At 43.6% G+C, this 1153433-nt stretch overlaps 3 protein-coding genes across 9 annotated transcripts; all 3 read left to right on the forward strand.

Annotated features, from left to right (window-relative positions):
- The first annotated feature begins 29464 nt into the window (after positions 1-29464).
- GRM5 (glutamate metabotropic receptor 5) lies at positions 29465-575605 on the forward strand. 5 transcript variants are annotated; one of them, XM_089656668.1, is made up of 11 exons: positions 57323-57769; positions 88813-89675; positions 252268-252517; positions 462593-462828; positions 476250-476496; positions 483146-483314; positions 484314-484440; positions 525264-526203; positions 556618-556671; positions 565121-565689; positions 566327-575605. In XM_089656668.1, the coding sequence occupies exons 2-11, from the start codon at positions 88994-88996 to the stop codon at positions 566362-566364; spliced, it is 3312 nt and encodes a 1103-aa protein (XP_089512794.1). In that variant the 5' UTR covers positions 57323-57769; positions 88813-88993; the 3' UTR covers positions 566365-575605. The 5 variants fall into 5 exon arrangements, with proteins under 5 accessions (XP_089512777.1, XP_089512773.1, XP_089512794.1 ...); XM_089656651.1 differs by lacking the exon at positions 57323-57769 and adding an exon at positions 29465-30157 and having other exon boundaries at positions 565121-575605; XM_089656647.1 differs by lacking the exon at positions 57323-57769 and adding an exon at positions 29465-30071 and having other exon boundaries at positions 565121-575605.
- A 181009-nt stretch (positions 575606-756614) lies between these two features.
- CTSC (cathepsin C) lies at positions 756615-819505 on the forward strand. 3 transcript variants are annotated; one of them, XM_089656678.1, is made up of 8 exons: positions 756615-756878; positions 765579-765724; positions 768356-768519; positions 769685-769831; positions 772008-772120; positions 776903-777034; positions 789707-789829; positions 818980-819505. In XM_089656678.1, the coding sequence occupies exons 1-8, from the start codon at positions 756704-756706 to the stop codon at positions 819444-819446; spliced, it is 1467 nt and encodes a 488-aa protein (XP_089512804.1). In that variant the 5' UTR covers positions 756615-756703; the 3' UTR covers positions 819447-819505. The 3 variants fall into 3 exon arrangements, with proteins under 3 accessions (XP_089512804.1, XP_089512818.1, XP_089512812.1); XM_089656692.1 differs by lacking the exon at positions 789707-789829 and having other exon boundaries at positions 756617-756878; XM_089656686.1 differs by lacking the exons at positions 789707-789829; positions 818980-819505 and adding an exon at positions 780858-784680 and having other exon boundaries at positions 756617-756878.
- A 39018-nt stretch (positions 819506-858523) lies between these two features.
- On the forward strand, positions 858524-985602 carry RAB38 (RAB38, member RAS oncogene family). Its single transcript, XM_089656702.1, has 3 exons — positions 858524-858908; positions 915072-915352; positions 984964-985602. The coding sequence occupies exons 1-3, from the start codon at positions 858707-858709 to the stop codon at positions 985114-985116; spliced, it is 636 nt and encodes a 211-aa protein (XP_089512828.1). The 5' UTR covers positions 858524-858706; the 3' UTR covers positions 985117-985602.
- Positions 985603-1153433: the final 167831 nt, after the last annotated feature.

Here is a 1153433-nt window from a genome sequence, read left to right on the forward strand (position 1 = left end):
ACAAACTTCAAGTTCGCCCAGATTAATACAAATAGGCTAGAAATAATTGAAATACAATGTTGAAATGAATACATGGTATGATTTTACATTCTGAACATAGATATGCTTTAACTAAATATGTAATTTGCCAGGAATGCCCAAAGTTCATCAAGCTTTTGTACATGTACAATATGCCTATACAATGATGGGCAGCACAGTGGCTATGTAGTTAGCGCTTTTGCCTACCAGCACTAGCGTTGTTGGTTCAAACCCCAACCATGGCACTACCTTCCTGGAGTTTGTATGTCCTTCCTATGCCTTTGCGGGTTTCCTACCAGTGCTCTGGTTTCTTCCCACATTCCAAAGACATACTGGAAGGTTAACCACTTGCCCTCCAATGGATTTACCCCCCTTCCTGACCAGCCCATTTTTTGTGTTACGTTACTTTAACTGACAATTGCGCGGTCATGCAACGCTGCACCCAAATGACATTTATGTCCTTTTTTTCCCCATGTATAGAGCTTTTTCGGTGGTATTTAATCCCCCGTGTGTTGTTTATTTTTTGCACTATAGAAAAAAAAATAGACCAACAATTTTGAGAAAAAAACAATATTTTTGACTTTTTGCTATTAAACATGTCCAGCAAAAACAAATTTAAAAAAATCAAATTTCATCATAAATTTAGGTCAAAATGTATTCTGCTACTTGTCTTTGCTAAAAATAATACCAATACCTGTACATTAATTGGTTTACATGAAAATTAAACCGTTTACAAATATATACTGGGATTTTTTTTGTATACTTGTATGGTGGCGATCAGCGACTTATAGCGGGACTGCAGTGGGCATGCTGACATTTGGTGGAACTGACTTGGTGTCACTGACATCCGCAGTGACACCGATACAGTGATCAGTGCTAATAAAAAGCACTGACACTGTACTAATGTCATTGGGCAGGAAGGGGTTAACATTTGGGGCAATCAAAGGATTAACTGTGTGCTCTTTTACTATGGGGCTGTGTGTGTACTTTCAACTGTAAGTACACTGCTTTGTATGGCTCTGCTATGCAGAGTCATACAAAGCAGTGTGCAGGAGCTGAAAAAGGAGAGGACTGTATTGTTTACATACAGTTCTCTCCTTCATCGCTAATGCTCCACGATCACCGGGTGCTGGCGAGTAATCACTGGCTGGGACACGGTGATTGACAGCCAAGGCCGCGAATAGCGACACGGGTAGGGCGCACATGCAGCTTGCGTGCGCCCCCTACACGGAGATACAAAATCCGGTATATATACATGATTTTGCGCACTCCTGCCGCCCTGTAGCAGTATTTCTGCTATAGGGCGGCAGGAAATAGGTTAAAGTGATACTTTACACACACGGTTTAATTGACAGTATCCCTTTTCTTTCTGTATGTGGATGATGGCACTGTAATTTTTTTAATTTATCTAAGTACCTTTTTTTCCTAATCGATATGCAGCTGTCATGTGACCCAACTCTTTCCTAGCCTGTCTGCAAGAAAACAGTGGCAGGAGGAGCTTCTAGTCCTTTGCTACTGGTCACATGTTCAAAAAAAAAACAGCCTTTGGAATACAGAGTAAAAATAAATAATTACTATTAACCACTTGCCCTCCAGAAGATTTACCCCCCTTAATGACCAGGTCTCTTTTTGCTACTCGGTGCTGCACTAATTCAACTGATAATTGTGCGGTCATGCAATGCAAACAAAATTTACGTCCTTTTTCACACAAATAGAGCTTTCTTTCGGTGATATTTGATCACCTGTGCGATTTTTATTTTTTGCGCTATAAACAAAAAAAGACCAAACATTTTGAAGAAAAACAATATTTTTTACTTTTGGCTATAAAAAATATCTAGTAAACTCAAATGAATTATAAATGTAGGCCAAAATGTATTCTGCTACATGTTTTTGATAAAAAAATACAAAGAAGTGCATATTGATTGCTTTGTGTGGAAGTTATAGCGTCTACAAACTATGGTATACATCAAAAATACTTGTCTAAAAGGAATCCTCCCCCCTCTAGTGATATGAACCCTACTCACTCAGTAATGCAATAAACAATAATTCAAATAATCAGTGAATTATCCCATAAGATAGGATCCCTTAAGATTAAGTCCCGGATGTGACGAAACGCGTCAGTGTGTGACGTTGGACGTACAATAGCAGGAACCGGAAGTAACACGGCGGCCATCTTGGAGTGGGGAATCGTGAGGACATCCACCCAGGAGCTGCGTGGCTATCCCCAGGCAGGGAAGTCTTTCTTGGAAATGCGCGATTGTCATTGTATACATGTAAGCTGATATATTAAAGTATATTTTAAAGATATTTTGCGGATTTACACTATTATTGTCCCTTGCTTCCTGGATGGATCTGAGTGACCAGGGAACTGGCTGATGATACCAGGAGGGGATGAGATTGGAGAGTGGAGACAAGGAGACTAAATTGTATCTTATAACGCTTTAGAGATTCTGTTTTTTGGTAAGGGTATATAATCTATAAGCATGAGAATTTAGACACCATTGTAGCGAATACACTTAGTATATCACATCACTGTTGTGACACAAGTTGCTGTGGCTGTTTTCTCACGTTTTGCACTTATATGAAACACGTGTGGAGTGCTGTAGTGCTGTATATACTTTAATGATAATGCACTATGTGGAGCTTTTTTTTTTTATTTTTTTGAGGATCTGAGTGAGAGCTGACTTGTGAGGATCTTCAAACAATACAAAGAGTGACTTTGAGTGGGACATTGTATTAATTCTTCACTTTTTCTTATAATTCTTGGAATTTAATTGGACACTGTTATATAGAGCACATATGGGATAATTCACTGATTATTTGAATTATTGTTTATTGCATTACTGAGCGAGTAGGGTTCATATCACTAGAGGGGGGAGGATTCCTTTTAGACAAGTATTTTTGATGTGTGCAACTTTCTAGGGTGGAAAGTGGTTTCTATTTGGAATTGGTTAGTTGACAGGGGTTTGAGGATTCTACCATTTTATTTATATATTTAAACTATGGTATATATACTGCAATTTACGCCATTTTTGTTGATATACAGCACTGCGCTAGTTTAACTGACAATTGCGTAGTCATGCAATATGGTACATAAATAAAAATCTATGTCCTTTTTCCCTACAGACTGTGTCTTAGAATAATGGTGATGTGAGGCCTCCATCAATCAAGATGTAATATCTCACCCACATTGTGTTTGGCTGGTTAGTGGGCATAGAAGGTGAGGGAGTGAGCAGTCATTTACCATTGTGTTCACGCCCACATGTGTGACTCTATAATGACATGGGCTGCTCAGCTGTGATAGGGAGATAATGCTCAGGATATAAATATACTGAAAATTGAGCATGTGCGCTAGCTGCCAACATTGCTCTGAAAAAATCCCCAACTGCAGTGGGGACAAGGACAGGAGGGGGAGACAGAGAACAGTAGGATCAACCTGTTTTTTTGCAGAATACAGAAAATGAATCCCATAGTGACTGAGTACACCGCGTTCCAAATTATTATGCAAATTCTATTTAAGTGTCACAAAGATGAAATATTTTGTTTTTCAGTTTAACTCATGGATGGCATTGTGTGTCAGGGCTCTTTTGATCACTGAAAACAATCTCGGACACCTGTGATAATTAGATTGGCCGGTGAGCCCAATTTAAGGAAAAACTACTAAAGGAGGGTGTTCCACATTACTAAGCAGAACACCATTTTCAAGCGATATGGGGAAGAAAAAGGATCTCTCTGCTGCCGAAAAGAGTGAAATAGTTCAATGCCTTGGACGAGGTATGAAAACATTAGATATTTCATGAAAACTTAAGTGTGATCATCGCACTTTTAAGAGATTTGTGGCTGATTCAGAGCACAGACGGGTTCGTGCAGATATAGGCACAGTGAGGAAGATTTCTGCCAGATCCATGCATCGGATCAAGAGAGCAGCTGCTAAATACCATTACATAGCAGCAAACAGATATTTGAAGCTGCTGGTGCCTCTGGAGTCCCACGAACATCAAGGTGTAGAGTCCTCCAGAGTCTTGCAACTGTGCATAAGCCTTCTATTCGGCCACCACTAACCAATGGTCACAAGCAGAAACGGCTGCATTGGGCAGAAAAATACATGAAGACTAATTTTCAAACAGTCCTGTTCACTGATGAGTGCCGTGCAACCCTGGATGGTCCAGATGGATTGAGTAGTGGATGGTTGGTGGACGGCCACCCTGTTCCAACAAGGCTGTGACATCAGCAAGGTGGAGTCATGTTTTGGGCCGGAATCATGGGAACAGAGCTGCTCGGCCCCTTTAGGGTCCCCGAAGGTGTAAAGATGACCTCTGCAAAGTATGTGGAGTTTATGACTGACCACTTTCTTCCCTGGTACAGAAGGAAGAACTATGCTTTCCGTAATAAAATCATCTTCATGCATGACAATGCACCATCTCATGCTGCAAAGAATACCTCTGTATCAATGGCTGCTATGGGGATAAAAGGAGAGAAAGTCATGGTGTGGCCTCCATCCTCCCCTGACCTCAATCCTATTGAGAACCTTTGGAGCATCCTCAAGCAAAAGATCTATGAGGGTGGGAGGCAGTTTACATCCAAACAGCAGCTCTGGAAGGCTATTCTGACATCTTGCAAACAAATTCAAGCAGAAACTGTCCAAAAACTCACAAGTTCAATGGATGCAAGACTTGTGAAGCTGCTATCAAATAAGGGGTCCTATGTTAAAATATAACGTGACCTGTTAAAATGTTTAAAAAGTTAAAATGTTGTTAAAAGTTTGATTGAAATAGCTTTTGATTTCAGTAAATATGCTGCAAACACAACAAATGACAATTTTCAATTCTGTACAACCTATAAAGTGTTTTGAAACTTACTGTGCGGAATAATTTGGATTTTGCATTGTAAGTGTTTTATGTTTAAAAAAAATCCAGTTATCATTAGGAGGTTTGTTCAATAAAATGTGAATTGTACTCTTAATAGTTGATAACATGAGAATTATGCTGACTGTTATTTACATCAATTATTAGCTAAATGGAAAAAATATAATTTGCATAATAATTTGGAACATGGTGTATGAATATCTAATACAACATTTATTGATCGTTTTTAGCCTGGGTTCACATATATGCGGTGCGGTAAATCGCATGTGATTCGCACAGGAACCTCACCACATTCCTGTGCAAATCACATGCGATTTGTGTGCGGCGTGATTGGAGCCATACATTTTGTATGGCTCTAATCGCACGGCACCCGCACCAAAAATTTGCAGGACCCTTTTTTTGGTCCGCACTAGATTCGGATCAAATGGGTATTCATACCTATGCAATCCGATTTTGCACATCGCACCGCGGTTTGCGGACCACTTTTAGGGTGTTGTTAACATACACACCCGCAGCGGTTCATATGAACGGGATGCCATTCTGATGCGGTGCGGAATTCCCACAGAAAACGCTGCAAATTCCGCACCTCATCAGTGTGAACCAGGATTTAGTGATATGGGTGTAATTTTATTTATGTATTTATTTATTTATTTCAGGTACTTATATAGCGCCATCAATTTACGCAGCACTTTACATATATATTGTACATTCACATCAGTCCCTAACCCTCAAGGGGTGTACAATCTAAGGTCCCTAGCTTACATTCATACATACACATACTAGGGCCAATTCAGACAGGAGCCAATTAACCTACCAGCATGTCTTTGGAGTTTAATGATACTTTAACTGACTAGACTAAGGCAGGCCATACATTATACAATTTTCTTGAGATTTTTGGTTTAGATTTACCAAAAACCATATAATAGGAAGTCAAACCTAACAGCACTTTCAATTGTATCCAGTTAGGCAGGCTCTTGCGCTACATAGTTGAAGGTAAATCTAAAGGAAATTTGGCAGACATTGGACAAAAAATTGTATAGTGTATGGCCAGCCTTAGTATGTTTGTAAATTAGGGATCTTTGATTGCAAGCTCCTTGAGGGCAGGGACTGATGCAAAGTGCTGTGCTATATAAGTACCTTTAGCAATATTGGGCTATATGTATACTCCTTTTCCTTCGCTCCCAAGTAGTTCAAGAGGCCAGTAGTCTCCAAAACCCATCTTTCTGAAGTCAGAAGAATACACTTAGCATTGAATTGAATCAGGTTAGTGCAGAGGGGCCTGGCGGGTCTAATTCCAGGCGAAGGCCTGATCCCCTGATTGATAGTCCACTGCAAAATGCTCAGTCATGAGTGAATTGGTGTTTCTTTGCTGCACAATCTAGGCCAGATGGAATCCTAATAAAATAAGAGGCGCCCGGCCATCGCCATAAATCACCGAACAGGTGGGTTCACAGTAAAAGAATCTCAGTCCTATTCTGTCTCCAATATAAAAGGTTATCATTCATCTTCCGCTGCTAAATGCCATCTATCTTTCATGCATTTGTATTGTGCTGTTGCCGAGTTCCATTACAAAAGCACAATCTATTGTCTTCTGTTTTGTGCCAACATTGCTGAGTGTATCATATCATGGGTTTATTTAGGCTGCGTATTAATCTACTGGAGACAATAGGCCTTAGGCAGGGAGAAAAATGCTGTTTTGACTGCCGATAGTAACTAGACAGCTCCCATCATTTATTCAATGTGTGTTTGAAAATGAAAGGGGAAGGGCACTTTCAGCAAATGCTATAGCTCACCCAGGGGCGGACTGACAACACATGGGGCCCCCGGGCAATAGGGGATCATGGGGCCCCTGTGTCCTTGCCCAAACGCAAAAAAGTCTATGAAAAAGGTACCAGGGGCATCTCATGGGGCCCCCTACTGACCCCGGGCCCTCGGGCAGTGCCCAAGTTTCCAAATGGTCAGTCCGCCCCTGAGCTCACCCTACTCTCCACATCCCTTTAACCTCCTCAGCGGTATGATTCTTTCCGATTTTTTGTGCTGAAAGCGGTACCATTTTTTTGCATGGAAATATGTAGTTTTTTATTGTAGGCTGTAATTTTTAGGAATAACTCACTGAAATCTGTACGAGTCTAGTAAACATCGCGGGTAGGATAAAATTTGAAACGCGAAATCATAAATTATAATTTAATAAATAATCATAAAAAATAATAATATAATAATAAATTTAATTCAATAATATAATCAAACCAAAAACACAGAAATTTGAAATACAGAGGCAAATTCGCACATCACTGAGCAAAGTCGCAAAATCGTTTTCAGTGTCTGATGACGAATTTCCCCACGAATCATTATCACTCAATTCTGCAAGTGGTTCTGATTTACTATCGCTGTTCTCTAGCTGATCTAAAACCGCTTTTGACGTAAAGGGACGCTTTTTGGACGCCATGGACTTTTCTAAGTTTCCAGGCAGAAAGAACAGTCAAAATGTAGGCAGGGCACAGGACAAAGCACTAGGGACAAAATGTATGTGAAATGGGTTGAAACAGCAATGTTTTACTATGTAATAATCGTTAAAAAAAAAAAAGACATTTTTTAAAAATTTCAAATTTGCCGCCGGTTCCGGCGCCTGTACGTCCCGACGTCACAGGGACCGGAACACGGAAGTCGCATGCCGGCATCGGCCGGAAGAGATGGCTGGGGACGCTGCAGGGGACACATCGCGGGAGCGAAGGACAAGGTAAGTGCTGCAGGGACTCCCTGAGCAACGCCGCATGGTAAGCCCGAGTGTAGTTTCGGGTTACCGCTTTTGGTACTGACATTTTACCACGAGCTACACTCGGGAATACCACTAAGGAGGTTAAGGGTAGTGGGGAAAAAAAATATAGCAAATTAAAAAAAAGTAATATAACATATACAATTGCTCAACAAGACATATTGTCATTTAATATTAGTTAACCACTTCCAGTCCGGACACTTTTACCCCCTTCCTGTCCAGGCCAATTTTCAGCTTTCAGCCTGTCACACTTTGAATGACAATTGCGCAGTCATGCAACACTGTACCCATAAGAATTTTTTTGAGACAGATAAAACTTTATTTTGGTGGTATTTATTCACCACTGGGATTTTTATTCTTTTTGCTATAGAAATGAAAGTCCAAAAAGTTTGAAGAAAAGTGTTTTTCTTATAAAATTTTGCAAATAAATAATCTTCTTCATAAATCTTGGCCAAAATGTATTCAATTATCTTTTTAGTAAAACAAATAACCCAAATTAGTTTATAACCAAAAATTATAATTTCTTAAAAATGTTTTTTTACATTTTTATTTTATTTTCTTATATTATTATTTATGTTTTTTTTTTTTTAACATACTGTCACCCTAGCAGTACAGTGTCACCATAGTGACACTGTACTACTTGTGGGGGGGGGGGGGTGATGAAGATTTTTTTTTTTACACTGATTGCTTTTACACCCATAAAGGTTGTAAAAACAATCATTTCTATTTCTCTCTGGCTGCATTCTTGCAGCCATTGATAAATACTGTGCGAGCTGTGATTGGTCACAGCTTGTCACATGGTACAAGGCTGTTGTGAATAGCCCTGTACCATGTGACCTCTGTGATCATTCACAGATTTCACTAGCAGTAAGCAATGATGTCAGAAGTGGCATCTTGTTTACTACTGTTCATGTGACCACTGATTGGCCAATCAGTGATCACATGATTGGGACCTCACACAGAAGTCCCGTACAGCAACTGGTCCTGGACACAGCGGGCACCAAATCGTGGTGCCGTGCGCTCCCAGGGAGAGTGCACAGGCCAAAATGGCGGGCGCCATTTATGAACGGCAACCCGGTCCTGCACTGCTCCCATCCGGCCATTTATATACTTGGGCCGGACGGGAAGTGGTTAAAATGACCTGTCCTTTTAAATCTGCAGTGCTGTAACTCTGTACAGTTCAATGCAATATGGCATCCTGGAGGTGTTCTGTACCCAGTTGGTGTACAGAACTTCCCCTGTAAAAGTCATTTCCAGCTTGTGTGATTGGCGTATCGATTTTCCCAGAGTTCTGCACTATGCTACTGTAAAAGTCAGATTTTAGGTACCCTCTGCAAAATATTTAATTTTTCACAAGATACACTCAATGGGTTAATTACTTCTAAAGGGATGCTGACACTGCAACTTTCCTCATTAGAACACTGCAATGGCATCAAATGATCAACCGCTTTAGTGCCACCTATAGGGTGTCAGCGGTGTGCAAAATCACGTGTATATATAAATATATATATATATATATATATATATATATATACATGATTTTGCATGATTTTGTGGGTAGGGGGAGTGCGTGAGCCGCCACTCGCAGCCTCGGCTGTCAATCACTGTGCCCCAGCCAGTGATTACTCACCGACTCCCGGTGATTGCTAAGTATCTCCGATGGGGGGGGGGAGAACTGTTTGTAAACAAAACAGTTCTCTCCTCTGTCAGCTCCTGCACACTGCTTTGCATGGCTCTGCATTGCACAGCCATGCAAAGTAGTGTGCTTACAGTGAAGCACAAACACAGCCCAGAAAGTAAAACAGCACACAGTTAACCCTTTGATCATCCCTCATGTCAACCCGTTCCTGCCCAGTGCCATTAGTACAGTGTAAGTGCTTTTTATCAGCACTAATCACTGTATTGGTGTCACTGGGGATGTCAGTGACACCAAGTCAGTTCCCCCCAGTGTCAGAATGTCCACCGCAGTCCCGCTATAAGTTGCTGATCGCCACCATTACTAGTGAAAAAAAAAAAAAACACGTTTTGGGATTTTTGTTTAGCAAAGACAAGTAACAGAATACATTTTGGCCTAAATTTATGATGAAATTTGATTTTTGAATTTTTTTTTTACTGGACATGTTTAGTACTGCAAAGTCAAAAAATATTGTTTTTTTCTCAAAATTGTTTATAGAGCAAAAAATAAAAACCACACAGGTGATCAAATACTACTGAAAGAAAGCTCTATTCATGGGAAAAAAGGACGACAATTTAATTTGGGTGCAGCGTTGCATGACCGCGCAATTGTCCGTTAAAGTAACACAGCGCTGTAATGCAAAAAATGGCCTGGTCAGGAAGGGGGGTAAATCCTCTGGAATGCAAGTGGTTAATAATGAAAAAGTAATTCCCATTCAGATGCATTCTGCACACAATGTTTCTTTCTTCAAAGCAAAAATGGGTAGAATGTATATCAGTCACCCAGTAGGGATTGTTTTTTTCCTCAACAAAAAGTGGAGTAACCCTTTAACAAATTTTAAAGTGACCCTGTTGCTTTATAAAACACATTCAACTTAGTCATTTCGGTCAAATACAGCAGAGGGAATTCAATAAAGCCCCAACAATACTTTTCTGACTGTGTGCCCCTTTAAAATTAAAAAATCTGCTGCCTCTTTCCGTAGCTTTTCCATTCCATGTGGCAGATTCAGGTAGTTCTTAACAGCACTATTTTTATTAAGTGCCGCTATTAATACACCATATTCATAAATATTACACCCAGTTTGTAGATTGCAAAACTGGAGGTAATTAGGACTAACTCTAGCTTGGTATACAGTGACAGGCAGAGTGCCTGTCTCTGTACGCTTTGTAGGAGGCGACGTGTGTTGCTGCTAACACCTCCCCTCCACACCTGTCACTGGTTGTCAAGGATGCTGTCCTCTTTTCTTGTGATTGACAGCAGGCAGTGGATTGATTCTTTAGTCAATAGAAGGCTATCTATTAGTATGGAATCCATCCACTGCTTGCTGTCAGTTAGAAAAGAGAGCAGTCCTCATGGGGGATTACATTAATATCTCTAAATCACCATCAGGCTCTGCTCACCCAGCTTTCAGAATACCCAATACTGCATCTGATAGCTGCGGCTGTGCAGGGGAAACTCAGCAGCACTAAGGATGGGGTGTCCGTATGGCCACTTTAGTCTCAGTGCTCCTCTGCACATGTGATGTTTTACAACAGGTACATAAATCTGCAGCTCGCACCAACATTTATTGTGCAGAGGCACAGTAGAATCCTAAAAAACACAGGAGGTGCTTGACAGCCTGAGCTGTGCATGTTTCTCTATAAGACTTTGTACAGGAGGTGTGTCCTTTCCCTCCACTCAGCTCTCAGAATACACTCAACTGGTCTAGGCTGTGCAGTGTGATGTCAGATCCTTGCCCCTGCCTGCTAGAGCTCAGAGATGCTGTGTAAAATGTGTGCTTTAGTGGGCTGCCGAGAAGAGATGGCTGCAGATAAACAGGGACAACTTAGTAGGAGGATTTGTTTTATCTCATTAGCATTAGTAAATAGTTTTATCCAATTAGCATTAGTATACAGATGGGAAAGTATATTGTATAAACTTGTTTTAAACTTTTATTTTACACTTTTTCAGTTAGTTCCTGGTCTTAAAAGCCTAAGCAAATTATGTCACACATCCTAGGAGTCTTCAGGAGGGGAGAAGGGGTTTTCTTAGCTTAGTGCACCCTCCTGCCTCTACGCCTGAGCTAAGGGCAGATGGATTCCAGGAAGTAAATGTTACATGAATCATCTGTCCTTACTCAAAATGGCCATGGACAGAAATGCTAGGAGGTTGTTTACAAAGTGTTTTCTCAGCAAAATAAAGCATGGAAATATGGGTGGATGGATGACATTGAATATTAAAAATTAATTAAATAGTGTTTTTGGTTTGTTGTGCTTAGTGTAGTCCTGCTTCAAGGCTCCATGCACACGGGGCATTTTAATAAGGCTGGTAACGTTAGCTGTGTAAAGTCACGTTAAAAACGTGAGTTTTTCAGCGTTTCTTAGCGTTTTTGCATTAGCGTTTTGCCGAGTTTGCGTTTTTAACCATTAGCCGCCCGGCCAATGACCATTTGGCGGCTTCAGATGTGCCTCTTCATTCCGTGTGCACGCCATTTGGCGTGCTCCCGCACATGCGCCATTTGCGGTAATGCAGAGCGGCGCAGCAGCGGGATCTGTCACGGGCCGTGCACCTCGGACACGGCCGATGACAGATCCGAGTACCGGCTCCCGTTGCTGGTACCATGTGACCTGCTGTGACCAATCACAGCAGGTCACATGACAGTTGTATACAATGGATGGCTTCATTCATGATGCCATCCATTGTATACTAGTGCCTAGCTGTGAATGGTCACAGCTAATCACATGCACATGTCATGTGATTAGCTGTGACCAAATCACAGCTAAGCACAAAAAAAAAAGAAAAAAAAAAAGCTGAATGAATCGATTTCATTCAAGGTAAATGCTTGCTTATAGCAAAGTAATTCTTTGCTATAAGCAAATTGTGTAAAAAAAATAAATAAATACTGATCACTTCCCCAAAGTAGTACAGTGTTACTATGGTAACATTGTACTACTTTGGTCATAGTAAAATATGAAAAAAAAATCTTAAAAAAAATAAAAAAAAATGTAATAAAAAATTAAATATAATAAAAAGAAAGAAAAAAAAAATATATATATATATTTTTTTTTTCATACTGTCACCAGTCAGTGTCCCTGTTAACCGCCATGCCAGTTATATGATGATGCTGTACTGCACTGGTGACAGTATGTAAAAAAAAAATAGTGAAAATAAATTTTTTAATTTTTTCATTTTCCGAAAAATTATGACATAAAAATACAACTTCAAAAAACTCGCCATGCCTCTTATGAAGTACGTCGGACTGTCTACTCTGCAAAAAGGGGTCATTTGTGGGATATCTGTACTGTTCTGACATTCTTGGACCTCAAGAAATTAGATTGGCTGTCAGTACTTCAGGATTGATCAATATTCAGATCTATACCATAGTTTGTGAACTCTATAACTTTCCTACAAACTAAAAAATACATCCTAATTTGGGTTATTTTCACCAAAGACATGTAGCAGAATACATCTCGGCCTAAATGTATGAAGAACAATTATTTATTTGTAAACTTTTATAACAGAAACAAAGAAAAATGTGTTTTTGTTTCAAAATTTTTGGTCTTTTTTTGTTAATTTAGCAAAAAATAAAAACCCCAGCGGTGATTAAATACCACCAAAAGAAAGCTCTAGTTGTGTGAAGAAAATAATAAAATTTTAGTTTGGGTACAGTGTTGTATGACCGCGCAATTGTCATTCAAAGTGTTAGAGCGCTGAAACCTGAAAAATGGCCTTGGCAGGAAGGTGTAAAATTGCACGGTATTGAAATGGTTAAGCTTTCTTTTTTACCAAAAAAAAATTTTTTTGCTCAAAAAACATTTTGTTGTGGGGTGTATTTATTTTTGCATCAACTAATTTGAGTAAATCAAAAGATTTTGTAATCTAAATTATATTTATAACCTTACTTTCATGTAATGAGCTAAACAAATGTTCTATAAAACTCAGCTTTGTTAAAATTTTGGAAATAGTTCTTGTGTTGAGTGAGATATTGATTAAAATCCTACTTTTCAAAAAGGGGTGTACTCATTTATGTTGAGCACTGAATTCTATGTGTTCATGCACACTATTGTCAGTTGGAAGCGTTTTCAAACTTCAGCTTCTAGGAGCAGAAAACCCCCTTTTTTTTTTTTTTTGTTTTTTGGAGCGATTATTTGCCAGCAGAAAAAAAGGTGAACGCTCCTAAACAATCCTGCAAGACAGCTGAAAGTAAGTAAAAGAATCGGCAATTAAAATTTGGAAAAAAACAGCATGGGGGTCCCCCACAATGCATACCAGGCCCTTCGGGTCTGGTATGGACTTTAAGAGGAACCCCACACTAAAATGTAAAAAAAACGGCATGGCGTTCCACTGGCGGAGCTGTCAGACATGGGTGCCAGCATTGGATTCAGACCTGTTTTTTTTGGGTGGGGGAGGTCAGCTGGGTCAGGGGGGTCAGCTGCGGCATTTATCATGGTGAATAAGTAGGGGTACAATGTACCACATACACATTCACATTGGGGGGGCCAGATTCCAATAAGCCCCCTGCCCACAGACCCCCTACAACTACCAGGCCAGGGTTGCGGCGAAGAGGCCCTTGTCCCCATCAACATGGGGAGAAGGTGCCAAAGCACCCCCCCGTGTTGAGGCCATGTGGCCTGGTATAGTTCAGGTTAAATTTGGCGTGGGCTTCCCTTCAAAATCCATACCAGACCTAAGGGTCTGGTATGGATCTGGGGGGGATCCCACACCATTTTTAAAAAACAAGGTTAGGTGTGGGGTTCCTCTTGAAATCCATACCAGACCAGAAGGGCCTGGTATGGATTGGGGGCGATCCACACACTTTTTTTTTTTGTTTGTTTACGTTTTCATTGCTGGGGATTGTTTTGTTTACATTCAGCTGTCAGTGGGGAACCCTGCTGACAGCTGATGACTCATCCGTTGTTAAGGACACGGCGGCCAGCTTGCCTGCTGATCCTTAAAAAATGCTAGCTCTCCCAAATACTTTTTTGCTAAACTCTGCAAATACGCCGGTAAAAACACTAATATTAGTGTTTTTTTTTCCAGCATTTTTTCTAGCAGTTTTTGAAGCTGCTAATATGCATGGAGCCTTCACTTTATTGTACATAGTGCACCAAGTGCCACGTTTTAATCTCTCGATACTGGCATGTTTCTTCATTTCCCAAAAATTCTGGCAAAAAAATCAGACAACTATTATATATCTACTTTCCAAAAAAGGGGTCTCATATTGGGGGTTTTTGTACTGTCTTGGCATTTTTATTTGCTGTGTTTTAAAATAAAATTTAAGGAAAAGAGGTTTTTTTTTCAAATATTTTGTTCTTTTTATATAGTAAAAAATAAAAACCCTAGTGATTATTAAATGCCACAAAAAGACAAGCCCTACCTGTCTTAAAAAAGATATACAATTTATGCCTTGGTTGCCTTGTGGTAAATACACCCCTGATGGATCCCACCATGAGCATAATGCAGCACGTTCTACCATTTTTTCCTTCACGTGAAACCTGGAACTGACTGCGCTGATGTACTGGGTCCATTTGAATACATGGAAAACGCTTTGCATGCATTTCTGATGATGAAAAAGGGCTCTGGACAGCATTTGGATATGGAACAGTTAAACGCTTCTAAACGCAAATGCTTATAAACGCGGTTAGCTGCGTTTACACAAGATTACAAGCATTTAGCATTTGAAACGCTGATAAAATCTACTCCTGAATGCAAGCTTGGTGCGTTCAAAAAAACTCAACTGCCTGTAAATGACAGTGTACATGGACACATAGGAAAACATTAGGGAGACTTCAGGGCTGCTGAAAAAAAAAACGCAGAAAAGCTCCTAAACGTGAGTTTATCAGCCGCAGTGTACATGAGCCCAAAAAGCGCACACGCACTTTCTGCAACACAAAGAAGAGTAAATCCCATCTACATTGTATTTTTAGCTAACGCTAGCCCGAACGGTGATTGCAGAGACATATTTTTCCTTTCCGGGAAGCATATGTAACCGCGGCCTACATGAGACATCCTAAGTGGTGTAATGGGCATTTTATTTGTTTTGCTTTGGCAGAACTGGTTAGGTATAATGCAGCTATTACTGTTGTCAGCACCAGCTGTAGCTGAGGTAGAAATCAGCCTGACGTCTGTCATTGCTGAACTGCCCCGAGCTCCAACATCTGATGCTCTGTTGAATACAAACCACACGGTGCATTACATTCAGCCGTATACTATGCAAGGCAGAAGACTCATTTTCATTGTGCAGCTTTTATTTCTTTTCTAGAGAACAAAAGAAAATTTAGTGTGCGTGTATAAAACAAAGGTGGGTGTTAATTGGCATAAAGAAAATTTCTGGACTGCAGCTTGGACCAACCATTTCTCAACTCATACATCTGCCAGAAGGGCTGCTGTGTTTCAGTTTAACTTCCTCAGTTCCGGCACTGTTCAGTTTTTTTATCAGGCCATTTTTCAGTTTTTAGCATTGTGATAATTTATATTAATTTCCACAATGTACAGTATATCAATTATATCTGGTAAACTTACTTTGTGAAGACTCACACACATTTACTTTCTTGAATTCTGTGACGCATAGTCATTATGCCCTGTGAGTAGGCACTGCTGTGTCACACATTTCACAGAGCCGGCTTTCTGAACTACAGAGATGATATGAGGAGGAGTTTTAGGAGGCGATACAGAAATGACTGCTTGCAAGCAGCAAGGTACCATGGGATATGTAATCCTTAGAAATTGAAGATAAACAGGCACAAGCATGCAGTGAGTTCAAGAAGTTGTGAAAAGCAATGGCATGCAGACAGGCAGTACTCACAACATGAAAGGAAATTTTCATGCAAGTTTTTACATAAATAAATAATATCTGATTATTGCAAGCACCCTTGCCAGTGGTAAATGGTTTGCTTCAACCCTCTGCTGGGGGAGGATATAAATGTTTGGGGACTGGTCTGGTGAGCTCTCTTCTACCTGGGCTGTGGGGAGGTGTGTGCAGTGGTTTGTGCTGAGTAGGTATCACGTACCTGGTAAGACTGACACATTGTGGAGGCCTCTCTTGCACCTCCTATCTAACACTCCTAAAGGTGGAGACAGACAGTGTAAGGGCACGAATGCCATAGCAGCTGGCTGTAGGTGTCCACTCTTTAGGTGGGTCGAGCTGGTAGTCCTCAGAACAGGATGCAGGAGCAGCTTGGCACCGGAGCAGGTGATGGAAGCAGAAGGAAATGGGCAGCAGTCAGCAGCAACTGGGCAAAGCAGGTCCAGAAGACAGGCCAAGGTCAATAACAGCCAGGCAAAGCAGTAAAGAATTAGCAGGCCAAAACAAGTCCAATAAATAGGCCTGAGTTCAGACTAATCAGGCAAACAGAGTTGAGGCAGAAGCTGAAATGAAGTCCAAGAGCAAGCCAGGTCATGCACAGGTAAGCAGGTACAGCGGATGAGGCTTCAGGACCACAGGAACAAGCTGAAGACAATTCAGCAACTGCTCATAGTGAAAGACCAATTTAAAAAAGCCACTGAGCGCCAAGTACGCCTGCCAATTGGTATGTGGATGTGTGCAATGCACACGTGCATGAGCAGACGTTCGCACTGGTTTTCTGGTACTGGGAGTCTGGTTTACCTTACAGTAGGCCAGAAGCCTGTTTGGGGCCAAACTCAGAATCCTCAAGCGCCCTGCCTGGTCAAGGAGAGTAAAGCACCCAAAATGGAGAAACAGAGAAAGGAAGTCCTGCTGGTGTGGGAATTGAGTCTGGCCTCAGAGGATCCTGACATTCCCTTTGGATGAAAGAAAAGGGTGGTGGAGTCTGGAACCCATCTACTGGAGGAGACCGAAACCCTAACTCTCTTCCCCATGAGCTGGAGCAAAAAAAACCTGACAAGAACTAGTGTCTGGCATCCATCATTAAATTGTAGATGAAACCTCCTGCGCTGAAATGGATGTCCTATTCCTAAGCAGCTCACACTGGCCTTAACCACAAGGTGTATGTACATAAAAGAAAAAATAGTGAAGCGCTCAAAATAACAACTACCTATAGGACATGCATACTATGGTATAATGCAGTGGGTAACAAATAAAAGATCAATATAACAAATGTATAACCACTCAAGTGAAATGAATATATAATGCAATATTACAGTGCACGTGCTCCTAAAACATTGCAAATACAGTACATGCTATGTGACAGTCCGTAGTAGATATTCCGAACTTGGAGGCCAGTACACACGACACAGCAAACAATGTGAGGTGATCACAATACCACACAATGTGCAAAAATCTGTAAACGGCCAAAGTAGCTCCTCAGCTCCTTAATAATATGACCCACAGGGCCAGCACACTGTGTGGGTAACCACAAATGGATATCGTCAGGGCTGAACCACTTGAAAGAACGACCTCAGTACTTCTGGATCTTCTCCTATTTCAAAGATGCTCAAAAACACGTGCCCATTGCAGGATAATAATAAAAACAGAAAAAATCCTCCATAGTGTAATCCTGCTTTTATTATATATAAAAAACAAAGCCAAATGCCCACTCACATTCTTAATAAAACACAAAAGCCTTATTCCCATATCATGGTTCTGATGCTGAGTGTAAACATGTGGCTCCACTTGCTCCACAATAACTCCAAAGATGGCGTCCACGCCGGAAACGATGTCACCGCGTTCCCGGAAGTGCTGTCAGTGCGTTCCGGAGCGTTGCGTCACGGGAGTATACACCCATGATATGGGAATAAGGCTTTTGTGTTTTATTAAGAATGTGAGTGCGTATAGGTAATCTATAGGTATTTGGTATTTTGAGCCCTTCACCACTATTTTTTCTTTTATGGCATCCATCATTGTCATTACTTTCTTCACTGCGAGCATGGATCCACCCTGGGGTAATGTCAGCCAACCTCTGCGCTGGGGGTTTCCCTCTTCCTAGCCCAAGGGAGAAGGTGGGGGGTCGCTACAATGTAATTACACTACAGCCTCATAATCAAAGTATGTCTGCAACAACAAAATCAAAAATTAATGGAATGTTTAGGTGCTACTTATAAGTGTACACCATATCCCAAATATTTATGTAAACTTCATTTTTTTATTACAAGGCGTACCAGCCATAGATAGATATTGACCCCTATTAAAGAGAATTACACTAGGATCATACATTTTTCTACATACAGAACCCTCTTAAATTCTTAATAGAAAACAGATAATTTTTCTTTATAGTAGTTATTAGTTCCAGCAAAGATAAGTTAGTTTTCAACATGTTTCGCAGGCTTTCCTGCTGCTTCATCAGGAAGCTGTGGAGAAACACACCCCCTATTAAAGGGAATTACAAGAGATTTTGTACTATAGTCATACATTTTTCTACAGACAGAACCCTCATAAATTCTTAATAGATAGACAGATCATTTATCTTTATAGTAATTACTAGTTCCAGCAATGGGGTGAAGGTTTGCTAGTCTTCAACGCATTTCATGGACTCTCCTGCTGTTTCATTAGATTCAAGAGATTTTGCACCATAATCATATATTCTTTCCACAGACAGAACCTTCAAAAATACTTAAAAGAAAGACAGTCGATTGGTTCTTTCAATAGCTACTAGTTCCAGGCCTATGGTGAGGGTGTTAGTCTTCAACACATTTCACAGGCTTTCCTGTTGCTTCATCAGGAAGCTGTGAAGAATTATTGTTCCATATCTATGTAAGTTTGGATGCAGGTATGTGTTCCTGAGAGAGAAAAGAGAAACCCATAAAACCAGCTTGTGCTCAATGGAGTGTAAAAACAGCAAGGGATAAACCCCACTGGAATGAGGAGAGAACCAGGGGAACCATGGCACCATGGCCTATCATCATAGCCTGAAAATCTGACTTGTATGATCCCATATGGGCAGCACAGTGGCTAAATGGTTAGCACTTCCACCTGGCAGTACTAGGGTCGTTGGTTCGAATCCCAGCCATAGGACCTCCTGTCTGGAGTTTGCATGTTCTCCCGATGCCTGCGTGGGTTTCCTCTGGGTACTCTGGTTTCCTCCCACACTCCAAAGACATGCTGGTAGGTTAATTGGTTCCTGTCTAAATTGGCACTAGTATGTGTATGAATGTAATCTAGGGACCTATTAAGCACCCCTTGAGGGTTAGGGACTGATGTGAATGTACAATATATATATATGTAAAGTGCTGCGTAAATTGACGGTGCTATATAAGTACCTGAAATAAAATAATAAATAAAATATCAGGGGTGGACTGACAACTCATGGGGCCCCGTGCAATAGGGGATCATGGGACCCCTATGTCCTTGCCCAAACTCAAAAAAGTCTATGAAAAAGGTACCAGGGGCATCTCATGGGGCCCCCTACTGACCCCGGGCCCTCAGACAGTGCCCAAGTTTCCAAATGGTCAGTCCGCCCCTGTCCCATATAATAACTGTATATTAGAATGCCACTTTTACAGGGTTTGGAGACTGTGAATTTACCCACGCTCTTTCTTTAGGTGAAATTCTATTCCAATCCTTTTATAAATACAACTCTTAATGTTGACTAACCCGCTACCTCTACTGGATTCCTACTCTTAATAAAATAATACTTTTTTCATTTTCAACTTTCCTCCTGCTAGTTTGAGGTCATGTCCTCGTGATCTTGATCTTGGCTTCATATTGAAAATCTTGCCCTCCTGGACCTTATTCAACCACTTAATTTATTTAAAGGCTTCAAACATGTCTCTCCTTTCCCTTTTATCCTTTACACCAAGGGTCTCCAAACTTTCAAAACAAAGGGCCAGTTTACAGTCCTTCAAACTTTAGGAGGGCCAAACTGTGGCAAGGGGGAGTTAAACATGCCTTGCATTAGTGGGAGTAAAGAGTTCCATGGGCTTTGTGGTCAGTGGGCTTAACAAATTACATTACATCATTGGTATCAGTGAGTAGAATAGTGCCCTATCATTGTTGTTAGTGGGATAATAGTGTCCCATCGTTGGTGTTAATGGGAGAAATGGTGCCCCATCATTGGTCTCATTGGGAGAGTTAGTGCCTCATCTCTGGTGTCAGTGGGAGGAATAAAACCCCATTGTTGGTGTCAGTGGGAGGAATAGTGCCCCATCTTTGGTGGCAGCGAATGGCAGGGCTTTTTTTCTCAGAGAATAGGTGCAGGTACTCCCCAGTTCTGAGTCACCCCTTGTCTTCACTCACAACCCACCTCCAAGCAGAATCCCCTGCAGCCAGAAACAATAGATTCCCCCAAGCAAAAATAGACACACCAGCAACAATTGACCTCCTGCAACAAAATATCCCCTAAGAACGAGAGACCCTGCTAGCAACAATACAGTAAGATCTCCCAACAGCCAGCATCAATAGACCCTCCAGCAACCAGCAACATGAGGACTCCTCCAGCAACAACTGGGTCCCTAGCACCCTAGCAACATAAGATCCCCCAACAACAAAAGACCTCCCCAGCAACAATAGATCTTACCAGTCACAATAGATGCCCCAGCAGCCAGCATCAATAGACCTTACAGCAAACCCCAACACCCCATTCAGTGTTGGTGCTGGAACTGAGTTCCCCCATACCCCTGCTGACAAAAAAGCCCTGGTGAAAGGAATAGTGCCCCATCTTTGGTGTCAGTGTAAGGAATAATGCCTCTTATCAATTGAAGGAATAGTGCCCCAAGTGCCAGAATAGGAGCAACCAAAGGGCCACATTTTGGAGTTTGAAGACCCCTGCTCTAGACTGTATTTATTGAGTTCCTGAGGGATATGTTTTATCCCTCAGACCTTTCACCATTTGTGTTGCCCATCTCTGTATTCAATTCTATTCTATTAATATTACCAGCGCTAATTCAAGTATATGGCTATCATTGTTGCCCCTCTGAAAAGTGATCTACGGTGATGTGTGACCTTCTCGCTGCCTGTTTTAAGCCTGAAAATGCCAACCCACTATGCGGCAACTGTGTGCATTGCAGGGTGCTTGCGGCAAGGCTCTATTTCGTGAATGGGGTACGTTCAAAGGTGGTACCATTAAATTCGTCATGCCATTTACTGTTTGCTGTGGCCATGAAGCAAAGCCCTGTAGCACGTGTAAAGTCAGTTCAACTGGGAGACAAATAGAGAACCCATGGACCCCAATAAAATGCAGCCGCCTATCGCCAGCACCCAGACTGCATGTAAAAAGAATGATGTCAATGTTATCATCTAAAAGTATTCAGCAATTGTATCATAGAAAACATTTCACAATTCGTTTTCTAACATTGGTTACTATGGAAACACAACATTATTGAGAAAATATATTTATTTAAAGGCACAGGCAACCTAGATTTGACCTGAAATATAGATGAAATACTTTGCTGTCCATCATTGATATGGGTGTGGCCTTGAAAGCTTCGGTCTGTAGAGTGCGATTTTAGTCGACATTAAAGAGGAAATGGCACATAATCAGTTTATAACGAAGGAGGAGCACATTGGAAATGGCAATTTCTAGCAAGGTCACCATACAGCATTCCCCAGCACTTAGCCCCACTAGCAAAGTGGCTCAAATCTAAAACCTATTTTCAGCATTTTATTAAAAGTGGAGGTCTCAGATGCATATGTGCACAAATATTTTACATAAATATATCACACCTACATGCTTATGTAAAGTATAAAATATAAAAGGGCAGCACAGTGGCTAAATGGTTAGCACTTCCGCCTGGCAGTACTAGGGTCGTTGGTTAAAATCCCAGCCACGGCACCTCCTGCCTGGAGTTTGCATGTTCTCCATGTGCCTGCGTGGGTTTCCTCCGGGTACTCCGGTTTCCTCCAACACTCCAAAGACATGCTGGTAGGTGAATTGGATCCTGTCTAAATTGTCCTAGTATGTGTATGTATGTATGAATGTAAGTTAGGGACCTTAGATTGTACACCCCTTGAGGGTTAGGGACTGATGTGAATGTACAATATATATGTAAAGTGCTGTGTAAATTGACGGTGCTGTATAAGTACCTGAAATAAATAAAGTGCAGCACTTAAAAGTGTAGATTCACAAATATGTATCATAAATATAGAACTTAGAGCATTGGTAGTATCAAATAGATGATAAATTAGTCAAGAGTACATATATTCCTTATAGCAAAACGCATCGTAATTATACCTGCGTTTATGTCATAAAAATAGCTTAAATACGTATATGAATAAATACAGTCCTTCAAATAGGTCTCCTGATGACACTATTATTCCCAATGAACTTGATATTCTCAGGTGGTGCAGCAAATGAATAAAATGCGCACTCACCAGATGCGCTTAGAATGAGCATGTTGTCTCATATACAGGTTGCTTTATCAGGTGTCCCTTCACCGAGCAGGTCTGGATACAGCCTGGGGGCCTGGGGGGTAGTCAGCACTCCATTTAGTCTCAGTGAAGGGCAGTCAGCCGGGGTTCTTTTTGTGGAGATGCGTGGGTCACCCACTTACGGATATCAGCTGCAACATTCAGATGGTAGGGTCAGAATGTGGCATAAACAACAAGAAAGCATGGCTCCAACCTGCCTTGTATCAATGGTTCAGGCTGGTGGTGTAATGGTATAGGGGAGATTTTCTTGGCACACTTTGGACCACTTAGTACCAAATGAGCATTGTTTAACCGTTTCAATACCATGCAATTTTACACCTTCCTGCCCAGGCTATTTTTCAGGTTTCAGCGCTCTCACACTTTGAATGACAATTGCGCGGTCATACAACACTGTACCCAAACTAAAATTTTATCATTTTCTTCACACAACTAGAGCTTTCTTTTGGTGGTATTTAATCACCGCTGGGGTTTTTATTTTTTGCTAAATTAACAAAAAAAGACCAAAAATTTTGAAAAAAAACACATTTTTCTTTGTTTCTGTTATAAAAGTTTACAAATAAATAATTGTTCTTCATAAATTTAGGCCGAGATGTATTCTGCTACATGTCTTTGGTGAAAATAACCCAAATTAGGATGTATTATTTAGTTTGTAGGAAAGTTATAGAGTTCACAAACTATGGTATAGATCTGAATATTGATCAATCCTGAAGTACTGACAGCCAATCTAATTTCTTGAGGTCCAAGAATGTCAGAATAGTACAGATATCCCACAAATGACCCCTTTTTGCAAAGTATACAGTCCGACGTACTTCATAAGAGGCATGGCGAGTTTTTTGAAGTTGTATTTTTATGTCATTATTATTTTTTTATTATATTTAATTTTTTATTACATTTTTTTTAAGATTTTTTTTCATATTTTACTATGATCAAAGTAGTACAATGTTACCATAGTAACACTGTACTACTTTGGGGAAGTGATCAGTATTTTTTTTTTACACAATTTGCTTATAGCAAAGAATTACTTTGCTATAAGCAAGCATTTACCTGAATGAAATCGATTCATTCAGCTTTTTTTTTTTTTTTTTTTTTTGTGCTTAGCTGTGATTTGGTCACAGCTAATCACATGACATGTGCATGTGATTAGCTGTGACCATTCACAGCTAGGCACTAGTATACAATGGATGGCATCATGAATGAAGCCATCCATTGTATACAACTGTCATGTGACCTGCTGTGATTGGTCACAGCAGGTCACATGGTACCAGCAACGGGAGCCGGTACTCGGATCTGTCATCGGCCGTGTCCAAGGTGCACGGCCCGTGACAGATCCCGCTGCTGCGCCGCTCTGCATTACCGCAAACGGCGCATATGCGGGAGCACGCCAAATGGCGTGCACCCGGAATGAAGAGGCACATCTGAAGCCGCCAAACGGCCATTGGCCGGGCGGCATATGGTTAAATACCACGACCTACCTGAGTATTGTTGCTGACCATGACCATCCCTTTATGACTACAGTGTACCGAAAAGTGTCTGAAAAGAAAATTAAAGTCAGAGTTCTTCTTTAAGTTACAACCAGGGTAGGTTTTTCATGGACACACTAATAATGTCCAACTGGTAAAACCACAGCATTCAGCCATAATATGCAGCAGGACTGTAAATCATTTTTTTCCTGAGGGCCAGGAGTCTAACAGACATATTCAAACCTCAGCACACTAACTCCTTGGTGCCTAGTATACGCAAATATGTGGCCTCTGGGCAGCAGGACCTTGGCACCGAGGGGCGGCATATTTGAGTACCCAATGTAAGCAAAAGATGTGCCGAGAGTGCATGCCCTGCGCACTCCCAGCACATTTACTGGCGCCGCACTGCAAGGTCCAAATCGCTACTCGCTTCAGATCATGTGACTGCTGTGACAGCCAATTACGGCAGCCACATGACCTGAAACCCAGCCCCGCCTCCCGGCGTCACAAACCTCTTAGAGGACCAGCTCCAAGGGGCTAATATGATACTCTACCATTACATATGCTATTTCTGCACACAGCCTACCTAGAAGAATTTAATTAACTGTGACCACTTAGCAACCTGTATCTGCAAAAACAGTGCAGGGGTCAGGTGTATGTCATATACAGTCTAGCGTATGCAGAACTCTACTGGCAACCAGGGCCAGTGCTAGATTATTTTGCGCCCTAGGCAAGACCAGCTACTTACATTCCCAACCCCCAAAAAATATAAAACTCCACTTAAAGTTCTACTTCACCCTTTCTAGCATACTTCCCCCCCAATCCCCCTTCTAGCACAAATCCCTATCCCAGCATCACTCATCTTCCTTTAATCCCCCCACCTAGGACAAATTCCCCAAATCCCTCCACTAGCTAAACCCCCTTACCAGCATAAGATCCTCCCATCTTACCCATATCCCCCCAAAGCCCATCCCAGCACCCATGGTGTAAAGAAACACGTGTCCATGGTTGTGCCCCTAGGTGGAAGTGCGCCCCTAGGAGGCTGCCTAGTTTGCCTAGTGGTAGCACCAGCCCTGCTGGCAACAGTAAATCCCTTTGACAGCAAACAAGTATGAAATAAATGTTGCAGATGACCTCCTGATGGTGATCAAGACTCTGTTCTAACCAGGCAAAAAGCAGCCAGCAATGCTGTGGGCCTCCCTCTCAAACCTGGCATCCACATGGTCCTCTGACTCAGCAGTCCATTCCCTGATGGCCAATTTTGTAGCCTGGATGAAGGTGGAAGAGCAGGCCACACTATCCCTATAGCACAGTGGAGGGGTTAGAGCAGGGGCGGACTGACAACTCATGGGGCCCCCGGGCAATAGGGGATCATGAGGCCCCTGTGTCCTTGCCCAAACTCAAAAAAACCTATGAAAAAGGTACCAGGGGCATCTCACAGGGCCCCCTACTGACCCCGGGCCCTCGGGCAGTGCCCGAGTTTCCAAATGGTCAGACCGCCCCTGGGTTAGAGCCTAACTCCGTGTTCATGGTGACTTTATATAGTTTGTTTTGGCCAAGCTGGTCCAAACGTACAATTTCCTTTACTAATAGATGCGCTCACTGTCAGAGCTGTATAAACTGTCTGTAGTATTAACTACAAACAGTATACAGTGCTGCTTTTCAGGTGGGAGGTCGGCAGGAATTTCTTTGCTGCTAGAACAAAATTGAATCGGACTGATCGCTGCTCAGCCATTCACAGGAAGTCTTGTATTATATCGGCCCGGATTGGGATGTTATCCGGATTTCCATTCAAAAAGCCCCATTCAGCTATCAAAAAACAAAGAGGTATTCAGAAGGCAGCAGTGTCACCTCCTGAACGCCTGTCAATCAGGTCTGCAACATTCTGTAACTGGATCCAGTGCAGATTGCTCTTCAAAGAGCAACGCAGGTTTAAGTGAGCCCAAGAGCTATAGAGAAATAAAAATTAAACAAAAACAACAAAACACCATTAGGAAGAGTAAACAAGTAAACACTAAATCCTAATACTTTAACTACAAGCCTACAGGGCACTTATACCCCCTTCCTGCCGAGGCCAATATCCAGCTTTCAGCGCTGTCGCACTTTGAATGACAATTGTGCAGTCATGCAACACTGTACCCATATGAAATTTTTATAATTTTTTTATGACAGATAGAGATTTATTTTGGTGGTATTTAATTAACCAAAAACCACTGAAAAATGTGAAAAAAGTTAGTTTTTGTTGTACAATTTTGTAAATAAGTGATTTTTCTCCTTCACTGATGTGCGCTAATGAGGCTGCAGTGATGGGTACTGATAGGCTGCACTGATGGGCACTGATGAGGAGGCACTGGTAGGTGGCACTGATGGGCACTGAAAGGCAGCACTGATACATGGCACTGATACATGGCACTGATATATGACATTGATAGGTGGCATTGTTAGGCGGCACTGACTGGCACTGACTGCCACTGATAGGCGGCACTGACTGGCACTTATAGGCGGCACTGATGCGCACTGATAGGTGGCACTGATAGGTGGCACTGACTGGCAGCACTGATAGGTGGCACTGACTGGCACTGATATGTGGCATTGATGTGCACTGGTAGGCACTATGTGGCATTGATGTGGCACTGATGGGCACTGGCACGAGGCACTGATGAGCACTGACACAAGGCACTGATGGACACTGACAGGTGGCACTGCTGTGGCTACACTGATCATCAGAGCACACTGATCATCAGTGCCCTGATGATCAGTGTACATGTCCCCTCTGAGTAATGCCGATTACCGGCTCTCCTCTCCTTTCGAGCTGTCAGCGTGACAGCTCGAGAGGAGAGAAATGCTGATAACCGGCTTTTCCCTGTTTACATGTGATCAGCTGTGATTGGACACAGCTGATCACATGACCGAGCTGATATCTTTGGCTCTTTCTGTGATCGGTGATCCGCTGTGTCCAAGGGACACAGCACACCGCCAATCGCCGTGCTGCACACTCCCTGAGCCGCGCATGCACGGTAAGAATGGAAGGATGTCATATGATTTTTTTTTTTTTGTTAAAGTGGATTTTTTTTTCTTGCTGGGCAGAATAAAAATGCAAAATTCGCCAAAAACGCACTACAATGCATTTCAGCAGCTTTTCCATTGAACTCTATTGTAATAAAAATGCTGCTTTTTACTTTTTAAGGTTCCGTTCACACCTATGCAGTTTGCTTTTTGTCCTTTTTGCAGTGCTTCTTGCAGCTCATTTTATGTTTTTCTACATGTATTTTTGACGCATGTTTTACCACGTTTTGCATTTTGTTCAGTGCTTTTTTTGTTAAAGTGGAGGTTTTTTGGTTGCTGGGCAGAATAAAAATGCTAAACACGGCAAAAATGCACTACCATGCATTTCAGCAGCTTCTCCATTGAACATTTTGGACAATTTCATGCTCCCAACTTTGTGGGAAGAGTTTGGGGATGGCCCCTTTCTGTTCCAACACAATTGCGCACCAGTGCACAAAGCAAGGTCCATAAAGACATGGATGAGGAGTTTGGGGTGGAGGAACTTGACTGGCCTGCACAGAGTCCTGACCTCAATCCGATAGAACACCTTTGGGATGAATTAGAGACTGTGACCCAAGCCTTCTCATCCGACATCAGTGCCTGACCTCACAAATGCGCTGCTGTAATAATAGTCAAACCTTCCCATAGACACACTCCTAAACCTTGTGGGCAGCCTTCCCAGAAGAGTTGAGGCTGTTATAGCTGTAAAGGGCTGGCCAACTCATTATTGAACCCTATGGATTAAGACTGAGATGCCACCAAAGTTCACATGCGTGTAAGGGTAGGCGTCCCAATACTTTTGGCAATATAGTGTATATATATATATATATATATATATATATATATATATATATATATATATATATACTTGTCTTGGTATGATGATGCCTTAAGAGTCCCCTTCACTGGAGCTAAGGGGTCAAACCCTGCTCCTGAAGACAACCCCACACCATAATCCCCCTCCACCAAACTTCCCACTTGGCACACTGCAGTCAGGCAAGTACTCTTCTCCTGGCAACCACAGAACCCATACATGTCAATTAGACTGCTAGACAGACAAGCATGATTGGTCATGATTGGTCATTCCAGAGAACATGTCTCCACTGCTCTAGAGTCCAGTGGTGGCGTGCTTTACACCACTGCATCTGACGCTTTGCATTGCGCTTGGTGATGTAAAGCTTGAATGCAGCTGCTTGGCCATGGAAACCCATTCCATGAAGCTCTCTACGCACTGTTGTTGTGTTAATCTGAAGGTTACAAAAAGTTTGGAGGTCTTTAGCTATTGACTCTGCAGACAGTCGGCGACTTCTGCGCACTGTGCGCTTCAGTATGCGCTGACCCCGCTCTGTCACTTTACGTGGCTTACCACTTCATGGCTGAGTTGCTGTTCCCAGTTGCTACCACTTTGTTATAATACCACTTTCATGGATGGACTTATTCACAGGTGACAACCTATCACGGTACCACGCTTGAATTCACTGAGCTCCTGAGAGCGACCCATTCTTTAACAAATGTTTGTAGAAGCAGCCTGCATGTCTAGGTGCTTGATTTTATACACTTGTGGCCATGGAGTTGATTGGAACATCTGAATCCAATGATTTGGAGGGGTGTCCCAATACATTTGGCACTATAGTGTGTATATGTATATATATATATATATATATATATATATATGTATATATATATATATATATATATATATATATGTATATATATATATATATATATATATATATGTATATATATATATATATATATATATATATGTATATATATATATATATATATATATATAAAAAATTTCAATTTTATATATATATATATATATTTTTCAATTATATATATTTTTTTATTTTATTGTTAGAAAGTCTCTCCTTGCTGTAAGCAATTTTAAGATATTCATTTTGTCCTTGGAATGTGTATATATATATATATATATATATATATATATATATATATATATATAATTTTAATTTTTTTTTCAATTATATATATATTTTTTTTCAATTATATATTTTTTTTATTTTATTGTTAGAAAGTCTCTCCTTGCTGTAAGCAATTTGAAGATATTCATTTTGTCCTTGGAATGTGGGATCTCACACATTCCTTAAACCCTAACAATAATAATAATAACAATATTAATTGCCATAGGATTGTGTCCCCCAGTAGCAGTCAGGCTGCACATAGTTAAAGAGAGCCCATTAGTTTGGGAAGCCTGAATAGGGAGGTTAATAGCAGGACTTATTCCTGCGAGTGCCATGGCCATCCTCTGCTTTATTGTTCTAGTCTTTAATCCCAGACTTCCAGCTGGCACAGGCAGCTGGCACACAGAGAGGAGTGAGATGTGAGGGGGGACATACAAATCAATGCCTCTTCATGAGGATGCTCTGTGGTCCAGGCTGGGATCAATGCAGGTTGCAATCTCCTTCTCTCCATCCTCCCCCCCTCCCCATCCTCTCCATGCTCTCCTGTGATGCTGCAGGCACTATCAGCTGCATGGAATAAAATTGGATACCTTTCCCTCTACAAGGCACACAGCAATGTCTGCAAATCTGCAACAGGATTAAGGGGCTGCTGATAACAAATCCCTGCTTTATCTCACAGCGAAATCACAAGCTCTCTATGCACAGTCTAGCAAATCCATTCTCCTTTCTACTTTCAATGAAATTCATGCAGCCGGAGAGCCTTGCATTATTGCACTTCTTATAATGAATAACAGGCAATTAGACTGGAGGAGACTGCAGATAGAGCAATGCTATTAGACAGGCATGGTTAGGGATAGACTGGGCTAAGTGGATGCCCAGTGTGCCCTCCATCACCCTACCAGCTCTGCTCTGTGCTGATCTGCAATGCTGTGTGAATGCCCACTTGGCACTAGCTGGGCTGTGCTGGTACCCAAGCCTTGGATGCTGCTGATCCATGGGATGGAGCTGTCCTGTGTCTGAGCTGACCTGCTCTATTGGCTTCTCAAAAGGTATTGTACTCTTCCTTCTACTCTTCACTCCAATGTCAGCCTTGCTTGTAGATGATCAACTTCCCCAGCCAGTCCAGCCAACGCAGGTCAGTGATCTAATTTGCACTCTCACCTACTTATGACCTTGCAGATATTGATGGATTCAGGAAACTTGGATAGCGCCCTCTCCAGACGATCTGTGTGTGCAGCCAATAAAATGTCAGCCTTCGGTTATTTATATGCATGGCTGGGGGTTCTCAATGGTTGACCATGAGACTCATCATTGTGGGGGGCAGTACATCTCAGGGTCAGCTTACTCATGACGACTTTGTGATACCGTCTATATTCTACAACTACACCACATGTTATATCTATATGTATGATGGTGGCATGCTATATGTTCTGATCAGAAGTCCCACAAAGCAATATTTGAAGCTTTTAAGCTCTTTTACAAAAGCCTTTTTTTTTCTAAGAAGTCCTTTGAGCCAAGCAAATACATGAATACCATGCCACATATAAAGGACTCCCCAATAAATCTTTACAGGAAACCTGTACTGAGAAAAACTAGCTTGGCACTGCCTACCTTCTTCTAAAAATGCTAGTTGCCTGGCTGTTTCTGCACTGACCTGATACAAGCAGGCAGCTATTGAATTGGAAACTCCTGGATTGGGAGAGATTAGTGATAGTTACATAGTCTGGCTGAAAAAAGACAAAAGTCCATCCAGTTCAACCATAAAATAAAAAAAAAAGTTATAATCCTACAGTTGATCCAGAGGAAGGCAAAAAAAAACAGCAAAGCATGATCCAATTTGCTCCTGCAGGGAAAAAAATTCCTTCCTGATCCCCCGAGAGGCAATCGGATATTTCCTGGATCAACTTTACCTATAAATGTTATATCCAGTTACTGTATATTCTGTGTAGATGGCACTGTAGTTTCTCTGGACAGTTTCCTTTACAGAGCCCAGTCACTACCTGCATAGCCATGGCCAGGTGGCAATATATTGTCCTGGATGCAGGGCAAGAGGGTTCTGATCATAAAATATGTAATATCTTATTTATTTCAGGTATTTATAGAGCATTAACAATTTACACAGTGCTTTACCTATTGTATATTCACATCAGTCCCTAACCCTCAAAGGAGCTTCCAATCTAAGGTCCCTAACTCACATTCATACATTCACATTAGGGTCAGTTTAGACAGGAGCCAATTAATCTATCAGTGTGGGAGGAAACTGGAGTACCCAAGGGAAACCCATGCAAGCACAGGGAGAACATACAAACCCCATGCAGGTAGTGCCCTGGCTTGGATTCAAACCAAGGACCCCAGTGCTGCAAGGCAGAAGTGCTAACCACTAAGCCACAATGCAAAGAATAAAACAGTATAAGTCACGGCAAATCGATTTCATTTTACTGTAGTCAGGTTAGATAAGGAGAAGTTATCGGATTGGTTGCTACAGTCTTGGCATTTTACACATCCTAAAATACATTTGGTGGAAGAGCAATGATGGGGAACACAGTTTAGTAGCCCAGAGCAACCAAGGAGCTTACAGTTACTGGTTTAGGGCAGACAAGTTAGTGAAGAAATACTGATGGTTGGTCTGTTCTTGGCACCCTGCAGCCCTTGTCCTAAAGAAAATGAAATATTACAAAATGGGACCACAGTGATTTGAAAGTGAAAGGAGCTACAAAACATTTCACTGCTCAATTTATGACACTTTTTTTTATAACACAGGGGCAGCATAGTGGCTAAATGGTTAGCACTTCCACCTGGCAGTACTAGGGTCCTTGGTTTGAATCCCAACCATGACATCACCTGCCTGGTGTTTGCATGTTCTTCCTTTGCCTATGTGGGTTTCCCTCCAAGTACTCCAGTTTCCTCCTACACTCCAAAGACATGCTGGTAGGTAATTGGATTCCTATCTAAATTGGCCCTAGTATGTGTATGTATGAATGTAAGTTAGGGACCTTAGATTGTACACCCCTTGAGGGTTAGGGACTGATGTGAATGTACAATATATATGTAAACGCACTGCATAAATTGATGGTGCTATATAAGTATCTGTAATAAATAACATGTACAAAATGAATAATAGATACTGTATATATATTCATTTAGTACAGGTACTTACATAGCGCTGTACATTTACACAGCACTTTGCATATATATTCTAAAATTCACAGCAGTCCCTGACCTTGAGGAGCTTACAAACTAAGGTCCCTAATTCACATTCATACATACACTTACTAGGGCTATTCAATCTACCAGCATGTCTTTGGAGCATGGGGGGAAACCAGAGTACCCAGAAGAAAACCCACATAGGCACATAGAGAACATGCAAACTCCAGGCAGGTGGTGCCATGGATTCAAACCAACAACCTTAGCACTGCTAGGCAGAAGCACTAACCACTTAGTCACTGTTCTGCCCATGTTTATTATTTGTCATTTTCATTTTTTTAATCATTATTATGCATTATATTAATATAAATATAATGTATAAACAGTTATCATCAGGGGCGGACTGACAACTCATGGGGCCCCCGGGCAAAAGGGGATCATGGGGCCCCTGTGTCCTTGCCCAAACTCAAAAAAGCCTATGAAAAAGGTACCAGGGGCATCTCATGGGGCCCCTACTGACCCCGGGCCCTCGGGCAGTGCCCGAGTTTCCAAATGGTCAGTCCGCCCCTGGTTATCATAAAGACATTTTGTTATAATAAAAAAAATCCCAATAACTGTCGTAGTGATAGACTTACAGTACAGCACAGGCTGAATTGTGGGTAAAGTGCAATGATGACATGAAAAGTAGAGTAACAAATCAGATTTTCTGTCAAGAAAAATTCATTTTGATGGGGTGTTGTGAGCTACTGCAATTTGCAGTTTGCTTTCATAAATTAGATTATATGTATACTTCAGTTAGTAAATAGAATATTATCTGCTATAGAAGACTTACATTATCTATGGATGATTAATTGTCATATAGATAAAGTCACTCTCAGGGGTGGACTGACCAGTTGGAAACTCGGGCACTGCCCGAGGGCCCGGGGTCAGTAGGGGGCCCCATGAGATGCCCCTGGTACCTTTTTTATAGGCTTTTTTGAGTTTGGGCAAGGACACAGGAGCCCCATGATCCCCTATTGCCCGGGGGCCCCATGAGTTGTCAGTCCGCCCCTGGTCACTCTTCATATAGATAAGGGAACTACAAGTTTGTAGCAGTACCTTGTTGACTTAGGCTTCAAGGGTTGTTGAGCCTGTAGTTCCATATTGGTTGTTGATCATTGTTCTCACAATGGATCTTGTAGTTATATGGCTGGGGTTGCATAATAGAACATTTTCTATTGTCAAATCCTTGACATTACTATAGAAGCAATGACCGACCCTAGCTGACCTCTAGTTTTATGACACCCTATGCACACATGGTTATTTAGTAAAGTGCATAGAGCATCGATGATATGTTATGTACAGTAGTCAACCGTAACCGTAATCTGATGTCGGTTCACAGGGGTGAGATTACTGATTGGCCACTAAGGAGCCCTACACTTTGCTTATGATCATTGCTGTTTTACCCAACTGACTAGAGTGCAACAATAAATCTAATGAGAATAGGCCACTGGAGTCCAATACATGTATAGGAGTACTGTAGAAAAACGGAATGTCTGTGTTGCTCACAACAAGCAATTGGGTTCCCAGTTTAAAAATAAGCACCAGAATCTGATGGCCGACTATGGGCAACAGGACCATACTTAATTTCTGTTACTGTCACAATCACCCTTTCAGTATTCTCACTATAACAGTGTGAATTACCTGTAAACATGCAGAATTACGGAAAGATGTTTAGTTATAGCAGTTTTTATATACAGTAGTTGCAGTATATGGGTTCAGCTTGGACCAATATAAAGCCTCGTACACACAAGGAGAATATTGGGTGAATGGACGTCCATTTTTTTATTGCATGCTAGTCTCATCTCGAAAACGAATAGGTTACTAGAGTTACATAAATTCTCGTAAGTTTGAATACAACTCCCACAATGATGTAATGTATGGCATTGTATTGTAATGTATTCTTTAGTTTCCAAGCATGCGCAGTCTTGGTCACTTGACTTATTTCGGACGAATACTGTACTGATTAAGGACCAGTTCACACTATAGAAACGCAGTCCAGATGCATTCCAGATGTGTTTCTGCATGCGTGTTTTTGATGTGATTTTGTTGCGTTTTTGCCATGTTCCAGTGCATTTTTGATGCATTTTTTATGCATTCCAGTGTGTTTTTTTTATGCATTCCAGTTCATTTCCCCCTCTCTTCTGCAATGTAACGCCTTTGCTCCTAAGGGTAAAACAAATCTTAATGCCTAAGCACAATTTTGCAATGTTGACATGTGTTCGTAAAACCGTACATATCCTCACAACTACTTTGTACATACAGGTGAATTATACCGCGTTTATTTCAGGACAAATTGGGCTTTCGTTTGGTTGTAAATGGTAATAAATATCACATGATTTTTTTTCATTATCAAAGGAAAACTGGCCCAAAATAGTAATTAATAAATTTAGCTGTGTGTTTCTTGTTACTGCCATAACCTACCACTAAAGAACAACTCAAAACACATTTTCCAGCTCTTGGCGATTGCAGCGATACCATATTTGTGTATGTTATTTGTTGCTTGTACCCGTAGTACAGCCCAGAAACAATAGTGCACATTTTGTTTTTGTTTTGTTTTTTTTTGGGGGGGGGGGTTTGTTTACCTAAAACACACTAACTGGCACTGATACCAATTAAAAAAAAAAATCCTGACCTTTGACCTTGACCTCTCACCCTGACCTTGACCAAAACACTTACCCTGGCACTGTACTAGATCAAACCTTGATCTAGGTATTTTTTTCTTTATTTTTTATTTTATTTTTTAATATTTATTTAACTTTTTTTTTTTTACAAACATTTTTTTTTCTATGCCAGGACAATGTATCTCTCTCTGCCATTCATATAAAAAAAAACCAAGGGGGACAGGCTATACAGTGACTAATCAATGTGATAGCCAATCAGAGGTTATCACAGCAATCATGTGACTCTGAATCGGATGTCCCTGGTCCCGATCGTTAGAACGGGACCCGGGGCTCTCAGTGACACCCCAGTCTTTATTCTGGGAGTGCGCTGTGCGGCGCACACCCAACAGAAAGCCAGGTACGCAAATATGTGTCCCCATGGAAAAAAGCCCAGTTCTGTGAGGCCGCATATTTGTGACAAAGGGGTTAAATAAGGACATTCCAGTGCATTTTTGGTGCATTTTACCGCATTGCAGTACAGTTCTTTGCAGGAAAAATGCAGCCCGTTCTGCAACCGGAACGCACTGGAACTGCAAGCACTGATGTGAACTTTGCCATTGACAACCATATAACCTACTTTCTGTGCATTTTGGATGCAGAAAAAAAGCAACTGAAACACAGGTAGTGTGAACTGGCCCTAAACGACCCTGTTTTGCGTTTTGTTACCCTACGAGAAAAATGTTTGTGTTTGTGCCTTGAACTGTCATGATCGGCTCTTGAAAGCTGTGAACCAGCAATCAGATTATCAGATGATCGCTCCAAAAGTGGTATTTTTCATCCTATTTTCTAATCGGAGGAAAGGCTACTAGGCTTAAGTATGTATTTGCCATGCTTGTGGGATCCTCGTGGAAGCTGCAAATCACTGTATTAGGCACAGCTACAGTGATTGCCGCTGGCTTTCGGGTCCCTTGTTGAGTTACTGCCTTGCTGATTACTGAACACAGATGGTCGTTCAGATGGCACAAGCACCATTCGATGTATACGTTGACATTTCTAAATCAATTCAAAGTATTCTCTGATTGGAAAAAGTGGAGATTGGGATGTCATCGCCCCACTTCTCTACCTCACCCAATCAGAGAGCGATTTGCATTCACTGAGAAAATGCAAACTGTTTTTTGATAGACATGTGCACGCTAGGAATTTTGGTTTAGTTGCTTTTTGGATGAATTTGTTCCTTGAAGAATTTTGTTTCATCATATTTGTTATGTTGAACTGATTCTTTTGCAGAATTTATTTAGTAAATTTGTCAATCATTTCAAATATTCCTTGGTCCGGGTGGATCCGAAAAATGTTGCAGTTTTTCTGGAAGATTGGTATATATTCAATATATTATAGAATCGGATGCTTTGAATCAGAAGGATTCAATATTTTCTGGTGCTAGTCCAACCCACCAAAAGAAATGACATGACCTGATGGACAATATCGACTGTTGTCATGCACGTCTAAATTAACAAATGGAACAAAATTCGGATCCATTCGTTATTCAAATCTGAATTATTGAACAGATTTGAAAATGTAATTAATTTCCCCATGGGCCCATACTACTATCATGTGATGTCATCTGAATGAAGCAAATGCATTTGTTAATTTCATTATAGCTTTTTTCGAATTTGCTGACATTTGTTACTATATCCATTCAGAGATTCGGATTATTATTTTTTTTATTATACAGGATTTTTATAGCGCCAACAGTTTGCTCAGCGCTTTACATTGTAATGGGAGACAGTACACGAGACAGCACAGTGACAATACAATTCAATACACAAGGGATTTGAGGGCCCTGCTCCTTGGAGCTTACAATCTAGGAGGGAGGGGATAGGCATACAGGAGGAAATAGCTGTGGGGGATGGAGTGGTAGGAAGAGTGGAGAAGTTCAGTAATTAGCTGAGGGTGGGGTAGGCTTCCCTGAAAAGATTAGTTTTCAGAGTGCGCCTAAAAGGTGAGGAGAGTAGGTGATAGTCTGATGGATTGGGGTAGGGAGTTCCAGAGGGTGGGGGAAGCCCTGGAGAATTCCTGGAGACGGGCATGGGAGGAGGAGACCAGGGAACTAGAGAGTAGGAGGTCTTGTGAGGAGTGGAGAGTATGCTTTGGGTGGTATTTGGATACCAGATCGGTGATGTAGTTTATTATGAATGGCTTTATACGTCAGTGTTAGCATTTTGAATTTTATCCATTGGGCAATGGGAAGCCAGTGGAGGGATTGGCAGAGAGGGGTGGTGGATACAGAGTAAGTAAGGTGAGTGAGTCTGGCCGCAGCATTCAATATAGACTGAAGCGGGGATAGCCTGCGGTGAGGTAAGCTGATGAGGAGGGAGTTATAGTAGTCGAGGCGAGATATAATAAGGGAGTGAATAAGTTGCTTAGTGGTTTCCAAGGTTAGGAACGGACGTATTTTGGAGATGTTGCGGAGGTGAAGTCTACATGAGTTTGTCAGCGAATGGACCTGGGACTGGGGATAGATCTGAATATTCGAAAATGGAATTGTCATCTGAAAAAGGAATCATAAGGAAATGAAATGCACATTACTAGTCTTTGAATGGCAAAAGTGTAGAGCGAGTGATCTCCTGTGTTCTGTATGCAGCAGGACAGCTGCTGGGCACAGGATCTGGAAGTTAGCGGAGATCCCTATTGTAGTGGTGCCTACTGATATCTGGCTTTCAAAGGGATCCCAAGTGTGACACATACATCCCTGCATTGGTCCAAGCTGAACTCATACACCTACAGTATGTAAAAGCTGCCATACCTAAACGTCAACTTTAAGGCTAGGTTCACACCTATGCAGTTTGCGGTTGATCCATATCTGCAGTGCGTTTTGTGTTTTTGCACAGGCGTTTTTGCAGTGTTGATTGATTATGTTGCAGCTCACCAAGCTTTAGATGTGTTGACTGCATTCGTTTTCTCTTTCAAGCTAAGAATATTTTCAACTAGTAAAGAAAGTACCTGTGGATCCTGCCAAAAACGCAATTCATGGAGATGAAGAAATGCAGAGATGTTTGAAGACAAGTCTGGGTGACAACCATGGCTCCAGGGGCGGATTGACTATTTGGAAACCCGGGCACTGCCCAAGGGCCCGGGGTCAGTAGGGGGCCCCATGAGATGCCCCTGGTACCTTTTTCATAGGCTTTTTTGAGTTTGGGCAAGGACACAGGGGCCCCATGATCCCCTAATTTCCAGGGGCCCCATGAGTTGTCAGTCCGCCCCTGCATGGCTCCATCCATAGATACAGTGGAGGAGTGAGTGTTGTCAGCCTAGGAAATGTGTCATTCTCAGGATTACCTGCTGAAAAAGGAAAAAATAAATAAAAAGTGAAAACAAATAAAGCTAACACATCTGGTAGGCTGCAATATAATATTTGTTTTGTTTTTGTGTTTTCAATACGCTTTAAATGTTGTACCATAAACAGTACTCTATGTATTTATAGGCTGCATTCTTTTTGTGCAGTTAAAATCTAAATGTCTGTATGAAGTGACACATCACCTGTACAGGGGAAACATTTGAAGGCAGTTCTCATTAATTACAGCGCCTATGTTTTAATTGGAAGACAGTGTTACTCCCAACTGTGCCATATATCGCCTTCCTCTGCCAAGTGCTTTACTTAGACAAGGACATATGCCACTTAATGGCACTAAAACATTCTCTTATAACATTATTATCTAGGAAAGTGAAAATAAAAAAGTGGAATATACACTAGATACTGAAATCAATGGGAGCCAAATCTGTCAAGTTAAAAATGGCCATTTTCTGGGCTAATAGCCAAAGGTGTGTCAAAAATAGCATTGGGTTGGGGGGGATGGGTTACTACCCTTGGGAACATGTATCAATGCAAAAATAAAATCCATTCAGTCAGGAGCAGGGATTATTTTAAGTGCTTAAAAAGAAACATTAAAAAAGCCTACATCCTTTAAAATAGGTATGCCTGGAGGTGCCCCAATCCTGCGTGTAAATGGGCGCATCTCCGTGATGTACAAAAAGTGCTGTAGCAGCAATGACATTTACAAAGGCAAAAAGTGTTTAAACTTGCCAGCAAATGACATTTCATTCCTTCCCAGATCTTTTAAAAATTAAAAAGATAGGAAACAGTCCCCTCCAAGTGTCTGATGTTTTTGGGGGGTCTTTAGAAGAAACTGTGCAAATGACATTTAATTTCTTCCCAGATCTTTTAAAAATTAAAAAGATAGGAAACAGACCCCTCCAACTGTCTGCTATGTTTTCTGGGGGGTCTTTAGAAGAAAATTTGCTCTTTTTTTTTTTTTTTAAAGTCACTTTTATTGTTGTCCATCCTACAGCAAGAATAAAAAAATGGCTAGATTCCCCACCCTCCAAAAAATATATATCAGATCCTTTGTGTCCCAGCTCCTCCCCATGCCTCTTGCTATGTGGGCACTTGAGCAAGTTTACAGAAACGCACTACTGTCCACTTAACAGAATTTCCTATGGGACTTGTTCACCTCTAGCTCCTCCCCAAGCCTCTTGCTATGGGGGCACTTGAGCAGGCTTGCTTCTGAGCCGCGCTCCTGTGAATGGACACCTACTCTCATTGGCTCACTGGCTGTGATTAACAGCAGCAGGAGCCAATGGCTCCTCCTGCTGTGTGAGCCAGTAAGGAGAGAGAGATCTGGGAGAGACCTGGCTCTCATGCACATCACTGGAGATGGGGCTCCTCCCCAAGCCTCTTGCTATGGGGGCACTTGAGCAGGCTTGCTTCTGAGCCATGCTCCTGTGAATGGACACCTACTCTCATTGGCTCACTGGCTGTGATTAACAGCAGCAGGAGCCAATGGCTCCTCCTGCTGTGTGAGCCAGTGAGGAGAGAGAGATCTGGGAAAGACCTGGTTTCATGCACATCACTGGAGATGGGGCTCCTCCCCAAGCCTCTTGCTATGGGGGCACTTGAGCAGGCTTGCTTCTGAGTTGCGCTCCTGTGAATGGACACATACTCTCATTGGCTCACTGGCTGTGATTAACAGCAGCAGGAGCCAATGGCTCCTTCTGCTGTGTGAGCCAGTGAGGAGAGAGAGATCTGGGAGAGACCTGGCTCTCATGCACATCACTGAAGATGGGGCTCAGATAAGTATAAGGGGGGGGGGGAGCTGCACCCAGAAGGTTGTTTACTTTCATGAATAGAATGCATTAGGGTAAAAAAAAACCCTTTGCCTTTAGAACCGTTTTAATCCCAGCATGCATCCTGGCAAAGTACACTGTCCCCATGTTATTGAAAACAAGGACCTCTTTCCCACAACTCTTGTCAGTGGTTGTAGGGCTCTGTGGTAAGGGGGCTTATTGGAATCTGGAAGCCCCCTTTAATAAGAAGTGGGCTCATAAATATTGCCCCCATGTAAATTAATAAGGGGTAAAATGTAAAAAAAGATCCCCCGAAAAGTCCATGATTGTAAATCTATTATCAATTACAATGTCCCCTACTTGCTGCCCTATGACAAAAAACTCAACCATCTTGGCACATACAACCAATCTCACTGGTGCTGTTAGCTCCCCAAGCTGTCATCAGCTACATAAGGGAAGGGGCGGTGATAGTTCTGACATTTATTTCAGGTACTTATATAGCACTGTCAAATTATGCAGTGCTTTACTTATATATTGTACATTCACATCAGTCCCCAACCCTCAAGAGGAGTACAATCTAAGGTCTCCAACTTACATACACATATTAAGGCCAATTTAGACAGGATCCAATTCACCTACCAGCATGTCTCTGGAGTGTAGGAGGAAACCGGAGTACCCGAAGGAAATCCATGCAGGCACAGGGAGAACATGCAAACTCCAGTCAGGCAGTGCCATAGTTGGGGTTTGAACCAACAACCCTAGTACTGCCAGCCATAAGTGCTAACCATTAGCCACTGTGCTGCCCAACAACATGACCATGTGGCCATATTTAGACAATGATGTAACCCCTCCCATCCCCATCCATTTGCTTTCATGTCCAGGGATTCCTATGTTAGTGATTAGGCCATGTGACATCAATGGTTGCTAATGACTCAGTGGGTGCCAGCACCTGTTGTTTCCTTAGCAACCATTGACAGCTCCAAGCTGTAACATTTGTCCACGTATAACATTTAGGGATGTATTTCTGAACAGCCAGGGTTTGCTCTGAACTAATATTTGGACCGAACACTGAGCTCATCCCTAGTAATCAATCATCTAGTGAATTGCACTACATTTGTTATGGTCAAATTGAGCAAAAACAAATGTTCTCTAAGCTATTTTCTATTCTGACATTCTTTTTTTCTTGGAAGTAGTAAAATACCGCCTTACCCTAGGTGCACATCTCAGCAATTTCCGCAGCGTTTTCCAGATACGCTCTACAGTCCACTTAACAGGATTTCCTATGGGACATGTTCACTTCTAGCTCCTCCCCTAGCCTCTTGCTATGGGGGCACTTGAGCAGTCTTGCTTGTGAGCCGCACTCCTGTGAATGGACACCACTCTCATTGGCTCACTGGCTGTGATTGATAGCAGCAGGAGCCAATGGCTCCTCCTGCTGTGTGAGCCAGTGAGGAGAGAGAGATCTGGGAGAGACCTGGCTCTCATGCAAATCGCTGGATCGAGATGGGGCTCAGGCAAGTATTGGGGGGGGGGGGGCTGAGGGGAGAGCTACACCCAGAAGGTTTTTCACCCGGTGTGTTTTTTGGAAAGGGTCAGGGACTTTTTTGAAAAAGTTGCTTTTTGGTTCTATAGACTTCAATGGAAACGCTGCAGAAAAGCATGTATTGTGTTTTTGGTGCATTTTGCATTTTAAATCTGCCTAGCAACAAGAAAAAAAAAACACAAAATGCAAAACGCATCAAAAACGCAAGTGCAAAAATGCAAAACGCAATGCAGAAATGGCTCAAATGCAACCTGCATAGGTATGAACTTAGCCAAATGGTCACTAAATTGAGCTGAGGAGCAAAGGGAAGGTATACGTCTTTGTAGCTAAAGATGCAATGTATCAATTCTAGAGACTACAAGAGGGAATTAGCAGATACAAGAAAAAGTCGAATACATTTGTTTGCCAATTCTCTGGCATTCTCTAGAACTGTTACACTGTTTCCTCTGTTCCAAACAGGTATTTCCTATGTTCCTCAGCTCCATCTAGTGACCATAATGTGGTACTACTGCCCATAATAAAAGAGCATACAGTATGTTCAGAAGAAAAAAGAGCTTTAAGAACAATTGTCTTTGCCCAATTCTCACAAATGTACATGTAGATTCACTAGATAAATGGCTATGGGAATTTTTTTTATAACTAAACTAAAGATGTCGTGCTGCAACCATTCTTGCTCTGTGCATTGCCAGGTTAAACATTTTTTTGTTTTGCAAATATGCAAACGCCTGTGTAAGTAAATTATTTTTTTCCCCTAAGTCACCGGTCACACCACTGCGATTTAAACTTGTGCGATTTATGTGCAATTTCAGCGAGATTTCAAGTGTGATTTTTGAAGATTTTATTGCGACTTGTGAAGATTTTCAACAATTTCTTGTGATTTGCATTACGAGTTCCATTATATTCTATGTATGTGAAATTGCAATAAACTGCAGAAAAAGTAATGCAAGAACTAATTTAGAAATTGCGCTGCAGCAAATTGCACATGTTAAGACACTGCCATTCACGTTCATTAGATGCAATTTCAGGTGCGATTTCAATGTGGAAATTGCGCCTGAAATTGCACCGGTATGTACTAGAACTGCACTTAAAATAGAACTAAGGGCAAAACTTTTTTCTTTCATTTTGTATAGAGTAATGGAGAGCTATAACCCCTTTAAGTCTTTTAAATGCAATTTTAAAGCATTACATGTTTGGTATCTATTTACTCGGTGTAACATCGTCTTTCATATTTTACAAAAAAATTGGGTGTTTTTTCACTACAATTCAAGAGAGTGTATTTTTTTCCCAAAAAGTTGATTTTGAAAAACCGCTGCGCAAATACTGTTTGACATTAAAAAAAATGCAAAAACCACCAATTTATTCTCTAGGGCCTCTGCTTTAAGAAATATATAATGTTTGGGGAATCTAAGACATTTTCTAGCAAAAAATACAGATATAACAGGTAAATAAAAAGCACCAGAGATGGTGTGCACCTGAATAATTATCAGAGCCCCCTTAATCAGGAGCAGCAACATACAGTATTTGGCCTAAGCATTTTGATTTAGATACTTTAATGCTCCTGAGAATTTAGTTATTACCAGTTATATGGTTTTTCCCTTCCTGGGCAACTGTTACTATTAGTAGTTTTGGTAATACTTGCAAAATGTTTGCACATAGCATTCCCAACACAATATGTAGGCCATTTTTGAGCATATTTCAATAAAATATTTAAATGAGTAAACTGTTAAAGCGGTGGACTGTGATCTGCTCATATACAGGAACAAGGCAGATTTTTGTGCTTTGCATGTCTGTTGCTACAAGCAAGCCTCCCTATACCATAGCGACAACCTCTAATCCATGGGGCCCTTCTTCAGGTATTACTTAGCAACCACAGGAGGTGTGATCATGAAGAGTTGCTGAAGTGATTTTCAGCCTCACAACCAGCGATGAAGGAATATCATAAAAATCCACTCTGCCTACTGGTCCTCTATATCAGTGGTCTCCAAACTGTAGCCCGGGGGCCAGATGCAGCCCTTTGCTTGCCTTTATCTGGCCTTTGAGGCATTATTCCTGCCACTGATACCAATGATGGGGCACTATTCCTCCCACTGATACCAATGATGGGGCACTATTCCTCCCACTGACACCAATGATGGGGCACTATTCCTCCCACTGATACCAATGATGGGGCACTATTCCTCCCACTGACACCAATGATAGGGCACTATTCCTCCCACTGACACCAATGATGGGGCACTATTCCTGCCACTGATACCAATGATGGGGCACTATTCCTCCCACTGATACCAATGATGGGGCACTATTCCTCCCACTGATACCAATGATGGGGCACTATTCCTCCCACTGATACCAATGATGGGGCACTATTCCTCCCACTGACACCAATGATGGGGCACTATTCCTCCCACTGACACCAATGATGGGGCACTATTCCTCCCACTGATACCAATGATGGGGCACTATTCCTCCCACTGATACCAATGATGGGACACTATTCCTGCCACTGATACCAATGATGGGGCACTATTCCTGCCACTGATACCAATGATGGGGCACTATTCCCCCCACTGATACCAATGATGGGGCACTATTCCTCCCACTGACACCAATGATGGGGCACTATTCCCCCCACTGATACCAATGATGGGGCACTATTACTCCCACTGATACCAATGATGGGGCACTATTCCTCCCACTGATACCAATGATGGGGCACTATTCCTCCCACTGACACCAATGATGGGGCACTATTCCTCCCACTGATACCAATGATGGGGCACTATTCCTCCCACTGACACCAATGATGGGGCACTATGAAAAATATATAGAAAATCCTCCTGCGCTTATATGGAGTAAATACCTATACAATGAAGCAGCTGACACTCAAAACTGATACCTTAACAGTAAAATACCATAAAAAATAATACAGTGAAGCGCTAAATCAATAGCATCAATACATCAAAACATGCATATAAATATACCACATAATAATAATAAAGTGATATAACTCACACACTATCCTGTGGCCCCTGGATATGGACAAGGAGGCGGCATGTGGTATTCCTGCTCTGGTATGTGTAGGAAGGACATGTCATCACTCCATGGCTGCCTGCTCACCTAATGGTCAATACCACATGCCACCTCCTTGTCCATATCCAGGGGCCACAGGATCTTTTTCTTTCCCACCATGGTCCATGGTGAAGGGTATATTTAGTTGGTGTATCTACCCTGAAAGGCCTGGAGTACTTATTTCTAACCTGAGAGGGGGACTACAGGTGAAGTACTGAGGATACCAGCCAGCATTGGAGAAGGATCTAGGAGTGATCCTGAAGGCATAGTGGCCCTTTGGGTCGCAGAGTGGAGGTGAGGGGGTATTTTAGCCACAGGAGGATAAGTGCACTGACACTTTCACAGATATTGTCACTAGAGATGAGCGAATTTCTCAAAAATTCGATTCGGCGAATTCCAGTATGAAATTCGATTCGATGCGAATTAATTCGCTACGAAGTTAACTTATTAAAAGGGTTTCTAGGCTTCAGAGAGCCTTTAAATTAGTGCAGAACACTGTACCTTTAATTTAAATGCCCTTAGAGATGAAAACAAATGGAAACAAATAGATACAATGTTTCAACCGCTGTATGGAGTGAGTGTCCCAGAACTGTCATAAATAGTCTATTTCTGACAGTTCTATGACATTCCCTCCATACAGCGGTTTCAACCGCTGTATGGAGTGAATGTCCCAGAACTGTCATAAATAGTCTATTTCTGACAGTTATGGAACATTCACTCCATACAGCGGTTGAAACATTGTATCTATTTTTTTCCATAAATGACATTCTGCAGATACACTTAGAGGAGCGCTGCAGATACACTTTTTGCCGGCTTGGAATTATTCTTATTTTCATCCTACTTCTTCTTCTTCTTCATCCTCATCCTCTTCTTCTTCTTATGAGGATGAGGATGAAGAAGAAGAAGATGAAGAAGAAGTAGGATGAAAATAAGATTAATTCCAAGCTGGCAAAAAGTGTATCTGCAGCGCTCCTCTAAGTGTATTTGCAGAATGTCATTTATGGAAAAAAATAGATACAATGTTTCAACCGCTGTATGGAGTGAATGTCCCAGAACTGTCATAAATAGTCTATTTCTGACAGTTCTGGGACATTCACTCCATACAGCGGTTTCAACCGCTGTATGGAGGGAATGTCATAGAACTGTCTGAAATAGACTATTTCTAACAGTTCTGGGACACTCACTCCATACAGCGGTTGAAACATTGTATCTATTTGTTTCCATAAATGGATCCATTTATGGAAACAAATAGATACAATGTTTCAACCGCTGTATGGAAGGAATGTCCCAGAACTGTCAGAAATAGTCTATTTCTGACAGTTCTGGGACATTCCCTCCATACAGCGGTTTCCGGCAAAAAGTGTATGTGCAGAGTTCCTCTATTCTGCAGATACACTTAGAGGAGCTCTGCAGATACAAATAGAGGAGCGCTGCAGATACACTTTTTGCCGGCTTGGAATTATTCTTATTTTCATCCTACTTCTTCTTCTTCTTCATCCTCATCCTCTTCTTCTTCTTCTGAGGATGAGGATGAGGATGAAGAAGAAGAAGAAGAAGTAGGATGAAAATAATATTAATTCCAAGCCGGCAAAAAGTGTATCTGCAGAGCTCCTCTAAGTGTATCTGCAGAGCTCCTCTAAGTGTATCTGCAGAATAGAGGAACTCTGCACATACACTTTTTGCCGGCTTAGAAATATTCTTATTTTCATCCTACTTCTTCTTCTTCTTCTTCTTCTTCATCCTCATCCTCAGAAGAAGAGGATGAGGATGAAGAAGAAGAAGAAGTAGGATGAAAATAAGAATATTTCTAAGCCGGCAAAAAGTGTATGTGCAGAGTTCCTCTATTTCTGACAGTTCTCTGACAGCTTCTTCACATGTACAGCGGTTGAAACATCTGTATCCTAAATGGAAACTAATAGATACAATGTTTCAACCGCTAAACATGTGTTCCTTCTGTCAGAGAACTGTCAGAAATAGCGGAGCTCACTGCAGGGACACTTTTGCCGGCTGATCGGGAAATATTCGATTCGCGCACCCGAAGTAGGCAAAATTTCGGATTCGACGCAAATCGAATATTTCCTGAAATTCGACTCGAATTCCGGTTCGCCTGGTTCGATTCGCTCATCTCTAATTGTCACTATTATCACTCTGCATGAGACATTGCTGTTTGAAGCACTGTTTTGGATGTTTTATGGACTTTTGGAGTGTTTTTTACATTGATTATTATAGTATACATTGATCACATTAACACTGGTCACAGTGAGAGTTTTTTTATAGGGGATTTGCATTTTATAAATGGGGGTTTGCGTTCAATATTATTATATGATTTAATACACATTTATAGAGTTTATTATTGCACGTTTCTGAGGTTTTGTGGGACCTCAGTGTACACTTCTTGTGAACACTTTTGTTGGAGCAGTTTTTGCACTTTATATATAGTGTGTTGTGAGTTATATCACTTTATTATTATTATTATTATTATGTGGTATATTTATATACATGTTTTGATTTATTGATGCTATTGATTTAGCGCTGCACTATATTATTGTTTATAATGATGGGGCACTATTTCTCCCACTGACATCAATGATGGGACACTATTCCTCCCACTGACACCAATGATGGAGCACTATTCCTCCCACTGACACCAATGATGGGGCTCTATTCCTCCTACTGATACCAACAATGGGACACTATTCCTTCCACTGACACCAATGATGGAGCACTCTTCCTCTTACTGATACCAATGATGGGGCACTATTCATCTTACTGATACTAATAATAGGACACTATTCCTCCCACTAACACCAGTGATGGAGCACTCTTCCTCCTACTGACACCAGTGATGGGGTACTATTCCTCCTACTGACACCAGTGATAGGGCACTATTTCTCTCACTGATACTAGTGATGGGGCACTATTCCTCCTACTGACACCAATGGTGAGGCACTATTCCTCTCACTGATACCAACGATGGGGCACTATTCCTCCCACTGATACCAATGATGGGGCACTATTTCTCCCACTGATATCAATGATGGGGCACTATTCCCCCCACTGATATCAATGCTGGGGCACTATTCCCCCCACTGATAGCAGTGATGGGACACTATTCCTCCTACTGACACCAGTGATAGGGCACTATTCCTCACACTTATACCAATGATGGGGCACTATTCCTCCAACTGACACCAGTGATAGGGCACTATTTCTCACACTTATACCAATGATGGGGCACTATTCCTCCAACTGACACCAATGATGGGGCACTATTACTCCCACTGATACCAATGATGGGGCACTATTCCTCCCACTGATACCAATGATGGGGCACTATTCCTCCCACTGACACCAATGATGGGGCACTATTCCTCCCACTGATACCAATGATGGGGCACTATTCCTCCCACTGACACCAATGATGGGGCACTATGAAAAATATATAGAAAATCCTCCTGCGCTTATATGGAGTAAATACCTATACAATGAAGCAGCTGACACTCAAAACTGATACCTTAACAGTAAAATACCATAAAAAATAATACAGTGAAGCGCTAAATCAATAGCATCAATACATCAAAACATGCATATAAATATACCACATAATAATAATAAAGTGATATAACTCACACACTATCCTGTGGCCCCTGGATATGGACAAGGAGGCGGCATGTGGTATTCCTGCTCTGGTATGTGTAGGAAGGACATGTCATCACTCCATGGCTGCCTGCTCACCTAATGGTCAATACCACATGCCACCTCCTTGTCCATATCCAGGGGCCACAGGATCTTTTTCTTTCCCACCATGGTCCATGGTGAAGGGTATATTTAGTTGGTGTATCTACCCTGAAAGGCCTGGAGTACTTATTTCTAACCTGAGAGGGGGACTACAGGTGAAGTACTGAGGATACCAGCCAGCATTGGAGAAGGATCTAGGAGTGATCCTGAAGGCATAGTGGCCCTTTGGGTCGCAGAGTGGAGGTGAGGGGGTATTTTAGCCACAGGAGGATAAGTGCACTGACACTTTCACAGATATTGTCACTAGAGATGAGCGAATTTCTCAAAAATTCGATTCGGCGAATTCCAGTATGAAATTCGATTCGATGCGAATTAATTCGCTACGAAGTTAACTTATTAAAAGGGTTTCTAGGCTTCAGAGAGCCTTTAAATTAGTGCAGAACACTGTACCTTTAATTTAAATGCCCTTAGAGATGAAAACAAATGGAAACAAATAGATACAATGTTTCAACCGCTGTATGGAGTGAGTGTCCCAGAACTGTCATAAATAGTCTATTTCTGACAGTTCTATGACATTCCCTCCATACAGCGGTTTCAACCGCTGTATGGAGTGAATGTCCCAGAACTGTCATAAATAGTCTATTTCTGACAGTTATGGAACATTCACTCCATACAGCGGTTGAAACATTGTATCTATTTTTTTCCATAAATGACATTCTGCAGATACACTTAGAGGAGCGCTGCAGATACACTTTTTGCCGGCTTGGAATTATTCTTATTTTCATCCTACTTCTTCTTCTTCTTCATCCTCATCCTCTTCTTCTTCTTATGAGGATGAGGATGAAGAAGAAGAAGATGAAGAAGAAGTAGGATGAAAATAAGATTAATTCCAAGCTGGCAAAAAGTGTATCTGCAGCGCTCCTCTAAGTGTATTTGCAGAATGTCATTTATGGAAAAAAATAGATACAATGTTTCAACCGCTGTATGGAGTGAATGTCCCAGAACTGTCATAAATAGTCTATTTCTGACAGTTCTGGGACATTCACTCCATACAGCGGTTTCAACCGCTGTATGGAGGGAATGTCATAGAACTGTCTGAAATAGACTATTTCTAACAGTTCTGGGACACTCACTCCATACAGCGGTTGAAACATTGTATCTATTTGTTTCCATAAATGGATCCATTTATGGAAACAAATAGATACAATGTTTCAACCGCTGTATGGAAGGAATGTCCCAGAACTGTCAGAAATAGTCTATTTCTGACAGTTCTGGGACATTCCCTCCATACAGCGGTTTCCGGCAAAAAGTGTATGTGCAGAGTTCCTCTATTCTGCAGATACACTTAGAGGAGCTCTGCAGATACAAATAGAGGAGCTCTGCACATACACTTTTTGCCGGCTTGGAATTATTCTTATTTTCATCCTACTTCTTCTTCTTCTTCATCCTCATCCTCTTCTTCTTCTTCTGAGGATGAGGATGAGGATGAAGAAGAAGAAGAAGAAGTAGGATGAAAATAATATTAATTCCAAGCCGGCAAAAAGTGTATCTGCAGAGCTCCTCTAAGTGTATCTGCAGAGCTCCTCTAAGTGTATCTGCAGAATAGAGGAACTCTGCACATACACTTTTTGCCGGCTTAGAAATATTCTTATTTTCATCCTACTTCTTCTTCTTCTTCTTCTTCTTCATCCTCATCCTCAGAAGAAGAGGATGAGGATGAGGATGAAGAAGAAGAAGAAGTAGGATGAAAATAAGAATATTTCTAAGCCGGCAAAAAGTGTATGTGCAGAGTTCCTCTATTTCTGACAGTTCTCTGACAGCTTCTTCACATGTACAGCGGTTGAAACATCTGTATCCTAAATGGAAACTAATAGATACAATGTTTCAACCGCTAAACATGTGTTCCTTCTGTCAGAGAACTGTCAGAAATAGCGGAGCTCACTGCAGGGACACTTTTGCCGGCTGATCGGGAAATATTCGATTCGCGCACCCGAAGTAGGCAAAATTTCGGATTCGACGCAAATCGAATATTTCCTGAAATTCGACTCGAATTCCGGTTCGCCTGGTTCGATTCGCTCATCTCTAATTGTCACTATTATCACTCTGCATGAGACATTGCTGTTTGAAGCACTGTTTTGTATGTTTTATGGACTTTTGGAGTGTTTTTTACATTGATTATTATAGTATACATTGATCACATTAACACTGGTCACAGTGAGAGTTTTTTTATAGGGGATTTGCATTTTATAAATGGGGGTTTGCGTTCAATATTATTATATGATTTAATACACATTTATAGAGTTTATTATTGCACGTTTCTGAGGTTTTGTGGGACCTCAGTGTACACTTCTTGTGAACACTTTTGTTGGAGCAGTTTTTGCACTTTATATATAGTGTGTTGTGAGTTATATCACTTTATTATTATTATTATTATTATGTGGTATATTTATATACATGTTTTGATTTATTGATGCTATTGATTTAGCGCTGCACTATATTATTGTTTATAATGATGGGGCACTATTTCTCCCACTGACATCAATGATGGGACACTATTCCTCCCACTGACACCAATGATGGAGCACTATTCCTCCCACTGACACCAATGATGGGGCTCTATTCCTCCTACTGATACCAACAATGGGACACTATTCCTTCCACTGACACCAATGATGGAGCACTCTTCCTCTTACTGATACCAATGATGGGGCACTATTCATCTTACTGATACTAATAATAGGACACTATTCCTCCCACTAACACCAGTGATGGAGCACTCTTCCTCCTACTGACACCAGTGATGGGGTACTATTCCTCCTACTGACACCAGTGATAGGGCACTATTTCTCTCACTGATACTAGTGATGGGGCACTATTCCTCCTACTGACACCAATGGTGAGGCACTATTCCTCTCACTGATACCAACGATGGGGCACTATTCCTCCCACTGATACCAATGATGGGGCACTATTTCTCCCACTGATATCAATGATGGGGCACTATTCCCCCCACTGATATCAATGCTGGGGCACTATTCCCCCCACTGATAGCAGTGATGGGACACTATTCCTCCTACTGACACCAGTGATAGGGCACTATTCCTCACACTTATACCAATGATGGGGCACTATTCCTCCAACTGACACCAGTGATAGGGCACTATTTCTCACACTTATACCAATGATGGGGCACTATTCCTCCAACTGACACCAATGATGGGGCACTATTTCTCCTACTGACATCAATGATGGGACACTATTCCACCCACTGACAACAATGATGGAGCACTATTTCTCCCACTGACACAAATGATGGGGCACTATTCCCCCCACTGATAGCAGTGATGGGGCACTATTCCTCCTACTGACATCAGTGATAGGGCAATATTTCTCACACTTATACCAATGATGGGGCACTATTCCTCCTACTGACACCAATGATGGGGCACTATTTCTCCCACTGATATCAATGATGGGGCACAATTCCTCCCACTAACACCAATAACGGGGCATAATTCCTCCCATTGACACCAACAATGGGGTACTATTCCTTCCACTGATACCAATGATGGGGTACTATTCCTTCCACTGACAATGATGGGGCACTATTCCTCCTGCTGACACCAATGATGGGGGACTCTATCTTCCACTGATACCAACTATTTCACCTCCAAATTTTCAGCCTCACAACCAGTGATGAAGGAATATCATAAAAATCCACTCTGCCTACTGGTCCTCTATATCAGTGGTCTCCAAACTGTAGCCCGGGGGCCAGATGCAGCCCTTTGCTTGCCTTTATCCGGCCTTTGAGGCATTATTCCTGCCACTGATACCAATGATGGGGCACTATTCCTCCCACTGACACCAATGATGGGACACTATTCCTCCCACTGACACCAATGATGGGGCACTATTCCTCCCACTGACACCAATGATGGGGCACTATTCCTCCCACTGATACCAGTGATAGGGCACTATTCCTCACACTTATACCAATGATGGGGCACTATTCCTCCAACTGACACCAATGATGGGGCACTATTCCTCCCACTGATACCAATGATGGGGCACAATTCCTCCCACTAACACTAATAACGGGGCATAATTCCTCCCATTGACACCAACAATGGGGTACTATCCCTTCCACTGATACCAATGATGGGGTACTATTCCTTCCACTGACAATGATGGGGCACTATTCCTCCTGCTGACACCAATGATGGGGGACTCTATCTTCCACTGATACCAACTATTTCACCTCCAAATACCAACAATGCACCATTGTTTACTCCAACTGGGCACAGTCTGGCCCCCTTAAAGTCTGAAGGACAGTAAACTAGCTCTTTGTTTAAAAAATGTGTAGATCCCTACTCTGTATTGAGGATTTCCTTACATACATCATAAATTTGTGATTGGCATTGTCCAGACTGGATCTGTGAGCCTGAATTGTGGCCCTTTAAAATTTTAGTCTATTTCTAGACCTTCTTTCAGCATCTGGTCTTTGAACTTCTGTTTCTGTTCTTGGTACCTACTCTTTGACATTTGATCTGACCCAATTGACTCCTACATTGCCTTGTTATATATGTTGATATGGTTCTGCTTCTTCCTTAATAGAGTATCCACACAGAAAACTGGGCCAAATGCTTGCACGTTTTCTGGAAATCAATATAACGCATCAAAACAGAAACGTCACTTTGTCACATAATCAAAGGATATTCATAATCTGCCCCATGTGGAGTGTGGTGGTAAAGAGGTCATGTAGACCCATTATTAGATCCCTCTGAGGTCCCATTACAGCTGACTTGAGGCAGTGTGACCATTTTCCCCTTCCTGCTGTGACATCAACCCTCATATGATCTCATAAGTGTGGGCTGAAGCGTTGATTAAGCTGCCTGTACTGGGGATTTACAAAATGAGCTGATTAAAGGGTTTAGGACCCATTTGCTGATCAAAAAAGGAGTAAATCAATGTTCCTTGGTGAATTGTCATTCCACAGCGAACATCCACCATGGAGTATTCAAAGGATTAGTGGCATAAAATCCAAAAGCAATAATTTAATAGATTGCAGCTTACCAATTCTTAGATGTGATGACTCCATTAGTTTTCGTTTTTAGGCTTTCTTTCCTTTATTTTCACCTGGTGATCTGGCCAGTAAGTCTGTTGTTTTTCAGTGGAACATGCTCTCCTGCAAATCAGTTAAGAGTGTTAAAACAAACCATTTACTACTGACGGGAATGCTTACAATGATCAGTTTGTATTTATTTATGTAAAACCTGTATCCCAAAGGAAAGTGCTCGAACTGCTTGTGTAACTGCAATGTGAGCTGGAGTTTGGCCTCAACGTGTATCTAAATCTGCTAGCACATCGAACAGGTCCCCCCACCCAGATTAACAATGCTGCTGTCTGCTGTGCCCCCCGTGCTCCTTCATCCAGAGTGGAGGCACTATATACAATTACTGGTAACCTGCAATATATTACATTTTTGGTTTTGGGTTTAATACTGCTTAGACTCTGATTGGTGGCTTTTTCCACTGACTCAAAAATGTGTGCTTTGCTTTTCTGCAGGTTTAATGAATCAGCCCAATTGTGTCTCAAAATTGTAATGTGTTATTGAATGTCTTGTTATGCTGAGCCAGTAACTGTGTTAGAATATTGGAAGCTGAACTCCAGGCAAACAACTAAATACACTAATGTACCTACCAAACGATTTGTATTTCTGCCCACCTAGGTTTCAAAGCTCTGTATGGCAGAACAGGAGACTTCATTGTCCTCTGCTGCAGTTCAAAAACAAGTACAGGTCTTGTCCCTCTCCCCTGTATGTGATAGGACAGTGAAAGGAGAAGCAGCAGATCAACGAAGACATCTCTCTGTCACTCTGCTCTCTCATCCAATCAGCACGCTCCTTGTCAACACATTTGCATGCAGCACCCCTGACTTGATCCCTGTCCTGCCCTCCCCCTCCCACGTCTGAGCTCGGCTGTACAGAGCTGCAAGAGGCTGATACTAAGTCACATTCAGGTAGTTATCACCTTAATAGTTCCACCTTTCTGAGCATGGACATGTAATGTAATGTTGCCAGCCTGCAGAGCCCCCCACCCTCAAACTGAACCTTACTCTTACAGTTCCTTGGTATCCCTCTTCCCACCAGTTCCTGCCACCTCTGCCTACACAGCTGCACCAATCATTCACAGGAATCTGAGAACAAAACTACAAGTCCCATCTGCCAGCACAGCCAGTTAAAGTGATATTAAAGGCATTTTTTTATAACAAACATGTAAATCTTTCTGTTCTGTGTAGTGGTGTTGCACAGAGAAGCCTAGGACTTTTTCTCAGGTCCCCCGCTGGCACTCCTGGCCCCTCCCTCCTGCCGAGTGTCCCCAGAGTAAGCAGCTTGCTATGGGGCACCCAAGCAGTCTCAATCCCAAGCCCCTGTTCTGTATGTCCATTCACACACAGAGCCCCAGCTTGACCCTGCCCCCTCTCTCTCCTTGTTGGCTCACTGACTGTAATTGATAGCAGCAGGAGCCAATGGCTCCCACTGTTGTCTCAGCCAATTAAGAGGGAGAGTCCCCTGACAGCTGAGGCTCTCATTCACATCGCTGGATTGCAATGGGGCTTAGGAAAGTATTGGGGGGACGACACACAGAAAGTTTTTTACCTTCATACAAAGAATGTATGAAGGTAAAAAACGTTGAGCCTTTACAACCACTTTAACTGTAGGTCTCAATGTAGCACAGTTGTCAGAGATGTCACTGCACCTATAGTCCATTGACACCTCCTCCATCTCTATAGCTGAAGGTCCATCCTGAGGTATGGGCCTGCAACTGGAGGAAGGTGCAGACTCTTCCTCCTTTGATCACAGTTGCAATGCTTTGTAGGCTTTCATGCATAAAAAAATAATAAATGCATATTTTTGCTTTTTGCTAACATAGAAAGTGGGCACAATTTATTTGGAAACATTTTCATGGGTTTGGCTCTGGCTTGAGGATGAATGTTGCAGCAAAAATGCCAATTACTTTAATAAGAGAATTGCTGGTGTACTGCCCCTTTAAATTTCTCACGCACCTTGGAACAGGTAAAAAAAACTGTCCAATGGTGTGTGAGGGAACCTTCTAGAAGCTGGAGGGGGTCATGCTGTAAGGCTATTTCTGGTGATCAGAACAAGCAAAACAGGTAACCACTACCCCTCCCCCGTCCGTCCGTCGCATCATGAGCACTTTATATGGTTTGTCACTTTTGTATCAAAGGGGGACTTTATCATATTTTGAAGTGATTTATTTGCTTGAGTCATTATGACTAAGCATTGTTTAAAGCAGGGGTCTCCAAACTTTCTAAACAATGGGCCAGTTTACTGTCCTTCAGATTTTAAATGTCCTGGTGTCAGTGGGAGTAAACAATACCTCATCATTGGTGTCAGTGGGAGGAATAGTACACCATCATTGATGTCAGTGGGAGGCATTGAGCACAATTGTAGGTATCACTGGGAGGAATAGTGCCCCACTGTTGGAATCAGTGGCAGGACGTATGTTCCTATTGGTGGTGTCAGTTGGAAGAATAGTGCCTATTATTGGTATCAGTTGGATGAATAGTGGTATAGTGGTGTCAGTTGGAAGAATAGTGACCATTATTGGTATCAGTTGGATGAATAGTGGTATAGTGGTGTCAGTTGGAGGAATAGTGCCTATTATTGGTATCAGTTGGAGAAATAGTGGTATAGTGGTGTCAGTTGGAGGAATAGTGGTATAGTGGTGTCAGTTGGAAGAATAGTGACCATTATTGGTATCAGTTGGAGGAATAGTGGTATAGTGGTGTCAGTTGGAGGAATAGTGCCTATTATTGGTATCAGTTAGAGGAATAGTGGTATAGTGGTGTCTGTTGAGGAATAGTGCCTATTATTGGTATCAGTTGGAGGAATAGTGGTATAGTGGTGTCAGTTGGAGGAATAGTGCCCATTATTAATATCAGTTGGAGGAATAGTGGTATAGTGGTGTCAGTTGGAGGAATAGTGCCCATTATTGGCAACAGTTGGAGGAATAGTGGTATAGTGGTGTCAGTTGGAGGAATAGTGCCCATTATTGCCATCAGTTGGAGGTATAGTGGTGTCAGTTGGAGGAATAGTGGTGTCAGTTGGAAGAATAGTGCCCATTATTGGTATCAATTGGAGGAATAGTGCCCATTATTGGTATCAATTGGAGGTATAGTGCCCATTATTGGTATCAGTTGGAGGAATAGTGGTATAGTGGTGTCAGTTGGAGGAATAGTGCCCATTATTGGTATCAGTTGGAGGAATAGTGCCCATTATTGGTATCAGTTGGAGGAATAGTAGTATAGTGGTGTCAGTTGGAGGAATAGTGTCCCATCATTGGTGTAAGTGGGAGAAATTATGCCTCAATTGTTGGTATTAGTAGGAGGAATAGTGCCCCAAGGGCTGGATAAAAGTAAGCAAATGGCCGCATCAGGCCCCCTGACCACAGTTTGGAGACCACTGGTTTAAAGTGTTATATCTTGATGTAATGGATTTATTATGTTATTTCTGCTGGTCTAAAAATATTTGAAACCAATAAAAGTGTTGCTACCAATTTACGTCAACTTGGTGTTTTGCGTCTTTTTTTCACATCATTTAATGGTTGTATTTGGAATTTCTTTGTGTGAATAGTGCAGAGTGCAATCCCATGGGAGCATTTATTTTTTGCAAAAGGTGGTTTTGCTTTAATAGATACAAAAGCTGCAGACTCTTCCTTCTTCTTTTGAACCTGGCTGCAATGCTTTTTAGTCTGTAATGCAAAAATAATGATGAAATAAATACCTAAATAAATCAATGCAAATTGTTTGCTTTTTGAAAATGCATGCACTTATTATTATTTTTGCAAAAGGTGGATTTTTCCTTTAAATGGATACAGACCTGCATTGTTAAACCTGCCTGGAGTCAAGCTTTAATAATCAGCATTGAGAATTATAGATTGGTTATTATTATTACTGTTATCTAGAGGGGTGACCCCCCCCCCCCCTTTAGCAGACACACTCTCCTTGCCAGTGATGACTGTGGCAGGGAAGGAGTTAGGATCTAGAGGCTGTGCAGAGGTGTAGGAGTGTATTATTCACACTTGCTCAGGCGTGAGGATCTGGAACACTTGTCAGCAAGCATGATCTGAGATTTCACCTGGGACCTCTGATTCTCAGCACCTCCACCAAAACCAGGACCCCCTATCTTGCACCTAGTGTGCTGGATGCAGCACAGAGAGGAGGGAAGCAGGTGGCACCGTCTGACTTGCTGGAGATCAGTGTGCAGTGTGGATCGCTGGGTCCCTTCTCATCCTCCCCCATACAAGGCTCTGTCCATCTGGGTCCTGGATATACAATCGTGCCACAGGGCATTGACCAGGGTGGGTTGGGAGGTGGGGGAACCCTGGATGCCCATCTCAGGAGCCTGGAAGACTGGATCCTACACCTATCGGAATCTGCAGCTCCATCTCCCTGCTCCAACTGACAGGTACTGCATATGATAGATTTTATTGTAATGTGCAATGTGGTCGTTCAGTGACCACAGCAGCTGATCAGTGATCACAAATCATTGCTCTGATTTGTATTAAATGGACAGAAGGGTAAGATGTGGTTACTGATGGCTAGTGCACTTGGCACATCACTGTGGTCCTTTGCATCCCTGTAGGCAAAGGCTAGTTGGATGCAGACTCTGTAATCTGTGCAGCTGGACATGTAACAAGCATCTGAAGTCTGTTTAGTATCTTGCAAATCAAAGCTTTTAATATTCAATTAATTGCAACCATTTATTTTTTTTTTAGAATGTGTAATAGCTGTGCATGCACTTAAATTGCGGCTTAGTTAGGCATTGCATTGTGTTGCAAGGGAATTATTTGCAGGCATTGGAATCCATGTGCCTCCAATAAATAGAGCCCACTGGGGATGACTGTTCCATTCCTGGGCTATCTAGCAGCATTCATATCCAGCAGGTGTCTGGAAATGAATGCAACTCTATTAGCGGGATTTCAGCACCTCGGACAGCGTCCCCATAGAAGTTTATGGAGCTTCAGCGGACAATCCGTCTCTACAGCTCTAGCAACCGTGTTGGAATATTGGAAAGCTCTCTTCACTTGCTGCTAGCATTCGATGTGCCTGGCCATACACTGGGAAATGAAAGCAAGCTCTGTGATACCTTTGAGAACTGCAAAAGACATACAGGAATACATGATCCATTTTTGCCAACCATAGTGGCCATACATGCTTCTATACTTGATCGATTTCCTTTCCGATCTCAATAATAATCGATCAATAGTCGACAACGCAAGTGACTGACACATGCGGAAGCAGATTTCAATGGATGGTTAAAAGATGCGAATATCAGTTGTGGATCGTTCCTCTGTTTCCACCATGCAAACTCATATCCTGATTGATCAAACTATGATCAAATTCACGACCAAAGCATTTGAGTTCTGACCTAAAATGATTGATCATTTTCTGCCCTGACCAATTGATTCAGATTGATTGACTCTGAAGGGAAGTTATGACTAGGCGATCATTTTAATCGAATCACACATTGATCGGATAATAAAATCAAAGCGTGTATGGCCACCATTAAGCTGCAAAAATGTTGTAAGCAGCAGTTCAAACAAGGTTTTTGGCTTCCTTTTGCATCATTCATTTAATGCAGCGTTTTCCAACCTCATTCCCCAAGTACCCCCCCAAGAGGCCATGTTTAGGAAATTTCCCTTAGATAAAATAGCTATCATAAATTCCAAACCATTGACATTAATTTAAAGCACCCATTTAAGGTGAAGGAAATCTTGAAAACATGGGGGGGACTTGAGGTCTGAGGTTGGGAACCATTGATTTGATGTATCATTATATAAATTGGCAACATTTAGCCCCTGGCAAAAAAAAACAGTACATGACATTGGGAATTCGGTAATGACGAGGTAATTTGTAGTCAGCAGTCTTTCAAGGGAATGGTGGTCATGATGATACCATTACAACTGACATACCTTGAAGTCAGCCATGAGATCTGTGAGTCTGTGAACAAATGTAGACTATCCTTAGATGGACAGCTCTCTGACAGGTAATGATAGCAGGAAAAAGTCACACTCTCAACCTTGTGATGGTGAGACCCTAAAGCTGCACTAACACTTGAGCGATTGGTAGCTTGAAGCTCAAAGCTCCAAAAACGCTCAAACTAAAAAAATCAATTGTTCTCTATGGTGCCTGTTCACGCAATCAGGTGTGAACAGGCACCACAGAGAACAATTGATTTTTTAAGTCCGAGCGTTTTTGGAGCTTCAGGCTACAAGTATGAATGCAGCCTTATGCACTTCTTGATTAAGTTAGCACACATATGCAGTCCACACATGTTAAAATCATGTTCTTCTTTTTCTATAAAAGTGGAAACAGGTGAAGATTGATTGTGAGCCGATTTTCCACCATGTTCGAAAATTACTTTGACAATGAGCCCTTTTGTTGGCGAGAACTCATTTTTGGTTATGTTAGCTATAACTTGGCTTGATTGTTGCAAGCAGTGCTTGAGTCTGTAGCATTGCCTCCTTTTTGATGGGCTGCATCTGGCCACCCTTAGGGGACAAGCATCAAAAAAAGGGCACTCAACACATCCCTAATGCCTACCAAGTGCTCCCCAGATGACTGAACCTAAAGAGATGAACCATATGGCACTGAACATTTGGAGAACTGGTGCCTACAGCTTCCGAGTGTTGACTTCATGGCCAACATGGGACATCTAAAACATTACCTTAAGTATAATACTTAATCTGAGATCATCCTCAGACATATAGTGATCTGTATATCCTCCTAATAAATGCACCCCACCAAGACCGGCTATGAGTCCTTTCTTCTTAAATATCTAGATGCAATGTATGCATGAAATGGGGGAATAGAGGTCATTCCTATTGTCCATAGGGAAACAAATAATGGCTGTTGATGGGTTATAGAGTTTCTTTCCCATTGGAAAATTCTGCAGGTGATAACAAGAACCTCCACATATTGAGATTTGTTGCTTGGGAGTTAACCCTTCCACTACCTAGTGGTTGCAAGTGATGCTTCAATCATTCATGTTGCTGGAGAGTATTGGGGCATGCAGAGCTGGCCTTGTTACAGGGAACGAATTATTCACACGATGGGTAAATGAGTGGCAACTCATATTTAATTTATCATCACCATTTAGCTTAGAATATAATCTGTCATGGGTTGTCTCTAATACAAGTCTTCGCTATAGGCCATGCACCGCATGCAAATTTTCACAACAGTCTGTCTACTTAATGCAAAATGTAATTTATCTCCAAAAATGTGAACGTGTAACCAATGCATCAGGCACTTTACAATGCTTATAAACAACTTGCCATTCATGGGCGCGCAGCAGGAAAAAAAACAAAAAAACAAGGTCATACTTTGAAATTCTCAAAAGCCATTGATCTGATTTCTTTGGATTTTTTTTTTTTTAATATCTTTAATTATTGCCATCTATTTCCGCAGGGCTTGTAGCAACATTCTGTACTAATTGCTTCATGTGCTTTCTTAATTATATTGCTGAAATGGTCATCAAGGATTAGTCCGAAAAGGGCTATGGGTTTATTGTAAGGAAATTGAAAAGCTGTGACATTTTTTTTTTCATTGCTGACATTCAGTGTAAACAAGAAGGATAAAATGTAGAATTTTATTGAGTTTTCTTGGAAGCTAGAGCAACAAGACGAATGTACGACGGGGGGAAGAAAAAACTCATAATAACATTGCAGTGCTATTAAAGGCAGGATGAGCGGAGGCACTTGGTTCCAACACACATCAGCGTTGGATGGGGCTGCTGTTTGAGCGTGTGATCTTGAAAACATTTCAAAGTAAGCAGCCCAAGCTATGAAAATGTGGGTTAATATCTTCTTATTGGTTTCTGAAAGCCCCAATAGACAGGGATATTTGTAGCAGATGATCTGCGGGATCAGGGGTATTATGATACACTGGGAATGTGCACTTGTGTTGGATGAACGGAATGCTTAAATGCATTAAGACAATAGGGGTGATTGGGTGAAGGAGTCATTTTCGCCCTTTTTTGAAAAGATAGCAATACTTGAAGAAAAAGGTTGCAGATCTGAAATAGTTAAAGCAAGATCTGTGAAAAAAAATATAATATTATAGCTTTAAAGTGGTTGTAAACCTTGGACATGAAAGATGAAAAAAGTGTATATCACTGTAGTGTGTACTTTTTTCAGTTAAAAGCAAAGTGTAATTTCTGTCTGCTGCCTTGTTCCTCTGCTATCTGCATAAATCACTTCTGACAAGTTTTCCTGACACCAAGAGAAAAATGGGGACAGGGGAGGGACCTCCAACAGATTGATAGCCTCAGCTCTGTTCCTGTGTGCTGTGTGGGAGGGGGTGTGTCTCTTCCCTCCAATCAGCTCTCAGAGCTCTCCTCACTGAGCTCTACAGAGTGTAACTTCAGCTTTCTGCCCCCTTTTTTCTGAATTCGCAGACAAGTTTATAATTTAAGTACTTTAAATGGATATACAGAAGAGCTAGCTATAGATAAACAGGTACAACTTATGTAGGATACTTTGTTTCATCTCTGTGTATTACCTGAGGTCACTAAGTAAATGTAAGGGTTTACAAACACTTTAAAGAAAAAAGCCATATCCATGCCTTAAAATTTGACTCCAAACAAGTGGCCTAAAGTGGTATTAAACCCAAAACTGGCCAACACTAGAAATTTAATATGTTATAGCTTACCAGTCATTAGACATGGTGGCTGCATTAGTTGTCTTTTTTTAGCCTTTTTTCCCCTGTATTTTTACCTGGTGATCTGACCACTAACACACCTCTTGTATTAGAGTGCCCCCACTCTGGATGAAGGAGCACAGGGGGCACAGCAGACAGCAGCAATGTCAGTCAGAGATGGGGGGGTTAAATGTACTAGCAGATTAGATACACACAAATTGAAGCCAAACTTCAGCTAACACTTTAAAATCAATTACAGCAAATAGTTGTTTTCTTTTTAGGATAAAAGTTTTACATCAATAAATAAAAGCTAATCATTGTAAGAACCTCTGCCTGTGGTAAAGGGTTTGTCTGCGAACTGATACCTCTGGAATCAAGCTTGTCCTTTTGAAAAGCAACAGACTTACTGGCTGGATTACCAGATGAAAATTGAAGAAATCCTAAAAAAACTAATGCAGCCATCACATGCACAGTAAGACTTGCTAAGCTGCAATATAATAAATGTTTGCTTTTTGGGTTTAATACTGCTTTAAATCCCTACTCCAGGAACTAGACAAAATCTATCCCTGCAGAGGGCTCCCCTCCTACTCACATTTTAGGGGTGCATGAATAGGGAGTAATACTTACCTTGCTCCTTGCACCTGTAGGCTCCCACCATTCAACTGCTCCTTTGAAGCCTCCTCTCTAAGGCGCACCTGGCCATGGTCGCTTGCCTTCTCCACATACAAAGGAGGGTTAATAGCTGTGTATTGTACTTTATGATGGTCCAGAGAGCCAGAGGGGGAAGAGGAGAGTGCTGGAGCCTGCAGGATCAGGGTGTATGATGCGTAATACAGCCTTCTCAGCTCCCCCTAGACTTAATGAGCATTTAACCCTTGCAGTGGGGGGAGGGGGGCACTACAAGGGCAGATATTGTCCAATTCCCTGAGTTGGGGCTTCCAGATTCCAACACCCCCTGCTCAAAGAACCCTGCAACCACCACCCAGAGTTGTGGGGAAGAGGCCCTTTGGTGCTACTCCATAACACCCCCCTCATGTTGAGGGCATGTGGCCTGGTATGGGCATGTGGCCCCCCCCCTTTTCCTGACCTGCCGGGGATGCATGCTGAGATAAAGGTCTGGTATGGATTGGGGGGGAGGGGGGGCACGCACACCATTTGAAAAAAAAATTCTCACGTAATTGCCGGCAATTCTTTTATTTACACTCAGCTGTCAGTGGGGAACCCCTCTGACAGTTGATGAGTCATCCATTGTCAAGGACATGGCAGCCAGCTTGCCGACCCGTTACTTGACAATGCTGGAAACCAGGTCTTAGCAGCATTGAGGAGCGTTCAGCATTTTTTTCTACTGGCAAAAAATGCAAATAAACCAGCTAAAAAAATGCTGAAAACCAGGTCTTAGCAGTGGTTAGCAGTGGTTAGCAGCGTTTAGAAGTGTTCAGCATTTTCTTCTGCTGGCAAGTCACTCTCAAAAACTCCAAAAACTCTGATCCTAGAAACCGAAGCTTCATAAACTCTTCTAGTCTACAGTCATGTGCATAGACACATAGGATGACACTATTTGCTTCTAGGGGCAGAAAAAAATGCTCATAAATTGCTGCTAGGAGATTAACAATAAACTAGTGTGCATTGAGCCTAAGAGTGTGCCAGCTTGCATTAAAGAAGTACAGTCAAAGCTTGATTGGCTGTACTTCTTCTGTGGATCACAGGAGTGCAGTTCGTTCTGCACTCCTGTGACCCATTTTCATGGGACTGACACACTCCTGAGAAGAGAGGGGAGTAAAGATTAAGTAGAGGGATTTATTGCCCCTTGGGGATGTAGAGGGTGCAGTAAATTGGGACCTCAGCTAGGGGAGGGTCACTTATGACCCCAAGATGAGGGGTTCGCTGTCACCCCCCCTCCAAGGGAAGGAAGGGGCACCTATCGCCCTCCCTCAAGGACAGGAAGGGGCACCTTTGGCACCACCCAAGGGAAGGAAGGGGCTCCTATCGCCCCCCCAAGGGAAGGAAGGGGCACCCATCGCCCCTCCAAGGGAAGGAAGGGGCACCCATCGCCCCTCCAAGGGAAGGAAGGGGCACCTATCGCCCCCCAAGGAAGGAAGGGGCACCTATCACCCCCTGGGAAGGAAGGGGCACCCATAGCCCCCCCAAGGGAAGGAAGGGGCACCTATCGCCCCCCCCCAAGGGAAGGAAGGGGCACCCATCAGAAGGGCGGAAGGGTTCTCAGCTCAGCCAATGCCTGAGCTAAGCACAGATGGATTCCAGGAAATAACTGCTACATGAATCATCTGCCCTTACTCAAGATGGCCACTGCCAGAAATTCCAGGAGGTGTTTTTCAAAATGATTCTCGGCAAAATAAAGCATGGAGACATGGATGGGTAGAGGAGTTTGTTTTGAATATTAAAAATGACTTAGCACTTTTGGTTTGTGGTACTCAGATGCAGTGCCGTTCCACTGTAGCCTCCCTGGCGGTATTCCCGAGTGTAGCTCGCAATAAAGTTTCAGTACCAAAAGCGGTAACCCCGAGCTACACTCGGGCTTACTATGTGGCACTGCTCCGGGATCCGTTCTTCTCTTACCTTGTCCTGCGCTCCCACGATGTCCCTCCTGCAGTGTCCCCGGCAATGTCCTTCGGCAGATGCCGGCATCTGTCTTCTGGGTTCCGTCCCCTGCGACATCGGGACGTACGGGGACAGGGCGGCGGGAAATTTGAAAATGACAAAAAGTGACATTCACTAAATACACTAAAATCACATAGTAAAACATTCCTGTATCAAACCATTTCACATACATTTTGTCCCGAGTGCTTTGTCCTGTGCCCTGCCTGCATTTTTACTGTTCTTTCTGCCTGGAAACTGAGAAATGTCCATGGGGTCCAAAAAGCGTCCCTTTAGGTCAAAATCGGTTTTAGACCAGCTAGAGAACAGCGATAGTAAATTAGAACCACTTGCAGAATTGAGTGATAATGATTCGTGGGGGAAATTCGTCATCAGACACTGAAAACGATGTTGCGACTTTGCTCAGCGATGTGAGAACTTGGCGCTATATTTCAAATTTCAGTGTTTTTGGTTTGATGATATTATTGAATTAAATTTATTATTATATTATTTTTTATGATTATTTATTAAATTATAATTTATGATTTCGTGTTTCAAATTTTAACATACCCGGGATGTTTACTAGACTCTTGTTCGGACAGATTTCAGTGAGTTATTCCTAAAAATTACAGCCTACAATAAAAAAAATACATATTTCCATGCAAAAAAGTGTACCGCTTTGAGCGCAGAAATATGGACATAATCAGACCGCTAGGGAGGTTAATGCAACTAGTGTGTGAACCTGACTTCGACTTGGCATCAGCCTTTGCAATCTACTTTACAGCAGCACTCAGAATGGAAGAAGGAGGTTCAGGACTTGAAGCCAATCATATATGCTGCATAAAAATGCAAGGGGCACGCTGACATGAGGAGAGAGCAGAGTGAGCTGACAGATTACCTTGTTAGTCTGCTGCTGCTCCTTCACTCTCCCGTCAGCAGGCTGGGAGTGGGGAAAGGACACCACTGTATTCTTTCTACAGGCTATAACTGTTAGGACCTGTTTACACTTTCAGGCAGCCTCTGAAAAGTGACCTACAATGAATTGCTTTTCAGAGAGTGGTACAGTAGCAGCTGACAGGCATTCATGAGGGTAAAGAAAAAATATATTACAGGGGAGACTCAGAAAAACAGACTGACAGCCTGTCTGCTTCTGGAGCCGATCATCTGCAAATACTGCATGACCATGTACATGCAAACAGCTGCGAATAGCTGTGAGATCTGTCAGTCTCGCATTGGTTTGATTAGGACTTCCCACCCTTTGGTAATCACAGGGAACCCTGCTGAGTCTCCCCTGGGTAATCAGAAAGTGTGAAGGGGACCTTAATGCTATTGATCATATCTGCATCTTATATGTCATTTTTAATTTTGCCCATAGTTACACTTTAACATCATGTATTACACAGCGGGCAACACATTGGGGGTTGATTTACTAAAGGCAAATAGACTGTGCACTTTGCAAAATGCAGTTGCCCTCTGCAAGAGCAATTGCTCCAGAGCTTAGTAAATGACAAGAGGCTCTGCTGACTTCCATCATCCAATCATGTGCAAGCAAAAATGTTGTTGTTTTTTTAATATTTCAATTTATTTTTTTATTTTCCTTGCATGTGATTGGGTATTCTTTGCAAAGTGAAACTTTACCTCATTTACTAAGCTGTGGAGAAACTGAACTTGTAGAGTGCAACTGAACTTTGCAAAGTGCACAGTTTTATTTGCCTTTAGAAATCAACCCCATAGTCTCCATAAGACGCCTGTATGACACAGTGACAGACCAGCAGTTGGGAGTCGGGAACAGAGTGTTCTCACCAGGGGCGGACTGACCATTTGGAAACTCAGGCACTGCCCGAGGGCCCGGGTACAGTAGGGGCCCCATGAGATGCCCCTGGTACCTTTTTATAGGCTTTTTTGAGTTTGGGCAAGGACACAGGGGCCCCATGAGTTGTCAGTCCACCCCTGGTTGTCACCGTAAAGCAGGAAGGCTAAACAGGGACCTGCAGATTTAGAAAGAAAAGACCAAAATGACTTTTGACATTTCTGTAATGTGTTACACCAATGTGAGATTTTAGTGATTGGGTTTACATATACTTTATGAAAAACAGACCATGAACAAGCAAAAATGTTGTTGTTTTTTAATTTTTTTTATAATTTGTTTTTATTTTCCTTGCATGTGATTGGGTATTCTTTGCAAAGTGAAACTTTACCTCATTCACTAATCTCTGGAGCAACTGCACTTGTAGAGTACAACTGCCCTTTGCAAAGTGCACAGTCTGTTTGGGTTTAGTAAATCACCCCCATTGCATACAACTACTAGTAATACTCTAATAGCAAATTATAACAAAGTAAATGCCTATTAATTACTTAATTATACTTAAGTAAAATGAGATCTCATTTAATTGTTTTTTTTTCTCAAGTGTTTCTCTAGTATGGATGAGCTGAAGGTTCCCAAAACACAGGATCTGTCAGGACTTTAGTGGTTCAGGCATTCATCCAAACGCCAGAATTTGTGCTCATTCAGCGGGAGCAGAACATCATATATAGTCAAGGCTGCTGTTAGAAAAGATGGGGTTCCATACAGCCTGACAGCCCCCCAAAAACATATTAAATGATATTTTTATTAAGAATACACCAAAATTATTATTATTAACGAGCAGCAGGGGGAATCGAATCCTGGACAGGGAAGGTGATTGGTGAGGCGGGAACCGGTCCCCTGTGTGTCTATCCCTGCAGCAGCTGAAAGTCAGTGGAAGGGAGAGAAGGAGAAGCCAGCTTTTAGAGACTGAAGGGAGAGACATCCAGAGGATTAGTTCCTCTCTTGAGAAGAGGAGATTAAGGGGGGATATGATCAATATGTATAATACATAAGGGGGGATATGATCTCCATGTATAATACATAAGGGGGGATATGATCACCATGTATAATACATAAGGGGGGATATGATCTCTATGTATAATACATAAGGGGGGATATTATCTCCATGTATAATACATAAGGGGGGATATGATCACTATGTATAATACATAAGGGGGGATATGATCTCCATGTATAATACATAAGGAGGATATGATCAACATGTATAATACATAAGGGGGGATATGATCTCCATGTATAATACATAAGGGGGGATATGATCTCCATGTATAATACATAAGGGGGGATATGATCACCATGTATAATACATAAGGGGGATATGATCTCCATGAATAATACATAAGGGGGGATATGATCTCCATGTATAATACATAAGGGGGGATATGATCTCCATGTATAATACATAAGGGGGGATATGATCTCCATGTATAATACATAAGGGGGGATATGATCTCCATGTATAATACATAAGGGGGATATGATCACCATGTATAATACATAAGGGGGGATATGATCTCCATGTATAATACATAAGGGGGATATGATCTCCATGTATAATACATAAGGGGGGATATGATCTCCATGTATAATACATAAGGGGGGATATGATCAACATGTATAATACATAAGGGGGGATATGATCACCATGTATAATACATAAGGGGGGATATGATCAACATGTATAAATACATCAGTGGTTCATATAGTGAACTCGGTGTAGAGTTATTCACCCTGAGGTCACCACAGAGGACAAGGGGGCACTCTTCACGTATGGAGAAAAAGAAATTTAATCTCCAAACACGGAAAGGTTTCTTCACAGTGAGAGCTGTGAAAATGTGGAATAGACTCCCTCAAGAGTTGATTCTGGCCAGCTCAGTGGATTGCTTTACAAAAGTCCTGGATTGTTTCTTAGATACACAGAATATAACTGGATACTAACATTTATAGGTAAAGTTGATCTAGAGAATATGCGATTGCCTCTCGGGGGATCAGGAAGGATTTTTTTCCCATTCTGGAGCAACTTGGATCATGCTTTGCTGGGATTTTTTTTCCTTCCTCTGGATCAACTGTGGGTATAGGATTGTGTATAAAGCATTGTATACATTTGAAAAATATATTTTTTCCCTTTTATTGATTGAATTAGATGTGGGTTTTTTTCAACCAGACCAACTATGCACCTATATAACTCCTACAAGACCATACCTACCTTTAAGTGTCAGTGCTGAATTCTTATAGCCTCACAATGAGATCTAAGTGCGCCAAATCTCTGCACTGAAACTATTCATTTGATGGTTATTTTATGGAGAAAAATAAAAATAATGTTACACTTTATAAGATATGTATTTTGCCCCAGTGTACATTAGAGCTATTGCATATTAAAAGAGGCCCAGTAACCTATGGGTATATGCTGTATATTAAAAATGTATACTCTTGCTTGGTCTGTGAGAGCCGTTCTATTCATGTATTGGTTTCCTATTTCCGTTACTTTAATATTAATAGACCTGAAGAAAATAGGATTTTTTTAAATAAAATGGTGCAAAAAGCAATGGTGATGATTGCAAAGTGTGCATACCACCTAATTACATTTCACCTTTCATCAGTTTAGGGCAGATGGAAGAATATCAGTTATTGTGTGGAACTGCTGTTTGGGCATTTATGATTTTATCAGTAAGAACTGTACTGTGTGTATAATATATTATGCTGTTACACAAAATCACGCTTTTATATCTATATTGTGTCATCACACCAGTTCCAAATGTTTTCTTTAGAATAGGGAAAAAAATATTAGAAGTTGTAAATTTTTTCTTTCCTGCTGGCTGTCATAAATGTTCTCTTTTGGGGCTCATTTACACAACTGTTTCACCTCTGAAAAGCAATCCTTGCTCAAATCATTTTTCAGAGGCATTTGATAGGCAGCAAGCAGGTGATAGCTCACATTTGGTAGTCAGTAGCGCCCACTGAATGCGGCAGGAGGTATAATTACTGCCACATCCATGAGGAAAAGCATTGCGGTCATGGCATATTTACACCCCCAGCCGCTGCCTTTACAGCTAAAGGGGGAGCTGCTACAATGTGGCTCAACATCATGATTTTATCGACCTTCAAATTACTAGTGTAAGCAGGTTCTTAAGGTGAATTTTAATATAGAAGCCATTTGGAACCCAGTCTATGTTAACTTCAGTACCCCAGTCATGTTCATTGCAAATGTCTGTTTTTCATAAAGTATATGTAAACCCCAGAGGCGGACTGACAACTCCTGGGGCCCCCGGGCAATATGAAATCATGGGGCCCCTGTGTCCTCACCCACACTCAAACCACACCCAAAAAAGCCTATGAAAGGTACCAGGGGTATCTCATGGGGCCCCCTATTGACCCCAGGCTCTCGGGCAGTGCCCAAGTGGCTAAATGGTCAGTCTGCCCCTGGTAAACCCAATTACTAAAATCTCACATAGGTGTAACATATTAAAGAAATGTCAAAAGTCATTTTGGTCTTTTCTTTCTAAATCTGCAGGTCCCTGTTCAGCCTTCCTGCTGTACGATGACAACCAGGGGTGGACTGACAACTCATGGGGCCCCCGGGCAATAGGGGATCATGGGGCCCCTGTGTCCTTGCCCACACTCAAAGCACTCCCAAAAAAGCCTATAAAAAGGTACCGGGGGCATTTCATGGGGCCCCCTACTGACCCCGGGCCCTCGGGCAGTGCCCTAGTGCTCGAATAGTCTCTGTTCCCGACTCCCAACTGCTGGTCTGTCACTGTGTCATACAGTCGTCTTATGGAGACTATGGGGTTGATTTACTAAAGGCAAATAAAACTGTGCACTTTGCAAAGTGCAGTTGCACTTTACAAGTGCAGTTGCACCAGAGCTTAGTAAACGAGGTAAAGCTTCACTTTGCAAAGAATATCCAATCACATGCAAGGAAAATAAGAAAAACAGCTTTTTTGCTTACATATGATTGGCTGGTGGAAGTCAGAAGAGCTTCTGCTCATATACTAAGCCCTGGAGCAACTGCTGTTGCAGAGTGCATAGTCTATTTGCCTTTAGCAAATCAACCCCTGTAAGTGACCTGCCGACAAATATTCCACAGACATATGGGTTGATTTACTAAAGGTAAATAAACTGTGCACTTTGCAAACTGCAGTTGCTCCAGAGCTTAGTAAATGAGCAGAAGCTCTGCTGACTTCCATCATCCAATCACATGCAAGCAAAAATTCATTTATTTTAATTTTTTTTATTTTCCCTGCACGTGATTGGGTATTCTTTGCGAAGTGAAGCTGTACCTCATTTATTAAACTCTGGAGCAACTGCACTTGCAGAGTCCAAGTGCACTTTGCAAAGACTATTTGCCTTTAGTAAATCAACTCTATACATCTTTGTTTACTAACAAAGCCATGTTGTCCCCACATCAGTGGTGACATGGTGATCAATGGCTTTGTTGATAAACAAACATACCTGTGAACCTTTGGAAACTGCAATTCCTGACATTGTGAGAGTGGCCACAAGTGGGACAGGGGAGGGGCTAATTGCAATGTTTGTAGCACACCGCTAACAATTTAAGGTGTGGAGGATGATGATGCATTAAAAGTGGAGGAAGGATAGGGTCCAGAGTCTACAATTAATACAAAAAAATACTGTTTTATAAACTACAGTAGACCTGCCCTGCTAGGGAGAATATTATGTGTACATACTGATCAACCAAAAAGAAACAAAAATAATATATTAACCACTTGCCATCCAGCGGATTTACCCCCCTTCCTGACCAGGCCATTTTTTGCAATACAGCGCTGCGTTACTATAACTGACAATTGCGCAGTCATGCAACGCTGCACCCAAATGAAATGTATGTCCTTTTTCTCCCACAAATAGAGTTTTCTTTTGGTGGTATTTGATCACCTCTGTGTTTTTTATTTTCAGTGCTGTAAGCAAAAAAAAATTAAATTTTGAGATAAAACTATATTTTTGATTTTTTGCTATTAAACAAGTCCAGTAAAAAAATTAAAAATCTAATTTTGTCATAAATTTAGGCCAAAGTGTATTCTGCTACGTCTTTGCTAAAAAAAAATCCCAATAAGTGTAAATTAATTGGTTTAGGTGAAAGTTATAGCATTTACAAATGGCGGTATATACACAGGATTGTATTTTTTTTTTCTACTAGTAATGGCGGCAATCAGTGACTTATAGCGGGACTGCAGTGGACTTTCTGATACTGGCGGGAACTGACTTGATATCATTGACATCCCCAGTGACACCAATACAGTGATCAGTGCTAATAAAAAGCACTGAAACTGTACTAATGGCAATGGGCAGGAAAGGGTTAACATGTGGAGTGATCAAAGGGTTAACTGTGTGCTGTGCGCCATTTTGCATAGTGTGCTGTGTGTGTGCTTCACTATGCAGAGCCTTACAAAGCAGTGTGCAGGAGCTGCCAGGGGAGAGATCTGTGTTGTTTATACACAGGTCTCTCCCCGACTGGTAAAACTCGGAGATCGCCAGATGCTGGCAGGGACCCGGAAATCGACAGCCGAGGCTGCGAATGGGGACATGGGGTCCTACCTGGTACTGAAAAATCACACATATATATATATATATATATATATATATGATTTTGTGCAGGTATGCTGCCCTGTAGCAGTACTTCTGCTATAGAGCAGTGTGGAGACGGTTAATGAAAAAATAAATCAATAAATCAGTAAACAAATAAACAATAAGTCCTCATGCACACGGGACGTTTTTACAGCTGTTTTTGGCTTTTGGCATTTTTTTCTACAGCTAGCAAAGTTCCCAGCATGTTATCTCATGTGTCCATGCACACATAGACTGGAATCAGCATTTTTTGGCTGAAAAAACCCCCAGAACTAGTGGGTTTCTAAAGGAGTTTATTTTAAAAAAACATGGTAAAATGCTGCCAACCGGCATTTGTGGGCCTTTTTTTTAGCAAAAATTGTATTTTTGTGTATGTAATAAATGCTAAAAAATGCAAACGTGGAAAATGCGGACAGCATAGCATCGTATTTTTTTATGTCCCAGGCTGGTAAAGCTGCTTAGATTTTTCTCCAAGGATCCTACCTTGGAAAATGCACTCTGACACCGCACTTGACCTTCACCTAAATTAATGATTCCAGATTCTAGGCACAAGATACTTCAAGGCCACAAAGTCAGGAGCAGTGCTGCCATCCTCCTGCAGCATTTTATTACTGACAAAACATGGCAGATTTACTGATGGAGCATATTTTTTTACTGACAACCTGACAAAAACTAAGACAATTGATATTTAACCCCTTGACACCGACCGACAAATATGCAGCCTCTCTGCAGCTGGGCCTGGGCTTTGTTTACCATTTGAAAACACATATGTGCTGAGAACGCACCCTGCGTGCTCCCAGTACATGTGTCGGTCTCTCCTGGAATGGTTCCGATCTCCCCTTTGCGATCGGGACCTTTTCCAATCATGTGACCACTGTGACAGCAAATCACGGTGGTCACATGACCCTAAAACCCCACTCCCGGCGCCTGAAACCCCTTATAGGGCCAGGAAATGCCAGCGTGAAGAGGTTAAACAATATAAACACAATGTGGAAACACTGACAATACCCATAACAAGTAATTTGCCTGGTTTACACTTCTAATGTCAACACAGCATGACAAATTATCAGCCCCTGATATTTACAGACAGTTGTAAAAATCGCTGATTTACTGATGGTTGGCAACCCTGGTCAGCAGGAGGAAACTCTGTACTGTCAGCCACCTTGCGCACCCCTGTCAGCCACCCAGCACCTGTGCTGCATTGACAGTTTCCTCCTCAAGGTTTCTGACTCCTCTTCTCTCTCTACCTCCTTCCATAGGCTAGTAGCATAGCAGAATAAGCAGCACTGACAGCTCTGCACTGGTGACTGACAGCTCTGCACTGGTGACTGACAGCTCTGCACTGGTGACTGGTAGCTCTGCACTGGTGACTGCTTCTTGGGCATTCTTTTATTTATAATTAAAGTAATTCTAAAGGTTCTTTTTCTGGGGGGGGGGAATAACAAAAATGTCTATACTTACCTGCTGTGGGCAGTGTTTTTGCACAGAGTAGCATGGATCATCCTCTTCTTGGGCTCCTCGCAGACTCTCCTGGTCCCTCCCTCCTGTCGGGTGCCCCCACAGCAAACAGCTTGCTATGGGGGCACCCGTTGCTCCGTGTGTCCATTCACACACAGAGCCACAGCTTGGCCCTGCCCCCTCTCCCTCCTCATTGGCTGACTGGCTGTGATTGACAGCAGCGGCAGACAATGGCTCCTGCTTGCTGTCTCAGTCAATGAGGAGGCAGAGACCCAGGACAGCCAAGGCTGTTGAGCACATTGCTGGATCTTGATGGGGCTCAGGTAAGTATTGAGGGGGCTGGGGGAGCTGCTGGACACAGAAGGTTTTTTTACCTTGAGCCTTTACAACCGCTTTCATTAATTGTCACACGTGCAACAGTGGCTGATCTGGAGGTTCAGTGAGTGACCCAGCAGCCATTCCCAATGTAAAGTTTGCACTTATGAAATGAGAACTGTGTTAGTGTTAGCTGCCACTGTGTTTCTTAAAAAGAAATATTTTTCTTAAAATGTGTTGTAAAAAAATAGAGTTTTAAATATTTTTAATTAAATTCCCATTAAAAATAAATATCAGTCATCCCACTGTCACATTTTTTTATTTCTTGTATGCCCCTATTTGCTACCTCTCTCTTCTCACTGAAACCATGCGTCATTGTCTCAAACTATATTTCTAAGTAAGGTATCTCTCTCTCTCTCCCTCTCTATCTATTTATCTATCTATCCAGGGCTTTATTTCTCAGAGAATAGGTGCAGGAACCTTCCCTTCTGATTCACCTTTGTCTCTGCCTCATACCCACCTACAAACACCATTCCATGGTTCTACCCTCTACCCACCTACCTGTCCTGCCCCTTTTAGACAATACAGAACCAAGCATCATTTTATGGTGCTATGTAATTTGTATAGATAACAAGAAAAGCAGTACAATAAATCCCCTGCAATGAAAGTAATAAGGGATGCAGCGCTACATTCAAATAATGCAACTATGTGAATGAGGGATCTTAAATCAACAAATTAAGTGAAATTAGATAACAATGGCAACATTAATAATACATATCAATACGTGCTCGTTAAATATCATTAACACAAATAAAGTAAATAGCTCAAAACTTGTGAAAACCATGTATGAAAAACACCATCCATATATATATGAATGAAGCAAAAATACACATATATATGGTGCAATCCCACGTGCCTATTGTGAAGTGAAATTATGGTAATAATAATACAAACAAAATGAAATCTCAAAGTCCAAAAAAATATATATATACTAATGGTGACAAAACAGTAAATGGTGCTTCCAAATAATACTGTTAGTGACCATAGGTGAAACTCGTGCAAATTTCTGAGTGCGTCCTAATCTGAGAATCCAACCACCATCTGGATTAGCCTCTCACCTCATCCCTTCGACCCTTGCGGATCAAAGATCAGTAGTGGATCCCTCTCACGGATCCTCCAGGCAATGAAACACTCCAAGAAAAAAACCTCATGCTTTCAGATGAGGATATATCTGTTTGGGTGTACAGCTGAATCCACAGGTGTACCAAGATGGCCGCCACGCCGAAAATACGTCACCACGTCAAGCCGACGCGTTGCGTCACAATGTCACCATTAGTATATATATTTTTTTTTGGACTTTGAGATTTAATTTTGTTTGTATTATTATTACCATCATTTCACTTCACAATAGGCACGTGGGATTGCACCATATATATGTGTATTTTTGCTTCATTCATATATATATGGATGGTGTTTTTCATACATGGTTTTCACAAGTTTTGAGCTATTTACTTTATTTGTGTTAATGATATTTAACGAGCACGTATTGATATGTATTATTAATGTTGCCATTGTTATCTAATTTCACTTAATTTGTTGATTTAAGATCCCTCATTCACATAGTTGCATTATTTGAATGTAGCGCTGCATCCCTTATTACTTTCATTGTATATGGTCACTGGTATATGATTTGATGTTAGCAGCTTTCTTTGGGATTTAGACACATATTTATTTTGTTTAAAAAATTTCAAATAACACTTGGGAGCGCAGGAGGTTCACACCATCATTGTAATAAATCCCCTGCAGCCAGCAACAATAGACCCCCAGCAACAATAGATTTACCCCAGCAACAACAGATCTCCCAGCTACCAGCATCAATAGACCCTCTAGCAGCCATAAATAATAGATTCCTCCCTCAGCAGTAGATCACTCTCAACAACAAATTATTCCATAGAAACATAAGACCCCCTAGCAACAATAGATTCCCCATCTGCAACAATAGACCACCCCCACTCAAAAAATAGATCCCCTTCAGAAACAATAAGTTCCATAGCAGCATCAGTAGACCCTCCAGCACACCCCAGCACCCCCTGCAATAACATACATTCGGTGCTGGAGGTGCAGGAACTGCATTCTATCTATCTATCTATCTACAATATCTATCTATTGATTGACTTAAAATAAAAATTGCCTCCAAAAAAATTAAAGTGGGATTTTAATGGTACCACACTAATACTCCTTCTTATGTTTAAAAATATCCACATTTTTATTCAATCAATTAAAATCAAACATTAACACATCTCTCATACATGGATATAACTCATGATATACAAGTTGGCTGGCAGATGCATATTAATATTTCAAAGACTTGTATTTATTTTATTGCAGTGGGATCATAGAGATGTTCATTGAGCAATCATTATTGCTGTGGGATTCCTTGTCCTCCTGTGATTGAGGCTTCAGCGCCTGGCTTCACCTATTCATGAAAGTGTCTCTTTTTGTATTTTTGGTTTTAACATTTTACATGTACATGTTGCTGTCATCTTGGGCAGGTTGTATATCCTTGAACATGGAGCTGTTATTGAAATTATTTTGTACTATTGGAAACTGAGAGATTCATATCTGGTTTTCGTTACAGATATGGATACATTTTTTGTCTTTCTTGAAGAAGCAGATGTTGACCTATGAAATGCATTGAATGTGGAGACTCCTTCTCCCATCTGCTTGACTGCAGTTAAGGGGTTAAACAACTTTATCATGAGTGCTATCTGTGCATGAGAGATGTATAATATCATAACCATGTGAAATGGATAATTGTTCTTAATATTTGATTTTAATTGATTGAATAACATTTTATTATTTTTATGCATAACAAGGAGTGTTTTTGGGGTACCATTAAAATCCTTAGATTTTGTTATTTGGGATTTGTATTTCACGATTTAACAATGGAGGATGTGGCACCTGTAAATCTATGAAATAAGTAAGGCCATTATTCCAAGGAATTGCCAATATTCCCCTTTATTTAATTTTGCTGCTTTGTCTATTGATTGACCTTTTTTTTGGTGCTTTTGCTTGTTGTCCGGTATAGCTTTCCTCTCTCCGTCACATCTCTTTCTTGTTTGTTTAAAAACGCTCTCTCTCTCCTTCATTCAGTATGTGACTTTTTTTTATCTCTATTATGCTTCCTTCTTTCTGTCTCATTTTATCTTTTCTTATCTTTTTACTCTCTGATAGCAGTCCCCTCCTTCCCCTCATCTTCTTCCATGTCTCTCTCTTTTTTCCACATTCATCTCCCTGTCTCATCCTACACCCTCCTCATTCTCTTTCTCCCCTTCCTCTTAATTCCCATCCTCCTCCTTCCTCCCTCTCTGTCATTTTCCTTCTCACTCTCTTTTCTGCTTTCTTTCATATCCCTGTCTCATCTTATACCCCCCCCCCCCCCCCCATTCTCTCTCTCCTTCCTCATTATTTTCTCATCTCTCTTTCTCTTCCCCTCTTTCATCTCCCTGTCTCACCTTATACCCTCCTCATTCTGTTTCTCCCCTTCATCTTCTTTATTCCCTTCCTCCTCTCTCCTCATTTTCCTCATGTCCCCCTCCCCCTTTCATCTTCCTGTCTCATCTTACACCCTCCTCATTCTTTCTCTTCTTCATTATTTTATCATCTCTCTCTCTCTCTTTCCCCTTCTTCATCACTCTGCTTCATCTTACACTCCTCATTCTCTCTCTCCTTATTCCCTTCATCTTTCCTCCAGATCATTTTCCTCAGTTCTCTCTCTATTTTCCCCTCTTTACTTCCCTGTCTCATCTTGCAGCCTCCTTATTCTCTTTCTTCCCTTCCTCCTTTTTACCCTCCTCTTCTCTCCTCGTCATTTTCCTCATCTCTCTCTCATCCCCCTTTCTTTCATCTCCCTGTCTCATTTTACATCCTCCTAATTCTTTCCCCTCCTTCATCTCTCTGCTTCATCTTACACCCTCCTCATTCTCTTTCTCCTCTTCCTCCTTATTCCCTTCCTTCTCCCTCCCTGTCATTTTCCTCATCTCTCTCTTGTCCCCTTTCTTTCACCTCCCTGTCTCTCTCCTTCCACCTTATTCTCTGCCTTCTCCATTCCCATTATTTTCCCCATCTCTCTCTTTCCCCTTGTTTCACCTCCCTGTCTCATTTTACACCCTCCTTACTCTCTCTCCTTCCAACTTATTCTCTTCCCTCTTCCTCCTCATCATCTTTCTCATCTCTTTCTCCTTCTTTCATCTTCCTGTCTCATCTTGCAACCTCTCCACTCTCTCTCTTCTTCCATCTTATTCCTTTCCTTCTCCCTCCCGATCATTTTCCTAATCTCTTTCTGTCCACTTTTTTTATCTCCTTGCCTCAACTTTCACCCTCCTTCTTCTCTCTCCGCTTCCTCCTAATTCTCGTCCTTCTCCCTCCTCATCATTTTCTTCATCTCTCTTTCCTGTTCTTTAATCTGCCTACCACACCTTTCACCCTCCTCATTCTGTCACTCCTTCTTCTTTATTGCCTCTGTCCTTATTCTCGCCCCCTCTCTGTTGCTGGCGTATTCATCTCCAGTTCATCTTACATCTTCTCAATGAATTCCTTGGTCTATATCTCCTTCAGCTATCACTCTTCTTTGTAATGCTATTTCTAATTTTCTTTTTTTTCTTCATCTTTTACCCTCTAATTGTATCTTGCTTCTTTCCTCTCCCTCCTTTTTTCCATCATCTCACTCTCTTTCTCTAATTTTTCACCTTCCTCATTCTCTGTAAGGTTTGAACGTAGACATATCTGTCAGAATAAATAGCGGGCAAGTGTAACGTCACCTTTAGCAGACCCCTCTCCTTAAGGGTGGTAGATCTACTGGTAATAGGTTGCAGCCAGGACTTGATACACAAAACTTTATACTCTCCTCAAAATCACTAACGGCCTACTAAACGCCAAAGCCAAGGGCGACTACTCTGTCCTCCTTCTCCTGGACCTCTCTGCGGCCTTCGACACAGTCGACCACCCCCTCCTCCTTAATAAACTACTCTCCCTTGGCATCAGAGATACCGCTCTCTTCTGGTTCTCATCCTACCTATCCCGACGCTCCTTCAGCGTCACCTACAATGGTACCACCTCCCCCTCCCTCCCCCTCTCTGTTGGGGTCCCCCAAGGCTCTGTCCTTGGACCCCTTCTCTTCTCCATCTACACCTCCTCCCTGGGCACACTCATACACTCCCATGGCTTCAATTATCACCTCTATGCTGACGACACCCAAATCTACCTCTCCACCCCTCTTCTCACCCCCACTATCTCCGCCCGCATCACTCACCTCCTAAACGACATCTCAGACTGGATGTCGCTCCATTTCCTCAAGCTTAACCTCTCCAAAACCGAACTCCTCGTCTTTCCCCCTGCCCACACCCCCCCCCCCCCAGCCTATCCATCACCACCACCAACACCACTATCATTCCCGCCCCGCAAGCCAAAGTCCTTGGCGTCATTCTTGACTCGAACCTCTCCTTCCTGCCTCATGTCAAATCACTTACAAACACCTGCAGGCTCCATCTCCGCAATATTGCCAAGATTCGTGCCTTCCTCACCCCAGACACCACCAAACTTCTTGTACACTCCCTCATCATCTCACGCCTTGACTATTGCAACTCTCTTCTCATTGGCCTACCCAAGTGCAGGCTCTCCCCGCTCCAGACCATCCTGAACTCAGCGGCCAGACTCATCCACCTCACCACCCGCTCCACCTCTGCCACCCCCCTCTGCCTCTCCCTCCACTGGCTCCCGATTGCCCAACGCATCAAATTTAAACTTCTAATCCTGACCTACAAAGCCGTTCATAACACTGCCCCTGACTACCTCACCAAGCTGATCCCCAAGTACCACCCTACCCATACCCTTCGCTCCTCACAGGACCTCCTTCTATCCTGCTCCCTGGTCTCTTCTCCAGGTCCTCCCCTATCCTCTGGAACTCACTGCCCCAATCCATCCGACTGTCGCCTTCCCTCCCCACATTTAAGGCGCTCCCTCAAAACCCATCTCTTCAGGGAAGCCTACCCCACCCTCACCTAACGGCCATCCTCCCTCATTCCTCCCACCACTTCATCCCCCTCAGCCACTTCATTCCCCTCAGCCACTTCCTATTGTTCCACTACCCCCTCCCTCCTAGATTGTAAGCTTGAAAGAGTAGGGCCCTCTTACCCCTCGTACGCTGTCTGTTTTTGTACTGTGCCATGTATTGTCCCCCCTATTGTACAGCGCTGAGCAAACCCTTTGGCGCTATATAAACTCGATGTAATAAATAATAATAAATAATAAATAAATACTCTGGCTGTATTATGTCACTAGCAGACCCAGGGTAGAATAATGTAGAAGTACCTTGCAGTGATGGAAGAAACAAGTTGGGAGTCGCTTTAGAGAAGGACTGACAGTGGGTGTAATTTGTGTATAGCAAAGGTCAGGGCAGGCAGCAGACAGTAAAGGTATATGGTAATGTAACAAAAGACAAGGCAGGCAGCAGACAGTAAAGGTATATGGTAATGTAACAAAGGTCAGGGCAGGCAGCAGACAGTAACGGTATATGGTAATGTAACAAAGGTCAGGGCAGGCAGCAGACAGTAAAGGTATATGGTAATGTAACAAAGGTCAGGGCAGGCAGCAGACAGTAACGGTATATGGTAATGTAACAAAGGTCAGGGCAGGCAGCAGACAGTAAAAGTATATGGTATTATAACAATGCCAGGGCAGGCAGCAAGCAGTAAAGATATATGGTAATGTAACAAAGGTCAGGGCAGGCAGCAGACAGTAAAGGTATATGGTATGTAACAAAGGACAAGGCAGGCAGCAGACAGTAAAGATATATGGTAATGTAACAAAGGACAGGGCAGGCAGCAGACAGTAAAAGTATATGGTAATGTAACAAAGGACAGGGCAGGCAGCAGACAGTAAAGGTATATGGTAATGTAACAAAGGACAGGGCTGGCAGCAGACAGTAAAAGTATATGGTATTATAACAATGCCAGGGCAGGCAGCAAGCAGTAAAGGTCTATGGCAGGGTTTCTCAGCCAGGGTTCCTTGGAACCCTAAGGTTCCTCCAGAGGTTGCTAGGGGTTCCTTGAACAATGAGCAATTTTTGCCTCTCAGGTAAGTTCCCACTGACACCATTGATCTTTTTAGCAATCTGTAAGAGGGTAAGTCTTCTCAATGACTACAAGTGTAAGGAGCATTCTTACCTCTGATTATCACACTAATGTATAATGAATTGTAGATAAAGTCATTTTAGCAGGGGTTCCCTGAGACCGGAAAGTTATGTCAAGGGTTCCTCTGCGTTGAAAAGGTTGAGAAAGGCTGGTATATGGTAATGTAACAAAGGTAAGGTCAGGCAGCAGACAGTAAAGGAATATGGTATCATAACAATGGTCAGGGCAGGCAGCAGACAATAAAGGTATCTAGTGATGTAAAAAAGGTCAGGGTGGGCAGCAGACAATAGAGATATCCAGAAGCATAGCAAATATCAGGGCAGACAGCAGATAGTAGAGTTAATTTGAACCATAGCAAAGGCCAGGGTAGGCAGCAGACAGTAAAGGTATCAAGTGATGTAAAAAAGGTCAGGGTGGCAGCATATTGTAGAGTTATTTGTAACCATAGCCCAGGGCAGGCAGCAGACAGTAGAGGTATTTGGAAACATTTCAAAGGTCAAGGCAGGTAGCAGACAGTAGATGTATCTATTAAACATGGCTTAGGTCAGTAACATGAACAAACAGGCAAAGGCACATTTGGTCAACAGGAAACCACCATCACAAGAACAGAGGTTTAGTTATGACACATCTTGCATCTGGAGCCAATCCCAGAACTGGGTGGCATGTGTCCAAACTGGTTGCCCTTGAGTAAATGCTGGGTTGAAATAGGAAGCTGCATCCAACCGAGACGCTACCTAAGGAGAGGAGAAAAGATGACGCCTTTCGCAAGTGGTTGCAGGGTGAAGACACTGTGTTCCATTGTCTGGCAAATGGGACACAAACTGATATTTGCAGGAAAGAGAACCAAGAGCAGATGGTGGGGAACATGGGTGGGCAGGTTAGGAAGCAGTGACTAACAATTTTCACTCTCCTTCCTCCTTATTCTTTTCCTCTTTTTTCTTCATCATCTCACTCATCTCTCTCTATTTTCCTCTATTTCATCTCCCTCTCTCATCTTTTACTATCATTTCTCTATCTTTTTTCCTTATTTCCCTCATTTTCTGCCTCCTCATTCTCTCTCCCCTCCTACTTGATTCTCCAACTTATTCCTCCCCATCTCAACATTCTCTCCCTCCTCATTCTCACCCTAATCTCTCCTCATTATTTCCCTCATCTCTCCTCATTTTCCTCTTCATTCTCACCCTCATCTCTCCTCATTCTCCTCCTCATTTCTTATTATTCTCTTCCTCCTCATTTTCTCCCTCCTCATTCTCTCCCTCATTTCTCCTCCTCATCTCCCTCCTCATTTTTCCTCTTCATCCTTGCCCTCATCTCTCATCATTCTTCCTCCACATTTTTCCTCCTCATTCTCACCATCAGCTTTCCTCACTTTCTTACTTCCTATTCTCTCCCTCATCTCTTCTTATTCTCCTCTGCATCTCTCATCATGCTCCCCCTCCTTATTTTTCCTCTTCATTCTCACCATCATTTCTCCTCATTCTCACCATCATTTCTCCTCATTCTCCTCCTCATTTCTCATCATTCTCTCCCTCATCACTCACCCTCCTCATTCTCTTCCTTATCTTGGTCTCTCCCTCATCTCTCTTCATTCTCACTCTCCTCATTCTCACCCTCATTTCTCCTCATTCTTACCCTCATTTCTCCTCATTCTTACCCTCCTCTCTCTTCATTCTCTTCCTCATCTCTCATCATTCTCTCCCTCCTCATTTTTTCCTCCTCATTCTCTCCTTCAGCTCTCCTCACTTTCTTACTTCTCATTTTCTCCCTCATTTTTTCTCATTTTCCTCTTCTTCTCTCATCATGTACTCCCTCCTTATTTTTGCTCTTCATTCTCACCCTCATCTCTCCTCATTCTCTTCCTCATTTCTCATCATTCTCTCCCTCATCCCTCACCTGCCTCATTCTCTTTCTTATCTTATCTCGATCTCTCCCTCATCTCTCCTCATTCTCACCCTCATTTCTCCTCATTCTCACCCTCACCTCTCCTCATCCTGCCCTCATCTCTCTTCATTTTCCTCCACATCTCTCGTCAATCTCTCCCTCCTCATTTTTTCCTTCTCATTTTCTCCCTCAGCTCTCCTTACTGTCTTATTCCTAATTCTCTCCCTCATCTCTTCTTCTTATCTCATCATGCTCTCCTTCATTATGTTTCCTCTTCATTCTCATCCTCATCTCTACTTATTCTCCTCCTCATTTCTCATCATTTTCTCCCTCATCTCTCACCCTCCTCATTTTCTTCCTTATCTTGTCTTGATATCTCCCTAATCTCTCCTCATTCTCACTGTCCTCATTCTCATACTTATCTCTCCTCATTTTCCTCCTCATTTCTTATTATTCTCTACCTCCTCAGTTTTTTTCTGTCCTTATTCTCTCTCTCATTTCTCTTCATTTTCTCCTTTCATTCTCTCTTTCATTTCTCCTCGTCATCTTTCATCTCCCTCCTCATTTTTTCCTCCACATTCTCACTCTCAGTTATCCTCACTTTCTTACTCCTCATTCTCCCCCTCATCCCTTCTCATTTTTCTTTTCATCTCTCATCATGCTCACCCTCCTTATTTTTCCTCTTCATTCTCCTCCTCATTTCTTATCATTCTCTCCATCTCTCACCCTCCTCATTTTCTTTCTTATCTTGTCTAGATCTCTCCCTCATCTCTCCACATTCTTACTTTCGCATCTCCTCATTCTTACCCTCATCTCTCTTTATTCTCTTCCTCTTCTCGCTTCATTCGCTACCTCTTCCTTTTCCTCATTCTCTCCCTCATCTCTCATCATTTTCTCCCTCATCTCTCCTTATTCTTACCCTCCTCATTCTCTCCCTCATCTCTCCTCATTCTCACTCTCCTCATCCTTTCCCTCATCTCTCCACATTCTTGCCCTCTTCATTCTCCTTGTCTCTCCTCATTTTCACCCTCCTAATTCTTTCTCTCATCTCTCCTCATTCTCACCCTCAATGTTCTTTCCCTCATCTCTCCTCATTCTCATCCTCATCTGTCATCATTCTTTCTCATTTTTTCCGTCTCTGTTCTGTCTTTCTGTTCCCCTATTTTTCTCGCTCTCATCTTTCCTCATCTTCACCCCCCTCATTCTCTCCCTCATTTATCCTCTTTTTCTACCTCCTCATTCTCACCCTCATCGCCCTCTCTGTGATGTCAAAAGCATTAACGTCCGAGAGCACAAATGGTAAATGTCCTCCTTTCTGCATAATATCTCTAGGTACAAGATTTAATCTGGTGCCTAATTATTCTGAGATATTTATGATGTTTTGGATACAAAATCCCTAATTATCCTTTGCTGAAATTCAAAACTAAAAGCATCATCTAATTTGCTGTTCTGAACACCGGCCTCACCAGCGGGTCATTTTGGGTGAAGGCACTTTTATTCACAATATGTCCATTATAAGTCAAAAACCTCTTTTTAATTTTCCTTTGACAAGTCCAGACTGTGCACAATGTCACCTGCTGGAGACTTTCTAAATTACCCTTTCTAAGTGACTGTCTCTCTGCATCCTGGAATACAGGACCTTGACTTTGATAATGCCCAGCCGTATCAGTGAGCAGAGCTGTTTGGTTTGAATTAATGTGCTCTCCTTATACAAGATCCATAGAACTCTGTGTTCTGCAGGCAAAGAACATTAGTTCAATTGGAGATTCAATGCAGGTGGCCGCTGTGGCTATCTGCCATTAAAATTATTAGTAATCAGTAAACATTTTCAACTCTGATTCTAAGTTCAGTATGAATAGATCGTTACTTTAAATATTTTTTAATATACTTTATTCAGAGACTGAACATCTGACTTAGATAGATCAGGAAAGGGATATAAATTATGTTGGGTTGTACTGCTATTTGGGGCTCCAGATAAATGTCCCCATACTCTGGTGACAATGGTTTTACAAAAAAGGAAGTAAGGGCAAACCAAACAGCAAAACAAATAAATCTGCTTTTTGTTGTAGAGAGGGGGAAGGCTACAACCCATGTCATTTTTTTTTATATATGTGGTCATGTTGAAGATTCACCCCCCCTTATTTGCTCTCTGGTCAAACCATTATCACCAGGATGGGAAACAAGAAATCTCTCTAATGGAACCCCAGCAATAAAACCTGACAAGGTTCTATTACAAAACATATGTTCTGGCTAGGCTATATGCCATAGGTTCTGTGATGGGCTAATATGGCAGCCAACTGGGCTAAATATATATATTTATATAAAACATTATAACCATCCCCCATAATCCATCAAGGTATGAACTCCACTAGACCTCTGAAGGTAAGCTATGGTATCTGGCACCAAGCTCTCAGAAGTAGATCCTATAATTTGTGAGGTGGGGTCTCCATGGAGCAGACTTGTTTCTCCAGCACATCCTACAGATGCTCAGTTGGATTGATATCTGGGGAAGGCAGGCCAAGTCAACACCTCAAACTCGTTGTTGTGTTCCTCAAACTATTAACACCTGGCCACCTTCTTCCATGGCTCTGTGGTTCAGGTCTGATGCCTATGTGCCCATTGTAGGCTTTTTTGACTGGGTCAGCATGAGCAGCCTGACTGGTCTGTGGCTACGGCGCCCCATACACAACAAACTGCGGTGCCCCATGTGTTCTACACAATGTAAATATTTGCCAGCACACCACAGATCTTCAGCTGAGTCCAAAAATTTTTTTAAAGATCACAGAGAAATGCAATTTTTTGGAGCCGCGCAGGGCCCCTTCATCAGGCATGTGTGCTCTAACACCTTTCTATCAGAATTAACAATAGTTTTTTCAGTAATTTGAGCTACAGTAGCTCTTCAAACTACACAGGCCAGCCTTCACTACCCACGTGCATCAATGAGCCTTTGCCGGTTGCACTTCCTTGGACCACTTTTGGTAGGTCCTAATCACTACATATTGGGAACATCCCACAAAAGTTGCAGGTTTGGAGAGGCTGTCACCCAGTCTACTAACCATTACAACTTGGCCCTTGTCAAAGTCAATCAAATCCTCAAGCTTGCCCATTTTATTCTGCTTTCAATACAGCAACCTCGTGGGCAACATGTTCACTTGCTGCCTAATATAACCCACCCACTTTCAGATGCCACTGTAATAGGATAATCCATTTTATTCACTTTACCTGTCAGTGATCATAAAAGCTATGTCTGATCAGTGTCTCTATGGTGTCTAATATATAAGGACAGTTAGGTTCATATTTATTTGGACAGAGGCACGATTTTATTGTTTTTCAGGTATTTACCAAAACATGTTCAAGCTATAGTTATAAAATATATATGGGCTATTAGTGCACACTCCCAGGTTTAATTTGAGGGTCTGTACATCCAAACTGGAGGAAGGGTTTAGGAATTACAGCTATCAAGAGTAGAGGGACCAAAAGTAATTGGACAATTGAATACAATCATAAATAAAATGTTCATTTTTAATATTTTGTTGAGAATCCTTTACTGGCAATGACTGCCTGAAGTCTGGAACCCATGGACATTACCAAAGACTGGATTTCCTCCTTTCTGATGCTTTGCCAGGCTCTAACTGCAGTTGTCTTTAGTTGTTCTTTGTTTGTAGGTCTTTCTGCCTTTAGTTTTGCCTTCAGCAAGTGAAATGCATGCTCAATTGGGTTGAGATCATGTGATTGACTCAGCTATTGCAGAATATTCCACTTCTTTTCCTTCAGAAGCTCCTGTGTTTCTTTTTATGACATAATATTAACAAGTTAATTTATGAATAGCTGATCACCCTCACAAGCATAACTATGCATTTTAAAAAAATACAAATGTATTCTATACTATAGTCTCTTTAATAGTTTATGATAGTATATAAAAGAAATTCTGTTATTGGTAATTGCCTCTTTGCTCCCTGAAATGGCACCTCTAGAGGTTTGTCTTTCTTTTCATTTAATCTAATCTGGGAAAAATGGATGCTGACCTTTACATTTTTCGCATGGCTACAGAATGTATACAGGATTTTAAATGTAATTTTTACATATTTTATTAGAAGTGACCTTCTCATGCATTCTACTTTACAAAGTCCTCAGCTGTGTTTCACTGAAGGGTTTTTCGTTTTTGCCACAATTTGACCTTTTGTATTCAGTTTTTGTGTGATTAAAGGGAATTTTCAGTTTAAAACTTTGGTGTATGCCTCTAACTTGTTGCACCCATTGCTCATCTCCCCAAATTCCATCTAAAGGCAGGATAGGTAGGAAGCGTGTGTGTGTGTGTGTGGGGGGGGGGGGGGGGCGAACATTTTTAAGAATAGATACAGTTAGATTTTTCTATCACTTTAAAGTAGATGTAAACCCTGACTGCATAGCATATAGTTAACATTTTTTAAATAAATTAAATGCTGTTTTCACCTTTTATGCATCTCAGTGCTGCTGATATCCTGCAGCCACTTCCTATCCACATGCACTCCAGTGATGGCTGCACATTATAGTTCAGGGCAGATTTACTAATGATGACAATGGACTGTGCCTATGCATGTGTTGAATCACCTACCTTTGTAGTTTCCATTTGGAGAACATGTGACAAGGTGACAATGCAGGAAAGCTTGTCTCCCTGTACTAGAAAGTACCTTAATGGCAGGATCACCAGGTATTATTTTAATACAGATTTTGAAAATTAATTTTCAAAATACATGTAACTGTTGGTTCATGGTAGTAGTTGATCACATATAACTGGACTTGTTCTGTAAAGTTGCAGCTATTGAGAGCTGTGAATTTTTCTCTACTGTGTCTTAAAACTTGTTAAAACATCTATGTTCAACATGGGCACCATTCCCTGACTGGACTGGACTCTCCATCTTGTCCAATCAGAACAGGCTTTGCATTAATTGTGTAAATGCAAAACCTTCTCTGAATGGTGTGACCTCTCATGTTCACAATGCAGCCACTTGGCACAGGACCTGGAAGCTAGTGGAGGTCACTGGAGCAGTGATGTCTATTACAGTGTTTTCCATCTTCTAGCGGTATCCCACAGGTATTGTATATACATACTTGTAGTTACATTGACCCAAGCTGGACCAATGATAATATATAAAAATATCCATAGCGGGAATTTTTCTTTAACATTTAGACATACTGCAGATAAAAACTCATAGCTCTTATCACACAATGGGCCCTTAATCTGCCTTATGGAAGAGTTAAAAGATTTAAAACCCATTTTTTCTTGTCATCTGTGTGTTATTAGAGAGATTTCACTTCAATTCCTGTGCTGTGGGCACAAAAAGACATGAGAGGAAGCCTCTCTAAATTGAGGGACAGTTGTCACCAGAACAAGTGTCCCCATTAGAAGAATTCCCCACTACTCCTGTTAAAGTGACGACTCAAATTTTTGAATTTTGTTCACATTCCGTCACAGTGACAGTTGTTATCAGGACAAAGAGTTACTGTCACTAATGGTGACAAAGACAGAAGTTAAAATAATGACAGAAATCCGAACCTCTCACCATTCAATCCAAAGAAAGTTTTGGTTTAGATTCTATTGTAAATTCTAAACCAGGGTTCCTCCAGAGGTTGCTAGGGGTTCATTGAGCAAAGAGCAGTTTCTGCCTCTCAGATAGGTTCCTACTGACCCAATTGATCTTTTTAGCTATTTGTAAGAGGCCAATTCATCCCAATGTCAACAAGTGTAAGGAACATTCTTCCAACCCACTATCACACAAATGTATCATGAGTTGAAGATATAGTAATTTTTAACAGGGGCTGAGACTGGAAAGTTATTTCAAGTGTTCCTCTGTGTTGAAAAGTTTGAGAAAGGCTTCTCTAAACAGTTTAAATGGCCTCCATGTACAGATATTGAGTATACTGTGATCTTCTGTTTTTCAGGGAATGACAATTTGGACTGATTGTGAAAATCTTCATAGATGGTCTTTTGCCCAGGAAGGACGATTTTTAAATGGTGGGAAATAGTACATGGAGAGTCATCAAACAAGGAATAGAAGGTTGATTGCTTTGAAAATATTTTCCTTCACCATGGTCTTCTCTCCAGCATAAATTGTATTCTAAAATGCTCCCTTACATTTTGACGGTGCTGCTGCTCTTAAAGGAGGATGCAACTGGTAATGGTGGTGGGATTACAGCATCAGCACAGACAAATGAAAGACGTGTGGTGTCCCATATGTCAGGGGACATCATTATCGGGGCTCTCTTTTCAGTTCATCACCAGCCAACAGTTGAAAAGGTTCACGAAAGGAAATGTGGAGAGATAAGAGAGCAGTATGGCATTCAAAGAGTCGAAGCCATGTTGCACACTCTTGACAGAATAAATTCGGATCCTAACATTTTGCCAAACATAACCCTCGGATGTGAAATACGCGATTCCTGCTGGCATTCTGCTGTAGCTTTGGAACAGAGTATTGAATTTATTAGAGACTCATTGATCTCCTCTGAGGAAGAGGAAGGGCTGGTTCGCTGTGTTGATGGATCTTCTTCAGGATTCCACGCAAAAAAGCCCATCGTTGGAGTTATAGGGCCTGGATCCAGCTCGGTGGCCATTCAAGTCCAGAATTTGTTACAACTTTTCAATATACCTCAGATTGCCTATTCTGCAACAAGCATGGACCTGAGCGACAAGACCTTGTATAAGTATTTCATGAGAGTGGTTCCTTCTGATGCTCAACAAGCAAGAGCCATGGTGGATATTGTCAAAAGGTACAACTGGACATATGTTTCTGCTGTACACACTGAAGGTAAGAATTTCCTTACTTGAAAAATAAATTGATATAGAATTGAAATCATGTAAAGCATACTTTTATTACCCTCCTTTATAATGTCTCTAAAGTACTTAAAGACATACTGTATGGAAGGACATAATAGATATCTGAAACAGATAAGGCCATGTAAAACTTTGACAAAGTGATTTTTGTTTTTCATTTTTTTAAATAACTATGTTGGTTTAGATGGGGATTGGTAGTCATGTTTTTTAGCTGTCCTTACCTGTTTGCATAATTTACCATTGTACAGCATTGGGGTCCTGGCTTTAACTAGAACACCATAGAAACTTAGTTTTTATGTTTTATTGGTGTTTATGTGAATTTCCTCCAAATACTCAATTTTTCTCCAACAATTCAATAGTATTATTCAGTTATTTAAAACTTTTAAAAGTAAAAATCCTGCCTAAGGTTCCTAAAACAGCTTTTGTTAGACAGAAAGAGCTTCATTGTGTGCCTCTGTGAAATTGGTTTCACTGTGTTACTAGAGGCTTTATTCTCCTACCAATTGCCACCCCCTAGCCCATGATTTCCCAACCAGTATTCTGTGGAACCCTAAGGTTCTAAGTGTTCCATGAGCAATTTTTGCCTCTCAGATAGGTTCTCACTGATACTGTTTATTTTTGTTTAGCTATCTGTAAAGGGTTAATTATTTTCAATGACCACCAGTGTAAGAAACATTCTTCCCACTGGCCATCACACTAATATATCATGAGTTGTAGATATAGTCATTTTTAGCAGGGGTTACCTGAGACCAAAAAGTTATTTTAAGGGTTCCTCTGTGTTTAAAAGGTTGAGAAAAGCTGCCCTAGTCTATGAAAATATCTTGTTTGTGCTAATTGCTGCACTGGACTCACTGGATCAGTCACTGATCGTAGGTGGGTGGTTGCGTGGGTGGGTAAGGGGAAGACCTCCAGCCAGTTGTACCCAATGGTGGATATTGGCGATAAACCCTCTTAGGGTTTGGACTGCTGCCTTTCTGGTATGGCCTTGAGGTCACTTACACATGTATACTTCTTTTCTACTATTCCTAGTCTATGAGAATGTCATAGAGACCAATAAGGTGGAGGTGATGAGGCATAGTTTTCATGTCAGGTAAGGCTTCTGGTATGAAAGTGGAACTATTTTCAGAGAGTACCACTTACAAGAATATTCTGGCCAAAAGTAATGGTGGGAATCCTGTGGTGTCCGCTCTAAGGCAGGACTTATACTTTGAAAATCTTAAAATGGCTGACAGGCTTGCATTTCTATTGACCCTACTGTGCAAATGTGATATGGACATTAGATCTGTCTCTTCCACTGAGGCACAAGGTGGTTCGATTTGAGGAATATTGTCCTGTAATCTTGGACATGGTGAATTTGTTCTTGCTTTCTGCTCACATTCTAGCTTTCTTTTTTTACCACTTCAGCATAGGCTGTCTCTTTTCTTCAATTTCCTTTCTCTTACCGTTCTCTCTTTTTTTTTTTTAACTTTTATTCAATTATGTATTTATTCTCCTTATTGAGTCTGTAAAAAGATTGGACTGAGAGCTTGCGGCATTCAGTACTTAGATGGCAAGGCTGGGGTACAGATTTGATTATCATACACTGGGCTCTCTATATCCCTTTCATACATAACAAGGAAAAAGCATGACCTTTAAAAATGTTGAAGCTGGATGAGCTGTGTGTGGTTCGGCTGTGGCAAAGCCATTTTCCAAAAAAACATTAAATACAGTGCGGCAATGAACAGAATTAGAATGCAAAGGAAGCCATGCCAAACCTGTATACATATAAATTAATACATTAAATATTTTGGTTGTAATCCTATGGAGAATTGGTTTTAGCTTCCGAGAGCAGTAATTGAGGAAAGTTGGCTGAAGGAAGATTTAATGTTGAATCAATGTGTATATTTGCTACAAAACTGTATGAAAGTTACAAAAACAGGACAATGTCAAGAGAAGGTATCATATGATTCTACAAGTCAAAATCTTTATGTGATTTAATGTTGAATCAATGTGTATAATTGCTACAAAACTGTATGAAAGTTACAAAAACAGGACAATGTTAAGAGAATCAAGAGAAGGTATCATATGATTCTACAAGTCAAAATCTTTATGTGACATTAGATTTTCTTTCAAATGGTGAACCCAAGTACAGAAAGCAGACTCAGCCATTCACTTTATTGCTCAATATTGTGCTGTATCTGGATCAGTAGTGGTTGGTCTACTGAGGCCTGTAGACCTTGATGTGGTTCAGATACCACCCTCAACTTCCCCCATACCGGCATTAGGAATCTGGGGGACATTGGCACTGGATCATTGTACTTTGGGATGATGAGAGCTATAATAAGTCATCAGCAGCCATACCATGAAAATAAACATAAGAAGCTAATGTCATCATAGAGCAACATTGCTTGATTTTGGGTTTAATGCAGTCAATATGATTAACATAAGTAAAATACACTATTACATATGAACAAACTGTTATATCTAAACCCTGTTGCCATTTCCTTTACTTTAGTGACAGGCATCAGCTCCATGGACTCCATGGCATCTCAGTAAAAGGGATGGGACTTTACAGAAAGAGTGGCTATGTCATGCAAGGGGTTTGGCATAGGTATGGATTTCATTATTAGGCCACCATGGGAGGGGGTAGAAGCTTAGGTGCATCATTTCTGATGAGCATATAATAATGGAAAGCCTATGGGCTGGTATAACATAGTATTGCATGCTCACAGCCTCCTTAATGGGGGAATGCCTGGTGTTCCAGCCTGGTTTCTATGGCAAGGTGACAGCATACTATTTAATTATAATTAACATTTTTAATAAAAAATCATAGTTCTTTAGTTTTAAATACCAAGAACCTGGCAACATGTAGTTCTTTTTGTTGTAAAAAAAACCCCCCACAAATTGAAATGGATATGTAAAGTAAACTTCCTTAAACTTTAGCTGGACCCTAACCCACATTCATATCTAATCCAATTCCTAAAGCTTGAATAACTCTTAAATTATTCCTTAAAGCAAAACGTAATATAAAATGTAGGAACTACATGCAGGAAGATTTTTTTTTTCATTGCAAAAGAGACAAAAGGGATGTGTTTGTAAAAATAATTTGCGGAGCTATTCATTCTGTGAAATTACATCTACATTTGTCCTGTGCAAATGGGGGCAAAATCGAATGTTATTAGGCTATTTTCTCAAATGGTATATATTCATAAGAATAAATTGAATCAGGTAAATATCACATTATGGCCACTAGATGGAGGTAATGATTATAGGAAATAAATACTTATTTACTGTGATCACTAGCTCCATCAAGTAGCCATAATGTGTTATTTTCCAAAGCAACTCTATTCTGTATGACTAACATTTGACCTAGAAAGAAAATATCCTAAAATTCTAATTTGCTCCATACACACAGAACAAATGTACATGCAGTTTTTCAGGATGACTAGCCCTACTATTTTTTTATTAATACACCCCTTAGTATGCCTCTTCTGCAATAAAGCCATCTTACCTTTTTGTCCATTCTGCCAGTATCAGCTCTTCTGTGTTTGGAGCTGACAATGGTAAGCCACTGCCTCACAATTAGCTGTAGCATGGTCAGTCTGTCATGCATGCTCTTCCAGGGTGGCCTCTTCAATCAAGCCCTTGTTGGGTGAAACACGTTAGAGTGGGGCGGTCCCAGGTTGGGCTCCAGCGTGTTATGTCCAGATTCAATAAACCTATACAGCAGGGGTATTGAATTAAAATTCACCAAGGTCCAGGCAGTAAAATTTTCATCCAGCAAAGATCCGAAGCTCATGAAGGCACCTGTGGTGCATTTCTGTGTGCGCCAAAATTGCATGTTGATGTGGTGCCATTTTGAAAAAAAAAAGGGTTGTCTACTTCTTTCTCTGACCCTCTTTTGCTGACCTCCCCATGATGTGAGCACCAAATGCACATGTACAGATCTGAACCTGTTCTTACATCAGTGTCCTCAGTCCCCACTGCACATTACAGTACTCTCTCCTTTCACAGCAAGATCCCCTTGTTGAATGTCCTCAGCTCCCCCTTTACATCACCTCCTCCACCCCTTTCGCAGTTGTGTTCACCCACTTCCTTGATATCAACCCTTTCCCCCACATTACAACTCTCAGCCCCCCACTTTAATGTCCTCAGCCCCCACACATCACAGTCCTTAGCCCCCCACATTATTGTCCTGAGCCCCCCCATTTTAATGCCCACAGCGCCCCCATCACAGCCTCTAGCCCCCACATTTAGGTCCTCAGCGCCTCCACTTTTATTATAATATCCCCAACCCCCCCTTGTCCCCCCACATTACTGTCCTCAGCCCCACAACATTAAGTCCTTGGTTTCTTATCACATCAGCCCCCTCCCTGTCCTACTTTACACAGCCGGTGATTGACAGACAGTGATTGATTACTAGGACTGCTCTTCATCTTAGCAACAACTCACTTATGTGTTAACCTTGGGAAGCTCCCGCCCTCCATCCAGAACTGTCCTGCCTGCTGTTGTCAGCTCTGTGAGGATGACCACGTGATGGCTAGGGGAAGGAATGACTCCTATATGGCAGGACCGCACCACTCTGGATGGGGCAGTAACCTGGTCTGCATCCGGACCCTGGTCTGCCATTTAGTGATGCCTGCTATACAGGGTCTAACATCATCAAGTGGCTTTCTGTTCAGCTGGCCATTGGGATGGTTACCTGATAGACCTGGTAGGCAGGCCAATGGTTAACTGAAGGACTGCAAACACCAGGCTGACAACACTGCTGCAAATTGTGAGGCAGTAGCTTAGCGTTGTCAGCCTGAAAGTCTCCTTTGTCTCCCCTCTTTAGTTCCCTCCATATCATACTGTGGTGTAGGAGTCATACACATGTAGTGCAGGAGGTGCCCGGAGAAATGAACGTCCAGGGTCACCAGACCTAGCACTTTCACTTGACAGCCAGTGGGGGTGTCATGAGAGCTTCAAGGGAAACTTTATGGCTGAGAGCAGGACTGTATCGTAAGTGCAAAGCAGTTTCCATGGCAACAAACGTGTGAGCAAAGAGAAATTGTTCGAATGATTTGGTTTCCGACTCCAATAAACAAATAGTTGTAGCACTCACCAATAACCGACACTTAAATGAATTTGCTCTTAATAATCTCAGTGATTCATGGCATCTGTAGAGTTTTAGGTTCTCCAATCCTTTCTTAAGTTCTCAGTGGTGAATAGAAGTAAAACATGCAAAGGAAATAGATGAATGTATCTTTGATTAAATACCTTGTAATAGCAAACATGCAAGTATAAGTGATACAGGGTACTGACTGAAAGCCACAAACTGATGACTACTACACAAAACAAACCTCCAAGTACACAATAGCGGAGCATTGAATGCCATGTAATAGTCTGTATTAGGTAGATAAACAAAAACGCTAAAAACCTCTGAAAATACAGATGTTCTTACCATACATAAAGAATATCAATACACCTCCATTTGCAAATGCATTGATTTATTTTATAGCCCAACTCTGGGAAACTTTAAAATTATCCATTGCTTATTTTGTCTAGGGGAGAGAAGAGTTTTTACTTACTGATCCTCTGCTACCCCAGCAGATGATGCTCCCCCAAGCCACTTGCTACATTGGCATTCACATGGGCTTGCCCCCAAGCTGTGCTGTGTGCATCCATAGAAACATGCAGTGTGTCTTGGCTCCAACCCCACTCTCTCCTCACAGGCTGTGATTGACAGCAGCAGGAGAGGAGAGACACAGAGACGCAGTGAGGAGAGAGACATAGCACTGGATCAAGATCAGGCTCAGGTAAATATTTAGGGGGTCTGTGGAGGGGAGGATCCTGATCAGAGAACATTTTTAACCTTAATGCAGAGAATGTATTAAGATAAAAAAAACACCTTTACAATCACTTGTTGCAAATTTTCCTACCTTGGGATCCTGCCAGTAAAAGCCCTTGCTGTTGCAGGCTGACAACCCTAAGCCAGTGAATTACAATTAACTGCCGCGTTGTCAGCCTGCCACATGAGCTCCTGCAGCTGGCCATCAGGCTGCCTGTCTGGTAAATGATGGTCAATAAAGGAGCAGCAATGGCATTAGACCACAATAACTTCCCCTTGAGGAAATGAACTACAGGTAGCAATAGAGAGCCTATTGCTGTAGGTTAGAGTAGACTCCACTCATAGATGGTCACTAAGAAGGAAGCAGTGAAGGACAGTCACAGTACTAGTAAAGCAGGAAGCAGAGCCTGCCTTTGTAAATATGGCTGCTCACATGTAGGTTTTGAAGCATTTGTAAACCCCTAAAACAAAGTGTAATATATTGCATTTTACCAGCCCTTACATGTGGTGGCGGCATTGGTTTTCTGATGATAGCTTTTTTTTTCTTTATTGCATGATTGTTTCTGCTAGTAACAGATTTCCAGTGCAAGGTAGACAACACTCACCTGTCATTCTTAATCCTGACAACAAACACAAGATGAAACTATGGAACCTCATCCTCTCCTATTGTTCATAAAGGGACATGGTTCTCATAGAACATTGTAATTGATAATAGGTAGCACAAGCGAAAAGCACAGAAAACTGTCAGCTCACAAGATTTCTGGCAAGATCAGCAGGTATCATTTGAACTTATCAAATATAATAGTATAGTTACATACAGGGGCTGACTGACAACTCATGGGGCCCCCGGGCAATAGGGGATCATGGGGCCCCTGTGTCCTTACCTAAACTCAAAAAAGCCTATGAAAAAGGTACCAGGGGCATCTCATGGGGCCCCCTACTGACCCCGGGCCCTCGGGCAGTGCCCGAGTTTCCAAATGGTCAGTCCGCCCCTGGTTACATATGTAATGCCCTCCAGGTTTGTTAGGTAGTTTTTGTTAGATAGAGGCTGAGTAGCAGCCTGTGAATGCGTCAGCCTGGAGAGTGAGGTAGTGAGGTTACCTCAAGACAGGCTAGGAGACTGTAACAGGTCAAGGCTTCTGGAGCTCTCCCACCTTTTCAGAAACCTGGGAGCTTTCTGGAAGAGGGGTTGAGGAGGCCCAAATCCGCATGTTTGAGGGACTCTGGGCAATCCCATGGCAGGAGGCTGGGCATGGTGACCAGGACAACCCTCAAATGTGGCAGAGCCTGGGGGGAGGTGTGCAGTGTCAGGGGGAAGATGGATTGAGGAAGGCTGGAGTGAGGAGCCTGGGAGGGGGTCCCAGGTAGGGGAGCCCACCTACAGGCAGGTCACTGGAAGACAGGATCTTCATTGCCTCAATGTCTCCTGGGGAGGACAGCCTGTGTAGCAAGGAAGAAGCCAGCCCAGCAAAAGGCCTGAAGGCAGCCTCCAACTCACTAAGCTAACAGGAGAGGACAGTGTGAGTACTCATACATCTCCTGGGCCAGATAAGGGGAGAGGGCAGTCAGGTGCAAGACCCAACTAGCTTCTCATCTGGGACTGTTCAATCGGCAGCTCTTGGGCCCTCTTGCTCAGTGACAGGCAGCTGAGTGAAGAGAAGAAATCATCTGCAGTCTGAGGAGGTACATCTAAGAGCCTTTAGTGCTCTTCAAGAAGAGACTGTTGCTGATCCAAATCTTTGTACATAGTTGCTAAGGAGTTGTCCTCAAGTCTGACAGTTCCTCGGGCATCCCATATACCCTAGACCCTATCTAAGTTTAACTCCTCAATAAAATCACAAAACCAAGCTCAAGGACTGTTTATTGACTCCAGTGTGCAAGGAGTGGGAAATGCGTGTTGCCTGGCTGTGCAGAGCAGAGGGGGACCCAATCAAATCCAGCAGCCCTTTATGAGGGTAGTGCTACACATAGTTGGTAAGGTTGAATAATATCACTACTCCTTCCAGTTATAACCTGTGTGGGTGTGTGTTTCCATGGAAACAGGAAACGATTTCAATTGTACAGTTGCAAGAAAAAGTATGAGAACCCCTTGGGATTACATGGAGTTTTGCATGAATTGGGCATAAAATGTGCTCTGAACCTCATCTAAGTCACAACAATAGAAGAACACAGTCTGCTGAACATAATACTACACAAACATTAGATGTTGCCATGGTTTAATTGCACATAACATGTAAACATTCACAGTGCAGGGAGGAAAAAGTATGTGAGACCCTAGCTTAATGACTTCTCCCAGAGCTAATTGGAGCCAGGAGTGAGCCAACCTTGACTCCAATCAGTGTGATGATATTGGATGTGTTGCTGACAGCTGTCCTGCCCTTAAAAAACACACACACCTGTTTTGGGTTTACTGGTTTCAAGAAGCACTGTCTGCTGTGAACCAAGCCTCGCAGAAAAGAGCTCTCAGAAGACCTACGATCAAGAATTGTTGACTTGCATGAAGCTGGAAAGGGTTACAAAAGTATCTCCAAAAGACTTGATGTTCATGTGTCCACGGTAAGACAGACTGTCTACAAATGGAGAAAGTTTAGCACTGTTGCTACTCTCCCTAGGCGTGGCCGTCCTGTAAAAATGACTGCAAGAGCACAGCGCAGAATGCTGCATGAGGTAAAGAAGAATCCCAGAGTGTCAGCTAAAGACCTACAGAAATCTCTGGCACATGCTAACATTTTTGTTGACACATCTACAATAAGGAAAACATTAAACAAGAATGGAGTACATGGGAGGACACCACGGAGGAAGCCATTGCTGTCCAAAAAGAATATTGCAGCACGTTTGAAGTTTGCAAAAGACCACCTGGATGTTCCACAGCACTACTGGCAAAATATACTGTGGACAGATGACACCAAGATTGAGTTGTTTGGGAAGAACACACAACACTATGTGTGGAGAAAAAAGGCACAGCACACCAACATCAAAACCTCATCCCCACTGCGAAACATGGCGGAGGGAGCATCATTGTTTGGGGCTGCTTTGCTGCCTCAGGGCCTGGACGGATTGTTGTCATTGATGGGAAAATGAATTCCAGAGTTTATCAAGACATTTTGCAGGAAAACGTACGACCATCTGTCCGCCAACTGAAGCTCCACAGAGGATGGGTGATGCAACAGGACAATGACCCAAAGCATACAAGTAATTCAACAAAACAATGGCTGCAACAGCACAGACTACGCCTTCTGGGGTGGCCCAGTCAGAGTCCTGACCTCAACCCGATTGAAATGCTGTGGCATGACCTTAAGAGAGCGATTCACACCAGACATCCCAAGAATATTGCTACACTGAAACAGTTTTGTGAAGAGGAGTGGTCCAAAATGACTCCAGATCGTTGTGCAGGTCTGATCTGCAACTACAGGAAACGTTTGGTTGAGGTTATTGCTGCCAAAGGAGGGTCAACCAGTTATTAAGTCCAAAGGTTCACATACTTTTTCCTCCATGCACTGTGAATGTTTACATGTTATGTGCAATTAAACCACGGCAACATCTAATGTTTGTGTAGTATTATGTTCAGCAGACTGTGTTCTTCTATTGTTGTGACTTAGATGACGTTCAGAGCACATTTTATGCCCAATTCATGCAAAACTCCACGTAATCCCAAGGGGTTCACATACTTTTTCTTGCAACTGTATATTTAACAGACCAAATGGAATCAAATAAGAGAAGGTTAGTTTTGGAGGTTACATACACTTTAAGTAGATTTTTGATATTAGGTCCACTTTTAATAGCATAAACAAAGGGTCATTGGCATAACTCCAGGGCTTTGTATGGTATAATGAACATTTGCCTCTACTGTGTGCTCAAGCACATTGCCAGACATGGAGCAAAGTACTGGTCCCCAGTATTTCCTATAGTCTTTCTGCAGTTGATCTTTTCCCCATCACTGGCTTTCCAGGCCTTGATCTTCACAGTGTCTCTGTGTGGAGATGGCCTTCTTGGTAAAATGAGCAAGGCTTTGCTTTTTCATGTCAGGCCTGTCCCTCAAATGGCTGGTGATCTGATGACTTGTATGCTTATTTGGGAATATTCACAAAGCAGGAATGGTGGAGAAAGAACAGATCCACAAAATGGACGAAGCAGTAGCAGGGAGATCCTTTCTCTTCAGATCCTCAGGTACAACTTCCTCTCCAGAAAGTAGAACAGTAATAAGCACAGTAGGGAATCTCGCTCCAAATCTCAAGAGACTAGTGGGGTTGATGTATTAAAGACAAATGTTCACTTGCAAGGGAATGATCCCTAGAGTTTAGTGGATAAGATAGAGCTCCACTGACTTCCATCGGCCAATCATGTGCAAGCAAAAATGTCGTTATTTTTTTATTTTCCTTGCATATTGTGGAATTTTATTTGCAATGTGAAATTTCACCACCTTCACTGAGCTCTGGGGAAAATTCCCTTTCAAAGTGCAACTTCACTTACAAATTGAACAGCCTATTTGCCTTTAGTAAATTGACACCAAGCAGACAGAGGCACCAGTGCCTTTGATAATCTCACACTTCAGATATCCATATGTTTGGCTACAGGAGAGGAGTGTCTAGACACAGTGACATCCCAGGAAGAGCACTGCTATTTTTCAGGCAGAATTCAAGACAAAAGGCAAATTATAGTAGTGCTTGGGCACAATTAATATGTATAGGTGTTCCTTATAACATTTTCAGTTTGTGAGTTTGGGTTCACCTTAAAAGTGTTTTTTTAAAGCAGACCTTACCCCCTACCACCACCACCACTACCACCATCACTAAAAAACACACCAGCAGGCAGCTCTGTGATATAAAATAGTCTTTTAATTACAATTATTGTTTTCCTACTGTCTGGTTGAGTGAGGTACTGGTGATGTACCATGGCCACACCCTGGGAAGGCTACCTCACCACTGCCTTTCCATTGAGATGATGTGCATCTTGACCTGTTCCAGGAGTAAACCCAAAGTTTTAGGAAGTAAAGAGAAATGAATTCACCTGCCCTTAGTAAAAATAGGAAGGAAAAGAGTAATACGGTATCAGGGGTGGACTGACAACTCATGGGGCCCCCGGGCAATAGGAGATCATGGGGCCCCTGTGTCCTTGCCCAAACTCAAAAAAGCTTATGAAAAAGGTACCAGGGGCATCTCATGGGGCCCCCTACTGACCTCGGGCCTTCGGGCAGTGCCCGAGTTTCCAAATGGTCAGTCCGCCCCTGTACGGTATGCAAAGTAAAAAAAAAAAATCCTGCAATTATCTATATGTACCTGTTTGTAGATTACCATAACATTTTTAAAGAAGCCTTTGTTGGAATTTCTAAAACAAAGTGACATTCCTCTTTAAAAAAGAGATTTAGCCTTGAATAGAGGAGTATTTGTTTCACAAACAGCAACTTTACAGCTGAATTTTTTTAAGTTATTAGATTAATATACATTTTTATAATTCTTTGGTATGGATCTGGATATCTCAAAACAATTACAGATTTAAACACTTCAGTTAAAATGGTAAGATATAAGAACAGGTTGCCTCTGTAGGGTCTGTGTGGGCTGTGTAAATAATCTACCTTTAAATATATACATGGCTTTGAACACCAGATGGTACAATATTTTAATAACTGTGGAAGTTAAAAAAAAAGACAGGGGGTGAAGGCATTGCAATTTGTCAGCCCACTCTCAGCTATATAGTGACATATACCATGTAGAGAAGTAAAAATAGAACCTAATAGATTTCTATAAACTCTATTTTAGCCAAGATCTTGACAATGACATTATTCTCTAGAAGTCCACTATTGATCCAGGGGGAAAAATGGCCAGGCTTAAAGTCCAACTCCATATTTTCCTACCCTACTCCCTCATAGCTCCCCCCTTCACCACCACCACAAACACAATTATTATTTTTAAATTCCATTATACATGCGGTATGTAACAATGAACAATTTTCTTTTCTTATTTGCTCATTTTTGGTTTGGTAAATATACCATTGAAAATATTTTATTATATCTGTTTAATAAGTACAAAAAATAACTTTTGATCTTGCCAAAATTTTTGTCAAAAAAAATACAACATCATCCAAGGACTCATAAGCTGTAATATTTGTTGTTTCGGTTTACACTTTGAATACTGCAGTCTTCTGGCTGGTCCATTGACATCACGGGTTCTACTGCTTCTCAAGCAGTGAAAGCGGGTACTTCAAATTCCTGGGCAGCACACTGCTTATATAATAAGTGCAATGCTGTCCTGGAATACAATATGTTCAGGCTGGCATAATGAGAAGGAGGAGTGTCCATTATGGCCTGGGCTCACAGGAAGAGTGTTTAATTTTAAATCTATGGGTGGCCTTCTGGACCTTCTAGATGTCTTTCAGTATGCCTAGCACAGCCCTTCTTCTAGAAGTCTTTAAGTTTGTCCACCACAGCCCTTCTTCTAAAGTCTATCAGTATGCCAACCACATTTTATCCTCTAGAAGTCTTTCAGTATGTCCACCACAGACCTTCTTCTAGAAGTCCTTCGGTATACCCAACACAGCGCTCCTTCCAGAAGTCCTTCTAGAAGTCTTGCAGTATGCACACCACAATTCATCTTCTTGAAGTCTTTCATTTTGCCCACCACAGCCCTTCTTTAAGAAGTCTTTCAGAATGCTCACCACAGCCCTTTTTCTAGAAGTCCTTTAGAATGCCCTTCTTATAGAAGAATTTCAGGATGGCCATCACAGCTGTCCTTCAAGAAGTCCTTTATTACAACCATGACATCCCTCTTTCTTAAAGTCTACTTCATAATCCCCAATAGTGATGACTGAATCAGGAGGAATAGAAATTCTTAAATATTTTTTATCCATTAGATAAGCATGCAGTAAGAGTTGCCAGATATTTGGAGAATCACAGCATTTGAGGAATTCAGTTAATCATGAATTGTAAGTTTCCCTGTGTGTACAATTTAAGATGAATTTAAAAGATACGATGATCTTCATCACCTTCTATAATTTGTTTAGAGAGATGCCATACAAGAAAAGGAATTCAGATCCATGATCTAAGGAAGTCTCAAGAACCATGTACCATCATACCAGCTGTATACTGTATCTATGCAGTATTTAAAATTATTTGTCTTCATTATACTATTATAATAAATGCAGATCAAGTCAATCTCACACAAGCTTGTGCAATTTTAACTGAGCATATGATTAAAAAAAGTATGAAGAGGTATACCTTCAGTAAAACCTATTCAAAACAATCAGCAGATTTAGATAATTCCAGAACATTATATACAAATCTCAACTTTTGCTTCAGACGTTGAGCTTTGTACCACTCCATCCATCTCCTGAGCTATCCCATTGATCTATTAATGTGCCAGTTACCTTAATTGGTCAACAAAAAGGCTCAGGAGAAGCAGAGGGAATGGGTGGGGCCAAGCTCAACCTATATGAGAAAATACCTGTGTGGTATTTGACATTTCTTTAAACCAATGAACTGAATTCTTCTTCCACGTTAACAGCGGTCAGTAATCTACCAGAAGGGTAGAAGGCTCTTTTTATAGATCTTTCTATTCTGAATATTTTTATTAGGGACCAAAGGATAGTTTCAGTATTTGAATATTAGCTTTAGACTCTTTCAGTGCACTAGCATATCAGGCACATGTGGTGGATAATATTTTAACAACATACATCAAAATTATTTTCAGAAATAATCATGAAATTAAATGTCATGCATGCTGTTGGGGGAAGCAGAATTGTCTGGTGAAGGGCGAAAAGCAGCAGGTGTAAGTACAACTGCAACTTTATACAGGGACGCCCAACGTGCAGCAGCTAAGAAACAATATCACCTTCATAAATGCCAACATGTGAAAGACTCCTGTGTAGAACCCTCCTAGGTAGCTAGAGGTGCACCAGCTCTAATTGTTAGAGAGGAGGGCTGAGTAGAAGCCTGGGTGTAATAGTCAGGTAGGTCAAATCTGGGTCAGAGCTGAATAGCTCTGCAGACCAGCTCTCTGGAAGTTCCCCCTGCTCTAGGACTTTAGAGAAAGATCTAGAAACAGTGGGCAGATGTGAAGAGTGGGTGGTCTTTACTCTTAAAGGATCCTAGCCAATCCCCAACAGGAGGCTTGGCAAGGGGTCAGGACAGCCTTTAAGAGTATCTGAGCCTGCTCAGCAGCAGGAGAGTTTGGGAGGAAGATGGAGAGGAAGTGAGGCTGGAGAGCAGGAGTCTGGGAGGGGGCCCAGAAGGGAGAAGGGCTCACCTCCAGGTAGGGCCCTTGGAAGGAAGAAAGCTTGGAACTTCACCGCCCCCTGAAATAGGACCATCTGTGTGGCAGGGAAGAAGCTGCCCAGCTATAAGGCCTGCTAGCAGCCACTAACCCATCAGCAATACAAGAGAAGGACTAAGTGAGTAGACCTGCACCCCTTGAGCCAGATAGGGGAAGGATCATTCTGGGAAACCAGATTAGCAACTACCCGGGACTGTCTTACTTTACTGTGGCAGGCACTGATTGCCCTGCCTACCCTTACCCTTGCCTTATCCAAGTTTAATTCCCCTAATACAACTTCAAAACAAGCTCAAGAACTGGTTACTGTCTTTTGGATACAAGTTAATGTAGAAATGTGTGTTGCCTGGCTGTGCAGGACTATAAGGGTACCTAAATACTCAACAACTCTTAAGAGGGTAGTACTACACCTGTAAAGTATCAAAAAGAAAAAGGCTGACCACCTGGAGGCATGGCCAATAAATTGGTTGTTGCTTTAAAGTCAATGGCTTGTAGGCTGGGAGTAAGGCCCCTTTCACACTTGTGGACCATTCGTCTATTTTTCATCCTTCCGTTGACGGATGAAAAACAGACATCAGTGCATCTCTGTGAAAAAATTGATGTAAACAGACAAATAGTCTGTTTTGTGCATTAGTAGAAGATGTAAAAACTGATAAAAAAAAACTAATGGTAAACCGATGAAAAACTCATATAAACTTCATACATTTTGTCTGTGAAAAAATTTGACTGAACTGATGAAACGAATCCGCATGTGTGAAAGGGGCCTAAAACAAGCCTCATCATTAGTGTCATTGGCAGTACCAGTAAGCCTTAATTGTGGTGTAAGTGTCCAACATGATTTTCCCTTCATATGTGGTCAGTGATACTAAAATTAAACCCCCAGCATTGTTTGCCAGTGGCAGGGTCAGGCTGTAATAAGAACCAGATCTCCCCTCTTCAGCAGCACAATGGCATGGAGCTTACCTGTTCTCCTGTGCTTGCATGGGTTTCCTCCGGGAATTCTGTTTTCCTTTCAAACTCCAGAAGATATGCTGTTAGGTTAATTGACTCAACTGAATGTGCCTATGATGGCTCCCCTACCTCTTAAATGCTTTGAGTCCCCAGGTAGAAAAGTTCAAAATACAGAATAAATTTGTATTTGCACTGCTGGTCAGTGAAAGGCTCAGTCTGTAACAGGACCTCCCACCCAGGGGCGGACTGACCATCTGGAAACTCGGGCACTGCCCGAGGACCCGGGGTCAGTAGGGGGCCCCATGAGATGCCCCTGGTACCTTTTTCATAGGCTTTTTTGAGTTTGGGCAAGGACACAGGGGCCCCATGATCCCCTATTGCCCGGGGGCCCCATGAGTTGTCAGTTCACCCTTGCTCCCACCCCAGCATTGGTGGCCAGTGACAGGCTCAGTCTGTAATAGGACAGCCCCCCCCTTTCAGCATTGGTGACCAGTGATAGGCTCAGACTGTACTAGGACCCCCCCCAGTACTGGTAGTCAGTGACAGTCTCAGTCTGTTATAGGACACCCCCGGAATTGGAAGTCAGTGACAGGCTCAGTCTGTAATAGGATATCCCTCAGCATTGGTGGTCAGTGACAGGTTCAGTCTGTAATAGGATATCCCTTCAGCATTGGTGGTCAGTGACAGGCTCAGTCTGTAATAGGATATCCCCCCAGCATTGGTGGTCAGTGACAGGCTCAGTCTGTAATAGGATATACCCCAACAGTGGTGGTCAGTGACAGGCTCAGTCTGTAATAGGATATCCCTCAGCATTGGTGGTCAGTGACAGGCTCAGTCTGTAATAGGATATCCCTTCAGCATTGGTGGTCAGTGACAGGCTCAGTCTGTAATAGGATATCCCCCCAGCATTGGTGGTCAGTGACAGGCTCAGTCTGTAATAGGATATACCCCAACAGTGGTGGTCAGTGACAGGCTCAGTCTGTTGCAGGACACCCCCCCAGCATTGTTAGTCAGTGACAGGCTCAGTCTGTAATAGGATATCCCCCAACAGTGGTGGTCAGTGACAGGCTCAGTCTGTAATAGGATACCCCCCAGTATTGGTGGTCAGTGACAGGCTCAGTCTGTAATAGGATATCCCCCCAGCATTGGTGGTCAGTGACAGGCTCAGTCTGTAATAGGATATACCCCAACAGTGGTGGTCAGTGACAGGCTCAGTCTGTTATAGGACACCCCCCCCAGCATTGTTAGTCAGTGACAGGCTCAGTCTGTAACAGGAAACTCCCCAGCATTTGTGGTCAGTGACAGGCTCAGGCTATAATAGGATACCCTCCCAGCATTGGTGGTCAGTGACAGGCTTGGCCTGTGATAGGATACCCCCCAGTATTGGTGGGCATTAACAGGCTCAGTCTGTAATAGGACACTCCCTAGCATTGGTGGTCAGTGTCAAACTCCGTCTGTAACAGGACACCCACCCGCACTGGTGGTCAGTGACAGGCTCAGTCTGTAATAGGACACTCCCTTGTATCGGTGGTCAATATCAGACTCAGTCTGTAACAGGACCCCCCCCCCCCCCCAGCATTGGTGATCAATGTCAGACTCAGTCTGTAACAAGACCCCCCCCTCCCCAGCATTGGTGGTTAGTGACAGGTGGTCATTGATGCAGCTTTAGTGGTGTGTGGTGCAAGTGCATTGGAACTACTATGGGGGTCATTTACTAAAACTGGAGAGTGCAAGATCTGGTGCAGCTGTGCCTAGTAACCAATCAGCTTTCAGATTTTATTGTCAAAGCCTAATTAAACAAGCTGACGTTAGAATCTGATTGGTTACTGTGTACAGCTGCATCAGATCCTCAGTGCACCAGTTTTAGTAAATCTCCCCCATTGCCTTGCAACGGCATTGGGGTTCCATTCAAAATGAATGGCACTGCAACATGTTACTGCACTTAATGTTAATTTCTTAATGGTAAATATTAATGTTAAAATATGTCTTACCCCAATGCACCTAACAAAGGTGTTTTTCAACCCTAATGGTTTACCCCAGAGCGCGGGAAAAACCTTGCTGGCGTGGTATATTCTTGGGTAGACTTTTGAGCTTGGCAGAAGTGAGGAGCTGACACAGGAAGCTGTATCACTGCAAATTTTGATTACTGGTGTCTCCATATACAGTGTGGTAACATTGCATGAATTAATAAAATGTCTGAACCCCAAATGATTTGGCAGGTAGACCGGTTCACATATTATGTAGGCATTTGTATCTATGCACCCAGGGGCAGACTGACAACTCATGGGGCCCCCGGGCAATAGGGGGTCATGGGGCCACTGTGTCCTTGCCCAAACTCAAAAAAGCCTATGAAAAAGGTACCAGGGGCATCTCATAGGGCCCCCTACTGAGCCCGGGCCCTCGGGCAGTGTCCGAGTTTCCAAATGGTCAGTCCGCCCCTGTATGCACCTATTATATAGATCGAAAGATGCAGCGCTTTAGAACCAGAACGTTACAATGAAAACGAATAAATCAAATGAATAAATCTATATTAGATAACTGAACAAATGCAACAGTTCATAGAATAAGGTGACTTTAGTGCTCTCCTCTATTTCGTATCCTCCTGATGATCAGGCGTTGTGCAAAATAGTGCTGAAGAAGTGCACACTCACCAGAACGCACAGGAAAATGAGCGTTTTTCAATATAGATTCCCCTTAGAATCATCAGCTGGACAGGATGTGGTAGTATAATAGCCTCCTTCCAGAGCTCCTGGATATTCCTGTGTAGCCCCTTGATAGGTGACCTGCGGACTTCTCCTTAAGGCTTATATGCGTTTCTTACCCAGCAAAAACGTATCCATAGTGTAGTAGGTCATTAAAAAGAATTTATTAAAACCATAGAAGTCCGTGTACACAGCAGTGTATATAAAATGTGGACTGACCGTCCAATGGTAAAGATGGAACGCCGTGACGTCACGCCGCCGGAGCATCGTGGACCTCCGGTCATTCATCTCTCTGCTGGGTAAGAAACGCATATAAGCCTTAAGGAGAAGTCCGCAGGTCACCTATCAAGGGGCTACACAGGAATATACAGGAGCTCTGGAAGGAGGCTATTATACTACCACATCCTGTCCAGCTGATGATTCTAAGGGGAATCTATATTGAAAAACGCTCATTTTCCTGTGCGTTCTGGTGAGTGTGCACTTCTTCAGCACTATTTTGCACAACGCCTGATCATCAGGAGGATACGAAATAGAGGAGAGCACTAAAGTCACCTTATTCTATGAACTGTTGCATTTGTTCAGTTATCTAATATAGATTTATTCATTTGATTTATTCGTTTTCATTGTAACGTTCTGGTTCTAAAGCGCTGCATCTTTCGATCTATATTGTTTTGAGGGTGTATGGTACATAATGTTCAGCTGCTATTCTATAGATGCGCTCGTATATATCCTTTTTTGACTTGTATGCACCTATTAGTTTAAGTGAAATTCAGATTTGAAAATGACTTCTAACCAGCCAAGTGTACTATGATTGTCACTCTGCAAATCTGTGGGGAAAAGGATTTCCAGCCAAGACTTAACAACTTGACAAATGTCAGCCGGTTCAAGCTTGTACATCAATAATGACCTGCATTATTAAACACGGTAATAATGTAATTTACCAGCGATTTTATGACATAAACACATCAAATAATATTTTTTCCCTCCACCATGCTTCATCAGCTAATTATTTGTAAAATATAAATGGTTGTCGTCTTGATTTGTGTAAACATTTAAGAATCTGAATAATTATATCTGGGAATTAATGGTATAGCTCTGGGGCTTTTAACATAAGCATAATGAATGAGGCTTTGATGGATATAATTGCAATAGCTGTATTGATACATGAGGTGCACGACTTCATTGATTCCTGTTTAGCAGCAATTAGTGAGACTATTTCCCGTTTTAAAGTGCACCTGTCATCCATAGTGCACTGTGTCCCATCAAGCAGAACAATAGATGTGCTATTTTTTTTCTTAGCCAGGCTTTTCTGGAAGTTTAGCTTGTGGGAGAGTTAGGTGCCAATTTCAATGATGTTCCAATGAGCTGAAAGGAAAAGAGACTGTTTACAAAAACGAAAGGGACCAGTCCTAAAATTAGGTGATATGACTCACTGATATCTACTTATAGCTGTTTTTCTTCGGTTCTACCTAACTCTCTCATAACCTAACCTCCTACATATGCTGGCAGGTGAAATGGAGGCACACAGGGGTAGAGTTGGCCTTAAAGCAGTGGTTCTCAACCTGTGGATCACAACCCTTTTGGGGGTCGAACCACCCTTTCACAGGGGTCGCCTAAGACCCATGCAGCACCATGCTTCAAGACAAAATTTTATTTATTTGTAATTAGAAATAAATATTTATTGTTTTTGTGATTAATTACTATGCTTTAATTATGTTAAATTTGTAACACTGAAAATACATCCTGCATATCAGATATTTACATTACGATACATAATAGTAGCAAAATTACAGTTATGAAGTAGCAATGATAATAATTTTATGGTTGGGGATCACCACAACATGAGGAACTGTATTAAAGGGTCGTGGCATTAGGAAGGTTGAGAACCACTGTCTTAAAGGATGCTTGTACTGGGAGAAATATAGAGGCTGCTATTGCTAAGTTGCTCGGAGGTCTCTGCCTTTAAAATGTTACCAAACCCACAACTGTAAAATTAGTATATGCAGAAAACCATGCTTGTTATACTCACTGTGGAACCTAAGGGGTTAATCCTCCGCACGGTGTAAAAATGCTGTTTGATCCTGTCTTCTGTGATCCTCCCCTTTTTCCAGTGCCCCCTCTTATATTCTGATAAAACATATCATGTGGAGACACTCTGCACATGCTCAGTTTGGTGTCTATTGCTAGAGAGGTTTTTTTTTTTTTTTCTTGGGAGAGTGCATATGATTAGCACAGGGCCAATCAGCACTGTCCAGACAGAGGGTCAGGGGTACTGCATCTTCTTAGAGCAGAAAGAAAACTCTTCCTACAAGCTTTAACCAGTGCTCTGCTGGAGACTGATAAAAGTCACAAGACTGATCTAACTGCTGATCAGAAAAGGTATTTAGTAGTTTATATTTACTATAATAATTACATTTCCATGTTCTGTGTACTATGGGAGACCGGATATAGTGAATGCAGGGTCCTGGGTTTAGTAACACTATAATATTTTCTGTGATGTAACAAAATAAATTGAAAGCTCAGATTGAAGTTCCACACCACTGCTAAAAGGTTTAGATACAAAGAGAAAGAAATATAGGTCTGGTTCACTTTTAGTCCATTCACATTGTTTTCAGTCTCAAATCTTGATGAAGGGGACATTTTATGGACCCCCAAATGCGTTGGGTAATCTTTGGATTGGCCTGACATTTAGCGCAATAAAGTTGTATCTGAACCTTTTAGTAATGGTGTGGCCCTTCAATTTACATTTTTGTTACCTTACACTACAAGCCAAGAAGACAATAGAGTTTCTCTGGGGTGTAGAAGCCACCTGCCTGGGAACCAAAATACTTACATCATACATAAATAATTCCAGGCATGGATATTTTATACATTTGTTGGCTTGGACCAATGTAACAATGCACATAATGGGCCAGTGCTGTTTTGCCCCCCCAAAAAAAACAAAAAACAAAACATCACCTGTAGTTCTACTTCACCCCTCCTAGCGCACATCCTCTTTCCAATCACATTTTCAACCCTAACACAAATTCTCTCCCCCAAATCTCCCCTAAATCCCTCCCTCCTAGCACATCCCCCTCCAAATTACCCTTCCTAGCACAAATCCTTCCTCCCCACATAAATCCTCCCCCCAAGCAAAAATCCCCTCCTCCTAGAACAACCCCTCCCAATCCCCCCTCCTAGCACAATTATTCCCCCCCCCCCAATCCCACCTCCTAACACATACACCCCCCTTCCTAGCACCAATCCTCTTCCTTCAATCTGCCCATCTAGGACAAATTCCCCCAAATCCCTCCTCTAGCTAAAACCCCTTCAAATTACCTTTCCCAGCATAAAATCCTCCCACCTTACCCAAATCCACCCCTGCTTTTAGCACATATCCTCCTCTACTCCCTTCCCCCCCAAACCTCCCTCTTACTCCTAGTACATATTTCCCCATCCCCCCCCCCCCATCATTCTTATTACCCTTCCCAGAAAAAATAGCCCCCATCCCCCTTCCTGCACAAACCTCTCATCTCAGCACAAATGATTGTTACCCCCTACTTTTATTGTGTATAGTTTCCTCGGCCTGTGAGCTCCCCCCTGCAAAGCATTCTCTGGTTGGATGAGATAAAGAGCCTGATGTCACCACCTTCTCCACCTTGCCCAATCAGAAAACACTTTTCGACTATTCAGGTAATGCAAAACATTCTCTGAATGGTGCCTGTGCTAAGCAGCTGAACTCCTGTGTTCTTAACCCAGAAGCAAGTGGAAAACATTAGAATAGCGATGTCTACATAAGTGATTTCCAGCTTCCAGGGGGATTGGACAGGTATGGTTTATACAGCTATATTGGTCTCATCTAAAATGTCCTATGTAAAAAAATAGCCATACATGGAATTCCTCTTTAAGATAGCAATATCATTAAGACAACCTTACAGGTCTAACACTATTTTTCCACTTTCCTCAACTGTAATATTTTTTGAGCCACTGAACCTTCAAGTAGGACATCAGAAAAAAAATCAAGAATTATCTCTATTGCTGGTTGGAAGCCCACAAACCAAGTCTAAGGTAGCAAGCAAAGATATTTACTTTGCTTTGACTTCACAGCTATGGCATACCCTCAGCAACCCTCTGTCTTTGTTTTTTGCCAATGTGCATCATTGGATAGTCAAAGGGAAAGTATCAGAGGTCTGAAGTTAGGGCCAAGGTGAGTTCTCTACTTTTAGTGTCCAGTTGGGTTGGGCTTTAGGGCACTTAAAAGTGCATTTTGTCCCCAGTATCAATTTAAATTGTGAAACTCCATGATACGTTCACTTTAATAACCTTGTAACTTAGATAGAGCCATGCTGTGTCTTGACCAGCAAATAGCATGATGTTTGACACCACACATAGAAATGGAAGCGAGAAACACTGTTTCTCGACTTCTAAGATTGCATAACAGGTTCAAATGACAGAGCTTCACAGGATGTGTACAACTCCAGAGCTCTATTTTTTCAACTAGTAATGCACTTGTTATTTGAAGATGGTGTATAAGGTCAGGGAGTTGAGAGAGCATCAAGTGTCGGACTGCTGATGACCTCTGACCCCTGATTTTCAAGCTAAATTGTCAAGGTCAGACAAAGAAAGGAAAGCAGAATAATAGAGGAAAAGTAAATCTTCCATAAGTAAGACTGCACAATTATAATACTTTAAGACTAAATATTCAGATCCTTGCACAAGTCGTGACTGGTTTTCTTAAAGCTCCCATAAGCTCTGCTATGGATGACAGGCCGTTACAGTCAGATTATGGCTTATCTATAGGGAAAGTGTATTTAAATTTCTGCTCACATGTGAGAATGGGGTTGATCGCTCTGAAGCATTAACGCTGCATTGGTTATGGCTGTGCACTCCCAAATTGTGTATGCAGACTATTGGACATGTATTACATACTGCAGATATCTGCCAAGGGTTCCTGAAACACTCATTTAGAATGTTAGCGGAGGAAAGCAGTACAACTTGACTGTATGGTGTATAGGGAGCGTGTAGGAGGCAACGGCTCCCAGGCTTACGGGGTCAGGGTAATCAGGGAGGGTTTGGCTGATGCAACTGAAAAAGGGAAAATTTAATTCAGTTGAATTCCAGTATACAGCAGTTCTGTATTGTACACAAGGATATTCAGGGCCCCTCCACATATTTGGAGCTCATTTCCACTTTTGTTGGCCAATAACGTGCATTAAGGCAATACATTGAAATGAACAGGCTATCAACACATCAACACCCAAAAATCAGATGTGTAACACAATGCACCATAACCCACTATTGTGCATTGCCATTTGTGGCAGTGTTCTGAAACGTAGGTAGGTGGGAGTGCAGTTCAAGATGAATGGCACCACAAAGCAGCAACACAATAGTGTATACTTGTTGTCATTGAGTTCTTAACGAGGGAGAGGTGCAGGCTGTACAACATCCACAGAAGGCTACAGAAAGTTTACAAAGATGACACCATTGACAAGCATCACCAATGACAAGACATTGCCCTTGTCAGTGGTGTCATCTCTATAAACATTCTGTAAATTCAGACAGCCTGCACTCCTCCGTCATCAAGAACTCAATGATGTCACATTGTTTCTGCTTGGAATCCATTATTTACCTGTAATAAAAAATAAGTATTAATATTATACAGGATTTATATAGCGCCGACAGTTTGCTCAGCGCTTTACATTATGGTGGGAGACAGTACAGTCACAATACAAATCAATACAAGAGGGATTCGAGGGCCCTGCTCCTTGGAGCTTACAATCTAGGAGAGAGATTAACATAGAAGAAAAATTACCATAGAAGAGTTACTCTACCAACTTGTGAAATTTGAATGACCTATGTAGGATAATATAAATTCATGCTCCCACTTGCATTTCCTTCGTTACAGCCTTCATAATAGGCCAGAGCATTCTTCTTTGCTGTATTAACTTCTTCCGAAGGAATCCTTCCCTTCTGCTCCACACTTCTTCTCCAAATGGGAGGAGGAACTCGGCACTCTACTGGATGAATTGGAGTGGGATAAAATGTTCATGTTTCCTTATAAGGCTTAGATTTTGCCAAGAGCACAGGAGTGTAATTATAAAATACTCTCCAGGTGGTACTGGTGGCCTACTGTTCTCCATAAAATCTGTCCTTATCTTCTGAAAGATTGTTGGAAGTGCCTGAGGGCTCCAGGTATGATGACCGATAGTTGGGGTACATGCCCACTACTTGTTCCGTTCTGGGATAAAATACTGCATTTACATTATAAGCTCAGGGGGATAACATTTTTAATATCCCTCAAAATCATTGTGCTCTCTATGATACTGGGTTCTTTCAAGCAAATTAAAGAGGAATTACGGCATAATTTCCTAACCTCAGGAAGTGCTGTTGTATCTACACGCTGGCGTAAACCTCATACTCCTCCTTTGCCTGAGTGGTCATGTGAAATAGATTCTATATGTCATATGGAATATATTGTCTCTTGGGAAAAGGGCACTGAAAAAACATTTAAACTCATCTGTTTTAGATATGGATCAAATTTTGTATCCTTCATTTGAGATGTCCTGTAGGTTTGTACTATGATCTTCCTCTATTTTTCAGGCATATATTGTGGATACAGATTGTGTCTGGGCCTAGTTCTTTACTCACCACACCTCCCACCCCTCTATTTTCTTCTACTCTTCATGCTTCCTTTTTTCTGTCCCTCTTTGTCTGGCAGTTGACTTCTCACTCAATGTCTAGTCTTCAATATAAGTTCCTATGGTTCTTAGAATGCAGATTCCATTCTTGTGGGCTTTGTCCAACCTTATTACTGCTGGAATATATGTGTGTTATACATACAGTCATGGCCAAAAATAATGGCACTCCTGCATTTCTGTCAGATAATATAGCATTTCACCCAGAAAATTGTTGCAATTACAAATGTTTAGGCATTCTCATGTTTATTTCTTTTGTTTTTATTGGTATGACACAAAAAAGTGGAAAAACAAAAAGCCAAATCTGACATAGTCCACACGAAACCCTAAAAATGGACTGGACAAAATTATTGGCACCCTCAATTTAATATTTGGTAGCACACACCTGAAACTGAAAGCAATCACTTCCTGTAACCATAAATTATTTTCTTACACCTCCCTACTGAAATTTCAGACCACTCTTCTTTCACCAGCTGCTCCAGGTCTTTCAGATTGGAAGGATTAAATTTTCTTAGGCAGGCCATAGACTGATTGTTTATCAGCCGAATTTTCGGCCACACAAAAGATCGGCCGATATTCACGCCGTTAGTGGGGCCAGCCCGTCGGCCGTTTTTTGCGGATCTTCACATTTATTTTTATCGGTCATGCTGGAAAATCCACGAAAAACGGCTGTTTTTCTTGGACATTGGTGGCAGCATTGGCATTGGGGCCGACCGATTTTTCGTGTATGGCCTGCATTAGCTGCTGTTTTGAGATCTTTCCACAGGTGCTCTATGAGATTGAGATCAGGACTCATTGCCGGCCAGTTCAATACTCTCCAGCGGTTTGTGTGAAACCATTTCTGGTTGCTTTTTGATGTGTGCTTTGGGTCCTTGTCCTGCTGTAAGACCCAAGATCCAACTTTCTGACACTGAGCCCTACATTGCACCCCAGAATTCTTTGGTAGTCTTCAGATTTCATAATGTATGTACACGATCAAGACATTCAGTGCCTGAAGCAGCAAAGCAACCCAAAAACATCAGTGAACCTCCACCATGTTTAACTGTAGGGAGTGTATTCTTTTCTCTAAAGGCCTCATTGCTTTTTTTGAAAACAGCAGAATGATGGGCTTTACCAAAAAGCTGTAATTTAGTTTGGTCTGTCCACAGCACATTCTCCCAAATGAATTTTTGCTTCCTCAGGTAAGTTTTGGCAAACTCCAATCTGGCTGTTTTATGTTTCTGTGTCAGCAGTGGGGTCCACCTGGGTCTCCTATCATAGTATCCCTTTTCATTCAGATGGTGACGTATAGTGCGAGCTGACACAGTTGTACCTGTGCCTGAAGGTCAGCTTGAATTTGTCTGGATGTTCATCGAGGTTCTTTATCCACCATTTGAGCAGTTCTTCATTGCAATCTTTGATCAAGTTTTTCTCTTGTGTCCACATCCAGGGAGATTAGCTACAGTGCCATGGACTGTAAACTTTTTGCGCACAGTGGGCACAGGAACATTCAGATCCGTTACTTGATACAGGTGAGTTTAATGACAAATTACAGAAGCATCATAAACTTGGAATGCAATTATTTCTTACAATTTTGAGAAGGTGCCAGTAATTTAGTCCTGTCTATTTTTGGGGTTTTGCGTGGAATGTGTCAGATTTGGCTTTTTGTTTCTCCACAACATGAGAATGCCGAAACATTTGAAATTGCAACAATTTTCTGGGTGAAGTGGTGCATTATCTGACAGAAATGCAGGGTGCCAATATTTTTGGCCATGACTATACATATTCAGGTCTATCTTGTATACAACACTGTATGATGAAACACTTTTTTTTCTCATTGTTTTACCTGCAGATTATTGCTCAGCCTGACCATGAGCATTGTATTCTGTGTCCTTCGGTCTTCAAAGAGATGGACTTGTTCAACTGCTTTCTACTCCTTTGTTGACTGTACATGTTCTCCTTTTGTACTTGTGAAAATGCATAATAAAAACCGATTAAGCAAAAAATTATAGTTATGTAATAAATAAATAAGTCTAAAAAAATACACCAAAATGAGAACACATAGGAAAGGAGGCCGAGATCAACAAAAGTCCCTCTTTACATTACACACCCATATCCCTCCCCGTACCCACTAGAGCTTTTTTAATAGTAGGTGTCATTTTAGTATACCTCCAAATAGGTAAAGTAGTAAAGGTTTTTACTATATCTGTAAGGGTGTCCTTGAACACTCACCATATACAGAAAAATTTACAGGAGGCATTAGTAATGAGTAATCTCTTCTTAGGCTACATCACACTGATCCGCCGCAAAAACGCATAGGCGTTTTTACCATGTTTTAACCGCTCTGTTGCCGTGCTTTCTGAGCGGTATTTAAAGGACACGTAACTTATAAACTGCGCCAAAAATGATTCTCAGAGGCATTTTTGAGGCACTTTTCAGGCCTTTTTCTTGCGTTTTCCATTGATTTCAATGGGAAGAGGCGTTTTGGGGGTGTTTTTTTAACTCATCAAACATACCCCAAAGATGCTGCAAGCAGGAGTTTTTACACCACACCGCAAGCGCAAGGCCTCAGTGTGAAAATATACATATACGTGTTTCCAAATGGTCAGTCTGCCCCTGGCCTGCATGGGTTTCCTCCGGGTACTCCGGTTTCCTCCCACACTCCAAAGACTTGCTGGTAGGTTAATTGGATCCTGTCTAAAAAAAATTGGCCTTTGTATATGAATGTGAGTTAGGGACCTTAGATTGTACGCCCCTTGAGGGTTAGGGACTGATGTGAATGTATAATATATATGTATAAAGCGCTGCGTAAATTGACGGCACTATATAAGTACTTGAAATAAATAAATAATAAATAATACATAGATATACATTCACATAAATAGGGAATTCCTGAGCTTTTCAGGCAAAAACACTTCAATAACTCCTCAGTGTGAAAGTAGCCTTACTTGGTGTTTTCACTGCTCACACCAGGGGTGGACTGACCATTTGGAAACTCGGGCTCTGCCCGAGGGCCCGGGGTCAGTTAGGGGCCCCATGAGATGCCCCTGGTACCTTTTTCATAGGCTTTTTTTAGTTTGGGCAAGGACACAGGGGCCCCATGATCCCCTATTGCCCAGGGGCCCATGAGTTGTCAGTCCAACCCTGGATCACACCCTAGCTCCTCTCTGAAAATTTAGGAACTACTTGATCCCCAATGTCTCCATTTAGTCCATAAACAAAATGGCCTGATTCATGGTGTCTTCCAGTGGAACAGTTGTCCTGGTGGTCATTGGTGAATGGAAAAGCACAAATACCAGGAAAGTCGCTAACACTTAACACTGTAGTTTATATTCTTTACATTTCTGTGGTTTTAATTTCATCAAAGCATAACATTTTAAATTCAAACATTTTTGTTATTTATTCACTCACACAGTTTTACCCTTTATCTTTGGTATGTCTAAATGTAGACATAATTATTTTTTATGTTAAAGTAGAACTATAGGCAAAACTTATTTTTATAAATTTTGGATAGAGTAAGGAAGGGTTGTAATCCCTGTAAGGTTTATTTTTGCCATTTTTGTCCCATTGGGGAGATTTCCTCTTACTTTCTGTCCCATAGCCAAACAGAAATTGAGAGGAAATCCCTGCAAAGTAAGTGAATCTCTTGAGGACCCTCAGGTTACTAGAACTAGTGTCTCCATTGGAAGATTACCCCTCTATTACTTTTCTGGGAACAACTCAAAATTTGGGATCTTCTATTACTTTCAATGATAATGCTAAACAGGCAAATAGAGGGGGTGAATTTCCTTAATGGGGCACAGACAGCAATATAAACTAACAGGTGTTCTAATCTATCTCCCACCTATCCAAAACTAAAAAAAAATGTTTTACCTTTAGTTATACTTTAACACCATTATATCTTTTTTTTATTTGGTAGCAATTTTGAAGAGTTTATTTTGTTTGTTAGTGTTAACTTTTTTATTGTATTTTTTAATTAAAAAAATGTTTAAACAATTATCAGGAGGCATCTAAAATTAACAATATTAAAGTTCCAGAAGGACAACCAAAAGCTTTTGCAAACTCCAAGCGGGCTTTCATGTGTTTGACTTGTGTCTAGCCATAAAGCCCAGATCAGCGGAGGACTGCAGTGATGTTTGTCCTTTGGGATCTTTGTCCCATCTCCACATGGGATCTCTGGAGTTCAGTCTCACCTCTCTTACTAAGGCTTTTTTTCTCCAGTTGCTCAGTTTGGCAGGGTGACCAGAGTCCTTGTTGTGCCAAACTTCTTCCACTTGAGAATTATGGAGGCCACTGTGCTCTTGGGAACCTTCAGTGCAGCCATCCCCAGATCTGTGCCTTGCAATAATCCCATCTCTGAGCAGGGTCATCTTAATAACATCATGGACTACTGGGTAAAGTAATGCACCTACCAGCCTGCCCTAATCTACACACCTACTCTCAAGAATTTAACTATATTTGATAGAATTAAACATATATTTATTAGTACTTTCAATAAAATTGAGTTTAAACAATAAGAAAACATGCCAGGAATTAAAGACTAATCAACACAAAGGGCATAGTATGGAGAAGAGGGTGGCAGAAGGGCATAGTACAGGAGTCAAGAAGGCACAATACTGGAATCAAGACGGCACAGTACAGGTTCTGGGATACTGCCTGGACCAATCCTGGGACAGCTAGGTAAAAAGCATTACTGTCCCGGCAAATCCAAGACAGGTGGCAAGTATGATGTAAAGCAAGATTATCATGGGGCACCATGCATCTGCGGTGCCCATGCATTAAGACTGCCCTGTCTCTTTGCAGGCATTTCTTTTGACCACATGGCTTTTTTTTTCTGATACAGAAAGCATTGCCAGCTGTGAAGCCTTTTATAGAGCAGTGTGTGCCTTTCCAAATCATGTTAATTTAATTTACCACAGGTGAACTCAATTCAGGGTGTAGAAACATTTCAGAGCAATCAAGAGGAATGGGAGGCACCTGAGATACATTTCAAGTGTTGTTGCAATGGGTCTGAATACTTATGCCAATGTGATAGGTTTGTTTCCTATTTTTAATAACTTCCCAGACGTTTCTAAAATTCTGTATTCACCTTGTCATTATGGAGTACTGAGTGTAGATTAATGAGAAAAAAAAATAATTTAAAGGGCAACTTCACAATCCACATTTGTGAGAAAAAAGATGAGCAAATAAGAAAAAAATATTGTGTATACAATTGCGACTCAAGTCATATTGTAATTGAATGTTAATAAAAATGACCTTTCCTTTTCAATCTGCAGCACTGTACATTTCTATCAAATGCGATGCAATATGGCTACCTGGAGGTGTTCTGTACACAGATGGTGTACAGAACGCCCCCTGAAAATGTAATTTCCTGCTTGTGTGATTGGATCACTGATTTTCCCAGAAGTCTGCACTAAGATACAAGTCAGATTTTGGGCGTCCACCCACCTATGCCCAGCAGTGCTGCCCAGCAGTGCCGCCTATCAGTGTAACATCATCAGTGCCAGCTCATCAGTGCCGCCTATCAATCAGTGCCTCTTATCAGTGCCACCTCATCGGTGCCCATCAGTGCTGCCTATCCGTGCCACCTCATCAGTGCTCACAAGCAGGGACAGACTGACAACTCATGAGGCCCCCGGGCAATAGGGAATCATGGGACCCCTGTGTCCTTGCACAAACTCAAAAAAGCCTATGAAAAAGGTACCAGGGGCATCTCATGGGGCCCCATACTGACCCTGGGCCCTCGGGTAGTGCCCGAGTTTTCAAATGGTCAGTCTGCCCCTGCTCACAAGTGCTGCCTATCAGTGTCACCCATCAGTGCAGCCTCATCAACGCACATCAGTGAAGGAGAAAAATTACCTGTTTGCAAAATTTATAATAGAAACAAAGAAAAACTTTTTTTTTCAGATTTTTTTGCTATTTTTTTGTTTATAGCAAAAAAAATTAAACACCCAGCAGCAATTAAATACCAGCAAAAGAAAGCTCTATTTGTGTGAAAAAATTATAAAAATATCAAATAGGTACAATGTTGCATGACTGCACAATTGTCGTTCAAAGTGTGACAACACTGAAAGCTGAAAATTGTGCTGGGCAGGAAGGGGGTATAAGTACCTGGTAGGCAAGTGGTTTAACAACTGTAGTATCAGACTGCAACATAGCAAAATTGAAAAAAGTGAAAGGGTTTGAGCCAGGGTTCACACTTATGCGTTGCAGCATATCGCATGTGATTCGCACAGGAACTGCACCGCCAAGGGCAGACTGACCATTCGGGCACTGCCCGAGGGCCCTGGGTCAGTAGGGGGCCCCATGAGATGCCCCTGGTACATTTCATAGGCTTTTTTGGGTGTGATTTGAGTGTGGGCGAGGACACAGGGGCCCCATGATCCCCTGTTGCCCGGAAGCCCCATGAGTTGTCAGTCCGCCCCTGTGCACCGCATTCCTGTGAAAATCACATGCAAATTCTGTATGGTGCAATTTGAACCATATATTTTGTATGGCTCAAATCGCACCGCATCTGCTCCAAAAAGGTGCAGGACCCTTTTTTTGGTACGCATTAGAATTGGATCGCATGGGTATTCACACCCGTGTGATCCGATTCTGTACATCACACCACGTTTTGCAAACTGATTTCAGGGTGTTGTTAACATAACATACAAACCCGCAGAGGTTCGCAGGAACAGGGTGCGATTGTGATGCGGTGCGGAATTTGCACAGAAACCGGTGTGAATTCTGCACTGTATGTATGTCTCAGTGGTGTTTATTTACTAAGGCTAGGTTCTAATATATGCGGGTGGTGTGGCTATGGATCAGCACGAAAATCCATGCAGCCGCACCACCCGCACAGATGAATGCGGACCTGCGGGCTGGTACCATTAGTTCTAATGGCACACCGCCTGCACTGGAAATCACAACCGTACTGGGAACTGAGATTCCCGTGCAGGCTGCGTTTTCAGAAGTGCAGCGACTTCTTTCCTGTGTGTCACAGGGAACGGGAGTCCATTCAAATGAATGAGCTCTCGTGCCCGCGAGAAACGCAACCCGCACTGCCGCATATATGTGAACCAGGGGTCAAACAGGAGAGTGCAAAATCTGGTGCAGCTATGCATAGAAACCAATCAGCGTCCAGTTTTATTTTTTTTTATTAAATTAAACCAGCTGAAGATAGAAGCTGATTGGCTACCATGCACAGCTGCACCAGATTGTTCTCTCTCTAGTAGCAGTACATCGACCCCTGTGTCTTGCAGTGTATCTTGCACTTGTGTCTTTTGAATGTTTTTTTCATCAATATCTACCTACTTTCAGAAGATTTAGCTTTTGGGCAACTCCTTTCCTTGCCAACTTCACTCTCAGTAGCCAAAACATCCTACAATACGTTCCATTGGGATCCACTGAACGCAAGGCATAGTTTCTTTCACAAATCGCAAACTAAAAAAAGATACTTTTTTTAAAATAATAATAATTTTAATAATGTTTTTTGGTAACATTGATGTGTGCCGTACTGATGCACGGAATTTTAATGAGAAGTCCACTTTAAGTCTGTGCAGCTGGCATCTTTGTTCTTCATCTCATTTACTTTACTGTATGAATCAAAAACATAGCCACCACGCTGTAAAAATAGATTGAGAAACTATTCAGTTCTTTAAAACCAAAATAACATTGTGCAAAATCAATCTAAATAATAGATTGCAGAAGAGCCGGGTAATCTCTCATTATTATAATGCGGGAATTTTTTTTTTGGCATAGCAACCGAGGCTGTTGCTATGCTTACTCTGTGGATTTTCAAATATATAAAAAAAAAATTCAAGACAAAATATTTATTTCGCCACTGTTTCTTGGAAAAATGCAAAATGTGTTCCTTGTGTCATTCTGTTCTCCAGATGGTTCAGATGCTCCAATATTTTTTTTTCTGCATGAAATAATTACTGGACCATTTTAGTCTGTCATTGTTATGATTGTGACATTTTTATTGGCTGACTGGATTAAAACTGCAAGCTTTTGTGACGGCTTAGGTCTCTTAGCAGTCAGTGTACTATATATATGTATATACACTATATTGCCAAAAGTATTGGGATGCCTGCCTTTCCATGCACCTGAACTTTAATGGCATTCCAGTCTTAGTCCAAAGAGTTCAATATTGAGTTGTGTGACGGAAGTGTAGGCAGGACAGAACACACAAAGAAGATGGTAAACACACAAAGCTTTATTGAACTATGGAAGGCACTCAATCGGGGCAGCTCTTTGCACTCCGCAACATGCGGCTTGTAGGGACACTCACGGTAAGTGGGCTCACAGGGGTTCAATGGGACCTTGACTATGGGGTCTGACCTCAGCACAGCTCCCACACAGCTTTCTAGGGACAACATCAGGCTCACGGGGACTCAGCGGGATTTCTAGGGACAACAGCAGCCTCACGGGGACTCGACGGGGCTTTGGCTATGGGGCCTGGCCTCAGCACAGCACCCACACAGCTGTCTAGGGACAACATCAGGCTCACGGGGACTCAGTGGGATTTCTAGGGACAACAACAGCCTCACGGGGACTCAACGGGGCTTTGACTGTGGGGCCTGGCCTCAGCACAGCTCCCACACAGCTTTCTAGGGACAACAGCAGCCTCACAGGGACTCAACAGGACTCTGGCTGTGGGGCCTGGCCTCAGCACAGCTCCCACACAGCTTTCTAGGGACAACAGCAGCCTCACGGGGACTCGATGGGCTTTGGCTGTGGGGCTGGCCTCAGCACAGCTCCCACACAGCTTTCTAGGGACAACAGCAGCCTCACGGGGACTCGATGGGCTTTGGCTGTGGGGCTGGCCTCAGCACAGCTCCCACACAGCTTTCTAGGGACAACACCAGGCTCACGGGGACTCAGCGGGATTTCTAGGGACAACAGCAGCCTCACGGGGACTCAACAGGGCTTTGGCTGTGGGGCCTGGCCTCAGCACAGCTCCCACACAGCTTTCTAGGGACAACATCAGGCTCACCGGGACTCAGCTGGATTTCTAGGGACAACAGCAGCCTCACGGGGACTCGACAAGGCTTTGGCTATGGGGCCTGGCCTCAGCACAGCTCCCACACAGCTTTCTAGGGACAACATCAGCCTCACAGGGACTCAACGGGACTCTGGCTGTGGGGCCTGGCCTCAGCACAGCTCCCACACAGCTTTTTAGGGGCAACACAAGGCTCACGGGGACTCAGCGGGATTTCTAGGGACAATAGCAGCCTCACGGGGACTCGACGGGGCTTTGGCTGCGGGGCCTGGCCTCAGCACAGCTCCCACACAGCTTTCTAGGGACAACACCAGGCTCACGGGGACTCAGCGGGATTTCTAGGGAAAACAGCAGCCTCATGGGGACTCAACAGGGCTTTGGCTGTGGGGCCTGGCCTCAGCACAGCTCCCATACAGCTTTCTAGGGACAACATCAGGCTCACGGGGACTCAGCTGGATTTCTAGGGACAACAGCAGCCTCACGGGGACTCGACGGGGCTTTGGCTATGGGGCCTGGCCTCAGCACAGCTCCCACACAGCTTTCTAGGGACAACATCAGGCTCACAGGGACTCAGCGGGATTTCTAGGGACAACAGCAGCCTCACGGGGACTCAACGGGACTCTGGCTGTGGGGCCTGGCCTCAGCACAGCTCCCACACAGCTTTCTAGGGACAACAGCAGCCTGTTGCTCCCAGTTGCTTCCACTTTGTTATAATACCACTAACAATTGGCCGTGGAATATTTAGTATCCAGAAAATGTCACGGATGGACTTATTGCACAGGTGACAACCTATCACGGTACCACACTTGGAGTCACTGAGCTCCTGAGAGCGACCCATTCTTTCACAAATGTTTGTAGAAGCAGTCTGCATGCCTAGGGGCTTGATTTTATACACCTGTGGCCATGGAGGTGATTGGAACACCTGAATCCAATGATTTGGAGGGCTGGCCCAATACTTTTGGCAATATGGTGTATATAAGTATATATCAACAAGCACAAGAACTGATTTGCTCCTTGTGTTGCTTCTTCCTTTTACTCCCCAGCCCTGCTGAACAGGGACTGAAACCAGGTTGCACTCAGGTACTTACACTGCTTGCATTTAAAAAATTAACTTCCTGATGTATTAAAGATCGCAGCATTGCAGTAATGTGTGTTCAGCTTTAAAGAGAAGAATCAGTATGACAGCCAGGCAGCTAGTATTTTCCAAAGGGGGGGTCAGGATATACAATATTTTTTTCATGGCATTAAAAGAAATGACTCCTCAGTTTACCATGAATATATGAATTCTACTTTCTACAAAACAATTTATTTATTTTATTTCAGGTACTTATATAGCGCCGTCAATTTATGCAGCGCTTTACATATATATTGTGCATTCACATCAGTCCCTAACCCTCAAGGGGCGTACAATCTAAGGTCCCTAACTTACAGTCATACATACACATATTAAGGCCAATTTAGACAGGAGCCAATTAACCTACCAGCATGTCTTTGGAGTGTGGGAGGAAACCGAAGTACCCGGAGGATACCCACGCAGGCACAGGGAGAACATGCAAACTCCAGGCAGGTGATGCTTTGGTTGGAATTTGAGCCAACAGCCCTAGGCGGAAGTGCTAACCACTTAGCCACTGTGCTGCCCAAAGTAATGAATGCAAACCAGTAGATTTCCAGCTGTCATGGCACTACAAGTCCCAGTATGACCTGCCAGCTTCTCCTCAATTCATCTTATTTACTTGTTATCTGACAAAGCATGCTGGGACTTATAGTTTCTGCTGGTTCCCTCTTACTCATAGCTAGTGACTAAGTAGTCTGCATTAGTAATTGGCCATGAAAAGACAAAAACACATCCAACGTCATCATTGTGTCGCTCAGTAATAAAGCTGAGCTGCTGTATTTCGTTCAGATCTGCCAACACAAGCAACAGATTTCATTCTGTGTGCCGTGGGAACGCCAGAAAAGGGAAAGTACTGTTTTGGCTGTTCTTTCAGTCTCTGTTTTCCTGATTTTCTTTTACCAAGGGCCAGATCGGAGCAGGAAGGAAGAAAAGCCTATAGACTACTAATAAAAGGATCATTCAAAACGACAAAAGCAATAAAGACGTGTGATATACTGAGACTAGGGATGAGTGAAAGTGAAAGGCATTATTTCTCCAAAATTTCATAGAAAATTGGCAAGATTTCATCATTTCTGTGAAATAACCTAGACTCAATGGATTACTGAAATTAAATTATGTGTAAACGCAACAATGATCAGCTTCTATTTGCTCTGCTAAACAAGCAATTTATAGAAGAAGTCCAGGATTTTTTCCCCCATGCAGTGGGGCTGTGCTTGCACTGCATGCATTAACTGCTCGTTTTTGTCTAGGGGTTCACAGAGCGGACATATACTCAGAGGTGCTGTTAAAAACCACGGGACCCCATATAGCCACCCCACAAAAAAAAATCAGTTTACTATGCTTCAGTTATGAACACAGTGAGTGCTCAGTCAGAGGCGTCCCTAGGGTTGGTGTCACCCGGTGTGGTAACAAGATCCCCGCAGAATGGATCGGATCTGCAGATTGAGCATAATGGATCAGACTCTGATCCATTATTCTCAATCCCCAGATCCGATCCATCCTGCGGGGATCATCAGCTTTCTTTACAACTTGTCTTTTCGTGGAGCTGGTCCGGTGTCACCCCGTATAGGTTGCATGCCGACGATCCCTGCAGGATCGTCGGCATGCAACCTATACGGGGTGACACCAGACCTGCTCCAAGAAAACGTAAGTTGTAAAGACAGCCGATGATCGGATCCATCCTGCGGGGATCGTCGCCTTGCTTTACAACTTACCTTTTTGTGGAGCGGGTCCGGTGTCACCCCGTGCGGTCGGTGTCACCCGGTGCGGACCGCACCCCCCGCAACTGCATCGGGACACCTCTGTGCTTGGTACAGATCACTCGTGTTCATTCAGGAAAAGAAGAGGCTGTGGCATATTTGCCATTTAATTATGTGACATATTTACCAGACCCTTCCTCCACTTGCCATTCTGATGGATCCTATTGTGTGCTTGCAGCTGCCAGTGGAAAGGAGAGGAGGGAAGCCAGCAGCACTGTGGGGGTGGGAGCACACGGGGGGCATGGGCAGCAGGGAGAAATGTATGGTGCACAGGGAGGGTGAAATGTGTGGTGGGGAAAAATTACTGAAACAGATTCCCTGTATGGCTTTCTCTGCAGCAGCTGAAAGCCAGAGGGAGGGAGAGGAGAATTCAGCTTTCAGCTGCTGCAGAGAGAGCCATAGAGGGGATCTGTTCTAGTAACTGATCCCCCGCCGTGCCAATAACCTGCCTACATCAGATTTACCCAGCTGCCTGGGCCCCCCTGCTGGCCTGGGCCCCATACAGGAGGGCTGGTGGTACCCCCTTATCCATGGCCCTGAATATACTTACCTAATCCGCCAATCCTCTCAATGCAAGACCAGTCCCTGCCGCTTCTGCCCCCCTGCACACTAGCAGTCTTGTGCATGGACTGTTCATGACATCATCACACCCATAGATTGGCTCTGGATGTGAGGACGGCAGGAACAGTCCACCGCTAGACATGGGCAGGGGCGGACTGACAACTCATGGGGCCCCCAGGCAATAGGAGATCATGGGGCCCTTGTGTCCTTGCCACCTGCAGTGGTCAGGATCTACCAAAAGTGGTCCAAGGAGGAAAAAACGGTGAGCTAGCGACAGGGTCATGGGTAGTCCAGGCTCAATGATGCATGTGGGGAGCGAAGGTTGGCCTGTGTAGCAGGGGCAGACTGACAACTCATGGGGTCCACGAGCAATAGGGGATCATGGGGCTCCTGTGTCCTTGCCCAAACTAAAAAAAGCCTATGAAAAAGGTACCAGGGGCATCTCATGGGGCCCCCTACTGACCCCAGCCCTCGGGCAGTGCCGAGTTTCCAAATGGTCAGTCCACCCCTGGACTTGGGGGAGCACTGTTTTTCAGAGGATTGACGGATCAGGTAAGTATAGGCATTCTGTGTGCCCCTGGAAAAAATGAGCAGTAAACCTATGCAGCACGGGCACAGCCCCACTGCCTGGGAATAAAATGTTTCATGGACTTCGGCTTTTAGAGCATTTAGTTATATTTGAAAAGTGAAAAAAAATAGCTGTTGGTCATGTCAGAAATTCAGAACTGTCCTGTATCCTGTGCACACGTCCTGTTATCTCAAGGATTCGAATTAGCCACTTAGTTTAGATCTTGAACTACAAGGCAATTAATGACAATTAATGTTGGTTAGTAGTTTACCAAAGGACAAGGGCAGGGCTTACACCTTCCCATCTCATCTGAATGTCTCATTTGAATTTCTCTTCTCTTTCCCGCCACAGGTATGTTGGCTGCTTTATGTCCACCCAAAACTGAAAACTGATTATGCTTTCATTGTCTCCTGTGTGTCTCTGGTATGTTGGCTGCTTAACCATCCATAGCCTTGTCCACATTGTGATGTTTACTTTGTCATTTAATGTCTTACCTAAATTATGAGATGATCTTTCCTTTACAACTCTGCCCTCCTGCAAGCCTGATTCTGATGTAAAGTTTGTTCTGCTATCCAGGCATCCTTTATTACCTCTTGATTAATAAATTGACAAGCAACCACCCCTAACAGTATAAAGCTAAACCTCCCTAATGGGGGAAGCACATTGGTTGGGGCTACACAATGCTGGGGCTATTTCTACAAGTAGGGATTATTTCTTTAAGTGGGAGCACTTCAGGCTCTGCACAAAGCGATTGCACAAAGCGAAAATGCACAGAAAACTACCTTAAAAAACACCAAACAAGCTGCAGGTGACCTTGTTTCCCTATTCAGCTCTCCATCCTCTCTGTAACATGCGCTCTACCTTTCCTTCTGACAGTTGTGTCCTCTGTCCTTAACCGTGCACTGTAGCTTTCCATGTCATTGGTTCCCTTATATGTCAATCACCGAGGCCTGACCAGCGATTCATGGCTGGGACCCAATGATCGGCAGAGCAAATGACAGGAGAGAGGTCTGTGTATGTAAACAACACAGATCTCTCTCTCTCGACAGTGGGAATATGCCGGTTTTTAACTTCTTGCAAAGCAGGGAATAAAAAAACAGCACATCCTCTAGTAAAACAGCACATAGTACACACAAAATAACACTCCCTGGCACACAGTTAACCCTTTGATCACCCCAGATGTTAACCCCTTCCTGCCCAGTGTCATTAGGACAGTGACTGTGCTTTTTAGTAGCACTGATCACTGTATTAGTGTCACAGGTCATGTCAGTGGCAATTAGTCAGTTCCCAACCAGTGGCAGTTAATGTCAGAACGCCTGCCATATTATCACAGTCCCGCTATAAGTCACTGATTTTCGCCATTACTAGTATAAAAAAATCCAGTTTCTACCATTGTTTGAAGACATTATTTTCATGCCAACCAATTAATATATACTTATTGGAATTTTTTTTTACCAAAGACACATAACAGAATACATATAATGGTTCATATAGTGGATCATACTTTACTGGACTTTTTGCCTTCCTCTGGATCAACTGTGGGTATAGGTTAAAACTTTTTTATGGTTGAACTGGATTGAGTTTTGTCTTTTTTCAGCCAGACTAACTATGTACCTATGTAATACATTTTGGCCTAAATTTATAAAGAAATTGTATTTAATTTTTTTTTATGTCTTATAGCAAAAAGTAAAAATTATTGTTGTTTTTTTTTATATTTTTAGTCTATTTTCATTCAAAAATAAAAAAACCCAGTGATAATTAAGTACTAATAAAAGAAAGCTCTCTTTGTGGGAAAAAATTATATACATATCAGCCTGGATGTCACACCACTTCCTCAAACTCAATCTATCCAAAACCGACCTCACATGCCTCTTCTCCCGACTTCTCTGTCAAGATTGAAGGCACAACTATCAACCCGTCCCCGCATGCCACGGTGTTAGGTGATATCCTGGATTCTGAACTCTCCATTTAGCCCCACATCCAATCAGTGTCCAAAACATATCACCTCAATCTCCACAACATTTCCAAAATACACCCCTTCCTAACCAATGACACTCTAATTCACTCCCTGGACATCTCTCAACCAGACTACTGCAACTCCCTCCTCATTGGATTGCCTTTACATAGGCTATCCCCCTCCAGTCCAACATGTAAGCTGCTGCCAGACTCATCCACCTTACCAGCCGTTCAGTGTCTACTACCCCTCTCTTCTGATCCCTCTGCTCACCCAACAAATTCAATTTAAAATACTAACAACCAGGGGTGGACTGACCATTTGGAAGCTCGGGCACCGGGGTCAGTAGAGGGCCCCATGAGATGCCCCTGATACCTTTTTCATAGGTTTTTTTGAGTTTGGGCAACGACACAGGGGCCCCATGATCCCCTATTGCCCGGGGGCCCCATGAGTTGTCAGTCCGCCCCCGCTAACAACTACCTACAAAGCCATCCACAACTACAGCTACATCACTAACCTGGTCTCAAAATGCCAACCAAATTGTTCTCTTCATTCCTCCCAAGACCTCCTGCTCTCTAGCTCCCTTTTCACCTCCTCCCATGCTTGCCTCCAGGACTTTTCCCGAGCCTCTCCCATCCTATGGGACTCCATACCCCACTCTGTCTGACTGTCTCCTACTCTGTCTACATTTAGACGATCCCTGAAAAACCATCTCTTTAAACAAGCCTTTCCTGCCCCTACTTAATATCTGTAGTTTTTTTACCCATCAGCTCATCCCCCACAGTTATTACCTTTTGTATCAATTGACCCTCCCTCTTAAATTGTAAGCTCTAATGTTTTAAATTGTATTGTAATTGTACTGTCTGCCCTCATGTTGTAAACTACTGAGCAAACTTTGGCACTATATAAATGCTATATAATAATAATAATAATGATAATAATTCAGTCCACAAAAACGCTGTGTGTTGTTAGGCCACAATAAAAAATTAAGAGCATTTCTGACTGATCAACAGATATTTTTTTGGATGTGCAGGGTCCTCAAAGAGAAAAACCACAGGAAAATTGTTCATGTATCCCAGATATGTACTCCATATCTTTTATTTCTGGACATACACTTTCAGGTGTTTTTTTAGTGGTTTTTCAGATTTTAGTGTGTATTAAATGTCTCCTGGAGGTTACAGAAGCTCCTTTCAACTATCCTAGACCTGTTCTTATGGCAAAACAGACAATTTCTACCTCATTATTAAATTGTTTTGTAATATATATATATATATATTTACAAAAAAAAGAACCACAGACGGCAAAAAAACCCAGAAAAAACCACACACACGGACAAGATTTCTCAGTTTTAGTAAAATTACCTGGTGTCAATGGGAAAGCAAAACTAAAAAATATGTAGACTCTAACAATGATCCTTTCTAAATCTACAGTTCAAAGCATTTTATTATATTTGGTAAGTGCAAAAAGCACTTGTTGATCATGTCAGAAATTCAGAGCTGTCCTGTGCATACTTCCTGTGTTTTATTTCAATGAGTCTAATTAGCCCTCCTAGTTCTTATCTTGAAGTACAAAAAATGAATGCTTATTCTTTGCCTATAAGGTCAGTGGGGAAAAAAGGAGACTGAGTAGTTTACCAAAGAATAGTAGGCAGAGTTGACACCACCTGTCCACAAAAATGTTGTGTGTTGTCAGTAGAGATGAGCGAAGAAATGAAAAATTCGATTCGACTGATTCGGCGAATTCGTGGACAATATTCGATTCGAGTCGAATAAATTCGCTGTGAATTTAACTTAAAAAAGGGTGTTTCTAGGCTTCAGAGAGACTTAATATTAGTGCAGAACACTGTACCTTTAATTTAAATGCCCTTGGAGTCTGCTGGGGAAGAGAAATAATACTGTCTGTCAGTATGACATGCAGATGAGTGCCGTCGATCTTAGAATCACTGCACACTTCACTCCTTTGGCCAGTCACGGGGCCAAAACCAGTGTTTGGAGCCACAGTGTGGCGGTGGAGGCAGCAGCAATGGGAGGCCATACAGCAACCTATGACAAAATGGAAACCAGCAGGAGCGTGAGGAGACCTGAAAGTGGCACATGGCAGAGTGGGAGCAATGGGAGGCGGTACAGGGACCCAGGTCACACTGTGGGCCCAGCAGCAGCGTGACCAGGCGGTACGGGGGCCCATGGCCGATATGGGGCTTGGTGGCACCTATGGAAGGCCTGTAATCTGCCAGCAACCTATGACAAAATGGACAACCGCAGGAGTGTGAGGAGATTTCAAAGTGGCACATGGCAGAGTGGAAGCAATGGGAGGCCGTACAGGGACCCAGGTCACACTGTGGGCTCAGCAGCAGCGTGACCAGGAGGTACGGGGGCCCATGGTCGATATGGGGCCTGGCGGCACCTATGGAAGGCCGCTAATCTGCCAGCAACCTATGACAAAATGGACAACCGCAGGAGTGTGAGGAGATTTCAAAGAGGTACATGGCAGAGTGGAAGCAATGGGAGGCCGTACAGGGACCCAGGTCACACTGTGGGACCAGCATCAGCGTGAACAGGCGGTACGGGGGCCCATGGCCGATTTGACCTCATTCATCCCATAGTCCTGCCGACTCACGAATAGCGTGGCCTCCTCAAAGGGCCTGAGCAAGCGCAGGTGTCACACATGAGCTGACAATGGCTGACATCTAAGTTACACAGGGAGTACCTTTATCCGCTTTTAACATCAGGAAATCTGTGATGGCCTTTAGCTGTTCGTAAAGGCGGTCTAACATATGTAGGGTTGAATTACACCTTGTTGCAACGTCACAGCATGAGGAGTCGGTACGGGGGCCCATGGCAGATTACATGTCTGGCAGCAGCAATGGGAGGCCCGTAATCTGCCAGCACCCTATGTCAAAAAATTTAACACACCAGCAGTGTGAAGAGACCTGAAAGTGGCACATGGCAGCAGAGTGTGGCGATGGAGACAGCAGCAATGGGAGGCCGTACAGGGACCCATGAGAGACTCTGGACTTGGCAGCAGCATGAGGAGGCGGTATATAGGGGCCCATGGCAGATTAGGGGCCTGGCAGCAGCTATGTGAGGCCCGTAATCTGCCTGCACCCTATGTCAAAAAATTAAACACACCAGCAGTGTGAAGAGACCTGAAAGTGGCACATGGCAGCAGAGTGTGGCGATGGAGACAGCAGCAATGGGAGGCCGTACAGGGACCCATGAGAGACTCTAGACTTGGCAGCAGCATGAGGAGGCGGTATATAGGGGCCCATGGCAGAGTAGGGGCCTGGCAGCAGCTATGTGAGGCCCGTAATCTGCCTGCACCCTATGTCAAAAAATTTAACACACCAGCAGTGTGAAGAGACCTGAAAGTGGCACATGGCAGCAGAGTGTGGCGATGGAGACAGCAGCAATGGGAGGCCGTACAGGGACCCATGAGAGACTCTAGACTTGGCAGCAGCATGAGGAGGCGGTATATAGGGGCCCATGGCAGATTAGGGGCCTGGCAGCAGCTATGTGAGGCCCGTAATCTGCCTGCACCCTATGTCAAAAAATTTAACACACCAGCAGTGTGAAGAGACCTGAAAGTGGCACATGGCAGCAGAGTGTGGCGATGGAGACAGCAGCAATGGGAGGCCGTACAGGGACCCATGAGAGACTCTGGACTTGGCAGCAGCATGAGGAGGCGGTATATAGGGGCCCATGGCAGATTAGGGGCCTGGCAGCAGCTATGTGAGGCCCGTAATCTGCCTGCACCCTATGTCAAAAAATTAAACACACCAGCAGTGTGAAGAGACCTGAAAGTGGCACATGGCAGAGTGTGGCGATGGAGACAGCAGCAATGGGAGGCCGTACAGGGACCCATGAGAGACTCTAGACTTGGCAGCAGCATGAGGAGGCGGTATATAGGGGCCCATGGCAGATTAGGGGCCTGGCAGCAGCTATGTGAGGCCCGTAATCTGCCTGCACCCTATGTCAAAAAATTAAACACACCAGCAGTGTGAAGAGACCTGAAAGTGGCACATGGCAGAGTGTGGCGATGGAGACAGCAGCAATGGGAGGCCGTACAGGGACCCATGACAGACTCTAGACTTGGCAGCAGCATGAGGAGGCGGTATATAGGGGCCCATGGCAGATTAGGGGCCTGGCAGCAGCTATGTGAGGCCCGTAATCTGCCTGCACCCTATGTCAAAAAATTTAACACACCAGCAGTGTGAAGAGACCTGAAAGTGGCACATGGCAGCAGAGTGTGGCGATGGAGACAGCAGCAATGGGAGGCCGTACAGGGACCCATGAGAGACTCTGGACTTGGCAGCAGCATGAGGAGGCGGTATATAGGGGCCCATGGCAGATTAGGGGCCTGGCAGCAGCTATGTGAGGCCCGTTATCTTGCAGCACCCTATGTCAAAAAATTAAACACACCAGCAGTGTGAAGAGACCTGAAAGTGGCACATGGCAGCAGAGTGTGGCGATGGAGACAGCAGCAATGGGAGGCCGTACAGGGACCCATGAGAGACTCTGGACTTGGCAGCAGCATGAGGAGGCGGTATATAGGGGCCCATGGCAGATTAGGGGCCTGGCAGCAGCTATGTGAGGCCCGTAATCTGCCTGCACCCTATGTCAAAAAATTAAACACACCAGCAGTGTGAAGAGACCTGAAAGTGGCACATGGCAGCAGAGTGTGGCGATGGAGACAGCAACAATGGGAGGCCGTACAGGGACCCATGAGAGACTCTGGACTTGGCAGCAGCATGAGGAGGCGGTATATAGGGGCCCATGGCAGATTAGGGGCCTGGCAGCAGCTATGTGAGGCCCGTAATCTGCCTGCACCCTATGTCAAAAAATTAAACACACCAGCAGTGTGAAGAGACCTGAAAGTGGCACATGGCAGAGTGTGGCGATGGAGACAGCAGCAATGGGAGGCCGTACAGGGACCCATGACAGACTCTAGACTTGGCAGCAGCATGAGGAGGCGGTATATAGGGGCCCATGGCAGATTAGGGGCCTGGCAGCAGCTATGTGAGGCCCGTAATCTGCCTGCACCCTATGTCAAAAAATTTAACACACCAGCAGTGTGAAGAGACCTGAAAGTGGCACATGGCAGCAGAGTGTGGCGATGGAGACAGCAGCAATGGGAGGCCGTACAGGGACCCATGAGAGACTCTGGACTTGGCAGCAGCATGAGGAGGCGGTATATAGGGGCCCATGGCAGATTAGGGGCCTGGCAGCAGCTATGTGAGGCCCGTAATCTGCCTGCACCCTATGTCAAAAAATTTAACACACCAGCAGTGTGAAGAGACCTGAAAGTGGCACATGGCAGCAGATTGTGGCGATGGAGACAGCAGCAATGGGAGGCCGTACAGGGACCCATGAGAGACTCTGGACTTGGCAGCAGCATGAGGAGGCGGTATATAGGGGCCCATGGCAGATTAGGGGCCTGGCAGCAGCTATGTGAGGCCCGTTATCTTGCAGCACCCTATGTCAAAAAATTAAATACACCAGCAGTGTGAAGAGACCTGAAAGTGGCACATGGCAGCAGAGTGTGGCGATGGAGACAGCAGCAATGGGAGGCCGTACAGGGACCCATGAGAGACTCTAGACTTGGCAGCAGCATGAGGAGGCGGTATATAGGGGCCCATGGCAGATTAGGGGCCTGGCAGCAGCTATGTGAGGCCCGTAATCTGCCTGCACCCTATGTCAAAAAATTAAACACACCAGCAGTGTGAAGAGACCTGAAAGTGGCACATGGCAGCAGAGTGTGGCGATGGAGACAGCAGCAATGGGAGGCCGTACAGGGACCCATGAGAGACTCTGGACTTGGCAGCAGCATGAGGAGGCGGTATATAGGGGCCCATGGCAGATTTTGGGCCTGGCAGCAGCTATGTGAGGCCCGTTATCTTGCAGCACCCTATGTCAAAAAATTAAACACACCAGCAGTGTGAAGAGACCTGAAAGTGGCACATGGCAGCAGAGTGTGGCGATGGAGACAGCAGCAATGGGAGGCCGTACAGGGACCCATGAGAGACTCTGGACTTGGCAGCAGCATGAGGAGGCGGTATATAGGGGCCCATGGCAGATTAGGGGCCTGGCAGCAGCTATGTGAGGCCCGTAATCTGCCTGCACCCTATGTCAAAAAATTAAACACACCAGCAGTGTGAAGAGACCTGAAAGTGGCACATGGCAGCAGAGTGTGGCGATGGAGACAGCAGCAATGGGAGGCCGTACAGGGACCCATGAGAGACTCTGGACTTGGCAGCAGCATGAGGAGGCGGTATATAGGGGCCCATGGCAGATTAGGGGCCTGGCAGCAGCTATGTGAGGCCCGTAATCTGCCTGCACCCTATGTCAAAAAATTAAACACACCAGCAGTGTGAAGAGACCTGAAAGTGGCACATGGCAGCAGAGTGTGGCGATGGAGACAGCAGCAATGGGAGGCCGTACAGGGACCCATGAGAGACTCTAGACTTGGCAGCAGCATGAGGAGGCGGTATATAGGGGCCCATGGCAGATTAGGGGCCTGGCAGCAGCTATGTGAGGCCCGTAATCTGCCTGCACCCTATGTCAAAAAATTTAACACACCAGCAGTGTGAAGAGACCTGAAAGTGGCACATGGCAGCAGAGTGTGGCGATGGAGACAGCAGCAATGGGAGGCCGTACAGGGACCCATGAGAGACTCTAGACTTGGCAGCAGCATGAGGAGGCGGTTTATAGGGGCCCATGGCAGATTAGGGGCCTGGCAGCAGCTATGGGAGGCCCGTAATCTGCCTGCACCCTATGTCAAAAAATTTAACACACCAGCAGTGTGAAGAGACCTGAAAGTGGCACATGGCAGCAGAGTGTGGCGATGGAGACAGCAGCAATGGGAGGCCGTACAGGGACCCATGAGAGACTCTGGACTTGGCAGCAGCATGAGGAGGCGGTATATAGGGGCCCATGGCAGATTAGGGGCCTGGCAGCAGCTATGTGAGGCCCGTAATCTGCCTGCACCCTATGTCAAAAAATTAAACACACCAGCAGTGTGAAGAGACCTGAAAGTGGCACATGGCAGCAGAGTGTGGCGATGGAGACAGCAGCAATGGGAGGCCGTACAGGGACCCATGAGAGACTCTAGACTTGGCAGCAGCATGAGGAGGCGGTATATAGGGGCCCATGGCAGATTAGGGGCCTGGCAGCAGCTATGTGAGGCCCGTAATCTGCCTGCACCCTATGTCAAAAAATTAAACACACCAGCAGTGTGAAGAGACCTGAAAGTGGCACATGGCAGCAGAGTGTGGCGATGGAGACAGCAGCAATGGGAGGCCGTACAGGGACCCATGAGAGACTCTAGACTTGGCAGCAGCATGAGGAGGCGGTTTATAGGGGCCCATGGCAGATTAGGGGCCTGGCAGCAGCTATGTGAGGCCCGTAATCTGCCTGCACCCTATGTCAAAAAATTTAACACACCAGCAGTGTGAAGAGACCTGAAAGTGGCACATGGCAGCAGAGTGTGGCGATGGAGACAGCAGCAATGGGAGGCCGTACAGGGACCCATGAGAGACTCTGGACTTGGCAGCAGCATGAGGAGGCGGTATATAGGGGCCCATGGCAGATTAGGGGCCTGGCAGCAGCTATGTGAGGCCCGTAATCTGCCTGCACCCTATGTCAAAAAATTAAACACACCAGCAGTGTGAAGAGACCTGAAAGTGGCACATGGCAGCAGAGTGTGGCGATGGAGACAGCAGCAATGGGAGGCCGTACAGGGACCCATGAGAGACTCTGGACCTAGCAGCAGCATGAGGAGGCGGTATATAGGGGCCTATGGCAGATTAGGGGCCTGGCAGCAGCTATAGGAGGCCCGTAATCTGCCAGCACCCTATGTCAAAAAATTAAACACACCAGCAGTGTGAGGAGACCTGAAAGTGGCACATGTTTGAGGCATGATTCATGGCGGATTTAGTCAGTTGTGTCAGGAACTGGTGGTTTGAAATCCAGACTAATCCACGCCTGATTCATTTTCACAAACGTGAGTCTCTCCACACTTTGGGTGGACAGTCGTGTCCTCCGCGGAGTTACAATACCTCCTGCCGCACTAAACACGCGCTCCGATGCCACGCTACTGGCCGGGCATGACAGCCTTTCAAGGGCAAATTCAGCTAGTTGGGGCCAAAGGTCAAGTTTCGTTGCCCAGTAGTCAAGGGGATTGTCTACCTCGGTTGGCAGGGTGCTGTCCAAGTAGGCCCAAGCCTGTTGTTTGAGCTCCTGCTCCAGGTCCACCTGATGCTGCTGCTGCTGCTGCTGCTGCTGCGGCTGGTTAGTAGTTTCCTCACTGCGCTGGTGAAGAAAGCTACTCATCATCGACTGCAGACTGAGGCAGCCGCTGCTGGTGGAGCTGCCACTGCTCCTACCACCCCACCCCTCCCCTGCTGCCATGCCAGCGGAACGCGAGCGCACAGGGCCCACAGTGTCTGAGGATGGACGTTGGCGCACAAAGGCAGAGACCAACTGACTACATAGGTGGTTTTTATAGTACGTAATTTTGGCCTCCCTCTCAGCAGGTGTGAAAAAGGCCACCATTTTGGACCGGTAGCGAGGGTCCAACAAGGTGGACAGCCAAAAGTCATCCCTCTGTCTGATGGTTATTATTCGGCTGTCGCTACGCAAGCAACCGAGCATGCTATGGGCCATTTGTGCCAAGGAATGCGAGGGACTCCCTGCCTCCATCTCCACAGCATACTGCCACGGTGCGTCTGGGTCCTCTGTCTCCTCCTCCTCCTCCTCTACCAGATGCTCCTACTCCTCCACTCCTGTCCGCTGAGTGGAAAAACCACCCATTTCACTCAATAATTCCTGAGCACAAATGTCCTCCTCTACCTCCTCCTCTTCTTCCTGTCCTGCCCCCACAGGGGTCATGTGGCGTTGAGATCTGTGCGCCACGTCTACCGCACCCTGACCAGCCATTGTTAACAGCATTTGTTCCAGGACGTGCAACAGAGGAATGACGTCGTTCATCCCATAGTCCTGCCGACTCACGAATAGCGTGGCCTCCTCAAAGGGCCTGAGCAAGCGGCAGGTGTCACGCATGAGCTGCCAATGGCTGACATCTAAGTTACACAGGGGAGTACCTTTATCCGCTTGTAACATCAGGAAATCGGTGATGGCCTTTCGCTGCTCGTAAAGGCGGTCTAACATGTGTAGGGTTGAATTCCACCTTGTTGCAACGTCGCAGATCAGGCGATGCTGTGGAATTCCGTTCTGCCGCTGCAGCTCAATGAGGGTGTTCTTTGCGGTGTAGGAATGGCTGAAATGCATGCACAGTTTACGTGACATTTTAAGGATGTCTTGCAGTGGGATGGTGGATTTTAGGAACCGCTTGACAACCAGATTGAACACGTGAGCCATGCATGGCGCATGGCACAACCTTCCTTGACGCAGAGCAGACACCATGTTCTTTCCGTTGTCAGTCAACATGGTTCCGATTTTTAGTTTGCGCGGAGACAGCCATCTGTCGATTTCTCTGTTCATTACACTCAGCAGTTCCTCCCCTGTGTGACTACGTTCGCCAAGGCATACCAGGTGCAGCACAGCGTGACACCGTTGCGCCCTGCACATGTGATATGCCGGTCGGGTAATGGGACTTGGCACGGGGGTGGCGGCTGAGGACACGGCGGAAAAAGAGGTGGTAGAGGCGGACATGCTTGCTGGACCAAGGACGTGCAAACGTGGAGGCAAAAGCGTCGTGACCTGTCCAAGTTGCTGGTGCGGCTGTGCCGGCACCACGTTCACCCAGTGGGCCGTAAATGACATGTACTGTCCCTGACCGTAGTTACAGCTCCACACGTCGGCGCTGCCGTGCACTTTGGCAGAGACCGACATGCTCAAAGACTGGCCCACCATCTCTTCTACATGTGAATGCAGGGCTGGCACTGCCTTTTGGGCAAAGAAATGACGGCTTGGCACTCTCCACCGCGGCGCGGCACAAGCCATCATTTCTCGGAAAGGTGCTGAGTCCACCAGTTGGAAAGGGAGGGACTGCAGCACCAGCAACTTGGACAGGAGGACGTTCAGCTTTTGCACCGTCGGGTGCGTGCTCGCAAACTGTTGTCTCTTGGATACGGATTCCAAGAAAGACTGTTGACGGAATCCGAGAAGAGGAGTAGCAGGAGAAGGAGCATCTGAACGAGCGGAAGATGCCAACGAGCGACAACTCCCCTCAGCAGAGGTGTTGGAGCCTTGACTGGCTGATAGAGGGCGATTGACGACGTCGGGTGACGGAGCAAGTAACGGAGCGGGTGATGGAGCGGGGGCTGGGGCAGGCAGAACCGCCGTATGTTTATCACGGTTTTCCCAGGCCACCGAATGGTGACGCTGCATATGCTGACGCAACGCTGTAGTCCCAACATGGGCCCCCTGGCCACGCTTGCATTTCTGGCCACATAGTCGACATACGGCTACGTTTACTTCCTCGGGCGGCTTGAGGAAAAATTGCCACACCACCGAGTAGGAAACTTTGCCCCCGCTACTCTTCACTGGCTGACTGCTACTTCCTCCGTGCGCACCGGCACCACTACTGGCCGTGGTGGTAGGCTGCAGTGGAGCTGGTGCTCTACTCCGTGGACGTTTGGCTCCACTGACACTGATGCGACCCTGCTGCTGTCTCCTGGGCAACCCACCGACTGTTTTGCTCGCTGCCAAGCTGCCACCCTCTTCTCCTGATGATGCGGAAGAAATTGCCTGATGACGACGAGGCTGCCAAGTGCGATCAACCTCCTCATCATCAAGTAGGGTCTCCGCCTCACTACTAGCCCCCTCGGCTGCGTCTGGGTCAGGAGACAGACCTGTCTCTAGACCGGCTACCGAGCCACTCTCCTCGCCAGTACTTGTTCGCTTGGCTGCTGAAAAGGCCGATGTCTCCCCCCGTTCCTGACCGCCCTCTGTTAGCTCTTCCTCACTGTACAGTGGGGCTGAGCCCACAGCATGCGATACTTCGCTTGGTGAGGGAACAGCAAAGGACAGGGGCAGGTAGAGGACACGTGATTTCAGTGGGCTTGCTCCCGGGCCATGCCAACTAACGGTTGTGTCTGACGTACCCACCGACCGTTGGCTGTAGGTGTCAGAGGTGACCTGGGAAGAGGAAGACGACCGAGCCAACCAATCAATGACGGCAGGGTTGTCGGTGGAGACACGACCGCTGGATGACACCGGGAGCACTGGCCTCTGGCTGCGAATACTGCTGCCTCGACCCCTTCCTCTGCTGCCACGTCTGCTCGCTCCTAAAACATTGCCTCCTCTGCCACTCCTCTGCATGTTGTCTGACATACTATTTAATTCAACGATTAGGTGTCCCTGAGTAACAATTCTCTGGCACTCAGTAACAATTCTGTCTGTCCCTGAGTATGAATTCTGTGGCCCTGAGTAACAATTCTGTGTCTGTGCGAGTAACAATTCTGTGTCTGTGCGAGTAACAATTCTGTGTCTGTGCAAGTAACAATTTTGTGTCTGTGCGAGTAACAATTCTCTGGCACTCAGTAACAATTCTGTCTGTCCCTGAGTAACAATTCTCTGGCACTCAGTAACAATTCTGTCTGTCCCTGAGTAACAATTCTCTGGCACTCAGTAACAATTCTGTCTGTCCCTGAGTATGAATTCTGTGGCCCTGAGTAACAATTCTGTGTCTGTGCGAGTAACAATTCTGTGTCTGTGCAAGTAACAATTTTGTGTCTGTGCGAGTAACAATTCTCTGGCACTCAGTAACAATTCTGTCTGTCCCTGAGTAACAATTCTCTGGCACTCAGTAACAATTCTGTCTGTCCCTGAGTATGAATTCTGTGGCCCTGAGTAACAATTCTGTGTCTGTGCGAGTAACAATTCTGTGTCTGTGCAAGTAACAATTTTGTGTCTGTGCGAGTAACAATTCTCTGGCACTCAGTAACAATTCTGTCTGTCCCTGAGTAACAATTCTCTGGCACTCAGTAACAATTCTGTCTGTCCCTGAGTAACAATTCTCTGGCACTCAGTAACAATTCTGTCTGTCCCTGAGTAACAATTCTCTGGCACTCAGTAACAATTCTGTGTCTGTGCGAGTAACAATTCTGTGTCTGTGCAAGTAACAATTTTGTGTCTGTGCGAGTAACAATTCTCTGGCACTCAGTAACAATTCTGTCTGTCCCTGAGTAACAATTCTCTGGCACTCAGTAACAATTCTGTCTGTCCCTGAGTAACAATTCTCTGGCACTCAGTAACAATTCTGTCTGTCCCTGAGTATGAATTCTGTGGCCCTGAGTAACAATTCTGTGTCTGTGCGAGTAACAATTCTGTGTCTGTGCAAGTAACAATTTTGTGTCTGTGCGAGTAACAATTCTCTGGCACTCAGTAACAATTCTGTCTGTCCCTGAGTAACAATTCTCTGGCACTCAGTAACAATTCTGTCTGTCCCTGAGTAACAATTCTCTGGCACTCAGTAACAATTCTGTCTGTCCCTGAGTATGAATTCTGTGGCCCTGAGTAACAATTCTGTGTCTGTGCGAGTAACAATTCTGTGTCTGTGCAAGTAACAATTTTGTGTCTGTGCGAGTAACAATTCTCTGGCACTCAGTAACAATTCTGTCTGTCCCTGAGTAACAATTCTCTGGCACTCAGTAACAATTCTGTCTGTCCCTAAGTAACAATTCTCTGGCACTCAGTAACAATTCTGTCTGTCCCTGAGTATGAATTCTGTGGCCCTGAGTAAGAATTCTGTGTCTGTGCGAGTAACAATTCTGTGTCTGTGCAAGTAACAATTTTGTGTCTGTGCGAGTAACAATTCTCTGGCACTCAGTAACAATTCTGTCTGTCCCTGAGTAACAATTCTCTGGCACTCAGTAACAATTCTGTCTGTCCCTGAGTAACAATTCTCTGGCACTCAGTAACAATTCTGTCTGTCCCTGAGTATGAATTCTGTGGCCCTGAGTAACAATTCTGTGTCTGTGCGAGTAACAATTCTGTGTCTGTGCAAGTAACAATTTTGTGTCTGTGCGAGTAACAATTCTCTGGCACTCAGTAACAATTCTGTCTGTCCCTGAGTAACAATTCTCTGGCACTCAGTAACAATTCTGTCTGTCCCTGAGTAACAATTCTCTGGCACTCAGTAACAATTCTGTCTGTCCCTGAGTAACAATTCTCTGGCCCTGAGTAACAATTCTGTGTCTGTGCGAGTAACAATTCTGTGTCTGTGCAAGTAACAATTTTGTGTCTGTGCGAGTAACAATTCTCTGGCACTCAGTAACAATTCTGTCTGTCCCTGAGTAACAATTCTCTGGCACTCAGTAACAATTCTGTCTGTCCCTGAGTAACAATTCTCTGGCACTCAGTAACAATTCTGTCTGTCCCTGAGTATGAATTCTGTGGCCCTGAGTAACAATTCTGTGTCTGTGCGAGTAACAATTCTGTGTCTGTGCAAGTAACAATTTTGTGTCTGTGCGAGTAACAATTCTCTGGCACTCAGTAACAATTCTGTCTGTCCCTGAGTAACAATTCTCTGGCACTCAGTAACAATTCTGTCTGTCCCTGAGTAACAATTCTCTGGCACTCAGTAACAATTCTGTCTGTCCCTGAGTATGAATTCTGTGGCCCTGAGTAACAATTCTGTGTCTGTGCGAGTAACAATTCTGTGTCTGTGCAAGTAACAATTTTGTGTCTGTGCGAGTAACAATTCTCTGGCACTCAGTAACAATTCTGTCTGTCCCTGAGTAACAATTCTCTGGCACTCAGTAACAATTCTGTCTGTCCCTGAGTAACAATTCTCTGGCACTCAGTAACAATTCTGTCTGTCCCTGAGTAACAATTCTCTGGCACTCAGTAACAATTCTGTCTGTCCCTGAGTATGAATTCTGTGGCCCTGAGTAACAATTCTGCGTCTGTGCGAGTAACAATTCTGTGTCTGTGCAAGTAACAATTTTGTGTCTGTGCGAGTAACAATTCTCTGGCACTCAGTAACAATTCTGTCTGTCCCTGAGTAACAATTCTCTGGCACTCAGTAACAATTCTGTCTGTCCCTGAGTAACAATTCTCTGGCACTCAGTAACAATTCTGTCTGTCCCTGAGTAACAATTCTCTGGCACTCAGTAACAATTCTGTCTGTCCCTGAGTAACAATTCTGTCTGTCCCTGAGAATGAATTCTGTGGCCCTGAGTAAGAATTCTCTGGCACTCAGTAACAATTCTGTCTGTCCCTGAGTAACAATTCTCTGGCACTCAGTAACAATTCTGTCTGTCCCTGAGTAAAAATTCTGTGGCCCTAATAACGTTTCTGTGGCCCTAAGTAACAATTCTCTGGCACTGAGTGAAAATTCTGTCTGTCCCTGAGTATGAATTCTGTGGCCCTAACTAGCGTTTCTTTGTCCCTAAATAACGATTCTGTGGCCCTCATTAACAAGTCTGTGTCCCTGAGTAATGGTTCTCTGTCCCTAAGTAACTTCTCTCTGTCCCCAATTCTCGTTTCTGTGGCCCTAACTCTGTCCCTGTCCCTAGTACAGAGCGGTCTGCCTCTGTTCAATGACTGCAGGCAAATGAAGATTTCCAAAATGGCCGCTATATATACCTCGACCATTACACAGTGCTGGCTGGCTGGCTGCTGATTGGCTGATGCGATCACATGTCGTTGAGGAATGCATTATGGGGCAGCGCGCCTTGTCTGCGCGCCTTCCCCGACATCCCCGCTCCGTCGCCGCACATGTCAGCCGCCATTTTCGGAAAAATTTCGATTCGCGCGTCCGAATTAGGCTGTTTTTCGGATTCGGCACGAATCGAAATTTTTCCGATATTCGACTCGAATTCCACTTCGGATACTTCGATTCGCTCATCTCTAGTTGTCAGGTCAAAATAGAAAATTAAGAGCTGAAAGCATTTCAGGCAGATCAGTTTTTTTTTTGTAAGTGCACAATCTTTGAAGAGAAAAAAATACAAGGAATTGTGCACGTATCACAAATATGTACAGAATATTTTTGGGGAGGTTTTTCTGACATACATATTGCAAGTAGGGTGTTTTTAGTTGTTGTTAAAAGTGCAGTGGGCTTTAAATGGCTGATGGTTACAGAAGTTCCTTTCAGCTTATTCGGGACCTGTTCTTGGCCCCTCAAACAGCCCCTCATTTGCCTCATAATTTATTTATTTTTTACAGAAAGTAAACACAGACAGCAAAAAATAAAGAAAAAAAGTGACAGTACACTGATCGCATGCATGCTTTTATACACACACACCAAACAAACCACACACAAACACAAAAAACACTGCATTAAAAAAAGAAAACAAAATACTACTCTAAATGCACACCACCAAAAATACCTTTTAAAAGCATTTATTTCCCTACTCATCTTTTCTGACTGTTTTTCATTTGGTCAGTTGGTCAGTGTCACTACTGGTAGCATGAGGTGATACCTGGACCCTACAGAGGTTGCACAGGCAGTCCAACTCCTCCAGGATGGCACATCAATACGTGCCATCGCCAGAAGGTTTGCTGTGTCTACCAGCACAGTCTCAAGAGCATGGAGGAGATTCCAGGAGACAGGCAGTTACTCTAGGAGAGCTGGACAGGGCCATAGAAAGTCCTTAACCCATCAGCAGGACTGGTATCTGCTCCTTTGTGCAAGGAGGATCAGGATGAGCACTGCCAGAGCCCTACAAAATGACCCCCAGCAGGCCACTGGTGTAAATGTCTCTGACCAAACAATCATAAACAGACTTCATGAGGGTGGTCTGAGGGCCCGACGTCCTCTAGTGGGCCCTGTGCTCACTGCCCAGCACCATAGAGCTTGATTGACATTTGCCATTGAACACCAGAATTGGCAGGTCCACCACTGGCGCCCTGTGCTTTTCACAGATGAGAGCAGGTTCACCCTGAGCACATGTGACAGACGTGAAAGGGTCTGGAGAAGCCGTGGAGAACATTCTGCGGCCTGTAACATGGTTCAGCGTGACTGTTTTGGTGGTGGGTCAGTGATGGTCTGGGGAGGCATATCCTTGGAGGGATGCACAGACCTCCAGGCTAGACAATGGCACCCTGACTGCCATTCGGTATCAGGATGAAATCCTTGGACCCATTATCAGACCCTGCAATGGGTCCTGGGTTCCTCCTGGTGCACAACAATGCCCGGCCTCATGTAGTGAGAGTATGCAGGCAGTTCCTGGAGGATGAAGGAATTGATACCAGTGAATGGCCTCCACTCTTGCCTGACCTAAATCCAATAGAACACCTCTGGGATGTCATGTTTCGGTCCATCCGACACCGCCAGGTTGCACTTCAGACTGTCCAGGAGCTCAGTGATGCCCTGGTCCATATCTGGGAGGAAATACCCCAGGACACTATCCGCCGTCTCATTAGGAGAATGCCTTGATGTTGTCAGGCATGCATACAAGCACGTGGGGGCCATACAAACTACTGAGTTTTGAGTTGCTGCAATAAAATTTCAGCAAAATGGACTCGCCTTCTGCATAATTTTTTCACTTTGATTTTCGGGTTGTCTTTGAATTCAGTCCTCTGTAGGTTGATCATTTTCATTTCCATCAAGCAATGGGGCATCCTTACATTCCTAACACATTACCCCGTCCATATCAGTATAGATATCCAGCATGAGATTTTTCCCCATTGAAATCTGATGTGTTTTCAAAGTGTTCCTTTACTTTTGTTGAGCAGTGTATATATATATAGTATTTTTGTATATATACTTTTTACTTTAGATTTTTTTTTTACAAATAAACATTTCATGCATAACTAAGGATTCCAAGAACACTATGAGTTAGCTAAAGAGACAGCCCATCAGAAGCTTTAAGGTAGGATTTCTCTGAAAATGACAACTACGCTGTCCCTCTGACTTAATCAGCTTCAACTATTGAGTTTTGTATACATCAACCGTCTTTCAGCAAAGCTTAGAAAGAGACATTGCTTACATGTGAAAAACAGATCTGAGCTCCATCTGCTAGCTTAAAATGAGAATATAAAATATGAATATGCAATATGTCATGTTAGCTTGACTATAAAAAGAAAAATATTTGAAACATTTTATTTCTTCAATCCTGATCATAATAAATAAATGAAGAGAAAATGTACAAACCAATAAGCATGCCTTCTAAATAATATAAAATGTTTTCCCATTCACTAGATATTATAATTACATTAAGATATGACTAACAACTAAACTTCTGGCAAAACATTTAAATAGAGAGGCAAATACATATAAGGGAGCTCCCTTACCTTTTTTTACCTTTCCTGCTAAAGGATTTGTATTTCTGTCCATCCAGTCCTGAGAATTACACAGCTCTGCCCCACAGCACAGCCCTCTCTGGCAAGCATAATTTTTCTGCTGCAGTTAGGTAACACTTAAACTTTGTTTACACGGGCAGGGGCGGGCAGTAAAAACAAGCAGTTTAGCTGACTACTGAGCTACAAGTAAACATGACCAGCAGTTAAAGTACATAGCAACATTTATCCCACAGGTTGCATTCAGCCAAATGTTACCCATTTGAGTTCATGAAGCTGTGCTGCAACTGCTTTGCAACCGTGCAGGATTTCAGTGCCTAACAGAAGCACTGAGGATGCAACATATCATGCAATCGTGGATCGCTTTTCAGAGTGGCAGCAATGATGGCCGCACACGTAAACGTACCCTTTACAGGTATTATCCCCCCCAGCCTGTGATTGGAAAAGCAGTGCTGAGCTCATCTCTGTCACTCTGCTATCTCATCCCATCAGAATTTCATTTTTATCATGGCAACACAGCTGATTGGCTCATTGTGCTGCTTATCCCTCTCTCAGTCTGAGCTCTGCTGCAGAGAGATTTTAAGAGGATGATACCAAGTCACATTCAGATGCTTACACTGCCATGATGTATTAATGAATACAGAGCTGCAACAATGTGCGTCTTTTAAATCTGGCTGGAGATCAGCATGGGGGAGTGAAAAGTCAAAGCCAGAGGGGATGGACGGATCACATTATATCTCTCCAGCTGGTTGATGTGAAGGTGTCATCTTCCATGTACTCTTCTATGAAGCAGAGTTTACATCTGTCACCAAGAAGAAATGAGACTACCAAACAGGGGCGGACTGACCATTTGGAAACTCGGGCACTGCCCGAGAGCCCGGGGTCAGTAGGGGACCCCATGAGATGCCCCTGGTACCTTTTTCATAGACTTTTTTTGAGTTTGGGCAAGGACACAGGGGCCCCATGATCCCCTATTGCCTGGGGCCCCATGAGTTGTCAGTCCGCCCCTGCTACCAAAGATGGATTGAAGCCCCACTGCAGGCAGGCAGAAACAAATGACCCTTGCAGTGGGGCCCTACGCTGCAAAGGTTAAATGTTTATTATGTCTAGTTGTAGACGAAAGGATGTAATACCTTATTCCTCCGTCTCTGCAACTGGCCCCCCAAGGTTTATTTTCTAAGACGCATCAGCCGGTGGTCACACTCTGATGTCATCAAGTACATGGCAGGACCAATAGCCCTGCATTGTACAAAGCCACATCGAAGAGAAGAAGTAAGCACCAAATGAGAAATAAGGTAAGTCTTAAACTTACCTCTAGACTTAACAAACTTTAAACCTTGCTCAACTTTACTTTAGTTCATTAGCAGCAGCATATACTCACCTTCCCTTCACTGCACAGCCGCTCTGTTCAGATGCGTAGAATAACAAAAAGAACACACAACCAAAAGGAGTAATGGTGGTCTCCCCACCCCCATGTGACAGCATTCGACCAAGCATTGGCGCTATTACATTGCAGGAATAAGTCAAACCCACTTCCATATTTTCTTCTCTCTTGGCAGCTATATGGAACAGCGGGGGAGTGATGGAAAAGCAAGTATGTGCTGCTGGGGAGGGGTTGCAAAGCATGGGTTTGCTTTCAAGTCCACTTGTATATAGCAAAACATCCAAGTTGCCATTGTTGATCATCTGCCAAAAATGCTACTTACCTGGCTGTCATTAAATCATCATTCATGCCAGGAAATCAAGCATATTTAGAAAAAGATCAGCAATGGTAACCTACGTATCCTTTAGTACTGGTTCCCTTTAGGTTGTCATAATTGCAGACCAGTGTCTTCATCTATTAGGGGAAGATTGCCTGGAGGAGATACTGCTCTAGGATTCCTCCAGTGCTGCCCACATATCCAAGATCCTAGATACATGATGAGAAGACCTCTGTTTGTGGATCCTCCAGTTCTGTCCATATCTAAGATCCTTGACACTTGTTGAGACAATCTTTGTTTGGAAGATGTTCCTTTGGGCTCCGAACTGTGCTGCACATAGATCCAAGATCCTAGACACTTGTTGACATGTCCCCTGTTAGGAGGATGCTGTTTTGTGCTCCCTCCAGTGCTGTTCACATATCCATGATCCTAGAAACTTGATGGGAAGACCTCTGCTTGTGGTTCCCTGCAGTGCTGCCCATATCCAAGATCCTAGACACTTGTTGAGATGACCTCTATTTAGAAGTAGCTGCCTTGGGCTTCTGCCATTGCTGCCCACATATCCAAGATCATAGACACTTGTTGACAAGGCCCCTGCTTGGGGATCCCTCCAGTGCTACCCCCATATCCAAGATCCTAGACACTTGTTGACAAGGCCCCTTCTTGAGGATCCCTCCAGTGCTACCCCACATATCCAAAATCCTAGACACTTGTTGAGATGACCTCTATTTGAAGAATGCAACTTTGGGCTCCCGCCAGTGCTGCATACATATCCAAGTTCCTAGACACTTGTTAACATGACCTCTGTTAGGAGGACACTTGTTAACAAGACCTCTTCTTGTGTATCCCTCCAGTGCTGCTCATATCCAAGATCCTAGACACTTGACAACAAAACCCTTAGCTGAGGATCCTTCCAATGCTACCCACATATCCAAGATCTTAAACACTTGTTCACATGACCTCTGTTAAGAAGACCCCTTCTTGGGGATCCCTCCAGTGCAACCCCACATATCCAAGATCCTAGACACTTGATGAGAATACCCCTGCTTGTGGATCTCTCTGGTTCTGCCCATATCCAAGATCCTAGACACCTGTTGAGATGATCTCTATTTAGAGGATGCTGCTTTGGGCTCCCGCCAGTGCTGCAAACATATCCAAGGCCCTAGACAGTTGATGAGAAGACCTCTGCTCCCAAGATCCTAGACACTTGTTGACATGACCTCTGTTAGGAAGATGTTGCTTTGTGTTCCCTCCAGTGCTATTCACATATCCATGATCCTAGAAACTTGATGAGAAGACCTCTGCTTGTGGATCCCTGCAGTGCTGCCCATAGCCAAGATCCTAGATACTTGTTGAGATGACCTCTATTTAGAAGCTGCTTTGGGCTCCTGTCATTGCTGCCCACATATCTAAGATCTTAGACATTTGACACACTGCTTGGGAATCCCTTCAGTGCTGCCCACATATCCAAGATCCTAAACACTTGTTGAGATGACCTCTTTTAAGAAGATGCTGCTTTTGGCTCCTGTCATTTCTGCCCACATATGCAAGCTCCTAGACACTTGATAAGAAGACCTCTGCTTGTGGATCCCTCCAGTGCTGTCCATATCCAAAATCATAGACACTTGTTGGGATGACCTCTATTTGGAGGACGCTACTTTGGGTTCCCGCCAGTGCTCCACACATATCCAAGTTCCTAGACACTTGTTAACATGACCTCTGTTGAGAGGACACTTGTTAACGAGACCTCTTCTTGTGTATCCCTCCAGTGCTGCTCATATCCAAGATCCTAGACACTTGTTGACAAGAGCCCTACTTTTGTATCCATCCAGTGCTGCCTACATATCCAAGATCCTAGGCACTTGTTGACAAGACCCTTGCCTGAGGATCCCTCCAATGCTACCCACATATCCAAGATCTTAAACACTGGTTGATATGACCTCTGTTAAGAAGGCAGTGCTATAGGCTCTCTCCATTGCTGCCCACATATACAGTACATGATCCCAGACCCTTGCTGACATTATCATATATCCAAAATTCGAGACTCTTGTTAATGTGACCTCTGCTAAAAAAGATGCTGCTTTGGGCTTCCTCCAGTTCTGTTCACATATCTATAATTCTGGACACATGTTGAGGTAATCGCTGCTTTAGGCTCTCTCCAGTGCTACCCACATAACCAAGATCCTGGACACTTGTTGATGTGAGCTCTGCTAAAGAGGAGGATCAGAGTTCACACTGGCATATCTTCCACTCCAACAGAATTTATGTGGCCAAAGTCTTGGACTTATGACCAGGTCATCAGCACTGTAGAGAGTCTAGAGCAGCATTTTCTCCAGGAAAGGTAAAAATGTTAGCGTTTCTCTTACTATATCCATCTCAGCAGGACAAATAGTGTAGCCTTAAATAAATATTTGAGTATAGTTCTGCTCTAAGGATGGCTCACATTTTGACAGTGTGTTAACACAAATATGCTGACTTGTGTTGCTTAGCATGTTACCTTTCTTTGTGTTAGGGCAGCTTATTCGTTTGAATGGGCTTTCTTATGCAACACATGCACCAACAAATGAGTGTGCACTTTTTTAATGCAGCACACCACAAAACTTGATGGGGTGCACTGCAACGCACTTCTGTTAGCAAGGTGAGTTGGGAAGTCTTTAAGAATGACTGACTAGCTCTGCAGCACCTATATGTGCATTACTGCAAATATTCCCACAGTGGAAAAGTGTGATCCAAATCTTACATTTTGTACATTTGTATTCCTTTTGGTTGCTAGAGAAAAAAAATGCAACTTCAGAGAACTGAAGTCTCCTCCTTCTGTGTGAAGTATGACAGTAGCACTGGCAGCATTAAAAGATTTTACAGGTAGACTGTGGCCGTCATGACTGTTCAATAGACGGTTTTCCTTTTCATCCAGAGTATTTCTTTAATCCTGTGAGTCAGGACACTAAATAGAGCGGGCTGATAGTGGAGGCTTGAGTGGTGACAATGGATTTCTGAGCTGTTACCTTTATTACATGTGGATTTAGACCGGTATGGGCTCAGATAGCTCTTAGTACTTTACAGTCTGTTGAGCCCTCTAATAGACCAACAAATCAGATCAGAGATAGTGAAGATGGCTCAGGCCTCGTCTACCGAGCGTCTAGAGAATAATCATCTCAGATGTGAGGAGGAAACGCTGTTCCCAAATGTATCTGAATTTATTTTTCGGCGTCCCTTTTCCAACTTAGATTGGATGTTTAAATTGCCTCTTTACCTACAGGAGATGGCAGAGAATGGAGTTTATACAGAGGGAACATCTAGCCAAGGAAAAAGCAATGGCATTGCCAATATCAGCCAGATACCTGCCTTTATTCACCTATGGTGGTCAGACAGACACAAACCGAAACCGAGATATAAGACAGATGAGGAGATATACTGTAAGACAGATGTGGAGATATGATGAGACGGTTATGGAGATATGATGTGAAAGATATGGAGATATGATCATACAGATATTGAGATACAGCGAGGAACAGAAGTATTTGAACACCCTGCGATTTTGCAAGTTCTCCCACTTAAAAATCATGGAGGGGTCTGAAATTCACATTGTAGGTGCATTCCCACTCTGAGACACAGAATTTAAAAAAAAAATTCAGTAAATCACATTGTATGATTTTTAAAGAATGTATTTGTCTTGCACTGCTGAACATAAGTATTTGAACACCTGAGAAAATCAGTGTTAATATTTGGTACAGAAGCCTTTGTTTGCAATTACAGAGGTCAAACGTTTCCTGTAGTTCTTGACCAGGTTTGCACACACTGCAACAGGGATTTTGGCCCACTCCTCCACACAGATCTCCTCTAGATCTGTCAGGTTTCAGGGCTGTCGCTGAGCAACACGGAGTTTCAGCTCCCTCCAAAGATGTTCTACTGGATTTAGGTCTGGAGACTGGCTAGGCCACTCCAGAACCTTGATATGCTTCTTACGGAGCAACTCCTTGGTTATCCTGGCTGTGTGCTTCGGGTCGTTGTCATGTTGGAAGACCCAGCCAGGACCCATCTTCAATGCTCTGACTGAAGGAAGGAGGTTGTTGCTCAGAATCTCACAGTAAATGGCCCCATTCATCCTCTCCTTAATACAGTGCAGTCGTCCTGTCCCCTTCGCAGAAAAGCACCCCCAAAGCATGATGTTACCATCCCCATGCTTCACAGTAGGGATGGTGTTCTTAGGATGTAACTCATCCTTCTTTTTCCTCCAAACACGACGAGTGAAGTTTAGACCAAAAAGTTCTACTTTGGTCTCATCTGACCACATGACTTTCTCCCATGCCTCCTCTGGATCATCCAGATGGTCATTGGCAAACTTCAGACAGGCCTGGACATGTGATGACTTGAGCAGGGGAACCTTCTGTCCAATGCATGATTTGAAACCATGATGGCGTAGTGTTCTACCGACAGTGACCTTTGAAACTGTGGTCCCAGCTCTCTTCATGTCATTGACCAGCTCCTCCCTTGTAGTTCTGGGCTGATTCCTCACCTTTCTTATCATCAGTGATACCCCACCAGGTGAGATCTTGAATGGAGCCCCAGTCCGAGGGAGACTGACAGTCGTCTTTAGCCTCTTCCATTTTTTAACAATTGCTCCAACAGTTGATCTATTTTCACCAAGCTGCTTGGCAATTGCTCCGTAGCCCTTTCCAGCCTTGTGGAGGTCCACAATTGTGTCTCTGGTGTCTTTTGACAGCTCTTTGATCTTGCCCATGGTAGTAGTTGGCGTCTGACTGACTGTGGGGTGGACAGGTGTCTTTAATGAGCTCAGACAGGTGCTACTAAGTTAGATTAATGAGTGGAGTAGAGGTGGACTTTTTAAAGGCACAGTAACAGGTCTTTGAGAGCCAGAATTCTTGCTGTTTCTTAGGTGTTCAAATACTTACGTTCAGCAGTTCAAGACAAATTCTTTAAAAATCATACAATGTGATTTCCTGAATTTTTGTTTTCTGTCTCTCAGAGTGGCAATGCACCTACAATGTGAATTTCAGACCCCTCCATGATTTCTAAGTGGGAGAACTTGCAAAATCGCAGGGTGTTCAAATACTTCTGTTCCTCACTGTATGATGAGGTAGATATGGAGAAATGAGGCATATATGGAGATACTGTATAATAGTAAAGATATGGAGATATGATTGGACAGATATGGAGATACTGTATGATGGGACAGATCTAAAGATATGAGACAGATATGGAGATACTGTATGATAGGACAAGTATGGAGATATGATGAGGCAGATATGCAGATATTATGAAACAGATATGGAGATATGATGGTACAGATATGAAGATAAGACAGGACAGATATGGAGATATGATGAGGCAGATATGGAGGTATGATGGTACAGATATGGAGATAAGACAGGACAGATATGGAGATATGACGGGACAGACCTGGAAATATGATGAGACAGATCTGGAGATATGATGAGACAGATATGGAGATATGATAGGACAGATATGGATATACTGTATGATGGGACAGATCTAAAGATATGAGGCAGATATGGAGATACTGTATGATAGGACAAATATGGAGATATGATGAGGCAGATATGGACATATTATGAAACAGACATAGAGATATGATGGGACAGATATGGAGGTATGATGGTACAGATATGGAGATAAGACAGGACAGTTATGGAGATAAGATGGGACAGATATGGAGATATGACGGGATAGACCTGGACATATGCCGAGACAAATCTGGAGATATGATGATACAGATATGGAGATATGATGGGACAGATATGGAGATATGACGGGATAGACCTGGACATATGATGAGACAAATCTGGAGATATGATGATACAGATATGAAGATATGATGGGACAGATATGAAGATATTAGACAATACCTTTCTGTCAAAGAAGGGCTGCTGTAGTCTAATTTTCTATTAATCTTTTTTTTTTAACTATCATTACTTGTCTGTAGAACTATAAGTCCCAGCACACTATACTTACCTTTTTCATGTCTCTATAGAACTAAGACTAGGCTCCCATCCTTGTGGGTTTGTGGCCCGTGTTTGCACGGGGACCGCAGCCTATTAATTTGATTGAGCTGCTGCCATTTGAGCTCGGAAGAAGGGAGTGCGTCTCCCAAAATGCGTCAGCTTACCACATCAAGGGGCAGTCATCTGGGACTGATACCATTGGCTCTTTGCTCTATTTTTATCTTCTTTGGTTTGTGAGTATGCACTTTTATGCATTTTAATAAATTCATTTTTTACCACGATAATACACGAAGAGAGTGCGCCCTTTCTTTGATTTTCCTTGACTGGGCTGCTGTGCCTGCACTTCCCGCAAAAAAAAAGGATGCTTGCACTTTTTTTTTAAAACACAGCCATGCAATTTCTCTGTGGTTCTCTGTGAGTTGAAATGCAGGGGGATGCCATTAAGAATGAATGGCAGCCCCATGCATCTCTTAAGAGCAGTGCGTTTTGGCTGCAGATGGTTGCGGGTGCGGGAAGAGCTGTGATTCCTGCACCTGCAACCACCCTGCACAGTGTGAACCTAGTCTAAGGCTGCTTTCACACTGATGCGTTTTTCTTCCGTTTTTGCAGTTAAAAAAGTGGAACAAAAAGTCATGACCATTAAATCCTTAAATCCTATGGAACTTTTCACTCCGGTCAGATGCAGGACTGGTCCATTGTGTTTTTTAACCACTTCCCATCCGGCCCATGTACATCAACGGCCGGACGGGAGCAGCGCAGGAGCTGGCTGCCGTTCATAAATGGTGCCCGCCATTTTGGACTGTATGCACTCCCTGGGAGCCCGCGGCACCGTGATCCGGTGCCTGCTGTGTCCGAACACCGATCGCTGTACAGGACCTCACACAGAGGTCCCGATTATGTGATCACTGATTGGCCAATCAGTGATCACATGAATAGTAAGTAGTAAGCAAGATGTCACTTCTGACATCATTGCTTACTACGTGTGAAATCTGTGAATGATCACAGAGAACACATGGCACAAGGCTATTCACAACATAGTTGTACCATGTGACAAGCTGTGACTAATCACAGCTCACGCATTATTTCTCAATGGTTGCAACAATGCAGCCAGAGAGAAGGAGAAATGATTGCTTTTACATACTTTATGGGTGTAAAAGCAATCAGTGCAAAAAAAATCTTCATCACCCCCTGACAAGTAGTACAGTGTCAGAATGGTGACACTGTACTGCTAGGGTGACAGTATGTAACAAAAAAAAAACATAAATAATAATATAAAAAAATAAAATAAAAATGTAAAAAAATTTTTTGAAAAATTATAATTTTTGGTTATAAACTAATTTGGATTATTTATTTTTACTAAAAAGATAACTGAATAAATTGTGGCCAATATTTATGAAGAAAGATTATTTATTTGCAAAATTTTATAAGAAATTGGTGGTGAATAAATACCCCCAAAATAAAGTTTTATCTGTTAAAAAAAACTGCTAAAAAATTCATATAGTGTTGCAGGACCGCGCAATTGTCATTCAAAGTGTGACAGCGCTGAAAGCTGAAAATTGGCCTGGACTGGAAGGGGGTAAAAGTGTCCGGACTGGAAGTGGTTAAAGTCCTGCTTGCTGCCTTTTTGGTTTGTGTTTGGTGCAGTAAAAAAAAAAAAGCATAAAAAACACACCTCCCCATTGAAATGAATGGAAAACGCACCAAAAATGCATCAAAAACACACAAACCTCCAGATGCATTTTTTTTTTGGGCACATTTCAGGTGAAAAATGCATCAAAAATGTGGTAAAAATGTGGCAAAAATGTTTTTGCTACTGTGAAAGCCTAAAAGTCCCAGCATACTATACTTACCTCTCTCCTGTCACTGTAAAACTACAAGTCCCAGCATACTATACTTACCTCTCTCCTGTCGCTGTAAAACTACAAGTCCCAGCACACAATACTTACCTTGCTCTTTGGTCCAGTTCTGATGCTCACATGCCCATTGTAGGCACTTCTGGCTGTGGACACGGGTCAGCAAGGGCCCCCTGATCGGTCTGTGGCTACACAGCCCCATACACAACAAACTGCAATGCCCTGTGTGTTCTGACACCTTTCTATCAGAACCAGCTATAATGTTTTCAGCAGTTTGAGCTACAGTAGCTCTTCTATTGGATCAACCTACACAGCAGCGGCGGACTGACCATTTGGAAACTCGGGCACTGCCCCAGGGGCCCAGGATCAGTAGGGGGCCCCATGAGATGCCCCTGATACCTTTTTCATAGGCTTTTTTGAGTTTGGGCAAGGACACAGGAGCCCCATGATCCCCTATTGCCCGGGGGCCACATGAGTTGTCAGTCCGCCCCTGCTACACAGGCCATCCTTCGCTCCCCACATGCATCATTTCATTGAGCCTGGACTACTCATGACCCTGTCGCCAGCTCACCGTTTTTTCTTTCATGGACCACTTTTGGTAGATCCTGACCACTGCAGGTCGGCAACATCCCACAAGAGCTGCAGTTTTGAAGTTGCTCTGACTCAGTCATCTAGCTATAACAATTTGGCTCTGGTCAAAATCTCTCAAATGCTTACCCTTGCCCATTTTTCTTTTTTTTTTAGCTTTCAACTTCAGGGAAAATATGTTCACTTGATGCATAGCATATCCTACCAACTTTTCACATCAGCTGAAATGATAATGTCATGTTGCTTGCATTGTCAGGCATATATATACATCCATAGAGTTTAAGCACAGGTCAGGCACTTCACAGAAATCAGAGCTGACCCTATAAAAAAATTAGTTTCCTCAAGAAATTGAGGTTTTGTTTTTAAAAAAAGATGCAGAACTTTCCACCTCTTGAAACTTCAAGTACATTCATTCTGCGCAAAAGCGGGTAAATAGAATTTTTTTTATTATTATTATACAGGATTTATATAGCACCAACAGTTTGCTCAGCACTTTACAATATAAAAGGGGACAATATAGCAATGATATAGTTCAATACAAGAGGCTTAGGCTATTTATTTATCCAGGTTGAATGTTATTCATTCCTACAGAATAGAGTGAATCAGGAAAATACTGCATTATGGCCATCAGATGGAGCTAGCTAGCTTTCGTATTTGCTAAGTACTCATTTCCTTTGATCATTAGCTCTACCTAGTGGCCATAATGAGGCATTTTCTTGACTCACTCTATTCTGTATGAATGAATAATATTTGGCATGGTGAGAAAGTAGCCTGATAACATTCAATTTTGCCCGCATTCACACAGAATGTACAAGCAGTTTCACAGGATGAATAGCTCTGCAGATTCTGTGTCTTAGGTGACACTGTGAAGCTTGCATTATGTAAAGGGTGTAAAATTGTTATTGGTTGCACAGCTAAAGAAAGCATTCCACAAGTTGCAATGACTGTTGTGCCTTTATTTCCATTGGTTTTACGTAAAAATATTTAGAATTTATTCTCCAGCTGAAACTTTGTATGCTACATAGAAAAGCCTTCCCTATCTTTTTGGAAGGCCAAGATACAGGAGCGATCTCAGGAGAATTCAGTTTATACAGTGGATATAAAAAGTCTTCACACCCCTGTTAAAATGTCAGGTTTCTGTGATGTAAAAAAAATGAAACAAAGATAAATCATTTCAGAACTATAAACTATAAACTGTACAACTCAATTAAAAAACAAACAAATATTTTTTTTTAGCGGGGGAGTAAACATAAAAAACTAAAATAATGTACTTGCATAAGTGTGCACACCCTATTATAACTGGGGATGTAGCTGCGTTCAGAATTAAGCAATCACATTCAAAATCATGTTAAATAGGAGTCAGTAAATACCTGCCATCATTTAAAGTGCCTCTGATTTACCCCAAATAAAGTTCAGCTGTTCTAGTAGGTCTTTCCTGACATTTTCTTAGTCGCATCCTACAGCAGACGCCATGGTCCACATAGAGCTTCCAAAGCATCAGAGGGATCTCATTGTTAAAAGGTATCAGTCAGGAGAAGGGTAGAAAAGAATTTCCAAGGCATTAGATATACCATGGAACACAGTGAAGACAGTCATCACCAAGTGGAGAAAATACGGTGCAACAGTGACATTACCAAGAACTGGATGTCCCTCCAAAATGGATGAAAAGATGAGAAAAAAACTGGTCTGGAAGGCTGCCCAGAGGCCTACAACAACATTAAAGGAGCTGCAGGAATATCTAACAGGTACTGGGTGTGTGTTCATGTGACAACAATCTCCCGTATTCTTCATATGTCTGGGCTATGGGGTAGAGTGGCAAAACGGAAGCCTTGTTTTATGAAGAAAAACATCCAAGCCCAGCTAAATTTTACAAAAAGACATCTGAAGTCTCCCAATAGCATGTGGGAAAATGTGTTCTGATCTGATGAAACCAAGGTTCAACTTTTTGGCCATAATTCCAAAAGATATGTTTGGTGCAAAAACAACACTGCACATCACCAAAAGAACACCATACCCACAGTGAAGCATGGTGGTGGCAGCATCATGCTTTGGGGCTGTTTTTATTCAGATGGAACTGGGGTCTTAGTCAAGGTAGAGGGAATTATGAACAGTTCCAAATACCAGTCAATATTGGCACAAAACCTTCCGACTTCTGCTAGAAAGCTGAACATGAAGAGGAACTTCATCTTTCAGCATGACAACAACCCAAAACATACATCCAAATCAACAAAGGAATGGCTTCACCAGAAGAAGTTTAAAGTGTTGGAATGGCCCAGCCAGAGCCCAGACCTGAATCCGATCGAAAATCTGTGGGGTGATGTGAAGAGGGCTGTACACAGGAGATGCCCTCACAATCTGACAGATTTGGAGTGTTTTTGCAAGGAAAAGTGGGCAAATATTGCCAAGCCAAGATGTGCCATGCTGATAAACTCATACCCACAAAGACTGAGTGCTGGAATCACATCAAAAGGTGCTTCAACAAAGGATTAGTTTAAGGGTGTGCACACTTATGCAACCATATTATTTGCGTTTTGTTATTTTTACTTCCCTCCATCTAAAAGATTTTAGTTTGTTTTTCAACTGAGTTGTACAGTTTATAGGTCACATTAAAGGTGGGTCACAGAAACCTGACATTTTAACAGGGGTGTGTAGACTTTTTATATCCACTGTATAAGCTGTGCCTTTCTTTCTTTGACACGTGTCCGTTGCTTTCTCTCTCTATAGTGCTTTGCTTGGCTGGAAATAAAATCAGCACACCAGCTTCACTACATCCAGAAAATAAATAAATAAATAAAAGGCCCATTTAATTTGTTTCTGTAAACAAAAATAATAATGGAAAAGTACACATTGTAGCTTTAAAATACAATCCACAACAGAACATTTCCAAAGAGCAAAAACATATTTTTTTCTTTGTAATTTATATAAATATTGCCATGTAGATGTCCCAAACGCTTACATAGCATTCACAAATAATCACTGTAATGTGTCTAACATGTTTATTTCCTATCTTCGTCAGCTCCCTCTAGTGGCCAAAATGCAGTATGTTCCTAAAATACCTCAATTAGTGCTGACAATCATTGGAAATAAACACATTAGACACAATATAGTGATTATTCCTGAGGCCTCAAGCATTCACTCAGCATTTTTTTCTATATATAGAACCCATGGGGGTACAAACGTTCTTTGACATGTTTCCATTGCTTGCTCTTTATGGTGCTTTGTTTGTCCGGAAGTAAAATCAGCACACCAGCTTCACTACATCCAGAAAATAAAGAAATAAAAGGCACTTTTAATTTGTTTCTGTAAAAAAAAAATGGAAAAGTACACAATGTTGCTTTAAAATACAATCCACAACAGAAAACTTCTGAAGAGCACAAAAAAAATATTTTCTTTGTAATTTATAAAAATATTGCCATGTAAATGCCCCAAACATTTATTTAGCATTCACAAATCACTGTAATGTGTCTAACATGTTTATTTCCTATCTTTGTCAGCTCCCTCTAGTGGCCAAAAAGCAGCATGTTCCTGAAATAACTCAATCAGGAAAATATTGCATTATGGCCACTAGGTAGTGCTGACAATCTTGCTTTAAAATACAATCCACAACAGAACATTTCCAAAGAGCAAAAAAAGATTTTTTTTCTTTGTAATTTATAAAAATATTGCCATGTAAATTCCCCAAACACTTACATAGCATTCACAAATAATAACTGTAATGTTAGACAATGATAGTAGTTAACAGGGGTGGACTGACAACTCATGGGGCCCCGGGCAATAGGAAATCATGGGCCCCCCCCGTGTCCTTGCACACACTCAAACTACACCCAAAAAAGCCTCTGAAAGGTACCAGGGGCATCTCATGGGGCCCCCTACTGACCCCGGGCCCTCGGGCAGTGCCCGAGTGCCTAAATGGTCAATCCGCCCCTAGTAGTTAACCTCCCTGCCGGTATTCCTGAGTGTAGCTCGGGGTAAAGTTTCAGCACCACAAGCGGTAACCATGAGCTACACTCGGGAATACCTTGCAGCGTTGCTCCGGGAACTCTTCTTCACTTACCTTGTCCTGCGCTCCCGCGATGTCCCTCCTGCAGTGTCCCCGGCAATGTCCTCCGGCCGATGCCGGCATCTGTCTTCTGGGTTCCGTCCCCTGTGACGTCGGGACGTACGGGGACAGAACTGGCGGGAAATTTGAAAGTTGTAAAAGTGACATTCACTAAATACACTAAAATCACATAGTATAACATTCCTGTATCAAACCATTTCACATACATTTTGTCCCGAGTGCTTTGTCCTGTGCCCTGCCTGCATTTTTACTGTTCTTTCTGCCTGGAAACTGAGAAATGTCCATGGCGTCCAAAAAGCGTCCCTTTAGGTCAAAAGCGGTTTTAGAACAGCGATAGTAAATCAGAACCACTTGCAGAATTGAGTGATAATGATTCGTGGGAAAATTCGTCATCAGACACTGAAAATGATTTTGTGACTTTGCTCAGCAATGTGCGAACTTGGCGCTATATTTCAAATTTCAGTGTTTTTGGTTTGATTATATTATTGAATTACATTTATTATTATTATTATTATATTATTTTTTATGATTATTTATTAAGTTATAATTTATGATTTTGTGTTTTAAATTTTATCCTACCCGGGATGTTTACTAGACTCTTGTTCGGACAGATTTCAGTGAGTTATTCCTAAGAATTACAGGCCTACAATAAAAAAATACGTATTTCCATGCAAAAAAATGTACCGCTTTGAGCACAGAAATATGGACATAATCAGACCGCTAGAGAGGTTAGGCTCTGCCTAAACATAATTTCACCAACATATACTGTACATAGTGTCTTATCCTGTATAATAATAATGATACAATAACTCTTCTCAAAGTCCATACACTGTATATAACCGTACAATCTGTTAACCCCTGTCTGTGCTGTGATCTTCTTAAGGTGCCAAAAAAACACACTGTGTTCCCCATCGGTGATGCCCCTCACTCACCGACTTCAGTGGACTCTTAGGTTTAGACAAGAGTCTAATGCGATTAGTGGGAAAATCCCAGTATAGCTCATATTTGTAGTCCTCCTCAGTGTGGATATGCTTTTTAATCGTGGAGATGATGGGATTGAGCGGTCATACATTTAGACACAATCGTTAGATGTGATGGGTTTATCTGTTTCCTTTTTGGGTTTTCATTCCTTTATTTTCATCTGGTGATCCTGGTTATAAATCTGTTGTTTTTTCAACAGAACAAGCTGTCCTGTAGACGTAGCAGTTAAAGGTTCGATACAGCTCATTTACCGTTGACGGGGTGTTTCTTATCCATGTGTTTTGCGTTTTAAATCTGCCTAGCAACAAGAAAAAAAAATGCAAAAAAGCATAAAAAACATGACAAAAACAATAACGCAAAACACAATGCAGAAACGCCTCAAATGCAATCTGCATAGGTGAGAACCTAGCCTTAGTGTCACTGGTGATGTAAAAGATAGTTAGTCAGTTCCCCCCAGTGTCAGAAAGCCCGCCGCAGTCCCGCTATAAGTCGCTGATCGAACCCATTACTAGTATAGAAAAAAAAATTCCAGTATATGTACCGCCATTTGTAAATGCTATAACTTTCACGTAAACCAATGAATTTACACATATTGAGATTTTATTTTAGCAAAGACATGTAGCAGAATACATTTTGGCCTAAATTTATGCCGAAATTTGACTTTTTAAATTGTTTTACTGCGAATAGTGTGAAAATCTCGGTATAGCTCATATTTGTAGTCCTCCTCAGTGTGGATATGCTTTTTAATCGTGAAGATGATGGGATTGAGCGGTCATAAATTTAGACACAATCGTTAGATGCGATGGCTTTATCCGTTTCCTTTTTTTTGTGTTTTCATTCCTTTATTTTCACTAGTGATCCTGGTTATAAATCTGTTGTTTTTCAACAGAACATGCCGTCCTGCAGACGTCGCAGTTAAAGGATTGAGACAAATCATTTACCGTTGACAGGGGTGTTCCTTATCCACAAGAGGTTTACTTTTTTATCAGTTTATTTGAAGGATTCACAGAGCAAAGCCCGCTTCCTCAGGGAGATCTGGACTATATCTCTGTTTATTCAAAAATACATAGAAATTCACAGCAAAGGAGAACTGCAATCACTACTTGCGGTGATTGCGGTTCTCCATTGCTGTGAATTTCTATGCATTGTGAATTTTGAATAAACAGAGTTATATGCCAGATCTCCCTGGGGAAGCGGGCTTTGCCCTGTGAAACGCGTTGGAGCTATTTTACACCAAAGTATAATTTCTTTATTGGCATATTATATAATTGTACGTGTTTTTAGGGAGTATTTCTATGCTCAGTTTTTTTTGCAGTCGTGTTTTTTTAATATTGTGTAATAAAGATTTTTTTTTAATTATGGTTGTTGTTGGAATGGTACCCTAAAAGTTCTAGTAGCTTTTTTCTGTTGGGATTTTTTCATTTTTCGTGACTAATAAATAATGGATGTGGTATGAGTAAAACCTATTAACAAGGTTGAGACCTTTCCAGGGGCGGACTGACAACTCATGGGGCCCCCGGGCAATAGGGGATCATGGGGCACCTGTGTCCTTGCCCAAACTCAAAACATACCCAAAAAGCCTATAAGAAAGGTACCAGGGGTGTTTCATAGGGCCCCCTACTGACCCCGGGCATTAGGGGATCATGGGGCACCTGTGTCCTTCCCCACACTCAAAACATACCCAAAAAGCCTATAAGAAAGGTGCCATGGGCAGTTCATGGGGCCCCCTACTGACCCCGGGCCCTCGGGCTGTGCCCGAGTGCTCGAATGGTCAGTCCACCCCTGGACCTTTCTATACGACTCTCCTTCCCATTTTCTTTATATCAGCATCTCCCATTCTTGTTTATAAGTGGGCCCTGATTCACCCATGACAACCCTACAGGAGGGCTTTGACTGTTTGCCCGCCACCCTATAGCAGAAATACTGCTACAGGGCGGCAGGGCTGCACAAAATTACATATACATATATATATATACGTATGTGTGTGTGTGTGATTTAACAATTCTGGGTAGGGTGTGCGCGCACGCCCTACCTGCGCTGCCTTTGAGTATCACTGATCGCCGAGTATCACTGACGGGGGAGCGGTCTGTATATAAACATACAAATCTCTCCCTTGTCAGCTCCACCACACTGCTTTGTATTGCTCTGTATTGTTTTGCAGAAGCGCAGTACAGTCCATTTAACATGAGACATGTTCACATGTACGCGTTTTCACCCGGTGCGTTTTTTTTTAAAGGGTTAGGGACTTTTTTGAACGCAAAAAGTTGCGTTTTTGGTTCTATAGACTTCAATGGAAACACTGCAGAAAAGCATGTAGTGCGCTTTTGCTGCCTTTTTGCCACGCTTTTTTATGTGTTTTAAATCTGCCTAGCAACAGGAAAAAAAATGCAAAATGCATAAAAAATGCGTAAAAACACAGGTACAATAACGCAAAACGCAAAACGCAATGCAGAAACGGCTCATAGGTGTGAACCTAGCCTTAGTGACATTGGGGATGTCAATGACAGTCAGTTCCCCTCCCCCAAGGTCAGAATGCCTGCCTCAGTCCTGCTATAAGTCGCTGATCACCGCCATTACTAGTATAAAAAAAAAAAATTCCAGTATATATACCGCCATTTGTAAACGCTATAACTAGAGATGAGCGAAGAAATGAAAAATTCGATTCGACTGATTCGGCGAATTCGTGGACAATATTCGATTCGAGTCGAATAAATTCGCTGTGAATTTAACTTAAAAAAGGGTGTTTCTAGGCTTCAGAGAGACTTAATATTAGTGCAGAACACTGTACCTTTAATTTAAATGCCCTTGGAGTCTGCTGGGGAAGAGAAATAATACTGTCTGTCAGTATGACATGCAGATGAGTGCCGTCGATCTTAGAATCACTGCACACTTCACTCCTTTGGCCAGTCACGGGGCCAAAACCAGTGTTTGGAGCCACAGTGTGGAGGTGGAGGCAGCAGCAATGGGAGGCCATACAGCAACCTATGACAAAATGGAAACCAGCAGGAGCGTGAGGAGACCTGAAAGTGGCACATGGCAGAGTGGGAGCAATGGGAGGCGGTACAGGGACCCAGGTCACACTGTGGGCCCAGCAGCAGCGTGACCAGGCGGTACGGGGGCCCATGGCCGATATGGGGCTTGGTGGCACCTATGGAAGGCCTGTAATCTGCCAGCAACCTATGACAAAATGGACAACCGCAGGAGTGTGAGGAGATTTCAAAGTGGCACATGGCAGAGTGGAAGCAATGGGAGGCCGTACAGGGACCCAGGTCACACTGTGGGACCAGCATCAGCGTGAACAGGCGGTACGGGGGCCCATGGCCGATTTGACCTCATTCATCCCATAGTCCTGCCGACTCACGAATAGCGTGGCCTCCTCAAAGGGCCTGAGCAAGCGCAGGTGTCACACATGAGCTGACAATGGCTGACATCTAAGTTACACAGGGAGTACCTTTATCCGCTTTTAACATCAGGAAATCTGTGATGGCCTTTAGCTGTTCGTAAAGGCGGTCTAACATATGTAGGGTTGAATTACACCTTGTTGCAACGTCACAGCATGAGGAGTCGGTACGGGGGCCCATGGCAGATTACATGTCTGGCAGCAGCAATGGGAGGCCCGTAATCTGCCTGCACCCTATGTCAAAAAATTAAACACACCAGCAGTGTGAAGAGACCTGAAAGTGGCACATGGCAGAGTGTGGCGATGGAGACAGCAGCAATGGGAGGCCGTACAGGGACCCATGAGAGACTCTAGACTTGGCAGCAGCATGAGGAGGCGGTATATAGGGGCCCATGGCAGATTAGGGGCCTGGCAGCAGCTATGTGAGGCCCGTAATCTGCCTGCACCCTATGTCAAAAAATTTAACACACCAGCAGTGTGAAGAGACCTGAAAGTGGCACATGGCAGCAGAGTGTGGCGATGGAGACAGCAGCAATGGGAGGCCGTACAGGGACCCATGAGAGACTCTAGACTTGGCAGCAGCATGAGGAGGCGGTATATAGGGGCCCATGGCAGATTAGGGGCCTGGCAGCAGCTATGTGAGGCCCGTAATCTGCCTGCACCCTATGTCAAAAAATTTAACACACCAGCAGTGTGAAGAGACCTGAAAGTGGCACATGGCAGCAGAGTGTGGCGATGGAGACAGCAGCAATGGGAGGCCGTACAGGGACCCATGAGAGACTCTGGACTTGGCAGCAGCATGAGGAGGCGGTATATAGGGGCCCATGGCAGATTAGGGGCCTGGCAGCAGCTATGTGAGGCCCGTAATCTGCCTGCACCCTATGTCAAAAAATTAAACACACCAGCAGTGTGAAGAGACCTGAAAGTGGCACATGGCAGAGTGTGGCGATGGAGACAGCAGCAATGGGAGGCCGTACAGGGACCCATGACAGACTCTAGACTTGGCAGCAGCATGAGGAGGCGGTATATAGGGGCCCATGGCAGATTAGGGGCCTGGCAGCAGCTATGTGAGGCCCGTAATCTGCCTGCACCCTATGTCAAAAAATTAAACACACCAGCAGTGTGAAGAGACCTGAAAGTGGCACATGGCAGAGTGTGGCGATGGAGACAGCAGCAATGGGAGGCCGTACAGGGACCCATGACAGACTCTAGACTTGGCAGCAGCATGAGGAGGCGGTATATAGGGGCCCATGGCAGATTAGGGGCCTGGCAGCAGCTATGTGAGGCCCGTAATCTGCCTGCACCCTATGTCAAAAAATTAAACACACCAGCAGTGTGAAGAGACCTGAAAGTGGCACATGGCAGAGTGTGGCGATGGAGACAGCAGCAATGGGAGGCCGTACAGGGACCCATGACAGACTCTAGACTTGGCAGCAGCATGAGGAGGCGGTATATAGGGGCCCATGGCAGATTAGGGGCCTGGCAGCAGCTATGTGAGGCCCGTAATCTGCCTGCACCCTATGTCAAAAAATTTAACACACCAGCAGTGTGAAGAGACCTGAAAGTGGCACATGGCAGCAGAGTGTGGCGATGGAGACAGCAGCAATGGGAGGCCGTACAGGGACCCATGAGAGACTCTAGACTTGGCAGCAGCATGAGGAGGCGGTATATAGGGGCCCATGGCAGATTAGGGGCCTGGCAGCAGCTATGTGAGGCCCGTAATCTGCCTGCACCCTATGTCAAAAAATTTAACACACCAGCAGTGTGAAGAGACCTGAAAGTGGCACATGGCAGCAGAGTGTGGCGATGGAGACAGCAGCAATGGGAGGCCGTACAGGGACCCATGAGAGACTCTAGACTTGGCAGCAGCATGAGGAGGCGGTATATAGGGGCCCATGGCAGATTAGGGGCCTGGCAGCAGCTATGTGAGGCCCGTAATCTGCCTGCACCCTATGTCAAAAAATTTAACACACCAGCAGTGTGAAGAGACCTGAAAGTGGCACATGGCAGCAGAGTGTGGCGATGGAGACAGCAGCAATGGGAGGCCGTACAGGGACCCATGAGAGACTCTGGACTTGGCAGCAGCATGAGGAGGCGGTATATAGGGGCCCATGGCAGATTAGGGGCCTGGCAGCAGCTATGTGAGGCCCGTAATCTGCCTGCACCCTATGTCAAAAAATTTAACACACCAGCAGTGTGAAGAGACCTGAAAGTGGCACATGGCAGCAGAGTGTGGCGATGGAGACAGCAGCAATGGGAGGCCGTACAGGGACCCATGAGAGACTCTGGACTTGGCAGCAGCATGAGGAGGCGGTATATAGGGGCCCATGGCAGATTAGGGGCCTGGCAGCAGCTATGTGAGGCCCGTAATCTGCCTGCACCCTATGTCAAAAAATTTAACACACCAGCAGTGTGAAGAGACCTGAAAGTGGCACATGGCAGCAGAGTGTGGCGATGGAGACAGCAGCAATGGGAGGCCGTACAGGGACCCATGAGAGACTCTAGACTTGGCAGCAGCATGAGGAGGCGGTATATAGGGGCCCATGGCAGATTAGGGGCCTGGCAGCAGCTATGTGAGGCCCGTAATCTGCCTGCACCCTATGTCAAAAAATTTAACACACCAGCAGTGTGAAGAGACCTGAAAGTGGCACATGGCAGCAGAGTGTGGCGATGGAGACAGCAGCAATGGGAGGCCGTACAGGGACCCATGAGAGACTCTAGACTTGGCAGCAGCATGAGGAGGCGGTATATAGGGGCCCATGGCAGATTAGGGGCCTGGCAGCAGCTATGTGAGGCCCGTAATCTGCCTGCACCCTATGTCAAAAAATTTAACACACCAGCAGTGTGAAGAGACCTGAAAGTGGCACATGGCAGCAGAGTGTGGCGATGGAGACAGCAGCAATGGGAGGCCGTACAGGGACCCATGACAGACTCTAGACTTGGCAGCAGCATGAGGAGGCGGTATATAGGGGCCCATGGCAGATTAGGGGCCTGGCAGCAGCTATGTGAGGCCCGTAATCTGCCTGCACCCTATGTCAAAAAATTAAACACACCAGCAGTGTGAAGAGACCTGAAAGTGGCACATGGCAGAGTGTGGCGATGGAGACAGCAGCAATGGGAGGCCGTACAGGGACCCATGACAGACTCTAGACTTGGCAGCAGCATGAGGAGGCGGTATATAGGGGCCCATGGCAGATTAGGGGCCTGGCAGCAGCTATGTGAGGCCCGTAATCTGCCTGCACCCTATGTCAAAAAATTTAACACACCAGCAGTGTGAAGAGACCTGAAAGTGGCACATGGCAGCAGAGTGTGGCGATGGAGACAGTAGCAATGGGAGGCCGTACAGGGACCCATGAGAGACTCTAGACTTGGCAGCAGCATGAGGAGGCGGTATATAGGGGCCCATGGCAGATTAGGGGCCTGGCAGCAGCTATGTGAGGCCCGTAATCTGCCTGCACCCTATGTCAAAAAATTTAACACACCAGCAGTGTGAAGAGACCTGAAAGTGGCACATGGCAGCAGAGTGTGGCGATGGAGACAGCAGCAATGGGAGGCCGTACAGGGACCCATGAGAGACTCTAGACTTGGCAGCAGCATGAGGAGGCGGTATATAGGGGCCCATGGCAGATTAGGGGCCTGGCAGCAGCTATGTGAGGCCCGTAATCTGCCTGCACCCTATGTCAAAAAATTTAACACACCAGCAGTGTGAAGAGACCTGAAAGTGGCACATGGCAGCAGAGTGTGGCGATGGAGACAGCAGCAATGGGAGGCCGTACAGGGACCCATGAGAGACTCTGGACTTGGCAGCAGCATGAGGAGGCGGTATATAGGGGCCCATGGCAGATTAGGGGCCTGGCAGCAGCTATGTGAGGCCCGTAATCTGCCTGCACCCTATGTCAAAAAATTAAACACACCAGCAGTGTGAAGAGACCTGAAAGTGGCACATGGCAGAGTGTGGCGATGGAGACAGCAGCAATGGGAGGCCGTACAGGGACCCATGACAGACTCTAGACTTGGCAGCAGCATGAGGAGGCGGTATATAGGGGCCCATGGCAGATTAGGGGCCTGGCAGCAGCTATGTGAGGCCCGTAATCTGCCTGCACCCTATGTCAAAAAATTTAACACACCAGCAGTGTGAAGAGACCTGAAAGTGGCACATGGCAGCAGAGTGTGGCGATGGAGACAGTAGCAATGGGAGGCCGTACAGGGACCCATGAGAGACTCTAGACTTGGCAGCAGCATGAGGAGGCGGTATATAGGGGCCCATGGCAGATTAGGGGCCTGGCAGCAGCTATGTGAGGCCCGTAATCTGCCTGCACCCTATGTCAAAAAATTTAACACACCAGCAGTGTGAAGAGACCTGAAAGTGGCACATGGCAGCAGAGTGTGGCGATGGAGACAGCAGCAATGGGAGGCCGTACAGGGACCCATGAGAGACTCTAGACTTGGCAGCAGCATGAGGAGGCGGTATATAGGGGCCCATGGCAGATTAGGGGCCTGGCAGCAGCTATGTGAGGCCCGTAATCTGCCTGCACCCTATGTCAAAAAATTTAACACACCAGCAGTGTGAAGAGACCTGAAAGTGGCACATGGCAGCAGAGTGTGGCGATGGAGACAGCAGCAATGGGAGGCCGTACAGGGACCCATGAGAGACTCTGGACTTGGCAGCAGCATGAGGAGGCGGTATATAGGGGCCCATGGCAGATTAGGGGCCTGGCAGCAGCTATGTGAGGCCCGTAATCTGCCTGCACCCTATGTCAAAAAATTAAACACACCAGCAGTGTGAAGAGACCTGAAAGTGGCACATGGCAGAGTGTGGCGATGGAGACAGCAGCAATGGGAGGCTGTACAGGGACCCATGACAGACTCTAGACTTGGCAGCAGCATGAGGAGGCGGTATATAGGGGCCCATGGCAGATTAGGGGCCTGGCAGCAGCTATGTGAGGCCCGTAATCTGCCTGCACCCTATGTCAAAAAATTTAACACACCAGCAGTGTGAAGAGACCTGAAAGTGGCACATGGCAGCAGAGTGTGGCGATGGAGACAGCAGCAATGGGAGGCCGTACAGGGACCCATGAGAGACTCTGGACTTGGCAGCAGCATGAGGAGGCGGTATATAGGGGCCCATGGCAGATTAGGGGCCTGGCAGCAGCTATGTGAGGCCCGTAATCTGCCTGCACCCTATGTCAAAAAATTTAACACACCAGCAGTGTGAAGAGACCTGAAAGTGGCACATGGCAGCAGAGTGTGGCGATGGAGACAGCAGCAATGGGAGGCCGTACAGGGACCCATGAGAGACTCTAGACTTGGCAGCAGCATGAGGAGGCGGTATATAGGGGCCCATGGCAGATTAGGGGCCTGGCAGCAGCTATGTGAGGCCCGTAATCTGCCTGCACCCTATGTCAAAAAATTTAACACACCAGCAGTGTGAGGAGACCTGAAAGTGGCACATGTTTGAGGCATGATTCATGGCGGATTTAGTCAGTTGTGTCAGGAACTGGTGGTTTGAAATCCAGACTAATCCACGCCTGATTCATTTTCACAAACGTGAGTCTCTCCACACTTTGGGTGGACAGTCGTGTCCTCCGCGGAGTTACAATACCTCCTGCCGCACTAAACACGCGCTCCGATGCCACGCTACTGGCCGGGCATGACAGCCTTTCAAGGGCAAATTCAGCTAGTTGGGGCCAAAGGTCAAGTTTCGTTGCCCAGTAGTCAAGGGGATTGTCTACCTCGGTTGGCAGGGTGCTGTCCAAGTAGGCCCAAGCCTGTTGTTTGAGCTCCTGCTCCAGGTCCACCTGATGCTGCTGCTGCTGCTGCGGCTGGTTAGTAGTTTCCTCACTGCGCTGGTGAAGAAAGCTACTCATCATCGACTGCAGACTGAGGCAGCCACTGCTGGTGGAGCTGCCACTGCTCCTACCACCCCACCCCTCCCCTGCTGCCATGCCAGCGGAACGCGAGCGCACAGGGCCCACAGTGTCTGAGGATGGACGTTGGCGCACAAAGGCAGAGACCAACTGACTACATAGGTGGTTTTTATAGTACGTAATTTTGGCCTCCCTCTCAGCAGGTGTGAAAAAGGCCACCATTTTGGACCGGTAGCGAGGGTCCAACAAGGTGGACAGCCAAAAGTCATCCCTCTGTCTGATGGTTATTATTCGGCTGTCGCTACGCAAGCAACCGAGCATGCTATGGGCCATTTGTGCCAAGGAATGCGAGGGACTCCCTGCCTCCATCTCCACAGCATACTGCCACGGTGCGTCTGGGTCCTCTGTCTCCTCCTCCTCTACCAGATGCTCCTGCTCCTCCACTCCTGTCCGCTGAGTGGAAAAACCACCCATTTCACTCAATAATTCCTGAGCACAAATGTCCTCCTCTACCTCCTCCTCTTCTTCCTGTCCTGCCCCCACAGGGGTCATGTGGCGTTGAGATCTGTGCGCCACGTCTACCGCACCCTGACCAGCCATTGTTAACAGCATTTGTTCCAGGACGTGCAACAGAGGAATGACGTCGTTCATCCCATAGTCCTGCCGACTCACGAATAGCGTGGCCTCCTCAAAGGGCCTGAGCAAGCGGCAGGTGTCACGCATGAGCTGCCAATGGCTGACATCTAAGTTACACAGGGGAGTACCTTTATCCGCTTGTAACATCAGGAAATCGGTGATGGCCTTTCGCTGCTCGTAAAGGCGGTCTAACATGTGTAGGGTTGAATTCCACCTTGTTGCAACGTCGCAGATCAGGCGATGCTGTGGAATTCCGTTCTGCCGCTGCAGCTCAATGAGGGTGTTCTTTGCGGTGTAGGAATGGCTGAAATGCATGCACAGTTTACGTGACATTTTAAGGATGTCTTGCAGTGGGATGGTGGATTTTAGGAACCGCTTGACAACCAGATTGAACACGTGAGCCATGCATGGCGCATGGCACAACCTTCCTTGACGCAGAGCAGACACCATGTTCTTTCCGTTGTCAGTCAACATGGTTCCGATTTTTAGTTTGCGCGGAGACAGCCATCTGTCGATTTCTCTGTTCATTACACTCAGCAGTTCCTCCCCTGTGTGACTACGTTCGCCAAGGCATACCAGGTGCAGCACAGCGTGACACCGTTGCGCCCTGCACATGTGATATGCCGGTCGGGTAATGGGACTTGGCACGGGGGTGGCGGCTGAGGACACGGCGGAAAAAGAGGTGGTAGAGGCGGACATGCTTGCTGGACCAAGGACGTGCAAACGTGGAGGCAAAAGCGTCGTGACCTGTCCAAGTTGCTGGTGCGGCTGTGCCGGCACCACGTTCACCCAGTGGGCCGTAAATGACATGTACTGTCCCTGACCGTAGTTACAGCTCCACACGTCGGCGCTGCCGTGCACTTTGGCAGAGACCGACATGCTCAAAGACTGGCCCACCATCTCTTCTACATGTGAATGCAGGGCTGGCACTGCCTTTTGGGCAAAGAAATGACGGCTTGGCACTCTCCACCGCGGCGCGGCACAAGCCATCATTTCTCGGAAAGGTGCTGAGTCCACCAGTTGGAAAGGGAGGGACTGCAGCACCAGCAACTTGGACAGGAGGACGTTCAGCTTTTGCACCGTCGGGTGCGTGCTCGCAAACTGTTGTCTCTTGGATACGGATTCCAAGAAAGACTGTTGACGGAATCCGAGAAGAGGAGTAGCAGGAGAAGGAGCATCTGAACGAGCGGAAGATGCCAATGAGCGACAACTCCCCTCAGCAGAGGTGTTGGAGCCTTGACTGGCTGATAGAGGGCGATTGACGACGTCGGGTGACGGAGCAAGTAACGGAGCGGGTGATGGAGCGGGGGCTGGGGCAGGCAGAACCGCCGTATGTTTATCACGGTTTTCCCAGGCCACCGAATGGTGACGCTGCATATGCTGACGCAACGCTGTAGTCCCAACATGGGCCCCCTGGCCACGCTTGCATTTCTGGCCACATAGTCGACATACGGCTACGTTTACTTCCTCGGGCGGCTTGAGGAAAAATTGCCACACCACCGAGTAGGAAACTTTGCCCCCGCTACTCTTCACTGGCTGACTGCTACTTCCTCCGTGCGCACCGGCACCACTACTGGCCGTGGTGGTAGGCTGCAGTGGAGCTGGTGCTCTACTCCGTGGACGTTTGGCTCCACTGACACTGATGCGACCCTGCTGCTGTCTCCTGGGCAACCCACCGACTGTTTTGCTCGCTGCCAAGCTGCCACCCTCTTCTCCTGATGATGCGGAAGAAATTGCCTGATGACGACGAGGCTGCCAAGTGCGATCAACCTCCTCATCATCAAGTAGGGTCTCCGCCTCACTACTAGCCCCCTCGGCTGCGTCTGGGTCAGGAGACAGACCTGTCTCTAGACCGGCTACCGAGCCACTCTCCTCGCCAGTACTTGTTCGCTTGGCTGCTGAAAAGGCCGATGTCTCCCCCCGTTCCTGACCGCCCTCTGTTAGCTCTTCCTCACTGTACAGTGGGGCTGAGCCCACAACATGCGATACTTCGCTTGGTGAGGGAACAGCAAAGGACAGGGGCAGGTAGAGGACACGTGATTTCAGTGGGCTTGGTCCCGGGCCATGCCAACTAACGGTTGTGTCTGACGTACCCACCGACCGTTGGCTGTAGGTGTCAGAGGTGACCTGGGAAGAGGAAGACGACCGAGCCAACCAATCAATGACGGCAGGGTTGTCGGTGGAGACACGACCGCTGGATGACACCGGGAGCACTGGCCTCTGGCTGCGAATACTGCTGCCTCGACCCCTTCCTCTGCTGCCACGTCTGCTCGCTCCTAAAACATTGCCTCCTCTGCCACTCCTCTGCATGTTGTCTGACATACTATTTAATTCAACGATTAGGTGTCCCTGAGTAACAATTCTCTGGCACTCAGTAACAATTCTGTCTGTCCCTGAGTATGAATTCTGTGGCCCTGAGTAACAATTCTGTGTCTGTGCGAGTAACAATTCTGTGTCTGTGCGAGTAACAATTCTGTGTCTGTGCAAGTAACAATTTTGTGTCTGTGCGAGTAACAATTCTCTGGCACTCAGTAACAATTCTGTCTGTCCCTGAGTAACAATTCTCTGGCACTCAGTAACAATTCTGTCTGTCCCTGAGTAACAATTCTCTGGCACTCAGTAACAATTCTGTCTGTCCCTGAGTATGAATTCTGTGGCCCTGAGTAACAATTCTGTGTCTGTGCGAGTAACAATTCTGTGTCTGTGCAAGTAACAATTTTGTGTCTGTGCGAGTAACAATTCTCTGGCACTCAGTAACAATTCTGTCTGTCCCTGAGTAACAATTCTCTGGCACTCAGTAACAATTCTGTCTGTCCCTGAGTAACAATTCTCTGGCACTCAGTAACAATTCTGTCTGTCCCTGAGTATGAATTCTGTGGCCCTGAGTAACAATTCTGTGTCTGTGCGAGTAACAATTCTGTGTCTGTGCAAGTAACAATTTTGTGTCTGTGCGAGTAACAATTCTCTGGCACTCAGTAACAATTCTGTCTGTCCCTGAGTAACAATTCTCTGGCACTCAGTAACAATTCTGTCTGTCCCTGAGTATGAATTCTGTGGCCCTGAGTAACAATTCTGTGTCTGTGCGAGTAACAATTCTGTGTCTGTGCAAGTAACAATTTTGTGTCTGTGCGAGTAACAATTCTCTGGCACTCAGTAACAATTCTGTCTGTCCCTGAGTAACAATTCTCTGGCACTCAGTAACAATTCTGTCTGTCCCTGAGTATGAATTCTGTGGCCCTGAGTAACAATTCTGTGTCTGTGCGAGTAACAATTCTGTGTCTGTGCAAGTAACAATTTTGTGTCTGTGCGAGTAACAATTCTCTGGCACTCAGTAACAATTCTGTCTGTCCCTGAGTAACAATTCTCTGGCACTCAGTAACAATTCTGTCTGTCCCTGAGTAACAATTCTCTGGCACTCAGTAACAATTCTGTCTGTCCCTGAGTAACAATTCTCTGGCACTCAGTAACAATTCTGTGTCTGTGCGAGTAACAATTCTGTGTCTGTGCAAGTAACAATTTTGTGTCTGTGCGAGTAACAATTCTCTGGCACTCAGTAACAATTCTGTCTGTCCCTGAGTAACAATTCTCTGGCACTCAGTAACAATTCTGTCTGTCCCTGAGTAACAATTCTCTGGCACTCAGTAACAATTCTGTCTGTCCCTGAGTATGAATTCTGTGGCCCTGAGTAACAATGCTGTGTCTGTGCGAGTAACAATTCTGTGTCTGTGCAAGTAACAATTTTGTGTCTGTGCGAGTAACAATTCTCTGGCACTCAGTAACAATTCTGTCTGTCCCTGAGTAACAATTCTCTGGCACTCAGTAACAATTCTGTCTGTCCCTGAGTAACAATTCTCTGGCACTCAGTAACAATTCTGTCTGTCCCTGAGTATGAATTCTGTGGCCCTGAGTAACAATTCTGTGTCTGTGCGAGTAACAATTCTGTGTCTGTGCAAGTAACAATTTTGTGTCTGTGCGAGTAACAATTCTCTGGCACTCAGTAACAATTCTGTCTGTCCCTGAGTAACAATTCTCTGGCACTCAGTAACAATTCTGTCTGTCCCTGAGTAACAATTCTCTGGCACTCAGTAACAATTCTGTCTGTCCCTGAGTAACAATTCTCTGGCACTCAGTAACAATTCTGTCTGTCCCTGAGTATGAATTCTGTGGCCCTGAGTAACAATTCTGTGTCTGTGCGAGTAACAATTCTGTGTCTGTGCAAGTAACAATTTTGTGTCTGTGCAAGTAACAATTCTCTGGCACTCAGTAACAATTCTGTCTGTCCCTGAGTAACAATTCTCTGGCACTCAGTAACAATTCTGTCTGTCCCTGAGTAACAATTCTCTGGCACTCAGTAACAATTCTGTCTGTCCCTGAGTATGAATTCTGTGGCCCTGAGTAACAATTCTGTGTCTGTGCGAGTAACAATTCTGTGTCTGTGCAAGTAACAATTTTGTGTCTGTGCGAGTAACAATTCTCTGGCACTCAGTAACAATTCTGTCTGTCCCTGAGTAACAATTCTCTGGCACTCAGTAACAATTCTGTCTGTCCCTGAGTAACAATTCTCTGGCACTCAGTAACAATTCTGTCTGTCCCTGAGTAACAATTCTCTGGCACTCAGTAACAATTCTGTCTGTCCCTGAGTAACAATTCTCTGGCACTCAGTAACAATTCTGTCTGTCCCTGAGTAACAATTCTGTCTGTCCCTGAGAATGAATTCTGTGGCCCTGAGTAAGAATTCTCTGGCACTCAGTAACAATTCTGTCTGTCCCTGAGTAACAATTCTCTGGCACTCAGTAACAATTCTGTCTGTCCCTGAGTAACAATTCTCTGGCACTCAGTAACAATTCTGTCTGTCCCTGAGTAACAATTCTGTCTGTCCCTGAGAATGAATTCTGTGGCCCTGAGTAAGAATTCTCTGGCACTCAGTAACAATTCTGTCTGTCCCTGAGTAACAATTCTCTGGCACTCAGTAACAATTCTGTCTGTCCCTGAGTAAAAATTCTGTGGCCCTAATAACGTTTCTGTGGCCCTAAGTAACAATTCTCTGGCACTGAGTGAAAATTCTGTCTGTCCCTGAGTATGAATTCTGTGGCCCTAACTAGCGTTTCTTTGTCCCTAAATAACGATTCTGTGGCCCTCATTAACAAGTCTGTGTCCCTGAGTAATGGTTCTCTGTCCCTAAGTAACTTCTCTCTGTCCCCAATTCTCGTTTCTGTGGCCCTAACTCTGTCCCTGTCCCTAGTACAGAGCGGTCTGCCTCTGTTCAATGACTGCAGGCAAATGAAGATTTCCAAAATGGCCGCTATATATACCTCGACCATTACACAGTGCTGGCTGGCTGGCTGCTGATTGGCTGATGCGATCACATGTCGTTGAGGAATGCATTATGGGGCAGCGCGCCTTGTCTGCGCGCCTTCCCCGACATCCCCGCTCCGTCGCCGCACATGTCAGCCGCCATTTTCGGAAAAATTTCGATTCGCGCGTCCGAATTAGGCTGTTTTTCGGATTCGGCACGAATCGAAATTTTTCCGATATTCGACTCGAATTCCACTTCGGATACTTCGATTCGCTCATCTCTAGCTATAACTTTCATGTAAACCAATTCATTTACATGTATTGGGATTTTTTTTAGTAAAGACATGTCGCAGAATACATTTTGGCCTAAATTTATGCCGAAATTTGACTTTTTAATTTTTTTTACTGTTCATGTTTTATAGCAAAAAGTCAAAAACATAGTTTTTTTTCTCAGAGGTGATCAAATACCACCGAAAGAAAGCTCTATTTGTAGGAAAAAAAGACATACATTTCATTTGGGTGCAGCGTTGCATGACCGCGCAGTTGTCAGTTAAAGTAATGCAGCGCCGTATCGCAAAAAATGGTCTGGTCAGGAAGGGGGGGGGGGGTAAATCCTTTGGAGGGCAAGTGGTTAACTAAAAGGGGCCTAACACCTGGAACAGAGGCACCTAGTGGCAGACTAGGTAACTGCACCTGCAAGAATTTTACCAGATTGGTGATGGCACAGAGATTAATAAACTGTGTTTTGGGCTACAGAAAGAGCAAAAAAAGAATGTCATGACCTGTACTAAAAGGAAGAGGGTTTGGGGTAAATTTGGGTCATGCCCATACAAATACAAGCTGCAGAAGCACATGTGATGTGTCAGTGATTTTTTTTTTCTCCCAAGCTGTAGAGTTGACGGGTGAACTCCCAATGTGAGGACAATATGTACATGATTGGGGCAGTGAGGCTGGAAACCTTGTTGCAGCTGTCGGAGCCGAGCTCTCTGTTACCGTATGCACTGGAATGATATTATGTAGATGTGTAAGCTGAATGCTTCATCGAGCAGCATCATTTCATGCATAAGAATCATTTCCTTTAAAATCTGACACAAGATCTGCTCCAAAAAAAAAAGATCAGTCTACCATCTGGGAATGCCGACTGGACTAGAACACCTAGTTCAAACGGAAACAAGTGCAATGACAGATACATGGGCGACCGTAAACAGGCTCCTTCTAAAGCGGTTAGCTTACCCACTGTCATACTGATCCTGGGGCTTTGTTACTTTCTGGGTCACTGACAAGGGACATATATGCAGGTTGGGTCTGATTTCACGTGTTTGTTTGGGGGGGCGTTTACTCTAAGAAACCATTTAATTTATTTGAAGTGCATTAACATATTATGTCACATAATAATATGTCTTGATATAAAAAAATAACTATTATTAATGTTTTCACAGTTCTGTTCACTGTGCATGTAGTACTTTATCGTATTTTGCTAGGTACTTCCTAATCCTAGCTATGAGGTTGAACTGGGCACTCCCTTTACCCCTTATCTTCCACAGCCAGGGGCGGACTGACCATTTGGAAACTCGGGCACTGCCCGAGGGCCCGGGGTCAGTATGAGGCCCCATGAGATGCCCCTGGTACCTTATTCATAGGCTTTTTTGAGTTTGCGCAAAGACACAGGGGCCCCATGATTCCCTATTGCCCGGGGGGCCCATGAATTGTCAGTCTGCCCTTGTCTACAGCTGTCCAAAAACATAGCTAGGAAGAGGACAGCCGCTTCATAAAGGTCACTTGTCTTGGATCCAAGCACTTCCTGAGACAAGATGCAACAAGAGGAATGCAGGGGGATGGGAGGCTGACAAGTGGCTGTCTCCTTCCTTCAGGTCCCCTTTTTGCTACTGCAGTCATCCAAAAACATAGCAAGGAAGGTGACAAGCACTTGTCATGGCTCTGGACACTTTCCCTAGACAAAAAATGGAAAGAGGAATACAGAGGGATGGAAGGCTGAAGCGTGGCCATCTCCTTTCTAGAAGCCCATTTACCCCCTACAGTCATTCAACAGCATAGCAAGGAAGGAGACAAGCCCTTGTCTTGGCTCTGGACACTTTCCAGAGACAAGCGATGGCAAGAGGAATGCAGAGGGATGGAAGGCTGACATGTGACCGTCTCCTTCATTAAGGTCCCTTTCTCCCACTGCGGTCATCCAAAAACATATCAAGGAAGGAGATGAGCACTTGTCTTGGCTCTGGACACTTTCCCTAGACAAGCAATGGCAAGAGGAATGCAGAGGGATGGAAGGCTTACACCTGGTTGTCTCCTTTCTAGAAGCCCCTTTCCCCCCTGTGGTTATCCAACAATGTAGCAAGGAAGGAGATGAGCACTTGTCTTGGCTTCGAACACTTTTTCGAGACAATCGATGGAAAGAGGAATGCAGAGGGATGGGAGGCTGACACTTGGCCTTCTCCTTCCTTGAGGTCCTTTTCTCCCACTGCGATCATCCAAAAACATAGGAAGGAAGGAGATGAGCACTTGTCTTGGCTCCAAACACTTTCCCAGGACAACCAATGACAAGGGGAATGCAGAGCATTGAGAGGCTGGTACTTGGCCGTCACCTTCCTTGAGGTCCCTTTCTTCCACTTGCGTCATCCAAAAAAATAGTAAGGAAGGAGACAAGCACTTGTCTTGGCTCTGAACACTATCTTGGGACAATGAATGGCAAGCTGAATGCAGATGGATGGGAGGTTGACACCTGGCTGTCACCTTTGAGGTCCTTTTCTCCAGCATCAGTCATCCAAAAATATAGGAAAGAAGGAGACAGCACTTGTCTTGGCTCTGAACACTTTCCCGAGACAAGCGATGGAAAGAGGAATGCATAGGGATGGGAGGCTGACATGTGGTCATCTCCTTTCTATAAGCCCCTTTTTTCCCCCTGCGGTCATCCAACAACATAGCTAGGAAGAACTAATACTTGTCTTGGCTTTGAACACCTTCCCCAGACAAGCAATGAAAAGAGGAATGCAGAGGGACAGTAAGCTGACATGTAGCTGTCTCCTTCCTAGCTCCCCCTTCCCCATGGTTGTCTGACAATATAACTAGGAAGTAGATGGCCCCTTCCTAATGGCCAATTGTCTCGGCTTCGAGCATTTTCCGGAGACAAGCAGTGGCAGGAGGAATGCAAAGGGATGGGAGGCTGACACATGGCCACCTCCTTCCTTGAAGCTCCCTTCTCACACTGTGGCCATCCAACAATGTAGATAGGAAGGAGACAGCACTTGTAGGGTCTCCAAACACTTTTCCTGAGACAAGTGGTAGCAAGAGGAACAAGAAGCTGACATGTAGCCATCTACTTCCTAGCTCCCCCCTTCCCCCTTGGTTGTCTGACAACATAACTAGGAAGTAGATGGCCCCTTCCTAATGGCCAATTGTCTCGGCTTCGAGCATTTTCCAGAGACAAGCAGTGGCAGGAGGAATGCAGAGGGATGGGAGGCTGACACATGGCCACCTCTTTCCTGAAGCTCCCTTCTCCCAGTGGGGCCATCCAACAACGTAGCTAGGAAGGAGACAGCACTCGTTGGATCCCCAAACACTTTCTTGAGACAAGTGGCATCAAGAGGAATGCAGAGGGACAGGAAGCATTAAATGCAGCTGTCTCCTTCCTAGTTTCTCCCTTCCCCATGGTTGTCTGACAATATAGCTAGGAAGTAGATGACTCCTTCCTAATGGTCAACTGTCTCGGCTTCAAGCACTTTGCCATCTCCTTCCTTGAGGCTCCCTTCTCCCACTGTGGCCATCCAACAACGTAGCAATTAAGGAGACAGCACTTGTTGGATCCCCAAGCACTTTCCTGAGACAAGTGATGGCAAGAGGAATGCAGAGGGACAGGAAGCTGACGCATACCTGACTTCTTCCTAGCTCCCCCTCCCCCTGTGGCTGTCTGACAACATAGCTAGGAAGGAGGTGGCTGCTTCATACTGGCCACTTGTCTCAGCTCCAAGAACTTTACCAAGACACAAAATATATAAAAAAAAAACTAACCAAAACAGGCATTGGGTATTGCCTCCTGAACCTACAAACCGACACTCAACTACCTCTGAAAGCAATATATTGTGGATCACTTTTTAAATGGGCAGTAAATCTGCCACCAGTGCTTTGGGGTTTTTTTCCTTACATTTAGCATTTTATATGAGTTATTTAATGTTTCTGAAAGACAAGAGCTCTCCTTTAATTTCTGCAGATGCTGTGACTGATTCATCTGCCCTGTAAGGGATAATGAGCGTGCATGAGCATCCTCAGTGTTAATTATTATTCATAATTGATATGAAATAATGAACACGTTTTCAGAGTTTGCAATGATATATAATTATGGCGGCAGCTTTTTTAATTCCATGAAGAGATATAAAGTGACACTTTAATTCAGTTTACTGCCCTAAGGTCTCGATCTCTACAGCCACTGCGACTGCTTGTTTTCTAGCACTCTACAACACGCATGTTAAGGGATCTTGCACACGTCATGTATTTAGGTGTTTTTTTTTATTTTACTGATTTGAATGCATCCATTCCATTGCTTTCAGTGGGCCTGTACACACAGCCACATACCGTAAATGTCAGTAAACTAGCGCCATATTTAGATCAGAAAAAAATGTACAAAAATCTGCGTTACTAGTGAGTATTTTATGTGCGTACATGTCAGTGTGTGTATGTGCTTAAAGCACACGCCTCCTCAATTCTGGGAGCTAGAAATCATGTTAGAATGTTTACATGTATGTATGCATATGGGCGTTTACGTGGCTATACATTTGTAAATACATGTACTATGCAGGGGCGGACTGACAACTCATGGGGCCCCCGGGCAATAGGGGATCATGGGGCCCCTGTGTCCTTGCCCAAACTCAAAAAAGCCTATGAAAAAGGTACCAGGGGCATCTCATGGGGCCCCCTACTGACCCCGGGCCCTCGAGAAGTGCCCAAGTTTCCAAATGGTTAGTCCGCCCCTGGTACTATGTAGACCATACTTGCATTTTTTGCCTTGGAAGTCTGCCAGGAAGATTCAATGTTAAAAAAAGCCCCCCAAAAAACAACAATGTAACTGGGCACTAAAGTATGCAGGTTTTTTTTCTGCATACATAACATTTTCCTGTAAGCCCACAGCAGCTTGATGACACATCCCCAGGGGGGTGGGTCTTTGACACCCTTGGCTTACCACAATTGGGATGTATGTGGCCCCGTGTCCTCACCCACACCCACACCCACAAAAGCCTATGAAAAAAGCAATGAAAGGTACCAGGGGCATCTCATGGGGCCCCCTACTGACCCCGGGCCCTCGGGCAGTGCCCGAGTGCTCGAATGGTCAGTCCGCCCCTGGGCTGAGCATACTTAACCACTTGCCCTCCTGAGGATTTACCCCCCTTCCTGACCAGGCCATTTTTTGCATTACGGCGCTGCTTTACTTTAACTGACAATTGTGCGGTCATGAAACGCTGCACCAAAATTAAACTTAGGTTCCCTTTTTCCCACAAATAGAGCTTTCTTTTGGTAGTATTTGATCATCTGTGCGTTTTTTCTGTTTCTGTGCTATAAACAAAAAAACTGACAAATTTGAAAAAAAAAAAACATTTTTTACTTTTTGCTATTAACACCTTCCTGACCGGTCTATAGCAGATTGATGGCTGGGCGGGACACTCGCCGTTATGACATCCTGTCAAAACGATCCGCTCACGTGGCCACGGGGCGATCTGCCACCGGCTGTAAGTGTACAATCTAAACGCACACGTTCCTGCGTTAAAAATGGCTGTGTGTATAAGTGGGTGCTGCAGCGACTGTTGGCTGGAACCGATCAGAATCAGCAAGGGAGAATGTCACCAGCACACCAAGGATCACCAATATGGGTCCAAAAGTTTTAACGAACGATCACATAGTTACAGCACGGCAACGTTTTGGAGTCTCACAGGACCCCTTCATCAGGCATGTTGCCGTGCTGTAACTATGTGATCGTTCAGTAAAACTTTTGGACCCATATTGGTGATCCTCGGTGTGCTGGGGACATTTTCCCTTGCTGTCACTGGCTGTGTCCACGGGACACAGCCGATGACATATCATTACACCGGCCCGTTGCCAGTGTCATGTGACCGCTGTGACCAATCACAGCAGACCACATGTCAATTGTATACAATGGATGGCTTCCATTCATGCCATCCATCGTATACAATTATGTTGTTAGCTGTGATTGGTCAAGGTAGTCACATGATACAGACAGGGCCAATCACAGCCCATCTGTATCATGTGATCAGCTTTGCTCAGCCACAGATAATCACAACAAAATAAAGAATGAATAAGTTTCATTCAGTAAATGAGTGCAAATATCAATGAAATACATTGGTATTAGCAATCATAATGTGTTAAAAAAAATCCTGATCACTTGCCCAGAGTAGTTCAGTGTTACTATGGTAACATTGTATTGCTTTGGTCACAGTGTGCTGAAAAATAAAATAGTAAAAAAAATGTAAAATATAATAAAAAATAAAAAAAATAGAAACATTTAAAAAAAAAATACAAATTCAATTATTATTATTTTCACCAAAGAAATGTAGCAGAATACATTTTGATCTAAAGTTCTGAAGAAATGTTATTTATTTGCAAAATTTTATAACAGAAACGAAGAAAAGTGCGTTTTTTTCAAACGTTTCAGGTGTTTTTTGTTTTATTTAGCAAAAAATAAAAAAACTCAGTGGTGATTAAATACCACCAAAAGAAATCTCTATTTGTGTGAAAAAAATGCTAAAGATTTCATCTGGGTACAGTGTTGCATGACCGTGCAATTGTCATTCAATGTGCGACAGCATTGAAAGCTGAAAATTGGCCTGGGCAGGAAGGGGGTATAAGTGCCCGATATTCAAGTGATTAAACATGTCCAGTAAAAAAATTTTAAAAATCTAATTTAGTCATAAATTTAAGCCAAATTGTATTCTTCAACATGTCTTTGCTAGAAAAAAAAAAATCTCAATATGTGTAAATGAATTGGTTTACGTGAAAGCTATGGCATTTACAACTGGCGGTATATATACTGGATTTTTTTAATATACTAGTAATGGCGGCCATCAGCGACTTATAGCAGGACTGCGGCGGGCATTTTGACACTGGGGGGGGGGGACTGACTGTCACTGACACCCCCAGTGACACTAATACAGTGATCAATGCTAATAAAAAGCACTTACACTGTACTAATGACACTGGGCAGGAAGGGGTTAACATGTGGGGCGATCACAGGGTTAACTGTGTGCCGTTTTACTGTGTGCTGTGTGTGTGCTTTACACTGTTAGCACGCTGCTTTGTATGGCTGTTCTATGCAGAGCCATACAAATAAAGGTGCAGGAGCTGACATTGGAGAGATCTGTATTGTTTACATTCAGATCTCTCCCCCATCAGTGATACTCGGAGATCGCTGAGTGCCTGCGTCTAATCACCGGCCGGGACCCGTTGATTGACAGCTGGGGCTGCCAATGGCCCCTACCCGGAAATGCAAAATCACAATTATATACACATGATTTTGCACAGCTCTGCCGCCCTGTAGCAGTATTTCTGCTATAGGGCGGTGGGAAAGTGGTTAAAGTGGTATGAAACCCAAAAGCAAACATTTATTATATTGCAGCGTACCAATACTTAAATGTGATGGCTGCACTCGCTTTCTTTTTTAGGCTTTCTTTCTATTTTCATCTAATGATCTAGCCAGCAAATCTGTTTATTTTTCAACATAACAAGCTCTCCTGCAGATGTAGAAGTTAGAGGTTTAAGAAAAAACAGTCAACACTGGCAGGGAGGCCTACAATGATCGGTTTTATTTATGTAAAACCTTTATCCCAAAAGGAAAAAAAAAACATTTGCTGTAACTGATGATAAAGTATTAGCATGCAGTCCATCATGAAAGCTGCTGCCAGACTCATCCACCTTACCAACCGTTTAGTGTCTGCCACCCCTCTCTGCCAATCCCTCCACTGGCTTCCCATTGTCCAACGAATACAATCCAAGAAACTAACCACAACTTACAAAGCCATCCACAACTCTGCTAGTTACATCACTAAACTGGTCTCAAAATATCAACCAAATCATTCACTTTGTTCCTCCCAAGACCTCCTGCTCTCTAGCTTCCTTGTCACCTCCTCCCATACTCTCTTCCAGGAGTTCGCCAGAGCCACTCCCATCCTCTGGAACTCCCATGTGTCAGACCAGGGTGGGACTGACCATTTGGGAACTCGGGCACTGCCCGAGGGCCCGGGGTCAGAAGCAGGCCCCATGAGATGCCCCTGGTACCTTTTTCATAGGCTTTTTTGGGTGTGGTTTGAGTGTGGGCAAGGACATAGGGGCCCCATGGTCCGCTATTGCCCGGGTGCCCCATGAGTTGTCAGTCCGCCCCTGTGTCAGACTATCCCCATCTCTGTCCACGTTTAGGGCTGGTTCACACTATAGAAACGCAGTCCAGATGTATTCCGGATGCGTTTTTGCATGCATGTTTTTGGCGTATTCTGGTGCATTTTTTATGCGTTCCAGTACGTTTTTTATGCATTCCAGTTACTTTTTTCCCCCTCTCTTTTTCTTCAATTCAAATAGGTACATGAACTAGAACTGCAAGCACTGATATGAACATATAACCTACTTTCTGTGCATTTTGGATGCAGAAAAAAAGCAACTGAAACGCATGTAGTGTGAACCAGCCCTTAGACGATCCTCCCATGCTCGCCTCTAGGATTTCTCCAGAGCTGCTCCCATCCTCTGGAACTCCCTTCCCCAATGTGTCCGACTAAATCCATCTCTGTCCACTTTTAGACCATCCTCCCATGTTCGCCTCCAGGATTTCTCCAGAGCTGCTCCCATCCTCTGGAACTCCCTTCCCTAATGTGTCCGACTATCTCCATTTCTGTCCACTTATAGATGATCCACCAATGCTCACCTCCAGGATTTCTCCAGAACCACTTTCATCCTCTGGAACTCCATTCCCCAATGTGTCCGGCTATCTCCATCTCTGTCCACTTTTAGACGATCCTCCCATGCTCGCCTCCAGGATTTCTTCAGAGCCTCTCCCATTCTCTGGAACTCCCTTCCCCAATGCGTCCGACTATCTCCATCTCTGTCCACTTTTAGACGATCCTCCCATGCTCACCTCCAGGATTTCTTCAGAGCCGCTCCCATCCTCTGGAACTCCCTTCCCCAATGCGTCCGACTATCTCTATCTCTGTCTAATGAGCAGCACCCTCTGATTCCTCCTGTATTCATTTGTATTGTAATTGTACTGCCTGCCCTCATGTTGTAAAGCACTGCATAAACTGTTGGAGCTATATAAATCCTGTATAATAATAATAATTAGCTGGAGTTTGGCTTTAATTTGTTAGTGTATTTAAATCTGCTAGTGCACTCCCCTCCCCTCAGACTGACAATGTTGCTGTACAGAGGTGCCCCATGTGCTCCTTCATCCAGAGTGGGGGCACTCTAATATGGGAGGTGTGTTGTTGGCCAGATCACCAGGTGAAAAGAGAGAGAAAAAAGCCTAACACTTGGGTCACATCAAGCCCGACTTACAGTGAAGTTGCATGATTTCAAAGTCGGGGAACATGCCGATTCCAAGTGCGATTTGCAAGCAGGTGCGAACTGACAACTCATGGGGCCCCCGAGCAATAGGGGATCATGGGGCCCCTGTGTCCTTGCCCAAACTCAAAAAAGCCTATGAAAAAGGTACCAGGGGCATCTCATGGGGCCCCCTACTGACCCCAGGCCCTCGGGCAGCGCCCGAGTTTCCAAATGGTCAGTCCGCCCCTGTTTGCAAGACATCTGACACAGCTGTGTATGCAAATCACATGAAAAGTAACGCATGTACTACTTTAGAAATTGGTGCGACTCCGACCAAGTCGGAATTGCACCAATATGACCTCTGTAATTGTGGACAATAGAGTGCGACTTGACATGCGATTTGCAAGTCGCCTGGTATGCAAATCGCACCCAATGTGACCGGAGGCTACATAAAAGAAAACAAATCTAATGATTGGTATGGTGCAATAAATTGCATTTTTGGTTTTGGGTTTAGGAATGATTTAAACCTGCTTGACCACTGGTGAATCTGTAGGGCACAGTGCCGGAGGGAAGGTTAGTATTGCAGCATAGTATTGAAGCAAAAGCTGTTTTTTTTTAAGGGTATAGATCAGGGGTGGACTGACCATTTGGAAACTCGGGCACTGCCCGAGGGCCCGGGGTCAGTAGGGGGCCCCATGAGATGCCCCTGGTACCTTTTTCATAGGCTTTTTTGAGTTTGGGCAAGGACACAGGAGCCCCATGATCCCCTATTGCCCGGGGGCCCCATGAGTTGTCAGTCCGCCCCTGATATAGATTTAAAACTAAGCTTTGGCCAAGTGATCTGTTGGTATGTACTAAACTTTTAACATTTTTATGATTTGGAAAAGCAGGGTTCCTTTAAGAAAGGAGGTTTTCATAAGGCTTCAGAACACATATCGTCACTGTTTTTTTTTTAATTCTATAATGCTCACGGATGAGCTGTTCATATCTCCTGAGCAGAACAATAGTTTTCGCACCCACTCAATCCTCCTCCATGGTGTCAGGTGATGAGCAGGAACTGAACTGCGGAAAAGTTTCACTTAAAGGAGAACGCGCTTTCTTCACATTATTCCAGTAATGTGTTCATTTAAACAATAATTCTATGTATTTGGTTTTAAACTAGTATAAGCTCCCGAACCTGCCTTAACATTAGCCTCCTTCAATCGCCTTATCAGTACAACATAGAGGCTCCAGGGGGTGAGTAAATGAGGCGAAGCTGTGATGTTTAGTGCTATCCGACTAACAATGGGAACTTGCTGACAGAAGGAGAGAGCAGAACGATGATCTCCATAGTTTGGTGATGCTCCTTCAGGCCGGGAAGAAGACCAAGTTGTATTGCCTAACACCAAGGGAGATTGTGGACCCCTTCCCACCCTGGTGTCCCATTAAAAAGTTCTGCATGCTAGGGGTGGGAAGATTGGTTGATCACGTGACCACTTTGATTAGCTGTCATAATAGTTGCATGATCAGGAGATGGTCATGCCAGCCAGGACCAGGACAAGGCAATAGGCAGTTCAAGGTGCAACAGTATCATGTGAAGTTGAGGGTAGAGCCAGGGGTGGACTGACAACTCATGGGGCCCCCGGGCAATAGGAGATCATGGGGTCCCTGTGTCCTTGCCCAAACTCCAAAAAGCCTATGACAAAAGGTACCAGGGGCATCTAATGGGGCCCCCTACTGACCCCGGGCCCTCGGGCAGTGCCCAAGTTTCCAAATGGTCAGTCCGCCCCTGGGTAGAGCAGGGGCGGACTGACCATATGGAAACTCGGGCACTGCCCGAGGCCCTGGGCAAAGACACAAGGGCTCCTTGATCCTCTATTGCCCGGGGGCCCCATGAGTTGTCAGTCCACCCCTGGGGTAGAGAGTTCCTGTCGCTATAAGCTGACAGGAGTAGTGAGCTTAGTGGGTGAAGTGACAAAACTGAATCTGGAGAGCAGTAGAGAACTTGGAGGAGGTGCAGGCTGTGCTCTCTCTCCCCTCCTGCTCCTCCTCCTGCCACTGCAGCTTTCCTGGATTGCGACTGTCAGATCAGGACTGTGCAGGGTTGGCTTACCTACCTCCATCTCCTCCCAGCAAAGAATTTGGGAAGGGGGCGGGTAGGCAAACTCTGTAAAGTCCTGATCTGACAGTCAGTTGTGTCCCCGAGCCGTGATCCCATACCCCTGCAGCAGCGGTATCTCTCCCCACCAGCTGTAATCAGGTGGATATCAGTCACTTTCCACAAAGAGTTTATCAACTCTCACTCAACACTCCTGGGAAAAAGGTTTAGGGCACAGGCATAGACTTGGCGAGTTTTGATGAGGTGCTAAAAAGACCTTCAAATCAGGAGGACAAGTGTGGACTGACCATTTGGAAACTCAGGCACTGCCCGAGGGCCCCTGGTACCTTTTTCATAGGCTTTTTTGAGTTTGGGCAAGGACACAGGTGCCCCATGATCCCCTATTGCCCAAGGGCCCCAGGAGTTGCCAGTCCGCCCCTGAGGAGGACCTTTAAGTCAACATGGAATTCTGTGAAATCAGCTCCTGACACACAGCTGTCGGATGAATTTGGAACACAGGAGTGCAGAAATAGGTGAAATTCTGTGACCCAGAAGGGAAGTATGGCAAAACAAACCGTGTTAGTGTATCTAAATCTGCTAGTCTAATTAACCCTCCCTCCCCCCCAATTAACAATTATTATAGGTACTTATATACTGTAGCACGGTCAATTTACACATCACTTTACATATACAGTATATTGTACATTCACATCAGTCCCTAACCCTCAAGGGGTGTACAATCTAAGGTCCCTAACTCACATTCATACATACACATACTAGGGCCAATTTAGACAGGAGCCAATTAACCTACCAGCATGTCTTTGGGGGGTGGGAAGAAACTGGAGTAGCTGGAGGAAATCCACGCAGGCACAGGGAGAGCATGCAAACTCCAGGCAGTTGGTGCTGCGGTTGGGATTTGAACCAACGACCCTAGTACTGCCAGGTGGAAGTGTTAACCATTTAGCCACTGTGCTGCCCCCTATGCTCCTTTATCCAGGAGGTATGTTTCTGGTCAGATCACCAGGTGAAAGTAAAAGAAAAAAACAACTAATGCAGTCACCACATCTGATTATTGGTAAGCTTCAATATATTAAACTTTTTGGTTTGGGATTTATTAGCAATTTAAAGTGACATTAAATTCTGGTTTAAAAACAACATTTCCAGTATGTGTCCCTTCTGTTGCTCTCAGCCTCCTCCAAATCTCCAAAGCCCTTTATTTTTGCTGCTGTGATCCAACGTTTCCTTTTGGTCCCACTGTAGGTATGAAGGTAGTCACGCTATTTTGCTCGCTCCTGAGATGGACTATGGGATTTGTAGTGTAGATAAAGCAGAGACAGTAACTAACATGCACCACTGCTCATTCCCAGAGGCGTAACTAGAACCTTCAGGACCCCAGTGCAAAAAACCATTAAGGGCCCCCTGACTTCAGCCCTTTATTACAGTCCTTCAGCTGGAGCCTTTCACATGTCCTGCAGCGGGCCCCCTTCCTGCCCTTACATTTGAATCCCTCTTTACATCAGTGTTCCCAGCATTTCCAGAGCCCCCTTCACATCAGAGTTCCAATTTACAGTACATCAGGGTCCGCAGGGTTTGCCTTACAGTGCAAGGGGTAACTGTGTGGATCCTGATGTAAAGGGAACTCTGCTGACCCTGATGTAAAGGAGAACTCTGCTGACCCTGATGTAAAGGGGATTTCTACAGACCCTGATGTAAAGGGGAACTCTGCTGACCCTGATGTAAAGGGGAACTCTGCAGGCCCTGATGTAAAAGGGAACTCTGCTGACCTTGATGTAAAGGGGAACTCTGCTGACCCTGATGTAAAGGGGAACTTTGCTGACCCCTATGTAAAGGGGAACTCTGTTGACCTTGATGTAAAGGGGAACTCTGCTGACCCTGATGTAAAGGAGAACTCTGCTGACCCTGATGTAAAGGGTACTCTGCATACCCTGATGTAAAGAGGAACTCTGCATACCCTGATGTAAAGGGGAACTCTGCATACCCTGATGTAAAGGGGAACTCTGTGGGCCCTGATTTAAAGGGGAACTCTGCTGACCCCTATGTAAAGGGGAACTCTGCTGTCCTTGATGTAAAGGGCATTTCTGTGAACCCTGATGTAAAGTGGAACTCTGCGGGCCTTGATGTAAAGGGGAAATCTACTGAACCCTATGTAAAGAGGAACTCTGCGTGCCCTGATGTAAACAGAAACTCTGCTGACCCTTATGTACAGGGGAACTCTGTGGGCCCTGATTTAAAGGGGAACTCTGCTGACCCCAATGTAAAGGGGAACTCTGCTGACCGTGATGTAAAGGGAACTCTGCTGACCCTTATGTAAAGGGGATTTCTGTGGACCTTGATGTAAAGGGGAAATCTGCTGAGCTGTATGTAAAGAGGAACTCTGCTGACCCCTATGTACTGTAAATGGGAACTCTGCTGACCTTGATGTAAAGGGGAACTCTGCTGACCCTGATGCAAAGGGGAACTCTGCTGACTCTGATGTAAAGGAGAACTCTGCTGACCCTTATGCACTGCATGCGCAGACCTGGGGTTGACCGATTAGTAATTGGCTGAGCTTGGCGTGGGCACGGGGATTGAACGATCTGCAGGTCAGATGTGCAAGGAAGGGATGCATGAGAAAACCAAGGCCCGCAGAGTTCCTCTTTACATCAGCATAGTTCCCCTTTACATCAGGGTCAGCAGAGTTCCCCTTTACATCAGGGTCAGCAGAGTTCCCCTTTACATCAGCATCAGCATAGTTCCCCTTTACATAAGGGTCAGCAGAGTTCCCCTTTACATCAGGGTCAGCAGAGTTCCCCTTTACATCAGCATCAGCATAGTTCCCCTTTACATAAGGGTCAGCAGAGTTCCCCTTTACATCAGCATCAGCATAGTTCCCCTTTACATAAGGGTCAGCAGAGTTCCCCTTTACATCAGCATCAGCATAGTTCCCCTTTACATAAGGGTCAGCAGAAGTGTAGTTTTAATGAGCACTTTTCTGCTGTTTATGGTCAGCCCAGTGTTGCCCTTTTTCTACTGGCAACACTGCTTGGGCCCCCCCCCCCCACAGTGGCAGAACACCAGGGCCCCGGTTGCACGTGCGGCCTTTGTAACCCTGATAGTCCCGACACTGCTCATTCCACAAAACAGGAGGTGAGAGGGAATAGGAGAGGTTCGGGAGCTCACATATGACAGTAAAAGGAGGCAGAAAAACACAGCAAGAAACATTTTCATTAAAAACAGAGTGCAGGGTCATTAGGTATTCTACCTGTAGGGATTATTTTTGGAAAATAAGGTTATCGTTTAGTCATTGTAATGAGCAATTAACCCTTGCAATGCTGGAGGCCGGACTGGGGGGGTCCTTTTTATTTCCCTGCCGGGAGTGGAGCTCTATTAGCATGCTATGTATGACTCGGAAATCCTAAACGCACTCTGCCTACAACTGTGTGTGTGAATGTCTTGGTGAATCCTGCCATCCACATCATTCCCCTGGGTGGTTCTATTATTAGATTTCCTCTTGTTCTTGTTGTTGTTTCTGGTTACCCCGATAGCCATCTGTAGTATATCGGGTGAATTATCGCAGACCCTGGGCCACGGCAGATTCAACATTCCCATTCCTGACTATCAGCGGTATAAATAGTTACTCCTCCTGTAAGGAAGTCTCCGTCTGGAAAGGTCCTTCTTCGTGTTGCCATGGAAACCATTAAAAATAAGTTTTGCCACACGGTGATCTGTCAACACACAGCGAGAGCAGGGGGTGGTCCTGGAAGTTCATAAAATGCTCCGTCTTTTCCAAATTACCGCCATAAATTATTTACTCTTAGCCTAATGAGATCAGCCATTGGGGGGCGCCGCAGTACAGAACGTCCACCTCGGATAAAATGAAACCAACAAGGTGTCAAAAAGGAATGATGGGGGTTGTAGAAAAAGAAGATGGATTTGGTCCATAAGTACTGAAAATAGCTAAAGATGTAAACTTTGATGGGGAAAAAAATCTGCACCACTTACAACCTGCACTGTGTGTAATGGCTAGCTGGGGTCAGGGGTTTAAAAGTGAAGTTTAATCTGTTTATAACTATTTTCCATTTCCCTGGTTTCTCATTTGCCCCATTCATCAACATGCTAATGACATTGTAGACACAATGACACCATCACCGGGCCTCTGTGCTTCTCTGTGCAATGCAGGCAGATCATGGCTGGTGGGCAGGGCCTGTACTTATATGTAAACAGTGGGTGCAGCGCTATGGAGTCATAAATAATTCGTAAAATATAAATGAATAAAATATTAAAAATGCTGTAAAAACAAGTGTCTCTGTGTGCATAAATTACTGTGAAAAACACACTATAGTGCAAAACACATAAAAGTGCAAAGAGTAAAGTCTCTATACCTCTTTTAATACAAGAGAGGATTTTTGTCGCTTTAGAAACCGCAGCTTGGCATTGCATGCCATTATTAAGCTTGTGATCTACCAGAACCCCCAGATCCTTCTCCACCATTGATTCCCCCAGTTGTACCCCCCCATAGTATGTATGATGCATGCATATTCTTAGCCCCCAAGTGCAGAACCTTACATTTATCAACATTGAGCCTGGGTTCACACTTGTGCGGTGCGGCATATCCCATGTGATTCACACAGGAACCACACCGCATTCCTGTGCAAATCACATGCGAATTCTGTGCGGTGTGAATTGAGCCATACATTTTGTATGGCTCAAATTGCACCACATCCGCACCAAAAAGGTGCAGGACCCTTTTTTTGGTCCGCACTAGAATGGGATTACATGGGTATTCACACCTATGCAATCCAATTCTGCACATCGCACCGCATTTGTGGACCGATTTTGGGGTGTTGCTAATTTAACATACACACCCGCAACGGTTCGCATGAATGGCGTGCAATTGTGATGTGGTGCGGAATTCTCACATAAACTGCTGCGAATTCCGGACCGCATCAGTGTGAACCCGAACTGAACCTCATTTGCCACATAGTTGCCCAATTACACAGAGCATTGAGGTCGGCTTGTAAATTGGAGACATCCTGTAAGGACGTTATTCCACTGCACAGCTTGGTGTCATCTGCAAAGACTGAAATGGGATTTATAATCCTAGACCCTATATCGTTTATAAATATATATAATATATATATAAGAGGGCGTGTCCAAGATGGCGACCGGACAAGTCGCATGACCTGGAGCTCCGGCGGCTCGATATATGCTCCACTGGCATCCAGGTCGTATGAGAGGGTAGGGTTGAGCGGGTTACTCACCCGTCCCTGCTACGTTGCGGCCGGGCAGCCGGAGGCGCTTTTGGAGCCGTTCTGGGGTGGCGATCTGGTGCGGCCTGTTCCGGCCGAGTGGAGCCGCGGAGCCCTCTGGCGCATGACGGGCCGGTCAGCGGTGGTGTGACGGTGGGTGCAGGATCGGGAAGGGGGAGGACTGATGACCCCCACCTCCCGCTCGTTCTGTGGTCAGCTGCCTGTCATCCCTCCGAGCCGTTCTGGGGTGGCGATCTGGTGCGGCCTGTTGCGGCCGAGTGGAGCCGCGGAGCCCTCTGGTGCACGACGGGCCGGTCAGCGGTGGTGTGAAGGTGGGTGCAGGATCAGGAAGGGGGAGGACTGATAACCCCCCCTCCCGCTCGTTCTGTGGTCTGCTGCCTGTCATCCCTCCGTGCCTGTCAGGACGTCCTGGAGGAGCATCCTGATCACCTTCCCTCCCCCCCATATGGGATACAGGGGTGGCGAGGATTAATGCGGCCTAGTGGGCCCAGGACCTTTCCCACCCTACACAGGCTGGCTGCAATCACACCCAAAGGAGGATCACTTGCCTAGCACGCATACCTCATCCCTCAGACAACTACCGGCATTCCGGAGTCCATCGAGACATCCCCCACACAAACCCAGGGAACACCGGCTTATTGCGGAGACCTTGCTACAGCCCATAAAAAAAAGGAAGCTGTGCTGAGATTAGGCTTACGGTCGTTACATCACCCACAGATTCATATACAGGGAAGGCAGCGATAGTCACTGCATTTCCACAGCAAAATAAGTGTCTTCCTTGTCTCGCCTTTAATCTCAAGCACGTGGAGACGTACAGTACAACCTAGGGCTTGTTTTCCACTATCTATCCCTATTTTCACTTTCTAGTTTTGGGGGACACAGTCTGACCCCAGAGAAAATGGTAATATAATTCCTTGAGCCTTGACACACGTAAGTGGGGCTACGCAATCAGAATCAAGAGTCGCTGCCGACATGGGGAAAGCAGATAAGAAGGCTGTCACTCCTCGCTCTAGATCCCCTCGCCGTACAGGTGGTCCGGCTAATCGCAGCATTCCGGAATTATTTCGATCTCACACTCCGGATCACGCGGATTCATCCGCCCTTGCATCCCCATTGCATTCGCCTGCAAAGGAGTTCTCTTCTCAGCCTTTGAGCATGGCGGCGGCTGCCGCAGCGGGTCGTTCTGAACCTGCTCACCTCACCATAGGAGACTTGAAAGCGGTTGCGTCGGATATCAAAGAGTCTCTTTCCTCGGCAATAGCTGAGCTACACATTGACTTACAGGCAGTAGCCTATAGGCTGGACATGGTAGAAGATAAAGTTAATATGCAAGGCCTTGCTATCCATGATATGCGTAAGCAGGTTGACACACACACCATGCACCTAAGAGAACTCGATCGTCACATCGAAGATTTGGATAATAGGGGAAGAAGACACAATTTAAGGGTGCGCGGTGTACCAGAAGCAATTGAGCCTAGCCACCTTGCCCAAACTCTTCTCTCCATCTTTAATGATCTTTTAGAAAGACCACATGAATCTCCAATTGAGTTTGAACGCCTCCACAGGGCTTTGCGTCCTAAAGGCAGAGATTCTGACCCACCGAGAGATATAGTTTGCTGTCTAGTCGACTTCCGACTTAAAGAGGACATATTACGCAGAGCTCGAGATAAACAACGCTTGTTATACCAGGATTCCAAAATAATATATATATAAAAAAAAGTAAGGGTCCCAACACTGAACCTTGGGGTACACCACTGACAACCCTAGACCATCCAGAGTAAGAATCATTAACCACTACCCTTTGAATACCATCTTTTAGCCAGTTTTCTATCCATTTACATACAGATTTTTCCAAACCTGTAGACTTTACCTTACACATTAGCCGTGTGTGGGGAACTGTGTCAAACGCTTTTGCAAAATACAAGTATACCACATCCACCGCCACCCCTCTGTCCAAGTATACCACGTCCACCGCCACCCCTCTGTCCAAGTATACCACGTCCACCACCACCCCTCTGTCCAAGTATACCACGTCCACCACCACCCCTCTGTCCAAGTATACCAAGTCCACCGCCACCCCTCTGTCCAAGTATACCACGTCCACCGCCACCTCTCTGTCCAAGTATACCAAGTCCACCGCCACCCCTCTGTCCAAGTATACCAAGTCCACCGCCACCCCTCTGTCCAAGTATACCACGTCCACCGCCACCTCTCTGTCCAAGTATACCAAGTCCACCGCCACCCCTCTGTCCAAGTATACCACGTCCACCACCACCCCTCTGTCCAAGTATACCAAGTCCACCGCCACCCCTCTGTCCAAGTATACCACGTCCACCGCCACCCCTCTGTCCAAGTATACCGCGTTACTGAATTCTGGTAGGGCATCATATTGCGTCCTCCCAGAACTCGCCTCCTGTGCGCACCCAGCGATCTCTGTGATCGCTGTGTCAAAGCTGATTACGTTATGAGGTAAAAAGCCAATCACAGTGGTAAACCATGTGATCAGCTGTGTCCAATGACACAGCAGATCACCGAGTAAATACAGTTGCCGGTTATCGGCAGCACTTTCCTCAGCTGTCATAGAGGAGATCAGCACTGATGATCAGTGCCCTGCAGTGCCGCCCACCAGTGCCCATCAGTGCCTCCCAGCAGTGCACAGTAGTGCCACCCAGCAGTGCCCAGCAATGCCACCCATCAATGCAGCCCAACAGTGCCACCATACAGTGCCATCAGTCAGTGCTGCCAGTCACGGCTGTCAGTTAATGTCCTCAGTCAGTGCCGCCCGTCAGTGTTGCCCATCATTGCTGCATATCAATGCCCATCAGTGCTGCCTATCAGTGTCCATCAGTGCCGCCTATCAGTGATCATCATCAGTGCATCCTATCAGTGCCCATCAATGTCGCCTATCAGTGACCATCATCAGTGCATCCTATCTGTGCCCATCAGTGCTGCCTATCTGTGCTACCTTATCAGTTATCACCAGTGCTGCCTATCAGTGCCGCCTATCAGTGCAGTCTCATCAATGCACATCAGTGAAGGAGAAAAATTACCTGTTTGCAAAATTTTATAATAGAAACTTTTTTTAAAAATATTTTGCTCTTTTTTTGTTTATAGTGAAAAAAATAAAACATCCAGCGATGATTAAATACCACCAAAAGAAAGCACTATTTGTGTGAAAAAAATTATAACATTTTCATATGGGTACAGTGTTGCATGACCGCGCAATTGTCATTCAAAGCGCGACAGCGCTGAAAGCTGTAAATTGGCCTGGGCAGGAAGGGGGTATAAGTGCCCGGTAGGCAAGTGGTTAAATCTTGGCACCACATTGGCCTTACACCAATCCAGAGGTACTATGCCAGTCATAAATGAGTCCCTAAAATGAGAAACAATGGCTTTGAAGTGACAGAGCTCAATTTTTTTTAGGACCTGTGGGTGTGTGCCATCCGGTCTGGGTGCTTTAACCGCCTCCCGCCCGCCATATAGTACAATGACGGGTGCAAGGTGGTTCTCTCGTTCTGGGAGGACGTCATATGGCATCCTCCCATTCTAACCGTACATGCGCGACTCCGGGAGCGCGCAGTGCGGCGATCGTCGGTGCGCTGTGTCCTTTGGACACAGCGGATCACCGATCAACGGAAAGAGCTAAAGATGTCGGCTCGGTCATGTGATCAGCTGTGTCCAATCACAGCTGATCACATGGAAACAGGGAAATTCCTGGTTATTGGCATTTCTCTCCTCACGAGCTGTCACTCTGACAGAGGAGAAGAGAGGAGAGCCGGCAATCGGCATTCCTCAGAGGGGACATCTACACTGATCATCAGGGCACTAATGATTAGTGTGCCCTGATGATTTGTGTAGCCCCAGCTGATGTCAGTGTCCATCAGTGCCAGCTCTCAGTGCTCATCCATGCCACCTACCAGTGCCCATCAGTGCCACATCAATGCCACATATCAGTGCCCATCTGTGTTGCCTTTCAGTGTCACCTATCAGTGCTAGTCAGTGCCACCTATCAATGCCAGTCAGTGTCGCCTATCAGTGCCAGTTAGTGCTGCCTATTAGTGCCGCCTAACAGTGCCAGTCAGTGCCACCTATCAGTGCCATATATGAGTGCTGCCTTTCAGTGCCCATCAGTGATGCCTGTCAATGCCCATCAGTGCCACCTACCAGTGCCTCCTCATCAGTGCCCATCAGTGCCACCTATCAGTGTCCATCAGTGCAGCCTATCAGTGCCCATCACTGCAGCCTCATTAGTGCACATCAGTGAAGGAGAAAAATCACTTATCACAACATTTTATAACAAAAATTAAGAAAAACTTTTTTTTTTTACAAAATTTTCAGTGGTTTTTGATTTGTTCACTGAAATGAATGGGCTGCCTTACATGAAACGCGTGGTAACACGCTGAAAACGCAAGGAAATGTGCACATGCTCAGTCGCACCTTTTAGATGTGAACCAAGCCTAAATGTTGTGAATTTTTGTGATGGGGGGGAAGTTCCACTTTAACAAGCTTGTTTACACTAGCGGTTCATGGAGGCAAAACCAGGCAGCTGAGCTGTATTTTTACCACCCCTTATCCGCTGCCCATTTGGCTGAATAAACAAGCGGCCTGGGGTGCACACATGCCACAGACGTGATGTTTGGCATTATGGCCTTGGTAGGAATTATATTCCTGTCTTGTTCAGGCCACGCCGCAACTGTAAGAAAGTGCAATGATTGTGGTTCCGACATGTTAGTCCAGTATATAGGGGATTACAACGTCTCCCCATCTCCTAGATTGTAAGCTCGAAAGAGCAGGGCCCTCAATCCCCTCATGTTTTGCATTGTATTGGTATTGTTCTGTCACATGTTCTGTCCCCCTTTGTAATGTACAGCGCTGAGCGAACTATTGGCGCTTTATAAATACTGTATAATAATAATAATAATAATAATAATTGCTTGTCAAATGCTGTCTGAACAGCAAATCAAATGTAGATCACTCTTCAGAAAGAAACGCAAGTGTAAATGTGGCCTAATATTTCCGCTGAATAGCAGGCACCCTCTGCACTCCATTGTTCTGCAAAGGGGGCCCTATAGATTTACCCAGCCTGCTGATTGGACTAAATAGCCATGGGCAAAATACTGGTTCATGTTAAAGGTTTAAACCCAAAAGCAAACATTTATTATATTGCAACTTACCAATTCTTAGATGTGATGGCTGCATTAGTTTTCTCTTTTTGTCTTTCCTTTATTTTCACCTGGTGATTCAGCCAGTAAGTCTGTTGTTTTTTAAACAGGACAAGCTGTCCTACGGATGTACCGATAGAGGATTGAGACAAACCATTTACTACTGACAGGGGAGCTTACAATGATCAACTTTTATGTATATACGTAAAACCTTCATCCCAAAAGGAAACAAAACTGTTGCTGCAGCTGATTCTAAAGTATGAGCTGGATGGCTTCAATTTTAAATCTGCTAGTACATCTAACACCCTCCACCTAGACTGTCAATGCTGCTGTCCAAAGGTGCTTACTGTGCTCCTTCATCCAGAGTGGTGTCTGTATAATGCAGGAGGTGTGTTTCTGCCTAGATCACCAGGTGAAAACAGGGAAGAAAAAAGAAAACAAATGCAGTCACTTCATGTAATGATTGGTAATCCACAATAGGTTACATTTTTTTTCTTTAATGTTTCAGACGATAGTAATATTTGCTGTTTCCCAGTGTATTAGCAATGTGTATTTCTCATTAGAAGTCAGGAGTTTGTCACTTTTTTTTAATGGTTTTCTAATGTGCGCACCTTTGTCTAATGAGATAAACATTGAAAGAGTGTTAAAAGCTCAACAGGATTAATTATGTGTGAGAATCACAGACTCTGACACTGGAAATGTCACTCCTTACATCTGCTGGTTAAAGTGTTCTAACTTAACGTGCTTTGATTTTTGATTTTTATCATTTCAGGTAAAACACTTTGATTTGATTATGTTTTTATTGGGGTCATATTTTTTTTTATCTTAGGCAGTTTTCTCGTGGCAGGGTTCACTTCAAAAAATTAGAAAGAACGCCCAAAATGACATCAATTAAATAATATTTCCTGTAGCACTTTTTGCAGAAATTTAAAAAAATTGTTTTGTATAATATGTATCATAATGAAGAACTGATGTATAATGATAGAAAAAAAAGATTTTGTTTTTTTTTTGACTGCAGTAGGGAAGGGATTGGATCCCACTGGGGAGGAGATCCAGCCTTTCTATTTCTCCTGGTGACCATAGTCACCAAATGAGATAATAATGGGAAAAACCATGATTGTACAGTAGTGCGGTGCTCATACACCAATAATAGTTACATAGTTAGTCTGGCTGAAAAAAGACAAACGACCATCCAGTTCAACCATAAAAAAAAGTTATAATCCAAAACCACAGTTAATTCAGAGGAAGGCAAAAAAACCCAGCAAAGCACGATCCAATTTGCTCCTGCAGGGAAAAAATTCCTTCCTGATCCCCCGAGAGGCAATCGGATATTCCCTGGATCAACTTTACCTATAAATGTTAGTATCCAGTTATATCCTGTGTATCCAAGAAACAATCCAGGCCCAGGGGCGGACTGACCATTTGGAAACTCAGGCACTGCCCGAGGGCCCGGGGTCAGTAGGGGGCCCCATGAGATACCTCTGGTACCTTTTTCATAGGCTTTTTTGAGTTTGGGCATGGACATAGGGGCCCCATGATCCCCTATTGCCCGGGGGCCCCATGAGTTGTCAGTCCGCCCCTGTCCAGGCCTATTCTGAAGCAATCCACTGAGCTGGCCAGAACCAACTCTTGAGGGAGTCTATTCCACATTTTCACAGCTCTCACTGTGAAGAAACCCTTCCATATTTGGAGATTACATTTCTTTTCCTCCAGACGTAAAGTGTGCCCCCTTGTCCTCTGTGATGACCTCAGGGTGAATACCTCTACACCGAGTTCACTATATGAACCACTAATATATTTATACATGGTGATCTCCTCAATCAATAAAGAGGATCGATTTAAAAGGATAAATAAATCAAGAAACAAAAGAAAAAAAAATATATATATATCTATATAGATATATATATGCACGAAAAACAAAATACAGTGCTTTAAAAAAGTATTTGCCCCCCCCAATTTTTTTTTGCATATTTGTCACACTTAAATATCATCAAACAAATTTTAATGTTATACAAAGATAACCCGAGTAAATACAAAATGCAGTTTTTAAATGATGATTTCATTTTAAAAATCTGTCCAAACCTGTCTGGTCCTATGTGAAAAAGTAATTGCCCCCTAAACCTAATAACTGGTTGTGCCACCCTTGGCACCAACAACTGCAATCAAGTGTTTGCAATAACTGGCAATGAGTCTTTCACATCACTGTGGAGTCATTTTGACCCACTCTTCTTTACAGAACTGCTTTAATACAGCCATATTGGAGGGTTTTCGAGCATGAATGGCCTGTTTAAGGTCATGCCCAGCATCTCAATCAGATTTAAACCCTGACTAGGCCACTCTGAAACCCTAATTTTGGGGGTTTTTTTAGCCATTCAGAGGTGGACTTGCTGGTGTGTTTTGGATCATTGTCCTGTTGCATAACCCAAGTGCACTTGAGATTGAGGTTATGAACTAATGACCAGATATTCTCCTTCAGGATTTTCCGGTAGAGCGCAGAATTCATGGCTCCATCAATTATGGCAAGTCGTCCAGGTCCTGAAGCTGCAAAGCAGCCCCTGACCATCACACTATCACCACCATGTTTGACTGTTAGTATGATATTCTTTTTATGAAATGTTGTGTTAGTTTTACACCAAATGTAAGGGGACGCAGACCTTCCAAAAAGTTCAACTTCTGTCTCATCAGTCCACAGAATATTTGCCCGAAATCCTGGGGATAATCAAGATGTTTTTTGGCAAATGTGAGACGAGCCTTCTTTGGTCAGCAGTGGCGTTTGTCTTGGAACTCTCCCATGGAAGCCGATGTTGCCCAGTCTCTTTCTTATTGTTGAATCATGAACCTTAACTGAGGCAAGTGAGGCTTCTTTAGATGTTGTTCTGGGTTCTTTTATTACCTCCTGGATGAGTTGTTTTTGTGATCTTGGAGTAATTTTAGTAGGCCAGCTACTCCTGAAAAGGTTCACCACTTTTTCAATTTTTTTATATTTGTGGATAATGGCTCTTACCATGCTTCACTGGAGTCCCAAAGCCTTAGAAATTGCTTTGCAACCCTTTCTAGACTGATACATGTCAATTCATTTGTTTTCTCTACATTTCTTTACATCACGACATAATGTGTTGCTTTTTGGGATCTATTAGCGTGCTTCGCTTTGTCAGACAGCTTCTATTTAAATGATTTCTTGATTCAACAGGTCTGGCAATAATCAGGCCTGGGTGTGACAAGTGAAATTTAACTCAGCTTTCCAAAAAATGTGGCTAATCACAGTTCTTTCCTGATTTAGCAAGAAAGGCAATTACTTTTTCACAAGGGGCTAGGCAAGTTTGGACAGCTTTTTGCCCCTTAATAAAGGAAATCGTCATTTAAAAACTGCATTTTGAATTTACTCAGGTTAACTTTGTGTAAAATTAACATTTGTTTGATCTAAATCATTTAAGTGTAACAAATATGCAAAAAAAAAAAAATCAGGAAGGGAAGAAAATAAATTTTCACAGCACTGCATATCATCACACAATAGACCAAGTCTGTGGTAAAATCACATATTGTATGAGATAATCTCTAGAGATCTACACAACGAAAAAAAAATGTTTTTATTGCATTTCGTGCTCATTCGTTAAGTAAATCATTTAATTTAATCATATTTGTTACGTTAGAATGATTTGGGAGATTATCTGCTAGTCCAACCTGCAAAAAGAAATGGAATGAGCTGATTAGAAGATATTGACTGGAGTATCAAAAGTAACGAATGCCACCACTTGACCTCCAAATGGTTTTAACCCCTTTATGACCAGGGCATTGGTTATTTTTTTCTATTCAGCACTGTGCTACTTTAACTGGCAATTGTGCACCCATGCAACACTGTACACAAATGAAAATTTTATCATCTTTTTACACAAATAGAGAATTCTTTTGGTGGTATTTGATCACCACTGGGCTTTTTATTTTTTATTATAAAAAAAATATTTTCTGCTTTCTATAAAGCATTTCAAATAAAAAAGAATCAAAAATTTCAAATCAAAAATCAAATTTCTTCAAATATTTAGGCCAAAATGATTTCGGCTACATGGCTGTGGTGGAAAAAAAACCCAATAAGTGTATAGTGATTAGTTTGTTCTAGTTATAGCATCTACAAACTATGGGATATATGCTGGAATTTATGCAGCTATGACACTATACTGGTAATGGCAGCGATCAGCGACTTATAGTGGGACACTGATAGTGTGGCAGGCAATCTGGCACTAGCTGATGCTGGCTCGGAAGTACAGTAACTGTCTAACTGATACTGACATCAATAGTAACACTAATACAGTGATCAGTGCCAATACTGCACACCGTCACTGTACTAATGACACTGCTGGGAAGGGGTTAACATCTAGGGGCAATCAAAGGGTTAATTGTAATGTGTGTGATATGTGCTGCTTTTACGTTACTATATGGCTGTTTTTTCTCCTTGATTTGCAGGGAGAAAAAACAGCCAGATCGCTGTTCCCTGTACACAGATATAGCAAGCACCCTCTTAGTTTAGCTAGGGGGAGATAGATTCCAATGGTTAGACAGGGGCTGAGCAGCAGCTCAGGTGTAATAGCCAGAGAGGGGTCAAATTGTGGTCAGGGCTGAGAGGCTCTGCAGGCCAGCCTCCAGAGGAGTGGATGACTGCACACTTAAGGGGTCCTAGCAAATCCCCAACAAGAGGTTGGCAAGGGGCTGGACTCCCTTACAAAGTGTTGACGACTGCTCAGAGACAGGAGAATCAGGTGGAAGAGTGAGAGAGGAAAATGTGAGGCTGTGAGGAAGGAGGCTGCCAGGAGGCCTAGTGAGATGAGGCCTGCCTACAAGTCTAAAGCTGGAAAGGTGGAAAAGCTTGGAACTCACTAGCCCCCTTACAGAGGACCAACTCTATGGTAGGGAAGGAGCAGTCCACCTGATAGGCCTGGTAGCAGCAGCCAACTCACAAGTGGTACAGGAGAAGATCTGAGTGAGTACACTTACAACCCCTGGGCAGTTAGGGGAAGGAACACTCTGGTGGGAAACCAAATTAGCCTTCTACTAGTGACTGATCACCTATTTAAATGGACAGGAACCAGATCCCCTGCTCAAGGATATCTCCAGATTGCTGAGTGAAGAGGAGAAGTTCATCTAGGGTCTGGGGTGGTACATTATGGAGATGCTGGCTAGCTGGCCAACAAAGATTGTGATGCAGAGAAAGCTGGTGAATAGTTCTAGGAAGTTGTCCTCTGTTTTTCAGTTCCCTTGGGCATCCTATAATCCCTTACCCTATTCCAGTTCTAAATCCCCTTAATAAACAAAAAACACAAAGCTCAAGGACTGATTTCTGACCCTGGATGAAAGCTTGTGGGGAGAATGCAGATTGCCTGGCTGTGCAAGACTGTAGAAGGACCCAAATCCTTAGCAACCCGATAGAGGGTTGTGCTACACAGCATTCTGTGTTTTGTAAACACGGAATTCTGTGCTGTGATTAGACACAGCCGATCAGCTAACTTTAGCCAAGATCATTGGCTGAAATCAGCTGCCAAACTCATGCTGTGTCCAATCACAGCACAGGTCAGCAGGGGATGCACGCATGCAAACCCGGAAGAAGGCTGATCATATATACAGTCAGGTCCATAAATATTGGGACATCAACACAATTCTAACATTTTTGGCTCTATACACCACCACAATGGATTTGAAATGAAACGAACAAGATGTGCTTTAACTGCAGACTGTCAGCTTTAATTTGAGGGTATTTACATCCAAATCAGGTGAACGGTGTAGGAATTACAACAGTTTGCATATGTGCCTCCCACTTGTTAAGGGACCAAAAGTAATGGGACAATTGGCTTCTCAGCTGTTCCATGGCCAGGTGTGTGTTATTCCCTCATTATCCCAATTACAATGAGCAGATAAAAGGTCCAGAGTTCATTTCAAGTGTGCTATTTGCATTTGGAATCTGTTGCTGTCAACTCTCAAGATGAGATCCAAAGAGCTGTCACTATCAGTGAAGCAAGCCATCATTAGGCTGAAAAAACAAAACAAACCTATCAGAGAGATAGCAAAAACAGTAGGCGTGGCCAAAACAACTTTTTGGAACATTCTTAAAAAGAAGGAACGCACCGGAGAGCTCAGCAACACCAAAAGACCCGGAAGACCACGGAAAACAACTGTGGTGGATGACCGAAGAATTCTTTCCCTGGTGAAGAAAACACCCTTCACAACAGTTGGCCAGACCAAGAATACTCTCCAGGAGGTAGGTGTATGTGTGTCAAAGTCAACAATCAAGAGAAGACTTCACCAGAGTGAATACAGAGGGTTCACCACAAGATGTAAACCATTGGTGAGCCTCAAAAACAGGAAGGCCAGATTAGAGTTTGCCAAACAACATCTAAAAAAGCCTTCACAGTTCTGGAACAACATCCTATGGACAGATGAGACCGAGATCAACTTGTACCCGAGTGATGGGAAGAGAAGAGTATGGAGAAGGAAAGGAACTGCTCATGATCCTAAGCATACCACCTCATCAGTGAAGCATGGTGGTGGTAGTGTCATGGCGTGGGCATGTATGGCTGCCAATGGAACTGGTTCTCTTGTATTTATTGATGATGTGACTGCTGACGAAAGCAGCAGGATGAATTCTGAAGTGTTTTGGGCAATATTATCTGCTCATATTCAGCCAAATGCTTCAGAACTCATTGGACGCCGCTTCACAGTGCAGATGGACAATGACCCAAAGCATACTGCAAAAGCAACCAAAGAGTTTTTTAAGGGAAAGAAGTGGAATGTTATGCAATGGCCAAGTCAATCACCTGACCTGAATCCGATTGAGCATGCATTTCACTTGCTGAAGACAAAACTGAAGGGAAAATGCCCCAAGAACAAGCAGGAACTGAAGACAGTTGCAGTAGAGGCCTGGCAGAGCATCACCAGGGATGAAACCCAGCGTCTGGTGATGTCTATGCGTTCCACACTTCAGGCTGTAATTGACTGCAAAGGATTTGCAACCAAGTATTAAAAAGTGAAAGTTTGATTTATGATTATTATTCTGTCCCATTACTTTTGGTCCCTTAACAAGTGGGAGGCACATATGCAAACTGTTGTAATTCCTACACCGTTCACCTGATTTGGATGTAAATACCCTCAAATTAAAGCTGACAGTCTGCAGTTAAAGCACATCTTGTTTGTTTCATTTCAAATCCATTGTGGTGGTGTATAGAGCCAAAAATGTTAGAATTGTGTTGATGTCCCAATATTTATGGACCTGACTGTATATATATATATATATATATATATATATATATATATATATATACTGTATGTATTACTGTGCCTGCCCATGCCGCCCTGCGACGGTAAATGTACTGTGGTGGGGCGGCCAGTGGTTAATTTCAGATTCATTTATTACTTTATGATTCGGAGACCTTGATGGATTTTTCTCCATCCAAGCCAAAAACAATAAGTAGGAATCACCATTTTATTTCACTTTTATACCTTACTATATTTATTGCAATATGTTTCCATTCCATATGTAGTGAATTTTTTATAATAATGAAAAATGTTAATGCAAAAAAAAAACTAAATGGATCTGAAACAATTTGGTTCATTCAGTATGTCAGTAGATTATTTTGGTTGCTTCAAACATTAACAAACAGCCCGAAATATTGCATGACTTTATCCGAAAAAAGAATGAATATGAATGAATTTGTTGTTTTCGTTATAATTAATTTCAGATTCATTGAAATGTGCCACCATTGTGATTCAAAGATTCAGATACATCCGAATCTCTGAATCACGAAAATGTTCGAATTTCGATTCGTAATGAAAGGAATGTCTAATGTGCATCCTCCATTTGGACACATATAACATTTCCAGATTGTGTTTCCATGTGCTCCTGAGATAGACGATGAGTGTTCAAAACGCATCAAGTGTTCATGTGGATCGGTTATGTAATAACAAGAACTATATATATGGACCATGTAAAACCTTCTTTTCTCATAACATATGGATATGATCATATTTGAATTCTTTTTAATTTTTGTATCATACAATTTGAGCTTTAGTTTTGGATGATTTTACTGCTACTATTTTTCTGAGCTATGCTCTAAATTGTTCTTTAGCTACAAACTCCTATTTTTCAGTGTATGAAATATAGGATGTGGGCATATTAGCAGGAAATCTTCCCTTTCCATTGTCTATTTATATATATAATTATATTATATTTTGTAATTGATTGTTCTTTTTTTTATCTCTCAACCTTATTGGTTATTGGTGTATGAGGCAGCAAGTGGCTAAATGATTAGCACTTCCGCCTGGCAGTACTAGCGTAGCTGGTTCAAATCCTGACCACAGCACCACCTGCCTGGAGTTTGCATGTTCTCCCTGTGCCTGCGTGGGTTTCCTCCCACTCTCCAAAGTCATGCTGGTAGGTTAATTGGCTCCTGTCTAAATTGGCCCTAATATGTGTATGTATGAATGTGAGTTAGGGACCTTAGATTGTACACACCTTGAGGGTTAGGGACTGATGTGAATGTACAATATATTTGTAAAGCGCTGCATAAATTGACGGCGCTATATAAGTACCTGAAATAAATAAATGAGTACCGCACATTAATTATTTGGTTATAAACAACAGAATGTGCAGTGCTAAAAATGCTACATGTAAATTGTATACAGGGGCGGACTGACAACTCATGGTGCCACGGGCAATAGGGGATCATGGGGCACCTGTGTCCTTGCCCAAACTCAAAAAAGCCTATGAAAAAGGTACCAGGGGCATCTTATGGGGGGCCCCCTACTGACCCCGGGCCCTTGGGCAGTGCCCAAGTTTCCAAATGGTCAGTCCGCCCCTGATTGTATATAACAATACGCAATCACAAAATACAAGTGAATCGTGTAATGACTTTAAGAACTGTGAAATATACAATGATAGTAGTAGTAACATACATCGATCAACACTGAAAAGTGAATAGTGCAAAATGACTGATGAACAATAAAGTCCTTTGACTGTTGAACATGAAACTCAGTGACAACAATCCAGTGGTGGCTCATCTGTGGGACCTTCACCCTTATGCACTCACCAGAAATCTGGCAAACATAGACCCAAAATAAGATCTGTGATGGCCTCCTTCCTTGTGGTGGACTCCAACAGAAAGCAACCAAGATGCACCATAACCCCTTGAAGCCAACGGAACTGGGCTTTTTTCCGTGGGGCCGCATACTTGCGTACCTGTCTGTGTGCTGGGAGCGCGCCGTACGGCATGTTCCCAGCACAAAGACCACGGTGTCACTGAGAGCGGTGTCACGATTGGGACGCGGGACTCTCGATTCTGGTTCACATGATCACTGTAAAAGCCTCTGATTCGCTATCACAGTGATCAGTCACTGTACAGCCCAGCCCCCTTGTTTTTTTTTTTTGTCTCTCTACGAATGGAGGAGAGAGATACATTGTAACTCTCTAACTCCTGGCATAGAGGCAAAAAAAATGTTTGTAAAAAAAAACCAAAAAGATAAATAAATATTAAAAAATAAATAAAAAAGAAAGAAAAAATACCTAGATCAAGGTTTGATCTAGTTCAGTGCCAGGGTAAGTGTTTGGGTCAAGGCCAGGGTCAAAGGTCAAGGTCAGGATTTAAAAAAAAATTGTTGTCTGTGTTAGTGTGTTTCAGACAAAAAAAGACAAAAACAAAATGCGCACTATTGTTTCTGGGCTGTACTACGAGTACAAACAACAAATAACATACACATATATGGTATCGCTGTGATCATCGAGAGCTGGAGAATTTATTTTGGGTTGTTCTTTGGTGGTAGGTTATGGTAGTAACAAGAAACACACAGCTAAATTAAAAAAATGATTTTTTTTTTACTATTTTGGACCAGTTTTCCTTTGATAATAAAAAAAAATCATCACCAAATTAAAGCCCAATTTGTCCTGACAAAAACAAGGTATAATTCACCCGGAGTACAAAGTAGTTGTACGATATGTAAGGTTTTACTAACACATGTCAATGTTGGGGTCACCAGCAGGAGCAAGGAAGTCCTGATTCCTCTATAAAGATCTTTATATCACTAGAGGGGTCAGCAGGAGGAAGGAGATCCTGATTCCCCTATAAAGATCTTTATATCACTAGAGGGGTCAGCAGGAGGAAGGAGATCCTGATTCCCCTATAAAGATCTTGATATCACTAGAGGGGTCAGCAGGAGGAAGGAGATCCTGATTCCTCTATATAGATCTTGATATCACTAGAGGGGTCAGCAGGAGGAAGGAGGTCCTGATTCCCCTATATAGATCTTTATATCACTAGAGGGGTCAGCAGGAGGAAGGAGGTCCTGATTCCCCTATATAGATCTTTATATCACTAGAGGGGTCACCAGCAGGAGGAAGAAGGTCCTGACTCCTCTATATAGATATTTAGTTATCACTAGAGGGGTCACGAGCAGGAGGAAGGAGGTCCTGATTCCCCTATATAGATCTTTATATCACTAGAGGGGTCAGCAGGAGGAAGGAGGTCCTGATTCCCCTATATAGAGCTTTATATCACTAGAGGGGTCACTAGCAGGAGGAAGGAGGTTCTGATTCCCCTATAAAGATCTTTATATCTCTAGAGGGGTCACCAGCAGGAGGAAGGAGGTCCCGATTCCTCAATATAGATCTTTATATCACTGGAGGGGTCACCAGCAGGAGGAAGGAGGTCCTGGTTCCTCTATAAAGACATTTAGTCATCACTAGAGGGGTCACCAGCAGGAGGAAGGAGGTCCTGATTCCCCTATATAGATCTTTATATCACTAGAGGGGTCACTAGCAGGAGGAAGGGGGTTCTGACTCCTCTATATAGATTATTATTATTATTATTATTATTATACAGGATTTATATAGCGCCAATAGTTTGCTCAGTGCTTTACAATATAAAGGGAGACAGTACAGCAACAATACAGTTCAATACAAGAGGGATAGGAGGGCCCTGGAGCTTACAATCTAGGAGATCTTTATATCACTAGAGGGGTCACCAGCAGGAGGAAGGAGGTCCTGATTTCTCTATATAGATATTTAGTTATCACTAGAGGGGTCCCCAGCAGGAGGAAGGAGGTCCTGATTCCCCTATATAGATCTTTATATCACTAGAGGGGTCACCAGCAGGAGGAAGGAGGTCCTGATTCCTCTATATAGACATTTAGTTATCACTAGAGGGGTCACCAGCAGGAGGAAGGAGGTCCTGATTCCCCTATATAGATCTTTATATCACTAGAGGGGTCACCAGCAGGAGAAAGGAGGTCCTGATTCCCCTATATGGAGCTTTATAACACTAGAGGGGTCACCAGCAGGAGGAAGGAGGTCCTGATTCTTCTATATAGACCTTTATATCACTAGAGGTGTCACCAGCAGGAGGAAGCAGGTCCTGATTCCCCTATATAGATCTTTATATCACTAGAGGGGTCACCAGGAGGAGGAAGGAGGTCCTGAATCTTCTATATAGACCTTTAGCTATACTAGAGGCATCATCAGCAGGAGGAAGGCGGTCCCGATTCCCCTATATAGATCTTTAGTTAGACCTCTTTTAGAACACCCCGTCCAGTTCTGGAGACCTCACTTACAAAAAGATATTGATCAGATAGAACAAGTCCAGAGACGGGTAACAAAAACGGTGGAAGGTCTGGCTTATGAAACATATCAAAAGCAGCTTCAGGAACTTAGCATGTACAGTCTGGAGGAAAAAAGGGGAAAAGGAGACATGATTGAAACCTTTAAATACATCAAGGGGGTTGATAAGGTTCAGAAGGGCGGTATTTCCACACAAAACCAAAATCAATACATGGGACATGACCTTAAACTAACTGGATGAAAGTTGAAAATCAATCTCAGAAATTATTATTTTACTGAAAGAGTAGTTGATGCTTGGAATAAACAGTAGAGGTAATAAGCCAGTCAACAGTAAATAGCTTCAAACATGCGTGGGACAAGCATATATCTAAGCTCGATAAAAAAGCTAACAAAAAAAAAAAGAACGGGCAGACTCGATGGACCACTCGGTCTTTTTGTGTCATCACTTTTCTCTGCTTCTATTTTCTATGGCTGCATGGAGCATTTGGCACTATTGAGGTTGACTGTGTTAATTATAAAAAAAGCATTCTAATTGAAATGAAAAGGTTTTACAAGCCAACAAAAAGGGTCATGTGTGGTGGTTTCCAGAACAGCGATAAAGGAGTGAATAGGACATAAAAAGGGAATTGGTGGAGTATGCACACTGAGCGTACAGTGCAGCAGCTTGCAGCTTTAGATGGACACTTACAGTAACGAAGTCAAATTAAATACCAGAGACAACCAAGTAAGTACTAATAATGCAAATATGCAATAGTAAAAGATTAGGCAACCCAGGTAGAGATCACAATTTTAAAGACTCAAAAAAAAACCCCTGGGGTTTACTGGAGAATGCAGGAATACAAAAAAAACACACATACTCACTTCCCATCTACAGCATCTCTCCAATGCTACAGCCTACCCCCATGGCTCTAAGCTCGAGAACTGATCAATCACATGACTGCTGATTACTCAGTTCCCACTCAGACTGTTGGTCACCAGCTCTCTGTTCTGCCCCTCCAAAGCTCACAGGAGTACCAGGCTGGAAAGGTGGTAGCAGCAGCTGTCTCAGGCTCTCAGCGATACACTGAGCCAGCTGCCGAACAGGCATCTGAGTGGATCCCAACATTTGTGTCGGGATCCTTCCAGAGCCTGGAGCAGTTCTGTGACGTCAGCCAACGGCTGCAGTCCACTATCGACTGATTCCAGGTCGCTGGAGAGCAAGTAAGTGCACTCCTGTGACAGTGATCCCCCCAAAAAAAGCTTTTGTAAGAGAAATAAAACAAAAGCATTTTTTTTTTCATTATGGATCGAGTAAATGGATTGATGTCAGTTTGTTTGCCATCTGTGTCCCATTGGGGAAATTTTCCTTCACTTCCTGTCCCATAGCCAAAACAGGATGTGAGAAGAAATCCATCCAAAATAAGGAGGATGTCCCCACTGGAAGATTTCCCCTTTATTTCTGCACTAGTGACAACCCCAAAATGTGGGAATTTCTTTCACCTTCACTCTTGGTTATAATGTCAAACGAGACAGATGGAGAGAGTAAAAATCTGTAACGGGGGGGCACAAAACACAGTAGCACAGCGGGGAGATCTCTGTACTAACATTGCCTAGTTAACACAAAGACCTCCTCATTTTTTTTCGTTCAGCCCACTGGGTTGAACAACAAAAAAATAAATGCATGTGTACCTATCATTAGGACAGATTGTGCATGGTAGACCTTTAGTCAATGCCAATCCAAAAAGTTGCTGTCGTACCTTAGAATATAAAAATATAAAGAGTGAATTTTTTAAAATGAAAATTGTATTTATTTTTTAATACTAATAATAGTTTGAACATATTAAAACAGATGATGGAAGTGTGAATGTACTCCCCCTGTAATGTGTGAATGGTGGCCTTTGTTCTTCCTGTGTATTACGCCCACTATGTCGGTCACGTATTGTTCTGATGTATGATCAGCTGTCACATGCTTTTAGGAATGTGTATGTACTAATGAATGGGAACTTAAGACAACGTGTGACCCCAGGCCATAAATAAAAGCATTCATTGAGTCCATGAGTCTATCCAGGAAAGATTACAGCTCCCAAAACATAAGTCCATTCAGTGTATTCTATGTGACTTTTTACCCTTTGTCATGTCTTTTGATTTTGTTTCATTTAACAGGCTTTACATATTGCATCTGTGGAGGATGATTGCTTTTTGTCAGGCGATTCTGTTCTCTGCAATAGGGACAGGCAAATCTGTCCAGGATACATTTGTCAAATTCTGTTTGAAAATTTTCCAACCCCAACTTAGCAGCAAACCACACTGAAGTCTACTAGGGACAAATCTTGGTAGTAAATTATGGCTTTTTGCAAGGCTATAATAGACAATCTGTTGTCAAAAATGGCATGGGGGGCTGGGTACTGCCATGGGGGACATTTAAAGTGGTTGTAAACCTCAGACATGAAATTCGAACAAAGCATATCCCTCTATAGTGTGTACATTGTGTCATTTCTGTCTGCTGCTTCGTTCCTCTGCTAACAACATTCATTATTTCTGACACCAAGAGAAAAATAGTGACAAGGCAGGGACATCCAGTAATTGACAGACTCATCTCTGTTCCTTTGTGCTTTGTGAAGGGGGGGGGGGGGGTGTCCCTTCCCCCCTATCAGCTTTCGAGGCTTTCCTCATTGAGCTCTGCAGTGTGTAATTTCAACTCCCCTCCCACTTTTTTCTGACAGCTCAGACAAGCTTTATACATTCTGGACTTTGATGTAGAGAAGAGGAGACTGCAGATAAACAGATACAGCTGACATAGGAGGATTTGTTTTATCTCTGTGTATCACCTGAGGCCAGTCACTTCACTGGGTATATGTAAGGGTTCATACCCATTTAGCATAGCAAAACAGTTTTTTAAAAATACCATAGAGCAGGGAAAGGGCCCTTTTAATTCAACTTTAAGGGCAACATGAGGAAAACACCAGTCCTTAAAATTGCAGTATGATCTTCAGAGACCGTGTCAACAACACCATATTCTGGCATCATATATTTTGGATGTAAATTGATATTTAGCTTGGTTTAAACACAACAGCAAAACCCCAATCTGGTTCAGTAGAATTTGAAAAAAAGGCTTTTTAGGTAGTTTTGCTCGTTGATACCTCTTTTTTTTTTTTTTATCAAGTGGTAATAGGCCTGAATTGACCGGTAAATGTAGCAGTCACAACAAATCTAAAAGCTACATGAATTTAGTTTTATTAAAAAAAAAAACCTTGTACAAATTGGCAAGTGGCACAACAGTTTATTATAGTTTGTGAGCATCTTATTTTTACAGCATCATACTGCATTGTTCTAAAAGTTTAATAAACGGTCAAAACAGAATGCACAATAACACATAAAACCACAACTCCATATTCCCTAAACCCAACCAAAATTCCATATTCCCTGGACCCAACCACAACTCCACATTCTCTGAACCCAACCACAACTCCATATTCCCTGAACCCAACCACAGCTCCATATTCCCTGGACCCAACCACAACTCCACATTCCCTGAACCCAACCAAAACTCCATATTCCCTGGACCCAACCACAACTCCACATTCCCTGAATCCAACGACAACTCCATATTCCCTGAACCCAACCACAACTCCATATTCCCTGGACCCAACCACAACTCCACATTACTGAACCCAACCACAACTCCACATTACTGAACCCAACCACAACTCCATATTCCCTGGACCCAACCACAACTCCACATTCCCTGAACCCAACCACAACTCCATATTCCCTGAACCCAACCATAACTCCATATTCCCTGGACCCAACCACAACTCCACATTCCCTGAACCCAACCACAACTCCATATTCCCTGAACCCAACCACAACTCCATATTCCCTGGACCCAACCACAACTCCACATTCCTGAACCCAACCACAACTCAACATTCCCTGAACCCAACCACAACTCCATATTCCCTGAACCCAACCACAAATCCATATTCTCTGGACCCTCTCCTGTTCTATACCAAATTGTTCCCAAAATAACTAAAATACAGACTTCAGGTATGTGTTTAGTTGAAAGTCGAGGAAGAGAGTTAGACATACTGCCACATAGAGGTAGACGGTGCCAAGCCAGTCATTGCTAATATGATTTCTTCATCCTCCTCCCCCTTCACCTCTTCCACTCTCTACTTCTCCTCTACTTCTTCCTTCACCTCTTCCTCCTCCATCATCTCTTCTTCTCTTACCCCCTCCTCCAATTCCTGCTCACTCTACTCTTCCAAACTTTCCTCCTCCTCCCCCTTCACCTCCTCCACTCTCTACTTCTCCCCTTCTTCCTTCACATCTTCCTCCTCATTCATCTCTTTTCATCTTTGTCTTTCTCCCCCCTCCAACTCTTTCTCCCTCTACTTTTCTAACCCTTACTCCTCTTCCCTCTACTCCTTCTTCACCTCTCCCCCCTCTCCCCTTCACCAACATCTCCTCCCTCTAATTCAGCTACCATTCTTCCTACACCACTTCCTCCTCATGGCCATTATTATGGAGTTGACACCATTCTCCTTGCAGCTGTACAGATTCTGTTCTTCTGGGAAGGCTCTCTACAAGATTTTGTTGGGTGTCTTTGGGAATGTTTGCCCATTCAGCCAAAAGAGCATATGTGAGGTCAGGTACTGTCACAGTCAGGGTCAGGCTTGGAGACCAGTAGCTATAATAGAGAGGCTTTCACTGACCAGCTGGATGACACAGGCTCACCTGAGGTGTGGAGTCTAAGCACTAACTGATATTCACCTTCATGGTGGAGATGGGTTTTGCCCATGGTGAAGAAGTGGTTCTTTCAGTTCCTGAACTGGGTGGCCCCACAGTATCATTTTCTCAACCACCATAACTTTTTTATACACATTTTGGCCTATTCAAGTAACTTACTTACTGCCCTGCTCCTGCTTAATTTTTTTCACAAATGTATTGACAAATGTTTGCCTATCTGTGTGTTGACTATAAAACTAAGTTGATAGTAGCCCAATGCACCTGTTTTGGGCTGCGTCTTATGAGAGCCTCAGGACAGCAGCAGGCACTCATCAGCCGTTGCCCTTGACAGAACGATTGAGATTGTTTAGGCAATATTTAAAAACTTTTCCCTGATCAATATTCTTGACTTTAGATATGCTGTGCCGTTGCTATCTTCCTGCACCTCCCTCTTCCTTCTTCATGGTTGCATGGCCTCCCTCTTCCCTCTTCACTGTAACCTGAGCATATACTGTTGTTACAAATAAAAAAACAACCACAATTGTTGCAGGATGCTCATATTATCGCACTACATCAGCATTTTCTCAACCAGGGTTTTGTAGGTTCCTCCAGAGGTAGCCATGAATTCCTTTGGCAACAGATTCTATTCTTCTGGGAAAGCTTTCCACAAGATTATGTAGGGTATCTGTGGGAATTGTTGCCCATTCAGCCAAAAGAGCATTTGTGAGGTCAGGTACTTTCACAGTCAGGGGTCAGGTTTGGAGACCAGTAGCTGTAGTAGAGAGACTCTCACCGACCAGCTGGATGATGCGGACTCACCTGAGGTGTGGGGTGTTTCAGTCCTCAGGATTTCCCCACCAGGAGGTAAGCAGGCCGGGGTCCAGTAGCAGATATAGCTGGTAGGGTTTAAGCAGAAGTATAGTTAGTAAAGAAGCCAAAGGTCAGTAACAATTAGTTGCAGGTTGAGATGGAAGCATAGTAGAGAAACAAGCCAAAGGTTGGTAACGAATGGTTGGAGGTTGGGATCAAGCAGAACTATAGTCGAGGAACAAGCCAAGGTCGGTATTAAGTAGTAGTGAAGATATGAATGGCAGCAGGAGTGACAAGAATGAGATATTGGTTGGAGAAGAGCACAATAATCTGGCAAACAGAAAGTGCAAAGGTATGGCTTAAAGAGGAGCTCCTGTCTCCCCACAAAAGGTTTAAAGTCAGCAGCTACAAATACTGTAGCTATTGACTTTTATTATATGGACAGTTACCTGTCCGGAGATCCAGTGATATCCTCACCGCCGAGTGTACGCGCTGGAATCTTAGGTAAGGGAAACCAGCAGTGAAGCCAGATACCAGAAGTGGGAGCGGGTACCTGTCAAAACCAGGTACCCACCCCCCCTCCCCCCCAAAAAAAAGTGCCAAATGTGGCAGTGGAGGGGGGGGGATGCAAACAAGCAGAATGTTCCCTTTTAGGTGAAGTTCCACCTTAAATAGGATGTTTGTGGGAAGAGCAGAGAGTTCAATGTTACCCAAAACAAGGCAGGATTGTCCAAAGGTTCACAGAGGGTGCTGTACAGCATCACAGGTGGCTTAGCCAGAAGAGCTACTGCTTGATGCAGCAGAGGTTGTGGGTTCAGATCCCAGTCTTGACAGGTACTGATGTTGGACAAGAAGACATGGCTCATAATCGGTGTTCCAATTCAATCCAAAAGAGTTCAGTAGGTTTGAGGTCAGGGCTCTGTGCAGGTTACCTGCTTCTTCTTCTTCATCAAACCATGTCTTTGTAGAGCTGGTGGCTTTGGACACAGTCACGAGAAAACAGAAATTACCTTCAACAAACTATTACCACAAGGTTGGAAGTGCACACTTTTTTTTTAAATGCCTTTGTATGCTGTAGCATTAATAGTACTCTTCATTGGGAATACTGAAACTCAGAAATTTGGAGCGTTGTCCTGTGATTTTGGCCATACTGGTGTATTCCAATTGCACACCTTAGTGACCTTAAATATCTTCATAATGTACAGCAAGGAAAACATCATACCACATACATAAATATGTGTAAATTGAAGGGGAGTATCCTTGGGCAATCACATAAAAATAAACACGCTTGAAGCGTAATTCTGTAGAGGGGTCATGAAAAATGAATCACAGCTGGTGCTTCTAGGAGAGCAATTTAAGATTTGTAGAAGGTCCTTTAGTCAGTAGAAAGCCTCACGATTCACTCTATTTTACCAATTCTGTAAAGGATAACAAGCTCTGCTGTCAGATAAAATACATGAAACCCTTTAAACTGTTTCTTTGATATGTATTTTTTATTCCACGCTTGAAATTTTCCTACTTAAAGCAATTATGTGAAGAGCACAAGTTTTGTCATCCCAGGCCCCACATACTTAATTCCTTTGATCTTACATAGAAAAGTAGACTATTATGTAAATTGCTTTTCGTTTTTACACAAAATATCACCGTGCACCATTATCAAGTCATTGATGGAAGGGAACTCTATTAAACACCGTGGAATAAATATATATTTCTGTCACCTCTCAGCTGCTGCCAGGTTATTTGTAGTGAAATTGTTAGATGTGGACAGACCAAATGCAAAATCATTTAATTGACTTTTTAAAGTAAATCTGTCTCAAGCCATGTGAGAAGGCCGAAGAAAGGCAGGAATTGCGTTTAGTGACACAGCCAAGTAACAGGTTGTTTTGTGTCTTTGGTTTAAAACTAAACAGATATAAAAAAAAAGCCATGTTTAACAATTTTTAGTATTTGTTTAAAAATATTTAAACATATTTTTAAAGTTGAACTTTGGCTTAAAGTGACACTAAACAATATCCTTATGATCCAAAAACAATCAATACAGATCCACTACATCATTGGTCTCCAACCTGTGGCCTGAGGGCCAGATGCAGCCCTTTGCTTGCTTTTGTCTGGCCATTGGCACACTGATTTATCCACTGATACCAACAATAAGGCATAATTCCCCCCACTGACACCAACAATGGGGCTCAATGATACCAATGATGGCGTACAATTCCTTCCAATGACACCAATGATGGGGTCCAATTTCTCACAATGACACCAACAATATGGCTCAATGACACCAATGATGGGGCACAATTCCTCCCACTGGCACCAACTGAGCACAATTTTTCCCAAAGACACCAACAATGGGGGACAATGCCTACCACTGACACAGACAATGGGGCATTGTTTTTCTCTACTGATGTTGGCAACTTTTCTACTCCCAATAGCCACAGTTCGGCCCCCCTAAAGTTTGAAGGACAGTAAACTAAAGTTTGGTGACCCCTGCACTACATAATGGCTCTGTAATCTGTTTTTCATGAAATTGTTACTTAAGGTGTTTTTCTGTCTTGTCCCCTGAAAGCTCCCAAACCTCTCCATTTCCCTTCACTTTCCTTGGGTTGAAAATGAGCAGTGCTTATAAGTTGTGGTCATGTGCACTGCCCTGTGCAACAAATCTCATAGTCCATCTCGGGAGTGAGCAAGAGAGGGTGGCTACTCTCTTACATACAGGCAATTAAGGAGAATGAACATAGCTACCTTCTAACAGGGAGTCAGCAGCAAAATAAACTTGAAGATATGCAGGAGGCTAAGAACAATAGAAGGGACTTTTTTGAGTTAAGAATACATTCTTGAATAGTTTTATTTAAGCCAGAATTTAGTGTCACTTTAAACTAATATTGTCTAAATACAAGAGGCATGTGCTGTCTTGAATTTTGTTGTCCTGTGTGTATTCCTTCCTCTGTGCAGGAGCTTCCTATAATAAAGACCAGTCACTGCTGCTCTCTTACCTTGAGCAGGATGACTGGTCTTGTATCCACCCCCACCTGTAGTTTTCGGTAGGCAGCTTGTAGAAGGAAGATTTGCTCAGTGATTAAATCATTACTGCTTTTATAAAATCTGGGCTTACAAAAGAATTTGGTGTGCACAAAAGGCAAAGTGTATAGATGCCCCATATATAAAAATCATGGGAGGTTTGGTGGTACTGCAATGTAGGAGCAGGTATGGACAGGTACTCTATGGTTCCCAGGTATGGGCAGGTACTCCATGGTTCTCAGGTATGGGCAGGTACTCTGTGGTTCACAGATATGGGCAGGTCCCTACAGTTCCAAAGTATGGGCAGGTACCCTATGGTTCCCAGGTCTGGGCAGGTACTCTGTGGTTTCCAGGTATGGGCAGGTACCCTATAGTTCCCAGGTATGGACAGGTACTCTATGGTTCCCAGGTATGGGCAGGTACCCTATGGTTCCAAGGTATGGGCAGGTACTCTATGATTTCCAGGTATGGGCAGGTACCTTTTCATTCCCAGGTATGGGCAGGTACCCTATAAATCACAGGTATGGACAGGTACTCTATGGTTCCCAGGTATCGGCAGCTACCCTATGGTTCCAAGGTATGGGCAGGTACTCTATGATTTCCAGGCATGGGCAGGATCCCTATGGTCCCCAGGTATGGGCAGGTGCCCAATGGTTCCTAAAGTACATCTGCTCTGTTTGTTTTCTTGCTTCCAGCTAAATAAATGTTTATTTTAACCACTTGAGCTCCTGAAGATTTTACACCCTTCATGTCCAGGCCATTTTTAGAAGTTTGGCACTGTGCTACTTTAACTCGGGATTGCATGGCCATGCAACGCTGTACGCAAATTAAATAGATATAATTTTTTTCACACAAATAGAGCTTTCTTTTTGTGGTATTTGGTCACAACTGGGTTTTTATTTTTTTGCGATATTTTGACAAAAAAAACAACACATTTTCTACTTTCTATAAAACATGCCCAATAAATTTTTTTTTCAAATCTTCAAGTCTTCTGTAAAAAAAAAATCCCAATGAGTGTATATTGATTTGTTTGTGTGAAAGTGTTTACAAACTAAATACACTAAAATTTATTTTTTTTTTCTGTTAAACTAGTAATGGTAGCGATCAGCGATTTATAGTGGACTGCGATATTCACACTAACTGATGCTGTGGGGGAACTGACTACTACTGACGTCTCCAGTGACACTAATACAATGAGCAGTGCTAAACATATACACTGTTACTGTACAAATGACACTGGCTGGGAAGGAGTTAACACTAGGGGACAGAGGGAGAATTCACTAAGCGGCACCTTACCGCATCTGAGTATGCAGTAAAATACCACACAGTTACTAAAAACTTTCTTTTTTGTTTCAGCTGTCAGCGGGATGTAAAAAGAATTGCAGACATTGCCTGGCAATTAAAATATTTTTATAAAAATGTGTGGGGTCCTCCTCCATTCATACCAGACCATTATCCGAGCATGCAGCCCGGCAGGTTAGGAAAGGGGTGGGATGAGTGATTGCTCCCCCCCTCCTGAACCATACCAGGCCGCATGCCCTCAACATGGGGGGGGTGCTTTGGGGCAGGGGGGCCCCCCAAAGCACCTTGTCCCCATGTTGATGGGGACATGGGCCTCTTTCCCACAACCATGGCTGGTGGTTGTGAGGGTCTGCGAGCGAGAGCCGTATTGGAATCTGGAAACCCCCTTTAACAATGTAACATGTGAATGAGTATGGGGTACATGGTACTGCTACTCATTCACAAAAAAAAGTCTAGTGTAAAAAATGATTGTAGATAGTCTTTGATAAAGTCCTTTATTAAAAACAAAAAATTAAAAAAAGTCCCCTGAAGTAGATCAAACATCAATCAAGATGTCCGCCTCCATCCCAGTATTAGTCCGTAGGATTCAATATTGAGTTGGCCCACCCTTTGCAGCTATAACAGCTTCAACTCTTCTGGGAAGGCTGTCCACAAGGTTTAGGAGTGTGTCTATGGGAATGTTTGACCATTCTTCCAAAAGCACATTTGTGAGGTCAGGCACTGATGTCAGACAAGAAGGCCTGGCTCACAGTCTCTGTTCCAACTCATCCCAAAGAAGTTCTAAAGGTGTTCAACCCAAAGGTTGAAGTCAGGACTTTGTGCAGGCCAGTCAAGTTCCTCCACCCCAAACTCTCTCATCCATGTCTTTAAGGACCTTGCTTTGTGCACTGGTCCACAGTCATGTTGGAACAGGAAGGGGCCATCCCCAAACTGTTCCTATAAAGTTGGGAGCATGAAATTGTCCAAAATGTCTTGGTATGCTTATGCCTTGAGAGTTCCCTTCACTGGAACTATGAAGCCAAGCCCAATCCCTGAAAAACAACCCCACACCATAATCAACCCCTTCACCAAAGTTTACACTTGGCACAATGCAGTCAGGCAAGTACCGTTCTTCTGACAACTGCCAAACCCAGACATGTCCATCGGATTGCCAGACAGAGAAGTGTGATTCTTCACTCCAGATAGCAGGTCTCCAATGCTCTATAGAGTCCAGTGGTGACGTGCTTTACACCACTGCATTCGACGCTTTGCATTGCACTTGGTGATGTAAGGCTTAGATGCAGCTGCTCGGCCATGGGAATCCATTCTATGAAGCTCTCTATGCACTGTTGTTGTGGTAATCTGAAGGCCACAAGAAGTTTGGAGGTCTTTAGCTATTAACTCTGCAGACAGTTGGTGACTTCTGCACACTGTGCCCTGCAGCATGTGCTGACCCCGCTCTGTCATTTTACGTGTCCTACTACTTTGTGGCTGAGTTGCTGTTGTTCCCAGTTGCTTCCACTTTGTTATAATACCACTAACAGTTGAGCATGGAATATTTTATAGCAAGGAAATTTCACAGGTGGTAACCTATCACGGTACCACGCTTGAATTCACTGAGCTCCTGAGATCAACCCATTCTTTCACAAATGTTAGTAGAAGTAGTGTGCATGCCTAGGTGCTTGATTTTATACACCTGTGGCCACGGAGGTGAGTGGAACACCTGAATCCAATGATCTGGAGGGGTGTCCCAATACTTTTGGCAATATAGCGTACATATTTTTATAGCAGTGTGATAGAAGCCTTATATAAATAAAATATAGTTATAAAAAGTAATAACAAAGTATCACCAAACAGTAACAAGGAAAAACAATAGTGATGATAATATCATGTACAGAAGCAGTGGCAGGAATAACATATTAGACCAGGGATCTCCAAACCTTTTAAACAAAGGGCCAGTTTATTGTCCTTGAGCCTGGGTTCACATATGTGCGGGGCCAATTTGCAGTGTGATTTGTAAGAGTCCGGTGTGATTTAGTTCAGGTGCAATTCCAATGTGAATTGTTAAAGTGTATGATATTAGAAATTACAGCTAAACTGGGTTGAACATTGCACCAGACTCTTATTTTCATTCACACTGCGGCTGGCCCACACATATGTGAACCAGCTCCATAGAAAAAGACTTTGGTTCACATGTCATGTCAATTGGATGTGGTTCAAAATGCATCCAATTCGCATACATGTTGATCATGTCTCAGAGTTTAGGGGGCTGGATTGTGGCGAGTGGGGGTAGAAAATGTCTAGGATCTGTGAGAATAAATATGGCCTCAGGGGTGGTAGTCAGTAGTAAAAGAAGTAATACCCAATCATTGGTATCAGTGGAAGAAATAGTGACCCATTGTTGGTATTAGTGGGAGGAATAGTGTCCCATCATTGATACTAGTGGGAGGAATAGTGCTCCATCATTGGGGTCAGTGGGGGGAATTGTGCCACATCATTGGGGTCAGTGGGAGGAATAGTGCTCCATCATTGGTGTCAGTGGGGGGATTTGTGCCACATCATTGGTGTCAGTGGGAGGAATAGTGCCCCATCATTGATGCCAGTGGGAGGAATCGTGCCCCATCATTGATACTAGAGGAAGAACTAGTGCCCATCATTGCTATTAATGGGAGGAATACTGCCCAATCATTAGTGTCAGTGGCAAGAATTATGCCCCACTGTTGGCGTCAGTGGGAGGAATGCTGGCTCATATCAATGCTGGCTCCTATCATTGGAAGGAATAGTGCCCCAAGGGCCAGATAAAGGCTATAAAAGGGCTTGCATCCGGGCCCCTGGGCTGCAGTTTGGCGACCACTGTATTAGACTATACATATACCTACGCTAAGAATGCCACAGCTCAAAGATGGATGACTGGGAGTTACATAGAACTGTAAAAACAAAAGAAAAGGATCAGTGTATTTCATCATAGTGTCTCACACAAATGTATTCATATATAAAGACAATTTGCACTCACCATGCTCAGGAACCAACTAAATAATAAAGAATAGAGGCTCCAAAAGTAGTTTGTATCGCTTGACGTACAGAATTTGCCCAATAACCAAAAAAGCCTTCAACAAAAAAAATGTTTTTGTGAATAAAGAATTCACAAGAAACAGCGGTTACAAAAGGACAATGCGATACTTAAATAGTTTTGAAAGGATGCTTTATTAGCAATATTTATTTATTTCAGGTACTTATATAGCGCTGTCAATTTACACAACACGTTACATATATATATTGAACATCCACATCAGTTCCTAATCTTCAAGGGGTGTACAATCTAAGGTCCCTAACTTACATTCATATATACACATATTATGGCCAATGGAGACAGGATCCAATTAACCTACCAGCATGTCTTTGGAGTGTGGAAGGAAACCAGAGTACCCAGAGGAAACCCACGCAGGCACAGGGAGAACATGCAAACTCCATGCAGGAGGCGCCATGGTCAGGAATCGAACCAACGACCCATTTACTGCAAGGCAGACGTGCTAACCACTAAGCCACTGTGCCACCCAATATTGCACATGAAAGACACTTGAGTAAAGACTGCAATTAGCCATCACCTCAATTTAGGACAATACACAAAACAACCTTAAAACAAAAAATACATCATGGCAGGCCATAAATAGTGCTATGCTGCAAGGGTAACGACACACGGTCTTCTGCACCAGCAGCAAAAAAATGCTCGAGAACCACCCTGTTCACACCTTAGCTACCTGAAGTGCAATTTGAAGCTTCGCCAGACATGCTTCAATGCTCATCACTTGGATATCCATTATATTCAGTGGTGCCTATTCACATCTGACTGTATTGTCCCTTGAAGCTTGTCATTCGAAAAAGTGAATGAGCTCCTATTGCGGGCAGAGTCACTCATTTTGGCCCCAATAGACTTCAATGGCAGCTCCTGAAAAATACACAAAAATGCATGAAGATGCGCACATAATTCATCTTTTTTGTGTGTTGTTCTGCCTAGTAGCTAGACTTCCATTGGCTTAAATTTAAAAAAAATTGCTTGGCTCTGAAATGCATGCAAAAACATCTATTCAAATGATCAAAAAAATTTAAAAACTCCCCCGAAAACCAAGCAAAAGTGTGAATGGAATGGTCATTGGCAGAACAAAATGCAATCAGTCCACTCACCCCAACTGGGGTAAATACTGTAGAGGAGCCTGGGATTGATGCAGCAGGCGGAGACACCAGCAATAATCCAAGCTCTGTTTGGTCTCAAATTTGTTGAGGGCACAGAGCATGTTCTGCACAGTACTGAAAAAAAACGAATTGTAGCTGCAGACAAGGCCGTTGATGAGGGGGTACCACCAGTCCATGGACACAAGGGGGGGGCCAGAAAGCAGGAGGAATCGGCGGGGTGGGGGGTGACACATCAGGATGCCCTGTGTGGCTCTCTGTAGCAGCTGAAAGCTGGTTTTCCAATGGGCTGTCATCTAATGCAGGGAGAGACACAGGGCATTGCCTGCACCAATCCCCCTTCCTGTCCTGCCCACATATGATTCCCCCTGCTGTGTCGTCCCCCCCCCCCCGTGTGTGTCTAGGCTTTCCCACAGAACTTCCCTCTCCCACTAGATGCCCCTGGTACACAGGGGGATGTGTCAGGATGGAGATCGGTGGAAGGGGCCAGTAGACATGTGGTTTACCAGCCTCTTCCTTTTCTGAATGGACACAGTGAGTTATTGGTACTATCACTCCTGTATCCATTCACAACTGAAGCTTAGAAACTGTGTGTTACTACAGCTGCTTCCAATAGCATAACATAGGCTGCCCGCACAAGGCAATAGCCACATTAAAAAAAAAAATGTTGATTTACACTGTACAGGCCACAGCACCCATGTGACTAAGCCCTACGTCCCCATTTAAACACAGAACTTTATTTATTAACTCAGTAGTTTTATCTTTGAGATTTGACAGGGAATTTATAAGTTATGTTATGTTTGTGTCTGATAATAATGATTTTAGTGTATTTTTAGTAAAAATATTGATTTCATTTTTTTGGAGGGGGGGCTGTCAGGTAGCTGTACGGGTCCCCATGATTTTGAACAGCAGCCCTGGCTCCAGAAGTAAACACCGCTCATAGCAGGTTGATCTTCCATTGGAAAAAAATGTCCTCTATTCTTGCAAGGCCTTCTGTGATTGGAACAGAGATTGGTGGACTTCACAATCTCCCCTCCTTCAATCACAGACAGCCTATTGATTTCCTTCCCTGACAGTCTATAACGGAACAAAAGTGTTGCAGAGATATCTACAGATACCTGATGTGCTGAAGCTCCCCAGCTCTCTCTTGCTTCTTGTACATTCGTACTGGTTAATAAAGCAGCCAACCATAAGGATTCCATTCATGTGTAGGGCGGATGCAGCGGGAAGATATAAGCAGAAACGTTGGAGCCTCGGCTGTCAGAATGGCCCAATAATTGTTTTTCTTTTATTTACGTACCTAAAAATCAAAGTTTCAGAAGTGTTGCTATCTCTTTGATTAATGATACTCTATTTTCTGGCATATGGTTTTTCACAACCATGCAACTGCAGTAAACATGAAAGTTCCAGTACATTAAAGAAGGAAAGTAGGAACTTTCAATTTAATTAATGAGCTCTGATGACTTGTGTAAAATGAACAGATCCCTTTGCCATCGTGAAATGAATAATTAGTGGTGTAGCTGAGTTCTTAATTGTCCTTTTTTAAAAAACACTCATATTAAACAGAGAGTGAAACCAGCTTCAGCGTCATGAAGCATCTCCTGCACAAGTGGAACATGTGATGCACTTTTTTTTTTTGCATACCTCTGTCTGCTTGGCCTGTTATGCTTCTCCAGTAATTATACAGTGTCTCCTCTTGTTTCAGTCATTAATCATGTCCCTGAATGGAGCCTCTATTTAAAATTTGTAGTTATTATCTCCTTCCTCATCTCTTTTCATTGTTTTCTGTGCCGATGATAAGTCACCAGAATGACGTCTAATTTCCGCCCCATTCCTGCCTGTGCTGAAACATATTTGCCTCTAAAGTACAATATGGCTGTATATCTGTATTGATTTATTATCCTTTGGTTGTGTTTAGCTGCCCATAGATATTGGGTCATTGTCACCTGCTCTAGCTGTTACCTACAATAGTAGACACTTGCCAGCCCACCAGACAGGCTTGGATCTTGAGATAGAGGCTTATGTAGAAGGCCTACATGAAGAGTTTGGAGGGGCAGTATCACCCATAAGGTAGAATTTTACCAGTACTGAGGCTATGAGCAGGGCTTTGGAGGACATTTAGTGTAGTCAGGAAGTGAGGGGGTCAGAAGTTAATTCTAAAGAGGAGAGCACTTAGGACGGACATCTCCACAATCCTGCCCATTACTGCTTGGGTAGAAGAACTTTGCCACATAAATGAGGATGAAAGAGGTTGGTTGCACAATACTGTAATACTTATGACTTGTTTATGAATAAATGATCTCTATGAAAGGCATTTATGGGCACACAGGGTTCCAGGACCTGGTGTGAATCTGTTACACTTATCTTTATGCAGCACCCTCTAGTTTGCTACTAGAATAGTGTAGTGAATTGTAGGTAAAATCATTGTGCATGACTCAAGGTAATTTTGTGAGTCTGTGATTGAAGTCGGGCAATTGCAGGTCAGCCAGATGACTCAACAGGTTGTGGCTCCATTGCCTCCTCCTGACTCTGGAGGACCATAGATCCTTCCAGAAGTCGGTAAGCAGGAAGTGGTGGAGACCTAATCTGTATATTCATGGGAGTCCAGCCAATCCCAGGTTTGGAGGCCATGGTAGAGTGGTGGACTAGCCCATAAATATGGAAAAGTCAGGTTGACACAGGAGTCGGGTGGAAGATGGAGTGCTGAGGAGACTGTCAGTGCCTAGGAGCGGTCCCCTAGATCTAGGGGGGCTGACCTCCAGGCTGGGCTCAGGCTGTCTCAGGTGGATACATTCAGAAGTGAGGCATGAATGGGATCAAGATCTGGAGAAGAAGGGAGCAAAGCGAACAGACTGAGTAAAGCAACACTCTCTGAGATCTACAATAGGAAAGACTGCCACACGTAGCAAACTTTCTAAGGACAGCACTGTGCTTAATACTTTATCCTTGTCCCGGGAGATATTCTGAGAAGCCAGGAGGGCTGGTAGTGATTGCAGGCCATGGAGCTGGGAGCAGCTCTACAGGGGGAGAGAAGACATCCATGCATGTAGTCACTTTTAAGGGACTGCTAGTTCCTTGACCATAAAGGGCTGTTACTACTGTTCTGCAACCATTGACAGCTTTCAAGAAAAGAACAGTTCAGGATCTGCCTTTGTACAGAGGAAGGAATGTCTCCCTTTCATTCATTCAAGCCATCTGGGCATCCCATAATCCCTATTTCCCTATCCAAGTTGATTTCCCCTAATAATACAACAAAACCAAGCCAATAGACTGGTTACTGTCTCTTGGATGCAAGTCCGTGTGAAAAATACCTGTTGCCTGGCTGTGCAGAGAGAACCTTAGGTGTACCCACAAAACAGTAGCCCTCACAAGGGTAGTGCTACATTTACCTTGATAGAATACTATTAGATCTTAAAGGCCCAACTCTAGGAAGCCTGAAAATTCCTTACATCATCAAGACTGATGAACGGCCCATAGCCCTCCAATGGATGTCAGGATGCCAAGGGACAGTCCACCACTGGAGCATAGTAGGCGCAGCCCTACTGCAAATTAGAATTTTCAGATTTCCCAGAGTTGGGCCATAAAATATCTGGTGGCTAGAAAATGAAGGACTGTTCCCCTCGTGTTTTCCCATTCCCCTCCTCTTCCATCTTAGCCCTGCTCTTTTACTGTTTTTTTCAACCCCATATTCTTCACCTGGTCTCTGTCTACAGTACCACGTAAGTGCAGCCAAAATCACAAACAGATCAACACAAGGGACATACCTACATTCGGTAGGATGTGTCTCTTGTGCTGATTTGTCTTCTGCTAGTGGAAATCTTCCCCCGTTAGGAGAGCCCAACTATGCCCATCCTTTCTGCCCCCTGGTCCGCCATACATAGAAGCTGTACTACAGCTTCTATGAATGAAGCATTATCTATTAATGACTAGCTGAGAGCTGCTCTCCAAGCCTTAGACTGGGAGGGAATATTGGCATTAATGAACACAAAACAGAAATGGGAGTTTTTCAAAAAGACTGTATGTGAACATACTACAAAATATATTCCTATGGAGAACAAGTTTAAAAGGCGAAAAATCAAACCTATGTGGCTTACAGCCAAAGTTAAAAAAGCTATAGATAATAAGAAAAGAGCTTTTATTAAATATAAAAATGAAGGAACACTATCATTGTTTTAACATTACAAAGAATAGAACAGAATATGCAAAAAGGAAATAAAGGCTGCAAAAATTGAAAATGAACAGTAGATTGCAAAAGATAGCAGGACCAACCCCCCAAAATTCTTCAAATATATTAATAGTAAAAAGGTCCGGTCCGAGCATGTAGGCCCTTTACAAAATAATCTAAAGTGGGTGACTGGGGACAAAGAGAAGGCAAATTTATTAAATACCTTCTTCAGCTCTGTGTATACAAAGGAGCATGGGGGAGCTCTTGTCCATAATGGGCATGGTATTGACACAGCCCCAGATGATCCACATTGGCTCACAATTGATATGATCCAAAAATATTTATATAGAATAAAGGTGAGTAAAGCACCTGAATCGAATGGCATATACCCACGGGTCCTTACCCGGTGGACGTGGTATACTTGGATTTTGCAAAAGCGTTTGACACAGTTCCCCACACATGGATAATGTGTAAGGTAAAGTCTACAGGCTTGGAAAAATCTGTATGTAAATGGGTAGAAAACTGGCTATAAGATCGTATTCAGAGAGTAGTGATTAATGATTCATACTCTGAATGGTCTAGGGTTGTCAGTGGTGTACCCCAAGGTTCAGTGTTGGGACCCTTACTTTTTAATATATTTATAAACTATATAGGGTCTGGGATTAAAAATCCCATTTCAGTCTTTGTAGATGACACCAAGCTGTGCAGTGGAATAATATCCTTACAGGATGTCTCCAACTTACAAGCCGACCACAATACGTTGTTTAATTGGGCAACTATGCTGCGGTTTCTAAAGCAAGCAAAATCCTCTCTTATTAAAGAGGTATAGACTCCAGAGAGAGAGAGAGATATCATATTACCCCGGTACAAATCATTAGTAAAACCTCAACTGGAATATGCAGTTAAATTTTCGACATCAATTCACAAAAAGAACATTGGGGAACTGGAGAAAGTGTAGAGAAGGGCAACCAAACTGATAAGAGGCATGGAGGAGCTCAGCTATGAGGAAAGATTAGAGGAACTGAATTTATTCTCTCTTGAAAAGAGGAGATTAAAGGGGGATATGATCAACATGTATAAATACATCAGTGGTTCATATAGTGAACTCTGTGTAGAGCTATTCACCCTGAGGTCATCAGACGTCTGGAGGAAAAGAAATGCAATCTCAAAATACAGCAAGGTTTCTTCACAGTAAGAGCTGTGAAAATGTGGAATAGACTCCCTCAAGAGTTGGTTCTGGCCAGCTCAGTAGATTGCTTTAAAAAAGGCCTGGATTCTTTCTTAGATACACAGAATATAACTGGATACTAACATTTATAGGTAAAGTTGATCCAGGGAATATCCAATTGCCTCTCGGGGGATCAGGAATAAAAATATTTTCCCTGCAGGAGCAAATTGGATCATGCTTTGCTGGGTTTTTTGCCTTCCTCTGGATCAACTGTGGGTATAGGATTACAACTTTTTTTTTTTGTGGTTGAACTGGATGGACTTTTGTCTTTTTTCCACCAGACTATTTAACTATGTAATGATGGGGTGAAGTTATCAATCATTTGACTGTCTTCCATTCATAGATCTTAACAAGCCTTAAACGCATAGGAGCCAATATAACATTTCACTGTTAAAGGGAATTCCAGTCAAATCTAAGGCTATATGTATATATTCACCTATTCTAAAGCCGCTTTGGTCCTAGGATGAGCTGTCAGTGGCAGCTTCTGTGTAGAGGAGGAACAGCCGACAACGATTCCCCATAGTAAGTCTATGGGTGATGTCATCTCCCAGGCATTTACTGCCATTGTCAGAGTTCTCTCCTGCACACAAGCCACCGATGGATACCAAACCAAAGCAGCTTCAGAACAGGTAAGTAAAGGGATCTTTTCTCTAAGGGTTAGATAGAATAGACTTGGAATGGTGTGCGAGAAGGTTTAGCCTTAATTAGATTTTGACTGGAATTCCACTTTAAGCTAAGTGCACAAGGTTGCTGGAGAGTGGGGGGTGGGGTTGGGGGGTACAAACAGGCAACTCATCCGCATACTGCCCCTTACAACCACTTACAGTGCGACTTGGTGACCACTCAGGTCTGTTTACATTGCCTCACCCGCAGTGTGGTGTAGCAATTTAATCTCAGCATGTCAAATTCGCCTGTTGAAGTTAATTGAGGATACATTGTAACTGCGTGTCAAATGCGCCTATGGTGGTTGCATCACGTTAGTTCAGTGGAAAATTCCCATTGAGATAGAAAAAATCCCCCTGGGGATTGAAAAAAAGGCATGCAGGAGGTGATAGTATTGGCTGCTGAATGCCTGTAAACTAGGTCTAATCGCCCCTGAAAAAGTCTTCGGCCACTAATCTCTTTTCAGAAGGTTGGTGGAGCTTGCTACTTGTGAAAATGAGCTCTTAGGCACCATTCATATTTGGAATCACCAGCAACTCCAAATCACTGTGAAATGCACAACACGCTTGGGTACTGCTCATTCTTAATGGTGACTTCGCCGCAACTGTTGCACAACAGAATCACATGGAAATTGCAGCAAAATGTGCATTTAAATTGCGTGAAGCTCAGCACCCAAAAAGGAGCAGAAGTTGTTTTTGTGTGACAAATATGAATAAGGCAGCCTATTGAAGTGAATGGGCTGCCCTGTGTGGAATTGTGTGTAAATCGCGCTTAAAAAATTTCAGTTGGATCACATTTCATGGGTTGGTAGACTTTGCTGCCTGTGAGAATGAGCTCTTAGGCCCCAGTCATACTTAGCGATTCGGAATCACCATTAATTCCAATTCACGGTGCAATGCTCAACGCGCTTCGGTGTCGCTCATTCTTAACGGCTCTCCAAACTCAGTGTGATTTTGCCACAATTGTTGCAAAATGGAACCACATGGAAATACAGCAAAACACGTGTTAAAAAAATCATGTGTCGCCCAAAAAGGATCAGGAGCTATTTTTGTCAGACAAACATGAATATCGCAGCCTGTTGAAGTTAAAGCTCTGCCCTATGCACGACATGCAGAAACGCGTGTAAATCGTGCCTAAAAAATTGCAATTGGATCACTTTTCATGGTTTGGTAGAGCTTGCTGCCTGTGAGAATGAGCACTTAGGCCCCAGTCATACTTGGCGATTCAGAATCTCCATTAATTCCAATTCGCGGTGCAATGCTCAACGTGCTTCGGTGTCGCTCATTCTTAACGGCTCTCCAAACTCAGTGTGATTTTGCCACAATTGTTGCAAAACGGAACCACATGGAAATACAGCAAAACGTGTGTTAAAAAAATCACGTGTCGCCCAAAAAGGATCAGGAGCTTTTTTTGTCAGACAAACATGAATATCGCAGCCTGTTGAAGTTAAAGCTCTGCCCTATGCACGACATGCAGAAACGCGTGTAAATCGTGCCTAAAAAATTGCAATTGGATCACTTTTCATGGTTTGGTAGAGCTTGCTGCCTGTGAGAATGAGCTCTTAGGCCCCAGTCATACTTGGCGATTCGGAATCTCCATTAATTCCAATTTGCAGTGCAACGCTTTGGTGCCATTCATTCTTAATGGTACCCCAAATGCAGTGTGAGTTTGCCACAGCTGTTGTAAAACAGACTCACATGGAAATCTGACAAAACGCGTGTTAAAAAAAGCTCCTGCTCCTTTTTGGGCAACACACGATTTTTTAACACGCGTTTTGCCAGATTTCCATGTAAGTCTGTTTTTTCAACAGTTGTGGCAAAATCACACTGTGTTTGGGGTACCATTAAGAATGAATGGCGCATAAACAAGTTGAGCATTTTACCACGAATTTGAATTGATGGCGATTCTGAATCGTCAAGTATTTACATGCGTTTCTGCATGTCCTGCATAGGGCAGCCCATTCACTTCCATAGGCTGCCCTATTCATGTTTGTCACATAAAAAAAGCTCCTGATCCTTTTTGGGCGACACACTATTTTGTATGTGACAAACATGAATAGGGCAGCCTATTGAAGTGAGTGGGCTGTCCTATGCACGACATGCAGAAATGCGTGTAAATACTTGGCGATTGGGAATCACCATCAATTCTAATTCACTGTAAAATGCTCAACGCGTTTATGTGTCATTCATTCTTAATAGCACCCCAAAACGCAGTGTGATTTTGCTGCGACTGTTGCACGTCAGAATCACATGGAAATCACGGCAAAGGCGTGTTTAAAAATTGCGTGACGCCCAAAAAGGAGTAGGAGCTTTTTTTTGTGTGACAAACATGAATAGGGCAGCCTATTGAAGTGAATGGGCTGCCCTCTGCACGACATACAGAAATGCGTGTAAATACTTGGCGATTGGGAATCACCATCAATTCTAATTCACTGTAAAATGCTCAACGCGTTTATGTGTCATTCATTCTTAATGGCACCCCAAACGCAGTGTGATTTTGCTGCGACTGTTGCACAACAGAATCACATGAAAATCACGGCAAATGCGTTTAAAAATTGTGTGATGCCCAAAAAGGAGTAGGAGCTTTTTTTTATGTGACAAACATGAACAGGTCAGCTGATTGAAGTGAATGGGCTGCCCTGTGCACGATGTGCAGAAATGCACGTAAATCGCTGCGTGAGATGTGAAGAAGGCCTTACTGTTTTCCATCTACTTGTGATCACATTTATAGGGCCCATAGCAGTCACAGGATCTGCTGCGGCTAAAGCTTCACCCCTCTTTACATAAATGATTTTAGCCAAACCAATATCTGGCACAAAAAAAAAAAATTCTGAAGCGCTTTACAAAACATATTCCAATGACGACTACAGGAAAATGGAAACGAAAATGAAAGGGCTCCCATGTCACCTGTATGTTGGCCAGGGTGTCTGCAGATGACAAAATAATGATAATTACGGAAATATCTAGCTACGTGGAGGTTTTAGTATACAAGCGGTAAAGCGCCTGACACGGGAATTGTTCGGTAACGTTAGACACATACATATTAGCCGGAAATCTACAGTGTTGGCTAATGAAACCGGATCACCCGCCGAGCCATTCTTTTAAGTATTAGTGCATAAAGTGCCGTTTCTTGCTTAAATGGGTTTGTGTGGGTGTACAATGCATAATTGCCTTTTGTGTAGGAGAAAAACTAAGAACAAACCGGAATTGGAATGAATATACAATGTTTTAAGCAGAGCACTCTGATGAGGTTACATTTTATAGAGGATACGAAGGCTTTCTAAAGGTGTGTGTGTGCGTGGTCATGTAAATAATCGTATCATTGTTTCTATATTTTGTCTCGTTTTGATGCCAAAATGTTAATTTCACAAAAATAAATGTATTGGTATGAACCATTGCTCTTCTGCACGATACAGACATCTAACATCCTCTATTTTTTTATGAATAGGGCAGCCCATAGATTATTCCACTTTCTTTTCTACCACCATGGGTGGAAGGAAAGAAAATCATTCAATTACCCCATCAACACAGTGAGTGTTGATGGAAGAATCCCTCCTGTAGCACTATTGTGATGTGTTGGTGGGGAGCCTTCTCTGCCGGCAGAACACAATGACTGGTGGAAGCAGGGCCGGGACAAGGGCTGGGCAGGGGAGCAGCTGTCCTGAGGATTTGGAGGGGGGGGGATTTGTACTAAGAGGGTGGATTTGTGTTAGGAAGGGGGATTTGAGTGGGGGGAGGATTTACGCTAGTAGAGATGACTGGAGGGATTTGTGCTAGGAGAGGGAATTTAGGGGGATTTGTGCTGCAGAAGGGGAAATTGGAAGGGGAGGGGAGGAATTATTGCTCAGAGGGGAAATTTGAGCTGTTTAGGATTTTTCTAGGGGGGAGATTTGTGGAGGGAGAGGATTTGAGCTGGGAGGGGGGTTTGTACTGGAAGAGCGGGAATTTTTGTTTGGGGAGAATTTTGGCTTGCAAAGGAAATTTGTGCATAGGGGGTAAATGTGAATAATTTTTTTGGGAGGGGGGAGGGAGGGGAATTTTTTGCTAACACATAATGCCGTTTGGCATTTTTGCCCTGGGAACCAGATGACCTTTTTCTGGCACTGGCTGGGAGCTATATGTGCTGGTAGTGATCACATGAAAAAGATCCAACAGGCTGGTTGTACTGAAGCCGATTGATGGATTGACTTCTGTACAACCAGCCTGCCCATAGATGGATTGAATCCCGGCCAATCCCTGCTGAAGCGGCCAAGATTCAGTCCATCTATGGTCAGCTTTATTCTTGAATTTCGTAATTGACATTTCATCACCATCTCAGGTGCTTCCAATTTCTGTTCTCCTAAGACAGAGCTCTGGTGTGCGCTCCACCAAAACCGGGAGCCGCCATTGTGTCTTTTCCCACTGCAACAATTCATTACTCACTGATCAGTACCCTTCCTTTGGATTTGCCAATCCGGATCCACCTACACCAAAGGAGCACGCACACACTAAAACACTTACTCTGCAACACTCTAGGATCCAGAGATCTGCTGTGAGTCAGTCTTTATATATATATATATATGTAGGGGGCCCCATGAGATGCCCCTGGTACCTTTTTCATAGGCTTTTTTCAGTTTGGGCAAGGACACAGGGGCCCCATGATCCCCTATTGCCCGGGGGCCCCATGAGTTGTCAGTCCGCCCCTGTTTCTGTCACCTGTATTACTGCATGTATGGATGGGTGCAATCTGCATACTGCACCTGTTCTTATTTTTATTTTTAATCCCAATCCAAATCTCTATTTTGTATAGACTTTCACTATTATATATTATTATTATCATTTTTAATTATTTATCTAATTTTTAATCTTAATTGTGATTGTAACCTGAATCCCAATCGGTTACATCTAAGTATGTTTACCTTGACACCAATACCCCACCCCCCTAGTTATGACACATCCAGCTCATATGGTAGTGTCTATACAAATGTCTCACTTAAATGTTATTTACTTATATAGAAGAGGGCAATCTCTATCTTGTTGCCTCTGAGGAAGAAGGGATCTCCCTTTGAAATGCGTCAGCCTTTTACGAGAGTCTCCCTGTCAGTGGGATTTGCACGCTACTTGATCTCCTGTGATCCACTCTTGGATACCATATGCTTTTTATATTGCTACGTTTATGAGTACATATCTTATTTTAATAAAATCTTCTTATTGCTGAGCTAATGCGCAAGGTTGGTGCGCTTTCTTTTGTTCTTATTTGCAGTATTGGTCAAGCTTACCCAGCCTTACCAAAGGGCTGCACAACCTTTGATCCCTTGGTGGACATGTCTTAGGAAGGTCAATGTATCCACCTGTTTCTGATCTAGGACTCTGAGCGCTGGAGATGTTGTTCTGAACCTTGACCAATCCCCAAGCAGGAGGCTTGGCATGGGGTCAGGACAGCCCTCAGATACGATTGAGCCTGATCAGCAGGAAGTGGTTAGTGTGTGTTGGGTGGAAGATGAAGTAGGAGGCTGGAGTGTGGAGCCTGAGAGGGAGCCCAGTAAAGGGGCCTACCTACTGATTGATTCTGGAAGAGGGGACCTCCACTGCACTACCGTTCACTAAGAGGTACAGCCTGAGCAGCAGGGAAGGAGCCAGCCCAGCAGAAGGCCTGAAGGCAGCCAACAACCCATAAAGCTATCAGGAAGGACAGTGTGAGTAAACTTACACCCCTTGGGCCAGATAAGGGGAGAGGGCAGTCAGGTGCAGAACCCAACTAGCTAATCAGCCAGGACTGTTTAATCTTTGGCAGCTTCTGGATCCCCTTGCCCAGGGAATACCTATAGTACTGCTGGGTGAAGAGGAGGATTCATTTGGGGTCTGAGGAGATACACTGGAGAGCTGGAGTGCTCTCAAAGAAGAGACAGATTTTGCTTCCTGTCCATAGTTTGTCCTCACAGTTCACAGTTCCTTGGGTATCCCATGCATCCCTCAACCCCATCCACGTTCGATACCCCTTAATAAAATCACAAACGCAAACCTAAGGACCGGTTACGGTCTCAGTGTGCAAGTGTGGAGGAAGAAAATGTGTGTTACCTGGCTGTGAAGGACTGTAGGGGGACCCAAAAATTAAGCTACTCTTAAGGGGGTAGTGCTATACTGTGAAAAAATGCCTTGGAAGAGCTTTTGCTAGCTCTGCCTCTGTAGAGACGGGGGTTGTTGTGTCTGCTGCATGTCTGGTTTTAGTCCCATGACCAGATTCCAGGCCTAGAGGGTATTGCCCTTCTCTTAGGAAAGCAGGACCTAGGATGACTTTCTGCTGGAGTTCAAGTTACACCTGAACCTCTTATTTTGTGAGGCTGATGTGCACCAGAAGAAGTTGTTTGTGATGCTTCTAGATGCTTAGACCCAATGAGCTGTAGGAGCCCTTTGTAAGTTTTTGGTATTCCACTTCCTTTGATGTCTTACCAAGTTCAAGTAAAGCACTGAAAACTACCTTCAAGGGCTGGCCTACTTCCTTCAAGGGCACATAAATGTGATCTATTCTGGGGACTAGAAATGTCCCACTTGTATCTGCAAGACCCCTAAAGATGTTGGAACAAGACACTTAAGAACAGCAGAACACTAGATGATGAAACTCCCACTTAGTGGAGGCTCAGGATCTCCTTTTGCCCAGTTTCTGCTGCATTGTGGGGCTGTAATAACTGCTAAGTAGGGGTCATCTCACATAATACCCCCTTTATATATAAGTGTATTCTATTTTTCTTTCAAACTTTCTTTAGATTAACGTGATGGCACTTTTATTGATGTCCCCGGAATTACTACATAGAATAGCAATTTGGGTGATTGATTTGTTACTAGGTTTTTTTTGGGAGAAATTTAATTTCATGGGTGCCCATATGTGTCTTATATTATATATAGAAATTGTATGTTTTATTGTAACGGACATGGTGATATAATTGAAAGAGGACACATGAATAGGGAAGATTGATATATGGGGGCTGACTGTTCCCAGTTGAGTACTTACTCTCCTTTGATAAATAACATCCATTATCTCTATTGTGATAACACTGCTTGTAAAGTGTCCTAGAAAGAGAAGAGTCACCATAATTTACTCACCCTGTTAATACATCACTTTACGAGCAATGTCTTTGAGGAATATGGGTACACAATCTGATATACAATTCTTGGAAAGCAAATTACTAGACAGCTTCTGGGCTGGATGTGACGTTTTAATTTGTTTGTTGTGTGTTACAAATACGCAGAGGTTTAAAATGTCCTGAAGTGTATCTAAACTTAAGAACAAAATTGTAATATATTTCAGCTCCTGACAGTAACAGATTTCATGTCCAAGGGTGACAATGCTCTGTAGCTGTACAGTATCTACCAGGGGTGGACTGACCATTTGTAAACTCGGGCACTGCCCAAGGCCCCCGGGTCAGTAGGGGGCCCCATGAGATGCCCCTGGTACCTTTTTCATAGGCTTTTTTGAGTTTGGGCAAGGACACAGGGGCCCCATGATCCCCTATTGCCCGGGGGCCCCATGAGTTGTCAGTCCACCCCTGGTATCTACGGTAGAGAAACATTGCCACTCTAAGGCAAGTAATGTGCTAGGACTACAGAACACCCCTTAAGCCAGTCATAGATTAATCAAATCTTGGTTGGTTCAGCAGGGACCAGCCGAAAATCGATCAATCTATGGGCAGGCTGGTTCTACTGAAGTCGATCCAACAAATTACTTCAGTACAACCAGCCTCTTGGATTTATTTCTGCTATATTTGCAGGCAGTGATCACTGTGTTCTGCTGAAAGGGAAAGCTTCCCACTGACAGAACACAATAGGGATTCCCCCATCAATACTGACTGTGTTGATGGGAGAATCCTGCAACATATGGTTAGAAATTACATTATCTATGGTTTGCATTACTGTCCTCCTCCCCATTACCTAGGGGGGAAGATTTCTGTATTCCTAACACACTTCCTGATAATATTGTTTGAGATAAGTCTGCATTAGTGTGCTCAGGGCATTGTGTTTATCATATTCATCCATTTGCAGAACTAAGGGTGTGGTTGGGAAGGAGGTGTGTCTAAATTCAAATTTGTATTGAAGTTGAACAAAGACAGTTCACAACATACCCAATGTGAAGACAACCCAACCGGGAACACTCACAAATTCCAACAGCATGTAGAGAAGCAGGTTTTCGGCCGAACTGACAGTGCCTTTTAGGAGGGACAGAATGCTGGCTGGCTGTCTCATGCCCAAGCAGGAAGAAGTCCAGAGTAGTTGTGTCCACTACGTTTTCCCTCCCCGTCTGGAACCTTTCCCTGCCATTAGTACTGTCCATGACAGACGGGTACTTTAAAAGACTCTGCTGGGCCAAGATGGCCACCAAGAGTCACCTAGATCCAGCGTAGCCAACCGGAACACTGTCTCCAGGAACCAGAAACCACAGAGTAACCAATTTTTCCTTGACTTCTTCTCCAGACTGTGATGCCGCTCCAGACTGTGATGCCGCTCCAGTCGAGCACCACCTACAGTGATGGAGCAGACTGCACCTGCGTACAAACTGTAGGACAAATGCACCTGTCAATGAATTCTGAATGATTTAAAAAAATGTGTCCAACTGATACCATCAACACACACACCCAAAATGCCTTGACACAGGTCACCAAGTCATATTTTTGTAATATGTCGTAAAATGGAGGAGAAAGTCTGATTTTGGGGTATGGTGGTATATATGTATATCACCACCACACTGACAACACATTTTTGTAAGACTTGATCCAACTATCTACAATTGCATTTGGGCTCATCTTGTTTCTTTACTTAGACCTGCAGTATAAACAACTTGAGTCTCTTTGAATATCAGTTGCCCTCTCTGGGAATACTTAACAAGATCTGAGGATGATCAGAAGCCTTGGTTGATCCAGAGGATGGTAAAATAAACTTCTATAAACAATGATCCAATTTGCTCCAACAGTAAAACAAATTCCTGACTCTTAATGACAATGCAATATATCAATGGATCAACAGCCTAGATGTTTTTCTTGAAATGTCCTTTTAAAAAAGCATCCATTCAAACAATCAACTGTACGTGCTAAAACAGTTTCCATGGAAGACTTTTCCACATTTTCCCAGCTGGTGATTAAATCTCTTTTCTCCTGCTTATATAATGCCTGTATATATTTTGTGGTGGTATTAAAGTGAACATCATTCTACTTCTATTTATAAAGGTAATCATAGCCTGGAATATTCACCTTTTTATGGGAGAATAAATTCAGTTCAATTATAAATTACTCATAATTGTTATTTATAAGGGTAGATTTACACCTATACAATTTTTTCAGTTGCAGGACATGCTGTTTGCATAATTGCTGAGGGCGAACCTCCACCTTTTGGTCAGCAATATCCTCCCTCCTAATGGACATATCTTGCCTCTACTAATTGCCACTACACTGGGTAGCCCAGGAGCTCCTGATGAAGTAGAGTATGGATTAGTTGGCTTGCCTACCTATTTGATTGGCTAATTCTTTTTTCACCTCCCTAGGGTTTATACTTATACCCTACTCACTATATGCATATTTTCTCTTTAGCTAAGCTTTTATATTTTTTACTGTGTAAAACAGCCTTTCTCAACCACAGAGGAACCCTTAAAATAACTTTGCGGCCTCAAGGAACCCCTGCTAAAAATGACTATATCTACAACTCATGATACATTAGTGTGATGGTCAGTGGGAAGAATGTTCCTCACACTTGTGGTCATTGGAAAGAATTGCCCCCTTACAGATAGCTAAAAAGATCAATTGTGTCAGTGGGAAATATCTGAGAGGTAGAAATTGCTCATTGCTCAAGGAACCCCTAGCAACCTCTAGAGGATCCATAGAACCCTGGTTGAGATGTAAACGTTCACTTTTGCGCTTTACTGAGCCTCTAAGTGAGTACAGGTCAGTTTATTATTTCTGATATTGTTCTGTACACCTAGGTCTTCTACAGACTCTGGGGAATAGTGGGGCTCTTAAGCATGGCACCTTGAGCTTGTGCAGGGCAATTTCTAGCATATTTCCCCCACCTGGAAAGCCCCGATGTAGCACACAGCCACTTATAGACATGAATGGCTATATTCAAAGTATACGCCAATATTCACATAAAAACCTATATAGCGTACAGGCATATTTCAAGAACACCGTGAATCAAAGGATGTCATTGTGAAACCCCCTTATTTATAATGCACTGAACTTACAGGATCCCCTCTGTCTTCCAGATTGGATAATGCTGGGCATCATTCAACCAGGTAGTCTAAAGGGGGGATTTACTAAAACTGGAACACTCAGATTCTTGTGCAGCTGTGCATGGTAGCCAATCAACTTCTAACTTCAGCTTGTTCAGTTAAGCTTTGGCAATAAAACCTGGAAGCAAACTGGTTTCTATGTAGAGCTGCACCAGATTTTGCACTCTCCAGTTTTAGTAAATAACCCCCGTAGGCACCATTTGCACTTTGTGCGCCTCCAGTCACGATCACCTCCCATTGCACCAGTCATTGCAGGGTAGGGGCTCGGTAGCCACAGCTATCCACATGTACTGTAGACTCCTGCTGCTGGGATATGTAATATGGCTAAAAGCCTATGTGAATGTTTCCTAAGGACATCTTGGGTTAAAAGGTAATGCTGCAGAGGACAGCGCCAGGGTGGAGGTGAGTATTGCAGCCTGAGCTTCTTTATTTTAAGGTAGAAGGAAAATGGTATAAGGTTTAAAGCGCAGAGGTGGGCTTTAAAGGACAAGCAAAATGTAACAGTTAATAATTAATTAACATTTACAGATAAACACCTGAAATTTCACTAGTGTATCCAAGCTGAAAATCATTGACTTATCCCAAGAAGAGACCTCTTCCTTAATATATCTGGCTTGCTGTCTTTTGTGATCCTTTTTTGGTTTAAACCAGGGGTGTTATGTCAGCATTATGGTTGCCCTCAAAGGGCCGGTTACAGGGGCGGACTGACAACTCATGGGGCCCCCGGGCAATAGGGGATCAATAGAAATAGAAAAGCCTATCAATAGAAAAGCCTATGAAAAAGGTACCAGGGGCATCTCATGGGGCCCCCTACTGACCCCGGGCCCTCGGTGCCTCGGTGCAGTGCCCGAGTTTCCAAATGGTCAGTCCACCCCTGGTCGGTTATATCTGTAAGACTAGATGCCAAGAGAACCCCACCCCTTTACATCAGATGTCAAGTCCCCCCCCCCCCACAGAAGTCAAAAGTCTCCCACACTCCATTATGTCACAGTGCACCCCACTTATCTTGTGCTGCTGCCGGGAAGAAGTTGGGGGTAGAGATGGAAAACAGAAAGTGCAGAGTCTGAAGGAGAACCAGAGGAGGGCTTGGGTCAGCTGAGACCATGGGAGGTGGAGATGATAGAGTGCTGCAGATACACAGAGAGATGCAGGATCTGTAGGAGGAATTCATTCCCCTTTTCTGCCGCAGCTGCAGCAGAGGTGCAAGAGCCACATGAAATGGCCTGACGTGCCAGATTCGGCCCACGGTTCCTGTGTTAGAAACGTGGTTTAAACTGACTGCTAACACATACTTATAAGCTGCACTTCGCTTCACTGCAAAACTATTTTTAAGTTTTGTTAAAAATATAGCAAGATTTTAATTTTAGGAGTAAATAGATTTATTAGCAATTTAATTTGTAGTGGAGTGTAGAATTACTGGGCTTTTACTTTTTTATTATTTAATTTTTTAAAACTTTTTTAACTTTTTATTTTATTGGCCTTTATTTATTTTCATGAGTATTATTGTTGTTGGAGACTTGTGCCAAACATGTAAAAAAAAAAAAAAAAAATACAGTAAAAGGTCACCTTCTGTCCCCCCAACTTTCTGGGAAACCCAAACATGTGAATATATGGCACATATGCACTTCTCCCCTATGCACCTTATGTAGTGCTTGATCTACTGGGCTGCCAAACAAGCTGCTGATCAGGCCTGTGCTTGTGATGATACTAGAAGAAATAGTATTAAAGGTCCAGTTAACTTCTAGTCCGTTTACATTGTTTTCAATCAAGCCCTGATGAAGGGGGCATTTTTGGAAGTCCTAAACGTGTAGGCTCCTGTTTGGATTGTGCCCCTGACGTTTAATGAAAGTTGTATCTGGACCTTTTAGTAATGGTGTGGTGCTTACATTTTTATTTTTGTACATTACACTACAAGCCATGAACACGGCGTGGAGATCCTCTGGGGGGTTCCTCCCGGGAACCAGATCATTTACATCAACATCAGTACATTAAGATAGCAATACTAATAAGGTACCTTAACGGCCCAGTGTTATTTTTTTTTTTTTTTTCATTTTTCTCAACTAGGGAGTCATGACTAGTCCTCCAAATATTGCTTTTCTAAAATTCAGCTTTTGTATAGGATATTGAGGGGGTGCAGCTGCTCTGGAAAAGGTAGGATTAGAAAGCTTATGGTATCTTTTATGTGGTTGCTGCGCTTATTATCTTTTCTAAAACTAATGACAGGTTCACTTTAAGCAAGTATAAAGCATGTCCCTCCATTATGCTACCTTCCAAAACCCGAAACATTATAAAGTCATCCAGATGCCTCAGCAAAGCCATTAACATCTGTGTCTCCTCCGAAGTTGCAGTGTATTCTGTATGTGGACTTTTCTGGTGCTTGTGGTTGTAGGTCATTAAGGAATATGTCTGGTCAGAAATGGTGCAGAAGTAAATATTAAAGCTTTTTATTATTTTGTTCATTTATTGTTCATTTATTCACAAAATGTACCTGTTGGCGCTGCCATCAACATTAGAGATGAGCGAATCGAACTTGGCGAAGTGGAATTCGTTTTGAATATTAGGAAAAATTTGATTCGCACCGAATCCGAATTTTAGCAAACTTCGGATGTACGAATCGAATTTTCCCCGATCAGCCGGCAAAAAGTGTCACTGCAGAGAGCTCCGCTATTTCTGACAGTTCTCTGACAGTTCCTTCACATTTACAGCGGTTGAAACATTGTATCTATTTGTTTCCATTTAGGATACAGATGTTTTTATTCGGAAATAAATAGATACAATGTTTCAACCGCTGTAAATGTGAAGGAACTGTCAGAGAACTGTCAGAAATAGCGGAGCTCTCTGCAGATACACTTTTTGCTGTACTGGAATTCTTCTTCTTTTCATTCTTCTTCTTCTTTTTATTCTTCTTCTTCTTCTTTTTATTCTTCTTCTTTTCATTCTTCTTTTCATTCTTCTTCTTCTTCTTTTCATTCTTCTTTTCATTCTTCTTCTTCTTTTTTAATTCTACTTCTTCTTTTCATTCTTCTTTTCATTCTTCTTTTCATTCTTCTTCTTTTCATTCTTCTTCTTTTCATTCTTCTTTTCATTCTTCTTCTCATTCTTCTTTTCATTCTTCTTTTCATTCTTCTTTTCATTCTTCTTCTTTTCATTCTTCTTTTCATTCTTCTTCTCATTCTTCTTCTTCTTCTTTTCATTCTTCTTCTTCTTCTTTTCATTCTTCTTTTCATTCTTCTTCTTCTTCTTTTCATTCTTCTTTTCATTCTTCATTTTCTTTTCATTCTTCTTCATTTTCTTTTCATTCTTCTTTTCATTCTTCTTCTCATTCTTCTTTTCATTCTTCTTCTCATTCTTCTTCTTCTTCTTCTTTTCATTCTTCTTTTCATTCTTCTTCTACTTCTTTTCATTCTTCTTCTTCTTTTTTTCATTCTTCTTTTCATTCTTCTTTTCATTCTTCTTCTTCTTTTCATTCTTCTTCTTCTTCTTTTCATTCTTCTTTTCATTCTTCTTCTTCTTCTTTTCATTCTTCTTCTTTTTTTCATTCTTCTTTTCATTCTTCTTTTCATTCTTCTTCTTCTTTTCATTCTTCTTCTTCTTCTTTTCATTCTTCTTTTCATTCTTCTTCTTCTTCTTTTCATTCTTCTTCTTCTTCTTTTCATTCTTCTTCATTTTCTTTTCATTCTTCTTTTCATTCTTCTTTTCATTCTTCTTCTCATTCTTCTTCTTCTTCTTTTCATTCTTCTTTTCATTCTTCTTCTTCTTCTTTTCATTCTTCTTCTTCTTCTTTTCATTCTTCTTTTCATTCTTCTTCTTCTTCTTTTCATTCTTCTTCTTCTTCTTTTCATTCTTCTTTTCATTCTTCTTCTTTTCATTCTTCTTCTTCTTCTTTTCATTCTTCTTTTCATTCTTCTTCTTTTCATTCTTCTTCTTCTTCTTTTCATTCTTCTTCTTTTCATTCTTCTTCTTCTTCTTTTCATTCTTCTTTTCATTCTTCTTCTTCTTCTTCTTTTCATTCTTCTTCTTCTTTTCATTCTTCTTTTCCTTCTTTTCATTCTTCTTTTCCTTCTTCTTTTCATTCTTCTTTTCATTCTTCTTCTTCTTCTTTTCATTCTTCTTCTTTTAATTCTTCTTTTCATTCTTCTTCTTTTCATTCTTCTTTTCATTCTTTTCATTCTTCTTTTCATTCTTCTTTTCATTTTTCTTCTTTTCATTCTTCTTCTTTTCATTCTTCTTCTCATTCTTCTCATTCTTCTTTTCATTCTTCTTCTCATTCTTCTTTTCATTCTTCTTCTTCTTTTCATTCTTCTTCTCATTCTTCTTTTCATTCTTCTTCTTCTTTTCATTCTTCTTCTCATTCTTCTTTTCATTCTTCTTCTTCTTTTCATTCTTCTTCTTCTTCTTCTTTTCATTCTTCTTCTTCTTTTCATTCTTCTTCTTCTTCTTCTTTTCATTCTTCTTCTTCTTTTCATTCTTCTTTTCATTCTTCTTCTTCTTTTCATTCTTCTTCTTCTTCTTCTTCTTCTTCGTCGTTCCCCGTGACTGCCCAAATGAGTGAAGTGTGCGGTGATTCTAAGATCGACGGCACTCATCTGCATGTCATACTGACTGACAGTATTATTTCTCTTCCCCAGCAGACTCCAAGGGCATTTAAATTAAAGGTACAGTGTTCTGCACTAATATAAAGGCTCTCTGAAGCCTAGAAACCCTTTTAATAAGTTAAATTCGCAGCGAATAAATTCGCATCAAATCAAATTTCTCCCGCAAATTCGGCGAATCAGCCGAATCGAATTTTTGAATAATTCGCTCATCTCTAATCAACATCAATAGAAAGCTCCTTCCCATAATACGGTGACAAGGCTCTAGAATGCCTTCTGAATATTCCTTTAGTGTTGTCACCTTCTAAAAGTATTTCTCTGTATAGACCAAAAGTATTATCACCTTTTTTTTTTTTCTTTTTGATCACTTTATTAACCAAATTTTTGGTTAATTTATTTACAGGTTTTTTTTTTGTACAGACTAAGGAAGCATTAAAACTAGTGCTTTTTTGGCTTCTGTCCCCTTTTAGGGAATTTTCCTTAAATTATTGTCCCATAAACATGTAACAAGAAGTGAGGGGATATCTCCTCAAAGACAAGTGGTTGGGTGGCGGTAAAAATGGGTGGCTCTTTTAAATCATAATGATAACAGAAATCACCCAAATGGCCCTGATAAAAAGTTTACACACCCTGGAATGTTTGGCTTTGGTACAGACACAGAAGATGACACACACAGGTTTAAATGGCAATTGAAGGTTAATTTCCCACATCTGTTGCTTTTTAAATTGCAGTTAGTGTCTGTATACAGTAAATAGTCAATGAGTTTGTTAGCTCTCATGTGGATGCACTGAGCAGGCTAGATACTGAGCCATGGGGAGCAGAAAAGAACTGTCAAAAGATGTGTGTAACAAGGTAATGGAACTTTATAAAGATAGGAAAGGATATAAAAAATATCCAAAGCCTTCAATATGCCAGTCAGTACTGTTCAATCACTAATCAAAGTGGTGTTCCAGTGAAAATAAAAAAAAAAAAGATAAAAAAGTCAGCAGCTACAAAGATTGTCTCTCGATCCCGCGGTGTCCCTCCCGCAGCCTGTTTAACCAGCCGCACCATGTTCCCAGCATTGGCATCTTCAGTGTGGGCACTCATCTGTGACAGCTTGCAGCTTCAAAGCCGGGTGCCCACTTTGCATGCACAAGTAGCGTTGCACTTTCTGAATAGTCCCGTAGTCTTCTGGGACCTGTCACTTATCCCAAAAGACTATAGGTAGGGAGGGGGGAGGACAACTTATATTTCCGATCACCTAGGCAATCGCAACGGAAGTGGGAATGGGTAACTGTCAGTTTCAAGTGCCCGCTCTTCAAAGGTGCCAATCCTTAACAGGGGGACGGGGAACCAGTCCTTAAAAAGGAATTTATACTTTTGGCACTTTAAAAAGTGGAAAATTCGAGGATCTCTTGATACCAAGCAAGGTCAGGCAGACCAAGAAAGATTGCAGCCACAACTGCCAGAAGATTTGTTCGGGATACAAAAAAAATCCACAGGTAACCTCAGGAGAAATACAGGGTTCTCTGGAAAAAGACGATGTGGTTGTTTCAAGGAGCACAATAGGATGATGCCTGAACAAAAATGAGCTTCATGATCGAGAAGCCTTTACTGCACCAATGTCACAAAAAAGCCCAATTCCAATATGCCCAAAACACCTTGACGCGCCTCACCGGGCTTTTTTGTCATATTATCAGTAATGTTTTCTATATCAATGGCAACAGTTCACAATTTCTGCCAGGGTGTGCAAACTTTTAAGCACAACTGTATCTAAATCTGCTAGACTTAACGAGGGTTATGCTTTAACCCCCCTAGTGGTATTCCCGATTGTAGCTTGGGGTTATCTTTCAGTACCAAAAGCGGTAACCCTGAGCTACACTTGGGATTACCCTGCAGTGTTGCTCAGGGATTCCCTACAGCACTTACCTTGTCCTGCGCTCCAGCGATGTCCCCCCTGCAGCGTCCCCGGCCATCTCCTCTGGCCGATGCCGGCATCCGTCTTCCGGGTTCCGGTCCCTGTGAGCGTCGGGAAGTACGGGACGTATGGGGGACGGAACCTGTGGGAAATTCTAAAATGTAAAAAGTGACATTCACTCAATACACTAAAATCTGATAGTATTACATTACTGTATCAAACCATTTCACATACATTTTGTCCCGAGTGCTTTGTCCTGTGCCCTGCCTGCATTTTTACTGTTATTTCTGCCTGGAAACTGAGAAATGTCCATGGGTCCAAAAAGCGTCCCTTTAGGTCAAAAGTGGTTTTAGACCAGCTAGAGAACAGCGATAGTAAATCAGAACCACTTGCAGAATTGAGTGATAATGATTCGCGGGGAAATTCGTCATCAGACACTGAAAACGATTTTGCGACGAAGATCAGCGATGTGAGAACTTGGCGCTATATTTAAAATTTCAGTGTTTTTAGTTTGATTACATTATTGAATTAAATGTATTATTATTATTTTTTATGATTATTTATTATATTATAATTTATGATTTTGAGTTTAAAATTTTATCCTACCCGGGATGTTTACTAGACTCTTGTTCGGACAGATTTCAGTGAGTTATTCCTAAGAATTACAGCCTACAATAAAAAAAACAACATTTCCATGCAAAAAAAGTACTGCTTTGAGTACAGAAATACTGACATAATCAGACCGCTAGGGAGGTTAATGTTTTAACATAATGTAAATTACATGAAAAAAGTAGACAATGATATGACTAGGGTATTAAAATATCTCTGCTTTGAGCCAAAAAATAAATATCTGAAGAGGCCAGACAGGTTCAAATTACCAAAGAGGAATTTATCTGGGCGCACACAGATGCATATAACTGTATGAATGTTGTTTTGTTTGTGCTGTAGGCGAGCGTCATTTAGTTGAAGTATAACTTGATTGTCTTCCTGTGGGGTATGTGCCGCAATTTGCAATGGAAAGGCGGCATTTTCACTGACTTATCTCCAGATATCTCTGGGAACTAATGTGCAATGCTGTTAGTTTCCTATTAACCTTTTTTTTTTTTGTGCCGTTTCACTCGAAACAAGGGAGTGAGCTGCATATCTCCAGGAATCGCATACCGACTAAAAATTATAGTTTTACTTCCAACTAAACTTTTTTTCTAATATGCTGCCACAAAACAAAGTGATGGAGTGTGTTATCCGTGTTCAGAAAAGAACTGCAGGCAAAACATACATAGTAATGAATATGGAAAGTGAAAAGCTATTTACCTGTTTTTATTGTTTTTTTGTTTTTGGATGCACAGCTTGAAAGATAAAGTTGTGTTCCTTCATTTGTTAGGGCTTGTAGCTTGTAGCAGGAGATGAAGCCTGCCCCCCCCCCCCCCCCCAATAAAAAATAATTTTTCCATGGTTCTGGAAAAATAAGTGATCATTGCACACGATGCAATTCCACTGAATTACAATACCACCTTCAGCTGAAGGAAACCAATTTATGAATTGAATCTGATTTGGTCTTGTGGGTTATTTTTTTATTTACTGTGGTGAGGGCTTAAAAAAGTTTTTTTTTTGACAAGTAAATATGAAATATCACACAGCAATATTTTGCATTCTACATTTTGGCCAGCAAGTGGAACTTAAGGCTCCTTTTGCATTGTCCATGCTCTTTGATTGCTTCTTTGATAAATTGTTACATTCCTGTTGTGTACAAATGGGTTAATCGCAGTGACTCATTATTATTATATTATTATTATACAGGATTTATATAGTGCCAACACCGTATTTTTCGCTCCAAAAAATGGGGGGAAATGTATGTGCGCCTTATGGAGCGAATATGGAGCGGCCGGCCTGGTATTTCCCCCATGGTCGCCGCCATGTTAGAATACCGAGCCGGCCGCTCGGCTCTTCTATGGCAGCGCCAGGCAGGGCCCAAAGCAGCTGTCCCGTAAAGTGGAGTTCCAGCTGAAAAAAATTAAGTCAACAGCTACTAAAACTGTTAAAATACAGCCACTAAATGTTCCTCGGTCCAGCGGTGTCCTCGCTACCGCTGGTTTCACCGGCTGTCTTCTCTCCCTGGCGCCACCATCTTTAGCGTGGGCACCCGACTGTGACAGCTTGCAGCTTCACAGCCAGGTGCCCACTGCACATGAGCGCACGCGCAAGAGATTTAAAAAAATGAGATTTAAAAAAATGTTAAAACTTACAAACTTAATATATCAATCGATAGGTTAAGGGCATGTGTGCCTGGAGGGAGCCTATCCTCCTTAACCTCTTGGCGCCGGCTGCACACAAATGTGAGGCCTCCCGGAATCTGGGCCTTGACGCTGAGTGGCCGCACATTTGTGTGCAATTAAGAAAAACATATGTGCTGAGAGCGCACACCCTGCACGTTATAAGCACACATGTCCGGTACTCACGGAAAGGACCCGATCTCCTCTTGCGATAGGGACCTTTCCTGATCATGTGACTGCCGTGACAGCGAATCACGGTGGTCACATGACCCTAAAACCCCTCCCCGCCTCCCGGCTTCTGAAACACTTAAAGGGCCGGGAGGCCACTTTTAACTATCCTGGATGTGTTCTTTTGTCAAAAAGCAGCCACTTAGTTGCCTCATTATTTGCTATTTTTCCATGGAACTGCAAAAAGCAAAAAAATTTTAAATTGTCCGTATACAAATAATCAAAGACACACACATCAAAAACAAAAATACAAAACTAACTAAATGAAAATAAAGAACACTAATTTACTACCTCAAAAAAAAAAATCTTCTACATAATAAAAAAAAATAGTAGAAGTGGAAACCTTATTTTATCAGATAAACTTCACCAAGGCAGATCATTGAGTAAAACTGAGGGTGTCCTTTCAGCTACCCATGGCCTGTTCTTTTGCCTATAAAAGCCCTTAATTACAGTCACATCAGACAGTGCTTCTTGAAACCAGTAAACCCAAAACAGGTGTGTGTTTTTTAAGGGCAGGACAGCTGTCAGCAACACATCCAATATCATCACACTGATTGGAGTCAAGGTTGGCTCACTCCTGGCTCCAATTAGCTCTGGGAGAAGTCATTAAGCTAGGGCCTCACATACTTTTTCTTCCCTGCACTGTGAATGTTTACATGTTATGTGCAATTAAACCATGGCAACATCTAATGTTTGTGTAGTATTATGTTCAGCAGACAGTGTTCTTCATTGTTGTGACTTAGATGACGTTCAGAGCACGTTTTATGCCCAATTCATGCAAAACTCCACGTAATCCCAAGGGGTTCACATACTTTTTCTTGCAACTGTATATCTGTCTATCTGAAAACACAGACAATAAAAAAGGAAAATAAAAAAATGTAAAGCAACAGTGCAAAATTAACAGTCTAATACACACAGAAAAGAAAAAAGAAACAAAAGCTTTATTGAATAAATATAAACTAAAACAGACAAAAAAAAATCTAAAGAACAAAATATGAACCTATTTTTTCAAGCAAGTTTCGCTTTAGAATCTCAGTGAGTGAAAATGATAGTTTCCACTTTAGTGAAATTTCACCAATGGTAAGATTGGCAATTTTTCAGTGAATTCGGTTTATTATTATTATACAGGATTTATATAGCGCCAACAGTTTGCGCAGCGCTTTACAAAATGAAGGTAGACATTACAGTTACAATACAATTTGGTACAAGAGGAAACAGAGGGCCCTGCTCGTTAGAGCTTACAATCTAGGAGGTTTCGTTTAGCTGAAATCATTTTACTCATTTACCCATCTTTAGTTATTACTACTTTAGCCAACATTTACAAAAAAACAAAAAGTTTTAGCAAGTACATCTAACTAGTAAAAAAAATTATGTTAATTATTTTTCACTAAAATAAACTTCCCTCCCTGTTAACCAGACATGGTGGCACCTTCATTATTGACTCCAACAGCTGTTTCAAACACTGTACTCTTCCCAAAATTTGCAGCCTTCGTCTTCTCTATGTTGAATGAGAGACCAATGGGCAGTATCCAACAGGGAAATAGCTGGTCTGTGGGGACAGACTAGAGCAAGGGTTTTTCACCAACTATGCAACAGAAAATGTATTTTTTAAGCTGAACTTGCAATGATATTTTGCAGTGGTTTCTGTAAACCAGCCTTTCTCAACCTTTTCAACACAGAGGAACCCTTGACATAACTTTCCGGTCTCAGGGACCCCCTGCTAAAATTACTTTATCTACAAATCATGATACCTTAGTGTGATAGTCAGAGGTAAAAATTCTCCTCACACATGTGGTCATTAGGAAGAATTACCCCCTTACAGATTGCTAAAAAGATCAATGGTGTCAGTGGGAACTTACCTGAGAGGCAAAATTTGCTCATTGCTCAAGGAACCCTGGGTAACCTCTGGAGGAACCCTGGTTGAGAAACCCTGCTGCAAACAGAGAAAATGAAAGAGTTGCTTTAAAATGTATGGGGATTTCCTTTCACCTCCTGTCCCAGAGATATCGCAGGAAGTAAGAGGAAATCTCTCCAAAGCGGGGGAAAATCACCTTAGATAGTTGTCACCTAAACACATGTCCCCATTGGAAAATTCCTCCCACATTGTATCCAAACTTAAAAAAAAGGTGTTAAATTATTATTATATAGGATTTAATATATATATATATATATATATATATATATATATATATATATATATATACACAGAGAGAGAGAGAGAGAGAAAGAGAGAGCACCAAGAGTTTGTGCAGCGCTTTACAATATAATAAGAGAAAAAAATATCACAGTTACAATACAATGCAAGACAAGAGGGTTAGGAGGCCCCTGCCCATGAGAGCTTGCAATCTAAAAGGCAAGGGCCAGTAATACAAAAGGTAACATCAGTGAAGGATATGCTGATGGGAAGGCAAAAGTTTTTAGGTGTTGGATAATGGCAGGATAAGCTTCCCTGAAGAGATGAGTTTCCAGTGATCATCTAAAGGCAGATAGAGTACAAGACAGCTGAACAGATTGGGGTAGGGAGTTCCAGACAATGGTTGTAATTTTAGAGAAGTCCTGGAGGCAAGCATTGGAACAGGTGACAAGGGAGCTAGAGAGCAGGAGGTCCTGGGAGGAGCAAAAAGGATGGTTTGGGTGATATTTAGAGATGAGGTTGTGATGTAGCTCATGGAATATCCTAAACTTTAAGGCTATTAATGAAACAAAATTAATTTATCAAGTGTTATTTTTTTTTGTCTCCAGGTAACTATGGGGAAAGAGGGATGGAAGCATTTAAAGACATGTCAGCCAAGGATGGCGTCTGCATTGCCCATTCGTACAAGATCTACAGTAATGCCGGGGAGCAGAACTTTGACAAGCTGTTGAAGAAACTACGGAGTCACCTTCCCAAAGCCAGGGTGGTTGTCTGTTTCTGTGAAGGAATGACAGTGCGAGGACTTCTAATGGCAATGAGACGCCAGGGGATAGTTGGGGAGTTCCTTCTTCTGGGCAGGTAGGTCATTTCCCAATATACTCTTCATGTTATAGTGTAACTAAAGGAGGGAGTAGAAAGCACAGCCATACTCTGGGCCTAGGAGACCAGGCCCAGAAGAGCCACTCCTATCCTTCATTTCTCAGCTTTTGTGCTCATGTTAAATATATAAGCTATTTCTATATTGTTTTCATACAGTATTTTTGATCTATTGCACAGAATCAATATTCTATTTTTCTGTCAAGAAGATATTACAGAGGATGCAGAAATACTCTTTTTGCTAATTTTTACTTTCTCTATATAAATTGGGCTTAACAGCTGTACATGTCATGCTAGAAAAAAATTTAGTCCCAGCATGGATTCTGCCCTGTACATTCCCTTTCTTCCCTTTTTCATTTTGGTAACGAAGCAAGTCCACAGCAAAAAAAATCTACTCGTTCAAACTCAGGTCAGTTTCTGACTAACAGGGTGCCCCCTAATGGGTTCCCCAAAACAAGCAGGTAGCTTTGGTACCCTCTTGGTGTTTTATCAGAAGTCAGCATTTTCAGCAAGCAGAAGTTTCTTATAGCAAGGAAAGAGAGTGTCAATCAGCTCACATATATAAAGATCCAACCACACCAGAGACTAATAAATTGGTCCACCTATCACCAGGTAAGATGAAGACTTATCAATGGAGGCTTTATCCTACCAAAAGCTCTACAAAGCCTCCAAGACCCAGAACAGATCTTTTTAAGATTTTGAGAAAACAAAAAGCTTGCCTTACAAGTGAATGGCTGTACACAGCCATGCTCTTGTAAACGTTGGTCATTTTTTTGATTTGCATTCAGAAAATAGGTTGGACACACATTCATGGGTAAATGCTGATGCGAAGAAGCATCAGTGTTTACTAGAACATGGACATCTACAACCAATCACTTGTATGGCACATTTTTGTATTCTCAGAATCTTAAAAAGTTCTGTTTTGGGTCCTGGAGACCAGATGCTTTGTAGAGCATTGGGTGCATAATGCCTTCATTGCTAGGTCCACATCTTGATAGCTAGACCTCATTAGTCTATAAAATTATGCCAGCATCTAACATACCTGTGTAAATTCCACGAGCATGCACCCTTATAGTTTCCTTTCCATTTCTATAACGGCAGCATTTAATGCAGAGACTATATAGAGAGATTGCTGGCTGTAATATTCCCCATTGCACATCATTTTACAGTGGAAAATCACCAGAACATTCCAGAGTTTAAGGGAAAACCTCAAAAAGAAATCCCCTGAAATGGATGAAGGGGGGATCAATCACACATTACTGATCAGAACATCTATACTGTACCTTAGATTCCTTTTCTTTCTCAAAAGAAGACCCCCACAGGTGATACTAAAAATGAACTTCCATCCTCCCTAAACGAATCAACAACCAGAATTGCACTGATGCTCGATTTAATTAGAGAAAATTAGATTAGCCTGAAAGAAGTTAAATTGCCTTTCAGCACATGAAGTGAATCCTTCGCCCATTACACTAATTATGTCAGTCAGCAACGTACCAACTTAGATTCTTATACAGCTGTTCATTTCTTGGGAAATGCAAAGCACTTAAAGAGACTCTCCAGTCAAAAGAAAAAAGGTTTTCAAGATGATAAATAATCCATTTTGCTGTTCAGCCAGTGCCTGGATGTACAATTTGTACCTGCTTGTCTACACTACTGTATTATATATACTAATTTGTAGGTTCTTCCTCTGGTGAATATCTGAATATGGTTACCTCCAGTTTTCTTACTCAACGACTGCTGGCCTAAATCCATTGTTTTAAAGTGTATGCAAAGCCAATACCTGTACTTTTTTTTCTTTTGGATAGTGTAGGGAAGGCTAAACACTCCTATCAGTTCGGGGTTTATTCTGCTTCTGGAGGAGGAATTACCCTTCACATCCTTTGCTGGAGGCACAGGAGGCAGTAAGAGAACTTCTTTCCAAAGCCAAGGGGATTTCCCCTCTTGACACTTCTATCAATTTGAATATTAATCCTCACCTCCTCCAACAACTCGAAAATCTTGGATTCCCCATCAGTTTCTATACAAGACGCAATGGTCACCAGGACCAATAATGAGGGTAAATCTCTCACAAGCAAGGAGCAAAGTGGTGGTGGAGAGTGGGCTAGTTGAGTATTAATATATGGGGGGTTGATCTTTCAAGAGAGCCTTTTTAAAGTGATTCTAAAGGAAAGATTAAAATTTTTTTATACTACTTGCTCTGTGCAATGGTTTTGCTCAGAGCAGCTCCAATCTTCTTCTTTTTGGGTCCCCCCTGCTGGTGGTCCTGGCTCCTCCCCCATGCTGAGTGCCCCCCAATAGCATTAGAATGCATTAAGGTAAAAAACCTTGAGTCTTTAGAACCACTGTAAGCTACTTTCACTACTGAACCATCCTGCAGGGATCGTCGACATGCAACCTATACGGGGGGGGGCACTGGATCCGCTCCACAAAAAGGTAAATTGTAAAGAAAGCCGACGATCCCCGCAGGATGGATCCGATCTGCGGATTGAGTATAATGGATCGGAGTCTGATCCATTATGCTCAATCCGCAGATCCGATCCATTCTGCAGGGATCGTCAGAGGGGGTGTCACCAAGTGTTATCGCACCGAGTGACACCAACCCTTGGGACGCCTCTGCTTGGTATTGGTATCCTAGGGCTGGCTGGTGTATTACTGACATGATCACCAAATAAAACATGAATTGGGAAAACGAATGCAGCCACCATTCCTAAGGTCCAGTAAACTGTTTTAGATTTTTTCTTGTGTTTAAATACACTTTAAGCAGCTAGGACAGACAGACAAATTGTTTAAACCCCTGAGATCCCAAAAGATATTGGTGCACATTGTACCCATCAGAAGGTAGTTGGCTCACTCGTGTATAAAACAAATCTACTGGTAATGGATTTAAACAGCGCCAATGTTTACTGTAATCCTGGGAATCGAGCCGCCAGGCCATGATAGAGTACACCGTGTTGCCATCTTTTATCTTGAAGCCTATTCTAGACTATTGTGCAATTTATACTCTATTGCAGTTTTGTGCCGCTGCATTTATAACAGCCATAACTTAACAAGACAATTACAAGGAATACAATTGTTTCTGGGCTGCAGAAAATCATTTTCAAAGAGTTACACGGTTCAATGTTTAAAGAAGAACCATACTAAGTACTCGTATTTAGAATGAGAGAATAACAGCGTAACCATTTGAGTGAAACAACTGCTGTTTCTATTAAAAAACAAAAAGGCCTTATTCACATAGGAAATTTGGCCCATGTGCGTGAAATTCAAGTGTTTTTGGGCACCCTGGAGACTCATGTGCAGCATCCAACCCCATTGCCAACAGCCTGTCAAAACCTATGACATGCAGAGATATGAGGCGGTTGGACATTGTACCAAGTGGTACTCGCATTTAGGGCCATGTGCATTCAGGGACTACACTTGCACCTCCCAAACACCCGAAAATGCCAGGATTTGATGCACACAGGTCCCTGTACATGTAGCCTAAAGATGATCTCCAGGCAAATATAAAAGGCACAGCTTTGTGTTCATCTGTACTGTACGTTCATCTGGAAATCTGTAAGGTGACTTTACACTGGACCCCTCCCCATGCCCCTGGACCAACTGTACTGGAGTCCCGAAATCCTCTGCTGTCAGACACCAGCATGCCGCTTTACCATTCTGGGGATTTGAAATCTCCACGGCAGGGGCGGACTGACCATTTGGAAACTGGGGCACTGCCCGAGGGCCCGGGGTCAGTAGGGGGCCCCATGAGATGCCCCTAGTACCTTTTTCATAGGCTTTTTTGAGTTTGGGCAAGGACATAGGGGCCCCATGATCTCCTATTGCCCAGGGGCCCCATGAGTTGTGAGTCTGCCCCTGCTCCACGGCATTCTATCCTCTCTTCGCAGTGCTGACAGGATGGGCTAGACAGATTTTGATTGGTCTATACTGTCTAAGCAGTACAGAGAGGAGAGTAAGCCTTTGGATTCTCAAATCCCTGGAACAGGGAAGCAGTATGCTGGTGTCTGACAATGGAGGATCGCACGACTTCAGTACAGCTGGACCAGGGGAGATGGGGAGGGGGGCCAGTGTAAGGTCACAGATTTTCTGTAAACAGGAACTTACCGACTAGTGATGAACACCCTCCTGTTCGGTTCATGGTTGAACATCCGAACCTACTTCAAACAGGGACAATTCACTAAGCGGTATTAGGGTGGTATCAGGGCACAGTGCATTTTGGGACATGGTGGGCGAACAGCTCGCCGAACGTTGTTACTGTTCGTGTGTCACCGAACATACAAACGGCCCATGTTCGAGTCGAACTTATGTTCAACTCACACATGAAGCCCAACCCTATTTACTTTAAAATCAAATTCCAATTCCAGGGATTCAGCTACTTTGTAAAAACTGCAGGCATAGCATGAGTAAGGTGTAATGAGGTGCCTGTTGCCTTGTAGTATTCACATCTGACAGGATTATTGTGCTCCAGGAAGATAGCTTCTGGATCTCCAGTGCTACTCATTGTGGTCTTAGTTCATTCAAGAGCAGAGCCAGGTAAAGCCTCCATCAATCTAGATGTAATATCTCACCCCCCATTGTGTTTAGCTGGTTAGTGGACATGGGGGAGGAGGGAGGGAGTGGGCTGTCATTTACCACTGTGAATACTCCCGCATATGTGACTCTATAGTCACCTGGGCTGCTCAGATGCAGTGGCATCCCGAGGCAGGTGCGGCCTGCACCGGGTGACACTGACCGCACGGGGTGACGCCGGACCCGCTCCACGAAAAGGTAAGCTGTAAAGCAACGATCCCCGAAGGATAGATCGGATCTGTGGATTTGGGAGCATAATGCATCAGATTCCGATCCATTATGCTCAATCTGCAGATCAGAACCATCCTGTGGGGATCGTCGGCATGCAACCTATAAGGGGTGACACCAGACCCGCTCCATGAAAAGGTAAGTTGTAAAGAAAGCCGATGATTCCCACAGAATTATTCGGATCTGCAGATTGAACATAATGGATCGGAGTCCAACCCATTATGCTCAATTCGCAGATCTGATCCATTCTGCGGCGATAGTCGGAGGGGGTGTCACCAAGTGTTACCGCACCAACCCTAGGGACGCCCCTGCTCAGATGTGATACTAAGGAATTGCTCATCATGGAAACTTACTGAAAACTGAGCATGTGCAGGAGCTGCCAACACTGCTCTGAAAAATCCCCAGCTGCATTGGGGACATGGACAGAAGGGGGAGATAGAGAACAGCAGGATCAACCAGTTTTTTTGCAGAATACAGAAAATGAATCCCATCGTGAATGAGTGAGTATGAACAGCATGTAATACAGCATTTATTGATAGTATTTTATGATGTGGGTTTAGTGACACTTTACCAACCAAAATTAAACCTGCACATTATCTATGCAGGAGAAGCTGCAAGGTCATGTTATCAATCATAGTCTTTACAGGTAGAAAAGTTCAACTGGGCATTAGGAGTACAATGCCATCAAATCCATAGAATTAAAACACATGGTTCAGGATTCTACAAGTGTGTGCTTTACGTGTGGAGGCATGGGGTGTATCTTTAAAGGCTAAGATTAATAATATGACCTTGAAAATTGCGCAGACAAAGGACAGGTTTGATTGTGGCATTTAGCACCTCTTGGCATGGATAATCTGTTTAAGACTGCAGACGGAGTGAGAAGAGTAGACAGTGCCCACTCCGTGCCATTTGTCTACCCGGCAATTCGGAGATTACACTAATCCTGGCCACGACCTGTTGCTGTGCTGCAATTAACTTTTAAATAACATAAAAGACGGATAACAGAAAAAGAAAAAAAAATGTGCATTTAATTTTTCCTAAAACTGCGAACTTATCCTTTAAATCACTGCTGAACCAGATGAATTTCATTCCGTCTATGGCCAGGTGTACCTTGGGAGGCAAGATATACTCACCAAAATCTGTCATCCTGGCCCCTTGCCAGTACCATTTCTGGGTGCATGGAATGGCAAGGGAACTAGCAGATGCTCCGACACTGTGCTGCCTGTGCTGGCCAGTCACCTACAATTTCCTCCTCTTCTGGATAGCAGTGACATAGCTGAGACATCAATCTAAAACGTTTCATTGTATTGTAGGCTTCCCTGACTGCATTTCTGTGCAGCATATCAAGCACATTTAGCCTGGGTTCACACTTGTGTGGTGGGACATATCGCATGTGATTCGCATTGAAACCGCACCGCATTCCTATGCAAATCAGCACTAGGGTCACTGGTTCAAATCCCAACCACGGTATCACCTGCCTGGAGTTTGCATGTTTTCCCTGTGCCTGTGTGGGTTTCTTCCAGGTACTCCAGTTTCCTCCCACACTCCAAAGACATGCTGGTAGGTTAATTGGCTCCTGTCTAAATTGGCCCTAGTATGTGTATGTATGAATGTGAGTTAGGGACCTTAGATTGTACGCCCCTTGAGGGTTAGGGACTGATGTGAATGTACAATATATATGTAAAGTGCTGTGTAAATTGACGACACTATATACTGTAAGTACCTGTAATAAATAAATAAGAAATGGTCAATTTATATTGTAAAGCGCTGAGCAAACTGTTGGTGCTATATAAATCCTGTATAATAATAATAATAATTGAGCTTACCTTATTATTTTTCTTAAATTTTTGTCTGAGTATATACTCGTGTTTATTCCAACCATGTTGGATGTGTTAGTTCACCGTTACAGAAAAAATGTGATTTAATACTATATAACCTCCCCACCCCCCTGCTCTCTTCTGTACTTACCTCCAGGGTTGCCAAACTGTCAGCACCCTCACAGCCAGTCCAGCTTTCCAGGGATTTCAAATGCCAGCTCTTTTCCCTCTTCTCTGTGCAGCACTTCCAGAATAGACTAAATCAATTCACTGTCAATCAGAATCATATTGTTCCATAGTGTACACTGTCTATAGCACAATCTGTAAATGGGAGAAAGAATCTTGTCACTCATCTGACTCCTCACCATTCACAGATGGAAAAACAATTTATCCAAAGGAGCAGGCCCGGATTTGCCATAGGGCACGCCGGGCATGTGCCCAGTGGGCCGAGGCCTCCGGGGCCATGTGTCCTAAGAAAAACGGCCTGTTGATGACTGGTGAGCGGAGGTAAGCAGCGACCATGGTCTGGACAGAACTAACACAGACCGCAGCAACTGCTCATCCCCCGCTATGTGGCAATGCCTACAACAGGGCCAGCACTAGCAAACTAGGAGGTGCAGAAGAAGGTGCACCTGAAGAGGACACATACCTCCCAGGCCAGCCACTGGAAATACACTGCACTGAAGGGACAATAGCTGGTTCTCTCCTAACACTAGCCGGCACACCATGACAGCTGCACAGGGGAGAAAGGTGAGGGCATTGAACGCTGCACTGATCCAGTGTGTGTCTCTTTGCTGGATTGGGCCATCTCCCTGCTATATGGAGCTGTCTCTTTGCTGGACTGGGCTGTATCTTTGCTGGACTGGGGTGTCTCTTTGCTGAATTGGAATATCTCTTTGCTGGATTGGGATGCCTCTTAGCTGAATGGGGATGTCTTTTTACTGGATTGGGCCATTTCTTTGCTATATGGGACTGTCTCTTTGGTGGATTGGGCTCTCTCTTTGGTGGATGGGGATGTCTCTTTGCTGGACTGGGTTGTAACCTTGCATATTTGGGGATGTCTCTTTGCTGTATGGGGATGTCTCTTTGCTGGATTGTGCTGTCTCTTTGCTGGATGTAGCTATCTCCTTGCTATGTGGGGATGTCTCTTTGCTTGATTGGGATGTCTCTTTGCTGGATTGGGCTGTCTCTTTGCTGGGTTGGGCTGTCTCTTTGCTGGATATATGGGGATGTCTCTTTGACGAAGGTAGGGCTGTGCAGGGATGGCAGAGAGTAAAAGGGGGGCAAAACTGCAAGGGGCACTGTGATAGGTGGCTGTGATTGCTATGGGTACTGTAATGTAAGAGGGGCTGCACTATAAAGGGACACTATAATCAATACAATGCTCCTCTACAGTGCAGTCCTCTTTTGTATCACAGTGCCCCTTTACATTACAGTGTGGAGGACCAACTCAGTGAATAGCCCATCACAGGATCTTGCTGGGATTTGTGTATTTTTTCCAGTTCTGTGCCGAAATCCAGTGTGAGATTTTACCTCTGTGTACGAACTTCCTGTACAAAAGACTGGTCACTGATTAATTCTTTCCTTGTGGAGGGTGACTGGTCTTGTCTCAGCCCCCTCCTGTAGCTGTCTTCAGGAAGCCTGTAGTGGGTGGGTCCTTCTGGCCCCTCCCACTGCTCTTCCCTGTGCATAGGCTATGAACAGCACAGTGGTGATATCACCACTACTTTTCAAGGTAATATCTGGGTTCGCAAAGCCATTAGGAGCTCAGAAATTGGATTTATACCCTCGGGGTCTGTTGAAGAATATTTAAATGTATCCTGTATTAATCTGTCTAGAGCGCCACTCCAAGTGCCAGTGTAGAATCCACCCAGTTGCTCACACTGCTAGCGGGTGCCAGCATCCAGGAAGCTAATCTAACAACAACAGGTAAGGTGCCACACACTGAAACACTGCCTGAGTGAGATGCGGCTTCAACTTGGGTCTTCCCGGGCGAACTGGCGCGTTTTGCCACACCAACAGGGTTTAGTTATAGAGGTAGGGAATGCAACGCAGACATTGGACTACATGCATCATGAGCAGCTTCAGTTAACTAAATTTACAAATGAGCCACTTCAATTAAATGTATATGTCCATTTTATTATTATTATGATTATACAGGATTTATATAGTGCCAACAGTTTGCTCAGCACTTTACACTATAACGGGAGACAATACAGTAACAATACAGTTCAATACAAGAGGGATTTGAGGGCCCTGCTCCTTGGAGCTTACAATCTAGGAGGGAGGGGCTGGTGGTACAAAAGGTAGTAACTATGGAGGATGGACTGGTTGGAAGAGTAGAAGATTTCAGTATTAGCTGAGGGCAGGATAGGCTTCCCTGAAGAGATAGGTTTTCAGAGATCGCCTAAAAGTGAGCAGAGTAGGCGATAGTCTGATAAATTGGGGTAGAGTGTTCCAGAGGATGGGGGAAGCTCTGGAGAAGTCCTGGAGACGAGCATGGGAGTAGGAGACAAGGGAGCTAGAGAGTAGGAGGTCCATTTGTGGTTAAGCCCTGTGGATGGGGGCATGGCCTGGGAGGTGTTAGGAGGGTATGGCCTGGGAGGAGCCAGGAGGAAGCCACACCTTGGGTTGTGTTTTGCTGTGCATTGTCTCACTATTTGCTTTTTGTGCCCAGAGTTCAGCTATAAGTAACAAGTTGTCTACAAAAACAAGGTCTACATTTCAGCTCTGATGAAGGGGGTTCGTCTTCCGAAACGCGTTAGAAATACCTTACAAGGTGTTGTATCCATTGGACCGTCCTTACGGATCACCTGTTCTGTTTTTATCCCTTTTTGGTTTGTGAGTATTTATCTACAAGTTTTTAATAAATACGTGGTGTACCACGTTAATGCACGATGGGAGTATGCCCTTGTTTGTTTTTGTTCACCATTACCTAGATTTCCCGATCTCTGAAGGGCTGCACCTCAACATTTGGCATTCAGAATTTCCTTTAGTCTGCATGAAGATTTGAGCGCTGGTTTCATTTTGTTCTTTTGGTAACAAGTTGTCTGTTACAATTAGACCCAACACCCTTGGTAGCAGTAACCTGGAGAGTTAGGGAGTTCTCCGTAGTGAATTTTTTTCTGAATGCTTGTGGCATCATTTCTGGCACATTGAAGCTTGCAGAGCAGTGCCATTTATGGTTTTAATAAGAGAATACCGCCTCTGTATCCAACTTTCTAGATAACATATGGATAGCCCAGCTGGGAAAATGTCACTTACGTTTTTTTTTAGAATAAACGTTCAACTCTGATTAGCGGTTCCAGATTGCAGCAGCACTGGTGTATACAACTGCCTTGAAAAGCCTTTGTGGTTCGTTCTTCCGATTGTGTGTTATGTGGCAGTGAAAATATGGCTTCAGAACCAGAAGAAAGGGCACAAATCCTCACAATTACAGTCATTTGAACAAAGCTCTTATTTGTCTCCGTACAGCTCCATTATGAGACTACTCATAAAGTAGGAGTTCTCTTTATTCATTACCACCTCTCCAGGCTGAAAAGATTTTTTATAAGCTGCTCTGAGCTGCCAGAAATTCCCTTTGTTCTCGAGACCTTCCAAAGCTGAGTTCTGTTGGGGATTGGCAAAGCAAAAGGAGCCGTAGAGTAATCACTGTGGACCTCCTTCTGGAAAGCATCTTTACGACCCATTTTACACTGCAGGTCAACGTGTGGCAATAAATACGAAGAGTCCGTGGCAATAAATACGAAGAGTCCAGCGCACTCCATACAGCAATGAGACCCGGTTATATAAGGCGCTGTGGTGAAATAGTGGAGCCAAAGCCTATGTTCAGTGCAAGATATGACCAGCACACCATGTCCAGATGGCTCTGCGTGTTCGCCTTTGCGTATGAACACGGACAGTTGGGGGGAGGGCACTTTAAAAAAAATTTTTTAATGTTATTATTTAATTTAATTTTAATTTTGTTCACACAGTCCCTTTATTTGTTTATTTTTGGATCAACTTCATTGCTATTACAAGGGATGAACAACATGCCTTGTGATAGCATGGGTCATGACAAGTCCTCTTTATGGAGAGATTAGACACCAAATCTCTCCTCTGGCCTCCAAAACACCTGATCAAAATGAGATTGGTTTCATCAGATTCTTTTCAAGCCGTTAACAGCTTGTCAACAAACAAATTGAAAGTGAAAGTTGCAAAATCCTTGTTGCGTCCAGTTTCTGATCTCACAGAGAGGAAGGAACAACGGAAGTTCCTCTCTCTGTTCATTGCAGAGGATGCCACCAGTCAGATCAGTCCTCGGCTTCCTGATGGACCAGGAGAGCCTGAGAAAGGTGGTGGTGAGGGGGACTCCCTTCCATTGCCTGTAAAGGTGATTCAAGGACTCTACTCATATCACTTTTACTATACATGAAAGAGGCTGCTGACAAAAATTGTACTGAGATCATGGCTGTAGCCTCTATATATATGTACTGAGGTGGTAAAGCCTAAATCCAAGCCAAAAGCTAAATACACAGATAAAATACATACAGTACAGTATATTGAAATTGCTTTACCTGCCAATGGATTTGTAATTCTGTTCAGCCAGTCCTGTGATCCAGGTGCTAAATTGCAAAGCCAGATCCTCAACCTCCTCTACAGTACAGCTTGGAGAAGAACATACCCCCAGCCTCCTAACTAAATAATAAAGACACAGTAGCACACCTAGGAGGTCATCTCTCTGCTCATTCTCCTCCTATAAATAACATTTCAACACTGCAGTGGTGTCGCTATGCACCCCGCACACTGCACCTGGTGAAACCCACCAGAGGGGTGACACCAAGGCTACCGATAAGAGGTGGGACAGGAGGACAATTACAGAGTGATGCCCTGTGTCTCTGTCTCTCCTTCTAGCATGTGATAGCCGGTTCCCAGCCCCTCTCCCTTCTGCCAGCTTTCAGCTGCTGGAGGGAGAGGCATAGAAAAAGGGCATCTGTAATTGTCCCCCTGAGGGAACCGCGGGTGGGGGCAACAGAAGCCCTTGTTGTCCTGGCTTGCAGAAATATCACCTCCCTCCACCTCCTCCCATGCCATTGAGGATCTGTAGTAGGAGGACAAGCAGGGGAGGGATCACAGTGGGGAACTGGTGTGCAGGGACGGTTTAGAGGACGGGGGGGGGGGGGGGGGAGGTGAGTGGGGAACTGGTGTGCAGGGGAGTACAGTAGGGAACTGATGTGCAGGGGGGTACATTTAAAAAATGTAAAAAGTACATTGTGAAAAATCATTTTTAAATTGTAAAAACATTTTTTTTAAGTAGAAAAATATATTTTTAAAAATTTAATTTTTGTAATTTGGGTGGAAAGGGGGCGGTCAGGTAGGCTGTACAGCGCACTGTGACTCCTAACAGCAGCCCTGGGTGACACCGAGTAGGAAATGATATCCAACCGCAATAGTATCATCCCCATCTGTGACAGCACATGGATTTGTTCTACGAGGTGGTATCAAAAAGTTTTGTAACACGCCAACAGATGGCAGCACAAGGCTGCACGCACAGTCACCGGGAGCACAATAATAAGTCAGTGTGACAAAAGACATCGTTCTGTGTACATCAGGAGCTGTGCAACTGGTGCTATTCTGACCACGTGTGTTACCATGCCTGCTATTACATCATGGACAGAAAATGTGAAATTCTGCTTGAAACTAGGCATTGCTGAATCTCTGCAATATTGTCAAAACGGTGACCTTTGAGCTCCATCTTCTTCTTCGGGAAGAGAGCATTTTTAGAGGCTGAGCTTGATGAAGGTCTTTCTAATCTCTCATCGTGTTCCAGTGATGTTCTTCCGCTCTTGAAAGTGCTCTCTTCTCAAAACACCTCAAATGACTTTTTTGCAGCATCACCGTAAACTTGTCGATCATGTCAAACATCTCTGCAGAAGATTTGCCCAGTTTCACGCTGAATTTCACGTTTGCTCTTTGTTCTAACTTGCTGTCCATGATGAAATAGTAGATGTGGTAATGCATGTGGTCTGAATAGCACCAGTTGCACAGCTCCTGATGTACACAGGATGATGTCTTTTGGCACACTGATTTATGAAGGTCGGTGCTCCCTGTGACTTTGCGTGCAGCCCTGTGCTGCCATCTGTTAGCGTGTTACAAAACTAGTCTCGAAACTTTTTGATACCGCCTCATATATCATAGGAAGAACTCTTGCTGCTCCCATTTAAATTGACATATGCAGAGCAGTGTCTGCAGTGTCAAAAGAATGGCAATGTAGCAGTTATTATTGCTACATTGTAATTACTGCAGTTCATTCATAGGAGAGAAAATGGGTGAGTATTGATCAGCATATCATGTCAGTTCAGTGGAACTTTAGGTTAAAAAAAAAGTGGTGAACAGGCAGGACCAGGGGCGGACTGACAACTCATGGGGCCCCCGGGCAATAGGGGATCATGGGGCCCCTGCGTCCTTGCCCAAACTCAAAAAAGCCTATGAAAAAGGTACCAGGGGCATCTCATGGGGCCCCCTACTGACCCCGGGCTTAGGGCAGCGCCCGAGTTTCCAAATGGTCAGTCCACCCCTGGGCAGGACTTTTAGTGCAGAAGAGACATGCTTTGCCTCTTCTGCATTAAACGTACCTACATGTCTGCCGATGTACAGTGAGCCGCGCATGAGCAGCTTACTGTACAAATTCAGCCATGCCGTATTCGACTCAACTCCCACACATGCGTGGTATTGACTTTATCCCTGGTTAGCCAGTGACAGCAGCCAGGGTTCAAGACACGGAAGCCGGCCACCCAACGATGTCAGCGGCTGGGCAGAGAGCAGAGAGACACCACCTCAATGGAGCCCAGGTAAATATAGATCTGCTTTAGGGCCGGTTCACACTATAAAAACGCAGTGCAGATACTTTCAGGTTGCGGTTTTGCAAGTGCGTTTTTGTTTGCATTTTTTATGCTTTTCAGTGCATTTTTATGCGTTTTTGATGCGTTCCAGTGCTCTTTTTATGAATTCCAGTTAATTTCCCCCCCTCTCTTTTTCTTCAAATTAAATTATTATTATACAGTATTTATATAGCGCCAGAAAGGTTTGCTCAGCGCTGTACATTATAGTGGGGGACAGTACACGCGACAATACAGTAACAATACAATACACGAGGAGTTCGAGGGCCCTGCTCCTTGGAGCTTGCAATCTAGGAGGGAGGGGAGAGTGGTACAGGAGGAAATAGCTGTGGGGGATGGAGTGGTGAGAAGAGTGGAGGAGGTCGGCAATTAGGTGAGGGCGGGGTAGGCTTCCCTGAAGAAATGGGTTTTCAGGGTGCGCCTAAAGGTGAGGAGGGTAGGTGACAGTCTATGGATTGGGGTAGTGAGTTCCAGAGGATGGTGGAATCCCTGGAGAAATAGGGACATTTGCGTTTTTGATACGTTTTGGTGCGTTCCGGTGCGTTTTACCGCGTTCCAGTACAGTTCTGTGCAGGAAAAATGCAGCCTGTTCTACTTTTCTTTCTGCAACCGGAATGCACTGGAACTGCAAGCGCTGATGTGAACTATGACATTGACAACCATATACCCTACTTTCTGTGCGTTTTGAATGCAGGAAAAAAAGCAACTGAAATGCATGCAGTGTGAACTGGCTCTTAACGCAACCTTGCAAATAAAAAGTAGAAGTAAAGTGTTACTAAATCCAGGACCCTGCATTCACTATATCTGGTCTCCCACAATATACACAACATGGAAATGCAATTATTTTAGTAAATATAAACTGCTAAATTCTTTTTCTCATCAGCAGTTAGAGCAGTCTTGTGACTACTATCAGTGTCCAGAAGAGCACTGGTTAAGGCCTGTAGGAGGAGTTTTCTCTAGGAGGATACAGAACCCCTGACCTCTGTCTGGACAGTGCTGATTGGTCCTGTGCTGATCACATGCATTCTCCCCAGAAAAAAATCTCTCTAGCAATACACACCAAATTGACCATGTGCAGTGTCTCCGCACGATATGTCTTATCAGAAGATAATAGGAGGATACTGGAAGAAGGGGAGGATCAGAGAAGTCAGGATCAAACAGCATTTTTACACAATGCAGAGGATTAACCCTTTAGGTTCCACAGTGAGTTTAACAAGCATGCTTAATGCATATACAGACTGATTTTTACTGTTGTGGGTTTAGTAACACTTTATCCTATATAACCACATACTATCCCTTAGTTAACCCTTGACAGCTTTAACTATTGCCTTTAACCCATTCTCCCCCTCTTATTATTTTCCCACTGATTTGTCTAATTAATATATTTTGCTATTACATTTTCTTTTTTCACACTGCTCCTTAAAGAGGAATTGCACTGCAACTGAGCACCAAAAGCCAAAATGCTCTTTCATTCATTGTTAACCCCTTCACGCCTAAGGGTAAAACAAATCTAAATGCCTAAGCACAATTCTGCAACTTTGACATGTGATAGTAAAACCGTCCATATCACCACAACTACTTTGTACATCCAGGTGGATTATACCTTGATTTTTTCAGGACAAATTGGGCTTCCATTTGGTGGTAAATAGTAATGGATAGCTCCTGATTTTTTTTTATTATCAAAGGGAAACTGGCCCAAAATAGTAAAAAAAATATTTTTGTTTTTATTTGGCTGTGTGTTTCTTGTTACGACCATAACCTACCTCCATAGAACAACCCAAAATAAATTCCCCAGCTCTTGACGATCACAGCAATATCATATATGTGTATGTTATTTGTTGTTTGTACCCGTAGTACAGCCCAGAAACAATAGTGCGCATTTTGTTTTTGTCTTTTTTTTTTTTACCTAAAACACACTGACACTGACATTAACACTAACTGACACTGATACCATTTTTTTTACAATCCTGACCTTTGACCCTGACCTTGACCCAAACACTAACCCTGGCACTGAACTAGATCAAACCTTGATCTAGGTATTTTTCTTTATTTTGTATTTTCTTTTTTTTATTATTTATTTATCTTCTTTTTTTTTTTTTTTTTTACAAACATTTTTTTCCCCTCCATGCCAGGAGTTAGAGAGATACAATGTATCTCTCTTCTCCATTCATAGAGAAAAAACAAGGGGGCTGGGCTGTACAGTGACTGATCACTGTAATATCCAATCAGAGACTATCACAGTGATCATGTGACCTGGAATCGGGAGTCCCTCGGGAGTTCTAATGATCGGGACCCAGGGCTCTCAGTGACTCCACGGTCTCTGTGCTGGGAGCGGGCCGAGCAGCGCGCTCCCAGCACAAAGACAGGTACACAAATATGCGGCCCCACAGAAAAAAGCCCAGTTCTGTGAAGCCGCATATTTGTGTGACGTCAGCATCAAGGGATTAATATTCAAATAAAACTTCCCCATCCATCCATGTCTCCATGCTTTATTTTGCTGAGAAATCATTTTGAAAATAAAATGGCATTTGTGGCTGTGGCCATCTTGTGTAAGGGCAGACGATTCATTTAGCATTTACATATTGGAATCCATCTGCCTTTAGCTCAGGCTGTGGCTGAGCTAAGAACCCTCCCTCCCCTCCTGAAGACTCCTGGGATGTATGACATCATTTGCCTAGGCATGGAAACCAGGAAGTAACTGAAGAAATGTAAAAAATAAAAATTTAGAATAAGTAAATAGCAAAGTAGTAAGTAGCAAAAATAAAACAAAACATTTCTTGTGACCGCGCTGGTGAAATACAATTAATAAGATAATTACTAATATATTTAATATTATATTATAAATATTATTCATAAAATTAGATATTCCCATGCTCCAAATTTAACCATACATAAACAGATCTAACCAGGCATGATTCAAATTTATATTGTGAAATTCAAAATAAATTCATAAATAATAAATAGAATTAGTTATCAGTTAAATCCAATAAAAATGATAACTAGTTTGTAAAATTAATCAGTGATCAAAAATAGATAAATAAGAAATATCCAATTCATCCATAAAGTTCATGCCAAAGAGAGTCTACATAAAACAAAATTGCATAGAATTTATGGACAAATCCTGTTCTGTACAACTGAGGAAGTGACCACAAGTCTGACAAGTCTTAAGGTAGGCCCGGAGCAAAAAAAAAATAAGCGCAGGGACGACATGACTAGGGGGAATAGAGGGACAACAGAGAGTTAAATTATGGGTAGGAAGTTTTGGGGTTAAGGCTTACCTTATTGGATGGGGGATGTTGGGGAGGGTCTCCCAGGGAGGAAAAGGAGTGTCTGTCCTCAGGAAGAAGCTTCCCACCCTCCCTCCCCTTCGTGCTTTGGTTTGGATTGTCATGGCGGCCTTGGAGGTGGTTGGTCTGTGGAGGAGGAAAGAATTCTGTATGAAGACAGATTCAGGACTCATCAGTGGTATGGGGACCTCGGTACATTTAGGTTAACAAGGGGTTAACTCGGAATAGGTAAAATGGTGGTCACTGAGGATAAGAAGGGTTGTCCCTGAGCCGGTGTGTTGCAGCTGGGGATAAGTAGGATTGTCCCCGAGCTGGTGGGTTGCGGCTGGGGGCCTAAGTTGAAGGAATGCTTTCTGCAAAAGTGAAGTTGGGTTTATGGCCCTCAAATGACCACCATGTTTTCCTCTGTTTATAATTTGGAATGTTATGTTATTTATGTTGAAATAATTTATTGGTAATAAAAGTCTGCTATGGCCATTTTGACTCCAAAACCTTGCTTTGTGTATTTTGTATAGCTGGGATGGTGGAGGGTTGGCCTAGCAGGCTTGGTTAGGTTGGAAGGCGTATATTCTACCCTTGTCATGTCTGTGGGATGCCATACTCCTCTTAGATGGGTTTGTATTGACCTTTCACAAGCCCCTCTATCCAAGTCTACTTTGTGCCCTAATGGAGTTAATCTCCCAGATGCAGGGTGTCCGGTGCTCGATAACTTCTTGTCCCGTTTGGCTGAAATATAGTATGTGTTCTGGGGATCACATAAGGAAATAACATTAATCCTCTTACACAACTGCAATCTAAATGAGAATCTAAATTGAAATGGCCTTTCATTAAATATAGCTACTGGCATGTGAAATTAGTATAACCCTGCCTTACTGTAACAGTAATTCTACCCTATATATTACTGTAGTCTGGACAGTTTTCATTTCATTGTTGACTTCCTGCTCAATGGATACTAAAACACATATCACAATGTACGGGGAGCTGATTAAAGTGTATATATAGCCATTTTTTTTCTTTAGGTTTTGAGTAGAACAGAGAATGGTTAGAACACCTTTCATTGTTTTTTTTTTTTTTTTTAGGCATACCATGTCACTTTTGAGCACAACTGTAGATTGACCCTTTATATTCATCCTGGTGACCAAATCCGAAAGTGATGGGGAATCAAACATTTTAGAGTTAAATATTCAAATGGGGAATCTGTCTCAGTGACAACTGTCTGAAGCAACCTTTCTTAGCCTTTGTAACCCAGAGGAACCCTTAAAATGATTTCTAGTTTGTAGAGAATCCTTAATTAAACTTATTCCTGGGGGTCAGTAGGAAAAATGCCCCCCCCCCCCCTTACAGTGGTGGTCAGAATGCCACAGGTAAATAGATCGTTGGTGTTTTGCAGTTGGCTCTGTCAAGTGGTGTTGGCCCCAGAACTTTGCAGGGAACATCAAATGGGATGTCAATCAGCCACAGCTAAACCCCTAGCAACCTGTGGAGGAACCCTATGATTGCACAGAATCCTTGTTGAGAAGGGCTGGTTTCTAAGGCTGGTCTAAAAGCATGTGGTTAAGCCACAGTCTGACTGTCTTCTTCAGCGTGACCTTCATCTCCAACCACTCCAGTAGAAAAGTCTCTGAGCATTTCTTCTATAGATTTTCAGTCTATGACAGTTTTCTGTAGAGATAAATATCGTATGCAGCTCTTTGGAGGCATCAGGTGCCACATTTGAGGCCCTCTATACCTTGCAAGAGGACAACTACTGCCCTGGACTCTTGTATGGCTTGGCTTGTCCAAAAGAAATCTCCTTGTCCTCTTTGCTGATTCCAATTGGTAATTTTGAATGTTCTGCCCACTCTTGCTTTGGCTCTTCCTCCATCTAACCACAGCTGGGGACACTTGATGTGCAGAAACAGAAACTCAGTTCAGAGATGTTACCATTAGATTCCCTTAGAGTAAAAGAAAAATAGTCAGGTTTTTCAACTCCTCAACATCTACCAAAACCTGAAAAAGTTGGGTCAGCTGATGAGTGTAGGTTCAAACGTGTGTAGCAGGTACATTGGACTTGCCAACTCAAGGGTTAAGAAAAGATGTGAAGGATTTTATGTACTTTTCATAGCGTTGTGGAATATGCTTGAACTGGTCTTCTGACACTGCAGACTCATTGACTTGGGCAGCACAAAGAGACATGAAAATGGAAATAGCCCTAACAGTTATTATGATTTGAGTTTGCTACAGTCTGATGACTGATACACTCTAGTTGGCTGTTATGGGTAAGTACAGGTTATTCTTTGCCATATGGAAAGTCTGTGTGTTTAAAGCAGACCTCCACCCAAAAGGGGAATCTCCTCTTTAAGGCTTCATCCCCTGCTCCCCGTTAAGGATTGGCACCTTTGGGGAGTGGGGTACCAGAATTTGACAGGTACCCGCTCCCACTTCCGCTGTGATCACCTAGGCCAGGGGTCTGCAACCTTTAAGACATAAAGAGCCACTTGGACCCGTTTCCGAAGGGAAAAAAAAGACTGGGAGCCGCAAAACCATTGCAACATTTATAACAAATCCGACACTGCATATATTGCAAAAAGCACTCTGGTCATGAAGGGGGTTTAAGGGCCCAGTAAGCAAAGGGTTAATCAGGGCCACAGTGTATCTTCATAATCACAATCATAGCCTTAGGTCAGTGGTGGGCAACCTTTTTTTTCAACTGAGCCAAATCTCGCCAAAACCACGATTGAAATTTATTTTGACAGCCACATTTTTAAAACTGAAAATACATCCCCCATATAGTAATTCATCCCCCATAGTAATTCATCCCCCATATAGTAATTCATCCCCCATATAGTAATTCATCCCCCATAGTAATTCATCCACCACATAGTAATTCATCCCCCATAGTAATTCATCCCCCATAGTAATTCATCCCCCATATAGTAATTCATCCCCCATATAGTAATTCTTCCCCCATAGTAATTCATCCCCCATATAGTAATTCATCCCCCATATAGTAATTCTTCCCCCATATAGTAATTCATCCCCCATAGTAATTCATCCCCCATATAGTAATTCATCCCCCATATAGTAATTCATCCCCCATATAGTAATTCATCCCCCATAGTAATTCATCCCCCACATAGTAATTCATCCCCCATAGTAATTCATCCCCCATAGTAATTCATCCCCCATATAGTAATTCATCCCCCATATAGTAATTCTTCCCCCATAGTAATTCATCCCCCATATAGTAATTCTTCCCCCATAGTAATTCATCCCCCATATAGTAATTCTTCCCCCATAGTAATTCATCCCCCACATAGTAATTCATTCCCCATAGTAATTCATCCCCCATAGTAATTCATCCCCCACATAGTAATTCATCCCCCACATAGTAATTCATCCCCCACACAGTAATTCATCCCCCACATAGTAATTCATCCCCCATATTGTCTCAATTCACTTACCTTTGCTCCGCGCGTTCCTCTCGCTGTGTTCCCGCGCCGTTCTGGTCTTCAGGGCGGACTGAGAGAGGAGTTCGTCACTCTGCCCCGCCTACATCCTGGCTGCCCCACCTACATCCTGACAGCCAATGTTCCACGCTCCGCGGGCCGGATTTTTGAGGAGGGAGGGGAGCGGGCGCCCGGCACACAGAAGAGCCGCATGTGGCTCGCGATCTGCGGCTTGCCGACCACCTGGTGGGCAGTGTGCTCCGGAGCCGCAGCAAAGATGAAAAAGAGCCGCATGCGGCTCCGGAGCCGCGGGTTGCCGACACCCGACCTAGGCGATCACAAGCGGAGGTTGTCCTTCCCCCCTCCCTCCCCGTAGTCTTCTGGGACACGTGACAGGTCCCAGAAGACATTCACAAAGTGCAGCGCTTCTCGTGCATGCGCAGTGGGCACCCGGCTGTGAAGCTGCAAACTGTCACAGCTGGGTGTCCACACTGAAGATGCCGGCACAGGGGACACAGGGCGGTCGCGGGATCATGGAATCAAGTGAATGTCTGTTTTTTTATTTTGACTGGACCGCCACTTTAAGCTATTAGTTCTTCATGTGGAAGAAAACCCTAACTATAACTATTCCTAACATTTCTAAACGGCCCCCTGCATCCAATGTCTGTGCCTGTGCGCGCTCCCTGAGAGCGTGCTGCACCGCGTTCAGTGCCCGCTGTGTCCTCAGGACACAGATCGCTGTACAGGACCTCTGTGTGAGTAGTAGTAAACAAGATGTCACTTTCTAACATCATTGCTTACTACTTGTGAAATCTGTGAATGATCACAGAGGTCACATGGTACAAGGCTATTCACAACAGCCTTGTGTCATGTGACAAGCTGTGACCAATCACAGCTCTCATAGTATTTCTCTGTGGCTGCAGGAATGCAGCCAGACAGAAGGAGAAATTATTGGTTTTACAGCCCTTATGGGTATAAAAGCAGTGTAAATGTTTTTAAAAAAATCACTATGGTGACACTATACTGCTAGGGTGACAGTTAGTTAAGAAAGCAAAAAACAAAAATATAAATAATAATATAAAAAAAAATAAAAATGTAAAACAAAATTTTGAAAAATTATGATTTTTGGTTATAAACTAATTTGGGTTATTTTTTTTTTACTAAAAATATAGATTTTGGCCAAGACTTATGAAGAAAGATTATTTATTTGCAAAATTTTATAAGAAAAACACTTTTAAAAAAAAAATTTTTGGACTTTCATTTATATAGAAAAAAAAATAAAAATCCCAGTGGTGAATAAATACCACCAAAATAAAGTTTTATTTGTCTCAAAAAAAATGCTAAAAAAATCCATATGGGTACAGTTTTTCTTCCTCAGTATTCTGGCCGGCAGGCTGGAAGAAAAAAAATGAACAGATTCCTCTATCAAGGTGGATGGAGGAATCCTCCCTACCAGGACACTATATTCTGACAGGGGGATCCGGCACTGTCAGAAGACCCTGAATCTTGGTGTATGGAAGGAAGAAACAGCACAAGGAGCCACATGCTGCCAAGAAGCATGCTGATAGAAGGGGAGAGCTGGGTGACAGAGAGATGAGCTCATCTCTCTGCTGCCTTTCCATTTCACTGTCCACTCACAAGCTGGGGGTGTGTTCAGGATGACCGGGGCTCAGAGGAAGTTGGTTGAATCATGCTGGCCATCAGACTGAGAACATTTTTGCGACAGAAAAAATAACTGCAGGGGAAATCTCTGGATTGAAAGTGAATATAGCAGCAAAAGTTGATTTTTAATCTTTTAACCACTTGCCGACCACAAATAGCTGAATGATGGCTTCACTGCGTCCGGCCAGTTCTGGGTGGGCATCATATAACGTCCTCCCAGAACGTGCTCTCCTGTGCGCCCACGGGGGCATGCACCTGGCGATCTCCATGATCGCTGTGTCCTATGGACACAGCTGATCACATGGTATGGTAAAAGGCCAATCACAGCAGCCTTTTACCCCATGATCAGCTGTGTCCAATGACACACTGATCACCGGGAAATGCAATTGCCGGTTATCGGCTGCACTTTCCTCACGCTGTCACAGGAGGGATCGGCACTGATCATCAGGGCACTTGATCAGTGCCCTGATGATCAGTGGCCAGCAGTACCACCCACCAGTGCTGCCCACAAGTGCCCATCAGTGACACCCATCTGTGCCCAGCAGTGCCACCCACCTGTACCCATCAGTGCCGCCCACAAGTGCCCATCAGTGCCACCCACCTGTGCCCAGCAGTGCCCACCAGTGTCACCCACCAGTGCCCATCAGTGCAGCCCAGCAGTGCCACCTATCAGTGCCGCCCGGCAGTGCCACCCATCAGTGTCCAGCACTGCCGCCAGTCAGTGCCCAGCAGTTCCGTCAGTCAGTGCCACCCAGCAGTGCCACCAGTCAGTGCCCATCATCAATGCCCATCATCAGTGCCACCTATCGGTGCCACCTCATCAGTGCCGCCTATCACTGCCACCTCATCAGTGCCGTCTATCAGTGCCCATCAGTGCTGCCTATCAGTGCAGCCTCATCAACGCACATCAGTGAAGGAGAAAAAATACCTGTTTGCAAAATTTTATAATAGAAATAAAGAAATACTTTTTTTTCTTCAATTTTTTTGCTCTTTTTTGTTTATAGCAAAAAATAAAACACCCAGTGGCGAGTAAATACCACCAAAAGAAAGCTCTACCCATCTTTTTTTCCTGTTTTTTTTCCTGCCGATCAGCAAATGAAAAGGGCTGCAGCTTGACAGTAGCAGGCTGGACAAACACAACAAACTATGCCTAAAACTGCATAAGCACATGGTTAAATAAGGGCTGGTAAGAGTTGACTTTCTTCCGCAATGTCCTTGGCCAAAGTGAAAAACAATTTCTGCGCAGCGACAAGCTAATGCAAATAGAAACCATCTCTTTACAATAAAAAGCCATAAAGAGGAAAGAGCCGCAATAAAAAGCCTCCTAATAATAAAAAACCGAGGACAGCATTAAATAGTCCAAATATTTTATATCTCCCCTGAACCGTTCTTGTGCTGGCAGGCGGCAATCTCCTCGATGCATCTTCCCTTTTCAACGCAGAATTGATAGCGGCTTTGTCTCTCGAGGTTAAAGCTGAAGGCGACTGATAACGTGGATAAAATAACAAGCACCTTAAAACCTCACATTAGGTGCGTTCGGGTTCATGGCGGCTGAGCTTTCAAACATGTTCATCCTGGCAAATAAAAAAAAAAAAAAAAAGAGGAAAAAAAAAAAATCCGTATTCCAATTCTCCCAACCTTGAATAAGACTTCCGTTCGAAAAGTATTCAAGGGGTTCATAGTCCAACGGGTCCAAGCGGAACTGAACCCAAGAACAAAAAATGTAATATATTGCAGCTCACCAGTACTTGGATGCGGTGGCAGCATTGGCATTGTTTGGGGGGGGGGGGTTCACCTAGTGATCCTGAGAATAGCACACATCCTGTCCTAGGATGACAACACTCACTCACTGCATCTGTGGAGGAGAAGCCTTGTCACCCTAAGGGCTCTCTCACAAGGGTGCTGTATTTAGATACTTTGTGTGCGTCTAAATGCAGCATTATAGTAATCAATAGAGCCATACACACAACTACATCTACTGATGAATATGTGTGCCGCATTTAGAGGCATACACAGCTGTATCCAGGGCTGTACATATCTGCAAATTTCATGTGTGTGCATATGAACTTACATAACAGTCTACACTTAGAGGCGCTGTCTTTCTTCCTAAACTTCCATAACAGTCTACACTTAGAGGCGCTGTGTTTCTTCCTAACCTTCCATAACAGTCTACACTTAGAGGCGCTGTCTTTCTTCCTAACCTTCCATAACAGTCTACACTTAGAGGCGCTGTCTTTCTTTCTAACCTTCCATAACAGTCTACACTTATTGGCGCAATCTTTCTTCCTAAACTTCCATAACTGTGTACACTTAGAGGCGCTGTGTTTCTTCCTAACCTTCCATAACAGTCTACACTTAGAGGCGCTGTCTTTCTTCTGAAACTTCCATAACAGTCTACACTTAGAGGCGCTGTCTTTCTTCTGAAACTTTCATAACTGTCTACACTTAGAGGCGCTGTGTTTCTTCCTAAACTTCCATAACAGTCTACACTTAGAGGTGCTGTCTTTCTTCCTAACCTTCCATAACAGTCTACACTTATTGGCACAATCTTTCTTCCTAAATTTCCATAACTGTCTACACTTAGAGGCGCTGTCTTTCTTCTGAAACTTCTATAACAGTCTACACTTAGAGGCGCTGTCTTTCTTCTGAAACTTTCATAACAGTCTACACTTAGAGGCGCTGTGTTTCTTCCTAAACTTCCATAACAGTCTACACTTAGAGGCGCTGTGTTTCTTCCTAAACTTTCATAACAGTATAAACTTAGAGGCGCTGTGTTTCTTCCTAAACTTCCATAATAGTCTACACTTAGAGGCGCTGTCTTTCTTCTGAAACTTCCATAACAGTCTACACTTAGAGGCGCTGTCTTTCTTCTGAAACTTCCATAACAGTCTACACTTAGAGGCGCTGTCTTTCTTCTGAAACTTTCATAACTGTCTACACTTAGAGGCGCTGTGTTTCTTCCTAAACTTCCATAACAGTCTACACTTAGAGGTGCTGTCTTTCTTCCTAACCTTCCATAACAGTCTACACTTATTGGCACAATCTTTCTTCCTAAATTTCCATAACTGTCTACACTTAGAGGCGCTGTCTTTCTTCTGAAACTTCTATAACAGTCTACACTTAGAGGCGCTGTCTTTCTTCTGAAACTTTCATAACAGTCTACACTTAGAGGCGCTGTGTTTCTTCCTAAACTTCCATAACAGTCTACACTTAGAGGCGCTGTGTTTCTTCCTAAACTTTCATAACAGTATAAACTTAGAGGCGCTGTGTTTCTTCCTAAACTTCCATAATAGTCTACACTTAGAGGCGCTGTCTTTCTTCTGAAACTTCCATAACAGTCTACACTTAGAGGCGCTGTCTTTCTTCTGAAACTTTCATAACAGTCTACACTTAGAGGTGCTGTGTTTCTTCCTAAACTTCCATAACAGTCTACACTTAGAGGCGCTGTGTTTCTTCCTAAACTTTCATAACAGTCTACACTTAGAGGCGCTGTGTTTATTCCTAAACTTCCATAACTGTGTAAACTTAGAGGCGCTGTGTTTCTTCCTAAACTTCCATAATAGTCTACACTTAGAGGCGCTGTGTTTCTTCTGAAACTTACATAACAGTCTACACTTAGAGGCGCTGTGTTTCTTCCTAAACTTACATAACAGTCTACACTTAGAGGCGCTGTCTTTCTTCCTAAACTTCCATAACTGTGTAAACTTAGAGGCGCTGTGTTTCTTCCTAAACCTCCATAACAGTCTACACTTAGAGGCGCTGTCTTTCTTCCTAAACTTCCATAACTGTGTAAACTTAGAGGCGCTGTGTTTCTTCCTAAACTTCCATAACTGTGTAAACTTTGAGGCACTGTGTTTCTTCCTAAACCTCCATAACAGTCTACACTTAGAGGCGCTGTGTTTCTTCTACTGTTCCCATGCATATGTAGCACTACCCCCTTAGGAGTTGCTGAAGTTTTGGGTCCCCTTATATTCCTGCACAATCAGGCAACACGCGTTTTTCATGCAGACTTGCATCCAGGAGACAGTAACCAGTCCTTGAGCTTGTCTTTTTAGATTTTATTAGGAGCTTGCTCCTAAACACTCCTAAACGCTACTACATGCCAGTACAAAAATGCTATTACCAGCATTTTTTATCCAGATTTTTTTTTCTAGCATTTTTTATGAGCTTATAAAAAAGGCTAGTGTGCATGGAGCCCGATATAGTATTTTTTGTGTATGTAATGTAATTGTATACTCTGTTGATCTTTTGTAATAAATTTGGCATACTAAACTTTGTCCGGATCAAAGAGGTAAACAGGTTCTTGGCAGACAGTTCAGTAAACTTAAAATCTGCTTAATTTATCAGCAAACAGAAAAAGTTCCAGTCTTTGTCTTCAGATTCAGCTCAAGCAAGACAGGTAAATCTTGCCATTAGTACAACACTGTCTTATATGAATAACTTCCAACGTTCCAGCCACAGCACATACAGTATTTCAAACTCCCTGTTAGAGGCAAGCTCACCCAGCAGGTACAAGTCAGACTATGGAGACTTCTGGGTTGCATCCAGATCTCCTTACTGCAGGCAGCAAAAGTACCATCAGCCAGCCTCTCTGACCAGCTAGTTAACTGCTTCCAGACCGCCCCATAGCAGAACTGCTGCTACAGGGCAGCAGGAGTGCGCAAAATCATATATATACATATCACTTCCCTACCCACGCCGCCATTGGCGGCTGCAGATGTCAAATCACAGCAGATGTCAGATTCCCCGCCGGCACCCGGCATTTGCCAAGGAACAGTGTCGGGAGAGATCTGTGTGTAAACAACACAGGTCTCTCTCCTGCCAGCAAGGACATGCTGCTGTGTACTTCTCTGCACAGCAAAGAAATACACAGTAGTATGTTCCCCTAGTAAATCACACACAGCACATACAGTAAAACAGCACACAGTTAACTCTTTGATCACCCCAGATGTTAACCCCTTCCTGCCCAGTGCCATTAGTACAGTGTCAGTGCTTTGTATTAGCACTGATCACTGTATTAGTGTCATTGGGATGTCAGTGACAGCTAGTCAGTTCCCCCCCATTGTCAGAATGCCCGCCGCAGTCCCACTCTAAGTTGCTGATCGCTGCCATTACTAGTATAATTTTTTTCTTTTTTTAATTCCAGTATATATACCGCCATTTGTAGACGCTATAACTTTCACATAAACCAATTAATTTACACGTATCGTGTTTTTTTTTTAGCAAAGACATGTAGCAGAATCAGGGGCGGAATGACCATTTGGAAACTCGGGCACTGCCCGAGGGCCCGGGGTCAGTAGGGGGCCCCATGAGATGCCCCTGGTACCTTTTTCATAGGCTTTTTTGAGTTTGGGCAAGGACACAGGGGCCCCATGATCCCCTATTTGCCCGGGGGCCCCATGAGTTGTCAGTCCGCCCCTCAGCAGAATACATTTTGGCCTAAATTTGTTTTAGCACTGATCACTGTATTGGTGTCACTGGGGATGTCATTGACACCAAGTCAGTTCCCCCCAGTGTCAGAATGCCCGGCGCAGTTCCGCTATGAGTCACTGATTTACTAGTTAAAAAAAAATCCAGTATCTATACCGCCATTTGTGAACGCTATAACTTTCACGTAAACCAATTAATTTACACATATTGGGATTTTTTTCTTAGAAAAGACATGTTGCAGAATACAGTTTGGTCTAAATTTATACTGCAATTTGATTTTTTACATTTTTTTACTGATATGTTTTATAGTAAAGAGACAAAAATATTGTATTTTTTTTTTTCAGAATTGTCGGTCTCTTTTTGTTTATAGCGCAAAAAATTAAAAATGCAGAGGTGATCAAATACCACCGAAAGAAAGCTCTATTTGTGGGCAATAAATACATTTCATTTGGGTGCAGAGTTGCATGACCGCGCAGTTGTCAGTTAAAGTAACGCAGTGTCGTATCGCAAAAAATAAAATGGCCTGGTCAGGAAGGGGGATAAATCCTCTTGAGGGCGAGTGGTTAATAAACAGGACTGAAGGGGATGTAGCTGCCTTCTACAAATAACTCCCTCTTAAACCTGCCCCAGGCTAACTTTCCACAGCTTTTAATAATATATACACAGTTGTCATATCTGCCTTCCCTTGGGGATCATGTATGATATTTTGCAGCGCATCTCTGATTTACACAATATCCCTTGTCGCCTGGTTTTACACTGTATGAACCAAACCACCCTTGCTTATGTACATTGTAAACTTCTTTCCAAGTCCATATTCTCAACTGTTGTTGATGTTACTACATAAACAGTTAGTATTGGACAATTAGTCTGAGGATCCACATTTTCAGAGTGTTTCTCACAACCTAAGGGTGTCAAAAATGTTGTAGCATTACAAATCTCATAAACTCCGATCTCAAATAATCTGCCCCTCAGCGGCTGGCATGCAGTTCCTATTACAAATGACTACGCACAGACACCAGATGTAAAAAAGCAAAAAAAAAAAAAAAATCACACTTTAACTGTCAAAAGTTCACAGTTCAGGTGAGTGCAATTGAATGCAAATACAGTATATTGTATGCCACATATACAGCACATGAACTTGCTTTAGGAGGCTATTGGACTAAGGATGCTTAATCCCTTCCTGGCCACCCCTATGTCCCTTTAAATCAGTGGTTGTCAACGTATGAGGCATAGGGGGCCTCAACTGTGGCCCATGACAGCTCCAAAGGGCCGCACAGAGTATTTAAGTGAATGCTCCCACTACTAAGTGGTAGGGTCTGTAAAGGATGTACCAAAGAGCTGCATGTGGTGGCCCTTGGGCCTCATACTGGGCACTAGGGCTTTAAATAGTTGGGAATATTTGGGAGTGGGAAGGGTCCGTAACAGGGGCGGACTGACAACTCATGGGGCCCCAGGGCAATAGGGGATCATGGGGCCCCTGTGTCCTTGCCCAAACTCAAAAAAGCCTATGAAAAAGGTACCAGGGGCATCTCATGGGGCCCCCTACTGACCCTGGGCCCTCGGGCAGTGCCAGAGTTTCCAAATGGTCAGTCTGCCCCTGATTCTGCTACATGTCTTTGCTAAAAAAAAAAACACGATACGTGTAAATGAATTGGTTTATATCGGGGATAGCTCAGTCTTTGTGCTGAGAGCATGCAGTGAGCATGCTCTCAGTACATAAACAGTGGCCACCCAGCAATGGATAAGTGCGGTGTGTGGACATAAAGCTCATCTTTTTGCTGTTGCACATGTGTTGGGCGGTCATAACAGTGTTAAAGAGTAACTCTTGTTTAGTAACTATTGTTGGGGAAAAAAATGCCCTTTGGGTGATCAGTGTACATTGCAGGGATTTTAACACATTTGTAGCAGATTCTTTCCTTTTGTTGCTCTGAAGAAATAGCTGTTTTTATTATTTGAGGCAAATTCTGGATGGGAGGGTGGTTCTGGGTGATTCTGGATGGTTCACTATAAACACTTGGTGCACTTTCAGTGTTCTAATGAGAAACGTTGCATGACTAGTGCATAAGAGATATGCTAGTTAAGACCCCCTAGACCACTGTCTCTCTCTCTCTCTCTCTCTCACATACCCCCTTAACATACCAATAAAGGAAAACCATAACACCGTTGGAGTAAAATAGCCAACACAGCCTTTTATTAAGAATTCAACATCAATACTCAAAAAACATTCCTTAAAACAGAAACATACAGGAGAAGTTGTTGGTCTTCAAAGGCACCGAACAAAAACTGATATCCCCCTGCGGAACCTATATTATAACTAGGCCTCCAGCCGCAACGCACCGGCTTGTAGACAAAACATACCATCAGCAGTGCAGAACCTCCACCTTCCAGTTAAACCTCGGTTAACTGGAATGCACCCGGGCACACCATACCACCGATGGGGCCCAACCATTCGCTTTAGCTTAAAAGTATGTGCCGCCTCCAAAGACTAACAACTGCCCCCAGAGCCAGACAAAAACCGGGAATCGAAAAAACACCCTCACAAACCCCAAGGGAAGGCAGGAGGGAAGCTTGCTCCACCACTGTCTCCTCCTGCACTGATCTGGACAACCCCAGCAACCTCACCCAAAGGTGTCGTAGACCCCACCCTGCACAGCCATCACCAATCAGGTAACGTCCCCATATTCTAACTCCCACCTTTTTTCATGAACCCTTTCCTGTCTTTCCTACCCCCCTCTTAACCTAGTCATGTCTGCCCTGTGCTATTTTTCTTCCTTTTTTCTACGGGCATCTCTGTATCTGCACCTTAGAAGTATGTAACCCTAAGGCAGTATCTAACCACAAATGAAATTCCTATTGCAGGGGATGCCCAAACATTGACTTGTATTTTAGTGCAGACCTCAGTGGGCTAATCGCACAAACAGGAAATTACATTTCTGGGGTGTTGTTTATACCAACGGTGTACACACTGCCTCCAGGTTGCCATACTGCATTGCATTTTACCAGGGATGCACCGATACCCTTTTTTGATCAGCAAGTACAAGTACCAATCCTTTTGGTCAAGTACTCGACGATACCGCGTACCAATACGTGGTGCGATATGCATCAATACAAAAACTTATGGATGCATATTGCACTGCAAAGAATAGCAGGCGATTTGAACAGGAATGCGATTCCTATCCAAATCGCATGCAGTTTACCCACTGCTCCTGTGTGAACCCAGGCTGTCATAACCCGAGTTCACACAGGAGCAGTGCAGGGAAATTTCCCGCTGCGGAGAGTGGGAGAGAAGGGCGTGTGGGAATATACACCTTGGTGGCAGATGAAGGCAAATGCTTCAGATTATCAGCTGTAGGAGAGGAGAAAAAGCAGCTTCACATGTCTGGGGATTTGAAATCCCCACTGCTTTTTCTCTTCTCCTTGCAGGGATGTTAGTACAGGCTAAACGGCTTCTGATTGGTCAGCCCCGTGCATGTGATGGTGCTGATCAATCAAAAGCCCTCTAACCCAAGCTGTAATCCCTGCAAGGAGAGGAGAGAAAGTTGTGGGATTTCAAATCCCTAGACCCGTGAAGCAGCTTTCTATCCACTCCTTGGAGGGATGACAGTACGGGCTAGAAGGCATCTGATTGGTCAGCACCATCCATGTTACAGTGCTGATCAATCAAAAGCCCTCTAACCCAAACTGTCATCCCTGCAAGGATAAAAAGTCCTGTCCTACAGCTGAGAACCCAGAGCATCTGACTCCATTGTATATATCCTCACACGCCCACTCTTCATTAAGCATGGGATCGGTGCAGGAAAGTTTCCCGCACCCTTCCTGTGTGAACTCAGGCTCTGACAATCCTGGGTTCACACAGAAGCAGTGGGGAAACCACATGAAATTTGGAGAGGAATCGCATCCTTGTTCAAAACGCATGCTATTCTTTACAATGCAATTTGCATTTTGTATTGGCACAAATTGCACTGCAAAGTATCAGTTTCTGGTATCGGGAGAGAGCATTTTCATAAGTACGAGTACTCGGTATTGGTATCGGTGCATCCCTACATTTTACAGAAAATTACAGAGGTTGCAGATTGTAAAGGAAAGGTGCATTTAAACATAGTCCAACTGTAAATGCTATATAATTTATTTTATTCATTTGGTGTATTTTCTTCTATGAAAGTGGAGTTACCCTTTAAAGCTAAACTTCAGGAGAAAAGCTAACCACACTTGAGCTACGTATAGGTGAAGTATTTTACAGTGCCTTGAAAAAGTATTCATACCCCTTGAAATTTTCTACATTTTGCCATGTTACAGCCAAAAATGTAAATGTATTTTATTGGGATTGTGATAGACCAACACAAAGTGGCACAAAGTGAAAATTTCAAGGGGTATGAATACTTTTTCAAGATACTGTACCTGTGGAAAGTACTGTAATTGTTTTCAGATAGTTTTGTGAATAATTTCAGATAGGATACCTGTGTCAGTGACCTCCCTTTTCTCCGCTGTAGGTATGCAATACAGCTTGGTCACCAGCCCACCCCAATCAGTTGATTGGACAATAAAGGGACAGCACTACACTGATACACTGCTTTCCTCTAGTCAATTTATGCAGCGCTTTACATGTGTATATATATATATATATTACATTCACATCAATCCCCGACCCTCCTTCTGACATTCATACATAGACATACTAGGGGCAATTTAGACAGGAGCCAATTAACCTGCCAACATGCCTTTGGAGTGTGGGAGGAAACCAAAGTACCCAAAAGAAACCCAAGCAGACACAGGGAGAACATGCAAACTCCAGGCAGCTAGTACCATGGTTTGGATTTGAACTAACAACCCTTGTAATGCCAGGCAGACGTTTTCACTACACTGAATCCCTATTAGCTTAGACTGCTATCCAGGGCTGCTGAGAGAAACCATGGGGCCCCATGCAGCCAACCTGATGTCCCCTCCAAAAAGAAAAAAAAAAGTTTACTTTACTTCAGTTATGAATGAACACAGTGAGTGATTGGTACTGAGCACTCACTGTGCTCATTCAGGAAAGAAAGGGGCTGATTAGAGCGGAGTTCCACCCAAAAGTGGAAGCTGTGCTTGTTTGCCTCCTCCCCCCTAAACTGCTATATTTGGCACCTTTTGGGGGGGAATGGATACCTGGGTTTGACAGGTACCCACTCCCAGTTCCGGCTCAGTTTGCTGCGGCAAAGTGAGCCAGACGTTTGGCCTCCCTCCTTCCTCCTGCAGTCTCCTGGGAACCTTCACAGGTCCCAGAAGACCACCGGACCGATCAGGATGCGCAGCGTGACTCGTACATGTGCAGTGGGCACCTGGCTGTGAAGCTGCAAGCTGTCAAAGCCTGGTGCCCACAGAGAAGAAGGAGAGAGGGAACGGCACGGGTCAGCTTGTCGCTGGATCCTGAGACAGATGAGTGTATGTTTATTAAACATCAGCAGCTAGTTTTTGTAGCTGCTGACTTTTAATAAATACAAAAACGGCTGGAACTCCGCTTTAATGTGACATATTTACTAGACCCTTCCCCAACTCTCCATCCTGAAGGATCCTATTGTATGCTTGCAGATGCCAGTAGGAAGGAAAGGAGGGAACCGGCAGCATTGCAAGGGTGGGGGTACACAGGGGGGCCTGAGCAGCATGGGGAAACATATGGCGTACAGGAAGTTTGATGGGTGTGGTGGGGGGCAATTACTGGAACCGATCCCCTCTATGGCTCTCTTCAGCAGCGGGAGGGAGAGGAGAAGAAGCTGGCTTTCAGCTGCTGCAGAGAGCCATACAGGGAATCGGTTCCAGTAATTGCCACCCCATTGTGCTGATCACCCTCCCTGCCCACATCCAATTCATCTAGGTGCCTGCCCCCCCCCCCCCCCTGGCCTGGGCCCCGTACAAGAGGACTGGTGGTACCAACCTTTACCGAAGCCCTACTGCTATCCCTCCTTCTCTTCTCCCAATGTGAGTTCTACTGTGTGGGGAATTTCAGGAAGCTGTTATCAAGACAGATTCAGATGAATTCATAGATAATTGGATTAAGTGATTTTTTTTACACTTGCATGAAATCAGGCTCTATTAAAGTCACAGAAATGTGATAGAAATGTTACAACCTCCATTCTTACACTTTCCTATCACAGAAGATGTGTGGGAATTCTGTGTATGACTTGCAGAGCAATCTGCACTGGAGTTAGACCCACCGCACTCTGTAACCAGTAACGGCCCTCTGCAGTACAGATCTTGTACTCAGGGGTGTGGCCATTACTCAGCTTTGCATGCACAGAACACAGTAGTGTGAGGACAGAAAAAAGCTATTTCAATGACAGAAAACAAAATGATTTAAAATAATTTCTTAGCAAGTATAAGTCACAAATTATTACATGTAGACTAGAAACAAATAAAAAGGTCTGTGGCTTCAATTTTGCTTTAAGAAGGATCTGTCAGTCAGTGTGACATTTTAGTTTGTTATTTCCAAAGCCACTACTCTTAGAAAGAAATAACAGTTTTGGCTGAGAAAGGTGCTACTTATCCCCCGTCTCCAGCCCTGGCTGTCACTCCCTGTCATTCACTCTGAGTGCTGCGTCTGATCTGGGGTGTCTTTTACTTATATCCCAGAGGAATCATTAATTCTGAACTCCTAGAGAAGAAAATAACCAAGAACCCTGCAGTAAAACACATGGCCTTTACAACTGAGCGAAAATGGGCCCTCCATGGTTTTCTGTTGGCATAAAAAAAGTGTAATTCAAGGCAAAATAAGAAAAAAAAGATATGCAGTACCTCTCTGCAATACATACGCCTTTAACCACTTGCCCTCCGGAGGATCCCCCACCGTTGCTTACCAGGCCATTTTTTTGCATTACGCCACTGCGTTACTTTAACTGAAAATTTTGCAGTCATGCAACACTGCACCCAAATTAAATTTACGTCCTTTTTTCCCCCACAAATAGAGCTTTCTTTTGGTGGTGTTTGATTGCCTGTGCATTTTTAATTTTTTTGCGCTATAAAAAAAAAAGACCGACAATTTTGAGAAAAAAAAAACAATATTTTTGACTTTTTGCTATTAAACATGTCCAGTAAAAAAAAATTTAAAAAATCAAATTTCGTCATAAATTTGGGCCAAAATGTATTCTGCTACATGTCTTTGCTAAAAAGAAAATCCCAATACATGTAAATTAATTGGTTTGCATGAAAGTTATAGCGTTCACAAATGGCGGTATAGATACTGGATTTTGTTTTTTTTTACTAGTAATGGCAGTGATCAGCGGGACTGCGGAGGGCATTCTGACACTGGGGAGAACTGAATTGGTGTCACTGACATCCCCAGTGACACCAATACAGTGATCAGTGCTAAAACAAAAACACTGACACTGTACTAATTGCACTGGACAGGAAGGGGTTAACATGAGGGGCAATCAAAGTGTTAATTGTGTGCAGGGAGTGTTTTACATAGGGGGCGTTGTTTGTGGACTTCACTGTAATCACACTGCTCTGGATGGCTGTGCTGTGCACAGCCATCCAGAGCAGTGTGCCCGAGCTGACAGGGAGAAGGACTGTAAGTAAACAAAGCAGTCCTTCTCCCCGTTGGAGATGTTCGGTAATCACCGACCGGGACCCAGTGATTGACAGCCACGGCCTTGAATGGCAGTGCAGGTAGGGCGTGCACGCTGCTCGCACATGCCCCCTGCCCTGAAACACAAAATTGGGTATATATACGTGATTTTGCCCTACCCTGCCGCCCTGTAGCAGTATATCTGCTATATGGCGGTCGAGAAGCGTTAAAGAATATATAAACCCAAAACTTCATACTCCAGATATGTGCCTGTTGTACCATGTGCTTGTATGAAGGTGTATCCTGTTCTCCTTGCATTGCTTCTTTTATGTGAAATCCCTGGTGTTCCTGCCAGTCCCCCTGTTTGCCTATTAAAACTGACCACACTAGGCAGATGAGCACAGCATGGTCAGTTCTCTAATCTGCTCTCCTCCAATGATGAAGCTAGTTCTAACATGCCCCCCCAGCACAGCTATTCACTGTGAAGATCGGTGTCATGCTGTTTCCCCTCCCCACATCTCTCAGCCGCATAAGGAGCTTTTAGGGTATGTGATCACTTATAAAACAGGGAAAACGGGTATTTACAATGTTTTGCCTTTCATTTCCATTTTAAACTGAATGGGTTTTTTTTTTCAAGCTGAGGGTTTACATATACCGTATTTTTCGCTCCATAAGATGCACCTGACCATAAGACGCACCTAGGTTTTAGAGGCGAAAAACAAGAAAAAAAAATATTCTGAACCAATGGACTGCAGACACAGTACAGGGGATGACCAGAGACTGCGGACACAACACAGGAGATGACCAGAGACTGCGGACACAGTACAGGGAATGACCAGAGAGTGCGGACACAGTGCAGGAGATGACCAGAGACTGCGGACATACTACAGGAGATGACCAGAGACTGCAGACACAGTACAGGAGATGACCAGAGACTGCAGACACAGTACAGGAGATGACCAGAGACTGCGGACATACTACAGGAGATGACCAGAGACTGCAGACACAGTACAGGGGATGACCAGAGACTGCAGACACAGTACAGGAGATGACCAGAGACTGCAGACATAGTACAGGAGATGACCAGAGACTGTGGACACAGTACAGGAGATGACTAAGAGACTGCAGACATACTACAGGAGATGACCAGAGACTGCAGACACAGTACAGGAGATGACCAGAGATTGCGGACACAGTACAGGAGATGACCAGAGACTGCGGACACAGTACAGGAATGGTCAGAGACTGCAGACAAACTAGAGGAGACAGTCAGAGACTGCGGACATAGTACAGGGGATGACCAGAGACTGCGGACACAGTACAGGAGATGACCAGAGACTGCGGACATAGTACAGGAGATGACCAGAGACTGTGGACACAGTGCAGGAGATGACCAGAGACTGCGGACACAGTACAGGGGATGACCAGAGACTGCAGACACAGTACAGGGGATGACCAGAGACTGCGGACACAGTACAGGAGATGACCAGAGACTGCGGACATACTACAGGAGATGACCAGAGACTGCGGACACAGTACAGGAGATGACCAGAGATTGCGGACACAGTACAGGAGATGACCAGTGATTGCGGACACAGTACAGGAGATGACCAGAGACTGCGGACACAGTACAGGAATGGTCAGAGACTGCAGACAAACTAGAGGAGACAGTCAGAGACTGCGGACATAGTACAGGAGATGACCAGAGACTGCGGACACAGTACAGGAGATGACCAGAGACTGCGGACATAGTACAGGAGATGACCAGAGACTGTGGACACAGTGCAGGAGATGACCAGAGACTGCGGACACAGTACAGGAGATGATCAGAGACTGCGGAGACAGTACAGGAGATGATCAGAGACTGCGGACACAGTACAGGAGATGACCAGAGACTGCGGACATAGTACAGGGAAAATACCAGGGACACAGTACAGATGACCAGAGACTGCAGACAGTGCAGGGAATAACCAGAGACTACAGACAGTGCAGGGGATGACCAGAGACTGCAGACAGTGCAGGGGATGACCAGAGACTGCAGACAGTGCAGGGGAGTTGTCTTTCCCTCTTCTTCCCGTGCAGGCTTCTGTGACAGCCGGGTGCCCACTGCACATGCGCGAGAAGCGCTGCGCTTTGTGAATGGCCCGGCGCCTTCTGGGACCTGCCATGTGTCCCAGAAAACACTGGACCTTTCACAAAGCGCAGCGCATGCGCAGTGGGCTCCCGGCTGTCACAGAAGCCAGCACGGGAAGACTGTGCAGCTCTGGAGCGAGGAACAGGTAAGGCCCTGCAGGAGAGAACAGCTGAGCGGCCGGCCCGGTATTCTGACATGGTGGAGGCAGAAATACCGGACCGGCCGCTTTATATTCGCTCCATAAGACGCACTGACATTTTCCCCCCTTTTTTTGGGGGAAAAAAGTGCATCTTATGGAGCGAAAAATACGGTACATTAAAGTAGAGTTCCAGTAGAACTGTAAAAAAAATAAGTCAGCAGCTGCAAAAACAGCCACTCACCTGTCCCTCGAGTGTCCTCCCCACAGCCCCTCTCACCGGCCATCCTGTGTTCCCCCTGCCGGCATCTTCAGTGTGGGGCCACTGCGCATGCGCAAGTAACACTGAGCTTTCTGAATGGTCCCGTAGACTACAGGGAGAGATGGGGGAGGACAACTTCCGCTTCTGATCACCTCCTAGGCGATCGCAGAGGAAGTGGGAGCGGGTACCTGTCAATTTCAGGAAGTTCCGCTTTAAGGACTGGTCCCCTGCTCCCCGTTAAGAATTGGCACCTTTGGGGGCGGGGGACCAGTCCTTAAAATGTAACTTCCCCTTTTTGGTGGAGCTCCGCTTTAAAGGCCCTACAAGTCCAGAAAAATACATGTTGACCTGTCAGAAATATACTCAGCTCCTAAGTCCTGCTGTAGTCTGACAACACACAAAATGTTTGTGGACTGAGTGGTGTCAGCCCTGCCATTTGTCTTTTGTTAAGCTATGTAAACTCTCAGACTATTCTTTTCTCTATGACATAGAGACTGATCATTCTGTGGTCCTAAGATATGAAACTGGGAGGACTACTAGGGATAACACCAGAGGACACAGGACATCTCTGGATTTATGGCAGGATCAATAGGCTGTTGTGCACTTATCAAACAGATCTAACAGAAAGATTACAATGGTATTTTAATAGATCAAAAGGGAGCAAATTAAAGAAGTTCATTGATTGGGTTTAGTCATTATTTAATCCAATAATTAAAGCTAAAATCCGGGATGAGCAAATATCATCTAAATAGAAGAGTGATGTGTATTCTTCCTTGAATCTTGGTGTGCTTTGTGTATTTCTTCCAGATCTGTGCAGTAATCCAGTCTGAGACTTTCCCTCTGTGCAGAAGCTTTCTGTAATAAAGACCGATCACTGCTCCTCTCTCTCCTCGTGCAGGGTGACTGGTCTTGTCTCCACCCCTATAGCTTTCTGCAGGCAGCCTGTAGTGGGAGGAGCCTGAAAGGTCCCTCCTAGTGCTCTACTCTCTGCACAGGCTATGTACAGCACAGTGATGATATCGCTGCTAATTTTACAAGACGCTTTTGTGGCTTGCAAAAGCATTTGGTGCACATAGAGTAAACTTGTATCCATTGTGGCTATTGAGGAATATATTTCAATGAAAGTTTTTGTGTCTTGTGTTCAGCTTTAATCCAGTGACAACAGTTGGGAGTGGTCCTCTCCTATAGTGTCTGTATACTCTTACCTATACCCAATGAAATGACTGGCCTCAGGTGATACACAGAGATGAAAACAAAATCCTCCTACATAGGTTGTACCTGTTTATCTACAGCCGTCTATCCCCTACATCCATTCAAAGTGCAGAATTTACACAGGAACTCTCAGCTCTGAAAAGCAGGGGGCAGGGAGCTGAAGTTACACGCAGTGAGGAGAGCTCTGAGAGCTGATTGGAGGGAAAAGGCACACCCCCTTCACAAATCACACAGGAACAGAGTTGAGGCTGTCAATCTTCTGGAGGTCCCTCCCCCTCACCATTTTTCTCTTGGTGTCAGGAAGACTTGTCAGAAGTGACTCATGCAAATAGAAGAGGAACTAGGCAGCAGACAGAAATGACACTTAGTGCTCTTAATTGAAGCAAGTGCACACTATAGAGGGATATGCTTTGTTCATATTTCATGTATAAGGTTTATAACCACTTTAACATACCTATCAGGGGTTAGAATGTAGGATGTGTTTGTTACAAGCTGTTATGTATTTATTTATTATTATTTATTTATTCCAGGTACTTATCGCCATCAATTTAAGCAGTACTTTACATATATATATTGTACATTTACATCAGTCCCTAATCCTCAACTAGCGCACAATCTAACGTTCCTTACATTCATATTAGGGCCAATTTAGACAGGAGCCAATTAACCTACTAGCATGTCTTTGGAGTGTGGGAGGAAATTGGAGTACCCAGAGGAAACCCACGTAGCCATAGAGAGAACATGCAAACTCCAGGCAGGTGAGGCTGTGGTTGGGATTTGAACCAATGACCATACTACTGTCAGGTATATGTGCTAATCATCTAGCCACCGTTCTGCCCACATGTAAAAAATATGAGCATGAGTAAAAAATGCCCACATGTAAAAAATATGAGCATGAGTGGTATTGGTGGGGACCACAATACTACTAGAAATATGCAGGCTGCCCTCCCTTTAAAAATACCTAATGCCTGGCTCAGGGGTGGACTGACCATTCAGGTACTCGGGCACTGCCCGGGGGCCCGGGGTCAGTAGGGGGCCCCATGAGATGCCCCTGGCACCTTTTATTGGCTTTGTTGGGTGTGCTTTGAGTGTGAGAAAGCACACAGGGGCCCTATGATCCCCTATTGCCCGGGGGCCCCATGAGTTGTCAGTCCGCCCCTGGCCTGTCTGTATCTTGCTTCATTATTTTCTGAATTAAAGACATGGAAAATCTGATTCATTCCCTATTCCTGATCTGCATATTGGTAACAATTCATTGTCAAAGTATAAAGCTAGACAGTCAGCCAGGAAAGAAGCATTTTCAGACAAAAACATTTTGGAAGCCTCCATATTGCTCTCCATTCAGATTTTATTTAGGACTTTGCATTAGGGCCAGCAGATGCCTCTTTATCACCCGTAAGAAGAGTAAAAAACCTTGAAAAGTATCTTGGAAAAACTTCTCCCACCTAGACAGTAATTATAATTATTTCCTTCTCTTGGGAGTTGATATTAAATAGTCAGCAGGCAAGACACACACTCACAAAGCCAAGTAATTTAAAATAATTAAGCATAACAGCTGTTCACTTTTTCACATTCTTCTCACATATTTAGGCAGAGGTGCTGAGTAGTAACAGTTATCGCGGTGTTAACTATTATATCAAGGCGTGAATCAAGAACGAATGTCTAATAAGATGCTCCATGTATCACAGAATCTCTATTTACCCTTTTCCTTCATTTCCTCCTCCCCTTCCTTCTTTTTTTCTTTCGGTCACCGTCCCTGCATAACTTCCTTCCGTCTTTTCACTCTTCCGTCTTTTATTTCTCTTCCCCTTTTTTCCCTTTGTCTTTCCCCTCAGCCTTCCTGAATAACTTCCATTCTTCCTTCCAATCTCAATTTCTTCCTTTCTCCTCCCTTCCTTCTTCTCATTCTTCTTTCCGCTCACCCTTCCTGCAAGGCTTTGTTCCTTCCACCCTTGGCTCCTTCCTTACTTTTTTCCTTCCCTTCTTCCTCCTTTCCTTTCCTTCCCTGTTCTCACCCTCCTGGCATAATTTCCATTCACCTTCCATTCCTTCCTTCCTTCCTTCCTTCCTTCCTTCCTATCTCTCTATTACTCTCTTTGTTACTTCCTTCTTTCCTCCATTCCTTCCATTCGTCCTCACTCTATTCCTTACTTCCTTTCATCTAGCACAGGGGTCTCCAAACTTTTTCAAACAAAGGGCCGGTTTATGGTCCTTCGGATTTTAAGAGGGCCTGAGTGTGGCCAGTGGGGAAAAAAAATGTTCCTGGCCCAGCATCAGTGAGAATAAACATGACCTCAGAGATGGTGGTCAGTAGGAGGTAGAGTAGTGTCCCATCATTGGTATTAATGGGAGGAATAGTGCCATATAAGTGTTATCAATAGTTCCCCATTGTTGGTGTCAGTGGGAGGAATACTGCTTCATATCATTGGGAGGAATAGTGCCCCAAGAGCAGGATAAAGGCTAGCAAAGGGCCACATCCGACCCTCGGGCCACAGTTTGGAGACCCCTGATCTAGCATCTTTCTCTACTTCCTATCTTCCTATCTCCTTCTATGCATTCTATGCTTCTTGCCCTATCTCCTTACTTATTCACTTTACCCCTTTTTCTTTCCTTCCTTCCTTGCTTCCCTCCTTTACCTTCTACTTCCATTCTTCCTTTCTTCATTTCCCCGCTTCCCTTCCTCTTAGGCTATGTTCACACTTGAGAGTTTTGTAGCTCAAAGCTCCAAAAATGCTCAAACTTAAAAAATCAGTTGTTCTCTATGGCGCCTGTTTATACCTGATCACACGAACAGGCATCATAGAGAACAAATGATTTTTTAAGTTTGAGCGTTTTTGGAGTTTTAAACTTCAAGCTACAAAATGCTCCATTGTGCATGCAGCCTCAAAGGATAGGTTTGTCTTTGGGAACCTTTGTAACATGTTCCCACTGCTGCAGCTGCCACCCGCTGTCCTCTTTCCCTGTAACAGCAGTAAGAGGAGAAGATCCCTGTTCTAGCTGTCACTTTTTGAAAACATTGCGGCAATGTGGGGCTCCGCCTCTTTCATTCACAGAGTTCTGACAGCATTTGTGAATGTTGGCGTGTAGTTCTCAATGAACTACCATGGAACTGTTGAGTGCTGTGGTAGTTCATTGAGTCTTCCTGTCAGTGTAAAACTGTCTGCTCATATGAGGTACAGGCACACAGATTACCCTGATAGTCTGCAGGAGACCCGCATGGCACCAGCGATCTGTTGATTGCTGGTGCAATGCTTTACAGGCTCCAAAAAAAAATAAATGCACATTTTTTTACCTGCAAAAAAATGGGCATTTATTATTTTTTTTTTAGAAAGTGAACTTATCCCTCTATCCCCTCGTTTCTCCCTTTCCCTCCATATTTCCTTTATTCCTTCCTTTCTCTTCTCCCTTCCTTCCATTCTTTTCTTCCCCCCTTCTTGCTTCTTCCCTTCTTTCTTTCTTCCTGCCTACTCTTCTTCATGTTATCCTCCCCTTCATTCAATCCTTCCACCCTGCATCCTTCCCTACATTTTCTACCTTCCCATCTCCCTACATACATTCCTTACTTCTTCCCCTCTGTCCTTCCTCATTCACTTTCCCCCTAATTCTTCCTTCCTTCCTCATTCACTTTCCCTCTAATTCTCTCTCTCTCTCTCTTTCTCCCTACTTACATTCCTTACTTCTTCTCTCTCCTTCTTCACTCACTTTCCCCCTCAAATCCTTCCTTCTCTTTCTTTCTCTTTCTTCCCTCCTTCATTCCTATTTTCATCTTCTTTCTTTCCTCCATATCCTCCTACCCTCCCCCATTAATTTTCTCTTTCTTTCTTTCTTTCTTTTCTGTTTCTTACATCCCTTCTTCCTCTTCCATTTTTTCTTTCCCTCCTCTCTCCCCTCTTTGCCCCCTCCTTCTACCCTCATTTTTCTTTTTCTCTTTCTTTCTCTCTTTCTTTCTCTTTCTTTCTTTCTCTCTTCTTCATTTTTGTTTCTTACATCCCTTCTTCCTCTTCCGTTTTTTTCTTTCCCTGCTCTCTCCCCTCTTTGCCCCCTCCTTCTACCCTCCTTTTTCTCTTTCTTTCTTTCTCTCTTCTTCATTTTTGTTTCTTACATCCCTTCTTCCTCTTCCGTCTTTTCTCTCCCTCCTCTCTCCCCTCTTTGCCCCCTCCTTCTATATTACTTTCTTCCTTCTTTTCTTCCTCTCTACCTGTCTAGTTTCCTTTTGTTATTCCCCCCTTCATTTCTTTCCTACATCTTTCATTCCTCCTTCTTTCTTTCTTTCTTTCTTTCTTTCTTTCTTTCTGTCTTCTCTTCCCCTCCTTCCACCTTCACTTCCCCTCCTTCCTTCTGCCTTCCTTTCTTCTTTTCTTCCTCCCTCCCTCATTCCTTTGTATCTCTCTATCTCCCTTCCCTCTCTCTCTCTCTCTCTCTCTTCCCCTCTCTCTCTCTTTGTCTATTTCCTTTTTTTTCCCCATGTCCTTATACAGAGATCCTCATAAGAAGTGTTTTCTTTGTCATGGATTGATTTTATTTCTAAATGTCATGATGCCCTTGAAAAACAAAGTCCTCAGCTAATATCCAGAATGACAGATTTATTTTATGCTCTAAGGAAATTATGGTAATCTGCTGCTGCTGGGCAGATATATTTAATCATGATTTATGGGTGCGGGGATCTAATCATTATACAACATCGACATATCACTGTGGCTCCTTTCCCCTCTTTGAATCCTTCATTGGTGATGAGTAGAATGTTTATTTTTTTATAACAATCTTGAAAAACCCATTTAAATCTGATTCTGAAGGGAAACGCAGATCAATACACACAACAAATACAGAACAGCTTTATACATTTATACCTTTTTGTTTTGGGTGACCTGTTAACAAGGAAAATACTTTTCTATACTGGAGCACACAAATGAAGTGGGCAGCACTCTTCCAGTCTTCCAGAAAGATTTAGTTTAGTTTCCTGTAAGAATGTCTTAAGCATTTGCACAAGCATCTCAAATTTCCATTCCATATCAGCTCCATCTGCTGGCCATAATATGGTATTTTTTTTAATTGAGGTAATTTAGGAAAATACCACATTATGGCCTCTAGATGGAGCAGACGATCATAGAAGATTATTGTATTTCAAAGTATACAGCAGATATTTGTGATGCCCATGCAATTTCTTCAGACACAGTGAATATTTTATACATAGACCCCTATATCTATGTGCCACTTTTCTCCCACCAAAAAACATACTGGTAGGTTGATTGATCTCCACTTAAAATTGTAGAGATATTAGACTCTCAGACACCTAGGAACAGATAGTGAAGTGACATTACAGAAGAAGCATGAGTGATGAATGATAAATTAAATGAATAGTTTAAAGTGAATGTTAATTCTAATTCTGTTTCAGTATGTATACAGTTCTCATAAAGTTTTAATAAACACTCCATAAGAAACAACATACAGTATCTCCCAGAAGTGAGTACACCCCTCACATTTTTGTAAATATTTTATTCTATCTTTTCAACACTGAAGATATTACACTTTGCTACAATGTGACGTAGTGAGTGTACAGCTTGTATAACAGTGTAAATTTGCTGTCCCATCAAAATAACTCAACACACAGCCATTAATGTCTAACCCGCTGGCAACAAAAGTGAGTACACCCCTAAGTGAAAATGTCCAAATTAGGCCCAAAGTGTCAATATTTTGTGTGGCCACCATTATTTTCCAGCACTGCCTTAACACTCTTGGGCATGGAGTTCACCAGAGCTTCACAGGTTGCCACTGGAATCTTCTTCCACTCCTCCATGATGACATCACGGAGCTGGTGGATGTTAGAGACCATGCACTCCTCCACCTTCCGTTTGAGGATGCCCTACAGATACTCAATAGGGTTTAGGTCTAGAGACATGCTTGGCCAGTCCATCACCTTTCCCCTCAGCTTCTTTAGCAAGGCAGTGATCATCTTGGAGGTGTGTTTGGGGTCATTATCATGTTGAAATACTGCCCTGCGGCCCAGTCTCTGAAGGGAGGGGATCATGCTCTGCTTCAGTATGTCACAGTACATGTTGGCGTTCATGGTTCCCTCAATAAACTGTAGCTCCCCAGTGGCGGCAGCACTCATACAGCCCCAGACCATGACACTCCCACCACCATGCTTGACTGCAGGCAAGACACACGTCTTTGTACTTCTCACCTGGTTGCCACCACACACGCTTGACACCATCTGAATCAAATCAGTTTATCTTGGTGTCATCAGACCACAGGACATGGTTCCAGTAATCCATGTCCTTAGTCTGCTTGTCTTCAGCAAACTGTTTGTGGGCTTTCTTGTGCATCATTTTTAGAAGAGGCTTCCTTCTGGGCCAACAGCCATGCAGATCAATTTGATGCAGTGTCCGACGTATGGTCTGAGCACTGACAGGCTGACCCACCACCCCTTCAACCTCTGCAGCAATGCTGGCAGCACTCATACGTCTATTTCCCAAAGACAACCTCTGGCTATGACGCAGAGCACGTGCACTCAACTTCTTTGGTCGACCATGGCGAGGCCTCTTCTGAGTTGAACCTGACCTGTTAAACCACAGTATGGTCTTGGCCACCATGCTGCAGCTCAGTTTCAGGGTCTTGGCAATCTTCTTATAGCCTAGGCCATCTTTATGTAAATCAAGAATTCTTTTTTTCAGATTCTCAGAGAGTTCTTTGCCATGAGGTGCCATGTTGAACTTCCAGTGACCAGTATGAGAGCGTGAGAACAGTCACACCAAATTTAGCGCTTTACATATATATTGTATATTCACATCAGTCCCTAACCCTCAAGGGATGTACAATCTAAGGTCCCTAACTCACATTCATACATACACATACTAGGGCCAATTTAGACAGGAGCCAATTAACCTACCAGCATGTCTTTGGAGTGTGGGAGGAAACTGGAGTACCCGAAGGAAACCCACACAGGCACAGGGAGAACATGCAAACTCCAGGCAGGAAGTGCCGTGGTTGGGATTCGAACCAACAACCCTAGTACTGCCAGGCGGAAGTGCTAACCATTTAGCCACTGTGTAATTTGTAATATTTAAAGCAAATTCACCCATCCATCTAAGTCTCCATGCTTTCTTTTGTTAAATCACTTTGAAAAACACTCCCTTAGCATTTCTAGCCATGACCATGTTAAGTAAAGGCAGATGATTAATGTAGCATTGACTTCTTGGAATCCATCTTCCCTTAGCTCAGGCATGCAGGTAGGGGAGTATGCTTAGCTGAGAAAACCCCTCATTCCCTCCTCCAGATGAACGAAAAAAAAAAAGGCCATGAAGACTCCTGGGACGTATGACATCATTTTGGCCTAGACCAGAAAACAGGAGGCAACTAAAGAAATATAAAAAAAAAAAAAAAGGTTTTGAACATGTAAATATAATATACCTTCCTATTCCGCGGCGATCGCAAACGGAAGGTGTCCTCCCTCCCTCCCTCCCTGTAGTCTTTTGGGACATGTGACAGGTCCCAGAAGACCACAGGACCATTCACGAAGTGCAGCGCTACTCGTGCATGTGCAGTGGTTACCCGGCTGTGAAGCCGCAAGCTATCACAGGCAGGTGCCCACACTGAAGATGCCGGCCTCCTGGAGTACTGGACGGCCGGTGAAACGGGCTGCAGGGGACACACCACGGGACCGAGGGACAGGTAAGTGGCTGTTTTTTAAATGCTAGCAGCTACAGTTTTTGTAGCTGCTGACTTTTATTTTTTGACGGGTCGAGTGGAACTTAGCTTTAAATTGCAGAAAAAGAGAGGGAGAAGAAATGAACCGGAATGCATAAAAAATGCACTGGAACACATCAAAAACACACCAGACAGCATCAAAAACGTGCATGCAAAAACGTATCCGGAATGCATCTGGACTGCGTTTCTCTAGTGTGAACTGACCCTTAGCAAACTGGCATGCTGGAAAACCGGCATCCGCTCAGCCCTTGCAGCCAATAGCTGTAAGCTCTGATCACTGTGTTCTGGTGGGGGGCAGTCCCCCCTAGGAAGATCTTCACACTGACATTGCTTAGTTAGTACGATGACCTTTCAGAATTGTTTTATTTCAGCACACTGGTTTGAATGGAAAAAAAAACTCCCCATGTGTACCCCAGATAATGCTTACTGTGGTATGTTTCATACTGAAGTGCACTCAACAACTCAACAAGTCCAGAGGGAAAATATTTTTTTGTTACCTGCAATGTGTGTCATGATACTGAAATTGTCAAAGTGCTTTAGAAAGTCAATGCACTGCTTTGAGGTGTATAGAGCAAGAGTGACAATGACAACATACAGTTTAATAGTTCTTCCATTCTTATCACTTTCTTGCACTAGCTTATCTTTATTGGATCTAATGGACATTGACAGGTCATCACTGGATATGATAGGCCAGGCATTCTATGGAGGTGCTTTCAAATATTCAGATAGATTAAAGTAAACACTATATACATTTTCTTGGCTGAATATAAGATGCCCATGTAAAATATGGTAACAATGGATCACTTTTATCCTATATACAGAAATATTCAATAGCATGTTCATTTTAATTACAAATTGTTACTGTGACTACAAAGTATACAGACAGACAGATAGACAGACAGATAGATGATGATAGATGATAGATGGATAGATGATGATAGATGATAGATGGACAGACAGACAGATGCATAGACAGACAGATGCATAGATAGACAGACAGACAGACAGACAGACGGACGTACAGATGCATAGATAGATAGACAGATGCATAGACAGACAGACAGATGCATAGATAGATAGACAGATGCATAGATAGACAGACGGACAGATAGACAGACAGACGGATAGACGGATGGATGGATGGATGGATAGACAGACAGATGCATAGACAGACAGACAGACAGATGCACAGACAGACAGATGCACAGACAGACAGATGGACAGACAGACAGATGGACAGACAGACAGACAGATAGATAGATAGATAGATAGATAGATAGATAGATAGATAGATAGATAGATAGATAGATAGATAGATAGATAGATAGATAGATGCATAGATAGATAGATAGATGCATAGATAGACAGATGCATAGATAGACAGATGCATAGATAGACAGATGCATAGATAGACAGATGCATAGATAGACAGATGCATAGATAGATAGATAGATAGATAGATAGATAGATAGATAGATAGATAGATACAGTTGCAAGAAAAAGTATGTGAACCCCTTGGGATTACGTGGAGTTTTGCATGAATTGGGCATAAAATGTGCTCTGAACGTCATCTAAGTCACAACAATAGAAGAACACAGTCTGCTGAACATAATACTACACAAACATTAGATGTTGCCATGGTTTAATTGCACATAACATGTAAACATTCACAGTGCAGGGAGGAAAAAGTATGTGAGGCCCTAGCTTAATGACTTCTCCCAGAGCTAATTGGAGCCAGGAGTGAGCCAACCTTGACTCCAATCAGTGTGATGATATTGGATGTGTTGCTGACAGCTGTCCTGCCCTTAAAAAACACACACCTGTTTTGGGTTTACTGGTTTCAAGAAGCACTGTCTGATGTGAACCATGCCTCGCAGAAAAGAGCTCTCAGAAGACCTACGATCAAGAATTGTTGACTTGCATGAAGCTGGAAAGGATTACAAAAGTATCCCCAAAAGCCTTGATGTTCATGTGTCCACGGTAAGACAGACTGTCTACAAATGGAGAAAGTTTAGCACTGTTGCTACTCTCCCTAGGCGCGGTCGTCCTGTAAAAATGACTGCAAGAGCACAGCGCAGAATGCTGCATGAGGTAAAGAAGAATCCCAGAGTGTCAGCTAAAGACCTACAGAAATCTCTGGCACATGCTAACATTTTTGTTGACACATCTACAATAAGGAAAACATTAAACAAGAATGGAGTACATGGGAGGACACCACGGAGGAAGCCATTGCTGTCCAAAAAGAAGATTGCAGCACATTTGAAGTTTGCAAAAGAGCACCTGGATGTTCCACAGCACTACTGGCAAAATATACTGTGGACAGATGAAACCAAGATTGAGTTGTTTGGGAAGAACACACAACACTATGTGTGGAGAAAAAAAGGCACAGCACACCAACATCAAAACCTCATCCCCACTGTAAAACATGGCGGAGGGAGCATCATGGTTTGGGGCTGCTTTGCTGCCTCAGGGCCTGGACGGATTGTTGTCATTGATGGGAAAATGAATTCCAGAGTTTATCAAGACATTTTGCAGGAAAACGTACAACCATCTGTCCGCCAACTGAAGCTCCGCAGAGGATGGGTGATGCAACAGGACAATGACCCAAAGCATGCAAGTCATTCAACAAAACAATGGCTGCAACAGCACAGAATACGCCTTCTGGAGTGGCCCAGTCAGAGTCCTGACCTCAACCCGATTGAAATGCTGTGGCATGACCTTAAGAGAGCGATTCACACCAGACATCCCAAGAATATTGCTACACTGAAACAGTTTTGTGAAGAGGAGTGGTCCAAAATGACTCCAGATCATTGTGCAGGTCTGATCTGCAACTACAGGAAACGTTTGGTTGAGGTTATTGCTGCCAAAGGAGAGTCAACCAGTTATTAAGTCCAAAGGTTCACATACTTTTTCCTCCCTGCACTGTGAATGTTTACATGTTATGTGCAATTAAACCATGGCAACATCTAATGTTTGTGTAGTATTATGTTCAGCAGACTGTGTTCTTCTATTGTTGTGACTTAGATGACGTTCAGAGCACATTTTATGCCCAATTCATGCAAAACTCCACGTAATCCCAAGGGGTTCACATACTTTTTCTTGCAACTGTAGACAGACAGACAGACAGACAGATAAATAGATGCATAGACAGATAGATGCATAGACAGACAGACAGATGCATAGATAGATAGATGCATAGATAGATAGACAGACAGACAGATAAATGCATAGATAGATGATAGATAGATAGATAGATAGATAGATAGATAGATAGATAGATAGATAGATAGATGGTTTTACTGCAAGGCTCTCTTGGGTGGGGGAGGGGTGTTGTTGATCACTGTCAGTTTCTCTCCGTGGGGGAGGGGCTGTCAGGCTCTCTCTCTGCCTTGGGGGTTGTCCGATTTTTGTGTTGCCTAGGGCCTAGATCAGCTCAAAACCTAAATACACCACTGTGTATACGCCTACATATAGTCACATGGACTGCTCAGATGTGATAGAGAGGAAATGATCAGTGTAGAATTACATTGAAAACTGAGCATGTGCAGGAGCTGCCAACACTGCTCTGCAAAATCTCCAGCTGCACTGGGGACATGGACAGGAGGGGGAGATAGAGAGCAGCAGGATCAACCAGGTTTTTTGCAAATACAGAAAATGAATCCTATAGTGACAGAGTGAGTATGAACAGCATGTAATACAGTATTTATTGAATTTGTTTAATAATGTGAGTTTAATGATTTTACTTTTTCACTGACATGTAGCTACTATAGTTAAACTATGTGAGTTGATAAACTAGTAGCTCCAAAAATCTGAAGCCATTTCCATTTTGTGTTCCATTGTTCTCTACAACAGTGCCGCACTTAGGTGCATAACATTTTCTCAGTAATATTTTAAAATTAACCCCTTCAGGCCCGTGCCTCCTGGCCCTTTAAGAGTTTCAGAAGCCAGGAGGCGTGGCGTGGTTTAGAGTCATGATCGGGAAAGGTCCCGATTGAAAGAGGAGTACCGGACATGTGTGCTGGGAGTGCGCAGGGCGTGTGCTCTCGGCACATATGTCCTTTTTTAATAGAACGCAAATGTGCGGCCGCTCGATGTCTAGGCCCAGACGCCGGGAGGCTGCACATTTGCGTTTGGCCGGCGTGAAGAGGTTTAAAAAAAATGATAAATTGTAAAATGCTATGTATGCCCATTGTTTGCTATGGCTTAACCACTTGAGCTCCAGAGGATTTACCCCCCTTAATGACCAGGCCTCTTTTTGCTACTCGGCGCTGCAGTAATTCAACTGATAATTGCGCGATCATGCAATGCTGCACCCAAATGAAATTTACGTCCTTTTTTTCACACAAATAGAGCTTTCTTTCGGTAGTATTTGATCACCTGTGCGCTTTTTATTTTTCACGCTATAAACAAAAAAAGGCCAAAAATTTTGAAGAAAAACAATATTTTTTATTTTCAGCTATAAAAAATATATAGTAAATTCAAAGTTGGTTATAAAATTAGGCCAAAATGTATTCTGCTCCATGTTTTTGGTAAAAAAAATCCCAATAAGTGTATATTGATTGCTTTGTGTGGAAGTTATAGCGTCTACAAACTATGGTATAAATACTGCAATTTACGCCATTTTTTTGCTATACAGCGCTGCGCTAGTTTAACGGACAATTGCGCAGTCATGCAATACGGTACATAAATGAAATTTACATATTTTTTTTCCCACAAATTGAGCTTTCTTTCAGTGGTATTTGATCGCCTGTGCGGTTTTTATTTTTTGCGCTATAAAAAAAAAAGTCTGACAATTTTGAGGAAAAAAAAAACAATATTTTGGACTTTTTGCTATAAAACATGTCCAGTAAAAAAAAAATGCAAAAATCAAATTTAGTCATAAATTTCTGCCAAAATGCATTCTGCGACATGTCTTTGCTAAAAAAAAAACCAATACGTGTAAATTAATTGGTTTACGTGAAAGTTATAGCGTTTACAAATGGCGGGAAAGATACTGGGATTTTTAGTTTTTTTTTATACTAATAATGGCGGCGATCAGCGAATTATGGCGGCAATCAGGGACTTATGGCGGTGATCAGTGACTTATAGCGGGACTGCGGCGGACATTTTGACATTGGGGGTACTGACTAGGGGTCACTGACATCCCCAAAAACACTAATACAGTGATCAGTGCAAAAAAAAAAAAACTGACACTGTACTAATGGCAATGGGGAGGATGGGGTTAACTTTATTTAGCAGGGAAGGGTTATAGGAGTGAGGGGAGTGTTTTACTAGGGGGCGGGGGTGTGTACTGGGCGGGACAAGGCTGATCGAGAAAGAGAAACTGTTCTTTCTCGATCAGCTCATCCTCGAGCTGAGAAGGAAGTGACAGACAGCACAGCTACTGCAGCTGTGCTCTCTATCACTGTTTGTCGCCGATCGCCGGGACATAGCCACTAAGGAGCGGCTGTGACCCGGCGACTGACATCTGTGGTGGTGATCCGCGGGACAAATAGGGTGGCGGCGCGCCTCGCGCGCGCCCCCTATTTGTTTACAAAACACACGTCTTAAAACGTGGTTTTGCCTGTGAGTGCTGCCCTGTCGCCGTATATGTACAGTGGCTGGGCGGCATGCGGTTAATAGAGTCCGATCATGTTACATATGATGCAACTGATGATACATATGATGCAACTGCACCTTTCTTCATTGCCAAAAAAGTAAGGCACTGCGAGTTGTCAGCTTTCCCGAGCCATCTGAACAGCGCTAACAGCAAAAGGTTTGTCACCTTTAATTTTAGAACACGGATGACAAACTGGCTGGCCAATATAGATCACATTACGGCTTTGTCGTCCTGTCTATTTTGGTCCTAACTTCTCTTTGACATCACATGTCTCACCATGGAAATGAATTATAGGCTGAACTTGTGACCCATTAAACAAAACTTCACCTGAAGGCCTGTTACTCTATGGTTGTCTTTATAATCCATATTAGGACAATGGGATGTCAAAGAATATATCAAACAAAGTCCCCCTTGAGGCTTAGATAATCCTGTCTTCAGCGAGGGTAAAATGACATGTTTGTCTCTGGACTAAAATAGCTGGATGTGATATATTAATGGCTTAAGTATACCAATAAAGGCCGCTAGATATTCAGATAATGTATTTCTACTGCAAGAGGAGCAAAACGCTAAATCTGACTAGGGCCGATTTAAAAGAAAAGGGTACTAAGCCAAAAATAAGAGTGCGCACGCATTTATAAATCCAAAGGACATCAATTGCCCAAATGATGCATGTCACTTAAAGCCCAATTGAGCTGCAGGCCACATAAAGTACTAAATTAATAAATATACTGATTTTTTTTTTACGTTTCTATTAGTTGATATGTGCTACTGCAAGGGCTAGAATACTCAAATAACCTTTGGAGAATGCTCTCAAACACAATGCAATGTAACCCCCCCCCCCTTTTTTTTTTTTTCAAAATCCCCTTTTTTGCATTGAAATACCTCCATAGACCTAGTCTGTCCAATCAATATGATCACTTGCTGACTTGGCCCCATCCACAGGCAGCTTAACTCTTTAATAAAACACAGAAGTTGAACCCAACATTGTTAGAAACGCTGTATAAAGCCCTACAGAACAGAAAGTGCACGGTCTATTCTGTAGGGCTATATACAGAATGCTCTCAAACACAATGCAATGTAGCCCCCCCCCCCCCCCCCCCCCGCTTTTTTTTTTCAAAATCCCTTTTTTGCATTGAAATACCTCCATAGACCCAGTCTGTCCAATCAGTATGGTCACCTGCTGACTTGGCACCATCCACTGGCAGCTTAACTCTTTAATAAAACACAGAAGTTGAACCCAATATTGTTAGAAACTCTGTATAAAGCCCTACAGAGCAGAAAGTGCACGGTCTATTCTGTAGGGCTATATACAGAATATCTAAAAGGTTATGGGCTCAGACACCTAGTCATAGCCTGCTACAACAAAGAACTGTAAGATACAGCAACAGAAAGAAGACTGCAACAGCATAAAAGAAAATGGCCAGTAACACAGCTGCAACAAAGCTTTAATTTGCAAGTCTGACAAACCAGAACTACCAGTCCTGGAAATTGAAAATGAAAATGCTGCTAATAAGAGAAGGTACGTGGAAATGAAGTCAGGCCAGAACGTCCTTCAGATGAGTGGATAGAGAAAGATCAGAAAGCTCAGAGCACAATCTCTCTAAGCGTGGAAGATGATCAAATATGTAAGTGTGAAACTGCTAAAAAAATGTAAAAAGGATTACAAAAAATACATGAGGTGATTGTAGCCATATTAGTGCACTTGCGACAGAAACAATTGAGTACTGACGTGATACTTTTTTATTTGCACTAACATACAATTTTCAGGACAAGCTTTTGGGGTATGTCCCCTTCTTCAAGGTACTGCTTGGAGCTGCAATATATTAAATTTTTGGTTTTAGATTTAATACTGCTTTTACTTAACAGACCTGGGTAGGTAATTAGATTGATTTATAGACTGATTTCCTTGGCTATGCTGTCTAGCAGGGTTGCCTGGTTTGGGAAATTGGCTGACCAGTGTTACAAAGTTTTTGCCAGATACTACAGTTAAAGTGGTTGTAAACCCTTATGTACACACAGGGCTATTTTTCTCTCACAGAATAGGTGCAGGAACACTCCCCTTCTGCGTCACGCCGCCCCCTTCCAACCTCTGAGCACTGCCCCTTGGTTCCGTCCCCTACATACCTGCCAGTATCGCTCCTTTTAGAGAATTCAGAGCCAAGTATCATTTTGTGGTGCTAAGTAGTTTGTATAGAATATGTTATTGATAGCAAGAAAAGCAGTAAAATAGATCCCCTGCCGCCAGCAGCAATAGATCCCCCACCAGCAGCAACAGATTTCCCTAGCAACAATGGACACCCTTAACAAAATACCACCCCAGCAACAATAGACCCTCAGCAGCAACAACAGATCTTCCAGCAGCCAGAATCAATAGACTCTCCAGCAGCCAGCAACAATAGACTCCTCCCTCAACAGTAGATCCATTCCATCAACAATTGACCCCCCAGCAACAACAGACCCATCCCTCAACAGTAGAACCCTTCCAGCAACAATGGACCCCCCATCAACAATAGACCCATCAATAGTATATCCCTTCCAGCAACACTTGACCCCCCCCCCCCCAGCAACAATAGACTCATCCCTCAACAGTAGAATCCTTCCAACAACAATTGACCACCACCAGCAACAATAGACCGCTATGCAAAAATACATCCTCTCCAGTGACAATAGATCCCCTAGCAGCCAGCATCAATAGATCCTCCAACACACCACAGCACACCTTGCCATTACATACATTCAGTGCTGGAGGTGCCGGAACTGCATTCCCCCATGTTCCCGCTGAAAACAATCCCTACATTAACCCAGTGAAGTGACTGGCCTCAGTTGATACACAGTGTAGAAATAAATCCTCCTGCATAAGTTGTGCCTGTTTATTCACAACTATCTTTCCCCTACATCCATTCAAGGTGCAGAATTTACAGAGGATCTCTGAGTTCTGAAAAGCGGGGGCGGGGAGGTGACGTTAGATCAGTGAGGAGAACTCTGAGATCTGATTGAAGAGAAGGGGCACACCCCCTTCATACAACACACAGGAAGACAGCTGAGGTTGAGGCTGTCAATCACAGGCTGAGCCCTCCTCTGTCACCTCTTTTCTCTTGGTGTCAGGAAAACTCATCAGAAGTGATTCATGCTGATAGCAGAGGAACAAGGCAGCAGACAGAAATGACAATTAGTGCTCTGGATTGAGACAAGTACACACTACAGAGGGATGTGCTTTGTCCGTATTTCATGTCTGAGGTTTGCAAGCACTTTAAAGTACATGTATTCCTGCTGTGTATTGAGCTGTTTTCTTGGTTTAGACTTTCATCAAATACCCTAGGCATTGCATAGTATTACTTTATTATGTTTTAAATCTTCTATGCAGGAAAGCAATTTTAATTACAGGAGCGCAAGGCATGCCATAATTAGGCTGATGTCCTTAGTTACAATTCTGCATGAGTCGGAGATTTTTTGGCACATCGGAGGTTTGTTTATTAAATTTATCTCATCTGTGGGAAAACACATTATCCAATATTAAAATATAGCTCTATTAGGTTTATTTCTTATGCTCCTTAATTATTAAACATTCAGCCAATGGAGAGTGCAGTTTTACATTATAGGAATAAACAGGAAATATACAAAGTAGCAGTTTTATTTAGGCTAGGTTCACAGATACGTGGTTCCCTGCCGCTACGTTTGCGCTGGCAGAATAGGCTTCTGTTCCTGCAGAACCACAAGGAAGAGGTCCCTGAGAGTTTTCTAAAACCGCAACCACATGAAAGCAGCATGGTACTACTCATTTCCTGCACATGGGAAAGCACACTGCATTCTTCCATGCCTGGTGGGGCCAGTAAGAATTAATTAATTACTAAACCCACAACAGTAAGATCAGTCTGTATATGCAGTAAAGCATGCTTGTTATATTCACTGTGGGTTAATTCTCCACACTGCGTAAAAAGGATGTTTGATCCTCTCTTCGCTGATCCTCCCCTTCTTCCATTGTCCCCTAAATATTTCCTGATAGAACAGAGGTTTGGAGTCACTCTGCACATGCTCAGTTTAGTGTGTATTGCTAGAGAGGGTTTTTTTTTTCTTGGGAGAGTGCATGTGATCAGGGGCAGACTGACAAATCATGGGTTCCCCAGGCAATAGGGGATCATGGGGCCCCTGTTTCCTTGTCCAAACTCTAAAAAGCCTATGAAAAAAGTACCAGGGGCATCTCATGGGGCCCCCTACTGACCCCGGGCCCTCAGGCAGTGCCCGAGTTTCCAAATGGTCAGTCCGCCCCTGCCTGTGATCAGCACAGGGCCAAGCAGCACTGTCCAGGCAGAGGTCAGGGGTCCTGCATCCTCCTAGAGGAGAATGAAAACTCCTCCTACAAGCTTTAACCAGTGCTCTGCTAGACACTGATAGAAGTCACAAGAATGCTTCCACTGCTGATAAGAAAAGGTATTTAGCAGTTTATGTTTACTACATTAATTGCATTTCCATGTTCTGTGTACTGTGGGAGACCAGATATAGTGAATGCAGGGTCCTGGGTTTAGGAACACTTTAATGGCATCCCCACATATCTGCTAAATAGCAACGCATTTTTGTTGCGAGTACGGAAATGTGTGCAAGTTACACATGTAAGAGAGGCTTTGTGATTGGCTAGTTTTGCTGCCAAAGCGGCACACTGTCCCTCCTGCTTCTTGCCATAGGCTTCCACATGACATCACCAGCCACAGATCTCTAAAGCCAAAAAAAGGAATGTCCACACAAGAAATAGGTTTACTGCACTTTACTGGTGGTATTCAGGAAATGGCATTACAATCACATCACCAGCACATACATTCTGGAGTCACTTGACATTGCACAGCCAATCACATTCAGTGGATGGTCTGCAGTGGTCACGTGATAGTAGGACAGCACTTTAGCAGCAATCTACCTTCTAGTCTCTCTTCTGCCTAGGGCTGTGCTTTCTGTAGTCACCTCCTTGCTAGGAATATCTCTCCCAGGAACCCTCAAGGGAAGCAGCCTTACACAGGGATCCCCAGCCTGGCCTAAACGGTCTTTTGAAATCCACCCTAGCCCCCACCTCCATAGGTAAAATAATGACTACAGCCAGTTCCTACTGCATACAGGTCTACTCCTCCTGGCCCTGTCCAGGGCCTACATCTGCTGGCTACAAATTCACCGGTGTGGGGCGTTCATCTCCCATGCCTCAACTGTGTGTATGCTCCTCCCAACCTAGCTTACTGTGGGAGGGCTTTACTTAAAGGGGCCTAACACCTGGTGTCACTACCTGCTGTACCCAACACTATTCTGGTACAGAGCCACCTAGTAGCAAAGTAGCTAACTGCATCTACTTATACACAGTCCCGCACCAACATACACAATATTGCCAAAAGGATGTCAGATGAGAAGGCCTGGCTCACAATCTCAGCTCCAATTCATCCCAAAGGTGTTCTATCGGGTGAGGTCAGGACTCTGTGCAGGCCAGTCAAGTTCCTCCACCCCAAACTCACTCATCCATGTCTTTATGGATCTTGCTTTGTGCACTGGTGTGCAGTCATGTTGGAACAGGAAGGGGCCATCCCCAAACTGTTCCCACAAAGTTGGGAACATGAAATTGTCCAAAATGTCTTGGTATGCTGATGCCTTAAGAATTCCCTTCACTGGAACTAAGGGGCCAAGCCCAACCCTTGAAAAACAACCCCACACCATAATCCCCCCTCCACCAAACTTTACACTTGGCACAATGTGAGTACCGTTCTCCTGGCAACCGCCAAACCCAGAGATGTCTGTCATATTGCCAGAAAGAGAAGCATGATTTGTCACTCCAGAGAACACGTCTCCACTGCTCTAGAGTCCAGTGGCGGCGTGCTTTACACCACTGCATTGCACTTGGTGATGTAAGGATTGGATTCAGCTGTTCGGTGATGGAAACCCATTCCATGAAACTTTCTATGCATTGTTGTTGTGCTAATCTGAAGTTTGGAGGTCTTTAGCTATTGACTCTGCAGACAGTTGGGGACTTCTGCGCACTGTGCACTTCAGCATGCGTTGACTCTGCTCTGTCATGTTATGTGGCCTACCACTTGGTGTCTGAGTTGCTGCTGCTCCCAGTTGCTTACCCTTTGTTATAATACCACTAACAGTTGACTGTGGAATATTATTAGCAAGGAAATGTCACGGATGGATTTATTGCACAGATGGCAACCTATCATGGGACCACGCTTGGATTCACTGAGCTCCTGAGAGCGACCCATTCTTTCACAAATGTTTGTAGAAGCAGTCTGCATGCCTAGGTGATGATTTTATACACCTGTGGCCATGGAGGTGATTGGAACACCTGAATCCAATGATTTGGAGGGCTGGCCCAATACCTTTGGCAATATAGTGTAGATGTGAACCTAGCCTTAGTCACAGGGCAACAAGTAGTAGTAACAAGTCAAAGAGAAATGAAGGCTAGCAGTAGACTGGAACTGAAGTAAGTACTAATACCTACCTTTATTCCTCACTCTCATAAGCATCCACCACGCTGCACAACTGGTCTCCCAAAGCTGCTTCTCATTGAAGCTCTGTTGATTCTCGGCTTTTTGACGTCATAATGTACAATGCAGGACCGGTGGACTACAATGCACATTTTAGGTTGTTAATTGATAGATAAAAACTAACCATTGCGCTCTTTTTAATCCTCATGTTACACAAGTGCCTAAATCTTCAAACAGTACCCATTACACAAACCCTGACAATGAACTTTCCTTAGTTTTTCCCTTTTGGTCTGTCAACTATATTACTGAAAGCTGGTATATCTCTTCAATAGGTGCAAAATATATCAGCTGATATTGTCAGAAATTCATAGCTGTTCTGAGGACATATTCTGTGTTATCTCGGGGGGACTAATGAGCCCTCCCAGTTCTCATCTTGAACCACTGAATAAAAAGTTTACGTGTCACGTTTTTTTCTGACAAAACGCTGCTTCTCCTGGCAGTGGGAGGGGCTTTCTGCCTCTAAACTCCTCTAAGTGCCTATGTGTGTATGGACATATAGACTAACACGCAGGGGCATTTAAAGGTAGAAAAAAAAAATCCAGACGCCCCTAAGGGTCACAAATATCCAGTGTGAATGAGGCCTTTATGTTGTAAGGATAGGATACGGGGAGGGATTGAATGGTTTAGCAAAAGAGAACAGGGCAGGGCCCACAGTAGGGCTTAGAAGGTGAGTGCATTTTAGGGTATTTAAATGGATAAAACACTTAGAAATGTGCGTGTAATCATGGAGATGTACTAGATATGTTTTTTTTTTTTAGATTTTACCCCAACACAAACTTTAAGGACCATGACAAATACACAGCAGTTCTTAATCAGGAGCTGCAAATGCAAGTTCATTGCTACAGGGGTGGCAAAGGGTGCTACTGCCCCTGCATTTATGAATGGGGTCAGGTGTAGTAATGATCCCCCCCACCCCCTTTATTTACCAGTTCACCCCACAGGATAATTCACTATTTTCCTTTTTTCTTCCCAACTCATTCTGTTCTTTTCTATCTAAACCTCAAATAGGCCTGTTTCAGAATCTTTTTCAAACAGATGTGAAAAATATGTCGTTGAAGAACATTCTGGGATTTTTTATTTTTGTTTGTTTGTTTGTTTAAGTAAACACACATATTTTTTTTTTTTTAGGAGTATAGATTTTCCAACAGTACAAAGCCAACCTGCCAGGTAGAGATCACCATGACTTATGAATTATTCACTTTTTGTGTGTTTTTTATGCTCAAATGTATTTTGCAAGAGCTCAGTTAGCATTTTCTTCTCTCAATGGGAACATAAACAGCCAGATATGTCACTGGGGATTTGTTTTGGCTTCTTTTAAGTCAATTTTTATTTTCTATTGTGCAGTATAACTGGATGTTCATATTTGTGTGTATTCTTACAGCACTTGCCCGCCTATCCTAGCCTAAAATGAAAAAAAAACAATAAAAATGTTACCTATAGTGGAGTGGCAGGTGAATTTTAGTAACTTTTAATATACAGACACTTACCTGTCCCTTGGTCCAGCGCCACAGCTGATTTCACCGGCCGTCTTTTCTACCCAGCACCGGCATCTTCAGTGTGGGCACCCAGCTGTGACAGATTGCGGCTTCATAGCCGGGTGCCCACTGCGCATGCGCAGCAGCACTGCGCTTTGTGAATGGCTCCGTAGTCTTCTAGGACCTGTTACGTGTCCCAGAAGACTACGGGGAGGGAGGGGGGAGGACTACTTCCGTATCCAATCACCTTTTCACCTTTAAGGCTTTGTCCCCCGCTCCCATGAGGGCTGGCACCTTTGGGGAACTGGGGGGAGCGGGTACTGACAATTACCCATTCCCCCCCAGCTCCCCAAAAATGCTAGTCCTCTGGGGAGTAGGGGACAAAGCCTTAAAGTGGAACTTCCCCTTCCACTTTAAACTGAGGCACACAGAATGTAGTGTACCTGTGCATAGTAACCAATCAGCTTCTAGGTTTTATTTTCAAAACTTAATTGGACAAGGTGACGTTAGAACTTGATTGGCTATTATGCACAGGTACACTACATTTTGTGTGCTCCAGTTTTAGTAAATCTCTCCCAGTGAATATACACTCACTTGCCACTTTATTAGGTACACCTTGCTAGTTGCCATTGGAGTACAGTGAACTCATTGTCGTGTTCAAGAAACCAGTTTGAGATGATTTGAGCTTTGTGACATTATCCTGCTGGAAGTAGACATCAGAAGATGGGGACACAGTAGTCATAAAGGGATGGACATGGTCAGCAACAATGCTCAGGTAGGCCGTGGAGTTTAAATGATGCTCAATTGGTACTAAGGGGCCCAAAGTGTGCCAAGAAAATATCCCCCACACCATTACACCACCACCAGCAGCCTGAACCATTGATACAAGGCAGGATAGATCCATGCTTTCATGTTGTTTACACCAAATTCTAACCCAACCATTTGAATGTCGCAGCTGAACCAGTCTGCCCATTCTCCTCTGATCTCTGATATCAACAAGGCATTTTCCTCCACACAACTGCTGCTCACTGGATATTTTCTCTTTTTTGGACCATTAAATGTAAACCCTAGAGATGGTTGTGTGTAAAAATTCCAGTAGATCAGCAGTTTTTGAAATACTCAGACCAGTCTGTCAATGACAACCATGCCACGTTCAAAGTCACTTAAATCCCATTTATTCCCTATTCTGATGCCTGTTTTGAACTTCGGCAAGTCGTCGTCAGCACGTCTACATGCCTATATGCATTCAGTTGCTGCCATTTGATTGGCTGATTAGCAATTTGTGTCACCAAGCAATTGAGCAGGTGTACCTAATAAAGTGGCTGGTGGGTGCATATAGAAATCTTTGCATCTGGGAGACATAGGCCTCATTTCTTTGGGCGTTCTTAAGCGTACATCCTTGACAAAGGCTGTGTTTGCCCATATGGGATTTACAGGTGTTGCATGCAAGCACCACCTTTATTACCTTTATTAGCCACAAATCCTTCCTTGATGTTCCTCTGTGATCCGAATTCATTTTCCTTTAAAAAAATAAATTTACCCAACTTTGAAACTAAACTGCACCCACGGCTAGGGGGAGCTCAGCGGTCACCCTCCATTCATGAGGAGAGCCCAACTGACTATTGCCACGGAAGTTTCCAAAAGAAGCCAGCAAGCAAAGCTGGTTCATGCGCAAAGCCAGCGACACATACATTACATAGGGATTTCCTTCTATTAATGGAGTGTCAGGAAGGTAAGTGCAGAATATGGGTCTGTTGAGGCCTGCATTAACATCATCTAATTACTTTGCCATGTATAGGTTTACCATTCCCAGAAAATAACTAACTTAACCCTCTAATGAGAGAAGACAGCACTTAAAGTATCCTTGCGGTACTCAACATAAATAAAACGTAATATTTTTGCTAAGTGAAAAGATAAATAAAATAAAAAATTCACTCATAAAGTCCAAATAGTGATAGTACTTTGTGCCACTCATTAAACTATGACTTAGGTGTCACAAAAGGGGTTAGCACTCATTTATTCCAGTGTGCCCCAAATCCTCACCACTGTACTCCCCAAATAAAGTTGACTTCTTAAATAAACACGAAAGTCAAATTGCATCAAAACAAGAAGGTATCCCACTTGTTACAGAAGGAAAAACCGAGATAATGCCACTCCAGGTGAGTGATGGACTCCTTCGTGTTGTGAGCATGTATCAAGAGTGCTGGCACAGCTTGTTTGCAAGACCATGTAGATATACACAGGCTTGCTGAAGTCCTCCATATCTTTATTGCAATAATAAAATGTAATCACAAATATGGCAGGTGCACAAAACGGCAAGGTGTTTTGTGCTAAATACAACGCTTACTCATACCTTGGAGGGAACGCGTTTAATAAAGATATCGAGGAGTGCAGCAAAATCCTGAACTTGTATATACAGTTTCCTCGAAAATAAGACCTTCCCCAAAAATAAGACCTAGTACTGTTTTTGGGAATTGCTGAAGTATAAGATCTGCCCTGAAAATAAGACCTAGTTGTGATCAGCTGTTCCACCACCTCTGGCACTGGCCCTGTGTACACCAATATCTACTGTCTCCTATAAACACAGAAGCACGGCTCTTGTGTTTCCAAGTGACAATCCCTCTTGTAAGTTACAGCACCATCCGCTCCCACAGAACCCCCCTACCTCTGTACTCACTGTGGGACAGGGATGGAACAGATATCTGAGGGTGCAGTGTGTTTAGGGGTGGGGCGGGGGCAGGGCATCTCAGCCTGAAGCCTAATGCATGGAAGCCAATGCCCCAGGGGTGATCATTGGCCAGTGAGGAAGAGGCGGAGTAGTGAGTGAGTGCGCTTGGTGCACCGTGTGGGAAGATAGGACCCGAAGCTCACTTCTGCATCCCGTGTCTGCAACTCACCCCTGCACCCTGCCTGTGGCTCACCCCTGCACCCTGCCTGCGGCTCACCCCTGCACCCTGCCTGCGGCTCACCCCTGCACCCTGCCTGCGGCTCACCCCTGCACCCTGCCTGCGGCTCACCCCGGCACCCTGCCTGCGGCTCACCTCTGCACCCTGCCTGCGGCTCACCTCTGCACCCTGCCTGCGGCTCACCTCTGCACCCTGCCTGCGGCTCACCTCTGCACCCTGTCTGCGGCTCACCTCTGCACCCTGTCTGCGGCTCATCTCTGTACCCTGTCTGTAGCTCATCTCTGCACCCTGTCTGTGGCTCACCTCTGCACCCTGTCTGTGGCTCATCTCTGCACCTTGTCTGTGGCTCATCTCTGCACCCTGTCTGTGGCTCATCTCTGCACCCTGTCTGTAGCTCATCTTTGCACCCTGTTTCAAACTCACCTGTCAATTCACCTCTGCAACACCTGACTGCAGCTCACAACTGTCATCGGTCATCAGCTGGCCCTCTCTTTAGTAACCTTCATCCACAACTGCCTGCAGCTCACCTCTGCACCCCCTGTCCACACCTGGACATTAAAAAAATAAGACCTACCCCGAAATAAGACCTAGTGTGTTTTTTTTTTGAGCCAAAAAAAATATAAGACAGTGTCTTATTTTGGGGAAACACTGTATTTTCAATATGAGACCAAGATCAAGAACACAGGGACTTGACCTCAAACTAACAAAAGGAAATTTCAGAACTAATCTTAGCAAGTATTATTTTACTGAAAGGGTAGTTGGATACTTGGAATAGACTTCCAGCAGAGGTAGTGAGTCAGTCAACAGTAAGTGGTTTCATACATGCTTGGGACAAACATAGATCTATACTCAATGCAAAAATATTACCAAAAAAAGCCCCCAAAAAATTTAAAATACAAAATACGTATAAAGAAAAAAGCTCACAACTGTCATCTGTCATCAGCCAGCCCTCTCTTTAGTAACCCTAATCCACAACTGCCTGCAGCTCACCTCTGCACCCCCTGTCCACACCTGGACATTAAAAAAATAAGACCTACCCCGAAAATAAGACCTAGTGTGTTTTTTTGAGGCAAAAAAAAATATAAGACAGTGTCTTATTTTCGGGGAAACACGGTATCTACTTTATCCCACTTGTTAATTACCTCTTCAGAATCCTGTATTCAATGACGTTTCTTTATATTCTTTTGTGTCAATTATAGGGGAGATATCCTGGAAGAAAACGGGGAGAACACCTCATAGTGTAAACATTTTTATTAAATGTATCAGAAAGCAAGGTTAACTGCACTTAAATTAACATTTAGATCATGCAGGCTGCTGTACCACCAGTGGTCCTACCCTACGCGTTTTGTCAAACTGCAGCGTTTTCAGGAGCTATTATATGTTTTATTTATGTTGAGTATCACAGGGATCTAAACTTCCTAGATATCTTACGCACCTAATCGCCACAAGAGAATAGTAAGAGACACCAGTGAATATAGGATTCTGAAGAGGTAATTAACGAGCGGGATACTGCCTGGTTTTTGTGCATTTTGTCTTTCATGTTTATTTAAAAACTCAACTTTATTTGGTGAGTGCGGTTTGAGGATTCGGGGCACACTGGAGTAAATGAGTGCTATCACCTTTTGTGACACGTCATTACTTACCAATTGGCACAGAGTACCATCACTATTTGGACTTTAGAAAAGGTGAACTTAGCCTTTAAAATTAACCTGTATGGCAAATCATCAGGATAGCTTTAATGCAGACCTCCATACTTGCCAATCTTCTATCATTTCCCTGCTACTCCATTCAGCCGCCATTAATAAAAGGAAATGCCTATTCAAGGTACAATTCACTGGAGTTCAAGCATGAACCAAGGCTGCCTGTTAGCATCTTATCTTTTGCAAATTTCGGTGGCACTGGCCAATAGTGGCATTCCCATTGATCTCTCTCTAGCTGTCAATGCAGCTTAGCTTCAAAGTTGGGTAAATTGAATAAGAGTGGTGTGTTGGTGCCCATTTAAAAAAAAATTGTTTGTGTACCAAGAAGAAATGTGATGGGTGGCAGGGATTTTCAGATCACCATATCAAAAAACAAACAACACTTTAAAGAAAAAAAAAATATCACATCGATTTTAAAATCAACAAGCACTGGCCTTATAATGTCATATCTCACATATTTGAAGTGACAGCAACAATGGTATAGCTTTTTTGATACATGTAAACACCAACTAGACACCCGTCAATATCGTTTATCCATAGTATATGATGCCAGTATGTCCGACGCGTTTCGAAACTTGTTCTTCCTCAGGGAAAATCTAATGGACAACACACATAGGTAGCAAGAGACACAGCAGAATATATGTGAAGATATGGCATGTGATCATAAATTAAAAAGTATCATGTTCCATATATGCTCAACTTGGTAATGGTCAAGGAGAGAGCAGAGTAGTGGCCAACCGGCAAATGCAGAGATCCCAGAAGTGCCTATACAGGGTAGCACAAGAGTCCACTCAGCAGCATGTGATTTCAAAGAAGAAACTGAATTATATGATCATATGCTATTTTATAGAAAAAGTAATGTTATTCTTTAAAGTTCAAAAAGTTCAAGGTGTTTTATCTTCGTGCACTCTATGCATGAAGGTAAAATAACATTTTCCGTGCAGACGCCCCCCCCCCCCAATACTCACCTAAGCCCCTTCTTGATCCAGCGATGTGCACTGGAGTCTCATCTATCTTGAGACTCCTTCTCCTCGCTGAGACAGAAGCGGGTGCCATTGGCTCCCTCTGCTGTCAATCACAGCCAGTGAGCTAATGAGAAGAAAAGTGGGCAGGGCCAAGCCGTGGCTCTGTGTGTCCATGCACGCTGCTTGCTGTGGGGACACCCGACAGGAGGGAGGGGTCAGGAGCACCGGCGGCGACCTGAGAAGAGGAGGATTGGGGCTGCTCTCTGCAAAACCCCTACCCACAGCAGGTACGTATAGACCTGTCTGTCATTTAAAAAAATTAGAATGAAAAATAAGCCTTTAGAATCACTTTAAAGTGTTATTAAACCCACAACAGTAAAATCAGTCTGTATATGCAGTAAAGCATGCTTGTTATACTCATTGTAGAACCTAAGGGGTTAATCCTCTGCATTGTGTAAAAAGGCTGTTTTCTCTGCCCCTCCTCTTGTTCAAAGGTCCACATCTTATCTTCTGATAGGACAGGCTGAAACCGTAGCCACATGCACATGCTCAGTGTAGTCTGTATTGCTAGAGAGATGGGGTTTTTTTTGGGAGAGTGCATGTGATCAGCACAGGGCCAATCAGCACTGTCCAGACATAGGGTCAGCGATCTGCATCCTCCTAGAGGAGAAAGAAAACGCCTCCTACAAGCTTTAACCAGTGCTCTGCTGGACACTGATAGAAGTCACAAGACTGCTCTAACTGCTGATGAAAAAAGGTATTTAGCAGTTTATATTTACTAAAATAATTGCATTTCCATGTCGTGTGTACTGTGGGAGATCAGATATAGTGAATGCAGGGTTCTGGGTTTAGTAACACTTTAAAGTCTGTAAACCTGTGTGAACAAGACCAGGGTTTTCTTTGTCAGGAAGACGGGATGGTGGGACAGGTAGAGATCCCAGTCAGACCTTGAAAACCACTTTCTTGAGTTCAGCCAGCAGCACTAGAACAGCAGCAAGAAGCATCTCTGAGACTCTTTCATTAAGTGAACATCGTTCGTTTTGCTGATCTCTCTGGGGGCCGGACCTTCCGCCACCACCGACGAGCGGCCTGTTTGTTCCCATTAGTGTTTGAATGCTGAACAGAATGCAGATTTTTTTGTCTGTATCAACAACATACATATTAGGCAATTGCCGGGGCCTGGGTGGAACAAGATTTTCCACAATGTGTCCCACTGAGCGACGTGATCACCGGGGATTCATATTTGCAATTTAGATTGCCCTTATTAATATGTATTAGTTATTTTCAATCTTTGTGTTCACCTAAACAAAGCAAAAGAGCAACTGAGCTTGAGAAAGGGAGCTGACTTGACATGTTCTCCCCGGGACTTCAAATGGAATTTATGCCATCTAAAGGATGTGTTAATTTCAAAGAGGAAATGAGGATAAACAATGGTAATAATGTTTCCTTAAAGTGTGACGATTGCAAGAATGCTGGGATTTGACCCAAAGAGAACCAGTCACGACTGGGTTCAGGCAAGAATCTGAAAATTCAGCCTTGAAATATAATAATGCCAGGTTGATTGAAAAAGATTGACATTTGCCTGCTTGACTACTTTCTTTGATGTGCTTATGTTTGGTTAGAGAGTCAGGGTTCAAAGGTCACATATAACCGCCTGACCTCACACGTTCTCTCTCTCAACTTCAGCAAGTACATATCAGTATAAAAAAAAGAATATAAAAACATTGCAGTGCACCCACACTCCAAGGAATAGTTACTCTTGGGCCTAGAAAAGAAGGTCTACATACCTGATCCTCTGCTCCTCTGCACTGCTAAACTGATCCTCACAGTATTTTCTTCCTCATGCTCCAGCAAGCTAAGGTCCATAATCAAGCATTCAACATGATGACACCGAGGGACGGTCCACTGCCAGAGCATGGGGGGCACTGTCTGTCAAGGGAGCAGAGGATCAGGGAGGTTTCTTCCCCAAGACTAAATGAGCCATTAGCCCGTACAATGCAGCCCCACTGCAAGGGTTATTTTTTATGTTTTCCAGAGTTGGGCTTTAAAAGTCATCTGTTCTTCTCCATTATGTTCTAACACATCATAGCTCCTGTGATCTCACTGTTGGCTATAGCCCACGTTTGTCCACTTAAATCGAGAGGAGGGATTGAAGAGGGAGCCTTGGGTCACTTCTTCCAGCCAAGAGGTGCCCATAGGACTATATTTCCCATGAGCACTATGCTTATGGGCAGGTCCTTTAGACGTGTAGGCAGTTCTGTCCACATAGCTACAGTGCTAAGCAGGGTGACAATGCGGCAATTAATTCACTGTAGGTCATTCAGCTTTGTCATCGTGTGGGTATTTACAGATGAGTAAAAGAAACAAAATAAAACCACTTAAAGACTGCAATACATATATAAATGTTGTGGTTTTCAAGTGGTTTACTGGAGTTATGGCAAAATAAATCAGCCATAACCCCGGTAATCTTTTTTTTTCAGTCACTTTCTATTGAAAGCAGTCCTAACAGCTCTTCAACCACTGGATCGCATTGTGTAGCAACGGGAGGAGACGTTCCCCCCTCCCACTAGCAATTCTAGGGCTTAGAGGGAGGTATTTCTAGGGCTTACCGTTAAACCCAGGGCACTCGAAAAATGATCCAACAGTGTGGCCGGCTGAAGACAGAGGTGATCAGAGACTATATGGTCTCTGATCGCCTCTGTCATGATGGAGGACCAGAGTGATGTCATGACGTCACATTTGATCAGTGGCAGAAATTTTCTCTCTTTTTTAAAGAAAAAGTAACATTTTTTTTTTTTGTATCTATTGCTTTTAAAGGTAAAGAAGAGATCTTTCCTTAAAGAGGACCTGTCATGCATATTTCTATTACAAGGGATGTTTATGTAGGAACAAAAGTAATCCAGGAAAAAAATATATAAAAAGGGACAGTAAAAAACAAACCAAAAAAAATAAATAAGAAAAAAATATTTGAGAGGTATCAACACGAACGTTAGAGCAAGAGCAATACTTCTATTGCTAGACTTCCTTTGTAACTCTAAACAGGTAACCTGTAAATTTTTTAAAGCGTCGCTTATGGAAATCTTTAAGTACCGTTGTTTGATACCATTCCACAAGCGCAGGGCTGGACTGACCATTTGGAAACTCCGGCACTCCCCAAGGGCCCAGGGTCAGTAGGGGGCCCCATGAGATGCCCCTGGTACCTTTTTCATAGGCTTTTTTGGCATTTGGGCAAGGACACAGGGGCCCCATGATCCCCTATTGCCCGGGGGCCCTATGAGTTGTCAGTCCGCCCCTGCACAAGCGTGCGCAATTTTAAAGCTAGAAATTCTGAAGGGCCCGCTTCACGCTGGTATATACCCTTTCAAGCAAACTTTGTAATAAATAGGTATATTTGGTTCGCACATATTGCAATACATGTTTAATACATGTATTGCATGTAATACATACTTGTTTGTTGCGCAATTTTAAAGCGAGACATGTTAGGTATCTATTTACTTGCTGTAACATTCTCTTTTATATTTTACAAAAAATTGGGGTATATATTGTGTTTTGTTTTTTTTAATTTCTCTAAAGTATATTTTTTACAAACAAATTGTGTTTGAAAAACATACTGTCAGGAAGTTTTAAGCGAAAGGTGACTGGGTTGATCTGAGCAGAAATCTGGAAAGGTCCCACAAACTTTTGGCCCAACTTTGCAGATTGTACATGAACCTTCAGATTCTTGGTTGATAGTCAAACCTTGTCGCCAACATGAAAGGTAGGAAGTGATCTGAGATGTCTCTCGGCAGCCTTTTTAGAACATTCTTGAGCCTCCCCTAAAGTCTCGATCAATTTCACCTGAATCTCCTGCAATGTATTTAACCTGTTGGCAACAGCAGGAATTTGAGTTGCAATAGGGAAATCAGGAATAAAAACTGTATGATACCCTGTATTGAGGAAAAAGGGCTTTGAAAAGTGGTGCTATTTTTCGCATTCTTATAGGCAAACTCTGCCGTAGGAAGATAGCCCACCCAGTCATCCTGAAGATAACTGACAAAACACCGAAGGTACTGCTCCACAGTTTAATTGGTCCTCTCGGTCTGACTATTAGACTGAGGATGAAAAGCAGAGGACAGGTTAATTGTTACACCTAAAGCTGAACAAAAGCTTTTCCAAAATTTTGATGTAAACTGTACTTCTCTGTCAGATACTACATCATCAGGAATTCCATGTAGTTTAAAAACATCTCAAACCATCAACTCCGCAGTTTGTTCAAAAGAAGGTACCCCCTTAACAGGTATAAAATTAGCCATCTTTGTAAGACAGTCGACGACTACCAAGATTGTGGTTAGAGATGAGCGAAGTATTCAAAAATTCGATTCGACTGATTCGGCGAATTCGTGGAAAAATTTCGATTCGAGTCGAATATATTCGCTGTGAATTTAACTTAAAAAAGGGTGTTTCTAGGCTTCAGAGAGACTTAATATTAGTGCTGAACACTGTACCTTTAATTTAAATGCCCTTGGAGTCTGCTGGGGAAGAGAAATAATACTGTCAGGCAGTATGACATGCAGATGAGTGCCGTCGATCTTAGAATCACCGCACACTTCACTCATTTGTGCAGTCACGGGGCCAAAACCAGAGTGTGGAGCCACAGTGTGGCGGTGGAGGCAGCAGCAATGGGAGGCCATACAGCACCCTATGACAAAAATGGAAACCACCAGCAGTGTGAGGAGACCTGAAAGTGGCACATGGCAGAGTGTGGCGATAGAGACAGCAGCAATGGGAGGCCGTACAGGGACCCATGACACACTCTGGACCTGGCAGCAGCATGAGGAGGCGGTACAGGGGCCCATGGCAGATTACGGGCCTGGCAGCAGCATGAGGAGTCGGTACGGGGGCCCATGGCAGATTACGGGCCTGGCAGCAGCAATGGGAGGCCGTACAGGGACCCATGACACACTCTGGACCTGGCAGCAGCATGGGGATGCGGTACAGGGGCCCATGACAGATTACGGGCCTGGCAGCAGCATGAGGAGTCGGTACGGGGGCCCATGACACACTCTGGACCTGGCAGCAGCATGAGGAGGCGGTACAGGGGAGCATGACAGATTACGAGCCTGGCAGCAGCAACTTGGACAGGAGGACGTTCAGCTTCTGCACCGTCTGGTGCGTGCTCGCAAACTGTTGTCTCTTGGATACGGATTCCAAGAAAGACTGCTGACGGAATCCGTGAAGAGGAGTAGCAGGAGAAGGAGCATCTGAACGAGCGGAATATGCCAACAAGCGACAACAGGGGCCCATGACAGATTACGGGCCTGGCAGCAGCATGAGGAGTCAGTACGGGGGCCCATGGCAGATTAGGGGCCTGGCAGCAGCTATGGGAGGCCCGTAATCTGCCAGCACCCTATGACAAAAAATGGAACCCACCAGCAGTGTGAGGAGACCTGAAAGTGGCACATGGCAGAGTGTGGCGATGGAGACAGCAGAAATGGGAGGCCGTACAGGGACCCATGAGAGACTCTGGACCTGGCAGCAGCATGAGGAGGCGGTATAGGGGCCCATGGCAGATTAGGGGCCTGGCAGCAGCTATGGGAGGCCCGTAATCTGCCAGCACCCTATGACAAAAAATGGAATACACCAGCAGTGTGAGGAGACCTGAAAGTGGCACATGGCAGAGTGTGGCGATGGAGACAGCAGCAATGGGAGGCCGTACAGGGACCCATGAGAGACTCTGGACTTGGCAGCAGCATGAGGAGGCGGTATAGGGGCCCATGGCAGATTAGGGGCCTGGCAGCAGCTATGGGAGGCCCATAATCTGCCAGCACCCTATGACAAAAAATGTAACACACCAGCAGTGTGAGGAGACCTGAAAGTGGCACATGTTTGGGGCATGATTCATGGCGGATTTAGTCAGTTGTGTCAGGAACTGGTGGTTTGAAATCCAGACTAATCCACGCCTGATTCATTTTCACAAACGTCAGTCTCTCCACACTTTGGGTGGACAGTCGTGTCCTCCGCGGAGTTACAATACCTCCTGCCGCACTAAACACGCGCTCCGATGCCACGCTACTGGCCGGGCATGACAGCCTTTCAAGGGCAAATTCAGCTAGTTGGGGCCAAAGGTCAAGTTTCGTTGCCCAGTAGTCAAGGGGATTGTCTACCTCGGTTGGCAGGGTGCTGTCCAAGTAGGCCTAAGCCTGTTGTTTGAGGTCCTGCTCCAGGTCCACCTGATGCTGCTGCTGCTGCTGCTGCGGCTGGTTAGTAGTTTCCTCACTGCGCTGGTGAAGAAAGCTACTCATCATCAACTGCAGACTGAGGCAGCCGCTGCTGGTGGAGCTGCCACTGCTCCTACCACCCCACCCCTCCCCTGCTGCCATGGCAGCGGAACGCGAGCGCACAGGGCCCACAGTGTCTGAGGATGGACGTTGGCGCAGACAGGCAGAGACCAGCTGACTACATAGGTGGTTTTTATAGTACGTTATTTTGGCCTCCCTCTCAGCAGGTGTGAAAAAGGCCACCATTTTTGAACGGTAGCGAGGGTCCAACAAGGTGGACAGCCAAAAGTCATCCCTCTGTCTGATGGTTATTATTCGGCTGTCGCTACGCAAGCAACCGAGCATGCTATGGGCCATTTGTGCCAAGGAATGCGAGGGACTCCCTGCCTCCATCTCCACAGCATACTGCCACGGTGCGTCTGGGTCCTCTGTCTCCTCCTCCTCCTCCTCTACCAGATGCTCCTGCTCCTCCACTCCTGTCCGCTGAGTGGAAAAACCACCCATTTCACTCAATAATTCCTGAGCACCAATGTCCTCCTCTACCTCCTCCTCTTCTTCCTGTCCTGCCCCCACAGGGGTCATGTGGCGTTGAGATCTGTGCGCCACGTCTACCGCACCCTGACCAGCCATTGTTAACAGCATTTGTTCCAGGACGTGCAACAGAGGAATGACGTCGTTCATCCCATAGTCCTGCCGACTCACGAATAGCGTGGCCTCCTCAAAGGGCCTGAGCAAGTGCAGGTGTCACGCATGAGCTGCCAATGGCTGACATCTAAGTTACACAGGGAGTACCTTTATCCGCTTTTAACATCAGGAAATCGGTGATGGCCTTTCGCTGTTCGTAAAGGCGGTCTAACATATGTAGGGTTGAATTCCACCTTGTTGCAACGTCACAGCATGAGGAGTCGGTACGGGGGCCCATGGCAGATTACGTGCCTGGCAGCAGCAATGGGAGGCCTGTAATCTGCCAGCACCCTATGTCAAAAAATTGAACACACCAGCAGTGTGAGGAGACCTGAAAGTGGCACATGGCAGAGTGTGGCGATGGAGACAGCAGCAATGGGAGGCCGTACAGGGACCCATGAGAGACTCTGGACCTGGCAGCAGCATGAGGAGGCGGTATATAGGGGCCAATGGCAGATTAGGGGCCTGGCAGCAGCTATAGGAGGCCCGTAATCTGCCAGCACCCTATGTCAAAAAATTCTACACACCAGCAGTGTGTGAGGAGACCTGAAAGTGGCACATGGCAGAGTGTGGCGATGGAGACAGCAGCAATGGGAGGCCGTACAGGGACCCATGAGAGACTCTGGACCTGGCAGCAGCATGAGGAGGCGGTATATAGGGGCCTATGGCAGATTAGGGGCCTGGCAGCAGCTATGGGAGGCCCGTAATCTGCCAGCACCCTATGTCAAAAAATTCTACACACCAGCAGTGTGTGAGGAGACCTGAAAGTGGCACATGGCAGAGTGTGGCGATGGAGACAGCAGCAATGGGAGGCCGTACAGGGACCCATGAGAGACTCTGGACCTGGCAGCAGCATGAGGAGGCGGTATATAGGGGCCTATGGCAGATTAGGGGCCTGGCAGCAGCTATGGGAGGCCCGTAATCTGCCAGCACCCTATGTCAAAAAATTCTACACACCAGCAGTGTGTGAGGAGACCTGAAAGTGGCACATGGCAGAGTGTGGCGATGGAGACAGCAGCAATGGGAGGCCGTACAGGGACCCATGAGAGACTCTGGACCTGGCAGCAGCATGAGGAGGCGGTATATAGGGGCCTATGGCAGATTAGGGGCCTGGCAGCAGCTATGGGAGGCCCGTAATCTGCCAGCACCCTATGTCAAAAAATTCTACACACCAGCAGTGTGAGGAGACCTGAAAGTGGCACATGGCAGAGTGTGGCGATGGAGACAGCAGCAATGGGAGGCCGTACAGGGACCCATGAGAGACTCTGGACCTGGCAGCAGCATGAGGAGGCGGTATATAGGGGCCTATGGCAGATTAGGGGCCTGGCAGCAGCTATGGGGGGCCCGTAATCTGCCAGCACCCTATGTCAAAAAATTCTACACACCAGCAGTGTGAGGAGACCTGAAAGTGGCACATGGCAGAGTGTGGCAATGGAGACAGCAGCAATGGGAGGCCGTACAGGGACCCATGAGAGACTCTGGACCTGGCAGCAGCATGAGGAGGCGGTATATAGGGGCCTATGGCAGATTAGGGGCCTGGCAGCAGCTATGGGAGGCCCGTAATCTGCCAGCACCCTATGTCAAAAAATTCTACACACCAGCAGTGTGTGAGGAGACCTGAAAGTGGCACATGGCAGAGTGTGGCGATGGAGACAGCAGCAATGGGAGGCCGTACAGGGACCCATGAGAGACTCTGGACCTGGCAGCAGCATGAGGAGGCGGTATATAGGGGCCTATGGCAGATTAGGGGCCTGGCAGCAGCTATGGGAGGCCCGTAATCTGCCAGCACCCTATGTCAAAAAATTCTACACACCAGCAGTGTGTGAGGAGACCTGAAAGTGGCACATGGCAGAGTGTGGCGATGGAGACAGCAGCAATGGGAGGCCGTACAGGGACCCATGAGAGACTCTGGACCTGGCAGCAGCATGAGGAGGCGGTATATAGGGGCCTATGGCAGATTAGGGGCCTGGCAGCAGCTATGGGAGGCCCGTAATCTGCCAGCACCCTATGTCAAAAAATTCTACACACCAGCAGTGTGAGGAGACCTGAAAGTGGCACATGGCAGAGTGTGGCGATGGAGACAGCAGCAATGGGAGGCCGTACAGGGACCCATGAGAGACTCTGGACCTGGCAGCAGCATGAGGAGGCGGTATATAGGGGCCTATGGCAGATTAGGGGCCTGGCAGCAGCTATGGGAGGCCCGTAATCTGCCAGCACCCTATGTCAAAAAATTCTACACACCAGCAGTGTGAGGAGACCTGAAAGTGGCACATGGCAGAGTGTGGCAATGGAGACAGCAGCAATGGGAGGCCGTACAGGGACCCATGAGAGACTCTGGACCTGGCAGCAGCATGAGGAGGCAGTATATAGGGGCCTATGGCAGATTAGGGGCCTGGCAGCAGCTATAGGAGGCCCGTAATCTGCCAGCACCCTATGTCAAAAAATTCTACACACCAGCAGTGTGTGAGGAGACCTGAAAGTGGCACATGGCAGAGTGTGGCGATGGAGACAGCAGCAATGGGAGGCCGTACAGGGACCCATGAGAGACTCTGGACCTGGCAGCAGCATGAGGAGGCGGTATATAGGGGCCTATGGCAGATTAGGGGCCTGGCAGCAGCTATGGGAGGCCCGTAATCTGCCAGCACCCTATGTCAAAAAATTCTACACACCAGCAGTGTGTGAGGAGACCTGAAAGTGGCACATGGCAGAGTGTGGCGATGGAGACAGCAGCAATGGGAGGCCGTACAGGGACCCATGAGAGACTCTGGACCTGGCAGCAGCATGAGGAGGCGGTATATAGGGGCCTATGGCAGATTAGGGGCCTGGCAGCAGCTATGGGAGGCCCGTAATCTGCCAGCACCCTATGTCAAAAAATTCTACACACCAGCAGTGTGAGGAGACCTGAAAGTGGCACATGGCAGAGTGTGGCGATGGAGACAGCAGCAATGGGAGGCCGTACAGGGACCCATGAGAGACTCTGGACCTGGCAGCAGCATGAGGAGGCGGTATATAGGGGCCTATGGCAGATTAGGGGCCTGGCAGCAGCTATGGGAGGCCCGTAATCTGCCAGCACCCTATGTCAAAAAATTCTACACACCAGCAGTGTGAGGAGACCTGAAAGTGGCACATGGCAGAGTGTGGCGATGGAGACAGCAGCAATGGGAGGCCGTACAGGGACCCATGAGAGACTCTGGACCTGGCAGCAGCATGAGGAGGCGGTATAGGGGCCCATGGCAGATTAGGGGCCTGGCAGCAGCTATGGGAGGCCCGTAATCTGCCACCACCCTATGTCAAAAAATTCTACACACCAGCAGTGTGAGGAGACCTGAAAGTGGCACATGGCAGAGTGTGGCGATGGAGACAGCAGCAATGGGAGGCCGTACAGGGACCCATGAGAGACTCTGGACCTGGCAGCAGCATGAGGAGGCGGTATATAGGGGCCTATGGCAGATTAGGGGCCTGGCAGCAGCTATGGGAGGCCCGTAATCTGCCAGCACCCTATGTCAAAAAATTCTACACACCAGCAGTGTGAGGAGACCTGAAAGTGGCACATGGCAGAGTGTGGCGATGGAGACAGCAGCAATGGGAGGCCGTACAGGGACCCATGAGAGACTCTGGACCTGGCAGCAGCATGAGGAGGCGGTATATAGGGGCCTATGGCAGATTAGGGGCCTGGCAGCAGCTATGGGAGGCCCGTAATCTGCCAGCACCCTATGTCAAAAAATTCTACACACCAGCAGTGTGAGGAGACCTGAAAGTGGCACATGGCAGAGTGTGGCGATGGAGACAGCAGCAATGGGAGGCCGTACAGGGACCCATGAGAGACTCTGGACCTGGCAGCAGCATGAGGAGGCGGTATATAGGGGCCTATGGCAGATTAGGGGCCTGGCAGCAGCTATAGGAGGCCCGTAATCTGCCAGCACCCTATGTCAAAAAATTCTACACACCAGCAGTGTGTGAGGAGACCTGAAAGTGGCACATGGCAGAGTGTGGCGATGGAGACAGCAGCAATGGGAGGCCGTACAGGGACCCATGAGAGACTCTGGACCTGGCAGCAGCATGAGGAGGCGGTATATAGGGGCCTATGGCAGATTAGGGGCCTGGCAGCAGCTATGGGAGGCCCGTAATCTGCCAGCACCCTATGTCAAAAAATTCTACACACCAGCAGTGTGTGAGGAGACCTGAAAGTGGCACATGGCAGAGTGTGGCGATGGAGACAGCAGCAATGGGAGGCCGTACAGGGACCCATGAGAGACTCTGGACCTGGCAGCAGCATGAGGAGGCGGTATATAGGGGCCTATGGCAGATTAGGGGCCTGGCAGCAGCTATGGGAGGCCCGTAATCTGCCAGCACCCTATGTCAAAAAATTCTACACACCAGCAGTGTGAGGAGACCTGAAAGTGGCACATGGCAGAGTGTGGCGATGGAGACAGCAGCAATGGGAGGCCGTACAGGGACCCATGAGAGACTCTGGACCTGGCAGCAGCATGAGGAGGCGGTATATAGGGGCCTATGGCAGATTAGGGGCCTGGCAGCAGCTATGGGAGGCCCGTAATCTGCCAGCACCCTATGTCAAAAAATTCTACACACCAGCAGTGTGAGGAGACCTGAAAGTGGCACATGGCAGAGTGTGGCGATGGAGACAGCAGCAATGGGAGGCCGTACAGGGACCCATGAGAGACTCTGGACTTGGCAGCAGCATGAGGAGGCGGTATAGGGGCCCATGGCAGATTAGGGGCCTGGCAGCAGCAATGGGAGGCCCGTAATCTGCCAGCACCCTATGTCAAAAAATTCTACACACCAGCAGTGTGTGAGGAGACCTGAAAGTGGCACATGGCAGAGTGTGGCGATGGAGACAGCAGCAATGGGAGGCCGTACAGGGACCCATGAGAGACTCTGGACCTGGCAGCAGCATGAGGAGGCGGTATATAGGGGCCTATGGCAGATTAGGGGCCTGGCAGCAGCTATGGGAGGCCCGTAATCTGCCAGCACCCTATGTCAAAAAATTCTACACACCAGCAGTGTGTGAGGAGACCTGAAAGTGGCACATGGCAGAGTGTGGCGATGGAGACAGCAGCAATGGGAGGCCGTACAGGGACCCATGAGAGACTCTGGACCTGGCAGCAGCATGAGGAGGCGGTATATAGGGGCCTATGGCAGATTAGGGGCCTGGCAGCAGCTATAGGAGGCCCATAATCTGCCAGCACCCTATGTCAAAAAATTCAACACACCAGCAGTGTGAGGAGACCTGAAAGTGGCACATGGCATGAATACGCTGTAGTCCCAACATGGGCCCCCTGGCCACGCTTGACTTTCTGGCCACATAGTCGACATACGGCTACGTTTACTTCCTCGGGCGGCTTGACGAAAAATTGCCACACCGCCGAGTAGGAAACTTTGCCCCCGATACTCCTCACTGGCTGACTGCTGCTTCCTCCGTGCACACCGGCACCACTACTGGCCGTGGTGGTAGGCTGCAGTGGAGCTGGTGCTCTACTCCGTGGCCGTTTGGCTCCACTGACACTGCTTCCACTGACACTGCTGCGACCCTGCTGCTGTCTCCTGGGCAACCCACCGACTGTTTCGCTCACTGCCAAGCTGCCACCCTCTTCTCCTGATGATGCGGAAGAAATTGCCTGATGACGACGAGGCTGCCAAGTGCGATCAACCTCCTCATCATCAAGTAGGGTCTCCGCCTCACTACTAGCCCCCTCGGCTGCGTCTGGGTCAGGAGACAGACCTGTCTCTAGACCGGCTACCGGGCCACTCTCCTCGCCACTACTTCTTCGCCTGGCTGCTGAAAAGGCGGATGTCTCCCCCCGTTCCTGACCGCCCTCTGTTAGCTCTTCCTCGCTGTACAGTGGGGCTGAGCCCACAGCATGCGATACTTCGCTTGGTGAGGGAACACCAAAGGACAGGGGCAGGTAGAGGACACGTGATTTCAGTGGGCTTGGTCCCGGGCCATGCCAACTAACGGTTGTGTCTGACGTACCCACCGACCGTTGGCTGTAGGTGTCAGAGGTGACCTGGGAAGAGGAAGACGACCGAGCCAACCAATCGATGACGGCAGGGTTGTCGGTGGAGACACGACCGCTGGATGACACCGGGAGCACTGGCCTCTGGCTGCGAATAGTGCTGCCTCGACCCCTTCCTCTGCTGCCACGTCTGCTCGCTCCTAAAACATTGCCTCCTCTGCCACTCCTCTGCATGTTGTCTGACATACTCTTTAATTAAACGATTATGTGTCCCTGAGTAACAATTCTGTGTCCCTGAGTAACAATTCTGTGTCTGTGCGAGTAACAATTCTGTGGCCCTAAGTAACAGTTCTGTGGCCCTCAGTAACAATTCTGTGTCTGTGCGAGTAACAATTCTGTGGCCCTAAGTAACAGTTCTGTGGCCCTCAGTAACAATTCTGTGTCCCTGATTAACGTTTCTGTGGCCCCAAGTAACAGTTCTGTGGCCCTCAGTAACAATTCTGTGTCTGTGCGAGTAACAATTCTGTGTCTGTGCGAGTAACAATTCTGTGGCCCTAAGTAACAGTTCTGTGGCCCTCAGTAACAGTTCTGTGTCCCTGAGTAACAATTCTGTGTCTGTGCGAGTAACAATTCTGTGTCTGTGCGAGTAACAATTCTGTGGCCCTAAGTAACAGTTCTGTGGCCCTCAGTAACAGTTCTGTGTCCCTGAGTAACAATTCTGTGTCTGTGCGAGTAAAAATTCTGTGGCCCTCAGTAACAGTTCTGTGGCCCTCAGTAACAATTCTGTGTCCCTGATTAACGTTTCTGTGGCCCCAAGTAACAGTTCTGTGGCCCTCAGTAACAATTCTGTGTCCCTAATTAACGTTTCTGTGGCCCCAAGTAACAGTTCTGTGGCCCTCAGTAACAATTCTGTGTCTGTGCGAGTAACAATTCTGTGTCTGTGCGAGTAACAATTCTGTGGCCCTAAGTAACGGTTCTGTGGCCCTCAGTAACAGTTCTGTGTCCCTGTGTAACAATTCTGTGTATGTGCGAGTAACAATTCTGTGGCCCTAAGTAACAGTTCTGTGGCCCTCAGTAACAATTCTGTGTCTGTGCGAGTAACAATTCTGTGTCTGTGCGAGTAACAATTCTGTGGCCCTAAGTAACAGTTCTGTGGCCCTCAGTAACAATTCTGTGTCCCTGATTAACGTTTCTGTGGCCCCAAGTAACAGTTCTGTGGCCCTCAGTAACAATTCTGTGTCTGTGCAAGTAACAATTCTGTGTCTGTGCGAGTAACAATTCTGTGGCCCTAACTAACAGTTCTGTGGCCCTCAGTAACAATTCTGTGTCTGTGCGAGTAACAATTCTGTTTCTGTGCGAGTAACAATTCTGTGTCTGTGCGAGTAACAATTCTGTGGCCCTAAGTAACGGTTCTGTGGCCCTCAGTAACAGTTCTGTGTCCCTGTGTAACAATTCTGTGTCTGTGCGAGTAACAATTCTGTGGCCCTCAGTAACAATTCTGTGTCTGTGCGAGTAACAATTCTGTGTCTGTGCGAGTAACAATTCTGTGTCTGTGCGAGTAACAATTCTGTGGCCCTCAGTAACAATTCTGTGTCTGTCCCTGAGTAACAATTCTGTGGCCCTAACTAAAGTTTCTGTGGCCCTAAGTAACAATTATCTGGCACTCAGTAACAATTCTGTCTGTCCCTGAGTAAAAATTCTGTGGCCCTAATAACGTTTCTGTGGCCCTAAGTAACAATTCTCTGGCACTCAGTAACAATTCTGTCTGTCCCTGAGTATGAATTCTGTGTCCCTAACTAGCGTTTCTTTGGCCCTAAGTAACGATTCTGTGGCCCTAATTAACAAATCTGTGTCTTTGAGTAATAGTTCTCTGTCCCTAAGTATCGTTTCTCTGTCCCCAAGTATCGTTTCTGTGGCCCTAACTCTGTCCCTGTCCCTAATACAGAGCGGTCTGCCTCTGTTCAATGACTGCAGGCAAATGAAGAATTCCAAAATGGCCGCTATTTATAGCTCGACCATTACACAGTGCTAGCTGGCTGGCTGCTGATTGGCTGATGCGATCACATGTCGTTGAGGAATGCATTATGGGTCAGCGCGCCTTGTCTGCGCGCCTTCCCAGACATCCCCGCTCCGTCGCCGCACATGTCAGCCGCCATTTTCGGAAAAATTTCGATTCGCGCGTCCGAATTAGGCTATTTTTCGGATTCGGCGCGAATCGAAATTTTTCCGATATTCGACTCGAATTCCTCTTCGGCTACTTCGATTCGCTCATCTCTAATTGTGGTCATTTCTTTTGTGGGAGGTAATTCGACTACAAAGTCCATAGAAATTGACCCCCAAGGTCCTGAAGAAACAGGAGGTGGCTGGAGCAACCCCAAAGGAGAAGCTTGGGGTATCTTATGGCGTGTGCATGTCAGACATCTTTCTTATAACTAGGCCACCAGAAGGAACGTGACAAAATTCATCTGTCTTTGAAATCCCAAAATGTCCTGCAAGTTTAGAGTCATGAACTAATTTGAGTGCTTCCACCCGAGCAGATTCAGGTACATAGAGACGATGTGCTTGAGTCCAAAAGCCGTTCTTGTATTCAAGGTTAATGTCCCTAGGAGGATCATTGAGAAGTGGGTCATTCTTATACCCCTCTTTGAGAAGACTCAAGAATGTCTTCGTACTTGTGGCCCCTAGAAAGTTCTTTTGAGTTAGGATTGAATATAGAGAATTGGCTTCCTGGGGAGGCTCAGACAGCATCCTTGATAAGGCATCAGTCTTACCATACCTCGATCCAGGTCGATACGTTATAATAAAATTGAATCTGGAAAAGAAAAAAGACCAATATACTTGTCTAGAAGACAATCTCTTGGCTGAGCGAATTAATTCCAGATATATATGATCAGTGAGAACAGTTACAGGATGATTAGCCCCTTCCAGCAGATGCCTCCATTCAGAAAAGGTTTGCTTTATTGCCAGTAGCTCTTTATTCCCAATGTTGTAATTCCTTTCGGCTGAGGACATCAAACAAGAGAAGTAGGCACAAGGATGAAGCTGCATTTTCTCATCACTTTGCTGAGACAGGATAGCTCCCACGGCAGAGTCAGAAGCATCCACTTCCACTATAAAGGGTAGTTCAGGATTGGGATGTACGAAAATTGGTGCAGAAGTGAAAAGTTTTTAGCCTTTCCAAAAGCAGCCTGTGCCTCAGGGATCCACACGACGGGTACCCCTTTCTTTGTCAGCTGTGTAATTGGAGCTATCACCTTAGAAAAGTTTCTTATAAAATTTTCTGTAGATGTTGGCAAACCCGACGAAACGTTGAATTTCCTTAACATTTCCCAGGGCTGACCAATATAACACTGCTTTGATCTTCTCGGGATCCATGCTCACTCCCTCTTGAGAAATCATATAGCCTAAGAACTGGATCTGAGTTTGTTCAAATTCTCATTTCTCCAATTTAATGTAAAGTCTGTTCTTCCTTAATCTTTCGAAGACAGTTCAAACATGTTTGCGGTGCTCCTCCCAATTATTGGAAAAGATAAGAACATCATCCAGATAAGCAATTACAAATTGGTCCAACAGATCATGAAAAACATCATTGATGAAATGCTGAAGAGTTGCAGGTGCGTTGCAAAGTCCAACCGGCATAACCAAGGACTCGAAATGCCCATACCTGGTTCTAAAGGCGGTTTTCCATTTGTCTCCTTGACGAATGCAGACAAGGTTATATGCTCCTCGTAAATCAAGTTTTGTAAAGATTTTGGCAGAACAAAGTCTTTCCAACATTTCAGAGATCAAGGGTAGTGGATAGCAGTTTTTAATAGTGATTTTATTCAGGTTTCTGTAGTCAATGCATGGATGCAAGGTGGAGTCCTTTTCAACAAAGAACAGGGCTGCTCCTGCAGGAAAAGTTGAGTGTCTAATAAAGCCCTTCTCTAAATTCTCATCGAGCCACTCCCTGAGCACCTTTAATTCAGGTTCCGACAGATTGAAAAGGTGGCCAAAAGGAATTTCTGCCCCAGAGAGCAGCTCAATGGGACAATCATATGGGCTATGAGGAGGTAATTTATTTAGCATTTTTCTTGTCACAGACATCCCGGAACTCATAGTATTGTGGGGGCAAGTTGTCATATGACTGGATAGCTACCATATCAATTTGCGATTCCTTGGCCAGTGAAGAACTTGGTCAACAAAGTTCCCTACAGTATTTTTCACAGTGGGGGTTGAAAAATCTATAGTCCGTGCTCCCCAGTTGATGGAGGGATTGTGAGTGGAGAAGCAAGGAATACCCAGGATGATAGGAAACTTGGGTGATGTAATCAGCTGAAAGCTGATGGTCTCACAATGGTCAGCCTCAAACTGCAGTACCAGGGGACCTTTTTACGGGTAACAGGTCCTGAAGATGGGGTGAACCATCAACTGTCTCCATATCAATAGGGGTAAATGTATCTCTTGCTTGAATATTATTGCTGTGGGCAAATTCTATATCCATAAAGTTCCCCCCAGCCCCGGAGTCCAGCATAGCTGAGCAGGAGATTTCACAGCCCTCGGAGACAAGTTTAATGGGGATGACAAAATGAGAGAGTAGAGAGTTCACTTTATTTTCTTCAATAATCAGTGGGGAGACAGACTGGCTAATAGAGTTTATTTGTTCATGCGCAATCACATCAGCCATAGCAATTGTTCTTCTAACTTTGTTAGGACAATTAACTGCATAATGACCAGAATCCCAACAATATAGACATAAGTTCTCTGAATGTCTTCTCTCTCTCTCCTGAATGGAAATGAATCTCTTGATAGAATCAACCTGCATAGGCTCGGAAGTGTTAGAACCCAGAGAGACTTTTGAATCCTGCTGAACAAATGGACTAGCAGAGAGATGCATGCCACCATTATTTCCAAACATTTCCAGCCTCTCCTCCTTCCTAAGTCTTTGATCAATTTGGATACATAATTGGATGAAGGCCTCAAGATCATTAGGAGTATCTACTCTGGCAAGCTAATCCTTTACCTGTTCAGAAAGCCCTTGACGGAACTAGCTTTTTTTGTGCTGCAGGGTTCCAAGTGGTATTTGCGATCCAACATCTGAATTCGGCTGTGTATTCAGCGGCAGAGTGTATACCCTGCCACAGACTATGCAACTTTGCTTCGGCAGTAGCACAGTGGTTGGAATCATCAAAAACCTGATTCATCTCTGTCAAAAAGGTATCAAAATTATTCAGAGTGCCATTTTCTTGTTCTATATAAGGGGAGGCCCAGGTTAGAGCTTCCCCAGTCAGAAGTCCAATAATAAACATTACCTTTTTTTTCTCTGAAGAAAATGCAGCAGGGTGCATTTGGAAATATATATGACATTGATTAAGGAAACCCCTGTAATGGCGGTGGTCTCCATTAAACTTAGATGGTTGGGGCTTGGGCATATGTGAGTTAGTATCATCTCGGTCCAGCAGTTGTCTCTGCAGAGTATGAATCTCTCCCTATTGCCTATCCATTATGCTTTCCAGTGTGGCAACTTTTTCTTAATGGGTAACCCCGAATTCCTGCAGCTCAGAGGAGCCACAATGTTTGCTATAGCGGCCGCCATGTTTGGGCCAGATTATTCTGTTACGATCAGAGGTCAGGCTCGAAGACCAGTTGCTATAGCAGTGGAAAGGCTCGCCTGAAAGCAGCAGGATAGGTACACAGGCAGGTCACCATGGCGGAGCAGTGGGATGACCCGAGGTGCGGAGTCTAAGTACCAACTGGGGTTCACCAGAGCTCCTGATGGTGGAGATGGATTTTGCTGCATGTTAGCACCAGGTCACGGTCCTTAGGATCATCCCACCAGGAGGTGAGCAAGCGGAGGTCCAGTAGCGTATAAGCAGGTAAGGATCAAACGGATGCATGGTCAGTAAACAAGCCAAGGTCGGTAATGAGCAGTCGCAGGTTGGGATCAGGCAGAAGAAAAAGCCAAGGGTCAATAACGAGTGGTAGCAAAATATGGATAATAACAGAGAAGACAAGGAGCAAGATACTGGCTGGAGAGCACAATAATCTAGCAAATAGGAAGTGCAGAGACATGGCTTATATCAGGAAGTTCATGGGAGGAGCAAGGGGTTCAAGGTTCATGACAACCAAGGTCAAGGTAGGATCATCCAAATAATTGTCAAGGGAGCTGTCCAGCATTCCAGGTGCCTCAGCAAGAAGAAACATTGCCACTCACTGCAGAAGGCCCAGGTTCAGACCCAGCCTCTGACAAAAGGTCTCCTGGTACTGAGGTGTAAAAGTGTCTGCATGCAGTGATGACAGAAAGAGGTTAGGCATCTGCTCACCAATTCTATGGATAGTTTGGCCTCTGAGGAACAAGAGTTCTTGCCCAAGCTCTTGTTCTGTGTTCAGCTCTGAATCACAGACCAAGAGAGCAGTTGCTTGCTGTAGAATATATCTGATCTTCTCAGCATACTTCTTGTTCCCCAGCTCTCTGGTAGTTCAATCAGCACTCAGAAATACAGGATGTATTGGCTACAGGACTACAGGTCCCAAGATCATCTGCTGTCTGAAAAGCTGAATCCACTCTGCTAACAGGAAGTGATGAAGCAGTCCCAGTGCTGGGCACTAAGGGCAACATAATTAATCATAGTCGCATCTGTAAGTATTCTAGAATGGCATAATGGTATAGCTGGCACCTGGTTACACAAGAACTGTTATAGGGAGAAGGTCCAATATTCCCCCATACCTGGAAGCACTAGTCACTTGCGATGGAGAAAGAAGCAGCACTGGAACTCTGGTAAGGTGAGTATCAGGCGTTTGCGGGACCCTTTTACAAAGATACTTTCTTTGCCCAGAATGAGCAATGTAACACTGGGTTTGATTTACTAAAGGCAATAGGCGGCTCACTTTGCAAAGGAAGTTGCACTTTGCATGGGAATTATCCCCAGAGCTTAGTGAACGTGCTAAAATTTCACTTTGCAATTAATACCCAATCACATTCAAGGAAAATAAAAAAAAGCTCTGGGAAACTTTCCATGCAAAGTGCAACTTCTCTTGCAAAGTGAACAGCATATTTGACTTCAGTAAATCAATCCTCAATGTCTCTTTAATATTCTAAGATTTGACAACTAATCTCAATTCATATTTTACTAACCTGACTATGGCAGTCTGAAATACGATTAGCTGATAGAGGTCCCAGACCTCCGCACACCATCATTTCTACTCTGCTAACGAATTTAAATAGCCCTATAATTGTCTGTTTTCTGCCCTTTCTCCATAGAACGAACTTTCTCTCATACCTTGACACGCCTGTCATCCGAGCATGTAAACAAACAGGGAGAAATTGTCATTATCCTCTCTCTGATGAAGGTCTTGGAAAACCAAGCAACTTGATTTCACAGGTTTCCAAGCAATTATAGAAGGCAAATAGAATCACCTGTTGTGCATTTGAATCAATTCGGTGGCACATTAACCAGAAGACTGCAAAGAGATTTCTGCTCATAGAGCACACATCGTTTATCTGCAGGAAATGTAATGAGGCCTACAAATATATACTTCATTTTCTTGTGCTCAGAAAGGTTGCTTTGTATGCCAAAGAAACAGAAAACCAGCCAAGGTAGAACTCTTGGAAAACATTCATGTTTGAAGGTTTCTTTGGCTAGACCAGTCTTTCTCAACCTTTTTAAGTTGGAGAAACCTTTTAAAAAAAATTCCAGTCTCAGGAACCCCTGCTAATAATTACTATATCTAAAGCTATACATTAGAGTAATGTTTACTGAGAAGAATGCTCCATAAATAGGTGGTCATTGGGAAGAATGTCCCTTACATTGATAGTCAGCGGTAAGAATGCTCCCTACATTGTTTGTCACTGGGAAGAATGTACCCTAGTTGGTGAGCAGTGGGAAGAATGCTCCTTACATTAGTGGTCAGTGGGAAGAATGTCCCCTAGTTGGTGGTTAGTGGAAAGAATGCTTCTTCCATTGTTGGTAAGTGGGAAAAATGCTTCTAGCATGTGTTCAGTGAAAGAATTGCTACTTACATTGGTGGTAAGTGGAAAGGATGCTTCTTACACTTGAGGTCAGTTGGAAGAGTACCTCTCATACAGAGAGGTAAAAATATCATTGGTGTCTGAGAGGCAAACACTTCTCCTTGCTCAAGGAACCCCTAGCAACCTTTGAAGGAACTCTAGGGCTCCACGGACCACTAGTTAAGAATGGCTGCTGCGCTAGACAGATGCCTGGCTCTCATTCAGAGAAGGATATACAGTATGTAACGGACTACCTAGCTCTCCGCCTGGGTGCTTCCATCAGAGTAATGCTTCCTCACCACTGGGACACAGGACAAAGTTATTATAGCTGGGCTTTGAACCCAGGAACTAGATGACGCTATGCTTAGGTGTAAACTGGAACTCTTTATTAAACAGGAATACAGGTTTTTATACTCTTCAGAAAGAGGGGCAGTCCCCACATGAAAAAAAAGGAGTCTTACACATTGGGATAAACATTTCTCACTGATTAGGTAAAAGCTTGATCACATTCTTCTGAACACTGCAAACTGTAAACAATAATATCTTCAGTAACATCTAATAAACAGCCAACACATAGCAGAGATCTAATTAAAATGTAAGCTAATCAACATCCAGGTACCCAGGGCAGCTAGGAACTCACCCCAGTCAGCCCAGCACCTCCAACCCTGAATACACAAAGTACAGTACACATGCTGTCTTTCAGGTGACTTGCCCCCACCTGTGCAATCTCCCCATCATGAGACAAAACTCATACAATATCCCAACAGTCTGCAAAAATGGAATTAATTTATCTTCACAGATTTCTTGAGGGAGATTGTTGATAAATATTTCTGTCCCAAGTTGATGAGCTTGTCCAACCCAGTCTGCAGGAGGGCCACCACATTTCCTCTGACCATTAATCTATATAAGATTAATGTTACACCTTTTCATCCACTCCAGAGGGAAGCATTATTGTTTTTATGCAGATAATTAATCCAAGCCTCGCTCTCAGCGTTCATCACATTATTGTCCATCATTAGAGAATGATCTGCTCCCTGTGACCATGGGATCAGAGGCTGAACTGAGCTCTTTTCCATGCTCTGACTGGGAGAAACACAAAATCCTCCATGGGTCATAATCAGTGAGTAAAAGGCTAGCCCCTAGTCCCCTCCAAAAACCCTGTCCCGATTGGGTCTTTCACAGTACGTCCTGTGTGGGCTCATAGATGACCTAGAGCAGTGTTCTCAACCTTATTAAGACCAGGGTCTGGTAAATTTTGCCAAAACTTTTCATACTTCAACAGTAAAAAAAAATGTGGGTTTTGATGTGGTTAAGAGGACCCTACAACAGACTTGGTTGCCTTGTTGGGGATGAGATCTCTGGAGGGATGTGGAATCTCTTCAGAAAGCTGGTGGCTTTCCAGATTTGTTATAGGAGACTGGAGGGCATTGTGGGAGGTTGGGAGACACTGGGGGGGACACTGCTGGAAGTTGTGGGCCTTAGGCTCTACAGTAGGCTGGGGGACATTGTGAAGGGCTGAGTGCCACTTTGGGATGTTGGGGGGCACTGTAGGGGCTGAGGGCTCTCAGGGAGCCTAGGTGCACTGTGGAGGTTGAGATGCACTGTGGCACTTTTGGAGGCACTAAGGAAGTAGGAAGGCACTGTAGAAGATTATGGGTTCTGGAGTTGGCTAGATACCCAGAAGAGGGAGATCATGGTCCAGTAGTGGGCCATTGCCCTGGTGTTTAAGAACCACTGACGTAGACAAAAAGAGAGTTCCCAAGAGAGGAACACAAATGAAACCAAGCGGGGAGCAGCATAATCAGTTTTGGATGGAAAACTGGTAACAGGCCTTCTCAAAGTTGAAAAGTTGAACAGCTTAGAAAAAAAAACTTTTTTTCATTCTTAAGGGATCCTTTGTAATCTACAATATGTATGCCAATTTCTTTTTACATATCTGGTGCCTTAACCAAAACAGCTAAAAGGAAAGTTCATGTACTGCTGCATCTCATATTCCTTTCACATACTTTATATCAATGGTGGTCAGTTTTCTTGATATTGGGGGCTTCAGGTGGATCACTTGACTTCACCAAAGGGCTGCATATAATGGATGTAATGGTACAAAAAGGTCAGAGACTGTAGACATGCAACAGGAGGTGATCAAAAGACTGCAGACATGCCTAGGAATGCCCACTCCTCCAGACTGACACCCACCCTTGAAATGCGCATAACTCCTCTGAAACACCAGTCCCTTGCTTGCATCAAGGCTCAGGGCTTTTCAAAGGAGTACTGTGGCAGAGTGGTGTGATGTTTTCAGAAATTTCCCTTCACCTCCCACCACCCACGGGTGCATGTATGCTGCCTGCACTGCATAGAGAAGCACAGAGACCCAGTAATTACATCACTGTATGTAAAATAAGGTATATAATAGAAACACAAAGATTTTATTAATGTAGTACCTCTCTAGTTAGCTAGGGGGAGCTAGACAGGTTTTTAGTCACAGGCTGAGTAGCAGCCTGGGATGAGTCAGCCTGGGAGTGAGATAGAAAGGTTATCTCAGGACCAGGGGCGGACTGACCATCTGGAAACTCAGGCACTGCCCGAGGTCAGTAGGGGGCCCCATGAGATGCCCCTGGTACTTTTTTCATAGGCTTTTTTGAGTTTGGGCAAGGACACAGGGGCCCCATGATCCCCTATTGCCCGGGGGCCCCATGAGTTGTCAGTCCACCCCTGCTCAGGAAAAGCTAGGGAGGTTTTGAAGGCAAGAGCTTCTAGAGCCTTCTCACCTCTCCAGGACCCTGTGAGCTTTCTGGAATAGGGATGGAGGAGAGGAGGAAGCTCAGATCTACATACTTGTGGGACCTTGGCCAATCCCCTGGCAGGGAGCTGGGCATGGTGACCAAGGCAACCCCTAAAGTACTGCAGAGCTTGGGAGGAGTTGGTCAATGTTAGGTGGAAGATGGAGTGAGATGGCTGATGTGTGGAACCTGGGAGGGGGCCCAATGAGGGGCCTACCTACAAGCTGGAGCTGGAAAGGTGGCTCTCTCAGCCTCACCATCCTCTGAGTGAGGACCACCTGTGGAGCAGGGAAGAAGCCAGCCCAGCGTAAGGCCTGAAGGGAGCCACCAACCCATCAAGCTCACAGGAGAGGGCTGACTGAGCAATCCTACACCTTCTGGGCTGGATAAGGGGAGAAGGCAGTCAGATGGCAAACCCAACTAGCTTCTCATCTGGGGCTGCTTTGTCAAGGGGCAATTTGAGTGGAGAGGAGGTTTCATCTGGGTTCTGAGGTGGTACACCTCATTTAACTTGGGCATCCCATACAGCCCTCTACCCCCTCCAAGTTCTTACTCCTTAATAAAACTACAAAAAAACAAGCTCAAGGACTGTTTACTGTCTCCAGTGTGCAAGTGCGGAAGTAAATGTGTGTTGCCTGGTTGCGCAGGACTATAGGGGGACCCAAAACTCAGCGACTCCTAAGGGGGTAGTGCTACATTAACCATTACCCGCCCGGCCTATAGCCATTTGGCGGCTGCAAAAATGCTCTAGCTTTCCGGGTGTATGCCATTTGGCATCCTCCCGCACATGCGCAGTTCGCACGGTTGCAGAGCCGCGCAGCCTGTCACCGGACGTGTACCTCGGACACGGCCGATGACAGATCTGAGTACCGGACCCCGTTGCTGGTACCATGTGACCTGCTGTGACCAATCACAGCAGGTCACATGACAGTTGTATACAATGGATGGCTTCATTCATGCCATCCATTGTATACTAGTGCCTAGCTGTGAATGGTCACAGCAGGTCACATGCACATGTCATGTGATTAGCTGTGGCCAAATCACAGCTAAGCACAAAATAAAAAAATAAAAAAAACCTGAATAAATCGATTTCATTCAGGTAAATGCTCGCTTAATTTGCCATGCTATAAGCAAATTGTGTAAAAAAAATAATACTGATCACTTCCCCAAAGTAGTACAATGTTACTATGGTAACATTGTACTACTTTGGTCATAGTAAAATATGAAAAAAAAATCTTAACAAAAATAAAAAAAATGTAATAAAAAATTAAAAATAATAAAAAAAATAAAATAAAAAAATATATATATTTTTTTTTTCATACTGTCACCAGTCAGTGTCCCTGTTCACCGCCATGCCAGTTATATGATGATGCTGTACTGCACTGGTGACAGTATGTAAAAAAAAAATTGTTAAAATAATTTTTTTCATTTTTTCATTTTCCGAAAAATTATGACAAAAAAAATACAACTTCAAAAAACTCGCCATTCCTCTCATGAAGTACGTCGGACTGTCTACTCTGCAAAAAGGGGTCATTTGGGGGATATCTTTACTGTTCTGACATTCTTGGACCTCAAGAAATTAGATTGGCTGTCAGTACTTCAGGATTGATCAATATTCAGATCTATACCATAGTTTGTGAACTCTATAACGTTCCCACAAACTAAATAATACATCCTAATTTGGGTTATTTTCACCAAAGACATGTAGCAGAATACATCTCGGCCTAAATTTATGAAGAACAATTATTTATTTGTAAACTTTTATAACAGAAACAAAGAAAAATGTGGGTTTTTTTCAAAAGTTTTGGTCTTTTTTTGTTAATTTAGCAAAAAATAAAAACCCTGGTGATGATTAAATACCACCAAAAGAAAGCTCTAGTTGTGTGAAGAAAATGATAAAATTTTGGTTTGGGTACAATGTTGTATGACTGCACAATTGTCATTCAAAATGTGAGAGCGCTGAAACCTGAAAAATGGCCAGGCAGGAAGGGGGTAAAAGTGCCCGGTATTGAAATGGTTAAACAATGTTATTAGCAAGGTGATGAGGGTAGGGGGGAGCCAGGGCAGGCAAACCATAAGCAGACTTAACATCAATTTTACTGGTGAAAACTCCTATAGAATTTATAAGTAAAACCTCGCTCAAAGGGGGAGTTCCATTTCCCGAAACTACAACATTATACTAAGAGAAAAAAGTGAGTTTAGAAAAGCAAATGATTCTGGGGACAAACCCTTCCAATAATTACAGCGTTCTCACTCTTTTAATAATAGTATGTTTCAATTATTTAGGAGTCTGAACTCATTCAAGGAAGACCTTTTTTTTGTTAATTGGAACAAAAATGATCCGAAGAACACAGTATGCAACGATCCCACATTGCTGAATTAATTACTCCATCCACTGCAGTCACTATTATCTTGGGGGCACATCTAATGATTTACTAAATAAATCGTTCGTAAGTAACTGAGAATAATTATTCCAAACTTCTAATCACTAATGTGTTCTCTTTGAGAAATTAAATGTATCCTTGGAAAGAATCTAATGAGCTGCCCTGTACAGAGCCGTGTAGCCCGGTGTCTTACATGAAACAGAGACCAACCTGGGCCTCTTGTTAGCTGCCGGAGATGAAAAACAAATTAGCAATTTGCAGAATCTCATAGTTCAGACTCACATGAGTGATGACCTTCCAGCTTGATGACCTGTTGCTTTAAGTAGAATCTGCAGTGCTTCGAAAATTCATTTTACTTTTCTCATTAAAGTGGACCTAGCATCCGATTTATTTTCTGATGTTAAGTGCATGCATGCTAATGTAATAAGTAAGTGGAATACTTTAAAGTTTTTATTACCTCTCATAGAGGTCGCAGTACTCCCCCTTGAAAATGTCTCCATCCGCTTTTCAATTCAGAAGATAGCCTGTTTGTTCAGGCATTATCTACTTTCTGGCCTGTGGTGCTGGCTAAAGACAACAAAATTAAAGCCTGTGTTTACAATGTATGACACAGATCAGCCCCTGATGCAAGCCCCTCTCTTTGAGTTCCTGTTTACATCTTTGCCAGTGAAGGATAATGGCACCCCAATGCATAAATCTACCCACGATCCCAAATCAAGTGGCAATCACAGCACAATGCGATGCTTGTGTATAGATGCGATTATCCTTTACTGACTCCCCAAATGTGATGTGATTCTGGAAAAAAATGCTCCTTTAAAAAAATGCATGAGGCTTGTGGCAAACACATGTAGGACAGCCAATTCAAGCAAACAGGCTGGCCCTATGCGGCATGCAAAATCACATGCAAACCATTGAACTGGGCATGAGATTTGCCTTGGGAGACTGTGGTACCCTAGGTTCTGCAGCATTTTGCTGACACGCAGTACAGTCCATGTAACATGATTCCCATGGGACATGTTCACACCTCTGCGTTTTCACCCGGTTCGTTTTTTGGAAAGGGTCAGAGACGTTTTAATGCAAAAAATTGTTTTTGGTTTTATAGAATTCAATGGAAAAGCTGCAGAAAATTATGTATTGCGTTTTTGCTGCATTTTGCATTTTAAATCTGCTTAGCAACAAGAAAAATTTACAAAAAAAAATGCAAAACACAGAAAAAATATGGCAAAAACGCAAGTGCAAAAACGCAAAATGCAACGCAAAATGCGATGCAGAAATGGCTGAAACACAACCTGCAGATTTGTGAACCTAGTTGTAGGGAGACCGAGAAATTGCTTTCACCTGCCTGCAGCAGACTGATGACATCATCCCAGCCTAGGCAAAGATTGGAGCTCAACACTGGCGGCACGTTCCTGTGTGATTGCTAATGTGAACCGGCCTTTAAAGCAGAACTAAACTCACCTAAATAATATTGTCTTACTTTATCCCTCCCTCTTCCACAAATGATAACAATTTTTTATTTTTTTAAACTTTTTTAAAAAATTCTTCTTTAGTGCCTGGCTTCTGACCTAGGCTGAGCCCCGCCGTCTCCTGGGAATGCTATGTCACAGCTGTCCCAGGCGACAGTGGGGTTGATTTACTAAAGGCAAATAGACTGTGCACTTTGCAAAATGAAGTTGCTCCACAGCTTATTAAATGAGGTACAGCTTCACTTTGCAAAAAATACCCAATCACGTGCAGGGAAAATAAGAAAAAAAACAGCATTCTTGCATGCATGTGATTGGATGATGGAAGTTTATTTTTAAATATATTCTTCAGATTTTTTTTAACATATAGAAAAGTCATTTTTATATATATTTGTAAATGCATTCCAAAAATGTAGATTTGTATTGTTAAAGACACAATATATTTGCAATGTATTTTTAAAAATATTTTTCATATATTTTATAATAAAAAAGCATTTTAACATACAATATATATATATATATATATATATTTAAATATATTGAATATGGCCAAAAATTTAGATTTGTATGTTTAAAAACATACAATATATTTGAAATGTATTTTTAAAAATATTTTTTGTATATTTTGTAATAAAATCGCATTTCACCATACAGTGTATATGTATGTATGAAATATATTTAGAAATATATTGAATATGGCCAAAATTGTAGCATTTCAAATATATGTCAATATATTTGGGAAGAATATTTTTAAAATATATTTCAAATATATTTTTCTTCCATGTGGGTAAGCTCTGGAGCAACTGCACTTTTGCAAAGTTCAGTCTATTTGTCTTTAGTAAATCAACCCCCAGTGTGTTAGTAAGCCTCAATTTCTGTGGATGCACAGTCAGGGGCGGACTGACAACTCATGGGGCCCCCGGGCAATAGGGGATCATGGGGCCCCTGTGTCCTTGCCCAAACTCAAAAAAGCCTATGAAAAAGGCACCAGGGGCATCTCATGGGGCCCCCTACTCACCCCGGGCCCTCGGGCAGTTCCCGAGTTTCCAAATGGTCAGTCCGCCCCTGTGCACAGTGGATGCCCGCACATACACCGCCAGGCTCTGCAATACCCATCCAGCAGTGGTTGGCAGCACATGTGCTTAACAGGGGCTTCTTTTTGGGTGGCAAACACACATAGGGCAGCCCATTCAAATAAACAGGCTGGTTCTATGCGACATGCAAAATTACATGCATATGGCTCTATGAATGGGGCCTGAGACTTGCCTCGGGAGACTGAGAAATTGCTCCACAGTCGCATGCAAATCGCTCTTTGACCGGGGATGCAGATGCGCCACCGGTCTCTGCCAGCTCCCAAATGCCTGTAAGGGGCCGGCTGCTGTGCTGAACAGGGACTGGGGGGGGGGTCATTTGGCAGCACTTGAGTTCCCCTTTAATACACCTTTTTCATGAGAAAATATGTGGGCTGCCATTGCTGATCTTCTGAAAATGTTAGTTGCTGGGCAGCTCTGGTTTTCCTAATTCCTGAGTCACAGAACAATGTGGCTCCGATGCAAATCAGTGAAAAGTTAGAATTCCTGTTCTCTGTACACTTGTAGAGTATTGAATATAAGGCACAAAAATAGCAGCCAGGAAGCTAGCATTTTCAGGAGAGGTCATCAGTGGTGCAACCAGCGGTGCATTTTGGTTTTGTGCTGCCCTAGGCAAGACTAAAATCGAGTGCCACCCGCATCTTAATTTGCCCCACCCCTTCCTGTTTAAGATCCACCCCTTCCTCTTTAGGCTCCACCTCTTCCGACTAGAGCTCCGCTCGCTGACAACAACGATGGGGCGCTATTCCTCTCATGGGCACTAATGATGGGGCACTATTCCTGCCACTGATACCAATGATGGGGCACTATTCCTCCCACTGACACCAATGGTGGGACACTATTCCTCCCACTGACACCAATGATGGGGCACTATTCCTCCCACTGATACCAATGACGGGGCACTATTCCTCCCACTGACACCAATGGTGGGACACTATGCCTGCCACTGACAACAATGATGGGGCACTATTCCTCCCACTGACACCAATGATGGGGCACTATTCCTGCCACGGACAACAATGATGGGGCACTATTCCTACCACGGACACCAATGATGGGGCACTATTCCTACCACGGACACCAATGATGGGGCGCTATTCCTCCCACTGACACCAATGATGGGGCGCTATTCCTCCCACTGACTCCAATGATGGGGCGCTATTCCTCCCACTGACATCAATGATGGGGCACTATTACTCCCACTGATACCAATGATGGGGCACTATTACTCCCACTGATACCAATGATGGGACACTATTCCTCCCACTGATACCAATGATGGGGCACTATTCCTCCCACTGACTCCAATGATGGGACACTATTTCTCCCACTGACACCAATGATGGGGCGCTATTCCTCCCACTGACTCCGATGATGGGGCACTATTCCTCCCACTGACACCAATGATGGGGCACTATTCCTCCCACTGACTCCAATGATGGGGCGCTATTCTTCCCACTGACACCGATGATGGGTCACTATTCCTCCCACTGACACCGATGATGGGGCACTATTCCTCCCACTGACTCCAATGATGGGGCGCTATTCTTCCCACTGACACCGATGATGGGTCACTATTCCTCCCACTGACACTGATGATGGGGCAATATTCCTTCCACTGACACCAATGATGGGGCACTATTCCTCCCACTGACACCAATGATGGGGCACTATTCCTCCCACTGACACCGATGATGGGGCACTATTCCTCCCACTGACACCGATGATGGGGCACTATTCCTCCCATTGACATGAATGATGCTTACATTGCTGACCCCGGCTCCAGCCTGGGCTTCCTCCCTCTCCCATCCACAGCTAGCATACCTGGCTGCAGCAGCACCATCGGCTCTGCCCAGATCCTGGCTGCACAGACACTTACTTTACTGATCAACTGTCTTCCTTCTCCTCCTCTTCAGCAGCTCCAGCTGGTCCCTCACTCGATCTTTTTCGATCTTCACCAAGCTCAACCTCCTCGCCGGTGATTGGCTGCCTGTGTGCCTTTCCTGAGCTACAGATCCGGCGACCAATCACCGGCGAGGAGGCAGAGCTTGCAGAGGGAGGGACAGGCTTCCATAGGCTGCCCAGTCATCCTTGGAGTGTGGCATGTCATCCCGCCCACATTGCGATCAAGATCCAGGAAGATGAAGACACCAGATGGACACCCTCTCCACCCCTCCTCCAGGAGCGCCTCATGGAACGAATCAAAGTAGGACACAGAGTCACGGAGATAAGTATGACACAGAAGCCCCTTTCCCACAGAAGTGTCCGCCCCCCTAAAAGTGCCGCACTAGGCAACCGCCTTGTTTGCCTCACTGCAAATACGCCCCTGGGTGCAACCCATATTTCTCTTATGCCATTATCCCTTTAAATATCACGTGACAATGACACTCTGGTGAAGTCTTCTCTTGATTGCTGACTTTGACACACATACACCTACCTCCTGGAGAGTGTTCTTGATCTGGCCAACTGTTGTGAAGGGTGTTTTCTTCACCAGCGAAAGAATTCTTCGGTCATCCACCACAGTTGTTTTCCGTGGTCTTCCGGGTCTTTTGGTGTTGCTGAGCTCACTGATGCGTTCCTTCTTTTTAAGAATGTTCCAAACAGTTGTTGTGGCCACGCCTAATGTTTTTGCTATCTCTCTGATGGGTTTGTTTTGTTTTTTCAGCCTAATGATGGCTTGCTTCACTGATAGTGACAGCTCTTTGGATCTCATCTTGAGAGTTGACAGCAACAGATTCCAAATGCAAATGGCACACTTGAAATGAACTCTGGACCTTTTATCTGCTCGTTGTAATTGGGATAATGAGGGAATAACACACACCTGGCCATGGAACAGCTGAGAAGCCAATTGTCCCATTACTTTTGGTCCCTTAACAAGTGGGAGGCACATATGCAAACTGCTGTAATTCCTACACTGTTCACCTGATTTGGATGTAAATACCCTCAAATTAAAGCTGACAGTCTGCAGTTAAAGCACATCTTGTTCGTTTCATTTTAAATCCATTGTGGTAGTGTATAGAGCCAAAAATGTTAGAATTGTGTCGATGTCCCAATATTTAAAGACCTGACTGTAAATACCCTTTTTTTAAGTAATCACATAGCCTCTGTTCTCAGCTGCATAAAGATTTAAGCTAGGTTCACACCTATGCAGTTTGCATTTGATTCATTTCTACAGTGCTTTTTGCGGTGCAATTTGTTTTTGCCGTGCTTTTTTCTTGTTGCTAGGCAGATTACAATGCAAAATGCCACAAAAACACAGCAAAAATGCACAACCTGCTTTTCTGCAGCATCTCCATTGAAGTATATAGAATCAAAAATGCAACTTTTTGTGTTTAAAAAAGTCCCTGACCCTTTTTGAAAAAATGCAGCAGGTGAAAACACGGAGATGTGAATGTGTTTCATAGGAAATCATGTTAAATGGACTGCTGTGTGTTTCCGCAAACCACTGCGGAAAATGCTTAGTTGTGAACCTAGACTAAGGGGACGAGAAACAGCAGCACACTGATCTTCCCACTGAATAGCTGTGCTTGGGGTATGAAGACAAATCTGATCATTGGAAGAGAGCAGGCTGAGTTCCCAGCACAGCCAGAAAACTGACCATGCTGTGTTATTTTGCCTAGTGTGGTCAGTTTTTAATAGGAAATCAGAAGGACTGGCAGGGACACCAGGGATTTCACACAAAGGAAACAATACTACAGGATACTTTTTCATACAAGTACATGGTACAACAGGAATATGAAATGTCGGTTTACATATTCTATACAGACGGGCAATATTTGAAAATCAACCTTGCTCTAGGCTCATCCAACTTGATAGTGATATTAATGGATCATCAAACTAATTTACAGGGAGCCAACAGCCTAATTGGCAGACTCTTTCCCTTCAAGTTACATCAGAGGCTCATTTACACCAGATGCAGTCAGGTGCATTTTTAAACACAGCATAAACGCACAGTACAAACGCATATGCAAGAAAAATGATTGTATTCCAATGATCCTAGTTTAACCTCTTGGTACCATCAGTACCCAAATATGTGGCCTCTTGGCGGATGGGTCTTGATGCCAAGAGTAGCCCACTCCCGACACAGCGGCATCTACCGAAAAGCTCAAGTAGCGATCGGGAGTTTTCCAATCATGTGACTGCTGTGATAGCCAATCACAGTGGTCATATCATTATAAACCCCGCCCCGCCTCCTGGCATCACAAACCCCTTAAAGGTCCAAGGGTTCAACCAGGGTCTCTAAACTTTCTAAACAAAGGGCCAGTTTACTGCCCTTCGGACTTTAGGAGGGCCGGACTTTGGCCACTGGGAGTAGAAAAGGTCCTGACCTCAGTTGGAAAAAACAATGCCCCATTTTTGTTGTCATTGAAGAGGATTGTGCCTCATCATTGGTGTCACTTGGCCCCATTGTTAGTGTCACTGGGAGAAATTGGGCCACATCGTTGTTCTCAATGGGGGGAATTGTGTCCCATTGTTGGTATCATTGACAGAAATTGGGCCCCTTCATTGGTGTCAGTGGGGGGAATTAAGCCCCATTGTTGTTATCAGTGGATGAATTAGTGCCTCAACAGCCAGATACAAGCAAGCAAAGGGCCACAGCTGGCCCCCGGGCCGCAGTTTGGAGACCACTAGGTTAAACTAATGCAGTGTTTCGTGTGCATTTAAAAAAGTACAACATGTTCCAATTTTCTGCACTGCAAACGCATGTAAACACTTACAAACGCATTGCAAACACACCAGGGGCGGACTGACAACTCATGGGGCCCCCTGGGCAATAGGGGATCATGGAGCCCCTGTGTCCTTGCCCAAACTCAAAAAAGCCTATGAAAGGTACCAGGGGTATCTATTGGGCCCCCTACTCACCCCGGGCCCTCGGGCAGTGCCTGAGTTTCCAAATGGTCAGTACGCCCCTGAAACACACATGAATGCACAAAAATGCACCAAAAATGTGCACAAATGCACACAAAGGCATGTAAGGGCTGGATCACTGCAAATGTGTTGGGAGGCTATTCCAGCGCTGTCTCAAAATGCCTTGTCTCCTTTGTGCCCCGTGCACACTGCACAGTGGTGGTGTAAGGGCACAACGCACTCAGAAAAAGTACTGCATGCAGTACTTTTTCTCAGCGCAGTGCGGCGAGGGGTAATGCCTTGCACCACGCAATTTAACTTTTTGAGATATTTTTGTGAAATCTGAATAAGAAAACAAAAAACAAAAAACAAACAATGTGATCTGCCCAACTCAGTGCATCATCACTCAATGCAGCGACTGGTGTGAACCAGCCCGTTTCTGCAGTGATTTTTGTGGTGCGTTTTGCATTTTTTGCACATGTGTTTTTGCCACAATTTACATTTTGTGGGGTTTTTTTTCCCAACTTGTTGCTGGGCAGATTAAAATGGAAAGAGTATCAAAAATGCACTACATGCTTTTCTGCAGCACCTCCATTGAAGTCTATAAAGCCAAAAACGCAAAGTTTTGTGTTTAAAAAAGTCCCTGACCCATTCCAAAAAGCACACCAGGCAAAAACACGGAGATGTGAACCTGGTCCTATAGGAAATCATGTTAGATGGACTTCTGTGCATTTCTGGAAAACGCATAGGTGTGAACTGAGACTAAACATAAATTAGTAAAAGAAGAAAAAATTTAAATAAATGAAAAAGTAGTCACCAAAAAAATGAAAATGCAATGCAAACGCACTGAAAATGTGCATGCGGAAACGCCCAGTAAACGCAGAGATTATGGTGTAAACAAGCCCTAAAGGGGATTTTCAGTCGATTTCCCTGTCCATGCTAGCAGGGTGTCATCTACAGTCACCAGTGATTTATAATAGCTATTATATTAACATAAGTTTGCCTTGGTAATCATTAAACAATTAAGGAGCACTAATTGACCCAAAAGCTGACTGTACAGAAGAGAAAATATTTTACAAGTCAGCAGTGCCCTCAGTTATTTTTCTTTATTTATTGATACGTCTTTTTAATCATTTCCGTTCTATGAAATGTCATTTCTCTGCAGTATCTACATGATGTATAATACTCTATCCAGGCTATCAGTTCTGATACCATTTGCTGTGTCGTATAGGATGAGCATCTTCAATAGCAAAGACTTTATCAGGCTATACGTTATTAATTAGCTTTTAAACGTCTTTAATTAAACCATAAAATTGGAAGTCACATTATATGAACTCATTTGTATAGCCATTCATTCATGCAGCACAAGAGATGCTTATTAATTCCAAACTAATGGCCTGAAAAATATTCCAATGAATTTTTGTGATATTAACCACTTGCTCTCCAGAGGATTTAACCCCCTCCCTCTCCCCCTCCCCTTCCTGACCAGGCCATTTTTTACAATATGGCGCTACATTACTGACAATTGCAAAGTGAAATTTATGTCCTTTTTTCCCCACAAATAGAGCTTTCTTTTGGTGGTATTTGATCACCTCTGCATTTTTTATTTTTTGTGCTATAAACAAAAAGAGACTGACAATTTTGAGAAAAAACAATATTTTTAACTTTTTGCTATAAAACATATCCAGTAAAAAAAAAAATTTAAAAATCACATTTCGTCATAAATTTAGGCCAAAATGTATTCTGCGACATGTCTTTGCCAAAAAAAAAAATCCCAATACGTGTAAATTAATTGTTTTATGGGAAAGTTATAGCGTTTACAAATGGCGGTATAGATACTGGAATTTTTTTTTTTTAATACTAGTAATGGCGGCGATCAGCGACTTATAGCGGAACTGCGGCGGGCATTCTGAGACTGGAGGGGAACTAACTATCACTGACATCCCCAGTGACACTAATACAGTGATCAATGCTAATAAAAAGCACGGACACTGTACTAATGGCACTGGGCAGGAAGGGGTTAACATCTGGGGCGATCAAAGGGTTAACTGTGTGCTGTGTGTGTTTTACTGTGTAAGCATGCTGCTTTGTATTGCTTACAAAGCAACAAGCTGGAGCTGACAGGGGAGAGATCTGTATTGTTTACATACAGACCTCTACCCCTCAGTGTTCCTCTGTGATCGTTGGATGTTGGTGGGGAATCTCCGGCCAGGACCTGGTGATCGACAGCTGTAGCCAGCAATCATTAATGGCCTCAAATTGACCACAGTGATGAAAAAAGTTGAACAAGCAAAAATTGAGCGTTCAAAGAAAATAAAATTTTGAAGTATTCAAAACATGTTACAGCGCTGAATACCCTTGTCAATCCCAAACTACACAAAAATTCTAATGAAACAATAATCTTTGTGCAAAAAATGAGTGTAGACATAATATGTGCAAGATGACAATCCAATGATGAATACACTAAAAAATTCCTCTTAAAGTGGTTTTAAAGGCTGAAGTTTTTTTTACCTTCATGCATTCTAAGTGTGTAGCTTCCCCTCAATCCCCCCCCCCCCCCCCCATACTTACCTGAGCCTGATCTCAATCCAGTGATGTGCACAAAAGCAGAGACTTTCCTGAGTATTTCCCTCCCCGTTGGCTCAGAGGCAGCAGCGGGAGCCATTGGCTCCCACTGCTGTCAGTCACAGCCAGTGAGGAGGGAGCAGAGGCGCAACCAAGCCATGTTCTGTGTGTCTCATAGACACACACAGACGGCTCAGGATGGAGCATGCACGAGTGCCCCCAGAGCAAGCAGCTTGCTCTGGGGCCACTCAGCAGAAGAGAGGAGTCAGGAGTGCTGGCAGGGGACCCAAGAAGAGGAGGGCCAGAGCTGCTCTGTACAAAACTATTACACAGAGCAGATAAGTAAACTCTTTCGTATCACTTTAACAAAGTCCAATAGTGTAAAAAATAACAAAGTCCAAATATTGTATTATCTAAAAAGTAACTCTTTTGTATCACTTTAACAAAGTCTAATTGTGTAAAAAATTATTATTGGATTATCTAAAAATTTCCACCACCATGTAACTACTTCAAAGCCATAAATCTTCACTCCAAAGTGCCCTCCAACACTCTATAAGGAACGCCCTTACCAGATGTATATGACTCTCCTCTTTCAGTAGCAACACTCCCAGCCTGGGAATGCAAATATCAGGGCAGAAAATTCCACAGTGTAGTATCATCTAACATAACATTTTGAAATAAAAGATGCCAATATACTCACAAAATAAAGAGGATACAGGCTTTCATAAAAACACATGCAAAGCTCAGTAGTATTGGCAAGGTGAAAGGAAAATCTGCCGGCTGCCTACTCCTCCGACCCTGCCCGCTCACAGCAAATACATAAATGGAAAGACACAATCCAGAGACACTTTAGACTCCATCTCCTACGCGTTTCGTCTGCATCGGGAACTTTTGAAATAGTTTTGAATGACACTCGTAAAGTCATTTGAAAATTTTTATAGGAATGTTCTTATGAATGTTTGTACGAACATTCCTTTAAAAATGTAATAGTGTATCCCCAGCTTTAGTGATTAGCACTTATGACTTGCAGCACTGGGGTTCTTGGTTTGAGTCCTAGTTAGGATGCTACCTGCATGGAGTTTGCATGTTCTCCTTGTGCTTGTGGGGGTATCCTCTTAAGGCATGCTGGTAGGCTTTAGTAGGATATTCTACTGAGCATGTCCAAGATCACTGCTCCGACAGCAAATAAAGTGCTTTGAGTCCCTAGATAGATAAGCTCTGAAAATATCAATTAATTAATGTTTGAGAGAAACAATCCCCTTTAACAAGTCAATTTTCACCTGTGGCACTTGGTGTCTAGCATAGAGGGATGCATGATGACATCCTGTACTCCTGTACTGTATTGTTGTTTGCATTGTCTTTTTTATAATATATCCCAATGTTAAACACATTTTCTTGCTGACTTTTGTAAACTTCATAATAGTCCTATTAAATTGGTTGTAAAAGCAGCAAATGCATTCTCTGCATTAAGGTAACCCCCCCCCCCTCTTTGTTCAGTTGCTGTCAATCACAGCCTGTCAGGAGAGAGCAAGGGTTGGGGTCAAGCCACACTGTGTGTGTCAATGGACACACAGAGCTCTGCTTGTGATAGAACCCACACGAGCGCCCCCATAGCAAGCGGCTTGCTATGAGGGAACTTGGAAGGGGGGAACAGCCAAAAGCACCAGTGGGGGACCTGAGAAGAGGAGGATCAGGGCTGCTGTCAGGGCTCCGGGTATGACCAGAGGTGTGTGGCCCGACACAGGGAAACACAGACTTCAGGTATAGCGTGTAAAACAATATAATTTATTAAGGCAACACAGACATAAACGCAGTGCAACAAACCAAACCCAAAACTAACACAAATACGTACAACAAGGTGCAACAAACCCAAACCTTAACTGATATAGATATATATATATATATAAATATGGAGCACAACGTAGTCAGGCGGGCCGGGTCGGTAGCAAACGGGCAGACAAGGTACAAGGAGTAGGCAGAAGATTGGTCAGGAGTAGCCGAGGTCGGTGCAGGCAGAGTTCAAGCAGAGTCAGGATCAAGCAGAGTCAGGATCAGGCAGGAAGCAGACAGGATGCAGGTACAGGGGCTCATGGGAACAATACACCAAGGCCTTGACTGCAGGCCTGGCCATTCCTTAAATACACCTCCTGCAATTAGCCTCAGGTGATGGCTTGATTGCAGGAGTGAGCTTCTGGCTGCCGAGAGCACCCGCTGGTCAGCCCTAGTACTGCAGCCCACAAGGCAGGTGAGTCCCACCACCATTGGCGAGTCCATTCCTGACAGCTGCTCTGTCCATAGAACAGGTAATTATGGCATGTTTATGATTTAAAAAAAAAGAGGACCTCTTTATGCATTGACATACCTCCTTAATACCTCGGTCCATCCAGCCAGCATGGCCAACTGCTGAATAAGTACCCTCTACAGACACCTCAATTCTCCAATATTTTCATAATTTAATCCAATGTAGTTTTACTTCTTAAAATGCAGCATATGTGATGTTCACTGGTAAAGGGACAACTTCTCAGCCTTATGCCTGCTGTGAAAGCTGGTAGCTTACTGAAAGAACATGGGGAAGAAGGAAGAGGCCTATCTAAGGACTATACTAACTAGCCCCAACATACAGGGAAACTGTATTATACCATTAACTGATATAAAAATAACAAGTTATAGTTAAACTGAATTGACACTAAAGTGAAATGTCTGGCTAACCATAACTATTTGTAAAAATGACCTCAAAAGGTCACTGCCACCATAGCAGGAGGCTTGTAGTTCTTGATGATCTGTGAGGGCGCTGATGAGTGCGCTTGTAGATCACTGACGCTTCTTGCACTTTAGTAACTGTCTGCCCATACAGAAGGTACTGACAGACAGCATAGCTATACTGAGAGTCTGCAGGAGCCTGGCATTGCACCCACAATCTGCTGATCACTTGCTCAATGCTCTGCAGGCTTCTAAGAAAAAATAATAAATACACATTTTTACCTGCGTAAAGTGAACATAGCCTTTAAAACTCAATTAAAAACCCTCCTCATTTTGTCTTCCCCATTGACTCCAATGCCAAATTGACCAAAATTTGCTGAAAATTCCCAGTTTTCACTTAAATGTGAGTGAACGAAAACTCAACATTTCACTCATCCCTGAGACACATACTGTGCTTGCGTAGGTTGGGTTCCAGAGCAGCTCATAAGTATTTATGGCCACAGTTACATGCTCTATCACGTCTGCTAACCCTATGGGCACAGGAATATCACTAGGGGCACCTCCATGGATGATGTCAGTAACAGTCATGTGAGTACTGTCATCCTATGTGGCCTGCTGTACATGGCCCACACGCATAGTGGGGTCTGTGATGGGTAAACTGGGCCTTGGGCCCAAGGTCCCAGAGCAGCTAATAAATATTTATGGCCACAGTCACATGCTCTATCACATGTCTGCTAACCCTATGGGCAGAATAATATCACTAGGGACATCTGCATGGATGATGTCAGCAACAGTCATGTGACTACTGTCATCCTATGTGGTCTGCTGTACATTGCCCACACACATAGTGGGGTCTGTGTTGGGTAAACTGGGCCTTGGGCCCAGTTAGGGTGGTCGTGGTGGAAATTAGCGTAACATTTTACCGTTTTTAGAACTGATAAGCAGCCTCAAACTTGTGTCCTTGGGAATAATTAATACAGGCAATTATATCTGCATAACAGAACATCTGCTTAGTCCTATTAATATGATACAGTAGAAAATGGAAAGAGAAAAATAAGACGAAGCTTCTTAAAAAGAACACAAATATTAATGGGCTATAAAACACACACTTAGGCTTTATAAAGACAAGAAAATAACAGCATAAAGATGTGAATTAATAGAGTGCATCAAATCACAATTATCGTATTGTCTGCAACGCGTCTGCCTTTTGTGATAGTTCTCCGGGTATAATCACATAGTGATCTCAGGGTTTTACAATGCTGAACTGCCAGAGCTATGCATTTAAATTGCTTTGATTTGCATGGATTATTCCATTTAAAAAAATCTTAGAAGTGTGTCTCCAAAAAGGCATTCAGGGTTTGTCTTTGTATTGTAATGCTAAGCTTTTCGGCTTGTATGAGCATTTGAGCTTTTTAGGAGGCTTTGGAAACGGAACAGTGGAGTGGGAACCAAGGCTTTGATAAAAGATTATGTTGGACTAGACACGTGTGAATAACGACACCTCTTTGGAAGTGATTTTTCAGAGCTGGCCTTGGGTTATCTAAGATGTTGACAGGTTCCTTTCATTGTGGGCATACAATGGTCAGGACCTGGGGGAATTTGTCTGACCTTGGGCTGATTTGGTAATTCACCTTATTTGGAGGGTAGGATTAACTTCAAAGTCAATTTATGGGATCCAGAGGATTACAGGAGGATCAACATAGTCACACCTATAACTTTGTAGAGGCTGGTTTGCCTGTATAATGGTGGGGTTCTCATATCTGGGTGGGTGATCTCATCACTCTTATACAAGATATACATTATATGCTTCTACCTTTGCCTGTGCCTGGTCTTCAACGTCCAGAGGGACATGGTCCCCTTTACTTGTTTTGGTATAATATATTTTAAATACTTATCTCCTTTCTACTTACATAGTTACATTCTTAACAGGTTCAAATAAGACACTAGTCCATCTAGTTCAACCAATAATAATAATAATAAACTAACACAAATCCTCCATTTACACTATACTCATAGTTGATCCAGATGAAGGCAAAAAAACCTTAAAAAGCATGATGTTCTGTCTCTCCAATCTAAGCATTGATAGTGTGACCTCTGTAATTACAGTTGTGATGACATAGCGATAACTTCAACCTCAGTTGGATATCACAGTCAGCGACTCAATTGATAAGACATCTTGTAGATCTTGTGAAGTTTATTCCATAATCTGAGAGAATCTTACAACAATGAACATTCGATAGGTCAAAAGATCATAATGTTTCCTGCTCCAAGACACCAGGCTAGAGCTGCAATGCATTTCTGGGAAAGGGGGAGGGCTATCTATACAGCATTAACGAAACCAAAGGAAAGGGAGGAGCAGACACAAAATATAGAAACACTTAAAGACATATGACAGTCAATATGACAGTCATGTGAAACATGACAATGATCCAATTTGCTTCAGTGAGGAAAAATTCCTCCTTGATCCCCAGGAGCCAATCGGATATTTCCTGGATCAATTACCCTTGATGTTATTACCTTTAAAAATTATTATCCAGATATATTCCTAGATTGTAAGCTCCAAGGAGCAGGGCCCTCGAACCCCTCGTGTATTGCACTGTATTGTTATTGCACTGTCGCATGTACTGTCTCCCACTGTAATGTACAGCACTGAGCGAACTGTTGGCGCTTTATAAATACTGTATAATTATAATAATATATTTTGTGCATTTAGAAAAGCTCTTTTTTAAAACAATCTACTGAGCTGTCCAGAACTAGTTCTTTAGGGAGTCTATTCCACATTTTCACAACTTTTACTGTGAAGAAGTCTTTCTGTATGTGAAGGTAAATCTCTTTCCCTCCAGATGTAAAGAGTGCCCCCTTGTCCTCTGTAATGACCTTAAAATGAATAACTCTACACCAAGTTCACTACCATTGTATTTGTACATGTTGATTATATCCCCACTTAATCTCCTTTTCTCAAGAGAGAATAAATTCAGTTCCTCTAATCTTTCCTCATAGCTGAGCTCCTCCATGCCTCTTATCAGTTTGGTTGCCCTTCTCTGTACTTTCTCCAGTTCTCCAATATCCTGCTTGTGAATTGGTGCCCAAAACTGAACTGCATATGCTAGAGATCTTAATAATGATTTGTACCGGGGTACAATCTGTCTCTCTGGAGTCTATACCTACTTTAAAAGAAAGCTTGCTTTGGAAACTGCAGCTTCTCATTGCATGCTATTATTAAGCTTGTGATCTACCAGAACACCCAGATCCTTCTCCACCATTGATTCCCCCAGTTGTAATTCCCCTAGTATTTATGCTGCATGAATGTTTTTTTCACTAAGTGCATAACTTTACAATTATCAGCATTATTATTATTATTATTATTATTATACAGTATTTATAAAGCGCCAATAGTTCGCTCAGCGCTGTACATTACAAAGGGGGACAGAACATGTGACAGAACAATACCAATACAATGCAAAACATGAGGGGATTGAAGGCCCTGCTCTTTCGAGCTTACAATCTAGGAGGGAGGAGCATTACACCTTATTTGCCAAATACTCCCCCAATTAAACAGAGATCAGCTTAAAAGTTGGAGACATCATGTAAGGACATGATTCCACTGCATAGCTTGGTGTTATCTGCTGCAAACACTGAACTTTGGGGTACATCATTTGTGCTGTCCTACTAAAGGATAGCCGACAGCTAGCTAACAAAACTGACAGAAGCAGCATTGTGTTTCATTCCAAAACTGAATTTACTTCTGTGAATAGTTCTGTAAAACTGCAATACAATCACATAATCTGAAATCACAGTATGCTTGTACACGTCTCTCCTAAATGCATACCTTGAACACACTACCTACAAACAGCTACCTACAAATTACACTGAATACATTGAAATACAATCTAGCTACTGTATGTATGTGACTTTAACAAACAGAATGAAAGAACTTACAGGCATATGTTTATCAAACGGAGAATGGAGGAAACCTTCACTGGTGTTCTTCTAGAAGCTAAAAAGGCTGCAGTGGTTTATGGGAAATCTTTATTCTTAAACATGAAACACTTCCTGTTCTTGTTGAACGTAATAATAAAAACAGATGCAGTTGCAGTGAATACCCAATAGATGGCTCCCTACTCAACACAATGATGGTATATAGAACACCACTAATAACCTTTCAGAGTATGAAACATTAACCACTACTCTCTGAATATGGTCTTTTAGACAGTTTTCTGTCCATTTACGAACTGAATCAAATCTAGAAGTTTCAATCCTCTCTGCATAGCAAGTGTGGCCCTTGATACATTGGATAGGAGAGTAATTTGAGCTCCATCATATTCTACTTGATCCATTTGCGATGCCTTGATATGATAGATGTGCACTTGCACAATACATCATGTGGGTGGGTAGCCGAGTGCTATGCAATTCAATAGGCTCATCTGAAGATCTCTCCAGTACCTTATTCAGAATTGCAGAGACTGTAACATAAAGACCAGAGTTAGGAATAGCCTCAGGAATACCATGTAATCTGACATTGTTTCTCCTAGAGCAGTTTTCTGCTTCTTCCATTCTCAATCGGATAGCTACCGTATAAGCTTGACGCTGCTGGACCCGCATTTTGTCTAGCACCTCCAACCAAGTGTATAGTTGCATTGAAGTGGCAGACAGTTGCTCTGCTGTAGTTGCTATGCAAGATTTCTGTTCTTGGATAGTGTCCTCTTTCAGTCTAAAAGCCTCCTTAAGCTCTGCTGCCCAGTTATTCATATCAGCTTTAGTATAAAGGGCTCTTACCATGGATTGAAACTCCTAAATTGAAACTACTGGAGCAGAGTCTGTATTCAGAAACGTAGCTGGCACCAATAGCAAGGATACAGGTGGCCCTGCAGAGGCAGTTGTGGGGGAGATAGATTGCTGCCCGGAACGCTCCAAACCCGCAGGCTTTTTGGCATGGACAATCCCTACTCCTTCTTCTTAGTGACCACCTTAGACGTCATGCTCAGAGAGCCGGGATCTGGTACAGTGAGAACTGCAAGTAAGATAGTGGCCAATGGGGAAAGATATCCCCACAAATCCTGCTGGGATGGATTGCCTACAGTTGTCTTGGACCTTCACTGCACAGACATGGATTAACATCCCTGGATGCTTCACTGAATGCCAGTGGGGCTGCTCAGTCAGCATTACAGGAGACAGCAGTAAGGCGACTGACACGTTTGGAAGAGTAATTTTTCTTGCAGACATTGGAGAACCATTTCGAAGGATTAGAGTGGTGTTCAGTGGTTCAGGTGGCAGGAAATGTAAGTATATATTGTACATAGTATACATTCTTCTTTTGCAGAGATAGCTTGCCTAGAGCTCTTTACCATAGAAACAAGCTAACCCATGTTTTGCCCTACATCGACCCCTCTTTCCTTAGATTAGCATTCTCAACCTTTTTTCAGCTGGGGCACGCTTTAAAAGTATGCAAAATCTCGAGGTACCCCAGTCTAAAATGTAAAATAAGTAAATGTTACTTATTAATGGGAAACCTGAGCCTGGGATGATGCACACAACTGCCCTGATGAAATTAACTTCACATCAGAGGACACCTTCGCATCAGAAGCCCCCATCACATCAGAGGCTCCTCCCATCACATCAGAATATACCCTATATATCAGGGGCCCGCCATCACAAATCAGTGTCATATCTATACATACAGTGGGGCAAAAAAGTATTTAGTCAGCCACCAATTGTGCAAGTTCTCCCACTTAAAAAGATGAGAGAGGCCTGTAATTGGCATCCTAGATAGACCTCAACTATGAGAGACAAAATGAGAAAAAAAATCCAGACAATCACATTGGCTGGTTTGGAAAGAATTTATTTTCAAATTATGGTGGAAAATAAGTATTTGGTTACCTACAAACAAGCAAGATTTCTGGCTCTCACAGACCTGTACCTTCTTCTTTAAGAGGCTCCTCTGTCCTGCACTCATTACCTGTATCAATGGCACCTGTTTGAACTTGTTATCAGTATAAAAGACACCTGTCCACAACCTCACACAGTCACACTCCAAACTCCACTATGGTGAAGATCAAAGAGCTGTCGAAGGACACCAGAAACAAAATTGTACACCTGCACCAGGCTGGGAAGACTGAATCTGCAATAGACAAGCAGCTTGGTGTGAACAAATCAACTGTGGGAGCAATAATTAGAAAATGGAAGACATACAAGACCACTGATAATCTCCCTCGATCTGGGGCTCCACGCAAGATCTCACCCCGTGGGGTCAAAATGATCACAAGAACGGTGAGCAAAAATCCCAGGACCACACGGGGGGACCTAGTGAATGACCTGCAGAGAGCTGGGACCAACGTAACAAAGGCTACCATCAGTAACACACTACGCCGCCAGGGAATCAGATCCTGCAGTGCCAGACGTGTCCCCCTGCTTAAGCCAGTACATGTCCGGGCCCATCTGAAGTTTGCTAGAGAGCATTTGGATGATCCAGAAGAGGATTGGGAGAATGTCATATGGTCAGTTGAAACCAAAATAGAACTGTTTGGTAGAAACACAACTCTGGAGGAGAGAGTTGCATCCAAAGAACTCCATACCTACTGTGAAGCATGGGGGTGGCAACATCATGCTTTGGGTCTGTTTCTCCGCAAAGGGACCAGGGCGACTGATCCATGTACAGGACAGAATGAATGGGGCCATGTATCGTGAGATTTTGAGTGCAAACCTCCTTCCATCAGCAAGGGCGTTGAAGATGAAACGTGGCTGGGTCTTCCAACATGACAATGATCCCAAACATTCCGCCCGGGCAACGAAGGAGCGGCTTCGTAAGAAGCATTTCAAGATCCTGGAGTGGCCTAGCCAGTCTCCAGATCTCAACCCCATAGAAAACCTTTGGAGGGAGTTGAAAGTCCGTGTTGCCCAGCGACAGCCCCAAAACATCACTGCTCTAGAGGAGATCTGCATGGAGGAATGGGCCAACATAACAGCAACAGTGTGTGCCAACCTTGTGAAGACTTACAGGAAACGTTTGACCTCTGTCATTGCCAACAAAGGATATATAACAAAGTATTGAGATGAACTTTTGATGTTGACCAAATACTTATTTTCCACCATAATTTGCAAATAAATTCTTTCCAAATCAGCCAATGTGATTGTCTGGATTTTGTTTCTCATTTTGTCTCTCATAGTTGAGGTCTACCTATGATGCCAATTACAGGTCTCTCTCATCTTTTTAAGTGGGAGAACTTGCACAATTGGTGGCTGACTAAATACTTTTTTGCCCCACTGTAAATCCCCCCATCACATCAGAGCCTGGTTATCACTACAGAGTCCCTCCATCACCACACAATCCCCCCATCACAGAGCCTGCCCCCAATCACACAGTTATTTCTTCACATCAGAGCCCTACCTTGCAGCAGAGGGTGAGAGGTGGAGGAGGTCTGGAGGAAGCACAATTTGTTTTCTCCTGAATGCTGGCAGTGGCCCTGTATGCTGTGTGCCCTAGATCAGGGTCTTTTGTTGCTGTGCTGTTGGCAAGCCAACCTCCCTCACCATAGCAACAAATACACTACAGGTATATGGCCAGAAGTATTGGTACCCCTCCAAATCATGTGATTCAGGTGTTCCAATCACCTCCATGTCCACAGGTGTATAAAATCAAGCACCTAGGCAAGCAGACTGCTTCTGCAAACATTTGTGAAAGAATGGATCACTCTGAGGAGCTCAGTGAATTCAAGCGTGGTATCGTCATAGGTTGCCACCTGTGCAATAAGTCTATCCGTGAAATTTCCTTGCTACTAAATATTCCACGGTCAACTGGAAGCAACTGGGAACAACAGCAACTCAGCCATGAAGTGGTAGGCCACGTAAAGTGACAGAGCGAGGTCAGCACATGCTGTGAAGCGCACAGTGCGCAGAAGAAATGTCTGCAGTCAATAACTAAACACCTCCAAAGTTTGTGTGTCCTTCAGATTAGCACAACAACAGTGCATAGAGAGTTTCATGGAATAGGTTTTCATGGCCGAGCAGCTGCATCCAAGTCTTACATCACCAAGTGCAATGCAAAGCGTCAGATACAGGGGTGTAGCGCACACCGCCACTGGACTCTAAAGCAGTGGAGACATGTTCTCTGGAGTAACCAATCACGCTTCTCTGTCTGGCAATTAGATGGACGTGTCTGGGTTTGGCGGTTGCCAGGAGGATGGTGCTTGCCTGACTGTATTGTGCCAAGTGTAAAATTGGTGGAGGGGGGATTATGGTGTGGGGTTGTTATTCAGGGGTTGGACTTGGCCCCTTAGTTCTAGTGAAGGGAACTCTTAAGGCCTCAGCATACCAAGACAATTTGGACAATTTCATGCTCCCAACTTTGTAGGAACATTTTGGGGATGGCCCCTTCCTGTTCCAACATGACTGTGCACCAGTGCACAAAGCAAGGTCCATAAAGACATAGATGAGCAAATTTGGGGAGGAGGAACTTGACTGGCCTGCACAGAGTCCTTACCTCAATCTGATAGAAAACCTTTGGTATGAATTAAAGTGGACAATGCGAGCCAGGCCCTCTTGTCCAACATCAGTGCCTGACCTCACAAATGCGTTTTTGAAAGAATGGTCAAACATTCCTAAAACTTGTGCACAGCCTTCCCAGAAGAGCTGAAGCTGTTATAGCTGCAAAGGGTGGGCCAACTAAATATTGAACCCTACAGACTATGACTGGGATGCCATTAAATTTCATGTGCGTGTAAAGGCAGGCATCCCGATACTTTTGGCAATATAGTGTATCACCATGAGTCACAGCCCCAGAGCATCACTGGTTATGTTTCAGGTGTCCAGCCCACCTACCCTGTGACAACTCACGATGATGATCCAGGGCAAACTTATTCAAGTGCTCCTGACACGCCGAATACTGCTTTATATTATAGAGGGCCTTCACTTCCTGATTGTTCCATTTGGCTGACATGAGCAGGACTTTGTTTCCATGTTACAGCACTGGTGCTTGGCGATTGGCCCATTGTCTTCACATGTAATGAGTAACATGCTCCTCCATACCCGGAGGTATTTTCTTTGCTCCCAGCAGCTGAATGGAATACACAATGTTGTTATTATATTAGGTTGAGTTATATAAACGTTTATTGAATATGCTTTATTGTGCTGCTGTGATTAGTACTCTCCATACATCACCTCGACTAATTTGCAGTCTTGTTTCCGTATGTGCTGAAAGATGTCACCTCACATGCCCCTGCTGCATTTTAAACTTCAGACTTCCAAATCTTCTCCCGTTACAATGCATTGATTTCATGATTCTTTGTATCAAAAGAAAACAGAGAAGCTTTTCCGCACAATGCTGCTTAAGCCTCCTTTCCCTCGTTACGGCAGCATCTCAGAAAGGAACTGAGAGGCTTATTTTATCAATAGCAGCAGAAGCACTTTATTTACAATTATCATTAATAGGACTAATCTGCTCCGAGTTACTCTGCATCAGAAAACCTTTCAAATCCTTCCTAATAACGATATGAAGGAGAAGCGGGGCGTGCTTGCAACCGTGCTAAAGTAATTATCCATTGTTTTATGGAACTGCGCGATAGGAGGTCGTACAAAAGTCCTTGTGCATAAACGCCGTGTTATACCTTTGCTGTTCTTCGCAGACAACCTGTCATAGCTGGGCCGTTCCAACCAAAACTGATCATTTTGATATAGAGAGGTAAATCAGTAGCAAGGCAAAAAAAAAAAAAAATCCCCTGCAAAGTAATAAAATAATGTGCTAGTATGCACCACCTACTAGCACATTATGAAATACCTTAAAACAAAGCCCTCCAGTGGAGTGCTGTCACTGCTGACAAGGCTTCCGTCTTCATCTTCCCTCTGGGTTCACGGGCTCCAGATGTTTGAATGGCCAGCCCGCGATGACGTCACTCCCGCACATGCACACAGGAGTCACACACCGACTGCAGAAACAATGAATATCTCCTAAACGGTGTACGTTTAGGAGATATTTTTTGTCCCTACAGGTAAGCTTTATTAACCTTTCCCGACCGCCCTATAGCAGATATACTGCTACAGGGTGGCACAGGTGCGCAAAATCACGTCGGGTCCCGGCCGGTGATTACTCGCCGGTGCCCGGTGATTGACGAAGATCTCCGACAGGGAGGAGAACTGTATGGAAACAATACAGTTCTCCTAAAAATATATAAATAACTGAGCGCTAAGATAATATATTATAACAGCGGCTATGCACCAAAGACACCATATAAGACCTTCAGATGAACACCTCGTGGTGCTGGCGGTGTGGCGTCAACCCGCTGTAGCTCTACGCTGACGCGTTTCGAGCTAAAGCTTGTAGTCATAGGGTGTTCAGCTCAAAACGCGTCAGTGTAGAGCTACAGCGGGTTGACGCCACACCGCGTCACCACGAGGGGTCCCTGCGGACATCTTGATTTGGTCATTATTTGCCCTATTACTTTTGCTATTCTCACTTGCCTAAATTCTGGAATAAATATCCTTGACATATTGCACTACTTGCCGCCTCTGTATTTTTGTGAGCTCCTGCGGGAGCTGGCTACATTCACAGAGCGGTCATCCCTAAATGTGAATCATGAGTGTGAACCATGAGGCAGTGGAGGATACATGGCCAGATCTGACCAAACCTATGTGAGGACATCTGATGTTTCTGTTATACTACATAAATGCGCATAAAGATTGCGTATCTGGTGAGTGCGCAATCTATACCCTCTTTTCTCACCTCATTCATGATTTTAGTCATTGGACGTCTGAAGATCATCTGAGATCTCACTCACATTGTCACCTTGGACTTATCTTTATTTGATATAGTGCATCTTTTTCACGATACTAGCCACATATTTTAGTGGCACATATACTTGCACAGTGTCACTTTAATTGTATGTATTTATTTATATATGAATTTATTTATTTATCATCTTTTTGAATTTCTACTAGCGCTGCACCCCCCCCCCCCTTTTTTATATTCAATACAGTTCTCCTCCCTGTCAGCTCGTGCACACTGCTTTGGATGGCTGTGCACAGCACAGCCATCCAAAGCAGTGTGATTACAGTGAAGCACCAACACACAGCATATAGTAAAACAGCACACAGTTAACCCTTTGATCGCCCCTCATGTTAACCCCTTCCTGCCCAGTGCCATTTGTACAGTGTCAGTGCTTTTTTTTTTAGCACTGATCACTGTATTGGTGTCACTGGGGATGTCAGTTCCCCCAGTGTCAGAATGCCTGCCGCAGACCCGCTATAAATCGCTGATCACTGCCATTACTAGTATAAAAAAAAAATCCCAGTATATATTCTACCATTTGTAAACGCTATAACTTTCACATAAACCAGTTAATTTACACCTGCTGGGATTTTTTTTAGCAAAGACATGTAGCAGAATACATTTTGGCCTAAATTTATGATGAATTTTTTTACTGGACATGTTTAATAGCAAAAAGTCAAAAATATTGTTTTCTTCTCAAAATTGTCGGCCTTTTCTTTTTATAGCACAAAAAATGAAAAATGCACAGGAGATGAAATACCACCAAAAGAAAGCTCAATTTGTATGGGAAAAAAAGACACAAATTTTGCGCGGTTGCATGACCGTGCAATTGTCAGTTAAAGGAACAGTGCCGTAATGCAAAAAATGGCCTTGTCAGGAAGGGGGGTAAATCTTCTGGATGGCAAGTGGTTAAAAGCTTACCTATAGGTACAAGTGTACCAACGGCGTTTACTACCACTTCAAATAGTAAAATGAAAAATCATGTATTCATTTCCATGTTTTATTTCATTTTTTCCAGTCTACTCCTATTAACCGGAATGATCTTGAACTTTGTAAACTTATTTTATGAAGATCCCCACACATTTACTATAGGCACTGCTGTGTCACACATTTCGCAGAGCCTGCCTTCTGAAATACAGAGGTGCCGGGAGGGGGAGTCTCAGAAGTCAAAGTCAGTACAGGAGTCACTGCTTGCAGGCAGTAAGGTACCAGGAGATATGTAGACCTTGGGGAGAAGCTGCTATGCATGCAGGGAATCCAGGGAGTTGTTGAAAGACAGCCAGCAGGCAGGCAGAAATCACAACATGAAAGGAGATTTTTCAAACAACCTTATATTGGATTGTCAATCATAACTATTGCTTGTATTGTTATTACAATGCTGATGTTATAGAATGAAAGCATAATCTGTATCGACAGATCTCCTTTAAACCACATTGGTTCTTCTTCTTTTTGCTTTTTAACCCCTTCCCACTCCTTGGCCCTTTAAACTGGGTCTTTACACCACACTGCTGCACGTGCCGATGTAATGTTAAACGCAAGATTGCAAATGCAGTGTGTTTGGAGGCACCAAATAGCATGGTTCTAAAGTACCAGGGGTGTAAGTACAGGGGTTGCAATTTTGACCTCGCCCCATGCTTCAGGGAGCCCATGCGGCTTCCCTGTGCACCTGGATAGGAGGGGCGTGGGGGGGACGGCATATGGAGGAACCGATCCTCTCCCTTTTCCTCCTGCAGCCTCTGAAAGCCCACTTCTTCAGTTTGTGAAAGAACCAGAGGCTCTGTACAGAGCTATTCAAGTCCATTCATTCTGTACAACTGAGGCTGCAGAGATGGAGATTGAGAGCTGTGTCCTCAATCTCCTTTCTCTGTCTTAAAGGTGGAAAATTAGAGGTCTATTTAGACCCCTGATATCTCACCAAAGCCCTCCCAAAATTGTAAAAAATAATAACAATTAAAAGTGCTAAAATAATATAAAAAGGTAAAAAATATTTAAAAATAAGAAAAATAGAAAACTACTGACGCCAGTGGTGAAACTACCAGGGTCGCAGAGGTCGCACTTGCGACGGGGTCCACCATTGGACGGGCCCCAAGACGGCAGGAAGGGGCCTGCTGCAGAACATGTGAAAGGATCCTGCTGTGGGACCATGATAAAGGGCCCTGTGATCAATGGGAATACCTCTGGGCCTGGAGGGAAGGGCCCCAGCGGAAGATCAGGGGGCCCTTTATAGTTTTTTGTACCAGGGCCCTGAAGGTTCTAGTTACACCTCTGCGCAGTGCCATGCAATTTGGTGCAGCACATTTTTAAAAGTCGTGCATGCGCTACTTTCTCTGCATTCTGGTGCGATTTCAGCTCATTCAGCTGCAAAATCACACTGCATAGAAACCCACATGACTCGCACAGGGATGTATGCCACATTCCTGTGCAATCCCAGTGTAAGCTCGCCCTAAAGCTGGCCAGAGATGGATGGAAATGTTGATCCATCTATGGCCATTCCCGCATGACAGAAGTCGATCTAATGTTCTACTTTGGTAGAACGGGACTGCTGGAAAGCTTTTATTCGATCAGCTGCTGCAGCCAATCGACTGCAGCCACTGATTGATGTATTATGACAGTGGAGGAGCCCCCGCTCTCAGAATACAATAGCATAACGGGGAGGATTCTTCTGTCCACCTGGTTTGCATGAAAGGGGGAATCCCTTAATTTTTTTGATCTTCCCTCTAGCTGATAAGAAAAAAAAAGAATCCTCTATAGCCAGCCTTAGACTGGGACTGACTAAGACTATTGGAATATCCAAGCCAAGGGCTAACTCCATCCACAAGTCTCCATCTATAACTGAAATGTCCTATTTGGGTGGGCTGACTGTTTAGAATATAGTACAGTCAAATATTTAACATATTCTTCCTGCGTTCCCTGGTGTCTGTGTAGTTGTAGTGCTCAATTCCTGGTCCTGGTTATTTTTGGATGAGAAATCATGTTCTTATAATAGAGATAGATGTTTGTAAAATGGAGCAGATGATCATTGGATGCGGGACGCATGGCTGGTCATTTCCAAAGACGTTTTCAGAATGGCGAAGGTATGCCTGGCAACATCAATCTATTTTTCAGAATGTAAGTATGAGAGTAATGATGTGGATCCTCGTGAAAGTTAATTGTATTTCAGAAAGGGAATAGCTCTCCACCGCCTGAAATGAGCATCTTGACTTTCAATAGACTTCTAAGCTCCGGAAGGCGGGCACAGCCGAATCCAGGCGCCATGTACAGCCAAGCGTGACGCTGCTCTGGTTCCTCGGGGCGTGCAGCCACAATAAACAATATGTGGTTTGCATTGTGGAGTGATGGATCTATACTGAATGTATGCAGCCTGAAAAGTGCTTTATTACAACCAATCACATTTCATCTTTCTAATCTAATCATTTGCAATGGATACTTGAGCTTTGTATCTGAAGGTACTAGGCTTTCACTTTTCAAAAAAGAGATATTTAAAATAAAATAGGATCCCCCAGATACCGACTTCCCCCTACATCAATACATGGTACCCTTATTCATTCACACAAATATATATATAAATAGTAAATAAATACACAATCTTTTTGATAACTCCTTTGTTAAAACATAAACCCCCCAAAAAGGTCCCATAATGTAAATTCATCTACAGTCAGTTCCAACGATGCCGATTCATGTCTACCTGCAGACACGACCTGCTTGCTCATTGCAAATGACATTGACTAAATATGTCAATACTTGGTTAATGGCATCAGGTGGGATACCCTTTTCCATTGTTTACTGGTGGGGACCATGGTGAGTAGTTGTCATGAATAGATCAAGATGGCAATCAGCGGAGTTTTTTACTTTTGGTGGGTCGGCACATAAAGTGCGCATCTTTATTTACGTTTTACATTTTTTTGTGATTGAGTAGGGTACCCCTTACTCATTCATATGCGGGGAAGGTATCCCCATTTTTTTTAAATAAATTTTCAGTCGTGTTAAGTATACATACAGTAATAAAACAAATAGGCCAAAAAATATATCCAAGTGCTCAAAAGGGAAGAAAAGATAATATAAGAAACCAAATCTTGGTATGTATACAGTGTCAATATAAGTACAATCCAAATGGCACAACCATTAGAACTGGAAAACAAAATAAAACAGATACAATGGAATATGCCCATAGATTCAGGATAAGGAGAGGTAGTGGATGAGATGGAGTGATGACTGTCAAAATGGAAGCGTGGGAGTAGCTCCCCCCCATGGAATTAACTATAAAGTCCGAAATAGCCTTCGGCTGCCTGCCATCATGAGTTAGCTGATCAGAAGGAAGTAAAGCATCTATGTGGAGGATGTCAAATTGTGTTTTCCTAGGGAATTGGTTATATTTGCCCTTGCATACCATGGGATACCCTTGCATATTGGAAAGGGGCCATATAAGAGGTGATTTCTGATGCAAAGAAGATACATTCTATAAAGGACTTCCATCTGGCAAAGAAGCTTTTAGTAGGCCCAAAGTCCTGTGATACAGTGTCCAATTTTTCAAGATATAGATTGAAGATCTCCTTTGATGGCTGAGAGAGAAGAGGGGGTGGATGCACTCCAAGATTTGAGAATCGTCCTGTGTGCTGTCAGCAGTGTATCCATGCCTAGGCCTAGTGGGATTATCTGAATGTTCCTGGCTGTCATATCCAAAGAGGCAAAGCATAGGGTCTTTGTGATCCCAAATATATAGCGAATGACTTGGTCCTAGAAAAGAGAGATTTTGGAACAGCTCCAAAGATGATGTACCAGGATGGAGTGTGACATGTCACACCAGGGGCAGATAGACAGTGAGGGATCGGACTTGTCTATCCAAAAGGAAGAATACGCTCTGTGAATCAATTTAACCTGAGTTTCCCTCCATCCCATTTTTTCCTTGTTCAAACATTTTATTGAAGTTTCCAAGCTAGTAACAAGCGTAGGACATTCAAATACATGTACAAGAATAAAGGAGAATAGGTTTCCCAAAGGGAAAAAGGAAAATTCCTTTCAAAATCATATACAACAGGAAATCATAGAGAAGCATTATGGAATAATGCAATGCAAAGGAAGGTAAAATATGGTTATGATCTAAATAGGGAGTACTACTCCCCAGAACTACATGTAGGTTCCAAAGAAGGTGAAAGAAAAATAGGAGGGAGAAACGAAGGGGGCAGGTTGAAAAGAAGAAGGGAAGGATAGAGGAAACCTAGAGGGGGAACAGAGGAGGGGAAGAAGGGGCATGTGACTTCCAGAAAAGAAGTAATCTCGGGACCGGACCAACGTTTGGATTGGTACATGGGATCACCTTAGGAGCAGGACTGAGAGATGTTAAGGGAGGAGCAGCGAATCATCAAAATTCGGCGGAAGGAAGCGTTCCACCCAAGGGGCCCAGATCATTAACCTCGATCACAGTTTTTTTTTTAACGGGGCTTTCAGATTCCAGTAACCCTCCCAGAATGGTAGCCTCCCCATGCTGAGGGCGTGTGACATGGTATACTTCAGAAGGGGGACAGGCACACGCACATCATCCTCTTTCCTGGCCAACTAGGCTGCATGTTTAGATAAGAGTCTGGTGTGGTATTTGGGACCTAAAGTTTTTTTTTGTTTTTTTTTTTTGCGTGGGGTGTCCCTCTGGACATCCATAACAGACTCTTATTAGGATATTTTTTTCCTTATAAATATCAGTTTTGCTGTAGTGGGTTGTATACATCGTCTGATTGTGCCACTTCACATGCAGCTTCAGGGAAACCCCCCAAGATTTAAAGTAATTTTGAATTTTTAATGTTTCCCTTTAAGCATTGTTAAATTGCCCCTGACCACCAAATGCATTTTTAAAAAAATACTTGGTAAGGGTCCCCCAGGGCAGTTCCCAGCTTCATGCTATATGACAATCCCTTTCCTGTTAGCCTAGAACATGGCCATTACTGTTTTTTAACCATTCTGCTCCTGATGCCTTTATTGAAGTTTAGATTTGGCACCTCAAACTTTGGTAAATCCGCAATCTTACCCTTAATCTGAACTCAGGGCTTCAGCTCATCACTAGTGAACAATTATATGTGCAATTGTTACACCTGTAATTAAGTGTGTACCACGTGGTGCAGGCTGCTGATTCCTGTAGAAATCTTCTCTGCAGGGTGCTTGGTTGTCTTCCTGGGGCTGAACTTCTGGCTCAGTGGATAATAGCTTCTGGTCTTCAGGCTGAACTACATTCAGCATGAACCTGCCTTCTCCCCTCTCATCCATTGACTAACATCTGTGCATCCCTGAATTTAACATGGTCTTTGAATGGGGGGGGAGAATCATAGCATGTGACCCTCCTCACAAAGCTATGGCTAGTCTTGTGTCCTGCAAAGGGCTGGCAACGCTGCTGAATTATCAGACCTTTACCCACATCTCTTGTTCCCATAGAGCAGTAACGTCATCCTGTCAGTGTCCATAGGTATTGTCAGCCGAGAAAGCGTTTATGCCCACCAGCTGCACCAGCCACAGAGAACAGGGATTGATCCAGAACTTTGTGGTCACATGACCTCTTAGAAAAACTTTAAAAATAGGTATTTAGCTGATATCTCAGAGCAATGAGAAGCAAAATTTACAGTGGTTGCAAACCCCAGACATAAAATATGAATAAAGCATGTCCTTCTATAGTGTGTACTTGTCTCAATTAAGAGCACTAAGTGTCATTTCTGTCTGCCTGTTCATTGCTCTGCTATCAGTGTGGATCGCTTCTGACAAGTTTTCCTGACACCAAGAGAAAAATGGTGACAGGAGTGGGGGACCTCCAGCAGAGTGACAGCCTGAGCTCTGTTCCTGTGAACTGTGTGGAGGGGGGTGTGTCTCTTCCCTCCAATCAGCTCTCAGAGTTTTCCTCACTAAGCTCTGCAGAGTTGAATGTCAGCTCTCTGCCTCCTTTTTCTGAACTCTCAGACAATCTGTAAAAATGTGGGACTTTGAACGGATGTAGAAAAGAGAAGACTGCAGATAAGCAGGTAAACTTATGTAGGAGGATTTGTTTCATCTCTGTATATCACCTGAGACCAGTCACTTCACTGGGCATATGTAAGGGTTTACAACTACTTTAAAGTGGTTGTAAACCACAGACATGACATATGAACAAAACATATACCTCTATAGTGTGTACTTGTCTCAATCCAGACTTGTCATTTCTTTCTGCTGTCTTGTTCCTCTACTATCTGCAGTCATGACTGACAACAAGAGATAAAAAGGTAACAGGTGAGGGAGCTGCAACACACAGCCTGTGATGGACAGCCTCAGCTCTTTACCTTTGTGAGCTGTGAAGGGGGGGTGTCCCTTCCCTCCAATCAGCTCTTAATGCTCCCCTCACTTAGCTCTGCAGAGTGTAACTTCAGCTCCCCACTTTCTGGAAACTCTTTATCAATTCTGGACTTTGAATGAATGTAAAGGACAAATGAGTGCAAATAAACAGGTACAACTTATGTGGGAGGCCAGTCACTTCAATGGGTATAAGGGTGTGTAAGGGTTTACAACCACTTTAGCAGGTGGGTTGTTGTGTAGCCCAACTGTAGCCCTACCTTAACTCTCTATCATGTACCATAAATGGAAGTATTGGATCAGGTTGGATTGACCCTATAATAATAACAATATATAATGATAATCGGATCCTGCTGTCACCTCTGTCTCTAGCTGTCTTGCAGTATTTTGAAATAAATCTTACAATTTAAGAATTTGCTCGTCTGCTGCTTCAGCCGTGCTAATCCTAAAACACATTATTATTGCTTCAAGTGCATGCTGGAATTATGGTAATTTGCCCATTGTTTAAAGCCTATGAAGTCTCTTCATCTGCCTTTGATGCAGCTTCTATTCCCGTTCAGAGCTGCCTGCACAGAATCCATTTTCAATATTTAATTGGCGAGATTTGAAGAATATAATAACATTGTTTTTTTTCCCCCCTAACTAAATGACAATTAGGCATTGTCGGAATATATCAGGATTGTCCGCTCATCTTAGTCATTAAAACTCGTAGCTGATGTTATTTTTACACTTCAATTGCGAGAACGCCACGCGGTAATACTTTAAGGATGTAATGAGCAAAGGGCTCTGCGGAAGAGAGAGGGCTGCTGACAAAATTCAAACATGAGCAGAAGTTTCAGAAGCTGATTTGGGTATATTTCAAATAAGATGATCACTACGAGGAGGTTGCGTTTTTATCCATGAATATAATTTTCCTGTCTGCAGAGGAATCCATAGGCAGTAATTGAGTGTTGTAAAATACCTTTGGATTCTACTTGCTGATATGGCGGTTAGGGTGTCTAGGGGTAGATCAGGAACCATCCCCCACTCCAGTTGTCACAAAAGTACATTAAAAAGGTAGCAAAAAGTTTTCTACAACTATTCTTTTTAAGCAAACAGCTAAACACACAATTGATGTATATATGAGGGAGTTGTTTTACCTGCCAAAGGATTTGTATGGTGAAAGGAGAAGCAGCATACACCTAGTGATGTTTCTTGCTCTCTGCTGTAGAGGGGTTTGCAAGTGGTTGGTACAAAAGAACCCCAAAAAACAAATCTTTTCATTTATTATTGAATACAGAATTGCATTCATTTTTTGTGCTTTTTTTCTGTCTGGGGCTTTATAGTATATTTAAAGCCAAAACAGTTGTCCGTGTCCCACTGAGGATATTTCCATTATTTTCTACTCCAAAAGACACAACACAAAGTCAATGGAAATCTCTCCAAAGTGAAGAACAAATAGAGATATCAAAATCCAATGCAAGGCACAGGCAGCAATGAAGTCCTTGCATAGGTTCTAAGTTGTCACCCAAATCATATTTTATGTAGAGATGGAACTTTGTTGGTTGTGTCAGCCGTTGACCTCTTATACTGCATGTCTTGGATACTCCAACAGTGAGATCTCCCTTCCATAATTCTCAACTGGCCCAGTCAACTTAGAAAATGCTGTCAAGTTTTTATTCACGGTAAAGAGTTTAGTACTTGTTCTAAAAAATAAATAAATCTATAAATCTGTGAAGCTACTGAGTCCATTCATGTTTTATCCTGTGTTGAGCCCTGATAAGGGGGAAAGGTGTTGCCTCCGAAAAAGTAGTAATTTGTATATGACTTTTTTTTTAATCAACAATTTAAATGACCTTGGATGCTTTCATTCAGTCTTGGGGTAGCACCCCTTTCCGTATTTCTTTGGCTCAATATATTGGCCATAGCCAGATGGCAGACCTGGGAACTAACTAAAAGAGTTTCTGAGAGATATATGAAATTGTCAGACAGGTTTAATCTCCTGCACGGACTGACCGTTAATTCAAAGGTCCGCATCCACTTGTAAGCAGGTTGAAATTAGTTAGTCAAATGCTGCTTAGACAGTAGGGTAGGGGTTAATGTTTCTCCTTGTTTGTTGGCTTTTGGAGGGATCTTTGGGTATGACCCACTGCACCTGTGCATATAAAAGTGGACAGTGGGCCAGGTTTAGAGGTCTGTCTGTTGCTGCTGTTGCCATTGCCTAGCCTTGGTCCTTGCCCACGGTCTTGAACGTTTCCCCAGTTCCCGGAGAGAGCTACACCTGGAAGAGGTACAATAATGACACAGCCTGCCATCAATATGTAAAGTTGTCACAGTCTTTGGTTGACCAAAGACAAAGACACAAGCTGCTGGAGCATGCCTCTGTTGGATGCCATAACCACATGGACTACACCTTTGAAAGTACTCTGGGAAAGCACATAGCCTGGTTGGTTGGTCATTAAGAATAATGACTGTTGTTGAAAATAGTTGGAAAGTCCTGTTGTTCTTTGGACTCTGTGTTTCTTGGACTGTATGCTGTTCTGCAATATATTTAAGTAGAGTCCTTAATACTTTGTCATCTGCCTGGTCTGAAGTCCTTTAAAAGGGGTGTAATGCAAGTAACCGGCACAGCTTTGCACTTAGTCTACAGTTTGGGTCGCTGCCACATGGGTATGAAGCGTTAACATGTAAAGAGTCATCTCAATGCAAGGTGTATATGTGCGTGCCATGAGCACGAAGGTACAGTCCGCAAACAGCTTGTCGTAAACATGTACTTGTTAGAGGTGGAATTGCCTCTAGCCATGAGAGAGATGTTGTCGGCAATCCCTATGCTGCATTCTGTCTCCCACAGCAGCCAGAATGGAAATGCACTGCATAGGTCTCCATCCTGTACAGAGGTATGGAAGCACAAGAGTTAAAGATGAAGTTGGAGCACACGCTATGTGCATGGCGAGGTTCCATGCTGTTACCAGGACTGGAATTGGGAAACGCTGGACATGCAGCTGTGGTTAGTGTACGGCATGGCCCACCTAATTGCAAGCTACAGTGGGAAGACATACATTTATACAGGCACTTGAGAGTTAACTGGAGAACAGTTGTTGTGCAAGTGTACATTCATCTCTAAGATTAGAGGCCAGCCTTAAGGTTGAGTGTTCCCTGATGGCAACCTCAGCCTTGTCCCACAGCATTGGTGACAAGGGCACAGAGAAATGGTACCCCATGTGTGTAAAGTAGAGAGACCCTGTCCAAGGTGTCTAGCGTAGCCCAGAAAAACCCACCTTGGAGGAAGGTCTCTCTTGTTTCCCAGACTTGGTGTCCAATGAGTTATTTGGAAAACATAGAAGACAACAAACAACTACCACTCTGCCCCCTGCCTACACACTTGCCTACCAGATTATTATTATTATACAGGATTTATATAGCACCAACAGTTTGCTCAGCGCTTTACAATATAATGGGAGACAATACAGCAACAATACAGTTCAATACAAGAGGGACAGGAGGGCCCTGCTCCTTGGAAATTACAATCTAGGAGGGAGGGGCTAGTGTTACAAAAGTTAGTAACTGTGGGGGACGGACTGGTTGGAAGAGTAGAAGATTCCAGTATTAGCTGAGGGCAGGATAGGCTTCCCTGAAGAGATAGGTTTTCAGAGATCGCCTAAAAGTAAGCAGAGTAGGCGATAGTCTGATAAATTGGGGTAAGAGAGTTCCAGAGGATGGGGGAAGCTCTGGAGAAGTCTTGGAGACGAGCATGGGAGGAGGAAACAAGGGAGCTGGAGAGCAGGAAGTCGTGCGAGGAGAGGAGATTACAGTTTGGGTGATATTTGGAGACAAGATTGGTGATGTAATTTGGGGCAGAGTTATAAATGGCTTAATACGTTATTGTTAATGTTTTGAATTTTATCCGTTGGGCAATGGGAAGCCAGTGGAGGGATTGGCAGAGAGTGGTGGCAGATACAGAACGGTTAGTAAGGTGGATGAGTCTGGCAGCAGCATTCATGATAGACTGAAGACGGGATAGCCTGCGATTAGGTAGGCCAATGAGGAGGGAGTTACAATAGTCAAGGCGAGATATAACAAGGGAGTGAATAAGTTGCTTAGTGGTTTCTGAGGTTAGGAACGGGCGTATCTTGGAGATGTTGCGGAGGTGAAGTCTACAAGATTTGGACAGTGGATGGATTTGGGGCTGAAAGGACAGATGGGAGTCTAGGATTACACCTAGTACCCTGGCATGAGGGGAGGGACTGATGATTGTGTTATTGATCTTGATGGAGAAGTCAGGGGAGGGGGCATGGGCTGGGGGGAATACTAAGAGCTCAGTTTTGGAAAGACTGAGTTTGAGGAAGTGGAATGACATCCATGCCGATATGTCACTTAGTAGGGTTGTAATGTGAGAGGAGACTGAAGGGGTGAGGTGAGGGGTAGAAAGATAGATTTGTGTGTCATCAGCATAGAGATGGTACTTAAAGCCATGGGAGTTTTTCAAGTGACCAAGGGAGGAGGTGTAGATGGAGAAGAGAAGGGGCCCAAGGACAGAACCTTGAGGGACCCTTACAGAAAGAGGGAGTGAAGAGGAGGAGGCAGCGTTATAGGTAACACTGAAGGAGCACCGCAATAGGTAGGAGGAGAATCAGGAGAGAGCAGAGTCTCTGAGGCCAAGAGAGTGTAGTTTTTTGAGGAGAGGATGGTCAACTGTATCAAAAGCCGCAGAGGTAAAGTAGTAAGAGTATGGAGTAGTGGCCATTGCTTTTAGCAGTTAGTAGATCATTAGTGAGTTTTAGTAGGGCAGTTTCAGTGGAGTGTAGTGAGCGAAAGTCAGACTGTAAAGGGTCAAGAAGGTTGTTGTCAGTGAGGTGAGAGCTCAGGCGATTGTAGACTAAGCGTTCTAGGAGTTTAGAGGTAAATGGCAGCAGGGAAATGGGTCTTAAGTTGTTGAGGTTGGTGGGGTCAAGGGAGGGTTTTTTAAGCATGGGAGTAATGTGTGCATGCTTTCGAGGGAAGGGGAGGTGGAGGTGGAGAAAGTAGAGAGTTAAATGTAGAGAAGAGACAACGAGGACTGGATGACAAGGTATTAATAGGAGTGACAATGTAGGCTTGTTTGGCAGCATAAAGGGAGGAATTGTATGTTAAGAAAGCAGATTTATAAATGTTTATAAATGACATGGTAGACAAGTGGTTACATCAAGCTCACAGCTGGTGCTGTAGACAGGATGATTTTCAATGTGGATAGAAGTATTCAAAGATTAAAGTGACTCTGTACAAAAAAAGGTTTCCCTGCAAAGTAGACACTTTATACTCACTTCTCCTTCTGATTGTACTTTCAATCTCCACTGTACTAAAGAGAAAGCAAAGAATCTTCAGATTCTGACACTTCTGGGAGTGTCAGATTCCTGTTCCCCCGCTCTGCACAGTGGCTTGAACTACTGGCCCCTACATCACTACAGGACATAAAAGGGATCTACTGACTGGCAAAGGGAACCACATCTCACAGCAGGGTACCAGGCACTTCTGGGAGTTCAGAATTCTGAATATTGTTTGGGTGGCACTTTTTCTTCAGTACAGTGGAGATTAGTGGGGTAGGCAATGGAAGAGGGGAGAATAACATGTCCTTTTTTCAGAGAGCCCATTTTTTTGCATTATATTTTAGGAACAAAATCACTTTAAGCCAAATAAACATTTTTAAAAATTGTGAGGCCTAAAATGGCAAATGGTTAAATCTTTGGAAGAGAAAAATAATTTTTCTGAATCATATTTGCTATTTAAGTAGCAGATTGTACAGCGATATCTCAGCAATTTCACTGCTCGCCACTCTGCGTGATGTATCTATAACTTGCATCAATGACAGTCTGTGTGGAGTGATATGCTTTCATATTGGAAAATCATGAAAATGTGTTCAGTATTTGAAAGCTATTTGGTCATTTGCGACCTATCTTTTGTAGAAACAAACAAACCATTGTAAAAGTTTGAATCACAAAGACTGGAAGCACACTACCGTCAGCATTTTCATAAAACGCTATTCTTCCAGTTGTGCATACTGGTAGCACCACCTGGGACCACCCTCCTATGCGTTTTACCCTTGAGACAGTCTTAGTCATCGATATGTCGATGACTAAGTCTGTCTTTAAGATGATCACATGCCTGATGAAGGGGTCCTGCGAGACTCCCAAACGTTGCCTTGCTGTAACTATGTGATGGTTTATTAAAACCTTTGGACCCATATTGGTCATCCTCGGTGTGCTGGTGACATTTTTTCCTTGTCTTTAAGATGAAACGCATCTGGCTAGGCTTCTAGTGTGCAAATTCAAAACAATGAAAGTATTATAAAAATTCTGATAGCAGTGTGCCACTGGTCTTTGTGAATCAGCCATCTATGAGTGTGGATGAGCTTCATCATGGCTTGAACATGTACAAAGAAATAACAAGAGACCACTTATCTTCTTGCATGACATCTCACAAAACATGCTGTGACTTTTTCAAAAAGCTGAAAGCTCACAGCATAATACCCTACTGTGTAGTGTAGCTATCCATGTACATTGATTGGTGTAATAGCCAGCCAGCATTAGCAGGTAGAACAGCGACTACAACCATCTGACTCTTGTATTCATTTCACTGCTCGTGTACCGGGAATACCTCATACAGATGTGTGCATTCAGCTTCAAATAATCTCTGTACAGAGCTTACCAGTACAGAAACTCTCTACTGAGAAATGTGAAGACCCTCCTTGATTACACATACACAGTCTATCAATGCATACCCTCACTGGGGGGGCCCCAGACCTCTCTTTGGGGAGCTGATTTCATCTACATTGAAATAGGGACCCCATTTCAGGGGCCCCAGAGCAATACCAGAACTGACACAGGTTTATTCTGCAGTATACTGAGGGTAGGATGCAGGGGCAGACTGACAACTCATGGGGCCCCCGGGCAATAGGGGATCATGGGGCCCCTGTGTCCTTGCCCAAACTCAAAAAAGCCTATGAAAAAGGTACCAGGGGCATCTCATGGGGCCCCCTACTGACCCTGGGCCCTCGGGCAGTGCCTGAGTTTCCAAATGGTCAGTCTGCCCCTGGTAGGATGGTATAAAGGATGCAGTAAGCCATAGCTGTCAATGAGAAGTCATCTTAGAACACAGACCTTTGGCCCTCCTTCACCCTCCCCTTAAAATCCAGCCGTCCATTTAGAATCAGTTCAAGTAGGTGGAAATCAATGCAAAATACCTTACAGTAAATTAGATCCTGGCATGGATGTTTAACCTCTTCCTGCCTGCCATGTATAGATAAATATCCCCCTGCATGATGCCCTAAGAGTACATTAATCTACCTTCACCCTCTGACAGCGAGCAGACAACACAGCGACAAAACTGCTAACTGTCAGACTGTATGGTATAGTACGTTTAAAAAAAATAAATAAATGCTAGTGTGCATGGAGCAAACATGTAGGGAAAAAACGCTGGAAACAAGCTGTTAGGAGCATTTAGGAATGTTCAGCATTTTTTTGTGCCAGAAAAATGCTCCCAAAAAATCTATATATACTTTCTAGAGCAGAAAAAAAATGTTTTTTGTAAAAATTTTTGGAGCGTCTTTCCCAGCAGAAACAAAATTCTAAACAAGGGGCAGACTGACCATTTGGAAACTTGGGCACTGGCCGAGGGCTCTGGGTCAGTAGAGGGCCCCATGAGCCCCTGGTACCTTTTTCATAGGCTTTTTTGAGTTTGGGCAAGGCCCCATGGTCCCCCATGAGTTGTCAGTCCGCCCCTGTTCTAAACCATCCTAAAAGCTATCAAACCACTACTAAGAGCTTTTTTCGAGCTTTTTTTTTTTTTTTCTATGTGTACTGAAAAAAAGTTTATAAAATGCTAATGCTCCAAAAAGCTACTAAAACACTATTACCAGCAATTTTTATCCAGCATTTTTTAGCTTAACCCCTTCACACCTAAGGGTAAAACAAATCTAAATGCCTAAGCACAATTTTGCAACGTTGACATGTTAGTAAAATCGTACATATCATCACTGCTACTTTGTACATCCAGGTGAATTATCCAGGTGCGTTTTTTTCAGGACAAATTGGGCTTTCATTTGGTGGTAAATGGTAATGGATATCTTCTGATTTTTTCTCATTGTCAAAGGAAAACTGGTCCAAAATAGTAAAAAAAATTTTTTTTTTTATTTAGCTGTGTGTTTCTTGTTACTTCCATAACCTACCACCAAAGAAGAACCCAAAATAAATTCTCCAGCTCTTGACGCTCGCAGTGATACCATATATGTGTATGTTTTTTGTTGTTTGTACCCGTAGTACAGCCCAGAAACAATTGTGCGCATTTTATTTTGTTTTTGTCTCTTTTTTTTTTTACCTAAAACACACTGACATTGACACCAACTGATACTGATACCAATTTTTGTTAAATCTTGACCTTTGACCTGACCTTTACCTTTAACCCTGACCTTGACCCAAACACTAACCCTTGCACTGAACTAGATCAAATCTTGATCTAGGTATTTTTTCTTTATTTTTTCTTTTATTTTGTAATATTTATCTTTTTCTTTTTTTTTTTTTTACAAACATTTTTTTTCTCTCTATGCCAGGAGTTCGAGAGATACAGTGTATCTCTCTTCTTCATTCATAGAGAGAGAAAAAAACCAAGGGGGCTGGGCTGCACAGTGACTGATCACTGTGATAGCAAATCAGAGGCTATCACAGCGATCATGTGACCCAGAATCGGGAGTCCCAGGTCCCTATCGGTACCTGGGGCCAGGGGCGGACTGACAACTCATGGGGCCCCCGGGCAATAGGGATCATGGGGCCCCTGTGTCCTTGCCCAAAATCAAAAAAGCCTATGAAAAAGGTACCAGGGGCATCTCATGGGGCCCCCTACTGACCCCGGATCCTCGGGCAGTGCCCGAGTTTCCATATGGTCAGTCCGCCCCTGCCTGGGGCTCTCAGTTACACCGCGGTCTTTGTGCTGGGAGCGCGCAGTGTGGTGCGTTCCCAGCACAAAGATAGGTACGCAAATTTGCCGCCCCACGGAAAAAATCCCAGTTCCGTGAGGCTGCATATTTGTGTGACATTGGCGTCAAGGGGTTAAAATAAACACTAAGGTGCATTGAGCGGAAATGTAGGGGAAAAAAAGCTAGAGAAAAGCTGTTAGGAGCATTTAGGAATGTTTAACAATTTTTTTCTGCCAGAAAAATGCTCCCAAAAAATCTACAAAAACTATTTTTTTTCTGCTCCTAAATGCTGAAGCTTGAAAAATACTACTAGCCTAAAATAGTGTGCACATAGAATAACAAAAAAAAAGGGGAAAATGTAAGGACGGAGCTAATTCGGGTTATTATGAACTAATAAATGGTAAAGTAAGAATAACTGTAATTTAGGCTCCATGCACACTAGCAGCTTTTTTTTTAAGCTCAAAAAACAGTAGAAAAAAAAGGTGGATAAAATAAACACTGATAATAGCATTTTTGTGCCTGCCTGAAGTAGCATTTAGAAGCATTTAGGAGCATTAGCGTTTTATTAGTGTTTTCACAGTACGGCTCCATACACACTAGAGTTTTTTTAAAGCTCCTAGTTGTTAAAAAATGTTTCTGCTCCTAGAAGCTAAATAGTTTTATAGTTTTATCCTATGTGTCCATGCACACTACTCTTTTAGCATATTTTCGAGCTTCAGCTTCTAGAGCAGAAAAAAAATGTTTTTTCTAGTTTTTTGGAGCATTTTTTCCAGGAGAAAAAACTCTAAACCCTCCTAAAAGCGACTAAACTGCTTTTTTCAAGCTTTTTTTTCTTTCTACATGTCCTAAAAAAAAAAAGTTTATAAAATGCCAAACGCTCCTAAAAGCTACTAAAACAATATTACTAGCGGTTTTTATCCAGCGTTATTTTATCTTAAAATAAACGCTAGTGTGCATGGAGCGAACACGTACGGGAAAAAAGCTGGAAAAAAACTGTTAGGAGCATTTAGGAATGTTCAACATTTTGTTTTCTGCCAGAAAAATGCTCCCAAACAATCTACAAAAACTATTTTTATTTTCTGCTTCTAAATGCTGAAGCTTGAAAACTACTACTAGCCTAAAATAGTGTGCATGGACACATATTCAGCTTCTAGGAGCAGAAAAAAAATGCTGATAACAGCTTCTAGGAGCTTATAACAAAAACAGTAGTGTGCATGGAGCCTTAAGGGAAAATAAACGTCTGAAGCCTGCATTATCTGCAGATCAAAGGACCCTTTTATCTGCACATACAAATTAAGCAAAATTAATTGTAACATTATTGTTACAATGTATTCATGGATGAAACCTATAAACACTGTTTGCAGGCTTTGCTCATACAGAAGTTTTTTTCAGCACCCCAAGACACAAAGCAGAGGCTGTCAATTTCACCCGATGTATTTAAATGATATTTTGGGAATACCTGGTATGCCCAAGGTCTTTAACTGGATAACTAAAATAACTAAAAACCCTAATGATCCTCTAAAAGTCACTGCAGTTTAAAGTATCCATAACACTCTAACACCAAATCCTTTTAGAATAATGTAAAATACAGGCTTACCTCGGTTTAGGAACGCCTCGGTTAACGTAATTTTCGGGTTTACGAATAAAAAACCATTGAAAATAATGCCTCGGTTTTTTTTGCAATACAAAGTAAGTTTCCCTAGGATGCATTGTGCCTGGGAGGTTTATAGCGCCACACCTGTGCATGCTGGAGTCTGTGGTAGCACGTGGCGGAGGTGTTGGATCGTTTTTTGCATTGAGTTATTGCTTGATTAATCATGTCCCTGTACAGTATTTATGCCTTTAAAGTGCACTTTATAAAAGAGTTTTGAACAGATAAAATACTTTTTTTCTGACCTTTTCAATGCATTCCTATGGGAAACCGCGTTTTGGGTTTACAAATTTTTCGCAATACGAAACGTCCCAGAGAATGCATTAAATTCATAAACCGAAGTACACCTGTAGGTGGAAACAGATTCAAAATACCTTACAGTAAATTAGATCTTGGCATGGATGTTTAACCCCTTCCTGTTTGCCTTGTGTAGATAAGCTTTCCCCTCCATGATCCCACTGCTGAGAGTACATGAATATACCATTAGCTGCTGACTGCCAGATTGTACATGAAGCAGGGGCGGACTGACCATTTGGAAACTCGGGCACTGCCTGAGAGCCCGAGGTCAGTAGGGGACCCCATGAGATGCCCCTGGTACCTTTTTCATAGGCTTTTTTGAGTTTGGGCAAGGACACAGGGGCTCCATGATCCTGTATTGCCTGGGGGCCCCATGAGTTGTCAGTCCGCCCCTGACATGAAGTACATAATAAAAAAAGTTAAGAGGAAAAGGCAAGGAAGGAGTTAATTAGGGTTGGTATGCGCTAATAAGGTGTTAACTAAGAACAACTGTAATTTTTAGGAATAAAACTTTGAAGTTGTTGTTATTTGCAGATCAAAGGACCCTTTTATCTTCACATACATGTCAGGGACCCCAGATCTTTCCGCGGCGCACGGGTCTGCGCATGCGCGGTATGCCTGGTTGCACTAGCATGCGAGCATTAGGACCTGGGCACCCGCGGCGGCAGCGGTGGTCGCGCACGCGCACTCGTGATCGCGGACATGTGCCTGGGACCAATGAGGGTGCAGGGCGCCCTATTTAAACAGGTCAGGTCTGTGCTCTAGTTGCCGTATGGTCTTACCTGTATCCTGTGTTTCCTGAAGCCTTGTTGCCGACCCTGCCTGACCTTGATTCGCTGACTGTCTCCTGCTCTGATCCCTAGCTTGTCTGACCATTCTCCTGTCTAATCCTGCACGTTTTTTTATCTCCTGTTACTGAACCCGGCTTGTGACCAGTTTATCCTTCTGTCTACTGTGTTGTACCGTTCTGCCTCCACCGCTACCGACCCGGCCTGCCCGACTCCGCTCTCTCTACCTCCTTACATCAGGCTCTCACCTGCTATACACCTCCGGCAAGTGCTTCTATCACAGCTGGGTGCATCCAGGGGCCGCAACCTGGTTTCGGCCTGCTCCAAGTCCATCCCCACCATCAGGGGCCCTGGTGAACAAGCAGGTCGGGGCTTAGATTCCGCGCCTTGGGGAATTCCGGTCTGTGGAATGCTAGAGGCTACCGCCGGCAGGTCCTTAACACATAGTTACATAGTTAATCTGGCTGAAAAAAGACAAAAGTCCATCCAGTACAACCATAGAAAAAAAAAAAAGTTATAATCCTATACCCACAGTTGATCCAGAGGAAGGCAAAAAACCCAGCAAAGCATGATCCAATTTGCTCCTGCAGGGAAAAAAATTCCTTCCTGATCCCCCGAGAGGCAATCGGATATTCCCTGGATCAACTTTACCTATAAATGTTAGTATCCAGTTATATCCCGTGTATCCAAGAAAGAATCCAGGACTTTTTTGAAGCAAATCCACTGAGCTGGCCAGAACCAACTCTTGAGGGAGTCTATTCCACATTTTCACAGCTCTCACTGTAAAGAAACCTTTTTGTGTTTGGAGATTAAATTTCTTTTCCTCCAGATGTAAAGAGTGCCCCCTTGTCCTCTGTGATGACCTCAGGGCGAATAACTCTACACTGAGTTCACTATATGAACCACTGATGTATTTATACATGTTCATCATATCCCCCTTATGTATTATACATGGAGATCATATCCCCCATATGTATTATACATGGTGATCATATCCCCCCTTATGTATTATACATGGTGATCATATCCCCCTTATGTATTATACATGGTGATCATATCCCCCTTATGTATTATACATGGTGATCATATCCCCCCTTATGTATTATACATGGAGATCATATCCCCCTTATGTATTATACATGGTGATCATATCCCCCCTTATGTATTATACATGGAGATCATATCCCCCCTTAATCTCCTCTTCTCAAGAGAGAATAAATTCAGTTCCTCTAATCTTTCCTCATAGCTGATCTCCTCCATGCCTCTTATCAGTTTAGTTGCTCTTCTCTGTACTTTCTCCAGTTCCCCAATGTTCTTTTTTGAAAATTGGTGCCCAAAACTGAACTGCATATTCCAGATGAGGTGTTACTAATGATTTGTAGAGGGGTTATATGATATCTCTCTCTGGAGTCTATACCTCTTTTAATACAAGAGAGGATTTTGCTCGCTTTAGAAACCGCAGCTTGGCATTGCATGCCATTATTAAGCTTGTGATCTACCAGAACCCCCAGATCCTTCTCCACCATTGATTCCCCCAGTTGTACTCCCCCAACCCCAATGTTAAGCAAAATAATTGTAACAATATTGTTACAATATATTAATGGGTGAAACCTATAAACATTGTTTGCAGGCTTTGCTCATACAGGAGCTTTTTTCAGCACCCCAAGACACAATCTGGAACCTGCCAATTTCATACGATGTATTTAGAAGACTTTTTGGGGGGCATACCTCGTATGCCCTGCTGGGTCTTTAACTGGTTCAGTACCAAAAATAACTAAAAATCCTACTGATCCCTTAAAAGTCGCTCTAGTTTAAAGCATCCATAACAGTCTCACCTGCCTCTACCTTGAAGCTATCCACTAAAAGGAGCCCATAGAAGGTAATTGGAGAGTTAATGTCAATAAAAAAGTCACAGAAGAGTTTTACCAGACAGGAAGTAAGTACAACTCTCAAGAGCAACACAAAAAGAGATAAAAACAGAATATTGTATCAAATACTTACCATACTATTCCTTTCCTGACACCGATCCATGGCATCGTACATTGTGATATAGCTCTGCCCCTATATCAACCCACAAGACCTGTCTAAATCTATAAAAGTCTGACTGAGAGCAATCTCCACCATTCTCTGTACAAAGAACAAGATCAAACCAGAGAGGGTTTGTGTGGTGCTATGGATTGGCGCCAGGAAAGAAAAATTACAGTAAGTATTTACTACAATTTTTTGTTTAATGGATTACAACATGAAAGCATACATGTGACAAATAACAAGCTAAGCAAGGGAGAGCTAAACTGTATAATCAAAGTTTATTACAATGGACATGAAAGCCTAGACCATCATTCAGTACATTGATGTGCCTGGATCTTCCCTGTAGCTCCTGAGGCAGGTGCACTGTGGCAACTAGCCTGCTGCTTTGCAAAAGTCTCTATAGACACTTTGCATGCGCTGCCCCAAAGGTAGAGATGGACCTGGCTGAATGAGCCTCTACTACTTCTGGAGGCTGTTGCCTGGCCACATTGTATGTTTTAAGGATAACCTTGACACTCCAAGATGACAAGGTTTTCTGTTGCTTCCTCCTTCGAATTTGCCTGATGGAAACACAAACTTCATCCCAGAGGATTTAAACTAGGAAGCAGCTTGAAGGTAGGCATCTTAGACACCTGGAACATCCAGCTTGTGTAGGTTAGGTAATGTCTGTGCCGGAAAGTATGGCATCACCACTTTAAAGGATAAAAACAAGAGCCACCTAGGGACATAGGTGCTCAAGGGGCACAGGTCCCAACTTGTCCAAAAGAAAAAAAAATATGTAGGACTCTGTAGTCTTAAGCACTTGCAGATACAAAACTTTGCCTTGTGAAGCTATCATCTGCAGTTATCGAGGGACACTGCTTCTTGAGTGACGTCCCACTGAGGACTGCTTTCTGTTGATGCAGAGTACTGGCAAGGAAATCCAGTACCAGAAAAAAATCCCACTGGGGAATGTTATTCTTCCTCAGGGAAAAGTCTCAGGACCAACCTCCTGAAATGTTCCCCTGGCAGCTTACACACCCATTTTCCCTGATGAAAGTTGAAATGGCTAAAATTTGAGCCCTTACAGAACTAGGCCCAAATCCAGATCCATGAGAGGAAATTGAAGCAACTGGGCAGCTCCTGGGTTGTGAGGATCAAAATCCTGCTCAGCTGCGTAGACTATGAACCTGTTCCAGACTTTGGAGTAAATAGCATTTGTTGACATCCTTCCTGAAACTTTTCCAGGGCTTACCACTGCCAGAGGATGGCCCAAGTCCTCCAATCCTTCCCTCACAATTTCCAGTCCATCCTGAGCCAGGTGTCATGGAAACACTGGAAGCTGAAGTGCTTGGTCGGACTGAGTTCTATGGCTAGGCTAAACCCCAGACCTGCAGGCCAATTGGGCATGCTTGCTATCACAGTAAGACTCTTGGACAACAGTCCCCTCTAGTATTTCAAAACAAAAGGCAGCAGAGGAAAGCCATTTGCTAGGCAACTATTTCTTGGGTGAATGAAAGCGTCAACTTCCTCAGTCAGTGGGTGAGGGTAGCAAGATAGGCACCTTGTGAAAGGATGGTGATGCAAACAGGATCAATTGAGGGAGGCCCTTTACTTGAGTAATATGGGCAAGATCTTTTCGATTCATTGGGAACCAAAAACACCTGGCACCATAGCCCATTTAGACATCCTGGACGCCCCGAAGGAACACTGCTTGTAGCCCTTGAAGATCACATTCAGTCAGGGCCATGATAGTTACACTTCCATTGGAACCTGCCATTGGGTTTCCTTTGTTTCTAAATGCATGACACTGCTGCTGTGCTGACCTCATGCAGAATAACCAGTCAAACTCAAATGTGATAGCACGCAAACTGACCACAGGTGGCGATCAGCCCTGTAGCACAGGTATCTGAGGTAGCAATGGTCCAAGATAATGACCCTACCATACGGGATCAAGTGAGAGTCCCCTGTCACACCCATAACCAAAGAATCCTGCGCATCTGAGGAGAAGCACTTTGAATTGGCTCAAGTGCCACCTTCTGCATTGCAAAAAGGAAATTGGAGCATACAGAGAATCCAGTGTGCCCAGAGTAGCAAAGGGATGCAAGACATCATCGTTTCCAGGAGAGACCTGCATTGGGAAGCTTGACAAAACCAACAGAGATACCACATTTTGAAGATTCTCCCTGCTGCTTGGCCCATTCTGAGAAGGAGGAGAAAAGTACTCACTCAAACACTGAACTGGGCTTCTGTATTGGTGACTCCCACTGTTTTGACACCTCCTATCCAGCCAAAACTTCTCAGGCTGGCCGAATGAATCCCCTTTTGAACTAGTAGGTTATCTGGGCAACAGTAGAATACCATCCAAGTAATGATGGATTCAAAGCTCCCCGTTTCCACAGATGGGCTACACTCCTGGATGAGACCTGCGGGGCTAGATGAGCTGTTGTTCACACCGCACTTGTCATGACATTGCAATGCTCTTTAAGCTTGGCCTTAAGCAAGATCAAGAGTGGGTTAGGTTGTAACAGACAATGAAGGCCACACTCATGGAAAACCACTCTTTTTCCTCTTCTTATTTACCACACTTACCACACTGATGGTCCCTACCTCAGCACATGGAGGTCTTGGTTATGTGGTAGAAGGCTCATATTTAAGCAAGGATATTAGCGCGGTATACGTGGACACCATAGCCAGCCATGAGACTGGGAATAGCCACAAAACCTGGACTGGATCAGACGCTGGTCACAGGGATTGCCAGGGGTGCATACAAAAAAAAAAATCACTCTCACAAAGGTAAAATGACAAAGCCTATGAGGGTAGAAGCAAGTTAGGAAAACAAAAGGGATAGCACTAATCTGTGGGAGAAAAGAAAAAAGACAGCACTAACTCCAGCACCAGGATTCTGCTCAGGTATGCATGGACTGCAACAAACAAATACCAGCTCAGGTGCAGCACATGAGGTTTTGATGTCTCTAGTTAGAGAACTCCTCAGCCCCAAAAGGCCACCTGAAGGGGCTCTCCACCTTGCTGATGCATTTAGCGGCCAAGATCCAGGACTGAGAGAGGCTGAACCCAGATGGACTCCGACTCAGTCGGCACGTAAATCGAAGCATCAAGGTCTTGTGGGTGTAGATCTTGAGAACAAAAAAGAGAATGGGGGAGGTTGCTCTCAGTCAGACATTTATAGATTTAGACAGATCCTTTCCGTGGATATAGGGGCGGAGCTACATCACAATGTATGCTGCCATGTTGGCGTCAGGAAAGTGTTTTCTGTAGTAAGGTAGATGAAGTCAAAACCCACTGTCAGATTGTTAATCTTTATGTGTCCCTGTTGCAGAGTTCCATCATTTCCTGTCTGGTGAAACCATTTTCATCAAGAGAGGAAGTGAGGGTAAATCTTTCTAACCCTAGGTTCACACCTAAGCATTTTCTGCAGCGTTTTGTGTTTTGCATAAATGCACTACAATCCAATTACCATGATGTCCTATGTGACACGTTCCCATCTCAGCGGTTTCACCCGATGCATTTTTTGGAAAGGGTCAAGGACTTTTTTGAATGTGAAAAGTTGTCTTTTTGGTTCTATAGACTTCAATGGAAATACTGCAGAAAAGCATGTACTGCGATTTTGATGTGTTTGATGTGTTTTTGCCGCGTTTTTGATGCCTTTGCACCTGCAAAAATGCGATACTGAAATTTGCATTTTCTACTCCACTACACTAATACTGCATAATCCAAAAAAAATTTAACTGCTACTTTTTTATTTTCTTTGGTGTCTCCTTTGAGAAAAATTTATGTTTGGAAGTTTTTTATTTATTTATTTCAGGTACTTGTATAGCGCCATCAATTTACGCAGCGCTTTACATACATATATTGCACATTCACATCCGTCCCTAACCCTCAAGGGGTGTACAATCTAAGGTCCCTAACTTACATTCATACATACACATACTAGGACCAATTTAGACAGGAGCAATTAACCTACCAGCATGTCTTTGGAGTGTGGGAGGAAACCCACGCAGGCACAGGGAGAACATGCAAACTCCAGGCAGGAGGTGCCGTTGCTGGGATTTGAACCAACAACCCTAGTACTGCCAGGAGGAAGTGCTAACCATTTAGCCACTGTGCTGCCCAGTTTTAACTAATCTTCAGGCATAAATGGTTTTTAAAGCATGTGTGCAAAAAAACTCCAAAAACAGCCCTGGCAGTGAAAAGGTTAAAATGTATATCAAGCCAAGAATTTTAGTTTAGTTTTGTACCAATGGGAAAAAATTTGAACTCCAGTCAGGTTTTTACTGTTAACTAGGGTTCCTTTAAGCTAGGTTCACACCTATGCAGTTTGTGTTTGACCCGTTTCTTCATCACATTTTGTGTTTTTGGACCTGCGTTTTTGATGTGTTTTTTTTTTTTTTCATTTATTTTTTCCTGTTGCTAGGCAGATTTAAAATGCAAAACGCATCAAAAACGCATCAACTGGGTCAAACGCAAACTGCATAGGTGTGAACCTAGCCTAAAGGAGCCCCAGGTAGTAGTAAAAACCTGATTGTTGTTCTGATTTTTTCCCACCGATACAAAACTAAAATAAAATTACTGGCTTGATATACATTTTAACCTTTTCACTGCCAGGGCTGTAGTTTGAGTTTTATGCACACATGCTTTAAAAATCATTTATGCCTGAAGATTAGTTAAAACTCCCAAACATTATACATTTTTCTCAAAGCAGACACCAAAGAGTGGCAGTTCCAAATTTTATGGTCACACAGTATTAGTGTAGTGGATTATGAACGCAAATTTCAGTAAAGTTAATTTTAGGGCCCAGAAATGCAATATATTACCCTATTGTTTGGTAAAATTCAAAAGATGAGGTTACGATGAGTAAATGGAAACACCTGAGTAATGATACCCATGCATTCGCCCGTGAAATGGCATAAAACTTTGCTACTCTATATTTTCCATAGGCAAAGATTTAAGAGACCCTAGAGGTCAGCAGTTTAGCATTAACCATGAACAATGAGCCAAGAATTATTGCTCTCGCTCCAATTTGCATGATAATATGTAACATGTGCATCGCAATAGACATTTTTATGTGTAGGCACCCCCAATGCATGTATATAGTGTATGTATGTATGCACATGTATGTGGAGCTGGAGGAATTGTCTGCACTGATCGCTTTTGCAATTCTTTGCCCGCTCAAATGGAAAAATTAATACAAGCAATTTTTTTCCTTTTTTCAATATACATGTTGGTGCGATTAAAAACATTTTATTTTATGCACACTGGATGTTTTTACAGTGGCTGTTTTTGGCTTTTGATGTTTTTTTCTACAGCCAGTAAACCCCCCAGCATGTTATCCTATGTGTCCATCCACACATAGACTGGAATCAGCGGTTTTTGGCTGGGACGTTTTTTGGCTGGAAAAAAACCCCAAGGTTTCTAAAGAAGTTTTTTTTAGCTGTAAAAACGCTCTAATGCTGAAAAACGCGGCAAAACGCAGTAAAACTTTTTTTGCCAAAAAAACCCACACACATGGGATAACGCCGCTTATCACGGGAAAAGGCCACTAAACGCTAATGCAAAAATGCTAAAAAAAGCTGAGAAACTCAAGTTTTTAACATCCTCCTCAAAAAACTACACTCCCTCGGCCTCAGAGATTCTGCTCTCTCCTGGCTCTCATCCTACCTGTCACAACGCTCTTTCAGCGTTACCTATAATGCTACCACCTCCCTCTCACTCCCCCTCTCTGTTGGGGTCCCTCAAGGCTCTGTCCTTGGGCCCCTTCTCTTCTCCATCTACACCTCCTCCCTTGGCCAACTCATACACTCTCACGGCTTCAACTACCACCTATATGCCGACGACACACAAATCTATCTCTCAACCCCCCACCTCACCCCCTCAGTCTCTGCCCGAATCGCACACCTACTGAGCGACATATCAGACTGGATGTCGCTCCACTTCCTTAAACTGAACCTCTCCAAAACAGAGTTTCTTGTCTTCCCCCCAGCCCGGACACCACCCCCCATTGACTTCTCCATCATGTCCAACAACGCCACCATCAAACCCGCCCCGCAGGCCAGAGTACTTGGTGTCATTCTGGACTCCAACCTATCCTTTCAGCCCCAAGTCCAATCTTTAACAAACTCATGCAGACTCCACCTCCGCAACATCGCCAAAATACGCACGTTCCTAACCCCAGAAACCACTAAACAGCTCATCCACTCCCTCATCATATCACGACTCGACTACTGCAACTCCCTCCTCACTGGCCTGCCTCGCCGCTGGCTATCCCCGCTTCAGTTGATCCTGAATACGGCTGCCAGACTCATTCACCTTTCCAACCACTCCATCTCCGCCACCCCCCTCTGCCAATCCCTCCACTGGCTTCCGATGGCACAACGGATCAAATTCAAAATCCTAACACTGATGTACAAAACTGTCCACCATACTGCCCCGTACTACATCACTGACCTAATATCCAAGTACCACCCAGCACGCACACTCCGCTCCTCACAAGACCTCCTTCTCTCTAGTTCCCTGGTCTCCTCCTCCCATGCCCGCCTCCAGGACTTCTCCAGGGTGTCACCCATCCTCTGGAACTCCCTGCCCCAGCCCATCAGATTATCACCTACTCTCCTCTCCTTTAGGCGCACCCTGAAAACCCATCTCTTCAGGGAAGCCTACCCCACCCCCTGCTAACTTGCCGACCTCCTCCACTCTTCCTACCACTCCACCCCCCACAGCTATCTCCTCCTGTGCACCATCCCCTCCCTCCTAGATTGTAAGCTCGAAAGAGCAGGGCCCTCAATCCCCTCATGTTTTGCATTGTATTGGTATTGTTCTGTCACATGTTCTGTCCCCCTTTGTAATGTACAGCGCTGAGCAAACTATTGGCGCTTTATAAATACTGTATAATAATAATAATCTAGTACCCCAATTGAACTCCCTATGATATGTGATATAAAAGAAATCAATGATCCCATCAAAAAGGCTGAGAATTCCTCATAACAGCATGTGAGTAGTCACAGACATCTCATGATTCCCAGAGAGATCTAAGAAATGTAAAACATTTAGGAATTTTGGATGATTTAGCACAAAAAAAATAAATTTTGGGTGGGCTGACTGTTTAGGAGCTTGTTTACACTAGTGTTAATCCATGGTGGATCCCTCTTCAGAGGGCATTTGACAGGCAGTGCAGAGGCATTATGCTGCCTCCTAACCACCTGCCTTATCCTCTAAAAGCCCGTACCACTGTGCCCAACTGCATGCATTTAGATGAAGGAGTCTTTTTTTGGCTGGCGATACTGCTTGCTGAACTTGACAAGGTTTATTGCTACGGATGCAAAAAAAAAAACTTGGTATCTGTGGCATGAGTGCACTCCTGTCCGCTGCCTTTGCAGCTTAAAGAAGTTGCAAACTTTAGACATGAAATATGAACATAACGTATCTCTCTATAGTGAGTGCTTGTCTCTATCCAAAGCACTAAGTGTCATTTCTGTCTGCTGCTTTATTCCTCTGCTATCAGCATGAGTCACTTCTGACAAGTTTTCCTGACACCAAGTGAAAAATGGTAACAGGGGAGGGATCTCCAGCACACAGCCTGTGATTGACAACCTCATCTCTGTTCCTGTTTGTTGTGTGAATCAGCTCTGAGAACTCTCCTCACTGAGCACTGCAGTATGTAATTTCAGCTCTCTGCCCCCCTTTTTTTCTGACAGCTCAGACAATCTTTATAAATTCTGCACTTGAATGGATGTAGCAGAAAGATGGCTGCAGATAAAAAGATATAACTTGCAAAGGAGGATTTTGTTTCATCTCTGTGTATCACCTGACTCCAGTCACTTCACTGGGTATTGTAATGGTAACTGAGCCCTCACAAGCAGTGTGAAAGGGCAAGGATTCCATGTTGTTCAGATTCAGCCATGACAGATTGTAGCACATGTTTGTGAGTAGCAGCAGTGGTTCCCTTCTCCTCACCCCCCAGGAAGCCTCTGGAGCAATACACAACTGTTAACTGATGCCAGGACCTCGTAATCAATCCATTGATCAGACACACAGACCTCTCCATTACCCAATCCACAATTTCAGCCTAGAAACCTAATAAAACTGTCACCCTTTCAAGCTTGAGCAATCCAGAGAGCTAACAGATACGCAGTCGTAAATAGCTCAGCTGAAGGAAATAGCCAACCCACAGTTCTGCCAGAAGTGTGATCAGCCAAGACTCTAAAACTTCAGCATATTTCATAACTCCTTACAGCACAGCCAGAATATAGACATATTACCTCCCTCAATTATTGGGTAGCATTTTGAACTGAAACATCCCTATTACTAAGAGGTACCAGAGTGGATTAGGCCTCCACACCCCTCCTATGAGAAATAGAGATCCGAAACCTGCCATATTTATATCCATTTTGAAGATAATTTCATGCTAAATAATATGCATGGCAGCAGGCGGTGAGTGGTAGATTTTCAGAAATATGAATAATTAGAAACTGTATAATTGGCCAAATGGTCTCTGTCAACACCCCTTTGATACCACAGAAAAAGGGAATGACAGGACCTGTTGTCAAGCTCTCATTTTAACATCAACCAAGGAACTCCAATCCGGACTTAAGAGAGCCAAGGAACAATTTTTGATTGGTCAGTTCAACTCTGCTAAAGCCAAGGACTTTGTATTCTTCATTTTTGGATCCTTTTTAATTCTCTGTTGCTTTATGGTTTCTTTATTTCTTTGTAACATCTGTTTTTCTGTAAATATTTTATTTGCATGATTTTGACCTTTTTATCATTAAACCTTAGTTAAAAAAGTGTTAAACTATCCTTAAAGCTTTTAATGCAAACTAAAAGAATCTTGTCTCTTGAAGAGTGCTACTGTAATATAATCCTCTGTATATAGCTGTCTGTGGTGACGGTGAGTGTACAGACATTTATTTTTCATATTTGTTATTGCTAAGATTATGAGTTCCCACTTTCACAGTCAAAAGGTGGTGGTAGCTTAAAGAGATAATTACTTAATCATTTAACGAGTTACAATCGTTCTCAGGCTACTGGCACCCAGATTGTGGTCCCATGAGCTGGAAAATCCCTGTGCAGGGTGCAGCTGAGAGTGGCATTATTACGCAAGTGACAGCACGGTGTGAGATTTGTCACAAGTTGGTGAGAAGGGCAGGGGTCGGTTACCACGTTCGTCACAGGTATAAGTAAAGGTTTACAACCACTTTAAGGAGGAGCAGTTGGGGGCTGTAAAAACGCATTTTTTTTTATATTAACAATTTTTATTGATTTTCACATATATATATGTATACAAAAAACATCACAGGAGAAAAAAGGAGCACATCGATGGTGAGATCTGCATGGTTACTAACATAAGAATGTCATATAGTTACAATGGGGTGGCCGTCAGAACTATACATTTGCAGAAAGGCGGAAGGAAGAGAAATTGTCCCATGGGTGCCAAACTGCCTCAAACAAAGCAAGTGAACAGGCTTGCACAGCCGTCAGGTACTCCATCTGTCGTACATCAGCAATAATTTTAAACAGCGTTGACATCGAAGGAGGTATAGAAGATAGCCAACACATTGGAATGCTTCTTCTGGCCGCAGTCAGAATATGTGTGGAGAGTTTTCTGGCCATTCTGGGAAGACCTGGGAATGGCAGGCTCAGTAAAAAATACAGAGGCTCAAATGGGAGAGAGGTCTGCAATAACAATTGTAAAAAAGACAAAACCTCTTCCCAAAAAGAGACAATGGATCCACAAGTCCAAAAAATATGGAAGAGGGAGCCAATATCTTTCCCACAACGCCAGCAAGCGGAAGAAACATTTGGATTAAAGGCATGAACAACCTCGGGAGTTTTATACCATGACATTAAAATTTTATATGTGTTTTCTTTATAAACCACACAGACAGAAGATTTAGATGTGTTGTCCCAAATTTTCTTCCATTGTGTAAGGTCAATGTCACACTGCAGAAACTGGGACCACTTGCGCATGTATTGATGAGTGTCGTTAGTGAGGGGAGCAGCATCCATAAGAAGTTTATATATATTAGAAACTATATCCTTTTGATGCAGACCTTGTATACAGAGACGCTCAAAGGGGGTAGGTTTCCCATGAGTCAACATGGGAGATATAGTGGAGAAAAAGTGACGTATCTGGAGATAAATATAAAAATGGTGAGAAGGCAGATCTTTTTTCTGGAGATATGAGAATGGCTGAACAACGCATTTTAACTGCATGTTTTTACTGCCCATCCAACTGCAAGTGTAAATGAGCCCTAAAGCAGCGGTTGTCAACTTATGAGATACAGGAAACCTCAACTGCAGCCATAACAGCTCTTTAAAAATTACAATTCAAAATAACCGCTACTGAATGCTGAAAAGGGCCACACAGCAAGTACCAAAGGGCAACACTGGCCTTAGGCAGGATACCAGGGTTTTAAAGGAGAGGCTCCCTTTCAAAACAAAAACTCCCCAGTCACCTTAACCTGTTCTAAGCTAAGCTGTCCACCAAAGGACAACAGTGGCCCTTAAGCAGGATACCAGAATTTTAAAGGAGAGGCTCACTTTAAAAAACTCCTCAGCCCCATTAACCTGTTCTAAGCTAAGCTGTCCACCCAGGGGCTTACTTTTGACCCCAGCAGTGTCCTATGATGATTACAGCCTTGGTGCAGAAATCTCATCTTCCTTTGACTGTACCTGAGCAGCAGCTTCCCATAGACTCGAATAGACCACACCCATACCCTTGAAAAAAGACCCAACTCCAAGTCCATTGGCAGTTACTGCACAGATATCCATAGGTAGCATCATAACACAGTTGGAGGCTGCCAACATTGAAAGAGGTAAGAAGTCACCTTGGATGGAGGTTTATTTATTTCAGGTACTTATATAGCACCATCAATTTACACAACACTTTTACATATATATATATTGTACATTCACATCAGTCCCTAACCCTCAAGGGGTGTACAATCTAAGGTCCCTAACTCACATTCATACATACACATACTATGGACAATTTAGACAGGAGCCAATTCACCTACCGGCATATCTTTGGAGTGTGGGAGGAAACCAGAGTACCCAGAGGAAACCCAAACAGACAAAGGGAGAACATGCATACTCTAGGCAGGTGGTGCCATGGTTGGGATTTGAACCAAAGACCCTAGTACTGCCCGGCGGAAGTGCTAACCACTAAGCCACTGTGCCACCCCAGTCAGATTAGAGAGGGAGCTGGGGAGTTTTTTTTTTCCCTAAATGAACCTATCCTTTAATAATTCTCAGCATCCCATCAGGAATGCATATTAAAAAAAGACAAAGAATTAGAAGCATTATGCTTAGGATCTTAGGAGACCCTTCCAGGGTCATGAGCAGATGGAATGACTAAACATGTGATGTTTCATATGAGAATGTTAACCCCGTGAGTACACAGATGATCAAAGCAGCACAATACTTTATCTGGAGTAGCTTTTAGTAGTTTTTTCTGTTTTTATCGTACGCATATTCTATCTTTTATCTGGAAAAAATATTAGCTGACCCCAGCCAAACACACTGGACTCCCTCCAGTCTCCTATTGGTATACAACACTCACCTGCCTTTATAAACCTCAAACTGATCTCCTGAATTCCTTGAATATTTAATCTGGTTCTATGGAATTGAATCCCCTTACAATTTATGTTGCCCCTGATTTCAAAAAAGGTTTAGCAAGCCGTTCTTAAAGGCCGACCTGTCATTACCCAAAATGTTCCTAAAGTAACAATGATGATAAAGTGTAGCTTGTGGTCCAATAGCACCTGGATGGGTCTAGGAGATCTAACCATGGATGTTACACTTACATTAGCGATTTGTTATTACTAGTGTGTCCTTCTGTGCAGTTTTATTCACTTTGGTCTTGTAACAGCTGTTATTGTTGTACTCTGACAGTCTGGAGTGCAAGTCAATGGACAGACAAGGGTGGTACTTAAAGCCCCACTAAAGTCACAGAAATAGATAGACCTTGATAAACCAGATAGACCTTGTACTAACAACCTTCATTGTCATAGTGTTCCAACCATTTTCCGACTCCTGTTACAGCAGTTGTGTAGGGTATCCTGTGGACTCCAGTAGGCACCAGAGTAGACCCAGCTCTCTTGGTAATCAGTACTCTGTAACAGACAGGGCCTCTTTTATTCACTACAATACAAGTCTGTGAGGGGACATTTGTGCAGAGGGGTGTGGCTGTTACTCAGCTCTGCCAGCATAGAGCGCAGGAGGTGAAGGGTATTTTCACTGAGGGAAACTGTATGTAAAGGCATTTTCAATCAGTGTGAGAATCCATTTGGGTACATGTGTACTTACAGCAGGCAGAGGATTCTGGAGGGTGGTTGTAACCGATGTGGTTAGGCTGACTAATCCAGGACTTGTACCAAGACAGTATCTAGAGCAGCTTTTCTCAACTTTTTTTTATACGGATGATCCATTGAAATAATGTTCCAGTTCCAGGGCACCCCTGTAAGAATTACTGCATCTACAGCTCACTGTACATTAGCATGATTGTCAAGAAGAAGAATGCTCCTTACGTTTGTGGTCAGTGAAAAGAATCCCCCTTTTACAGATAACCAAAATGATCATTGGTTTCAGTGGCAACTTATCTGAAAGGTAAAAATGGCTCATTGGCCAAAGAAACCCTAGCATCCTCTGGAGGAACCTTAGGGGTTCACAGAACCCTGATTGAGAAAGGCAGCTATAGAGAAAACAGTGCAAGATATTGCTATCCTCTTTGTGCCATGCAGTGGTGGATCTGTGGCTGCCACTTTTGCCCATCTAAAGGGAATGTATAGTCTTTTGCTCATTTGTCAAGAAACCCCTAGCATCCTCTGGAGGAACCTTAGGGTTCCACAGAACCCTGATTGAGAAAGGCAGCTCTAGAGAGAACAGAGAAAGATATTGCTATCCTCTTTGTGGCATGCAGGGGCAGATCTGTGGCTGGCACTTTTGCCCATCTAAAGGGAATGTACAGTCTTTTGCTCATTTGTCAAGAAACCCCTAGCATCCTCTGAAGGAATCCTAGGGTTCCACAGAACCCTGATTGAGAAAGGCAGCTCTAAAGAAAACAGAGCAAGATATTGCTATCCTCTTTGTGGCATGCAGTGGCGGATCTGTGGCTGGCACTTTTGCCCATCTAAAGGGAATGTATAGTCTTTTTAGTGTTTTAAATCTGCAATGTAAGTAATCTTAGAAATATGTGTTAGTGTTAAAAATGCATGCTGATATGCATAGTTTGTAATTATATAGATACAGGGGGCAGTACTCTTGCAGTGTTATGCAATGGTTGTGCTTAGGATAGGTTCACATTATTGTGTTGCGGTAACATGCACTAGCATGTGGCAATCCATGTTATTTACATTCAAAGTCAATGCATTTTGAATGGAACTCCCACGCACCTTGCCAATGGGTGTGTGTTGCAGCACAGAATGTTATTGGGGTGCGCTGCCACAAATGGTACAGGACAGATTTCTAGGACATTGAGGTGTGCTAAGTTGGGCTTTAAAATCCACCAAATGCTATTAATTGTATCTTATCTGTTGACCCAGTACAGTTGACCAAATCTGTTGAAATTCCAAGATTTTTACCAAAATTTTGGGGTAAATAAAGCACTCAATTTCGTTCAACCCAATGAGTTATTTTAAAAAAGCACAACTTCATCAAGTTTTAACCAAAAGGAAAGATGAATTTAAAAACATGGATCCTGAGAACCTTAATCTCTCATCTTGCTCTAGAACAGTTCAGCTTTTGTGTTGAATGATTTGGATAGAGTTGCCTTTTACTTACTTTGGTGTTCTCCTGTAATGTTGTCAAAACCCTGTAATGTTTCCCCAGTAGCATAATCTTCTTCGACATTGCTTACCATATAATATTTGATGGGCCCCAGGTTCGAAAATTGCGGAATCCAATTCCTGATCCATCACAATAATTTTATACCAGCCAGGAAAAATGTTGACATCTTCCACAGCTGACACTGAAATTGTTTCCTCGCCAGAGAGCTGTGATTTGCAGTTGCTCTGCGTGAACAAGCCGTTTAAGTGGGGTTTTGAAACATCCGTTAAGTAGTAAGTGGCAATTTATAATCCACAATGTCAGGTCATTTTGTAGTGGATAGATAACTAGCTGTTATATCTTCAAACAGCTGAAACAGATGGATACAATGGCTGATTTATTCCTAGGAAATGTTAATGATAATTTAGAAACACCAAATTACATTCAGAAAGATGACTTCCGGTATGGTAATGTTCTTCAGTGCTTAGAATTATTGTGTATATTTTTCTAACTATGTTTAGGACTTTATTATTTAAAAAGTATTTTTAGGTGATTCAGTATGAAATTTTATTAAAATATATGTGAACCCTTCTTGTTTAAAATATATTATGGAAAGCCAACAGCATTAATAAATACAAAAAATTAGCAATTAGCCTTTTTTGCTAACTTTAAACATGGTCACTTTGCTATTCAACTCTGCATGCACAGTCCCTTAGGGGTGGGGCAGTGATTGTTCGTGGGCGTGTCAGTCTGTGATGTTACAGGCTGACTATGGGAAGTGACGTCTCACTGTGCTTTAGCATGCGTTCTGCTGCTCTCACTGAAGGTAGTGCTGAGTAAGTCTCTCAATGCCACTATGAGTGTGAACCGGTTGATAACATTGACAGAAAAGAAAAGGAATTTGGTTAATCAGGGACAGGCTGAGGGGTGGCCAGAAGAGGCATCCACATTGGGTTCTTCAGGAGGAGGGGGGTGCAAAAAGGGGTAGGACCTGCAACTTATACTGCTGAAGTAGTTCAGAGCACATGGAAAGGAGCATTTTGCATTTTGGATCCTACAGGACCTTACCCAACACTGTGGGCAGCGCACATGAGACAGGACAAATTGACTAGGTATTTGGACTTTGGAAAGCAGATAATATATAAAAAAAAGGACTCAATAATAAAAGTAAATATGGATTTTAGAATTGATTTCAAGTGTTACTAAATCCACAACAGTAAAATCAGTCTGTATATGCTATAAAGCATGCTTTGTATGCTCACTGCGGTACCTAAGGGGTTAATCATCTGCATTGTGTAAAAAGGCTGTTTGATCCTGTCTTCTCTGACCCTCCCCTTCTTCCAGTGCCCCCCTCTTATCTCCTGATAAGACATATTGTGTGGAGTCACACTGCACATGCTCACTTTGGTGTTTTTTTTCTTGGTAGAGTGCATGTGATCACGGGTGCGCAAAATCACGTGTATATACACGATTTTACAGTTCCGGGTAGGGGGCGTGCACGAGCTGTCAATCACCGGGTCTTGGCCGGTGGTTCCCCGCTGGCACCTGGCAATCTCCAAAGATTTCTGATTGAGAAGAGTCCTGTATGTAAACAATACAGATTTCTCCCTTGTCAGCTCCTGCACACTGCTTTCTTTGGCTCTGCATAGCACAGCCATACAAAGCACGCTTATAGGTCAACACACACACAGCCCTCATAGTAACAGCACACAACAGTTTACCCTTTGATCGCCCCATATGTTAACCCCTTCCTTCCCCGTGCCAATAGTACAGTGTCAGTGCTTTGTATTAGCACTGATCACTGGGGATGTCAGTGACAACAATACAGTTCCCATCAGTGTCAGAATGCCCGCCACAGTCCCGCTATAAGCCGCTGATCGCTGCCATTACTAGTTAAAAGAACAAAACAAAAAATTCCAGTATATATTCCAGTATATATACCGCCATTTGTAGACACTATAACTGTCACATAAACCAATTCATTTATACATATTGGGATTTTTTTTTAGCAAAGACGTGTAGCAGAATACATTTTGGCCTAAATTTATGACCGAATTTGATTTTTTTTTAAATTTTTTTTTACTGGACATGTTTAATAGCAGAAAGTTAAAAATATATTGTTTTCTTTTAAAAATTGTCAGCCTTTTTTTGTTTATAGCGCAAAAAATTAAAAAAAAAACCCAGAGGCGATCAAACATCAGCAAAAGAAAGCTCTGTTTGTGGGGAACAGAGGATGTAAATTTCATTTGGGTGCAGTGTTGCATGAACGCGCAATTGTCAGTTAAAGTAACGCTTGGTCAGGAAAGGGGGTAAATCCTCTGGAGGGCAAGTGGTTAAGATTTATGCAGCACTAATTCCTATCAGCCAGCGAAGAGAACCCATCAAACCTCAGTCTAATTAACAATGAGTGTCAAGGTCTCAGTGGCATACTTTGCAGGAGCTGCATGCAGGGTTGAGGTTTCCTTGTGTTGTGCTGTTCTAATCCAATCTATGCGATCGGTGACACTTCGACATACAGTATATAACAATGACTTTATGAGGACAGGCTTATATTTCCAGTGTTGAACGTTTGGGGAAAAAAACGAGATTCCTGTTTCTTTTTTTTTCAAAGTAGATGTTTTTGTTTTGTTCACCTATTTTCCATCCCTTTTTGCATCTCAGTGCTGCTGATCTCCTCCAGCCTCTTTCTGCCACTCCATGTCCATGTGTACTTTCTGCAGCATCAGCTGTGAATCATTGCTCTGGACCGCCTTCCTGATAGTGAAAACAGAGGCCCATGCCCTAGCGAACCAAATATGGAAGAAGAATATATTTGAAATATGTTTTAAAATATTCTTCCCAAATATATTACCATATATTTCAAATGCTATAATTTTGGCCATATTCTCTCTCTCTGTATATATGTGTGTGTGTATATATATATATATATATATATATATAAAATCTCTCTCTCTATAGATATACACACATACTGTATGTTGAAATGCGTTATTACAAAATATATGAAAAATATTTTTAAAAATAAATTTCAAATATACTGTATATCTTTAAAAATACAAATCTACATTTTTGGAATGCATTTAAAAATATATGTAAAAATAAATGTCAAAATGGCTTTTTTATATGTTAAAAAAAATCTGAAGAATATATTTAAAAAAATATCTATTTAAAAAAATATCTATTTTTAAAAACTTTTTTTAAACATATTTTTCAGATTGTTTTTAAGCTATAAAACAGTAATTTTAACATATATTTTTACATATATTTGTAAATGCATTCCAAAAATGTAAATTTGTATTTTTAAAAACATGCAGTACTGCTTGGACTTTGAAGAAGGGGACATACCCCGAAAGCTTGTCCTCAAAATTGTATGTTAGTGCAAATAAAAAAAGTATCACGGACAGTACTCAATTGTTTCTGCAGTATATTTGAAATGTATTCTTTAAAATATTTTTCATATATTTTGTAGTAAAAATGCATTTCAACATACAGTGTGTGTGTGTATATATATATTTATATATATAAAAATTTTTTTTTTTAATATATGGAATTGTAGCATTTCAAATATATGTCAATATATTTGGGAAGACTATTTTTAAAATATGTTTCAAATATATTTTTCTTCCATGTGGGGATGTATGCTGCCATGCCTTCCTGTAATCCCCACTATAAAAAAAACAAAATTCCCTGCGCATAAGTGCGATAGCTTGGTGCAAGTAATGATGCAAACTCCTCATCTCCGGAAAGTAGCTTCAGCCTTGCTTCCCTCTAGGACTGGGGGTGTCCTACAACCACTGCAAAGAATCAAACAAAGAGGGTGTACCAGCCTAGTGATAATCCCACGATATATAAAAATAAAAAATGCTCATAAACATGTGAATTAAAATCGCTCTTCAGACTAATAGTCCCAAGCTCAGCAGACTCCATGGGGTTTATTTACTAAAGCTGGAGAGTCCAAAATCAGACTCCCTTCTGCATAGAAACCAATCAGCTTCTAACCTCAGCTTGTTCAATGAAACTTTGGCAATGAAACCTGGAAGCTGATTGGTTTCTATGCAGAAGGGAGTCTGATTTTGGACTCTCCAGCTTTAGTAAATAAACCCCTATGGGTCAGGGGACCACACTGTAATCCTATCTTGGTGACGTGTTTCGAAGAAAATACCTTGTTCATCAGAGCCAGCCAGGTACAAATACTGTAGCTGCTGACTTTATTAAACTGACACTTAGCTGTCCAGGGATCCAGCACTGTCCTTAGTTGGGCCGGTTCATTGCTGGTCTTTGGGTCCCCGGTGCCGCCATCTTGGATGTGGGAAGCCGGTTGTGACCTCCTGGTGCTTCACTGTCAACTCTCCACTGCGCAATGGAGCTGCAGCCTCTTGCGGCCTGTGACGTGTGGGGGGAGGGGAATAAGTGGAGCTGATACCTGTCAGAAATAGGAATCTGCTCCAAGAAAAAAAATCCAAAAGCAGTAGAGGGAGGGAAGAGGAAGCAAAGCAAAACTTCCCTTTTTTAAGTGAAGTTCTGCTTTAAAGATGCAGATTTTAGGAGAATTAAAATTTTTTTTAAAACATCTACCCTATTAGATGTTTTCATAGATTCTTGAGTCTTGTGGAATTTTGTATTCTATGTATCGAATGTATTAGGAATGAGCCAAAGACATAGGTTCAGCCCAAACCTTTGCCTATTCAACCCTGTTCAGCAGGAGCTGAGTATCATATTTAGAAGAGGTATTTCTATCATTTTTATATATGACAGCTTCCCACTGTCACTGGTTCCCAAGGAAACGGAGGGTGCTTGTCTCCATCACATCCTTATGAACTGCTGACATCACCAGGAATCTACACTTCTTAAAGTGTTACTAAACCCACAACAGTACAATCAGTCTGTATATGCAGTAAAACATGCTTGTTATACTCACTGTGGAACCTAAGGGGTTAATCCTCTGCATTGTTTAAAAATCCTGATCCTCCCCTTTTTTCCAGTCCCCCCTCTTATCTCTTCACTAGACATATCGTGTGGAGTCAGTCTGCACATGCTCAGTTTGGTTTGTATTTCTAGAAAGATTTTTTTTCTCTTGGGAAAGTGCATATGATCAGCACAGGGCCAATCAACGCTGTCCAGACAGAGGGTCAGGGGTTCTGCATCCTCCTAGAACAGAACAAAAACTCTTTCTACAAGCTTTAACCAGTGCTCAGCTGGACACTGATAGAAGTCGGAAGACTGCTCTAACTGCTGATGAGAAAAGGTATTTAGCAGTTTATATTTACTAATATAATTGCACTCCCATGTTGTGTGTACTGTGGGAGACCAGATATAGTGAGTCCAGGGTCCGGGGAGACCAGATATAGTGAGTCCAGGGTCCGGGGAGACCAGATATAGTGACTGCAGGGTCCTGGGAGACAAGATATAGTGAATGCAGGGTCCTGGGAGACCAGATATAGTGCATGCAGGTTCCGGGGAGACCAGATATAGTGAATGAAGGGTCCGGAGAGACCAGATATAGTGAGTGCAGGGTCCTGGGAGACCAGATATAGTGAGTTCAGGGTCCGGGGAGACCAGATATAGTGAATGCAGAGTCCGGGGAGACCAGATATAGTGAGTGCAGGGTCCTGGGAGACCAGATATAGTGAATGCAGGGTCCAGGGAGACCAGATATAGTGAATGCAGGGTCCGGGGAGACCAGATATAGTGAATTCAGGGTCCGCAGAGACCAGATATAGTGAATGCAGGGTCCGGGGAGACCAGATATAGTGAATGCAGGGTCCGGGGAGACCAGATATAATGAGTGCAGGGTCCTGGGAGACCAGGTATAGTGAATGCAGGGTCCGGAGAGACCAGATATAGTGAATGTAGGGTCTGACAGCTTTGCTGATCTTCTTATAGCCTTCACCTTTCTTATATCCTTCACCTTTCTTATATAAATAAATTATTTTCTTTCTCAGGCCCTGTGACATTTCTCTTCCATGTGGTGACATTGCTGACAGCATGAAATGGGAAGAGGTTTTCTTTGTGATTATAAAAGTAGCCCTTTTATAATCAACTGTTTGCTGCACACCTGATTAATGAATAATTAGACTCCCCTGTAGTAGAATTCGTGTTAATTAGGATTTTGTTGTCTAAAATTTAGCTTTGCTCCTAATACAGGCCATAGACCAGTCAAAAACCTGCCGTTTAAAAAAAAAAAAATCAATAGGCCGGCGTTACCACCAACGGTAAAAAAATCAGCCAATTTTCCTCCCGTCTACGGCCGGCATTTTTACTTCTGTCCCTTGCAAAGAGCTCCGCTATTATATTTTACATGAAAAGTCTTGCGGTTGCAACAATGTATCTATTTTGGATACAGATGGTTTTATTCAGATACAAATAGATACATTGTTGCAACCACAAGACTTCATGTAAAATATAATAGCGGACTGGAATTCTCCTCCTCCTCCTCGATTTTTTTTATCGGTAAAACGATCGGCTGATTTGATGGGAAAATCAGCCGATCGTCAAAATCGGCCACAAATTTTCTAACTTTACCAATACAAAAAAATGTGCCGAAAAATTGCAGACCAATTAACCCACTAACGGTGTGAAAATCAGCCGATTTCTGTCTATGGCCTGCATTAGACTTTAATTGGGGTGTATTCAATTTTGCAACATGGTCTTGAATGAATTTGTTAGGAAAAATACTCTTTTGTGTGTGCAAATCTACAAATCTTGTTTGCAATCAATGGACCACATTTGTGGGAGTATTTTGTAGTATAGTGTCCCATAGAAAATATTGATTCTGAAAAGAAAGTAAAGGTTTTCTGACAAATCTGTTGGGATGTACTCATTTATGCTGAGCACTGTGTATCTGGGCAGCACAGTGGCTAAATGGTTAGCACTTCCGCCTGGCAGCACTAGGGTCGTTGGTTCAAATCCCAGCCACAGCACCACCTGCCTGGAGTTTGCATGTTCTCCCTGTGCCTGCGTGGGTTTCCTCCAGGCACTCTGGTTTCCTCCCACACTCCAAAGACATGCTGGTAGGTTAATTGGATCCTGTTTAAATTGGCCCTAGTATGTGTATGTATGAATGTGAGTTAGGGACCTTAGATTGTATGTTCCTTGAGGGTTAGGGACTGATGTGAATGTACAATATATATGTAAAGTGCTGCGTAAATTGACGGCACTATATAAGTACCTGAAATAAATAAAATAAATATCTGTCTTTAGATGCAGTGGGTGCATTAGTTTTCTTTTTTCAGGCTAAAACATTTTCAGCTAATCCAGAAAATAAGTAGAAATGCAGAGTCCTTGTCACCGCTTGTGAGCTTAATAGAAAGCACAAAGAACCTGATTTTTGTTAAGTAAACTACTAATCAACCATGGAATGGAGATGAACAAAGACAGACATGTTTGACATCCAAAAAAACGACATCACAGACCTCAGGAAACAATTGGGGTCAAAGCAAGACAGAGAACAAAGAAGGTTCAAAAAACCACAAGGATGATAGAGGATGTTTATTTTTGCACCTTTTCTGTTATTTATATTACTTTGACCTCAATACTTCCCTGAGGTCTATGATGGAGTGCTGGCTACTTCTGTCTCATCACCATTAGCTGGGTATTCCCACACAATGCTGTATTAGGTCAGGTGGTGGTTGCATTTGTCTTTAGATCCTTGATGTCCAGCCTGTCTGGCTGGCCCTAGAGATACAGCGGAGAAAAGAAAACATTAACCTAAAGGGGCTGAAAGTTTGTTACTCACCAGGTAAAAATAGAAAAATAATGCAGCCATCACTTCTAGACTTGATAAACTGCAGTATATTCATTTTTGATGTTGGATTTAGTAGATAGGATGTCATTCCCGAACTCCTTTTGAAAATGCTGTTATGTTGATCCATGTTTTAATATTTCTGTCGCTAACCCTGAAGACGTACATAGAAGCCCCAACTTTCAGGTACAGTTTCCCTTTAACCCCTTGCCTACCGGGCACTTATACCCCCTTCCTGCCCAGGCCAATTTTCAGCTTTCAGCGATGTCACACTTTCAACGAGAACTGCACGGTCATGCAATATTGTACCCATATGAAATTTTTATCATTTTTTTTTTTAAGACAGAGCTTTCTTTTGGTGGTATTTAATCACCTCTGGGTTTTTATTTTTTGCTAAACAAACCAAAAACAATTGAAAATTTTGAAAAACAAAAAGATTTTTCTTAGTTTTTGTTATAAAAGTTTGTAAATACGTGATTTTTCTCCTTCACTGATGTGCACTAATGAGGCTGTAGTGATGGGCCCTCATAGGCTGCACTGATGAGGAGGCACTGGTAGGTGGCACTGATGGACATTGACAGGCGGCACTGACTGACACTGATAAGTGACACTGAAAGGCAGCTCAGATGGGCACTGATATGTGGCATTGATGTACACTGGTAGGCACTGATGTGTGGCATTGATGTGGCACTGATGGGCACTGGCAGGTGGCATTGATGAGCACTGACGAACACTGACAGGTGGCACTGATGGGGCTACACTGATCATCAAGGCACACTGATCACCAGTGCCCTGATGATCAGTGTACATGTCCCCTCTGAGTAATGCCGATTACTGGCTCTCCTCTCCTCTGTCAGCGTGACAGCTCGTAAGCAGACAAATGCCGATAACCAGCATTTCCCTATTTACATGCGATCAGCTGTGATTGGACACAGCTGATCACATGACTGAGCCGACGTCTTCGGCTCTATCCATTCATCGGTGATCTGCTATGACCAAGGGACACAGTGCACCACCGAACGCCACACTGCGCAGCTCTCGGAGCCGCGCATGCGCGGTTAGAGTGGGAGGACGTCATATGTCGTCCTCCCAGGACGAGAGAACCGCCTCTGAGAATAACCACTTCTGTTGAGACAAATTGCAAGGATTTTAACAACCTTTGTTGCAGATGTCTACCTTTCTCTGAAGAGATAACTGTTTGTGTCACAATATCCTTGCGGAATGGGAGGGTCTGGTTCATTATAATCACCTGGTGCACTCTCAGTGTTCTAATGAGGAAAGCTGCAGTGTCCGCATCCCTTTAGAAGTTTTTAACTCTTGGCATGTATCTACCAAAACAAAAATGTATGTTACAAGGTGTGCCTAAAATCTGACTTGTATCTTACTGTAGAAGATTAGTAAACCAATCACACAAGCAGGAAATGTCATTTCCAGGGGGTGTTCTGTATACCATCTGTGTAAAAAAAAAAAAAACAAACCTTCAGGATTCCATTGGATTAAAAAAAAAAAATACAGCTCTGCAAATTGAAAAGGAAAGGTCATTTTTATTAACATTAAATAACAACATGGCTTGTGTAGCAATTGTATATGTTTTATTACTTTTTTTGTATTTGCTATTTTTTTTAAAGTGGTTAGCCTTTAAGGAACTACTTCGGCCACCGGAAAAATATGGAACATTAGGATTTCCTGGGATTATTTGATGGCTTTGTATCTCTTTTCTGATTGACGTGTGTGTCCAGCATTCACTGTCCAAGGTCTAAATCTCTTTTGATGGTAGAAGAAAAAAAATCCACTGGAGAGAACATAAAATATGTAATAAAAGTATGATGTGAACACACATAAATAAAATAAATCTTTCCATCCTTCGATCTAGGGTAGAACAGTGGGTGCCTCTCCCTGATTGCGGCAGTTAGTTGGCATGGCAACCATATGAACAATTCCTGATCTGTCAGCCAGTGTGGAAAAAAATACAATTGTAGGTGTGATATCTAGTGACATTTCCAAAAAAAGGACACCATAATTGGGGTGAAAAAAGACATTTAGGAAAAAGATTACGATGGGGGCTGAGGACACAAACCGTTATGAACCTTTCTTAAAAAAAAAAAACATTTTTAATGTACTAGTTCTTTACATTATTGAAATAAGAATAAAACTAAAATTAAAGTAATAAAATCTTTATTAAAATATTAATAATATAATCTAAAATAAAAAATAATCATTTCTAATAGTAAAATAATAATAATAATAATATGATAAAAATGATATTTATATGCTTATCTTCAGAAAATATTAAACATACTTTAAATGATCATTAAAATTATTGTAATAGATTAAATATCAGACTGTGTCTATCAAAAATATAGAATTATTAAAGTAGATCTTGGAATAAAATTCAAGGTCTGCTTATTAGTTACCCCCAACAACAACAACAAAAACGCCTGGATAAAGCAAATGTAAAGATGGGTATTTTTTTAACCTTTTTTTTTTCTTTTTCATGTATTTTAATATAATGACTGCTTCCACTTGCATCATTGTATTCAGACGTATGTGTGTGGTGTAGTGGAGTGCTTTAATGTTTTTTTTTTATTTACTTTCTTACATTTTAATTTTTTGTTTTTTGTTTTATTTACACACACACATATATATACATATTTATTTATGTGTGTGTGTGTGTATATATATATATATATATATATATATATATATATATATATATAAAACAGGATTTATATATTGCCAACAGTTTGCTCAGCGCTTTACAATCTAACCGGAGACAGTACAGCAACAATACAGTTCAATACAAGAGGGATAGGAAGGTCCTGCTTCTTGGAGCTTACAATCTAAGAGGGAGGGGCTAGTGGTACAAAAGGTAATAACTGTGGGGGATGGACTGGTAGGAGGAATAGAAGATTCCATTATTAGCTGAAGGCAGGATAGGCTTCCCTGAAGAGATCGCCTACAAGTGAGCAGAGTAGGCGATAGTCTGATAAATTGGGGTAGAGAGTTCCAGAGGATGGAGGAAGCTCTGTAGAAGTCCTGGATCTATTTTTCTGGATTCATTTTTTCCTTTTCATAAAATGTAACTTTTTTTATCTACTTGCAATGTGCCATTTACACTTGCTAGAAAACTACTACTCCAGGAAGTGTCAATTCCCTGGCACTGCCCCCGCTCCCTCCCTGCATGTCATAGCCCTCCCCTTATTTGGTAGTGTCTAATTACTGTGCTGGCCCAGCTCCTCAGCCCCTCCCTTCACCTCCCTACAGAACCTCTAATGTAGTTACTGGGGGAGGAGTGAAGGAGAATACTATAGAGCAGGGGTGCTCTATCTTTTGAAGAGGGAGGGCCACTTAGGTGATTTGATAACTGGTCACGGGCCACAATAAAATAAAAAGGTTCCGAATTTTGAATTTTTCTATTTTCAATAGCATAATGAACATTTTCCTCCTGCCAGCACGGAATGCTGGAGGGAGAGGAGGAGAAGAATGGTTTCCTGTATATGCCGCCCTTCCTGTCCAGAATGTGACTGGGAGGCCACACGGGCCCCCTGGAGCATGTAGGGGGGCACCATTGTGACCCCTGACGCTACAACAGTGGTTGGGGGGTATGATAAAAACACAAACCCCAAGCCGCAAATGTGAATAAGCCCTTACCATCCTGAGCCCCCTATAAGGCTGCTTTCACATTGATGAGCTGTGACTGTAGTGCGGCACACCTGCAGCTTTCCTGGGGGTTACCTGCGCTTTGCTATAGACTTCGATTTCTGAAGACTTTCACTTTCTGAAAGTGCACCAAAACTCCTGCATTCAGTTTGAGGTCAAGGGCCACATCAGAGGGCCCCGCAGGCCACAGGTTGAGCACCCCTGCTATAGAGTATGACCTGAGTGACAGCTCTGAGTCTGCTGGGACTGCTGACATCACATGCAAGATGGCCGTGCCCAACAGCAGTCTCAGGGCTTTTGGACAAGGGAGAATGTTGCAAGTAAATATCATGGATACAAATTGTTCAATTCAGAGATAATCTTCTAGGAATGTTTTGTTGAAAAGAGGATCTTTAACCCCTTACCTACCGAGCACTGATACCCCCTTCCTGCCCAGGCCAATTTTCAGCTTTCAGTGCTGTCGCACTTTGAGTGACAATTGCGCGGTCATGCAACATTTTACCCATAGTAAATTTTTATCATTTTTTTCACACGAATAGAGCTTTCTTTTGGTGGTATTTACTCATTGCTGGGTGTTTTATTTTTTTTTTTGCGCTATAAACAAAAAAAGTGCAAAGTTTTTGAAAAAAAAAATGTCTGTTTCTATTATAAATTTTGCAAACAGGTAATTGTTCTCCTTCACTGATGTGCGTTGATGAGACTGCACTGATAGGCAGCACTGACGGGCACTGACAGGCAGCATTTATGAGGTGGCACTGATAGGCGGCACTGATGCTGCACTGATATGCAACAATGATGGGTACTGATAGGCGGCACTGATGAGCTGGAGCTGATATGCAACAATGATGGGCACCGACTGGCGGCACTGCTGGGTGGCACCGACTGGTGGCACTGCTGGGTGGCACTGACTGGTGGCACTGATGGGCACTTGTCGGCGGCACTGGTGGGTGGCACTGCTGGGAACTGATCATCAGGGCACTGATCATCAGGGCACTGATGATCGATGCCAATCCCTCCTCTGACAATTGACGGTTATCGACAGTACTTTCCTCACGCTGTAACAGCGTGAGGAAAGTGCAGCCGATAACCAGCAACTGCATTTACCGGTGATCAGCGTGTCATTGAACACAGCTGATCACGTGGTAAAAGGCCGCTGTGATTGGCCTTATACCACATGATGTGATCAGCTGTGTCCGTAGGACACAACGATCATGGAGATTGCTGGGTGCGCAGGAGGGCGCATTCAACCTTTTTTTTTTCTGAAGAAATATCTGTTTTTCTGTGTCCATGTGCAAATTGAATGTGAATGGGAGTGATTATATAATTATCAATCAGCTGCTGCACTTACAGTGTTCTAATGATAAAAGTCGCAGGGACTGCATGCTTTTAGATGTGATCCCCCTGTGGGAGTATCTCACCAAAAATGACATTATTGTTGCAGGGGATGCCTAAAATCTGACTTATATCTTCATGCAGAGTTGTGAGAAAATCAGTAAGCCAATCACACAAGCAGGAAATTAGATTTTGGAGCACGGGGGGGGGGGGGGGACACGACGACTCTGTATACCATCTGTGTACCGAACGCCTCCAGGTTGCCATATTGCATTGCATTTTATATAAAATGACAGCACTGCAGATGGAAAATGAATGGTAACATTTAATACCATTCAATTACCATATGTAATTGCATATAACACTGTTCAACAGGTAAAAAGTTTTGGGCATAAAATTAGCTAATCTTACATAATTTTGGGGTGCTGAAAACAAAAATGGCCCTAAAAAATGTTGATTGGCTCTAGTTTCCATGATATATTCACCCATCTAATGACATAAGCCATTCAAAATTATGATGCAACTTCAGCTGCATATTGCGCAATTGATACTGGTGACCAATAGAAAATTGCATGTATACTGAGATGATGCAATATTGGCCTTTAATTGCATCACTTCACTGCATAAAAGCTGCAGTATCTGTAGCTGATTGTAGTTCGACAGCGTCTTTACATTTCGTTTTATGCTTATATAGGCTACTCAGTAATGCCTCGAACTTGTGTGAATAAAGCAGATAATTTCTGCTATATCTGCGGTGAAATAACTTTTATCTCACAAAAAAGGAGGATAACAGGAATGATTAAGAAAGCCTACAACTTGTATTTTGGCTGCAAGATAGGAGACCAGGACAAGAGCTGGGCACCACATATATGCTGCAATTCTTGTGGGACGGCACTGGAGCAATGGTTGAATGGAAAAAAGGCATCTATGCCTTTCACTGTGCCAATGATTTGGAGAGAGCCAACAGATCATGTTAGTAATTGTTACTTTTGTATGGTGCCTCCAATTGTAAAAGGGCTAAATAAGAAGAAAAAGTTATCTGTGCACTATCCAAATATTCCATCGGCAATACGTCCAGTTCCTCATGGAGAGGGGCTACCAATTCCTAAAGCACCAGAATCCTTCGTGGTTGAGTCAAGTGAGGAAGAACCTGAAGCGTGTAGTCATCAACCGTCAACCTCACATGACCCAGACTTTCTTCCATCCACACCCACTGAACCACACCTCATTACACAAGTGGAATTGAGCGATCTTATCAGAGACCTGGATCTTCCGAAGAACAAGGCAGAGCTTTTGGGGTCAAGACTACAACAGTGGAATCTCCTAGCAAGTGATGTTCGTACGTCTTTCTACCGTCATTGTCAGAAAGATATGATCCCATTCTTCGTCCAGGAAGGTGATATTGCTGTATGTAACAATGTTCATGGTTTAATCTCAGCCATCGGCGTATGCTATGATCCCGATGAGTGGAGGCTGTTCATTGATGCTTCAAAGGCGAGTCTTAAAGCTGTTTTGCTCCATAATGGGAATCAGCTGCCGTTAGTTCCAGTTGCTTACGCAGTTTCAATGAAAGAAACGTATGAAAACTTGAAAGAGCTTTTAAGGTGCATCAACTATGATGAACATCAATGGTCCATTTGTGGTGACCTGAAGGTGATTGCTATCCTACTTGGACTTCAAGGTGGATATACTAAGTACTGCTGCTTCCTCTGTGAGTGGGACAGTTGTGCGAGAGAAATGCACTATGCCAAAAGAGACTGGCCATTACGCCAGTCATTGCAGCCTGGAGAAAAAAATGTTAACTATCCAGCACTTGTAGACAGCAATAAGATCTTATTACCTCCATTACACATCAAGTTGGGATTAATGAAAAACTTTGTTAAGGCAATGGACAAGAATAAAGCAGGTTTCAAGTACCTGATTAGCAAATTTCCAGCGCTTAGTGCTGCAAAAATAAATGAAGGAGTCTTTGTTGGGCTACAGATTCGTAAACTTATTCATGATGATGAGTTTCTTTCTCTGTTGTGTGGAAAGGAAAAGGCTGCCTGGACAGCATTTGTATCAGTGACATCAAATTTTCTTGGAAACAATAAAACACCAGACTACAAGAAAGTGGTAGAAAAACTCATCCAGACTTACAGAAATCTGGGTTGCAACATGACTCTAAAAATTCATTTTCTACATTCGCATCTGGATTTTTTCCCACCAAACTGTGGAGCAGTGAGTGATGAACACGGAGAGCGCTTCCATCAAGACATTGCAGCTATGGAAAGAAGATATCAAGGTAAATGGAGCCCATCTATGCTTGCTGACTATTGCTGGACAGTTGTAAGAGATAGCCCTTTCCTCGAATACAAGAGAAAAGCCAAGAGAAGCAAAACCGACACAAACTGAAGACAAAACTAGTGAGAATCCTAAGTATTAAAATGATTCAACTTAGCTTATGGCTATAATTTTTCTTGGTAATCCTATGCAATATATTATGCCATTTAGGCTTTGTTATGTAGTCAATATCACTTGCTTTATATTTGTGGAAAGACATCTATCTATATAATTATTGTGCATTATGTAGTCATTACGCCTATAGTAGAAAACTTTCCGTTTACAGAAAAACTAGAGCCAATTGACAAATTTCATTGTTATATTTGAACTCAGAATGTGAAATTCATTAAGAAATGGATCCTTTTGTTTCCAAAACTGGCAATAAATAAAAATTTGTTGAACAGTGTAATATATATATATATTTTTGTTATTTTTTTCTCATGAAAGTGGAGTTACCCTTTAAATGATATCTATAGCCCAAACTTTATTTTTCATTTCGGAGCAGGGAATGGTTAAACCCCTGTCAGTTTTGTTTTTTTTAATACCTGTGATCCAATGGGGAGACACAACAGGATGTAAGAGTAAATCTCGAAAAGTGAAGGAAATCCCTCTTAGACAGTTGAAGATTTCTTCGCTATTCTCAGTGGCTAAATGGTTAGCACTTCCGCCTGGCAGTACTAGGGTCGTTGGTTCGCAATCCCAACGACAGCACTACCTGCTTGGAGTGTGCATGTTCTCCCTGTGCCTGCGTGGGTTTCCTCCGGGTAGTCGGGTCCAAAAGACATGCTGGTAGGTTAATTGGATCCTGTCTAAATTGGCCCTAGTATGTGTATGTATGAATGTGAGTTAGGGACTTTAGATTGTACGCCCCTTGAGGGTTAGGGACTGATGTGAATGTACAATATATATGTAAAGTGCTGCGCAGGGGCAGACTGACAACTCATGGGGCCCCCAGGCAATAGGGGATCATGGGGCCCCTGTGTCCTCGCCCACACCCGAAAAAGCCAATGAAAGGTACCAGGGACATCTCATGGGGCCCCCTACTGACCCTGGGCCCTCGGGCAGTGCCCGGGGTGTTTGATTGGTCAGTCTGCCCCTGGTGCTGCATAAATTGACAGCACTATATAAGTACCTGAAATAAATAATTCTTGTTCTGGTGACATCTGACAATGTTGGGTTTTTGCATCAGTCCCATAATAAATAAACAGGGCAAAACTCTCAAACAGGGAAAATGATATCAATTAAAAAAAAAATTCACAGGGGTTCTACCCCCCCCCCCCCACTACTCCAAAACATAAAAAAATGGCTTTAGACGCACCCTCATTTTTTAGTTTTAGTGGCATAACCACTTTTTAAAAAAAAAATGTGCAGCCCTTGCATAGATTTTTACTTTATTTCCACTAGCGTGCCACATTTTCACCATTTATCCTCCTATTTTGCACAAGGCCATGGGCAGTTTTCATAGAGTGGGTATTAGTTACAGTTCACCATCTAAATTAAAATACTTGAATTGCATTATTATGGAGTATGGAGAGTAAGAGTGACACCTACAGGCTACACTCGGCACAGACCAGCCCAGTAGTCGTGATTCAGGTTGAATTTGAACATCTCCGCTTCACCTTCATTCCACACTCATCCATTTTTATGGTTAAATGAAGCTACAAAGAAGGGTTGAAGGTACTTGAAAAATCACTGAAGTATCCAGAGCAATCAAATAAAACAACTTTTTTTACCAACTACGCAGAGAATAAATGTAGAATTTTAATATTCTGCTGATTGAAGTTAAAAAGGTTTGATGGCTCGTTGCTGCTTTATTAACTAGGTAAATGTACTGTACATTTTTAGATTTATGTTGTGCTAATGTCAAAGAAAGGGAAATATGTTTATTATAATATATGAAGAATATCCCTCTACAAACACAGCGGTTGGGGGAAAAATGCAAAAAAACAATAATGCTGAAGTTTAATCTGCTTAAGTTGTGCCTTCCCTGGTTTCACCATGCATCAACATGCTAATGGAATGTTTAAATAAAACCTTAACATTTTTATTACATTTTAGACCCAGAGATGCTATTTCTAGGTCTCTGTGCTTCTCTATGCAATTCAGGCAGATCATGGCTGGTAGGAGGGGCCAGCAAGGTGCTGTAAATCGCTTCCTGAAAACATCACAGCACTCTGCACCTGCACTCCTCTCAACAGCCCTCAGCCCTGATGCAAGGGCTGTGGTAGCTCTTGCTATCACAAATATCTATAGCTATACAAAAATAGCTATACAAATATCAACATTTCTTGATGGATGGATGTAATTCTGGAGAAGTAGGCATTTATAGGCAGAAAGTGATGCTGAGCTTCCATGATTAAAAAACTGACATTCAATGAATGGAAGGAGCGGCCAGGGGCAGTCAGGCTGCGGAGGAAATGGTTAGATGATGCAGGATGTCCTCCTCTAGCTTGGAAATGGCTTGCACTCGCTCTGACTTGCTACAGCTTCTAATGCACACTGTAAGATGCAGAGTCCAGGTTATAAATCAGTCAAAGGAACAATGATGGACAATAGCAGAGGTAAAAGGCCGATGATCAGAATATATGTAGGGTAACATAGGCTCTGAGGAAGAGGCAAGTCCTCGAAACGCGTCAGCCTTTTGGATGTCTAAACTCCCTATTGCGGACTGTTACTCAGCGCGGTGTTGATCCAGCTGTTCTTCTATTTATTTATTTATTTACTTATCGAGTTTATATAGCACCAAAGGGTTTGCTCAGCGCTGTACAATAGAGGGGGGACAATACATGAAACAGAACAGTAACATCAAACAGTACACAAGGGGTAAGAGGGCCCTACTCTTTCGAGCTTACAATCTAGGAGGGAGGGGGTAGAGGCACAGGAGGAAACGGCTGTGGGGGATGGAGTGGTAGGAGGAGGGAAGGGCAGCGGCTGTTAGGTGAGGGTGGGGTAGGCTTCCCTGAAGAGGTGGGTTTTCAGGGAGCGCCTGAAGGTGAGGAGGGAAGGTGACAGTCTGATGGATTGGGGTAGTGAGTTCCAGAGGATGGGGGAGGACCTGGAGAAGTCTTGCAGTCGTGCGTGGGAGGAGGAGACCAGGGAGCAAGATAGAAGGAGGTCCTGTGAAGAGCGAAGGGTACGGGTAGGGTGGTACCTGGGAATCAGGTCGGTGAGGTAGTTAGGGGCAGTGTTGTGAATGGCCTTATAGGTCAGGGTGAGCAATTTGAATTTAATGCGTTGGGCAATGGGGAGCCAGTGGAGGGAGAGGCAGAGGGGGGTGGCAGAGGTGGAGCGGCTGGTGAGGTGGATGAGTCTGGCCGCTGAGTTCAGGATGGTCTGAAGCGGGGAGAGCCTGCACTGGGGTAGGCCGGTGAGGAGGGAGTTGCAGTAGTCCAGGCGTGAGATAATCAGGGAGTGTACTAGTAGTTTAGTGGTGTCTGGGGTAAGGAAGGAGCGTATCTTGGAGATGTTCCGGAGGTGGAGCCTGCATGTGTTTGTGAGAGATTTGATAAAATAACTATTTCTATGATGTGCCTTGACTATATTGTCGTTTGTGAGTACAACACGTACTTTATTTTTTATTAAACATTTTTTATGGTAATGCACTAGACCTGTGCGCCCTCTTTTTGTTCTTTCCCCATTCAGTATATTTGGATTCCCCCGGTCCATTTGAGGGCAGCAAGGTGTGCATGTTCCAGGACATTCTTAATGTGGTTGTAGCATCGAGTCCATCCCCAAGCGCAGGAGCATTTGTGTTTGCTGGTTCTTTGTTATATGTAGGGTAACCCCTGCAGGAGCCGTTGGTGATGATAGGTCCTCTGTTCTGCCATGACTTTTAAAACCACTCAGTCCCCACTGACACACCCAGTTACCGGAGTGGAGGACCACTCACATCTGGATAGCTTATATGTTAGTAAGTCTCCGATGTATGTTAATGCACAGAATTTAGGCCAAAGACTACCAGATGATAAGTAGGTACATTATATCAAAGCAGGCAAACAGTGAAAGGCTTGATATCACACCCTAAACACTTCAAAGTTGCAAAACTAACAACATGAACAATGGCCTATAACAGGAGAAAACAACTAGATTGCAGCAATGTTAGTCCAAGTTTTACCTAAAATAACTATTTATGAGTTGCGTTAGATTAATGAACTCATTGATAATGTTCTTGAGTGCACTCTATGGTGATACCTCCGATTTGGGTGTCAGCAGGTATTTCTAAGTGGGGTACCCCTATATTGTGGAAGCAAAGCACCTTAAGATTAGTGGTGCCCAGCTTGCGGTGGGGCCCTTCTGTCAGTGGCATGCAAAAGTCTGTCTCTTTAAAAGTAGGTGGTGTATAGCTGCAGGGCTGCTCTGAAGTAGGCAGTCGGGATCTGGTAGCAAGTTCCCTCTGCGTGATGCTCTCTCTCAGAAGCAGCTGTGGGACATCCTGCTGCAGGTGGTGCAGGTCCTCTCAGCATGGCTTCCCTCTGCAAAAGACCCCCAGTGTTTGTTTCTCAACAGGGAAAACGTTTCTCCACCTCTGTAGGAAGGAAGGAATCCTGGACATTGCAGCTGTGCAGCAATTCATCTCCATTAACTCGCATTGTGCTCTTACCCTAAGAAAACTGTAAGTCCTGGTGTTCATCACAGCATTCTCCCCTTGCTGCTGAATGGATCCAATCCTGCTTGCCAAGAGGGAGTGGGAAAAGAGCAAGGGAGCACTTCCCGCTCTCACACAGATCCTGGTTGAAAGTGTAGGGGGGGGGGGAATGTGCACAGGCATAGAGAACTGCATTCCCTTTTCTCACACAGCAGGCCAGTGGGGGGGCGGGGAGTTAAACAGCTGCACTCGGCTATACAAGCACAGGCAAGATGAGTACAAACACTGTCCAAACATACGCAGGAGTATTCCAAGAAACGGATGGTCAAAATCGTCAGACACACAGACCACTCTTCAGGACACATACAGACAAACCGCTTAATCAGGCGCATACATCAAACTCTGGCCTCGCTTTAAAGTCCACTAACAAGGGCAGGTGTGCACTGTACAGGTTTGAGCTGCAATGCTCACTAAAGACCAGCAGGTGGCAAATGTTCAATCAATACAAGAAGTATAAAGAATTCTGACTTTCCAGATCTACATACTTGTCTAAGGTCAGGGACTCTGAAAATAATATAGCGAAGTGCCATTACAGGTTGGCAACTGCCATTTTTAGAAGGACACCAGGAATTTAAATCCATATCTTTTTATCATGACAGGTTTACTTTACATACCTAATATGGGGCAGCACAGTGGCTAAATGGTTAGCAACTCTGCCTGGCAGCACCAGGGATGCTGGTTCAAATCCCAGCCACAGCACCACCCACCTGGAGTCTGCATGCCTTCCCTGTGCCCCCCCCCCACACACACACACCTCAAAGACACACCAGCAGGGCCATTGGCTCCTCTCCAAATTGGCCCTAGTATGTGAATGTGAGTTAGGGACCTTAGATTGTACACCACTTGAGGGTTAGGGACTGAGGTGAATGTACAATATATACAGTGGGGATCGAAAGTTTGGGCACCCCAGCTAAAAATTTGTAATAATGTGCATAAAGAAGCCAAGGAAAGATGGAAAAATCTCCAAAAGGCATCAAATTACAGATTAGACATTCTTATAATATGTCAACAAAAGTTAGATTTTATTTCCATCATTTACACTTTCAAAATAACAGAAAACAAAAAAATGGCGTCTGCAAAAGTTTGGGCACCCTGCAGAATTTATAGCATGCACTGCCCCCTTTGCAAAGCTGAGATCTGCCAGTGTCATGGATTGTTCTCAATCATCGTCTGGGAAGACCAGGTGATGTCAATCTCAAAGGTTTTAAATGCCCAGACTCATCTGACCTTGCCCCAACAATCAGCACCATGGGTTCTTCTAAGCAGTGGTCTAGAAAACTGAAACTGAAAATAGTTGACGCTCACAAAGCTGGAGAAGGCTATAAGAAGATAGCAAAGCGTTTTCAGATGTCAATATCCTCTGTTCGGAATGTAATTAAGAAATGGCAGTCATCAGGAACAGTGGAAGTTAAAGCAAGATCTGGAAGACCAGGAAAAATATCAGACAGAACAGCTCGCAGGATTGTGAGAAAAACAATTCAAAACCCACGTTTGACTGCACGATCCCTCCAGAAAGATCTGGCAGACACTGGAGTTGTGGTACACTATTCCACTATAAAGAGATACTTGTACAAATATGGTGTTCATGGAAGAGTCATCAGAAGAAAACCTCTTCTACGCCCTCACCACAAAAATCATCGTTTGAACTTTGCAAATGAACATATAGACAAGCCTGATGCATTTTGGAAACAAGTTCTGTGGACCGATGATGTTAAAATTGAACTTTTTGGCCGGAATGAGCAAAGGTACGTTTGGAGAAGAAGGGGCACAGAATTTAATGAAAAGAACCTCTGTCCAACTGTTAAGCATGGGGTTGGATCAATCATGCTTTGGGGTTGTGTTGCAGCCAGTGGCACAGGGAACATCTCACGAGTAGAAGGAAAAATGGATTCAAATACAATTTCAGCAAATTTTGGATGGTAACTTGATGCCATCTGTAAAAAAGCTAAAGTTAAAGAGAGGATGGCTTCTACAAATGGATAATGATCCTAAACACACCTCGAAATCCACGGGGGATTACATCAAGAGGCATAAACTGAAGGTTTTGCCATGGCCTTCACAATCTCCTGACCTCAACATAATTGAAAATCTATGGATAGACCTTAAAAGAGCAGTGCGTGACAGACAGCCCAGAAATCTCAAAGAACTGGAAGACTTTTGTAAGGAAGAATGGGCAAAGATACCTCAAACAAGAATTGAAATACTCTTGGCTGGCTACAAAAAGCGTTTACAAGCTGTGATACTTGCCAAAGGGGGCAGTACGAGATATTAACTCTGCAGGGTGCCCAAACTTTTGCAGACGCCATTTTTTTGTTTTCTGTTATTTTGAAAGTGTAAATGATGGAAATAAAATCTAACTTTTGTTGACATATTATAAGAATGTCTAATCTGTAATTTGATGCCTTTTGGAGATTTTTCCATCTTTGCTTGGCTTCTTTATGCACATTAATACAAATTTCTAGCTGGGGTGCCCAAACTTTCGATCCCCACTGTATGTAAAGCACTGTGTACAGTGACAGCACTATATAAGTACCTGTAATAAACAATATATATCGCCAGATCCCATTCAATCTCCTCTAACAAAACTCATGATGTTAAAGAATGACCAGCAGATTTTTTTTTTTAGCTTTGAAACCTACAGAGGTACCAAAGCTACAGGTCTGTACTGTTTCCCTAATGCAGCCCATTCATAAAATGTAGTCCATGGTGTGGAGCCTGTACCACCTCTCTCTGTTTAACACAGCAGAAAGAACTTTGTAATTGAAGGAGAGCTGGTCACATGACTGTCAGGCCCTTCTTTTGAGTTTTTTTTTTTTTCTTTTAGTTCTTCTCCATTCATAAGAAATGCAGTCTTGAAGCCATCAGAGCGCTGTGCACATTTGTAAAGCATTTTGATGTGCTTTATAAGTTTGCAGCATCTTTTTTTTTTGTTTTAATTAAATATTATTTTTATAGCAATATGATCATGCTATTGGGACCTTTGCTTTATAAATGGCCCTCATGGTTTCTGTGTAGTCTTCTGGGAAAAAAAAACAATTAACAGTATAAGTTTCCTGGGGTGTTCCCTGCAAGTAAGCAACCTTTAATTATCTGAAAAACTCATTGCTGCCCATACATTCAAATTGAAATTTGTTTCTTAAAATGTATATGATCCGCTTTCCTGCCACCCTATAGCAGAAATACTGCTATAGGGCGGCACAGGTGCGCAAAATCACACACACACGCATATATATATATGTGTGTTTGTGTGATTTTGCATTTCCGTTTAGGGGCAGCCTGGCCGGTCCCCGCTGGCACCCGGTGATCACCAAGTGTCACAGACAGGGGAGAGACCTGTATATAAACAATACAGTTCTCTCCCCCGTCAGCTCCTGCACACTGCTTTGTATGGCTCTGCATAGCATAGCCATGCAAAGCAGTGTGCTTACAGTGTAGAACACAGACACAGCACACAGAGTGAAACTGCACACAGTTAACCCGTTGATTGCCCCACATGTAAACCCCTTCCTGCCCAGTGCCATTAGTACAGTGTGCAGTGCTTCTTATTAGCACTGATCACTGTATTAGTGTGAATGGACACATGGAGAAGCGACTTGGGAACATGCCTGCGTGGGTGCCCCCATAGGAAGCTGCTTGCTATGGGGGTCGCCACAGAAGGGAGGAGCCAGGAGCACCAGCAGGGAACCTGAGAAGAGGAGGATCCAGACAGCAGGTAAGTATATCATGTTTTCTATTTTACAAAAAAAATGAACCTTTAGAATCGCTTTAAACTTTTGTCTTTACAATTCTTTAGTTGCCTCTTGGGCCAAAATGATGTCATACATCCCAGGAGTTTTTAGGAGGGGAGGAGGGGTTTTCTCAGGTAAGCACACCCTCCTGCCTGCATGCCTGAGCTAAGGACAGATGGATTCCAGGAAGTAAATGCTACATGAATCATTTGCCCTTAATCAAGATGGCGGCGGCCAGAAATGTTAGGGGGGGGGGGTGGTTGAAAGTGATTTCTCATTGGGGGAGTGTGCTCTGAATATTAAAAATGAATTTTTGACGTGTGGTGCTCAGTTTCAGTGCAGTTCTGTTTTTAAACACGGGACAGCAAGTAGATACATTTTGAGAGTCAAAAATGACTATTAATTAATGTTCCCATGATAATATTTGTACTTCTTACTTTGTAGTTTCCATTGAATACAAAAGGAAAGCGGATTTGCGGCCTTTTTTTTTTCTTTTCATTAATTTGTGTCTCTGACGACGTTGCTCTTAGGTGTCCTGGCACAACTTAAAGGGTTGATTTATTTCAGTATCAGAGAACATAACCCGTACTTTTCTTTCAGCTAAATGCGCATACTCCCCTGCGATGTGAATTGGACTCCTGCCTGTTTAAATATCCCTCTCTCTGGAACCTGGATGCCCAGTCAACCTTTTTTGTTCTTTTTGTCCTTTACTTCACATCAGACACACAAAGACAGAAAATAACACAGGATGCCAATTTTCTGCCAGAATACGTGATTTAGTTAAAAGACCAGACATTTAAAGATGACCTAATATGCAGTTATTTTTTATGGTGTTGCTAGGCAGGAATTCATCTCTAGCTCCTAGATGGGCTGCCTAGGATGTTGAGTAAATTTAGTTCCTTTTTGGCTCCTCTGTCATTGGGCTGTTCTAGATCTCACAGGGTGCAGGTTCCTCTTTATTCCCCTGCCTTTAGGAGGTTTTCAGAACATAGTGTGGGGAGGGCAGCTTGAATTTAGACATGTGCGGCTCATTTCGTTCCAAATTGAATTTTGGATGTATCCAAATTGCAATGGTAAGAAATCCGAAATAACAAAACGAAATTGGTATTCAAATGAAACGACAATGGGGTACAACTTCTCCCAATCACACCAATGATGGGGCACTATTCCTACCAATGACACCAACAATGGGACCCAATGACACCAATGATGGGGCACAATTCCTCCCAATGACACCAATGATGGGGCACAATTGCTCCCAATGACACCAAGGATGGGGCATTGTTTACTCCAACTAATGCTGGGATATTTTCTACTTCTGAAGGTCACAATGCGGACCCTCTAAAGTCTTAGGGACAGTAAACTGGCCCTTTGTTTAAAAAGTTTGGAGACCCCTGGTGTAGAGTATAGGATAGAAGGACAGATATTGTGGGGAAAGGGGGGGGGGGCAAGTAAAATAGCTTAGTGCTAGATAGTATTTAGCTATTTGATAGGAAGCCTTTACTGAGAGAAATATGGAAAGTGATCCAGGATCTGAGTAAATGCCCCTTCCCCTGCACAGTCCTGTGCTTGATTAGCTGCAGTGGAGAGGAGACATTACTGGTCTAATAGACTGCTGATTTCTCCATAAGGGAATCCTATCACCTGCCCATGCAATCACACAGGGGGCTGCCCATGTAATCACACAGGGGGCTGCCCATGCTATCAAACGGGGCTGCCCATGCAATCACACAGGGGGCTGCCATGCAATCACACAGGGGGCTGCCATGCAATCACACAGGGGGCTACCCATGCAATCACACAGGGGGCTATCCATGCAATCACACAGGGGGCTGCCCATCCAATCACACAGGGGGCTTCCCATGCTATCACACAGGGGGCTTCCCATGCTATCACATAGGGGGCTTCCCATGCTATCACACAGGGGGCTGCCCATGCTATCACACAAGGAGCTGCCCATGCTATCACACAGGGGGCTGCCCATGCTATCACACAAGGAGCTGCCCATGCTATCACACAAGGAGCTGCCCATGCTATCACACAGGGGGCTGCCCATGCTATCACACAAGGAGCTGCCCATGCTATCACACAGGGGGCTGCCCATGCTATCACACAAGGAGCTGCCCATGCTATCACACAGGGGGCTGTCCATGCTATCACACAGGGGGCTGCCCATGCTATCACACAGGGGTCTGCCCATGCTATCACACAAGGGTCTGCCCATGCTATCACACAAGGGTCTGCCCATGCAATCACACAAGGGTCTGCCCATGCTATCACACAGGGGGCTGCCCATGCTATCACACGGGGCTGCCCATGCTATCACACAGGGGGCTGCCCATGCTATCACACAGGGGGCTGCCCATGCAATCACACAAGGAGCTGCCCATGCTATCACACAGGGGTCTGCCCATGTTATGACCCAGGGGGCTTCCCATGCAATCACACAGGGGGTTGCCCATGCAGTTTTAAGGCTTGACATGTTTGGTATCTGTGTACTTGACACAACCCCATGATTTATCATTTTACCAAGACAATGGGTGTCATATGGTGTTTGCGTGCATTAATATTTATTTTTGTGTATTTTTCCTGAAAGTATAAACATTTGCATAAATAGCGCGTCATAAAAAGCCACCAATTTATTCTCCAGAGGGTCGGCTTTTAGGAAATATATCATTTATATGTAAAGTATAAAATTGTTTGAAGGTTTTATATAATTGTTCTTGTAAAAAATGTTGATTTTAACGTGTGAAAAATTTAAGAAAATGTCCTGGACGTGAAGTGGTTTAAGATTACCTAAACTCTGGAAGCTGTGCCCCCCAAAAAAGGCAGGCAAAGGACTAGTCCCCAGCAATACTTGTGATCTCCCCATGGCTGGTCTTTTCCTATTACTAACTTAACATGATCAGGGGTGGACAGATCATTTGGAAACTCGGGCACTGCCCGAGGGCCCGGGGTCAGTAGGGGGCCCCATGAGATGCCCCTGGTACCTTTTTCATAGGCTTTTTTGAGGTTGGGCAAGGACACAGGGGCCCCATAATCCCCTATTGCCCGGGGGCCCCATGAGTTGTCAGTCCATTCCTGAACATGATATATACTACTCTGTATTTCTGTATGGAGATGGCCATCTTGCTAGAGGCAGGGCTTTGGTTCCTCATGTCAGAGCCTCCAGCAAAGAGAAAAAATAAGCAGCACAGTAGTGACATCACCAAATCTCACACCAAATCTCCTGAGACTAGCAGTCAGGGGCAGCAGTGTCTTAGATCTCACACTGCAGATATACAGTGATGGAGCTTTAGGTACAGGAGAGCCTAGGCACATTCATATACCAGGAAGTGCACATCTGTTTTTAAGGAGGAATTCCAGACAAAAAGTAGATTTTTCAGTGTACTGCTTAGGCACAATTGTAATTTCTAAATGTTGCCTGTAACATAGCAAATCTTCACTTCTTGAGTTCAGTTCCGTTTTTAGCTGTGTCCCATAGGTCTTACATGGAAAGAAGATGCTTAAAGTGCGAATTGGAAATTTGAGGCACTTAGTCGCATGCAGCGTTATATTCCAAGCAGGGGCGGACTGACCATTTGGAAACTCGGGCACTGCCCGAGGGCCCGGGGTCAGTAGGGGGCCCCGTGAGATGCCCCTGGTACCTTTTTCATGGGCTTTTTTGAGTTTGGGCAAGGACTCAGGGGCCCCATGATCTCCTATTGCCCGGGGGCCCCATAAGTTGTCAGTCCACCCCTGATTCCAAGCGTTCCGGAAATTACCTATAATTCTGACTATGCAATTCTCATAAAGCATGAGCAAATTAAACAGTGTTTCATTGAGGGCAAAGAAAGAAATCCCCATTGGCATTGACTTCAACTCAATGGTGTGTACATTCACGTGTTTCTCTTAAAGTGTATGTAATGGCATTTTTTTTCCAGTTGTTTGATGGAGCAAAGAAAATCCTTATCTGTGCTCTCTGCTATCAGCATGACTCACTCCTAATAGAGTAAGTCGACAGCGCAACCACCTGGGAGATTGCTCCCCTCCAGCACACAGCAGATAACTCATATCTTTAGGTTTCTCTGAGCCTGTGCAGAGAGGGATTTGTTCCATTCCTCCAATCAGCTGTCAAATGACACTTCGTTCTGTGCTCTAGCTCTGCAGTGTGTGTGATCTTAGATCTCTGCCCCCTGCCTTCTACTGCTGAGAAAAACCCTTTTATCTGTGTGTTGTAGAAGACTGTACAGGACTGATGGCTGCAGATAAACAGGTACAACTTAGTAGGAGGATTTGTTTCATTTCCATGTATCATCTGAGGCTAATCACTTTAACTGGTATATGTAACAGGTTACAACCACTTGCCCTCCAGAGGATTTACCCCCCTTCCTGACCAGGCCATTTTTTGCGATACGGCGCTGCGTTAATTTAACTGACAATTGCGTGGTTATGCAATGCTGCACCGAATAAAATGTATGACCTTTTTTTCCCCACAGATGGAGCTTTGTTTTGGTGGTATTTGATCGCCTGTGCGTTTTTTTAGTTTTTTGCGCTATAAAGAGAAATAGACCGACAATTTGGAAAAAAAAATGATATATATTTGACTTTTTGCTATAAAACATATCCAGTAAAAAAATCAAATTTCGTCATAAATTTAGGCCAAAATGTATTCTGATACATGTCTTTGTTAAAAAAAAAAAAATCCCAATATGTATAATTTAATTGGTTTACGTGAAAGGCATAGCGTCTACAAATGGCGGTATATATACTGGAATTTTTATTTATTTATTTTTATACTAGTAATAGCGGCGATCAACGACTTATAGTGGGACTGCGGCAAGCATTCTGACACTGGGGGGGAACTGATTAACTGACACTGACATCCCCAGTGACACTAATACAGTGCTAATAAAAAGCACTGACACTGAACTAATGACACTGGGCAGGAAGCGGTTAACATCTCGGGCGATCAAAGGGTTAACTGTGTGCTGTGTGTGTTACTGTGTTAGCACGCTGCTTTGTATGGCTCTGCTATGCAAAGCCATACAAAGCAGTGTGCTGGAGCTGACAGGGGAGAGATCTGTATTGTTTACATACAGACCTCTCCCCCGTCAGTGATACTTGGCAATTCCCGGGTGCCGGCAGGGAATCAGCGGCCGGGACTCGGTGATCAACAGCTGAAGCCGCCAAATATATACGTGATTTTGTGCAGCCCTGCTACTGCTACCCTGTAGCAGTAGTTCTGCTATAGGGCAGTCGGGAAGCGGTTAAAGTATATCTAGAGCAGTGTTCATTTCTCCAACTAAAATATTTTTGTCAGAGAAATTAACGCTATTTTAGTCGACGAAAATATTACTAAAACAATTTAGACGATTAAAATACGACTAAAACTAAAACAATTCAGATGACTAAAATTAAAATGGCATTTTATTCAAAAGACTATGACTAAAACTTTGACATCAAAATGAACATTAATCTAGAGCCAAAATCTTCTTTCCATTTTGCATAGAGTAGGCAAAGCTTAAAGTGTCACTAAACCCACAACAGTGAAATCAGTCTATATATGCAGTAAAGCATGCTTGTTATACTCACTGTGGAACCTAAGGGGTTAATTTTCCACATTATGTAAAAAGGCTGTTTGATCCTGTCTTCTCTGATCCTCCCCTTCTACTGTCTCCAATCCATCTGCTGATAGAACAGAACCTTGGGGGCAAGCTGCACATGCTCAGTTTGGTGTGTATTGCTAGAGAGTTATTTTTTTTTCTTGGGAGAGTGCATGTGATCAGCACAGGGCCAATCTGCACTGTCCAGACAGAGGGTCAGGGGTCATGCAGCCTCAAAGAACAATCAGGGGAGAATGAACACACATCCTACAAGCTTTAACCAGTGCTGTGCTGGAAAGTGATAAAAGTCACAAGACTGCTCTTACTGCTGATGAGATAAAGTATTTAGCCGTTTCTATTTACTAAAATAATTGCATTCCCATGTACAACTAGATTTATTAAATTTATTTATTAGAGGTACTTACAGTATATAGCGCCGTCAATTTATTCAGTGCTTTACATATATATTGTATATTCACATCAGTCCCTAACCCTCAAGGGGTGTACAATCTAAGGTCCCTAACTCACATTCATACATACACATACTAGGGCCAATTTAGACAGGATCCAATTAACCTCCCAGCATGTCTTTGGAGTGTGAAAGACTGAAAGACGTGCCCCTGGAGAATAAATTGGTGGCTTTTTATCACACGCACTATTTGTGCAAATGTTTACACTTTCAGGAAAAATACACAAAAATAAATGTCAGTGCACACAAACACCATATAATACCCGTTGTCTTGGTAAATGATAAAACATGAGGTTGTGTCAAGTAAACAGATACCAAACATGTCAAGATATAAAACTGCATATGCTGGGTCTATGGACCCTTGCCATACTTTTGTCTTGTCATACAGTGCCTTGTTTATTGTATTCTATGTTTATTTTATTTATTAGAGGCACTGATAGAGAGCTGTCAGTTTACACAGAGCTTTACATATATATTGTACATTCACATCAGTCCCTAACCCTCAAGGGGTGTACAATCTAAGGTCCCTAACTCACATTCATATATACACATACTAGGGACAATTTACTTACCAGCATGTCTTTGGAATGTGGAAGGAAACCTACACAGTCACAGGGAGCACATGCAAACCCCAGGCAGGTAGTGGTGTGGCTGGGATTCAAACCAACAACCCTAGTACTACCAGGTGGAAGTGCTAACCATTGTGCCACCCTGGATATAGTGAATGCAAGGTCCTGGGTTTAGTAACAATCTAAAATCCCTAACTCACATTCATTCATACACATACTAGGGACAATTTAGACAGGAGCCAATTAACCTACCAGCATGTCTTTGGAGTGTGGGAGGAAACCCACACAGGCACAGGGAGAACATGCAAACTCGAGGCAGGTGGTGTGGTTGGGATTCAAACCAACAACTCTAGTACTGCCAGGTGGAAGTGCTAACCATTTAGCCACTGTGCTGCCCTGGATAGAGTGAATGCAAGGTTCTGGGTTTAGTAACACTTTAAAAGTTCCAGTTTTTATCCCTTTCTTATCCTGTAGACACAACAGGAAATTACAATCTGATTGTACAATATCCTTTAGATATACCTATGTAGTGCAAGAGCCTGCTTGATTGGATTGAACATATATGGTGACCCTTAGAGGGTTGTCACTAGACCAGGAGTCCCCATTTGTAGATTTCCTCTCTCTTCCTTTTCTGGTGGCACTCTCAGTCCCAACGACAATATTCCAGGGGTTCTAACCTCTCGTCACGCTATCCAAAAACGGAAAAAAAAAGCTTTTCTCTTTAGTTCTACTGAACACTTTTGATACTTTGAAGTATATCATTGCCCAAAGAGAACCATCACGATGGCGAACAATGATCCTTCTTACTGTAAGATGCCCTAATGTAGGTTTTTATCAGCGCGTCTGCAGACAGATTAGACGGAGCTTTCACGGCCTCTCGCAGTCGATATATTTTAATATCATTTACTGTACATCAACATCCATTAAAGCATTACAAAGCCTGAATCCTTTTGCTTAAGAATAATGATGACTCTGTGTATGGAAACGAGGAGCCTGAACTGAAAATAACTGCTAAAATACTATTAGTCAGAGATTTGGCTAAGGAACGATTACATGTGGGCAGAACAGCAGTTTTCAGAATAATTGCGTAGGCTGCGGACAGATTTTGCAAAGCATAAAGGACTGAGCTGTGTCCTAATGAGCGCGCTCATTAACATTAATAACATGGCATGCACGCTGCAGCATTGAGGATGCATGGGGCTGCGCTGGGGATGGAGGGCGTGCAGGAGACAAAAATAATGGAAGCACACAATAGTATTTTCTACAGCAAGCTGCAGCGATATTTATATCTCTGTTTGAGTGATGTTGTTTTTTAAGGCACTTTTTGCTAACTTAAAAAAAAAAAAAAGCTGACAGGTTATCTTTGTATGACAGATGAGTCCCTGTATGTCTCTTTTAGCATAAATACTCCCCAACCCCCGCCTGTCAGCTTTTTTTTTTTTTGCTGATTGCACACTGAGCCGCGCATGCGAAACAATTATGTGCCGAGACAAAGTAACTTATTATTTATTACAGGTACTTGTATAGCGCCATTAAGGAACTTTAAAAAAAAAAAAAAGCTGACAGGTCATCTTTGTATGACAGCTGAGTCCCTGTATGTCTATTTTAGCATAAAGTGTTTTTCTTATCAAATTGTGCAAAGAAATAATCTTTCTTCATAAATATTGGTCAAAATTTATTCAGTTATCTTTTTAATAGCCCAAATTAGTTTATAATCAAAAATTATAATTTTTCAAAAAAAGTTTTAAATTTTTATTTTATTTTTTTATATTATTATTTCTGTTTTTGTTTTTTGTTTTTTAACATACAGTCACCCTAGCAGTACAGTGTCACCACAGTGACACGGTACTACTTGTGGGGGGTGATGAAGGCCCATAAAGGCTGTAAAAGCAATCATTTCTCCTTCTCTCTGGCTGCATTCCTGCAGCCATTGAGAAATACTGTGCAAGCTGTGATTGGTCACAGCTTGTCACATGGTTCAAGGCTGTTGTGAATAGCCTTGTACCATGTAACCTCTGTGAACATTCACAGATTTCACAAGTAAAACCTAAGGGGTTACTCCTCTGCATTGTGTAAAAATGCCCTTTGATCCTTTCTTCTCTGTTCCTCCCCTTTTTCAAGCAACCACCTTTTATCTCCTGATAAGACTGAACTGTAGGCATTTGCACATGCTCAGTTTGGTGTGTGCTGCAAGAGAGGGTTTTTGTTGTTGTTGTTTTTTTGGGAGAGTGCATGTGAGCAGCACAGGGCCAATCAGCACTGTCCAGACAGAGGGCAGGGGTTTTGCATCCTCCTAGAGCAGAAATAAAACCCCTCCTACAAGCTTTAGCTAGTGCTGTCACAAGGCAGTTCTAACTTCTGATGAGAAAAAGGTATTTAGCAGTTTATACTTACTAAAATAATTGCATTTCCATGTTGTGTGTACTGTGGGAGACCAAAAACAGTGGATTCGGGGTCCAGCGTACGGTTGCCACCTCATCCCTTTAAACTCGAACACATATTAATTACCCAGGTTCTGTGGCTGATTAAGGTGGTAATTAAACTCACTTGGTGCCTTATCTGCATTAAATTGGCCTCAGAACCTGTATAATTAATATGTGTTTGAGTTTAAAGGGATGAGGTGGCAACCCTAGTGCTGGGTTTAGTAACACTTTAACCCCTAGACGCCGAGCGCACACAAATATGAGGCCTCTCTGCGTCTGGGCTTTGATGCCGAGCGGCCACTTATTTGTGTACCATTTGTAAATACATATGTGCTGAGAACGCACGCCCTGCGTGCTCCCAGCACACATGTCCATGACTCACAGAAAGGTCCCAATCTCCCCTTACGATCAGGACATTTTCCGTTCATGCGACTGCCGTGATAGCGAATCACGGTGGTCACATGACCCTAAAACACCGCCCTGCCTCCCGGCTTCTGAAACCTCTTAAAGGGCCAGGAGGCGCCGGCTCAAAGGGGTTAAACATGAAGGATCTGATCAGGTCCACCTGTTAGTTTTTCAGGTGGACCTGATTGGATGGTCTGTTCACCCCTATGAACCAGCGGGTGTAAACAGACTTGTTCCCGTTTACTCGTTCACCTCCAATCTGATCCTGTCCACTAAAAAAAAAAAAATTATAAATGGATGGGGTTCCATCCCTCTCCAACTAGGCGGATCCATCTAGGGCAGTCCACTCCACTGTCCATTTACACCAGGCCAACCATAGAGCAACCTTTCATCCACCCGCTCTGCTCTGATCAGCAGGGGATCAGTGGACAGGTTCCCTGCTGATCAAATGAAAGGGGCCTTTCTGCTTAGTATGACTGTACAGTGATTACAGTATAATGCAGAGAGAATATAACACAAAGATGTTCTTAAAAATGTGCTTAGCAGCATGCTATTTTTCTAGAAGAGCAGAAGAAAAAAATGTTAGAAGAGCCCGGTCACATGATCTATCAAAGCGATTAAACAGCGGAAACTCTGTGTGACACTGCAGGCTCCACACTGTGGCCCATATTTTATAAATGGGTAAAATGAAGGCAGCAGAGTGGACCAACACTATGATATATAGCACAGAGAATTTGTGAGATTTCTTCTCCGTTATAAATGTATTCCAAATCCAGTCTTTCTCAACCTTTTTACCCTGGAGGAACCCTCCAAATAATTTTCAGGTTTTAGGTCTCAACAGCTGCAGAAAGGTTTAAATAAAAGAATAAGGCATAGCTATATGTGGCACCCAGCGTCAATGATTTTACAACATTGCTTGTTTCTATACATTAATATTACTTGTGCAAATGAATATTAATAGTTAGAAATGCAGCCTGTGAAAATTGTAGTGTCCCCTCACATTAGTGGTCAGTAGAGAAATGCTTTTTTACATAGGTGGTAAGTGGAGAAAAGCTCCCTTGCAGTAATGGTCAGAAGTGACCCCTTACATTGCATGTCAGTAGGAAATTCCCCCTTACATTGGTAGTCATTGTATGTGGGAGTAGGGGCGGACTGACCATTCAAGCACTCGGGCACTGCCCGAGGGCCCAGGGTCAGTAGGGGGCCCCATGAAATGCCCCTGGTACCTTGTTATAGGCTTTTTTGGGTGTGCTTTGAGTGTGGGCAAGGACACAGGGGCCCCATGATCCCCTATTGCCCGGGGGCCCCACGAGTTGTCAGTCCGCCCCTGGGTGGGAGATTAATCTGTTACTCATCAAAGAACCTCTAGCAACCTCTGGAGCAGCCATTTTCACGTTCAACAAATTTCTATTGAAAAAAATCTTAGGTACAAACATAAACGTAAGAAAAAGTTTTTGATGGAACAGCCATTTTGAAACAGGGTTCCATGGAACCCTAAGGTTTCTCTAGAGGTTGTAGGGGTTCCTTGATCTGTGGCTGATTGACCTACTGTCTGATGATTGCTGCATAGGTCCGGCCAGGTCCCTCGCCACCTAAAAGCTAGGGAAATGACATCAACGAACTTGTTAGCTGTCTATAAGAGTGGCATTCTGACCACCACTGTAAGGGGGGCTGTGACAGACCCAAACGGGACAGAATCTTTTGGAAGAGACTGCAGGCTAGCCTCATGCCTACTGACATGGGCCCTGGCGTTTGAGGGGGCCTTTTCTTTGGATGGTGTGTGCCTGGGGGGGACCTTTAGAGTAGTTTTACTTAGGATTCAAGTCCATGTCTGCCCCCGAAACACACAGACTCTGATTACGGGAGGACCCGGATATAAATTTGGGGCCTCTGTGCCCAAATCAGCATTGACTGCTTCAACCCCCTCTTAGACTGTAATCTGTTTATCAAGGTGTTATGTGTTTACTGTTGTGTATTTGTTCCACTGGTAATGGAGTTAATTGAGTCACCTATTGTGTCTGTCTGTTGGCTAGTCCTCCTGGAGGTTCCTACATGATGGGATTAGTCTGGTGTCAAAGTTACCTTGTTATCTAGTCAGTGTGGGATGTTTATCCCAATGTGTAATATTTGTGTTTATTGTTCATGTGGATACTGCCGCTATTTCTGAAGTGTATAAAAACCTGTATTCCTGTTCAATAAATAGTTCTAGTTGCAACTATGCTAGTGTTGTCTAGTTCCTGGGTGCAATGCCCAGCTATAATACCTTTTGTTCTGTGTCCCAGCGGCAAGGAAGCAGTTCTCTGATGGAAGCACCTAACTAGGGTGCCAGGCGGTCCATCGCAGGGGCATTCTTCCACGTGACCCCCCCCCCCCCCATGTAAGATGCATTCTTCCCACTGATGAATTACTTTCACCAGGGGTTCCCTGAGACCTGAAATTTATTTCAAGCACCCCTTAAGGGTAACAGGGTTGAGAAAGGATGCTGTGGAGGAACCCTAAGGTTCCACAGGACTGTGTCTGAAAAGCATGTCCAAAATTATTGGAAACATGAAGAATTTGTCAGGTATCACCAGTAGTTCTGGGATCAAGGAGGTAAGCAGTGGTGTGATATGTCATCACACCTTCTAGCATGACGAGATGGCGTTGGCCTTTAAACAATATTATTGCATATAGATTGTCATTCATGCAAAAGTCATTCTGGAATGTTCACCTTCACATACAATGTTTGATTCTTCTATGGTGTATTTAAAGATTGTTATTCACAGAACTTACTTCTCCAACAAGTAGCATGCTGCAAGCCAATTTAGCAAAATCCATAATTAATGTCATGTTGATAAGATCAAAGGCGTCAATTTTAGACAGCTAGCTACGCGTTTCAGAGTAACATCTCTTCCAGAAAGTGGTTTACAGGCACATTCATAGTTTAAACTGAGACTAAAGCTTTGTTCAACAACAAAGTTTAGTTTGATGTATTGCAAGGGTTTTAAGGAAACTGCTCTAAGTCAATCAGACACAAACCATAGTCGTGCAGACATTTCATTTTATATTATGCCAAATGGGGGTTCTATATTTAGTATAAACGTATGCCAGTACTGTATGAAATAGGATACCACAGCTTTACTTTTAAAGTTAGCCCTCTTTGCAATTATTTCATACAAGTTTAAAGAGGCCCTGTCACCAACTCAAAAAATTGCAGGTAAAAGCACTGAAAAACAAAGTCCAATAAATGTCTTTCCTTTCCAATAATGAACTTTTATTCACTGTGCTTTTGAATTTGCTAGGACATTTGACTACTCCATAAAAAGTCAACTCTCGCACTGCCCCTTGCACGTCATAGCCCTCCAATTGTTCTCTGTGTTGGCCAAGCACCTCTGCCCCTCCCCTCAGCTCCATCAGAAACCTTTTAGGAGGAGGGAAAGGGAATACTATAAATTAGTTTTTCTCAACCTTTTTACCCTGGAGGAACTTTCAGGACTCAGGGAACCTTGGCCAAAGTTTCTTCAGCTCATGGTACTGTATATAAGCAAGATCAGCAAGTTGTAGATATAATAATAAAAGATTATTAAAATGTTTATTTCAATGAGCTGCCTTAGCACTACACATGTTAACACGTGACTAAATGCGCCTTAATGCATGTGCATTAACACGCTGCAAGAATGTAAATGGGCCCAAAGAGATGTGATAATCAGTCATTCAGATGACATTTTGAACCATGGTGCCAAAATTAAGTCAAACTTTTTGGGCAGTTTCAGTTTATATACTACCTGAGTTTATTATAGACCTTAAGCGGTCCCTCACATTCAAGTTGTTAGACTGGATCCAACAAAACAATTTTTCACATCTCACATAATGCAATCAGGGCCCATTATAAAAATGAGAATGTCGCCCGAGACTCACCAGGTTAGGGAAGTCCTTGCAGACCAGATTCTCGAGCCATAGCTGGTCATTGTGATCAGGGACCCAGCAGAATCCTCCGTTTAAAACACCATTCACTAACAGGCCACTTTAATGCCAAGAAAATATCCCACACACCATTACACCACCACCATTGGCCTGAACTGTTGATACAAGGCAGGATGGATCCACACTTTCATGTTGTTTATGCCAAATTCTGACCCTTCCATGAATGTCACAGCAACCAGTCTGCCTATTCTCCTCTGACCTCTGACATCAACAAGGTATTTTCATCCGCACAGCTGCCATTCACTGGATATTTTCTCTTTTTCAGACCATTCTCTGTAAACCCTAGAGATATTTGTGCATGAAAATCCCAGTAGATCAGCAGTTTTTGTAATACTCAGACCAGCCTATCTGGCACCAACAACCAAGCCACATTCAAAGTCACTTAAATCCCCTTTCTTCCCTATTCTGATGCTTGGTTTGAACTTCAGCAAGTCACCTTCACCATATCTACATGCCTAAATGCATTAAGTTGCTGCCATGTGATTAGCTGATTAGCAATTTGTGTTACCAAGCAATTGAACAGGTGTACCTAATAAAGTGTCTGGTGAGTGTATACATGGTGGAATACTGGTAGGTTTGCTGGCTATTTATACATAAGTTTAATATAGACCTTATCTGGTCCTTCACACTCAAGCTGTTAGACTGGATCCAACAAAACCATTTTCACATCTCACATTATACAATCATCATCATAACTGGTCATTGTAATTGAGGCCCAGCAGAACCCTTGCTCTGAAAGGCCGAATATATGGTGGAGTATTGGGAGGTCTGTTGGTCATGTAAACATACGTTTATCATAGACCTTGACCAGTCCTTCACAGCTGTCAGACTGGATCAAACAAAATAATTTTCACATCTCACATAATACAATCATCATCATAACTGGTCATTGTAATTGAGGCCCAGCAGAACCCTTGCTCTGAAAGGCCGAATATATGGTGGAGTATTGGGAGGTCTGTTGGTCATGTAAACATACATTTATCATAGACCTTGACCAGTCCTTCACAGCTGTCAGACTGGATCAAACAAAATAATTTTCACATCTTGCATAATACAATCAGGACCCATTATAAAAAGAGATGAATCCCCCAGACTCACCAGGCTAGGGAGGTCCATGCAGACCAGATTCTCAGGGAATAGCTGGTCATTGACCCTTCCTCTAAAACACCAAAACATGGTGGGATGTTTTGTGGTCTGGTGGTCAGTTATGCAAAGAGAGGCTCACCCATTTCTTAAAACAAACCTGATGTCAGGGATCTCCCCGATCCCTGCCGCGATGGTCCCGGCGCAGGCGCAGTGCACCGCCCTGTGCAGGGACACGGGCACTAGGTCCGGGCCGGCCGCGGCGTTCGAGTTCGCGCATGCGCAGTAGAAGCCGCGGCCGCCCGCTGGGCACCAATGGCAGCGCAGGGCGGGATATTTAAATGGCCCTGAGCTGTCATTCAGTGCCTTCTGGTCTTTCCTGCATCCTGTATCCTGCGAACCTGTACCCTGTAAGTTATTGACCCGGATTGTACCTGACCTTGCTGTTTTCTCCTATTCTGACCCTTGCTTTGCCTGACCTCTCTCCTGAATGCCCCCTATTGGATTTGACCTGCTGTTGCTGACCTGGCGTGTGACCCGACCTTTCTATGCCCGCTGCCTTGTACCTTGCCGCCCTCTCTATTACCGACCCGGCCCGTCTGACCTTGCTCATCCATCCATCCATCCCGTGCAGTGGGGTCTTCTGACCTCCTCACATCAGACTCTTCCCCGTGGGAGCCCCTTGCGCATACTACTACCACTGACGGACGCACCCAGTAGTCACGACCTGGTCTCAGGGAGCTCCAAGTCCATCCCCACCATCAGGGGCCCTGGTGAACAAGCACCCTGGGACTTAGACTCCGTGCGCTGGGGACGCCTATTCAGTGGAGTGCTAGTAGTACCGCCGGGCGGTCCCTTACAGTACCAGAAGGCCATGACTGAGTCTAGAGGAGGTCCCTCGCCGCTGGAGGAGATCTGCAGGCACCTGTCCAATTTGACACAGACCGTATCGGCCCTGCAGGATAGATGTCAGCGGATTGAAACTCAATTCCAGACCTGCACTATATCCGCTGCCGCCCCACAGGCCGCGGTTCCCACCTCTCCAGCTGTAGCAGCCCCTGTGCTGGTGTCTGGGGCATCCGCACCACTCCCGGCGGCCGACCCCCGAGTACCCTTACCGGAACGTTTCCACGGGGACCGCACACGTTTCAGATCATTCCGCGAGTCCTGCCTCCTCTATTTTGAGCTACAACCCCGAACCTTCGTGACTGAATCCGTGAAGGTGGGGTTCGTCATCTCCCTCCTGCAGGGTGAACCCCAAGACTGGGCCCATCGATTACGGGGAAAAAACGACCCTCACCTCAGTTCGGTTGACAGTTTTTTTGATGCTATGGCCATCCTTTATGATGACCCGCAGCGGGCAGCTTCTGCTGAAGCTACTCTGTACACGCTCCGGCAAGGCTGCCGAGCGGCGGAGGAGTACGCAGCTGAATTTAGGCGGTGGATGGGGGATACTCGCTGGAACGAGTTCGCACTCCTGCATCAGTTCCGTATTGGCCTATCAGATGGCCTGAAAGACGAGCTCGCCCGGGTGGAGGTACCTGAGACTTTAGAGGACTTAATAGCACTGACCATTAAAATTGACCGTAGACTGCGGGAACGCAGGTTTGAGAGGTCCGGCCAGGGTCATGGAAATCCCTGGGGATCATTTCAGGGTCCCAGTCAAACACCTAGGCCAATCATCCAAAACCGGCCACCTGGAGACAACCCCGAACCCATGCAGCTCGGCCTGGCACGGCCTAAACTATCCCCAGAGGAACATCTGCGCAGACGATCCCAGAACCTGTGCCTCTATTGTGGCGAAGCTGGTCATATGGCGCGTTCCTGCCCGCAGAAAATGAGTAAGTGCACCTCTTCTTCCTTATCCATTGGCAATGTTGGTCCATCCCAATACTTAGTGGTACCCCTTTCCTTTCAGCTTCCAGAAAGGACCGTGGAAGTATCGGCCATAATTGACTCTGGGGCATGCAGCTGCTTCGTGGATATTAATTTTGCTCACCAGCAGGGTATTCCCCTTCAATTGAAACAGAAGGGGTTCAATATTTATTTGGCCGACGGTTCCCGAATAAAATCGGGGGTAGTGAACCAGGAAACCCCCTCCATCACCACTGTCATTGCCGGCCAGCACCAGGAATTCCTCCGCCTGGATGCTATAGCTTCACCCCTCTTCCCAGTCATTCTGGGGCTCCCATGGTTACGGGCCCATAACCCCCAGATTGACTGGGAGACCGGAGTAATCACGTTCCCTTCCCCATACTGTCGGATATACTGCCACACTTCGGGCCCGGGGGCCCCCCAAATCCTCCTGTGCTCTGAGGGGGAAGCTGAATTAAAACAAGTAATCCCTGCGGTCTACCATGGGTTTCTAGATGTGTTCAGCAAACGGGGAGCTGATACTCTACCCCCCCACCGCCCTTATGACTGCCCCATTGACCTGTTACCCGGCTCAGAAATTCCTTTTGGGCGAATCTTCCCCCTTTCAGAGCCCGAATTGGGGGCCCTAAAGGAATATATCGAGGACAGCCTCCAGAAGGGGTTCATCCGCCACTCCACCTCACCGGCGGGGGCAGGAATCTTCTTTGTTGAAAAGAAGGACAAAACCTTAAGGCCATGTATCGATTACAGGGAATTGAACAGGGTCACGATAAAAAACCGTTACCCACTACCGTTAGTACCTGAGCTGTTCCAAAGTTTAAAGTCAGCAGTGGTTTTTACCAAGCTGGATCTGAGGGGGGCGTACAACTTGATTCGCATAAGGGAGGGGGACGAGTGGAAGACGGCCTTCCGCACCCGCTTCGGTCATTTTGAATATCTGGTCATGCCGTTCGGGTTGTGCAATGCTCCGGCCACTTTTCAACACTTTGTAAATGATATTTTTAGGGACTTTCTGGATGTCTTTGTGATCGTTTATTTAGACGACATTCTGATTTTCTCCCCGTCTTTGGGGGAACACAGAATACATGTAGCAAAAGTATTGGGGCGGTTGCGGCAGCATGGGTTGTACGCCAAGGCAGAAAAATGTTGTTTTGAACAATCCAGCATTGCCTTCTTGGGCCTGATTATCTCCACCACGGGGGTCGCGATGGATCCCCAGAAGGTCGCTGCAATACTGGATTGGCCTGAACCCACAGACAGGAAAGGCGTCCAACGATTCATCGGCTTTGCAAATTTTTACCGGAAGTTCATCAAGAACTTCTCGGGTCTGGTCTCCCCCATTACTCAGCTAACCAAGCTGGGAACCCGATTCAGATGGACACCAGAAGCGCAGGGAGCTTTCGAAGTCTTAAAGAAGCTGTTCACTTCGGCACCCATTTTGGGTCACCCAGACGCCGCTCTGCCCTATATCTTGGCGGTAGATGCATCGGAGAATGCGGTAGGCTCCATCCTCTCCCAACGAAAAGGCACCAAGGAATTGCTCCACCCTGTAGCGTTCTTCTCACGGAAGCTGACCCCAGCGGAGAGGAACTATGATATCGGTGATCGAGAGCTACTAGCAATCAAAACGGCGTTAGAGGAATGGAGGTACCTGCTGGAAGGTGCGGTGCACCCCATCTTAATATTTACTGACCACAAGAACCTAGAGTATCTGAGAACCGCCAAGCGTCTACGCCCGCGACAGGCGTGATGGGCACTATTCTTTTCGAGATTCAACTTCCACATTACGTACCGGCCGGGATCAAAGAACACTAAGCCGGATGCGTTATCACGGATGTACGAAGACGCCAAGGAGACCCCAGTACCTGACACCATCCTGTCCTCGGGTAACTTCTTGGTCCTTCAGTCGGACCTTCGTTCCAGGTTAATGGAGGCATCCACAAACTTCTCTACCCTAGGCGGAGGGCCGCTCCGGAACAAGGGGGGACTCCTATGGAGGGAAGACCGAATTGTGGTGCCGGAAGAAGCCCGAACCTTGGTCTTGGGGCATTGCCACGACCACCCAATGGCGGGGCACTTTGGCCCAGAAAAGACCCTGGAACTTCTCCGACGCTCATTCTGGTGGCCAGACATGGCTAAGGATTGTAAGGGCTATGTCAGGTCCTGTGTCACCTGCCAGAAGAACAAGCCATCAAGAAACAAGGTTTGGGGTCTGCTGCGACCCTTACCTATTCCTGAACGGCCTTGGCAAAAGATCTCACTAGACTTTATAGTCGAGCTTCCGCCATCCCGAGACCACACGGCAATCCTGGTAGTCGTGGACCGCTTGTCCAAGATGGCCCACTTCATCCCGTTGAAGAAAACCCCCTCGGCGGCCGAGACCGCGCGAGTCTTCATTCGTGAGGTAGTCAGGTTGCATGGGGTCCCCGAAGACATTGTCTCGGACCGAGGGGTCCAGTTCACGTCCAGATTCTGGAGGGCACTGTGCAAAGCCCTGGACATCAAATTATCTCTCTCCTCTGCGTTCCACCCTCAAACGAACGGTCAAACCGAAAGGACCAATCAGACCTTGGAGCAATACTTAAGATGCTATACCTCGTTTACTCAAGATGACTGGCTGCCACTTCTTCCTTTAGCGGAATTTGCGTATAACAACGCCCGCCACTCAGCAACAGGGCAGTCCCCGTTCTTTGCCAACTATGGCTTTCACCCAGTCTTCCTCCCGGATTTGGTGTCGGAATGCCCAGTACCAGCAACACGAGATGTGGTAACGTTCTTCGCTGCGAACAATAAGAAGCTTCAAGTGGCCATCAGTCGGGCCCAGGAAGACTACAGGAAAGCATTCAACAGGAAACGGAGAGGAGATCTGGTATTGCGGCCTGGGGAGAAGGTTTGGCTGGCGACGTCCAATCTAAAGATGCTTTGCCCGTCAAAGAAATTGGGACCCAAATTTATAGGCCCCTTCTGCATTAAACGGATGGTTAACGAAGTAGCCTACGAACTCGCCCTCCCCGACACGCTCAAGATCCACCCGGTCTTTCATGTGTCCCTGCTGAAGCCAGTGGTCCCAGATGCCTTCCCTGACCGGGAATCTAGACCCCCGGAAGCGGTAACGGTCGAAGGAGAAGAAGAGTTTGAGGTTGAAACAATCCTGAAGTGTCGAAGGAGGGGAGGCCAGACCCAATTCCTTATCAAATGGAAGGGCTATGGTCCTGAGGACAATTCTTGGGAACCAGCCCATAATGTCCATGCACCCAGACTTGTCCGGAGGTTCTTTCGCGATCACCCGTGGTGGAGAGATCGGGTGGGCATCCGGAGGCTGCCCGTAGGGGGGGGGCAATGTCAGGGATCTCCCCGATCCCTGCCGCGATGGTCCCGGCGCAGGCGCAGTGCACCGCCCTGTGCAGGGACACGGGCACTAGGTCCGGGCCGGCCGCGGCGTTCGAGTTCGCGCATGCGCAGTAGAAGCCGCGGCCGCCCGCTGGGCACCAATGGCAGCGCAGGGCGGGATATTTAAATGGCCCTGAGCTGTCATTCAGTGCCTTCTGGTCTTTCCTGCATCCTGTATCCTGTGAACCTGTACCCTGTAAGTTATTGACCCGGATTGTACCTGACCTTGCTGTTTTCTCCTATTCTGACCCTTGCTTTGCCTGACCTCTCTCCTGAATGCCCCCTATTGGATTTGACCTGCTGTTGCTGACCTGGCGTGTGACCCGACCTTTCTATGCCCGCTGCCTTGTACCTTGCCGCCCTCTCTATTACCGACCCGGCCCGTCTGACCTTGCTCATCCATCCATCCATCCCGTGCAGTGGGGTCTTCTGACCTCCTCACATCAGACTCTTCCCCGTGGGAGCCCCTTGCGCATACTACTACCACTGACGGACGCACCCAGTAGTCACGACCTGGTCTCAGGGAGCTCCAAGTCCATCCCCACCATCAGGGGCCCTGGTGAACAAGCACCCTGGGACTTAGACTCCGTGCGCTGGGGACGCCTATTCAGTGGAGTGCTAGTAGTACCGCCGGGCGGTCCCTTACACCTGGACACAGTCACAGTTTAACCAGTAGTTTCCTATGTTGTGTTATTTCCACATCTTCCAATAACTCCACAAGTGCCATGTTGGGATGAGGGTATAGAGGTGATCCCAGTAATTCATTTATTGCATCAAGCACTTCTGCTTTTTTGGACAATCTCAAAACATTTGTAAATATGTACCCGTAAAGAATTGTCACATATGCAGAATTTATCACCTGTCTGCAGTATTTTGGGTGTCAAATAGATATGCTATAGAAACTTGATTAATTTATCACTTGAAAGGAAAATTCCCCTGACCTTCTTCTATTAGTTAAGTGGTTTAGCCAATGTCAGTTTTTTTTTAGAAGTAATAGTGGATTTTCAACTTCTGTTTTTTTGTGTTCTCCTAAAGCACATATCTTGCTTATTGTATGAGGAAGTATATGTTAAAATATATATACTATATACACACTTACTGTGTAGATCACGTTACATTCCTGTTACCATTCAGCACTAAGGACAAGGCTCTCGTGGGGAACCTCAGCTCAGCTCAGCTCATTACCTATTTAGGTCTGGGGACATAGAAAAAAAGGTCTTACCCAATCCTTCACTCCTTTGTGCTGCTAGACTGATCCCCGCAGCATCTTCTCCCCCATGCTCTGGTGGCCTAAGGTCCTGACGTCATCAAAACCAATGCAGGATCCATTGGACATCATAATGGCAAAGGACAGTCATCCACCCGAGCATAGGGAAGCACTAAACAAGCAGTCAACCCTTGCAGTGCAGGCGTTGCCCCATTACAAGATATCATTTTTATGTTTCCCATCTTTGAGAATACTTGTTATATCTGTTTGATAAGTGCAAACAAATAAAATACAGTTGATCCTGCTGGAAATTTTGTAATGCAGCCATGACATTTAAGACCATGATTTACCATGACTTTAGCCAAGACTGGTAAGCTGCAATATATTACATGTTTTGTTCTTGGGTTTAGATGCCCATTACGTGCAGTTGAAGACCTGGGGCAGTGCGTCTAAAAATCAGAAGTGTAAATGAGCTCCAGCAACAAGCTGCGGACTTGTTGTATTCCGAGATAGCAATAAATCACCCAACACACATTTGTTCCAATGTGCTTTACTGAGCGGAGCAGTGTACACGGAAATCCTACACTAAACAAACCTCAGGAGGGTCTAATCCTCCTTCAACTCTCACAAGTGATTACAGTAATACAACAGCAATCACAGCACAGTGCTCAGCCTTTCCGCAACAAACATAACTAGTTCAGCGTGAGGTCACCAGTTCCACCATATATCAAAAATACATCTACACTTGACACTTGAGGTATACTTATGAATGCTGACTAAATCCAGACTTTACTGGGCCCATGAGATTGCAACAACCAACCCTTTTTTGGTCATCCATGGCAGATCTAAACCCTAAAAAGTTGGCAGTTTCCAAATCACAGCTTGGATACACTTCACCTAGTCTTGCCAATTATTAGCCAGCATATTCCTATACATACCCTATACACCTAAGAGAGTGGGTGGGGGTGTTGCTGTCTATACAGAACTGTGGGGTGTTGGGAGGCAGCATTTTGGTGAAATGCAATGAAGTCAATAGGAAAGGCAAACACGTTGGGGGATTGGGTTAAAAATGCAAGGGGGCTTTATATGGCTATAAAACATGATTCTTGTGAACTACTACGGTGTATTATGTGCATAAAAAAATATATAAAATTACAATTTGTATACCTAAAATCACCTCTTTGAATTGTGTGCTGAATACAATATACTTGTGTGTGTGTGATTTAAATTATATAAAAAATATATATGTGAGAAATCAAATGAGTGGATCGCCTACACCATACACATACTCATACTAGTGTGTTACTATAATCAAAAAACAAATAAATGTGCCGCTCTCCACTAAATAAAAATTGTGAAAAAAACTTAAGAAAATGTTTATACATATACAATATATATTACAAATTAATTATAAATTCATTTTAAATTATTTTTAATTAACGTATATAAGTCGACACTTGTGGTATGCAATTCTGCTACAAATGCGTTCCCAAGAATAATCCATGACTATTTGTGATATCTTCCACTAGTGAAAATTATATAAAAAAGTCCACACAAAAAACTTATTCTCGTGCTCCTTCGCCAGTGTGCACTCACCCTTTAAATGGACCTGATGAAGCCACGTGACCCGGTGGCGTAACGCGTAGGGGAGGGGCTCTGACGTCACATCGCTTAAAGGAAAATACACAGCAAGTATGAGGAGTGTGGCAAACACATAAGAGGATTCTATATTATTGCAATACAAAGAGATTTTATTAACTGTATTATGTGAGTGCATTATTTAAGCTTAATAAATACATTTTAAAGAAGATAAGGCATTATATTATACTCTTTAATTACATGACATTCATGTACATGGAGAGACAAATCAAAAAGGAGTGAAGAGACCTCCTAGAGGAGAGTGGGATAAGTCCATCCATCCATCCAACTTCAGGAAAAGAGGTCTCTGGGAAACAGCAGGACCCCCTGCTGGAAAAAGGGAAATACTCCATCTATCCATCCATCCATCTGGGACAGGGATAGATACATCCACTCATCTATAAGTCCGTTTAAAGGGACACAGGCTGTTTTTGACCTCACTTAACGGTTTGGTCATATAAATCAGGTGAGCGCACACTGGCGAAGGAGCACAGGAGAAGACGTTTTTTGTGTGGACTTTTTATATAATTTTCACTACCGGAAAATATCACAAATAGTCACGGACTGTTTTTGGAAACGCATTTGTAGCAGAATTGCATACCACAAGTGTGGACTTATATACCTTAATTAAAAATAATAAAAAATTAATTTATAATTAATTTGTAATATATATTGTATATGTATACACTTTTTCTTGAGTTTTTTCACAATTTTTATTTAGTGGAGCACGGCACATTTATTTGTTTTTTGGACTTTATATGGCTTCTGGATGTTACAGAAGCTCCTTTTTATCTATCCTGAACCTGTTGTGTTGTGAAAAAGAATGTCCACTCACTAGCCTCATTTTCTTTTTTTAACCCAAAGAAATAAATAAAAGAGACAGTGAAGAATAGTAAAATAAAAAAATTAAACTTGAACTCAAGGAAAAACATCCTGGCAGTGGACACCCACATCTCTCTCCCTAGCACTGCAATGCAAAGCAAATGCTCATTAAAGCAGTATTAAACTGAAGAGCAAGCATTTGTGATATTGCAGCTTACCAATTCTTAGATGCGATGACTGCATTTGTTTTCTTTTTAGGCTTTCTTTCTTCTACTTTTATCTTGTGATCCAGCCAGCAAGTCTGTTGTTTTTCAAAAGCACAAGCTCTCTAGCAGAATGGATCAGTTTACAATGACGAGACAAACCATTTAACACTGGAAAGTATGAGAAAATGATCCGTTTTTATTTATTCATGTAAAAGCTTTATCCAAAAAGAAAAAAAAACTGTTTGCAGTAACTGATTATAAAGTGTGAGTTGGAGTTTGATTTTAATTTGTTAGTGTAGTTAAATCTGCTAGTACTTCTAGCACTATCCTCTAAGATGTTCAGGTTGGTGGTCGCATGCTGACATCATCAAGTATAATGCAGGACCAATAGCCCTGCATTGTATGTGGGGACGGCAAGGGCCCACCCAGAACCCAGGGTATTGGAGAGAAGAGTGGGGCATTAGCTAGGTATCAATAAAGTACCTGATGTGTGGTCCCCTGGTGGCTGCTACTTCTTGAAAAATGTTACCTATAGACATGTGCAGAACAAAAATATGGTGTTTCGTTTCAGATTGATTAATTACAATTCTAACTGGGTTTTATTAGAATTCATAATCAAAATTAATTTGGTTTAGTTTTGATTATTCCTTTTCCAAGTATTCGAAGTGAATTCAAATTGAAAATATTGAATCAATCAGAATTCACTGTAAAAATAGCTGGCTCTATTCTATTTGAAATTCAAATTTTGGCTATATTATTTTTATTTTATTCTATTCTTTAAAATGCTATTCTATTTTTTCTATTTTATTATTTGATATTCTATTCTTTTATTTCCTATTCTATTCTTTTCAATTCTACTTTATTGTTTTCTATTCTATTTTATTTTATTCTATTTTTTAAAAAATTTAAATTTCAGAAGACGGTATATTTTTTCTATTTTCTTTTCTAATCTATTCGAATTTCAGAAAACGGCTATATTCTTTCTATTCTAATCTTTTTTTCTATTCTATGCTATTTTATTATTTAATATTCTATTCTTTTATTTTCTATTCTACTCTTTTCAATTCTACTTTATTCTTTTCTATTCTATTATATTTTAATCTATTTTTTTTAAATTTAAATTTCAGAAGACGGTATATTTTTTTTCTATTTTCTTTTCTATTCTATTTGAATTTCAGAAGACAGCTAGATTCTTTCTATTCTAATCTTTTTTTCTGTTCTATGCTATTCTATTTTATTTTTCTAGTATTTTCTATTATACTCCTTAGTTTTCTATTCTATTCTTTTATTTTCTATTCTGTTTTATTCTATTCTATTCTTTTTGAATTTCAGAAGATGGCTATATTCTAATACACACAGTCTTTGAAGGAAATCATCAATAGTCAGCAATAGGTTTACATTTTGAATATGTTTTCAAATTCCATGTCGTTTTTCAAATTTGTTTTGAATTGTATTCAAATTTGGAAAACGCTATTATTACGAACAATTTTTTTTTTCTCTATTTTGGATTTGTTTAAACCAGGGGTGGGCAAACTTTTTGACTTGAGGGCCGCAATGGGTTCATATATTGGACCCGGGGGCCGGACCAAGAGTAGATGAATGATGTGTATGTGTCATCCATAGTAAGTATAGTAATATTCCCCCATAGTAAGCATAGTAATTAATCTCCCATATAGTAATTCATCCCCCATAGTAATTCATCCCCCATATAGTAATTCATCCCCCATATAGTAATTCATCCCCCATATAGTAATTCATCCCCCATAGTAATTCATCCCCCATATAGTAATTCATCCCCCATATAGTAATTCATCCCCCATAGTAATTCATCCTCCATAGTAATTCATCCCCCATATAGTAATTCATCCCCCATAGTAATTCATCCCCCATGGTAATTCATCCCCCATATAGTAATTCATCCCCCATATTAATTCATCCCTCATATAGTATTTCATCCCCCCTGTGTCAATTCACTTACCTTTGCTCCGCGCGTTCCTCTCGCTGTGTTCCCGTGCCGTTCCAGTCTTCAGGGCGGACTGTGAGAGGAGCCTAGCTCCCCTCTCCTCACGTTCGTCACGCTGCCCCGCCTACACACATCCTGACAGCCACATCCGCGGGCCGGATTAAAAGGTCCGCCGGGCCGTATGCGGGCCATAGTTTGCCCATTGCTGGTTTAAACTCATTGCTATTGTAGTTCTGAAATCCAGATACATCCGAATCTCCAAAAAAAGTAAATTTCATCTGAATTTTGATTCAAAACAAAACTGACCACATGTCTAGTTACATATATGCAGCCTCTGTGATGTCACCATCGAAGTTCTGGAGGTGAAACTGACACCTTGGGCTGGGGCATAGTGTTCGGTCAAAGCGAGTTGCATCCAATCTGCATATTGAACTGGCACTTACACAAATCTGAAATAAAATAATTTTTTTTTATTGAATTTGAAAAAGAAATTGCTGACTGTTGCTGATTTCCTTCATAGACTGTGAGGTTTATTTACTAAAGCTTGAGAGTGCAATATCAGGCTCACATCTGCATGGAAACCAATCAGCTTCCAGGTTTTATTGCCAAAGCTTAACTGAACAAACTGAGGCTAGAAGCTGTTTGGCTACCATGCACAGCTGCACCAGAGTCTGAGGACACCATTTTTACTAACTTTTCTCCTCTGAGTATTGGGGTAGGAATATAGATGTCTTCTGACATTCAAATTTCAAAAAGAATAGACTAAAACAGAATAGAACAGAAGAAAACAGAATAGAACAGAATAAACTAGAATAGAAAATAAAGGAATAGAATAGAATAAAATATAATTGAAAATAAAGGAATAGAAAAGAATGGAATATAATAAAATAGAAAAGAAAATAGAACAAAATAGAATATAACAGGCTTCCAAAATCTGAATTTCAAATGGAATACAACCAGTTATTCTTTGCAATGAAATTTGATCAATGAGATATTTTTGATTCAAATTCGATTTGAATACTTTGAATCCATCAAAAAATTCAAATTCGGTCAAATGAATAAATGAAATGAATTTTGTTACAAATGCAACAAAACAAAATTAGTAACTTAACTAAATGAACCAAAACAAAACACGTTTCTTCGTTCTGCTCATGTGTAATGCAGTGTGCAGTTACAGACAACAAATACCGCAGCATACCACAACGCCACTACTGCGTTATGGTGCTCTGCATAGTAAAAAAAGGGTCACGGGCATTTTTTTCTTCCCTGTTGTGCTTTGGCAAGGGGGATGCATAAATGTGAAGCTAGCCTAAACAAAATAAACCTAACCCACCCATCCACATAAAAAGAAAAGCAGTATATCCTCTATATAAGACTAGATATTCCTTTTTTTTTTTCTGAGCAAATTGTGACTAAGCAACTCAATGAGGGAAACTAAGCGATTCTGCCTTGGGGAAATTTCACCATGGGCAAAAAAAACGGGATTTTCCTTTTGATTCCCCCTCATCATGACCAAATTATTTATACCGCCTTCTTTGGAAAGCATAAGTAAAAAATAAAAAAATGTAGATGGGGAAAAAATAAACGGAAGTATTAACCGTACAGTGTATTTGAACAAATTGATGTATTTATTTATGTTTTTCATGTTAATGCACTTTATTATGTGACAATTAGTGAATGGAAGAATAAGAAAATAACTGTGTGCTAATTAAATAAAATTAGCAGTAATGATTCACAGCTGCCGCACGTCGCCAACACCTGTTTGCAGCTGCGAGATGTGCGCTGTGCAGCCCATTGAAGGGAGCTAATGGGTTTAATATTGCTGACCCCAAGTCCCAATCTAATCTAATATTTTAGGAGTTCCTGGAAGAGATTACATTGAAGGGGATGCCTGTTGGGAAAAAAACAGTGTCTCAATGTTTTATCTTAGCAATGATTATGGGCACCAAGGTCTAAAGTTCTCCTTGATTGCTGTAGGCTAAGACTGAGAATTGGGTAATACTAGCTTTTACCAACATTGGTCTGTCTGCCTGAGGAATGGTGTGAGATCCAACTGGCAGATTAGCTTTAGTTAGACCTGTGAAATTTCCTTTTTTATTCAAAGGTTACACCGGCAAAGGCCCAATGTAATTTAAATTGGAAGACTGAGGGCTCGGTGTGAGTGCAGGCTGAGGGCTCGGTGTGAGTGCAGGCTGAGGGCTCGGTGTGAGTGCAGGCTGAGGGCTCGGTGTGAGTGCAGGCTGAGGGCTCGGTGTGAGTGCAGGCTGAGGGCTCGGTGTGAGTGCAGGCTGAGGGCTCGGTGTGAGTGCAGGCTGAAGGCTCGGTGTGAGTGCAGGCTGAGGGCTCGGTGTGAGTGCAGGCCGAGGGCTCTTTGTGAGTGCAGGCCGAGGGCTCTTTGTGAGTGCAGGCTGAGGGCTCTTTGTGAGTGCAGGTGTTGAGTCACCTGCCAAAATTTGACGGTAAAAATATGACGTTGCAGGACTGGACTGAAAGAGTGCGAAGTGCGGTTAGGATGTGTAACCTGACGTCCGAGCTGCGGGCAGAGGTTGCATTGGGGGCTCTAGAGGGTGATGTCAGACGGACAGTAATGGTAAGGCCCGAATCTGAGAGAGACACCCTAGAGAAAATATTCTCCATGCTTGAGAGAGAGAAGGGGGGCTGTGTGATCTGAGAATCCGATGCCATCCAGATGTGAGGACAGCCCTCCGTGATCAGAAATTCAGTTGAGTGAAGCTGATGGTGTTCAAGACGCTAACCCTATTCAAAGAAAGGAAGATTGCTTCCAGGAAGCTGATGGGAAGCTGAGGAACTAAGCAATCTATATACTGTGATATTGCATGCTTAGTGGAGAGACAGTTGTTTTGTTCAGAGTCACCAGCGGATGAAAAGCAGACCCGGGTCGGTAAGATTGTGTACGCACCTCATTTCAGTGTTGGCGCTTATAGGACTGAGACAGGCCTATAGTTAGTTAGTTAGGGTCTCTGTTTGTGTCAGGCCACAAGTGTTGTTACTGATCATTGGAAGGACTCCACAACTTAAAGTGACATTTCACATTGGAGAGCTGATAAAATCCTACAAACTCAAGCCAGACTGGCGTTTTGCTCAGAAGGAATACTCAGGCATGTGCTACAGGACCACTTATGGGAGGGGGAATACTGTAGATTTGTGTAAGATTGTAAGCTGTTGTGCTGCACCGCAGGCTAGCCCATACCGTACACCCATACACTGATTCCTGCTCTTATAGGGTAATAACAGGTAAGGTGAGGCAGCTTAGTTGTGCCCGCCAGTAGGTAAATTACTACACCTTCTACCTTCATGCAGGCTGAGGGCTTTGTGTAAATGCAGACTGAGGGCTCCGTGTGAGTGCAGGCTGAGGGCTCCGTGTGAGTGCAGGCTGAGGGCTCTTTGTGAGTGCAGGCTGAGGGCTCTTTGTGAGTGCAGACTGAGGGCTCCTTGTGTGTGACGCCACTAATTGGGCATCATACACACAAGGAGCCCTCAGTCTGCACTCATGGACTTCTTTTGATGCTAGTGTAAACTTAGCCTAATGGTTAACTGGAGCCTGGAGCAACTTTTTCCAGGAGAGATATTTCACCAATTCATTTACTGTACCCTATCCTAACAAGACTGTTTGTTTATATATACATTTTATTGTTCGTTCACCTAAAACTGCTTATACAGATTATAATATCTATTTACAGCGATTGTAAAAGTTCACTTTTTATTTCTAAAATAATAAACCTGGTATACTTACCTGCTCTGGCTCGAACCTCCTCTTCTGGGGTCTGTCACTGGTGATCTCAACTCCTCCTCTTCTGTGTATGCCAAAGCCAGGCTGTGCATCCATAGACACACACAGCGTGGTTCAGCCCCACCCCCTGATCTCTGTTCACAGAATTTGAAAGACAGCAGCAGGAGCCAATAGTTTTGCCTGCTGCTTCTCTGTCCTGTGTATGCCGAGAGCCGAAGACTCGGGTACGTATTTAGAGGCTGAGGGGGCGATACTGCTACTGGGACATTTTTTACCTTAAAGTGGTTCTAAAGCCTAAAGGTTTTTTTTTACCTTGATGCATTCTATGAATTAAGGTAAAAAGCCTTCAGTGCCCAGCCCCCCTTTATACTTACCTGAGCCCCTTCACGATGCAGTGCTGTGCAAGAGAGCAGCAGCTCTCTCTGCTCTGTCCCTCCACACAGGGCTGATCCATAGCAGAAGAAACCATTGGCTCCCACTGCTTTCAATCAAACTCTTTGACGAGGGAGCAGGGTGCGGAGCCGTGCCCCACTGTCTGTTTCTATAGATGCAGGCAGTGGGGCTCGGGAGCAAGCCCACACGCGTGCCCCCAAAGGAAGCAGCTTCCTATGGGGGCACTGGCTGAAGAGGAGAGGCCAGGAGAGCTGGCGGGGGACCTGAGAAGAGGAGGATCAGTGTTGCAAAACCATTACACAGAGTAGATAAGTATGATATGTTTGTTATTTTAAGTACAAAAATAGCTGAAGCTTTGCAATTACTTTAATGCACCAGAATGCATGAAGGTAACAAGTGTCTTGGCATTAGAACCACTTTAATATTACCAACAATTGTTTACTGGGTGGATATTCTCATGGATCTCACTCCCAGTCCCAATCTGAGAAGTTTTCCAGTAAGCGCCAGTGGACTGAGAGGGATCATTACTGGGGTCAGTTAATGCCAACGTTAACCCTTTACACACACCAACTGTAGCTACTGTTCTTACCTCTGCAACGATCCAAAGCCACTGGGCTTCTTACTGGCACAGGAGTAATGTATTCCAGCACACTAGCACCAGTGATGTAAGAAACCTGCCTGTTCATTGTCTTTTTTTTTTTTTTTCTTTTTACTATAGTTCCAATGATAGGCACACAAACACACACCTCTCAAGGTGAAGCATACTATGGTGTAGATGCTATCAGAACCAATTGCAGACCTCAAGGTGCAGGTCCGGTTCATGGCCAGGAACCATATGCAGAAAAAAAGTTGAATTGTGAACACTCCAAACAACTTTATTCATCCTAAAAAAAACCCAAACATCATGGTTCTACAGGCAGGGAACAGTTGAGGTGTTTCACACGTCATAACAAAGACACTAGGCTGAATAAAGTCGTTTGGAGTGTTCACATCCTTGAGTGCGGTCATCTGTCTTTTACTTTAAAAAATGTCTGTGACGCTCGCTGCCACTCCAGGCTGGAAAAGAATGTTTTAAAATATGGTAGGATTCTTCAAAGAGACAAGGATTTTTTTTTTAATTTTCTATTTAGAGCATTTAGAGAATCAGCTTAATTTTTAAACTAATAATTTTAATGATCATTTTAATGAAAGTAGGGGAAAAATTGGTGCAAGATAATATTTTGAGAAATGTATATTACAAAATAGATAATAACAGTGAAATAAAACACATGAGCAGAGCATATTCCTGGAATCGTGTTTTTCAGGCATTTTATGGTTGCATTATGAACACTTTGTGGGGTTTTTTGCATGTGTATCAAGCTTCAGGCGTTTGTTTCCTAAGCTGGATAAGGGGAGTAGAGCAGTCCTATAAAAGAGAGGAGTTCTTGGGGTGTAAAAACGCGCATATCATGCATGTACAGGCAGTGAACAGGGACAATTAGAAAGAAAAGGATTCTGCATATTACATAGTTACAGTACATAGTTGGTATGGTTGAATAAAGACACCAGTCCACATAGTTCAATGCATGTTGATCTTAGTCAAGGGTAGAGAAGTGAACAAAAACCGCTGAAGTGTGAATGGAGGTTTAACAGGATTAAAAATGAAAGGTCCAGTTTTCCTGGATTTTGGTCCAATGTGCTTTAGAGTAGTCTGATCTGGTGTGTCAGCTTCCAATTGCATCAGCTTTTCTGTTAAACCTCTAGACTAGAGGGTGTCAGTGACCTAATACTAACCCAGTCAAGAGAGGTGTGATGTAGGCGTGCTGGTGCGTTTCTGATATTTCAGCAGACATTCCCTCAATTCCAGTTTTTCAATCTGCATACTTTCAGGTGACCACGTTTTACAATCAATGCATCAGTGAATAGGTTAAAATCAACATCTGACAGAGATCAAATATGATATTAAACTTACATCCATTCTTTTAAAAATGTGTCCCATCCACCTCCTGGACATTATGGCATAGGCATATTTGGTATTGAACTGATTGTCATTTTCTTATACATTTGTGAAAACAAACATTATTAATGTAACTCCATCATCGCACAAATTGTTAAAATTGTATCGCTATTACTAATAATAATTAATAATATTTATGAATATTTCCAGATTACCATGTTTCACAATCTAACAAGTAATGTATTAGTGAATAGAATGAAATCAATATCTGATAGATATCAAACGTGATTTTAAACTGATACCTTTTCTCTTTTAGAATGTGTCTCATTCACTTCCTGGACATTATAGCATAGGCATGTTGGGTATTAAACTGATTGTTATTTTCTTATACATTTGTGCAAACAAACATTATTATGCTCTATACATACTATAGTTCCTTTTAAGCGGTTAATAGCATTTTTTTCTGCTCCTAGAAGCTAAATAGAGTTATCATATGTGCCCATGTACACTATTCTAGGCCAGTGTTTCTCAACCTTTTTCCAGTCAAGGCACCCTTTAAAATTCTGCACAATCTCAAGGCACCCCATTCTAAAAAGTAAAAAACTATTCTACACACAACCAGTACACCCAACATTAGAGGTGATTTATTCTTCCAAAGCAAATGCATCTTTGCACACTGGTACTGACTAGTATTCCAATGTGTCTCTAGGTTTCTCTCCCTCACTCTGCTAATGTAACTCCAGTGCTGATGGAGAGGGGCAAACAAGGATGATGTCCATGTCCCTCACATCTTCCTTATCAACTGATGTCATTGGTTGTCAGGACCCCAGCAGCTAGAAGGTCATAAAAGTGCACAATGAAAACCTGTGGCTTTGTGTACTAAAAGGCAGCATTGATCCACTTGCTGGCTTGTATACAATTTTTGGGTGTTTTGCCAAGGCACCCTAAAGAAGCCTGAAGGCACCCCGGTTGAAAGAGGCTGCTCTAGGCTATTAGTGTTTTTTGAGCTTTAGCTTCTAGGAGCAGAAAAAAATTTTTTTTTTGTAAAGGTTTATAGAGCGTTTTTCCAGCAGAATAAAAAAACACGAAACGCTCCTAAACTCTACTAAAGCGCTACTAACAACTTTTTTCTAGCTTTTTCTCTTTGTTTTATCTACATGTACTGTAAAAACGCTAATAAAATGCTAACACTCCTAAACACTTCTAAACACTACTAAAAGGCTACTAAAAAATGCTATTACCAGTTTTTTTATCCAGTGTTTTTTCTAGCGTTTTTTTAGCTTAAAAAGCTAGTGTGCATGGAGCCTAAATGTAACTCCATCATAGCACAAATTATTACAATTATATCACTATTACTAATAATAACTAATAATATTTATTAATATTTCCAGATTACCATGTTTCACAATCTTACAAGCAATGTATTAGTGAATAGAATGAAATCACTATCTGATAGATATCAAACATGATTTTAAACTTATACCTTTTCTCTTTAGAATGTGTCTCATTCACCCCCTGGACATTATAACATATGCTATAATAATATAGCTGTTACATATCAAGCACGATATTGAACGTATGTCAATTCTCCATAGGAGATGTTATGTGTCTCATCTGCCTCCTGAGCATTATAGCATAGGCATGTTTGGTGTTGAATTGATTGTTGCATACATTTGTGTAAACAATCATTATTAAGGAAGCTCAATCATAGCACTAATTTGGGAAATTTGCAAAACCAAACTCTGTGTGGTTCAAAAAGTCTCACAGATGTACTTTGTAGACTCGAATTCCAGAAAAGGCATTTTACAGCCTGATTCTATTAGAGACTTTGGCTTAATGGATGTTTATGATTCCTATTTATGGTGTGTTAAACAGAATTGTATTCCTTTGTCAGATGTGTTAAATCCTAAAAATTCCTAGCATAGACAAGAGATTTAAATCTGATCATTTTCGTCGTTGACATGAGAATTTTAGAAATATGAGGGTGGCACCCATTTGCCTCACTCAGTTTGGCGTCTTAGAAACCTTATTATCAGAGGCCTACTTACACAATGTTGTTCATATCCAATCAGGTAGACCCTCATTCTAGTAAAATTTTCAGATCTAACAAACCACATTTTAGCAAATTTTCGATGTATGTAGCTAGCTGTAAAAGGGTCCTGTAAAGGCCCATTTATGTTTAACCCCTTGACTCCGATGTAACACAAATATGCGGCCTCACAGAACTGGGCTTTTTTCCATGGGGCTGCATATTTGCATACCTGTCTTTCTGCTGGGAGTGCACTGCACAGCGTGCTCCCAGCACAAAGACCGCAGTGTCACTGAGAGCACTGGGTCCCATTCTAACGATTGGGACCCGGGACTCCCGATTGTGGGTTACATGATCGCTGTGATATCCTCTGATTGGCTATCACAGTGATCAGTCACTGTACAGCCCGGCCCCCTTGTTTTGTTTTTTTTTTCTCTCTATGAATGGAGTATCTCTCTAACTCCTGGCATAGAGGGGGGAAAAACATGTTTGTAAAAAAAAAAAAAAAAAAGATAAATAAATATTAAAAAATGAAGAAAAAAATACCTAGATCAAGTTTGATCTAGTTCAGTGCCAGGGTAAGTTTTTGGGTCAGGGACAAAGGTCAAGGTCAAAAGGTCAGGGTCAAAGGTCAGGATTTAAAAAAAAATTGGTATCAGTGTAATTTAGTGTCAGTGTGTTTTAGGTAAATATTAAAAAATAAAGAAAAAATACCTAGATCAAGTTTTGAGCTAGTTTAGTGCCAGGGTAAGTGTTTGGGTCAGGGTCAAAGGTCAGGGTTTAAAGAAAAAATTGGTATCAGTGTCAGTGTGTTTTAGGTAAAAAAAAAGACAATGTTTTAGGTAAAAAAAAGACAAAAACAAAGTGTGCACTATTGTTTCTGGGCTGTACTATGGATACAAACAACAAATAACATACACATATATGGTATCGCTGCAATCGTCAAGAGCTGGAGAATTTATTTTGGGTTGTTCTTTGGTGGTGGGTTATGCTAGTAACAAGAAACACACAGCTAAATTAAAAAAAAAAAAAAAAATTTTTTTTTACTATTTTTGGCCAGTTTTCCTTTGATAATAAAATACAATCAGGAGATATCCATTACTATTTACCACCAAATGAAAGCCCAATTTGTCCTGAAAAAAACAAGGTATAATTCCCCTGGATGTACAAAGTAATTGTGATGATATGTATGGTTTTATTAACACGTCAACATTGCAAAATTATGCTTAGGCATTTAGATTTGTGTTACCCTGAAGCATGAAGAGGTTAAGCATTGTGGCAACTCTTAAATGCACACTTGAACACAAATGAGTGGTGTGTTGTGGTATAATGGTTTATTGTGAATGGCACCCCAATGCATTGTGCAGTAGAGAACAATGCACAGCGCACCACAGCATGTCACAACCAGGGGCGGACTGACAACTCATGGGGCCCCCGGGCAATAGGGGATCATGGGGCCCCTGTGTCCTTGCCCAAACTCAAAAAAGTCTATGAAAAAGGTACCAGGGGCATCTCATGGGGCCCCCTAGTGACCCCGGGCCCTCGGGCAGTGCCCGAGTTTCCAAATGGTCAGTCCGCCCCTGGTCACAACACACATACTGTCCATTTAGAATAAATGCACGTTTCTTCATTTTGCAGTGCATTGTGCAAGGAATTCATTACAATTATAAGCATGTTAACCCATACCATAACACACATCAACTGAAAGTGTGACTGGGCTCTAAGACACACGTGAACCTTTCCTATTACTCACAAAGAAAGGGCTGTTCATGAATACATAGAAGAGTGACAGCAGAAAAAGACAAAGTTGACCATTGAGTGGGCTTCTACAAGTCATTATTATTATTATTATTATTACACAGCATTTATATAGTGCCAACAGTTTGCTCAGCGCTGTATATTACAATGGGAGACAATACATGAGACAGTACAGTAACAATACAATAAAATACACAAGGGGTTCGAGGGCCCTGCTCCTTGGAGCTTACAATCTAGGAGGGAGGGGTGAGTGGTACAGGAGGAAATAGCTGTGGGGGATGGAGTGGTGGGGAGAGCGGAGGAGATCAGCAGTTAGGTGAGGGCGGGGTAGGCTTCTCTGAAGACATGGGTTTTCAGGGTGCCCCTAAAGGTGAGGAGGGTAGGTGATAGTCTGATGGATTGGGGTAGTGAGTTCCAGAGGATGGGAGAAGCCCTGGAGAAGTCCTGGAGATGGGCATGGGAGGAGGAGACCAGGGAGCTGGAGAGTAGGAGGTCTTGTGAGGAGCGGAGAGTGCGTTTTGGGTGGTAGATGGATATCAGGTTGGTGCTGTAGTTTGGGGCAGTATTATGAACAGCTTTGTGTGAGATAGATTTGAGTGTCATCAGCATAGAGATGGTAGTTGAAGCCGTGGGAGTGTATCAGTTGACCAAGGGAGGAGGTGTAGATGGAGAAGAGAAGGGGCCCGCGTACAGAACCTTGGGGGACCCCAACAGAGAGAGGGAGTGAGGAGGAGGTGGCCGAGTTATAGGAAACACTGAAGAAGCGTTGTGATAGATCGGAAACTAACAGAACTAATTATTGGAGGTTGTTGCTATAGATGTTACTCCTCAAAATACTAGGCCAGTATATATGTTTTGGTCAGTCCTGGCCATAATCCATCAGAGGGAGACTTTATGCTGTTTATGAGTTAATAAGGCCTGTATGGATTCGGAGCAGAGTTTTGGCTTTGTGGATTCCATCTTCATATTGATGGCAATGTTAGTTGAGCATATCAAATAATTTTCCTGTATATAGACCAGTGGGCAAGTGTATGCTCTTTGCAGACACCCCCAGACCCTTTCTTACCCAAAATGAATCCTAGCAATAGGCCAGGAAAAGTATGCAGATTCAACTTCAGCTTTAAAAAGGTTTACAAATGCCAATATCTCAGCCCTGATAATTCCTTTTACATGCTGCCTTCCCAGCGCCAATGTATTATTTTTTAGTTATGGCGGGAGACTGTGTCAAATGAATAAACGCTCCAGTGGTTCCAGGGTCATTTGGCAAAGTCATACACAGATACATGTTTAATGATCTGCTTTTTTTGCTCTTCACGCGGCAGAAAACTCGTCTTTGTAGACTTTTTGTTTTTTGTTCGGCTTCCTTTGAGGCCACATAGAGGAGGCTTGAGGATTTAATAAGCTTGCTATTATAAAAATGTTTGACAGATAAGAACATCAATCATGGGTTGGCGAGCACGGGGATTTATCATGTTATTTATCTCCGCAGTGATGGCTGGGCAGACAGGTACGATGTGACAGACAGTTATCAGCGCGAGGCTGCCGGAGGAATAACCATCAAACTGCAGTCTCCTGATGTGAAATGGTTTGACGAATATTACCTGCAGCTCAAGCCAGAGACCAACCTGCGTAACCCCTGGTTTCAGGAGTTTTGGCAAAACAAGTTCAAGTGTCGATTAAAGGGATATTCACAGGACAACCAGATCTACAACAAGACCTGCAGCAGTAAGTAAACTGATATGGACTTTATTGTACGTGGCCATTGTGCAGTCTGTTTTACTTAAAGAGGGCCCATCGTGTTTGAAATGTCAATTGTCATCATTATTATTCCGTTGTTTTAATGCAAGTTGTGAAACTTTTGAAAGCCAATTGAAATGACAGAAATATATAAAGTATAAAGATACTGCAATAAGAATTATTATTATTAGAATACAGGATTTATATAGCGCCAACAGTTTGCTCAGCGCTTTACAATATAATGGGAGACAATACAGCAACAATACAGTTCAATACAAGAGGGATAGGAGGGCCTGATCCTGGGAGCTTACAATCTAGGAGATATAGCCTCCATTTTCATTGTGCAGCCTTTTTGCTCTTGGAGTTGGAGTGGGTCCAGATATCTACCCAGTCCAGTAGACATCAGAGTTTGACCAAGCTGTCCAGTGCACTCTGTAACTGAACAGACATTAGTCAGACATGCCCCCTTCACTTCCTCCACGCTACAAGTGCCCAAGGGTGTGGCTGTTAAACCAGTAATACATGGATCAACATTTGGCCAGTTCAGCAGGGCAGGGCAAATTTTGATCCATTTATGGGCAGGCTCAGGGGCGGACTGACCATTTGGAAACTCAGGCACTGCCCGAGGGCTCGGGGTCAGCAGGGGGCCCCATGAGATGCCCCTGATACCTTTTTCATAGGCTTTTTTGAGTTTGGGCAAGGACACAGGGGTACCATGATCCCCTATTGCCCGGGGGCCCCATGAGTTGTCAGTCCGCCCCTGGGCAGGCTGGTTGTGCAGACGTTGATCTACTGATTGATTTCTGTACAACCAGCCTGTGGGGTTTTTCCAGAACAACCAGTGACACCAGCTGTAGCCAGCAGCACAGATCTTTGTATTTTGAAGGTGGGGAAGGGTCCCCACCATCAGAACACAATAGCAAAGCAGGAGTGATTTCCCCTTCCACATTGAGTGTGTGGATGGGGAAATGGGTCATTTCAACCTGTTTGTTGAGCAAAAAACTATTTATTAATGTATTGCCTGCTTTACTCCTCACTGCCAGCCAAAAGCACTGAAGTGGGAGAACAAGAAGAAGCATGTTTTACTAAGAGAAAAGGGTATTATAAGTAATTTCCAAGCAAATATTGGTTAAAAACCAAAACATACGGTGTTACAGGACTATAAAGACATGAAAAAGACATGAGAGGTTTTATTTAATATTTTAATTAGAATGTCGGTGAGGGGGGAACAGCAGAAACAAAGGAAAGGACATTATAAGCAGATAAAACTTCAGTTTTGGGTAATAATAAAGTTTTATTGTTGAATTAACAGGCTTATAGCTGAAATGTAAACTGTGAAAATGCTTCCAAAATGAAATATTTCCAAAATTCCAAGCACTACTTCAATTGAAAAGCATACTGTACCAATAATATTGTTATTGTACTGTCACATGTACTGTCTCCCATTGTAATGTACAGCGCTAAGCGAACTATTGGCGCTTTAATAAATACTGTATAATAATAATAATATATAAAGTACTAATCGCTGTTTTGATGCACCCTAGTTTGTGTGTACAAATGTAAATGTCTACCACTATCCCCTATGGACACACTCTAACCTTGGTTATATAGTTAGTCTGGCTGAAAAAAGACAAAAGTCCATCCAGTTCAACCATTAAAAAAAAAAAAAAAAAAAAAGTTACAATCCTATACCCACAGTTGATACAGTTGATCCAGAGGAAGGCAAAAAAAACCCCCAGCAAAGCACGATCCAATTTGTTCCTGCAGGGGAAAAAATTCCTTCCTGATCCCCCGAGAGGCAATCGAATATTCCCTGGATCAACTTTACCTATAAATGTTAGTATCCAGTTATATTCTGTGTATCTACGAAACAATCCAGGACTTTTTTAAAGCAATCCACTGAGCTGGCCAGAACCAACTCTTGAGGGAGTCTATTCCACATTTTCACAGCTCTTACTGTGAAGAAACCTTTCCGTGTTTGGAGATTACTGTGACGGAAGTGTAGGCAGGACAGAACACACAAAGAAGATGGTAAACACGCAAAGCTTTATTGAACTATGAAAGGCACTCAATCAGGACAGTTCATGGCACTCTGCAACATGCGGCTTGTAGGGACACCCACGGTAAGCGGGCTCACGGGGACTCAATGGGACCTTGGCGATGGTGTCTGACCTCAGCACAACCCCCACACAGCTTACTAGGGACAACATCAGGCTCACGGGGACTCAACGGGACCTTGGCTGTGGGGTCTGACCTCAGCACAGCTCCCACACAGCTTACTAGGGACAACATCAGGCTCACGGGGACTCAACGGGACTTTGGCTGTGGAGTCTGGCCTCAGCACAGCTCCCACACAGCTTTCTAGGGACAACATCAGCCTCACGGGGACTCAGCGGGTAGCGATGGCTCAAGCACTCAGGGGGGCAGTCCAGGTAGCTATACTCTGGGCACGCCATGGGGCAGTTCAAACAAGGGTAGTCTGAGTGCCCAATAGGGGCAGTTCATGACAAGGGTGGTCTGAGCGCACAATAGGGACAGTTCATGACAAGGGCGGTCTGAGCGCACAATAGGGGCAGTTCATGACAAGGGTGGTCTGAGCGCACAATAGGGACAGTTCATGACAAGGGTGGTCTGAGCGCACAATAGGGACAGTTCATGACAAGGGCGGTTTGAGCGCACAATAGGGGCAGTTCATGACAAGGGTGGTCTGAGCGCACAATAGGGGCAGTTCATGACAAGGGTCGTCTGAGCGCACAATAGGGGCAGTTCATGACAAGGGTGGTCTGAGCGCACAATAGGGGCAGTTCATGACAAGGGTGGTCTGGGCACACAATTGGGGCAGTCCAGGGCACTCCGCAACATGCGGCTTGTAGGGACACTCACAGTAGGCGGCTTGTAGGGACACTCAGAAATGGGCAGCTTCCAGGGACACTCCCAGCGGTCAGCTTCCAGGGACACTCAGCAACGGTCAGCTTCCAGGGATACGCAGCAGCAGTCAGCGTGCAGAGACACTCAGTAGCAGGCAATGTGCAGGGACACTCACAGTGGTCAGCTTCCAGGGACACTCAGCAATGGACAGCGGCCCTCACAGCGGCCAGCTTTTCAGGGACAGCAGCGATTAGCAGACAGGGGCCCTCACACCGGCCAGCTTTTCCAGGGACAGCAGTGATTAGCAGGCAAGGGCCCTCACAGCGGCCAGCTTTGTAGTAGAATACATCTTGGCCTAAATTTATGAAGAACAATTATTTATTTGCAATTGTCATTCAAAGTGTGAGAGCGCTGAAACCTAACAAATGGCCTGGACTGGAAGGGGGTAAAAGTGCCCGGTATGGAAGCGGTTAATCCTCATTCGCCACATAGTTGCCCAATTAAACAGTGCATTGAGGTCGGCTTGTAAGTTGGAGACATCCTTTAAGGCTGGCCATACATTATACAATTTTCTTGAGATTTTTGGTTTAGATTTACCAAAAACCGTATAATAGGAGGTCACACCTAACAACACTTTCAATTGTATCCAATTAGGCAGGTCCTTGTGCTACATAGTTGAAGGTATATCTAAAGGAAATTAGGCAGAAATTGGACAGAAAATTGTATAGTGTATGGCCAGCCTTAGGACGTTATTCCACTGCACAGCTTGGTGTCATCTGCAAAGGCAGAAATGGGATTTATAATCTCAAACCCTATATTGTTTATAAATATATTAAAAAGTAAGGGTCCCAACACTGAACCTTGGGGTACACCAACAACCCTAGACCATTCAGAGTATGAATCATTAATATTGTTTTATTTTTCCAGTTTTTTTTATCCATTTACATACGGATTTTTCCAAGCCCGTAGACTTTACCTTACACATTAGCCGTGTGTGGGGAACTGTGCCAAACACTTTTGCAAAATCCAAGTATACCATGTCCACCACCACCCCTCTGTCCAAGTATACCACGTCCACCACCACCCCTCTGTCCAAGTATACCACGTCCACGTCCACCCCTCTGTCCAAGTATACCACGTCCACCGCCACCCCTCTGTCCAAGTATACCACGTCACTGCCACCCCTCTGTTCAAGTATACCACGTCCACCGCCACCCCTCTGTCCAAGTATACCACGTCCACCGCCACCCCTCTGTCCAAGGTTTTGCTCACCCCCTCATAAAAAGAAATCAGATTTGTTTGACATCGTCTGTGTTTCATGAATCCATGCTGTCTGCTGCTTAAAATATTTTTTTCCAGCAAGAACTCATCTATGTGGTCTTTTATTAAACTCTCCAGTATCTTCCCAACTATAGAAGTTAAACTAACAGGTCTATAATTACTTGGTAAAGATTTTGACACCTTTATAAATATTGGCACCACATTGGCCTTACGCCAATCCAGTGGTACTATGCCAGTCATTAAAGAGTCCCTAAAAATTAGGAACAATGGATTTGAAATGACAGCTCAATTCTTTAAGGACCCGTGGATGTATGCCATCCGATCCAGGTGCTTTATTCACCTTTATTCTGTCTAAATATTTCTAGATCATATCAATTGTGAGCCAATGTGGATCATCTGGAGCTGTGTCAATACCATGCCCATTATGGACAAGAGCTCCGCCATGTTGTTTTGTATACACAGAGCTGAAGAAGGTATTTAATAAATTTGCCTTCTCTTTGTCCCCAGTCACCCAATCTAGATTATTTTGTAAAGGGCGTACATGTTCAGACTGTACATTACCAATTCTCCAAGGGAATGCAAAATTTTGAGCACAACTGTATATAAAGCAAGCAGAACATAAGATGTAGGTAATGAAACTTCTAAGGAATTAAATTGATAAAAGGACATTATTAGGTTGCTTTAAAATATTTAATGTAATAAAACGTGTAATGGTTTTGTATTATTATTTTATAGGGTTGAAAGGTTGAGCGTTGTTTTAAATAGTGTTATTTTAAATAGATTTGATTTAAGTCAATAAATGACAGAGGTAGGCTAATAGATACCTATGTATGCGGCTAACCTTTTCACATATGAAATGTAACACGATATTCTGGAATTATTTATCGACTTTTTGCATTTTGAGGATAGCTATATTATAGTCATAAGGGGTTATTTTAATAATGTCTAATTTGATTGCAGTTCCCATCCATAGAATATCTAATTATCTGCTTTACAGGCCTGTCAAACCTGTTTCTCAGGAGCCATCTAACTGCCAGAATGTTCTGTTTTTTTTCTGCCTGACAACCAATTACCTGTGGCAGTCAGCACAATCAAGCTGTACAGTGATATATTGCCCTAGAACCTTGCCTGTCAGTAGCTTTTCTTTTATATTAATTAGTGCTGCTTAACTAACCTGGAATCACCTGAAAGCATTTTGTGAATGAAAGGACTAATATTTTCCACTTGTAGTCATTTGATTGCTCAGAGGAAAATTCCATTTTTAGGTGAACCTCTGGAAGCTGTGCCCCCCAAAAAAGTCAAGCAAAGAACTAATCACCTGTATTAATATAATTGATCTTCTGCACTCAAGTGTGACACCAAAACCATGAGAAGATTCTCATTATTGCAGGCATCCCAAGTACATGAACATGGTCTTAGTCATCTAATATCCACTTGGCCTTGCTGCCCTCCTTAGGCTGGGGTATTCATAAGCACTATATACAAAAGAACAAAAGAGGCCACACCAGCCTTGTGCATTAACAAGACACCGTGTATTTCCAAAATATAAAATATAATATAAATAATGATAAAATATACGTAAAAACGGTAATAAAGCATAGGCTCATCACAAATATCCAGGAGAAATTACCAGAACTAATGTGCGTGCCTCCAGATGGACTGGGAAAATGCCACAAAGTCCTGCAGACACTGATGCATTTTGAGGGTGCCTTCTCTTTTACAGAGATAAATGTCTGCTGCACTCCATGTGTTCTTATACAGTGAGAAAAATAATTATTTGATTCCCTTCAGATTTTGTAAGTTTGCCCGTTTACAAGAAATGAACCAAAAATCCAGAAAAAACACATGTTACAAATGTTATATATCGATTTGCAGTTCAGTGAGTAAAATAAGTATTTGATCCCCAACCAACCAAAAATAATTCTGGCTCCCACAGACTGGCTCATGTGGTACTCAGATTAGTCCTGTCTATTTAAGAAGGTGCTCCTAATGACAACTCATGTGTATAAAAGACCACATATATATACATCTACCACCCAAAACGCACTCTCCGCTCCTCATAAGACTTCCTACTCTCTAGTTCCCTGGTCTCCTCCTCCCATGCCCATCTCCAGGACTTCTCCAGGGCTTCCCCCATCCTCTGGAACTCACTACCCCAATCCATCAGACTGTCTCCTACCCTCCTCACCTTTAGGCGCACCCTGAAAACCCATCTCTCCAGAGAAGCCTACCCCGCCCTCACCTAATTGCCGATCCCCTCCGCTCTTCCCACCACTCCATCCCCCACAGCTATTTCCTCCTGTACCACTTTCCCCTCCCTCCTAGATTGTAAGCTCCAAGGAGCAGGGCCCTCAAACCCCTCGTGTATTGTATTGTATTGTTACTGTGCTGTCTTGTGTACTGTCTCCCATTATAATGTACAGCGCTGAGCAAACTGTTGGCGCTATATAAATACTGTATAATAATAATATATATATATATATATATATATATATATATATATAGGTGTACCTATAGAAAGATTTCCCCTTATTGCTTGTTGTGGGGACACCACTAAAGTTTTGGATTTTGTCTCTCTTTCTCAATGGACACCAGAGAGTAAATTTTCCCAATGGGGACAAAGACAGCAATAAAAACTTGACCGAGAATGTTTTGCCTAGGGGTACACTTTAAAAAAAAAAAGGCCTTACTGACCTCTGTAGCTGCACTGTGCAGCAATTCATCCTCACAGCAGAAGCACTGAAGTCCTTCACAAGTTGTTCTTTCAGCAGCTCAGCCCCTCCACTCCCACTCCCAGCAGTGACTCAACAGCTCAGCTCACCCATTGTTGACATGTACTGTAGCTCCTTCACATGGCAAAGGTGCAGGTGGAGAGTGACTTCAGCCTTTTCGTGTAATTTTGAATGACATGTGAATGGCTCATTCAAGCCACGATTTAAATATCAACAATGTGTATGTAGCACTACCCCCTTAGGAGTCGCTGAGTTTTTGTGTCCCCCTATAGTCCTGCACAGCCAGGCAACATGCATTTTCTTCCACACATGCACACTGGAGACAGTAAACAGTCCATGAAAATGTTTTTTGTAGTTTTATTAAGGGGTATTGAACTTGGATAGGGTTGAGGGGTGCATGGGATGTCAAAGTAAACTTGAGGACAACTCCTTAGCTACTATGTACAAGTCCACAGACAAAGATTCTCTTCTTGGAGAGCTCTCCAGCCCTCCTGCTGTACCTCCTTGGACGCCAGATATATCCTCTTCTTCACCCAGCTGCCTGAGGGAATCCCTAGGCAAGGGGACCCAGAACTGCCGCTTTAGCTGAACAGCTCCAGATGAGGAACTAGTTGGGTGTGCCATCTGACTGCTCTCTCCCCATATCTGGCCCAAGATGTGTGGGATTACTCACTGCAAACTTGTGGGTTGGTGGCTGCCTTCAGGCCTTACACCGGGCAGGCTTCTTTCCTGTTTGCCAGGCTGTCTTCTCTCAGAGGGCGGTTGAGGCTGATCCTCCCTTTCAGCTCCTGCCTGCAGGTAGGCCCCTCTCCTGGACCCCCTCCCAGGCTCCACACTCCAGCCTTCACTCCATCTTCCACCCAACACTAATCCCCTGCTAATCAGGCTCTTCTCATATTTAAGGGCTGTCCTGGCCCATGCCAAGCCTCCTGCTTGAGAATTGGCCAAGATCCCTTAACTATGCAGATCAGCCCCTCCTCAACCCAACCCACTGCCTTCTAGAAACTTCTCCGGTTTTTAGAGCAGGGGGAGGTATCAGGGAACTGTTCTGCAGAGCCCTCAGCCCTGACATAAAAATGACCTGGATGACTCATACCCAGGCTGACTCATCCAAGGCTGCTATTCAGCCTCTCACTAAAGACCTAGCTACCTCCCCTTGGCTAACTAGAGGGGCACTACATCTAGGTTCTGACTCCTTGTTGCCAGTAAGATCCCACGTAAATAGTGTACAGTCATGTAAATGGGGCCTAAATCAGAAACACTACTGGTGTTGTGATTGTCTTTTTTTTCTCTGCATTTTGCTGTATCTATCCCAGTACAATTAGGCCAAGAATTTAAGGTCAGGAAACTTCTCTTGCTTTTTTTTCTGGAACAGAACAGCCACATTTTTGTGATGAAAACAATTTCAGGTGGTAATTTGTTTCCTGCTGCGAAAATCCTTCCTGTAATGGAGAAATCAAAGCATCTTGCGAGCAACATCGTCCATTCACAGATGTAGTTCTCAGCACGGCGGTTAAGCATGTAATAACGTGCAGCGGAATCTCAGCTACGCCGCCGGAATATTTTTTTTTCTTTTTTAATCTATTGTGGATGATTTAGGAGATTGTTATACCACTTTCTCTAACATAGTAATAGAAAGACAGAGTAATGCTACCCTGAGAGTAAAATCTACTTTCATTAAAATATATTACAGCCTCACAGGCTGTATTGTTAAAGTAGATATAAACCCCAATCGATAAAATCACATCATCAGCTTTAACACATTAATGTCATTCTAAAACCTATTATTAAGATTTTGGAATCTGCAGCTTTGTTAAAACAATACCTGATGGAACTGCCATGTATGGCATTGTTCAGGCTCTTCCTGTTATAGAGCGACAATGCCCCATCTGTGTCTCTCAGTTGTGCTCCTGTGTTGTCACCTGGTCACATGGACTTGCAATGGGAACTACATAAAAGAAAGAGGCGGCGCCCTTTAAGTACAGCATAAAAACTCTTTAATATGGTTAAAAATTAGTAATACAGGCCACTCACAAATGTATGGTGGAATGCGCTTGTGATCTGTAGTCATCTGCTGTGAAGGAGCTCGAGCCTCTGAGCATTAGGGGAGATCTGGTGTGGGGTGATGATGCTGGTGGCTTCCAGCATGCCCTCCGGGTTCCGAGATTCCCTCTGAATGGAGAGGATATCACTCCAAGTTCGGAGCATGCGTGCCAGACTCGGGTAATAGGTACTGATGGCAAGTAGGCTTATAATATCTTGTAAGAGGTATAATTGAAAAACTCTTTTTATGTCCTTTTCCAACATTATAAAGTTCCATTACCTTGTTACGCAGGACTTTTGACAGTTCTCTTCTGATCCTCATGGCTCAGTATCTAGCCTAGTCAGTGCTTCCACGTAATAGCTAACAAATTCATTGACTATTTATACACTGACACTAATTGCAATTTAAAAAGCCACAGATGTGGGACATTAACCTCTAATTGACATTTTAACCTGTGTGTGTCATCTTGGGGTTTATTTACTAAAGCTGGAGAGTCCAAAATCAGACTCCCTTCTGCATAGAAACCAATCAGATTCTAACCTCAGCTTGTTCAATGAAGCTTTGGCAATGAAACCTGGAAGCTGATTGGTTTCTATGCAGAAGGGAGTCTGATTTTGGACTCTCCAGCTTTAGTAAATAAACCCCCTTGTGTCTGTACCAAGGCCAAACATTCCAGGGTATGTAAACTTTTGATCAGGGCCATTTGGGTGATTTCTGTTATCATTATGATTTAAAAAGGAGCCAAACAACTATTTGATAATAAATGGCTTCATATGATCATCATCCTTCAATAAAAGAACATTTTTTGGCATGATCAGTCATATTTTCAATACCAGTGTCAAAATTTCACAATTTCTGCCAGGGTATGCAAACTTTTGAGCACAACTGTATATACAAAAAAGGGTGGACTGGCAAAGATAAAGCACTGTCCCATTTTTGGTATACCTCCTCAGACCCCAGATGAATCTTCCTCTTCACCCAACCGTGCTGAGGGTATCACAGAGCAAGGGGGGCCCAAGAACTTGCAGTTAAGCAGCCCCAGGTGAAGAATAGTTGGGTCTTGCTCCTGACTGCCCTCTCCCCTTATCCAGCCCAAGGGGTGTAGGAGTACTCACACTGTCCTGTCAGTGTGGTGGGTTAGTAGCTGCTATCAGGCCTTTCGCTGGCCTGGCTCCTTCTCTACTGCTCATGGTGTCCTCCCTGGAGACTTTAGGCAATGGAAATCCTCCAGTACAGCAACTAGCCTGTATGTAGGCTCCTCTCCCTGGGGCCCCCTTCCATGCTCCACACTCCAGCCTTCTTTTAATCCATCGTGCACCTGACTCCCTCTCTCCCCCTCTCCCCAGGCTCTGTCATATTTGAGGGTTGCCCTTGTCACCATGCCCAGTCTCCTGCCAGGCGATTGGCCAAGGTCCCTCAAGCATGCAGATCTGGGCCTCCTCCACCCCTATTGCAGAAAGTTCTCAAATTTCTGGAAAGGTGGAAGGGCTCCAGAAGCCCTGACCTGTGGAACCTCCCAGCCTGTCCTGAGATGAACTCACTGCCTCACTCCCAGGCTGACTCATCCCAGGCTGCTAGTCAGCCTCTATCTAAAAAAAGAAAACAACAAAACCAATCCAGCTAACCTTAAGGGCGTTACATCTATGATACACAGCAAACTAAATACAAAACTTCTAACTGTGTAACTTGAGAAAGAGGGTCACTCTGGGACAGGGACAACAGGCGGTGCATTGTGTAAAATGGGTGTCATTAAATTGCTCTAAATATTAGCTGGGGCTTAAAGGAACATGGTAAATATAGTCTTAGCCCATATACAGTATACACTGTACACAGTCTGCATACAATGAGGTGGATTTACTAAAGGTAAATAAACTGTGCACTTTGCAAGTGCAGTTGCACTCATTTTTCCCAGAGCTTAGTGAATGTTGTAAGCTCTGCTGATTTCTGTTATCCAATCGTGTGCAAGCAAAAATATATATATTTTTTTCATTTTCCTTGCACCTGATTGGGTATTCTTTATAAAGTGAAGCTTTACCACATTACATTTACTAAGAAAAATGACTTACAAAGTGCACAGTCTATTTGCCCTTAGTAAATCAACCCAAATGTATGAGTGCAGTAAGGAATATATAGCATAGGGCTTCTTACATTACTGGTCAGTGAGAAGAAAAATGCTCAGTGTTGGTGGCCAATGGGAGGAAAAAATGCTTCTCATCAGTGTCGGTGGTCCATGGGTGAAAAGTGTCTGGAGTTGATAGTCAGTGGGAAAAAATGTGGTCAGTGAAAAGTTTCTGGCGCTAGGATATCCTTCTTCGCACAGATACTGACATTGGTGATTAGTTGGGGCAAAAAAAGTAAAAGTAAAGCTATATATAAGGAGGTAGGGACATTGGTACTTATTGGGGGGTGAGGGGGCAACATTTATAGCCTGGTGGGCGATTGGGCTGAGCAGGTACTGGTAGGGGCAGTATTGTCCCATGGGGCAGAAACAATAGTGCAAAATGGGAGTTGGAGGGAACAACACTACCAGTAGAAGGTGAAGAGGCACAATCAAGACCAGGAGAAGATAGAGGAAACAACAGTGGTCAGTGAAGGTTGAAGGAGAACAATAGTGCTCAGCCAAGGGTGATGGGAACAGTGGGGAGTGGAGGGAAACATTAATGCCTAGAAGGAGAAGGGAGGGGAAGAATACTAACCAGTGGGCAGCTGGATGTAACAATGGTGCCCTCTAGGTGCTGGGAAGGAAAGAACAAGGGATGGAGGAGAACAATTTTCCCCTTTGTTCCTTCTCTGGTGGCAATTCAAAATTTTGGATTTACTGTAAATTTCTTGGTGACATGGGAGATCAAGACAAATAAAGACAGTGAATCTGCTTGATGGGGACAGCAATAAAAACCTGACTAGTTCTACCCCTCACCACTGTATCCAATTTTTTTAAATTTGAAGTAGGGTTATACTTTAAAATTACATTTTAATTTCAGATTGAATTCAAAGAAAATGAAATTAAATCTCTGATCCAGACATGGCCCTACTAATAATACCCCCATCCACTTTATTTCCTGCAGCAATAAAAAAAAGGTCAAACTCTCACCTAAACCCATTTCGCTGCTTGAGTGATGTAGACACTTCTTAGTGGCTGTCCAGCATGGGGTCCTCTCAGGCTTCAGAGGACATGGACTGCATTTCTGGATCACCAATCTCTAAATTTGCAGTGAAAGAGGCAGTAGGGCTGATTTTCTTAAGGAGCTTGGAATCTTCTCTTCAGTTATCCATGTTAGTAAAAAGCAACGGCATGTGATTCAGGGGCATGTCTTCCTCAAGGTAAACCAGGTGTTTGCCTAGAGTGGCATTTTTCAGATGGGTCACCCACATGGGTCAATCTGATGCTCCAAAAAAGGCAGCTGCAACGCTGCTTTGCTCACTGACAGTAATCAAGTATTACTGTCCCAGCCAGCGAGACCCATTTTCACTTGTTCTACCGCTGGCGCACTGCCCCCTGGTTGCTAGGACTGCCTGATGTCTAGCAACCAATGATGTCACATCACCTAGTGCAGAGCAAGGCCGAGGCCCAAGCATTCAGAGCAGAGGAGGATTTTACTTCCTCTGCTGCAGCATTATTGCTAAGAAGGAAAGGAACTGGATTTCAGACTGAGGTGAGGCCGATCGCTGGGAATGGAACCATTTGTGTCATGACTGAAAGAGCCAGGCAATGACCTATATATAGAAAGGACAGCAGATGAGCTATCAGCAGAGGACAGATGACACCCTCGGAAGGATGGGAGATCACAACCTTAGATCTCAGGGGTTCATGTTGGAACTTATAGTCCTTCACTAGTTGGTGTCATATTCCCAGCTCTGAGCGGGTTCATGCTGGGGCTTGCAGTCCACCAATTTTTTTTTTTTGGGGGGGGCACATCCTTAGATCTCAGGGGTTCATGCTGGGACTTGTAGTCCTTCACTAGTTGGAGACTGGGGGTCATGTCCTCAGCTCTGAGGGGTTCATGCTTGGTCTTGTCTGCACTGCTTGCACTTTAGTCCCAGGGGCCTTGGATGACCACATTGTCCAACCCCCACCGTTGAAATCATGGAAAACCTTAGACTGGTTTCCTCAATGCCACCACTGGCTCCAGTTTAGATGGGGAGGGTGCCTAATTTTAGTTTTGCCTAGGGCAGCACAAAACCAAAATACACCACTGATGTTATTGGGGGTTCAGAGTGAACAAGAATTGGATTTTCTCATGATTGAGTAATTGAAATGAATATTCACACAATTATTTTAGTGAAGATTCTGAACTCCTTTAGTAAATCAGCCCCACTGTGTTGCATACAGCCATGTCTGATTTAGACAGCCATTACATATAAAGCATATCTGCTCATTGCATATGAATTAGTACCACTTGCAACCAAGTACATTATTGAGGACTAATAAGTACAGGCCTGAACAGGTGTGATGTCATTACTTACTGTCATTCTTTTTCTTCCAGCTCGACTTTCTTTGACTTATCAATATGCTCAAGATTCTAAGATGGGCTTTGTCATCAATGCTATTTATGCCATGGCATACGGTCTCCACACTATGCAGACGGCTCTCTGTCCAGGATATGCTGGCCTTTGTGATGCCATGAAACCTATAGATGGGCAGAAGCTTCTAGATTGTCTCATGAGAGTTAATTTCACAGGTGTAGCCAATGACGTCATCAGGTTCGATGAGAATGGTGACTCACCCGGAAGGTACAGTTGTCCTTTTGTTTTTGTTAAAATGTATTAAATTTTACACTTATGAATCTGTAAAGACCATTGGTAATAAGGCAGAGGATGTAGAGTAGACAGGCAGTCTGTTATCTACAGTTTAGGGAACTTAGAAGATAAACCTCCATCCCTGATATACCTATGTATTTCAGCTCATGGAACTTGCAGGTCATTTAATCAAGGGTTCTGCAGTTACCAGAATTTAGTCCATATAGTCCTTCAAGAAAATGTCAGGATCCACTCTTGTGAAATGTAAGGATACCAGTAGAGTATAGTGCCAACACCTGCTACTACCGCTGCTTTCAACTTTATGTCCTCTTTGGGGTCTTGCTGATATTGTGGCCTATGGTGAACTTTGTGGTAACATTACCATGTAGACATTACTTAAGGACCATGCTTGGTAACCAGCCCAAGAATAGCTAAGGTAAGTAAAAATGAGGACTTCAGCAGGAAGCTGGCAAGCAGAAGAGAGGGAGTAGAAAAATGCCAACAATGGTTTTATAAAACATTGTGGTCATAGAAAAAAATATCAGGGTCCATCATTGTGAAATGTAAGTATACCAGTACGTGTATATTCCCAACACCTGCTACTGCCACTGCTTGCAAGAATCTGGTCAATATGGGACAATATTACATCCTTATTGGGTTTTTGCTGATTTTGTGGCCAATGGAGAAAATTTTAGTCAACTTGCTGCAATGACGTTCCCTGAAATTGTGGCCTAGGGTGAACATTGCGGTCACATTGTCATGTAGGCATTCTCTGAGGACTGTGCACAGTAAATAGCCCAAAAATAGCAAGGAGAAGAGGAGAAGATGCTACCAATGAGTTAATAAATCATTGGTGGTCCTAAAAGAAAATGACAGGGTCCAACATTCTAAAAAGTAAGTTTACCAGTACATATATATTGCCAACACCTGTTACTGTTGCTGCTTTCAAGCTCCCGGTCAAAATGTGCCTTCATCGTGGTCTTTCTGACATTGTTGCCTATTGGGAAAATTGTGGTCCCCTTGCCGTTAAGACATCCCCTGAGGGCCATGCAATGTCAACCAGCCCAAAAAAATAAGTGAGGTATGTAAAAGTGAGAACCCTACCATTGGGAGGCTGGCAAGGGGAAGAGAAGGAGCAGACACATGTCATCAATGATTTTGTAAACTATTAATGGTCCTAAATGAAAATCTCAGGGTCCATAATTGTGTTGTAAGTAAATTAATACATATATAGCATGATATGTATATAGTATAATATAAATATACCAATACATGTATGTTGCCAATGTAAGCCGTGTACTGGGGTGGGCTCCCCAGGATACAGTGAAGTCACGAATGAGGAAAGCAACCCCAACACCAGCTTTTGCCACAACAGAATTTTACTTAGATGTGGCAAATAAACAAAACCACAAATGCTGGAATATACAAAACATTTACATACACTGAGCCCAAAGGCTGAGACCCTTGTGCTGCACAGCACGGCGCCTTCTGATGGATGAAGGTAGAAAGTGAAGTAATTTACCTACTGGCGGGCACAACTAAGCTGCCACACCTTACCTGTTATTACCCTAAAAGAGCAGGAATCAGTGTATGGGTGTACGGTATGGGCTAGCCTGCGGTGCAGCACAACAGCTTACAATCTTACACAAATCTACAGTATTCCCCCTCCCATATCTGGTCCTGTGGCACGTGCCTGAGTATTCCTTCTGAGCAAAACGTCAGTCTGGCTTGAGTTTGTAGGATTTTATCAGCTCTCCAATGTGAAATGTCACTTTAAGTTGTGGAGTCCTTCCAATGATCAGTAACAACACTTGTGGCCTGACACAAACAGAGACCCTAACTAACTAACTATAGGCCTGTCTCAGTCCTATAGGCACCAACACTGAAATGAGGTGCATGCACGATCTTACCGACCCGGGTCTGCTTTGCATCCGCTGGTGACTCTGAACAGAACAGATGTCGCTCCGCTAAGCATGCGATGTCATCAGCAGTATATGTTGCTTTGCTCCTCTGTCCTCATCAGCTTCCTGGCAGCAAATTTTCCTTTCTTTGAACAGGGTTAGCATCTTCAACACTATCAGCTTCACTCAAATAAATTTCTGATTATGGAAGGCCGTCCTCACAGCTGGATGGCAACAGATTCTCAGATCACTCAGCCATCTTCTCTCTCAAGCATGGCTACCCTTCTTTTTCCTGTTCACTCTCCAAGTGTCAAACCCCACCCCTTCATGAATATAGAAATCTCTATGCAGTCTGAGGCTGTGTTAGAAAAAACAGTGACATCTTGTGGTTAAACTGCAGAATGTCAGTCAGAACGTTTTTAATTTACTTCAATCAGTGTTCAAACAATGAAAGCTGTTTCCCCATCTCACACCAACACCTACTGCTGTTATCACTTGCAAGCCTCTGATCAGTATGTGAGATTATGTTCTTACTGGGGTCTTGCTGATTTTGTGGCCTGCGGAGAAAATTGTAGTCACCTTGCTGTGAAGATATCCCCTGAGGACCATGTAAGCAGCCCAAAAATAGCTAAGGTAAGTAAAAGTGGAAGATTGGCAAGGAGAGGAGAGTTAGCAGGTCTATGTTGCCAATGATTTATAAATCATTAATGGCCCTCATCGGAAATATAAGGGTCCATCATTGCGAAATGTAAGTATACTAGTACATGCATATTCCCAACACCTGCTATTGCCACTGCTTGAACCCTGGTCAATATGGGAAATTACATCCTTACTGTGGCCTTGCTAATTTTGCAGCCTATGAAGCCCAAAAATAGCTGAGGTAAGTAAAAGTGGGGACCTTACCATCAGGAGGCTTGCAAGAAGAGAGGCTGCAGGCAGCTGCCAGCGATGAATTTATAAAAGAAGTTGACATGGATTTATTAATAGGGGCATTTTCAGCACTGTTCATATATGGTTATTAAGGCCGAACTCCTGGAAAAAACTACCCTTGTAGTAGCCCCCCCCCCCCCCCCCCATTGCAACAGTCATATGCTCATTTTTACCTAGGGTACCATTAAAAAGCAGTTTTACTAATCCTGTTCCTCACTCATACAGGCTTCCTTAGATCCATCAATTGCCACCACTCTAATCATGTCATAACATACAATGCAGGACCAGCAATCCTACATTGTAAGTGAGGACACTGAGGGCCCAACCACAACCCAGACCATTGGAGGGAAAAGGAGCTTGCCGGTTGCCAGGGGAGCAAGGGTTCTGGTAAGTAAAACTGCTTTTTAATTGTACCTTGAAAAAAAATGAGAATTGAACCCTTGCAATTCAAGGGTAGTTTTGAAATTTCCCCAGAGCTTAATTGTAAGTCAGTATTTATTGTGCACAGCACCTGTAATGCTGGTTACATAGTTAGTCTGGCTGAAAAAAAGACATGTCCATCCAGTTCAACCATTAAAAAAAAAGTTATAATCCTCTACCCACAGTTGATCCAGAGGAAGGCAAAAAACCCAGAAAAGCATGATCCAATTTGCTCCTGCTGGGGAAAAAAATCCCTTCCTGATCCCTGAGAGGCAATTGGATATTCCCTGGATCATCTTTACCTATAAATGTTAGTATCCAGTTATATTCTGTATATCTAAGAAAGAATTCAGCCTTTTTTAAAGCAATCCACTGAGCTGGCCAGAACCAAATTTTGAGGGACCACATTTTCACAGCTCTCACTGTGAAGAAACCTTTCTGTGCTTGGATATTAAATTTCTTTTCCTCCAGACGTAAAGAGTGCCCCCTTGTCCTCTGTGATGACCTCAGGGTGAATAGCTCTACACCGAGTTCACTATATGAACCACTGATGTATTATACATGTTGATCATATCCCCCCTTATGTATTATACATGGAGATCATATCCCCCCTTAATCTCCTCTTCTCAAGAGAATAAATTCAGTTCCTCTAATCTTTCCTCATAGCTGATCTCCTCCATGCCTCTTATCAGTTTGGTTGCCCTTCTCTGTGCTTTCTCCAGTTCCCCAATATTCTTTTTGTGAATTGGTGCCCAAAACTGAACTGCATATTCCAGATGAGGTCTTACTAATGATTTGTACCGGGGGAATATGATATCTCCCTCTCTATACCTCTTTTAATACAAGAGAGGATTTTGCTCGCTTTAGAAACCGCAGCTTGGCATTGCATGCCATTATTAAGCTTGTGATCTACCAGAACCCCCAGATCCTTCTCCACCATTGATTCCCCCAGTTGTACCCCCCCTAGTATGTATGATGCATGCATATTCTTGGCCCCCAAGTGCAGAACCTTACATTTATCAACATTAAACCTCATTTGCCACATAGTTGCCCAATTAAACAGTGCATTGAGGTTGGCTTGTAAATTGGAGACATCCTGTAAGGACGTTATTCCACTGCACAGCTTGGTGTCATCTGCAAAGACTGAAATAGGATTTATAATCTCAGACCCTATATTGTTTATAAGTATATTAAAAAGTAAGGGTCCCAACACTGAACCTTGGGGTACACCACTGACAACCCTAGACCATCCAGAGTAAGAATCATTAACCACTACTCTCTGAATACGATCTTTTAGCCAGTTTTCTATCCATTTACATACAGATTTTTCCAAGCCTGTAGACTTTACCAGGGGCGGACTGACCATTTGGAAACTCGGGCACTGCCCGAGGGCCCGGGGTCAGTAGGGGGCCCCTTGAGATGCACCTGGTACCTTTTTCATAGGCTTTTTTGAGTTTGGGCAAGGACACAGGGGCCCCATGATCCCCTATTGCCCGGGACCCCATGAGTTGTCAGTCCGCCCCTGGACTTTACCTTACACATTAGCTGTGTGTGGGGAACTGTGTCAAACGTTTTTGGTTACTTGACATCACTGGCTGATATAGTCAATTCACAGAGCTACTCTATGGGAGAATACCCCTACAGGACCAATGTGATTTGTAAATGATTTTATATATCCCCTTCTTATAGTAACCTGGAATTAACCAAGGATGCAGTACCAGGCCACACAGCATTGTCTACCCCCATGTCAGACATTTTTTTTTCCTAAGAGATAAACAGGTCCAAAACACAAAATATAATATATTACAGCTTACTGGTCCTTAGATGCTACGGCTGTGATAATTTTCTTTTTTGTTCAGGCTTTTTACCTTTAATTGTATTTGGTGAACCTGCAGTAACAGCCTGTCCTAGAGTGACACCACTTACTGTAGTGTGTCTATGGAGGAGCAGTGTTTTCACCTTAGGCTGCTCTTCTGATCTGGACTCCAAATATTTCACCTTCTCATCATCTCCATTACATGGGGAATGGGGGGGGGGGTGATCTGTAGCTAACAGAAGATAATAGGGAAGGCTGAACAGGCTGCTTGATATTTCAGTTTGGTGCACAGGACATGACACTGGAATTTTGGGAGAAAACACAGGTATCTTCTGTACTTCTTTAGCCTTAAAAATTAAACCTGATACATCTAAATACTGGTACTTTGCAATATATAACATTTTTGCTCTTGGGTTTAATATTTCTTTATAGTGATGGGCCGAACACCCCTCTGTTTGGTTCGCGGTCAAACATTCAAATATAACGAAAGTTCAGCCGCGAACTTCGAACATTACTCGCATCATGGGAAACTTTATTACAGTATTGCAGCTGGTCCCTTTCCTATCATCTCGGGGTCCCCCCATGGTGGCGAAATGCCAGGGCCCGGATGCAAGTGCGACCTTTGCGTCCCCAGTAATTCTGTCAATGGTGTCACTAATTTTTTTTTTATTATTTAATTGTTTTATCGTTTTTTTACCATTTTAATGTAATTTTTTTTTTTTTACAAATTTAATTTTTTTTTTTTTCAGGACCCTGTTGGGGGGCTTTGGTGAACTATCAGTGGTCTAAACAGGCCTCTGATGATTCACCTTTGAGACAGAGAAAATAGATTGAGGACACTTTAGTCTCTCTGCAGATTCAGCAGCACAGAATGAATGGATAGGAATAGCTCTGTACAGAGCTTCCCGTTCATTCATAAACTGAAGCATAGTAAATATAGTTTACTAGGCCTCGCCCATAAATGAACTAGAAAAAAAAGAGACTTAATTCATTAATACAAGGAAGGGGCCAGTAAATGACATATTTACTGACCTTTCCCTGCCCTCCATCTTGACACTACCCCCAACAGTATACGGGGAGAGGTGGGAGGGAGAAACCCAGCAGCACTGAGGGGGGAGGGCATCAGGGGGAGCACACAGGGGCGCGGGACAGCAGGACAGGGATTCCCTCCTACAGCCACTGAATATCTGTGGAAAAGAGAGAAGGAGCAGGCATTTAGGGGCTGCATGGAGGGATCAGTTCCTCTACAAGCAGCCACCTCCACTGCCCTTTCTATCCAGGTATACCGCACAGGTCCCCTGGAGCATTATGCCTGGTTGCAATCACGACCCCTGTAAATACGCCCCTGGCCTACATGTTTAAAATATGTTAAATAAATAACTCCAAGCCTAATTTCTCTAATAATTGCTCCAAAATCATTATATTTTATCTTTGAGTGCAGCACGCAAGATGTGTTTTTTCAGGCTTATAGAGATAGCAGCAGGTTCCATTTAAAGAAATTGTGCTCTAGCCATTAAAAGAGCAATTAAGAGGCATGTTTTCTGTGAGTCCTTCTAATATATATTCTTTTGTGTAGGTATGAGATCATGAATTTTAAGAAAATGGGTAAAGATTACTTTGATTACATCAATGTTGGAAGCTGGGACAATGGGGAATTAAAAATGGATGATGATGAAATTTGGTCTAATAAAAACACCATCATTCGATCGGTGTGTAGTGAGCCCTGCGCCAAAGGACAAATCAAGGTGAGGTCTGGTCCACTGTGTGATTCTCTTGTATACCCATATACACACCCTATGATCAGCTAGTTATCTACAGTATATGTCTATCTATCTATCTATCTATCTATCTATCTATCTATCTATCTATCTATCTATCTATCTGTCTATCAATTGATCTGTCTCCATTGGCCTATCTATCTATCAATCGATCTGTCTCCATTGGTCTGTCTATCTATCTATCTATCTATCTATCTATCTATCTATCTATCTATCTATCTGTCTCCATTGGCCTATCTATCTATCAATCAATCTGTCTCCATTAGTCTGTCTATCTATCTATCTATCTATCTATCTATCTATCTATCTATCTATCTATCTATCTATCTATCATCTATCTATCAAGTAATAGGGGGACCTCTGATGGGAAAGGGGGCTTCTGAAGTGAAGGAGGGAGCTCTGAGGTAATAGGGGGACCTCCGATGGGAATGGGGGGCTTCTGATGTGAAGTAGGGAGTTCTGAGGTAATAGGGGAACCTCTGATGGGTATGGGGGGGGCTTCTGATGTGAAGGAGGGAGCTCTTAGGTAATAGAGGGACCTCTGATGGGAATGGGGGGCTTCTGATGTGAAGAGGGGCTATGAAGTAATAGGGGGACCTCTGATGGGAAATTAATTTAAGCAAGTTGGTTGTGTGCATGCTTGCAGACTCAGGTGTCCTATTGATAAATAACATTTTTACTTTAGACTGAGGTATCTTGAGATTTTGCATAGTTTTAGAGGGTGCCACAACTGAAAAAAAGTTGAGAGTCACTTATCTATCTGTCTAACTGTCTATCCATCCCTCTACTGATCTGGCTATGTAATTACTTCTATCTATCTGTCTGTCTGTCTGTCTGTCTGTCTGTCTGTCTGTCTGTCTGTCTGTCTGTCTATCTCAGATTTGTTCTTTATGTTGAACTTGATGGATGTGTCTTTTGTTCAGCCTAATGATGGGCCTCTAATAATGAAGTCTGGGTTGATTTTAGGTGATTCGTAAAGGAGAGGTGAGCTGCTGTTGGACCTGCACACCTTGCAAGGAGAATGAAATTGTATTTGATGAATATACGTGTAAGGCGTGTGATCTTGGCTCTTGGCCTACAGATGATCTGACAGGTATGTCCTTGCCTTGTGCATTGCAGAAATCAACCTCTACATCCTCTGTGTCCTTGACTCTTTCTCCTTCCCCATACTGGAGCACAAGATCCATCTAACATGTGACAGTTATCTACTGTGTACACAGGCACTGAATGCTCCCGCCTGGCTAATCCTATCATGTCATACAATATTCTGCGTTTTGTCAGGTTCTCGAAGGATCTATGAGCAAATTGTAGGTGATACACATCTAAATTGAGCAGTAGAAGTGGAACTGCATTGCATATCTGATTTTTTCATCAGTCAGCAGCAAGCCATGGTAGAGGCTGCATCCATCCAGGTCCTCCAGAGACAGCATTCTCAGATTTCTATAAAGCAGAGAAAGGAAGGTTTAATTAAAAAAACCTTTTATATATATATATATATATATATATATACACTTTATAAACTGTGCAGCTATGATCAAAGTTAAATAATGCCCATACTATTGATTTAGGCCATTTATATATCCCCCGAAGCTTAGCCGAAAAACTCAGAGAGATGGCATCCCATCCTGCCTTGTTGCTAGGATGTTGCTAAGACACTCCCATTTTAATCAGACCTCCTTCCATGCACTCTCCTTCCTCTGTCACAGTACCTGTGAGCTCAGTGATTCTGCAGCTGAGGAGATGGTGGACCATATATGTGCAGGGGTTTGAGAACTCACTCCTTTGTTGGTGGACGTGAGCATTAACAGCTGGGAGTGTTTTAGCAACATCATAGCAACAAGGCAGGATGGGAGTTTTTTGGCCACACTTCAGGAGGGACATAAATGGCCTCCATCCACACCTATAGAAATTGCATTATTCAACTTTAGTTAGAGCTGCACAGTTTGTTTTTATCTACACACACCTCTTATCTGCATAGACAGTTTACTGGTAAAGGTGAACTAACCCCTTAAGGTTTCACCCTGACTTCTCTTGTGGTTTCATGTCAGAGGTTGAGGTTGGTTTACCCAAGCAGTAGGTGTGTTACATAGTTAAATAGTTAGTCTGGCTGAAAAAAGACAAAAGTCTATCCAGTTCAACCATTAAAAAAAAAAAAAAAGTTATAATCCTATACCCACAGTTGATCCAGAGGAAGGCAAAAAACCCAGCAAAGCATGTTTCAATTTACTCCTGCAGGGAAAAAAATTCCTTCCAGATCCCCCGAGAGGCAATTGGATATTCCCTGGATCAACTTTACCTATAAATGTTAGTATCCAGTTATATTCTGTGTATCTAAGAAAGAATCCAGGCCTTTTTTAAAGCAATCCACTGAGCTGGCCAGAACCAACTCTTGAGGGAGTCTATTCCACATTTTCACAGCTCTCACTGAGAAGAAACCTTTCTGTATTTGGAGATTACATTTCTTTTCCTCCAGACGTAAAGAGTGCCCCCTTGTCCTCTGTGATGACCTCAGGGTGAATAACTACACCGAGTTCACTATATGAACCACTGATGTATTTATACATGGAGATCATATCCCCCTTATGTATTATACATGGAGATCATATCCCCCCCTTATGTATTATACATGGAGATCATATCCCCCCTTATGTATTATACATGGAGATCATATCCCCCTTATGTATTATACATGGAGATCATATCCCCCCTTATGTATTATACATGGAGATCATATCCCCCCTTATGTATTATACATGGAGATCATATCCCCCCTTATGTATTATACATGGAGATTATATCCCCCCTTATGTATTATACATGGAGATCATATCCCCCCTTATGTATTATACATGGAGATCATATCCCCCTTATGTATTATACATGGTGATCATATCCCCCTTATGTATTATACATGGAGATCATATCCCCCCTTATGTATCATACATGGAGATCATATCCCCCCTTATGTATTATACATGGAGATCATATCCCCCCTTATGTATTATATATGGTGATCATATCCCTCCTTATGTATTATACATGGAGATCATATCCCCCCTTATGTATTATATATGGTGATCATATCCCTCCTTATGTATTATACATGGAGATCATATCCCCCCTTATGTATTATACATGGAGATCATATCCCCCCTTATGTATTATATATGGTGATCATATCCCCCCTTATGTATTATACATGGAGATCATATCCCCCCTTATGTATTATACATGGAGATCATATCCCCCCTTATGTATTATACATGGAGATCATATCCCCCCTTAATCTCCACTTCTCAAGAGAGAATAAATTCAGTTCCTCTAATATTTCCTCATAGCTGATCTCCTCCGTGCCTCTTATCAGTTTGGTTGCCCTTCTCTGTACTTTCTCCAGTTCCCCAATGTTGCTTAGCCAATTGAACACTCAATCATGTGTAGAAGAATTTTCAAGTGATCCAGATCTGGTTTAAGCATTTCCAATGCAACATCAGGCAACTAAGCTAACATCAGTGCTAAGTGCAGCACCCTGCTCAGTGAATCCCCATCTGTCCATCTACAAACAAAGCCTCTCTTACTTAAAAAAAAAAAAAAAAAAAAAAAACAAGCCATTGTAGAATGTAATGGCCCATAGATAATGCATTCATGTAAATCCTGGTGGAAGTGTTGTTGCCTGCATGTTCTAGGCTGCATGTACACATATTGTCTGACTCAGATCAGTTCCCTGTCTCACCTCGCAACTAGCTACAAAGTTACACTGTACAGTCAGAGTGATCATTGGGAGCTCATTCACATGTACTTTGGTCTTGAAAGAGCAATCCTAAAGTGGGAACGCTCTGCAAAGAGCATTTGACAGGCAGTACCTGCTTTAACCCCTTGAACCCTGCACTAGCACGCAATGCATACAGTTCTGGGGTGCTTGCAGAGCAGCCCCTCTCCCTTGAATAGGTTGCACTTGGCAGGCGCTATGCCCTCCGAAAGCATCAGGAGATATAATTCTTGCTGCAGCATGTATACACCCCCAGCTGCTGCCTCTGCAGCTAAAGGGAAGTAGTAAAAATGTATCCCAACTGCACGGTTTTAAGCCTGCCATAGATGGATCAAATCTTGGCTGGTTCAGCAGGTACTGGTCAAGATTCAATCATCACTATATTGCCAAAAGTATTGGGACACCCCTCCAAATCATTGGATTTAGGTGTTCCAATCACCTCCATGGCCACAGGTGTATACCATCAAGCACCTAGGCACGCAGACTGCTTCTACAAACATTTGTGAAAGAATGGGTCGCTCTCAGGAGATCAGTGACTCCAAGCGTGGTCCCGTGATAGGTTGCCACCTGTGCAATAAGTCCATCTGTGACATTTCCTTGTTACTAAATATTCCACAGTCAACTGTTAGTGGTATTATAACAAAGGGAAAGCAACTGGGAACAACAGCAACTCAGCCACCAAGTGGTAGGCCACATAAAATGATAGAGCGGGGTCATGGCATGCTGAAGTGCACAGTGTGCAGAAGTCGCCAACTGTCTGCAGAATCAATAGCTAAAGACCTCCAAACTTTGTGTGGCCTTCAGATTAGCACAACAACAGTGTGTAGAGAGCTTCATGGAATGGGTTTCCATGGCCGAGCAGCTGCATCCAAGCCTTACATCACCAAGTGCAATGCAAAGCGTTGGATGCAGTGTAGTAAAGCACGCCGCCACTGGACTCTAGAGAAGTGGAGACGTGTTCTCTGGAATGACGAATCCCGCCTGTCTGTCTGGCAATCCGATGGACATGTCTGGGTTTGGCGGTTGCCAGGAGAATGGTACTTGCCTAGCTGCATTGTGCCAAGTGTAAAGTTTGGTGGAGGGGGAATTATGGTGTGGGTTTGTTTTTAAGGGGTTGGACTTGGCCCCTTAGTTTCGGTGAAGGAAATTCTCAAGGCGTCAGCATACCAAGACATTTTGGACAATTTCATGCTCCCAACTTTTGGGGAACAGTTTGGGGATGGCCCCTTCCTGTTTCAACATGACTGTGCACCAGTGCACAAAGCAAGATCCTTAAAGACATGGATGATCGAGTTTGGGATGATCGAGTTTGGGATAAAACTCCTTTGGGATGAATTAGAGTGGAGAGTGCTAGCCAGGCCTGACCTCACAAATGCACTTCTGGAAAAATGGTCAAACATTCCCATAGACACCCTCCTAAACCTTGTGGATGGCCTTCCCAGAAGAATTGAAGCTGTTAAAGCTGCAAAGGGCGGGCCAACTCCGTATTGGACCTCACGGACTAAGACTGGGATGCCATTAAAGTATGTGTAAAGGCAGGCATCCCAATACTTTTGGCAATATTGTATCTATGGGCAGCCTGGTTGTTCTGAAGTTGATCCACTTCAGTACAAACAAACTGTTGAATTTTTTACATATGATTACTGCCAGTGGCTATAGAAGCTAGCGGTAATTGTTGTATTTGCCAGCAGGGATGGCTCCCTGCCGAAAGAACACAATGGCTCTGTGAGAGAATTGAGCGATTCTCTTTCCTGCAACCTGTGGTTACAGGAAAGAAAACTATCATCTTTGGCCTGCCTTACTGCCCCTAAACCGCTAGTGTGAATGAGCCCTAGGGCAGAAGAGACTAAAAATACGTTTTTTGCCTGCAGCAGACCATCCTTATTGTACCGCTCAGCTACTGCACAGTTATTTGCTGAAACTCCAGGATTACTACTGAATGAAAACAGGTAGAGCTTTTCTGGAAGCATAGAATGCTGAGACTTGTACTTCTACAAAGACAGGAAAGAGAAAAGTGTAGTAGTAGTTCTACATGGATGAAAGGAAAGCATATAGTACTGGGAGTTTATAGTACTGGGAGTTTAGTTCAACAGGGTCATGAAAAAGATAAGTATAGTATGCTGGGACGTGTAGTTCAACAGGGACAGGAGAGAGATAAGTATAGTGTGCTGTGGCTTGTAGTTCAACAGGGACAGCAGAGAGATAAGTATAGTGTGCTGAGACTTGTAGTTCAACAGGGACAGGAGAGAGATAAGTATAGTGTGCTGTGGCTTGTAGTTCAACAGGGACAGCAGAGAGATAAGCATAGTATGCTGAGACTTGTAGTTCAACAGGGACAGGAGAGAGATAAGTATAGTGTGCTGAGACTTGTAGTTCAACAGGGACAGCAGAGAGATAAGTATAGTGTGCTGAGACTTGTAGTTCAACAGGGACAGGAGAGAGATAAGTATAGTGTGCTGTGGCTTGTAGTTCAACAGGGACAGCGGAGATATAAGTATAGTATGCTTAGACTTGTAGTTCAACAGGGACAGAAGAGAGATAATTATAGTGTGCTGTGGCTTGTAGTTCAACAGGGACAGGAGCAGGGGCAGACTGACCATTTGGAAACTTGGGCACTGCCCGAGGGCCCAGGGTCAGTAGGGGGCCCCATGAGATGCCCCTGGTACCTTTTTCATAGGCTTTTTTGAGTTTGGGCAAGGACACAGGGGCCCCATGATCCCCTATTGCCCGGGGGCCCCATGAGTTGTCAGTCCGCCCCTGGACAGGAGAGAGATAAGTATAGTGTGCTGAGACTTGTAGTTCAACTGGGACAGGAGAGAGATAAGTATAGTGTGCTGTGACTTGTAGTTCAACAGGGACAGGAGAGAGATAAGTATAGTGTGTTGAGACTTGTAGTTCAACAGGGACAGGAGAGAGATAAGTATAGTGTGCTGAGACTTGTAGTTCAACTGGGACAGGAGAGAGATAAGTATAGTGTGCTGAGACTTGTAGTTCAACAGGGACAGGAGAGAGATAAGTATAGTGTGTTGTGACTTGTAGTTCAACAGGGACAGGAGAGAGATAAGTATAGTGTGCTGTGACTTTTAGTTCAACAGGGACAGGAGAGAGATAAGTATAGTGTGCTGAGACTTGTAGTTCAACTGGGACAGGAGAGCAATAAGTATAGTGTGCTGAGGCTTGTAGTTCAACAGGGACAGGGGAGATGCATATCCAGTATTCCTTCTACACTGATCACAGAAGGATGTGAAGAAAAGAAGAGGTGAGACCACCGTCTCTAAGCTCAGAAGTCCAGAAAACATGTACCTGTACTGTGGTAGGTTGTGTATGACAGGCAGTTACTTTCAGGTTGCAGTGATTTTGGCAACTTTTTTTTTGTTGTTAAAATTGGGGGCCCGTTAGCCAGCAGATGATGCCATCAAAGTCTGGAAAAAAGTTTCTAGCACTAAAATTAAACAGCAAAGTGAAGCTCCTTGTAGGGGACGGTGAATGGGGGGGTCCAGTTGGACTAAGGCAGGCAGGGCATGGATGACCCTTTTAAAAAGCCACCTATACAAGCCCCAATGGAAGACAGAAAGGAAAGTATTAATGGAAGTAAACATTTGACAAACTTCTCTAAAATGTGATCTGACCTTCTTCTGAGTCATAAGGCAACACAAACAACCAACACAACATTTTAATTTATCATATCTCTGGGCTATATAGCACTACATTGGAATTCCACTGCGAATGGCATGGAAAGTCAACTCTACATCTGCACTGACTGCTACACATGACTCATTGATTGGAACACTGAACTGCAATCACCATGGGGCTCTTATAGAAGGGGTCAGATAGGTCATTTCTCTGCTATTTCACCTTGTTTCAGGCTTACTGTGTTTACAGCTATGTTCCACCTATTAACAGAAGGCAATTTCACCGGATTCGCTCACAATCCAGAGTCGCTGATTTACCAAATCTTTAACTCATCATTTAAGGCAGTTTTGACAAATTATAACTGTTATGGTTTTTTTGCAAAGTGCCAAATACAGTTGTGTTCAAAATAATAGCAGTCAGACATCACTAACCTGATCAATCACTGTTTTTGGTAGAAATGATATTTCTACATGGCAAATAATTTACTAGCAGGTGTAGTAGAGTAATATAAATCCAACAGACCCAACAGTCATGACATGCATGCTGCTGATTCTGTGTAATTGAATCACTCATTGAAAGGAACATGTTCAAAATAATAGCAGTGTGGAGTTCTATTAGTGAGGTCATTCATTCTTTGAAAAACAGGTGGCAATTATTGCCCTTATTTAAGGAAGGAAGGCAGCAAATGTTGTACATGCTGGTTACAGTGCATTTCTCTCTGATATTCTGATGAAAATGGGTCGTTCCAGACATTGTTCAGAAGAACAGCGTACCTTGATTAAAAAGTTGATTGGAGAGGGGAAAACATTAAAAGAAGTGCAGAAAATGATAGGCTGCTCAGCTAAAATGATCGCAAATGCTTTAAAATGGCAACCAAAACCTGAAAGACGTGGAAGAAAGCGTAAAACTACCATTCGAATGGATAAAAGAATAGCCAAAATGGCAAGGACTCAGCCAACAATCAGCTCCAGGAAGATGAAAGAAGGTGTAAAGTTCCCTGTGACTACTGTTACAATTAGAAGACGCCTATGTGAAGCCAAGCTATCTGCAAGAAGCCCCCGCAAAGTCTTACTGTTGAAAAAAAGACGTGCTGAAGAGGTTACAATTTGCCAAAGAGCACATTGACTGGCCTAAAGAGAAATGGCGCAACATTTTGTGGACTGATGAAAGTAAGAATTTTCTTTTTGGGTCTAGTGGCCGGAGACAGTTTGTCAGACGACCCCCAAACACTGAATTCAAGCCACAGGACACTGTGAAGACAGTGAAGCATGGTGGTGCAAGCATCATGATATGGGGATGTTTCTCATACTACGGTGTTGGGCCTATTTATCGCATACCAGGGATCATGGATCAGTTTGAATACATCAGAATACTTGAAGAGGTCATGCTGCCTTATGCTGAAGAGGAAATGCCCTTGAAATGGGTGTTCCAACAAGACAACGACCCCAAACACACCAGTAAAAGTGCAACATCTTGGTTCCAGGCCAACAAGATTGACGTTATTGAGTGGCCAGCCCAATCCCCGGATCTTAATACAATAGAAAACTTGTGGGGTGACATCAAAAATGCAGTTTCTGATTCAAAACCAAGAAATAGAGAAGAACTGTGGAATGTAGTCCAATCATCCTGGGCTGGAATACCTGATCACAGGTGCCAGAAGTTGGTTGACTCCTTGCAACACAGATGTACAGCAGTTCTCAGAAACAGTGCTTATACAACCAAATATTCATTAAGTGATTCAAAGGAAAGCAAAATCTTCAAACATTTTTCAGTTTATATAATGAATGTTTGAGTTTGTAAAGAAGAATACAAACACTGCTATTTTTTTGAACAGTCTAATATTCACTTTTCTTCAATTTTTTTAGAGAAACAACACAAATTTGATATATTTTTTTTCACGTTTTGATTTGGAATAGAATGTGTAGTGTTCCCAATGCATTTGTGTGTATGGAAATAAAAGCTATTAGAAGGATTTTGAGCTTTATTCACTTTTTTCAACACACTGCTATTATTTTGAACACAACTGTATTTTATGCCCTTAATATTGGCAAATCTGTTTATTTTAGTAATTTCAGGTATTTATATAGCACTGACAATTTACACAATTGGATTCCCTCAAGGAGTTTACAATCTACAGTCTCAATCTCACATATACAGTTAGGTCCATATACTGTACAGTATATATTTGGACACAGGCACAATTTTCATACTTTTTGCTCTGTATGCCACCAAAATAAAATTAAAACAAAACAATCCAAATGAATTTGAAGTGCAGACCTTCAGCTTTAATTCAAGGGATTGAACTGAATTGAAATATCAAGTAAAAATTTTAGGAACTGCAACCATTTTTATACACAGTCCCCCCATTTTCAGGGGCTCAAATGTAATTGGACAATTTCTGATGCTTTGCCAGGCTCTAACTGCAGCTGTCTTCAGTTCTTTGTTTGTGGGTCTTTCTACCTTTAGTTTTGCCTTCAGCAAGTGAAATGCATGCTCAATTGGGTTGAGATCAGGTGATTGACTTGGCCATTGCAGAATAATCCAATTTTTTTCCTTCAAAAGCTCCTGGGTTGCTTTTGCAGTGTGTTTTGGATCATTGTCCATTTGTACAGTGAAACGCCTTCCAATCAACTTTGCTGCATTTGGCTGAATCTATGCTGACCATATATCTGTAAACACTGCAGAATTAATCCGGCTGCTTCTGTCTTCTGTCACATCATCAATAAACACCAATGACCCAGTGCCACTGGAAGCCATGCATGCCCATGCCATCCCACTGTCTCCACCATGTTTTACATATGACGTTGTGTGCTTTGGATCATGAGCTGTTGTCCCGTGGACACAGCTGGTGACAGATCGTGCCACTGCGCTGCCACGTGACCGTGTTAGTGGCTCCTTCTGACAGGATCTCATATGACACCCAGTCACAAGGAGGGGTGTCCCGCCTGGCCATCAATCTGCTATAGGCTGGGCGGCCACCTATAGCTAACTTTTTTTAGTTTTGGACAGAGAGACAATGGATCAGAACCCATGTCGGGTTTTTTTTTTTTGCTGTCTGTGCCCCCATTAGGGAGATTCCTCACTCTATTTGTCCTGTTTGCTATGATCATCAAAAGTGAAAGTACAAGAAACCCCAAATTTTGGGTTTTTGGGTTGTGCCCAGAGAAGTAATAGAGGGGACGTTTCCAATGGGGACACTGTTTGTGGTGACCTGGGGGGCCCCAAGGGATTTCTCCACCTGCACCCATCTTAAGGCTAGGTTCACATATTTGCGGGTGGTGCCACTGCGGATCCGCACAAAAATCCATGCAGCCGCACCACTCGCACAGAGGAATGCGGACCCACGGGCGAGTGCCCTTAGTTCTAACGGCACGCCGCCCGCACTGGAAATTGCAACCGTACTGGGAACCGAGGTTCCCGGGCAGGCTGCTTTTTCAAAGAAGTGCAGGGACTTCTTCCCTGCATGTCCTGGGGCATGGGAGTACATTCAAAGGAATGGGCTCTCGTGCCCATGCAAAATGCGGACCGCAGGAACGCACATATGTTAACCAGGGGTAAAGCAGAACTTCATTCTCTCAGTTAACATGGACTATTTTTAATCTTCATGTTGCTAGCATTAGTAAACAGATAGGAAAATATATCATATTTAGTTGTTTTAAACTTTTTTTTTTTTTACATTTCTTCGGTTACTTCTTGGTTTCTGGAATAGGTCAAAATGATGTCATAAGTCCCAAGGGTCCTCATGGAAGAAGGGAGGAGGGGTTATCTCAGCTAAGCACGCCCTCCTGCACGCATGCCTGAGCTAAGGGCAGATGGATTCCAGGACATAAATTCTACATAAATCATCTGTCCTTACTCAAGATGGCCGTGGCTAGAAATGCGCACAGGTGTCAAACTGGCAGCCCTCCAGCTGTTGCAGAACTACAAATCCCATGAGGCATTGCAAGGCTGACAGTTACAAGCATGACTCCCACAGGCAGAGGCATGATGGTACTTGTTGTTCCGTAGCAGCTGGAGGGCCATCAATTTGAAAAACACCTCCTAGCACAGGGGTGTCAAAGTGAATTCTCAGCAAAATAAAGCATGGAGATATGAATGGATGAAGGAATTTGCACTACATATTAAAAATGAATTAAAAAGCGGTTTTGGTTTGTGGGGCTCAGATGCAATGTAGTTTAACTGTAAAGTGGAACTTCATTCTCTCAATCAACATTGACTATTTCAATCCTTATGCTGCTATCATTAGTAAATAGATAGGAACGTTCATCATATTTATTTGTTTTCAAATTTATTTTTACATTTCTTCAGGTACTTCCTGGTTTCTGATCTAGGCCAAAATGATGTCATAAGGGACTTCATGGGAGGAAGGGAGGAGGGATTTTCTCAGCTAAGTACACCCTCCTGCCTGCATGCCTGAGCTAAGGGTAGATGACTTCCAGAACGTACATTCTTCATGAATCATCTGCCCTTACTCAAGATGGCCATGGCTAGAAATACTAGAGGGGTGTTTTTCAAAGTGATTTCTCAGCAAGATAAAGCATGGAGACATGGATGGATGGGGGAGTTTGTTCTGAATATTAAAAATGAATTAAACAGCATTTTTGGTTTGTGGTGCTCAGATGCAGTGTAGTTGCACTTTAACCGCTTCCCCTCTGCCCTATAGCAGAAATACTGCTATAGGGCGGCAGGGGTACACAAAATCATATATATATATATAAATATATATATATATATATGTGATTTTGTATTTCCAGGTAGGGGGCGCCGCATCATTCACCACCTCGGCTGTCAATTACTGGGTCCCGGCTGATGATCACTCAGCGGGCACCCAGTGATCGCTGAGTATCTCCAATGGGGGAGAGACCTGTGTATAAACAACACAGATCTCTCCCTTGTCAACTCCTGCACATTGCTTTGCATGGCTCTGCATAGCCATACAAAGCAGTGTGCTTACAGTGAAACACACACAGCCCACATAGTGAAACAGCACACAGTTAACCTTTGATCACCCCAGATGTTAACCCCTTCCTGCCCAGTGCCATTAGTACAGTGTCAGTGCTTTTTACTAGCACTGATCACTGTATTAGTGACACTGGGGATGTCAGTGACACCAAATCAGTTACCCCCAGTGTCAGAATGCCCGCCGCAGTCCCGCGGTTACGCTATAAGTCGCTAATCGCCGCCATTACTGGTAGAAAAAAATAAAAATTCCAGTATCTATTCCGCCATAACTTCATGTAAACCAATTAATTTTCATATATTGGTATTTTTTTTTTTTAGTAAAGACATGTAGCAGAATACATTTTGGCCTAAATTTATGACGAAATTAGATTTTTGAAATTTTTTAAAGTTTTTTACTGGACATGTTTAATAGCAAAAAGTCAAAAATATTGTTTTTTTTCTCAAAATTAACGGTCTTTTTTTGTTTATAGTGCAAACAATTAAAAACACACAGGCGATCAAACACCACCAAAAGAAAGCTTTATTTGTTGGGGAAAAAATTAGCCATACATTCTATTTGAGTGCAGTGTTGCATGACCGCGCAGTTGTCAGTTAAAGTAATGCAAAAAATGACCTGGTCAGGAAGGGGGATAAATCCTCTGGAGGGTGTGGTTAACCAATGACAAAGATATTGCAAAGTAAACAGGCCTATGGCTTAAAATTGCTCTGGTCCATAGAGGGTATACAGATGCCAGAGCTGAAGTAGTTACAAGAAATGTCTTCATTATTATTATTACTTACATGAAAATCAGTTGGATTTATTTCAGGCGGTAATTCAGAAAACCTTTTTTTATAACTATATATGTTTACATTCTACATACAATTTTTTGCATTATCCTGACCCCCTTTATTAAGGAATAATAGAGCCTTGCATTGTAAATTCCCCTAAAAAAAGAGTCTTTAGCACATAAATTGCAGTATTGATTTGTCTTCTGTAAAGGCGAATTTAACAGATCTTTTAAATCTAGGACATTGCGGTGTGGAGCAAACCCACAAATAATTGCACACAACGCAGAGTGCCGAGCTAAAATTAATATTGGATCAATAACCAGGCCAGTGCTGGCGAATAAATCAAGAGTGCTGTGTGTGTGTGCAGCTTACAATGAAATAGACTTGCGTGGGAGAAAATATACGGCTGGATTTCTAGTCTTTCCTGAGATTTTATTTTGAATCTGAGAGCAGCTAATATATACTGAAAGGTGTGAAATTTCCTGAAATCAATGATGGATGGTTGGATGTCAAGTTTTCGTTGAGCACGGGCTGATATTGTTACAGGAATGTAATGAGGTGTGTGTGTTCTAATAATCTTAGAACAGAAATTCAGCCAAAAATCACATGATAAAATGAATAGTCCATACACAGAAAATATAACAAAACCAGCCTTTCTCTGTAATAATCACCTTCAATTTAGAAAGTGGCAGTACTTTTTTCTGCCACTAGTTGTCCTCTGAGGCTGTCCTGAACTCGCCCCCAACTTGTGACTGAACAGTGAAAGGAGAAGTAGGGTAATGATGAGCTCATCTCTCTGTCATTCTGCTCCCATCGGCAAGCTTCTTGTCACCATATAAACCGATTGGCTCACTATGCTGTTTCTTCCTCTTACACTCCAGCCCTGCTGTATAGCCACTGCAAGAAGGTGATGCCAGGTCACATTCAGCTGACTGCACATTGCTTGCATTTCAAAATACATTTAAAGTGTTATTAAACCAAGGACCCTTCATTCACTATATCTGGTCTCCCACAGTACACAGAACATGGAAATACAATTATTGAAGTAAATATAAGCTGCTAAATAAGAAAAGCAAAGCGAGCGCTACAACTGAAGCTGCTGAGACACCAAAAAGGTAACCAAAAAACCTCCCAGGTCAATAATATTAATAAATAGGTGCAGCGCTAAAATCCAAAAATAAATAAAGTACTAATGCAAATGACAAATTTTGAATCATTCAAAATCAATTATATATATTAAAGTGCCAATAGTGCTATTTGTGACCATAAACAAAACATGAGATATATGGTGATATAGGTGCTTGTGGTATAATCAAATACAAACGTCCAATAAGTGATCCAGTGTGTAGGACTCTAAAAAACCACTCAAGGTGGCTATCGTGCTAAATAAGTGAAAGTCCAATTAATGAACGTGGGGATCCACAAAAAGATCTCAGCAAAGGTGTTCCAATCTCCTATTTCCCAGTTATAGGTGGTGTATCCGGTAATAGATAAATTGCGCACTCACCAGATGCGCAATATCATCACGCATTTGAGAACACAACTGTCTCATTAGGTCAGCCAGATCATCTGGTAATGTGTACAGCCTGGTTCCAGTTCCCCTCTGGGTCCTCCGATTGGTATTAGCACCTCAAGCTTCCTCTTAAAATGGCTCCCGTGGTGCCAGGCGCTGGAGGAGGCAGCGGTATCCCGTGACTGCGCTCCAGTGTTACTCCGACAACTAAACCCTGCTGACAAGCTGCCCCAAGGCAGATGGATTGGGGACAGTAGAAGAAGGGGAGGATCAGAGAAGACAGGTTCAAACATCCTTTTTACATAATGCGGAGGATTAACCCCTTAGGTTCCACACTGAATATAACAAGCATACTTTACTGCATATACAGACTGATTTTACTGTTGTGGGTTTAGTAACACTTTAATTATGTATTAATGAGTACAGAGCTGCATTCATCTGTGCCATTTTTATCTGCCTAAAGTTCAGCTTTTAAGAGGAACTTCTGCCAAGTCACACATGCAAAAGATAAAGGCTGCAACCCTCATAACATATTCCAGAAGGAGTAAAAGAGTAAAAGAGGAACTTATCTCTGAAAACTGTGCCCAAAAAAGGCAGAATACAAAGGACTACCCCCCTGTATTGCCTGTGATCCCTCTGTATCCAATTTTTTCTACATTGCTGATTTATCATGCCTTGCTCTATACTGTGTCTCAATTTTCTCAAAATTTTGACAAAACATTGCCAAAATACATTGAAGTCAATAAGGCAAGGTGGACTTTGGGTGTTTTTTTTTCTTTTTTAAGCGGTCAATGGACTTTAGATGGCTCTCAAGAGATTCAGAAGCTCCTTTTAACTGCCTTAGTGCTGTTCTTGTTCCAAAAATTTGTCCCTCATTAGCTTAATAATTTTTCATAGGAAACAGTGGGGAAAAAAGTTTTAAAAAATGAAGGCAAGTAACAATCAAATGGAAAAAAAGGAAAAAACACAAAATAAAAAATGCTAACTAAAACGACTAAACTAAAAAAAAAAAGAAATAGATTTGGGATTATTAAGAGTTTTCATTTTGGTAAAGTTGTTAATTTTTCAGCTCAATCTGTTTCGCCCAAATAATTTGCTTACCCCATCTCAAGAGCTCTAATTTGCATTAGAGATATTGCTGCAACTAGAGACAACTGAGCATGTTGGTGTTGGGGGCAGGGCAAATGGGTGTTCATCACGTCCTCCATGTTCCCCTCCTAGTTGGGCACCAAGCAAGGGTTACATGAGAGGCCTACCCCAACGTGGGTTCTTCTTGGCTATGCTGGGCACCTGAGACAGGTTCCCTCTACTTCACACATATAAGTTACATTTACCCTGTACTGTTTTCACCACTGCCCAATGACAAGGCTTAGGTTGCCTTCAGGGAATACTCAACCTTAAGGCAGGCCTTTACTCTTAGAGATGAACATGCACCATGTATATTTGCACAATAACTGTTCTCCAGTTAACTCTCAGGTTCTTGTGTAAATGTACAGGTTCCCACCGTAGCTTGACCACAGACCCCTGTCCAGCATGGAACCCTGCTGTGCACATAGTGTGGGCTCCATCGAACACTTGACTTTAACTCTTGAACTTTAGTATCTCTGCATCGTGGCTATAGACTGACCCACCTATAACAGGCTCATGTTTTTGACAGGCTGCTCACTGACTGTACCTTCATTGCTCATGGCTAGAGATGAGCGAATTATTACAGGGACCCATGACACACTCTGGACCTGGCAGCAGCATGAGGAGGCGGTACAGGGGCCCATGACAGATTACGGGCCTGGCAGCAGCATGAGGAGTCGGTACGGGGGCCCATGGCAGATTACGGGCCTGGCAGCAGCATGAGGAGGCGGTACAGGGGCCCATGGCAGAGTGGCGGAGCGTAAGCAGCTAAAATTGAAGGCCATACAGAGGCCTATGTTAAAAAGTCCCCCCAGCAGCAGCGTGGGGAGACGACTATCAAGAGTCCAATGGCAGAGTGGCGGAGCAGAAGCAGCTTCAATTGAAGGCCATACACAGGCTTAGGTTTAAAAGTCCCTCACAGTTAATTCCAATAACGAACTCTACTCCTCCGTGCAATCTACTTACGAGACCCTGGGCAGGTCTGGGTCCAATTTGTGGTAGAGACTGGTTTTGTTCAGCCATGCTTGAGCGAGTAATAACAGGTCTGTGCTGCCCTTTGGTGTCTGGCTTAATGCGCACAACACTGAACGTCCCAGCGTTTGTCAACGATTTGCCGTTAAGTGATGCAAACCCGCTGAACCACGTTCAGGGGGCCATGAATCAGTATGGACCTGGCAGCAGCGTGAGCAGACGACAGAGGCACATGGCGCAGGGTGGCGCAGGGTGGCGGTGTAGGCAGCATTATTCTGAAGCCATACACAGGCCTAGGTTAAAAAGCGGAAGCCGCCAGCAGCGTGAGCAGACGACAGAGACACATGGCGCAGGGTGGCGGTGGATGCAGCAGCAATGGAAGGCCATACAGCACCCTATCACAAAATGGAACCCACCAACAATGTAAGGAGACCTGAAAGTGGCACATGGCAGAGTCTGGCGATGAAGTCAGCAGCAATGGGAGGCCGTACAGGGACCCATGACACACTCTGGACCTGGCAGCAGCAAGAGGAGGCGGTACAGGGGCCCATGGCAGAGTGGCGAAGCGTAAGCAGCTTAAATTGAAGGCCATACAGAGGCCTATGTTAAAAAGTCCCCCCAGCAGCAGTGTGGGGAGACGACTATCAAGTGTCCAATGGCAGAGTGGCGGAGCAGAAGCAGCTTCAATTGAAGGCCATACACAGGCCTAGGTTAAAAAGTCCCCCCAGCAGCAGCGTGGGGAGACGACTATCAAGAGTCCAATGGCAGAGTGGCGGAGCGGAAGCAGCTTCAATTGAAGGCCATACACAGGCCTAGGTTAAAAAGTCCCCCCAGCAGCAGTGTGGGGAGACGACTATCAAGAGTCCAATGGCTGAGTGGCGATCCGGGAAGTCAGCGTTGTGATTGCAGATGCAATGCAGAGATTCTATGAGGTGATGCCGTGGGTGCGAAGAAGATCATATACCGTCGTACTTCCATCCATAAGACTGAACAACCTGCGAACCGGGAGCTTTATTGCCCTGACCCGCTGAGCAGCTTCTGGGATACCCAAGAGGCCCATGGCAGAGTGGCGGAGCGTAAGCAGCTTCAATTAAAGGCCATACAGAGGCCTATGTTAAAAAGTCCCCCCAGCAGCAGCGTGGGGAGACGACTATCAAGAGTCCAATGGCAGAGTGGCGGAGCGGAAGCAGCTTCAATTGAAGGCCATACACAGGCCTAGGTTAAAAAGTCCCTCCAGCAGCAGTGTGGGGAGACGACTATCAAGAGTCCAATGGCTGAGTGGCGATCCGGGAAGTCAGTGTTGTGATTTCAGATGCAATGCAGAAACAGGGCCCACAGTGTCTGAGGATGGACGTTGGCGCAGAAAGGCAGAGATTAACTGACTACATAGGTGGTTTTTATAGTACTTTATTTTGGCCTCCCTCTCAGCAGGTGTGAAAAAGGCCACCATTTTTGAACGGTAGCGAGGGTCCAACAAGGTGGACAGCCAAAAGTCATCCCTCTGTCTGATGGTTATTATTCGGCTGTCGCTACGCAAGCAACCGAGCATGCTATGGGCCATTTGTGCCAAGGAATGCGAGGGACTCCCTGCCTCCATCTCCACAGCATACTGCCACGGTGCGTCTGGGTCCTCTGTCTCCTCCTCCTCCTCCTCCTCTACCAGATGCTCCTGCTCCTCCACTCCTGTCCGCTGAGTGGAAAAACCACCCATTTCACTCAATAATTCCTGAGCACCAATGTCCTCCTCTACCTCCTCCTCTTCTTCCTGTCCTGCCCCCACAGGGGTCATGTGGCGTTGAGATCTGTGCTCCACGTCTACCGCACCCTGACCAGCCATTGTTAACAGCATTTGTTCCAGGACGTGCAACAGAGGAATGATGTCGTTCATCCCATAGTCCTGCCGACTCACGAATAGCGTGGCCTCCTCAAAGGGCCTGAGCAAGCGGCAGGTGTCACGCATGAGCTGCCAATGGCTGACATCTAAGTTACACAGGGGAGTACCTTTATCCGCTTGTAACATCAGGAAATCGGTGATGGCCTTTCGCTGTTCGTAAAGGCGGTCTAACATATGTAGGGTTGAATTCCACCTTGCTGCAACGTCGCAGATCAGGCGATGCTGTGGAATTCCGTTCTGCCGCTGCAGCTCAAGGAGGGTGTGCTTTGCGGTGTAGGAATGGCTGAAATGCATGCAAAGTTTACGTGACATTTTAAGGATGTCTTGCAGTGGGATGGTGGATTTTAGGAACCGCTTGACAACCAGATTGAACACGTGAGCCATGCATGGCGCATGGCACATCCTTCCTTGACGCAGAGCAGACACCATGTTCTTTCCATTGTCGGTCAACATGGTTCCGATTTTCAGTTTGCGCGGAGACAGCCATCTGTCGATTTCTCTGTTCATTACACTCAGAAGTTCCTCCCCTGTGTGACTACGTTCGCCAAGGCATACCAGATGCAGCACAGCGTGACACCGTTGCACCCTGCACATGTGATATGCCGGTCGGGTAATGGGACTTGGCACGGGGGTGGTGGCTGAGGACACGGCGGAAGAAGAGGTGGTAGAGGCGGACATCTTTGCTGGACCAAGGACGTGCAAACGTGGAGGCAAAAGCGGCGTGACCTGTCCAAGTTGCTGGTGCGGCTGTGCCGGCACCACGTTCACCCAGTGGGCTGTAAATGACATGTACTGTCCCTGACCGTAGTTACAGCTCCACACGTCGGCGCTGCCGTGCACTTTGGCAGAGACCGACATGCTCAAAGACTGGCCCACCATCTCTTCTACATGTGAATGCAGGGCTGGCACTGCCTTTTTTGCGAAGAAATGCCGGCTTGGCACTCTCCACCGCGGCTCGGCACAAGCCATCATTTCTCGGAAAGGTGCTGAGTCCACCACTTGGAAATGGAGGGACTGCAGCACCAGCAACTTGGACAGGAGGACGTTCAGCTTCTGCACCGTCGGGTGCGTGCTCGCAAACTGTTGTCTCTTGGAAACGGATTCCAAGAAAGACTGCTGACGGAATCCGTGAAGAGGAGTAGCAGGAGAAGGAGCATCTGAACGAGCGGAAGATGCCAACGAGCGACAACTCCCCTCAGCAGAGGTGTTGGAGCCTTGACTGGCTGATAGAGGGCGATTGACGTCGGGTGACGGAGCAAGTAACCGAGCGGGTGATGGAGCGGGGGCTGGGGCAGGCAGAACCGCCGTATCTTTATCACGGTTTTCCCAGGCCACCGAATGGCGACGCTGCACATGCTGACGCAACGCTGTAGTCCCAACATTGGCCCCCTGGCCACGCTTGACTTTCTGGCCACATAGTCGACATACGGCTACGTTTACTTCCTCGGGCGGCTTGACGAAAAATTGCCACACCGCCGAGTAGGAAACTTTGCCCCCGCTACTCCTCACTGGCTGACTGCTACTTCCTCCGTGCACACCGGCACCACTACTGGCCGTGGTGGTAGGCTGCAGTGGAGCTGGTGCTCTACTCCGTGGCCGTTTGGCTCCACTGACACTGCTGCGACCCTGCTGCCTTCTGGGCAACCCACCGACTGTTTTGCTCGCTGGCAAGCTGGCACCCTCTTCTCCTGATGATGCGGAAGCAATAGCCTGATGACGACGAGGCTGCCAAGTGCGATCAGCCTCATCATCATCAATTAGGGTCTCCGCGTCACTACTAGCCCCCTCGGCTGCGTGTGGGTCAGGAGACAGACCTGTCTCTAGACCGGCTACCGAGCCACTCTCCTCGCCAGTACTTCTTCGCCTGGCTGCTGAAGAGGCGGATGTCTCCCCCCGTTCCTGACCGCCCTCTGTTAGCTCTTCCTCACTGTACAGTGGGGCTGAGCCCACAGCATGCGATACTTTGCTTGGTGAGGGAACACCAAAGGACAGGGGCAGGTCGAGGACACGTGATTTCAGTGGGCTTGCTCCCGGGCCATGCCAACTAACGGTTGTGTCTGACGTACCCACCGACCGTTGGCTGTAGGTGTCAGAGGTGACCTGGGAAGAGGAAGACGACCTAGTCAACCAATCGATGACGGCAGGGTTGTCGGTGGAGAAACGACCGCTGGATGACACCGGGAGCACTGGCCTCTGGCTGCGACTAGTGCTGCCTCGACCCCTTCCTCTGCTGCCACGTCTGCTCGCTCCTAAAACATTGCCTCCTCTGCCACTCCTCTGCGTGTTGTCTGACATACTCTTTAATTCAATAAGCACCCCAAAAATAAAAACGGATTTAACTCTTTGAACGTACAATAGTGGTTGTGAAGCAGAAAGTCAGTTTATTTAGCACAATCGGTCAATTGCAGCTTGCCGTTGGCTGTAAACTGTACGTTTATGTCACTGGAATGCACTAATCACCCAAAAAATATTACCGCCACCCGGCGTGTATATGGATTTAACTCTTTGAACGTACAATAGTGGTTGTGAAGCAGAAAGTCAGTTTATTTAGCACAATCGGTCAATTGCAGCTTGCCGTTGGCTGGAAACTGTATGTTTATGTCACTGGAATGCACTAATCACCCAAAAAATATTACCGCCACCCGGCGTGTAAATGGATCTAACTCTTTGAACGTACAATAGTGGTTGTGAAGCAGAAAGTCAGTTTATTGTACACAATCGGTCAATTGCAGCTTGCCGTTGGCTGGAAACTGTACGTTTATGTCACTGGAATGCACTAATCACCCAAAAAATATTACCGCCACCCGGCGTGTATATGGATTTAACTCTTTGAACGTACAATAGTGGTTGTGAAGCAGAAAGTCAGTTTATTTAGCACAATCGGTCAATTGCAGCTTGCCGTTGGCTGGAAACTGTACGTTTATGTCACTGGAATGCACTACTCACCCAAAAAATATTACCGCCAGCCGGCGTGTAAATGGATTTAACTCTTTGAATGTACAATAGTGGTTGTGAAGCAGAAAGTCAGTTTATTTAGCACAATCGGTCAATTGCAGCTTGCCGTTGGCTGGAAACTGTACGTTTATGTCACTGGAATGCACTAATCACCCAAAAAATATTACCGCCAGCCGGCGTGTAAATGGATTTAACTCTTTGAACGTACAATAGTGGTTGTGAAGCAGAAAGTCAGTTTATTGCACACAATCGGTCAATTGCAGCTTGCCGTTGGCTGGAAACTGTACGTTTCTGTCACTGGAATGCACTAATCACCCAAAAAATATTACCGCCAGCCGGCGTGTAAATGGATTTAACTCTTTGAACGTACAATAGTGGTTGTGAAGCAGAAAGTCAGTTTATTTAGCACAATCGGTCAATTGCAGCTTGCCGTTGGCTGGAAACTGTACGTTTATGTCACTGGAATGCACTAATCACCCAAAAAATATTACCGCCAGCTGGCGTGTAAATGGATTTAACTCTTTGAACGTACAATACTGGTTGTGAAGCAGAAAGTCAGTTTATTTAGCACAATCGGTCAATTGCAGCTTGCCGTTGGCTGGAAACTGTACGTTTATGTCACTGGAATGCACTAATCACCCAAAAAATATTACCGCCACCCGGCGTGTAAATGGATCTAACTCTTTGAACGTACAATAGTGGTTGTGAAGCAGAAAGTCCGTTTATTTAGCACAATCGGTCAATTGCAGCTTGCCGTTGGCTGGAAACTGTACGTTTATGTCACTGGAATGCACTAATCACCCAAAAAATATTACCGCCACCCGACGTGTATATGGATTTAACTCTTTGAACGTACAATAGTGGTTGTGAAGCAGAAAGTCAGTTTATTTAGCACAATCGGTCAATTGCAGCTTGCCGTTGGCTGGAAACTGTACGTTTATGTCACTGGAATGCACTAATCACCCAAAAAATATTACCACCACCCGGCGTGTAAATGGATCTAACTCTTTGAACGTACAATAGTGGTTGTGAAGCAGAAAGTCAGTTTATTGTACACAATCGGTCAATTGCAGCTTGCCGTTGGCTGGAAACTGTACGTTTATGTCACTGGAATGCACTAATCACCCAAAAAATATTACCGCCAGCCGGCGTGTAAATGGATTTAACTCTTTGAACGTACAATAGTGGTTGTGAAGCAGAAAGTCAGTTTATTGTACACAATCGGTTAATTGCAGCTTGCCGTTGGCTGGAAACTGTACGTTTATGTCACTGGAATGCACTAATCACCCAAAAAATATTACCGCCACCCGGTGTGTATATGGATTTAACTCTTTGAACGTACAATAGTGGTTGTGAAGCAGAAAGTCAGTTTATTTAGCACAATCGGTCAATTGCAGCTTGCCGTTGGCTGGAAACTGTACGTTTATGTCACTGGAATGCACTAATCACCCAAAAAATATTACCGCCAGCCGGCGTGTAAATGGATTTAACTCTTTGAACGTACAATAGTGGTTGTGAAGCAGAAAGTCAGTTTATTTAGCACAATCGGTCAATTGCAGCTTGCCGTTGGCTGGAAACTGTACGTTTATGTCACTGGAATGCACTAATCACCCAAAAAATATTACCGCCACCCGGCGTGTAAATGGATCTAACTCTTTGAACGTACAATAGTGGTTGTGAAGCAGAAAGTCAGTTTATTTAGCACAATCGGTCAATTGCAGCTTGCCGTTGGCTGGAAACTGTACGTTTATGTCACTGGAATGCACTAATCACCCAAAAAATATTACCGCCACCCGGAGTGTATATGGATTTAACTCTTTGAACGTACAATAGTGGTTGTGAAGCAGAAAGTCCGTTTATTTAGCACAATCGGTCAATTGCAGCTTGCCGTTGGCTGGAAACTGTACGTTTATGTCACTGGAATGCACTAATCACCCAAAAAATATTACCGCCACCCGGCGTGTAAATGGATCTAACTCTTTGAACGTACAATAGTGGTTGTGAAGCAGAAAGTCAGTTTATTTAGCACAATCGGTCAATTGCAGCTTGCCGTTGGCTGGAAACTGTACGTTTATGTCACTGGAATGCACTAATCACCCAAAAAATATTACCGCCACCCGGCGTGTATATGGATTTAACTCTTTGAACGTACAATAATGGTTGTGAAGCAGAAAGTCCGTTTATTTAGCACAATCGGTCAATTGCAGCTTGCCATTGGCTGGAAACTGTACGTTTATGTCACTGGAATGCACTAATCACCCAAAAATATTACCGCCACCCGGCGTGTATATGGATTTAACTCTTTGAACGTACAATAGTGGTTGTGAAGCAGAAAGTCAGTTTATTTAGCACAATCGGTCAATTGCAGCTTGCCGTTGCCTGGAAACTGTACGTTTATGTCACTGGAATGCACTAATCACCCAAAAAATATTACCGCCACCCGGCGTGTAAATGGATCTAACTCTTTGAACGTACAATAGTGGTTGTGAAGCAGAAAGTCAGTTTATTTAGCACAATCGGTCAATTGCAGCTTGCCGTTGGCTGGAAACTGTACGTTTATGTCACTGGAATGCACTAATCACCCAAAAAATATTACCGCCACCCGGAGTGTATATGGATTTAACTCTTTGAACGTACAATAGTGGTTGTGAAGCAGAAAGTCCGTTTATTTAGCACAATCGGTCAATTGCAGCTTGCCGTTGGCTGGAAACTGTACGTTTATGTCACTGGAATGCACTAATCACCCAAAAAATATTACCGCCACCCGGCGTGTATATGGATTTAACTCTTTGAACGTACAATAGTGGTTGTGAAGCAGAAAGTCAGTTTATTTAGCTAATCGGTCAATTGCAGCTTGCCGTTGGCTGGAAACTGTACGTTTATGTCACTGGAATGCACTAATCACCCAAAAAATATTACCGCCACCCGGCGTGTAAATGGATCTAACTCTTTGAACGTACAATAGTGGTTGTGAAGCAGAAAGTCAGTTTATTTAGCACAATCGGTCAATTGCAGCTTGCCGTTGGCTGGAAACTACGTTTATGTCACTGGAATGCACTAATCACCCAAAAAATATTACCGCCACCCGGAGTGTATATGGATTTAACTCTTTGAACGTACAATAGTGGTTGTGAAGCAGAAAGTCAGTTTATTTAGCACAATCGGTCAATTGCAGCTTGCCGTTGCCTGGAAACTGTACGTTTATGTCACTGGAATGCACTAATCACCCAAAAAATATTACCGCCACCCGGCGTGTAAATGGATCTAACTCTTTGAACGTACAATAGTGGTTGTGAAGCAGAAAGTCAGTTTATTGTACACAATCGGTCAATTGCAGCTTGCCGTTGGCTGGAAACTGTACGTTTATGTCACTGGAATGCACTAATCACTCAAAAAATATTACCGCCAGCCGGCGTGTAAATGGATTTAACTCATTGAACGTACAATAGTGGTTGTGAAGCAGAAAGTCCGTTTATTTAGCACAATCGGTCAATTGCAGCTTGCCGTTGGCTGGAAACTGTACGTTTATGTCACTGGAATGCACTAATCACCCAAAAAATATTACCGCCACCCGGCGTGTAAATGGATCTAACTCTTTGAACGTACAATAGTGGTTGTGAAGCAGAAAGTCCGTTTATTTAGCACAATCGGTCAATTGCAGCTTGCCGTTGGCTGGAAACTGTACGTTTATGTCACTGGAATGCACTAATCACCCAAAAAATATTACCGCCACCCGGCGTGTATATGGATTTAACTCTTTGAACGTTTAATAGTGGTTGTGAAGCAGAAAGTCCGTTTATTTAGCACAATCGGTCAATTGCAGCTTGCCGTTGGCTGGAAACTGTACGTTTATGTCACTGGAATGCACTAATCACCCAAAAAATATTACCGCCACCCGGCGTGTAAATGGATCTAACTCTTTGAACGTACAATAGTGGTTGTGAAGCAGAAAGTCAGTTTATTTAGCACAATCGGTCAATTGCAGCTTGCCGTTGGCTGTAAACTGTACGTTTATGTCACTGGAATGCACTAATCACCCAAAAAATATTACCGCCACCCGGCGTGTATATGGATTTAACTCTTTGAACGTACAATAGTGGTTGTGAAGCAGAAAGTCAGTTTATTTAGCACAATCGGTCAATTGCAGCTTGCCGTTGGCTGGAAACTGTACGTTTATGTCACTGGAATGCACTAATCACCCAAAAAATATTACCGCCACCCGGCGTGTATATGGATATAACTCTTTGAACGTACAATAGTGGTTGTGAAGCAGAAAGTCCGTTTATTTAGCACAATCGGTCAATTGCAGCTTGCCGTTGGCTGGAAACTGTACGTTTATGTCACTGGAATGCACTAATCACCCAAAAAATATTACCGCCACCCGGCGTGTATATGGATTTAACTCTTTGAACGTACAATAGTGGTTGTGAAGCAGAAAGTCAGTTTATTTAGCACAATCGGTCAATTGCAGCTTGCCGTTGGCTGGAAACTGTACGTTTATGTCACTGGAATGCACTAATCACCCAAAAAATATTACCGCCACCCGGCGTGTAAATGGATCTAACTCTTTGAACGTACAATAGTGGTTGTGAAGCAGAAAGTCAGTTTATTTAGCACAATCGGTCAATTGCAGCTTGCCGTTGGCTGGAAACTACGTTTATGTCACTGGAATGCACTAATCACCCAAAAAATATTACCGCCACCCGGAGTGTATATGGATTTAACTCTTTGAACGTACAATAGTGGTTGTGAAGCAGAAAGTCAGTTTATTTAGCACAATCGGTCAATTGCAGCTTGCCGTTGCCTGGAAACTGTACGTTTATGTCACTGGAATGCACTAATCACCCAAAAAATATTACCGCCACCCGGCGTGTAAATGGATCTAACTCTTTGAACGTACAATAGTGGTTGTGAAGCAGAAAGTCAGTTTATTGTACACAATCGGTCAATTGCAGCTTGCCGTTGGCTGGAAACTGTACGTTTATGTCACTGGAATGCACTAATCACCCAAAAAATATTACCGCCAGCCGGCGTGTAAATGGATTTAACTCATTGAACGTACAATAGTGGTTGTGAAGCAGAAAGTCAGTTTATTTAGCACAATCGGTCAATTGCAGCTTGCCGTTGGCTGGAAACTGTACGTTTATGTCACTGGAATGCACTAATCACCCAAAAAATATTACCGCCACCCGGCGTGTAAATGGATCTAACTCTTTGAACGTACAATAGTGGTTGTGAAGCAGAAAGTCCGTTTATTTAGCACAATCGGTCAATTGCAGCTTGCCGTTGGCTGGAAACTGTACGTTTATGTCACTGGAATGCACTAATCACCCAAAAAATATTACCGCCACCCGGCGTGTATATGGATTTAACTCTTTGAACGTTTAATAGTGGTTGTGAAGCAGAAAGTCCGTTTATTTAGCACAATCGGTCAATTGCAGCTTGCCGTTGGCTGGAAACTGTACGTTTATGTCACTGGAATGCACTAATCACCCAAAAAATATTACCGCCACCCGGCGTGTAAATGGATCTAACTCTTTGAACGTACAATAGTGGTTGTGAAGCAGAAAGTCAGTTTATTTAGCACAATCGGTCAATTGCAGCTTGCCGTTGGCTGTAAACTGTACGTTTATGTCACTGGAATGCACTAATCACCCAAAAAATATTACCGCCACCCGGCGTGTATATGGATTTAACTCTTTGAACGTACAATAGTGGTTGTGAAGCAGAAAGTCAGTTTATTTAGCACAATCGGTCAATTGCAACTTGCCGTTGGCTGGAAACTGTACGTTTATGTCACTGGAATGCACTAATCACCCAAAAAATATTACCGCCACCCGGAGTGTATATGGATTTAACTCTTTGAACGTACAATAGTGGTTGTGAAGCAGAAAGTCAGTTTATTTAGCACAATCGGTCAATTGCAGCTTGCCGTTGCCTGGAAACTGTACGTTTATGTCACTGGAATGCACTAATCACCCAAAAAATATTACCGCCACCCGGCGTGTAAATGGATCTAACTCTTTGAACGTACAATAGTGGTTGTGAAGCAGAAAGTCAGTTTATTGTACACAATCGGTCAATTGCAGCTTGCCGTTGGCTGGAAACTGTACGTTTATGTCACTGGAATGCACTAATCACCCAAAAAATATTACCGCCAGCCGGCGTGTAAATGGATTTAACTCATTGAACGTACAATAGTGGTTGTGAAGCAGAAAGTCAGTTTATTTAGCACAATCGGTCAATTGCAGCTTGCCGTTGGCTGGAAACTGTACGTTTATGTCACTGGAATGCACTAATCACCCAAAAAATATTACCGCCACCCGGCGTGTAAATGGATCTAACTCTTTGAACGTACAATAGTGGTTGTGAAGCAGAAAGTCAGTTTATTTAGCACAATCGGTCAATTGCAACTTGCCGTTGGCTGGAAACTGTACATTTATGTCACTGGAATGCACTAATCACCCAAAAAATATTACCGCCAGCCGGCGTGTAAATGGATTTAACTCTTTGAACGTACAATAGTGGTTGTGAAGCAGAAAGTCAGTTTATTGTACACAATCGGTCAATTGCAGCTTGCCGTTGGCTGGAAACTGTACGTTTATGTCACTGGAATGCACTAATCACCCAAAAAATATTACCGCCACCCGGCGTGTAAATGGATCTAACTCTTTGAACGTACAATAGTGGTTGTGAAGCAGAAAGTCAGTTTATTTAGCACAATCGGTTAATTGCAGCTTGCCGTTGGCTGGAAACTGTACGTTTATGTCACTGGAATGCACTAATCACCCAAAAAATATTACCGCCACCCGGCGTGTAAATGGATCTAACTCTTTGAACGTACAATAGTGGTTGTGAAGCAGAAAGTCAGTTTATTTAGCACAATCGGTCAATTGCAGCTTGCCGTTGGCTGGAAACTGTACGTTTATGTCACTGGAATGCACTAATCACCCAAAAAATATTACCGCCACCCGACGTGTAAATGGATTTAACTCTTTGAACGTACAATAGTGGTTGTGAAGCAGAAAGTCCGTTTATTTAGCACAATCGGTCAATTGCAGCTTGCCGTTGGCTGGAAACTGTACGTTTATGTCACTGGAATGCACTAATCACCCAAAAAATATTACCGCCACCCGGCGTGTAAATGGATCTAACTCTTTGAACGTACAATAGTGGTTGTGAAGCAGAAAGTCAGTTTATTTAGCACAATCGGTCAATTGCAGCTTGCCGTTGGCTGGAAACTGTACGTTTATGTCACTGGAATGCACTAATCACCCAAAAAATATTACCGCCACCCGGCGTGTATATGGATTTAACTCTTTGAACGTACAATAATGGTTGTGAAGCAGAAAGTCCGTTTATTTAGCACAATCGGTCAATTGCAGCTTGCCATTGGCTGGAAACTGTACGTTTATGTCACTGGAATGCACTAATCACCCAAAAATATTACCGCCACCCGGCGTGTATATGGATTTAACTCTTTGAACGTACAATAGTGGTTGTGAAGCAGAAAGTCAGTTTATTTAGCACAATCGGTCAATTGCAGCTTGCCGTTGCCTGGAAACTGTACGTTTATGTCACTGGAATGCACTAATCACCCAAAAAATATTACCGCCACCCGGCGTGTAAATGGATCTAACTCTTTGAACGTACAATAGTGGTTGTGAAGCAGAAAGTCAGTTTATTTAGCACAATCGGTCAATTGCAGCTTGCCGTTGGCTGGAAACTGTACGTTTATGTCACTGGAATGCACTAATCACCCAAAAAATATTACCGCCACCCGGAGTGTATATGGATTTAACTCTTTGAACGTACAATAGTGGTTGTGAAGCAGAAAGTCCGTTTATTTAGCACAATCGGTCAATTGCAGCTTGCCGTTGGCTGGAAACTGTACGTTTATGTCACTGGAATGCACTAATCACCCAAAAAATATTACCGCCACCCGGCGTGTATATGGATTTAACTCTTTGAACGTACAATAGTGGTTGTGAAGCAGAAAGTCAGTTTATTTAGCTAATCGGTCAATTGCAGCTTGCCGTTGGCTGGAAACTGTACGTTTATGTCACTGGAATGCACTAATCACCCAAAAAATATTACCGCCACCCGGCGTGTAAATGGATCTAACTCTTTGAACGTACAATAGTGGTTGTGAAGCAGAAAGTCAGTTTATTTAGCACAATCGGTCAATTGCAGCTTGCCGTTGGCTGGAAACTACGTTTATGTCACTGGAATGCACTAATCACCCAAAAAATATTACCGCCACCCGGAGTGTATATGGATTTAACTCTTTGAACGTACAATAGTGGTTGTGAAGCAGAAAGTCAGTTTATTTAGCACAATCGGTCAATTGCAGCTTGCCGTTGCCTGGAAACTGTACGTTTATGTCACTGGAATGCACTAATCACCCAAAAAATATTACCGCCACCCGGCGTGTAAATGGATCTAACTCTTTGAACGTACAATAGTGGTTGTGAAGCAGAAAGTCAGTTTATTGTACACAATCGGTCAATTGCAGCTTGCCGTTGGCTGGAAACTGTACGTTTATGTCACTGGAATGCACTAATCACTCAAAAAATATTACCGCCAGCCGGCGTGTAAATGGATTTAACTCATTGAACGTACAATAGTGGTTGTGAAGCAGAAAGTCCGTTTATTTAGCACAATCGGTCAATTGCAGCTTGCCGTTGGCTGGAAACTGTACGTTTATGTCACTGGAATGCACTAATCACCCAAAAAATATTACCGCCACCCGGCGTGTAAATGGATCTAACTCTTTGAACGTACAATAGTGGTTGTGAAGCAGAAAGTCCGTTTATTTAGCACAATCGGTCAATTGCAGCTTGCCGTTGGCTGGAAACTGTACGTTTATGTCACTGGAATGCACTAATCACCCAAAAAATATTACCGCCACCCGGCGTGTATATGGATTTAACTCTTTGAACGTTTAATAGTGGTTGTGAAGCAGAAAGTCCGTTTATTTAGCACAATCGGTCAATTGCAGCTTGCCGTTGGCTGGAAACTGTACGTTTATGTCACTGGAATGCACTAATCACCCAAAAAATATTACCGCCACCCGGCGTGTAAATGGATCTAACTCTTTGAACGTACAATAGTGGTTGTGAAGCAGAAAGTCAGTTTATTTAGCACAATCGGTCAATTGCAGCTTGCCGTTGGCTGTAAACTGTACGTTTATGTCACTGGAATGCACTAATCACCCAAAAAATATTACCGCCACCCGGCGTGTATATGGATTTAACTCTTTGAACGTACAATAGTGGTTGTGAAGCAGAAAGTCAGTTTATTTAGCACAATCGGTCAATTGCAGCTTGCCGTTGGCTGGAAACTGTACGTTTATGTCACTGGAATGCACTAATCACCCAAAAAATATTACCGCCACCCGGCGTGTATATGGATATAACTCTTTGAACGTACAATAGTGGTTGTGAAGCAGAAAGTCCGTTTATTTAGCACAATCGGTCAATTGCAGCTTGCCGTTGGCTGGAAACTGTACGTTTATGTCACTGGAATGCACTAATCACCCAAAAAATATTACCGCCACCCGGCGTGTATATGGATTTAACTCTTTGAACGTACAATAGTGGTTGTGAAGCAGAAAGTCAGTTTATTTAGCACAATCGGTCAATTGCAGCTTGCCGTTGGCTGGAAACTGTACGTTTATGTCACTGGAATGCACTAATCACCCAAAAAATATTACCGCCACCCGGCGTGTAAATGGATCTAACTCTTTGAACGTACAATAGTGGTTGTGAAGCAGAAAGTCAGTTTATTTAGCACAATCGGTCAATTGCAGCTTGCCGTTGGCTGGAAACTACGTTTATGTCACTGGAATGCACTAATCACCCAAAAAATATTACCGCCACCCGGAGTGTATATGGATTTAACTCTTTGAACGTACAATAGTGGTTGTGAAGCAGAAAGTCAGTTTATTTAGCACAATCGGTCAATTGCAGCTTGCCGTTGCCTGGAAACTGTACGTTTATGTCACTGGAATGCACTAATCACCCAAAAAATATTACCGCCACCCGGCGTGTAAATGGATCTAACTCTTTGAACGTACAATAGTGGTTGTGAAGCAGAAAGTCAGTTTATTGTACACAATCGGTCAATTGCAGCTTGCCGTTGGCTGGAAACTGTACGTTTATGTCACTGGAATGCACTAATCACCCAAAAAATATTACCGCCAGCCGGCGTGTAAATGGATTTAACTCATTGAACGTACAATAGTGGTTGTGAAGCAGAAAGTCAGTTTATTTAGCACAATCGGTCAATTGCAGCTTGCCGTTGGCTGGAAACTGTACGTTTATGTCACTGGAATGCACTAATCACCCAAAAAATATTACCGCCACCCGGCGTGTAAATGGATCTAACTCTTTGAACGTACAATAGTGGTTGTGAAGCAGAAAGTCCGTTTATTTAGCACAATCGGTCAATTGCAGCTTGCCGTTGGCTGGAAACTGTACGTTTATGTCACTGGAATGCACTAATCACCCAAAAAATATTACCGCCACCCGGCGTGTATATGGATTTAACTCTTTGAACGTTTAATAGTGGTTGTGAAGCAGAAAGTCCGTTTATTTAGCACAATCGGTCAATTGCAGCTTGCCGTTGGCTGGAAACTGTACGTTTATGTCACTGGAATGCACTAATCACCCAAAAAATATTACCGCCACCCGGCGTGTAAATGGATCTAACTCTTTGAACGTACAATAGTGGTTGTGAAGCAGAAAGTCAGTTTATTTAGCACAATCGGTCAATTGCAGCTTGCCGTTGGCTGTAAACTGTACGTTTATGTCACTGGAATGCACTAATCACCCAAAAAATATTACCGCCACCCGGCGTGTATATGGATTTAACTCTTTGAACGTACAATAGTGGTTGTGAAGCAGAAAGTCAGTTTATTTAGCACAATCGGTCAATTGCAACTTGCCGTTGGCTGGAAACTGTACGTTTATGTCACTGGAATGCACTAATCACCCAAAAAATATTACCGCCACCCGGAGTGTATATGGATTTAACTCTTTGAACGTACAATAGTGGTTGTGAAGCAGAAAGTCAGTTTATTTAGCACAATCGGTCAATTGCAGCTTGCCGTTGCCTGGAAACTGTACGTTTATGTCACTGGAATGCACTAATCACCCAAAAAATATTACCGCCACCCGGCGTGTAAATGGATCTAACTCTTTGAACGTACAATAGTGGTTGTGAAGCAGAAAGTCAGTTTATTGTACACAATCGGTCAATTGCAGCTTGCCGTTGGCTGGAAACTGTACGTTTATGTCACTGGAATGCACTAATCACCCAAAAAATATTACCGCCAGCCGGCGTGTAAATGGATTTAACTCATTGAACGTACAATAGTGGTTGTGAAGCAGAAAGTCAGTTTATTTAGCACAATCGGTCAATTGCAGCTTGCCGTTGGCTGGAAACTGTACGTTTATGTCACTGGAATGCACTAATCACCCAAAAAATATTACCGCCACCCGGCGTGTAAATGGATCTAACTCTTTGAACGTACAATAGTGGTTGTGAAGCAGAAAGTCAGTTTATTTAGCACAATCGGTCAATTGCAACTTGCCGTTGGCTGGAAACTGTACATTTATGTCACTGGAATGCACTAATCACCCAAAAAATATTACCGCCAGCCGGCGTGTAAATGGATTTAACTCTTTGAACGTACAATAGTGGTTGTGAAGCAGAAAGTCAGTTTATTGTACACAATCGGTCAATTGCAGCTTGCCGTTGGCTGGAAACTGTACGTTTATGTCACTGGAATGCACTAATCACCCAAAAAATATTACCGCCACCCGGCGTGTAAATGGATCTAACTCTTTGAACGTACAATAGTGGTTGTGAAGCAGAAAGTCAGTTTATTTAGCACAATCGGTTAATTGCAGCTTGCCGTTGGCTGGAAACTGTACGTTTATGTCACTGGAATGCACTAATCACCCAAAAAATATTACCGCCACCCGGCGTGTAAATGGATCTAACTCTTTGAACGTACAATAGTGGTTGTGAAGCAGAAAGTCAGTTTATTTAGCACAATCGGTCAATTGCAGCTTGCCGTTGGCTGGAAACTGTACGTTTATGTCACTGGAATGCACTAATCACCCAAAAAATATTACCGCCACCCGACGTGTAAATGGATTTAACTCTTTGAACGTACAATAGTGGTTGTGAAGCAGAAAGTCAGTTTATTTAGCACAATCGGTCAATTGCAGCTTGCCGTTGGCTGGAAACTGTACGTTTATGTCACTGGAATGCACTAATCACCCAAAAAATATTACCGCCACCCGGCGTGTAAATGGATCTAACTCTTTGAACGTACAATAATGGTTGTGAAGCAGAAAGTCAGTTTATTGTACACAATCGGTCAATTGCAGCTTGCCGTTGGCTGGAAACTGTACGTTTCTGTCACTGGAATGCACTAATCACCCAAAAAATATTACCGCCAGCCGGCGTGTAAATGGATTTAACTCTTTGAATGTACAATAGTGGTTGTGAAGCAGAAAGTCAGTTTATTTAGCACAAGCGGTCAATTGCAGCTTGCCGTTGGCTGGAAACTGTACGTTTAAATGGATTTAACTCTTTGAGTTAACAATAGATAATAGTGGTTGTGAAGCAGAAAGTCAGTTTATTTTGCACAATCGGCAAACTGCAGCACCAACTGTGCACGACAGCCACCGAAAAAAAAAGGGTGTATGTCACTTTAAATTTTCGATTCTTTGATAGCTGTGGCCCTAAGTAACGATTCTGTGTCCCTGAGTAACGATTCTGTGTCCCTGAGTAACGATTCTGTGTCCCTGAGTAACGATTCTGTGGCCCTAAAGTCTCTGTGGCCCTAACTCTGTCCCTTAATACAGACAGGTCTGTCTCTCTTGAATGACCGGAGGCTAATGGAGAATTCTAAGATGGCCGCGATTTATAGTGCTGGCTGGCTGCTGATTGGCTAATGCGATCACATGTCATGAATGCATTATGGGTCAGCACGCCTTGTCTGCGTGCCTTCCCAGAGATCCCCGCCCCATCTTCTCTGTCCATTTTCTCCGTGGCCACACATGTCGCCGCCATTTTTGGGAAAATTCGATTCGTGCATCCGAAGTTTGCTAATCTTCGGATTCGTCGCGAATAGAATTTTTCCAAATCTTCGGAACGAATTCCACTTCGTCATGTTCGATTCGCTCATCTCTACTCATGGCAACCACATGTAATAATTGCATTAGAATGACTCTTCACATGCTGGCTTCATACCCCATGTGTTACACGATCCAAACCTTAGATCCTAGGTGCAAAGCAATACAAAGTCCAGCAAAAGTCTTTTTCCAAAATCCCTAATCCTAATCAATGTGCTGCCCCGGTGTATTTGCAAAAGGTATAGTCCATGTGCTTTCAGGTCAAACAGTGGCCTTCCCCAGCAGCTGGTGTCTTCGGTTGTGTGTGGCTCTCACATCTTTAGGGCTGACAGACCTTTGGCAGGACCCCTAAGCTCTTACAGCGGCATTGTGGCTTCTCTCTTTCTTCTGTTTTCCTTTCTCTTCGTCTCTACTGCTCTAGACCACCATCCCTTCTTATATGTACAGGAGCAGTGGGTCGGACCCAAAGATCCGATTAAATGAAAAACCTGGGAACTATGTTAACCCCAACACTCCCATCCAGGTCAGCACCTATCTAATATCAACCCGCTTACAAGCATCATCCATCTATCACAGCACTCTGGAACCTCAACCTGGCTGTTAAGTGCATACAAAATAAAGAGGCAGTCCACAGAGCTAATTGGCAATAATCAGTGGTTTAATTTCCATAAAAATATAATTACAGTGGGTCATAGCTGGCACCTTGAAGTGTTTCACACCTTGGTGTGAAGGTTGCAGCTGTTACCTGTTGTATTTGTGCTTTTATGTACATAAAACCTCCGATCATTGCCACTTAGCTGTGTGGACTTCTTTGGCTGAATTTTATGTCTAGCTAGTAAAAAGGTTAATTTCCATAATACACAGTTCAAAAAATACTTTGAACTCTTCACGTTCTTTAAAATAATCATACCATGAAAATCCTAGACTGAGGAACAGCTGACCTACAGCTTACGGTATATTAGCCTGTCACATTAAGAAATGTGTGCTTTCTGTCTACTTCTATCTCATAATGATCTGACGTCGCTCTAGGTGATAGGGCTTTCTCGAGAGAGTCGTTTCTGATCAGAAAAAAAACTCAGTTTGACGAAAGAGAGCTGACCCACAGATCATATTCTGTTGTTACTAGGAGACAATATTTTACTACAGCATGGCAAGACATGGACTGTATTAACCACTGAAGGTCAACAAGCTGTTGTGGGAAAACTGTAGTGCTGAAGCAACACTACTTTTAATAAACTGACCTGTCACTCTAGGGGATTATAATATATGAATTATAATGGAACTGATGAAAAAAGTAGAGAGGTATTTCAGGTGCAACTTCAGTATCACATTTAAAACAAGAGTTTTACGTCTGTAAGTCTAAGTGTAAGTCTGGCTGTCCTTCCTCTGACACATTATCATGGGCTTTGGAATACATCTTACCAACTAGGGCTCCTTGGAACCCTAGCCCTTTTCAACCATGGTTCCACGGCACCCAGGGATTCCTCCCCTACTAGGTGTTCCTTAAGCAGGAGCAATTTCTACCTCTCACATATGTTCCTACTGACACCAACTATATTATTGGCTTTTTGTTTTAGCTATTCTTCCCACTGCTCACAAATGTAGGGAATATTCATCACACTGACCACCAATGTTAGACATTTTCTTCCCAGATACCACCAATGTAAAGAGCATTCTTCTCACTGATTACCAGTGTAAGGCACATTCTGCCCAATGGCCACCAATGTAAAGATCATTCTTCCCACTGACCACCAATGTAAGGAGCATCGTTCCCACTGATTACCAATGTAAGGAGCTTTATTCCTACTGATCAGCAATGTAGGGAGCATTCTTCTCACTGATTACCAGTGTAAGGCTCATTCTGCCAAATGACCACCAATATAAGGAGCATCCTTCCCGCTAATTACCAATGTAAGGAGTTCTATTCCTACTGATCAGCAATGTAAGGAGCATTCTTCCCACTGACCACCAATGTAAGAACCATTCTTCTCACTGACTACTGTGACGGTGCACGGTGTCAGACCCCAGCCCTTCTCACCAACTCGTGATTGAAAGACCAGCCAATCTCGCACTGTCACTTGGGTAACAATGCCACTCTCAGTTGCGCCCTGCAAAAAGATTTTCCAGCTTGCAGGGCCACAATCTCTGTGCCAGCAGCCTTAGAACGATTGTTACTGGGTCAGGTTAATTACGCAATTAACCCTTCACACTGCCACCACCACCTTTTTACAGAGAAGGCAGAAACTCACAAATCTTAGCAGTAACACTATCATATTAATATAAGCGTCTGTAATATACTGTCACCACAGACAGATGTATTCAGAGGATTATTATATAGAGTAGCACTCTTCAGAGACAGGGATTCTTTAGTTTGCATTAAAAGCTTTGGAGACAGTTCAACGCTTTCCAGAAAATAGGATTTATTACTAAAAAGGTCAAAATGGTGCAATTAAAATATTTACAGAAAAAGATGTAACAAAGACATAAAGAGAGCAATAAAACAACAGAGAAATAAAAGAAAGAAGTTCAGAAGGCAGAATACTTGCAAAAGTCCTTGGTTTGAGCAAAGTCCAAGTGTCCGATCAAAAGGTTCCCTTTGCTCTCAAGATGGTCCCTGTTCTATGTTAAAAGGAGAGCTCATTTTTCTCCAGGCTGTCAGTCTTTTTCTATTATCTCAAAGGGGTGTCTCCTGAGAACAAATGGCCAATCACCCCAGTTGGGGATGGGTGTTAGGCGGTAACCAAGGTTATGACCAAATCCCTTACAAGTTCATACTACGGTCAATAACCTTCAATAGGTACAGGTAGCATCCTAGCAACTGGCAGATTAATATTTAGAATCATATTCCAAATGCACAGATACCAAGCTTTAGCATATCCTGCCACTCCGGATAAAATAAATGGCTTTCTACCCTCTTGTAGGCGCTACATAGGGATGTAAGGTGTCATGTGACTCATATTAAAATGACCTATCCGAATATATACTTCATATTAATAAGCCCAGCTCCTGCTGAAGTTTATGAATTTGTATGAAAAATGACTCATGTGGAATGTACGTTTTATGGCATGCTTTAGCCTTAATGGCCTAACAGGTCATGACTGACTTGAGTTATTGTTTCACGATCGGGCAGAGGAAAGTGGTTTTCAAGCAGACCTCCTGGAACCAGACTAATTAGTGGTTTACAGCCATGGAGCTCATCCAGCTGTGCTTATCTAGGACGATATGCACTTTTGAACTCCGTTCACTTACAGACTCACATTCCATTCAAAAGGGAGGAGGGAGAACAGGAGAGACAACATGGTTGGGACCTAACAAGATGGCTTGTCATGTACAGCGTCCATGCCTCTATTGCGCACAATCATTACAAGTACAACTACTAATATGAGAAGCATTCTTCCCAATGGCCGCAAGTGTATGGAGCATTCTTCCCACTGATGACCAGTGTAAGGAACTTTCAGTCCAATGATCACCAATGTAATAAACATTCTTCCCACTGATTAACAATGTCAGGAGCTTTATTCACACTGGTCACCGATGTAAGGAACATTTTTCCCACTGATTGCTAATGTAAGGAGCATTCTGCCCAATGGCCACCAATGCAAGGCACATTTTTGTGACTGATGACCAATGTAAGGAGAATCCTTCCCACTGATTACTATTGTAAAGAGCTCTATTCCTATTGACCACCAATGTAAGACGCATTCTTCCCAATGACTGCTAGTGTAAGGAGCATTCTTCCCTATGATGACCAATGTAAGGAGCTTTATTCACACTGATCACCAATGTAAGAAACATTTTTCCTACTGACCGCTAATGTAAGGAGCATTCTTCCCACTGATGACCAATGTAAGGCACATTCTGTCCAATGATCACCAGTGTAATGAACATTCTTTCCCCTGATGTGGGGAGCTTTATTCACACTGATCACTAATGTAAGAAACATTTTTCCCACTAACCACTAATGTAAGGAGTATTCTTCCCACTGATCAATGTAAAGAGCATTCTTCCCAATAGCCATCAATGTAAGCCACATTCTTGTGATTGATGACCAATCTAAGGAACATACTTCAACCTGGCCACCGATGTACAGTAAGGTGTAGTCTTCCCAGTGATCATCATGCTAATGTACCATGAGCTGTAGATATAGCAGTTATTAGCAGGATTTTCCGGAAACCAAAATGTTATTTTAAGGGTTCCTTTGTGTTCAAATGTTGACAAAAACTTCTTCGGAGGTTGCATGGGGTTCCTTGAGCATATTCTGGCTCTCAGATAAGCAACCACTGACTTCAATAATCCTTTTAACTAGGGGCATTCTTTCCTGTGAATACCAGTATAATGAGGCCTCTCTTCCATTGATGAGCAATGTGAGTGAGCAACCACTGATCACCATTGTACAGGGGCACTTTTCCACTGTAAGTAGGCATTATTCCAACAACTACTTTTTGAAAGTACTATTTTTACTTATTTCATTATTACAGAAAATAATTGTGTTGTATAGAGCAGGCATGAATGCAAAATATGCCAATTACACCATATTCTTTTATTTATTCATATATCTTATCTGTTCATACTAGTGTACCATAAGCTGTAGATATAGTATATACTGGCAGCGGTTCCCTAAGACCCAGGGGCTGACTGACCATTTGGAAACTCGGGCACTGCCCGAGGGCCCGGGGTCAGTAGGGGGCCCCATGAGATGCCCCTGGTACCTTTTTCATACGCTTTTTTGAGTTTGGGCAAGGACACAGGGGCCCCATGATCCCCTATTGCCCAGGGGCCCCATGAGTTGTCAGTCCGCCCCTGCTAAGACCTCAACTTTTTTTCAGGGTTTCTCAGTGATAAAAAGGTTGAAGCTACTCTACGGAACCTATGGAAGTTGCCAATGACCTTGCAGTCCTGTAGCAGTTGTTGGCTACTGTACAGCAAGACTCTTTTAGCTAACAAGATTTACTTTTATTTGTTCCAAAGCTGTCAGTCAACAATGGGATAATAGAGATCGTTCTTCAATGTCTGTTTATTAAAGTGGTGCACTGAATTTTGCATGCCATTTGCCAGCAGGACACTTGTGAAAGCCTACATGCCAACCATTTTCTATTACACTTATTGACTGACCTAATATCCAAGTACTACCCAACACGCACACTCCGCTCCTCACAAGACCTCCTTCTCTCTAGTTCCCTGGTCTCCTCCCATGCCCGCCTCCAGGACTTCTCCAGGGTGTCACCCATCCTCTGGAACTCCCTGCCCCAACCCATCAGATTATCACCTACTCTCCTCTCCTTTACGCGCGCTGAAAACCCATCTCTTCAGGGAAGCCTACCCCACCCCCTGCTAACTTGTCGACCTCCTCCACTCTTCCTACCACTCCATCCCCCAGAGCTATCTCCTCCTGTACCACTATCCCCTCCCTCCTACATTGTAAGCTCGAAAGAGCAGGGCCCTCGATCCCCTCATGTTTTGCATTGTATTGGTATTGTTCTGTCACATGTTCTGTCCCCCTTTGTAATGTACAGCGCTGAGCGAACCATTGGCGCTTTATAAATACTGTATAATAATAATATATATATATATCTATATATAAAAATTTCAAGGAGTGGAAACTGCATTTATATTTCGACATACTCCCCTGCTACATTTATACACTTATCCCAACATTTAACAAATGCCTGGAAAGCTTCATAGAAAGACTTGTCAGCACGCCTGAACAATCCTAGGATAGCCTGCTTCACATCACATCACATCACATGAGTGCTGACATGCTGACTTCTGAGGAACTCTTTTAGGGGTCCATTTCCACAACAGGTTATCAATTGATTATCCAGGATCAGGCGCTCTATGCGCTGAATGTTCACAGGAATGACTGCTGTGGGCTGGGAACCACCATGGCCAGGATCATCAATGATGGACGTATGGCCATCTTTGAAATGTTTACACCATTCAAATATCTTACTGAGCTTAAAGTCTTTTTTGTAGATATCTGCAGGTTTTATGCCTTCATTCACAAGAAACTTCATCACCACACGCTGTTCCATGCATGCACTAACACTAGACTGCCATCTCGATGAATGGTCTCTGAACTGGCCCCTGACATGTGCGCTGCTTATCCATAATAGGGACACACTTGCCACTTACTACTACATGTAGCACGTATTTGCAAATTCTTCCATTAGCCTAGAAAATTGCATTTCAGTTATCCATTTATATATAAACGGTACTGCAGTGGATCTCCAATGTCTAAGGATAATATATCTAGGCATTATAAGAAATAACCTTAAAACAGTATTAAACCCAAAAGCAAACATGTATTATTATATTGTGCTTACCAATTCTTAGATGTGATGGCTACATTCATTTTTTACTTTATTTTTATCTGGTGTTCCAGCCAGTAAGTCTGTTGTTTTTCAAAAGAACAAACTCTACAGCAGAATGTATCAGTTACAGAGATAAAACAAACCATTTAACACTGGCAGGGGTGCTTACCATGATCAGCATTTATTTATGTAAAACCTTTATCCCAAAAGGAAAAAACATGTTTGCTGTAACTGATTATTTGTTAGCTGGAGTTTGGCTTCAATTTGTTAGTGTATCTAAATCTGCTAGTACATCTAATCTTTCCCTACCTGACGCCTCTTCTGTTAGGTGAAGTTCTCTGTCCATGACAACCCTTCACCCCCCCCCCCTCCTTTTCCCCGCACCCCCCCCTTTTCCCCATCGCCAAAATTTCCCAGTGCAGCAGGGGTTAATAGATTTGTGGAAGCTGTCACAGGCTCTGATCGACTATACCCACCCTTTCTGCCCAACTCCACCATTTATAGAAGCTTCATCTTAAATGAAAGGAAAGCGATCTCTGAATGGAGGACAAGCAGGTAATTGAAAGGGCCACATTCTCCATTCATATCTTGTTTCATTCATAGACGCTGTAGCACAACTTCTTTGAATGGAGGTGTTGGGTGGAAAGGGAGGGCACAAGGGATACATTCTAGGGTCTATACGTTTTGTCCCTTGTGCTGATTTCTTTGTTTTTTTGGGTTTTTTTTTTTTTTGTTTTAAGATGCTTGATGCTTTTTAAATACTTATATAATTGAACAGTTTGTCTTCTACGTGGTAGATTTCTGATGTGTTTTGATAAATAAAGGTTCTGTGATTCATTGTTTTTCTGTTTATGTTCTTTTAGGGTGTGATCAGATCCCAGTGGAATACCTCAGGTGGAGTGACCCAGAGCCAATCGCTGCTGTCGTTTTTGCATGCCTGGGCCTTCTGGCGACCATGTTTGTCACAGCAATATTCATCTTATACAGAGATACTCCTGTAGTGAAGTCATCTAGCAGGGAGCTCTGCTATATAATCCTAGCAGGCATCTGTCTGGGCTACCTGTGCACCTTCTGCCTCATTGCAAAACCACAACGGATCTACTGCTACCTGCAAAGAATCGGTATTGGCCTTTCTCCAGCAATGAGCTATTCAGCCCTTGTCACCAAAACTAACCGTATAGCACGGATTCTGGCTGGAAGCAAAAAGAAAATTTGTACCAAGAAGCCAAGGTTCATGAGTGCCTGCGCCCAGTTGGTTATTGCGTTTCTCTTAATCTGCATCCAGTTAGGCATCATCGTTGCGTTATTCATCATGGAGCCCCCTGATGTCATGTTTGACTATCCCAGCATTCGAGAGGTCTACCTGATCTGCAATACCAACAATCTGGGTGTAGTCACTCCGCTTGGTTACAATGGGCTGTTGATCCTGAGTTGTACCTTCTATGCATTCAAAACTAGAAACGTGCCAGCCAATTTCAACGAAGCAAAGTACATTGCTTTCACTATGTATACCACCTGCATTATTTGGCTGGCCTTTGTGCCAATCTATTTTGGAAGTAACTACAAAATTATCACCATGTGCTTCTCGGTGAGCTTAAGTGCCACGGTAGCACTGGGCTGCATGTTTGTGCCAAAGGTTTACATCATCCTGGCCAAACCAGAGAGGAACGTCCGTAGTGCGTTCACCACTTCCACCGTGGTGCGCATGCACGTGGGTGATGGAAAGTCTTCGTCAGCTGCCAGTCGCTCCAGTAGCCTGGTCAACCTATGGAAAAGAAGAGGATCTTCTGGGGAAACACTAAGGTAAATATAATAAATAACATTTCTCTTTATTAAGCTCCATGGGTTGTATGTACTCGTACTTTATGGTGTAACAAAAGCATTATTTTATTTTGTCAAACTACTTATCTTACACTTGGACATAACCTTTGGATCATTTCCTTATAGGTGGTGATTAGTGATGTGATGTCATGAAAACTTTTGAGGCTTTGTGATATCAATGGTATAATATGATACTAGGAACATTTTCTTAGTTCTTACTGATTATAAATAATAATTATACATTGTTCTATGTGAAATTTTCTTGGAAATCTTTCACAATCCAGTTCTGCATTTTTTATCTATCTATCTATCTATCTATCTATCTATCTATCTATCTATCTATCTATCTATCTATCTATATCAGCAGTGCTTCTGTTTAAAGGGCCATACACATTTTGTAAGGTGTAGTGTTACCAGTGTTTGTGATTTCAAATTTGCTTTACCATTATCCTTTCAATACCCCTCATAAATTGTGAGATCTGTGCCACTGGATGTAAGTGGTGCTTAAGCATTAATGCCTGCAGACCCTGAAGTCACCCTGACGTGACCCGTGACATGTACACTGTTGGATAATGTGTGTTGAGTCATTTAGCTCCATGTGTGTTGTCCAAAGCACCTTTGGTAGTTTTTGCCAGTTATGAGAAATGACCACTCAGTACCTCCTCTTATCATCCAAGTGTATAGAGCCTAGGGCATCAGTGCTCAACCTATGGCCCTTTAGCTGTTCAAAACTACATGAGGCATTGCAAGGCTGACAGTCACAAGCATGACTTTCATGGCCTATGATTAATTTATACAGTGTTTTTTTTTGCCCCGCTGTTCGATTCAGTACATGAAGCTCAATTACCACTGAAAGTTGAAGTTATCGATTCACGGGAAGTATGTTGTCAAGTGTTTAAAAGCTTCCCCAAATAAATGAGAATAGAGAGTGCCTAACTATACTACAACAACCTATATAAAGACACAGAAGCAACATTTCCATCTTCAGTATACCACATAAATACATCAGCCCAGTGAGGAAAATTATGGTGGATCCTAACAGGGTGGCCATGTGAATGCAAATTATCAGATCTACCGTTGCTTGTCCTATCCGTGAGAGGTCTCCATATATACAAGGCCAATATTAGGAGACAATGTTGTCAATGAGAAGTATCAGTGATAGTAAACATTGTACTTATATGTTATTTGCTGAAGGTCTGAGTGCCAAGACCAAACACTGTTCTGGTTCTGTATACTTCCATGATTTAGGCTTCACCATGATAAATTGTGGTGGAGTTAGATTTAATAGACAAATGTACTATTTGCATCTGAGAACATAAAATAAACCTCATTGATCTATGAGATATACACTATATTGCCAAAAGTATTGGGACAGCCCTCCAAATTATTGGATTCAGGTGTTCCAATCATCTCTATGGCTACAGGTGTATAAAATCAAGCACCTAGGCATGCAGACTGCTACAAACATTTGTGAAAGAATGTGTCCATGAAATTACCTTGTTACTAACTATTCCACGGTCAACTGTTAGTGGTATTATAACAAAGTGGAAGCAACTGGGAACAACAGCAACTCAGCCACAAAGTGGTAGGCCACGTAAAATGACAGAGCGAGGTCAGTGCATGCTGAAGCGCATAGTGCGCAGAAGTTGCCAACTGTCTGCAGAGTCAATAGCTAAAGATCTCCAAACTTCATGTGGCCTTCATATTAACACAGCAATAGTGCGTAGAGATCTTCATGGAACAGGTTTGGTGGAGCGGGGATTTCGGTGTGGGGTTGATTTTTAGGGGTTGGGCTTGGCCCTTTAGTTCCAGTGAAGAGAACTCTTAAGGCGTCCTTATACCAAGACATTTTGGACAATTTCAGGCTCCTAACTTTGTGGGAACAGTTTGGGGATGGCCCCTTTGTAACAGAACCAGACCCCGACTGCACTAGGGTATTTCCGTTAGACTCCTGCTTCCCCGTCCGAACACAGACCAAACACCACTCTTGAAGGAAAACCAGGATAATAGACTGCTTTATTTTAACACAGACACAAGATATATACATTCAAGGGAACAATTCCCCCCTCCCTGCATAAGGACACAGGGCGGGGCAAACCAAATCTAGCAACAAGAAACACATCAGCAGACACCCCCTACAAAGCCAACACACAAACACATACATCCCACAATAGTTTGCTCCCAAGCAAGACACAAAATAGAACAATGGGATACAACCACATGGCATTAAACAATGAACAACCCCCACCTATCTCCTAGACATGTCTACACAATATTAGGGCATTTCACCCTGTACCCCTAACAGGTACAGGGTGACTTACACATAAGAGGGATATGGGAAGCTGAGACAGGGTCTCCCCACCCCTCCAAAGTGAGCTGTGTTGCATGGGCCCCCCACCCAAAGTAACACCCTTCCTGTTTCAACATGACTGCGCAGCAGTGTACAAAGCAAGGTCCATAAAGATATGGATGAGTGAGTTTGGGGTGGAAGAACTTGACTGGCCTGCACAGATTCTTGACCTCAACCCGATCATCTTTGACCACCTTTGGGATGAATTGGAGTGGAGACTGCTAGCAAGGCCTTCTTGTTGGACACCAATGCCAGACCTCACAAATGCACTTCTGGAAGAATGGTCAAACATTCCCATAGACACACTCCTAAACCTTGTGTTCAGCCTTCCCAGAAGAGTTGAAGCTTTTATAGCTGCAAAGGGTAGGCCAACTCAATATTGAACCCTATGGACTGAGACTGGGATGCCATTAAAGTTCATGTGCGTTTAAAGGCAGGCGTCCCAATACTTTGGGCAATATAGTGTATATCTTTATACAGGGGGTTGACTCACTGCTGGGGAAGGGCAGGGGGAGCTGAACGGCTAAGTCACTGCTAGGAGGGGAGAGCAGTTGAGTCAGTGTTGGAAGGAGAGAGCCGGGTAAGTTGAGAACTGTTGAACAACTGTAGCACTTTAGAACTGAGAATTTTAGACTGAAATTGCTCCACAGTGCCTGCAGCTACAGAGATCACTAAGGGCTTGTTTTAATCTTTTTTTACCTCTTGTTAAGAAAATGTAAATGTCCATATCCTGGCCAAAAGGGTCACTATTTCAAAATATCAGTAGCCATAGCTCTCCTTCTTTTAACTACCGGTATATTGTTTTCTTCAAAGCTGCACATCTATAGAGTCTGTTGTTAACTTTCATTAGTAGTCTTTGGTAAAATTCCAGGATAGACTGTAGCAGAGTTCCCAACATTTATGGAAAATTGAGAGGACACTTTCCTGTGTGAGGAATACATTTTTGGTGCTTTCAACTACATCTGCCTCCTGCCTACTATACATTTCAAGGGACAATTTGCAAAATGCATGGAATGTCCTGCCGAAAGAAAACTTGATAGGTATGGTGTACAGTGAACTGTTTTGGCTCACAGACCATTGCCTTTTGTAACCGATTAGTGCTAATTTACCCATGCAGCCCACCAAATGAAACAAAGGAAATTTCAGATTCATACATGCAAGTACATTTTACCTAAATTTATGTCTAATTTCCAAGAGTATTTATCCTTCCATATATTATTTATTAAGAAAAAAACAGTTTTTTATGTATGGACAATTTTCTTTGATTTGGATACCTCCTGAGGTTGATATTTGGATATGACCTGCACGGTGCAAGACTATATATTATGTGCAGTTAGCTCTAGGTTAGGACAATTCTAGCAACGATTGGGTCGATGTATGAAGGAGACTGTTTCCATTGCAAACTAGTCACTTGAAGTGAAACTGTATTTAGATGTATCTAAACCCAAAAAACAAAAAATTGACATATGGCAGTTTACAAATCCTTAGGTGTAGTAGCTGCATTGTTTTGCTTTTTGAGCTATATTCCTATATATGGACAGAGTAGCCAGAGGGGATTTTACACATGCTGGTGTCGCAATGCTTTGCAGTACTGCCTATCAAGCTGGCCCATTGAAGTCAGTAGAACCGTGGCGTAGCTGCGAACCAAATGTTTGGTTTGCAATTGCGGCATGATGTTTCAATACAAAACAACTGTGGATCAGTTTGCTGAGGGCAGTAGAAATTGCTGTCCACGTAAAAGAGTCTTTAGAGAAATGAATCCAAGTTTATTGTGAAAAAGTGAAAAGCAAGCAATTGTGAAACAACCGATAAACAACCACATGAAATACAAATAAGCCAACAGGACCATACTGTAAAAATAAGCCTGATGCAATGAAACATGCACAAGCAAGCAAATGGAACTATATACATATGGATACAAAGTGATATTGGAGCAGTGCTTGACAGGACTAGACCAGGAGTAGGTTAGCAAAGATAACAGGTAGCAGGAGGCCAAAGCAAAAAGCAAGTCAAGTCACGGAAAACAGCCGAATGCTAAGATGCAGAGAGAGAGACTCAAGGGAAGTAAAATACACCTACTAGGAAGGAAATAGACATACTTTCATTGCTGGGTAAGTAAAATGCTAGGTGCATAATTATAGCCATAGCAGCTCATGCTGGGGGAGGAAGGAGAGTCCAAGTTTAAAAGCAGCTTAGGGGCTGTTGAGGCAAATTAAGCAAAGAAAATATGTGTGAAGGCAGCACAGATCCAGTACTTCTCATTAGGAGTTGCATAGGTTGCAGTTGACACTGACTATGACCCCCTGTGACGTCTCCAGTAAGAAAAAGTTAAGATGTACAGGAGGAGACTTCAGGATTACTGCTAGTCCCAGATCGTTCTCACTTTTTTGTGCAGCAAGCTGGATTTGTTTAGCTACTCTAAAGGCCGTTGGGTGCCTTAGCCATAAAGCCTGGTTCTCTTCTCTATCTGAGAGTAAATTTATTGCCTTTAGAGCTTTTGCTGCAGACAGCCAGCCCCCTAAAATGAAAGCTGATCTCCAGGGAAAGCAAACACCTGACATGCAGTCAGCGATAGCCTCTATGTCCCCATGTGGACTTTCCCTTGACATCCTCCCATCCAGTGGATGGCTATTGGCCTTGCATTATACTCGTTAATGTCAGAGAACCTGCAACCACAAGAGTTAAGGGGAGAAGAGGCTACTGGGACCAGTTGTCAGGGCTCCGGGTATGACCAGAGGTATGTGAACTGACGCAGGGAAAGGCAGGCTTCAGGTATGGTATAAATAAGACAATTTATTAAGACTAACAATACAAACATAAACGCTGTGCACCAAACCCCAAGCTAACACAAATACATACAAAGTGAAACAAACCCAAACCTAAACTGATACAGATACACAGGTACATACACATATAGAGCACAACGTAATCAGGCAGGCCGGGTCGATAACTATCGGGCGGGTAGGTACAGGAGGAGCAGGCGGAGAGAATGGTCGGGGTCACAAGCCAGGGATCAAAACAGGAGAAGTCAGCAGAGGTCAGGATTAGAGATGAGCGAATCGAAGTATCCGAAGTGGAATTCGAGTCGAATATCGGAAAAATTTCGATTCGTGCCGAATCCGAAAAATAGCCTAATTCGGACGCGCGAATCGAAATTTTTCAGAAAATGGCGGCTGACATGTGCGGCGACGGAGCGGGGATGTCTGGGAAGGCGCGCAGACAAGGCGCGCTGACCCATAATGCATTCCTCAACTACATGTGATCGCATCAGCCAATCAGCAGCCAGCCAGCCAGCACTGTGTAATGGTCGAGCTATAAATAGCGGCCATTTTGGAATTCTTCATTTGCCTGCAGTTATTGAACAGAGGCAGACCGCTCTGTACTAGGGACAGGGACAGAGTTAGGGCCACAGAAACGATAATTGGGGACAGAGAAAAGTTACTTAGGGACAGAGAACCATTACTCAGGGACACAGACTTGTTAATGAGGGCCACAGAATCGTTATTTAGGGACAAAGAAACGCTAGTTAGGGCCACAGAATTCATACTCAGGGACAGACAGAATTGTTACTCAGTGCCAGAGAATTGTTACTTAGGGCCACAGAAACGTTATTAGGGCCACAGAATTTTTACTCAGGGACAGACAGAATTGTTACTGAGTGCCAGAGAATTGTTACTCAGGGACAGACAGAATTGTTACTGAGTGCCAGAGAATTGTTACTTAGGGCCACAGAAACTTTAATTAGGGCCACAGAATTTTTACTCAGGGACAGACAGAATTGTTACTGAGTGCCAGAGAATTGTTACTCAGGGACAGACAGAATTGTTACTGAGTGCCAGAGAATTGTTACTTAGGGCCACAGAAACTTTACTTAGGGCCACAGAATTTTTACTCAGGGACAGACAGAATTGTTACTGAGTGCCAGAGAATTGTTACTCAGGGACAGACAGAATTGTTACTGAGTGCCAGAGAATTGTTACTCAGGGCCCCAGAAACTTTACTTAGGGCCACAGAATTTTTACTCAGGGACAGACAGAATTGTTACTGAGTGCCAGAGAATTGTTACTCAGGGACAGACAGAATTGTTACTGAGTGCCAGAGAATTGTTACTTAGGGCCACAGAAACTTTACTTAGGGCCACAGAATTGTTACTCGCACAGACACAGAATTGTTACTCACACAGACACAGAATTGTTACTGAAGGCCACAGAACTGTTACTTAGGGCCACAGAATTGTTACTCGCACAGACACAGAATTGTTACTCGCACAGACACAGAACTGTTACTGAGGGCCACAGAACTGTTACTTAGGGCCACAGAATTGTTACTCGCACAGACACAGAATTGTTACTCAGGGCCACAGAACTGTTACTTAGGGACAAAGAAACGCTAGTTAGGGCCACAGAATTCATACTCAGGGACAGACAGAATTGTTACGGAGTGCCAGAGAATTGTTACTCAGGGCCACAGAAACTTTAATTAGGGCCACAGAATTTTTACTCAGGGACAGACAGAATTGTTACTGAGTGCCAGAGAATTGTTACTCAGGGACAGACAGAATTGTTACGGAGTGCCAGAGAATTGTTACTCAGGGCCACAGAAACTTTACTTAGGGCCACAGAATTTTTACTCAGGGACAGACAGAATTGTTACTGAGTGCCAGAGAATTGTTACTCAGGGACAGACAGAATTGTTACTGAGTGCCAGAGAATTGTTACTTAGGGCCACAGAAACTTTACTTAGGGCCACAGAATTGTTACTCGCACAGACACAGAATTGTTACTCGCACAGACACAGAACTGTTACTGAGGGCCACAGAACTGTTACTTAGGGCCACAGAATTGTTACTCGCACAGACACAGAATTGTTACTCAGGGCCACAGAACTGTTACTTAGGGACAAAGAAACGCTAGTTAGGGCCACAGAATTCATACTCAGGGACAGACAGAATTGTTACGGAGTGCCAGAGAATTGTTACTCAGGGCCACAGAAACTTTACTTAGGGCCACAGAATTTTTACTCAGGGACAGACAGAATTGTTACTGAGTGCCAGAGAATTGTTACTCAGGGACAGACAGAATTGTTACTGAGTGCCAGAGAATTGTTACTCAGGGCCACAGAAACTTTACTTAGGGCCACAGAATTTTTACTCAGGGACAGACAGAATTGTTACTGAGTGCCAGAGAATTGTTACTCAGGGACAGACAGAATTGTTACTGAGTGCCAGAGAATTGTTACTCACGGACAGACAGAATTGTTACGGAGTGCCAGAGAATTGTTACTCAGGGCCACAGAAACTGTACTTAGGGCCACAGAATTTTTACTCAGGAACAGACAGAATTGTTACTGAGTGCCAGAGAATTGTTACTCAGGGACAGACAGAATTGTTATGGAGTGCCAGAGAATTGTTACTCAGGGCCACAGAAACTTTACTTAGGGCCACAGAATTTTTACTCAGGGACAGACAGAATTGTTACTGAGTGCCAGAGAATTGTTACTCAGGGACAGACAGAATTGTTACTGAGTGCCAGAGAATTGTTACTTAGGGCCACAGAAACTTTACTTAGGGCCACAGAATTGTTACTCGCACAGACACAGAATTGTTACTCGCACAGACACAGAATTGTTACTGAAGGCCACAGAACTTTTACTTAGGGCCACAGAATTGTTACTCGCACAGACACAGAATTGTTACTCGCACAGACACAGAACTGTTACTGAGGGCCACAGAACTGTTACTTAGGGCCACAGAATTGTTACTCGCACAGACACAGAATTGTTACTCAGGGCCACAGAACTGTTATTTAGGGACAAAGAAACGCTAGTTAGGGCCACAGAATTCATACTCAGGGACAGACAGAATTGTTACAGAGTGCCAGAGAATTGTTACTCAGGGCCACAGAAACTTTAATTAGGGCCACAGAATTTTTACTCAGGGACAGACAGAATTGTTACTGAGTGCCAGAGAATTGTTACTCAGGGACAGACAGAATTGTTACGGAGTGCCAGAAAATTGTTACTCAGGGCCACAGAAACTTTACTTAGGGCCACAGAATTTTTACTCAGGGACAGACAGAATTGTTACTGAGTGCCAGAGAATTGTTACTCAGGGCCACAGAAACTTTACTTAGGGCCACAGAATTTTTACTCAGGGACAGACAGAATTGTTACTGAGTGCCAGAGAATTGTTACTCAGGGACAGACAGAATTGTTACTGAGTGCCAGAGAATTGTTACTCAGGGCCACAGAAACTTTACTTAGGGCCACAGAATTTTTACTCAGGAACAGACAGAATTGTTACTGAGTGCCAGAGAATTGTTACTCAGGGACAGACAGAATTGTTACGGAGTGCCAGAGAATTGTTACTCAGGGCCACAGAAACTTTACTTAGGGCCACAGAATTTTTACTCAGGGACAGACAGAATTGTTACTGAGTGCCAGAGAATTGTTACTCAGGTCCCCAGAAACTTTACTTAGGGCCACAGAATTTTTACTCAGGGACAGACAGAATTGTTACTGAGTGCCAGAGAATTGTTACTCAGGGACAGACAGAATTGTTACTGAGTGCCAGAGAATTGTTACTTAGGGCCACAGAAACTTTACTTAGGGCCACAGAATTGTTACTCGCACAGACACAGAATTGTTACTCGCACAGACACAGAATTGTTACTGAAGGCCACAGAACTTTTACTTAGGGCCACAGAATTGTTACTCGCACAGACACAGAATTGTTACTCGCACAGACACAGAACTGTTACTGAGGGCCACAGAACTGTTACTTAGGGCCACAGAATTGTTACTCGCACAGACACAGAATTGTTACTCAGGGCCACAGAACTGTTACTTAGGGACAAAGAAACGCTAGTTAGGGCCACAGAATTCATACTCAGGGACAGACAGAATTGTTACGGAGTGCCAGAGAATTGTTACTCAGGGCCACAGAAACTTTAATTAGGGCCACAGAATTTTTACTCAGGGACAGACAGAATTGTTACTGAGTGCCAGAGAATTGTTACTCAGGGACAGACAGAATTGTTACGGAGTGCCAGAGAATTGTTACTCAGGGCCACAGAAACTTTACTTAGGGCCACAGAATTTTTACTCAGGGACAGACAGAATTGTTACTGAGTGCCAGAGAATTGTTACTCAGGGACAGACAGAATTGTTACTGAGTGCCAGAGAATTGTTACTCAGGGCCACAGAAACTTTACTTAGGGCCACAGAATTTTTACTCAGGGACAGACAGAATTGTTACAGAGTGCCAGAGAATTGTTACTCAGGGCCACAGAAACTTTAATTAGGGCCACAGAATTTTTACTCAGGGACAGACAGAATTGTTACTGAGTGCCAGAGAATTGTTACTCAGGGACAGACAGAATTGTTACTGAGTGCCAGAGAATTGTTACTCAGGGCCACAGAAACTTTACTTAGGGCCACAGAATTTTCACTCAGGGACAGACAGAATTGTTACTGAGTGCCAGAGAATTGTTACTCAGGGACAGACAGAATTGTTACTGAGTGCCAGAGAATTGTTACTCAGGGACAGACAGAATTGTTACGGAGTGCCAGAGAATTGTTACTCAGGGCCACAGAAACTTTACTTAGGGCCACAGAATTTTTACTCAGGGACAGACAGAATTGTTACTGAGTGCCAGAGAATTGTTACTCAGGGCCACAGAAACTTTACTTAGGGCCACAGAATTTTTACTCAGGGACAGACAGAAATGTTACTGAGTGCCAGAGAATTGTTACTCAGGGACAGACAGAATTGTTACTGAGTGCCAGAGAATTGTTACTCAGGGCCACAGAAACTTTACTTAGGGCCACAGAATTTTTACTCAGGGACAGACAGAATTGTTACTGAGTGCCAGAGAATTGTTACTCAGGGACACATAATCGTTGAATTAAAGAGTATGTCAGACAACATGCAGAGGAGTGGCAGAGGAGGCAATTTTTTAGGAGCGAGCAGACGTGGCAGCAGAGGAAGGGGTCGAGGCAGCACTATTCGCAGCCAGAGGCCAGTGCTCCCGGTGTCATCCAGCGGTCGTGTCTCCACCGACAACCCTGCCGTCATTGATTGGTTGGCTCGGTCGTCTTCCTCTTCCCAGGTCACCTCTGACACCTACAGCCAACGGTCGGTGGGTACGTCAGACACAACCGTTAGTTGGCATGGCCCGGGAGCAAGCCCACTGAAATCACATGTCCTCTACCTGCCCCTGTCCTTTGCTGTTCCCTCACCAAGCGAAGTATCGCATGCTGTGGGCTCAGCCCCACTGTACAGTGAGGAAGAGCTAACAGAGGGCGGTCAGGAACGGGGGGAGACATCGGCCTTTTCAGCAGCCAGGCGAAGAAGTACTGGCGAGGAGAGTGGCTCTGTAGCCGGTCTAGAGACAGGTCTGTCTCCTGACCCAGACGCAGCCGAGGGGGCTAGTAGTGAGGCGGAGACCGTACCTGATGATGAGGAGGTTGATCGCACTTGGCTGCCTCGTCGTCATCAGGCAATTTCTTCCGCATCATCAGGAGAAGAGGGTGCCAGCTTGGCAGCGAGCGAAACAGTCGGTGGGTTGCCCAGGAGGCAGCAGGGTCGCATCAGTGTCAGTGGAGCCAAACGGCCACGGAGTAGAGCACCAACTCCACTGCAGCCTACCACCACGGCCAGTAGTGGTGCCGGTGCGCACGGAGGAAGTAGCAGTCAGCCAGTGAGGAGTAGCGGGGGCAAAGTTTCCTACTCGGTGGTGTGGCAATTTTTCGTCAAGCCGCCCGAGGAAGTAAACGTAGCCGTATGTCGACTATGTGGCCAGAAATGCAAGCGTGGCCAGGGGGCCCATGTTGGGACTACAGCGTTGCGTCAGCATATGCAGCGTCACCATTCGTTGGCCTGGGAAAACCGTGATAAAGATACGGCGGTTCTGCCTGCCCCAGCCCCCGCTCCATCACCCGCTCCGTTACTTGCTCCGTCACCCGACGTCGTCAATCACCCTCTATCAGCCAGTCAAGGCTCCAACACCTCTGCTGAGGGGAGTTGTCGCTCGTTGGCATCTTCCGCTCGTTCAGATGCTCCTTCTCCTGCTACTCCTCTTCTCGGATTCCGTCAACAGTCTTTCTTGGAATCCGTTTCCAAGAGACAACAGTTTGCGAGCACGCACCCGACGGTGCAAAAGCTGAACGTCCTCCTGTCCAAGTTGCTGGTGCTGCAGTCCCTCCCTTTCCAACTGGTGGACTCAGCACCTTTCCGAGAAATGATGGCTTGTGCCGCGCCGCGGTGGAGAGTGCCAAGCCGTCATTTCTTTGCCCAAAAGGCAGTGCCAGCCCTGCATTCACATGTAGAAGAGATGGTGGGCCAGTCTTTGAGCATGTCGGTCTCTGCCAATGTGCACGGCAGCGCCGACGTGTGGAGCTGTAACTACGGTCAGGGACAGTACATGTCATTTACGGCCCACTGGGTGAACGTGGTGCCGGCACAGCCGCACCAGCAACTTGGACAGGTCACGACGCTTTTGCCTCCACGTTTGCACGTCCTTGGTCCAGCAAACATGTCCGCCTCTACCACCTCTTTTTCCGCCGTGTCCTCAGCCGCCACCCCCGTGCCAAGTCCCATTACCCGACCGGCATATCACATGTGCAGGGCGCAACGGTGTCACGCTGTGCTGCACCTGGTATGCCTTGGCGAACCTAGTCACACAGGGGAGGAACTGCTGAGTGTAATGAACAGAGAAATCGACAGATGGCTGTCTCCGCGCAAACTTAAAATCGGAACCATGTTGACCGACAACGGAAAGAACATGGTGTCTGCTCTGCGTCAAGGAAGGTTGTGCCATGCGCCATGCATGGCTCACGTGTTCAATCTGGTTGTCAAGCGGTTCCTAAAATCCACCATCCCACTGCAAGACATCCTTAAAATGTCACGTAAACTGTGCATGCATTTCAGCCATTCCTACACCGCAAAGAACACCCTCATTGAGCTGCAGCGGCAGAACGGAATTCCACAGCATCGCCTGATCTGCGACGTTGCAACAAGGTGGAATTCAACCCTACACATGTTAGACCGCCTTTACGAGCAGCGAAAGGCCATCACCGATTTCCTTATGTTACAAGCGGATAAAGGTACTCCCCTGTGTAACTTAGATGTCAGCCATTGGCAGCTCATGCGTGACACCTGCCGCTTGCTCAGGCCCTTTGAGGAGGCCACGCTATTCGTGAGTCGGCAGGACTATGGGATGAACGACGTCATTCCTCTGTTGCACGTCCTGGAACAAATGCTGTTAACAATGGCTGGTCAGGGTGCGGTAGACGTGGCGCACAGATCTCAACGCCACATGACCCCTGTGGGGGCAGGACAGGAAGAAGAGGAGGAGGTAGAGGAGGACATTTGTGCTCAGGAATTATTGAGTGAAATGGGTGGTTTTTCCACTCAGCGGACAGGAGTGGAGGAGCAGGAGCATCTGGTAGAGGAGGAGGAGACAGAGGACCCAGACGCACCGTGGCAGTATGCTGTGGAGATGGAGGCAGGGAGTCCCTCGCATTCCTTGGCACAAATGGCCCATAGCATGCTCGGTTGCTTGCGTAGCGACAGCCGAATAATAACCATCAGACAGAGGGATGACTTTTGGCTGTCCACCTTGTTGGACCCTCGCTACCGGTCCAAAATGGTGGCCTTTTTCACACCTGCTGAGAGGGAGGCCAAAATTACGTACTATAAAAACCACCTATGTAGTCAGTTGGTCTCTGCCTTTGTGCGCCAACGTCCATCCTCAGACACTGTGGGCCCTGTGCGCTCGCGTTCCGCTGGCATGGCAGCAGGGGAGGGGTGGGGTGGTAGGAGCAGTGGCAGCTCCACCAGCAGCGGCTGCCTCAGTCTGCAGTCGATGATGAGTAGCTTTCTTCACCAGCGCAGTGAGGAAACTACTAACCAGCCGCAGCAGCAGCAGCAGCATCAGGTGGACCTGGAGCAGGAGCTCAAACAACAGGCTTGGGCCTACTTGGACAGCACCCTGCCAACCGAGGTAAACAATCCCCTTGACTACTGGGCAACGAAACTTGACCTTTGGCCCCAACTAGCTGAATTTGCCCTTGAAAGGCTGTCATGCCCGGCCAGTAGCGTGGCATCGGAGCGCGTGTTTAGTGCGGCAGGAGGTATTGTAACTCCGCGGAGGACACGACTGTCCACCCAAAGTGTGGAGAGACTCACGTTTGTGAAAATGAATCAGGCGTGGATTAGTCTGGATTTCAAACCACCAGTTCCTGACACAACTGACTAAATCCGCCATGAATCATGCCTCAAACATGTGCCACTTTCAGGTCTCCTCACACACTGCTGGTGTGTTGAATTTTTTGACATAGGGTGCTGGCAGATTACGGGCCTCCTATAGCTGCTGCCAGGCCCCTAATCTGCCATAGGCCCCTATATACCGCCTCCTCATGCTGCTGCCAAGTCCAGAGTCTCTCATGGGTCCCTGTACGGCCTCCCATTGCTGCTGTCTCCATCGCCACACTCTGCCATGTGCCACATTCAGGTCTCTTCACACTGCTTGTGTTTTCAATTTTTTGACATAGGGTGCTGGCAGATTACGGGCCTCCCATAGCTGCTGCCAGGCCCCTAATCTGCCATGGGCCCCTATATACCGCCTCCTCATGCTGCTGCCAAGTCCAGAGTCTCTCATGGGTCCCTGTACGGCCTCCCATTGCTGCTGTCTCCATCGCCACACTCTGCCATGTGCCACTTTCAGGTCTCCTCACACACTGCTGTTGTGTTGAATTTTTTGACATAGGGTGCTGGCAGATTACGGGCCTCCCATAGCTGCTGCCAGGCCCCTAATCTGCCATGGGCCCCTATATACCGCCTCCTCATGCTGCTGCCAAGTCCAGAGTCTCTCATGGGTCCCTGTACGGCCTCCCATTGCTGCTGTCTCCATCGCCACACTCTGCCATGTGCCACATTCAGGTCTCTTCACACTGCTTGTGTTTTCAATTTTTTGACATAGGGTGCTGGCAGATTACGGGCCTCCCATAGCTGCTGCCAGGCCCCTAATCTGCCATGGGCCCCTATATACCACCTCCTCATGCTGCTGCCAAGTCCAGAGTCTCTCATGGGTCCCTGTACGGCCTCCCATTGCTGCTGTCTCCATCGCCACACTCTGCCATGTGCCACATTCAGGTCTCTTCACACTGCTTGTGTTTTCAATTTTTTGACATAGGGTGCTGGCAGATTACGGGCCTCCCATAGCTGCTGCCAGGCCCCTAATCTGCCATGGGCCCCTATATACCGCCTCCTCATGCTGCTGCCAAGTCCAGAGTCTCTCATGGGTCCCTGTACGGCCTCCCATTGCTGCTGTCTCCATCGCCACACTCTGCCATGTGCCACATTCAGGTCTCTTCACACTGCTTGTGTTTTCAATTTTTTGACATAGGGTGCTGGCAGATTACGGGCCTCCCATAGCTGCTGCCAGGCCCCTAATCTGCCATGGGCCCCTATATACCGCCTCCTCATGCTGCTGCCAAGTCCAGAGTCTCTCATGGGTCCCTGTACGGCCTCCCATTGCTGCTGTCTCCATCGCCACACTCTGCCATGTGCCACATTCAGGTCTCTTCACACTGCTTGTGTTTTCAATTTTTTGACATAGGGTGCTGGCAGATTACGGGCCTCCCATAGCTGCTGCCAGGCCCCTAATCTGCCATGGGCCCCTATATACCACCTCCTCATGCTGCTGCCAAGTCCAGAGTCTCTCATGGGTCCCTGTACGGCCTCCCATTGCTGCTGTCTCCATCGCCACACTCTGCCATGTGCCACATTCAGGTCTCTTCACACTGCTTGTGTTTTCAATTTTTTGACATAGGGTGCTGGCAGATTACGGGCCTCCCATAGCTGCTGCCAGGCCCCTAATCTGCCATGGGCCCCTATATACCGCCTCCTCATGCTGCTGCCAAGTCCAGAGTCTCTCATGGGTCCCTGTACGGCCTCCCATTGCTGCTGTCTCCATCGCCACACTCTGCCATGTGCCACATTCAGGTCTCTTCACACTGCTTGTGTTTTCAATTTTTTGACATAGGGTACTGGCAGATTACGGGCTTCCTATAGCTGCTGCCAGGCCCCTAATCTGCCATGGGCCCCTATATACCGCCTCCTCATGCTGCTGCCAAGTCCAGAGTCTCTCATGGGTCCCTGTACGGCCTCCCATTGCTGCTGTCTCCATCGCCACACTCTGCCATGTGCCACTTTCAGGTCTCCTCACACACTGCTGTTGTGTTGAATTTTTTGACATAGGGTGCTGGCAGATTACGGGCCTCCCATAGCTGCTGCCAGGCCCCTAATCTGCCATGGGCCCCTATATACCGCCTCCTCATGCTGCTGCCAAGTCCAGAGTCTCTCATGGGTCCCTGTACGGCCTCCCATTGCTGCTGTTTCCATCGCCACACTCTGCCATGTGCCACATTCAGGTCTCTTCACACTGCTGGTGTGTTGAATTTTTTGACATAGGGTGCTGGCAGATTACGGGCCTCCCATAGCTGCTGCCAGGCCCCTAATCTGCCATGGGCCCCTATATACCGCCTCCTCATGCTGCTGCCAAGTCCAGAGTCTCTCATGGGTCCCTGTACGGCCTCCCATTGCTGCTGTCTCCATCGCCACACTCTGCCATGTGCCACTTTCAGGTCTCCTCACACACTGCTGTTGTGTTGAATTTTTTGACATAGGGTGCTGGCAGATTACGGGCCTCCCATAGCTGCTGCCAGGCCCCTAATCTGCCATGGGCCCCTATATACCGCCTCCTCATGCTGCTGCCAAGTCCAGAGTCTCTCATGGGTCCCTGTACGGCCTCCCATTGCTGCTGTCTCCATCGCCACACTCTGCCATGTGCCACATTCAGGTCTCTTCACACCTCTTGTGTTTTCAATTTTTTGACATAGGGTGCTGGCAGATTACGGGCCTCCCATAGCTGCTGCCAGGCCCCTAATCTGCCATGGGCCCCTATATACCGCCTCCTCATGCTGCTGCCAAGTCCAGAGTCTCTCATGGGTCCCTGTACGGCCTCCCATTGCTGCTGTCTCCATCGCCACACTCTGCCATGTGCCACTTTCAGGTCTCCTCACACACTGCTGTTGTGTTGAATTTTTTGACATAGGGTGCTGGCAGATTACGGGCCTCCCATAGCTGCTGCCAGGCCCCTAATCTGCCATGGGCCCCTATATACCGCCTCCTCATGCTGCTGCCATGTCCAGAGTCTCTCATGGGTCCCTGTACGGCCTCCCATTGCTGCTGTCTCCATCGCCACACTCTGCCATGTGCCACATTCAGGTCTCTTCACACTGCTTGTGTTTTAAATTTTTTGACATAGGGTGCTGGCAGATTACGGGCTTCCCATAGCTGCTGCCAGGCCCCTAATCTGCCATGGGCCCCTATATACCGCCTCCTCATGCTGCTGCCAAGTCCAGAGTCTCTCATGGGTCCCTGTACGGCCTCCCATTGCTGCTGTCTCCATCGCCACACTCTGCCATGTGCCACTTTCAGGTCTCCTCACACACTGCTGTTGTGTTGAATTTTTTGACATAGGGTGCTGGCAGATTACGGGCCTCCCATAGCTGCTGCCAGGCCCCTAATCTGCCATGGGCCCCTATATACCGCCTCCTCATGCTGCTGCCAAGTCCAGAGTCTCTCATGGGTCCCTGTACGGCCTCCCATTGCTGCTGTTTCTATCGCCACACTCTGCCATGTGCCACATTCAGGTCTCTTCACACTGCTGGTGTGTTGAATTTTTTGACATAGGGTGCTGGCAGATTACGGGCCTCCCATAGCTGCTGCCAGGCCCCTAATCTGCCATGGGCCCCTATATACCCCCTCCTCATGCTGCTGCCAAGTCCAGAGTCTCTCATGGGTCCCTGTACGGCCTCCCATTGCTGCTGTCTCCATCGCCACACTCTGCCATGTGCCACTTTCAGGTCTCCTCACACACTGCTGTTGTGTTGAATTTTTTGACATAGGGTGCTGGCAGATTACGGGCCTCCCATAGCTACTGCCAGGCCCCTAATCTGCCATGGGCCCCTATATACCGCCTCCTCATGCTGCTGCCAAGTCCAGAGTCTCTCATGGGTCCCTGTACGGCCTCCCATTGCTGCTGTTTCCATCGCCACACTCTGCCATGTGCCACATTCAGGTCTCTTCACACTGCTGGTGTGTTGAATTTTTTGACATAGGGTGCTGGCAGATTACGGGCCTCCCATAGCTGCTGCCAGGCCCCTAATCTGCCATGGGCCCCTATATACCGCCTCCTCATGCTGCTGCCAAGTCCAGAGTCTCTCATGGGTCCCTGTACGGCCTCCCATTGCTGCTGCCAGGAGGCAGCAGGGTCGCAGCAGTGTCAGTGGAGGCAAACGGCCACGGAGTAGAGCACCAGCTCCACTGCAGCCTACCACCACGGCCAGTAGTGGTGCCGGTGTGCACGGAGGAAGTAGCAGTCAGCCAGTGAGGAGTAGAGGAGGCAAAGTTTCCTACTCTGCGGTGTGGCAATTTTTCGTCAAGCCGCCCGAGGAAGTAAACGTAGCCGTATGTCGACTATGTGGCCAGAAAGTCAAGCGTGGCCAGGGGGCCCATGTTGGGACTACAGCGTTGCGTCAGCATATGCAGCGTCGCCATTCGGTGGCCTGGGAAAACCGTGATAAAGATACGGCGGTTCTGCCTGCCCCAGCCCAGGGTTCCATTTTGTCATAGGGTGCTGGCAGATTACAGGCCTCCCATAGGTGCTGCCAGGCCCCAAATCTGCCATGGACCCCCGTACCACCTGGTCACGCTGCTGCTGGGCCCACAGTGTGACCTGGGTCCCTGTACCGCCTCCCATTGCTCCCACTCTGCCATGTGCCACTTTCCGGTCTCCTCACACTCCTGCTGGTTTCCATTTTGTCATAGGTTGCTGTATGGCCTCCCATTGCTGCTGCCTCCACCGCCACACTGTGGCTCCAAACACTGGTTTTGGCCCCGTGACTGGCCAAATGAGTGAAGTGTGCGGTGATTCTAAGATCGACGGCACTCATCTGCATGTCATACTGAGTGACAGTATTATTTCTCTTCCCCAGCAGACTCCAAGGGCATTTAAATTAAAGGTACAGTGTTCTGCACTAATATTAAGTCTCTCTGAAGCCTAGAAACACCCTTTTTTAAGTTAAATTCACAGCGAATTTATTCGACTCGAATTGAATATTGTCCACGAATTCGCCGAATCAGTCGAATCGAATTTTTCATTTCTTCGCTCATCTCTAGTCAGGATCAAGCAGGGTCATCAACAAGTCAGGCAGAGGCAGGAACAGGAACACAGGTTACAAGATACAGGGGCCCATGGAAAAACACACACCAAGGCCCAGACTGCAGGTCTGGCCATCCCTTAAAAACACCTCCGTAATCAGCTTCAGGTGTTTGGCTGCCTGCAGGGTTGAGTCTCTGATTGCTGAGAGCACCCGCTGGCCAGCCCTGGTACTGCAGCCCACAAGTCAGGTGAGTCCCACCATTACTGGCAAGTCCATTCCTGACACCAGTCTAGGCAACCTGAGGGAGTGGAAAATTGGATAATTACCCTAAGCGTACATGAGAAGCTAACCCTTGTGCTGCAGGGACAGTCCTATTGCAAGGGAGGAGTTTTGTTTTTTGTTTTCCCTAGAGTTCAGCTTTAACCCCATATGTCTAACCCAGACTTCCTGGGGCTTTAAAAAGTTCCAGTGTGTCTTCTGCTAAAAATTGACAATGTCGCTGAGGTTTGTAATTTTGCAAAGCAGAAAATTCGTAAATTATAGAAATTTGTAATAGATCTATAGAGTAGTTGTGTGCAGGATCACTAAGCATACTGTAATGATATAAAATAACATTGGGATTATTATTATTGCTGATACTTCACCTTTTTTTTCACCTACTGCTAAATCATAGTTTAAGGTAGGAGGACTTTTACACCAAGACCCTGAGATCTTACATACTGTAGTTGCCAAGTGTCCTAGACAGTCTCATAATATTAGGCATTATCCTACAGTGACCATTTTCGAGTGTCTGTGAAGTCTGCTTCTAGGTACCCTGGGTGCCAGAGAGTATATTTCTTTTGATGGGCTATCCTATATGATAGAGGGGTGGCCACATGATGAGTTGGTGCTACATTACCTAAACTACCTAATGTAATATTGTTACATCACTTAGGCCACCCAACATGTTGATGCTATATCACTTGGGCCACCCCTCATCAGTCTTATCCCCCTGCTGCCATTGAGTGTTGAAAAGGGTTCTCTTACCTGCTGTGCCTGTAGGATTGACCCTAGCCTAGAGTCTCTTTGTCTGACCAGTAGGCATATTACAGAGCTGGGGCTTCCTAAAGACAGTGAGGTTTATCACACAGTAGTGCAAACAGACCTGGATTTCTAGATAGCCATCTTAGACCATGGCATAGGGCATCAGGGTTGCCAGTGGTGGCACACATCAACTAGGACTGTACTACTAAAAGACTAGGCTGATAGTTTTCCATATATTGACATTTCTGTGTATTCTAGGTGGGTAAAGCCCCCCAGACCTGGTGTGCCTATCTGGTTAGGATTCTGTGACACTGTGTTTGATCTATGGGAAGGGAGAAGGTCTGTGAAACTGTGGTAGCTACATGGGAAGAGAGAGGGGAATCTATGGAAATGTGGCTGAATGGGAAGAGTCTGTGGCACTGTTATGGCTGCATAACAGTCAGGTCTGTGCCACTGTGGTAGCTGCATGGCTAAAGAAATGTAGATAAGTAATGGCTACAGGATGGTAATTCTTTGATACTTTGGTAGTTGAAGGAAAGAGGGGGTCTGTGAAACTGTGGTGACTGTATGAGATGGGAGGGGAATCTGTGGAATTACATTCATTGTCGAATGGGGGGGGTCCTTGGCATTTTGGTGACTGCAGAGACGGGAGGAAGGTGTCTGTGGAAGTTTGGTGGCTTCATTGGAAGGGAGTGGGATATGCTGTGCTGTTGTATTTCCATGGGAAGGAAGGGGAGGGAGAGTTTTGATTGTCACTGTGATGTCTACAGTATATAGGAAGGGAGAAGGTAAGGAGCTGTGATTGGCACTGTGATGGCTATATTGGAAGGCAGGGGGGGTCTGTGGAACCTTGGTAGCTGCAGGAGAGGGTGGGGTCATTAGCACTATGGTAAAATCAGTTAATGTTAGAAAAACAATTCTGGGAAGATGAGTAATTAGCTGGAAAATGAAGATTAAAAGTTAATTTCCTGCACTCTTGCCCCACTTCCCTGGTAATTTATATCCACAGATCACCAACATTGCAAATCCTTCTCCACTCAACAGGAAACAAAAATCCATTAATCTCATTGTAAATGAACACCAATATGCTATAAAAATTATATAATTATATTATATATAGCAAAAGTGGAGTCATTCATTAAATACACTAAGAAATTGAAGCCAAACTCCAGCTAACACCTTTGAAAAACAGCAGACTTACTGGCCAGATCACAAGATGAAAATAGAAGAAAGCAAGCCTAAAAAAGACAATCAATGCAGCCATCACATCTAAGAGTCGTTAAACTGCAAAATAATAAATATTTACTTTTGGGTTTAAAACAGCTTTAAGTCCACATCCCTAGTAGCCTTCCACAGCTTAGGATAAACATACAACCCAGTGAAATAGAAATTCTCACATAATCAAGAATCGCTGTATTCCTCAGAGCTGTAATAAAGGGCTTGGATGTCTACTGCACTTGAAGTTTGCTAATCAATGGTGCTAAATTGATTTTTTTAGGAAAACTCGCCATGGAATGTGTATATTATATATAACATCACCCAACAAGAAATATGTACCCAAGCATTGATTTTTGATCTAAGGATAATAAACTGCATATTCTCTGTCTGGGGAACTTGGGCTTTATTACAGCTGTGAGGAATGCATTGATTGAAAATTGTATGAGAATTTATTTTGTATTAGGTCATCTTTTTATCCTAAACCATGGAAGACTACCATGGATGTGGACTTAATGTTGTACCATTGATTGCATCATATTCCCTCATGTGAGGAAAACACAATGAAATACAGATCAATATTCCAATATCTGGGTTAGTTTATCAGTTAGGTAGTGGCATAGCCACATGGATGGTGTTTCTGTTATTGATTTTAGTATTTGTCTGTTCTGATATACTTTATTTTTTTTTCTTTTTTGGTGCTTGTATAGGCTATATTCACAGGGAATCTGACTATTTTGGGGGTCTAGAAGTCTCAATTCACATTGTTGTTTTATGAGAGGTGTACAGAAAATAATGCAAAAGTGGGCATAACTTTTTTTCATTAACCTCCCTGGCGGTATTCCCGAGTGTAGCTCGGGGTAAAGTTTCAGTACCAAAAGTGAGCTACACTCGGGCTTACCATGCGGCGTTGCACAGGGATTCCCTACAGCGCTTACCTTGTCCTTCGCTCCCGCGATGCATCCCCTGCAGCGTCCCCGGGCATCTCCTCCGGCCGATGCCGGCATCTGGCTTTTAAAACGATTATTTCATAGCAAAATATTCCTGTATCAAAGCATTTCACATACATTTTGTCCCTACTGCTTTGTCCTGTGCCCTGCCTGCATTTTTACTGTTCTTTCTGCCTGGAAACTTAGAAAAGTCCATGGCATCCAAAAAGCGTCCCTTTAGGTCAAAATCTTGGCGCAATATTTCAAATTTCAGTGTTTTTGGTTTGATTATATTATTGAATTACATTTATTATTATTATATTATTATTTTTTATGAGTATTTATTAAGTAAGTAATTACTAAGAATTGCAGGCCTACAATACATAACACCAAATTTCCATGCAAAAAATGGTACCGCTTTTGGTACAAAATTCCTGACATAATCATACCGCCAGGGAGGTTAACTTACATAGGTTGCTCAAATTTCACATGCTGGTAGAGTAACTCTTCCTCTATAGGAATTCTTCTTTTTCACTGCAGATAACTAATGACTTCCAAGCAATGCACCATCATTGAGTTCTTAGCGAAGAAGGGGTGCAGGATCTATGACACCCACAGAAGGCTACAGAATGTTTGTGAAGATGACACCATCGACAAGAGCCATGTCTTGTCATTGGTGACTCTTGTCAATGGTTTAATCCCCATTAACATGCTGTAGCCCTCTGTGGATGTCGGAGAACCTGCACCCTTCCTTCATCAAGAACTCAATGACAGCATGTTAGTTCTGCTTGGAATCCATTATTTACCTGCAATGAAAAAATAAGAGTTACTACAGAGGAAGAATAACTCTACCAACATGTGAAATTTGAACAACCTATGTACAACCTATGTATGCTAATGCAAAAGCTATGCCCACTTTTGGTACAGCCTTTGTAGTTATAATATATAACATTTCTCAGCCTTCCATCACACTCAGTTGCAGTCCCTGCTGGCAGTGGTGTATTTAGGTTTTGTGCTGCCCTAGGCAACACAAAAATCAGCCACTCCCCCCCCCCCCCCACAGAGAGAGCCTGACACGAACCAACACCACCCCCATGACCCCCTGATCCCCTCACCCGAGAAAGCCTTCCACTAACACCACCCTCCATAAACCAGCCACCCCCAAACCCCCCCCCCCCCAGCGATAGAGAGCCCTTCACAGCTCCAGACATCCCCTGGAATGAATGAGAGTCAGGCTCTGCATACACTGTGAAGCAGCCGCCAACCTCTCTCGGATCCCACCTGGTCCCCATGCAGCGTGTGTCCCTTCTTCCATGCCTTCTTCCGGCGTGCTGCTCCCTGAAAAATTTCTCCCTAGGCAAATGCCTTGTTTGCATTGTGGTAAGTACACCCCTGCCTGCTGGGAATGTTGCATTGGGTAAATCATCTGTGTGATAAAATCCAGCAACAGTTTATAAAGCATCTATGTGATCCCCTGCTGGGAAACCACCAGCGCTATTCAAAGGGTCTTCTGTCCACCTATTTTCCGTACTCCCAGGCCAGACCAGCCATTGACCTCCTGTATCCCACTCCACTAGCACACAGGATCAAACAAGCATAGTTCCCAGCTGTTATGAAAATATAAGTCCACATACATAAATAAATGCTGTGCTGCCACTAGTGGTTAAGTGTTTGTATTTATATTTGTAATGATGGCTCACAGATAAATGTATGACTATATACCATATATGATGTGCTTAAAGTGTACTCCTCCTCCCCAGGGTCTCAGTACATCCCTATCATTAGGTGGAAATAGACATTCCTATATACCGTGCATGCATAAACCAGTGCTGGCAAACTGAGCAAGAATCATGCCCATCAGTCATAATAATATAAACCGGTTTCAATCAAAGCATAACAATATTAATATGCATAAATGCAGTGCACTTCTGTGCGAATATTAAAATCCCGGTACACCACTATCCACATACAAATATTTAAAGTCCCAATGTGAAACACTTTCCACATTCAGATCTCATATGTGATTCAGTGATTAATCTTCTTATCCGTAAAGATCTTTGTGTTGAGTGCTCCACTTTGTGCTCCCCCTCCAGAGCTCCACTCGCCACAAGATGTTGACCATCTGCATAGGTAGGTCACACTGCGCGTTCAGTAAGCCCCTACTAAGGCTGTGTATTCTTGGCATCTTAGTTCACTGGTTATGGACTCCATATGGCCCTGCCTACGCATTTTGTCATATAACATCATCAGGAGCGGAGCTGGAGCACCCCACTGAATATCCATATATACCCCCCAAAATCCTGAAATTTTATTGAAGCAACAAACACACAGTTTGACCTACCTATGTCACCAACACCTCCCAGTCACACAGTGATGACCAGGACCCAGTAAGATGGGCCACTGATCACATGCTCACTGTGACAGCCAATTGTAATGATCACATAATCAGAAAGCCTATGTAAAGCCTCCAGCATTACAGAATAATGAGAAATGAATGGGAAGGGCTTAATGTATTCAACTACACTTTTTTCAAGCAAGTGTGGGATCAGGCGACAGACTCATCACAGCGTAGCAGTAAATTATGCTGAAGAATAATAAAATTTTGCCTTGACTGCACCATCTACTAGCTGCATGTGGTAATAATGAAATATCGCAAATGTTTCAGCCTACACAAATTAAAAAAAAATAAAAATATAAAAAAACAAACATAAACAAATGTTTGTTTCAAAAATTTTGGAGCCAAACACCTCTAACCAATTTAAAGTGAAACTTCACCCTAAAGGTGAAGTTCTGCTTTATGTTCTCCTCCCCTCCTCCTCCCGTACCACATTTGGCACATTAAAATTTTTTGGGGGGAGCAGGTACCTAGTTTTGATTGCCCTGTGCAAGTCCAGCCATCTTCTCTCTTTGTCCGCAGCCTTCTGAGACCTGTGATGTGTCCCAGAAGGCTGTGGGCAAAAAGAGGGGGAGGACAATTCTTGGATAGTTGTGAGAAGTTGTTCTAGGAGGATGTTTTTGTACCATTCTTTATTCATGGCTGTGTTCTTAAGCAAAATTGTGAGCCCACTCCCTTGGCTGAGTAGCAACCCCACACATGAATGGTCTCAGGATGCTTCACTGTTGGCATGACACAGGACTGATGGTAGTGCTCACCTTTTTTTCTCCAGACAAGGTCTTTTCTGAATGCCCCAAACAATAGGAAAGGGGATTCATCAGAGAAAATGACTTTACCCCAGTCCTCAGCAGTCCAATTTCTGTACCTTTTGCAGAATATCAGTCTGTCCCTGGAGAGAAGTGGTTTCTTCTTGACCCCAGGCCATCCTCCAAAAGTCTTCACCTCACTGTATGTGCAGATGCACTCACACCTGTCTGCTGCCATTCCTGAGCAAGCTCTGCACTGGTGGTGCAGCTGAATCAACTTTAGGAGACGGTTCTGACGCTTGTTGGACTTTCTTGGGGGCTCTGAAGCTTTCTTCACAACAATTGAACCTCTCTTCTTGAAGTTCTTGATCCAATAAATGGTTGATTTAGGTGCAATCCTAGTCGCAGCAATATCCTTGCCTATTCTTCTCTTTTTCTGCAAAGCAATGATGACTGCTCGTGTTTCCTCCAGGTAACCATGGTTAGCAGGGGAAGAACAATGATTTAAAGCACCACCCTCCTTTTTAAAGCTTCCAGTCTGCTTTTCTAACTCAATCAACATGACAGAGTGATCTCCAGCCTTGTCCTCATCAACACTGACACCTGTGTTAAAGAGAGAATCACTGACATGATGTCAGCTGGTCCTTTTGTGGCAGGGCTGAAATGTAATGGAAATGTTTTTTTGGGGGATTAAGTTCCTTTTTTTGGCAAAGAGGGACTTTGAAATTAATTCCAAGTCATCTGATCACTCTTCATAACATTCTGGCGTATATGAAAATTGCCATCATAAAAACGGAGGCAGCAGACTTTGTGAAAATTAATATTTGGGCAACGGCTATACAGGGACTGTTCCGGGTTAATACTGGCAATTTATACTTTCCCTTGAAATGTTTGCTTCCTTTAATTTTTATAAATGAAAGTCTACAATTTCAACAAAGTTGGCCCCCTATCAAATTTTAAAGTGTGCAGTATATTTTTTTAAATGTTAAATTTAATTTTAATTAATTAAAATTACATTAAATAATTTATATTAATTACATTAATTTAAATGTAATACTTAATTGAAAATTTTCAATTTCTTAAATTTCAAAATACATTTTAAGCATTCAAGCTGATAATTGCTATAAGCAAGCACCAAGAAACACATATTTTTAGTAATCTTCAACAAGGAAGACAGGACTTTGGAGAATGCCACTCCTATACATTATTACTGGTCAGTGGAGTCCCTGAACAATTTCAAGCTATTTTGAGCCCAGAATTGTTTGAAGCCTACGTGCCATCACTAAATTTTGGCAGCATCAGTTCACATTAAAAAGAAAAAAGATCAGTCTCTCACAGTGTCTTTAAACAAGTAACCCCCAAAGTGATGAATAAATCCTTCTTTGTTCGATTCTTTCTGTGCATGATAATTAATCCTTTCTCTGCTTGTTACCCTCAAAAAAAAGATAAAACGCACATACTGTATTATCCTCGATATGCGCAAAATTATAACTCCGAATCACAATTAAAAAATTTGTTAAAAATGTACTCCACACTCCACCAAGCGTCCACGTCTAAATATCTGTTATCCTTACTCTTACCCTCTAATTACTTTAATATTTCCTCATATTACATTCCACCAATAAGATTCTCCCACGAAGTCAACTTTTCTCCGTCTTTCCTCTCCAAGGTGATGGACCCTTAGAAAATATCAAAATATAGTATATTTTGACTTCTCAATAAGGTGCTCTCTTGTGCTCCCTTTACACATACATATTACCACCAGTGAAAAGTGAATCCACACTCCACCAATGTGTCATATCACCTTGGAGAGGAAAGACGGAGAAAAGTTGACTTCGTGAGAGAATCTTATTGGTGGAATGTATTATGAGGAAATAATTAGAGGGTAATTAGTAATTAGAGGGTAAGACTAAGGATACCAGATATTTAGACGTGGACACTTGGTGGAGTGTGGAGCACATTTTTCACAAATTTTTGTAAGTGTGATTCGGAATGATAATTTTGCACATATTGCGGCTAATACACTATGTGCGTTTTATCTTTTTATGAGGGTAACAAGTGGAGAAAGGATTAATTATTAATTAATTATTGTGCACAGAAAGAATCGAACAAAGAAAAAGGATTTACTCATCACTTTGGGGGTTACTTGTTTAAAGACGCTGTGAGAGACTTTTTTTGTTTGAACTTTTGGGGAGAAAGTGGTACTTTGGCGTCTAGGGTTGATACAATTGCAGTTCTTAGGGGATACCGATTGTTTAGATTTATTTAGTCGGTTCCCATTAGTCAACCTGACTGCAATGCTATAACTAATATGTCCACCTTAATAATTTTTACAATATTTTTGGAGGGCATATAAGGATTTTATTTGGTAGAGTGTTTAAATATAAGCTCTACTTTGGTTGTTTTGTCCTTTTAAAGTGGAGAAAAATGTAAAAAAACAAATATTCTCTACAGGATACAGTGGTCTCTGACAGATAGAACCATTTTTAATTCCAAATGAAGGCTTTAGCTTGCATGTGATCACTATGTCTATAGTGTTATAGTCTATAGTGATCGCATGACCAGAAGTCACACTGATTGGTTACTACTTATTGGTGGAGACCGGAGCTGGTTTTAAAACTAGCAGGCATGCAAAGTGTTGACTGGTAGTTATCAGAGGCAAAATGTTTATTACATATCCTCAGTACTCAACATTTGTTAACGTATCCTCAGCAGTTACCCTGTACTAAACCCTGAGTTACTATAGCTTTGTTAGAATTGACAAATAATGACTTTCATGAAGAAAATATTACCTGATGCTCCCTGCAGTGCTGATCACAACTGGCTGATTTTTCATTTCAGCACAGATCATGTGACCTAGGCTTTTGGCCACTACCCCAGCACAGGACAAAGTTTAGAACAGTGATTTCTGAAGGAAACATTAGAATTGTATCTTTCATACCAAGCAAGGCTGCTGGCAAAGCATTAAGTTGACATTCGAGAAAAGGTCTACTTTAAAGCGTTTCTGTGATTGGCCCATGCAAGACAAATTAATAGGTTGGTTTTACTTTCCCCAAATCCCCATCATATACAAGTCTTTCTTTGCACACCCACCACTCCTTTCAGCCGGGAGCAAAGAAAAGAAGTCTCTCTAGTTCAAGCTTACACAGAAGTAAGTTGTCTTCCCCATGTGACAGCACTGGGCCATTACCAATCATGAATGCTGTTACATGGATGATAAAGGATTCATCACATGTTTCTTTATACGCAGAAGCACACGGTTTGCTGTAATGGGAATCATAAGTCCGACTAAGATAAAATTGTGAACAAAGAACAAAATGAGACTGGCCCACATATAATTAGAATTTTCATTCCACTGTTTGTGTACTTCCTCATAATTTGTACCTGTGGCAATTATAGTGCTCCCTGTTTCATATTTCATATTTTTCATATTGTTTATAGTTTGTTCTTGTTTTCCAGTCTACGCACCTCCATCATCAGACCATCCGTTCCACATGTAAGTCTTGTTCCAGTGATTCATAGTAACATGTTCATTTTATGTTCTTCCATAGTCTGCCATCTTTTTTATATTTTGAAATGTATCTCAGCCATTTCATGAAAAATTATGATGACAATCATAATGGATGATGACAACTAGCACATGAACGTTATAGAATTCAAACTCGACTTAAAGAAACAGGGAATAATTTAAATGAAAGCATAATTTATGAGTTGGTTTTTATATACAAGAATTTTTAATAGTTTCATGGATCCTTTTGAAACAAAAATAAAACGCAAACAAACCAAGGTCTTTTTATAGATGTACAAAGTCAAGACTGACCTCTTCTAGTCAAAAGCAATGATGTCCAGATTGCAGAGTTTTTTGATGTCCTTGTAGAAGATGACTTGAATGCTTGACTGATTAGCTTCATCAGAGTGATTGGAAATTAAATGAAACGTTCAAATAAAAATAGTCTTGATTACATTGTCTTGTCTTTGTGGCACCAATTAAAGCTCAGTATGGAAATGTTCCTTTATCCCATGAATGTATGATAAGACCTGGTAATCAGAACTTTGTCAAGATCTACTTTAGTCTTAACAGGACTCTGGGTGCCAGTTGTTTCTAACTAGTGAAACATTTGAACCGTTATGATTTCAGGTTTGCAAAATGTTTGATGCTCATATTTTTGGAAGAAGCCAAAATTGTAGGAGAGTTGTACTAAAAAGAAATGCAAAAGTGGGCATAGTGTTTTTTTTATTAATTTACATAAGTTGTTCAAATTTCACATGTTGGTAGAGTAAGGCAGGCCATACATTATGCAATTTTCTGTGGTGGAAGGAAAGAAAATAGCTTGATTCCCTCATCAACACAATCAGTGTTGATCCCCCCTGCCCCTTCCCGTGGAGCTGTTGGATCCTGCCGGCGAGTAGCCTTCCCCACTGGCAGAACATTATGATCGCTGCTGATGGCTATAGCTATGAATGGAACATACTTTAGTATTTATATCCATCACAGGCAACTCTGGCTTAATTTATTGTGTATCTAAATCCCAAATCAAAAAATGTTATATATTGCACCCCACTAGTCCGTAAGTGAGGTGGCTTCAATAATAATTTTTTTTTTAATCTATCCATATTTTCACCTGGTAATCCTGTGAATAACACACTTCCTGTCACTGAATGGCTACACTTACCCCTCCACTCTTTTTATGGATAGAGCTATGGTTGTGCCACTCAAGTTGGACTTCAAACATGATTGCCTTTCTTCATCTCCATTACATTAACGATAGGGAGATTAGTTGTTTATAGATGGAAGATAAGTTTGTTTTACACTTCCAGTTCATGGCAAGGACACAAAACAAAATATAATGCAGCCACCACATAGAACTTTAGAACTGGTAAGCTTTGTTCTTGGGTTTAGTTATACTTTGATTCAATGGCCATGGTGTTAGGAAATGTGTCAAGGCAGATGTCCAGGAACATGCCTGGACATGTGAAAGTTTCAGAATGCATTCTCTTCTGATTATCTTAATGTAATTACCAGGGTGCCAAAGGGTCTGTGACAGTTGTTTGAGTTGTATGGCTGAAAATGTACAGTAATTTATTATTGAGTAAAGAAAATGGCATTGGAGTGGTGACAGATACGATAGAAGGTTTCAACCCCAATTTTTAGATGGTTGTTCCAGTTTTGTAGGTCATTATGACCTGGTGAAGGCATACAGTACGTAAACTGAAATGGTACTTTAGATTCATACCTGTGAACTTCGTTATCTGCAAAAGTAGCACCTGAGCACCTGTCATCGACAACAGCCATTTTGAAGGCAGTACCCATATAGGACATGGTCTACGACATCAACAAGATACATCAGTCATTTTCTAAACCAAATATCATTTTAATCTGGGTGAAATGTTATCCCACCAACAAAATGGCCTCCAACAGCTTATGTTGATGCCAGGTGCTTGTTAACACCATCAATATGCATTTCCTTTTAAGTTCTATATTAACCCATCAAACTTTCTTTATTCTAGCATTTCATTCACTCCTGGGCCTACTCACACGTATTGTCAGCAGCCAATTGGAATGTAAGAACTCATTTTAAACTCCTAATCTCTGTTGTGTAGTGCTAGATGGGTGCAAAAACAGCAAAAAAAAAATCTTGGCTGCTCTATGTCGTGTATGTCTGTACAATGCTTGTTGTCCCAGTCAGGATTGACCTGTGTGTTGAAAAACTGCAATGGTAATCATAGGTTAGAGTGCGTAAGCAAGGACAACTAAAGAAGATCAATCCTATTTGAAGTGTAACCTGGCAAAAATGATACCATGGCCCTCTCTCCTACACAAAAATATTCATTATTACTGCTCATTTTTTGCCATGTTTCATCCATTTTCATAATTCAGTAATTAATTTAGAATGCTATCTCTCCAAGGACAATTGCATGTCCTATATATTATAAATCAAGTTATACATTATAAGTTTACTTCTAATTTTCCTGTATGGTTAGTGGGTGCTCAACCATCTTCAGCCTTCTAATGTGATGCCCTCTAGCTGCTCTAGTATCAATCCATTGATAGGCAGAATGTACTGGCATGAGCTGTCCCCAGCATCTGATTGACAGCCACTTACAGCTAGTCAGAAATGGGGACCAACCCCCCAGCGGTGTGGTAGAACAACTCCATTCAAGTTGTCACATGTCTGTCCTGGTGATGTTTTTGGCCAAGACCTCAGTTGGGAATGCTCCCTGTATGTGGTGAAAGGTCTAGGAAGATCATATGAAGGAGATGGGTCTTGTAGGGGTAACAAGTGCAAAAGCATATTGCCTTACTATGAAATCACATTTGTTTGTCATAGCTCACATTCAGGGTTTTTTTAGCCCTGGAGAGCTGTCCCTGTTGGCTGTCTTCTTATATATTCTCTGAACTGCATATATTATAACATGCAAAATCATTGACAAGGAATTCAGGATCTGCTTAGTATGGTTCAGAGCAAATTTTCATTTTGGTTGTCCAGTTGGTTTCAGTTGGTTGCTATATTAAGTGACTCAACTTTTCCCTCTGTCTATTTTTATTCAGTACTAAGCAAGGGAGTTTTAAAATAAATTCCAAACTTGGCATTTGTGTACTTCCTAAAATAACATTTAGAAACTAAGAATGGTCTCCAGCCTGTGCATTTGCTCGCTCATCACCACAAGCTGAACATTTACCTAAGATATGTCATGTCTGTTTTCTCTTGGTATAATAAAAGGCATTTTTGGGACACCACTGAACTATCCAGGAGTGTGATATCCAGCTCTATAAATGTGTAAATCACTGCAAATGATAATTATGTAGCTGTAGCTGAAAGCACTTGTTAAAGAAGTTTCACTTTAAGAAACGCTTTTGTGTAAACTTCCCACTTAAAATAACTGCGGTACGTTAAAAAAAAAACCTTTGTGTTGCTTGTGTTTAAACGTGCCAAAAGACATGAGAACATTTGCCCAATGCAACCGGTTTAGGCAATGTTAGAGTGAATATCTAGAAGCTTTCCAATTCCCCAATGTCTCCTGGCTGAGCCTGCTTGGAGAAAGAATAAGTCTCCCAGAATGGCTTTTGCAGGTTGATTGATTGATTGATTGCCACTTGCTTCCCCACCTGCCCAAGACAAGTGCTCTCCCTGCATAGGCATAAACATGAATACTCGCTCAATTGCTCATCACCATCTAGGCACATTTATAGTCAGGCACATATAGAAGACTTAAAATAGGTTCACTTGGTGGCCTCTCATCCTCCTCTACATTTCATGATTGAGCCTGAACCATAAATAAAGTTCCCATGATACAAAAAGGGTTGTATTTATTTTGAACTAAACTGCAATGATATTTTTATGAGAGGAAGGAAAAAAATGGTTCATGGCTTCAAATCCCAATCTGCTCCATCTACATGGAAAATAGAAAACAGGATAAAATGTTAATTGACTGCATTTAGTGATTTCAAAAGATCCTATGTAGGTAGAAGATGATGTACACCCAGCTCAACCGGATTGTACATAGTAGTGTAGCCTCAGCCAGTGCTACTCCACAACCCACACCCCCTGATGCATTTGCCCTTCCCACTGGGGGGCTTGATCACAAATCACTCCACTCCTAAGGACCAGGTGGATCGCATTGTCTCCTGCACTTCAGGCTAGTTCAAAAGATCTCAACAATACTTGGATCTCCCATTAAAAGTGATATCTTCTCCATTAGCTGATTTCCTAGAAAGATCCCTAGGCAGTCCAGGATCAGTTTGAGGGGTACCAAAGGGAAAACCCCACTCTAAATACAGGAGTATTTGGTTTTTTCAAATATCTACAGGTAGACCAATCTGTATAGAACCTTGGCAATCAAAATATGTGATTAGCGAGGAGTGGGCAATTTCTCATCAGAATGCATTTGGGTAAATTTAATCAAATTGACCTCTTATTTCACTTTGCAACACTTGACCACCAAGTAATCATGAACAGGTGTAATCACGTGGCTTTTGTTCAATATCAAAGCCATATGATTACTAGGTCAGCAAACTGCTAGGATGTTGGATTAAAACTGGTAGAAGTCCAAATGACCAGTTTACCAGTTCTGACATCACTGGGCCTAAAATAATGTATGTAATAAAAATGGAAAGGTTTTATTCAACACTTTCATTAGTACGTTGAAGAGGGAGAGAGGAACCAGATAAGACTAAATATCAGCAGACTAAAATTCAGTTTTAACTAATAATAAATGCAAAGCAATATAAAATATGTGTGCTTATTTGTGTGCATACCTGTAAAACAAAATATTCTGTATATAGTTGGCATATGTCATAGTCCTCAAAAAATACTCCAAATGCTGCAAAATATGTTTTTTGTGTAGTTCTTGTCTATAGAAATCTTTCAAGATGCTGCAGTATGTTACAGTACTGAGAGGCTATATATGTCTATGTGTAAATCTGTGTAAATTTGTGTTTTTTGTTCTTTCCTCTGAAGTATGGGTTTCTTATGGTAAGTAGAATGTGTAATACAGTGTGTAGTTGTAAAAATATATCATAAAATATTATATATATTTGTGCAACCTTCTTTCCCAGTGTGTCGATTATCCTGTAGAGTACAAGAGTAGACCTTAGAACCTATTATCCTGTTCACATGTACCCTAGAACAGAGGTGCACAACCAGGAGGTAACACCTTAAAGTGTAATTACGGGCAAAATTTAAAAATGATATTTACGATGCTGTCTGGCATTAGCATTAACACAGTAGTTTTTAGTTTTCCACTGTAACATTGTTATAATTTGTTGATCCTGCTAGTAGATCTTTATTTTTCTACTTCCTTTAGCAGGGTGACAACACTGCTCATGCTGCCATGAAATTGTTCAGCAACGTTGTCGCCCTTTGGACAGAATAGTCATAGATGGACATGTAGTTTTCAGTGATAAACAACTTAAAGTCCAACTTTTGCAAACACTTTTTAAGTTGAAACAGCAACATGATTTTTTTCAAGCAGTTGCTGTACCTACTTAAAGAGTGTTAGCTGAAGTTGATCTTGTGTTGGAAAAAAGGTGTAAGCAATATGAATAAAAGCTGACCATTGTAAGCCCCCACCCCCATTGTAATATGTTTTTTTTTCAACCTTGTAACTACCACTTGGCCTTTTAAGCCTTGTTCACATGGTCATACTACAGCGTACCCCTGTGCGAACGCTGTGTCTACCCCCATGAGGATGCAGAGGCGTTCCATGCATCCCCAGGCAGGCAGCTCTATTCATGTCAATCGGGACACAGCAGCTGTACAGACATAGACACTGCTCCCAATTTAACATCCATGAGGACGTGGCACCGATGCTGGCAGTGTACACCCTTTTGAACAAGGTCTTCCAGGAATTGGAAAAATAATGGATCTACGGCGTGGCATGATGAACTGGTTATAAAGAAAGAAAAACGGATGCTTCTCAACCATCCCAACAAGTTTGATGTGTAGGATGGCCTCAGCCGCAACCCTGGCCATGGCCTCTGATAGGATTTGCAACCCACCCAGGGCTTGGTCACAGAAGTGGTGCCACCTCTGTGACCAAGCCCCTGGTGGGCGGGCTGAAACGCATCAGAAGGCGTGGCCAGGGTAGTGGCTGAGGCCATCCTACACATCAGACTTGTTGGGCAGGTTGAGCAGCATCCATTTTTCTTACTGGATTGGAACTACTGCAGGCATCTTGGGATGCTGCTACCCTCTTCCATATATACTGGCAGGGTAACTTTCCCTTACTATCCGGCTTGGAGCGGCACCACAAGCTAACTTTGCACAACTGGTTATAAAGCTATGTTATGCTGGAGACAAACTTCTGTATGCTAGTGACAAACTGCATTATATACGTATACTTTATGCATTTTGCCTATAGTTACACTTTAAATGGTAACCAACAGACATTTAGACATTTGGGTTGCAATATTAATAAGGGCATAATGGCAGTAGGTTCTATGGAAATCATATGTTGATTATATATATGCAAAGAACTACACAGAAAATACTGTGCGATTCTAAATCAATGGCATAGCAACAACTGTGACCCCAAAAGAAAAAGGTTGAGCACCTCAGTACTAGAATATAGTAAGCCAGATTAAATAGCTTCTCTCCAATTCAACTATTTGCCCTAAAGTGAACAGTCCTTCAATCTCTGCAATTTATTACATTTTCTTGAAACACAACTATACCTTTCTGACAATTTCACATTTCATGCAATCCATTGAAAACATTTAAACTGGACTTCTATACTTTGTATTACATTATTATTTTCTTATACTTAGAAAGGCCTTTTAAGTATTCTTTTTGGTTAATGAGAAATGTTGCTTGTTGCTATAAGGAAGTGTATTTATAGAAGCTATGTGTATAAAATGTACCCGCTCTTGTGCATATAATCCTAGCAGCCTTATGATTCAATAGACACAGCTGTAAACCTTGACATGTCAACTCTTCATCCAGCTTGGCATGCAGCAATTACTGATATACAGTAGATGTGAAATCACACATAATATTTAATTGTACTGCTTCGAAATATCACATTTTGTCAGAAAGGAGGTGTTTAGTGTTAGTTTCCTTCACTACAACCAAAAAATTCCCTATTTTCCTTCATGTACATCCTAAATTGTCTTATTTCTGCCTGTAAATTATATATGTTAGGTAAAAATGCCCAATGGGGTTGACAAGTAATTTCTGATATCGATATGCAGAGATACATGCCATAATGGCTTTTACTGCTTGGAAGAACTTAGTTGATTTAGTAAAGGAGTATAAAAAAATCACTTTGCAGATGTGTATTTGTTGGCATTAATCATGTGCAAGCAAAAATTCCATGGGGATGATTTGCTAAAATGGGAGTGTGCAAAATCTGGTGCAGCTCTGCATAGAATGCAATCAGCTTCCAGGTTTTTTTTTTCCCCAGCAATGACAGATCCTCCCATCACCAACAATGCACCCCCGCCGCCCCAGCAATGACAGATACTCCCATCAGCAACAGTACACCCCCCCCCCCCCCCCCTCAGCAATGGCAGATTTCCCATTATCAGCAATAGACCATGATATCACCATGAAAACACAACCACTGAGCGGCATTACATCCCTCAGCAGTCAACATCAATAGACCCTCTGGCATGCCCAAGCACTCCTTGCTGGCACACATTGGGTTTGATTTACTAAAATGGGAGTTTTCAAAATATGGTGCAGCTCTGCATAGAATCCAATCAGCTTTCAGTTTTTTTTTTCCAGTAATGACAGATACTCCCATCAGCAGCAATACACCCTCGCCCCCCAGCAATGACAGATCACCCATCAGCAACAATAGACACCACCATAACACAACCACTGAGTGACATTACATCACTCAGCAGTCAGCATCAATAGACCCTCTGGCACGCCTAAGCACTCCTTGCTGTCACGCATTGGGTTTGATTTACTAAAGCGGGAGGAACTAGTTAGCTTCCAGGTTTTTTTCCCCAGCAGTAACAGACCTCCCGTCAGCAACAGTAGACCCCCCCCTTTCCCCACCAGTGACAGATCTCCCATCAGCAACAATAGACCCCCACCCTCAACTAGGAATGACAGATCTCCCATCAGCAACAATAGACCCCCACCCTCAACTAGGAATGACAGATCTCCCATCAGCAACAATAGATACCACCATAACACAACCCCTCAGTGACAATAAATTCCCCAGCTTCCAGGTTTTTTTTGTCAAACATTATTTGAACAAACTGAAGATGGAAGTTGATTGGTTTCTATGCAGAGCTGCACCAGATTTTGCACTCTCCAGTTTTAGTAAATCAATCCCAATTTCCTTTTCACATGATTGGATATCCATAGTGAACACAGCTTCACCTTATTTACTAAGCTAAGTGGACATTCAAGTGGACACTTAGTTGAAACATTCATTCTTCTAAGTGAAGATTCTCTACTCCATTGTGTAACTCGGTTTTTATGAACACTGCTGCAAATGCTCCTTCTAAGCAACTCCCTTGGCTATTGGAGGAGCACTGACGTAAATAGAATGGCTTTAATATTGCCCTTATTAATTAGATTAGAGAGCCTGATCATTGTACATGTACTACTCTGCAATCTTCCACGAGGGCTTCCTCAGGTAATACGTAGTTTTGGAAGATATTTTCTACATACAGCTGGTATCAGGTAACTCACCTCAAGAAACCCAAGGGGAGCAATTATTTTGATAGTTCTCAATCATACAATACTTTGTCTAAGATATAAAAGAGCATACTACAATGATGATTCATAGGGACTGATATACTAAAGGGCCTTTAGTAAAGGCAAATAGTCTGTTCAGTAGAAGAGAATTCTGCCCTAGCTTTGTGACGTCCATCACCCAGTCATGTGCAAACAAAATACTGTTTGTTTGGTTGTTTTTATACTGGTGATAAAACATAGGAACAGAGGTAGTGCTCAGGTTTTATGTTGTGCTCAAGATATATGGAAGGCTATCCTTAAATGTTTAATGATAATTCAACACAATGAGCCAACTTATTCATTTGTTACAGCATTCAGTGATAGAAAAGAATAGAGAAGGTGTAGCCAGTACTCATTAGAATTGGTTCTTGATGTCAAGTGCCTCTTTACAAAAACTTAAAGTAGAATATCATGCAAAACCTGACAACTTTTAAAAATGATCCCCCCCCCTACTAACACTTATTCTGACTTCCCTGTGTAAGCAGTGGTGTATTTATTTTTCGTGCTGCCCTAGGCAATACAAACATTGGCTCCCCACCCTCCCCACAGAGAGACCCTGACACCAACCAACACCCCCCTCCTCCACGAAGAGAGCCTGACATTGACCAACGATACCCCAGCCCCACCAGAGAGAGCCTTCCACTACCCCCCCCCCTGGAAATCCCCGGGAACAAGAGTCAGGCTCTGCATACACCATCAAGCAGCCCACAGCCTCTGATCAGATCCCACCTGGTCCCTATGCTGCGTGTGTCCCTTCTTCCATCCCTTCTTTCGGGGGGCAGCTCTGCCCCTCTGTAAAATGTTGCTGCCCCCCTGAAAAATGTTGCAGCTCCCCTGAAAAATGCCGCCCTAGGCAAATGCCTTGTTTGCCTTGTGGTAAATACACCCCTGTGGGTAAGAAGGATCTGCACATACTTACCTATTTTCAGACCGTTGCAATCTGGTCACGTCATCTCCTCTGTGCCAGCCAGCTCTGGCTGAATGGGAGAGGAGAGAACACGCCTAAAATGACTAGTAATGCCAGGGAACATGACGTCCTCCATGGGCTTCAATGGCCCATACATTATTGGCACTCCCTCCTCTCCCCTGCAGCAACACTGACAAGAGCAGCCTGAACATAATTATATCTTTCTTACACAGGTTAGGTAGCATAGGTGTTAGGAGTTTTAGCTTTAGTTAGCTTGAAGCTGGAATTCCACTTAAAATAGTAAGAAGGGTATAGACAGGGGCGGACTGACCATTTGAAAACTCTGGCACTGCCCGAGGGCCCGGGGTCAGTAGGGGGCCCCATGAGATGCCCCTGGTACCTTTTTCATAGACTTTTTTGAGTTTGGGCAAGGACACAGGGTCCCCATGATCCCCTATTGCCCGGGGGCCCCATGAGTTGTCAGTCCACCCCTGGTAGGGGGCCCCATGAGATGCCCCTGGTACCTTTTTCATAGGCTTTTTTGAGTTTGGGCAAGGACACAGGGGCCCCATGATCCCCTATTGCCCAGGGGCCCCATGAGTTGTCAGTCCGCCCCTGGGTATAGACCAGTTTGTATGGTAATTTTCCTTGCACATAACTGGGTATTCTTTGCAGAATTAATTTTTCACCGCATTTACTAAGCTATGGGTAAATGAATTGCAAATGGAGGAATTGCTTGCAAAGTGAACAGCGTATTTGCCTTTAATAAATCAGCCCCTGTGCGCCATGTTTCTGCTTACAAAAGTTAATAAATACACACAAACTACTGTAACTGTAAAAGGCTATCACTTTAGAATTTCAGCAGATACATTTCTTTTATTCATCTCTACATTTCTTCAATTTATTATAGCTCCAATGGAAAATCTGTAACGTGGGCACAAAATGAGAAGAGCACTCGGGGTCAGCATCTTTGGCAGCGTCTTTCTGTTCATGTCAAGAAAAAGGATAGTACAAATCAGACAGCCGTTATTAAGCCCTTCTCTAAGAGCAGCACTGAGAACAGATACATCAGCACGTCCTTCCCAGACTCCAGTTCCAAAATGCTCTATGATGTTTCTGAGGCCGAAGAGCATTATCCGGTTCAGTACCGACCACAAACTCCTTCTCCAATCAGTACTGTAAGTCAGAGGGCTGCTTCGGTAGCTCGGACAGATGATGACATCCCTTCATTTCACTCAGACACTGCCCAACGAAGCGGCTCTTCTCAAGGATCCCTGATGGACCAAATCAGCAATGTTGTGACCAGATTCACGGCCAACATCAGTGAGCTAAACTCCATGATGCTGACGGCAAACACACAAGGAGCCATGGTGCCCACCCCTCTATGTTCTTCCTACCTGATTCCAAGAGAGATCCAACTTCCCACCGCTATGACCACCTTTGCAGAGATCCAGCCAGCCCCTGCTATTGAATTTAACGGTGGGTCACTTTCTGCCAGAAAGTCATCTTCTGACAGCGTCAAAGATAGTGCTCCAGAAGCACCTGTATTAAAGCAAGATGTTGAGGAGTTGGTAGCTTTAACACCTCCTTCTCCTTTTAGAGACTCCATCGACTCAGACAGCACCTCCCCTAGCTCCCCGGTATCAGAGTCTGCTCTCTGTACACCATCCTCTCCCAAATACGACAATATAATTTTGAGAGATTACTCTCAAAGTTCCTCCTCTTTGTGAATGTAAACCAAGCTAATTGGATATCAGCAATGACAATACACGTACATATAGGGGGAGGGTGGCACACATCTCCTTTGCACAGACGTATACACGCCCCTAGGTCGGCGACTGATGCGTGACAAATCCTTCCTTTAAGGTAGCATCAGACTGAGAGTTCCATTGTTCCAATAAGAGCAGTTGTTACATTAGTGGCCTTAACTATGGTCTTTCAAGAAACACTGCTTATATTTGAGGGCTGTCGAGGAGTCAACCGTAGGTGTAGGAGTCTATTTTAAGTGCTTTGATTTAATTTAAAGTGGGCTGTTTTGACAAATATTTGTGAACAGAGTGGATTGTAATCAACTGTAAAATATATTGTCTTGTTTTGCTTTTGATTCTTTTCCCAGAAGTGAAAGTTTTGTCAAGAATAGAAGACCAAACATGAATGTACGTTTTCTAAAACACAAAAAAAAGACAAAAAATGGGACCAAAATGGCAGACAAATTTTTCTATGAAGAAGCTGTAACATAAAAAAGTCTCACTTCAAATAAACTCAAATGAAAGATCTTAATCTCACTATGTATCAGATCTGTGATACGAAACCATAGCTACTTTGTGACTGCAGTAAATGACTGTAAAACACAGGGCACAACATGCAACCTTGTTGATTATTTTTTCCTCTTTTTTTGGTAATTATTCATTAACTTTCAACCAGTTTTAAAAATAGAAAAAAAATCACGGGACTGGAATTTAATAGCAATTGAATATATTGTCTATTTCACCGTGTTGCCGAAAATACTAAAGTAGCAAAAAAATATTTTTTGGAGTACTGTTTTTGTAAATTCCCTCATAAGGGCAAGTTGTTTTGGTGAATATAATATTTATAGCGAAATTGTTTATTTATGGTGTTACTGCATCCCTATGTGTTGAATGCCTTTTTTTTCTTTTTTTTTCCTTTCTTTTTAAATCTAATATTTTATTTTATAAAAAAAATTGTGTTTTACTGCTTTTTGCATGTAACAAAAACAAAAATTATAATAATAAAATAGAAGCAAGGTACTAATAGTGTAGAATTGAATAAACTGTGTCAATGCCTTTTGAGTGAGTAAATTTAGTGTAAGCAGTTAGCCATGCTTTTTATTGGACATGGCTGTTTGTATATTGTTTCAACCTTTGAACTGTGATGGAATTGGGGTTTTAAAGCAATACATAGTAAAGACTAATTTTTATTTTTTTCCTTAAAAAATGGAAGCTTGTGTTGTTACAAAACACCTAAAACTGATGTTTCTTCTTTAACCACTGCTCCAGGCAGCTATATAAACCCACTCTTTGGTCCAGATATGAGTCAATTCAAAGAACAAATAAAGTGTATGTATATTCAAAACATTTTTTGGAGTAGGGAAAGGTTAAAATATCAGTTTAGGTTGGCATCCCATTGCAAATGCAATGTAATGTGAGGGGTCATTTTGTAGACAGCACACAGGTGTCCCCATTGGAAGATTTGTCCTGGGGACAACTATAACATTTCCCAACAATTGACTGCGATCAACTGGACAAATTGGAAGTGGGAATCTACCCAGCGTGGATACAAACAGCCAGAAAAATCTGACAATTCTAATTTTTTTCCCACTCTAACTAAAACTAGAAAAAATATTTGATTGTACATACCCTTTAATATAATTCCCACTCTAATACTAGAACAAATATTTGATTGTACATACACTTTAATATATAAGGGACATTCCAAAGGTAATGCAAAACTGGGCTTTCTTAACTTACATAGGTCATTCATATTTCACATATGGGTAGAGTCACTCTTCTTCTTGTTCTTTTTCCTTGCAGGTAAATATTGGATTCCAAGCAGAAGCAGCAAGCTCTCATTGAGGTCTTGATGGAGGGAGGGGTGCAGGCTGTCCAACAACCACAGAAGGCTACAGAATGTTTGCCAAGATGACACCATTGACAAGATTATGTCATGTCATTGGTGACTTTTGTCAATGGTGTCATCTCCATAAACGTTCTGTAGCTTTCTGTGGATATTGGTCAGCCTGCGCCTCTCCTTTGTCAAGAACTTAAAGTGTTACTAAACCCACAACAGTAAAGTCACTCTGTATATGCAATAAAGCATGCTTGATATACTCACTGTGGAACCTAAGGGGTTAATCCTTTGCATTGTTTAAAAATGCTGTTTGATCCTGACTTCTCTGATCCTCCCCTTCTTCCAGTTTCCCCCTCATCTCCTCATAAAGACATATCCTGTGGAGCCACTCTGCACATGCTCAGTTTGGTATGTATTGCTAGAGAGGTTTTTTTTTCTTGGGAGAGTGTATGTGATCAGCACAGGGCCAATCAGCACTGTCCAGACAGAGGGTCAGGGGTTCTGCATCCTCCTAGAGCAGAAAGAAAACTCCTCCTACAAGCTTTAACTAGTGCTCTGCTGAACACTAATAGAAGTAACAAGACTGCTCTAACTGCTGATGAGAAAAGGTATTTAGCAGTTTATATTTACTATAATAATTACATTTCCATGTTCTGTGTACTGTGGGAGACCAGATAGAGTGAATACAGGGTCCTGGGTTTAGTAACACTTTAATGACAGCACATTGCTTCTGCTTGGAATTAATTTACCTGCAATAAAAAAAAGAAGAGTTACCATAGAGTACAGGTGTCAAACACAAGGCCGCGGGTTAAATATGGCCCTCCAGGCCATTTCATGTGGCCCTTGCACCTCTCCTGCAGGTACCCCCTTGTCTCCACCCCCACCTTGTCTCAGCAGTCAGCAGCAGAGAGGAGAATAGAATTCTTTTACCAAATCCTGCACCTCTCAGTGCAGCTGCAGCACCCCCTCATCTCTGCCTCCCCTGGTCTCAGCATTCAGCAGACTCTGGTAACTGACTCCATTCCTCCTCTGGTCCTCCTCCAGACCCGGCACTTTCTGCTTTCCAGCTCTGGACATCTAGTCTTACAGATACAACCGCCCTTTTGAGGGCAACAATAATGCTGAGACGGCCCCCGATGAAATGGAGTTTGACACCCCTGTATAGAGGAAGAGTGACTCTACCAACATGTGAAATTTGAATGACCTATGTAAGTTAATGAAAAAATGTATGCTCACTTTTGCATTACATTTGGTACATCTCTTATATTTTAAACACTTTAAGAGATAATTACTTGAAATATATGTAATATTACTCTGCCGTACTGCTTTAGAAAATCAAAGGTTCTGCACTGTAGACCAGCTAGATTCTATTGTATTACGCAGGGAGAGGTATATAAGCCGTTTTTACTAAGGGCTGTGTCAAAGCTCATTGGTGTCCGCTGAGCATCCTAGAGACAGGGAGGTGAAACACATAGGTGGCATAGCTGAATATTGTTCTCCCCCCATCCCCTTCCCCAGTGTGGCAGGAGTTAGTGAATCATAAGCGTGGCTGAATAGAATCACCGATAGTTTGTCAGAGAAAGGAGTTCACATTTATGTATTCTGGCTGTGAATTCACCTGCTTGGCTGGAGTTCTCATTTCATTTTAGTAAGGATGTAGTATAAATTTCCTATAGTTTCAGAGCAAATGACCTAGTCTAATATAAAATAACAAATATATTGAAATATATATTTCCAAAAAGTTATAATTACTTCCTGTCAACTATCCTCAGGTGCCAAATAAAAAATACAAAAGAAAGAAATATAAGATGGTGGTAAGCGGTATTAAAGGAAAACTCCAGTCAGGAAGAAAAAGTCTGTATAATGTCAGGAGGTTTGAAAGTGGTTGGGTCCAAAGGTTAGTGGAACTACAGTGTGTACAACAGCTGGTTTGTTTTAACAGAATGATGTTACATATTTATTTATTTCAGGTACTTATATAGCGCCGTCAATTTACGCAGCGCTTTACATATATATTGTACATTCACATCAGTCCCTAACCCTCAAGGGGCGTACAATCTAAGGTCCCTAACTCACATTCATACATACGCATACTAGGGACAATTTAGACAGGAGCCAATTAATGTACCAGCATGTCTTTGGAGTGTGGGAGGAAACTGGAGTAAACCCATGCAGGCACAGGGAGAACATGCAAACTCCAGGAAGGTGGTGCCATGGTTGGGATTCAAACCAACGACCCTAGTGCTGTGGAAATGCTAACCATTTAGCCACTGTGCTGCCCTAAGCTTCTATTCCTCCTACAGATCCCAAACTTTGCATGGTCAGCTTATCTTGCAGAACCTCACACCCCTCTGTAAAAAAAAAAAAAGTACAACTAAATAAAAAAAAAAAAGAAATGCTCACCTTACAACCCAGCTTCCAACATGTTTGCCTAGGCAAGGGTGACATCACTGAAAGTCCTTCCAGGTTCCTGGTAAGTTGAGGATCCCAAAATGTGCAAGAAAACACTTTTTCGCAGTGCGGAAATAACGTTTTGTGATATTTGGGCTCCCAGGAGAAGACCCAGCGATGTCACCCTCACCTACAGAAAATGGCCAGAAGGCGGGATGCAAGGTTTGTAACTTTTACTATTCTTTTAAGTTTTTTTTTAATCCAAATTGGGCTCATTCAGATGAGCGCTGAGACCTATCCTCCATGCAGAGCTGCTTTTGGCCAAGTCCGCATTTACCCCAGAAGTAGACACAGAGACAGCACGGCCATAGTCACGTGCAGGGGTGGACTGACCATTTGGAAACTCGGGCACTGCCCGAGGGCCCAGGGTCAGTAAGGGGCCCCATGAGATGCCCCTGGTACCTTTTTCATAGGCTTTTTTCTGTTTGGGCCCCATGATCCCCTATTGCCCGGGGGCCCCATGAGTTGTCAGTCCGCCCCTGGTCGCGTGTTAAAATTTGACATGCAGGCAGGAGAAGGTGCACAGATTCGGATGCAGAGAAGATCTGTGCAATCAGATCTGTCAAATTTTGACATGCAGTAAAGAACAAAAGAAAAGAGCGTACCAACCTTGCGCATTACCTCAGTAAACAGTTCATATATTTATTAATAAATTATACTCACAAGAGTAGCAGGAAAAAAGGCATATAATATCCATAGCCAACACAGGGTTAAAAGTCATGTGCAAGTTCCATCCGGAAGGGAAATAAACTCTAGGTCAAGTTAACGCGTTTCGAAGGGTGATCCCTTCTTTCTCAGAGCTGGATTGTTGATAGAAATATTCAATTTGGATTCAGTTCCTATTCATAGGAAGCATTCAGGCACTATGGGGTTTATTTACTAAAGCTGGAGAGTCCAAAATCAGACTCCCTTCTGCATAGAAAACAATCAGCTTCTAACCTCAGCTTGTTCAATGAAGCTTTGGCAATGAAACCTGGAAGCTGATTGGTTTCTATGCAGAAGGGAGTCTGATTTTGCACTCTCCAGCTTTAGTAAATAAACCCCGTGTCCGTGTTTCTGTCAGTTTTGCAGGAGGTGGTGGATGTGTGTCGATTGAAATTTTGACATGTCGCTGTATCCAAACAGCTGCTGCAGCTCTAAGGTGGATGCATACCCAGGAAAAAAGTAGCTGAGCTCAAAGTACAGGTCTCAGCGTCCGTCTGAGTGAGCCCTTTAACTTTTACATAAAGGGGTCTACAAGGTATGCAGACCTTGGGGGTGATTTACTGAAACTGGAGAGTGCAAAATCTGGTGCGGCTCTGCATAGAAACCAATCAGCTTCCAGATTTTAGTCCTCATGCACACGGGATGTTTTGATAACGCTGGTAACATTAGCTGTGTAAACTCACATCAGCTTTTTTAGCATTTTTGCAGTAGCGTTTATCAGCATTTTGCTGCGTTTTCCCACATTTTTCCATGTTTGTGCTTTGTAGCATTTTTTTTTACGAGAAAAAAAATTATGTTTTTGGTTAAAAAAAAGTCAGAAAACGCAGGTTTGCGGCGTTTTACCACGTTTGTGCTTTTTAGCTTTTTTTTTACCAGAAAATAAACTGTTTTCTGGCATTAGAGAGTTTTTACAGCTAAAAAACTCCTCTAACAACCCATTAGTCCTGGGTTTTTTTTCAGTCAAAAAACATCCCAGCCAGAAAACGATGTGTGCATGAATAGGATAGCATGCTGGAGGGTTTACTGGCTGTAGAAAAAAACATCAAAAGCCAAAAACAGCCGCTGTAAAAGTGTGCATGAGGATATACCCTAGGTTCACATCTGTGCAGGTGGTGCCGCTGCGGATCCGCACGAAAATCCGTGCAGCCGCACCACCCGCACAGAGAATTGCGGACCCGCGGGCAGGTGCCGTTAGTTTTAATGGCTTGCCACCCGCACTGGAAAATGCAACCGTACTGGGAACCGAGGTTCCCATGAGGGCTGCGTTTTCCAAAGAAGTGTAGAGGCTTCTTTCCCTGCGTGTCACAGGCACGGGAGTCTATTCAAATGAGTGGGTTCTCGTGCCCATGCAAAACGTGGCCCGCACGGCTGTATAGATGTGAACCGATGGTCTTAGTCAAAGCTTATTTGAACAAGCTGAAGTTAAAAGCTGATTGGAATCTCCCTCCTTGGATTTTGATACAACGTCCAATTTAATAAGATGATCATATATTTAAAGCCCATATTGAATTTTCAATTTAGATCAGTCAAATACATTCCAGTTGCATCATAATAATGTGGGCAGCACAGTGGCTAAATGGTGAGCACTTCAGCCTGGCAGTACTAGGGTCGCTGGTTCGAATCCCAACCACGGGACCACCTGCCTGGAGCTTGCATGTTCTCCCTGTGACTGCGTGGGTTTCCTCTGGGTGCTCCGGTTTCCTCCCACACATTTCAAAAACATGCTGGTAGGTTAATTGGCTCCTGTCTTAATTGGTATATGTATGAATGTGAGTTAGGGACTTTAGTTTGTATGCCTCTTGAGGGTTAGAGATTGATGTTAATGTACAATATATGTACATAAAGTGCTATATATATAAGTACCTGAAATAAATAATAAAGGTCTTACATAGCATTTGTTTTAGAAAGCAGACACAGCCAGAGTAGAAAAGCCTGACCTTTGCCAGCCTGCTGCAAAAAGGAACTGGAAGCAATTGTTTCTCCGTTGAGGTCAGACATGTCCCCTGCTGATTATCACCAGTCCAATAAACCGGCGCTAGATATTTGTAAAACCTAAAAATTCCCCTAAAGTAGGTACTTCAGGGGAATTTTTAGGTTTGACAATGTCTTGCACCGGTTTACTGAACTGTGGATAATTGTAAAAACATTGGGGTGTTAATTTACCAGCAGCTGGGGAATTTTTATGGCATTTATGCTGAGCGGGTACTGAGCAATTTGTCCCCTGCTGAGTCAGACCTGTAGCTCTAAAAGCAGAAAATCTTGTGCTTCCCTATGATTGGAGAGTTCTGCCTCTCACTCCACAAGGGGTTTGTCAGACCTCAGCAGAAAGATCACTGCTTACATACAGAGAGCAAAGGTCCTTCTCTGCAGCTGGCTGGCAGTGGACAGGCATTTATTTATTTTATTTATTTATTACAGGTACTTATATAGGACCGTCAGTTTACAGCTGTGTTCAAAATAATAGCAGTGTGTTGAAAAAAAAGAATAAAGTTCAAAATCCTTCTAATAGCTGTTATTTCCATACACACAAATGCATTGGGAACACTACACATTCTATTCCAAATCAAAACATGAAGAAAAATAGATCAAATTTGTGTTGTTCCTCTAAAAAAATTGAAGAAAAGTGAATATTAGACTGTTCAAAAAAATAGCAGTGTTTGTATTCTTCTTTACAAACTCAAACATTCACTATATAAACTGAAAATTTTTTGAAGATTTTGCTTTCCTTTAAATGACTTAATGAATATTTGGTTGTAGTCGCACTGTTTCTGAGAACTGCTGTACATCTGTGTTGCATGGAGTCAACCAACTTCTGGCCCCTGTGAACAGGTATTCCAGCCCAGGATGATTGGACTACATTCCACAGTTCTTCTCTATTTCTTGGTTTTGCCTCAGAAACTGCATTTTTGATGTCACCCCACAAGTTTTCTATTGGATTAAGATCCGGGGATTGGGCTGGCCACTCCATAACGTCAATCTTGTTGGTCTGGAACCAAGATGTTGCACGTTTACTGGTGTGTTTGGGGTCGTTGTCTTGTTGGAACACCCATTTCAAGGGCATTTCCTCTTCAGCATAAGGCAGCATGACCTCTTCAAGTATTCTGATGTATTCAAACTGATCCATGATCCCTGGTATGCAATAAATAGGCCCAACACCGTAGTATGAGAAACACCCCCATATCATGATGCTTGCGCAACCATGCTTCACTGTCTTCACAGTGTACTATGGCTTGAATTCAGTGTTTGGGGGTCGTCTGACAAACTGTCTCCGGCCACTAGACCCAAAAAGAACAATCTTACTTTCATCAGTCCACAAAATGTTGCGCCATTTCTCTTTAGGCCAATCAATGTTCTCTTTGGCAAATTGTAACCTCTTCAGCACATGTCTTTTTTCAACAGTGGGACTTTGCGGGGGCTTCTTGCAGATAGCTTGGCTTCACATAGGCGTCTTCTAATTGTAACAGTACTCACAGGGAACTTTACACCTTCTTTCATCTTCCTGGAGCTGATTGTTGGCTGAGTCCTTGCCATTTTGGCTATTCTTCTATCCATTCGAATGGTAGTTTTTCACTTTCTTCCACGTCTTTCAGGTTTTGGTTGCCATTTTAAAGCATTTGCGATGATTTTAGCTGAGCAGCCTATCATTTTCTGCACTTCTTTATATGTTTTCCCCTCTCCAATCAACTATTTAATCGAGGTACGCTGTTCTTCTGAACAATGTCTGGAACGACCCATTTTCCTCAGAATTTCAGAGAGAAATGCACTGTAACCAGCATGTACAACATTTGCTGCCTTCCTTCCTTAAATAAGGGCAATAATTGCCACCTGTTTTTCAAAGAATGAATGACCTCACTAATAGAACTCCACACTGCTATTACTTTGAACATGCCCCTTTCAATTAGTGATTCAATTACACAGAATCAGCAGCATGCATGTCATGACTGTGGGGTCTGTTGGATTTATATTACTCTACTACACCTGCTAGTAAATTATTTGCCATGTAGAAATATCATTTCTACCAAAAACAGTGATTGATCCGGTTAGTGATGTCTGACTGCTATTATTTTGAACACAACTGTATATTGTACATTCACATCAGTCAGTCATTCTACTTAGGTTGTGGCTACTTTGTAATAAAAACAAACTGTAAGGCTCACACTTTTAGTTTTGCTGCACCTGGAGTGCATTCACTGATTATAACAAATTTGTGGGGGTTTTAAAAAAATGTTTTCCTGGAGTTCTCCTTTAAATTTTGGATGCAGGTGAAGTGTAATGGAACCAGCCTTATAAGTCAGTCTGAAAAAAAAACCTTGGAAACTGAACTGGAAATTCAATTATGCATATAATTAACAGAGACAAAAAATATATATATATATATCTCTAAGCACATTCTTTCCCTAAAGTGTACCCGTCGTCCATAGAAACAAACTGGCTGCATCTGCTATATGTAGATTAAGGTCACAATTTGAAATATAGCTTACCGTGTATATAGATTTTATCATACATTCCAAAAACATATAGAATAATGCAGCATATATATTGTATATTACTAAAACAAAATCAGACTGTACTGTAATCTATTATCTTGTACATGTTTACTATTTTGTATATAAAAGAAATCATTTTCATAAACAATGTTTTAGGAATTTTACCATGTTTTTAACTTCTGATTTTTCTTATTTTTAACCCATCAATTAAAAAAAAGACATAAAAAATAAAGAAAAAAACCCAAAATGAAATAAAAAATAAATGTAATATTTTATATCCTTTAAGGTATTTTTAGATGCTTTGGATGGGCTTGAAATAATGGCGAGGATTAATACATTCAGATGGGTCAGGAAAAATGGCAGATGTTGTTAACCCTTGAAGCAGATCTTGCACTAAAATACAAGGTCTGCTTGTTACATCAGGCCTTCACCCTCATGCCAACACACGTACCAACATTATACTTGTACAAAAAAAATTTATGGAGAAAAGTTTGAAAATATACTTACCTTATGCCAGGCTTCCGCACTGGTGTCACTATTCTTCCAACGGGGTCCTGGGAATGCTAATGATGCCACATCTCACGAGAAGACCCTCCAACACTGTGCAGGAGGAAAGTAAGGTTATTTTTTATAACTTTTATTATATTTTTGTTGTGTGTTTTTATAGTGAGGCATTTTTGTATAGCTGGACTTGTTGTAATAAGCGGACCTTGCTATATAGTGTAAAATTTACTATAAGGCTATGAACTTTAACATTTTTGGTAGCAGATGAAGAGGACCATGGTACTCAGGTGGGGAGATCTTACTGTATACAAACTTGATAAATACAATTGAGTGGGTGTTTAATCCAACTGGCATCAAAACAATGCTGAAATATCAACTTTGTGTAAATGAATCCAGTATGCCAGCAATGCACATTTTCTATGGTAATCAGGTAGTATATGAATTAACAAACACTTGGAAGCAGCAAGGGACATCAGTCTCATAAATCTTTTAGCGTTCTTGAAACCTTCCGGCTGACTGGTTTGGAAAAATAGTATTCATAAAGAGAATAATTTAGGTTGGGTCTATAAAATGCAGCCTTAGTGAATGTCCTTTCAAAAGATCTATTCAAGTGTGATTGCCCGATGGACTTCCAGGATAATAGCAATAATTATTCATTATACAGTAAAGTATTACAATGGGGATTTTTTTACCTTTTTTTCCAACATATTCAGAGAAAAACTGTCCAATGAGTTATATTACTTGCTTCATTAAAGTGTATAAATAGTAATTTTTATTTTGGATAGAGAAACCTTTCTCAACCTTTTTACCCAAGAGAAACCTGTGAAATAATTTTCAGGTCTCAGGGAACCTCTACTAAGATCAAGCTGTTGGGAGTCAGTGGGGAAAATGCCTCTTACATTGGTGACAGTGGGAAAAACGGTCCCTTTACAGTGGTGGTCAGAATGCCCACCGTCCAGACAGCTAAAACAATCGTTGGCATCCTTTTGTTGACAAGTGACACTAGACCCAAAACTATGTAGGCATCATCAGATAGGAGGTCAATCAATCACAGCTCAAAAATCCCCTACTCTACTTCTGGAGGAAATCTAGGGTTCCATAGAACCCTGGTTGAGAATGGCCGGGATAACGTGTAGAAGGGGTAAAAGAGAAGAATGGACCATCGCTTTCCTGTATTTCTGTTTTCCTCCCCATCTTCTTTCCTCTTATGTCAATAGCCCTCTTTCCTTTCTTCCATTCCGTATTCCCCAAAGTCTGACTTTTATTTACAATATATTGAGCATATCTGTAGTTTTTTATACTTTGATCTCACTCACTGAAGATCAGCCTGATGCTGGATAATAACATCATTGATACAATGCAGTCATTTAACTATCCTTAATTTTTGAACAAATATTTCTGTACTATATATCTTACTATCCTATGACTTATTTGTAATCTGTGATCTGTGTATGAAAAATTAAAAAAATGTATTGAACCATAAAAGAGATATATGGCCAAAGCTTTTATTGGTCCCACTTCTCTTCTGGGTCACAACAGTACACTTAATTTTGCACTCTTGTGACCCAGAATCAATTTACAGCAGGCCAAAGCCCACCGCCAGCTGATGTCACAGAGTCACCCCAGGCTCTGAAAGGAACCCGACAATAATGTTGGGATCCACCTAGATAGATGGTTGATTAGAAACTGTCTCAGTCTCTCAGTGTACCACTTGGAGGCTTAGACAGCTGCTCCAACCCCCTCCAATGCCTGGTGTTCCAATGAGATCTGGAGAGACAGGGCAGAGAACTGTGACTGACAATACGTCAGTCAGTCAAGGCTGATCTAGAACCTAATCAGTCAATGGTCATGTCATCACTCTTAGAGCCTGCAGGGGGCAGCTACCACAGCACAGCAATGCTGCATCCATAGAGGTGAGTATGTAGGGTTTTTTTCATTCCAAAACCTCTTTTAATAACCCTGTCATTTTAGTTTTTGCTCTTTGTGTCCCAATGGGGGGATTATCCATCCTTTTCTGTCCTGCAGACATAACAGGAAGTAAGAGACAAGTTCTACAACTTAAGGGGAATTCCCTTTTAGAGAAAACTATTTGCAATGGAGCTGACAGAAAATAGAGAAAAAGGAAAGTTGGTTGTTACTTAAACCAAGTCCACCTACCCCTAGCAAAGTCCTTTTGTATATTTCCTGCACAAGGGGCTTTCATATTATCAATATATCTAAAGCTGATTATCTACATTATTTTTCAACAATTCTTACCTGGACTTGTCAATGAACATTTGAATACCTGCTGTGGGCCATGGAGTCTAACATTTGTTTAAGCAATTCCCAATTTAGGTATATTATTTTCCGTTATTGGTGCCAGCACCAGGAAAAGTTGCCACCTGAACAAATATTACCATTGGAAGGTTTACCCTCACCTTTTATACTGATGGCAGCTGTAAAATGTTGGGTTTACCATCACTTTATGTCTCTGTGATAATGGACAAAGACAAATAGAGAAGGTGAATTTATCTAGACAATCATAAAACAAACCTGCCCACTCCACCCAATTGAAGATGTATTCGCAAGTGTAGCTCGGGGTAAAGTTTCAGTACCACAAGCGGTAACCCCGAGCTACACTTGGGCTTACCATGCGGCGCTGCTCCGGGATCCCTCGATCACTTACCTTGTCCTGCACTCCCGCGATGTCCCTCCGGCAGTGTCCCCTGTAATGTCCTCCGGCCGATGCCAGCATCTGTCATCTGGGTTCCGTCCCCTGCGAGCGTCGGGATGTACGGGGATGGAACTGGCGGGTAATTTGAAAATGACAAAAAGTGACATTCACTAAATTCACTAAAATCACATAGTAAAACATTACTGTATCAAACCATTTCACATACATTTTGTCCCGAGTGCTTTGTCCTGTGCCCTGCCTGCATTTTTACTGTTCTTTCTGCCTGGAAACTGAGAAACGTCCATGGCGTCCAAAAAGTGTCCCTTTAGGTCAAAAGCGGTTTTAGACCAGCTAGAGAACAGCGATAGTAAATCAGAACCACTTGCAGAATTGAGTGATAATGATTTGTGGGGAAATTCGTCATCAGACACTGAAAATGATTTTGCGACTTTGCTCAGTGATGTGCGAACTTGGCGCTATATTTCAAATTTCAGTGTTTTTGGTTTGATTATAATATTGAATTAAATTTATTATTATATTATTATTTTTTATGATTATTTATTAAATTATAATTTATGATTTCGTGTTTCAAATTTTATCATACCCGGGATGTTTACTAGACTCTTGTTCGGACAGATTTCAGTGAGTTATTCCTAAAAATTACAGGCCTACAATACAAAAAATACATATTTCCATGCAAAAAAATGTACCGCATTGAATACAGAAATATGGACAAAATCAGACCCATTAGGGAGGTTAAAAAGGTTTTGGCTATACATACACTTTAAATTTCTCAGGAAGGTTGATAGCTGTGTGGGGCCTGAGAGAAGGGCCTGAGACCATATCTGAAATCAAGCCTGCTGAGATTGCCTGCTTGTTAGGGTAGGTACTACTAGAGATACTGATTCAATCATGTTAATATCTATAACACCACACCTCTTAACAAACAGTCTGTCTTAGCACTGCTCATCTCAGGTAAGGGCTCAGAATTCACAAAGGACTCAGCTATATTGTTAAAGATTATGAGCAGATATCAATAAAAGACTGAACAATCACTCTGCTTCAGTAAATGGAAATAGTTTGTTTCCTAGAGAAACTTTTTAAGTTTATAATTTTTATAATGCTAGGCTACATTTTCCATTAAAAATAGATCTGGGAAAAATATAGGTCATAAATAATGAGTGGTAGCAGAAAAATTGCATTTTTAAATGGGGCGTCTCCTAAATCAATTGAGTACATAATTTGCAAATAAATGAAATGGAGACAATACGTCTTGCATAATCATATATATTTAAAGTGAACTTGGGCCCAGACTATTCACAGTAAAGTATTTATATATTCTAACAAGCAGTAAGCGCACTTTAAAGTGTGCCCTCATTAACAAAAAAAAAATTTGTCTTCAAGATTCACAAAAATCTTAGCTTTTTTCCATGTACAGCCATGTAATGTAAACACACAACAGGTGTTTCAAAATTGTAAGAAACTGGCTGAAATTGACTTCAGAGTCTTCATTGGGATCTTTGAGAATGAATTACTTTAAAGTGCAAGCAACTAGATAGGTAATGAATGGCTTGACTAATGACTAAGTAAATGCTTTAATATCTTAGTCTTGGTACAGGTGTACTTTAAAACACTGGTTAATAGAAAAAAATCTACAGGGAAGCTGAGGGATCAAGTTTTTTTTTTCCATTCTGCCCATTTATTGGAAAATCATGCTGCTTTTTCAGGCATTTGGCATTTTTTTTTCTGCCTGTACAACCTGTGTTAGCCTTTGTGTCCAAACACACAAAGGCATTTACAGGCAGGAAACAAACCATCACTAACGTGTTCAGGAGAGGAGCTTTTGAAAAGAAGCACTTGACATACGTAAACATGTCTAAACACGCTTAAACGCTTGACATGTTTAGTGCTTGAGTATTCATTCATTCCAGTGGTAGGAATAAATTCATATTATGGCCAATGGAATCCATTAACGTGCAAATTTGCCTATTTGCAATACACAGACACGCTTTTTGAGTAGATTTTTCCTGCCAGGAGTTAAGGGTTTTAGAAAGGAATTACTTGATACATATTATTTGTTTTTCCCATGTATTTATTTGCAAAAGGTAAATCAAATCAGAGGGTGGGGGATGGGAGAGGGCACATTTTAATTATTTCTGGTAAACCCTACCAAACTGATTGGATGTTTGCAGTTAGCCCCGTACCGGCATAAATTAGGCCCTAGATCTCTTTAGTAAGTCAGTTCCTACAGGTCTATTTCCAAAGATATACACTTTACATACATTTTAGTATACATTAGCCCTAAGACATACCATTTATCAACAATATAAAATGTGACAATTGTTCACCGTGAGATCTAATGGTGCATACATTTTTTTAACAATCTTATAAGCTATATTTCATTGATTGGTGCTAGATTTTGTTATTCATTTGAAAACAAGACTAATGATGTTTTTTTTGTGATAGAAGTATTGGTTTAACAATACATTTGATTGGTCTAACAATGTATTTGATAAGCACAAATTTGATGCCAATTACTTCTGTGGAATGATTAGACCACCCTTTCTCATCCTTTAAACCCCATACACACTATCAGAAAATCATACGAAAAATGCCGCTTTCAAAGCGATCGTACGATAATCTGATCGGTAGTACACAGCAATCGTCTGAAATTACTCGAAAGGACAAGCAAGAAAATGTTTGCCATATGATACCAGATTGCATGATTTTCATTTAACCAATACAGTTTTCATCCAAAAATACAATACAATTACATCAAATTTTTATTCTGCTGTACGAGAATTTTCGTAAATTTAGTAAAATCTTCATTTTTGGTATGAGACTAGCATGCAAAAAAACCCGGGCAATCATTTGTCTGATATTCTCAACGTGTATACGGGGCTTTACATTTCATAGGTCTCAGGGAACCCCTGCTAAAAATTGTTCTATCTACAGCTTATGGTACTTTACATGTATCAGTAATTATTTTTAGTAATAATTATGAAACTGAAATTAAATAAATAATATTAATGGTTAGAACAGAGACAGTAAAAACTGCATTTACACTTACATTGATCATCACTTGGAAAAAGGGCCCCCTATACTGCTGGTCAGTAGAAAGAATGAAAACAAAGATTAGATTTTGGGAGAAGTGGAATGAATGTTCATTTACATTTAGGGTCAGTGAAAAGAATGTCTAGAGATATTGGGTGTCTTTGGGATGAATGCCTGGTTACATTGGGGATCAGTAAGAAAAATGCCATCTTAAAGGCAGTTGTGCCAGTGGTGCCATGTGTTACCTGAAAGACAAATGGAGAGATTCCACTGGTCTAACCATCAACTATGTAACTGTGCACACACCATTAGTCTAGAGGTTAATATTCTGTTGCTCACTGCTCAAGGAACCCGTAGCAACCTCTAAGCCTAGAGCTCCACGGAACCCTTGGTAAGAAAGGATGGATTGGACTGTAGTAGACCTAATGTTACTCGAATATGGCTCAACAAATTCTGCTAATGACAACCAATTCCTATCAAATGGCTAGGATGTTAGATGACATTGAATGCTAACACTGTTCTCATGGGAAAATTCTAACCCTAAAAAATGTTACTGTGGCAAATTCAAAATGATCAGTAGTTCCAAAGCCTTAAAGCAGAATTTGACACCCGCCTCCCCCATTTTTAGCCCCCTACTTACCTGGGGGTGAGTTCTGCACATTTCAGATACTCACCCACCCAGCGAATCCAGCTGAGATCCTCTTCTGGTAGCACTGGGCTGCCATGTTTTGGTGTGATTTCTTCGCAGGTCTACCCGCTGTTCTGGGTTCAGCCAGCTCGCCTCCCAATGTTGCCCCACTAGGCCCGCCTCCTCCATCTTTACTGAATGAAAGTCTTTGCCACCCTTATAGACGAGGTCTCATATCCTATCTATACTCCCTTTTTACAACCCCATCCGTTTCTCCATTACCCTCGTATACCGATAAATGGGAAGCGGATTTAGGCCGGCAAATCGACCCATCAGATTGGGACCTCATTTGGAACAATACCAAAGAGTCCTCGCAAAATGTTGTGGCCCTGGAGACCAATTACAAAGTCCTGACCCGCTGGTATCTTGTCCCAACCAGAATTGTGAAATTTACCCTTGATTATCCCCCAATTTGTTTCAGAGGCTGCGCAGACCTGGGAACATTTTTTCATATTTGGTGGGATTGCCCAATCGTCCGAACTTTTTGGGCGGAGGTATTCAGAACACTGTCTGCACTCAGTGCCACAACCCTCCAACCAAGTCCTCTAGTCGCGCTTCTCAATCACCGGCCACCAGACATTACGAAGGCAAAATTTAAGCTCATTCTACAAGTCACCACTGCAGCGAAACAGGTTATCACTAAAGCATGGAAATCACCCTTACTGAGTGCGACTGCAGTTATGACTAGGGTCACTCAGGCGATGATCCACGCAAAAATAGAAGCCACTATCCTAGATTCCATCCCCAAGTTTAAAAAGATTTGGAACCCATGGGTGGAGCATTTCCTCCCACCCAACTTTGACGAGTCCCTTCTCAACCCATAATCTATGTTTTCTGCTTTACGGGAACCATCCTTTGTTGATACTGCGGTTATTTGGCTATTTTCCTTATCCCCTTCCTTGGAGCCTTACACCCTACCATTCCCTTTCTTTCCCCCCTCCTCCTTCCCTTCATGTCAGGCTCTATTTGATAGTTGTTGTTCACTCTTGTTAGTGCTGCCTGACTAGTATAAATGGGAACCTTTACTGTTCATTTACTGTACACCTTCAATATCCCATTTGCTTACTTATAACCTATGTTGTTGTACTTTAAAAACAATAAAATATTTGAACAAGAAAGTCTTTGCCTACTTGGATGTGTGATGTGCATATCCCAAAGTTAGGCCAGTACACATCATTCTCCTTGGCATAAGGCGTAATAGGGGGCAGGGCCGGATAATTTATTTCTTTTAAAAAAGGGAAAAAAGAGAGCTATCCACGCAGCGGGCTGTAGGAGGGGTGGAGAGGAGGGTCGTGTTTTAGATTGTGTTAGTTTTCAATAATAATACTTATGTAACAACCATAACTACTGCCATATCAGGCAAACATAACTAAAATTACTGCTAAATTTTAATTATATAATGAAACTAATAAAAACAATATAATAATATATTTTATTTAAAAGGTTTTACTTTTTATAATTTATTTATATTTAAAGAAAACTATAGAGAATGTGTTTTCTAAAAAATAAAATAGAGACTGGGGTTGGTTTACTAAAGGCAAATAGGATAATGATTTTTGCAAAGGAAATGGGGAAATTTTACTTTGCAAACATCACCTAACCACACGCAAGCAGAATAAAAAAAATTAAAAATGTTTTCGCGTGAACATGATTGGACGCTGGAAGTCAGCAGAGCTTCACCTCATTTACTATGCTCTGGGGAAAATTTCCTTTGAAATAATTCTATTTGCCTTTAATAAATCAACCCCACCTTGTTTACACATGCAGGAATATCTCCTTATTATGCATTGGTATTATAGTATTAGTGTATGTAAAGGGAAATCTTCCAATAGGGAAAAATGTTCCAGTAACAACTGTCTAAGAGGCAAACTCTCCCCTTACTTATGCAGGCCATACATGGTTTGAATTCCGAACGTTTTTTCGTCCAAAAATCGTAAACGTCGTTCGCTCGGTAATCCGATGGTGCCATCATTGATTTTGAAAATTGGCCGACCAAGTCATAAAGTTCACCCCATCATTGAGTCGAAAATCAGTCGTTTTTCACGAATTTTCCAACATGCCCGATCACCAAAAAGAGGAGGAACCATGAAAATTGGCTGGTGCCATTGACCCACTAACAGAGCAAAAATCGGCCGATTATTCTTAGGTCCGACTTTCGGATGAAAAATCGGTTGATTTTGCGACCCTTGTATGGCCGGCCTTAGGTGACATTTCGTCTCACTTCCTGTTGCATCTTCAGGATCGGAAGTTAAGGGAAATCTTAAATCAGCAGGACATGGACATTAAAAAATAGTCTGATGGGAATGTTAACTCTCCCTGCTCTATCCAGAATAAAAAAAGAAGTGGCTATATATACACACAGACATCCGTTGGCCAGCAACCACTGATTAGATTCTGCTGTGACGATTCATAGCAGAAGCTGATTGCTGGTGGCGTGCACGCGCGCCCACTATACGGAAATGCAAAATCACGCATGTAAATGTAATTTTGCAACAGCGGCTGCCCTTTCACTGCTATAGGACAGATGGCAAATGGTTAAATCATAAATACCAATCATGCCAAGTACTCAGTTACTAATTTAGAACATATTTTGCTACACTGTCAGGGCAATATCCTCAAAAACATAAAGTATAATAAAAAAAAAAACAAAACAAAACACAAATGCCATACAGCAGCAGGAACACCAATATGTACTAAGAAGGGCAAGCTGAATCCTAGGACGCAAATGACGCACATATTACACTGAAAAAACTGGGAGATTTTAATTGTCGCACCTGTAACTGTTCTTGAAGTCACACCATATACTATTTAATCTGGTTGATGTTTCTGCTTGATAGATATTGCATCATAGCTAGTAGTATCAATATTTAGCATCTGCCTGTTGACCTAACAGATTACAGTCATGCTCATAACTTGTACTGTAAAAAAAAAAATGTTCATCCAAAAAAACAAAAAAAAAACAAACATTTTTACTTAAAGTGATTAGATTGGTGTATATAAAATGTCAGTGTTGTGTGTAATGAAACTACACATGCTAAGTGGGCTACTAATCTGCCAATCATGAACATATACAATCGTACCTTGTTCAAAAAGAAAAAAAATCATACTTCTAGAAACCCAGGTTTATATAAGTTACAAGTCCCATATATACGTCTAGATTCATGGTGCCAACTCTACAAAATATTTGTGGGCTATAAGTGCTTGTAATTTATTTGCAAATAACTAATGTATTAACAGAAAAAAAGTTTATAACGATGTGCGAATATCTGTTCTTTTTTTAAGTTGCTGCTGCTTCTAACATAATATAGAGAATGTATTGTTTTATTTTGATGTTAAATGATGATGATGTTTTTCATAATCTGTAAAAAAAAATGGATTGTTTTATTTAGCTTTGTAACTGTACAAAAATGTCATTTATTTTGGAAGAAAAAGAAGAAAAAATTTAAATACGATGCTTGTTTTTTTTCCAGTTGATTTTCTGTTCTACTGGTGTTTATGGTGTCAGGTACTTTTTTGAATATTATTAAAAACGTGATAAAAGTAAAGTTTTTTTCACTCATTTGAAAATAAAAAGTTGGGATTTTTTTTTTATTTGTAAGCATGATATAATAGGAGATATTTTCTAAAATAGTGTCTTTTACAGGGAACTTTTTAAAGCCCAACACCGGCACAAAAAAAAAAACGTTTTCCCTGTTCCCCTGTTCACAGTTCCCTGTGCTGTGGCTGCACTGCAAGGGTTAAGTGTTCATTTTTGTTTATGGGATTGGAGAAGGGAGCTATACTTATCTAATCCTCCGATCCTTCCAGCACAAAACCGGGTAAGTATTAGCTTTCTGTTTGCCTCTGGACAAAACGAGCAGTTGACTCATGCAGTGTGGGCACAGCTCCACTACATGGGAAAACGTTTTTCTTTTGCCCGGAGTTGGGCTTTAACCACTAGCCTACAGGGCACTTATACCCCCTTCCTGCCCAGGCCAATTTCCAGCTTTCAGCGCTGTCACACTTTGAATGACAATTGCGCGGTCATGCAACACTGTACCCCTATGAATTTTTATCATTTTTTTGAGACAGATAGAGCTTTCTTTTGGTGGTATTTAATCACCTCTGCGATTTTAATTTTTTCTTAAACAAACCAAAAACCACTGAAAATTTTGAAAAAAAAAACATTTTTTCTTAGTTTTTGTTATACCATTTTGTAAATAAGTGATTTTTCTCCTTCACTGATGTGCACTAATGAGGCTGTAGTGATGGGCACTGATAGGCTACACTGATGGACACTGATAGGTGGCACTGATGGGCACTGATGAGGAGGCACTGGTAGGTTGCACTGATGGGCATTGACAGGCATCACTGATGGGTACTGAAAGGCAGCACTGATACATGACACTGATATATGGCACTGATAGGCAGCACTGACTGGCACTGTTAGGCAGCACTGACTGGCACTGTTAGGCGGCACTGACTGGCACTGATAGGCAGCACTGACTGGCACTGTTAGGCGGCACTGACTGGCACTGGTGCGCACTGATAGGCAACACTGACTGGCACTGATAGGTGGCACTGATTGGCATTGATAGGTAGCACTGACTGGCACTGATGGGTGACATTGAAAGGCAGCTCAGATGGGCACTGATATGTGGCATTGATGTGCATTGGTATGCACTGATATGTGTCATTGATGTGGCACTGATGAGCACTGACAGGTGGCACTTCTGGGGCCATACTGATCATCAGGGCACACTGATCATCAGTGCCCTGATGATCAGTGTACATGTCCAGCTCTCCTCTCCTCCCGAGCTGTCAGCGTGACAGCTCGAGAGGAGAGAAATGCCGATTAAACCGGCATTTCCGTGTTTACATGTGATCAGCTGTGATTGGACACCGCTGATCACATGACCGAGCCAACATCTTCGGCTCTTTCCATGATCCGCTGTGTCCGAGGGACACAGCGCGCTGGCGATTGCCACGCTGCGCGCTCCCTGAGCTGTGCATGCGCAGTGAGAATGGTAGGATGTCATATGACGTCCTATCAGAACGAGAGAACCATCTTGCGCCCGTCATTGTACTATAGGGCGGGCGGAAGGTGGTTCAAGATTGAGAATTATAACTGCAGCACTACCCCCTTTGCTGGGTTGCTGATTCTCCCCCTATAGTCCTGCACAGCCAGGCAAACTGCATTATCCACAGAAGCTTGCATTCAGAGTCAGAAATCAGTCCTTGAGCTCTTGTTTTGTTGTTTATTGAGGGGATTTGGAATTGAGATAGGGTAAAGGGGGTATAGGATGCCCAAGGGTAACGATAACAGAGAACAGGCTTCCTAGAACTACTCACAGGATTCTCTTCTGCAACACAGTCTCTGTTTGAGAGTTTGCTAGCATCTCCTTAATGTATCACCCCAGACCCTAGATGAAATGTTCCTCTTCACCCAGCAATCTGGAGGTTTTCCTGAGGAGGGAATCTGGCTCCTGTACTGTTAAGTAATGAACAGTCACTAGTAGGGGGCTAATCTGGTTTTCCACCAGATTGCTCCTTCCCCTATCCGCCCATGGGGTATAGGTGTACTCACTCAGATCATCTCCTGTACCATTTGCGGGTTAGCTGCTGCTTCCAGGCTTATCAGCTGGGCTGCTTCTTCCCTGCCATACAAGTGGTCCTGGCTCAGGGGGGCAGTATGCTCTGAGTTTTCCTCCTTCCCAGCTCTAGGCTCGCAGGCAGGCCCCATCCCACTAGGCCTCCTTTCAGCCTCCTTCCTCTGCCTCAAATCTTCCTCTCCACACTCCTCTCCTTCTTCCACTCGACTCCCCTATCGATCAGGGTCCTACACTTTTAAGGGAGCCCCAGCCCCTTGCCAAACCTTCTGTTGGGGATTGGCTGAGGTCCCTCAAGAGTGCAGCCAGCCACTCCTCAGATCCACCCACTGTCTCTAAGGCCCTCCTCCGAACACCTCAGAGCAGGGGGAAATTCCAGAGGTGCTGGCCTGCAGAGTCTCTCAGCCCTGACCACAATTTCACCCCTCTGGCTATTACACCAGGGTTGCTACTCAGCTCCTGACTAACCATTGGGATGTAGCTCCCTCTAGCTAAACTAGGAGGGTGTTACATAATTAAATAAAGTTAAATAAACTAATTAAATAACCTAATTCAGTTAAATAAACTGAAGTCATGAAATGTAATCTCTAGGACAGGAAGTAAGGAGAAATTTCCCTAAAAAGGGAAATTACCCAAAAAGGGCACAGACAGGGAAAAAAGCAGGGTTTTTAAAGCGGAACTAAACTCTCTCAATCAGCATTACCTAATCTTATTTGTTATGCATATCTATGTGCCAGTCACCATACTGGAATTCCCTCACGGAAAAGGGATGTGCAGTATTTCAAAATAACAAACATACATACTCAACTATATGGATGCAACATCGATCCAATGCTACATCTGTCCCCCACCACCTCTAAGACTGAGAACTGAGTGATCAAAGACCACTGATCTCTCAATTCTTGGTCTTCAGTGAGCAGCTGACTGTTAGTCACCGCCTCTTTGTTCAGCCCCTCCAGTGCTCACTGGACTGCTGAGTTCTGGAGGGGGTAGCAGCAGCTGGTTCAGGTACCATGTGCCTGAAGGAAGTTGATTGAGGTTCTTTATTCACCATTCGAACAATCTTTGATCAATTTTTCTCTTTCGTCCACATCCAGGGAGATTACCTACGGGGGTTCCACGGGCTGTAACCTTCTTGACAATGTTCCACACAGTGGACACAGGAACATTAAGATCTCTGAAAATTGACTTGTAACTTTGAGATTGTCCATTCTTTTCCACAATTTTTGTTCTCAAATCCTCAGACAATTCTTTCCTGCTCTTTATCTTCTCCATACTCCAAGAGACACACAACAAAGAAGCTGAGTAAGATTTTCACCATTTTAACTGGTTGCTGCTGTGATTTCTATATTGTGAGCACCTGTTAGGTGATACAGGTGAGTTTAATTGCAAATTACAGAAGCATCACAAACTTGGAATGCAATTATTTCTTACAATTTTGAGAAGATGCCAATAATTTTGTCCAGTCAATTTTTGGGGTTTTGCGTGGAATGTGTCAGACTTGGCTTTTTGTTTCTCTACTTTTTTGTGTCATACCAAAACAAACAAAAATAAACATGAGAATGCTAAAACATTTGTAATTGCAACACTTTTCTGGGTGAAGTGGTGCGTTATCTGACAGAAATTTAGGTGCCAATATTTTGGGACATGACTGAATATACTTGGATTTTTATTTATCTTTATTTATATACTACTAATGGCGGTGATCAGTGACTTATAGCAGGACTGTGATAGTGCAGCGGGCAATCTGACACTAACTGACACTGGGTGGGAACTGACTGACCTGCCACTGACATCTCCAGTGACAATAATACAGTGATTAATGATAATATTATACACTGTCACTGTACTAATGACACTGGCTGGGAAGGGGATAACATTGTGGGTAATTAAGGGGTTAAGTGTGTGCGTAACAAGTGTTAATTTGTGTAATGTGTGCTGCTTTTAACTAAAAATGACCTTGTTTATTCTCCCTGCTTTGCAGGGAGAAAGACAGAGAGATCATTCCCTCTGTACAGAGCCCTGTGTTGATTGTCAACACAGGGCTCTGGGCTGTGATTGGACACAGTTGATTAGAGATCATTCCCTCTGTACAGAGCCCTGTGTTGACTGTCAACACAAGGCTCTGGGCTGTGATTGGACACAGTTGATTAGAGATCATTCCCTCTGTACAGAGCCCTGTATTTATTGTCAACACAGGGCTCTGGGCTGTGATTAGACACAGTTGATTAGAGATCATTCCCTCTGTACAGAGCCCTGTGTTGATTGTCAACACAGGGCTCTGGGCTGTGATTGGACACAGTTGATTAGAGATCATTCCCTCTGTACAGAGTCCTGTGTTGATTGTCAACACAGGGCTCTGGTCTGTGATTGGACACAGTTGATTAGCAGGTCCCGGCCATGAATCATTGGTTAATCCCCAAGTGGTTAATATATACACTGATCAGCCATTACATTATGGTCATCCACCTAATATTGAGGAGGTCCCCCTTTTGCCACGAAAACAGCCCTGACCTGTTGAGGCATGGACTCCATTAGACAAAGCATCACACTGCCTCTGCTGGTTTGCTTTCTCTCCATAGTACATCCCGGTGCCATCTTTTCCTCATATAAGTGATGCATATGCACCCAGCCATCCTCATGATGTGAAAGAAAACATAATCCATCAGACCAGGCCACTTTCTCCTATTGCTCCGTGGTTCAATTCTGATGCTCACATACCCATTGTAGGCACTTTTGGCTGTGGACATGGGTCAGCATGGACACCCTGACCGCTCTGCATCTACACAACTCCATACACAACAAACTGTGACGCGCTGTGTTCTGTTGAAACCAGCAATAACCTTTCCAGCAGTTTGAGCTACTGTAGCTCTTCTATTGGATCGGACTACATGGACTTTTGCTCCCAGCGTGCATCAATACGCCTTGGCCGCCCATGACCCTGCCACCACTTCACTGGTTTCCTTCATTGTGGTAGGTCCTGACCACTGCAAATTGGGAACATCTCACAAGAGCTGCACTTTTTTTCCCCGCAGCAGATTGCATTTTGCGTGTAATACACATCAAAGGACCCGCACAAAGAATGCAAGTGTTACATTTTTTGATGCACTTTTCTTTTTTTGCTAATAGAAAAGTATGACAGCTCTGTTCATGTAGTGCGACTTTTATGTGATTTTGATGTGGCTTTGGTGCAACAATACACTCTCTGGCACTCAAGTAGCATCAAAATCACATCAAAGTAGTGCAGGGACCTTTATGTGTCCTAAGTTGCATGTTAGGGTTAGGGGCTAGAGTTAGAGGTAAGGGCTAGAGTCAGGGTTAAATGTTAGGGTTGAGGACTAGGGTTAAATGTTAGGGTTAGGGTTAGAGTTACAGTAAGAGGCAATTGTTAGGGTGAGTGATAATTGTTAGAACACTAACCAAAACAATTACTGCTAACCCTAACAATTACTGCTAACTCTAACCCTAACATTTAACTCTAACATTGAACCCTAACCCTTAACACTAACCCTAACATTTAACCCAAACACTAACCCTTAACCCTAACATTTAACCCTAACCCTTAACCCTAACATTTGACCCTAATCCTTAACCCTAAACCTAACATTTAACCCAAACCCTAACCCTTAACCCTAACATTTAACCCTAAACCATAACCCTAACCCTAACATTTAACCCTAACCCATAACCCTAACCCTAACATTTAACCCTAACCCTAAAATTTAACCCTAACTCATAACCCTTAACCCTAACATTTAATCCTAACTCATAACCCTTAACCCTAACATTTAACCCTAACCCTAACATTTAACCTTAACCCTAAAATTTAACCCTAACTCATAACCCTTAACCCTAACCCTAACATTTAACCTTAACCCTAACATTTAACCCTAACCCTTAACCCTAGCATTTAACCCCAACCCTTAACCCTAGCATTTAACCCCAACCCTTAACCCTAACATTTAACCCTAACCCTAATATTTAACCCTAACATTTAAACCTAATCGTAACCCTTAACTATAACCCTAGTTGTTAACCCTAACACAAGCCCTTAACCCTAGCCTTAGCCCTAAAACTTAACCTTTAACCCTAACATTTAACCCTAACCCTTTCTCCTGACCCTAACATGCAACTTTGGATACATAAAGGTTCCTGCACTACTTCGATACAAATTTGATGCTACTTTGATGCTACTCTAGTGCCAGAGAGTGTAAAGTCGCATCAAAGTCACACAATATGAATAGAACTGTTATACTTTCCAATCAGCTAAAAAAAAGTGTCAAAAATACAAAATGCATTGCAAAATACACCAGAAAATGCATTAACCGCAGCCTGCATAGATGTGAACCTAGAATTAACCTTTCAGTGGTTATAGTGTTATAATTGATCAATGTATATATATATATTTTTTTGTTTGTTTGTTTTTATTTGTTTTTAAGTGGTGCATTATAAATGTGCAAAATTGGGAAAAAAAACTTTTTTTTTTTATTTGTGAAGAACTTTGCAATGCTTTGCACCACAATCATAATGTTAGTGTAATTATTATTGGGACAAATATTACAATAAATGTTGACTTTTTGCCCTGGTTCACACTGAATGCAACTGTGTAATCGCACTACTTCATTTCAAGCAGCACGATTTCAAAGTCAAAGATCAGTACGATTTTTATCTCTGATTTCACTGCGGCCTGCCACTTCATTTAACAGAAGCCAATGCAAGTTGGAATGAAATCAGAAAAAGTAGTGCAGGAACTATTTTTGAAATAGTGCTACTTCAGATCACACTGATTAAGACACTGTCATAGAAATACATTAGATGGGGGGAGGCGTGTCCAAGATGGCGAACGGAGCGGCCGCATAATCCGGAGCTCTGTCGCCTCTCCACCTAATCCGCTGCCATCCTGGCAGCAGCGGACTGACAGAGCTCGCCGGAGGTCCCGCCATCCCTGCTGGTACTCAGTGGAGGGGTGCCGAGTGGCTTTGGCTCCTCTCTGCAGCAGCGGACCAATGCGGCCTGTTGTGGCATAGTGAGGCCTCATTTGGCGCTGGGCTCGCGCCCATCCAGGGGACGCGTGATTGCGGTCTGCGGTGGGGGAGGGTGTTTGACGGCCGTCGGGCCCCCCCACCCGGACCATTGGGCCGCCCCACCCGGACCGAGGGTCCTCCCGTAAAGGGAGCTGTAAAACGGCCCCTGCTGGGCCTGAAAGCCTGTTGAGGCAGCCACTTGGGGGATAAAGAACTGCTTCCTGCACCCCCCCTGGAGGGCTCTGGAGCCAGCACCCCAGGGAGTTTATATTATTATTGCCCCTGTGCCTGTCGGCCTCCCCACACAGTCTGAGGCCTACATCTGGGCCCCTGGCCTTTATTGGGATCATATACTTATAGTTTATAATTGCTATCTCCTCCCATATGGTGACATTCATTTTTACAATATACAGACTGTGCTGCGGTATTTAATCACACCTATGTAGCCACATCCTTATATCTGCATTGGGCTCTATAGGTCCCCTGGGGCCATTTGCACTTTAGGCTCTACAAGTTTTAGTTGATCACCCCCAGGAGACTCCTGCATGCTGTCCACTAAGAAAAAAAGGGTAATGCTCAAAATATTCCTTACAACATATTTACTGAAGTCGCAGGAGATTTGCAACATGTCTCAAAATAATTCTGACCGAGCATCCCCATCCCACCTCGTGCAGGATACCGCAGCTCATCCATCTGCACAGGACGGTGAGGGCGCACAGCAACTTACAAAGGGGGACTTAGAATCTTGTTTGGAGACTATGTACACCAAGTTGGTCGCTGAATTCCAATCAGAACTCCACAAGAGCACAAACGTTCTCTCTCAGGAAATAGCTGGATTGTGCTCCAGAACCGACCGTTTAGAAACCAAACACGATGAGCTCAGCTTGGCTTATGACAAGCTCTCCAGAGATCATGACCATTTACAAACGCATTTACACAGTTGCAGGCACAGGTGGAGGATCTCGATAATCGCAATCGCAGGAATAATCTACGCATTCGGGGAGTTCTGGAAACTGTGACTGATCTCTCACAAGCTATATCTAAATTGTTTAAGTCTCTTCTTCCAGGCCATGAGCCTAGATCAGCGGTTCTCAACCTGGGGGTCGAACGACCATTTCACAGGGGTCGCCTAAGACCATCGGAAAACACATATTTCCGATGGTCTTAGGAACCGAGACACCGCTCCTGTCTCAGGCGATCTGTGGGCGGGATGATATGCTGCCCCTGTAACCTGGCCACACCTCCGGGATCACTCAACAGCTCCGCCTCCTCGCCGCTGATTGGCCACCGGAACTGTAGCTCAGGAGAGGCACACAGGCGGCCAATCACCGGCGAGGAGGTGGAGCTTGGAGAGGAGGAGCCGAGCGGCAGCGCGCAGAGATCGAAGAAGATCGAGGGAGCTGCAGGAGCGAGTGAAGAGAGAGGCCAGAGAAGGAAGACAGCTGACAGGTAAGTGCAAATTTTTCTGCTGCAGCCAGGTATGCAGGCTGTAGATGGGAGAGGGAGAGAGCGAGCCCAGGCTGGAGCAGGGGTCAGCAAGGTAAGTATCATTGGTGTCAGTGGAAGGGATAGTGCCCCATCATTTGTGTCACTAATACCAACAATGGGGCACTATTCCTCCCCCCACTGACACCAACGATGGGGCACTATTCCTCCCCCCACTGACACCAACGATGGGGCACTATTCCTCCCACTGACACCAATGATGGGGCACTATTCCTCCCACTGACACCAATGATGGGGCACTATTCCTCCCACTGACACCAACGATGGGGCACTATTCCCCCCACTGACACCAACGATGGGGCGCTATTCCTCCCACTGACACCAACGATGGGACACTATTCCTCCCACTGACACCAACGATGGGGCACTATTCCTCCCACTGACACCAATGATGGGACACTATTCCTCCCACTAATGCCAATGATGGGGCACTATTCCTCCCACTGATACCAATGATGGGGCACTATTCCTCCCACTGATACCAACGATGGGACACTATTCCTCCCACTGACACCAACGATGGGGCACTATTCATCCCACTGACATCAGTGATGGGGCGCTAGTCCTCCCACTGCAAAATTACAGTTATGAAGTAGCAATGAAAATAATTTTATGGTTGGGGGTCACCACAACATGAGGAACTGTATTAAGGGGTCGCGGCATTAGAAAGGTTGAGAACCACTGGCCTAGATCCTTTGCCTGCGACTGTATCCATAGAGCTCTATGCCCAAAACCCCCTAACGATAAACCACCTTGGGACATTATTCTGTGTATGAACGATTTCCTGACCAAAGAAGATATACTCAGGGCTGCTCGTAATACCACCACGATTTCTTTTGAAGGTTCAACTCTTCAAGTCTTTCCGGATATCTCACCCGCTACTTTGGAGAAGCGCAGGAAAATGAAGGAAATTACATCTGCCCTTTTTTCTGCTCACATCCGCTACAAGTGGGGCTTTCCCTTTAAGTAGATAATTCCACACAATGGCAGCACATACAGTTGTGTTCAAAATAATAGCAGTGTGTTGAAAAAAGTGAATAAAGCTCAAAGTCCTTCTCATAGCTTTTATTTCCATACACACAAATGCATTGGGAACACTACACATTCTATTCCAAATCAAAACATGAAGAAAAATATATCAAATTTCTGTTATATATAAACTGAAAAATGTTTGAAGATTTTGCTTTCCTTTGAAGCACTTAATGAATATTTCGTTGTATAAGCACTGTTTCTGAGAACTGCTGTACATCTGTGTTGCATGGAGTCAACCAACTTCTGGCACCTGTGAACAGGTATTCCAGCCCAGGATGATTGGACTACATTCCGCAGTTCTTCTCTATTTCTTGGCTTTGCCTCAGAAACTGCATTTTTGATGTCACCCCACAAGTTTTCTATTGGATTAAGATCCAGGGATTGGGCTGGCCACTCCATAACGTCAATCTTGTTGGTCTGGAACCAAGATGTTGCACGTTTACTGGTGTGTTTGGGGTCGTTGTCTTGTTGGAACACCCATTTCAAGGGCATTTCCTCTTCAGCATAAGGCAGCATGACCTCTTCAAGTATTCTGATGTATTCAAACTGATCCATGATCCCTGGTATGTGATAAATAGGCCCAACACCGTAGTATGAAAAACATCACCATATCATGATGCTTGCACCACCATGCTTCACTGTCTTCACAGTGTACTGTGGCTTGAATTCAGTGTTTGGGGGTCGTCTGACAAACTGTCTCCGGCCACTAGACCCAAAAAGAACAATCTTACTTTCATCAGTCCACAAAATGTTGCGTCATTTCTCTTTAGGTCAGTCAATGTGCTCTTTGGCAAATTGTAACCTCTTCAGCACATGTCTTTTTTTCAACAGTGGGACTTTGTGGGGGCTTCTTGCAGATATCTTGGCTTCACATAGGCGTCTTCTAATTGTAACAGTACTCACAGGTAACTTTACACCTTCTTTCATCTTCCTGGAGCTGATTGTTGGCTGAGTCCTTGCCATTTTGGCTATTCTTCTATCCATTTGAATGGTAATTTTTCGCTTTCTTCCACGTCTTTCAGGTTTTGGTTGCCATTTTAAAGCATTTGCGATCATTTTAGCTGAGCAGCCTATCATTTTCTGCACTTCTTTATATGTTTTCCCCTCTCCAATCAACTTTTTAATCAAGGTACGCTGTTCTTCTGAACAATGTCTGGAACGACCCATTTTCCTCAGAATTTCAGAGAGAAATGCACTGTAACCAGCATGAACAACATTTGCTGCCTTCCTTCCTTAAATAAGGGCAATAATTGCCACCTGTTTTTGAAGAAATGAATGACCTCACTAATAGAACTCCACACTGCTATTATTTTGAACATGCCCCTTTTAATTAGTGATTCAATTACACAGGATCAGCAGCATGCATGTCATGACTGTTGGGTCTGTTGGATTTCTATTACTCTACTACACCTGCTAATAAATTATTTGCCATGTAGAAATATCATTTCTACCAAAAACAGTGATTGATCAGGTTAGTGATGTCTGACTGCTATTATTTTGAACACAACTGTACACAGCTACATCTCCTCTTGAGGGATGAGAAATTCTGGCTAAATTAGGCCTGGCGGACACTCCTTCACCTCACCGTCCACCTCCTACCCCTCGGGCATCTCCTATCTGGAATACTCCATCTCCAGGAAGGGAAAGAAGGAGAGTCAGACAAGATCCAGGTTGAAAGGGTCTTTGCTCATTTGCATATAACGCATTATATTGATAAGATGTTGAGACATGCTGCAGTGTTATCATATTCATATGTGTTTGTTAACTTTGATTAATCTTTTGTCATTGAGACATGCAAAAATTTTCTTGGCATGGTTCTTAGAACCCTTTATTTACAGCCCGCATGCTGATTTCATGTGATTTCTTGACAGGTGACCCCATCCTGTCACCGAGCATGGCCAGAGATGTCACTGGCCAGATGTGGAGTGACCACTCCGCTTTCCATGTTTACTGGTGGCGGGGCTTGGGCCCAGTTGGCCCTTGGAAGTTAAGTTTCTATGTCTTTTTAATTTTTTTTTTTTTTGATAACTTTGGTACATGATGGTAATCTTACACAATCTTGTGAACATCCCGGCCTCAGCTTTGGGACTGGGTTGTTTCATAAACTGATACTGACAGATTTTTTCTTATACGATGCAGATCTAGATAGTCTACTGATTCGTCAATCTTATTTTGATAATTTTCAGATGGTTATATTTATGCTGACTGATACAATTTTTTTTCAACAAGGTGGTTCACTGTATCTCACATAATGTCCAGGGCTTTAATTCCCCAAACAAGCGTAAAATGGCCTTCCTCCAGTATAGACGCCTAGAGGCAAAGATTATTTTGTTACAGGAAACCCATTTCGCAGCCGCTATACACCCCACATATTTCTATATATCCTACAAGCAGGGGTTTTACACCTTACACTCTACTAAAAGTAAAGGTGTAGCTATTTTCCTCCACAACTCGTTCCCCTTTGACGTTCAACGTGTTTATAGGGATCCCGAAAGCAGATTTATCATTCTTAAAGGTTCTCTTTCGGGTCGTCCACTCACGGTCGCCAATGTTTATGCACCTAATGTGGAGCAAGCATCCTTTTTTTCACACTTTTTTGCAGTTCTGGATAAATTCTTATCCCCCCATTTATTGGTGGGAGGTGACTTTAATTTGGTAGCTAACACCCTTCTAGACGGAGGTTCGTCCTCACTTTCCTCCCCAGCCTTTCCAAAATCCCTTATTAAAAATCTAGAAACTTTCCAATTGATAGACTCCTGGAGGGCACATAATGTGGGAGCGAAGGATTATTCATTTTACTCCCACCCACATAACTCTTACGCTAGGCTGGATTATATTTATTGCTCCCCCATACTGCTAGCCAACTCCAGGAAGGCAGGTATACATATATGCTCTTGGTCGGATCATAACATAGTAGCACTCTCTATCACTTTCATAGGACTAGCACCTACCCCCTACTCCTGGAGATAAAACGATTCTATGCTTACTGATGTTAACTCTCGTCAGGAAATAGTTACTTCAATCCAAGAATACTTTCAGCTGAACGCCACTCCTGATATTTCCCCAGCTACTCTGTGGGTGGCTCATAAGGCGGTCCTACGTGGACGCCTTATATCCATGGCATCTTGTAGAAGCAGGGAGCGGTGGAAACAAATTAAGCAATTTACCCAGGAATTAGAAACGCACTATAGAACTCATGTTGGCAATCCTTCTCTCCTTAACAAAAAACTGATATCGCAAAAGATGCTAGAACCGAATACTTTATTATCTCAGAGAACCGAAAAGGCTTTACGATGGTGTAAGGCTTCTTTTTTATTACATAGTAATTCAGCTTCTACTATGTTTGCACGGAAACTGAACCATTCTATACGGCCCCCACATATATATAGGTTACGCACTAAGAATGGTTCTATCTCCTCTTTACCTCATGAAGTATTGGGTATTTTTGAACAATTTTATTCCACCTTATTAGCTCCCCCACAAACAACCTCCACCTCTCCAGAAGGCTCATGGCTTGATTCTCTGCCCCTCCCCGCTCTCACACCCTCTCATATAAGCTCCCTTAATGCCCCATGTACCCTGGAGGAAATAACCTGTGCAATTAGGGCACTGCAAACCTCCACGGCACCGGGCCCAGATGGGTTTATGGCTAGTTATTATAAACATTTTGCCCCTATGTTAGCTCCCTATTTGCTAACATTGTCTCCCTGAGGAGATGCTGTTGGCTAACATGTCCCTACTACCTAACCCGCTAAAAGATCATCATCTACCTCAAAACTATAGACCCATCTCTGTGATGAACAAACGACCTTAAAATATTTAGTCATATTCTAGCAAACAGACTGGCCCCTATTATTTCCTCTTTGGTCTCACCTGACCAATCAGGTTTTATTCCAGATAGACTTATCACAGATAATATACGTCTCACACTAAATGTTATTTAAGATGCTAACTTACATTCTAAAGAAGTGTTGTTACTAAGCCTAGACATTAATAAAGCCTTCAATAGTGTCCTCTGGCCCTATATATTCTCACTGTTGCAGAAGATGGTCTTCCACGACAAATTTCTGTCTGGGGTACATGCTTTGTATGCCTCCCCTCAAACAAGAATTAGACTTCCAGGCTGCAATTCCGAATTTTTAATGCTGGGCAGGGGTACCCGTCAGGGATGTCCATTGTCACCTTTACTATTTGCGCTAATTTTGGAACCCTTGGCGATTGCTATTAGAACACACCCGAACATCTCAGGGTATCCCCTTTTGGTATCGCAGTTTAAGTTATGTATGTATGCAGATGATGTCATGCTTTTCCTTACTAACCCGTTAGTATCTCTTCTGAATTTATGCACTTTATTGAATAAGTTTGCATCCATATCGGGCCTCACTGTAAATTTTACCAAATCAATTGTTATGTCTATTAATGTTACTGGTTCCCTGGGCGAATCTCTCCACAGCTTCTTCCCATTCCGTTGGGCCACAGATCGGATCTCCTTTCTGGGTGTAAATTTACTCCTGGCTATTCAAGTTTATTTGCAGTTAATTACCCACCATGTGTGTCTCGCCTCTCTACTTTGTTAAAGATCTGGCATGGATACCCTATCTCATTTTTAGGCAGAGTCACGGCAGTGAAGATGAATGTTTTGCCGAATTTTTTGTACTTGTTTCGAGCACTCCCAATCTCGGTCTCGAAAACTTTTCTAGACCAGTTTCAATGTGTGATTAATTTCATTTGGCGTAACAAACATCCTTGCTTCAATTCATCAATCCTTTACCAGTTGCAAAGGATGGGAGGCCTAGGTCTTCAAAATTCAGCCCGCTTGGCAGCCCGCTTGGCACAACTATTCCAATGGGCAACTATTAACTCCCAAGTCCCTTGGATCAGATTTGAATCTCAATCTATACGTCCGTTCTATTTACCGGGTATTTTATGGTATTTTATGGACATAAATTCCCCCTCGCATGTTGATGTCCCATAATTCTATTGTTGCCCACTCATTGATGCTTTGGTCCCGTTATAAAGTTAGATTAAATCTTATTTCTTCTGTCCCACCAGGTTCATAATTTTTTGGGGACCCGAGATTCATCACAGCATTGTCGTCTCCACAGGCGTTTCATTAGTGGTATGATCATTCCTTTATCAGATTATCTGATTTTCAAAGAGGAGGGTCTTATATCACTTTTGAGATGCTACGCACACTTTTTGATATCCCGCTCCGAGAATGCTTTCGTTACAGGCAAATTAGACATTTTTTTCATACACATTTTGATTTGACACCTTTGTCTCCGATTACTTTTTTCGAACGTACTAGTTGTGACTCTCCTAGGGGCAGGGGTCTTAAATGGATTTGTATCGTCTTTTTTTGGTAACTATCTATTCCTCACCCCCCCTATATAGACAGAAATGGGAGGCGGATAGTCGTGTCACTTTTTCTGAAGAAGATTGGGACTCCATGGTGGATAGTATACATAAAAGCTCTATTTCTCTTTCTGTTCGGGAGACGGCCCTCAAAGTACTAACCCGCTGGTATTATACCCCTTTTAGGCTGAGTGTCATGTTCCCGGGGACGTCCCACCTGTGTTTCTGGGGTTGTGGCCTAGCTGGTACCTTGGTGCACACATTTTGGGCTTGTCCAAACCTTTCGTTGGTATGGCGCAAGGTCTCTGAAGTGGCCTCTGCTGTGGCAGATGCACCTGTCTATGCAGTGTTGCCTGTTGGGAGTTTGCATCGAGGGAATGCGGATGGGTTCTATGAGGCTAATCCATACAGTCTGTGTTTCTGTCCTGTGGGCCATTGCCCTGCATTGGAGGTTGCCCACGGTGCCATTGCCCTTGGTTTTGCGGAGAGTTGATGCAGTGATGCTCATGGAGAGAATTCATTACATGTTACTGGACAGGATGCAGGTATTCGACAGAAAGTGGGAGGTTTGGAAAACGCATAGACATTTACTATCTGAATAATGAATATTTATGATTTCATTGATCGTGTTTTTCTGTTGGTGCCATTATTGTTCTGCCTACCCTCTTACCTATCTTGCTTATACACTTAATTTTTCTGCCTTACATGATTGTACCTTTTTGGAATGTATAATACAGATGTGCCTTGTTTCTGTTTTATATGTTACTTGATGCTTTAATGTTGTCTTTGCAGCCTATTTCATAAAAACTAATAAAATCGTTTGTAAACAAAAAGAAATACATTAGATGCAACTGCAGGTGTGATTTGTAAATTGCATGTCGCATCTAAAGTCGCACTGGTGTGAACCAGGGATTTATCTACAGTAATACTATTTTTTTTTATGTAACTGAATTTTTTTGTTAGTTTTGTTACTTTTTGTTTAAGAAATGATTAGAAAGTAAATTTTTTTTTTCAAGACAATATTACCTGAAGAAAGCCTTGCTTGTCCCAAATTAAACAGTATATTTATGACTTGGTTATCTTTGGGCTGGTACGCACCTGAATTGCACAGGAACGTGGTTCATGGTTCATTTGAAAGAGCTGAAATCACAAAGGATTGCACAAAAAGTAGTGCATTTATTTTTATTTCAGGTACTTATATATCACTGTCAATTTATGCAGTGCTTTACAAATATATATTGTACATTCACATCAGTCCCTAACCCTCAAGGGGTGTACAAACTAAGGCCCCTAACCAGGGGCGGACTGACAACTCATGGGGCCCCCTGGCAATAGGGGATCATGGGGCCCCTGTGTCCTTGCCCAAACTCAAAAAAGCCTATGAAAAATGTACCAGGGGCATCTCATGGGGCCCCCTACTGACCCTGGGCCCTCGGGTAGTGCCCAAGTTTCCAAATGGTCAGTCAGCCCCTGCCACTAACTTACATTCATACATACACATACTATGGCCAATTTAGACAGGAGCCAATTAACCTACCAGCGTGTCTTTGGAGTGTGGGAGGAAACTGGAGGAAACCCACGCAGGCACATGGAGAACATTCAAACTCCAGGCAGGTGGTGCTGTGGTTGGGATTCAAACCAACGACCCTAGTACTGCCAGGCAAATGTGCTAACCAATATAGCCACTGTGCTGCGCACATGCACTACTTTTAAAAAATGCACCACACCAAATCACATACTACTGTGGTTCCATGTGGTTTGTTGCAGGCAAACGCACTGTGTTTGCAGCAGATCACACACCCAGTGTATTATGAACACAGTGCTGGAAACGCATGTGAATGAGACCTTAAAACGGAACGAAAGGGTTAATACTTACCTGTCCAACGGACCCTTGCTATTGCCTGCATCTTCTTCTGAATGCCAGTGCCATTGGCTCCTGCTGCTGTCAATCACAGTCGGTAAGCCAATCAGAAAATAGAGGGGGTGGGGCCAAGCCAGGGCTCTTTGTGTGAATGGAAACATGGAGCAGCAGGTGCCCCCATATCAAGCTGCTTGCTGTGGGAGCACTCGACAGGAGGGAGGGGCCAGGAGCACCGGCGGGGGGACCCGAGAAGAGGAGGATCCGGGCTGCTCTGTGCAAAACCACTGCCCACAGCAGGTAAGTATGACGTGTTTGTTATTTAAAAAAGAAAATAAAAATAAACCTTTAATATCACTTTAATTTATTAATGTAATGAAGTCAGGATGCATATACAGTAATGAATGAGCCTCTTTAATATTTCTTTATCTTGCTACAGAAATCCAGTGCTGCCCAGATCTCCTACACCCCTAACACCCCCTCCCCACTCAATAACAACCCTCACCCAACCACCCCCCGCTCTCCCTCCTCCCTCAGCAATGCACTAATAAACAGCCCTGCTCAGAAAAGAAGAGCCGTGTTGGTAAGAGCAGTGTTCATTGGGACATGTCCATCCATCCATCCATCCATAGGAGAGCTTGTCTATGAGAGCTGAGTCTGTCAGATTCTGGCAGCACAGGGAGTTTTAACTCTTGCTGCAGCACTCAGCTAATTAAAAAAAGTTGTATTTTTTGCAGTATCTCCAGCCTGAATGCACTACAATAATTAATTAGGAGAGTTCAATGGGGCTTCAAATCCCTGTGTTAATGCAGTTGGCACATTCACTTGTCCTGGCTGAGGCAGTGAAGGAGAGCATGACAACATAGTACCTGCAGGAAGCCCTTACAAGGCAGCGCTGTCACCATAAAACAGGAAGTTTGTTACGGAAAAGATGTCATGCAACACTGTACCCAAATGAAATTGTTATAATTTTTTGAGACAGATAGAATTTTCTTTTGGTGGTATTTAATCACCACTGCATTTTTTTATTTTTAGCTACTGTATATCAATGAAAAAATACCAAAAATTTTGAAAAAAATGGTTTTTCTTAGTGTCTGTTATAAAATTTTGCAAATAAATATTCTTTCTTCATAAATTTAGGCCAAATGTAGTCTGCTACATGTCTTTGATAAAAAAAAGTAACCCAGATCAGTGTATATTATTTAGTCTGTGTGAAAGTTGTAGAGCCTACAAACAATGTTACAAACACTATATATATTTGAAAATTGATCAGTCCTGCTGTATTGAGAGCCTACCGAAATTACTGAGGCCCTAAGATGCCAGGACAGTACAAATACAGCCCAAATTACCCCTTTTTTGGAAAGTAAACAGTTCAAGGTATTTAGTAAGAGGCATGATGAGTTTTCTGACATATTTATTTTCACAATTTTTTGGGAAAAAGAAATTAAATAAAATTTGTCTTTTTTCCCCACAAAGTTGTAAATTTAGCAAGTTATTTCTCTCACACAATTTAGGCATAACTTATAACTTATAATTGAACCCCCAAAACACATTCAGCTATGCCTCCAGAGTATGGGGATACTACATGTGTGAGAATTTTCACAATCTAGATGCATAGAGGGGCCCAAAATCCAAGCAGCACCTTTGAGCTTTCAAGGAGCATAAATTACTGTATGCACCCAATTTACTAACTACCTATCCCATTTTTGGAGGCACTGGAGCATCAGGACAGTGGAAACACCCACAAAATAACCTAATTTTGGAAATAAAACATTCCCAGGTATTTTCTGCAAGGCATAGTGAGTCTTTTTAAAGTTTCATTATTTGCCACAAGTTTTTGGAAAACTCAGGAATGAAAATGTATTTTTTAAAGTTGTACATCAATAGGATATGTGTAACACACATCACAGGCATACTTAGAAGTACACCCCAAAATGGTCCTACTTCTCCTGAGTATGGTTATACCATATGTGTGAGATTTTTTTCACAGCCTAGCCATATAGAGGGATGCAAAATCCAAGGATGCGCCTTCAGGTGTTATAGAGGCACAAATTATGCATCCAATTTCCTGTCTTTTTGTCATATTTTAGAGCCCCTATAGCACCAGGACAGTGGAAACACCCACAGCATGACTCCATTTTGGAAAGTAAACAAACAAATGTATTTTTAAGGGTCATGAGTCTTTTGACTTTTTTGCCACAAGTGTTTGGAAAGAAAATGAAAATAAACCTACAAAATGTTGGCAATTTAATTATATATTTCCCACACACACCATGGGCATACTTATATTTACACCCCCAAAACACATTGTTCTACCCCTCCTGAGTATGGGAATACCACATGTGTGAGACTTTTTCATTGTCTGGGCTGATTATATACCAGACATTGTATCTTGTGCATCATACAAAGCAACCAATTGTGTCAAAACCAATGTATTGTAATGCTCACTTCTATACAAGTGGTCAATGAATATGATGCAGTGTAGCGTCACCTATGGCAGTCTTAGTTCCTCTAAGCCTAGTCTACTGGCATGTGGCTGCCCCAGGAATGTCATGTTCACTGGCCTGGTGTCTCACAGGAATGTAGTCAGTGGGATGTGCAGATGGGTCAGTTCAGGCCGCAGGCAGAGACTTGGGCAGCAAACAGGCAAAGGTTTGGTCCAGGCAGCAGGCAGAGACATGGTCAATAAACAGGCCAGGGTTAGTACAGGCAGCAGGCAATGGCAACACTGCACTGGTGTGGCAGTGATCAGGGACACTGTAACTTGTGTAGCAATGATCATGGCCATTGGTACTGGTGTAGCGGTGATCAGGGACAATATGACTAGTGTGGCAGTGATCAGGGACACTGTAACTTCTGTTACAGTGTCCCTTACAGACCCAGATACTGGGACTGGTGTAGCTGTGATCAGGAATATTATGACAGGTGTGGCAGTGATCAGGAACACTGTATCTGGGGTGGCGGTGATTAAGAAGTTGGGATAACATGTGATTAGGGACACTGAGAGTGGGTAGCAGTGATTAGGGACACTGACAGGTACGGGGGTGATTAGGAACACTGTGAGTGGGCTGAGTTGATTAGGGACACTGTGACCAATTACAGAGATCACACAGTAGTAAGCAAGGCATCATGAATGACAGCCTTGCTTACTACTGTGACTGTGACCAATAACAGCGATCACATGGTGCCAGGTCCACTCACAGCAGCCTGGTACCATGATCGGGCATCGGCTGTGTTCATTGTCCACAGTCTATTTGCCTTTATTAAATCAACCCCAATGAGTAAGGTCAAGGTTAAAGCTGCTCCCACTGTTGACCCACAATTCATCACAATGTGGCAGGCACTTTGTCCAATTACTGTTCTGTGGGTACGCAAAACTAACCCCCACAGGATAAAAATTATCTAAGGCCATGCATTAACCACCAATGTAAGAAGCATACTTCCTTTTGACCACTGATGTATGAAGCACACTTCCCACTGACCACCAATGAAAGGAGCATACTTCCCACTGACCACCAATCAAAGGAGCATACTTCCCACTGACCATCAATGAAAGGAGCATACTTCCCAATGTCCACCAATGAAAGGAACATACTTCCCACTGACCCCCAATTAAAGGAGCATGCTTCCCACTGACCATCAATGAAAGGAGCATACTTCCCAATGTCCACCAATGAAAGGAGCATACTTCCCAATGTCCACCAATGAAAGGAACATACTTCCCAATGTCCACCAATGAAAGGAGCATACTTCCCAATGTCCACCAATGAAAGGAGCATACTTCCCACTGACCACCAAGTAAAGGAGCATACTTCCCACTGACCATCAATGAAAGGAGCATACTTCCCACTGACCATCAATGAAAGGAGCATACTTCCCAATGTCCACCAATGAAAGGAACATACTTCCCACTGACCACCAATGAAAGGAGCAAACTTCCCAATGTCTACCAATATAAGAAGCATTCTTCCCACTGTCCACCAATGTAAGAAGCCCTCTTCCCACTAATTACCAGGCTAATGTACTGTGAGCTGTAGATATCATAATTATTGGCAGGGATTCCTTGAAACCTGAAAGACATTTCAAGGATTCCTCCATGTTAAAAAGGTTGAGAAGGCTGCTCTAAATATAAAATGTATATTCTCTAGAAACCTTGGTGAAAACAAGACAAAGCATACAATTACAAATACAAAGTGAACCACGTTGACCTAATTTTTTTTTCTAATTTGTCCACAAAGACCGTCTAGAGTCCTGCATTTTTTGTCTCTTGATCTATAAGTATATCTTTTAACAGTCCGTCCTGGCAACAACCAGTCCAAATAAAAATAGTCTAGCCAAGTGTTACACTACTCAAGTTTTTCCTTTATTTCAAGTTTCTTTTATATTTCTTCACATCACTTGCTGTTGACGTAGAATAATTATACGGATCTGTTTCAATCACCAGGATCGCCTCAATGCTACAAGACATGACAGTTGTCATAAATCTGTGAATATATATTTATTTTTTGACTATCAGCTTCTAAAGCAGCCCATGACAATTCCCCGTTGTGAAATATCACATTATTATTCTGCAATGTCATTTTCCTCAGGCACTAGTAAAATAACAATGACACACTTCACTAAATGCTCCGGTGATGGATTATGGGTATCTTGGCCATCCGCTAGGTACTGCACCGTGGCCAGTCTTCACCTTCAACATTCCATTGTAGATCTAAACTTTAAAGCTGAACTCCAGCCTTCACTTCAGTCTTGCACAACTGTACAGATTCCTCTCCTGTACTGAAATGTCCTACTCTGATTTCACTGCACACTGTGAATCACAGTATTCTAATGCTTGTCAATCCTTCCCACCTACTGAGGGTTCAGAACCTTGGAAAGGGACACTGGGGTGGGCAGGAAGGGGCTATGCACTGTGCGTTATAAAAATGTGGGTTTTCACATTCGTTTCAACTTTGGGCTGCTGTTTTCCAGCAACTACTGTACATGCAGTGCCTGTACATCAATGTTCTAGGAGAGCTTCTTGATACTGACATTAATGGAACATGCCTGAGCAAGATGCATCAGCACAGTCACTTGTCTCCATCAGGAGCAGGTGTGAGAGGGTGACAATGCAGGGCAGCAATTTGAGAAAAAGATAATGTGTTGCCAGTGCCACCCCATAATAGGATGTGCATGAACAGGGGCGGACTGACAATTTGGAAACTCGGGCACTGCCCGTGGGCCCGGGGTCAGTAGGGGTCCCCATGAGATGCCCCTGGTACCTTTATCATAGGCTTTTTTGAGTTTGGGCAAAGACACAGGGGCCCCATGATCCCCTATTGCCCGGGGGCCCCATGAGTTGTCAGTCCACCCCTGTGCATGAACAAGAACCTTCATGACATGATCACCAGGTAACATTTTAATTAACATAGCAGATTAAAAAAAAAATTTTCAGTACAAAATGCTGACTTCTATACAAAATTTGGTGTTCACACAATAGAAAATTTAAGATATTGAAACTTTTGGTACTTCAGAAGCTAATCCAAAGCAATGCTTGGTCTCCTGCAGTAACCTGCAATGCCTCAGAGGTAGTTTACTAAGTGCAAAAAGATATTTATTGTCCAATATTGTCCAAATGCAAGCTGGGGATTAGAGATTAGGGATTATTGTCCTACACCAAACTGTGGTGCTTAACCACATGCTGCCCAGCCACTGTAGAAATACGGTGGCAGGGCGGCACGGCTGGGCAAAACCACGTTTTAAAACGTGTGTTTGCAAAACAGGTAGGGGGTGCGCGCGAGGTGCGCTACGGCCCTACCTGTCCCGCCGATCACGGCCACGGATGTCAGTCACCGGGTCACAGCTGGTCGTTACCGGCTGTGTCCCGCCGATTAGCAGCAATCACTGACAGAGAGCAGGGCTGCATTAGCTCTGCTTTCTATTGGTTCTCTGTCAGCTCCTGACATGCTGAGTTGGAGAGAAGAGTTTATCTCTCCCGATCAGCGTGTCCCCGTGCAGTACACACCCCCGCCCCCTAGTAAAACACTCCCCTCACACAGTTAACCCTTTCAGTAAATAAAAAAAGTTAACCCCTTCCTCCCCAGTGCCCTTAGTACAGTGTCAGTGTGTTTTTTTTGCACTGATTACTGTATTGGTGTCACTGGGGATGTCAGTGACCCCAAGTCAGTTCCCCCCCAGTGTCAGAATGTCCGCCGCAGTCCCGCCATAAGTCACTGATCTCCGCCATTATTAGCATAAAAAAAATTAAAAATCCCAGTATCTTTCCCGCCATTTGTAAACGCTATAACTTTCATGTAAACCAATTAATTTACATGTATTGGGGTTTTTTTTAGCAAAGACATGTCGCAGAATGTATTTTGGCCAAAATTTATGACTAAATTTGATTTTTAAATTTTTTTTACTGGACATGTTTAATAGCAAAAAGTCCAAAATATTGTTTTTGTTGCTCAAAATTGTCAGCCTTTTTTTTTTATAGCGCAAAAAATAAAAAACGCACAGGCAATCAAATACCACCGAAAGAAATCTCTATTTGTGTGAAAAAAAGGACATAAAATTCATTTATGTACCGTATTGCATGACCGCGCAATTGTCCGTTAAACTAGTGCAGCGCTGTATAGCAATAAAATGGCGTAAATTGCAGTATCTATACCATAGTTTGTAGACGCTATAACTTTCACACAAAGCAATCAGTATACACTTATTGGGATTTTTTTTACCAAAAACATGGAGCAGAATACATTTTGGCCTAAATTTATAACCAACTTTGAGTTTACTATATATTTTTTATAGCTGAAAGTAAAAAATATCGTTTTTCTTCAAATTTTTTGGTCTTTTTTTGTTTATAGCGTGAAAAATAAAAAGCACACAGGTGATCAAATACCACCGAAAGAAAGCTCTATTTGTGTGAAAAAAAGGACGTAAATTTCGTTTGGGTGCAGCATTGCATGACCGCGCAATTATCAGTTGAATTAGTGCAGCCCCTACCAGTGAACATCAATGCCAAATATCAATGCCCATCTGAGCTGCCTTTCAGTGTCACCCATCAGTGCCAGTCAGTGCCACCTAACAGTGCCAGTCAGTGCTGCATATCAGTGTGCATCAGTGCCGCCTATCAGTGCCTGTCAGTGCTGCCAATCAGTGCCAGTCAGTGCCACCTATCAGTGCCAGTCAGTGCCATATATGAGTGCTGCCTTTCAGTGCCCATCAGCGATGCCTGTCAATGCCCATCAGTGCAACCTAGCAGTGCCTCCTCATCAGTGCCTATCAGTGTCCATCAGTGCAGCATATCAGTGCCCATCACTGCAGCCTCATTAGCGCACATCAGTGAAGGAGAAAAATCACTTATTTACAAAATTTTATAACAAAAACTAAGAAAAAAATTTTTTTTTCAAAATTTTCAGTGGATTTTGGTTTGTTTAAGAAAAAATAAAAAACCCAGAGGTGATTAAATACCACCAAAATAAAGCTCTATAAGTCTCAAAAAAATGATAAAAATTTCATATGGGTACAGTGTTGCATGACTGCGTAATTGTCATTCAAAGTGTGACAGCACTGAAAGCTGGAAATTGGCCTGGGCAGGAAGGGGGTATAAGTGCCCGGTAGGCTAGTGGTTAAACAGTATAGGCACTTATTTTTAATATTTTGTTGTGCTATCTTCATAGGAGCTTCTTGTATGTTTCCCTGGATCTCCCCTCTCTTCACCCCACAGCCAGGTACAGCGTATTTTCTATAGCCAGGTGCACACACACTTTTGCTCGCTGTCGTCAATGACCAGTCTAGGGGACGTTGTTTTTGTGTTTTTATTGTAGAACTGGGGATAGGGATATGGAATTTAGTAGGATACTCCAGAATTAGAAATAATTACATTTGAGGACATCTGACTGATCTCTTAGCTGAGCACTGTTGAAGTCCTGGCTAGAAGCAGATTGCAGACTTCTCTTTGGGAATAGCAAAAAGTAGTTTAGGAGCGAGCAAAGTCCCTTTAGCATTAGTAGTAGTAGTAGTAGCAGGGCAGAAATTCTTAGCTACAAGACAGTCATGGCAGTCCAAAAGAAACAGAAACTGATCAAAGTCCTTTAAAGTAGCATCCATTGGACAAGCTCTTCAGAACACCAGCCAGTATTCCCTTTTTACCCATGCTGACTATTAAGCACCAGAGGGATAGCAAGCACACAGAGTCCTCAAGATCTCTCAGTGTCTGTACTCACAAGGCCCAAGGGCAGAATGGTTGCTTCCTTCCAATCTTCCAAGCGACACCCTCCAGTAATACCAGACCAGGGGTGGACTGACCATTCGAGCACTTGGGCACTGGCCGAGTGCCTGGTGTCAGTAGGAGGCCCCATGAGATGCCGTTGGTACCTTTCATTGGCTTTTTCATATGCTTTTTTGGGTTTGGGCAAGGACACATGATCCCCTATTGCCCGGGGGCCCCATGAATTGTGGGTCCGCCCCTGTACCAGACAGATTTTTGGCAGACAGCTCCCCTTAGCCAGCTTACTGATGAACCAGGGTCATTCCTTCTAACTTCAGGCCCTCAGGTCCCCCGTCCCCCCGAGTCCGCATGGCAGCATGTGCCTAGCAAGGCAAGCCTGCCTCCAGCTGGGCTTGGTGTAATCCTCTCCAAGAAAGACCCTGAGCCCATGTGCACACAGAACATAAATGCCAGCTCCCAGCATGCAATGGGGCCACCCTCCCCTGTAGTTGTCCAGGGCTGTATCCATATTCATGCCGTTCATTTGCCTAGCTTCTGCCTATGTTATGGAAGGCTCTCATAGCTTCCAGAAGGCAGGTGGAGCTCAAGACAAACTCAAACAGCACCAGAGCATCATGAGCAGTCCTGGCTAATCAATTGCAGCACTGTGTTAAGCAGAATACCACACTGAATTTACCTGACAGCCTCTCTGTTAAGTAGAGAAACACAGCTATACATCTCCTAACTATACATATCCTAGCACCTGACTAGGAGGGTACCACACTTTTGTATAGCTAGACCTGCAAAAGGGTCCAGCCTGGGATGATCTAGCAAAACTTACATTTTCTCATTAAAGTTCCACTTTGACTTCAGCATACTTTGTACAGGTCAAAGACCTGGTGGTGCCGTCTGGCAGGGATCTGGATCACAAGACTTGCTGAACAAAACTGCCGTTATAGTTGGTAAGATTGAATATTGAAATCGGTCCATCCAGATCAACCTGTGTGTGTCACTACCATTTTCCATATGCCTGTACGTACATTGTGTTCACTGAGAAACCCATGTAAAGGTTTTTTTTTTAAATTGAACTGAACTCGCTGCTGACACCACCAACTGTAGAAGAAAGTTCCACATCCTTACCGCTCTGACCCCTTATGCAGTTTAAGATTGAGCCACCTCTCGTCCAACTTCATTGTGTGGCGGCATGTCTTCTTTAGAGACCACAGATCAAAGGTTTGAAAAAGCTAAATTCACCATTTAAAGAATTATATATTGCTATCATATCCCCTCTTAAGTGTCTCTCCTCTAGGGAGAATAAAATGAATGCTTGTAGTCATTCCTCATAACTGAGGTCCTCCAGTCCCCTTTCTCTGGACTCTCTCCAGTTCCAGCACATCCTTCCTGAGGACTGGTGACCAAGGTGTGGCTGAACTAGAGTTTTGTAAAGTGGTGGAATTGTAGTTTTATCTCTTGAGTGGAAACCCTTTTGCATGCTAATATTGTGTTGGTCTTGTTTTCTGCAGCTTGGCATTGCATATCAATGGACACACAGAACTGGTTCAGGAGTGAGCACGCACAAGTGACCCACAGCAAGCAGCTTTGCTATGGGGGCATTTGGCAGGGTCCAGGTGTGCTGGCGGGGGACCTGAAAAGAGGAGGATCGGGGCTGCTCAGTGCAAAACCAGTACACAGAGCAGGTAAGTATAACATGTTTGTTATTTTGTTTAAAAATTGAGCATTTAAAATCACTTTAATTAACCACTTAAGAGCTGCCCCATAGCAGATATACTGCTGCAGGGCGGCAGGGATGCACAAAATCACGTATATATACGTGATTCACATTTCCGGGTAGGGGGCGTGCGCTCACAACCCTGCCCGCACCGCCATTGACGGCTAGGGATGTCAATCACCGGGTCTCAGACGGTGATTCCCTGTCGGGGAAAGCTGACACAGTCCTCTCTCCTGCCAGCAAGGACATGCTGCTTTGTATTTCTCTGCACAGCAGAGAAGTACAAAGCAGCATGTTTCCCTAGTAAAACACACACAGCACACAGTTAACCCCCAGATGTGTGCACATGCCTAAGTGACATATCGGCATGGATGTAACTCCACTTCCTCAAACTCATTCTTTCCAAAACTGAGGTCTTAGTATTCCACCCAGCCCGTGCCCCCTCCCCTGACTTCTCCATCAAGATCAATAACACAATCATCAGTCCCTCCCCTCATGCCAGGGTACTAGGTGTAATCCTAGACTCCCATCTGTCCTTCCAGCCCCAAATCCAATCACTGTCCAAATCTTGTAGACTTCACCTCCACAACATCTCCAAGATACGGCCGTTCCTAACCTCGGAAACCACTAAGCAACTTATTCACTCCCTTGTTATCTCTCACCTTGACTATTGTAACTCCCTCCTCATTGGCCTTCCCTTATCGCAGGCTATCCCCTCTTCAGTCTATCATGAACGCTGCTGCCAGACTCATCCATCTTACTAACCGTTCCATATCTGCCACCCCTTTCTGCCAATCCCTCCATTGGCTTCCCGTTGCCCAACGGATAAAATTCAGAACATTAACAACAACATATAAAGCCATTTATAACTCTGCCCTATCACCGATCTTGTCTCCAAATAGCACCCAAACCGTACTCTCCGCTCCTCGCAATACCTCCTACTTTCTAGCTTCCTTGTCTCCTCCTTCCATGCTCATCTTCAGGACTTCTCCAGAGCTTCCTCCATTCTCTGGGACTCTCTACCCCAGTTTATCAGACTATTGCCTACTCTGCTCACTTTTAGGTGATCTCTGAAAACCTATCTCTTCAGGGAAGCCCTCAACTGATAATGGAATCTTCTACTCTTCCAACCAGTCTGTCCCCCACAGTTACTACCTTTTGTACCACTAGCCCCTCCCTCTTAGATTTTAAGCTCCAAGGAGCAGGACCCTCCTATCTCTCTTGTATTGAACTGTATTGTTGCTGTATTGTCTCATGTTCTACTGTAAAGCGCTGAGCAAACTGTAGGTGCTATATAAATCCTGAATAATAATAATAATGTTAACTCCTTCCTGCCCCGTGTCATTAGTACAGTGGCAGTGCTTTTTATTAGCACTGATCATTGTATTAGTGTCACTGGGGATGTCAGTGGCAGTTAGTCAGTTCCCACCCAGTGTCAGAAGGCCCGCCACAGTCCCACTATAAGTCGCTGATCACTGACATTACTAGCATAAAAAATTTTTTAAAAAATTGAACTTTCAGTATATATACCACCATTTGTAGACACTATAACTTTCACGTAAACCAATCAATATACACTTATTGGGATTTTTTTAGCAACCCATGTACATTTTGGCCTAAATCTATGAAAATTTTTTATTTTTTTTAATTTCTTTGTTGGATACGTTTTATAGCAAAAAGTAACAAATATTGTTTTTTTTTTTTCAAAATTGTCTGAATTTTTTTGTTTATAGCACAAAAAATAAAATACACAGAGGTGATCAAATATCACCAAAAGAAAGCTCTATTTGTGGGGGAAAAAAGGATGTAAATTTCATTTGGGTGCAGCGTTGCATTTATAACGCAAAGTAAAAACCATAGAGGTGATCAAATATTATTATTATTATACAGGACTTATATAGCGCCGACAGTTTGCTTAGCGCTTTACATTATGGATGTTCCACAGCACTACTGGCAAAATATACTGTGGACAGATGAAACCAAGACTGAGTTGTTTGGGAAGAACACACAACACTATGTGTGGAGAAAAAAAGGCACAGCACACCAACATCAAAACCTCATCCCCACTGTAAAACATGGCGGAGGGAGCATCATGGTTTGGGGCTGCTTTGCTGCCTCAGGGCCTGGACGGATTGTTGTCATTGATGGGAAAATGAATTCCAGAGTTTATCAAGACATTTTGCAGGAAAACGTACGACCATCTGTCCGCCAACTGAAGCTCCGCAGAGGATGGGTGATGCAACAGGACAATGACCCAAAGCATACAAGTAATTCAACAAAACAATGGCTGCAACAGCACAGAATACGCCTTCTGGAGTGGCCCAGTCAGAGTCCTGACCTCAACCCGATTGAAATGCTGTGGCATGACCTTAAGAGAGCGATTCACACCAGACATCCCAAGAATATTGCTACACTGAAACAGTTTTGTGAAGAGGAGTGGTCCAAAATTACTCCAAATCGTTGTGCAGGTCTGATCTGCAACTACAGGAAACGTTTGGTTGAGGTTATTGCTGCCAAAGGAGGGTCAACCAGTTATTAAGTCCAAAGGTTCACATACTTTTTCCTCCCTGCACTGTGAATGTTTACATGTTATGTGCAATTAAACCATGGCAACATCTAATGTTTGTGTAGTATTATGTTCAGCAGACTGTGTTCTTCTATTGTTGTGACTTAGATGACGTTCAGAGCACATTTTATGCCCAATTCATGCAAAACTCCACGTAATCCCAAGGGGTTCACATACTTTTTCTTGCAACTGTATAAATACATCAGTGGTTCATATAGTGAACTGGGTGTAGAGTAACACAGTGCCGTATCGCAAAAAATGGTCAGGTCAGGAAGGATGGGGGGGGGGGGTAAATCTTCTGGAGGGCAAGTGGTTAAAAAAGGGACTTTCAGGCGTCTTTACGAGACAAAGTTAACAGCATTTGTTTCAATATTTAGTAACATTATGGTTCACTTTGTAGCTTACAGCTAATATTCCATCCTGCATTACAATCATGCTGCAGGTAGGTGAGCAAACATTTATTTATGAGATTTCCCTTTGAGATTTGCCTGTCTCTAATAACTTTCTTCTATTTGAAAGGCAAACGTCTGCCATTTAATGTAGCATGATTTTCCAGCCCATTGATTTAATAAATCCTGCAGTTTACCGATAGAGTTGACTGACTAGGTGTTTAATAGTCAGTAAACTGTTCTTGGCAGCATAGTGTGCGGAATGGGAAATGTATACAGGATCCATCAGCCTTTTGAAGTTCATAGGAGTTCATGGTTCTTAGCCATTCATACTGTACTGTTCCAACAATTACGGTTACAGTGTACTTTGGATGTGACGGGTATAATAAGATTTTGTTGGGAAGACAGATTAAGTAAGTCTCAGGAAATTGCCAAGAGCCAACTCTGTGGAAGGAGTTATGTTTTTTACTCTATCGTTCTTATTTTAACCACTTTCCTGCCGCCCTATAGTAGAAATACTGCTACAAAGCGACACGGCTGGCCAAAATCACGTATATACGTGATTTGCATTTCCGGGTAGGGGTAGGAGCCCTGCCCACGCCGCCATTGGTGGCTAGGGATGTCAATCACCGGGTCCCGGACTGTGATTCCCCACAGACACCCCGTGATTGTCGGGGATAGCTGACAGGGGAGAGACCTGTGTATAAACAACACAGGTCTCTCTCCTGCCAGCAAGGACATGCTGCTGTGTATTTCTCTGCACAGCAGGGATATACAAAACAGCATGTTTCCCTAGTAAAACACACACAGCACATTATGTTAAACAGCACACAGTTAACCCTTTGATCGCCCCAGATGTTAACCCCTTCCTGCTCATTAGTACAGTGTCAGTGCTTTTCATTAGCACTGATCACTGTATTAGTGTCATTGGGATGTCAATGGCAGTTAGTCAGTCCCCCACGTGTCAGAATGCCACTATAATTCGCTGATCGCCGCCATTACTAGTATTGAAAAAAAAAAAAGTCCAGTATATATACTGCCATTTGTAGACGTTATAACTTTCATGTACACCAATTAATTTACACGTATTGGGATTTTTTTTAAGCAAAGACATGTAGCAGAATACAATTTGGCCTAAATTTATGACAAAATTAGATTTTTAAAATTTTTTTACTGGTTATGTTTTATAGCAAAAAGTCAAAAATATTTTTTTTTTTCAGAATTGTCTGGGTTTTTTTGTTTATATCGCAAAAATTAAAAATTGCAGAGGCGATCAAATTACACCTATTTGAGGGAAAAAAAGACAAATTTAATTTATGTGCAGCATTGCATGACCGAGCAATTGTCAGTTAAAGTAACGCAGCGCCCTATCGCAAAAAATGGCCTGGTCAGGAAATCCTCTGGAGGGCAAGAAATTTAGTGATTTTTTTATATGGGGGATATGATCTCCATGTATAAATACATCAGTTGTTCATATAGTGAACTTGGTGTAGAGCTATTCAGGGGGTTAATTTCTGGGGTGATCAAAGGGTTTAGTGCGTACTTAGCTATGTGCTTGGTGTACACTAGGAGGTGCTGGTACAAGGGAAAGTGATGGATCGTGTTGCCAGTTCAGCTCTGACACACGATCGATCACTCCCCCCCCCGTCAGAACAGAGCTCTGCCTATGTAAAGACAGGCAGAGCTCTATCGTTCTTCCCTGCCCGGCGATCTGCGGGACTTGGAGATTGGCTTCTTCTGTAACAGTTCACAGCAGAAGCGATCCGGCAGCGGCGTGCGTGCACTCCCCGTGAGGCAGAAGTGCAAGATCACGTTTATATACGTGGTTTTGCATAGGAAGGCCTCCCTGTAGCAGTAAAACTGCTATAGGGTGGTCTTCAAGTGGTCAACATGTATAAATACATCAGTGGTTCATATAGTGAACTCGGTGTAGAGCTATTCACCCTGAGGTCATCACAGAGGACAAGGGGGCACTCTTTACATGTGGAGGAAAAGAAATGTAATCTCCAAACACGGAAAGGTTTCTTCACAGTGAGAGCTGTGAAAATGTGGTATAGACTCACTCAAGAGTTGGTTCTGGCCAGCTCAGTGGATTGCTTCAAAAAAGTCCTGGATTCTTTCTTAGATACACAGAATATAACTGGATATAACATTTATAGGTAAAGTTGATCCAGGGAATATCCGATTGCCTCTCGGGGGATCAGGAAGGAATTGTTTCCCCTGCAGGTGCACATTGGATCGTGCTTTGCTGGGTTTTTTTTTGCCTTCCTCTGGATCAACTGTAGGTATAGGATTATAACTTTTTTTTATGGTTGAACTGGATGGTCTTTTTTCAACCGGACTAACTATGTAACTATGTAAGTGAATTAATTATGGCGATTACCACTTCTCTGTTTAGTATCACTTTAATTCTTTGCACCACAGCACACTACAACGCAGTGCAATGATGCGCATGTTTTTTCATTACGCTGCATAATAATGCAGACATACTGACACATATGGTGTGCAGGGGTGTATTTACCACAAGGCAGACAAGTCACTTGCCTAGGGCGGCATTTTTCAGGGGGGCAGCACCTCCCCCCAGATGAAGGAATAAAAGAAGAGACACATGCACCATGGGAACCAAGTGGGATCCGAGAGCGGCTGCCGGCTGCTTAATGGTGTATGTTGAGTCTGACTCTCGTTCCTGGGCATGTCCGGAGCTATAAAGATGAGTGTCTTTCTCTCTATCTCTGGGGGGGCAGGGGGTAGTTGAAGGCTCTCCCAGTTTGGGGACATGGGTGCTGTTAGTTAATGTCAGGATCTCTCCCCGTGGGAGGGGGAAGGGGGGGATGGTGTGGGTCGGTGTCTGTGGGGGCAGATGATTTTTGTGTTGCCTAGTGCAGCACAAAACCTAAATACACCACTGATGGTATGAATAGGCCACACGGAAAATAATTGCTTGTCCTTGCGGTGAGCTTGCATGGATCGATGCACCTGGTGTAAACAAGTTTGAAAGTATGAAATTGTCGTAGTGTAAGTTTGCACGTCTTATTCCTGCCTATTCTGACATGCTTTTTTCCCAACTAAATATGATTTATTAAAATTTTCTTGCTCTGATGGCATCATAAGCTCATTTTTGTGCGAGCGTAACAAAAGCGCACATACCCTAATATGCAGTTTGGGGATAATTAGTTGCAGTTGTTAAACTGAGACAGCTCCAGATGATATTTAACTGCTGACAAGCGAGACGGAGCCTTTTCTGGAAGTTTTGGAAGAGTTTCTGTGCCCACGAGGCTGGGTCCTTGTTAAGTTTTCCAACACAAGTTATATTCTTAGCAATTAATAATTCTGCATATGCTGTCTGCGGGGTTTGTGCTGTGTACCCCCCCCCCCCCTAGCTCATTCCCAGTAACTGTAAGATGCCAAGTATGGAGCTGTGCGACGAGGTGGTATAACTCACAAGCACAGGGGATATATTATCTGTGGCCAATGGTTGAAGAGAAGATGTATCCATTGTGTAGGGCAGTAAGGGATTGTTATACCGCAAGGCATTGTTTACCTTTTATTTTGTGTTCTGGGCATTAACCCCTTGCCCTCCAGAGGATTTACCCCCTTCCTGGCCAGGCCATTTTTTTAAATACAGCTCTGCGGTACTTTAACTGACAATTGCGCGGTCATGTAACGCTGCACCCAAATGTAATTTATGTCCTATTTTTTCCACAAATGGAGCTTTCTTTTGGTGGTATTTGGTAACCTCTGCATTTTAAATTTTTTGTGCTAAACAAAAAAAGACCAACAATTTTGAGAAAAAAAAACTATATTTTTTACTTTTGCTATTAAACATGTCCAGTAAAAAAAAAATTTTAATCTAATTTCATCATAAATTTAGGCCTAATTGTATTCTGCTACATGGCTTTGTGAAAAAAAATCCTAATATGTGTAAATTAATTGGTTTACGTGAAAGTTATGGCGTTTACAAATGGCGGTATATATATACTGAAATTTTTTTTTCTAATACTAGTACTGGCGTCGATCGATGACTTATTGCGGGACTACAGCGGGCATTCTGACACTGGGGGGGAATTGACTAACTGTCACTGACATCCCCCGTGACACTAATACAGTGATGAGTGCAAATAAAAAGCACTGACACTGTATTAATTGAACTGGGCAGGAAGAAGTTAACATCTGGGGTGATAGAAGGGTTAACTGTGTGCTGTGTGTGTTTTACTGTGTGCTCAGCGTGTGTTTCATTGTGTAAGCATGCTGCTTTGTATTTGCTCTGCTTTGGAAAGCAATACAAAGCAGTGTGCAAGAGCTGACAGGGGAGAGATCTGTATTGTTTACAAACAGACCTCTCCTCCCGTCAGTGATACTCAGCGATTGCCGGGTGTCGGTGGGGATTTACCAGCTGGGACCCGATGATTGACAGTTGAGGCCACCAATCACGGCGCAAGTAGGATGCGCGCACGCCCCCTATCCAGGAATGCAAAATCATGTATATATACACACATGATTTTGCACAGACCCTGCCGCCCTGTAGCAATATTTCTGCTATAGGGTGGAGGAAAAGCAGTTAAACTGAAAATGTTATAGATAACTCCTATCCTCATATTGATTAGTGGTTCCAAATTAATAATAACTACTGCAGTAGTGAACAGACACAAAAAGATAGATTCAGCATTAGTGGTGCACAGAAATGAAAATTCTGGTGCCAAATCCGAAACCAAAAATTCAGAATGCACTTGGCCGAGAACAGAAACCGAAATGGACAGTTTTTAAAAATTTATATTTTTTTTAATAATTGGGAAAAAAATACACTTTAATGATTTACAAAAAAAAACTGCGGTCAGGTGCATTGCTTTGGCCAATCACAATGCACTGTGAGAGCACAGTGCATTGCAGGGCGTGGGGGGCGAACTTACGTTCGACTCGGACATCCAGCCCATCACTAGTAGTGTTCTTCGTCTCTGCATTTCTACATAATGCACCACAACCTACCTCCATGCAGCATTGTGGTGTGAACAGGACACCTTAAAAACATCCGTAGCACTACCCTTATAGGGGCCACTGGATTTGATTTGAGTCCCCCTCTGCTCTGCACAGCCAGGAAACACGCTTTTCTCACACCTTGCAAACTTGGAAAGGATCTAGGGGTATATGTGATGCCCCACGGCCAGCGATAACTCCCAGCAGTGATCCCTGGCAAGTATTAGGGCCAGCAGTGATAACCCACAGCAATAACCCCCAGCAAGAGCTAGGGCCAGCAATGTTAGCCCCCAGAAAGTGTCAGAGCAAGCAATAACCCCCCCCCCATAAATGTCAGGGCCAGCGATAACTCCCAGCAATGATCCCCAGCAAGTATTAGGGCCAGCAGTGATAATCCTGTCATGGAAATTTTGTATTGTTGGTCGAACTTTAAATGTGTCATATATGAGTGTTATTCATATGTCTCTCGTGTGGCTTAATTAAAGCTCTGAAGGCTGCAATTGGGCCATGCGCATGTACAATGTATGTATTACAGTACTCAGCTTGGTAATGGATGAGATGGCAGATCTGCGCTTATAGACCGGCGTGTATACCACCACGGCATTCGATGCGAATGTCGCTGGCAGTAGACCGTGGGCCTGTATCCACATATCAGCAGCATAGTACCACATGGGCTTCATAACGCAAGGCGCCAAGTGGTGTGAACTCCACGTGTAGGCTTATGCATATCTTACAACCCATTACCAACTTGAAACTGCATCTTGGATGGATGTGTTTTAATAAAGATCGTACCGGGCCCATCCAGGTACAGACTGGTGTTTAGCTTAGGGAATACTTGTACAAAGGATTTGCATGCCAATGGGAGCTAGTAGGACAGGAAATATGACCTCAGATGGCTCATGGGGGGAAGGGGAGGAAGTCTGCTGACCTCAGAAGGCTCATGGGAGGAAGGGGAGGAAGTCTGCTGACCTCAGAAGGCTCATGGGGGAGGACCAGTGATAGATAATAGGAAAGGCTATGCTCCAATCGGAATGTACATCCTGTGTATAGGCACTCCCCATTGCATTGTTCGGTGGGAGGGGATTGACTTTATTCATGTGGGGGGCATGTGTGTATTTTTAATAAAACCAGGGGCTGAGTCTGAAACCGGCCCTTATGTGAATTCAACCATCATCCTGAGAGTGTCGTTTGATCATTCTAGGGTAACGGAGCTCCATCATCCCCACATTTCAACAGAAGCTAAAAGTAGTTGGATGGGCAGGAATCATGTAGTTTAGCTACAGTCGTGGTAAGCAAGATTCGCACAGCTTTATGGGGGATTTCTGCGCATCCAACTGCAAGTACTCACGGTAAGGAGAAATTCGTTAAAGCGAATTTCCAAGACAGTTTGGCGAGCCTGGTGGATACTAACGCGTATTCTTGCATAGCTAACCAAGCACAAGGGGGGAATGGGCCATCATGAACTAGCAAAAAGTATGCAGGCACATTTCAGGTCTCTCTGCCATTAAGAGGATCGCTTTTTGCACGTTCGTGTGGCTGATTTCGCTCTCGGTTAGCTAACAAGAATTACCGCTTAGCAAGGACCTAGTTTTTTGTCCTAAACTCTTGATTTGTGGGTGAAAGACAAGGGTTTGTCTCTGCGGAGAGCAGCAGAGGGGTGGGTTTGGTTGGCTGGATTTGGTCTAGTTTAAAAATCTTCCAACCAAAAATTAAACGGGTATATGTTTTAGTGGGTAAAAGTTGTTGCATGTTTAGGTAAGTATTTGCGGGTTGTAGGTACTGTAGTGATTGCTTTACCCCCCTCCACGTGAGGTCATTATTACAGTGCTGAAAGGTTTAGGTTAATTGTTAACTGCTGTAAGATCTCTGTGTGTATGTAGTCTGTGCAATGTTTTGTGGTACTACTGCTCCCAGCAAGCATGCAGCAGGGGGTCCTTTCTGTTACATGTGCATGTTAGTGTGACATGTTGGTGTTTTATATCTGTTCTGTGATTGTGCCAAATTGTGTTGTATGTGTACTTCATATTGTTGTGCAATTGTCCGGTGTATGTTCTGTCCAAAAGTCTGTTTTATGTAAGAGGTTAGAGGCAATTTTGAGGCTAGAGTCTGCCGTGTGCTCCTCTGTGGGGGGCCATTCTAGTGTTACCATGTGCTTCCCTGTGGGGGGTCATTTTCTTGACTAACCACATGTACTCCTTTTGTTTGGTGGCCATTTTGTTAATGACCATGTGCTTTCCCTGTTGGTGGCCATTTTGTTGAATACCACATGTGCAGTAATCTCCATGCAATGTGTATGCAACTTTCTATATGCATTTGACCCATATTGTGTTTTTAATCCAAATTTTTTACAGTTTAAGTTGTTTGCTTTTAGCTTTAAATTTGCGTATTGCCAGCCAATTTAAAGTATGTTAAGCGAGTTTTCCCCTCACGTGTTCCACATTTAGTGAGCGCGGTGAAGTCTGGGTTTTTGCACATAGATTTCTTGTATAGTGATTATGTTTTTCTTGTGTTTTTCCTGTTAAAAGTAGTTCCTTATTGTAAAGCGGGTTTGTTTTAAGCTGCTGTGTCACGTGTTTCACGTCCAGCAGACTTTTTGTGTAAACGGTTCTAGGTGGTTGCAGTGAAGTTTGCGTGTGTAACGCAGATCGTTTAGCGGTGCTGGTATGAGTGATTTTTGCGTCAGCAACAAGGTTACTTTTGGCGCAGTTTTTTGGTTCACCTCTGTGTAATTGTTTTACTGTGACACGTCCCGTGTTTTTCATAAGGATCCACTTTGTCCTTTTTAACAGTTTTTCAGGTTGAAAAAGGGTTTTTCTGTGTGTATTAGGAAAGTTTTTTCTTTACACAAATTTCCTAAAGGTCAGTTAGCAGGTTTCCGGCCAACCAGTGACCCCTAATTAACATCCGAAAACCCCTCTTTTTGTTTTGACTTGTGTTAGCTACTGTGTGCAGGGAGAGAAAAGCCACTTTCATTATTGCGCGGTGTGGCCTGCCAAACACAGTGGGTGATGAGAACCACATAAATTGCGCTGTGCGAGTGGGCTGTCCAGGGAAGTATAACACTTAGCCTGGTTACCACAAACACTTCGGGTGGTCAGGATCACATAAATTGCGCTGTGGGAGTGGGAGGTGTGCTCTCAGTCTGACCGCCACTTGATGCGCTTCGGGTGATCGATAAGTATCACATAAATTACGCTGTGCTGGGAAAGTGGTGGAATCAGGCCTCTCGGTAGGATCCCACCGAGTGCTCCAGGGGGTAAACAGGTACCCGGACGCGGGATATATACCAGTGACTAGTCACGATGGGCAGTAGTCAGTCCATGAAGAGAGAGGGGGAACCAGCCCTCTTCAGGGTAAGGACAGCTGCACAACTGATGAAGGTGAGTTTGGGGGGGAAGTCTACAGAACCCCTCAAAAGGTGGAATAAATGGTCGAAGGGTACCAGATGGGAAATTCCCCGGGAAGGTACATTTGACGCATGGAGGTGGGAAAAATTCATCTCTGAATTTGGACCACGAATGCAGGCGTCAGAACTAGAGATCGCACAGCTATGGCTTCACAGGTCAATCCGATTAGGGAAGCAGGGCATACATAAACTGGTGTCTATCCGGAAGAACCAGGTGATGTATACCTGGCCTCCAGAGGGAATAAAACAGGAGGATCCGGTGTCAGAGGTGGAGGAAGCTCTTTCAGGGCTGACTCTACTAAGGCAGGCAGGATCAGGGTCTGCTGGGGTTCCCGAACAACCAACAGTGGCTGAGAGAAGTATAACTGCACCTGTCTCTTCTGTTAGTGACGTCACTCTTGATGTACCTTCTGTGTCTTCTGTATCTATGCCTCAGCCTCTACCTCTACCTCTCCCTTCTTCCTGCTTCACCCCAGCTCCTTCTGTTTCCAACTATGAAGCCTTCTCAACAACCGATTTGCAGACTATCTGTGAATCAAGGGGAATAGACACCTGGTTAAGAAACAGGGCGGATTGCATCAAAACGCTACGAACCACTGATCAGACCCCTGCCCCCCAGCTATACCCTGATCTGAGGGACCTCAAACCTGAAGGTGCAGTAAGCGAGGTGGTTAATCTAAGCCCACCGATGAAGCTGGGCCAGCCCTTGCACTCTTCCCGGACCGAGGCCTATCCAGTCAGAGTGCAGCAATTTGAAGGTCCTCCCAATGCACAGGGGGAACGGACTTTAGGGGAACGGGTAATTTGGCATGTCCCCTTCACCCCGGCAGAGATCCGCACTATTCTGGCTGAGCTCCCGGACTATCGAGTCAATCCGAGAGGATTTGCTCGAATGTTTGGACAAAACCAGTTCAGCTATGGTATGAGCGGGTCAGACTGTGCGCAGATCCTGCGGGCAAAGGTGGGCATGGAAGTGGCCAGTACAGTGATTGCAGGGTGCTCTATAACCACGCATGAGGAGATGACTTCAGGGGGCAAAGAGTTCTGTACACAGCTAAAGGCAAAGCTTCCAGAAATGTATGGTGCTACCTCTACTACGGACATGATGAAGCTCACCCAGGGTCCTAATGAGGAAAGCGCCTGCTTCTGGCGCCGTCTCAAGCAGACGGCACTGGATGCGGATCTGGAAGTTGGACCTGATGCTCCAACTGAAGGGGTAAAGGTGACCGCGACGCACATTCTGTTGCGGGCCAAATTTTTGGAAGGCATCAATATTAAAATTCGGGAAAGGCTGGTTCTGGCCCGACCCGAATATAATGAGATGTCTATCCCTGCTATCCTTTCCACTCTTGCGGCAATAGAGAGGGAAATGGATAGAAGAAAACAAGACAAGGCCAAAGTTCTTATGTCCCAGACCCCACACGAAAAACCAAGGGATCTGGGTCACAGGAAGGATAGGCCCCCACCCAGGTGCTTCCAGTGCCACCAAACGGGGCACATGAGGAGGAGCTGTCCCCAATTACCTAAAGGTCGGTGGCAGTTCATTCCTGATGAGTCCTCCGCCCCTATGACCACCATGGTAAGTAACTCCTATGAATTCTCATAGGAAGTTGACAAATCGGTGTCGGCCCAGATCCATCTTTTTCTAGAGGAATTAAAATATCCCCTCCCTTGCCTCACCAACACCGGTGCAGCAAGAACGGTCCTGCGAAAACAGGACATCCAAGGCAAGGCACCCCTCTCAGGGGAAAGCCCTCCTAACCCCCACTAACCTCACCATCAAACGATGCACTATTCTTAACCCAGCTTCTCTTCTTCCTGTGTTGGAAGATGAGAAGGGGGGGGAGGACAGCAATGACAGTGCTGAATTTTGCAACACGACTAACAATACTAACACCTCTTCTGCTAACATGTCTTCTTTGTCCACTACTAACCTCTCTTCCAAAGGACACGACTGCATTTCTTTGGTGGAACTGGAGTCAGCGGCGACACACCCCATATCATCCCGAGAGTAACGGTAAGGTTGAACGTCTTAACGGAATCCTTAAAAACAGGATCTCCAACATCATGGCCGATACCCAAAAACCTTGGCCTGAGTGTCTCCCCATTGCCCCCTATTCCATCCGGAATGCCCCTCGGCAACCACATGGGCTGTCACCCTACGAGGTGTTGTTTGGGGGACCTCCCAAAAACAGGGTTGTACTTTCCTCAACAGTTGTCGTCTTTGCATTCACAGCTTACAGGTTATGTGCAATCTCTGCAACGGGAGCTGCAGAAGATACACCATCGGGTTCGCGAATCGCTCCCCGATCCAAATGCAATAACAGGTGTTCTTTCTATTGAGCCAGGTGATTGGGTCGTCCTAAAGAAACATCAAAGAACCGGACTCGAGCCACGGTTCACCGGACCATACCAAGTCCAGCTGACGACACCTACCTCACTCAAGCTCGAGGGACGAGACAACTGGGTGCACGCAAGCCACTGCAAGAAGCTTTTCAGCTACACCAGAGAATGAGGGGTGTCATTTTCCTTTTTCTTTTTGTTTGTATGTCATACATGTGTGTGAACGGAGGAAAAGACGGCAGATACCCCAACCTTTTATTTAAAATGCACCTGCGTTTAACCAGAACCGCCAACAAAACCAACTGTTGGGTATGCTCTAAGCCCCCACCCAGTCATCACATGTCCGCAATGGCCGCTGTTCATGCCCTATATGACATCCGCGTCGGCATGAAAAAGCAAGGGACCCCTGGTCAGCCCCCATGTAGACATTTGTCGGTAGAACTTAATGACACATTTTTAGCAGGTAACATCAGTTTTAGCACCAATATTAGCTCTAGCTCCTGTAGGACCCTCGTCAGTCCAATATGGGTAACTGGACAGCTAGGCAGCCCTCAGGTGTGCTTTAACATCAGCTTTGGCACAGGTAACAAGTTTGTTGGGACTACCACCTGTGAGGGAGGTATAACTGTCAATCTGACTAACCAGACTTCCCTTCTGAGTAACCACACTGACCGACCAGACCACGTGTGTTGGAAGGACGGATGTGATGTGCAGACTGAGGGAGCAATCCCCCAGTCTGTGCAACTGTTGCTCAATGCCAGAGGCCGAACGAGGAACTCCTCCTGCTCTGCTCTGACAGGTCCATACTATTTTCTGTGTGGTTCGGCAGCCTATAGAACATTTCCCCAGAACGCGAAAGGTTCGTGTGCCCTCATAAAGCTAGTCCCCGCATCCTATGTAGTGATGGATCATGAAGAGTTGATGGTCCACAAGAAGGTAAGGATGGCAGGGAGAGTTCGCAGAGAGCTGTTCTCTGAGGGCGACCAGGCATGGGCTTGGTTCCCCTCATGGACAGGATGGGGAATAGAACTTATGAAGCGCCTGAACAATTTTTCTGTCATCGTGGATAGTATGTTTAACGAGACCGTAGAAGCTGTCAGAGAAATTGCCCAAGAACAACGGCAGATGGGAATTTTAGTGCTTCAGGAGAAGATGGCCGTTGATTATCTTTTAGCCGCCAAAGGGGGGTTCTGTGAGTTCATCGGAGAGGATTGTTGTACTTGGATAGAAGACACCGATGACAAGGTCCAGGCCCATATGGACAAAGTTAGTGAACTACAGGGAAAAGCTAGAGCTATAGCTAGTGAGGGTTGGAATCCGTTCAAAGGTTTGGGAGGATTGGGAGATTTCCTGTTCTCCATCGGATCTTGGTTGAAGGAAGTGGGAGTGTATGTCCTGATGCTTCTCTTTTTCATCTGCCTTTTATATGCCGCGGTGAGATGTTCCTGTTGCCTCATCGACCGTGTAAGCCAAGCTCGGGCAGACGACCACATCTCCATGCCCGCTCCTGGGATTCCACTCCAACCACTGATCGGAGGAAGACCTCACCAACCAACCACCTTCTCTACAGATTACGTCCTGGCTTCCCTCTAATTTATCTCTCTGAAGACCACATTCTCCAAGACCTTCAAGCAAGCTTCAAGCCTCATCATGGTTTGTGTCTGCGATTTGGAAAACTGTCTGGGTCGAGACCAGCCTTGTGTGGCCCCGTCTGCAGGAGAAATTTGAGAATCTATTGCTGGATCTCCCCAGACCACCGTGGGATCACAAGCCTTATTCATACCACAAGTCTGTTTGTGGTTTTTGCAAGAGCCTTCCTGTAGTGAAGGTTCCAACGCTCTTGAGGATCATTGCTTCAATCAAGCCTGTTTGCGTCGAGTCTGCGTCGGGTCTTGTTGTTTCAGGTACCCCGTGGAGCTTTATTCTCAGGGACAACTACAGGAACTCTTTGAGGTTTGAGACTACACCCATCAAGCTGAAGAAGATCAAGAAGGGACACGAGGAGAATATGATAAAACAGGAGGGAATGTCATGGAAATTTTGTATTGTTGGTCGAACTTTAAATGTGTCATATATGAGTGTTATTCATATGTCTCTCGTGTGGCTTAATTAAAGCTCTGAAGGCTGCAATTGGGCCATGCGCATGTACAATGTATGTATTACAGTACTCAGCTTGGTAATGGATGAGATGGCAGATCTGTGCTTATAGACCGGCGTGTATACCACCACGGCATTCGATGCGAATGTCGCTGGCAGTAGACCGTGGGCCTGTATCCACATATCAGCAGCATAGTACCACATGGGCTTCATAACGCAAGGCGCCAAGCGGTGTGAACTCCACGTGTAGGCTTATGCATATCTTACAACCCATTACCAACTTGAAACTGTATCTTGGATGGATGTGTTTTAATAAAGATCGTACCGGGCCCATCCAGGTACAGACTGGTGTTTAGCTTAGGGAATACTTGTACAAAGGATTTGCATGCCAATGGGAGCTAGTAGGACAGGAAATATGACCTCAGATGGCTCATGGGGGGGAAGGGGAAGAAGTCTGCTGACCTCAGAAGGCTCATGGGAGGAAGGGGAGGAAGTCTGCTGACCTCAGAAGGCTCATGGGGGAGGACCAGTGATAGATAATAGGAAAGGCTATGCTCCAATCGGAATGTACATCCTGTGTATAGGCACTCCCCATTGCATTGTTCGGTGGGAGGGGATTGACTTTATTCATGTGGGGGGCATGTGTGTATTTTTAATAAAACCAGGGGCTGAGTCTGAAACCGGCCCTTATATGAATTCAATCATCATCCTGAGAGTGTCGTTTGATCATTCTAGGGTAACGGAGCTCCATCATCCCCACATTTCAACAGAAGCTAAAAGTAGTTGGATGGGCAGGAATCGTGTAGTTTAGCTACAGTTGTGGTAAGCAAGATTCGCACAGCTTTATGGGGGATTTCTGCGCATCCAACTGCGAGTACTCACGGTAAGGAGAAATTCGTTAAAGCGAATTTCCAAGACAATCCACAGCAATAACCCCCAGCAAGAGTTAGGGACGGCGATGTTAGCCCCCAGCAAGTGTCAGAGCAAGCAATAACCCCCCCCCCTTGTAAATGTCAGGGCCACCGATAACTCCCAGCAATGATCCCCAGCAAGTGTTTGGGCCAGCAATGATAACCCACAGCAATAACGCCCAGCAAGAGTTAGGACCGGCGATGTTAGCCCCCAGCAAGTGTCAGAGCAAGCAATAACCCCCCCCCCCCCCCTTGTAAATGTCAGGGCCAGCGATAACTCCCAGCAATGATCCCCAGCAAGTGTTCTGGCCAGCAATGATAACCCACAGTAGGAATGCATAGCTCCCCTGCCACTTTTATTGCAAGAGCATCTGCTGATCAGAATTGTCAACCCACATGACTTTCTTTTACCAACAAAATGTACTGACAGATCGAATTTTTTACTGACTCCCTAAAATGAACAATACCAATAATAGATAATTTGCCTGGCTTTCTAACTAAAAAAGTCAAAACAGCATGTGAAAACGTGAGCACAGCTAAGATTGTGAAAGACCTAGGGTACCCTGGGATGCAATGTATCAACAAGTTCTACACATGTTGCAAAACGCAGGGGGCATGGGCAGATTGCACATAACAATCCCACAAAATACAATCCCACAAAATTACCGTGCCATCAGTGGCAATTTCATTTGCACACTTAGCCCTGGTTCTCACTAGTCCAACATGAAAGTCACCCCGACTTCCAGACAAATTCACTGTACTACTTCCTAACGACAATTTTAAAATGACTTTACTGATATGAAGCATTCCTATACAACTTTGATTGATCAGTTTTTTTTTTCCTTCACCTCTCCTCCCTGGTCATCCTTGCTGCCTAGAAACTTCCTTCTGAGCACGGCAGAAATGTGTGTTCCTGTGCAGGTTGCCATTCTTTCAGAAGTGTACAGATACAAACACAGCCTATATGGTAACACAAAGAAGATGCGTGTTGCCGTGTGTTTTCATAACTCACAGCAAAGCGGATTGTTGTGTGATTGAAAATGCACAGATGTGAACGAATGGTACCGCAAGCGTAACACACACTGCTGTGCATTTTCAAACAAAGCATGCGTTTTCTTGCGGGTTGCCATTCGTTCAGAAACGTGCAGATGCAAACAATTGGTGACGCAAGCGCAAAGCATGTTGCCGCGCGCTTTCGAAAAGCACGCCAAAGCATGTGTTTTCCTGCGGACTGCTGTGTTTTCGGAAATGCGCAGATGTGAATGAATGGTAGCACAAGAGCTGTGCGCAATGCATGCTGCATGTTTTTGAAATGCACTGCAAAGTGCATGTTTTCTGTGTAGGTTGCCACATGTTTAGAAACGCGCAGATGAGAATGCAGCCTAAATGGCGAACATGCAAAAAAATATGAACAGGAACGTGCATTTCCGCTTCACGTAGGTGTGATTGGGAAGTGCTAGGAAGGCATTTATGGTTTTTATAGGAAAATTTGATGCCTCTATATAATGTATGTTTATTCAGCTGGCAATTATTGGTACCCCTTGGAGGGGCACAATGTGAGACCTGTGGAGTGTGGTGCATTGTTGATGTTTTTAAACATGTTTTTGTTTGAATAAAGGATTCGTGTGCTTTTGACCACCAGCCTTGTGATTTAACCTCCCTGAAGGTATTCCTGAGTGTAGCTCGGGGTAAAGTTTCAGTACCACAAGCGGTAACCCCGAGCTACACTTGGGCTTACCATGCTCCGCGATCCCTCGGTCACTTACCTTGTCCTGCGCTCCCGCGATGTCCCCCCTGCAGTGTCCCCGGCAATGTAATCCGGCAGATGCCGGCATCTGTCATCTGGGTTCCGTCCTCTGCGAGCGTCGGGACGTACGGGGATGGAACGGCGGGAAATTTGAAAATGACAAAAAGTGACATTCACAAAAATCACTAAAATCACATAGTATAACATTACTGTACCAAACCATTTTACATACATTTTGTCCCGACTGCTTTGTCCTGTGCCCTGCCTGCATTTTTACTGTTCTTATTGCCTGGAAACTGAGAAATGTCCATGGCGTCCAAAAAAGCGTCCCTTTAGGTCAAAAGCGGTTTTAGACCGGCTAGAGAACAGCGATAGTAAATTAGAACCACTTGCAGAATTGAGTGATAATGATTCGTGGGGGAAATTCATCATCAGACAATGAAAACGATTTTGCGACGTTGCACAGTGATGTGCGAACTTGGCGCTATATTTCAAATTTCAGTGTTTTTGGTTTGATTATATTATTGAATTAAATTTATTATTATTATATTATTATTTTTTATGATTATTTATTAAATTATAATTTATGATTTTGTGTTTCAAGTTTTATCATACCCGGGATCTTTACTAGACTCTTGTTCGGACAGATTTCAGTGAGTTATTCCTAAAAATTACAGCCTACAATATAAAACGCCAAATTTCCATGCAAAATAATGGTACCGCTTTCAGCACCAAAAATCTGAAATAATCATACTGCCAGGGAGGTTAATATATGCATTTATAACACAAAAACCCATCAATCCTGGTTGAGTTCATAACTAGTCATTTTTAGTTTGGTTTAATATTAATTGGTTTACGAGAAAGTTATAGTATCTACAAATGGTGGTATATATACTGGAATTTTTATTTATATTTTTTTATACTAGTAATGGCGGTGATTAACGAATTATAGTGGACTGCGGCGGGCATTCTGACACTGGGTAAGAACTGACTGCCACTGACATCCCCAGTGACACTAATACAGTGATCAGTGCTAATAAAAAGCACTGACACTGTACTAATGACACTGGGCAGGAAGGAGTTAACATCTGGGGCAATCAAAGGGTTAACTGTGTGCTGTTTTACTATGTGTGCTTTGTGCTGTTTTACTTGAGAGACATGCTGCTTTGTATCTCACTGCTATGCAGAGAGATACAAAGCAGCATGTCCATGCTGACAGGAGAGAGAACTGAGTTGTTTACACACAGGTCTCTCCCCTGTCAGCTTTGCACAGCAATTGCCGAGTGCCGGCCAGGAATCGCTGGCCAAGACCCGGAGATTGACATCCGCAGTCTCCAATAGCGGCACCCCCTGGAAACTCGCCTGACCTAAACCCCATAGAGAATCTGTGCGGTATTGTCAAGAGGAAGATGAGAGACACCAGACCCAACAATGAAGATGAGCTGAAGGCCGCTATCAAAGCAACCTGGGCTTCCATAACAGCTCAGTAGTGCCACAGGCTGATCACCTCCATGCCATGTCGCATTGATGCAGTAATTCATGCAAAAGGAGCCAAGTGCCAACATTTCTGTATTAAAAATCCTTTTTTTTTATTGGTCTTATGTAATATTCTAATTTTCTGAGATACTGAATTTTGGGTTTTCACTAGCTGTAAGCCATAATCATCAAAATTTAAAGAAAAAAAATTATTGAAATATATCACTCTGTATGTAATAAATCTATATAATATATGAATTTCACTTTTTGAATTGAATTACTGAAATAAATTAACTCTTTGATGATATTCAAATTTATTGAGATATACCTGTACATGTAAAAATCTTCATTTTTTTTTGCTAGCATTTACTTAGAGCCTCCAAAAGTTATATATTTTTTGAGCATAGGTCCTGGAGAATAAAATGGTGGTTGTTGCAATTTTTTACATCACATGCTATTTACGCAGCCATTTTTAAAATACTTTTCAGAAAAAATACACTTTAATTCATTTTCAGTGCCCATCAGTGATGCCTGTCAATGCCCATCAGTGCCACCTACCAGTGCCTCCTCATCAGTGCCCATCAGTGTCACCTATCAGTGTCCATCAGTGCAGCCTATCAGTGCCCATCACTGCAGCCTTATTAGCGCACATCAGTGAAGGAGAAAAATCACTTATTTACAAAATTGTATAACAAAAACTTAGAAAAAACTTTTTTTTCAAAATTTTCAGTGGTTTTTGGTTTGTTTAAGAAAAAATAAAAATCCCAGAGGTTATTAAATACCATCAAAAGAAAGCTCTATCTATCTAAAAAAAATGATAAAAATTTCATATGGGTACAATGTTGCATGACAGCGCAATTGTCATTCAAAGTGCGACAGCGCTGAAAGCTGGAAATTGGCCTGGGCAGGAAGGGGGTATAAGTGCCCTGTAGGTGAGGGGTTAAAAACCTTTACCGGTTACCAGTTTAGAGATACACAGGAGGTCTAGCACTAGAATTATTGCTCCCACTCTGATATTTGTGATGATACCTCACTTGCGGTACATTAACCGTTTACATATGCGCGCGGAGTCTAATCCCTGGTTCACATATATGCGGCCATGAGGGCCGCGTTTGCGCGGGAACAAGAGCCCATTCATTTGAATGGACTCCTGTGCCCCGTGACACTTCTTCTGAAAACGCAGCCCGCACGGGAACCTCGGTTCCCACTACTATTGCATTTTCCAATGCGGGCTGTGTGCCATTAGAACTTATAGCACCCACCCGTGGGTCTGCATTCCTCTGTGCGGGTGGTGCGGCTGCATGGATTTTCATGCGGAGCCGCAGTGGCACCACCCACACAGATGTGAACCTAGCCTTAGTGCACATAAAATTTGTTCATGAGCACTGGGGGACTGAATCACCCATTACATCACTACAGGAGGGCTCTAGCTAAAAAGGACCTAGCACCTGGTTACACTATTCTCTGTAGCTGGATACTATTCTTGAATAGAGCCATCTAGTGGCAAACTAGCTAACTGCACCTGCTTACATGCATCTTTGGTGTGTTTCAGTACATGCACCAAAAACACATGATCTAATAGAATGCCTAGGAGAAAGCATGGGTATCCCACATGGGCACACTGCACTGTACCCACACTGTGGCTAAACGGCAGTGCGACAGTGTGAAACTGCCATTATTCTCCAAAAAAAAAGGATATTGTCACTGAAAAGGTGTACCGAAACAAGCAGTACACATTGGTTGTAGTCAACCACGTTACACATCCCATAGATCATAGTCAATAGTCCATCTCGGAAATGAGCAAGAGAGGGTGGCTGCATTCCTACATACAGTGGGATCATGGAGAATGAATGTAGCCAAACTGCAAAAGGAATTCGTCTCACAGCAGAAAAAGAGGAATTTGGAGATTTGGTAGAGGTTGAGACCAATAGAAGGGATCTTTTGAGTCCTAAATACATACATTAATATTTTTTTAAACCAGAGTTTAGTGTGGCTTTACCCAGAAAAGTGAAAAGAAGCTTGGGAATGTTTTCTACACTCCATTGTAGATAATCTGCTGTATGTAACCTGATAATGTTTCCCAATGATTATTGTTTAAGGAAATTTGGGATAAAGTGCAAGATAGAAGACCCTTATGATGTGGGAAATAGCTCGCTTCCAGGCTGCTCTGCATTCCACTAGTAATGGTTCTCATATTATTTTGCAAAGCCCCGTTGTCACAATCCTCCGCAGCCCCAAAAATCAAATTGGATTTTAAATACCAGTGTTTTCTTTGATTGTCACTCAATGCCACGCACTGTCAAAGATGATTTTTCATTAAAATCCTTTGGCTAAAGGGCAGCATATAATGACATGCTGCTGCATTTGATGCTGACAGCTACACGGTTTGGAAGAAAATAAAAAAACAGTTTTATTCAGTTCCCCTAGGCAATTCTGACATATATCTGGCACAGACCTGTAAGGGATTGGAATGGTGGCTAGCACCATCCATCTGTGACCACCATATGTCAAAAAGCTTCTGAACCAAATGACTGCCCCCCTTCCCCCCTTCCTCCTTCTTCATCATATGCGAGCTTCTGCTGGAAAGCTGTTAATTGCAATCTCCATTTCAGGACACCAAGGTGGTTTAAATTTGCTTTGCGTTATGTTTGTCAGTTCATGTAACATCTGCCAATCAATGTTCCTTTGTGCCATGAGATATTCAAAGCTATTCATGGAATTCTAGGGACACTTAAACAACAAGGTTACATTGGAACAAGCTGTTCTCTTCTATTTCTGGGTCTAATTGATTGTTCTGCGCACAATTTATGGTTGAACATTGAATATTAAGTATAATACTTCTTCAAGGAAACCTCGCCAGGACTTTACACTATAACATTTTAGGGGGTAAAGACGTTAAGGAACATCTGCCATTTTGTAAAAAACTTAAAGAGGAACTTCACTTTCCTTATTGCTGCACTCCTCCCATCCTTTTTTTTAAAACTGAGCTTTATTGAAACATGCCAGTCAGACCAAGACAGAGGCAAATTCGACAGATATATAACCATCATACAATATAAGTAACAGCATAATTACAACACAGAAAAGGTCCCATAAATTGCACAGGAATTGTAGAGTAATTACCCAGAGAATAAGTAGGATGATGTCCATAGTAGTGTCATAGATATTGTACATCAATCATAAGGTTGACTAAGCAGAACATTTTGAAAACAAAAAACAAAACAAGAAATAGGAAAACAAAAACAAAACAGCGCAGAAACATCCTGCATAACTATACTGGCGTCACCCTAAAGGAATATGGTAATATACAAAGTACATTCACCATTATGAAAAATAAAACAATGGTTATCGGTTAGGGCAGAGGTCTGAGAGAGAGGTCAAAAATGTCTGGTCACCTGTGACCAGAAGGAACAGATCTAACAACATCTCCAAACCATGTGCAGAAAATGACCTATTTCACAATCACATTTATGATAGGTGTAGTATAGGGGTAGTTACCCCTCCCCTTCCTTAGTGGTGCCACCATCTCTGGTCTAGTACATGCACAGATGTGAGGAAGCTCTCTGCCCATTCTTAAGTGAGAAAAGTATACCCAAACCTCTTTTGGTTATACTTCCCTTGTGGGTCATAGGAGTATACTTACTTTTGCTCTCCTGTGATCTGAAGTCAGCCGATGCAACACAGCCGTTTCAGGCTCTGGAAGAATCCCGTCCATATTGTCAGGATCCACCCAGCTGCCTGATTGACAGTTGGCTCCACCTCTCAACACATAGCTGAGAGCTGAAGTCTGCTTTATCTCCCCCTCCCCAACCTGGCTAGAGGATCCGAGCAGAGAGTGGTGACTGACAACTACTGCTCTCAGCAGACTGAGAACTGAGCGATCAGCAGTCACGGGATCGCTCTCTTCCCATTCTTACAGCCAGCATAGGACAGCTGCAGCATCACACTGATGCTGCAGCATAGAGATGAGTATGTGTTTTTTTTTTTTTTGTACGAACCCCAAACGTCTCCTTTAATAGCCTGGCAGAACCTTGTGGCAAATTTATGCAAGCAGGTGCACAAACACAAAGTGAATATGAAGGTACAGAAAATTATGTTTGGTCTGTGCACATGCCAGACTGAACACAAAGTCCTCTACCTTTCTAACTGCATTGAATTTGCAGAAACGTAGATGCACGCAATATGCACAAATGTGCACTTAGAGGGAGACAGTCAGAAAGCAAATAGCTGAGCTCTCTCTTTAAGAAACCCATCTTGACATCAGTGTCATGGGTCACCATGTGTTCCATCTTAATTTTATTTTGCGCACTGACTTGCTGAGTGGCTGGAAAAAGAGAAGGACACTACAAGGAGGTTGCGATTTGAGAGACTGTTTATTTATAAGGATCAGGAAACAGACTGACAGTATCTTTTATAAATGATTATGGGGGTAAGTAGCAATGATGTTCTAACTGTTATTACAGTATATGACTGTCTAACCTGGTGTGAGGATTACAGAGGCTGCTCCTAACAGGGTCTAGCGCACACAGTCACCTTTTGTTTTAGTGAATATTAATATTGGCTGTGCCTACTATTACTATTACTACTTTAGGGTGAGAGTACAATTTGGGGGGGCATGGTTTTTAGCATTTTCTATGTTAATTCACAATAAGAGAGGTAAGTATTTACATTTCCTCTTTTGCAGGGATAGCAGATTTTGTTTTTTCACCTGACAGGGTCACTTTGGTGTCCTCTTATATTGGTGATCCCTGCTCAAATGCCCCTTACATTGATAGTCAGTTGTAAAGTCCCCACTTACATGAGTGATCAGTGGTGAAAAGTCCCCTTATATTGCTGGTCAGTGAAAGGAAAGCTCCCTTAGACTGGTGGCCAGTAGAAAGAATGGTTCTCTTACATTGTTGGGAAGAATGTCCCTTTTGGCTGGTGGTCAGTGGGAATAGTGGCTATATTACATTGGTGGTCAATGGAAATAATGCTCCCCTTAAATTGGTGGGCAGGAGTAAGAATGCCCCCTTATATTGGTAGTCAGTGTGAAGAATGCCCCTTTTGATTGTTGGTTAGTGAGAAGAATACTCTCTTTGATAGGTGATCGGTGGGAAGAATGTCTTCTCTACATTGGTGGTCAATAGGATGAATGACTTCCTTACATTGGGAGTCAGTAAAAAGAATGTCCCCCTTACATTGGTAGGCAGGGTGGAAATGCTCTCCTTACATTGGAAGTCAGTAGAAAGATTGTTTCCTTACATTGGTGGTCAGTGGGAAGAAGGAGGAGGACACATTGAAAGAGCTCTCTCTGAGAACCAGCATTTTCAATCCTGGGCCTTGCTTGCTAGCTTGGCCCAGGAACCATGCCTGATCCAGGGGGAGGACCTGGGAGATTTCCCTGATGACACCGAGCCTAGTGAGGAGGTGGAGGACATAACTGTGGGTCCAGGCCCTGGTGAGGATGTGGATGTCTTCAGACAGAAGACTATAGATCGATTCTTGGCTATCGGAAGAGCTGAGGAAAAACGTAAAGTTTTGAAGACTAATCATAAATCCTTCAGAGCCAAGTACTGCCAGGCCTGGAGTAGAAACAGAATGGCCATGAAGCCAGAGCTACAGAACATGGAGGAGAAGGTAAAGAAACAATCTTTATTACTGGAAAAGTTGAAAGCCAGAAGTGGTGCATTTAAAGAAAAATTTGACAATGAGAGGAGATCTGCCAGCCATGCAGCAGCGAGTTCTGTGGATCAGCAGCCTCAGGTAATGGATGACCCAGCTCCATCTGCCTCAGCATCTCTACCCCCATGTCAGACTGCGGAGTTGTCAGTAGCAACCAGCTAGGGGGTTGAGAGTGAACATGGCACCCTGACCTTCATCCAGCAGATGGAGTCACCACTGAGGGCAGACAGGTTTGCCTTTTCTGATGACCCTTCAGAAGTCCCTGAGGATGGACAGAGGAGCTACAGACCGGCAAAGCCAGTACTGGTGGAGAAAACCCAGTACACCAGCATGGCTGCTTCCAGCATGTCTGCCCCACCTGCTGTGGTGAGTACTACGGATGAGAAGGAGCTCTGCAAACAGCCTGCTGTGGAGGAATTCTCAGCCAACTTGCAGGGAAAATCCCTGGCAGAGAGGCCTCCAGACCATCAGGGGAATGTGGCTGAACCTGCACCAAGCACCCTAGAGATGGATGTTCCTGCTGAGACCATAGTCCCTCTACAGGCAAGTAGGCCTGCAGAGAGTTTGTTTCACCTGAGCTCCCAGGTGCTCCAGAGCTAATTGATGCTGGTGGGGGAGGGGAGCAGCACACAAACAGCAAACATGGATGCCTCCTGTGTTAGTGAAGTTTCACTTGTTGCTGTGTCTGAAAATTCAATACAGTCCTGGGCTGAGTGTCCTTTCTTGGAGGAAGAGATGACAGCTGGAGCTGAAGTTTCTACGGTTGCAGCGGTGAGTGCGGACATTTCTGAGAACTCTATGACTTTTGAGACTGGTAAAGCAATGGATGTGTTGGTGGTGAAGGGGTTAACGTTGCTGGTAAGACTAAAAATTACATTTCTCTCCCTGCTCAGCAGAGAGAGGATACACCATCCAATCCCAAATCTGTGCAATCGGTATCTGCTAGATTTGCACCAGATGCTCCCAGACACACAAATGTTTCTGCTGCTGGGAGGAATGTGGGGAGCTATGCCTCTGTGTTGGGGAGTCTCACCAAGGGCGGTGGAGGAAGTGTTGGGAATCATAATGGTCACAATTTGGGGAGGTTTGGTGGTGGGATGGTTGGTGGGGTCAGGAGGAGGAATGTTGTACAGCTAAAGTGGGAAGGGGAAGGAAACCCACCAGTAAGAGGGAGAGTGGCTGAGTTGATTCTGGAGATGGGGTTTAAAGCCTGTGATGTATTTGCATTGATCTGCCCAGTTGGCAGTTATGAATGTGATTTATCGTTTGTGAAACCTGAAGGCCTGAACCTGGTTTGGGAGAGATATAGGAAGTGCAGGAGCCTTCAGCAGTGGAGAGGTTTGGTGGCAAAGGTGATTTCAAGGCAGCCTTTGATAAAATCGGTGACAATCCTGCTCCGGAATTAATCCATACCAGGGGCTGATTTGGTAGTTTGGCTACGCCGATATGGTGAGGTACTCGCCCCACTGTGAAAGGTCCTGGATGAACATTGTATATGGACAGGGACCTGGACAGTGTCGCTGCAATTGAGGGTGCGGGGCAATGTGGTTCAACATCTTCCCCGCTCAGCCTGTCTGGGGAGGGATAGGCTGACCATTTTCTATCAGGGGCAGCCTAAGGTTTGTAACAAATGTGGAGAGAAAGGTCACTTTGCATCGTCCTGTACCGTCAAGAAGTGCTCACTGTGCCAGGATTTAGGCCATTTGGCCAAAGAATGCACCCAGATTCGTGAGATTTGTGCCAGCAGCTGGGTCATCTGTATAGTCTGTGCCCAGAGGCACTACACAACCTGCCAGGACTGGAGGCTGAGCTGCAGAGGCTGGATAAAGAAGATGATGCAGCTTATGCTAGGGAGGAAACTGTTGTTGTCCCTCCTGTGTCTGTTCCATCTGTTGTGTCAGGTTCTGTTTCCCCTAGTAATGTCATCCCTCAATCTGTCCCTCCTGTTCCTAATCCTATCCTACAGTACGTAGATCCTCCAGACTAGCGGAAGCTGCTGGGGGGGGGGGTTTCCCTCTCGGCCTACTCCACCTCCGGTACCTGTTTCCCGACAGCGCAAACATGGTCAGGAGGTTGTGGGGGTGCTGGATGGGGCTCAGGGAGGGGTGTCCATGTCCCATGTCTCACCTCCTGCTGGGGGGGATTCAGCTGATGAGGGGTGGGAGAGGTGAAGGAGAAGAAAAAGAAGAAGAGGAAGATGAGAAGAGCTGTCCTCTCTTCTTCAGAATCAGACCCAGGAGGGGTCCCTCTTGGCAATACCTATTCAGTTTTGTCAGGTGATGAGATGGTATCTGATATATCCATTTCTCTATCAACTATGGATGAGGGGGAGTCACATACTTTGAAGAGAGCTGTTTCGGGTGATGAGAGTGTGGTAGAGGTTAAGAAACGACTACCCCAATCATCCTGATGGCAGTTCCCGCTCCGTTAAACGTGGCGACCATTAATGTCGCCAGCATTAAATCTACAAGAGCTTGTGATACGGCCTTATTTTTGCTCAGTGAGTTTGATGGTGAGATGTCTATCTAGCAAAAAGGGAGTGGAGATGTGGTCCCTCCTTTTGGTCTCTTGCGGCTGAAACTTTCAGCTGAGTTGCGGTCCTTTTTAAAACTGATATGGTAACGTGCCGGCGGGTAATTGAGGTAGAAATGGGGAGATGCATGGTCTTAGACGTCTCTGTTAGGGGGCAGGACCTGCGCCTGATCAATATCTATGGACCACAGTCAAAATGAGGTAGGAAATGCCTCCTCACAAAGATCAAGCCCTTCCTTTTTATGTTCCAGCATGTTGTCTTTGGAGGTGACTTTAACACCATAATTAGGCCTGAAGACAGGAGAGGCACCAAAAACAGGCTGGGGTATGATAGCGTTTTTCTCATAGATTTGGTTAGACAGGCAGATCTGGTAGATGTGCACATTAAGAACTGCCCTGGCAGCACGGGTTTCACATTTGAGAGAGGGAATAGTCAGAGCAGGATAGACAGGTTTTTTTAAAGGAGAACTCTGCTTTCTCGGCTCCTGAGTTGAAGGCAGTGGAGTTCTCTGACCACTGTATGCTGTCTGTGACTCTGAATGCCTCAGACACTCCACCCAGGGGAAGGGGTGTCTGGAAACTGAATTTGGCTCTCCTGGAAGATGTAGAGGTAAGACAATCCTTTGAGGATTTTTTCAGGCACAGGTTTCTATTCTGGACTTTTTCAGCAGTAAGTCAGAGTGGTGGGAGCTTGTGAAACAAAGGGCAATTGGACTTTTCAAGGTCATAAGTAAGAAGAAGCAGTTTGGTATGTATATTGCCTACCAGCATTTGCGGAGGAAGCTTGATCTTCTTGTCTCATATAGAGGAGATCCAGGGGAGGTCTCTGAAGTGAAGCTTCTTCATAGGAAGTGTCAATACGATCGGCATGCCTCCTTGGTTCTGGAGAGGGATTATGGGAAATATCACTCGCCTGATCCTTACCAGAACTGTAAGCAAGGCATAGCAGTTAAGACAGTCATTGGCCTCAAAGACAGTACGGTTCCCTGATAAAGTCCAGATCAGGGATCTTGGAGATCTTTGGGTCATATTATGCAGACCTCCTGGGAAGAAAGGACCTTAGCCGGGACAGGATGGAAAGCTTTCTAGAAATCTTTCAGGATTGGAAATTGGTACATTGCTTTTGATGAATTTAACTGAACCAATTTCAGCGGATGAGGTAGTTCTGCTATAGACAAGCTGGCAACCAAAAAGTCGCCTGGGCCAGATGGATTGACAGCTGAATTTTACAAGTGTTTTAAGTCCATTCTGGCTCCCTTTTAAGCGGAGGTTTTTAACAGCTGTCTAGAAGAGGGTTCGCTCCCTCCCTCCATGAGGCAATCCGCTGTGATTCTTCTGTCAAAAGATAAAGATCCCTCAATGATTGAGAACTGGTGCCCCATCAGTCTTCTCAATGTTGATAGAAAGATCTTGGCAAAGATTTTTTTGGCGCTTGTCGTCAGTAGCATGCGATTTGTTGTCCAGCCCTCAGCACTGTTTGGTCAGAGGTAGAAGTACCTTTTCAGCAGTTTTGGCTATCCGGGAGGCTTTGGAACGATGCAGGGCTGCTGGATGGAGAAAGTACTTGCTGGCATTGGATCAGGCAAAAGCTTTTGATCGAGTGAATCATGAATATCTGTGATTGCTACTTGGTAGATACGGCCTGCAGGGGAGGTTTATAGATTGGCTGAAGACATTATATAGAGGGGCTTAGAGCTTCCCACTTGTTAATGGTTGGGTTGGACGGCCTTTTGAGGTCGGCTCTGGTGTGCGCCAGGGATGTCCTTTGAGCCCCCTGCTATATGTCTTCGCAATCGACCCGTTTGTAAGAAGGCTAGAGGGCGCATCGTTGTGCGGGGTGCCTCTGGGCATTGCTGGTGCGCCGCCTTTGAAGGTCATCACCTATACCGATGATGTGTCTGTTATTGTCTCCGGGACTCAGGAAGCGCAGGAGGTGGTCTCTGTGATAAAGCAGTACATGGAGGCTTCTGGCTCTAAAGTCAACCATGAAAAGAGTGATGTTTACTGGATGGGTGAGGAGGGTGAAAGCTTCGAACTTCCGGGTGCCTTCCCAGAGCCCCAGCAGGAAATTAAAGTTTTGGGCATCAAATTTGCTCCTGGTGACTATGGGGTGAAAATTGGGAAAGCAGGTTGGTAGATGCCAATGCCAAAGTAGCAAGCTGGAAGAGATGGAGGCTTACCTTGAGGGAGAGGGTTGACTTGATCAAAACTTACCTGATCCCGATCTTTTTATATGTCAGCTTCGTCTGTATCTTGCCAGTATCTCTCTATGCAAGGGTCTACAGCTGTTTTTTCCAGCTGTTATGGGGAAATAGGCTGAACCTGATCAAATGCAATGTAACTTACCTGTCCAGGCAGGAAGGTGGCCTAAGAATGGTCAACCTGATAGTTTTCTTTTCTCTGCTCTTTTTAAAGTATAATCTTGGTAATATGTTAGCAGAGACCCCGCCGGGATGGGTGGGTATTTTTCAGTCTTGGTTTAGGCCTTTTCTGTGTTGCTGGGAAGATGGCGGGCCAGTGAAAAGTCTGAGAGTCCAACATGGCAAGCTCCCGACTTATGTTGCCCCATGTCTGAAAATACTTTGGCAGTGGCAGGTGACAGTGGAGGATATCAGGTCCCTTTCCAGGAAGCTTCTGGGGGAGAGGATTTTGGCTTCTGCTTTCAGTGTGTCACTGGCCTTAAAGGATTGCCCAGGTTCCGTAATGAGGGAGGGGTTGCGTTTAATTAACTTGGAGAGAATCCCTTTGAGGTTTAGGGATCAAGCCTGGCTCGCTTTCCATGGAAGGCTCTATGTGAGAGGGAACCTGAAGCACCACCCTGTGGATGATCGGGATCATCCTAGAGCAGAGTGTTTTGATAAAATGGAGTCTATGGACCACTTTCTGCTCCAGTGTCCCTTTAACATAGAGGTGTATAAAAGGGTGGGGAGGGTTCTGGGCATCCCCTTTCTATATTGTATGAGTTGTGCAGAGTGGGTGTACGGGGCATTCCCAGTTCGCTGGGACTTTGATTTGGACACACTTTTTTTAGTTAGTATAGTTGTTCGTTACTTCACATGGAATGCACGGGGTCTTGAGAAGGGCAGGGAGCCTTGGGCGGTCTGGATAAGGGCGTGGAGGAATATCAGACCTGCCTTTGGTGAACTGTCCATCTCTGGGTGAGGGGCTCTTTCTTTATGCTGTTCGTTTCACTCCCTTAGTTTCTGCTGATTAAGATCTTTTTGAAGAAGCATTATGCATGCATAATGGGAGCCGGTTTGTTTCTTGACCTCTCAGGTTTGATGTCTGGTGTAGTGATGTAGAGTGGTAGAAAGATTTATTTCCCCTAGTGATGACATGTTAATTTCTGAGAAGTTTGCTTTTGTCTGACAGCAGATTTTGCTATATTTATTTTCGTTTTTGGTGTAAATATATACGTATATATAATTATTTATTTTTTTATAAGAAAATTAAATATATAAATTGTGCCGTGTTCCTGTGTTTAAATAATTACAATATTCACTATTTCAAATGACAATCCAAAGTAAAGAATGATATATATACTTATATCTAGTGTATAAAATTATCTTCTGCTTATAACATCATAAATAAATACCGCATACTGTGCTGGTGACTATAATAAATAATGATAGTGATAAAAACAATATATATGAAAATTGTGCTCATAGACAGTCCTCTTTCAATTTAAATTGTGATGGTGCAATGCCGCTCCCATAATCCACGTGTAGTGTGATTTTATTATGCGCTCACCTCAGGTTTTGCCTTATAAAAAGGCAAAACTAGCTTTTTGTCCTTATAGGACTGCTGGGATGATCCTCCTGCTTAGGATATTTCTGATGGCAAATGGGATGATTATGCTAGATCTTCATTTTATTCATTTTCATTATTTTTTTATATTCTGTATATTATTTTATGTTTATTGATGGCAAGACTTTTAATAAAGAAAAATTGGGAAGAATGGTCCCTTTACATTGGTGCTCAGTGAGAAGAATGTGCTATACATTAGTAGTCATTGGGAGGAATGTGTCTCCTACATTAGTGATCAGTGAGAAGAATGTCCCATACATTGGAGGTCATTGGGAAGAATATCCCTTACATTGGTAGTCAGTGGGAAGAACATTCCTTACATTGGTAGTCAGTGGGAAGAACATCCCTTACATTGATGGACAGTGAGAAGAATGTCCTTTACCTTGGTAGTCAGTGGAAATTATGTGCCTCACATTGGTTGTAAGTGGGAAGAATGTGCCTTACATTGGTGGTCAGTGAGAAGAATGTGCCTTACATTGATGGTCAGTGAGAAGAACGTGCCTTTCATTGATGGTCAGTGAGAAGAATGTGCCTTTCATTGATGGTCAGTGAGAAGAATGTGCCTTTCATTGATGGTCAGTGAGAAGAACGTGCCTTTCATTGATGGTCAGTGAGAAGAATGTGCCTTTCATTGATGGTCAGTGAGAAGAATGTGCCTTTCATTGATGGTCAGTGAGAAGAATGTGCCTTTCATTGATGGTCAGTGAGAAGGACGTGCCTTTCATTGATGGTCAGTTAGAAGAATGTGCCTTTCATAGATGGTCAGTGAGAAGAACGTGCCTTACATTGATGGTCAGTGAGAAGAATGTGCCTTACATTGATGGTCAGTGAGAAGAATGTGCCTTTCATTGATGGTCAGTTAGAAGAATGTGCCTTTCATTGATGGTCAGTGAGAAGAATGTGCCTTTCATAGATGGTCAGTGAGAAGAATGTGCCTTACATTGATGGTCAGTGAGAAGAATGTGCCTTACATTGATGGTCAGTGAGAAGAATGTGCCTTACATTGATGGTCAGTGAGAAGAATGTGCCTTACATTGATGGTCAGTGAGAAGAATGTGCCTTTCATTGATGGTCAGTGAGAAGAATGTGGCTTACATTGGTGGTCAGTGGGAAGAATGTGCCTTACATTTGTGGTCAGTGAGCAGAGTGTCCTTTACATTGGTAGTCAGTGGGAAGAATGCTCCCTACATTGGTGGTAAGTGGGAAGAATGCTCTTTGCATCGGTCATTGGTCAGTGGGAAGAATGTCCCTCACATCGGTACTCAGTGAGAAGAATGCCCTATACATTATTGGTCAAAGAGAGGAATGTGCCTCCTACATTAGTGATTAGTAGGAAGAATGCCTCTCTTACATTGGTGGTCAGTGGGAAGAATGCCCCTTATGCCTCATTCACATGGGGCTTATCAATGCATGCCCTGTGTGAGGGTCATGTTTATCCACATTGGGAAGTACAAGTGTTCCATGCATCCCTGTGCTGCCAGTCTTATTGTCAGTTGAGATGCAGTGGCTACTGCTGCTGCCAATATGACATCTGTTTGGATGCAGGATCATGGCCTCGAACTCACACTGTCTGCATCCAGGGCCATGCATCCACAGCCTTAGGGATGTCATATTGGGAACAGTGGCTGTGTCTGTGCAGCCAGTGCACCCCAATTGTCAATGGGACAGCCTGCACAGGGATGCACGGAACACCTATGAGTCCCCATGAGGGATAACATTGCCTTCACATAGGATAAACATTGATACGCCCCAGATGAATATGGTCTTACATTGCTAATCAGTGGAATAATTATTAGATTGGTGTTCAGCGGGAATGATGCCTCATTTGCATTGGTGGTCAGTGGAGTGAATGCCATTTCCATTGTTGGTCAGTGGGAAGAATGTCCCTTATGTTGGTGGTCATTGGGAAGAATACTTTTTACATCATTGGTCAGTGGAAAGAATTTCTCTTAAATTGGTTGTTCAGTGGGAAATGTGCCTGTGATATTGGTGTTGAGTGGAAGGAATGCCCTTACATACAGCTAAAATATAATTGGTATCAGTGACATCCAGGAGATGAGAGCAAAAGGTCCATTGGTCCCAGGTCACTGGATCTGCCAAGTGATGTTAGTGTCAAAACTATGTAGGCTCTATCGTACAGAATATCAATCCACCAGTGTCAGAAGAAGCTGCTGAAAAAAAAACTGGGTGATGAATCCAAAGTTGAAAAGCAAATGCCATGGCTCACCTTGCTTCTTCAAATCTCTAACTTCATATTTTCAATGCTGATCATAGCATAACAGCTGTGTGTAATACAACAACATAGTTAAAGTGTTACTACACCCAGGACCCTGCATTCACTATATCTGGTCTCCCATAGTACACAGAACATAGAAATGCAATTATTTTAGTAAATATAAACTGCTAAATAGCTTTTCTCATCAGTAGTTAGAGCAGTGACTTCTATCAGTGTCCAGCAGAGCACACGTTAAAGCTTGTAGTAGGAGTTTTCATTCCTTTCTAGGAAGATGCAGGACCCCTGACCTCTGTCTGGACAGTGCTGAATGACCCTGTGTTGATCACATGCACTCTCCCAAGAGAAAAAAAACCTTTCTAGCAATACACACCAAATTGAGCATGCGCCGAGTGGCTTCACACGATATGTCTTATCAGGAGATAAGAGGGGGACACTGGAAGAAGGGAAGGATCAGAGAAGACAGGATCAAAACATCCTTTTTACACAATGCGGAGGATTAACCCCTTAGGTTCCACAGTGAGTATAACAGGTATGCTTTCCTGCATTTACAGACTGATTTTATTGTTGTGGGTTTAGTAACACTTTAAGATTTTTTTTAAAAATCATACCCCACCCCCTCTGGGCCACTATACGATGAGTTTGTCCCAGCTGCCATTAACAGCACATACGTTTGTGTGTGGCAGGAGGAGTATTGCATTTTTTGTATTTGACTGCTATATCAGCTTATCTCAGCAGGTGGCAGCATAAGAGAAATCTGTAATTGTAGCTTTCAGTTCAATGAACTCCCAAGACCTGTGTTAGGCGGGATCCCTCCTTAAAGTGGAACTACACTCTCTCAATCAACATGAACTATTTTTAATCCTTATTCTGCTAGTATTATAAATATATAGAAAGTTATATTTACTTGTTTTAAACCTTTTTTTTTAACCATTTCTTCAGTTACTTCCTAGTTTCTATGCCTAGGCAAATTATGCCATATATCCTATGAGCAGGGGCAGACTGACAACTCATGGGGCCCCCGGGCAATAGAGGATCATTGGGCCCCTGTGTCCTTGCCCACACTCAAAGTACACCCAAAAAAGCCTATAAAATGTACAAGGGGCATTTCATGGGGCCCCCTACTGACCCTGGGCCCTCGGGCAGTGCCCGAGTGCTCGAATGGTCAGTCTGCCCCTGCCTATGAGTGTTCAGGAGGGAATTTTTCAGCTAAGTACACCATCCCGCCTGTATGCCTAAACTAAGGGCAGACTGATTCCAGGAAGAAAATGCTATATGTGTAGCACTACCCCCTTAACCTCCCTAGCGGTCTGATTATGTCAATATTTCTGTGCTCAAAGCGGTACTTTTTTTGCATGGAAATATGTTGTTTTTTTATTGTAGGCCTGTAATTTTTAGGAATAACTCACTGAAATCTGTCCAATCAAGAGTCTAGTAAACATCCCGGGTATGATAAAACTTGAAACACAGAAGCGTAAATTATAATATAATAAATAATCATAAAAAAATGATTATATAATAAATTGAATTCAATAATATAATCAAACCAAAAACACTGAAATTTGAAATATAGCGCCAAGTTCGCACATCACTGAGCAAAGTCGCAAAATTGTTTTCAGTGTCTGATGAAGAATTTCCCCACGAATCATTATCACTCAATTCTGCAAGTGGTTCTGATTTACTATCGCTGTTCTCTAGCTGGTCTAAAACCGCTTTTGACCTAAAGGGACGCTTTTTGGACGCCATGGACGTTTCTAAGTTTCCAGACAGAAAGAACAGTAAAAATGCAGGCAGGGCACAGGACAAAGCACTCGGGACAAAATGTATGTGAAATGGTTTGATACAATAATGTTTTACTATGTAACTTTAGTGTATTTAGTGAATATCACATTTTTAAATTTTTTAATTTCCCACCGTTCCGTCCCCCGTATGTCCCATATGTACCGAGGCTCGCAGGGAACAGAACCAGGAAGACGGATGCCGGCATCGGCTGGAGGACATGGCCGGGGATGCTGCAGGGGGGACATCGCGGGAGCACAGGTGAAGGTATATGATCAAGGGATCCTGGAGCAACACTGCAGGGTATTCCCGAGTGTAGCTCAGGGTTACCGCTTTTGGTACTGAAAGTTTACCCCGAGCTACACTCGGGAATACAGCCAGGGAGACTAAAAGTCTCTGTGATATTTTCGGGCTCCCTGTCGTTCTGGACCCCTCTCTGAAAGTCCAACCCCTGCTGACGCCACAGGATTCTTTTGACCAGAGTAAATTACCACCAGAAAACAGATTCACACACAAATTAAATGGAGACAGGATTTATATTAAACTTCAATGTAAGCTTGATTAAACAGTACAAAATGGTATTGGTACTTGGAATGGCAATGGTTACTCTTAGCAACTCTAAGTAAAAAAACAACACATACAGCAGAATCCTAGTGTTAGCAGGCCTTCTTTTCATCTGCCCTTACTCAAGATGGCCACGGCCAGAAATGCTAGGGAGTGTTTTTCCAAGAGATTTCTTAGCAAACTAAAGCATGAAGACATGGATGGATGGGGGGTGTTTGTTTTGAATACTAAAATTTTTATTATTATTATTATACAGTATTTATATAGCGCCAAAGGGTTTGCTCAGCGCTGTACAATAGCAAGGGAGACAGAACATGAGACAAACATGAGACAAAACAGTAACAATACAATACACGAGGGGTTCGAGGGCCCTGCTCTTTCGAGCTCACAATCTAGGAGGGAGGGGAAGTGGTACAGGAGGTGGTGGCTGTGGGGGATGGAGTGGTGGGAGAAGTGGAGATCGGTTGTTAGGTGAGGGTGGGGTAGGCTTCCCTGAAGAGATGGGTTTTCAGGGTGCACCTGAAGGTGAGGAGGGTAGGTGACAGTCTGATGGATTGGGGTGGGGAGTTCCAGAGGAGGGGGGAAGTCCTGGAGAAGTCCTGAAGTCGGGCGTGGGATGAGGAGACCAGGGAGCTAGAGAGTAGGAGGTCCTGTGAGGAGCGAAGGGCACGGGTAGGGTGGTATTTGGGTATCAGGTCAGTTAGGTAGTTTGGAGCGGCGTTGTGAATGGCTTTGAAGGTCAGGGTTAGTAATTTAAATTTGATGCGTTGGGCAATCGGGAGCCAATGAAGGGATTGGCAGAGGGGGGTGGCAGATGTGGAGCAGTTGGTGAGGTGGATGAGTCTAGCCGCTGAGTTCAGGATCGACTGGAGTGGGGATAGCGTTTGTTTGGGTAGGCCAGTGAGAAGGGAGTTGCAGTAGTCCAGGCGGGAGATGATGAGGGAGTGTACGAGTTGTTTAGTAGTGTCTGGGGTGAGGAATGTACGTATCTTGGAGATGTTGCGGAGGTGGAGCCTGCATAACCTTGATAGTGATTGGACGCGAGGTTGGAAGGAAAGGTTTGAGTCTAGGGTGACACCCAGGACTTTGGCGTGTGGGGTGGGATTGATGGTGGCATTGCTAGTAGTGATGGAGAGGATGGGGGGGGCACGGGCTGGGGGGAAAACCAGGAGCTCGGTTTTGAACAGGTTTAACTTGAGGAAATGGAGCGACATCCAGTCTGATATGTCGTTCAGGAGGTGGGCGATGCAGGCGGAGAGTGAGGGGGTGAGGTGGGGGGTGGAGCGGTAAATTTGTGTGTCGTTGGCATAGAGGTGATAGTTGAAGCCATGGGAGTGTATCAGTTTGCCAAGGGAGGAGATGTAGATAGAGAAGAACCTTAGTGACCTCCTCAGTGGTAGCTGGGCTGAAGGAGCGGAGCGTTGGAGAGGTGATAGTGTGCAAGGTGCTAGGTATGGTGGGGGGCAGTGCGGGTATGAGGTCAGAGGAGGGGAGAGTTGAGGGGGTGATGGGGGGGGGCAAGGTGGAGAGGTAGATTATGAGTTAACAATGTCCTTACGGATTGCCAATCATTTCCAAAACAAGATTGATGCAATCTCGTGGCCGGTGAGTGAGGTACTGAGTGGAGGTGGGGGGGGGGGGGAGAGCAGGGATTTGAAAGTGGAGAAGAGCCGGCGAGGACAGGTGGAGAGGGTGTTGATGAGGTTAACGAAATAGGCTTGCTTGGCGGCGTGGAGTGAGGTGGTGTAGGTGAGGAAGGCGGATTTGTAGAGGCAGAACGCACGAGAGGATCTGGTTTTGCTCCATAATCGCTCCAGCGCGTGACTGCGTCGTTTGAGACATTTTGTGTGGTTGTTCTGCCAGGGTTGAAGCGGTCAGGGTCTGACGTTACGCATGGTTAGGGATGCCAGGGAGTCGAGGGCAGCCAACAGTGAGTCGTTGTATGCAGTAGTGGCCAGGTCAGGGCATGACAGAGGAAGAATACTATCGTACAGACAGTCAGCTGCCGGGTGGAGATGGTCCGGGTTCAGGTTGCGGAGGTTAGGGCTGGTGATGGTTTGATGCTTTGGGGGGGAGTTAGAGGAGGGGGAGATGGAAAATGTGAGGAGGTGGTGGTCAGAGAGGGGGAAGGGGGTGTTAGTGAAGTCGTGGGGGGTGCAGAGGTGGGAGAAAACAAGTTCCAGGGTGTTTCCATTGGTGTGGGTGGAGAACTGTGTGTGCTGTGTGAGCGCGAAGGAGGAGGTTAGGAGGAGGAGTTGGGAAGTAGCCGGGTTGTTGGCATTGATGGGGATGCCAACAACCCGGAGGAGAGGTTGAAGGGAGGCCAGGCGGCAAACTCATCTGGGAAGAGGGATATGGATCCAGGAGGCCGATAGATTACTGCAATCCTCAACTGCAGGGGGCCTTGAAGGAGGAGAAGTTTAGGGAGGGGGGGTTAGGGAGGACCTGGAAGGTGCTCAGCTTTGACAGGAGCATGCTGACCCCGCCGCCTCTGCGACCACTCGGTCTGGGTGAGTGGGTCCAGACGAGGCCTCCATAGGTGAGTGCGGCAAGGGAGGTGGAGTCGGTGGGTTGGGTCCAGGTTTCGGTGACCGCTAGGAGGTTGAGGGAGTGGGAGACAAAGAGGTCATGGATGGCGGTGAGCTTGTTGCAAACCGAGCGGGCGTTCAGGAGTGCAACCGAGAGAGGGGGGGTGGATGCGGGGAGGAGGGGGACGGGTATGAGGTTGAGGGGGGTGCGGTGGCTGGCGGGAGCAGGAGGGTGCCTAGAGGGGGAGTGGGGAGGTGAGGGGCCAGGGTTTGGGGAGATGTCACCGGCGGTTAGGAGAAGGAGAAGGGTGAGGAAGATGGCATGGGAACGGGATGTGCAGGAGCGAGTGGATTTGTTAGTAGTGGCGTGAGGGTCAGCGGGAGAGTGGAGTATTAGGAGGAGGTGGTGAGAGCCGTAGTGGGGAGAAGGATGAAGTGAAGGAGCAATGTAGAGCTGTTTTGGGGGAGTAGGGGGGTAGGGGGAGGCAATTTTGGGAATGGAGGAGAGGAATATGAGGAGAAGGAGTGCAGGTGGCATGTTAGAGTGAGCGGAGTGCTGGTCAGATCAGGGAGGTGAGAGGTTTCATATCAGGGCGTGATGATGCGGAGAGTCTGTCACGTCGTGGCGGAGGTCATCTATGTCCATCTGTAGGAGGAGAGTGAGAGTGGTGGGGGGCTGGGTCAGCAGCTGGCAAGTTGCAGTCCATGGGTGCTGTAGGTCGGCGGCCGTGAGTGCTGTGGCATGGCGTCTGGAGATGATGCAGGGCACGGCGTCTGTTTTTGTTTTGTGGTGGTCAGATACAGTGTAGGTCCGCTTTAATGTTCCATTAGATGGGAGTTCCAAGTACAAGTAATAATTGTTTTATGGACTTGCAGGTAAAGTTCTATGTATCTTTTATATTCCCTGTGTCTAGTCAAAAAGATGGATTTAAAATTTGATATTTATCGTAATCTTTAAAATGTGAAATGTTGTGGATTTTTTAACACTGCTGCGAGGAAGTGATTACTGTAATCTCCTAAAACTCCTATAGGAGCTTAACAACGGAAGCTATTTTTGGATTAAAATATAATCACACATTTCCTCCACCCCAATCAAAAGCCCAAGCATTATTTTAAGATGTATCTTTGATCAGTACAGTCTTTAATCACCATTTTTCATAAGCTGAAATATCAAAATAATGTTTTCTCACAAAGCAGGATGCTTGTGTGAGAAACCTCAAATAGAAGCTGCCATTTACTGATGTGTGGACGATCTACTGGCTCTACAGCGCTTACTTGTGTTGAGATTGAATAGATTCAGCTATGTTGCCATGTTAGAAGTTTACAGACCAGAAATCAAAGAATGTCAGCTTCCATCGTAGGATCCTCACACAGGTATTTTGATAGAGAAACAAATGTGTTTTCAAAGAATAAAGTCAGCTTGAATGTTTGTTGAGAGGGTATTGCCTTGTTTATTTAATTTTTTTTCTTCCTCTAGTGGCTATCTATATTTCAGACAAGTGAACTGCCACTTTTTCTGAACATTTGCTAAGATAAAAGCAAATGCAGGATAATCCACCCGCCATGTGTTTTGTTTTCAAGTCTGAGCAGAATGTACCTTGTATTGCAGGTACCGTTGAAGCTCATTTCCAGCAAAAACTTTTTTGGGTGCGGTTTGGAGAGAGTGGGGAATGAAGAGACACTTTGTCAGGCCTTATGGACTTATGCTGGGATGGCTCCTTCCCTGCTTCACAGGCCATCCTCCCAAAGGGACAGTGGCAAAGTGGAGGTCCTCTTGTCCAGCAAGCTGCCATTCCTGGGGCCCCCTCCCAGGCTCCAAACTCTAGCTTCTCACTCCATCTTCCACCCAACACTCTCTTCTCTCCTCCTAGGCTCTGTGATACTTAAGGGTTGCCTTGGTCACCATGCCCAGCCTCCTGCCAGGGGATTGTCCAGGGTCCCTCAAGTATGCAGATATGAGCCTCCTCCCATCCTCCATCCCTCCTCCAGAAAGCTCTCAGGTTTCTAGAGAGGTGAAAGGGCTCCAGAAGCTCTGATCTTCAGAACCACCCTGTCCTGAGGTGAACTTCTGCATCACTCATAGGCTAACTCATCCCAGGCTGCTTTTAGCCTCTGCCTAAAAGAAAAAAAAAACAGCTATCCAGCTAACATGGAGGGTGTTACATAATAAAATACCAAATAACCAAAAAACAGAATGACTTTCAATACTAAATGTATCTGGAGCCTCCTTGTTGGCAATTTTAACCTAGTACATGTGACAACCAATAAAGGCCTCCAGCAGCACCACTTGGAGACAATTGCAAGTAACCTCAGGTACTACCATAAACATAGAAAAATAAGGGTAGCTGTACCCAAGACAAATCCCTACCAATTCACAGTAAACCTACTTCTCACCTCCTAGGACCTTGTACCTTGGGTTCTCCACCTGACTGCCCTTTCCCCTTATCTGGCCCAGGGGGTGTGGGATTACTCATTCTGTCTCTCCTGAAAGCTTAGTGGGTTGATGGCTGCCTTCAGGCCTGACACTGGACTGGTTCTTTCCCTGCTCCACAGGCTGTTCTTTCTCTGGGGATGAGACAAAGATCCTCCTTTCAGCTCCTGCCTTTCCAGTGGACACAGCAGGTGACAGATCGTGCCTCAGCACGGCACATTGGCCATGCATGAGGTGCATTCTGGAAGGACGTCATTTGATGACCACCTGGAACGTTGAATGCCCTGCCCAGTTGTCATTTGACTATAAACCAGGCAGGAAGTTAGTATTTCTCTAACTGTAAAATACAGTACTTGTGCTTAATAAGTCCACATAGCTAAATATTAGAGTTACTTTTAAATTTGAGTCAGTTTCAGCAATTAGAAGATAACTAAACCCAAGAACAAACATGTAATGTATTGCAGCATACCAGCCATTAGATGCGGTGTCTGCATTTTCCTTTTCTTTTTTCTTCTAGATTTAAAACCTTTTTTATCAATTTAAAAAAATATATATTTATCCTATCATAAATGCAGTGTCCTTTTCATTTCCTATGAGATAAACTGAAAGCAAAAACAATGTTTACCATCCATGTAATGATATGTTCAAAGGCAGACATAGTTGTAGTCCTGTCCTAGGGTGACAAACATGTCTCCCTCTATAGATATGGTGGAGTTAGTGGAAGTAGCCACTCAAGGAAAGGAAATATGGTTTTCACAGAAATACAAGATGAAAACAAGGGGGGGGGGGAGGCCTAAAAAACTAATGTACTGTGGGTAATGAATCTAAAATCTAGTGAGCTGCAATATATTATATTTTTGTTCTTGGGGTTCAATATACTGTCACCAGGTCTCTGCTCTGCCCCTCCAGCACTCAACTGTGCAGGGGGCTGCTTGCTGAGAGCCTGAGCCAGCTGCCAGTCCAGGCATTTGGGTGGATCCTGACATTAAAGTCAGGATCGCTCCAGAGCCTGGACTAGCTGAATGAGATCAGCCGATGATGTCAGCTGAGTGCAGGTCACAGGATTGCAGAACTAAGTGCACTCCTGTGACCCACAGGAGAAGTAGGGCCAAAAAAGCTTTGGCCTTACTTCTCCTTTAAATAGGATTCTAGGTAACTGTTTAACCACTTTAAATCCGGACTTTCACCCCCTTCCAGTCCAGGCCAATTTTAAACTTTCAGCGCTATCACACTTTGAGTGACAATTGCGCAGTTGAGCAACACTGTACCCATATGCAATTTTTATAATTTCTTTGAGAGAGATATTTCTTTTGTTTATATTGATCACCACTGGGTTTGTTATTTTTTTGCTATATAAACTAAAAAATACCCAAACATTTTAAAAAAAAAACCACTTTTGCTTAGTTTTTGCAAATAAGTAATCTTTCTTCATAACTTTAGGCCAAAATGTATTCTGCTACATTTTTTGGGTAAAAATAACCCAAATCGGTGTATTATATTTAGTCTGTGTGAAAGCTATAGAGTCTACAAACTATGGGATATATATTTTAAAATTGATCAGTTGAGACCCTACAATGCAGGACACTGGTATGACATATGGCAGTGATCAGGATGCTGGTATGGGGTATGGCGGTGATCAGAACCTTAGCATGTTGAATGGTGGTGATCAGGATGCTGGTATGGCAGTGATCAGGGTGCTGGTATGCGGTATGGTGGTGATCAGAAAACTGATATGGAGTATGGTGGTGATCAGGAAACTGGTATGGTGTATGGCGATGATCAAGACTCCGGTATGGTGCATGGTGGTGATTAGGATACTGGTACAGCATATGGGGTGATCAGGATGCTGGTATGGGGGATCAGGGCACTGATATGGGGTATGGAGGTGATCAGGATGCTGGTTTGAGGTATGATGGTGATAAGGGCGCTGGTATAGCATCAGGATGCTAGTATCACATATGGCAGTGATCAAGATGCTGGTAAGGCATATAGTGGTGATTAGGGTGCTGGTATGAGGTATGGCAGTGATCAGGAAGCTGGTATGGCGGTGATTAGGACATTGGTATAATGCATGGCCATGTTATTGTGTGCACTGGGACAGGTGACAGGGCTGGCTATACAGTTTGCTATAGACTAAATTGGGCAGTGATCAGGGACACTGGGGTGGCTGGTATGCCGGTTTGTGAGTGTACTTGCAACCTAACAGGCTGCTGCACACGCACAAACTCCTGCATCACTTCTCTCTGCTCTCACAATGAAAGCAGAGAGTACTGATCTTTACTTTTTACTTTCAATGTTTCCGATATGAGTGCTGTGATTGGTCACAGCAGTCACATGGTAAAATATGTGATTGCTCGGACACAGCGGTAATGTGATCCGCTGTGCCCAAGTGACATTCGGATCACCGGGCTCCCAGGTGTGCGCTCTGTGAGCCACACAGGAGCCATCGATGAGGACTGACTTACAGGTACATTAGCCTGCATCAGCAAAGCTTCCCATCCGCCCATTGCCTATAGAGGTTAACCAGTTTCTGACTGCACTATAGCCAAGAGACGGCTACAGCTCGGTCGGCTAGCTCTGGGAGGGCATCCATGGACATCCTCCCAGAACCACACCCCTCGCATGCCCCCTCCTGCGGACACAGCTGATCACATGTCCAGGTAAAAGGGCCAATCAGAGCTGCCTTTTATCATGTGATCAGCTGTGTCCAATCACAGCTGATCACAGTATAAATAGGATATGCCAGTTATCGGCAGTCCTCTCGTCACGCTGATTGCGCATGAGGAGAGGAGAGCCAGTAAGCAGCATTTCTCAGAGCGGACATCAACACTGATCACACTGTTCAACAGGTAAAAAGTTTTGGGCATAAAATTAGCTAATCTTACATAATTTTGGGGTGCTGAAAACGAAAATGACCCTAAAAAATGTTGATTGGCTCTAGTTTCCATGATATATTCACCCATCTAATAAAGTAAGCCATTCAAAATTATGATGCAACTTCAGCTGCATATTGCGCAATTGATACTGGTGACCAATAGAAAATTGCATGTATACTGAGATGATGCAATATTAGCCTTTAATTGCATCACTTCACTGCATAAAAGCTGCAGTATCTGTAGCTGATTGTAGTTCGACAGCGTCTTTACATTTCGTTTTATGCTTATATAGGCTACTCAGTAATGCCTCGAACTTGTGTGAATAAAGCAGATAATTTCTGCTATATCTGCGGTGAAATAACTTTTATCTCACAAAAAAGGAGGATAACAGGAATGATTAAGAAAGCCTACAACTTGTATTTTGGCTGCAAGATAGGAGACCAGGACAAGAGCTGGGCACCACATATATGCTGCAATTCTTGTGGGACGGCACTGGAGCAATGGTTGAATGGAAAAAAGGCATCTATGCCTTTCGCTGTGCCAATGATTTGGAGAGAGCCAACAGATCATGTTAGTAATTGTTACTTTTGTATGGTGCCTCCAATTGTAAAAGGGCTAAATAAGAAGAAAAAGTTATCTGTGCACTATCCAAATATTCCATCGGCAATACGTCCAGTTCCTCATGGAGAGGGGCTACCAATTCCTAAAGCCCCAGAATCCTTCGTGGTTGAGTCAAGTGAGGAAGAACCTGAAGCGTGTAGTCACGTGCAGTTGTAAGAGATAGCCCTTTCCTCGAATACAAGAGAAAACCCAAGAGAAGCAAAACCGACACAAACTGAAGACAAAACTAGTGAGAATCCTAAGTATTAAAATGATTCAACTTAGCTTATGGCTATAATTTTTCTTGGTAATCCTATGCAATATATTATGCCATTTAGGCTTTGTTATGTAGTCAATATCACTTGCTTTATATTTGTGGAAAGACATCTATCTATATAATTATTGTGAATTATATAGTCATTACGCCTATAGTAGAAAACTTCCCGTTTACAGAAAAACTAGAGCCAATTGACAAATTTCATTGTTATATTTGAACTCAGAATGTGAAATTCATTAAGAATGGATCCTTTTGTTTCCAAAACTGGCAAAAAATAAAAATTTGTTGAACAGTGTCATCAGTGCTGGCTATCAGTGCCATCTATCGGTGCAGCCTCATCAGTGCCTCCTTATCAGTGCAGCTTATCAGTGATGGAGAAAAATCACTTATTTGCAAAACTTTATAACAGAAACGAAGAAAAACTTTTTTTTTCTTCAAAATTTTTGATCTTTTTTTATTTGTGTAGGAAAAATAAAAACCCCAGTGGTGATTAAATATCGCCAAAAGAAAGCTCTATATGACTCAAAAAAAAAAAAAATATTTAGTTTGGGTACAGTGTTGCATGACTGCACAATTGTCATTCAAAGTGCAATAGCGCTGAAAGCTGAAAAGTGGAGAGTGCGCATGCGCGGGCGGCGGGACGGACATGTCCCGTTGAGGCTCCGTCTCCCCGTCGGGTGACAGCGCCACGAAGCAGCGGGTCCCGGCCCGCAATCTATCCCAGGGGGACCCGATCCCAGCAGCAACCCTCCCAGGGTCCGATCCGCCCTGGTCTGCGGCGGATCCCCTGCAGCAGGTCGGAGAAATCCGACGGGACACGTGTCCCTACGGCGAGCTCCGCACAGGCCCGCCCACCACAGCCTACACTAAACCCTGGGCAGAGGAGAGAGAGAAAAGGGGGGCTGAGAACTTCATAATAGCTCCCCCGACTAACAAGCGGCAGAATGGTTAAGGGGGCACCCCGGCACCAGGTCCCCCCTTCTACCAAATCAATCAAGGAGGCCCTGGCAAAGGCCTCCACAAAGATGGCCACCGCCCCAGCACATGGAGGCAAGAAGATGACGGGTACATATGCAGCCCTACAGGATCCACAGCCCAGCCATCCCTGCACGTCTGAGGGTGAGTCTGACACTGAAACAGATGTCCCTGCACAAGCCCTGACGCCTGACCTTGCAACCCCTGACCTGTTGACCCGCTTTGAAAAAATGCTACACAAAGCCTTGAAGCAAACATCAGACCGCATCAATGCCACGCAATCTAGGGAAATCCATGAACTAGGGCAACGCACTGCGGACCTAGAGCAGAGGGTAGATGGTCTTGATGCCACACTTCAGACACATACGGATGACCTTGACCTCCTGCGTGACGAAAACGCAACATTATTGACACGACTGGAGGACTTTGAAAACCGGGCACGACGCTCAAATCTGCGCATCCGTGGCCTTCCGGAAACGATTGTCGACCTCCAATCGACAGTAACAGCTCTGTTCCAAGAGCTTGCCCCACCTATCCCAATCGAAAGATTAGAATTGGATAGAGTACACAGGGCGTTAGCGCAACGACGCACGGATGGTCCACCACGTGACATTATAGCCAAGCTCCACTTTTTCCACACCAAGGAGCAACTCCTACAAGCTGCCCGTAACGCAGAATCTCTACAGTTCCAGGGTCATTCATACCAATTATTCCAGGATCTATGCCCCACAACAATCACCAAGCGCAGGGCTATGAAACCTCACATACAAGTACTTCAACAACACGCTATACCGTATAGGTGGAGCTTCCCCTTTGCAGTGCGATTCCGACACCAGTCCCTGGATTACACCTGCAAGACTCCAGAAGACCTACTAGACACCCTGCGGATCTTACAACTCCATTCCTCAGCGACACCTTCAGAAAGCGCCAAGCGGAGGTCCACATCCTGCTCGCCACGGAAGTCCCTCCCCACGCGTGCCACGGCAGGCCCACTCAACCTCCACAAACGGGGCCACTTTTCATCTCCGGGTCTATCTTCACAAGATACCATGGACTGAACTGTGTCTCATGTTTATCCTTCTTCTTTCCACATTATTTTAGCCACACACACCAAACGGTGTACCCCGTGGGCTGTCATTACTGTCATTGCGGTTAATACCGTTGATATCCTCTCTCCCTCTACCTGTTAAATTCTGGTTGCCCCATTACCTGGGAATTGTTCGGCTCCCCCCTCAGGGCCCCATTAAAGTTTAGTTTGTTTGAGAGCCTAGGCTCTGGCGGCATGCGATGCTACGCCCCTTCCCCTGTGATGTCTCACTGACACTGCTAATGCCGTCTGAGTTTGGGATTGCATGATCATCATGTATGTATTTCCTTTATGTACCTGTTTTGTTTTTTGTGGTTTTTTTTGTGGTTTTTTTTTTTCTTTTTCTACCGGGACCTCGCCACTTTTTATCAATCAAGTTGCTGTCATCCTCACGTGTATCTGCACACTCCAACCTAGCCCCTGCGTTATTGGTTATTTAATAACACTTGGGCTACCATTGTTCCCTAGCCCACCCTGATTCAGGGTGTCCCTGGGAACCCATCTTTTAGGCCTTCAATGGCCTCTTATGCCCCTTCTTTCCTGTTACCTCTCTCATATCGTACCCCTTCTCCCTCCCTCCAACATGACTTCAAGACTCTGCACAACACGCTCCACAGTGCCCTCATCCCCCGTCAGGCTCCACCTTGGGAGGTAGTCACATGCTATCCTAACCACTATGCACTTTCCCCATGGGTTCGTTAAATATCCTTACCCTGAATGTCCAGGGCCTCAATATTCCACAGAAACGTAATAAGGCTTTCCGAACCTTTGCTACGCTTAAAGCTCATGTGGTTTGTCTACAGGAAACTCACTTCACTCCCAACTCCACTCCTAAGTTTTTTGGCCCTCGATATCCTCAGATCTATACAGCCTCTGCCGCCACCAAATGCAGGGGGGTACTGATTGCCTTTCATCGCACAACACCTTTTACGCTAGGCACCGAAATCAAAGACCCGGAGGGTCATTACCTCCTGTTAGTAGGACAACTCCTGGATGTAGATGTCACCATTGCGGCATACTATGCCCCAAACCAAGACCCTTTACCAGTCCTTTCCCACATACTCTCCGTTATAGACCACCATAAGCGCGGAACTTTAATTATTAGCGGAGACTCTAATACTGTAGTATATCCCTTCCTCGATAAATCCCCTCAACCATCTCCTGCCCCGGCCTCTAAACAAACTTTCCAAACTATTCTGCATCGTTACTCCTTGATAGATACATGGCGAGAACTCAACCCGGCGAAACGCCAATACACCTTCTATTCTCACCCCCACCAGTCATTCTCCAGGATAGATCATATTTTCCTTACCACCGCCTCTACCCCCCGACTCCTGACTTCAGAAATAATCCCAATACCTTGGTCCGATCATTGCGCCGTATTTACGGCCCTGACCTCCCTGGCCCCCTCCCCTGCTGAACCCTCTTGGATTATTAACGATAACCTGCTTGCAAACCCAGCTCACTGTTTAGAAATCGAAGCAGCCCTTAAAGATTACTTTTCTCTTAACCAATTGCCTGATATTTCTCCTCTCCTGTTATGGGAAGCGCATAAACCGGTTTTGCGAGGGTTTTGCATTAGCAAAGCATCCTTCCTAAATAAAAGCAAAAGGCAGCAACGTCTCACACTAGAGCAAACCTACGATCGTTCCCATCAAGCCTTCCAGGCGGTTCCTACGCCTGCCAATCGTGAAACCCTGGAGCGATCTAGATTGGCTCTTGATCTTTTTCTCACAGATCAAGCTGAACTTTCGCTTCGTAGATCTAGACACAAATATTACACCAAGGCGAATAAACCCAATACATTCCTCGCCCTCTCACTTCGTAGGCTTCACCAGCTCACTAGACCTATCCGGATACGCACCTCTTCTAGCAACCTCACTAGTAACCCAGAACACATTCTACAGATTTTCCATAAACACCTGTCACAACTTTATTCCTCTTCTACACCTTTTGACCCTACACAAGCAGATACCCTTCTAACCCCCACTTCCTTCCCGAAACTTTCAGAGTGCCAGTTAGAGGCACTTGAGCGACCTATCTCCCTAGCCGAAACCTTAGATGCTATTAAAAATTTAAAACTACGTAAGCACCCAGGACCAGATGGCTTCTCGGCCACTTATTATAAAAAATTTGCTCATCTCCTTGCACCTATCCTCACTAATGCCTTTAACACTCTACTGTCTGGCCAAATTTTTAACCATGATACATTGCAAGCGAACATTTCAATGATCCCAAAGCCGAATTCTGACGATACGCAGTGGTCCAATTATAGGCCAATCTCTCTCCTCAACATTGACGTCAAACTGTTAGCTAAAATCCTCTCTTCACGCCTTAACCTATGTATTGGCTCTCTAATTCTTAATGACCAAGTGGGCTTTATCCCAACTAGGCAAGCGGGAGATAACATCAGACGTGCATCTCTTCTGGCTAACTTAGCTAGGTCTCGCAATATTCCTGCCTGTTTCCTGATCCTAGATATCCGGAAAGCATTTGATACAGTCTCATGGCCATACCTCAGCTATATATTGCGTCGTTGGGGTTTTGGCCCACATTTTTTAACCTGGATCTTCTCGCTATATCGAGAGCCCTCGGCCAGAATTAGGTATCTGGGACACAGGTCGGCTCAGTTCCCGATCTCCAGAGGCACGAGACAAGGCTGCCCTCTGTCCCCTCTGCTCTTTGCCCTGGCTATAGAGCCTCTGGCCCTCTTAATTAGAGCTAACCCGGATATCAGGGGACTTGAGATAGGAGGCACGCATCATAAGTTATGTCTCTTCGCGGATGACGTCTTGCTTTTTCTTACATCTCCATTGACTTCCACTCCTTCTCTACTCCGGCTCCTCGAGGCGTTTGGCTCGCTCTCTGGTTTGATAATAAACCCAAATAAATCAACAGCACTCAACATCTCTCTCCCCCACTCAGAGTTGACGCACCTAAAGCAGATTCTACCATTCCCTTGGTCGCTCTGTCATATCCCTTTCTTGGGTATTAAACTGACCCCTAAGTTATCTGACCTTTACGTAGCTAACTATCTTCCGATGCTAAACCATCTTTCTGCCCTCTTGACTAAATGGTCTTCCTTACCCCTCGCATGGCTAGGTAGAATAGCAGTTATCAAGATGTCAATCCTCCCAAAAATTCTATATCTATTTAGAGTCCTCCCAGTTCCAGTCCCTCCTCACTACCTCCATCACTTCTCACTTTTTATCCTTATGGGATAAACTGAAAACCCGATATCCCCTCCAATCACTACATAATCCTCTGCTCTCGTTTTTACGAAACCCAGCTTTTCCCCCGGCCTGGCAGACGCCCCTTTTATTCAAAGCCTGGTCCTCTTCTAATTTGCTCCGCACGAATCATTTCCTGCAGAGGAATAAGTTTAAATCCTTTGCCTCGCTACAGGAAACACATGGCCTCCCAGCTTTTGAGATATTCAGATACTTACAGCTACAACACTTTTACGCTCCTTACGCTACAACAACTAATCGGTCGGATGCTATGTCTTTCTTCGAACGAGCGTTTTACAAAGACCCCCATAGATGTAGGCTTATTTCTTGCCTATATTCACTCTTCACTACTTCGGTTACCACGACCCCCCCTTTGTATACCCATAAGTGGGAAGTGGATTTAGGTAAGAAACTCGACCCATCTGATTGGGACCACATCTGGTCTAACACGAAATCGTCTTCGCAGAACATTGTAGCATTGGAAACGAATTATAAAGTTTTAACCCGCTGGTACTTGGTCCCAGCGAGAATCGCAAAATTTACCCCTAATTACTCGCCCAACTGTTTTAGAGGCTGTACAGACTTAGAAACACACTACCATGTGTGGTGGGAATGCCCAGTGGCCCGAGCCTTTTGGGATGAAATCTTCACCATGATATCTACACTTAGCACTATCACTCTACGACCTGATCCAACAACAGCCCTACTTAATCAATGCCCCCCTGGCGTCTCCAACTCACAAATCAAGCTCCTTATGCAAGTTACAACAGCGGCTAAGCAGGTTATAGCAAAATCCTGGAAATCCCCGACCCTAAGTGTTGCTGCCGTCAAAACCAGAATAACACAAGCCATGATACATGCGAAGGTGGAAGCCACAATTCTAGACACGATCCCTAAATTTTTACACATATGGAGCCCCTGGGTAGAGCGCTTCCTCCCACCTAACTTTGATGAATCACTCCTTCTCCCATGATTTCAGTACTGTATGCCTAGGATACTGTCAATGGTCCTTCGTAGGCGGCACGTAGAGCTCGCTGTAAGCTTATTGAATGCTCATGGAGTCATTGTTGTTGTTCCTTTTCCCATACCCTCCCTTCCTCCTCCGTCTGATCCCCCTCCAAACTTCTCCCTTTTTTTAAATGTACATAGGAGACGCTACCTTGATTGGCTGGGACGATAATGTCATCTATTGCCGACTTTTATATTCCTGCTTTTGCTAGAATTGTATAGACATTCGTAATGTGATCCTCATTCATTTTTCTTTAATGTCCTACTGCCTCTTCAATGTATAATGTATATCAACTAAGTCTCCCTGATTGTGTTGTCAAAGTTTTCTTTCTTGTTAATAAAAATGTTTGAACAAGGAAAGCTGAAAAGTGGCCTGGGAAGGAAGGGGGTAAAAGTGCCCAGTAGGCAAGTGGTTAAACAGATAATTTTGGCCAAAGCAGGTAAGATAAAGCACTTGCTTGCTTTTTACATCCCATAGGGACTTCTCAGTTTTGACTTCCTGAAATATAAAATATATATTGTATCTAATTCTGATCTTGTTGAAGTAGAGGAAACACCAACTACCTAAAATCTGGCCATTGCCCTTTCCTGATGGCTGAATTGCCTCACTGGTACAGTTGCAAGAAAAAGTATGTGAACCCCTTGGGATTACATGGAGTTTTGCATGAATTGGGCATAAAATGTGCTCTGAACGTCATCTAAGTCCCAACAATAGAAGAACACAGTCTGCTGAACATAATACTACACAAACATTAGATGTTGCCATGGTTTAATTGCACATAACATGTAAACATTCACAGTGCAGGGAGGAAAAAGTATGTGAGGCCCTACCTTAATGACTTCTCCCAGAGCTAATTGGAGCCAGGAGTGAGCCAACCTTGACTCCAATCAGTGTGATGATATTGGATGTGTTGCTGACAGCTGTCCTGCCCTTAAAAAACACACACCTGTTTTGGGTTTACTGGTTTCAAGAAGCACTGTCTGATGTGAACCATGCCTCGCAGAAAAGAGCTCTCAGAAGACCTACGATCAAGAATTGTTGACTTGCATGAAGCTGGAAAGGGTTAGAAAAGTATCTCCAAAAGCCTTGATGTTCATGTGTCCACAGTAAGACAGACTGTCTACAAATGGAGAAAGTTTAGCACTGTTGCTACTCTCCCTAGGCGTGGTCGTCCTGTAAAAATGACTGCAAGAGCACAGCGCAGAATGCTGCATGAGGTAAAGAAGAATCCCAGAGTGTCAGCTAAAGACCTACAGAAATCTCTGGCACATGCTAACATTTTTGTTGACACATCTACAATAAGGAAAACATTAAACAAGAATGGAGTACATGGGAGGACACCATGGAGGAAGCCATTGCTGTCCAAAAAGAATATTGCAGCACGTTTGAAGTTTGCAAAAGAGCATCTGGATGTTCCACAGCACTACTGGCAAAATATACTGTGGACAGATGAAACCAAGATTGAGTTGTTTGGGAAGAACACACAACACTATGTGTGGAGAAAAAAAGGCACAGCACACCAACATCAAAACCTCATCCCCACTGTAAAACATGGCGGAGGGAGCATCATGGTTTGGGGCTGCTTTGCTGCCTCAGGGCCTGGACGGATTGTTGTCATTGATGGAAAGATGAATTCCAGAGTTTATCAAGACATTTTGCAGGAAAACGTACGACCATCTGTCTGCCAACTGAAGCTCCGCAGAGGATGGGTGATGCAACAGGACAATGGCCCAAAGCATACAAGTAATTCAACAAAACAATGGTTGCAACAGCACAGAATACGCCTTCTGGAGTGGCCCAGTCAGAGTCCTGACCTCAACCTGATTGAAATGCTGTGGCATGACCTTAAGAGAGCGATTCACACCAGACATCCCAAGAATATTGCTACACTGAAACAGTTTTGTGAAGAGGAGTGGTCCAAAATTACTCCAGATCATTGTGCAGGTCTGATCTGCAACTACAGGAAATGTTTGGTTGAGGTTATTGCTGCCAAAGGAGGGTCAACCAGTTATTAAGTCCAAAGGTTCACATACTTTTTTCTCCCTGCACTGTGAATGTTTACATGTTATGTGCAATTAAACCATGGCCACATCTAATGTTTGTGTAGTATTATGTTCAGCAGACTGTGTTCTTCTTCTATTGTTGTGACTTAGATTACATTCATAGCACATTTTATGCCCAATTCATGCAAAACTCCACGTAATCCCAAGGGGTTCACATACTTTTTCTTGCAACAGTATGTACTCAACAACTGATCTCTTAAGAGTGAAGTTGACCTTAGAAACAAGAAAAAAAATAATCTGGAGGCTATGGCCCGTAATGTCATTGTTCTGTATTGCCTTGGACAACACAGCCAATGTCAAGCAATGTCACAGAAGAAAGTAGCTGTTCTCTACACTGTAAAATAATGGATTTTAGTTATTAAAGATAAAAAAAAGTTTAAGACAAATGTCTCATAATGTAACTACCAGGATCTTAATTATTGTCAGAAATGTTTTAAAAGCTTTTCGGATTTTGGCTAATTTAGGCAGTTGGTTAATGGGTGGGTACTTGTCCTGTTGTGAGTGATTGATAACTGAAATGAGCAATTATAGGACAATTTAGATTTTGCTGTCATTAGCAGGAGAGCATCAGAATTGTAATCTTTTCCAAAACTGAAAACTGCAGATTCTGCTACTGGCTGTTGCATCCATGCGGACTCTCTTGGCTCTATGTGACAGGTACATTAAATTGATATTTTACAACCAGATATTACTAGTAACTTTATTACAGCATTTGGCTGCTTGTTTATTGTGATGATGGTCGTTATTTTAATTGTTAGTATTATTACAATAATCTTCATATCAGCGTCAAGCTAATTTTATTACCTGGCAAGCAAACAACTACATACACAGATGAAATATAAAGAGAAAGCTGTTATGCCAACGGGTTTGCGTTTTTTTCAATCTAGTTTTGAGATTTACACAATATAGAGTTTAACTTTCATCTACAGGTCTTCTCCTAACCCCCACTCTGTGACTGGACAGTGAAAGGATAAGCAGTACAAGCTCATATATCCATCATTCAATTTTCTCCTATCAGAATGCCTCCTTGCATTGCAGCACAGCTGACTGGCTCTGTGTGCTGCTTCTCCCTCCTCCTTTCTGAGCTCTGCTGTACAGAATACACAGGGAGTGCAAGAGGTTAGTTCCAACTTGAATTCAAGTACTTAAACTGCTTGCATTTAAAAATTTATTGGTGTATTAATAACCACAATGCAGAATTAATTTGTGCCTTTTTTTTGTCTGTCTGGAGGTCAGCTTTAAAGAACTACACTGCATCAGTGCACCACAAACCAAAAACACTATTGAATTCATTTTTAATTCTCAAAGCCAACTCGTCCATCCATCCATGTCTCCATGTTTTATTTTGCTGAGCAATCATTTTGAAAAACATCTCCCTGTAGTTCTGGCCATGGCCATCTTGAGTAAGGGCAGATAATTAATGTAGCATTTACATCCTAGAATCCATCTGCCCTTAGTGCAGGCATGCAGGTAAGAGGTTGTGCTTAACTGAGAACACCCCTCCTGAAGACTCCTGGGATGTATGACATCATTTGCCTAGGCCTGGAAATAACTGATGAAATGTAACAAAAGAGTTTATAACAAGTAAATATGATATACTTTCCTATCTGTTTACTAACACTAGCAGTATAAGAATTAAAAATAGTAAATGTTGATTGGGAGAGTGAAGTTCTGTTTTAAGCAGTGTGTTGTTGATGAGGACAAGGGCCAGTGGTTGAGTGGGTCTGAGGGCAAGGCTCTTTTAATAATAAGGGTGTCCCCAGATACTCTCCCCCCTCCATAGAAATGAGTATGGGGTACTCATTCACAAAAAAAAATGTAACCTAGATATAAAGAATTAAAAAAAATGTACAAGTCCCTTATTAAAGTGTTTTTAAAGTGATTCTGTATTTTTTATTTTTAACTAACGAACTTGTTATACTTACCTGCTCTGTGCAATGATTTTGCACAGAGCAGCCCCAATCCTCTTCTTTATGGGTCCGCTGTCAGCGGTCCTGGCTCCTCTCTCCTGCCGAGTGCTATGGGAGCACTCAAGCAAGCTTGCTCTGGAGCTGCGCTCTTGGGAATTGACATTGTCCATTCAAAAACAGAGCATGGCTCAGCCCTGCTCCCTGCTTTCTCCTCATTGGCTCACTGTTTGTGTCTGACAGCCAATGAGGAGAGAGACCTGGGAGACATGCAGCTCTCATGCACATCACTGGATCGAGATGGGGCTCAGGTAAGTAAAAGTGGGGGCTGAGTGGGGAGCTGCTCCCAGAAGGTTTTTTTTTACCTTTCCAAACAATGTCCCTCATTGCAAATCCATCATCAATCATGATGTCCACCGCCCACCAAAAAAAAAAAAATCAGATTACCCAGTGCACATGACTGATCCCAACAGTACTGAATCAGCTATATAAGGTAAGGGCTGACATCATTGACCAAGTATGGCCAATGTCACTGCTATTTCGGCCCCTTTGCTTAAGTGGTTTGGTGACATCATTGGTTCTTAGGAATGAGGCCCGTACAATCATTCACAGCTTCCTTAAGAACCAGCAACAGTGGGAAACTGTCATATGTAGAAGCTGTGATAGAAACAGTGATGTTCGGCTCCCATCAGACAGGGGGCCAAAAAAGCAAACGTTGGCTTATCCCTAATGGTCAATTTAGTTTTCATATTTCGCATTGTTGCAAGTGAAATGTGTATGTCTATGGTGTTTAAAAATGTGAAAAAAAAATGTAATAAAGAGTACATAAAAAAGAGATATTTTGCTACACAATAGATGCCTGTGGTCTTTGCTTTACTGAATAGAATATTTACAAGCAGTTCATTTTGCTATAGATACTTTTTTTTTTTTACACTTTTATGATACATGTCAAAGAAAATTATATTACATTTATTAGTATTAATATCAGTACTTCATCGCTTGTTTTTAATTTTTTCCATTTTTTTTTATAATCATAAACAGGCACTTTGACATTCCCAAGTCCAAGGGACATTTTTGCAGGCAGAAAATAAATGTTTTTCTTAAACGATAAAAATAGATAAATGACATTTTTCCGGTGGAGAAGGATAAGACAGGGACTTACGGACATAACAAATCAACTGTCAGCTAGAGGTGACACAGAGAGCCATCAAACCCGCGGAATGATCGCTCCATGAATGTTTTTATATATAGTCTGGTTTTGACACTTGAGGCTGGAAGATATTGGTGTCATAAAGAGTGCCTACAGCAAAGTCTGTGGCTCATTCAGCCTCATTTCTCAGCTGATTTTGGAACAGTTTTAGAAAAGCCTTGAGTAAACAATTTAGGCTTTGAAAATAGAGCTGTGCCTCATAAAACTGGGAATGACAAAAAATAAAAAATAAGCACATATCTGACTGTTGTTATTCAAGATTTAAAGAGGAAGCTGCATTTAAAACAGGTAGGCAGAGGATAAAGGACTAGTCACCACTATTGCCTGGGGTTCACCTGTAGCTGATCTTTATCTTGTTCTGCATTGTGTCTATGTGTAGCGGTGGCCATCTTGGTAAAGTCAGGGTTTTGCTTCCTCATGTCAGATCCTCCAGCAAGGAGAAGAATGAACAGAACAGTAGTGACATCACCAAATTCCACTTCAAATTTCCTGAGACTAGCAGTCAGAGGGAGCAGTACCTTAGATCTCATACTGCAGATATAAACTGGGGTGCCTAGGTACCCTAACATACCAGGAAGTGCACTGGCAGTTTTCATGGGAAATTCAAGACAAAAAAATAGATTTTTTTTTTTTTTTTTAGGGTAATGCTTAGGCACAATGAACACTTCTAGATATTCTCTATAACATAGCAGATCTTCACTATTTGAGTTCAGGTCCACTTTAAGGCAATTAGAACAATTTAGATGAGATTAATAGTGTCTGAAAAAACCTAATACCATATTATGTTCTTGCATGAGCTCTCATATAATCAGCACACGTTATTCCAAGCATGAAATAAGAAGGGGCTAGGTGTGCAATGACAACTTTAAATAATGTGATCATGCAACTACAATTCCCTCGATTAATCACTAGCTTAATACACGTAGAGAACAGACCAGCATACCTGGCATGCAGTGATAATTACTAATGATATCACAATGCTCCATGTACTTGGCTGCATACCTCCCCTGTGCCCTGTAGTTGAGAGGTGGGGGAGCACATATGCCCTTTAACCCCATGCTTCCTGATATTCCTGCAATCATCCATCCCCCCTGGATACTCTGGCATGGGACCTGCCAGGTTCCCAGCACATTTTACCTGTTGATAGATGTCCAATACAATACCCAAATTGGCCTATCCAGAGCCATGCAGTTATATAATCCATACATTGCAGAGGTCCACAGCATTGGACCCCATTGCCACCCACCATGCATCAGTCCATTCCAAGAAGATGTTCCAATATGTGGTCAGAATAATTGAATGTGCACACAATAGATGCTTGTGGTCTTTGCTTTACTAAGTATAACATCCGAGTATTTATAAGCAGTTCTTTCATCTTTCCAAATGGAGGTGGCACATCCTTACATTACAAACTTCCTAAAGAGCAAAGCAGTGCAGTAGGAGAAAAGAGACTTGCAAGACCGGTGACCTTTGGAGGGCTGTCCCAGAGTTCTACTTCTACCATTCTCCTAGCGAATGAGAGTAATCTCAAAAGCATTAGTCCTTAGAATGTGGCAGCCCACCTAATTTCCCCCCTAGGTCTCTTAGGCCCATTTAGAACTCCCACCTACATGATATGTCATGTCCTAGTGCACCTCAGAGAATAGGGTTATTATTATTATCACACAGGATTTATATAGCACCAACAGTTTGTGCAGCACTTTACAACATAAGGGCAGACCGTACAGTTACAATGCAATTCAATGCAGGAGGAATCCGAGGGTCCTGCTCATTACAGCTTACAATCTAAAAGGGAAGGTCAAAAGATACAAAAGATAATAACTGTGGGGGATGAGAAAGTGGAGATACAGATAGGTGGAGGCAGGATAGAGTTCTCTGAAGAGAAGGGTTTTCAGAAATTATCTAAAAGTGGACAGAGTAGGAGATAGTTGGATAGATTGGGGAAGGGAGTTCCATAGGATGGGAGAGGCATGGGAGAAGTCCAGGAGGCGAGCATGGGAGGTGACAAGGAAGCTAGAGAGCAGGAGGTCTGGGGAGGAATGAAGAGAAGGATTTGGTTGGTTTTTACGGCTATGTAAATTATGCAGCTGGAGGCCAAGTTGTGGGTGGATTTATAAGTTAGTATTTTGAATTTAATTCATTGGGGGAGTGGAGGCCAATGGAGGAATTGTCAGAGAGAGGTAACAGACACTTAATGGGTGGTAAAGTGGATGAGTCTAGCAGCAGCATTCATGATGGACTGAAGGGAGGATAGCCTATGTAAAAGGTAAGTCAATGAGGAGGGAGTTGCAGTAGTTAATGCAAAAGATAACCAGGGAGTGAATTAGGAGCTTTGTTGAGTCATTGGTTAGGAAGGGGCGTATTTTGGAGATTTTGCAGAGATTGAGGCGGCAAGCTGTGGACAGTGATTGTATGTGGGGCCGAAAGGAGAGTCCAGGGTTATACCTAGCACCCTGGCATGCAGGAGTGGTTTGATGCTTGTGCCATTGGTCTCGACTGAGAAATCACGGGAAGGGACACATGGGGGGAGGAGTTATTAAGAGCTCGGTTTTGGATAGATTGAGTCTGAGGAAGTGGTGTAACAGCCAGTCTAAAATGTCGGTCAGTAAATTAGTGATTTGTGAGGAGACTGATGGAGTGAGCTGAGGGGTAGAGAGATAGATTTGGGTGTCATCAGCATAGCAATGATATTGAAAGCCAAGGGAGACTATCAGATGACCCAGGGAGGAGGTGTAGATTGAGAATAGGAGAGTTTCTCAAGAATAGAACCTTGGAGGACCCCAACAGAGAAAGGAAGAGGAAGTAGAATTGTAAGTGACATTGAAGGTTTGGAGGGATAGGTAGAATGAGAACCAACGAAGAGTACAGTCATGGACAACAAAGTTGGAAACGTTTTTGAGGAGGAGGAGGAAGAGAAAGATGTGGTCAACCATATCAAAGGCAGCCAATAGATCCTGAAATAAAATAGTGTCCGTTGGTTTTAGCTGTTAGTAAATTGTGAGTTTTAGTAGAGCAGTTTCTGTGGAGTGTTTAAAGTGAAATCCAGGCTGAAAGGGATCAAGAAGATTATTCTTAATAAGGTGGTCTCTTGGTTGGTTGTAGAGAAGGCATTCAAGGGGGTGCCTCCTTTTGAGTCTGGTTACTGGTGTCCCAGGATGTTTCCCACCAAACCATAAATAGGGCGACCTTCTACTGGCAGGGCAAGGCATAAGGTTTCTTAACCCATGAGGATTCCAGGGACTTACCACAGAGAGAAATAAGTGGACGTCTTTGCCCTACACTACATTATTTTATTTTTTTACCAGGCTATTCTTTTTTATCTGGAATTCTGCTTTAAATGACCAAATATTTATGCCCATTTTTCTCTTACACTTTATCACATAGCTCTAAATGTGTGCCAGTCTCTCTTCCACCTTTTTTATCCCTTGCCCCATGATGTCACCTCAGGGATATCCGGAAACAATAAAAGAGCACCATGTTCTTTATTTGATAGGATTAGCCTGGATCTGTTGCTCCAGTATAGGCAAACACTTGAAGAAGGATTCTAGCTCATATCAGGTTGTTTTCAAACCATTTTTTTAAAAAATGACAAAACTACCACTTTTAAATGCATATGTTGTTATAAAATTGCAGCTTTAACCACAAGCCTACAGGGCACTTATACCCCTTCCTGCCCAGGCCAATTTCCAGCTTTCAGCGCTGTTGCACTTGGAGTGACAATTGTGCAGTCATGCAACACTGTACCCATATGACATTTTTATAATTTTTTTGTGACAGAGCTTTATTTTGGTGGTATTTAATCACCTGTGGTTTTTTTATTTTTTCTTAAACCAAAAACCACTGAAAATTTTGGAAAAAAAAGTTTTTTCTTAGTTTTTGTTATAAAATTTTGTAAATAAGTGATTTTTCTCCTTCACTAATGTGCGCTAATGAGGCTGCAGTGATGGGCATTGACAGGCATCACTGATGGGCACTGAAAGGCAGCACTGATAGGCAGCACTGACTGGCACTGTTAGGTGGCACTGACTGGCACTGTTAGGCGGCACTGACTGGCACTGTTAGGCGGCACTGACTGGCACTGTTAGGCGGCAGGGACTGGCACTGTTAGGTGGCACGGACTGGCACTGTTAGGCGGCACTGACTGGCACTGTTAGGCTGCACTGACTGGCACTGTTAGGCTGCACTGATGCGCACTGATGTGCACTGATAGGCGGCACTTATTGGCAGCACCGATATGTGGCACTGATTGGCATTGATAGGTGGCACTGACTGGCACTGATGAGTGACACTGAAAGGCAGCTCAGATGGGCACTGATATGTGGCATTGATGTGCGCTGGTAGGCACTGATATGTGGCATTGATGTGGCACTGATGGGCACTGGCATGAGGCACCGATGAGCACTGACACAAGGCACTGATGGACACTGACAGGTGGCACTGTTGGGGCTTCACTGATCATCGCGGCACACTGGTCATCAGTGTCCTGATGATCAGTGTACATGTCCCCTGATTTCTGGCTCTCCTCTTCTCTTGAGCTGTCAGCGTGACAGCTCGAGAGGAGAGAAATGCTGATCGTTTCCCTGTTTACATGTGATCAGCTGTGATTGGACACAGCTGATCACATGACCAAGCCGACATCTTCAGCTCTTTCCGTGATCAGTGATCCGCTGTGTCCGAGGAACACAGCACACCGCCGATCGCCGCGCTGCCCGCACCCTGAGCTGCGCATGCGTGGTGAGAATGGGAGAACGTCATATGACATCCTCCCAGAACGAGAGAACCACCTTGCATCCGTCATATTACTATATGGCGGGCGGGAGATGGTTAAAGGAGACTACAGGATAAATCGCACTCTAGGCATCTGTCTGTTGTGGCTTCCAGCATGTCCACTGTTATACTCCTCGATAGACATCCAAAACTGCATAAGTCAATCACAATAGCAGCAGCCAAATTTATTTGTTGCGGTTGGCTCAAACGTATCATGGTGGTGGCTGATGGTTTTTCTCCCGTATTACACTTTGATGGAAGACAACCAAATATCGCTGAGCTTATATAACTTCTGCCCCAACTGCCACTCACATGCAGGTAGAAAGTACGCATTAGAAGATGGGGGGGGGGGGTCTGTTGCTGGATAGATATTTCCTCAAAAGCTGTACAGTATGGTGCAGAAAGTACAGACGTTTTATTATCAATATTGATTGAGTGCACAATTGTATAAATCTACAGACGAAGTTGAAAATCAACAGCCAAAACAATGTGTATAAATATATTTTGGATAGAGGGAGGAAGGGTTAGGTTTTTCTCTTTCAAACCCTTTACTGGTTTAAGGAAAGAATAACGATAAAGAACCATCTTCTTCCTTTCATCATGCAGAAGGTATGACACAGATCTGATACCTGGTGGTAGCTCAAAGCATGCTTATACACAGGTGTAGGAGGAGTATAAATCAGAATAATGCCAAGGATAAGCATCTGTGTGGAAGAATGTTTATAAACCTTGCTCACATGGATAACTGGTGTCATGTAACTGGTAGAGGCTGAACTGATGAGACGGCTCCCTTTGTACGTCCTATCCAATTCCCCCTATAACAGGGCCAGACTGACAACTCATGGGGCCCCTAAGAAATAAGAGATCATGAGGCTCCCAGGTGTAAATATGCATGGCAGCCATCTTTATGACACAACATTAATGCAGCAGGCCCGTATGGAGGGGCAACAAGCTGGATGATGTGTAGAGTGGCAGGAGACTTAAAGCTGGCAACCCAATAAAGGTCAGGAGCCTCTCATGGGCAGTGCTACATTAACAGCATCATGGGCCCCTGGGCAAAGTAATGCACTTGGGCCCCTACCAAGGAGATGGAGACCTCCTGCAGTGTGCATAGCATGCCATGGTACACAGTGGGTGTGGTTAAATTATGCCACATATTGAGCTTGGCTTTTTAGTCTGATTAGAAATTTTAGTTTGTTTTTTTTTACAAATTTTTATTTTTTTTTCTATTTTAAATTTTAATTCATTTTAATTAAATTATTTTTTTCACAAAGCTGTTGGGGAGGCTTTGGTTAGATATCAGGGGTCTTAACGGACCCCTGGAGTCTCACTTTTGAGACAGAGAAAGGGACTGAAGACATATTCCCCAGTCCCTTTCTCTGTAGTATCTGCACTGCAGATGAATGAACAGGAGACAAAGGTTCCAGTCTATTCAGAAACCGAAGCATAGTAAACACAGTTTCCTATGCTTCGGGCATGAATGAATACAATGAGTGATCAATAGCGATCATTCACTGTGTTTATTTAAAAAAAGGAAGGGGCTGGAAAATACTTACTGGCCCCTTCCCCACCCTCCATCCTAAACCCCCTGTGGGCCTGCAGCTGCAGCCAGTGGGAGAGGCAAAGAGGAAAGTCAGCTGCATCAAATGGGGGGGGGGGGGTGAGGGGAAATAGCTGGTTCTGATCTTTTGTGGCTCTCACTGCAGCAGCTGTAGCAGTGAGCCACAAAACATCAGTTTTAATTATTTCCCCCCACCCACTGCACTGATCACTCACTCTATCCACACGCAACCCCCCCCTGGATTAGAACTACAGCAGAGGTCTTCAAACTATGGCTCTCCAGGTGTTGAGGAACTGCAAGTCTCATGAGGCCTTGCAAGACTCTGATAGCCACAGGCAAGACTCCCAGAGGCAGAGGCATGATGGGACTTGTAGTACTTCAACAGCTGGAGGGCCATAGTTTGGAGACCCCTGAACTACAGGGTCCCCCCATGCATCTAGGGTCCCTAGGTGCAGCCCTTGTGAAAATACGGCCTTGCTCATGGGCCCTCTACTGGCCCTGGGCCCTCAGGCAGTGCCACCAGTGCCCCAGAATTGGTAACAGGGCGTTACAGGACGTGGTGTGGCCCGGGTGCATGCAGTTGGTCCAGAAACAGGAGATGATCTGAGGGCAGACTGGATCTGGTGCAGAACTGCAAACCACTTTAATATCTGAAATAAGATGAGGCCCAGTAGGTCTTCCGCCTGTTGCAATATGTGCATCTAGATGAAACACCATAATGTCCCCATCCTGTAATAAGACAAATGATATAAGAATAGTCACTCTGGGTACTCTCACTATATTGTATATATAGTATAAGTAGCAAGGAGCCTTCTTCGTTAATCCTGTAACAGTCCACTCACCACCTGTGCCATGGGTAGTAGAAAATACAAATATCCTTCATAGGTACTGCCGTGTTGATCCAGGGAACTGCCGCTTACATCAGCCGACATTTCGCGGGTTCCAACCTCTCCATGGCGCCTGTACAGCTTTTGCATGACTCATGGCATGTGAAAATGGCTGCCTCCTTGTAGGTCGGCGTGCATATCGCCAGTGCGCATGACCGGAAGTGACGTATCTGACATACGTCATACATCTTATTTCAAATATTAAAGTGGTTTGCAGTCCACATGTTGTGGTGAAGAAACCATATAAAGCAGGCCTCTGCTATTTGCATCCATCTCTCCATCAAGACATCAACAGGGACTCTTTCATCTATAAGAATCTTTGCAATTATTCACGTATATTACAGATAGATGGGCCCCAACCACATGTGCCTCTACAGGGTTGTACTGCATGAATCCATCATCATAGCACTGGAGTTCATTCCCCCCTTTTTTTATTCAATTTTTTACCCACATTGCCTTATATAGGCCTAGGGTTATGCTTCTCTCCAGGTGGTAACTGTATTTGCCTTTATGCTTGCATGTGATATTATATACCTATGGTACAATTTTTGAAAACACCTCCTTCAGGGAGTGTAACCTATGTGGTAACTATATGTGCTTATATAAATAGCATGTGATATTATATATACCCATATTTTGAAAATACCTCCTACAGGGAGTGTAACCAATGTGCGGTGCTGCAAATGCTTTAGACTATGGTGGTCATAGCCTTTGCAGCACTTATATCCAGACCGGTCTTGGTGTGATTTTAATGGTTTTAGGTCTGTGTGTATTGTCTCATACTGAGGTGATGGTAAACCAGGGCGATTGCCCGAGTGTCAATCATTAATGTGTAATAAAGCATAATTTTTGGAAATTTTTCTGAGTATCGCATTCTGTCCATAATGTAGCCGCTTTCTTGTGAATCTCTTTTCACAAATCTCTTTTTTGGTCTGCATATTTTTTGGCTACTGGATGGAAGCCATATATTGGGTGATACAGTAATTTATATTTGAACCTCCTAAATCTATCTTTTACTAATAGTGCAGAGATAGCACCTGATGGCCTGTCAGCACGGCAAGCAGAGATGTTTGTGTGAAGATCAGTAAATGACAGTCCTAATGCAAAGAAGCTGATGCAATTCTGGTGTGGCGATTGGCAACACCCCTGTGCTAAACTGATGTTCAGAGTCCAGCAGCAGTAAGACAACAATCTGTCTCTGGAGGAAAACGGCACCCCCCTGTTTTCAACTCTGAATCCCTCGCCAAGAGAGTGGGCCAGTCCCTGGCTGTAGAATATACTACTGTATATCTGCTCTACCAGCATCCTTCTCATTCCCCAACTCTGGTAGTTGTAGTTCAAACAGCACTCAGGAATACAGGATAATTGGCTATAGGACTACTGGTCCCAAGATCCTCTGCTATCAGAATAACAGAATCCACTCTAACAGGAAGTGATGTAGCAGTCCCAGTACTAGGCACTAGGGCAGTGATGGCGAACCCGTGGCACGCGTGCCACAGCCGGCACGCCGAGCCTTATCTGTGGGCACGCCAGGAGAATCCAGCGGCGCGCTGTCTTCCCGGCTGTAGTGTGCGTGACAGCCGGGTCCCAAGTGTGCATGCACAAGAAGCAGTGCTCTTTGTGAATGGTAAGGCGGTACCTGGGACACATGACAGATCCCAGAAGCCGCCGGACCAATCACAAAGCGCAGCGTTTCTCGCGCATGCGCACTGGGCATCCGGCTGTCCGAGCGCCCACACTACAGAAGCCGGGAAGACAGCGCGCGGCTGGATCGAGGAACAGGTAAGATAAAAAAAAAACTCTGCGGAAGTAAGAGCGGGTACCTGTCAAATTCAGGTACCCGCTCCCCCTCCCTCCCCAAAGGTCAGCAGTCATCTGTACTGTCCGCAGTCTCTGGTCATCCCTGTACTGTGTCCGCAGTCTCTGGTCATCCCTGTACTGTTAATTAGTTTGCACTACTGTACGAGTTGTTTTTTCTAAACCAAAAGCTCGATATTCAGGTTTCATTGCAGTGTTGGCACTTTGAAAGAAATAAGTTGGTTTTGGGTTGCAGTTTGGGCACTCGGGCTCAAAAAGGTTCGCCATCACTGCACTAGGGGGACAAAAGTCCCCCTAGTGCAGTGATTCATCTGTCATTGCCATAGATTCATCTGTCATTGTCCCTGAAAGGCATAATGATACAGTGAAAGAAATAAGTCTGTGATTGCCAACAAGGGATTTGCCACCAAGTACTAAGTCATGTTTTGTGAAGGGGATCAAATACTTATTTCCCTCATGAACATGCAAATCAGTACATCATTTGTTAAACATGCATTTCTTTTGAATTTTTTGTTGCTATTCTGTCTCTGTGTTACACTACACCCACCATTCAATTTTTAGACTGATCATTTCTTTGTGAGTGGGCAAACATTCAAAATCAGCACGGGATCAAATACTTATTTCCTTCACTGTATAGTCGGCACCTGGCTAAATACAGTACTGTGGAAAGGTTTTAGGCAGGTGTGAAAAAAGGCTGTAAATTAAGAAAAAAATCATAAATAGAAGTGTTGAATTAAAATTGAAAAAAAAGAAAATGAACAGAAGAGAAATCCAAATCAATATTGGGTGTGGCCACCTTTCGCTTTTAAAATGGCATCACTTCTTCCAGGCACACTTGCAGTTTTTGAAGGAACTCAGCAGGTATGTTGTTTCAAACAGGGGCGGACTGACCATTTGGAAACTCGGGCACTGCCCGAGGGCCCGGGGTCAGTAGGGGTCCCATGAGATGCCCCTGGTACCTTTTTTCTTAGGCTTTTTTGTTTGGCCAAGGACACAGGGGTCCCATGATCCCCTATTGCCTGGGGGCCCCATGAGTTGTCAGTCCGCCCCTGGTTTCAAACATCTTGGAGAATTACCCGCAGAGCTTCTGTGCATGTAGGCTGTCTCAAATCTTTTCTGTCTCTTCATGTAATCCCAGACAGACTCAATGATGTTGAGATCAGGGCTCTGTTGGGGTCAAACCATCACTTTCAGGATCCCTTGTTCTTCTTTCTGGGACTACATGAAGAATCAGAAGGATTTGAGGCAACCTACAGCCATGGAGGATCTGTGGTTGGTTCTCCAAGATGTATGGAACAACCTACTTGCCGAGTTCCTTCAAAAACTATGTGCATCTGTACCTAGAAGAATTGATGCTGTTTTGAAGGCAAAGGATGGTCACACCAAATATTGACTTTATTTGGATTTCTCTTCTGTTAATTTACTTTCCATTTTGTTAATTGATAAAAATAAATGAACACTTCTATTTCTGAAAGCATTCTTCATTTTACAGCATTTTTTCACACCTGCCTAAAACTTTGAACAGTACTGTATATGTGACAGTGACCAGGGGCGGACTGACCAATTGGAAACTCAGGCACTGCCCGAGGGCCCGGGGTCAGTAGGGGGCCCCATGAGAAGCCCCTGATACCTTTTTCATAGGCTTTTTTGAATTTGGGCAAGGAAACAGGGGCCCCATGATCCGCTATTGCCCGGGGGGCCCATGAGTTGTCAGTCTGCCCCTGACAGTGACTATACATTTGGAATCAGCTTTCAGTGATATCTTGGTAGGGGGATGTTTTACGTGTTCTGTCCACTTTAACTGTCCAAATAGAGGGACTAATTAGGGTTACATGGCTGAGCGGCCTATACAGGGCACATTATACTGTGTAGAGCAGATGTAAATGAGCAATCAGCTGCAAAAAACTTTCAGCAAATGCATTAAGCCGCTTGTATTAATAAAATCATTAAAGTGTGAAAATATAAGCCTGCTGATGATACAGATGTAGTAAACAATACTTTAACCTCTGGGACAAGTTAATGTGATGCATTTAATGTGCCAGCTGTCATTAGCTGTGCATTATTAGGGGAAGGGATAACATTTTTGTAATTGTCTCACTATAGCTGTAAACTCTGAAAAGTGTTATTGAACTAATGTGTTTTTTCTGCCTCCAGACTGCCCAGAGGCTCTCAGCTTTCAGTGCTATACACTTGAGTATTATTGCGGAGTTTGTGTGAATTTGTGGATTTTAACATTTTGAAATATTCACATTCTTCTCGTTGTGTCAATCTGGCACCAACTACCTTTTTGAAAACATAGACCTGGTTCGATGTGCTTTTGTTCACTTAAGACAAGTTTAGCATCACCATACAAGTCTATAGGAATGCCAAACCCATATAACCACTTGAGCTCCGGAAGCTTTACCCCCCCCCCCCTTCATGACTAGCCTATTTTTTGCTATGACGCTGCATTACTGTAACTGACAATTGCACGGTCATGCAGCGCTGTACAAAAATGACATTTATATGTAGAGCTTTCTTTTGGTGGTATTTGATCACCTCTAAAGCACCAATAATGTCAGGAATGGACTCAGCACTGGTGGTGAGACTCACCTGCCGTGTGGGCTGCAGTACCAGGGCTTACCAGCGGGTGCTCTCAGCAGCCAGAAGCTCACTCCTGCAGTCAGCCAACACCTGTAGCTGATTGCAGGAGGTGTATTTAAGGAATGACCAGGCCTGTGATCAGGGCCTTGGTGTAATGTTTCCCATGAGCCCCTGTACCTGGTATCCTGTGTTCCTGCCTATCTGCCTAGTTGCTGACCCTGCTTTGATCCTGACCTCTGTTGACCATCTCCTGTTTAACCCCTGGCTTGCCTGACCATCCTTCTGCCTGATCCTCTGTACCGTGCTGCCCATGAGTTACTGAACCCGACTTGTGACCCTGACCATTCTCAGCCTGATCCTCTGTACCGCGCTGCTCGTGAGTTCCTGAACCCGGCTTGTGACCCTGACTATTCTCTGCCTGCTCCTTCGGTACCTCGCTGCCCGCACGTTGCTGACCTGGCCTGCCTGACTACGCCTTACGCTACCCAGATGATCCATCCATCCTGCACGGATCCAGCCATCCCGGCTCACACCTTCTGCCTCTTCACATCAGGCTTCCTACCTGCATATACCTCTGGCGGATCCCTCTACCACGAGCAGGTGTACTCAGGGGCCGCGATCTGGTTCCTGTCTGCTCCAAGTCCATCCCCACCATCAGGGGCCCTGGTGAATAAGCAGACTGGGACTTAGACTCCGCGCCCTGGGGAATCCTGTCCGGAGGACTGCTAGGGGTATCACCAGACGGTCCTTAACAGAACCATATGGCCGGCCTGACCCTTCCACTTCTCCAGCCCTGACTGCGCCTGTGTTCCTGCACATGCTAAGATTAGTGAAAGGTTGGTTTGTTTACTGAGCGTTGTATATTTGGGTAGCTAATAATACATTATATTATTATATCATTCCTGAAGCCTGTTACTTCCCTGTGTCAGTCCACACATTTCTGGTCATACCTGGATCCCTGACAAATAAGCATATATTGATTGGTTTCCACAAAAGTTAAAGAGTCTACAAACTATAGTGTATACTGGAATTTGTTTTATACTAGTAATGGTGGCGATCAGCGACTGCAATATTGTGGTGACAAGTGACAATAATACAGTGATCAGTGCTAAAAATATACACTCTCACTGTATTAATGACACTGGCGTGAAAGGGCTTAAACATCTAGGGTGATCAAAGGGTTAAATGTGTGACTAGCTAAGTGTTTTGTGTACACAGTCATGTATGTTTACTAGGCAGTCTGCTAGATTTTTTTCCCTGCAGGGAAATAATATCTATCAGAATGCTGCTGATAGAACACAGCTCTGCCTTGTTTACATAGGCAGAGCTGTGTTCTGTCAGTCTTCTCGGCAATCAATGGGTGCCAGCGCTCATCCATTGGCCATCACCTGTTGATCGGCTTCTCCTACGTTAAATTACAGCAGAAGCAGCGCTCCAGCGGTGACCACACCACCTACAGCGGAAGTGCAAAATCACATTTATGTACATGATTTTGCACAGAACATCCGCCCTATAGCAGTAAATCTTCTAGAGGGCATACATAAAGTGGTTAAAGAAGATCAAATACAAGTCAGAAGAAGGTCAACTGCAAAACAAATGCACCTGTCATTAAAACCTCACCCCTGGTTCACACTGGATCCGACTTTGAAATTGTGCAATTTTAAGTGAAGTTCAACGATTTCAAAGCCACATGTCAGTGAAACTTCAGGTGCAACTTGGCAGACATCTGTGTGACTTCATAAACAGATGTCTATGCAAGTCGCACCTGAAAATTCAAAAATAGTGCAGGAACCTTTTCTTAAAATCAGTGTGGTGCCACAAAGTCGGAGTCGCACCTATTTGAACAGTTCCATTGGGTGCAACTTGTCATGTGAACCAGGGCTGAATGGTTTTATGCATTCTTTGTTTATATTTTAAAACATTAAACAAATACACAGAATTACTAAGGGTGTCAAAGAAGTTAGACAAATGGATATAAAAAGCAAGTAGGCAAAAAACAAGGTCCATTTGAGAATCTCCTCTACATTAAGGCGGATTGTTGAGTACTGGATTGTTAGAGACCACATGTATATTGGATAGGTACAACGTGGTGCGGCGGCGGTAACTACATAGAAGCCCAAAGTGCAGCAATAGATGTATTGAAAAACCTGCAAACAGTACAACTGCCTGGCAGGGAAACTCACCTGCCCAGGAACTTACAGTGCAGTGGAGAGCCAGCAGTAGTAGGCCTGAGATGAAGACAGTGTTTGCCAAGGGAAATGGTATGTGACCTGGCTGGTGCAATCCAAGAGGGAGCTTGCGGAAGTGTTGTAGACATAGTACCCAATCTTTCCCTACTCCTCTACTCCCCCTGACAGGTGAGTAAACTCTTCTTACCATAGCCACTTGGCAAAAGTGCCCAAAACCTGGGGGCAGAGACTTAAAGACTTTATGTGACCCAAGATGGCCACCAGAGTCACCTGGCTGCAGCATAGCCAACCAGAATGCTGCTCCAGGGGAACCATAGAGAAACCAGTTTCTTTTGACTTCCACTCCAGCTGTAATAACACTCTAGTCGAGCATGACCTACAGTGGAGAAAACAGACTGCACCTGCCTACATGTAGCTTAGGTTTGAAATTAAAACAATACCATCCTTGAATATTCAACATGAACCCAAAAAGGGGGCAAAAGGAACAATCCAACAAAGAACACAAGGTATATTGTCATTAAACAATTATTCCATCGGATATTATGTAAGATGAAAAACGTAGGAAGGTAAGACAGAAGGAAAAGATGAACAGAAGGGACATTGGGGGTTGGGAGAAATCAATAGGAGAAGTATGGGAAAGGAAAAAAAAAATGAGACGGAGTGCTCCAGGTAGGGGAATCCAACAGCAAAAATCACTTGAGATGTCTCTGGTAGAAGGAGGAAGAGGGCCAACCACCTAGTAAGTCATTTAATCATTTAAAAAGAAATTCTGAATGGTCTTAGAAGCTACTCAAACTGATGTCAAATTGATGCCATCCACAAAAGCCGAAAGGCCATCACCACAAACCTTTACATAGGTCTAAACAGAGATATATGTTCATCCAAAACAAACACATTTTCAAAACCACTAATAGATCCAGAGGGAATATTCAATTCATCAATTATAGCAAATGGTACTGTTTTCCTTTCAAAGCCAGGATCTGAACTGATGACCTCTGCTGCTTCTGGTAGCAGCTCTTCTTGTTGAGCCACCTGAGATGCTGGACAGCATCCTGTCTGATCTCTTGAATATTCTTGCCTTGTACCGTGTTTCTGGTGAACCTTGAACTCCTTTCTCTTCTCATGAACTTCCTATTTAACCAATGCCTTTGCACTTCCTGATTGCCAGATTATTGTGCTCTCTTCAGCCAATATCTTGCTCCTTGAGTACCGGACACTGCCTTTATCTCCACTACCACTCGTTACCGTCCTTTCGCCTTGTTCCTTGGCTACTCTTCCGCTTGATCGCAACCTGCAACCATTTGTTACCAACCTTTGGCTTGTTTACTGACTATACTTCTGCTTGATCCCTACCTGCTATACCTGCTACTATACCCCGGCTTGCTCATCTTCTAGTGGGGCAATCATGAGGACTGCAACTTGGTACTAACAAGCAACAAAACCCTTCTCCACCATAAGGAGCTCTGGTGAATATCAGAAAATGGTTAGATTCTGAACCTTGGGTGAGCCTGCATTCGCCAGGTTGACATGCTTGTGTACTTATCCAAGTGGTTGGTTGAAGACTCTCTGTTACTGTAGCTACTGGTCTCTGAGCCTGACTGTGACACTTCCATTGTGCAAAAATGATAGTTTTCATTTCTCTGAAACTTGAATGACATTCAGAAGAGTGTGGCAATTTTATCATTTGTGCAAACTGCATCAGAATCAATGGGAAATGTTCTATTTCATATGCCTTTGTCCATTGACCCAGTCTCTCCAGAAAGTATGGACACCTCCTGACTTGGCATCATCCACAGACAGCTTTACTCTTCAATTAGACATAGCAGTTGGATGCATGCAATATTTCTTCAAATAAGTGCAGTACACAGGATGTTTCTATGATCTTTTGAAGTATAAGGAGATAATGGCTTTGCTAAGCCATTTCTCTGCAAAAAACTAACACTGAAGAGGGAACATCGAAGAATCAGTGAAGGTCTAGCTAGATCAGACTTAACTAGCACTGAACAGAAGGGGAAAACAGAAGGAGATGCCAAATCCCACAACTAAACAAGTTGTACTGGCCCTAAACTACCTCATTATGGTAACATACATCAGAAGAATGTTAACCTGATACAGTTCATACAAAACAGGTCACATATAGGTGGGACAAAAGAGAAAAGGTGAAATGAAGGCGTTCTTATGTTGATATGGATTTCAACCCCTTGCCCTCCAGAGGATTTACCCCCTCCCTGACCAGGCCATTTCCTTTCGATACGGCGCTGCGTTACTTTGACAATTTTGCAGTCATGCAGAACTGTACCCAAATGACATTTACGGCCCTTTTTTCCCCACAAATGGAGCTTTCTTTCAGTGGTATTTGATCATCTCTGAGTTTTTTTATTTTTTCGAGCTAGAAACAAAAAAAGACCAACAATTTTGAGGGAAAAAACAATATTTTTTACTTTTTACTATTAAACATATTCAGTAAAAAAAATTAAATCAAATTTCATCATAAATTTAGGCCAAAATTTATTTTGCTACGTCTTTGCTAAAAAAAAATACCAATAAGTGTAAATTAATTGGTTTATGTGAAAGTTATAGCGTCTACAAATGGAGGTATATATACTGGAATGGCGGTGATCAGCGGCTTATAGCAGGACTGCGGTGGGTATTCTGATGCTGAGGGGGAACTGACTAACTGTCCCTGACATCCCCAGTGACATCAATAACAGTGATCAGTGCTAATAAAAAGCACTCACACTGTACTACTGACACTGGGAAGGAAGGGATTAACTTGTGGGGTGCTCAAAGAATTAACTGTGTGCTGTTTTATTGTGTGCTGTGTGCGTGTTTTACAGTGTAAGCATGCTGCTTTGTATTGCAATACAAAGCAGCGTGCTGGAGCTGACAGGGGAGAGATCTGTATTGTTTACATACAGACCTGTCCCACATTAGTGATACTCTGTGATTGCCAGGTGCTGGTGGGGAATCTTCGGCCAGGACCCAGTGATTGACAGCTGAAGCTACCAACAGCGGCACGCATGCGCCCCCTACCTGGAAATATAAAATCATGTGTGTGTATATATACGTGATTTTGTGCAGCCCTGTCACCCTGTAGCAGTATTTCTGCTATAGGGCGGTGGACAAGCAGTTAAATAGCTACATAGGGTTCACAGTGAACACAAGGTACAGAGCTGCTCAAGATCAGCTCTATACAGTGTCTGTGAACCAAGTCTGAAGACAGCTCAGTTCACAGCCATTTATGGGCTCAGCATAACCCCCAGGTAATTTCTGCACTACCATTTATAAATAGTACTTAAGAAATAAGCATCTGCCATTTTTCTGTTTAACCACTTGCCGCCCAGCCTATTGTCAAATGACAGCCAGGCAAAGACCATATGATGTCCCTCCCGGATCTTGCTTGTGCATGCCCGCAGGGCCGCGCTGTGCAAGATCTGTCACTGGCCATGTACCTCGGACACGCCCGATGATAGATCTGTGTACCGGCCCCGTTGCCAGTACCATGTGACCTGCTGCGACCAATCATAGCAGGTCACATGACAGTTGTATACAATGGATGGCTTCCTTTCATGCCATCCATTGTATACAAGTGTGTCTAGCTGTGAATGGTCACAGCGATCACATACAGAAGGTGGGCCAATCACAACCCATCTGTGACATGTGATTAGCCGTGGTTAATCACAGCTAATCACAACAAAAAATACCTGAATGAATCGATTTCATTCAGTTAAATGCTTGCTTATAGCAAAGACATTCTTTGCTATAAGCAATCAAATTGTGTAAAAAAAAAAATACTGATCACTTCTCCAAAGTAGAACAATGTTACTATGGTAACATTATACTACTTTGGTCATAGTGCAATATGAAAAAAAAAATCTTAAAACAAGAGAAATAAATTAATAAAAAATTGAAAAAAATTATCAGTTTTTTTTTTTTTCATACTGTCACCAGTCAATGTCCTTGATCACCGCCACACCAGTTATATGCTGACACTGTACTGCATTGGTGACAGTATGTAAAAAAAAAAAATTGTGAAAATCAACTTTTTAATTCATTTTCCGAAAAATTATGACAAAAAAATTACAACTTCAAAAAACTCGCCATGCCTCTTATGAAATACATCGGACTGTCTACTCTGCAAAAAGGGGTAATTTGGGGGATATCTGTACTGTTCTGACATTTTTGCGCCTCAAGAAATTAAATTGTCTGTCAGTACTTTAGAATTGATCAATATTCAGATATATCCCATAGTTTGTGAACTCTCTAACTTTCCTACAGACTAAATAATAAATACTAATTTGGGTTATTTTCACCAAAGACATGTAGCAGAATACATCTCGGCCTAAATTTATGAAGAACAATTATTTATTTGCAAACTTTTAACAGAAACAATTTTTTTTTCAAAATTTTCTGGGTTTTTTTTGTAAATTTAGCAAAAAATAAAAACCCCAGTGGTGATTAAATGCCACCAAAAGACAGCTTGCACAGTTGTCATTCAAAGTGTGAGAGCACTGAAACCTGAAAATTGGCTTGGGCAAGAAGGGGGTAAAAGTGCTCGGTATTGAATTGGTTAAAAACGTACAGTGGTAGGTAAGTGTTTAAAGTGAGTCTGCCACTATTTTAAGTCCTCCCTGCAAAGCCAACAACAATACAAATACCCACTGGCCTTGCTGCCAAAAGTTTTATGGAGAAGAGAGAGGAGTTGAAGAGGGAAAATGGTTAACACTTCCACCTGGCAGTACTAGGGTCATTGGTTCGAATCCCAACCTCAGCACCACCTCCCTGGAGTTTACATGTTCTCCCTGTGCCTGCGTGAGTTTCCTCTGGGTACTCCGGTTTCCTTCCACAATCCAAAGACATCCTGGAAGGTTAATTGGCTGTCCAAATTGGTCCTAGTATATGTATGTATGAATGTGAGTTAGGGACCTTAGATTGTACGCCCCTTGAGGGTTAGGGACTGATGTGAATGCAGGGGCGGACTGACCATTTGGAAACTCGGGCACTCGGATCAGTAGGGGGCCCTGTGAGATGCCCCTGGTACCTTTTTCATAGGCTTTTTTGAGTTTGGGCAAGGACACAGGGGCCCCATGATACCCTATTGCCTGGGGGCCCCATGAGTTGTCAGTCCGCCCCTGTGTGAATGTACAATATATATGTAAAGCACTGCGTAAATTGACAGTACTACATAGGTACCTGTAATAATAAATAAAAAGAATATTGGTGTATCAAATGCCAACTTCCCCCTGCTGCACACTGTGGTTTCATCCACCAGCTCCAATGTCAGTATGGAATGCTGTAGTGATATACAGGCTGATGGAAGGAACCACAAGGTGCAGCAGGGAACAGGCATCTGAAAGTGGGCTGGATGCTGAAGATCTTTTAGTGAGCTTTTCTTCAACACAACAAAGGACAGCAGGACAAGTAAGTATTGTTTGCTTCACAGGGTAGACTCCTTATTTACATTTTTTTTTAAAAAAAGGACAAAATCCCTTTCAAATACTTTATGTGCACTAAAGTGCATCTATCAATTAAATGTTCATTTCATGCTGAAAAATAACAATTCCACACCCGTATTTAGTTTTGTGGTTTGAACATTTTCGCTCAAATATACCCATGACAATGAAAATCAAGCTTATTAAAAAAAATACGGCTTTGTGAATTGACAATATTTTGTATTTATTTTTCTAGTCTCCTAAATGTAGCTAATAAATGGTAATTGTGCATTAAAATTGTGCAGAGAGGGTGCAGTATTCATGTCTGCTCCCTGCAGAGGTTGTGTTCAATGAGAAATGAAGCAAAACATAAAATGGCTAGAGGTGCCTATATGATTGCAGAAGACTGTTCATATTTTTAGACTCGGCAATGTCGGGAAAAGACTATTCCCCGTTTTCACAGCTCTAGGCATAATCAGCAGTTTTTGCAGAGTTTTTTTTCTCTAACCACAAAGAGTTTGTTAGTATCCATATATAAGTGTCCTCAGCATTATACCCCATGTTGGGTATAGGTTTATGAAGGGTTCTCTCCTTTCAGAGCCAACAATGCAGCTGGTGGCTCTTAATCCTGGCTGTAACTGACAGCTCTGATCTCCACTTATTCGCAATCATGTGACCCCCTCCCCCCCATGTCAACTATAATGGTTACATGCTGGCTGGCAGCTGAAATACTTCTGCCTGCTGCTGAATACTGCCACCTTCAGGCTGCAGTGTATATCAGCAGTAGGAATGAGCTCAGAATTGTTCAGATCCCATCCAATGAGTAGAGACTGCCAACACTTGGAGCTCAGAGTGTCTCCTAAAGTGGGGGGAAAAGTTCCCCTTTTAGGACTCGTCCTCCGCTCCCCATCTTTGGGGAGGGGGGCATAGTGACACTGTACTACTCTGGATTGGAGGGGGATTAAGTATTTTTTTCTTTTTATTTATTTTTTTTCTTTCTACACTATTATTGCTTATAACAGTGATGATCTCTATTATAAAGCAATAGTTTTAGCTGTGACCAGGGGCGGACTGGCAACTCATGGGGCCCCCCGGGCAATAGAGGATCATGGGGCCCCTGTGTCCTCGCCCATACTCAAACCACACCCAAAAAAGCCTAAGAAAGGTACCAGGGGCATATCATGGGGCACCCTACTGACCCCGGGCCCTCAGGCAGTGCCCGAGTGCTGGAATGATCAGTCCGCCCCTGGCTGTGACCTTAAATGCAACTTAAGCGCTTCTATATAGGTGTCGAAAGTCCAGTGAGGTGGAAGCCGCTATGTGGGTGCAGGTTGAGAGTGGGACCATCTAGACTTAGGATACACGATGGAGTTAAAAGGGTATTCCCGTAGCTGCATGCCTATCTGGTCATTATAAAGTAAAAGCAGCCTCAGCTCGCTCCATCAGCATCCAAACCTCCAATGCATTTCGTCCCGCCCCCGGGGATTAATGATGGCATTAATCAACCTACATGATTAAGCCCCAGGGGTGGGGTGAAATGCGTTGGAGAATGTCTTCTGATGGAGTGTGCTCAGGGATTTCTTAGGGACAACCGGGTCACCAGAACTAGTGTCCCCATTGGAATATTTTACCTCTATTACTTTTTTGGGGACAACCCAACGTTTTGTGATTTTATTTACTTTTGCTTTCAATAAGGGTAAACAGGACCAATAGAGGGTGAATCTCCTTAATGGGGCACAGAGAGCAATAAAACCTGACAGGGGTTCAAATCCCTATCCACAATAAAAGTTTTGCCTTTATTTTCTTGACCAGGCCATTTCTTTTGCAATACTGTGCTGCATTACTTTAACTGACAATTGCGCGGTCATGCAATGCTGCACCCAAATTAAATTTACATCCCTTTTCCCCCACAAATAGAGCTTTTTTTTTGGTAGCATTTAATTGCCTGTGCCTTTTTTATTTTTTGTGCTATGAGAAAAAAAAAAAGAGCAACAATTTTAAGAAAAAAACTTTATTTTTGACATTTTGCTATTAAACATGTCCAATAAAAAAATTTTAAAAATCAAATTTCGTCATAAATTTAGGCCAAAATGTATTCTGTTACATGTCTTTTCTAAAAAAAATTCCCAATATGTTTAAATTAATTGGTTTACGTGAACGTTATAGCATTTACAAATGGTGGTGTATATAAACTGGGATTTTTTTTTATTTTTACTAGTAATTACGGCGACTTAAAGTGGGACTACGGGCATTCTGACACTAGGGGGAACTGACTTGGTGTCACTGACATCCCCAATGACACCAACACAGTGATCAGTGCTAATAAAAAGCACTGACAGTATACTAATGGCACTGGGCAAGAATGGGTTAACATGTGGGGCAATCAAAGGGTTAACTGTGTGCTGTGTGCTGTTTTACATACTGGGCTGTGTCTGTGTTTCACTGGAAACACACAGCTTTACATGGCTTTGCTATGCACAGCCATGCAAAGAAGTGTGCAGGAGCTGACGGGAGAGAACTGTATTGTTTACAAACAGTTCCCCCCGTTGGAGATGCTCGGCAATCACCGGGCGCCAGTGAGTAATCACCAACTGGGACCCAGTGATTGACACCCGAGGCCGTGAATGGCATGCCCCCTACTTGGAACTGCAAAATCGTGTGTGTGTATATGTATATATGTGTGTTCATATATATTTTATGTACCCGTGCCACTTTGTAACAGTATTTCTGCTATAGGGCCGACAGGAAGCAGTTATACTCAGAATGAGCAAATGATCAACATGTGTTTGTGCTCTCCTCTTTGATACAGGTTAGTCACACTTTGTTTATGCTATCTTTGTTCAGTTTTGTGCTTGTTCTGACATTCACTTTCTGTTTATATCCTGTATGTTAGCAATGGTAATTTGCTAATACACATTGATGTGCTTTTCATTGTGGCCTATGCTGCCATTATAAAGAAATTATCTGTATAATGTGATTCTTTTCTGTTTAACACATTGAACTTGGAATGTGCAAGTGAGCAACATGTGTACGTGTTCTTCTCTTTTCTCGCTCTGATACAGATACTGCAGGCTGCATCTGTGTCATACCTTGCACTCAGGTCAATGATACTCCTGAAACATTAGCTCGCTATTACAGCCCAGTACCATATCTCCAAATCTTTTTCCCTTTTTTTTTTTTAATGCAAAAATGCACTATCATGCATTTCAGCAGCTTCTCCATTGCACTCTATTCTATTCCAATACTGACTGTCCTGCCTTCTCTGCAGTTATGAAAAGGTTACAGGCAGTATAACCTTTGATATCCACACAGTAAGGAGTCGATGATTGATAACCGATGATCTTTTACTGATAACATGTGACATAATGAGAATGTGAATACGAATGAATGAATGGTAAAACTGAAATACAAACAGAATAAACAGACATGAGTACATATCTAACTTCCTAGCTATGTGCATAACATTCCACAGTACATAGGAAGGGTACTTACAGACTTTGGGGGTCTAATCAAGCCCATATATGAAGAAGGAACAGCATCCCACATCTACTCACATAGTAGAATTTCTTCAGTCTGAAGAGATGAGGTCACTTCCTCCCAAGTTAGCAAACAGGACGTCCCTGGCCTTAAAGGGGACAGACACTGCTGAATGCTAAAGAATGCCTTGTGTAATACAGGGCAGCACACTCCCCACCTGGCATAATAATGATATGCCACTATTAAACTCTTGGAAGGAGTAAAACGACTTCCGTGATGGGCCTAAGGTACACCTTAGGGGTGCCCCGTTTTACTACTCTGACCTCTACTTTCCTGACTCTGCTATCACTGCTAGCATCAGTCCCCACAATGAGTCCAATTGGCCACTCGTTCCTTTGGGCCTGAGAGTCTTTTAGTAGAACAACATCTCCAACTTGTAAGTTTGGCTTGTCGGCTTGCCATTTGTTGCGTGGTTGGAGGGTCATCAGGTACTCCTGTCTCCATCTCTTCCAGAAGATATCACATCTGATAATGGTGACATTGGCTTGCTCAAGATAGTCATTGTTACCCTGGTCAACACTGGCTGTTTTGCTGAAGGATCTGGCCAAGCAGATGAGTTTCCCTATGGCACGGATGAGTGACTTCCAGCTGGAAAACTTTTCGAACCTACATGAGCCAAGACCTTCTCTGGTGGTTAGAGTCTTGTAAACTGCAACTAGAGGTCTTACCTCTTTGTCTTGGTCTGGTTCTACAAGCTGAAAAGTTCCTTTCTGATCAGTCTCTTCAGTTTCTGGTCCAGTCAAGAAGGATGGACCTGTGAACCAGTTAGTCTGTTTGAGGACAGCAGCTGGTACCAGTCTAGTCCCATGGTCAGCAGGGTTCTTGTCTGTACTGATGTGATGCCACTGTTCTGGACTTGTACACTTTCTGATACGTGTTACTCTGTTTGACACGTATGTGTAGAATCTTCTTGAAGCGTTGTGGATATAACCTAAAACAATCTTGCTGTCTGTGTAGAAGTTCACTGCATGGAACTCGATGTCCAGTTCTGCAATGAGTAAGTCTGCTATCTCCACAGCTAGGACAGCAGCACAAAGTTCTAAGCGTGGGACTGTGTGAGCAGGTCTTGGAGCCAGTTTGGACTTTCCCAAGATGAATCCTGCATGGCTTTGTCCCTGAGTGTCTATGACTCTAAGGTAGGCTACAGCTGCTATAGCCACGGTGGATGCATCTGAAAACACGTGTATCTCTCTTCGTTTTGTAACAGACAAAGAAAGAGAGACGTATGGTCTTTGGATGCTAAATCGCTCAAGCTCCAGTCTTTCCACAACTTCCACTGCATTTCTTTCTTTTCAGGTAGAGGTGTGTCCCAATCACTTTGTTCTAGCTCAGTTGTAATCTCTCTCAAAAGAGCTTTGCCTTGCATGGTGATGGGTGCTACGAACCCCAAGGGATCGTAAAGACTGTTGACCGTAGACAAGACACCTCGCTTTGTGAAAAGCTTCTCTTCCCTGGATACTCGGAAGGTGAAGCTGTCAGTCTTCAAGTCCCAACTAAGCCCTAAGCTTCTTTGAAGGGGTGGTGAATCTGTACCTAGATCTAAGTCTTTGAGGTCTTTTGCACGGTCTTCTGCTGGGAATGCTTCCATGACTTTGCTGTTGTTGGAAGCCACTTTGTGCAGTCTTATGTTAGATTCTGCTAGCAAGTCTCTAGTGCTTTTCAAAATGTTAATGGCTTCTCCACTACTGGAGAAGGAAGCAAGTCCATCGTCTACATAAAAGTTTTTCATAACAAATTGTTTGGCTTCAGGGTTGTGTCTGTCACCTTGATGCGCTGCTCGTCTCAAGCTGTAGATAGCGACAGCTGGTGAGGGACTGTTTCCAAACACATGTACTTTTATCCTATACTCTATGATACCTTTGTTGAGGTCGTTGTCTTCATACCATAGGAACCTCAGGTAGTCTCTGTGGTCTTCACGGACAAGGAAGCAGTAGAACATCTGCTGTATATCTGCCGTTACTGCAACAAGTTCTCTTCGGAATCTGATAAGGACTCCAAGAAGTGTGTTGTTCAGGTCTGGTCCGCTGAGAAGTACATCATTAAGGGAAATACCTTCATGCTTTGCACTGGAATCAAATACGACACGTATCTGACCTGGTTTTTGAGGATGGTACACTCCGAATATTGGCAAGTACCAGCGTTCTTGTGTTTCATGCAGTGCTGGTGCTTTTTCAGCTTGATCATTGTCAAAGATCTTCCGCATGAATTCTTGAAAATGTTCTTTCATGTCTGGCTTTCTTTCCAGAGTGCGCTGCAATAGCGCAAGGCGTTTCTCTGCTTGTACTCTGTTGTTGGGAAGAAGATGCCGTGGTGTACGGAATGGTAGTGGGGCTACCCAACTGCCTGCTTTGTCTTTGAAGACTTCTCTGTCCATGATCTCAAGGAAGAGGTTATCTTCAACAGATGGTGCTAGTTTGTCATCATCTTGAGTTCTCTCAAACACTTTGTGGCCTAGCTGATCTGAATCTTCAGCTGAGGCTGTATCTTCCAGGAACCTCTGGATGTTCTGGGGATGTGTTGGGTTAGATAGTTTCTCTTTAATCTGCATGCTGTTGTTACATGGGCAAAGACATGATGTGCGACCGTTCTGCAGCAGATTTGTTCTGTAGACATTCACCTTTGCGGGTTTGTGAAGTCCGTCCAGACATACATTTCCAACGATAACCCATCCAAGATCAAGACGTTGAGCAAATGGTGCATTGTGCGGCCCATTGTATTGTTCTCTGACCTTGTGCACTCTCAGTATGTCTCTTCCTAGTAGAAGGACGATTGCAGCATCTGGGTTGAGTGTTGGGATCTTGTCTGCTATTCGCATGAGATGAGGGTAGTGATGTGCCACTTCAGGTGTGGGAATCTCTGACCTGTCATCTGGTATCATGTCACATTCTATGAGGGTAGGAAGAGTCAGCTGCGTCTTTCCATCTAATGACTCGATGGTGTAGTTGTTTGCTCTTCTCCCTGATGTCTCTATAACTCCAGAACATGTCTTCAAGGTGTATGGAGTTGAACTTCCTTTGTCACCGAAGAGGTCGAAGAACTCTGTCTTTGCTAGAGACCTGTTGCTTTGTTCGTCTAGGACTGTATACATCTTCACTGCCTTTTCTCTGAGACCGTTGGGATACACTTTGACTAAGCATATCTTGGAGCATGATCTAGAGAGTCCTGGTTCTGTACAGATCTCAGTGCACTTTGAAGTTATCGCTGGTGTTGCACTTTCTTTTTGCTCCCCACCATGATCTTCTTAAGTTGCTGGAACTTCTGATCTCCATGGTGGTGGTCCTGGGTGCAGTGCTGACAGATGTCGGTCATTGTTGCATTCTGTGCACCGTATTTCTCTCTTACAGTCTTTTGCAAGATGTTGCATTGAGGCACAGCATCTGAAACAAATGTGATTGTCTTTAAGGTAAGCCTTGCGCTCCTCTAATGTCTTACTTCTGAAACTGCGACATTTTCTTGGTGGATGAGGCTTGTTGTGTATTGGGCACTGTTTGTCTGGATCCTCCACTTCTTTGCTTGTGTTGTCTTCCTGATTGGCTGCAGCCTCACGCGGGACTTCTGTCTTCCGCACAGACACTGTTGCTCTGCGTTCTTTGTAGTGTACTGGCAGCTGCTTCTCTGTCCTTGGGGAGCTTGCAACTCTCTTGTTCAGGAAGGCAAAGCTTGGATCATTGCGTGTCTTAGCTTGGTCTACAACAAATTCAGCGAGGAAGACAAACGGTGGAAATGCAACTCGATAGTCTTTCTTGTATCTGGATGCTTGAGAGACCCACCTTTCTTGCAGGTTGAAAGGGAGCTTCTCGATTATGGGCTCTACTCCACGTGCTGTGTCTAAGTATAAGAGACCTGGCAGAGTTCCACTAGTCTTTGCTGCTTCTATCTCTAGGAGTAGGTCTCCGAGCTCTCTCAGCTTCTCATTGTCTTTGTTTGTCATTTTCGGGCAAGTTTCAATTTTCTTTAAAAGTGCTTCTTCAATTACTTCAGGTGACCCATAGCAGTCTTCCATTCTCTGCCAGACCATCGCAAGTCCTGCTGTTGCATCATGGACATGCACTGACCTGATTCTTTTGGCCTGCTCTGAGGACTCTGGTCCTAGGTATTTGGCGAGTAGGTCGAGCTTCTCTCTGTCTGTCAGCTCTAAGTTTTGGGTGCTGCTTAGGAAGGATGACCTCCAGGCCCAGTAGTTTTCAGGACGATCGTCAAACTTCAAGAGACCAGTGCTCACCATCTCACGGCGCATCAGGTATTTCGACATGTCTGTAACCCTTGCTGTGTCAGGTGCATTTGTTCTGGGTACAAACGCGGGACTACTGGCTGATAGTGACTGATGGGTTCGTTGAGGTATTTGACTAAGTCTATTTTGGTCAGATGGTTGCTCTCCTCTATTGTAGTCTAGATCTGGTCTTGCACGAGGAGAGGTTATATCGCCATCTACTTGGTTTCTTAGCGTGTTGGCGGTTTGGTATCTGAGCCCGTGATTGGTTGACTTATCATGTGGCGGTTCAGTCTTGTAGTGATGCGTAACATCAAAGCTGTCTGCTCCCAACTGGGTCCTTGATGGTTTCGGTGCGTCACTAGGCTGTTTATCAGGGTACAGGGTTGCTTGTGATTGCACGTACTCACGGGTGCGTTGGAATGTACTGAGAGGTGTTATCGGGGTTTCCAGTACATCGCTCTCTACAAACTGAATATCTGCAGCTCTCGCGAGAACTTCGGCTTCAGCTATGGCTGCTGCAGCTATTTTCTGTTGCTGAAGTATGTGTAAAGAGGCTTGCACTTCTGCCTTTCTCCTTTTTTGCTCTCCATCTAGGTAGCCTTGCTCTTTCATAAGCTCTGCTTCCCGTATGGCATAGGAGGCCATGGCGCATGCGGCCTCGGCCTTGGCTTGTGCCCTGGCGGTGATAGCACTGACTGAAGACAAGTTTGTGACGTTTGAATGTTTGGAGCTTGTATGCTTACTCCTGGCTGCCCCAGCACTTACTGATGATAGGTCTGTGACGTTTGAATGCCTGGAACTTGAACGCTTAGATCTGGCTGTTTCTGCTTTGGATGACGACAGATCCGATTTGTTATAAGTTCTCAACGTGCTGCATTGTGACCTAGTTTCCAGCGTACTGGGCATATTTTCTTCCTGTTTGCACGAGATTTTAGGAAGAGTTAATTTAGTGATATCTTTCATATCTTTCTCTGTGTCTGCGTGCTGCATTGTGCTTGAGTGGAGTACACAGCGTGTACACAAAGCTGAGTTAGTTTCACTTTTTCTATGCCTAGACTGGCTGTGCTGTGGGGATTTCACACACACGTGCTGCTGTATTAACAGTTAAGAGTCTTTTCTGTGTTGTGGGGCTTGCTGTAGCGTTTTCACACAATGTGCTCTGAAGTAACCGTGTAAGTCTTTTTACTGTCCTGCCTTCTCTGCAGTTATGAAAGGGTTACAGAGGGTTACAGGCAGTATAACCTTTGATATCCACACAGTAAGGAGTCGATGATTGATAACCGATGATCTTTTACTGATAACATGTGACATAATGAGAATGTGAATACGAATGAATGAATGGTAAAACTGAAATACAAACAGAATAAACAGACATGAGTACATATCTAACTTCCTAGCTATGTGCATAACATTCCACAGTACATAGGAAGGGTACTTACAGACTTTGGGGGTCTAATCAAGCCCATATATGAAGAAGGAACAGCATCCCACATCTACTCACATAGTAGAATTTCTTCAGTCTGAAGAGATGAGGTCACTTCCTCCCAAGTTAGCAAACAGGACGTCCCTGGCCTTAAAGGGGACAGACACTGCTGAATGCTAAAGAATGCCCTGTGTAATACAGGGCAGCACACTGACATTTCTAGAAAGTTACTTTTAAAGCTAGCCAGAAATTAGGAGCAAAACCTAAAGAAATAGTCTTTGTAATTATTGCTGATGTCAGTCTTCAACCACTAAGGGGCTGAGCTCATCATCAGTATACGTAGTACGTAGATCATTGCTTTCAGTGCTAGCATGTACAGTACCTAAAGAGACTCTGCCTCAAACTTAAAAAAATGCAAGTAAAAGCACAGAAAAAGCAAGTATTTTACATTTCTTGCCATGTTTTGTTTTCCATAAATAGTTTTTTAATTTACTTGCAATTTGTCTTGCTAGAAACATTGACTAGTTAAAGTGGTTGGAAACAAATCCTCCTACATAGGTTATGTTTATCTGCAGCCTTCTCTTCTCTACATCTGTTCAAAGTGCTGAATTTATAAAGCTTTTCTGAGAGTTAAGAGAACAGGAGGCGGAGAGCTGAAATTACACTCTGCAGAGCTCGGTGAGGAGAGCACTGAGAGCTGATTGGAGAGAAGAGACACATCCCCCTCCACACAGCTCATAGGAACATAGCTGAGACCGTCAATCTTTTTTCTCTTGTCACTTGTCAGAAGTGACTTATGCTGATACCAGAGGAATGAAGAGACAGATAGAAATGACACTTGGCTCTGGTTCACATTGATGCGATTTCTAATGCAAGTTGGAACACATTGAATAACATAAGAAGTGAAATATCATCATTTTTTATGGAGCCTATTCAAATATATGCAGTGCGACTACGATCTGATGTGGAAAAGGGTCCTGTGCGAGTTCAATGTAATGCAGTGCGATTTTGTGATCCATAGACTTCAATGGAAATGCATCAAAATCACATCTGCATGCTTTTTTTAAACTGTTTTATAATGCGATTTGTGCTAGTTGTTAGGAGCTGGCTTCCGCCAGCATCTTAACAACCTGTAACTCATCCCTGCTGTCAGCAACAGGGATGATTCATCGGTTGTTAAGGAGCCGGCACCTGCTGGTTTCGTAACAATGATGAGTCATCCCCACTGTCAGCAGGGGATTCCCCACTTACAGCAAAATGTAAGCATAGCGTGGGTGTCCCCTACCATTCCATACCAGGCCCTTCAGGTCTGGATCTTCAGGTATGTTATATAGATTTTAAGGGGGACCCCATGCCAAAAAAAAGAAAAAATATACATGGAGCCGCGCCCCCAAATCCATACAAGGTCTCTAGATCTATTTTTTGTTTCCAACCCATAATAATTTTTAAAATATACAATGTGGCCCTTGTACTGCCAAAATTGTAGATCCCTGCTATAGAGCAATAAGTGCTCCTGATAGAAAGACTCTAATTGTTGAAAGTCCTCCACTTGGTCAATCCATTCCTTTTGTAATTTGTTGTGTAGTGTTGTGTCATGATCTAGCCAAATGCTGGGGGGGGGGTCTTTAATCCATTCCTACCCAGCATAGGCTGAGCACCTTGGACTCAATGAGAAGCTATGGACACAGAATCCTCACCTGAGCACCATCCGGATGCACTCACTGGAGACCCCTGGCCTGGACTAACCAGCACCACCCAGTAACTTCTTCCATACTTTTTCAATCCTTTTAACTCTGTCACTAAACTAGTTGATACGTATACTATATTTACACACTTTGATGATGGCACATTCCACAGTTGCAAAGATAGCAGACATGAGAGCTGAGTTGAGGAGCAGCCCATACCTTTTATGGGTTAGCCAGAGTCCTACATCTCATGCCAAGTGACTTGAGTAGTCTTATAGGTCCTGCACCTCTCCTTCCTTGCTTCCCCTAAGAAGATGCCTCCAGAAGCTAAAGCTTCAAATGTTACATCTTTGCATGCCTTGGTCCTTCAACTGCTTTCCATGAGCAACTCTCCAGATGGACACCCACCAGACTTAATATACAGAACCCTGTTACCCAAGGCTACATTGGAATTACCCCAGGCACTTCTGTGCCCCTACCCTAAAAACTTAGGAGGTAACTGTACATGCACTGCTTCCGTCAAGACACCTTAACACATCTTGATTTTTCAAAAGATTGCTGTGTTATATAAAACTTTGCAATTAGCACCCTTGGTGAATGACTGTGACTACAAAATCAGTTACTGAATGAGCCACTTGTAAGGTTCCATACCTTTCTCAATCCTTATGACAATGGACCTAATAGCAGCCTCATCTAGCACACGTTTTATTCCCATCTTGAGAATGAAGAGTCAAGACAGCAGAAAGCCTTTTATCTCTGTCATTAAACTAGCATATGTACACACCTTCAGTCATCCCCATGATGATGGCACATTCCATAGTTGTAAAGATAGCAGACATGAGAGCCTCATACTTTTAGGCAGAGGCATCCCTAGGGTTGGTGTCACCCGGTGCAGTAACACATGGTGTCACCCCTCCAGACAGGTAGGAGCGGTGCTGGTGTAGTGGTAAAATGAGTATCCCGTGAAGATATGTATCCCCTGAAGCAACTACGCATGTGTTGGTTTCAGGCCGAAGAAGCCGATCTCCAACTTTAGCACAGAGCTGTCACAGTTAACCCCTTATAAGCTGCAAACCGCTGAAGCTGATCCCGAGGATCACTATATGTTGCAAGATCAATTAACCCTGTATAGGTTGAACCTATACGGGGTCAACTGATCTTGCAATGCACTGCTTCTAACAACTTAACAGACCCTGACTTTTAAAAAAATGACTGTCCAATATGAAACTTTGCAATTGGCGCACTTGCTGAATGACTGTGACCACAACACCAGTTATTGAATGAGCCGCTTGTACGGATTTTATCGGCTTGAAAGAATACAGAGCTGTTTTATAAATATCTCAGTGCCATGCTACTACAATGTAATTGCTGGAGAACATCTTGTTCTTGCATCATGCTCTCATAAATACGCACTTGCTAAGCCGGCGTGTGTCCTTGTCGCTTTCATCATGATTTGTTGGAAGGGAATGGATGGCCCGGATAATGGAGTTGAGTCACTTGTTATCATTCAAAGTGGATAAAATACGAAGAGCAGCAATTTTTGTACATCTACATTTCAGTGACACAGAAAAGAACTGAAGGAAATGGATAAAAGTTGAATGCATCCTGGGTTAGTCTCGTTGCAGACACACATATATACACTTGGATAGGGGAGGTGTTCTGTAGTCCTAAAACACTTCCTAGGACAGTTATTGCATTACTGGCAGGCAGTGCCCGGGGCAGAGATGCCAAACCCAGTCCCCTTCTGTTCAGGATGTGCATGCCTAAGTGTGGGACCTTACGCTCAGCAGTCACTCTCTTGACAAAATCATTGCCACTGTCTCTACTCCTGTCATCCTTGTTAGAAGGAAGACGCCCCCATCTCTACAGTAAACCATTGCGCCCAGGGCAGCCGTCCCTCCTGCCCACCCCTTGTCCCGGCCTTGCTGGCAGGATCACCAAGTGAAACTAAAAAAAAGATATGCCTGAAAAATGAATGCACCTACCACATCTGCCTCCGGGAATAGAGGATAGAGAATAGAGGTGAGATTTTACAATGGTGACAATTGTCACCTTAGGGCAGTGTTTCTCAACTCCAGTCCTCATGGACCCCCAACAGGTCATGTTTTCAGGATTTCCCTCAGATGAAACAGCTGTGGTAATTACTAAGGCAGTGAAACTGATCAAATCACCTGTGCAAAATAATGGAAATCCTGAAAACATGACCTGTTCTGGGTCCATGAGGACTGGAATTGAGAAACACTGCCTTAGGGGGACAACCATATGCCTCATATTAGAAAGATAACCTCTCACTTACAGTTGAGTCTACGGAACAGGAACTCCCTAATGAGATACAGATGGCAAAAACTATCCAAAATATACAACAAAAAAAGTTTTGGCTTAGAAGTAATTCTGTAAGGCTTTTTTTTTTTTTTTAAGAAAAAACAACAAAAATGTCTATACTTACCTGCTGTGTGCAGTGGTTTTGCACAGAGTAGCCTGGATCCTCCTCTTCTCAGGTCTCCTGCCGTCACTCCTGGACCCTCCCCGCTTTTGGGTGCCCCCACAGCAAGCAGCTTGCTATGGGAGCACCCGCTGGTATGTGTGTCCATTCACACACAGAGCCACGGCTTGGCCCTGCCCTCTCTCTTCTCATTGGCTCACTGGCTGTGATTGACACACGGAGCTGAAGTGGTTAAACACTTAGACCTTGTTTACATGGGGCATGGATAAGCGTACCCTCCTGGAGGGGTTCATGTTTACGCACAGGTGTTCCATGCATCCCTGAGCAGGCAGTCCCATTGCTGTCATTTGAAACGCAGCAGCTGCACAGACACTGACACTGCTCCCAGTGTGACATCTGTGCACCCTTGGTGCGTTTGGGGCTGTGCACCCGTCCCGGCACAGATGTCACTTTGAGAGCAGCTGTGTCTGTGCAGCTGCTGCATTCCAAATGACAGCGATGGGATGCATGGAATACCTGTGCATCTTTGTGATACACATGGGCCTTCACAGGGATATGGGTAACCACTTTCCCTCCAGACGATTTACCCCCCTTCGTGACCAGGACATTTATTGCGATATGGCGCTGCGTTACTTTAACAGACAATTGAGCGGTCATGCAACGCTGTACATAAACGACATGTATCTCCTTTTTTCCCCACAAATTGAGCTTTCTTTCGGTGGTATTTGATCACCTCTGCAGTTTTTATTTTTTGTGCTATAAACAAAAAAAGACCAACAACTTTGAAAAAAAATAAAATATTTGTGACTTTTTGCTATAAAACATATCCAATAAAAAAATTTAAAAAAATCAAATTTCTTCATAAATTTAGGCCAAGATGTATTCTGCTACATGTCTAAAAAAAAAATCCCAATACGTGTAAATTAATTGGATTACGTGAAAGTTATAGCGTTTACAAATGGCGGTATATATACTGGCATTTTTAATTTTTTTTATACTTGTAATGGCGGCGATCAGTGACTTATAGCAGGACTGCAGTGGGCATTCTGACACTGGGGGGAACGGACTGCCACTGACATCCCCAGTGACACTAATACAGTGATCAGTGCTAATTAAAAGCACTGACACTGTATTAATGACACTGGGCAGGAAGGGGTTAACTGGGGCGATCAAAGGGTTAACTGTGTGCTGTGTGTGTTTCAGCTTGGGTTCACATATATTCGGTGGTGCGGTATGTCGCATTCCTGTGCAAATCACAAGCGATTTGTGTGCGGTGCGATCAGAGCCATACATTTTGTATGGCTCTATTCGCACGGCACCCGCACCAAAAATGTGCAAGACCCTTTTTTGGATCCGCACTAGAATTGGATCGCATGGGTATTCACATCTATGCGATCCAATTCTTCACATCGCACCGCATTTTGCAGACCACTTTCGGGGGGGTTTTTAACTTAACATACACACCCGCAGCGTTTTGCATGAACTGGGTGCGATTGTGATGCGGCGCGGAATTCACGCTGAAAATGCTGTGAATTCCGCACTAAATCAGTGTGAACCAGGACTTACTGTTTGCTGTGTTTTACTAGGAAGACATGCTGTAAGGGACCACCTGGCGGTACCTCTAACACTCCACTGGTCAGGTTTCCCCAGGGCGCGGAGTCTAAGTCCCGGAGCACTTGTTCACCAGGGCCCCTGATGGTGGGGATGGACTTGGAGCGCACCGAGACCAGGTCGCGACTACTGGGTACACCCACCAGTGGTAGAGGAGTCCGTTAGAGGCTCCCGCAGGGTGAGAGCCTGATGTGAGGAGGTCGGGAGGTCCCGACGGGATGGATGGATGGATGAGCAAGTGCAGGGTCAAACAAGCCGAGTCGGGAGCCGTGGGGTCGGTACGGTACAAAGCAGCAGGCAGAGAATAGTCGGGTCACACGCCAGGTCAGCAACAGCAGATCAAATCCAACAGGGGGCATCCAGGAGAGAGGTCAGGCAAGCCAAGGGTCAGAGCAGGAGAGTACAGCACAGTCAGGGATAATCCGGGTCAGCAACAATCAGAATTCAGGTACACACGGGATCAGGAACATAAGGAGACCAAACGGCAACCAGTGACAGCTCAGGGGGATTTAAATACCGCGCCCTGCGCTGTCATTGGTGCCAGGCGCGCACCCGTGGATCCTAGTGCGCATGCGCGAGTTCCATCGCCACGGCTGGCCTGGACCTAGCACCAGCATCCCTGTGCGAGCCGGCGCACTGCGCCTGCGCCGGGACCAGTGCCGCGGCGATCCCTGACACATGCTGTGCAGACAGATACAAAACAGCATGTCTATGCTGACAGGAGAGAGACCTGTGTTGTTTACACACAGGTCTCTCCCCTGTCAGCTTTACCCAACGATCGCCAAGTGCCGGCCAGGAATCGCTGGCCGGCACTTGATGATTAACATCCCTAGCCACCAATGGCAGCGCAGGTAGGGCAGCGCGCACATGCGCCCCCTACCCAGAGATGCAATTCACGTACATTACATGACTTTGCACAGCCCTTCAGCAATACTTCTGCTAGAGGGTGGCAGGAAAGTGGTTAGGTTTTCCCTATGTGAACAAGGCCATACTAAATATGCAGCTTCCTTATCTTTTAATCCATGCAGCCATGAGCTTGTTTATTATTATTATTTCAGGTACTTATAGAGCGCAGGGGCGGACTGACAACTCATGGGGCCCCGGGCAATAGGGGATCATGGGGCCCCTGTGCCCTTGCACAAACTCAAAAAAGCCTATGAAAAAGGTACCAAGGGCATCTCATGGGGCCCCCTACTGACTCCGGGCCCTCGGGCAGTGCCCACGTTTCCAAATGGTCAGCCCACCCCTGATAGAGCCCTGTCAATTTACGCAGCACTTTACATATATATTGTACATTCACATCAGTCCTTAACCCTCAAGGGGCGTACAATCTAAGGTCCCTAACTCACATTCATATAGAAAGGGCCAATTTAGACAGGATCCAGTTAACCTACCAGCATGTCTTTGGAGTGTGGGAGGAAACCGGAGTACCCAGAGGAAACCCACGCAGGCACAGGGAGAACATGCAAACTCTAGGCAGGTGGTGCTGTGGTTGGGATTCGAACCAACGACCCTAGTGCTGCCAGGCGGAAGTGCTAACCATTTAACTGCTGTGCTGCCCATATTCTGAAGTAATTAGAGAAAATAATCACTATTACCTAGAAAGGGTTTTCTTTCTTAGAGAATAGTGCAGGAACTCTGTCCTTCTCCATCACCCTTGTCTCTGCCCCCTAGCCAACTATTAAGTACCGTTCCTTGGTTTCACCCCCTATCCACCTCCCAGTACTGCCCATTATAGAGAATACAGAGCCAAGTATCATTTTATAGTGCCAAGTAATTTGTATGGAAACCCACGCAGGCACAGGGAGAACATGCAGACTCCAGGCAGGTGGTGGTTGGGATTCGAATCAACGACCCTATTACTGCCAGGCGGTTTGTTTGTTAATAAACATACCTTGGTAGACAAGGGGTTAAGGTAAATGTTGCAACAATAACTCAAGATATTCCCTTTCTGAAGAAACAGCGTAGTTCCTCTTTAAGCTTGGTTGCACATGACTTGCCATAAAAGCCAGCCGCTCGGCAAAATGAAAAGTAATACTCTACGGTATTCGCTTGAACCTATTTTCAAGCATGTTCCAGATTACAAATGTGAGATTAATGTCTCATTTCTTTAACAGCTGATAAAAACAGCCATTTCAGATGTACATCTATTCCGTTATCTGCCAAGTAGTGCCGGCCAGTTATCTCTCAAAATGCTAAATGTCATTTGGCCAGAATGTAGAACACAGATAGTGAATGTCCTGTGATATGGCTCGGTCGTCTTCCTGGCTCGGTTCTGCTTTTCATTTGTATTGTAAAGAGCCATTCATGTCTTAGAACGGTGCTGGCCGGCTCAGTACATGAGGACTGCGATCCAGCTACAGACGGAGAAACCTCTCCTTAGCAAACAATAATAACTTCACAATTGAAGCCTCTGGGTGCTTTTTTTTCTGCCTATTGTGAAGTCATGCTGAATAACAAGTAGGGTACAGGGGCGGACTGACAACTCATGGGGCCCCCGGGCAATAGGGGATCATAGGGCCCCTGTGTTCTTGCCCAAACTCAAAAACGCCTATGAAAAAGGTACCATGGGCATCTCATGGGGCCCCCTACTGACCCCGGGCCCTTGGGCAGTGTCCGAGTTTCCAAATTGTCAGTCCACCTCTGAATATGATATGTTTTTATTATTTTTTTATTATTATTATTATTATTACAGGTACTTACAGTTGTGTTCACAATAATAGCAGTCAGACATCACTAACCGGATCAATCACTGTTTTTGATAGAAATTATATTTCTACATGGCAAATAATTTACTAGCAGGTGTAGTAGAGTAATAGAAATCCAACAGACCCAACAGTCATGACATGCATGCTGCTGATTCTGTGTAATTGAATCACTCATTGAAAGGGCATGTTCAAAATAATAGCAGTGTGGAGTTCTATTAGTGAGGTCATTCATTCTTTGAAAAACAGGTGGCAATTATTGCCCTTATTTAAGGAAGGAAGGCAGCAAATGTTGTACATGCTGGTTACAGTGCATTTCTCTCTGAAATTCTGAGGAAAATGGGTCGTTGAAGACATTGTTGAGAAGAACAGCGTACCTTGATTAAAAAGTTGGTTGGAGAGGGGAAAACATATAAAGAAGTGTAGAAAATGATAGGCTGCTCAGCTAAAATGATCACAAATGCTTTAAAATGGCAACCAAAACCTGAAAGACGTGGAAGAAAGTGAAAAACTACCATTCAAATGGATAGAAGAATAGCCAAAATGGCAAGGACTCAGCCAACAATCAGCTCCAGGAAGATCAGAGAAGGTGTAAAGTTCCCTGTGAGTACTGTTACAATTAGAAGACGCCTATGTGAAGCCAAGCTATCTGCAAGAAGCCCCCGCAAAGTCCCACTATTGAAAAAAAGATGTGCTGAAGAGGTTACAATTTGCCAAAGAGCACATTGACTGGCCTAAAGAGAAATGGCGCAACATTTTGTGGACTGATGAAAGTAAGATTGTTCTTTTTGGGTCTAATGGCCGGAGACAGTTTGTCAGACGACCTCCAAACACTGAATTCAAGCCACAGTACACTGTGAAGACAGTGAAGCATGGTGGTGCAAGCATCATGATAGGGGGATGTTTCTCATACTACGGTGTTGGGCCTATTTATCGCATACCAGGGATCATGGATCAGTTTGAATACATCAGAATACTTGAAGAGGTCATGCTGCCTTATGCTGAAGAGGAAATGCCCTTGAAATGGGTGTTCCAACAAGACAACGACCCCAAACACACCAGTAAACATGCAACATCTTGGTTCCAGACCAACAAGATTGACGTTATGGAGTGGCCAGCCCAATCCCCGGATCTTAATCCAATAGAAAACTTGTGGGGTGACATCAAAAATGCAGTTTCTGAGGCAAAACTAAGAAATAGAGAAGAACTGTGGAATGTAGTCCTGGGCTGGAATACCTGTTCACAGGTGCCAGAAGTTGGGTGACTCCATGCAACACAGATGTACAGCAGTTCTCAGAAACAGTGCGACTACAACCAAATATTCATTAAGTGATTCAAAGGAAAGCAAAATCTTCAAACATTTTTCAGTTTATATAGTGAATGTTTGAGTTTGTAAAGAAGAATACAAACACTGCTATTTTTTTGAACAGTCTAATATTCACTTTTCTTCAATTTTTTTTAGAGGAACAACACAAATTTGATCTATTTTTCTTCATGTTTTGATTTGGAATAGAATGTGTAGTGTTCCCAATGCATTTGTGTGTATGGAAATAAAAGCTATTAGAAGGATTTTGAGCTTTATTCTCTTTTTTCAACACACTGCTATTATTTTGAACACAACTGTATATAGCGCCGTCAATGTACGCAGCACTTTACATATATATTGTACATTCACATCAGTCCCTAACCCTCAAGGGGCGTACAATCTAAGGTTTATTAAAGCGATAGTAAAGCACCCCAAAAAAAAAATCCCCTGCAAAATAATGTCATAATGTACTAGTAGGCATCGCATACTTACTTTAAGCCTGGGTTCACATATATGAGGTGCGATATATCACATGAGATGCGCACAGGAACCGCACCACATTCCTATGCAAATCAAATGCGATTTGTGTGCGGTGCTATTGGAGCCATACATTTTGTATGGCTCTAATCGTGCCGCGCCCACACCAAAAAGGTGCAGGACCCTTTTTTAGTTCTGCACTAGAAACAAATCAGATGGGTATTCACACCTATGTGATCCGATTCTGCACTGCGTTTTTGCGGACCGCTTTAGGGGTGTTGTTAACTTAACATACACATCCGCAGTGGTTCGCATGAATGGGGTGCGGTTCTGATGCGGTACGGAATTCGCACAGAAAACGCTGCGAATTCTGCACTGCATAACTGTGAACCAGGGCTTAAACTAAGCCCTTCAGCATCACGCTGTCACCGCTGACAGGGCTTCGATCTTCACTTAGTCTTCCTTCTGGGCTTGTGGGTTCTGGCCACTTGATTGGCTGAGCCGCAATGACCTCACTCCCAGGATAAAGTGCCTCTATGAAAAGGGCCCCGTGCGAGTTTGTAGCAGTGCATTCAAGACTCGCAAGTGATAGAGGGGAGTGGCATACGGAGATAAGTGTTCACATAGGATTGCTATTGACAGGTGTTCTAGTATCGAAGTCTATGGGATGTGTTCTCACATTAAAGTCTATGGGATGTGTTCTCACATTAAAGTCTATGGGATGTGTTCTCACAGTAAAGTCTATGGGATGTGTTCTCACAGTAAAGTCTATGGGAGGCATTCTCACATCAAAGTCTATGGGAGATGTTTATCCATAGAGGTGTATGGGAGGCGTTTTTCCATAAAAGTCTATGGGAGGCCCTTTCCCGCAAAAGTCTATGGGAGGCCCTTTCCTGCAAAAGTCTATGGGAGGCCCTTTCCTGCAAAAGTCTAGTGGAGGCCTTTTCCCGCAAAAGTCTAGGGAAGGCCTTTTTCCCGCAAAAGTCTATGGGGCGCCTTTTCCCCGCAAAAGTCTATGGGGCGCCTTTTCCCCGCAAAAGTCTATGGGGCGCCTTTTCCCACAAAAGTCTATGGGGCGCCTTTTCCCACAAAAGTCTACGGGGCGCCTTTTCCCACAAAAGTCTATGGGGCGCCATTTCTCACAGAAAACTAAGGTAGGCAGTATGTGAACTTTGGTGCCAGGATGCAATTTCTAGTCACTATGGTGACCTGGTGCTTTGGATTTATTGAGCCATGGTTTAGGAGATATTCCTTGTACCTACAGGTAAGCTTTATTATAAGTTTACCAGTAGGTACAAGTGTCCAATGGGAATTTGGTTCCACTTTAAGGGGTCTATTTCTAAAAAAAATGACGGTGTAAATATGTGGGTTAGGTGCAGCATGGTGCTGCGGCTGTAAACACACAGAGGCCAGGGTTTGGTAACCGATGTATTAAAGCACTTGCAGACAGTACAACAATCTAGTGGGGGAGCTCACCCAAACAGGAACTTACAGTCAATGTAACGGAGAATCAGCAGTAGTAGACTGACTGAAGAAAGTGCTTGCCAAGGGTGGTGAAATGCCGCCTGGCCTGGACCAACCCACAGAAGAGCTTGTTGAAGTACAGACATAGGATTGAGCTTTCCCTACTCCTCCGGAACCTGTCCATACCGTTAGTGCTGTCCCTGACAGATAGGTATGCTCTCCCTACACTAGCCACTTCACAAATGCACACCAAAACCTGGGGGCAGGGACTTAAAAAGACTTAAATCTCTGTTAGGCAATCCATATAAGAATCCCTCCCCACTGTGATATTGTACTTTAATATCCGGAAGATTTCCCTGTTGTCAGAATACAATGATCAGTGTTGCAGGCTGTAGACGGCGGTACTGATCATTTGGGAAAAAAGCGACATGCTAGCTGTACACAAGTCTATTGATAGATCAACTTGAGTACTGTCAGCCTGCCCTTACATGGTCCCAACTGAATCAGCTGAATTTCAATCCCTGTATCTGTACATTCTTGTCTGGGTGTGGCAGCAAATGTCACAGACATTTCCTAAAGGTTAGAATTGCTATTCTAGATACTGTGAGTGGTGCCTATTTACACGTGCTGTCCACTAACATTTGTGTGTTTAAAAGATTAACTGCAGATTTACCTGCCCCAGTGACATCCACTCTAATGAGTAAGCTGGAAAATTACTGGTCAGAGTGAGGCTGAGAGGATAATATCAGTACAGACAGTAGTAGTTTAGAAAAAAAAAACAACTTGAAGGACTTACACCAATAAGTCCACAAAAATTAGGTGTGGATTTCTGCCAGATAAACAGGTAATCTTCTGTATTTAAAGGGTTAGTTTACTGTTAATGACATTTTCCAAAAAAAAGAACAAAACAAAACTGTGCATTGCAGCATCCTCAGTACATGAATATGTCACCTCTGTTTTGAAAGAAAGAATGATCGCTTTTCAGACTGCTTATTCCACTGCCCTCCCATCTCAGTCCTACAGATGACTACATTTCCTACCAGGGGCGGACTGACAACTCATGGGGCCCCCGGACAATAGGAGATCATGGGGCCCCTGTGTCCTTGCCCAAACTCAAAAAAGCCTATGAAAAAGGTACCAGGGGCATCTCATGGGACCCCCTACTGACCTCGGGCCCTCCGGCAGAGCCCGAGTTTCCAAATGGTCAGTCCGCCCCTGTTTCCTACCCATGCATGCGCAGTCTGCTCTTTCTCGCAGCTCAGCATTCTGTGTGAGTGAAAGAAGGCAGACTGGGTGTGTTTGGGTAGAGAATAAAGATGAAAGGGCGTTTGTGAGTTGCCGGGGCTGCACATCCAAAGTTTGGTACATCCTGCCCTATGCAGGATGGAGAGCGGAAGGCAATGAATAAAGGAGACTAAAGGGTAACCCTTCTGTTAAAAAAAAAAAAAGAAAAGAGGACTGCAATTTAATGTACAGAGGACATTATAATGCATAATTATGTTTTTGGAAAATGTACTTAAAACCAGGGCTTTTTTTCTCAGAGAATAGGTGCAGGAACTCCCCCCTTCTGACTCACCCTTTATCTCCACCCCCTACCCACCTCCAAGCACTATCCCTTTTCTCCACCCCCTACCCACCTCTGAGCACTGTCCCTTGTCTCCACTCCCTACCCACCCCCGAGCACTGTCACTTGTTTCCACCCCCTACCCACTCTTGAGCAATGTCCCTTGTCTCCACCCCCTATCCTCCTCTGAGTACTGTCCCTTGGTTCCACCTCCGAGCACTGTCTCTTGGTTCCACCTCCGAGCACTGTCTCTTGGTTCCACCTCTGAGCACTGTCCCTTGATTCCACCTCCGAGCATTGTCCCTTGTTTCCACCTCCGAGCACTGTCCCTTGGTTCCACCTCCGAGCACTGTCCCTTGGTTCCACCTCCGAGCACTGTCCCTTGTTTCCACTCCCTACCTACCTCCCAGTAGCACCCGTTTTGGAGAATATAGAACCACACATAATTTTGTGGTGCTAAGTAATTCATATTGAATCAGTAATGATAACAAGAAACGGAGTAAAATAGATTCCCTGCATTCAGCAAAAACCCCCTCCAGGATCAATAAATGCTTTGCAACAAAATACCCCCCAGCAACAATAGACCCCTACCAGCAACTTAGATCTCCCAGCAGCCAGCAATAATAGACCCTACAGCAGCCAGAAACAATAGACCCCCTCCCTCGACACTAGATCTCTCCCATCAACATTATTCCCCACCAGCAACAATAGACCCCTCCTACAACAGATTCCCCAGCAGCCAGTAACAATAGACCCTCCAGCACACCCCAGCATCCCTTGCCATTATATACATTCAGTGATTCCGCCGCGTTCCTGCTGAAAAAAAGCCCTGCTTAAAACACTGTGAAATGTGATTGTATTGCAGAGAAATAACCGTTTTTTGTCTTTTTTTTTTTTTTTTGCCCTGACATACACTTTACTATAATGGCCAGTTAAATAGCATTTTAAGTATGAGATCCTCCATAACAGGTTTCCTGTAAAGCAAGACCGATTATATTAAGGAAGGCGGCATTCCGAGAGATTGCACCTTCCCCTGGATGTGTGGGAAGTGATATTAGCAGTCACAGCCCACACAGCTGCGGTGGATGCTTCTATGTTTCCAAATGCAATATGGTCAAGTGCAAAGCTATAAACACAATCTGTCCTTTGTACTGCATATCCAGGAGAGAGATACATCTCGTCACAGTGAGAAGTGGACGCTTTCCATATCTTATTTTATATCTCACAGCAGTACGTGAAGCAAAGTGGCATCCGTCCAGATTGGCACATAAGATTTGACTGTTATCGTGTTATGCTGAAGAAGAAACTGTGGAATCAAAAACATATTTCCATCTAGTGTCTTACCTCCTCTATCTGCACATATCCTTCATTGTGGTGTAGATTACACAAAGCAAAATTAGTGATGAGAATGAGGCCCCTTTCACTCAAACGTTCCATTCGGGTCCACGTGTCCATTTTTCAGGCAGACCCAATAGGAACCTCCATTTTCCTCTACAGAACGAAGTTGCCGGCATCCAATTCAATCTGATCTGCCAAAAACAGAAGGATGGGGATCAGTTTTCCTTCCGTCCAGCGGATCTTATCAGATGGCAGTTGGGTGTAACAGAGAGGTTGTCCGTATACTTCTGACCGCCCATAGGGGAAAGCAGGCTGTGTTCTTGTCCGCTCTACATAAGCGGAGAGGACATAGACCTGCCATGATGGTTACGACCAAGGCCCAGAGAGGAACTTAAATGTGTCAATCTTGCTGTGTAATGGATTCCCCTTGTATCTTGTTGGATCATGACTAAAGTCTTTACAAATTTGATTTCAAGCTGCACCGAGCTGCCGGGCTACTTCTCTTCTAATGGCTGGCTTTGTTCAGACAGGGTATATGGAATGTCAACCAGTGAGAAATAGGTCATGTGACAGCACTGTTGCTTGGTAATTGGCACTCAGGCACCAGTGCTGTCACAAGGGGGGCAGGGAGAGAGTAATCAACCCAATGTAAATTTAAAGTCACAGAAGTCCAAGCATCTTCTCATCAATCCTATGTTCAATCAGAGTGGTGAGACTGCAAGAAAATAAGTATAAGCTGCTGGGGGAAAGAAGTATTAAAGCCCAATGAATGTGTAAACCCTAAGCTGATGTTTACCCTTTAAACTGTTTAATTGCTCAGTAAAACATAATAGTAAGAAAGGCCTTCAGTGAAAATCATCAGTATATGTGTCAGGGCTCCCGGTAAGACCAGAGATGCGTGAACTGACACAGGGAAACGCAGGCTCAAGTATGGTGCAACAATATAATTTATTAAGGGTTATACACAAATATAACGCACAATATAACAAAACCAAACCTCCAACTGATAACGGAATGTACACAGATAAGAGCAGTCGGCTGGTGAGGTGGAGTGGTCAGGCGGGCTGGGTGAGGAATCATCGGGCAGACAAGACACAAAGGAGTAGGCAGAGCGTAGTCAGACGGGCCGGGTCAGGAACAATCAGGCAGACAATGTACCAAAGGAGCAGGCTGGAGAGTGGTCAGGAATAGCCGAGGTCAGGACAGGCGGAGTTCATTCAGGGTCAGGATCAAGCAGAATCAGGAATCAGGCAGGAAGCAGACAGGATGCAGGTACAGGGGCTCATGGGAAACATACACCAAGGCACTGACTGCAGGTCTGGCCATTCCTTAAATACACCTCCTGCAATCAGCCTCAGGTGATGGCTGACTGCAGGAGTGAGCTTCTGGCTGCTGAGAGCACCCGCTGGCCAGCCCTGGTACTGCAGCCCACAAGGCAGGTGAGTGCCACCACCATTGGCAAGTCCATTCCTGACAATATGAGGTGAAGCTCAGATGGGTATCTACCCCTCAGCAGCCTGGAATTGTGAGTGGTGTTGCTGTTTAATATGCTGGAATGGTCATTGTGTTTCTGAGAGATGTAAGTACACAGTCAATACTTGCGGAAGGTGATTTTAGCAGCCAGTTTGGGTTGGGAGTGAGCAGTGGTCTAGTAACATAGGGTCTGTTGGTAGAGGTGCCCAGGAACGTTCCCTGGGTGTACACTCTCCATATAATCCAGTGGTTTCAGATCTAGTCCATAGGGGATCCCGTCCAACACCTGAAAACACCTTTTCAGGTGTTGGACAGGATCTCCTATGCACTAGAACTTTAACCACTAGGAAGTTGAAACCTCCTGAGCAATGTCTAATTAGTGATTATTGACCAGACCTAGAGCCAAAGTACTAAGAACCTGAGAGTGTTTGATGCCTGCAGGGTGGTGGCAGAACCTCGGATCACTGCCACTGCAAAGCTCAACTGTGGGTCCCTGTCCAAGACCTGCAAGTATATGATCCAAACGCACACGTTCCTGCGTTAAAAAATGGCTGTGTGTATGAGTGGGTGCTGCAGTGACCGTCGGCTGGAACCGAACAAAATCAGCAAGGAAAAAATGTCACCAGCACACCGAGGATCACCAATATGGGTCCAAAGGTTTTAATAAACCATCACATAGTTACAGCAAGGCAACGTTTCGGAGTCTCGCAGGACCCCCTTCATCACATGCCTGATGAAGGGGTCCTGCGAGACTCCGAAACGTTGCCTTGCTGTAACTATGTGATGGTTTATTAAAACCTTTGGACCCATATTGGTGATCCTCGGTGTGCTGGTGACATTTTTTCCTTCCTGTCCAAGACCTGGCTATCTGGTTTGGGTTGAGAGTGAGTGGTTATCTAGTGACAGAGGGTCAGTTAGTGGCAGTGGTCAGGAAGGTTCCTGGGTGCACACTCTCCATCTTGGCCAGTGGTTTCAGGTCTAATCAAAAAGGGATCCCATCTAACACCCAAAAAGAGACTAGACTTAAAAACCACTGGGAAGTTGAGGCCTCATGAGCAATGTGTAATTGGTGACTCCTGCTCAGGCCTAAGGCCAAACTACTAAGAACTTGAGTGTGTTTAGAGCCATAGGGGTGCAGTCAAAGACATGACTGGATGCCCCTGTAATGTGGAAACATGGGCCCCTATCCAAGATCTGGCTTGACAATTCAGGTGGCAGTGGGCCCCCGTGCATATTGCTTTATTTCTATATAGGCAAAGCACACTTTAATACCAAGTTAGGTATGGCAGTAGCCATATTTTCTAACCCACCAGATTTCCTTCTCTAAGAAAATGCCTGTTTTAGCAGACAAACAGTACAAAAGTCCACAGAAACTTTTAGTTAATGTTAATAATGAGATCAGCGAAGCAGTGAATCCAGTATAAATGGTACTAGCTGTTATATTTAAACGAGGAATGTTTCACTGCCAGAAAGAACAGAGTCAGGACTTTAGGGAAAAGGGATTAATGACAAATTTCCATCAGCAATAGCTGGAGGACAAATAGAAGCAGCAAAAAAGGGCTGTTTAATGATTTTACAGGTGAGGTCAGCATTAGGGGCCCTTCAATAATGCCATGGTGATAAATACAATAGGCTCTTGAAGCTGCCTGCACGACGGAGATGAGAAATGTAAACCGCGCTACCTTGAAATAACACTCCCTTTGGTCCTCATTAGTTTCTATTGTGGTGGAGATTGCAGACGCAGCACCTGCTGGACATAGAAGTATAATGGTTATAAAGAGATATAGCAGCTAGAATTGAACAGGTTTAAGTATCATATTTGGAACTGTCAACACAAATTTCATGGTTGTGTTTATGCATATTTGTAGTGTAGCACCCCCTCACCCCCTGGAGGCAGTTAGGGACCCCCAAGAGGCTCAGTGAGCTGATACTTCAGATCAGGATTGGATTCTTGACTTTTTGTGGTATGTAAAAAAGTGGGTGCCAGTAATTTTTGAAAGGTTAAAGAATTTATTGAAACTCACAAACTCAATGAGACAGGAAGTCGGGCACAGAAAAAAAACAACTATACACAAATTCTGAGACCTACTTACAGTATAAAGCAAGGCCCTTGAATTGGGCTGCTGATTAAGTCTAGGGGATGATTTTTGGGGGTTTTAATGCTGATGAAACTTGTAACTAGTGAAAGATATAGGAGCATAAGATACTCCAATAGTATACGTTCTAAAAAGAGAGGATACTAACTTCACTGTCCTGTAGGTAGCACTTATTGAGTCCTGAGACTAGAAGAAATGGCCAAACCAGAGATACTGTAGAGGCTGTACCCTGTAAACCTACGTTGGCCCTTATAGCCTTAATAAAGCACCAACATCACTAGATCAACAAACTGACTTTTACTCACAAGGCCACCCTGTTGCCTTCTAGTGGAGTATTAGTAAACTGGATCCTCAAGCATGAAGTCTCAGGGGTATTTTTGTAGTTACAGGTATGGACCCCCCCAGCTCTGCCACAGTTGGGACCCTGGTGACATCAGTGTAGAACAGCAGCAAGGCCTTTCCGGCTGGTAAATCTCCAAGACCAAATGTGTAAGGCTATACATTTAGCACATTCTAGGGCCCTAACAGGCTTCTGGGCCTAGCAGCATAGACAGTCCAGCAGCAACTCTTCAAGCCTCAGCCTGAGGCAAGAGAGCCAGCACATGGCCTTCTTCCAATATTTATACCCTCATCATGCCTCAGTATCTTGAACTGCCTACTGGGATAGCTGGGAGAAATATGAACAGTCCTACCTCAGGCAGGGAAACTTCATACTATAGCCAGAGTTGCCAGTGACCCCTACTAGCAACAGTGAGCGATCAGAACCCCACTGAGCCTAGGGAGAAACCAAGTTCACAACTATACAAATCAAATCTTTTCTGACTATCACCTAGCCAAAAACTAAACTTTCCTATTAGCTAGCAACCTATCTAGAAGGGTGCTACAAGTAGATAAAAAATAAAAATAAAACCGAATGACTTGTATGTGTATAGGATGGATGTGCCAACTTTTAGTTATGGATTTGATGAGTACTCTCTGTGTATGGCTGGATTGGAGGATGCAATAGTAGGGTAAAAACTTTGGTACAGTGGTGCAAGCTGGATTGTGCATATTGGTTGCACATGGAATGTGAGAGGATTAGAGTAGTTGAGTGAGTTACGAATGGGGTGAAAGGCATTGGATAAGATTGGCAGGTTCTTATGAGAATGGGATGGCTGGTATGGGGAGGATTATATAAACATGGTTGTTGACTGGATTATGTGGGGCGAGTGTAGATGGAGCGGTTAGGGGAGTTTAAGTGTTATGGATGGAGTGTACGAGTGTTGATATATTTTGAGGACAGTGATAGAGTAGAGGAAGAATTGATATAGGGAGTGTTGGCTGTAAGGTGACTGTTATGATGTGGATGAAGTGAATGGATAATTTTTGGGTAGATGAATGTTGGGGTAAGGGGTGAGTGGTTTAAATGTGGTGTGGATGGACCAGTGATGGGAGTTTTTGACTTATGGAGTTGTGGATATATACACTCACTGGCCACTTTATTAGGTACACCAGTTCAATTGTTTGGTAACACAAATTGCTAATCAGCCAATCACATAGCAGCAACTCAATGCATTTAGGCATCTAGACGTGGTGAAGACTATTTGCTGAAGTTCAAACCGAGCATAAGAATGAGGAAGAAAGGGGATTTAAGTGATTTAAATGTGGCATGATTATTGATGCCAGATGGGAATTTCAAAAACTGCTGATCTACTGGGATTTTCATGCACAACCATCTCTAGGGTTTACAGAGAATGGTCAGAAAAAGAGAAAATATCTAGTGAGCGGAAGTTGGATGAAAATGCCTTGCTGATGTCAGAGGTCAGAGGAGAATGGGCGGACTGGTTCGAGATGATAGAAAGGCAACAGTAACTCATGTCAATATAGACTAAAATCTCTGAGGAATGTTTCAGGCAGTTCTGAAGGCAAAAGGGGGTCCAACCCGGTACTAGAAATGTTCATTATAATTCTACCTGCACATTAACTCTCATTTCCAGGTGGATTTATTTTGGAGAAATTGACATCATGACGTACAGTTGCAAGAAAAAGTATGTGAACCCCTTGGGATTACGTGGAGTTTTGCATGAATTGGGCATAAAATATGCTCTGAACGTCATCTAAGTCACAACAATAGAAGAACACAGTCTGCTGAACATAATACCACACAAACATTAGATGTTGCCATGGTTTAATTGCACATAACATGTAAACATTCACAGTGTAGGGAGGAAAAAGTATGTGAACCTTTGGACTTAATAACTGGTTGACCCTCCTTTGGCAGCAATAACCTCAACCAAACGTTTCCTGTAGCTGCAGATCAGACCTGCACAACGATCTGGAGTAATTTTGGACCACTCCTCTTCACAAAACTGTTTCAGTGTAGCAATATTCTTGGGATATCTGGTGTGAATCGCTCTCTTAAGGTCATGCCACAGCATTTCAATCGGGTTGAGGTCAGGACTCTGACTGGGCCACTCCAGAAAGCGTATTCTGTGCTGCTGCAGCCATTGTTTTGTTGAATTACTTGTATGCTTTGGGTCATTGTCCTGTTGCATCACCCATCCTCTGCGGAGCTCCAGTTGGCGGACAGATGGTCGTACGTTTTCCTGCAAATTGTCTTGATAAACTCTGGAATTCATTTTCCCATCAATGACAACAATCCGTCCAGGCCCTGAAGCAGCAAAGCAGCCCAAACCATGATGCTCCCTCCGCCATGTTTTACAGTGGGGATGAGGTTTTGATGTTGGTGTGCTGTGTCTTTTTTTCTCCACACATAGTGTTGTGTGTTCTTCCCAAACAACTCAATCTTGGTTTCATCTGTCCACAGTATATTTTGCCAGTAGTGCTGTGGAACATCCAGGTGCTCTTTTGCAAACTTCAAACGTGCTGCAATATTCTTTTTGGACAGCAATGGCTTCCTCCGTGGTGTCCTCCATTCTTGTTTAATGTTTTCTTTATTGTAGATGTGTCAACAAAAATGTTAGCATGTGCCAGAGATTTCTGAAGGTCTTTAGCTGACACTCTGGGATTCTTCTTTACCTCATGCAGCATTCTGCGCTGTGCTCTTGCACTCATTTTTACAGGACGACCACGCCTAGGGAGAGTAGCAACAGTGCTAAACTTTCTCCATTTGTAGACAGTCTGTCTTTCTATGGACACATGAACATCAAGGCTTTTGGAGATACTTTTGTAACCCTTTCCAGCTTCATGCAAGTCAACAATTCTTGATCGTAGGTCTTCTGAGAGCTCTTTTCTGCGAGGCATGGTTCACATCAGACAGTGCTTCTTGAAACCAGTAAACCCAAAACAGGTGTGTGTTTTTTAAGGGCAGGACAGCTGTCAGCAACACATCCAATATCATCACACTGATTGGAGTCAAGGTTGGCTCACTCCTGGCTCCAATTAGCTCTATGAGAAGTCATTAAGCTAGGGCCTCACATACTTTTTCCTCCCTGCACTGTGAATGTTTACATGTTATGTGCAATTAAACCATGGCAACATCTAATGTTTGTGTAGTATTATGTTCAGCAGACTGTGTTCTTCTATTGTTGTGACTTAGATGACGTTCAGAGCACATTTTATGCCCAATTCATGCAAAACTCCACGTAATCCCAACTGTATTTACAATATTATTACAATATTTGACATATTGTAGTACCATTTGGATGGAAATTGAGGGTTCTGTCATCCCATAAAAAGGGATTGTTTGGTAAGATTTATTTACTGTATTTATTGTTTTTTTTTTATTCAACCTTCTAATTCTTACACATACTGTATCACACCTTATAGTTTGTTTTTATATCATGGACTATTTCCATACACGAGAGACTAATCACCTGATAGAAATGTATGAAACCATCATCTTACTGTTCCATTCATCTCTATAGTGGTTTAATGTGAAAGGTTTATGAGTGGATGATGCGCATCCTGTTTATCGGATCCTGCCTATATAACATATCCATGTAGGTGAAATATAACAACTGTTACAAAACAGACACATTGCTACTGCTATATTTTGGCAGCAATTTATGTCTCATTTCCTAACGCTCTCTTTGCCTTTCTAATCAGCTCTCCTTGTTGGGTGCCCCTGTGTGGGATTTGAGCTTGACCCCTGTGAGTAAGATATGTAATACTGTCAAATTGGTATGTAATGTGGTGCTTGTTCAAATCATATTATATTTGTATAAATGTTTTTTTATTTTCTGTATGATTATCCAGATCAGCCTATCCCAACCTTTTCAACACAGAGGAACCCTTGAAAAAACTTTCCAATTTCAGGGAACCCCTGCTGACAAAGACTGTATCTACAACTCTTGAATCATTAGTCTGTTGGTCAGTGGGAAGAATGTTCCTTACACTTGTGGACATTGGGAAGATTAAACCTATTACAGATAGCTAAAAAGATCAATGATGTTAGTGGGAACTTATCTAGTAAGCAGAAACTGCTCATTGCTCAAGGAACCCCTGGCAACCTCTGGAGGAACAACCCTGGTTGAGAAACCCCAATCTAGATTCTGGATCCTTTGAAGTCATCCTGCCAGAAATCTTGTAAGCTGATAGCTTTCTGTGCTGTCTGCCTGCACTGCATTCTTATTAGTTGACTTCTTCATAGGTATCTCCGTGGGCTACAGAACACCCGCCACCTTATGTTTTGGAAAAGAAGGGAGGTGTTCTGTAGTCATAAAAAAAACCTACCCCATGGCGACAGTGCTGTTCCCCTTTATAGTGTTGTCACCCTTGGACTGGTAATGTGTTGCTGACGTGAAAATAAAGGGAAAAAAGAAAACTAATGCAACCACTTAATATAAGAATTGGTAAGCTGCAATATATTCCATTTTTGTTCTTGGGTTTAGATACACTTTATAGCAATTACTCTAGTGATACAAAATACCATTCGCTTCAGTAGCAACTGTCTCCAAATTATACAACCTCATCCACAGATATCGCCCACTCCACTCCTCCCATGATATACTCCTCTCTAGCTCCCTCATCACCTCCTCCCACGCTCGCCTCCAGGACTTCTCCAGATCCTCTCCCATCCTCTGGAACTCCCTACCACAGCATGTCCGGTCAGCCCCCACCGTCTGCCTTTTAGGCAATCTTTGAAAACTCACTTCTTCAGGGAAGCCTACCCCACCTCCACCTAAGAACTGTACTTGAATCACCTCCGCCAGATCATCCCCCGCAGCTATCACCTTTTGTATCACCTCCCCCTTCCTTTAGATTGTAAGCTCCACAAGCAGGGCCCTCCTATTCCTTCTGTACTGAAATGTATTGTAATTGTACTGTCTCCCTTATATTGTAAAGCGCTGCGCAAACTGTTGGCGCTATATAAATCCTGTATAATAATAATACATACTATAAATTATTTATTGTATCCAAATGTATTAGCCAGCCAGCATTGGCACAGCTTTGGGCTCTCTGTATTTCTGGGCCCTATGCAGTTTCATTATCTGCTATGACTATACTTCCACCCTCTACTTGGTCATGAAAGGGTTATACAAACTTTTTCTTTCAGACGGAAAATTGAGTTGAGACCCTAATTAAAAAGAAAACGTTGTGAGAGAAATCTCGCCTTTAATCTGAAATTAATTTGAGTGGGGAGAGAGAAAATCGATGTTCCAAATGTTTTCTGAAGATTACGTACTCCTTGTGGATTCTTTGTTCTTGATAAACTTTTTAAATTGTTATTGAAAGCCCGTTATTGTTTTTGTTATCATAAACAATAAAGAGAATTATAATTATTCTGTAATTGAAACTTCTTCCATGTAGGTAATTAAAAAACTGTCTTTTATATGGGTTAGACTAACTCAGTTTTATTTTATGAAAGTCGGCTCATATGTTATAATGAGCATTTTTACATAAAAAGGGGGTTTTAGCTTTCATCTGGATCTATTGTTTACGAGAAATTAAAGCGGTATTAACCACTTCAGTGCCGGGCACTTTTACCCCCTTCCTGCCCAGGCCAATTTTCAGCTTTCAGCTCTCTCACACTTTGAATGACAATTGCACGGTCATGCAATGCTGTACCCAAGCTAAATATCATTTTGTTCACACAACTGGTGGTATTTAATCACTACTGGGGTTTTTATTTTTTGCTAAATTAACAAAAAAGGACCAAAAATTTTGAAAAATTAAAGTTTTTCTTTAAAATTTTGCAAATAAATAATTGTTTGTCATAAATTTTAGGACACAATGTATTCCGCTATATTTCTTTGGTAACAATAACCCAAATCAGTATGTATTTTTAGTCTGTAGGAAAGCTATAGAGTTCACAAACTATGGTAAATATCTGAAAATCGATCAGTTCTGAATTACTGACGGCCAATCTAATCTTGAGGCCCAAAAATGTCAGGACAATACAGATTTCCCCCAAATGATGCCTTTTTGCAAAGTAGACAGTCCAAGGTATTTAGTAAGAGGCATGGAAAGTTTTTTTGAAGTTGTAATTTTTTTGTCATAATTTTTTGGAAAATGAAGAATTTAAATAAAACATTTTTTACAATTTTTTTTTTTGTAATATACCTGTCACCAGTTCAGTACAGCGTCATTATATAACTGGTGTGGCAGTGATCAAGGACACTGACTGGTGACAGTATGAAAAAATAAGTTAATATTTTTTTTTTCAATTTTTTATTATTTCTTTTTGAAAGATTTTTTTTTCATAATACACTGTGACCAGAGTAGTATAATGTTACCATAGTAACTTTGTACTACTCTGGGGAAGTGATCAGTTTTTGTTTTTTTTTCCACATTATGATTGCTTTATAGATTTTCTTTGCTATAAGCAAGCATTTAACTGAATGAAATCGATTAATTCCGTTTTTTTTTTGTGATTAGCTGTATTTGGCCGCAGCTAATCACATGACACAGATGGGCTGTGATTGACCCAGTCTGTACATGTGATCATTGTGGACAATCACAGCTAAAGACACAATATACAGTGGATTGCATGAAAGGAAGCCATCCATTGTGTACAATTGTCATGTGACCTGCTGTGATTGGTCACAGCAGGTCACATGGTACTGGCAACAGGCCGGTACATGGATCTGTCATCGGCTGTGTCCAAGGTACACATCCAGTGACAGATCTAGCTAAAGAGCGGCCCTGAGAGTGGCCTGATCCAAGAAGGACATCGCATGACGCCCATCCGGATTGACAAGGGTCCTGGTCAACCAACATTCTGCTATTGGACGGGTGGAAACAGGTTAAACCCAAAAACAAAAATGAATTATATTGGAACTAACCAGTACTTGATATGGTGTTATTTTTATTTTTAGGTGTTTTTTCCCTTTTATTTTCACCTAGTGATCCTAACTATTCTGTTCTTCAATTTCCTTCAACAGACCAAGCTGTCCAACAAGAGTGGCAGAAAGTTGTTATAAACTATTTACAACTGACAGGGGTGCTGTCAATGGTCAGCTTTTCAGGTAGATTGCTAGAAATGTAAGCTAAATTTAGTTATTCTTTTGGCTTCCCTGTAATCAGTGGATAAGTTTGTGATTGCTTTCAGCTTTTTTGTGTCTCATAGACTGCAGGTTTGATTGTTTCTCCCTGCCTCTGGAATGTTCTAGAATATAGGAGTGGAGAACGTCAAATGATCAAATATTTATGGGGCCTCAGCCAATCCCTGGAGAGCTGTGCCCAGCAGGCTGAAGAGCATATAAATAGTCTGGGGCTTGAGGCAGCCCTGTTCTATTCCAGGAGAATTATATAAACCAGACTGCAAACGTACCTCATTTCTAATATATCGTATGTCAAACCTTTTCAATACAGTCCCTCTACTAACTGCTAAGGAAATGAGCAGCACTGGGACACCATAAGAAATGTCCCAACTCAATCAAGCTTGTGTCACAGAGGCACAAAGGATAGTAGCAGCAAATGTCACTCAGGTCTGTACTCACAATGTCCCTGGATATTTGGATGTTTCCCACCAATATCCGACATATTCCTCCAGTGAACTATCCAGACCAGGTCCTCAGTGGACTCCCTTGATCTGCTCCAGCTATTCTCAGAACAGTAGTCCCTCCAGCTCTAGCCTAGCTGAGACTTTGATGAGCTTCTTTAAGAATTTCAGCTGCCCTACCCAGAAGGGCAGCAATCCTTCAGGCTGGGAGCTTCTCCTGGATTAATATGAAGAACCACAAAAAATGAATGGGACTTTAATGGTACAGAAAATGGATAACCTCATATTACTGTATAAAACATGTTTATTAAAACATATCTTCCAAAAATTTACCATTAAAACAGTATTTGGCTAGTCAGCCCAATAAATTACAGCATTATGTTTTATGACATCTAAGTCCTGCAGAGGTCGACGCGTTTCGCTTATTAGCTTCCTCAGGACCCGAAAGAGTTTGAGGCAAAGAAGTCCAATGCCCTAGCTGGAAGATACATATATGCATATCAGGGGTGGACTGACAACTCATGGGGCCCCCAGGCAATAGGAGATCATGGGGCCCCTGTGTCCTTGCCCAAACTCAAAAAGGCCTATGAAAAAGGTACCAGGGGAATCTCATGGGGCCCCCTACTGACCCCGGGCCCTTGGGCAGTGCCCGAGTTTCCAAATGGTCAGTCCGCCCTTGATGCATATATATATACAACATTAGTCATAAAATTATAATTATTAAAAATTCTGACAATGAGAAACCTTCACCACAGATTCACATGTCAACATGAGCGGTAATATAGGGCAGCAGCGTCCACACAGAGGTCAAGATGGTCATGGACTTCATGGCCTCCAATGCTTTTGGGGTCCTGAGGAAACTAATAAATAAAACGTGTCGACCTCTGGAGGACTTAGATGGCATAACACATAACGATGTAATTTATTGGGCTGACTATCCAAATACTGTTTTTATGATAAATGTTTGGAAGATATGTGTCAATAAATATGTTTTATACAGTAATATGAGGTTGTCCATTTTCTGTACCATTAAAGTCCCATTCATTTTTTGTGGTTCTTCATATTAATCCAGGAGAAGCTCCCAGCCTGAATGATTGCTTCCCTTCTGGGTAGGGCAGCTGAAATTCCTAAAGAAGCTCATCAAAGTCTCAGCTAGGCTAGAGCTGGAGGGACTACTGTTCTGAGAATAGCTGGAGCAGATCAAGGGAGTCCACTGAGGACCTGGTTTGGAGAGTTCACGGGAGGAATATGTCGGATATTGGTGGGAAACATCCAAATATCCAGGGACATTGTGAGTACAGACCTGAGTGACGTTTGCTGCTACTATCCTTTGTGCCTCTGTGACACAAGCTTGATTGAGTTGGGACATTTCTTATGGTGTCCCAGTGCTGCTCATTTCCTTAGCAGTTAGTAGAGGGACTGTACTGAGAAGATTTGACAAAGTGGAGAGTGTCCAGTTATTATTGTACAGTGTTGCTGGAGTATCCCACAGCTCCCTGCATCCCATCCATGTTCATCAGTAGAGATGAGCGAATCGAACCAGGCGAAGTGGAATTCGTTTCGAATTTCAGGAAAAATTTGATTCGCGTCGAATCCGAATATTTGCATAATTCGGGTGCGCGAATCGGATTTTTCCCGATCAGCCGGCAAAAGTGTCCCTGCAGAGAGCTCCGCTATTTCTGACAGTTCTCTGACAGTTCCTTCACATGTACAGCGGTTGAAACATTGTATCTATTTGTTTCCATTTAGGATACAGATGTTTTTATTCGGAAATAAATAGATACAATGTTTCAACCGCTGTACATGTGAAGGGACTGTCAGAGAACTGTCAGAAATAGCGGAGCTCTCTGCAGATACACTTTTTGCTGTACTGGAATACTTCTTCTTCTCATTCTTCTTCTCATTCTTCTTTTCATTCTTCTTTTCTTCTTCATGAAAAGAAGAATGAAAAGAAGAAGAATGAAAAGAAGAAGAATGAAAAGAAGAAGAATGAAAAGAAGAATGAAAAGAAGAAGAATGAAAAGAAGAATGAGAAGAATGAAAAGAAGAATGAAAAGAAGAAGAATCTTTTCATTCTTTTCATTCTTCTTTTCATTCTTCTTCTTTTCATTCTTCTTTTCATTCTTCTTTTCATTCTTCTTCTTCTTCTTTTCATTCTTCTTCTTCTTCTTTTCATTCTTCTTCTTCTTCTTTTCATTCTTCTTTTCATTCTTCTTCCTCTTCTTTTCATTCTTCTTCTTCTTCTTTTCATTCTTTTCATTCTTTTCATTCTTCTTCTTCTTCTTTTTCATTCTTCTTCTTTTCATTCTTCTTCTTCTTCTTTTCATTCTTCTTTTCATTCTTCTTCTTCTTCTTTTCATTCTTCTTTTCATTCTTCTTTTCATTCTCATTCTTCTTCTCATTCTTCTTTTCATTCTTCTTTTCATTCTTCTTTTCATTCTTCTTTTCATTCTTCTTTTCATTCTTCTTTTCATTCTTCTTTTCATTCTTCTCCTTCTTTTCATTCTTCTTTTCATTCTCATTCTTCTTTTCATTCTTCTTTTCATTCTCATTCTTCTTTTCATTCTTCTTTTCATTCTCATTCTTCTTTTCATTCTCATTCTTCTTCTCATTCTTCTTTTCATTCTCATTCTTCTTTTCATTCTCATTCTTCTTCTCATTCTTCTTCTCATTCTTCTTCTCATTCTTCTTCTCATTCTTCTTCTCATTCTTCATGAAAAGAAGAAGAAGAATGAAAAGAAGAATGAAAAGAAGAATGAGAAGAATGAAAAGAAGAATGAGAAGAATGAAAAGAAGAAGAAGAAGAATGAAAAGAAGAATGAAAAGAAGAAGAAGAAGAATGAAAAGAAGAAGAAGAATGAAAAGAAGAAGAAGAAGAAGAATGAAAAGAAGAAGAAGAATGAAAAGAAGAAGAAGAATGAAAAGAAGAAGAAGAAGAATCTTTTCATTCTTCTCATTCTTCTTTTCATTCTTCTTCTTCTTCTTTTCATTCTTCTTCTTCTTTTCATCCTACTTCTTCTTCTCATCCTACTTCTTCTTCATCCTCATCCTCCTCATCCTCAGAAGAAGAAGAGGATGAGGATGAAGAAGAAGTAGGATGAAAAGAAGAATGAAAAGAAGAAGAAGAATGAAAAGAAGAAGAAGAAGAATGAAAAGAAGAATGAGAAGAATGAAAAGATTCTTCTTCTTCTTTTCATTCTTCTTTTCATCATACTTCTTCTTCTTCTTCATCCTCATCCTCATCCTCAGAAGAAGAAGATGAAGATGAAGAAGAAGTAGGATGAAAATAAGAAGAATTCCAAGCCGGCAAAAAGTGTATCTGCAGAGCTCCTCTATTCTGCAGATACACTTAGAGGAGCTCTGCAGATACACTTTTTGCCGGTTTGGAATTCTTCTTATTTTCATCCTACTTCTTCTTCTTCTTCTTCATCATCCTCATCCTCATCCTCAGAAGAAGAAGAAGAAGATCATGAGGATGAGGATGAAGAAGAAGAAGAAGTAGGATGAAAATAAGAATTCCAAGCCGGCAAAAAGTGTATCTGCAGAGCTCCGCTAAGTGTATCTGCAGAGCTCCGCTATTTCTGACAGTTCTCTGACATTCACTCCATACAGCGGTTGAAACATTGTATCTATTTGTTTCCATAAATGGAAACAAATAGATACAATGTTTCAACCGCTGAGCTCTGCAGATACACTTAGCGGAGCTCTGCAGATACACTTAGAGGAGCTCTGCAGATACACTTAGAGGAGCTCTGCAGATACACTTTTTGCCGGCTTGGAATTCTTCTTATTTTCATCCTACTTCTTCTTCTTCTTCTTCTTCATCCTCATCCTCAGAAGAAGAAGAAGAGGATGAGGATGAAGAAGAAGAAGAAGAAGTAGGATGAAAATAAGAAGAATTCCAAGCCGGCAAAAAGTGTATCTGCAGAGCTCCGCTAAGTGTATCTGCAGAGCTCCGCTAAGTGTATCTGCAGAGCTCAGCGGTTGAAACATTGTATATATTTGTTTCCATTTATGGAAACAAATAGATACAATGTTTCAACCGCTGTATGGAGTGAATGTCAGAGAACTGTCAGAAATAGGCTATTTCTGACATTTCTCTGACATTCACTCCTCAACCGCTGTATGGAGTATTGAATGTCAGAGAACTGTCAGAAATAGCCTATTTCTGACAGTTCTCTGACATTCACTCCATACAGCGGTTGAAACATTGTATCTATTTGTTTCCATAAATGGAAACAAATAGATACAATGTTTCAACCGCTGTATGGAGTGAATGTCAGAGAACTGTCAGAAATAGAGGAGCTCTGCAGATACACTTTTTGCCGGCTTGGAATTCTTCTTATTTTCATCCTACTTCTTCTTCTTCTTCCTCTTCATCCTCATCCTCTTCTTCTTCTTCTGAGGATGAAGAAGAAGAAGAAGAAGAAGAAGAAGTAGGATGAAAATAAGAAGAATTCCAAGCCGGCAAAAAGTGTATCTGCAGAGCTCCGCTAAGTGTATCTGCAGAGCTCCGCTAAGTGTATCTGCAGAGCTCCGCTAAGTGTATCTGCAGAGCTCCGCTAAGAAATAGCGGAGCTCTGCAGATACACTTTTTGCCGGCTTGGAATTCTCCTTCTTCTCATCCTTCTTCTTCTTCTCATCCTTCTTCTTCTCATCCTTCTTCTTCTTCTCATCCTTCTTCTTCTTCTCATCCTTCTCCTTCTTCTCATCCTTCTCCTTCTTCTCATCCTTCTCCTTCTTCTCATCCTTCTCCTTCTTCTCATCCTTCTCCTTCTTCTCATCCTTCTCCTTCTCCTTCTTCTCATCCTTCTCCTTCTCCTTCTTCTCATCCTTCTCCTTCTCCTTCTTCTCATCCTTCTCCTTCTCCTTCTTCTCATCCTTCTCCTTCTTCTCATCCTTCTCCTTCTCCTCATCCTTCTTCTCCTTCTTCTCATCCTTCTTCTCCTTCTTCTCATCCTTCTTCTCCTTCTCCTCATCCTTCTCCTTCTCCTCATCCTTCTCCTTCTTCTCATCCTTCTCCTTCTCATCCTTCTCCTTCTCCTTCTTCTCATCCTTCTCCTTCTCCTTCTCCTTCCTCATCTCCAAGGGCATTTAAATTAAAGGTACAGTGTTCTGCACTAATTTAAAGGCTCTCTGAAGCCTAGAAACCCTTTTTATAAGTTAAATTCGTAGCGAATAAATTCGCATCAAATCAAATTTCTTCCTCAAATTCGGCGAATCAGCCGAATCGAATTTTTGAATAATTCGCTCATCTCTATTCATCAGCAATGAATCTCAAAATAATAACCCCTAGTCTGATCATTGGCCTAGAATGAGTGAAATGTTGCTGTGTGCCTGGCTGCCTCTACATTGACTTTTGGAAAGGACCAGTTAATTTACAGCAGCTTTTTATTGGGTGTGCTACATTTGTAAAACCTTTATCCCAGAAGGAAAAAAAAAACTGTTGCTGTAACTGCTTAAAATGTGCTAGCTGGAGTTCAGTTGGTCAACTTGTTGGTCAAGTTTATCTAAATCTACTGGTCCATCTAACACTACCCTCTCCCCAGACTGACAATGCTGCTGTGCAGAGGTGTTTCCATTGCTCCTTCATCCAGAGTGGATAACATCCTAAGACAGGAAGTGTATTACTGGCAGAATTATCAGGTGAAAATAAGGGAAAAAACAAAAAAAGAAAACGAATGCAGCCACCATTTCAAAGAAATGGTAAGCTGCAATATACTCCATTTTTTGTTTTTTTGTTTAATTCTGCTTTAAAGTGTATATATATATATATATATATATATATATATATATATATATATATTTTTTTTTTTTTTTTTTTTTTTTGTGGGACAGAATTGAAAATGGTTAAAGCAGACCTCCACCCCTAAATACACAAATTCCCTGTTGCATTCTACTCAGCATACCATTTTATTTATAAAAAAAAAAAAATATATATATATACAGTCATGGCCGAAATTGTTGGCACCCTTGATATTTTTCCTGAAAATCAAGTATTTCACACAAAAAAGGTATTGCATTAACACATGTTTTGCTATACACATGTTTATTCCCTTTGTATGTATTGGAACAAATATAAAACAGAGGCAGAAAAGCAAATATGACATAATGTCACACAAAACCCCAAAAATGGGCTGGACAAAAGTATTGGCACCCTTAACTTAATATTTGGTTGCACACCCTTTGGAAAACATAACTGAAATCAGTCGCTTCCTATAACCATCAATAAGCTTCTGACACCTCTCACCCGGAATTTTGGACCACTCTTCCTTTGCAAACAGCTCCAGGTCTCTCTTATTGGAAGGACACCTTTTCCCAACAGCAATTTTAAGATCTCTCCACAGGTGTTCAATGGGATTTAGATCTGGGCTCATTGCTGGCCACTTCAGAACTCTCCAGCGCTTCTTTGCCATCCATTTCTGAGTGCTTTTTGACGTATGTTTGGGGTCATTGTCCTGCTGGAAGACCCAGGATCTTGGACGCAAACCCAGCTTTCTGACACTGGGCCCTACAGTGCGACCCAAAATCCTTTGGTAATCCTCAGATTTCATGATGCCTTGCACACAGTCAAGGCACCCAGTGCCAGAGGCAGCAAAACAACCCCAAAACATCATTGAACCTCCACCATATTTTACCGTAGGTACTGTGTTTTGTTCTTTGTAGGCCTCATTCCGTTTTCGGTAAACAGTAGAATGATGTGCTTTACCGAAAAGCTCTATCTTGGTCTCATCTGTCCACAAGACGTTTTCCCAGAAGGCTTTTGGCTTACTCAAGTACATTTTGGCAAACTGTAGTCTTGCTTTTTTATGTCTCTGTGTCAGCAGTGGGGTCCTCCTGGGTCTCCTGCCATAGCGTTTCATTTCATTTAAATGTCGACGGATAGTTCGCGCTGACACTGATGCTCCCTGAGCCTGCAGGACAGCTTGAATGTCTTTGGAACATGTTTGGGGCTGCTTATCCACCATCCGGACTATTCTGCGTTGCAATCTTTCATCAATTTTCCTCATCCGTCCACGACCAGGGAGATTAGCTACAGTGCCATGGGTTGCAAACTTCTTGATAATGTTGCGCACTGTGGACAAAGGCAAATCTAGTTCTCTGGAGATGGACTTGTAACCTTGAGATTGTTGATATTTTGCCACAATTTTGGTTCTCAGGTCCTCAGACAGTTCTCGTCTCCTCTTTCTGTTGTCCATGCTTAGTGTGGCACAGACAGACACACAATGCAAAGGTTAAGTGAACGTCTCTCCTTTTTATCTGCTTTCAGGTGTGATTTCTATATTGCCCACACCTGTTACTTGCCCCAGGTGAGTTTACAGGAGCATCACATGCTTGTAACATTCTTATTTATCCGCAGTTGTGAAAGGGTGCCAATACTTTTGTCCAGCCCATTTTTGGAGGTTTGTGTGACATTATGTCGAATTTGCTTTCTTTCCTCCCTTTTTTTGTTTTGTCCCAATACACACAAAGGGAATAAACATGTGTATAGCAAAACATGTGTTAATGCAATACGTTTCGTGAGAAATACATGATTTCCTGGAGAAATATCAAGGGTGCCAACAATTTCGGCCATGACTGTATATATATATATATATATATATATATATATATTTATATATATATTTTTTTTTTTATTTTTTTTTAATACATTTATTATTTAAATCAACCAAGTTACAGGGCAGATATTACAACATACAAAGGTAATAAAATATTCAGGAACAAGAGAACACAATTCACATTTGTGATGGTCAGCCAGTTAGGATATACAAACTGCAGAATGCCATGGTCATGGTCTTGTTTTCTATATTGTTTTCCAAGTTAAATATATGGAATAAGCCTGGGGGATGAGCAGGTAAAAAGAACTAGGTATTAATATCAGAGAGGGAGGGGAGCACAAAAAAAGAGGGAGAAAGTAGACAAAAGATAAGAAAAAAAGGGGGGGTGAGGAAGGGGGAGAGGGGGATGGAGGAGGGGAGAGGTCAAAAGGGGGAGAGGGAGACCCCTCCCTACCACAGCGCTCGAGACTGGCACCTCATAGAGAGTCTTTATACATCAACCGAGGTGTCCAAAGTTTGCAATGCTTTTCAGGTTGATTTTTAAGAAATGCGGTTAATGTTTCCATAAGTTGGATGTCTGAAATTCTAGAATGCCAGTGTTCAACAGTTGGTGAATCATTTGTTTTCCAGAGAGCTGGTATGCACACTTTCGCAGAGTTCAGAAGGTGTCTCAAGCGTGAGGTTTTGTATTGTTTTCAATAACTAATTGTAACGGAACTGACCCAGTCTGCGTTTGGGTACCTCCGTTAGACTACTGCTTCCCTGTTCGAAAACCGACAACAGACACCACAGCTGACTATACCAGACTAGTTTATTTGAACACAGATACAAGATATATACACTCCAGGGACAATCCCCCCCTCCCTGCATAATGTCACAGGGCGGGGCAATCTACATTTAGTAACAAGAGACAGACAGGTACTCAAACTTCACACCAGCAGACAGTCCCATCACGAGGGAGGGCTGATGGAGACCCCCCCCCCCACTAAGCTAATACACATAAACACATACATCCCATAATAGTTTGCTCCCAAGCAAAACACACAATAGAACAATGGGATGCAACCACATAACACCAAACAATCCACAACCCCCACCCCACTTATCTCCTAGACATGTCTACACAATATTAGGACAAATCACCCTGTACCCCTAACAGGTACAGGGTGACTTACACATAAGAGGGATATGGGGAGCTGAGACAGGGGTCTTCCCACCTCTCCAAAGTGAGCTGGGTTCCATGGGCCCCCCACCCAAAGTGACTCCCGTCACAGTAATCTTTTAACTTTTCCTCCAGTTGTACAATCAGAGTTCCTCAAGGTGGCTGTGACATAGTCCTGGCCGCACAGATGTTCTCTGGAAAGGTTACGTCACCACTGCCTTCCTCGTTTCAAAGTTGTTGTTTTTATTTTGCTGCCTGTGTCCAGAGATTCACCCTCGTTATTAACCCTGATCATTCTGACCATTTTTTCCAATGCAGAAAGTGCTAACATTTTTGAATTGCCACAGGAAATGAGGGGAAAATTTCTAATGGAAATCTTTCAATAGGTTAACCTGTTCTGGTGACAAGTGTCCTATGACACCCAATCTGATTATTCTTTTTCTAAAACCCCCAAAATATACCTAGATCTACTGTCATGTGATCCTCCACATCACCTCTTCTGGTAGTGGTCATCGGCAATCAGAAGTTGCTCTATGTTGTGCTTGGTGGTTCAGCCAACCAATCCTCTGTCTGCTCCTGAAGGCTTCAAGAAACTGAGAACCCTGTGAATTACTCTTCTGGCAACCAATGTGCATTGTGTGTCTTCTCCATTGCTGGCTATGCTTGTACATTGAGCCCCAGTAGACTTAAATGGAACCATACTCCATACTTTTGGATTTAGGAAAAAGAGGCCTTAGTCAAACTAAGAGTTTACCAACGGAGCAGTGGAGGATCAAAGGGAAGTGAATATGTGCCCCTGGGAGAAGGGCAGTAAAGTGAAGAAAAAAATTTTACACTTTTTATAAGTTACCTAAGCTTGGTTTAAGACAATACCCAGTAAAGGGAAAGAAGAGGTATGTGCTGCTGGGGAGGAGGGCAGTAAAGTGAACAAGAAAGTTGACACTTAGGCCACATAGGTTACATTAGATTGGTCCCAGGCTATACCCAGCTAACCCTTTGGCTGCTAAGAGCAGCATATTATAATACAAAGAAAAAGAAATTCAGTTGTGGATACACACTGGGGTTGATTTACTAAAACTGGAGAGTGCAAAATCTGGTGCATCTGTGCATGGTAGCCAATCAGCTTCTAACTTCAACTTGTTCAATTAAGTTTTGACAATAAAACCTGGAAGATGATTGGTTTCTATGCAGAGCTGACCAGATTTTGCTCTCTTCAGCTTTAGTAAATCAACCCGTACTGAAAATACTCCCTCTAATGTGTCTATTATAGTTTTTTTTTTCCTATTATCAGCAGCTCCAACTAGTGGCCATAATATGGTATTTTCCTGATATAGGAAATTACTATATTATGGCCTCCGGGTAAAGCAGACGATCATAGGAAACAAACATATTAGGCACATTACAGGGATTATTCACAGTGGCTGTGTGAATGGTGAGACATTTAGTAAAGCATATTTTTTTCAAGCAGAAGGGCTGGTAAGCATTGTAAAAGCAACTTTTCATCCCCCCCCCCCAAAAAAGGTCAAAACACACAAATTAATGAGGTATTAGTATATATTGTAGCTAAAAAAAATGTATAAGCTTACCACCCAAACCAAGGGTCCAAATGTATGGTGAGTTATAGATTAACAATTTACAAAGTACAAAGGACTGGCACCTTTTATGGTTTACCTGAGCTCCATCCAAAACAAAACCGTGGTAACCCTTTGACTGCCCAGAGAAACATACAGTACAGTGAACCTGATTGTTTGCTTTTAAGAACTCCATAATTTTTAAATGCTTTCCTTTCCTGTTAAATAAAAATAAAAAAAATGTTTTGCAATACTTACACTGTCCATGTTCCAGCACTACCGCCCAGACAGCAAACATCATGTAACCCCTTCTTGTGAGATAAGGCTGTCATGGACAGATCCCATGGAAGTGCATCATCCCATTGGCCTGGGTTCACATTACTGCAGCGGGATGGGGGGGGGGGGTTTAGAGTTCTTCTTTAATTACTTAGGTAAACATTCCAACACTCTTCTATTTCTTAACCAATTCAGAATTTACTGAAAAAAAAAATAGTAAACTTAGCCATGCCAAGACTGCTGTGACAAAACCCTTGGGGTCTCGGTCTACCAGAGGTCTGGAAAGTGAATGAGGGATAATTTAGCTGCTCTAACTGCCAAAGCCTTTTCCAATAAACTGCCACATTGAGGCCTAACTTCACAAGGATGAACATCAGTAATCAGAATGTCACAGATCAATTCTTCTATGGAGAGATGTTTTTTTTCTTGCAGCCTAATAATATTGCATGTAATTTAATTAAAGCTTTCTTTTTGAATACTGTAATAAGAGAAATCCTTTTGCGCTCTTATGCAGGTACACGCAAATACTAACTGGTATGCACAAAGTATTCTGCAGCTGCTAACATCCAATCTTATACCAGGCAGACAATAATCATATACATGTAAAAATGATGTAGCGCTAGAACATATATACAATATATTCACACGGTCACCCGGTGGGATAACTTATGTCTCGATATTATCAACGTCCTACAATAGTGAGGAAATCAGCATGTGTACAGCCAAAATATGTGAAGTCCTTAGTGCACACAATAGAACACTGCAAATTGATCCACACATAAAAATCCAGTGATCCGTGTCACATTCCTCTTAGGCATGCAAAATAGGGGAATGTGTATGAACCCACAAACCCTCGAATGTGATCCTAGAATGGCTAGAGTGGCCTCTCACCTCATCATGATGAAGTCACGAGGTCACGTGACGCAACGCGTCGACGGCTTGACGTGGTGACGCACTTCCGGCGTGGCGCCATTTTGGAACACCTTCTGAGGTCTATGCTTACACCCAGCATATGGGGAAAACGCGATTTGTCTTTTTGGCCCATGTGAGTGTGTTTTTCTTCGTTTTTATGACTTTTAATAAACAGTTTTACACTATGGAGGATATGTCTTTATATCTTATGGGGATCTGAGCTGGGACACATTCGGCTTACTGGCCCGCAAGGACATCAGAGGAGAGGTGGAAGCTGCAGAGACATCTTTATGATCCAGCATTAAGAGGAGCCTACCCCAGTCTTGTGGGTGTGAGTCTACATTAAGCGCTGTGGCCCTGTAGGGTCGCAGGCTGGAGGTGAGAGGCCACTCTAGCCATTCTAGGATCACATTCGAGGGTTTGTGGGTTCATACACATTCCCCTATTTTGCATGCCTAAGAGGAATGTGACACGGATCACTGGATTTTTATGTGTGGATCAGTTTGCAGTGTTCTATTGTGTGCACTAAGGCTTTCTTTTTGAATACCTTTTGAAGCATAAGTATAAAGTTGACTTAGCACCAAATATGCAGTAAATATATATACAAGCTTGTTTGACTTGCAATTCCAAAGCCATGGCCATGAAGTTGCCCCACCCTTCTTTGCAGCTTAAACAACCCCCACTTTTCTGGGAGGGCTTTCTACAGGATTTCAGACTGTCTCTATAGAGCAAGATTTTTTAACCAGAGTTTCATGGAACACTAGGGTTCCTCCAGAGGTTGCTAGGGGTTTCTAGAGCAATGAGCAATTTCTGCCTTTCAGATAAGTTCTCACTGACACCACTGATCCTTTTGTCTATCTGTGATAGGGGATTTTTTCCCAATGACCATAAGTGTAAGGAGCATTCTTCCTACTGAACATCACACTAATGTATCACAAGTTGGGGGTTAAGAATATGTGCGCATTGTACATACTAGGGGGGAATCAATGGTAGAGAAGGATCTGGGGGTTCTGGTAGGTCACAAGCCTAATAATGACATGCAATGCCAAGCTGCGGTTTCTAAAGCAAGCAAAATTCTCTCTTGTATTAAAAGAGGTATAGACTCCAGAGAGAGATATCATATTACCCCGGTACAAATCATTAGTAATACCTCATCTGGAATATGCAGTTCAGTTTTGGGCACCAATTCACAAAACGAACATTGGGGAACTAGAGAAAGTACAGAGAAGGGCAACCAAACTGATAAGAGGCATGGAGGAACTCAACTCTGATGAAAGATTAGAAGAACTGAATGTATTCTCTTTTGTGAAGAGGAGATTAAGGGGGGGATATGATCAACATGTATAAATACATCAGTGGTTCATATAGTGAACTCGGTGTAGAACTATTCACCCTTAGCTCATCACAAAGGATAAGGGGGCGCTCTTTACGTCTGGAGGAAACGAGATTTAATCTCCAAATACGGAAAGGCTTCTTCACAGTAAGACTTGTTAAAATGTGGAATAGACTCCCTCAAGAGTTGGTTCTGGCCAGCTCAGTAGATTGCTGTAAAAAAGTCCTGGATTCTTTCCTAGATACATAGAATATAACTGGATACTAACATTTATAGGTAAAGTTGATCCAGGGAATATCCGATTGTCTCTTGGGGGATCAGGAAGGATTTTTTCCCCCTGCAGGAGCAAATTGGATCATGCTTTGCTGGATTTTTTTGCCTTCCTCTGGATCAGCTGTGGGTATAGGAGTAACTTTTTTTTTTTTTCTTTTTTTTTTATGGTTGAGCTAGATGGACTTTTGTCTTTTTTCAGCCAGACTAATTATGTAAGTTGTAGATATAGTAATTTTTAACAGGTTCCTTGAGATCGGAAAATTATTTCAAGGTTTCCTCTGTGTTGAAATGCTTGTTCACAAGTCCTTGGACAAAATCATATAGACCATCCTTTCTCAAATTCAGCATTTTTCAAGTCAGGTACTGATGTTGGATGAGAAGACCTGGTTCCCAGTCAGTATTGCAATTCATCCCAAAGGTGTTCAGTAGGGTTGGGGTTAAGGTTCTGTGCAGAACACTGCAGTTCCTCCACACAAAACTCATCAAACCATGTCTTTATGGAGCCATCTTTTGTGTACAGGGGCATAGTCATTGTGGAACAGAAAAGGGTCTTCACCGAACATGGACACATGTCATGGAAGTGCATCATCCTGCTGGAAGTTGGAAGAGCACCGGTAAGCACAAAATAGGTCCACATCTTTTTGATCATATAGCAGTGTAAAAATTGGATGTCCACAAACTTTTGCTCATGTACTGTCCTGCTTGATAAACAAATATCTTATCAATGCACTTTAAAGTAAAAAGCAGATCCTTTTTTTCATTCTGGATAGTGTAAGGAAGGGTTATAACACCAGATGCTTTGCCATCTGTGTCCCATTGGGGAGATTTCACCCCCATTCCTGCCTCACAAGCAAAGCAGGAAGTGAGAGGAAATCTCTCCATGATGATAAAGGCAAAGAGAGAGGGTGAATCTCCCAAACGGGGGCACTTACAGTGATAAAAACCTGACAGATGTTCTAAGTTAGAAGCGGATTGGCTACCATACACAGTTGTACCAGATTCTGAGTGCTCTAGTTTTAGTAAATCCACCCCATTGATAGATTAAACCTCATAAGTGCCTTTTCCTTATGTAAAGCCCTCCAGGTTAGGTAGATAGTTTTTTAGAGAGAGGCGGAGTAGCAGCCTGGGGATGAGTCAGCCTGAGGTAGTGAGATTACCTCTGGACAGGCTGGGAGACTCTAACAGATCAGGGCTTCTTGAGCCCTTCCACCTCTCCAGAAACCTGAGAGCTTTCTGGAGGAGGGGAGGAGGCCCAGATCTGCATGTTTGAGGGACCCTGGCCAATCTCCTGGCAGGAGGCTGAGCATGGTGATCAAGGCAACCCTCAAATGTGGCAGAGCGTGGGGGAAGTGCGCAGAGTTTGGTGTAAGATGGGCTGAGTGGAAGGCAGATGTGAGGAGCCTGGGACGGGGCACCAAGGAGAGGAGCCTAGCTACAGGCAGGATTCTGGAAGGGAAGATCTCCTCTGTCCCACTGTCTCCTTAGGAGGACAGCCTGTGAAGCAGGGAAAAAGCCAGCCCAGCATAAGGCCCGAGGGCAGCCACCAACCCACCGAGCAAGCAGGAAAGGACAGAGTGAGTACTCCTACACTCCCTGGTCCATAAAAGGGGAGAGAGCGGTCAGGTACAATACCCAAGTAGTCTGCTTTCGGGGCTGCTTAACTGCAAGCTCTTGGGACCCTCTTGCTCAGGGATACCCTCAGTACAGCTGACTGGAGAGGAGGATTCATCCAGGGTCTTAGGAGGTACACGAAAAAGGACTAAAGTATTCTTCAGCAGAGACTGTTGCTATTTTTGCTAGACCATGTTTTTGTACAAAGTTGCTGAAAAGTTCGTTGTCAAGTTTCATAGTTCCTTGGGCATCCCTGATACCTCTAGACTCCATCCAAGTTTAATCCCTTAAGCTCAAGGACTGTTTACTGGTTCAGAGTGCAAGTGAGGAAAAATACGTGTTGCCTGATCATGCATACCTAAGAGGGACTCAAAACTCAGCGACTTCTAAGGGGATAGTGCTATGATGGCTTTTCAAAAAAAAAAAAAAAGTAATAAAGAGGTTTGATAAAGGGTTTACTGCAGCATAACACTTTTGCTTTGGTAGTAAAATAGTAGTTTTGTCTAGAAGTGTACACATCAGACCAAAAAGAGGGACAACTGAGACTTCATGAGGGACAGAGGGATTTGATCTCAAAAGAGAGACAGTCCCTACAAATGAGGGATAGTTAGGAGCTATGGGTATGGTGTACGCAATTATGGTTCATGTTGCACTTTAAATATTGATTAACCATGGAACATGGTCTAAAATGTGGAATTATCCTTTACCTTTGCTCATTCTATCCAATACTAAAAAAAAAGTTAAAGTTGATGTAAAATGTTCTTTGCTTGGGGTGTCTTGATTCCAAGAAGGGCGACTAATTCTTGCAACAAGGGTTAAGTTCATTTACAAACAGGGATAAAACAACATAATATTTACAAGTAAGGAATTGGGGTAATATATACTGGGTAGGGGAAGAACTGCGGAAAGGAAAGAGATCTATAAGCTCCTATGCACACATCCTCCCTCATTCTCCTCTATTCTCTCATGCCAGGGCCCTTTTTGTCCAGATTTGAGACCCACAACCCCAGCTGGGGGTTGGTAATTGCAGTCAGTGATATCTTGAACAACAGGTCATAAAGCTCCTTTCTGTCCCAGGCTTATAATTGCATTCCTGATCAGATGTCCATATAGTCTTCTAACCCAGGAGGTAAACTGTCATTGTATCCAGATCTGGGCAGTAAACCCCTGCAGGGGGTCCTAGTATTCAGAATGTCCACTCCATTCTTCCCCCTTCAGTACCCACACTGTCCAGGTGTGGGGGGCTGGGGTCTTACTAGTCAAATGTTAACAGGCTCTTGTATCTACCTAGCCCCTGTTGAAGTTGGCTAGCTGTGCAAATGTCCATATTTTAGTTCATACCAAAAATATATATCCCAGCGCCAAAAAAAGAAAGAAAAAACTATATGATTATGTAGCTGTGCACCAGTGAAAAACACCAATAATAAACACAAAAACAGCGCAAAATCTAAAATTAAAATAACACAAATAAATAAACCCTAAATTAATAATAAGTGTCCGTGAAAAAAAATATATATATAAGTCCTTATTTCCATCAAAACCAATAAAAAAAAAATAAAAAATATTCCAAATGTGCTTCCACCTATCCACCACGTGAGAAATAATGTTGACCGCACTCACCAGATGGAGGTGAGTAGTGAGCCTTATAGGATATAAGGGATCCTATAACCCCTCCAAAGGAACTCAAATCTCCTTCTTAACCCTGCTATGTTATAGCAATCATCTCCACTCTATTTCTCCATGGATTCCCCATAGTCCATAGGTGTAAGTTCCTTGTCCATGCTGGGATCAGGCAAAAGATGGTGGCTTCATTCCTCAGAGCTCAGGCTCAGCAGATGAACAAGTCGTCCTTGCACTGGGGAGGTTGTGTGGTCCCTCAGAAAGGTGTAAGTTCCTTGTCCATGTCACCCACCGCCTGCTCTTTTCTGAGGGACCACACAACCTCCCCAGGGCAAGGACGACTTGTTCATCTGCTGAGCCTGAGCTCTGAGGAATGAAGTCACCATCTTTTGCCTGATCCCAGCATGGACAAGGAACTTACACCTATGGACTATGGGGAATCCATGGAGAAATAGAGTGGAGACGATTGCTATACCATAGCAGGGTGAAGAAGGAGATTTGAGTTCCTTTGGAGGGGTTATAGGATCCCTTATATCCTATAAGGCTCACTACTCACCTCCATCTGGTGAGTGCGGTCAACATTATTTCTCACGTGGTGGATAGGTGGAAGCACATTTGGAATATTTTTTTTTTTTTTTATTGGTTTTGATGGGAATAAGGACTTATATATATTTTTTTTTTCACGGACACTTATTATATTTTAGTTCATGTCCAAACTGCAAATCTATCAATTTTTATAGAATATTACAGTTGGGCTTTAATATAAATAATAATTAAGGGCAATTGCACCATTTCAAAATAAACTTTGCAGGTTTTTTAATGACTATACATAGAGTATTTGTCTGGAACATGTCACGTGTGGGTGTCAGGCCCACATCAAGCAATGAGAAATTGTGAAATGTTCAAGCAGTGTAGGGCTAAGTTGGTGTGGTTAGCCATTTGGTAGTGAATATGCTGATTTTCTGCTTTTTAATGGAAAAGATAAGAGGAAGAGGTTTAATGGCAGTTTGTATTTGCAATTGTCATGAGTTGATCTAATTTGGGAAGTGGAAGTTCTTTCCATGCCAAAAAAAAAATCTTAGCGCCATCAAAAATAGAACATCCTTTCTGGTTACTAGAGTATAAGGTAAATGACTACAGGCTTTTTTTTTTAACTCCAGTCTATCTAAACATTAATGTATAAAATGTCAGGTTATGTACACTTTTGAATATGATCTGCATTAGAATGTCTTCCAAAGATCAGTAATAACTCTCAGTAGGTGGTACCCATTGGAAACCACATCATATTCACTTCCTCTCTATCTCTGCTTGACATCACAACAAGCACAAACTCCCTGGTAGCTCTGAATCCAGTTTGTGGCTTTGTCATGAAGTAATGTCACAAAACTTAGCACTGACACTACGGGTTCTGTAGATAAAAACAAGCAAAGAGCCTTCAGTGTGTGCATTTGGAAATAGTTCTCCTGCATAGCCAACAGGAAAAAGGGGTCCACCAGATTAGTGCAACATATGGGACTGAGATGGACTGGTAAACCACAACTGTCCCTAGGTGAAAATTGTAAAATAAAAGATGCTGCTGCGCTGATGAAATATACCTGTAAATAAAATGTAACCGTATCGTGCAGCAGTCCCAATTGTGAATTAATATACACAAAATCCAATCAAATACCATATAGACTGCGCATAAATTCACTCCCTTGTCATATCACGCCTCGACTACTGTAACTCCCTCCTCATTGGCCTACCTCATCGTAGACTATCCCCCCTCCGGTCTATCATGAATGCTGCTGCCAGACTCATCCACCTCACTAACCGTTCAGTATCCGCCACCCCTCTCTGCCAATCCCTCCACTGGCTTCCCATTGCCCAACGGATAAAATTCAAAACTCTGACAATGACATATAAAGCCATCCAACCGATCTTATCTCTAAATATCACCCAAACCGTACACTCCGCTCCTCACAAGACCTCTTACTCTCTAGCTCCCTTATCTCCTCCTCCCATGCTCGTCTCCAAGACTTCTCCAGGGCGTCACCCATCCTCTGGAACTCCCTACCCCAATCTATCAGATTATCACCTACTCTACTTGCCTTTCGGCGTTCACTGAAAACCTCTCTCTTCAGGGAAGCCTATCCCGCCCTCTGCTAATTCTGGTATCCTCTACTCTTCCAAGCACTCCATCCCCCACAGTGACTACATACTGTACCACTCACCCCGCCCTCCTAGATTGTAAGCTCCAAGGAGCAGGTCCCTCTAATCCCTCTTGTATTGAACTGTATTGTTACTGTATTGTCTCCCACTATAATGTAAAGCGCTGAGCAAACCGTTGGCCCTATATAAATCTTGTATAATAATAAATGATACAAACAATACAAATAAATTTCCAGAGTTATAGTGTTAAACAACACACATCTAGAAACTGGTTTAGGGTGCAATCCCAATATGTGAAATTAAACTGCAATCGTGCTGGATTCTTTAATGTGAACTCTGTATTAAAGTGAAAGGTGCTCCACTGTGCTTAGACTGGTGCCCCATATGGATGTACACTCACCATCATCTCATGACCACCTATCTCTAGGATGGTCACTAGCGCTTTTGTTGGGCATTTTGGGATAGTCCCAGCAAAAGTGCTAGTGATCATCCTAGAGATAGGTGGTCATGGGATGACGGTGAGTGTACATCCATGTGGGGCACCAGTCTTATGTTTGCTTTTTGATACTGAACCTTAGTTGTGTGCAGGGTATCTATATTTGTGCTCCCAGTAGCAGTGCAGTATCCATTTGCTTAACCTAGTGTGTCTGTGGGGCTGAGGTTGTTCTCAGAGCCAAGGCAGAACAGAGAACCCAATCTACCAAGCAGCTCCTGCAGGAGTAGTGCTACACAAAAAAAAATTAGAACCTCTTATCCGCCCTAGCCAGAGCATTTTTGCTGGAGTTCTACCTTCATTTTTTTTTCTGTGTGTTTTTGAAATGTGCTTTCAAAAACAAAAATCTATAGATCTTCAATTATTTTTATGAATAATTATGTTCTACAACCCTGTAGCAACTTTTATCTTCACCCCTGTAATCATATGTCTATGTGAGTTCATCCTGGCCCTTGATGTCTGCCCTCTTTCAAGTAAGATGTGCACAGTGCAACCCAGCCTGATGAAGGAAGACAGACGTCAAGGGCCAGGATCAGGCTGGGTTGATGTTTGACAGAAGACTTGCCTGCTTTTGGGTACATCAGCAGCAGAGTATCTAGTTGGACTGTAACTGTACTACCCCTGTTCACCCATTGGGCCAGTGTTCCTGCAGGTCTGTGCCCCGGCCACCCTCTATTTGGGTCCACAGGACCCAAATAGATTACCTGATTACCCAGTTGAATTTTTATGCAAAATAATCAAGGAACAAATTGCCTGATGCTTCAAATTTGATTACAATTATTTGATTTCTTTTACATTTAATTTGAATGATAAAAAGGTTATTATTCGCAAACAATTACGCTACACCCCGTCAAAAGCAGGCTGCTTAATTACTTCTTTATCATTCTGACGAGTCATTTGGTTTAATCCAACAATCAGATTGCAACATGGACACTTAAATCGGTATTAAACCCGAAACCAAAAATGTAAAATATTGCAGCTTACCAATCATTAGATGTGGTGACTGCATTCATTTGTTTTAGGCTTTTTTCCTCTGTTGTCACCTGGTGAACTGGCCAGTAACATACCTCCTGTATTAGAGTGCTACTACTCTGGATGAAGGAGCCCTGCCCAAGGGCCCAGGGTCAGTAGGGGGCCCCATGAAATGCCCCTGGTAACTTTTTAAAGGCTTTTTTGGGTGTGCTTTGAGTGTGGTCAAGGACACAGGGGCCCCATGATCCCCTATTGCCCAGGGGCCCCATGAGTTGTCAGTCCTCCCCTGACTAGCACATTAAAATACACTAACAAATTGAAGCCGAAGTCCAGCTCACACTTTATAAGCAATTAACCCCTTGCCCTCCAGAAAATTTACCCCCCTTCCTGACCAGGCCATTTTTTTTGCGATACGGCACTGTGTTACTTTAACTGACAAATGCGCAATCATGCAACACTACACCCAAATTAAATTTATGTACTTTTTTTCCCCCAAAACCAGAGCTTTCTTTTGGTGGTATTTGATCGCCTCTGAGGTTTTTAATTTTTTACACTGTAAACAAAAAAAGACCAACAATTTTGAGAAAAAAACAATATTGTTGACTTTTTGCTATAAAACTTTTCCAGTAAAAAAATTTTAAAAATCAAATTTCGTCATTAATTTAGGCCAAAATGTATTCTGCGACAGGTCTTTGCTAGAAAAAAATCCAAATACATGTGAATTAATTGGTTTATGTGAAAGTTATAGCGTTTACAATAAAAAAAAAAAAAAAAAAAAAATATATACTGGAATTTTTTTTTAATACTAGTAATGGCGGTGATCACCGACTTATAGGGGGACTGCGGTGGGCATTCTGACACTGGGGGAGAACTGACTTAACTGTCACTGACATCCCCAGTGACACTAATACAGTGATCTGTGCTAATAAAAAGCACTGACACTGTACTAATGACACTGGGCATGAAGGGGTTAAAATGCAGGGCGATCAAAGGGTTAACTGTGTGCTGTTCTACTGTGTGCTGTGTGTCTTTCACTGTGTCAGCACATTGCTTTGTATTGAGCAATACAAATCAATGTGCAGGAGCTGACAGGGGAGATCTGTATTGTTTACATACAGGTCTCTCCCCCATCAGTGATACTTGGTGATCCAAATTAAAAGGTATGCGCTAATAACAAACTTATACAAAAGTGTATATCATCATCCAAAAAACATTAGTGTTTTAAATAAATTATAGTGTCCAAACATAAATTAGTGTCCAAAAAAATATATATCTTCAGTGACTTGAACCAATTGTGAGAAATCCACCACCAAAGGAGATTAAATAAACTCACCAGAGCTAATGGCTGGTCAGATTATAAACCAGCAACAGCGCTTGTGCTCTGGGAGCAATGAACCCGATGTCCAAATAGATATGGTGATGTTTCAGATACTTCCAGATAATAATCACAGCCAAACAACTTTGCAGCCCAAGCTCTTATGATGAACTTATCCACTCTTTCTCATACCTCCATGAGAGCATGCAGTACACTCAGGGACAAAAAAGAGAACATAATGGTGCAATACATTTTTTTCATTTATCTCTTTAATGAAAAAAGGTATAAGGAAACTCACAAACAAGGTGTCCAACAGACACCAGCTTCAATCGCAAAAAAGGGTTGAGATACAGTTAACGCTCACCGCAGATCTCTCCCATACAGCACAGACCAGCAAGGCTCTCTAACGTCCACATCAAATAGGCTACGCCCAACCGGTTTTGTCACACCGACGTCATCAAGGGGCGGTACAGATGGGAACGTCAGACAGCTCTTATAAATACCACCCTTCATCTACATAGTTTTAACACCCAGCCAATCACTGCGTTCCTAGTCTCCTTAATCACGCCGGCTAGAACAGGTGTTTCCCAATTTAGTTATACATATACTCTATTATATAAACAAAAAAGCTAAATATATATACCCTGTAGGTTTGAATCAGCACAATACCGTTCTCCTTCCAAATCACCCACAAAAAAATATAAATATAAAAACATAAATATATGCAGAAAAGCAAACTAAAAGAAAAGGAGACTAGGAACGCAGTGATTGGCTGGGTGTTAAAACTATGTAGATGAAGGGTGGTATTTATAAGAGCTGTCTGACGTTCCCATCTGTACCGCCCCTTGATGACGTCGGTGTGACGAAACCGGTTGGGCGTAGCCTATTTGATGTGGACGTTAGAGAGCCTTGCTGGTCTGTGCTGTATGGGAGAGATCTGCGGTGAGCGTTAACTGTATCTCAACCCTTTTTTGCGATTGAAGCTGGTGTCTGTTGGACACCTTGTTTGTGAGTTTCCTTATACCTTTTTTTATTAAAGAGATAAATGAAAAAAACGTATTGCACCATTATGTTCTCTTTTTTGTCCCTGAGTGTACTGCATGCTCTCATGGAGGTATGAGAAAGAGTGGATAAGTTCATCATAAGAGCTTGGGCTGCAAAGTTGTTTGGCTGTGATTATTATCTGGAAGTATCTGAAACATCACCATATCTATTTGGACATCGGGTTCATTGCTCCCAGAGCACAAGCGCTGTTGCTGGTTTATAATCTGACCAGCCATTAGCTCTGGTGAGTTTATTTAATCTCCTTTGGTGGTGAATTTCTCACAATTGGTTCAAGTCACTGAAGATATTTTTTTTTTTTTGGACACTAATTTATGTTTGGACACTATAATTTATTTAAAACACTAATATTTTTTGGATGATGATATACACTTTTGTATAAGTTTGTTATTAGCGCATACCTTTTAATTTGGATTATTGTTGCCAAAATTTATTTTGGGTGGGATATGCTGCTGACACTTTGGTGTTTTTTGTAAGTGACGCTTTTTTCTTTTTTAATTTGGTAATACTTGGTGATCGCCAGGTGCCAGTGGGGCATCAACGTTCGGGATCCGGTGATCGACAGCTGAGGCCACTGTGATTTTGCACAGCTCTGCTGCCCTGTAGCAGTATTTCTGCTATAGGGCGGCGGGAAAGCCTAGAAGTGGGATAAAAAGGTTTTACATGAATAAATAAAAGCTGATCATTGTAAGCACCCCTACAAGTGTTAAATGGTTTGTCTCATCTCTGTAACAGATACATTCTGCAGAAGAGCATGTTCTTTTGAAAAAAAAAACACTGACTGGATCACCAGGTGAAAACAGAAGACAGCAGGGGCGGACTGACAACTCATGGGGCCCCCGGGCAATAGGGGATCATGGGGCCCCTGTGTCCTTGCCCAAACTCAAAAAATCATATGAAAAAGGTACCAGGGGCATCTCATGGGGCCCCCTACTGACCCCGGGCTCTCAGGCAGTGCCCAAATTTCCAAATGGTCAGTCTGCCCCTGGAAGAGAGTCTAAAAAAATAAAACTGATGCAGCCATTACATCTAAGAAACGGTAAAGCTGGATACACACTGTCACTTGTTTTTCAATCAACCAGCAGCTTGAATAAGGAAAAAAATTGACAGATTGCTGCATCAACACAAGCGATGTTGATGCAGTGATTTTTCCTGCTAAACCCCCCCCCACCCCCGCCTGAAAACACTGATCAGAACTCACAGCCATTGGCTGCATTGGATGCTGGTTTTCCAGCAGTCCTTTTGACAAAAGCCAGTCATCAGACGGACAGCTGTACACACTGACCAAAAGTCATCCAGGTCCTGCTGAATCGGCTGATTTTCGGCCAGTGTGTACCCAGCTTACGCTCCAATATAATAAATATTTGATTTTGGGTTTAACACCACTTTGACCAGATACCAAAGACTTAAAACTCTAGGACTCATAACTATAAGTCCTCATGCACACTGGACATTTTTACAGCGGCTGTTTTTGGCTTTTGACCTTTTTTCTACAATCAGTAAACCCCCCAGCATGTTATCCTATGTGTCCATACACACATAGACTGGAATCAGCGGTTTTTAGCTGGAAAAAAAACAGGACTAGTGGATTTCTAGAGGAGTTTTTTTATCTGTAAAAATGTTCTAACACTGCAAAACACAGTAAAATGCTGAAAAAAGCCACAAACCTGCGTTTTTGGACTTTTTTGGACCAAAAACCTTTTTTTTTGGTCAAATAAACTGCTAAAAAACGCGGGTAAATGCTAATGCAAAAACGCTTAAAAAAAGCTGAAAAACTCACGTTTTTATCGTGACTTTACACAGCTAATCTTACCAGCGTTATCAGAACGTCCTGTGTGCACGAGGACTAAACACAAGGCCAGGAGTGTTTTCATCCAAGGCTATGAAACCAGCTGATGACAAGGCATGTGGCTTTATCACACTGGAAGAAACAACATCGAAGACAAACAGATTTCAATCTACAAATTCCAACTGATAATGTTGGCTCCTGCTATCTCCCCTTTGCAGACTGCAGAGACATTTGACAGAGCAGAGATGGAGGTTGCATGGTTTTGTTCATTATTATTATTATTATACAGTATTTATAAAGCGCCAATAGTTCGCTCAGCGCTGTACATTACAAAGGGGGACAGAACATGTGACAGAACAATACCAATACAATGCAAAACATGGGGGGATTGAGGGCCCTGCTCTTTCGAGCTTACAATCTAGGAGGGAGGGGATGGTGGCACAGGAGGAGATAGCTGTGGGGGATGGAGTGGTAGGAAGAGTGGAGGAGGTCGGCAAGTTAGCAGGGGGTGGGGTAGGCTTCCCTGAAGAGATGGGTTTTCAGGGTACGCCTAAAGGAGAGGAGAGTAGGTGATAATCTGATGGGTTGGGGCAGGGAGTTCCAGAGGATGGGTGACACCCTGGAGAAGTCCTGGAGGCAGACATGGGAAGAGGAGACCAGGGAACTAGAGAGAAGGAGGTCTTGTGAGGAGCGGAGTGTGCGTGCTGGGTGGTACTTGGATATTAGGTCGGTGATGTAGTTCGGGGCAGTATGGTGGACGGCTTTGTACGTCAGTGTTAGGATTTTGAATTTGATCCGTTGCGCAATCGGAAGCCAGTGGAGGGATTGGCAGTGGGGGGTGGCGGAGACAGAGCGGTTGGAAAGGTGAATGAGTCTGGCAGCCGTATTCAGGATCGACTGAAGCGGGGATAGCCAGCGGCGAGGCAGGGCAGTGAGGAGGGAGTTGCAGTAGTCGAGTCGTGATATGATGAGGGAGTGGATGAGCTGTTTAGTGGTTTCTGGGGTTAGGAACGTGCGTATTTTGGCGATGTTGCGGAGGTGGAGTCTGCACGAGTTTATTAAAGATTGGACTTGGGGCTGGAAGGATAGGTTGGAGTCCAGAATGACACCCAGTACTCTGGCCTGCGGGGCGGGTTTGATGGTAGCGTTGTTGGATGTGATGGTGAAGTCAATGGGGGGTGGTGTCCGGGCTGGGGGGAAGACAAGAAACTTGGTTTTGGAGAGGTTCAGTTTAAGGAAGTGGAGTGACATCCAGTCTGATATGTCGCTCAGTAGGTGTGTGATTCAGGCGGAGACCGAGGGGGTGAGGTGGGGGGTTGAAAGATAGATTTGTGTGTCGTTGGCATAGAGGTGGTAGTTGAAGCCGTGAGAGTGTATGAGTTGGCCAAGGGAGGAGGTGTAGATGGAGAAGAGAAGGGGCCCGAGGACAGAGCCTTGAGGAACCCCAACAGTTCATGACTTTATTTCATGGCTCCTAACCACCTATTCTGTCCTTAAATCCCACATCAGGCCCGGGTCAGTGTGTGCAGGGCCTTGGATAAGGGGGTACCACCAGTCCTCCTGTAAGGGGCCTAGGCCAGCAGGGGGGCCCAGGTAACTAGGTGAAGTGGATGTGGGCAGGGAGGGTGATTACTGGAACCCATCCTTCTGTATGGCTCTTTCTGCAGCAGCCTAAAGCTGGCTTCTTCTCCTCTCCCTTCCGCTGGCTTTCAGCTGCTGTAGAGAGAGGGGATCGGTTCCAGTAATTGCCCCCCTCATCAGCCGCACCCATCACCCTCCCTGTGCACCATAGGTTTCCCCCTGCTGCCCACGCCCCCCCTGTGTGCTCCCACCCCGCAGTGCTGCCAGCTTGCCTCCTCTCCTTCCCACTGACAGCTGCAAGAGTGGGAGAAGGGTCTGGTAAATGTCACATTTATAAGCCCTTCCTTTCCTGAATGAACACACTTAGTAATGGATACCAATCACTCATTGTGTTCATTCATAATTGAAGCATGGTAAGCAGAGTTCTTTTTTTTGGGGGGGGGGCCTTGTCAGGTTGGCTGTATGGGGCCCCGTGGGTTCTAAAAGCAGCTCTGAGCGTGGGCCATATGACCCGCGTTTCTGCAGGCATGGCAGACCATTCATTTAAATGGGCTGTTCTGCCCATATTGGAAAGGTGGCATTCACCTTTTCCAAAACGCATCCACACAAAAACCCCATGGTCTTTTTGACCATGTGGTTTCTGTGCAGTTCCCACACCCATGATTGCACTGTGGGATGAGATGCATGACACCCCCCCATGTCTCTCGAGAAACGTGATGCTGCTGCAGGTGGTTGCGTGTGCGGGAACAGGTGCTATTCCTGCACCCGCAACCAGCCCACAGCCGTGGTGTGAACCAAGATTCAGAATAAATCAAATACCAACAATAGAATACTGTATAATAATATTTGTGAAGAAATTTAATTTTTGTACAGTGTTGCATGACCGCACAATTTCCAGGTAAAGTAGCACAGTGCCGAATAGCAAAAAAAATGCCCTGAAGGAGTGGTTAAACCAATATTTCCCAGCCTTTTCAACATAGAGGAATCCTTGAAGTATCTGTCTGGTCTTTGGGAACCCCTACAACTCATGATACATTAGTGTGATGGTCAGTGGAAAGAATACTCCTCACACATGTGGTCATTGGGAAGAATCCCCACTGAGGCCAGGTTCACATATATGCGACCATGCTGGTCGCGATTTGCCCGAACACTAGAGCCCATTCATTTGAATCAACTCCCATGCCCTGGGACTCGCAGGGAAAAAGTCCATGCGCTTCTTGGGAAATCGCAGCCCGTGCGCTATTTTAGTAGCGTTTTTTGGTGAATTCAAACTTTTTTTAAAAAAAAATGCTACACGGTATCCTACCACATACTCGGATGTGGTAAGATACCGCTTAGTGAATTGTGCCCTGTGAGCCTCTGACTGGCCCCCCTACTGACCCCGGGCCCTCGGGCAACGCCCCGAATGGTCAGTCCGCCCCTGTTCACTTTACTTTTCTGGGGACAACCCAAAATGTGGAATTTTCTTTCACTTTGGGTGATAATGGTAAACAGGACAATTAGAGAATTTATGAAAATAAAGACAAATTGGGGCACAGACAGCACTAAAAACCTGACAGATGGTCTAATCCCTCTCCACTCTATCCAAAGCTTAAAAAAAAAAAAAGTTTTGCCTTTTAGTTATACTTTATACTTTTTTTAGTTTTGCATAGAGTGCAGAGGTCCTGTCAGGTTTTTATTGCTGTCTGTGCTCCTTGTTAAGGAGATTCACCCTCTCTTTGTCCTGTTTACCATTATCATTGAAAGTGAAAGAAAATCCCAAATTTTGGGGTGTCACCAGAACAGGAATAGAGGCGAAATCTTCCAATGGGGACACCCCAGGAATACCTCACTTTGCAGGGATTTCCTCTCACTTCTTGACTGAGCATTAAAGAAAATCCAAATCACTTTGGGTTGTCACCAGAAAAGGCATAGAGGGGAAATCTTCCAGTGGAGACACTAGTTCTGGTGACAACCAGGCATAGTTGCCAGCTGTCACGGATTAGCTGGGACAATCATGATTTCTAATATGGTGTCCCGCTGGAGCTCAGTCCTGGGCTTTGTCCCGGAATTTGAGTTGTTGGGGCATCGGCACTGTCATTGCCTCTGAATACATAAACCGCTAGCAGTGTTTGTATTTAGAAGCTCTGAATCTCTTTTCTGTCCACACTCCTGTCCTGTACATGCGTCCCACTGTCATACCCTCCACACTCCTCTCCTGTACATGCTTCCCACTGTCATACCCTCCACACTCCTCTCCTGTACATGCTTCCCACTGTCATACCCTCCACACTCCTCTCCTGTACATGCTGCCTATTGTCATACCCTCCACAGTCCTCTCCTGTACATGCTTCCCACTGTCATGCCCTCCACACTCCTCTCCTGTACATGCTTCCCACTGTCATGCCCTCCACAGTCCTCTCCTGTACATGCTGCCTACTGTCATACCCTCCACACTCCTCTCCTGTACATGCTTCCCACTGTCATACCCTCCACAGTCCTCTCCTGTACATGCTGCCCACTGTCATACCCTTCACACTCCTCTCCTGTACATGCTTCCCACTGTCATACCCTCCACACTCCTCTCCTGTACATGCTTCCCACTGTCATACCCTTCACACTCCTCTCATGTACATGCTGCCCAATGTCATACCCTCCACAATCCCTCTCCTGTACATGCTGCCCACTGTCATAACCTCCACACCCCTCTCCTGTACATGCTGCCCACTGTCATACCCTCCACACCCCTCTCCTGTGCATGCTGCCCACTGTCATACCCTCCTCACCCCTCTCCTTTACATGCTGCCCACTGTCATACCCTCCACACCCCTCTCCTGTACATGCTACCCACTGTCAGACCCTCCACACCCCTCTCCTGTACATGCTGCCCACTGTCATACACTCCACACCCCTCTCCTTTACATGCTGCCCACTGTCAGACCCTCCACACCCCTCTCCTGTACATGCTGCCCACTGTCATACCCTCCACACCCCTCTCCTGTAGATTCTGCCCACTGTCAGACCCTCCACACCCCTCTCCTGTACATGCTGCCCACTGTCATACCCTCCACACCCCTCTCTTGTACATGCTGCCCACTGTCATACCCTCCACACCCCTCTCCTGTACATGCTGCCCACTGTCATACCCTCCACACCCCTCTCTTGTACATGCTGCCCACTGTCATACCCTCCACATCCCTCTCCTGTACATGCTGCCCACTGCCATACCCTCCACACCCCTCTCCTGTGCATGCTGCCCACTGTCATACCCTCCACACCCCTCTTCTGTACATGTTGCCCACTGTCATACCCTCCACATCCCTCTCCTGTGCATGCTGCCCACTGTCATACCCTCCACACCCCTCTCCTGTACATGCTGCCCACTGTCATAACCTCCACACCCCTCTCCTGTGCATGCTGCCCACTGTCATACCCTCCACACCCCTCTCCTGTACATGCTGCCCCCTGTCATACCCTCCACACCCCTCTCCTGTGCATGCTGCCCACTGTCATACCCTCTACACCCCTCTCCTGTACATGCTGCCCACTGTCATACCCTCCACACCCCTCTCCTGTGCATGCTGCCCACTGTCATACCCTCTACACCCCTCTCCTGTACATGCTGCCCACTGTCATACCCTCCACATTCCTCTCCTGTGCATGCTGCCCACTGTCATACCATTTACACTCCTCTTCCGTACATGCTGCCCACTGTTATACCCTCCACATTCCTATCCTGTACATACTGCCCACTATCATACCCTCCACACTCCTCTTCCGTACATGCTGCCCACTGTCATAACCTCCACACCCCTTTCCTGCACATAATGCCCACTGTCATATCCTCCACATCCCTCTCCTGTACATGCTTTTTCACGGTCATACCCTTTACATTTCTCTCCAGTAAATACTGCCCACTGTCCTACCCTCCACATTCCTCTCCTGTACGTGCTGCCCACTATCATACCCTCCACACTCCTCTCCTGTACATGCTGCTCACTGTCATATCCTCCACATCCCTCTCCTGTACATGCTGCCCACTGTCATACCCTCTGCACTCCTCTCCTGTGCATGCTGCCCACTGTCATACCATTTATACTCCTACTGTACATGCTGCCCACTGTCATACCCTCCACAATCCTCTACTGTACATGCTGCCCACTGTCATACCTTCCACAATCCTCTCCTGTACATGCTGCCCACTGTCATATCCTCCACACTCCCTTCCTGTACATGCTTTCCATGATCATACCCTTTACACTCCTCTCCTGTACATGCTGCCCACTGTCATACCCTCCATATCCCTCTTCTGTACATGCTACCCACTGTCATACCTTTTACACTCCTCTTCTGTATATACTGCCCCCTGTCATACCCTCCATACTCCTTTCCTGTACATGCTGCCCACTGCCATACCCTCCACACTCCTCTCTTGTACATGCTGCCCACTGTCATACCCTTCACACTCCTCTCCTGTACATGCTGCCCACTGTCATACCATTTACACTCCTCTTCCGTACATTCTGCCCACTGTTATACCCTCCACATTCCTATCCTGTACATACTGCCCACTATCATACCCTCCACACTCCTCTTCCGTACATGCTGCCTACTGTCATACCCTCCCCACCCTTCTCCTGTTCATGCTGCCCACTGTCATATCCTCCACATCCCTCTCCTGTACATGCTTTTTCACTGTCATACCCTTTACACTCCTCTCCAGTAAATACTGCCCACTGTCATACCCTCCACATTCCTCTCCTGTAAACACTGCCCACTGTCATACCCTCCACATTCCTCTCCTGTACATGCTACCCACTGTCATACCCTCCACAGTCCTCTCCTGTACATGCTACCCACTGTCATACCCTCCACAGTCCTCTCCAGTACATGCTGCCCACTGTCATACCCTCCACAGTCCTCTCCTGTACATGCTGCCCATTGTCATACCCTTTACACCCCTCTCCTGTACATGCTGCCCACTGTCATACCCTCCACATCTTTCTCCTGTACATGCTGCCCACTGTCATACCCTCCACACCCCTCTCCTGCGCATACTTCCCACTGTCATACCCGCCACATTCCTCTCCTGCGCATACTGCCCACTGTCACATCCCTCTCCTGTATATACTGCCCACTGTCATACCCGCCACATTCCTCTCCTGCGCATACTGCCCACTGTCACATCCCTCTCCTGTATATACTGCCCACTGTCATACCCGCCACATTCCTCTCCTGCGCATACTGCCCACTGTCACATCCCTCTCCTGTATATACTGCCCACTGTCATACCCGCCACATTCCTCTCCTGCGCATACTGCCCACTGTCACATCCCTCTCCTGTATATACTGCCCACTGTCATACCCGCCACATTCCTCTCCTGTGCATACTGCCCACTGTCACATCCCTCTCCTGTATATACTGCCCACTGTCATAACCTCCACACCCCTCTACTGTACATCTATATGATTAAAGGATGCCATTAGGTTAACAGTATGCATCTTTTAGAACCACACCCATATGAAATAAATGTGCCCTTCATTAAGACATTCTCTGCCCAGTATGGCTTGCTGAACACACAGTAAAAAAGAAATGTCCCTAGAAATTTTTTTTTTAAATGTTGGCAACTATGAATCATGGATTCCTTCTTACTTTCTGTTGTCAGCAAAAGTAAAAGAAAAGAAAACCCAAATTTTGAGTTGACCCCAAAACAGTAACAGAAGGGAATTCTTCCAGTGGGGACACTGTGGTTCTGATGACAACCAGGGATTCCCTCACTTTGGAGGGATTTCCTCTCACTTCATATTGTGGCTGTAGGACAGGAAGTTCAGGGAATTCTCCACAATGTCAAAATAAAAACGGACAGGGGTAATAATCCTTTTTATTTTATCCAAAATGAAGGGAAAAAAAAGGTTGCATCTAGTTACTTTAGCTGCAGGTATCAGCCTGGTACCTATTAATTTTTTTTTTTTTTTTTTTTAAAGTTGACGGTCGTATCTCTTGTAATAGCAAATCGAGCGTTAAAGTCACAGAAGTCAGCGGGAGGGGTGGAAGTCCTCTTCCGTGGCTTTTAATGGGCTGTCCTGTCCCAGCGGGAGTCCCAACCGACCAGCTGGGTTTTTCCAGCTGTTCATAGAGCTGGACAAAGGGTGGAACCACTCCATTTGGCTCTATGATATCGGGAACCAGAAGCAATGACCTTACATCACGTCCGCTTTACCTGGATTTTAACGGCGATGGTGCTATTTTTAAAACTGGAAATCATTTGTTCACACCGATCTTGGTATTTTTAATGCTTTGAGGTGCAGAGGAGGGATTGGGGTCTTATCAACCATAGAGCTCTCCATACAGAGTACCCGTCACATGTCTATTGCTGTCACAGATGTTTACATTCCTCGTGATAGCAATAAAAGTGCTAAAAAAAAATAAAATTTAAAGCAACAGTGTAAAAATATAAATAAAAAAATGTAAAGTGTAAATACAAAGGCGCACGCCTGCGTCAGTCCCGCAGCCATCGTCCCGCACATGGGAGGTATCACCCCTAACGTCAGATCATGGGCAGTCATTCTAGCACCTGACCTCCTCTGTAAATCCAAAGTGGTAACCTGTAAAGGCTTTTAAGCGTCACCTAGCGATTGTAAAATGTATGTCCTTTGCACGGGGGTGCACAGCTTTAAAGCATGTCATGTTTGGTATCTAATTACTCGGCGTAACATCAGTTTTTACATTCTACCAAACAACTGGGTAATATATAGTGTTTTAGTGCATTCAAATTCAAAAAAGTGCATTTTTTGTGCAAAAGTGACATAAAAATTGTAATACCTGCCATTATTATCCTCTAGGACCTCTGATTTAAAAACAATATATAATGTTTGAGGGTTCTAAGATATTTTTAGCAAGAAATAAATTATTTTTGGAAACTGAAAGTGTCAAGAGGCAGCCTGGCTGGAGTTGCATGGATATACACTGCCCTGTAACTTGAACCCCCCCTGTACTGGCTGGGAAGTGGGTCAGAATAATTACAAATATGATAATAATAATATCTAGTCTTGTCAGTTTAATTATTATTCATCTTTTATTGGCATGTTATGTTTTCCTCACACACGGCACAGAGATACACACAGCTAACCCCGCCCCTTGTACCTCCCCGCTAAGTCCCGCCCCTGCCCGTCAGTGCCCGCTCTCACCCCGAGCACATGACTTCCCCTCACATGACCCTCCCCCCGGCTGGAGTCATGTGACCCCTATTTAACCCTCCTCGGCCCGGCGCCCCTGGTTAGTCAGGATGGAGACGGTGTGTTCGGTGTTGTTGTTGGTGTTGCTGGCGTCATGGAGCGGTCCCGCCGCCGCCGACACCCCTGCCAACTGCTCCTTCCCGGACATGAAGGGCACCTGGGAGTTCTATGTCAGCCCCAGCAAGGGAGGCGTGCGGAGCCGAGACATTGACTGCTCCCAGCTGGGTGAGGGGCCTAGGCCTTTGTGTGTGTGATAGAGTGCGTGCTCTGCGGACCAGGCTGGGGGGAGGGGAGGCCTTCCTGCCTCCTGGATAAGTCATTGGGCAGAAAGCTGGGGGCTGCCCATGGAAAATGCTGGTTACCTGGCTGCCCGTTCTCCTGCATGGAGTCACTGACCCAGAACAAGCATGTAGCAAGTGAAAGCTGCCATGCTTGTTGGAGGTCATTTAATATAGTATTTTTTGGTTTTGTTGGGGGTTTCTTTGTTTTTTTTCTTTTGTTTTGGACAGAGTGGTGATGGATTAGAACCTCTGCCAGTTTTTATTGCTTTGTGTGCCCCCATTAGGGATAGTCATCCTCTATTTGTCCTGTTTATGGTTATTGTTGAAAGTGAAAGAAAATCCTACATGTGGTGGTGTCACCAGAACAGGAATAGAGGTGAAATCTTCCAATGGGGGCACCCCAGGAATACCTCACTTTGCATGGGTTTCCTCTCACTCCCTGTTCTGGCTTTGGGACAGGAAGTGAAGGGAAATCTCCACAATATGACGCCAATGGCAAAAAAATAATCCTGACTGGGGGTTATGAGCCTCCCTTACACCCCGGTCACACCGATCCGACTTCATAATCATGGAACTTCCAGTGCAGTCACATGTTTTCAAAGTTGGATGGTGTTTCCACTTTGAAGTGTGACTTGCAAGACGCAGCTGAATAGTATGCACTATTTTAGAAATTGGTGCGGATCCGACCAAGTTGGAACCGCACCGATATGACCGCTGTAATTGCGGCCAATGGGGTGTGACGCCATGCGATTGGCATGTCGCACCTGGTGTGACCGGGGTCTTATGCAGGCCATAGACGGGTCGAAAATTAGCTGTTTTTTCGGGCGAAAAAAAAATTGGCTGATTTTCGCACTGTTAGTGGGTTAATTGGTAAGCGTTTTTTCTGGATTTTGGCACTTTTTTTTTTTCTCGGTAAAGTTGGGAAAAAATCGGCCGATATTCGCGGCAATGATGGGCATATCGGCCGATCTTTTTACCGATTAAAAAATCTGTGCATAAGCCGTGACCTGCAAGAAGAAGAAAAAGAAGAATTCCAGTCCGCTATTATATTTGACATGAAAAAGTTTTGCGGTTGCAACAACGTATCTTTGTATCCAAATAAAAACATCTGTTTCCAAAATGGATACAAATAGATACATTGTTGCAACCGCAATACTTTTTAATGTCAAATATAATAGCTGAGCTCTCTGCAGGGACAGAAGTAATTAAATGCCGGCCGTAGACGGGATGAAAATCGGCCATTTTTTTTTTTCACCGTTGGTGACAACGTCAGCCTATCGAACGACCGATTTTATTTATTTATTTTTAAAAGACAGCCGGTTTTCGACCCGTCTATGGCCTGCATTACTCTATTCAAAATAATGAAAAAAAGGTTTTTGCCTGTGGCTTTCCTTTAGGGCTGGTTCACACTATAGAAATGAAGTCCAGATGTGTTTCCACATGCGTGTTTTTGATGCATTCCGGTGCATTTTTTTTTTTTTTACCAAAGTGTGTGCGCGCGCGCCCATCCCATCACATTTGATGCTTTCTGATATTTTTTTTGTTTTTCTCCTTTTCAATTTAAATAGGGATATGTGCCTTCCCATGTTTTTGATGCGTTTTACCGCATTCCGGTAAAGGAAAAATGCAGCCTGTTCTAGGATTTTTTTTTTTTTTTTTTCCTGGAACTGCAAGCACTGATGTGAACTAGGACATTGATAACCATATAACCTACTTTCTGTGCATTTTGGATGCATAAAAAAAGCAACTGAAATGCATGGTGTGAACTGGCCCGTAGTACCACTGCAGTTTAAAATCGCTCAATTTGTGTGCAATTTCTGAAGACTTTATTGCTGCTTGTGAAGATACTCCCTCAGTACAGGGCTCACCTGAGCTGCCTTCATGTCTGTGTTCCTAACCCTTGCAGGGCCATTAACCTCTTCACGCCGGCTCCTCCCAGCCCTTTAAGGGGTTTTAGGGTCATGTGATTCGCTGTCACGGCGGTCACATGATCGGAAAAGGTCCCGATCGCAAGGGGAGATCGGGACCTTTCTGTGAGACACTGACATATGTGCTGGGAACTCACAGGGCACGCGGTCTCATCACATGTGTTTTCAAATGGTACGCAAATATGCGGTCGCTCAGCGTCAAGGCCCAATCACCGAGAGGCCGCATATTTGCATATGGTCAGCGCCAAGGGGTTAAAGTAGAACTATAGGCAGGACTTTTTCATTTTGGATAGAGTAAGGGAGGGTTATAACCCCTGCCAGTCTTATTTTGCCATCTGTGTCCCATTGGGGAGATTTCCCTTCACTTCCTGTCCCATAGCCAAAACAGGAAGTGAGAGGAAATCCTTGGTTGTCACAAGAAGCAGTGTCCCCATTGGAAAATATCCCTCTATTCCTGTTTTGGAGACAACTCCAAATTTGGGATTTTCTTTAACTTTCACTTTCCGTGATAACAGTAAACATGACAAATAGAGGGTGAGTCTCCCTAATGGGGCCACAGACTGCAATAAAATCATGACAGGGGTTCTAATCCAGCACAGCTTTAACCACAACTAAAACATGCTTTTCCTTTTAAGTATACTTGAAATCCGTTCACACACTGAAGGGGGGGGGGGGGGGCGATGACCCGCGTCCTGTCTGGTCCCTGTAGATGTGAGTGGGGCTCCCTTATCTGTTCCCTGTAGTAATGTGGAGGGGGGACTTGTCCAATCCCTGTAGATGTATGGGGGAGGAAAGGGGGGGGGGGGGGGAGGAAAGTGTGGTTGGTGGGGAAGGACTCGTGTCTGGTTCCTGTAGTAATGTGGAGGGGAGGAAACTTGTCATGCCCCTGTCGATGTGCTGAGGAGGTGGATCCATGCCTGGTCCCTGAAGATGTGGTGGTGGGTGGGGAATGACCTGTGTCCAGCCCCTGTACTAATGTGGAGGGGGGGGGCACTGAACCCTTGTCTGGTCCCTGTAGATGTGTGAAGGGGACCTTTCTGATCCCTGTGGAGGGGGAACCCATGTCCAGTCCCTGTAGATGCGTGGGGGGGACTTGTGTCTGGTCCCTGTAGATGTGTACGGGGGGGGGGGGGGAGTGAGGACCTGTCTGATCCCTGTGGAGGGGGAACCCATGTCTGGTACCTGTAGATGCGTGGGGGGTACCTGTGTCTGGTCCCTGTAGATGTGTGAGGGGGAAGGACCTGTATGATCCCTGTGGAGGGGGAACCCATGTCCGGTCCCTGTAGATGCGTGGGGGGGGGGGCTGTGTCTGGTCCCTGTAGATGTGTGGGGGGCGAACCTGTGTCTGGTCCCTGTAGATGTGTGAGGGGGAAGGACCTGTATGATCCCTGTGGAGGGGGAACCCATGTCTGGTCCCTGTAGATGTGTGGGGGGGGACCTGTGTCTGGTCCCTGTAGATGTGTGGAGGGGGTTGGACCACTGCCCAGTCACTGTAGATGTGTGGGGGGGGGGAGGACCTGTGCCCGCCCCTGTAGATGTATGAGGGAGGGGGGAAACCTGTATCCGGTCCGTGTAGATGTACAGAGTAGTGTGGACCCATGTCCATTGGTGTTAGGTCCCTTTTTAGATGTGTGGAGGGGGACCTGTGTCCCGTCCATGTAGCCGTGTGGGGGATCCTTTCCTGTTGTGTACTTTTATACGTCATTGTTGGTTTTCATGCTGTATGTAACCACTTTTATACATACACTTCTTAAACTTACAGACTTGTGCTCAGATAAATGCAAAAAAAAACCAACCTCTGAGCAACAATACAGCGCCCCCCTGACCTGGCATAGTGGTGAATGGGACGATGTTTTTCTGTCTGCCCGTACTTTACACTTCCCTGTTTCCTGTGTAGAGATCTGTTTCAGTCTTGCCATGTGATCACTTCTGGCACCTCTATTGGCAGTTGTGTAACTTTCAATTCTCTCTGGGAAAGTCCCTTTAATTCCGCAAATCACTGCAAAGGTTTCTGGGTGATATGGTCATAGCTCTTTTCTTTATCCCTGCTTCACATTGTCATGCAATTTGACAGTTCCAAGTCGCACTATTTGTGCCTGTGAAACAGTCCAAATCGTTGCCACACTGATTTTGAGATGCCGCACTGATTTGGGGAAAAAAAAATCTCCTTTACTTTTTTTTGCAATTTCATGTGCAACTTGCATAGACATCTGGGCATGAAGTCACACAGATATCAGGCAAGTCGCACATGAAATCGCACTAACCTGCGGCTTTGAAATTGCACTACTTCAAGTGAAATAGTGGGATTTCAAAGTCTCATTCAGTGTGAACCTTGGTTTAGTGACTGCTACCTCCAGACATGGTCTCTGCATGTAGCCATCCGTTTGGGCTGTGCATCTTCCGGGTCCAGTATTGTATGAGCCCATTAAAGTGTAACTCTGGTCTGATTTTTTTTAAAAAGACATACAATGTAGTCAGTCACTAACATTAACACAGCAGTCTGTTTTTCAGTGTTCCCTCTGTTGCCTGCAAGTCTTCTATTTTTCAACTTCCTTTGGGGCCAGTTTACACTACATGCATTTCATTTGCGTTTTTTTTTTTCCTGCATCCAAAATGCACAGAAGTGGGTTATATGGTTGTCAATGTCATAATTCACATCAGTGCTTACAGTTTCAGTGCTTTCTGGTTGCAGAAAAGAAAGTAGAACATACTGCATTTTTCCTGCACAGAACTGTACTGGAACGTGGGAAAACGCACTAGAATGCACATGTCTGTTTAAGTTGAAGAAAGAGGGGAAAAAATTAACTGGAATGCAAAAACGCAGTGGAACGCGTCAAACACTCATGCGAGAACTCATCCGGAATGCATCTTGACTGCATTTCTAATAGTGTGAATCGCCCCTTAAAGCAGAACTTGACTCTCCTGTGCTTCAGTGATGTGATGTCTGAGCTCACTCACCAGTGCTGATATCATCTCGCTGGCTTCAGGATCTTCAGCTTCCTTGATTGGCCGTGCTCGGATGATGTACTCGTGTGCATGCACACAGGAGGCAATTTATCCTGCTGTACACTGGCATTGTACAAGTAGTGTGCAAGTGGGGCAGGATTAGAATCCCAAGTCGGCTTGACATACTTTAACCACTTACCTACCGGGCACTTTTACCCCCTTCCTGCCCAGGCCAATTTTCAGCTTTCAGCTCTATTACACTTTGACAGTTGCGCAGTCATGCAACACTGTAAACAACATTTTTATCTTTTTTTTTTTTAGACAGATTTGTTTAGATGGTATTTAATCACCACTGAGAGCTTTTTTTATATTTTGTTAAACAAACTAAAGACTTTTAAAAAAAAATTTCTTAGTTTCTGTTATAAAATTTTGTAAATACGTAATTTTTCTCTATCACTGATGTGTGCAAATGAGGTGGCATTGATGGGCACTGACAGATGGCATTGATGTGTGCAAATGAGGTGGCATTGATGGGCACTGACAGGTGGCATTGATGTGCGCTGAGGCTGCATTGATGGGCACTGACTTGTGGCATTGATGTGCGCTGAGGCTGCATTGATGGGCACTGACAGGTGGCATTGATGTGCGCTAATGAGGCTGCATTGATGGGCACTGACAGATGGCATTGATGTGCGCTAATGAGGCTGCATTGATGGGCACTGACAGGTGGCATTGATGTGCGCTAATGAGGCGGCATTGATGGACACTGACAGGTGGCATTGATGTGCGCTAATGAGGCTGCATTGATGGGCACTGACAGGTGGCATTGATGTGCGCTAATGAGGCTGCATTGATGGGCACTGACAGGTGGCATTGATGTGCGCTAATGAGGCTGCATTGATGGGCACTGACAGATGGCATTGATGTGCGCTAATGAGGCTGCATTGATGGGCACTGACAGGTGGCATTGATGTGCGCTAATGAGGCTGCATTGATGGGCACTGACAGGTGGCATTGATGTGCGCTAATGAGGCGGCATTGATGGACACTGACAGGTGGCATTGATGTGCGCTAATGAGGCGGCATTGATGGACACTGACAGGTGGCATTGATGTGCGCTAATGAGGCGGCATTGATGGACACTGACAGGTGGCATTGATGTGCGCTAATGAGGTTGCATTGATGGGCACTGACAGGTGGCATTGATGGGCACTGACAGGTGGCATTGATGTGCGCTAATGAGGCTGCAGTGATGGGCACGGACAGGTGGCATTGATGGGGCTACACTGATTATCAGTACCCTGATGATCAGTGTAGATGTCCCCTCTGAGGAATGCCGCTTACCAGCTCTCCTCACGCGCTGTCAGCGTGCGGAGAGGACTGCCGATAACCGTTTTTTATCATGCAATCAGCTGTGATTGGATACAGCTGATCACATGACAGCCTGTGTCATTGTCTCATTACTGTGATTGGTGATACTGTGTCCTAGGGGCACAGCGCATCACCGATCACCGGGGGCGTGCATGCGCAGTTAGAGTTAAAGGACATGATATGACGTCCTCCCAGGACGAGAGAATCGCCGCCCTCCCGTCATTTCCTTATATAGCAGGCAGGAGGCGGCTAAAAAACACTGTAAATACAGAAAATATCCTGTTGATGCCTGAAAGTATGTTGCCATTAGCGGGTGGGGGGTGGTAAAACCCTGCAACTGAGCTGCGCTTCTCCCACCTTTCCCCCTCCCCCAAGTCAGGTGACCACAGTTACTTCATAGAACCAATCGGAGTGGCCATCAGGGTGCCATGTGTCACTGATGTTTGGTGATACTTGTTTCTAGGGCATATGAATACTAGTTTTAACAGCAGTTAGTGGCTAAATTGTTACCTCACCTTCTTAGAAAGGAAACTGTTTAGGAGATTTTTGTCGAACTTGTGTGGCATCATCCATGAAAAGCGTCTGACATTTATGCATCACCAGTACAGTAAAAGGTTTATGGACCAGCAACACTAGCAGGAAGTGGCAGTTAGCGGCAGCATTCAGCAATTTAATGTGGTCGGTCTGAGAATGGAGATAAAAGAGCAATTCAGGAAAACCAGACACTATATATTGCCTATAATTCCAGCCTAATAGGAAGTGTCAAATATCCTCTTCTGTTATATAAGCTGAAATGGATCTAGTTCTGTTTTGCTTTGTTGTGGGACTTGGCAGAAAAGTTACAGATCCTGTAACAGAAGATATCTAGAATTTCAACTCGAAGATCTTTTTGTGTTCATTTTGACTTGGCTAGCACTGACTTCCTCATTGTTATTGAAAGCTGACTTTGCTGGTTAAACAGTTCTGTGTCATGAGGTGAGGCCACTCATGTGAAGCTGATTGCTCAATGCAGTGTCATGATCAGAAAATATTTATTTAGAAATGTTGTTGATTCAGAAAACAAGTGGTGGTACCAAATTCTGCTCCTCATTTCCCACTATTAGTATTTTTCATGGTTTTCAAGACCTGCCCAGCTTGAATTGGAGATTTACCATCTTTGTCTTTGTGACTGTTTTTTCTAGGAGAGAAACGATGGACATTGTCCAATGAGGACATCTTCACTAGTGACCACTATCTACAGTGGGGAAAATAATTTTGATCCCCTGCAGATTTTGTAAGTTTGCCCACTTACAAAGAAATGAAAGGTCTATAATTTTTTTTCATGGGTGCATTTTAAATTAGAGACAGAATATCAACCAAAAATCCAGAACAAACATGATACAAATGTACCAGTGATTACATGGTACATACAGGGCCAATCACAGCCCATCTGTACCATGTGATCAGTAATAACTACTGAATGAATTGGTTTCATTCTGTAAAAATGGTTGTTTATACCAGTGAAGAAAAAAAAAATCCTGATCACTTGCCCATAGTACAATGTTACTATGGTAACATTGTATTGCTCTGGGCACAGGAGTAAACGTTTTAAACGTTTTGTTTTTTTTTTTACATACTGTAGCCAGTTTCCATGATCACCACCACACTAGTTATATAATAATGCTGCACTGCATTGGCGACCTTATGGTTAAAAAAAAAAAAAAAATTGTGCAAAATTTCTTAATTTTCCACAAAAAATGACTACTTCAAAAAATTCGCCATGCCTCAGACTGTCTCCTTCTGAGCAGCAGTCATTTCGGGGTTATTTGTACTGTCCTGGCATTTTTGGCCTCAATAAACGAGATATGCCGTGAGTACATCAGGATTGATCGAGATATAGATAGTTTGAGGACTCTAGAGCTTTCCTACCAACTAAATAACTGCTGATTTTGTTTTTTTTCACCAAAGAAATAACCCAACAAATACATGTTGACCTAAATTTAAATCATTTGCAAAATTTTATAGCAGAAACAGAGACATTTGCCTTTTTTTTTTTTTTTCTTTTGTCTATAGCACAAAAAATAAAACCCCTTAGTGGTGATTAAATACCACCGAAATGAACCTCTATTTGTACGGAAAAAAATGCTAAAAATTTCATATGGATACAGTATTGCAGGACCCCGCAATTGTCATTCAAAGTGCGACAGCTGAAAATTTGCCTTTGCAGAAAGGGGGTAATAGTGCCTGGTATTGAGGTGGTTCCGTAAGTTTACAATTGTGTGGGGCCACATTCATAGCTGTATTGGACCCCTGTGGGCTGCAGGTTGGACACTCCTGCTAGTCTTATCTTTGATTGCTGCCACATGACAATATTGTTCAGAGCCCAGGGGGATTCATGTGTATGGTTTTCCTGTTCTCAGGTCCATCTGAAAAGAAAGTAACAGTGACTATTAAAGAGCTGGATGTTGCGGAGGATGACCTTGGAAATGTGGGATTTGTTACCATAATCTACAATCAAGGGTTTGAGGTCGTGATAAATAGCATGAAGTGGTTTGCATTTTTTAAGGTAGGTTATATATTTGCCTTCTACCCCCCCTTGTTTGTAGTATGTAAATACATTGAATGGCTTTATTTGCTTCCATGCACAACATTATCGCACTCTAATCTAGAGTGGGTGACGGGGGACAAAGAGAAGGCACATTTATTAAATACCTTCTTCAGCTCTGTGTATACAAAGGAGGATGGGGGAGCTCTTGTCCATAATGGGCATGGTATTGACACAGCTCCAGATGATCCACATTGGCTCACAATTGATATGATCCAAAAATATTTAGACAGAATAAAGGTGAATAAAGCACCTGGACCGGATGACATACATCCACGGGTCCTTAAAGAATTGAGCTCTGTTATTTCAAAGCCAATGTTTTTCATTTTTAGGGACTCTTTAATGACTGGCATAGTACCACTGGATTGGCGTAAGGCCAATGTGGTGTAAATATTTAAAAAGGGGTCAATCTTTACCAGGTAATTATAGACCTGTTCATTTAACTTCTATAGTTGGGAAGATACTGGAGAGTTTAATAAAAGACCACATAGATGAGTTCTTGCTGGAAAAAAATATTTTAAGCAACAGACAGCATGGATTCATGAAAGACAGAAGTTGTCGAATCTGATTTCTTTTTATGAGGAGGTGAGCAAAACCTTGGACAGAGGGGTGGCTGGGGACGTGGAATATTTGATCAGAGGGGTGGGGGTGGACATGGTATAAGTGGATTTTGCAAAAGCGTTTGATACAGTTCCGCACACATGGCTAATGTGTAAGGCAAAGTCCAGGGGCTTGGGAAAATCTGTATCTAAATGGATAGAAAACTGTCTAAAAGATGGTATTCAGAGAGTAGTGGTTAATGATTCATACTCTGAATGGTCTAGGGTTGTCAGTGGTGTACCCCAAGGTTCAGTGTTGGGACCCTTACTTTTTAATATATTTATAAACGATATAGGGTATGAGATTAAAAATCCCATTTCAGTCTTTGCAGATGACACCAAGCTGTGCAGGGGAATAACGTCCTTACAGGATGTCTCCAACTTACAAGCTGACCTCGATGCTCTGTGTAATTGGGCAAATATGTGGCAAGTGAGGTGTAATGTTTATGTAAAGTTCTGCACTTGGGGGTTAAGAATATGCATCATACATACTAGGGGGGGTACAACTGGGGGAATCAATGGTGGAGAAGGATCTGGTAGATCACAAGCTTAATAATGGCATGCAATGGCAAGCTGTGGTTTCTAAAGCGAGCAAAATCCTCTCTTGTATTAAGAGGTAAAGACTCCAGAGAGAGAGAGATATCATATTACCCCGGTACAAATCATTAGTAATACCTCATCTGGAATATGCAGTTCAGTTTTGGGCACGCATTCACAAAAAGAACATTGGGGAACTGGAGAAAGTACAGAGAAGGGCAACCAAACTGATACGCGGCATGGAGGAGCTCAGCTATGAGGAAAGATTAGAGGAACTGAATTTTCTCCTGAGAAACACGGAAAGGTTTCTTCACAGTGAGAGCTGTGAAAATATGGAATAGACTCCCTTAAGAGTTTGGTTCTGGCCAGCTCAGTGGATTGCTTTAAAAAAGTCCTGGATTGTTTCTTGGATACACAGAATATAACTGGATACGAACATTTATAGGTAAAGTTGATCCAGGGAATATCCAATTGCCTCTCGGAGGATCAGGAAGGAATTTCTTCCCCTGCAGGAGCAAATTGGATAATACTTTGTTGGGCTTTTTTTTTTTTTTTGTCTTCCTCTGGATCAGCTGTGGGTATAGGGATTAGAACTTCCTCTGTTTAGGCTGCTACTTCCCCAAGGTCTACCAGGCCAATAGAAGGAGCTTGAGGCTCCAAGCGCATAGCTGACTGTCCCACGTCTGTGCTCTTCCTCCCCACTGACACTTTGCCTCTTCCTGTGATGTCACTTCCTGCCGGTGTGTTCCAGGCTGGTTACTAGGCTCCTTCCTGCGCAAACTCTGCTGGATCGGCTCTACAACCCCACCACTCTGCAGGATTGACCACTACAGTATCTTACCATCTCCATCAGCCCAGCTGCTATTGCACTAACCACTGGTGGCGCCTGCAGGTTGTTTTGTGGGACAGTCATCTCTAATATACAGAGATGAGCTTGTTTTTATTCCTTTGTGAGTGTTTTTAATCCTTTGCTATTAAATACAGTGTTATTACTACACTCAGATGGGCGCCTCTGTCTCCTTTTCTTCCACCTACAAAACACGTGAGCCTAGCCTTACAGCGCATGCAGATCATTACAGAATAATTGTGCATTTTAGGTCTTAACAGATCAAAACTGTTCTGTGAATGCCTTTCCTTGGTTTTTAGTCATGGTCTACAGATTGCTGTCTACACTGTACAGTACAGACTGCTGACGAGCAGAATGTAACCAGGTTTACACTGGCCCAGGCCTGGGATGAAGTCTCAAAGCCCATGAAAAATAACCCACTCATCTTGGCCTCTCCAGGACCTCTGCTTAACTGCCTAAATCAAGGCAAATGCCGTATTCCTGCAGTATTAAAGTACAGTAAGCCAAATTAATTCCAAAGACTGGTGTAGGTGCCATCAATTGTACCTCCTGCCACTGAACTTTGTGAAACCTTACCGTAAATATGCATTCAAATGTGTTTCTTTTCAGTATGAACAGCATGGCTCCAACGTCACTAGTTTTTGCCACGATACCTTCCCCGGCTGGGTACATGATGTTCTGGGTCGCAACTGGGCTTGTTTTGTTGGGAAGAAAATAAGTGGGTCTTCTGGGAAGAAACTGAATCCAGCACCCTTCCCTCTTGAAGCAGGACAGTAAGTTTCGTTATTTGCACCTAACGTTTTAGTGGCTTGTTTATTCTGCTTTAAATGGACCTTCATCCTGGATGAGGGCTGAACAGTATCTGTTTCCTGCGGTAAGCTTTAACATGACCTCTTAATGTTCAGGAACAGCAGCTTGAAGTCTGCATATTGTGCACAAATAGACGTATTAAAGGGTATTTTATAGTACACCTATCCAAAGAGTAACGAGACTTGTCACCACCATACGCCTTACGAAGATGAAGATGTTATGACAATTCACACAATGCTTCCCCTAATAAAGTTATGGCTAAACCACTGTTCATGTCATTGGGTATTTTGACTGAAGAATAGTGATTTCCTTCCAAACACCCACAATCGAACTACAAAAGGCAAATCTGTCAGCACGCCAAACAGTATTTTGTGTGTATTTTAGTGATGCTAAACTCCATGACACTAAATTAACAATACAAGGTCTCCCATGGTACATAAAATATGGTAATGCATTTATTTTAGTAAAATTTAAACCATTAAATGTCTTCTCAGCTGTGATATACAGCAGTCATGTGACTGGTTTCTCTGTCTGGCTGAGTGCTGGTTCAGCTTCTAGGGGGAGTTTTCATTCTGAGTTTCCTCCATGCAAAGGCTGTATGACCCCTGACCTTCTGTCTGGACAGCACTGAGGGCTCCGTGTCGATCACATGCACCCTCCACTAAAGCCTTTGTGCACATGCTTTTATGGGAGGCGGTGCCTCCGTCAATCAAGATGTGACAGCCCACTCACTGTACTTTGGGTTAAGGGGGGGGGGGGGGGACTTGGGATCTGTATATACTCCCTAATGTGTGCTGTCAGTCTTATGAGCTGAATAGCTCCGATCATAGAGGAAATGTTATCTCTAGTAATACACACAAAATGAAGTTTGTGCAGACTTGCCACTGTTCCTCTGTACCATTGACAGGTGGATTTGAGACTGTATAAGAAGGGGAGGATCAGAGAACAGCAGGATCAACCAGTCTGAAAATTAATGCAGCCACCACATCTGAGGATTGTTTAGCTGCAATATATTACATTTTTTGGTTTTAGGCTTAATATTGCTTTAAATGTTAGTTTTTCTATAAACTAGATGGTTTTGTACCTCCTAGTTTACCATTTTCTTTTACTTTTTTCCATTTTATCTAGCATCCCATACAGAAACAACCCTGCATTTGTAGAACAAATAAACTCTGTTCAGAAATCATGGACCGCAACAGTGTATCCTGAATATAAAACCATGTCAATGGAGGATATCCTCAAAAGAGCTGGTGGTCGTAAATCAAGAATCGCAAGGTATTTTTTTTTTTTTTTTTTTCCCTTGTGTAAGGATGCTGGTGGCATTAGCATGTTATGCAAGTGTCTATAGCCAGCTACCAGTGCATTAATGATTTACATACAATTTATCTTTAAAAAAAAAAATACTTGGAACGTGATGGCTGGGTTATAGTGTCACCTACAGGGGTGAGATGCTGAGTTCGAAACAAAGGTACAACCAACCCACGGGTCAGCACCTGCCAGTGGCCAAGAAACTCCCCCAGCTCTCTGCTAAACATGGCTTGTGGGGTTTTTTTTGTTTGTGTTGTCTGTGCCCCTCCAGCCTAGGTGAACATCCAGTGCTGCTCATTCTTTCCTGAGCTCTGCCATTTCCAAGGCAAATGTGGGACCCCACCGCTGCCCCACGCTTTTATAGTGCATTTCATGGCACAATTTTGGGTTTGGGCATCTGCCCTTGTCCGTGTCTCCTGCACAGCCTCAGTGTGGGCAACGAACTGCACATGCTTATGGACCTTGGGGAGCTTGTTTGGTACATGTTCTAATTGGGGTCTTGAAGTCTTGATGGGGTAGGCTCCCTTTGCTATTTGCAGCTGCTACATTTAACGTAAACTATAGGCAATTTTTTTTTTTCATATATATATTCCTAAGCCCAAGCAGTCTTGGATAATTTTTACCAAGATTATAAGCATCCAACCTGTATGTGGTTCCAAAATATTTTTTGGTTCCCTATACTTCTTTTTTTTTTTTTTTTTTTTTGTTTTTTTTTTTTTTGTTTCCTGGATCTGCTATTAGATGATTTTGCTGTCCGCAATGGTGTCCCATATTTTTGATAGAATGCACTAACCATTTGCACCAAGACTTGGCAAATAGGTCTCCTATTTACGTGAATTAACTGAGCAACTTTAAGGGCTTAAATATGCATGTAATGCTGTGTTTGGTGTGCTTCCCTTAGTGTGCTTCCCTTGGCAACCACAGATACCAAGCTTTGTGGTACTATTTGCAGACTAGTATGGCTTTGGTGATGGTTGGCAGATCAGGTGTCCAAGAAGGTCCTGACGGAGCTACATTTATGGGTAGCTGCTGGTTTGGCGCAATGCTGGATGAGATGATGGGAAGCAAGAGTACCTTTTTTGTCTTGCCTCAAGAAAGCAGAGGACATATGTCATAAATGGGGGCCCTCCTCTTCATCTCACAAGTGGCTTTTTACAGCACAGGGATCAACAGGGGAACAAAGCCTGTTGAGTCCTCAACTTCCTTGGGGAGCCAAGCATCCCTGGCAAACCAAAGCTGCCAAGTCCACAGAGGAATCCACATACAGGTTTGTTCCCCCACCTGCACATCGTCTCTACTTTCCCATTCCCTGGTTGGTGCAGATTGTGGATAGCATGCAAACTCCAGCCACAGGATAGTGTTTGAATCCCTGCTACTCAACGTGTGGGTTTTTTTTTCTTCAACTTCCTATCCCCTTTCCTAGCCTCATTCATAGAGATCAAGGATGCTTACCTATACATCCTGGATTGTCAGATGCCCATTTTTCACCATTTTTTGTGACTGGAGGGCCACTACCAGTTTGTGGCTCTCCTGTTCAGACTGGCATCAGCGCCTTCAGTCTTCACCAGTTTGCTGGCCCTGATGTTTGCCTTTTCGGTGCTATGATGGATTTCTTTTGTCCATTATTTGAATATTCAAGTGATCTCCCATTCTGATATGGAAGCCAATTTTGTGACTATGATCAGCAGACAGATCCATTGCTGTGCAAGGGGATTGCAGGTGGGGTCCGCCCTGCATGAAAATAGGATTTTTTTTTTTTTTTTGTACATACTAAAATCCTTTGCCATGGGAAGGGACCATCCCAAGTATTTTTTTTTGTATGTAGTGTCCTGCTTCTACAGGTAGCAATAGAACCCAACTTAGCCCCACCAAGGGCTGAAATTCTCGACCGCAGATTAGGATTTTACAAGTACAAAGAATTGTTTTTATTGCTTTTGTCCCTATGATACTCGCATGTCGCCATTTCTTGTGTGGGCATAACCGCAACAGAGAGTGAAGGAAAGTCTCCCAATGATACCAAAGACAAATATAAATGACTTAAGGTTTATATAGGTCTTCCCCCACACTATCCTAAAGTGCTTTTAAAACAGTTGGAGTTGAGCTTTAAGTATGAAGTTAATACAGTTCTTTACCAATCTTGCAGCATACCACCTCCGGCTCCAATGCCCATAGAGGAGAAATACAAGGGCCTGCCTGATGCCTGGGACTGGAGGAATGTTGGAGGATACAACTTTGTCAGCCCTGTCAGGAATCAAGGTATATAGGAAGTAATGTTTCACACATAAATGTATAATGCTATGCTCTGACACTCTATGGACAGTAAAGATGAATCCAGATATGTTTTTCACCTTGCTAAGGAAATTGCCTTTTTTTTTTTTTTTTTGTAGTCTGCGTTAACATTTTATTCCATTTTGCCAGCAATGTATAGGAAGCTTACAGCTAAAATTTAGGGTGTTGTGTGTTTTTGTTCTGTTTTTATCCCAAAGAACTGTAGTTAACGGTTATGATTGCTCAGAATCCAGCCAAAGGCATTTATGGAAACTTTTTCAAAGATTTGTGTGTACTGACCTTAAACATTTGAAAAATGTCATACCTGGCACATGTTGGGAGTAGAAGTTTTTTAGGAATTTAGAATCTTTCATTGTGCCTGGATTCTAGGCCCAAGCCGCGTATGGCACCTGAGATTCTCTTGGGATGAACAGACCTTCCAAAAAGACCTGCATTAAGTATACTCTGCCCCCGAACTTCACTTGATGTAGATGGCAAGAATGCTGACATTGGACTTGCAGCGGGCATGCCTGCTGTGTACACTGGTGGAAGTAATATTTAGGTGGCTTCCAGCTGCCTTACTAGCAAATCAGCATGTGTGGGAGGGGTCTGATAACTGCCGTTAGAATGGTCTAACTTTGGGGTGCAGGGGGACAATAAAGGCTGCTGCAGGTAAATGCCTGCTAGAAGCTATATTTAGCAGCCACTTTAAAGGAGATCTAGTTTTCTTTACATATACTGTTTGTTTTGCTTCTCTGTGTGGTTTGGGTTTTGTGTTTTTTGTTTGTTTAGTATGGTGGGTAGTTCACGGAAGTGAGCTGGGCAGGACAGGATTAATAATGTTTGTGATGACATTGCAGAGAGTAAACAAGACTCAACAGGTGGTTGTATATTTATATATATTATTATTATTATTATTATTATACAGTATTTATAAAGCGCCAATAGTTCACTCAGCGCTGTACATTACAAAGGGGGACAGAACATGTGACAGAACAATACCAATACAATGCAAAACATGAGGGGATCGAGGGCCCTGCTCTTTCGAGCTTACAATCTAGAAGGGACGGGATAGTGGTACAGGAGGAGATAGCTGTGGGGGATGGAGTGGTAGGAAGAGTGGAGGAGGTCAGCAAGTTAGCAGGGGGTGAGGTAGGCTTCCCTGAAGAGATGGGTTTTCAGGGTACGCCTAAAGGAGAGGAGAGTAGGTGATAATCTGATGGGTTGGGGAAGGGAGTTCCAGAGGATGGGTGACACCCTGGAGAAGTCCTGGAGGCGGGCATGGGAGGAGGAGACCAGGGAACTAGAGAGAAGGAGGTCTTGTGAGGAGCGGAGTGTGTGTGCTGGGCGGTACTTGGATATTAGGTCAGTGATGTAGTTCGGGGCAGTATGGTGGACAGCTTTGTACGTCAGTGTTAGGATTTTAAATTTGATCCGTTGGGCAATCGGAAGCCAGTGGAGGGATTGGCAGAGGGGGGTGGCGGAGATGGAGCGGTTGGAAAGGTGAATGAGTCTGGCAGCCGTATTCAGGATCGACTGAAGCGGGGATAGCCAGCGGCGAGGCAGGCCAGTAAGGAGGGAGTTAAAGTAGTCGAGTCGTGATATGATGAGGGAGTGGATGAGCTGTTTAGTGGTTTCTGGGGTTAGGAACGTGCGGATTTTGGCGATGTTGCGGAGGTGGAGTCTGCATGAGTTTGTTAAAGATTGGACTTGTGGCTGGAAGGATAGGTTGGAGTCCAGAATGACACCAAGTACTCTGGCCTGCAGAGCGGGTTTGATATTGGCGTTGTTGGATGTGATGTAGAAGTCAATGGGGGGTGGGGTTCGGGCTGGGGGGAAGACAAGGAGCTCGGTTTTGGAGAGATTCAGTTTAAGGAAGTGGAGCGACATCCAATCTGATATGTCGCTCAGTAGGTGTGTGATTTGGGCAGAGACCGAGGGGGTGAGGTGGGGGGTTGAGAGATAGATGTGTGTGTCGTCGGCATAGAGGTGGTAGTTGAAGCCGTGAGAGTGTATGAGTTGGCCAAGGGAGGAGGTGTAGATGGAGAAGAGAAGGGGCCCAAGGACAGAGCTTTGAGGGACCCCAACAGAGAGGGGGAGTGAGGGGGAGGTGGTAGCATTATAGGTAACGCTGAAAGAGCGTTTTGACAGGTAGGATGAGAGCCAGGAGAGAGCAGAATCTCTGAGGCCAAGGGAGTGTAGTATTTTGAGGAGGAGGGGGTGGTCAACTGTGTCGAAGGCCGCAGAGAGGTCAAGGAGTAGGAGCACTGAATAGTGGCCATTAGCTTTGGCGGTTAGAAGGTCGTTGGAGAGTTTGAGTAAGGCGGTTTCGTTGGAGTGTAGGGGACGGAAGCCGGACTGTAGGGGATCGAGGAGGTTGTTGTTGAGGTGAGAGCATAGGCGGGTGTAGACGAGGCGCTCGAGGAGTTTAGATGTAAGTGGGAGCAGGGAGATGGGTCTGAGGTTGTTCGGGTCATTGGGGTCCAGGGAGGGCTTTTTAAGTATGGGGGTGATGTGTGCATGCTTCAGTGGGGAGGGGAAAGTGCCGGAGGAGAGGGAGAGATTAAAGATGGGGGGGAGGGAGCGTAGGATGGAGGGGGAGGGAGGTCGTAGGAATTGTGAGGGGATAGGGTCGAGGGGGCAGATGGTGAGGCGGGCATCAGAGAGGATCTTGGAGACTTCCTCGATGGTAGTAAGGTCAAAGGTGTGGAGTGTTGGGGGAGCTTCAGTATGAGGAATGTAGGGTAGGGTGGGGTGGGAGTGGAGGTCAGAGCAGTGGTGGGGCCGTGGGAGAGGGGTGATGAGGGGGTAGCTGAGTGAGGGGGAACGGGGTAGGAGGGAGTTTGAGCAGAGACTAAGTCCCTGCGGGTAATGTCGAGGGGGAGGGGGGATGAGGGGGTAGCTGTGTGAGAGGGGACGGGTTGAGAGAGCGTGTGAGTTGTGGCAATGTCCTTGCGAATTGTGTCAGTCTTGTTTTTGAAGTGATTGGCAATCTCAAGGGCGGTGAGTGAGGTGCTGGGTGGAGGTGGGGGTGGAGAGAGTAGAGAGTTGAAGGTGGAGAAGAGTCGGCGAGGATTGGAGGAGAGGGCCTTGATGAGGGTCAGGAAGTAGGCTTGTTTTGGCTGCGTGGAGGGAGGAGGTGTAGGTGCGGAAGGCAGATTTGTAGCAGGTGAAAGCTTGTTGGGATTTTGTTTTGTGCCATAGTCACTCCAGGGCACGACTGCGTCGTTTGAGGGTTTTGGTGTGATCAGTCTGCCAGGGCTGGAGCGGTTGGATATATTGCCAAAGATATTGGGTCACCTGCCTTTACACGCACTAGAACATAGAGCAGCAAGCTGCTGATTGGATGATTTGCTGCAGTGTAAGATTTGCAGAGAGGTCGAGTCACTGACCTCTCCTGGTCTATGGAAACATCACTGTTTTAAGCTTGGTTTCACCACCTGGTCATGGGAAAGATGCACTATATTGCCAAAAGTATTGGGACGCCTGCCTTTACACACACATGAACTTTAATGGCATCCCAGTCTTAGTCCGTAGGGTTCAATATTGAGTTGGCCAGCCCTGTGCAGCTATAACAGCTTCAACTCTTCTGGGAAGGCTGCCCACAAGGTTTAGGAGGGTGTCTATGGGAATGTTTGACCATTCTTCCAGAAACTCATTTGTGAGGTTAGGCACTGATGTCGGACAAGAAGGCCTGGCTTGGAGTCTCCACTCTAATTCATCCAAAAGGAGTTTTATCGGCTTGAGGTCAGGGCTCTGTGCAGGCCAGTCAAGTTCCTTAACCCCAAACTAACTCATCCATGTCTTTATGGAACTTGCTTTGTGCACTGGTGTGCATTAATGGTCGAGCAGGAAGGGGCCATCCCCAAACTGTTCCCACAAAGTTGGGAGCATGAAATTGTCCAAAATGTCTTGGTTTGTGGACACCTTAAGAGTTCCCTTCACTGGAACGAAGGGGCCAAGCCCAACCCTTGAAAAACAACCCAACACCATAGTCCCTCCTCCACCAAACCTACACGTCCATCAGATTACCAGATAGAGAAGCTGCGTTACACCACAGTATCCTATGTTCTGCATTGCACTTGGCAATGTAAGGCTTGGATGCAGCTGCTCAGCCATGGAAACCCATTCCGTGAAGCACTCTACACACTGTTGTGCTAATCTGAAGGACACATGAGGTTTGGAGGTCTGTAGCTAATGACTCTGCAGACAGTTGGTGACTTCTGCGCACTTCAGCATGCACTGACCCCGCTCTGTCATTTTACGTGGCCTACCACTTGGTGGCTGAGTTGCTGTTCCCAGTTGCTTCCACTGTGTTATAATCCCACTAACAGTTGACCGTGGAATATTTAGTAGCAAGGAAATTTCACGGATGGCATCCTATCACGGTACCACGCTTGAATTCAATGAGCTCCTGAGAGCGACCCATTCTTTCACAAATGTTTGTAGATGCAGTCTACATGCCTAGGTGCTTGATTTTATACACCTGTGGCCATGGAGGGGATTTCAACACCTGAATCCAATGATTTGGAGGGATGTCCCAATACTTTTGGCAATACTATAGTGTGTATATAGTCACACATATATAAACCAAACGCTAGCATATTTAACAGACTAAAAGGAAGCAAATTCATTGTTTGGGTTTACACTGCTTTTAATTTTACTATGTTTAGCATGTGCCTGTATTATGTTGTCTTTTCTGTCAATGAATAAATGATTGCTGTGTTTGGTTACCCAGGAGGATATATAATAACTTTGTGTGTTCTCCAGGGAACTGTGGGAGCTGTTACTCTTTTGCTACAATGGGAATGTTGGAATCTAGAATCCGTGTCATGAGCAGACTTCAGCAAACTCCTGTTTTGAGCCCCCAGCAGGTGGTGTCCTGCAGTAATTACTCTCAAGGTAATCTCAGATTTTCTGTTTTTCTGTGCAGCCATCTAGGTGACTAGCTGAGCGTCTTGACTTTGTCTCCAAGATATTTTTATACATGAAAACTTAGTGTTTGCCTTTACAGAAAATCTGTATGGTGACCCAACATCGGAAGACCCATTCTCCCCATCCTGCTGTACTTGCCTCCGGCAATCCTGTGCTGTCAGGCACTATCATGCTAATTCACTAATCCAGTAATTTTGACATTCCTACTGCTTTATCTCCTCGCCTTGCAGTACTGATAGGACAGGCCAGACAGATTATGATTGGTTCATGCCATTCACGTGAGTATGCTGACCATTCGGTACTGGCTGCACAAAAGTGGGGGAGACTAGGTGTGAGGAGGGAGTCCAGTGTTTTGTCACCTTACAGATTTAATACAAATGCTGCTCCAGACGATTCCAGTGCTGGTGACCTAAACAGACACATAAGCAAGTGCCTAGGATTTTGAAGGGGAAGAACAAAATCCTAGGAATGTATATACCATTTCTGACTAGTGCGCCTGGAAGCTGGAAATCACTCCAGTACACACCACTACTCCAGTAATCTCCATTTGCTTCTGGGTCCTGTGCTGAGCAGCCAGCCAAATGCATACTGAATGCAGGAGGTCAGCCATTCAGCACAGGCACCATTCAGAGAATGCATTGCATTTTCTGCCGGGATGCAAAGTGTTGTCTGATTGCACAATGTGGTGAGGCAAGGGGGCAAAGCAATCCCTGAATACAATTGTTTTCTTCTTCTAGAAGGGAGGGGGGGTTGGTCATGGTCTGTCTCCCTGTTGAGATTTGTCTTTATTTCCAGCCCTGTAAACTTGTAGAAAGTGAGGAAATATCATGGCCAATAATAATGCAGGGTAGGTATGGTTCTGTGTTGACGGAAGGGCTTTGGTTGCTGCAGAAAATTCTGTCTCTTTATTGGATTCTGAAGGCAAGCCATATAGATCATGAGTCAGCATGGCGGTGGGCTTTATGCTATGCTACCACATTCGTACAGCTAGCATTAATGTTGTACTGGGAGTGTACTGAATTGCACTGTGACCACACTGTCTGACAGTTCCTGGTAAATTCTCTGATTGGTAGTGGGAGGGACAGGATCTCCTGACCACATGTTCAGACAACCAATCAGAGATCATTGATCAAGAAGCCTGGGGAAACACCTCGGCCATTTAGATTTCCTTGAAGGGCTGATGGGAACCAGCTGGGAGGGGTAAGAGAACTTGTACTTTGCTTGTATTAACCAAACTAACAATCAGTTTACATGAGGAATCTTCCATTTATTCCTCCACCCCCTGAAGCCCAGGTGTTTTGTTTTTTTTTTTTTTTTTTCTAGGCCTGGGATCAATGTGGCATGGTAATATGTGACACACCCCTGCCATCCACAATGTAGCATCGAGTAGCCTTCCTTTAGACCCAAGTGTGATTATATGATAGGGGAGCTAGTGTGGACAGAATTGAAATTGATAATTCAGGGTGTTTTCTTAGCAGTTGAGTGAGTGAAAGGTATGAAAATTTAACTCAAGGATCTATAGAATAAAAGGCAGATGGGTATTTGGTTGGCAGTCTTTTGATTCTGTCTTATTGCTCTTTCTGCTGTGTGTAGTGTTGAAGGTTCCTCTCTCTGGTTGTCATTCTAAAAGTGAAAACTAAACCCAGGACCCTGCATTCACTTTATCTGGTCTCCCACAGTACACAGAACATGGAAGTGTAATTATTTTAGTAAATATAAACTGCTAAATACCTTTCTAATCAGCAGTATATAGCAGTCTTGTGACTTCTATCAGTGTCCAGCAGAGCACTGGTTAAAGCTTGTAGGAGGTTTTTTTTTTTTATCTCTAAGATGCAAAACTCCTGACCATCCGTCTGGACAGTGCTGATTGACTGGCCCTGTGCTGATCACATGCTCTCCCAGGGGGAAAAAAAACTCTAGAAATACACACCAAACTGAGCATGTGCAGAATGGCTACAGTTCAGTCTGCCTTATGAGATGTGGACATTTGAACAAGAGGAGCAGCAGAGATGTCAACTCTCATACTTTAGAAAAATGCAGGTTTCCTTTTTGAACAAACTACAAAAATCCCAGCGCCAATCAAAGTAAGTATACAATTATGCAGCTGTGCACCAGTGAAAACCACCAATAATAAATAACACAAAAAAACAGCGCAAAAATTAAATAAATAAAAATAATCACAAATAAATGTCCGTGCAAAAATATATATATAATATTTCAAACAAGTCCTTATTTTCCCAAAAGGATTTTCAAAACAATGTTCCAAAATGTGCTTCCACCTAATCACCACGTGAAAAATAATATTGACCGCACTCACCAGATGGAGGTGAGTAATAAGCCTCATAGGATATAAGGGATCCTATAGCCCCTCAGGAGGAACTCAAATCGCCTTCACCCTGCTTAGATACAGCAATCGACTCCACTCTACTTCTCCATGGAATCCTCAATAATGTGCAAGGAAAGAAAGGCTACATAGTGTAATACTGCCACTCAATACCATATAAATCCATAGAATAAGGAATAAAATAACAGGCCTTGTTTAATAGCCTCAAAGGCTTCAAAGGAACAAGTTTCCAAATTGTAAATATAGGGATCTCACGCTTTAAGGATCACTGTAGAGGATGACCAGCTTTCCACCTCAAAAATGGCTGCTTGAACCGCAAAAGTCGGCGTGCGTTCCAAATACCGGAAGTGACGTAGGCCAAGAAGATGGCAGACCAGAAGTGCGTCAACACTTTTCGCCCCACCCACAGGGCGTTTCCTTTTTGACCTTTCGAAAGTTGGTCTCCTGAACCTGTGACTTCAGTACGTTCTGAACTACACAGATAAAATGCACCCTTTTGAGTCAGAAAATACAATGCCATTGGATAAAAATGAAAGTGGGGTGACTAGCATTTTTATGGGTCAGCGATGGCAGCCTACTTATTTCTTTCAAGTCATTGGTTCTTTTTGGGGTGGATATGTGTGCTGATGTCAACATAAAGCTACGTTTGCTTGCCAGGATAATGAAAGTAATTAAAGAAAAAAAAAAAGAAAATATCTTAGAAAATCAAGCTTCGGACTCCTCCAGTGCTGGTTAACCAAAAATAAAAATCCTAGGCACTAGTTCATGTTTAAAGTGGAATTTCAGGATAACCCGAACTGCTCTCAACTGTCCCCTCCCTCGTCTAACATCAATACTTGCTAACCGATGTATGAAAAATGTCTATACTTGCCAATTGAAGGCCACTCCAGTCCACTGATCTAATTCTACACCCCTTTTGTAAGCCAGCATGGCTGTAAGGGAGAAGAGAGGGCTCCAGAATGGATGGGCCATTGAAGCCTATGGCTAACATCACCACTTTACCAGCTGTTGGGGCGCTCTCCCCTGCAGTCAGTACTGGCTGATGCAAGGAAAATCATGTGAGCAGGCTGAGAAAGGTACGTATATACATCCTGTCTTACACAGGTTAGTAATGATGGGTGTCAGGAGGAGGATGGGGGGGGCATTTTTAAGCTTAGTTAGGTTTAAGCTGGAATTCCACTTTAATGCTGAAAGGGAGACCTAAAATGCTAGTCACTTGCTTCATGTAGCCTTTTGAATGAGAGGATCAGAATGGCCATGCCTTTTTTCTGTAAGAAAAACAATGTGACTAGTTGCCTTTTGCGTGTGATTGATATATCTGTGCAGGGTATTGAGAAGCATATTCTCCAGGGGGGAAAAAAAGTATTCCAAACTCTAATTTACTTTTTATTGATATCAATCCAAGCATGACAGTTGCCCTTTTTAACAAAACATTCCTATTTTAAGGTTGCGATGGAGGCTTTCCTTATCTCATCGCTGGAAAATATGCTCAGGATTTCGGCATTGTAGAAGAGTCGGACTTCCCTTACACTGGCAGTGATTCACCCTGCACTCTGAAAGGTGACTCCTATCGTTATTATACAGCGGAGTACCACTACGTTGGAGGCTTCTATGGTGGCTGCAATGAGGCTTACATGAAATATGAACTCATTTTGGGGGGTCCTTTGGCTGTAGCTTTTGAAGTCTACGATGATTTCATGCACTATGAAGGAGGAATCTACCACCACACTGGACTGCAGAATAAATTCAACCCTTTCCAGCTGACAAACCATGCCGTCCTGCTGGTTGGTTACGGTGTCGATTCAACTGGACAGAAGTACTGGATTGTGAAGAACAGCTGGGGGGAGGCCTGGGGAGAGAAGGGGTACTTCAGAATCCGCAGGGGAACAAACGAATGTGCAATTGAAAGCATAGCTGTGTCAGCAAGTCCTATTCCTAAGCTGTAATGTCTTAAGTAAACTGTATTCCATTTGAAGATCTTAAATCCTGTCTAAGAGCAAAGCTCACAAGATGCCTGTATTCCCTTCTTATCCAGAATAGTCTATTCTGGCCTACTCCTCTGGGTTTTAGTTTCCATTTACTAGATCTTGACTTTTTCTGACTTAATGGCTAAATTCCACCAGCTGTCCTACCTGTTCTGATGAGCATGATTTTACTGACCCCCTGAGCCAGGGGGTGGTGAGCCAAGAAAGTTCAGGCCCCAGTAACAAGTCAAACTAAAACACAAGAAGCTAATGGCATCATGTAGTGGTTGCTCTTGGTTACAGATTTAAATCGCCAACGTAGGCCTAGACTGAGATTCAACTGTTGATTTTTTTCTTGACAATTATTTCAGTGTGCTGCACATAAGGTGACTGCCAACAAATAATTAAATTTCTCAGCTGAAAGGAGATTTGCCAGTGCAGACCTAGCATAAAGCAGGCCATAGACCAGTCGAAAAACGAAACCTTTGATGATTAAAAATCTAAAATCGCTCAAGCAATTGTGCCATCAATTGTTTCGATCTCCTAAAAAGAAAAAAAAAACTCCATGTTGGATCAGGTATTTTTGATTCAAAAATCGCATGTTGCAGTTGGCACACGATGCAAAAAATGAATGATTTGACAATTGACACAAATTTCGTTTTTTGACTTCTCAATGGCCTGCTCTAGGCAGAGATTTTGCTTTAAAATAGTATAGGTTTGTTTTCAAAGATTTTTCCATGTTCACTTGGCACCTTAAGAGACTCTTGCATATGACTGACACCCTCTTTGCCATTGGTTTTGTGCTACAGTGAATTGTTAGGATGTAAATGAAAGATTAAGTGAGAGGGTTTTGTCTCTAGACATAAATAAGGGGGTAGGAACTACTGTTCTTTTATAAGTGAAATTTTAAAGGTGAGATCTCTTGGTGTCATTAAAGCATGGGTCCACTTTTTTTTTTTTTTCTTCCTTCTTTCTTTCTTAGTTGTTGTGGAATTGCCCTTTTTTTAAAGAAACTTTTTAAAGGTGGCTATCTGCCTTTGAAAATGCTACTTCTTCTGACTGTATTCTGTATTAGTACTTTTGTCTCGTTTTCCCAAGTGCTGTGTAAGGCTAGCTATGCACTTGGACAGGACACAACAGCTGGCCACAATGTAGCTAGCAAGGATGATAAACACTTTGATGGTCGGTACTCATGTCCCGATCTTAAGTACTTGCCAGAGACTAGCACTGGCAGGAGGAATGCGGGGGGGGGGGGGGGGGGTCGGCTTCCTGGCACCAGAATTCCTCTTGCCAGTGCTTGTCTTGGGAAAGTGCTTGGAGTTGGAGATGAGCGGCAGTGAAAAATGCAGCTGTTTTTGCCAGCTGCATTTACTGACCGCTGTGGGGTGCATAATGCCTCTGCTTCCGCAGCAAGATGGGGCAAAGTACTACACATACGTTGTATCCTGTGGCACAGAATACTGTATAAAGAAAATCTATTTAAGCTTTCTACCAAGGGATTAGCACCATGGCCAGGGAACTAGTATTTTCAGGCAGGTATTGGTGTAGGCATCCTTTTTGTAATGTGAACAGGGGGAGATTGCTGACAATCCAAGTTGTTGATCTATATACACATTGAGGCATAGCTCTCCAACTATAGGCTTGAGCTTTGTCCATGAGTTTAAGGTGAAATCTAGTTGCTGTGCTTATAGGGATTTTGTTTCAGATTTGTGAACAGGGAGAACCACTTAAAGTGAAACAGATCATTTGTAGTAGAGCAGCACAGAGGAAAAACTTTACTGGAGGCTGCAGTTGCTGACTTATTCTGCAATTGCTGCTTGTTTGTCAGTCATTCTGATTCTGTTCACTTTAGCTGCATAATCCATCAGCTGTTTGGTAGCTGCATAATCCTTCAGCTGTTTGGTAGCTGCATAATCCATCAGCTGATTGGTAGCTGCATAATCCATCAGCTGTTTTTTTTTTTTATTTTTTTTTAAACCTAAGGCCTGGTTAACCCTAATGCAGGCTGTGTGACCTGTCTTAGTGCAGTTGGAACAGGCCGCTCTCTGTGTGGTCAGAACAGGCCGCTCTTTTCCGTGGGCTGGTCTGCCCGTGTTTACTCAAGGAAAAGGTGCATGTACAAAATGCATCCCCAAGGAAACCGCATGGTCTTTTTTGACCATGCGGTTTCCGTGTGGTTCCCACATCCTGGATTGTGCTGCGGGATGAGATGCGTGGGGGTGCCAACCAACACTAGCCCGCAGCTGCGTGACCGTGAACCAGGCATAAGACATGTAGTTCAAGCAGACTGCTGATATGCAAATAATGACCTTGCCAAGAGTCAGCAGCTCAGCCCTCCTCTTCATTCTCTTCCCTGGACTGCGTACATATGCCCGGAGGAAAGACGTGACGGTCATTGGAGTGACCCATATCTTAATTGTGGGTTGTGATTGACAACCTGGCTGCAATCCTTGCTGCCTTAGACAAGATGGTGGCATCCATTGAATAGTTGACTGGTCCTCGGGGGACAGACTGAAGTAAAAGTTTTTTTGGTAGTTGTCGTAAATTTTCATTTTCAGTACATTAATTTTAATGTCCTGGAACTCAAGGCAAAGGTTTTGGAAGCCAATTTCTGTCCTGGTGACACACCTGTCATTGTAAGCCAAGTTTCATTGCTGCTTGTTTGGGGTTTATGCATATTTTGCTGCTGTGAATCTGGCAGCAAGTCAGGGATTAGATCATCAGTGCAGGAAATTCAGCTCAGAGCAACAGAGTTTCACTAGAACAGGAAGTGAGGGGATATCTTCCAGACAGGGACTCCGGCAGCAATAAAAAAAACTGAGTATCTAACCCACTGGGGGATTTTACCTACACTGAGGGGTTACCAGTTCAATAACATTTTTAAGTTGTTCAAGTATGGCTTTACCTGTGATAGCTGGATGATTGCAGTACATCTATGCGGTCTTCATTTTATTTGATAACCTTTTTTTGTATTTTTTTTTTTTATTTGATTTGTTGTTGGTATATTGAAGTGTAGCTTTGGATTGGGTTGTGAATATTTTTTTTTTGTTTGTTTTTTTTGGTTTTTCTTTCAATCACTTTGACTTTTTTTAATCATTTTGACTTTGACTTCACAGCACCCTACAGCTTTTATCTTTTTTTGAAGTATGGAAACCTCTCTTCATATTGTCCTGAACCTTGAGATTTCTTTTAAACCAGGGCCTTTTCCTTTTTAAAGGGATTTTTCTATGTGCCTTAATGAGCTTTAATCAGGGATTTTTTTTAAAAAAATGGATGCATAATAAAGACTTTTTTTAATACCATAATCTTACTACCTTGTCAATTATTTATTCTGTGATCTGCTTGCAGTTTCACCTGTGCATAGCAAACCCATGGTCATGTATGAAATGTCATTTCTCTCTCATCCGGGTAGTATGGAACATATTTCCCTTTCACATGGGGCAGACCTGCAGAACCTGCTATCCTCTATAGGCGCCTGCCCGTCTCCATCTGACTGCCATCCAATGGAGGGAAGGGGAACGGATCCCCATTCAACTTTTTGGCAGATCCGATTGGATGTCCGTTTACACCTGCCCCTCCATAGAGAATAGAGGTTCCAATTGGGTCAGCGTGCCTGTTTTTCAAGGAAAGTCCATGTGAAAGGGGCCTGAATGTGTTAAGTGGTGATTTCTGCATCAGCCGTAAAGTAATAGAAAGTAGTGGCAGGGCAATACTTTAACCACTTCCAGTCTGTATATACCAATTTTATTTTGCAGGGATAGTTTGACAATTAATGTCATGCAACACAGCAAAAAAATATTTTTGGAAAGTGGGCACTCCAAGGTGATATTCTTTCTAGTTTGTTTTCACTATGTACAGCACATAATGTACAGGTCCTACACAGAGGGAGGAGATGAAGGGGTTAATGTACATATCACGTATAGTGGGAGAATGTGGTTAATCTGCAGAATAAGGGAGGTGATGACACTAATATTGAAGTCATATATAGAGACTGGATGTAGTTGGACTACTGCCCATACACTCAAAGGAAGGGGGGGGGTGTGAAAAGGTTTAAAAACACTCCCACCGTGTAATCAAAGCCCCCATCTGGAGTCTGCTGCTTCCTACTACTCTTCCCCTCACAATAAAGGCAGTGGAACTAAAGGATGTGATTACAGAAGGGAAGGGCCCTGAAAAGCAAACCTAGGCAGTGTTTACATTTGTGATTGATCACAGGGCCTTTATGTATTTTACCTGTAATCTGTGATGTCTTGACAACTGGATCACAGGCATGGCCACTCAAGAGTTTTTTTTTGTTTTTTTGCAGTGTTTTTTCTAGAGCATCATTTTATAACAGTCCAGCTTTCTGCATTTCGTTTTTCTCAACTTGGTCAATAAAATTCAGGTAGTAAATTGAACTCATAGATTGTAGGCAACCAATTTTGATTTATATTCTCAATGCCAACTAGACACAAGATGTGACTGCTGCATTCTCATGTACCGTGTTTTCCAAAAAAGAAAATCAAACAAATTATTCCAGGTAGATCTAGGCTTTCAGACCCATTCACTGTGTGGCCAGGTGTTGGTTTTGGTTCATCTCGAAAGCTGATATCCTATAATAAAACATGAAGAATCCGCTGCACAACTGGACTATGGAAAGCTTCTCCCTTTTGTTTAAAGTGGAACTATAGATAAAACGTGTGAGGTTTTTCCTTTTTGGATAGAGTAGTGTTATAACCCCTGTCAATTTTTTTTGGCCCCACTGGGGACTACCATTTTTATAACCAAACAGGAAGTGAGTGCAAATCCCTACAAATTAAGGGAGTTCCTTGGAGACCTCCAGGTCACCAGAATTGGTGTCCCCATTGGAAGAGTTCCCCTCTACCATTATTGAAAGTAAAAAAAAAAACATTTTTGGGTTTTCCTCAAAACAGGAATAAATAGGACAAATGGTGAATCTCCTTAACGGGAGCACAGACTGCAATAAAAACTGCCAAGCATTGTAATCCTTCTCCACTCTATCCAAAATTTTATTAAAAAAAAAAAGTTTTACACTTTTATTAAATAAAAAAAAAAAAACAATACAGCTCTTGTTCTTCAAATGGTCCTGAGAGTTTGATGGCTTTACCAGGAAACTGTGGTCTGTAAGCAGCATGGGATACAGTGCTTACGCATTTCAGTTAGAAGCATTTTTAAAAACTCTAAGATAATACTTCTGTGAAATGTGTAAGTGCTGTACAGTATTTTGTATTTTCAGGCCAGTTGTGTGTTGAATGCATCATAACTTTTTGGTACCAAAGGTCTTTATTTTAAGACTTGAGCAACAAGTAGGATGGGTGAATTGCTCTTCAAGTTAAAAATCTAACTGCTTACAGTATATATACAGCCCAAAAATGGCATCTGTGTCCTGTTGAGATAATTTCCCATCACTTCCTGCCCTGGAAACCCAACTGGTAGCAAGAGGAAATATCTCCGAAGTAAGGTGAATTCACCTAAGAAAGTCTGTTGCTTACATAAGTGTCCCTATTGGAAGACTTCCCTCTCCTGTTGTGGTGACAACTCTAAAATTGTATTTCCCCATCACCTTTTTCTCCGATAATGGTTGCCAGAACAGATAAAGGGAGAGTCTCAAACAAGGACACTGACCAATTAAAACCCAATATGGTTTCTAACGCCAAAATAAAACAGATTTTGACCATACATTTTCCAGTGCTGAATCTAGGTCCTTTTTCTTCACTTTGGTGGTCTTAATTCTAGGTCCTCTCCTTCAACAATAGGTGATCCCAACTCCAGAGCCTTCTCTTCCCTTCAACAGTGCAAGCTCCCACCTCTAGATCTTCCTCCTCCCCCCAGCAGAGGATGTTCCCAACTCTAGAGCCTCCTTTTCCCTTTAGCAGTGCATGGTCCCAACTCTAGAGCCTCCACTTTCCTCCAGCAATGGGTTTCCCAACTCTAAAGCCTCCTCTTCATACTAGCAGCACATTGTCCTAACTAGAGCCTCCTTCCCATCAGCAGTGGGTGGCCCTAATTCTAAATGCTCTTCTTCCTTCAGAAGGACAGTCTCATAATAAATTAATGCTTTACTGTGCAACACTGCTGTGAGCTCAGGCTGGTGTCATAATGCACCCCTCAGTGGGTTTGTCCATGATACCCTGTGCTCCCAGAAACTGGATTTAGCTTGAAACTGGGCATCATTCAACCCGGAACAATGCCAACTTCAGCAAAGTGAAGTGTTTTTGGGGGTCAGCGGTAAAATTACAATTATTATACAGTATATAGCACCAAAAAGTTTGCTCAGCGCTGTACATTATAGTGGGGGACAGTACATGAGACAATACAGTAACAATACAATACACGAGGGGTTCGAGGGCTCTGCTCCTTGGAGCTTACAATCTAGGAGGGAGGGGAGAGTGGTACAGGAGGAAATGGCTGGGGGGGATGGAGTGGGAGGAGATCGGCTGTTAGGTGGGGGCGGGTAGGCTTCCCTGAAGAGATGGGTTTTCAGGGTGCGCCTAAAGGTGAGGAGGGTAGATGACAGTCTGATGGATTGGGGTAGTGAGTTCCAGAGCATGGGGGAAGACCTGGAGAAGTCCTGGAGTCGGGCGTGGGAGGACACCAGGGAACTGGAGAGTAGGTGGTCTTGTGAGGAGCGAAGAGTACGGGTTGGGTGGTATTTGCGTATCAGGTCGGTGAGGTAGTTTGGGGAAGTATTATGAATAGCTTTGTACGTCAATGTTAGTAGTTTGAATTTTATACGTTGGGCAATTGGAAGCCAGTGGAGGGAATGACAGAGGCGGGTGGCGGATACTGAGCGGTTGGTAAGGTGGATGAGTCTGGCCTCTGAGTTCAGGATAGACTGAAGTGGGGATAGTCTGTGATGAGGTAGGCCGGTGAGGAGGGAGTTGCAGTAGTCAAGTCGTGAGATAATAAGGGAGTGAACGAGTTGTTTAGTAGTGTCTGGGGTTAGGAACGAGAGTATTTTGGAGATGTTGCGGAGGTGGAGCCTGCATGAGTTTGCCAGCGATTGGACATGGGGCTGGAAGGATAGATTGGAATCTAGAGTGACACCTAGAACTTTGGCTTGCGGGGTGGGACTGATGGTGGCGTTATTGGTTGTGATGGAGAGTTTAGGGGGGGGCACGGGCTGGGGGGAAAACTAGGAGCTCGGTTTTGGAAAGGTCTAATTTGAGGAAATTGAGTGACATCCAGTCTGATATGTCGTTCAGTAGGCAGGTGATTCGGGCAGAGACTGAAGGGGTGAGGTGAGAGGTAGATTTGCGTATCATCGGCATAGAGGTGGTAGTTGAAGCCGTGGGCGTGTATCAGTTGGCCAAGGGAGGAGGTGTAGATGGAGAAGAGAAGGAGCCCGAGAACAGAGTCTTGAGGGACCCCAGCAGAGACGGGGAGGTGGCAGCGCTATAGGTAACGCTGAAGGAGCGCTGAGATAGGAGAGCCAGGAGAGAGCGGAGTCTCTGATGCCGAGGGAGTGTAGTGGTTTTTTTTTTTGGTTTTTTTTTCCCTTTTGTTTTCCTGTTAACCAGGAGTGTAAATCATATCCTAACATATCTATGATTGTGGTGTTCCTTTTTGGGCATGCTGATGTGCATTTGATGCCGTGCTGTGCAACCTTCCTCTTGCGTCCATATGGGAGGTTGCCACAACAATGGCATATGTCAAGCTGCCTTTTTGTTTTGTCTTTATTTTACAGAATCTGATTTGGGGACATTTGGCACTAGCAGTGAATCCAGGCACAGTGGATGAATGTCAACCTAAAACTGCGTAAAAAGTTTGTTTTGAATGTTACTTTAATGAAACATCACTTCTCTTAATAGACACCCCCTCCACTATATACAGTGGGTAAAATAAGTATTGAACATGTCATTGCACACGTAGCCTCCCTACGGGTATGATAAAATTTGAAACACGAAATCATAAATTATAATTTAATCATAAAATAATCTAATAAATGTAATTCAATAATAGAATCAAACCAAAAACACTGAAATTTGAAATGGAGCGCCAAGTTTCCACATCACTGATCTTAATCGCAAAATGGTTTTCAGCGTCTGATGACGAATTTCCCCACAAATCATTATCACTCAATTCTGCAAGTGGATCTGATTTACTATCGCTGTTCTCTAGCTTGTCTAAAACCGCTTTTGACCTAAAGGGACGCTTTTTGGACGCCATGGACGTTTCTCAGTTTCCAGGCAGAAAGAACAGTAAAAATGCATGCAGGGCACAGGACAAAGCACTCGGGACAAAATGTATGTGAAATGGTTTGATACAGTAATGTTATACTGAGTGATTTTAGTGAATGTCACTTTTTGACATTTTTAAATTTCCCGCCAGTTCTGTCCCTGTACGTCCCGATGTCGCAGGGAACGGAACCCAGAAGACGGATGCCGGCATCGGCCAGAGGAGATGGCCGGGGACGCTGCAGGGGGGACATGGCGGGAGCACAGGACAAGGTAAGTGCAGAAGGGTTTCCAGAGCAACGCTGCAAGGTATTCCTGAGTGTAGCTCGTGGTTACCGCTTTTGGTGCTGAAACTACCCCGAGCTACACTCGGGAATACCGCCAGGGAGGTTAATTTCTGATTTTTTTTTTTGGTGTGTATTAATTGCATGGGTTGTTACCGACATGTGGTGAACATTTCATGTCAATAGGATCTTTTAGAAATATATTAATATAATATATAATTTTTTTTTCTTTAAAAAAAAAAATGGTAACGTGTGCAATACTTTTTACCAGCTGTATATTGCTAGTGCTTGAGCAAACTGATATCAGTTACCATGCTCAGAGAAAAGAAACATCTGGTTTCCCAGCTAAACAGTTGCTATTTCTTATACAAAAATAACACTTTTCTTGGAAATATTGCCTCTAGCTTTGCTTCTGGCTCTGCAGACTTCTGGGAAAATTGGTCAGTCAATAACAAGCAAAAAAAAGTTTTGACTGGAATTGCACTTTAAATTTAAACTACTGTGCAATCTCAACATGTATTTATGTAGCCTATTCATCTCTAAGGCCCTTTTCACACAGATGTTCTGATCGGGTCTGCCTGCCCTTTTTTTTTTTTTCCAGGCAGACCTGATTGGAATCTCTATGGAGTGGCTGGTGTAAACGGACATGTGGCTGTTTACAGCCGTGGACATTTGATCCACCAAAAAGACGGATGTGGATCCATTCCCCTTTTGTCCATCAGATGGGATGGTAGTCAGATGGAAATGGACAGGTGGTCCATTTCCATCAGACTGCCCATAGAGGACAGCAGGCTGTGTCTGTGTCCGTTCTGCAGCAGCGGAGCAGACGTGAACCTGTCATCTGCTTCCTCAGCAGGGATCAGTGGAGAGATCCCCTGCTGAGCAAGTGGATCCACTGTCTTTGTCCATGCCATGTGAAAGGAGCTTTAGAAACACCACATGGGGCTGTAGATGTTTTAGCAGCTCCAGTCAACTATCTGTCACAATGTAGCTTTCTTAAAACAAAGTATTTACATATCTCATTCCATTACATATCCCAAAAATGAGAGGATTGTTCCTTGTTTCAGGACAGTGGGCAGACCATCCAAATCATCACTTTACCCCCCCCCCCCCCCACCTGACTCCATGCACAAATGAAACTGCTGGTGTATCATGCAAACATAGTCTAAAACTACAGAGCCATTTACTCACCACCATGTATACACCAGTGGTTCTGGATGTGCATCTAGCCAATGTGGTATAAAGCAATAATTTGCATATACTGAAATGAGAAATAATCATCTTATATTTGGAATATGTGAATACTGATTTGGTTGGATGGATTTTTGATTGTATTAGGCTAGGGGTGTCCAGCCTTTTGACTTTCCTGGGCCACATTGGAAGAAGAGGAATTGTCTTGGGCTATACATAAAATACACTAACAATGATGGCCACTGATCTAGATAACGTACCTATTCCAGTAACAACTTTTTTTTGTAATATTTTTTATTATACAAGTATAAGAGGGTAACAAAACTACTGCGATATTTGATATTGTTTTTGATAAACTAACACATCAATACCTGGTTCAATCGATGTAGTAAAATTCTCAAGGTGCTCTTCATTTATTTTGGTTCTAATTTTGACCACCGTGTGCTTCATCCTTGAAGATAGTTGATCACAAACATAGGTGCTCCCCAATAAAAAAAAAAAAAAAAAAAAAAACAGCTTTAACCTCCTTAGCGGTTTTCCCGAGTGTAGCTCGGGGTAAAATTTGAGTACCAAGAGCGGTAACCCCGAGCTACACTCGTGCTTACCATGCGGCGTTGCTCAGGGAGTCCCTGCAGCACTTACCTTGTCCTTCGCTCCCGCGATGCGTCCCCTGCAGCCTCTCCGGCCATCTCCTCCGGCCGATGCCGGCATCCAGCTTCCATGTTCCGGTTCCTGTGACGTCGGGACGTACGGGCGCCGGAACCGGCGGGAAATTTGAAATTTTTAAAAAATTTCATTTTTGCTGTCATTGCTGTTTCAATGGATTTCACATATATTTTGTCCCTACTGCTTTGTCCTGTGCCCTGCCTGCATTTTGAATGTTCTTTCTGCCTGGAAACTTAGAAAAGTCCAGGGTGTCCAAAAAGCGTCCCTTTACGTCAAAATCGGTTTTAGACCAGCTAGAGAACAGCGATAGTAAATTAGAACCACTTGCAGAATTGAGTGATAATGATTCGTGGGGAAATTCGTCATTAGACACTGCAAACGATTTTGCGACTTTGCTCAGCGATGTGCGAATTTGCCTCTGTATTTCAAATTTCAGTGTTTTTGGTTTGATTATATTATTGAATTAAATTTATTATTATTATATTTTTTATGACTATTTATTCAATTATAATTTATGATTTTGTGTTTCAAGTTTTATCATACCCGGGATGTTTACTAGACTCTTGTTCGGACAGATTTCAGTGAGTTATTCCTAAAAATTACAGGCCTACAATAAAAAACTACATATTTCCATGCAAAAAAAGGTACCACTTTCAGCACAAAAAATCGGAAAGAATCATACCGCCGAGGAGGTTAAGTAAGTTTACAATTCTGTGTTGGGCTGCATTCATAGCTGTCTTGGCGTGCAGGTTGGACACACCTGCTTTAGGTACATTGACAGTTTGAGGCTGAACATATTCCCAGCATAAAAACAGTGTTTTCCTGCACCCGTTGAACCTGGCATACAAGTGAATCATTGTATACTTTCTGCCAAACTCTTGTAAATGCTTCTGTGCATCAGCATCTACCTGTGCAAGTGCATACAACATTTTTCCCAAACCTGAAACTCCCACACTCAGGAAAAACATACATGAATGTGCTGGTAAACACTGATGCATGGAAGCGTCATCGTTTACAAGAGAATGACCTTGCACAGCTGCTCATTAGTATGGAAGGCTATTCGCTGCATCTGTGGCTCCCTGGACGCTGAAAACCAGCAGGAACGTTAACCTCTTCCCACCAGTTCTACGCATATATGTGGCCTCTCGGCGAGTGGGCTTTGTCGCCAAGAGGCCGCATATACAGGTGAAACTCAAAAACTTAGAATATTGTGCAAAAATGTATTTGAACTATCTTGCTTTGCATGTAATGAGTCTATCTCATATATTAGTTTCACCTTTTAAGTTGCATTACTGAAATAAATGAACTTTTGCACAATATTCAAATTTTTTGAGTTTCACCTGTATGCGTACCAAAATGTAAACAATGCTTTGCCAAGAGTGTGCGCTCGGCACAGTTACTGGCAGGTAATGGAAATCTCCCAATCTCTACTTGTGATCGGGAGCTTTCCAATCATGGTGGTCATTGGACCGAAATGCCCGCCTCCTAGTGTCTGAAACCTTTTAGAGGGCCAGCAGGCACAAGTGGGAAGGGGTTATAATGGCCATATTTTCAGCCTCCCACCGTCTGTGTGCGTGAGACCTTATCCTTCTTACTTTAACCTGTCCCATCATGTCACAACTTGAAAATCAGCGCCAGGGAGCCAACTGAGGACACAGAATAAGACATTTTGAGCATGGTGGTCAATAAAACAAAACTTTTGTGCTGAGTTTTAAAGCATACGGGAGTCATGGCATGGCTGATTGGTTTGCGTGCAAGAACATTCTGTGTTTCCATTTAATGGTTTCCAGTAATTGACTTTTAAGTTCAACTGATGGAATTATGTACAGAAATGAAATGCCAAGAAGAGAGAAAAACAGGTCTTAAGCGCAGAGGAGCCTAATCATTACCTTGTCCAAGGCTAGTGTACATGAGGAATGTATTGATTGTTCATCGGGTAATCATCCAACAGGGAAGCAGGGATACAAATACCAAAGGACAGTGATGATTAGAATGGCATTTGAGGACAATTCCAGGCAATCAATGCATTCCAGCAAACACTGCAACTATTCTGAAGTCAGAAAGTACATTCACTTGTCTGTGTAATCAACTGCAGAGATTTTAACAGGCCATCTAACAGTCTCAAGGAGGGCAGTAAGTAAACTTCCTAAAGATTGGGCTTGTCTTTTAATTGTCTTTATATTCTTTGCTTCCTATAAATGGAATAAAGAGAAAAGAATAGACCGCTGGCTGGAAGATTTATGTTAGTGTCCCCCCCAATTAATCCCTTTCCCGCTGCCCTATAGCAGAAATACTGCTAAAAGGTGGCAGGGGTGTGCAAAATCATGTGTATATATGTGTGTGTGTACAGTGTGTATATACAGTTGCAAGAAAAAGTATGTGAACCCCTTGGGATTATGTGGAGTTTTGCATGAATTGGGCATAAAATGTGCTCTGAACGTCATCTAAGTCACAACAATAGAAGAACACAGTCTGCTGAACATAATACACAAACATTAGATGTTGCCATGGTTTAATTGCACATAACATGTAAACATTCACAGTGCAGGGAGGAAAAAGTATGTGAACCTTTGGACTTAATAACTGGTTGACCCTCCTTTGGCAGCAATAACCTCAACCAAACGTTTCCTGTAGTTGCAGATCAGACCTGCACAACGATCTGGAGTAATTTTGGACCACTCCTCTTCACAAAACTGTTTCAGTGTAGCAATATTCTTGGGATGTCTGGTGTGAATTGCTCTCTTAAGGTCATGCCACAGCATTTCAATCGGGTTAAGGTCAGGACTCTGACTGGGCCACTCCAGAAGGTGTATTCTGTGCTGTTGCAGCCATTGTTTTGTTGAATTACTTGTATGCTTTGGGTCATTGTCCTGTTGCATCACCCATCCTCTGCGGAGCTTCAGTTGGCGGACATGGTCGTGCGTTTTCTTGCAAAATGTCTTGATAAACTCTGGAATTCATTTTCCCATCAATGACAACAATCTGTCCAGGCCCTGAGGCAGCAAAGCAGCCCTAAACCATGGCAACATCTAATGTTTGTGTAGTATTATGTTCAGTAGACTGTGTTCTTCTATTGTTGTGACTTAGATGATGTTCAGAGCACATTTTATGCCCAATTCATGCAAAACTCCACGTAATCCCAAGGGGTTCACATACTTTTTCTTGCAACTGTGTGTGTATATATATATATATATGTGTGTGTGTGTGTATATATATATATATATATATATATATATATATATATATGTGTGTGTGTGTTTGTATGTATATATATAGTATACACACACGATTTTGCATTTCTGGGTAAGGAGCATGTGAGCCTAGCATAGTAGGCAAAACAAAAGTGTTCTTACAGTGGAAAGCACAGACACAGCACGTAGTTAACACTTTGATCCCCCTCATGTTAATCCCTTCCTGTCCAGTGCCATTCATACAGTGTCAGTGCTTTTTATTAACACTGATCACTGTTTTGGTGTCACTGGGGATGTCATTGACACCAAGTCAGTTCCCCCCAGTGTCAGAATGCCTGCCGCAGTCCTGCTATAAGTCGCTGATTGCTGCTATTGCTAGTAATAAACAAATTCCAGTATCTATACCGCAGTTTGTAAACGCTATAACATTCATGTAAACCAATTAATTTACATATATATAGCAAAAGGTGCAGCGCTAAAATATATAACAATAAATAATAAAACTCAGTGCAATAAACGTCCAGGTAAATATGACGCTTAATTAGGCACACAAATGAGAAAATGATATTGCACAGTCTAATGAGTAGAGATGTGTGAAAAGAAGTGCAGGCTTGACTGGGATAGGTCAGCAATACAAGTGATTCAAGTAATTTCCATGTAACGTTTTCCCATAGCTGCAGCTGCACCCACCGCTGCCAGCCCCCCTACCCCTGACAGTACGGGGAGACGTCTCCCTGTACTGTCTGTCAGATTTGAAAACAGCATGGCCGCGTCACTCATTCAGAGTTCTGTGAATGAGAGCCTACAAGTCCTGGCAGCCTTAGCGCCTGAGGGCTTGTAGTTTTCAATGAAATACCACAGTGCTGTGGAGCGCCATGCTAGTTCATTCAAACTTCCTGGCAGAATATCTGCTTGGCTGTACATCCCGCACGGCAAGTATATATTCTGACGGGTCTGCAGGAGACCTGCATGGCATCAGTAATCTACTGATCACTTGTGCAATGCTTTACAGGCTCCTTTGGACAAAAATAATAAATGCACATTTTATTTCCTGCAAAAAAATATGCATTTATTATTTTTTGTCTAAAAGCTGAACTTATCCTTTAACCTCCCTGGCGGTATGATTATTTCAGATTTTTGGTGCTGAAAGCGGTACCATTTTTTTGCATGGAAATATGTATTTTTTTTATTGTAGGCTGTAATTTTTAGGAAAAACTCACTGAAATCTGTCCGAACAAGAGTCTAGTAAACATCCCGGGTAGGATAAAATTTGAAACACAAAATCATAAATTATAATTTAATAAATAATCATAAAAATAATATAAAAATAATAAAAAATTTAATTCAATAATATAATCAAACCAAAAACACTGAAATGTGAAATATAGCGCCAAGTTCGCACATTGCTGAGCTCAGTCGCAAAATCGTTTTCAGTTTCTGATGACGAATTTCCCCCACGAATCATTATCACTCAATTCTGCAAGTGGTTCTGATTTACTATCGCTGTTCTCTAGCTGATCTAAACCGCTTTTGACCTAAAGGGACACTTTTTGGACGCCATGGACGTTTCTCAGTTTCCAGGCAGAAAGAACAGACAAAATGCAGGCAGGGCACAGGACAAAGCACTAGGGACAAAATGTATGTGAAATTGGTTGAAACAGCAATGTTTTACTGTGTAAAATGAAAAAAAAAAAAAATGACATTTTTTAAAATTTTTAAATTTCCCGCCGCCGGCGGCGGCGGCGCCCGTACGTCCCGACGTCACAGGGACAGGACACAGAAGCCGGATGCCGGCATCGGCCGGAGGAGATGGCCGGGGACGCTGCAGGGGACACATCGTGGGAGCGCAGGGTAAGGTAAGTGAAGATCACATGCCGGAGCAGCGCCGCATGGTATTCCCGAGTGTAGCTCGGGGTTACCGCTTTTGGTACTGAAATGTTACCCCGAGCTACACTCGGGAATACCGCCAAGGAGGTTAACCACTTCAAGTCCAGACACTTTCACCCCCTTCCAGTCCAGGCCAATTTTCAGCTTTCAGCACTATCACACTTTGACAATTGCGCGGTCATACAACACTGTACCCATATGAATTTTTTTGTGTTTTTTTGAGACAGATAAAGCTTTATTTTAGTGGTATTTATTCGCCACTGGGATTGTTATTTTTTTTTGCTATGTAAATGAAAAAGTCCAAAAATGTTGAAAAAATGTTTTTCTTATAAAATTTTGCAAATAAATATTTAATCATAAATCTTGGCCAAAATGGATTCCGTTATCTTTTTAGTTAAAAAAAAAAAAAAATAACCCAAATTAGTTTATAACCAAAAATTATAATTTTTAAACTTTTTTTTTACATTTGTTTTTATATTTTTATTTGTTTTTTTTTTACATACTGTCACCCTAGCAGTACAGTGTCACCATGGTGACACACTACTACTTGGAGGTGATGAAGATTTTTTTTTTTTTTTACACTGATTGCTTTTACACCCATAAAGGCTGTAAAAGAAATAATTTCTTCTTCTCTCTGCCTGCAATCTTGCAGCCATTGAGAACTACTGTGTGAGCTGTGATTGGTCACAGCTTGTCACATGGTACAAGGCTGTTGTGTATAGTTTTATACCATGTGACCGCTGTGATCATTCACAGATTTCACACGTAGTAAGCAATGATGTCACAAGTGACATCTTGCTTACTACTCTGCATGTGATCACTGATTGGCCAACGAGTGATCATATGATGGGACCTCGCACAGAGGTCCCGTCCGACAATCAGTGTTCCACTGTGACCTCCGACACAGCGGGCACCGAATCGCGGTGCTGCGCGCTCCCAGGGAGAGTGCACAGCTAAAAAATGTGGGTGCCGTTTATGAACGGCAACCCGCCCCTGGAATGCCACCGTCCTGCCGTTTATAAACAGCAGGCGGACGGCAAGTGGTTAAAGCTATAGTTTAGGTATGGAAATTTTTACATAGTTACGTTTGTCCAGCTTGGACTGATGTAAGAATACATGTGCCATACCTGTGGGATCCCTGTGCAAGCTGGAAATCACTGTAGTATGCACTGCTGCTACAGTGATGTCTACTGGCTTTCCAGGTCCCGTGCCAAGTGGCTACCCTGCTGCATTGTGAACACAGAGGAGGTCGCTCGCTCGACCATTCAGAGAATACTTTGCATTTTCCCAATAAATGCAAAGCATCCTCTGATTGGATGAGGTGGAGAGGCTGCGTGGTGATGTCACAATATCCATTATGTCAAATCAGAGAACACTTTGCACTCATTGAGAAGACGAGCCAATGATGACCAGTGTTCACTGAACGGAAGGATAGCTGCTTGGCACAGGACCCGGAAGCCTATGGCAACTACTGTAGTATAAGCGCCTTCTACAATGATTTCCAGTTCCCACAGGGATCCCACGAGCATGATACAAATTTACATTGATCCGAGCTAGACCAATGTAACTGTGCAAAAATTGCCATACCTAAACTTTAGCTTTAAAATGTTGTCTGAAGTGTACTCTTTCAAATCAGTCAGATGATACCAGTCTAGTCCAATGCACAGAGAAAAACTGCAGTGATTCTGTGCTTGATATTGATGATCTATACCAGATATTGCCTAGCTGTCACATCAATCCATTTCAGAGAATATTTAGAACCTCCTTTCCGGTGCGGTTCGCTTTGGTAACGCAATGTACATTACGCATGTTAGCACCATTCATTTTGAATGGCACACTAAGACAAAGTAGCCCCAATGCACATGCCCTGCAGTACATGCTACATGCACTGTCATATGTTGTGATGTGCTGCAAATGGGCCCTTAGGCTGGCCATACAATTTATACATACAATTTATAAAAATACAAATACAATTTTCTTACAAATCTGTCCAATTTCTGCCCAATTTCCTTTAGATTTACCTTCAACTATGTAGCGCAAGAGCCTGCCTAATTGGATACAATTGAAAATGTTGTTTAGGTTTGACCTTATACAGGGTGCAGCAACAGAACTTCCTTTTTTCAAAACACAATAAAACCCATTTTATGAATCAGAGTTGTTTTTATTGTCTTTAATAATGTTGGTACATATCTAAAGTTCTGTTTTACACAGTTTTGAAAATCATATCAGGCAATAAGCGTGTTACGCTGTTACTCGAGAAGAACTTGATTTGATTTAATTTTGGACTTATAGGGTTTGGACTGCACATATTTATTATTGAGGATTTATTTTATAGCATCTTCTGCTTATTAATTTTTGTACATCTTTTGGGGTAAAGGTGTTGATGGTACTGTGGGGAATTGTGTTTATATAGTTTGTTTATTTAGAGAGTGGTTTTTGATTTTATTTGCAATCTTTCTTGGTCTACTTGACCTTGGCTTGGCATCAAGGTGTCCCCAATTTTCCACTTCTTAATAAGTGGACAGTACTGACTAGCATATTCAAGCCTTTGGATATCTTTTTATATTTATATGTTCTTTTCTGCTCCCCATGGCTCAGTATCTAGCCTGCTCAGTGCATCCATGTGAGGTCTAGCAAACCCATTTACTATTTACACACAGACACTAATTGCAATTTAAAAAGCCACATATGTGGGAAATTAACCTTTAATTCCATTTTAACCCGTGTGTGTCACCTTGTGTGTCTGTAACAAGGCCAAACATTCCAGGGGATGTAAACTGATCAGGGCCACTTGGGTGATTTCTGTTATTATGATTTAAAAAGGAGCCAAACAACTATGTGATAATAAATGGCTTCATGTGATCACTATCCTTAAACAAAAGACAGTTTTGTGACATGATCAGTCATATCTTCAATATCAATTCCAAAATTTCATGATTTCTGCCAGGGTGAGCAAACTTTTCAACACAACTGTATGTCATCAAAATCCAGTGAGCATTTGGATCCCAAATGCAATTTCCAGCTAATACTCTCAAAAGTTCTGTCCAGAATATCACTACAATGGCGTGCAGTATATTTGTATCACATACTATTAATAAGCCAATAATTGTTATTAATATGACAGTCAATGTGGTACTTATCTATTTTGGACTGTAAGTTGAGAACATTCCACCAATTCAACCGCTTTTGCCATACAAGCTGGCTACATCAGGAGAATGGGGCTTTTTAGCAGTAACGCATACACAATGTGAGTGGTAACATGCCTTGTAAAAAGACAGCACATTCTTTTGATTGGGCAGCCACCGCACCAAAACAGACCGAAAAACAGACATGCACTATAATGCACTGTGGTTACCTTGAAAATGAATGCCACTGCAACTCACTAACACATACATGGTGCTTTGCTGTGCACTGCAAGGGATAGGTCTGAATGGGCCCTTACTGTTCGACATTAAATATTTAATAAATAATGTAAATAATGTCTTTTTTCCTACAGTACAAACAAAAGTATAATTGCAGATAGAAACTATTTCTATTGATTTTCACTGAATACACCTAACACAAGGTAGAGACACTACACTATAGGTGTTGATAATTTCCACTTCCACTTCCAACAATTGTATGCAGTACCCTAATATACTAATACAGTTGGCAGCTGCAGGGAAGTCATCATGTTTAAACAAAACAGGACACACACTCATTATGGCCGATGAGTACTTATGTCTAGTACCTGAGCTGAGATATTTCATACAAAGTACATTCCCTTCCGGCAGACATAGAATGCCATCCTCGACACTCATCTGGACACAAAAAGAACTTGAGAAAGGAGGTTTGGTAACTGATTTGAGCCTTCTGTAAAAGTCACAGTTGGTCACCTCATCTTGCCTTTCAAGCCTATCTAATGGTCAAGAAGACCACTTCTCACATTAATTGACCAATAGGCATGCTTTGGGGGTAGGAGGGGCAGGGTCACAATCAAACTGTTGGTCAAGGAGGTCACCTCTCACATTGATGGACATTAGCCATGCTTTTGGTGTGGGGAGAGGGGCAGGGCTACAATCAACTATTGATCACGGTGGCCAGATCTCACAGTAATGGACCAACAGGTATACTTTGTGGGTATGAGGGCAGGGGCACAATAAACGTGTGTATATTTACTCAGCAGAAGTATTGACCTATCCCACCTTGGGCCCGATGCCTAGTTAGGATACAACTTCTGATAAGCATGCCTATTATCACTTCAGTAAACATGGTCCGAAACACATTGCTCCAAGAAATCTCCTTCAGGCAATGTTGTTTTGGAAGAATACTGGACAATATTCTGTTGACGAGCTCAAAGTCCTAGCTTACCATTCCATCCTTGACATTCCTCTTTATTAACACAAAAAACAACTTGTGAGAAGATATTTAATTACTGTTCTGAACCTTCTTTAAAAGTCAGGGTTAGGCACCTCCTCCTGCCCTCCAAGCTTTCTTGTTGGTCAAGGAGGCCACCTCTTACATTCATCAACCAATAGACATATTTTATAGGTAAGAAGGGAAGGGGCGCAGTCAACATGTGCATATTCACCAAGCAGTGGTTTTCACATACTCCAACTCAGGCTATGACCTGATTGCCCAATGCCAGTTAGGATATAACTTCTGATAATCAATGCCTATTATCACTTCAGTAAAAATGGCCCGAACAAATTTCCTCAAGAAGTCTCCATCAAGCAGTACGTAGTTTCTAATGAAGACTGGACAATATTCTGTGGACCAGTTTAGAACGGTAAACATACCATTCTTGACACGCATCCTCATCCAGGCATAAAAAGAACTCCAGAGAAGATGTTTGGTGACTGTTTTGAACCTTCTGAAAACATCACAGTTGGACATTTCCTCCTGCCTTAAAGCACCAATAAGCATGCTTTCAGGGTAGGAGAGGCAGGGGTACAACCAGCTGTTGTGCATATTGGGTGGTTTTGACTTACCCAACTCAGGATATGACTTGACTACCCAATGCAGTGCCTATTATAGATTGGGTAAAAATGGTCCAAAACACATTCCTCTGAGAAATCTCCATCAAGCAAATATGTTGTTTCTGAAGAACAGGGGATGATGCTGTGTGGACCAGCACCACCTGGGAACTAGAAATCTAAGCAAAATACAAAATAATCTTTTTCAGAACTGTTCTATGCCCTTTGCTGCATTCATATAGAACTTATTGTACTATACAGCCTAACAAAAACCCTCAATGTATCACAACACATATACTGTATGCTATGTTGGTAAAATAGGGCCATGTATTATTATTATTATTATTATTATTATTATTATAATACTAGATTTATGTAGCACCAACAGTTTGCCCAGTGCTTTCCAATATAAAGGGAGACAGCACAATTACAATACAATAAAACACAAAAGGGTTAAGAGGGCACTGCTCATAACAGCTTACAATCTAATAGGGTGGGGCAAGTGGTATCAAAGGTTATAAATGTGGGGGATGAATAAAAAGTTAAGGAAGTCATGAAAAAAAAAAAACAGGATTTTGTCCTTGATTTTCTGATGGAAGTCAGCAGAGCTTCTGCTCATTAAATAAGCTCTTAACTGCTCTTGCAGAGTGCAGATGCACTTTGCAAAGTGCACAGTCTTATTTGCCTTTCGTAAATCAACCCCTATATACAGTATATTTATAAAGCCGAACTTCAGGATGAAAATGTAGCGCTACCCTCTTAAGAGCTGCTGAGTATTTTGGGCTCCCTGTCTGTTCTGAGCCTGATTTGAAAGCACAGCCCCTGCTAACACCACCGTAAAACCTTGACACAGAGAACCCCCTGGCTTTGAAACACCAAATAATCACACAGTTTAAGGTGAACCAATACTCTGATTGTATTGAGGTCAGTGTATAAATAGTGTAAGCACAAAAGAAGTAACAGTAAGCGTGTACAAAAGTTAGATACTTTGAAAAACTAATATCACCTTAGACAAACCCAAATGTCCTGCAGGACCAAAGTTTAAACACCACTTCCCATACTGAGATATCTTTCCCAAAATGAGCTGGAAAAGGCTATCAAAAACTAACTTTTTGGTTCTCAAAGGCTGGAAACAGGGTTTAACTTTACAGATTAATTTGTAATAATAATGTACCCTTTAGTATCACTCCAACGTATAAAAACAACTCTTCTGCACACTTGATAGGGCCCTAGTTGCGGCACATTAGGGTTGAGGTCCTTTTTATGTAAGAGCAATAATTCCTTAAATACTTGCCAACCGCAGATAGCCGAATGATGGCTACACTGCGGACGGCCCCGTGATGTGGTAAAAGGCCAATCACAGCGGCCTTTTACCACGTGATCAGCCGTGTCCAATGACACGCTGATCACCGGGAAATGCAATTGCCGGTTCTCGGCTGCACTTTCCTCGCTGTCAGAGCGTGAGGAAAGTACTGCCGAGATCCAGCAGTTGTCAGAGCAGGGATCGGCACCGATCATCAGGGCACTGATGATCAGTGCCCAGCAGTGCCACCCACCTGTGCCCAAATTTTTTGCACTTTTTTTTGTGCAAAAAGTAAACTGCCCAGCGGCAATTAAATACCACCAGAAGAAAGCTCTATTTGTGAGAAAAAAATAATAAAAATTTCATATGGGTACAATCTTGCATGACCGCGCAATTGTCAATCAAAGTGCAACAGCGCTGAAAGCTGAAATTTGGCCTGGGCAGGAAGGGGGTATAAGTGCCCGGTAGGCAAGGGGTTAAGAAAAGCTACAGGAGTAGGGACCTTCCCCCTTAACTTATGGTAGTGGAACTAGAAAGGGTCCCTTTTTCGAGGTAAGTGAAGACAAGGATTGATACAGTAGGGGAAGGGGCGGGAGTAGACTCTAGTAGAAAGCAAGTTCCTTGTTAGTAGGCCAAGCTATAGGCCTTAGTACTGAACTGGGCTAAGAAGTCTGTATTTCAAGTGGTAGACTGTGATGCAAGTGTACTGAACTGAAATAACTGAGAAAACAACAGGATCTCTGGTAACTGAAGAAAATTTGGGATGTGAAACCCTCTCAGTTTGCAGTCTTAGCAGAGTGTAGAACCATCTCTTGGTTGGGGGGCTTCCTTGTCCTCTTGGTTCTTCTGAGAGCAAAATGATACTGGTCATGATTCTACAATCTGCCTGCCTGCAGGGTCGGCTCTCCTGCTTGCTAGCAATACCAGCGATCTGCAGTCCTTCCTTCCGGCTCTCCAATGCGATCTGATCCAACCTGGGCCCTCTGAGTCCAGCACCAGCCTCCAGCACACATCCTCACCCTCAAACAGTTTCTCTACTCCCTCCAGGAAATTCCCGGGCTCCTGTTCCTTCACAAGCTCCTCTGGGAAACGTAGTAAGCTTTCAGCCTGTCTGGGTACAACAGTCCTGCCTTCAGCATACAAGTTCAACAATGCCTTTCTATACTCACGTCTGTAATAGCTAAACTGTGAAACACCTCCATCTTGTGCTTGATCAACATCCCACAAACAGTGCAGTGTGTTACAAAAACAATTGTCCAAATGCAACAGTCCTGTTTATTCTTGCTTAAATCTTGGTATGCTTTGTGTATTTCTTCCAGATCTGTGCAGTAATCCAATGTGAGACTTTACGTCTGTGCAAGAGCTTTTTGTAATAAAGACCAGTCACTGCTGCTCTCTCTCCTTATGCAAGGTGACTGGTCTTGTATACGCCCTCTACTGTTGTTTTCTGCAAGCAGTCTGTAGTGGGTGGAGCTGCTGAGCCCCCTCCTACAGCTCTACTCTCTGCCCAGGATACGTAAAGCACAGTGATGATGTCACTGCTACTTTTATAAGGTAATATCTGGGTTTAAAAAGGAGTTTGGCGCACACAAAGTGGACAATGTTTCAAAACACTGCAAAAGCAACCCATGAGCTTTTGAAGGAAAAGAAGTGGAATATTTTGCAATGGCCGAGTCGATCACCTGATCTCAACCCAATTAAACATGCATTTCACTTGCTGAAGGCAAAACTAAAGGCAGAACGACCCACAAACAAAGAACAACTGAAGACAGCTGCAGTTAGAGCCTGGCAAAGCATCAGAAAGGAGGAACCCAGTCCTTGGTAATGTCCATGGGTTCCAGACTTCAAGCAGTCATTGCCAGTAAAGGATTCTCAACAAAATATTAAAAATGAACATTTTATTTATGATTGTATTCATTTGTCCAATTACTTTTGGTCACTTGAAAAAGGGGGGGTGGCTACTTTTAAGAGCTGTAATTCCTAAACCCTTCTTCCAATTTGGATGTACATACCCTCAAATTAAACCTGAGAGTGTACACTTTCAGCCCATATCCATGATATAACTATAGCTTGAATATGTTTTGGTAAATACCTGATAAAAACTAAAATTGTGCCTGTGTCCAAATATATATGGACCTAGCTGTATATTTAATTGAAAGGTTTCTTGCCCAGAGTTCAGCTTTAATCATTCCCTTACCATGTTAATGAGAGGGAAAGGCAAACCAAGGAAGCAGATTAAACTTTAGCTTTAATGAGTTTAATAGAACAGCTGCAGCAAAATTCTAAGCCGCAGGAGTCCCTGGGCTACAGGTTACAATTCAGATTCAGTAGGTGAGTAGAGCTCCAGTTGGGGAGCTCTCTGGAATGTGGGATGTGAGATGAGACCACCGTTCTAATACCCAACACTTGATTTTATTTGGGCTATTCCCCTGCAACAAACTATCCATTTCAGAACTTGCTATTCATCTTTTTCCAAAGAAAGTTTAAGCCAGCAATTAAAATGCACAAGATCCTTTCAGCAAAGACATGCAAATGAGCGCATTAAATCTGCCATTTAATGTTTCCAATTCATTTTTAATAACGTGCTATCACAGGTTGAAACAAATATGTCCATCAGACTCAACACTGGCTGAATTTTAACTAGTTGAAGAAGCCCAGCTGTCATTACCATAGTCAGGAGAGTAGAACATTCATATTCAGAGTATTAATGATTTCTGAACTGATATGTGCCTTGGTGAGATCGGATACCATCAAGGCAGATAACACCCAACTCTGCACCAAACGTTCAAAATGTCCATAATGAACTCACGACAAGTTGCCGTTTAGGCCTCAATCATTCGGGCATCTGCCTATTTTCTGCACCGGACGCAGGTTGTTGCTGGCAAAAGATTCCAGACACATTTAGATGCGTGTACAATTCTTTTTCAGTTCAAATGAATGGCTACACATTGACGCACCTACACGTTTAGGTGCGCCTGTGCGTACACATGTAGAATCTGCAGATTTGAGTGGTCCTGAACACAGAGGTGTCCTCATTTTTTTCTACGCAGCTAAGCACAGCACACATTTTTGCATGTACACCCAGCTGTGTGTATAGGCCCATTGATTACTATAGTACTGCATTACCACTTAACAACTGCCCACCTGCAGACAAAGTGGGCAAAGTGATGTACATGTACAGTGCCTTGAAAAAGTATTCATACGTAAATGTATTTTATTGGGATTTTATGTGCATTGAACAGTCTTCATGAGATGTTCAAAGCTTGGGAGATTTTTGTATAACCTAACCCTACTTTAAACTTCTCCACAACTTTATCCCTGACCTGTCTGGTGTGTTCTTTGGCCTTCATGATGTTGTTTGTTCACTAATGTTCTCTAACAAACCTCTGAGGGTTTCACAGAGCAGCTGTGTTTATACTGAGATTAAATTACACACAGGTGGACTCTATCTACTAATTGGGTGACTTCCGAAGGCAATTAGTTCCACTAGATTTTAGTTAGGGGTATCAGAGTAAAGGGGGTTGAATACAAATGCACGCCACACTTTTCAGATATTTATTTGTAAAGAATTTTGAAAAACATTTATCATTTTCCTTCCACTTAACAATTATGTGCCACTTTGTGTTGGTCTATCACATGAAATCCCAATAAATTACATTTACGTTTTTGGTTGTAACATGACAAAATGTGGAAAATTTCAAGGGGTATGAATACTTTTTCAAGGCACTGTATGTTGCTGCCTACTTTTTGGTCGCCCCTGGCCAACACCCACTGAGAGTGGCTTGTCAGCAAGTCCCAGCCAATTATTTACAACAAGGACCTGCTGATCGGCTGTGTACAATCACAACCCAGAGCTCTGTGTTGACAATCAACACAGAGCTCTATAAAGAGGAAACAATCTCTCTGTTTCTTATCTCTGCAAAGCAGGAATGAGAAACTAAGAGATCATTAGCAAAATCAGCACGCTTTACATACATTACACATTGTTAGGCACACATTTAACCCCTTGGTTGCCCTAGATGTTAACCCCTTCTTAGCCAATGTCAGTACAGTGATAGTGTATGATATTATCACTGATCACTCTATTAATGTCACTGGTGATGTCATTGGCAATTAGACAATTCCCCCCAGGGTCAGTTAGTGTCAGATTGCGGTCACACTATCACAGTCCCATTATACACTCACCAACCACTTTATTAGATACAACTGTTCAATTGCTTGGTAACACACATTGCTAATCAGCCAATCACATGGCAGCAACTCAATGCATTTAGGCATGTAGAGCCTGGTGGTGAAGACGACTTCATGAAGTTCAAACTGAGCATCAGAATGGGGAACAAACAGGAATTAAGTGACTTTGAACGTGGCATGGTTGTTGGTGCCAAATGGGCTGGTCTGAGGATTTCAAAAACCACTGGTCTACTGGGATTTTCACACACAATCATCTCTAGGGTTCACAGAGAATGGTCTGATAAAAATATCCAGTGAGCGGCAGTTGTGTGGACGAAAATGACTGTCAGAGGTCAGAGGAGAATGGGCAGACTGGTTCAGCTGCGCCATTCAGATGGTAGGGTCAGAATTTGGTGTAAACAGCATTTTATTGGATATGTTTTATAACAGAAAGTAAAAAAATTGTATTTATTTTTTTCAAAATTTTTGTTTATATAGCAAAAATGAAAAAACAGTGGTGACAAAACACCACCAAAGGAAAGCTCTATTTGTATGAAAAAATTATATAAATTTAATTTGGGTACAGAGTTGCATGACTGTGCAATTACTAGTTAAAGAAGCAGAGTGTAGTAGAGCAAAAAATGGCCTGGTCATGAATGGGGTGAAACTTTCCGAAGCTCAAGTGGTTAAGATGCGTACAAGTTATCTGCTGTATGTATCTAAACGCAGCTTTTTTTTACCCATCTGAATGAGCCCTTAGGCTCTTTCCTGCTGCAAATTTTTGGCAACATAATTTTCACGCGATTCTGCATGTCGCATAGGGCTGGCTCATTCACTTGATTGGGCTGCCCTATGAACATTTGGGGCCCGAAAAGAAGCACCTGCTCCTATTTGGGTGACAAAATTCATGCAACTTTTAAAGGCATTTTTTTTTGCTATTGCCGCGCGATCCTGTCGCACCACAGTTGAGGCAGAATCACATTTGGGGTGCCATTGAAGCATAATGGCACCCAAAGCGTTGTGCTGTGATTGCCTCATGATTTAGAATCGTAGGTAGAATTCCAGCGATTCTGTCCATGATTCCTCATCATGAGGTGTAAATGGAGCCTTAATCTGCAAAGCAGCAAAAACAGTCCACTCAACAAAAAGAGATTGATCTCAAGGAAATAGGGATCAGCAAAACTGCAAACATCAACGAAAACGAGATTTCTGTGGCACTGCACCATTTTCTCAAAATGCGTTGAAGTCAATGAGTAAGATGAAATTAACCACTTGCCTACCAGGGACATTTTTTAAATTTTTTTGCACACAAATATTAAAATTTGCATTTTTTTCTAGAAATGACTGTAAGTACCCCAAAAAGGTATATATATTCTGAAAGCAGAAACCCTGAAAAATAAAATGTTGGTAGTTGCAATTTTTAATGTCGCACATAATTAGTTATTTATCCAACTTGCACTTTTCAGGAAAAATGCACTGAAATGAATTTTTGTGCAAACACTATATTGTACTCAATATTGCAATATTGTACTCAATTTTTATGGTAAAATAAAAAAGATTGGTTTGCACCTCGTAAATAGATCCCACATATGTCAAGTCTTAAAATTGCGCATGGCCATGGAGTCACAAAAAAAATATGGTATTCAAAATTCTCCATAGAAAACGCTTTAAAATCTTTTACAAGTTATCAGTTTGAAGTTAACTGTGAATGATGTCCCTAGAATTATTGCTCCCACTCTGATGTTTGTGGCAATTAATTATTTGTAGAGGATAATGTTATCGTTTAGTGTCACAGATCAAGAGAAACTCATAAAATGACATGTTGCCATTTCAAAGCCAAAAAGGGTTCCACTTTAGCTTTTTGAAGTTCCATTAAAAAAAATCCTTCATGGAAAGTTTAAGAGAAAGTATAAAAAAAAAAGCTCCCATTAGGTCACGTTGAATAATCCGTTGACATCCTCTTGCTCATGTGATTCGTCACACTGATAGGGTCAGCCTCTCATGTCATGTGAACAGCTGATGGAGATAAAGTGAGAATTACATCTCTACAAACAGTGCATTCATCTCCGCAGCCACTAATCATCCATTCTTCCTTATATACCTAATAATCCAAAAGGTTTAGCGGAACGCCAAAAACCAAAAGTCCAAATACTTTCCTATGGATGTCATATGAAGCTAAATATTTTCCCCACCTTGTCTGTAATAATGACCCCCAGGGAGCTGCTGAATTTTAATGGTCACTCCTACTTTTCCTGCTGGTGACCTGCCCTGTAGCTACACCCAGACATCCACTGATTGGAACAAACAGACACACTTCTAATTCTTCAATCTTTTAAGGCCTCATTCACATGGGTGCTGAGGCGTGTAGTCCACACATCTTGAGCCACCAGGTGTTCCCATTCAAGTCTATGGGGATGCAGCAGCTGCAGGAACACAGGCGCTTGGCCTAGTTTGACTGGGGTGCAGGTAGATGGCCCCAAACAACTGACTTCTGTTGAACAGGGATGGCCACATATGTATTGGATTTGTGCAAATAAAAAAAGTATCACAGACAGTACTCAATTGTTTCTGAATAGAGAAAATTCAGATGTTATCCACTTTTTTATTTGCATTATCATCCGATTTTTCAGGACAAGATTTTGGGGGTATACTCCAATCATCAAGGTCCATGCAAGATTATTACTGCTTGGCCCTTGATGAAGGGGACAAACCCCAAAAGCTTGTCCTGAAAACTTGTATGCTAATGCAGATATAAAGAGTATTATGGAGAGTACTCAATTGTTTCCACATAAAGATATTGAAAGATATTAGACTGTTTGGGTCTAAAGAGTACACTGAGATGTCTACTGAGCTGATAGATATTTTTGCTGCTATTTTGGGGTATCCCGTACCCCTATGAAGCCGGCCGTAGATGGATCAAAATTCAGCTGGATCAACAGAGACCGGACAAATTTTGATCCATCTACGGCTGGCTTCCTAGAGGTACAGGACACTCAAAAACAGCAAGAAAGGATCCATCAACTCAGTAGACATCTTAGCAAACTCTTTAGATCCAAACAGACTAATATATTTCAGTATCTTTATGTAGAAACAATTGAGTGCTGTCTGTGATACTTTTTATATCTTCACTAACATCCAATTTTTCAGAACAAGATTTTGGGCTATGTCCCCTTCATCAAGATCCAAGCAATACTAATCTTGCTTGGACCTTGATGAGGGCAGTACACCCTGAAAGCTTGTCCTGAAAAATCAGATGTTAGTGCAAATAAAAAATGTATCATGGACAGCACTCAATTGTTTCTGTTGAAAGTGCTCTAAAATGGCTGCAATCACCTCAAGTAAGTATCTTTATTCATCAGGCTAATGTAGAATTGGACATGGTATTCTATAGGAGGTCTAACTAAGGTTCTAAGGAAGTCTTTAATTAGACCTCATTTAGAATAGAATGTGCCCAGTTCTAGTGCCTGCACTTAGGGATCGTTCATATGCCAGCCATGTTTTTTTTATTTTAGAAAATAATATTTCCTCCTATTTTTCCTCCTATCTTTCATCCCAAAACTGCTGATCTTCGACTTCTTGTAGCCGCTTTCTGTCTACATGCACTCCAGCGGGGGCTTCATGGCATTGCTCAAGGTGGGTTTCCTGCTGTTGAAATTAGTTAAGCACATTGGGTAATCTGTGTTGGCATGACTATACGCATATGTGACAGGGTGACAACTCAGGAGCACAACTGAGGGAAAGGGATAGAGTGTTGTCACCCAATAACAGGAAATTCTTAAACATGGACCTTCATTGCAAAATCACTCGGTAGGTATTATTTTAATGAAAACTGCAGATATAAAAAGATGGAAAAGAAGCTTAATGCCTTCTTGACCATGCTCTAGTTGAAAGATGGCTACAGCGTGGCTCTCCAGTTCTGGTAGGACATCCATGGATGTTCTCCCACTTGCCCCCTGGTGTTCGAATAGTGCGCGCTCTGTGACCTCTGTGTCCTCTGGACACAGCTGATCACAGATCGTGGTAAAGGGCCTATTGTGGCTCTTTACCATGTGATCAGCTGTGTCTGGTAAACAGACTTGTCGGTTATCAGTATTTCTTTCCTCATACGTCTCTGTGTGAACAAAGGAGAGCCAATAACCGGCCAGTATGACAGGACGCAGTGAATACATTGTTTACATTCATAATCAGTGCACTGATCATCAAGTGTAGCCTTATTAGTGCACATCAGTGCTGCCTCATCAGTGCCCATCAATGCAGTTTATTAGTGCCCATCAGTGCAGCCTCATTAGTGCAAATTATTGAAGAAGTAAAATTACTTATTTGCAAAATTTTATAACAGAAACTAAGACAAATATTTTTTTTTTCAAAATGTTTTTTTTCTGTTTGTTTAGCAAAAAATAAAAAGCGGTGATTAAATATCACCAAAAGAAAGCTCTATCTGTCTCAAAAAATGATAATTTCAAATGGGTATAGTGTTGCATGACTGCGCAATTGTCATTCTAAGTGTGAGAGCTCTGAAATCTGAAAATCAGCCTGGGCAGGAAGGCAGTTCATTACTGGCAGGATCATTACCGGCAACGAAACTTGGGTGCACAGGTTTCATACAAAATTTCATGCTTGCTTTCTGTTCTAACTTGCCGTCCATGATGAAATAGCAAAAGTGGTAAAGCACATGGTAAGAATAGCACCAGTTGCACAGAGGACGATGTCTATTGGCACATTGACTTATGAAGGTCAATGCTTCCTGTGACTGTGCATGCAGCCTTGTGCTGCCATCTGTTGGCGTGTTACAAATTTAGTCTTGAAACTTTTTGACACCACCTCATATACAGTGTATATATATATATATATATATATATATATATATACACACATTATGAAAGGCAAGGTGATAGATGCATGCTATGTGTCACCTCGCATGCGTTCATATCTGGGAGATTAAGGTGTCCAGTCCGGGTTTTCCAGGCCACTATGGCATTGGTGGTTCCAGACCGGATTTTGTGGTCCACCGATGACCACCAGCAGGTGGTATAAATCAGGTAGGACTGGAGCAAGAAGTCACTCTTGGCCTGGGACTCAGAGAGCCATATCTGAGTGAGCTGTGGATGAAAGGGTTCATTGTACAAGAAAGGAAAAGGTTTGCATTCTGTTTTGATTTTGTTGGTGAAAGGAAGAAGCCCTTATGTTTAGTTAGTGCCTGGATGGCAAGGGTTTATTTTCTGTTTTGTTTATTTATGATGCTTGCAACCTTTTAAATAAAACTGATGACAAGTCATTTTACGAAAATCCTGCTGTCTGGACTACCTTTTTCCCAGGGAAGGTGATCCCCACCTGAGCTAGCCACACAATAAATAAATTATACTATATTGCCAAAAGTATTGGGACGCCTGCCTTTACATGCACGTGAACTTTAATGGCATCCCAGTCTTAGTCCATAGGGTTCAATATTGAGTTGGCCCACCCTTTGCAGCTATAACAGCTTCAACTCTTCTGGGAAGGCTGAACACAAGGTTTAGGAGGGTGTCTATGGGAATGTTTGACCATTCTTCTAGAAGCGCATTTGTGAGGTCAGGCACTGATGTTGGACGAGACAGCCTGGTTCACAGTATCAATCTCTAATTCATCCCAAAGGGGTTCTATCTGGTTAAGGTCAGGACTCTGTGCAGGCCAGTCAAGTTCCTCCACCCCAAACTTGCTCGTCCATGCCTTTATGGACCTTGCTTTGTGCACTGGTGCGCAGTCATTTTGTAACAGGTAGGGGTCATCCCCAAGCTATTCCCACAAAGTCGGGAACATGAAATTGTCCAAAATGTCTTGGTATGCTGACGCCTTAAAGTTCTCTTCACTGGAACTAAGGGGCCAAGCCCAACCCCTGAAAAACAAACCCACATCATAATCCCCCCTCCAGCAAACTTTACACTTGGCAGAATGCAGTCAGGCACGTACCGTTCTTCTGGAAATCGCCAAACCCAGACACGTCCATCGGATTGTCAAACAGAGAAGTGTGATTCATCACTCCAGAGAACAAGTCTCCACTGCTCTAGAGTCCAGTGGTGGCATGCTTTAGGCCACTGCATCTAACACTTTGCATTGCACTTGGTGATGTAAGGCTTGGATGCAGCTGCTCGGCCATGGAAACCCATTCCATGAAGCTCTCTACAGACTGTTGTGCTAATCTGAAGGCCACACGAAGTTTGGAGGTCTTTAGTTATTGACTCTGCAGCCAGTTGGTGACTTTCATGCGCTTCAGCATGTGCTTACCCTGCTCTGTCATTTTACTTGGCATACCACTTTGTGGCTGAGTTGCTGTTGTTCCCAGTTGCTTCCACTTTGTTATAATACCACTAACAGTTGACCGTGGAATATTTAGTAGCAAGGAAATTTCAAGGATGGATATATTGCACAGGTGGCAACCTATCACGGTACCACACTTGAAGTCACTGAGCTCCTCAGAACGATCCATTCTTTCACAAATATTTGTAGGAGCAGTCTGCATGCCTAGGTGCTTGACTTTATACACCTGTGGCCATGGAGGTGATTGGAACACTTGAGTCCAATGATTTGGAGGGATGTCCCAATACTTTTGGCAATAGTGTGTGTGTGTATACTATAGGTGATTATGTTATCTCTGCTTTCAGCTGCATAGGGGGCTTTGAGAGGTGGAGGAGCAGCACACTGATATTCCCATTGAATGGCTGCACAGGGAGGGGGTGTCAGGAGGACAGGTTTGATCATTGGAATCATTGTATAATTTTCCCAGCACAGCCAGAAAACTGAAAAGGATGTGCTCTTATGATTACTGTGGTCAGTTTAAAATAGGAAAGCAGGGGGACTGGCAGGATCATCAGGAATTTCACACAAAGGAAGCAATACAAAGAAAACAGGATACATATTTACACAAGTACATATGGTACAACAGATACTGTGCATATCAGAATTATGAAATATTGGGGTAACATATTTTTTACATTTTTGGAGCAAGACTGGGCTGGAGCAAGACTGGGCTAAAGCAGTAGAGGCACCTGACTTAGGTGCTATACTGCTGATGGAGCTTCTCCTTCCCCTGAAACAAACTTGAAGATCAAGTCTTACAACTATACCCTGATTTCATTAACTGCATATTTATTCCAAGTCAGTGACTTAAAAAAGTAAAAGACAGTCAGGCAACTAGCACTTTTAGAAGCAAGTCAATAAAGGCAGAGAGCCCAACGGTTGCACACAGCTGCATTCCTGATCCTGGCAGCATATGTTCTCAAAACATGCAGCCAATCAGAAACTGTACATACTGTCACATGTATCATAAACATTAGGCGTTCCTGATTTCCTGCAGATTACGAGAAGCTCAGTCTCTGACAACGACCCAGAACCAAACTGCAGGATCAAATCTGTTCAGTTGTGCCAACTCTGCCATCAAGGAGGACTGATTAGGTAAGAGTGGTTCGCAGTGAATGTGCAGCAAATGAGTGGGCAATGAGATTGAGGAAAGAGGAAAGAGAAGGTCAGAAAACTCCAACTAGTGTAAACAGAAACACGGAATTGTGAGAACTCAAAGAGAACAGAAGGAAGAAGAGTAAAGAATTGTAAATAAAAAGTCAAAGATGAGTTCACTGTCTCCTGAACCCTACTGGGGTCCCATCATTTATGGTGCTAAGTGTTGTGCAGTGTAGAACAGTGCTGCTATACTTAATTGAGGCTTTCTATTCCAACTATTTCACTGTTTTAGAAAAGGATTGTGTTCTGTACAGATTTATTGTCAGACGTTTCTAGATATACGCTAACCAGCACACAGGGACTGAACATGGGGTTAAAGCAGAGCAGAACTCCAGGCTTTTTTTTTTTATTAAAATGTGTGTGTAACACAGAGTTAACTCCCTTGAGGTTTACGCAACCTCTTGGAACACTACCCTTTTTTTATAATATCTACACTTTCAGTCATGCCAGGAAGTATAACTTTCAAAACTTACAATTTTAAGGTTATTTTTTTTAACTGTAATTTAGAAAACAAAAATCTGGTGCAGCTCTGGATAGAAACCAATCAACTTCCATTTTTTGTTTGTTTTCTCAAAGCTTAGCTGAACAAGCTGATTGGATACCATGCACAGCTGCACCAGATTTTGCACCAGGGGCGGACTGACTATTTGAGAATTCGGGCATTGCCCGAGGGCCCAGGGTCAGTAGGGGGCCCCATGAGATGCCCTTGGTACCTTTCATAGGCTTTTTGGGGTGTGGTTTGAGTGTGGGTGAGGACACAGGGGCCCCATTATCCCCTATTGCCCAGGTGCCCCATGAGTTGTCAGTCCACCCCTGTAAATTTGCACACTCCAGTTTTAGTAAATCAATACCAAAGTGTCTCTAAACCCAAAACCAAATATATATATATATATATATATATATATATATATATATATATATATATTGCAATTTAGTAGTCTTTGGTGTGGGTGCTGCTTTAGTTTTCCTTTCTCTCAGTTTTTTCCCATTTATATACTTTGTCCTAAAATAGTATGGTAAAAATAAAAGTTATAAGCAAGTGATAGAGAGGTCCTTCCTGTAGAGATGTCATGGGTGAGTCAGGCCCCATATATAAGCCAGGTGGGGATGGGGTTGCCACCTCATCCCTTTAAAACGAACACATATTAATTACACAGGTTATGTGGCTGATTTAATGCAGATAAGTTACTAAGTGTTTTTAATTACCACCTTAATCAGCCACAGAACCTGTGTAAATAATATGTGTTCGGTTTTGAAGGGATGAGGTGGAAACCCTAGGTGGGGAGGACCCTTAGGCTACGTTCACACTAGCGTTGTGTGCAGGCGGCAGAGAGGCGTTTGGGAAGCGTTTTTACCGCTTCCCAAACGCCTCTGCCAGTTCTGCACATTATAGCACATGGTGCTGTTCTAACGGGAGCGTTTGTGTCACGTTGCGTCGCGGCACAACGGACGCCTCTGGTCGAGTAAGGAGGTGTTGAAGCCTCCTATTCTCGTCTATGGTGCCGCTGCGCAAACGCCCGGCCGGCGTGTGCGGTTGCGGGGCATTTGCGGAGCGGTAACACCACTCAAACTGCATTATAGGTGTTTGTGGGGCGTTATTTACGCTCGGCAAATGCCTAGCAACCGCCTAGCAACCACCGCTAAACGCATGCGGCGTTTGCGGAGCGTTTGCCGAGCGTTAAAAAACGCTCCGCAAACGCCGGACCAACGCTTGCCAAACGCTATAGGGGCGTTTATCAAGCATTGGTAAAACAGCCAAGTGTGAACGAGCCCTTAAAGCAGATGGGGCATGGGAGCCAAATACCTTACACCTATGTAGATGTAGTCAGCACAGCCAAGGTCCTGCTCAGGGCAGCAGTCCCAGGAGAGGTGTAGAGTGCAGTAGGAGAAATCCTACTGGGAGAGATTTACTGAAACTGGAGAGTTCAAAATCTGGTGCAGCTCTGGTTTTATCATCAAAGGGTTAGGGTTAGGCTTCTAACTGAACAAGATGAAGTTAGGAGCTGATTGGCTACCATGCACAGCTGCACCAGATTCTGAGTGCTCCAGTTTTAGTACATCTCCCCTACAGAGTTCACAAGGGATGAACTGAGAGTAGAACACCGGAGATCACAGGAGAAGGATGAAGAATGCAGGGAATAGAGGCACTGAGAAACACAGGGATTCACTGAGAATGCAAGGAGGCGATGTGGGGTCTGGCTGCTATAGCATGTAGATACATATCTCGAACACTGGGCAACCCACATGTTAGCCTTTTAAGACAGTGCTCCCTCTGTGGTTAGCTTCAGAAGCCAGCAGCCACAGACAGAGGCCAAGACCTGATGAAACATGGGAAAGGTGAGCCTCCCCATATTTTTTTATCTTGGGTTTGGACACAGTTTAATTTAGGACTTGCTGTCCTTTTGAAAGTCATTCCACCATGACTGAAGTGGTTTCAGAAAATTAGGAAATCACATTAAACACATTCACTTCATTAGAAAAATTAAATTTGATTCCATTACTTACTGAATATATACAATGCCTTAAAAAAGTATTCATACCCTGTGCAATTTTCCACATTTTGTCATGTTACAACCAAAAAGGTAAAGGTATTTTACTGGGATTTTATGTGATAGACCAACACAAAGAGGCACATAATTGTGAAGTGGAAGGAAAATGATAAATGGTTTTCAAAATTGCTTGACAAATAAATATGTGAAAAGTGTGGCGTGCATTTGTATTCAGCCCACCTGAGTCAATACTTTGTAGTACCACCTTTCGCTGCAATTCCAGCTGCAAGTTTTCTGGAATATGTCTCTACCAGCTTTGCACATCTAGAGAGTGAAATTTTTGCCCATTCTTCTTTGCAAAATAGCTCAAGCTCTGTCAGATTGGATGGAGGGTGTCTGTAAACAGCAATTTTCAAGTCTTGCTACAGATTCTCAATTGATTTAGGTCTGGATTTTGACTGGGCCATTCTAACACAATATGCTTTGATATAAACCATTCCATTGTAGCTCTGGCTGGATGTTTTGGGTCGCTGTCCTGCTGGAAGGTGAACCTCCCCCAGTCTCAAGTCTTTTGCAGATTCTAACAGGTTTTCTTCTATGATTGCCCTGTATTTGGCTCCATCCATCTTCCCATCAACTCTGACCAGCTTCCCTGTCCATGCTGAAGAAAAGCATACCCACAACATGATGCTGCCACCACCATGTTTCACGGTGGGCATGGTGTGTTCACGGTGATGTGCAGTCTTAGTTTTCCACCACACATAGCGTTTTGCTTTTAGGCCAAAAAGTTACATTTTTTCTTTTCTGACCAGAGCATCTTCTTCCACACTTTTGACTTCTTATAGCTTTCTTTTAACAATGGCTTCCTCTTGCCACTTTCCATAAAGGCAAGATTTGTGGAGTGCACGACTAATAGTTGTCCTGTGGACAAATTCTCCCACCTGAGCTACGAATCTCTGCAGCTCCATCAGAGTTACCATGGACCTCTTGACTGCTTCTCTGATTAATGCTCTCCTTGCCCAGCCTGTCAGTTTAGGTGAATGACCATGTCTGGGTAGGTTTGCAGTTGTGCCATATTCTTTCCATTTTCGAATGATGGATTGAACAGTGCTCCGTGAGATATTCAAAGCTTGGGATATTTTTTTATAACCTAACCCAGCTTTAAACTTCTCTACAACCTTATTCTCTAACAAACCTCTCGGGCTTCACAGAACAGCTGTATTTATACCGAGAATAAATTACAGACAGGTGGACTCTATTTACTAATTAAGTGACTTCTGAAGGCAATTGGTTCCACTAGATTTTATTTAGTTGTATCAGAGTAAAGGGGGTGAATATAAAGACACACCACACTTTTCAGATATTTATTTGTAAAAAAATTTGTGTGGGTCTATCACATAAAATATCATTAAAATACATTTATGATTTTGGTTGTAACATGACAAAATGTGGAAAATGGGTTATGGATACTTTTTCAAGGCACCTGGTTCAAGAACATTGCTACAGGAATATTGAAAGTTTCAAAAGAACAGTGAACAGACAAGAGGCTTTATGTAAATCCCAAACTGGTTTTGCATTGTTTCTCCAATGACTTAAAACCTTTAGCTCCGATTGTTCCCAACTGGAACTACAATTACAGTTTTCTTCAAGCGAAGATCTGTCCAGTCTCCTAAGCCTGAGAATTATAAGCCTAACCTATGCTTCTTCTGTTGTACCAGCTTGTTGGACAGTCAAGTGCCATCTGGAGTTTGGGAAGCCTTGTTTTGGATGCTTCATGATGTTTCTTTTCTTCCCATGTAGCTATGAAACAACAGATATCCTGCAGCTACATTCCCGTGTCTGATATTAACCATAGTCTTTTATGTGGAGGATCTATAAATGATGTCCATGCTCTGATGGATGGCCGTGAAGAACATTCTGCTTTGAAGGAGGATCAAAAGATTCCTACTGACGGTTGGCTGCCACAGCTCTCCTGCCAGCATGATGCTGTCACTATTTGTGTTTACTGCTTAATCAATGAGTATAGAGAACTTCACCAGCTGAAGGAAGCATCTGAGATAAAAAAGGCGACTATGATCCCACAAGAGAAACAAGCCCTGAGCAAGGAGAATTTTCTTAAAAGTGATCTATTTCATATAGATCAATTGAAGAAAAATAAGAGCTGCGTTGACCATGTTGTTCCTGAGTGCAATAGACTTTTCATTATGAAGGTGATATTTTTCTTGTGTTTGCTGTACACACTCATAAATATTACACTATTCCTATGAATAGCTTAATGTTGTCTACAATTTGAAGGAATCCAAATACACTGTGATAGAAATTTTGATTCTTTTCATTCTTTTCTTTTGTGGGGAAATTAAATGTGTATGTGTTTTTGCATCATAGTTATTTAGTAGTCAGTTCCACGGTTTACGTAAATAATGTACAGTGGGGCAAAAAAGTATTTAGTCAGCCACCAATTGTGCAAGTTCTCCCACTTAAAAATATGAGAGAGGCCTGTAATTGGCATCATAGGTAGACCTCAACTATGAGAGACAAAATGAGAAAAAAAATCCAGACAATCACATTGGCTGATTTGGAAAGAATTTATTTGCAAATTACGGTGGAAAATAAGTATTTGGTCACCTACACACAAGCAAGATTTCTGGCTCTCACAGACCTGTACCTTCTTCTTTAAGAGGCTCCTCTGTCCTGCACTTATTACCTGTATCAATGGCACCTGTTTGAACTTGTTATCAGTATAAAAGACACCTGTCCACAACCTCAAACAGTCACACTCCAAACTCCACTATGGCGAAGACCAAAGAGCTGTCGAAGGACACCAGAAACAAAATTGTAGACCTGCACCAGGCTGGGAAGACTGAATCTGCAATAGGCAAGCAGCTTGGTGTGAACAAATCAACTGTGGGAGCAAAAATTAGAAAATGGAAGACATACAAGACCACTGATAATCTCCCTCGATCTGGGGCTCCACGCAAGATCTCATCCCGTGGGGTCAAAATGATCACAAGAACGGTGAGCAAAAATCCCAGGACCACACGGGGGGACCTAGTGAATGACCTGCAGAGAGCTGGTACCAACGTAACAAAGGCTACCATCAGTAACACACTACGCCGCCAGGGACTCAGATCCTGCAGTGCCAGACGTGTCCCCCTGCTTAAGCCAGTACATGTCCGGGCCCATCTGAAGTTTGCTAGAGAGCATTTGGATGATCCAGAAGAGGATTGGGAGAATGTCATATGGTCAGATGAAACCAAAATAGAACTGTTTGGTAGAAACACAACTCATCGTGTTTGGAGGAGAGAGAATGTTGACTTGCATCCAAAGAACACCATACCTACTGTGAAGTATGGGGGTGGCAACATCATATTTTGGGGCTGTTTCTCCGCAAAGGGACCAGGACGACTGATCCATGTACAGGACAGAATGAATGGGGCCATGTATCGTGAGATTTTGAGTGCAAACCTCCTTCCATCAGCAAGGGCATTGAAGACGAAACCTGGCTGGGTCTTCCAACATGACAATGATCCCAAACATACCGCCTGGGCAACGAAGGAGTGGCTTCGTAAGAAGCATTTCAAGGTCCTGGAGTGGCCTAGCCAATCTCCAGATCTCAACCCCATAGAAAACCTTTGGAGGGAGTTGAAAGTCCGTGTTGTCCAGCGACAGCCCCAAAACATCACTGCTCTAGAGGAGATCTGCATGGAGGAATGGGCCAACATATCAGCAACTGTGTGTGCCAACCTTGTGAAGACTTACAGGAAACATTTGACCTCTGTCATTGCCAACAAAGGATATATAACAAAGTATTGAGATGAACTTTTGATATTGACCAAATACTTATTTTCCACCATAATTTGCAAATAAATTCTTTCCAAATCAGCCAATGTGATTGTCTGGATTTGTTTTCTCATTTTGTCTCTCATAGTTGAGGTCTACCTATGATGCCAATTACAGGCCTCTCTCATCTTTTTAACCACTTCCAGACCGGACACTTTTACCCCCTTCCTGACCAGGGCAATTTTCAGCTTTTAGCGCTATCACACTTTGAATGGCAATTGCGCGGTCATGCAACACTGTACCCAAATGAATTTTTTACCATTTTTTTTAGATAGATAAAGCTTTATTTTGGTGGTATTTATTCACCACTGGGATTTGTATTTTTTTTTGCTATGTAAATGAAATGTCCAAAAATTTTTTTAAAAAGTGTTTTTTTAATAAAATTTTGCAAATAAATAATATTTCATCATAAATCTTAGCCAAAATTTATTCCGTTATCTTTTTAGTAAAAAAAAAAAAAATCCAAATTAGTTTATAAGCAAAAATTATAATTTTTAAACATTTTTTTTACATTTTTATTTTATTTTTTTATAATATTATTTTTTATTTTTTTATTTTTTTTTTTACATACTGTCACCCTAGCAGTACAGTGTCACCATGGTGACACTGTACTGCTTGTGAGGGGTGATAAAGATTTTTTTTTATTTTTTTTACACTGATTGCTTTTACACCCATATAGGATGTAAAAGCAATCATTTCTCTTTCTCTCTGTGTGCATTCCTGCACTCTTTGAGAAATACAGAGTGAGCTGTGATTGGTCACAGCTTGTCACATGGTACAAGGCTTTTGTGAATAGCCTTGTACCATGTGACCTCTGTGATCATTCACAGATTTCACACATAGTAAGCAATGATATCAGAAGTGACATCTTGCTTACTACTTTGCATGTGATCACTGATTGGCCAATCAGTGATCACATGATCGGGACCTCGTACAGAGGTCCCGTCCGACGATCGGTGTTTCACTGTGTCCGGAGGACACAGCGGGCACTGGATCGCGGTGCTGCGCGCTCCCAGGGAGCGCACACAAGCAGGGTGCGGGGAGGCCGTTTATAGACGGCCACCCGACCCTGCAGTGCCACCGTCCAGCCGTTTATATACAACGGCCGGTCGGGAAGTGGTTAAGTGAGAGAACTTGCACAATTGGTGTCTGACTAAATACTTTTTTGCCCCACTGTAGTGCTACCCCTGTGAGGGCCACTGTGTTGTAAGTACCCCAAGCTTCTCTCTGCACAGCCAGGCAGCAGGTATTTCTCACACAGACTTGCATCCAAGAGACAGTAACCAGTCTGTGGGTTTGTTTTTGTTTGTTTTATTAGGGCAAATTATCTTGGATAGGGAAATGGGGATTATGAGATGCCAAGCTGGCCTGAATAAATAAAAGGGAGACACTTCCTTCTTCTGTACAAAGGCAGACCCTGGACTGTTCTTTTCTTGAAAGCTGTCAGTTGTTTTGGATCGGTAACAGCTGCCCTTTATGGGCAAGGAACTAGTAGCCCGTCAGAAATCAGTTTAACTTCTCATAGCTCAGCAATGGGCAAACTACGGCCCGCGGGCCGTATACGGCCCGGCGGACCTTTTAATCCGGCCCGCAGAGCTAGGCTCCTCTCACAGTCCGCCCTGAAGACCGGTGTAGCATGAAAATCTGTCTCCTATGAGGATCTGCCCCCCTCGACGTATCTGCGCATGTGCACGAGATCGCCGATCGGCTGCTAATGCCTGAAACTGGCACATGCGCAGATACGTCGAGGGGGACAGATCCTCATAGGAGACAGATTTTCATGCTACACCGGAACACGGCGAGAGGACCGCGCGGAGCAAAGGTAAGTGAATTGACACAGGGGGGACTTGGGGACTTAATATGGGGGATGAATTACTATAGGGGGGATGAATTACTATATGGGGGATGAATTACTATAGGGAGGATGAATTACTATAGGGGGGATTAATTACTATAGGGGGGATTAATTACTATAGGGGGGATGAATTACTATAGGGGGGATGAATTACTTGTTGTGGGCTTTTGAAATTATGTCCCAAAAACATGATTTTATCAAGACGTAATCCTACATAACATCAACTCAGCATAGCCGGATGTTAAGGGGTTAATTTGTCTTGGTTGGAAAGTCAAATGACCATCTAGCTAGAGAAATGTAAACGATGGGTGAAGGGATTTTTTTCCTCCCAGAGACAATATACTATTTGAAGTTCTACAGGTGGTCAAACACCATTATTCAGACTTCTATAGCAGGTAAACATATACAAGGTCTGGACATGACAATAGAGGAACCAAACTGATTGTCTGAGAGCTTACCCAAACCTTGCAGAGTGTGATAAACCAACAGACCTCTCAAACTATCACAATATGCTATTGTCCACCAAGGGTGAAAGTATTAATAGTTGTTTACTGTGACTCCAATACAAGAGCCAGGCAAACAGAGAGTTTTTCCCTACACATAGAAAATGTTGGTTCTAAAACAAAGAAGTTAAATTCAGGACATTTAAGACTAAAAATTGAATGTATCTAAGTACAAAGATATTACTACAAAAGCATAGTATCTAGAGATGTTATAAAGAATAGGTTTCACACACCACCAAATATTCAGCAATGGGAATTATATATCACTAACTTGAGTATTGAGATGATGAAAAGTAAGATATATTGTAAGTTAGCCTCAGCTGTATGTCTCATCAGGAAATAGATGCTTTCACACAAGCTTGTATTTCAGGGAGGAATAACTGAATATACACATATATTCCATGGTTCCTATTTAGAACACTATAGGTATGATCACTTATATATCTGGAAAAAGACGTATATTTAATCCCTGAAATTACCTTAAAATTCCACCCAAGGTATGAGTCATCTCAAATACTCAAATTGTTCTATGGTACAAGACTGCCATCTGGCGGGCAGGTGAGAAATAGCTTATGTACACACATTTCTCAACTAGCCAATCAAGAAGCCTGGTGGGAAGGTATCTTAGAACAATGGATTAGTTGGTATAAAAGCCCTTGTACCTTTAAGAAAAAAGAAAACTCATCAAAAGAAAAACTCATCAAAAGAAAAAACCTGACTGAAGAAAGACCTGATTAGAAGAATCTGAAGACATCTGAAGAGACCTATCTATAACCCCTCTTCCACCCTTTCAAACTTCCAAACTTTACTAAATTGCTAAACCTCTGTCCTTCTAACTTCCTACATTCTCCCACACTATTGAACTCTATCTCACTTTCCCCTGTGGTCATCATTCTGAAGGCGTTCCATTGCCAGCTAAATCCACGGGAGAGTTTCCTAGTCTGAATTCCGGGTGTGGTGAGACTGTTTATTTAAATTTGCATTACCTATTTTCTCTGTTGTGTGGAATCATAGAATTACCTTAGTGCATCACAACAAGATTGGGTAGTTATATATATGTAAAGAGATCCTGTTTTACTGTTAAAAATTGTTTGGTGCCATATTATAATTTTTTTTTTCATATTTCATAATTTATTAAATATTAATAATCAGAGTATAATTTATCAAGGAATATCTTCTTTCAATCCTATGGCCACGGCTTGTGAGAATATAGCCTTTGAGATACTCGAAATTATTAGTTATTAATAAATTTAATTTTAATCAGATCATTTAGAAATTGTGATATTGATTTAATTATTTGGAAACCTTATTATTGTGTATTACATTGGTAGGGTATATCTTTGATTGTGTGTATCAATATTCATTTATCACCAGTCTTTTGCGTTTTGTGTTAATATATATATAATTTTTGTACATAAATAAATTTTTATATTTATCTATTATAAGGCAAATTTTGTGTGTATGGTACGAAATCATATTGGCTAAAAGAATTCAAGGTATAATAATAAGTGGTGATCAAATTATCAAGGTGTCCAAATTATTGGTTTACTAAATATTTGCCGTATTTTAACGGCTGGAGGCACTGTAATATTTCATCTAAGGGAAAGGGACACGCCCTTTATAAGTAAAATATATCCTTACATAAACCACCACATACTATAGGGGGGATGAATTACTATATGGGGGTTGAATTACTATGGGGGATGAATTACTATGGGGGATGAATTACTATAGGGGATGAATTACTATATGGGGGATGCATTACTATGGGGGATGAATTGCTATATGGGGGATTAATTACTATGCTTACTATGGGGGAATATTACAATACTTACTATGGATGACACATACACATCATTCATCTACTCTTGGTCCGGCCCCCGGGTCCAATATATGAACCCATTGCGGCCCTCAAGTCAAAAAGTTTGCCCACCCCTGTCATAGCTACATGTAAAGATATCTTCTGCAAAACACTACCAGCCTTCCTGGCTTCTCGGAAGACAAGGATAAAGGATTGAGCCCAGCGCTCTCCCTAGAAAGCTTGCTACGTGTGGTAGTCTTTCCCCTTGTAGATCCCAGAGAGTGCTGCTGTACTCACTCTGTTCTCTTTGCTTCTTGCTGCTCCAGATCTCGATCCCATTCACACCTCACTGCTGAATGTATCCTTCCTCCTATGCCAGCCTGTGCCCAGCCTGGATGCCCCCCCCTCCCAGGCACCTACAGTCTCCTCAGCACTCCATCTTCCACCTGACTCCTCTGTTAGCCTGACTCTCCCATATTTATGGGCCAGTTCACCATTCTACCAGGGCCTCCAAACCTGAGATTGGCTGGACTCCCATGAACATGCAGATCATGTCTCCACCTCTTCCTGCTTTATGGTCCTCCAGAGTCAGTAGGAGGCAATAGAGCCACAATCTGTTGAGTCATCCAGCTGACCTGCAATAACCTGACCTCAATCACAGACTCACATAACTACAATGAATCATACACAATGATTTTACCAACAATACACTACACTGTTCTAGTAGCACAGTAGAGGGGCTACAATAAGCAAACCATAACTCTGTTGATGGCCACTTCTGCCCCTTTCCAAAATGGTGTCTGTTTTGATTAAAAAAAAAAAAAAAGGCCTCCTGATTAAATGTGTGAGGCTGAGATTATAGTAATTCTGAAAAAAGATAAGGATCCCCTTATACCTAGGGTCATATCAACCTATTTCTTTACTTCCAACTGAACAGTGTCAAAGTACTGGCCAAAGTTTTAGCTAATAAATTGAAAAAAGTGATAACACATATCATTCATCCCGATCAAAGTGGCTTCATTCCAGATATGTCCACATCTGTTAACATTAGGAGGGCATATCTTAATATGCTTATACCAGTTTCCAACTCAACAGATCGTTGTTTGGCCATGGATGCCCTTAAGGCCTTCGACAGTATACAATGGCTATATCTATGGGCTGTTCTAGAGAAATTTGGTTTTGCTCTCACTTTTTGTCAATGGGTCCAACTATTGTATGAAGCCCCTAAGGCTTCCATTAGGGTCAATGGCCTGCAGTCCTCTCTGTTTAAGCATTTCATGGCAATAGGCAGGGGTAATCCAAATTAAAAGGTATGCGCTAATAACAAACTTATACAAAAGTGTATATCATCATCCAAAAAACATTAGTGTTTTAAATAAATTATAGTGTCCAAACATAAATTAGTGTCCAAAAAAAAAATATATATCTTCAGTGACTTGAACCAATTGTGAGAAATCCACCACCAAAGGAGATTAAATGAACTCACCAGAGCTAATGGCTGGTCAGATTAAAACACTAATGTTTTTTGGATGATGATATACACTTTTGTATAAGTTTGTTATTAGCGCATACCTTTTAATTTGGATTATTGTTGCCAAAATTTATTTTGGGTGGAATATGCTGCTGACACTTTGGTGTTTTTGTAAGTGGCGCTTTTTTCTTTTTTAATTTGGTAATAGGCAGGGGTACCCTTTGTTACCCCTGCTTTTTGCCATTGCTATTAAACCCTTGGCTTGTCTTTTATGGTTTGATCAGAGGAAACTTGGAAGTAAAGGTAGCTTTGTATGCAAAGTTGTTATATTTGTATTTAATCTTTGGTTGTCTCTGCCAGCTGTTATGAAATATATAGATAAGTTTGCTATATTCTCAGGGTTAGCTATGAACTGGAAGAAGTCTATGATTTTGACACTGGACCCCTTACCCAATGTTTTACATTACACTGGTGCATCTTAAAATAGTTTCCTCTCTCAGATATCTTGGTGTGTCTATGACAGCCTCTCAGTGGACATATATATCAGATAATATTGTCCCATTGTTGACAAGGTTTTAAATTCAAAGGTTTGGTGTAAGCTCCCTCTTTCCATAATAGACCTCATACATTTAATAAAAATTATATGAATGCCACAGATTTTATATCTTTTACATAATTCCTCAGTCTAGATTCCCCTGAAGAATTTTGTTAAGGTTAATGGTATACTTAGAAACATAATTTGGCGGAACACGGTTCCTCGTATCAAAATGGACATATTACTATATTCAAAAGAGGCTGGGGGATTAGCGGCTCCTAATCCGTGTTTCTATTTTTTCGCAGCCCAGTTGCAGCATTTGGTGCGGTGGGATTCTGAAGCTCCGGTTAGTGCCTCGTTCCGCCTAATTTTGTGTATGTTTCAAGGATGCCAACCTCTGTAAGCCCTGAAGGGGTTATCTGGGAACTTGGTGCTTAGCAACATGCCCACCTGTAGGTTGATGCTCAAAGTGTGGGACGCTGTTAAGAAATTTTGGGGGGTTTCTTCGCTTACTAAATATACCCCTATATGGTGGAATGACAGACTCCCAGAGTTATCCACCTTGCAGGGCTTCTAGAGGTGGGAACGAGCAGACGTCCTTACGCTTGCACAACTATATGAAAATGGCCTACTTAAATCATTTGAACAGTTGATAAGGGAATTTTCTTTGAATCCTAGGTGGTTCTACCAATATTTGCAGTAGGTCACACCTTTTATGCTCAATTTTCTTCCTCCCCAGTTTTGTTTTACTCTGTCTCAGGATTTGAGAGAGTGGTACAGGCGACCTCCAACAAAGGCCTTATCTCAGCTACCTATTCAGCTTTCTTAGAGAACTCCATTCATAAATTCCCTGTGACTTCCAGAGCTAATTGGAAACACGATATAGGGCTTATCCCGAATAAGGTTTGGGTTTTCTTCGGGCTCTTCCTCTTGGGTCACTCTCCCCTTTACATGATCACATGAAGGTTGATCAGAACAGTGTTTGGGGGCATCAGATTGCTGGAGAACCAGGCTGCTGCTTTGAGGAATCTTCAGTCTTTTATGTGCTGTCAGCACTGAGTATTTTAATCCTTTGCTGCAGCATATACTGGAGCATTGGTTTCCTATTAGGAGAACCAGTTGCGGTGATCTAGATGATGTGTGACATAAGGTGCTTTGCAGATACTTCACCCTGGCACTCTTATCTTGATAAAATATTGAAGGAGGATACATCTTCAATTTTCTGGGTAACTGTGTGAGAAATTGTAAAAAATTATAAATATTTTTGATGTTTAAGAGGATAAGAATTTTTGGAAGAAAGATCAGGTTGATCCTAAAGTTCAACTTTAAAGTGGTTGCAAACCTCAGGCATGAAACATGAAAAAAGCATATCCCTCTATAGTGTATAAATGTCAAATCTGTCTGCTGCTTTGTTCCTCTGCTATCAGCATGAATCACTTCTGAAATTTTTCAGACACCAAGAGAAAAATGGTGACAAGGGAGGGACCTCCAGTAGATTGACAGCCTTAGCTCTTTTCCTGTGAGCTGTGTGGAGGGGGAGGGGGTGTCTCTTCCCTCCAATCAGCTCCCAGAGCTCTCTCCTGTTTTCTAAACTCTCAGACAAGCTTTATAAATTCAGCACTTTGAATGGATGTAGAGAAGAGAAGACTGCAGATAGACAGGTACAACTTATGCAGGAGGATTTGTTTAATCTCTGTGTATCACCAGTGCAGTCACTCACCAGCTATATGTAAGGGTTTACAACCACATTAAAGCCCATTTATAGAAAACCTGAAAATTCCTTCTTGCAGTGAAGGCACAGGGTTAACTACTTGTTTAGTTCTAGGGGGCATAAAAATAGAACATTTACTTACCTGATCCTCAAATCCTCCATGCTGCTAGAATGGACCCCGCAGTATCTTCCCCTCTATGCTCCAGTGGTCTAAGGTCCTGGTGACATCAAAACCAATTCATTGTCCAAAGTCCTGGATTAGACATGATGACACAGTGGGGAAATCCACCACCAGAACCTGGGAAAGCGCCGTCTGGCAAGGGAGCGAAGGATCAGGTAAATAAAATGCTTCTATTCTCCCCTTGACCAAAATTAGCAATCTACCCTTGAAGTATGGGTGCAGCCCAACTGCAAGGAGATGTTTTCAGACTTCCCAGTTCTGGGCTTTAAATTCAGATATTAACAGGAGTGCTAAAAGCCTGCTGAATTCTTCTGACATTTTTTTTAAAGTTATATTCAGCTCTTCCATTAAGACCTGTGTTTAGCATCCCCCATCTCCATCTTACAGCTGGATTTTCCGGCTTCAGCAAAGCTGCTTGAAGCTTGACAAAAGCTTGCTTAACTTAGTATTTTCAAACAAGCTGATAGAAACATGGGAGGTCCACATGTTGTATTCACTTATATCATTATATAGTTACTTATGAAATTGTAGTGCCTCCAGAGGAGCCATTGTTGTTTGGGTCCCTTGACTCAGGACTCAGGATGTCAATGATCTTCCTGGCAAAGCCACATCCTCTGACACACCAAGACTGAAAGGTGAATATTTTTTGTACCAAAATACAATACATCAACAGCCAAAAGATGGAAAGCAATAATAAACACTTTATAAGTATACATAAACAATTACAAAGTGACACGTGACTCCGTAAATAACAAGTGAACCAATGACTGACCCCTAGTCCCTATACTATGGGAAGTCCTGACTAAGGGCAATGTGAGTATAATGGTCCGACCCTCCCCCACTCCACAGTGCATTGGTGCCCAAATCTAAAGTTGGAGCTCAAAAATTAAGTTCTTCCAAACCCTAAGCGTGCCTAAGCGGTGTGCCAAGTGAGCAATACTGTTCCTTTAAATAGGGTTCAGTAGGGTATGGCAATCAGCTTCTCACTGGCACATGGGAATATGTTTTGTATCCACCTGATCTCCTTCATGGGCTCAGCAATGCCAGCTGCAGTAATTCTGTATCTTCCCCATGACCAAGCGCTGAAACCAAGCTTGACAGTGTCTCTTCAGGTTGGGGTGTCTCCAAACGAGACCTTATGGATGAGATGATGAGTCCGAATTGATAAAGAAAGGTGCATTTATTACACTGCAGTGGAGATAATATAGCATACAAAAGTTCACCTCATGTGAGATGAACTAAGGTAATACAAAATATATATCTGTCTCATAAAGCTTAGACTATTACATATATAGACATAACATATAGGCGTGATCGTACTGAGGTTTAGGCGTGGTCATATAGTCTTGACCCAATCAAATTTCATATGCTTAACAGCAAACTCAGAGTTAAATGTAGGCTAATAGTTCAAATAAGTCCAAAAGTAGACAGTTGCTGGTTTGACCGTAAGATGCTTTTCTTAAACTTGAAAGAGAAAGTTCACCTTTAAATCCAGACATCTCAGACTTCAAATCACATTTCCTGAGAAGAGAAAAAGGAACTGCAGTAAAAATTGTTATAAGTATATATGTATATTAGAACATTAACTATCAGACCCCCATATTTCTACTCAACAGTGATGTTTCCATAGACCAAGAGATGTCAGTAACTCCACCTCTCTGCAAATTTTACACTGCAGCGAATCATTCCATCAGCAGATTGCTGCTCTATGTGTGTTCCACAACATCTACCCAACGACTTACCCAAGCCTAGGAATTCTCTTTCTTTCCCTTTCCTGCAGATCCCTGATCCTGCTGGGACTTGTAGTTCCAAAACATTCTGCAGCACCAGGCACAGTCACTCTGAAGACTACATCTACCACAAGTCCTTGCTCCTCCCAGCAGGTCCTGTCCTTTCCCAGGCTACACAGCAATGGCATTACTACTTCCTTTGTTTTCCCAAGTAGGGCTTTCCTCTAGCCGCATACAACCCTGAAGCACAGTCTTAGAAGCGTTCTTTGTTCTTGCCCTTCAATTTCCTCAATGGCAGGCCCAGGGGAGGGAGGAGCACTGAATGTGTGTGAGGAACTTCAGCATGTTTGACATTGTCAGTGACAGCCTGGTCCATGCAGCAGTGGGCAGAAATGAAAGCAACACACTCCCCCCACCAAAAATCTTTGGTCCCCAAAGAAGAAACAAGGGAATTGGTGGAAGAAATAAGGTATCAAACCTGACATAAAAGGACATAGCAGTAAAACAACAAATTGAACATCAGATTAACACTGACAAGTGCTGCTGACCCAGGCCACAAAATCTTTACTGAATTTAAAACCTCTGCTAGTTTTTCTTCTTTTTTTTTAAGAGCATCCAGACACCTTATGGGTGAGGTGGGGTAAAAGCAATCAACAAGCTCTACGTACTTGTGAATCAATAAATGAAAGTGAGCGCTTTCTAAAGACGAGCAGCTGGAACACATAGGACAACCAAAAAATCCTCACATAGAACTGAATAAAAAAGTGCAGCGCTAGAAAATAAATAGATAAAATAAATGAATAGTCAATATACTTGATAGGTACTCCAAAGTCAATACAAAGTCCCAAAAGGAATGGACGGCTTCAGACGTCCATACACACAGATCAATGATGTATATACTGTGGTAAAGATGCAGTTGAAGATGGGTAGATGTGATCCCCGGATCAATGAAGATCCCCAGGTCTAAGAAGCATACGTTCCCAAGATAATAAGGAAGCAGTCACAGCTACACCAAAGGAAACCACCACTCCTTCACTTTACATCCACGATATCTAAGAGGAGAAACTCCTCACAAAAAAGAAATGCCCATAGTAAGGTATAATATATGACATTTATTAAAGTAAAAACAGGATGCATCCAGGTTAGGTAAAAACGTATAGATAACACCGCCAACAAATATTGCATATAGTTAGCAGCCAAAGCAAACAGGACTAACCGTCCTGTCAGATGTAGTGGCCGCCGGAGCTCCCCAGTGCTCCGACGGCGTGGCGTCAAGGCGTGCGTAGGTTCCTCCTTACGCGTTGCGTGCCAAGCACATCTTCAGAGGAAAGAACCGGTGTGACCGGTTCTTTCCTCTGAAGATGTGCTTGGCACGCAACGCGTAAGGAGGAACCTACGCACGCCTTGACGCCACGCCGTCGGAGCACTGGGGAGCTCCGGCGGCCACTACATCTGACAGGACGGTTAGTCCTGTTTGCTTTGGCTGCTAACTATATGCAATATTTGTTGGCGGTGTTATCTATACGTTTTTACCTAACCTGGATGCATCCTGTTTTTACTTTAATAAATGTCATATATTATACCTTACTATGGGCATTTCTTTTTTGTGAGGAGTTTCTCCTCTTAGATATCGTGGATGTAAAGTGAAGGAGTGGTGGTTTCCTTTGGTGTAGCTGTGACTGCTTCCTTATTATCTTGGGAACGTATGCTTCTTAGACCTGGAGATCTTCATTGATCCGGGGATCACATCTACCCATCTTCAACTGCATCTTTACCACAGTATATACATCATTGATCTGTGTGTATGGACGTCTGAAGCCGTCCATTCCTTTTGGGACTTTGTATTGACTTTGGAGTACCTATCAAGTATATTGACTATTCATTTATTTTATCTATTTATTTTCTAGCGCTGCACTTTTTTATTAAGCTCTACGTACTGATGATGGCCAAGAAGCTTGAAACAGTTATACGCCCTTTTGAATAACTGGGTCCAAAATGACAGACTACAGTCTATCTACATCTAAAAACCAGGGGTTCTGGATGCACATTTGGCCCCAGGGGGGGCATGAAAGAATTATTTGCATGGTTGTGCCCAGTTTCCTAAAATTGTGTATAAATCCCTAATTTTCTGAATCTGTGATCAATGTGAGACAAGCAAATACTGTACCTTCTGTTAAAAATAAAAACTATTTCCAGTCTTTTACTTGTTTTATATATAATTCTAACATTCATAAGATACATACATAATAAATTAATGATCTAAATGTTTTAGTATACAGTATTTTATATATAGTATGTACACTGCTCAAAAAAATTAAAGGAACACTTTGAAAACACATCAGATCTCAATGGGGAAAAATATCATGCTGGATATCTATACTGATATGGACTGGGTAATGTGTTAGGAACGTAAGGATGCCCCATCTTTTGATGGAAATGAAAATGATCAACCTACAGAGGACTGAATTCAAAGACACCTCAAACATCAAAGTGAAAAAAAGATGCAGCAGGCTAATCCATTTTGCTGAAATTTCAAAACGGTACTCGGTAGTTTGTATGGCCCCCACGTGCTTGTATGCATGCATGACAATGTCAGGGCATGCTCCTAATGAGATGACGGATGGTGTCCTGGGGTATTTCCTCCCAGATCTGGACCAGGGCATCACTGAGATGCGTGAGGGCCATTTAATGGTATCAATTCCTTCATCCTCCAGAAACTGCCTGCATACTCTCAATACATGAGGTAGGGCATTGTCGTGCTCCAGGAGGAACCCAGGACCTGTGCACCAACATACGGGTTGACAACGGGTGCAAGGATTTCATCCCGATACCTAATGGCAGTCAGGGTGCCATTGTCTAGCCTGTAGAGGTCTGTGCATCCCTCCATGGATATGCCTCCCCAAACCATCACTGACCCACCACCACCGTCATGCTGAACGATGTTACAGGCAACATAACATTCTCCACGGCTTCTCCAGACCCTTTCACGTCTGTCACATGTGCTCAGAATGAACCTGCTCTCATCTGTGAAAAGCACAGGGTGCCGGACCTGCCAATTCTGGTGTTCAATGGCAAATGCCAATTGAGCTCTGTGGTGCTGGGCAGTGAGCACAGGGCCCACTAGAGGATGTTGGGCCCTCAGGCCACCCTCGTGAAGTCTGTTTCTGATTGTTTGGTCAGAGACATTCACTCCAGTGGCCTGCTGGAGGTCATTTTATGGGGCTCTGCCAGTGCTCATACTGTTCCTCCTTGCACAAAAGAGCAGATACCAGTCCTGTTGATGGGTTAAGGACCTTTTATGGCCATCTCCAGCTCTCCTAGAGTAACTGCCTGTCTCCTGGAATCTCCTTCATGCTCTTGAGACTATATTGATGTGCCATGCTTGAGGAGTTGGACTGCCTTTGCAACCTCTGTAGGGTCCAGGTATCACCTCATGCTACCAGTAGTGACACTGACCCTAGCCAAATGCAAGACTAGTAAAAAGCAGTCAGAAAAGATGAGTAGGGATAAAAATGTCATTGGCCTCCACCTGTAAAACCATTCCTGTTTTGGGGATCACCTCATTGTTGCCCATCTAGTGCACCTGTTGTTAATTTTATAAACACCAAAACAGCTGCAACTGATTAACCCCTTCATGCCTAAGGGTAAAACAAATCTAAATGCCTAAGCACGTACATATCATCAAAACTACTTTGTACATCCAGGTGAATTATAACACGTTTTTACAGGACAAATTGGGCTTTCATTTGGTGGTAAATGGTAATGGATATCTCCTGATATTTTTTTATTATCAAAGGAAAACTGGCCTAAAATAGTAAAAAAAATAATATTTTTTTTATTTAGCTGTGTGTTTCTTGTTACTAACATAACCTACCACCAAAGAACAAACCAAAATTAATTCTCCAGCTCTTGACGATCACAGCGATACCATATATGTGTATGTTATTTGTTGTTTGTACCCGTAGTACAGCCCAGAAACAATAGTGCACATTTTGTTTTGTTTTTTACCTAAAACACACTGACACTGACATTAACACTAACTGACACTGATACCAATTTTTTTTTTAAATCCTAACCTTTGACCCTGACCTTTTGCCCTTGACCTTTGACCCTGAGCATGACCCAAACAATAACCCTGGCACTGATCTAGATCAAACCTTGATCTAGGTATTGTTTCTTTATTTTTTATTTTATTTTTTAATATTTATTTATGTATCTTTTTTTTTTTTTTACAAACATTTTTTTTTCTCTCTATGCCAGGAGTTAGAGAGATACAATATGTCCCTCGTCTCCATTCATAGAGAGAGAAAAAAAACAAGGGGACCGGGCTGCACAGTGACTGATCACTGTGATAGCCAATCAGAAGCAATCACAGCGATCATGTGACCCGGAATCAGGAGTCCCAGATCCCGATCGTTAGAAGAGGACCCAGGGCTCTCAGTGATACCATGGTCTTTGTGCTGGGAGCGCGCAGTGTGGCGCACTCCCAGCACAAAGACAGGTACGCAAATATGAGGCCCCACGGAAAAAAGCCCAGTTCCGTGAGGCCGGACGTGTGACGTCGGTGTCAACAAACCTTACTGCTACTTAACTGACCAGATCAATATCCCAGGAGTTTCATTGACTTGATGCTATACTCTGATAAATCTCCTTGGCGGTATTCCCAAGTGTAGCTCGGGGTAAAATGTCTGTACCAAAAGCGGTAACCCCGAGCTACACTCGGGCTTACCATGCAGCGCTGCATAGGGAGTCCCTGCAGAGCTTACCTTGTCCTTCGCTCCCGCGATGTGTCCCCTGCAGCGTCCTCGGCCATCTCCTCTGGCTGATGCCGGCATCCGGCTCCTGTGTTCCGGTCCCTGTGACGTCGGGACGTACGGGCGCGGCCGGCGGGAAATTTGAAAATTTAAAAAAAATGTCATTTTTTTCAAAACGATTTTACATAGTAAAACATTGCTGTTTCAACCCATTTCACATACATTTTGTCCCGAGTGCTTTGTCCTGTCCCCTGTCTGCATTTTGACTGTTCTTTCTGCCTGGAAACTTAGAAAAGTCCATGGCGTCCAAAAAGCATCCCTTTAGGTCAAAAGTGGGTTTAGATCAGCTAGAGAACAGCGATAGTAAATCAGAACCACTTGCAGAATTGAGTGATAATGATTCGTGGAGAAATTCGTCATCAGACACTGAAAACAATTTTGTGACTTTGCTCAGCGATGTGCGAACGTGGCGCTATATTTCAACTTTCAGTGTTTTTGGTTTGATTATATTATTGAATTAAATGTATTATTATTATATTATTATTTTTTATGATTATTTATTAAATTATAATTTATGATTTTGTGTTTCAAATTTTATCATACCCGGGATGTTTACTAGACTCTTGTTCAGACAGATTTCAGTGAGTTATTCCTAAATATTACAGCCTACAATAAAAAAACTACATATTTCCATGCAAAATAATGGTACCGCTTTCAGCACCAAAAATCTGAAATAATCATACCGCTAGGGAGGTTAAAAAGTGTTCCTTTAATTTTTTTTAGCAGTGTATATGATACCATACAGCTGATTGTTCCATACAAGCTAAGCACAGTGTTTCCTTCTGCTCAGTAAGGACATATTCCCCATTTTCACATACTACACTGACAGTTGTGCCTTAAATAATGTGATGTCTTTGACAAGGCACATCGCTTGAATACTTTCTTATAATGAAGCATAGTGCTCAGTGTGACCAGAAGATTTCACTGTTTGACAAGTTAGCAGGCCTAAAATCCTTCAAGGCTTGCACCCTGCATTCCACTTTTGTCTAAGGCTGTTTGCCATGCTTTTGTCATTAAAGGGACACATTCATCAATGTTAAACAAAATAAATTTCACAATTAATGTGGAACTCAATAAAATAGGTGCATTTTTTTTGTAGAAGAGTCTTCGTGTGTCTGCTTTCTCTGTACACTAGCACATTTTTATTTTTACTAATACTGCCTGCTGCAAATAACATAGATGACCAATCTCTATTGGCTAATGACTATTGCCTTTAGCATCCACCCTGTAAATAGAGCTAAGTCCACATACAGTATGTACTTTTAGTGTGGTAGAATGCTGTGTTAAGCTTCATGCAAACCCCAACTGAATAACATATGTGTGTAGCTGCATAGTCTATAGCTTCCAACTGTTCTTCATTTGAAGGGACTGTCCCTCTTTTGGATGCAAATTCCTCTCCCTCTCTATCATTCTCCTCCTCAATTGTCCTTTTTGGTCTGATGTACAGATCTCTATAAAAAAAAAGGATTTTTTTCTAAATACTTACCTGTAAAATCCATTTCTTTGAGTAAATGACTGGACACAGAGCAGGCTATTCATGACTGTGGGTTATAGGCCACCTATAGGTGACTGGACACTGGCCGACTAATCATAGAGGAGGTCCTCCCCTATATAACCCCTCCTATACAGGAAGTACCTCGGTTTTTGTAGCAAGCAATGACATTCCAGAAAGAGTTGTGGGACCTCTGTGTCTCGTGATGTACTCCAAGAAATGGATTTTACAGGTCAGTATGTAGAAAAAATCCAATTTTCTTTATCGTTCAACACGGGACACAGAGCAGGCTATTCATGCCTATGTGGGATGTCCCAAAGCAATAAGAAATTTGAGGGGAGGGTGACACCATGTTAGCCACCATCAGTAATCCCTCAGGACCTACTCAGCCATTGGTAAAACACTGCAGCCAAAGGCAGAATGCTCTGCATCTCTGACATCCACCTGGTAGAATCTTTTGAATGTGTGAACCGAAGACCATGTAGTGGCCTTGCAAACCTGAGCCACTGACACTGATGGTGGATTACCCAAGATGCCCTACACGCTCCTTTTGGAGTATGCCTCCACTCGAAAAAGCGGGACTTTACCTTTCAAACCATAGGCTTGAATGATCAATTGGCGGATCCAATTAGAAATAGTCACCTTGGATGACGCCTGCCCCTTCCTAGGGCCATCTGGCGGCACAAATAGAGCATCTGACCACCTGACCTGTGATGTTGCCTTCAAGAAGACCCTGACAGCATGGACCACATCCAAGGTATGTAGAGATCTTTCTCTTGCTGATTGAGACCTAGGAAAGGATGTAGGCAGAACTATGTCCTGATTGAGATTAAAACTAGAAACCACCTTTGGTAAAAAGCACGGATGAGGTTGCAACACCACATTATCATGATGCAAAACCAGAAATGCTTCTCTGCAAGATAGAGCTGCCAGCTCCGACACCCTTCTTGCAGAAGTGATTGCCACTAGAAACAACACCTTATGAGTCAATAGGTTCAAATGGTGACTTTTGCAAAACCCCCAAAACTAAGCTCAGGTCCCAAAGACACAAAGTAAACCTGACAGGAAGAGCCATATGCATCACTACTTGTAAAAATGTGCAGACCAAAGAGTAAGACACAATGGTCCTCTGGAAAAAAATAGCTGAAACCTGGCCCTTAATGGTACCAACAGCCAAATTCTTCTGCAACACTGTTTGAAGAAACAGAATCCTGCCAATTACATACTTTCGTGGGTGCCATTTGTGAACCTCACACCAGGCAATGTAAGCCTTACAGGTTCTGTAATAAATGTTCCTAGAAACTTCCTTTCTAGCACCCAACATGATGGGGATGACAGAATTCGACACTCCCCTATCCTTAAGGATCTGGGTTTCAATAGCCACATCGTCAAATTTAGCGACTGTAAAGCTGGGTGCAATGTAGGACCTTGAGTCGACAGGTATAGTCGATATGGCAGGGCCCACATCCCGTCTACTGCCACCTTTACTATGTCCACATACCAAGCCCTCCTGGGCCAGGCCAGAGCAATCAGTATTACCAGAATAGACTCCTCCCAAATCCTGTGTAAGAGACGTAGCAGTAGCTGGATCAGAGGAAAGGCATAAATCAGTGAGAACTGGTTCCAAGGAATCACCAAGGTGTGTACCCCTGCTGGACGAGGGTTCCTTACCCTGGAAACAAAAAGACCGACCTTGTTGTTGAACCTGGATGCCACTAGATATACATCTGGGCAACCCAATCGCTGGCAGACTTCCTTGAAAACATTGGGATACAAAGCCCCTTCCTCTGCGATTGAGATAATCCACCTGACAATTTTCCACATCTGGAAAGAACACTGCTGACAGACTTGGAACATATCTCTATGCCCAGGTCAGAATGTAGTTCACCTCCTTCTGAGCACCTCATCTCCTGGTACCGCCCTGGTGGTTGATGTATGCGACTGCTGTGGCATTGTTGGACTGAATCCTTACAGGCCAACCCTGAAGTCTGGATGTCCAATATCTCAGAGCCAGCCTCACTGCTCGAAGTTCCAGGACATTGATGGGAAGAACCCTTTCCCGTAGAAGCCATGTTCCCTGAACTGTGGCCTCCTCCAGAACAGCACCCCAACCTGAAAGGCTGGTTACCAACTTCCACACCACTGGCCGAAAGGATTTTCCCTTCTCCAAATTGTTATCAACCACCAATTCAGTCTCTGCTGCACCTCTGGAGACAGAGATATGCAGTAATCCAAGGCCGGAATCTTTTTGTTCCAAACAGACAGAATATACTTTTGCAGCAGCCTGGAGTGGAATTGAGCATAGGGAATAGCCTCAAATGAGGCTATTATCTTTCCCAGCAACCTCATACAGAGGGGAATTGAAGGATACCTCTTGGCCTTCAAATTGCAAACCTCATTCCTCAGGACGCAACATTTCTCTGGAGGCAGAAATACCTTTGCCTTAGCCGTGTCCAGGACCATCCCCAAATACTCCAGGCTCTGCACTGGTTCCAGGGCTGATTTCTTGAGATTGAGCACCCAGCCCAGCTGTTCCAGGATCTGCCTCGTAAGGACCACATCCTGCTTCAGATCTGGCACCAACCAATTTCTGAGCAAGAGATTGTCTAGATAACCTGTGACCGATACTCCCAAGTTCTGAGTAGCCCCAACACCAGTGCAAAAATTTTTGTGAAAACTCTGGGAGCAGTGGCCAGCCTAAATGGTAGTGCTATGAACTGGAAATGCTGAACCCCTACTGCAAACTGGTGAGGAATGAAAATCGGTACATGCAGGTATGCGTCCTTGATGTCTATGGACGCCAAAAAATCTCCTTCCTGTAGGGAGGCTACTACTGACCGAACCAATTCCATATGAAAAGATTGGACATTTAGGAACTGATTAAGCCCCTTAAGGTCCAAAATGGGCCTTATATCCCCATTTGGTTTTGGGACTGAAAACAGGTTTCAATAAAACCCCTGAAATCTTTCACCCACTGGAACCTTTGTGATTACTCCTTGAGCCAATAGGCAACTGAGTGCCTGAAATAAAGCTCTTCTTTTTGCTGGATTCATCGGTACATTTGATCTTAGAAACCGGGGAGAGGGAAATACCCAAAATTCTAGTCTGTACCCCAGAGAAATCATTTAAATGACCCATTTGTCTTGGATTAGAGCTCTCCATGTGGTCACAAAATTCACAAGCCTCCCCCCCCACCTTTCATAAGGAGGCGGACTTTGGATCTGTCTTGGACAACTTCTGCACCCATGGCCTTCTTGGGTTTTGATTCTGAGATCTACCCCTGGAGGTTGGAACCTGTGTGTGGCAAAACAACTGCGTGGTAGATGAGGGCCCAGCAACCGAAGCTCCTGACACCTTAAAAGAAATACTTTTGAATTTCCTCTTAGAGGGTAGAAGAGTACTTTTACCCCCTGAAATCTTTTGGATATATTTGTCCAAATCTTCTTCAAACAGCCATTCCCCATGAAAGGGAAAATCTGCCAACAATTTTTTGCATGGCAGTTCTGCTGACCAACTCTTTAGCCACAAAATCTTGCGCTTGTGCACTGATAAGAGGCCCAAGCGAGAAATTTGCTGAATTGAATCCTTAAGAGTATCAACTGTGAAACACAAAGCACGCGGAACATCCTCCAAATCCTTGGCTGAGCTTTCCCCCTGTACTGATGATCTTCCAATCCATTGCTTGACACGGTCCAAAAGACCAATAGCTTCCACAGCTGGCTGTGCGGCAGAACCTGCCAGGGAGAAGGATGCCTTAAGAAGAGACTCCAGCTTCTTATCTGCTGGGTCTTTTAAAACATGTATATTATCCAAAGGACATATTAAAGATTTATTCAGGGATGAAACAGCTGCATCCACTACAGGCAACCCCCTTTTCTTAACAAACTTTTGTTCCATGGGGTAAAAAACATAAAACCTCTTTGGTGAAACAAAAAGCCGGTCTGAGTGATCCTAGTCAACATACATAATTGGCTCCAAAGAGGATGCACCGGAAAGGCCTGAGTATTCTGTGAAGGTTTCAAAGAGCCCAGGGAAGAATAAGTAACCTCAGAGGTTTCTATCAGAGGTATCTTGAATCCAGACCATACCAGATTAGTGAGGTCTTGGACTAAAAATCTTTAAGACTGGGAGGCTGAGACTTCCTGCTTCTCCTCAGGCTGTGACTCCTCAGACAGAAATACTACTGCCTGACCTTCCTCATCCTCAGGCTCCACACATTCCTGCTCCAGGATTGCTGGTTCTAGTGATGGGGATCTATCCCACTTCTTAGTCCCCTGAGAAACCTATGCAATCATCCCAGCGATCTTATCTTCTAAACCTGCTAAGGCTGAAGAAAGATCATCCTTGGTTACATATGCTGAGATAGATGATCTAGTAGTAGCCACAATGCCAGATAGATGCAGCAGCTCAGACTGTCCAGTTGCTTCTGGCCTGTCAGGAGAGGATATTATAGCGGACCTTTGGCTAGGTTCCTCCAGACCTGGCAGTGGTATATTAGTGCCCTTCCCTGCTGCACCTCCTCCCCCCTTTGCGTTCTGGAAGACTTTACTTCTGATAACGCAATCCAGGGCACCTCCACTAGTAACACAGATCACAACGATACAGCTATCCAAGTAGTGGGCTAAAGTAAAAACACTGAATGCTAATGCTGCCTTATGAGCCACATAGTGCAGCTCCTGACTGACTGGTCCACGTTTCCCCCCCAGGGGAGTGCTCATGTGCCCCTACAGGATAGCCTGCTCTGTTTCCCAGCCACAAGAGATTTCTCAGCAGCAGCCGCCCACGTGTGTCCTGGCCTCCAGCTAAACAAAATATGGCCGACTTCCATTTCCCTCTAGTGGCTGAAAACAAAAAAAGTAAGCACATCTCAGGAACAACAGTGAGCACTCCCCCTGGTGAAAACTCACAGTCACAACACCTCTCCATTTCCCTCCAATTTAGAGCTTTGTTTGTTTCTCCTTACCAGTCCCACTGCAATTCCCTGACTTCCGTCAGGCACCAACCTTCACCCATCACAGTGGGCATAGTCATAAAGACCTTCAAGTCACCATGGTGAGGGGCTACTGTCTTGGACCTGTATAGCACCCTGCTGGAATCACCTTGTTCAGATTTAAAACTGCACAGGATTCCAACTGCGTGGGGTCCAGCGCTGTAAGGCTGCATTACAGGCAAAACCTCAAGGATTTTCCTTATCCAGCGAGGCTCGGGTACCATCCATCTTAGCTCATAGCCTTCCGAATGGATCCGATTAAAGTCCCTGATTCTTTAATGGAACTGTTCTGGACTTTCAGATATGCTCCAAGAGCACAGCTACATTTTCAGTGACCATCCACCTTACAGACACTGGCAGAAAAACTGAGGCACTTCCTGTATAGGAGGGGTTATATAGGGGAGGACCTCCTCTCTGATTGGTCAGCCAGTATCTATTCACCTATAGGTTGCCTTTAACCCACATAGTCATGTATAGTCTGATCTGTGTCCCGTGATGTGCGATAAAGAAATATGTATTATTGACTTACAAAGTATTACACTATACTATACCTTTTATCCAGCCTCTGTATCATTGAATTTATTATTCTGAAAAAACAGAATATAGGAAAAGGTAAAAAAGAGAGTAGCTGGGCATCATTTACAAGAGAAGAGTAATAGTTGTGGAGTTGCTCTTTCAGATTTGCCAGTTTTTCTCGCAGGTCCAACAAGTGTTCCAACAAGACTCTCCTTTAGAATGTCTTGTCTTCCTGCAAGCAAATGTGATGTTAGGTATTCTTTGCACTCCCCACAACAAATTTACCTTTGGAGAAATACTATTGTCCATCTCACAAGTTGGGCCAGTGGTCTGTCTTTTTTCTTCAGCTTGGGCAATATTAGAGTATTTGCTTGGTAGAAGTGCAAGGATCTCAGCTTCGGCTTCCCCTACCAAAACAGAAAGTGAGATGGTGTTAGCTGAGTTCACCTGCCCAAGTAACATTTAATCCTGTAACTTCACAGCGGCGTTAGTGTTGCAGATACTGACTGTGACTCTTTCTCAAGCGTTCCACATCGCTTTCGTTGAAATTACTTGGAGGATCAACTCTATCCTGGAGTCTTTGATTTCCCCTCTGGTGATATTTAATACAACAAAGGGGCCTGGCTGGTTTCAACTCAATTTTACCGAGGCTCAAAAAACAGGCCACCTTCCCCAGTCCCAGCTCTAGAACTTTCTCCATCTCCTCTGGTCATCATAATCTTGCACTACCTCTGCTAGGTCCTTCTGTGTTTGGACCAGGTGCTGGTATGCCAACTGCACCATCGGATGCACACCTTCTGATGTAGGGTCACTTTTAGAGGTGATGGTAGCTGAAAGCCATCCTTCTAGATCTATGTTTGTTCCCACAATCAAGGAGCTCTTTGTGAACCGTGGGAGCCTGGAACACACAATGACTAATGTGTGTCAAAACCCTCTGGCTGTCTGACAACTAATGGTCAATGATAACATATTTTTTAGGAATCCATTGTAAGAATAATTCTCTAATCTGATACCCAAGATCTTTAAATCTTTAATTTTTGCAGATTAAGTGTCTCAGATGCTTATTATAAAAGTTTTTTGTAGAGCAGGGTCATTTATGCACCCAACTTAAGAAGGGTCCTCATGTAGGTGCTTTCCCCTTGACCAGGCATGCTGGGAGAAAGGCTTACCTGAAAGTTTGTTGGAAGCAGCTGTAGTCGCAGATCTGTCTGTCTGAGCTTGCACTCCTCTCTTTCTTTGTATCCTTCCTGGAACCATTTAAATTGACGTTTTGGTTGTTACTCTGCATTGTTCACCAGTGATAGGAAACCTGATGCCAAGGGTGGAGGTCTTGTTTGCTTCTCATGGATACAGGTTGAGGTTCTGTTAAAAAATAAAGACCCTCCCCTTTTCTAGAGCTAGAGCAGACTAAAGTACTTGAGCCTCTGTTTAGCTCCTTCACCAGAGGCCCTCTGAAGTGCAATCTCTTGATGACTTCCTCTAGGTAAGTACATTAGAACAGATTGCCAAAATGATTTGCTTAAGAAAACTGTATACAGGAAGACATGATGCCAAACATACTGAACAATAAATGTAGGATTTACACGCATTTTAAAAATGCAGAGGGACAAGGTATATTAATTAGATGCAGCAAACAGCTTGAAATGAACAATGTGGAAGCTTATTAATATGCAGAAGGTGGTCTTTTTTCCACTGAGAATATACAAAATATTTTTGTTACCTAATTTGCATATGGCAGTAATTATGTTGACAGAGTAAATATCCAGGTATGTAGCAGATCAACTTCAAATCCCAGACCTGTCACAATATGGCTATTATAGCAATTCAGAGGGACAAGGGTGCCATTTGTGGAAGCAATCAGCCAGCTCAGGGTTAGACTTAGGTTTAACACTTTGATAGGGTACAATCTTATTTAATGTATTGCTGATTTTTGAAAAGGCATAGTGAAATAATATCAAATACAGCATAGAGATCTAAACGTCCTAATACTCTTTAAGACTTTCTCAATGCAACAGCTCAGGGCAAGATTTTCTAATTGCACCATAGAGTCAAGTTTAAAAGTTTTCAACCGATGTTTAATTTTTAATACTATTGTAAATCTCTGTTTTAGAAATACCCATTTATAGAAGAATTCCAGGTAATGTAATTGTGCACATGCTATGCCTGTGGGATCCTTCTAGAAACTGGATATGATTGCAGAAGACGCCGTTACTCCACTGATCTCCACTAGCCCATGCCAAACGGTTGCTCTGCTGCTTACTGAACACAAGAGTACACAAAATTGGTAAGGCAGTGTACTGGGAATCAGTAGGGCAGAGGGCAGGTGTCACTGTAGCAGGGCAGAGAACAGGGGTGAATGCTGGCAGGGCGGAAGACAGGGGTCACCCCTGGCAGTGTAGAGGACAGGGATCACTGCTGGAAGGATAGAGGACAGGGGGCACCGCTGGAAGGATAGAGGACAGGGGGCACCGCTGGAAGGATAGAGGACAGTGGGCACCGCTTAAAGGATTGAAGACAGGAGTCACCGCTGTCAAGGCAGAGCACAGGGGTCACCACTGGCAGGAGAGAGGACAGGGGTTACTGCTGGAAGGATAGAGGACAGGGATCACCTCTGGAAGAATAGAGGACAGGGGTCACTGCTAGCAGGGCAACAGAAACGTTACCAGATACAGGGTTACCAAAATTGTAACACTGATTACTGCATTTATATCCTAAAATGCCCCTGCTCACTAGTTTATGTGGGCAAAACAAAAGGTCCTTTTAAGCGTAGGTTTCAGAAACACAGGAGTGACATTAGAACAGCTCTAGTCAAGAGTATCAAGGGTGAACCTATTGATTTGAGCAAACGCGTACCAGTCCATTTTATTTCAGCAGGTCACCAAGTACATGAATTCAGGGGCATGACCATCGAGCACGTCAGTCGATCGGCAAGAGGAGGAGATCATGACAACTTCCTCCTTCGTCGTATAGCTTATTGGATCTAACTGAGGGGACTTAACCACTTGCCTTCCTGACAAGACCATTTTTTGTGTTACGGCACTGCGTTACTTTAACTGACAATTGCGCAATCATGCAACGCTGCACCCACATGAAATTTACGTCCTTTTTTCCCAAAATGGAGCTTTCTTTCAGTGGTATTTGATCGCCTATGCGTTTTTATTTTTTGAGCTAAAAGCAAAAAATTACGACAATTTTGAGAATAAAAAATTCTATTTTGGACTTTTTGCTATTAAACATTTCCAGTAAAGATTTAAAAAATCTAATTTCATCATAAATTTAGGCCAAAATGTATTTTGCGACATGTCTTTGCTAAAAAAAATCCCAATACGTGTAAAATAATCAGTTTATGTGAAAGTTATAGCGTTTACAAATGACGATATAGATACTGGGATTTTTTTTTCTACGAGTAATGGCAGCAATCAGTGACTTTAAGTGGGACTGCAGGGGACATTCTGACACTGGGGGGGGCTAACTTGGTGTCACTGACATCCCCAGTGACACCAATACAGTGATCAATGCTAAAAAAAGCACTGACACTGTACTAATGGCACTGGGCAGGAAAGGGTTAATGTGAGGGACGATCAAAAGGTTAACTATGTGCTGGGAATGTTTTACTAGGGGGCGGGCTTTACTGTAAGCACACTGCTCGGGATGGCTGTGTTGTGCACAGCCATCCCGAGCAGTGTGCCCGAGCTTACAGGGAGGAGGACTGTTTGTAAACAAAACAGTCTTCCTCCTCGTCGGTGATTGTCAGTAATCACTGGGTGCCGGTGGGTAATTACCGTCCGGGACTCGGTGATTGACATCCACGGTCACGAATGGCGGTGCGGGTAGGGTGCGTATATATATAGCAGTATATCTGCTATAGGCCGGTCCTTAAGTGGTTAATATTAATACATCATATCTATGCTTTTTGGATAGCAGATGGACTTTGGTTAGGATGATTCCTCACAATTGAAGTTTATATAGCTTTGTAGATAACTTTTGGTTTCGATTTTTCACATTCACACTATTCACAGCGGTCTCTCTCTTTCTCTCTTCAAGCATGTGCCACCCCTACACATTGTTAAACTTCCGGTTTATTTTCAGTTATCATGTATAATTTTTTTTCTCTCTAGTGTCATTTAGGTTTTTTTCATTTCCTTTTTCCCACTATTGCTTTTTTCGTTTCCAGCCTTTTTTCCATTTTCTTTCACTTCTCCTCAGCTTCATTCATGGACCAATTATCATCAGTCTCAATCTGCTTCCTTTTTCTCCACAGCTCATCTCCGCAACCCTGTCCGCCCATTGGCTTGTGTGGCGCCGGCGTCATGTGTTTCCATGATACCAGCAACCTGCCTCCGCTTCGTCCTGCCCAGCACCGGCGTCATGGGTTTATATAACGGCGGCTGGTGCAGGAATGACTTTGAGCGCATGAGCGAATGCGTAGGTGACATGCGTTGCCATGACGCTGTCGGCTGCTGCACCAATAGGACCACTGCAGGTGTGTCCTCATTGCAGCTCACTTGACAATAGGAGACACATCCCCACATCTCTAGGCAACAGTTTTTATCTTCTGTCAGGGACATATATGCTGCTGATTGTTGTTTTCAGGTTACTATTTTTTACAATCTGGGGAGTACCATGATACACATGTGACCACAATGTTTATATCCCCGGGAATGCAGTTTATGCATATCTGATTATTGTTTTATGGTTTATTTATTTTCACAGTTTATAATGTTTCTGTTTACATTGATTTGAATGCATTTTTTGAGGGGACATGACATCATGGGGCAGGACCGGGCTCCTTTTACTTCACCCTGATTGGTGGATGGTTTTCTTAAATAGTTTTCCGGTTTCTGTTACAATTTGTCACATGCCTGATGAAGGGGTCATGCGAGACTCCGAAACGTTGCCTTGCTGTAACTATGTGATCATTCATTCAAATTTTTGGCCCTGTATTGGTGATCCTCGATGTGTTGGTGACATTCTCCCTTACTGATTCTGTTCGGTTCCAGCCGACAGTCGCTGCAGCACCCACTTATACACACAGCCAAGTGTAACGCAGGAAAGTGTGCATTTGGATTGTACACTTGCACTGCTAGCAGGGCAGAGCACAGGGATCACCACTGGAAGAAATGAGGGCAGGGGTCACCACTGGCAGGAGAGAGAGCAGGGATCACTGCTGGCAAGAGAGAGGACGGGGGGCACCATTGGAAGGATAGAGGACCATGGTCAACACTGAAAAAATAGAGGATAGGGTCACCTCTGGAAGGATAGAAGACAGGGGTCACCACTGGAAGGAGAGAGGACAGGGGTCACAGTTCTAGAGGAGAGGACAGGGTAACCACTGGAAGGATAGAAGGCAGGGGTTACTGCTGGAAGAAGAGAGGACAGGGGAAACGTCTGGAAAAATAGAGCGCCACTGGCAGGAGAGAGGACAGGGGTCACCGATGGCAAGGCAGGGGTCACCGCTGGAAGGATACAGGACAGGGGTCAGCGCTGGAAGGAGAGAGCACAGGGGTCACTGGTAGAAGGAGAGAGCACAGGGGTCACCACTGGCGGGAGAGAGGGCAGGGTTCACTGCTGGTAGGATAGAAGACATGGGTCACTACTGGAAGGAGAGAGGGCAGGGGTCACTGCTAGAAGTATAGAGATAGAGTCACCGCTGGAAGTATAGAAGACGGGTCACTGCTGGAAGGATAGAAGACAGGGGTCACCGCTGGAAAGATAAAGGATAGGGGTCACCGCTTGTAGGAGAGAGGACAGGAGTAACTGCAGGAAGGATAGAAGGCAGGGGTCACAGTTGGAAGTGGAGAGGACAGGAGTCACGGCTGGAAGGAGAGAGGACAGGGGTCACTGTTCTAGAGGAGAGGACAGGGGTCACCACTGGAAGGATAGAAGGCAGGGGTTACTGCTGGAAGGAGAGAGGACAGGGGGAACTGCTGGAAGGATCGAAGGCAGGGGTCACCGCTGGAAGAACAGTGCACCGCTGGCAGGAGAGAGGACAGGGGTCACCACCGGTAAGGCAGGGGTTACCGCTAGAAGGAAACAGGACAGGGATCAGAACTGGAAGAGCACAGGGGAAGAGAGATTTCTCATTGTCCCTAGCAAGCAGGATTTCTTTCCCTAAGTTGGCCACTCCAGCAAAAGTGGCAGAGCATGAGAATACAGTGCCTTAAAAAAAGTATTCATACCCTTTTTTCCACATTTTGTCATGTTACCACCAAAAATGTAAATGTATTTTATGTGATAGACTAACACAAAGTGGCACATAATTGTGAAGTGGAACAGGCTCTCTCCATTCAATGACTTGAGCTATTTTCCAAGGAAGAATGGGCAAAAATTTCACTCTCTAGATGTGCAAAGCTGGTATAGACATCCCCCAAAAGACTTGCAGCTGTAATTGCAGCCATATGTGGTTCTACAAAGTATTGACTCTGGGGGCTGAATACAAATGCACACCACAAACCATTTATCATTTTCCTTCTACTTCACAATTATGTACCACTTTGTTTACGTTTTTGGTTGTAACATGACACAATGTGGAGAATTTCTTGGGGTATGAATATTTTTTCAAGGCACTGTAAATCTCCACAGACAGTACTGATGATGGCCGCCAAATTCCACTCAATGTTGCAGTGTCCAATTGACTCCTTCTTCCTTGGTGACCCCTACGGAATCTGCAGAGGAACAATTTTGCTCCAAGCATGCGCTCCGTCTGCACAGTGACACAGTAACACCACCTGCAGGATGGAGGACACCTGTCTACATTAGCCTTCATGCAGTCTTCCAATCCTCTCTTGTGCATACACCCAGGATAAGAAGCAATCCATTACCTAGTGATACATAAAGATGAGCTTAGGATTGATCTGAACTTGAGTTCAGGCCAAATCAAGCAGACAGCTACCACTCCTGCCCAATAAAATATAGTAAGGGCATAATCATTAATCTAATATGGCCACATGGACATATGGGAGGGGTCCTGTCAGTTGGAAGTGTTCCCTCCACCAATAATAGGCAGTGATGTGGACCCCTAAAGATGGACCCCAGGAAGTAAACAGAAGAAGCGAGAGTTGGGAGTGCCACATGACCCTGGTGTCAGGTAAGTAAAAAAAAGTTGTTGTTTTTTAACCAGCAGTTACTTAGAAGGGGTTGCTAATATCTTGGAGCTGAGTTTTAAGGATACACAAAACACACCAGTGCTGTTGGATCTTTTATTACAGAAGGTCTGTAATGCCCACTAGTGTAAGGTTTTTGTGTATAGTCAGAGGTTTGCTAGATGCCTGGGAATGAGTCACTGAAGTTACTTGAGGGCTCTGCAGACCAGTTCTCTGATACCTCCCCCTGCTCTAGAAACTTGAGAAGATGAAGGAGAAGTTTCTAGAAATAAGTGGGTGGGGGTAAGGAGGGGCTAATCTGCATATTTAAAGGAATCTGGCCAATCCCCAGGCAAGAAGCTTTGCATGGTGGCTAGGTCAGCCCTTAAATATGAGAGAGCCTGGTTAGCAGGGGATTCGGGTGGAAAATGGAGTGAGGAAGTGCTTCTGGTGTGGAGCCTGTGAGGGGGTCCCAGAGAAGAGGGAGTCTGCCTACAGGCTGGAAGCTTGAAAGAAGGACCTCCACTGTCCCACAGTCTACTGGGAAGGAGCCAGCCCAGTGAAAGGCCTGAAAGCAGCTTCAACCTTTAACCTGTTCCCACCTGGCGAATAGGAAAATGACGGCCGAGTTGAACTCTAGTTGATCTGGGTGGGTGTCATATGACATCCTTTCCAGATCACTCTTTGCCTTGGACACAGCCGATGACAGATTTGTATACCTCAAATTAGTAAAGAAAGAAAAAACCTCAGCGCCCAGGATTCTCTTATTCCACACACTATTCCCCGTGAGATGCTGCTGTACACAGGTGCAAAACCAAAAAAACTTATTTCAACTTATACCAGCGCAGAACACGCAGAAAGCTCTGTGGGTGGGGCGAAACGCGTTGACGTATTTCCGGCTGGCTGTCCCGGCGTCTGACGTCATTTCCAGTGAGTGGAACGCACGCTGAGCGGTGCGTTCCAAGGGGCCATCTTTGCATAGTGGATGAGTCTGCATCTGAGGTCTGTTATCCTGCTGTATACCTGGCTGTTATGTCTCTATACAGAAATCGTTTTATATGAAAGTAAGATCGTTTTTATGAAAGAAAGATCGTTTTGCTTCAATAAAATGCGGGTTAATATCTGCTAAAATGTGAGTGGTCTGGAAAAAATTATTTTAAGATTGGAAATCATTACGGTATCACACTATGGTTTTTTCTTCTTCCTGATTTTCTCTGGGGGATTCGGTGAGAGGAGTAACCAGAGGAGGTGTCCATATCCTAGAGGAGGCAATATTTGGAGGTCATATACAAATTAAAGGGGGTCCAGGAGCCCTTAATAACCCTGAAAGGCGTTTTACTCACCAATATCTGGTGAGTGCGGTTAATGTTGGTTTTGCACTAGTGGATGGTGGAGGTATCACTGGCACGGAAGAATCCAATGAAAATATACATTTTTTCACGGGACTGTTTTTTTGGATTTTGTCACGGGACTTATTATTTTCTAAATTATATATATTTTTTATTTCATTAATATTTTAATTAATATTTTTGTGTCACAGTGTATTTTAAGTTTGTGATATTTAGTAATTATTATTTATGGGTTGGGTGATAGATTTGTATACCTGCCCATTGCCAGTACCATGTGACCTGCTGTGACCAATCACAACAGGTGACATGACAATTGTAAACAATGGATGGCTTCCTTTCATGCCATCCTTTGTATACAATTGTGTTAATAGCTGTGTTGGTCACAGTGATCACATGCACAGACTGGGCCAATCACAGCCCATCTGTGTCATGTGATTAGCAATGGTCAATCACAGCTAATCACAACAAAAAAAACCTGAATTAATCAATTTCATTCAGTTAAATGCTTGCTTATAGCAAATAAATTCTTTGCTATAAGCAATCATATTATGTAAAAAAAAAAAATTACTGATCACTTCCCCAAAGTAGTACAATGTTACTATGGTAACATTATACTACTTTGGTTATAGTGTAATATGAAAAAAAATCTTTAAAAAGGTAATTAAAAAATTGAACAAATTGAAAAAAAATTATCAATTTTTTTTACATACTGTCACCAGTCAGTGTCCCTGATCACCGCCACACCAGTTGTATGATGATGGTGTACTGCACTGGTGACAGTATGTAAAAAAAAAAGAATTTGTGAAAATAATTTTTTTTAATTTCTTCATGTTCCAAAACATTATCACAAAAAAATTACAACTTCAAAAATCTTGCCATGTCTCTTATTATATATCTCGGACTGTTTACTTTGTAAAAAAGGGGTCATTTGGGGGATATCTGTACTGTCCTGACATTTGGGGGATATCTGTACTGTTCTGACATTTGGGGGATATCTGTACTGTTCTGACATTTTTGGGCCTCAAGAAATTAGATTGGCCGTCAGTACTTCAAGATTGATCAATTTTCAGATATATCCCATAGTTTGTGAATTCTATAACTTTCCTACAGACTAAATAATAAATACTGATTTGGGTTATTTTCACCAAAGAAATGTAGCAGAATGTATCTTGGCCTAAATTTATGAAGAACAATTATTTATTTGCAAACTTTTAAAACAGAAACAAAGAAAAACATGTTTTTTTTCAAAAGTTTCTGTCTTTTTTAATTTAGCAAACATTTAAAACCCCAGTGCTGACTGAATACCACCAAAAGAAAGCTCTAGTTGTCTGAACAAAATGATAAAAATTTATTTTGGGTACAGCATTGCATGACCGCACAATTGTCATTCAAAATGTGAGTGAGCTGAAAGCTGAAAATTGGCCTGGGCAGGAAGGGGGTAAAAGTGCCTGGAATTGAAGTGGTTAAAGGAACAGGACAGTGTCAGCACTTCTACACCCCTTGGGTCAAAGAAGGGAGAGGGTGGTCAGGGGCAATACCCAACTAATTCTCCCTGGGACTGCATTTTGTGTGTCTCAGAATCCCTTGCCCTGGGATACTCTCAAGACAGCTAGGTGGGTGAGGAGATTTTCATCTAGGGTCAGAGGAGGTTCATTTAAGGAGGCCAAGTGCTCCTTGCAGAGACTGTGTGCTGATTTTTGTCCTTTTTTGTGTCTAAGAAGTTGTCCTCCAAGTTGTTCAGTTCCATTGGGCATCCCATATACCCCTACACCCCATCCAAGTTGTTAACCTCTTATAAAACAACAAAAACCTCATGGACTGTTTACTGACTTTGGATAAAAGTGTGGACAATGTGTGTTGCCTGGCTATGCAGAGCTTACGGGCACCCAAAAATTCAGCGGCCTTCAAGAGGGTAGCACTACAGGTCAAAAGCACTATGATAATTAATTACGGTGTTCCTAAAATCAGATCACCATCTGCGACGCTGAGGAACTTATCGCCAACATCGGAATTTCTGCAATGCATGGTTCACAAACAAGTAAACAGAGACAATGCCATAGCATGATAACGTTTAATAAAACTAGAGTATAAAAACAAAGTCACATTCAGAATGTGTACATAGCACCATGTGTATGGTATGAAGTTCTACAGCAAATGTCTGAAATACAGCATGACCTGCACTGCCTGAAACAAGCTCTTTTCCAGCACACAATTGTCCAAGCTAGCTAAATCATTCCACCAAAGTAATCTGATGTAATGACATATCCTGTATGGCCACACCCTACATTTTTTATCACAAAAACTTCTTTGGGGGCACCTAAGCTATCACAAAAACTTCTTTGGGGGCACCTAAGCTGGTTGGGCCATTCTGTCTATGCACCCACTGACAGGTGAAGTGGCCTCCTGCTCAACACTATGTGCAAAGTTCTGGAACCTCAGGCTCAGGTATATATGTGCTCAACACTCATTCTTGTAGATTGTAATGATGTAAATTCTACTGACCACTAAGGATTTAGAAAAGTATTTTTTAAAAGGCAAGTGACCAATAATGATTGAGGGGAATTCTTTAAAAAGGCCACTGGCCACCAATAATTGAAGGGAGCTTTTTAATAGGCCACTGACCACCAATGATTGAGGGAAGTTTTTTTTTAAAGACCGCTGACCACCAATTATTGAGGGGAGTTTTTTTTTAAAGGCCACTGACCACCAATTATTGAGGGGAGTTTTTTTTAAAGGCCGCTGACCACCAATTATTGAGGGGAAGTTTTTTTAAAAGACCAGCAATGATGGAGAGAAGTTTTTTTTTTTTAAAGGCCACTGACCACTAAATATTGAGAGTAGTTTTTTTAATAGGACACTGACTACCAATGACTGAGTAGAGTTTTTCTAATAGGCCTCCAATCGACCATGATTGAGGGGAGTTTTTCTATCAGGCCACTGGTCACCGATGAGCGAGGGGAGTTTTTAATAGGTCACTGACCACCAGTCTTTGAGGAGAGCTTTATTAAAGGGCAGAATCGTTAGTGTTGACAAGTCAGTGAGGTGAGAAGTCAACATCTACACATGGCACACATCATAATTGATGTGGATCTTCATTGCTGGATAATGTGATTGATGTTGGCTTTACACCATGGGATAATATTTTCTATTTTTTTTTCAATTAAGGTTGTTTTTCATTACTTAGTTGATTTTTATTGTGAATTGGTAACAGGGGGTACTATGCACCCCATGCTCATTCACAAACAGGATGATGTGGGATATCTGGTGGCCCCCTTGTATCAAAGGGGGCGGTCAGATTCAGATAATTTCCCTGGCAGACCTCCACACCCCTTTTGAAGGACAGGATGTGGGGTGAAGCCCTTGTCCTCTCAACATGGGAACAAGGTGCTTTGCAAGGAGGTAAAGCTTTGCTGCTCCTGTTGCAAAGAACCCTCCTAATGTTGATGGCATGTGGCTGCATGCTCACTGACTCCCCTTTCCTGACCAGCTTGATTTATTCACGCACACAAAAAAGGAAAACGAAAATATCCACAATGTGATAAGTCCTTTATTAGAAAAAATAAACATTGTCCCCCAACATAAATCCAAAATCCAGTGATGTAGATCCACACTAATCATGATGATAAACCAACCAATAATTTTAACCTGCCAATGCAACAACCAGCCATGCCTGATGATGTTCACCTGGCACTAACAAATGACAAATCCCTGGCCAGCTGCTGTATGACATGTTTGGTTAATGTGGTCACCCACATGTGGATCCTGGGTGATGCCATTGACCAAATATGACATCACTCAGGATTAGCGGCCGGTGATGACACAAGAGGAAATTATATAAAATATCTCCTAACAAGGACACAGACAGCAATATAAACCTAATTCAAGAGACTGAAGCCATTCTCTATTCTAATAAATAAAAAAAACATTTTGACTAGAGTTACACTTTACAATGAACCTGCCAAGAAAACATTTTGTAATGATGCAAAGCCCCCTGGCTATCATGAGTATTCTAAGCTTACTAATTAGTTAATCATTTGAAACAAGCATGATGAATAGGAGTTTTTGATTTTTTTAGGCTTCACTGGCTGCATGCTTGTAGGGTAGGTGGGTGGTACTTCCTCCATGTTCCATCCTTGTTGGGTGCCAAGTGTGGGTAATGTAAGAAGCCTACCCAGGGTGGGTTTTTCGTGGGCTATGCTAGGCACCTTGTGCAGGGTCGCCTTGTTCATATGAGGTACCTCTGCTTTCTGCCATCTTCATCAATGCCCTGGGACAGGGCTGAGGCTGCCACGGGGGAATACTCAACCTTAAGGTGGCCTCTACTCTTAGAGATGAATGTATACCTTGTACACTGCCTCTGCAACTGTTCTCCAGTTATCTCCTGGGCAGGGGCGGACTGACAACTCATGGGGCCCCCGGGCAGTAGGGGATCATGGAGCCCCTGTGTCCTTGCCCAAACTCAAAAAAGCCTGTGAAAAAGGTACCAGGGGCATCTCATGGGGCCCCCTACTGACCCCGTGCCCTCGGGCAGTGCCCGAGTTTTCAAATGGTCAGTCCGGCCCTGCTCCTGGGCCCCTGTCAGATTTTTATTTCACCATCTATGTCCCATTGCAGAGATTTCCCTTTACTTCCTGCCCCATAGCCAAACAGATTGTGAAAGGAAATCCCACCAAATTAAGAGTCTTTCTTGAGGACCCCCAGGTCACCAGAACTAGTGTCCCCACTGGAAGATTTCCCTTCCATTATTTTTCTGGGGACAGCACAACATTTCGGATTTTCTTTTACTTTCACTTTCAATGATAATTGTAAACAAGACAAATAGAGGGGTGAATCTCCTAATGGGGGCACAGACAGCAAGAAAAAACTGAAAAACGTTCTAATCCCTCTGCCCTCTATCCAAAACTAAAAAAAAAAGTTGTCCCTTTAGTTACACTTTAATAGTAATGTGGCCTCACCCGATTTAGACATTACAGTACCTGGCGGTGTTCGGGACTAGTTATGGTCCATCTGGGTGATGCGCTATTCAATTAGGTGCTTATTTTCCCTTGCTGTTAGGACTTGTTTTTAGCTACTAACAACGTTGACAAATTATTTTAATGTACTGGGTTGGAGGTCATTTTTGTTTTTTTGCTTCTTTATTCTATGTAGTAATTGTATGACTTATTTTGTTACTCAATAAAATTTACATTTTTATGGTCAACCGCTTGCCTGTTGCTGCACCTACAGTACTTTTTTAGGAAGTCTGTTCTTTATCTTTGATTAAACTTTCGTTTCCCTAGGCAACCACTTATTGCCTTCACACTACTCCACTCCAATGTCTTCATATCCCATGCTGGCTATCTGCAATTCACCCTTTTTAGTAACTTAAGACCAGGCCAGGACAAAGTTTCAATATTTTACTTACAAAGGGTACAAAATGAACATTTAAAGTCCAACATACAAGTACAGAGTTTTCCTATGTCCCTACTCCTAACTACAGGCTTGTGCTGCCCCGGCATACCTGCAAAGGTAAAGCCCAAACAATTATAGTGCTTCAGAGGCATACTCCAGTGTTGGTGTCTTCGATCGGACCCTGGGTTTAGATGACTTTGCATCCTGATGATGATAGATGACCTCCCTCTGCTCCTTGCAGGCATCATTCTCCCTCTCTCTCCCTTATGGGCACCGATCTCAGCTCTCACTCTCTCTCTTGGGCTCTTCACAGGGAAAAGTCCCTGACCTCTCCCCAACCATGTCTCTCCGGGGGGGGGGGGGGTTCTTTGCACTGAATCACTGTTCCATATTTATTTATCACAGGATTAGTGGGCTGGACCCAGAGGAGAACCCACCAAACCCAAAGGACCGGGAAAGGCATTAATTCCTATCCTCTTGGCCAGAACAGCACCTGTCTGGCTAATTAGGCCTGCCTTGTGGCTTCCTACTGCGCATGCATGAATCGTGCTGCACTTTGTGAATGAATCAGAGTCCTCTAGAACCTGTTCAATGTCCCAGGGGGTTGCGGGGGGAAGGAGGGAGGACAAAACCTCCGGTTCAGTTCAACGTGGCGAACTGAGCTGGAAGTGGGGGGGGGGGTACCTATAAAAACCAGGTACCTGCCCCCCCTATAGGTGCCAAATATGGGAGAGCAGAGAGGGGGAGGAAGCAGATGAGCGGAGCTTCCACTTTTGGGTGGAACTCCGCTTTAACGGGTTCATTGTAAAGCAGACTTCACATTCAATAAATCTGCATGCATGTTAAGTCATGTGCAATCATATGCCCTTTTCTCCTGAAGGACGGTGCTACCTTTATTCGGGCATCATCCAGGGTCACCATCTTCTTCCTGGACTGAGATACCTTGAAAGGCTGTAGCACCCTGCTGCAACCGCATTCATTATGCACAGTTACAGAGTGGTTGTGGCCAGGGGCGGACTGACAACTCATGGGGCCCCCGGGCAATAGGGGATCATGGGGCCCCGTGTCCTTGCCCAAACTCAAAAAAGCCTATGAAAAAGGTACCAGGGGCATCTCATGGGGCCCCCTACTGACCCCGGGCCCTCGGGCAGTGCCCAAGTTTCCAAATGGTCAGTCCTCACCTGGTTGTGGCATAACCCCATTCTTACTTGAATAAGCCATGTTGGGCGGTGGTACATACTGCTAAGTTGTAGTAAATTTTTTCGCCACAGCTGTAAAGCAAAGCATTGCAACCACGACATGTGTACCACTCCCCTGTCATGTTAGGTTAAGGGGGATGGTCAAGGGGCAGTAATAATGTGTATCAACTGCCTGTTTTAACTGCTACCCCAACCACAAGTGTCTAAAGGTAAACTCAACATTTGGGATCAGATTTCATGCTACACTGATATTTAGAGTGTAACATAAAACATGGTCGCAATCACCAATCCCCCACTCCCAAAATCACCCGGCCCACCCTTACCTGAATCACAGGGTCCTCACTGCAGCATCCTCGTGTGAATTTAGCATGACTGTGCTTGACTCACTCATACAGCCACCTCGTCCATTCACAGGTCCTTTCTACCATTTCACCAGTGACGCGCTGATCACGGTTGCAATATCTTGACAGCTTCAATGCAAAAATTAATAAATGCCCCCTTTTTTTTACTAATGTGGGTTAATTTATTACATTTTTGGAACAGGTGGACTAGGCTCTCCCCTGTGCAGCAAATATTCAACTCATGTAATATTAAATGTACAGATATTTTTGGCCAAATGTTGAAGTCATTCCTGCTGTTAATTGAATTAGAAAAAAAAAAAAAAAAATACATAAATGTAACTTTTTTTTTGTTTGTTTTTTTGCTGTCAGTTTTACACATCTGCAATCTCATCTGAGAAATGGAAAAGTTTGTTATTTTGCCGACAAATCCGTTATCTGTTGGTCACGTTTATCTTGATATACTGTACACCAGTTTCTTTGTAGTGTAAATTTTTACCACTTCAAGTACAAGGGTTTGCTATTATCACATATTCATGTGAGCTCTGATGCCATCCCCTCCAAAGCTCTTCATGAGTCTTTATCACTTTTTTTCTAAGTTGTGACAGTGTGTTTCTTTCTATTTGTGTTGCTCCCTCCTTCCACCCACCCTTTTTTTTTTTCCTCCTGACCCTGGCAAGAATTCAGTACGGAGCATGGGATTAGTCTGCTGGGAGTTTGGGAATCAAGATGCAGAGCCATCACACGGAGCACCTCTACAAGATCCTAGTGATTGGTGACCTGGGAGTTGGCAAGACGAGTATCATCAAACGCTATGTCCACCAGAACTTCTCTCCGCATTACCGCGCCACCATCGGCGTGGATTTCGCCCTGAAGGTCCTAAGCTGGGACTCAGACACCGTTGTGCGACTACAGCTATGGGACATCGCTGGTGAGTAGAGAGAAGATTTATAAGCATCCATGGGTTGTTTTAATTTTTGCCCCTATATATGAAACAAGGTTGTACGGTTTATTAAATTGTATGTTAAGGTAAGCCTGTGATAGGTGAAGGAAGGTCAGTGTTGTGGAGCAAATGAAAACCAATCCTGATCTGCATGGAGTTTTCATGTTTTCCCTGTGCTTGCGTAAACTTCCTCCTGGTACTCCAGTTTTCTCGCACACTTCAAAGACATGCTGTGCAAAAAATGTGAATGTTACTTATCAATGGGAAACCTGAGCCTGGGACAAGGCACACAACCACCTTGGCGAAGTTAACTTCACATCAGAAGCTCCCCTTCACATCAGAGGTTCCCCCATTACATCAGAGCCCCCCTCCCACTTCACATCACAGCCCCCCTTTCACTTCACAGGTTCCCCTGCCACATCAGAGTCACCCTTCATATGTGAGATTCCCCCATTACATTGGAGCCAGCCGTTTACATCAGTGTCCCCCCTTCTAATCAGAGGCCGTTTATCACATAAGAGGCCCCCCTTTTCACGCCACAGCCCCCCTTTCATATCAGCGTCCCCCCTAATATGAGAGGCCTCATCATACCATCACAGCCCCCATTCACATCAGAGCCAACCCCTTCACATCACAGGTTTCCCCACCACATCAGAACCCCCCATTTACATTAGAGGTCCCCCATCATGTCAGAGGTTCCCCCATTAAGGCCATCACCACAAAGTTCCCCACCACATCAGAGCCTCCCCTTATACATCCCCCCCATAAATGAGGCCCTCATTATATCAAAGGTCATACATAAGTCTCCATCATATCAGAGCCTCCCCATCACATCAGAGTTCCACCCATCTCAGAGCCCCCATCGAGCTGATTTAATTTTACTATATCACTAATGTTTTGGACCAGGGTGGTGCTGTGGACATAGCCTGTCTTAATATCAGCAAAGCATTTGATAAAGTTTCACATAATGATCAAATAAAAATGTTGTACAAGCTAGGACTTAGCCCATGGGTGGTTCAGTGGATATGCAGCTGGCTAAAGGATAGATACCAGAGTGTGGTTGTAAACGGGGTTCACTCGGAACAGAGACCAGTCACTAGTGGTGTACCCCAAAGCTCTGTACTAGGTCCTGTTTTATTTAATATATATGTAAGTGATATAACTAAAGGTTTGTTGGGTAAGGAATGTCTCTTTGCTGATGATACAAAGGTATGTAATAGGGTTGATATCCCTAGAGGTGTCTGTATATGGACCATGATTTGGCATTGCTGAAGATTGGTCAAAGAAGTGGAAACTACAGTTCAATATTTCTAATGTACCTACAGAAAAAGAATCCCTTGATAGAGTACAATATTGGGAATACAGTGCTGGCCACTACAGAGGAAAAAGATTTGGTGGTACCTATTTCAGATGATTGCAAAATGAGCAAACAGAGTGACTAGCAGTGGGGAAAATGAATAGATGGATCAACAGCAGGAGGAAGGAGGTCCTGATTTATCTATATATATCTTTAGCTATCACTAGAGGGGTCACCAACAGGAGGAAGGAGGTCCCGATTCCCTTATATAGATCTTCAGTTATCACTAGAGGGGTCACCAGCAGGAGGAAGTAGGTCCTGATTCCCCTATATAGATCTTTAGTTATCACTAGAGGAGTCACCAGCAGGAGGAAGGAGGTCCTGATTCCCCTATATAGATCTTTAGTTATCACTAGAGGGGTCACCAGCAGGAGGAAGGAGGTCCTGATTCAACTATATAGAGCTTTAGTTATCACTAGAGGGGTCACCAGCAGGAGGAAGGAGGTCCTGATTCCACTATGTAGACATTTAGTTATCACTAGAGGGGTCACCAGCAGGAGGAAGGAGGTCCTGATTCCCCTATATAGATCTTTAGTTATCACTAGAGGGGTCACCAGCAGGAGAAAGGCGGTCCTGATTCCCCTATATAGATCTTTAGTTAGATCTCATTTAGAACACTGTGTCCAGTTCTGGAGACCTCACTTACCAAATATATTGATAAGACAGAACAAGTCCAGAGATGGGTAACAAAAATGTTGCGAGGTCTGAGGGATAAAAAAAATATCAGGAGAGACTTCAGGTTGTAAATGCTTATTTTTATAAAATTTTTTTTCCATACTAAACCGATTTATACTTACCTGTTCTGTGCAACGCAAATCAGAGTTACTGAAGTCGGTTGTACATGGATTGAAATTTGAATGGTTCAGCCAGATTTGGACGAATATTGATCCATATATTGGGACAGTGGGTGTACAGAAGTCGATCTACCAGTCAACTTCTGTACAATCAGCCTGATGGATAAATTTTGTTTGATCAACACCATCATCTATAGTCAGTAGCGCTAATTAGCGTATTCTGACAGCAGAAAAATCAGAACATTTAGTGGTAGTGAATCAGAAGTTAGAATAGTTTAGCTGGAGTGAATCTGTTTTTTTTTTTTCGTTCAACCAACTGAATCATCTATGGGCTGCTTAAGCACATTCACATGAGCCCGTATGGGCTAAGTGTGACCCAGCTTCCTAATATTATATTAGTAATATTCGTGATAGGGCCTGAGGTAGCATCAGGCGTCCCCTGGCACAGTGGCTAAGTGGTTAGCACTTCTGCTTAGCAGTACTATGGTCGTTGGTTTGAATTCCCCCCATAGCAATACCTGCCTGGAGCTTTCATGTTCTCCCTGTACCTGTGTGGGTTTCCTCCACACTCCAAAGACATGCTGGTAGGTTAATGTGCTTCTGTCTAAATTATTATTATTATTTATACAGTATTTATAAAGCGCCAATAGTTCGCTCAGCGCTGTAGATTACAAAGGGGGACAGAACATGTGACAGAACAATACCAATACAATGCAAAACATGAAGGGATTGAGGGCCCTGCTCTTTCGAGCTTACAATCTAGGAGATTGGCCCTAGTATGTGTATGTATGAATGTGAGTTAGAAACTTTAGACTGTATGAATGTGAATTAGAAACCTTAGATTGTACGCCCCTTGAGGACAGGGACTGATGAGAATGTGTAAATTGATGGGGCTATACAAGTACCTGTGATAAATAAATAACTCCAGCGATGAGCTTAGCACTTGTGTGTATTTACCAATGCAGTTTTCCAGATCTTCATAACCAGCATTTAAAGTGTTACTAAACCCAGGACCCTGCATTCACTATATCTGCTCTCCCACAGAACATGGAAATGCAATTATTTTAGTAAATATAAACTGCTAAATACCTTTTCTTATCAGCAGTACATAGCAGTCTTGTGACTTCTATCAGTGTCCAGCTGAGCATTGCTTAAAGCTTGTAGGAGGAGTTTTCATTCTGCTCTGACTCTCCTGTAAATCTACATAACCCCTGACTCTCTGTCTGGACAGTGCTGATTGGCCTTGTGTTGATCACATGCACCTTCCCAAAGAAAAATAAACTAAGCTGAGCATGTGTAGTGTGACTCCTAGAGCTCTGTCTATCAGCAGATGGATTGGAGACAGTAGAAGAAGGGGAGTATCAGAGAAGTCAGGATCAAACATCATTTTTACACAATGCAGAGGATTAACCCCTTAGGTTCCACAGTGAGTATAACAAGCATGCTTACTGTATATACAGACTGATTTTACTGTTGTGGGTTTAGTAACACTTTAAGGGGCAATTATTTGTGGAGACATCCCTTTTACCCCTATATAGACCAAGCCTGCTATCTGTGATTTCTGTGGCTCAGGGCCCATAGCCGCATTCTGCACATCATTCTCATTATATAGGCCAAACATAGCAAAAAGTCTTCACAATTGAGGCCAAAAGAACGACATGTAAATAAATTAACAGAGCCGTGGTATATTTCACATGTCCCGCCAACATTTGGCTGCCAGTTGTCTCTCTGCAATTAGTCAGCCGACATTTACCATGGTGTGTCTTTTGGTAACTCAAGTTTACAATCCTGACACAGAAAATCACTTCAGTTCAGAGAAATAACTGTCATTATCGCTGCACTGTAAGGGCTAAAAATGTATTCCAGTAAATCGAGTGATCTAAGCTCATCTCCTGCATTCCACTCTCCTTCTTGCCATTTACAGCTGCTGTGTGTACTTCATTTTTATGAGCATAAAATCATGTACTAACGACTGTGATGCCATCAAATAGCGTGCCATAATCCTGCTGTACAGGGGCGGACTGACAACTCATGGGGCCCCCGGGCAACAGGGGATCATGGGGCCCCTGTGTCCTTGCCCAAACTCAAAAAAGCCTATGAAAAAGGTACCAGGGGCATCTCATGGGGCCCCCTACTGACCCCAGGCCCTCGGGCAGTGCCCGAGTTTCCAAATGGTCAGTCCGCCCCTGCTGCTGTATCAGGGTGCTAGGAAGAGGGGTATCCATGCTGGAAGGAGGGTGTTCCACATCCAGCCCCCTACAAGATTTTATCCAACCCGTAGCTAGTCAGTGGAATATCCTAAGGCTGGCCATACATTATACAATTTTATTGAGATTTGTGCTTTAGATTTACCAAAAAACATATAATATGAAGTCAAACCTAAATGACACTTTCAATTGTATCCAGTTAGGCAAGCCCTTGTACTACATAGTTGAAGGTAAATCTAAAAGGAATTGGGAAGAAACTGGACAGAAAATTGTAAGAAATTTGTTTAGTGTATGGCCAGCCTTAAAACGGTATTAACCTCCCTAGCGGTATGATTCTTTCCGATTTTTGGTGCTGAAAGCGGTACCATTTATTTGCATGGAAATATGTAGTTTTTTATTGTAGGCTGTAATTTTTAGGAATAACTCACTGAAATCTGTACGAACAAGAGTCTAGTAAACATCCCGGATATGATAAAACTTGAAACACGAAATCATAAATTATAATTTAATAAATAATCATAAAAAATAATAATATAATAATAATAAATTTAATTCAATAATATAATCAAACCAAAAACACTGAAATTTGAAATACAGAGGCAAATTCGTACATCGCTGAGCAAAGTCGCAAAATCATTTTCAGTGTCTGATGACGAATTTCCCCACGAATCATTATCACTCAATTCTGCAAGTGGTTCTGATTTACTATCGCTGTTCTCTAGCCGGTCTAAAACCGCTTTTGACGTAAAGGGACGCTTTTTGGACGCCATGGACTTTTCTAAGTTTCCAGCCAGAAAGAACAGTCAAAATGCAGGCAGGGCACAGGACAAAGCAGTAGGGACAAAATCTATGTGAAATGCATTGAAACAGCAATGACAGCAAAAATGACATTTTTTAAAAATTTCAAATTTCCGGCGCCCGTATGTCCCGACGTCGCAGGGACCGGAACACGGAAGCCGGATGCCGGCATCGGCCGGAAGAGATGGCCGGGGACGCTGCAGGGGACACATCGCGGAAGCGAAGGACAAGGTAAGTGCTGCAGGGACTCCCTGAGCAACGCCGCATGGTAAGCCCGAGTGTAGCTCGGGGTTACCGCTCTTGGTACTCAAATTGTACCCCGAGCTACACTTGGGAAAACCGCTAAGGAGGTTAAACCCAAAGTCAAAAATGTTATATATTCCAGTTTACCAATCATCAGATGTGGCTGCATTGGTTTTCTTTTGTTGAAGCTTTTTTTCCCTCTGTTCCCTCTGTTAAATACACTAGCAAATTGAAGCCAAACTGCAGCTTACACTTTATAATCAGTTATAGCAACAGTTTTTATTTCCTTGTGGGATAAAGCTGTACATCAGGGGTTTAAAACTGGCTGCCCTCCAGCTGTTGCGAAACTTCAATTCCCATCATGCCTCTGCCTTTGGAAGTCATGCTTGTAACTGTCAATCTTGCAATGCCTCATGGGACTTGTAGTTTGGCAACAGCTGGAGGGCCACCAGTCTGACACCTGTGCTTTACATTAACCCCTTTAAGGGTTCCAGAAGCTGGCAGGTGGGGGGGGTTTTAGGGTCATGTGACCGCCGTGATGAGCTTCATGGCAGCCACATGATTGCAAAAGGTCCCGATCGAAAGAGGAGATCGGGACCTTTCCGTGAGAACCGAACGTGTGTACTGGGAGCGCGCAAGGCGCACGCTCTCAGCACATATGTTTTTTTGCAATAGAACGTACATGTGCGACCGCTCGGCATCTAGGCCCAGACACCGGGAGGCCACACATTTATGTTCGGCCGGTGCCAAGAGGTTAATAAAAAAGGGCTGATCATTGTAAGCACCCCTGCCAGTGTTAAATGGGAACTTTTTCCAGCCAGAAAATGTTTGTAAAATCTATGATGTGACCCATGTACTGAAACGTTTTGAGATCCCATTTCATGGGGAAGTTGAGGGGAGCAGTCACTGTGCTACAAATAGAGCTGGTTCAGGTGTCCGGTTCTATGGACAGGAATTGCCACATAAAGAGAGTCTACAGCCCGGTGTTGGTGAAGGAACGCACAACAGTGCCCATGAAAATTTTTAAACAAAGGACAAACAAGACAAAGGTGAACAGACACCAATGCCTCAGTTAAAAGCCATTTTTGGCCAGAGATGAGCTTTCACGTGTTTTAGTCCTAAAAGTGCAGCCAAATTTCCCTACCATGTAGAAGTGGTTGGGTGGCTTTAAAGCCATCTGCATCAATTATACTACATAACCTGCAGCCAGGAGTAAACATTTCAAACAAATTTGTTTACTTGTGTAGCGGGGCCATTGCTGTTTCCCTTTTAAAGAACTTTTTCCCTTTTAAGACTGCATGTTGTCAAAAAGGGTTTGATTGGCTCAGCTCTCAGCAGTACTGGAGTGTTTGTGGGAGTTGCAGTTTCATCACAGAGGCAGACAATGTAACTTTATACTGCACAGGACTACAGGACCAGGATGCTTTGCAAGGAGGAGGGGGAGGTGAGCCACGTGTGCCTTTGGAGAGGACATGTGGGGTTAGTCTGCAGCCCCTACTGTTGAAGTACACTGACACTGTTTCCAGAACAGCAGAGGTTACTAAGGACAATGGTTATCTACAGCAGCTGAAGTCAACAGCAACTGTGATCATTGATACCGGTCACCTGCGACAGCCCGTTACCGACAACAACGACATCTCCCACCGCAGAGAGAGGTCAGAGTGTTGGAAATCGCAGAGGAGGCGTGTGACCATCCCAGGTGAGGCACCTCAGAGATTGTGCAGCAGCGACAATTGACAACAGAAAACAACAGAGCCCCAGTCATCATCCCTTCAAGGAGTTAACCCCTGGAGACTGTTCTTCGTAGATGTGGTGAGCAACTGCTAACCTGTGACATGTCAGTCCCTAAGAGCCCTCCACCAATTCACTAACACAGGCCTGTGCAACACATAGACTCACACAGTGTTACAATCCCACAGTATACAAGTGAGTTGGGGACTGAGCCTAGAGAGACGTCAGTTTAGCTGGGAACATATTGCTACTATAGCTGCAGGGGGTTAATTCTGATCTATAGCTATACCGGTATATACGTATATACATGAATATTGTGTTTATTGATGTTATTGTGCCAGTTGTAGAAGGTTTGTGTATTCAGTGCATTTAACTGCTATTTTCCAAGTTAATTTGCAGTCTATTTGCAGAGTTTTACCTGTCTTATTAAACCTGTTAAAAAACTTCCCACAAGGTGTACTGGTGTGCTGTGGATCCAATATATATATGGTTCATCACTGAAATAAGGACAGAAGTGCCCATTAAGTCCAGCGGCTCCTTCGGGGGTGAGCGCTACACTTGCAGCCACCATGATGGCTGCAGTGGTGACCGCAAAAAAAAATGGCATTGTGAGGTTAGATTAGTAATCCTGTAGAGGGTATGGATTTACTTTAACCATCTCCCGGCCGCCATATAGTAATATGATGGGCTCAAGGTGGTTCTCTCGTTCTGGGAGGATGTCATATGAGGTACTCCCATTCTCACTGCGCATGTGCGGCTCAGGGAGTGCGCAGCGCGGCAATCGGCGGTGCTCTGTGTTCCTCGGACACAGCAGATCACCGATCATGTAAAGAGCCGAAGATGTCGGCTCGGTCATGTGATCAGCTGTATCCAATCACAGCTGTTCACATGTAAGCAGGGAAATGCCGGTTATCGGCATTTCTCTCCTCTCGAGCGGTCACGCTGACAGCTTGAGAGGAGAGCCAGTAATCGGCTTTCCGCAGAGGGGACATGTACACTGATCATCAGGGCACTGATGATCAGTGTGCCCTGATGATCAGTGTAACCCCAGCAGTGCCACCTGTCAGTGTCCATCAGTGCATTAGGTCAGTGCTCATCAGTGCCTCGTGCCAGTGCCCATCAGTGCCACATATCAGTGCCTACCAGTGCACATCAATGCCACATATCAGTGCCCATCTGAGCTGCCTTTCAGTGTTACCCATCAGTGCCAGTCAGTGCCACCTATCAATGCCAATCAGTGCCACCTATCAGTGCCAGTCAGTGCCGCCTTTCAGTGCCAGTCAGTGGCGCCTATCAGTGCCAGTCAGTGCCGCCTGTCAGTGCCGCCTAACAGTGCCAGTCAGTGCCGCCTATCCGTGCCAGTCAATGCCGCCTATTAGTGCCAGTCAATGCCGCCTATTAGTGCCAGTCAGTGCTGCCTATCAGTGCCGCCTATCAGTACCATATATCAGTGCCATGTATCAGTGCTGCCTTTCAGTGCCCATCAGTGATGCCTGTCAATGCCCATCAGTGCCACCTACCAGTGCCTCCTCATCAGTGCCCATCAGTGCCACCTATCAGTGTCCATCAGTGCAGCCTATCAGTGCCCATCAGTGCAGCCTCATTAGCGCACATCAGTGAAGGCGAAAAATCACTTATTTACAAAATTTTATAACAAAAACTAAGAAAAAAATGTTTTTTTTCAAAACTTTCAGTGGTTTTTGGTTTGTTTAAGAAAAAATAAAAAACCCAGAGGTGATTAAATACCACCAATAAAGCTCTATTTGTCACAAAAAAATGATAAAAATTTCATATGGGTACAATGTTGCATGACCGTGTAATTGTCATTTAAAGTGCGACAGCGCTGAAAGCTGGAAATTGGCCTGGGCAGGAAGGGGGTATAAGTGCCCTGTAGGCTAGTGGTTAAAGAGGTCTTCTAGTAGAAATTGAAAACCCCTTTGGAAGACTGTAGTTCCTGTGTGTCTGTACATTATTTTTTGGCTAGCTTCCTCTCACACCTTTTTTTCTGTTGGCACTGTAGTATGTCCATACTGCTGCTTTTTGTGTTTTTTTTTTCTTCAGTGACAGCTCACTGATTGGGTTGAACACATAAGTTCATCAACCCAAAAGCTATATTTCACATCCTAGATGCTAGACCTTGCTTGAGTTTCGGGTTTGTACATCTGCCATGGCCAAGACCAAGGGTTCACACTCTCCCTGTTACATTACTTTTTTAGGTACACCTGTTCAATTGCTTAGAAACACAAATTGCTAATCAGCCAATCACATGGCAGCAATGCAATGCATTTAGGCATCTAGACGTGGTGAAGATAACTTGCTGAAGTTCAAACCGAGCATCAGAATGGGGAAGAAAGGAGATTTAAGTGACTTTGAACATGGTATGGTTGTTGGTGCCAGGCGGGCTGGTCTGCGTATTTCAAAAACTGCTGATCTACTGGGACTTTCACACACAATCATCTCTAGGGTTTACATAGAATGGTCTGAAAAATAGAAAATATTCAGTGAGCAGCAGTTGTGTGGACAAAAATGCCTTGTTGATGTCAGAGGTCAGAAGAGAATGGGCAGACTGGTTCAAGATGATAGAAAGTCAACAGTAACTCATGTCAATATGGACCAAAATCTCTGAGGAATGTTTCCAACATCTTGTTGAATCTATGCCATGAAGAATTAAGGCAGTTCTGAAGGCAAAAGAGGGTCCAACCCGGTACTAGCAAGGTGTACCTAATAAAGTGGCCAGTGAGTGTCTTTTATATTATGGCAAATGAGGGGTGGGAACACTCTAAGGGGGTTGGAACACCATAAACCCCCAGATGGATGAAAGCCAGGAATAGGAAATCTCACTACTGAAGACCCCACATTGTTTTACTTATTACAGAAATTTTAGGTGAACTGACCTTATAAATAAACCCTGTAAACCGCATTGAACACTGAGGAAAATACACATAAGACTCATTCCTTAAATGTTTCTGGACTGGGCCTGGAATTCTTGACATTTGGATGGTATGTTTATATCATTTATTTGCTGCTAGAAGGGGATCCGTATTTCTGATCTGTCCCACATTTGAAGAGACTGTCCCTCTGTTGGAACTGAATCCCTCTGTACCTCTTCTTCCTCATTTGTCCCCTTTTTTGGGCTGTTGTATACACCTTGGCATACACCAATGTCACTTGCCCAGCACATCAAACAAGTAGACCCTCTAATCCAGGGTCTCCAACCTATGGCCGTGGGCCACATCCTGCCCACTACAAGATTTTATCTAGCCAACAGCTAGGGTAAGTAGCATATCCTCAACGTGAACAGATTGAGGTTTCACTCTGTCAATCAACATTGATTATTTTTATGCTGCTAGCATTAATGTATAGATTGGAAAGTATATCGTATTTACTTGTTTTTTTTTACATTTCTTTAGTTAGTTCCTGGTTTCCATGCCTAGGCAAATTATGTCATACATTCCAGGAGTCCTCAGGAGGGGTTTTCTCAGCTAAGCACACCCTCCTGCCTGCATGCCTGAGCTAAGGGCAGATGGATTTCAGGAAGTAAATGCTACATGAATCATCTGCCCTTATTCAAGATGGCCATGGCCAGAAATGCTAGGGGGTCTTTTTGTAAGTGATTTCTCAGCAAAATAAAGCATGAAGACATGGATGAACGGGGGAGTTTGCTTTGAATATTAAAAATGAAGTAAACAGTGCTTTCGGTTTGTGGTGCTCAGATATGGTGTAGTTTCACTTTAAGGTCAGCAGAGACTGGCTTTGGCCTCCACCGCTGATCTAAGGGGGGACTCTGATGGGGGCCATGATGTAAGGGGGGACTCTGATGGGGATTTTTTTGGCCTGTGGATATTTGTAACTCTGCTGATCCCCTGCTCAGTAGTAACCCCTATCTCTTCTGATCTCTCTCTCTCTTTATCTCTCTCTCTCTCCTCGCCATAGACAGTCAGGGTACCCATGCTAACCCGTGTCCACAGCCAAAAGTGTTCCAATGGGCACATGAACAATAGAACTGTACCAAAGAGTAATGGAAGACCAAGCTGGCCTGGTTTGATTATTCACATTTTGTTTTATATCATATGGATGTCCAAGTGTGTGTGTCACTTACCTGGGGAATAGATGACACTAGAATGCATTATGAGAAGAAGGCAACCTGGGGGAGGCAGTGTGATGCTTTGGGCAATGTTTGTCTGGGAAACCTTGGTTCTTGCCATTCACTTGGAAGTTTCATTGACATGTACTACCTATCTTAACATTTTTGCTGGCCAAGTACATCCTTAAATTTAAAAGTATTCTCTTATGCCAGTGGCCTCTTTTAGCAGGATGATGTGCCCTGCCACATTGCAAAAATGGATCAGGAATGGTTTGAGAAACACAACATCAAGTTTATGGTGTTGACTTGGCCTCCAAATTATTCAAATGTGATCCAATTAAGCATCTGTGAGATGTGCTGGAAAAACAGGTCCAAACCATGGAGGCTCCACCTCGCAACTTACAGGACTTAAAAAATCTGCTACTGGCGGCTTGGTGCCAGATACCACAGCATAACTTCAGATGTTTGGTGTATTCCATACCTTGTTGGGTCAGGGCTGTTTGGGCAACAAAAGAGTACCTACACAATATTAGGTGGATGGTCATAAAGTCATAGCTGATCGGTGTGTGTATATATATTATATATACACATATATATATACAGTGGGGATCGAAAGTTTGGGCACCCCAGCTAAAAATTTGTATTAATGTGCATAAAGAAGCCAAGGAAAGATGGAAAAATCTCCAAAGGCATCAAATTACAGATTAGACATTCTTATAATAGGTCAACAAAAGTTAGATTTTATTTCCATAATTTACACCTTCAAAATAACCGAAAACAAAAAAATGGCGTCTGCAAAAGTTTGGGCACCCTGCAGAATTTATAGCATGCACTGCCCCCTTTGCCAAGCTGAGACCTGCCAGTGTCATGGATTGTTCTCAATCATCGTCTGGGAAGACCAGGTGATGTCAAGCTCAAAGGTTTTAAATGCCCAGACTCATCTGACCTTGCCCCAACAATCAGTACCATGGATTCTTCTAAGCAGTTGTCTAGAAAACTGAAACTGAAAATAGTTGACGCTCACAAAGCTGGAGAAGGCTATAAGAAGATAGCAAAGCGTTTTCAGATGTCAATATCCTCTGTTCGGAATGTAATTAAGAAATGGCAGTCATCAGGAACAGTAGAAGTTAAAGCAAGATCTGGAAGACCAAGAAAAATATCAGACAGAACAGCTCGCAGGATTGTGAGAAAAACAATTCAAAACCCACGTTTGACTGCACGATCCCTCCAGAAAGATCTGGCAGACACTGGAGTTGTGGTACACTATTCCACTATAAAGAGATACTTGTACAAATATGGTCTTCATGGAAGAGTCATCAGAAGAAAACCTCTTCTACGTCCTCACCACAAAAATCATCATTTGAACTTTACAATTGAACATATAGACAAGCCTGATGCATTTTGGAAACAAGTTCTGTGGACCGATGAGGTTAAAATTGAACTTTTTGGCCGGAATGAGCAAAGTTACGTTTGGTGAAGAAGGGGCACAGAATTTAATGAAAAGAACCTCTGTCCAACTGTTAAGCATGGGGTTGGATCAATCATGCTTTGGGGTTGTGTTGCAGCCAGTGGCACAGGGAACATCTCACGAGTAGAAGGAAAAATGGATTCAATAAAATTTCAGCAAATTTTGGAGGGTAACTTGATGCCACCTGTGAAAAAGCTGAAGTTAAAGAGAGGATGGCTTCTACAAATGGATAATGATCCTAAACACACCTCGAAATCCACGGGGGATTACATCAAGAGGCGTAAACTGAAGGTTTTGCCATGGCCTTCACAATCTCCTGACCTCAACATAATTAAAAATCTATGGATAGACCTTAAAAGAGCAGTGCGTGACAGACAGCCCAGAAATCTCAAAGAACTGGAAGACTTTTGTAAGGAAGAATGGGCAAAGATACCTCAAACAAGAATTGAAAGACTCTTGGCTGGCTACAAAAAGCGTTTACAAGCTGTGATACTTGCCAAAGGGGGCAGTACGAGATATTAACTCTGCAGGGTGCCCAAACTTTTGCAGACGCCATTTTTTTGTTTTCGGTTATTTTGAAAGTGTAAATGATGGAAATAAAATCTAACTTTTTTTTTTACATATTATAAGCATGTCTAATCTGTAATTTGATGCCTTTTGGAGATTTTTTCGTCTTTCCTTGGCTTCTTTATGCACATTAATACAAATTTTTAGCTGGGGTGCCCAAACTTTCGATCCCCACTGTATATGGATAGATAGATAGATAGATAGATAGATAGATAGATAGATAGACTTTTAGATGGGTGGATGGATAGATGGATGGAGACAGATAATGTTTAGTTTGCCTATAATGGCCAACATTGGAGTATGCAGATCATCAGCATGAATTAGGACAGCTGAAAGAAAATGTTCGTTTATACAATGTACACTTGTTTAAACTGCCCATGGTCATGAGTTGTCAAATCACATGCTACAGCTTCCTGCTCAGACTGTGTACAGTGAAAATAGTTAACATTCTGGACAAGCATGATGGTCAGTGATAGCAATCTTTACTGATAGAAATACATTTTACCAACTTTTAGCACTCCTTAAATGTATGGGGTGTCCATGGTTTAATAGCCACAAGTGTGCTGATAGCGAAGTGCGTGTACTTAAAGCAGACCTTGCACCCAAATACAAGACTCACTTATTCAATACTGACCTACCCTCTTCATATATAGTTGTTGTCAGGGGCGGACTGACAACTCATGGGGCCCCCGGGCAATAGGGAATCATGGGGCCCCTGTGTCCTTGCCCAAACTCAAAAAAGCCTATGAAAAAGGTACTAGGGGAATCTCATGGGGCCCTCTACTGACCCCGGGCCCTTGGGCAGTGCTCGAGTTTCCAAATGGTCAGTCCGCCCCTGGTTCTTGTGTTACAATTGTAGAATAAAGAACCCTATGGAGAAAAAATGCTTGCCTTACGCCTGTCATCTGCACAGTAGTGAATGATCCTTCCCGCAAGATTCTGGGTTAGCTAAGTATCCCAAATATTCTGAGAAGTCTTTCCAGCACAGTGCTGGAGAGCGCTAGGATCCTCGATGTTATTACTGTAGCGATACCCCCGCAGGGGGATAATGCTTGTCCCCAGTGGTTTCCCTGACCTTCCAAGCTTCCCAACACCTCTGACATTCTGGGTTCAGACATATTTCAACAGTATAGAATAATAATGGAAAAGACACAATTCCTTAGTAACACCTCCATATTAGATTTTTTCGAAAGAGTAGGGTACAGGAATAATGGGATTAGGATATACAACCCCAGTTAATGGATAACAGCAGAACACTGGTAAAATAAGCATAATCAGTTAGCAACATTTAACAGATTATACAGTCATGAGTAGTAAGCTTCAACCATTTAATTACAACACCAGCTGCAAGAAGGAGAAGAAAAGCCTTGTTGACCTATCAGCTCCCTCCATGCCTCTAGCGCTGCAGTGGGGAAAGCAGATAATTATGTAAATGTATACTCCACTATGAATAGATACAGTTGTGGCCAAAATTATTCAACCCCCAATGCTGTAAAGGGGTTTAGGGACTATAGTGTACATTTGGAATTGTATTCAGAATCAAATCCTACAAGGACGTTGTAACTACCCAAATGCAACTAAAATGACATCAATTGTTTATGTAATACAGTAGTAAATGGTTCTTATGTGGTTTCTTCATTGCCACAATTATTCAACCCCTTAAAGACTACCACTCTGAAGAACAGAGGTTCATACAGGTGCTTTCCATCAGGTATTGAAAACACCTGTGGATGTCACCGAGCAGCAATCAAGCATAATAAGCACCAATTAGGCAGCTTTAAAATGACTGTGATACTCAGCTCCTTCTAGACATTTACTGGTGTGGTTACAAACATGGTGAAGGCAAGAGAATGGTCCAGGAAGACAAGAGAAGAGGTGATTTCTCTTCACAGGAAGGGCAATGGCTATAAGAAGATTGCAAAGATGTTAAACATACCAAGAGACACCTTAGGAAGCATCATTCGCAAATTCAAGGCAAAGGGCACTGTTGAAACGCTACCTGGTCGTGGCAGAAAGAAGATGCTGACTTCGACTGCTGTGCGCTACCTGAAGCGTAGAGTGGAGAGAAGTCCCCGTGTGACTGCTGAGGAACTGAGAAAAGATTTGTCAGATGTGGGTACAGAAGTTTCAGCCCAGACAATAAGACGCACACTGCGTAATGAAGGCCTCCGTGCCAGAACTCCCAGGCGTACCCCCTTGCTGTCTCCAAAGAATAAGAAGAGTCGACTGCAGTATGCCAAAAGCCATGTGGACAAACCACAAAAGTTGTGGGATAGTGTTCTGTGGACTGATGAAACAAAATTAGAACTGTTTGGGCCCATGGATCAACGCTATGTTTGGAGGAGGAAGAACAAGGCCTATGATGAAAAGAACACCTTGCCTACTGTGAAGCATGGTGGAGGGTCAATCATGCTTTGGGGCTGTTTTGCTTCTGCAGGTACAGGGAAGCTTCAGCGTGTGCAAGGTACCATGAATTCTCTTCAGTACCAGGAGATATTGGATGGAAACGTGATGCAGTCCGTCACACACCTGAGGCTTGGGAGACGTTGGACCTTTCAACAGGACAATGATCCCAAGCATACCTCCAAGTCCACTAGAGCATGGTTGCAGAGGAAAGGCTGGAACATTTTGGAGTGGCCATCGCAGTCACCAGACTTAAATCCGATTGAGAACCTCTGGTGGGACTTAAAGAAAGCAGTTGCAGTGCGCAAGCCTAAGAATGTGACTGAACTGGAGGCCTTTGCCCATGAAGAATGGGCGAAGATACCCGTAGATCGCTGCAAGACACTTGTGTCAAGCTATGCTTCACGTTTAAAAGCTGTTATAACTGTAAAAGGATGCTGTACTAAGTACTAAGATTGAATGTCACTTGGGGGTTGAATAAAACTGATAATGCTGTGAGCACAGAAAAGACATTTGTGGTTATTTCATTATAACTGTTATGTTATATTTGTCTGACCTACAAGTGCCTCTTTAATGTAAATGTAAGCAAGATGACTGAATGATCAAAAGCAATGTCAAACTGGCCAAAACACTCAATTTCAGTGGGGGTTGAATAATTTTGGCCACAACTGTATAAGTACCCCAATTTGAATAGCAATGGCCTTAAAAGAGAATAGATCCCTTTAAATATTGCAACTTAAGTTCTGTGATGTTTAAAGTTCCTGATATGGTGGTATCCGTTGTCTTCTGCTAGCAATGGTAGGGGGCCATAAACATTAGTGGAGAGTGGTAATTCAATGAAACTAAACAGATAGACTGTGGTACTGCTGAAACCAACAATCTCCTGGTACTGAGGTGTAAAGGTGTCTGCATGCAGTGTCTCTAGAGTGGTGATGAGAAAAGATTGGGTATCTGCCCGCTCACCTATCCCATGGATAGCATGGCCTCCTAGGAACAAAGTTTTTGCTCAGGCTCTTGGCTGGTTGCGGGGTTGCGCAGAGTTACCATCTGATGGCCTGTCAGTGTGGCGACAGTGGTGTTATCCAGGTGCGGTGATCAGGATCACCGCTGTGCTGAACTGATGTGCAGAATCCCACAGCAGTAGGCCAGCAATCTGTCTCTGGACTGAGTCCTGTGCCAAAAGAGCGAGCCAGTCCCTTTCTGTTGAATATATCTGCTTTCCCAGCAATCTCTTTGTTCGTCAGCTCTCTGGTAGTTGTAGTTCTTTCAGCACCAAGAAATACAGTATGTATTGGCTTTAGGGCTACAAGTTCCAAGATTATCTGCTGTCACAAGAATTGGATCCACTCTGCTAACAGGACGTGATGTAACAGTCCCAGTACTGGGAACTAGGAGGAAAAGGATTAATCCTAGTCTCCTATGTAAATGCCGCAGAATGGCATAAGGACATAGCTGGCACCTGGCTACATCAGGATTTCTCTGGAAGGATGGTAACATCACTCTCGTCTAGTTATTACAGGGAAAAGCTAGGTTTAAGGTGAGTACTGAATATTTTCTAGTCCCCTTGGGGAAAGCATGTGAAAGAGTGATAATGAAGAAGAACAACTGCAAGACAGGGACAGATCTTTGTCACCTTGTAACAGGAAATTCCTGAGCATGAACCTACATGGCAAGATCACAAAGTATTGTTTTTATGAAAGTTGCAGTTTTTAAACATTGAAAATGATATTGAAATAACCTTGATATGTTAAAGTCTATGTGAGATTTTAGTGACTGGGTGAACATCTACTTGAAGGATCACTCACACTTCAAGTGAATACACAGAGCTCGGTTGCAGTAAAACTTGGAACTTGTATTAAACAGAATGCCAACGTTACAAACACTCAGGCAGGAGAGCACCGCTAGGGAAATAACTCACAGTTCAATGTAGGCAGATGCAGAGGAGGAGGAGAGCTGCCAACAGCATCTGTTTAGAGGCCAGGTCCGGTCCCAAGAGGGAGGCTCCTTGCCAGGATAGCGAATCCCTAACCTTTCCCTTTTTGTCAGGAACCTTTCCCTACCACTAGTTACTTTCCCTAACAAGTGGGGTCACTTTCCCTACACCAGCCACATGCCAGAAGCACCCCAAAACCCAGGGGCAGGGACTTAAATAGACCCTGCTGACCCAAGATGGCTTCTGAGGGTCACATGGACACAGCGTAGCTCCATTCACCCAGGAAGCCATAGAGAAACATTGTTTCTCTTGGACTTCCATTCCAGGCTGATGTGCCACTTGAATTTGGTGCCACCTGCAGTGGAGAAAACAAACTGCCTACATGTTGTTCTAACCTGTGAATGGGCAAAGCATAACAAAATGTAGATGACTCAAAACACAGCGTATGCATTATGCTGTATTAAACACTATGGCAGTGTGTTGGGATACTATTTAACTGGAATGGCACCGCAATGCGGTTTGGGTGTTAATGTGTGTTGTGGGTCCTGTAGGGTCAACTATGCCAGCATGAAAAGCATGGTTGGCAGACTTTCCCCACTGAGTTACTGTAGAAACTTGTGAATGAAAATGAGAGCCAGCCTTCCAGATTAACATTTTTCTTGTTCCCAGACTTTGTGACATTCCTCTGTGGGATTACTATAGTTTAAGCACCTTGCTGAAAGCATGCTACACATTTGTTGTGCTACAGTGACTCGAAATGAAGCTATAGGATTAGAACATTTTTCTTCAGGTCATTTTGGGTAGCAGAAGGTGTCAGTGTGTGCTTAATATGAACTACAGACAAGACATATGTGCACAATAAGGTTCTATGGTATGCTTGAGAAGGTTCTCATTTATTCATGGTTTATGTAGTAGTAGTCACATCTAAGTAGAATTGTTCTATAATGTTGAAAACATTTGGAGATCACCCAAGCCACTACTTAAGTTTAGGAACATGTTCAACATTACAGAACAAGGTTCTCATTTATGCAGGTCATGGTATATCTAGTAGTGGTCACATTCAACTGGACTTGTTCTGTAACATTGAAGGCATTTTGTGGATCATACAAGCCGTTTCTTCAGTTCAGGGACATCTCAACACTACATAGCAAGGTTTTCATTTACAAAGATCATGGTATATCTACTACTAGTTACTGTACATCCAACTGGACTTGTTCTATAATGTTGAAGATGTTTTGTAGCTCATACAAGCCACTTCATTAGTTCAGGAATATCTTTAACATTACAGAGCAAGGTTCTCATTTTTATAGGTCATGGTATATCTAGTAGTAGTCACATCCAACTAAACTTGTTTTACAATCTTGAAGATGTTTTGTAGCTCATCTAAGCTACTTCTTCAGTTCAGGAACATCTTCAACAGTATAAAACAAGGTTCTCATTTATACAGGTCATGGTATATCTAGTAGTAGTCACATCCAAATGGACTTGTTCTATTATGATGAAGACATTCTGTAGCTCATCCAAAACACCTCTCCAGTCCAGGAACATCTACAACATTCCTGAACAAGTCAAGCTAGATGTGACTAAACACTGCTAGCTGCCCTTTGCTATGGTTAATCTAGAGCTCCTTCCACCTTTTGAGAATCTTTGAATGAAAGTGGTTCTAAAGCCTAAATATTTTTTACTTTAACACATTCTTTGCATTAAGTTACAAAATATTTAGGTATCAGCATTGCCCTTCACCCCCTCCCATTTATACTTATCTGAGTCCCCATTAGATCCAGTGCTGTGCCCACCTGCTCAAACAGTCTTGGCCATCAGTCAAATCTCGTAATGAGGGATCAGGCGGAGGGGCCAAGCCTCGCTGTCTGTGCGTTCGGGAGCGAACCTTCAAGTGTGCCCCAAGTAGTTTCCTAGGGGGGCACACCAAGAAGAAGAGAAGCCAGGAGCGCCAGCGGGGGACCTGAGAAGAGGAAGCTTGAGGCCGCTCTATGCAATTCCATTGCACAAAGCATGTAAATATAAACCTTGTATAAGGGGCGGACTGACAACTCATGGGGCCCCCGGGCAATAGGGCAACATGGAGCCCCTGTGTCCTTGCCCAAACTCAAAAAAGCCTATGAAAAAGGTACCAGGGGCATCTCATGGGGCCCCCTACTGACCCCGGGCCCTCGGGCAGTGCCCGAGTTTCCAAATGGTCAGTCCGCTCCTGCCTTGTATAAACAAGGTTGGGAGCCTCAGTCCAATTTTACTGTGTCAACACTGAAAAGGATTTCCTCTTTACTGAATGGCCCAGTGACAATCATCACCAGTATAACATGTGAAAGAAATCTCTCCAACACTTTATCTGATAGAGGATAGAATGGTTAAAACTGTCAGTTTTTTTTTTTACTGTGTCTCCATTTACATTGTTACATAGTTAGTCTGGTTCAAAAAAGACACAAATCCATCCAGTTTAACCAATAGATGGGGGTAAAAAATTGTATACAATTGTATAAATACACAATCCTATACTCACAGTTGATCCAGAGTAAGGCAAGGCATATTTATTTGAAGTGACACTAAACTAGAATTAACAAACAAAAATTCTATTCAAGTATGTTTTTTAACTCAAGAAAGTCTCATTGCTCTCAGCCTCCTCCAAATTTCAAAATTTCTTTCTTTTTGCTGCTGTAATCTGACATCCTGTTGGAGGGTGGCTACGTTCAATCTCCATGGTCCCACCCTCTCTTGTTCTTGCCTGAGATAGAATATGGACTATAGGATTTGTAATGTGCATAGAACAGCGCATGTGACCTAACCAACTAATGTGTACCAAACAAATGGAAGTAAGAGTGAAAAGGAGGGGTTTTGGGAACTTACAGAGGACATTACATGGAGGCAGAAAAACTCATACAGATAAAATGATTGCAGGGCCATTAAGTAGTGGAAGTGTATGGATTTTTTTTGGAGAGTAATAATATTGTTGTGTCACTTTTACTTGTTTTCCTAGTAATAAATCATTTGCAATCCCCTCCAACGAGGATCCATACAGACAAAAACAGACTAATGTCCTAAACCCACTCTATCCAAATCTATAGAAAAAATATTTTGACTGTAAACTCACCTAAATATACACCCCAGTCATATATAAACATCCTGTAGCTACCTGAGTCCCCAGACCTGTTTCTGGTTCTAAATCTCAGACATGAAATATGAAGAAAGCATATCCCTTTATAGCATGTACTTGTCTCACTTAAAAGCAGTAAGGGTAATTTTTATTTATTTATTTTTGCGCACCCCCATATGTTTTCTGCAAAATACACTGCATAAATAAATTAAAGGAACACTTTTTAATCAGAGTATAACGTCAAGTCAATTAAACTCCTGGGATATTGATCTGGTCAGTTAAGTAGCAGAGGGGGTTGTTAATCAGTTTCAGCTGCTTTGGTGTTAATGAATTAATGAAAGATGGGCAACAAGGAGACAACCCCCAAAACAGAAATGGTTTTACAGGTGAAGGCCACTGACATTTTTTCCCTACTCATCTTTTCTGACTGTTTTTCACTAGTTTTGCATTTGGCTAGAGTCAGTGTCACTACTGGTAGCATGAGGCCATACCTGGACCCTACAGAGGTTGCACAGGCAGTTTAACTCCTTCAGGATGGCACATCAATACGTGCTAATGCCAGAACAATTGCCCTGTCTCCTAGCACAGTCTCAAAAGCATGGAGGAGATTCCAGGAGACAGTTACTCTAGGAGAGCTGGACAGGGCCATAGAAGGTCCTTAACCCATCAGCAGGACTGGTATCTGCTCCTTTGTGCAAGGAGGAACAGGATGAGCCCTGCCAGAGCCCTACAAAATGACTTCCAGCAGGTCACTGGTGTGAATGTCTCTGACCAAACAATCAGAAACAGACTTCATGAGGGTGGCCTGAGGGCCCAACGTCCTCTAGTGGGCCCTGTGCTCACTGCCCGGCACCATAGAGCTCGATTGGCATTTGCCATTGAACACCAGAATTGGCAGGTCCACCACTGGCACCCTGTGCTTTTCACAGATGAGAGCAGGTTCACCCTGAGCACATGTGACAGACATGAAAGGGTCTGGAGAAGCCGCGGAGAATGTTATGCTGCCTGTAACATCGTTCAGCATGACTGTTTTGATGGTGAGCCAGTAATTGTCTGAGGAGGCATAGCCATGGAGGGGCGCACAGACCTCTGCAGGCTAGACAATGGCACCCTGACTGCCATTAGGTATCGGGCTGAAATCCTTGGACCCATTGTTAGACCCTATGCTGGTGCAATGGGTCCTGGGTTCCTCCTGGAGCACGACAATGTCCGGCCTCATGTGGGGAGAGTATGCAGGCAGATCTTGGAGGATGACAGAATTGACACCATTGAATGGCCCCCACGCTCGCCTGACCCAAATCCAATAGAACACCTCTAGGATATCATGTTTCGGTCCATCTGACGCTGCCAGGTTGCACCTCAGACTGTCCAGGAGCTCAGTGATGCCCTGGTCCAGATCTGGGAGGGAATACCCCAGGACACCATCTGTCGTCTCATTAGAAGCATGCCCTGACGTTGCCAGGCAGAAATACAAGCACATGGGGGCCAAACAAACTACTGAGTACCGTTTTGAGTTGCTGCAATGAAATTTCAGCAAAGTGGACTAGCCTGCTGCATCATTTTTTCACTTTGATTTTTGGGGTGTCTTTGAATTCAGTCTTCTGCAGGTTTGTCATTTTCATTTCCATCAAACGATGGGACATCTTTACATTCCTAGCACATTACCCAGTCCATATCAGTATAGATTTCCAGCAGGAGATTTTTCCCCATTGAGATCTGATGTGTTTTCAAAGTGTTCCTTTAATTTTTTTGAGCAGTGTATAATCAACAAAGTCTGCTGAATAAAACAATATCACATTAGTCTCTGCATTTCATCATGAAAATCTGGTCAGCTCACCATTCTGTCCCCTATGAAAGAAAGTAAATGTAATACTTTATCTCATAATAATGTCTCATAATCCAAGCCTCATAATAATCGGAAGCTCAAGGTTTCCCTTCCTTCTGTTCTGTTGTACTCATTGACCATTCTAAATCATACAGCCTTCCCATTCAGAAATGTAGATAAAATATGAGAGGACGTTTTCAAAGCATGAGATCGGCAAGCGAAGCCTGTGAAATGTAAATGGAGAATGAAAAATGTCAGACATTAGAGTCTATTGAAGTGATAACATGTTTTTTTTGAATCTTCGGTCTCCATGAGCAGCGATAGATGTGTAGCGGGGGTCACAGCAAAGCAAGGGATCTGATGTTAAGTGTTACTTTCGGCCTTTTCGAGGAACAGACTTCAATGGGTGCATACAGAGCTCACCCCTGGGGAGAAGCTTAACTATGCCATTCTGTTTGATGTTACCTTCATTTGTTCTGGATAAAAGTGTGATTTGAGCCTTGTAAGACACTGTGCACTTACTTCAATCTGTCTAAGTGGTCTTATTCCACAGCTGTAATAATGGCAATTAAAGTGACTAGAAAAAAAGTCATCTCAGTGTCAACTACGAGCGCTTCACAAGTTTCTGCAAACTTTTTTGCACATTCTCAACTGCTTCTGCCCTGTAGGTATTGAGTTTGGCCATAACTTGGAGTACTACAGAATAAATTCTAAGTCCTCACGCACACGGGATGTTTTTACAGCGGCTGTTTTTGGCTTTTGACGTTTTTTTTTCTACAGCAAGTAAACCCCCCAGCATGTTGTCCTATGTGTCCATACACACATAGACCGTAATCAACATTTTTTGTCAGGGGCGTTTTTTGGCTGGAAATAACCTTAGGACTAGTGGGTTTCTAGAGGAGTTTTTTAGCTATAAAAATGCTCTAATGCAAAAAAATGCGGCAAAATGCGGTAAATCGCGGCAACCCGGTGTTTTTTGGACTTTTTTTGACCCCTCCCCCCAAATTTTTCTTTTTGCTAAAAAAAAATGCTAAAAAACTCCACTAAACGCTAATCCAAAACACTAAAAAACAATGAAAAACTCACATTTTTAACGTGAATTTACACAGCTAACTTTACCAGCGTTATCAAAACGCCCCGTGTGCATGGAGCGTAACACACGTAACAAATATAAAATAGGTATTATCGCAGTTTGGCCGCAAAGGGCTTGTTTACACTTGCTTCAAAATGTGGCATTGGACACGCTTTTTTAAACCACTCTGAAATACCAATGCCAAAGCACCTGTCACTAAATAACATGGTTACCTCACAGTCCTATTCACACGTTGCGTTTATTTTGTTTTGCTTCAAAAATTATACCCCGTGTCACTTTTTTGGTGCTTCAAAGCGTCTCCAAAGCCTCCATAGAAGTCTATGACAAAGTTCGCTAACAGCACCTGCAGCTTTTGAAGGGCTTTTATTCAGAGTTAGTGTTGCTTTGTTTTGGAGTTATTGCAGGTATGAGATATCACAGGATGCACTGGGAAGCCAACAAGTGACCTGGAAAGACATAACCAGCAGTCATTTCTGGTTCATGTGTATATATTCTGGAAGTGTCTGGTGCAGATGGCACATCTGGTGTGCAGCGTGGTGTAGCAGGAAGTAGAACAGGGTCAGGACTGGAGTTGAACAACTAGCAGAGGGCACATGTGGTATCGTGGTAACAATGCTATAGCGGAAGGTGAGCGGGGACTGGAGAGAGAGAACTGAGGATCAGCAGAGCTGGGGGACCAGAGCAGGATAAACTAGTAGATTTCATAAGTGGTGCGCAGCATGGAAGTAATATATGAGAGGTGAGTGGGAACAGTGAGAGAGGAGGATCAGCAGAGTTTGGGGTTACCACTGAGCGGGGGATCAGCATTGCTGGGGGTTACCAATGAGTTGGGGATTAGCAGTGCTGGGGGTTACCACTGAGTTGGGGATCAGCAGCTCTGGGGGTTACTACTGGGTTTGGGATCAGTAGAGTTGGGGGTTACCACTGAGAGGGGGATCAGCAGTGCTGGGGGTTACCACTAAGTTGGGCATCAGGAGTGCTGGGGGTTACCACTGAGTTGGGGATCAGCAGCTCTGGGGGTTACTACTGAGTTAGGGATCAGCAGATTTAGGGGTTACCACTGAGCGGGGGATCAGCAGTGCTGGGGGTTACCACTAAGTTGGGGATCAGCAGTGCTGGGGGTTACCACTGAGTTGGGGATCAGCAGTGCTGGAGGTTACCACTGAGTTGGGGATCAGCAGCTCTGGCGGTTACTACTGAATTGGGGATCAGCAAAGCTGGTGGTTACAACTGAATGAGGGATCAGCAGAGCTGGGGGTTACAAATGAGCAGGGGATCAGCAAAGCTGGGGGTACTACTGAGTGGGGCATCAGAAGAGCTGGGGGTATTTCTGAGCAGGGGATCTGCTAAATGAGGGTACAAATAAGCTAGAGATCTGCTGAACAGGGGTACTATGGAGCTGGGGTTTAACTGGGCCCCTTTTAAACAAATAGAAACACACACAGGGCATTTTACAAAAAAAATAGAAGCAGGTGTAGTGAGGAAAAAGTGTACAAAAAACTCAGAGGGGATCACACAAGAGGGAGATATAATGAGAGGAACCCTGGTAAGAAATAGTGGCACAGTTATACACCAAAAACTCAACTTGATCACAGGTTCAGCTAGGGCAGGATGAATAGCAATATGAGGAGGGAAAGGACAAAGCGATGCGTTTCATGACTGAACCCGCTGCTTCTTCAGGAGACAGTAATTACAGAATGATCAGATAAGAAACAGATGAAGACAGGAAAGAGACATAGAACGAGAGAAGGTCACATATGAAAACTGCCAATTAAAATTTATTCCAAAGCAAAACGTTTTTTTTTTTCTTTTTGTGGATGGCGAGGGAGAGGGTCAGAACCCTCATCAGGTTTTTACTGCTATCTGGGTCTCCAAGAGATATTTCCTTTTATTTTGTCCTGACAACAATTTTATCAGACAAGAAGTGAGCAAAAATCTGCAACGACTGGGACAGAGACAGAAATAAAATTCCCATTGCGGGTTCTAGCTTTCCCCTCACTTCCTGTCTGGTAAAACATTGTCAGCAGGAAAGGAAGTGAGAAGAAAGTTCTCTAAAGCTTACTTTACACTTTTGGTTGGGGTACAGTAAAAACAGGTGGTTGAACCATGCTTTTAACCCCCCACCACCCCCTGTAAAACAGTAAGGTGGGGTTGTACACATGCTTTGGCTGTGAGGCCTGTTGGGTTTGACAGGCAGTACTGCTGCCTCACATGACTTGCTTTGTCTTGGAGCCCTGGTTCACACAGATGCGGTCCGGAATTTGCAGCGTTTTCAGTATGAATTCCACACCGCATCAGAACCGCTGCGGGTGTGTATGTTATGTTAACAACACCCCGAAAGCGGTCCGCTAAATGCAGTGCGATGTGCAGAATTGGATCGCATAGGTGTGAATACCCATGCAATCCGATTCAAGTGCAGACCCAAAAAAGGTCCTGCACCTTTTTGGTGCAGGTGCGGTGCGATTAGAACCATACAAAATGTATGGCTCCAATCGCACCGCACACAAATCACATGTGATTTGTACAAGAATGCGGTGCGGTTCCTGTGCAAATTACATTCGATATACCGCACCGTATATATGTGAACCCAAGCAAAGGTTACTTTGCAGGAAAGGGAGGAAGTACAAAATTTGTGCAGTATATTAATGTGCTTTATTTATTACAGGTACTTATATAGTGCTGTCAATTTACACAGCGCTTTACATATATATTGTACATTCACATCAGTCCCTAACCCTCAAGGGGCGTACAATCTAAGGTCCCTAACTCACATTCATACATACACATATTAGGGCCAATTTAGACAGGAGCCAGTTAACCTACCAGCATGTCTTTGGAGAGTGGGAGGAAACCAGAGTAGCCAGAGGAAACCCACACAGGCATAGGTAGAACATACAAACTCCAGGCAGGTGGTGCCGTGGTCGGGATTTGAACCAGCGACCCTAGTACTGCCAGACCGAAGTGCTAACCATTTAGCCACTGTGCTGCTTTACTATTATTATTATTATTATAATACAGGATTTATATAGCGCCAACAGCCAATATAATGGGAGACAATGCAGCAACAAAACAATTCAATACAAGAGGGTTAGGAGCAGGGGCGGACTGACCATTTGGAAACTCGGGCACTGCCCGAGGGCCCGGGGTCAGTAGGGGGCCCCATGAGATGCCCCTGGAACCTTTTTCATAGGCTTTTTTGAGTTTGGGCAAGGACACAGGGGCCCCATGAGTTGTCAGTCCGCTTCTGGTTAGGAGGGCCTGATCCTGGGAGCTTACAATCTAGGAAACAGGAATGCTGCACAGACTACTTACAATTTTAGGAAAACACTAAACCACATACAGAGTAGTACAAAGTACCATGTCAGACCACACAACCACCATATCTGGAAATTCTCTGCGCAACTGAAGAAAGTCCAACTTGACATCCCACACCAGCTCCCGCATGGACCTAACCCCCAAATCTTTGCTGCCCGCATGGAGCAAAAGCACATCCGGTGGCCTGTCCAGACGAGCAAAACGCTGCACCTCAGGGAGCACACGACCCCACAACATGCTCGGCACTCCAATCCAGCGGACGCAGGCCGACTGCCAACAACCCCATCTGCCCGCCATTAGGCCTCACGTCAGCCCGCCTGGCCCCCCAAAACACATAGGAATGACCAAGGATCCACACAAGGCACACCGCACCACCTGAAAGAAAAAGGACAACCAATACAACCAGAACAACACATCAGAGCGACAGACAAAATACTCCAACCCAGCCCAACGAAAAACACGGGATCCCCCCAACTAGTCCCCCAACAAATGCGGACGAATGTAAAGGTGAAATCTATGCGTCTTTCACCGACCAATATGTTTCACCATGTCACCAGACAAACTCCACTGGGTGGCCTCTGTAGCCTCCCCGATACGAAAAGAATGCAAGGCATACAATGACGCATCCAACCCAGCCACCACTAGACACTTCCGAAAAACCGACACAAATTGAAAGCGAGACAATGGGGCCCCATCAGCATGCACAAGAAAGGACCCCTTCCCAGCCGGTTGGCGGGATAAAAAACCCCGAACCACACGCACCAGCACACAGGCGAAGCAGGAAGAGCAAAGAACCGAACCCGCGTGCCATGACCCAACTGGTCCGTCTTGGACCGGCGGATGAGCACGTCCACCCACTCTCCAGTGCACTCGACCTCGTCCACAAATAACTCCCCAAGAACCAATTTAGACAAGACTAACCAGATCGCCTATCCGCAACGCCCCAAAAAAAGGCCACCTCAAAGGACGCCCAAAATAAGCCCACCTCATAGTCCGAAGAACACAACAACCTCAGTTGCTCGAACAAAGTCCCCAATAACTTGAAAGACACCGGCCGATGCAAATCCCTGCGCCGATGAGCCCTACGTTAACCACGAAGAGCCTGGCAAACCCAGAATTCTTTAGTGAAATCCTGACATCCCTGTAATTTAAAGAAAAAGGCCAAACCGTCCAACCGGCGATTCACCGCTGCCGCTGACACACCTCACTCAAAGTTCCTAGCTAAGAAGTACAGCACAGCAAGCCCCACCTCAGGCCCCCACGGATCAATGCCGACCTGTTGCAACAGTTCCAGCCACTCCAGCCAGACCTTGGAGTACGCAGACCATGTCGCCTCACTCACTGAACGCCGGATCCAGCCCGCGACGACCCCAAGGCAATCTCCCACAGCTAGTTGGGACAAGGAACCCCGTGTTGCTCCGCTGCCGGCGCCAACTCTCAGAATTTGTCCCACTGATAACAAGACAAAGCATCAGCCAGAGCATTATCAACACCTGGCAGATGCACAGCATAGAGAAAAACATTCAATTGAAGGCAACACAACACTATCAAGCCAATCACTGGCTGCGAAGAAGCAGAGATCCGATTTATGACCTGAACTACCCCCAAATTATCAAAGTGAAAGCGAACCTTCAAATTGCGAAAACACTCCCCCCAAACTGCCACTGCCAACACAACCGGAAAAAGTTCCAACAGCAACTGATTTTGTGAAGAAAACCCGCCTCCCGCCAAGAAGCAGGCCACGAAGCTGCACTCCACCGACCCCGGAAGAAAGCCCCATAGCCCGCAGAACCCGCTGCATCCGTGAACAACTCCAGATCAAAATTGCTCACCAGGCCAGACATCCACAGAGACCACTCCATAAAGGAATCCAAAAAACTGGGCCAGATCCTCCCGATGTTCCCGAGTCAAGCGAATAAAATGCAAAGGGGAAGTAACTCCGGACATTGCCGCCGACAACTGGTGGCAGAACACCCGACCCATCGGTAGGATACGACAAGCAAAGTTAAGCTTGCCCAGCAACGACTGCAAGGCCCGCAGCTGAATCTTACGCTTGCCCAAGACCCCACGAATTTCAACCTGGAGGGCCAGCAGCTTATCTTCAGGCAGACGGCACTCCATCACGCCAGAGTCCAAAAAAATGCCCAGAAAAGTCATCACCGAAGCCGGGTCCTCCGTCTTTTCTGAAGCCAGCGGAATCCCGAAATGCTCCACAATGTGTTGCAAAGTGGCCAGCAGAACCGCACACACGTTGGAAGCTGGCGGACCCACACAGAGAAAATCATCCAAATAATGGATGACGGAATCAACCCCCTGAGACATCCCACACCTCACTTATTTGAACAAGCAGTACATGTCAGTTGCAGTCATGTGCACTGCTCTATGTATACTACAAATCCCACAGTACATATAACGTCTTGGGAGCGAGCAAGAGAGGTGGCTCCATTCTTATATACAGTGGAGCGATAAAGAGTGAACATATCCACTTTCTAACAGGAAGTTAGATCACAGCAGCATAAAAAAAAAGAAATTTAGAGATTTGTAGGGTGTAGAAAGCAATAGAAATTGCCTTTTTGGAGTTAAAGCAGTATTAAACCCAAAACCAAAAATGTAATATATTGCAGCTCACCAATCATTTGACGTGGTGGCTGCATTAGTTTTCTTTTTTTTCGTTTTTTTTCACCTCCATTTTCACCTGGTGATCTGGCCAGTAATTCACCTCCTGTATTAGAGTGCCCCCACTCTGGATGAAGGAGCACATGGGGAACCTTGGGATAGCAGCATTGTCAAAGAATGGTAGTGTTAGGGGGACTAGCAGATTTAGATACACTAACAAATTAAAGGCAAACTCCAGCTCACATTTTATAATCAAGTTACAGTGAACATTTGTGTTCTTTTTGGAATAAAAGACTAAGTGGCCAGATCACAAGATGAAAATAGAAGAAACAAAAAACCTAATGCAGCCACCACATATAAGAATGGATAAACTGCAATATAATAAATGTTTGCTTTGGGGTTTAACCACTTGACAACCGGGCTATAGCTGAATGACGGGCATGGCATGGTTGTCCAGTTCTGGGAGGGCGTCATATAACATCCTCCCAGAATGCGCCCTCCCGCGTGCCCCCATTGGCGCGCCCCTGTGTCCTAAGGACACAGCTGGTCACGTGATGTGGTGAAAGGCCGATCACAGCGGTCTTTTACCACGTGATCAGCTGTGTCCAATGACACAGAAGATCACTGGGTAAATGCAGTTGTTGGTTGTCGGCTGCATGATAACTGGCAATTGTCAGAAAACAGATCTGCACTGATCATCAGTGACCTAATGATCTGTGCCCAGTAGTGCCACCTACCAGTTCCACTCACCTGTGTCCAGCAGTGCCACCCACAAGTGCCAAGCAGTGCCACCCACCTGTGCCCATCAGTGCCTAGCAGTGCCACCCATCAGTGCCCAGCAGTGCCCCCATCAGTGCCACCCAACAGTACCACCAGTCAGTGGCCAGAAGTGCCGCCAGTCAGTGCCACCCATCAGTTCCCATCAGTGCCGCCTATCAGTGCTCATCATTGCTGCATATCAGTGCCGCCTATCAGTGCTGCCTATTAGTGCCCATCAGTGCTGCCTATTCGTGCCACCTCACCAGTGCCGCCTATCAGTGCCCATCAGTGCTGCCTATCAGTGCAGCCTCATCAATGCACATCAGCGAAGGAGAAAAATTACCTGTTTGCAAACTTTTATAATAGAAACAAAGAAAACTTTTTTTGTTTATAGTGCAAAAAATAAAATACCCAGCGGTGAGTAAATACCACCAAAAGAAAGCTATATTTGTTTGAAAAAATTATAGAAATTTCATATGGGTACAATTTTGAATCACCATGCAACTGTCATTCAAAGTGTGAAAATTGGCCTGGGCAGGATGGGGGTATAAGTACCCGGTAGGCAAGTGGTTAAAATGGTTCTAAAGCTAAAAAGTTTTTTTACCTTGCATTCCCTGTAATAAGGTAAAAAAACATAAAACGTTTTGCTACTTGCCACCCCCCCCCCCATCCCAAGTCCTGTATTAATCCAGCTCTGTGCCCAGCTGCAGGTCCTCTTCCCTGTCTTTCTGTTCCCACAGGATGTTCATGCAACCATTGGCTCCTGCTGCTGTCAGTCAAATCATGTGAGGAGGGAGTAGGAGGCGGGGCTGAGACAAACTATGTGTGTCTATGGATACACACAGCTCAGCTCAGTAGCGAATCAGCATGACTGCCCTTATAGCAAGCAGCTTGCTATGGAGGTTGACACAGAAGGAGGAGTCAAGATCACTGGTGAGGAACTCCAGAAGAAGAGGTTTGAGGCCACTCTGTGCAATACCATATCACGGAGCAGGTTAGAATAACATATTTCTTATTTAATTTTTTAAAAATTGCTTTTACAAATGCTTTAATACTGCTTTAAGTATACATACTGGAATAGAATGATTTGTAAGCCATAGTTTAGTGTGACTTTAATCCTTACCTTTGGTTCAAATGGTCCTGCCTGCACCCCAGGCAGCTCCGCCATCGTCATCGATGATCAATAGGTCTCACACGGCAGGATCTGCACTTTGCCTCTTTCATAAATGATCCTTATTGTAAGTAGAGTGACACATCATTCTGAGAAGCTGGCAGTCAGAGATATCATCACAAATCATGTGGAAATAATATTTCACCCAGAGAATCCAGAGAATCAAATTATCGAATTATCTCAGCATGGCTCCTGATTCCGGTGATGAGATTTATATTTGTAGCCTTCAAGGAATGTTCTTCCTGAATAGCCCCGCTGATTTGTAATGGTTCCTGTGGTCAGGTCCTAAAGCAAGAACACTAAACTGCAATTTGGTATGGGACATGGGTGATCAATGACTGCTGGTATGGAAGGTACAGACAATACAAATGATAGCAATACTTAAAGGAGTTCTCTGATCACAACATACATTTTTATTTTATAATATCAGCATTGTAATAACAGTACAAATAATAGTTATATTTGACAATCCAATGTAAACTTGCTTGAAAATCTCCTTTCATGTTGTGAGTTCTGCCTGTCTGTTGTCTCTTTCCACAACCTCCTGGATTCACTGCATTCTTTCAGCTTCTGTTCAATTCTAAGGACTACATATCTCATAGTACCTTGCTGCCTGCAATCAGTGATTCCTGTACTGATTCCGCCTCCTAAAACTCCTCCTCTCAGCACCTCTGTAGTTCAGAAGGTAGACTCTGTGAAATGTGTGGCACAGCAGTGGCATAGTGGCTATGTGTCACAGAATTCAAGGAAGTAAATGTGTGGGGATCTTCACAAAGTAGGTTTGCAAATTTCAAGATTGGTCACAATAACCACTTAAAATAGAGTTCCACCGGAATCAAAAAAAATAAAAGTCAGCAGCTACAAAAACTGTAGCTGCTGACTTAACATACAGCCACTTACCTGTCCCTCGGTCCAGCGGTGTCCTCACCACGGCTGGTTTCACCGGCCGTCTTCTCTCCCCAGCGCCGACATCTTTAGTGTGGGCATCCAGCTGTGACAGCTTTCGGCTTCATAGCCGGGTACCCACTGAGCATGCGTGAGAAGCGCTGCGCTTTGTGAATGGCCCCGTAGTCTTCTGGGACCTGTCACATGTCCCAGAAGACTACGGAAAGGGAGGGGGGAGAACAAGTTCTGCTTCCGATCGCCTAGGTGATTGCAGCGGAAGTGGGAGTGGGTACCTGTCAAGTTCGGGTACCCGCTCCCCAAAAGTGCCAATCCTTAATGGGGAGCGGGGGACAAAGGCTTAAAGCGGAACTTCCCCTTTTGGGTGGCGCCCCTCTTCCTCTAGTAATATTACTATACACTATCACTGTACTAATGACACTGGCTGGGAAGAGGTTAACATCTAGGGTGATCAAGGGGTTAAATGTGTGCCTAAATCTGTGTAATGTGTGTTGTTTTTACTAAATGATCTCTACGTTTCTCAACCCTGCATTGTGATGATGAGAAACTTACAGATCGCTCCCTCTGTACAGAACACAACACGGAGCTCTGGGCTGTTTTTGTACACAGCCAATTAGCAGGTCCTGGCCATGAATCATTGGATGGGACTTGCTGGCAAGCTCTTGCTATGTGCAATCACAGTGGGTGCCGATGGGGGTGCGCTCCCGAAACCCAGGAGTAGGCAGTGGGGTACCCGTACATTGCTTTTCTGTCCACAGTACATCGCAGGCGGTTGGGCGTAAAGTGGTTAATACAAATAGGATAGAAATCATGAAATGTAATGTGGAAATGAATGTATGGTTTTACGTTTTGACCTTAAACACGTTTTAAACATGCTGCTCTGTAAAGTAAACCAACAGCCTTGACTCAAAGTAGATGTAAACCCTACCTGAATGGCATTTCATTTGCTAAAGACAGGACAGAGTGTTGTCACTGTATAACAGGAAGTGGCAGAACATAGACTACTATGGTGGGTTTAACCGCTATTATTTTAACCTCGTCCCCCCAGCATAACTGTTTGGTTGGTGCGCCTTAATGCCGGCTCTCCCAGTATAGTGACCAAGCTGCCACTGTCCTGGTTTATGATTGGGAGCCTGTGGAAGGGGCTCCCAATCATGTGACCAGTGTGATAACAAAGTACTAAAACTACGTAGCTGAAACATTTATAGTCTCATTATTTTGGCTCTAATGGTTTCAACTACACTATATTGCCAAAAGTATTGGTCTGCCTGCCTTTACACGCACATGAAGTTTAATGGTATCCCAGTCTTAGTCCGTAGGGTTCAATATTGAGTTGGCCAGCCCTGTGCAGCTATAACAGCTTCAACTCTTCTGGGAAGGTTGTCCACAAGGTTTAGGAGTCTGTCTATGGGAATGTTTGACCATTCTTCCAGAAGCACATTTGTGAGGTCAGGAACTGATGTCAGAGGAGAAGGCCTGGCTCACAGTCTCCTCTCTAATTCATCCCAAAGACGTTCTATCGGGTTAAGGTCAGGACTTTGCTTTGTGCACTGGTGCGCAGTCATGTTGGAACAGGAAAGGGCCATCCCCAAACTGTTCCCACAAAGTTGGGAGCATGAATTGTCCAAAATGTCTTGGTATGCTGACGCCTTAGGAGTTCTCTTCACTGGAACTAGGGGGCCAAGCCCAACCCCTGAAAAAAACCCCACACCAAAATCCCCCCTTCACCAAACTTTACACTTGGCACAATGCAGTCAGGCAAGTACCGTTCTCCTGGCAACTGCCAAACTCAGACACATCCATCGGATTGCCAGAGAGAGAAGCGTGATTAGTCACTCCAGAGAACACGTCTCCACTGCTCTAGAGTCCAGTGGCGGCATGCTTTACACCACTGCATCTAACACTTTGCATTGAATTTCGTGATGTAAGGCTTGGATGCAGCTGCTCGGCCATGGAAACCCATTCCATGAAGCTCTCTACACACTGTTGTTGTGCTAATCTGAAGGCCACACGAAGTTTGGAGGTATTGACTCTGCAAACAGTTGGCGACTTCTATGCTTCAGCATGCGCTGACCACGCTCTGTCATGTTACGTGGCCTACCGCTTGGTGGCTGAGTTGCTGTTGTTCCCAGTTGCTTCCACTTTGTTATAATACCACTAACAGTTGACCGTGGAATATTTAGTAGCCAGGAAATGTCACGGATGGACTTATTGTACAGGTGGTAACCTATCACAGTACCACGCTTGAATTCCCTGAGCTCCTGAGAGCGACCCATTCTTTCACAAATGTTTATAGAAGCAATTTGCATGCCTAGGTGCTTGATTTTATACACCTGTGGCCATGGAGGTGATTGGAACACCTGAATCCAATGATTTGGAGAGGTGCCCCAATACCTTCGGCAATATAGTGTATATTATTATAGTATTCTGTGGTTTGTTTGTTGTTTTACATTCCACTAATGTTTTTTTTACATTCTGCATGTGAACATTATCTTTTTATTTGTACATCTTTTTTACCTATTTATCTGTAATTTATCAGTCTACAAGTGTTATATTTATATGCAAGATCTTAGTCACTAGTAGTACAACTTTCTTAGTAGACATGTGCAATTATTTTCAATATGAATCAACATTTGTATTAAATGTTTTATTATTTGTAGCTTCAGATGTATCTGAATCTCTGAATCATAATAGTAATAAATTTCAGAGTATCCGAAATAAAGTATAATGAAATAACGAATTCATTTGTTTTATTCGGATGACATAATGTGATAGTTTGGACCTTTTGTTAATGTTTAAAGCATAAAAAAAGTAACAACATTACAACTGATCCAAATTAATTTCTATTTTGCATGAACATTTTTAATTATTATACAGAATGCACTACGTATGGAATGGAAAGATATTGCAATAAATACAGTAAGGTGTAAAAGTGAAATAAGATGATTCCTACTTATTGTGTTTGGATTGGTTGGAGGTGGATCCATCAGGATCTCCGAATCATAACATATGAATGAATCTGAAATTAGTTTTGTTCTGAACGTGCTTTCAGATGCACGTGACTGCAGCCAATATCAGCGCATTCCATTTCTCTTTGTGGGTTGGACTAGCAGGGATGACTCAGAGTGCATAAGTAATCTCCCGAAATTACAAATTAACATGTTAAAACAAATATCGACAATCCTCTGAAATATCTCCAGAAAATACGAATATATGAAACAAATATAAATTCCGAAAACAAATAATTTTATCACAATGAATATGACAAACGAAAAATTAAAAATTTTTTATTAATTTATTTTATTGTCATACATATGTGAACAATAATGTTTCAAACCCTTTTACACTTTATTTTGATATATTTTTATATACTTATGCACAATTTATCAATGTACTCAGTGGTGTATTTAGGTTTCGTGCTGCCCTAGGCAATGCAAAAATTGGCTCCCCTCCCCACAGATAGACCCTGACACCGACCAACACCCTCCTCCCAAGAAGACAGCCTGACATTGACCAACAACAGCCCAGCCCCCATCCGAGAGAGCCTTCAACTACCACGGCCCCCCATACATTGACAAACCCCACCCCGGCAACAGATAAGACACTCACCTTCACGACTCCGGACATCCCCGGGAACAAGAGTCAGAACATGAGTTGTCAGTCCGCTCCTGGTGTGTCCCTTCTTCCTTTCCTTCTTTCAGCTGCCCCCCTGAAAAATGCTGCCCTAGGCAAATGCCTTGTTTGCCTTGTGGTAAATACACCCCTGAATATACTATGTTTCAATAGGCCATTGTGTTAATGGTTTTATATCACTTTCAGTATGCTATTTCTCTTTGTCTCCTAGCCCCGATAAAAGGGGAATCGTGAGTCCCTAAAACTCACAATACTTTTTGTTATGAATAATAAACATTCACTAAACTCTTAATTTGTGGCACCCTCATATTTGTATAAAGACTTTCAAGCTTCATTTACATTTGGCGCTCTTTGAACATGTGCAAAATCATGCCACATTGTCTGTATGTGTTTTTGTGCCACATGTAAAAGGCAGCCCATTTCAAATGAGCCCTGGTAGCTCATGTACCGTTTTGAGCATAGAGCTTTGCCATTTTTTTTGGTGCGTTTGGGGTGCCACTCACATTGAATGGCAGCTTAAGCAAGACAGGTGTTTTTCGCATCTTTTTTATTAGCAAAAATTTATGGAAGATTTCCCATTTGCACCTTTTCCAGAGACATTTTCAAATTTTTTGAATGTTCCCTTATGTTCACCAGGACAAATAGAGAGTGAGAACCTCCCCAGTAGGAACACAGGTGGCAATAAACGTAAGAGAGCTGCAGGCGCTCTGTACTTTTCTCTGCAGCCATCGCTGGCTGACACAGGGGATCACATGACCAAACTGGAGCGGGCTGAATATATTAAAGTATGAACATATTTTTCACGCAGGTTAGTCAGCTTAGGTGTTAGGAAGGGAGAGGGAACATTTTAGGACTAGTTTGGTTTAGGCTGGAATCCTTGAGGTTGGTGAAATTCTAGTTGGATTTGACTCGACTGCTTGTTTTAACCCCTCCCCCCCTTTCCCGACCGCAAGTCTAAACAGTGGATGTCTAGGAAATTATCAGTGCTCTCAGCAAGAGTTTGGCTAAGTTTATAGGTTAGCAGATGATGGTATGTGTGTAAGTGGGTTAAAATTAGCTAGATAGGTGCTGGCCCGGATGGGAGGGTAGGGGTTAATGCCTTCCCCGGTTCTTTGGTTTTTGGCGGGATCCCTGGATCCGACCTACTGCTCCTGTGGATATAAAAAGGGATAGTGGGCCGAGTCCGAGAGCCTTTTCATGCCTTTTTCCTGATTCCTCCCCCAGTAGGAGTTTGAGAGTCCTGTAGATACTTCTTCCACAGTGTTCTGTGAGGGATCCAGCCAGTGAGGAAACAGTAGGATGTGAGAGCCAACCAACTTAAGGGTTCAGCCCAAAGATACCAGCCACTGGAGGATGCCACCACTGGGTTGTGCTTTATATGGACTCTGCAGATACACTGGGGCAGCACATAGCCTAGTTAGGAGTAGGGTCTAGGGACTTAGGGATGTTGACTGTTTTATGAAGTTCTGCTGGACTGTCTTCTTTACTTTGGACTCTTTTGTAATGTTGCACTTTAACTCAAGTACAGCTTAAAACTTTGACTTCTGCCTGGTCTGAAGTCCTTTGAAAGGGGTTCACTGCACTATCCGACACTATTACACACTTAATCTGCAGTTTGGATCACTAGCACACGGGGTATGGAGAGTTAACATGTTAAGAGTCAACTTAATGCAAGTTATACATGTGGTTGCCATGAGCAACAAAAGTACAGTCAGCAAGCAGCCTGTGATAACCATGTACCCGTTATAGGTAGAATTGCCTCTAGCTGCAAGGAGGATGTTGGTACAGTACAGAAGTTCAAGTGTTAAAGTCATTCCATCTCCCATAGCAACCGGAGTGGAACTGCACTGCAGTGGCCCCCATCCTGTACAGAGGTATGGAAGTTCAAGAGCTAAGTCAAGTTCCATGCTGCTACCAGGACTTGTAGTGGAAAACACTGGACAGGTGGCTGTGGTAAGTGTTCAGCACGGCCCGCCCTATTGCAAGCTATAGTTAGAATACATACATTGACATGGAAACCCAAGAGTTAACTGGAGGACAGCTGTTGTGCAAGTTTTTTTTTGTAATGGTTGAACTGGATGGACTTTTGTCTTTTTTCAGCCAGACTAACTATGTAACTATGTAACACAGTGTATTGGTCATTTCTAAAGTCAGAGGTTCACCTTAAAGTGCTGCTAAACCCAGGACCCTGCATTCATTCTATCTGGTCTCCCACAGTACAAAGAACATGGAAATGCAATTATTTTAGTAAATATAAACTGCTAAATACCTTTTCTCATCAGCAGTTGGAGCAGTCTTGTGACTTCAGCAGAGTACTAGTTAAAGCTTGTAGAAGGAGCTTTCTTTCTGCTCTAGGAGGATGTGAAAGTCCTGACCCTCTGTCTGGACAGTGCTGATTGGCCCTGTGCAGATTACATGACTCTCCCAAGAAGAAAAAAACCCCTCTCTAGCAATACAAACCAAACTGAGCATGTGGATGTGACCAGGGGCGGACTGACAACTCATGGGGCCCCCGGGCAATAGGGGATCATGGGGCCCCTGTGTCCTTGCCCAAACTCAAAAAAGCCTATAAAAAAGGTACCAGAGGCATCTCATGAGGCCCCCCACTGACCCCGGGCTCTCAGGCAGTGCCCGAGTTTCCAAATGGTCAGTCCGCCCCTGGATGTGGCTATGGATTCAGTCTGTATCAGGTGGTCATTTCAACAAGAGGAGGGGCAGAGAAGAAAGGAGCAGCCTTTTTACCCAATGCAGAGGATTAACCCCTTAGGTTCCACGGCGCGTATAACAAGCATGCATTACTGCATATACAGACTGATTTTACTGTTGTATGTTTAGTAACACTTTAAGGTTGAGTATTCCTGGATGACAACCTCAGTCTTGTCCCATGGCATTGATGAAACAGCACAGAGTAAAGGTACCCCATGTGAAGGAGAGTGACCCTGCCTCAGGTGGCTAGTGTTGCCTAGAAGAACCGACCCCGGGGTAGTCCTCCTATGTGACCCACACTTCATGCCCAACGAGGAGGGGAACATGGAGCAGGTACCAACCGCCTGCCCAACATGTGTGCTTTTACACACGTAGGTTGTCTGGATCATGAACTGCTCTGAACCAGAATTTCAATTACTTGCTTGGAAGTTGACATTTCAGCAACTCTTCAAACTATTAATAGAAAAATCAAAAGCATCCCAGCAATCTCCATACGGATGTGTCCTGTCACAGTGATTTGAAAATGTTGCCCTATAACAAGGCCTTTGTTGGTGAACACATCATGTGACACGACTTTGGCACTCATCTGATAAAGTTCACTCGCTGTGATCATGAGACATGCTTACAAACTTGAGATGGTTAAACTGTGCGTAGTTCAAGCCACATGCAGAGCTTCCACAGTAATGAACTAACATGCAACTGAAGTACCTGCTGCCTGGACAACAATGGTCTTAAGTGTTTGGCTACCATATGCTGAATGTAAGAAGCCATGATTGTTGTGTATCATGTGAGTGCAATCCTTGTTACTTTGCAGGACTTCTACAGTGAAAGATACTAGTTAGTGGTGTAACTATAGCCATAGCACTCATCCATCTGCTTAGGGGCCCCGAGGGTGAGAAGTGAGCCCCACTAGGGAGGTTGTCTCCATTCCACAAGAGCTGACATCAGATTCACAGGCTCCTGCAATTGCTATACAAACAAATGGCAACCACCCCAACGTATGATTAGCCTTTGCAGCACAGAGCACATGGAAGGGCAAAGCACATCAAAAACAAACATAAATTCCCAGCTCACTTACCAGCCAGCCTGCAACAAAACTGAACTATCCCTGTCTAACAGTTCACAGTGAAACAAGGGGTTTATTCGCACACATTTAGACAGGGTCAATTCTTTTCTTGCTTTAGGATGGCTGGTAAGTGAGCTGCAAATTTTTGTTTTGTTTGTTTGTTTTTTATGTGCATTGCCCTTCCATGTGCTCCTTGCTGGAAAGGTTAGTTATAGGATTTCCCTCGGAAGAAGTCATTGGACGAAACGCATCAGGGTGTGGCCTTCCTGTGACATCACTACTCATGCTGATGCACATGTCCGGATCACGTGATCGCACTACTACCATCTTTAATGCGGGCTGGCTGCTGAGACACAGGATGCAGAGACTGGAGCTCTGATATAACAAAACGCCTTGTTTTTATTTGCTCATTGTGAGTGTGATTCTAAGGGGGGTTTGTTTGGCAATAAATTTGTTGGATGATACTGCACTATGGCGAAGATTTTCTTAACCCACATGTGCTAATCTGGATATGAGAGGATCTTCTCTGGAGTTTGTTTGGTGATATGCTGGATACACAGTAGTATGCTGAGTAATTACCAACACATGAGGATCGTCTTTTGAAGTCTGTTTGGTGAATGCTGGATATATACTGACATGCTGGTTAATTCCTAGCACATGGTGAGTGTGCATTTTGATGGGGTGTTTTTGAGCACTGAATACCACATTGCTTATGAAGGAGGATCTCATTACTTCATTTACTGAGGATCATGTTTATATGGACTTTTCTGAATGGACTATATTGAGATTCCCTATTTATTGATTTTTTTGTTTGCACTATTAATATGCACTTATTTGGTGGTGGTTATATTTAGCTGTGTGATTTGGTTTGCGCTATTATTTGTGATTTGTATATTTTTCACATTTTTATTATTAGTTATAGGTTGGAGTGGTTGCTATTTGTTTGTATAGCTGGTGAATTGATGAGGGGATGCACTGGATACCTCCAGCATCCCTGCACCTTAGGGTGGGGTGGGCTCCCTGCCTTTAATCTGCCCATTGCTATATGTGCTCCAATTTGGGAGACTCTCAGAATTATAGAGTTAGGACTGCAGTACACTGGGGTGCCTTGACGTGGTCACGGCAGCTTAAATATATATTTGCAAATGTGTGTGACTAAACCCCTTGTTTTTAACATGAACTGTTATAGAGAGTCAATTTGGTTTTGTTGCAGGCTGGCTGGTAAGTGAGCTTGGAATTTTTGTTTGTTTTTTGAACATGCTGTTGCTAGTCACTTATCTATTAGTACATTGGTCATCCTGGACATTAATCTTGCATGTTTATGGGCTTGTTTGCACTGGCAGCAATTCTTGCTATGCCTATAAAAAGTAATCCATAGTGGGTGATAGAGCAGTAGCTGCCAGACATTCAGGAGGCCCTGCTTATTTTTATGCCAGCCAAATGGGGATTGTGCATGTAAATACCATGCCACAACTGCGAGCCAAGAGCTTGGCTAGTAGTTGCGTCATCACCCCATTTGCTTGAATGGCTCATGTTTGACACTGGTACAAACAGGACAGGGGGTATATTTCTTGCCATGGAGCAAAGCATTGTGGCCATGACACAAGTACAGCTTTTAGCAGCTGCATACTATCTTTTAGGTGGACATTGGGGGGGCTCAGCTGCTTATTTTTACTGCCCCCTAGGACACCTGTATGAACAAGGCCTAATGAGGCCTAACACAGTATTCCTGAAGGGAAAAATAACAGAGTGTCTTCTCAACTGAAAAGTGATATCTGAGGTTTGTAATTCTGCAAACAGCCTAGGTGTTTGTATTAAAGTGATTCTAAAGGCTTAATATTTTTTTTTAATTACAAAGATGTCATACTTACCTGCTGTGTGCAGTTATTTTGCACAGAGCAGCTCGGATCCTTCTCTTATCGGGTCCCCCATCAGCGTTCCTAGCCCCTCCCTCCTGTTGGGTGCCCCCACAGCAAGCATCTTGCTGTGGGGGCACCTGAACATGCACACTCCCTAGCCGCTGCTTCATGTATCTATTCACACATGGAGTCACGGCTCGGCCCCACCCCTCTTTCTTCTCATTGGCTCAATGGCTGTGATTGACAGCAGCAGGAGCCAATGAGGAGAGGGAGTCCTGCTATAGCCGAGACTCAAGTGCATATCGCTGGATCGAGAGAGGGTTTAGCTATCGGCGGGCTGGGGGGATGCTGTAGAGAGGTTTTTTTACCTTATGCGTAGAATGCATGAAGATAAAACATCTTGAGCCTTTATGACCACTTTAAATTTGATAAGAAATTGTGAATAGGAGCATTAACAATCATAAAAATGTATGTAAACCCAACATTTCATATTCCTGATATGTGTCTGCTGTACCATGTATTTGTATGAAAAAGTATCCTGTTCTCTTTGTATTGCTTCCTTTATGTGATATTCCGGGTGACAGAAGTCACTCAGACAGTGAACATAACCACGTGAGGTCATCCCTGTGTACTGCTGTCCTCTAAGCATGGTTACAATGCTAGACTGGCAGCACTGAGTAATAGAGCCGTAATCTAATTCCTATACTATTTTCAGTTGTACTGTGCAAAGGGATGACTACTACATGTATCTCAATCAAGACAGACTTAGCTAATTAAGTGATTTACACTGTTAAATCTATTGAATTAATGTATAATTAATACACACTTTTCTTCTTTTTTTTCATTTTTAAGTGGTTAAATGTCAGAGAGATTTCCCTCATTTCCTGTTCTGGTGACACCAGGATAAGAAATGATAGGGTGTAGGTGTCACTTGGTGACAGAGAACAAAAAAAAAAAAATACACATGTCGGCAGAGTGGAGGAGTAAAAAGCTACTGCAGGTATGCAGACTCATCTTTAGGGTCCTGCACCATACATGTTAGCAGTCACTTTAAGATTGATCATGGTTCATAATGGAACAAGGCATAATGGAAGAATTTAAATGTATGTAATTCAAATAAAAGGTAGAGCTGTAGATGTAACGTCATTTCAGGGGTTCCCCGAGATCTCAAACCCTTTGCCAATGGTTCCTCCAAGGTGAAGGGTTGGGAAGCCCTGCTCTGCTTGATCCAATATCAGCATCGTCCGAGTTGAAAGCCAAAACTAGCATTTCACTTCTGCATTTATTGGGCTGTATATGGTCACACTAAGCAATGAGTGATATTCCCAAAGAATAAGACAGAATTAATTTTAAACTAGGGGCCCTGGGTGATTCCATTGGCCCCCTCTCAATGCATTAATTGTGCCAGTTTCCTTTAGATACTACCATCATGCTTGCAGTATTCAAATTACCGTGAATTATTTATATCAATAGAATACACTACCATACTTAAAGCGTAACTTCACTCTTTCTGTCAACATTGGCTATTAGAGATGAGCGAATCGAACATGACGAAGTGGAATTCGTTCCGAAGATTTGGAAAAATTCTATTCACGACGAATCCGAAGATTAGCAAACTTCGGATGCACGAATCGAATTTTCCCAAAAATGGCGGCGACATGTGTGGCGACAGGAGAAAATGGACAGAGAAGATGGGGCGGGGATCTCTGGGAAGGCGCGCAGACAAGGCGCGCTGACCCATAATGCATTCATGAGTCATGAATCATGACATGTGATCGCATTAGCCAATCAGCAGCCAGCCAGCCAGCACTGTGTAATGGTGGAGCTATAAATCGCGGCCATCTTAGAATTCTCCATTAGCCTCCGGTCATTCAAGAGAGACAGACCTCTGTGTATTGAGGGACAGAGTTAGGGCCACAGAGACTTTAGGGCCACAGAATTGTTACTCAGGGACACAGAATCGTTACTCAGGGACACAGAATCGTTACTCAGGGACACAGAATCGTTACTCAGGGACACAGAATCATTACTTAGGGCCACAGCTATCAAAGAATCAAAAATTTAAAGTGACATACACCTTTTTTTTTTTTTTGGTGGCTGTCGTGCACAGTTGGTGCTGCAGTTTGCCGATTGTGCTAAATAAACTGACTTTCTGCTTCACAACCACTATTGTACATTCAAAGAGTTAAATCCATATACACGCCGGGTGGCGGTAATATTTTTTGGGTGATTAGTGCATTCCAGTGACATAAACGTACAGTTTCCAGCCAACAGCAAGCTGCAATTGACCGATTGTGTACAATAAACTGACTTTCTGCTTCACAACCACTATTGTACGTTCAAAGAGTTAGATCCATTTACACGCCGGGTGGCGGTAATATTTTTTGGGTGATTAGTGCATTCCAGTGACATAAACGTACAGTTTCCAGCCAACGGCAAGCTGCAATTGACCGATTGTGCTAAATAAACTGACTTTCTGCTTCACAACCACTATTGTACGTTCAAAGAGTTAGATCCATTTACACGCCGGCTGGCGGTAATATTTTTTGGATGATTAGTGCATTCCAGTGACATAAACGTACAGTTTCCAGCCAACGGCAAGCTGCAATTGACCGATTGTGCTAAATAAACTGACTTTCTGCTTCACAACCACTATTGTACGTTCAAAGAGTTAAATCCATTTACACGCCGGCTGGCGGTAATATTTTTTGGGTGATTAGAGCATTCCAGTGACCTAAACGTACAGTTTCCAGCCAACGGCAAGCTGCAATTGACCGATTGTGCTAAATAAACTGACTTTCTGCTTCACAACCACTATTGTACGTTCAAAGAGTTAAATCCATATACATGCCGGGTGCCGGTAATATTTTTTGGGTGATTAGTGCATTCCAGTGACATAAACGTACAGTTTCCAGCCAACGGCAAGCTGCAATTGACCGATTGTGCTAAATAAACTGACTTTCTGCTTCACAACCACTATTGTACGTTCAAAGAGTTAAATCCATATACATGCCGGGTGCCGGTAATATTTTTTGGGTGATTAGTGCATTCCAGTGACATAAACGTACAGTTTCCAGCCAACGGCAAGCTGCAATTGACCGATTGTGCTAAATAAACTGACTTTCTGCTTCACAACCACTATTGTACGTTCAAAGAGTTAAATCCATATACACGCCGGGTGGCGGTAATATTTTTTGGGTGATTAGTGCATTCCAGTGACATAAACGTACAGTTTCCAGCCAACGGCAAGCTGCAATTGACCGATTGTGCTAAATAAACTGACTTTCTGCTTCACAACCACTATTGTACGTTCAAAGAGTTAGATCCATTTACACGCCGGCTGGCGGTAATATTTTTTGGGTGATTAGTGCATTCCAGTGACAGAAGCGTACAGTTTCCAGCCAACGGCAAGCTGCAATTGACCGATTGTGTACAATAAACTGACTTTCTGCTTCACAACCACTATTGTACGTTCAAAGAGTTAGATCCATTTACACGCCGGGTGGCGGTAATATTTTTTGGGTGATTAGTGCATTCCAGTGACATAAACGTACAGTTTCCAGCCAACGGCAAGCTGCAATTGACCGATTGTGCTAAATAAACTGACTTTCTGCTTCACAACCACTATTGTACGTTCAAAGAGTTAAATCCGGTTTTATTTTTGGGGTACTTATTGAATTAAAGAGTATGTCAGACAACACGCAGAGGAGTGGCAGAGGAGGCAATGTTTCAGGAGCGAGCAGACGTGGCAGCAGAGGAAGGGGTCGAGGCAGCACTAGTCGCAGCCAGAGGCCAGTGCTCCCGGTGTCATCCAGCGGTTGTGTCTCCACCGACAACCCTGCCGTCATCGATTGGTTGACTCGGTCGTCTTCCTCTTCCCAGGTCACCTCTGACACCTACAGCCAACGGTCGGTGGGTACGTCAGACACAACCGTTAGTTGGCATGGCCCGGGAGCAAGCCCACTGAAATCACGTGTCCTCGACCTGCCCCTGTCCTTTGGTGTTCCCTCACCAAGCGAAGTATCGCATGCTGTGGGCTCAGCCCCACTGTACAGTGAGGAAGAGCTAACAGAGGGCGGTCAGGAACGGGGGGAGACATCCGCCTCTTCAGCAGCCAGGCGAAGAAGTACTGGCGAGGAGAGTGGCTCGGTAGCCGGTCTAGAGACAGGTCTGTCTTCTGACCCACACGCAGCCGAGGGGGCTAGTAGTGACGCGGAGACCCTAATTGATGATGATGAGGCTGATCGCACTTGGCAGCCTCGTCGTCATCAGGCTATTGCTTCCGCATCATCAGGAGAAGAGGGTGCCAGCTTGCCAGCGAGCAAAACAGTCGGTGGGTTGCCCAGGAGGCAGCAGGGTCGCAGCAGTGTCAGTGGAGCCAAACGGCCATGGAGTAGAGCACCAGCTCCACTGCAGCGTACCACCACGGCCAGTAGTGGTGCCGGTGTGCACGGAGGAAGTAGCAGTCAGCCAGTGAGGAGTAGCGGGGGCAAAGTTTCCTACTCGGCGGTGTGGCAATTTTTCGTCAAGCCGCCCGAGGAAGTAAACGTAGCCGTATGTCGACTATGTGGCCAGAAAGTCAAGCGTGGCCAGGGGGCCAATGTTGGGACTACAGCGTTGCGTCAGCATATGCAGCGTCGCCATTCGGTGGCCTGGGAAAACCGTGATAAAGATACGGCGGTTCTGCCTGCCCCAGCCCCCGCTCCATCACCCGCTCCGTTACTTGCTCCGTCACCCGACGTCAATCGCCCTCTATCAGCCAGTCAAGGCTCCAACACCTCTGCTGAGGGGAGTTGTCGCTCGTTGGCATCTTCCGCTCGTTCAGATGCTCCTTCTCCTGCTACTCCTCTTCACGGATTCCGTCAGCAGTCTTTCTTGGAATCCCTTTCCAAGAGACAACAGTTTGCGAGCACGCACCCGACGGTGCAGAAGCTGAACGTCCTCCTGTCCAAGTTGCTGGTGCTGCAGTCCCTCCCTTTCCAAGTGGTGGACTCAGCACCTTTCCGAGAAATGATGGCTTGTGCCGAGCCGCGGTGGAGAGTGCCAAGCCGGCATTTCTTCGCCAAAAAGGCAGTGCCAGCCCTGCATTCACATGTAGAAGAGATGGTGGGCCAGTCTTTGAGCATGTCGGTCTCTGCCAAAGTGCACGGCAGCGCCGACGTGTGGAGCTGTAACTACGGTCAGGGACAGTACATGTCATTTACGGCCCACTGGGTGAACGTGGTGCCGGCACAGCCGCACCAGCAACTTGGACAGGTCACGTCGCTTTTGCCTCCACGTTTGCACGTCCTTGGTCCAGCAAAGATGTCCGCCTCTACCACCTCTTCTTCCGCCGTGTCCTCAGCCGCCACCCCCGTGCCAAGTCCCATTACCCGACCGGCATATCACATGTGCAGGGCGCAACGGTGTCACGCTGTGCTGCACCTGGTATGCCTTGGCGAACGTAGTCACACAGGGGAGGAACTTCTGAGTGTAATGAACAGAGAAATCGACAGATGGCTGTCTCCGCGCAAACTGAAAATCGGAACCATGTTGACCGACAACGGAAAGAACATGGTGTCTGCTCTGCGTCAAGGAAGGTTGTGCCATGCGCCATGCATGGCTCACGTGTTCAATCTGGTTGTCAAGCGGTTCCTAAAATCCACCATCCAACTGCAAGACATCCTTAAAATGTCACGTAAACTTTGCATGCATTTCAGCCATTCCTACACCGCAAAGCACACCCTCCTTGAGCTGCAGCGGCAGAACGGAATTCCACAGCATCGCCTGATCTGCAACGTTGCAACAAGGTGGAATTCAACCCTACATATGTTAGACCGCCTTTACGAACAGCGAAAGGCCATCACCGATTTCCTGATGTTACAAGCGGATAAAGGTACTCCCCTGTGTAACTTAGATGTCAGCCATTGGCAGCTCATGCGTGACACCTGCCGCTTGCTCAGGCCCTTTGAGGAGGCCACGCTATTCGTGAGTCGGCAGGACTATGGGATGAACGACGTCATTCCTCTGTTGCACGTCCTGGAACAAATGCTGTTAACAATGGCTGGTCAGGGTGCGGTAGACGTGGCGCACAGATCTCAACGCCACATGACCCCTGTGGGGGCAGGACAGGAAGAAGAGGAGGAGGTTGTCAGGGCTCCCAGGTATGACCAGAGGTGTGTGACTGAAGCAGGGAAACGCAGACCTCAGATATGTTATAAACAATATAATTTATTAACACTAACAGTACAAACATAAACGCAGTGCAATACTAAACATAATACAGTGCAAACAAACCAAACCACCCACAGATAACAGTACATACAAGCAAGCGTCGTCAGGCAGGCCGGGTCAATATCAATTGGGCAGGTAGGTACAGGGGGAGCAAGCGGAGAATGGTCGGGGTCACAGGCCAGGTTCAGCCGGTAGCAAGCAGCGTAGTACAGAGGGTCAGACAGAGGGATGGTCAGGGTCACAAGCCAGGATCAGAGCAGGAGAAGTCAGCAAAGGAACAGAAACAGGATGCAGGACAGATACAGGGCCCAGGACAAACACAACACCAAGGCAGAGTCTGTGGGTCTGGCCATCCCTTAAATACCCCAGCATCATCAGTTCCAGTACTCCCCCCCCAAGGAGCGGCCTCAGGACGCTCCAAACAGTCCTAGCTGGGCAAAATGTTCCACCGCCCGGGTCTGGTAACTGGCGGGATATCAAAGACTGGCACACCGGGCTGGACTCCGGGCAGCGGCACACCGGGCTGGACTCCGGGCAGCGGCACACCGGGCTGGACTCCGGGCAGCGGCACATCGAGCAGAGGCACACCGGGCAGAGGCACACCGGGCAGAGGCACACCGGGCAGAGGCACATCAGGCAGAGGCACATCAGGCAGGACTCCGGGCAGAGGCACATCGGGCAGAGGCACACCGGGCAGAGGCACACCGGGCAGAGGCACATCGGGTAGGACTCCGGGCAGAGGCACATCGGGCAGAGGCACATCGGGCAGGACTCCGGGCAGAGGCACATCGGGCAGGACTCCGGGCAGAGGCACATCGGGCAGGACTCCGGGCAGAGGCACATCGGGCAGGACTCCGGGCAGAGGCACATCGGATTACCAGGCGAAGCAGCAGGCACCGGGCCCCCGGGCGGGGCGGCAGGCACCGGGCCCCCGGGCGGGGCGGCAGGCACCGGGCCCCCAGGCGGGGCGACGGGCATCGTGCCCCCAGGCGGGGCGACAGGCATCGTGCCCCCAGGCGGAGCGGCGGGCGCCGGACCTCCAGATGGAGCGACAGGTCTCGGGCCCTCAGGCGGAGCGGCGGGCGCCGGACCCCCAGGTGGAGCGACAGGTCTCGGGCCCTCAGGCGGAGCGGCAGGCGCCGGACCCCCAGGCGGAGCGACAGGTCTCGGGCCCTCAGGCGGAGCAGCGGGCGCCGGACCCCCAGGCGGAGCGACAGGTCTCGGGCCCTCAGGCGGAGCGACAGGTCTCGGGCCCTCAGGCGGAGCGGCAGGCGCCGGACCCCCAGGCGGAGCGACAGGTCTCGGGCCCTCAGGCGGAGCGGCGGGCGCCGGACCCCCAGGAGGAGCGACAGGTCTCGGGCCCTCAGGCGGAGCGGCGGGCGCCGGACCCCCAGATGGAGCGACAGGTCTCGGGCCCTCAGGCGGAGCGGCGGGCACCGGACCCCCAGGAGGAGCGACAGGTCTCGGGCCCTCAAGCGGAGTGGCAGGTGCCGGACCCCCAGGCGGAGCGACAGGTCTCAGGCCCCCAGGCGGGGCGGCGGGCGCCGGATCCCCAGGCGGAGCGGCGGGCGCTGGACCCCCAAGCGGAGCAACAGGTCTCGGGCCCCCAGGCGGAGCGGCGGGCACCGAGACACCAGGCACGACAGTGGGCTCCGAGTCAACTGGTATGACCGCGGGCACTGGGTCAGACATTGGATCGTCTGACCGGACAGCGGGCATCGGGTCACCAGGCATCAAGTCATTTGGCTCGACAGCGAGCACCGCGTCATCTGGCAAGGCAGTGGGCTCCGAGTCAACTGGCATGACCGCGGGCACCGGGGCAGACATTGAATCGTCTGGCTGGACAGCGGGCATCGGGTCACCAGGCATCAGGTCATTTGGCTCGACCGCGGGCACCGCGTCATCTGGCAAGGCAGTGGGCTCCGAGTCAACTGGTATGACCGCGGGCACTGGGTCAGACATTGGATCGTCTGACTGGACAGCGGGCATCGGGTCACCAGGCATCAGGTCATTTGGCTCGACAGCGGGCACCGCGTCATCTGGCAAGGCAGTGGTCTCCGAGTCAACAGGCACGACAGTGGGCACCGGGTCATCAGGTACCGGATTGTCTGGCTCGACAGCGGGCATCGGGTCATCAGGTATGACAGCGGACACTAGGTCACCAGGCATCAGGTCATTTGGCTTGCCAGCGGGCACCGCGTCATCTGGCAAGGCAGTGGGCACCGAGTCACCAGGTACGACAGCGGGCTCTGAGTCAATTGGCACGACAGCGGGCACCGGATCAGGTACCGGATCATCTGGATCAACAGCGGGCATAGAGTCAACTGGCCTAATAGGATCGTCAGGCTGGATCAGTTCATCATGCTGGGTAGAGGCATTAGGCCGAGTAGAGGCTTCAGGCCGAGTAGAGGCATCAGGCCGAGTAGAGGCATCAGGCCGAGTAGAGGCTTCAGGCCGCGTAGAGGCTTCAGGCCGCGTAGAGGCTTCAGGCTGAGGAGAGGCTTCAGGCCGCGTAGAGGCTTCAGGCCGAGTAGAGGCATCAGGCCGAGTACAGGCTTCAGGCCGAGGAGAGGCTTCAGGCCGAGGAGAGGCTTCAGGCCGCGTAGAGGCTTCAGGCCGAGTAGAGGCATCAGGCTGCGTACAGGCATCAGTCTGAACCACGGAAGGCAGGCTCACCGGTTTGGATACTGGCAGGATGGTATTGGTTGGAAAGAATTTTCGCTTTTTTCTGGTTTTAACTACTGGAGCACTGCAAGTAAACGCAGGTCTGCAAACGAATGGAGCAGCTGGAGACAGAGAACTGGAGGATGGAACAGGAGAGGGAGCAGTTGCTACAGAGGGCTTTTTTACAGGGTTAAAGGCAGGATAGGTGCAGCGAGTGGGAACAGGGTACTGACATGCGGTAGATAGCCAAGTATACTGGGCTGTAACTGGAGGAGCTGTTGGGAATACAGGAGTAGAGTTAGAAGCAGGACTGGGTCTTTGTAAGCTGACTGAGGCTGGGTGCAACAAATCTGTCCATGTCTGCAGTAGGGGTTGAACAAAGCTGAGCTTACACAAAGCCTGTCTGGTCAATGACTGCACTGCGTTTATACAATCTCTCAGTGTCTGTGGTGAACATGTGGAATAACGCTCCAGAAAGTAACCCACATCATCCTCTAATAACCACACCAGGGACTCTACCTGGTCTGCACTAAATGGTGGCAAAAATTCATCCCTGCATTCGGGGGAACCAGATGAAACCAACTCTGCACAAACCTCAATCAATGGCTGCACCTCAGAGAACACTGTGCCCTGATCTACTAGAACATGAGCGAGCCGTATACATTCTAGCAATTCATCCCGGGTATACTCCTTCAGAGTTTGATAAGCATACTCCCTGTCATCAAACACTAGCAGATATAAATACTCAACCTCCTCAAGATCCATCCTTCCCATCAACAAGCCAAGATGGCTTCCCTGTGCAGCCACTTCTGGTCAGGATTGGCCTTGGTGTAATGTCAGGGCTCCCAGGTATGACCAGAGGTGTGTGACTGAAGCAGGGAAACGCAGACCTCAGATATGTTATAAACAATATAATTTATTAACACTAACAGTACAAACATAAACGCAGTGCAATACTAAACATAATACAGTGCAAACAAACCAAACCAAACCACCCACAGATAACAGTACATACAAGCAAGCGTCGTCAGGCAGGCCGGGTCAATATCAATTGGGCAGGTAGGTACAGGGGGAGCAAGCGGAGAATGGTCGGGGTCACAGGCCAGGTTCAGCCGGTAGCAAGCAGCATAGTACAGAGGGTCAGGCAGAGGGATGGTCCGGGTCACAAGCCAGGGATCAGAACAGGTAGCAAGCAGCGTAGTACAGAGGGTCAGACAGAGGGATGGTCAGGGTCACAAGCCAGGATCAGAGCAGGAGAAGTCAGCAAAGGAACAGAAACAGGATGCAGGACAGATACAGGGCCCAGGACAAACACAACACCAAGGCAGAGTCTGTGGGTCTGGCCATCCCTTAAATACCCCAGCATCATCAGTTCCAGGTGTTAGCTGGCTGAAAGGTTGAGTCTCTGATTGCTGGGAGCACCCGCTGGCCAGCCCTGGTACTGCAGATCAAAAGGCAGGTGAGTCCCACCATTGCTGGCCAGTCCATTCCTAACAGAGGTAGAGGAGGACATTGGTGCTCAGGAATTATTGAGTGAAATGGGTGGTTTTTCCACTCAGCGGACAGGAGTGGAGGAGCAGGAGCATCTGGTAGAGGAGGAGGAAGAGGAGACAGAGGACCCAGACGCACCGTGGCAGTATGCTGTGGAGATGGAGGCAGGGAGTCCCTCGCATTCCTTGGCACAAATGGCCCATAGCATGCTCGGTTGCTTGCGTAGCGACAGCCGAATAATAACCATCAGACAGAGGGATGACTTTTGGCTGTCCACCTTGTTGGACCCTCGCTACCGTTCAAAAATGGTGGCCTTTTTCACACCTGCTGAGAGGGAGGCCAAAATAAAGTACTATAAAAACCACCTATGTAGTCATGCAGTATATAGCCCTATCGGCCACTTTCTGGCATCCAGTTGCTGTAGCCCCCATCACCACACTGTGCCACGGGCCCCTGCACTGCCTTCTCATACTGCTGCCAGATCCATCCTCTGCCATGTGCGTCTTTGTCGTCTGCTCACGCTGCTGGGTTCCAGTTTTAAACCTAGGCCTGTGTATGGCTTCCGAATACTGCTGCCTCCACCGCCACCCTGCGCTATGTGCCTCTGTCGTCTGCTCACGCTGCTGACGGCTTCCGCTTTTTAACCGAGGCCTGTGTTTGGCTTCCGAATACTGCTGCATCCACCGCCACCCTGCGCCATGTGTCTCTGTCGTCTGCTCACGCTGCTGACGGCTTCCGCTTTTTAACCTAGGCCTGTGTATGGCTTCCGAATACTGCTGCCTCCACCGCCACCCTGCGCCATGTGCCACTTTCAGGTCTCCTTACACTGTTGGTGGGTTCCATTTTGTGATAGGGTGCTGTATGGCCTTCCATTGCTGCTGCCTCCACCGCCACCCTGCGCCATGTGCCTCTGTCGTCTGCTCACGCTGCTGACGGCTTCCGCTTTTTAACCGAGGCCTGTGTTTGGCTTCCGAATACTGCTGCATCCACCGCCACCCTGCGCCATGTGCCTCTGTCGTCTGCTCACGCTGCTGATGGCTTCCGCTTTTTAAACTAGTCCTGTGTATGTCTTCCGAATACTGCTGCCTCCACCGCCACCCTGCGCCATGTGCCACTTTCAGGTCTCCTTACACTGTTGGTGGGTTCCATTTTGTGATAGGGTGCTGTATGGCCTTCCATTGCTGCTGCCTCCACCGCCACCCTGCGCCATGTGCCTCTGTCGTCTGCTCACGCTGCTGACGGCTTCCGCTTTTTAACCGAGGCCTGTGTTTGGCTTCCGAATACTGCTGCATCCACCGCCACCCTGCGCCATGTGTCTCTGTCGTCTGCTCACGCTGCTGACGGCTTCCGCTTTTTAACCTAGGCCTGTGTATGGCCTTCAATTGAAGCTGCTTCTGCTCCGCCACTCTGCCATTGGACTCTTGATAGTCGTCTCCCCACACTGCTGCTGGGGGGACTTTTTAACATAGGCCTCTGTATGGCCTTCAATTTTAGCTGCTTACGCTCCGCCACTCTGCCATGGGCCCCTGTACCGCCTCCTCATGCTGCTGCCAGGCCCGTAATCTGCCATGGGCCCCCGTACCGACTCCTCATGCTGCTGCCAGGCCCGTAATCTGCCATGGGCCCCTGTACCGCCTCCTCATGCTGCTGCCAGGTCCAGAGTGTGTCATGGGTCCCTGTACGGCCTCCCATTGCTGCTGTCTTCATCGCCACACTCTGCCATGTGCCACTTTCAGGTCTCCTCACACTGCTGGTGGGTTCCATTTTGTCATAGGGTGCTGTATGGCCTCCCATTGCTGCTGCCTCCACCGCCACACTGTGGCTCCACACTCTGATTTGGCCCCGTGACTGCCCAAATGAGTGAAGTGTGCGGTGATTCTAAGATCGACGGCACTCATCTGCATGTCATACTGACTGACAGTATTATTTCTCTTCCCCAGCAGACTCCAAGGGCATTTAAATTAAAGGTACAGTGTTCTGCACTAATATAAAGGCTCTCTGAAGCCTAGAAACACCCTTTTTATAAGTTAAATTCGCAGCGAATATATTCGGCACGAAGCGAATTTAATCGGCGAATTCGGCGAATCAGCCGAACCGAATTTTTGAATAATTCGCTCATCTCTATTGGCTATCTTTAATTCTTCATCCGCATAAATATATATTATATGCAAAATATTTCACATCACATCTACTAGGAAGAATTATATATAGTGCTGTGATTGCTCTCAATAATAATAAGTGAAAAAAACACACGGAAATCTTCATGCAAGTGCTCGCAGTTGGATAATGAATCCACAGTGACAGGGGTGCCCCTTCACCTTCCTGCCCAGGCCCCTCAGGACCACTGAGCCAGATAAATGCCTCTTTTGTTATCCTCCCAAGACACCGTGGGAACCTCCTCAGCAATAACAGTGGTACCTTCTCCTCTGATAAGTATATATCCAACGAATACCTCCGGATATTAGTATGAACACCTCTCCATACATGTCCCACATAAGGCAAAAAGATCCAACATAGTGTAAAACTGCATACTTTTAATAAAAGCCACACTCCAAAGTACTACTCACATTTGTGCAGCTCAATAATCACATTTCACCACACCATTGGTGTACTATCTGTGTGGATCCTCACAAGGTGCACCAAGATGGCGCCGACGCCGGATATGACGTCACCACGCAGTCCGTTAGGCTCCTCCCACTGGCGTATCTACGCGTTACGTCACGATTGGTTACACGTGACTTCATCAGGATATCCTTCATCAGGCATTTATCTGGCTCAGTGGTCCTGAGGGGCCTGGGCAGGAAGGTGAGGGGGCACCCCTGTCACTGTGGATTCATTATCCAACTGGGAGCACTTGCATGAAGATTGCGTGTTTTTTTTTCACTTATTATTATTGAGAGCAATCACAGCACTATATATAATTCTTCCTAGTAGATGTGATGTGAGATATTTTGCATATAATATATATTTATGCGGATGAGGTATTTATAGCGCTGCACTTTTTTATATCTGTAATTCTCTGACTGTATTTGGTGCCAGTGTTGTGACACCCAATTGCTGGCTGCTTATTATATATATTTTTTTCTAATAGCGCGGGGGTATTATATATTTTATATATATATATATATATATATATATAAATATCTTTAATTCTTGTGCTGCTAGCATTAGTAAATAGATAGGAAGGTATATCATATTCACTTGTTTTAAACTTTTTTTCTTACATTTCTTTAGTTACAAATGATGTCATACATCCCAGGAGTCTTCAGGAGGGTGGGAGGGGTTCTCTCAGCTAAGCACACCCTCTTGCCTGCACGCCTGAGCTAAGGGCAGATGGATTCTAGGAAGTATATGCTACATGAATCATCTGCCCTTAATGCAGATGGCAACGTCCAGAAGCGCTAGGGGGATGTTTTTCAAAGTGATTTCTCATGAAAACAAAGGCATGAAGACATGGATGGGTGAGTTTGCTTTGAATATTAAAAATGAATTAAATAGTGTTTTTGGTTTGTGGTGCACTGTAGTTCAGCTTTAAACAAATAATTCACCACTTTCCTTGAAATAACCTACATGTATAGTAAGCTACTTACTCCTCCTTAGGTCTACTATCTCTACCAATAGGACAACTTCACAGAAGTTTTAGGCACCATTGTTTCACCATTGGGTTCTTATTTCTTTTACATTGAAGCTGACCTCCAGGCATATTTAAAATGCACACGAATTTGTGCAGGTGTGTGTCCATTACAAATAATTAAGCGCAATAAACTTAATTTGACCTAGTACAAGTCCTGTGTAATCTCCTGTACAAGTAACATGCATGCAACTGCAGTAGGTCTCCAGGCTGATTGTTCTGCGTGGCAGAGCTCTGTAAATCTCTAAATGAATAAAAAGGAATACAAATCATTTGGCAGGTAACCATAGCTCTCCTACAGTTATTTACTCTGTGAATTTAGCTGTTTTCTTGAACGTTAGCTTCAAGTCCATATTTGAACAAATTACTTCTGTAAGTGGCAAACAGACCCTCTTTGATGTATGGGTCCTGACTCCTGAACCTCCATCCAGAATGCCATTATGATAATCTACACTTCACTATAAGTCTTGATTAGGAGATCCAATTATTATATAAACTCTTCCATCTTTCAGGTCAAGAGCGGTTTGGAAACATGACCCGAGTCTACTATCGAGAAGCAGTAGGAGCCTTCATTGTGTTTGACGTAACAAGGCCGGCAACGTTTGAGGCTGTGACCAAATGGAAAGAGGATTTAGACTCAAAATTGACTCTGTCTAATGGTTTGCCAGTATCCACAGTACTTCTAGCCAACAAGTGTGACCAGGGAAAAGACGGCTTCAGAAACAACCTCACCAAAATGGACCAGTTCTGCAAAGAACACGGTTTTGTTGGCTGGTTCGAGACATCAGCAAAGGTATAGTAGAAATAGTCCCTTCCCTTATCATGTGAAAGAAGGATTAATAATGCTATAAACACAGAGGACCAAATATCAGGGGTCACTCACACTACTAGAAATGATCAATGGAGAGTATACTGGTATCAAAAAAACTTTACAGGTGTGCAGCTAGATACTGCATGCTGACTGAGCAATATATTTTATTATACCCTTTTATAATCTGGTTAGTATGTGCTTAAATTCAAGAATTACTAGGCTACATGATCATGGATTTTCTTTCATGTGATCAGAATGCATCTTTGTGCACTGTGGTTGAAATTCAGAGAATGAGACAAGATTCAGAGGGCACCAAGGTCAATACCTCCAGGAACACAAGATAAAACTTTGATGTAGATTAAAGGAAAAAACAGAACAGTCGTCTTGTGTCTTCCTTTAGCATTCATCAAAGTTTCCAGAATAGAGAGGGCACTTAACACTTTGCACAATTTAACAACAAATACTTTACACAAAGTACAATATTTACTGCTAAGCATACAGTACCCCAAGATACCTGGTTGTCCTATTTAAAGCATAACTCTAGTCTTCCGAAATATATATTTTAAAGGGGTATTAGGCTCTTTTGGTTTTGATCCCATCCCCTTCCCTTTTCAAATCAATCAGGAAGTATTTTGTTGGTGGAAGGACTCAGTAGAGGGAGATTAGAAGAAGAAGACAAAGAAGCTAGCAAAATTCCAATTGTAGGAGTAGGTTCCTCTTTCCTTAGGTCACCTTTTGTCTTCTTAAAAGGGCTACCTTAGTAAGGATAAAGATTCCGCAAGTACTTGCTTTAGAGAAAGGACTTTTGCAGTATCTTGTGGGAACTGGTTGAACACAATGAAATATTCAGTTGGTGGGTGAATGCAATGGAGGTGCAAAGAAGACAAAGACGTAGAGAGGCTAGCAGACATTCAAGTGGGGAGTAGGTTCTTCTTCCCTTTGGGCACCCTTCTTCTCTTAAAAGGGCTTCCTTAGTAAGGATAATGACTCTGCAAGTACCTGTTTTAGAGAAAGGGCTTTACCAGTATCTTGTGAGAACTGGCTGGACACGATGACAGTGGAACACGGGCCTCGGGGGGTATTCAGAAAATACTTCTGTAAGCCATGAAGTTGGAATTGCCATTTAAGTGGAAATCTTGTGTCAACCTGCCTAATATTAGAAAATCAGTTAAGCCCACTCTAAACTGACTGGACATTCTTTCAATTTGGAGTGACCAGAAGATGTGAAAGTGAGAGAGAAGAAGAGATTCTTGGCATCCCTGTGGGTTCTGTCAGTTAACAATGGCTGCTGTGACCAGAATCCGGTAACCTTCAAAAGGAATATGTAAGTGTCAAGAAGGACACTTTTACCTTATCTCTAGCGTAAGAAAATGCCTGATCTGTGGAAATCCCAGCGATACTGTTGTTCTAAGGGCAATGAGCTCATCTTCAGAACTAGAGACTGCATGTTCAGGTCTGTAAAAGTTGTACTTGAGGGTCTTTGAGCAGGGAAGCTGGGCAAAGGTAAGTGTAAACTGATACGGAGGGATTTCCAGAGACTGTGTCATTTTTACTTGAATGGGAAAAGTAGCAGAGTCTCTTTAACAAAGTTTTACTAATAGGAATCAACATCTTCTTATCAACCAGGCACAGCCTATATAAGAGTGACAATTCTGCTCTGAATTCCGCCTCCACAACCACACTCACCACAATTTGTTGACCCCTTAGTTTAAGCAGGTTAGAGAGCGCTCAAGATGGAGTTCTCCTCTCCTTTGGTTCCCAGTGGTATATAGGCAGAGTCTCCCTGGTTCCCAGTGGTATATAGGCAGAGTCTCCCTGGTTCCCAGTGGTATATAGGCAGAGTCTCCCTGGTTCCCAGTGGTATATAGGCAGAGTCTCCCTGGTTCCCAGTGCTATATAGGCAGAGTCTCCCTGGTTCCCAGTGCTATATAGGCAGAGTCTCCCTGGTTCCCAGTGCTATATAGGCAGAGTCTCCCTGGTTCCCAGTGCTATATAGGCAGAGTCTCCCTGGTTCCCAGTGCTATATAGGCAGAGTCTCCCTGTTTCCCAGTGGTATATAGGCAGAGTCTCCCTGGTTCCTAGTGGTATATAGGCAGCGTCTCCCTGGTTCCCAGTGGTATACAGTGGTAAATTGGTAGTGCTACACCATATACAGTTTACTTTTCACAACACATCTTTTTGCAACAGGATTTTGTTCAGTGACAGCAGCTGCCTACTATCTTCATTTTAATTGGTATTTTATTTCATCCACTGCATGGAAATATTATATATCTTCTGCTTGTGTAGTGTAATCACTGCACGGCTAGAGCATTCTGAGCTATCTACTGTCAGATCACATCCCATATCACTGGTCACACCTGGCAGGGATCTACTGCAGTTTTTTTATATGGTAACTTCCACATGTCCTCTGTGAATTAGTTGCAGATCTGGTTTCTATTTCTATAGAAACTGGTGTAGATAGACCTGCTGTCAATCTGCTCAGGTAATGTGGCGCACGCCACTTCTGACAGTTTGCTGTGCCATTATAATGGTGCAGGAAGCTTAGATAATTCCATGGATAGTTTGCCATTGTGTACTCCGTTATCAGCCCCAACCGTCAAATTGTTGGTTCCTCAGTGTAATGTTGGGTCTCATTGACCATGGTTCAGGTAAGAGAGAGTAGGCCAGAGCTCAGAGTACAGAGCTGAAGTCATTATTGGTATACAGTGCCTTGAAAAAGTATTCATACCCTTTGAAATTTTCCACATTTTGTCATGTTACAGGCAAAACAGTAAATGTATTTTATTGGGATTTTATGTGATAGACCAACACAAAGTGGCACATAATTGTGAAGTAGAAGGAAAATGATAAATGATTTTCAACAAATGATTTTACAAATAAATATGTGAAAAGTGTGGCATGCATTTGTATTCAGCCCCCCTGAGTCAATATTTTGTATACCCACCTTTTACTGCAATTACAGCTGCAAGTCATTTGGGGATGTCTCTACCAGCTTTGCACATCTAGAGAGGGACATTTTTGCCCTTTCATTTGCAAAATAGCTCAAGTTCTGTCAGATTGGATGGAGAGCGTCTGTGAACGGCAATTTTCAAGTCTTGCCACAGGTTCTGGATTGGATTTAGGTCTGGACTTTGACTGGGCCATTCTAACACATGAATATGCTTTGATCTAAACCATTCTATTGTAGCTCTGGCTGGATGTTTAGGGTTGTTATCCTATTGTAACTTGAACCTCCGCCCCGGTCTCAAGTCTTTTGCAGACTTTAACAAGTTTTTTTCTAAGATTGCCCTGTATTTGGCCCCATCCATCTTCCCACCAACTCTGGCTAGCTTCACTGTCCCTGCTGAAGAAAAGCATCCCCACAACATGATGCTGCCACCACCATGTTTCACGGTGGGGATGGTGTGTTCAGGGTGATGTGCAGTGTTAGTTTTCTGCCATACATAGCTTGGTCTAAACTGACCAAAACACCTTCTTCCACATGTTTGCTGTGTCCCCCACATGACATGCAAATGGGACTTTCTTTCAACAATGGCTTTCTTTCAACAATAGCCACACTTCCATAAAGGCCAGATTTATGGAGTGCATGACTAATAGTTGTCCTGTGGACAGATTCTCCCACCTGAGCTGTGGATCTCTGCAGCTCCTCCAGAGTTCCCATGGGCCTCTTGGCTGCCTCTCTGATTAATGCTCTTCTTACCTGACCTGTTGGTTTAGGTGGACGGCCATGTCTTGGTAGGTTTGTAGTTGTGCCATACGCTTTCCATTTTTGAATGATGGATTGAACATTGCCCCATACGATGTTCAAAGCATGGGATATGTTTTTTATAACATAACCCTGCTTTAAATGTCTCCACAACTTTATCCATGACCTGTCTGGTGTGTTTCTTGGCCTTCATGATGCTGTTTGTTCACTAATGTTCTCTAATGAACCTCTGAGGGCTTTACAGAACAGTTGTATTTATACTAAGATAAAAATACACAGGTGGACTCTATTTACTAATTAGGTGACTTCTGAAGGCAATTGGTTCCACTAGATTTTAGTTAGGGGTATCAGCATAAAGGGGGCTGAATACAAATTTCAGATATTTGTTTGTAAACAAATTTGAAAACCTTTTATCATTTTCCTTCCACTTCACAATTATGTGCCACTTTGTGTTGGTCTTTCACATAAAATTCCAATAAAATGCATTTACGTTTTTGTGTGTAACATGACATAATGTGGAAAATTTCAAGGGGTATGAATACTTTTTCAAGGCACTGTAACTGTGTTTGGAGTCCTTGGGACTCAATTTTGGTAATAGGCAGAATGAGGCACTCAGTGTGTATTTGTAAACTGTAATTCTATATAATAGAATGCTCTCAATGCATAATGCAAAGTTTGGAGCTGCAGTCACATTTCCCTCGATTGTCTTTCTGATTCAGTTTTGTTAAACCTGATGTGGAATTGGATGAAATTGCAGAGTATTCGGCATGTGGTGGAATTATGCGTGCTCTCCGCTGTGTTCAGAGTCTCTGTTCGTGTAACATATTACTGAAATGAACATTCTTCCCTGGAATGAATTGTATTAGCGAGGTTCTATTGTTTTCAATAAATCCATTCCCAGAAACAATTGAGGTTCTTGCCGATTGTATTGTGCTTGGGAATAGGTCTACTGGGGTTTCAGTCAGTGGAATTATTATTTTAATACCGTGCTTTTTATCCTAGATATTATACATCATTGTTATGTTTATAAACTTTTGATAAGAAAATAAATATCCTCTCCACGTTGGTGTATAGTAACTCTTATTGCACATTTTTTTGCACTACGTAAAATCTTTTCCAGGCCTATTTTTTTAGACGCTCGTGTAAACAATCCCAGTTTGATGCGAATAATCAAATCAATATATGTGTGAAGATGATAACTTTGTTTCTGTGCATAGCTGCACATTTATAATTATAAAAGCTGGGGGCAGCCAATGTTGCTTCCTACATGTAGAGGCACTGCTTCCAGTACATGGGCTGTGCTTTACTGTTTCTTCTCTCATTGCATTTCTATGAGTGGGCTGAAATGTTGAAAATAGTCCACGCTCTGTGCAGTTAATATCTTTTATCACCAGTGGTTATGCCGATCAGCTGCGCCTGCTTTTCCCCCTATGGCAGTGGCTCAGCGGCTTAGCTCCTACTGCTTCCTTCTCCCAGAAGTGACTTAGCAGTCATCCAAATGAATAAATAAATAGTGCTGCACTACTCACTGATCCTAACCAGAAAGCAAAAAGTAAACACCTGACAGAGCCCCTAACGAAGGTAATAGAAGTGCATTCTTTGAAATTAAACAAGCAAAAGTGAATGAAAATGTCCAAAAAAGTATAGATGCCCTGCTAGCCAATACCAAATACAGACAAATCAATATGTGCAACTTCAACATATGTGCAAATAGATAATCTGAGTAATGCAGCACAGTGGCTAAATGGTTAGCACTTCCCCCTGGCAGTACTCGGGTCATTAGTCTAAATCCCAACCATGGCACCACCTGCCTGGAGTTTGCATGTTCTCCCTGTAACTGCGTGGGTTTCCTCCAATACTCCAGTTTCCTCCCACACCCCAAAGACATGCTGGTAGTTTAACTGGCTCCTGTCTAAATTGGCCCAATGCATAAATTGATGGTGCTATATAAGTACCTGTAATAATATATATCTAGGCATAAATAAAAACAATAATAGTTTCATATATAACAAAGCACATGAAATAAAAAGAAAATATGAAATAATATTAACCACTTGCCCTCCAGAGGATTTACCCCCCTTCCTGATCAGGCCGTGTTTTGCGATATGCGTTTTTTAACTGACAATTGCGCGGTCATGCAACGCTTCACCCAAATGAAGTTTATGCTTTTTTCCCACAAATAGAGCTTTCTTTCTGTGGTATTTGATCGCCTGTGCGGTTTTTATTTTTTGCGCTATAAACAAAAAGACTGACAATTTTGAGAAAAAAAACAATATTTTTGACTTTTTGCTATAAATCATGTCCAGTAAAACTTAAAAAAAAACATAAACTGAGGCCAAAATGTATTCTGCTACATGTCTTTGCTAAAAAAAAATCCCAATACGTGTAAATTAATTGATTCACGTGAAAGTTATAGCGTTTACAAATGTCGGTAAATATACTGGAATTTGTTTTTTATATTATTAATGGTGGCGATAAGTGACTTATAGCGGAACTGCAGGACTGCAACGGGCATTCTGACACTAAGTGACTCTGTGGGGGAACTGACTAACTGCCACTGATATCCCCAGTGACACTAATACAGTGATCAGTGCTAATAAAAAGCATTGATGCTGTACTAATGGTACTGGGCAGGAAGGGGTTAACATCTGGGCAATCAAAGGGTTAACTGTGTGCTGTGTGTGTTTTACTGTGTAAGCACGCTGCTTTGTATTGCTCTGCTATGCAGAGCAATACAAAGCAGCGTGCTGGAGCTGACAGGTGAGAGATCTGTATTGTTTATATACAGACCTCTCCCCAGTCAATGTTCCTCATCGATCGCCGGGTGCCGGTGGGGAATCTCTGGCCGGGACCCCGTTATCAACAGCTGTAGCTGCCAATGGCAGTGCAAGTAGGGCTCGCATGCGCCCCCTATCTGAAAATGCAAAATTACACATATATATATACACGTGATTTTGCGCAGCCCTGCCGCCCTGTAGCAGTAGTTCTGCTATAGGGCTGTAGGAAGTGGTTAAAAAAAAACAAGCACAAGTGAATGAAAATATCCAAAAAAAATAGATGCCCTGCTAGGCAGTACTAAGTATGAACAAATCAAAATGTGCAATTTCCACATATGTGCAAATAGATAGTCTGAGTAATATATATCAAAGCATAAATAAAAATAACAGTAATAATATATATATATATATATACAGTTGCAAGAAAAAGTATGTGAACCCCTTGGGAATACGTGGAGTTTTGCATGAATTGGTCATAAAATGTGCTCTGAACGTCATCTAAGTCACAACAATAGAAGAACACAGTCTGCTGAACATAATACTACACAAACATTAGATGTTGCCATGGTTTAATTGCACATAACATGTAAACATTCACAGTGCAGGGAGGAAAAAGTATGTGAGGCCCTAGTTTAATGACTTCTCCCAGAGCTAATTGGAGCCAGGAGTGAGCCAAACTTGACTCCAATCAGTGTGATGATATTGGATGTGTTGCTGACAGCTGTCCTGCCCTTAAAAAACACACACCTGTTTTGGGTTTACTGGTTTCAAGAAGCACTGTCTGATGTGAACCATGCCTCGCAGAAAAGAGCTCTCAGAAGACCTACGATCAAGAATTGTTGACTTGCATGAAGCTGGAAAGGGTTACAAAAGTATCTCCAAAAGCCTTGATGTTCATGTGTCCACGGTAAGACAGACTGTCTACAAATGGAGAAAGTTTAGCACTGTTACTACTCTCCCTAGGCATGGTCGTCCTGTAAAAATGACTGCAAGAGCACAGCGCAGAATGCTGCATGAGGTAAAGAAGAATCCCAGAGTGTCAGCCAAAGACCTACAGAAATCTCTGGCACATGCTAACATTTTGTTGACACATCTACAATAAGGAAAACATTAAACAAGAATGGAGTACATGGGAGGACACCACGGAGGAAGCCATTGCTGTCCAAAAAGAATATTGCAGCACGTTTGAAGTTTGCAAAAGAGCACCTGGATGTTCCACAGCACTACTGGCAAAATATACTGTGGACAGATGAAACCAAGATTGAGTTGTTTGGGAAGAACACACAACACTATGTGTGGAGAAAAAAAGGCACAGCACACCAACATCAAAACCTCATCCCAACTGTAAAACATGGCGGAGGGAGCATCATGGTTTGGGGCTGCTTTGCTGCCTCAGGGCCTGGACGGATGTAAATGTAGTAAAAAATCAAGATCTGTAATGCAGAAAAATCTTCAAATCAGTGTAAATTCCACACATGAATTGAAAAGTGATCACCTTAAAAATCCTCCACCAGCTAACATGCATGCTCACCTCCCATTTTGACCTATAGGGAATATAGGTCAAATGCATTTTAATGGGAACCCAAAATCCAACCAGCTCTCCTCCTTTTCTTTATTTATTTCTTTATAAACACAAAACTAGGGATCCAGGAATGGGAACGGGAGGTTGAGCTGCTGAGTCACTAATAGGCAGGGTAGCAGGGATTGCTGAGCTGCTGAATTAAAGCTGGTGGAGGGAGAAGAAAGTCACTGCTGTGAGGGGCTGCTAAGCTGCTGAGCCACAGCTGGTAGGGAGAGCAGGGGGAGCTGAGCTGCCAAGTCATTGCTAGCAGGAGGAGCTGCTGAGTCACTTCTTTGAAGGTGAGCTGAGCTGCTGAGTCACTGCTGGAAGGGGGAGCAGGGGGAGCTGAGCTTCCAAGTCATTGCTAGGATGGGAGCTGCTGAGTTACTTCTTTGAAGGTGAGCTGAGCTGCTGAGTCACTGCTTGGAGGGGGAGTGAAGGGAACTGAGCTGCCAAGTCATTGCTAACAGGGGGAGCTGCTGTGTCACTTCTTTGAAGGTTAGCTGAGCTGCTAGCAGGAGGAGCTGCTGAGTCACTTCTTTGAAGGTGAGCTGAGCTGCTGAGTCACTGCTGGGAGGGGGAGCAAGGGGAGCTGAGCTGCCAAGTCATTGCTAGGAGGGGGAGCTGCTGAGTTACTTCTTTGAAGCTGAGCTGAGAGTCACTGCTGGGAGGGGGAGCAGCAATTGCTGAGCTTCCAAGCTACTGCAGAGAGGGAGAACAGGATCTGCTTTTAGGGGGAGCAGGGGGAGCTGTGCTGCTGAGTTATTGCTAGAAGGGGGAGGCGCTATATTACCTTTAGACCTCATGCACATGGACGTTTGGAGACATTTTATATGCCTAGTATAACATTCTCAATGCTTTCCCACACCTGGAGATCCGCAGCTAGCGTGTACTGCCTGCCATACAAGTGAATGGCTGTACGTTGGCTCTAGTCATGTCAACGCTGATGCTTCTATGCATTGGTATTTACCCGCACATATGCGCACAACACATTTTTCATAAACTGATATATAAAAATGAGTGCAACATAATGTACAGTGCATGCATCATATGAGATCTCAGGGGAAAGTCTCTTTTCCCTGAGCAGTGTCATATGGTGTAGCATATGTGAGAGATGTATTTAGCTTTACTTAATAAAATGTATTTAGGTAGTCAGGTTTTTTTTAAGGAAGAGGAAGGTCCTCTTTGATTGATGATTCTTCTGTGATCATTCCTACCAATGCACACTTTCTTCAAATCAATAATTGTAAATGAATGACTAATTGACACCTGTTTCTGAGAATTTTCAGACTAGGTTCACACTGATGCAGTATGAATCTGACGCGATTTCACAGTACGATTTCTTAGTGCGATTTCAGTTGTGACAGGTGCAATTCTAATGCAAAATAATGGGGGATTTGGCATACCTGGAGATAAAATTTGCATCTATCCCGCATTAAACTCGCACAGGACCTTTTTTTAACCAGATCAAAATGACACCGCATAGATGTATACTGCTTTCATAGCAAACAATATTTTTTCAGACGACATGCGAATCTTGGCCTTTCGGATCGGATCCAAACCGCATAGAATTCGCATCAATGTGAACCAGGACTCAAGGACCACATTTCAACTGACTTCAACAAGTTACTATGGACAATCTCCTTTTTGACCGTGCGGTGGTTTTAACAAACTATGCCTTTCAACGTGATTATTTTTGCTACTTGAGTCTCTTTAAAAAAACATTTATCTGTAACACACGAACTTTGAAATAGTTTTTATGGCAGTAATGAGGTAGAAAGTAGCAGGTAATTCTCCTTAGAGTTGGATAAGAGCGCCATTTGCAGAGGTTTAAAAGAGCATAAGAGCTTACATTTTGCTGAGTGCACTTATCGATAGGTCATAATTTTCTGGAGGGTCCTTGTCTGCATCTCAGCTGTTGACACACACTTTATCATGGAGGGCAGGATGACGCTCAGGAGCCAGGTAGCCAATATGTTTGGTGTCTTTTCCATTGTAGTGGGAAGAAGTTTGATTTTCCTATCTTTGCCCTTCCACTCCACATGCACTAGTAAATCTCAAATTTTTATAAAAAAAAAATATTTACCCGCATTAGCAGACAGGTTTAGTACAATTTTTTCCTTCTTTTGGTCTGCAGCTGGTGTCCTTGCCGTTGCAAGGTCACTTTGGTCAGTACTCGTTAGTTGTGGACCGTGTCCATCATCTTGATATTCACAGAGTCCTTTAGCCTGGGTTCACATATATGTGGTGCGGTATATTGCATGTGATTTGCACAGCAACCGCACAGCATTCCTGTGCAAATCACATGCGATTTGTGTGCAGTGCGATTGGAGCCAAACAGTTTGTATGACCGCACCAAAAAGGTGCAGGACCCTTTTTTGGGTCCGTACTAGAATTGGATCACATGGGTATTCACACCTATGCAATCCGATTCTGCACATCGCACTGCATTTTGCGGACCGATTTCGGGGGGTTGTTAAGATACACACCCACAGCGGTTCACATGAATGGGGTGTGATTTCACGTTAAGACTAAGCCCTGGTTCACACTGATTTGGTGCGGAATTTGCACAGAGAAGCTGTAAATTCTGCACCGCATCAGTGTGAACCAGGGCTTAGTCTTAACGTGAAAATAAAGGTTCCATTTTTTTTTTTTTTATAACAAACATGTTATACTTACCTGCTCTGTGTAATGGTTTTGCAGAGAGCAGCCCAGATCCTCCGCTTCTCAGGTCCCTCGCTGGTGCTCCTTGCTCCTCCCTTTTGACCAGTGCCCCCAAAAGCAAGCCGCTTGCTATGGGACACTGGTATGTGCTCACTCTTGAGCAGGGGCGGACTGACCATTTGGAGACTCGGGCACTGCCCGAGGGCCCGGGGTCAGTAGGGGGCCCCATGAGATGCCCCTGGTACCTTTTTCATAGGCTTTTTTGAGTTTGGGCAAGGACACAGGGGCCCCATGATCCCCTATTGCCCAGGGGCCCCATGAGTTGTCAGTCCGCACTTGCTCTTGAGTACCACTCTATGCGTCCATAAGACACATAGAGCTGTGGCTTGGACCCGCCCCCCACTTTCTCTTCATTGGCTCGCTGGCTGTGATTGATAGCAATGAGAGCCAATTGCTCCCACTGCTGTCTCAGCCAATGAGGAGAGGGAGTCCTAAGTCAGCCAAGGCTCTCGTGCACATCGCTGAACCGAGTGGGACTCAGGTGAGTATTAGGGGGGCTGTGGGGGGAGCAGCACACAGAAGGTTTTTTACCTTCTTGCAAGGAAAGATGGAGGTAAAAAAAAAATAATTCAGTCTTTACAACCACCTTAAAAGAATGGTGTTATAACATCACAAACAGACAATACCAAGACAAGCCAGAAAGCAATCACTGGCTCCCAACACCAGAAGTGGTTACCTGGTGGTGGACTTGGGTAAGCAAACGTGTTAGAGGATTTTTTTTTTCATTGGGAATGGCTGGAAGCAAGGGGTTGGTCTGGAGTGGGAAGGGTTGAGGGGGATGATTTAATTATGCCTGGAGATGGGTTTGGTTTAAAATGTTTGTTGGGGTTTGGTGGCTCCTATTTTTACCATGAAATCCACTGATTATCAATCTGCAGTCAATTTAGCTACTGTGTGTAGCCCATGACCAATTATACGTGTACAGCAACTGATGGGAGTACTTGAAGAAGGTAGCCAAGTTCAAATGATCTAAACAGTTGTCTTTAAAAAACAAGATTGATGTAGCCATTGGTTTATGGTATACAGGTGAAACTCGAAAAATTAGAATATCGTGCAAAAGTTAATTTATTTCAGTAATGCGACTTAAAAGGTGAAACTAATATATGAGATAGACTCATTACATGCAAAGCAAGATAGTTCAAGCCGTGATTTGTCATAATTGTGATGATTATGGCTTACAGCTCATGAAAACCCCAAATCCACAATCTCAGAAAATTAGAATGTTACATGCAATCAATAAAACAAGGATTGAGACAAGTTGTATAGCGAGCGCTCACTGTGGTAAAGATGTACTAAAAAGCTGCTAGAACACCAAAAAGGTAACCAACATAACCTTCCAAGATAAAATATAGACAAAAAGGTGCAGCGCTAATAATAAAAAGGTGAAAATATCAGCATATATTCAGTACTAAGAGTAAAAATAAGAGAACATAAAATCATAAGATCGTCATAAATAAAAGTTCAATGCTCAATCTAGTGTCCACGAACATGCAAAGGGATGCGATGTGTCAATTCTACCGGGACTCCTTTACAAATTAGGGTGAGTGATCCGAATGTGAGCAGGAAATATATTAAATGCGCACTCACCAGAAGTGCGTTAAAAATACGCATGAAAGAAGTTTCCTCTCTTCAGGTACATCTAAGTTCTCCACACTCTCTGGTAAAGCCACGTTCCCTAGTTCTCACTGGTCATCCATCCTGGTCAGGTTCCATGGTACATTAGGCTCTCATACATCTCTGGAGTCCCTCCTTAACCTTGATACTGTGAAAGGGTGGTGCTCATATAGAGCCCAATAAGGGACATCACATAGCGTGATACTGCAAAAATACTTTATTCCAGAAGTAACACAAGATAAGATATGGTACTGACCGCAATCATAGGGTAAGATGTCCAGGTGCTGTAGCCCCCCTGATGCCTTTCGTGCTATGCGAACGTGCGTCAGGGCTTACAGCAGGGACATCCTCTTGCTGCTATTTATAATTTTTAATCGCAATCGCGCTTGTTGCGCCCGCCATTTTGCCGGCGACCGGCGCATACACCGTACGCCGGCGCCATTTTGCCGTGGATCGCGATTGTTAGCAATGTCCCTCTTGTGTCTCAAAATAGAAGCATAGCGCCGCCATTTTGTTGGAGGGAAAAGGCAAATAGTACACTGCTTTGTTAGATTAGCAGCAGATCCATTTATGGCAAAAAGGTTTTGGTATATAACCACAGGATAATTGTTCTTCATAGAACTGGAAATGGTGGGCAACAAATGGCTGAAAGAAGGGGGGGAAATGGTCAAAGAGATACCTATATAAGAAACCTTATATACCCCTATATAAGTATCTTAACCAGTCATATGCATATATACAATATGCCATGCCCACCCTTTTACACATATGCATAAACTATATATCATAGTCACATATAACATATGTGTAAATATACAGGAACAAACTTACTTAGATGAACACTTCATCATGAAATTAATATACCCGTGGTTTGACATCAATATTATGGATGTCTAGTTCTGCGCAAACTGTATATCAATAAAAATAAAACATAAATAGCAATCATCTTAAAACACTGAAATGATTAATAATGCGCAACATACGGTCAGTAAAAATACAATACAATATATAAAATATTGCGGTCAGTAAAAATACACAAAAGTACAAAGTCAATATATATATGATAAAAACTCAAGTAAACATATGCACCAGATGTTAAAATATTTCATTAAGAATATTCCCTAAAATTGTGATGACGAGAAACATGGAATATAAAACCATGATAAAACCAAATTCGATATGAAACGATCGATATTAAAAAATCGATATGAATAAATTCGATGTAAAAAGAAGATCGATATAAATAGAATTCGATGTAAAAGAACATCCAAGCTCTTAACCATCATAGGATATATTTGTATAAAGCTGCTCGATACATGAATTTCGATGTGAGATAACATCGAATTTTAAACATCATAAGATGTATATAAAAATTTGTCAATTCGACATAAAAAACGTATAAAGACGTATGGCTCAGACAAAATGTATCAAAAATATTATATATTGAGACATATAGTGAGAACTATGTAGAACGTGTTTTCAAACTCATCTGCAAATGCGAGTTGAGAGGTTCTAGCTATTGTCTATGAAGCAATTTAGATCTAATTCTATGTTATGCCCATTGGGTTGTAAACAAGGAGTGTACATAGAACAATATCGGACCTCTGAAAAGTATAAGCATGCAGATGTACTCAGTATTTGGTTTGGGCCCCTTTTGCAGCAATTACTGCCTCAATGCGGCGTAGCATGGAAGTTATCAGCCTGTGGCACTGCTGAGGTGTTATGGAAGACCAGGATGCTTCAATAGCGGCCTTCAGCTCTTCTGCATTGTTCGGTCTCATGTCTCTCATCTTTCCCTTGGCAATGCCCCATAGATTCTCTATGGGGTTCAGGTCAGGCGAGTTTGCTGGCCAATCAAGCACAGTAATCCCAAGGTCATTGAACCAGGTTTTGGTGCTTTTGACAGTGTGGGCAGGTGCCAAGTCCTGCTGGAAAATTAAGTCAGCATCCCCATAAAGCTCGTCTGCGGAAGGAAGCATGAAATGCTCCAAAATCTCCTGGTAGATGGCAGCATTGACGCTGGACTTAATGAAGCACAGTGGACCAACACCAGCAGATGACATGGCTCCCCAAATCAACACAGACTGTGGAAACTTCACACTGGACTTCAAGCATCTTGCAGTGTGTGCCTCTCCATTCTTCCTCCATACTCTGGGTCCTTGGTTTCCAAATGAGATGCAAAAGTTGCTCTCATCAGAAAAGAGGACTTTGGACCACTGAGCAACAGACCAGGTCTGTTTTTCTTTAGCCCAGGTAAGACGCTTCTGACGTTGTTTGTTGTTCAGGAGCGGCTTGACAAGAGGAATACAACATCTGAAGCCCATGTCCAGGACCCGTCTGTGTGTGGTGGCTCTTGATGCACTGACTCCAGCCTCAGTCCACTCCTTGTGAAAGTCCCCAACACTTTTGAATGGCCTTTACCTGACAATCCTCTCCAGGCTACGGTCATCCCTGCTGCTTGTGCACCTTTTTCTTCCACACAACTTTCTATTAATGTGCTTTGATACAGCACTTTGGGAACATCCAACTTCTTTTGCAATTACCTTTTTTGAGGCTTTCCCTCCTTATGGAGAGTGTCAATGATGGTTTTCTGCACAACTGTCAGGTCAGCAGTCTTTCCCATGATTGTGATTCCTACTGAACCAGACTGAGAGACCATTTAAAGGCTCAGGAACCCTTTGCAGGTGTTAGCTTAATTAGCTGATTAGAGTGGGACACTTTGAGCCGAGAATATTGCACCTTTTCCCAATATTCTCATTTTCTGAGATTGTGGATTTGGGGTTTTCATGAGCTGTAAGCCATAATCATCACAATGATGACAAATCACGGCTTGAACTATCTTGCTTTGCATGTAATGAGTCTATCTCATATATAAGTTTCACCTTTTAAGTTGCATTACTGAAATAAATGAACTTTTGCACGATATTCTAATTTTTCGAGTTTCACCTGTATGTTCTTGATTCTCAAGGAGGGTCTGGATGGAGACCATAAAAGAGGACATTTCCTTCAATTGTTTAAAGTGGCCCAATGGGGGTCAAAGACAAAGAAAAAAACCCTACAGAAATATTAACCACTCTATCCAAAACTAATGTTAAAAAGTTGGCTGGAGATGGGATTTAAAGAGAGAAATGATTCATCACCCAGAAGGAAGCCAATAGTGTGTGAGCTGGAGTGTGATCAGATGGCATGCAGCCATGTTTGCTTCTCATAAACCTCAATTTAGCCAAACTGGTGTAAAAAAATGAGAAAAGCGAGTAAATGTGATTTCCTGCTTCTGCTAGGAATTCTCTATGCTGCTTTTTCACTCCTTATAAAGACTTTAAAGATTGGCGCATGAAGAAAAAATGTGTCAGTTACTATATGCACGCTTATTTAGTGCTTTGCACAAAAAGTAAATAAAAGCGTTGCATGACTGTTCGTTCATTTGTTGTGTGATGTCTGTCCATACACATCCAATTCTCCTCTCCCTCCTCTACTATTGCTTATCCCCCCCCCCCACTACAATTCACTCCACTGTAGTAATGGTGTACATCAGGGCTTAAAATTTTGATTCCTGACCTACTAGCCAGGCACGAACCTTACACTCCACCAGTTGCCCCACCAAACCTTGCCCAGGTCCGCCTCCAACCCCACCCCTGACCTGCCCCCAGCCCTGCCCCCAACCACGCCCCCTTAAAGCTTATGAAATTACATTTTTCTTTAGAATAGAGTCTAATAGAAAGCTGGTTTACATAATCAAGTCTCATAGTGGATAAGAGGCCAGACTGAGCCTAGAACCTAATTTATGAAACCTATGAAAAACGTGTAAAGTGTATTCACAGCATCTCTGTTATTATATTTGAAATTCACATAACACATTTTCTGCCATTAAAGTATTAAAAAAGGACACAACGTGTTAATAACTGGATGTAAGGTCTATCCATAGACATAGGACAATTGTCACCGAATCCTGGCAGACTACCAGAGGTATCCCCTGGTGACCATTTGTTGCATATACTATGTGCATGTTCATGTCACTGATGTGTGAAGGTATGACACCATGTCTGGTGAAGACAACTCGGTATTCTAAAAAGCTTAAAAAGTATATTAGGTTAGCTAGCAAAAAGGTGTTGCTTACATTTTCACATCCTTTCTACTATCCATGGCTAATGTGGCATATTATTATTACCGTATTGAGTACAGACACCAAGAGAAAGCACTATGCAAGTTTTCAGGTACTACTAAAAGCTATACAACATGTACAATAGGGTGTTTAATAAAGGATTAAACTTTATAAAAACTGTAGGAGTAGAGGATGGACCTTTAACCGTACACAAAGAATATACAAATAACCATACATAAACTGAACAAAATTTCCACAGACCATACCCAAAAATACTTCAAGGTCCCCCAAGGCGGTGGAGAGCGGGCCTCTCCTTGTGTCCCCTGCGGCGGTGGAGAGCGGACCTCTCCTGGAGTCCCCCGCGGCGGTTGAGAGGGTGTCTCCTCTCAGCGGAGGAGAGCAGACCTCTCCTGCACCTGTCCCCTCAGTGGCACTGCCAGTGTAATGGCGGTGCCGAAGAAGCCAGAAACCAGAAGTTGGAAACCGGAATTCGGCTTCACAATGAGGCTTGGAGCGCAGGTGCAGCCGCTCCATCCATCATCTGTGCTCGCTGCACAGGAATTTCTCCTCGCATTTGGCGAGCGGGAGAGCGGCTTTTTCAAGCCCTGGTGTACATTATACAACAATTTTAAGTTTAAAACATTTACTTGGTTATTTTGGTGCATGCTATCTGCAAGCAATAGAAATTGGCACATTTCTCTGTTAACTTGATTTGGTGTGGCTGGTCCAACAACACTTAGAACTAGTGTAATGGCATTGTTGATCGGCTCACATAAAATGCACCAATCGTTAGAGGAAAAAAAAATTGTTTTCTTCCTTGCCCTCCACCGTATAGCAGAAGCACTGCTACAGGGTGGCACGGCTGCGAAAAACATGTATATATACGTGATTTGCATTTACAGGCAGGAACTCGCGCCGGTATTGGCTGCTGGGGATGTTAATCACCAGGTCCTGGCCGGCACTCGGCGATCATCGACAAAGCTGGCAGGGGAGAGACCTGTGTGTAAACAACACAGGTCTCTCTCCTGTCAGCATGAACATGCTGCTTTGTATCTCTCTGCACTACAGAGCGATACAAAGCAGCATGTCTCCCAAGTAAAATAGCACACAACATAAAACACACACAGCACACAGTTAACTCTTTGATCGCCCCAGATGTTAACCCCTTCCTGCCCAGTGTCATTAGTACAGTGTCAGTGCTTTTTATTAGCACTGATCAATGTATTAGTGTCACTGGGGATATCAGTAACAGTTAGTCAGTTCCCATCCAGTAACAGAATGTCTGCCGCAGTCTCGCTATAAGTCACTGATCACCGCCATTACTAGTATAAAAAAAATAAAAATTTCAGTATATATATTGCCATTTTTAGACGATATAACTTTCACGTAAACCAATGAATTTACACGTATTGGAATTTGTTTTTAGTAAAGACATGTAACAAAATACATTTTCATTTTGGCCTAAATTTATGAAGAAATTTTACTTTTTAAATTTAGCGCAAAAAATAAAAAAATGCTCAAGTGATCAAATACCACCAAAAGAAAGCTCTATTTGTGGGGGAAAAAATGACATAAAGGGGTTTATTTACTAAAGCTGGAGAGTCCAAAATCAGACTCCCTTCTGCATAGAAACCAATCAGCTTCCAGGTTTCATTGCCAAAGCTTCATTGAACAAGCTGAGGTTAGAAGCTGATTGGTTTTCCAGCTTTAGTAAATAAACCCCAAATTGTCAGTTAAAGTAATTCAGCGCCGTATCACAAAAAATGGCCTGGTCAGGAAGGGGGTAAATAATTTGAAGGGCAAGTCAAAAATGGAAGTATAGCCAATTGTTTTATTTAATTTTTGGAAAGGGTATGGAGGGCTTAGAACACCTGTCAGCTTATTAGTTGCTTCCTGTGTGCCCATTGGAAAAGTTGCCTTTATTACCTGTCCTGGAGACACAACAGGAAGTGAGACAAAATCTCTGCAAGGGGAATTCTCTTCTTAGACATTTGCCCCCAAAGAAAGTGTGCTAATTGGAAGATTTCCTTCCCCCCCCCCCCACCTCTTGTTCTGCTGACAGCTCTGAAATGTTGAATTTCTCTTGCTTTCTGCCTTGGGGAATATGGTTATTGGGACAAATATAGAGGATGAATATACCTAGAAGGGGATCTAACAATTCCCTACTAAGAAAAAAGACAAAAAAAAGGCTATATATACATTAAAAAAAAAAAAAGTCAGCAACGACAAATACTGTATTTGCTGCCTCTTAATAAAGAGATACTCTCCAGTCCAGGAGACCAGTGCTGTCCTCACCTGGGCTGGTTCTTTGCTGGACTTTGGATCCACTGCACCGCCATCTTGGCTGTAGGAGCTAGCTGTGACTTCCTGGTGCTCCACAGCCATCTTCCCAATACGCACGCACAAGATTGCGCTGTTTTGTTCGATTGGTCCCACTGCCTCCTGAGACACGTGATGTGTCCTAAGAGGGGTGGAGAAGGAGGGCAGGCCAATCTTCTGTAATTCTCACCTAGGTGAGAATTGTGGTAATGGGAGTGGGTAACCCTCCCCCCAAAAAAACCTTTCCAAATATGGTAGAGGAGGGGGAGTAGAGGCACATCAGCGGTATGTTCACTTTTTAGTGAAGGTCTGCTGTCAGGGCTGGTTCACACCAGATGCAGTCTGCATCAAAAACGCATGCACTGTGTTTTCCAATGGCCCTAATTCACACCACTGCAGTCAACAAAAGTGGAACATGCTGCATTTTTTCTGTACGGAACGCAGCAAAACGCATAGCAGATACACTGAGCCAGATGTAAATGCAAAATCAAATTCCCTGGATTGGCAAATATGCACCAGAATGCATAAAAAACGTACCTGAATGCATCAAAACCACTCATCAATGCGAATGCAGTGTGAACCAGCCCTAAGTACATCTGTGTGAAGTCTAGAAAAGCAATGGGTGTAATTACAAGAGGTGCCGTCATCCCTGTAACAATATATATGTAAAAACCCTCTTTTTGTGGGATTTTAAAGGCACAAAAAAACCAATAACATCATAAAAAAACAAAGATGTAATAAACCATATTTTATTTGTACAAATGTTAAGAGGACATATAGATATAAAGTATGGCGGTGACATAGGACATAACTGTCACAGCAGGTACATGGATGAAGATAAATCATACATGCATTTGCACTTGACGCTTTTCAAAACGGACATTAATCTCTTCTTCAGAAGTGCTTGGAAGGCATAGACACATGGCCCCACAAAGGGGCAGAGAACATGAAACAACTGCCAATAGGCTAAAACCATTAGTGAAATGGATGTGGCCAATATCTCCAAAATCATCCCATGAGTGAAGAGATGAGAATGGGAAAGTAAGAGGAAGAAACAGATGCCGTCCCACTTTCCTCCAAGAGGGATCCCTCCACAGCCCCCAAGGCATGACCACAAAGGATGCCCAATCCCAAATGTAAACTTGAATGGAGCGGGGATAGAAAAATAGCAGATCCTGCTCAGTGTTGAATGGTAGTTTATTATCGTCAAAATCCTAATAGAATAGGACATTTCTCTGATGGTGTGGGTCAGGTCGGAGAAGATGGTATATAACCGTTGGCTGCACATTTTTTTATGATGTTATTGGTTTGTTTTGTGCCTTTGAAATCCCACATACAGTAGTTTTTTCAATATACTCTGTGTGAAGTCTAGGAGACCAGAGAATGTGATCAGCTACAGACTGAGAAGAGTTGTTTTCTTCCAGTACCAAAATCTTTCTGCATAACAGTGCAGAAAACAGAGAACAGTGCTTGTCAATGGTGATGTCATAGACTATTATTATTATTATTATCATATGAGATTTGTATAACTCCAACAGTTTGCCCATCACTTTTCAAAATAAAGAGAGACAGTACAGTTACAATACAATATTATTATTATTATTATTATTATTATTATTAATAATAATATAAAATAAACACATGAGCTTACAATCAAACATGACAAAAACATAAGCAACTGAAACTGAGCCTATTATACAAAATCTAAAGTATGCATGCAGGCTGGACTGTAGGTGATTACTGCTGTGGAACATTTTTCTTTGTTGCTGCTGTAATATCCTTCTGCAGTGTGGACAGATTTCGACTGAATATTCAGTAATGCAGAAGTGCAGCAGCCATCTTTAAGTAGACCCCTTTTCAATGCTCGTCTATGGAGTGCCTCCAGTGCAGGGGGCATCCATCTTTGCTGGGTCCTGGAAGAACGGTGATTGGCTGCTGCAAAAAAGCAAGGGGAGGGGGTCTGCAGGCTGCTGAGAGGAAGAGAGAGCACAGTCTTAAAGGAGACGGGGTGAGAAAAGACTGGACTGCTGTCTTAACAGAGAAACTGGACTGCTGGCTGTACAGAGAGACTGCATTGCTGGCTGAACAAAACCCTGCCATAGCTGACCACAGTCAGGTGGGAGACTTCTCTGTGCAGAGGACCTTGTCTCAGAGAAGGAAACTGTCTCCCTGGGAAGGTGTAAGGTGTGATTTGGATGCCTGCTGAGAACAGACTATACTAGAGAGTACCCCCAACACTTGTAAAGAAGGACTATCTCAGCAGGATTGAAAGAGAAATATCATAGCAACTCCTATCCCTGTTTGGGGACTTGAGGACCATGTGTCTGGAGATCCAAAATAGGAACCCCTTATAAGGGACTATCACTGCACAAGAAAATCTGTTGTCTTCTGGGAACTGTTGTGCATTAAAAGGCCCCAACTTTTCTGACCAAGTTTCTTCTTTTTTTTTTATCATTCACTGGCCAGTGGGACAAAACTGGGAATGTCATAACAAGTTAGGACTGTCTTTAGATTCTGTTACTAGGTAAAAGGAATTTAGTTCTGCTAATTACTGATAGTTAGAATGCTGCAGGTGTTTAACCATATCTCTCATAATAACAGTATTATCTTATGATTATTTGTATAAGTACATTTGCTAGTCCTCTCTTCATTTAGACTATGCTTGGCCTAATAAATTCTTTGAAATATATCAAAGCGTGTCAGTAAGTGCTGGGTGAATGAGGCGTGTCATTTTCATGTGCGCAGAGAAACCAGAAGACAATTCAGCGGCTGCTCTTGGGGTAGCGCTACATGCAAATCTCTTTTTTTATAGTATTTTGCAGGCAGCACAGTGGCTAAATGGTTAGTGCTTCCACCTGGCCAGTACTAGGGTCATTGGTTCAAATCCCAGCCATGGCACCTCCTCCTGGGAGTTTGTATGTTCTCCCTGTACCTGTGTGGGTTTCCTCCCACACTCTGAAGACATGCTGGTAGGTGAATTACAAAACAAAATTAAAACCAGTGTCCAAATAAACTAATATACAAAAACCAATACCCTATATCTTGACACTTAAAAAGTCACACTTTCACCCTTGAAAGTCCAAAATAAATAATAAAACGCTCTTAGAGTCAATGAATCTTCCCAATTCTTTTTCTTCAATGTAATAATCCAAAAAGTATGGTCGATTTCCACCGTATACCTAAAACAAAAATTAAATTAAAAGACTAGATAGTGTATTATCCTCAATAATCCAATAATCAAAAACATATATACATAAATTGCCAATATGTGAAAAAGTGTGAAACGTGTGACAAAGTGAAACACTCCGTGAGCACTTCTATGTGGCTAGAGTAAATACTCTTACCCTAAATAAATAATCAAAAGCCTTTAGGATAATAATCCAATATGCCAAAAATTTCTCCAAGATTATCCCACAATCGCTATGCAATATACCGGACCAGGGGCGGACTGACCATTTGGAAACTCGGGCACTGCCCAAAGGGGCCCAGGGTCAGTAGGGGGCCACATGAGGTGCCCCTGGTACCTTTTTCATAGGCTTTTTTGAGTTTGGGCAAGGACACAGGGGCCCCATGATCCCCTATTGCCTGGGGGCCCCATGAGTTGTCAGTCCGCCCCTGTACCGGACTATCCCATGTTTTCAAGCAAATGATGAAACACTTCTCAGGGTCGTCCACAGATTACCACGTTACCTCCTCAGAACAAGTGTGGCAGTACAATGTGGAGATTTGTCTTTTCCAGTCAATAACAAGGGTGAATTATGGTAGGTGAATTGGCTCCTGTCTAAATTGGCTCTAGTATGTGTATTTATGAATATGAGTTAGGGACCTTAGATTGTACAATCCTTGAGTGTAAAGCACTGCATAAATTGGCAGTGCTAAATAAGTACCTGAAATAAATAAATCTTGTTCTTACATTTCATGCCTTCCAAACCTCCCTATTGGTCAATGAGGTGGCCACCACATTACAAAACCACTTGGGAGGCTCAGGAGGGAGGAGGGGGTAGAGATAAATGCAACCTTCACATGAGGTTTTTGTAAAGGGTTAAACAGCCCAAACTGTTCAGGAACCTCCGATGTTCCCACCAGAGTTTCATACTGAATCTTCGAGGGGCTGTGGTTGAGACCTGGACAACCTAACGATGTTAAACCCTGGACAACATCTGTCCTTTGGATGGGCGGTTGTTGTCATGCTGAATGATATTCAGTCTATTTTCAAACACAAACAGTGTATCCAGGGGCGGGCTGACCATTTGGAAACTCGGGCACTACCTGAGGGCCCAGGATCAGTAGGGGGCCCCATGAGATGCCCCTGGTACCTTTTTCATAGGCTTTTTTGAGTTTGGGCAAGGACACTGGGGCCCCATGATCCCCTATTGCCCGGGGCCCCATGATTTGTCAGTCCGCCCCTGAGTGTATCCCGGCATTCTGTTGCCTGTGGTAGTAAATTCTGGTTTCTTTAAAATTAATGTTTTTTTAATGTAGACAAATGTCCTCTACTATCGGCATAGTCTGCAGTTTAGAAGTTCACCAAACAGATCTTTGTGTTGTCTTCGAATGTTTGTTGGTTTTATTTGGTTTGTCTCTAAGGATTTTAAACAAAAGTCCAAACATCGAAAAGTCTTTAGTTCAAAAGTCATTTTCAACATTTGGCAATAGGCCCAGTAATTCAGCATTAACATTGCTTATGATTAGAGATGAGCGAAGTTTTCAAAAATTCGATTCGGCTGATTCGGCGAATTCGAGGAATAAATTTGATTCTATATATTCGCTGCGATTTTAACTTATAAAAGGGTGTTTCTAGGCTTCAGAGAGCCTTTATATTAGTGCAGAACACTGTACCTTTAATTTAAATGCCCTTGGAGTCTGCTGGGGAAGAGAAATAATACTGTCAGTCAGTATGACATGCAGATGAGTGCCGTCGATCTTAGAATCACCGCACACTTCACTCATTTGGGCAGTCACGGGGCCAAAACCAGAGTGTGGAGCCACAGTGCGGCGGTGGAGGCAGCAGCAATGGGAGGCCATACAGCACCCTATGACAAAAATGGAACCCACCAGCAGTGTGAGGAGACCTGAAAGTGGCACATGGCAGAGTGTGGCGATGGAGACAGCAGCAATGGGAGGCCGTACAGAGACCCAAGACACACTCTGGACCTGGCAGCAGCATTAGGAGGCGGTACAGGGGCCCATGGCAGATTACGGGCCTGGCAGCAGCAATGGGAGGCCCGTAATCTGCCAGCACCCTATGACAAAATGGAACACACCAGCAGTGTGAGGAGACCTGAAAGTGGCACATGGCAGAGTGTGGCGATGGAGACAGCAGCAATGGGAGGCCGTACAGGGACCCATGAGAGACTCTGGACCTGGCAGCAGCATGAGGAGGCGGTACAGGGGCCCATGGCAGATTACGGGCCTGGCAGCAGCAATGGGAGGCCCGTAATCTGCCAGCACCCTATGACAAAATGGAACCCACCAGCAGTGTGAGGAGACCTGAAAGTGGCACATGTTTGGGGCATGATTCATGGCTGATTTAGTCAGTTGTGTCAGGAACTGGTGGTTTGAAATCCAGACTAATCCACGCCTGATTCATTTTCACAAACGTGAGTCTCTCCACACTTTGGGTGGACAGTCGTGTCCTCCGCGGAGTTACAATACCTCCTGCCGCACTAAACACGCGCTCCGATGCCACGCTACTGGCCGGGCATGACAGCCTTTCAAGGGCAAATTCAGCTAGTTGGGGCCAAAGGTCAAGTTTCGTTGCCCAGTAGTCAAGGGGATTGTCTACCTCGGTTGGCAGGGTGCTGTCCAAGTAGGCCCAAGCCTGTTGTTTGAGGTCCTGCTCCAGGTCCACCTGATGCTGCTGCTGCTGCGGCTGGTTAGTAGTTTCCTTACTGCGCTGGTGAAGAAAGCTACTCATCATCGACTGCAGACTGAGGCAGCCACTGCCGGTGGAGCTGCCACTGCTCCTACCACCCCACCCCTCCCCTGCTGCCATGGCAGCGGAACGCGAGTGCACAGGGCCCACAGTGTCTGAGGATGGATGTTGGCGCAGAAAGGCAGAGACCAGCTGACTATATAGGTGGTTTTTATAGTACTTTATTTTGGCCTCCCTCTCAGCAGGTGTGAAAAAGGCCACCATTTTTGAACGGTAGCGAGGGTCCAACAAGGTGGACAGCCAAAAGTCATCCCTCTGTCTGATGGTTATTATTCGGCTGTCACTACGCAAGCAACCGAGCATGCTATGGGCCATTTGTGCCAAGGAATGCGAGGGACTCCCTGCCTCCATCTCCACAGCATACTGCCACGGTGCGTCTGGGTCCTCTGTCTCCTCCTCCTCCTCCTCTACCAGATGCTCCTGCTCCTCCACTCCTGTCCGCTGAGTGGAAAAACCACCCATTTCACTCAATAATTCCTGAGCACCAATGTCCTCCTCTACCTCCTCCTCTTCTTCCTGTCCTGCCCCCACAGGGGTCATGTGGCGTTGAGATCTGTGCGCCACGTCTACCGCACCCTGACCAGCCATTGTTAACAGCATTTGTTCCAGGACGTGCAACAGAGGAATGACGTCGTTCATCCCATAGTCCTGCCGACTCACGAATAGCGTGGCCTCCTCAAAGGGCTGAGCAAGCGGCAGGTGTCACGCATGAGCTGCCAATGGCTGACATCTAAGTTACACAGGGAGTACCTTTATCCACTTGTAACATCAGGAAATCTGTGATGGCCTTTCGCTGTTCGTAAAGGCGGTCTAACATATGTGGGGTTGAATTCCACCTTGTTGCAACGTCACAGCATGAGGAGTCGGTACGGGGGCCCAGGGCAGATTACGGGCCTGGCAGCAGCAATGGGAGGCCCGTAATCTGCCAGCACCCTATGACAAAAAATGGAACCCACCAGCAGTGTGAGGAGACCTGAAAGTGGCACATGGCAGAGTGTGGCGATGGAGACAGCAGCAATGGGAGGCCGTACAGGGACCCATGAGATACTCTGGACCTGGCAGCAGCATGAGGAGGCGGTACGGGGGCCCATGGCAGATTACGGGCCTGGCAGCAGCAATGGGAGGCCCGTAATCTGCCAGCACCCTATGACAAAAAATGGAACACACCAGCAGTGTGAGGAGACCTGAAAGTGGCACATGGCAGAGTGTGGCGATGGAGACAGCAGCAATGGGAGGCTGTACAGGGACCCATGAGAGACTCTGGACCTGACAGCAGCATGAGGAGGCGGTACAGGGGCCCATGGCAGATTACAGGCCTGGCAGCAGCAATGGGAGGCCCGTAATCTGCCAGCACCCTATGACAAAAAATGGAACACACCAGCAGTGTGAGGAGACCTGAAAGTGGCACATGGCAGAGTGTGGCGATGGAGACAGCAGCAATGGGAGGCCGTACAGGGACCCATGAGACACTCTGGACCTGGCAGCAGCATGAGGAGGCGGTACAGGGGCCCATGGCAGATTACGGGCCTGGCAGCAGCAATGGGAGGCCCGTAATCTGCCAGCACCCTATGACAAAAAATGGAACACACCAGCAGTGTGAGGAGACCTGAAAGTGGCACATGGCAGAGTGTGGCGATGGAGACAGCAGCAATGGGAGGCCGTACAGGGACCCATGAGAGACTCTGGACCTGGCAGCAGAATGAGGAGGCAGTACGGGGGCCCATGGCAGATTACGGGCCTGGCAGCAGCAATGGGAGGCCCGTAATCTGCCAGCACCCTATGACAAAAAATGGAACACACCAGCAGTGTGAGGAGACCTGAAAGTGGCACATGGCAGAGTGTGGCAATGGAGACAGCAGCAATGGGAGGCCGTACAGGGACCCATGAGAGACTCTGGACCTGGCAGCAGCATGAGGAGGCGGTACGGGGGCCCATGGCAGATTACGGGCCTGGCAGCAGCAATGGGAGGCCCGTAATCTGCCAGCACCCTATGACAAAAAATGGAACACACCAGCAGTGTGAGGAGACCTGAAAGTGGCACATGGCAGAGTGTGGCGATGGAGACAGCAGCAATGGGAGGCCGTACAGGGACCCATGAGAGACTCTGGACCTGGCAGCAGCATGAGGAGGCGGTACAGGGGCCCATGGCAGATTACGGGCCTGGCAGCAGCAATGGGAGGCCCGTAATCTGCCAGCACCCTATGACAAAAAATGTAACACACCAGCAGTGTGAGGAGACCTGAAAGTGGCACATGGCAGAGTGTGGCGATGGAGACAGCAGCAATGGGAGGCCGTACAGGGACCCATGAGAGACTCTGGACCTGGCAGCAGCATGAGGAGGCGGTACAGGGGCCCATGGCAGATTACAGGCCTGGCAGCAGCAATGGGAGGCCCGTAATCTGCCAGCACCCTATGACAAAAAATGGAACACACCAGCAGTGTGAGGAGACCTGAAAGTGGCACATGGCAGAGTGTAGCGATGGAGACAGCAGCAATGGGAGGCCGTACAGGGACCCATGAGACACTCTGGACCTGGCAGCAGCATGAGGAGGCGGTACGGGGGCCCATGGCAGATTACAGGCCTGGCAGCAGCAATGGGAGGCCCGTAATCTGCCAGCACCCTATGACAAAAAATGGAACACACCAGCAGTGTGAGGAGACCTGAAAGTGGCACATGGCAGAGTGTGGCGATGGAGACAGCAGCAATGGGAGGCCGTACAGAGACCCATGAGACACTCTGGACCTGGCAGCAGCATGAGGAGGCGGTACTGGGGCCCATGGCAGATTACAGGCCTGGCAGCAGCAATGGGAGGCCCGTAATCTGCCAGCACCCTATGACAAAAAATGTAACACACCAGCAGTGTGAGGAGACCTGAAAGTGGCACATGGCAGAGTGTGGCGATGGAGACAGCAGCAATGGGAGGCCGTACAGGGACCCATGAGAGACTCTGGACCTGGCAGCAGCATGAGGAGGCGGTACAGGGGCCCATGGCAGATTACGGGCCTGGCAGCAGCAATGGGAGGCCCGTAATCTGCCAGCACCCTATGACAAAAAATGGAACACACCAGCAGTGTGAGGAGACCTGAAAGTGGCACATGGCAGAGTGTGGCAATGGAGACAGCAGCAATGGGAGGCCGTACAGGGACCCATGAGAGACTCTGGACCTGGCAGCAGCATGAGGAGGCGGTACGGGGGCCCATGGCAGATTACGGGCCTGGCAGCAGCAATGGGAGGCCCGTAATCTGCCAGCACCCTATGACAAAAAATGGAACACACCAGCAGTGTGAGGAGACCTGAAAGTGGCACATGGCAGAGTGTGGCGATGGAGACAGCAGCAATGGGAGGCCGTACAGGGACCCATGAGAGACTCTGGACCTGGCAGCAGCATGAGGAGGCGGTACAGGGGCCCATGGCAGATTACGGGCCTGGCAGCAGCAATGGGAGGCCCGTAATCTGCCAGCACCCTATGACAAAAAATGTAACACACCAGCAGTGTGAGGAGACCTGAAAGTGGCACATGGCAGAGTGTGGCGATGGAGACAGCAGCAATGGGAAGCCGTACAGGGACCCATGAGAGACTCTGGACCTGGCAGCAGCATGAGGAGGCGGTACAGGGGCCCATGGCAGATTACAGGCCTGGCAGCAGCAATGGGAGGCCCGTAATCTGCCAGCACCCTATGACAAAAAATGGAACACACCAGCAGTGTGAGGAGACCTGAAAGTGGCACATGGCAGAGTGTGGCGATGGAGACAGCAGCAATGGGAGGCCGTACAGGGACCCATGAGACACTCTGGACCTGGCAGCAGCATGAGGAGGCGGTACGGGGGCCCATGGCAGATTACAGGCCTGGCAGCAGCAATGGGAGGCCCGTAATCTGCCAGCACCCTATGACAAAAAATGGAACACACCAGCAGTGTGAGGAGACCTGAAAGTGGCACATGGCAGAGTGTGGCGATGGAGACAGCAGCAATGGGAGGCCGTACAGAGACCCATGAGACACTCTGGACCTGGCAGCAGCATGAGGAGGCGGTACTGGGGCCCATGGCAGATTACGGGCCTGGCAGCAGCAATGGGAGGCCCGTAATCTGCCAGCACCCTATGACAAAAAATGTAACACACCAGCAGTGTGAGGAGACCTGAAAGTGGCACATGGCAGAGTGTGGCGATGGAGACAGCAGCAATGGGAGGCCGTACAGGGACCCATGAGAGACTCTGGACCTGGCAGCAGCATGAGGAGGCGGTACGGGGGCCCATGGCAGATTACGGGCCTGGCAGCAGCAATGGGAGGCCCGTAATCTGCCAGCACCCTATGACAAAAAATGGAACACACCAGCAGTGTGAGGAGACCTGAAAGTGGCACATGGCAGAGTTTGGCGATGGAGACAGCAGCAATGGGAGGCCGTACAGGGACCCATGAGAGACTCTGGACCTGGCAGCAGCATGAGGAGGCGGTACGGGGGCCCATGGCAGATTACAGGCCTGGCAGCAGCAATGGGAGGCCCGTAATCTGCCAGCACCCTATGACAAAAAATGGAACACACCAGCAGTGTGAGGAGACCTGAAAGTGGCACATGGCAGAGTGTGGCGATGGAGACAGCAGCAATGGGAGGCCGTACAGAGACCCATGAGACACTCTGGACCTGGCAGCAGCATGAGGAGGCGGTACTGGGGCCCATGGCAGATTACAGGCCTGGCAGCAGCAATGGGAGGCCCGTAATCTGCCAGCACCCTATGACAAAAAATGTAACACACCAGCAGTGTGAGGAGACCTGAAAGTGGCACATGGCAGAGTGTGGCGATGGAGACAGCAGCAATGGGAGGCCGTACAGGGACCCATGAGAGACTCTGGACCTGGCAGCAGCATGAGGAGGCGGTACGGGGGCCCATGGCAGATTACGGGCCTGGCAGCAGCAATGGGAGGCCCGTAATCTGCCAGCACCCTATGACAAAAAATGGAACACACCAGCAGTGTGAGGAGACCTGAAAGTGGCACATGGCAGAGTGTGGCAATGGAGACAGCAGCAATGGGAGGCCGTACAGGGACCCATGAGAGACTCTGGACCTGGCAGCAGCATGAGGAGGCGGTACGGGGGCCCATGGCAGATTACGGGCCTGGCAGCAGCAATGGGAGGCCCGTAATCTGCCAGCACCCTATGACAAAAAATGGAACACACCAGCAGTGTGAGGAGACCTGAAAGTGGCACATGGCAGAGTGTGGCGATGGAGACAGCAGCAATGGGAGGCCGTACAGGGACCCATGAGAGACTCTGGACCTGGCAGCAGCATGAGGAGGCGGTACAGGGGCCCATGGCAGATTACGGGCCTGGCAGCAGCAATGGGAGGCCCGTAATCTGCCAGCACCCTATGACAAAAAATGTAACACACCAGCAGTGTGAGGAGACCTGAAAGTGGCACATGGCAGAGTGTGGCGATGGAGACAGCAGCAATGGGAGGCCGTACAGGGACCCATGAGAGACTCTGGACCTGGCAGCAGCATGAGGAGGCGGTACAGGGGCCCATGGCAGATTACAGGCCTGGCAGCAGCAATGGGAGGCCCGTAATCTGCCAGCACCCTATGACAAAAAATGTAACACACCAGCAGTGTGAGGAGACCTGAAAGTGGCACATGGCAGAGTGTGGCGATGGAGACAGCAGCAATGGGAGGCCGTACAGGGACCCATGAGACACTCTGGACCTGGCAGCAGCATGAGGAGGCGGTACGGGGGCCCATGGCAGATTACGGGCCTGGCAGCAGCAATGGGAGGCCCGTAATCTGCCAGCACCCTATGACAAAAAATGGAACACACCAGCAGTGTGAGGAGACCTGAAAGTGGCACATGGCAGAGTGTGGCGATGGAGACAGCAGCAATGGGAGGCCGTACAGGGACCCATGAGAGACTCTGGACCTGGCAGCAGCATGAGGAGGCGGTACAGGGGCCCATGGCAGATTACGGGCCTGGCAGCAGCAATGGGAGGCCCGTAATCTGCCAGCACCCTATGACAAAAAATGTAACACACCAGCAGTGTGAGGAGACCTGAAAGTGGCACATGGCAGAGTGTGGCGATGGAGACAGCAGCAATGGGAGGCCGTACAGGGACCCATGAGAGACTCTGGACCTGGCAGCAGCATGAGGAGGCGGTACAGGGGCCCATGGCAGATTACAGGCCTGGCAGCAGCAATGGGAGGCCCGTAATCTGCCAGCACCCTATGACAAAAAATGTAACACACCAGCAGTGTGAGGAGACCTGAAAGTGGCACATGGCAGAGTGTGGCGATGGAGACAGCAGCAATGGGAGGCCGTACAGGGACCCATGAGACACTCTGGACCTGGCAGCAGCATGAGGAGGCGGTACGGGGGCCCATGGCAGATTACAGGCCTGGCAGCAGCAATGGGAGGCCCGTAATCTGCCAGCACCCTATGACAAAAAATGGAACACACCAGCAGTGTGAGGAGACCTGAAAGTGGCACATGGCAGAGTGTGGCGATGGAGACAGCAGCAATGGGAGGCCGTACAGAGACCCATGAGACACTCTGGACCTGGCAGCAGCATGAGGAGGCGGTACTGGGGCCCATGGCAGATTACGGGCCTGGCAGCAGCAATGGGAGGCCCGTAATCTGCCAGCACCCTATGACAAAAAATGTAACACACCAGCAGTGTGAGGAGACCTGAAAGTGGCACATGGCAGAGTGTGGCGATGGAGACAGCAGCAATGGGAGGCCGTACAGGGACCCAGGAGAGACTCTGGACCTGGCAGCAGCATGAGGAGGCGTTACGGGGGCCCATGGCAGATTACGGGCCTGGCAGCAGCAATGGGAGGCCCGTAATCTGCCAGCACCCTATGACAAATAATGTAACACACCAGCAGTGTGAGGACACCTGAAAGTGGCACATGGCAGAGTGTGGCGATGGAGACAGCAGCAATGGGAGGCCGTACAGGGACCCATGAGAGACTCTGGACCTGGCAGCAGCATGAGGAGGCGGTACGGGGGCCCATGGCAGATTACGGGCCTGGCAGCAGCAATGGGAGGCCCGTAATCTGCCAGCACCCTATGACAAAAAATGGAACACACCAGCAGTGTGAGGAGACCTGAAAGTGGCACATGGCAGAGTTTGGCGATGGAGACAGCAGCAATGGGAGGCCGTACAGGGACCCATGAGAGACTCTGGACCTGGCAGCAGCATGAGGAGGCGGTACGGGGGCCCATGGCAGATTACGGGCCTGGCAGCAGCAATGGGAGGCCCGGAAACTGCCAGCACCCTATGACAAAAAATGGAACACACCAGCAGTGTGAGGAGACCTGAAAGTGGCACATGGCAGAGTGTGGCGATGAAGACAGCAGCAATGGGAGGCCGTACAGGGACCCATGGCAGATTACGGGCCTGGCAGCAGCAATGGGAGGCCCGTAATCTGCCAGCACCCTATGACAAAAAATGGAACACACCAGCAGTGTGAGGAGACCTGAAAGTGGCACATGGCAGAGTGTGGCGATGGAGACAGCAGCAATGGGAGGCCGTACAGGGACCCATGAGAGACTCTGGACCTGGCAGCAGCATGAGGAGGCGGTACGGGGGCCCATGGCAGATTACGGGCCTGGCAGCAGCAATGGGAGGCCCGTAATCTGCCAGCACCCTATGACAAAAAATGGAACACACCAGCAGTGTGAGGAGACCTGAAAGTGGCACATGGCAGAGTGTGGCGATGGAGACAGCAGCAATGGGAGGCCGTACAGGGACCCATGAGAGACTCTGGACCTGGCAGCAGCATGAGGAGACGGTACAGGGGCCCATGGCAGATTACGGGCCTGGCAGCAGCAATGGGAGGCCCGTAATCTGCCAGCACCCTATGACAAAAAATGGAACACACCAGCAGTGTGAGGAGACCTGAAAGTGGCACATGGCAGAGTGTGGTGATGGAGACAGCAGCAATGGGAGGCCGTACAGGGACCCATGAGAGACTCTGGACCTGGCAGCAGCATGAGGAGGCGGTACGGGGGCCCATGGCAGATTACGGGCCTGGCAGCAGCAATGGGAGGCCCGTAATCTGCCAGCACCCTATGACAAAAAATGGAACACACAAGCAGTGTGAGGAGACCTGAAAGTGGCACATGTTTGGGGCATGATTCATGGCGGATTTAGTCAGTTGTGTCAGGAACTGGTGGTTTGAAATCCAGACTAATCCACGCCTGATTCATTTTCACAAACGTGAGTCTCTCCACACTTTGGGTGGACAGTCGTGTCCTCTGCGGAGTTACAATACCTCCTGCCGCACTAAACACGCGCTCCGATGCCACGCTACTGGCCGGGCATGACAGCCTTTCAAGGGCAAATTCAGCTAGTTGGGGCCAAAGGTCAAGTTTCGTTGCCCAGTAGTCAAGGGGATTGCCTACCTCGGTTGGCAGGGTGCTGTCCAAGTAGGCCCAAGCCTGTTGTTTGAGGTCCTGCTCCAGGTCCACCTGATGCTGCTGCTGCTGCTGCGGCTGGTTAGTAGTTTCCTCACTGCGCTGGTGAAGAAAGCTACTCATCATCGACTGCAGACTGAGGCAGCCGCTGCTGGTGGAGCTGCCACTGCTCCTACCACCCCACCCCTCCCCTGCTGCCATGGCAGTGGAACGCGAGCGCACAGGGCCCACAGTGTCTGAGGATGGATGTTGGCGCAGAAAGGCAGAGACCAACTGACTACATAGGTGGTTTTTATAGTACGTTATTTTGGCCTCCCTCTCAGCAGGTGTGAAAAAGGCCACCATTTTTGAACGGTAGCGAGGGTCCAACAAGGTGGACAGCCAAAAGTCATCCCTCTGTCTGATGGTTATTATTCGGCTGTCGCTACGCAAGCAACCGAGCATGCTATGGGCCATTTGTGCCAAGGAATGCGAGGGACTCCCTGCCTCCATCTCCACAGCATACTGCCACGGTGCGTCTGGGTCCTCTGTCTCCTCCTCCTCCTCCTCTACCAGATGCTCCTGCTCCTCCACTCCTGTCCGCTGAGTGGAAAAACCACCCATTTCACTCAATAATTCCTGAGCACAAATGTCCTCCTCTACCTCCTCCTCTTCTTCCTGTCCTGCCCCCACAGGGGTCATGTGGCGTTGAGATCTGTGCGCCACGTCTACCGCACCCTGACCAGCCATTGTTAACAGCATTTGTTCCAGGACGTGCAACAGAGGAATGACGTCGTTCATCCCATAGTCCTGCCGACTCACGAATAGCGTGGCCTCCTCAAAGGGCCTGAGCAAGCGGCAGGTGTCACGCATGAGCTGCCAATGGCTGACATCGAAGTTACACAGGGGAGTACCTTTATCCGCTTGTAACATCAGGAAATCGGTGATGGCCTTTCGCTGTTCGTAAAGGCGGTCTAACATGTGTAGGGTTGAATTCCACCTTGTTGCAACGTCGCAGATCAGGCGATGCTGTGGAATTCCGTTCTGCCGCTGCAGCTCAAGGAGGGTGTGCTTTGCGGTGTAGGAATGGCTGAAATGCATGCAAAGTTTACGTGACATTTTAAGGATGTCTTGCAGTGGGATGGTGGATTTTAGGAACCGCTTGACAACCAGATTGAACACGTGAGCCATGCATGGCGCATGGCACAACCTTCCTTGACGCAGAGCAGACACCATGTTCTTTCCGTTGTCGGTCAACATGGTTCCGATTTTCAGTTTGCGCGGAGACAGCCATCTGTCGATTTCTCTGTTCATTACACTCAGAAGTTCCTCCCCTGTGTGACTACGTTCGCCAAGGCATACCAGGTGCAGCACAGCGTGACACCGTTGCGCCCTGCACATGTGATATGCCGGTCGGGTAATGGGACTTGGCACGGGGGTGGCGGCTGAGGACACGGCGGAAGAAGAGGTGGTAGAGGCGGACATCTTTTGTGGACCAAGGACGTGCAAACGTGGAGGCAAAAGCGGCGTGACCTGTCCAAGTTGCTGGTGCGGCTGTGCCGGCACCACGTTCACCCAGTGGGCCGTAAATGACATGTACTGTCCCTGACCGTAGTTACAGCTCCACACGTCGGCGCTGCCGTGCACTTTGGCAGAGATCGACATGCTCAAAGACTGGCCCACCATCTCTTCTACATGTGAATGCAGGGCTGGCACTGCCTTTTTGGCGAAGAAATGACGGCTTGGCACTCTCCACCGCGGCGCGGCACAAGCCATCATTTCTCGGAAAGGTGCTGAGTCCACCACTTGGAAAGGGAGGGACTGCAGCACCAGCAACTTGGACAGGAGGATGTTCAGCTTTTGCACCGTCGGGTGCGTGCAAGCAAACTGTTGGCTCTTGGAAACGGATTCCAAGAAAGACTGCTGACGGAATCCGTGAAGAGGAGTAGCAGGAGAAGGAGCATCTGAACGAGCGGAAGATGCCAACGAGCGACAACTCCCCTCAGCAGAGGTGTTGGAGCCTTGACTGGCTGATAGAGGGCGATTGACGTTGGGTGACGGAGCAAGTAACGGAGCGGGTGATGGAGCGGGGGCTGGGGCAGGCAGAACCGCCGTATCTTTATCACGGTTTTCCCAGGCCACCAAATGGCGACGCTGCATATGCTGCCGCAACGCTGTAGTCCCAACATGGGCCCCCTGGCCACGCTTGACTTTCTGGCCACATAGTCGACATACGGCTACGTTTACTTCCTCGGGCGGCTTGACGAAAAATTGCCACACCGCCGAGTAGGAAACTTTGCCCCCGATACTCCTCACTGGCTCACTGCTACTTCCTCCGTGCACACTGGCACCACTACTGGCCGTGGTGGTAGGCTGCAGTGGAGCTGGTGCTCTACTCCGTGGCCGTTTGCCTCCACTGACACTGCTGCGACCCTGCTGCCTCCTGGGCAACCCACCGACTGTTTTGCTCGCTGCCAAGCTGCCACCCTCTTCTCCTGATGATGCGGAAGCAATAGCCTGATGACGACGAGGCTGCCAAGTGCGATCAGCCTCATCATCATCAATTAGGGTCTCCGCCTCACTACTAGCCCCCTCGGCTGCGTGTGGGTCAGGAGACAGACCTGTCTCTAGACCGGCTACCGAGCCACTCTCCTCGCCACTACTTCTTCGCCTGGCTGCTGAAGAGGCGGATGTCTCCCCCCGTTCCTGACCGCCCTCTTTTAGCTCTTCCTCACTGTACAGTGGGGCTGAGCCCACAGCATGCGATACTTCGCTTGGTGAGGGAACACCAAAGGACAGGGGCAGGTAGAGGACACGTGATTTCAGTGGGCTTGCTCCCGGGCCATGCCAACTAACGGTTGTGTCTGACGTACCCACCGACCGTTGGCTTTAGGTGTCAGAGGTGACCTGGGAAGAGGAAGACGATCGAGCCAACCAATCGATGACGGCAGGGTTGTCGGTGGAGACACGACCGCTGGATGACACCGGGAGCAATGGCCTCTGGCTGCGACTAGTGCTGCCTCGACCCCTTCCTCTGCTGCCACGTCTGCTCGCTCCTAAAACATTGCCTCCTCTGCCACTCCTCTGCCTGTTGTCTGACATACTCTTTAATTCAACGATTATGTGTCCCTGAGTAACAATTCTGTGTCCCTGAGTAACAATTCTGTGTCTGTCCCTGAGTAACAATTCTGTGTCCCTGAGTAACAATTCTGTGTCCCTGAGTAACAATTCTGTGTCCCTCAGTAACAATTCTGTGTCCCTCAGTAACAATTCTGTGTCCCTGAGTAACAATTCTGTGTCTGTCCCTGAGTAACAATTCTGTGTCTGTCCCTGAGTAACAATTCTGTGTCCCTCAGTAACAATTCTGTGTCCCTCAGTAACAATTCTGTGTCTGTCCCTGAGTAACAATTCTGTGTCTGTCCCTGAGTAACAATTCTGTGTCCCTCAGTAACAATTCTGTGTCCCTCAGTAACAATTCTTTGTCCCTGAGTAACAATTCTGTGTCTGTCCCTGAGTAACAATTCTGTGTCCCTCAGTAACAATTCTGTGTCCCTCAGTAACAATTCTGTGTCCCTCAGTAACAATTCTGTGTCTGTCCCTGAGTAACAATTCTGTGTCCCTCAGTAACAATTCTGTGTCCCTCAGTAACAATTCTGTGTCCCTCAGTAACAATTCTGTGTCCCTCAGTAACAATTCTGTGTCTGTCCCTGAGTAACAATTCTGTGTCCCTGAGTAACAATTCTGTGTCCCTCAGTAACAATTCTGTGTCTGTACCTGAGTAACAATTCTGTGTCTGTCCCTGAGTAACAATTCTGTGTCCCTCAGTAACAATTCTGTGTCCCTCAGTAACAATTCTTTGTCCCTGAGTAACAATTCTGTGTCTGTCCCTGAGTAACAATTCTGTGTCCCTCAGTAACAATTCTGTGTCCCTCAGTAACAATTCTGTGTCCCTCAGTAACAATTCTGTGTCTGTCCCTGAGTAACAATTCTGTGTCCCTCAGTAACAATTCTGTGTCCCTCAGTAACAATTCTGTGTCCCTCAGTAACAATTCTGTGTCTGTCCCTCAGTAACAATCTGTGTCTGTCCCTGAGTAACAATTCTGTGTCTGTCCCTGAGTAACAATTCTGTGTCTGTCCCTGAGTAACAATTCTGTGTCCCTCAGTAACAATTCTGTGTCCCTCAGTAACAATTCTGTGTCTGTCCCTGAGTAACAATTCTGTGTCCCTCAGTAACAATTCTGTGTCTGTCCCTCAGTAACAATTCTGTGTCTGTCCCTCAGTAACAATTCTGTGTCTGTCCCTGAGTAACAATTCTGTGTCTGTCCCTGAGTAACAATTCTGTGTCCCTCAGTAACAATTCTGTGTCCCTCAGTAACAATTCTGTGTCCCTCAGTAACAATTCTGTGTCTGTCCCTGAGTAACAATTCTGTGTCTGTCCCTGAGTAACAATTCTGTGTCTGTCCCTGAGTAACAATTCTGTGTCCCTCAGTAACAATTCTGTGTCCCTCAGTAACAATTCTGTGTCTGTCCCTGAGTAACAATTCTGTGTCTGTCCCTGAGTAACAATTCTGTGTCCCTCAGTAACAATTCTGTGTCCCTCAGTAACAATTCTGTGTCTGTCCCTGAGTAACAATTCTGTGTCTGTCCCTGAGTAACAATTCTGTGTCTGTCCCTGAGTAACAATTCAGTGTCTGTCCCTGAGTAACAATTCAGTGTCTGTCCCTGAGTAACAATTCTGTGTCTGTCCCTGAGTAACAATTCTGTGTCTGTCCCTCAGTAACAATTCTGTGTCCCTCAGTAACAATTCTGTGTCCCTCAGTAACAATTCTGTGTCCCTCAGTAACAATTCTGTGTCCCTCAGTAACAATTCTGTGTCTGTCCCTGAGTAACAATTCTGTGTCCCTAAGTAACGTTTCTGTGGCCCTAAGTAACGGTTCTGTGTCCCTAAGTAACGATTCTGTGGCCCTAAGTAACGTTTCTGTGGCCCTAAGTAACGTTTCTGTGGCCCTAAGTAACGATTCTGTGGCCCTAAGTAACGTTTCTGTGGCCCTAAGTAACGTTTCTGTGGCCCTAAGTAACGTTTCTGTGGCCCTAAGTAACGTTTCTGTGTCCCTAAGTAACGATTCTGTGGCCCTAAATAACGTTTCTGTGGCCCTAAGTAACGTTTTTCTGGCCCTAAGTAACGTTTCTGTGTCCCTAAGTAACGTTTCTCTGGCCCTAACTCTCTCCCTCAATACAGACAGCTCTGCCTCTCTTGAATGACTGGAGGCAAATGGAGAATTCTAAAATGGCCGCCATTTATAGCTCGACCATTACACAGTGCTGGCTGGCTGGCTGCTGATTGGCTAATGCGATCACATGTCATGAATGAATGCATTATGGGTCAGCGCGCCTTGTCTGCGCGCCTTCCCAGACATCCCCGCTCCGTCGTCGCACATGTTGCCGCCATTTTAGGAAAAATTTCGATTCGCGCATCCGAAGTCTGCTAATTTTCGGATTCGTCGCGAATCGAAATTTTCCTAATATTCGAAACGAATTCCACTTCGCCGAGTTCGATTCGCTCATCTCTACTTATGATACAGATGGGATATATATATAATGTATTTTTTTTTTCTTTCCAAAAGGCTTTTCTTTGGAACCAAAATGATTTCATTTTCTATATCTTTTACTATGCCTGCAAATATGCCTCAAAACGCCCTAATGTGTATGAACACATAGGCTAACCTAGAGCTGCTTCTACAAGCTGAAGAAAAAAAATGCCAAACTCCTGTAAAAGCCGCATTTTTATGCCAAGTGTGCATGGACCTTCAGTTTACAAACGTCAAGATTGTTCAGATTCATAGGAGTAGGGTAAAAATAATTGAAACACAATGTGAAAATGAATATTTTTTTTTTTTACTATAGATACAAGCTTCATGTATTAACAACATCTCCAACATACGGCCGTTCCTAACCTCGGAAACCACTAAGCAACTTATTCACTCCCCTGTTATCTCTCGCCTTGACTATTGTAACTCCCTCCTCATTGGCCTACCTCATTGCAGGCTATCCCCTCTTCAGTCTATCATGAATGCTGCTGCCAGACTCATCCACCTTACTAACCGTTCTGTATCTGCCACCCCTCTCTGCCAATCCCTCCATTGGCTTCTCGTTGCTCAACGGATAAAATTCAGAACATTAACAATAACATATAAAGTCATTTATAACTCTGCCCCAAATTACATCACCAATCTGGTCTCTAAATATCACCCAAACCGTACTCTCCGCTCCTCTCATGACCTCCTGCTCTCTAGCTCCATTGTCTCCTCCTCCCATGCTCATCTCCAGGACTTCTCCAGAGCTTCCCCCATCCTCTGGAACTCTCTACCCCAATTTATCAGACTATCGCCTACTCTGCTCACTTTTAGGCGATCTCTGAAAACCTATCTCTTCAGGGAAGCCTATTGTGCCCTCAGCTAATAATGGAATCTTCTACTCTTCCAACCAGTCCACCCCCCACAGTTACTACCTTTTGTACCACTAGCCCCTCCCTCCTAGATTGTAAGCTCCAAGGAGCAGGGCCCTCAAATCCCTCTTGTATTGAACTGTATTGTTGCTGTATTGTCTCCCGTTATATTGTAAAGCGCTGAGCAAACTGTTGGCGCTATATAAATCTTGTATAATAATAATATAATAATAACATGTGTTGCTTTAGTGCCGGTTCACACTGCACATCTCATGTGCAAATCACATGCAATTTCTGTGCGGTGCAATTTGAGCCATACATTTTGTATGGCTCAATTTGCACAGCAATCACACCAAAATTGTGCAGGACTCTTTTTTTGTCTGTGCCAGAATCGGATCGCATGGGAGTTCTTGCCCATACGCTCCGATTCTGCAAATCATAGCGTGTTTTGCAAACCGATTTCAGGATGTCATTAACTTAACATACAGACCCGCAGCAGTTCGTATGAATGGGGTGCGAGTTGATGTGATGTGGGAATTGCACAGAAACCTGTGCAAATTTCAGCACCGCATCAGTGTCAACCGGCACTTAGGTTCACACCTATGCAGTTTGCGTTTGATCCATTTCTGCAGTGCGTTTTTGCACATATGTTTTTGACGCATTTTTTATGCATTTTTTTTTTCTTGTTGCTAGGCAGATTTAAAACGCAAAAACACATCAAAACCACATTACATGCTTTTCTGCAGTGTTTCCATTGAAATCTATAGAACCAAAACCAAAACTTTTTGCATTTCAAAAAAGTCTCTGACCTTTCCAAAAAATGCACCGGGTGAAAACGCGCAGATGTGAACCTGTCCCATAGGAGATCATGTTAAATGGACTATAGTGCATTTCTGTGGAAAACGCTTAGGTGTAAACCTGGGCTTAAAGCGGCCCATTCATAATGAATGGGCTGCCAACACATCACAACAGGTCAAAAAACATGGTCCTTTTTTTTTTATCAAAGCAGCGTACCACAACAGATAGTACATATGTGCTGCAGTGGGGTGTGCATTACACTGTGCTGTGCGTTGGGGTGAATGTCACCACAAATACTGCCGCACAGTGTAGGTGGGCTGCGCGAATGCAGATTAACATACAAATTTTTGCCTGCATTGCCAAAAGTAAAATTGGGCCCTTATTGTTTTAATGCATGATATTCACAACCAGGGGCGGACTGACCATTTGGAAACTTGGGCACTGCCCGAGGGCCCGGCATCAGTAGGGGGCCCCATGAGATGCCCCTGGTACCTTTTTCATAGGCTTTTTTGAGTTTGGGCAAGGACACAGGGGCCCCATGATCCCCTATTGCCCGGGGGCCCTATGAGTTGTCAGTCCGCCCCTGTGCACAACTGTTACCCAACATTCAGGCCCTTTTCACACGGGGCAGACACATCAGCGGATCCGCTTGCTCTCTGGGGATCTCTCTGCTGATCCCTGCTGAGCAAGCGGGTGATAGGTCTGTGTCCGCTCCACTGCTGCAGAGCGGACACAGACACAGCCCTCTGTCCTCTATGAGCAGTCGGATGGAAATGGACTGCTTGTCTGTTTCTATCCAACTGCCATCCCATCTGACTGCCATCCCATCCGTTCCAACGCACAGAAGGGAAATGGATCCCCATCCATCTCTTTTTGGCGGATCGGATTGGATGTCGGCAGGTGTAAATGGACACGTCTGTTTACACCCACCGCTCCATAGAGGAGAATGGAGGTTCCGATCGGATCCGCCTGAAAACAGGCAGGCGGACCCGATCGGTGCATCCGTGTGAAAGGGACCTTAGACATTTTTCTAATTGAATTTCACTGGGAGAATGTGGAAATCCCAGATGAAGGTTACTATATGTGAATTTTGTGTGAATCCACTTATGAACAGACTCCTAAAATTATGTTTCTAGCATTGCAAGGTTATTTACAAAGGGAAAAAAATTCTAACAAATGGTATAAAAATATTATAAAAAATTGATAATATAAATGATAATGCGGAAAAGAAGGGAATTAATTAGGGCTTGTTAGGGAGATATCACGGGCAGGGGCGGACTGACAACAAATGGGGCCCCTGGGCAATAGGGGATCATGGGGCCCCTGTGTCCTTGCCCAAACTCAAAAAAGCCTATGAAAAAGGTACCAGGGGCATCTCATGGGGCCCCCTACTGACCCCGGGCCCTCGGGCAGTACCCTAGTTTCCAAATGGTCAGTCCGCCCCTGATCACGGGGTTCAATGCAGCAGTCCTACATTATATGTGAGTGCAGAGTTCATACTCACGGTAGACTTCAGTGCCCTCTGAAAAGCGATTTGCACTGAGAATGCTTTTTAGACAACATTTCCCAGGCGGTGAGAAGACATTATATCACTGTCTGATTTAACCCTGTACAGCAACACTGATGTGCCGCAATGGAATGCATTGCTTGTAGCTGTGACATGCCCTATTAAAACTCAATCGGCAAATTTGACAGGCGGTACCACCTGTCAAATGCTGCACCCAGCATTAAAAATGCCACCGCCGTGGTATGGTTGGGGTTTCCAGTTCATCCCTTTAAAACAGAATACATATTAATTACACAGGTTCTGAGGCTGATTTAATGCACATAAGGCACTAAGTGAGTTTAACCACTTGCCCTCCAGAGGATTTTCCCCCCTTCCTGACCAGGCCATTTTTTGCGATACGGCGCTGTGTTACTTTAATTGACAATTGCGCCGTCATGCGACACTGCACCCAAATTAAATATATGTCCTTTTTTCCCACAAATAGAGCTTTTTTCTGTGGTATTTGATCACCTGTGCGTTTATTATTTTTTGCTCTATAAACAAAAAAAAAGACAGACAATTTTGAAAAAAAAAAAAAATTTTTGGGGCTTTTTGCTATTAAACATGTCCAGTAAAAAAATGTAAAAAATCAAATTTCGTCATAAATTTAGGCCAAAATGTATTCTGCTCCATGTCTTTGCTAACAAAAATCCCACCAATACAGTGATGTGCTAATAAAAAGCACTGACACTGTACTAATGGCAATGGGCAGGAAGGGGTTAATATCTGGGGCGATCAAAGGGGTAACTGTGTGCTGTTTCACTGTGTGCTGTGTGAGTGCTTTCCACTGTAAGCACACTGCTTTGTATGGCTCTGCAATGCAGAGCCATACAAAGCAGTTTGCTGGAGCTGACGGAAGAGATCCGTGTTGTTTATACACAGGTCTCTCCCCTGTCGGTAATACTCAGCGATCACCGGGAATCACTGGCCGGGACCCGGTGATTGACAGCAAAGGCCGCGAACTGCAAATTCACGTATATATACGTGATTTTGCGCACCCGTGCCAACCTGTTGCAGTATTTCTGTTATAGGGCAGCACAGAAGCGGTTAATTACCACCTTAATCAGCCGCAGAACCTGTGTAATTATTATGTCTTTGGTTTTAAAGCGATGAGGTGGCCACCCTAGGCATGGGTACAGTGGCATCTGGGCAACCAAGGGACAGAAAAAACTGTGGCTCAGCCTCCTGTTGGGGCTGTGCTGTCGCTGCCCTGCACAGGGTTGCATGGTGGTGCTACATTTAGGGGCTTAAAGGATATGGCAACCCAACTTATTCCTGATAGGTGCCTGCTTTACCCTGTACTGGTATGTAAAAGTATCCTGTTCTCTTTGTATTGCTTCTTTTGTGTAAAATCCCTGGTGTTCCTGCCAGTTCCTCTGCTTTCCTATTAAAAACTGACCACACTAGGCTGGAGAGAACAGCATAGTCAGTTCTCTAGTTGTACTGAGAACTCAGCCTGTCCTCCTCCAATGATCCGGCTTGTCCTGACACACCCCACTCTGCACAGCCATTCTCAGGGAAGACCAGTATTCTGATGTTTCTCCTGTCTGAGCTCCTTGTGCATCTGAGAACAGAGGGAATGTGATCACTTAAAGAAAAAAGGGAAAAAAGTTATTTATAATGTTTTTATAGCTATACACAATTTTTTTGCCTTTTATTTCTATTTTAAACTGAATGGGTTGTTTTACAAGGTAAGAGTTCACATATACTTTATACCAGACTGTGAGGAAACAACATATTAGGGCAGCACAGTGGCTAGCGCCTGGCAGTACTAGGGTCGTTACTTTGAATCCCAACCACGGCACCACCTGCCTGGAGTTTGCATGTTCTCCCTGTGCCTGCGTGGGTTTCCTCCAGGTACTCCAGTTTCCTCCCACACTCCAAAGACATGCTGGTAGGTTAATTGGCTCCTGTCTAAATTGGCCCTAACATGTGTATGTATGAATGTGAGTTAGGAACCTTGGATTGTACACCCCTTGAGGGACTGATGTGATTGTACAATATACAGTCAGGTCCATAAATATTGGGACGTCGACACAATTCTAACATTTTTGGCTCTATACACCACCACAATGGATTTGAAATGAAACAAACAAGATGTGCTTTAACTGCAGACTGTCAGCTTTAATTTGAGGTTTTTTACATCCAAATCAGGTTAACTGTGTAGGAATTACAAGTTTGCATATGTGCCTCCCACTTGTTAAGGGACCAAAAGTAATGGGACAGAATAATAATCATAAATCAAACTTTCACTTTTTAATACTTGTTTGCAAATCCTTTGCAGTCAATTACAGCCTGAAGTCTGGAACGCATAGATATCACCAGACACTGGGTTTCATCCCTGGTGATGCTCTGCCAGGCCTCTACTGCAACTGTCTTCAGTTCTTGCTTGTTCTTGGGGCATTTTCCCTTCAGTTTTGTCTTCAGCAAGTGAAATGCATGATCAATCGGATTCAGGTCAGGTGATTGACTTGGCCATTGCATAACATTCCACTTCTTTCCCTTAAAAAAACTCTGTGGTTGCTTTTGCAGTATGCTTTGGGTCATTGTCCATCTGCACTGTGAAGCGTCCAATGAGTTGTGAAGCATTTGGCTGAATATGAGCAGATAATATTGCCCGAAACACTCCACAATTCATCCTGCTGCTTTTGCAGCAGTCACATCATCAATAAATACAAGAGAACCAGTTCCATTGGCAGCCATACATGCCCACGCCATGACACTACCACCACCATGCTTCACTGATGAGGTGGTATGCTTAGGATCATGAGCAGTTCCTTTCCTTCTCCATACTCTTCTCTTCCCATCACTCTGGTACAAGTTGATCTTGGTCTCATCTGTCCATAGGATGTTGTTCCAGAACTGTGAAGGCTTTTTTAGATGTCGTTTGGCAAACTCTAATCTGGCCTTCCTGTTTTTGAGGCTCACCAATGGTTTACATCTTGTGGTGAACCCTCTGTATTCGCTCTGGTGAAGTCTTCTCTTGATTGTTGACTTTGACACACATACACCTACCTCCTGGAGAGTGTTCTTGATCTGGCCAACTGTTGTGAAGGGTGTTTTCTTCACCAGGGAAAGAATTCTTCAGTCATCCACCACAGTTGTTTTCCGTGGTCTTCCGGGTCTTTTGGTGTTGCTGAACTCACCGGTGCGTTCCTTCCGTTTAAGAATGTTCCAAACAGTTGTTTTGGCCACGCCTAATGTTTTTGCTATCTCTCTGATGGGTTTGTTTTGTTTTTTCAGCCTAATGATGGCTTGCTTCACTGATAGTGACAGCTCTTTGGATCTCATCTTGAGAGTTGACAGCAACAGTTTCCAAATGCAAATAGCACACTTGAAATGAACTCTGGACCTTTTATCTGCTCATTGTAATTAGGATAATGAGGGAATAACACACACCTGGCCATGGAACAGCTGCGAAGCCAATTGTCCCATTAATTTTGGTCCCTTAACAAGTGGGAGGCACATATGCAAACTGTTGTTCACTGTACACTGTTCACCTGATTTGGATGTAAATACCCTCAAATTAAAGCTGACAGTCTGCAGTTAAAGCACATCTTGTTCGTTTCATTTCAAATCCATTGTGGTGGTGTATAGAGCCAAAAATGTTAGAATTGTGTCGATGTCCCAATATTTATGGACCTGACTGTATATATGCAAAGCGCTGAGTAAATTGACAGCGCTATACAAGTCCATAAAATAAAAAATATTGCCTCCTCACTACCTGTCAAATGCCTCTGAAAAGAGATGTGATGGAAGATTGCTTTTCAGAAGTGTGGCAGTCATTGTCGTAAGTGTAAATATAGCCTTATGCAGGCCATAGATGGGTCGAAAACCGGCCGTTTAAAAAAAAAAAAAATGAAAAATTGGTCGTTCAATTGGCCGACGTTACCACCAATGGTAAAAAAAATAAGCGATTTTCGTCCCGTCTACGGCTGGCATTTAATTACTCATGTCCTTGCAGAGAGCCCTGCTATTATATTTGACATGAAAAAGTATAGCGGTTGCAACAATGTATCCATTTGTATCCATTTCAGATACAGATGTTTTTATTTGGATACAAATAGATACATTGTTGCAACCACAATACTTTTTCATGTCAAATATAATAGCGGACTGGAATTCTTCTCCTTCTACTTCTTTTTCTTCTTCTTGCAGGTCACGGCTCATGCGCTCGAAAGAGCAGGGCCCTTGAACCCCTCATGTATCGTTTTGTTACTGTATTGTCTCATGTACTGTCTCCCATTGTAATGTACAGCGCTGAGCAAACCTTTTGGCGCTATATAAATACTGTATAATAATAATAATGCGCAGATATTTTATCGGTAAAACGATCAGCGGATTTGCCCATCATTGCAGGGAAAATAGGCCGATTGGCAAAATCGGCCGATTTTTTTTCCAACTTTACGGATAAAAAAAATGTGCCAAAACTCAGAAAAACGGCCGACCAATTAACCCACTAACGATTTTCGACCTGTCTATGGCCTGCATTAGTGAATCAGCCCACATGAGAGGCATTTCCTTTTCAGGAAGAAAATGGGGAACTTGACACTTTCATTCCTTCAGCTTGCCATAGATCAGTTTTTTCAACTGAGCCAAATCTCGCCAAAACCACGATTGAAATTTATTTTGAGAGCCACATTTTTAAAACTGAAAATACATCCCCCATATAGTAATTCATCCCCATAGTAATTCATCCCCCATATAGTAATTCATCCCCCATATAGTAATTCATCCCCCATAGTAATTCATCCCCCATATAGTAATTCATCCCCCATAGTAATTCATCCCCCATAGTAATTCATCCCCCATAGTAATTCATCCCCCATATAGTAATTCATCCCTCATAGTAATTCATCCCCCATATAGTAATTCATCCCCATAGTAATTAATCCCCCATATAGTAATTCATCCCCCATATAGTAATTCATCCCCCATATAGTAAATTATCCCCCATATAGTAATTCATCCCCCATATAGTAATTCATCCCCCATAGTAATTCATCCCCCATATAGTAATTCATCCCCCATATTAATTCATCCCCCATATAGTAATTCATCCCCCATAGTAATTCATCCCCCATATAGTAATTCATCCCCCATAGTAATTCATCCCCCATATAGTAATTCATCCCCCATAGTAATTCATCCCACATATAGTAATTCATCCCCCATAGTAATTCATCCCCCATATGGTAATTCATCCCCCATAGTAATTCATCCCCCATATAGTAATTCATCCCTCATAGTAATTCATCCCCCATATAGTAATTCATCCCCCATAGTAATACATCCCCCATATAGTAATTCATCCCCCATAGTAATTCATCCCCCATAGTAATTAATCCCCCATATAGTAATTCATCCCCCTATAGTAATTAATCCCCCATATAGTAATTCATCCCCCATATAGTAATTCATCCCCCATAGTAATTCATCCCCCATATAGTAATTCATCCCACATAGTAATTCATCCCCCACATAGTAATTCATCCCCCATATAGTAATTCATCCCTCATAGTAATTCATCCCCCATATAGTAATTCATCCCCCTTAGTAATACATCCCCCATATAGTAATTCATCCCCCATAGTAATTCATCCCCCATATAGTAATTCATCCCCCATATAGTAATTCATCCCCCATAGTAATTCATCCCCCCCCATAGTAATTCATTCCCCATATTGTGTCAATTCACTTACCTTTGCTCCGCGCGTTGTTCTCGCCGTGTTCCCGCGCCGTTCTGGTCTTCAGGGCGGACTGTGAGAGGTGAGGAGTTCGTCACGCTGCCCCGCCTACATCCTGGCTGCCCCGCCTACATCCTGACAGCTGCAAAGTCCTGACTTTTGGGACGGCCACCCGAGAGGAGGGAGGGGGCGGCCGCCCGAGAGGAGGGAGGGGGGCGGCCGCCCGAGAGGAGGGAGGGGAGCGGGCGCCAGGCACACAGAAGAGCCGCATTTAAGTTTGTAAAGAGCCGCATGTGGCTCGCGAGCCGCGGCTTGCCGACCACTGCCATAGATGGATCGAACCTGTCGATCCATCCATGGCCATTTCCAATTGAAATAAGTCTTCCTAACGATCGACATTTGTTGAATGGGAATGTTGGAAAACTTTTGTCCATCAGCTGATCAGTGTATTCTGGCAGCAGAGGAGTCCCGTCAGAATCCAATAACACAGCGGGAAGGATTCCTCCATCCACCTCATTTGTGTGGATAGGGGAATCCGTTTTATTTTCTGTTTTATTTGTGCGGCTGGCTGAATAAAAATAAAACAATGAATCTGTGGGCAGCTTTTGTGCAACCCCAGCTGTCTACTCCAGTTCATTTCATTGTAGACATAACATATTCTTTTACTGGTTAGACAACAGTTCAGTGCCACATCTGCGGGAACTTGGCAGATTTTCACTGCCAGCAACCAACTGCCTTGGACAGATCGAGTCACGCAGCTGACTTTACTAATATAATACATAAAATGTGCTGTTATGGGTTATAGGAGATAGATACAAGAATAGAAAACATTCTTTTCCACTTGTAATAATGTAATTTACTAGTTGTATTTGTCACGCTCTGTGCAAACATTTATTTACTGCAGAAAATGTATAAAGCATCTTGTGTTTAACCGCTTGCCTGCCGCCCTATAGTAGAAGTACTGCTACAGGGCTGCACAAAATCACGTATATATATGTGATTTGCATGGCAGGGTGGGGGTGCACCCGTGTGCCTGCCGCCCTTCCCGCACTGCCATTGGCAGCTAGTGATGTCAGTCAATGGGTCCCGGCCGGAGATTCCCTTCCGGCACCCGGCGATCGTCGGGCAAAGCTGACAGGGGAGAGACCTGTGTGTAACACAGGTCTCTCTCCTGCCAGCATGGACATGCTGCTTTGTTTTTCTCTGCACCGCAGAGAAATACAAAGCAGCATTTTTCCCTAGTAAAACAGCACACAGTTAACCCTTTGATCGCCCCAGGTGTTAACCCCATCCTGACCAGTGTCATTTGTACAGTGTCAGTGCTTTTTAATAGCACTGATCACTGTATTAGTGCCATTGGGATGTCAGTGGCAGTTAGTTGCCACACAGTGTCACAATGCCCTGCAGTCCCGCTATAAATCGCTGATCGCCACCATTACTTTTATAAAAAAATTAAAATTACAGTATATATACTGCCATTTGTAGACGCTGTAACTTTCACGTAAACCAATTAATAAACACTTATTGGAATTTTTGTAGCAAAGACATGTAGCAGAATACATTTTGGCCTAAATTTATGAAGAAATTTGATTTTTAAAATCTTTTTACTGGACATGTTTAACCACTTGCCGCCCTGCCACTGCATATATATGTGTGCAGGGCGGCACTGGGGCGCAAAAGCATGTTTTAAAACGGGCTCCACGCTCCCAACGTTTTCGCGGGCAGGGGGCGCGCACACACGCTCCCGCCGATCTGGCTGAAATCAGATGATTGGTCCCTGTGCTATCCTGTCCTGTGTTGACAGTTACACAGGACAGGATATGATGTCATTCTTCTCTGCCTGGACACATTCCGTTCCTGACAGAGAAGAAGACATACAAATTGTGAGTAAAACAGCAGATACCCACAGTTAGAACACACCTAGCACACATTTAACCCCCTGATCGCCCCCCCCCCCAGTTAACCCCTTCACTGCCCTGTCACCAGTGTCACTGATCAGTGAACCGATTTTTGCTGATCTCTGTACCTCTGTATCAGTGTCGCTGGCGACTTCCGATAGTGTTAGCGCCCCTCCCAGATAGCGCCAGATTGCCCGTCAGTACACCAGTAATCCAGTTTAACCCCTTGATCGCCCCCCCCCAGTTAACCCCTTCACTGCCCTGTCACCAGTATCACTGATCAGTGAACCGATTTTTACTGATCACTGTATCAGTGTTGCTGGCGACTTCCGATAGTATTAGCGCCCCTCCCAGATAGCGTCAGATTGCCCGCTAATGCACAGGATTTTTTTTTTACCAAAAACATGTAGCAGAATACATTTTGGCTTAAATTTATGACTAACTTTGAGTTTACTATATATTTTTTATAGCTGAAAGTAGAAAATATTGGTTTTTTTTCAAAATTTTCGTGTTTTTTTTTGTTTATAGCGCAAAAAATAAAAAGCACACAGGTGATCAAATACCACCAAAAGAAAGCTCTATTTGTGTGAAAAAAAAGACGTAAATTTCGTTTGGGTACAGCATTGCATGACCGTGCAATTATCATTTGAATTAGTGCAGCGCCAAACAGCAAAAACAGGCCTGGTCATTAAGGGGGGTAAATCCTCAGGAGCTCAAGTGGTTAATAGCAAAAAGCCAAAAATATTGTTTTTTTTTCCAAAATTATCAGCATTTTTTTGTTTATAGTGCAAAAAATAAAAAATGCAGAGGTGATCAAATACCACCGAAAGAAAGCTCTATTTGTGGGGAAAAAAGGACATACATTTCATTTATGTGCAGCATTGCATGACGGCGCAATTGTCAGTTAAAGTAACGCAGCGCCGTATCGCAAAAATTGGCCTGGTCAGGAAAGGGGGTAAATCCTCTGGAGGGCAAGGGGTTAATGAGACATCTACAGTCACAGCAAATCATGCAACTGCTATGGGGCCCTGCAGCATCAAGGACTCAGAACTGTCTAGCCATCCGGGACCCATACTGTCCACTCCCCAGCCGTTGCTCCATGTGTCCATTCACACATGGAGCTGTGGCTCGGCCCCACCCCCTCTCTCTTCTTATTCGCTCACTGATTTTGAAGATGCTTGGTGCAAAAGCAAAGAAGATGGCAGCCTGCGATGAAGCAGCAATCACCCTAGGTTCACACCTAAGCGTTTTCTGCAGCGTTTTGCAGAAACGCAATACAGTCCATTTAACATGATTTCCTATGGGACAAGTTCACATCTCCGCGTTTTCACCCGGTGCGTTTTTTTGAAAGGGCCAGGGACTTTTTTGAGCACAAAACGTAGCGTTTTTGCTTCTATAGACTTCAATGGGAATGCTGCAGAAAAGAATGTATTGCATTTTTGCTGTGTTTTTGCCGCGTTTATGATGCGTCTTGTGTTTAAAATCTGCCTAGCAACAAGAGAAAAAACGCAAAACACATAAAAAATGCAAGTGTAAAAATGCAACGCAAAACGCAATGCAGAAATGCATCAAACGCGACCTACATAGGTGTGAACCTAGGGTAAAGAAAGCAGAGCTGGAGAAGGGCAAACTCCATCATGAGCACGTATACATACAAGCAGGGGTGGACTGACAACTTATGGGGCCCCCGGGCACTAGGGGATCATGGGGCCCCTGTGTCCTTGCCCAAACTCAAAAAAGCCTATGAAAAAGGTACCAGGGGCATCTCATGGGGCCCCCTACTGACCCCGGGCCCTCGGGCCGTGCCTGAGTTTCCAAATGGTCAGTCCGCCCCTGCATACAAGCACATTACGGCAATTTTTTTTTTGTAAAAGGAAGCTAGATTTGATCTTTTACTGGCAAATTCCACTTTCTTTGGCGTTCTCCATTACGTTTTACCTTGAAATAGCCACCTCCAAAGACTTGCAAATGTTTCTATGAAATGCTTAGGCAGCCAATAAATATAATGTGCACTTTCATTAGGTACCGTATTGTATTGATCCTGCACATGGGGTTCTGATTATAAAGTAATTTAGTACTGAATTGCTGCACAATTATTTAACAATAATACGTTTAATCAAGATGGAATTGGGAGCAATGATGATTGCTGTAAAAATCACAGCTCTTGTTCCTCTCATAGATGAAATGAAGTGTTTGCGGGGAAGGCAGTTTATGGTCTGATCCCAGGGTCAGCAACACAGATGAGCTAGCACCAGAAAACATATCTATTCAGCCTTCTACAGAACAGGATATATACTGTGTATATCAGGGGCGGACTGACAACTCATGGGGCCCCCGGGCAATAGGGGATCATGGGGCCCCTGTGTCCTTGCCCAAGCTCAAAAAAGCCTATGAAAAAGGTACCTGGGGCATCTCATGGGGCCCCCTACTGACCCCGGGCCCTCGGGCAGTGCCCGAGTTTCCAAATGGTCAGTCCGCCCCTGATGTATATACATTCACTGGACACTTTTTTAGGTACATTATTAATTCTTCGTGGCATAGATTCAACAAGGTGTTGGAAACATTCCTCAGAGATTTTTGTCCATATTGACATGATAGCATCTCTGCAGATTTGTCAGTTGGACATCCATGATGCGAATCTCCCATTCTACCACACCCAGGGGTGGACTGACCATTTGGAAACTCGGGCACTGCCCGAGGGTCCGGGGTCAGAGGGGGCCCCATGAGATGCCCCTAGTACCTCTTTCATAGGATTTTTTTGGGCAAGGACACAGGGGCCCCATGATCCCCTATTGCCCGGGGGCCCTATGAGTTTTCAGTCTGCCCCTGACCACATCCCAAAGATGCTCTATTGGATTGAGTGACTGTGGAGGCCATTGGAGTACAGTGAACTCATTGTCATCAGACCAGGCAACGTTTTCCAATCTTCTATTGTCGAATATTGGTGAACCTGTACAAATTGTAGCCTCCATTTCCTGTTCTTAGCTGACAGGAGTGGCACCCGGTGTGGTCTTCTGCTGCTGTAGCCCATCTGCTTCAAGGTTGGATATGTTGTGCATTCAGAGATCATATTCTGCATACCTTGGTTGTAATGAGTGGTTATTTGAGTTACTGTTGCCTTTCTGTGATCTCAAACCAGTCTGCCCATTCTCCTCTGACCTCTGACATCAACAAAGCATTGTCGACCACACAACTGCCGCTCACTGGATATTTTCTCTTTTTTGGACCATTCTCTATAAACCCTAGAGCTGGTTGTGCATGAAAATCCCAGTAGGTCAGCAGTTTTTTAAATACTCAGACAAGCCTGTCTGGCACCAACAGCCATGCCACGTTCAAAGTCACCTAAATCCCCTTTCTTCCCCATTCTGGTGCTCAGTTTGAACTTCAGCAAGTTGTCTTCACCACGACATCTAGATGCCTAAGTGCATTGGGTTGCTGCCATACGATTTGCAGATTAGCAAATTTGTGTTACCAATTATTGAACAGGTGTGCCTAATAAAGTGGCTTTAGCAATGTGTTTTGAAGAGATAGCATACTGTATGTAAAGTTAAAAATATATCTGGAGATCAGGCATTGAAGTTTCAGATCAATAGTTTTCAGCATGATAAAATGTGTAAGAGATTTGGTGTATTGCTTTCCTTTTTTAAGCAGATGTGTTTGATCATATTCCACATTTACAAAGAAAAAAATGTGATACCATCTATCAAAAAGCAATTAAAAAAAAAAGAAAAAGAACAGTCACCACCTGGATACCCCAGGGATGCTGGGCAGTCGGCCCAGATCCCCCAACAGCATGATGGAGTCGGCCCAGCCACCCTGTCTTCTCTCCAGCGGCTGAGAGAACTTCAGAGAGAAAGACCAGTCTACTTCTCCCCAGCGGCAGGTATGTTCTACGAGAGAGGCAGAGGTTGGCTGGGTGAGTAATGCTTTGTGTGGGACAATTTGCTTGGGGTACTGTGTGGGTGCTGGCATTGGGGGACTGGAAGTACAGACTAACTTCAGAGCAGGGGTGGACTGACAACTCATGAAGCCCCCGGGCAGTAAGGGATCATGGGGCCCCTGTGTCCTCACCCACACTCAAACCACACCCAAAAAAGCCTATGAAATGTACCAGGGGCATCTCATGGGGCCCCCTACTGACCCCAGGCCCTCGGGCAGTGTCCGAGTTCCCAAATGGTCAGTCCGCCCTTGCTTCGGAGTCAACCCATTTGGGGTCTCCTCCTGTGTTAGTCTCCTCCCGAAAGGGGAGATATGTGACGGGAGTCACTTTGAGTGGTGGGCCCATGGAACTCAGCTCACTTTGGAGAGTTGGGGAGACCCCTGTCTCAGCTCCCTATATCCCTATTATGTGTAAGTCACCCTGGGCCTGTTAGGGGTACAGGGTGATCAATCCTAATATTGTGTAGACATGTCTAGAAGATAGGTGGGGTGGAGGTTGTGGATTATTTGGTGTTGTGTGGCTGCATCCCATTGTTCTATTGTTTGTCTTGCTTGGTAGCAAACTATTATGGGATATATGTGTTTATGTGTATTGCCCTCCCTCCTGATGGGACTGTCTGCTGGTGTGAAGTTTGAATACCTGTGTGTCTCTTGTTACTAAATGTAGATTGCCCCGCCCTGTGTCATTATGCAGGGAGGGGGGACTGTCCGCTGAGTGTATATATCTTGTATCTGTGTTCAAATAAATTAGTCTACCTCTGGCTTATTTCAAATCTGGTGTTGTCTGGATCTTGGGGTAACAATAGCCAGAGTCACTGTTGTCGTGTTTGCAGAGCCTGAGAAGCAGCTTCTTGACGGAGATACCCAGTCGTGGGTGTCTGGAGTGCGTTACAAACTGTGTCTCTTAAAAACATTTTTTGCAGGTCCAGTTATAGTAAGGTGATGAATTTGGAATGGAGAGTTACTAGCTCTGGCTAGAGGTCATCTTTCAAAATGACAAAGGCAATAGCAGAGAGGTTGGGTGCAGGGGTGTTGCTAGATGCGTAAGATGAGGCACAAATGTTATTAGTGGGCTGGCAGATAACATGGAAGAAGAAGCTAGCCACCGATGGCTTTCATTTAAAATAGCAGCTTGGGTTTCCAACCAGAGTGGGGAGAGAGTGAGAAGACTGGGGAAATAGAGCAAGAAGTTAAGTACTGCTAACTTTATTATTTTGAGTAACTACTTTATACAGTCATGGCCGAAATTGTTGGCACCCTTGATATTTCTCCAGGAAATCATGTATTTCTCACGAAACGTATTGCATTAACACATGTTTTGCTATACACATGTTTATTCCCTTTGTGTGTATTGGGACAAAACAAAAAAAGGGAGGAAAGAAAGCAAATTCGACATAATGTCACACAAACCTCCAAAAATGGGCTGGACAAAAGTATTGGCACCCTTTCACAACTGCGGATAAATAAGAATGTTACAAGCATGTGATGCTCCTGTAAACTCACCTGGGGCAAGTAACAGGTGTGGGCAATATAGAAATCACACCTGAAAGCAGATAAAAAGGAGAGACGTTCACTTAACCTTTGCATTGTGTGTCTGTCTGTGCCACACTAAGCATGGACAACAGAAAGAGGAGACGAGAACTGTCTGAGGACCTGAGAACCAAAATTGTGGCAAAATATCAACAATCTCAAGGTTACAAGTCCATCTCCAGAGAACTAGATTTGCCTTTGTCCACAGTGCGCAACATTATCAAGAAGTTTGCAACCCATGGCACTGTAGCTAATCTCCCTGGTCGTGGACGGATGAGGAAAATTGATGAAAGATTGCAACGCAGAATAGTCCGGATGGTGGATAAGCAGCCCCAAACATGTTCCAAAGACATTCAAGCTGTCCTGCAGGCTCAGGGAGCATCAGTGTCAGCGCGAACTATCCGTCGACATTTAAATGAAATGAAACGCTATGGCAGGAGACCCAGGAGGACCCCACTGCTGACACAGAGACATAAAAAAGCAAGACTACAGTTTGCCAAAATGTACTTGAGTAAGCCAAAAGCCTTCTGGGAAAACGTCTTGTGGACAGATGAGACCAAGATAGAGCTTTTCGGTAAAGCACATCATTCTACTGTTTACCGAAAACGGAATGAGGCCTACAAAGAACAAAACACAGTACCTACGGTAAAATATGGTGGAGGTTCAATGATGTTTTGGGGTTGTTTTGCTGCCTCTGGCACTGGGTGCCTTGACTGTGTGCAAGGCATCATGAAATCTGAGGATTACCAAAGGATTTTGGGTCGCACTGTAGGGCCCAGTGTCAGAAAGCTGGGTTTGCGTCCAAGATCCTGGGTCTTCCAGCAGGACAATGACCCCAAACATACGTCAAAAAGCACTCAGAAATGGATGGCAAAGAAGCGCTGGAGAGTTCTGAAGTGGCCAGCAATGAGCCCAGATCTAAATCCCATTGAACACCTGTGGAGAGATCTTAAAATTGCTGTTGGGAAAAGGTGTCCTTCCAATAAGAGAGACCTGGAGCTGTTTGCAAAGGAAGAGTGGTCCAAAATTCCGGGTGAGAGGTGTCAGAAGCTTATTGATGGTTATAGGAAGCGACTGATTTCAGTTATGTTTTCCAAAGGGTGTGCAACCAAATATTAAGTTAAGGGTGCCAATACTTTTGTCCAGCCCATTTTTGGGGTTTTGTGTGACATTATGTCATATTTGCTTTTCTGCCTCTGTTTTATATTTGTTCCAATACATACAAAGGGAATAAACATGTGTATAGCAAAACATGTGTTAATGCAATACCTTTTTTGTGTGAAATACTTGATTTTCAGGAAAAATATCAAGGGTGCCAACAATTTCGGCCATGACTGTATTTATGTCAGGTATTTTTAAAGCGTGGAGGAGGAAGGTCCAATTTAAGACCCTAGAAGCTCTTCTGGTGTGTTGAATTGAAGTTGGCTCTCTTGATCTGCATGTAGGCAGGTGAAGCTAGCTAGTGTGCCACCAGGTGGCTTCATGCCAGAATAGTGTCTGGTTACAGCAGATGATGTCATTGTGTGTTAGGTCCCTTTTAGTTAAGCCCTCCTGCAATGATGTCATGGGTGAATCGGTGGCCAGTTATAAGCCAGGTTGGGAGGAGCCTTAGTGCAGATGGAGCATGGGAGCTAAACACCCTGCACTAGCTCAGATATACCCAGCACATGGAGGCCCTGGACAGGACTGTAGGCCGGGGAGAACTTGTCCTTCTCCCAGGAGAGCCAGCTGTAGACTTCCTGACCCTTATGGTGGCGGGGTTGCAAAAAGCCTTGTAGGTAAGGCCAAGAGTTCCCTAAGTGAGTATATTCACCTTGAGAGTCCTGGAAGAGGTGTACCTGTGGAAGAGGTGACTACAGAGATACCATTCCTGTAAGTACTAATGACACCAGGTGGAAAGAGAGACTGTTAAAGGAACATGGTGTTTAAAGTGCTACAAATTATTATTATACAGGATATAGTGCCAACAGTTTGCGCAGCGCTTTGCAAAATGAAGGTAGACTTTACAGTTACAATACAATTTGGTACAAGAGGAAACAGAGGGCCCTGCTCGTCAGAGCCTACAATCTAGGAGGAAGAGTTGAGTGATACAAAAGGTAATTGTTGTGGGGGGGATGAGCTGACGGAGGAAATAAAAATCAGTTTACAAGTTAAAAGCAGAATAGGCTTCTTTAAAGAGAAGGGTTTTCAGTAATCATCTAAAGGTGGAAAGATTAGGAGATAGTCGGATAGATTGGGGTAGGGAGTTCCATAGGATGGGAGAAGCCCGGGTGAAGTCCTGGAGGAAAGCATGGGAGGAGGTGACACGGAAACTAGAGAGCAGAAGATCTTGGGTGGAATGATGACAACGGTTTGGTTAATATTTTCAGACCAGGTAGGTGATGTAGTTGTGGATGGCTTTGTAAGTTGTTAGTATTTTGAATTTTATTTGCTGGGCGAGTGGAAGCCAGTGGAGGGATTGGCGGAGAGGGGTAGCAGATACTAAATGGTTGGTAAGGAGGATGAGCCTGGCAGCAGCATTCATGATGGACTGAATGGGGGATAGCCTATGTAAAGGTAAGCCAACGAAGAGGGAGTTGCAGTAGGGAAGGTGAGAGATAACCAGAGAGTAAATTAGATGCTTTGTGGTATCATTGGTTAAGAAGGGACAAATGCTTTCACATGTGACTGCAGCAGACTGTCCACTAATTGTGGTTGATTATGTGATTATGTATGGTCAATTGACTTCGGAATGTATGTCAATGTGATGTGACTGTTATGCCATTTTCCAATTACAACCAGTAAAGTGCAGCAACCCTATTTTATGTGTGGACATTCCTTCCTTGGGGATATAAAGGTCAACAGCCAGGAATGCAGTGCGGAGGCCTCTGGCATGGAGTGGGGCCCAATATGGCAGAGGGTATAACCAGAGCAGGAGAGACAGTGTTATGGAAAGTACAAGAATGGGGCAGGGACTTGGGCTTTGGTGCCAACATCCAGCTAATTGTAAAGCCTCTCTTACATACATACGTACTCTCAGAAAGTATTAAAGTCAATGGATCAGCATGACATAGAAATAAATAACACGTGAGAATGTATTTTCTCTTGAGAAGAGGAGATTAAGGGGGGATATGATCTCCATGTATAAATACATCAGTGGTTCATATAGTGAACTCGGTGTAGAGTTATTCACCCTGAGGTCATCACAGAGGACAAGGGGGCACTCTTTACATCTGGAGGAAAAGAAATGTAATCTCCAAACACGGAAAGGTTTCTTCACAGTGAGAGCTGTGAAAATGTGAAATAGACTCCCTCAAGAGTTGGTTCTGGCCAGCTCAGTGGATTGTTTTAAAAAAGGCCTGGATTGTTTCTTGGATACATAGAATATAACTGGATACTAACATTTATAGGTAAAGTTGATCCAGGGAATATCCGATTGCCTCTCGGGGAATCAGGAAGAAATGTTTTCAATGCAGGAGCAAATTGGATCATGCTTTTCTTGTTTTTTTTGCCTTCCTCTGGATCAATTGTGGGTGTAGGATTATAACTTTTTTTTTTTTCAATGGGTGAACTGGATGGACTTTTGTCTTTTTTCAGCCAGACTAACTATGTAACTATAATAGGAATGGTCAGCGATGGCAACCTATTTCTCTGTGTACAGGTTTCTTTTAACCTGAACCAAACTCCTAGCACAAACCCTGACGCAATTAAAGCTTTGCTGGGGAAAACCTATAGAACAAATTTACTGCTAACATCAAAGGATCTATCTGTGACCCTAAATGCCTTAGTGTGACAAAGCATGCTGGGAAGTGTAGTAGGACAAGAGGCAGAAACTAGGTTGCATAAAGTAGATGTGACAACCTGAGCAGAGCAAACAGCAGCGGGAAGAAAGGCTTTCCTCTAATCTGGAAGGTCTACCTAAACCCTTGTGATGTTCCTAATGCTAAAAATATTCTCGCCTGTGCGTTCCAAATCTCCAGCTATCCATGTAACCTGCTGTGAAGTGCCTCTTTCCTGATTGGCTCTTTTCTCTGATTAGATTTTCACAGCACTCCGAAAATGATATGTTATATAGCCGAGGAATCCGCCAGCCTGACCTCAGAACACCCTCCTGTGACTTATTAATGCTTTTCAGGGGTTCAGCTGTAGTCAGAAAAATACTATTACACAACAGGGAAGTTGCTGAACATGTTTTCTGTTTAGTTTTATCGATTTTCTTTTTTTCCTTTGGTGCTTGTCAGGATACAATATGGAAACGGTCACCTCTGACTTGGGGCTCACGTACACTGCAGCTGATAAACTCACGTTCAGGAGCTGTTCAGTGTTTTTTTCAGCAGCCCCTGAACTCTCCTTAATGTTTTCCTATGTGTCCATGTACACATCTTTGTTTACAGTCATTTACAGGCAGTTGAGTTTACAGTCATTTTTGTGAACACAGAAAACTTGCATTCAGCAGTCGATTTTATCAGCATTTCAAACGCAAAATGCTTGTAAACGCGGCAAATCGTGTTTATAAGCATTTGCGTCTGAATTTTTTTTTTAAACTCTTCCAGTTCCTGATGCTGTCCAGAGCCTTTTTTCATCATGAAAAATGCATGCAAAGTGTTTTCAAGGTACTCAGATGGAGAAAACACTGAACACAGGATGTTCCTACCAAGCTTGTCACACATTGTAATGACCAATTCACACCTCAGACCTCTCCCACCCTTGGTAACAAAAGATATGTTAATGACCATTCACACCTCAAATTCCTCATGAAGACCCCCTGCCAGGTGACTTTAATGACTTACTCCACCAGACACCTTTCCCACCCTTGGAAACAAAAGAAATGTTAATGAGCAACTCACACCTAAACTTATTTCAACAATTTTAACAATTTTCACCAGAAGAATCTTTAAAGGATCACCCTTATTTGAGACTTCACGTCTATTTTCTATATAAGGACTATGTCACTTTAATCACGCCTAAGAGCACCTTGTATGTACATTTGCACCTTGTCACTTTGAATTACCACCAGTAGCGACACTTGCTTATTTGATATTGATGACCTCCTTATGGGATTAGATCTGTAATTTTATGATCATTCATATTGCACTTTTAGATTTAGATGACCATAATACAGGTCTAGGATCTTTTATTGTGTATTGCATTATATTTTGGTATTGTTATAGCACTGCCACCCCATTTTATATTTAGACTCATAAGGTTGATTTGGTGCCTTTTTGGTGTATACAGCAGCTTGCCAATTAGCGATCACTCTTGCACATTTTTACTTTACATTAATTTCAACACATACTGCTGTCTCTGCTTCTACTCTCTGTATTTCTCTGAAACAGTCTGAAATGGTTAATAATTTACCACTTTTCAGTGCATTCTGGGTATTTGGGAGGTTCTCCTGTGCTTATCTTTAAAAAATGCTTTTAAACGCAAATGCACATAAACGCGTTATGCAAACATGGCTAAACAGACTTTTTTTAACCTACGTTTTCCATCGTTCAGAAGTGTCCCGTGCACATGGGGCCTTAGGCTGGCCATATATTATACAATCTCCTTACAATTTCCTGTCCAATTTCTGCCCAATTTCCTTTAGATATTCCTTCAACTATGTAGTGCAAGGGCCTGCCTGATTGGATACAATTGAAAGTGTTGTTTAGGTTTGACCTCGTATTATATGGTTTTTGGTAAATCTAAAGCAAAATTCTCAAGAAAATTGTATAATGTATGGCCAGTCTTTCTTTTGTAGCAGCAGGCTTTGGGGCTGCCATCCCAAACTTTCACTACTTGGGGAGACATTGGCATGGAGCAAGCATGTTCATATAAAATGTGTGGACACCTGATGTGTGCTGGCATGTTCTAAGGCAGTGACTGTCAGCAATGGAAGTGTCTATTTTTATAACATATGTACAAAAAAAGTACGGTACCATGCCTGTATTTTCATATCAATACAAGAACCAAAATATATTTAGACTTTTTAGGTACCACACAGGGATATCTTTTGCGTAAAATAACTTGATTTTTATTATTCCAATGTAAAACAGTTAGAAAATGGCAATAAAACGTTACAGGTTGATACATGGCTCTTAACCTAATACTATAAATACCTTTGCACATGACATGTGTAACACCAATGTCTTGGTAAGTACTTATTTAAAGGATAAGTTCACCTTTGGTAACATGTTACACCCATACAAAAAATATTTAAACAATTCTGCGCTATGATATATAATAAATCAATAAAAAACCATAAGCAGCCACCTCAGCATTGCAGGCAACAATACACAAAACATATGGAATAGAAGTCCAATTAATATATAATTAGGATGAAATAAGCCCCTCTTCATTGGGACATAAATAATGTCATAAATACTTCAATCTGGTCAAGGAGATAAAGGGGATCCACCATCACCAACACCCAAAACATTCTGCCTCTTAGCAGACCAAAATGATTCTCAAATATGGATGGGTCAAAATGTGCAATGCCAATTCCAAAAGAAGGGTGTGGACCTGGACATTTAATGGCTCTGAAGGAACAAAACTGGACCCCAGTTGTGAAAGGATAAACACCCGTAAAGCTGATTCCAAAGACTCAGGACACTGATATAACTCCAAACTTGAAATTTAGAAATTGAACTGGAAAATTAACCTGTAAAGAAAGAATTATCCTCATAGAGGACAATTCCATTCAAAAAGCAGAAAAATCATCATAGTGTAGTATTTCCAGAAAGATTTATTGCCTCAAAACGTAGTATAAAACGTACATTGAAATATAAAAAAACAGCATGCCACCATAGATACGGATGGTATGTTTCAAACCATAAAGATGGCCGCCACGTTCCGGTACGTGCTAACGTCACGCGTTCTGGTTCCTCCCAATTTAGGGTGTAACATGTTACCAAAGAGCACTTGCCTTCGCCCTCCTGAACCCCACATTGACCGTTGGGCGGGGAATCTTCTCCATCACCCCCAACATCACAATTTAAAGTGTTACTAAGGCTAGGTTCACACCTATGCAGGTTGCATTTGAGCCATTTCTGCATTGCATTTTGCGTTGTGTTTTTGCCACTTTTTGGATGCGTCTTTTGGGGGGGTTTCTTTTTTTTTTATATATTTTTCTTATTGCTAGGCAGATTTAAAACACATCAAAAATGCAATACATGATTTTCTGCAGTGTTTCCATTTAAGTCTATAGAACCAAAAATGCTACTTTTTGCGTTCAAAAAAGTCCCTGACCCTTTCCTGCCTAAGCTTTTCATAGAAACATTTGCAAGTCTTTGGAGGTGGCTATTTCAAGGTAAAATGTAATGGAGAACTCCAAAGAAAGTGGAATTTGCCAGTAAAAGATCAAATCTAGCTTCCTTTTTTGAAAACAAAAAATGCCATACTGTGCTTTGTATGTATAAATGCTCATGATGGAGTTTACCCTCCTCCAGCTCTGCTTTCTTTACCCTAGGTTCACACCTATGTAGGTTGTGTTTAATGTGTTTCTGCATTCTGTTTTGCGTTGTGTTTTTGCTGCATTTTTTATGTGTTTCGTGTTTTTGTTTTTCTTGTTGCTAGGCAGATTTTAAACACAAAACGCATCAAAAACGCAGCAAAAAACACAATACATGCTTTTCTGCAGCGTTCCCATTGAAGCAAAAACGTGGAGATGTGAACATCATGTTAAATGGACTGTACTGCATTTCTGCAAAACGCTACAGAAAACGGTAGAGTAAACCCAGGACCCTGCGTTTAGTCTATCTGGTCTCCCACAGTAAACAGAACATGGGAATGCAATGTAAAGCTTGTAGGAGGAGTTTTAATTCTGCTCTAGGAGGATGCAGAACCCCTAACCTCTGTCTGGACAGGGCTGATGGCCCTGTGCTGCACTATCCCAAGAAAAAAAAAAAACCTCTCTAGCAATACACACCAAACTGAGCATGTGCAGAGTGTCTCCACACAATCTGTCTTATCAGGAGATAAGAGGGAGACACTGGAAGAAGGGGATAATCAGAGAAGAGAGGATCAAACAGCCTTTTTTACACAATGCAGAGGATTAACCCCTTAGGTTCCACAGTGAGTACAACACACATACTTTACAGCATATACAGACTGATTTTACTGTTGTGGGTTTAGTAACACTTTAAAAAGAGCGCAGCCATGCAGTGCTCCACCCACAGGGCCATGTCATTCATTTACAGAGCTCTGTGAATGAGTGAACTATAACTACTGTCTGCCATTGTGGAAGACGGCTTATAGTTCTAATGAACTGTGAGGACGGTGGTAAGCACTCTTGTAGTTCATTGATGCTTCCTGCCCTCCTGTACCTATATGTCCGTATGGGGGATATGGACAGAAAGCTATACTGAGAGTCTGCAGGAGCCTGGCATTGCACCCATGATCTGCTGTTCGTGGATACAATGCTCTGCAGGCTCCAGAAACAAATAATAATAATTGAACATTGTTTACCTGCAAAAATATGTGCATTTATCATTATTTTTTAAAAGTGAAGTTAGCCTTTAAACCATTTATCATCAATGGAATATAATGCTGTATGTATAATGGGAAATGGTGAAGTGGCATCCCATCTCAACTTATTTTACAGACATGGTCCAGTTCCATAGGATGGAATGGTGAAATTAATGTGAAAATAAAGCAATAAATAATTTTTAGAAGTTTGTCACATCATTTCTAAAATGATCCATATATCAATACATGCAACTGATGTGTGCTCGCTTGTTCCAAGGCAGTGATGGTCAGCAATGGCAGTGTTCATACTGGAAGTGTCCCCATACAATGAAAATGATAAAATGCTTACAATAAGGACAGATAGGATACCTATCCATGGCAGGGGAAGAACTGCTAGAATTTTTTGTTTACTAACAGAGAAGGAGGGAGGAAGAATAGTGATATGTGAGGCAGAAAGGAGAAGAGAGGGGGGAAGGAAAAAAAAGTGGGGTATTCAATGTCCATTTTTTTCCTTTAAAAGAGGTTAGACCAGCAATGGGCAAACTACGGCCCGGCGGACCTTTTAATCCGGCCTGCGGAGCGTGATAAAAAAAAAAAACAGCCAGGGCAGGCAAACATTGGCTGTCAGGATGTGTGTAGGTGGGGCATCGTGATGAACGTGAGGGGAGCTAGGCTCCTCTCACAGTCCGCCCTGAAGACCGGAACGGTGTGGAAACACGACGAGAGGAACGGGCGGAGCAAAGGTAAGTAAATTGACACAGGGGGGACTTGGCTTACTACTTGGGGGGGAATAGTACTATGGGGGATGAAATACTATATGGGGGATGAATTACTATGGGGGATGAAATACTATATGAGGGATGAATTAATATGGGGGATGAATTAATATGGGGAATGAATTACTATGGGGGGATGAATTACTATAGGGGGGATAAATTACTATATGGGGGATGAATTACTATATGGGGGATTAATTACTATGGGGGATGAATTACTATGGGGGATGAATTACTATATGGGGGATGAATTACTATGGGGGATGAATTACTATGGGGGATGAATTACTATATGGGGGATTAATTACTATGGGGGATGAATTACTATGCTTACTATGGGGGAATATTACTATACTTACTATGGATGGCATGGTAGTGGCTGGGCCGGCCAGCAGCTAGTGGGGGGCATAAAAGTTTTGTAAAATAACTCTTTTTATGCTTTTCTACCTTAAATTAATCTAAACATTTAATGTTACAAATTTTAATTTAATTTATATTAATTCACACATACACATCATTCATCTACTCTTGGTCCGGCCCCCGGGTCCAATATATGAACCCATTGCGGCCCTCAAGTCAAAAAGTTTGCCCACCCCTGGGTTAGACCATACATTCCCTATAAGGAATTCTATGCAGATTGCAGTTGATGCATTTTCTGGGTGCATTTTGGATATTTTTCACACCCATTTTTGATACTATTTTTTTTCTTTGCATTTTGTGCTTTGTGTGATGTTAGCTGGTTGACTAGGAGCAGGGGGGCCGCCAGCGTCCTTAACAATCATGTTGTTTACTGGTTGTTAAGGATGCCAGCAGATGCCCGCTCCTTAACTACCAGCTTAAAGTCACACACAACACAACACACAAAATGCATAAAAAAAGCATCAAAATGGAATACTTGTTTTTGGTGCAGTTCCATTGAAGTCTATCACATGCAAAACGCAATCTGCAGTGGAAAAAAAAAGTCTCTGACCCTTTAAAAAATCTGCACCGGTTCAAAATGTACAGATGTGAACTAGATCCATAGGAAATCATGTTAAATTAACTGTAGTGCATTTCTGCAAACTGCACTGAAATCTGCATAGGTGTGAACCTAGGGTAAGGGCTCATTGATGAAGCTGTGCATTTGGCAGCTATGCCAATCTGAGTTTTTTACATGAAATTTTTGGTCCCTGGAAATGGCCTTGAATGTGAATGCTGGTCAGAATAAGATTGGTGCTTTTGTTTTGGTGGGGGGCCATGGTCAGTTCTTACTATTTATATTGTTGCAACGTTTCTAAAATATATGTATGTGGTGTGTTTGTATTGCATGATAAAATGTATATGCATGTACAACCTTTTTTGGGATGGTTAGGTCCTGGTTGTTGTAATGGACGTGTCTTGTCACTCACATTGCCCAGATTGGAGATATATTGGGAGACAAGGGTGAAGTCATGGAGTTTGTCATTGAACCAAAGAGTAACATAGTGTGACAGACCCAACCGGGAGAGGGGCTTTTGGAGGGGACTAGGGGCTAGCCTTTTACCCACTGATTATGGCCCATGGAGAGAGCAGATCATTCTATAATCATGGACAACAACGTGGTGAATGCTGAGAGCAAGGCTTGAATTATTTTCACTTTTTTCAGACTGTTGGAATATTGTATGATTTTTGTCTAATGATGGACAGATTATACAAGTGAAAGCAAACACCTGAAAGACAGTATATGTAATGGACTTTGTGTATTCAGAAGGTTATTGCCAGTCTGTCTGGGGTGGGCTCCCTGATTAATCAAAACAATGTCTACATGCCTAGCTGTTCATTAGCCTAATATTAGATCACTGTTAGCTGTTAGCTGTACTGTTCACCATTTTCATTGTTTAGGATAATGTGATAAAGTTCTTACCTAATCAGTGTGGGAAGTTTATCCCACAGTGTAATGTTTGTTTTATTGTTCATGTGGGGACTGCCCCTAATTCTGAAGTGTATAAAAACCTGTGTTTCTGGTCAAAAACGTAGTTCCAGTGTTGGCATCTAAGCTAGTATCGTCTAGTCTTGGGTGCAATGCCCGGGTAAATTACATTGGTCCCGTGTCCCAGTGGCGATGAAAAGGTTCTCTGACGCAATCACCCAATCAGAGTGACAGGCATTCCATCACACATAGCAAGGAGGAGCTCTACTCAGAAAGGGTTTAAAGAGTAATTGGAGAGTGGTAGATTGTCAGACCAACATTCATAGGAAAAATCTGGTCAGTACATTCAATAATGCCATTAGAGATTTAATGAATAGCGTTGGAGAGTACTTCAAAATGTCATTTCCTTTTAAAATTTGATTTTGGGATGAATGGAGTTTCCTGAACAAAAACCACATTCACTGTTAGAAATTAAGTTGTTCAAGAACATCATTTTCTATCCTGACCCTTCTCATTTTCTTGTTATTACGATCTACAAGGCTTGCTGATTTGACCCCTCTAACGACTGGGAAATCCAATGAATGTTCCAAAAATGAAAATTCTTTAATGAAATTCTATGTGTGTATGGCCAGTTTTTTTATTCCTCCAAAGTATGGAGCCAAGTTAAACAACAAGAGACAGTGTGGACCCTGTTGTCCTCATGTGAAAGAACTCTTATTTGATTGATGAAGGATGTACAGCCCTATTGGAAACCCTGAGAGTATAAAAAATACAGTGAGCGCTCCAATAGTCAGCAGCTGAACATTCAAGGAAAAACACATAAAAGTCCCAAAAATATATATATAAAGAAAATGCAGTGCTGTGTGATGTTACTATATTGCGGGCAGATATAAATAATAAATGAAACCAAAGCAAATGAATAAATAAATCAATAAATTAATCACAGTCCAGTAATGGTGCTCGCTGATTCCCAGTGCAAAAGTTAGAAATGCGCACTAACCAGAAACGTATTAATAATACGCATGTGTATATGATACCATGGAGATTCCCCTCTCTTTTCTGGTCAGCTCCTGCCCATTACCAGATCAGAAAAGAGAGGGGAATCTCCATGATATCATATACACATGCATATTATTAATACGTTTCTGGTTAGTGTGCATTTCTAACTTTTGCACTGGGAATCAGCGAGCACCATTACTGGACTGTGATTTATTTATTGATTGATTGATTTATTCATTTGCTTTGGTTTCATTTATTATTTATATCTGCCCGCAATATAGTAACATCACACAGCGCTGCATTTTCTATTGGAAACCCTGTTCACAATGAAGAATGTTGACATGACTTTGTTGACAAGGGCTGGAAATGGTACATATGGACATCTGGCACTGGGTGTGCTGTTAATAAACAGTACACTATACCCAAAATGACTCAAACTGTGTACGGGAGGCAGAGAGGCTGAATCTTTTGTTATACCCAAAAATGTGTTACTGATGGTAAAATGCTATGCAGATGGCTGTGCACCCCACTGTGGCCTATACTGATTATGCAGAAAACCATGTCATCAGTAGAAGTAGATTAGGCTCTTAATAAAATTGCCTTCAATGTACAAGATGTAGAGGACCTATCAGGAGTTCCTTGATAAAACTGAATTGCCATTTTAATATTCTGGGAAAGTTTATATTTTTGATACATTCATTTTTTTTTCTATTTTGCAGCAATCATTGGGCTGTAGTCAGCTTATCTGTACCTCAGGAGTGATCTCCCATGCTAGCAGTGCATGCACAGATTACAAATCTAATAGAAGTAAATACTTCCATTCATGAAAAGCAGTATGGATGGAGGAATCTCCCCGCTTGGCTATTATATTCAGACATCCACTGCATCTGAGGCTGTCTGAATACCTTAATAGTGGCTGTATCTGTTTCACTGTTGCCCTAAAAGTTTCCACCCTGCCCCTCTGATTTTTTTAGTTGAAGTTTGTCAAACAAGGTGGTGCTGAAGGGGCCACTTACGGCTTGAATTTGAGCTAATTTAGCAGGAATGGATTGAAATTGGAGCTGTGTTTGGCCAACCTAAAGTGGTACTAAACAGAGAAATATTAAGTGCCATAATATGCAGCACAGTGGATAAATGGTTAGCACTTCCACCTGGCAGTACTAGGGTTGTTAGTTCGAATCCCAACCATGGCACCACCTGCCTGGAGTTTGCATGTTCTCCCTGTGCCTGCATGAGTTTCCTCCCACACTCCAAAGACATGCTGGTAGGTGAATTGGCTCCTGTCTAAATTGGCCCTAGCATGTGTATGTATGAATGTAAGTTAGGGACCTTAGATTGTACGCCCCTTGAGGGTTAGGGACTGATGTGAATGTACAATATATATATGTAAAGCACTGCGTAAATTGACAGCACTATATAAGTACCTATAATAAAATATTCATACAAATTATATATACTGTATCATGCCACTGTACTTTGCTTTTTATCCATTTGTACCTAAGTCTGTCAGCCCCATTGTGTGATCACATGATCTTTCCCTATTCTTTGGCATCTGCAGGGAAAGATCTTTGGGAGGGGCCTTTGTTACTACAGTATGACTCTCTGCCCTGCCCTGATAGGTGCTGTGCCAGTCACATGACTAAAAAGAGCAATTCAATTAAATTATAAATATCAAAAATCTGTTTTATAGCTCCCTATAAATCTTTATTGAATGTCAGATGTGTATTTTTTGTGCATTAATATGGTGTAGGCGGAGTAACAGATGATTGACACTAGCTTTCATTTCGTTGGTCTCCATCCAAGGCTCTTTTTTACTTTACAGGTATTAGCAATTGATATAGTTAATACTGATTTATATTAAAACTAAGTTTTTGGCAGTTTCTTAGTGAATGTAATTAATCAGCATACTATATCCATCCTCCCTAGTGTTTAGCAATTGGAGGAAATGAAGGAGGAGGGAGGGGAGTGTCATTTATCACTGTGTGCACACCCACATGTGCAACTCTATAGTCACATGGGCTGCACAGATAAGAAAAGGGATCAATATGAAGAGCTTAGAAAAAAACTGAAACCGGAGCATGCTCAGTAGATGACAACAGCTGGTCTACATAATCTCAGGTTGCAGTGGGAACACAGAGAAGATGGGAAGGACAGTTGAAGGCAGGATCAATCAGGTATATTTCACTCTACACAAAACAAATGCTTTAGTTTTATGAGTATGCACACTCTGTTTTATAGCATGTAATGAGAGTTTTTCATATTTTGGGTTTAATGACACTTAAAGTATGCTTTTTCCAGTGCATGTTGTTTGAGCTTGTAACCACACCTGCCTTGGATCTTATCACCATATAAGAGTGCTTGACATTTCCAATGTGGTTGTTGGTCATCTGGAAGTCAGTATTTACTGTATTGAAGATCATTACCAATAGCTCTGCAATATCATGAATGTTTTTTGTATTCTCAAAAACTTTAAATTATATATATAATATAATTTTTCTTTTTTTTGACCTTGCCTCTTTTTGTCTCCCCCCCCCCCCAGGAAAATATAAACATTGACGAAGCCTCCAGGTGCCTCGTGAAACACATTATTGCCAGTGAGACTGATTTACTGCAGTCTGTGGAGCCAGACGTTGTAAAACCCCAGATGAATTCTTCCAAAATACCTAGCTGTTCTGCCTGCCTTAAGTTCTAATTTTCTATATATATTTTTTTTTTCTTCTTTGGAACTGTTGTTAAATAAAATCCAATAAAGTGTTGTGGTTGCAGTAACTTTACAGAATGTTGACTCATCTCTCCTAGGAAATGTCACAGTATGGATCAAGGTCGTGTTTTGTCAGTTTTCAGGAAACAAAACACCTTTCAGTAACTGAGTTTCAAGTGAATGCAGCAAAGCCAAAGAATCAAAGAATACAACTTACAAGATAAAAGCTTTGTGGAGAGGTCCAACCATCAAAAAAAATGTAAGAACCACCTTAAAATGGAAGAGCAACATGTAAAACTATATATCGATTTCAGACCATGTTGTACTCCATAGTAGGGTATACGCTACAAAAACAGCTTTCCAATTTTGTGGAATAAAAAAGTAATGTATAAAAAAAATATATATATATAGCATATACAACTGCAACACAAGCCATACTGTAAGTGAATGTTAATAAAAATAACCTTTCCTTTTCAATCTGCTGTGCTGTAATTTTCTGTAAAATGCAATGCAATATGGCTACCTGGAGGTGTTCTGTACACAGATGGTGTACAGAGCGCCCCCCCCAGAAATGCAATTCTGTTGCTTGTGTGATTGGTCTACTGATTTTCTTAGAAGTCTGCACTATGATACACATCAGATTTTTGGCATCCCTGCAACAGAAATTGTAATTTTTTTTAGATACTATCAAAGGGAAATCAAGTCTAAAGCAATGCAGACCCTATCATTTTCCTCATTAGAGCCCTGCCGGTGCAGCAGCATATTGATAATTATAAAAAAAAAACTGATTTACATCATAATAATAAAAATTATAAATAATTATAAAAAAATACAGATTTACTCTGCACATGGACACAGACATACAAACAGCTATTTCTTCAGAATAGCAAAAGGTAGGAATCTGCAACAAAGTTTGTTAAGATCCCTGCAATGTACATGGATCACCAGGAGGGGAATGTTTTTTTTTTCTGTACAATTAGAATAACACTGTACATGTCTCTTTTAGATGTGTCTCTTGGATATAGGGTGTCGTTCAGAAAAGGTGACAGCACATTGCACAAAAGCAGATAAGGTGTGCTCTTGCACATTACCACAGTGCAATAGCATGACTGGGTCCTTATCCCTTCACCCCGGCAGAACAGAAGACCCCTAGCCAAGGGGTTCTTTATTTTGGAGGGGATGAAAAAGCAGGGAATCAGATAAGGGGAAAGCTACATGGCAATAATTTGAAACACAGTGAGGGACAAGCAGAACTATAAGAGAACTATAACAGAGGGCACATCAAGGAATAAGTCCAGAAGCACAGGGCAGCAATCGGGTACAGAAGGAACTTAGTCCAGAGTCACAGGGCAACAATCCGGGCACAGGGAATAATGGGACGCAATCTGATACAGCAGGGGTTAAGTCCGCGGTCGTAATCCGAACACAACATGGGCAGGCAACAATCTGGTACAGCAAGAACTTAATGCAGGGTCACAAGGTAACAATTCAGGCACAAGGAGTAGTAGGCTGCAATCTGGTACAACAGGGGTTAAGTCCAGGACCACAATCCAGACACAATGAGGGACAGGCAGCAGTAGGCACAGCAAGGGTCCAGGGACTCAACAGCGGCCTCAGCAGTGGAGGTCCAGGCAGAGTGGCAGGGAAAAGGAGGTCCAGAGGGCAGAGATCCTTCACAAACCCTTTATGGGTCCTCGAAGGGCTGTGCATCCTGGCCTCAGCTACAGGGCCACATAGGGAGCAGATGAAGGAAGAGCAGAGGACAGAGTAAAGTCCCAGTGTCCAGAAAGCCATGCAGAAAATGGGGAACTACAAATCCCCGCAGTGCAGAAAGTCTGTCTCAGCAATTCCATGCATTTTCTAGTCTCCTCCTCTAGGGAGACCTGCAGCCATGAGCTCCTCCGTCCACCACTGAAGTAAACTCTGAACAGTCTGACCACTTTCTTTGAGCACAGGTCTGCTATATTGTACATTTGGATCAGCAGGGACCTCAGTTCAAATGGGCAGTGCCGTGACGTCGTCTGGCCATCTTGCTACAAAATATAGTGAACTCTGTACTCCCTGCTGAGAAAGACTTCATACCTCCAGACCCTCCTATTTGGAACTTACTAATGAATTTTGCAGATCAGGCAACTTACTTACATACTGATTTTCACGTAGTTTCATGTAACAAATGTTCTAGAGGTTTTCTTTTCTTTCCCTATTTCTCAAAAATCTAATATTTCTGAGCTCCGCTACATGGCAAGAACAAAAGTTGGATATATTGCAGCCTCATGGTGGGGGAGCAGCTGCACACTTTAACCCACGTCTGCCCAGCATGAACTGTCCCCTACAGTCCCTGAGGAGGTGCAGTGGACACGAGTTCCTCCCTTGGACTCCATAACGGAATCAACACTCAGGAGGCCCCTGACTTGGTTTAACCAGCAGTAGTCTGTCCCATATCTTATTTAGGCCGTTTTGCAATGGACACCAATAGCAGCTTCACCCAGGACCTCACTGCTTCCAGAAGATGTTCCCATTATAAGTTAAGAGAAGAAAGTGCCTTCATCACCACAGCCTTTATGTTCTTTACAGTAACACAGTTGACTACATATTTACATGCTTCAGTCACCCCAAATAGTGATGGCACAATGTTTCAGTTGCCAACAGATAAACACATAGAGTTGAGAGCCATGTGTAAGGGATTTCCGGCTAAAAGAATCGTGTTCGGGAACGCACATGCGCGAAAGAGACTCCGCAGAAGAGCTGCCGGTTGTGCACATGCGCACGTCAAAGATTGGCGCCAGACGGGCTATTTAAGGAGGGCCTCTGCTCTGGCTCAGTGCTGACTGGTCTTCAGCTCCCCCCTGTGTCCTGCTTGCTCCTGTGCGTTTCCTTGTTGCTGACCCGGCTTGTTCCTGACCCGACTCTGATTACTCTCCTGCTCCTGGTTCCTGACTTTAGCTCTACTCCTGACTCTGGCTTTTCTTACTGATTCTGTACCGCGCTGCCCGACTGTTGATGACCCTGGCTATCCTATGACTCTGCTTCTGTCCTGTGTCCTGGCTACCTACATTGCTCTGCTGCCCATCGGGCATTACCCAGAACCTGCTCTGTCTGCTACTACGGTACCCAAATCAGAGGATACTCTGCCTACCAAGGTCATCATCTGCAAGAGCCACAAGCAACAACCACTGGCGCTCTTGTCCCCCTGGTCCCTAGACTCCCTCTGTTCCAACCTCAGCGGGGTCAGGGCTAGTGACACAAGTGAGGCCGACCTCCTCAATTCAGTCTCCTATCAGGTACGTGACACCGTGTTTGTCAGTCCTGTATAGCGTATCCAAAGGATGTGAATAGTCCTATAGTCCTACACCTCTCCTTGTTTGTTTCCCCCTCCAGGGGAAGCTCCAGATCCAGGTCCTTGAGATTACATCTTTGCTGCTTTGGTCCTCATACTAATTCCTTGACCAAAACACCTGTGGCAGACTCCCACCCAACTGGCAGGGGCAAGGCTAGCTATGTATGGCACATCCCACTCACTACTCTGGGGACCTCTAGACTCTCACTACAGGGTTTTCATCCTTAACTATAGCTACTTCTAGTGGCAAATGAAGAAACTACACTGGGCATGTACCAAGCAGGGGCGGACTGACCATTTGGAAACTAGGGCACTGCCCGAGGGCCCAGGGTCAGTAGCGGACCCCGTGAGATGCCCCTGGTACACTTTTCATAGGCTTTTTTGAGTTTGGGCAAGGACACGGGGGCCCCATGATCCCCTATTGCCCGGGGGCCCCATGAGTTGTCAGTCCACCCCTGGTTCCAAGGTTCTTTCCCTGTAGATGCACTAGCAGCCAGGCACAGTCTCAGTCACTCTTTTGGCTCATTAATCAGTCTAGGGGTATTCTTTTGTGATGCTTTATTGTAAACTTTGACTTTGATGGGTGTAGGGTAACGGTGGGATACTCCAGCAAACTTAAGAAGCTACACTAAGCCACCATGAACAGTGTCCATTTTAAACACAGGCTGACTCTAATGTAAGAAGGAATATAGCAGCACACAGTCATTGGGATACCACACACTGATCTGTACTCACTAATGTCCTTGGATAATTGAATGCCTCCTTCCAATGTCTTCCAGACACTTCTCCTGTGAAGACTTCAGACCACCTCAAAAGACTGTCCCTCAGTCAGCTCCAGCAAAAATCCCCCCAGCTAGCAAAGCTGGAACCTCAGTGAGCAGTAGAAAAGCACAGCTTGGACTGCCTAGAAGGGCAGCAGCCCTTCACGCTGGGATCTCCACCTAGACAAGAGCCTTTCTGTTCCAGGTCTCAAATTATTCATGCTCCCTCCCAGCCGCCATCTGCACACTCTCACCCAGGGATTGGCCGGAGCTTCATATATATTCAGCTGTTGATTTGACTCTCCCAGCCCACTATCTTCCAGAATACTCCAGAAAGACAGGAGGAAGCAGTCAACCCTGCAGCCAGTAAAACATAGAACAGCCCAAAATAATCACAACTGATTTCAGTGGAGCTAAGAGCTAAATTGACCTGACCTAGCCCCTATCGAGGAGGATGTTGCAAAGAGAAGAGCGTAGTTAAAAATTCACAATCTCCTGCAGCTTTCTCTCCATAAAATGGAATCTTCCAGATTGGAGGAGAAAGAAAGGTTTCCTTCCACTCCCATTACTTTTCCCAATTATAGCTGCCCCTCTCTATTGCGGTTGTACAGCAAATTATAAAAGGCTAACATAAGACAAGCATATATGGTATATTTATGTTGTACAGTGGTGGTCTGCCTCATCCTGGACCACATGAGCAGCACTTATACATTTAACCCATTCACATCTGGAAAGGGATTGTTTCTTTTAAGCACACTGAAATATTCTTATCCCAGAGCTCCTAGGGGAATCCTACAACTATGAAAGCTCCTACTTCTCACGCCTTAGCATGATCTCACACCTTCGGAGACATTCTTGTCCCAGAGCTCCTAGGGGAATCCTACAACTATGAAAGCTCCTACTTCTCAGGCCTTAGCATGATCTCACACCTTCGGAGACATTCTTGTCCCAGAGCTCCTAGGGGAATCCTACAACTATGAAAACTCCTACTTCTCACCCTTTAGCTTGATCTCACACCTTCGGAGGCACCCAGCTTGGCCTAAGCTTCAATCTGCAGCTGCACTTCCACATTCCTGCTGGAGGACTTACAGACTTGAGTCCCGCAGCAACCTCCACTCACCAAAGCTCATTACCCGGAGACATTCACAATAGAGGTTAGAAAAAAGAAAAGACCTTTTATTTAAAAACTTCTTCCCGAAGGGTGGAAATCTATGGACATCTATAACTTTCAGCCGTCATACTGGGATGATGCCTGCAGCTACAGGCATCATCCCAGTGTCTTTCTATTTAGCCAGGGATTCCCTTCTTTGTAAAAGCCATCCTAGCAACTGATTAGCCATTGGCCATCTCTGTGATCCTGGGAGGCTGGAAGTGATGGCATAATGTTACTTCCATCTCTGGCAGATGTAAACACGGTCATTTTTTTCTGGAAAGCAGAGATCAATTTTTTTTATTGATCTCATGCTTTCCAGGGTAGAGGAGATATCTGGGGTGTAAAAATAAAAATAAAATAAATGTAAAAAAAAATAAATAAATTATAGCGCCCCTTCCCCCCTCCTCCCCAGAAGTGAACGGATTTGTAGGTCGCTTCCACATATGTAAACGGTGTTTGCACCACACATGTAATGTATCGCCATGAACATTAGAGCAAGAGCAATCATTCTAGTGCTAGACCTCCTCGGTAACTCTGAACTGGTAGCTTGTAAAAAGTTTGAAAGTGTCCCCTATAGAGATTTTCAGGTACTGTAGTTTGGCCCCTGTCCACGAGTGTGCGTAATTTTAAAGCATGACATGTTACAGTGGGGCAAAAAAGTATTTAGTCAGCCACCAACTGTGCAAGTGCTCCCACTTAAAAAGATGAGATAGGCCTGTAATTGGCATCATAGGTAGATGTTCAGAGATATACACAGCAGCATGTTACTGCTGGCAGGAGAGAGACCTGTCTCTCCAGCTGGGACCCGGTCATTGACATCCCTAGTCGCCAATATGTGTGTGATTTTGGGCAGAAGTGCAGTGCACCACATCATGTGTATTAAGGTGCTCTGCTACAGTAACAGTGGGATGCCAGCATTAAATAATGATTACAGGCCAATAACCTAGTATCCAGAAGTTACATAAGGTAAGCAGGGAGTCTCCCACATTGTCATAATGACTGAAACCATGAACTAGAGAAATTCCCCTCATTTATAAAATGTCTCAGGATCAGGCACTCCAGATAATAAATCCCATCCTTGTAATGTAATCATATTTCTTAAAGAAGGCTACACAGCAGGGCCACATAATTGGAATCTGTCAAAATGTAAGGGATGATTAGAGGACCTTGTGAAGAGTCCACATGAGATGACAGTTTTCAATTTCCACATGGTGACATTAATCCTCACACTGTCTGGACGAGGTGAGAAAACTGTGAGAATTCAGTTTGTAGTACAAAATCATTCTTCTCCTTGAATGATTCACATGAGTCAGGTTCTAGCATGTTGCTCTTAGAATGACTTAGCCTGTCTGCTGGCTGGCATCCATGTTGGGTAACTTTCTGCCCTGTTCACTATATCCTTATATTTAAGCTGTTCTCATTTTCTGAGAGGTCCTGGAACTGGAAAATGAGCCACTGCACTTTCTTATTCAAACACTACCCACCCTCCGTGTCCACTGTAGTCCTGCGCATCCACCCTGGAGTGGATGAGGGTGGTTGCACAGCAAAAAAACCTTTTGATGAGTATTCAAGTCTAACTCAAAATCTAGTTTTGGATAATGTAGGGAAGGGTTAGAAATATTATTATTTATGATATTTTATAATAATTGGTGTCTTTTTCCTTCCTGGCAAAATGTTCCCCTCACTCCCTGTCCCTTTAGCAACATTAAAATCTTGTTTTTTTAGGACATTTCAAAAATATTCAGGAAAAATTAACATTAAAGAGGAACTTTATGTTTATATTTGGTTAACGTGGAAAAAGGTTTGGAGAATGTGCATTCCTCTCTGAGTTAATCACTCACTTCAAGACTGGAGGTAAATGGAATGTCTGTGTCAGGAATGGACTTGCCAATAGTGGTGGGACTCACCTGCCTTGTGGGCTGCAGTACCAGGGCTGGCCAGCGGGTGCTCTCAACAACCAGAGGTTCACTTCGGCAATTAGCCATCACCTGGGGCTGATTGCAGGTGGTGTATTTAAGGGATGGCCAGACCTGCAGTCTGTGCCTTGGTGTGTGGTTTTCCATGGGCCCCTGTACCTTGTAACCTGCATTCCTGTTCCTGTTTCTGCCTGACTTGTTGCCGACCCTGCCTGATCCTGACCTCTGCTGACTTCTCCTGTTTGATCCCTGGCTTGTGACCCTGACCATTCTCTCTGCCTGCTCCTCCTGTACCTACCTGCCCGATAGTTATCAGCCCGGCCTGCCTGACTACGTTGTGCTCTATATGTGTATGTACCTGTGTATCTATATCAGTTTAGGTTTGGGTTTGTTTCACCTTGTTGTATGTATTTGTGTTAGCTTGGGGTTTGGTGCACTGCGTTTATATTTGTATTGTTAGTCTTAATAAATTGTCTTATTTATACCATATCTGAAGCTTGCGTTTCCCTGCGTCAGTACACACATCTCTGGTCACACCCGCATCCCTGACAGTCTGATATGGGACCATAGAAGGTTCCAGCTCCTTCCCACTTCATCCAAAACAGCCTACTTGTCAGTGGTACATGCCCCCTTTAAGCTGGTGGTCAGTGGTGAATGTCCTGTTTAAACTCATGGCCACTGGTGAGTACCTCCTTTAATCTGGTGGTCAATGATGAGTGCCCTTTTTAAACTGGTGGTTATTACTGAGTGCCACCTTTACCTGGTGGGCAATGACGAGTGCCCTTTTAAAGCAGATGGTCAGCGGTAAGTTCCTCCTTTAATATGGTGGTCAATGATGAGTGCCCTTTCTAAACTCTTGTTCAGTGGTCAGTACCTCCTTCAATCTGGTGGTCAATGATGAGTGCCCTTTTTAAACTAGCGGTCAATGAAGAGTGCCCTCTTTAAACTTGTGGTCAGTAGTGAGTGCCTCCTTTAACCTGGTGGTCAATGATGAGCTCCCTTTTAAAACTGATGATCAGTTGTGAGTACCTCCTTTTCCTGGTAGTCAATGGCGAGTGCCCTTTTTAAATTGATGGTCAGGGGTGAGCACCTCCTTTAACCTCTGATCAGTGATGAGTGCCTTCTTTAAACTGGTGGTCGGGGGTGATCACCCCCCCCCCCCCTTAATCTGGTGGTCAATGGTGAGTGCCCTTTTTAAATTGATGGTCAGGGGTGAGCACCTCCTTTAACCTCTGATCAGTGATGAGTGCCTTCTTTAAACTGGTGGTCGGGGGTGATCACCCCCCCCCCCTTAATCTGGTGGTCAATGGTGAGTGCCCTTTTTAAATTGATGGTCAGGGGTGGGTACATTCTTTAACCTGGTATTCAGTGATAAGTGCCCTCTTTTAACAGATGGTCAGGAGTGCACTTGACCCTTAACCTGGTGATCAATGGTGAGTTTCCTTTTTAAACTGATGGTCTAGGGTGAATACCTCCTTTAACCTAGTGGTCATTAGCAGTTTCCATATTTAACTGAATGGTTTGTGGGAACTCAGTAATGTGCCAATGATGTTTTGGTGTAATTTACCTAGAGACAGGCTCCATGGGTCCCGTTCTGTTGTATTAAGATACTGCTTAGTGATGTTGGTGCTGGAAATGTGCAGTAAATGTTAGGAAATATATCTCTTCATCTGGCACTGCTGCTAAGAGAGGTAATGCTAGACCCATGGCACTGGCTAGTAAACCTCCAGGTTCATGGGTCCAGCAATGCAAATTGTCCAATCTGTTTTTGCATTAATCAGAATAATCCAAGTCCAATCCAAATCCACAGTGAACACACCAGCCTCTCATTTATTCCTATTACAACCCACCAGAGATGAAGAGGTCGTTCTCTTGACTTTTCAGTATCCGGCCCTGAAGAGTTCATATTTATAATAGTTTTACTTGATCCAACTGCATACAGTTCACGGAACTAATGACAACACTCAAATAAGGGAAGCTGGCAAAGTATGGTTCCCTTCAAGTAGACCTATGGTGATGTCCTGTATTAAAGAACACAACAGCAGAATAACAATCACAACAGTCCCAGCACCAACTTTCAATCTAGTTTGTCTGCTATATACATACACAGTTTGGTGAGAAGCCAATAACTTTTTTAGAGTTTGAAGTAACACACACGAACACTTAGACCTCATTCACATGGGCGCTGAAAAAAAAACACATATTCACGACATCTCTGCAATACATGTACATTTCCCCTTATCTGTCTCTTTACAAATGCTGCAAGTACAGAAAAATACAAGTTGATCTGCCAGAAATCGAGTATGCTCCCACTTTCTTCTTTGAGCTAACGACTGTTGGCAGTCCTGTCCAGTCTCCTTCTCCTGGAGTACAGAATACCTACCCTCTCTTTATCTCCATAACATAAAGGAGAGGTATTTTACAGTCCAGCATAAAAAAAAAATTGATGACAACACTGTTTGGGATTTCTTTGCTCCAGAGGTACTCTGTTGTCAGCTCAAACAGGAAGCTGGAAGCCCACTGGATTTCTAGCAGATCGATAGGTACTTGCAGGGTTTAACAAAGAAAAAACAAGGTGAAATGTACATCTATTGCAGAAATGAATTGATTTTTTTAATGTTGCCCTGATATATGCATTAAAAGAAAAGTATGGCCAAATCTTTTTTGGCCACTCATCTCTTCTGGGCCACAAGCGTGCATGCACTTGTTTCTGTACGCCTGTGACCCAGATTCAGCTGACAGTGGTCTACAGCCTGCTGTCAGTTAACGTCAGGATCAGGGGCGGACTGACCATTTGGACACTCGGGCACTGCCCGAGGGCCCGGGGTCAGTAGGGGGCCCCATGAGATGCCCCTGGTACCTTTTTCATAGGCTTTTTTGAGTTTGGGCAAGGACACAGGGGCCCCATGATCCCCTATTGCCCGGGGGCCCCTTGAGTTGTCAGTCCGCTCCTGGTCGGGATCCACTTAGATGCCTTATCAGCAGCTGACTCAACCTCTCAGTGTGCAGCTAAAGGCTTAAGCCAGCTGCTCCTACTCCCTCCACAGCCCGGCAATCCAATGAGTGCTGGTGGGACAGCGCCACTCTCTGCTCAGAGAAGACCGAAAACTGAGCGATAGGCTGTCATGTGATCTCTCAGTTCTCTGTCTTAGACCTGGTAGGGGACAGCTGCAGCATTAGCCATATACTGTAGGTAAATATGTATTTTTTTTGTATCCCACACATTCCCTGTAAAAACAAAAGCAAGCCATGCATTTTGTATCCATGTAGCACAATGTAAAAATGCAATTAATATTATTAATAATAATAATAATTATTATTATTACATATAGTAACATAGTATGATTTATGTAACTACAGTATATTTAAAAATATAGTTATTATAATAATTATTATTATTATACAAGATTTATAATGTGCCAACAGTTTTCTTTACGAAATAAAGGGATATAGGACAATTAAAATTCAATTAAATACAAGAGAATTTGAAGGAACCTGCTCATGTGAGTGTACAATGTAAAAATCCGTATTATTACTGTTTATATGATAATACGTCAGTAAAATATTGTACATGGTAAATAGAACTAGGACAGCTGGTGACTTAGGAGTTAAACATTCTAAAGGGACCTCTATTCTTGGCTTGTTATTGCTAAAAAACGATGTGATTGCCAGGCTGCAGTACGAGCACGCTTTGAGAATGGAAATCGTGACTGCGTAGAATTATGTGCTGTGACCGCTTCTGTCTATCTCCTTACAAAAGCTCAGGATTCACGATTTTGTTTTCCAAAGAAAGCATTCTCTAGAAAAATTGATGTTGGTTTTATTTTCTTAAAATAACACTGCAAATCAGGTGGAGGCGGTTTCAGGCTCCCGGCTGCTGTAGAACTATAGATGCAAACACATAACCGTGCTGGAAACTGGAACTCGCGCTGTGATCAGGAAATACTTGTTGTCAAACACCCGTAACATAAAAGTCTGTTGTCACTACTCAGTTTTTATCTTTGAGGTCCATCAGCAGATTGGGTGCAACTACTGCAGATACAGAAAAGGCAACTGCTCAAGAACCCACAAGGTTAGGGGGCCCAGTCATAGTTGGTCATTCCTCTTATCTACCTGCTTTTTTGATCACATTACGGTCTGTACAGAATAAAGCACAACTTTTCCTTCCCTGACACCATGTTTTTTATTCTAAAGCAGAACTTATCAATCTTTAACACATGCAGGAACCCTTGAATTTCCCCTGCTAATAATTTCTTTATCCACAGCTCATTGTACATTAGTGTGATGGTGAATCGGAATAATACTCCTCATATTGGTAGTCAGTAGGAAGAATCCCCTCTTACTGATAGCTAAATAAATCTTTGATGTCAGTGGTTTACTTATCCAAGAAGCAAAAATTGTTCGTTGCTCAAGGAACCCCTTGGAACCTCTGAAGCAATGCTAAGGTTTCACGGAACCCTGGTTGAGCAACATTGTTCTAAAGTGTGAACCCATAGAAAATCCACAACAATGAATGAAACACCCTTTTTTCTTAGTTGCCTTAGTTTTGCTTATTCCACTGTTTTCCAATTAAGATTTTCAAGGTACCACACAAGAAACTGTATCTCAAATAAAAACAATAACTTTTATTATTGCCCACATATAATACTCAACATTTACAATTAAAAAGGTTCTTTTGGATCAATATATTAACCTATTTCATGTTTAAACACTGCTTCTAATATTATGCCTTGTGCTATTAGCCGTGCACATATTTATGCTTGTCTTGTATATTTCAACTTTTATTTTCTAGTCAGACATTTTACATATGGTGTAATACTGGGAAATGGTGGAACATTATCCCATTTTCAACACCTTTAACAGACAACCAGATGCCTTTCCCCAGTACAGACCGGTGATATCTGTAAGAGCTTTGGTAATCCATGTGTTATTTGTAGTGAACCAGAACCATTTAAACCACTCCCATGGGTAGACCCAGGGGTGAACAAGGACAACACTGATCCGATAAAGATGGAACATAACTCCTATTAAGGAGCTTGAATTACAGTATATTCCATCTCAGATTGTATGTAACAAAGTATGTTTTATCCCATGTGGTCTATTCACCAGATTCAAATCACACCCACTTATGTGGGTCAGCACCCAGTAATCCTTACTGCCTATCCAAAAGTTGCCAATGCAGCTCCTGGGAGTAGGGTGGGTGAAATCCTTATATCACCAGACTTAATTTTGATATGATAACTCATTCATACTCTCCAGACTCAAGGCTGGTCCTGTCCTTTATACAAGGAGATATTCCAACAGGGGTCCAATCAGCTTCAGAACATATTCCTCAATATATCTTTTTCCATACACCTTAATTCAACCCCCTCCTGTGGAAACATAGCAAGGCAATCCAGAGAACAACACCATCCTCCCCAGCCTCCTGAGGACTGCTTTTAGAGTTTACCCCAGCTGATATTTCGTTGGCCTAGCCAGTAAAAATAGGATTTGGTACCAATATTATTAATAGCAAAGAGATCATAAGGTTAGCAGTTTTTCCTCAAAAAAGGTTGCAACCTCACTTGCTGCATATGCTACTGAGGCCAAACATTCGCGAACATCTAACCTTCACACCCATCTGTACTTGTTGGACATCCTATTTCAAAACCATTAACATTAATAGGGAGTTGGCTTCCCTTTTGTGGTTATAACAGCCCCCACTCTTCTGAGAAGGATTTTAACAAGATTTTGGAGTGTGTCTTTGGGAATGTGTCTATTCAATCAAAATAGCATTTGTGAGGCCAAACACTGATGTTCAGTGAGAAGACCTGCTTTGCAATTAACGTTCCAATTCATCAAGGTGTTCAGTAGGGTTGAGGGCAGGGCACTGTACAGGCCACTCGAGTTCCTTCACACAAATGTAAAATGTTCTGTAAATTGACGACATTATATAAATACCTGTAATAAATAATAATAAAACTCAAAACTATCTTAATGAAGCTGCTATTGTACACTGGGCAGTCATGGAACAGAAAAAGGCCTTCCCCAAACTGTTTCCACAACGTTGGAACTGCACAATTGTCTAAAATGTCTTTATATTTTGTCGCATTAACAGCACCCTTCCCCCAAAACACCTAAACCTAATAATTTGGAGGCCTTTTCAGACACAGAGGATCATTTTCACCCTCTGCAAAGCAATTTCAAGAGTTAAGTCATTTCAGTAGTGAAAAGCAATGCTGAGGCAAAGAACATTATCACCCAAGAGAGAAAAATATGGGCAGTGTCATATTAACTTAGAATTATAGTTGTTCTCCCATGTCTTTGGGCCTCCAGTATGTGTAATAGGGTCATTTCTTAACCTCAGAAGAACCCCTCCAAATTACCTTCACTCGGAAGGTCAGTCTGGTGAGTATTATTGAGAATTAGAAGCTATCAGTTATTGAGGTCAGTCTGGAGGGTATTAATGAGAATGAGAAAGTATCAGGTATTGAGAGTGCCTAAACTCAGTTTCCTGTGGTGCACAGGAGGACTTTTTCTACTTCTTGGTAATCACCCTGCCATGTTGGGTGATTGTCTGGTCCTTTCATTCTCTGTAAAATACTCACTTCATCCCATTCATTTCTGCAGGAACAAGTAACAAGGCAAATGCCTGTTTTAGTTGCAAACTTTACCTTTCTTTGAGAAAAAGGTATTTAAACAAACGGCATCACGATCTGAAGATCAGGAACACACTTGATCATGGTTAAACACAGCAATGTGGAGCCCCAACAAAAAAAATCCCCATCTATCATTTTCCATTCTTCCCTAGCAGCCTCCTTAGCCACTTCCCATCTACATGCATGCACTCACTTAGTAGCTGCATGTCATTGCTTTGAACAGGCTTTCTGATTTTGAAAATGGCAACCCATGCCTCCACGATGTGTGTTGGCATAGCCACTTGCAGTTTCAACCAGAGACCCATATCACAGGGTCATAGTTGGCAACATTTAAAAAAAATTTTAGAGACACTTTTCCTTACTGTATGTTCTTAAAAGCCAGTGTTGGCGGAGCAGTTTGTAAATTAGGGGTGGGGCATTAATTTATGGTTGTGGCCTTGGTAGACAAATTTGGCGGCGCACAAAGCGCACCCTGCCAAAAAGTAGATGTGGTTTACATTATGCTAAATATTGGGCGTGGCTTTAAAGAGGTGTGGTTAAATAGAGTCTGAGATTTTCTTGGGATCTTCCCCATGCAATTTTGCTCTCCACCCCAAAATCACAAAAAAAAATAATCAGACACATAGACTTATCTGAAAAAAAACCGTTAATAATATAAACAAAAAGAACTGGTCCACACTCAGTGATTAGTTGCTAGAGGTTACAGCCCATCATTACCTCCCACTGATTGGTTGCTAGAGGTTACTGCAGTTAGCACAGTGGAGGGTCAGAGACTGCAGGCATATTACAGGAGATGGTCAGAGACTGCGTACATGGGATGGTCAGAGACTGCAGGTGTAGTATAGGAGATGGTCAGAGACTTGTACCTGGCACAAGAGATGATCAGAGACTGCATACATGGTACATGGGATGGTCAGAGACTGCGTACATGGCACAAGAGATGGTCAGAGACTGCAGACATGGCACAAGAGATGGTCAGAGACTGCAGACATGGCACAAGGGATGGCCAGAAACTGCATACATGGCACAAGGGATGGCCATAAACTGCATACATGGCACAAGGGATGGTCAGAGACTGTGTACATGGCGCAAGGGATGGTCAGTGACTGTGTACATGGCGCAAGGGATGGTCAGTGACTGAGTACATGGCTCAAGGGATGGTCAGTGACTGTGTAGATGGCGCAAGGGATGGTCAGTGACTGTGTACATGGCACAAGGGATGGAGAGGGACTGTGGAGATGGCGCAAGCGATGGAGAGAGACTGCGGACATGGCACAAGAGATGGACAGAGATGGCAAACATGGCTCAAGGGATGGACAGAGTCTACGGACATGACGCTAGGGATGGACAGAGACTGTGTACACGGCGCAAGGAATGGACAGAGACCGTGACACAGCGCAAGGAATGGACAGACACTGTGGACATGGCACAAGGGATGGACAGAGACCGTGACACGGCGCAAGAGATGGAGAAAGACTACGGACATGACGCCTGAAATTTACAAACTGTCCCAAAACAAACAAACAGTTGGCAAGCCTGCATAAACACTTACTACATACACACATGCTACATATACACATGCTACATATACATACACTACATACATACCAAAAGGTATGGGCCGGACGCGGTTATCTGTGAGGCTGGCCACACCCCCTCCCACCCACTAACCCTGCAAAGCCTCACAGGGGGTCCCCAATCAGAGTGCCTGGACAGAGCTACTGGGGGAGGGGAGGAGGGGTGATCTGTCCTCACGTCTCTCTGTTCAGAAGCACAAGAATTGTGGCACCGGCCGCCCTGCACAGGGGACACCCTATCTGGGAATATTTCCTATTTTCAGGACGGAGCCTGGGACGAAGACTGGCCGTGACAGGGCTTTAAAATCCAGGACCGCTCTGGGCAATCTGTGACAGATGGCAACTATGCAGGGTGACAATGCAGAAGTACCATTGGGAGACAGTTGTCACCTCCTAACAGGAAGAGCTTGAACAAGGTTCTTCACGGCAGAATTAGCAGTTATTATTTTAATGAAGCCTGTAGTTTTAAAATTCTTCAACATTAACATAATAAAGTGGTAGTAAACTTGAAACTAAAAAAAAAAAAAAACTTTTCCCCTGAAGAGCAATGTTATATTGTGTTAGTATGCATCATATACAAGCACATTATGTGAAACTTACCTTAAAACAAAGCCGTCCAGCGGCACACTGTCACCGCAGACAGGGCTTCCATCCTCACTTGGTCTTTTTTCTGGGTTTGACATCATTCCTGCACCTGCGTGTGGTGTCAGAACTTTAGCTCTAAAAAAAAGTAATCTGCATATAATTTATGAAAACAGGCAGGGATCTGGAATTAAGCTCCCTGGCGATATGATTATTTCAGATTTTTGCTGCTGAAAGCGGTACATTTTTTTGCATGGAAATATGTCGTTTTTTTATTGTAGACCTGTCATTTAGGAATAACTCACTGAAATCTGTCCGAACAAGAGTCTAGTAAACATCCCGGGTATGATAAAATTTGAAACACGAAATCATAAATTATAATTTAATAAATAATCATAAAAAATAATAATATAATAATAATAAATTTAATTCAATAATGTAATCAAACCAAAAACACTGAAATTTAAAATATAGCGCCAAGTTTGCACATCACTGAGCAAAGTCGCAGAATCGTTTTCAGTGTCTGATGACGAATTTCCCCACGAATCATTATCACTCAATTCTGCAAGTGGTTCTGATTTACTATCGCTGTTCTCTAGCCGGTCTAAAACCACTTTTGACCTAAAGGGATGCTTTTTGGACGCCATGGACATTTCTCAGTTTCCAGGCAGAAAGAACAGACAAAATGCAGGCAGGGCACAGGACAAAGCACTCGGGACACAATGTATGTGAAATGCTTTGATACAAGAATGTTTTACTATGTAATAATCGTTTTAAAAAAAAATTCATTTTTTAAAATTTTCAAATGGATCGGATCCATCCTGCGGGGATCGTCGGCTTGCTTTACAACTTACCTTTTCGTGGAGTGGGTCCGGTGTCACCCCGTGTGGTCGGTGTCACCCGGTGCGGACCGCTCCCCCCGCACCTGCCTCGAGACGCCACTGCACTGCCCAAACTGTTGGTGCCCTTTAAATCTTGTATAAAAATAATAATAAAGATCTACTTTACTCCAACACCCAATACTTACCAGAGAAACTTTCCTTTGGCTCTTATGTTTGAACATTTCAAAAGGCTTCAATACCGGGGAATAAAAGCAGGTAAGAATTTGTTGTTAACAGGGGCGGACTGACCATTTGGAAACTCGGGCACTGCCCAAGGGCCCGGGGTCAGTAGGTGGCCCCATGAGATGCTCCTGGTACCTTTTTCATAGGCTTTTTTGAGTTTGGGCAAGGACACAGGGGCCCCATGATCCCCTATTGCCCGGGGGCCCCATGAGTTGTCAGTCCACCAATGGTTGTTAATATAGCATACTAGTAATATAAATGTAATATAACTAAGTATAAGCACCATGTGACAATAATTCATGCATGTACTGCATATCTGCCACATTCATCATTCGTTATTCTCACTTGATAACTAATCTTAAATCAGGTAAACCATCTCCAAGCCACGGCGGTGGATTCTCCATTGATAAAGCTCATTACGATATGACTTGTGAAGTAAAGCGCACGGCATGATTACCATAACCAAACAATTTCTTGTAGCTCGGATAATTAATCTGAGAAGAATGTTCCAGACTGATCAAAGCAGAGGTCATATTGGTCAGTGCACTAATGTCACCCCATCCTTGGCAGGAGACATTCTTGTTATACTACAAAGGAGCAACAAGACTCCAGAATTTCACACATCCTTTTTTTTCTTTTCAGTCATTACAGTCTAATAGAGTCATACAGAGGAACAAAACACAGGAATTGCTAATTAAACAGTCTGACTAACATTCCAGGTCACAGGCCAGCAATTCACTTCACAGTTTTCAGTGTGTGAGGCAGCTGGTCCAATCATCACTACAAGTGATGCTGTAATGTGGGCAATTCAGGACAAAAGGGCCTCTTGCATGGTAACCCTCTGAAGAGCGATATGCAGTGGATCACTTTTCACAGGGAGTTTGACAAGTGGTACCACATGCCAAACACAACAGAGGAAGAGATTTTGCCTCAGCACAAAGCCACATGGCCTGCAGCATGTGCATACTCTCAGAGAGCTGTCTTTGCAGCTCAGCGGGGTAATAAAAATGTAGCTCCACCGCCCTCCAATCACAAGTGTAAATTAGGCCAAGGTCTGTTTTCAAGTCTTGACCCACTTAGACTCACTTTCCCTACGCTGTTCTGTTCTTTGTCAGAGCCCTCGATGGGAAAATGGGCAGAGCATGTGACCAGGGTGCAGTGCTCTGAGAGCTGTCTTTACAGCTCAGCGGGGGGAGGTAAAAATGTAGCTCCACCGCCTTCCAACCACAAGTGTAACTTAAGGCAAGGTCACTTCTCAAGTCTTGACCAACTTAGACTCACTTTCCCTATGCTCGTCTGTTCTTTGCCCTCGGTAGAAAAATGGGGAGAGCAGGTGACCAGGGTGCAGTGCTCAGAGAGCTGTCTTTGCAGCTCAGCGGGGGAGGTAAAAACGCAGCTCCACTGCCCTCCAATCGCAAGTGTAAATTAGGACAAGGTCTTTTCTCAAGTCTTGACCCACTTAGACTCACTTTCCCTATGCTCGTCTGTTCTTTGCCCTCGGTAGAAAAATGGGGAGAGCATGTGACCAGGGTGCAGTGCTCAGGCCTGAAAGTCCAAGCGCCCAGGCCCAATGACACCATCAATCCTTTGTCATCTCTGGAACGAAGCTTACCCATGGTTGGACTAACAGCTCCAATGGAGAGATGCTAGAAAACACAGCAAAGTTCAATATAGATGTGTTTTTAAGAAAGGGGGAAGTTCCTGCTAGATCAACTCCAAACTTCACCTTCTGCAATGCCCTGAATCTCTGCAAATGCAGGGTCACCAGTTCATTCCCCAACCTCTCTTTCTTTGAGCCTCTACAATCACATTGTAGGAGTAGAGATTACCGCTGATTACCGCTATTATTAGTATAAAAAAAAAATCCAGTATCTATACCGCCATTTGTAAACGCTATAACTTTCACGTAAACCAATTAACCCCTCGCCCTCCAGAGGATTTTCTCCCCTTCCTGACCAGGCCATTTTTTGCGTTACGGCGCTGTGTTACTTTAACTGACAATTGCGCGGTCATGCAACGCTGCATCCAACTTAAATTTACGTTCTTTTTCCCCCACAAATTGAGCTTTCTATAAGCAAAAAAAGACCGACAATTTGGAGAAAAACCTTTATTTTGGACTTATATATACGTGATTCTGCGCACTGGTGCCGCCCTGTCGCTGTTTATCTGTTATAGGACGGTCCTTAAACGGTTAATTGACATGTATTGGGATTTTTTTTAGCAAAGACATGTCGCAGAATAAATTTTGACTGAAACTTATGATGAAATTTGATTTTTAATTTTTTTTACTGGACATGCTTTATAGCAAAAACTCCAAAATATTTTATTTTTTTTTCAAAGTTGTCGGGTTTTTTTTTTATACCGCAGAAAATAAAAAACACACAAGCGATCAAATACCACCGAAAGAAAGCCCAAGTCATGGGGAAAAAAGGATGTAAATTTCATGTTTGTGCAGCATTGTATGACTGTGCAATTGTCAGTTAAAATGACACAGCGCCATAACACAAACCACTTATGTAACCGCTTCCTGACCGCCCTATAGCAGAAATACTGCTACAGGGCGGCACAGGTGTGCAAAATCACATATATATACATGGTTTTCACGCCCCTCTCAGATAGCGTCAGATTGCCCCTCAGTACACCAGTAATCACAATTAACCCCTTGATTGCCAGGAGCACGCTCATACACAATAAATCTCTATTGCTCGTATAGTGTCTGAAAGGATCAATATGTTTGATCAGCACTATACCAGCGTTCACATTAGTATAGCGTCCCCAAAAATGCAGCGTTAGCGGGATCAGCCCCAGCACCTGCAGTTAGCCCCTACGCTTACCCCCCCCCTTGTCCCCCAGCACATGCAGTGTCAGTAGGTCACTGTCACTTGATACATTGCACACAAAACCGCAGTGTTGGCAGAATCAGGCCTGATCTCTGTTAGCACTTGTCAGTAAATTTTGATGACTCTCATATGCAGCAGTGTGCCAGTACTAGTGCCATGCTACCTTTTGGTGAACTGTCGGGTACTATTGGCCTACTACTTCCTGGTCTTTCACATACCTCTTAGATTGTAAGCTCCAAGGGCAGGGCCCTCTTAACCCTCTTGTATTGAACTGTATTGTTACTGTATTGTCTCCCGTTATATTGTACAGGCTACATACAAAAAAAAAGAACATAGCATATACAGTAATACCTCGGTTTACGAATGCCTCTGTTAACGTAATTTTCGGTTTACGAATGAAAATCCATTGAAAATAATGCCTCAGTTTACAAATTTTTTACTAATTTTCTTCACAATACAAAGTGTATGTCGGTGCTGATTTTTAAATGCAATTGCCGTCTTTTTTTTTTTCTTCACTATCGCTCACAACATTAGCTGTCAGTTTCCCCGGAAACTAAAGGATTATTTGTATCTTTTAAGAAACTAAAAGGAAACATTGTTTCTTTTGGGGAAATAAACTAAAAGAAACTTTCCCTCTTTTAGCTGGAGGGGGAAGTGACAGATGAATTTCTGAACTACTGTATAGTGAAGGAAAAAAAAACAAAAAACAGTAATTACAATTAAAAACTGGCACCTGACAGCTGAGTGTAAAATAATTTTGCCAGCAATTCTTTTTGCAGCTGTCAGTGGGGAACCCCGCTGAAAGCTGAAACATTAACACATGGTTGTACTACTAAAATACCGCATGAGTTAATAAAATACCGTATTTTCCGGCGTATAAGACGACTGGGCGTATAAGACGACCCCCTACTTTTCCTGCTAAAATGTAGTGCTTGGGCTATACTCGCCGTATAAGACTACCCCTCTTCCAATGCACACCAGTGGGCGGAATAGTGCCCCATCCTTGGTGTCAGTGGGAGGAATAGTGCCCCATCATTGGTGTCAGTGGGAGGAATAGTGCCCCATCATTGGTATCAGTGGGAGAAATAGTGCCCCATCATTGTATTAGTGGGAGGAATAGTGTCAGGGATGCGGGTGTGACCAGAGATGTGTGTACTGACACAGGGAAACGCAGGCTTCAGATATGGTATAAATAAGACAATTTATTAAGACTAACAATACAAATATAAACGCAGTGCACCAAACCCCAAGCTAACACAAATACATACAACAAGGTGAAACAAACCCAAACCTAAACTGGTATAGATACACAGGTACATACACATATAGAGCACAACATAGTCAGGCAGGCCGGGTCGATAACTATCGGGCAGGTAGGTACAGGAGGAGCAGGCGGAGAGAATGGTCAGGGTCACAAGCCAGGGATCAAACAGGAGAAGTCAGCAGAGGTCAGGATCAAGCAGGGTCGGCAACAAGTCAGGCAGAAACAGGAACAGGAATGCAGGTTACAAGATACAGGGGCCCATGGAAAAACACACACCAAGGCACAGACTGCAGGTCTGGCCATTCCTTAAATACACCACCTGCAATCAGCCCCAGGTGATGGCTAATTGCCAAAGTGAACCTCTGGTTGTTGAGAGCACCCGCTGGCCAGCCCTGGTACTGCAGCCCACAAGGCAGATGAGTCCCACCACTATTGGCAAGTCCATTCCTGACAGTACCCCCCCCCCCAAGGAGTGGCCTCAGGACGCTCCAAACAGTCCTAGTTGGGCAAAATGTTCCACCGCCCGGGTCCGGTGACTGGCGGGATATCAAAGACTGGCACATCGGGCTGGGCACCGGACGGAGGCACTTCGGGCTGGGCACCAGACGGAGGCACTTCGGGCTGGGCACCGGACGGAGGCACTTCGGGCAGGGCACCGGACGGAGGCACTTCGGGCTGGACACCGGACGGAGGCACGTCGGGCTGAACACCGGACGGAGGCACATCAAGCTGGATGCCGGATCGCCAGGCGGAGTGGCGGGCACCGGGCCACCAGGCGGAGCGGCGGTAACCGGGCCACCAGGCGGAGCGGCGGTAACCGGGCCACCAGGCGGAGCGGCGGGCACCGGGTCGTCTGGCAAGACTGCGGGCACCGAGTCGTCTGGCAAGACTGCGGGCACCGAGTCATCTGGCAAGACTGCGGGCACCGAGTCGTCTGGCAAGACAGCGGGCATTGAGTCGTCTGGCAAGACTGCGGGCACCGAGTCGTCTGGCAAGACTGCGGGCACCGAGTCGTCTGGCAAGACTGCGGGCACCGAGTCAACTGGCGGAACAGCGGGCATCGAGTCGTCTGGCAAGACTGCGGGCACCGAGTCAACTGGCGGAACAGCGGGCATCGAGTCATCTGGCAAGACTGCAGGCACCGAGTCATCTGGCAAGACTGCGGGCACCGAGTCATCTGGCAAGACTGCGGGCACAGAGTCAACTGGCAGAACAGCGGGCATCGAGTCGTCTGGCAAGACTGCCGGCACAGAGTCGTCTGGCAAGACTGTGGGCACCGAGTCAACTGACGGAACAGCGGGCATCGAGTCGTCTGGCAAGACTGCGGGCACCGAGTCGTCTGGCAAGACTGCGGGCACCGAGTCAACTGGCGGAACAGCGGGCATCGAGTCGTCTGGCAAGACTGCGGGCACCGAGTCAACTGGCGGAACAGCGGGTACCGAGTCATCTGGCAAGACTGCGGGCACCGAGTCGTCTGGCAAGACTGCGGGCACCGAGTTGTCTGGCAAGACTGCGGGCACTGAGTCAACTGGCGGAACAGCAGGCACCGAGTCGTCTGGCAAGACTGCGGGCACCGAGTCGTCTGGCAAGACTGCAGGCTCCGAGTCATCTGGCAAGACTGCGGGCTCCGAGTCAACTGGCGGAACAGCGGGCATCAAGTCGTCTGGCAAGACTGCGGGCACCGAGTCGTCTGGCAAGAATGTGGGCACCGAGTTGTCTGGCAAGACTGCGGGCACCGAGTCAACTGGCAAGACTGTGGGCACCGAGTCAACTGGCGGAACAGCGGGCATCAGGTCATCTGGCAAGACTGCGGGCACCGAGTCGTCTGGCAAGACTGCGGGCACCGAGTCAACTGGCGGAACAGCGGGCATCGAGTCATCTGGCAAGACTGCGGGCACTGAGTCGTCTGGCAAGACTGCGGGCACTGAGTCGTCTGGCAAGACTGCGGGCACCGAGTCGTCTGGCAAGACTGCGTTTATGCAATCCATAAGCACATGTGATGGACATGCTGCATAGTGCTCATGGAAACAATCTGGATCATCCTCCAACAACCATACCAGTGATTCCACTTGATCCACACTAAATGGGGAAAAAAAGTAATTCCTGCTTTCAGGGGTACAGGACCGAGCCAACTCAGCACAAACCTGGATCAATGGCTGCACCTCAGAAAACTCTGTGCCCTGATCAACTAGACAATGAGCGATCCGTATACACTCTAGTAGTTGATCCCGGGTATACTCCTTCAGAGTCTGATAAGCATAGTCTTTGTCATCAAACACTAGCAGAGATAAATACACAACCTCATCCAGATCCATCCTTCCCAGCAACAAGCCAAGATGGCTTCCCTGTGCAGCCACTTCTGGTCAGGATTGGCCTTTGTGTAATGTCAGGGATGCGGGTATGATCAGAGGTGTGTGTACTGACACAGGGAAACACAGGCTCCAGATATGGTATAAATAAGACAATTTATTGAGACTAACAATACAAATATAAACGCAGTGCACCAAACCCCAAGCTAACACAAATACATACAACAAGGTGAAACAAACCCAAACCTAAACTGGTATAGATACACAGGTACATACACATATAGAGCACAACGTAGTCAGGCAGGCCGGGTCGATAACTATCGGGCAGGTAGGTACAGGAGGAGCAGGCGGAGAGAATGGTCAGGGTCACAAGCCAGGGATCAAACAGGAGAAGTCAGCAGAGGTCAGGATCAGGCAGGGTCGGCAACAAGTCAGGCAGAAACAGGAACAGGAATGCAGGTTACAAGATACAGGGGCCCATGGAAAAACACACACCAAGGCACAGACTGCAGGTCTGGCCATCCCTTAAATACACCACCTGCAATCAGCCCCAGGTGATGGCTAATTGCCAAAGTGAACCTCTGGTTGTTGAGAGCACCCGCTGGCCAGCCCTGGTACTGCAGCCCACAAGGCAGGTGAGTCCCACCACTATTGGCAAGTCCATTCCTGACAAATAGTGCCCCATCATTGGTGTCAGAGCGATGAATCGTGCCCCATCATTGGTGTCAGTGGGAGGAATAGCACCCCATCATTGGTGTCAGTGGGAGGAATAGCACCCCATCATTGGTGTCAGTGGGAGGAATCGTGCCCCATCATTGGTATCAGTGGCAGGAATAGTGCCGCATCTTTGGTGTCAGTGGGGGGAATCGTGCCCCATCATTGGTATAAGTGGGGGGAATCATGCCCCATCATTGGTATCAGTGGGGGGAATAGTGTCCCATCATTGGTGTCAGTGGGAGGAATAGTGTCCCATCATTGGTGTCAGTGGGGGGTGGAATAGTGCCCCATCATTGGTGTCAGTGGGGGGTGGAATAGTGTCCCATCATTGGTGTCAGTGGGGGGGAGGAATAGTGCCCCATCGTTGGTGTCAGTGGGAGGAATAATGCCCCATCATTAGTATCAGTGACACCAATGATGGGGCACTATTCCCACCAATGACACTTGCTGACCGATGTTCTAGTATGGTGCTGCTGCAGCCAGCATATGTGGTTGCAGCAGCACCTCTACACTGCACACTTACCGGCCGCTCCTTCACTCGATTTTCGCGGGGTCGCTCGGCTCCGCCCCCTCACCGGTGATTGTCCGCCTTTCCTGAGCTACAGTTCTGGCGGCCAATCACCGGTGAGGAGTCGGAGCCGAGCAGCCGCGTGAACATCCAGGGGCCGAACTGAAGGAGCAGCCGCGCTTCCTGGACCGGATTGTCGTGGGACTGGAGCCAGGTAAGAAACAGCAGCCCCTGCCCACCCCTGTACTTAGTGTCCCTTCCGTTGGAAGGGGGGGGCGGTGGCGGCACCACGCCGCCCCCCTAAAAAGTGTCAGTATGCCGTATACCGGCGTATAAGACGACCCCCGACTTTTGAGAGGATTTTCAAGGGGTAAAAAGTCGTCTTATCCGCGGGAAAATACGGTAACTCATGCAGTATTTTAGTAGCGTTTACTGTTTTTCTGACCTTCGGAAGGGATTAATTGGTTTTCAATGCAAAATACTCACCATGCCTCTTTTTAAACTTTTTGGGGTGTCTAGTTTCCAAAAAGGGGTAATTGGGGGGGGGGGGGGTTGGTGCTATCCTGGCATGTCAGGGCCTTCAAAACTGTGATAGGTAGTGAGGAAGTGAAATGAGGAAGTTACGCAACTTCAGGCTTTCAAAGTGGTCATTGGATTTCAGGCTCCTGTATGTGCAGGGGCGGACTGACCATTTGGAAACTCGGGCAGTGCCCGAAGGCTCGGAGTCCGTAGGGGGCCCCATGAGATGCCCCTGGTACCTTTTTCATAGGCTTTTTTGAGTTTGGGCAAGGACACAGGGGCCCCATGATCCCCTATTGCCTCATGAGTTGTCAGTCCGCCCCTGTGTATGTGGCTAGGCTCCAGGGGTGGACTAACAACTCATGGGGCCCCTGGGCAATAGGGGATTAAGGGGCCCCTGTGTCCTTGCCCACACTCAAAGCACACCCTAAAAAGCCTATAAAAGGTACCAGGTGCATCTCATGGGTCCCCCTACTGACCCCGGCCCTCGGGCAGTGCCCGAGTGCTCAAATGGTCAGTCCGCCCCTGCTAGGCTCCCAAAAAGTCTCAAACATGTGGTATCCCCATACTCGGTAGAAATAGCAGAATGTATTTTGGGGTGTAATTCCACATATACCCATGGCTTGTGCGAGAAATATATGTGTAAATTCCATTCACACAAAGCAATCAATATACACTTATTGGGATTTTTTAACCAAAAACATGGAGTAGAATACATTTTGGCCTGAATTTATGACGAAATTTTAGTTTTTTTGGAAATTTTTTATCACAGAAATGAGAAAACATCGGGTTTTTAAACAAAAAAAAAATTCTCAAAAATTTTTGTTTATAGCGCCAAGAATAAAAAGCACACAGGTGATACAATACCACCAAAAGAAAGCTCTATTTGTGTGAAAAAAAGGACATAAATTTAATGTATGTACCGTATTGCATGACCGCGCAATTGTCAGTTAAACTATTGCAGCGCTGTATAGCAAAAAATTTTGTAAATTCCAGTATCTATACCATAGTTGTAGACGCTATAACTTTCACACAAAGCAATCAATATACACTTATTGGGATTTTTTTTACCAAAAACACGTGGCAGAATACATTTTGCCCTAAATTCATGACTAACTTTAGTTTACTATATATTTTTTAAAGCCGAAAGTAAAAAATATTGTTTTTCTTCAAAATTTTCGGTCTTTTTTTGTTTATAGCGCAAAAATAAAAAGCGCACAGGTGATCAAATACCACCAAAAGAAAGCTCTATTTGTGTGAAAAAATGGACTTAAATTTCGTTTAGGTGCAGCATTGCATGACCGTGCAATTATCAGTTGAATCAGTGCAGTGCCGAGTAACAAAAAGAGGCCTCGTCAGGAAGGGGGGTAAATCCTCTGGAGGGCAAGTGGTTAATAGTTGCAGTTCTGAGGCCTTGTGTTTATTTTGTTATTTGTTTTGTTAACCCCTTGCTCTCCAAAGGATTTACCCCCTTCATGACCAGGCCATTTTTTGCGTTACGGCACTGCTTTACTTTAACTGACAATTGTGCGGTCATGCAACGCTGCACCAAATGAAATTGACGTCCTTTTTTTCCCATGAATTGAGCTTTCTTTTGATGGCATTTGATCGCCTCTGCGGTTTTTATTTTTTGCGCTATAAAAAAGACCAACAATTTTGAGAAAATAAACAATATTTTTGACTTTTTGCTATTAAACATATCCAGTAAAAAAATTAAAAAAATCAAATTTCATCATAAATTTAGGCCAAAATGTATTCTGCTACATGTCTTTAGTAAAAAAAATCCTAATACGTGTAAATTAATTGGTTTACGTGAAAGTTCTAGTGTTTACAAATGGCGGTATAAATACTGGAATTTTTTTTGTTACTAGTAATGGCGTCGATCAGCGACTTATAGGCCAAAATGTATTCTGCTGCATGTCTTTGCTAAAAATAAAAACCCAGTACATGTAAATGAATTGCTTTACGTGAAAGTTATAGCGTTTACAAATGACAGTATATATACTGGGATTTATTTTTTATCTTTACTAGAAATGGTGGCGATCAGCGACTATACTTATAGTGGGACTGCAGGACTGCGTCGGGCAATCTGACACAGGGGGGAACTGACTTGGTCTCAATGACATCCCCAGTGACACCAATACAATGATCAAAAAAAGCACTGACACTGTACTAATGGCACTGGGCAGGAAGGTGTTAACATGAGGGGCAATCAAAAGGTTAACTGTGTGCTGGGAGTGTTTTACTGGGGCGCGGTGTGTTGGTGCTTTACTGTAAGCACACTGTTCTGTGCACATCCATCCAGAGCAGTGTGCCCGAGCTGACAGGGAGGAGGACTGTTAGTAAATAAAGCAGTCCTCCTCCCCATCGGAGATGCTCGGTAATCTACCGCGGCGCAGGTAGGGCGTGTGCGTGCCCCCTACCCAGAAATACAAAATCTGATATATACATGTGTTTTTGCGCACCCCTGCCGCCCTGTAGCAGTATATCTGCTATAGGGCGGCAGGGATGTGGTTAAAGAGGTACCTATTAAGATACTCTGTATCCCAGCCAATCCTATAGAGTGCACTTTAACCTAGTGTAGTGTTATCATCATTTATTGTCACGTACCTGGTAATGTCTGACATGCAGACGAAGGCCTCTGCTACAGCTCTGGCTCAGGGGTCACTGATAGTGGGACAGTAACCATGAGAGCATGGCAAGGTATGAGTGCCCTGATCAGTCCAGTAGTCTGCGTGGGTAATAGCTGTCACTTTGTTGAAAGGATGCCAGGAACAGAGCAGCCGGTAGTAGGCAGATGTCTCAACAGGGCAGACTGGCAGCAGACAGATGGCACAGCAGGGCAGGCTGGCAGCAGACAGATGGCACAACAGGGCAGACTGACAGCAGACAGATGGCACAGCAGGGCAGACTGGTAGCAGACAGATGGCACAGCAGGGCAAGCTGGCAGCAGACAGATGGCACAGCAGGGCAAGCTGGCAGCAGATGGCACAGCAGAGCAGACTGGTAGCCAACAGATGGCACAGCAGGGCAAGCTGGCAGCAGACAGATGGCACAGCAGGGCAAGCTGGCAGCAGACAGATGGCACAGCAGAGCAGACTGGTAGCCGACAGATGGCACAGCAGGGCAGACTGGTAGCCGACAGATGGCACAGCAGGGCAAGCTGGCAGCAGACAGATGGCACAGCAGGGCAAGCTGGCAGCAGACAGATGGCACAGCAGGGCAAGCTGGCAGCAGACAGATGGCACAGCAGGGCAGACTGGTAGCCGACAGATGGCACAGCAGGGCAAGCACACACAGAAGCTTCAGACCAAAACAGCAATTAGCCAGTGCAGTGGTCCCATTTAAATAGGCCGTTTGGCGCCAGCCTTGGTGATAGGCACCCATGTGCGCTTGTGCGTGCCTATGTTCATATTTGTGCACATCTGCCTGGCCAGTTGCCATTCTGCACATGCACATATTTATGCGCTTTGTACTATGAGCAAGCCTTTCCTGACATTTATACTGTATTGAAAGTTTACTTATATTGTTTATTGCTGATTTACTAACCTACCCTCCTGATTCTAGTTAGGGGTATACAGTAAAATGTAATTTTTTCCAATTTAACATAGTTAATACTCTGTCTAGCAGACTGTGTTACCATCAACTGTGTACTCATTTATGTTCAATTTCCCATTTATTCGAAACATGTCAGCCATTTTGAGTGTCTTCTTGCGGTTGGGACTCATGCAGGGACCAGGTCACCTAGGATACGGTTGTTATTGATGCGCTTGAGATGATATGCTGTTTGTGACTATACATCTACTTTACCACTTCAGTAAAAGGATCTATGGTAATGCGCAAGGTTGGTGCACCTGCTCTTCTTGTTATTCTAGTGTACCCTTTGGACTTCCCCAGTCCTTAGGGGGCTGCAAAGTCTTGTCAAAATTTAGCGGTTGAAGATTCAAGGTCTTCCATTGCCAGAGCATTCATCTTGAGAGCAGGAGGTTGTTCTTTTTGGTGGGTCCATGACAGCCCGAGCTAAGACTAGGAGGATTCAGAAACAGTGGCCATCAGTAAACCCAAAACATTAAGAAAATCTATTGGCAGAAAGGAATTACTGCAAATCCTAGCTCAGGATAGAAGGTAAGTATTGAAGCAAAGCTGCGTTTTTTTTTTTAAATTTTGATTTTAATGGTCTATTTATTTATTTGTTTTGCTGGAGTTCAGCTTTAATTATTTACACATCTGCCTAGTTTGCATATTACTGGAGTCATTTTACTATTTTATTAACACAGACTATGATAGGTCAGAGCCCACCAGGAGCATTCCCCAGTTTGCAGGCACACTCAAAAGTACAGACCCTTCAAGAATTGCCTGGGAGTCTGGGCCTATAGGGGTTACGGTTCATTTCTACCACTGGGACCTCGGAGCCTCTAGCTGTGGTATACCTCGCAAGGCAAAGAAACCAACAAAAGTCAAACATAACAAAGAGCAAACATAAAAAGCATGAATCTATATTTATTATGGATGCAAAAGGCCTAGGGAAAACCTGACTAAGCTCAGAGACGGCAGCAAAGCTTTAAACTCCATCTGCTTGGGACTGGGAGACAACGATGCTCCAGTTAATGGGTTTAGAAGAAAGGAATAAAACACATCACTGCTTGACAATAAAGTACAAAGCAGAAGAGAATAAAAGCAATTTAAAAACACATAAAAATATGACTGTTGTGGAAATGACAGAAACGTAAATAATTTTGAAGAATTTGTTCTCTGTGCTGAATAAAATATGGAAAAACTGACAACACTTAAAAACGCTTTTTAGAGGAACACTACCCTAGTAAATAAGGCAATAGAGTGCATAATTTAGCCAACTACGGTCTGATTGGATGTTTGGGGTTGCTGCATTTTAACCGCCTCCTGCCCGCCATATAAGGTAATGACAGGTGCAAGGCGGTTCTCTGGTTCTGGGAGGACGTCATATGATGTTATCCCCTTCTAACCGAGCGTGGCAGCGCGGCAATTGGTGGTGCATGTGTACCTGGGACACAGCAGATCACCTATCAACAGAAAGAGCCGATGACGTCAGTGTGCCCTGATGATCAGTATAGCCCCATCAGTGCCACCTGTCAGTGTCCATCAATGCCACCTGTCAGTGCCCAGCAATGCCACCTGTCAGTGCCCAGCAATGCCACATGCCAGTGCCCATCAGTGCCACATCAATGCCACATATCAGTGCCTACCAGTGCACATCAATGCCACCTGTCAGTGCCCAGCAATGCCACATGCCAGTGCCCATCAGTGCCACCTGTCAGTGCCCAGCAATGCCACCTGCCAGTGCCCATCAGTGCCACATCAATGCCACATATCAGTGCCTACCAGTGCACATCAATGCCACATATCAGTGCCTACCAGTGCACATCAATGCCACATATCAGCGCCCATCTGAGCTTCCTTTCAGTGTCACCTATCAGTGTGAGTCAGCACCACCTATCAGTGCCAGTCAGTGCTGCCAATCAGAGCCACCTATCAGTGCCACCTATCAGTGCTAGTCAGTGCCGCCTATCAGTGTGCATCAGTGCCCATCAGTCCCACCTATCAGTGTGCATCAGTGCCTGTCAGTGCTGCCTATCAGTGCCGCCTATCAGCGCCTGTCAGTGCCACCTATCAGTGCCGCTTAACAGTGCCAGTCAGTGCCACCTAACAGTGCCAGTCAGTGCCGCCTATCAGTGTCAGTCAGTGCTGCCCATCAGTGCCACCTATCAGTGCCATGTATGAATGCTGCCTTTCAGTGCCCATCGGTGATGCCTGTCAATGCCCATCTGTGCCACCTACCAGTGCCTCCTCATCAGTGCCGCCTATCAGTGCCCATCACTGCAGCCTCATTAGCGCACATCAGTGAAGGAGAAAAATCACTTATTTACAAAATTTTATAACAGAAATTTTCAGTTATTTTTGGTTTGTTTAGCAAAAAATAAAAACCCCATAGCTGATTAAATACCACCAAAAGAAAGCTCTATCTGTCTCAAAAAAATGATAAAAATGTCATATGGGTACAGTGTTGCATGACCGTGCAATTGTCATTCAAAGTGCAATAGCACTGAAAGCTGAAAATTGGCCTGGGCAGGAAGGGGGTATAAGTGCCCGGTAGGCAAGTGGTTAAATGTCATAATTGTTCTTTTACACAAGCGGTTATAAAAATATTTCATTTAGGCCTCCTACACACCTTGCATGGCAGTAATGTGTTGTGATGCACCATGTACACCTTGGTGTGTTACAATGTCATTCACTTACACTGGTACCCCAATAGTGCAGATGCAATTTCTAGTCCATTGTGGTGCATTGGAAGCCTTTACAAATGAATAGCATGATTGGAGTGCTGGTTGTCTTTTTTAAATGAATGCATAACAGAAGACACATTAATGCATTATATATCATGCTGACGTGGATTCAAACTTAAAGATAAACGTTCACACACCTCAGCAATTCAAATTGAGCATATAATAAAGGCATACATACCAGAGTTATAGACATCAAATGTTATATCACAATCTCATATGTGTAGCACTACCTCCTTAGGAGTTGCTGAAGATTTGGGTCCCCTTATAGTCCTGCACAGCCTGGCAACATACATTTTCCAAAGACTTGCATTCCAGAGACAGTAAACAGTCCTTGAGCTTGGTTTTAAAGTTTTGTTAGGGGTATTGAACTTGGATGGGGTAAGGAGTGTATGAGATGCCCAAGGGAACTGCAAACTGAGAACAACTTCCTGGCAATGATATACAAGTCTTTACACAGCAGAGACTCTTCTGGGAGAGCTCTCCAGCCCCTTCTTGTGTACAATCCCACACCCCAGATAAATCCTTTTCTTTACCCAACTGTCTGGAGGAATCCCTGGGAAAGGGGATCCAGTGCCTACCACTTTCAGATGAACAGTTCCGGGTTAGGAGCTAATCAGGTTTCTCACCAGAGTGCTCTTTTCCGCTTAGCTGGCCCAGGGGATATAGGATTACTCACTCAGTCTCTTTCCTGTGAGCTGGTGTAGGTAGGTGGCTGCCTTCAGGCCTTCTGTTGGGCTGGCTCCATTCCTGGCTCCACAGGTAGTCCTCCCTCCAGGGACTGGTGAGGCTGAGTGATCCTCCTGTCCATGTCCCAGCCTGTAGGTAGGCCCCTTCCCACACTGGGCCCACTCCCATGCTCCTGCATCTCTTCCTGTCTCACATCTTCGACCTTCTGTTGCGGAGCAGGCTCAGTCATACTTAAGGGCTGTCCTGACCCCATGCCAAGCCTCCTGCCTGGGGATTGGCCAGGATCCCCTAATTATGCAGATCAGCCCCTCCTCACCCCCACCAACTGCTTCTAGAATCTTTTCTAAGATTCTAGAGCAGGGGGAGGTATCAAGGAACTGATCTGCAAAGCTTCTCAGACTTAACCCAAATTTGACCCTGCTGACTATTCCCAGGCTGCTGTTCAGCCCTTCTAAACACAAATTAGCTAATAGCTCCCCCTGGCTACCCAGAGGGACACTACATACAGCGAGGAACAGAAGTATTTGAACACCCTGCAATTTTGCAAGTTCTCCCACTTAGAAATCACGGAGGGGGCTGAAAATCACATTGTAGGTGCATTCCCACTCTGAGAGACAGAATTAAAAAAAAAATTCAGGAAATCACATTGTATGATTTTTAAAGAATTTGTCTTGCACTGCTGAACATAAGTATTTGAACACCTAAGAAACAGCAAGAATTCTGGCTCTCAAAGACTTGTTACTGTGCCTTTAAAAAGTCCACCTCTACTCCACTCATTAATCTAACTTAGTAGCACCTGTCTGAGCTCTTCAATGACACCTGTCCACCCCACAGTCAGTCAGACACCAACTACTACCATGGGCAAGACCAAAGAGCTGTCAAAAGACACCAGAGACAAAATTGTGGACCTCCACAGGGCTGGAAAGGGCTACGGGGCAATTTCCAAGCAGCTTGGTGAAAACAGATCAACTGTTGGAACAATTGTTAGAAAATGGAAGAGGGTAAAGACGACTGTCAGTCTCCCTCGGACTGGGGCTCCATGTAAGATCTCACCTCGTGGGGTATCACTGATGATAAGAAAGGTGAGGAATCAGCCCAGAACTACAAGGGAGGAGCTGGTCAATGACATGAAGAGAGCTGGGACCACAGTGTCAAAGGTCACTGTCGGTAGAACACTACGCCGTCATGGTTTCAAATCATGCTTTGCACGGAAGGTTCCCCTGCTCAAGTCATCACATGTCCAGGCCTGTCTGAAGTTTGCCAATGACCATCTGGATGATTCAGAGGAGGCATGGGAGAAAGTCATGTGGTCAGATGAGACCAAAGTAAAACTTTTTGGTCTAAACTTCACTCGGGATGAGCTGATGGAGGAAAAAGAAGGATGAGTTGCATCTCAAGAACACCATCCCTACTGTGAAGCATGGGGGTGGTAACATCATGCTTTGGGGGTGATTTTCTGGAAAGGGGACAGGTCGACTGCACTGTTTTAAGGAGAGGATGAATGGGGCCATTTATTGTGAGATTTTGAGCAACAACCTCCTTCCCTCATTCAGAGCATTGAAGATGGATCGTGGCTGGGTCTTCCAACATGACAACGACCCAAAGCACACAGCCAGGATAACCAAGGAGAGGCTCCGTAAGAAGCATATCAAGGTTCTGGAGTGGCCTAGCCAGTCTCCAGACCTAAATCCAATAGAACATCTTTGGAGGGAGCACCATCAATAGCACCACTATCAACCCATCCCTGCATGCTAGGTGTAACCCTAGAATCTGAACTATCCTTTCAGGCCCACATCCAATTCCTGTCCAAATCATGCCGCCTCAACCTCCACAACATCTCCAGAATACACCCCTTTTTAACCAATGATACCACAAAGCTCCTAATTCACTCCCTGGTTATCTCTCACCTCAACTACTGCAACGTCATCCTCATTGGCTTACCTTTACACAGGCTATCCCCCCTACAGCCCATCATAAATACAGGTGCCAGGCTCATCCACCTTAACAACCGTTCAGTGTCTGCTACCCTTCTCCACCAATCCCTCCCCTGGCTTCCCCCCGCCCAGCGAACAAAATTAAAAATACTAACAACAACTTACAAAGCCATCCACAACTCTGTCCCCAGCTACATCCCCAACCTGGTCTCAAAATATCAGTCAAACCACTTTCTTCGATCCACCCATGATCTTCTACTCTCTAGTTCCCGTTTCACCTCCTCCCATGCTTGCCTCCAGGACTTCTCCCGAGCTTCTCCCATCCTATGGAACTCCCTACCCCAATCCATTTTTAGACGATCCCTCAAAACCTCTCTCTTTAAAGAAGCCTATCCTGCTTCTACCTAGTAAACCGCCATTCATTTCCTCCATCAGCTCATCCCCCACAGCTATTACCTTTTATATCACTCAACCCTTCATCCTAGATTGTAAACAGGACCCTCTGTTTCCTCTTGTACCAAATTGTATTGTAACTGTAATATCTACCTTCATTTTGTAAAGCGCTGCGCAAACTGTTGACTCTATATAAATCCTGTATAATAATAATAATAACATTTGATGTCAGATCTGATTTCTAAAGGGAATATTTTTTTCATTTCAAGCAGTGATTCTACCAAGTCTGCAATTAAATTGGCAATATTATTAAACAGCAAATTGCAGGTAAGCTGTCCCTTCAATGATGTGAGCCTATATAATGTACATTTATTTATACACAGACAAAGAAAGATTACTAACAGCGCCATCTCCAGGTTTGGGACAAAATTGTTATATGTGTGTAAAACATTTTCAATGTATTTCTTTATACAGTATATCCGTGTGAAGATGATCAGTTTGACTCCGGGCAGATATAAAAAAAAACACAAATTAATGCAGCTCTGTATTCCTTAATGATCATAAGGGTATTTTCTCAATAAGGGTGCTTTCACACTGCTCCGTATAAAAAAAAAAAAAGAAAAGAAAATGCATTAAAAATGCATAGGCATTTTTTACGTGTTTATTATGCATTTCCAGTGACTCAAAAGTGCACCAAAAATGCAACCACTGCATTTTAGATGCATTTTTACCATTCATTTCAATAGGGAGCAGCATTTTTGTGCGTTTTAGAAAATTGCACCAAAGATTGCACATGCAGGACTTTTGAAAACACACTGTACCCACAGCGCCCTGGTGTGAAGAGTCCCATAGGATTTAAATGGAAGTATTTTTATTGCGGTTTTCTTGCATTTTTAGCAGTGTATAATGCAGAAAAATGCATCAGTGTGAAAGGGCCCTAAAATTTATTTTTTTTAAATGGAAGCAGTAAAAGTACCTGAATTTTACTTGGTATAAGACACCTGTGCAGCAGATTGCAGACTGGGGACTGGGGAAGCAGCACAAGGAGCCAATCAATTGTGCCAACAAAAAACATTTGGAAAGGCTAGAGCAAAGTGATAAACTCATCAGTCAATTGCTTCTTCTTTGATCACCCAATCACAGGCAGGGGGAGGGACCAGTAAGTGTTACTGAACTGCAACAAAGAAAAAATCCGATCTCCTATCATGTCTGAGAGGGCTGTGCTGTGAAAATCTTAAACAGGGATGGGCAGAAATACAAATCCTTTGTCAAATCATGCAATAATTATTTAAAGCAGGGGTGTCCCTAGGCAGGTGCGGGGGGTGCATGCCGCACTAGGTGACACCTACAGCACGGGGTGACACCGGACCCGCTCCACGAAAAGGTGAGTTGTAAAGCAAGCCAACGATCCCCGCAGGATGGATTGGATCTGCGGATTGAGCATAATGGATCGGAGGCTGATCCATTATGCTCCCCAATCTGCAGATCCAATCCATCCTGCGGGGATTGTTGGAGGGGGTGTCACCAAGTGTTACCGCACAGGGTGACACCAACCCTAGGGACGCCCCTGATTTAAAGGTATGTGCTTTTAAAAAATAAGCTGTAGATCGCTTTTTATTTCTATGTGGTCCATGCACACCAATATGTTGCAAAAACACATTCTCCTGCATATTACCACAACACACAGCAATATATTTTTAATGCGCCATTAATTTTGAAAAGAGCAGTAGCAAAAAACAGCATTGAGGTGCACTGGATGAAAAAAAAATGTTTAATGTCTGATTTGGGCTGTGTTGTGCTTTGTTGGTAGCCCATTCAAAAGCTCCATCTGTTATCAGTAAAGAGTTGTCCTTGAGCACCAGTCCAATGACAGGTTGAGATGAAGTCATCAGGCAGGAAGAAGAATTTGCTCAGTTTTCTCTCCCCCAGTTGTCAAACTATATATTGTAATGTTTTGATAATTCAATAAAACAATTATTTTGATAAAAATTATTTTTATAGCATAAATATATGGAAAAATCATTTTAACCACTACAACCCAAACCCACTTATTTCTCGCAAAGTGCCAACACTGCAATTCAACCTGAATACTCAGGTTTTAGTTTAGAAAAAAAACAACCCATCCATTAACACCTTTTGTCTTAAAGGAAAAACACGATAACAGAGCTTTCACTGACCACCAACACTAGGGGGCAAAGTTCCACTGACCACCAGCACAAGGGCACAAAGTTCCACTGACCACCAGCACAAGGGGGCAAAGTTCCACTGACCACCAGCACAAGGGCACAAAGTTCCACTGACCACTAGCACAAGGGCACAAAGTTCCACTGACCACCAGCACAAGGGGGCAAAGTTCCACTGACCACCAGCACAAGGGGGCAGAGTTCTTGATCAAGCAGATTATTGAAGATATGAAGGACTGATTTAGACAGCTGCTCTTGCTCCACTGCTTCTGGCAACTCCCTGAGGCGTAGGTTATTGCGGCAGCCCCTATTATCCAGATCCTCCAAGTGCCTCTGAAGATCTCTCATCTGCAGTGTATGGGAGTCAGCAACGCACGCCATGCATTTAATGGAGGCCTCATGATGTGAAGTTTGATGTTCCACCGATTGCAGGCGAGTAGCCATAACATGAATAATTCTGGTGGAGCTCTGTGATCGCCGCTGACAGGGTGTTTTTGATGTCCGCCGCTATGACATGTAAGTCAGCCAAGCTAGGGCTTGTGGAGCCATGGAAGAGGTAGCAGCAGGCTGAAGATGTGTGTCCAGCTCGCAGTTCAGATTCCAACTCCCGCAGCTAGCAGTATGTGAGACCGTGGCCTGGGAGGCCTGTGGATGTGTCTGGAATATCTCCAGGATATTCCGGCTCAGCTGCATCCCCGGTTCCCTGGGGAAGCGGGACCGCGATGCGGACTCGCTGTGGTGTGTCTTCCCCATGACTGACATGTACTTTTGTAACCCTTTCCAGCTTCATGCAAGTCAACAATTCTTGATTGTAGGTCTTCTGAGAGCTCTTTTCTGTGAGGCATGGTTCACATCAGACAGTGCTTCTTGAAACCAGTAAACCCAAAACAGGTGTGTGTTTTTTAAGGGCAGGACAGCTGTCAGCTCTGGGAGAAGTCATTAAGCTAGGGCCTCACATACTTTTTCCTCCCTGCACTGTGAATGTTTACATGTTATGTGCAATTAAACCATGGCAACATCTAATGTTTGTGTAGTATTATGTTCAGCAGACTGTGTTCTTCTATTGTTGTGACTTAGATGATGTTCAGAGCACATTTTATGCCCAATTCATGCAAAACTCCACGTAATCCCAAGGGGTTCACATAATGTTTCTTGCAACTGTATGTGATTTTGCACTGCCCTGCTGCCCTGTAGCAGTATTTCTGCTATAAATTGGTGGGAAAGCAGTTAATATACACACTCTGTATTACAGGAGGGGGTGGAAAGAAGACCAGTCACCCTGCACAAGTAGAGAGAGAGCAGCAGTGACCAGTCTTTATTATAAGAAGTTTCTGCACAGAAGCAAAGTGAAGGAGTTTATGCTGGACTACTACACAGATCTGTAAAAAATATACCTTAGGACTAAACATTTCAAGAAAGAATACTCATGCCTCTTTTATTTAGACAATATTTGTTTTGCCCATTGTTTATCTTTAATTTTCTGTATAGGATAAGTTCACCTTTTTACCAAACATAACAAATGCACATTTTTTTTGCAGGTAAAAAAAGTGCATTTGCTATTTTTGGTTGCAGGAGCCTGGAAACCATTGCAGATTGCTGGTGCCATGCAGGTCTCCTGCAGACCTGTCAGTATATCTGTTTGCCAGTATGGGATGTATACTGAAGAATTAATGAACTACTATGGCGCTCCACAGCATCATGGTAGTTCATTAAGAACTACAAGCCACTAAAGGCTAAGGACTTGTAGTTTCCCATTCACAGAGGGCTGTGAATGAGTGACCTTGCTAGGCAGACAGAGCTAGCAGGGTGGCCGGGGGTAGAGAAAATCCCCCACTATCTGGGTGGAGAGCTAGTGGGGAGAGAGGAGATCCCATTTTTGCTGTTAAAGCTGGGGAGCGGGGGGCCGGTCTGATCATAACACGTTGCATGTTATGGGTGTAACATGCTATGAAAGGTGAGCTTATCCTTTAAGTAGAATAGGGAAAGGTTAGGACCTCTGTCTGTTCTATTGCTGTGTATGTTCCCTAAGAGTTCTTAAAGTGATACTTGTAACAGCATATACCCAGAGATGGACACGGTTCAACCATTTTGGTTTCAACCTCCATCTTGGCAAAGGGATTAACCATCCTGACAAATGTATTTCTCCCTCATTCTTCCCCCCTCCCTCCTTAGAGAGGCCCAGCGACATTTGGCCGGTATGTGTGTGAGTTGGGAATGTCACAGGAGGGTCATAGGAGCTATAAAGCCCCCCAAGGGAGCCGGGCCTCTCTGTCCAAAGAACCTGCAAATTGTAACACCTCAGAATAGATAAGGCAAGCTTTCCCAGGAATTGAAAGAGATTCCAACCTAATAAACCTAACTCAGCGTAGGTGACAGAATCAGATAAACACTCTTCAAAATCCATTTCTCCCCTATGTCTCATATCTTGGAATATGAGAGACTTACATAAAAACCGGACCTATTGTCAGATTGGCCATAAGAAGGCGAACAGTTTGATAGGTCACTCACATTGTCTCGGATACATAGGAAAACAGAAAAGTAGATCTTGTGAACCGTACAGTGTATAATTTCATAATTCATATATAATTAATCCTCAGACGTGTCTGCATAATAATCTACCCGCGGGTGGAATGTCACTTGTGCAGCTGGAAAGTTATGGGCCAAAATATAAGTTACGGGAGATTTTGGCTCTAGTTGAGGTATCCACCCATACCTCCACCCCCTTAACGGGGTATTGGTCCTTGACTTCAGAGACACCCCCTGCTGGGAAATACAAAACAGGCTGTCAGGCCTAAGAGAAAAGAGTTGAAGACGTCTCCCATTTTAACATAAATACCACCTGGGGAGACCCGTGCCCTTTTGCTCTGAAACTTGGATCTGCTAACCCAGGACTTTGGCAAGTACCTTAATCCTTTCACCTCTCTCTGATATCTCTTTGCTGTGCTGTTGGTCTCTGTATGTTTATATATATATCTTAGTTACATCTTCTTCTGTAAATATTTTTATTGCACCCGTTTGACCTTTTAGTAATAAATCTTAATTTCTGAAAGTGTTGAACTGTTTCTATAGCGCTTTATTGCAATTTACGAATTACTGCCTCTAAAGAGACGCTACTGTGTGTGTTTAACCCTCTACATAATCGGCCTGCAGTGACCGTATTATGCTGACGATTATCTCAACCATTATAGTGTTTTAGCTGATATTGCCGAGTTTCCTCTTTCTCTGTACAAAAAGGAGGTGGTGGCAGTGTGAAGGGTTAATTGCGTAATTAACCTGGCCTAGTAACAATCACTCAGGCTGCCGGTACATCGATTGTGGTCCAATTAGCTGGAAAATCGTTGTGCAGGGTGCAGCTGGGTGTGGCATTGTTATGCACGTGACATCGTGGTTTTAGATCGGCTAGTCCTTCGGTCACGAGTTTGGTGAGAAGGTCTGGGGTCTGACGCCACGATCATGACAATACTAAATTCTGGTTTCACAAAAAAAAATTCTTAATTTTAAAAAGTCCCTTCTATTGCTCTCAGCCACCTCAAAGTCTCAGAATTCCTTTTATTGCTGCTGTGAGCTGACTTACTGTTAGAGGATGGCTATCAACTCGTGAAGAACCAAGTCACATAATGGTACTCAGTGAGGGGGGGGGACCCAGAGCACCATCACGGGGCCCGAGAAGAGGAGGATAGGGGCTGCTCTGTGCAAAACCATTGCACAGAGCAGGGAAGTATGACATGTTTGCTATTTAAAAAAAAAATCTGTTTAGTATCACTTTAAATAGAACTTTCATAGGCAAGGTTGGCAATAGAGTAGAAGCACATACAATTCAAGGCATTTAATACGACCATAAAGTTTATCACAGCCCCTGTAATAGATTTCATGTAGATGTTCCCAGAGAATGGAAAATTTCCACTGCACTCACCACTAAAGAGATTCCAGCAGGTTCTGTAAACGCAGTGTCCCTCACATTGTCCCTACTTGTCAGGAACATTTCCCTGTGATAACCACTATGCCTATCCAACAGGTTCCTTTTCCTAACCTGCCCCTTGCTTGAAGCGATGATGTGGGATCCCCTACTTAAAGGCTCCCATGTTAAGATGGCCACCTCAACTCTCTCGAGAACTCAGCATCAAATCAGATGCATACCTCCTTAAAGAGGGCTAACAGAGTCTCTAAGGGGCAAACTTCCTTTATGGCCTCCTCTTCCCCTGTAACAATGATAAGGTGCCACCTACCAGTCCGGAAGAGTGCCTGCACCTGCCTTCAAGCCTTAGACACCAATAAGAACCTGAGAGATTCTAACCTTTCCCTTCTCTATCTAAAAAAAAGTTTGATTTGGAATTGCGCATTACATTATTTGGTCTTAGATGCTGGTGTAACGGCCTCTAGCTTAGCTAGATAGCAGTTTATTGTTTTATTTTTCTAGGCAGAGGCAGAGTAGCAGTCTGGGATGAGTCAGTCTGGGGGTGAGGAGGAGCTGGCCTGCATACTTAAGGGACCTTGGCCAATCCCCAAGAAGGAGGCTTGGCATGGGGCCGAGACAGTCCTTAAATATGATTGAGCCTGATCAGCAAGAGTCAGTGTCACTCCAATGAAGGTTGGAGTATGGAGCCAGAAAAAGGGGCCTAAGAGAGAGGCCCATCTACTGGCAGGGTGCTGGAAAGGAGGACCTGTTTGCCTCGATGTTTCTTGAAAGAGAGGAGAGCCTGTGAAGCAGGGAAGGAGGCAGCCCAGCATCAGGCCTGAAGGCAGCCACCAACCCACTAAGCTTGCAGGAGAGACATAGTGAGTAATCCTACACCCCCTGGGCCAGATAAGGGGAGAGGGCAGTCAGGTGGAGAACTAAACTAGCTCCTCATCTGGGACTGTTTCAAGTTGGAATCTTCTGGGTCCCCTTGCCCAGGGAATACCCTCAGGTAGCTGAATAAAGAGAAAGATTCATCTAGGGTTCGAGGAGGTACACGAGAGTGCTTTGGAGGCTCTTAAAGGAGAGACTCTTTTTGCGCCACATTTTTGTACATAGTTGTCCTCACGTTTGCAGTTTCTTGGGCATCTTATACACCCCCAACTCCATCAAAGTTTTAAACCCCTTAATAAAATCACAAAACCAAGCACAAGGACTGTTTACTGACTCTGAGTACAAAATGTGCTTGCTGCCTGGCTGTGCAGAGCTTTAGGGGGACCCAAAAACTCAGTGACTCCTAAGGCGGTAATGCTACACTAATTTTTTTTTTATTTTCATCTACAACAAAAATACATAAAACAACATTCAATCATATAAATATTATGGAACTATTATCTTGGCAGCCATATGAATAGACTGAATAAAGGGTTCTATGATTTTCCTTTATTCTGTCACTTTTCATTCATCCAGAGACAATGGCACAGCTGACGTATATCCTGAAGATTTCCCGGCATCATTAAATGCGCAAAGCACTCGCAATTTCTCCCACTCAAGCCCACCACTTTTCTTATCAGCAGAGACAGAAACATTTATCAGCCCCATGAAGTGATTACAATCTGAGATACATCATCCTGCTCTGTCCCTTCCCAACATATTCCGCACATCTATTTCCCTGGGAGCCATGCCCTTGCTGTAGAAGTGGCTTTTGTCGAGTGACAGGTAGAAGAAAACAAAGAAAAATTTAGAGGAGGTCACAAAGATAATCTATAGATTCATTCATTATCCTGACAAGCTATTCAAAGCTGTAATCATAATTTTGCAGTCCAGATGAATACACCCGAGAAAAGAAAAATAACAGTTTTTAGATGTATTCAGTTCTGATCATATGGGCAGCAGCTGATTAGTATTGCTGCACTAGGTCCCGAACTCAGTTTCTCAACCGGTGTTTGTGTGGGTTGTTACAATTTGCTCTAGCTAGCTTGAAACCTACTGGTAGATAAATTGTCTTCTCACTAGATCAGCCTTTCTCAACCTTTTTACCCTGAAGTAACCAATTTTCATTTCTCATTGGGAACCACTGCAAACACCAATTCATTGGGAGGTCAGTGAGAAAAAATGCTTCTTATATTGGTGGTCAGTGGAAAGAAAGTCCCCCCTTAATGACAGCTAAAATGATCATTGGTGTCATGCAGTTGGCTCTTCCAAGTGGCATTGATCCAAGAACAAAGCATGCACCATCAAATAAGAGGTCACCCAGCCACAGCTCATTGCACCCCAAGCAAGCACTGGGGATTTTAGGATTTTATGGAACAGTGTTTGGGAATGACCGGTCTAGATTAACCAAAGTCTGCAGCATACACTATTGTCTGAGCTTGTTAGACATCCACAACCATAAGCATTAATATTAAGTTGTCTTCCCATTTTTGGGTATAACAGCCTCCAGTCTTCTGGAAAGACATCCGCAAGACTTTGGAGTGTTTCTGTGCTGAAGTATATTGTAGCTGTATCAGAACACTTTACTAGGGGCGGACTGACAACTCATGGGGCCCCCAGGCAATAGGGGATCATGGGGCCCCTGTGTCCTTGCCCAAACTCAAAAAAGCCTATGAAAAAGGTACCAGGGGCATCTCATGGGGCCCGTTACTGACCCCGGGCCCTCAGGCAGTGCCTGAGTTTCCAAATGGTCAGTCCGCCCCTGCTCTAGAGGCACTGAATGCAGACACTTTTACAACTTAATTATAAATATAAACACTCCACAGCGCCAAAAAAATTATTAATGTGTAAAAAAAGTCCAAATAAAGTCCCAAAGATATATAAAAAATATATAAATTGTGCTCAATCCCAAAAATAGTGCTAAAAAAAATCTTCAACCAATATGTGCTCACACTATCCGTGATTACGTGATTACTGCATCCAAGGATGGTGTGAGCACATATTGGTTGAAGATTTTTTTGAGCACTATTTTTGGGATTGAGCACAATTTATATATTTTTTATATATCTTTGGGACTTTATTTGGACTTTTTTTACACATTAATTATTTTGTTTGCGCTGTGGAGTGTTTATATTTATAACTGATTGTTTTTTTCCTTTTATGAACAGCAGCATTTAGATTTTGATTGTAGTATACACATAACTTTTCTGTGGCGCAAGTTTTTTTATTCACCTTTACACCTTAGTAGCAAAAGATCTTTACTTTGAGCATTTAACACGGCTTATCTGTTTAACTTCATTGAATTACATTTACTGTATATGGGCCATTGCTAGCAGAAGACAATGGCTACTATCATATTCGGAGCTTTAAATATCTCAGGACTCAAGTTGCTATAGTTAGAAGGTACCTCTTTGCATCTAAGCCATTGTTATTCAAATTAGGGTGTTTATACCCATTTATGCCAGAGTATATGCTATATATACAGTCAGGTCCATAAATATTGAGACATCGACACAATTCTAACATTTTTGGCTCTATACTCCACCACAATGGATTTGAAATGAAACGAACAAGATGCGCTCTAACTGCAGACTGTCAGCTTTAATTTGAGGGTATTTACATCCAAATCAGGTGAACGGTGTAGGAATTACAACAGTTTGCATATGTGCCTCCCACTTGTTAAGGGACCAAAAGTAATGGGACAATTGGCTTCTCAGCTGTTCCATGGCCAGGTGTGTGTTATTCCCTCATTATCCCAATTACAATGAGCAGATAAAAGGTCCAGAGTTCATTTCAAGTGTGCTATTTGCATTTGGAATCTGTTGCTGTCAACTCTCAAGATGAGATCCAAAGAGCTGTCACTATCAGTGAAGCAAGCCATCATTAGGCTGAAAAAACAAAACAAACCCATCAGAGAGATAGCAAAAACATTAGGCGTGGCCAAAACAACTGTTTGGAACATTGTTAAAAAGAAGGAATGCACCGGTGAGCTCAGCAACACTAAAAGACCCGGAAGACCACGGAAAACAACTGTGGTGGATGACCGATGAATTCTTTCCCTGGTGAAGAAAACACCCTTCACAACAGTTGGCCAGATCAAGAACACTCTCCAGGAGGTAGGTGTATGTGTGTCAAAGTCAACAATCAAGAGAAGACTTCACCAGAGTGAATACAGAGGGTTCACCACAAGATGGAAACCATTGGTGAGCCTCAAAAACAGGAAGGCCAGATTAGAATTTGCCAAACGACATCTAAAAAAGCCTTCATAGTTCTGGAACAACATCCTATGGACAGATGAGACCGAGATCAACTTGTACCAGAGTGATGGGAAGAGAAGAGTATGGAGAAGGAAAGGAACTGCTCATGATCCTAAGCATACCACCTCATCAGTGAAGCATGGTGGTGGTAGTGTCATGGCATGGGCATGTATGGCTGCCAATGGAACTGGTTCTCTTGTATTTATTGATGATGTGACTGCTGACAAAAGCAGCAGGATGAATTGTGAAGTGTTTCGGACAATATTATCTGCTCATATTCAGCCAAATGCTTCACAACTCATTGGACGCCGCTTCACAGTGCAGATGAACAATGACCCAAAGCATACTGCAAAAGCAACCAAAGAGTTTTTTAAGGGAAAGAAGTGGAATGTTCTGCAATGGCCAAGTCAATCACCTGACCTGAATCCGATTGAGCATGCATTTCACTTGCTGAAGACAAAACTGAAGGGAAAATGCCCCAAGAACAAGCAGGAACTGAAGACAGTTGCAGTAGAGGCCTGGCAGAGCATCACCAGGGATGCAACCCAGCGTCTGGTGATGTCTATGCGTTCCAGATTTCAGGCTGTAATTGACTGCAAAGAATTTGCAACCAAGTATTAAAAAGTGAAAGTTTGATTTATGATTATTATTCTGTCCCATTACTTTTGGTCCCTTAACAAGTGGGAGGCACATATGCAAACTGTTGTAATTCCTACACCATTCACCTGATTTGGATGTAAATACGCTTAAATTAAATCTGACAGTCTGCAGTTAAAGCACATCTTGTTTGTTTCATTTCAAATCCATTGTGGTGGTGTATAGAGCCAAAAATGTTAGAATTGTGTCGATGTCCCAATATTTATGGACCTGACTGTATATAGATATATATATATTGACATAATTTTTTACATTCCCTGATGTGACGCCGGTGAACCAGAGGGAGCTGATGAGTCAACAAGCTTTTTTTCCCCCCTCCTGCTGCTGGTGTTGCAGTTACATAGTTACCACGTACCATTTGTGACCATATAATCTATTAGCCATTGCAATTTCATTATTTCCATTTTATCAGTGTTTTGCTTTTATGCGTTAACTGGGGAATGGAGAAAGTTTAGCACTGTTGCTACTCTCCCTAGGCGTGGTCGTCCTATAAAAATGACTGCAAGAGCACAGCGCAGAATGCTGCATGAGGTAAAGAAGAATCCCAGAGTGTCAGCTAAAGACCTACAGAAATCTCTGGCACATGCTAACATTTTTGTTGACACATCTACAATAAGGAAAACATTAAACAAGAATGGAGTACATGGGAGGACACCACGGAGGAAGCCATTGCTGTCCAAAAAGAATATTGCAGCACGTTTGAAGTTTGCAAAAGAGCACCTGGATGTTCCACAGCACTACTGGCAAAATATACTGTGGACAGATGAAACCAAGATTGAGTTGTTTGGGAAGAACACACAACACTATGTGTGGAGAAAAAAAGGCACAGCACACCAACATCAAAACCTCATCCCCACTGTAAAACATGGCGGAGGGAGCATCATGGTTTGGGGCTGCTTTGCTGCCTCAGGGCCTGGACGGATTGTTGTCATTGATGGGAAAATGAATTCCAGAGTTTATCGAGACATTTTGCAGGAAAACATACGACCATCTGTCCGCCAACTGAAGCTCCGCAGAGGATGGGTGAAGCAACAGGACAATGACCCAAAGCATACAAGTAATTCAACAAAACAAAGGCTGCAACAGCACAGAATACGCCTTCTGTAGTGGCCCAGTCAGAGTCCTGACCTCAACCCGATTGAAATGCTGTGGCATGACCTTAAGAGAGCGATTCACACCAGACATCCCAAGAATATTGCTACACTGAAACAGTTTTGTGAAGAGGAGTGGTCCAAAATTGCTCCAGATCATTGTGCAGGTCTGATCTGCAACTACAGGAAACGTTTGGTTGAGGTTATTGCTGCCAAAGGAGGGTCAACCAGTTATTAAGTCCAAAGGTTCACATACTTTTTTCTCTCTGCACTGTGAATGTTTACATGTTATGTGCAATTAAACCATGGCAACATCTAATGTTTGTGTAGTATTATGTTCAGCAGACTGTGTTCTTCTATTGTTGTGACTTAGATGACGTTCAGAACACAATTTATGCCCAATTCATGCAAAACTCCATGTAATCCCAAGGGGTTCACATACTTTTTCTTGCAACTGTATGTGGCACAGGTTAGCAGATGGCTGTTTCTACCAAAGCCTAATTACACAGCTGTTTTGCTTCATGATAGGTTCCCTTTATTGATCTGGTAATGATTTGTAACAGAAACCATCTACAATTTGTTCTATTTTGCTGCCAGGTTCTTCTTTCCAGCAAGCTGAAGAAGACATATTAGCTTTCATGAAAACATCGGAGCACAGAGAAAACATTCACAAAACTATTTCATTCTTCTGTGAAAGCTTTGCTTCACCCGAGCAATAATAAGCCATTAATGACATCAGTTGTTGCTCCTATAGCTCTGCAAATGCGTTTCCTAGAGAACTGCGCTGCAAACGAGGAAAAATACACAGAGATGTTTGGAAAATGAAATCTTCTGTGTAATTATCTTTAATAATAGTCATTTATTAGCATGAATAGAATGATCTGTTGTGTCAAAAATGCTCCAAGTACAAAGTGGTCCATAAACACGGTAATTAATTCACTTTCTGCCATAACCGATGTATAGAAAAAGTCGTTAACAAAGAATGTGACGCTGATGTGTAGGATTCAGAATTGGCACATGTTCTAATTAATAGGAAGTAAAAAAGATCAACTCATTATTGGATCGTAGAGGTTATTGTGGGGCTGATTTTAAGTGTAAAGTACATTTTCTTGTTGCCCCAAGCAACCAATCCGCTTTTCTGTTTTATTTTCATTCCTTCATTGTTGGACGACAGTTGGAAGCAGATTTGCTGTTGGCCATAAGTAAAGTTACCTCCAGTACATACAGTACACTAGATGATTGGTGACTCTGGACAGGAAGTGAAGTGGAAATCTCCCCGAATAGAGGGAGGCATTCTAAATATATCCCAGACTATCCAAAACTTCAAAGTAAAGGGAACCCCAAACTGATGTATAATAATGTATTTATTTATTTATTTCAGGTACTTATATAGCGCCGTCCATTTACGTAGCACTTTACACATATATATATATTGTACATTCACATCAGTCCCTAACCCTCAAGGGGCGTACAATCTAAGGTCCCTAACTTACATTCAGACATACACATACTAGGGCCAATTTAGACAGGAGCCAAATAACCTACCATCATGTTTTTTTGGAGTGTGGGAGGAAACGGGAATACCCGGAGGAAACCCACACAGGCACAGGGAGAACATGCAAACTCCAGGCAGGCGGTGCCATGGTTGGGGTTTGAACCATTGACCCTAGTACTGCCAGGCAGAAATGCTAACCATTTAGCCACTGTGTAAAGTAACATTCTAGCAGTAGTTTTATTCCAAAATGATCCAGCCTGTTTAAATTTCCAAATTGATATTTTTAAAATCGAGTTCCAGCCCAAACTGTTTTTTGAAGACTTGAAAAGGATTAGAGCTTCCGTTTTTCAACGATGTGACATCTTTGGAGATATTTCTCCTAATTTCCTGCTGCATGGACAGTCAATGGTGAAAAAAAGAGTTGAAAAAAAAACTTTTTTTCTGCTTTACTAGAAAAAAAAACTTTTTATGAATGCTTGTGTCACTGTTTGAGGTGACTAATATTTACTTTCTATTCTGTAGGACACCAACCAAATTTAAAACTGACCTTGCATTCCAAATAAAGGTATAATATTTACTGAAGCCTCCTCTCCATGTCCAAATGCTGCAGAAAGTAAAAAAAAAAGAGGAAAAAATAGTTAGATAATACAGTATACTCCCCTTTCCTGACTTCTGTAATGCAGGGGGTGGTGTCTTTCTCCTGCCAACAAGATCCCAGGAAATGCTAAGTAGCTCAGTCTTCTACTCTTCTTTAAATTTTGGGTAACTCAGCGGTGACAGACCTAACCAGGACATGGGCTTTTGGAGAAGACTGCAGACTGGCCTCTTGCCTACTGACTAAGGGCCCTGGCATTTGGGGGGTCTCTATCCTTTGGGAGGTGTGTGCCTGGCAGACCATTGCGGTAGTTTTACTTCGTATTCAAGTCTGTGTCTCCCCAAAACACACAAACTCTGAAAAACTGGAGGACCTGGATACAGATTTGGGGCATCTGTGTTTTTTGGGTATAGAATCAACAGCCCGAACCAACATTGACTGATTCAACCCCTTTCTAGCCTCAGAGACTGAAAGCAGAAGATTATAATCAGCTCCAACAACCTGATGCTGGGGTCTCCTGCTGTTATTTGTAATCTGTTTATTACAGGTAAGGTGTTATGTGGTTACTGTTATGTGTACCTGTGTTTACCTATCCCATCTGAGTGTGAAGTGTTTTACTCCCATTGTGTGCCTCCTAGGTGTGAATTCCCATGGTTAATTGAGTAATCTATTGTTTTTGTCTGGATGTGATTATTCTTGTGTCAACTTGTCATTACCTAACCATTGTGGGATATTTACTTCAATGTGTAATATTTGTTTTTTTTTTGTTCATGTGGGGACTGCCCCTATTTTTGAAGTGTAAAAAAACTGTATTTATATTCAATAATGTTATTCCTTTGGTTTTTACTTCAACATCTTGCCTGTGTATGAGGCGTGGGGTAAAGGGCTGGTATTAGCTATTGGTCTGCTGGAAGAGTTTGGAGGACAGGAGGCAGATGCACCCAGGTGGGGTGCCAGGTGGTCTGTCACATCAACATTCTCTGATATCTTGATGGAAGCAGAAATACGCCACCCTTGCTTCAGCAATGCAGGAGAAAGGGTTTTTTTTTTTGCACTTTCATCCAGCATTTTAGGGAGGGGACACCTTGAATGCCACTGAGGTGCAAGGTCCTCTTTAAATCACCTGATTAAATAATCCTTACAGTGCTGGAGCAACATCTTTCAAGATTTGGTATACTCAGCATTCCCCGGAATCTGCCAAAAGGATGGTGACATCCACAGGGTTTTCTTTTAACATTACTGCAGTGTTTTGGATTTAAAGTGGTGAAAGGTTAAAGCTAGTACTGGGATTTTTATGGCTGTCTATGTACCTAATGGGGAGATTTCTCCTTACTTCCTGTCATCACAGGAAGTGATATAAATCTTTTCAACATGCACACAGGCAAAGTAAAATAAAAACCACATGTATAATAGAGTGGGAAAAAGTTAAAGCTTTTGACAGTTTTGTTCCTCTCTATCTTCCTTTCCCAGTGACAATTTACTTTAACTGACAATTGCGCGGTCATGCAACGCTGCACCCAAATGAAATTGACATCCTTTTTTTCCCATGAATTGAGCTTTCTTTCGGTGGATCGCCTGCAAGTTTTTTATTTTTTGTGCTATAAAACAAAAAGACCAACAATTTTGAGAGAAAAACTATATTTTTGACTTTTTGCTATTAAATATGTCCAGTAAAAAAAAAAATCAAATTTTGTCATAAATTTAGCCCAAAATCTATTCTGCTCATGTCTTTGCTAACATAATCCCAATACATGTAAATTAAATGGTGTAAGTGAAAGTTTTAGCATTTACAAATGGCGGTATAGATACTGGAATTTTTTTTTTAATATTAGTAATGACGGCGATCAGCAACTTATAGCGGGACTGCAGCGGGCATTCTGACACTGGGGGGAACTGACTTGGTGTCACTGACATCCCCAGTGACACCAATACAGTGATCAGTGCTAAAAAAAAGCACTGACACTGTACTAATGGCACCCTGCAGGAAGGGGTTAACATGAGGGGCGATCAAAGAGTTAACTGTGTGCTGAGAATGTATTAAAGGGCTGTGTCAGTGTGCTTCACTGTAAGCACACTGCTTTGGATGGCTGTGCTGTGCACATCCATCCAAAGCAGTGTGCCCGAGCTGACAAGGAGAACTGTTAGTAAATAAAACAGTTCTCCTCCCCTTCGAAGATCTTCAGTAATCACCAGGCGCCAGCGAGTAATCACCGTCCGGGACCCGGTGATTGACAGCCGTGAATGGTGGTGCAGGTAAAGAACGCGTGAAGCTCGTATGCGCCCCCTACCCGGAAATTCAAAATCAAGTTTATATGTGTGATTTTGTGCACCCGTGCCGGCCTGTAGCTGTATATCTGGGATGGGAAGCAGTTGAAGGAAGTGCATTGAGTGCATCCACCTATCCTTCACCATATCCTAGTTGCAGTTATGAACTTCTGTTTTCTTATGTTAAGATATCATGTAAAGCCATAGCTTTGTAGGCGTAAGATAAAATGGCAAATATGAACTGGTTCTTATATGTTGGTGATTGATTTTATATTTGTTGTTGTTTTTTGTACAGTTGAGTTGGTACCCTAAAAGTCTATCTGTTTCCATATGCCTATCTTTTCGATTTTTGATATTTATCAACAAGACATAAAACATGGTGGAAAGATTTTTGATGGAAGTCTGTAAATGTTCAGAAAATAATGCATCATTAGTTTACATCTGCAGAGAGGCTCCTGCCTAGTATGCACAATGCAGTAAGATGGCGAGAATGGAGCTAGGTGCCGGGACAATGAAACTCCAATATGCGTGAGCAGGAGCTACTGAATGAAGACACCATTCAGGAAGAAACATACATAATAAAATAGATATTTTTACCATCTTTTGCTGTATTTCAGTGCTGCTGATCTCTTTCCACCTCTTTCAGCCTACTCCAGTGGTGACTCCATTGCATTTCTAATGGTGGGTTTGCTGATGTAGACACCAGTGTACCATGCTTGCCTAACGTGCATCCAAACAACTTGCCAAAGCCCGTATGACAGGGTGGAAGTGCAGCAGAAGCACAATTGGGAGATATTGATAGAGCGATGCTACCATATAATAGGAACAGGGGCGGACTGACAACTCATGGGGCCCCCGTGGCTTTGCCCAAACTCAAAAAAGCCTATGAAAAAGGTACCGGGGCATCTCATGGGGCCCCCTACTGACCCTGGGCCCTCAGCAGTGCCCGAGTTTCCAAATGGTCAGTCTGCCCCTGAACAGGAAGTGACTAAACAAAAAACTTCATGGCAGGATAACCAAGTATTATTCAAATGAAAATTGCAGATTTGGCAATACTATAATCTTTCATCTACAATTTAAAGGACACCTGCTGCACATAGTGCCTTAATCCCTTGCGGAGTATCAAATGTATGATCATGATGCTGCAAGGCAGTACTTCTATCCACTCAGCTATGCTGCCTGTTATTTAACAGTTGTGTACTATTTTCATATTCATTTCAATTATATTGTGTCAAAGCACTTATTCTCTTTTAGTATTATTAATGACATAAGGATGCCAATCTTACGCCTTCTTGGTTCATGGATGCTAAGCTCCTAGGTCTGTTGGCTCCGTGTTTTATGTCTAGAGAACAAAGAGCGTTGATTAAGACTAGCAAGTCTATCATTACATCTCATTGTAAATATTTCTAATATAGGGCCTATGACGTGTTTCCATGGCTTTGAAGATAAGAGAGAATGTGCCTCTGGCACTATGCATTCTTAATAATTGCCTATTGCAGGAATCCATTACATATATTTTATGTATAAGCTAGATGATGTAAAGCACTGATTATTACTATAATAAAAGAAAATGCACCTCTAAATCTCATTTACAAGGGGGATAGTTATAAATGCAACAAAAGAGATATTGAATCCTAGATTGAATTGTCGTATCACCTGTTGTGTGAATCACTAGCTGTAGGTCTGTCTTCAATACTATCCTTGCTATAGTGAAACTAGTTGGACAATCAACAGCCTAACATACCATGGTGGTTGAATTAATATGGCTGAGTAGCCTGTATAGTTTGCCGGGCTGTGATTCTGACACTCATTAGAACGGAAGAAGCGGTTTGGATAAAACATCCTCAACATTACAGAACAAGTCCAACTGAATGTGACTAACTACTACTAGCTATACTACTAGCTATTGGATAAATGAGAACCACAGAAACAGTTTATGTAATTTTGACAACTCGTGTCAGGTAGTGAGTTGGAATGAGATTTGGGTTTGGGTTGACAGAGGGTTCAACTTGAACTCTGATCAAGTTTTGCAGAACAGGCAAACTAAATGGCCAGATTTGGCTTGTTTGCTCATGCCAAACTGCTAGCTGCTGCTGCAGGGTGTGATATAGTTAGTAGTGGTATCACTACCACTAGTGCCAGTAGAACATATGAATACACATAAAGGAAAAGAAAAAACATCTGATAAACAGCCTATACTGTACTATTTGATTAGTTATGAATTACTATGCAATATTGTCATGAATATGAATATAAATCGCTGACAAACTCGTGTAGACTTCACCGCCGCAACATCTCCAAGATACGACCATTCCTAACCTTGGAAACCACTAAGCTACTCATTCACTCCCTTGTTATATCACGCCTCGACTACTGTAACTCCCTCCTCATTGGCCTACCTCATCGCAGACTATCCCCACTTCAGTCTATCATGAATGCTGCTGCCAGACTCATCCACCTTACTAACCGTTCTGTATCTGCCACCCCTTTCTGCCAATCCCTCCACTGGCTTCCAATTGTCCAACGGATAAAATTCAAAATACTAACACTGACGTATAAAGCCATTTATAATTCTGCCCCAAACTACATCACCGATCTTGTCTCTAAATATCACCCAAACTGTACTCTCCGCTCCTCACAAGACCTCCTACTCTCTAGCTCCCTTGTCTCCTCCTCCCATGCTCATCTCCAGGACTTCTTCAGGGCTTCCCCCATCCTCTGGAACTCCCTACCCCGATCTAGTAGACTATCGCCTACTCTGCTCACTTTTAGGCACACTCTGAAAACCTATCTCTTCAGGGAAGCCTACCCCGCCCTCAGCTAATACCAGAATCCTCTACTCTTCCAACCACTCTATCCCCCACAGTCATTAACTTTTGTAACACTATCCCCTCCCTCCTAGATTGTAAGCTCCACAGAGCAGGGCCCTCAAATCCCTCTTGTATTGAACTGTATTGTTACTCTATTGTCTCCCACCATAATGTAAAGCACTGAGCAAACTGTTGGCGCTATATAAATCCTGTATAATAATAATATACAATTATCACCATCCAAGACAGTACATAGCAAAAGGTTGAATTGCTGACCGATACGTTTGGCAAAAAGGAGTTACATCAGGAGTTCAGAGGTTGTTGAATAAAGTAATTGAGACGTAATCAGTTTTGGTACAAACCCATGCTTATAGCACATAATTATAATGAGCCACATATGATATACACTCTATTGCCAAAAGTATTGGTCGGCCTGCCTTTACATGCACATGTACTTTAATGGCATCCCAGTCTTAGTCCATAGGGTTCAATATTGAGTTGGCCCACCCTTTGCAGCTATAATAGCATCAACTCTTCTGGGAAGGCTGTCCACAAGGTTTAGGAGTGTGTCTTCCTTCCTGTCTTCCTGAAGACATCCAATTACAGATGAAACTAGTTGAAGCAGTGTTCCCCAGCCGATACATCACATCCCATCCCTGGACCACAAGCCAGCTTCTGATTACGGGGCGGTTGCAGCTATCTTAACAACAAGCGCTGTATGTACCCAGTGCCTAGGCACATATACATGTGAGTGCAGTGTAATTGTTAGATTTATATGATTTAATAAAGTCAGCTGCTTTGTGCAATTAACCTTTTCCTTGACATTGTTTTTTGAGTGGCGGTGTATTGCATGGAAAGAAATCACATTACTGGTACATGTGAATGGTCAAGTTGGTGACGAGACACACAGTGGGTCCAACCAAAAAAAAGATCAGCGAGACCTATCTAGTAATAGAAGGTCCATCCATTGTGGTGAGTGTAAATCCATGTGGGGTCATCTGGAGCACCTGGAAGTGGTCACCTGTTTTTTTTCTGTTACTAATGGTACCAGCTCACCTATCTTTTGGCTTTCAAGCAACTATTATTTGAACGGGACTTACTGATACATTGGACATTATTTGTATTTTCTTGTGTTGTCCATTTATATAATGTTTTTCCATCTTTTGCATTTTCACATGTGGCAAATTGTTAAGTAATTTTGGTTCACATTTTTGGCAGCGCAATCTATTTACACATATAGCACTCACCAATGTGGATGTTAGATACATTTTGAAGACTGCAGCAGCCATAATCACACACATCTGTGTTTCTTTATTTTTGGTTTCTTTTGGTTTTGCCTGTGGCGCAGAGTTTTCAATGTTTTTTATGGGAATGTTTGACCATTCTTCCAGAAGCGCATTTGTGATGTCAGGCACTGTTGTCGGACAAGAAGACCTGGCTCGCAGTCTCCACTCTAATTCATCCTAAAGGTGTTCTATCAGGTTGAGGTCAGGACTCTGTGCAGGCCAGTCAAGTTACTCCACCCCAAACTCGCTCATCCATGTCTTTATGAATCTTGCTTTGTGCACTGGTGTACAGTCATGGAACAGGAAGGGACCATAACCAAACTGTTCCCACAAAGTTGGAAGCATGAAATTGGCGACTTCTACACACTGTTCGCTTCAGCACGCGCTAACCCCGCACTGTCATTTTATGTGGCCTACCACTTCGTGGCTGAGTTGCTGTTGTTCCCAGTTGCTTCCACTTTGGTATATTAACACCTCAGAGCGACCCATTCTTTCACAAATGTTTGTAGAAGCAGTCTGCATGCCTAGGTGCTTGATTTTATACACATGTGGCCATGGAGGTGATTGGAACACTTGAATCCAATGATTTGGATTGGGGTGTCCCAATACTTTTGTCAAAATAGTGTATATCACATAGTTACTATATATACTCACCGACCACTTTATTAGGTACACCTTGCTAGTACTGAGTAGGACCCCTTTTTGCCTTCAGAACTGCTTTAACTCTTTGAGGCATAGACTCAACAAGCTGTTGGAAAAATTCCTCAGAGATCTTGTTCCATGTTAATGTGAATTACTGTTGCCTTTCTATCATCTTAAACCAGATAGGTGGTAATAAACACTTACACAAATTACATAACATTGCATAGCACAAGTGGTGAGTGCAGTGGCATCCAGACTAAGGGCTGGTGCACACCATCCTCTGGGCACATAGGAGACAAGGCATTTTACCTGCATGTGGTGGGACTGTGCTGGAATAGCCGCCCAACACACTCCCATTGCATCTGGTGTGAATATACCCTTAAAGATTCTCCACAGCTTCCTCATGGAGGCCAGAAGTGGAGGGGGGAGGAAACACAAAAGCAAAGAGGGAGAGCCTAACATGTATACATTTGTCTGACATCCAGACTAAAGGAATCCCCACATTCATTCATTTTAGGCTCTCCCTTTTTGTTTGTGTTTCCTTCCCTGAGTGATATGGGAACAAAAGGAAGGGGAACCTTAGCTGATGGTAAGGCTGGAAAAAGTAAAGTCTCTGCTTTGTCCTGACCTGTCATGTCAAGGAATGAATGGACATTTTTCCAAAGTTAGGGAACATCCATATTAAACAGTTGTTACCAGAACAAGTGTCCCCTTGGGAAGATTTCCCCTCCTCCTGTTCTGGCAACTCAAAATTTTGGATTTTCCTTCACTTTCAGTCCCAGAGACAATGGTCACCGGGACAAACACAGAGTAAACCTACCTTGGATGGGCAGTAAGTGCAGGATTTATAAGGGGCAAAAGGGACAACTGCCCTAGGCCCCCTTGACAGAAGGGGCCCACTTCTTTACAAAAATAATATAAAACAATAAAAAAAAAAAATAATATTAATTTAAAAAAAATAAAGAAATAATATAAAATTAAAAAATTTTTTTTTTTTAAATAAATGTATATTGGGAAGTAATATTTTGCCTGCCATCATCTGTTTACTCTGATATATGGCCTGATATATTATATCTTTTTAGATAAAAAATTTGGCAGCTCAAGCCAAACACACAGAATGATTACACTCTTATGGAAGGTAGCCCATGTCTACGCACCCGTGTGTATACACGCACGTGTGACCTCAGAATGATGTGTCCTGCATTTTGAAAATGTGTGACTGTCATTGAGAATGTAAACAAACTCTGTGTATGAGGCGTCCCCTGAACCTGATGTACCCTGGGCCATCCAAGGTCTAAATCAGGCCTGCAGACATTAAAAAAAAAAAATTTGTGTAGAGTGTAGAAACGTTCTTAATTGAATAATTGTTATAAATAGTAGGTCAACATGTTTCGGGGTTCAGAACCCCCCTTTAGTGGGGCTTACAGTATATATTATTTAATCTCAAGATTGTCTGAACTCAATAGAAAACTGATGGTATTTGTAGTCCTTGATATACAACCAGCTGGGTTATTACTTGACTCTATATATACTATTATCATTGTCCTATAGAGTTCAGCCAATGTTGAGGTTACATAATATATTAGCCCTGATGAGGGTGGAGTGTCTGGCCTCTTTCACACAGACGTATCAATGTATTCACCCCTGTGAAAGCCGTCTTCGCCCGCAAAAGCTGCGCAGGTGTTTCGTGCATCCTTGTGCAAGCAGCATGATTCATCTATGGAAAGAGGAAAAATAACTTTTTATTACAGAGAAAAGTCATAGAGTTTAACCATAGATGCAGCTACAAACTTATAAATGCTGCCAGTTGAAGAATATAACTCTACTGAATAGTGATGTAGTTGTTGTACAAAAATACATGAACATTGTATTCCAACACCTCCACTCAACAACTACTTCTTACATTAGTCCCATTTCAGATCACAGTTCTATAAATCTGTTTCTTGTAAGTAGTAGATGCCGTCTCTTCATCAGCAGCTCTGATCCACTTTTGTTTATCATGGGTTGGAAGTCTTTGTATCACATCCCATGAATCTGGCTCTGGTTTTAATACTACGCGAGCAACATAGGACAAACATTTGATCTGGGATACCTTTATTGCTCCTGGCAGATTTCCTGATTGAAGGCTTTTGTGGCCTGGTTTCTTCTTTTACAGAATTTGGATTGTCTGCATTCATTTCTATTACTGTGTCACTTTGTTGCTTATATTCATGTGACTCTGTGGAATTTTCCTCAGTTTAAAGCATTTGTGTAAGTTCATGAAATAATGAACACACTGACGTTTCATTGACAATTACACTTCTACTGATGTTTACCTTGATTGTGTATTGTTGTATGTATCCCTTTTGAGATTCACTATACTCCACAAGCACACTTTCCTTTGCACAAGCATCCCATTTTGTACCTTTTTCTTTCTTCCAAAAATGTTTATATGGTTCAGTTTTGGGGCTTTTCCATTCCACAGTTCATAGTTTTCCCAGTTGATTTTCCTGGCAGTCAATTTTGGAGATAGCATGCGTGTTGGGAATGCAACAGCATGTACTATAATGTACTATATACAGTATTCTGTGGTAATATCACTTGACCAGTAGATGGCACTGTACGCTAAAGGTTACTAGTTGTGTATGTGTAAAACTTGCTGCTTCTTTCTTCTTCTCTATCATCTCTTCAGGAAGTAATATGTCTGCTGTTATACAGTCTGCTGAAATGTGCTCTGTATGTTTGTAACTTAAGCCACACAAGTAAAGTCATAGTTCTGCCTCATCACTACCAGTGTCTTCTATAACACATAACCAATAGGTTATGGGCCCAGCTCCAGACACTGGAAAAAGGAAAACTACAAGCAAGTAAGTGCTGCATTTACAATCCAATTCACTGAAAGATGGCAAGTGCTTCAGATATGAAGTTTACAATAGCAAAGCTCAACAACACCAACTACCAGCTATGGAAGTTTAAGCTTGAAATGCTGTTGATGACTTGTGGCAGGTACTAGATACACACAGACCCAATGACAACCCAGAAGAATGGGACAGAGAAAACAGGCAAGCAAAAGCAGTCATAAGCCTGTTAGTGGAGGACGATCAACTCATTCATATAAGGAAAGAAAACACAGCTAAAGGTATGTGGACTGCGTTACAAAAACTGCATGAACGTGCAAACCTAAACAGTAAACTATATCTACTGCGCAAACTGTATAAGATGAGGCTGGAAAAAGGGCAGGAAATGGGTGAACATGTAAATGCTATGCTAGAAATTGTGGACCAGCTGGGTGCAATAGGTGAAGAAATAAAAGGCAACCATGTTGTGGCGCTACTTCTGTGCAGCCTTCCAGAATCATACAGTGCCCTTATAAATGCTCTAGAAACTAGACCGGAAACTGAACTGACGCTAGAATATGTTAAGGGAAAATTAATTGATGAATACAGCAGAAGAAAGGAAAATTTGCATAATGAAGAGAACGAGAGACCAGAGGCAGCTCTGAAGGTGCATGAAGGCATAAGACAAAGCAAAGAAACCAGGGTATGTTTTCGCTGCAAAAAGGCCGGTCACCTGAAAAAGAACTGTTCAATCTGGAAAGCTGAGCAGCAAAAGCGGGAGCTACCCACATGAGAAAGAGCTAAAGCAGTCATGAAAGAAAATGAAAGTGCATCATGGAGTGGTACTTTTAAAGTGACTCAGAATAGTACCTCACATGGATGGTACATTGATTCAGGGGCAACAAGTCACATGACAAGCGACAAGACATTCTTCAGAGAAATTGATTTTAGTGTAAAAGATAAAGTCTTCCTAGCAAATGGGAAAAGTATTACAGCAGAAGGTAAAGGTCAGGGATTTCTGAACTGCAAAACGCCATCAGGGGGCAAGCAGAGCATCCTTGTAAAGAATGTTCTATATGTTCCAAGCCTAGAAGGAAGCCTCCTATCTGTTAAAACCCTTGCAAGCAATGGACTCACTGTCCAGTTCAGAGGTAATTAATGCACAATTCAAAATGGAAAGCAAATTTTAGCAAGAAGATTAAATGAACATCTGTACAAAATCATCACTGAAAGTGAGAAGGCTAATGCGGCAACTCATAACCCACATGAAAAGTGCATCCACCTGTGGCATAGAAGATTGGGGCATCAAAACCCAGAAGCTATAAAGGACTTTGCAAAGAGAGGTCTATCAGAAGACATGAAAATATTGCCTTGCCACACACTCAGCAAGTGCACGTATTGCATCAAAGCAAAGGCCACCCAAACCTCTCTTCCACAGACCAGTCAGAGTAAAACCATTAAACCCATGGAACTGATACACAGTGATGTGTGCGGACCAATGAAAACCATCACACCTGGCGGGAACAGGTATATACTGACTTTCATCGACGATTATTCCAGGTACACAATAACGTATCTAATGAAGCACAAAAGTGAGACATTAGAAAAACTTCAAGAGTTTGTAGCTATGACAAGCAACAAGTTTCAAAGGAAACCTGGAATAATACGCACTGACAATGGAGGGGAATATATGAATAAAGAGATGGAATCATACCTAAAGAAACAAGGTATTATACACCAAACAACCGTACCATACACTCCTGAGCAAAACGGCGTAGCGGAAAGAAAGAATCGCACTCTTGTAGAAATGACAAGATGTATGATTACGGACGCTGGCTTACCTAACAAATACTGGAGAGAAGCAATAATGACTGCAACATACCTACAAAACAGGCTCCCATCAAAATCTATTGAGAGTACACCATATGAAATGTGGAATGGATCAAAACCTAACGTAGGACACATCAGAGTATTTGGCTGTAAAGCATATGCCCACATTCCAAGTCAGAAACGCTCCAAGCTGGAGAACAAAGCCATAGAAGGCATTCTGGTTGGCTACAGTGAGCAGAGTAAGGGATATAGAATCCTTTGTCCAAAGACCAACAAGGTCACAGTAAGCCGCAGTGTTTATTTTGATGAAAGTGAAGCACCAGATAATACAATTCTTGAAAAATATGGAGAGGATTTACGCACTGAATCGGCAAGAGACACTGACCCATGTGAAGCAGGACAAGAGCCAGAACAAGAAGTGGAACTTACAATCAACGAGCCAATAGAATCCACTGAACAACAAGAAATCAGAAGATCCTCTCGAATGACAAAAGGGATACCACCCCGCAGGTTATCATACGCTGCTAAAACACATCAAACACAGGAGCCAACATCCTGGGAAGACATAGAAACTTTGCCGAGAAGGGAAGTCGATCAGTGGAGAAAAGCAGCTGAAGAAGAAATAAAATCACTTCAAGAAAATAAAACTTGGTCACTAACAGAACTCCCTCTCGGTCGCAAAACCATCGGAAGCAAATGGACTTTTAAAGTAAAATATGATGCAGAAGGAAACATCCATAGATACAAAGCAAGATTAGTTGCCAAGGGATACTCCCAGAAATTCGGAGAAGATTACGATGAGACATTTGCTCCAGTTGTGAAACATTCTACCATAAGAACACTCCTTAGTATTGCTGCCGGAAAGGGAATGCAAGTAAAGCATCTAGATGTCAAAACTGCCTTTTTGTATGGAGACATCAAGGAGGATCTGTACATGGAACAGCCACCAGGCTTTGAGAAAGAAAAGAACCTTGTATGCAAACTGCAAAAGAGCATCTACGGGCTCAAGCAAGCGGCGAGAGCATGGAATGAAAAAGTGAATGAAGTACTCAGAAAAGAAGGGTTCTCAAAAGGTAAAGCAGATCCATGTCTGTATTCAAAGAATCAAGAGAACAAATGGACATACATCCTAATATACGTCGATGACATCTTGACGTGTTTTGAACAAGAAGGGGACTATGGCCAAATAGTTCACAAACTGAAACAAAATTTTGAAATTAAAGAGTTGGGGAACATTACTCACTATCTAGGAATTCAAATAGAGCGGGAAGAGGATGGAAGCTATCTTCTTAACCAAAGTCAGAAAATTACAGAAATGTTAGAACAGTTTCACATGCAAGATGCAAAGGAAGTGAAAACATCAATGGAACCAGATTATCTAAAAAAACAATGGAACAGAAAACTTGTTACCTAACAATGATTATTACCGCAGGGCAATCGGAAAATTGCTATACATCGCCACCGTGACAAGACCAGACATTGCCCTAGCAGTGGGAATATTTTGCAGGAAAGTCGCAACACCGTGTCAACGCGACTGGAATGCAGTAAAGAGGGTAATGCAATACCTAAAGGGAACAAATCGGATGAAGCTGCGACTTTCAGCATCGTCAAACCCAAAACTGATTGGATATGTGGACGCCGATTGGGCTGGAGACACCACTGACCGCAAATCTACAAGTGGTTACATCTTCCAGTATGGACAAGGAACCATAAGCTGGTCTAGTCGGAAACAAGTGACTGTTGCACTCTCTTCAACTGAAGCGGAATACATAGCAGCAGCACATGCATGTCAAGAAGCCATTTGGATTTGTCAACTTCTACTAGACATGGGACTGAATATGTCACAACCCACACCCATCTTTGAAGACAATCAGGGATGCATAAAGCTTACACACTCTGAGAAGATTAACCCAAGAACCAAGCACATTGATGTAAGATATCATCTGCTCAGAGACATGCAAGAACAAGGGGTTATCGACATCCAGTACTGCCCATCAGAGGAGATGACTGCAGACGCACTCACCAAACCTTTGCCAAGGGAACGTTATTGGTTTCTACAAAAGAGACTAAATGTCATATAATTATGCACATGCCGTTGAGAAGGGGTGTTGGGAATGCAACAGCATGTACTATAATGTACTATATACAGTATTCTGTGGTAATATCACTTGACCAGTAGATGGCACTGTACACTAAAGGTTACTAGTTGTGTATGTGTAAAACTTGCTGCTTCTTTCTTCTTCTCTATCATCTCTTCAGGAAGTAATATGTCTGCTGTTATACAGTCTTCTGAAATGTGCTCTGTATGTTTGTAACTTAAGCCACACAAGTAAAGTCATAGTTCTGCCTCATCACTACCAGTGTCTTCTATAACACATAACCAACAATGCGTTCATAATTGCCTCCCACCAGTATGTGGTTGGCATATCCATTGCTGCTTTTAGGAACCACAGGGTCCCAAACAGCTAGACCTGATACCCCCTTCAAAAAAAAAAGTTTACTATGCTTTAGTTGTGAATGAACACAGTGAGTGATTGGAACTGATCACTCATTATGTTCAGGAAGGGGTTGGTAAATGTGGCATATTTACCTGGCCCTTCAAACTCTCTCCACCCTGAAGGATCTTATTGTGTGCTTGCAGCTGGCGATGGAAAGTAGACAAGGGAATCCTGCAGCACTATTGGGGGGGCACATAGGGGGCCTGGGCAGCAGGGTGAAACATGTGGTGCACAGGGCGGGTGATGCGTGCGGCTGGGGGAAATTACTTTAAGTGATCCCCTGTATGAAAACCAGCAGGAGGGAGAGAGAGCCATACAGGGGATCAGGTCCAGTAATTGCCCCCCCCTTTCCATCTCCTGCCCACATCCAATCCACCCAACTGCCTGGGCCCCCCTGCTGGCCTGGGCCCCATACAGGAGGACTGGTGGTGCCCCCTTATCCACGGCCCTGGGCATATCTGCATGAAACATCATGGTTCCACTCACACATAGAGTACGGTTCATTCTTTCTGCAACCCCATTTTGATCTGGGTTGTATGGTACAGTAGTCTGAAATATTAAGTCAAGCTTTCTGAGAATCGCTTGTGTGGTATCACCTGTATATTCAGTTCCATTGTCTGTGCACAATACACTCAGCATTTTGCCAAAATTGTTGCTTACTTGAGCCAAATACTGTTCAAGAGTCTTTGGTACTTCACTTTTGTTGTGTAATAGATATAGTGTAGTATACCTAGAGTAATTATCTATAAAAGTGAAAAAATACCTCCATTGGACTGCAAAGCTCTGAATGGCCCTCAATCCCCTCATGTTTTGCATTGTATTGGTATTGTTCTGTCACATGTTCTGTCCCCCTTTGTAATGTACAGCGCTGAGCGAACTATTGGTGCTTTATAAATACTGTATAATAATAATAATTTAAGCCCAAAGGGTTTGGTTTTTTTAGCTCTGCTGTTACTCTACTTTAAAAAGGCTTTTCTTGTCATTTTTCTTTTATACAGCTGGCGCATTTCATTGTTTGATCACATGGACTCATTTTTATTCCACTTGTATAGTCATTCTCAATTCTTTGTTATGTCAGAACTTCTGTGTCCAAGTCATCCGTGCCATGTGTGAATGCAGTTTGAAAGTTTTTCCTCCCTGGCAGTATTAACCACCTTATTGCAGTTTAGCTGATACAGTTCATCTGTAATTTTAGCCTTTGCGAGTAAGATTTTCCCTTTTGTGATGGCACAACTGTCACCTTGGAAGGTAACTACATTGCCTTGTTTTGTGAGCCTCTTCACTGACAAAAGATTAGTTTTAAGAGCAGGGACATGCAGGACATTTTTCACAGCTATCACCCTGGGAAATGGGACTTTAAAGAAAACCGTCACCTATTACTTCTGATTAGCTGTGGTGATTTGTTTTACTCTTGTCAAGGTGAGTAAAGAAATTTCCATCATTTGTCATGTGACTCGTAGCTCCTGAATCAACATACCATGCCTGCAAAGATGAGGTGCAATATTTGGATTGAAAAACATATTCATTATCTGAAGAAAAATCAATTTCTTCCTTCACACTTTTGGACTTTCGTAGTTTAGTTTTGCATTTTAGCTTTACAGATTCTGCAATCTGCTTTGAAATGACCTTTTTTCTTGCACACAGCATTCACGTGTGTCTTGTTGCATGTTACTGTTTTTACTCCTATTTTTCGTCTTTAAAGCAGACTCTGCAACAGAAGCACTGTCACTATTAATGCTTTCTGTTTTATGCTTATATTCATCAATAAGCTTGTCTATAACTTATTCCAATGTCAGTTCATCTGGATGTGCATCAAGTGCTGTGACAAGTGTTCCATAAATTTCTGGTAAACCACTAAGTAATAGCGCTGCAACATGAAAATATTTTTATTCTTTTCCTATACCCCTCAGGCGTTCAACCATTTTCAAGGTGTGCCTTATGTAAACCTACATATCCTGGCCTTTCATCAGCTTGGCTTGGTATAGATTACTAATCAAATAAAGTTTATTGCCGAAGTTAGCTCTTTCATGCACCTTTTGTAATCCTTCCCACATTTCTAGCAGTTTCACACTTACATATATGTATGATTTGATCATCTTCTATGATGAGAGATTGCGCTCTGAGCTTTATGATCTTTCTTTATCCACTCATCCGAAGAGTTTTCTGGCCTGACTTTGTTTATACATTTTCATGTACCTTCTCTTATTAGCAACATTTTCTGCTTGAATTTCCAAGACAGGTAATTCTGGTTTGTCAGATTTGCAAATAAAAGCTTTGCTGCAGCTCTGTTACTGGCCATTTTCTTGTATTCTGTTGCAGCCTTCTTTCTGTTGCTGTATCTTGCACTTGTTTGCTGTAGCTGGCTATGACTGTGTGTCTGGGCCCCTAACCTGTTAGAGATTCTGTATATAGCCCTACAGAACAGGCAGTACACATGCTACATCTGTTGCTTCTCTGCTAACAGGAAGTAGGAACTTTTTATTATAGAGAAGAGACAAAGTATACTATAGATCAAGCTACAAATGTATAAACACTGCCATCTACCAGTTGAAGAATATAACTCTACTGAACACTGATGTAGTTGAAAAATATATCTCTACTGAATGCTGATGTAGTTGCTGTACAAAAATACATGAATATTGTATTCCAACGGTAAGTATGTATGTGCCTGTAGGAAATATGAGAAGCTGAAAAATCACTTTAGTAGGCAGAACTGCTCTAGTTTCCTTCACTAGCTTCCAGATTCTATGCCAAGTGACTGCCCTGCTGCTTACTGAACTCAAGAGGTTGCTCGCTAGTCATAAGTGCTGGTTTAGAGAACGCTTTGCATTTTCTCAGTTAATGCAAAGTGTTCCCTGAATGGACGAGGAGATTGTGAAGTCACTACGACACCTCTCCACCTTTTCCAGTCAGGGAACTCTTTGTATTCAGCGAGAAAATGCAAAGTGTACCATGGGTGGTGCTTGTGCCTAGCAAGTAACCTCCTGTGTTCTCAATGCAGCAGGACAACTGCTTGGCACAGGACCCAGAAGCTAGTGGAGATCTCTGTAGTAGAGGTGCCTCCAGCTTCCAGGGGGATCTCACAGGTATGGCACACATACATACTTACATTGGTCCAAGACCGATCTATGTAAGAATTGATCCAAAGACTTACATACACCAATGTAACTATGTAAGACCTGCCATACCTAAACTCCAAATTTAAAGAAATGATTGTGCTATCTCCTTCCCTTCACATTATTCTTCTTGGTGACCACCAACACAGACCTGTACGGAGCTGGTACCCAGGTACAACATTGCAGAGACCTAGAACTGGCTATTATGTCAGTATGTGTTTTCAAACAGTAATTTTGCTTTATGTACATTTTTATTTAATAAATTACATATGACAAAATTGCCACTATTTTAGGGTCTGCAGACAATTTGTCATAAATTAAACAAATCCCTTTGAAGCCACTGTTAACGTAAAAAAAAAATCAGCCCCCATTGAAGTCTATTATTTAAACTATCTGATGCTACCATTTAGATATCATCAGCCACGAAGGGAAAACAGTTCTAGTCTCCCTATTACATCGTGGTAGCAACAAAGAAGGATCCGCAGGCGGTAGTGTTCCTTCCAAGCATTGAACAATCAGCGTTATTTTGAGATTTTCACAATTGCATACTCTAAATCCATACGCTATCTCAGCTGTCTTTCATTTAAAAGCCCACACATAGTCGAGAACAACAGCAAAACAATAGTTACACAACCTTTACTTTGCTAACTCGCATTTGGTGCAAGCGGTTGCCGTGGAAACAGGGCCTTGTGTTCTTCGGAGGCAGCGTGGGTGATTCACCCTCGGCAGTGGCTGCGCGCTCTGGAAGACAGTAACATCCACTGGGATTTGCAGGTTTTTTTTTGTTTTTTGACAAGCCCCAAAACTGCGGTGCAGAGAGGATGGGTTTACACAGTGCTAAAATGGAAATGGCAATACCTATAAATACTGTCACCATAATTGGGAACCTCTCCAATATCCTGATTACAACAAATTCCATGCAATCCTCATTGGGATGTCATTTATGTTTAGTTTGATTCTTTTTGTTACAGTAGAATATTCCAGCCATTTCAGTTCTCAGTTTGCTTCACCAACAGAACAGTCAGTGATGTATTTAGGTTTTGTGCTGCTCTAGGCAACACAAAAATCGTTTGCCCCCACGGACACCGACTAACACAACCCCCCTTCCCCCTCCCACAAAGAGAGCGTGACTGTAAGGGAATTCCTGTACGGCAACTGGCTAATAGAAATGAGCATAGGCTCGCACATGCGCGCAAAATTGCGTGCACACACGCGAGAGTGTGCCCACTGTTTCTGGCGCCAGACAGACTATTTAACCACTTTTCGTGTTCAAAAAAATTCCTCCGATAATATACCTCAAAAAGAAAAAAATATATATACACATAGTGCATTATCTTTTTTTATATCCAAATAATAGTGACTTCATTCAAGTGTATACCCAATCACATTAATAATCAGTGAAAAAGTGAACAAAGTGAAAAAAAAAAAAAAAAAACTGTGAAGCCAAAATAATAAAAACCCCCGTGAATGTGAATCACTCTTCAGTGCTCTATTCCAACCAACACTGTGACACTTCTAAGTGTAATAAGGAATGCATACCCTTACCAATATTCAGAAAAAAAGGAAGATTTTTAAATATATATCTTTCCAAAGGGAAGGTGGGAGACAGTCCTCCTATTGGTCTTTACTCAATATAGTCTGCCTTCATATTAGCATCAGGATCCACCAGCCTTGAGACTCCATATATCCATACCAGGCATATTCCATATAAATATAAATATATAGGAAACACAATAGTATAATACCGCCAGAACCAATCTTAAAAACAACTTTAATCAGGGTGCTCACATTTTATCAGCATAAAAAACGCTTTAAAAGGTACTCAGAAATGGTTTACTGCAATCCAGGAAGTGCCCAGGGGAAAACCGACGATTTATTGTACAGCATTTTCTGTCTGTTGATTTTTGTACATCTTTTGGGGTGAAGGTGTTGGTGGTGCTGTGGGGAATTGAATTTATTTATTAAGAGAGTGGTTTTTGATTCTATTTAACCACTTGCCTACCAGGCACTTATACCCCCTTCTTTACCAGGCCAATTTTCAGCTTTCAGCGCTGTTGCACTTTGAATGACAATTGCGCGGTCATGCAAGATTGTACCCATATGAAATTTTTATCATTTTCTTCTCACAAATAGAGCTTTCTTTTGGTATTTAATCGCCGCTGGGCACTTTACTTTTTGCGCTATAAACAAAAAAAGTGCAAAACATTTGAAAAAAAAGTTTCTTTGTTTCTATTATAAAATTTTTCAAACAGGTAATTTTTCTCCTTCACAGATGTGCGTTGATGAGGCAGCACTGATGGGTACTGATAGGCGGCACTGATGGGCACTGATAGGCAGCACTGAAGAGCACTGATAGGCAGCAATGAAGGGCACTGATAGGCAGCACTAATGAGGTGTCATGGATAGGCGGCACCGATAGGTGGCACTGGTAGGCAGCACTGATGATGGGTACTGATAGACAGCACTGATAGGCATTGACTGGCGCAACTGCTGGGCACTGACTGGTAGCACTGCTGGGCACTGATGGGTGGCACTGGTGGGCACAGGTGGGTGGCACAGGTGGGTGGCACTGGTGGGCACATGTGGGTGGCACTTCTGGGCACAGGTAGGTGGCACTTCTGGGCACAGGTGGGCACTGCTGGGCACAGGTGGGTGCACTGCTGGGCACAGGTGGGCGGCAATGCTGGACACCGATCATCAGGGCACTGATCAGCAGTGCCCTGACGATCGGTGCCGATCCCTGCTCTGACAACTGCCGGTTCTTGGCAGTACTTTCCTCTCGCTAAGACAGCGCAAGGAAAGTGCAGCTGAGAACCGGCAATTGCATTTCCTGGTGATCAGCGTGTCATTGGACACGGCTGATCACGTGGTAAAAGGCCGCTGTGATTGGCCTTTTACCACATCACGTGATCAGCTGTGTCTGTAGGACACAACGATCATGGAGATCGCCGGGTGCGCGCGTGCAGAACTGTCCGGCCGCAGTGTAGCTGTCATTCGGTTATCTTCGGTTGGCAAGTAGTTAAAAGAGGCTCTTACTCTCTGTCAGTGCTGACTGGCCTTCAGCTAACTTCCTGTTTCCTGCTGTATCCTGTGTGTATAAGTTCCTGACCTGGCTTGCCATTGACCTGCTCTTGGATCCTGTTTATGGTTCTGCTCATCGGTTTGTGATCCCGGCTTCCTCCTCACCTCGTGCCTGTCTGATGTTTCGGTACCTCATCGCCTGCTCGTTGCTCACCCTGGCTATTACTTTGACTATGCTTCTGGCTCCAGTTTTGGCTCTACAGTCCTGCCGAGTGCTTGTCCTGTCTGTCATTACCTCAGTTCCGGTTGTCATGGTGTGTTCCGGCCTCACGCTTATCAGAAGTTCCGGCAAGCCACGTACACAGATCTTGCAGTTCCAGTGGAGTGCGTCTTTAACCTCAGCTGGCTGTTCCGGCATCAACTCTGTTCCTGACTGGATGCCCTGTCTGATTTAGGAGGGTACATCACCAGCCGCAAGTTCCACAATCAATATCCACAGGCACTCATGTTCCTCCTGTCCATCAGCACCATCTGTTTCACCTTCAGTGGGGCCTGGGTTGGAGATACAAGAGAGGCTGACCTCGTCAATTCAGATTTCTATCAGGTACGTGACAATGACATTGACCATCAACACCCCTGCACCCCACCCGGGAGAGCCTTCCATTACCCCCCCTTCCCGGTGATAGAGAGAAACTCATCTTCACAGCTCTGGACATCCCCAGGAACGAGAGCCAGGCTCTACATACACCATCAAGCAGCCTCTCTCAGATCCCACCTGGTTCCCATGGTGCGTGTGTCCCTTCTTTCATCCCTTCTGCTGGGGGAGGTGCTGCCCCCCTGAAAATTGCCGCCCTAGGCAAGTGCCTTGTTTTCCTTGTGGTAAATACACACTTGAGAACAATATGCTGAAATTAAAGCAGAACAAAAAGTGTTGAGAGTTAGCTCACCTTTACCAGAAAAACTGCCTATGCAGGTAAGATACGTGTGTAGATAAAAAAATTTGAAGTTGAATAATGTCCTTGCTATAGGTGTAAACCATACTGAAGCCTAACTGCAATACTCCCAAGATGTTGCTAGGACGTTGCTAGGCGTGGTCTAGTTGTTACTGCTCACCTCTAGCATCACAGGAGTGAAGGTCGGCAAAGTTCTGCACACAACGTCCAAAAAAATCCCAGTACCCGGCCTCAGTACTCCTCGCAAGAGCCCTTAGCTATGATGTAAGTAGTAGGCTGGCTCTTGGGAAGATTTATGCAAATGTAAAATGACTTGATGGACAGATGTCAGTCTGCAGGAGGCGGGCTCTTTCTGACTTGCTGCAGCTTCTAATACACACTGTGAAAAGCTCACAGTGTGCAGTAATATCAAAATAAACTATTTTACCAAGGAAAGGAGCCTGTGCAAGACTGAAGAAAACCTTAAATGCCTGACAGGGTCTCTAACCCTTTACCCACTTTATCCAAAACAAAAGAAAAAGAAAATACCGTATGTACACTTAAAGAGGAGCCCCAGTCTGCCACCAAAAATTTAAAAGTCAGCAGCTAAACATGTGCAAAACAAAAAAAAATTGTTTGGTTTCATTTCAATTTTGTGTAGTTGGATTCAGCAAATTTGTTCAATTTGTTTTCAGGATTCATTTCGGTAATTCGTATTCTAATTCAATTCGAAAACATTTCGACCAAATTTGAAAAGTCATTCGTATTTGAAATTGGTTCACCCGAATTTAAAAATTGATTCAACAGAAATTGAAAAGTCGTTCAAAATTGAAAAGATTTCACTGGAATTAGAAAAATTTTTAAAAATAAAGGGGAGTGAGGGACCCATCCTTAAAGCGGAACTTCCCCTTTTGGGTGGAGCTGAGCTTTAAATCTGTTTTCGAATGTTTGTTTGATTTTGTTTTCAGATTTATTTTCGATTTTGTTTTCAAATTGAATTTGTTTTTGATCTTGTTTTCGAATGTGTTTTTTTTAATTGAATTTCATTTCGTTATTTCAGATTTGTTTAAATTTCTTATTTTTGGAATTCATTATTCAGATACATCCGAATCTCCAAATAATGAAAAAATTTGTCCGAAATGCGATTTGGAACAAAATGAACCGCACATGTCTATCAGCAGCTACCAATACTGTAGCAGCTGACTTTTAATATAAGGACACTTACCTGTCCAGGGATCCATTTCTCCAATCGGCTTTGGATGCAGGCACCGGCATTTTAGGTAAGGGAAACCAGCAGTGAAGCCTTTTACCTTCACAGCCTGTTTTCTATTGCACTTTGTGCATGGTCCCGCATTCTTCTACGACCTGTGATGTGTCCCAGGAGGCTGTGGGGAAAAGGAGAAGGGGCTGAACGTTGTCACAGCAGTCTGACTGGAAGTAGGAGAGGGTACCTGTCTAAACTAGGTACTCGCCCCCCCCCAAAAAAAAAGTGCTAAATGTGGTAGTGAGGAGGGAAGGGGATGAAAATAAGTGGAACTTCCCCTTTTGAGTGAAGTTCTGCTTTAACCACTTGCCAACCGCGCTATAGCCAAATGACGGCTACAGTTGTCCAGTTCTGGGAGGACATCAATGTTAAAGAAAAGGGGGGAGGATACAAATAAGTGGAACTTTCCCTTTTGGGTTTCAGTTCTGCTTTTGGTTCTTTAATTTATAACTTGAAATCCAACTGTCCACTAATATAGCTGTACCAATAGAGTATTAGGGGTATGTGTTATTAGAGTACAGTAACAAAAAATGTAAAGCATATCTAACCACAAAAAGAAAAATGTAATATTTTGCAGCTTACCGAGCTCTAGACATGGTGATGCTTTTATGCAATCCTAAGAGAATTTTTTTTAAAAATTAAAACAGAAAAAAACATTTTTTCTTTTGTAATCATTGTTAGTTTTAAATAGATTGGTGTTACTGTAGATTAAAAATATACCCTTTATTTTATTATTTTTCCTGTTTAAAAGTATACTAGAATTATAATTCTGCTACAAAGCATTGTTAAATTATTTAGAATTGATTAAATATTATTGGTTAGAAAAGTAAATAAAAACACTGTACCCGTATGTATGTAAAACATAGTCTTTCTTTGTTTCTTTTATAAAATTTTGCAAATAAATAATTTCTCTTCATAAACTTAGGCCAAGATGTATTCTGATACATTTCTTTGGTGAAAATAACCCAAATCAGTATTTATTGTTTGGTCTGTATATATCTGAAATCGATCAATCCTGAAGTACTGATGGCCAATCTAATTTCTTGGGGCCACAAATGCCAGGATAGTACAGATATCCCCCAAATGACTCCTTTTTGCAAAGGTATTTAGAAAGAGGCATGGAGATTTTTCGGAAGTTGTTTGCCATAATTTTTTGTAAAATGAAGAAATGAAAATAAGAAATGAAAAAAAACCAATTTTCACAACATTTTATTTTTTTTTTACATACTGTCACCAGTGCAGTACAGTGTCATCATATAACTAGTGTGGTGATGATCAGGGACACTGGTGGCAGTACGGAAAGAAAATATTTTTTTTTCTATATTTTTATTAAATTTTTTTTTAATTTTATGATTTCTTTTTTCATAGCACACTTTGACCAGAGTAATATAATGTTATCATAGTAGGGGAAGTGATCAGTATTTTTTTTACACATTATGATTGCTTATATAAAAGAATTTGCTATAAGCAAGCATTTAACTGAATGAAATCGATTCATTCAGGCTTTTTTGTTGTGATTAGCTGTGATTGGCCACCGCTAATCACATGATTATCACATGGCCTGGTCTAAACCATGTGATTACTGTGACCAATCACAGCTAGTGACACAATTGTATACAATGGATGGCATGAAAAGAAGCCATCCATTGTTTACAATTGTCATGTGACCTGCTGTGATTGGTCACAGCGGTCACGTTATTGGCAAGGGTCGGCACACAGATCTGTCGAAGGACACAGCTAGTGACAGATCTCGCCACAGTGCGACCTGGGAGGACGTCATATGGTGCCCACTCTGGTCGATGAGAGTCCTGCTCGGCTATCATTTTGCTATTGGCCGGGCAGGAACTGGTTAAAGGCTGATTAGGGTAAACTACTGGTTAATAACTACTGGTTAATAAGGGGTAAATAGAAACAAATTTAACATAAAAAAAATATTTTTTTTACGTCAGGTTTTTTAGCTGACTTTGTATGCAGATAAATGAAACAGAATATAAACACAAAAGTAACAATGCTACTGTGTATCTCTCTAGCTCCATGTAAGCAGTGTTTAGAAACAATGGGGGGAATCAACAAACAGTGGTGCAAGCATAATGTTTACACTACTCTTCTAAAGATAAAAAAATGGAGGATATCCTGCTCCTGATTAACAAAAGGGTGGCAAGAAGTGATCAGTTCTTCTTTCTACCCTGTCCATGACAGACAGAACAGCAGAGAGCAAAGAGAGAACAGAAGAGCTGGATCTGCATGATTTGATCTCAGTGCCCATCCCTGCCCACCACTCAGCTCATAGCAGTAGGGAAGAGAAGTGCTCCGCTTGTGTAGTGTAATCACTGCACGGGCAGAGAGAGGGATGTGAGCTGTCTAATGACAACTCAAATCTTATACATCAGCCCTGAGTAGGTGGAGATCTGCGGTAGTTTTCTATATGGAAAACTGCTGTATTTCCTCTGCTAATTAGGTGCAGGCTTGTGCTAGTTTCTATTTCACTGTGAAATAGAAACTAGCATGGGTTGCGTAGATAGACCCGAAACAGGTCTATCTGCTTAGCTAATGTGATGCACGCCACTCCTGACAGTTTCCTGAGCTATTATATTGGCAGAGGAAGCTTAATTAATTCCCCAGACTGTGTCAGACAGGCATTTTTTGACAGCAGTAGCTGAAATAGCTGCTACAGGTATATTTACTGTAAGGGAGGGAGCAGTAGTGGAACTAAAGGAAAGGGCATACTACACTCACCCAGTGTATGTCAATGTTTTTTGGGTATGTGTTACACTCTCAAGGTCCACAACTGGTTATTATGTCCAGACTGCCAAACAGTACAGCCAGACTGGTGACCTGACCTTTTACATCAGCAGTTAAGCAATACAACTTGGTGACCTCCAAGCCCCCAGCTTGTGACTGGACAGTGGAGTAGCAGAAGATTGATATGGTCATCTCTGTTCTCTCTCCACCTGTCAGCACATTCCTTGTTGGCACGGATCTCCTGCAGAATTCCTGGTTTGCCCCCAGTGCTGCCACTTCCTATCTTAAAATGAGCTCTACTGTACAGAAGATTGCAGTAGTCTCATACCAATAAATACTCCAGTACTTACAGTAGTTTAAATATACATATAATTATATACATTTTTGGTAAAAAACAGTTATATTAATTGGTGTTTTCTTACTTTTGTGCAGAGTTCTTCCCTAATGCATCCTTGTGTCACACGTACCCCTAATGCACATGGCCAGACACTATATCTGGCTTCTGTGTACTTCACCTATAGCAGCCCACTTTCCAATAACGCAAGCAGGCCTACCGGTACTCGGTTGCCCCTAGGACTTAGACATACACAATACTATAGTGCCCTGGTTACCACGCCAGGGCAGGCGTGAACTGAGCACAGCAAACAGGTACTTGCAGTTCACAGACAGGCAGAGTGGTTCAATGACAGTCCAGGTACAAGGCAGGCAAGGTTCAGAATAACCAGGGTAAAATCTGTAGTCAAAAGAAAGGCAGAGTTCAGAGAGTAGTTGATATCCGATCTGAGGTTATCAACGAGTGAATCCAAACTAGCAGGTCAGACAAACAGGGAGCTTGGAGCATGTGTTACAAACGCGATATCACAAGCATGAGACTGCAGGCTTGGCTTAATCAGGTTTGGTATTCACCCAGAGACTGGCCACATTAATCACCTTGCAGGTGGACAAACAGACAGGGAGAATGTATCAGAACCAAAACCAGGATGCTGGAATGAGACCAGCAGCTGTGATGGAGCAGGAGCGCTACTGGCTCCTGACACCTTGAAAATAATTCAGAAATATGGACACAACTTAGTAAAATAATTCCTTAGAATACACTTTAAAGCATTTTTAGCATTTTTCTCCTTCCTCTGCTTAGTCCAGTGACGTCACATGTCTATCTTCTTCGGTGACGTCGTAGGGGGTAGTGATAGCCAGGAGTGATGAGTCTTTGTGGGACAGCACCAGAGAGGAAAGTATTAAAGCCAAAGCTTCGTTTTAAACATTTTTTTAAACATTTTATACTTTGAAACATGCTACACTACTTATTTAAACAACTTACAAAATAAAAAGTGGAATTAGTCTTTCCATAAAGTTAATAGAGATATAAAGGGGCCTGATTAAATGAAAACTAATTTAGAAGGAAAACATTGTTCTGATGTACAGATTTGGTTAATTGATATTAATATATTCAGAGTGAAAGGCTGTAGAAAGAGTATATTATCGGTTAGGCAGAAGGGGAGTGGGAGTAAATGGCGTCATCTTGCTAAATGGAGATCTTCATCATGTTTGCGCATTTATGTCAAATGTAAACAGAGCTCTTGTAACACAGGTCACAGGAAATTCAAGGTTAATGCAGGCTATTATGAGTATATTATCTCAATGGGTTTGTTCAAGAATGACAGTTCCACATACAGATGCATCCATCCGGAACCTAACTTTTGGAGAACTGCAAGCCCCAGCTTACCTTCAGGGATAAAAAATAGAAGCACCCAGGGGAACCTTTGGAAGAATGTACAGTATGTTTCCCACAAAAAAGCACTTGGAATGCTCTAGTTCACCTATTAATTAAAATATTAATTTAATGAGGAGTCTGTCAGGTTCCTCATCCATTCTGTGAGGTGAAGATGGCTATGGACATCTACAAATGGTTGGAAGTCCATACACCGACAAAAGAGAATCTCAAAATATATTTTGCCCCAGCTTCTGCCCAATGTATGAATGGTTCTAAGCATATTTCTGGCTATATACTGTAGGAAGAAGGGTGGAGAACAGACAGCAAAAACCAAAAGTCTATTACCTCTGAAAATAATCCTGCCATTGGAGGCATAAAGATATGCCAAATCTCCGAAAGAAAGAAAGAAAGAGAAAGAAAGGACACAAAGCTGCAGGGGAGTGTGGGTGGGGCAGACACAGTAGGAGAGTGTGGGAGATAGAGGGGCAGAACCAGCTTTCTCTCTCCTCTCCCGTCTGTGGTGGGTGGGGAACTGTCAGCACTGGGGACAGTCTATCCTGACAGATGCTTCTCAGCAGCTTCAGGGAGGGAGGAACCTGATGGCAGCACTGCAGGAGATGAGGGGGGCCACCACAGGGGAACATACAGGAGCCCAGGGCATGCAGTAGATGGATAGAAGGGGCAGCTGGGTGGCTTATAGAGGAACAAAAAAATGCACGGTCCGGTTCCTCTATGTGTCACCCAGCCGCCCCTCCTATCCAGGCGGCCCCTGGCCCGCCAGGCAAATGTCTGATGCGCCCTATGGCCAGTCCAGGCCTGGTTTAGGATGCTACTGAATTCCATCGGAGATCCTTCACAGGTACATCTGGGCCACAGTTGACTTACTTCTGACTAGCAGTTGACCTCCTTTTGACCAGCAATTGACCTCCTTCTGAAGAGCAGTTGACCTGCTTCTGAAGAGCAGTTGATCTGCTTCTGACCAACAGTTAACCTCCTAAAGAGCAGTTTACCTCGTGACCAGCAGTCAACCTATTCTGACCAGCAGATTATCTTCTGAGGAGCGGTTGACTTCCTGCTGAGCTGTATCCACCTGCTTTAAGCTGTTCTTGCATTTCCATTTACATATATTTGAAGAAAAGTAATTATTATGCAAACAAAAGCCTATGTACACATATCCTTGAGGCTTGTGTTCAGAGACTTTGGGTTGTGTTGTCAGACAATTTCAGCTTTTTTCAGGAACAGTTTGCTTGTATTTGAGACCAGTTTGACACTTCTTCGTAGGTGCACCAGGGATGTCAAATTTTCATTCTCAGTTCTGTGGAAGTAATCTTGGCAGCTTATAGTGGACCTTCACAACCAAGAGGGGGTTTATTCCACTCCAACCCTCGCACCCTGCAATTTGAAACAGTGGGTTTTGTTTTTGTTTCCTGTTTGTTTACCTATTTTATTTTTTATTTTTCTTTAGCCCTGCCCCAGCTGCCATTCTCACCTATGGCATTATGACCTTGGTCCTGCAGCCTTCTGAGATACCATGTCTCATTAGGCTTCAGGACCAGGGATACTAAGCTGCCTCTCATCAATGAGGAGGACCAAGATGGCAGCCAGAGACTCAGGTTACGTCACTTGAACAGCAGATCACAGCAGGACAACCCTGTTTTCACTGAGCTGGTGAGTGTGTGTTTTGAAGGAAACCCAACAATTCAGGTAAGAAGGCAAAAAAAGGGAAAGGGAAGTCATGGGTCGCCCAGAGCTGTAGAACTTGAATGAGAACTTGAGGACTTGTTATTCTCTATGGGTGCTAAGTATTAACATCCACAACACTGTCCACCCGTAGGATTATTTGCACAGCAAGGACAGTGGCTAAACAAAAAGTTCCAACTGAAGAATGCAGGTGCTGCTCCTTGGAGAAATGCTAATGCACCTGGCCATTTTCAGACTCAAGTTAGAGGTGTGGAATAGCTTCTGACGGCTTTGTATTGCCCTAAGCTGTCTCTTGGTTATGGCCCAGCAAAATCTTGTATTCTGATGCCCCTCTCTCCAGGCTTGGGGTGTGGTGAAAACAGACATTACTTACTCTGCTACGCAAGCCGGACCTTGTCTGTCAAGAATGGTTTCAGCTAAGCCAATGAAGTGAATGCTTACCAACATGGAGAGGAGGATTCCCCTTTTCAGTTAGAGGTTTTACTAGTGTTTGTTGGAGAAGTCCGGTCTGCACTTATGGGTATTTGAGATCTTCATCTATATCAGTGGTTCTCAACCTTCCTAATGCCGTGACCCTTTAATACAGTTATTATTATTATTATTATTATACAGTATTTATAAAGCGCCAATAGTTCGCTCAGCGCTGTACATTACAAAGGGGGACAGAACATGTGACAGAACAATACCAATACAATGCAAAACATGAGGGGATCGAGGGCCCTGCTCTTTCAAGCTTACAATCTAGGAGGGAGGGGATGGTGGCACAGGAGGAGATAGCTGTGGGGGGTGGAGTGGTAGGAAGAGTGGAGGAGGTCGGCAAGTTAGCAGGGGGCGGGGTAGGCTTCCCTGAAGAGATGGGTTTTCAGGGTGCGCCTAAAGGAGAGGAGAGTAGGTGATAATCTGATGGGTTGGGGCAGGGAGTTCCAGAGGATGGGTGACACCCTGGAGAAGTCCTGGAGGCGGGCATGGGAGGAGGAGACCAGGGAACTAGAGAGAAGGAGGTCTTGTGAGGAGCGGAGTGTGCGTGCTGGGCGGTACTTGGATATTAGGTCAGTGATGTAGTTCGGGGCAGTATGGTGGACAGCTTTGTACGTCAGCGTTAGGATTTTGAATTTGATCCGTTGCGCAATCGGAAGCCAGTGGAGGGATTGGCAGAGGGGGGTGGCGGAAACGGAGCGGTTGGAAAGGTGAATGAGTCTGGCAGCCGTATTCAGGATGGACTGAAGCGGGGATAGCCAGCGGCGAGGCAGGCCAGTGAGGAGGGAGTTGCAGTAGTCGAGTCGTGATATGATGAGGGAGTGGATGAGCTGTTTAGTGGTTTCTGGAGTTAGGAACGTGTGGATTTTGGCGATGTTGCGGAGGTGGAGTCTGCACATTCCTCATGTTGTGGTGACCCCCAACCATAAAATTATTTTCGTTGCTACTTCATAACTGTAATTTTGCAGTGGGAGGAGTAGTGCCACATCATTGGTGTCAGTGAGAGGAGTAGTGCGACTTCACTGATGTCAGTGGGAGGAATAGTGTCCCATCATTGGTGTCAGTGGGAGGAATAGTGCCCCATCATTGGTGTCAGTGTGGGAGGAATAGTGCCCCATCATTGATACTAGTGTGGGGGGGGAATTGTGCCCCATTATTGGTGTCAGTGGGGGGGGGTAGTGCCCCATCGTTGGTGTCAGTGGGGGGAGGAATAGTGCCCCATCGTTGGTGTCAGTGGGGGGAGGAATAGCGCCCCATCATTGGTGTCAGTGGGAGGAGGAATAGTTCCCCATTGTTGGTGTCAGTGGGAGGAATAGTGCCCCATCATTGGTATTAGTGACACCAATGATGGGGCACTATTCCTCCTACTGACACCAATGATACGTACCTTGCTGACCCCTGCTCCAGCCTGGGCTCGCTCCCTCCCTCTACCATCTACAGCCAGCATACCTGGCTGCAGCAGCACCATCTGCACGCTACAGACACTTACCTGTCAGCTGTCTTCCTTCTCCGGCTGCTCCCTTGCTCGATCTTCTTTGATCTTCGCGCTGCTGCTCGGCTCCTCCTCCTCGCCGGTGATTGGCCGCCTGTGTGCCTCTCGTGAGCTAAAGTTCCGGCGGCCAATCACTGGCGAGGAGGCGGAGCTGTTGAGTGATCCTGGGGATGTGGCCAGATGACAGGGGCGGCATGTCATCCCACGCACACATCGCGTCCAGGGAAATGTGGACGTATCTGCATGTGGGCAGACCCGCCTGGAGACTGATAGAGGAGCGGTGTCTCGGTTCCTAAGACCATCGGAAATATGTGTTTTCCGATGGTCTTAGGAGACCCCTGTGAAAGGGTTGTTCGACCCCCAAAGGGGTCACGACCCACAGGTTGAGAACCGCTGATCTATATGATCAGTTTAAATGATACTATACCAATAGCTTTGTTGTGAGTGCATATCCATTAGAGGTGGTGGATTCCTACACTGGATTATGAGCACTATTTTGAGCATCCAACACTGGTATTGCTGTGCCTTGTAGTACCACAGACACTCTTTATACTCCATTTGAATATTGGATGGACATATATGTATCACATTTATACTATTTTACACATTTTGCCACTTGCCTACCAGGCACTTATTCCACCTTCGTGCCCAGGCCAATTTTCAGCTTTCAGTGCTGTCGCACTTTGAATGACAGTTGCCCAGTCATGCAACACTGCACCCATATAAAATTTTTATAATTTTTTTCACACAAATAGAGCTTTCTTTTGGTGGTATGTACTCACCTCTGAGTGTTTTATTTTTTGCGTTATAAACAAAAAAATAGCAAAAATGTTGAAAAAAAAGTTTTTCTTTGTTTCTATTATAACATTTTGCAAACAGGTAATTTTTCTCCTTTACTGATGTGCGTTGATGAGGCTGCACTGATGAGCACTGATAGGCAGCACTGACGGGCACTGATGAAGTGGTACTGATATGCACCAACGATGGGCACTGACAGGCAGCACTGATAGGCGGCACTGATGGGTGGCACAGACTGATAACACTGATTGGCAGCACTGCTGGACTCTGACTGGTGGCACTGCTGGGCAGCACTACTGGGCACTGATGGGTGGCACTGCTGGGCAGCAATGATAAGTGTCACTGATGGGTGGCACTGGTGTGTGGCACTGGCATAAACTGCTTGAAGCATCTCAAACTAATAATAAAAGCACATTGCATTAACCCATCCAAGCCCATCAACACAGGCCCTTAAATTGGTGTTCCATCATCAGCAAAGTAATAGAATGAAGTACGGAAACATCAAATTAAAAGATAGTAAAAGAATTGTAAAAATACACAACCAAAGCAAACCCATACACACATAATGCAGGCATACACCTGTAAATACCACAGAAGGATTTCCTGCACACATTTCACGTATATTAAGCTGCATCTCAGGGAACACCGCCGCCTCCTCATCTGCTGTTAAAGTTCATCTCTGCTGCGTCTCTATTGCAAATGAACTCCTGTGCAGCCTCGACCAGCCGGTACATCCTGGCAGAGTCGGATTAATAATTGAGGGGTTTAATTTAAAATTGTCCTCTGCTGTCTATTCTCCTAAGTTTTTCATTAGACCTGCACTATTTTTTCCTATTTCACCTTTCAGCTGTAATGACCCCGCTGGTGTATTGAAGGTAAAGTCACACACTGGTTAATAATGCAGAGCTCAAGTCAACCAGTTATTTGGGAGGTTGTAACTATAGGAAGAAGGGTATGATCTCACCTTCCTCTGGCTGTTAGAAGAAATGTGTTTATTCCTTTATACTCTATTGCAGCGATCTCCAAACTGCAGCCCGAGGGCCTGATGTGGCCCTTTGCTTGCTTTTATCTGGCCCTTGGGACATTATTCCTCCCACTGTCAGCAAACTGAACCTCTCCAAAACTTAGTTTCTTGTCTTCCCCCCAGCCCGGACACCACCCCCCATTGACTTCTCCATCACATCCAACAACGCCACCATCAAACCCGCCCCACAGGCCAGAGTACTTGGTGTCATTCTGGACTCCAACCTATCCTTCCAGCCCCAAGTCCAATCACTAACAAACTCGTGAAGACTCCACCTCCGCAACATCACCAAAATACGCACGTTCCTAACCCCAGAAACCACTAAACAGCTCATCCACTCCCTCATCATATCACGACTCGACTACTGCAACTCCCTCCTCACTGGCCTGCCTCGCCGCTGGCTATCCCCGCTTCAGTCGATCCTGAATACGGCTGCCAGACTCATTCACCTTTCCAACCGCTCCATCTCCGCCACCCCCCTCTGCCAATCCCTCCACTGGCTTCCGATTGCGCAACGGATCAAATTCAAAATCCTAACACTGACGTACAAAGCCGTCCACCATACTTCCCCGAACTACATCACCAACCTAATATCCAAGTATCGCCCAGCACGCACACTCCGCTCCTCACAAGACCTCCTTCTCTCTAGTTCCCTGGTCTCCTCTTCCCATGCCCGCCTCCAGGACTTCTCCGGAGTGTCACCCATCCTCTGGAACTCCCTGCCCCAACCCATCAGATTATCACCTACTCTCCTCTCCTTTAGGTGCACCCTGAAAACCCATCTCTACAGGGAAGCCTACCCCACCCCCTGCTAACTTGCCGACCTCCTCCACTCTTCCTACCACTCCATCCCCCACAGCTATCTCCTCCTGTGCCACCATCCCCTCCCTCCTAGATTGTAAGCTCTAAAGAGCAGGGCCCTCAATCCCCTCATGTTTTGCATTGTATTGTTACTGTTCTGTCACATGTTCTGTCCCCCTTTGTAATGTGCAGCGCTGAGCGAACTATTGGCGCTTTATAAATACTGTATAATAATAATAATACAGGATTTATATAGTGCCAACAGTTTGCAAATTTTACAATATAAAGGAGAACAAAACAATTACAACATAGTTCAATGCAGAAGGAATAGGAGAGAATTCTTTAATAAAGTATTATATCATACAGAGCTGCATTAATTTGTGTCTCTAAAAGTATATCTGCCAAGAATTTACCTATAAAGTGACAGTAAAGCTTTAATTTTTTTGTTAAAATTATAAACATGTTATACTTACCTGCATTGTGCAATGGTATTTCATAGCACAGCCCTTATCCCCCTCTTCTTGTGTTCCCTGTTGGCGCTCCTGGTGCCAACTCTTCAGTGAGTGACCTCATAGAAAGCAACTTTCTATGGGGGCACTTGTGCGGGCTCCCCCCCGTACCATCCTGTCTGCGTCTATAGACACAAACAGGGTGTCTCGGCCGCAACCACGCCCCCTGCTCTCTCATCACAAAATTTGATTGACAGCGGTCACTGCTATCAATCTGCCCAGTGAGAAGGGAGGGAGTGGAGAGAGCACATCACTGGATTGAGATCGGGCTCAAGTAAGTATAGCTGAGAGCTGGGGGGATCCTCTGGCACAGAAGGTTTTTTTACCTTAAGGCATAGAATGCATTAAGTTAAAAAACCTTCAGCCTTTACAACCACTTACTTGTTATGTACTTTGAACAGGTCAAAATCGAAAAAAACAGACATTTTATTGAAGTCACCTGACTGAGAGCGATTCATACCGTTATGTTAGCTTTTAGATGTTTAATTGGCATTCTAAAAAGCAGACTAGGATGACACCACTTTATTCAGTTTTCATGTAGCGGAAAACACCTCCCTTAGCTATTATTTAATTTATGTTATGTGCTTGGAAACTTATGTAAGCATTAAGATATATATATTGAAGCAGATGGTATCCTTGAAACACCAACTCCAGGAATAATATCTTGTATGTTTCCAGCTGGCTAACACAGTTCATTTAAAGCTGAGCTCTAGATATGATCTTTATTGTATATTTACAATGGTCCAACCTGGCACAATGTAAGTATGAATACCCCATACCTGATGGGCCACTGGGGACGCTGAAAAATCACTGTAGTAGTTGGCACTACTGCAGTGCTAGCCATGATCTTCTGAGTGTAAGCACCTCCCTAGCTGCCAGTTGTGGCTGTGCTATGAAGCCGGGGCTGTACAATAAACCAAGACACCCCAAAATGAAATGAAGCTTTGTTCTATTCTGGATGCCCATAGCAGCCTATAAGTGTTGCTCTGTCTGTGTACAATGATGGGTTCTAGACCACAATCTCTCCATCCCCTGATCTGTGCTACTCCCGAAGTGCCCAGAGTTCACTCATGTGAAAGTCATACAAACTACCGTGGATGTAGGCTCTATCATCTAACCAAACATTTAAGGCCCATGGTACATGGGGACCCAGGCCACCTGGTGCAAGACACAATCAGGAGTAGCTATACTCGCAATCACCAGGAGAGCAACCACTTTCCCAAACCACTACCAGCTCTGTGGCCGATCATATTTACAAAAGCACAAATGAAATATTTCCTTGGATAATTACATTCTTGCCTTTGCCTTAGCTGGTCATTGTAGGGTTTTTACTCCATATTTAAATGTTAAGTCAGTAAGGAAGTATTATAGTGACCTTTATGAACTCTTACTAAAATATCAAAATGGATTACAAATGAACAGATAACATAGGCATTTGGCAATACAGTCCAGTATACTGTAGGTGCTTTTCTCCAATAGGGATGAGCTCAGGAGTGTCTGGATCCTAGTCTATACCCACATGAGTGATCCCACCAGAAAGTTGTCATCTTTACTGTGCCATTCATAAGCTCATGTATACATGGGTGGTATACTGCAGGGTTGGGGGTGCCTCAGCTATTTGTGATTGGCCATGTACAGTGACAGCTTCCTGGCAGAATCACTTGGGTGGTTTTGGACTAGGATCTAAACATGCTTGAGCTCATTCCTATGCTCCAATCATCAATACAGCATTGTGAGTATGACTGAATGAATTGAATAATTGAATGCAAACTGAATTGGGGGTACATAATTTATCAGCTGAGTGAAAAGTCTGTGAAATTGTTGTTTTCACTGCTTCATGTATCGATTTTTCTCTCTTAGCTCACTATTAGGGACAAGGGTTGATTAACACAGAATAATGTGCAGGTGACTGGTATGAATGTGTAGAGCATAGCACAAAATCTCATGTTTTGGGTTTGGATATGGTAGAGTAGATTAGGAATGCTTGTCAAGTTTTAAGACTGATCTCCATACCTGTTGAAGAGATTTCATGAAATATAACAGGATTAATTAATTCAGCATCTTGCAGTGTAATAGAGAACTGATGATTATTTATTATTTATTTATTTATCGTGTTTATATAGCGCCAAAGGGTTTGCTCAGCGCTGTACAATAGGGGGGGACAATACATGAAACAGAACAGTAACATCAAACAGTACACAAGGGGTTAGAGGTCCCTACTCTTTCGAGCTTACAATCTAGGAGGGAGGGGGTAGAGGCACCGGAGGAAGCGGCTGTGGGGGATGAAGTGGTAGGAGGAGGGAAGGGCAGCGGCTGTTAGGTGAGGGTGGGGTAGGCTTCCCTGAAGAGGTGGGTTTTCAGGGAGCGCCTGAAGGTGAGGAGGGACGGTGACAGTCTGATGGATTGGGGTAGTGAGTTCCAGAGGATGGGGGAGGACCTGGAGAAGTCTTGCAGTCGTGCGTGGGAGGAGGAGACCAGGGAGCAAGATAGAAGAAGGTCCTGTGAAGAGCGAAGGGTACGGGTAGGGTGGTACCTGGGGATCAGATCGGTGAGGTAGTTAGGGGCAGTGTTGTGAATGGCCTTATAGGTCGGGGTGAGCAATTTGAATTTAATGCGTTGGGCAATGGGGAGCCAGTGGAGGGAGAGGCAGAGGGGGGTGGCAGAGGTGGAGCGGCTGGTGAGGTGGATGAGTCTGGCCGCTGAGTTCAGGATGGTCTGAAGCGGGGAGAGCCTGCACTGGGGTAGGCCGGTGAGGAGGGAGTTGCAGTAGTCCAGGCGTGAGATAATCAGGGAGTGTACTAGTAGTTTAGTGGTGTCTGGGGTAAGGAAGGAACGTATCCTGGCGATGTTCCGGAGGTGGAGCCTGCATGTGTTTGTGAGAGATTTGATATGAGGTTGAAAGGAAAGGTTTGAGTCCAGAATGACGCCAAGGACCTTGGCTTGCTGGGCGGGATTGATGGTGGTGTTGTTGGTAGTGATGGAAAGGATGGGGGGGGGCGCGGGCTGGGGGGAAGATGAGAAGCTCGGTTTTGGAGAGGTTGAGTTTGAGGAAATTGAGCGACATCCAGTCAGAGATGTCGTTTAGGAGGTGAGTGATGCGGGCGGAGAATGAGGGGGTGAGGTGAGGGGTGGATAGGTAGATTTGAGTATCATCAGCATAGAGGTGGTAATTGAAGCCGTGGGAGTGTATGAGTTTGCCAAGGGAGGAGGTGTAGATGGAGAAGAGAAGGGGTCCAAGGACAGAGCCCTGGGGGACCCCAACAGAGAGGGGGAGAGAAGGGGAGGTGGCACCATTGTAGGTGACACTGAAGGAGCGTTGGGATAGATAGGACGAGAACCAGGAGAGAGCGGTGTCTCTGATGCCAAGGGAGAGTAGTTTATTAAGGAGGAGGGGGTGGTCGACTGTGTCAAAGGCCGCAGAGAGGTCTAGGAGGAGGAGGACAGAGTAGTCGCCTTTGGCTTTGGCGGTTAGTAGATCGTTGGTGATTTTGAGGAGGGCAGTTTCGGTGGAGTGTAGGGGACGGAAGCCGGACTGTAGTGGGTCAAGGAGGTTGTTGTCATCTAGGTGGGCGCTTAGGCGATCGAAGACCAAGCGCTCAAGGAGCTTGGAAGTGAGTGGCAGCAGGGAAATTGGTCTGAGGTTGTTGAGGTCAGTGGGGTCCAGAGAGGGCTTTTTGAGTATGGGGGTGATGTGCGCATGTTTTAGGGGGGAGGGGAATACGCCAGTAGAGAGGGAGAGATTAAAGATGTGGGTAAGGGAGCGGATGAGGGAAGAGGGGGGTGACCGGAGGAGTTGAGAGGGGATAGGGTCCAGGGGGCAGGTAGTGAGACGGGCTTCTGAGAAGACTCTGCTGACTTCCTCAGTGGTAGTAGGGCTGAAGGAGTGCAGTGATGGGGGGGTTACGGTAGGCAGGGCCTTGGGTGTGGTGGGGGGCAGTGCCGTTGCGAGGTCAGAGGAGGGGAGAGATGAGGGGGTGATAGAAGGGGGGAGGCTAGATGGGGAGGTAGATTGCAAGTTGACTATGTCCTTGCGGATAGCGTCAATCTTGCTGTGGAGGTGAGTGGCAATCTCGTGGGCGGTAAGTGAGGTACTGAGTGGAGGAAGGGGGGGAGAGAGCAGGGAGTTGAAGGTGGAGAAGAGTCGGCGAGGGCAGGTGGAGAGGGTGTTAATCAGGTTAACAAAGTAGGCCTGCTTGGCGGCGTGGAGGGAGGAGGTGTAGGTGAGGAAGGCAGATTTGTAGAGGGAGAATGTATGAGGGGACCTGGTTTTGCGCCATAGTCTCTCCAGCGCACGACTGCGGCGTTTGAGGCATTTAGTGTGGTCGTTCTGCCAGGGTTGGAGTGGTCTGGGTTTGATGTTGCGTGTGGTTAGGGGTGCCAGAGAGTCTAGTGTAGCTGATAGTGAGTCGTTGTACGTGGAGGTGGCTAGGTCAGGACATGACAGTGGAAGGATGCTGTCGTGTAGGCGGTCGGCAGCCAAGTGGAGGGGGGCCGGGTGCAGGTTGCGGAGGTTGCGGCTGGTGATGGTTTGGCGCACTGGGGGGGGGGAGTTGGGGGAAGGGGAGGTGGAGAACGTGAGGAGGTGGTGGTCGGAGAGAGGGAAGGGTGTGTTAGAGAACTGGTTGAGGGTACAGAGGTGGGAGAAGACGAGGTCCAGGGTGTTCCCATTGATGTGGGTGGAGGATTGGGTGTGTTGTGTGAGCGCGAAGGAGGAGGTTAGGTGGAGGAGTTGGGAGGTAGCTGGGGTGTTGTCATTGATGGGGATGTTGAAGTCCCCGAGGATGATGGTCGGTAGCTCAGAGGAGAGGAAGAAGGGAAGCCAGGCGGCGAAGTCATCCAGGAAGCGGGCTATGGATCCAGGGGGCCTGTAGATCACTGCGATCCTTAGGGGGGTGGGTGAGAAGAGCCGGATGCAGTGAGCTTCGAAGGAGGAGAAGGTTAGGGAGGGGGGGTTAGGGAGGACCTGGAAGGTGCTCAGCGGTGATAAGAGCAGGCCGACACCACCACCTTTGTGACCGCTCAGTCTTGGTGAATGGGACCAGGTGAGACCTCCATGGGAGAGTGCCGCAGGGGAGGTAGTGTCAGTGGCCTGTATCCAGGTTTCGGTGATGGCTAGGAGGTTGAGGGAGCGGGAGATAAAGAGGTCATGGATGGCAGTTAGTTTGTTGCAAACCGAACGGGCGTTCAGAAGTGCAACCGAGAGAGGGGGGATGGATGCGGGGAGGAGGCGCACAGGTATGAGGTTGAGGGGGTTGCGGCGGCTGGCGGGGGCAGGGGGGTCCCTGGAGGGGGGGAGAGGTGGTGAGGGGCCAGGGTTCGGGGAGACGTCCCCAGCGGATAGGAGAAGGAGAAGGGTGAGGAGGGTGGCATGGGAATGGGAGGTGTAGGAGCGTGTGGGTCTGGTAGTGGTGGCACGTGGGTCGACCGGGGAGTGGAGTACCAGGAGGAGGTGGTGAGTGCCGTAGTGTGGAGAGGGCAGAAGTGAAGGGGCAATGTAGAGCTGTTTTGGGGGGGTGGGCGGGTAGAGGGAGGCGATTTTTGGGATGGAGGAGAGGAAGACGAGGAGGAGAAGTGCAGGTGGCATGCTGGGGTGAGTGCAGTGCTGTTCGGGTCGGGGGAGGTGAAGGGATACGGGTCAGGGCGAGGTGATGTGGAGAGTCTTTATCACCGTGAAGTCCATTAGAGTCCTTCTGTAGCTGCAATCTGTGAGTGCAGTATGCTGGCGTCCGAGGGGTCTTCAGTGGGTCCAGTGGATCGGCGAGTGGAGGGGTCGTAGGGTGCGATGTCTGGGGGTGTTGGTAGGCACAGCGTCTGGTGATGTTGGCGGCTCGGTGGCTGGAGATTCGCTGGGTGGTCCGGGAGATTCGCTGGGCGACGTCTTGATTCGCTGGGTGGTCCGGGTGTTGGGTGTCCAGAGGTGATAGCTGGGTGCCCGGTAGCTGGGTGCTGGGTGTCCAGGGGTGGTAGCTGGGTGCCCGGTAGCTGGGTGCTGGGTGTCCAGGGGTGGTAGCAGGGTGCCCGGTAGCTGGGTGACCAGGGGTGGTAGCTGGGTGCCCGGTAGCTGGGTGGTAGCTGGGTGCCCGGTAGCTGGGCGGTGGGTGTCCAGGGGCGGTAGCTGGGTGCCCGGTAGCTGGGTGCAGGGTGACCAGGGGTGGGCCCAGAACCGACGTATGGGTTGGGCAGCGGAGCAGCGATCAGTGGGCCTGAGCTGATTCCTGGTGGTCAGGGATGGACACAGGGCTAGTGGGGAGGGCCCTGCGAAGGCTGGCAGGTCTGTGGGGATCGGTGCTGGCAGCTTACCCGTTCTGGTGGTGCTGCCATGCAGGTATCCGGGGGTGGTCCTGGGCTGCTGTCAGCTTGGTGGTCCTTGCTTGCTGTTCCTGGTGGTCTAGGGTAGTCAATGAGGACCCAGGGCTGATGGGGAGGGCCCTGGGCAGGCAGACAGGTCGGTGGTACCCGGTATTCAGAGCGGAGACGGTCCGGGCGGGTGTCCGGCGATGCGGTCCGGTCGCGGCAAAAATTGAGACCCCGGCTTCGGGTGCGCGGGTAGGCCGCGATTCCCGGAGCTCCGGGAAAAGGTCCAGGAGCTTACCCTGGTGGTCGGGCTGGGCCGGGAGTGTCTTAGGGGCCCCGCTGGGGTCCGCTGCGGGCCAGATGGCAGCGGATTGGGGCTAGGAGCGCAGGAGCTCCTATCGCATGTCTGCTCCCGCCGCCATCTTGGAGGAAAATGTTGGAAATGTTGGAAAATGATAGGGGGCGAGATAATCGGTTCCCCTTAAGTAGAACTCATAGGAGCTTCTATAGGTGAGTCTATATTATGCTTTACCATATCTCTGCCTACTAACAAACAATGGACCCCTTGTTCAGTTTATAAAGTATGTCATCATTTACGGTCCCGTTTAGCAAATACAGAGTGTATTGGGGTAAATATAAACCAGTTACCCTGAAGACCACATTGAATCAGCTTGGTTCTCCTGGGTTTAGCCAATTACATTTGGAGAAAGGTAAACTACAGTTTGCTTCTTTCTGACTTGCAGTTTATCTACTGCTAAGATCATTTAGCATATTTCAATCGAAAAGCAGAAACTTAATATACTGCAGCTTACCAATCCTTAAAAGGGAAGTATGGACAAACTTTTTTTGGATATACTCCTTTTGTTCTATTGCACACTATCAGCAGAGGGGGCAGAGCCACTCTGAGTTCAGGAAGGTTCCCAACAATTTTGCCTGATTGACAGCCAACGCCACCTTCCAGAACCAGCTGTACTCACCCCCTCCCCAGGATGGTTGTCAGGAATGGACTGGCCAGCAATGGTGGGACTCACCTGCCTTATGAGCTGCAGTACCAGGGCTGGCCAGCGGGTGCTCCCAGCAATCAGAAACTCAACCTTGCAGCCAGTCAAACACCTGGAACTGATTATACTGGTGTATTTAAGGGATGGCCAGACCTGCAGACTCTGCCTTGGTGTGTGTTTCTCCTGGGCCCTGTATCCTGTTCCTGCTCCCTGTTCCTGTCTGATTCGTTGCTGACCCTGCTCTGATCCCTGGCTTTGTCTGACCATTCTCCTGCTCCTGATCCCTGGCTTGTCTGACCATTCTCCTCTGCCTGACCCTCTGTACCACGCTGCCCGCTACCTGCTGAACCTGGCTTGTGACCCGACCATTCTCCGCTTGCTCCCCCTGTACCTACCTGCCCGATTGATATTGACCCAGCCTGCCTGACGACGCTTGTATTGTATGTACTGTCATCTGTGGGTGGTTGGTTTGGTTTGTTTGCACTGTGTTATGTTTTAGTATTGCACTGCGTTTATGTTTGGATTGTTAGTGTTAATAAATTATATTGTTTATAACATATCTGAAGCCTGCGTTTCCCTGCGTCAGTCACACACCTCTGGTCATACCCGGGAGCCCTGACATTACACCAAGGCCAATCCTGACCAGAAGTGGCTGCACAGGGAAGCCATCTTGGTTTGTTGATGGGAAGGATGGATCTTGATGAGGTTGTGTATTTATATCTGCTAGTGTTTGATGACAGAGAGTATGCTTATCAAACTCTGAAGGAGTATCCCCGGGATGAACTGCTAGAATGTATACGGCTCGCTCATGTTCTAGTAGATCAGGGCACAGAATTCTCTGAGGTGCAGCCATTGATTTAGATTTGTGCGGAGTTGGTTTCATCTGGTACCCCCGAATGCAGGGATGAATTTTTGCCGCCATTTAGTGCCGACCAGGTAGAGTCCCTGGTATGGTTATTAGAGGATGATGTGGATTGCTTCTTGGAGCATTATGCTGCATGTTCACCACAGGTACTAAGAGATTGTATAAACGCAGTGCAGTCTTTGGTCAGACAGGCTTTGTGTAAGCTCAGCTTTGTTCAACCCATACTGCAGACATGGACAGATTTGTTGCACCCAGCCTCAGTCAGCTTACAAAAACCCAGTCCTGGTTCTAATCTATTTCCTCAAAGCTCTATTCCTGCATTCCCAACAGCTCCTCCTGCCCTGCTATCTACCGCATGTCAGTACCCTGTTCCCACTCGCTGCACCTATCCTGCCTTTAACCCTGTAAAGAAGTCCTCTGTAGCAACTGCTCCCTCTCCTGTTCCTTCCTCCAGCTCTTCTCTGTCTCCAGCTGCTCCATTCGTTTGCAGACCTGCGTTTACTTGCAGTGCTCCAGTAGTTAAAACCAGAAAAAAGCGAAAATTCTTTCCAACCAATACCATCCTGCCAGTATCCAAACCGGTCAGCATGCCGTCTGAGAACATGCCTTCCGTGATTCAGCCTGGTGCCTTGGCACCCGCACTTCAGCCTGATGCCTGTACCCATGCTGGGGTCCAGTGCACTCCTTTGCCTTTAAGAGGGGTGGCTCCCTCAGGTCCACCTGCCCTTGATCTATCCATTAAATGCATGTGCCTCTACTATGGGGACTCATAAATTTTAGAGTTAGGACCACAGATGATCAGGGTGCCGTGTCGTGGCTCTGTGGCTTACGTATGTATTTGCAAATGTGTGCTAACTAAACCCCTGTTATAAACGCATACTGTTAGACAGGTTAATTCGGTTGTTAGCAAGCTGGCTGGCAAGTTGTCCAAGAACATTGTTCTCTCCCCCTTTTTTTCACTATGTGATGCCTGTTTATGTGTCCTTGCTTCATAAGCCAGTTATAGACTTGGGCGGGTGGCCACTTTTATGCATGATGCCTGTACCCAGCCTGATGCCTGTACCCAGCCTGATGCCTGTCTTCAGCCTGATGCCTCTCTTCAGCCTGATGCCTCTCTTCAGCCTGATGCCTCTCTTCAGCCTGATGCCACTCTTCAGCCTGATGCCACTCTTCAGCCTGATGCCACTCTTCAGCCTGATGCCACTCTTCAGCCTGATGCCTCTCCTCAGCCTGATGCCTCTCCTCAGCCTGATGCCTCTCCTCAGCCTGATGCCTCTCCTCAGCCTGATGCCTCCACTCAGCCTGATGCCTCTACCCAGCATGATGAACTGATCCAGCCTGATGATCCTATTAGGCCAGTTGACTCGATGCCCGCTGTTGATCCAGATGATCCGGTACCTGATCCGGTGCCCGCTGTCGTGCCAATTGACTCAGAGCCCGCTGTCGTACCTGGTGACTCGGTGCCCACTGCCTTGCCAGATGACGCGGTGCCCGCTGGCGAGCCAAATGACCTGATGCCTGGTGACCCAGTGCCCGCTGTCATACCTGGTGACCCGATGCCCGCTGTCGAGCCAGACGATCCAATGCCTGGTGACCCGGTGCCCACTGCCTTGCCAGATGACGCGGTGCCCGCTGGCAAGCCAAATGACCTGATGCCTGGTGACCCAGTGCCCGCTGTCATACCTGATGACCCGATGCCCGCTGTCGTGCCAATTGACTCAGAGCCCGCTGTTGAGCCAAATGACCTGATGCCTGGTGACCCGATGCCCGCTGTCCAGCCAGACGATCCAATGTCTGACCCAGTGCCCGCGATCATACCAGTTGACTCGGAGCCCACTGCCTTGCCAGATGACGCGGTGCCCGCTGTCGAGCCAAATGACCTGATGCCTGGTGACCCGATGCCCGCTGTCCAGCCAGACGATCCAATGTCTGACCCAGTGCCAGCGGTCATGCCAGTTGACTCGGAGCCCACTGTCGTGCCTGGTGACTCGGTGCCCGCCGCTCCGCCCGGGGGCCCGAGACCTGTCGCTCCGCCCGGGGGCCCGGCGCCCGCCGCTCCGCCCGGGGGCCCGGCGCCCGCCGCTCCGCCCGGGGGCCCGGCGCCCGCCGCTCCGCCCGGGGGCCCGAGGCCCGCCGCTCCGCCCGGGCGCCCGAGGCCCGTCGCTCCGCCCGGGGGCCCGAGGCCCGCCGCTCCGCCCGGGCGCCCGAGGCCCGTCGCTCCGCCCGGGGGCCCGAGGCCCGTCGCTCCGCCCGGGGGCCCGAGGCCCGTCGCCCCGCCCGGGGGCCCGGTGCCCGTCGCCCCGCCCGGGGGCCCGGTGCCCGTCGCCCCGCCCGGGGGCCCGGTGCCCGCTGCTCCGCCCGGTGGCCCGGTGCCCGCTGCTCCGCCCGGTGGCCCGGTGCCTGCTGTGCCTCCGCCCGGTGGTCCGCTGCCTGCTGTGCTGTGCCTCCGCCCGGTGGTCCGCTGCCTGCTGTGCTGTGCCTCCGCCCGGTGGTCCGCTGCCTGCTGTGCTGTGCCTCTGCCCGGAGTCCAGCCCGATGTGCCTCTGCCCGGAGTCCAGCCCGATGTGCCTCTGCCCGGAGTCCAGCCCGATGTGCCTCTGCCCGGAGTCCAGCCCGATGTGCCTCTGCCCGGAGTCCAGCCCGATGTGCCTCTGCCCGGAGTCCAGCCCGATGTGCCTCTGCCCGGAGTCCAGCCCGATGTGCCTCTGCCCGGAGTCCAGCCCGATGTGCCTCTGCCCGGAGTCCAGCCCGATGTGCCTCTGCCCGGAGTCCAGCCCGATGTGCCTCTGCCCGATGTGCCAGTCTTTGATATCCCGCCAGTTACCAGACCCGGGCGGTGGAACATTTTGCCCAGCTAGGACTGTTTGGAGCGTCCTGAGGCCGCTCCTTGAGGGGGGGGGTACTGTCAGGAATGGACTGGCCAGCAATGGTGGGACTCACCTGCCTTATGAGCTGCAGTACCAGGGCTGGCCAGCGGGTGCTCCCAGCAATCAGAAACTCAACCTTGCAGCCAGTCAAACACCTGGAACTGATTATACTGGTGTATTTAAGGGATGGCCAGACCTGCAGACTCTGCCTTGGTGTGTGTTTCTCCTGGGCCCTGTATCCTGTTCCTGCTCCCTGTTCCTGTTCCTGTCTGATTCGTTGCTGACCCTGCTCTGATCCCTGGCTTTGTCTGACCATTCTCCTGCTCCTGATCCCTGGCTTGTCTGACCATTCTCCTCTGCCTGACCCTCTGTACCATGCTGCCCGCTACCTGCTGAACCTGGCTTGTGACCCCGACCATTCTCCGCTTGCTCCCCCTGTACCTACCTGCCCGATTGATATTGACCCGGCCTGCCTGACGACGCTTGTATTGTATGTACTGTCATCTGTGGGTGGTTGGTTTGGTTTGTTTGCACTGTGTTATGTTTTAGTATTGCGCTGCGTTTATGTTTGTATTGTTAGTGTTAATAAATTATATTGTTTGCAACATATCTGAAGCCTGCGTTTCCCTGCGTCAGTCACACACCTCTGGTCATACCCGGGAGCCCTGACAATGGTGCTCCAGTGAGCTCTGGGGGAGCAGAGCAGGGGCAGTGACTGACTGATCAGCAGTCAGGTGATTGCTCAACTCTCCATTTTAGAACCAGTGTGGGACAGTTGTATTGTCACACAAATGCTGTATTTTGGAGGAGGGTATGTACAGTATGTGTAGTCTGTCTAAATTGCGAGTACATCTAACAATACCATCTCCCCATTGCTCCTTCATCCAGAGAGGCGACGCCCTATGATATGAAGTGTGTTACTGGTCAGATAACCAAGTGAAAGTAAAGGAAAAAAAGCCTAAATAAAATGCAGAAATCACATTTAAAAATTAGTAGACTGCAATGTATTACATTTTTGTTTTAGGGTTTAGATGCAGTGCCTTGAAAAAGTATTCATACCCCTTGAAACTTTCCACATTTTGTCATGTTACAGCCAAAAACATAATTGTATTTTATGGGGATTTAATGTGATAGACCAACACAAAGTGGAACACAATTGTGAAGTGGAAGGAAAATTATACTTTTCAAAAATTTATTTGTAAAAAAATGTGAAAACCATTTATCATTTTCCTTCTACTTCACAATTATGTGCCACTTTGTGTTGGTATATCACATAAAATCCCCCAAAAAAAAAATTTACGTTTTTGGTTGTAATATGACAAAATGTGGAAAATTTCAAGGGGTAAAAATACTTTTTCAAGGCACTGTATGTTTTAAGTTGTTTCAAGCTGCTTTTACATTTCCATAGACTTGTATGGAGAGAACATGTGACATCAATAAAATCAATGTACCTAGGCCCTGGAGATGCCTTCAAACTTTACAGAATATTTACTTGATCCTAGCATTTATGACTCTTCTCGAGTCCATCAGTTGGGCTAGATTTTCTTAGCCAATTGCTATTGTTTGCCTTGAGACACACCAACCATGAGGATTGTCTGCAGATTACTCCCCCTCACTTCTGAACAGAAACCTCAAGAATTATTAGTAAATAGAATGTATTATACTCTGCTTTTTAACTTAATATACCATAAATACAATAGAAAAAGTGGAAAAAATTAGCGTAGATGTCCTTTAACAGAGCTGTGGGATTCGACAGTTTCAAAAGTACATTAAACTTTTGTACTTTTTTGCTCAGTATACATATAGCCTTTTGTGTTTTGTACCTTTTTACCCTTTTCTTTTTTTTTTTTATGGTGTGTCATTTTTCTCAGGAAGAATTGAAAGCTATACAAAGCATTTCAGCGGCTTTGCATCTGGATGTTTTAACTTGAATGCCACATACAACTCCATCTTCAAACAATAATTCAATTATTTGCAGGCTCGATAAAAGCATATTTCTGGCTGTACAGGCTATTATTACAGATATGTAGAGAGTGCTTTCAGCGCCCGATGAAAAGAAAATGAAAAAAATTATTTTTATTAGATTTGCAAACTGAATCTCTCCCATGGTGGTTACTTCAAAAATGTGTTAATCTCCCTGGTTGAGTTGTTTCCCCCCAGTTACTGAAGATGAGAGCAGATTATATTGCTGTACCTATTAAAATGATGCCTTTGATGAAGGGGAATTTGGGAAAAATGCCTAATGTTTGGTGTTAATCATATTTTACAGTTAAGAAATCTAGTTTTAGAGACTGGAAGAATACGTTGTTGGTATTAGATCAACATTTTTTTGTATAATCTGTTTGTAACATATTTGAACATCACAATAAATATCTTTTGTAAAAAGAATATTTTCTTTGTCGTTTGTAGTACAGTTATATCAGATAATAGTACATTCAAATTGATATGGTATTATTGGCTAAGCATAGAGAAAATAGAGAGATGTTAGACAGAAACAAACACTCAAAATGACAAGTTGAACAAATAATAACTCGGAGCGGTGTTAGTGATATAAGGGTTACACAAGGTACGAAAATATGGAGTCTTCTTGTTATATGACTAAAGAGAGTTGGGCGAGAGGTTAGAGGAAGTATATGTTTGAGGTGGATGGGTGGTAATAGTGGGTGGCTAGGGTAAAATATGAACCAGCTCACGGTGGTATACATAGGGGTATAAGCAATGTAGTCAAAGGCAGTATGGAAGTATGGGGAGGTTAAGCAGACGTGGAGAACAGGGTGTGGAGCAATCCCCTACTCTCCACTATGGTCACAGCAATAACACAATACATCCTTTATCTAATGAGTGATAACAGGGTTCCTGAGAATTCCTGAAGACAGTCCAAGCTGCCCATGTAATTAGGCATCTTTTCATCTGTTCAGGACCTCCAGCAGTTATATGCCCTATATACATTATATAGTTCAACTATGTAACCCATTCACTCAAGGATGGTATTTGTGTGGTGCCACCAATGGTGAGGAATAGCTGTCCTAGTTGGTTTGAGGAAGTGGCAAATTACAATGATAGATTTTAAAGTGCCAAGTAGAAAAGACAGGAAGGTACTTCGGGGAATGTTTCGTATTTGTGAACCTAATACCCAATGGTATATAGAAAGAATATAGCTCCAGAACCACTTATTAGAAGGGCATGCCCACCAAAATGTGTGTCATGATACCCACATCTTCCTGGCACTGCCAGCATGCATCTGGGATGGAAAGATATAATATATGTAAAAATCTAGTCAGGTTTTTCTCCTGGACTTTGCTAGCAATACGGTAGACAAGCTCCATGGAAGAATAAAGCCATTTTCACAGCTATTGTGGTCAGTGGGTGTACCCATTTCTTTTGATTATGTCTCTGTATACTGAGGCAAGATGGGATGGGAGAGCCATTAGAGAAGAGCTGAGAGGCTACATGGGTAAGGAGGAATCTTGAAAAAAAAGATTGCCAAAGAAAGTTGGTTGGGAAATCAGTTTGTTCCCTTGAGGGAGTGAGAGTAAGAAAGCATTAATGCTCCAACCATTCAGACATCATGAGCAAAGGTTGCATTTGGTAGTTCTTCCTTAGAGAGAATCTGTAAAAATCTGTGAATGGAAGATATGTTCCAATTGCCAAGTGCGCAACGGTGTATGACTGGGGGAGAAAGCAAGATTGTATAGAGGCATTATCAGTCCTAAATATCAAGAGATAGCAAGATTTTTATCCAGGTCATCCCAAGTCTTAATCAGGGACGGTGTGAGAGAGGGGAGAGGAACCCCTTCTTGCTGTAAAGTCTATCCATGGCAATGCTTTGATACCCAGGGGTGGTAAATGTTGTTCTATGGTCACATAAAGTTTGCATGATTGATTGTGGAACCAATCTAAAATGTTTGTTAGTACTGCTACATTTAGGGAGAGATATCTATCTTAAGGTAAGCCTGGAGCAACTAGTTCCCAAATTAATCTTTTACATAGTTACATAATTAGTCTGGCAGAAAAAAGACAAAAGTCCATACAGTTCAACCTTTAAAGAAAAAAAAGTTATAATCCTATATCCACAGTTGATCCAGAGGAAGGCAAAAAAAACAGCAAAGCATGATCCAATGTGCTCCTGCAGGGGAAAAAATTCCTTCCTGATCCCCCGAGAGGCAATCAGATATTCCCTGGATCAACTTTACCTATAAATGTTAGTATCCAGTTATATTCTGTGTATCTAAGAAAGAATCCAGGACTTTTTTAAAGCAATCCACTGAGCTGGCCAGAACCAAATCTTGAGGGAGCCTATTCCACATTTTCACAGCTGCTGTGTTTGGAGATTACATTTATTTTCCTCCAGACGTAAAGAGTGCCCCCCTTGTCCTCTGTGATGACCTCAGGGTGAATAGCCCTACACCAAGTTCACTATATGAACCACTGATGTATTTATACATGGAGATCATATCCCCCCTTAATCTCCTCTTCTCAAGAGAGAATACATTTATTTCCTGAATTGAGCTCATCCATGCTTCTTATCAGTTTGGTTGCCCTTCTCTGTACTTTCTCCAGTTCCCCAATGTTCTTTTTGTGAATTGGTGCCCAAAACTGAACTGCATCTTCCAGATGAGGTTTACTAATAATTTGTACCGGGGTAATATGATATCTCTCTCTGGAGTCTATACCTCTTATAATACAAGAGAGGATTTTGCTCGCTTTAGAAACCGCAGCTTGGCATTGCATGCCGTTATTAAGCTTGTGATCCACCAGAACCTCCAGAACCTTCTCCACCATTGATTCCCCCATTTGTACTCCCCCTATTATATATGATGCATGCATAGTCTTAGTCCCCAAGTGCATCACCTTACATTTATCAACATTAAACCTCATTTGCCACATAGTTGCCCAATTAAACAGTGCATTGAGGTCGGCTTGTAAGTTGGAGACATCCTGCAAGGACGTTATTACACTGCACAGCTTGGTGTCATCTGCAAAATATGAAATTGGATTTATAATCCCAGACCCTATATTGTTTATAAATATATTAAAAAGTAAGGGTACCAACACTGAACCTTGGGGTACAACACTGATGACCCTAGACCATTCAGAGTATGAATCATTAACCACTACTCTTTGAATACCATCTTTTGCCAGTTTTCCATCCATTTACATACGTATTTTACCAAACCTGTAGACTTTACCTTACACATTAGCTGTGTGTGGAGAACGATGTCAAATGGTTTTGCAAAATCCAAGTATACCACGTCCACTGCCACCCCTCTGTCCAAGTATACCACGTCCACCGCCACCCCTCTGTCCAAGTATACCACGTCCACCGCCACCCCCCTGTCCAAGGTTTTGCCCACCTCCTCATAAAAAGAAATCAGATTTGTTTGACAACCTCTGTCTTTCATGAATCCATGCTATCTGTTGCTTAAAATATTTTTTTCCAGCAAGAACTCATCTATGTGGTCTTTTATTAAACTCTTCAGTATCTTCCCAAATATAGAAGTTAAACTAACAGGTCTATATTACTTGGTAAAGATTTTGACCCCTTTTTAAATATTGGCACCACATTGACCTTACACCAATCCAGTGGTACTATGCCAATCATTAAAGAGTCCCTAAAAATTGGAAACAATGGCTTTGCAATGACAGAGCTCAATTCTTTAAGGACCCGTGGGTGTATGCCATCCGTCCAAGGGGTTCTTTTCACATTTATTCTGTCTAAGTATTTTTATGGACAAGAGCTCCCCCATACTCCTTGTTATATACTGAGCTGAAGAAGGTATTTAATAAATTTGCCTTCTCTTTGTAACCAGTCACCCACTCTGGATTATTTTATAAAGGGCCTACATGCACGGACCGGTCCTTTTTACTATTAATATATTTGAAGAATTTTTGGAGGTTTCTCCTGCTATCTTTTGCAATCTGGCATTCGTTTTCAATTTTAGCGGCCTTTATTTCGTTTTTGCATATTCTGTTATATTCTTTGTTATGTTTAAACGATGATAGTGTTCCTTCATTATTATATTTAACCGCTTCCATACAGGGCACTTTTACCCCCTTCCCGCCCAGGCCAATTTTCAGGTTTCAGCGCTCTCACACTTTGAAGGACAATTGCGTGGTCATACAACATTATACCGAAACTAAAATGTTATCATTTTCTTCACACAACTAGGGCTTTCTTTTGGTGGTATTTAATCACCACTGAGGTTTTTATTTTTTGCTAAATTAACAAAAAAAGACCACAAAGTTTGAAAAAAACACATTTTTCTTAGTTTCTGTTATAAAAGTTTGCAAATAAATAATTTTTCTTCATAAATTTAGGCCAAAATGTATTCTACTACAATTCTTTGGTGAAAATAACCCAAATTAGGATGTATTATTTAGTCTGTAGGAAAGTTATAGAGTTCACAAACTATGGGATATATCTGAAAATTGATCAATCCTGAAGTACTGATGGCCAATCTAATTTCTTGAGGTCCAAGAATGTCAGAACAGTACAGATATCCCCCAAATGAGCCCTTTTTGCAAAGTAGACAGTCCAACGTAACAGGCATGGTGAGTTTTTTGAAGTTGTAATTTTTTTGTCATATTATTTCGGAAATGAAGAAATTAATAAAATCATTTTCCCTATTTTTTTTTTTTACATACTGTCACCAGTGCAGTCCAGCGTCATCATATAACTGGCATGGTGGTAATCAGGGACACTGACTGGTGACAGTACGAAAAATTTATAATTTTTTCTTAATTTTGTTTAAACTTTTTTAATATTTTTTATTAATTTCTTTTCTCTTTTTTAAGTTTTTTTTTCATATTTTACTATGACCAAAGTAGTATAATGCAACCATAGTAACTTTGTACTACTTTGGGGAAGTGATCAGTTTTTGTTTTTTTTTTCTTTTGCACAGTTTGCTTATAGCAAAGAATTAATTTGCTATAAGCAAGCATTTAGCTGAATGAAATCGATTCATTCAGGGTTTTTTTTTTGTGCTGAACTGTGATTTGGCCACAGTTAATCACATGGCACAGCTGGGCTGTGATTGGCCCAGCTTGTGCATGTGATCGCTGTGACCATTCACAGCTAGACACACTTGTATACAATGGATGGCATGAAAGGAAGCCATCCATTGTTCACAACTGTCATGTGACCTGCTGTGATGGGTCACAGCAGGTCACATGGTACTGGCAATGGGGCCGGTACACAGATCTGTCATCAGCCGTGTCCAAGGTACATGGCCGGTGACAGACCGCCCCACTGCTTCTGCATGCAGGCGCAATGCGCATGCCTGGAAGGACGCCACATGGCGTCCACCCGAAGGGACGAGCTGTTCGCCCGGCCGCCATCTGGCTATAGGTTGGGCGGCAACTGGTTAATAAAAGCTCTTTTCTTATATCTATAGCTTTTTTAACTTTGGCGGTAAGCCACATAGGTTTGATTTTTAGCCTTTTAAACTTGTTGCCCATGGGAATATACAGGTGAAACTCAAAAAATTAGAATATCGTGCAAAAGTTCATTTATTTCAGTAATACAACTTAAAAGGTGAAACTAATATATGAGATAGACTCATTACATGCAAAGCAAGATAGTTCAAGCCGTGATTTGTCATAATTGTGATGATTATGGCTTACAGCTCATGAAAACCCCAAATCCACAATCTCAGAAAATTAGAATATTGTGAAAAGGTGCAATATTCTCAGCTCAAAGTGTCCCACTCTAATCAGCTAATTAAGCCATAACACCTGCAAAGGGTTCCTCAACCTTTAAATAGTCTCTCAGTCTGGTTCAGTAGAAATCACAATCCTGGGAAAGACTGCTGACCTGACAGTTGTGCAGAAAACCATCATTGACACCCTCCATAAGGAGGGAAAGCCTCAAAAGGTAATTGCAAAAGAAGTTGGATGTTCCCAAAGCACTGTATCAAAGCACATTAATAGAAAGTTATGTGGAAGGGAAAAGTGTGGAAGAAAAAGGTGCACAAGCAGCAGGGATGACCGCAGCCTGGAGAGGATTGTCAGGAAAAGGCCAATCAAAAGTGTTGGGGACTCTCATAAGGAGTGGACTGAAGCTGGAGTCAGTGCATCAAGAGCCACCACACACAGACGGATCCTGGACATGGGCTTCAAATGTCGTATTCTTTTTGTCAAGCTGCTCCTGAACAACGTCAGAAGCGTCTTACCTGGGCTAAAGAAAAACAGACCTGGTCTGTTGCTCAGTGGTCCAAAGTCCTCTTTTCCAATGAGAGCAACTTTTGCATCTCATTTGGAAACCAAGGACCCAGAGTATGGAGGAAGAATGGAGAGGCACACACTGCAAGATGCTTGAAGTCCAGTGTGAAGTTTCCACAGTCTGTGTTGATTTGGGGAGCCATGTCATCTGCTGGTGTTGGTCCACTGTGCTTCATTAAGTCCAGGGTCAACGCAGCCACCTACCAGGAGATTTTGGAGCACTTCATGCTTCCTTCCACAGACGAGCTTTATGGGGATGTGGACTTCATTTTCCAGCAGGACTTGGCACCTGCCCACACTGCCAAAAGAACCAAAACCTGGTTCAATGACCTTGGGATTACTGTGCTTGATTGGCCAGCAAACTCGCCTGACCTGAACCCCATAGAGAATCAATGGGGCATTGCCAAGAGAAAGATGAGAGACATGAGACCGAACAATGCAGAAGAGCTGAAGGCCACTATTGAAGCATCCTGGTCTTCCATAACACCTCAGCAGTGCCACAGGCTGCTAGCTTCCATGCCATGCCGCATTGAGGCAGTAATTGCTACAAAAGGGGCCCAAACCAAGTACTGAGTACATATGCGTGCTTATACTTTTCAGAGGTCCAATATTGTTCTATGTACAATCCTTGTTTTATTGATTGCATGTAATATTCTAATTTTCCGAGATTGTGGATTTGGGGTTTTCATGAGCTGTAAACCATAATCATCACAATTATGACAAATCACGGCTTGAACAATCTTGCTTTGCATGTAATGAGACTAGTTCATATAGTAGTTTCACCTTTTAAGTTGCATTACTGAAATAAATGAACGTTTGCACGATATTCTAATTTTTAGAGTTTCACCTGTATTTTGCAGTGTGTTCACATACAGTCTTTTTGAAGAACTCCCATTGCTTTTGGAGGTCTGTTCTTGTTTTCTATGGTATGTTATAGGGATAGAAACTGTCTGGAAAAAAAAAAACCTAGGTGTGATATCCATTTTAAGGTTTGACAAAACCTGGAGAATTGTTTGCGATTGTGCCTGATGAGGTCCTGTATGGTTTTATGTTGCAAAGGTGAGTAGTTCAGAGGGAACAGCTGAGCTGCATCAGAAGGTATCCAGACCACCAAATATTTAATACATTTGGAGCATATTTTGAGATGATAGTTGTCCCTTAGAAGAGTAACTTTATAAATCTCTTAAGTATAAGTAATTAACACATTTGTTTCCTTGTAATGAAATATAATAATATACGACGCAAAAAAAAACACGATTCTAAAGATGTATCAGGGGTAACCTGTTCCACTACATTATGATAATGATGGTGATAGCATATGTCTTGACTGCTTTAACCAATTCAGCTTCAACAACCTGATATCGAAAAGTAGTCACATATAGTAGCTGTTTCATAATTGTGCAAATATTATGCACTCTCAATGGGAACCATGAGAGTTAGGTGTTTACTTTCTTTAGACCTGTAAAGACAGATTGTTGATCATTGGTGCCCAACTTGTCCCCAGAGATTGTGTTGTCCTTGGGCCCCAGCAACCAGCCTATTTCTATCTATATCCTGCTAGATCAATAGTCTGGTTTATCTTTTTCACACTTTATGTTTTCTGTGTTGTCCATTCCCTTTTCTCTTTTTACATAGAGTACTTCTTACTCTTACATTTTATAATCAATTTTGCTGAAAAATATGGCATCTTTATTTTAAAGGGGGGGAGAGCTGAAGTGTGGCAATGTGTGATAGAACTGATTTGTAAAGTGTTTGTAATTAAAGTGATATCCAGACGTTTCCAGCATCAATACCTCAGTCACCAACCACTCCTGTAACATGTCTGCAGTCATTGATCATTTTCTGCACAATGCCTGCAGTATCTAATAATTGCCTGTAAAGTTACATAATAGTATCATCAATGTTAAATTAAATGTTACCAGGAAGGAATGAATGTTCAGCTTATAATATATTCTACGAGGAAGTGGGTAATGTCTGTCTTCTATGGGGGAAGAATCTTTCCCATGATAATGTGAGCTCAGTCACCGGTTGGAGGATGCCAGAGATACCAACATTTGTGGGATGCATTCAGTCTAGTGAGCAACCATGGAGAGAAACCTAAGGCTGACCATACATCAGTAGAATCTTGTTCTAATTGTTCACTTTTTAATACCTGTTAAAAATTGTACTTACTGTGTGTGGTATAGGCGTGTGTTAGGTACAAAAGAAACATGCCTAATGCATCTGGGGTTTCATTTAAGTAGTAGGTCTGGAAAAAATTTTAAGAACTTTCAAATGAAATTAGTTGACTCAATGATGGCAAGATCAAATGCTCTAACTATTTTTCAGAGAGAACCAGGAGACAGAGATGGAGCAGGTCTAATCAAAAAATGTTTTTCATCAACATCATCAACTTTCTGTCCTTGTTCTAATTAGATTCAGATAAAATAGAGTGCGGACATACCAGAATAATTTAATTAGGACTCAAACTCAGAGCCTTTTTCTGCTTATACACATTGGGATGCAGACACACATAATCCAGGGATAGATGTGCAATAAAAAGGCACATTACAAAAGGCTGGCTGCTGCATTCTCTGCAGGGGGAAAGTGCCAGAACAAGATAGACCTCACCCACCCCTTCCAATTTCACACTGCCAGGGTATTTTGGAATACAAAATGCTAATGAGCCTTTTCTCTTACAAGATTAAGTTAATTGGAAATCATTTTAAAGCAAGCAAAATGGCCAAGCTTGCCAGACAGGAAAATTGCCTTTCCATTAGCGTACATTTTCCACAGCACATGAGAAGAAGCGGATGCTGTTATATAGCATCTGTGCAGTCAAGTTAAGCATAGCAAAGGTGGTAAAAGCCATATAAGTGCTGTCATTACTAAAGTAATCAGTTTTAAAAGGCAACACTAGAAAAATGGCTATATACACAGTTGCAACATGGAGAGAGAAAGAAAAAAAGATAGGGAAGAACTTTAATAGATACTGAAATATTGCGTGGGGACTCTGCCTTAAAGTGTATGTAGCACTCACCCCTGGAGGAGCCCATGAGAATAGATAGGTTCTCCCTAAGCAGCACAGAGCCTGCCAGTTCCACGCACACTGGCAGCAAAGGCTCAGTCTAGGCCGAATAAACCCTTTTTCCAGACTTTCGTCTATATACCCCGGGAGGACCTCTAATTCAACTTCGGATAAGGGGTAAATTCTACCGAACGGAATTTCGTCGCCGGGCAGGAGCTCTATCGGACAGTCATAGGGGCAATGAGGAGGAAGGGTGTTGGCACTCTTTTTATTGAATACGTCCAGATACTTGTGATATGCCACAGCAACGAGTTTCATGGTCTCAGGATCAGAGTGGATACTGAGAAGGGGAGTTGTCACACTTGTCTCTTTGGGAGCACGGTGAGTCAGACAATATTCAGAAGGGAAGGAGATTTCTCCAGACAACCAATTGATGGTTGGATTGTGTGCTCTTAGCCAAGGCATGCCGAGAATAACTGGAAAAATCGGGGAGGTAATAATATCCAGACATAGGAATTCTTGGTGTCCTGAAGGAGAGTAGCAGAATATTGGCATAGTTTCTTGTGTTACAGGGCCAGAACTGATACCAGACCCGTCTGCCAGATTAACTGCAAGTCTTTGTGCTTTGGTACAGAGTGGAATCTGATTCTGAGTAGCGAAGCGAGCATCCATAAAAGAGCTACAAGCACCCGAGTCTATGATGCCCGGGACCATGATTGCCCTTTCGGCCAGTTGTAGTTGCAGATGAAAAGAGAGGTGCGTCCGGTTTGTTCCTTGAGGATGCATCATGTAAAATCAGTTGGGAGAGGGTTTGTGAGGTTTTATCGGGCAGGTAGCCACGAAATGACCTGCATCACCACAGTAGAGGCAGAGGTTGGACTTCTGTCGTCGGAGGCGTTCTGCTGCGGATAACTGCGGTCTCCAAAAGCTCCTCCTAGCTGGATTGGTGGGCGATTCTGATGAGCCAACATTCGTAGAGGGCCCAATTTCAGAGCATATCAGAATATTCCAGTTAGTCCTCTCATTCTGTCTTTCCCGAATCCGACTGTCAATATGGATCGTCTGGTCTATCAGACTCTCCAATCTGGTTGGTACTCCCACTCGGGCCAGCTCACCCTTCAGGGTATCAGAAAGACCAAGACTGAACTGATAGCGGAGAGCAGACTCGTTCCACTGAGTATCAGAACTCCAGATGCGGAAGTCAGTGACATATTCTTTTACAGGCCTCTGGCCTTGCTGTAGCTTACTGAGCATAGATTGGCACCGGTTTGGCGCCAGAAGGGATCAGCATAGATTTGTGCCATTGTTGTAAAAAATTAGTCCACTGAAGTTAGGGCCGGATCATGTTGTTCACGGAGATGATATGCCCAGGACTGAGGTTCATTTTGGAGAAATGTGATGATAAACCCCACTTTAGAATTTGAGAAGGTCCTTGGGAGCTCACATGTGTTACAAAAAGTCCTGAACTTCCGGCGATCTCCTGTAAAGAACTCAGGCGTAGGTACCCGGGGTTCCGGTAGGGCAGAGGTTTCAAGGATCATACTGGTCTCTGTTTGAGTGGCTGCATCAAAGGTTGCCGTGAGATCTGTGTCTGTTAGGACATTAGAGTCGGTTCGCATCTTACTCTCCAGGTGTTCAAAGTTTTTCTGTAGGTCGTGTATCACATTAAACAAGGTAGTTACTGATTGGCGAATGTCCCCCAGTTGCGAGGCCTCCCTTTCAGACTCCATCATTGGCTGTCTGGTACTGTCACATACCTGATGGGAGACTGAATTGACGAGGTTGGCCTCACTTGTGTCACTAGCCCTGACCCCACTGAGGTTGAAACAGAGGGAGTCTAGGACCCAGGGGAACAAGAGTGCCAGTAGTTCTTGTTTGCAGCTCTTGCAGATGAACACCTTGGAAGGCTGAAGATCCGCTGATTTTGGCACAGGAGTAGCAAGCAGAACAGGTTTGGTAGATTGCCAGGCGTGCACCAGAGCAAGGCAGGTAGTGAAGACAAGAGACAGGAGCAATGTCATGGAAAAGCAAGGGTCAGTATATCTAGGATTCTATAAGAGCAATCCCAGTCCATATAGCATCCTCTGGCACTAAGTTCATTTTTAGCATTTGCACACCCAAGAGTCCCCAGCAAGGTCTTTACTTTACAATGTCCCTGCAGCTGTCTGCCACCCAACATCCACAGATAATTTCTCAGTGGGGGAGACAAAAGATCCTTCTCCAGACCAGGACCAGCATGATGCCCTCCAACAAATAATCCTCAGCTCAGCTCCTGCTGAGGCCCAGACTGTAATTTCATGTCTCACTAGCTATCTCCCAGGGCAGCAGCCCCAGGAGAGCTGAAACACTCCCTGGAGAGGAGAGAACACTCTGGCAAGGCCTCCCAAATATTTATCCCCTACCAAGCCACCTTCTGAATGCCTCCTTCTAATGATTGGCTGGGGCATGATAAATATTCATACTGGACATTTGACTCTCCCTGCTCTGGAAGCTTTGTAAACTAAGATTATTACACAGAGGGTTCCCATAGGTAAAAGGCACCACATCCCAAGATATTCTCAAACACTCTACAGACAATAGCAAAATGGGCTTTTGAGGTGTCCCAAGGAGATCACAATACACACAGTGTACAATTTGGGGGAATCATAAACCCCTTACATTTTATTAGTACAAATATTAAAAACAACAGGATGACAGCCTTATCATAAAATTTAAATTTTTACAATAAGCCACACAGCCAGAACCCCACAGTCATATAAAGATAACAAATAAATTCAAAATTATTCTGACATATTGGGGAGAAAATGGCTACCACTGTATATATGTATACACCAAGACACAGAAATCCCTTAATGCGTTTTGTGGGAAATTTTAAACCTGTTTCTTCAGGAGGAAGATCCGTGGGAATATGACTGTGCGGTTTCATATATACAGGGATGTCCCAGATGGGTGCCCCAAGAGAAACAGGATGACAAACACTCCAGATGTTGACCCAATATGTCCAGGGTGCACACCGTCAGGTACCCCACAATGTGTGAACGCTGGTGGTGGTCTCTTCCAGGTGCTGCTAGAATGACTTTCCATCTGTATACTCACCACAGAGGGTTGCTCACTTGGCACTTCCAGTATTTATGGAACGTCTTTTTGTTTTTTTCACTGAATACAATGCATTCTCTGATTGGACAGAGAAGAAGGGTGGATTACAACACAGTAGCTAAATCAACCAGAGAACACCCTTTATTCCTTGCAAGAAATACAAGATGTTCTCTGATGGACGAAAGGTGCTGAGGAAGAGACCCTCTGTGGTTAGTACACACATCTATGGCTGACCACATTGAGTAAGTGAGCTGAACTGAGAGGGGGAAAGAGGGAGAAAACACTTTAACAGCCATTCTCAATCATCTATTCTCAACCAAGATTTTATGGAACCCCAAGATTCCTCCAGAGGTTGTTAGGGGTTCCTTGAGCTGTGGCAATCTCCCATATAATGAAGCCTGCATAGATCTGGGATAATGTCAGTTGGTGGAGCCAGCTTCATGATACCAATAATCTCTTTAGCTGTCTGTAAGGGTGGTATTCTTACCTTCCCTCATCACCAATATAAGGGGCATTCCTCTAACTCACCACAAATTATTGTAATGATTTTTCCTAATGACTACCAATTTAAGGGCCATTCTTTCCACTGGCCACCAATGTAAGAGATATTCTTCCCACACTGACCACCAATGCATGGGGCATTCTTCCCACTGACTACCTATGCAAGAACATTCTTCCCACACTGACCACCAATGTAAGAGACATTCTGTCCACTAACCACCAATCAAAGGGACATTCTTCCCACACTGACAACCAATGTAATGGGCATTCTTTCCACCGACCACCAGTGTAAGGGACAAGAAGGGACATTCTTCCCACCAATGTAAGGGGCATTCTTCACTGTTCAATCCAATGTAATGGGCATATTTTGTCCATGAACACATAGTTAATTGGTTTTAGAAGAGTTTGTCCAAGACCTTAAAATTATTTTAAGGGTTCATCTGGGATAAAAAGGCAGAGAAAGTCTGCAGTTGAACCTACCAACAGACCTCCAATGACAGAGAGAATAGGCAAGCAGACAAAAGCCTTGGTTCTGGAAATTCTGTCTTGTCTATCTGGTTGGCTGAGGAACTTTCTGTTGCCACATATGTGGAGCCACTGCATATGCTGTTCAGAGAAAATGTGCTTTTTCAGTAATGGTAAATAACAAAATAAACTTCTAAAAAATTATAAAGATAAATTACCAGAAACCTTTATTGTTTTTCATCAAGATCCTTATTTTCAATTTATTTGGGCTGCCAAAGCAGGCTAAGTCTGTCTGTCCCATGAGATGTGCTATAGTAGTGGGATCGAAGTGAAGAGTTTCATTGTTCACTATGGGGCAAAAGGTAATATAAGTAGGTAATTTCAAATGCCCATCTACATCTCCTAGAATCAGGTTCACATTGTACTAGTAATGTAAAATGAAATGTTTTATGAAGTAAGGCTATGAAGGTAACAAGTATGAGGCTTCCCAGATCTTCTAAAAAGTAGGTTCATTACAGCCTAATATCCAATAGGTTATGGAAATAGTTAACACCCCACAAGGAAATACAAACACAATCAGGCAGTGTATCTGATGGAGAAAAGCTGATGTTTCCAAGCAGGACTACAGTCTCTTTTCACATGATTCTGTACTATGCACACTCTTTTTCTGAGAATTTAAGGGGTGTTTCCTGGAATTAGGAAGGAGCTGAGTTTTGGTCCAAATTTGGTCTGAACCCAGTTTGGAAGGTGTGGTAAGCTGTCACATGATCCCATCCCCGCCACCCAATTAGCTGCACCAGGGGCATTCCCCACTCTGCAGTTGCATAAACATCAAGGGGCAGGCATTCCCATGACATCATTGACCTAATATGACTACATAGCAATAGGTTTAATTCTCCACTTTCTCCACTGTATGTGGTGCTCGTCCCCAGAGGTACCACAACCTGGAGAGTAAGTCAGGAGAAAACTGGTTTCTCTGTGGTTTTCTGGTCTCTGAATGCAGCATTCCTACTCTTCATCCAAGTGACCCCCAGCAGCCATCTTGGGTCAGCCCCCAGGTTTTGGTGTGCTTTCAAGTAGTGGTTAGAATAATGAAAGGTCACCTGTCTGTGAGGGAAAGTATTAGTGGCAGGGAAAAGTTCCTGATGACTAGGGACAGGCTAGGAACATGCAATCCTGCTACGGAAGCCTCCCTTTTAAGACTGGACCAGCCAGATTGTATTCCATCCTCGAAGACAGATGCTGTTGGTGCATCTTTACCTGCTGTATCTCTGCGTTGAACAGAACTCTTAGTTTTACCCGAAGCAGCACTCTCCTGCTGGCATGTTTTGTAGTTGAGCATACTTTGCAATAACAGTTTTGAGATATCTCCAACCAGACTTTGTGTCGTTACTGCCATGGCACCATGTTGCACTGCTCCATAAGCTTTCTTTGAAATAATACCTGATGATTCTGCCATGAAGGCAACAACCGTCTCTCCATGTCTTCTAACTACGCTCTTATGTTGTCACCCTGTTGCATGCTCTTCCAAGGGAGTCTGTAAGCTGACCTGCTAATCCACAATGTGCAGACATGGTCCATCATTGTCATTATCAGGAAGCCTGGGCCAAGCAATGACACACAGCTGCCACTGGAGTGCATGCTTTGCAAACAAGGACTGTCAGCAAAGAGGTTGCTCTAGATCAGCAGCAATGATATGTGCCACAAAATGAAAAGAAAAACAGTATTTTTTATATATATATATATATATATATATAGCAATAGCCCCTTAGGAGTTGCTGAAGAGTTGGGTCCCCCTATTATCCTGCACAGCCAGGCAACATGCATTTTCCAGAGGCTTGCATTCAAGAGACAGTGAACAGTCCTTGAGCATAGTTGTTAATGTTTTATTAGGGAATTAAACTTGGATGGGGTAAGGGGTGTATGGGATGCCCAAGGAACTGAAAACCTAAGGACAAACTTCCTGGCAATTATGCACAAGTCTGTTCTTGGAGAGCTCTCCAGCCTCTCCTAGTGTACCACCCCAGACCCCAGATAAATTCTCTTCAGTACCCAGCTGTCCAGAGGAATCCCTGGGCAAGGGGATCCAGTGCTTGCCATGTTAAGTTAAACAGTGTTGGGTAAGGAGCTAGTAAGGTTTCCAACCAGAATGCTTTTTTCCCTTATCTGACCCAGGGGGTGAAGTTACTCACTTGGTCCTTCTCCTGTGTTGCCAGTGCCTGCTATCAGGCCTTCTAGCTGAGCCACTCTTTCCCTGCCACACAAGTGGTCCTCTCTCAAGCGGCAGGTGAAGTTCCACATTTTCCTCCTTCCAAGGTCCCTTTGCCTGGATGTGAGCCCCTCTCCCATCTGGGCATCTGGGCCCTCTCACTGGCTCCTGGATCTCTTCCTCTCACGCATCTTCCACCTGAAGTCTCCTGCTGCTGAGTAGGCTCAGTTACTCTTAAAGGCTGTCCTGGCCCCTTGCCAAGCCTTCTGTTGGGGATTGGTCAGGATCCTGTAAAAGTACAAACTAGACATTCCTCGGATCCACCCACTGATTCTATACCTTTCTGCAAAGTTCTAGAGCAGGGGAAATTCCAGAGAGCTGGTCTGCAGAGACTCTCAACTCTGACCCAAATTTGACCCACCTGGCTATCACACCCAGGCTGCTACTCAGCCCTCCTTTCTAACTATATATATATATATATATACACATACATATACACACAGTTGTGTTCAAAATAATAGCAGTCAGACATCACTAACCTGATCAATCACTGTTTTTGGTAGAAATGATATTTCTACATGGCAAATAATTTACTAGCAGGTGTAGTAGAGTAATAGAAATCCAACAGACCCAACAGTCATGACATGCATGCTGCTGATTCTGTGTAATTGAATCACTAATTGAAAGGGGCATGTTCAAAATAATAGCAGTGTGGAGTTCTATTAGTGAGGTCATTCATTGTTTGAAAAACAGGTGGCAATTATTGCCCTTATTTAAGGGAGGAAGGCAGCAAATGTTGTACATGCTGGTTACAGTGCATTTCTCTCTGAAATTCTGAGGAAAATGGGTCGTTCCAGATATTGTTCAGAAGAACAGCGTACCTGGATTAAAAAGTTGATTGGAGAGGGGAAAACATATAAAGAAGTGCAGAAAATGATAGGCTGCTCAGCTAAAATGATCGCAAATGCTTTAAATGGCAATGAAAACCTGAAAGACGTGGAAGAAAGCGGAAAACTACCATTCAAATGGATAGAAGAATAGCCAAAATGGCAAGGACTCAGCCAACAATCAGCTCCAGGAAGAGGAAAGAAGATGTAAAGTTCCCTGTGAGTACTGTTACAATTAGAAGACGCCTATGTGAAGCCAAGCTATCTGCAAGAAGCCCCCGCAAAGTCCCACTGTTGAAAAAAAGATGTGCTGAAGAGGTTACAATTTGCCAAAGAGCACATTGACTGGCCTAAAGAGAAATGGCGCAACATCTTGTGGACTGATGAAAGTAAGATTGTTCTTTTTGGGTCTAGTGGCCGGAGACAGTTTGTCAGATGACCCCCAAACACTGAATTCAAGCCACAGTACACTGTGAAGACAGTGAAGCATGGTGGTGCAAGCATCATGATATGGGGATTTTTCTCATACTACGGTGTTGGGCCTATTTATCGCATACCAGGGATCATGGATCAGTTTGAATACATCAGAATACTTGAAGAGGGCATGCTACCTTATGCTGAAGAGGAAATGCCCTTGAAATGGGTGTTCCAACAAGACAACGACCCCAAACACACCAGTAAACGTGCAACATCCTGGTTCCAGACCAACAAGATTGACGTTATGGAGTGGCCAGCCCAATCCCCGGATCTTAATCCAATAGAAAACTTGTGGGGTGACATCAAAAATGCAGTTTCTGAGGCAAAACCAAGAAATAGAGAAGAACTGTGGAATGTAGTCCAATCATCCTGGGCTGGAATACCTGTTCACAGGTGCCAGAAGTTGGTTGACTCCATGCAACACAGATGTACAGCAGTTCTCAGAAACAGTGCGACTACAACCAAATATTCAGTAAGTGATTCAAAGGAAAGCAAAATCTTCAAACATTTTTCAGTTTATATAGTGAATGTTTGAGTTTGTAAAGAAGAATACAAACACTGCTATTTTTTTGAACCGTCTAATATTCACTTTATTCCAATTTGTTTAGAGGAACAACACAAATGTGATATATTTTTCCTCATGTTTTGATTTGGAATAGAATGTGTAGTGTTCCCAATGCATTTGTGTGTATGGAAATAAAAGCTATTAGAAGGATTTTGAGCTTTATTCACTTTTTTCAACACACTGCTATTATTTTGAACACAACTGTATATATATTGTGGGAACTCGCTTCAAGTGGTAGAGCTTCTTCAAAGCACACAGCAACTCGCTTCTTTTTTAAGGTCCTTTTTGCCCACTTTTATTTAAATGAAAGTCCTGTAACATAAAGGTTTCCCACGCAGGGGTTTCCACTATCACACAAATGCAAACAATACTCAGCCTTCTGGCTCTCTCAGATATCCCGCTTTATATATATGTCTCCTACAGACGCCTTCCACGAGGTTGCTTTTGCACACAGCAAACTTCTAGCACACAGCTAGTCTGGCTTCCACCTGACTCCAAGGCAGCGACCTCCCGTCTGCCGGGGTGGAGCCCTCCTGACTCCTGTCTGCCGGGGTGGAGCTCAGAATCATGTCCTGGCCTCCACAAAAAGGCCTGCACACACCTGTGCAATCAGCACGCTGGCTGCTACCAAAATATGGGCCCAGGATTGGAGATTTCATCCCTCCCAATACTCTAAGAAATCTCCAGGCTACAGGTCCCAAAACAGGCTTTACAAACCAAAGAGGAAACTTATAAATCAGTTTCCTCTGCATTGTGAGAACTGCCTGGAGCCCCTCAACCTGTATAGTTGAGAATCCTGGGTCTCCATCATGATTTCCACCGTGGCAGGATACCGTACTGCCACAATATATATATATATACACACACATATACAGGGGCGGACTGACCATTTGGAAACTCGGGCACTGCCCGAGGGCCCGGGGTCAGTAGGGGCCCCATGAGATGTCCCTGGTACCTTTTTCATAGGCTTTTTTGAGTTTGGGCAAGGACACAGGGGCCCCATGATCACCTATTGCCCAGGGGCCCCATGAGTTGTCAGTCCGCCCCTGTGTATGTATATATATATATATATATATTGTTTATGATACACAGTGCTTTAGCAAAGTAAATTCAGTTATGGTTTACATCTACTGTAAGCATCAGCACACAATTTAAATGCAAGATTGTCATGTTTAAGTGAACTTTTTGCTATTAGCTGATTATGCAACAATAACTTAGATGAGTGAACACATCAAACTCATATACAAGTTCTTTAAATATAAAATTATTTTACATTCAAAGAATATGAACAATCAGTTTTATCTGGCAACAAAATCAGATCTGTAAAACTAATAATTTAGAAGAGCGCATTAGCATGGAATGATGATTTATGTAATGAACCTAGCTTGGTTTTAGCAGCATTTTTTGATGCCAAACTTCTGCTGGGGTCAGATAAAGCCCTGGCAAGTGACGGGATTATTGTGAGTCATGGCTGGTAGGAAAATCATTGAATTTTTGCTAAACAATTTGTTATGAAGCGTGTTTGTTTGCGAAAGTTTCCTTCAAGTGAGAAAGATTAATCTAAAATCCTTGCAGCTAAAATGTATGACAAACAACATTAAATCAGGAATTAAAGCAGAAGGTTGGGAAAATAAATAGCAAAAAAAAGAATACAAATCTGTAGCACACTTATGCATTTATTAAAGTAGAATTAATCTACATTGTTGCTTATCATAAACAACTGCCATTTTTTTCACCATTTTTCATCCCTTTTCAGTGCTGCTGATGTCCTGTAGCTAGAGCCATACCTAGCCTAGCCATAGAACCCTACCCGCGCCGCCATTTGTGGGCACAGCTGTCAATCCCCGGGTCCCGGTGATTTACTCGCTGGCAGCCGGTGATTGCCGAGGATCTCTGACGGTGAGAACTGTTTGTAAACAAAACAGTTCTCCTCCCTGTCAGCTTGTGCACACTCGTGAGCAGCACAGTAATCCAAAGCAGTGTGCTTACAGTGAAGCACAAGGACACAGCCCCCTAGTAAAACACTCGCAGCACACAGTTAACCCTTTGATTGCCCCTCGTGTTAACCCCTTCCTGCCCAGTGCCATTAGTACAGTGTCAGTGCTTTTTTTTAGCACTGATCACTGTATTGGTGTCACTGGAGATGTCAGTGACACCAAGTCAGTTCCCCCCAGTGTCAGAATGTCCACCGAAGTACTGCTATAAGTCGCTCAGTGTCGCCATTACTAGAATAAATAAAAAACAATTAAAAATCCCAGTATATATACCGCCATTTGTAAACGCTATAACTTTCACATAAACCAATTAATTTACACTTATTTTTTTGAGCAAAGACATATAGCAGAATACATTTTGGCATAAATTTATGATGAAATGTGATTTTTCTTTATAGCGCAAAAAAAACTAAAAAACGCGCAGGTGATCAAATACCGCCAAAAGAAAGCTCAATTTGTGGGGAAAAAAAACGATATAAATTTCATTTGGGTGCAGCGTTGCATGACCACATAATTGTCAGTTAAAAAAACGCAGCGCCGTATCACAAAAAATGGCCTGGTTAGGAAGGGGGTAAATCCTCTGGAGGGCAAGTGGTTTTAAAGTGCATATAAGATTTTAATAATTTGGTTTTCATATATTTTAAATGTTATATCTGTAAATTGAAAGGATATTACTGTTATCTATAGTATCATGTACAAACGATGTATGGGCCAAGAGTAGCCAGCCTCCTTTCCTTCGTTCTGCAGTCTGTGCCATGATAGGGAGGTTTCCTTTCATTTCCTGCTGCTCAGAATTGCATGTCTCCTACCTTTTCCTACCTACCTGGGGCCTTGCCTAATACAAAAATTCCCTTTCAGGCAATGTTCAGGTTCAGGTGTTTTCCCGTTTAGGTGTCTTCTCCAACTGGCAGAAGACCTGATTGGCCCAACTTTCTATTTAAATGTATAAAAACCATAAAAAGCAAAAGTGACATGTTCTCTTGATAGCATAACATTTCCCACCCTTCCCGATACTTATCTTCCCAGGGTTCCCCCTTCTCCCTGTTCATCTTCAATAGCACTGAGCTGAAGTTCCTGTGTCAGCTTCATGTTTGTCTATATCAATGGTCTCCAAACTGCGGCCCGAGGGCAAGATGTGGCCCTTTGCTTGCCTTTATTAGGCCCTTGAGACCTTGGGACACTATTCCTTCTGTTGATATAAGGCACTATTCCTTTTACAGCAGCAATGGGACATAATTCCTGTTACTGACAGCAACAATAGGGTTCTATTCCTACCACTCACCCCAAAAATGTGGCACTATTATTCCCACTGACACCAAAGTTGGAGCACACTTTCTTCCACTGACACCAACAATGGGGAATTATTCCTCCCAGTGACACCAATGATGGGGAGCTATTTCTTCCCCTAATGCCAACAATGGGGCAATATTCTTCCAACTAATACCAATGATGGGGTATTCTTTATTCCCATTGACTCCAGGGCATTTTCTACTCCCACTGGCCAGTCTGAAGGGCAGTGAACTGGACCCTTGTCCAAAAAGTTTGGAGACCCCTGATCTATATTAAAGCTTATAAAGAGCTGATAACTTTTCCTCGTGACCCAGTAACAAATTTTAGAACTGAAAATTGGGTGCTCAGACATTAAATAAGAATGTAGGTCTCATACTTTAAAGTGCACCTGTGCTTAGACTATGAAAACCATTTATATGATTTTAAGCAGTAAGAGAGCACTGGATTAAGGTGATATTAAAAGTTTGGCTAAAAAAAAAAAAAAACTTACCTGCTCTGTGCAATGCTTTTGCACAGAGCAGCCCCAATCTTCCTCTTCTTGGGTCCCCTACATGGGCTCCTGGCTTCTCTACCTTGACCTTCACCTCCAATATCAAGCCACTTGCTATGGGGTACTGGTGTGTGCTCACTCCTGAGCCCTGCTCTATGAATCCATAAGACTCATAGAGCCGCAGCTTGGCCCTACCCCCTGCTCTCACTGCTCACAGTCTGTGATTGACAGCAGTGGGACCCAATGGCTCCTGCTGCTGTCTTTGCCAATGAGTAGAGGGAGTCCCAGGACAGCCAAGGCTCCCATGCACATTGCTGGATCAATAGGGGGCTCAGGTGAGTATAACGGAGGGGATGTGGAGGGAGCAACACACTGAAGGTTTTTTTACCTTCATGCATAGAATGCATGAAGGTAAAAAACCTTCAGCATTTACAATCATTTTATGCCATCGCTGGCCTCTCTAGCCTGTAGCAGCAGGCACTGTGGAATAAATCAGCCTCATAGATCACACCAAGGACCTGCTGTTTGTTTACAGTAGAAGGTTTCTGAAATTTCTAGAAAACAAGGAGATGGGGATTGTGAAATCAGTACAGTTGTGAAATTTGAAAATGAATTTCTCCATAATGCTAACAGCTACCAAGGTCATTTAGAGATTATCTGTAAACGATTTAACCAATTGGTAAAAATATGTAAATAGTTTGTAAGCTATTTTAGTGCTTGCAAAGAATATGTAAATAATATCAATAGTCCAGACACAGGGACCCTTTGATTTTAAAACTTATAGAAGCACTCAGCGTTATGTGCCTGAACCTACTTCATAATACCAGTTACGTTAGTAGAGACATTTCCAATTTTGTCTTTCGTAGGTGTTTCTCTCTGCAGCATGCACCACATTAAACCTCATGATGCAGTGTTTCCTAGCTCATTCTGAATGCCGCTACCCAACATTAAAACTAAAGCCTAAATAAGAATAATTACAGAGTGGGAATGCGGAGATGTGCTCATTACCAAGAATCCAAATGCTGCAGATGTTTAATGATGAAGAAGTGTATGGATTTTGTGTATATGTATATATATATATATATATATATACACATATTTATATATGTATATATTGCATTACATTATACAGTGTTTATATAGCACCAAAGGGTTTGCTCAGCGCAATATATATATATATATATATATATATATATATATATATATATATATTGAAGCTGCATTAAAAATAAGATGTCAGCCTAAGCAACCAGGAAAGATAGCATCTCAGGACTAAAGTGTCGTATAATTATCTTTTCTATGGCATGAATAGCAGGTGGCAAAAGCAAAGCTGAATGAACAGCAATTTTAACATGGGACCTTGGGGAAAATTCAGTCACTGAGACGTAATAAAGAAGCACCACTGACTGTATTGTGGTTAAGGTGACGTATGGAATGCTGTGAGATGAGGCGTAGTGGTGGCTTGAAGCACAAATAGTGATTATTATATATAGAAATAGACTGGACACCTTGAAGTATGACAAGACAATAAAACTAATATAACAAGGTACTCAATAAAACTAGTTTCTTTACTACATTAGTTTTCATTGATAAAATTAAATCCAGCTTGGGAGTGGTGGACTTTCACCAAGTAGAATCCAAAAAGTACTTTAAAGAATATCACAAAAATGGCCCAAGCATGCAAGATAATTTGTACTTTTGCCCAAAATGACAGCGATGTGCAGATTCTAGAGGTATGAAGAAGAGTCCTTTTGGGTGGAAATTCTGAAAAAAACATCTTGGGTGGAAAATCTTATTTTTAAAAAGTTCATTTACAAGATCATTGTGATTTGTTAAAGTGTTTTACCTCTTATACAAATATCCTTTACCCCCAGACATTTGCAATCTCTAGATGTAAAATTTTAAAATTTAGGTAAATTGGTCATCGAGTTACTGTAAAGTCCATGTGCAGATGTTTCACAATCATAGCACATTAATCTTTTGATGATTTCCATGGACAGGACAACTACTGATGGAGCCAAAATCCTTAATGGCCCATTCACACTAGAATACATGCTAAAGTACCTGCTCTGTGCCTGGTGTGCTGAGGTGACGTTTGTTATGTTGTGGGGAGCAACATTAGAAAAAAAAGTATATATAGAAAAGGTGCAGCGCTAAAATCACAATAAAAAACTAAATGTGTCAAGTGGAATAGTAAAGTGCATCACATAAGTGTATAAAACTTGCAAATAAAATGAACAGCAATAGAGGCAGTCATAGGGTTAAACGAACTGCTCTGTCAGAGGTGTAGGTGGAAGAGGGACCTTTGTCCTAGGGAACATAGCTCACCACAAGGTGAAGCCACATTGCTGACGTCATGCCGCCGCTGCCGAAGGACAGAGCAGCAGCCATTTTGGTACCTGATTTTACCTTTGTTATTCTGCTTTCCAATACTTAAAAAATACTACACTATATACGATTCTCTGGCTCTTGTGGTGAGCTATCTTCCCTAGGACAAGGGTCCCTCTTCCACCTACACCTTTGACAGAGCAGTTTGTTTAACCCTCTGACTGCCTCTATGCCTCCAGATGTGACATACTCATATGCCTGTTCTCATTAACCCTCTGGTGAGTGTACATCTAACTGAGGTGGTGGATTCCCCTGTGTGATTAACCTCACGTTCACGGCCTGCACTTTAGATTGCTGCACTTTTTGATTCTATTGGACACTGATTGAATCGAGTTTCTTTTATGGACATGTTGTTTTATGTTGAAATAATTATTGCGTAATCACAAACATCAATATTTATTGATTATTTTAGTCGCACTTGCAGTGCACCTATTATCACTTTTGCTCACGGACATTATTGTTTTATCAAATATAAATAAATATGCAGCGCTAAAAAGCATGAATCCTAAATAGGTAAAAGTATAAGCCATAAAAAATGAGAAGGCGCTGACATAAGCGCAAAAGTTAGTGCAGTGAGATCACGTCTATGAATGACGTGACTATAATACCATAACATAATATAATACCATAACATATAATACCGTGACTTTCAATATTGGTGACAGAATCTGGTAAAGTGATGCACTTACAAGAAGTACATATAATATGCTCCTTTTATGTATATCCTTAATGGTGGGGTCATCGGGATCTGCTCTAGGGCTGCAGTGTCATCAGGCTCAGTAGTGGATACTCAAGATGATGGCTCACACTCGGGGGTCTCACTCCGCTAACAGACTCATCAAGCAGCACTTGAATACTGGCTACACACTCGCAAATGGCTCCACCTTATGAGGCTTGCAGTAATCAAGCCAAAGGACAAAAATGGTAAAAAGCAGAAACTCACATGAGGTAGTAAGTGGCCTTCCTTGTGGCCATCTAAATCTAGGCGTCAATCTGGAGGGCTCCCCTAACAAGCACTTTGTCAAAGGGGACAAAGTGCTTGTTGAGTTTGACACCCCTGCTCTAGGGCCAATTTAGACATAAGCCAATTAACCTATCAGCATGTCATTGGAGAAGTTTGGAATCAAACTATGGACCCTAGTGCTGCAAGGCCTAAGTGCTCTGGGGAACCTAGCTATGCAAAGTTTAGTTTTAATCTAAAAATATCAGATATTAAAATAGCTGCTTCTTCTGTAAGGCTAGGTTCACACCTATGCAGTTTGATCCGTTTCTGAGGTGCTTTTTATGGTGTGTTTTGTGTTTTTGCACCTGCATTTTTGATGCATTTTGCGTTTTTTTTTTTTGGCCAACTCATTGTTGGGCAGATTAAAAACGCAAAACATATCAAAAACACATGCAAAATGCAGCACTTGCATTTTATATGTGGCTCCATTGAAGTCTATTGGACTAAAAATGCAAACTGCTGTGGGAAAAGAAGTCTCTGACCCTTTCTATAGAATGCACCCGCAAAAAATGCATAGATGTGAATGTGATCCATAGGAAATCATGATAAATGGTATGCACTGCGTTCCTGCAAAGCACAAAATACATTCAAAAACGTACAGGTGTGAACCTGGCCTATACTTCCTCTGTCTGGGCTCCCAGGAGAATTCCATCATCATGTGTAGCCATTCACTGCAGCATTCAGTACAGCCCACACGCCACCAGAAGAAGATGGGGAAATGAATCAATGACATCATATGACCACATTTGTCATAGAAAACCTAATATATATATATATATATATATATATATATATATATATACAGTGGGGATCGAAAGTTTGGGCACCCCAGCTAAAAATTTGTATTAATGTGCATAAAAAAGCCAAGGAAAGATGGAAAAATCTCCAAAAGGCATCAAATTACAGATTAGACATTCTTATAATATGTCAACAAAAGTTAGATTTTATTTCCATCATTTACACTTTCAAAATAACAGAAAACAAAAAAATGGCGTCTGCAAAAGTGTGGGCACCCTGCAGAGTTAATATCTTGTACTGCCCCCTTTGGCAAGTATCACAGCTTGTAAACGCTTTTTGTAGCCAGCCAAGAGTCTTTCAATTCTTGTTTGAGGTATCTTTGCCCATTCTTCCTTACAAAAGTCTTCCAGTTCTTTGAGATTTCTGGGCTGTCTGTCACGCACTGCTCTTTTAAGGTCTATACATAGATTTTCAATTATGTTGAGGTCCTGGAGATTGTGAAGGCCATGGCAAAACCTTCAGTTTATTCCTCTTGATGTAATCCCCCGTGGATTTCGAGGTGTGTTTAGGATCATTATCCATTTGTAGAAGCCATCCTCTCGCTTTTTCACAGATGGCATCAAGTTACCATCCAAAATTTGCTGAAATTTTATTGAATCCATTTTTCCTTCTACTCGTGAGATGTTCCCTGTGCCACTGGCTGCAACACAACCCCAACGCATGATTGATCCAACCCCATGCTTAACAGTTGGACAGAGGTTCTTTTCATTAAATTCTGTGCCCCTTCTGCTCCAAACGTACCTTTGCTCATTCCAGCCAAAAAGTTCAATTTTAACCTCGTCGGTCCACAGGACTTGTTTCCAAAATGCATCAGGCTTGTCTATATGTTCATTTGCAAAGTTCAAACGATGATTTTTGTGGTGAGGACGTAGAAGAGGTTTTCTTCTGATGACTCTTCCATGAACACCATATTTGTACAAGTATCTCTTTATAGTGGAATAGTGTACCACAACTCCAGTGTCTGCCAGATCTTTCTGGAGGGATCGTGCAGTCAAACGTGGGTTTTGAATTGTTTTTCTCACAATCCTGCGAGCTGTTCTGTCTGATATTTTTCTTGGTCTTCCAGATCTTGCTTTAACTTCCACTGTTCCTGATGACTGCCATTTCTTAATTACATTCCGAACAGAGGATAGTGACATCTGAAAACGCTTTGCTATCTTCTTATAGCCTTCTCCAGCTTTGTGAGCGTCAACTATTTTCAGTTTCAGTTTTCTAGACAACTGCTTAGAAGAACCCATGGTGCTGATTGTTGGGACAAGGTCAGATGAGTCTGGGCATTTAAAACCTTTGAGATTGACATAACCTGGTCTTCCCAGACGATGATTGAGAACAATCCATGACACTGGCATTTCTCAGCTTTGCAAAGGGGGCAGTGCATGCTATAAATTCTGCAGGGTGCCCAAACTTTTGCAGACGCCATTTTTTTGTTTTCTGTTATTTTGAAAGTGTAAATGATTGAAATAAAATCTATTTTTTGTTGACATATTATAAGAATGTCTAATCTGTAATTTGATGCCTTTTGGAGATTTTTCCATCTTTCCTTGGCTTCTTTATGCACATTAATACAAATTTTTAGCTGGGGTGCCCAAACTTTCGATCCCCGCTGTATATATATATATATATATATATATATATATATATATATATATATATACACAGTATAGTGGTAGAGTGTCCCAAAGGAACCCTGGGAAAGTCCTGTTCGGGGTTTATAGATCTCCCAGGTTCCTCACCTGTACCTTTAGGGATCTCTGATATGAGGTCCAGTGTAGGGTTTACCTTTCTCTCCATGGACAATTAAATCCACCTAGGACCTGTAGCCAGAGCTCTCAGCCTGGGATCAGACAAGTTCTGTCTGGAGAGCTAAAAGGTTGGTGGAAACTCACTAGCTGTGTATGTTGTGGCTGACAATTGGTAGCCTTGACCAGTCTGGTAGTTAGGACCTGCATTACTGTGTAGTGAGAGCCGGGACACGGCTGGGTTTTTTTTAGTTTTGTTTGATATTCTCCTATCCTGTTTATTTTGGTTAAACATTGTACAGCACTTTGCATATAGTCTTTTGTAAATAGCACTAATAAACACCTTCACTTTTTGCCACTAATCTCACTGGATTTGCTTTCTGTGCCTGAAAGACTGCTTACCCCAGGAAGCATATATCCCGGCTACCTATCCCCAGCTCACTATATTTATTTATTTATTTCAGGTACTTATATAGCCCCGTCAATTTACGCAGCGCTTTACATATATATTGTACATTCACATCAGTCCCTGACCCTCAAAGAGTGTACAATCTAAGGTCCCTAACTCACATTCATACATACACATAACTAGGGCCAATTTACACAGGATCCAATGAACCTACCAGCATATATATATATATATATATATATATATACACACACACACACGGTAGATATAAAAAGTTAACACACCCCTGTTAAAATGTCAGGTTTCTGTGATGTAAAAAAATAAGACAAAAGATAAATCATTTCAGGCCTTTTCCACCTTAAATGGGACCTATAAACTGCAAAGAGCTTCCAAAGCTGAGGGATCACATTGTTAAACGGTATCAGTCAGTAGAAGGGTACAAAAGAATTTCCAAGGCATTAGATATACCATGGAACACAGTGAAGACAGTCATCACCAACTGGAGAAAATATGGTCAACAGTGACATGACCAAGAACTGGACGTCCCTCCAAAATTGATGAAAAGACGAGAAGAAAACTGGTCTGGGAGGCTGTCAAGAGGCCTACAGCAACATTAAAGGAGCTGCAGGAATATCTAACAGGTACTGGCTGTGTGGTAGATGTGACAACAATTTCCCGTATGCTTCATATGTCTGGGCTATGGGGTAGAGTGACAAGATGGAAGCCTTGTCTTACGAAGAAAAACATCCAAGTCTGGCTAAATTTTGCAAAACCACATCTGAAGTCTCCTAAAAGCATGTGGGAAAATGTGTTCTGGTCTGATGAAACCAAGGTTGAACTTTTTGGCCATAATTCCAAAAGATATGATTGCGCAAAAACAACACTGCACATCACCAAGAGAACACCATACCCACAGTGAAGCATGGTGGTGGCAGCATCATGCTTTGGGGCTGTTTTCTTCAGCTGGAACTGGGGCCTTAGTGAAGGTAGAGGGAATTATGAACAGTTCCAAATACCAGTCAATATTGGCACAAAACCTTCCGACTTCTGCTAGAAAGCTGAACATGAACAGGAACATCATCTTTCAGCATGACAACAACCTAAAGCATACATCCAAATCAACAAAGGAATGGCTTCACCAGAAGAAGATTAAAGTGTTGGAATGGCCCAGCCAGAGACCAGACCTGAATCCGATGGAAAATCTGTGGGGTGATCTGAAGAGGGCTGTGCACAGTGTTTTTGCAAGGAAGAGTTGGCAAATATTGCCAAGCCAAGATGTGCCATGCTGATAGACTCATACCCACAAAGACTGAGTGCTGGAATCAAATCAAAAGGTGCTTCAACAAAGTATTAGTTTAAGGGTGTGCACACTTATGCAGCCATATTATTTTAGTTTTTTATTTTTACTTTCCTCCACCTAAAGTATTTAAGTTTGTTGTTCAACTGAGTTGTACAGTTTATAGGTCACGTTAAAGGTGGAAAAAGTTCTGAAATGATTTATCTTTGTCTCATTTGTTACATCACAGAAAACTAACACTTTAACAGGGGTGTGTAGACTTTTTTTGTATCCACTGTGTGTGTAAATATGTATAAATCATGTCTTTTAAAACATACATACATACAAATGTATAAAAAGAAAATACATCAATTAAAGCTTCCTTTTACCACGCTTGTTTCTTCCTCACCGATGCAGCATATGACTGGCGTATTATAACAGAAGAATGAAATTGGCACCAGAGCCGGGCATTGCTCACATGATCAGCCCAGCTCTGGGTAATTAGTGGCCGTATATGGCATTGCCAGAGTCAGCCTGTACTATGGGAAAATGAGCTTGTTAACAACACGCAGTGCAAAAATAATCAAAATGTAATTTCACAATGACATTAAAAAGTTAAAACATGGGCAGATAGTAATCATCTTAATAGGTATGATACTATTTCAATTAAAATAAACTGAAAATCTCATGGGTAATATCATATAAAATAAAATGTAATTAAAGTCTTGGTAATGGCGTATTAATGTCAAAATGCAGTAAATGTATACAGGCATTTGTAATAAACACAATTGTACAAATAATACTCTAAAATAATTTGTAATGTGATTAACAATTACACATAATTAGGTAGTAATAAAATATCAAATGATTGCCTCTGTTTTTTTTTTTGTTTTTTTTACCTTGAATAGAAATACAATATGACCAAGTAAAGTGTAAAGAAACCCCAGAACAAAAATATACCGTAGCTTACCAGGCCCTAGATATGACAACTGCAATATTTTTTTTTTATTCTTTTTGGACTTTATTGTCCATTATGTCCACCTGGTGATCCTGGCAGTAACACAGTTCATGTCCTAGGATGACAATGCTCACTCAATGTAATATATCTATGGAGGAATAGCATTGGTGTGTTAGCATGCTTTCTGCAGGTACAAATTATCTCCTTTCTCAGTGAATGGGGCCATCCCACAACCGATGCATGGTTTAAGGGGTTAAAACAGACAGTGAGGAGGCAACATAATGCTGCCAAATGCCCTCTGAAGAGCGTTCCAACACAGAGTAATTGCGCCCTTAGCGTTTAACTTTTTTTACTGCCACTGAGGAATCCCATACAGGGGGGTTTAAACCCACTTTCAGTGGTTGCGGCTGACTTTTGGCTGTCGGATGAAGCAATCCAGTGCCTGTACGGCATAACCCCATTACTGCAGGCTACTCCATACACCCCAAGCATGGCAGGTACCACCATGGGACCATCATGGGCCTAGCATGGCAAGCACTGGCAGGTAGAGGGGAGCGGGATCAGCAAACATCCGTTCTCTGATTTTTCCTTTCTGTTACTGACTGAGAAGCTACATGTAAAACGTCACTTCTGGGTCCTGGTAAAATGAATGCAGTGCAATCTGCACTGCATTAGTTTAATTGGAGGACAGCTGAGACATCGGGGTCTTTTCAACCCCCAACATCTCATTAAAGTGTTACTAAACCCACAACAGTAAAATCAGTATATACAGTAAAGCATGCTTGTTATACTTATTGTGGAAGCTAGGGGGTTAATCCTCATTATGTAAAAAGGCTATTTGATCCTGTCTTCTCTGATCCACCACTTCTTCTACTGTCCCCAATCCATCTGCTGATAGTACAGAGTTCTAGGAGACACTCTGCACATGCTCAGTTTGGTGTGTATTGCTAAAGTTGTTTTTTCTTTGGGAGGGAGCATGTGATCAACACAGGGCCAATCAGCACTGTCCAGACAGAGGGTCAGGGGTCTTGCAGCCTCATAGGACAGTCAGAACAGAATGAAAACTCCTCCTGCAAGATTAACCAGTGCTCTGCTGGACACTGATAGAAGTCTGCTCTAACTGCCGATGAGAAAAGATATTTAGCAGTTTATATTTACTAAAATAATTGCATTTCCATGTTGTGTGTACTGTGAGAGAGCATATATAGTGATTGCAGGGTCCTGGGTTTAGGAACACTTTAAAGACAGCCTGTCGCCAAAAAATCCATCACAGGGGACTTTTTGTCCCCTATGTGATGAATAAAAAGTTTAGTGGAAAAAAGTGCTAAAATTAAAGTTACACCCAAGCACTTATAATCCCCCACCCCACATACTCACGAATGAACAAACATGCTCATGTCAGGGGTGACGAACCATGAAAACATTGACTGTGCTACATGTAACATATCACTGCACACACCCCAGTGAGAGCAATAATTCTAGGCCCATTATTTATAATTCACTCTAAACTGATGACCTGTGGGCTTTTATAGCGTTGCCTATGGAAATTACAGGGTACCGAAGTTTGTCACCATTTAATAGACGCATGCAATTTTGAAGCTTTTGTAAGGGTTTTTGTTTTTAATTAATTAAATAAGGTAAATAAACCTGCTCTGTGCAATGGTATTGCACAGAACAGTACATAGCCTCCTTTTATGGGATCCCCATCGGTGCTCTTCCTATTCTCAGGTGCTACCATAGAAAGCCGCTTACTATGATGGCTCGCTCCCGTAGGCTGAGTGTGTCCTTTGATGCACACAGTGAGGCTTGGCCCCTCCCCATCTCCCTCTTCACAGGATTTGATTGACAGCAGCAGAAGCCAATGGCCCCTGCTGTTATTACTGCAGCCTGTGAGGAGAGGAACAAAGACACAGAGCTGATCAAGATAGGACTATAGGAAGGAATAAATGGTGGTGGTGGTGGTGGGGGGGGGTGATACCAGGGGCGGCACTGCCCGAGGGCCCTGGGTCAGTAGGGGGCCCCATGAGATGCCCCTGGTACCTTTTCATAGGCTTTTTTGGGTGTGGTTTGATTGTGGGCTAGGACACAGAGGCCCCATGATCCACTATTGCCCGGGGGCCCCATGAGTTGTCAGTCTGCCCCTGGGTGATACAGATAGTGGGACATTTTTTACCTTAATTCAGGGAATACATCAAGGTAAAAAAATGTCTAGTAATTTAGAATCACTTTAACTGCTTCCCCACTGCTCTATAGCAGATATACTGCTACAGGGCAGCAGGGGTGCTCAAAATCACGTGTATATATATGTGATTTTGTATTTGCAGGTGCTGTTCGCACTATGGTACTATGGTAACATTGTACTACTTTGGCCATAGTGAAACATAAAAAAATCTTACAAAAAGAGAAAAATGTAATAAAAAATAATGAAAAAAATAAAAAAAAATTATACATTATTTTTTTGTACTGTCACCAGTCAGTGTCCCTGATCATCGCCATGCCAGTTATATGATGACGCTGTACTGCACTGGTGACAGTATGTAAAAAAAAAAAAAATAGTGAAAATCATTTTTTTTATTTCTTCATTTCCGAAAAATTACAAAAAAATTACAACTTCAAAAAACTCGCCATGCCTGTTATGAAATACATCGGACTGTCTACTTTGCAAAAAGGGGTCATTTGGGGGATAACTGTACTGTTCTGACATTCTTGGACCTCAAGAAATTAGATTGGCTGTCAGTACTTCAGGATTGATCAATATTCAGATATATTCCATAGTTTGTGAACTCTATAACTTTCCTACAGACTAAATAATAAATACTAATTTGGGTTATTTTCACCAAAGAATTGTAGTAGAATCTTGGCCTAAATTTATGAAGAAAAATTATTTATTTGAAAACTTTTATAACAGAAACAAAGAAAAGCGTGTTTTTTTTCAAAATTTTTTGTCTTTTTTTGTTAATTTAGCAAAAAATAAAAACCCCAGTGGTGATTAAATACCACCAAAAGAAAGCTCTAGTTGTGTGAAGAAAATGATAAAAATTTTAGTTTGGGTACAGTGTTGTATGACTGCGCAATTGTCATTCAAAGCGTGAGAGCGATGAAACCTGAACATTGGCCTGGGCAGGAAGGAGGTAAAAGTGCCCTGTATGGAAGTGGTTAAATACTGATTTGGGTTCTTTTCACCAAATAAATGTAGCAGAATAAATCTTGGCCTGAATTTATGAAAAACAATTATTTATTTGCAACATTTTAATACAGAAACAAACAAAAATGTGTGTGTGTGTGGGGGGGGGGGGGGGTTAAAATTTGTTTTAATTCATTTAGCAAAAAATAAAAACCCCAAGTGGTGATTAAATACCACCAAAAGAAAGCTCTAGTTGAGTGAGCAAAATAATAAAAATTTAGTTTGGGTACAGCGTTGCATGACCGCGCAATTGTCATTCATAGCGTAAGAGTGCTGGAAGCTGAAAATTGTCCCAGGCAAGAAGGGAGTAAAAGTGCCCGGTATTAAAGTGGTTAAAGTGTGACATGTTTGGTATCTATTTAATTGGCATAACATCATCTTTCATATTTTATCAAACAGTTGGGTATTATATTGCATTTTTGTGTATTAAAATTCATTAAAGTATATTTCGTTTACGAAAAATTTGCGTTTGAAAAACCAATACATTACGCATACATTGTGTGACATATAAATATGCCACACCCACCATTTTATTTCCTAGGGCCTCTGCTTAAAAAAATATATGTTTGGGGGTTCTATGTAGTTTTCTAGCACAGTCAGATTTGGCCTGGACTTGAAGTGGATAGCCAACATTGAGGCTTTGAGGTGGGGATAGGGCAGGGCCAGAGTTTGAAACCGCAAGAGGGGATCACTAGTTGCCTATTAGAGGATATTGCTGTTCAGGGATTTCAGAATGCTCTAGAAGTAATGGGATGTAGCATCCCAACACTTAGAAATTTCTGCTATTCAGTGGGACTAGCAGTTGTACTACTAAAAGCCTGAAAAAAAACAGAGCTTTTTTCAGTATTGGAGACAATATGTAAGGCTTTAAAAATATTTCAGATTTAATTGCTGTCTTGGTCACAATGAATTATACTCAGTTAATGTCCCTCTGATGCCAGGACAAAAGATAACAGCAACCAGTGACACCAGGACAGGAGGACACAAGAAGCAATAAAAACTTTAGAGAGGTTCTTGTCAGGGCAGGAGCGATGGAATGGGCAGGCAGGCCTTATGGTAAGGTCACGCAGCGACTGACGACAATCGCTACCCACAGACCAGAGTCCCTCAGGGCGCGGAGTCTAAGCCCCAGGCTGCCCTTCACCAGGGCCCCGGATGGTGGGGATGGACTTGACGCAGCCCGAGACCAGGTCACAGCCCCCGAGTAACCCTAGCAGCGGTAACGACTGCCGCCAATGGCGTACCGCTGGTGGGAGCTGGATGGGAAAACGTGTAGCGTAGTCAGACAGGCCAGGTCTATAACAACGGAGCAGACAGTACAAGACGGTAGACAAGAATACTCAGGTCAGGGGCTGGGTTCAGCAACAGGAGGTCAGGTACAGGGATAAAGTAGAAAATAGTCTTGTCCAAGCCGAGTCGTTTACCAGGAAAGCAACGAGAACAGAACAAAAGCTTGCTGCAGGGGAACATACAGGACACGAATGCAAAGAGCAACTGCAGACAACAGGCTTAAATGTGATCAACCACACCCTTCTGGAGGAGGGACCGCAGAGGCCTGAAAGCATAAAAGGCATGCTTTGCAGAAACCCAAGATGGATGCCAGCACATGGAGCAGCACAAATCTGAGGAAAGGTAGGACCTTGACAGTTCTATTCCTTATTCCATTTAGCTACTGTCTGTGTCTCTCTTGGAGAAATTTCTCATTACTTTCTGATACTGTCACATGAAATACGAGGAAATATTCCTAATCCACACACCAAGAACAAAAAGTTCTAATGGGAATCTAAAAAGAGAATTTATGGATGGAATTGGGTTTGGTGGAGGGCCAAACCTGACTTTTACGGGACTGTCAAGATTTGCCTTTTCAGCTTTCTGCATTGCTAAATCTGCTGTTCATTTTGTCATTCTGTTTTCATTGAAGGTATCTCTAAAGCCCTTTTTATATATCATAGGTGAGGAAAAATTCTGTTACGGTTTACAAAATCCTTTACTCCTTTTGCCACCTGTGTTCCTTCACTTCTTGACCTGTAAACAAAACAGGAAGTGAAAGTAAATCTCACCAACGGAGGGGAAATCCTCTCATAGGCAGTTGTAACCTTAAATATTGTGCTCATTGGAAGGTTTCTCCTTTATGTATTCCTGTTCCGACAACTCATAATTTTGAATATTCAATTTTGTTCAGGTTTTGGCTTTAGATACACTATATGTCCAAACAGTTGTAGACACCTGACCATGACACTCATGTGACACCATAACACTCATATGAGCTTGTTGGACAATTCTAGTTCAAAACCATGGCCATTAATATAGACTTGACCACCTCTCTTCAGCTACAACATCCTCCACACAAGATTACAGAGTGTCTCTGTGGAAATGTGTGCCCATTTAGCAAAAACAACATTTGTGAGGTCAGGCACTGGTGTTGGAAAGGAACCTCACACTCTGATTTCATTACAAAGGTGTTCAGTAGGACTGAGGTCAGGGTTCTGTGCAGGCCACTTGAGTTCCTCCACACCAAACACATCAAACTTTGTCTTTATGGAGCTGGCTTTGTACACAAGAGAAATAGTCATGCTGGAACAGAAAAGGGCCTTCATGAACTGTTACCACAAAGCTGGAAGAGCACAGTTGTCTACAAGGTCTCTATGCTCTTGAATTAACAGTGCCTGGAAACACCTGAAATCAAGAATATGGAGGGTTCCCACATACTGTTGACCATATAGTGTATGTCCTCATTATACAGTATTCTTGGTTTTCATGTCCATGACCAGAGTAGATCAGAGGTCGTTCATGTACCAACTCGCATCTGACCATCCTTCTCAATGCCTCCTTCCTGTATCCACCCCCCCCCCCCCCCAACACACACACACACACACACACCAAGAAAACACACTACTCTAAAGTGGAGTTAAATCACCATATCAGCTTTTTATTAGACATAACAAACAAAATTTAAATAACATGGCAAATCAAATCAGTTTGCAGGTCTTTGAAGGTACCATATAGCAAATATAACAAAACCTTACCCAAAATCTTATATCTGTGGTACACATTAGCTAAGTTATGCCTCCAGCCACAAAACACAGCCTCTGGTACTATTCTGGCTGACCTCAGACACCCGCTGGTCTACAACTACCCGAGCACTTTCAGTTGATCAGACCAACTACAGGACATCATAGATGGTCTCCACAGTTCCCCCCCCCAAAAAACACCAGATTTAAATCACCTTCAAGAATCCCAAACTGCCATCTTCTGCCGTGACCTAAATTCAGATCATAAAGAACTGATAAACAGTTCAGGAGGGTGGGTTTATATCCTTTGTGGCTATTGCGGAATATAGTATATTTAAATAAAAAAAAATTTTTTTGCCTGGAGTTCAGCTTTAATTCCTGGGACAGTTTACCATCAAAACATCCATCAAACTGTGCAAAAAGCCTTCCTAACTGTCCATTAATAAACTAATCACTTTCTGCTGCATGACGAGATATTTTGAAGCCTTGAGATGCTTGTCTAATTATTACTGATTACCCGCTTGTGTTCATGTCCCACTGTGAATAAATGTTGTTTGCAATATTCATTATTGAATATCAGTTCACATTTACATACGTAATGAGCTATTTCACATACATACTCCCGAAATTTGCTTCCTTGCGTACAATTAATCAGTTTGATATGTCTGATGTGGTGGGTATTCCATTAATGTTCTTAATCAGTGACTCATATTTGGCCATGGCACCTCTGAATATGCATCACCTTCTAATAATGAGCATTCGTCCAGCAGGCCTTGGTAACGCTTCATTTTATTATCAGACTTTCATTAGCTTTATTGATTAAATTTGCTCGGCAGGGCTGCCAAACTTGTTTAGATTTCATTTCTTGGCTTTGGGAGTTATATCTGGAGTCCTTTTTAGTACAAGTTTTTAAAAGACATCTTCACATTTTATCTTTTTTAATTTTTTACCTTTAACCCTCTGCACATGCATTCTGCCTACCCCATTGATATCTAAGACTCACCTATAGGAGTAGGGCAATATCCACTGCAACAAATAAGGGGAGAGTGGAACACCTGTGCAGTGAAGGCATTGCCCCCACCAAAGCCTATTTACAAATAAAAGCACTGAATACCTTTTTGGAGTGGGACTGAAGGCAATTATTTTACACTGGTGGTAACACTGGATTTTGGAGGGGGACAACTTTTTTTAGGATCCATCCATACCACTTTGGTGCATTATAGCACACTCATTAAGGCAGCCCATTCATTTGAATAGGCTGCCCAATGCATGAAAAATGGTGCATGTACCATTTTTGGTAGTGAACCTCAGTATATTGCTGCATGTTGCAACACATGTCCTTTATCAAGGTTCATCTTGATGCCATTATGACTAAATGGTATCTCATCACACCAACACACATAATGTGCATTACCATGTGCTGCAGTAACATGTGCATTACCAGAACATTATAGTGTTAGTGGTCCAGAAATTTTGTTAGATTAAGAATTATTTAAATTACTGGTAATTTCCCAGGAAGGGAATCCCCTCTGTTCACAGGGGCCCTGTCCTGGGTGGAGGCACTGCCAACTTTACTATCAAATCCACTCTTCCTCTTGGTAAAGGTTCTGGTTCTCTTATTTACCTACAAGTTTAGTGAAATATCCTCTTTGGGGAGGGCCATTTGTCATAACCAAAACAAAGGTTATTGGATCTTCTTACACTATTACATAATTACAAAGTTACATAGTTAGTCTTGCTGAAAAAATACAAAAGTCCATCCAGTTCAACCATTAAAAAAAAAAAGTCCTAAACCTATACGAACAGTTGATCCAGAGGAAGGCAAAATCACCCCAGCAAAGCATGAACCAATTTGCTCCTGCAGGGAAAAAAAATCCTTCCTGATCCCCCAAGAGGCAATCGGATATTCCCTGGATCAACTTTACCTATAAATGTTAGTATTCAGTTATATTCTATGTATTGTATCTAGGAAAGAATCCAGGCCTTTTTTAAAGCAATCCACTGAGCTGGCCAGATCCAACTCTTGAGGGAGTCTATTCCACATTTTCACACCTCTCACTGTGAAGAAACCTTTCTGTGTTTGGAGATTACATTTCTTTTCCTCCAGACGTAAAGGGTGCCCCCTTGTCCTCTGTGATGACCTCAGGGTGAATAGCTCTCCACAGAGTTCACTATATGAACCACTGATGTATTTATACATGTTGATCATATCCCTCCTTAATCTCCAATTCTCAAGAGAATAAATTCAGAAACTCTACTCTTTCCTCATAGGTGAGCTCCAGGGCTCCCCCCAACAGCAGATAACAGCAAACAATGACACTGAACTTAGACAGGAAAACTGAATTATCAGTTAGTTCTCAGGCTGACCACAGACCAGCAGAACTAAAATTTAGACTAGGGCCACCACTGCCAAAGGCATTGTCCTTTCATTTATATATTGTTTGTTATTTTAGGCAGCCAGCCAGTGAAGCTCTACTTTTCTTCTTCATTTCCTGTATATTATTATTACCTCCTGTAAAAAGCATTTACAGAGTTCATTAGCTCAAGCTGAAAATTACACACACAAGTCAAATCATTTCAATGAGTCCTCTCACATTGGGCAGCTCCATATGAGGTTTCAGTAAAATTCTGTATCCAAAACAGAACTATTTGTGAGGTGCTCAGCTTATAGCTTTTTTTGCTGGAGTTCAGCTTGGACATCCAACAAGAGATGGTAAGGGACTATAGGCATGCTACAAGAGATCATCAGAGACTGCAGACATTCAACAGGAGATGGTAAGGGACTATAGGCATGTTACAAGAGATCATCAGAGACTGCAGACATCCAACAGGAGATGGTAAGGGACCATAGGCATGCTACAAGAGATCATCAGAGACTGCAGACATCCAACAGGAGATGGTAAGGGACCATAGGCATGCTACAAGAGATCATCAGAGACTGCAGACATCCAACAGGAGATGGTAAGGGACCATAGGCATGCTACAAGAGATCATCAGAGACTGCAGACATCCAACAGGAGATGGTAAGGGACTATAGGCATGCTACAAGAGATCATCAGAGACTGCAGACATGCTGCGGGAGATGGTCAAACATTGTAAGACATACAGTACTGTAGTCTTCAGTCTGCTATTTTGGTCCTTTTACAAATCAATGCTTCAATCCAAATTTGTGCTTTGTACAGCCCCCTAAAAATTACTGACCTGAGTAAACACCTAAGTAAGGAAATACAGACTACAGGGGATGCAAGGTTTCCACAATAAGTGCCACAGGGCCATAAGTGGCCATAAGTTGAGCACAAGGAGTTTATATGTAGTAATATTGTACAAACTGTTGTGAAAACGTATAGTAATTAAAAAAAAATGTCCCCAAACTATTAAAGTTTCCCTTTTAATAATGAGGAAAAGACATTTGAAGGGCATTACACCATTACTTGCTATGGATCTTGGAACTGGTACAAACAGACCAATCTCATCTAGTATAACGAATTCTATAAATCAATAAAATGAACAGATTATGGTGGTCATGCCCGAGATTGATTCGGTTTTAGTCTCGTGTATTTGGCCTTCTCTACACACTGTTTCATCTCACCATATGCCGGCAAGCCCGCTATGCTGTGCTTCATTGCCCCATACCGGGCCTCTTGGCTCATCAGCAGAAGTTGGCCTCCTATTTGTTCGCTCAGGCCTGGAAAAGTACATCTGTCCCTCGTCAGGTGGTGCGTGATCGTATGTCCACTCTGATGCTTAATGAACAGATGTCGAGTATCCGTACTGACTCCCAACACAAAGTTTTGAAAATCTGGGAGCCGTTGTGGACGTATGCTTTTCCCACACTCCCCCCGGCTAGTCTGGGTCAAGGTTGTTGATCGATATTAGGCATTCCCGGATCCTTGCTGTTGCTCTTGTATTTTTTTTTTCTTTTTGTCTGGTGGTAAAGATCTGCCTTTGGTTTACTTAACTGTTGGAGGTTTAGCACAATATTTTTTTAATTTTCTGTGCCATTGATAGCCCCTGCACGGGTGTGCCTTTTGCACTGCTGGTGTTGTAGCATTGTTTCTTTTGTACCCTATGTGCCATTGATACCCCTTGCGGGGGCGTGCCTTTTGCACTGCTGGTGTTGTAGCATTGTTTCCTTTGTACCCTGTGTGCCATTAATACCCTTTGCGCGGGCGTGTCTTTCGCACTGCTGGTGTTGTAGCTTTGTTTCTTTTGTACCCTATACGCCATTGATATCCCTTGCGCGGGCGTGCCTTTTGCACTGCTGGTGTTGTAGCATTATTTCTTTTGTACCCTATGTGCCATTGATATCCATTGCGGGGGCGTGCCTTTCACACTGCTGGTGTTGTAGCATTGTTTCTTTTGTACCCTATGTGCCAATAATATCCCTTGCGCGGGTGTGCCTTTTGCACTGCTGGTGTTGTAGCATTGGTTTTTTTGTACCCTATGTGCCATTGATACCCCTTGTGGGGGCGTGCCTTTTGCACTGCTGGTGTTTTAGCATTGCTTCTTTTGTACCCTATGTGCCATTGATATCCCTTGCGCGGGCGTGCCTTTTGCACTGCTGGTGTTGTAGCATTGTTTCTTTTGTACCCTATGTGCCATTGATATCCCTTGCGCGAGCATGCCTTTTGCACTGCTGGTGTTGTAGCATTGGTTCTTTTGTACCCTATGTGCTATTGACAGCCCCTGTGTGGGCATGCCTTTTGCTTCATTTCTTTCTTGTTTACAATGTTTAAAATTAATAAAAAATATTTGAAATACAGTAAAATGAACAGATAAAATAGCATATGAAGAAAGCAGTCACCACCTGCAAAAAAAAATAATTCTGGGTCATAATAACACATCGATTCAAGTCCTTGTCTTTAGTAGGTTTAATATCTGAGGAATTGCTCTATTTTTCTCCAACCCAGTTTACTCAGAGCTGCCCATTACGGCTGTTGATTTTCACCATCTGTACAGGTCAATACTGTATTTCTACCTCTGGCATTTAAAGTCATGCTTCCTTTGCCTTGGAGAATGATAGATGCATGCCAAGGACTCATAATAAGGTAAATGCACTTTATGTAGCTTGAAATGTCAGATCCTACACCACAAGCCATGTACAATAATATACTGATCTACGTCTCCAATATTCCACGCTTTCCCGCTCCCCCTCTTAGCGCTTCATCACGTTGTTAAAGGTTGTAAATGTTCTTTCCTCATTATGCCATATGAATAATTAAAATAATCACCCAGTTCAGGATATTTACATCCCTGTATAGTTAGTCCCCTGGGTGCTGTTGCCTTTGTTTGGTGGGAAAAGGTCAAAGCTGGAATACTAACTAAGATATATCTTCTATCCTGGGAGAGCATGTAGTGACATTATATTTACTGAGCGATGCACAACGGGACAATGGCAAATTCATCTCTCGTCTAATACGTAGCATACATGGCATTAATATTTAACATGGAAAGAGAGAAATGACTCATCTTCAGGACTTTTATTTTTACCAAAAAATCAATGGCAGTATGAGACAAGGCTTACCAGACATGTCTTTATAGGACAGCTGTAATGGGAAAACAACGGAGACCAACACCGCCGACTTCCTTTGAAATTGATAGTTGTTTGGCTGTCATGAACCTCAGGTATCAGAAAGTGATGTAAGAGTGCAGTCAAAACTCCTTAGACATAGGTGTTGGGGCCAGGAGATTAGCATGATAGCCAAGCAATGAGCATTTTAAGGAGTAGATCAGGCATTAAAATTCATGCATTTTACCAAAGGACAGGTATTCTTAGTGTATGTCTGGGCAAAATGTAAAAAAAAGAAAAATCAATTGTACATCCCTGACATACCGTGCATACACATTTTCCAATGTTTGGTATCTTTTACAGCACTGCAAGTACAGAAAAATACCTGTTGATCTGTCAGAAATGTCAGAAATTCTTCTCATGTCGTGTAGTAAACTGGCAATTCAGCTTCTGCTGCATTGAAATTCCAAGCAGTTTTGACAGCCCAGCCTGAATATTCCTCTGTTGGACTACAGATTTACATAGCAAACAAACAAAAGATTTCTCAGCACATTTACCAGCCAGCTTGCAAAACAATCAAATTTCCCCCGTCTAACAGCTTATGTTAGAAACAGAGGATTTTGTTTGCACACATTTGCAAATATATGCATGAGCCGCAGTGCGCACGCCAAGGGACCTCTGAATATACTGTGGTCCTAACTCTAGAGTTTTTAGTGCCTCCATAGCATAACAATAGATACAGTAGGTTGAGGGCAGGCGTGCCTGGAGGGAGCCCACCCCTCCTTAACCGCTTCCGTGTCAAATACTGCTACAGGGTGGCACAGGTGCGCAAAATCGCATATATATATATATATATATATATATATATATATATATATATATGTGATTTTGCATTTCCGGGTAGGGGGCCACCATTAGCGGCTCCCAACGATCTCTGAGGTTTTCAGATGGGGGAGATACCTGTATGTAAACAATACAGATCTCTCCCCTGTCAGCTTCAGCATAATGCTTTGTATGGCTTTGCATAGCAGAGCCATACAAAGCAGTGTGCTTACAGTGGAAAACACAGACACAGTCCATAGTAAAACAGCACACAGTCAACCCTTTGATCGCCCCAGACTTTAACCCCTTCCTGCCCAGTGTCATTAGTACAGTGTCAGTGCTTTTATTAGCAATGATCACTGTATTGGTCTCACTGGGGATATCAGTGACACCAAATCAGTTCCCCCCAGTGTCAGAATGCCCGCCACAGTCCCGCTATAAGTCGCTGATCGCCGCCATTACGCCGCAAGTAAATAAATAAATTCCAGCATATATATTGCCATTTGTAAACACTATAACTTTCACATAAACCAATTAATTTACACGCATTAGGATTTTTTTTTCTTTAGCAAAGACATGAAGCACAATATATTTTGGCCTAAATTTATGAGGAAATTTGATTTTTTCAATTTTTCTACTGGACATGTTTAATGGCAAAAAAGTCCAAAATATTGTTTCTTTTTTTTTCAAAATTGTTGGTCTTTTTTTGTTTATAGTGCAAAAAAATAAACTCACAGGCGATCAAATACCACAGAAAGAAAGCTCTATTTGTGGGAAAAAAAGAATATACATTTCATTTGGGTGCAGAGTTGCATGACCGCGCAATTGTCAGTTAAAGTAACGTAGCGCCATTTCTCAGAAAATGGCCTGATCAGGAAGGGGGGGGGGGGTAAATCCTCTGGAGGGCAAGGGGTTAAAGGCAAAGGGGTGCATATGACACCCAGCAATGGCAGCAAAGGCATCCATTGTGTCCCTGTACCCAATTCAATCAACTGTACAAAAAAATGGCAACCAACCCAATGTATAACCAGCCTTTACAAGGTGCACATGGAAGGGCAAAGCACATCGAAAACAAAGATTTCCCAGCACACTTACCAGCCAGCCTGCAAAACAACTGAATTACCCCATCTAACAGTTCACGTTAAAAACAGAGGGTTTTGTGTGCACACATTTGCAAATATATGCGTCAGCCGCAGTGCCCAGGTCAGGGGACCTCTGTATATACTGTGGTCCTAACTAATTTTCAGAGCCTCCATAGCATAACAATAGATAGGCTGAGGGCAGGCATGCCTGGAGGGAGCCCACCCCTCCTTAAAGTCAAGGGGATGCATGTGACACCGAGCAATGGCAGTGAAGGCATCCAGTGTGTCCCTGCACCCAATTTAGTGAACTGTACAAAAAAATGGCAACCGCCCCAACCTATAGTTAGCCTTTACAGCAAGGTGCACATGGAAGGGCAACGCACATCACAAACAAACAAAAGATTTCCCAGCAACACTTACCAGCTAGCCTACAAAACAACCAAATTTACCTGTCTAACAGTATTTATTAACCTCCCTAGCGGTCTAATTATGTCCATATTTCTGTGCTCAAAGGGGTACATTTTTTTGCATGGAAATATGTCGTTTTTTTATTGTAGGTCTGTAATTTTTAGGAATAACTCACTGAAATCTGTCCGAACAAGAGTCTAGTAAACATCCCGGGTATGCTAAAATTTGAAACACTAAATCATAAATTATAATTAATAAATAATCATAAAAAATAATAAATTTAATTCAATAATATCATCAAACCAAAAACACTAAAATTTGAAATATAGCGCCAAGTTCGCACATCACTGAGCAAAGTCGCAAAATCATTTTCAGTGTCTGATGTCGAATTTCCCCCACGAATCATCACTCAATTCTGCAAGTGGTTCTGATTTACTATCGCTGTTCTCTAGCCAGTTTAAAACCGCTTTTGACCTAAAGGGATGCTTTTTGGACTCCATGATCATTTCTCAGTTTCCAGGCAGCAAGAACAGTAAAAATGCAGGCAGGGCACAGGACAAAGCACTCGGGACACAATGTATGTGAAATGGTTTGATACAGTAATGTTTTACTATGTGATTTTAGTGAATGTCACTTAAATCACGTAAATTTTCAAATTTCCTGCCAGTTCCGTTCCCATACGTCCTGACGTCACAGGGAACAGAACCTGGAAGACATTACAGGGGACACTGCAGGAGGGACATCGCGGGAGCGAAGGACAAGGTAAGTACAGAAGTGATCCGAGAGCAGCACTGCAGGGTATTCCTGAGTGTAGCTTGGGGTTACCGCTTCTGGTGCTGAAACTTTACCCCGAGCTACACCCGGGAATACCGCCAGGGGGGTTAAAAACAGAGGGTTTTGTTTGCACACATTTGCAGACATTAAAGCGAATGTATTTTACCTAATGACAGGTATCATTAGCGTATGTCTGGGCAAAATTTTAAAAAAATCGTACAACCCTGACATACATACACTTTTTTTCAACGTTTAGTGCAATGCTGCAAATACAGAAAAATAATAGTTCTGTTAGAAATCCAGTGTTCTCCTAATGTCTTGTAATTCAGCTTCTGCTGCACTAAAATTCCCGGCAGTTTTGTCAGCCCAGCCTTAGTATTCCTCTGTTGGACTACAGATTTACATGCCCTCTCCTCATCTTCATTACATAATGGTTATATAGTCCAATTTTGCCTCTTCTGGGAGTGGAGACCAGTGGTCCAGTATTAGAGACCGGGTATTGTTATTATTATAAAAGATTTATATAGCGCCAACAGTTTGCTCAGCGCTTTACAAAATGAAGGTAGACATTACAATTACAATACAATTTGCTACAAGAGGAAACAGAGGGTATGCCTCCAACAGGTCTTTTCGCTGCCCTTAGTCTTGACACAGTACTGCAGTATTCTGGAGCAGGGGCGGACTTACAACTCATGGGGCGCCCGGGCAATAGGGGATCATGGGACCCCTGTGTCCTCACCCAAACCCAAAAAAAGCCTGTGAAAAAGCAAATAAAAGGTACCAGGGGTATCTCATGGGGCCTCCTACTAAGCCCGGGCCCTCGGGCAGTGCCGAGTGCTCAAATGGTTAGTCAGCCCCTGTTCTGGAGCCTAAAACCGGCTATACATTGATCGAAATTTGGCCGGTTCAGCAGGGACCATCATCTTCTGTACAACTTCTCTGTCCAATTTTCCCTGGTCGATCAGTGCTGCAGGCTATAGCCTGCAATGCCGATCAGCGTATTTTGACGGCGGGGAGGATTCCCTCATTCCATGTTGTGTGTACTGTGGGAGACCAGATACAGTGAATGCAGGGTCCTGGGTTTAGTAACACTTTAATTTGCCCCATGTCCAACATCTTTCTGATAATATTTTAATAGTTTAAAACAACGAACACATATTTTCTAGTCTAGTAAAGTCAAAAAAATTCTGTCAAGTTTAAGCCAAGTCAATAGGCTTTTAGGTAAAAATCAGCAAATACAGTAACATTCCAATCCTCTCCAAATCCACTTCCAAACAGTGTAGATAGTGTGACCAGGGGCGGACTGACAACTCATGGGGCCCCTGTGTCCTTGCCCACACTCAAAAAAGCCTATGAAAAAGGTACCAGGGCATCTCATGGGGCCCTCTACTGACCCCGGATCCTTGGGCAGTGCCCGAGTTTCCAAATGGTCAGATCGCCCCTGAGCGTGACAATGAATACAGGTGCAGGAGATTTAACAAACAGTTCTTCAATTCTGTGGATGCCCAGAAAATGTCTCTGTAGTTCCAGATCCTTTCAAGTACAGGGTAGACGTGTGATTAATTTTCTTACTAATCAAAATTTGGGCAAAATTTTTGTTATTTGGAGATTCGGATGTGTCTGAATTTCTGAATCACAATAGTAATGATTTCAACGAATCTGAAATAAATGAAAACAAAACAAATGATCGGAATTCGAATTTGAAAATGCATGTGAATTTGTATAATTAATTTAAATTAGAAATGGAAACATGTTGCCATAATTAATACAGTAAGGTTTAAAAGTGAAAAAGATGATTATTCCTACTTAGGCTGTTTTATAGAATAGAATAAAATAGAAAAGAAAATAAAGGAATAAAATATATAAGAATAGAATAAATAGAACAAAATAAAATAGAATATATTAGAACAGAATAACATAGAATAGAATAATACAGAATAAACCAGAATAGAATAATATAGAATGAAAATAAATAGAATAGTATACAAAAGAATAGACTGTAAAGGGATAGAACAGAATAAAAAATAAAATAATAGAATAGAAAATAAAGGAATAGTAAAGAATACATTAGAATAGAATATAATGCATACAGATGTATTCCGAAATTCAAATTTCCAAATTTAAATTTTAGGTAAAGTGGAATAGAATAAATTTATCTTACAAAATTAGAATTTTGAAAAGAATAGAATAAAATGTAATAGAATAGAAAAGATTACAATAAAACAGAATGGAATAGAAAAGAGAGGCACAGAAAAGAATAGAATAGAAAATAAAATAATACAATGGAATAAAAAATAAAAGATTAGAAAGGAATACAAAAAATAGAATATAGCTTCAAAATTAGCATTTTGAAGAGAAGAGAGAATAAAGTAGAAAGAATATAACCATCTTCTGAAATTTAATTTCGAATAGAATAAAATAAAAAAAGAAAATAGCCGTTTTATGAAATTCAAATTTTGGAAAGAACAGAATAGAATAGAATAAAACAGAATAGAATAAAAAATAATGGAATAGAGTAGAATAGAAAAGAATGGAATAGAAAGTAAAAAAATAGACTAGAAAATAGAATAAAATAGAAAATAAAAGAATAGAAAATAATCAGTATAGAAGAAAATAGAAAATTGTTGTTTTCCAAAATTCGAATTTCAAATTCAATTTAGAATAGAATAGAAAGAGTATAGGCTTCCTCCAAAATTCTATTTTCAATTTTGAATTTCAAATAGAATATAATAGAATACATTAAAAAGAATATAGTTATCTTCCGAAATTCAATGTAGAAAAGAAAGTATATAACCGTGTTAGAAAAATTTAATTTAAAATAGAATAGAAAGAATATATTCGTCCGAAATTTGAATTTAAATTTCAAATAGAATACAATAGAATAAAAAAGAGAATATAGCCATCTTCTGAAATTCGAATTTCAAATAGAATATAGCCATCTTCCAAAATTTTAATAGAACAGAATAAAATAAGAATATAGCTGTCTTCTGAAATTCGAATTTCAAAGTTCAAATAGAATCAAATAGAAAGAATAAAGACATCTTCTGAAATTCAAATTTCAAAAAGAATAGAAAGGAATAGAATACAATATAAAAGAACAGAATATGAAAGAACAGAAGTATCTATTAGAATGAAATGGAAAGAATATAGCTGTCTTCCGAAATTAGAATTTTGAATAAAATAGAGTAAAATAGAAAGAATATAGCCATATTCCAAAATTCAAATTTTAAATAGAATAGCATAAAATAGAAAGCCATTTTCCAAATTTCAATTCCATTTTCCGTTGGAAAAATTGAATCCGATCCAAAACTAATAAACAAAACAAATTTCATTAGGAATGCAATTAAATGAAATTAGTGACTTAACAAATCGATCTGAAACAAAGCACTCTTTTTATTCTACACATGTCTAGTACTGGGCTCCTCCAGCAACTACGTATGGTCCTCACAACAGGCTTTTCAGGGCACATGAGTTTCCATCAAAGGGGAATGTTCACAATCAAAAGAACTCTGCCTCTAGGGTCACCCATGTTGGTCCTGTTTCGAGGCTGACAGTGACGTTGCTGCTGCACACATACTGCCTGAAGGGGGTCAGCAAGCCCCTGGAACCTGTCTTTAATGACACTGCTTCCTACCTCTATCTACAGTGCCAGTTCCTAGCAAATGGGTTCTTCTCCCAATCTACAGCTCTCCCTCAGGGTCCCCTTCATGATGCAGACTGTGCTATCTACTGCATATCTGCATCCAAAATGGTCACTAGAATTGGAGAATTCAGTGACAAACTAGACACAGGCTCTCCTAGGAGGGTGTCCAGAGCTTATGGCAGAGGACACATGGGTCCTATGCTGGGCTCCCCCAGTCACCAGTAGTGGCCGCTTTATTTACTTCCGAAAGGAAGAAGTGATTTTACAATCATAGAATTGCTGTATCATTTTTTTTTAGCACCACCCACCTGAAGGAGCAAGAGTGTTGACCGACCACCTAGCCCACCTTCCTACACCTTCTTTTTACCTACTGTTGTAAAACGTTAGTTGCTTATAGAGCTCAATAGCTCAAGCTATGTGCACACAAAAAGTAAATGAGTCAGGGCAGTGCCTTCTCCCCCTTCTTTTGTAAGAAGCTGTCTGAGACAGCGGGTCTGAAAGTAAACAACCTCTGATGTTTCTTTAGATAACCCAGAGTTCTCTGGGAATCCTATGTCATACCTTAAAGTGTTACTAAACCCACAACAGTAATATCAGTTTGTAACAGTCAGTAAAGCATGCTTGTTATACTCTCTGTGTAACCTAAGGGGTTAATCCTCCAAACTGTGTAAAGAGACTGCTTGATCCTGTCTTATCTGATCCTCCTCTTGTTCAAATGTCCACTTGATAAGACAGAGTGCATGTGATCAGCAAAGGACCAATCAGCACTGTCCAGACAGAGGTCAGGGGTCCTGCATCTTCCTAGAGCAAAATGAAAGCTCCTCCTACAAGCTTTAACCAGTGTTCTGATGGACACTGATAGAAGTCACAAGACTGCTCTAACTGCTGTTAAGAAAAGGTATTTAGAAGTTTATATTTACTAAAATCTTTGCACTTCCATGTTCTGTGTACTGTGGGAGACCAGATATGGTGAATGCAGGGTCCTGGGTTTAGGAGCACTTTAATTTGGGAGGGTGCATGTGATCAGCACAGGAACAATCAGCACTGTTCAGACAGAGGTCAGGGGTTCTGCATCTTCCTAGAGCAGAAAGAAAACTCCTCTTAGAAGCTTGAAAGAAGTCAGAAGCAGTTTATAATTACTACTTACTAAAATAATTGCATTTTCATGTGTGTACTGGGGAGACTGGATATAGTGAATGCAGGGTCTGGGGAGACCAGTTATAGTGAATGCAGGGTCCAGGGAGACCAGATATAGTGAATGCAGGGTCCAGGGAGACCAGATATAGTGAATCCAGGGTTCGGGGAGACCAGATATAGTGAATGCAGGATCCGGGGAGAGTGGATATAGTGAATGCAGGGTCCGGGGAGACCAGATATAGTGAATGCAGGGTCTGGGAAGACCGGATATAGTGAATGCAGGGTCCTGGGAGACCAGATATAGTGAATGCAGGGTCTGGGAAGACCGGATATAGTGAATGCAGGGTCCGGGGAGACCAGATATAGTGGATGCAGGGTCTGGGGAGATCAGATATAGTGAATGCAGGGTCTGGGAAGACCGGATATAGTGAATGCAGGGTCCTGGGAGACCAGATATAGTGAATGCAGGGTCCTGGGAGACCAGATATAGTGGATGCAGGGTCCTGGGAGACCAGATATAGTGGATGCAGGGTCCGGGGAGACCAGATATAGTGGATGCAGGGTCCTGGGAGACCAGATATAGTGAATGCAGGGTCCGGGGAGACCAGATATAGTGGATGCAGGGTCCTGGGAGACCAGATATAGTGGATGCAGGGTCCGGGGAGACCAGATATAGTGAATGCAGGGTCTGGGAAGACCGGATATAGTGAATGCAGGGTCCTGGGAGACCAGATATAGTGAATGCAGGGTCCTGGGAGACCAGATATAGTGAATGCAGGGTCTGGGAAGACCAGATATAGTGAATGCAGGGTCTGGGAAGACCGGATATAGTGAATGCAGGGTCCGGGGAGACCAGATATAGTGAATGCAGGGTCTGGGAAGACCAGATATAGTGAATGTAGGGTCTGGGAAGACCGGATATAGTGAATGCGGGGTCCTGGCTTTAGTAACTTTTTAATTCAGAGAATGCGTGACTGCTAAAATGATCTGAGATAAAACAATACATTTGTGCGATTAGTGTACTGGTGTGTATAGTCCTTGCTATAGAGGATTCTGTTCCTAAATTAAACCTCCCCTGCGGCTGAAGGAGGGATTCAACTTTCTATGATCCTTAAATCTTTTTGCTCATATTCTTGATACCGTAAACTAGCTTAGCATTCAGATTTATCCTGGTAGGCTTTAGGGATAAATGGAAATGAAAGTTCTCATTTCCCCGAAATGTCTCAGAAAACCCTGCACTCTCTATATCCGGTCTCCCCGGACCCTGCACTCACTATAACTGGTCTCCTCAGACCCTGCATTCACTATATCCAGTCTCCCCAGACCCTGCATTCACTATATCCAGTCTCCCCGGACCCTGCATTCACTATATCTGGTCTCCCCGGACCCTGCACTCACTATATCCAGTCTCCCCGGACCCTGCATTCACTATATCTGGTCTCCCCGGACCCTGCACTCACTATATCCAGTCTCCCCGGACCCTGCATTTACTATATGTGGTCTCCCAGGACCCTGCATTCACTATATCCAGTCTCCCCAGACCCTGCATCCACTATATCTGGTCTCCCAGGACCCTGCATCCACTATATCTGGTCTCCCAGGACCCTGCATTCACTATATCCAGTCTCCCCGGACCCTGCATTCACTATATCCAGTCTCCCCGGACCCTGCATTCACTATATCCAGTCTCCCCGGACCCTGCATTCACTATATCCAGTCTCCCCGGACCCTGCATTCACTATATCCAGTCTCCCCGGACCCTGCATTCACTATATCCAGTCTCCCTGGACCCTGCATTCACTATATCCAGTCTCCCCAGACCCTGCATTCACTATATCTGGTCTCCCCGGACCCTTCACTCACTATATCTTGTCTCCCCGGACCCTGCATTCACTATATCTGGTCTCCCCAGACCCTGCATTCACTATATCCGGTCTCCCTGGACCCTGCACTCACTATATCTGGTCTCCCACAGTACACACAAGATGGAAATGCAATTATATTAGTAAATATAAACTGCTAAATACCATTTCCCATCAGCAGTTAGAGCAGTCTTGTGACTTCTCCTACAAGCTTTAACCAGTGCTCAGCTGGAGTTTTCTCTAGGAGGATGGAAATCCCCTAACCTCTGTCTGGACAGTGCTGATTGGCCCTGTGCTGATCACATGCACCCCCCCCCCAAAAAAAAAAAAACTCTCTAGCAATACACACTAAATTGAGCATGTGCAGAAGGGCATGGTTCAGTCCGTCTCATCACCGTGGGCATTTGAACAAGTGGAACAGAGAAGACAGGATCAAACAGGATTAACCCCTTAGGTTCCACAGTGAGTATAACAAGCATGTATTACTGCATATACAGACTGATATTACTGTTGTGGGTTTAGTAACACTTTAAGAAGTTATCCTGAGATGATGAATCTATAACTTCTCAGATCATGTCATCTTTTAGTTATTCATAGATTTATTTAAAAATTAGAGAGAGAAAATAAATCCCGTATAAGAATACTAGAAGTTTCATTCGCTTCAAACCGTTCCCATTGTTTGCCCTACACACAGCTGTCGCCCACTCCTTTCCTTGTCTCTCAACTGCTTCATAGATAATGGAAAATGTGAGGTTTTTTTTTTAATCTTAGGCAGAACACACAGCAATGGAATCACAGAGGGGAACGAACAGAACCTCGTCCGAAATATTTCTAAGACAGTCTGGGGTCAATTCACTAAGAGTTAAATAACGACTGAAAAAATGCGGTAAAATAACGCATGCGGTCAATTTTTTGCAAATGCGCAATTCACTAAGAATTTTGCGGTAAATAACTTGTGGTGAAATATCGTTATTGCAGTAATTACCACATATTTTCATACGATAATTTATCGCACGGTAGCCGGTTGTTTAGGGAGCCAGCCGCGGCGTCCTAAACAATGACTGACTCATCAGCTGTCATCGGATGTCCTACTGACAGCTGAATGTAAACAAAAACATGCCAGCTGTAACGGAACCGGACCCAGACTGCACTTGGGTATTTCCGTTAGACTCCCACTTCCCTGTCCGAACACTATCCACGGACACCACCGCTGACCACACAGGATGAGACAGCACCAGGCTTCTTAAGACAGGAAGTAGACGGCTGTATTTTAACACAAACACAAGATATATACACAGGGCGGGGAAATACAACCAGTAACAGGAAACACATCAGCAGGCCGTCCCATCAGGGGGAAGGACTGCCGGAAACACCCCCCCACCAAACCAAGACACACAATAGAACAATGGGATACACCAAGTGGCAGTGGACAATACAGGAACACATACATCCCATAATAGTTTGCTGGCAAGCAAGACACAATAGAACAACCATGTGGCAGTAAACAATGAACAACCCCCCACCCCACCTATACATGTCTACACAATATCAGGACAGATCACCCTGTACCCCTAACAGGCACAGGGTGGCTTACACATAAGAGGATTGTGGGGAGCTAAGACAGGGGTCTCCCCACCCACAAACGTCACTCCCGTCACACCGGCAATTACAAATGATGAAAAAAAAAGTGTGGGCCCCCCCCCCCCATCCATACCAGGCCCTTTGGGTCTGGTATGAATTTTAATTTAACCACTTGCCCACCAGGCACTTTTACCACCTTCGTGCCCAGGCCAATTTTCAGCTGTCAGTGCTGTCCCACTTTGAATAACAATTGTGACATTGTCCTCATATGAAATTTTTATCATTTTTTTCACACAAATAGAGCTTTCTTTTGGTGGTATTTATTCGCCTTTGGGTGTTTTTTTAGTTTTTGCACTTTAAACAAAAAAAAGCAAAACATTTGAAAACAAAAAGTTTTCCTTTGTTTCTATTATAAAATTTTGCAAACAGGTATTTTCTCTCCTTCACTGATGTGCGTTGATGAGGCTGCACTGATAAGCAGCACTGATGAAGTGGCACAGATAGGTAGCACTTTTTCTTTGCACTGATAGGCTGTACTGATGAGGTGGCGCTCTCCGCTCCCCTCCTTGCCCCACCCCCCCTCTCGTTGGCCGGGTGTCTCCAGCAGCCCCATCCACCATGTTGGTCTACTAAAGGCACACAATGAGGATAGTGCACGTACGGGAGGCGGGGCGTCCGCCCCTTCCCCGGCACCAGGGCCCCACCCCTTCCAGCTTTGGTGCCCGGCCCACCACCGCCCCCCCGGTGAGGGTGGCACCCTCCCTGAGCGGATTGGTCCACACATTCCCCCACTGTTGGCAGTGGCCGACCCCCCACGAGGCAGCTACCTGGTTGATCCTGCCAGTAGCATATGCATGTCTCAAAGATTAAGCCATGCACGTGTAAGTACACACGGCCGGTACAGTGAAACTGCGAATGGCTCATTAAATCAGTTATGGTTCCTTTGATTGTTCAATCTGTTCCTTGGATAACTGTGGTCATTCTAGAGCTAATACATGCCGACGAGCGCTGACCCCCAGGGATGCGTGCATTTATCAGACCAAAACCCAACCAGGGGCCCGGGGCTTTGGTGACTCTAGATAACCTCGGGCCGATCGCATGTACTGGTGGGCATGGATGAGGAGGCACTGATGATACTGCACTGAAATGCAGCAATGATGGGCGGCACTGATGGGCGGTGTTGACTGATGGCACAGATGGGTGCAACTGCTGAGCAGCACTGATGGGTGGCACTACTGGGCACTGGTGGGTGGCACTGATGATCTGTGCCAATCTGCTCTGTGACAGCTGCCTGTTATCAGCAATACTTTTGTTACGCTGTGACAGCGTGAGAAAGTGCAGCCGATAACAGGCAACTGTATTTACTTGGTGATCTGCTGTGTCATTGGACACATCTGATCACATGGTAAAAGGCTGCTGTGAATGGCTTTTTACCTCATCATGTGATCAGCGATCATGGAAATCGCCGGATGTGCACTGCTGGGGGCGAGCGGGAGGGCACATTCTGGGAGCACGTCATATGACACCCTCCCAGAACTGGATAACCACGCTGTAGCCATCATTCAGCTATAGCACGGTAAGGATGTGGTTAAGGAAAAACCGACACCAAGAGGAAAAAAAAACAGCCCTTAGGTCTGGTATAGATTTTGGGGGAAAGTGAAAAAAAAAATGGTGTGCGGGGGGGGGGGGAACCACACACAGTTTCTCTTTAAATTTTGGTGTGGGGTTCCTCTTAATATCCATACCAGACCCCTAGGGGTTGGGGGGGATCCCCTTGCTGCATCTGAAAAAATACCATGTGATACTGCCAACAAAACCCTGGTGATAAATATCTTTTTTTACTTTCTCTGTGAATTAGACATAACAGCTTATTTTTATTTTGTTGTATTTACCGACACATTTTAAATTTTGCGTTTTAAATAGCGCAGAATCGTTTTATTGGGTTTTTTTTGTGAATTGGACATTTTGTTACCGCAGGCGATAATTTATGCAAAGGCATCACGTGACAGTGTTATCGCATGTGGTAAACTTTAGTGAATTTACCCCTTATATCCAGTTCACTGATTCTTTATTGGATAATTGTAGAACACAGTGTTACATGTCCATTATTTATACTGATTGCTCAATGAAGTATATGTTATAATTAGTAATACAGGGTTGTCCCCGTCATTGCCAAAGATACATATCCACTATATGTGTAGTTTATGGACACCTGACCACCACACCTACATGAACTTGTTGGACATCACATTTAAAACCCATGGACACTTGACCTTCGAAAGATTTACCCCCCTTGATGACCACACCATTTTTGGCACTACACTACTTTAACTGACAATTGCAACATGCAACACTGTGCACAAATAAAATGTACATCATTATTTTCACACAGATAGAGCTTTCTTTTGGTGGTATTTGATCATCATTTTTTTTGTGCTATAAATAAAAAAGACATATTAAAAGAACAATATTTTTTACTTTTGCTATAAAACATACCCCCATAGAAAAATAAAAAAAATAAAATTGTGTCATTAATTTAGGCCAAAATGTATTCTGCTACATCTTTGGTTAACAAAAAAGTGCATATTAAATGGTTTACGTGAAAGTTATAGCGTCTACAAATAATGGGATATATACTGCAATTTTCTTTTTTCTAATATACTAGTAATGGTGGCAATCAGTGACTTATAGCGGGACTGAAGCTGGCGTTCTGACACTGACACTGGGTGGGAACTGACTGACAATGACATCTCCAGTGACATTAGTACAGTGATCAGTGGTTTTCATTAGCACTGATCTCTATATTAGTGACACTGGGCAGGAAGAGGTTAACATCTGGGGTGATCAAAGGGTTAGCTGTGTACTCTTGTGCTTACGGTGTGCGGTTTTACTAGGAGACGTGCTGCTTTCTATCTCTCTGCTTTGCAGAGAGATAGAAAGCAGCACATCCCCACTGACAGGAGAGAGGTCACTCAGATCTCTCTCCTGTCAGCTGTTCCGCCGATCACCGAGTCCCTGCCATGAATCGCTGGCCATGACCCGGTGGTTGACATCTCCGGGAGCCAATACAGCGCAGGTAGGGCGCCGCATGCCCCTTACCCGGAAATACAAAATCACGTATATTTACCTGATTTCATGCAGAGCGGCAGTGCATCTGCTATAGAGTGGTCTTAAAGTGATTAAAAGGAGGCTGCGCAAGCCCCCCACCCCACCCACAAACCCTTTCATGCTATAATAATCTCCACCCTTCTGGAAGGCTTTTTACAAGATTTTGCGTTGGTGTTGGTGGAAATTTGTGCCTATTCAGCCAAAAGAACATATATGAGGTCTGGTACTGATGTTGGGCGAGAGGACCTGGTCCCAAAATGGCTCTTCAATTCATCCCAAAGATGTTCAGCAGGGTTGAGGTCAGGGCTTTGCGCACAGGGGCACAGCCATGCTGGAACAGAAAAGAGATTACGAACATACTTCAGAAGACACTCATAGATTGCTAGAGATCACTGCTATTACAGCCTCACAGATCCAAATGAGAATATCATAAAAAAAGGAGATTGGGAACCTTCCATAATGACCACAACAACTTTTCAAATATGGAAATTTAAGAGCAGATTTCTCATCAATAAAGTATCTGAATATTAAATAAACTGACAGGTGTTCAACACTCCAGCATCTACTTAAAAACTAACATATATGTGAATCAATATATTTTGTGTATTTTTCAATTGAACCAGAAGGATCTTGATTTCGGCCCCTTTTCACATATTTTATTGTAGTGTGATGTAAAAAAGTCTGATGTTTCCAGAGGTGGTTGCAATACTTTGACGTAGATGGTCTCAATTACATCTCTTGTAAACTAGATGTGGTAGTCTGCATGCATACGTGTCATGTGCACCTCACTGTCCTTGAAAGAATGTCCCTTCTTAATGAAGACTGCTAATCTGGACTGGTACAATTAGACCTCTTATGTTGGGCCATCCATTTGTCAAAAGGTTTTTTTTTTTGTCTCCACCAATGTGCAGGCTTTGAATTGCCCACTACACTAGATTGTTTATACCAAGATACTGTGCTTGTGTTTGTGTGTTGGGTCTTTTGGCTAAACAAGGTTCTGTCCCAGTTTATTGCTGTGCTTTAAAAACACAGGATGTCATATGTGTTATGAAACCATTACATTTTTCTGACCCTCCAGCCACATATCAACAATTATGTAGAATAAACAAAAATGAACGAGTGCAACTCAGTAACAAAATAAAGATCTTGGATATGCAGTGCTAGAATTAAGATTACAGTAATATCATAAAAGGCAAGAGTTGATATAAGTTCATATAGTGTTCATATACGATAAGTATGAGTCCCAAATATGATGGTATTCCAATCACTGTTGAGGCCAAAAAGTGCAATTTAATCCTAGGTATTCCGTGAAGTAATAGTACAATAATGCACTTACCAGAAGTACATACAAACTGAGCGTTGTATGTAAATAATCCGTGAGGACGTCAAGGTCTGGTCACCGGTATGGCGTCATCTGGGGCTGTAGCGGACGCTCAGGGATGATGTCAATCACACTTGGGGGTCACCTCAGACTCACCAGAGGGTCCAACGCCGTCCAGACTCCTGAAACTGCTCCACCTTAAGAGGGCTCGCAAAGTAACGAGCCAGGGAGGCAAGATAATGCTGATAGTGTAGTAACGTTTTATTGCAATTTGATCCAAAATAAACTGTAGGACACTCACATGTAAACAATAATGGATTTCAGGCCTTCCTCATAAATGCAGTCATCAGAATAAGCGTCACATTGAGGGGAATCCCTCAATGTCTGCGTAGCCACAGAATGTTATGGCCTATTTGGCTATGCAGAAATCAAACCTGAGTGATTATCAGGACGTGTGGGGGTGTTAGGTCTTTCACTGCTTTGGAGCGCTCATTACACCCATTTTTTATATAAAATTAGGTAATGATTGTTCCCTTTCTTACAAAGAAAGAGGGAGAACACCTTCATGCACTACCTCAACACATTGACCAATTTGGGATAAAGATCATAGCAAGGTCTTGTTGCTCCAGAGATGTGATGGCAGACAGTTTTACTGCCCCAACTCTCTTGCTGAGGAAATTGCACAGCTACAGTAACCAAGCTAGGAGAAATATCATAGTGGGGTCTCATTCCTCTAGAAATATGAAGGACAACAGCCTGACTGCCCCATCATTGTTGGTGAGGCAATTGCACACCTGCAGTCAGCCAAGTTTGAAGGAAGATCATAGTAGGGTCCCATTGCTCCACAGATATGGGGAACTACAGTCTTACTGCCCCATCATTTTGGTGAGGAAATTGGACACCTACAGTAACCAAGCTGGGAGGAATATCATAGTGGGGTCTCATTCCTCTAGAAATATGAAGGACAACAGTCTGACTGCCCCATCACTCTTGGTGAGCCAATTGCACACCTACAGTCAGCCGAATTTGAAGGAAGATCATAGTAGGGTCCCATTGCTCCACAGATACGGTGAAGTACAGTCTTACTGCCCTGTCACTCTTGGTAAGATAGCCACATAACTACAGTTGGCAAAGTTTGGAGGAATATAATTGTGGGGTCCCATTCCTCCAGCCAAAAAAACAAAAGAAAGTTATAATTTGCCCTTAAACTCATTATAATTATACAGGATATTTTGTTTTTAATGCCGTTTTTCTTTCATTTCAAACAGTACATTTGTTTCTATTGACGGGTTTGGGATATAACATTAATTTTGTCTCCAGCGATCTTGGCCCAGTTCCCATACATTATTAGTTATGAATAACCTTGGCTGAGCTATGACTTTTCATAGGATATAGTACACGATGACGTACAACAGTCTTGTCATCACTCATTTTGATCTCCACAAATTAAGTCATTTGTATTCACTCACGCTGGGAGCCCAGATTCGATCAGACATGATATTTTTCAGGTGCGCACTGGGCCTTTGTCCAGCATTGTGATATAGTACCTCTATCTCCTATTACCAAGTGGAAAGCTGAATTAAGACTACAGCCATCAAACAAGAAGGCAATGAGATGATGTAGTTTGCAAAGCTACAAATGAAATTATCATTGGCTCTGTGCCTTCACACAGACCCTGCCCCCCCCAACCCTGTCCTAAAAATATAAGACCACCAGTAACCAGGGGAGGTCCAAACCTGCTAAAAGATAAGTATTCACAGCAGGGAAGGGGGGTGCAGTAGCTAAGGTATAGCTGATGGTTTAGGTATACTCTGACACTAAAATCCAGGCAAGCAGCTAAAAAAGTGGGAGCTGGTTGCTCAAAAAATGGGGAACCAGGGTTGGAGACTTTACTGCTCCCAAATCTAACCATAAATAAACACACAGTCTTGGGTGAAAAAATATTCTGATTATATTGAGGTCAGAATAATAATAAAAGTGCAAACATAGAAACACAGAAACGTGATATCAGAAAAAGACCGAGTGGTTCATCGAGTCCACCCATTTTTCTGTTTTTGTGGGTATAGATCTATGCTTGTCCCACGCATGTTTGAAGCGATTTACTGTTGACTGGCTCACTACCTCTACTGGAAGTTTATTCCAAGCATCAACTATTCTTTCAGTAAAATAATAATTTCTGAGATTAGTTTTGAACTTTCCTCCAGTTAGTTTAAGATCATGTCCCGTGTTCTTGATTTTGGTTTCCCATTGAACATACCGCCCCCCCTGAGCCTTATTTACCCCCTTGATGTATTTAAAGGTTTCAATCATGTCTCCCCTTTCCCTTCTTCCCTCCAGATGGTACATGTTAAGTTTCTGAAGTTGTTTTTGAAATGTTTTATCCCCCAGACCTTTCACCATTTTTGTTACCCGTCTCTGGACTCGTTCTATCTTATCTTATGTATTTATAAGTGAGGTCTCCAGAACTGGACACAGTATTCTAAATGAGGTCTAACTAAAGCTCTATATAGGGAAATCAGGACCTCCTTCCTCCTGCTGGTAACCCCTCTAGTGATAACTAAAGATCTATATAGGGGAATCAGGACCTCCTTCCTCCTGCTGGTGACCCCTCTAGTGATAACTAAAGCTCTATATAGGGGAATCAGGACCTACTTCCTCCTGCTGGTGACCCCTCTAGTGATATAAAGATATATATAGGGGAATCAGGACCTCCTTCCTCCTGCTGGTGACCCCTCTAGTGATGCATCCTAGAATTCTATTCACGTTCCCCACTGCCTGGCGACACTGCTTGCTCATTTTGCAATCATCTGAAATAAGTACCCCCAAGTCCTTTTCCTCTGAAGTGCTGGCCAACATTGTATCCCTAATGTTGTACTCTTTCTCAAGGCATTCTTTTTCCCTAGGTGCATTATTTCACATTTGGAAATATTGAACTGCAGTTTTCACTTCTTTGACCAATCATCCAGCAATGCCAAATCATGTTCCATGTTACAAACACCTCCAGGGATATCAATCCTATTACATACCTTTGTGTCAACAGCAAAAATATACCTTACCCAACAAACCTTTAGTTATAGCACTTACAGTGGGGCAAAAAAGTATTTAGTCAGCCACCAATTGTGCAAGTTCTCCCACTTAAAAAGATGAGAGAGGCCTGTAATTGGCATCATAGGTAGACCTCAACTATGAGAGACAAAATGAGAAAAAAAATCCAGGCAATCACATTGGCTGATTTGGAAAGAATTTATTTGCAAATTATGGTGGAAAATAAGTATTTGGTCACCTACAAACAAGCAAGATTTCTGGCTCTCACAGACCTGTACCTTCTTCTTTAAGAGGCTCCTCTGTCCTGCACTCATTACCTGTATCAATGGCACCTGTTTGAACTTGTTATCAGTATAAAAGACACCTGTCCACAACCTCAAACAGTCACACTCCAAACTCCACTATGGTGAAGACCAAAGAACTGTCGAAGGACACCAGAAACAAAATTGTAGACCTGCACCAGGCTGGGAAGACTGAATCTGCAATAGGCAAGCAGCTTGGTGTGAACAAATCAACTGTGGGAGCAATAATTAGAAAATGTAAGACATACAAGACCACTGATAATCTCCCTCGATCTGGGGCTCCACGCAAGATCTCACCCCGTGGGGTCAAAATGATCACAAGAACGGTAAATCCCGGGACCACACGGGGGGACCTAGTGAATGACCTGCAGAGAGCTGGGACCAACGTAACAAAGGCTACCATCAGTAACACACTACGCCGCCAGGGACTCAGATCCTGCAGTGCCAGACGTGTCCCCCTGCTTAAGCCAGTACATGTCCGGGCCCGTCTGAAGTTTGCTAGAGAGCATTTGGATGATCCAGAAGAGGATTGGGAGAATGTCATATGGTCAGATGAAACCAAAATAGAACTGTTTGGTAGAAACACAACTCGTCGTGTTTGGAGGAGAGAGAAGGCTGAGTTGCATCCAAAGAACACTATACCTACTGTGAAGCATGGGGGTGGCAACATCATGCTTTGGGGCTGTTTCTCCGCAAAGGGACCAGGACGACTGATCCATATACAGGACAGAATGAATGGGGCCATGTATCGTGAGATTTTGAGTGCAAACCTCCTTCCATCAGCAAGGGCATTGAAGATGAAACATGGCTGGGTCTTCCAACATGACAATGATCCCAAACATACCACCCGGGCAACGAAGGAGTGGCTTCGTAAGAAGCATTTCAAGGTCCTGGAGTGGCCTAGCCAGTCTCCAGATCTCAACCCCATAGAGATCTGCCCTCAGTAAAGCCATGCTGCTTTGGGTCCAGCAAGTTGTGTGTTTTTAAGTGATCAATGATTCTTCTTTTCAGAAGTGATTCCATTAACTTGACCACAACCAATGTTATTCTCACTGTCCTGTAATTGCCAGCTTCTACCTTGCTACCCTTCTTATGGATAGGTACAATTGTAGCTGTCCACCAGCCATGGGGAACCTCTCCTATTAAAAGAGATTAATTGATTGAAAAGATCAGTTAATGGTCCAAAAACTATACCTCAAAGTTCTCTTAGAACTCTGGGATGAGTACCATCAGGGCCCATTGCTTTATTAATCTCTAACCGAACTGGTTCCTCTGCTACCTCTGTCTCCGGAAATCCTAAAAATGAACCATTACTAGACCCAATATGATTTCCCAATTTATTATTGTTGGTACAATTTATTTCTGAGAAGACTGAACAGAAGTAATGACTTCTTTGCTACATCCAGGTCTCCATCAACATATGTGTTGTTCCCAGTTTTCATGTTAGTGATCCCATTGTATTTTTTTCTATAGCTAATGTACCTAAAAAAGGTTCTATCTCCTTTCTTAATAGATTTAGCAATTTCCTCCTCTTTCTCCGCTTTGGCAGCACTGATAATGTGTTTGGCCACCTTTTGTCTATTCCTATACTCTTCTCTGTCAGCTACACTTCCTGTTTTCTTCAATCTTCTATATGCCGTTTTTTTTCCCTTTACTATCCTACTTATCTCTTTAGTGAACCATATTGTTTTTTTCTTCCGTTTATTTTTACTAACTTGCCTGATATATAATCTAGTTGCCTCCAGGATTGTAGACTTTACTTGTACCCACTGATTAGTTACTCCTGTTGTTTTACTCCAACCTTTCAATTAATTTTTTAGAAATTTACCCATTTCAGCAAAATTTGTCCTTTTGAAATCTCAGGGCCGGTTTACACCACAGAAACTCAGTCCAAATGTGTTCTGGATGCGTTTCCGCATGTGCGTTTTTGACGCGTTCCAGTGCATTTTTGTCACATACCTCTGCGTTTTTTATGCTTTCCAGTAAATTTTTTCCCTTCTTTTTCTCCAATTTAAATAGGGACATGTGCATTCCAGTGCATTTTTGGCGCATTTTGGAGCATTCCGGTGCATTTTTGATGCGTTTTACCATATTCCAGTACAGTTCTGTGCAGGAAAAATTCAGCCTGTTCTACTTTTTTTTTCTGCAACCAGAATGCACTGGAACTGCAAGCACTGATGCGAACTATGACATTGACAACCATATAACTATAGATGAGCGAATTATTCAAAAATTCGATTCGGCTGATTCGCCGAATTTGCGGAATAAATTTGATTCGATGCGAATTTATTCGCTGCGAACTTAACTTATTAAAAGGGTTTCTAGGCTTCAGAGAGCCTTTATATTAGTGCAGAACACTGTACCTTTAATTTAAATGCCCTTGGAGTCTGCTGGGGAAGAGAAATAATACTGTCAGTCAGTATGACATGCAGATGAGTGCCGTCGATCTTAGAATCACCGCACACTTCACTCATTTGGGCAGTCACGGGGCCAAAACCAGAGTGTGGAGCCACAGTGTGGCGGTGGAGGCAGCAGCAATCGGAGGCCATACAGCACCCTATGACAAAATGGAACCCACCAGCAGTGTGAGGAGACCTGAAAGTGGCACATGGCAGAGTGTGGCGATGGAGACAGCAGCAATGGGAGGCCGTACAGGGACCCATGACACACTCTGGACCTGGCAGCAGCATGAGGAGGCGGTACAGGGGCCCATGGCAGAGTGGCGAAGCGTAAGCAGCTTAAATTGAAGGCCATACAGAGGCCTATGTTAAAAAGTCCCCCCAGCAGCAGTGTGGGGAGACGACTATCAAGAGTCCAATGGCAGAGTGGCGGAGCAGAAGCAGCTTCAATTGAAGAAGAAGAGGATGAGGATGAAGAAGAAGAAGAAGAAGAGGATGAGGATGAAGAAGAAGAAGAGGATGAGGATGAGGAAGAAGAAGAAGAGGATGAGGAAGAAGAAGAAGAGGATGAGGAAGAAGAAGAAGAGGATGAGGATGAGGAAGAAGAAGAAGAAGAAGAAGAGGATGAGGATGAAGAAGAAGAAGAAGAAGAAGAGGATGAGGATGAAGAAGAAGAAGAAGAAGAAGAAGAGGATGAAGAAGAAGAAGATGAGGAAGAAGAAGAAGAAGAAGAAGAAGAAGAGGATGAGGATGAAGAAGAAGAGGATGAGGAAGAAGAAGAAGAAGAGGATGAGGATGAAGAAGAAGAAGAAGAAGAAGAAGAGGATGAGGATGAAGAGGAAGAAGAAGAGGATGAGGATGAGGATGAAGAGGAAGAAGAAGAGGATGAGGATGAAGAAGAAGAGAAGAAGAAGAAGAAGAAGAAGAAGAAGAAGAAGATGAGGATGAGGATGAGGAAGAAGAAGAAGAAGAAGAAGAAGAAGAAGAAGAAGAAGAAGAAGATGAGGATGAAGAAGAAGAAGAAGAAGAAGATGAGGATGAAGAAGAAGAAGAAGATGAGGATGAAGAAGAAGAAGAAGAGGATGAGGATGAGGATGATGAAGAAGAAGAAGAAGAAGAGGATGAGGATGAGGAAGAGGAAGAAGAAGAGGATGAGGATGAAGAAGAAGAAGAAGAGGATGAGGATGAAGAAGAAGAAGAAGAAGAGGATGCGGATGAGGATGAAGAAGAGGATGAGGATAAAGAAGAAGAGGATGAGGAAGAAGAAGAAGAAGAAGAAAAAGAAGAAGAGGATGCGGATGAGGAAGAAGAAGAAGAAGAGGATGAGGATGAAGAAGATGAGAATGAAGAAGAAGAAGAGGATGAGGATGAAGAAGAAGAGGATGAGGATGAAGAGGATGAGGATGAGGATGAGGATGAAGAAGAGGATGAGGATGAGGATGAAGAAGAAGAAGAAGAAGATGAGGATGAAGAAGAAGAAGAAGAAGAGGATGAGGATGAGGATGATGAAGAAGAAGAAGAAGAAGAAGAGGATGAGGATGAGGATGAAGAAGAAGAAGAAGAAGAGGGTGAGGAAGAAGAAGAAGAGGATGAGGATGAAGAAGAAGAAGAGGATGAGGAAGAAGAAGAAGAGGATGAGGATGAAGAAGAAGAAGAAGAAGAAGAGGATGAGGAAGAAGAAGAAGAAGAGGATGAAGAAGAAGAAGAAGAGGATGACAATGAGGATGAAGAAGAAGAGGATGAGGATGAAGAAGAAGAAGAAGAAGAGGATGAGGAAGAAGAAGAAGAAGAAGAAGAAGAAGAAGAAGGATGAGGATGAAGAAGAAGAAGATGAGGATGAAGAAGAAGAAGAGGAGGATGAGGATAAAGAAGAAGAAGAAGAAGAGGATGAGGATGAGGATGAGGAAGAAGAAGAAGAAGAGGAGGATGAGGATGAAGAAGAAGAAGAGGAGGATGAGGATGAAGAAGAAGAAGAAGAAGAAGAGGATGAGGATGAAGAAGAGGATGAGGATGAAGAAGAAGAAGAAGAAGAAGAAGAAGAGGATGATGGTGAGGAAGAAGAAGAAGAAGAAGAAGAAGAAGAAGAAGAAGAAGAAGAGGAAGAAGAAGAAGAAGAAGAAGAGGATGAAGAAGAAGAAGAAGAAGAAGAAGAAGAAGAAGAAGAAGAAGATGAAGAAGATGAAGAAGAAGATGAAGAAGAAGAAGATGAAGAAGAAGAAGAAGATGAGGATGAAGAAGAAGAAGAAGAAGAAGAGGATGAAGAAGAAGAAGAAGAAGAAGAGGATGAAGAAGAAGAAGAAGAAGAAGAAGAGGATGAAGAAGAAGAAGAAGAGGATGAGGATGAAGAAGAAGAAGAGGATGAGGATGAAGAAGAAGAAGAGGATGAGGATGAAGAAGAAGAAGAAGTAGGATGAAAATAAGGAGAATTCCAGTACAGCAAAAAGTGTAACTGCAGAGAGCTCCGCTATTTCTGACAGTTCTCTGACAGTTCCTTCACATTTACAGCGGTTGAAACATTGTATCTATTTGTTTCCGAATAAAAACATCTGTATCCTAAATGGAAACAAATAGATACAATGTTTCAACCGCTGTAAATGTGAAGGAACTGTCAGAGAACTGTCAGAAATAGCGGAGCTCTCTGCAGGGACACTTTTTGCCGGCTGTAGAAGGGATGAAAATCGGCCGATCGGGGAAAATTCGATTTGTGCATCCGAAGTTTGCTAATTTTCGGATTCGGCGCGAATCGAATTATTCCTAATATTCAAAACGAATTCCACTTCGCCAAGTTCGATTCGCTCATCTCTACATATAACCTACCTTCTATGCGTTTTGGATGCAGAAAAAAAGCAACTGAAACACATGTAGTGTGAACTGGCCCTAAAACTTTTATTTTTGTATATGATTTTTCAGTTCTTGTTTTAATATAGAACCAAAGTCATTGGTGATCACTAAAACCCACATTTTCTGCCTCCTTAACATTAGACTGTCCATCCCCATTTGTCAGTACTGGGTCTAGAATATGATCACCTCGTGTTGGACTTTTTAGTGTTTTAGAGAAACCCCATTCAGTACTTCCATTACAACCCAGCTCCTGCTTGTAATAGCAGTTTGAGAATTCCAGTTAATGTCAGGCATGTTGAAGTCGCCCACAGGGGCAGACTGACCATTTGGAAACTCGGGCTCTGCCCGAGGGCCCGGGGTCAATAGGGGGCCCAATGAGATGCCCCTAGTACCTTTTTCATGGGCTTTTTTGAGTTTGGGCAAGGACACAGGGGCCCCATGATCCCCTATTGCTCGGGGGCCCCATGAGTTGTCAGTCTGCTCCTGGTCACCCATAATCAAAACCTATTCCCTCATTGCCATTTGAGTTATCTTGTCAAGCAACAAGTTATCATAATCTTCAGTGTGTCCTGGGGGTTTGTATATTACACCAATTCTAAGGGAAGATCCCTCTCAGGGTGGAAGGCAGACCCAGTGGGTTTCGAGTATTTCATTTGTTTTTTGAATTAATGCTAGTGTTATTCTATTTTTGACATAAAGTATATGACAACTCCACCTCCCCTCTTCCCTATTCTGTCTTTCCCCATACCCTGGTATAGTTATTTCCAATTCATTTGAATCCTTGAACCACATCTCTTTTAATTGCAATGAGGGCCAAGTTGTCCCTAGACATAAGAGCTGTGAGTTCATAAAGCTTGCTGTCTAAACTATGAGTTAGTGCACATGACATGCCAAACACTGCTATCTACTGCTTTATTTTTACCACCAGAAATTTTAACTGAAGTGACCACCCCAGCAGCCCAATCCTTAGCGACACAAACCCTCACATTTGTTTCACCCCGCTGGAGAGAGAAATGCTCCTCAACAATTACATCTCTGCCCCCATTTCTCAATTTGAATGCATGTCCAAGAAAACTCTTAAATTCCATACTAAGAAGCTCAGCGCCCTTGTGTGAGGGATGCAGACCATCTCTTTTTGTACAGCTCAATGTCAAACCACCTGATAGCATCATGACTAACAAAATATTCAGCTTTTCACCAATCCTTTAACCAAACCTTGAACTCTGCTATACAAAGTACTTTCTCTTGTTGTCCATTATGCACAGGCAAGACCTCTGAAAATGTAACAGTACAGCCTAACTGTTGAAAATCCTTGCCAAAATTCTGGAAATCCTTCTGTACAGAACACATATCATTATGAGATGAATCATTTGTGCCAAGGTGCATGGCAACATCAACATTGCACTCTTCACTAGCTTTTTTGACAATTTTTAAAATGTGCCTTTTATCTCTTCTAACAGTAGCACCAGGTAAACATCTAACCTCCTTTGACACTTCCACATGATTTGCTAAAGAAACACCTCTTACAACTGAATCACCAACAAGATGACTTCTCCTTTTAGGGGCCTTATCCACAACACTTACCTGGATTGCAACTTTTGATAAAACAGTAACTTTAAGGCAAAGCAATTTTTCAGGCCCCTCTTTCCTATGCAGCCATGTTTGCATGTATCTGCTTCTAGCACAGAAAGAACACTAAAGGAGCATCACACCAAAAGCTACATGTTTATGGTCCACAGGCCTCAATCTTCCTGACCCAACAGTTGTCCACACTGCCCTTCTCCTATGCAGTCTTTGAGGAAGAGGTGGTTTTTTGAATGGCAGCTCAACAGAACACATTGGCTTAGACAGACTCCTGATCTCAGACTGCAGGGCACCAACCAATGAATTTAGACAAGCAATGTCATCACTTAGACTAGAAATCTGCATACAAATAGGACAACATCTCAGCTTTCAAATAGCACCAGGAAAAACAGATGCCAAACAAGTACTGCACTGTACTTAACCAGACATTCTAAAAAAGATTTACTTGAATTCAAACACTTCAAAGTACTAACCAAAGACTGTTGGCTGTTTCCAAACTCCTGCTGTTTTCAAACTATTGCTGTTGAAACGATGCACTTATGTCTGGCTGCACTTCTGTGTCCTTTAGATTAGCAGAACAACAGTTTGTAGAGAGCTTCTTGGAATGGGTTTCCATGGCCAAGCAGCTGCATCCAAGCCTTACATCACCAAGTGCAATGCAAAGCATCGGATGCAGAGGTGTATAATACACTATCACTGGACTCTAGAGCAGTGGAGACGTGTTCTCTGGAGTGACAAATCACGCTTCTCTGTCTGGCAATCTGATGGACATGTCTGGGTTTGACAGTTGCCTGACTGCATTGTGCCAAGTGTAAAGTTTGGTGGAGGGGAGATTATGGTGTGGGGTTGTTTTCAGATGTTCCAGTGAAGGGAACTCTTAAGGCATCAGCATACCAAGACATTTTGGACAATTTCATGCTCCTAACTCTGTGGGAACAGTTTGGGGATGACCCCTTCCTGTTCCAACATGACTGCACACCAGTGCACAAAGCAAGGTCCATAAAAACATGGTTGAGCAAGTTTGGGGTGGAGGAACTAGTCTGTCCTGCGCAGAGTCCTGACCTCAACCTGATAGAACATCTCTGGGATGAATTAGAGCGGAGACTGCGAGCCAGGCCTTCTCGTCCCACATCAGTGCCTGACCTTACAAATGTGCTTCTGGAAGAATGACCAAACCTTCCCATAGACACACTCCTAAACCTTGTGGACAACCTTCCCAGAAGAGTTGAACCTGGTTTAGCTGCAAAGAGTGGGCCAACTAAATATTGAACCCTACAGACTAAGACTGGGATGCCATTAAAGTTTATGTGCGTGTAAAGGCAGGTGTCCCAATACTTTTGGCAATATAGTGTATGTGCACCTTCCGGTCTTCCTTGTGGCAAGAGGAAGCTTTGTCCTGTACAACCTGAGAAAATGCAGCTCTTTCTCCTTCCCCAGCAATTTCCTCTCTGGGGAATTTAGTTCAAAAGCTTTTTATCACCACAGCATAGTCTCTCCATCAGACTATAGTTCCCACAAAGCATTGCTGCCTATTTCAGTTTATTGAATGTTTTCTGCTCAGCAGCTCCCTCTTCTTACTGAAATAGCTGTTAACCTTTTCAGCACCACAGGGCAGCAGCTAGTTTCTCTCACTTTCATTCTTAGCCAAGCATCTGGCTTCACAAGTTAAGCAGTATAAACCAATTGCTGTGGGCACTGTTATTGAAAGCAGGTTTCCTCAAGCAAACCCTAAATCCAGAACAATAGCACAACTGTAAGTTAGCACCAGAGTGTGCGGACCTATATCTGTACCATTACCAGAGACTGTAGTCATACCATAGCAGTGGTTGGAGACTGGGACCATGCTGAAAGGAAAAGAAACTGGTGGCATGATACACAAGACTCCTAGAAATTAACATTTCAGTCACTTTACAAATAAGGCTACAACTTTTCTACTTTCTTCAACCCCGTAAAAATGGACCGGTCTACATTTGAGACTCCTCATGGCAAAATCCATTAACAGAGTAATGTACAGCACAGATAGAGTACTAAAAGGTGAAAGAAATAAACTAAGCAATTTAACTAGCAGAAGCCAGTGTAAATATTTTTTCTTTTCTGGCCCTGAGCAAACACATAGGTCCTGAAAACAAGGACATCTGAAACCCTAGGGCCACAAAATAAGGACAAAAGGGCCACATGCAGCCCTTGGGAGGAAGGTTGGGCATCTGGGCAGTGGACCAATGGACTTGCATTGTAACAAGGAGCAGTAAAGCAAAACCACTGTGAAGGACTGGCCAGCTACTTAAAGCGTTACTAAACCGTGGACCTTGCATTCACTATATCTGGTCCCCACAGTACACACAACATGGAAATGCAATTATTTTAGCAAATATAAACTGCTAAATACCTTTTCTCATCAGCAGTTACAGCAGTCTTGTGACTTCTATCAGTGTTCAGCCAAGCACTACCTAAAGCTTGTAGGAGGATTTTCTTTCTGATCTAGGAGGATGCAAAACCCCTGACCTCTGTCTGGAGAGTGCTTATTGGCCCTGTGCTGATCACATGCACTGTCCCAAGAAAGAAAAAAAAAAAATATCTCTAGCAATACACACTAAACTGAACATGTGCAGAATGGGTTCAGTTTGTCTTATCAGAAGATAACAGCCTTTTTACACAATGCGGATGATTAACCCCTTAGGTTCCACAGTGAGTATAACAAGCATGTTTACTGCATATACATGATTTTATTGTTGGGGGTTTAGTAATACTTTAAGATAAATATCAAGATGAAAACTACAGGCTTATGTCAGTCAACCTGTGTGTCCAGAGATAAACTAGAAACTGTTCACATTCAAATAGAATATATCTTTAAGGTGTCACATATCCGACTTTAATCAATATGTTTACATTTTCAACATAATATGAAAGTTATGCCATGGCTCAGTGTTTTGTGTTTTTGTTCCTTTTACTCTATCTTGAAACTGAGTAGGTGTAATAGTGTTCTCTGTGCGCTTTTCCAGATTTAGATTCACCTGCAATAAGTGGTTATGGAAATGAATGCAAACTTTGGCAAGAGGATGTTTGTTTTTGTTCCAGCCCAAAGTCAGCTTTATCTAATAATGTAGAAATACCCCCACCTAGTGAACAGTCTTGGATCTACAGTTTTTTTTTAATATGTTCACTACCACAAAATAATTGTGTATATGAATAGTACATAGTGTGTGTGCGTGGGCATATATATTTTTAATGCGTTGTTTCTTATCACTGGCAGCAAACTTCCAAATTCCCCCATTTTTTCCCCCAAAGGTTTGCAGTTCCTGGAGGATTCATTACAAATCCTTGGTTGCAATTACTCTTCTCCTAACCTCTGGGGATATCTCCCTGAACCCTGGTCCTCCAGTATCTCACCCCCACACCAGGCACCCTCCTTCCTCCAGAAATAGCCGCAATCAGCTCAATTTAATCTCAATCCCCATGCTCCTAAAAACCACCCTCCCTTTTTCATGTGCGCTCTGTAATGCCCGCTCTGTCTGTAATAAGCTCACCTCTGTCCATGACCTTTTTGTTTCCCGCTCCCTAAACCTACTAGAGTTACAGAAACCTGGCTCCAAGGATCAGATTCTGCTTCCACCGCAGCACTTTCCCATGGAGGCCTCATCTGGACCCACTCACCCAGACCAGTGGTTGGAAAGGAGGTGGGGTTGGTTTGCTTCTATCCCCACTGAGCACCTTTTAAGTCCTCCCTAACCCTCCCTGTCTATTCTTCTCTTCTTTCGAGAGTCACTGCATTTGGCTGTTTTCTCCTATTTCTCTGAAGATTGCAGTGATCTACAGGCCTCCTGGAGTGGTGTTGCACTTTCTTGGTGACCTCTGCCTGGCTACACTACTTTCTCTCCTCTGAAATACCTACTATTATTCTTGGAGATTTTAACATCACATGTGAACAACCCGACTACATCCCAACTCTTCAACCTAACCTCATCTTTTGCCCTAACACAATGGACACAGTCCTCCACTCACTCTGATGGGAATACATTAGACCTTGTTTTCTCCCTTCTTTGTACTCCCTACAACCTCACAAACACCCCCTTTCCTCTCTCTGCTCACAATCTCATCACCTTCACAGTGTCCTCATCTTCAAACACCTATCCCTCCGAACAGCAAACAATTACCTGCAGAAACCTTCACAACTTTAACCCTTCTCTTTTCTACTCTGCAACCAACTGCCTCCATGACAGAATCTCTCCCGTGTCCTGCCCTGACCTGGCCACTGCTATCTACAACAGTTTGCTTTCATCCGCACTTATATATGTGTTATGTCTATACCGGACTTTATGAATTTATATTATTTTTCATCGTTATGCTCATCCTTATAGCGCTGCACTGTTTATCCTTTATTACTCGTTGAAAAGGTTTTGTGGTTCCTTTTTGGTGCAATTGGCTACTACTGTAAGCGCTCGCTAGGTCCCTATTTTCTCCACTTCATCCACATTAGACTCACTTGTTCCTCTAACAAAACGAAGCATCAGGCCCCGACCTTTACAACCTTGGAAGACTGACGACATCAGAAATCTTAAGCGACATAGTCGTGCACTGGAGCGATTGTGGCGTAAAACCAAATCTCAGCAAGCATTCACCCTATATAAATTTGCTTTCTTCACATACAATTCATCCCTCCATGCTGCCAAACAAGCCTACTTTGTAACTCTTATTAATACCTTGTCATCCAGTCCTCATCGTCTCTTCTCTACTTTTAACTCTCTACTTTCTTCACCTCTACCCTGTAACTCACTCACTGCTTACGAGATTGCAAATCATTTCAAAAACAAGATTGATGCAATTCGTAGGGGCATCGCCACTGCACAGACATCCATCCCACTTAGCATACCTTATACTAAACCTCCCTCTTTTGACCTTGCTATTACCAAAGAGGTCACTAAGGTTTTCTCAGAAGCCCTTCTCACCACCTGCCCCCTAGATCCTGTCCAAGGGCGGACTGACCATTTGGGAACTTGGGCACTGCCCGAGGGCCCGGGTTCAGTAGGGGGCCCCATGAGATGCCCCTGGTACCTTTTTCATAGGCTTTTTTGAGTTTGGGCAAGGACACAGGGGCCCCATGATCCCCTATTGCCCGGAGGCCCCATGAGTTTTCAGTCCGCCCCTGATCCTGTCCCCTCACAACTACTACGGTCACCCTATTCTTCCATCCTATGCTCCCTCACTCACATCTTCAATCTCTTCTCCCTCTCTAACTGTGCCTTCCCCTCCTCTCTAAAGCATGCACACATCACTCACATACTTAAAAAGCCCTCTCTGGACCCCACCAACCTGAACAAGTTAAGACCCATCTCCCTGCTCCTGTTTACCTCTAGACTCTTAGAATGCTTAGTCTACAATCTCCTGAGCTCCCACCTCACCGACAACAACCTTCTTGACCCGTTACAGTCTGGCTTTCACTCACTGCACTCCAGTGAAACTGCCAGACTAAAACTCACTAATGATCTACTAAAACCAATGGCCAGTACTCTATACTCTTACTATTTGACCTCTCTATGGC

This window comes from Staurois parvus, unplaced genomic scaffold (genome assembly GCF_062004578.1).
Source record: "Staurois parvus isolate SC_StPar_1 unplaced genomic scaffold, SC_StPar_1.0 ptg000027l, whole genome shotgun sequence".
Taxonomy (NCBI): Eukaryota; Metazoa; Chordata; class Amphibia; order Anura; family Ranidae; genus Staurois; species Staurois parvus.

Bases quoted from the DNA above. Each gene is read 5' to 3' on its own strand.
- GRM5 (XM_089656651.1), top strand. From the start codon at position 88,994: ATGCTCCCTTACATTTTGACGGTGCTGCTGCTCTTAAAGGAGGATGCA. The intron at 476,497-483,145 runs GTACAGTTGTCC...TCTTTTGTGTAG, and splicing joins AATGGTGACTCACCCGGAAG to GTATGAGATCATGAATTTTA. The intron at 484,441-525,263 runs GTATGTCCTTGC...ATGTTCTTTTAG, and splicing joins GCCTACAGATGATCTGACAG to GGTGTGATCAGATCCCAGTG.
- CTSC (XM_089656678.1), top strand. From the start codon at position 756,704: ATGGAGACGGTGTGTTCGGTGTTGTTGTTGGTGTTGCTGGCGTCATGG. The intron at 756,879-765,578 runs GTGAGGGGCCTA...TCCTGTTCTCAG, and splicing joins CATTGACTGCTCCCAGCTGG to GTCCATCTGAAAAGAAAGTA. The intron at 768,520-769,684 runs GTAAGTTTCGTT...CATTTTATCTAG, and splicing joins TTCCCTCTTGAAGCAGGACA to CATCCCATACAGAAACAACC.
- RAB38 (XM_089656702.1), top strand. From the start codon at position 858,707: ATGCAGAGCCATCACACGGAGCACCTCTACAAGATCCTAGTGATTGGT. The intron at 858,909-915,071 runs GTGAGTAGAGAG...TCCATCTTTCAG, and splicing joins ACAGCTATGGGACATCGCTG to GTCAAGAGCGGTTTGGAAAC. The intron at 915,353-984,963 runs GTATAGTAGAAA...CCCCCCCCCCAG, and splicing joins GGTTCGAGACATCAGCAAAG to GAAAATATAAACATTGACGA.